General features: G+C 42.3%; 1 protein-coding gene and 4 long non-coding RNA genes across 10 annotated transcripts; 2 read left to right on the top strand and 3 right to left on the bottom strand.

Moving 5' to 3' along the window:
* Positions 1 to 87,990: 87,990 nt before the first annotated feature.
* On the bottom strand, positions 87,991 to 109,216 carry LOC128328013 (uncharacterized). 2 transcript variants are annotated; one of them, XR_008308947.1, is made up of 3 exons: positions 109,179 to 109,216; positions 99,182 to 99,323; positions 87,991 to 89,642 (listed from the first exon to the last, which is right to left on the bottom strand). It is a non-coding gene; the product is annotated as an uncharacterized LOC128328013 (long non-coding RNA). The 2 variants fall into 2 exon arrangements; XR_008308946.1 differs by lacking the exon at positions 109,179 to 109,216 and adding an exon at positions 108,220 to 108,327.
* Positions 109,217 to 335,494: 226,278 nt separating this feature from the next.
* Positions 335,495 to 899,026, bottom strand: FSTL5 (follistatin like 5). 5 transcript variants are annotated; one of them, XM_053256997.1, is made up of 17 exons: positions 898,452 to 899,022; positions 896,529 to 896,596; positions 852,138 to 852,278; positions 797,499 to 797,529; positions 697,933 to 698,181; positions 577,065 to 577,261; positions 565,278 to 565,398; positions 497,776 to 497,942; positions 448,513 to 448,633; positions 434,904 to 435,065; positions 431,201 to 431,335; positions 411,811 to 411,837; positions 406,642 to 406,760; positions 389,337 to 389,486; positions 377,755 to 377,862; positions 375,371 to 375,495; positions 335,495 to 338,014 (listed from the first exon to the last, which is right to left on the bottom strand). In XM_053256997.1, the coding sequence occupies exons 2-17, from the start codon at positions 896,559 to 896,561 to the stop codon at positions 337,312 to 337,314; spliced, it is 2,589 nt and encodes an 862-aa protein (XP_053112972.1). In that variant the 5' UTR covers positions 896,562 to 896,596; positions 898,452 to 899,022; the 3' UTR covers positions 335,495 to 337,311. The 5 variants fall into 5 exon arrangements, with proteins under 5 accessions (XP_053112972.1, XP_053112971.1, XP_053112974.1 ...); XM_053256996.1 differs by having other exon boundaries at positions 797,499 to 797,532; positions 898,452 to 898,998; XM_053256999.1 differs by lacking the exon at positions 411,811 to 411,837 and having other exon boundaries at positions 898,452 to 899,026.
* LOC128327771 (uncharacterized) lies at positions 462,002 to 495,906 on the top strand. Its single transcript, XR_008308778.1, has 3 exons — positions 462,002 to 463,279; positions 484,489 to 484,660; positions 491,730 to 495,906. It is a non-coding gene; the product is annotated as an uncharacterized LOC128327771 (long non-coding RNA).
* A 13,436-nt stretch (positions 899,027 to 912,462) lies between the features above and the next one.
* LOC128327764 (uncharacterized) lies at positions 912,463 to 921,174 on the bottom strand. Its single transcript, XR_008308775.1, has 4 exons — positions 921,012 to 921,174; positions 913,886 to 913,973; positions 913,139 to 913,547; positions 912,463 to 912,770 (listed from the first exon to the last, which is right to left on the bottom strand). It is a non-coding gene; the product is annotated as an uncharacterized LOC128327764 (long non-coding RNA).
* A 132,664-nt stretch (positions 921,175 to 1,053,838) lies between these two features.
* LOC128325923 (uncharacterized) lies at positions 1,053,839 to 1,056,572 on the top strand. The gene is made up of 2 exons (XR_008307741.1): positions 1,053,839 to 1,053,996; positions 1,056,425 to 1,056,572. It is a non-coding gene; the product is annotated as an uncharacterized LOC128325923 (long non-coding RNA).
* The last annotated feature ends 60,439 nt before the right edge of the window (positions 1,056,573 to 1,117,011 follow it).

Raw genomic sequence — 1,117,011 nt, forward strand, 5'->3', positions numbered from 1 at the left:
TTTTTAAATTTTATTTTAAAATTTATTTTTAAAATAAATAGAATTTGTAATCTCTGTGTGTACATACACTTCTGGCTGTCATTTAACTGCTCCCTTTCCCAGTCCATGTGTGTGAAGAGAAAACACCTACATCATTCAGTCACCTGAAGCTTGTTTAAAGAAAATACATACCTGCCTACCCCCTTTCTCAGTCCAAGATTAGTACAATTACATGGGTGGGAAATCCCACATCATACCTGAATTTGCTTCTGAGTGTGGCTTTGGTTTGCTTTGTGCTAGAGTGTTCACAACTAAGGACAGCTTTAGAGCTATTCGGACATTATGCTGTATGTGCACAGAGGTGTCTGTACATGTTCTGGGGTGATCACACATTTATTCATTCCAAAACCTAAGAAGAGGCCCTCTCAAATGCAGACTACAGATAGGAAGTGTATGATTATACATGCACAGATCATTTGTGAATAACTGTGCATAAATACAAACCTGTACATGCGTGCACTGTACATAGGCTTTATGTGCATTGAACACAACATGTGAGTAGGGTTACTTTGTCATGTGTTTTGATAGTTGGATATTAAGACTATTTTCAGTCTTTTCTAGTGATGAATATCTTGGAGTATATATGTACCAGTGTTTAGCACTCTTACACAATTACCCAAAGGGTTTTGATAGAGGCCAACATGGCACACAGTCTTCCATCAGCATTACTGATACTCTGGGGTCCGTGCACTTATAAAAGGGAGCACTGGTGGTCTTGTGCAACAGCACTCTTGTGCAATTCCTTTAAATTAGTGCTGCTGCAGTTGTGCAGTGCAACTTCAATTGTTCGGGATGGAACTTGCACTGTGCAACTGCAGCAGCACAAATTTTAAGAAGCTGCACAAGAGCGCGGTTATGCAAGACCTCCAGGCTGCCTTTTACAAGCACAGCAGCCCTGGAGTTTCAATAATGCTGACAGAAGACTGCGAGTCATGTCAGCCACTGCAATTAGCAAATACAGTGCAATACATATTTATTACATTTATATACAACCTGATATATACATCTCTAGGTGCTGTACACATTTCAAGTTACAATATAAAAACAAAAAACACAACAATTAAACAATTAAAACACTTTCACAGAATAAAACAATTAAACTCTTTAAAATTAGCCTATTTAAAATTATTTTTTAAATAAAAAAACAGGAGACACCTAAGGGTCTTTTAAAAAGCAATCAGAGACAGGGAAGCTCTTATTTTGACAAGGAATCAATTCCAAAGCCCTGGGGCAGTCACAGAGAAGGCCTGGTCCCGAGTCACCACCAGATGGCAACCACAACTGGACCTCTCCAGGTGATCTTAGTAGGTGGCAGGGATCATGACAAAGAAGATAGTCTCCCAAGTACCCTGGACATAAGCCATTCAGGGCTTTATAGGTAATGAGCAGAAACATATCGGCAGTCAGTGCAGTTCTTTCAGAATCTGTGTTATATGTTCCCTTCGGATTGTCAAAGAAACCAACCTGGCTACTGCATTCTGTACCAGTTGTAGTTTCCAGACTGCATACCAAGGCAGCTGCACTTAAGAGTGCATTATAGGAGGTTACCAGCATATGTACTACTGTTTTAAGGTCATTTATCTCCAGAAATCGTCACACAGAAACATATATACTGATATTTGCCATTACTCTGTTTGGTAACCCCATTGTAACTATTCATTTGCTGCTTCAAGGACCCACACAATTAGGCATTATACATCCTGCAATTCACAAACCATCTTAAACAAAGAACAATTGCCTACTTTCCCATGGAATGGGGATGCTGGGGAAGAGAGCTGGTCTTGTTGAAGCGAGCATGAATTGTCCTCTTTGCTAAGTAGGGTCTGCCCTGGTTTACATTGGGATGGGTGACCACTTGAGAGCACTGTCTGCTAGATGGATCGGGCTGTAGCTAAGTGGTAGAGCATCTGCTTGCATGCAGAAGGTCCCAGGTTCACTCACTGGCATTTCTAGTTAGAGCTAGGAGAGACTAAATATCTGAAACCTTGCAGAGCTGCTGCCAGTCAGTGTAGCCAGAACTCAGCTCAATCGACTAATGATCTGACTTGGTACAAGGCCAATTCCTATGTTGCTAATATACCCAAACACCCATATTGGCCCTCTTCACCCCCAGCACAGCATCCCTCCAGTGACTGTTGCTGGTGTCTATGTTAGGTTTATTTTAGATTGTGAGCCCTTTGGGGACAGGGATCCACCTTATTTATTTATTTCTCTGTGTAAACTGTACTGAGCCATTTTTGGAAGGGCAGTATAGAAATCAAATCAAATAAATAAATAAATAAATAAATAAATAAATAAATAAATAAATAACTATTATACTTTTTAGAGTGACCTGCTTCCCTTAATTTTCTGACTTTTGCTTAATTTATTTTTATAGGACACATGATTTGGCCAGAAATGCTAATACAATTACATTGACAAAAAGAAAGAAAGACATATTAGTCTTCAATGGTCATTCATGCAACTCAATATATCCAGATATGGCTGTTTTATTGAGGAAAACATTTGTATACAACATCAACTTGCAAAGTTCCTCCTGGTGTTTTTCTTTTTAGTTTCAGTTTGTGACTGCAAATTGTATAATGACTAAGAAATGGAAAGGGCAACTATGCTGGGAATTATGATTGCAAATATTACATGAGTTGCTAATTAGTCAACAATGTTTGTCCAGGTCAGAATTATGAATATTAAATATTCAACTCAACAACTAATTGTTTTCAAGTGTTGGAGAAATGTAGAACTGATTGATGCTCCATGGCACAATTACTATGAGAGTACACAACTCCAGGAGTTTAAATGAGAGCTAGGTATATAGGGCAAAAGAAAATTGGGCAAAAGATGCAATTTAATTAAATTAAAAATAGTACTTGGGAGAAGCCATTTTACCTGCTGCTATGAATTCTTTTAGCTCATTAGCACAGCAGTTTAGTGGTTTGAAGCTTTGCATGCCTTCCATCCCTGTTATCCAAGGAAAGGAAATGCACCAGTCTCATGAAGATCACATGAGCAAAAGACATCCTCTGCAGGCACAAACTCATTAATGTTTTATAAAGTCACTTTAGATAATTTGGCAAATTGTATCCTTCTTTAGGTACAACTGGCATGAGTCACAGCCATCACAGTGTGGGTAGCCCAACTCCAGGTGGTCTTGATGAACACTATCTAACATATTTCAGTCTGTTTTCTAGGGTTTGGGGACTCAGAGTGCCTTGGTCACCTGGCTAACAATGTATGTTGGGACCTATAAAAGTGTATCCCTGTTGGTTCTCATAGACCTCTCAGTAGCTTTCAATATAGACCTCTCAGTAGCTTTCAGTACCATCAGTTATCAGAATTATCATATCCTTCTAGACCTCCTTACCAGATTGGCGTTGTTTGGTATTCTTTTGTACTGGTTCCAATCCTGTCTAGAGGGCTGACTTCAGAAGCTGGTGCTGGTGACTCTTTGTTCCTTAGCCTTTGGCCTATAGAGTTGCACAGAGTTTCTATCTTTCCCCCCACAATGTTTCACATATGCGTGCAACTTCTGGGAATTATTCTCAGAGGATTTAGATGCCTTCAATATGAGAGTGGCATCCAACTCTTTCTCTCTTTGTCATAAGATCCAAGGAATCTGGAAAAAAGAAAAGACCCATTAAATATTAAGGTCATAGTCGTGATCAGAACATGGGCAGGGAGGGTGGTGGGGGAGGCAGGGATGGACCTACCTACTGCACAGATAATCCTTGCTGTTCCCTTTGGTGTGCCACCACGCTGCCACATGATCTGTGCTGCATGAAGCAGCATAGATCTCGGGAGGCAGGGTCTCATTTTCCCAGCCTCCAGGAATCCCACAATGCACCATGCAACAAGAATGGTGCATTGGGGGATTCTCCTGGGTGTTGGGTGCTCTAGGTGCCCAACTCTGTGTCTGCTTGGGCTGGGTGCAGGCCGAGCATACACATGACCCTGTACCTGGGGTAAAGGGCACCCAGGTAAAGACCTGGGTAAAAAACACAGGTTTGCAGGTGAGGGTTTGCAGGATCCCAGCACTGCACATAAGCAGCTCTACTCGAATAGGGCTTCCCTAACCTGGGTAGGGCTGCTCGTGTGTGTAGTCTTAGTGACTGGAATCTGTAATGGGCTGGATATGGACTAACACACTGAAATGTAACCAGAAGACAGAAGTGCTTTTGGTCAGTAGAAAAGCTGAACTGGGAATGGATAAAACTCCTTGTAAAGAGTTAGTTGGGGGTGTAGCTATAATTGAGCCCATGGGTTCAGAGAACCCGGGGCCTGAGTTCCTGTGTGGCTCCCCAGCTCCATTTTCTTCATCATCCAAGAGGCCACCAGGGAGAGGGGCAAACACGGGCCTCCTCTCCCCTAGCTACGCCCCTGGAGTTAGTGTGTAGTTTGAGAGTTCTTCTGGGCCCGTTTTGATTCCTCAGTGAGCAGGTGGCAGTTGTGACCAGGAGCACCTTTGAACAGCTTCAGCTGCAATTCTTCCTTGAGAAAGCACATTTGGCCACTATCACACAAATTTTGGTCTGTTGTTGTTGTTGTTGTTGTTGTTATTCTTTCGATTTCTATACCGCCCTTCCAAAAATAGCTCAGGGCGGTTTACAAAGAGAAACAATAAATAAATAAGATGGCTCCCTGTCCCCAAAGGGCTCACATTCTAAAACGAAACATAAGATAGACACCAGCAACAGGCACTGGAAGTACTGTGCTGGGGATGGATAGGGCCAGTTACTCTCCCCCTGCTAAATAAAGAGAATCACCACGGTAAAAGGTGCCTCTTTGCCCAGTTAGCAGGGGTTTGAAATGTAGTCTGTTGAAATGTAGTCTACACCGATTTGCTTTTACAAAGTGTTCAGAATGTTGCCACCCACCTGAGCCTACCCTGGGCGCAGCAGACTTCTCCCACCCATCCTTAATTGAAGTGTTTGCCTCCCCAGACCCTCCCTCAGCTTCCAAGCAGCACCCTTCATTCCCAGCTTCCAAGCAGCATCATTCATTCCCAAGTTCAGTGTGGGCTTATGCTGGTTGTCCTTTTGGGGTCTGAGTAGGATGTTTTTGGCCCTCCATGGAATTAGGTTTTGGGAGATCCTTTTCCCTACCTCACACAGTTTTCTGTGTGAACACCCTAAGTTACATTTTTGGCATGGAAGAGTTCTAGTTATTGCCTAGAGGTTCCAGAGAGTCGTGGCTGGGGTTTATCTACTTGGTATGTGTGGGGTGTGGGTTACCAGTGTAATGTTTCATGTCTTCATTGGTGTGTTGGCAAACTGCATTTGGTGCAGAATGATGAAGCCCGTTTTGGAGGATGCTTAGGAGGGGAATATTACTTCAACTTTGTCCAATCTGCATTGACTCCTCATTTGATACTGAGACCAATTCAAAGTGCAGGTTATCACCCTTAATACTGAAATACTTTGAGGCCAGGTAAGCTCAAAGGTATTTGCCTATATGAACCTGCCAGTAGGGGTGTACAGAACGGGTTCAACCAGTTCAAGCTTGAACTGTACTGACCACCCAAAGGAGGAGGCTGGTTCAAGTTTGAATTGAACTGGGCCAAGTTTGATTAAACCGGTTTGGCCTGGTTCAGCCAAGTTTATTGCCTTGCCTGTAAAGGGGAATCCAGCAAGGATTCTATTTTATTAATGTTGTGTGAGCTGAGGAGTAATGTTCTGGGGGTGGGGCAGAAAGATCTTACATATTTAGATAAAATAAGCAAAAGGAGTGTCTGTTCACATATAATTCTGTCCACCTACCAGGACATTTTGGGGAGGCTCTTCTCTGTATCCCAATGACATTCGAGGTTCTATAGGGGGATATACATGACTGGATCATATGAACATAAGAACAGCCCTGCTGGATCAGGCCCAAGGCCAATCTAGTCCAGCATCCTGTTTCACACAGTGGCCCACCAGATGCCTCTGGAAGCCTACAGGCAGGAGCTGAGGGCATGCCCTCGCTCCTGCTCTTACTCCCCTGCAATTGGTACTCAGAGGCATCCTGCCGTTGAGGCTGGAGGTGGCCCATAGCCCTCTGACTAGTAGCCGATGATAGACCTCTCCTTCATGAAGTTATCCAAACCCCTCTTAAGTCATCCAGGTTGCTGGCTGTCACCACATCTCCTGGCAGATAATTCCACAAGTTGATTATGCGTTGTGTGAAAAAGTACTTCCGTTCTTTGGTCCTAGATTTCCTGGCAATCAATTTCATGGGATGACTGCTGATTCTAGTATTATGTGAGAGGGAGAAGAATTTCTCTCTATCTACTTTGTCCACACCATGAATGATTTTATAGACCTCTATCATATCTCCTCACAGTCATCTTTTTTTCTAAAATAAATAGCCCCAGGCATTGTAGCCAAGCCTCATAAGAAAGGTTTTCTAGGCCCCTGATCATCTTGGTTGCCCTCTTCTGGCCCTTTTCCAGTTCTACAATGTCCTTTTTTAGATGTGGCAATGAGAGTTGTAAGCATTACTCCAGGTGTGGCTGCAGCATAGTTTTGTATAAGGGCATTATAATATCAGCCATTTTATTTTCATTCCCCTTCCTAATGATCCCTACCATGGAATTGGCCTTTTTCACAGCTGCCACACAGCTGGGTCCTCTTTGCTGTGGCCCAAATGGCCTTGCCCCTGTAGTTGGTCCAAGTGGGTTGAGACTACTTGAGTCTATTAAGAATATCTGCTTGGAGTACATTTGATTGCTGCAGAGAAAGCAGGGAAAGAGCATTCTCACAAGGGAACACTTAATTTGTCCTGCTGGCACTCTTTCCCCTCCTTTGTAGCATTATTTAAAAACATTGTTTTTTAATTAAAAATAAATGTTTTCAAATAATTATCATTTAAAAACCAGCACAGCATTTTTTAAATAATAATAATAATAATAATACTTTAAAAACATTGAGGACTCCTGATGTTGATTGACACCAAGTCTGCTTGCACATCATGAAGGCTGCACTTTGGCTAAATAACCTAACAATGTCTTGATCATCTCAACTGTAGAACCAAATGAGGCTAGCTAAGAAGGAGAGTGTGACAGGGAGAAGGCAGGGAGTATAGCTTTATTGCAAAGAGGACAGAAATACTTCCTCTTGGGTCAGGAAGTCCAGATCCTTCAGGAGATGAGGACTACAGGCATCTGTTGAGCCTGTAGGCAGCTGTTTATAAGTCATCCAAGCACCTTCCAGGGAGGATCAGCCCCATAATATCCAACCTGAACACAGAGTCTGATCTTGAGGACAGTAGAGCAGTTGAGGAAAAAGCATGGGTCCCAGTCCCAAGCTCTGAAAGCAGGCTAGAAGCTGAGCCTGACACCTGGGAAACCCTGGAACCAGAAACCCTGGAACTGACACTTAATGAGTTTGAGCCCTCCCGCTGCCATGAATTTGTCCCTTCCATGCCAATTATCTTGTGCCTCCCCCAAACTCTGGCAATAAGCCAGGAGAAACCTGGTGGAATGGGGGAGTGCTCCTGGGGGAGTCCTCCTGGCCATGGGGGAGTCCTCCTGGCCAGAGGACTGACCCTTTAAATATGTCAGTGACCCTTTAAATATGTCAACTTTCCAGGCAGGCCAGAGATGCCTGGGAGGGTTAGTCTGAGTCTGGAGATGTTTGACCCTATTGCAGCTCTGGCCTTTGTCAGAGCAAGCTGCTTGCTATGAGCTATTCAGGGTCCTCAAATGCACTGCATCCTGACTAAGACTGGAATTGGAAGTGGGCCCCATGAAAACTCAGGATAACTACTTCCCCTCCATCATACTTCTCAACATATGACATCCTACTCTGTGATATGGACCTGATTATTGACAAGACATAGATAACATATCTGGATGAAGAGAAGCGTTATGTATTTTGCCTATTTACATAGCTCATTCACAACCACTGCCAGGTAAGCTTTGGAACCAAGTGGCAAATTCATTCTCATTGAAGAATAGCAACACCCAATGTTGAATCTAGGAAACAGTTACTGTATATGCGGGGAGATGCAGTGGCAAGGCACTCAGAGTGACAGATGTGCATAGTCATGCTGCAGGTGTAGTATATATCTCAGCAAATACTGACAACAGGCCAAAGTAATAGTATTCTTAATTACAAGGATTATCTTGGAGGGAAATAGATGACTGCCTAAATTATTTTATCATAATTGCTTGGAAAATGCCAGATTATTAAACTGTAATTTCAGTGCAGATGTAGTTTATTCAGGAGATGATTTCTTTACACTTTTATCTTTCATCATGTATGAGAAAGTATAAATACTCTTCTCTTTCCAAGTCTGAATAAGTGAGCCACACTGTGAAGATACTGTGATTTAATCTCTGTTTCTTTGGAAAGGACCATATCTTTTAAATGCAATGTATTTAACTTCTGACACAGACATGATTCTAAACTGATATGGATGAGAGAACGCATCCAAAAATGAAGGAAATACAGCTAGCAAGTACACTTTCTCACCACAGGTAAAACTCTTGATTGTTTTTAAATTATTATCCGCTGTTATTCCAATTCTGGAATTATGAGAATTGGAATTGCTTTAGAAATTATGGGAATAAGTTATATAACCACCCTTGTCTTTGGAAATATTGGTATTTTGACACCTGCTTTAGGAAATGAAATATCTTTTAACTCCAACGTGGATTTAATGTTACTGTAATGGTATTGTGTGTTGGCAGGGCTCACTGTTATGTTCAAGGATTCACAATAGGAGATAGTTCATTATCTATTATGATAAAATAAAGCAAATGTCCCATCTTTCAAAAACTGTACAATAACACTGCTTCCAAGAGCTGAAACGAAGAATAACTGTTCAAACAATTGCCATTAAAAGATATTATTATATATATATATAAAAAAGTAATCTAGCATTTCTTGTAACTGATCATAATTATTTAATTATACATAGTGGATTCAATAAAGTAATTCTTGACCTATTGTAGATACATCCTCCTACACATTACTTATGAGAAATGATTTGTTTTCCAATTGCATTGTAAGTTGTTCATTTTAAAATAACACACACTTGTGTAGAATGCCCCTTCAAAGCCAATACCATGATTCTCACTGACTTCAAGTCAAATTGCTTACATAAATAGATTACATCAACATTTTTATTTATATATTTATAAATATATCCATTGAGTCCTTCATGGATAGACATTCAACTAGAATCGAGCTGTTCTTCTCACAACCAGAGATTCCTGGGTAGAAGAGGATTAACCCAGGAATGTCTGGTCATCTGCAGCTGTGGGAGCTCTTCTGATCCAGCAACTCTCCTGGGTAGCCCAGAATCACTATCCAAGCTAAAAGTGAGGTAGAACATTAAAAGAGTCCTTCCTACCTTTTATTTTGCTCGTCTGCAGCACCAGCACAATTTAAGGTGCTCCCAGGTTGCAAGCAGCCATCTTTATCATAGGTGGAAAGAGGGGCCAGGCAGAGCGGAGCTGCTTTAAGACTGAGGGCTGCCTCTCTGTTGCTTCTGCTTTGCATTGTAGTATAGCTGGAGGACCCAGCTCCCAATTTCAGTACTGGAGATCTTCTCCAGTCATGTGGGAGTGAGAACACCAAAGCCCAGAGCAAGCTGTGATCATCTGGGAGAAGGTAGGTAGGATCCTGCCTTCCCTCCAGCTACCCCACCCCAGGTTTAGTCATAAGAAAAACTTCAATGTCTGCCTATTCAGAAATTTTCTGGAAGAACTGTAGTGTTAAATGAGATCAGCTTATACACTTCATTACAATAGGTTTTTCACCCATTCGTTTTTACGTACTATATTTTCCAAAATGAAAACGTAGGACTGTTTTATGACTAAAGGTAAAGTGTGCCATCGAGTAAATGTCGACTCCTGGCGCCCACAGAGCCATGTGGCTTTCTTTGGTAGAAACCAAGAGGAGTTTTCCGTTGCCATCTCCCACGCAATATGAGATGATGCCTTTCAGCATCTTCCTATATCGCTGCTGCCCGACAGAGGTGTTTCCCATAGTCTGGGAAACATACCAGCAGGGATTCAAACCAGCAACCTTCTCCTTGTTCGTCAAGCATTTCCCCACTGCGCCACTTAAGGTGACTGTCTTATGACTAGTGCTCCTGACTCCATTGTTAGTTGTTGTGATGTTATTTCAGTGCTCCTGAAATAACATCACAAGAACTAAAAATGGAGTCAGAATAACTTTCATCAACATGCTATTGCTATTACCAGTACATGCATCTCAATTATATATTCCCTATGCACAGTACATGTGGAGTAGCTCACATCCATATCTATTATGATGTATATACATGCAGTGGCAAACCTTTGCTTTCCAAAAGCAAACGTTTGGCTTTCCAATTGGCTTTCCAACAGATATACCTGTGGTAAAAGATATGTATGGTGATACTAATGCATTGTGATTTTGTTTTTCTTACCCAGAACTAATTTGACCAATATTGCAAGTGAGGTGGTTCTATGTTTCTGGCTTCAAGAGTGAAATAGTGTGTCTGAGTGAGAGTGTGTGTGAGAGAGAGCAGCAGTGCACAGGGGAAGTTTGAGAAGCAACACCTCACTTAAAATATTTAGGAAGCAGAGACGCTTTTGGAGGGAGATATGGATTATTATGTTTGGCGAGGGGAAGTCTGGTATGTTTCTAGTAAGTAAGTGCAGGTCATAGGCAAGCACAGGAGAGTTCAGTAAAATAAGGAGACAAACTCCTCCAATGCTTCGGTGGTGGGGGGAGGGGAAAATCTGCATGAGAGAGAGAGAGAGAGAGATGTTTAAATGTACTTCCAAAAAGTAAAATGCTTTCTTATTCATAATAAACACTAAACCAAGCTGCTTGGAAATACTTTCAAGAATGTTAAATAAGCCTTTTATCATGACTTAAGTTCTGCTTCATTTGCTACTCAGTTTATAATAATTGTAATGTTCTTCTGCATCATCAGCCTATGTAATGACATGTCTCAATTTACTTTAGGCTTTCTAGTATTATATATAAACCTGATATTATTCAAATGTCACCATAAACAGATGCTGGAAACACGATCAATATGCAGGCTTTAAAATGCCATGTCGTTTGCTGGAGCTTGTAGGATAATCATAATTGATCTTTTCCATAATTAATCCTTTATAATTGATTTTGAGACTTGCAACTAACTTTCTATTTTCTTTCAATTTTCAGCCTGTGAAATCCTGAAATTTTAAGACTGCTGAATATACTTTCTGTACTGAAGATTAATGTTAGTTTTGTATATGAATGCACTAGAACAGCTGAAATGCCTATCTGCTCAGCTTGCACAGATCAACAGCACCTGTCAATAAGAAAATGAAAGTTGTTTTCTCATTTCCCAAACCCTTGAACATATCAAATGTGCTGCATTTGGCACTGTATAAAGGTTAACCCCATAAATAAAACATTTTATTCTGTCAACATTGGAAAAAGCAAACTCCTTAAAATATAAAATATTTATCTGAAATAATAGGATAGATCAAGGTTACCCAGAAAACCAAGCAGAAGCCCTCCTGGGGTGCTCAGATATATCAACAACTTCCTTTAGGTGTGCCTTTACCTGTGTTGAACTAAAGGTGAAGGAAAGCATTATCGAGTATACTGGAATAAAATGTGATCAGGAAAACATTTCAAGATTCTTTATTACAAGTTTTCAAATCCTTTCTATCTTGGCCACCTTTAATGGCAAATGTTTCCTGTATTTTATTGGTTGCACCCAGACCAATGAAAACATTAGGCATAGTTGGAGAAAAGAAGCCACAAATGTACTGATTAACAGCCATTTCAGCAACAATTAAGGGACTGGCTTTCCACCCCCTACAGTGTGGAAACTATTGACCCACCATCAAGGTGTAAGTCATACCTATATAGCATCAGGTGACACACCTCCTGGCTCTGAACAGCACCATGCTCCCATGATGAAATGTTGTTACTTTGATCAAAGGTCAAGGCACCTGCAGGAGGCACCAATCCATCAAGCCTTTAATGTTGGCAATGTCTCTGCAGAATAATGAAGCTCCCAGTCAGCAATCCCTAAGCCTTCAAGCATCCAGGGACAGACCAAGAACTCCCCATCATGACAAACATATGCCTTACATTGCTCACCAAACCCTATCCTAATTTCCTATTCCATACTGTACCTTGCTGTTGTGAGCAAGGAAGGAACCTAAAAAACTATACAATATAATGTGAGGTAGGCAAAAAAGAGCCTCATCTCTGACCAATTAGAAGAATAGTCAAAACCCAATTAGACGAATAGTCAAAACAATGATCATGATATGGGCTTGGTTATGAGCAATGCCTCTTGCAGGCTAACTGCAGTGGTATGCCCCATGTCCCAGGGACCCAAACCCTGTCACAGCTCCTTCCTTGGTAGGCACTAAGGCTACCACTTACTCAGAAACATACTAGGGAAGCCCTGCTGCTTCTCCCCGTCAGCCCATTTATCACTTTCTTTCTGGTATAAACATAGAGGCTCTCCACACAAGCTGTCAGCTCACCTTGGGTGGCCAGATCGGCCACCCACACAATTAGCAGTGGGGATCAGGTCATCCTAGCCCCGGAAGTCCCAAAATGCCCCACACAAGTGATTGGGAAAGCTGCACTTTTTGAATGTGCAGCCTCACGCCTTGGCCCAATGCATCCTTCCTCAGCCCAATGCCCAGATGAAAGACCAAGGCAAAGTGTCGGTGCATGGAGCCTCCTTTCTAAAGCCAGCATCATATACCAGACTGTACAAAGTCTTGATAGCTTATATGGCACAGAAGTTAACTTTGAATTCCCATGCTTTTTAGAACAGAACTGAAAATGTAAAGCATCTTAACTCTCACCTTAAACCGAAGGATTTTTTTATTACTGATACTGCTTTAGGACAGGAAGACAGTGTTAGATGTTTTACATAAGAGGCAGCAGGAGCAGAGCATCATCAGTGGTCAGGGCAGTTTATGTAATTATTACTTTGTTCTCAAAATGGCCAAATTCAATTAAAAGCCTTAACAACACCATAGGCAGGGCAATTAAGCCTGTGGAGTTTCATTGAAGAAAAGCTGTTAATTAGTGACTTAATCATTTTACCTAGTATTAGAAGCTCAATAATGTTTAGTTTCAGGGGTCATTGCAATCCTTTGGAAGGATGTGATTTTTTTTATTTTTTTATTTTTACAAAAGCTTTGGTAGCTCTACTAGCAGCACAGGCATTTCATTAAAAAAAAATCATTTCCATACTCTTGGATGTATGCCACCTGATGATGCTTAATTTATCAGTCTTTTGCAGAAGCTCTTCCTTCTGATGTGTCAATCTTTGGCAGTGCCGCAGCTTTTTTTTTTTTTATATGAGAAATTAATGTTCAGATATCCTTTTCAGGAAGAAAGATCCTTTTCAGAAACTGAAAGATGAGCTCTCGTAATAAACTATTTTTCTTAGACATCTAACTATACCTCTGCTTAAACAAGCTGAACAGTTACTGCTGCATACTTAGCTTGAAAGTGAATTAAAAGGCTTGGGGACTCACAGAATTATTAATTGAGAACCACAGGGCTGAGATACGTATTAACCACAAGTGTGGTTGTCAAGCCTGGATGTAGGATGTTTTGAAACCCCCTGAGAAATTTTACTTCTCTTAAAGTACCTCATTTGGCTTCCCTAGAAAAGGCTCAGATGTTTCACCTTGAGAGAGCCTTGAAATTTGCTTCAAATGTCACCTTTTCCAAATGTGGATGCCAATCTCATTTGTTGGTGGGGAGCAGGCATCTCACTCCTTCTACCATAACATGAAGCAGCATATGTCAAGAATGTGCATCACACTCTCAGTTGTACCTTTTGTTCATTCATTCATTCGATTTCTATACCACCCTTCCAAAAATGGCTCAGGGCAGTTTACATTAAAAGAAAACAATAAAAATTAATTAAGTATGAGAAACAGAGACTATAAAACATCATAAAACAATTAACCATTAATACAATCAAAACAGTTTAAAAACCCTGGAAAACCAGGTTACATTGTTTACAATGATATCCAAGGCAAGGGGATTATCTTGCATGGTGTTATTTGCATTTATTGTATTGTTGGATCTGTTGGGTTGGGATTTGAATACCTTTTAGTTTCACCCATAACATTCCTGAGTCGTGCCCTCTTATTTTTGGCCTGTTCTGGCCCTCCTTCCAATTTACTAGTTCTGGGTGTGTCTGTTGGCCAGGGCTTGCTGATCATCTGCGGGGCTTAGTCCGCTCTCCCCACAAACCGTTTCAAAGCAGGTCTCACTGATCATGAGACCCGCCTCTATGTCTATCAGGGTGTCTGTCCTCTCCTCCAAGAGTAATTCCTACATCGTTCACCTCCTGCTTACATAACTGGACATTGTCAGAATTCATTTTGAAACTTGTGTCCCAAATAACTTGTATTACAATTTCTGTGTGTACAGTTCATCCCTTGACAACCACAGTTTTACCAACCACGGTTTTGAGTATAGGTGAAAAGGAAATTGTGACAGGTCTTGCCAACCATGACCCAAGTATCTGCAGATGGAGAAGGTTTATAGTGATTTTTTTTGTGTGGGGGGGGTTCAGTGTTCCAATGTACTCATTCCTCTTGGTGACCCTTGCTGACCTTTGTTGACCTTGCTGTCAGAGCAAGGTCGATCTGCTCATTCTTCTTGGTGACTCTTGGCAATATTACAGTATTTTTTGGTGGGTTGTTTTTTTGTTTTGTTTTTTGCAATTTGGGGAGTATTTTTTCCTTTATTTTATTTTATTTTTGTCTTTTTTGCAGTCATGGTTCCCCTAACCCCACATAGACTTTAATGCCTCGCCAACTGTGAATTTGCCAATGGAGAGGTTTTACCAGCATTGAAACCTAGCAGTTGGTGAGGGATGACTGTACTTGGATCTCTGGCAATGGCTATAACAAGCTCATCATCCATTACAGAATAGACAAGTTTCCTGTGTTCAGGGGGCAAATGGTTCAGCGTGGTGAAGATTACAGGGGATCCAGACCACCCCGGGGGTGGGGTGTCATTTTAAATAAAAGGGACTCCCCAGCATGGTGGATGCTAAACCTTTTGTAGTCCTCTTTATGTAACAGGATGCTATGAAAAGCATTCAAAATGTCCAATATGGTTTGAAAACACTTGTTTTTAATGGCCACAATTATGACCTCATAATTAAGGGAAAGCAGAGCTAAAGGTGTGATCACTTTCCTGACATTCCTTAGGTCCACAGTCAATCTCTATTCCCCTGAGTTTTTATCCACAGGCCAGATACTAGAGTTTGTGAGGCTAACCTCAAGTATGAGAGTATACCTTGTTCTTTTAGCCTGTTAATTATTTCAGTGACCGCCTGTCTAGCTTCTCTGGAAATTTCATATTGACACTGAGGCACAGCTAGTGGTCCAGAGATTTTAGGAGCAGTATATTCCTTTACTAAGCCTGCCTCATCCTTGTGAGTTATCCAAACATACAGGAACTTCTTAACCCAATAATCTTATTTGTCTAACACAAAAGGGAATGCAGGCTTCAATCTCCACCACTGAGTTTCAGAGGGTATGACATGTGCACCCTATGGCCCATCAGGGATGTGGTATAGAGGTTTAGAAGCTAAGTTTAAAGAATTTTGGCTATTTATCTGACTGCACATTAGCCTCTGGTTTTCTGCCTGCAATTTCATTTCTGTTATTGAGGTCTGTGCTGCTTCCAACTGATCTGCCAATTTCCGTCCTTCAGAATGTAAATTATTAGGAACCATATACAGGCCTCCACATCACAGAAGCCTTAATATTTTTTTTAAGAGGGTGTTTTTTATCCTTTCTGAGTTTGTCAAATTGAGTCTGGAATTGTTCCAGGGTAGAAGGTCCCCAAAATGCCGAGGGTGTCCATGGAGAACTTCACTTATTCTTCAGGTAAGTCAATATACGGGGATCAACAGCTTCAGCTAAACGAGATTCCATTTGTGTCTTGAAATGGAAATCTAACAAGCCCTGATTAGCAAAGTTTAAGCAGGAAATAAGCACTGCCCAGCAAGTTAAACCATTAGAGTGACAAACACTCACCTAATAGTTCCTTCTCCTGACAGACACAAGTCCAAAGTCTTAGAATAAAAAGGGTTTCTTCCACCAGCCCCCCAAAACCACCCAAAACAGCAACAAGGAAAAAAAATCACCTACTGCTCCCCCACAAAAATATCTCCAGTTCCATGGGTCAAAGTTACCAAATGTACAAGAACCAAGCTATGCTAGCCAAATCTGTTAGCGATCTTTATACAGGGAAATCCCTCAGGGAATCAAAGGAATCGGGGAATCAGATTTCTTGTTCAATTGTTGCCCACTAACCCAAGGAAACCAGTCCATAACAAGTTATCAATTCAAAAGCTTTATTCTCAGCAGACATGACAGAAATAAATATCAAGACAGTCTCATGACACCCTGGTACAGCAGATAATACAGGAAGGAGTCAAGCCAACTCAAAGTCAAAGCAAAATGAGGAAGAAAAACTAGAAGCGGACTAGAATATCAGAAGAAGCTAAGCTAGAAGCCCTCTGTGGTGCTTCATTTTGTGCCCATTAGGTACAGCATTTTAGGTTACCTTTCTCCTAATTACCCACCCCCTGTTTATTTTCTAATCATTTTCTAGTTCCCCAAAGTTGCCCTTTTCAGTTGGTCAAATGCATTATCCCATAAATTGATGCAAATCGTAGTTGCCATTATGCAGATTGTGGTTTGCCTTGTATCTTGGGCTATTATTTCTCATAACTTTTTATTCATTCATTCATTCATTCAAAATATGTATGCCTCACCCTTCCAGTACACTACTGCTTGGGGCAGCTCACAACAATTAAAAAAATACAATATACAATAAAAGTAATAAAATTAACCAAGTTGATTCAACAAATTAAAAGGCAAATTTTGTTTCCCTTTTGATCTTAAAACATGGACTCTGTGGTGAGCATGTTTCCTGAGTATATGGGACACATGGAACACACCTCTCCTGTTATTTTCCTGTTATTTGACAGTCCATTGCACATACACAGAAAAGAGAATCAGATTTTTTTTCTACAGAGGCTTATCACAGGCCCCAATGCCTGAAACTTTGGTCAAGCCGAATGGCTAAGTTAATTACCAGATTTTTCCCATCCTAGGTTCCTGCAGCAGAGATGTCCTTATAAAGTGCTGCAACAGACTGGCTGCCCCACATCAGCTGGCAGTGGCAGGAGCAGCAGGAACAGGTGGCAAAGAGAGCAAGTGGCTGGGCAGGCAGGTGACAGGGATTGCCCTCACACCCTTTGAGAGGTGCCTCCCCACACAGGCAAAGGGGGCAGCTGGCCCCAAAGCCTGAGGTACCACCAATCTTTGGGCTGGCACTGCTTTAAGTCTATCAAACTGCTACCATTTTAAAACAAATGCTGACATTTTAATCAAATGAAAGAAGATATATGTGTATGGTTCCCCCCCCTTTGAAGTAGGACAACATTTGGATTCTCTGCTTCAGGTGCAAAGAACGCTTGGAGAATTCCTTGCACTTCTAGGTAATGTATCTCCCTGAGACTGGAATATGACATTTTATTTTTAAAATTTATTTATTAGTTGCATTTCCATAAAAATTGTGCTCCAGGTAGCATGCAAACCAATCAATATCTTTATTTCAGCCTTTGACCAGCATAAGGCAGAAATAACATAGAAACTATGAAATTAACAGTTATAAGAACCAAGAAATTTCTTCTATGCCAAGAAACTGTGGAAACAGTTACTATAGAGTGAGATGACATAAAAACTACAAAACTATGAAATTGTAATATTGCTGTAAGACTAAAATCTATGAAGAGCTATTTTAAAAACTGTAAAAAAAACCTATATGGAACAGTAAATGTAAATTATAATGAAAGTAATAAAAGATGATAAGAACGATACACTATGCTGTCTTAAAAAAAAAAGGATATGCTGAAAAGCTACAAAGTAAAAAGCTACAAAGTAAAAGCTACAAGGCTGAGAAACTGAGTGTAAGGCAATGTTACAGATATCAGCTCTGTCAGCCCTGATTAACTCTTGCTGGTGGTCAAATCCCAATGAATGTTGCATGCTGCCATACAGCACTTGACAACATTACGTGTTATGAAAGGGTTACAATCAGAGAGCAGTAGGGAGATGTGGAATTGGTCTGTGTGGCCTGACAAACTAGTAAGTAGAGGGAAAATAAGAGGATTGTGATGTCTCTATAAAATAAGAAATGAAAAAGGACATGCTTGGTGATTTCAATTTGCCCAGAGTTGCAGGGACAAGGACGTTCTGAGAAGGGGATCTTCCTGTATCTCCCATCTAACACAGTTGAAGAGAGGGTCCCATAGCAAGCCAAGGTGAAGGCCCTTCTGTGGTTAGGGGCTTCTAGCTGTATAAGCTATACAGCTGGTGTTGCTATGTATCTTAGATATGCAGTGATAAGGAAGTTTGGAACCCTGACTAAGACAGTTTAGCATCCACTATGTGCTGTTTAGAGAGTGTTCTGACCTGCTCATAACCCATGAAAAGTAAATGGGAAGGGGAGAGCCCGAGTGATGATGTTTGCTTCCATGTGGATTGGTAGACATCTTCCTAGGAGGACTAGGCCCTTTGGGAAGTCTGATAGTTTTAACCAGTAATTGAGTATGTCTGCCATACTCTGGCCTCCACTTTCACTAGGCTTGCCTCCAGTCATAGACCAGCATTAGAGACACAATAGGATACTTGAAATACTGCTCTTAGGAATTGGACTGGATAAGCTCCAGAGGGGCAAAATTAGAAAAGGGGCCCAGCTGAGTACCATAGAGAAACTGAGCCAGTGACTTAGCTTCAAATAGTTTTTGTTCAAAAGAATTTTAAGATGGCAGCAGCACTCCTCTGGACATTTTGGACAACATGGCTGCCGCAAACCTTCCTGCATGAAAAACCATCCCCAGGTATTGGAAGCATGAGACCTGCTTGATTGTGTTCCCATTTATGTGCCAGGAATGTGACTTTGGTCTCTTAGCAAATACCATAATTTTGGTTTTGAGATAGTTAATGTCCAGTTGATCCTCCTTACAATATAGAACAAGGGCCCTCAGAGCTCTCTTGAGACCTATGGGGGTCCTTGAGAGAATTGCCGCATCATCTGCATAAAGCAGAGTGATGTGTTTCTCTGCCAGCTTGGGAGGGTGGAAGTCTGGGTTATTTAGGTGACCCACCATGGCATTTATCTAGAAGTTAAACAGGAGCAGAACAAGTATTTAGCCTTGTTTGACACCTTACAAGTTGGAATGGGGCTTGATAAGTGATCTTGAAGGCTAGATCTAGCTGCATACAAACCAGCGCAGATTACACTTTCATTGAAATAAAAATTGTTTCAGTGGCTGACATCCCAACAAAGCATGCACATTAGTAGGGTCTGGGGGGATGCAGCGGGAATCCTTATAACTCTTGCACTCATGCTATTGCACAAGAGCACCAATACTTCTGAGCACTGCCCATGCTCCAGAAGCACTCTGTAAAAGAGGAAACACATCACTGAGGTCAACCCCTCAACCTCCAACAAGATAAAGTTATTTGTCCCTACCATCAATGGAGTACGTTAGTAGCAACATAAGTTGTATTGATTTATAGAATTTTAAACACAAGAAGCAATTTTCTCTTGATGTGGGGTGCTTAGGCTTCATTATGAAGAAACAGCTAGAAATTATGCCACATGGCGCCCATTCTCACAATTAAGTGAGAGTGCCTGAGGTTGGGTGGCAGGAAAGGCAGCAAAAACTTGCCTTCCCTGCAGACGATCCATGGAGAGTTGCTGCACGCAATTCATGTGCCAAGGTGGTCCATGGCTGCCATGGGCAGCAAGGAGATGCAGGGGTTGGGACATGTGGTACCGACCCCGCAAAATTCCACAATTCACTGTGCAAGTGCATAGTGAATTGGGGGGATTCCCTCAGAGATGGCCAGGAGCCCACTCCCGTGCCAGCACCCACTGGGAGCAACCGGCGCTCACACATGAGTAGGTAGCCTGAGTTAAGGGTGAACTCATGCCATCAACCTCAGTTAACTGACGGGCTTCTTTGGTGGGTTGCTGCTGAGGTGCCACTGGGATCTGCATGGCTGCTCATGAGAACAGACTCATGGTAACATTTTGATGCTTATAAATGTAATGAGTCAGTTTCAAGAACCTGCAAGTTTTAAGAGTAAAGAGTTCACTGATTTTGCTGCTGTAAGCACTTGTGAACCATTGCATTTCTAAATGAAAATCACTAAACTGTGCTTCCCTAATGCATATTTTTGGAAAGTTGTTTAATCTTGATTTAGAAAACTATAATTGATGTGAAGTGCACCACTGATGTGCCTTCTCACTAGGTACTTAGTTCCAATAGTTAATTATTCTCACTTTTAAAAAAATCTGAGACTTCTTTCTGATTTAGATTTGTCCAGCATTAACTTCCAGCCATTAGTTCTTATTATGCCTCTCTCTTGCTAAATTAGAGTCCTTTATTACCCCATTACTTTCCCCATGTAAAGGTGCTTATTCAGTGCAATCAAGTCACCACTTAATCTTTGTTCGATAAACTAAATGGGCCAGGCATTTGTGGAGAAACATGAGGCTGTCTGAGATATGCTCCAACTCTATGGTCTTTCCCATTGGGCTACAGACTGCTCAAGTATAGGCTGATGGATCATACATACTTGCAATTAAGCTCCAAAGAAACCTGCTGTCACAGTTAAAAATCTTGCAGTCACTCTAAGGCCACAGAACATTATTACTGGCGATAAAACTATCTACAACATGTCTGAATGGATAATATACTAGAAGGAAGAAGAGAAATTCAGACAGGAACAGGAAGTGGGCCCTCTTAAAGATACAAGCTTATCACAGATCAGTTTATAGTGCAATTGTTGGTGTTCATTTGTTGAGAAGGATCTAGATAGCTGTCCTAAAGGAAGCCCTTCCTTCTACCCACAGATATCACATTTCCCCACTTCTCAAAATATAATTAGTTGTGGGATTAAAAAATGCAATTTTCTAAATTGTTTTCAGAAACCAGATACTACTTTGGTACCTGAGAATTTGAGGTGATCATCTGACTTTATGTCATATTTTATCAACATTGATAAGCAGCTGGGAGACACTATTACCTTGTGGCTTCTTTATTAGAGGTACTTATTAGAAATAAGGAGTGCAAAGGGCACCACAAAATATTTCTCATCCTCTGATGCAGGCTATTATAATTCCTCATTGTACCCCACACCTGTCTTTCACGGACACCTTGATTTGGCCTAATTTTTGAACATGGTTCTCATTTCAATTCTCATCTAGGTTCTTGTTCTAAGGAGTCTGACATGTTGGGGAAACAACCTATTCAATTAGGCACATGCAGAGGCAAGCCTCACAATCAGTGAGACTCGCCAGAAGGGGGTTTGTGGGGAGAGCAGGCTCCTGCAGACGATCAAGCCAGCAGCCCTGGGCAGCTGGATCGGCCACCCACATGACTGCCGGATCCATCACCGAGCTGGCGGGGGCTGTGGGGATCGGGGGCCATGCGGCCCCCAGAAGGTCCAGTCTGTGGGGCATCCTGGAGAGACCCCCAGGGCCAGGAGGCTAGTTTCAGCTTCCCAGTGGGGGTCTCCTCGTGTGTTGCCACGGCAATACACAATCACAAAAACGGGGTTAGTGGAGCACTTGCTCCGCTAACCCCATTTAAGGGGAGGGCTACAAAAGCGGGTCACCCCTTTGGAGAAACCGGGCTCGCCTGTGAGCCCGGTGGTTCTCTCGCTTGGTCGAAATCGGGCTAGGCTCCCTTAGCCCAATTTTGGCTGATCATGAGAATAGCCTCACAGATTGATTTCCTCTCTCCCTGTGTGTTGCAGCATAAAGAGGTAGACATTTTTCAGCAGGAAAATCAGATAGTAACTGAACTAGAATCAAATGTTTCCTGGTGACCAAAGAATAGCTAAAGTATGTTCAACCAATACAGGTGCATTTGGCATCAGTTTTTAAAACAAACCCATCAAAAAAGAGGAAAAGAATTTTTTTAACACATAAAAAATCGACTGAGTACCATTGACATTAATTGAAAGTGAGATTGAAAGTAAGGCATGACTAACTTAAGTCCTGTTCAGTACAATGGGACTTACCCATGACTAACATAGCTTAGGGTTGCCAACTAGGGACTTATATAGAGGACATACAACTATTTTGGGGACCAAACTACTCTTTTTGCATGTGTTGTGGAATATGATGTTCTGGGGAACAGCTAGAACATTTCGTTCATTCCGAACATTTTGCTCTCATGAGCAGCTTCTCTTCCTCTGTCTCCTTCACATTCCTACAGACCACCCATCCAATGGGGAAGCCAGAGTGGATGTTCTGCTTCAGTTGTAGGTTGCATAGCAACATAATGCTGGACCACATGATTCAGGACCACCTAATGGATAGGTGGGCCCAGCAGGTGCAGCTTGCTTCCTTCATGTGGTGGAAGTGGGAAATTAGCAGTTACCTTTACTCAGCAATTAGCTAACTAACTTTATTCAGCAATTAGCTAACTACCTCTGCTAACTGAGTAAAAAGGCACCTTTTAAAGTGGTGAATCTCTTCTGTTTATCATGAGGAGAGTAACTGGCCCTATCCAACCCCAGCACAGCATTCTTTCAATTGCTAATGTTACCTTGCGTGTTGTTGGTTTTTTTTTTTTTTAATTGTGAGCCCTTTTGGGGACAGGGGAGCATCTTATTATTTATTTTCCTATGGAAAACACTGGGAAACCTTCTGTTGAAAAGCCATATATAAATCTTTGTAGTCGTTGAGAACAGCAAGCGAGTGGGAGACCATGCACGGACCACTGCACCAGCATGCAAAGAGGCTGACTCAGTAGCTAACTGGCTGCCCAGCCTTGAGCCAAGAGGTGACGTTGCTGACCTGGCTGGGGATAGCAGGCTGGGTGACTGGTTGGAGAGGATGACAGAGGACTGTGTGGATGTGGTAAACCTAACCAGGAGATGAATTTATGGTTAAGAAGCAGGGGCCTTGAGAACGCTACACCCAGACAGCAGGCTGAGCACACATACAGCTCACCTAGTCATCTGCTTCACTGTGGTGAGCTGCATTTACTCTAAAATTATCCATTTTTATCAAAATATTCATATATAATATATGCAAATTTTATGCAAAATTGAAAGGTTTGAGGGGGAGGTTGGTGAAAAGCATCCTCTATTTTTTTTTTTTTTTTTTTGGTGATGGATTACAACTTTTTTCACCCTCTGGACCTGGCATCACTACATAGCTTGGACGCTACCATGTATTCATAGTCAAATAAAACCTATGGCAAGAAAAGGAAGTTTATAACAGAAGCTGAAAATATTAATATATTGCAAGTATGTTAAGTTACTTTGTTCTCATTTAGGTAAAATGTATATTACCCAGGAAAACTTAGAAATGTACAGGACACCCAAGTGTATTTGTTAAGAGTATTAATTTTACCCATAGTAATGATACTGAGTAGTTTAAGTCTCTATGGAAAGACTGCAAGTCTAAGCTTGAAATGGTATTTTTATTCCACCAAGATTGAGTTAACTACTCCTCTGTGTGCTACTTACCCATATAATGGCACACTGGTTTAAAAGAATGGGATCCACTCCAAGTTCAAATTACAAGTTAAATTCAAATGTGGAAAGGTTGGCCATGGAGTTGGAAGCTGGAAGCATGAGGTGGTTCTTTTTAGCTCCTGGTTGAAGAATATGATTTTGTTGATGCATGAGTGAAGTATGATAAAAACTGGGGTGTAGTGAATTAAACAGCAGATCGAACAGCAGGACCTCAGTGGATTACACAAAAATGAGAACAGCTTGGTGGAATTGCTAGGGAACTGCTTCAAAAATTTAAAGCATCAAGTTCAAATAGGAGAGAGCTATGTTAGATGATAAAGAGCTTCAGGGCTTGGCCATTACGATTAGGCATGAACAAAGCACAAATGGGTTATCTGATATTCAGTTGTATTTGGCTGAGTTAAGGAAACAGAACATTTTATTCTCTGTATTCAATTCTATTGCAACACTCAGTGGACCTGTCTGATATACACAGCAGGAGGTAAGCAGCTTTAAAAAGAAAAAATCTAAAACCTGGTGAGCTGTGGAGTAATGAACAAACCAACTCTCTCACTACTTTATCTAGCTGATGCCGAAGAATGATCAACAGTTTTAATATTTATTCACTTAGAAATTTCTGCAATTGACAGTATCCACTGAGAATCATGAGCCTAAATGGGAAGACTAAATTACTCCTGTGTAGTCCTATTGAAATTAAGTAGTCCTATAGAGCAGGGATTCTCAAAGTTGGGTCTCCAGATGTTATTGGACTTCAACTCCCATAATCCCTTTCCCCAGTGGCCTTTGGTTGGGGATTATGGGAGTTGAAATCCAATAACACCTGGGGACCCAACATTGAGAACTCCTGAATGGTTCTATTGAGTAACTTAGTCTGTATGCTGCTTTATATGTTTGTTTTCCTTTTCATACCATTTTTATTGAAAGTGGCATCCACGATTAGATATTTAAATCTCGTTCTTGATTTGGCAGACAAGCATCAAACCAATAGTTATTAGGTCTTTGTGTACACCTGAAAATATTGGATTCTGACATGTCTGTACGGTATCACTGTAGAGGCAGATTGGGTCCTGTTGTGAAAGTTCAACATTCCCCCCCCGTGCTTATTTTCTTTCTCCTCGGGCCCTCCCCCAAATGTTTAGGCTGTTTTAATGAAATTATTGTTGATACCTTTTAAGCATTATCTGGTTTTCTTGGCTTGAATTTGATTGTTAGCTATCTTGGATTTTTTTGAAAGGCGGAATAGATATCTTGGAAAAATAAATGGAATTTATTTATTTTGTTGTAACTTAGCAAAACAATGCACAGCTGTAGAGGTGAGGCACCTTTTAAAGTAGAAATTCTCTTCTAGTTTGCAGGGGAAGAGCAACTGTTTATATCCAGCCCCAGCACAGCATCTCTCGAGGGTGCTTTCCAGATTACACCTACAACAGTATCACTATGTGTCTGTTAAGTGTTTCGACATCGCAGTCCCTGCACTGTCAGCAAGGTACCATGCATATTTCTGATGCCTTCTTTGGGTTTTTATCTTTGCGTTACAATGCTACAATGTTGTAAAAAAATAAATAGCTGTATTTGTAGGGTGTAAACTAGAAAAGGCTGCTCCCACTGCTGGTGGCTTTGCACAACACCCTTTATTTGCGGTTTCAAGACGATCCTGCCAAGCCAAAGTAAACTACCGCTGAACAGCGTGTAATCTGGAAAGTGCCCAGTGGTTGTTGCTGGTGTCTACCTCATGTGTTGTTTTAATTGTGAGCTGTTTGGGGACAGGGATCGCAAAGGTAATGTCTATGTAAACTGCTTTGAGGACTTTTGTTGAAAAGTGGTATATAAATATTTAAAGTAGTAGTAGACGTAGAGGTGAGCATGTTGGAGTAATTCCTGCTTTTGTATATTATGCAGGCATTCAGTATCACTATAACATTCTAACAATTTGTCCCTGAGTCTTCCGAAGATTTAATATCTAATAATACCAGTTGCAATACCATCAGTAGAGTGCCCTTTCACAATCTTATACAGATATCTTATGGCATAATATATTGAGTTAATGTCATATTTTCACTCTTGCTAACATGAAGAAAAATCCCTTTTATATGTTCAGATTTTTTCACAATAATACAGTCTGTTTCAATCATGTATAGCCCAAAATCCCTAAGCAGCAGGAAACACTGACTGTCAAGTGCATGGTTTTTTTGTATTAGATTCGATGAGTTGTGTATCACAAAATGGATGCTTAGTAGGACTCATGGGCCAAATTACACTTTTAAACATAATGGTGTAAATGACAACAGAACTTGTAAGGGCATACAAAACAGGAGAGTTTGGTCATGTGCCTTGCCCTTTCTATTCAAAGCAAGAAATTGGCAGGAGGCTCCTAGGAGAACTAGAGTAATGTGTAGATTCCTGAGAGAGATACTACAATAATGGCCTATATCCATAGCAGTTCTTTCTACAAAGCCTTTCCCTGAGCAGCTTTGATGTGGGTCTTTCTAATCATTTCCAGAATTGTGTTAGCAGGTAGTATGGGCCTGGTTTGCAGCCACAGCAGTGACATCTACATGAACCTTCCAGTAATTTCAAAGAAATGTGTGGGATAGGACAGTTTTGTAATGCAATGTCTCTGATTTTCAGCTCAGATAAAAGCAAATGAGGCCATTAGCCTTCTTAATACTGTGAACTTAACACAGTTTGGGTGTGATTTTGCATTCCATGGACTGCAGTGGAACCCACTTGCATGCCGGTAGATTATACAGTATCCTGTCCTTAGTTAATTTCAGCCTATTTATTTTGCCCAGAACTTTAATTTGTTGTTTTGAGCTTTGTAGATGTCTTGATTCTTTTCCTTAAAGAAAAAACAACAGTTTGGTGGGAGTAGGGGGAAAGCTTCAGGAAGTCACCATTTGTAACAAGCAAATGCATTTCATTCCTTGTCTCAGAACTGTGGCAGTGCCAATTATGTCTCAGAGAGGGGCGTATTATCACTCAGCAAAGTATAACAGAACTCTGCATCTAATTCATAAAAATATATGAATGGTGCAGAAAAGAATTGTGGCTGAAGATTAAACCATTTTAGTTAGCAGCATGGTGACTCACTATGAAGACTATTTCTGATGCTGTGCTTCTGGTTGCCAGTTCCTAATGCTGCCATCTGAATGAGGAAATACAATGCTGGTCACAGCATGAGCACTTTTCTAAATATTTTAGAGTCAGAAGGACATAGTTTAATACATGGCAAGGGATGGAGCTACCTTTTCTCTCTTCACGGAGAGCTACCTCAGAAGGATAAATGGTGCGGGCTATTATCAAAAGAGGAAATTGTAAGCGAGTGATAAACAGAGAGGAAAGAGCATCTGCATTCCTCCACCAGTGGATTCTTGGTTAAACTGTCATTACAGCTTCTTCTGCTGATTTGGCTTAGGACCTACTTTAGTTAACACTAGCCACCTAATGGCACAGTGGGGAAATGACTTGATTAGCAAGCCAATCTGAATCCCTGATGGTATGTTTCCCAGACTATGGGAAACACGTATATTGGGCAGCAGCAATATAGGAAGATGCTGAAAGGCATCGTCTCATACTATGATGGAGATGGCAATGGTAAACCCCTCCTGTATTCTACCAAAGACTATCACAGGGCTCTGTGGTTGCCAGGAGTTGACATCGACTCAATGACACACTTTACCTTTTACCTTTATTCTCTAGTAGTCTGTCCTCATCTTATTTACTTTACAGTAATGAAAACCAAGAGTAATTCTGTAATATTCTGTTCACAGAAGATATTGGATATGTGCCAAAAAACCTGGTCTGGTAAATGAGGAGCACGTAGATGGATTATGGGGGGAAAGCCCACAATAGCCATATTTTCAAATTAATATAATTATCTGAGGCTCACTCCTTAGCCAGTACACTAGGGTTTTCTGTCAGGGTGTGATTTTTGGTGATTCCCCCACCCCTTTGAGGGTTGCGGTGGGGGCAGGGGCTCAGGGTCATAGTTTTATGAGGTACAGGCAGCTGCAGAGGAAAGGGGGTCACTGAAAATCACACACACACTTGTGTGATGGAAAACCCTCGCATATTTGCACAGCACTAGTTTGAATCTCAGCCAATGAATAAACCAGTGAGTCAGAAAAATGCATTCCCCACTCTCCTGAATGTTCACCATCCCAAGGGATATGAGCCCCTGGTGGCGCAGTGGTAAAACTGCCGCCCTGTAACCAGAAGGTTACAAGTTCGATCCTGACCAGGGGCTCAAGGTTGACTCAGCCCTCCATCCTTCCGAGGTCGGTAAAATGAGTACCCAGAATGTTGGGGGCAATATGCTAAAATCATTGTAAACTGCTTAGAGAGCTCCGGCTACAGAGTGGTATATAAATGTAAGTGCTATTGCTAAGGGTGAAGGAGGATTACAGAGGGGGCATTGACTGCAGAATGACACTTGTTGGTGAGGTATTTGGGGCTTGGCCTGCTTCCCACTCCATTCCTAAAGTGGCCATTAAGCAGAACAAATTGCCAACTAGAGCCTGAACATCATTTGTTAACCACCTTAATGTGTAGAAATAAAGAAAAAATGAATATGGATTTAACTCATGTTATGGATTTAACAACTATAGACCTTTCTAACCTTTACTTTTTGGGCAAGGTGATAGACATCTTGGATGATGCAGATTATCTAGACCCCTTTCAATGTGGCTTCCTGGATATGGGACTGAAACTGCCTTGGTCGCTCTAGCGAATGACCTATGCTTGACAGATGGAGTGAGCTTGACAGAGGGAGTGAGTCCCTGTTGGTTCTGCTGAACCTCTCAGCAGTGTTAAATATAATCAACCATGGCATCCATCTGGAACATCTTTCGAGTATAGCTTTGGAGTGGCTTTGGTCCTTTCTTGGTTGGAGGGTCCAGAAGGTAGTGCTGGGGTACTATTGCTTGGGTCCTTAGCCATTGGCCTGTGGGGTCCCCATTGGGTCCTTAGCCATTGGCCTGTTTTTGTCTCCCATGCTGTTCAATATCTACAGGAAATTGCTGGGAGAGGGTTTCCTGTAGATGTTGAACAGCATGGAGGACAAAACTGAACCCTTTTAGTTATTTTATGCTGTATATTTATTTATGGTAACAGTCTAAAGTTTTAATTTTGCTTGGTTTACAGCTGTAAATAAAATGATTGATTGATTGAACCCTGCGGGATCCCTCAGACCAATGGCCATGGAGCTGAGCAGTAGTCCCTCAGCACCACCTTCCCCCCGAGAAAAGACTGAAGCCACTCCAATGCTATACTCAAAAGATGGTCCATAAGGATACCATGGTCAATGATATTGGACACCACTGAGAGGTTCAGCAGAACCAACAGGAATGCACTACTTTTTTCTCAAATCCAGGGATTTGGACTGAGTTGCATTCAGTCATCTGCAATATGTACAGCAATATGCAGATGACACACAGCTCTATCTCTCCTTATCTCCTTATCCTAGAGAGGCAGTAGATATCCTGAGTTGGGGGCTGGAGAAAGTGATGGGTTGGATGTGAGCTAATAAACTGAGATTGAAGCTGGGCAAGATGGAGGTGCTGTACATCAGTAGGAAAGCCAATTGGGATGAAGGAATTCAACTGGTTCTGGATGGGGTTGCACTTTCCTTGAAAGAGCAAGTATGCAGCTTGGGGGTATTGCTGGACCCAACTCTGATTTTGAAAACTCAGGTGGAGGCGGTGGCCAGGGATGCCTTTGCACAGTTTTGGCTAGTGCACCAGCTGCATCCCTTTCTTGAGAAGAAAGATCTGGCCACAGTTCATGCCTTAGTCATGTCATGGCTGGATTACTGAAACACACTCTACGTGGGGCTGCCCTTGAAGAATATTTGAAAACTGCAGCTAGTGCAAAATGCGGCAGCTAGGAATTTATCTGGAGCTGCCCACTGGGATCATACTACCGCCATTTTGAAAGAGCTGCATTGACTGCCAATTTTTTAATGGGTCCAGCTCAAGGTACTGGTTTTGACCTTTAAAGCCCTTAATTGTTTGGGCCCTGGATATCTGAGTGTCCACCTGCTCCCAAGGGCTTCTGCCCACATTACAAGATCATTGGAGGAAGTTCTGCTCTGCATGCTGATAATGAAGGATGATTGGCTGTAGTGCATGCGGGACAGGACCTTCTCAGTTATTGCCCCAGACTTTGGAATGCTCTCCCAGTGGGCAGCTGCTCCTCAGTCTCCATCATAGTTTTTAAAAAGCAAGTGAAATCTTGGCTTTTTATCCAGGCTTTTTAATGCATGTTTTTTGTTGTTGCTGCTGCTCTGTATTTTATTGCCTTGTGTATTTTTTTAAGTTTTATTTAGATTTGTATTTTTATATTCCAATTTAATATTTATATTGTGTAACTGTTTTATATTGTTTTAAATGTTAAAAGCAAATGAGAGTGGATTCATGGTGTCTCATTGAAAATCTCATTTGCTATCATAGAATCCACACTCAGAACACCTCAGAAACAACAGAACCCTGTACGCCATGGGTTAGCAACCCATGGGGGTGGTTGGCACCCTATGTGCACTACACCACCACTCTCTCTGGGCCACCCCAGCACCCCCCAAGTGCACTTATGGGGCTGCTGAAAGCTCCATTATACCTTATGAGGAAAAACCTTAAAGACGTGTAAACTTCAACAATTCACCAAATATCAGCCCTCTGCTCAAATCCTTTGAAAAAAATCAGGTAGCTTCCTTGCCCCTACCTGGCACTACCACCAACCCCACACTGCTCTAGGCCACCCCTTACCCCCTGACGTGAAGCGATACACCCTCCATTATACCTAATGGGGGGAAACCTTAAAGACACGTAAACTTCGACAATTCACCAAAAATCAGCCCTTTGCCCAATCACTCTGAAATTGGGGTGGTAGCCTCCACCCATTAGGCACTACCACCCCACCCCACTCTTTTTGCCCAGATCCCACGTTATGCCCCCAATCTGCCCCAAAGACACTTCAAAAATTCACCCAAAATCAGCTCTTTGGCCAATCCCTCTGCAATTTGGGTGGTAGCCTCCACCCATTAGGTACTACTACCCCACCCCACTCTTTTGGCCCAGGACCTGTTTTTTAATCCAAATCAATTCAGATTCGGATTAATTCAGATCCGAATTGAATCGGGGGTGATTCGGAAGGGCCAGATTCGGATACAAAACGAATTGGAGGTGTTTTGATTCGAATCCGAATCAAAATACCGAAAATCTGAATTGCACACCCCTAGTATAAAGATCTTACAATAAGTATAAACAAACAAACAAACAAACAAACAAACAAACCCACCTTATTCCTGTAATGGGAAGCAAAGGTTTGAAAAAAACATTAGGAAGGATATGCCTGGGCATGGTCCAACCATAGAAAGAATCACAATTTTTATTATTACAGCCACTGCCAATACCATTTGCCCCTCCAGAGGATATATTCTGAATATCATCCTATATAGGTAATATATGAAGTTGTTTCAGAGAGCAATGTCCATTCTGGACATATATGGTGTAACTGTGTAAATTTTAGTACTACCAAACCCCCTTGTAATCAGCTTTTACCACTTGTTCATTCCCACAAAGTATGTGGTAAAAAAGAATTACTTGTTCCTAAGAGCACTTAGAACTTGAAGTGATGATTGTAATATGTAAGACGGACTGTCAAAATGGATCTGGAGTATAATTAATCCTAAGTTTTTTAAAAATATACTAATCAACAAAGATTTGCTTAACAATCCTTCAGATTTAGACCAGACAAAGCAACATCTTGTAGTTATAATGAGCAATTGTTTGTCTATTGTGCGCTCAAGCAAAACGCTGGTTGTCTAAAGTATTAATAAGGTTTTGAATGCTCTGACTTTTTTTTTTTTTTTTTTTGCATAAAAGGTATTCCTCAGCTGTTACACACTGTATGAGCACTTTAAGGGCAAAGTTTTGGCTAATTAATGTATGAATCTCTGCTTGTCGCAAAATCAATACTAAACATATTCTCTGAATTATTTTTGCAGAAGCTAAAAAATGACTTGCCATATTATGACCTTTTTAAAGATTGACACTGAGGTTAGTTCTTAAGATGCCAAATTGTGGAAGGCCAATAAGTGAGGAGAGAGCTGTTCTGAGGCCAGGCAACAAGGGATACGATGATCATACTTTGGTTCCTACTGGTCCTAACAATCATAGGAGACTCTGCAAGGAGATGAATTGAGATCCTTTAGCACAAAAGATCTTTTACATTTTATTTCAACTCTGTACGGAAACTGTGTCTACATCACAGTTGCATCATCAGTAGGTCAACCCTAAGTTAGGGTTGGCCTACTGACCCCTAAAAACAATTTAAAATAGCCTAAAAACAATTTAAAATAGAATTTAAAATTCTTTCCAGGTTGGGTGGCATCCATCAGGCCCTACTGTTTTGGTGTCCCTAGGTGCTACCCATAAGGAAACATTAGCGGATTTAAATTCCCATTATTCCCTATGACAGAAACAGTGCCGCTGCACTGTCTGTGTTAAAACACACAGACAAACATTTTTTAAAGGGATTCTCCAAGTCCCAACACAGAACACAGCACAAAACAGTAAAAATAAATAAATAAATAAATAATTGACCCAGATTCTGCCAGCCACACAATACCAGGTGCCTTCCCTGCTGGTGCATCATTGCCACAAGTTGCACTTCAGACACAATTATGACTCCATAGCAACCATAAAACAGCACCCTTATAATATAATATAAGAACAATGATGCTGGATCAGACCTAAGGCCTATGTATTTCAGCATCCTGTTTCACACAGTGGCTCACTAGGTGCCACTGACTCTGAGTGTACATCTAGAATGCAGAATATGGACAGCACAGAATCCAAACTATGAGGACAGACACATGGAGCTCATCGCACAACCAAAAATAAAAATATTACAGACAGAGATTTCCTGGCACAACAACCATCTTGCAGACAAAATCCTAACAAGACTCAGGAAGGAAGGGCAGGCAAGGCAACCAAGTTCTTCTGCCTTTGTCCATCTGAGATCCAGCAAAATCAAGCTTATTGAACTCTGTGTGTGGAGACTGAAAAAAGAAAACCAAATACTTGATGGGAAGTTTTCTTTCTTCTCTGCATGTATGGAGTAACTTGGCCTCAGGTTGGGCTGGATCCTGGCTGACAGCCTGCAGGCTAACACATGTCAAGGAACCAGTCTTCTACACTCTTCATGGGCTCTGTGTGTGTGTCTGTGATGAAGCAAACAAAACAACCAACCAAAACAACCAACATTTCAAAACCAACTAAACTACCTATGCTTCACCACAGCCTCCAATGGGTGCTGGCCCAGAGCACCAGTCCATCGTCCCCAGCCTGTTGGTGGAATGCATTCATGGACTAACGGACAGACTGTGACACATTCAGGTTGGCCAGGGTGAGCTGGTGTTGCAGCAGGTGGGAGTTACCATCGGTCACTTACCATCCACATCCAGCTCAGGATAGCACAGAAGAGGGAAGTTGGACTTCAGAAAGACCAGCTGCTCCACCAAGAAAGCATCCGGGTGCGAGCGATGGGTGTCACTAAAGCCCTGGCCATGGAAAACATCCTCTTGCTCTGGATACTGGCTAGGGAACAGGAGAGGAGCTGTTGGGCAATGATTGCCAAGTCTGGCCAGACTTGGCAATGCATTGCCCAAAACCGGACCAGATCAGTCTCTGGGTCACCACCACTGGTTCCTGCAGGTACTGCTCAGCACCAGTGCAGGAAGCAGTCAGCACCACCTATTCCCATGTCAAGACACCAAGGCACCCCCTTGAGTGCCAAGACCAGCTTGGAAATTTGCTTCTGGTTGTGGTGGACAGGTCCCACATTTGCAAGCCACAGTTCCTCACCAGGGCATGAATGGCTGCCTCTTGCACATAAAGGTGCTGGAACACAAGAAAGGTGGCATTCCACCACATCTAAACATTGCTAGGGATGATGTGTCCAGGTAGACTGAGTTCACACTGCCTCTCCCAGAGCATCTGTCTACCCTTCTCTCTGTGGTGGAAGTAGGCTGCTATCTTGTGGCACTTCTGCACAAGAGTAGCCATGGCAGCAGCTGCCCCTGCAGGGGGGAGCCCCCTATGTTCCCACACCCTAGCCTCCTTGATGCCAAGTATATCTGTCAGAACCAGGTGCAGTGTGTGCATATGGACACAAACTGCAGCTGGCGTGCTGCCCTCAGCATGTTGGCACCATTGTCAGTGGCCATGAAGCCCTTGTGGGGGTTTGGCCTCCCAGACAGCCATTTCTCCATCTTGTGCCCATTGACCACCAAGAGCTCATCTGCCATGTGGTCTGTGTCCAGTGGCTCCACATGCAGCACAGCATGCTGTCTGGGATGTGCTGGCCATGCTAACAGCAGCAGATGTTGCTCCCTCTCTCCTGCCCCCACTAGTGTGCACGAGGGACAGGAAAGCAGCCTGCACTCTATTACAGCTGGTCCACACATGCTCCAACCCAACCTCCCTGCATGCTTGGTACAGGGATTCACCACTGTCCTACTGAAGGTGGTGTGTGAGGGGATCTGGTACTTGGGGGCAAGCAGCTGGAGCAGCTGGCAGAAGCGGGTATTTCCCACCATCTGGAATGGCTGGTCATCCAGAGCCATAATCTCTCCAATGGCCCAAATTATGAGACTTGCCTCTGGGTGACCTGACCACTTGCACTCCGACTGTGCCCACTGTCTGACAGGCAATGTGTCCTGTTTGACAGCAGAAGCAGGAACATGTCCCTTGCCACTGCTAGTTGAAGGCACAGCAGGTGGCGTAGCATTGCATGCTGGAGTGAGGACACCTGGATGACACCGTTTGATGTGCCTCCCATTGATGATATCCTCAGACGCTTGGCATCCTTTCGGCGGCTGACCTGTGCTCTGCAGTGGATGCAGCCAGAATGTGTAGGCTCACTTTGGCAGCACTCAGAGTCACCGTCCAAAGTGCTACCAGTGGACCTGGACTGCTTGGGTACTGGTGGCACTACTGGGCCTGCTGGGTGGCCACCACTAGCACCCCCACCACCCTCTGCAGCCATGGCTGCAAAGGTCCATGGTCAACAGGTATGACTTCCTCCTGCTTCTCCTCGGTTTTGGACTGGGCAGGGGTCACACTTGTTGGAAGTTAAAGGACTTTGCGCTGTCTCTTGTCTCAGACAGTGGAGGACAGACTAGTGAGTCAGAGGGCTAGAGGGTCAAGACATTGATCACCCCTTCTCCACTGCTCTGACACTATCCCTTTGGATATGTAGATTGCTAATCTCAGGGATTAACTTCCTTCCTCTCTCTCTTCCCTACCTGCCCTTCTACCTTGCAACGTGGCAAGCTCCTCTCCCTGCACCATGTGTGCAGAGAAGATGCAGAATCCATCTGCATCCAGCTAGATAGATAGATTAGAGATCCTAACTCCTCACTTTCCTATCTGAAACTATGAATTGGCTCCAAGTTACTTTACTCTCAGCATACACGCATGCCTAACTAAATTCCACTGTGTTGTGCCTCTGTGCACTCTGCTATAATGAGAAAGGGATTCTCTCACCACAGAGAATTTCCAACAACACGGAGAAAGGGCATTAGTGGGGAGATGTAGGGAGATGGCTATGCTAGCAAACACCAGCTCTTTCTTTACTCCCACCAAGGGAAGAAGATGTTCTTCCCTGACAGGGCTGCTGCCTACTACTTCCACCTCAGCTGCCTCTAGGTGGACATTGGTGACTTGGGGAATAGGCACTTTTCGCTGCTTTCACCCCAAACCAGCATCATCCCTGCCTGCAATCCTGCTCTTAGCCCTGCCTTGCACCCTCCTGAACCTAGTTCCCCCAAACTAGGCCCTTATAAAAGAAACCAACTAAATACCAAAGCACCAAAAGTACCAAAAAAAAGCCACCAATCAAGACTGAAAATAAAACTACACCAAAAGTACTACTGAACCTAAAACTAAACCTTAAAGCAGTTAAGATTTAGAAAACGGCACTTGAAAAAACAATGAATAGAACTCCAAACCTAAAAACACACAAAGACCAAAGCACAAACCCTCCCAAACTCTAAACTACAAAACCAAACTACAAAAAACTAAACAAGATTAACAACAAAAATGGGAGAGGGTTCTCATCAATCTGACACGATGCAGCAATCCACAGCAAGGAAGGAGGGTTGTTGTTTTTTTAAGGCAGGCATAGCAAGGTAATCCAATGGGTAGGGTAATCAAAAGTAGAGATGTGCCCGAATAGGCTTAGGCACCGGCGGGGGTACTACTTTAAGGGCGGGGGAGGGTGTACTCACCCCCCCCCCCGCCGTGTTTCCCCCGCCGGCGCTCTCCAAATTTCAAGCCCCTCGGGGCAGCAGCGTTCCTCCCTGCTGCCCCGTTCCCCCCGTTGGCCGGAAGTGGCTGGAAGTCGCGAGCGCGCGGGTGCCCGCCGTGCGTGTGCATGCGTGCCCGCCTGCCGTGCGCGTGCACGCACAATGGGTGCCCGCGCGCTCGCGACTTCTGGCCACTTCCGGCCAACGGGGGGAACGGGGCAGCAGGGAGGAATGCTGCTGCCCCGAGGGGCTTGAAATTTGGAGAGCGCCGGCGGGGGAAACACGGCGGGGGGGGGGGTGAGTACACCCTCCCCCGCCCTTAAAGTAGTACCCCCGCTGGTGCCGAAGCACCGAATCCTGCCCCAGCGCCGAAACATTTCAGAGGCCTTTACAATGGCCTCCAAAACGTTTCGGGCACTAGCCTAATCAAAAGAAAAAGGCACACAGCAAGGTAATCCAGAGGGGTCAGGGGTCCACAGGAGCAGCAGACCAGGGTCCAGAAAAAAGCAGGGTCTAGAGCAGCAGGTCAGGGTCCAGAAGCAGCTGCTTAGGGTCCAAAAAGCATGGGGGGGCAGGGGCTCTATAATCCTCAGAAAAAGAACAAGGCAGCAAGAGCAGCAGCAGGCCAAAGCCAGCATCAGCACAGCCAGAGCTCTTCCTCAGAAGCCAGAGGAAGAATAAAGCCAGGCAGGCACTGCCTGGCTTTAAATACATTTTGAAACTCCCTCCTTTTTGCTCCTGCTCCTCCCCTCTCCCCCGGCCAATGGGGGCAGAGGTGCCCTGAAAACACTTCAAATGGCAAGCCAACCAGGAGAAAGGAGACCCCTAGCCAATCGCAGTGGCCGAAACCCAATCAGCAGGGTAGAAAAACTGTCTACAGAGCACAGTAATGGCAGCCACCATGTTTAAACCTTCAAACTAGTTAAAACCATTTTGATTCAAACGGGGCTTGACTCAGTTCAAACCTGGGCTGGCTCCCTCTTTTCGGGGGCTCGTCTGGTCCAAACCCAAACCATTCTAACCAGGCCAGTTCAAGTTCAACCTGGCACAACCCTAGATTTCACCTTTCTGGTCCTTAATATTTGGCCTGTGTTGATTGTTCCTGGGTGGCGGTGTGGTAGATGGGACATTCATGCCAGTCTTCTCATGCAGTGACTACATCTGCCTGCTGAGTTGCATTTCCAGCTGGCCCTTAACACCATTCAGTAAATTATTTCCCATGCAAATTCTGAGCAAATATGGAAAGTGATTTCTAAGCATTTGAAATCTAAGCCATCTTGTCATTGTGTTGGCATAATTGAATTATAATTCAATTCAATTCAACTGCAGTAAGTTGTCACATGTGGATGTGTAGCCATCCATAGTACATTTGATTTTATTTTGCATGATAAAGACTTTCTGTGGACCATTAAAGCATCTATTAGGAACTAAATATGGCCCAATAAAATGTTATCTTCACATGTTCAATGGTTTTCACTGCCTAGGCAACACCCCTTTAATTGTATTATCATCACATCCTTGTTAATATTTAGAAGCATATTTCTCTCGGACAACTGACTATTAGTATTAATCCAGAATATTTTGTCATTCTTATTTCTCTTTTTTTTAAAAATCATTAATTATTATTTAAGTTTATTAAAATACTTAAGACTACTTTTAACTGCTCAAAATTTACATTAACAACAAAAGTACATTAAAAACAAATACTGTAGTAATAAGCATGACAGATCTAAACAGTCTCAAAACAAGAGTTAACCAAAACCCAGGTTTAAAAAAAAGTCTTGTAGAGCCTTCAGAAAATAATCAGGTGTCTGAACCTCTACTAGGAGTGGGTCACACTTTGGAGAGACCACTGTTAAGGTTCTACCAAAATCCTTAAGGTCGGAGGATTGTGCAAGATTTTAAAGGGATAGAACTAGTTCCTTGAATTGAGTCTGAAAGCCACACACAACTGGGGAAAAAAATGAGATAAATATTAACATTCTCCCCTCCCTTTGTAATTATCATAAGATCACAGCAAACAAACGTTTCTCCATGTCTTCCCCTTCTTCTTTGAAAAAGCAATATCCTTATGAACATAGGAATATAGGAAACTGCCATATACTGAGACAGACCATTGGTCTATCTAGCTCAGTCTTGTCATCACAGACTGGCAGCGGCTTCTCCAAGGTTGCAGGCAGCAATCTCTCTCAGTCCTATCTTGGAGAAGCCAGGGGGGGAACTTGAAACCTTCTGCTCTTCCCAGAGCAGCTTCATCCCCTGAGGGGAAGATCTTACAGTGCTCACACATCAAGTCTCCCATTCATATGCAACCAGGGCAGACCCTGCTTAGCTATGGGGACAAGTCATGCTTGCTACCACAAGACCAGCTCGAGGAGCTACCTGGGGAAAGTTGCTTTGAAATCTTCTTAATACTCTCAGTTACATGTCCTTTCTGCATAAAGCACCAGCAGTAAGGTTTTATTTTCCTGGGATATGTTTGACTTTTCCTAAATGCAGAACTTTGCATTTGTCACGGCTGAATTTAATTTTGTTCATTTCAGTCCAGTTTCCCATTCTATCAAGATCATTTTGAATTGTATTCCTGTCTTCTCAGGTGCTAGCTGTCCCTCTCAACTTTGTGTTACCTGCAAATTTAATGACAGTTCTCTCCATTTATTTATCTAAGCCACTGATTACAATGCTGAAGCCTATCAAGACCAGGACAGAGACCTGAGACTCTAGATTTTAGACAGAGCCATTTATTAGGAGCCATTGATGAGCACTCTTTGAGTACAATTTTCCAGCTAATTGTGAATTCACCTGATAACTCTAACCTGCATTTGGCCAGGTTGCTGACCAAAATATTATGGGGAACTTTGTAAAATGCTGTGCTGAAATAAAGATAAATTACATCAACAGCATACCTACAATCCACTAAGCTACATAGTAACTCAGTCAAAAAAGAAATAAAATCATCTTTGTTTATAAAACATAGGATCTGGGTAGAAAATTAATTTTATGAATTAGTCACATTATTCTTTTTATTGTCAGGTATCAGAAAAAGGAATCAGAACAAATGCTCTTGAAACATATGGCAAATTAGGAATTTATTATTGAATATATACAGAAGACGTCCATGACATTCACATTCCAAATAGCACTCCAAATCATAATGGCCACAATATCTGGGAAATAATCTAAAGTGTATTAAATGTGTGGTTCCTAGAGGGCTATTTGGAGTGTCCCTTCAAACCCACATCTATCCTGATATTTTAAACAGATTAGCACATATCAAAGACCACTTGAATAAAGATAAGTGTAACTCATTTCAAATCAAGCAGACACAAGTGTGTTGCTATTCTATTTGTATAATGCAATCATAAACAATTTTCACTAGTGGCTTCTCTTCTAAATTTTCAAGCATACATTTATGTATTTTCTAAAACAAGGCAATATGTTCAACATATCCCAAATTATCACAGCATTTACAATCAAGAATAAAATATGCAGAATGTTGAGTCAATAGGTGAGAGAACAAAGGTTGTCACAGAGATCAATACTGTGTTGTCATTAGCAGGCGCAGGAGAACATTTGTTTCAGATGGTTTAGAGTATATACCAACTGGATACTTTCACTTTGCTATGATTATGTCAAACTTTCTGCATATTTAGTATCTATTTATAGGCTTAGCTCAGCTGTCTTCTCCGTTAAAGCCCTATTTTGCTTCTTCCCCATTATCAGTTAGCACTATGCATAGCAGTTAAAAACTGAACATTTGAACTGGGTTGCTTTATATCACTTTTGTCATTAGACAAACATTTAAAAAGCTCAAATAGAAGTATAAATAAAATTACAATATATTACTCCAAAACACAATTACAAGTTCTTTTGCCAGTATTAAAATAGCTTTTTATTTGTTTTGGTAGTATGGAATTCTGCCCTCAATGGAATCCAGGGTGGATCCACGGCATTCACTGGTGGTGGGGAGCATTTCAGAAGAGGGCCCAGCACTCCAGTCCACTCTGAGAAGAAAGGGAGACCACCAATATGAGAAGGAGACATGTTTTGTCTTGTCTCTATTTTCCAGAGATTCTGGGACATGAGAGACAAATGGCATATCAAGGGTTAGCCACTGAAGAACATAATTTCTACCTTCTCCTCTCTGGATCAGAGACTTTCAGCAAGGGCAGGTGGAATCTGTACCACTCCCAACACCAGCCTCACCATTAGGGTTGCCAGGTCTAGATGGCGAAAAAAATCAATATCCATAACCAAAAAGGTGGAAATAGAGGACACGTTTCACCAAAACAAGTCTCCACATTGCCTAAATGCTAACCCCCGCTAACTTGGCAAAGAGGCACCTTTTAACGTGGTGATTCTCTTTATTTAGCAGGGGGAGAGTAACTGGCCCTATCCACCCCCAGCACAGTACCTCCAGTTGATGTATCAGGGTAACCTTGTCCCCAATAAGGAGGTTCGTTCCTGGGCAGATGGAGTCAATAATCAGCCCAGATGAGAAGACTTTAAGATCAAAGGTTTAACCTGGGACATTAACCCCTGCGCGCTTCTCCATCCCACCGGCCGGACTGCACCCAATGATCTGCTTCTCCAGACTCCTCACACTTGTAGTGGCCACTCGGGGGCTGCTCTGCCTGTGAAAAAGGACCCGGGAAACTGCCCGGTAGCCGGCATGCCTTTTCACCCAGTGAGAGCCCCGGAGGGGACGCACCGCCCAGTGGGGTCCTTAATTGCACCCCATATCCGAGCCACGGCACCACTTGATGTATCAGGGTAACCTTGTCCCCAATAAGGAGGTTCGTTCCTGGGCAGATGGAGTCAATAATCAGCCCAGATGAGAAGACTTTAAGATCAAAGGTTTATTTACTCTTAAGTAGTAAAGGTATTGTTTGGCCCATGCTCAAAACAAGACATAGGACCATTACAGAAAGCAATACATTTATACTCTCAAACAGCTGCGTAGCAAACTCGTCACCATGACTGGCTAAGATTTCAGCCGTATCTGCTTCTGCGTTATCTTTCTCCTTCAACACTCGCAGGTTGCTTTGACTCTAAGGGAAGGAAAAGTACCCCAACAGCATTCTTAACTGCTGACAGGGATTTCTTACAAAATCCTTGAGACTAGGTAAGCAGGCTGGCATTATATCAAGCCATGCACTACTGTATCTAATTTGCTATACATCACAGTGACTGTTGCTGGTGTCTGTCTTGTGTCTCTTTTTAGCCCTTCTGTGAGCCCTTTGGAGACAGAGATCCATCTTATTTGTTTATTATTTCTCTGTGTAAACCGCCCTGAGCCATTTTTGGAAGTGTGGTATAGAAATAATGAATGAATGAATAAATGAATGTGCATATGTTTATTGGTATTATGTATGCATATTTTGATTTTTAAAAATGGATAATTTGAGAATAAATGCAACTCACCATAGTGAAGCTGATGAACAGGTGAGCTATATGTCTGCTCAGCCTGCTGTCTATGTGCAGAAGGCCCCTGCTTCTTAACCATAAATTCATCTCCTGGTTAGGTTTACCTAATTGGCAAGCCTACTCACCAGGCTAATGCCCTCTGATCCAGTGAAGGAACTGAATTTGTCTTTCCCCAAATGGGATCGGAAACACCCATTCATATGGTACAGAGAGACTCCTTATCCAAACCAGTAAGCAGAAAGTAAAAACTCATCTGTTGGCACCATCAAACATCCCCTGTGATCCAGCAATGGTGCATTGTTTTTACTCACTCATATCATATACTTGTAATTGTGTTTGTTTGGAACTTATATTCCCATTTATTTATACTTCAATTCTCTCTCTCTCTCTCTCTCTCTCTCTCTCTCTCTCTCTCTCTCTCTCTCTCTCACACACACACACACACACACACACACACACACATACACACACACACACACACACATCGAGAGAGAGAGAGAAATGTGATAAGCGTATGAGCACGCAGCCCATGAGCTCACTCTTCATGGCAAGGGTGTCCACAGCTGATGCCACTCCTCATAACAGTTGCGATTGGAAGCTGGTTTGTTAAACTTGGAGTCCTCTACCTGGATTTATATTTTCAACTTCTTGCTGAAATTGATGTTCCCCCCTTCTGGCTTAGCTCCCTTAATCTTTAAGGATGAACACCCCTCTGATTGGGCCCCCCTTAATCACTGAAAAATTAAAAGTACGTGGCCTGTGAATAGAATTTCTACTCCCCTTAGGCTATAACAATGCCAGAGTGATCATTAAGCAGCATATTATTGATATGGGACACCAGACAGATTTAGGTCGGACATCAGGTTACATCAAGTTTGGAGCAATTAAACTTTGCAAAAACTAGCCAACTATCTGTATAATCTGACATATGCAACCCACAGAAGAGCCCTGAAGCTAGCCCGGATGGATGTGCTGCCCTCTGTGGTATTAGAGAGTAGATTTAGGAGGGTTCCTTTTTTGGAGAGATTGTGTCCTTGTGGGAACAGCGATGTTGATCCAGTAGGTCATGTGCTCCTGTATTGCTCATTTTATTCTGATCTGCGTCTTAGACTCATTGCCCCTCTTGTTTTTAGATATCCAAATAATTCTGATGAGTTTTATATAAACTTATTTCTTTCTGATACGTATACCAATGTCTCGCATTTGGTGGCCAAATTCTGTACAGCTGCAATTAAGACCCAAAAATGGTGTGTCAGAGAGGGTTAATACAGGCTCTTAATTCATTTTGTTTTTATTTTGTTATCTTATCCTATTTTACATATTATGTAATAGTTCTTATTGATGTTCACTTTTGGGGACTCTTGTATCTGGATTTGATCTGTGTGTTGATCTTTGATCGTAATAAACTGAATTGCATTGAATTGGCCACAGTGAACTACAGAAATAATTATGGGTTCTGTCATTCAGTCTGCTGTATGCTAGTCCATCCCAGTTCTTCCCTGAACTAACAGGACTGAGGACTCTGGAAGAAATAATAAGATTTTATTATTTTCTCTATGCATGTATGGAACCAGAAATATCAAAACTATCCAGTGACTGTTGAAAGCATCAGGCCTTTGTGCCTGTGTTATTTCCAAGAGGTCCTGTGCACAGGGACACAATGAATCCCTTGTGACAATTTAAGTTTTGCGCCTTACCAAAAGTTTGTACCTCATGCTTCAAACCACTCTCTTGTCTTCCAGGTAAACTAAATTATGTATGTATTTTCTGTTTAAAATGTACTTCATCCAGTTAGAGCCTGACATCATTTAAAAGCTTGTGTTCAAGTCTGAAGACAGTCCTCTTGCCTTCAGCTTTTTAACAATTTATTTCTTGTTTTTGCCAACAAATGTTGCCAGGACATACTTTGCCAGCATACAATTGTAGAATTTTGGTACTGTCTTCTGGTTCAACCCCCTGCTCAATGTGTGTACACATGCAAGTCCCTCTTTAGTGTAATGCTTGAATCTTTTCTGTTCTTTTCTGCCTATTGTAACTTCTGGATGTCCATTATACACTTTCAGTTACCCTTTTCCTACCACAGACTTCTTGAACAGTATCAAGAGTCTCGAAATTGTGCTCTGTCATTACAAATGCAAAAGCAGGTCTTTTATTTGCACACTAGTTTGCTTACTATATACTTTCTTCACCAAAATATCCAGACTGCCTTTTCAAGCTGACCAAAATATGCAGTGGAGGATAAAATATATCCTAACAGCAATTCACAGAGCTCCCTTTTGGCTATCATTCAGTACAAAATGCATTCACCTAGCTTACCCATTTATGCACTTACTCACTGCTCTGATGTTCTTGATTTCAGTCTATACTCTGAAGTCTAATTATGCAGAGGTCTCTAAGAGGTACATTGAGGGCACTGCATTAAACTCTGGTCTTTCAGATGTGTGACCATGCACACATGGACTCTGTGCACAAGGAGGTCCAGCAGTCACAAGGGACATCTGTTCATTTAAATGTTGCGAACAGCTCTGTGTGGATGAAATGATATGCATGAAGCAGCAAACACACAGAGGAAAACTAGATTGATGCCCTGGTGTAAATTTGATTATGGATATACAAGCTATTATATTACTCTGAATTGCACCGGTGCTTTATCTAATTACCCATTCATTTTCCCCAAAGGAAGCTTTTTAAAAATTAGTTTTAAAGAAGTCTATACTGGTTCCCTATATTTGGGTTAGTGCATTATCAGAGTCCATTATAGTTGTTTCAAAGCAACAAATAATTCAGCTATGAGTGACAGCTTTATTCTTCTGCTTGCAGCTATTCTATTGCCTTGTGAACAGCCTTTAAGAGGCATTTACAATGCTAGAAATTAACAATATAAATGCTGTAATCATTAGTGCTATTGTATTCATAGCCAGTTTTTTACTATTTAAGAGATGAAGAGCAATAGTGCCATTTCAAAAAGAAGACTGACAAGAACAATTACATTTAACAGGGGTTTACAATTCCATTAAAAGGAGTAAATACTATTGGCTCTTTCAGTGTTCTTAGACCCTCCAAAAATCCATAAACCATTAACCCTCCTTCCCTCTCCACATGTGTAATGTTTACTAATATTTGCTGTGTTCAGTGTGAAATCAGATTGCAATGAAAACTACAAGTCAAAACCATTAGATTTTGTGACATGGAAAAAGTTCAAGTTCTCATCTTATAGTTGCCAGGAGATATTATTAAGAAAAGACATCCATGCCCTGAGCCATGGCTTCTCAGATATTAGTTTTTGGACACTATGAATTACTATATCAATAAATCAATCAGAAGTTCATTTGTTTCGCTGCTATTTCAGTGTCATCTTATTCATCAACTCATTGCTAATCATTTACCTCCCTGGCTCACTGCTTCATTCTGATGATTGTCATTGATATGCTCATCTGTGGAAACAGAAATTATCATGAATCCAGCAGATTTCTAGAAGCACGAATGACTCAACAGCCATGGAAGTAAAGGCTGGAAATGGGCTTGAAAACAATTCAACTCATTCAGATGGCCTTCCTTTGATACCTCCGAACAGTCCTTTAAACCTGTACCACTGGGAGTCTACAGAAAGCATCCTTTTGACCATTCATGACATATGATGTCAAGTCAGGAAGAAAGTAGTGACATTCTATGACTCTCTAACAGCCAGACACACTAGAGCAAGCTGATATAGAGAAATGCTCAATGCTCCTTCTCACAATCAGCAAGAACAGAGTAGGAGGTGGCAAACCAAGCTTTTTCTGCTCATAAGAGCTTATGGGAAGCCCTCCAACTCAGGCCACTCAAATGTGGGTAGCCCAACTTTTTAATCTAGATTTGTACTGCGTAGGATGAAAATAGCAGCTGTCTGACCTTGAAGTTTGATTGTATGTTGTAACTGCTGTGTTAAACCTCTTCCCAGTGGCTGGCAGTCATCACTGTCCTAGAGTTCTATGGCTAGAGGGGCCAGCCAGAAGAGAGCTAAAGCTGTACTGAGGGATGCCTCTCTGACTTGAGTGCAATGCATGCTGGGATACTTGGAGGATTCAGCTCTTTTTTTTGCATGGATCACCTGGGCAGCATGGGTCATCTGGACAGTCTGTTCACAGAGCCAAAGGGAAGGTTTTCTTCCTTCCTGAAAACACCACGAGATAATTGTGTGAAAGACTTGTATATGTCACCTCACACTGCTGATTTACCCTCAGGTCCTGGTATGGTTATGCTGTTTTAAAGGTAAAGTGCGCCGCCAAGTCGATTCCAACTCCTGGCGCCCACAGAGCCCTGTGATTTTCTTTAGTAGAATACAGGAGGGGTTTTCCATTGCCTCCTCCTGCGCAGTATGAGATGATGCCTTTCAACATCTTCCTATATCACTACTGCCCAATATAGTACCAGCAGGAATTCAAACTGGAAATTCTGCTTGTTAGTCAAGCATTTCCCTGCTGCACCACTTACTAACTGCTATTTTTATCATCTCGGGCAACAGCTGGAATGACACTGTAGGAAGAGTCATGACGAATCTGTTCAAACACAGGCTCGAACCCATTTTAGGGACTACTGCATGGCAGTGAAGAAATGCTTTTTCTCCGCCTCCATTATATCTGCTCAGTGCAGACCAGCGGGGCTGTTTTGTGTAGCAAAGACATTGCTTCACACATCCCTCCAGGTAATGGGGGAAGAATAATCTACAGCCCATTGTGATCAGTTTGCAAGCCACTTTGCAGATAAAGTTGCTTGCATCCCTGCCAGTTTTGGACCCCAGGGTTATGGCAGTTCTGTCAGACGTGCCTCAGGTACCATCTGTTCCTATTGTGTTGGATTATTTTCAATTAGTACAGCCTGAAGATGTGGACAAGATCCTTGGCAGTGTGAAGACAACAAGCTCTTGACCCTTGCCATTCATGGCTAATACAAGCTGCTAGGAAGGGTACAGGCAGATGGTTGGAGGTGATTATTAATCCTTCATTAAGGGAGGGCAGGATGCCATCATGCCTCAAGGAGGCGATGGTAAAACCATTACTTTAAAAGCCCTCCCTTGATCCCCCCAACCTGGATAATTACAGTCCTGTCTCTAACATTCCCTTTTGGGGCAAGGTGATAGAGTGTATGGTCCAGAGGGTCTTGGATGATATGGATTATCTGGACCCTTCTCAATCTGGCTTCTGCCCTGGATATAGGACTGAAACTGCCTTGGTCGCTCTAGTGGAAACTAGACGGGTGTGTGTGTGTGTGTGTGTGTGTGTGTGCATCTCTGTTGGTTCTCAGCAGCATTCAATACCATCAACCATAATATCCTTCTGGACAGCCTCTCGAGTATAGGAATTGGAAGTATTGCTTTGGAGTGGCTTCAGTCCTTTCTTGAGGGAGGGTCCAGAATGTGGTGCTGGGGGACTACTGCTTGGCTCCATGACCATTGGTCTGTGGGGTCTCACAGGGTTCGGTTCTTTACCCCATGCTGTTTAACATCCACATGATCCCACTGGGAGAAGTCATCTGGGGATTTGGACTGAGTTGTCAGCAATATGCAGATGGCATTCAGCTCTATCTCTCATTGTCACCTGATCTTAAGGAGGCAGTGGATGTCCTGAGTCAGGGGTTGGAGGCCATGATGGGTTTGATGTGGGCTAATAAACTGAGATTGAATCTGGATAAGACAGAGGTAATATTGGTCAGTAGGAGAGTCAATCGAGTTGAGGAGACTCTACTGCCTCTGGATGGAGTTGCACTTTCCTTGAAAGAGCAAGTATGCAGCTTGGGGGTATTTCTGGTCCTGGCTCTGCTTTTGGAAGCTCAGGTGGAGGCGGTGGCCAGGGGTGCCTTTGCACAGCTTCGGCTAGAGTGCCAGCTGCATCCCTTTCTCGTGAAGGCAGATTGGGCCACAATTACCCAGGCCTTAGTCACGTCACAGCTGGATTACTGTAACACACTCTATGTGGGGCTGCCTTTGAATAATATTTGGAAACTACAGCTAGTGCAAAATGCAGCAGCTAGAATTTTATCTGGAGCTGTCTGCTGGGATCACATCACGTCCATTTTGAAAGAGCTGCACTGGCTGCCAATTTGTTTCTGGGTCCAATTCAAGGTGCTCGTTTTGACCTTTAAAGCCCTTAATGGTTTGGGCCCTGGATACCTGAGGGACCGCCTGCTCCCAAAAGTTGCTGCCCACTTGACGAGGTCATCTGCGGTGGGGGAATCTGCTCCATGTGCCAACAATAGGGGAGGCTCGGCTACCATGCACACGGGACAAGGCCTTCTCAGTTGTTGCCCTCAGACTCTGGAATGCTCTCCTGGTGGCCATCCACTCCTCAGTCTCCCTCACAGTTTTTAGAAAGCGTGTGGAATCTTGGCTTTTTACCAAAGCTTTTATTTGATGGTTTCTTTTGCTGTGGCTTTGTATCTTTTGTGATTATATTGTGCTTGGATTTAATCTTTTAATAAAATAATTTTAATATATGTTAGCTAATATTTTAATTGTGTAAATTTTTTAATAGTCTTGTTTTAGCTTTTGTGTGAACCACCTTGAGATTGTTTTAATGAAAGGTGGTATAGAAATTTAACAATAAATAATAATAATAATAATTAATAATAATAAAACAAATCTCCATGACTTGCTCTTTTGTGGGTCCATTTCTGTCTTAGTGAAGTCATACCCTCCTGTTCCTCCTCTTGAAGAACTCTGTGCTGAGATGAGTACGATCTGAGTAGAGTTACAGTCTTTATGTGATGGTGGCTGAACAACTCTCCCAAGACACACTTAGGGAGGATATGTTGATGGAAGGTATTGACAAAGGCCCCCTGGAACCTAGAGCCAGCCCTGCTTAGAAGTAAAAGTGAACAAAAAGCATGAACAAAAGTGCCTTGTATAATAAAGCTATGAAAAAATAAAATTTAATTCTGTGGGTGATTTTATAAATGATACATCATATCTGTAAATACATTACATGTATAAATCACTTTTTACAATATGAATTACTTTGAATTTAATAAATCTACCCTCTGTAAATGTGAGACAGTCATCTGTAGTATATTGTTATTTTCACTCTTGGAAATATGATTGAATAAAATGGAATACTACAATGCAGACTAATGAAAAACTTCATAAAACATGAATATGTATGCAAAATCATAAATAATATTGCGTGCCCAGATATGGATCCAGACTCGCTCCACTAGAGCAGCACAAGCATATAAAACAGAAGCAATAACAGGGCATTCAGTGCTACCCAGCTGCTGTCCTGTGGATATGTCTGGGAGTGGCTCTGGACACACACACACACACACACACACACACACTTGGAAAAGCAATAATACATTTAATTAACCAAGCTATGGTACAGTGGTAACCATTTTCAGGAGTTTCAAACTGAGCTACACTCAATTATATTAGAGAACAACAGATGGCTTGGGACCAAGGACAAGCAAGGAATTCACTGTGGAGATCTGAGATGTTCATAAAACTCACCAGCATTATGCTTTTGGAGCAGCAAATATTTTTAAGTGGAAGCATTGCTGTAAGCAAAGTGGATTCCTTTGTACAAAGTATGAGAGAATGTCTTAACATATGGAGCAAAGTTATCACCTGGGCCTTTCCCAGATGGCGGGCTTTACCACAGGATTAAATGGGATAAAGAAGAGCGAGTTATGAGGGCATATATTAGCTGCACATAAGTGCAGTAAAGATAATTCAGAGAAACCTGGGGGCCAGAGAAATGTTGGTGTTGTTTTAATAGGGCTCCTCTCTGTTCCTTGAGATATTTTTACCCATGCAATGTTCACCCTGCTTGCTCCCCGGTCTTTCTTAGGCTCCTTCTGGTCAATGGCTTTCTAGAGGAGGTGGGATGCCATTTCTGCATTTTCCTACCTGCACATGCATGGTGTGTGTCTCTGAAATTTTTCAATTGAACCCATGGAAATTTATTTCAATTTCTTTTTTCTTTTTTAAACATATTTGTGGAGATTTCCTTAAGACTGACAGATTGCCAGACCAACCATATTGACACCCCCACCCCAATAGTAAAAATTATGTTTATTTCCAGCAGGTGGCATTCTTCCATGGGTGGAGCTGTAATCTGGCACTTGGCAGCAGCCCCCTCCATACATCTCAGAAGAAATGTTGATATATATCAAAGTATCCCATAAAGGCACTGTAAAAAGTGGGACTTTTAAGCACAGAGATGATGTGGGCTAAGCTCCAATGCACAGGGAAAATCCAAATTGTTTATGGAAGGCACCTTGATGTGATCACAAAGTGATCCAGTTGACATAGTATACCTGGACTTCCAAAAAGCTTTAGACAAAGTTCCTCATCACAGACTCATGAGCAAACATAGCAGTCATGGGATAAGGGGACAAGTACATGTGTGGGTTGCTAACTGGTTGACAGACAGGAAACAGAGGGTAGGTATAAATGGAGAGTTTTCACAATGAAGGGAAGTAAGAAGTGGGGTCCCCCAGGGAACTGTACTGGGACCGGTGCTTCTTAATTTATTCATAAATGATCTAGAAGTAGGGGTAAGCAGCAAGGTGGCCAAATTTGCAGATGATACCAAACACTTTCGGGTAGTGAAATCCAAAACTGATTGTAGGAGTTCCAAAAGGATCTCTCCAAACTGGGTGAGTAGGCGACAAAGTGGCAAATGCGGTTCAATGTTGGCAAGTGTAAAGTGATGCACATTGGGATGAAACACCCTAACTTCAAGTATACACTGGTGGGATCTGAGCTGTCAGTGACTGACTAGGAGAGGGATCTTGGGATCGTTGTGGACAGCTCATTGAAAGTGAGCTCAATGTGTGACAGCTGTGAAAAAGGCCAATTCCATGCTAGGGGTCATTAGGAAGGGGACTGAAAATAAAATGGCTAATATTATAATGCCCTTATACAAAACTATGGTGCAAAACACTCCTGGAGTACTGTGTACAATACTGGTCACCACTTCTAAAAAAGGACATTGTAGAACTGGAAAAGGTGCAAAAGAGGGCAACCAAGATTATCAGGGGCCTAGAGCACCTTTCTTATGAGGCAAGGCTACAACACCTGGGGCTATTTAGTTTAGAAAAAAAGATGACTGCGGGGAGACATGATGCATGGTTTGGAGAAAGTGGATAAAGAGAAATTTTTCTCCCTCTCACATAACACTAGAAACAGGGGTCATCCCATGAAATTGATTGTCAGTAAATCTAGGACCAACAAACAGAAGTACTTTTTCACACACGCATAATCAACTTGTGGAATTCTCTGCCAGGAGATGTGGTGACAGCCATCAACCTGGATGGCTCTAAGAAGGGTTTGGATAACATCATGGAGGATAGGTCTATCATTGGCTACTAGTTGGAAGGTTAAAAGCCAACTTCAGCCTCAAAGACAGGATGCCTCTGAGTACCAGTTGCAGGAGAGTAACAGCAGGAGAGAGGACATGCCCTCAACTCCCGCCTGTGGCTTCCAACGGCATCTGGTGGGCCACTGTGTGAAACAGGATGCTGGAGTGTTCTTATGTTCTTATGTCTCACATGGACATGGACCTAAAGCCCCAATGTATGAATGCACACCCACCCTTCCTACGGTGAAACAAGATAAAATCACCATCTAGGAAAGGCTCTGGCAAAAAATGCAGCTTAAATGGTGTTCAACCAAAGACATCCAAAACAGCAGCTATTTTGTGAGCAGGAAAGTAGTTTCCTGCTTTTACTCTTTCTCTAATGGGTTTGTTTTTTTAGCTTTAAAAATAATTTAGCTTCCCTTTTTAGTTAAGATTCAAAACAACTGCCTTTACAGATTGTGAAAGAAGATTGTACTTAAAGAAGATTGTTCTTAAAGAAAAATATTCGGAGGAATGCATTGTTTGCTCCCCACCCTTGTTAGTCTTGTTGGAACTTATTATTTAAGAACAGCCCTGCTGGATTAGGCCCAAGACCTATCTAGTGCAGCATCCTGTTTCACACAGTGGCCCACCAGATGCCTTTGAGAAGCCTACAGGAAAGAAGTGAGGGCATGCCCTCTCTCCTACTGTTGCTCCCCTTCAACTGGTATTTAGAGGCATCTTGCCATGAGGCTGGAGATGGCAAGATTCAGAGAATCAAGCAACTTGATTGTAGGTATCCAGTCGGTGGGGCTTTTGACTTATGTCCCCCCATCAAGCATTTAACAAAGCTGTTCTCACGAGCAGTCAAGACAGGGCTAAGGCAGGCCTGTGCTTGGCTGCCTGTGAGAACTTCTGGGAGCCTCTCAGCTCCCGACAGCACGTCAGTGGCAGTCCCAGCTGTGAAACCTGGCTGCTAAACGAGGTTAAGAGAACAAGCCCTCCCTTAACCCTGTTTAACTGACCGTGTGTCAGTGCCAGCTGCTTTAAGCTGGCACTGAGCTACTGAGGGGCGCTCACCCAATCCTGGAGGGATACCCACAATGCACCACACACTCACGCAGTGCATTGTGGGATTTCCAGGGACCGGAAAGATGTGTCCCAGTCCCCGCAACTCCATGCTTTCCACACCTAGCAACTGGGTCCCAGTCATCTATGGGGGAGGTAAGCTTCTGTAGCCTTGCTCCCTGTGAGCCCCCCCACCTCACCTGGGTCCCTGATTGTGAGAAAGGGCCCACGGAGTCTCCCTTCATTTTGCTGAACCCTCTACTTAACTTAATAACCCTCTCCTCCAAAGAAATTGATTAAAAACCCTCTCCCTCAAAAAACAGTCTTTCCTCAACCCCAAAATTAAGGGAGAAATAGCTCTTCAAGCTTTTCCTCTGTCTGCACCCCTGTTTCTTACACTGCAACCCCTGAAATTGCAATTGGAATACACGACATTTTCAAAAACTTGTTGATTTTTAAAATTTGTTTATTTAAAATATGTATACTCCGCCCCTCCAGTACACTACTGCTCACAACATTAATAAAATAGATACAACTAAAGAACCAACCAGATATCAGCAGCAGACAAACATGAAGCAGGGCCTGAGATGCCAAGCAGAGGGCCCTGTTACGTTCATATGGGTGACTGTGGTCCGATAGGTACTCCAGCCCCAAGTCATGTAGGGTTTTAAAAGTCAAGACCAGCACCTTGAATCTAGCCCAGAAGCAAACCGGTAACCAATGAATCTGCTTCAGGATGGGTGTAACACTCATAAAGTGACTTGCACCCACAAGTATCCTTGAAGCAGCATTCTGGACAAGATGAAGCTTCTGAATTGCCTTCAAGGGCAGCCCCACACAGAGAGCATTGCAGTAGTCCAATCTGGATGTTACCAAAGCATGAGTGACTGAGGTCAGGTCTGACTTCTCCAAGTAGGTTCGCAGCTGGCATACCAGCCGTAGCTGGTAGAAAGCACCTCTGCAAACCGCCACCTCCTGTGCCTCCAAGGGGAGGGGAGGGTCCAGAAACATCCCCAAGCTGCAGACTTTGTCTTTCAGAGGGATTGCGACCCTGTCCAACGCCAGATTTGCTTCACAACTTGGATGGTCAGTTTTACCAACCCATAACACTTCTGTCTTATCTGGGTTAAGTTTCAGCTTGTTTGTGCCTATCCAGTACAGAACATCTTCCAAGCCCCAGTTCAGAGCATCCACTGCTTCCCTGGTGTCTGCTGACTTAAAAGATAGATGGAGCTGGGTGTTATCAGCTATAAAGATAGGTAGAGCAGGTTGTTATATATAATTTATAACCCAGTTTTCTCCTTTAAGAATAATCTAAGCAATGGGTCTTAACAGGAGGAATTTGAAATCATCTCCATTGCTGTGAAAGGCAATATTTGTAGTGGACACCAATGGTCTGTCTATCTATCTATCTATCTATCTATCTATCTATCTATCTATCTATCTATCTATCTATCTATCTATCTATCTATCTTATTTATATACTGCTCCATCACTGCCACTATCCCACAGTAATGATTTAAAACTGCTCTGGTACAAAGAAGGAAGTAGCAAAGAGAAAATAAAATTAGGAGGGTTAATTATGAACGGGTCCTGCAGTCCAACACGGGTGGTATTGATCCACCTGTGCTGCTGTGGGTTGGTGTTAGGTCTGTCCATGTGGCAGTATGCTCCTGATGATGTGCCAGTGGTGTCTGGCATCTGTGCAAGAGGGCTAACACTTCAAGTAGCCTGCCTATATTCTAGATGCATGAGATAGATCAGAAACCCAGCACTTGGTATGTTTCTGTCTAACTAGTGCTTCCGGAGCATGGGAGGGCTACTTAAAATGTGAACATGCCCTCCTGTGAAAATGGTCAGCACCACTGATGCCTCCCTGGGAACCAACAGCAGTGCAGTGGATCGCCACTTCCCACATTAAACTATGGAACAGGTAGGCCAATGTTTTATCCAAGGACATAAAATTGGTACAGAATGCACATACTAGACAAAGGCTCCAATACTGAGTGAAATTCTAGAAGCAGTAGTGTCATTTCATTTTTGGCTCAACCTAAATGGCATCAGATTTGACCTCCTACTTTTTTCACAAATAAATCCTACTAGCTTGAGTCTTCATATTACGAAACCAGCTTTCTGGCACTCATATACAATTAAATGAGTTGTTTGCTGTGGCCTTATGCTGCTGCTAAAATCCTTCAATTATAGGTAACTTAATGCATTGTTGCCAGCTCAAAAGAAAACCAATGAAGTGTAAGCTTGTAGTCATGGCTGTTAACACAGAAGTCAGAGATTTAAGGGACACATATATCATTGCAGTAATTTATTACTGTGGAAAGAGAAATTGCAGGAACTTTGCACTGATAAAATGGGTCTGCAGGGGATTTATATTTCTCAGCACAATGAAGAATTTCTAAAGGTTATACACAGTAAAACCTTCAGTATGAGAACTGGTATCTAGGAACACCAACTATCTAAACAGCACAACTGTTGAGAATTTACTCACTCTCAACTTCAATAGGGTTGATTTTGACATGCAAATATTGACATGCAAAGACACTAGAGGCATTTAGCAGTAGAGATTTTTTTATATCAGTTGTGCACATGTGGTGCAGGCAGTAGTCCCTCCCACACTGCCGTAGGCTTCTCATGAACACTAGCAGGGTTGGGTATTTACACAAAAGAACAAATACTCCAAGTCACTTAACACTGGAAACCTGTCAAGTGATATGTTTTTAATTGCTTCCAAGATGCAGGCCGGCTATTGGAGTAGCCTACCTGCATATTGCTGTTTTGTGCCAAACACCACCACTGCCTCGCCAGCAGCAGTATGAGTAAATTGCCATTGCCTTTCCATTTCAATTCTGAAATTGAAAAAAGCCTGCAAATTGAAAACTGCAAATACACAGTGGCCTGAATGTCTAGAAATAAAAAATGGAGGAATGACAGATCATTAGCTCATCACTCAGTGCAACTCTTGAAACAAGATCAGATAATTCAGAAGTTCCAAAGCTGGTAAGAAATTCAGACTGAAAGTTTTCATAATCTTCTCCACTATCATCGGTTGCAACATGCTATATATAAACATATGAAGTTGTCTTATGTTGAGTAAGACCATAGGTCCATCTATCCCAGTACTGGAGAGCTGTGGCCTAGTCACAGTTCTTCAGGAAAGACAAGTCTTTCCTAGCTCTGCCTGGATACCAGGGATTTCACCTGGGACCTTTTGTATGCCAACCTTTTTAATGTATGCTACCACTCAACTATGGTTCCTGACTTCATCCCACTGGCCTCATTCACACATAACACAAAACTGCAGTTAAATGGGGCAGAGGTTGCAACTCCATTACATCCAAATGTGTACAACCACAGTTTCATGGCAAAAGAGATGTGAGATTTGCCTCGCCAAACTCAAATATGAACCTTCAGTTTATAGTGAGTTCACCACCCCAACGTAAGGTTTTTTGGCGACAGCATTATGTCTGATCGCAGATGACATCATAACTGTGGTTTCATTCACTTTCTGGATCCATAACCTGGATCCACCAATAGAGACAGTGGTGCAGAACTGGCCAGGATTGTGCCCACTCCATGCCCGCTGTGCTTCTCACTGGCCGCCTCTCTGGACACTTGCCCTACCTGCCTCTGATCCAACAAAGCAGTTGCCCAGCAACAGGGGCACCGCCATGTCCCATCCCAAGCTTGTCAGCTTGTCAAATGGCAAACTCACACAGGGGCATGCCCTCTTCCCACTCTGTTCCTTGCTCCCTCTTCCTGGCAACCAGGAGAGAAAGGGGACAGGATGGCAAGATGGGTAGTACATGATTTGCTCCCAAAAAATGAAGTGACAAAGATGTATGTTCACAAGCACTCAAGATGGAAAAATGAGCATGATTACCCCATTAGCGTGCTGAAACAGCAACATATGGCAGGGCAGCAATACCCAGGGTTGGGTTTAAAAGGCAGCCTCAACCAGGAATTCTTGAATGGCTAAGGTCTATTTTTTGTACAATGAAGTTGGAGAAGGGGACCTTACCCTGGGGGAACATGTGCAGTCCCTAGGCTTACTCATTAGTGGTCCATAGACTTACTCATTGCAGTCCCTAGGCTTACTCAGGGCCGGGCAGCAGGACTTGCCAACACTGACTGGAGATTCCTCCTCTGTGATGACAATAGATGCAGTTCCTCAACAGACCAATCTTACACTTACATGATAGTGTAAGGCCATAGGGATACCCCTTTACAGCTTATGAGAAGAACCTTCTGTGGAGACAGGGGTATCAAGCTGAATTGCTAATAATGTGTGATGGCATCACATCATAATGGTGTGATGAAACCACAGTTATGATGACATCTGCGATCAGACATAATGCTGTTCCCAAAAACCTCAGGTTGGGGCAGCAAACTCACTATAAACTAAACGTTCAAATTTGAGTTTGGCGAAGCAAATCTCATGTCACTTTTGCCATGAAACCATGTTTACACACATTTGGATGTAATGGAGTTGCAACCTCTGCCCCATTTAACTGCAGTTTTGTGTTATGGCAGTGCCCCTGTGATCTCCAACAGATCGCTCTCTTATTAGAACGTCTGGCTGTTGTTGGTGTCTATGTTTCTTTTTAGATTGTGAGCACTTTGGGGACAGGGGACCATCTTATTTATGTATTATTTATTTTTCTATGTAAACTACTTTGAGAACTTTGGTTGAAGAGTGGTATATAAATATCTGTAGTAATGGTAGTAGTAGTAGTAGTAGTAGTAATAGTAATAGTAGTAGTAGTAAATGCTTCCTTGGAGGGGTGGGGGTTGCTGTGCAAAAGTTCTATCATTAACCAGAGAGAGCAGGGGTCCCACACATGCAGGGCGTCCTTTTTAGGGATAGATCAGTTCATGAGTGTGCAGTTTGATGGAAGACCGAATGTTTTTGGGGAGCCTAAGGTCCTCTCCTGTAGATTGGCCCTCTCATGAGACTGCTAGTCCCCTGGTGGCAAGCAGCTACTTACTTAGTCATAACAGCAGAATACTTCCAGTGAGGAAGATGGTTGGGGTCCAGAGTAGTTCTGGCAGCCAAAGATGGACTCTCCATTATCCAACATCCCTTTCAAATGAGGTGGGTAAAAGTCCTTTGTCTGTAATTAGAGAGTGATATACGGAATAGTACTGGCATGCAGAAAAGTTCAGAAATGTTTCGGGTTTTATTATAAAACATTTTGCAAGCCTGGACTGGGAAAAGATTCAAATGAGAAAGCAATGATGCTGTTTCAAATGATGGTAATTAAAATGGAATGAGTGCTAACAATATAAAAAGAGATTTCTCAATAGACTTATTGTACAATTTGATCACCAGTTAAAACAATATGCAAAACTACATATTGAAAGACCAAAATTTACTCAAATTATAGAATTGTTGGTAATAACATTTATTTCCAACTCCCATATCTTCCAACATTTGACAGTGGAAGATAGACACATTTGTTTTACATTATGTTAAAAAGGGGTTCATAATTGAATGAGGACATTATTTTCATGCGGAGTACTACAATAGATTCTCATAATATATATCCACAGCTCAGACATTTCAGATTCATTTTATGCTGGTTTTATTGATAACTAGTAGGTCACTTCCAAAATACTAGCCATTCCAATTTTTTAAAGAACACATGATGAACAAATATATACAGGAAGAGAGCTGGTCTTGTGCTAGCAAACATGACTTGTATACTTAGCTAAGCAGGGTCTGCCCTGGTTCCAGATGAAAGGGAGACTTGATGTGTGAGCACTGTAAGATATTCCCCTCAGAGGATGGAGCCACTCTGGGAAGAGCAGAAGTTCCCTCCCTGGCTTCTCCAAGATAGGGCTGAGAGAGATTCCTGCCTGCAACCTTGGAGAAGCCACTGCCAGTCTGTGTAGACAATACTGAGCAAGATGGACCTATGGTCTGACTCAGTATATGGCAGCTTCCTATGTTGCTAAATATGTGGACACAGAACTATAGCAGCCAAATAGGCATAACTAGCAAGCAAATGTCACTAGTAGGCACAAATAATTCAGTACATGACATGAACACAGATAAGTAGGGATGTGCATGGAACCGCCTGGCCTGGTTTGATTCGAGGCCGGAGCAGCCTCAAACTCAACCGGGCCAGTTCGGGCCAGCACCTCCTCGAAATCCTCCCCCCGGGATGGTTTGGTGCGGGGGCGGTGTTTCACAAGCTTATTTTTTGTTATTTAAAAAGATCTCTCTTTTACTCCCCTCGGGGGTGTTCCTGGAGGCAGTGGGGGGGGAGGTTCCTATGGAAGTTCCCCCTCCTCCCATCGGCCTTCAAAATCACCCCTCTCGGCCGGTTTGGCCACTCTTCGGCCAGTTTTCAGCCTTCACCTGGTGGCCATTATGGAGGCCATGTGCCTGCACACATGGCCTTTGTGTGACTGGGCTGGGAGTGTTTGACCCAGGGTTGGACCGAACAGGGGGTGGTTTGGTTCGACCCCAAATGGTTGAACTAAACCAGTTCGATGTCGAACACGTTCGACATTGAACCTGTTTTCACATCCCTACAGATAAGGCAGATATGGTTCATATGTCAAGGGTATAGAGATAAAAATTACAATAACTTGAGACTGTGCATATGAGCAGCCCTACCCAAGTTAGGGCAGCCCTACCTGGGTAGGGCTGCTTGTGTGCACTGCTGGGATTGGGGCCAATCCTGGCGCTGCTTCCATGGCAAGCCTGACTTTTTAACCCAGGCTTTTGCCTTAGTTAGATGGCATGAGCCTCCCTCTAACCCAACACCAGCGTCATTTGTATGCTCGGGCTGCATGCCGCCCGAGCATACATAGAATTGAGACCCTAGAGCTCCCAACTACTGGGGGAATCCTCCAAGGCACCACACTCATCATGCAATGGCTTGTGGGATTCCTGGAGGCCCAGAAAATGAATCCCATCCTCTGGCAATCTGCACTGCTCAAGAGCAGCGTGGATCTTGTGGGTGCATGCCAGCATGCAACAATCATCTGGGATAAGTCCATCCCTGCCTTCTCCCCATCCATTCTCCCTGTCCCATTTTGATCATGAGTATAGCCTTTTTATCTTGTTGTCTGAAGAAGGAATACCTATATTTGGTTGGAGAAAGGGAACATGTTGCTACTGCCCAGTCATAACTATGCTAAGATCCTGGATTTCTCCACTGTTGTCTATGGGCAGTTGCCACTTTTGCTCTGGGGAGGAAAAAACTGTCTTAAAGAGTGAGCAGTTAAGCAGTCTGTCCATCAGTTAAGTTTGTGGCTGAGAGCAATCTTGAATGTTGTTGTAATGCGAAGAAAAATGGAATGGGGGAACTGGTCTACTCAAGCACCTAACAGTTACTTTAGGTGCATCCCTAGGCACAGAACAGGCTTTACTGGTCATCGTTTGGGGGGCCGAGTAGGAATTTTGGGCCCTCAACAAATTGGACGTTCGTTTTGCCTTCTCCGTTCTGTTTTTCCTAGTTTAGTCAGCATCAGGTCACAACTGGGCAAGTACAGTTCAGGCTGGGTGGAGATGTAGAAGTGTTTGAGATCGGTGAACACCCTTGAGCAATTAAAAGGGGTGGATTGGTCAATCGGTCCTTAGAGGCTTTGTGGCTCAAGGACTTATTCGCCATGAAACCTGCTTCAGGGCTTCACGAACCATAAAGGCTGTGCAACTTGGGGTGTGGGAAGACCTAGAAGTTGCCCTGACCCCTTTGTGGTTGACAATGATGGGGGTGAAGCAGGTGTCACCCATTCAAGGCACGGGAGAGGGCATTTATGTTTAAATGCCGCCTTGGTTAGGCCCGCACTGTTGGAGGATAGAGTTTGTTCCCCACACAGTTTACTGATTATTTAATAAAGTTGTGGCTCTTTTACCCAGTTTGAATGTGTCTGTGTCTTCCTTGGGGCTGGGGAGTGGAGGCAATGCTCGGATTTGGGACAAGTTAGTGGCAGTGAGCACTATATAGCACAGAGTGTAAGGCCTTAAGGGAGTGAGAAATTAACACTGCAAATTTTTCTGCTTCCACTACGTATAATTGAAAAGTGGTGAAGATATTTGCTTACCATTGACAATGGTGGAGACTGTGTAACCCCATAGATCTTACAAAAGAATTGGTAGAGAATGTTTTGATCCCTGCTCCTATAACATATTGTTCTGACCATGCCCCTTTTCAAAACAAAAACAAAACCCCAAAAACAGTGCAGTTCCACTGAAAAGGAATCATCTTGCAAACAGTGGTAAAGATAATTAGCCTGTTGATAGTGATGTTACAAAAGAAAACAAAGTGATTATTTACCGGAACATTTGATGCTGTGTCTTTTGCTTTAATTTTTCTTTATCTGGCTTTGCTAAACATTGTTCCTAGTTGTTTGCCTGCCTGCCTACTATGCTACCTTTGCTTTGTTATCCTTTTTTGAAAGAAGAAAGCAAACCATATAAAACTAACTTATACAGGTGTCCTTGAAATTCCAAAACATACAAGTCACAAGTACAAAGTCTGTAACTTCTCTTTGATTTCTCAAAGCAATATCTCTAGTATATCCTGTGGAGGCATTCATGCAGCTACAGTCTCTTTTGATACACAATTGCCTTGATCTCTGTCCTGCACAACAAATTTAAATAAAAGAGGCGATGTCCATGGCTAGATCTTTTGCATCTCATTGAACCACTGGTCCAAGTAATGAAACAGAGGTCATTTCATAGAGGGTTAGTCCACAGATGATGGAAAATGGAAATTATCCAAGTGCAAAATAAATTCATGGGAATATGTTAGGTCTTCTAAATTAAAATTATGTTTTATACCTTCTAATAATTGATTTTCTTGGCTGGGTAGTAAACTCTGCTCCAATACTGCATAATCCAGCTACAAGGATCAGATTATCTTTAACATATGACTTTGGTAATACTCCCAAGATATCACAAGTCAACTAAAAATAGAGTTCTCCACTGGACTTTTTAGCAATCACTGCTTTTTCCTGAATTGACAGAAGCAGCTTATAATATTGGATTTTTGGATGATAAACTTTTGTCAATTGAATGTTTGTTCTAGTTCCTTGATTAGTTGTTTGGAAATAACATGAGGCAAAATTATGCATCCGCCATTCCTCTTGAAAGAAGCTTTTCTTTAGCATTGTGGAAAATACATATGGGGTTTTTCATTATTATGATTAGAGGAATATAAACAACAATTACCAGTAGCATTTCTTCACGTGAGAAATGATCAAAAACAAAACATTAAGAAGCAAAAAGAGTGGTGGCACCTGATTTGGTGTCACAATGCTACAATAAATGCACAAGACTCCTATATGCATGAGAATCCTTATTTATTTCTATGGAGGCAGTAAATCATTGAGAGCAAAGAGATGTCTGTCCATTCACATCTGTGAATGAGGAAACATGAATGAGCATCTCTATTCACTTCTATGGGAGAAGCAAATCAACGAGTTCAAAGGACTTTTGGCACAGCACTCTCATGTATATATGGCACAGGAGTTATGGATTATTGCTTTCTAGAGGAAAACCCCAAATCTATTTCAACAGATACATAGGGTCGACCAAGAAGACAGTAAGTATGTATGAATATGGATTGAGACACTGAAGGACAAAATCACGGTAGATTCTGTGAGATGCCTGGATTTCCAGATGCATATGGAGCTCATACATCTCACTGCATGAGTAAATATATTGAGTTCTTTGCTTTGCACATCACAAAGAATGCACAAAAAGAGAAGTGATTCATGCTGATTTTATCATTATTTGTTTGAATGTCTAAAGCTGCCCATAATATGAACAGAAGACAACATGAATGCAAGAATCTACATCCCGGTGGCTGGAATGTAAAACCTGAAAAAACTTAGAATACTGTAACAATCTTGAATATAAAACAGTTGCTAGGCCTCTCTCTCCCCCTCCCTCAAAGTTGGGTTGCTACTATATCTAAGCAGCTCACATACAATATCCTTCCTTCCTAGAAAACTCCAGTATTGGCAAATATTATTAATTACATTTATTAATTATATACTGCTTTTCAACAACCAATTTCAAAGTGCTTTACATCACAAGAGGTATGATAAAATAGTTCCATGTCTCCAACGGGCATACAATCTACAATGATGCATAAAGTTTCAGTTTGTGCTACCTAGGGTTGCCATATTAAAGTTTTCAAAATCTGGGTGGCCTAATTTGCATATCATGCAAATTATGTGGCAACTAATTTGAATTTATTTATTTATTTATTTATTTGGCATGTGTGTATATTTTCTCCTCCTTCTCTGCCCTCCCATGTGATCAGATCCAGAGTAAAATCCGGGCAATCCAGGCAGCACATTTGAAATCCATCTAAATCTGGGTGGAATTTTGCAGCTGGCTGGAGGAGTTAAAATATGGGGGCTACCATAAATTCCGGGGGACATGGTGACCCTAGTGCTACCAATTTGTTGCTTCACACAGCTGACACAGACCAGAATGGCACAAGCAGAACAACACAGATTGTTCAGTCCTGGTTGATCTTGCAGTGGGTAGAGAGTGTCCTGGAGGAAAAGATACTTGCTTTTAAGAACATAAGAAATGACCTTTCTTAGGATCAGAACAAGGCCCATCCAGTCTAGCATCCTGCCTCATGCAGTGGCCAACCAGGTGTATCTGGGAAGCCCACAAGCAGGGGAAAGTGCCCCTTTCCATTGGTGTTTCTTAGAGCCTGGTCTTCAGAGGCATGCCACCATTGAACCTGATGGAAGTTCAGATAATAAATAAGTATACAGCTACCAAGGCTAGTAAGTTGATATCTCTATCCTTAATTATCTCCCTTCCTTCCTTCCTTCTTTCCTTCCTTCCTTCCTTCAAAATTTTTATGTTCTGAGTTATGGAGCACAACACCAAACCAAGGTCGCATAAGCCTTGCATCTTGATGTGCCCCTATGCTAAACATGGCCTTTATAATACATTCACAGCTAACTAGCCAAGGAATCAGTATTAGCTCATTCTGTCTGCAGCTCAGTGCATGTGTTTGTCAGAAACAGTGAAACCATGGTCCTGATACCATGGGCCAATTTATACATCTTTTCTATTGTGTAGAGACCACATGAAAAAACATCTGTATGGTAACTTCTCCATGCTATCCTGGTGATTCACTGGTATTCACATGATTCTGATGCACTGTGTGGAAACTTTCAAATCCAGTGCCAGGAGCCACCAGAAATGGAAATACTTGCATGGAAACTCTCTATGCAATGCGGCAGAAACTCATAAAGTACAACTAAATTTTGTGAGAATAGTATAGAGAAAACAACACAGAAGTGCTTCTTGAGGTTGTCTCGGTGCAACTGACAAAGTTCAGGTCTTTCCATCTTTACACAAACTGAACATACAGGAAAAGGTGTAGGAAATATGTCTCCAGTTCCAGCTGCACTTTGGTGTTGCATTTTGCAGTCATAATTATCAGATATATTCAAATGAAGGAGACATATGAAACATATTCAAAACAAAAGGTCTTCCTTGCATACTTTTATACATTATACACAGGAGCAGCCCAAGGTGTTGGAGCAGGGTACAAAATGCTGCCTTGCTCCATGCTCCTGGTGGAGGCCAGGACCCTTTCAAAACCAGCCCTTGCAAGCTTTGAAAGTATACAGAGCAGGGAGGAGGGAAAGTTGCTTGTAGTCTCCTCTTCTCTCCTTGCACTTCTTGGAAGGAGAGGCAAGGGTGTGAGGAGAGGCTCTCCTTACATGGGTCAGATGTTTCCTTAAGAGCTATTACAATGGTGCCATCTTTCCATCCTGATGGAGCCCCAGTGATCTGCCACCCAAAATGACCTTCTTACTTTGCCTCATGAAAGGGCCACCCTGATTGCACATCATTACCACTGTATCAGAAAAGTCCTGTGAAAAATGATGATGTCTTTAGTATTAGTTGGGTCTAATTTTAAATAAATAAATAAATAAATAAATAAATAAATAAATAAATAAATAAATAAATAAATGTATGACTGCTTGTAAAGGAATACAATCCATGTCCCCATTGGTCCATTTAGAAAATGTGATGAGCCCTGGTGAATTTCAAATGAATTTGCTAATGTATGAACTAGAGATAAGCCTCATCCAACACTACCTACAGTATAAGGAAAACATAGTGACTGGAGACGAGAGCTGGTCTTGTGGTAGCAAGCATGACTTGTCCCCATAGCTAAGCAGGGTCTGCCCTGGTTGCATATGAATGGGAGACGATGTGTGAGCACTGCAAGATATTCCCCTCAGGGGATGGATCCGCTCTGGGAAGAGCATCTAGGTTTCAAGTTCCCTCCCTGGCTTCTCCAAGATAGGGCTGAGAGAGATTCCTGCCTGCAACCTTGGAGAAGCCACTGCCAGTCTTTGAAGACAATACTGAGCTAGATAGACCAATGGTCTGACTCAGTATATGGCAGTTTCCTATGTTGCTATGACTGTGACGATGTCAGAAAATAATTAGTCCAATCAGCTATTAATCTTGACACATTTTGGGGGTGTATGTGTGAGTTTTTTTATGTTTGTTTTCAGCCCTCACTGCTTCCGTGCTCTCTCTCTCTCTCTCCAGCACACATACAAACACTTACAAATATAACTCTTCCACCTTTTTTCCTAAATGTGTCTCCCAAATTAAAAACATCTTTAGAATAGCCTTAGGACATGAACAAATGTTTCTCTCTTCCCTCTCTTGATCATGTTTAGAATATTTGAAACTACTAGCTAGCTGAAGTAGTTAGAAATAATAACCAACCAACATGATATTCTTCTACTATCTTCATATAACAGATAAATTCCAAGATCTAGGAATGTGTGAGCTGGTTCAACCTCAAGCTGACTTGAGCTCAAACCAGCTCAATTTGAGGGCTTGGCCTAAAATTGAACTGGGCCTGGTTCAATTTGAAGTTGAACCGAACCCCCTGGGCTGGTTTGGGCCCAGTTTGGGGGGGGGGAGACATTAGAACTAGGTTTTTTTAAAAAGCTGGACTCTCTACCGCTGTGGGTTTTGACAGCCCTGGGGGATGCTGCTGTAGCCATTGGGGGGGGGTGTCCTCTGGCAATTCCTCTCCCCCCACTGGCCTCCTCCAGGCAGTCTCCTAAGGGCCATTTCGGGCCATTTCGGGACTGTTTTGGCCCTTCTTGAGTGCGCTGTGGCCATTTTTGAGGCCTCTGTGCACTCACAGAGGGCCGAAATGGCTCCGAAATGGCTTTTAAAAAACTAATTCTAAATATAATGAAATCTTATAATGGCACTTCCAAACTGGGCCTGAACCAGTTTGAATTTGGACCAAAACAGGCCCCCAATTCGGGGGTGCCAAAACTGAACATGCCCCGTCTGCTTCGAGTCCAGTGAGGACTCGAACCAAACTGGGCAAACTGGTTTTGTGCACATCCCTACACAGATTCTGAATCTACAGATGTTAGGGTTAGATAAGGAAGTTGTCAGAAATAGCTGAGCAGCCCTGACAGATCAAATTAGAGGTCCATCAAATCCAACACTTTCAGAAACAAAGTGGCCAACTAAATGTTTCTGGAAAGCCCACAAGCAGACCATGAAGGCAATAGCGTGTGCACACACACACACACACACACAGCCTCTGAACATGGAGGTTGCACATAACCATCATGGCTAATTGCAAGTGATAGATATTATTGTTGTAAACCACCCGGAGACGGTAAATAAATAAGCTTTATTTATCTGTTGAGTTTTCTTTTAAAATAATCTAAACCAGTGCCCACCACCTCATTCTGTGGTAGTAATTTCATTGTATGACTCTAAATTCCTGTATTATAAGAGAATGGGGAAACATCACTCTCCACACTTTCTCCTCATCATACATAATTTTAAAAACTTATAAACCACCAAAAGTTGCATTTCCCCCCCTCATCTAAAATAATCTGCAAATGCAGGGGAGATCCACTGTCCTTTCAGATGAACTTAACATTTTTAGGGATGAACAAAATTCTCCATTGCTCTGTGAAAAAACTAACATGCTCCTTCAACTTCAATTTTTTTTGAAGTTTTTTAAAAAATAAAAATAGGAAAGGGACCCAGGGAATGATGAAAGTGTAATCTGAAACCAATGTTTCAGTTTGCATCTGGAAGCATTGTTGTGGCTGCAGTATTCTAGGAAGCTGCAGTCTATTCAGAGGTCTGAAACAGAAGAGGTTAGATAAACAGGAGCTGTTTATAATGCAGGTTTCTTTGTTGATAAGTGTACAAGCTATCCAAATGCTGAATTCAGCTTGCATCCCATTGTTGAAGAAATGTAGTGTGTAAAGCAGAGAGATATCAGTGCAGCATTCAATTCAAAAATTGAACCTGAAGATATAAAATCAGTATCGTTCAGGAATATCGTTTGAATGCTTGTTCACATCCCTTTGGGATTAAAACCTGAACACCGTTCTGATCTATATCCATGCAACAGAAGCTTTCCCTTTGGATTCTGCAGTACAATCACTGCCATTTACAAACTCTCATTATAGACACATACAATTTTAGGTTTTTCCCAAGAATAGAAAGCTAGAAGAGAGAGACATGTAGAGAAGCACAACTTCCATTTGAAAAGCAGGAAATAAAGGAAGATTTCTTTCTATGCTTCCTCCTCCACACACTAGAAGAAACAGAATCTGGCAATTAGGTTATCACTGATGTTAGCCTATTGCAGCGACAAAGGGTTGCAGCCCTTTGAGAATTTTGTTGTTGAAAGGTGGTATATACATATTTGTAATAATGGCTGACATGATGAGTTTTATTTTACTGTAGTTGCTCCCATTACGCCTTACCCAGTGTCTTCCCCAGCTGCATCACTGTTTCTGTGTCCACAACAGCAGTGCTGCAGGCAGATGTTCCCTTCCATCCCCATTAGGACTGAGCATCATGTCAACCAATAATCCTAAGAAATTTTGACCCCCTCACTTTCCCACTGAAATTAATGGGACTTAAGTTAGTTGTGACTCTTCTTCTTGCTTTCAGGGGTGCTGAGTCACAACTAACTTTCTTACTATTATATGGCCATGTTTCATGGGTCCAAACAAATTCATTGATGCAAATGATTTACAAAAATATTCACATTAAAATAAGAAAATGGCATGCTATAAGGTTTATACACTCAAATATTCATCTTGTTGCTAGCACTGCTTTTCTGCCGGCTCCCGGAAGTCTGTCTGCCTATGTTTGAGAATGGAGGCGTAAGGGTCTCACTTTTGACATGCTCAGGAGCCTCACAGCATCGTGAGCTCTCTGTTTGTTGGCATATTGTGGAACAGTCACTCAGTAGGTAGTGGGACAGTTACCTCTAGATTTAGCAGCTGCAAAAGAGCCAAATTGAAAGGGAGCTCACCTCGAGCCTTCCCCATGCTGGGTTACTTGAGTGGACTTCCGAAGTTAACTCTCAACAGTTAATTCTCCATTCAAGGTTTCTCTGCAGGATTGATCCTCTTTTGGTTTACCTCCCCTCCATAAATGCCTCAAAGGAGCCAAAAGCCAACTATCTCGGCAGGGAGATAAGGATCCACAAATGCACATTCCCTTATCAAAAGAAGGCTGAAATGGGTGATAGGAACTCAGAGATGTACCCATTAAAATGTTCATTAGTTTACTAGGTGTTCCCAACTGTAAAGAGTTCCCGTGTTTGCATGTTCAACCACTCCATTTGCATCATCCTATTCACTCATTGTGTTGTTGTGCAGCACAGCTATAAAAACAATGGGATTTTTTGAGAATCCCCGGAACTGCCCTAGTCAAGAAAGAAGGTTGATTGGAATGTCCTCTCAAGACATGTTTTCAGCTTTATCTGCCCCTGGATTATTGAGGCAGTGTACTCCCCTTGGTCTCCAGTGCTACCCACTTGGATACCACCTTGTAGGGTCACCTGTTACTTTGACGCTGCAGGGAAGTACTGTATCACTTAGCCGTGTTTTGCTCTGTGGGCCACCTTTGCTTCCAGGTCCTAGATTGGCTCCCTTGCCAGATCTGATCTGCATTGCCCTCCTTGCTAACACCTGGAGCTGGCTTCACGAGAACATACACCCTTTGGATCCATCCCTGCTATCTAACTCTCCTAATTCTTCACTACTTGCTGCTCCTCGGTCCACCCCCTAGGAAAGAGGTCCGTTGATTGCTCCTGTGCCACGAGGGTCCATCCACTACTGAAGGAAGAAGCGAGGCTGTATGATAACTGCTGCACCCCAATCTGGGCTCCCTCTATCCCTGTCTCTTCTCTCCTAAATCCAAGAGCTCGTTTCTCTGAGCCTCCTTTCTCTGGCCAGCCTAGAAGCTACTTTATTTTGGACATTAAGTTAAATTTCTTCTTAGCGGTTCTATGGTTAATCTTGTAGTGTATTTTTAATAACGATATTGCTTTTAGTGACTCTCTTATTCCATTGTACCTCTTACCCTCAAATAAAACCTTCTCTGTTTTTGAACATCTCTCTCTCAGACATTCTTTTTCCTGTAACCAACACTTTGCATTACATTTATTCTGACATAGAACTGCTCCACTCTGAGCTAATTTTCCCCACAAAAAGCCCAAATGCAATTGTGGGGCTGTTTATCAATCACCCGGGGCAGTTCCATTAACATTGCCTTAAGGAATTTTGCATTTTTAATATATTTTCACTGGAGTTTATATTTCACTCATCTGAAAGAAAATTCATTGTAGCAGCAGCTATAATCATTTTTGTTTTTCAAGAGAACAAAAGCAGACAGTTGATTGCTTGGATTCTACATAATGCTACCTCAGGATGTGCATGGAACTGGTTTTGCCGGTTCAGAACAAATCTAGACCAGATTCCCCTTTACAAGTATACCCCGCCCCCAAGCAGGCCCATGAGCTAGAACTCGGGGTGGTCTGATTCAAACTTGGACCACTTGAACCGGTCCAGCTTGATGTCAAGCCTAGCTCAATGCGAGCTGGCTCACACATTCCTAATGCCAACTAGTCTCTAGGACTAAGGATGGCTTTCAGCTTTACACAGTATTGAAAAAGAGGTGGAATCAAGATGGTCACCAGTTAACAACTCAACTCACGAGTTCCTGCCTCAACCTGGGCTTTCCCCCACTTCCTGAGCATGCCTTCCAGGGGCTTGCCTCCCCTCAGAGAGAAGCAAGATCTCTCAAGAGCCCTGCCAGCAAGAGTCCTGCTGATGACAGTGGATGATGCATTGGAAAGAAGAAACAAATGATGATTGATGCCTTCCTCTCTCCTTCAGAGACACCAGTGGGAGAAGCAAGCACTGGGAGTGCCAAGTATCGATTTACAGCTCTGGGCACAGACTCTCCCTCCCCTTCAGCCAAGGAGGCCGTTTCATGAAAGCCGGCATCTTGGAAAGCAGCTATAAATCAAACTCCTCCAATACTGTCTCATCAGAGGGCTGAGCAGGGAAACTCCTTGAAACAGGGAGGCAGGGGTCCCATAGATCCCAGCCACACACCTCACCCCTTGATTGACCTCGTCATTCAGCAACTCAGTGATGCCTGTTTAATTTCAGCAGAATCCTTAATCATTATCCTTGGCAGGTTGAATGTCATTGCAGAAAAAAAAGACAGGTTTTTTACCAATTCATCATAAAGAACCAACAGTTGACATCACCAACTCCCGATGAGCCGCCCCCCGCATCTGACTCACTCCCCACACATAAGGCACCTTCAGAGCTTTTGGGAATCAACAGTTACCGAGATTTCCATAGAATTCTACAAACATCTCAAATTGTCCTTGAATTTTCCAAATATGATTATCACAACTGGGCTAGCCGCGAGACAATTATTAACTCATTGTCTTGGCTCTCAAACTCACAGACAGAAACTACTGGATTAGTTTCATACTACTATCTCCCCTCCAGACTGAATGTGAAAAGACTCTTTCTAAAAATGCAGCAATGGTCTCAAAACTAATGCACTTGACACATCGCCTGTAAATTTACAACATTATGACAAGGAGAGTCCTCCCCCACACCATGCCATGCCTTTAAAAAGCCTTATCTCTGACCAAGAGATTCACAGCCCATCTGTCAAAGTATTTAACCACAATCAGAATAAATTCTCCTGTCAAGACAAGCCTCAACTAACTTCCTCCACAGAGACGGCTAATTTGCAGGCTCACAATCCCATGCAAGATGAACTGCTCCAGCTAAAAAATAAACTTACTGAAGTTATGCAAAACATAAGACTGCAGCCAAGAAGAAAAGGGGTCTCGTGCTTAGCCTCAGACTCCAGAAGTAATCTGGAACAGGATATAGAAATTGAGCTATCACATGCATTCATGCTCCAGCCCCTCAACTCCCAAATCAGGTCATGCTTCAGACATGTGCAGCCAGACTAACCTGATGGAGGTAACTCCCCCCAGCGCTAGCAACACGCTGTGACATGGCACAGCTAAGAAAGAGGGAGGGAGGCTTAGGGTCGAGTGGAAGATGTTGCTGGGCAGGATACCAGCACCATGGCTCCCAGTAAACCATGGGCCTATCACTCACCCAGCTCAACTTCCAGCTCGGGGTAGCCCAGCAGAGGGAGGTTCACCTTGAGGAAAATCAACTGCTCCAACAAACTAGGGTCCAGCCAGGAATGATGGGGTGTCACCATGTCAACTGCATGTGAGAACACCTGCTCACTCTGGACACTGGTTGGTGGGCTAGAAAGGAGGCACACAACAACCACCGCCAGGTCCAGCCAGACTTGGTGGAGGGTTGCCCAGTACTGTGCATGATCCATCTCAGGGTCATCCTCCACAGGCTCCAGCAGGTCCTGGGCAATGTATTTCTCAGCACTTGTGCTGGGCCTGGTAGGCCGAGCCTCCCATGCCCTGGGCAAATTGCCAAGGCATACCCGCTTGAATCACTGGGTGAAATGAGTGGGATGAACTTCCTGCTGTGTTGGTGCCACTGCCTGGGATGCCGCACTGCTAGACTGGGAAGAGGAAGAGGTGGGAGAGGAAGGCCTGCCTGCACTGCTGCTGGGTGTGGGTTGTGCACTCTCATGGGGTGCATCATCATCATCATCATCATCATCATCATCATCATCATCATCCTCTCTAACTCTCTGGACCAGGAGTTCCCTCCACCTGGGCAAGTCGCCAGCACAAACAACATTGCCCTTGATAGTCAGGTCACAAAGACAAGCAAGGACATACTACTCTTTGCAACTCAATCTACCTACCAGCCGCTCAACAACCCCAGACCTCAGCTGGCCTGCCAGAGCACATCCCTCAGGTATGGTGAGTGAAGTCTTGAATTCACCCATGAGCTTCTTCAGGAAAAGCACAGTAGGCAGGGCCTGGCTTAGAGGAGTGGCATCAGCACACAAGCTCTTCATGGCAAACAGAAAGGGCTTGAGTGCCGACACCATCTCAGACATGAGCTTCTACTCTGTGTTAGAGAGGTCACACATACCCAAGGACTTGTTCCTCATCAGGTCATCGAGGGCCACCTCCTGCTCCAACAGGCGTTACAGGAAGAGGTAGATGGAGTTCCACCAGGTATCTACATCCATTGGAATGAGATGTTGAGGGAGCCCATGCTCATGCTGCTGCTCACAGAGCAAGTGCCTGGACCTATCACTCCAGTGAAAATGAGCTGCAATCTTGTGGGACTTCTGCACAAGAGCAACTGTGGCAGCAGCAGGACCTAGTGGTGGGTGAGCTTGTTCCCTGAACACTTTGGCCTCCTTGAGAGCAATGGCATCTGGCACAGCAAGGTGGAGTGTATGTGCCATCACCAGATGTTCATACACCCCAACACCTGCCATAACATTAGAGCCATTGTCTGTCAAAATGAACCCCCATCTGAGGTGTGGCAACCCAGCTATCCAATCCTCAGTATGGTGGTCAATGACAGCTGCCACCTCCTCCTTGGTATGATTGACATCCATGGTCTCCACGTGCAAGATGGCCCACCTGTGCTGAAATGCAATGTGGAATGCATATGATGCAGAAGCAGCACCAGAGGTCCCCCTCTCTCTGGCCCCCACCAGTGAGTAGTGAGGGTCAGAAAAGCACCATGCATTCCACTCACTGGTAAAATTATGCTGGTGCTGGGCAATGAAGCCCAACACGAGCTCCCTGAACCACGCATAGAGGGATGTAACCACTGTCCTACTAAAGGTAGTTTGTGAGGCAATTGTGTAGCTGGGTCAAGGACCTGGAGTATCTGGCGGAAGCTAGCATCCTCAATCACCTGAAATGCGGTCATCAGTGGCTATCCTCTCCCCTATGAGACGGGTGAGGAGATGTGGGTCCATCTTCCCACCCGATGCTTGTGTCAACCGCTTGACTGGAACCAAATCAGTTTGAATTTGAACCAGTTCTAAATCGAACCTCTTTGCACATCCCTACTTGTCACCTCTAGAAATCCCAAGCCACAGAAGGGCCACCCTTGCCCATTGTCATACCCTTCCCTCTGCTGTATTGGAAGGCAAAGTCAGAAGGGTCCCAATCGCAGAGAGACTTTGTCCCTGTGACACTGGGGAGGTAGAAACCACAGAACATGCACTTCTCGTTTGACCCTTTTACAGAGATATTAGGGTGAAGCCTAGATTTCCGCTACTTCACAAGTGCCCTGGCAGCCCAAACCATGGCTATACCCGGTGGCTGCTCTCTGATGAAGACCCAGCCTTCACATATAATACTGCCAAGTTCTATGTGGCAGTGTGTAGGATCTACCGGGTCATGACTGCCAGGCCATTCCCTTGCATCAGCTCTGTGTAGTTTTAAATCACTGACTATTTTATCTTTTTTAGTGCTCCTATTTAGATGCCTTATTTTATATGCCCCCATTCTAGCCACCATTTTTTGCATCTTATATATTTCATGTTTTATATGTTCATAATTTTTAATACAGCTGTTTAATAATCTCATAGCTACTTTTAAAGGATAGCAGCTTTATAGTATTATAATATAGCTTTATACTATTAGTGTAGTAACATTAAAGTAATATAGTTTTATGTTTCCATAATTTGTTTTTATTATTTTGAATCGTGCTCTACTGTTCTATCTTATGCTGGTCTTGGACCATAATAAAGATGATTGATTGATAGTATTGAAAAAAGAAGTGCTTCCTTTTTTCATGCCTCTAGTACAATATCTAACTGAGAACTCCCATTGCCTTTCCCCTACAGTGGCATACATGTGCTCCAGGTGGTGGAACAGCTGATGCATCTACCATGGGCAAAGTGCATGAGCTCTGTCTTCATATGCTGCAAGAGAAGTTCAAAAATAATACACTTGAATCTCATGCAATTCCTTTCCACTTATTTCCATGTCATGTTCAAAGCCACCTCAGTGCTGCTAACTTAAATTCCTTTGGAGAAATCTGATCTTTCTTTGCTGAACCAGAACTGCAGGACATTCTTTCTTGAATTTTTGGATGTTCATCAGAACTGGTCAGATCCTTTATTGCATATACTGCATTTCTGTATTCAATCCAAACTATTGCTTGTTATTTTACATTTAATGGAAATATTTTAGGGGAAGTCCTGGACTGGAGTCAGTGAATCTTAAGTCTAAGTTAGCATAGTTGAGAATGTTCAGTTATGATGGCAGGTGGGTGAGATGAATGTCAAGCTGTTATTTCACACTCTCTCCAGATTTATCTTTTCAAGACGTGGATCAGCTAGAATTTATAGAGTAATGGGTACAGGTTGAGCCTTCAAGGTTTCTCTTAAGGAGAGGTGCTTATGATATCACAATCCCGAGCCAAGGAACAACGTCAACTGTTGGCTTCTACCCCAAACCCATGACACTGTTTTTTCTTAAAGTCATTCCTATGTATGAACAAAACATAGTGGCTGACATTCAGAACAAGAAAGTGCTGATGCAGGAGAAGAACAGAGTAACACTTCCAGACAAACAGATTTTGTCCCTGGAGAGAAATTGCCCTTTATGTCAATGGCAGATTGACAGCATATTGCCCTTTATGTCAATCCTCCTAGAGAAAACAACAGTTGCTGAGTGGAGGAACAGAGAAGATTTGGACTAGGATCATGGTGGAGAGAAAGGGTTCACGCTTTATATGGTCTATGCTCCCAATCCATTTTTTTTAAAGACAACACTGCAATGCCACATTTAATGTAATAGGCAGTTTTACTATAAGGGGGTAGCTTAAGTCAATAATGCAGCTTAAAAATATCCCCTCATGTCATGTTGAACATCTCCACAGTTCAATGAGCCATGAGCAAAAACACTTACATGACTCTTTCAGAATTCTCCATTTATTTCACTAGTAGGAGCCACAAACACACACAGTTGGGCTCCCTTGAATTAAAATGCAGGAAACATATTTGGAAGGATTTCCCACACTTAAGTAGGTCCGTGCCTTGGATCTCCTCTTGCACCCAGAGCAATGTGGTTGATCAGGACCCAGATCCCTTCTATTATAGAACTTGTTCGGATTTCTGCTTCTTTTACACTATAGGGTTTTTAAAAAACATTTCCTTCTTTATCCTTAGATTTTGAATTATTAAGAAAAAGGATTTTTCTTCACAAAAACTTGACAAAATGCCTAGCCCACCACTTTAACTGTGCTTGTTAGTGCTGTTAAAGAAATGCAGGCACATCTTAATTTCCATGTGCTGTCTTGCCTTCCAATTGTTCAAAGCACATGGGGAAAGAAGCAAAATAAAGTAACTAGAAGAGGCACATCAGTGCAAGTTACACACAGAAGGAGGCTTCTGGCCAAAGAGAAAGCAACAACTTGTTCCATTAACATTTCCTCTATGCATTGCTTATACTTGAACAACAAATTTCTGATTAGGCATCCTGCCTGCTTAACAGATGGCCATTATGCTATTATACCGAAGAACTGAAATGTGCATTGAACATGAGCATTTGGTCACAGCACTACACATACCAAATAAAACATCCCACTAAACTTTTTTGGAACAAATGTTCTCTCAGGTGCATCAGTGAACTTGGAATAAATGAGCACAAATTTGGATGTTCTGTGACTAGGTTGACGGGAGCATGAGAATGAACTGTGGGGTGTAGAATCTTGGTATAAGATATTTTCACAAACGCAGATTCATAATTGAAAAGTCAGTGTTTCTGTTCCTAATTTGTTTTTAATGTCCTCTTGCAATACATTCTATGTGGGGCTGCCTTTGTACGTAGTCTGGAAAGTCTGCAATTGGTGAAGAATATGACAGCCAGGTTGTCATCTTGGGTCTTCTCAAAGAGACCATATTATTCTTATGTTAAAACATGTACTCTGGCTATGAATATGTTTCTGGGCAAAATACAAGGTGTTGATTATAACCTTTAAAGCCCTAAACAGTTTAGTTCCTGGGTATTTGAGAGAACGTCTTCTTCACTATGAGTCCCACTGTCTATTGAAATCATCTGGAAAGGTCCATCTGCAGTTGCCACCAATTCCTCTGGTGGCTATTCACGGCCAGGCTTTCTCCGTTGCCACCCTGAGACTCTGGAATGCACTCCATGCTGAAATAAGAGCCTCCCCATCTTTGACAGCTTTTAAAAAGTCTCTAAAGAAACATTTATTCATTCAAGCTTCTTAACTAGAATTGTGGTTTAAAATTGTTGTCATGTTTTAATTTGTTTTATGATATTGTAAACCACCCAGAGATGCAAGTCTAGGGTGGGGTGCAACTATAATAAATAAATACATACATACATTATGTTGGTGGTTTTAAAACGCACATTAACTGCTTCAGTGTTCTTCATGGAAAGGCCTGGGAGTCAGAGGTGGCTCCCGTCAATGCTAAATGCAGCTCCCTGTTTAATTGTTTATTAGGCCTATGCATAATAAAACTTCAGCCAAAGCCAAATATTCTGTACAGCTCTCATGACATTATACAGAGATGGCTGTACCCATTGCACAGTGCTGCACTTTCCCCAGCATTGGCTTCCCTCTGCTAGGGAAGCAGAGCCCTATCGAGTCCCAGCCTACCCTGATGTCACTGGCAGACATGCCAATGCAGTGTCAGCATGTCATTTACTTGCGTGAGAGGAATGTTCATCTGAATCGCCCTTCGACACATGCTCCAAAACCCTACTAGCATATTCTCCATTCTAACTAAAAAGGAACCAGGACAATTTCAGCAATCGTGAATTAGGATGAGGCTGTGATTATTATTTTTTACTTTTCTGTTTTAGAATGGTCAGTTCTGTCTTTTATAACCTTATAAGGATTCTGTCTTTTATAAACTAAGTATGAATGACTTCATGTATAGTAAAGTAGATCCTTCAGAAATAACTTCTGAGTTGTAAGTGTAAAGCATGTATACCCATGATGGGGCCTACAGCATACCACACTACATTGAGTCATTCCCCTCTTTCGCAGTATACATGGATGCAGCTGGAGTAGGGAGTGGCACTATGACAACAGGCACAGTATACATAAACTAGGACCTCCAGCAGCTAGTCTCCAGCACCAGGCCTCCTGGACCACCAATCCCTGGGTTCCCTGACATGACTGAACTATATGGGTTACAGATAGATTCGATTGCAAGGTGCAGGACCACCCTGAAAAGTCAGCCGGCTTCACTATCCATTAGGCCCTATACAAGGCCCTATACAAGACCTTGCTCCTCAGTCTGAGCACCACCCTGGTGGGTGCTCAGAGCACAGCAGATTCTCCAGCGGTGTAGCTATAATTGAGCAGATGGGTTCAAAGAACCCAGGCCCCCTAGATCCTGAGGGTCCCCCAGCTCCACCCCTCCCTATTTTCTTCATTATCTCCCTCACTCTGAGGGGCCACCATGGAGAGGGGCAAACATGGGCCCCATCTCCGCTAGCTATGCCCCTGAGGCCCTCCTTGCCTCAGCTCTACCCCATCCCACTTCTTGTTGCCTGACTGCCTCCTTGGAAATCAGTCCTCTGGTCGCATAGATCCTGATCTGCTCACTCTGACCTCCATTTTGCCCATTTGGATTTACCTTGCCTCAGCAGCCAGTAACCATGAGCAGATCCTGCAGAGACTCAACATTATCATGGAGTTTCCCTTAGGTACATGCATGACAGCTTTCATGGCAGTAAAGAACCATGCAAGTACAATTCCCATGGTTTCCATTATAACAGTATCAGAAACATGACAGAGCTCTGTGGACCAGAGCAAGGGTCCATCTAGTCTAGCATCCTGTTTCCAGTGGCAGCTTGCCAGATGCTTCCAAGGAGAAAGCAGGTCCAGAAAAAAACCCTCTCCCTTACTGTTTACCTTCTTCCCAAGAACTGATGTTTGGAGGCCTCTGAACCAGAAGGCTCCATTTAGGTATCATGACTAACACCGATCAATAGATCTGTCATAGGAACATAGGAAGTTGCTTTATACTGAGTCAGACCATTGATCCATCTAGTGCAGTACTGACGGTGACAGCAACTCTCCAGGGCTTCAGGCAGGCTTCCCTCCACCGCAGCTTTACCTGGAGATGCCAGGGATTGATCCTGAGAACTTTCACGTGCAACCACTGAGCTATGGCCCCATCCTCAAAGTCAGGGTTGCTCAACTTCAGCCCTTCTGCAAATGTTGGCCTACAGCTCCCATAACCCCTCACTATTGGCCACTGTGGATCTGGATTATGGGAGTTGTAGACCAAAAACAGCGGGAGGGGGCTAATTTGAGCAGGCATGCCCTAAGGTGAATATTTTACAGCAACCTAGGGATGTGAACAATATGAATGGATCCTATGGGGATTGGGAGGAGGTTTTAAAAAAGTTTAATATCACCCACTTGCCCTCTGCAAGGCCTGGCATGGCCCACGAACTTGCAGAGGTCATTTGCGCATGCGCGGTGCCCATTTTAGAAAAACAAAATGGCTGCCATGCATGCGCAAATGACCTCTTCAAGGCTGTGAGCCATGCCTGGCCTTGCAATTTATGCATGCATGATGGCAGCCAAAATGGCCACTGCGCACAGTTACGGAGGCCCGAACGGGCTGAAAATAGTCCATTTACCTGGCTGCAGCAGTGATTTTAGAGGCCGGTGGGGGGATTGGTAACCTTCGTGGACCCCCCACCCCCCCCGCCTCCCAAAGGGGCTACAGGTTTTTTTTTTTTAATTTTAATTTTTAAAATTAGCAGACTTGTCTGGAGGTTCGGTTCTGGACTGGACGGAACCAGGTGGGAAGGGTTCGGTTCAATCTCAAACCACTAAACCTCCGGAGTCAACCCCCGGACCGTTCAGCACATCCCTAACCCTAAGCGTATGTTGTTTTCTTTCTTTTAGAAGCTTTAGTTAGCATGTTTTGTAGAGAAACGCTGGGCTTGCCACACATTGTGCCGCAGTAAGCCTGAAAAATGTAGCCTCACAATTTGAAAGGAAACTCTCATCTGGGTTTAAAATCTCCCCCGGCTTGTAAAACGCCACCGTGGAGAATCCCCTTGCTTGCAGCTTGGTAATGAGAAGCCTCGCTCTACCTTGCATGGAAGCCAGCAAATGTGCCCTCATTTGCACCCCCATCCACTGACTGCCTCTCAAGATTTTACACCTGAGTTTGCAGCAGAAGCATGTAGGCTTCAGATCTCATGCCTTGTGTATATGGCACAAGACGTTACTTCCGTGAGATGTTATGACTCCTTATGTTACTTCCTAGCATTGCAACAGCTGCCACAGCAGCACCCTTACTTAGCAGCAAGCATAGCCATAAGCTCAGCAAGAGCAACTTCAGCCACATTTTGACTGAGCACACCTTGCAATGCAGATTGCAGAGCTGACCAGAGCAGTGAGTGATGCACAAGTTAGTCTAAAGACCAGAAATGGCGCTCAACACAGCAATCACCAAGAAATATTAGAGGGAGGGAGGGAGGGAGGGAGGGAGGGAGGGAGGGAGGGAGGGGATCAGGCACTGCCTTTGTCAATATGATCCAGCAGCAAAACCAGATACTTATAGCGGCAATAGCACAGCATATTATACTCAGTGCTGAGAAAAGAAAATCACAAAATCAAACCTTACTGCTTCCTCTCCTGATGTGTCCTATTCAAGAGAAGTAGAAGGGCTCTCTCTGGCTCCCAGTCCCTTTGAATACATTTTAAAATTGCGTCCAAAAGTGTCCCCCATCCCTCCTCCCTCCTTCCTACCCCCACCAGCCAATGAGGGCATGGTGGCCCTTGACAGCACAGTTGCCCTTGACAATTGCCCCTGACATCACTTGTTTTTAATGATACAAGTGAAGCAAGGAGATCGCAAGCCAGTCAGAAGCCAGTGCCAGAAAACCAATCAGGAAAAATAGACTTCCAAAAAAGTGCCTGAAACTTTGAAACAATTTGATTGAAAAGGAGTTTTGTTTTTGAGCTTGAAACAGGCCCTTTTAAAAAAGGAAGTTTCCTTTCAAGCCTGAAAGACTTAAAAGGGGCGTATCTAGGGTAGGGCAGGCAGGGCACGTGCCCCAGGCACCACTTGAAGGGGGCGCCATTTCTTAAAGTTAAAAAAAAATTTTAAATGGCCACCAAAAACAAAATGGCCACTGGGCACGCTCAAATGGCCTCTGTGAGGCCCTAGGCCATGCCAGGCCTCACAGAGGCCATTTGAGCAAGCATGGTGGCTATTTTGTATTCAGGGGCCATTTTAAGAAAAAAAAATATTAAAAAATGACCACCACACATGCTCAAATGGTGCCTGTGAGGCCCTAGAGGCCAGTGGGAAGAGGGGGAAACTTTGCAGACCTCCCGCAGCCTTTAGGAAGTCCCCCAAAGGGGCTACAGGTGATTTTTTTTATTTAAAAAAATCAATATACTATAAGTCACTGTACACATATTCAGATTGGCACTATGTACAGAGAATCAGGGCTTGTGAATACTGCGCTGAAGTTTATGAGCTAAGATTGTATTCATTTGCTCTTACTTTGCTTCTTGTGATAAGTGAGTTAAATGTGATGTCTTAATAATATGGCTATTAATGGCAAGTTTGTCTTTGAATCAGTGTGAAATCCTTAGTATTGAGGCCCACTGGGAGTTTCTTGCTCTTTCTCTCATTTTAATTGTCTTTCTGAAATACTAGAATATATTCCAAGCAGTGACACAGTTTACTCTGCATATCCTTTAATTATTTTTAGAGTATCTGGGAAAAGTTAAATTCTCCATTTATTTTTAAAACTTATGTAATTGTGATGCTACAATGCATAGCAGAGAATTAGATAGGAACTTCTAAATTTTCCAAGTACACCTCCGCATAATATTTGGGTATTTCACGAGCCCCAGCATACTGAAATTTGTAGTTTTCCAGCCTTTTCTTGGTCTGGCTATGTCCACTGCTAAATAGTTTTTGAACTATTAAAAGATTGAGCTTGACTTGCATTTTTCAGCTGATATTATGGTAAAGTTATCTGAAAGATGGGTGTCAGATGTTTGGACAGGGGGCGCAATTTCAGTGCTTGCCCTAGGCATTATTTTCCCTAGATACACCTCTGCAAATGGCCTATTTCTATTTAAAACAGTTCATGGTCAAAATGATTTAACACAATGAATCTCATGCTTTCTATCAATTTTGCCCAGGACAGATGCTGGGTTAAGAAGCCCATAGCTTTTCCCATTTCTAGATATTGCTGCATACTTGTGGCTGATCTCAAAAAACATGAGAACCTCATTCCTGAGTTTCCTACTGGTACTGAATATGCAACAGAGTTGCACACAGCAGGATTCTTGCAGATGAGGATCAGCAAAACGTAAAGTGAATTTAATATTTTAATGTGATTTTATGGAATTTTGTGGTATTAACATTTGTAAACTACCTTGAGATAATTTTATGAAAGGTGGTGTATAAATCTAACAATCCATCCATCCATCCATCCATCAAATATCTTCTATTTTAAAAACATAAGAGAGTCTTACCACTATATTAATAATGGGAAATCATCTTTGTTACAATTTTAATTTGTGTTTTTAATCCAATCTTGGTTAGCACCCATTTTCTCTTTGCACACTATAGTACCATCCCTCATTTCCATAGCGCACACATGCTTTTTTCCTTCACACACAGAGCTACTTTTCTGCACTCCATCTCTCAGCTGCTTTCCTTTCATTCTCTTTGCTCATTCTCATCTCTCTGCACTCCTTGTTATCCAACCCCCTTTTCCTTCTCTCTGTGTTCCTAAAGGTGTCTACATACACCACCATCTCACAGTTCACCTATTTTCTTTGTTTAGTATCTATTTTAGCTATCCCTATTTCTGTCCCTTCCTCATCTCTATTCCTCTTTACTGAGTTCAATAGCACACACAGCTTTTATTCTCCTAGCAATTCACTTTTGGGGGAAGTCTCAGACACAGAAGCCAGCTACTGTACAACTTGTAGGTCTGTACAACTAGTGAGAAAGTTGAAATGTGGTCTAAGAGGAATGAAGCCACCATTGATTTATGATGGCTATTAGGAAGGCAATAAACCTCTAGGTTTTGCTGTTTGGACTACAAAAATCATAGCTCACATACTACACAAAGTTCCGTGCACATTGTAACAGAACATGCGTGCAGTAGCACAAGAGCGCTCTTTGCACAAATGCAAAAATTACACGAATAGAGTTGTGCAATAGTGAAATTATAGCTTCACTATTGGACAACTCCATTTGTGCAGTTTTTGCATTTGTGCAAAGAGTGCTCTTGTGCTACTGTGTGCATATTCTGTTACAATGTATTTGCAGTGTGTGTGTGTGTGTGTGTAGCACAATGTAGATTACAACTTGTGCATATTCTAGATGTTTGGATTAATATTAGATAAACTTCAAGATCAGAAGAGGTCAAAGATAAACTTTTACTTCAGTATTCTAATGTAAAATTAGAAGTCAAAATTAGGAAAAATCTCTCATAATAGTCTTATTATTAATCTGCATTTTATGCTTCAACTCAGTAATAAGTAGCAAATGGCTACATGATGTTCAGTCAAAAGTGTACATCCCATACATTCACATGTAACTTTAGATATATGATGGACTTCCATTTAACACACTTCCTATATGTGACTCAAGGAATCTTACATAGACTGAATTGCTTCAGATTTACAGCATGTCATTTCTGCCTTCCATCATTATTCTTTTCATATTTCCCTCCTGGTTAAAATCTCTGAACAGGAAATTGAATTTACTGTGGTAATAGTATATTGCCTTGGGTATTATAAAGTGGAAAGGTGATTTCAATATAAATTAATAAAATAAGCAAGAACAGGAACACAATTGTTTGGTACAAAAGGTGAATTAATATGTATCCATTAAGAAAACAGGCCCTTGATCTAAATGTTTGTGCCAGCATATACTGTCTATACATCATGCTTTGTACCACAGCAATGTAACAGGCTGTGTAAGTACTTGTGTTATAGGGTTTTTGTAAGCAGTCTAAGCTTGTGCTTGATCTGTTGATACTCAACTGATGGAAACCATCTGAAAAATGATATGGAAGAATGGAAATAAAAGTGTCATGTGAATTATTTAGAATTAAGAGAGAGAGATAGCTATGGAAATAAGAACATAAGAAGAGCCCTGCTGGACCAAACCAAATGTCCATCAAGTCCATCATCCCCAATGGCTAACCAGATGCCTTTGGGAAGCCTGGAGACAATCATTTTTAGTCATTTTGTAGTTGTGCATGACTGGTAGGGGTGTGCAGAACCAGTTCTGTTCAAATGTGGTTTGAATAAAACCAGCCTGGTTTGACTGGTTCAGACTCGAACCAGACACCAAAAAAGGGGTGCCAGTCTGACTTCAAACCAAACTGGCCCCAGTTCTAACTAACTGACTTGGAACCAGTTTGGTGATTCAAGGGGATGGCTTGCAAAGGGGAATCCATTGAGGATTCCCCTTTACAAGCAAAGGAGGACTCCTGCCTATCTTAAAAAAAATAATAATCATGGGGCAGGCAAGAGGGCACCTGTAGTGTGAAGGCAACAGTGGAGGTGTGGCTCCTCCTCTCTGGACCAGGACCAGTGCTCTAGCATGGCCCAATTCCGGTCTCCACACATGCCATGCTGGAGCGCAAGGCCTGGTCCTGAGAGGAGGATCTGAGCAACCTGCACATTTGGTTAGCCACTGGGGATGGTGGACTTGATGGACGTTTGGTCTGGTCCAGCAGGGCTCTTCTTATGTGCTGGAGTGCTAGGCCTGGTCTGGAGAGGAGGACCTGCACCATCAGACGACAGGTGCCCTCTCATCCACCCCATTAGGATGTTTTTTAAAGGTAGGCAGGATTCCCCCCTTGCTTATAAAGGGGAATCCTCACTGGATTCCCCCTTAGAAGCATGCCTCCTTGAACTGTAAACTAGTTCTGAACTGGTTTGGTCCAGTTTGACACTTGGACCAAACGGGGGGCCAGTTTGACTCAAACTGGCTTGTGGGTTGGTGGGCAGGTTTAAGTTTGGCTTGAACTCGAACCATAATACGGGAATTGCACACCCCTAATGACTGGCAGGGACATCTCCACAGCATATAGTGGTGGCATATCTTGGCAGAGGAAACTCCACATCGTATGAGATGAAAGTGGCTATCTTCACCTCTCAGAAAGTATGTGGAAAGAGCACTTTTGGCCTATCCGGTCTTTTAAAACCTCCTCCTATGGGTGGGGTTTGCCTTTCTCATCATAGCAAGTCAGCAAGATGTGCCTGCCAGCAGTGGGCCAGTCCTAGAGCCCCTTGGATTAATCCTGCCTTCCCTTCAGTCTCTCTGGCTGGCCTTGCTTCCAGAGTTCTGACTCTGGACTTTAGGCTGACAGGAACAAATAACCCCATGGACTTAGAACTGACTTGGCTTGGATCGGCATCAGCAGAGACAATTGCCTGGATTTGTACAGTGAGCTATTATTTATAATAAACATAAATTGCTTCTCAAGCTAAAAGAAATGTACTGTAGAGAGTAACTAATCCTCTGACAAGCAGCCAATGTGGCCCATTCTCTGAAGCACTTACCCAATGGTACACCAAGCATTATGAGCGGATTTTGCAAAAAGGTTTATTTTGAAATGTAGTAGTATTGCAAAGTGGCAGGAGGATGTGAAATTGGATATATTAGTGCATTTTGGATGCCTTAGCTCTCAATCTGCCAAGAAATACACCATGTAGAGCCAACAAGAGGTGCTCCACAAACAGAGTATAATCAATACTTCAGGAAGGCTAATACTTTCAGCCTTTCAGATTAGCCCTTCCAGAACAGAATGGGGATTGGTCAAACAGCCCAACCAGCTTGCCAAATAATGTATTTTCTAAACCATCATAATGTGCACAATATATGAACAGCAGGGAGAGTGTTACGCTAGAGATAGATGCAGAGAGAGAACATGTTCAATCATGTTTGTTTGTGAGCAGGTGTTGAGGGTGAGAGAGGATGCATCATGGAAATTAAAGACATCAAGCACTGCTGAAGATTTCAACTGTTCTATTATAGCAACATCCATCAGTACAAGGGTAGTTAAGACTTTGTCAGCATTTCCATTTTAATCCCCATTTTGAAGAATTTATTACTTAGCTTGTATTAATCCATATTAAGTAGAAATCTAGTGAATACAGTGTGCCAGAATCTCCACGATGGCACCAATGATTGAGAGCTCTTTGCAGATTTATGCCAGCTATTGATTAGTTCCTTCTTCGCCAGCTTTGATGAGCACTGATTTCGCATTGGTAGTTGCTATATAGCTGAGTTATGTGCAATAGGAAATAATATTTTTATTACTCTCTAATTTCAGAAATCAATTTGAATGAATATATTATTAGCAATGGTGCTTTAAAACCTAGAGCACAGGAAAAAGACTGCACATTTTTACTAATGGAAAGGCTAAACAATAAAATGATGCAATTGTTTTTACACCTGTAACTGCATAATTGATGACTGAGATGTCTTTCTGAAAGTATCTGAAACACCTGTGCTAGTGTATTCAGTACCACAATACTGTATGTAGTGAGAGGGGTGGTTTTAATGAGAGTTGGGCAAATTTACAGATGATAGGTGAGATCTGGACAGATACTGTTGTTAGCAAGGATAGGGCAAATCTTCCCCTGATTAGAGTCAATGGCCTCCTCTGGACATGGCATGGAACAGTGGATACAATGGACCAGCATTCCACTCCCCACTACTCTCCCATCCAAATTCAGATGTTCAGGAGAGCTCCCTCTCCACAGTCTCATTGACTGCAGAGACAAGGGGGAACTATTACTGAAGGACAGCCCCGGCATCTAATAGCAGCCAGAGCAAGGGAGAAGCTTCCTCCCTCAACACTGGTTGCAAAGCAACAAGACTGCAATGCCAGCATTTGGATGTTATGCTTGCACTGTGGAACTGGAGGTCCCCACAGCGGACCTCACTACAGACTGAAGGTACACATATCTGTTAGGGAGGGAAACTACGGGTCCATTTTATGGCAAAACTGCCATTTCCTGAATTCAGATGAACAGTTTATTTAAAACCAGAGGTCCCTTCACTGCTGGTTTCATGTTATGTGTGGATGCGAACACTGGCTGTGATCCTGATTAATGAAGCATTGAAGCAAAAGGAAGCACTGGTATGACACTAATGCTTCTGAAAAGTTCCAGACTAACACTACACTACTAGTGTGTGTAGGAAGGAGAGACAATTTCAATGCCTTCTGCTTCCCACGGAAGCTCTCTGTGTCACTCAAAGACATGTCCCTGAGGGATATACAACCCTCAAAGGCATATTTTCTGGTGGCGCAGAGTGTTTCCTTAGAAAAGGGAGTTCATTGAAATTTGCCCACATCACTGAGCCAGCAATGGAGTTGAGTTTGTTGAACTTTTGAGAACTTTTCTCCCTTTGCACTGGTGCTTTATTAGTCAGGATGTCAGTCACTATGCCTTTGATTGCTAGAGGTCATGGCTATTATACCATGCCCTTCCTGTGAGCTTCCCACCTATCTGCTTGGCCATTGTTAGAAACAACGGCTGACATCCTGACTAAATTAACCCAAGGGAATCTCATTGAAATTAGAAGGTCCACAGAGGCCCAGTGCGCAGGCATAGTGGCCTCCAAAATGGCCACCACACCTGGGGGAAAGGCCTGAATGGGGTGAAGAATGAAGGGAGGCCAGAGGGGGAAGGGGAACTTCCACAGGATACCCCACATCACTGCCTCGGAGAACACCCCTAGAGGGAATAAGTTTTTTTAAAACCAGTTCGACACTGAACCTGGTTACACATCCCTAATGTGTTGCTCTTCACATTTTAAACATCTTTAAAATGCCTCAAGAGCTCCTCTGTATGAATAAGACTTATCCTCATTTATTTAAATAGCAAAGGACAACTGAAGTAAAATTATCTAGGCCCCATTGACTTCAAAAGAACAAAATTGCTTAGGTCTTCCAAGAGAAAATATTATTATTATTATTATCTTGTTTACACAGTCAGACAGGTGTTATTGACTGGTTTGTTTTATCCAGACATCGAGTCCTTCCCAAGGACCTGGGATGGCTAAATTTTATTATCAATGTTGTTGCAGTTATTATAGATATCGTCGCAGAATATAGGCTGTTCCCAGTAAAGCTGCTTTTTGTAATCGGCTGATGGTGATTTCTGTGGCCCCTATGGTGTTGAGGTGCTCTTCAAGGTCCTTTGGAACTGCACCCAGGGCGCCAATTACCACTGGGATTATTTTGGTCTTTTTCTGCCACAGACTTTCAATTTCAATTTGTAGATCTTTGTATTTGGTGATTTTTTTCTATTTCTTTTTCTTCTATTCTGCTATCCCCTGGTATTGCTATGTCGATTATTTTGACTTGTTTTTCTTTCTTCTCGACTACAGTTCTATCTGGTGTATTGTGTGGCAGATGCTTGTCTGTTTGTAGTTGGAAGTCCCATAATATTTTTGCATCTTCATTTTCTACCACTTTTCCAATTTTATGGTTCCACCAATTTTTGGCTACAGGTAGCTTGTATTTTTTGCAGGTGTCCCAGTGTATCATCCCTGCTACCTTGTCATGCCTTTGTTTGTAGTCAGTCTATGGGTTTCTAGCCCATGGGGTTCAGGGTTCTGTTGTTTCTGAGGTGGTCTGAGTGTAGATTCTATGGTAGCAAATGAGAGTGGATTCATGGTTTGTATTGAAAATCTCATTTGCTACCAGAGAATCTACACTCAGTACACCTCAGAAACAACAGAACCCTGAACCCCATGGGCTAGAAACCCATGGGGGTGGCTGGCACCCTCTGTTCACTATACCACCACTCACTCTGGGCCACCGCAGCACCCCCCGAGTGCAGTTATGGGGCTGATGAAACCTACATGATTTCCTATGGAAAAAATCAACAATTCACCAAAAACCAGCCCTTTGCCCAGTCCCTCTGCAATTTGGGTGGTAGCCTCTACCCATTAGGCACTTAACTTAAACTGAGTAGTACCTCACTGCCTTGCGGGTGGGAGTGGGGTGTAGTTGGCACATGGCAGTTGACAATTGGCACTGTCTAAAAGACAGTCAAAATGAATAGAAGAAATGAAGGTGTGTAATGAATCCTCATAGGCATTCACTGAGGGAAAGTTATTATACACCAAAGAATCCAAACACTTGAAAAATAGTGACCACACATTTTGCTCCATAACTCCACTCCTAGAAGGGCTAGAGCTTAGCTTTTTTTTAAATGAAAGCTGAGAATCAGGGGAAATTAATAGGACAGATCCGAAACCTGAATCAATTCGAATCGAATCAGCTGCGATTCGATTTGTACCCGAATCTAGCCAATGGACCACAGAGGTAATTCGTTTTGTCTCCGAATCACCCAAATCAGCTAGATTCGGGAACAAATCGATTTGTATCTGAATCGATTCGCACATCCCTAGTTTACACTAAAAATAATCTGATTTTCAGCTTTAAATTTGTAAAGTGAAATTGTAAATCAGCTTGCTCCCATTTTAAACTGCTTGATGATATCAGAGACAAATCAGCACTTTTCGGAACCTAAGAGCTCCTTTCAGAGTACTTCGGCTGAATTTAGTGCTGGCATACAAGGCTATATTTAACTTCCTTGCACTGCACCTCCATATTCCTACACACCTTAACCCAGTAGATAATATATCGCTTTGTGTTTACTTTTAGTAATATGCTGGTTGTGCCATGATGAACAGATGAGCAACCCAGACTGGGTTAGACTGGGACTAACAAATGCATTTCAGCAGAGACAAATACAAGGTTCTACATTTGGCGGGGGGATTAAATTCATGGGTATAGGATGATGAATACATGGCTTAGCAATATCACATGTGATGGATCTTGGGGTCTGCAGTCAATCAAAAGTTGAGCATAAGCTAGCAGTGTGATATAGCTGGGGATTGGGGGCAAAAGGATAATGCTATTTTAGGTCCTATACCATGGGTTTCCATAAGAAATAATATTTTCACTTTATTGCACACTAGTGTGGAACAGATTTTTAACACTCAGTAATCACATCAATAATTCAAAAATGACATCATGCTCAAGAAGCACGAGATCTTTCTCAGATTCGAAATAATGTACTGTTTCAAGTTTACTATATATGATAATTAGTCAATAAAATGAATAAGGTTTGAGATTGAAATCCTACAAATTTAAAACAGTTCTTTCACTTCCCCTTTGCAGACACATTAACAAAAAAAATTCTATGACAAATATTTCATTTCTTAAACTCTCCTATAAGTGTAATCTACACAAAATGACTTTGCCCAGTCAACGACAGAACACACCTCCTAGTCCCCTTTTCATTGTGCAGTACCTGAATACCAATCTGCAGTACCTGAACCAGCCCTTGAGCCATTTCTTCTCCCCTCAGAAACAACAATTATCCAATCATATTGGGAAGACATAAACATCCCTTTTTGGTTTACAAACAAAAAGTTTCTGGAACCAGCCATCTTTTGTCATCATGGCCCTGATCTTTTATCAGTTAATTCATGCCATTCTATTATATCATATTCACCCTTGACAGTACCTCATTATTTCTGGTAATTAGTTGCAACACCTGCCAAAAACGGTCACATCTTTGAGAGAAAATGTTTTTTCTTTCATGAAATGATTCTTCATAGAGATGGCTGAAACTTAGTTTAGGATTTTCTGACAAGCAGGTAGATGATGGGTAACCAAAATCTGTTAACTATGAAGGTAGATTAACTTCATGATATGGAAAAGAATGAGCTAGCTTCAAAGTTTTTTTTTAAGGTTCTGGATCTTTGTTCACTAAAACAACCATAGAACATCCTTATCCAAAAGGTAGAATTATTTGTATAAATACATCTTACTAAACTGTGAATCTCAGGGGTATACAATTTCCATAGATCCTTAATCTCCTGAAACATGCATAGCAGCCATCTTTCTGAAGCAAAGAACAGTTGCAAAATAGACTTTAGGTCCAAGTTCTAACATACCTTGAAATTGATCATTCAGTGCTATCCGTTTAAGATAACTTGATTTCTATGTCATGGATCTCATCACCATCATTTAGTATGGTAATAACTTGATCTGGTAGCTGCATATGAAAGCCTCAAAACCAGCGGTGACAGGTATAAGAAAATGGGGGCAATATTTCAGGCAGGAATAGCACAAAACCTGTATTCAAATCAGATCAGATATATTTTCCTCACCCAAACATTACAGTTCAGTTCACCTTAATGGAGTCATCTCAGTATACGGGCTCCAGTATAAGCGCACATGTGATTCTATACAAGTAGAGGTTGACTCATTCTTTTCAATGTTGAGGAATGGTTCACATAGACAAATACAATCTCTTGGTAAATACAGAACTTGGAAATGCTTCTAATGACTTTCCCCAGCTATGCACTTGACATATAACTTATACAGGGAAAGGGGAAATAGAATTAACTCTGCTATCTATGAAACAGAAGTTAAAATGATTGTATATAGAGATGTAATAATACTGTGCTGAACAATACATTTTCCCTTAAATTTTGGGAAGGAAAAACAAATATGAAGTCCTTTGTTGAGGAAGTGGCTGCTGCCAGGAACTGCAGGATAAATGTCAAGAACACTTGTTGGTGATTGCAGGAGCAAGACTGAAGAAAATTAATAGAGAAATGTAGCCATATCACCTGCAGTTAGAGACAATAAACAAACAAGGTATGGAAACAGTGAGAGAGAAACACAATAGAAGTTGTTCAGAGACAAGTTGTGACTTGAAGCAAGATGAGATGTGACAGTTCAATGTAAAGTAAATAAAAGAAACTGAAAGAAGACAGTATGGTCTCGAGAAATATGATTTGTAAATGGGATCAAAACTTTAGCTCAGTCCCTGCATGCCTTCTGGTAGAGACACAAAGAGAGAGAAAGGGTAGAGAGACTTGTCACCTTTTTCGCTCAGAGTGCCAATACAACTGGCAACAGTGGTGCAACCATTTCCCTATTAACATAAGAGCAATATATATAGTGAGATGATATCTCAGGGGATAAGAGCTGGTCTTGTGGTAGCAAGCATGAGCTGTTCCCTTTACTAAGTAGGGTCTGCCTTGGTTGCATTTGGATGGGAGACTGCATGTGATTACTGTGAGATATACCCCTTAGGGAATGGGGCTGCTCTGGGAAGAACACCTGCATGCCTGCATGCATGCAGAAGGTTCCAAGTTCCCTCCCTGGCATCTCCTGACAGGGTTGGGAGAGATTCCTGCCTGTAACCTTGGAGAAGCCACGGCTAGTCTGTGTAGACAATACTGAGCTAAATGGAAAAGGAGTCTGACTTGGTATAAAGCAGCTTCCTATATTCCTATACTGAGTGAGTCATATTACATAGGAATTTTTTAAATGGCTGTTGCTTTTTGGTGGTTTTATAGTTTTTATCGTTGTAACTGATATTAATACTTAGTGTGATTTTCATGGTGTTTTATTATATTTTAATTTTTGTACGCTGCCTTGGGATGAGTTTTTTTAAAGCCAGTATAGAAATTGAATGATGTATAGATAGATAGATAGATAGATAGATAGATAGATAGATAGATAGATAAGAAGCAACCTTATACTGAATCAGCTCAGTATCATTTACACTGACTGGCAGCAGCTCTCTAAGATTTCTGACAGGAGTCACTCCCAGCCCTACCTGAAGATGGCAGGGAGTGCACTTTGGACCTTTGCCTGCAAACAGATGCTCTACCCCAGAGTGATTGCCCCATCCCCAGAGTGGAAAATCTTGCAGCAGACAGTGCTCACATGTAGTCACCCATCCAAATATAACCAGGACAGACCCTGCTTAGCAAAAGGGACAATTCATGTTCACTACCACAAGACCAGCTCATTCCACTTGTTATAAAGATGCACAGAACCACTTGGTTGAACTTTGAAACGTTTTGGTGATAAAATTCTAGAACATTAGCACCAAACTGAGGAAATGGTGCATAACGAGAACTCCAGTATGGTAAAGTATGGAGATTTCAAACTCTTTACTATTTGGTTTGAAAGACAGCCCCATTATCATGTTACCTTAAGCATTACAATATATTGATTATTGAGAGAACACCCTCACAGATAGGCCCAGTGTATGCAGGAGCAAATCCCCAGTGAATGCATTTACTTCGTGAACTGTAACCTGTAAGGAGCAAAGAAAAATCCATATTTGGAAGCTTGCTAATGATGGAAAGAATCAGCAAATCCTTCCATTTGCAGCACTGCCCATAGTCCTTTCTACACCTTATTTGCTGATGGCAGTACTTATTTCTGGTGCATATATTGGCTTGGCACTCTTTTTTTAGAATGATGGATTTATTCCCACTCCTACTCCCCCACCTGATTACCAAAAGGCACTTCATTCAAAATGCTGGACTGAGCTGTTTGCATGTGGCTGAAAGATAAACACAGTTTAAACCGCATATGAGTAGAAGTCACTTGAAGCTGAAATGTTGAATCCGATTATACTATTACACTGCTGGAAGATAAACATACTTTGAACTCTGCCTGAATTAAAAAAAAAATAAAAATACTGTAGCAAATAGAAGCACCTCACTGATCAGAGAGTAGCATATGATTTCTCTGGAATATCTAATATGGATCATCTGTCCATATTATTGAAGTGAAAGGGAATAAGCAATGAGGATGCTTAGCAAGGCATTCCCATTGCTGAGCTCAAATGTTTCAGCAACAGGGATGCTTTGTTTTTAGGGAAGTGCAGAATGTTCCGAGCTTGGAACATTCCAACTGGAAATGGGCTGTTTTGAGTGTTCCAAGCTTGGAACAGAATACCCTTCAAATGAAAGGCCTTTTCTGAACTCAGAATAGAATAACCGCATTCCGAGTTGAAATATTTTGAGTGTTCCGTGGACTCCAAAATGGCATTCTTCTGGCCTCTGTGAACACATGGAAGCCATTTCTGTGGTCAGCACCACCATGTAAATGGTTGATGCGCATGTGCTGAGGCCAGAAGTGTGCCATTTTGGAGTACAAAATGGAGTCCATTTTTAAATGTTCTCCCCTTTCCCTATTCCTGTATCTAGCTAGCCATGAGACAGGATAGGCTTTAACTGATCACTGATGAATTTCCTAAATAAACTACTTTATTCTGAACTTTAACTCCATGTCTGGGGGAAAAAAAGAACATTAGTTAGCAGTGCTCCCTTACCTGTGCACTTCTGCTGTAGCTGGGACAAATGAAGAAATGTCTCCCCCTGAGCTCTCCAACAGGGCCATGAGCCCAGTGAACTCAGACAACCCAGATAAAGCAGGCCCCGCCCACCCCCAAAAGGTACAGTAAGTAAGTAGAAAGCCTGCTTGATTGGAAAGGAGTTCCAGAGAAATGTCAGGGAATTTTTTTTGCCATGGAGACTGCAGCACCGGGAGAGGTAGCAATCCAACTACTGGATGGATTTAATTTCAAAACGTAGTCATTCAGGATGTAGTCCTTGAGTCATGACCTTTCTTGAATCCAGTCCTTTTTCATGACTCTTTGAAGTCCCTGCAAGATATCAAGGTACACTCCATACATGATTTTGGTTTTTCCATGCACATTGGAATTTAGTCCAAATTAGGCCTGTGCTAAAAAGTTCCACTTTTTACACAGCTTTTGGGATACTTTGAAGTACCCTAAGATTTCTTCTGAGATGTATGGAGAGACCATAATGATAGAACGACTGTTCCTAATGCCCTGAAGGTTTCTTTGGTGGTTTTTTCTTCTTTGCATTTTAAAATAATTTTGCTGGGTGACCTTGTGGAACACCCAGGAAGGCCACTGACTCTACTAATGTTAATACTGGATTTGATTTGATTTTTAAGAAAAAGAAATTAAAAAAAGGATTCACCTGCACACCTCCCTGCTTCTCCACCCACCTGGCTGGCTTGGCTTGCTCTCCCTGCATCCTCTGCAGCTGCAGATGGCCAGGAGTACAGACAGGAAGGGAAGGGATAGAGAGAGGCTGCCCTCCTTGGTCAGGGCCTGGACCAATTCCAGCCTTCCTCTGGGTCTGCCCTCTTTGCAGCAGGCACCAGCTAGGCCATGGAGGTGGAGCCCTCCCTCTGAGTCAGGCCTCTACGAGTGCCTGGGCCCCAGTGGAGAAGCAGTGAGGTGTTGGCCAAGCAAGCACCACAAAGCACGTGGCTTGGGTCCCTCCTGAGAGATGGGTGATCTTGCAGAACACCTAGCCTTGTGGAAGTAAAAACAATTATTTTTTAAAAGTGAAATAAAAAATGACCCAGTAACACCAATGCCAAGTCATAAGACGTAGGATAAGAGTGCCATTTGTAGCACAGGCTTTATGGAGGGGTGAGTGAGTTACTATGTTGGTGTTGCAAGTTGGCAGTAGCATTGGAAGTTGGTGGTCTTGTGGAAGAGGCCCTTAAAACAAGTTTTTTGAAAAATAAATAAATAAATTTTATAATCATTAAAATGAAAGTTTTTAGAAGTGCAAATGTACACCACACATGTGTGTGTTAGGGGAGGAAAGGAGGTGCAGCAGCCTGCCTGCTCTAGAAAGCCATTGGCCAGAGGGGACATGAGAAAGACCTGGGAGGAAGTGGTATGAACCACTGGAAAAATGGGGGGTGGTCCAAAAGGAACAGAGGGACAGTTCATCAAAGCAGGCCTGTATGAATGCCCCCCCATTGTTATTATTTTGGTTTCAGGCTGCAGCTTCTATGTGACTAATGATGATTAAGCCTGCTTTTGGGAAAGACCTAGTGGAGTCTCTGACCAAAAGAGTCAGATTTAGGGATGTGCAAACTGGCTCGAGATTAAGCTGGTTCACCATTGAACTGGGCTGGCTGAAGGTTGAACTCAACCTCAAGCAGAACACCCACCCCTGGGCCAGCTCAGAGCCAGTACAGAGTTCAAACAGTTTAAATATAGCCAGCTCAGAGTGAGTACAGGGTTCAAACAGTATATATAGAGAGGTGAGTGTGTGTGTGTGTGTGTGTGTGTGTGTGTGTGTGTACACACACACCTCTCCAGGGGGTGCTGCCGCAACTATGGGAGAGGATGTGCCTCTGAAGCTTCCCCTTCCCCTTGGCTACCCCCAGTTCAGCCCATTTTCAGGCCTTTCCAGCCCCCTTCCTGGCTGCCATTTTGAAGGCTGCTGTGCATGGGCTATTTGTGTGCCCCCTGGGGGGGCAAGCTGGCAAGCTGGTTTTGTGCACACCCATAGTCAGGTTACAGCATTTCAAACCAAACTAAAGGGCAAGGTATGTTGTCTGTGTAAGAAGCCAAACCATTTGCAATTAATTGTTCTCAGAATGAAGGCCCTGAGCAAAGTAGCCCTATGAAAGAAATTCCAAGGGGGATGACTCATCACCCAGAATCCCTACAAACCAGAAAAACAGGGCTAACAGAGATCCCAACGAAACAGTAGAAAAAGGGCTTTGAGCAATTTTTGAAACTTTTGAATCTGATGGAAGGAGATGTTGAAAGTAATTGCAAAAATGACTGTGCAAATTTAATTGTTGATAGTGGCATAACTACAAATCTGATTAAAGACAAGGAACTGTTTAATGAACTGGACTTGAATTATAAATCCTCAATAAGCCTGGTAGATGGCAGTGGCAGAGGGCAAAGCAAAATCAGATGCAAAATCAGATGCAAGCTGCCAAGGGGAAGGAGCATAACCTTAAGAATTGAGGGAGCTCTTTATGTCCCCACACTTGAAAGCAGTGTAATTTCAATCAGATATGCTACATGGAGAAGCTGAGTAGAGTTCAAAGGAGATTACTGTTACATCAGAGAAAAACAGGAGTAATTAATGAGAGGAACTTTAAAGGAAAGTGGCTTGTATGAGGTTGATTGCATTAATGAGAAAGCCAATGTTGCCAAGGGATGTTTGCATAAACAAAGTGAAAAACTGTATCACAGAAGACCTGGACATGGCAAACTTAAAGTAATTTCTCAATTTAAGAAGGGGAATTTGGTAAGAGGCTTGAAAATTCAGCCCTGCAAAGACAATGACTAGCCATTTGTCTGTTTGAAAAACGAGGGAACTAAATGCTTTCACCAGAAAACAGAGAGTCACATTGCTCCCTAGAGTTGATTCATAGTGATGTCCGTGGACCAATGCAAGATGAATGATCAGAAGGAAATAGATATTCCTTGACTTTCATTAATGACTACTCCAAATAAACTTTTACTTATACACTAAAAGAGAAAAGTCACATTCTGGAGAAATTTAAGGAGTTTGTTGCAATAGTGAGCAACAAGTTTGGCAGGAAACCACAGAGATTAAGAAGTGATAATGGGGGTGAATTTAAATCAAAGGAAATAGCCAATTACCCCTAAGGAACAAGGCATTGAACACACAGTGTCTTACACACCACAACAGAATGGTGTAGCAGAAAGAAAGAATTTTTCCCCAATAACAAGGTGCATGTTGTGGGATGCAGGATTGGCAAGCAAATTTTGGGGAGAAGCAGTCGTGACTGTTATTTACTACAGAACAGATTCCAAAACAAAGCAACAGATGCCACACCTTTTGAATTATGGCATGGGAACATACCCAGCTTAGGACATATCAGATTGTTTGGATCAAAAGCGTATACATATGTTCCCATGCCATAAGAAATAAACTGAACTGCAGATATGAAGAAGGGATACTCTCTGGATATACTAGGATCAAAAGGATACAGAACCCTTGATATGGCTAATGGAACAGTGAGAATACACAATGCAGTATACTTTGATGAAAGACAAAGGCCAATCCCAAGTGAAGTACCAGGAACTGGACCAGAGATCCATATGGAAAAGGAACCAAATGTAGAAGAAATTCCCATAAGCTTAGGGTTAACCAGTGAACCAGAACCAGAATGAAAAACAGAAGTTGATCCAGAAGTGAGATGTTCACAAAGATCCAACAAAGTGGTTCCACCCAGGAGACTCTCCTACATGACCAGAAAGGAAGAGACCCAGAACCCTGCACATGGGAAGACTATGATGAGACATTTGCACCTGTCATGAAGCATACTTCAGTAAGAACACTTCTTAGCATGGCAGCAGCAAGATGGGAACATTGCTTTTCTGCATGGAGAAATAGAGCATATATCTACATGGAGCAGCTGCCAGGATTTCAAGAACATGGAAAAGAGAGGCTTGTATGCAAACTCCAGAAAAGCAGCTATGGCTTGAAGCAAGCTGCTAAAGCATGGAGTGAAAGCTGCAAAAGCTGAACCAGATGTTACTCAAGGAAGGTTTTAAGCAAGGAAAAGCTGACCCCCGCCTATACTCAAATTCAAGAATGACAGATGGACTTACATTTGGACTTATGTTGATGACTTGATTCAGGAGCATAGGGAAGCTGTCGCTGGCCCCAGTTCAGCTTGCTGCTGGAGGCCCCCCATTTACACCCACTGCATCTGACATCAGATGCAGGGGATGTGGTGCGCTTGCAAATGGAGCTGCGCCCCCCATTTACCAGCATATTCCATCGAGCACCACGTTTGCAGCAAGTCCACGAGCAGCTCTCCCTGCTTTAAAAGGCAGGGAGCTGCATTCCCTGCCAGGCTGGGTTCCTTGAACCTATTTACATAATGGTGGCTCCGTCCCTGACTTGATTATTTGCTATGAGAGGAAACAAGGCAACCACAAGATTGTGGAGCACCTGAACAAAGAAGTGGAAATGAAAGTACCAGGAAGCATTTCCTATTATTTTGGCTTTTGGAAGTTATCTTCTCAACCAGAAACAGAAGATAAAAAGTCTCCTAGAATGCCTGAAACTGACAGAAGCCAATGAGGTCAGTATATGAAGAGACCATTCCAGGTCCGTTGAGTCATAGGTCAGTGCACAAGATGCACAAAATCATGCATGGGGTGGAGAAAGTGGAGAGAGAGAAATTCTTTTCCCTCTCACACAACACTAGAACTAGGGGTCATTCCATGAAATTGATTGCCTGGAGGTCTAGGACCAACAAACGGAAGTACTTTTTCACAATGCGTGATCCACTTGTGGAACTCTCTGCCACAGGATGTGGTGACAGCCAACAACCTGGAAGGCTTTAAGAGGGGTTTGGATGACTTCATGGAGGAGAGGTCTATCAATGGCTACCAGTCGGAGGGCTGTGAGCCACCTCCAGCCTCAAAGGCAGGTTGCCTCTGAGTACCAGTTGCAGGGGAGTAATGGCAGGAGAGAGGGCACACCCTCAACTCCTGTCTGTGGCTTCCAGCGGCATCTGGTGGGCCACTGTGTGAAACAGGATGCTGGACTAGATGGGCCTTGGGCCTGATCCAGCAAGACTGTTCTTATGTTCCTATGATGAGAAGGGGTGTTGGAGATGCAGCTCCTGATGGCATTGACTCTTAGTACCAGCAACCCTATTGGCCGCTAGGAGCATTAGGGGTAGAGTCAGACAGTAAGGGCATTCCCTCTCTGACCATGCTTTCTCTACTCTACTTCCCCTTTGTTGGACTGATAGTGTCAGGTTTCATTCTCTCACATGAGAGACAGACGTCTTTCTTCTCCTCTTTCCCTCTTACTGTATGTTGCTAGCCATGAGGCATGATAGGTCTTAGTCTATCTCTGATGGATTTCCTAAATAAACTACTTTATTTGGAACTCCATGTTTCCAGACAACATTAATTAGCAATGCTCCCTTACCTGTGCAGTTCTGCTATAGCTGGGACAGATAGAGAAATCTCCCCCACTGAGCTCTCTAACACTTCCATCCAAATTGCAGCCCAGACTATGGAAGCCCTTTGAATTCTTAAGCAGTATGTCATGGCTGGATATCTTAGATTCTCAGATCTCAGCTCGAAAAATACTCCAGTAATAGTTCACATTGATTCTGCTCAGTGCTAGTTTATTCAGTTTACTTTTTGTTGATCTAGGCTATTTTAATATTTAAGGGTGAAATTCTCTTTCTCTCCCTCTTGAAGAATCTCAAAAATTCCCATTGCTGCACCATTTCCATCTCTTAAATAATCTGCTAAAATATTTGCCATCACAAGCTGTGTTTAGTCACTTAATCTGTTTTATTTATTCAAGGCTGGTGGCTTTTTATCCCTTATTTGTTAAACTTCTTTATTGTCTATCTATTGTGCAAGGATGCCTCAAGCCCCTTTGGTAATCAAAGCAGCTTAAATCCCAACAGCTTAATCAGACAAGTTTTATAACAATGATAATAATACCTTGTATGTCCACTGACTGTGTGATCTCTGGATCTTTTAGCTTTTACAACATAAGGCTCAGTGAGTGAGATGCTCATTTTATAGATGAAAAAGGAGAGAGAGCACCAGAGATGTTAGGTCTCTTGCTGAATGTGTCAGATGATATCTATAGGCCTGCTTAGCAATATAGCCCAGATCTCCTGACCCTGGGTCCTGTCTGTTTTTCAGACATAGATTATTAAATACACAGATCATGAGGATATGCTTTTTTCACAGTAAAACTTGAGCTTCTGGAAAACTATCTCTTAGCCAAAAGAGCTCTGTCTTAGCCAAGGTCAACATACAAAGAAGCACCAGCACTCCCAATGTAGCACTAGTACAATGTGGACAACCACTTTAAGTGGCGCAGCAGGGAAATGCTTGACTAACAAGCAGAAGGTTGACGGTTCAAATCCCTGCTAGTATGTTTTCTATACCTATAGGAAACCTATACCTATACCGAGCTCTCTCTCTCTCTCTCCTTTTCCCTATACCTATAGGAAACACCTATATCAGGCAGCAGTGATATAGGGAGATGCTGAAAGGCATCATCTCATACTGTGTGGGAGGAGGCAATAGTAAACCCCTCCTGTATTCTACCAAAGACAACTACAGGGCTCTGTGGGCACCAGAAGCCAAAATCAACTCGACAGCACACTTTACTATGCAGGAAAGGCGCTGTTGTTGCATTACATATTAACACAGCATGCATGCCATTGGAGTGGGCATTTGTTGCTAATCTCCCTGCCCTTAGAAGCACTCTCTGCAACTCAGAATTAGGTTCCTGGGGGTCATATAGCTCTCAGAGACCTACTTCCAGGTTGTAGGAAGTGCTTCCGGGGTCAACAGAGATCAGCAAAATTCCTCCCTGCAGAGCTGCAATTTTCTGCAATGTAGCAGTGCCAGCACTTCATGAGAAGCACTGGCTCTTCCTTAGTCCACACATCAGCCAATGTCATTTCTGTTTAATGTCCAGTAATTCTTCTCTTTCTTTTAGTTCCTGTGAGCTGTTGGACATTTATGTCTGTGGAACATTACCTTGACCATTGAACCCTCATTTGCCTGCATCCATCAGCCTGTTTATTCTGGAGCTACCTCTCTGGTTCTAGGATTGCATCCATTCCCTGCAGGGTTGCCTGCACAGTGGACTGCTCTCTTCATTTCAAATGAGGGGACAAATCTGCACAAACAGAAGGAGTTAGTGATGGAATTAGGATTCCCTTTCTCTGTTAAAATGAATGGGAAAATTCAGTTCACACACTGAAGCTCTTATATCCAGAATACTCATCTTGAAGTGAATACGGATGCTCTGGCTTCCTTTTCTTTTCTCTCTCCTCCGCCCCCCCCCATTCTGACAGTGCTGTATTATTCCTATTGTCTGCCAACTACTAAGTACTTGACAATTAAGATTCAACTTCAGAGCAATCACCAATTATTGTGATCTTCCCTCTTCAGCTGTAGGTGTTCATGTCATTTTTGTAAAAAACCAAAGCTAAATGAAGCTGTCTTATTTTACAGGGCCCTTCCCAGATGGTGAATTTACTTCACTTCACCACAGGGAGGATAGGTGTGCAATCATACATCGGGGAGGAGGGATTTATGTCTAAGTCCATGTGAGACATCAAAGTGCCCTCATACATGATTTGGATTTCCCCCTGCTCATTGGAATTTAGCCCACATTATTTCCATGCTAAAAAGTTTCAATTTTTATGGAGCCTTTTTGGAATATTTCAATATATCCTGATATTTCTTCTAAGATGTATGGACGGGTCATACTGATAGAGCGCCTTTTCTTAAAGCCTCACTTTTTCTTTTAATTTTTTAAATGGATTTACTTGGTCAGCTTGTGAAAGATTGACTGCCTGAAGGAAGAGCAATTAAGGAGAAGCCTGAAGGAGCCACCCACCCACCAGTGGGGACCACTGGTGGGGTCCATCATGGTGAGCACATTGGCCCCAACAGCAGCTATGCATGGGTTCTTGGAACCCAATGTGTGCAAATACAGCTCTTGGCTGAAGACAAGCTAAAAGAGCAGTGTGATAGTGGCATAGTGAAGGAATAGGCAGCCCATGTTCAGGCCACCCAACACCCAACCCAGGGGTGGCACCCTGTGGCACCTTTTCTTTTTCAGTTGCATGGATAGGGAGCCCCTTTTCTTTCCACCGTGCAGCATCCCTGAGGGAGCAGCCCAGGGTAGTCTGCCTTGTCCCTGACACTCAGGAATGCTGCTCCTGCTGCTGTTGTCAACCCCACCACGGCAGGGAGAAAAGGGTGCTGGGGGTTGCGGCCAAGTGCCCAATTACACCTTTGCCAGCAGGTGGCACTCTTCCAGGGGCAATAGACAGATTTTTTTACTTCGGGCTTCACAGCAAGGAAAAAAAATGTGTCAGTGTGATTGGTCTGGCAAGTTATCGGTGATGCGGAAGTCTCCCCTGCAAAGGAAATTGAAATAAATTTTCATGAGCCCAATTGAAAACTTTCAAAGACACACACCACACATACACAGATGGGAAAGGGGAAGATCAGCGCCCCGCCTCCTCTAGAAAGCCATTGACCTGAAGGGGCCAGAGAAAGACTAGGGAGCATGCAGTATGAATGATGCATGGAAAAATTCACAAGGTCATGACCCGGCCATACAGAGGTTCATTGGGCATGTGTGGCAGACTCCAAAATAGACACCACAATGGAGGGCAGGCCCGGAACAGGCCAAAGACCACCTGAACCAGGCGATTTAGACATTAACAGAGGCTGAAGTGTGGAGGGGGAACCTCCGGAGAACTCCTCGCGGCCTCAGAGAAGCCCCCCAGAATGGCAGTGGTGAGTTATATTTCTAAAACAAAACAACAACATCATTTTAATTAGAACCTCCCAAACAGGCCAGGGGTGGGTGGGTTGGTTTGATATAAAACCTAATCAGTGTGCGGGGTTCAATCTGATATTGAGCCACCTAATGTAACCGAACCAGTTTGATGTCAAACAGGTTTGGAATTGAACCTGTTCACACATCCCTACAGACAGTCTCTAAAACTGTCTCTAGACAGTCTCTAAACAGCAGGGAGGGGGAATAACTACAGAAGATACCAATTTCTGGGAATGCATTGTTAGCCAGCTTGTTCTTATCCCCTCTGTGCCTGTACCCAGGCACATCTCTGAAGGGTGAAATACTGAGGGAGCAAGACATACTTCCCTGGACAGGATATTACATAGTCTGGGCACTACTGCTGAGAAGAACTTGTCCTTTGTCCCCACTAGCCTAACTTAAGCCATCGATGAAACACTCACAAGAGTGTTTGCAGCAGATGGTAGAGGATGGGCAGCACTATAAAGCTGGAGATGTTCCCTTCCTGTCGATATCCTGCTCCCAAACTGTAGAGGAATATTAGGTGCCCCCTACAGCATCTTAAACGGCATCAAGAAATGAACCAGAAGCCAGTTAAGTTGTTGTACCAATGGAGTCACAGGTTCCAAAACCTTGATGGGCTGATAGTTGTTCAACACCTCTGTTGTGTCTGGATAAAGCCTTGGCTTGTTAAGACAAATCAGTCATAATTTTTCTCTTAATTCACTGTTGGTACTTGCAACAGTGTAAATAGCATCTCACAGTCTCTTGTGGATTCATTACCAAGGAGGGATAACTTCATAGAGTGTGGACTCATAGTTTAATGCTGTGGGGTAAACCACTTCTTGAAATCAGAACATAGGCAGTGGTAAGGGGTTCAGGGTGCAAACTTCCCCACAGACCTCTGGGTATCTATTACTGATTCCTTAGTCAAAGAACAGTTCTCAAATTATTGGAGCCACAGGAGGATACTTACCTTTTTTTTCATACTCCCATAGCTACTATTCTTACAGACAACATGAATTCATCAAACCTGGTGGGGGGGGGACCTCAAGGTGGGGTTTGTGGATTTCAGCACCCACTTCACCTCCCCATAATTCAAACACTGACCATGATGGCTTAGTCTAAATCCAGGTTGCACAATTTCAGCCCTCCAGTTGCTGTTGGACCACAACTATTGGCCCCTGTGGCTGGGGATGATGGAAGCTGGAGGGCTGAAGTTTTCCAATCTTGTCCTAAGTAATATGGTTCAACATTTCAATTTGTTGTAACATACAGATTCTTATATAGGTATATGATTAACATGTGTCTTATGAAGCATTTGGGTCCAAGTACACTTCTATAAAGCCACGTAATGGTACAGCAGAAAATTACTTGACTAGCAAGCCAGAGGTTGCCAGTTCAAATCCCTGCTTGTATGTTTTCCAGACGATGGGAAACACCTATATTGGGCAGCAGCAATATAGGAAGATGCTGAGAGGCATCATCTCATACTGCGCAGGTGCATGGGAGAGGGCAATGGTAAACTCCTCCTGAATCTTACCAAAAGACAACCACAGGAGGGCTCTGTGGTCACCAGCAGTTGACACCAACTCGACAGCACACTACCTTTACACTTCAATAATCCCAGAAATACCTTTATGAGTCACAAATACATGGTTGACCTTTGCCATTTAGATAGAAACATGCCCTAATACATTTGGGAGGGTATATCTCCAAATAAGTCAGCCTCAAAATCTCTCTCCCTGCTATGTCATTAGATGCTGAATACACATACACACACACAGCAGGCATATCATCATGAACAAATGTATTTAAGGCAGCTTTGGATATTTGCTTAACATATCCATCCATACAACTATATGTCTGAGAGATGGTGTTTCCTGACTTCCAGTCGGGGAAAACTCCAGTTGGAAGAATTTGGCGGGGAAACACTCATGTGAACTTGACCTTGAATGGAGAGTCCACTACTAGGTGCAGGTTTTAGACTGTTGCTCAACATATTAATAACATAATAATGTTAACGATAATGGTGATGATCAGTGGTAATAATGATGATGATAATAATAATAATGATCAACTATATTTTATATAAACATAGACATTTCTGTATTTAAAGGGACATTAAACTGCACTATAGGTTCCTGAAAGTGCTGTTTCCATATTTGAGACAGATCACTTAGATGTGTGATAATCAGCTCTTTAAGGGAGTTACTGTTAATGCTACTTTAGTTACGAATGGCACTAAGGTTATCAGAAGATCTGTCTACATCATGCAAAAGAATGCAATATATCTGCCAAAGTAAAACTGCTATGACAATAAAAGCAGCAAAACTTGTATTTAATTAACTGGTCTGTCAGTGCTTCTAAGCATTGAGGACAGAATGGCTGCAATCCTATACCCAATTACTTGAGGATAAGCTTATTTGATTTCAAAGAAAGCCAGTGTTATCCACTCAGACATATATGCAGTCATCTATTCTGAAGTTCTGCATGCACAGTTCCATTAGGCAGCTTTCCTTATTTAGTTTTGCCATATATGGTATTACTTCTCCAAGCCCCAAACTAGCTTTGAAATTTGCTTGGGGAAACTCCTGTACATGCAGTATTAGCTTGCACATGGCATCATCTCACTGTGTGGCAACCTAATCATACAAGTGTCAGACTCCCAGGGGACAAGGTGAGCACCTAGCCCTTCTTGAACCCTAGAATGACTGGGTAAGCACCAAAAAAACAAACAACCACAACAACAGTCAGCCTTAGGAACAGCCAGGGGAGGAGGTTAGTTTGTCACATGAGTTCTCCTCCTGACTTGCTGCATTCAGCCAGTTCCCTCTCCTGGAGAACTCCTGACTCCCATACTCAGAAGCAGCCCTTCATCATCAGCTGCCTTGTCTTTAAATACCCCAGTGTAGAATTGATAGGGCTTAAAGCCTATTTCCAGCCCCACCCCTTTCCTAACCTTGCTTCCTGTTTCCTGCCACACCCAACCTAGCTGTCCCCCTGGAGCTGTTTCCTGCAGCTCTCCATGTCTTGTCTTCTCGGCCCCACTGGGATCCGACCAGCCTGGACCCTTCTCACCCCTACTGCCCCCTGAAGGGAACGAAAGCCCCACAGGAGGGATGCCACACCCTTCTCCAGACTCCACAGGGCCACCCAAGCAACCGGGTAACATGGCATCTTGACAAAGAGGAAGCAGAAAAGGCAAAACTGGCCCCCATATATTAATGCTACAACACAACCTCTCAGCTAACACCAGCAGGGAAGAGTCCGTCAGCATTCCTCCCCATCGTCTTAACAAATATTTCTGTCAGGTAGAGCCCTCTCACCAATTTTCCTATGTGTGCTGACAAGATGTCACAGTAAGACGATGCTGAGGATTTCTAGCCAGTTCTGCTCCTCTTGTTGCAATGTCTATTTGCTGAAGTGGTAGTGAAGTAGTGCAATTAACTGCTTATGCTTTTGCATATCAAGCTGGTGTATGTGATACTTGTTTTAAAATTCTTTTTTAAAAGCTATAAAAAGTAACCAATTTCTCCAAAGTATTTTGTCCTGTTTGAGGCTATTTCATCTGAATGCCACCATCAACCTGAAGCACAATGGATTTGCCCCAACCAGCCTCACGAAGCATGAGGCAGGGTGAGGTCCATGTATGTGAGCCTGGGAGAGATCAGAGTTTGTGCCCAACCAGGATACAACAACAACAACAAATACTTATATAATGCTTTAAATAAAGGTTTCCAAAGCAGTTTGCATAGAGATATAATAAGATACTCATTCAGCTCCTGAGCGGCAGCAATCCCTCCCACCCTGGAAAGCAATATGGGTTGCCAGAGGCGTAACTAGGGAAAACGGCACCCGGGGCAAACACTAAAATTGCGCCCCCCCCCGCCGCCACCCCAACATACTGTGCGTACATAACACATGTTTGCCCACCATAAGCAGATTCCTACATCAGATGCCAACATGCAGTATATACTTCTATGTTGTGGAGGAGGAGAGCTGGTCTTGTGGTAGCAAGCATGACTGGTCCCCTTAGCCAAGCAGGGTCCACCCTGGTTTGCATTTGAATGGGAGACTAGAAGTGTGAGCACTGGAAGATATTCCCCTCAGGAGATGGAGCCACTCGGGGAAGAGCATCTATGTCCCAAGTTCCCTCCATGGCAGCATCTCCAAGATAGGGCTGCAAGAGACTCCTGCCTGCAACCTTGGAGAAGCCGCTGCCAGACTGGGTAGACAATACTGAGCTAGATAGACCAATGGTCTGACTCAGTATATGGCAGCTTCCTATGTTCCTAAATACTACTGCAGCACACACACAAGACACCTGTCCCATCCTGACATTCAGCCAACTTCCATAAACAAGATCCTACACACACACACACACACACACACACACACACACACACACACACCACAACTGCCTACTCCTAGATTTACAAGGAATACAAGCCACACCTAATGGCACAGCAGGGAAGTAACTTGCCTAGGGAGCAAAAGGTTGCAGGTTCGAATGGAAACACCTATATCGGGCAGCAGTGATATAGGAAGATGCTGAAAGGCAACGTTTCATACTACGTAGAAGGAGGCAAGAGGCATAACTAGGGAAGACGGCACCTAGGGCAAGCACTCAAATTGCACCCCCCCTCCAACATCTTACACACATCTTTCAGAAAACTTGTATTTTACCATAATATTACCTCAAAAATACAAAATTTGCTTTATTCTCTCCCGTATTTTTATTTTATTAAACCCTTAGGGAGGAAAATGATATTTTGTTGCATAATTTCAACATGTTGGAAATGAGAGATTAAAAGTATTCAGGAAATAATGATAGGGTAAGGTAAAGTGTGCCATCGAGTCAATTCCGACTCCTGGCGCCCACAGAGTCCTGTGGTTGTCTTTGGTAGAATACAGAAGGGGTTTATACATTGCTGCCTCCTGTGCACTATGAGATGATGCCTTATAGCATCTTCCTATATCGCTGCTGCCCGATATAGTACCAGCAGGGATTCGAACTGGCAACCTTCTGCTTGTTAGTCAAGCATTTCCCTGCTGCGCCACTTAAGGTAGCCTATAAAACTTTACTTGTGAATGTAATGTTTATTTTTCCTCTGGTCGCGATTCTTTCTCCATTTATTTATTTCTTCAGTTCTTGCTGAATCAAGAAGAACTGAAGAAAGAAGTAAATGAAGAAAGAATCGTGTGACCAGGCTGAAGTAAAACCATGTCCTTTGCACCATACAATCTAATTAGTCACTAGTCAGTTTTTCAAAGAGTGTTATGACAAATCTTCCTCAGGTGGAAGGCAAAATGTTTGAAAACATCATTTTGCATTTCTACTTGGCGTGCATGTATGATTGTTTAATGTGTAGTGCTTACATTTAACATCACTTTGAGCCACTTCCCTTTCCTGTGATTAGCAAAAAAATGCAATAGAAGGAGAGAGTATTTGCTCAGGATTTTGCAGTGCTTTCAAAATCCCCAGAATGATTGCAATAATAGTTCCTTTTCCACAGTAAAGTTTCAAACATTGGAGCAAGATTCCTCCCCCTGTCATTCTTGTTAATATGCCCTCCTTGTTAATATGCCCTCACCTCACCTTCTGTGTGCTACCATACTTAATCCTTATTACCACTCATTTTAAAGTAAAAAGGAGGAAATGGGATTCACCCACAGAATATTGTGATTTAGGATTCAATGAAAGGCGTGCCTCCTTATCGTTTTAAAAACAAGTTTCTCTGCTTGCATGGTTTTGTTTCTTGGGCAACCAGAAGCCAGTAACCCAGGGGGATAGGGCAAGCTACATACATGCACAATAAAATCCACCGATAAAGGCAAGGAGCAGGACAGGATCTTACCCTTCCCTTTTCCTTTACTGATGTGCACAGTTTCTATGGCGACCGCCAGTCCTCCACCCGCTCCATGCGGGGAAAGAGCCCATCCCAGCGTTTTAAAAAAGCCCGGCTAAGGCTGCGGTCTGGTTGGGGTTTGGGGACGTGCGGGACCGCTGAGGGCAGACAAGGCGGCAGGGCAGGCTGGCAGCCACATCCACTTCTGATTGGCTCGTGTAGTTTGCAGCAACTTCTTGGTCTTGGAATCTTATGTCACTTAGCAGGAATCCTTAAAGCTGCAGTGTGCTTTGAAGGGGAACACGGGGCGGGAATGTGGGGCCTCTGGCAGGGGGAACGCTGCCCCCTGGAGCGTGCTCCCCCCTCCATGCAAAATATTCAGAGTCTTGCAAAAACCCATACAAAATATCCCTTGTGTTGCAAAAAAAGAAAATTGCATTTATTATGTTGATGCGATGATGCATTGATGTCTGGGGTGGCTTGTAGGTTGCGGGGGAAATGTCATCCTTCCTCCCTGGGGAGGTGATTCTTTTAAGAAGCCCCCCCTCCTCCTCCCCTGTTGAAAATGCCAACTCACAGTGCGCTGGGCATGAGGGCACGGGGCGGCCAACACTATATTTCCCAGCAGTCCCCCACGCGTGGAGGGGCATCGCCCGTCGAGGCGGCTGCCTTCTCCCGGGCTCAGCGCCTCCTGCCCCAACCTGATAAGCAGGGGAGATAGCAGGGATCTCCACCCTGTTTTCTACGCCTGCTGAGCTGCTCTGAAGCGGGATGGTGTTCAACTTCAGAGGATTCTTCTGTGGGCTGCAGCCAGAAATGGCTTGCAGAAACAATACCCCCGGGGCTGGAACGTGCTCGCAGCCGCCTTGCGCTCTCTTCTGGGGGACAGCGCCTGCCCTGCACATTCTCTCTGGAGGCGGCGCCCTCCTCCGAGCCGCAGCAGCTGCAGTTTAGAAAGGAACCTGGTGAACGGGAGAAGCAAGCCTTTGCTGGGCAGCCCTGCTCCTCCTCCGCCCACTGGGCCGGCTACTCCTGCCGCCGCTGCTCCTCGCAGCGGGGGCCAGCAGCCTCCGCGGTCTCGGACACTGCAGCTGCATGCCATTTTAGTAGCCCGGCCCCAGGAGCAGCGGGGCGTCGAAGTGCTGCAAGCGCCGCTGAGCCTGCTTGGCACCAGCCGTGGAGCAATCTCCCTCCCTCCCTCCTCTTTTCCTCCTCCTGCTGCTTTTAGTACTACTCATCCCCCGTCTCTCTGTAGGCTCAGCGCCCCTTCCTCGTCCAAGTGTCCTGCACCTTTAACTGAAATTGGGCCGCGGCAGCGCAGCCGGCTTGTCTCAGCCCCCTCCTCCACAAGGAGCACACAGTAAAATATCATCACACACACACACCTCCTTGGCTTGTCCACCACTACGCTTGCTTTGCGTTGCTGATGAATCCTTCGTCGAATCCTTCCTCCGCTTATGTGCTGCTGCACAAAACGCTCTGGTCTGACTCCCACACCCTGCCTCGTGGTTGCCGCGTGCAAAGAGAAGTCCACGTGCAGGCGGCAGACACGCATGCGCAGCGTGTCCTCCTCGCCAGGGGCGGGGAGTGAGTGTCAGCGGAGTGATATTATATGATGAATGGTCCGTTGACGAGCCGATTCACCCAAGCAGCAAGAGGGAGGCAGACACTGCAAATTTAGGTGCCCGCGCCGCGCCGTGGTGGCGCCCAGGCCAGGAGCAATGGGGGGGGGGGGGTTGCCGGGACCCGGGGAGGGAGGGAGGGGGACTGCTTAATGCATCCCACACTGCCTGCTGCACACACACACACAAATTTCGAACAAAAAAATTTTTTTCCCCGTAAAGGCAGGGGCTTGGCGGGGGCACTTTTTGGCGCCCCCCCACGTGGTACAACAAAGTGGCGCCCAGGGCACGTGCCCCCCCTGCCCCCCCTATCGTTACGCCCCTGTGGGTTGCAATATAGGTCATCTTTTAGAAACTGGGTAGGAGTTGTTTGGCCATTCTTCAAACTGGCTTGTGTTGAAGGGACTCCCCCCCCCTTCTCATTCTCATACTCGTATCTGTATTTTGGTAGGCTTTCCTGGTCAAAACTGGCAGTTGTGGGCTTGAGTAAGCCTAGGACATAGTACCCTAAGTTCTGATTGCAAGGGACATATTTTTGGGAGAGGAGAGACCATGAGCCCATTCTCACAACACAAGCTACCTGGGTAGAGAGAGTGAACTCAGATAACTCGTGTTATCTGGGGCACTGGGAGACCTCCCAACCTAGCTGCTCCAGAACTGGGCAGCTCACATTGGCAAACCAGGTAAAATGTGAAGTAGGAGGAAAACAGAGCCAATCCTACCTCTCTTTGTGGTTGCCTGGATCGCTGTGGTAGTTAAAATGGCTGCTGCAAATGGCAGCCATAGAGTGCCAGGGAAAGCAAGGCCAGGGAGAGGAGTGCTGCTACAACGCACTTGCATGGTGCATTATGGGAAATGGGAGGACTTCCTTCTCCTGATCCCACTTTGGAGTCTGCTGCCATGTCTGTCATGTGAGCGCGCAAGCAGTAGAGTCCAGAGGAGGCTCTGATAACCTGCAGGAAGGTCTTGTGGTAGCAAGCCTGACTTGTCCCCTTTGCTTAGCAGGGTCCACCCTGGTTGAATATGAAAGGTAGACTAGAAGAGTGAGCAATGTAAGATATTCCCCTCAAGGGATAGAGCCACTCTGGGAAGAGCATCTAAGTTCCTGGCTTCTATAAGATAGGACAAGATTTTTAAAAAAAAAAAATAGGACAAGATAGGGCTGAGAGAGATTCCTGCCTGCAACTTTGGAGAAGCCGCTGCCAATCTGTGAAGACAATACTGAACTAGATAGACTAATGGTCTGACTCAGTATATGGCAGCTTCCTATGTTCCTTTCCCCTAGCCCACACCTCTTTGGTTGTGTGAACACCCACCTCTTTTCCTAAGTTGAATCCTTAGTCTGAAATGCAAAACTGCTGCACCAGTGTTTCATTAGTCAGGATGTTAGTCAATGCCTTTATTGATTACATGACACAGTAATTATGGTGGGAACCTTAACTTACAATTTCATACTTTTTAGTGCATTAGTTAATTTGGAAACGTCTTCACTCTCCTTTTAAACTATAATTATTTTGGTCCGAGATTTGTTTTGTTTTGCTTCCCTTTAATGTTGTGCAAAGGAGCTTAATTCCTTCATTTCCTTCAAGAAAGTGCCTACACAGAGTCTCTGGCTTTTTGGCAACCTTAACATTTTCTGCAAATGCACATTCAAAGCCATTTCCCTGCATTTCAGCAACATTTGTTAGCAACTCCAGTCACCATGACGAAGTCATAAATGTCAATTGAGAATTCCACAACAGCTTGTTGCTATGGGTAACTTCAACAAGAATGTCATGCCAAATGACAAGACATAAAATAAATCTGAATGTGACATTTCTGCCTTTAAGAGCCTGGCTTCGGTGTATGCTGCAGAAACTTTGATCTTCACAGCCTCACCTGTTTTGAACAGAGCACCATAAAAACTCCAAGGCTGCAGTGTAGTACATGCCACACTATTTCTTCCTGGCATTAATAAAGTACACCTTAAAGTGGCTGAATTGTCATGTTTGCCCACTTTATTGGATTTTCTGATAGAAGAGGGAGACAGGGGAAAAATGCTGCCAATCACTGACAATAAAGCATACTATGAGGTTAACAAATATGAGATGTCATTTTCTCTCTAAACATATGGTGGCTTACAAAATGCACAGCATGGTGCTGATGGTGGGAAATCCCTGCCCTCCCTACTGCACAGCTTTAAAACACACACCTCTGCTGCTTGCCAAGGTGCAATGTTCTGCTTCAGAGTATTGTGAGATCACATGGTGAGCCTCTTCTTCCATTGGGAATAATAAAGGAATTTGGGATGAGAGTTAGTCTTGCAGTGGTGAGAATTGTCCCCGTTGCTAAGCTGGGTTCACCCTGGTTTGCATTTGGGTGGGTGACTATATGTGAGCACTGTCTGCTATATGATATTCCTTTTAGAAAATAAAGCATCACCGTGCATGTGGAATGTAAATAATGTAAAAATAATAATGTAAAAATAATGAAAGAAAGAAAGAAAGAAAGAAAGAAAGAAAGAAAGAAAGAAAGAAAGAAAGTGGAATGTAAATGTGGAAGGTCAGGCCGGCTTAAGGAGCACAAAATTGATGCATTTGCATGGAGACTGCATTTGCATGGAGTGCTTTGAAGTCTGGATAAAGTCTGGTGTTTATATTGTGATGTGAAAAAACAAACCACACAAGAAAGCCCACAAAGAAGCCCATTGTGCCTGCCAGTTAACAAAGACAGTCTGAGCCAATTTACACCCTAGGTGCTGCTAATTGTTTACTTGTCAAATGTAAACAGAAAAACAAAAGATCCTTGATTCTTCTGAATACCTGGCTGGTTCACAGCAAGAATACCTGTGGATGGGATCAGTTACTAAGTTTCATGTAAGAAGTCCTTTCCCCCATAACTTTCTCTTGCCAATGCCATATCAGTTTTAAGAGCATTCAACATATTATTCTTCGACAGATAAAATATGACCCCAGAAGAAAACTATCAGAGAAACCATATATTTATATTCAGTTCATCAGATGGCATATTTGCTGCTGCACATCCATTTGCATGCACCAAGGGACCCAAAAGTGTGTGTGTTTACAAGCTACTTAGCCTCTGTCCCAGGAGTGTGTGTGTGTGGGGGGGGGGGGTGCAGCTTGGCTTGGAGTCAACAACAGCTTAGACCCACCCCAGCAGCTCCCAGTCTGGCAAAGGAACAACTCACAGCTGGTATGGAGGGAGAAGGAAACCCAGAATGAAGCCCCAAACAGCATATCCTGAGTGAGGAGGTTAATTTATTTATTCATTCTCTTTATTTCCTCAATTTTTCCCCACATGAGGTTAAAGCAGAGGTTTAAAGTAGAGGTTAAAGCACAGCTGCACAACTCTGGCCCTCCGGTTGTTTTTGGACTACAACTTCCATCATCCACAGCCTCAATAAGGGCTGTATGGGAGTTGTAGTAAGGGATGATGGGAGTTGTAGCTCTCCTGCAGATGCTGGATTGCAAGTTGTAGTCTGACATCTGCAGGACAGCTGAAGCGGTGCAGTGCAGCCCTGGGTTAACGTGTTAAACTAGGACTGGGCAGACCAGAGTTCAAATCCCTATTCAGCCAAAAAATTCACTGGGAGCATTTCCAGATGGGGCTTTAAGCTCAGAATGGAAGGTGTGTGTTCACACATCGGCCGGATTTGCACCAAAGTCTGTGCAAGATATTAGAGAGCACGTCACACATGATTTGGGTTTTTCACTGCGCATTAGAGAGTCTAGCCCAATATATGTCCATGGTAAAAAAAAAAAAATCTACTCTTTGCAGTGGTTTTTTTGGACACATTTGAACTCGCAGTAAAGCCTCGCAGTAAACCCATGGTAAAGCCTGCTGTCTGGGAAAGCTCTGGGTGACTGTACCAGTCACTTCTCTCTCTGGCTGACTAAAAGACAGCCTAACAGGGTTGTTGCGAGAATAAGCATAACCATGTATACCACTCTGGGCTTCTTGAAGGAAGAGCGTCCCTCCAGTAACTATTGTCTGAGCCTTAAGGTTTTTGCTTCAATTCACCTGTGTCTCTTATTTTTCTAAGGCAGCATTGTCCAATGTCCAATCATGAATGTTTTGCCTTTTTTGGTATAATTTTGAGATCTAATACCAATTGATAGGCTGAGTTCTGATCAGTGTACTTTGAGATACATGATAAGAGATAATTTCTATAAGATTTCCAGTTGTTGCAAGTTGTTGGAGTCCTTTATGATGTGTGTGCAAGGTACTTTTATTTCTTAATTTAACAATGATGTGTGTTGACAAGAATTTGGCACTTCTGTTGATTCAGGTTAACAGAATCTCAGGGGGCAAGGGTGGCAAAAGGGTCTGGACCTTGGATCTGAAGGATAGAGCTTCATATTCTGCTTATGGTCTTCCAAGAGGTACAGTGTTTGAGAGAGAGAGTGAGTGGCCCAGGCCTCACAAAGGCCCATTGGGCATGTGTGGTGGCCTCCAAAATGGCCACCACCACAGAGGTGAGGCCCAGAACAGGCCAAAAGCTGCCTGAACTGGGCTATTTGCTACTAAATGGAGGCCGGGGGGGTACCTCTTGAGACACACAACCCATGGCTGTGGAGAAGCCCCCAGAATGGGAGACGGTGAGCTTTATTACTTTTTAAAAAGTTTTAAAATATATATATGAACCCCCGAACCTGAACCGAACCAGTGTGTGTTCGGGATGCACAAAACATGCTCAGTCCAGTTTGAGTCCAGTCGAACTGAACCAGGCAACCCAGATTTGTGCACACCCCTATTATCTTTTTCATTTCTATATATATTCTTTATTTCTTAATTTTTTAAATTAATTGTTACATTTATATACTGTCTTTCATTAAAAACAATCCCACGGTGGTTAACAACAGTTAAAAAACATACAATAAAAATAACAATTAAAAGTATTAAGCTAAAATTATGAAACAAATCTGATTTAAAATACAAAGAGAAAAACTATGCACTGGTAAAACACACAGAAGCAGCAATAGAAACAATCATGTAAAGGCCTGGATAAAAAGCCAAGATTTAACAAGCTTTCAAAAAACTGTGATGGAGTTTAAGGAACAAATGACCACTGGGAGAGCATTCCAAAGTCTGGGGGCAGCAACAGAGAAGGTCCTGTCCTGTGTGCTCAACAACCGAGCCTCCCTCATTGTTGGTACCCAGAGCAGAGCCCCCTCAGATGATCTCATAAAGCAGGCAGCAACCCTTAGGAGCAGGTGGTCCCTCAAGTATCCCGGGCCCAAACCATTAAGGGCTTTCAAGGTCAAAACCAGCACCTTGAATTGGACCCAGAAACACACTGGTAAACAGTGCAGCTGTTTCAAAATAGGTGTAATATGATCACACCGGGCAGCTCCAGATAAAACCCTAGCTGCCGTATTTTGCACTAGCTGTACTTTCTGGATATTCTTCAAGGGCAGCCCCACATAGAGCCTGTTACAGTAATCCAGCCATGAGGTGACTAAGACATGTGTAACTGTGGCCAGATCTGCCTTCTTGAAAAAGGGACGCAGCTGGCGCACTAGCCAAAGCCATGCAAAGGCACCCCTGGCCACTGCCTCCACCTGAGCTTCCAAAAGCAGAGCTGGGTCCAGTAATACTCCCAAACTGCATACTTGCTCCTTCTAGGGGAGTGCAACCCCATCTAGAACAGGTAGAATTACCTCATCCCGATTGGCTCTCCTACTGACCAGCATTACCTCCATCTTGTTCAGATTCAATCTCTGATTATTAGCCCACATCCAACCCGGCCTCCAGTCCCTGATTCAGGATATCCACTGCCTCCCTAGGATCAGGTGACAAGGAGAGATAGAGCTGAGTGTTATCTGCATATTGCTGACAACTCAGTCCAAGTCTCCGGATGACCTCTCCCAGCAATTTCATGTAGATGCTAAACAGCATGGTGGACAATGTATATATACATTGTTGCTGTTTCAGCTTATTACAGCAAAGTGGTTTTATGTTTTACTTATTTAAACTTAGGGAGACTTTCCATGTATTGATTTCAAAAGTCTTCTAAGGTTATGACCAAGTCAGAAACTGTGGTTGATCAATATTTTTACTTAGGTTTGCAGACTGGTTTGAATAGTACATTAAAATTTTCTACTCTAGTTCACAGTGGAAATTCACTGAGGGATAGAAATAAACTAGCTATTGTCTTAGGACTTTTTATCTAGTTCAGTTAACTAAATACAATGAGATGGGTCAAGGTGGGCTAACATGGATTTACAACAATAAGAATGGAAATACTGTGGCTGACATCGGGACTAACAAAGTGTGAGGGCTCTGTGGAATGTGCTGGTATTGCTGCTGAGTTCTGAACTAAGCCAGCATTGGTGCTCATGCATAGAGTGGGGGTGCAAATTCTGATGACATTCCCTTCCCCCAGAAGCCTCTGTGCCACCTGAAAATATGTCCCCAAGGGGTATACAACACTCAGGGACATATTTTTGGTTGGCACAGAGTGCTTCTAGGGGAAAGCGGGCTTGTTGAAATTTTCTCTTCTCCCCTGCAAATGGCAGTGCTATACAGGTCTTTTTCACCAGCAGCATCAGCACTTCTCATGTGGCATTCATACTTTGCTATTCGGAATGCTAGCCACTGTGAATGAATGATCCTGGTTCCACTCCAAACATTCTGATGATTTAGATCAGGGCTGCATAACTTTGGCCCTCCTGCAGATGTTGGACTACAAATATAATAGTCCCTGACTATTGGCCACTGTATCTGGGGATGATGGGAGTTGTAGTCTAAAAATGGTGGGACAGTTGATGCTGTGCATTCCTGATCTAGAAGCAGACCAATTTAACTTCCAGATTCAATTTGGATTGGGAACTGCACTTGTCTGCTTGATGGATGCCAGGGAGTGTGATTTTGATAATTTCCATGGACATTTAAATTTTGATTTGCTTCTGGGCTATCTATAAAGTATTGAAATTAGGGGCATCATGCTCTAGTAAGATTGGTCAACATCTTCACTAACCATGTAGGGTTAGTGAAAGAAGGGAAAGAAGGGAGAGGAGAATTGGTCTTGTGGAAGCAAGCATGACTTGTCCCCTTAGCTAAGCAGGGTCTGCCCTGGTTGCATATGAATGGGAGACTACAAGTGTGAGCACTGTAAGATATTCCCCTTTGGGGATGGAGCTGCTCTGGGAAGAGCAGAAGGTTCCAAGTTCCCTCCCTGGCAACTCCAAGATAGGGCTGAGAGAGATTCCAGCCTACAATGTTGGAGAAGCCACTGCCAGTCTGTGTAGACTTTACTGAGTCTCACTGAGTCTTAAAGGTCCTGCATGCCAGGCAATACACCCAGGTATGTTTTGCATGTTGCTAAAGTAATCTACGCAAATGGACAAAGGCAGACACCAGATTTGTCGGGATATGTGTTGTCTCTTTCTTTATATAACTGAACAACAGGAATGTTTCCATGGCTGAGGTTTCTGTGGGTTTATGCATGGGGTCAGCACATTGGTATTTCTGCCAAGCAATGTGGTATCACTCCCCTGGCATGTGTGCCCTTTGCTGGGAAACAAAAGAATTGCATGGTTTCTAGTATCACCAGGGCCGCATGTCTTTGTGCACATATGTCTGCAGTCCTGAATTTCTGCAGACCTCTCTTACTGTGCCTGTCTTGTCATCCCATCCTTTTTGTGTGAATTGTCAAGGGGGGACCATAAGATGCAGTGGAAAGTAGCCTCTCTCTTATGTGGTTCTTTCCCTTCAAATGCACTGCAGCCAGGGATGCAGAGTCCCTGTTGCCAGGCAATGGCAGGAGGAGTGCAGAGATGGTGGAGAGTGGGGCATCAGCTCCAAGAGGCAGCCAGGGAGAACCATGGCCATCCTAGAACTGATACATTTCTGGGCTGCTCTGAGCCAGCTTCTCAATGGTAGTGGAACTTGTGCAAAAAACCCAAGTCCCAGTGGCAGCAGAATTCAGATGACATGATGCCACCTTCAACCTAGGGTTTCAGCAGGAAAACGTAATACAAACTGAAGGTTTGAATTCAGGTTTGGAGTAGAAAGTCAACCTGCCGTTGTTGGGTGATGAAGCCACAGTTTCACGCATTTGGATGACCACAAACTCAAACCTCTGTCACGTTTGCCTCTAGTTTGGCATTATGTTGAAGGCTAACTCAGTTAAAATAAAATGTGGTTTTGCGTGCTGTCTGAACCCATCCTATTTTTCTTTGCTGATTTAGATAAGGCAGAAGTAGTTCTGAGTGGATGCATAATATTAGAGAGGAAGTGGAAGTGGGTGAAAAAATGAAGCTCATCCAAATAAAACAGGAGATGGTATTCATTCATTCATTCATTCGATTTCTATACCGCCCTTCCAAAAATGGCTCAGGGTGGTTTACACAGAGAAATAAATAAATAAGATGGAACCCTGTCCTCGAAGGGCTCACAATCTAAAAAGAAACATAAGTAGACACCAGCAACAATCACTGGAGGTACTGTGCTGGGGGTGGACAGGGCCAGTTACTCTCCCCCTGCTAAATAAAGAGAATCACCACGTTAAAAGGTGCCTCTTTGCCAAGTTAGCAGGGTATCCCCCCTTTACAAGTTTAAGAAGCCACTATTCACAGCCTGGGGATACCATTAGTTGGTAACATCTAGATTAGACTATCTTGCTAGTAATTATTTTTTCTGCTGTAGGGTTTTCTTATTTTTACCTTTTTTGCCATCTTCTGCTGTTTATTATTATTGTTTTATTGTCTTGTATTTTATGATATCTATTATCTGGAAGTTGCCTATAATTTCCATTAAATTCAAAGGTGGGATAAAAATATGATAAGAGTGTGTGTGTATACACACATGCCTGTCCAGTGATGCCTATCCAGTGAGTGATGCATGCTTTGGCTTACCTCAAAAGATAGGCAGAAAAACAAATAGGTAAAATAGTCTATAGTAAAACAGTTTGCCCCAATTTATATGTAATTCAGAATTCATGGTAAGCAATCTGAAGTTATTTGTCAAGTTTTGCTTAACTTGAATTTGCCCCTCAGCCTGAAAAGCAAGGCACAGATAAGAAAAGTAAAAGTCACTGTGAACAGGTAGCTTCCTGCGGCACAAACAAAACTCTAGACCTTTCTGGTGTTTTCTTGCTTCTTTTCTGCATTTGGTTATATAGCAGTTTTCTTTCTTTCTTTTTTAACTTGGCTTACTGAGCACTACAGGAGGGGGATAAATAGAGAAAGACAGAGAAGCTTTTCAATAAAATATATCTTCGCAGGATGGAGTGTGTTTGCAGCTGGATAAAAATTCACTGCTTGAAGCATACAAAAATAAATAAATAAAACAAAACCAATATTAGAGCAGACTCTTGTTTGACTTGTCTTCTGTTTACTTTAATCTTTGGGATTCACATCTATCTTCTTAGCCCAGATATTTCTCCTGCATTTGTAAAAAGTGGAAGAAGGTCTTAGGTTTGCAAACTTCTAAAAAAGGAATAAAAAAGGTGAGCCATGTTTCATTGCCATATAGCTTATGAGAGGTCTGGCCTTCATACACAGAAGAATGAGGTGGTAAGACTCCTAAGGTAGTAGAATGGACTAGAGATGTGCACAGAATGCATCTTGCATTCTGTTCCGAGCCTGGAACAGAATGGAAAGCGCCGGAACATTCCATTGGCCTAACCGGCTGAAAACGGTTGTTCTAATGGAACTACCTCATTCTGACCTGGATTGTTCCACTGTTCCAAGCAACTGGTGGGGGTCCTGAGGGCAGTGCAGGTGTGCGGGTGTGCGCGCGCAATAGGCACCTTTAAAAGTTTTTATTAGCAACGACAGTCCAAGAAGTGGTGAGGAGTGGTACTGTGGTGCCTATGGTATGCAAATGACCACTGCACATGCCTAGTGGCCTTTTATATGACCAGCATAGTGTTGCTGGCCATACAAATGGGCACCACACATGCACAGCAGTCATTTGTGTACTGTAGTTGGGGCCTCTGCTGTGTGAGATGCCAGTGCGGTGCTGCTCCTCACCACTTATTGGACAACTTTTAAAGGTATCTATGCCCGCCCCGCACTGGTCACCTGGAATAGTGGAATATTCTGGGTCAGATGGGGTTGTTCCATTCTGAGTCTGGAACAGGCCCTTTCATTAAAGGCGTTCTCTTCTGGGATCAGCACACTAGAAATGGCCTATTCCGAGTCGGACATTCTGCCCTCGGAACATTCAGCACATTTCTAGAATGGACTCAATTTCAGCCTACAAACAGAGGCACAGTTTTGAATGCTTCCTTACAACAAATGCATTCCCTGCAAGTAAAGATCTTAAACATCCAGGAGATAAGTTCAAGCATAGGCCCTCTAGTTCTATTTTTCTGTTTGAATACTATTCCCACCCACCCACAGGAAGCATTATTTGAACTGGTACAGATCATTCTACCACCTGGGTACTCTATCACTGACAACTCCTTCATACATCATGTTGAACTCACATACAACATACAACTCACATACAAGTTTCTATCTCTACCTGCATTTGAGGGACCTGTACCCAGATTCAATTTAAAAATGAACACATGTACAGTCATTCTATTTTTTTAAAAGTATGTGTGTAGAGACACCTGTGCCCATTTATTTGTATATTATTTATTTGATTTATATACCGCCCTTCCAAAATGGCTCAGGGCGGTTTACAATTTTACCCAGGCTTTTACACAATCGTTTTTACTGCTGCTTCTGTGTGTTTTTATCTGTTGTATTGTGATTATCCCTGTGTTATATGTTTTTATTGCTCGATGTTTTTATTGCTTGATGTTTTTATTGCGTTTTATTGTATGTTTTAATTTTTTTAAACCGCCTTGGGGTTTTCTTTTAACGAAACAAGGCGGTATAGAAATGTAAAAATAAATAAATAAATAAATAAATTTACAATGTAGGCAGTTTACACATGCCTACATTCTGAATATATAGCATAATGCCTGAAAAGAGCAGATCTTAATTGGATCATAAAGGGCGGATCTGTTCTCTTACACAAGCTGAGTACTACTTATACCTTTTGAACCTTGGAATAATGGAGAGACACATCTGTTTTATTATTTCAGGCTGTTTCATTTGTGTGTGTGTGTGTCCATGCGCACATGTGTGTGTTTCTACACACACACACACACACCCCTTCAGGTGCATAGCAAGGTTGGAGTGGGCCCAGAGACAAGATTTTAAAATGCCCCCCCCCCTTACTGAAGCTCAGCTCATGAAGTGAAGAAATCTTAAATGAGGCTAAATAGTGGTAACAAAAAAATAGTAATATCTATCTATCTATCTATCTATTTATCTATCTATCTATCTGTCTGTCTGTCTGTCTGTCTAGCTAGCTACCTGTCTATCTGTCTATCTGTATTACTATGTGCCACAATAGAACATCATCCTAAATTATTTTTTAAAAGGTTTTGTAAATTGTGGATGATGCAAGTCATTTAATGGTACTAGAGAGAGACATGCTGTTCTGGTAGCTCCAGCTCTTAACACTCACATCAATTTCGGAGAATGAATACAATTGAAGGAAGACTGGGCAGGTGCGCGGCTGGGAGAGTCAGTCATGTGACTTGCCTCTGCCCCCACCCCAGGCAGTGGGCCCCCAGACAGCTGTCTCCCCTTGCCCTATTATAGTTATGCCCCTGTACACCATTCACATACAGAAATCACACTGGGTGACATCCTGACTAACAAAGCAGGGGGACATAGGAACTCAGGCAGCAGCCTAGTTTCATCTAGCTCAGCACTGTCTATACTCACTGGCAGCATCTCTCCAAGGTTTCATACAAGAGTCTTTCCCAGACCTACCTGGGGCTTTTTGCCAGCAAAGCAAATACTCTATCACTGAGCTACAGCCACATCCCAGCTATGAAGATGGAGCAGGACCATCCGCTCTGCTCCATCTGCCTCTGTTGCATGCAAGTCGTTCCACAACAGACTGAGCAGGTACCTTCTTCTGGAGCACGCTTCTGTGTTCCCAAAGCCTCGTGTCACAGCAGAAACATGTCCCTGAGGAACAACACGCAGGTTTCAGAGGCAGATGAACAGGGGGTAAGCCTGTAGCTGCTTTCTATGTGTTTGCTTTGTTAGTCAGGATGTCAGCCAGTTTTTACTATTATTGTTCTGCAAACAGAGAAAATTGTTCTGCAAAACAAGTAAATGCAACAACAGCCCTGTACACTGTCTGTGTTCATCTAATCATTTTTGCTTGTTGATGTTTTCATCTTTAAACTGAAGAAACTGGACAGTGCAGTCTGGAGACTATTAAATAGCTTGATACACAGACAGAAAATTAAAGAAACCCTCTGTCATGTGAATACAATATTACACTTTCTAATGGTGCCATTCATTAAGTTGTTTTAATGAGTGAAGCTATTGTCTTCCATAAAACATTAATAGCCATGAACATTAATAGCCAAGAGAGTAAACTACCAAACATTGGTGGTCTGCAGATCTAGAAATAAATTAAAAATGTGCAGGAGCAGTGCTAGGTGGATTGTGCCCAATATTTTAAGGAAATGTTGTTTTCATTTAAAAATAAAACTCTGAAACAGCTACTGTATTCCCACAGCAAAGGGGAGGAAAAGAAGAATTGACTTGAAATTCTCTATCCATTTTCGCTGATCAATTTCCTAGTTATTGTTAAAAAGATACTGGGACAGATCGATTGTTGCTTTGGGCTAATTTATTTCTATTTCTTTAGTGTGAGGTCCAGCCTTTTTTTGTTCTTTAAGAAGTTTCCATCAATATAGAGACCAATTGCACAGAGTCTGTAGGAAGCAAACAACATGACGGATAATATTTTGAAGCCCTTTATATGATTTTATTTCCTGTTGATACCCAAACTAATTATGTTCTTAACATGATATGTCTCTCATTCTTCAAAGGATGTGTGTGTGTGTGTGTGTGTGTGTGTGTGTGTGTGTGTGTGTGTGTGTGTGTGTGTGTATACTGAGTACAGTAATGATGTTTTGGAAATATATACAGATTTTAAATACTGGACAAATACAAAGTATTTTTATACTTGATATTTTTGGCAGTAGCAAAATGAGAATCAGCGGGAAGAATCGCATGAGGGGAATGGCTGAAATCTCTGCAAAATAAAACTATCTCCTAGGACATATGCACTTTTTTCCTTAATGCATTGGTCACTTTTATACAAAAGAATATTGCTTTAGCCCTCTTGGAAACTGTCTTTCCTTGACAGCTTCTAGCTAGCTTTGGGAGAAAATGTGCTGCATCATTATATTTTCCTGTTATACAACCACTATATCAGTTTCTGTGGTTTGAATCAGCCCAATATTCTGTAGTTGTCAAAGCAGTTTGAGTAGAAGCAGATAAGAAAAAGCAAATACAGTCTCATTTCTTTATCTGGGGAAATATACATAGACAAGTTTGTAATGGAATCTGCACCTGTCAAATGGGAGCCAATTAAAAAAAAGTACCCCCCATTTTTTTACACTAGTGAACATGATAGAGGATCTACAGTTAATAGCATAGTTTCATTTTTGCCCATCAACCAGAATGAAAGACACACTTGTTAAGTGACTTATATATGCATTGAGAAACAATTACCTAGCAATGACATGTTCTAAAATGGCATATTTCAGAACTGTCTCATATTACCAGGGAAAGAGATTGGTATAACATAAAGTTGCTCACTGGTCTCATGTTCCAGGAGTATAATCATTAGCATCACCCATCACAATCTTGTTCACTAAGCTTCTGATACTCACTAGGTTGTCAAAATGATGTGTTCATAAAAGTTGACACTGACAGACCATTTCCTGAAACATCCATTTTCTTCCTGAAATTAAACATTCAGTTTTTTATTAGACTTTTCCTCCCCGTTGCCCCAAAATATGAACATTGTGCAGAGGAAATCTTACAGTTGAACTAGATGTCTGGCTAATTGATCAATAACAGGTGTGCTTAAAACCAGAAGTACCTCTTAACAGACTAAAAGCAATGTATGGGGGTCCAATTCCAACTGGGACAGCAAGGCAAAGGGAGGGGAAATTTAGGCCTTTCCTCTCAGAGAATTTCTGGAGGGAAACAGTATGATGACTCCATGGCTGTTTTAATTGAGTTCTGTTTTATTATTTATGTATTTATTTATTTACACAGGGGTTATTGACTGGTTTGTTTTATCCAGACATCGGGTCCTTCCCAAGGACCTGGGATGCCAGAATTTTATTGTCAATGTTGTTGCTGTTGTTATAGACATCGTCGCAGAATATAGGCTGTTCCAGTAAAGTTGCTTTTTGTAATTGGCTGATGGTGATTTCTGTGGTCCCTGTGGTGTTGAGGTGCTCTTCGAGGTCTTTTGGAACTGCACCCAGGGCGCCAATTACCACTGGGATTATTTGGGTCTTTTTCTGCCACAGCCTTTCCATTTCAATTTGTAGATCTTTGTATTTGGTGATTTTTTTCTATTTCTTTTTCTTCTATTCTGCTATTCCCTGGTATTGCTATGTCGATTATTTTGACTTGTTTTTCTTTCTTCTCGACTACAGTTATATCTGGTGTATTGTGTGGCAGATGTTTGTCTGTTTGTAGTCAGAAGTCCCATAATATTTTTACATCTTCATTTTCTACCACTTTTCCAATTTTATGGTCCCACCAATTTTTGGCTACAGGTAGCTTGTATTTTTTGCAGATGTTCCAGTGTATCATCCCCTCTACCTTGTCATGCCTTTGTTTGTAGTCATTTTGTGAGATCTTTTTACAACAGCTGATTAGGTGGTCCACGGTTTCATCTGCTTATTTACAAAGGCGGCACTTGCTGTTTGTGGTGGATTTTTCGACTTTTGCTCTTATTGCATTTGTTCTTAGTGCCTGTTCTTGTGCAGCCAGTATTAAACCCTCTGTTTCTTTCTTCAAGTTGCCATTCTTAAGCCATTGCCAGGTCTTGGTGATGTCTGATTTTCCACTTATATTGTGCAAATATTGACCATGCAGGGGCTTATTTCTCCATTTTTCTGCTCGGTTCTTGACTTGTTCTTTCTTGTAGGCCTGCTTTCTTTCATTGGTGTTGAATAGTTTCTCATTCTTGACCATTTTAAGTGCATCTTCTTCACTGTCCTTGATATATTCTTCAAGGCCTCTTTTCTCCTCCTCTACTGTTTGATGGACTTGCAGCATTCCTCTTCCACCTGAGCTGTGAGGGAGGTAGAGCCTATCTGCATCACTGCGGGGGTGCAGAGCATGATTGATGGTCATGATTTTACTGGTTTTACGATCTAGCGTCTCTAGCTCTGCCTGGGTCCAGTCTATTATTCCTGCAGTGTATCTGATAACAGGTATAGCCCAGGTGTTTATGGCTTGTATGGTGTTCCCGCCATTGAGTTTGGACTTGAGGATTTTTCTAACTCTCCTGATGTATTCTCTTCCAATTTTTCTTTTAACTTCAGTGTGTGCGATGTTATCAGCCTGGAGAATGCCCAAGTATTTGTAAGGTTCTTTCTCTTCCAGGTTCTTGATCTTGCTTCCATTGGGCAGTTCTATTCCTTCTGTTTTTCTTATTTTCCCTCTCTTCATTATTAATGCAGCACACTTGTCTAGTCCAAACTCCATTGCTATATCGCTACTGAATATACGGACAGTGCTTAGAAGTGATTCGATTTGTGACTGGGACTTTCCAACAACTTCAGATCGTCCATGTACAGCAGATGGTTGATTTTACTTGATGTTTTAGAAGTTTGGTATCCGAGGCCTGTTTTGTTTAGTATTTGTGAAAGTGGGGTCATGGCGATTACAAACAATAGAGGGGATAGTGAGTCCCCTTGGAAAATGCCTCTTCTAATGCTAACCTGTCCAAGTGCCTCGCCATTGATTGTTAACTGTGTACTCCACATGCTCATTGCTTTTTTAATAAATATCTGAATGTTTTTGCTGACACCAGTGGTTTCTAAACATTTTAGTATCCATGTGTGAGGCAATGAATCGAAGGCTTTCTTGTAGTCAATCCATGCAACACTTAGATTTGTTTTTCTTCTCTTGCAGTTTTCTAAAATCATTTTGTCAATCAGCAGCTGGTCTTTTGTGCCTCTGGTGTTCGGGCAGTTTCCTTTCTGTTCAACTGGAAGCTGTTTGTTAGTGTTGCATCACTTCATCTGCTATTATTCCAGTTAATAATTTGAACATGGTTGGCAGGCAGATTATCGGTCTATAATTACTTGGAACTGCACCTTTTGCTGGGTCTTTCATGATGAGATGAGTTTTCCCAGTTGTTAGCCATTGTTCAATATCACCGCCTTTCATAAAGTGATTGAACTGTTTTGATAGTTGTTTATGAAGGCTTGTTAGGTGTTTAAGCCAAAAGCCATGCAGTTCATCGTCGCCTGGCACAGTCCAATTTTTAATTTTCTTTGCTCTTTCACTTTTTAATTCTGGTGTTATTATTAGATCTTGCATTTGTTGGTGACATTTTTTGACCTCTTTCATCCAGCCTGCTTTTTTATTATAATCTATTGGATTGTCCCATAATTCCCACCAGAATTGCACTGTTTCTTCTTTATTTGGTGTTTCTAGGTTTCTTGCAGTTTCTCCTTCTATGCTTTGGTAGAAACGTCTCTGATTCGCCTGGAATTGGAGATTCTGCCTGTGTTGTGTAATTCTGGCTTCATATCTGCTAATCTTCTTTGACACTGCTCTTATTTGCTGCTTTATTATTTCCAGGACTTCTCTAATTTTCCTTGAATCTAGGTGGTATTTTTGGATCAGATACTGTTTGGTGTTTTCATTCTTCAGCTTCTTGTCTTTCATATCTTTTAATTTACTAGCATCTGATCTAAGCCTGGAGATTTTATTTTCTAATCTAATGTTCCATTTAGGTGATGTACTGCTTTCTTTTTTGACAGGTCCACTGATCTTATATCCGAGCTCTTGTGTTGTTATTGTTGCTGCACTGTACATTAGTTGGTTTGTTTCTTGCAAATTATTGGTTGTTATTTCTGCAAGTGCAGCATTGACATCTTTTAATGCCTGAGCAAGTTGTTTTTGGCAACTGTTTTTAGAGCTCCAAGTCGAACCCTGGTGGTTGTTTGGTTCATGTGCTCAGTTATTTTTTGCTTTAGTTCTTGTTGCTTTTCTGTTAAATGGCATTTGTGTTTTTGAGGTGAAGGCAAAGGGGAGGTTGCCTGGTTTTGATTTTGAAACAGTTCAGCAACAGTGGCATCCTCGATTTCCAACACCTCCTCCACCTGCGCCTGAGCAACTTCTTCAATTGGTGATAATTCTTCAACCATATCTTGAGCCTGTGTTGCTCTTTGCAGTTCTTGCAGCTCAACTCCTGTGAATACTTTATTTCTTATTTTGAATCTTCTCTGGTCTGCTAGCCTTTGTTCTGTTATTTCTGTATCTGGATGCTTCTCTTTCCAAATTTGGTACATTCTTTTAAAATAACCTCTTCTAGTTGGACTAGACTTGTAATAGCAGATCATTATTTCCTTGTTGGCATTTTTCGGATATATTTTTCGGTTAAGCGATGTTTTTTCCAGTAACTTTGCTGTCTCCAGCCCTGGTTGCTCAACTGAAGATCCTGAGTCCTGTTGCCCACTTGCCACCAGATGTCCAGGGACTATAGCATCTGGAGCGGTCCTTGTTGACCCGGGCGATGACCGATCCGGTATAGATTTATTAAAGTTACATCTCACCATATTGTTGATGGGAGAGGCACTCTTTGTCTGGCTGCTCTGGTGAGACCTGTCCAGTATGGTTGTTGTTGTTGTTGTTGTTGTTGTTGTTGTTATTATTATTATTATTTCAGCTAGGATGAAAAAGTATTATAAAACATACAGGAAGGCAAAGAAACCATTAATGATAAAATTATTTCATCTCTCAGCATAATAAAACAATCCCCACCACTTTCCTATCTTCGTCTTTAAATACTGCACATAATCCTGATGAATACTGCACCTGTGCAGCAAAAGAAGCAAAAGTGCAGCTGTTCTGTTTCCAGTAGCCCCAGTGCTTGCATGGGGTGGAGGGGTAATTTTTGCTGATCTGCCCTTCCATGGGAAGCCCTCTACGCTTCTATCAAATATGTCCTGAGGTCAGGCAGCCCCCAGGAAATACTTGCAGTGGCACAGTGCATTTCTGGGAGAATGGCCGATCATTGGAAATGATCTCCTCACCCACGTGAGCACTTTCGTTAGCAACATACAAGGTTGTTTGTTCTGAGCTCAAAACAGGCCTATTATTTAAAGGGTGTTTTGTTTCAAGCTCAAAACACTTGAAATGGCAGATTTTGAGTCAAAATGTTTTGATGTCAAAACGTGAATTATTTTAATTCCTCTGGTAAATATTGGAAGGTGGACCGAGAAGTGCAACTCTGTCTATCTTTTTACACAATTTTTTATTTTTATATTGTAAATATAGGGATTTTATAATGTAGACATTCTGTTATATATTTAATGTTATTTTTTGTTGCCATAAAGCCATGCTGTGGATACTAATTTAAATATTGTAACTGAATGACACATCTGTGAGAAGGCATAAGAAACTCTCTCTTCCCATAAGCAATAGTTATATAGTAAAAGCCCAGTTGTTTCATACACCTCTATACTCTTCTAGCTTAAAAATCATTATCCTACATCCAAACTAGTGCTAGCATAATAGAGTTGTGCAAGTGCAAGGATGTAGTGCAGTGACATTGTGCAAAGGATGGGCATCTTTTTCATTCTTGCTCTAGTCGAGCGGTTCTCAAACATGGGTCCCCAGATGTTGTGGCGATGGTACGAATTGTAATCCAGCAAGAGCTGGATTACAGAGATCCCTCTTATTTATTTATTATTTCTCTATGTGAACCACCTTGAGCCATTTTTGGAAGGGCAGTATAGAAATCGAATAAATAAAATAAATGAGTGGACCCCCTGCTGACTAAGCAAAGAGACAACTTCTTAAAGTGGCAATTCTCTTTATTTAGCAGGGGGAGAGCAAGGTCCTATCCAACCCCAGCACAGCATCCATCCAGTAGCTGTTGCTGGTGTCTACCTTATGTTTCTTTTTAGACTGTGAGCCCCTTGGGGACAGGGGACCATCATATTTATGTATTATTTATTTTTCTATGTAAAACACTTTGGTTGGTACATAAATATTCACAGTAGAAGCAGTAATAGTGGAAGGTGACATGTTGCACAATGTGTTGTAAAGTGTTACACAATCTAGTGTACAATGCATTGCACAACCTAGTATGTGTGCCACAGTTGCAACTTTGCTGAGCACCACAATTTTATATAGTTCTGTTGACTTCTCAAGGGCATACAATTTCTTATGTTGCACTTCCTGAGTGAATGTCAGCCTACAGAAGTTATCTACAGAAGTTTACTCAAGAGATATACCGTGTTTTGGTATGTGCATTTCAGTGAGGCAATCTAACTGAGAGACAATTTTGGTTACCGTCTTCATCAAAAGAGAATACAGCTAACATTTGGGGGCAACTGACATGAAAGTCGAAAGTAAAGAAACTGGCAATTGTGAATAAATCTCATTGGCTACATATCATGACAGTTCTATAAAACTGCAGATTTGCTACTGAATCTACTTCTCTTGATTTCATTTGAAATTTTTTGATTATTTCAGTAGATTGTTTTATTTCTCCCAGGGTTTTTTGTTTTTGTTTTTGTTTTTGTTTTGGCAGGGCGGGCATTGTCAAAAACAGTCAGGGCATGAAATAATTGCTCTTTAAAACTAAGTTGAATCTGAAAGGTAGTATTCCCGAATGGGCTTGAAAACCTGTCTCGTGTTAAATCCCTATACAGTTACCTGACTTATGTCATTTCTGGTTCAGATGTTTCTAATTACAGACTAGTTCAGTGGAAAAAATAATTCAGTGGAAGGAAACCAGGCTGCCTGAGGAATGTCTTTGCTTTGTAACATGAAGGTCAAGGAAAATTAAACAAGAGGGCTTAAAAAGAGAAAGAGAGAGCGCTTTGTACTGGGAACCAACTAACCTTCCATCTTTCCACATCCCTTCTAATTTAAGCATGTTTCCTTTGTTACTTATATGAACATGTCAGCCAATCAACACATAATTCTGGCTGCAACACATGAACAAGACAGGGTTGTGTCAAGAGACCATCTGCCCTGACATCACAGGAGAATGTCCTGACATACTCTCAGGATGTCCCTTAATTACATTATATTCATAAACACGGTTGTTTGAACAGGATTTTGGAGCATGTGCAGTGGGAAAATTCAGATGAACACTCCCTTCATATAATTAAGGGATGCCCCGAGCGTGTGTTTTGTGATCTCAGGGTGGGCATACTCTTGGTGCATTCCTGACTGTAGCATGTGTGCTGGCTGATACTGGCCAAATCAGCCCCATCTCATTCTGAGTAATTATACCGTAAGAGCCAGGCACACACTTATTTAGGCTTAGCTCACTAGCCACCCATTATTTGTGGCCATCACCCAACCTCCTCTCTTCCCTCAGGTCCTTTTCTGGCACACAGGCAGAAGAATTATGAGAGAAGTGGATCTTATGTCACTGACATTGAAATATGGAGATGGGAAGAAGAGTGAGAGCCCTCTCCTACTGCTCAAAAAGGATTCCTGCTGTTTATTTCCTTTTCGAAAATGGCAGAAGAAATGACCTCTGATGAGGAGATCCGTGATGTCCTGCTCACCAGAGCAGGACATCACTCACCACTGGCGAGCTGGCCTGGAAGTGGATTTGTGGATGCCTGATTAAATCCTTATTCAAATGTGGATATAAGTGTCTGTACAAATTACGTGGTTTTGTGTGAATGTTTGTCCATGTGTGCATTCATCTGAAAAGTGAATTTAAATGTAGGCGCCCACAAGTGCTGGGTCGAGATTGGAAGTGTATTACTGTACATATGATGAACATAACACATGGATGACTGTGCATTCACACAGAGCTATATGTGTGTACACTGTACATGAAGTGAATGTGTATGGAACACACAAATGCTGTTTTTATGACCAAATTAGACTGGGCTGAAGAGAAGGCAGGTCCCTACCTTCCTGCTCCCAGACAACCAGAACCTACCTTCCTGCTCCCAGACAACTAGCTTGTGTGTCCATACAAATGCTGCAGCAGTTCGCCATAGCTGGAATTGAGAGCTTGGGCCTCCAGCTATCCCACAAGGCATTGCATGAGCAACAGAGAGACAACCCTCAGTACTGAAGCAACGCCCTACTGCCTGGCCCCACTGTCCTCAGAACTCTGGCTCCTAGGAGCTCAAAAACCCAATGCAATCACCCAGACAACTGAATGCTGCGGTAGGAGAGCAGGTACTTCTGTCCTACCTCAGTTTAGACCTGGGTTAAAAAGTTGGGCAACCCACTTAGGCAGGAGCTGGGCAGGAGGGATTCCCATGACTCCAGACAAGCTTCTGTACTCTGGTTTACCCTATCCTAACCAGAAATGGCTGGTTGTGAGAACAAGCTCACTATGTGAATAGAGCTTTGGACCTTGCCACATTTCAGTGATATTAATTTTTCTCAGAAGTGGTGACATTTTGGGGGGAAGGTAAAGTTATTTTATCTGAACATACAGCATAACTCAGGGTGTGTAGTCTTTCACAGTGACATAATTAGCCTTTCTCTAGGATTGTACAGGGCATCATCATGCTGCAAATTAGCAACAACCATTTTAGGTAATTTGCAGCAATGAGTGTAGCACAAATTTCTTTCCCTTCTCATGCTCTGCATAGTGCTACAGATTGCCTGCCTCAAAGTGGTGCAATTTTTTTCTCACAAAAGCACTGAGTGCTAATGGACTTCAAGACATGGCTGGATACAAATGATCTGCAGATTAATAACAGTCCTTTCAGGTTATAAGCTTTAAAAAAAAGAAGTTATAAGCTTTCCCTTTGCATTAGGTAGTTATGAAATGAAAGGCCTCCTTTCCAGGACAATGAATTAGTCATCCATATCAATTCTATTTAATTGTCCATATATCCCTGTGTAATACTGTAAGCAGGTATATGAGACAGCCTTCTCTTGTACTGCAACAGAAATGTCACAGCATAAATTATTTTTCACATATGTGAAGAACAATTCAATAATTTATAAAGGGCAGCACCAGAAGCAAAATTTAGAAGGTTTTCCCAAATATCATGACTTAAGCATATTAAATGCACCACTTTTATTCAGAATGCTCTGTGTACAGTAACTGTTAAACCAGGACAGGGAGTAGGGACAGGGAGAAGTAGCCACTCCGCCTGGCCCCCAAGGAAGGAAGCAAGCAAGCAAGCAAGGGTCTCAGGATATTCAAAAGCAATTTGCAAGAGCCAAGGAAAACCAGCCTGAAGGGCATTCATGATTAACATCAAGGAAGCGCCAAAGATCAAAAGCCAGGGGGGTTTAATCCACACCATGTGTAAGGCAGAAGCTACCACAGAGGCAACACCAACTGCATCACTTAGGGATGTGCGAGCCAGCTGTCAATCCAGTTCAGTTAAAATCTGGCCCAGATTCAGACCAACCCGGCCCAGTCCAGGCTTGGGCTTGGCCAAACCAGGCCCAGTCTGGTCCAGCCATTGAACCAGGCTGAACCAGTTCATGGAATGGCTCGAGAGGTATACTTCTAAAGGGGAATCCAGTGAAGATTCCCCTTTACAAGTAAAGGGAATTCCCTAGTAATGAGGGGTGTGTGTGTGTGGTGGGGGGGATAAAGACAACATTTTAACTTTAATTTTCAATCACCAGGGTGGCAGGGATGGTGGAGGCAGCCGTGGCAGCAACATTGGCAGTGGAGGCTCCTCCACACACACCCCAACCGGCAGACAGAGAGGGCTGACTGAGGCCCAATTCAGGCCTCTTCACATGCAAAGAGGCCATTTGCATCCGCACACGATTTGCTTGGTGATGCACATGGCCTCTGCACATGCATGGAGGTCACTCTAATGGCCTCTGTGCATGCACAGAGGCCTGAACTATGGTGCAGCTGGCCTGGGCTGTCATTTGCGAGGCCGGCAGAGGACTTGGAGGACCACCCACCACTGCCACCTGTGCAGCTGCCTCTGTAATCCCTGCCAATCAGGCAACTGGAAATTAAAGGTAAAATGTTGCCTTTCTGTCTCCCAACTCCCCAACCCACTTTACTAGGGAATTCCTTTTATTTGTATACCTGAGCTGGTATATGAGCCGGTTCTTAGAACCAGGGGTCAGTTGGGTTTGAACAGAGTCCGCCCAAACCAGGCCAGCTCAAAGTTGAGCCCAGCTCAAAACAAGCTGGATCACACATGCCTAATCACTTTTAGCTAAGGATGTTAATCAATAGCCTTTACAGATTTAATTTCTAACAAGAGGTTTTAGTAAGACCTGATTGGCTTACTTTCCTTTCACTACAAACTTAACTGATAATTTATAGTCCTATTTATTTATTTATTGTCCAATTTCTATACCACCTTTCATAAGGCATCCCAAGGTGGTTTACTAAAGTTAAAATACAATCAAATTTCATAAAAATCACATTTAAAACCATAAAATGCCTTCCCAAAATCTAATAACCATAAAATAGATAAACCGAAGCAGAAAGGTTGAGAAACCTGGCAGCCTCTAAGGGGTAAAAGCCTGAACAAATAAAAAGGTCTTTAGGTGTTTGTTGCTTTTGAAAGCAACCATAGATGTCAAAGAGCAGACATTCACTGGGAGAGCATTCCAGAGCCTGGGGGCAACAACAAAGAAGGCCCTGTCCCACATGCATGATGATTAAGCCTCTTCTCAACATTGGCATATGGAGCAAAGGCCCCAATGATGAACCTTTGTGCAGGCAGTAACCATTGGGAGCAAGCGTTCCTTCAGGTATCCAGGGCCCCAACCATTAAGGGCTTTAAAAGTAATAACCTGCAACTTGAATTGGATCTGGAAACAAATCTGCAGCCAGTGCAGCTATTTCAAAATAGGTGTAAGATGTTCCAAACAAGCAGTTACAGAGAGAACTCTGGCGGCAGCATTCTGTACCAACTGTACCAACTGGCGGCAGCATTCTGTACCAACAGAAATTTCTGAATATTCTTCAAAGGCAGCCCCACATAAAGCACATTGAAGGAATCCAACTATGACATGACTAAGACATGGCTAACTGTGGCCATATCTGCCTTCTTGGAAAGGGCTGGCACATTAGATGAAGCTGTGCAAAGGCACCCCTGGCCACTGTCTCCACCTGAGCATCCAAAAGCATAGTCAAGTCCAGAAACACCCACAAAGCTGCACACTTGCTTTTTCAAGGGAAGTGCCACCTAATGGGAAAGGGGAAATGGCTTGACTACCAAGCCAGAGGTTGCTGGTTCAAATCCCTAGGGATGTGCATGGAACCACCTGGCCCAGTTCGATTTGAGTCCAGACTGGACCAGTACCCCGTTGAACCCCTCCCCCAGGTTTGGTTCAGTCCAGGGGGGTGTTTTGCGAGATGTTTTTTAAAAAAAATTAAAGTGACTTACCCCCTTCGGGGGAGTTCCTTAAGATGGTGATGGGGGTCCATGGAGGTCCCCCCTGACCCGCAAGCCTCTCTTATCACCACCTCCAGCCTGTTAGGCCAGTTTTTCAGCCCATTCGGGCCTTCACACCTCAGCGCAACCAGCATTTTTGATGACGCTGCTCCTGCGCAATTGGCCTTTGAGAGTTTGAAGGCCCGAATGGGCTGAAAAACTGGCCAAACAGGCCAGAGGCAGTGGTAATGGAGGCCGGCAGGGGGAGGGGGAACCTCCGTGGACCCCGCCCCCTGCCGCCTCAAGGAACTCCCCTGAAGGGGGTAAATAACTTAAATGCTTAAAAAAACAAGAACTCACAAACCCCTGAACAGTCGGGGGGTGTTCAGTCTGGGGTCGGGCTGAACAGGGGGTGGTTCGGTTTGACTCAGGACCATTGAACTGAACTTCGAACCTCTTGAATGTTTAGCCAGTTTGCTCACCCCTACAAATCTCCACTGGTATGTTTCCCAGACTATGGGAAACACCTATATCGGGTAGCAGCAATATAGGAAAATGCTGAAAGGCATTATCTCATACTGCACAGGATGAGGCAATGGTAAAGCCCTCCTGTATTCTACCAAAGACAACCACAGGGCTCTGTGGTTGCCAGGAGTTGACACCGACTCGATGGCACACTTTACCTTTACAACCCCATCTAGAGCCAGTTGATTCACCCTATCTCAATTGGCTTTTCTACTGACCAACAGCTCCTTCATCTTTTCCTAATTTAACCTTAGTTTGCCTGCCCACATCCAGCCCCTCACAGCCTCGAGCCCTCATTTCAGTACATCCACTGCTTCCCTAGCATCTGATGTCAGGGAAAGGTAGAGCTAAGTGTCATCTGCATATGACACTTCAGACCAAACCTCCTGGTGACTCTCCCAGAAGTTTCTGCATATTAGATGACACTTCAGACCAAACCTCCTGGTGACTCTCCCAGAAGTTTCATGTAGATGTTAAACAGCATGGAAGACAATACTGAGCCTTTCAGGACCCTATAGGCCAAAAGACAAGGAGTTGAGCAGAAGTCCCTCATCACCACCTTCTGGAACCTCCCCCCAAGAAAGGACCAGAACAATTCCAGTGCACCAATCCCAATCCCTATATCTGAGAGGCGGTCCAGAAGGATACCATGGTTGATGGTATCAAATGCCACTGAGAGGTCCAGAAGAACCAACAGGTATGCACTCCCCCCTCTAATTCCCAGTGTAGGTCACCCACCACGGTGACCAAGGCAGTTGTAGATAATTACCATCTTCACAAATTAGCCCTCTTCCAGCTCAAATGGTCATGCATTTGCCATCTTGAACTAGGGTGGATGACATCACAAACTATGCCATTGTTTCCCTATGTGTCAGGACAATTGTATTAATTTTGGTCCAAGTTTGTTCCCACTTCCACCTCAAATGTCCACATATCCAAAATCCTGAATTGGGGTGGATGACATCAGCACAAACTATGCCATTGTGATGTCCCTATGTGTCACAACAACTGTACCAAATTTGGTCCAAATCGGTCCAGGCATTGTGAAGTTGATAGGTGGAGACAGAGAGAGAGAGCGCGCATGCGCAAGAGAGAGCGCAAGTGTGTGTGTGTGTGTGTGTGTGTGTGTGTGTGTGTGTGTGTGTGTGTGTGTGAGAGAGAGAGAGAGAGAGAGAGAGAGAGAGCGAGAGAGAGAGAGAGAGAGCGCTCTGGGTGATCTCATAAGCTTACTTTCCTTAAGGAAAGTAGGCTAAACATATGTAATCTTATTTTTACATACAAACCTTGAATACAAAGGAACTGGTATAGTCCATGTCAACACATTATGGTTCTAATAAAGACAACAGGTGTGTAAGTCTTTTTTTCCTGAAAGCTCCTTGAATGTCTATAGGAGGAATGGCCAAAGTTATTGCAGTGCCTGAGGTGAGGCATTACATGGCTGACTGGTGCCAGCTCCCTTTCAAAACTGATCTTTGCCAACTCTGAGAGTGGCACAGGAGGTGGGAAGGTTGCCAGCAGGCTCATTGTGCATCTTGCATGCTGTGCAAGGAATATGAGAAGAGGTATTCCTTGCAAAGCCTGCAAGCACCAGTTTGGTCGAACAGAGCTGCTTTGAGTGCAGCAGTGGGGAACATCTCACTGTAATGAGGAATCTGCTGTTTGAGACAGTTGACTCATCTTACCTCAAAGAGATTCATCTTGTCCCTGTCTATAGCAGCTTGTAGTTTCCATGTACTCCATAGTGCTTGATTCATCACAAGCCTTGAATCTTCAAATTAGGTTGAATTTTTATCTTGTTCCTGGCAAAGAGGACTCGAGCATCATCCAGTTGTTGCCTGGATAAAGTATTGCCTTTATTTGTACTCCCTTTACACTTCATTCTTCATCTGAGGTCTTAATCTCAGAGTGTTACTCTTGGAAGAGCATTGCCTTTTTGGTCATGGTCCCAATATTTTGCAACTCCATTCTGCTGGAGACTTGTTTGGCTCCTGCCCTACCTACCTACCTTCAGAAACCAAGTCAACACCTACCTATTTCACAAAACATTTGGGATCAAGTACTTTATGTTCTGCTCTGGCTCTCATGATGGATAATTCAATAATTAAACTTTAATAGTTAAAATGATAATAGAAAATATTTTATTATTAAAATATTTAATATTTATATTTAATATTTATATTAAATATAAACCAATTCATAATTATACAACAATTATAACTGCTTTTCTGTTATTTGAATTGCTGCTTGTTTACTGCTAAGATGTGGTTGCCTGTTTTTAATTGTTATTTATTGTATTCTATTGTTGGAGTCTTTTTATTGTTGTGTGTTGTCATATGGCAAGAAAAGCAGGATGAAAAAGTTAATAATACATAATTCTTTGTTCACAACTGTTTCTTACAGTTTCTTCCCTCTATCAGGGCCAAGGCCGGTCATAGCATAAATAGTGCCCTGGGCCCAGATTAATTTATAGTAATGTTGCCAAGTTGCATTGCTTGTGTAAAACCTGGAAGTGTAACAGCCTCTACTATTCCTATGCTTTTACAGCACTACCCATGGAAACCACAGCTGCTCTCAGTAATTTTCTGCCCATAACTCCCTGCTCCAGTTCTGGTATCACACTGGAGTCTCACAGGACTTCTGCAGCTGCTTGTTCCCTCTTTGCCTCTAGCTCACTGAAGACGGTGCACTCAGCAAACAGCAAGAAGTCACCACACACAGCTCAGTGTCCCTTTCAGGCAGGTGCCCTGAGCAACCACCCAGCTAGCCTCCCTACAGTGCCCTGATCAGGGTTGGTTAAGGGTGGGCTAAGCGTAGAAACTTCTAAAATATGAATTCCATTATAGGGACAAAACTCTGGGTATTAGAATAAAGAGAAGTCAGTGTACGGGAGTCTAGTTGGCATTGTGCATCTGGTATTACTGTGACTCTAGGACCTAGAACTTGATCTAAGGGCACAAAATACAGCCACCTTATTGAAGCTAAGCGGGTCTTGGTGTGGTCAGTGTCTGGATGGGAGATCCAGGTATGCCTCCTTTGGGGATGGAGTCATAGCTCAGTGGTAGAGCATTTGCTAAGGTCTCGGGTTCAATCCCTGGCATCTCCAGGTAGGGCAGGGAAAGACTCCTGCTTGAAACCTTACAGAAGCCACAACCAGTCAATATGGACAGCACTGAGTAGATGTACTAGCATCTAGCACCAGGCAGTGCCAGCTTCCTATGATCCAATGAGAATGCTTCCACAGTTCTGGAAATAGTTCCTGGCCACCACAAAATGTAGATACCTAAAGCTTAGGTTTTACTGTTACTTCTCCACACTGTTCTGTATACTGTTGCCAAGTAGCAGTATTTGGGGGGCACACAAAAAGGCACCCCTCTCTGTGATCCACCCCTCTCTCTGGAAAAAGCCCGCACTGCACATGATACAGTAATTCATCACGAGTGCTATGAGAAAATACCAGTTTTAAAGAATCTGTTGGGAAACCAGCACCTATACCCCAGTTTGTCCCCTAAATTAGCCCCCCCCCAGCAAGCTCCCTCATGTAGTGGGATCACATCTGTGCAGTTGCAGCTGCACCCCAGAACCTGAGTCCCGCTAGGATCAAGGGAAGGAGCCTGGAAAGGAGCCTGCTCCTGAGCACGCTGTATTGCCCCTTTGCATGATGACCTACAGTGCCATGGATGAGCTGGCTGTCACGAGAGGAAATCACTCATTCACAGCCCCCCTCGTGCCATTGGTCCACACCCAGACTGAAGTAAGAACTGGAAGAAGAGCCTCCTCCATTCAAGATACATCCACTATCTGGCCCTAGACTCCCACTGAATTCATGGCTTTCATGAACTCCATGGATCCCCTTAACCAGGGCACAGCCATAGCATGGATGGCAGATTCATCACTAAGCACCCCAAAGCTGGAGGTGCGGATATTGACCAAGTTGGCAGACTAGCACCTAGCCCCACAGATGTGTTTTCTTTGAGTGTGGGTATAGATGCCAGTGCCAAAATAGCTAATGACTCTAGCATATGGATGTTACAAGCTTTAAAACTCGGATGCCCAGGAGAATCTGTCCTTGAGATGTCTGTCTCAAAAAAGCAAGATCCCAGAGAAATTCCTGACTTGTACATAGCCTGGAAACACACAAACCTAAAAGTATAGCCAAAGCATCTAGCCAGGGTGTCTGTGCAGTTCTGGTAATAATAAAGGAAAAATGATATGGAGAAAATAAGTGATCCACTCATATGAACTGGCCCAGAATGACTAAATTTCATTCCTGGACATGCCTCATTTTAACATATCTATATCTATATCTATATCTATATCTATATCTATATCTATCTATCTCCAAAAAATGATAGAAAGTATACCATCACTCAAACCTTTCATATATCATATGGAAAGACTTGAATCAGATTTAAGCATAAACAGAAATCTATCTACATAGCCTTACTTACTTTCTCTGTGTATATGAATTCTGCAAGCTCCATCTATTACCACTGGCCATTAGCACTATATTAGTAATATAAATTTGACCCTTGTTACCTGTGGTTTCAACAACTGCGGTTTCATTTATCTTCAGACAACATTTAGAGACTCGGTTTCTTTATATGTGGTATAAAATAGGCTAAAATCCACCTATTCACAGTTTTGAGTGGCCAGAAATGACCTGGAAATCACCTCTGAAGCTATTTCCGGACACCACTTTACAGTGCAGAGCCATTTTGTGGCTCTTTTAACAAAAAATTCCCACAATTCTTCACAAAAAGAGGACTTTTTGTGGGGAGGACATTGCTGAAAAGCTGGACACCTGGAGAGCAAGGTACAGTACTTTATTTCTCTTGTTTCTGCCTCTTCCCAGCCTTTTTAGCCCTTTGTGTCTGTGTAGGAACTTGGGACTTGCATGAAACAGATTTTGTGTTTTGTTTCAAGCTCGAAACAAAATGCACAATGGCTGGAATGTTTTGTCAAAACAGCGGTCAAACTGGCTGTTTCAATTAAACCACTTGAAACATTTCAAGAGTTCAGTTTCAGCCATAGGAACAATGGGGGGGACACACAAAACCTCATTGTTCCTTATGGCTAGGGACATCAAGGGGGGTTGGGTGTTAGGGAATAATAGGTGCTACCTACCACCCAACCCACAAAGGAATTGGGCAAGCAGGCGGTTTTAAACAAATTTTTAACCTTTCCCCCAAACACCCATAGGATCCTATCTCTAAAAGGGAACCACACAAATTTGTGTGGATATGTAAATGGCCTCTTTTTATGTATGGATGCTGGAAACAGACCACATGCTGGCCTGTGGTGTGGAGGGGGAGCTCCATTGGGACCAGAGGGGTTGCCACAGAGCTGCCACTTCTGTGGAGCTATCACTTCTGTTGCTGCGGAGCACCTTCCACTGCTGGAGAGCAGCCATCACCACCAGTAAGATGCACTCTCACCCACACCCACACCCTTCAAACCCCTTTTTAGGTGGAGAATCTCATTTGCTTGTTTTTAAAAAGGGCCAAACTAGTTCAATTTGAACCAGGCCCAGTTCAGTTTGAACTCGGACTGGCGCCCTTTTTTGGTGGTGGTGGTGGGGCAGTCCAATTCAAGCTCACACCAGTTGAACCAGGCTGGTTTGAATTGAACTGGGTTCAGTTTGAACTGGTTATGCATACCCCTATCACAGAGTGCACACAAGTCTTGCATTGGAATTTGCAATGCATTTTGCAACCCAGCCTTGATAATCACTGTAGAAGCATATAGTAAAAGGGAATCTGTCCCTCCCAACACAGAACAGACTTTTCAAACACAGTCCAAATGGCCAAAAAAGAATCACTGATCCAGAATCCACTGCTAGCCACAGTGCCTGTGCTGCAGTAACTTCATTGGCACAAGTTACTCTCTCAGACACCTTAACAGCACGCATAACCATAAGCTCAGCTAGAGCAACTTCAGGCACATTTTGACTGAGTACATCTTACAATAGCCACCTAATGGCACAGCAGGGAAATCACTTGATTAGCAAGCCAGAGGTTGTCGGTTTGAGTATCCGCAGGTATGTTTCCCAGATTATGGGAAACACCTATATCAAGCAGCAGCAATATAGGAAGATGCTGAAAGGCATCCTCTCATACTGCGTAGGAGATGGCAATGGTAAACACCTCCTGTATTCTACCAAAGACAACCACAGGGCTTTGTGGTCGCCAGGAGTCGACACCAACTCGATGACAAACTTTACCTTTTTACACCCTGCAATGCAGATTCAAGAGCAGATTAGAGTAGTGAGTGAAGCATAAGTTAGTCTCAAGCAATCACCAAGAAATAGTACAGAGTGAGCAAGCTGTCACTGTCCACTTCTTGCCTCACTACTATCTTACAAACAAAACAAACCACAACTCAAGGAAGGAAGGCACTCAAGTTCTGCCTTTGTCAATCTGAGATCCAGCACAACCAGATAGTTATAGCCGCAATAGCACAGCATTTTATACACAGTGCTGAGAAAAGAAAACCACAAAATCCTCCTCTCCTGATGTATCCTCTTCAAGAGAGGCATAAGGGCTCTCTGGCTCCCAGTCCCTTTAAATATATTTTGAAATTCCCTCCAATAGTTTCCTCCCTCCCTTCTACCTTGCAAATAGGGGTACAGTTTGTTGGGAATTCTCTCTGGTAGGATAAACCCTTTTTCATTATAGCAGAGTGCACAAAGGCACAACACAGCAGAATTTAGTTTGGCATGCGTGTATGCTGACAATAAAATAACTTGGAGCCAGTTCATAGTTTCAGATCAATATATATGGCATTTATTAGAGAACTCCATTCTGGATAGGAAAGTGAGGAGTTAGGATCTCTAATCTATCTATCTAGCTGGATGCAGATGGATTCTGCATCTCTGCACACATGGTGCAGGGAGAGAGGAGCATGCATGTTGCAAGGGAGAAGAAATAGGAAGAGAAGGTAAGAGGAAGTGCAAAGGCAAGAAGGAAGTGTCCCTGCGAGTAGCAATCTACATTCCAAAGGGATAGTGTCAGAGCAGTAGAGAAGGGATGACCAATGTCTTGACCCTCTAGCCCTCTGACTCACTAGTCTGTCCTCCACTGTCTTTGAGACAAGAGACAGCACAAAGTCCTTCACTTCCAACACAGTTATCCATGAAAACACTTGATTTATAGGATAGCAAGCCAACCAAGAAGCAAAGAGATTGCAAGCCAATTGGAAGCCAGTGCCAGGAAACCAATTGGGAAGGGAAAAACAGGCCTCCAAAATGGTGCTCGAAACATCAAAACATTTCAATCAAAATTAAGTTGTTTTGTTTCAAGCTCAAAACAGGCATTTTATTTGAAGGGTGTTTAGTTTTGTGCTCAAAACACTCAAAAAGGCCTGGTTCAAGTCGAAATGTTTCAATATTGAAATGTTTTGTGCATTAGGCATGTGCATGGAGCTGATTCCAGCAGTTCAGTTCATATTAGAGCTGAATTAGAACTGGACCACCAGACCATGAGCTGGTTTGAGTTGAACCAGCCTCCGGTTCGGTCCGAGGGTCGAACCAGGCCAAACTTGTATGGAATTGGTTGGAGTGAGCTTGTGAGGCATGCTTGTAAATATTCATCATATATAAATATCCATCCATCCACTTTATTACGGCCAACGGCCAAATAAAATAAAACAACTACAGAATAATAGGATCAGGTTACAGAGTAAAAGCAGATAATAATACAATAAAACAAAAAGAAAGCAAATACTAATACAGTAAACCTTCACCAAATTCACCAAATTTCTGCTACTCAAACCCTGCATCACTCCTTTCGACCCTCCTCTGCCGTAGTTTGCCTGCTATAAAGCAGAACTTTGCAACTCTCAAGGAAATAGAATCGTTCAAATCTGCCAATAAAAAATCTACTTTCACTTGCTCTGCAGCTGACCCAAACTGACAATACAGGGGTAATTAACTCTTCTCTGAGATCCCTATATATAAATATTCATCTTTGTTATTATTGTTGTAAAGGGGAGGCTGAATGCACAGAGGCTGGAACCAGGCTGTGCTGTAGCTGTAGCACCAGACCGGGTCCAGGGTTTGGAAGAGCCACCCCACTGCTGCTGTCTCTGACAATGAGATGCTCTCTTGTCAACACCCTCTAGGGTTTTTTTTAAGGTGAGCAGAGTCCCCCCTTTGTTTGTAAACAAATCCTCATTGGATTCACAATCCTCATTGGATTCTCCTTTACAAGCATGCCCCTCGAACCACCGAAGTGGTTCTGAAACCAACTCATAAGAACTGGGGCCAGTTTGGCTTGAACGAAGAATAGCATCCCTTTTGGGAGGTCCGGTCTGGTTCAAGTCCAAACCAGTCAAACGTTGCTGGTTCTTTTCAAATAGAACCAATTCCACAAACCCATATTGCATATCCCAGTAGGAACCTAATTCCTGGATTCCCATAGTGGTAAGGTTTCATTATTCACAGTTTCCATATGCATGCCTATATTCATTCATTCATTCATTCATTTGATTTCTATACCGCCCTTCCAAAAATGGCTCAGGGTGGTTTACACAGAGAAACAATAAATAAATAAGATGGATCCCCATCCCCAAAGGGCTCACAATCTAAAAAGAAACAAAAGACAGACACCAGCAACAGTCACTGGAGGTACTGTGCTGGGGGTGGATAGGGCCAGTTACTCTCACCCTGCTAAATAAAGAGAATCACCACATTAAAAGGTGCCTATCTGCCAAGTTAGCAGGGGTTGTCCAGTTAGCAGGGGTATAGGCGAGAGCGGAGCCCCCACCAATAACTAGGATCACCTGGAATTTCCTCCTGTATTACCAAATATGCCCCCTTTTCAGTTGTCAGTTCTTTGAATTCAAATGAGATTCATAGCACACACTTAACATATTTTAATGAGCACAAATAAGATTTTTATCCCCAGATAATCTGGACTTAATCTTTATTATTTAATGTTTTCTGATTTATATTCAGTCTTTGCATATGTTATCTCTCAATTTAATTCTTCTGTTTCACAATTCTCATCACAGATCAGTACACAATTCAAAGGAAGAAACTTGCCAACAGAATTCAACCTGCCAATGTAATTCAACTGCATAAACTCCATTGGTTCAGCAAGCCTAGTACAAGTTAGGAAGCAAGAAGACTATTTTCTATAATAAAAACCTGCCAGGAAAATAATACTGTTTGAAAAACAGATTGTCTTGGTCTCTGTAATTTGAGTTTGGGATATGTGAGCAATACCTGACATTACTATTGTAAAGTGTAGCATAGTCTTTTGAGAGTGAAAGAAACATCACTTCCCCCTTTCACATTTTAATCATATCATTAGTCTGAGGAAATGAAACTACAGAGTGGCAGAATGATATAGTCTAATGCAGCATGTCAGGACAAAATGATGTAGCATTAAGTGACTGTAATCAGTAAAGTGTTAGCACACAAACACATAAAATCAAGGTATGGGATTGGAACAAAATCCCATCAAAAGGTAAGGAAATGTTATTCAATATGCCTGGAGTATGGAATATTTCTGAAATAAATGCTTCACTTTGTCACCAGACAGAACAGATGTCACTTCTGAGCATTTATTAAACCATTTTTTAAAGGATGTGGCGTGTGATTGCCACTACCCAAGGAAACTAGAGCCCGATTCAGACATTATACTGTATGAGCTTACAGATATTTGTGCACTCAGACAAATGTTTGTGTGAATGATTGGTACCTGTGTTCATGTTAAATGTGAACCTGGGTACAGGCTCCTCAAATGCATGGTACGTATAGGAAGTGTAGTGCTGTACCTGTGTTCAACATAACATGTGAATGACTGCACCATGTACAGATCTGTACCTGTGTACATTATACACTCATATGAGTGCTGCATATAATGTGTGAATGGGGCTTAGGTTAAATGTGTACTTAGAGCACATGCAGAGCTGCTATTTGGATTAAAAGACACAGTGGGAGGGCATAGGATATTGCAATTTTGCAAAAGTTGTTGTGATGCGAGTACACTCAGTATCTCCATTTTAATTGTGTAGGGTAGGTAGGCATCACACAGACCTGTCCACTTGGAGTATAAAATGCATTTTCATATTAAGTCATTAGTGAATTTATGCTTCCCCACTCCCACCCCACCCCCTATTTCCTTTGCCCACTCTGAGGATCAAGGGGTGAGTTTCTGCTGTAACAGTGCACTTCCGGATTGTGGGGATTCCTCCAAAAGTATTTGTGCTCTTGCACAGGAACGGGGACTAGCATGGGGGTTAGCGTGGCATGTATACTGATGTTAGAGGCATGCACACAGCATTAGCCAGGATGTCAGCCACTGATTGCTGATGGATCAGTAAGTATGTGTATGCTTCCATCCAACTTCCCAAAGAGGAAATAGTGGCTGCAGCCACCCATTCACCCATCCTTCTTGCTACAACTGACTGGTGTGGGGCTCGCTATTTCCTCCTTTGCAGTGGTGGTGATGGTTGTGAGTTCCAAACCAGCCTAACTCTGTAGTAAGTAGAATGAGAAGTCATGGTTGCGGTGGGAGTGGGCAGGTAGACACAGGATGTACAATTTGCCTTATACTGTAAATGACCATCTTTTGCCTTATAAATTACATGACCATTGTGTACACTGCCTTGAGATTTAGGTGTTAGGCAATTTATAAATGTAGTCTCTCTCTCTCTCTCTCTCTCTCTCTCTCTCTCTCTCCCCCCCTCCCTCCCTCCCTACCTATGTATCACTCTATCTATCTCTCTACCTATCTGTCTGTCTATCTGTCAGTCTGTTATCCTAAGCTGCCACCAGCCACATGCAAAACAAGAAAAAGTAACAGCCAATCCTGATTAAAGCCCAAGAAATACTGAAAACAGTATTAAATACTGTTAAATACTGAAAACAGTTGATTGTTGTTACTAATATTACGTTACAATATATGGATCAGATCCAGCCCACACAGATGTCTTTGCTGGCCTCTTGGTAGGAATCTCCTGTAGCAAGAACCATGAAGAATTCTTGGCCTTTCCCCCTGATGAGCAGCAGCCACAACAGCAGCTCAATGCTGTTGGCTGCTTGAGACCAGATGTCCCCTGCCCCTGGACCGGAGACTACTGACACTCTCCCTCTTCCCTCTTGCCTTTCCCCTCTCCGATTCCAACCCTCTGCCTCTCACTTTTATTGCTATGTTAATTAATTAACTTTAATGCAATAATGTGTTGAAAATTGACCTTAGCCCCATGCAGCAAGTCATGTTTGGTTCCAGCCTACCGGGGTATTTGAGTTGTGCATCCCTGCTTTACAACATGCCTTGTAAATAAATTTGAGGGATTCTGCATCCAAATAAACATCTGCTAATCAACTGGATCGGGGGGCATTCTTATTATCAAGGCTGCCCAGAGGGAAAACATTTAGAAGCAATTATGAATATTTTAATTGGCTTCATACATAAAGGACTGAGTTTTTATTTGTATATAAAGCTCTGCTAAGAGGATTATCACTTCTTAAATGCCATGTGTTTTTAGTGCTATCAGGGTCATGGGTTTGAATCATACTGTCATCCAATGGATCAAACAAATACTAGTAAGTTGAACCAATTGATAATTATTGTACTATCATGCTTTAGTGTCACTAAAAGGACTACCCATTTCCTGTTCAACGCGGTTTTATTTGATTTATTATTTTTAACGGATATACTTAGTATTTATCTTTATGCCAGTGGTTTTAAATTAGATGATCCATTGGATGCTGACTCAGTGATGTTATACAGTTGCAGTAAATGTCATATTTATGAGCCTGTTAAATAAAGCTGTGCCATTAATCACATGGTGGTTAAAATGCATAAATAAGTTAAAAGTTATCATTGGCCTTCACCAAAATAATGTGGGAAAGTACAGCAAACAATACAGGAAACCATAAAAACTGAGAGCAAAATAAAGGAGAATGTATAGAATTTATGATAGGCAGATTTCAAGTCATATGGACAAACTAAGCCCAACATCATGGGTTATGTCAAAAGGATTTGTTAAATGTTCATCCAGCAAGATTGTTCAGAAAACAAAATTGTTCAGAAAACAAAACAAACAAACAAACTTTTTTAGTTTAGAAAGCCACATCTCTGAGATATTTTATTTGTATGTATTGATAATAAAATTGCAGAATGCATTTATACCATATTAATTTTTATTTAAATTGAGCACCAGCATGGTGTAATGGTTAGAGTGTTGGGTTAGGATTGGGGAGACCTGAGTTCAAATTCCCATTCAGCCATGAAACTCACTAGGTGCCTGAGCCACTTATCTCTTCATCTAACCTACCCCACAGGATTGTTGCAGGGATAAATATACTTGTACTGTATATTGCTCTGGTCTCCTTGAAGAAGGAGGAGAGCTGGTCTTGTGATACCAGTCATGATTTGACCCCTTCGCTAAGCAGGGTCCACCTGGTTGCACTTGAATGGGAGAGACTACATGTGTGAGCACTGTAAGATATTCTCCTTAGGGCAAGGAGCTGCTCTGGGAAGAGCACTTGCATTCTTGCATGCAGAAGGTTCCAAGTTCCCTCCCTGGCATCTTCAAGACAGAGCGGAGAGATATCCCTGCCTGCAACCTTGGAGGACAAGCTGCTTTCAGTCTGTGTAGACAATACTGAGTTACATGGACCAATGGTCTGACTCAGTATATGGCAACTTCATATGTTCCTATAAGATGTTAAAAAGAAATCAAATGAACTAAGGTTCTGCTAAAAAATCTTCTCATTTCAACGGCTGACATCCTGACTCACAAAAAGTGTGTGCTTCAAAGGACTGAGGAGGCACAAGAATAGCCCTCAGGCAACTCCGCCCGTCCCCTGGTGCACATGCTGTTGTGCATGGGCCATTAGAGTCCCTACCCTCCAAAAGGGCTCTGCAAGATTGGAAACATGTTGCCAACCCTCCGTGATGTGTTCTGATTTTGCGGAGTCCTTCCAGAATGAAAGGAGTGCTTGGAATCCTAATGGTTCTTGTGCAAGAGCACACATGTAGGGGAACTGGGGAAGTTATGCAAGAACTCCTTCATTAGTCAGGATGTCAACCACTATCTTAGTTCACATTCCGTCTAGCAAACACAGTGAAAAAATATTCATTTTGACACACATCACATTGTTTCTGTGATGTTTGGCACTGTGTTCCTTTGTCAGCTGCCACTTCTCAGTATAGAATTCTCCCCTTTTTATTTGGATGATTCTAAGCCCCATTTGCCCAAATAGTCACTAAGAATCCTATTGGCTGTGCCAACTTATGTAAATTATTAGCATCTATGATGTCATCATTTCTGGTGTAGTTTCATGATGTCATTGGAAAAAATGAGATATGTTGTCACAGCCAATAGGATTAAATGGGGAGGAGAGATGGTCCTGCGGTAGTGAGCATGAATTGTCCCCATTTGCTAAGCAGGGCCGGCCTTGGTTTTTATTTACATGAGTGACACGTAACTACTGTAAATGTTATTCTTAGGAATGGGGCCACCACTCAGTGGAAGAGAATCTGCATGCCTGCATGCAGAAGGTCCCAGGTTCACTCCCTGGCATCTCCAGGTAGGGCTGGGAAAGACTCCTGCCTGCAACTTGGGTGCGCTGTTGCCCGTCACTGTAGACAGTACTGAGCTAGATGGACTGACTTGATATAAGGCAGCTTCCTATAGTCAAATAAGGTGAAGGCTGTGACAGCAAAGCAGAAGAATGAAAGTGGCACCAAGGGCAGTATCAGGGCAATGCATTCACAAGTGTCATAAACTGCTGAAAGCAGAAGGCCTTTTCCAAAACGCGCAGACATGAATGCAAAATGAAGCCAGCGGTTTCAGTTCTCTCTCTGAACACAGGGCATAAGTCTTTGTATTTTTAGCACCTTGCTTTTCATTGAGAAAAAATTGCCAAGGTATAATTTGTTCTGCTTTCCAGTCCTGTATGGCTGAATTCACTTCATTAGTAACTTATTAAGTTGATAATTTCCATCCTAAAGGTCTGCCGTACAATCATGCTTTACACAGTACAGTAGTTCCTTGAATTGTGGAATGATCATTCCATATGTTCTGATGAGGAGTAAGACTTTTGTGCAGGCAGATTACAGCTGCACTTGGGTTTGGGAACAAATCCTTCTTAGCAATCATGGCGGTGCCTACTTACTCAAGTACACTCCAAGATCCTCAGAACTATAAACCAGTTATATACCAATACATCTATTCATATTCATGTATCACAATGCAGTGGCAGCTGGTGACTCTTGGGACTGGGTGAGCACCAGGCAGGGCAGGTGGAAGGTGGAGCCAAAGTGGGCAGCACCAACATTGGTGGGTGGAGCTGCAAGTGGGGCATTGTTAAAACCCTTCCTCTCTAAAAAAGAAAAGCACACACTGCCTTGATAATGCTGCCCAGAACAGAACTCATTCTGCACAGAGATTTTTAAAAACAGAGGGATCATAAGAACAGCCCTGTTGAATCAGGCCCAAGTACTCTCTAGTCCAGCATTCTGTTCCACACAGTGGCCCACCAGATGCCTCTGAGAAGCCCACAGGCAAGAGGTGAGAGCATGCCCTCTCTCCTGCTGTGCTCCCCTGCAACTAGGATTCAGAGACATCTAGTGAGGTGTTTCACAGTGAAAAGCACCTTACTAGGCTCTGTGGGGAGAGTGGGCTTAGCCCGCTCTCCCTGCAGATGATCAAGCCTGCAGCCCTGGGCAGCTGGATCAGCTGCCCACATGACTAACAGCTCCATCACGGAGCCGGTGGGAGCTGTGGGGATTCGGGGCTGCCTGGCCTCCAGAAGTCCCAGGATGCCCCACACAAGTGTCTGGGGCATTCTGGAGAGATCCCCGAGGCCAGGAGGCTGGCTGCAGCCTCCCAGTTGGGGGTCTACTCGTGTGTCGTCACACACCATGGTGGCACAAGAGCAAAAAACCAAGGCTAATGGAGCGCTCACTCCGTTAACCTCATTTAAGGGGAGGGGGGATTTAGGCGGGCTAGCCACCTTGGAACCACCGGGCTCACCTGTGAGTCTGGTGTTTCCCATGATTAGCCCGCTTTCTAGTGATCGTGGGAATAGCTTCAGTGTGTGTTATGTAAAAAATGGGTTTTTAAAAGAATCAGCAAGTCTACATATAAGTAAAAGAGCCCAATACATGGGACTACACATTAATCTAATGCTTACAATTATTTTTGTCCCTGTCCCATGTTTCAGTTTTACAGCGTACAAGAGACAGGCATTATTTGCATCTGAAATAGCAGAAACTGATGTGTGTTGGATATCTCACAGAATGGAACACCATATTTTCGGCTGGCCATGAAAGGCAGGCACTTAGTTGTAATTTGGGCATGTTTCTCAATAATTTGGCTGGTGCAATCAATTCTAAGAGCTGAGCTAATTTTAAATAGAGCTTGAATTATTAATGGAAATAATCTGGAACAGAGAGCAGCTCAGTAGAGTTTTCTGTCTCTTGACCATTTTGTGCCTTCTAGATTTTTCTTCACAGCTCATTTCTGAAACACATAATGGGTTCCAGACTTAAATATCAAATAAAACTGCTAGAATTGATTTTCTGTGCATTCAAACTTTTTTTAATGCCCCAGGTTTACTCATTGGCAGCATATCCAGGTGAGGCTCGCAGAACCCCTGCCTGAAATGCTCTCTCCGTACTCTAATAAGAAAAAAATAGCTGGGATACAGTGCAGAATGTCAGCAACTTCATGGCTTTTGCGGGAGCTCACAGGGCTGCAGCAAGCAGCAGGGTCAGGGAAAATAACTTGCCCTAATGCAGTCTGAAAGAGCAATTGTGGATGCTAAATCCCATAGTGAATAGGCATAAATCTTCTGTCTCTTGGGCTCAGTAATGTAAATCTAGCACACCAGGATATTCACTTGCCTCAACTGTTCCAGTACAGACAACAAAATATCCATGCTTACCCTTTGAATCACAATTTGAATCACATTCTCCTATAATTGTGTTCAAGTATTGAATCCAAGATTCAAGGCTAAATGGCCATTTTTGGCTAGGGATGATAAGAGTTGTAGTCCAACAGCTTCTGGGGATTCAAGATTGGGAACCTCTGCACTAAGGTTTTTAACCTGGAAATCCTTTTCATCATGGACTAAATTTTTTTATTTTATTTTACATTTTATATCCCGCTTTTCGTCCAAGGAGCCCAGAGCCTAAGTACTACATACTTAGGTTTCTCTTCACAACAACCCTGTGAAGTAGATTAGGCTGAGAGAGAGTGACTGGCCCAGAGTCACCCAGGTAGTTTCATGTTTCACAGCTGAATGGGGATTTGAACTTGGGTCTCCCTGGTCCTAGTCCAGCACTCTAGCCACTACACCATGCTGGCTAAATGACCCACAGCCATATAAGAGCACTATAGAAATGCAAAGACTAACAATAGCTTCTCATGAGATTTTTGTTTGTATTTAAGTATAAATATTCTAGAGCAAAATGTCTTCATTGTGCCCAGACCCCGAGCCCCAAAAAGGCACAGACACATAATTATTTGGGTAAAGGGCCACGACTTTATTCAATTAATATAAAGTAAAAGAAAGTGAACTGGCAAACCAAAGGTGATCCATCACCCCACATTAACAGTGCGGGTCTGCTAAGGTTGGGTTAGGATTACCGCATCCTTTACCCAAACCTGCATGGGCGACACACCTTGGCTCAGGCAAAAGGTAGGTATAACCTACCTTCTGCCTTCAAGGCCAACCCCCTCACCTGAGGGGGCCTGAATACTTCTAGGTCTTCGCCAGTCCCGGACCACGCAGCCCAAGGGCCGGTGAATTCCTGAAGCTGGTGTCATGGTGAATCAATCTCCCTGGGCCGCACAAACCACAAGGGAGCGATTGACCAATCGACCTGATAATTATTCAAAGGTGCTCACCAAAACTCATTCCTGAAACTACCCCCAACCCGCACTGTTCCTGCCACACAGGGAGGTTAGCCTAGCTTGACCTCCCTTCCCCACACCCTTCCAAAATGCCAGTTCGCTTACCAAATTGCCCTCTCCCAAATGGACAAGGAGAACATCCGGCCGGAATGTCCGGCCTGAGTATCCTACCTATGTAATCCCACATCATACCCCGCACACCTTTCAAAACAATGCCCGGTTTGCGAGACCCAAATGGGTGCCCTAATAGGAGGAGCTGGCCCTCGCAAACACCCAAGACCAACGAATGGCCACAAAGGGATATACGCAAAGGAGCTGCTGCTCCGCCAGCACCTGCCAGAAAAACCACAGCTAAGCAATTAGTGCTGTGGCGTGCGACTAGCGCACTTAGCGCCGCATCGCCAAGGACTGCCAACGCCCAATTCACATTGTAGTCTCCTCCTGAAGCTCCAGCCGACTGGCGATAGTTGCAGCCCCTATCCGAAAGGAATGGAGCGTGAATCCAGATACAGATAACCCAGCAGAAACGAGGGTCTGCGCAGGGTGGCTAGAAAATGAAACTGGGTGAGTGGGTCCCCTGCCTGGCAAACAAACAAACACTCCATGAGAGACAGATCCAAAAAACTGCAGGCAGCCATCACGAGGAGAGCATGTGTTCTAATACATCACGCTTGATTGGGCTGGGCCCCTTCACCCGAAGTGGGAGGGGGAGGCCCTCCCTTTTTGCCACCCTCGGGTCCAGACTTAAATCCCGACCCCATGGAGCGGGCCCTGGTGCAAGTGGAGCTGGGGTGCTTGGCCCCACAGAGGCCACAAGCGTGCTTAAAGCGACAGGGCATTCGCGCGCACCTCCCCCCATTATTATACTCCCAACAAACCATGTGGGGTTGAACCCCCTGCTGGCCCGAGCCCTGAGCTAGAGGCCCACTCTGTGGCATGGAGAGCAAATGGCCGCTGTCTGACCGATCTCCTTCAATCGGCCGTGAAGGGGACATAACTAACAGCCAGAGCTCTTGTAAAGGGGCATCCCAAGGTAGGGAAGGATCTAAAGCCGCTCTCATCCTGAAACTCTCATTGTACTGAAGCCAAGCTGTGCCGGCAAAATCAGACATTGCCCTATGTATATTGTCCATGTACTTGAGGAGGGCTGGGCCCCTGGCCGGCTGAGACTGAACGACAACCCCCATATAGATAGTAAAACCTGAAAGCCATGTGTTCCAGGTTTTTTCCACGGGCTTCCTCTTTGTAGCTTCATGGTCCCTGCACGACTCGCCCTCTTTGTGTTTTACTTCTGGTTCACGAAACAGAAGACTAAATATGTCTACATACTCCCCTTTCAAGATCTTTTCCCTTGTAGCGGGGAGTAGGTGATCACCCAAGGGGAGCCCAACGGCACCATACGGAGCGTGTTGTGCGGTGGGCAAAACCCGCATGGGGTAAAAGCCCGCCCTACTCGCTTGGGCTGGCGAAGAAGCAGCCGCCCCAGTGGGGCCCGTAGACGGCAACGTCAAGGCAGGCTGTTGACCTAACCACACCTGTTCGGCCGCCCCCTGAGACCCTGCCACAGTGCCTGGAAAACCCTGTGCGTACCCCCAGGCGGGAACAGAACCCATGCCCCAGTGTTGAGTGTAAGGTGGCCACCATGAGTTTCCCCATCCGCCTGCAGCAGGTATCGGCCAGGGCACACCTGTCCACTGGCCGGTACCTCCTGGTGGTGTAAATGGAACAGACTCACCCAGAACCACTGGGAGTGATGGATCCTCTGGGCAAGGCCCAGATGGTAATACAGGCGCAGCATCGACGGGAGGTGCCGGATCAGGTGCTCCTGGAACGGGCGCAGGAACATACGGGTCTGGAGCCCCAGGCGGTGGGGCAGGAACCACAGGCGCCGTGGGAGCCATTGGACCGCAAGGCGTGACACCTTGTTCCAGAGCACTCAACTTGTCAGAGATAGACTTTAGTAACTGTGTCCGAGCTGCCACCCTCGTGCGCTTGGGCACCGGTCTAGGGACACCTGAGGGCCCCACTTCCTTATCAGGAGGAGGGACAGCCCGGGCCTTCTCAAGGGCCTCCATTCTCTGCACTAGGCCCCTAATAAGCACCATCTCCCGATCCTCCTCCTCATCAGATGAAGGAGGGGGAGCAGGCCTCCTGGGCGGCTTCACGGGCCTACCACCTCTTTTGCCCCTGGTAGTACTTGGTAATAAATAAAATCTGGTGGGAAATGGGATGCTGGACCCGCTGGACCCCGGGCCTGATACAGCAGGGGTGTCCTTACACCAGCAACCTTCTGTTTATTTGTCAAGCATTTCCCCCTATGCCACTAAGGTGACTGAGAAAAACCCAGCCTATGGAGCAACCCCACCAAAGGGGCCCTTGTAAAGGAAGCCCCAAGGGCAAATGGAGAAAGAGCGAGAAGGGAAGGAGGGAAGGGGGGGTACCACCAGCCGGTGTGTATAAAAGAGGGGGGGCAACTAGGAGTCTCCTCCAGTGCTTGCACTTCTAACCTCCCCTTCGAATGCAACCAGGGTGGATCCCTCTTAGCTAACTAGCAGGTAACAACAGGCCCACCCAAGCACCTAACAGCCCCCGGCACGGCCCTTAAGCAAGCCAATCACCACCCAGCTGTGCCACCACCCCTCCCCTGCAAACCGGAGCGGCCAGCCAGCCGATACGCTGAAGCGCCGCCTTCACGCGGCCAAATAGGGTCCATAAAAAGTGGCCGCCACCACCACCGATCACTCCGCCGCCGTTGGAGCTCGCCGCCCTCCAAGCCCCGGCCCCAAGGCCGGATCCCCGATCACCATCCAAGTGCGGCGAAAATCCACAAAGCCTCACTGAGGCTACGTAGCTGCCGCCCAAAAGGACCCCCAATCGGCTTAAAAGCCGAAGAACACGGCCAAATGCCACCAAAACGCTGAAGAAGAGGAGCTTTGAGAGGGAGCTCCTCTTCCAAGGAAAGTCACGCCGCAACTGAGTAGTTTGGGGCGGGCACCGCTGGACCGAGGCGGAAGCCCCGCCCCCTTCCCTTGATTGAACCAATCGGGCTGCTTTTTTGGCCTCGTGCAGGGGTGGCTGGCACAAATCGCCCTCCCCTCTGCACTGGGCCAAGGGGAGGGGCTTAACATGACAATGGTATACCAATTGTTGCATACCATAACAATTATTAATATACATGGGAGTGGCATGAATTTCCCCATTCCATGTATTTTTAAAGGATACTTTTGTCTTGGGCTCAGGAATCCATAACTGAATACAAAATATCTCAGAAAACTAGTGGACCTCAGTGGAATGCTGTGGTAGACCAGATATGGTCTGTCGGCTCTACACAATTTACCCTTATTGTATATAGTGGCAGACATACCACACAATCCACTGTCCATGCAAGCAAGATGCCTGACGCTGCTGCATTCACCTCAAAACCACTCCCCACTTCCTGCAAGCATGCAGCGCCTCCATGGTACATAAGGATAGTGTCATCACTCCAGCAATAAAGTTCCCATGATTCCCAATGGGAGCTGTATCACTGGAGTGATGACACTGTCCTTAGGTGTCAGAAAGGCTCTGTATGCTTGAATGGAATGCAGCAGCGTACGGGCATCTTGCTCGGATGGACAGTGGACTGAGTGGTATGTCAGACAATTCTTTTAGAATGCTTTTGCATATAAAGTAGTAACATCCCTCACACATATGATTTTCACACTTACACTAACTTGCAAAGCCAGATATATAATAGGGAGAGGCAATAATTCATCTGGAACTTACTTGCCTTCTTCCTAGCGGGAAAATGCACGAATTCCCCCTTTGTACATTACTCCAGGAAAAAAGCAAACCACTTCAGCATCCACATCTCAGCACCCCCATCTCGCTATGTTCTGTAGTGTGAAAAACACTGTTTAAATGGCATCAATACATTTCCCATGCAAAATAAATGTTAATTCCCTGAACAGATAATGATTTGGTCTCGCAGTCTGTGGAAGGGAACTACCTGTAAACAACAGCGACCCCCACAAAGAATTCAAGCCATCCATCAATGTGTCAGGAAAGGGGGAAATATTTCTCCTGAGCTGAGGGGTATTTGATCAGTATGCACATACTGGGTTTCATTTTGCAAAGTCAATTAAAGGGCACTGTAACCTCAGCTGACCTAACACTAGTTTTAATTGGAATGCAGCTTTAGCAGCACAAAAAGAATCCTGGTAATAGAATTAGCAGAAATGTTCAGCATTTTGATTTTGACAATGAGCTAAGCTCTGCATATGCGAGCAAGGGACTGTGGAACATGTGTATTAATTATAATGCAGAAAAAAAGAGCTAGAGCAGTAACAGCTGAACCTCAGGTTCATACTTTTAGTTTCTGGTCTTTCTGTATATCAGACAATCCAACTTTCTGTATGCTCCTACTGTATGTCATATGCTATCCTTCTATACCCAATCTCACAACTGTGCCTATTGTTGACAATTTTGATATTCCTTAAGATGTCTGGATAACAGACACTAACATTAATAATACAAAAAGTTGCCTTGTTAGGAATAATCCAAAGAATCATAACAAGGAGACCTGGTAAAGTGTGCTGGAAAATTAAGATGCAGAAGCAATGTTCACATTCTTCTCTCCCTCTGCAAATACTCAAGGGTATAAGCAAATTTTGAATAGATGCTGGATTTCTCCACATTAGAATTTTATCTTGGTTAAAAGGCACTGAGAGTTGCCACCAACATTTCACCTAAACTTTCATCTCAATTGGGACCCCCAAGCTTACATTTTAAGTCTGGGGGTTCCACTTCAGATGAAAGACCAGATGAATTTTGATGAATGCTAAAGGTGTTTTGAGAAGAAGACTAGTAAACTCTGTGGCGCACTTTTGCAGTTTGCACATCTTTCAAAGACACCCTAATCCTGAAAGTCAGTACATACAATTTCCTATACCAGAATTTTAAAAGAAATGCTGAGGGAAGAGGATAGGGATATACATTCTTTTAATGGCACAGAACACCTGGCCATAACTTTATTGAACCTTAACAGCAATAACAATATTAACTGGTTTTGTCCATCTAGCTGTATGACATGAATGCTCTCTTGAATCCCAAGCCACCGTAACTGGGGGATGGGTGGGAAGCCTCCTGCTGATGTGTTCCCCACACCCTGAATAGATCTAGGCCAAAGGACCCCAGTCTGAGAAGTCCTTCAAAGAGCAACATAGAGCAACCCAACCAAGACAAACCCAGCTGCCTATTTACAGTTTTCCCTGGTCTGTTCACCAGATAGGTGCCCTGCTTGAGGTTGCCCAAACCTCAGTTCAGCACCACCCACTAATGGAACTTCCTTATGAAGTTCACAAGACCCACCACACAGCTTACTAGCCTTGCTTGATGTCATCCAGCTACCCTGCCAAGCTAATTATAAAGCAAAACCTCTTTACTCTTAAGGACAAAAATTCCCCTCACAAAGCCCATTCAGATTAGGAGGTCAAAAATTCCTCATGGCAACCAGCAAAGCACAATGGGGAGGGGTATGGAAATAAGAGTGGGTGGGTGCATTTGAAACCCCACCCTAACTACTACTGGAGCTACAGAAACACACACACACACACACACCTCTAGTTCCTGCTTCTCACAAACTCTCTCAAGACTAGGTAGACCCATAATCTCTCTCTCAACTAGACAGAACATACTAGGGATCTGCACGGAACCTTCTCAGGGGTTTCGTTCAAATTCGAACCGAATTTGAACTGAACCTCTCCCAGAAACTACTGAGGAGAAGGCCCCATTCTAATGATGGCATTAAGGTCAGCTCAGAGCCTGCTTCTACTCTCCCATCTGCATTTATTAATTATCGCCCATGATACTGAACTTAAAAAGGGCCAGCAAATGTCATGTATAAAGGCATCTGACTGGAGCAATAATAGGACTTTCAACAAATTATGTTGAATTCATATTATTTATATACAAAAACCATTAGATTTTCACAGGAGTTTTTTCCTCCCTATTTGCTATTGTTAGTTATGCTCATATTTTCACACTTTAGTTTCCATACATATAGCTAGTAATATGGAAGTGCACCATCTGTGTAATTATTCCAGCAGTAATTGAACAGAATTAGCATCAATGTTAAGCCCTAAACCTGAACAAACTTGTATACATGTTGTACATAATGAGCAAGGGCATTCACTTTACTGGGGCTACTGTCAATGTGTAGAGTCTACACATAAATTTTGCAAGTTGGAGCAATTTAGTTGTGTTCATTTATCAGTTAATTAAATAACAACAATTTGAAACAGCATGCAGCAATTGTGTGCAGAGAAATTAAGGGCACTGTTAAATATCCGACTCAACTTCGTGTGCATGCCATTTGACTAAAATCAGCATTCTGGATCAGTAGGTATTAGTCACCTGCTGTGAAGTAAGGGAGATAATTCTAAGCCTCTACTTGAAATGCTTGGCATCAGATCCACATGTCAAGGTTTAATTTTATGTCAAGGGCATGAAATTCAGAGTCACTGTTAAGCAAAGACATTTAAAACAGATTACACTCTAAATAAATAGGATGGGAATCAGGATGTGTGCAGAGTAACAAATATCCCCAAATGAGATATCTTTTACAAAAATAGTTAATTTTTAAAAGCACAGAACTGCCATTTTCTAAACAACCATTACCCAAAATTCTTGTTAACAGGATTCACTCCACAGCCCAAATGAAGATTTGTGATCAGGGCTGGACCTAGGAGAAATAGCACCTTGGGTGAGGAGTGCTTTCAGTGTTCCCCACATAATTAGTTTATCAGTATTGCCAAATTGTGCGACTTGTGTAGGTTTGTAAAACCTAGTCGTGGCCGTATTTGCATGTAATGTGGTTCCACCCGCTCTCCAGTCCACATTTGGACAAAATGGAGAGCAGTCTCTCTGCATGAAGGACAGCCGGCACAGCCAATCATAACCGGAGAGAGGGACGAGCTTCCTTCCTCAATTCCAGTTACAGCAAATACAGCCTCCAGTTACAAACATAGGAAGCTACCATATAATGAGTCAGACCATTGGTCTATCTAGCTCAGTATTGTCTTCTAGTGATGTGCGGTTTGGTTCGGATCCGAACCGGTTCGTTCCGAACTGGTTCGGATCTGGCGGCTCGATCCCGGACCGAACCGAATCTGGGCCGGTTCGGATGTCGCAGAGGCTTCTATTGACTGTCTTCAGTGTCTCTTGTAAGTTAGAAGTGTGTCCTCCATTTTGTGACTCCTTCCCGAAACTTTTGCTCCTGGCATCCATTTTGTGAGGCTATTTTCAGGCATTGCATTGGCTGCGCTATTGATCCTTTGATTGGCCAGAATGAGTCCTTTGGTCTGGTAGGCTGCTTGGCTTTTGTACTGTTGAGAGCTGGCACCCTGTTGGCCGTGGGGGGAGTGCAAAGGTGGGGGCTTCCAAAGGAGGGAATTTCAAAACCTATATAAACCCAAGCCTTTTGTCTGGAAACTTCTCTTGGCTGCAGTTGTGGGATCATCTCTGAGACCTGCTACTTGCCCTTTGCTGGCTGCTGGTGTCTCTATGAGTCCTGTCCCTGACTGTGTCCTGTGTCTCTCTGTGTGCTCTAATCCTTTGTCCACCTGCCCCTTGTGACTCTCTGTGTGTCTCTGTCTGTCTCTTGTCTGTACTGTTACTTTACTTTACTTTCTTCTTAATTTTCCCCAAATTTCCCTGTTTCTTTGTCTGTCTGCTTTTCTCCCCCCCTCCCCCCCTTTCCCTTCTCATTCCTCCCTTGGGCCTACCCTCCCCACTCCCACCCACTGCATTCTCATTGCTTTAAAAGTTCTTCTATTTATTATTGCTCTTTGTGTCCTGCCTTGTTTTTGTTCAACTTTTTGATTTTCACATTCCATTGGTTTATCATTTATATATTGCTTGCTGGTTTTGCTTAAATTGTGTAGTAGCATTTTGTTTGTTTCTGCTGCTGCCCTGCGAGTTGGTTCCCTTCCCCCCACCCCAGAGGATTCTGTTGCTGTTTTTTGTTGTCCCATATATTCAATTTTGGTTCTCTTGTTGGTTGTGTGCTCCTCCATTGCCTTGATTTGATAATATTGGTTCTGTGTGTTCAGCTTTTTAAGTTGCTCCTTGTTCTGTGTGGTGGCCCCCCCGCTCCTAACTTGCCCCTCCAAGTCCAAACCAAACACACCCCACCCCAACCCCACCCCATCCAGCCTTCTCCCAATCGCTGCTGCCAAACAAAGTCCAGGTTTTTTTGCTTGTACCACTTATTTATTTGCTATTATTTGCAGCAATTGTGGTTTCATTGTTGTCTCTGTTTAATTAGTGCCCCCCTGAGTCAGTGTTTGTTTCCCCTCCCCCTCCCCACACCCCCACCCACGAGTTTCTTTCTGCAGTGGTTTTGGTTTAAAGAGTCAGTCTTTCTTATTGTGTTTTTTAAAACTTGCTTGTGTTCTTGATAATATATTGCTTTATATATTTTGCTCCCCTCCTCCTCCTCCTCCCCCCTGCCTGCCCCCCCACTCTCCCTCCTCCAATACCCTAGCCCAGCTCCTCCCCCCACCCCATCCAGCCTAATCGCTGCTGCTACCTGCCCGAGTTGTTCTAGTTTCTCCTTTGCTGTTTGTTGCCCCCTCCCCTTCCCCCCAACACCCCCCTGCCACACACTAGCCCCCCAACCCACACACCCTCCACTCCCCCCACCTCTCCTTCTTCTTGCCCCTGACTCCCTCTACTTACCCCAGGCCCCCTGCCACACACTAGCCCCCCAACCCACACACCCTCCACTCCCCCCACCTCTCCTTCTTCTTGCCCCTGACTCCCTCTACTTACCCCAGGCCCCCTGCCACACACTAGCCCCCCAACCCACACACCCTCCGCTCCCCCCACGTCTCCTTCTTCTTGCCCCTGACTCCCTCTACTTACCCCAGGCCCCCTGCCACACACTAGCCCCCCAACCCACACACCCTCTGCTCCCCCCACCTCTTGGGACCGCTGCTACTGCTGTCCTCCCCCACACCTGAATCCCCCCTCTCTGCTGCGCTGCACTCCTCCTCTCTCCTCTCTCTCTCTCTCTCTCTCCTCTCTTTCTCTTTGTCCCTGCCCCCCTCTTTTTTCTCTCTCTCTTCTCTCTTTCTCTCTCTCTCTTTTCTCTCTTTCTCTTTGTCCCTGCCGCCCCCTCTCTCTTTTCTCTCTCTCTTTGACTTTTCTCTCTCTGCTCCCCTTCACTTTCCACCTCCTCCCACAGCTGCAGCCGCACACAGTAGCCTACCCACCTGGCGGCTGCCATCTTTTTTTTCCCTTTTGAAAGTTTTTGGTTGATTTGTCTCTGCTTGTGGGTGAGTTGAGCGACACAAATAGTGTTGTCTCCTCACTTCTGCCCCCCTCCATCGTTGACCTACCCCGGTTGCCTGTGCCTCGTGCGGCTGCCCTGCCTGTGTCCCAGCCCAGGGTGGATGGCTGGTGGTGGCGCATCCGTGACCAGCAGTGAGCGGCAGGAGAAGGACCAGAAGAAGAGGGGTTAGTGCGTGTGCAATTGTGCACCTTTTGTTGCCCCCTTTTCCTCCCTAGTTGGCGGTTTTAAATAGGGACACCCCTATTTTGAAATGCATTTGGGTGTGGGGAGGAGGGAGGGACCCTTGGAGAGGAGATGTACTGTTGTAACTTGTGTCTTCTTGCTTAATGAAGAAATTGCTGCTGTGTGTGCTGTGTTGCATTGCATGCGTCTTGCAGTTGGTTTTTGAACAGGTGCCTTCCAGAGTGTTTCCTGGCCTCTGGGTGGGGCAGAGTGGGGTCATGGGTTCTGATCTGATGCTTGCTGCTACTACATGCTGTGCCAATGCCATGCCAGAGAGTTTCCTGGCCTCTGGGTGGTGCAGAGTGGGGTCATAGGTTCTGATCTGATGCTTGCTGCTACTACATGCTGTGCCAATGCCATGCCAGAGAGTTTCCTGGCCTCTGGGTGGGGCAGAGTGGGGTCATGGGTTCTGATCTGATGCTTGCTGCTACTACATGCTGTGCCAATACACGTATATGATGATGATGTTCCATCCATGCTGCCATCAAGTGTTTGCTGCTGCTTGCTTGCCATGGCATTGGGCAGAGTCACAGTGTGGGTGGGTTCAACTTCTGTGCAGGTGCGACTGGGTTCTGGTTTTGGTTGTGTGCAATTTAAAGTCACTAAATAGGCTGCATTGAGGTTGATGCTCCCCCCACAGGAGCATTACTTGAAAACCACCCCCCAGAACCATACCACACTGTGTGTTTCAGTTCATTAAATAATGGTTTCCTCCTTTGATCTGCATGTGCCCAAGCTTTGACTGCGTCCCTCCCCCCCGGTAGGTGCTGTGCCCTCCCCCCATCCACTCTCCCCAAAAATTAAAAAAAAACAACTTGCCACCCACACCACAACTACTCCACCCTTTAATCCCCATTTTTTAAAAAAACCTCCAAGACCCATCTCCCCAATTGGCTTGACTCCCAAATTTTAAAAGGTCACCCTCTCCCCCTCAATTCAATTGGCTTCCCCCCTCCATCAAAAAGTCTTCCATCCCCCCCAATTGGTTTACTTTTTCAAAACAGCCCCCCCCGCCGCCAGCTCGAAATCAATTGTGGTTTTTTTTGCCCCTTTCAACCCCCTCCAAATTATTTCTTTGCCCCTTCTTGGCCTTACTCTTAAAGTCTCCCTCCCTCCTCCTAGATAAGAATGTCTGAGTGCCGTGTGGCGGGCAGGGCTCGCTCTAGGTTGCCAGGCAGAGGACGTGGGAGAGGCCAGGAGCAGGGTGCGCCTGTGGAAACTCAGAAACGGAGAGGACGCGGGGAGCCTGAGGACACCCCGGTCGTCCCCATTGGAGAATTCTTTGCCACGGCTCCCAGTTTGGTGCGCAGGATTCGTTTTCCCCCACCTGCTGCTGGCAATCGCGGCACGGGCATGGCCACTCGGACTAGGGCTGTGGCGGGTCCCTCCACGGCAGCACCAAGTGCTGCTGAGGTACCGCCAGTCATTGTGGTGGAGGAGACTGTGGAGGTGGAAGAGCAGGTAGAGGGCGGTGAGGATGTAGCCAGGTTCTCCCTCCCTCTGGGGCCCCTTCCCCCTATCCTTTCGCCGCTCAGTGGGGCCCCCCCTCGTGAAGCCCAACACTCTGGTGGGGAGCGGTCTGGTGAGCTGGTGGAGGAGAGGCCTGCCTCTCCGATGCCAGTGGAGCTGGGCCCTTCCTCTGGTGTGGAGGGTGGAAGGGGTGGGTTGGGTGGCAGCAGTGGGCAGGCAGAGGCAGCCGCTCCCCCCTAGGACTGCAGCCACCCATGGAAAAACGGCCTAGGACAGCGCCCAGGGCGCAGGAGGCCAAGGGCAGTTGTGTGTGGGCACATTTTGAAGTCCCTCAAGATGCCCCATTCCACACCCGCTGTGTCCACTGCAGGATGCAGGTCAGCCGTGGCAGGGACCCTGCGCACCTGGGTACGACGCCTATGTGGAGACACATAGAGCGTCACCACCCAGGTCTCAGGGGACAGGCTGGCAGCGCTAGCGTGCCTTGTGCATCTGCCACTAGGGCAGGCAGCAGCAGTGTGCCAGCCAGCAGGCAGGCTACACTGCCAGTCCAGCGGTGGACGCAGTCGTCGGGCAGCCAGTGTACTGTTCGCGTGGACCATCTTCACCTCACCCGCCTCATAGGGGAGATCATCTCCACCGATGACCAGCCGTTTCAGGTGGTCGAGAACTCCGGCTTCCGCCGGTTACTCCAGTACCTGGTGCCCGAATATGTCATCCCCTCAAGGACCACGTTCAGCCAGAACGTGGTCCCCTCCCTGTACCACCAGTGCAGGGAGCTCGTGTCGGCTGGGCTGCGTGCAGCTCCGCCGGGCACCAGCATGCATTTCACGACTGACCTCTGGACCAGTGTCAGTGGGATGCATGCTGCTTTCTTGGCCCTCACTGCCCACTGGTGGGGACCGGAGAGTGAGGGGAACTTCTCGGGTGATGCTTCCGGGTCCTGCGCGGCTCCCGCTGCACTACGGCGCAGGTGGGCCGTCCTGCACATGGAGACGATGGACACGAGGCACACCGGGGAGGAGGTGGCAGCCGTACTCGACCGCCAGATAGAGGAGTGGATTGGCGGGTGTCCACACCTCTCCCGCAGCTTCATTGTCACCGACAATGGAGCCAATGTTACCGCTGCTGTCGAGACAGTCGTGGACTGTGTGAACATACGGTGTATGGCACACACGCTCCATCTGACCGTCAGGGACGCCCTTGGCCTTAAGGAGCTGAAGGTGTCCCAGGAGAGGGGGGGCCACTCCATCCCAGTTGCTGTTGCTGCCACGGCCACGCTTGTGGATAAGTCTCACAAGCTGGCCGCCCACTTCCACCGCAGCGAGAAGTCCAGGAGACTGCTTCGCCACAAGCAGGATGACCTTGTGCTTCCTCGCCATCTCATCCCTTCGGATGTTGAGACGCGGTGGAACTCCACCTTCCTCCTGTTCCAGCGCCTGTTGAAGCAGGAAAGAGCCCTTGTCGCCCTGGCAAGGGACGAGTCCTTGGATGTCTGCGACCTCTCGCACGCAGAGTGGAAGCAGATGTCCAAGGCGGTGTCGGCACTCCAGCCCTTCCAATTTGCCACGAAGGGCTTGTGTGCCAACACCACTCCCTTGAGCCAGGCACTGCCCACAGCTATGGGTCTCAAGAAGCTGATGGGTGAACTCCAGATTTCTCTGACCACGCCAGAGGGTCGTGCTCTGGCTGGGAGGCTGAAGTCTGGGGTTGACAGGCGGCTCATTGGGGTGCTGGGAGAGAGGGAGGAGTATGTCCTCGCTTGTCTCTGTCACCCAGCCCTCAAGGGCAATGCCGTGAGTGCCGACGAATTGCCCAGGTGGAGGGGCATCCTGGTAGAGAAGGTTAGGGAGGAGGAGGCCGCTAGGGCCCACAGAGACCAGGATGTGGGTAGTGGTGCGGGGGCAGCCCCCGCCACCCAACCCGCACCCAGCAGCAGCATGGGCGGCCAGCCAGCATCAGCTTTCCCTTCCCCTTCCTCTTCCCAGTCCAGCAGCGCGGCATCCCAGGCGGCACCATCGCAGCAGCCAGTTGCTACCGACTCGAGATCTGCCCGTTGGTTTCAACAGTTCTGCTATGGCGCCATGCCTGGTATGCGGGAGGCTTGACCTGCCAGGCCCCCCTCCAGTGCTGAGCAATGCGTTGCGCAGTACTTGGAGGAGCCTGTGGAGGGAGACGGCATGGACTGCGCACAGTTCTGGGCGAGCCGCCGCCAAGTCTGGCCGGACCTGGCGGTGGTGGCTGTGCACCTCCTCTCCTGTCCCCCAACCAGTGTCCAGAGCAAGCGGGTGTTTGCATGTGCCGGGGATGTGGTGACACCCTCTCGCTCCTGCTTGGACCCTGGTCTGGTGGAGCAGCTGGTCTTCCTTAAGGTGAACCTCCCCCTGTTGGGCTACCCCAAGCTGGAGTTTGAGCCGGGTGAGTGATTACCGTGGGTTGCCCTATGGTTGGTCACCTGCCTGGCTCGACCTCTGTGCTTATCCCTACCCTTCCCCCATCCACCTCTAGCTGAGCTGACGTGCCAGATGCTGAGCCGTGCCAGCCAGTCGCAGCGTGTAGTGTGCCCACACAGAGATGCATTGGTAGTAGTAGTTGTAGTGCTGTGACTGGCCAGACGTTTACAATGCCCACGCCCACCTAAAAAGAAACCCAATGCTGACCAGCAGCAGCACAGGCCCTTATCTCTCCACCTGTCAGCATTTGGGGACCTGGCGTGGGCACAGCACACACCCCAAAAGTAGCACAGCCCAAATAGTACTAGACTCAGCAGCAGCGGCGGGTATACGTTCTAACGGAGTGTAAATATTGTAAATACTTGTATGTAAATAAACATGTAAATAATTTTTTCTTTAAAACCCCATGTTAAAATCAACCCTCAAAATAGTCCAAAAGGGGGGAAAAAGGTAACAAAGGGAGAACAAAATGATGAATGCCAAATGAATTGATTTTATTGAAAATGTTACCAGAAATCATGTGTGGGGGGCTTGGTTTACATGGAGAAAATGATTGGATGATTTTTTTTCTAATGAAACGAATGAATTATTATCATCTTATGTTCATCTTGATTGTGGTCACTGTTGATGTTGGCTGATGGCAAAAAACCAAAAACCATCAGAATAGCAATGAACTGGCTGCCAACACAACATATTGATTGATAACTATGCAGGGGGGGAATTGGGTCTCTCTGTGTGTGTGTGGTGCAGGCTCAGTCTGTCTCTCTTCCTGTTGTGTGTCTGTCTGTCTGTGTGAATGGATGCCTAGCACTGTCTGTGTGTGTGGATGCTTTCTGTAGTGTGCTGTCTGTCTGTCTGTGCTGTGTGTCTACATGTTTTTTTTCCTTCCCCCCTCCAAGACTCCCTCCATCCCTCCCTCCCCCCATCCTCCCTCCTCCCTCTTCATCACCCTCCTCCCTTCCACGCCCACCTCACCTGCCCCCAAACCCCGGTCTGGCAAGATGATGAGAATCTGGTCTCTCCCACCGAAGCACACACGTGACCATGTGTGTGCATAATATGTGGCTGACCAACTCTGAGCCGGACCCTCCTCCCCCTTCAATCCCCTCTGCTACATCCCTCTCCCCCTCCAACTCCCCCTCCCCTCCCTCCCCCCTCCTAGCTAGCAGCACACACACACACACACACGCATCTGGTGGCAAACACCAGCACGCATGCACTCACACTGGTGCCACTACCACCTGCCTTGGTCCTCTCTGTGTCCTTGAGCAAATATGTGGTGGACCAGAGAACCATTTCTTTTCAAGTAAGGCAAAAGGCATGCACTCACTGCGCGCACACGAAGAAGAGGTGAAGACAAGAGACACCTACTAGAACCAGCAGCAGCAGGTGAGTGTTGTCGTGTTGTGTTGCTTGCCAAATGCCATTGCCCATGCTCAATGCTCTCAGTCTGCTGAAACTAACTAACTAGTATCATCATCCTTCCTCACACTCAGTCAGCTGCACTCAATGCACTCACCACACTACACTACAGCTGGTGGTAGAAGATGTACTGGATTTCAACTTCAAAATCTGTGCTAGGATTGCCACGCCTCCTCCTGCCTGTAATTGTGCCCTGCCCTCTCCCCTTGCAGTTGCGCGTCGTGACGGGTTGGTGTGCGTGCGCCGTCTACTCAGCTCTCCTCTTGTTGGCTTGGCTTGCTAGGCACTGGCTGGCAGCAGCTGTTGGCTGTGTGCCATGCTCAGGCTGTGGTGCGTGTGACAGGCAATGTTGGCGTAGTGTAGCAACACTGGTTGTGGGGGTAGTAGTAATAGTAGTAGTAGTAGTAGTTGTTGTTGTTGTTGTTGCTGGCCGGCCTCTGGCCAGGCCAGTTGTGTGTGGGGTGTGCATCATCCATGGGGGGGAGGAGCAGCAGAGCAGAGCAGGTTGGCTGGCTTGGCTTCTGTCTGTCAGGCCTCAGTGGCAGGCACTGAGTGAGGTGGTGGCTTCTTTGGGCATCATCACATCACCCATCATGCAGAGCAGCAGACCTGCTTCTTCTCTGTGTGTGTGCTTAGTGTGCTGCTCCACTGCTGGCAGGCAGCAGCAGCAGCAGTGGCCTTTTTGTTAGATCAGAGAATGGTGTTGTCTCTCTGAGTGTCATCTTAGTTGCTTGGGTAGGTGGTAGGTAGGTATTAAGGTGGACTGACTGGGTGTTACGTGTAGGGTGCCCAGAGAGAGAGGGGCAAAGAAGCTGGGGTGGCAATTGATGGGTGCCCCTAGCATTGTTGGTGGGTTTCTTGAAGAGAGAGAAAAAATCCCATTGGCTAGAATGGGGATTTGGGGCAGCCCCGTGTACCCGCCTCTGTGGGGTGGCAGCACCCGCAAAGTGGGTCCGGGGCCAGGGCAAAAATGGCCTCAGTCCCTCCCGGCAATCCTCGGAGAGATAGGAGTGATGGTTTTTTAATTAGGATTTCCTAAGGCATTAAATAACTGTCTCTCTATGTGGCTTTTACCTTTCACCCAGTGACACACATTCTATTCTTTCCAATTAGATATTATTTAATGCCTTAGAAAATCTTAATAAAAAAACCCATCACTCCGATCTCTCCGGAGATTGCTGGGAGGGACTGAAGCCATTTTTGCCATGGCCCCGGACCCACTTTGGGGGTGCTGCCGCCCCACAGAGGTGGGTCTGGGGCAGCCCAAAACCCCCATTCCAGCCAATGGGAAATATTTTTTTTTCAAAAATTCACCAATAATACTGGGAGCAACCAATTGCCTTGGGATTGTTGGGGTGGAGGACACCCATGGGTGGCTACCACCCACCCCAGCTTTTTGCCCCTAATTGTTCCACATAGGGAGTTATGGGCAAAAATTGAAAATTAAAAAAAATTGTAAAAAAAAATCAGAGGAAGGTCCAATTGACTTGAAATTTGGGTGGCAGGTAGAACACAAGGTCCCCTTTCAAACCAGCTATATTTTGATATCTGAACCGGTTCGGTTCGGATCCAAACCGGGGGGTGGTTCGGCAAAACCAAAACCGAACCACCCCGGTCCGGTTCAGATCTGGTTCAGATCCGAACCGAACCGGGATAACCGGTTTTATGCACATCCCTATTGTCTTCACAGACTTCACAGCAGCAGTTTATCCAAGGTTGCCGGCAGGAGTCTCTCTCAGCTATATCTTGGAGAAGCCAGGGAGGGAACTTGAAACCTTCTGCTCTTCCCAGAGCGGCTCCGTCCCCTGAGGGGAATATCTTACAGTGCTCACACTTCTAGTCTCCCATTCATATGCAACCAGGGCATACCCTGCTTAGCTAAGGGGTCAAGTCATGCTTGCTACTACAAGACCAGCTGTCCTCTCACAGACCAGCAATCCTCTCATTATTCATAATTCAGTTCTGAATAGGGATGTGCACGGAATTGCGGAGCTGCAATCCGGCACTGGGGTGGGGGTTTCCTTTAAGGGCAGGGGGAGGGTGTACTTATCCCTCCTGCCATGTTCCCCCTGCCGGCATGCCTTTTTTGTTAGCATTTGTGGCGGCAGAATACCTCCCTGCCACCCCTTCCCCCTCTCGGCTGCAAAAGGCTTCAGAAAACGTGACGTGAGCGCGCATGACGCAGAGACTTGGTGCACGTGTGTGTACTTTGCAGAGATGTGACATACACACGTGACATGCGCATGCACAAAAGGCTTCCTGAAGCCTTTTGCAGCCGAGAGGGGGAAGGGAGGAATCCTGCCACCCCAAATGCTAATAAAAAAGGCACGCCGGCATGGGAAAAGTGGCGGGAGGGGTAAGTACACCCTCCCCCTGCCCTTACCCTCTGCGCTGTTCGAAACATGAACTGCCCCATGCTCAGACCGGTCCAGAGGCCTGTAGAATGGTCTCTGGACCAGTCCATGCACATCAGTAGTTCTGAATTTGCTTGTAACGTAGAGAAACTCAAACCTTGGGTATGAGCAATGAAACTCTTTACAAGCCAAGGGATGAGACTGGAGTTTGCCAAGCACAACCTCAGGTTGATTTCTAAATGGGACCAGAGTTGCATGCATTTGGCAACCTCCGCCCACTTTAACTCCAGTTTCCCATTACATGAAAATGCAGTCAGAGGAACAGGCCCTACTGTTCCCAAGCTTTTCCAGCAATGTCCATGAAAAGAGCCCAGAGCTACATCTCATTCATTTGCTGCTTTGCTCCCAGTGCTCCCCTCTTCCAGTTCTGGAATCCCACTGTAGATTTGCAGGCCTTCTGCAGTCTCCTACCCTCTTTCTCCCTAGCTCACTGCAGACAGTATGCTCAACAAACTGTGAGCCACCAAGTTCAGCTCTGCACCACTTCAGCCCAACTTGCCCACCCTAAGGGTAGCCCACAGTGCCATTTCTGTTCAGGCCACCTCCCTACCACTGACATATTTTGGATTTCTCCCCAGTTCAGAGACACTTTGAGGTGATTCACATAATTAGTGTGAAGCACCAGGAGGGTTCATGCAGGGAGCTCTCCCTACACATGAGCAGTTGCCAGATCGGCCACCCAGACAAGCAGCTGCTCCGGTTGGGTGCTCCAGTCCCAGCTGCAGCTCCGTCGAGAACTCTGGAGATTGAGGGAAGGGGAACACCACCATTTGGCACCCCAGCCCCCCGAACCCCAGGAAGGCACCGTGCGAGTACCTAGGGTCCCCTCTTCCCCCCCCTGAGTGTTCCAGCCGTGGCTAAAAGTTTGTTCCATCAACCTCATTTAAGAGGGGTTGTCAGGCAGGCTAGCTGCCATGGAAGCAACGGGTCCCCCAGCCCAGTTTTCAGTGATCGTCAGAATAGCTTCTTTATATTGTTAAAATGAAAAGTCTAAAGGCAATACAAGGTTGTTGGGGAAAGTACTTTTTACTATTAGTGATTAGCAAGCAGCCCTTCCAACCAAAATTCCTTGGAGGCTATCTGATTTCTTCCCTACAGAAGAGGGCAAAATTGGTGAATTTTCTGATCAAATCTGAGGCTTAGAAAATGACCCTGCCTCCCCATAGAAAATGCTCTCTGCCAAGTTCCTGGGTACCACTGAAGCAGGAGTTCCCAACCTTAAGTGCCTTGGGGATTCCCAACCTTAAGTGCCCAGATGATATTCAACGACAACTCCTGTCACCACCAGACACAATGTCAAATGCCATTGCATGTGGAGATGATGGAATCTGTAGTCCAACAACATTTAGGCATTTAAGCTTGGGAATTCTGCCTTAAACAATTCTTTGCTCCTCTACCTTTTACTGACCATCCCCAGGTCAAACAGGAATATTGCAGTAGTCTTTGGGAAAGACTACATTCCATCATCCACCGCTCCTGCCTCTTAGTGCAACTTCTTCCTGGGAGCAAAGTTTGGGGTGGGGATACCAACTCCTGCTGTGTCTTTTTACTCTTTAGGGACTGCAAATAGATACAGATGCTTCTTCTGCTTGCTCTTAAGGAGATTAAGTAAAGGGGAGGGTGTACCACAAGGCTTTGTCCAGGGTCCATGCATGATTTGGGGCTACAGGAGATCCTTATCAGATTATCAGAAGGAATGAAGATAAGGAGGAAAGTGAATACTAGCTGCATTTGCATGTAATGCAGAACCTCAGTTGAAGGGGTCAGAGGTTCCACAAGCGTTAAGTGCAAATACAAGCAATTGGAGTTTGGCATGGCCACAAACTTAAGGTTTCAGATTTGGAAGTCCAGTCTGAAACCTTGGGTTGTAGTGAGTTTTGTCATTGAAACCCAAGGTTGGACACAGACTGCAGTACATCCAAATGTGGAGCTGCAGGCTACATACCCTTCATCCGGAGTTGAGGGAGGAAGCTCCTCCTTCAACTCTGGCCATGATTGGCTGTGCGGGCTGTCCTTCAGTCAAGAAGGAACCCTGCTCAGAGAGTGTCCCCTTCTCTCTCCAGTCTCTAGTCACTTTCCATTATGCCCAAATTTGGACAGGAGAGTGGAGAAGCGGTTCCATCAGACGTGTGGTTGCATGTTACATGCATATGTGGCAACTGCAGAATACAGAATCAAGATTCAAGCCATCAGCTTGAGCATTCAACCACAAGCAACAAGATCTGAAGTTCAACACAGATAAATATAAAGTCATGCATATAAGGGGGGAAATCAAGTGCACACATACAAAATGGGTGTTCACATATTGGCTTGGCAGTAGTATGTGTGAAAATGATTTAGGTGTCTTAGTGGACCACAAGTTGACCATGAGCCAGCAGTGTGATGCAGCTGTTTTAAAAGCTAATGCAATTTTAGGGCTGCTTTCACAATCAATTTAATGTCTGTTTCGTAGGAATCTAGAAGTTTCCATAGAACATGTACTCCCATTTAGCTATTGTGAAAATCCAGAAAATCTTGGGCATCTCAACTTGGCAACATACCAAGTCAACCGGAAACCAAGATCATTAAGCCAAAGAGCGAGTGTAATATAGTGGTTAGAATGTTGGATTAGATCAGGGAGAGCTGAATTCAAATCCCCATTCAGCCATAAAACTCACTGGGTGACACTGGGCCAGTCATTTAACTTTCAGCCTAACCTACCTCACAAGGTTGTTGTGAGGTTAAACATGACCATGTACCATGTACCTCTGGGCGCCTTGAAGAAAGAGTGGGATATAAATCAATCAATCAATCATCATCATCATCATCATCATCATCATCATCATCATCATCTAAGATTTCTAATTTTAGCTTCATGTTGGCTTGGCACATTGCCAAGTGGAGATCACCAAGATTTTCTGTGTTCTCATGACTGCTAAATGAGAATGTGTGCACTAGACTAATCCCAAGATTCCAGCAAAATGAATCTTGCATTGACCATGAAAACCAGTTCTTAGGCTAAATTAACAGAGGTAGAGTGTCCAGATCACATGAAGTAATTGTTCCTCTCTGTTCACTGAGGGCCAGACATCATTTGGATTATTGGTCCACTTCTAGGCACTGCATTTTAAGAATGACATTGATGAACTAGAAAGGGTCCAAAGAAGGGCAACAAAGATGGTGAAGGGTTTGGAAACCAAGTCCTACAAGGAGTGGGTGAAGGAGCTGGATAGGTTTACTCTGCAGAAGAAAGGCCTAAGCTTTATATACAGCTGTCTTCAAATATCTGAAAGACCGTCACGCTGAAGATGGAGTGAACATGTTCTTTGTTTCTTCTGAGGGCAGAACTAGAAACAATGGGTTGAAATTACAAGTAAGCAAATTAGCCTAAACATTAAGAGGAATTTCCTGGAACACTCTGCCTCATGCAGCGGGGGCTGTTTTTCTTCTGAGGTCTTCAAAATAGAGGCTGGATAACCCTCTGTCAGGGATGCTGCAGCTGTTTTCTGCAATGAGCTGAGCAGGGGCTGGAATTTGTCTAAGGATCCTTCCAACTCTAACTTTCCATGATTCTGTGCCTCTGTGGTTAAGGGTAGGGGGCTGGCACAGAGAGAGGGTGATAATGGTTAACTTCTCAGAATGAAAAAGCATTTGGGGATGAGGAGGGAGTAATGTCTCCTTTGAGGAGAGCCTTTCTGACACCCAACTTGGATCATTTTGCTAGCATCACTACTATTTGTATGGTCATGAGACTGATGAGTCATAACAAGTTTTCCTTCTTGTCAATACATACATGAAACGGTTGCAATGTGAGTGTAATACTGATTATCACAGTGTGAAAAATGCAGTAAAATAAGCATGTGCATGATCTATGGTAGCAATGCTCTTATGATTACCATGAGTTATACAAGTGTGCAGGTAGCACTTGCAAGAGTGACCTTGTGGTAACTCTTCTACCTAAAAAGTGATGTGAATCTCTCCAAAGTCTTCAAACACCCAATTCATACAACCATATTTATTATGTGAGCACTGCAAACAGAATGTAGGTTTGATTACATGAAAGAGATACAACAGAACACCTACAAGTGAGTTTTCTTATCAGATAGGTATTTGGGGAATATTTTAACAAGTACTTTTCATGGGCACATTTTTGCAGTTTTTGCTATCAGAGAGAGATCAGCAACCAGCAACAGACTCACTGACTTACCACTGCATGAAAATTTTCTACAAGTGTATTATACTATTTAAATCTATCCTATCTTGAGCGATTCTTCCTCCTCTTCTGCTGCCTCGATGCCAGTATACAAAGCTACATTTATTTGAGAGGATTCTAATATATTATATATGCTTATATAAGAATTCAAACAAAATAGTCAAAGATAAACAAGATTTGACTTTGAAATAACTTTTATCCATGGCAAACAGATCAGAATCCCAGACATGAATTATTAATTCACTACTTCACTTTTATTATCATACTAATATTGAAGGGAGAATGACTGAAAATAATTTGCTGTGGACTGTGTGCCTTTCAGTATCAAAGTGCATTTACATGTCTTTGGAGATAAGATAATCTGACATTTCAAAGAAGTTCTGACAACCTGAAGTCAAGGAGTGAGGTTCATTTACAAATGTTAACCCTAGAGAACAGCAAAAGTACTTTAAAAAAAACACCCCACAAAGATTCCCATCAAAATGTATACATAGTCTCTGAACAGAAACCTCAATGTGCTTATTAAAATGATATCCATGCCATAATGTGTTAGAAGGCTAAAACATTAAGTGAGTCTATAAAACTAGCATCCAAGGTTTCCCAGAAAAAGATACAACATTGAACAGCAAATGAGAGTGGATTCATGGTTTGTATTGAAAATCTCATTTGCTACCAGAGAATCTACACTCAGAACACCTCAGAAACAACAGAACCCTGTACCCCATGGGTCAGAAACCCATGGGGGTGGCTGGAACCCTCTGTTTACTACACCACCACTCACTCTGGGCCACCCCAGCACCCCCCAAGTGCAGTTATGGGGCTGCTGAAACCTGCATGATACCCAATGGAGAAAAACTTTAAAGATGTGTAAAATTCAACAAATCACCAAAAATCAGCCCTCTGTCCAAATCCTTTGAAAAAATTCTGGTAGCTTCCTTGCCCTGCTTTGGCAATACCACCAACTCCACACCACTCTAGGCCACCTCTTTCCCCCCAACGTGAAGCGATACATGTCCATTATACCTTATGGGGGAAAACCTTAAAGATGTGTAAACTTCAACAATTCCCCAAAAATCAGCCCTTTGCCCAATCCCTTTGCAATTTGGGAGGTAGACTCTACCCATTAGGCACTACCACCTCATCCCACTCTTTCACCCCAGTTCTTGCTTTATGCCCCAAATCAGGCCCAAAGACACTAAACCTTCAACAATTCACCAAAAATCAGCCCTTTGCCCAATCCCTTTGCAATTTGGGAGGTAGACTCTACCCATTAGGCACTACCACCTCATCCCACTCTTTCACCCCAGTTCTTGCTTTATGCCCCAAATCAGGCCCAAAGACACTAAACCTTCAACAATTCACCCAAAATCAGCCCTTTGCCCAATTCCTCTGCAATTTGGGTGGTAGCCTCTATCCATTTAGGCAGGCACTTAAATTAAATTGAGTAGTACCCCACTGCCTTGCGGGTGGGAGTGGGGTGTAGTTGGCACATGGCAGTTGACAGTTGGCGCTGTCGAAAAGACAGTCAAAATGAATAGAAGAAATGAAGGTGTGTAATGAATCCTCATAAGGATTCATTGAGTGAAAGTTATTATACACCAAAGAATCCGAACACTTGAAAAATAGTGACCACACATTTTGCTCCATAACTCCACTTCTATAAGAGCTAGAGCTTAGCTTTTTTTTTTTCTTTTCTAAATGAAAGCTGGGGATCTGGGGAAATTAATAGGACAGATCCAAAACCTGAATCGATTTGAATTGAATCGGCCACAATTTGATTTGTACCCGAATCTAGCCAATGCACCACAGGGGTGATTTGTTTTTTCTCTGAATCACCTGAATCAGCTAGATTCGGGTACAAATCGATTTGTACCCAAATCAATTTGCACATCCCTACTTCATACCCTGATGCAGAGCAAAGGATCAGAGCAGTGGATCATGCACAGATCCCTGCTGCTTTTTGCCCCCTCCCCCAGGGGATCAGGGCCATTTCAGAGGCTCACCCCCGCCACACACACAAGACATTCAGTGTTTGAGGTTGGTAGAATCCCTGAAGTAGGCATAAGTTCCAATCATACTCCAAAGCTGCAAAGCCTTGAAGGGTGATTGAGCACTCCCCTGCCTTTCTAAAACTTGTCCAAGGTCTTATCAATCAATCTGTCCTCCTATTCTCTGGCCACACCGAATCTGCGTGCGTGACCTAAATACCTATGAAATTGGAGGTAAAAGACTGAAGTCGGTGGAAATAGTTCCAAACCCAGCCAATCTGTTGGGAAGCAAAAATATTCCTGTTGAGCCTCCAAAATGAAGAGGAGCAAAATCTCTTCTGTAATAAGGATGGAGGGAAGGTAGCTGCTAGGCTGAAGAGTGAGACACCAGAAGAAAGGAATACCCCTGAAAGGACTGCTAAATTCTGCCCCCTCCATATATCCCAGCCAATCAGATTAACCTGATGCCTTCCCTAATGTCTGCTGAGGCAAAGCTACCACCATAGCATGAGGCTGGAATTTTTCAATATACGCAATAATATACTCACAATAACGCAAGAGTAGGGATGTGCAAACTCGTTCGGATCTGAACCGGTGTGGTTCGTTTCGGACCGGTTCGGGTCACACAAACCCCAAAGCAATCGGACACTCGTACGATTTTTTATGAATTTTTGAAAATTATTTTTATTTTTTCCTCATAGGATATAATGGGACTCGAACCAGGACATTATTCCTTATTGTGGAGCACCCATGGGTGCCAACAACCATGCAAAGCCTGAAGCAATCAGACACCCCTATGATTTTTTATGAATATTTGAAATATTTTTAATTATTTTTCTCATTGAGTATAATGGGACCCGAACCAGTCCATATCCCCTATTGTGGAGCACCTAGGGGCACAAAAGTGGGGTGGGTGGTAGACAGACAGGGGTGCCTACCACCCCAAACACCCCAAGGCAATTGGACATTCCTCTGATTATTGGTGAATAAAGTATTTTTGAATTCTTCATAGAGAATAATTAGGATTGCAGCAAATGTATGGCTTCACGTTGGAGGGAAAGGGGTGTTGTAGAGTTGAGTGTGGTGGGTGGTAGTTCCTAGGGTGGGCAAGGAAGCTACCTGGATTTTTTCAAAGGAATTGGGCAAAGGGGTGATTTTTAAGTGATTTTTGAAGTTTACGCCTCTTTAAGGTTTTTCTCCATAAAGAAGCATGGAGGTGTCAGCAAATGTATAGCTTCACATCGGGGGCAAAGGGGTGTCGTAGAGTGTAGTGTAGTGGGTGGTAGTTCCTAGGGTGGGCAAGGAAGCTACCTGAATTTTTTCAAAGGATTTGGGCAGAGAGCTGATTTTTGGTTAATTGTTGAAGTTTACGCGTCTTTAAGGTTTTTCCTCATAAGTTATAATGGAGCTTTTAGCAGCCCCATAAGTGCACTTGGGGGGTGCTGGGGTGGCCCAGAGCAAGTGGTGGTGTAGTGCATATAGTGCATGTAGTGCATATGCGCCAACCACCCCCATGGGTTTCTAACCCATGGGGTACAGGGTTCTCTTTTTTCTGAGGTATTGAGTGTGGATTCTATGATAGCAAATGAGATTTTCAATGAGACACCATGAATCCACTCTAATATGCTCCACACTCCACTCTACGACACCCCTTTTCCCCCGACGTGAAGCTATACATTTGCGGACACCTCCATTCTTCTTTATGGAGAAAAACCTTAAAGACGCGTACAATTCAAAAATCACTTAAAAATCACCCCTTTGCCCAATTCCTTTCAAATAATTCTGATAGCTTCCTTGCCCACCCTAGGAACTACCACCCACCACAATCAACTCTACAACACCCCTTTCCCCCCGACATGAAGCTATACATTTGCTGCAATCCTAATTATTCTCTATGAGGAATTCAAAAATACTTTATTCACCAATAATCAGAGGAATGTCCAATTGCCTTGGGATTTTTTGGGTGGTTGGCTCCCCTTTCTGTCTACCACTCACCCCACTTTTGTGCCCCTAGGTGCTCCACAATAGGGGATATGGACTGGTTTGTGTCCCATTATACTCAATGAGAAAAATAATTAAAAATATTTCAAATATTCATAAAAAATCATAGGGGTGTCTGATTGCTTCAGGCTTTGCATGGTTGTTGGCACCCATGGGTGCTCCACAATAAGGAATAATGTCCTGGTTCGAGTCCCATTATATCCTATGAGAAAAAAAATATTTTTCAAAAATTTATAAAATATCGTACGAGTGTCCGATTGCTTTGGGGTTTGGGTGGCAGGTACCCCTGGGTGCCAGCTACCATCCTACCTATTTTCAGGTGTCCAAACCAGTCCAAACCGGACCAGGGGGTGGTTCGGACAAAACCAAAACCAAACCACCCCCTCCTGGTTCGGACCCGGTTCGGATCCGAACGAAACTGGGCGAACCGGTTTTGTGCACATCCCTACTCAAGAGCCATGGTAAGCTTCATTTTGCTGAAATGAGAGTCAAAAGGAAAGTGTACTACAAAGTCAGGACAGATTTAAAGGAGCAGGACATCCCAAATGCGCACTAAATTTAGTGGGCCAGAGTCTCAAGGCAATATGTATAGGATTGCTGCCTTTGTATGGAGCATTCTCAAACCTGCCACTTCAATGAGACGACCAGTTTTGAACAAAAACAAAAGCAGCAGCACTGCTGATGAATACGATCAAGAGCTAATCACACCACAGCCATCTTATTTACCTAATAGTGGCAATTGGGAAGGATGAAACAGAAAACATTGTAGGGCATTATTGCCCATAATGAGAAAACTAGCACAGCTGACTGTGTGGAATACTGCCAGAAAGTAATGAAATCATATCCCAATATTTCCTTAAATCTTAAAGCGGCTATTTTGTTAAAACCGAGCATGGAAAGAGGTAGGCTGCTCTGAGGTTTTTGAAGCCAGAGTGGGATGTAATGAGGAAAATAAATAATAAAAAGCCCAATCCAGCAAGAGCAAGAGAATTTTTCCCCAAAAAAGTGAACAAGGTATATCAGCAAGAAAAGATGATCAAACAGGAATACTGTGAGGCAAGGAGTGGGGTTGTAACTCATAAAAAGCACATGCTTTGCATACAGCTATTTTTACCAACTGAAATGAGATATCATTGCCCAAATGACGAACGTTTCTCTTTAATGGGTTGCTTGGCCAAAACAAATGTCTTGCCTCATTTAAATCTATTAAGTGTGTACTGTAATCTACTACAATTTAAAGGAAGAAATAGCCTAATCTACACACTGTATTCAGGTCCCCACCCCCACCCCCCATAATAATATAGAATGGGACTGTTCTCATGTGCAGCCTAACCCTGGCTGGGCTTCTCTAACCTGGGTTGGGCTGTGCATGAGAACCACCGGGATAGGGCCCAATCCTGGCAGGGCAGCACTACCTAGCCCAGCTTTTTAGCTCGGGTTAAGAGCATGAGCGCTCCCTTACCCAGGCTCCGCAGTCATAGAGACGGGTGCCTAGAGCACCCATCTCGTAGGGGTATCCCCCAATGCACCACACTCAGCATGCAGTGCATTGTGAGATACCTGGAGACTGGGGCGTATTGTCTTGGCCTCCAGAGCTCCACACTGCTGGCACAGCAGCAGATTGTCTGGGAGCTCAGTCTGTCTCCCCGCAATGTTTACTGGATTGTCGGGTGGCAAGGGGGGTAAAGTTTTACAGCCTTCCCACTGCTTACCCTCCTGAATGCTCATGTGAATACCCTTGAACAGTCCATTAATGATGTTGTAATGTGATTTACCCCTTTAATTTAATGGTCAGAAAAGACCAACAGTCTGGGACATTTTATTAATCTTCTGTAATTTGCTTATTTTAATATTGTAAACTGCTTTGGGTGCCTTTGTCAAAGCAGAAAAGCAGTATTAAAATGTAGTAAATAAAAAATAAATAAACAAGTAAATAAATAAATAAATAAATAAATAAATAAATGCCATATAATGAGGAATAATAAAAAGGCCAGTATAATCTGCTTTGAGGTTTTATATAGGAATGGCTAACCTATTTCAGGGAAATCATAAAAATGTCAAGCTTTTAATGAGCCTTCTGAAAATGTACCATAATTTGTTTTCTGGGTTATTTCTTATTTGATTAGGAAATATTAAAATTACATAAGAGGAAGTGGGAAGGATAGCCACTGCTAATAATTCTCTTTGATGAGTTAATGACCTGAGTGGGCAACTAGTATTCTCTGGGATGAACTAATGAGGCTAGCCAAATAAATATAAGAATCTATCATCACTTGGAGCAGGACAGTCAAAAGGCCAAGATATTTCAAAACATTTGTTGTTTCAAAAAAGAATAAATGTCCAAAAAAAATGACCAAAGCTCCAGTATACTCAACAGGCTCCAGTATTCCCAACAGGAACTTGCAGTGATCAACTGACCCATTCACACACTGATTATTTGTTATGCTTGGAGCAGACCTTCATCCACACTGTAGTGAGGGCCAGCCTTATGAGTGGGTGAGTTGGATGATCACCCAAGGCATCTACCTGCAGGGCGTACTGAGCTGAGCTTGGTGACTCACTGTTTGTTGAGTGTATATTATCTGCAGTAAACTAGGGAGAAAAAAATGCAGAGCAAGGAAAGAGTTTTCTCTAATTTCATTCTTATGCTATCAGAGTGCTTAGGCTAGAAAAAGGATGGAGGGAAAGACTTAGAGAGAGGGAAGAAGACTGAAGAAGAAGCTGCAGAAGGCTTTTGAGACTTCAGTGGGATCTTCAAACTGGAGCAGGAGAGCACTGGCAGCAAAGCAAAACATTACTGCACACTTTTCATGGGGATTTCTGGGATAGCCTGGAAATGGTAGGGCCTGTTACACTATGAAGTTTTGCAGGCCTGTATAAGCCATACAACTTGGGAGCATGGATAAAGTTCCATAGATAAACTTCCATCAAGGCCACTACTTATCCTAGAGCCAGCTCTGAGTGTAGTAAATGAAATAACGTTTTCAAGAGGTCCGTTTTGTGTGTTAATTGACCCTTCATTACTGCAACAAAACACTGGATCAGGGTGAATGTCTGTGGTACAGAGCCTGTGGTACACAAATGATTTCCATTGCTAAGGAATGCATACAGATGGATGTCGTTATCCGTGGGGGTTCTGTTCCCACCTATTTCCGCTGGTAATGAAATTGCAGATAATGAGTCATGGTGTGAATAGGAATGGGGGGGGCGTATCCCTGCAGGGCAAAAATGGTCAGAAAAATGGCAAAAACCCAAGGAAATTGTTGAAATAAAGTTTCATACTGTGCTATGCAGGTCTCCTACTTTCCAGCAAAGCCCCACAAAACCTCCATTCTGGACAATTTTCCATGGAAAATTGTGCCAAAATTTTTTTTTTCAACAGAAGAGCAACAAAATGGCTCCTTTAAACAAAATGGTGGATGGAAATGAACTTGGAGGTAGTTTCCAGCCATGCAGGAACCGTGACTATATGGGTTTTAACCCTTTTGTTACCTCAGATATTGCGGTCGGGTGCCTATTATCCAACTTCAGATACCAAGAACCACAAATAATGGTACCGCAATTAACGAGGTTCACTTGTACATGTCTACTTCTTTTATTGCTGGCAATAGAAACCCTCAGTGAGGCACAAAGGCTTAGATGGTCACCACTCTGGGAAGAGCACCTGCATGCTTGCATACAGAAGCTTCCAAGTTCCCTCCCTGGCATCTCCAAGATAGGGCTGAGAGAGACTCCTGCCTGCAACTTTGGAGAAACTGCTGCCAGTCTGGGTAGCCAATAATGAGCTAGATGGACCAATGGTCTGAATCAGTATAAGGCAGCTTCGTATGTTCCTATCAGCTATAACATTATTTTCTCCTTTAAATCAAGCATTCTTCTCAAAAACAAGTCTTTAAAACAAACATTTTTGGCATATATTTCTAGACTTGATGAATTGAGTTTCATGGGAGAAAATGCCTTACTGTCTTCATTGTCATTATTTGTAAGCCCATCATTAAGAAAGCTTTGTTTTTGCTGATTAAATATGGTCAGAAGCTTTCAGCTTAGTGAAAATGGCAATTGAATATACAGGTGAAACTCGGAAAATTAGAATATCATGCAAAAGTCCATTAATTTCAGTAATGCAAATTAAAAGGTGAAACTGATATATGAGACAGATGTATTACATGCAAAGCGAGATAAGTCAAGCCTTAATTTGTTATAATTGTGATGATCATGGCGTACAGCTCATGAAAACCCCAAATCCACAATCTCAGAAAATTAGAATATTACATGGAACCAAGAAGACAAGGATTGAAGAATAGAACAATATCGGACCTCTGAAAAGTATAAGCATGCATATGTATTCAGTACTTGGTTTGGGCCCCTTTTGCAGCAATTACTGCCTCAATGCGGCGTGGCATGGATGCTATCAGCCTGTGGCACTGATGAGGTATTATGGAAGACCAGGATGCTTCATTAGCGGCCTTCAGCAATTCTGCATTGTTTGGTCTCATGTCTCTCATCCTTCTCTTGGCAATGCCTCATAGATTCTCTATGGGGTCAGGTCAGGCGAGTTTGCTGGCCAATCAAGCACAGTACACTGTATACTTTTCAGAGGTCCGATATTGTTCTATTCTTCAATCCTTGTCTTCTTGGTTCCATGTAATATTCTAATTTTCTGAGATTGTGGATTTGGGGTTTTCATGAGCTGTACGCCATGATCACCACAATTATAACAAATTAAGGCTTGACTTATCTTGCTTTGCATGTAATGCGTCTGTCTCATATATCAGTTTCACCTTTTAATTTGAATTACTGAAATTAATGGACTTTTGCACGATATTCTAATTTTCCGAGTTTCACCTGTGCTTTGTTCTCTTTTTATGATCTGAAATTTCAGATATGTTTATATAAAAAAGTAAAAGTAGAGTTAGTTACTTAGGTGTAATGGAATCCCATTGTCCTTAAGCAAGGACACTACCAACACCATCACCTGCTCCAAACACAGCCTTACCAGTCAGTTTGACAAATTATGGCAATGAGAATGCTTTATAGTGCATCCTGATGGTGGTTACTTAGAAACAGAGGAAACAGCACTCTATAGATCCTGTTAGATCTTATGCAATATTTGATCATATTGATCATGACAGTTATAATGACAGAACTGTGGAAATTAGGGGCATTTATAGAATGCCTGCCAAGAAAAGCTCATAGGGTGGTAAGCACTGGGAAGTTTTGCCAGATTTCCAGAATGTTTGGTGAATTGCTGAAAACAATCAGGGTGTTCTCATGCACAGCCAACTAATGTACAGTGCAGCAACAATACAACACAAGAGCGCAGATATAAGATCAGTGGACCTGTCAAAAAAGAAAGCAGTACATCACCTAAATGGAACATTAGATTAGAAAATAAAATCTCCAGGCTTAGATCAGATGCTAGTAAATTGAAAGATATGAAAGACAAGAAGCTGAAGAATGAAAACACCAAACAGTATCTGATCCAAAAATACCACCTAGATGCAAGGAAAATTAGAGTAGTCCTGTAAATAATAAAGCAGCAAATAAGAGCAGTGTCAAAGAAGATTAGCAGGTATGAAGCCAGAATTACACAACACAGGCAGAATCTCCAATTCCAGTTGAATCAGAGACGTTTCTACCAAAGCATAGAAGGAGAAACTGCAAGAAACCTAGAAACACCAAATAAAGAAGAAACAGTGCAATTCTGGGGAAAATTATGGGACAATCCAATAGATTATAATAAAAAAGCAGGCTGGATGAAAGAGGTCAAAAAATGTAACCAACAAATGCAAGATCTAATAATAACACCAGAATTAATAAGTGAAAGAGCAAAGAAAATTAAAAATTGGACTGCTCCAGGCGACGATGAACTGCATGGCTTTTGGTTTAAACACCTAACAAGCCTTCATAAACAACTATCAAAACAGTTCAATAACATTTTGTAAGGAGGTGATATTGAACAATGGCTAACAACTGGGAAAAATCTCATCATGAAAGACCCAGCAAAAGGTGCAGTTCCAAGTAATTATAGACCGATAACCTGCCTGCCAACCATGTTCAAATTATTAACTGGAATAATAGCAGATGAAGTGATGCAACACTTATTAACTAACAAACAGCTTCCAGTTGAACAGAAAGGAAATTGCCCGAACACCAGAGGCACAAAAGACCAGTTGCTGATTGACAAAATGATTTTAGAAAATGGCAAGAGAAGAAAAACAAATCTAAGTGTTGCATGGATTGACTACAAGAAAGCCTTCGATTCATTGCCTAACAGATGGATACTAAAATGTTTAGAAACAACTGGTGTCAGCAAAAACATTCAGATATTTATATAAAAAAGCAATGAGCATGTGGAGTACACAGTTAACAATCAGTGGCGAGACACTTGGACAGGTTAGCATTAGAAGAGGCATTTTCCAAGGGGACTCACTATCCCCTCTGTTGTTTGTAATCGCCATGACCCCACTTTCAAAAATACTAAACAAAACAGGCCTCAGATACCAAACATCTAAAACATCCAGTAAAATCAACCATCTGCTGTACATGGACGATCTGAAGTTGTATGGAAAGTTCCAGTCAGAAATCGAATCACTGCTAAGCACTGTCCGTATATTCAGTAGCGATATAGCAATGGAGTTTGGACTAGACAAGTGTGCTGCATTAATAATGAACAGAGGGAAAATAAGAAAAACAGAAGGAATAGAACTGCCCAATGGAAGCAAGATCAAGAACCTGGAAGAGAAAGAACCTTACAAATACTTGGGCATTCTCCAGGCTGATAACATCGCACACACTGAAGTTAAAAGAATAATTGGAAGTGAATACATCAGGAGAGTTAGAAAAATCCTCAAGTCCAAACTTAATGGCGGGAACACCATACAAGCCATAAACACCTGGGCTATACCTATTATCAGATACACTGCAGGAATAATAGACTGGACCCAGGCAGAGCAAGAGACGCTGGATCGTAAGACCAGGAAAATCATGACCATCAATCATGCTCTGCACCCCCGCAGTGATGTCGATAGGTTATACCTCCCTCGCAGCTCAGGTGGAAGAGGAATGCTGCAAGTCCATCAAACAGTAGAGGAGGAGAAAAGAGGCCTTGAAGAATATATCAAGGACAGTGAAGAAGATGCACTTCAAATGGTCAATAACACGAAACTATTCAATACCAATGAAACAAAGCAGGCCTACAAGAAAGAACAAGTCAAGAACCGAGCAGGAAAATGGAAAAATAAGCCTCTGCATGGTCGATATTTGCACAATATAAATGGAAAATCAGACATCACCAAGACCTGGCAATGGATTAAGAATGGCAACTTGAAGAAAGAAACAGAGGGTTTAATACTGGCTCCGCAAGAACAGGCACTAAGAACAAATGCAATAAGAGCAAAAGTAGAAAAGTCAACAACAAACAGCAAGTGCCGCCTTTGTAAAGAAGCAGATGGAACAGTGGACCACCTAATCAGCTGTTGTAAAAAGATCGCACAGACTGACTACAAACAAAGGCATGACAAGGTAGCAGGGATGATACACTGGAACATCTGCAAAAAATACAAGCTACCTGTAGCCAAGAATTGGTGGGACCATAAAATTAAAAAAGTGGTAGAAAATGAAGATGTAAAAATATTATGGGACTTCCGACTACAAACAGACAAACATCTGCCACACAATGCACCAGATATAACTGTAGTCGAGAAGAAAGAAAAACAAGTCAAAATAATCGACATAGCAATACCAGGGGATAGCAGACTAGAAGAAAAAGAAATAGAAAAAAATCACCAAATACAAAGATCTACAAATTGAAATTGAAAGGCTGTGGCAGAAAAAGACCAAAATAATCCCAGTGGTCATTGGCACCCTGGGTGCAGTTCCAAAATACCTTGAAGAGCACCTCAACACCATAGGGGCCACAGAAATCACCATCAGCCAATTACAATAAAGCAGCTTTACTGGGAACAGCCTATATTCTGCGACGATATCTATAACAACTGACAATAAAATTCAGCCATCCCAGGTCCTTGGGAAGGACTCGATGTCTGGATAAAACAAACCAGTCAAGAACACCTGTCTGACTGTGTAAACAAGAAATAATAATAATAGCAATACCAGGGGATAGCAGAATAGAAGAAAAAGAAATAGAAAAAAATCACCAAATACAAAGATCTATAAATTGAAAATGAAAGGCTGTGGCAGAAAAAGACCAAAATAATCCCTGTTGTAATTGGTGCCCTGGGTGCAGTTCCAAAAGACCTTGAAGAGCACCTCAACACTATAGGGGCCACAGAAATCACCATCAGCCAATTACAAAAAGCAGCTTTACTGGGAACAGGCTATATTCTGCGATGATATCTATAACAACAGCAACAACATTGACAATAAAATTCTGGCATCCCAGGTCCTTGGGAAGGACTTGATGTCTGGATAAAACAAACCAGTCAATAACACCTGTCTGACTGTGTAATATAATAATAATAAAAAATAATGTGTAACCTGTCTGACTGTGTAAAATAATAATAAATTGTGTATCAATATAACTGTAGGTCAAGTTTCTTTGAAGTGGTGCTCTCAGTTACTAATTAACACACTGAAGGCACAGAAATGTAAAAATGAATGAGAAGATAACTTTATTCCAAAATTATCTTTATATTGATAAGTTAACCACCAGAAAGTAAAATTGGAGTTCAGCATAAATTGGGGAAGCCCACATAATTCAATAACATTAGCAACTGATCCAGTGGTTCTGTAAAAGTTAGTGGCCTGGAGGACCTCCAATTCATCAGACTAATTTTGTTAGTGGAACCTCAAATAGAGAGCCAGGGGGTATCAGGATGGCCATGAAATAGCCTTCCACCAGTACAATAATTCCTTTCTAGGTCACTGCTGCAGCCAAGGCATAATATGAGTCAATACATTTTGTGGGGAAACTCAAACAGCACTCTCTTCCATAGATCTCATTATCATCATCAGTCTTTGGGGAAATTATCTAGTAAATAGTTGAGGGGAAAATGTGTATTTGCAGACCATAAAAATCTAAACTAGCCATTAGAGTCTATTATGTTTAAATTAAAAACTCTGCCTAAAAATGGCCTAATTTCTTTTCACATTGTATGAAAACTGCTAATACGCATGAGTGAGTGAGTGAGTGAGTGAATGATGTGCTGGTTTAATGAAAAAGCATACCATCATGGGAGCTAATATAAGAAACGATTATACCCCCCAACTTATGCTAGAATAAGGTTTAAGTCTTGGGAGTATGCTTAATGTTAGGATTTCTGATCATGTGTACTGGACTGAAGATTCAGCACAGCAAAACACAGGCTCTTAATATAGGACTTCTGATTTATTTATTTTTTTATATCTGGAGGAACAGTTACCATATGAGGCCTCCTTTAAGATTTCCCAGTGACACTTCACTCTGGAACCATATTTAGTGTGGGTTCAAGATTGGCCTCCATTAGCATGGCCTTCTCAATAATTGCCCCAGTATTTCCCCAGAAGGTAGGCTCAGCTTGTTTTCCTCCTATAGCAAAACATGCTTTTGTCCCACAAGACCTTCCTGAAACCTGAAAGCACAACTTGGCTTTGAATGTTTATTTTTATTTATCTTATATTTTAATTGATTGTATTTTTATATGCTATAAACTGCTCTTAGAACTAATTATGGAAAGAGCACATACAAATAAACTTATTTAAAATTCAACAGCCACAGATAGCAAAAATGCTTCCACTAGAATTCATGTTGTCAAAGTTCTTAAAATATTTGAATCCACGGCTAACTATCATCTATGACTATGTGTTTGAGTCATAAAACTGAAATCTAAACAGTTCCGTTTCTAGAGACAGATGAATGAAAAACTTTTTCTGCCAAAGAGACCCCTCAGAAACCTCATTATCTACATGAGCAGAGTTCAAATGGTAGATCACACTCTATATATTTATTGTGCAATTTTATTTTCCTCTTGTTGGATTCTGTCATGTTTTCATGTTGTCTGTTCAAATCTAAAAGCAATTTTTATTTTTTAAGGGAACCAATGACCATTTTTATGATAACTTCCTCCTGAAATCTTGTTCTTATTGTGAAACAACAGTATTCATGTGAGTGTTGATCTTTTTTCATATCCCTATTACATATCAATAAAGGGGCCATTAAAATAAAATCAGCAATTTTTGAGAAGTCATCTAGGAGTGAGCACTGCTGTTATGTGATTAGAAGTAGTGAAAAAATATGCATGAATGCTTTAGCCAGTGCAACAGTGTGCTGATTTTCAAAACCTATCTCAGAATAATGGAAGTATGTAGGGGGAAATGAACCATTTATTTTTAAAAGAAATGGAGTAGAGTGTTAGCTAGAGCAACCACCTGCTGTTGTGAAGACCCATTTAAAGGGAATAAAAAGGAGAGTAATTACACTCTCTGTGGGGAAACTCTTGTATTTATCAGATTTTACACTCTAAAACGTTTACTTTTCTCTTGTTCCAGTTTAGATGAATCATGAATGTAGGAGGGTTCCTTTTTTAACATTTGGTGGCAAAAGATGACAGCTTGTCATTAAATTCTTTCATTCCAGGAGGTAGCAATGAGTGATACATGTCTTTCATTCTGACCTTCTGTATACCATCAGGGTGTTAATGATCTTGTAAAAAGAAGTGGAAGAAAGTGACGGACAAGATTCATTCATAGGTGACATTATCACCTGGCATGTCTGTGATGGATTCAATGCCAAACAAATTATTGCAGAAATGTACAGTACATGTGATACAAAATATAGTTTGCCCCTGGCACATAATATATGGATGAGTAAGATCTTGTCAGTCACTGCCAACCTAAAGTCATATTTACCACTGCCATTAAATGGTAAAATTTCACATGAACACTCATACCAGTGGAGTGCTAACCATTTATACCAATAGAAGAGAGTTTCTTCTGATATTGTAATGGAGAGTTACCCTGCGTAGACAAGTCATCTCGCTTCACAGTATGAATAGTCTACATTAGAAACAAATGAAATTGCTGTATCCTGAAACAAGCCATTGGTGGAAACTTCTGCTTCTACCCTACTACTACTACTACTATTATTATTATTATTATTATTATTATTATTACATTTATATCCCGCTCTTCCTCCAAGGACCCCAGAGCGGTGTACTACATACTTGAATTTCTCTTTCACAACAACCCTGTGAAGTAGGTTAGGCTGAGAGAGAAGTGACTGGCCCAGAGTCACCCAGCTAGTTTCATGGCTGAATGGGGATTTGAACTCGGGTCTCCTAGTCTAGCACTCTAACCACTACACCATGCTGGCATACACTATGTTTGGGCAGTGTGAGGAATTTGTTCTGATCTGTCAAAATCAAAATTCCAGAGTGGATCAGGGAACCTGGAAATGGGTTCTGTAACATACTTTACAAACAGCACCACCACCTGCCTATATTAGGTGTGGGAGGTGATCTAAGTGAAATAGACGAAAACCTTCAAAAACTACTGTCAAATCTCACAAAATGTTGCTAGGTGCTGCACCTATACAAGACAAACTAAATAGTTTGTTGTCATCTGCAAATTTGGCCAGCTCGCTGCTTACCCAATTTCTAGATCATTTATGAATAAATTAAAAGTCCCTGGGAACCCCATTTGTCACTTAAATGGATCAAAGCAGCACTTTGAACTGGGCCTGGAAATGAACTGACAGCAGATACAGATGCTTCAAAATAGATGATATCTTAAGAGGCTGCCCTTAGCATTCCCTCTTTAAGGAACAGGAGATCTTATCTATCTTAAGATCTAGTCTACTTGATTTTAGAAATGAAATTAGTCATTTATAATTAAGAAAAAATATAGTGATTCAAAACTGCTGACTCAGGGCTTGCCATAACTTTCTTTAATGGCAAGTCAAATCTACTGACCTGCCTGCATCAGATTTTGACTTTGAAATGGAAGGGGCGCGTAGCACAGCCAGGATTCTGTGGTCATTTTGTAGTAGAAATAGGGAGACAATTTTCTCTCTCTCTCCTTTCTCTCTGCTGCTGTTCTCTCTCTCCTCTCTCTTTGCTTATGGGGTTGTTTTTCAATGTTTGGGAAATCTGCACCTAAAAGTTGAGAACTTTCCCAAAGTGGGAGAACCAAAAAGAAAGTGGGGGGGGGGAGAAAAGAAAAGATTTTGCAGAATGACATTGTGGGTGGGGGGGGCAGGAACCTACATTATGCACAAACCTTTGGATAGCAGTTTGCTTTCAAGCATTCTCCATAAATGAAAAAGAGTAGAACACTTAACTCAGGAACAATATTTAGGTTAAAAGTTATTCCATGTGCAGATTCCAAATTATATTGAACTTATCAGAGTGCTCAAATGCTTTGTCTTTGGTTGTGAACAGCTGAAGCACAAACCTTTCTAGATATGAGTAAGAAATTTATTACCCTGCTGAGCAATTTTCCTTTCAAGTGCACTGTCTCTCATATATTGAGAAGAAAGTTTAGAGACAGTGAATGAGTAAGCATTGGGAATTGTATGTTTTGAAGATTGATGCAGCCAGTCCTTCTGCAGTGCTCTGCTAGATACATGGAAGGGATGTGGGAGCTGCCTGACTCAGTACACTATTACTGATTTATAAAGCTGCAAGGAGCTCTCCATCATAAGATCAGGGAAAGCTTTTGTATCGGCAGAGATGAAATTCTGATTCTCTACAAACAGAAAACGGTTGAGGTGTTGAAAGTACCCTACTAGTTCTATTTATCCGAAGATGAGCTCTTCCAATTGAGCTGGTGAAGAGCACATTTCTTAGCCAGTGATGGATTTACAGCACTTGCATTCAGCTTCCCAACAAAAAGTTGCTCTCTTTTAAAAGAAAGGATGACTGGCCTTAACATTTAAGGGTGTAACTCCACATCAGGTTTGAAATCAGGAATAACCCTTGGCTAAGTTATTGCAAACACTGGTTTATGGCCAGAAAAGTGGGGGGGGGACCCCATAAACATTGACTTAGATGTTAAGGTGAAAAGTACCCTTCAGATTGATAATGGAGGTTAGCTATTAGCAACTATTGGGTCAAGATTAAAGAGTCAAGCCCCAACTGAGCCAGACTACACTGTACAGGGAACCTTTATAGCTATTCCTGGTGGTGAGAGCTAAAGGCCAGCTTGAGTCATGATACCCTGAAAACCTGCATATCTACAATCCTTTTGAACTTTTAGGAGGTTGTATTTCTGTTGGTTCAGCACAAGGGGCAACAGTGCACAGAGCTAGAGGTTCCTGTTTCTAGCTACAGCAGTATATAATGGGAGCCAGGATTCATACTGGAGAGGGAAATGCTCAGTGGATGGTGAAAGATTCAGTACAAATATTTCATTTAACCAGAGATTTAGCTTGGGAAGCAGTGGTATACCTCACATACCCTATCCACTGAAAACTGCAAAAATATACTTGAAATCTTCAGTTTAGCTTCCAAACTAGACTCATTGGACAGGTTTTACTCCTGAGATATCCTGCAAGTGAGCATCATGCTCTAAGTGCTGGGAGTGGAGGAAATCAAAATTCAGGTCTACTTTCCCTGCTGTGCCAACCCCTGCTTGCCATGCAAAAACAACAGGCCAGAGGAAGACCTGTAGTGGACCTATCTGGAAACAGAATCAGTGCTTGCTATGGTCACATTAGAGATGCACAGGAGGAGTATTGAATAACATTTGAAAGGGCTTTAATGTGTCCTTAGAGGCTATTTGATCTTGACGCAAGTCTGCCCAGTTGTGTGATTGTGCATTGAAAGAAAGTATAAATCACCTCCAGGAATTTTGTACAAACTGGGTATTCAAACGTTTCTGCATTAGAAGGCAGCAAAAACAAAAACAAAAACAAAAAAAACCAAAGAAGAGTCTTATGGTACTTTAAAAGACTAAAACATTTATGGTGCAATATGCTTCTGGGGACCAGAGCACATTTTGCCAGATAGCTTCTAGTCCAGGAAAGCTTATGCCACAAATTATTTGTTAATCTATAAGGTGCCAGGACACTGGCTGACATCCTGACTAATGCAGTGCTCATGCAGCAAAGAGAGTGCACATGCAGTAACTGCATTCCAGAGTACAGCAGCACGGCCACTCAAAAGAGGTGGGGATTTTCGTCAATCTCCCTTTCCCTCTGAAGCAAGTGGCCATGCTGATTTGCTCTGGGATGCAGCAGCAGCAGCACACATTTGGGAGTGTTTTGTTGTTGGGTTTTTTGACAATGCTGATCATCTAATTGACAAGCCGGTATGGGCAAGATGGATTCATTTCCTATGATAACAACAGCAGCAGACAAAAGTGCCCTCTGTGCTAACAAGGCAAAGTGTTTTAGCACTACCTTAGGGCACTGACATCGTGTGTTAGCACAATCGAAAATTAGACTTGACATAAAGAGAGCTTTTTATCATAAAGCAGAAAAGTCTTATGTTAACAAAAACAAAAGCCAGGTGTGCTTTGCACAAACTAAAAAAAGCGGGGCTTCTGGTATGAAATAGCACTGAGTCAAATGGGGTGTAAGCATGTGCGTTTCATGTGCATTATAACTCCTTCCCATGAAATTCCTAAATTTTTAGGTTTTAATTTCTGGTTTATTTTTAAATTGTTAAATTGTTTTTAGTTTTTGTATATGCTTTTAACTTGTTTTATGCTATTGTTAACTGCCCAGAGATGAAGGCTTGAGGCGGTGTACAAATTTGATAAATAAATGAATTCCTTTTGGCAATTTCAATACCTCTTTGCACACCTCTTTGCAAAATGGTGCAAAACTCCTTGCAAGAGAACAAGTATTAAAAAACTGGGGAAAGGAGGAATTGCTTCCCTATTGATGAAGTGATAATATTGATGTCTCCTTGCCCTGATTCACTAATGAGCTGTTTTGACTAGGTTTTTTTAGAATGTATAGGGATGAGCATTCAAGTAATATGACTTTTAAAGAAACAGTAGTGTGGATGGAATAATACCCCAATCCACATTCAGGTTCTGAACCACTTAGTCATGTGATCAATCAATCAGTTACTCATGAGTAATTACTCATGAAGTTGGGTCAAGACAAAACCTTGCCATTTAGTCAGCGAAACAGCTACAGGAAGTACAATAGTACAGGAAGCTTTATCTAGCTATTTGGATAATGGGGATGTATTATCTTTCCCTACAATTCAGAGTGTGGTTAATGAGAGAGCTGCATGTGTCCTTACTAGGGTTGTGTGAGCCGACCATTCAACTGACTTGGTTTGAATCTGGACCAGATTCAAACCAACCTGGACAAGTCCAGGATTGGGCTTGGCTGACCCACTCTGGTTTGGTTCAGCCATCAAGCTGGCTCATGGGCCGGCTTGGGGGATATACTTGTAAAGGAAATCTGGCTAAGATTCCCTTTACAAGTAAAGGGGGATTCCCTAGACCAAGAAGGGTCGGCACTGAAAGGGGAATATTTAACTTTAGTTTCACCAGTGGGGATGGCAGAGACGGCCGCTGCATTGGAACCCCCCCCCCGCCTCCAATGTTGCTGCCAGGGCTGCCACCATCCACACTGGCAAGAAACTAAAAGGTAAATATTCCCCTTTCACCCCCCCCACTTGTCTAGAGAATCCCCCTCCTAGATGGATTCCTCTTTACAAGTATACCCTCTGAGACAGCCCGCAGGCTGGTTCTTTGAACCAGAGGGTGGTGTAGTTTGAACCTGGACTGCCCAAACCATGCCAGTTTGATGTCAAGCCCAGCTTGATATGAGCCGGTTCACACATCCCTAGTCCTTAATGACATCTTTGCTTTGCTGGATTTCATTGGTTATTTGGTACTGTGGCCCACCCCTCCATTCAGGGCCAATCTTAGGGTTCTTGGTGCCAAAGGCAAAGTTTGACTTCGGTGCACTGCCGCCCCCCCCCCCAGCAAAGAAGTGTGTCACCCTCATGTAAGCTTGTGCCTCACAGGCTGCTTGTTCACTCGGTCAAATGACCAGGCTACATGGAGGACCAGCAGATGACTAGTCTGCACTGGTTCAGGGATAAAGTGGAAGAGGGGAAAGGGTTAGGGAGCTTGGAACCCACCCAGTGCCTGCCCTTCCTCCAATGCTGCCACTTCCCTCCCCTCAGCAGTGCAGTAGGGATATGCACGTGCCAGTTTGGCAGCTCCACTGGTCAGCACCGAATAGGCTTGGGCACTGGCGTTTGAGGCGGTTTGGTGGGGTGGAGAGTGGTTCCCTTTAAAAGCAAGTAAGGAGCTCCTTACTTGCTTGTCCACCCCCCCCCCACTGCTTTTCTGGCAGCAGCGGCAGTGCCTGCTCTCCAAAGGGCTGCGTGCAGCTGCAGCACTGTTTCCTGCAGCCTCCGCACTGCGCCAGGATGCAGGGAACAGCACTGCAGCTGTGTGTGGCCTTTTGGAGGGCAGGCACTGCTGCGGGAAAAGTGGCAGGGTGGCAGATGAGCAGGTAAGGAGCCCCTCACCTGCCTTTTAAGGGAACCGCTCCCTGTCCTGCCATCAGCTGTCCAAGCCGCCCATGCACATCCCTACAAAAGATCAGGTCCATAGACTGGGAGTGCCCCTGGATCCCAAACTTTCCCTCATTTCTCAGGCTGAGGCAGGGGCCAGGAGTGCTTTTTATCAGGTTTGGCTGATACGCCAGATAAGTCTATCTTTGGAGAAAAATGACCTTAAAACAGTGGTACATATCCTGGTGACCTCTAGCCTTGACTACTGTGATGCACTCTACATGGGGCTACCTTTGTACATAGTCCGGAAACTTCAACTGGTACAGAATGTGACAGCCAGACTGATCTCTGGGTTTACCCAAAGGGACCATATAATACCGATTTTGAAACTGGACTGCACTGGCTGCTGCTATGTTTCTGCAAGAAATACAAAGTGCTAGTTATTACCTATAAAGCCCTCAGTGGCTTGTATCCAGAGTACTTCAGAGAGCACCTTCTCTGCCATGCACCCAGTCACCTATTAAGATCATCTAGAGAGGTCCAGTTACAGTTGCCACCAACTTGTTTAGTGGCAGCTCGGGACTGGGCCTTCTCTGTGGCTGCCCCGGGTCTTTGGAATGTGATCCCTGCGGAAATAAGAGCATCTTCTTCTCTGTTTGTTTTTAGGAGGACCCTGCAGACGTACTTGTTTTCCCAGGCTTTCAACTAAAATTGAAATTTTAATGTGTTTTATTTAATGAGGTTTTTATCTGTTTTATGAATTTTAACTGTTATATATTGTTTTTATATTTTAATTTTTACACCGCCTGGAGATTTCTATATCAGGCGGTATAGAAATTTAATAAACATACATACATACATACAATTGCAGTACAGGCCCTGCAATCCTCAGGGCCAACCAAGTTCTGTGTTTCTTTGAGAGGCAGCTTTTAAGGGCATTGTGAAGACCTTCCTTCCACAATCGACCAGGCCCACTGCAGCCAAGCCAAACATTGCTTGCACCATTTACTTTCTGTTTGGGGTATGGGCTCTTGAGAAACCAGGATGGGGGCTCCCATCTGAGCAGGTTGTATCAGTAACAGAGTAGAAGGATGGGGATGGGTGGGGGCAGAGAGCACTGCAGGGAGAGAAGGAGGGAAGGAAGCAAAAGACCAGCTAGGTGACAGGCCCTGCTCACTTGACTTCTGCCCAGGGACCTGCAGTGATCCCCAAGAACTGGTGTCCTAGGTGATCACCTCGGTCTGCCTAGTGGATGGGCTGGACTTGCCTCCAAGTGGTTAGTACGGGCTGCTACTGCAGGGTAAACATCTTAAAGTTTGTATGAGCTACATACACACACATATCCACCTTAACTTCCTATCTCTGTGACGTGCACAAACAACTTGTAAAACATCAAAATAAATGTGGATGACTTGTCCCCTTAGCTAAGCAGGGTCTGCCCTGGTTGCATATGAAAGGGAGACTAGAGCACTGCAAGATATTCCCCTTAGGGGATAGAGCTGTTCTGGGAAGAGCAGAAAGTTCCAAGTTCTCTCCCTAGCTTCTCCAAGATAGGACTGAGAGCGATTCCTGCCTGCAACCTTGGAGAAGCCACTGCCAGTCTGTGAAGACAATACTGAGCTAGATAGGTCTGACTCAGTATATGGCTGCTTCCTATGTTCCTAACCTCTTTCCTGCCCAACAGTGGGTTTTCAAGAACTAAGGGTCTCGAAACTACTGAGTTTATTCTGGTTGTTTTTAATTGCACATGATATGGAAATGCATGCCACATGGAATATCTTGTAAAAGCTGAGGCTTACATTATTTATAGGCTTTCACTCAAACAGTCCTTCCACTGGGATGGACAAGTCGCTAGAAACCTTGAACATGCAAGCAGAGGCTATTTGTGATCCTGCCTCAAGGTACTTGAAAAAACTCTGTAGTCATTATATAAGTAAAGCTATGAACAGTTCCCCTTAGACTCAAAAATGGAAATCTGCTCTAAAGAGTAGAAAAAGTATATTCCTTGACTCCAATGACAGAACGATACAAAATATTCAATTATTCCCTCTGCACTGAAAAAAATAAAAAGTGCAGCCTTGGGTTGCATGACTGCAATGCAATTTTTCCAGTGTCAAGAGCTGGTTGAACTAGGCCTTGAGTTGAAAGGAAAAGTCAACAGGCTAGTTGTTGCTTAAAAAAAGAAGAGAGATAATTCTGGAGCTTAGTTGTGTGGATTGCAAAAGATAGTCTCAACAATTTCCCGAAAGCCTCGGTGTTGTATATTTTAAGTGCCTGTTTTAATGTACAAGAAAATGCCATACAGCTTCCTTTTGTGAAACAGGGATTTCTAGAGCTGGAAAGGAAACTCTAAATTGAAATGCCGACTCTATTGATCTTTTGACATGAGCTCTTAAAGCACAATTCTCCCTTTCCACTCTTTAGCCAAACAAAATTGAACAAATACTGCAAAACTTGAATTGCATTCCCATCACATCACCTGTGAATTTGTGGCTACACGGGAATTTGTGGCTACACAAATGAATACCTTTTGTTCAGTTGTTGTTGTTGTTGTTGTTGTTGTTATTTGGAGTGGTGATATCCAAATAAAATTCACCTGGGGAAGAAATAGTTTCAGTATTCATTCTGTGGCAAAAGCTTTGGCCATAGCCCTCACCTGACTTAACTGCACATAAAAGAATCCATGTACAAGAGAAGTTGGATCATTGACTGTAAAAATAGATTCAACTCATCTTCATATATTGAGAAAACCCACAGAGCACCAAAAACCAATTTGAGGAGCTGTTGAACTCAATATACTATGTAAATACAACAACTGCGGATGAAGTTTCAGTCAATATGCACATCTTATTAGACACCAGTAAATCTACACTGGAGGAAAACACCTTACACATGCTCAGTGCATGAGAAAGGCTTCAGACTGTATAGCCCACAAGAAAATTGATGCAGGAAAGAAGTAATCCAATGTTCAGAAAAGCATTGCTCAGGTATTATCGGGCCAATTTTCATTTGCCAGATAATAAGGAAATCATGCCAGTATGTGGACTTCAGAAAAGAGTTTGGTTATCTCATCGCATATTGCTCATATGACTCAGAGGCCTTACGGGAGCATGAACTATAGGGAAGTCGGATCGCTTTCCTAAAATCAGCCACATGCAACCAGATGGTAGTATTTCTGGTAACAGACCCCAATCTGCTAAATTACCAAATGAACTGAATGGGGTGGAACTGATCAATGTGTTGCATCTTAGAACAAATTTCAATGTGATGCAACACATTGATCAGTTTAGATGATGAGTGCAAATTCCTTTTAGCTCTTTGGTAATATTCTGAAAACAATTTCCTGCCAGTTGGAAAGAGCAAAAAATCTTGTCAGGTGAATCCATAATGAAGATGCAAGACATCTTTCACCCCCAGTTGCTAAAGGTTTTAAGACAGACATTAACTAAGAAACCAACAACTTTGAAAATAAAGCACAACATCTATCATGAACATGATGGAGCAGAATCCAGAGAGTAACACCAAAGGCACACATCATATGAAATGGCTACCACATGGAGGATGCCTCCTCCTGTAGAAGGTATTTCCTCTTATCTATAAACACACCTTTCTTGTGAAATCTCTCACTTGGGAATTCACAGACACACATTTTTTTACTTCCATCCACTCACAGGTAATGACCCCTTTTTTGTTGCAAGTGCCATGCTTCTCCTTTCTGCCGTGTTCCTTATTTCCTCCTCCCCTCATGGTCTCAGGGAATGCTATAAGGAGAACAGAAAGGACCTTTCACTTTTATGACTGTCACTCCCAAAGACCTCAGCCTTGGAAGTACTGGAGATAATCAGAGGGATACCACTTCTTGGAAACACCTATATTGGGCAGCAGCGAAATAGGAAGATGCTGAAAGGCATCCTCTCATACTGCGCGGGAGATGGCTATGGTAAATCCCTCCTGCATTCTACCAAAGACAACCACGGGGCTCTGTGGTTGCCAGGAGTCGACACCGACTTGACGGCACACTTTACCTTTACCACTTCTCCAGTATGTCATCCAGTCTCTTAACTCCCCAATCCCCCTCTCATCATTAGCTTCTGGCTTTTTAAAGAGCACCTCATAGCTGCTACAGATTTTCCAGAAGGAAGAACATGCTCCCTTGATACTTCTGGGAATTCTCAGCAGGTGGTCCTGCTGCCTTGGTGACAATGTCAGCAGCTTCCTTTGCCTGTATCTTCCTGACTAGAGTCCAATCACATCCCGCCTCTAAATGCAGGCCACCCCACTTTCAGGCATGGACCATCAGATCCTTGACAGCATGGTTTCTTGGTGCTGGTTAATATTAATTTTTATTGCTAGATTTATTGGCTTGTTCCTAATGTCTAGACTTTTGAAGCCATAATCCTAAATCCAGTTACTAAAAAGTCAAAGTCTTGCTTTTGAATAAACAGGCTACTCAGTAGGGATGTGCGTTTCATTTTGGATACAAAACATTTTGTGCACAAAACAGGCCATTTCGGCTGTTTTGTAGCCAAAACAAAACACCCAATGCTCAAAACAGAAAATTTTGTAGCCAAAACAAAACGTCCCTGTTTCGGATACAAAACGTTTTGTTGTTTCAGCTGTTTTGGAACTCCATTTTGCAATCGCGAAAAGTCTTTCTTCTTCAGTCTCCATTTTGAGTTTTGACATCTGTTTGAATTTCCAGCCCTTCCAGCCCGCAGATTGGCCAGAGAAAGCATGGGCTGATCTGCTGGCAATTGCCTCCTTATTCCTTTTAAGCAAATTTAAGGGTAAATTTTACCCTCATTGTCTAGTGGGGCAGTGTGCATTTACCCTCATTGGCCAGTGGGGCAGTGTGCATTTCATTGTTGTTGTTTCACACTGTTGTGTGTAGATCAATTGCATTTTGGGCAGGGGGGATGTGGATGTGCATGACCTTTGGAAATCTGCCTGGTTTTTTCCAAAGCTCTGCTGTTGTTGATGTGTGATGTTGATGTTATCTGGGGTGGATTTGGGGCAGAAAGAGGGCTTTGGGGGCAGAAGAGTGGTTCAGGTAGTAGTGCCCCAATGGGTGCCTGCTGCCACCCAGATTCCAAAGGAATTGGGAGAAGGGCTGATTTTTAAAGAATTTCTGAAATTGACATGTCTTTGGGGCAGATTTGGGGCAGAAGGGGGGCCTGAGGGGCAAAACAGTGGGTTGGGTGGCAGTGCCCCAAGGGGTGCATGCCACAACCCAGATTCCAAAGGAATAGGGCAAAGGGCTGATTTCTTAGGAATTGTTGAAGTTTATGCTTCTTTAAGGTTTCCCCCCGCCTAGGGAATAGTGGAGGTTTCAGAAGACCCATAACTCCACCTGGGGGGCACTGGGGTGGCCAGAGTGAGTGGTGGTGTAGTGCACACAGGGTGCCAACCACCCCCATGGGTTGCTAACCCATGGGGTGCTGGGTTCTGTTGTTTCTGAGGTGTTCTGAGTGTAGATTCTCTGGTAGCATATGAGATTTTCAACGACAAACCATGAATCCACTCTCATATGCTACCCAAGAATCTGAATCTACACTCAAACATTTCAGAAACAACAGAACCCAGTACCCCATGGGTTAGCAACCCATGGGGGTGGCTGGCACCCTATGTGCTCTACACCACCACTCGCTCAGGGCCACCCTGGTGCTTCCTAAGTGCAGTTATGGGGCAGGAATTATGGAGGTCCATCATTCCCTATGGGGAAGAACTTTACAGACACACAAACTCCATTATATCTTTAAAAATCAGCCCTCTGCCCAATTCCTTTGAAATAATTCTGGCAGCTTCCTTGCCCCCACTGGGCACTACCACCCACCCTACTCTGCTCTGGGCCACCCCTTTCCACCCAACATGAAGCTATACTTTTGCTGAAACCTCCATTCTTCCCTATGGGAAAAATCCTATACTTCAAAAATTCACCAAAAATCAGCCCTTTGCCCAATTCCTCTGAAATTTGGGTGGTAGTTTCCACCCATTGGGAACTACCACCCCCACACACTAGTTTTTCCCTGTGGCCATTTTTTAAAATCCAAAACGTTTCAGATTCGGATCTTGCAATTTCGAACAAAGAACAAAACTGGGGTGTTTTGAATTGGCTGATTTCGAACAAAGAACAAAATGGGGGTATTTCAGATTCGGGCCAAAAACAAAACAGAAAACAAAACAAAACGCACAACCCTACTACTTAGTCAACAGGATAATGCATGAATAATGCTTAAGATTGTGCTGAAATTATTTTTAACTAGCCAACCCCTCACAGAGCATCTGTGCACTCTTTGGTGCTGGCTGTTCCCCCCCACCCTCCCTCCTGCCCCAGTCTCTCTTGCCCTCCCCTGCTTCCATTCCTCTCCTCCCTCCCCACCACCACCTGCACAGAGCATCTCTGTGCAGGTGGCCAAAAAGGGCCCTGCCGCTGCTGTTCCTCCTCCCGGGCGGTGAACAGGGAAGGCCTGCCACCCATTTCCCTTCCACCCCAGCCTCCAACAGGCATCGCACATTCAGCCCCACTCACTTTCCCCCAAGCCCTCCCCCACAGCTTCTGCCCCACTCTCCAGTCCCAATGCCTGCCTGCCTGCTTCTCCCCGCCATGCCCCCAGGCCGCCTCCCCCCCACTCCCCCCCCACGCCGCCATCTCCTGACGCCCGTCTCCTCACTGCGGCTGCCAGCCACTGCCTCGCCTGGGCCCACTGCCGCCTCCGCCTCCTCTGTGCTACCTCCTCACAGCAGCCATTGCCAGCCTCTGCCATCGCCTCCCTGCTGCAGCTGAGACTGCTGCCTCCACCTCCCCACTGCAGCCGGGCCTGCCACCTCTGCCTCCACCTCCCCAACACATCTGGGCCCGCCGCCTCTGCCTCCCCTACGCAGCCAGGCCCGCCGTCGCCGCCTCCCCAACATGGCTGGGGCCACTGCCACCTGACTCTCCTCGCTGCCATTAGTTTTCAGTCCGATGAACATCAGCCAACTGGCAGGCTGCCAATCAGGTGCCTCTCTCGCCGGCATGCATAGCCTTGCCACATCCCCACGCATGGCTGGCGGCTGGCTAAGAGAATTAAGTATAATGATGTTCTATTTTGTTTTTCTAATTGTATTAGAATGTGAGTACCTCCTGATCCCTGCAAAAGCATTGATGTCAAAACCTCTCTCACTGATCTGTGCAACTAGTACACCTGCTTCGACAGGCTACATAGGCTGCCATTGTCATGCTTCCACTTTGCTTTTGCCATATCCTGCCCTATGGTACACAGATCTGAAACCTAGATGGTGTATACACATTGCCTAAGAACTCTTCCATACAATCAGCTTTCATAGCACCAAGCATTGCTTGTGGAGCAGGCTGTGCCCCACAAATAGCATTTTTATCTCTATAGATTATCAGCATTGTCAAAACTGATCATACACATGGTCATGGATAGCAACAAATATGGAATCCATAGTTGCACATATGGATCTGTATTATATCTTCACCTGGAAGATGGTGGGTTTATTTTTCAAAAAAAACCCTAAAGATTTCACAATTTAAAGTCAATAGAAAAACGGTGCAATTAACACATTTCAGAGTTCATGAGCTATTACTCTACAAATGTTAATTAAAATTAGTCCACTTATGTATTGGAGTTTATTTTCTGTGGCAGTCCATTATAAAATAAACACACACATATGAACACACACCCCCCCCCCTAAAATTCATCATACTGGCTACATTTTCCATTGGCTACATTTTCTATTATATTTTCCACATTACAAAAGGTGTAAAATTCCATTTGTTTGTTTGTTTGTTTGTTTGTTCAATTTTTATATTGCCTTTGAAGAGGCACCCCAAGGTAGTTTGCAAAAGTTTAAAAAAAACACAACTCCATAAAATTCACATTTTAAACCTTGAAATCAGTTAAACAATAAAAAAAATAGCACTCCAAAAAAAACACCAACCACAAAAAAGACATGCAGAAACAGGAGAGCTGAGCGAGTTGGCAGTCCCTAAGGGGCAAAAGCCTGAACAAATAAAAAGGCCTGAAGTTTAAAAAAAAAACATCCAAAGAGTGCACATTCACTGGGAAAGCATTCCAGAGCCAGGCTCGGACTGGCCCACAGGGCACAGGGCATATTCCCGGTGCACCCTACCCACGTGGCGCCCCTGTGCCCCAACTCCCACCATTAATTACCTATTCTGCTCAAAACTCGGCACTCTCCATATACATTCCACCGTCCTCTCAGTGCCCGCAGTCCGGCCATGTCCAGAGTCTGGAGGCAACAACAGAGACGGCCTTGTCCTGCATGAACGACAATTTAGCCTCTCTCAACATCGGCACATGGAGCAAAGACCGCTTTGACAACCTTGTTGGGTGGGCAGAAACCCCTGGGAGCACGCGGTCCCTCAGGTATCCAGGATCCAAACATCCAGGATCCAGGATCCACCTTGAATTGGATTTAGAAACAAATTGGCAGCCAGTGCAACTCTTTCAAAATAGGTGGAATATGTTCCAAGTGAGCAGTTTCAATGAGAACCCAGGCAGCCGTATTTGGCATCAAATGAAGTTTCCAAATATTCTTCAAGGGCAGCCCCACATACATACATACATACATACATACATACATACATAAATAGCATTGCAGTAATCCAGCCATGACATGACTAGGGCATGGGTAACTGATCTAAATCTAGATCTAAATGTAAATCAGCATCTTCACCATGAAACACAAAGCATACATGGATTAAATTCCTCAGATCAGGATAATCAGTTTTAGTGCTGCTTGTTAAACAAATGGTCATCCACTATACTGAGGCTTGAATTATCATTTCCCAGTGTAGTCTCAAAAATTGCTCAGAGGACCTCCCCTCTCCTGAAACATTCCCCCCTTCTCTTTCACATCAAACAAATCTGATTAAAATGTCTATTTTCAAATGTGTGACTGTATTTGGGTATACTTGGGTTTTTTTAAATAACAAATTCCAAGTTCAGTTTTTGGTAATAAAATTTTCCATGTAGACTTACAGTAGATTAACAAAAAACTACCAAGCAATAAGGCTTACATTTCAACAATTTCTAAGGAAATTGCAAAAATTGTGTGGCGAACACATCACACACAACTTAATATTTTAAGTAGTAGTAAAAAGGAACCCAAAGTACTTTAGTTTCTTTTGCAAAACAACAAATACAACCACTTGATATCTCCACAAATATGTCTTCTGTATATTCAACTTTATCTTTGAATATAAATTTTCTGTCAACTGACTGTCCATGCTGAGGATACTGGACATTCATTAGGTACTGCCATGCATATAAGTGGGTTTGGAAATAAATCTAAAGGAAGAGAAATATTCAGAGACTGTAACGAATATAAATGATGTAGTAGTGAGGAATGATTGTCATAAAATAATAAAAATTCAAACAATAGAATAGTAAAGGAGAGGTTGAATTGGAAACCCGCAATCATCATGAGGAGCTCTGCTTGTTAGTGGGTTTCTGCTATTCTGGTTACATTTCCCAGAGCAAGCATGGCATTTTCCAATGGAGTTTGGAGATATAAGAATGCCTACTCAGTTTGCATTAAAGGTAAAGTGTGCCGTCAAGTCCATTTTGACTCCTGGAGCCCACAGAGCCCTGTGGTTTTCTTTGGTAGAGTACAGGAGGGGTTTACCATTGCCTCCTCCCACACAGTATGAGATGATGCCTTTCAGCATCTTCCTGTCACTGCTGCCCGAATCAGTACCAGTGAGGATTCGAACTGGCAACCTTCTGCTTGTTAGTCAAGCATTTTCCCTCTGGCTGGTGGCCACTGCTATATAAGCTTTTTCAGTAGTCACCCATAATATTTGGAACCAGTTCCCCATTGCAGTGAACCAGATTCAGGAGCTTAACCCCTTTTGAACATACTGGTTAGAAAAGCTTTATTTGAGCAAGCTTCTTGCAGAGGACATCTTGCATAATCATAACAGCCAGCATCCAGAGCAACAAAATGCATGCAGAAGGGTGTTAAGCTAGTGCAGAGTTGTTGCACAAGCTCACTGCAGTAAGTCTGGAGCCTGTGTCCCAGACTAATGTTGAGCAACTGCAATGGAAGTGCAACAGGGGCACTCCTGCAGCACATTTCTTTGTTTCAATGGCAAGACCACTGTAGTGCTAGAGCACAATTCTACAAGTCCTCATTTAGCTCATCTAAGCATCCTCAATCTCTTGCAGTGCACTCTGCTCATTCCGCATGTGGTTCATTGCTCTGGACGTCAGCCAGATCTTATATTATTGGCTGACATACCATGCAGAAAAATGCAAGTAGTTGGAGCACCGTCCATGTTGCTGCACATATGTAACCCCCACTGAGGGTGTTCCAGGACAGAGCCATTCTGCTCCAACTTAAAACTGTACAAGCGCAGCAGATGTGCAATGTGATATCTGTTATTTTCAATGGGTGTCACATTGTTCAGCCATGTTTGTGCAGTTTTAAGTCAGAGCAGAACTGCTCTTTCCACAACACCATGGTGGTGGTGATTTCATCCACACAACAGCACAGGCGGTGCACCAGCAACCTTCATCTTGCTGCATGGTATGTCAGCCATCAGCCTCAAAAGGCATTTTGAAAATATACTATATAAAAGAAGACATTTTTAAAAAGAGATTATGTACAAACATAAAATTAGCAGAGATAAGACCCCTCCCACAAGCTTATAATCTACCATCATGAGTTACATAATGGACAGACAATCCTTGGATAATATGTTTAAATATTTTGAAAGTGGACTGAATGTATCAATTCAGTCTAGAACTGGAATTTAATCTGAGTTTTTGTCAGGGAACAATTGATTAGTTTCTCTCATTCACTGCAGTTGCTTAATGAGGTGAAAGAAATAATAAAGGGGACAATGCTTTATTTAATCACCAATGTGTTATTCGAACTGCATTATGTGACATATGCCTATAAAATAAAAACCATTCTGGAGTATAGTGTATTTGAGACAACTCTACTTTATCCAAGTATATATCACATGCATAAATTAGCAGGGAAACACCAATGACTTCATAATGTCAGCTTATAAATATTCATAATTCATTTGTAGATAACATATGGATCCACTTCCCATCATTTTGCTTCCAAGTGCTACCTCTTTGTATTCATCTTCGCCTAGAGAGTGCAACGGAAGGACAGGTTTGGCATTCAAACACAGGGCTGATTATTAGGAGATCTGAGTGCTGTTGCCATAACTCAACTGCAAATCATCCACTGAATCTTCCTGTGATCCTAGTCCTATAATCCTTTCTGACTAAAGTAGTAACAGCAGGAGAATGAAGGGAAATGAGGCAGGGGGACAGGAATTGCAATAATGAAATAGCAGACACTACAATACAATATGCTCATGAATGTGTTCATTCTCCCGTGCTTCCGATGACAGACGATCTTCTCAGCTGAGCTCTGCACCTTTCCACATCTAGAACATTGCTTGACATGCTGCACAGCCCACACAGATGCATTCCTGGAAACAAACAGGGCTTTTGTGGAAATGGGAGAGAAGCAAAAATCGCTTCCCCCTTCCCTTCCACCTGCTAAGTGCTGCAAAGGAAGCTTTGTGTACTCTTGGGTTAGTTACTCCTTGTAAAGAAGGAGCTCTTGCTCCATCTTTATAAGGCAGTGCAGCATGTCAGGTAATGTCCATAATCATTTCATGAGCCTCCTGAGGCTCACTGCATTGTACTTTCATCTCTTGTTTCTTTTTCTCTTCTTGCCACAGACAGGAATGGCTCAAGGTACTGCAGTGCCTGAGGCAAGGCACCAAAGGCTGCCTTACTCTATGGCCCTTGTAGAGGTCAGCCACCTTTCCAAACCAACCCTTGCACGCTTTGAAAGAGGAGTAGGGAGGAGAAAAAGTTTTCAGCAGCCTCTTTTCCTCTCCTTATGCTTCTTGCAAAGAGTGTGAAGCATGGTGCTCCTTGGAAATCTTGAAAGGGTCAGATCCAGTGTTCCCTCTAAGAGGGATTTCCAGGTGTTGTTGACTACAACTCCCAGAATCCCCAGCTGCAATGGCTTTTGCTTGGGGATTTTTAGGTCCCCAACAACATCTGGGAATTAGTGGTGTGCACGGAACCACGGAGGCACAGTCCGGCACTGGGGGGGGGGAGGTCTAGCTTTAAGGGCGTGGGTAGTACTTACCCCTCCCACTGCTCTTCTCCCTCTGGCGCTGCAGTTAAAAGTGAAGTTTTGGGGGCGGCAGCATTCCTCCCTGCTGCCCCTGCCCCCGTCATTGCCTAGAAGTAGCATAAAGTACCAGTATGCATGTGCGCACACGCGCCGCACATGTCACATGCAGCGTGTGGTGTGCACACGCCCATTGCTGCTGTGCGCGCGTGCCGCACACGTCACATGCACGCTGTGTGTGACGTGTGCGGTGCACATGCGCACGGCAGCAACGGGCACGCATGTGCCATGACAAATGCATGCATGCTGGTACTTTACTCTATTTCCAGGCAATGACGGGGGCAGGGGCGGCAGGGAGGAACGCTGCCGCCCCCCAAACTTCACTTTTAACTGCAGCGCCGGTGGGGGAAGAGCGGCGGGAGGGGTAAATACTACCCCCCCACCCTTAAAGCTAGACCCCCCCCAGTGCCGGACCACCGGACCGGCCAGGTTCCGAACCGGTTCGGAGGCCTCTAACATGGCCTCCGGACCGGTTCGTGCACACCACTACTGGGAATCCCTGTTAGAGGGGAAAGTGTTCAGATCAATCCTGAAGAGCTTCTCTGTTGGAAGCAGTGAGAGGTGGCATCTTGCCACCCTGCTGGTGCTCCAATAATCTGCCATCTGAGACAACTGCTTCACATCACCACATTAAAGGACCACCTATCCTAGGCTAGCCCCAGACTTCTGAATTTGCAACTCCATGCTCCCAAACTTTTCAGCCCAATTACCTATTTGTTCTGTATCTCAGGGACTCATACCCACAACACAAGTTCTGCCATTGCTCACACCATAACTCAAGGCATGTCCAAACAGGAGTTTCCTAGTTTCAGTTTAGCACTTGTTTCTGGCAAAAGCAGCCATATTTTTCACTGGAGCTCTTGCCTCCCTAGCAATCTCCAACGTAGTATCTGGGAACTAGGTCCTCTGATGATCAAAAGAACTATCCCAGATTGCATTCCACTGACTGAAGATTGGAGATTCCCACTACAGCATCAGCCATCCTCTGATTGGCTATGAAGGGGCCAGAAGTGGACATAGCCCTATTGAAGCCATTGCTAGGAAAGAACCATAGAGTATGCTTTGCAGTGGCACATTCACAGAGAGCAGCCCTTCTAGCCACAGCACTCTCTTACAAGCATGGCATCTGGCTGTTGTGAACTGCTGACACATCAAACTCTGAGGTAGGACAGCTCTTCTTTTTGTCCTACTTTGGTAAAGAACAAGGTACAAAAGTCTGGCTACCCACATTTGAGTGAGCTTGGTTGGCGGGATTCTTATGGGTTCTCACGAGCAGTAATAGCTGTGTTTATTGCCTTCTGACTTTTATTGATGGTGGTGTGAATGGGGCTAAAGAAAACAAATTAAAAAAGATTATTCCATGTGAAAAGCTTTTGCCTGAAAGTATGATCATGAACCAAAACATAAACATTGCAAAATAAAGGGGCATACTTTGTCAGTACTAATTCTCTGCATATTGAGAATTCCGATTATGCATTTACAGTGCAATTCTTTGCATGTCTTTACTTTGTAAAAGTAAGTGCCACTGTTCAATAGGGCTTACTCCCTGGTAATGCACATAGGATTTGTTGTGCATAGGATTGTAACTTTAGATGTTTTGTTACCAAGTAATGTTTCATATTCCAAAGTAGGTTCTTAAATGTTCTCAGTATGTTGTAAGCCGCCTCTAGCAGCAGTGTATTGGAGGAGCAGGGTATAAATATTTTAAATAAATAAATGGCATTAATACATTTCCCCCCAAAATCCACAACAGGATAAGAATAATTTAATGTCTTCTTGATACAGATAGCTGAAAGGCAAAGACTAGCCTTAGGAAGTGTGTGGGTAATGCAATGGTCCCATCAGACTTCATTAAAACTCCTGGAGAGATATTTAATTTTGCTCATATCCAGCATAGCAGTCAGAAGGAACCAATAAAATATATCCACTAACTTGTCACAAGAAATATGCCATAAATTGCACTGAAGTTAAGCTCCAAAGCTGAGCAAATACCTATAAAATGTATGCTTGCTTACCATTAACTCTCTTCATTAACTGGCTACTGGGTAACAGGATGCTTCTGTGATGTTAAATTTAATGAAAATATACCACAGTAATAAGGCATCTGAAATGTTTCCTGGGATTTCAGTTTCCTAGAATAGGGGGGAAGGTGTTAAGAAAATTACTAAACAGACCAAGAAATACTGAAGATTTGGGAAACTAGACTATAAGAAAATGAGAGTTTAATTAACATTTAGATCTCTTCTGTGATGAGAGCCATCTTACTTGTATTTGTCCAGGGATATTTCAAGAAAAGAAAGAGGGAAAGAAGTAATTTCCAAAGCATCTAATTCTGAATTCACCAACCAAAAGTGGACAATGTTTGATTCACGTACTAACATTGTGTGTTTGTAAGAATGATGCATGAGGAACAATTCCTACCAATCTCCTTCAATGCCCCTCGAAAACATGTCCCTCCCAATACTTCCTGAAAATATGCCCCAGAAAGTCCCACAAACTTTAGGAAGTTTCTGGGCATACTTTCAGGAAGTATTGGGAGAGGCAGCAGAGGGAAGGGGAGATCAGTGAAAACTGCCCCACCCCCTGGCTCGTGCAAAATATTATTAACACATGCACATGATATTAGTATGTGAGACTGTATCTCTAAATATATAGCACCCCTTTACTGGCAAGTGTTGATATTAGAAATGACAGGGGGTGGGGTGGGGGGAATGACCGCTCTTTCACTGATGTGAAAATGATGTGTCCTGCATTGTCTATGGCAGCCATCATACTGAGAATAACCAGTGGTGGCTGGTGAGGGCAGTGTGAGGTACCTTTAGAAGTCCTTACTGGCAATACCACCAGCACCTGCAAGCTGTGGAGAACAGCAGCATGCTGCCCGGCATTCCACATGGTGACTGCCCCAACTCTTGCATTCACCTGGCCTCTGCACATGCATGGTGGTCATTTGTGTGGTCAGCATGGTGTTGCTGACCATACAAATGGCTGGTTGGTGTGCTGCTGCTCGCTGCGGCTTGCAGGTTCCAGCAGTATTCCCATTAAGGATTTTGAAAGGTACCTCTCACCACTGCCCCCATACTGCCTGGGTATTACTTACTTACTTACTTACTTACTTACTTATTCGATTTCTATACCACCCTTCCAAAAATGGCTCAGAGTGGTTTACACCGAGAAATAATAAATAATATGGCACCCTGTCCCCAAAGAGTTCACAATCTAAAATAAACATAAGATAGACACCAGCAACAATCACTGGAGGTACTGTGCTGGGGGTGGATAGGGCCAGTTACTCTCCCCCCTGCTAAATAAAGAGAATTACCATGTTAAAAGGTGCCTCTTTGCCAAGTTAGCAGGGGTTCCCAAACATATCCCAAACATAAAGTAACATATTGCTGTGTTATTATGTTATGGATTTTCAGCATTATCAGTTAAATTCTGCCCTCCCTGTAGATTGGCTATCTTGGTTAGCAGCAATCTTGGGTGCCACAGTGGCAGTAAAGCAGGGAGCGACATAGGAAGTTGCCTTATACTGAGTCAGACTACATGGAGATGCCAGGAAGTGAACCTGCAGCCTTCTGCAGGCAAAGCAGATGCTCTACCCCAGGATATGGTCCCACTGGTCCAAGATTTTTTCATGATGCAAAGGACAATATGACTCCTCCCTCACACACACCCCAGTAGGTGAGTGCTCAGAATTTTCAGGCTTGAGGACTCTAAGACTATGCTACCAAGCTGGGCAATGGCATGGCAGCAGAGAGATTCCTAGCTCATATTAGAGGGGGAAGAGGAGAAAGAAGTGGTGTACCTCAGCAGGGTGAGGAGGGGAAAATGAACAGCATATCCCAGTGGGGTGAGGAAAGGAGGTGGCAGCAGTGGCAGGGAGGTCCATGAGGTAGTTCCTGTGGTGGCGGTGAGCTTGTATACCCCTGCTGCCTCGTATACCCCTGCTCCCTATACCTGAGGCAGCCATCTTACTCTGCCTCATGGAAGGGCTGCCCCTGCAGTGAAGGTTTGTAGCACTTCTGAACAGAAGGGGGCCTATGTTCAGCTGTAACACAGTTAGTGCGGAATGCCTGCCTATTTCTCTGGTACTGCTGCTTTTCAGTGTTCCCTGTGACAAGGATTCCCAAATATTGTTGACTCCCAGCATTTCCAGCTACAATGGCATTTGGCTGGGGATTGTGGGAGTTACAGTCAAAGACATCTGGGAATCCCTGTTACAGGGAGCACTGCTGCTTGCCCTGGCATAGAGGCAAAACCATTCCAAGGCACAGGGCCCTAAATATGTGTCCTGTATACCAGACTGGCACCGTCAAATGCTGTATGAAAGCAGGTATTGATGTTGGGGAATATTCAGGCATACAGCGAGGATGCTCATGCATAGCATTCCCAACTTCAAAGCCCCTACTAACTCAGCTAAGAGGCACCTTTTAAAATTGGTGATTTTCTTTATTTAGCAGGAGGAGAGCAACTGGCCCTATCCATCCCCAGCACATCTTCCTTCCAGTAGCTGTTGTCTATCTTATGTTTCTTTTTAGGTTTGAGCCATTTGGGAACAGGGATCCATCTTATTTCTTTCTTTATGTAAACCGCTTTCAGAACTTTTGTCAACAAACTATATAATTATTTGTTGTAGTAGTAAGAGTACTGCAGAGCTCTGTCTGTACATCAGTACCACTCAGAACTTTGTACTGCAGTGAAAATTGCTCATGTCACCACCACAACAATATTGTGTGAAATAGATGCACTTTCAGTGAACACTGCTGACCATTTTAAATAGCTTGCTTTTTCTCTTTGCCGTCTGGAGCCCTTCATTTTGTTACTGCACAGATGGTGCATAAAAGGAATATAATGACACCTTGGTTATTTGTTAAAAAGTGAGGTTAAAGTGTATTTCCTACTCTATTCAATCACATATGTAACTGTGATCTTAGGACAAAGATAGAAGACAGAGCTTTTTGGATCCCCAATGGGTATTAATAGATATTCTAAATGCAGAGCTTTCATTTCACTAACTACGGCCTAAGGCAGTAATAAATCATTTTCAAACAGTGCACTGAATAAAAGATAAGTACAAATATCACTAGGATCAATAGCCTGGGGTTTTATCATTGTACTATAATTACCAACATAATTTAGCTCTAATGCTATCTAAAATTGAGTTTAATTACCTAAAGGGAACTGAACAATGGGATAGAGAACATAAGCTAAAAGTTATTTTTGACAAAGTAGACCCACAGCTGGAAATATTTTCTCACGAGTTTAGGCATTTCAACAGCCACTTGAATTCACACTGCCATTTTCAAAGCACAGATGCAGCAAAGGGTAAAGAATTAGCTCTTTCGCTTCTAAACATTTTTGTGTGTGTGTGTGTGGTGGGGGGAGATATTTGCCATGCCTATTAATGGTTCTTTCCCTCGCAATTGTACAGTTTTAATGCCAACGATTTGGAGCCTGAAAATCCCACAATGGGTTTTTGTTAGCCAAAAGGGAAGGGGGTGAACTCTTTCATTATACCATTAGTAGATATGCCTTGTTCTGCACCATTGCACCACAATCCAGACCTGAAACAACTAACTTTTCTAGGGATAACAGAGTAATTGTCCCTGTACTCATCTAAGCAAAGATGCAGCGCAGTGCCAAACGGTTAGGAGGAGTTATTCATGCAACTATCTACGCAAAGCTCCACTGAGATCACAATGCTTATTTCCATTTTTTCCATTAGCAGATTTCTTTTAAAACAGTAGCTTCAAGATTGCTCCCTTCAGTGCTTTCCCCACTGAACACTGGAGACGTTCTTTCAATGTATATAATACAGTATACATTTTTCATAACACAAAGTTGCTTTTTGTATCACTTTAGCAATGCATTCATTACACAAAATCTATATTCCCTCTGTACAATATTCAGGAGGCATAATTTTATATTGAAAATACCATCAGCCTCAGCCTGAGGAAATTCTATCACATGATTGTGTTCTCAACTTCTGATTCATTCACAAAAAAGAAAGGCATCAGGGAACAAGTTGTTTTACATTGGGGGATTTTTTTTTTTAACTGAATCTCAGTGCAATTGTGCTTAAGAAAGAAATGCAGGCTCTCCAGGTAAACATTTGGTGATGTTTAGTGCATTTTGAGTATTCTTCCTGGGGCGACTCTAGAACAACTAGATTCTCAGGGAGCACAGTTTCTGGCCAGGAAGGAAGTGAAGTGGTTGGCTTGGCTCATGAGAAGCTGGGGCAGCCTACCTACCTTGCTGAATGGGCTTCTGCTACTTGTTCTGGGGTAGAGGAGTGAGTGAATGAGGCTTCTTTAAGCAGCAGAAGCCTTTTAAAATAAATAATTCATGCTAGAAGATGATAAAATACTGTGACTGCATTGTCTGACACTGTGCTGTAAAGTTCCAGTCTGATGGATGGGGAAGCAAAAGAGGGAATGGGAAAATTTTTGTGGGCAACACTTGCTATCACTCGTTACCCTTAGTCCTTCCTGGCTTAATTTCAGCTGTAATTTGTAGTTTTCTGTTGTGAAAGTAAAGCACTGCGCAGCTGATGGACAGAAGAAGAGTGTTCTAAATACATTACAAATAAACCCGCATAGTGTTAAAAAATTTACCTGGAGCTTTCCCAGAGAGCAGGCTTTACTGTGGTTTTTCTGTGAGGATTTATTGTGAGTTCAAAATTGCCACAAAAACTGACACAAAAAGTGGATTTTTTAAACCCCAGATATAAATTGGGTTACACTCTAATGCACCATGAAAAACTTGAATTGTGTGTGAAGTGCTCCATGATAGCTCACAGGGACTTTGGGAAATGTGACTTGGCAGATATGTGAGTTGGTGGACACCTCCATTTCAGAGGAGATGAGAACTAAAAACCAGGTCTGAAAAACCTGCAGGAGAACACTATCTCCTGGTAAAGGAGGTATTATTCTTATGGACCACAGCCATTCCACCTCCCCACACATGTCCTCTCACTTGCTCCATAACAGAATACCCGGTGGTGGGAGGGAGAATCTGGGACCAGACTGGATCACTAGCCTCCCCAACCAGGTCTCTATAATAAATGCCAGGTAAGCTCCATCATCCACAATCATGGATGATTTCTGTTTTATTTTGAACTGACCTAGCATTACAAAGAAGCAAAGTAGGTTCTGTGGGTGATTGGTATTGCTCCCCAAGTTCAAAGAGCTGGCAGGAGAGCTGGAAGGGATAACAGCTATTGTGATTCTCACGATCGCCCAAAAGCAGGCTAAAGGAGCCAAGCCCACTTTCGGGCTATCATGTGCTACAACAGGAGCTGCGCGGCTCCTGGCAGCTAGACCTCTTAGCTACCCCTCCCCTTAGCCCAGGTTAACAGAGCAAGTGCTCCGCTAACCCAGGCTTCTGGATTGTGGCATGGCAACACGTGAGTAGACTCCCGCCAGGAGATTGCAAGCAGCCTCCCTGGCTCCGCGGTCTCTCCAGGATGCCCCGTGCACTCATGCGGGGCAGCATGGGACTTCCGGGGGCTGCATGGCCCCCAATCCCCACAGCCCCGCTGGCTCCATGACAGAGACAGCAGTTGTGTGGGCAGCCAATCCGGCCACCCAGGGCTCTGCGGGCGATCGTCTGCGGGGAGAGCGGGCTAAGCCGTGATCATGAGACTCACCTCATTAAGTTTCTGGTCTTCCTTCCCCTGTAATGGCTTGCTGCCCTGACATTTCAAACTGGCTTTTGGGCAGCCAATGGGGTTGAATGGCATTGGTCAGCCTTTTGGTGGATCTCCAATTAGGAATCAACATGGGGAGTGTGACTCTGTTGATCCTTTTAGATCCCTTGGCAACTTTCAATGTCATCGACCATGGTATCTTTCTGGAGCGCCTGAACTGGTTGGGAGTGGGAGGTGCTGCTTTGCAGTGGTTCCTCTCCTACCTTTCAGGTAGGTTCCAGATGGTGTCTCTTGGATAGTTGCTCTTCAAAATGAGAGCTATTGTAAGGGGTCCTGCAGGGCTCCATTCCATCTCCAAAGCTCTTTAACAGCTACATGAAACTACTGGGAGAGGTCATCAGGGCATTTGATGGAAGTGTTATCAATATGCTGATGACACCCAAATCTATTTATCCATGTCAACTTCATCAGGAAATGGTTTAACCTTCCGAAATGCCTGCCTGGCACCAGTAATGGGCTGGATGAGGGAGAACAAACTGAAGCTGAATCCAAGCAAGGTGGAGGTACTTACTGGAGGTCAGAACATAGGAAGTGGCTTAGATCTGCCTGTTCTGGATTGGGTTTCACTCCCCCAGAAGGAACATGTATATCGTTTGGAAGTACTCCTGGACCCAAACCTCTCCTTGGTCTCTTAGGTTGAGGCAGTGGCCAGGAGGGCTTTCTATGAGTTCTGGCTGATATGCCAGCTATGACCACTTCCGGAGATAAAATGACATTCAAACAGTTGTGCATATGCTGTTAACATCCAGACTTGACTACTGCAATGCACTCTACATTGGGCTGTAGGTAGGTACAGAATTCTGGTACATTATGCAGCAGCCAATACATTTCCTGGTGAAATACAAGGTGCTGGTTATTATCTATAAAGCCCCGAATGGCTTGGGTCCAAGGTATTTAAGAGGACAATTTCTTCTTCATGAACCCTGCCCCCTATTCATAATCAAGGGAGGTCTTGTTGTGAGCCAAGTCTGATTTGCACAGTAGATATGCTCCAGAGCTAGCACTGGAAATCAGGCTTGTTTCACCAGTATAACCAAGTGACCAGTTCTTTATATGATGACCATGTGTGTTCTGGGCTAGAAGGTAGAAAGAAGACCAAACACTCTCACATAATTCAATGGGCTTTATTGAGTATAAAAGATTGTCAGAGCCATGGCATTAATCTAACTGAGCAAGTCATCGCTACTAGTAACAATCAAGCAGTGTTCCTAACTATCATGTGTGTGTGGATGCATGTAAGGTCAGAATTAAATCTAACATGAGACATGGAAACTGGGAAGGAGAAAGGGGAGGGAGCTGCTTGGAAGGGGAAATGGCAGAGCACCAGGGTTTAGTAAAGGGGAGGGAAGTTGGAGGCAAAGGCTGGTTCTTGAGAGAGGCATATTACCAGATCTTCATCATGGCCAAATGGATGTGAGCAAGGCTAGTGTCTGTTGCTGGGGAGCACTGCAGGCAAGGCTTCAGATGAAAAGCTGGTGCTGGCGTTCACAGACAGAGATAACCCCTGATTCTTTGCCCCGCGCAAGAATAACCAAGCAATATCTTGTCTGCAGGTCCCAGACCTCTGCTAGCTCTGCAGCTAGAGAAGCAGGCACTTGGGGTGCACACATGAGCAAGTCTTGCTTGTTAGGCAAAGATTCCTGAAGCTATGCCCAGAGAGCTGACTTCTTATAGTTGTTTGATCATTTGCTCTAGACAGTAGTGTTTTCTCAAGATATCAGCATCCTTCCTGAATCTCAAAGTGTTAATTGCTCATGACAACCTCTATTTGTCTGTCAGAAGCGGGCTGAGGAGATGAGGCTCCTCTTCTGGGTAGTGTGAGTCAGTGTTATCAGGAAACAGTGTATTCTTGTGTTCTCAAAACAATCTGCATTTCTGAGCTTTGCAGATGTGCATTCTCTCATCCACAGACTTCTGGTGTCTTTGCCTCAAAGAGTGTTAGAGGTGTTAGGAAGGAAGAAGTTAAGCTATATGCGTAAGACAGCAATTAAATCACTTCTTGTGTAAATCTACCTAGTGTGTAATTCTAAAAACATTCCAAAGTAACAGCAATAGGGTATATGTGTGAGACTAATAATCAGTGCATTTGATTAAGGCAAACTGTGTATCCTCCCATAGGAAATGCAGGTTTATCTTCGGCCTTCCCAAGGCAATCAGCAGAGAGCAAAGCACAAACAATTTGGCTTGTTTCTCAGGAGTTAATCATTTCACTCAGAGTTCAGGCATCAATTGATTTCGTAATAAAGTAGAATCAGACACAGGCCTTGATTTCACATAATTTTGGATTGGTAACTCTGGGTCCAATGTGGTATCCAGGGTGGCCACAACAGTCTGGTTGTGGTTGCCACTGGCTTGGTTTTCTAGTGTTGCTCCGGGAATTTGGAATGCAGTTCCTAATGAAATTAGAGCCTCCCCTTCTCTAAATGTTAAGAACATAAGAACAGCCCTGATGGATCAGGCACAAGGCCCATCTAGTCCAGCATCCTGTTTCACACAGTGGCCCACCAGATTCCTCTGGGGAGCCCACAGGCAAGAGGTATGTGCATGCCTTCTCTCCTGCTGTTGTTCCCCTGCAAGTAGTATTGAGAGGCATCATGCCTCTTAGGCTGGAGACGGCCCACAGCCACCAGACTAGTAGCTATTGATGGACCTGTCCACCATGAATCTGTCTAAGCCCCTTTTAAAGCCATCCAAGCTGCTGACCATCACCACATCCCATGGCAAAGAATTCCATAGATTAATTATATGCAGTGTGGGAAAGTATTTTCTCTTGTCAGTTCTAAGTTTCCCAACCTTCAGCTTCATGGGTGAATGTTTTTAAGAAGGACCTGAAAACATACCTGTTTAGTATGGCTTTTATAGTTTTAATATTAAATTTTATAGTTTTAATGTTTTATGTTTAGAGTTTTTATCTGTATTTTAAACTGTTTTAATTGTTGTGTTTTTAGATTGTGAAATAAATACAATAAATATTGTTAAATAAAATTAATAACAAAAATATGTGGGCCTCCTTAAGAATTACCAGATGTCAATCTGGAAATCCATCCATCCATATATCCTCAGTATGAAGCAGTCTGTGCAGAGGTCATGAAACCTGAGATTAACCACTTCCACTGTATATACCAAACTTAGTTCTTGTTGCCCCATTTGCTTATAAGGTAATCATCTCCTTGACTGAACACTAAGCTATTTCCTATGTATGTATAACAGACATTAAAAATCTGCTCAGAAAGGTAGAACAGATTTACATTTCAGAGACCAATATACTCACTCTTCTAGCTACTTCATGCTCTCCAGAACTAAGAAAAAGTCTGTTTCATGATTATTATGAAAATACACATTTTTTATTCCTACATTAATACAATTGTTGGGTTGTATAGAACCCTATGTACCCTGCTTTTGAAAGTGCTCACAGGCTGAATATACTGCCTGTCTGCTGTACAATTATATGGACTTAGGAAACCCAGACAGCTTTATGAAGGTTCTCAGGAGCAAGCCACTCTGATTTCCATAATATTTGGTCATAAAAAATGCCTTTAATACTAGTAAAGCTATATTTTTCAGAGAAACTAGATGGATCCTAGTTGAATCAGTGGGTCAGTTCTCATGTTCAGGCAATGTTGGCTGTGACACCATGCCTCACTGGACATGCAACCACAATTGGCACCATAGACTGGATGGTGGATCACTGATCAAAGTTGAACGTCAGGCAGGGTGTGGCACCCAGCTGAAACTGGTGCTGGCACATGATCACTTTACTGGCATTCACAGGAGTATGCAAACCTCTGCCTCTTGACTTTCAGAAGCATACCGAACACTGCCCAATCATGAGAACCTGCTCACTATGTCAGCAGCAGCAGGGGCGTAGCAAGGTTGTAGTGGGCCCAGAGACATGATTTTAAAATGAGCCTCCCTTCACTGAAGCTCAGCTCATGAAGTAAAGAAATCTTAAATGAGGCTGAATAGTGGTAACAAAAAGGAGAGGAGATATAGATAGATAGATAGATAGATAGATAGATAGATAGATAGATAGATAGATAGATACACACACACACACACACACACACACACACACACACACACACCGATGTGCCACAATAGAACACCATCCTAAAGTATTTTTTTAAGGTTTTGTGAATTGTGGATGATGCAAGTCATTTAATGGTTCTAGAGAAAGACATGCTGTTCTGCCAGCTCCAGGTCTTAACACTCACATCAGTTCTAGAGGATGAATACAACTGAAGGAAGCCCGAGCTGGGGGAGTCAGTCATGTGACTTGCCTCTTGGGGGCCCCCCAAGGCAGTGGGCCCCCAGACAACTGTCTCCCCTTGCCCTATTATAGTTACGCCCGTGAGCAGCAGTCAAAGAAAGGAAGCAGGCCTAGTCAACACAGACAGCAGACACTGTACATTTTATCCTGGAAAATGCCAGTTAATACCTGGACATACCTAAAATCAGACGAATCTGCTGGCTGATGCAGGGGGCACTTAGAAAACTTCCACATAGGAGAGAAGGCTTCTTTTTGACTTGTTAGTATTTTATCTAAAAGGATTTAAAATAAAAGGGATATTCTTAACCTACACCCAGGGATATTACAAACCAGAAACAGTTATACAACAATATAAAGACTAAAGCAGGGTACATATGTGCATTTAAAGTGATTTGAGCATCTCTTCTATTGAAAGCCAGAAATGCAGTTGTAAATGTTTTTATATCAGTTTTTAAAATCAAATAATGCCCACTGTGGTGACTCCCGTATGAGTCTTGCTTCATCAACTAATTCCTTTATAAAACAAGTCCCTTTTCTTTGTAATGCTGCTGCCACCAATTATTCTTAAACTGGGCGTTAACCCTCTTAAATTCCTTAATAGAATGGGATAGGCCTTAGGCATAGGAAGAGACAAGGCATATTTTAGAATAAATGGTATTAAATTTTATTATGTAAATATACCTTTTAGAATGAACTGATAACTATATTCAGAGTGAAGTAAATTTATGTCACTATTAAATATATTTAGATGCCTATTGTAAGCAAACAGTGGCTAGAACCCTAACTGAGGACACTTCCCCATTTAAACAATTGCCAGTTTCTCTAGACCGTCTTCTCCCCAGTGGGCACTCATGTACATAGGTACAGACATATAGATTCCTTGGTGGAGGATGTGTTCAGGCCAAAGAATTTAAGCATATCTTCTGGTCCCTTAGCCCAGCTGCCCAGTGAAGCCTTCTTCTCCATGGTCTACTCTGCTACAGGATATTGTTGCTGCAGATTTCTTTTTTGGTCAGATCCTTTATAGCCAGATCCTTTATAGCCTCTGGAACAGGCAATGGAAAACTGCTCTGATCGAAGCTTCTCCCATCTTTTCTTCTTCTCCCTTGCCTTGGCTTGCTTCACAGTCTGTTCTTCAAGTCTTCCTTTCAGCCTTGATCTTCCTCGACCATCTTCCTTAAGCAAGCCTCCCCAACTGAACTTTACTCTTGGGTTAGGCAGCTTTAGCTACCCTTTTCTCCCTTGAGAACCTTTATACTCCAACAGCAACATGTGTCAGCATCTTCTCATCACATCTCTAGCCTAGCAACAACATCCCTTGGTCAAGGGAATAGGAAGGGTAAGATTTGAGGCTTGGCTGCAGCCACTGCTGAATCCTTTGCAGTGACCCCCCCCCCCCCCACACACACACCCCTCTGCCTGCCACCAGTCTGCCTGTATTGGGCAATAAAGGGCTGAGTGCTATGCTAGGCCCAACTCTGCACTGGCCATGCCCCTTGTGCCGGTGTCAAAAGCACGCTGACACAGGGGCATGGCTAGCATCAGGGCACAGACACATTGCCCACGAAGGAGACAAAGGAAACTACCCAGCCAGCAAATGAAGTGCTCACTGGTTGGGAGAGGGTGATGACTAGCATGGCTGTTCCCCAATGCCAACCATGCATTGGCATGCTTCTGATGCTGACACAAGGGGCATGGCTGGCATTGAAACACAAAATGCACCATCCATTGCCCTGTCCTAGCTGGTGACTACTTTATGTGCTGGCTGGGAGCCCTGGGGAATGCAGAGTGCCTTGATAGGGGGTGAGAGCATCCCCAAGCAACCTCCAGACACCAGCAGCAAGGGGACTTTCCCCCCCAGTGGTTCAATGGTGACTATGTGCTTACTTTAGGTACTACTTAGCAGCGGAGTTTCCTCTGTCACCAAAAGAGGGCCTTAACCTCTTTGAACAGTGACTCACATACTGCATAAAGCAACATGGGCAGTTGGGACACCATGGGTAAACACCAAACGTTGTGCCCCAGGGAGAAATAATGGGTATCCTATTGCACAACTTTACCCTGGAGCAGAGCTGCCCTGGATGTTCATAATAGGTGGGAGGGTTCATGACAAAGGAGCTGCTCTCTTAAACATCCTGAACCCAAGTCGTTAAGGGCTTTATAGGTAATGGCATTTTGTATTTCATTCAGAAACCTATCAACAGACTGTGCAGTTATTTTAAGATCAGTGTTATATGGTCCCTTCAGGTTGTCCCAGTCTGGTTGCTGCATTCTGCACCAACTTTAGTTTCTGGATGATGTACAAAGGCAGCCCAATGTAGAGTGCATTACAGTAATCAAGCCTGCAGGTTACCAGCATATGGACCACTGTTGAAAGACATTTTCCTCCAGAAGTGGGTGTAGCCGACGTATCAGCCAAAGCTTATAAAACATGCCCCTGGCTGTTGCCTCAGCCTGAGAGACCAGAGAGAGTTTTGGATCCAGGAGCACCCCCAAGCTATGTACTTGTTCTTTCTGGGGGGATGTAACCCCATCCAGAACAGTCAGATTGAAACCATCTCTTGAGTTATGACCCCTCCCATTAGTACCTCCGTCTTATTTGGATTCATTTTCAGTTTGTTATCCCTCATCCAGCCCATTACCACCTCCAGGAAGACATTTAGGGAAGTTATGCCATTACCTGATGAATCTGATATGGAGAATTAGATATGGGTGTCATCAGCATATTGATTTTTTCTGACCTGGTCACTTTCATTTGAGAGCAGAGTTAGGGTTAGTAAAGGGAAATGGCAGTGGGGCAGATCCACCATTGAGTGACCATGTGCTCTGCACATGGGTTGCAAGGGGCCGCCAGGTGGGCCCCAAGGGAAGCTGCCATGCTCACCCATCTTTTGCCTCTGCCAGAGCCCCCTGCCAACCAGCTGCTGGCTTCTACAGCCCCCATTCACCACTGCTATCATGGCCAGCTTGGTTTGCTGTGCTGGCTGTGATGCAATATAATGACATCACTGCCTAGTGTCTGTTATTCCTAGGATGGGCTTATGCCAGGGCAGTGATGACATTATACCATATAACTGTTGGCATGGGGATGCAAGCTGGCCACAATGGTGGTGGTAAGAGTGGCTGTGGAGGATAATAGTGGGAAACAGTGACAGTAACAGTGGCATTCTTAAATCCAGATCCAATTAAAATGACCATTTATGCAACAGTTATGAAAAAAGGCTCCGCTGTGAGTTGTACAAACTACAAACATTCTGTTTCCTGCTGCATGTTTCATATAATTCAGATATGCTTCATTTATCACCAAAGTACTTCTGCACATTTCATCAGAACAAGGATACAATGTGCACAATCTATAATAGCTTAGATGGATAGTTCATAAACATGAGCATAAAAAGAATTCCACAGTATTGGTATATCCTTAAGGGAGCTATTGTTCTAAGCTTCTCTAAAGTTCGGGAATTTTTTACCAAGAAACAGTTTCATATGTTGAAATATGGATTTATCTATACAAACTGCTTATGAAAAATATATACTTCTTTCATTGCTCATGAGCAAAGATGATTCCTGTAGCTGAAAGCTTTATGGATAGTACTAAACAGGCACTGAAGCCTATTTAATTATCTGTATCTGAAGGGTAGAGGTTGTCAAATGTTACACTGCCATAACTATTTTCTAGTCTAAGATTACAGTAGCCTTGCTTATAGTACACAGTAACATTCAATACCATTGACCATGGTATCCTTTGGACCTCCTCTCAGGTATAGGGATCGGGGGTGGTGCATTGGAGTGGTTCTAGTCCTTTGGTTCCAGAAGGTGGGGTGGAGGACTTCTGCTCGACAACTTGCCCTTTGGGATCCCGCAAGAATCAGTATTCTCCCATGCTGTTTAACTTCTATATGAAACCGCTGGGAGAGGTCATCAGGAGGTTTGGACTGAAGTGTCAACAGTTTTCAGATGACACTCAGCTCTACCTTCCCCTGACATCAGTCCTAGGGAAGCAGTGGATGCACTGAACCGGAGGCTGGAGGCGGTGATGAGCTCTATGTGGGCAGGCAAACTGAGGTTAAATTCAGACAAGATAAAGGTGCTTCTGGTTGGATGCTCCTGCATTAACCTCATTTAGAAGCACTCGCTCAGTTTACCTCATTTAGGGCTAGGGTTTTTTAGGCGGGCTAGCCGCCAGAGAACCACCAGGCTCGCCGAGAAGCCTGGTGGTTCTCATGATTGTGCAAAACCAGGCTGAGCTCCTGTCGTCCGGTTTTGAGCAATCGTGTGAATTGCTTCATTGTCTCTCAAAGGAGAGGAGAGCTGGTCTTGTGGTAGCAAGCATGACTTGTCCCCTTAGCTAAGCAGGGTCTGCCCTGGTTGCATTTGAATGGGAGACTAGGCATGTGAGCACTGCAAGATATTCCCCTCAGGGGATGGAGCCACTCTGGGAAGAGCAGAAGGTTCCCAGTTCCCTCCCTGGCATCTCCAAGATAGGGCTGAGAGAGATTCCTGCCTGCAACCTTGGAGAAGCCGCTGCCAATCTGTGAAGACAATACTGAGCTAGATGGACCAACGGTCTGACTCAGTATATGGCAGCTTCCTATGTTCCTATGTCTTCGAAGGCATCAGCTATTCCCCCACCCAGAGTTTTGTCATCTGTAAATTTGATAAGCATAATTTCCATCATCCACATCATTCAGACAAATGTTGAACAGCACAGGGCTCCAGATAGAGCCCTGTAGCAATCTACTCAATACCCCTCTCCAGGTTGACATGGGACCATTAAGGAACACTCATTAGGTATGGTTGCTCAGCTAGCTGTGAGTTCACTAAACTGTAATATATCTAGCCTGTATTTTAACCATTTGTCAACAGGGATTTCACGGGAGATGTCAAAACCTTTGCTAAAATCAAGATACATGATGCCCATGATATTTGCATGATCTACTACACTAGTAACAATCAAAAGAGAAGGTAAGATTATTCTAGCAATACCTGTTCTTGATAAAGCTATGATGGTGCTTACTAATCAACAAATTCTTCTCTATTATTTATTTTTATATTTATATCGCAACCTTCCAAGGAACCCAGAGCAGTGTACATAGTTATGTTTATCCTTAGAATTCTGAGAGGTAGGCTAGGCTGAGAGATAAGTGACAGAGATAAGTGACAGGACCACAGTCACCCAGTGAGGTTCAGAGCTGAATTGTCAGGTCTCCCTGGTCCTAGTCCAACACTCTAACCACTACACCATGCTGGCTCTCACAAATCGACTGCTCAATAATCTGTTCTAGGATCTTGCCAGATACAGACAACATTTGCTAGTCACCAGTCTTCTGCCATCTCAGTTTTCTCCAGGAGTTCTCAGAGATTATAGACAGCAGCTTTACAGACAGCAGATTACATGTGGTGTATGTTCTATTTTATCTGTAGGCTTTCAGTTGAGTCAATGACATGATGGAAAGATCAGTGTGAGCATAGAGCACATGTATCACCATCACCTGCTGCTGTTCAACAATAAATACCTGATTAATATATATAGTTTACCTTATAAACTTGAATCACAATTTTTCTTTAATACAAACAGTACAAACATTCAGTTCTGAGTCATTGAGTGTTAATTTGTTGAGTGATGAGCATTGATATTATGTGTATGTATGAATCACCCCACATTTGCCAGCGGTACAGTTCATGGGATCAGAGTGTCAACAACAACCATATAACTCTTATATACTCATAAGGAAAAGTACAACAGACTTCCTCATGGAAGCAGCAAACCTCAAGAGAGCAATGTGCAAGCTCATAAAGCTGAAAAGAAAAATGCAATATACCCTAGGGTATAAATTGTTGGCTTTTAATGGCTATATTTCCAAAAGTCAGTAATATCAGTCTCTTTTGGTTTTTAATTACCACACTGACCTTTCAGCTCTTGACTTTTCAAAAGACTTACTGGATCAGCTTCTGGTTATTAACTTCCATCCTATAGAGAAGAACATAAAAGGATTGTTTCTGTTCATAAGTCAGGTAGCTTGCTGTCATAATATATCATGCTCATTCTGTCCTCTAACTAGATACATTCTTACCAATCATATACTCATAATATCATTGAAACAGGTGCCCATTTAGCTCTGGGTTTTTAATAACCTTTCTAAAAAACACTCCACATTTCTTACTTTAAATTCATGACTAAATCACATTGACTGACATCTTGGCTAAATAAACCATGCATCCTCTGAGGACACAGCAGGAGTCCTCATACAACTCCCCCATTCCCCTTGGGCAAGTGCCATTTCACGAGAGCAATTAGAATCCCAAGTGCTCCCCACATTACAGAAGGGCTCTGCAAGATTGGTAGTTTGTCATTGAGTGTCAGTGATGTGTTTCCAATCCTGCAGAGCCCTTCCAGAGTGTGGGGAGCAATTGGAAGGCTAAAGGTTTTTTGTGCAACAGTGTATACCCAGGAGGAATAGGAGTGTTGTGCAAGGTATCCTGCCATGCTCCTGCAGTTCCTTGAAGTTTGTGCATGCTTCACTAGGATGTCAGCCATTGACATTGATTATGACTAACTCAAATTCCATTTATCTCAATGAGACTTTGGCATGACTAATTTTCTTTGGATACACCAATGGTTTCCTCTAGGGGTGTGCACAAAACCGGCTGGCCCGGTTCGATTTGAGCCCAAACTAGACCGAACCAGACCAGGCCAATTCAGTCTGGCACCCACTTGAAAACCACCAGCGCATTTGGTTCGGTTGGGGGGGGGGTTTGTGAATATATATATATATATATATTTTTTAAATTATTCACCCCCTCTGGGGGTTGCTAGCGCAGATGCAGGGGAGCCTCCAGAAGCACCTCCTCCCCTCTGCTGGCCTCCGAACCTGCTCCCACACCCAATTCAGGCACTCTTCAGCCCATTCCAGGAGCTCTTTGGCGCATTCTGGGCCTCACCTCAATCACGGTGGCCATTTTGGAGGCCACCGCACATGCCTAATGGGCCTCTGTGTGGCCTGGCCATGACTGTAAGTGACTAAAAACATTTTTTTTTAAATTTGCAGACACCCCCGAACGGCCAGGGGTGTTTGGTCCAGCGCCGAACCAAAGAGGGAGAGGGGGTGTTCGGTTTGGTGCTGGACCATCGAACTGAAATGGCCGCCGCGATGGGTGCGAAGCCTAGAACAGGCTGAAGAATGCCGGAACAGGCCGAAGAGCACCCAAAATGGGTGAGGGGGGCAAAACTAGATGAGGGGGGCAATTTTGGAAGCCGGCAGGAGAGGAGGTGCCTCTGGAGGACCCAAATGGCATGGTGTGTGATGATGTCATCCACTCCACTTCAAGATGGCGGCTGCATGAACTTCTGAGGTGCACGTGAACTAATTTGTGAACAAATTGTGTACAGCTGCAGTGAGTGACACAAACGGACACCTCAAAGTCATGGTTTGTGATGGTATCTACACCAATTCATGATGGTGGACGCATAAACCTTTGAGGCGCAAGTGGGCTAACTTGTGAACCGCTTAACCAATTTGAGCCAAATTTGCTGCTGCAGTAGGGACACATAGGGACACTCAATGGCGTAGTTTGTGATGATGTCATTTACCCCAATCCAAGATGTTGGATGTGTGAATGTTTGAGGTGCAAGTGGGCTAACTTGGGGACTGTCTAACTGATTTGAACCAAATTAAGTAGAGTTGTAGTGAAAGACACACAGGGACACCTCAGTGGTGTAGTCTGTGATGATGTCATCCACCCTGATTCAAGATGGCGGAAGCATAAACCTTTGAGGTTCAAGTGAGCTAACCTGTGAACCATTTAACTAATTTGAACCAAGTTTGCTACAGCTGTAGGGACACGTCAATGGCAAATATTGTGATGACGTCATCCACCCCAATTCAAGATGGTGGGCATGTAAACTTTGGAGGATCAAGTGCACTAACCTGTGGACAGTCTAACCGATTTGAACCAAATTTGCTACAGCTGAATGGACACATAGTGATGCCCCAATGGTGTAGTTTGTGATGATGTCACCCACCCCAATCCAAGGTGGCAGATGCATAATCTTTTGAGGCACAAGTGTACTAACCTGAGGACTGTCTAACAGATTTGAACCAAATTTGGAATAGCTGTAGTTAGTGACACACAGGGATACCTCAATGGTGTAGTTTGTAATGACGACATCCACCTCAATTCAAGATGGCATACACATGAGCATTTGAGGCACAAGAAATCTAACTTGTGGCCCTCAATTTGCACCAAATTTAGTCCAGATGTAGAGACAGTGAAAGGAAAGTACGCTGATTAGTTCTTACTAGAACTTGTCATTTAGGGTTTCTGTTTAATTTCTTCCTCCCCTTCATTCTTTTATCATATTTATTCTTTTTCATAGCTGTTTCTTGTGTCCCTCCTGGCGCTGACTCACCCTATAAATCACCAGGAGAGACATGTTCCTCCTGGTGCATAAGGGAGTGAGTCGGCAGGGGTTTAAACTCGTTGCTTTTGGAGCCAATTTGGAGTGAGCTGTGGCACATTGGTTGAGAAATGCTGCTCCAGGCCACAGTCACCACCTGAACATCCAGGAACAAAGCCAGATCTAGAGCAGCCCTAGAATGCAACATATCTGGTCTCTTGTTTAGTGATCCAGGACACCAAAAGCAGAACAGAATGAGGAGGCTTGCACAAATGCCAATTATATGCCATAGCCAGGCCTGTAGTCTCTCCTGCTCAGGTGTGCCATTTTTCTCCTCTGCACTACTTCTCATATCACTTGTGGCATTCATGCCACAGGATGGCTACCAATGGCAAATATATCAAGCAATTCACACAGAGGGATTGGCATATCGTAGTTTTGTTGATTGTGCATGTGTATTTATATTTATTTATTTAATATATTTTATACCACCCATTACCAAAGTCTCTAGGTGGTTTACAATAACAAAGAACAAAGAATGAACACATTTGACACATATACAATTAACAGTTAAAACAATCAATAACATTCATCTAAAAACATCAATTAAAATCTTCAACTAAAAAGCTTGGCTGAAGAGATGTGTCTTCAGTTGTTTCCAAAAGGCCATCAGGGAAGGAGCCACTCTAATCTCAGCGGGAAGTGCATTCACTTCTCCAATATAATGTTCATATTTATCAACATTATACTGGAGAAGTGAAGAGTTCGTTTGTCTAGACATCAGTTTTAGCTCCAGTGTGATCACATCATGACCTAAACTGTGCTGCAAAATCTTGAACAAACAGTGTTGTTCCAGTGGAAACACCCAGTGGAACTTGAAGAGAATTTCAAGGTTCCCCTTTGTTATGGATGGTCTATAACATATCTGAACCAGAGGTACCAACTCAGAAGTATGTGAAATATAGGCCTGTGTCTGATTTCATTTTATATTAAGAAGTGAATTAACTCCTGAACTCAAGGTGAACTGGCATACTAGATCTCAAACTGCTCTGTGGAGCAGGAGACAATCTAGCATTGTATTGTAAAATAGGTGCTCAAGAAAACACAAAAGCTAGGCCTGGGCTACTCATATGCTAAAATGCAACTGACTACCAGATGTCTGTGAAAGAGGCCAGAGGCTGAGTTCCTCTCCTGTTACAAGAGATCCATGCTAAATCCTGGCCAGCGATTAACGCAATTGCTGTCTATAGAAATTCCACATAGGTAAATGCATACAAAGTAAATACCTGTAGACTTTAATTCTTACCTCACTGATGCTACAAATGTATTGAGCATCTCACACATGTATAACTTTTCATGTTAAATATTCTCTTGTTATAATTACACACTAGATAGAGGTACACAACAAATAATGGAATTGCTGTCTCACACAGATGGAACTAAAATTCCTCACTAACTCCTGACTTTTAACACCTTTTGGGGTCAGACTGGCAAGATGTAATTTGCAGCTCTGAGATGCAGATTTTGCTGTGGGCAATGTCCCCCCCCCCTTCTGAGCACACAGTTTTCAGAAGATGAGATTGAGATCTCTCTGAACTGGCCAATATCCTGACATTGTCCAGAATGTAGCCGCAAGTTGTCACCTTTTTGAGGACCCAGGAAAAGATGAGATTTGAATAGATTCTATTCAAAGATCAAAGGAGAATACACTATAAAGAGTGAGGCCACTAGACAGAGAGCGAGCAATCTTGTGCCTACAACAAGATCTGCTGACACGCTATGCCAGAGTTTGCTGCTAAGCTGTGGGGCTAAAAAGCAGGAACTCCGCCCATGGACAGGAGCTATCTGTGACTTCTACTGCGCAGTGAGAAGTCAAGACTCCCCAGCCATGGTGCTCCAGCTCTCAGCCATGATCTGAAGCAACTGCAACAACTCCTGTCTCCAGCAAAGCGCCTCACTCCTTCAGCTGACGAGATTCACCGTTCTCAAGTCTCTGGTCCTGGGTAAATATGCTGCTCCATTCCAAGCCTTGCCCCCCCCATCCTTTCCCCTCCTTCTCCTTCCCCCCACCCTTTTCCTCCACTAATCTCCCCAGACCATGTCAGCCCTCAGCCTTCCTCCCCGCCCCCCTCTTTTCTGCCTGTATCTGAATTGTATTAGGCTCTAGGAAGATTTAATTGCACACACATATGTTAGTTAGGCACACGGGTTGAATATTGGTGCTGGCTAGGAAATACTGTTGCTGATATTGATAGAGTGTTCTGCTTTCTGCTTTGCTAGATTATGTTGTTAGTCTTTTATACTCAATAAAGCCCATTGAATCTTTGAGGATTGGTTTGATCTCCTTTCTTCTATGCGCCCAGATCATATATGGTCACTAATATAAAAGAACTTGGTCACTTGGTGACACTATGAGCCAGACCTAATTTGTATGCTAGCTAATGAGCATATTTAGTATATAAATCTGACCTGGACTTGTAACACCTTGGGTTCCTCCCAAGAAGAAACTAAAATTCAAGAAGATTTCAGGGTACCTCCTTAGCAAAAACCTCAGATAATTTTCTCAGGTGGTTTTGCGACATTCTATAACTCTTTGGCTTCAATGACTTGTTTAGTTGAACTGAAAGGAGCTTTTGCCTTGGGTGATCTGCTTTAATAAATGTGTATTCTTAGACAAGTTGAACAGAAACATCTATGGAGGCCATGTTTGTGCCACAGCAAAACATACCTTCTGTTTATGAAGCTTTCACTATCAGCAACATAGCTGATTTCACAAAGGGCAACACAGCATTCATCTGCATGTATTCCTAAACCTCCAGCAGGCATTTTATATCCAGGCTTTCCAGTTTTCATGGCCAAGAGAAAAGGCAATAAAAATTGAAGAGGTAGCTTCTGTTCTCATCATGGTTTATTATCATCTGAAGGCTTAAAAAAAAACAAAAAAACCCCACAAGCATTCAAATGCTGTATGTCTTAAAGTTTAATAATACATGCAGAAAAGTGGGTACTATTCCAAATATGTTTGGTATGTTACGAGTTATAGAAATGAATGATTGGTGAATTTCTAATGTCTTGAGGATGGATTCTCACATAATTCAAACCATTTGTCAATTCTCCCCCACCAGTTTTACTTTTCTGGAAGGCTTCTGGATGGAACACTGCTTAATTCCATCTGCACTCCTGTTCTAAATGCTAATTAATCAGTTGAACTCTCAGCTGAACTCTGTTCCCGCATTCGCATGTAACACGGAACCAGAGTTGCAGGGGCAAGAGGTTGCCCTATTATCTCTGAATGCATGCAACTCCAGTCCCATCTGTAAAGTGAACCAAGGTTGTGCTTTGCAAACTCCAGTTTGAAACCTTGGCTTGCAGTGGATTTCATTGATCATAACCAGGGTTGGAGTTTTGAAGTGTGACATGAGAATGCAGCACTGGAGGCTGCATTTGCTCTAACCAGAATTGAGGGAGGAAGCTCTTCCCTCTTTCCAGCAGTGATTGGCTGTGTGAGCTGTCCAAGCAAGGAGATCTACACAGCCAGTTCCCCATCTTCAGTCTCACTGACTGCAGAGCGCCTGCTCTCAATTTCATGCAAATGTGGACAGGAGGTGGGGGGGGGAGATGGACCATGGACCCATTGGACCTGGGGTTCCACATTACATGTGAATACAGCCAGTTTAGCCCCCTGCTTGCCTAGAAAACAAACAAAGGCTCTGTGCACAAGACCATGCCCTCTAAACTAAGATATGTATGATCATGATGTGGCTGCTTATTGCAAAAGGAAACTCACTCTATGTATGCTTAAATATATTCTGCTTTACTGTTACTCTGAGCCCTGCTAATCTCCAGATCTGCATTTTATCCTCAAACAGATTTTGGTACCCTCCCCCAACACCCGTCCCCCACCTGAGGGCTGTGTAATGCTCAGAAACATATTTATACAAGTGGATAGGGCTTGGGAAGGGAGAAGAGAGGAATGGAAACTGTCCCTCCTGCTCTGTGCCCAGTCTACTGAAAAAGAAGCCTTCAGTGTAGGGATACAGTTGTTACTGGGAAAAGCCTTTCCCAGTGCTTTTCCAATAGAGCTCTTAAGAGAGGGTTGTCTCTCTCTTAAAGGGCCCTCCCTGGACTGAGAAAAGCACAGTACAGTGTGGAGGTCAGCATAGTTGGAAATGGCTCCCACACTAAAGGTTTCTTGCTTAGGTGGCCTCTGCTTGAAAAATAATTAACTAGTGCAACATGTTAGTCTGGATGTCAGCCAGAATGTTCAGCATCTTATGCTTTTTGTGAGAATAAAATAAAAAACAAGCAAGCTTACAAGGAATTGCAAATAACCATGCATATAAAGTGTTGTAGTGCCTGAACAAACATTGATAAGTTTAATTTGTCATGGTTTTAAGATCCAGCATTAAAAACCAGCTTTAAAAGCTATCCTTTTCCTCCATAAATACCTGCTTCATTATTGCTCCATTATGTACTTCATTTTCTCCCATGCTTAAATACTGTATTATTCTATACCTTGGTTTAGTCAGCAAATGGCTGTTGTCAGATAGGTAATTTGAAATGTAAACTCTCAAAGAAATAGAAAAACAATGAGCACAGGCAAAGTTAATTTGTTGATTTCCAGTCCCAAATCTTTAAGCCACATAATTACAGAGAATTTAAGAACTGCTGCATTTTGCATGTAAGTCAGGTACTGTACTTTATAGATTAGGGAATGTCACAATAATTAGTTCTGTATTGGTTCTATACAACTATTGATTCTATAGCTTTCCCAAGTCTTCTATTCTATTGTGACAATGTTCAAATGTATGACTATAGTGCATGCTCGTTACAGTACATTATGGTAATCTGGTCTTTGCACCCACACCAATGAAGACACAATTGGAGGGGGGGAAAGGGCCACAACATTATCCAATCAATAGCAAATTAAACAAAGCTACAGGCTTTTCACCCCACTACAATGTGAGTACTAAAAACTCACTGCCATGGATACAGTTCTCTAACATAAAACACATTGGGCAACCCTCAACTCTGACAGCTTTTTTAAAAAATGGAGTTGGTTTTTTTATTTTCTTTAAAGATTGTGACCCCTTTGGGGACATGATTATTTTTAAAATGCTGGAAGTCACTCTCAGCCTGTCAGAAAGAGCAGGATATAAATCTAACAAATAAACAATATCCTGACTGAGAGCACTTTTAGACCGTAAGGACACTTCTCTTAGCCAAGGTCAAGGCATATGCAGGAAGCATCACCCTCCAAGTCATGGTTGGCAATGCTCCTAGAGAAACCCCAGTCAGTACTACCTGAGCTGTAAAGCTTCTAGGGACTGACTGTGGACTTTTCCTTATGCCAAATGTGTGGCTTAACATTTATTAATACACTGTCCGAATATGGACGTAATATGAAACTGGAGGTCCGAATATGGGAAAAAGAGGTTAAAGGCAGAACGGGACCTGAATTTTCCCTCCCTGAACTCCAATGTGAACCTTCAAGTTCAGAGTGAAGTTTTCGTACCTTCAACTCTGGTTCTGTGGCACCAGCATTACAGCTGAACACTGGCATGGCAGTCTCAACCCCATGGAACCAGAGCTGAGGGAGGAAGCTCCTCGCTCACTCTGGATTGACTGGCTGTGTGGGCTGTCCTGTCAAGAAGGAAGCCCACACAGCCAGCTGCTCTTCCCTTCTCCCACAAGAGCTCTTTACCTTCCAAAAAGATGTCCCTGAGGGTCACATAGCCTTCAAGGACAATTTTTTTGGAAGGCAAAAAGCACTCAGGGGGACAGGGGAGAGTGGTGGAAATTTCTTCCTCACACTCCACTGCTCAATACCACTTTAGCTGAGTTAAGAGCACCCTCTTTGAGATAGCTGCTCAAGAGCAGAAAAAATCATTTCTCTCTCTCCCAACCCGCTCAGCAATATTCTGATACACTTGACAACAGTCTGAATGGGCTAAAAGTGGTTTCTATGTGGGGGTGCAGCTCCCTAGATGGCTGCTCTGGATGTAAGCTAGTGTATCTGTGAGATCCAGCAGAAAACATAGAATACGTGCAAGTGTTGATATTTCTAAAGTGATTTCAAGCTTCCAGAATTGTGAAGATAAACCTATAAAATTAATGCTTTTAACTTAACATTTTAAAATTCTGACTTCTTCGGAGCTGCATTCAGGTTGTAGAATGGCTTTCCTTTGTTAGTCAGCCAGGCCCCCTTCATCACTATCTTTTGGAGGCATAAAAACAGCCTTTTCTCATTGGGGTTATGACTTGATCCAGTGTCTTTTTCTTCTCTGCTTTGTATTGTATTGTTTTCTGCTGTATTCAGTGGTTGCTCAGGTACTTGTTTTTGATTTAAAACTGATTATTTTTTGCTTTGTAATTGTATATTGTTTACTTCCCTGAATACCTTTTTAGAGGCAGAAATGCAACATAAAACACTTGGATAAATATTAGAAAAATAGCATAGCAAATTAGATAACTTGTTATCTGTAAATGCAATAATGCCCCCTTTTTTCTCCAACTGTGTGTGCCTCATGTCTTCATTGTTAACAGAATATGTTTCATAGCATACCTCTAGAGACAGGGTCTCCAGTTTTACTATTTTGGATCTCCTCAAGTCAAGGAAATATCTGTCCAATTTTATTTTATTTTTTAATGTTGAGGTAGAGAGTTTTGCAGAACAGAACATTAACTTTTTCCTTGAGCAGGATTATTTCAAACAAATGCACATGATTCTCATTAAGTCATACTTCTTAAAAAGATTCAGTGCTTGTTCATTATATTGCATAAAATACTTGCCAAGCAACTAAGCTGGTGAAACTAAGCAATCCCTAGAATCACTAATTAAATCAAAATATGAAAGAGCTACGGGAATGAACAACTCAATATCTCTTGGTAAGCCTGTCAAATATAAGAACTCCATTTCTGATTGCTCAATCTCCTGCCACACACCCACCCCAAAGTGATATCTTTACAGTACCTTTGAAAGTATGGCCTAAAACTAAAATTTCTAACTTTGCTGCATATCAAACTCCATCAACTTCAAATGAATAACTGGTATTATGCCTTCCGACAATAGCCTATAACCTCCAGGGTATTGACTCTCAGTCGCCTCAGAGTTGTTCAGTCCAATCACTCAGGGCAGCAGCTTCATATGTTACTTAGAAACAAGGGTAACCCCAGAGCGAAATACAAGTCAAATACATCTTACTGCAAGGAGATAAGTGAAAGTTCCTTTTGCACATTATGCTGGAAGCATAGACACACAAGTCCCACATGCTTCTCTGTTGCCTCTTATTTGCCAGAAGTGATGCAATCCATACAGCTCATGTAACACACTGACGTGTGGTAATGCTTCTCACATTCTCATTTCCCCCCCTTGGAAATTTTGAATTATCTGCTGTTGTTTTCAAAGTACAATCAATGCATTAGGAATTCTGACTTGCTCCAGTTTTTACTTCTTAAATTTGTCTAGAACACAGCCCTTCCATTGCATATGTTGCAAACTGCAGATGCTTCAGTTCATTCTTGTCTCTTACTGATGCACTTCTGGCATTGGTATAACAGTGCCACAAGCAGAATTATGATGCAGTAAAAATTCCCAGTTGCAGCATTTCCTCACTCTTGATGTGAGCAGATATATAATTGCAGCAAGATGTTTTTGTGCAGTGTTTCACCAATGTGCAGAAGATAAAAAAAGAAAAAAGAATATATATAATATTTTAAAAAATAAGAAACAAAACACACAGTAAGATCACAAATGCTTTTTGCAGGGTTCTATCAAGGCCCTCATATACACACATCAATAACATAGGCAGCAAAAGGATGCTAGTGAACTGAAGGAACGGAAAGCTTTGGCTAGCAAAAAGTTAAGTGACATCCCTTCAACACCAATAAATCAAGCAGAAGTGTCCTGAAAAGTGAAGGCAAGAAAGGCCACGTCCACTATAGAGGAGGATATCATATCAACCCAGATTATTAATACTAAGCAAAGCAGCTCACATTCTGTGCAGTGAGCCACCTTTCTAAGCAATAGGCATGTTCACAGCACTTTAAACCATGCCAGTGTGGCTTGCGAAGCTGGGAAGGCTCCATGCTTATTAAGGAGTAAAGCCTGCTGCTGCTACCCCGTTATTCCCAATGGGAATAGCAGCAGGAGAGCAAAGACACTGTAGGCATGGAACCTCCACACCTTTGCAAGCTGCACCAGCAGGGTTTAAAGTGCCACAAAAGCAGCAAGTAGTACTCCTATCACTTAGACAGGCAGCTCATTGTATGTTACTAATACTTGTACCAGAATACTAAGCAATGCATTTCTCAGTATCTCCATGCTATCTTTGCACTGAAAGAAGTCTGTGCTTTGCTCACAACTAATCATACAGGAGTTACTGGGCCTCCTGGATGGCCCTGAATTTTGCTAAGGGTCCCTTGCAACTCAGAAATCCACTGCAAAAGGTCCTCAGAAGGATCCATTGTCTCCCAAACTATATTGATTACACACTATTGTGTATTTATAGTCATTTAAGGTTCTGGAATATCTACGACCCAATCAAGCTCAATAAAGTGTGGATGGGGCAGGAATGATACCTGCATTGCTCTTCCTCTTTGGATCCAGAGATAAATAGTTGGGTTGATTTCAGTTTTTCCAGCCTGTTGCAACCAGCCAGCACTGCTGCACAAAGATGCCTTTGTACAATTTTACCCCAGGTTGACAATTTCTTGGGGAAGAGTGCAAACCTCTCATTAAGTTCTGTGCAGCACCCTGAACCTTTGGATCGGGTGGTCTATAAAAGTGATAGATAGAACAGATATTATTATTATATTATTATTATTTTACACAGTCAGACGGGTGTTATTGACTGGTTTGTTTTATCCAGACATCGAGTCCTTCCCAAGGACCTGGGATGCCAGAATTTTATTGTCAATGTTGTTGCTGCTCTTATAGACATCGTCGCAGAATATAGGCTGTTCCCAGTAAAGCTGCTTTTTGTAATTGGCTGATGGTGATTTCTGTGGCCCCTATGGTGTTGAGGTGCTCTTCAAAGTCTTTTGGAACTGCACCCAGGGTGCCAGTTACCATTGGGATTATTTTGGTCTTTTTCTGCCACAGCCTTTCCATTTCAATTTGTAGATCTTTGTATTTGGTGATTTTTTCTATTTCTTTTTCTTCTATTCTGCTATCCCCTGGTACTGCTATGTCGATTATTTTCACTTGTTTTTCTTTCTTATCGACTACAGTGATATCTGGTGTATTGTGTGGCAGATGTTTGTCTGTTTGTAGTCAGAAGTCCCATAATATTTTTACATCTTCATTTTTTACCACTTTTTCAATTTTATGGTCCCACCAATTTGGCTATAGGTAGCTTGTATTTTTTGCAGATGTTCCAGTGTATCATCCCTGCTACTTTGTCATGCCTTTGTTTGTAGTAAGTCTGTGCGATCTTTTTACAACAGCTGATTAGGTGGTCCACGGTTTCATCTGCTTCTTTACAAAGGCGGCACTTGATGTTTGCGGTAGATTTTTCAACTTTTGCTCTTATTGCATTTGTTCTTAGTGCCTGTTCTTGTGCAGCCAGTATTAAACCCTCTGTTTCTTTCTTCAAGTTGTCATTCTTAAGCCATTGCCAGGTCTTGCTGCTGTCTGATTTTCCAGTTATATTGTGCAAGTATTGACCATGCAGTGGCTTATTTTTCCATTTTTCTGCTCGGTTCTTGACTTGTTCTTTCTTGCTTTGTTTCATTGGCCTGCTTTGTTTCATTGGTGTTGAATAGTTTCGCATTATTGACCATTTGAAGTGCATCTTCTTCACTGTCCTTTATATATTCTTCAAGGCCTCTTTTCTCCTCCTCTACTGTTTGATGGACTTGCAGCATTCCTCTTCCACCTGAGCTGTGGGGGAGGTAGAGCCTATCAATATCACTGCGGGGGTGCAGAGCATGATTGATGGTCATGATTTTCCTGGTCTTACGATCTAGCATCTCTAGCTCTGCCTGGGTCCAGTCTATTATTCCTGCAGTGTATCTGATAACAGGTATAGCCCAGGTGTTTATGGCTTGTATGGTGTTCCTACCATTGAGTTTAGACTTGAGGATTTTTCTAACTCTCCTGATGTATTCACTTCCAATTTTTCTTTAAATTTCAGTGTGTGCGATGTTATCAGCCTGGAGAATGCCCAAGTATTTGGAATGTTTTTTCTCTTCCAGGTTCTTGATCTTGCTTCCATTGGGCAGTTCTATTCCTTCTGTTTTTGTTATTTTTCCTCTGTTCATTATTAATGCAGCACACTTGTCTAGTCCAAACTCCATTACTATATCGCTACTGAATATACGGACAGTGTTTAGCAGTGATTCGATTTCTGACTGGGACTTTCCATACAACCTCAGATTGTCCATGTACAGCAGATGGTTGATTTTACTGGATGTTTTAGATGTTTGGTATCCGAGGCCTGTTTTGTTTAGTATTTGTGAAAGTGGGGTCATGGCGATTACAAACAACAGAGGGGATAGTGAGTCCCCTTGGAAAATGCCTCTTCTAATGCTAACCTGTCCAAGTGTCTCGCCATTGATTGTTAACTGTGTACTCCACATGCTCATTGCTTTTTTTTTTAAATATGTGAATGTTTTTGCTGACTCCAGTTGTTTCTAAACATTTTAGTATCCATGTGTGAGGCAAGGAATCGAAGGCTTTCTTGTAGTCAATCCATGCAACACTTAGATTGGTTTTTCTTCTCTTGCCATTTTCTAAAATCATTTTGTCAATCAGCAGCTGGTCTTTTGTGCCTATGGTGTTCGGGAAATTTCCTTTCTGTTCCACTGGAAGCTGTTCGTTTGTTAATAAGTGTTGCATCACTTCATCTGCTATTATTCCAGTTAATAATTTGAACATGGTTGCCAGGCAGATTATCGGTCTATATTTACTTGGAACTGCACCTTTTGCTGGGTCTTTCATGATGAGATGAGTTTTCCCAGTTGTTAGCCATTGTTCAATATCACCTCCTTGCAAAATGTGATTGAACTGTTTTGATAGTTGTTTATAGCAATAGCAATAGCAATAGCACTTACATTTATATACCGCTCTATCTCTAAGCGGTTTACAATGATTTAGCATATTGCCCCCAACATTCTGGGTACTCATTTTACCGACCTCGGAAGGATGGAAGGCTGAGTCAACCTTGAGCCCCTGGTCAGGATTGAACTTGCAACCTTCTGGTTACAGGGCGGCAGTTTTACCACTGCGCCACCAGGGGCTCATGAAGGCTTATGAGCCCATGAAGGCTTATGAGCCTTATGAAGGCTCATGAAGGCTTATAAAACCCCACCAGGGGTTTATGAAGGCTTGTTAGGTGTTTAAGCCAAAAGCCATGCAGTTCATCGTCGCCTGGAGCAGTCCAATTTTTAATTTTCTTTGCTCTTTCACGTATTAATTCTGGTGTTATTATTAGATCTTGCATTATTATTATTATTATTATTATTATTATTATTATTATTATTATTAAATTATTTAATTCGATTTCTATACCGCCCTTCCAAAAATGGCTCAGGGCAGTTTACACAGAGAAATAGATTAGATTAGATTAGATTAGATTAGATTAGATTAGATTAGATAGATAGATTAGATAGATAAAAGGAAAGAAAGAAAAAAAGGAAGGAAAGACAGACAGACATTCAGACAGAACGTTGCTGCTCACTTTAGTGAAGAGCAGTAGGGATGGAGTGATAGGAATGGAAAAGAAGGCTGAAGAAAGAAAGAGAAAATTAACTGAAATATGGATGGAGACACAAATCTGTAGTGGGAGGGTTGCCATGTTCAGATGGTGAAAAAAAAGTTGGTATTCATCACCAAAGTGATGGACACTTTTCAACGAAAATGTCTCCAAAGTTTTGACTTTGCATAAAATTTGCATATGTTTATTGGTATTATATATGCATATTTTGATAACATTTGAATAATCTGAGAATAAATACAGCTCACCACTGTGAAGCTGATGACCAGGTGAACTGTATGTCTGTCTGTTCGGTCTGCTGTAGAGGTGAAGAGTTCTCAAGGCCCCTGCTTCTAAACTGTAAATTCCTCACCTGGTTAGGTTTACCACATACACACAGTGCTCTGTCCCCCTCCCACCCAATTCTCCCAGCCTGCTCTCCGCAGCCAGGCCAGCAACTTCATCTCTTGGCTCAAGGCAGGGCAGCCAGTTAGCTACTGAGCCAGCCTCTTTGCATGCTAGTGCAGTGGTGCATGCATGGTCTCCCACTCACATTCTGTTCTATACAACTTTTCAGCAGATTTCATAGTGCTATTCAAAGAAAATAGCACTGCTCCCCTGTCCCCAAAAGGCTCACAATCTAAAAAGAAACACAAGCTAACAGCAGCATCAGCCATTGAAGGAATGCGGTGCCATGGTTGGATAAGACCAGTTGCTCTCCCCATGACAAACAAAAGAGATTCACCACGTTAAAAGGTGCCCTTTCACTCAATTAGCAGGGGTAACTGCTAACTGAGTAAAGTTAGTTAGTGAATTGCTAACTTCTCACTGCTGCCACCACATGAAGGAAGCAAGCTGCACCTGCTGTGCCCACCTATACATGCTCCTGTATCATGGGGCTCTGCAACCTGCCAATGAAGCAGAACCTCCACTCTGGCTTCCACACTGGATAGTCAGTTGGAAGGGGAAGGAGACAGGAAGAGAAGCTGTTCATGAGAGCAAAGTGTTCTCAGTGAAGTGAACCAAATGTTCCAGCTGCTCCCCAGAACTATGGACACCATAACACACGCAAGGACAGTTGTTTGGTCTCCAAAAGAATCTCTATTCCTTCTAATGCATAAGAAGTCATTTGGTCCCCCAAATAGTCACATGTTCTCTATAGAGGTCCCTAGTAGGTAACCCTATGTCGTGATATACAGGGAAGGCACTGCACCAGTGTTCCCTGTAACAAGGATTCCCAGACGTTGTGGACTGCAACTCCCGTCATCTCCAAGCAAAAGCCATCACAGCTGGAGATTCTGGGAGTTGTAGTCAACAACATCTGGGAACCCCTGTTAGAGGGAACACCGGACTGCACTATGGCGTAGTCATAGATAGAGGAGGATGGCAGGGGTGTACCTATAAATGAGCGGATGGGTTCAAAGAACCCAGCCCGCACCCAGCTCCTGAGAGCCTGCCAGCAACAACCCTCTCTATTTTCTTCATTATCTCCATCACTCCAAGGGGCCACCAGGGAGAGGGGTGAACACAGGCCCCCTCTTCCCTAACTATGCCCACGGAGGGTGGGGTATAGAGAAAAAAGGGGGAAATGATCAGGAAAAGAGAAGTATGTGCTCTATGGAAAGCAGTACGGGTTGTGAGCAGAAAACAGGATGTAAGCAGACAATGTTAAAAAGAATACACTAAGATAGGATGGTAACAAAATGTTTTCGCACAGTTAACATAGAAATGCAGCCTTCTTGAATTACTAAAATGTAGAAGTGTCCCTCAGAGAGCTATGCACCCCTATAGCAGTAACGCATGACAATTTGAAACGGTAATATCCCTTTAAAATTTCCATGTGACTGAGCCACAATAGTTAAATGAAAGGATGAATAGGCATCAGAGGAGTAGTGTACAAAGCATGGAGTAGGAAACAGGAAAAATTTAAAGCTTGGTAAAGCTCATAAATGAGCATACTAAAGAAAAGACGCTTTATTTTTTCCCCCCACACTTCAGTGTCTACAGTGGGTTGGGTTGTTTTTTTTTCATTTATAAGCTGTAAGTCAGAGAAATGCCATTTTTCCTCTATCTTTTCCCCCTGCAATAATTTTCTTTAAAGCTATTCATATTTATCTCCTTATTCAATTTATAACCATCAATGCAAAAGGGGAAAAATGAATAAAAAGATTAAACAAAAATATTTCCAAAAAGTAAAACCAATAGACCTAATTGACACCCTATCCAGACAATTATAGCTTTAACATAAATCAGTTTTCTGTAGCAATGCATCATAGTCTAATGTCTTAGATATTTCACTGTCTTGTCAAACATTCAGTAAGAAGTATCTCCTCTCCTCAAATTTAATACATATATTTCCTTTAATTGTGTTATCCTATATAATAAAAGGCTAAGTGAGTGGCTGTGGCTTTGGAACGTTGGGGATCTGCGTCCCTGCCTCCCTGGGCTGTTCTGGGCCTGCGCGAAGCGCAGGCCCAGAAGAGCCCAAGGGACACAGGACCTCAGACACCAGTGTCCCACAGCCACGGGCGGCCATTAGCCGGTGTGTGGCGGCGGGGGAAAGTGGCCGAGGCGGCGGCAGAGCCGCCGCCTCAGCCATGAGCTGCGGCACGGCGAGAGGAGGCCGAGGCAACCAGAAGCGGCCGCCCTGAAAAAGGCGAGGGCAATGGCGGCGGGGGAAGACCGAGACGGGGGACAGGGAAGCTGGGCGAGGTGGCGGCGAAGCCGCCAACGAGGCCCCCGCCCGCTCACAGCCGCCGCCGCCGCCTGCTCACCCGCCCTCCCAGCTGCCCAAAATCACCTTCCCCGCTCCCCCCCAAAAAAGATTAAGGGCCAAAATGGCCCATGAGAAGGTCGCCGCCCCCGCCTATCGCCCTCCCAGCTGTTGAAGACCACCTTACCCGCTCCAGCCCGAGGGAAAAGAGAGGAGCTCACGAGCAGAGCTCCTCTCTGTGCTAAGTCACTGCTCAAACTGCCGCTATGGACGCAAAGGACGCCTATTGCGTCCATTGCGACAGTATAGGCAGCAGCTTAACACAGAGAATAGCTCTGTTTCCGAGTTCCTCTGTTCTCCTTCGGGCTGGAGCGGGTAAGGTGGGCTCCGGCAGCTGGGTGCGCGGGAGGGCGATAGGCGGGGGCGGCCACCTTCTCATGGGCCATTTTGGCCGTTATTCATCCACCCCCCCACCCCCCCAAAAAAAGTAAAAGCAAAATAAGGAAGAACAAAAACAGAGACAACAACAAAACAAAAACCAAAAAGAGAGAGGGGACAAGGGGGGGAAGAGACAGAAAGAGAGAGAGAGAGACAGAAAAGACGGGATAGAAAGCTAGCGCCCGTTATCATAACGGGCTTAAAAATACTAGTTAATGTATAAATCGCTAAAAAAGAGGCCAAAACTTTTTTTAAGAAGTTGATGAATAAAAATGTTGGCTATTCAACATTTTAAAATATATATTTTGCTTACCACTAGACATAAATGTTAACCAAAATAAGAATGTCTGCAGCCCCTTGAGATGCTTATTTGAGGCTTCCATAAACCTGAAGAAACGAAATCAAACATAAACCAAATAAACATAACCCAGAGAAGAATTCTTGATCTGGCTTTGAGATGCAACAGGATATCAAGAGAAAAGAGTATCTTAAGTAAGGAACGAACAATTCATTTGGGGCTAGGATTCCCACCCACATTTCGAATTTCTGAAACTAGACGTTCCTCTCTATGAAAAGCCAATGTTCAAGTTTCATGGAATTACTGACATTTTGACAAAAATTAAATTGATTTTGATAAGATTTGCTAGAGTTCTGTCTGAATTTACAAGGTTGAATCTGTAGGCTTCACATGATTGCTGGGAAGTCTGGTTGAACTGCTGTAAGAGCTGTGTCCGGGATTTTCTCTCTCCAGTGGGTTCCACAGATACATGCACATGTTACCAAGCTTACCATCAACAAATGGTTTGCCAAAACAGAATAGCACACAACCTAGTGAAACTTTGAATGCGGAAAAGCAGTGTGAGGACTTTGAGTAAATGTACAAGGAAGAGTGCAGGGCAAAACCCCTTCCCACCCATAAACCTAACCCCTTTCAACCCATGCCTTGACCCTAATCCAATCAACCCTTTTACAAACTGCTCTACGAGGAAAGTTGCCTCTGCCATCTATTGCAGCTATTGAGATCCGTGTGTAGAGCCAAACTGGGGTCTGCAAGGAGAGCAGGTTTGATCCGCAGACAATCAGGCAGACCTCCCTGGAAGGCCGAATTGGCTGCCCAGATAATTACCAGCTCTGTCACAGAACTGGTTGAGGTGGTGGGGTTCAGGGGCCTCCCAGCCCCAGGAAGTCCCATAAGGCACTGCATGAGTGAGTGGTTCCTTTTGGAGAAGCCCAACACACACACTGGGAGACTTGTTGTAGCCATCCAGTCAAGGGGCTACTTGTGAGTCGGTGCAGCGCAGAGCCACACCACGATGACATAAACACTAACTTTTGGGCCACTCTCACACCCATAACCCAGGTTAAGCTGCCCAGGAGGGTTTGCTGCTTCCCTCCAGGAGCCCCGTGGATCCCGCTGGTTCTCACGTGCAGTGGAAACCAGGCTGGGCTCCCTTAGTCCAGTTTCCACTGCACATGGGAATAGCCTCATAGTTTGACTGTAAGACCTAGTTCCTCTTGGGTTCTAGCATAAAGGAAGCAGTTTGACTTGGCTAGACTATATAATCTAGATCTACACACACACACAAATACTGAAGTAAAGAGAGAGAGAGAGATATAGGTGTGTTGTGTTAATGGACCTGCTCCGGTGAACACCCCTAAATGAGTTTGAGCTTTGTGGGGGGAATTAGCAAGCTGGGGTGGAGCAGTCCCACGTCAGAAGAAATTTTGTGCAAAATTTAGGACCCGGGAAAATGAACTGACAGAGGGATTGATGTTCAAAATAAAGTAAGGTTTTATTTGGGGTTCAGGGGTACAGCAGAATAAGCAAGTTGGTTAGAGCAATACTACTACTAAAAATGAATTACACAGATTAACTAGATACTTGTAAAGAGGCAATTTAGCTCAGTGCCTGAATTAAAATGCCTTCCAGGTTGGCTAGAGAAAAGAAGGCTTTAGAGAAATAGGTTTTTGGATTTAAGAAAAGAGCAAGAATAGGGAAAGCCCAGAGGGGGCACACTGATTATCATACAACCTCGTCCTTCTTTTAGTGGCGATTGATCCCTTGTGGATCAAGTGCAACCGAAGGATCGCTTTCCTCAGGGATGGAACCAGGCAATGAAGAACAGAAAGCAGTTTGGGGGTTAAGCAGCAAAAGTAAATCCAAAAGGTGTCTGTTTTCATGTATCCAGCTTCTCATAGTAGCGAGACAAGCTAGATAGATTAGGCCAGCAAGGAAGACCAATCTGGATTCTGGAAGTGTGAATGGCATGATGAGCAAGACATAGCCTGGTGCAATGGCAGATGTCAATCACCTATACAATGGGTGACTCCATGGTGTACAGACCAAAAGAAGCACACTAGTTCAAGAAACTAGGGCCTGTTATAGCCCAGAATGGGCCCTGAGGCGAAATACCGTCTGCTCCTCCTTCCTGAGAAAGGAATTTCTGGTGTATCTCAAAAGGATCCATAGTCTGTTTGCTGTGCTTGAGTAAAACACAATGGCATGAATGGTTGAGAACAACCTCTATGTAGATGGGTTAAATGGGCGTGCAAGGACAAAATATGTTGGGTCAGAAGGACCCAGTAAACCAATCAGTAATTTTAATAAGTGCATTTCTGCATTCCAGTTGCCCACTTAGCTCTTTTGTGATGGGAAGGGAGTTGCTATCACAGTGCCTTATTCGACTCTCCTCTGAGGTGATTAGCATTAGCTTGTTTGAAGCAATTACAGAGGAGGGGAAGTAAAGGGTCAATCTTTGGAAAGAAAGGCCTTCAATGTGAAGCTGGCTTGAAAGTTAACTGGTCTACTTAGACATTCCCTTAATGGAGGGAAAGATGTGAGGCTAATTCCCTTTCAATTTGTTTTGGAGCTGGTTGAATCTGGGAGCGACCATCCCACTGTTTGCTAATTGACCTGTAGTCTCAGCATAAGCAGAGAGGCTTCTGGGAGCCCTCAGAATAACAGTGTTGGCAAAAGTTTAGAAGATGTGAATTAACAAGATCACATCATAAGGTCGATATAGAAAATATTATGCAAATATCCTATAAAGTATGACCTAAATACAAAGTGCACTGAACATTTTCTAAACTCTGTCTTAAGGGTAAGATATGAAGGATGTGATTCCAAGTGTTTTGGAAGCTTAGCTGTTGAATTCAGAATGAAAATTGCACCCATTGCCCCAGTGCTTTTGAAAGTATGTATCTCAGTGCGCGTGCGAAGCACCAAATCAACTTCAGATTGCATCAACAAACCAAGAAAGAACAAACCCTGGAGTGATGCAAATGAGTTGAACAGCTGGTGAGTGCTTTATTACAACAGTGCTAAAAGCCGTTGCATAGCTTGCTTTTCTCTGGGAGATTAGTATTTAAAGTACTGCAGGGAGCATCTCAGAAATGCTCTATAGAAAATATCCTTATGCTGAGACATTCGTAATAACATGCATGGGATGCTTTTGTTTGGCTGTGTCGAAGCAGAAGATGACAATATTGTCCATAACTAATTACCTATCCCAACCACTAAATACAAGGAGTACAGTTCCACAACCAAAAAAGTAACTAGAAGTAAAGACAGTAGGAATCATAGAGACCCTGTCTATGTAATTAGGAACAAAAACATGCTCATTGGAACTTCTTCATGGATGCCCAAATATCCTCCTGGCATATGCTTTCACTGTTTGAGGGGCTGTTCATCTTCTAGAGGACTTCCTGATGGGTGCACCCCCAACACGCCCCCTTCCTAATCGCATTGGCAGAAAGCACTATCATCTTAACCAACCCTAGACTGATTAAGTTGAGCCTAGGACCTCTGTCTCTTTTTGTGCCATCACAACTCCCCTTGCTTCAATTTATATTATTACATTTAACTCTCTGCATTTTTAGATGTTTACCTGCCTCCACAGGAATGTAGCTATATAGACCTCAGAATTCTCTCAGAATAGCTCAAGTGCCAGGGGAACACTCATATGCTAAATATCCTGAAGCCCTTTATGGTAAAGCATTGAGGAGAGGGTCTTCAGAAGCCAGTCTCAGGTGCCTATTCTTTGCAACACTGGAAGTCATCAGCCTTATCTTTGCTGCACTATATTGCCACTCAGATGATGGTTAGAAAAGGTACTGCAGCTCATTAGGTCATGGGATCTGGGAAACAATGAGCCCTTTCTGACGATTGTATGAGAGGGCTAGCTGGTAGGTGGCAAAGAAGGCTGTGAAGCCCGCCTTCCCTGCAGGTTATCTCCAAGGACTGTCTGGGTGCACAGAACACGATCTGTTTCCCATTGTTCCAGGCAGCGCAGAGGTATGGAGCCAGGACTTGGTTTCCTGGCTGCCGGAAATGCCACAGTGCACCGTGCAAGTGTGTGGTGCATTGTGTGGATCCCCATGGTGATGGCTGGGAGCCTGCTCCTGTGTTAATGCCAGCTGGCACTGACACATAAGCAGTTAGCCTAGTTAAGGGCATGCTTATGCCCTTAACCTTGGCTAACTGGTGGGCTCCCTAGGCGGTTTTCACAGGCAGTCAAGCCTGGTCTTGGCTGCCCTAGAAAACAGCCTCAATATATATTTGTTACCTTAGGCTATGGAATAAAGACTGAACATCTCATCATAAAATTCAGGTACACATACATTTACCCCTCCCATGCTCTCTTCTTTGGGAACCCAATTATTGACCTGACTCTGACTCAGCTATCTGCGTCTTGCCCTTTTTATCTTTATCTGCATGTTCCAGAACATGGTCTGTACCCATTGCTCATCTATGAACAGATTACAATACACCCCCTCATCAGAAGACAGAGCTGATAATTTGTTATTCATCATTTGCTCTCCACCCTATATTCTATTATCTACATAAACTCTGTTCTGCCTTACATCAGTCATGAGATGTTTTACAGAAATCCATACACAAATCCTTTTGAAGCAATGTCCTTTGTTGAAGAATGGCTCAGACCATTAACCCCAGTAGCATGTTTAGCCTCCATGGTATCTTGCAGAGAACCAAATCAACTTCAGATTGCATCAGCAAACCAAGAAGGAGCAAACCCTGGAGTGATGTATATTTTAAAATAAAACCAGCCATCTAGATCTTGATAGAATCCCTTTCTCAAGGTTACCACCTACATAATCAAAGTGTTCTATGTATTTCAGAAGCTGACATTGCACCAACAGCAATAGGCCCAATAAAATATACAGTGCCCAGTAAATCTGGTTTTTAAAAAGTGTATTGTGTACACACAGTCACACAGGTAGCATTAGCAGCAACTGCCTGTTTCAATGATTTTACCATTCAGAAGAAGTTTACCTTGCTCTGCCCTCTCTTTTTACAGTGGGAACAGTGGTGGCTGGTGGCTCCTGGGATTTGTGGGGGATGGCAGGGCAAGTGATGGATGAAGCCACAGGTTATGAGAGGTGGAGCCAATAGCAATAACTGGCAAAGTGTAGGTTTGTAGCTAAGGAATGGGATCAAATGCAAGGGGGGGGGGATTGGGAAGTGAGGAGGGAGAGAATGAACTGTACCAGAAACAAGTAAACAAGTAAAGCACAGACCAGCTACAAAAGGCTATTTCTGTGGAGAGTAAATGCATTCTGAAGTCACCAGGGCAGCTCTGTCTGCCTGATTATTTCAAAAATGAACACTACCAATAACAAACCTCAACAACAAGAATAACTCCGAGCCAGGGTAGTACAGTGGTTAGTGTGCTGGACTAGACTTGGGAAATCCAAGTTCAAATCCCCATTCAGCCATGAAACTCACTGGGTGACTCTGGGACAGTCCCTTCTCTCTCAGCATAACCCTTCATAGGGTTGTTTCGAGGATTAGCATAACCATGTGCACCACTCTGGGCTTCATGGAGGAAGCACAGGATATACATGTAAAAGTAACTAAATAAATATAAGCCACAGGTAAAGCAGATACCAGCTACAAAAGTGGAGAACAAATGCATTCTGAAATTACAAGGGCAGCTCTGCCTGCCTATTTTAAAAAGGCATACATAAATAGAAAAATCACAGGTTTTTCACTGAAGGGAACACCCTTTCCCTTCTCCATTCCTGCTGGACATCTGGGTGTCTGGGTACCACTCTCTGCCCACCACATAACTTGGGTGTCCATCCTAGCAAGCAACAATTTTATTTTAATAGAGATTACTTCCTTAATCCTCACCTAATTAATCATAACCCCCAGTTGACATATAAATTTTAAAGATACTGATCATAATAGAAATGATATATTTCTCTATTTCCAGAGAAAATCCTGTTTACCTCTCTGCATAGCAAATAGCCTTTTAAAATTATTTTCCTTCCTTTCTTCCATAAAATCCACTCCTCCTCTATACCACACCCACATGGAAAGCCACTTCTGCAATTATCTGAAAAGCAGTTTGGACTCAGAAATCCATGCATATGACCTAAAAGAACTTTCTGGCTTCTATGCCAGTTTCTAATCTTATTAGTCCAATTAGGCCAATCTTAGTTTGCTGTTCCTTCCAATGTTTTATGGCATTTCATTTTGGGAATGGGCCATAATGCTTTGCATACAGATCAGATCAGATATCAAGAGAGAGAAATCAGAGATTGCTTTCCTCCCCTGCTCTCTAACCAAAACGGTGATTTATTCTTCTGAATAGCTAAAAGAAAAAGACTTCCCCACCCACCTTTTGGGCACTCTGACTGGCTGCCTGAGGCATCAATAAGCATAGTCCCACTCTGAGTGGTTTATAGAACAGTTCTAGGACTGCCCACTTTGCAAAACCAAAGTGACCATGCTTATTTGTTCCTGCCTTATTATAATATTAATATTGTAAAAGATCGGAGGCTTTTCATTTGTTCTTTGAGAGCGGTGCTACTATCACCCATCTCACAACTCTTAATGCAGCAGCTGCAGGCAAGAGCAGCTGATAATTGATGAAAGCAGTAGGCACACAAAATGGAGGCAGACACAAGGTGGCTAACTGAAAAATTTAAGGTGAGTGCTGTTAGAGGTTGTTGATTTTTACCCACAATAGGTAAAACAGCAGAGCACTAAGGAATGAGCACACACTCCAGTTACAGAGTAGGTAGCAGAGGATGGTTTGGATATTGCAGCTGTTTAGCGAAAACACATGGAGATCCTTGTATGACTAAACACTAAATATTTATTGGTTAAATACACTTAGAAAGGAAAGACCTATCTCTAATCTAAAGGACTACATAGTGGATAGCTAATGAGAGAGAGAGATGTTTCCATCTGTTCTCTAGGAGGAAAGGAAGGATTGTGACTCAGCACAGGAAGTGCTGCAGAGTCAGTTCAGGGGTCATATAGGGTAGGGACAGATAGGGAGACCCTGACTCACTGTCTCTACTCCCAATGCCCCTAGTGGACATTAGGACAGTTGGTGCAAAAGGTCGATGCACTGGAAGCTCATCTCCAACAAGTGCCACCAACCTTGCTCGTAGATAGGTTCTGCCCTGAATAGGAGTAGTAGTAATATGAGTATTTCTTGAAACATAATGCCTGCAATTCAGTTTTATGTGGGCAGATGTGTTCCTAACACTCTTCTGTTGCTGTTGTGGTACATTCTTCATGTGTATCATTTGCTTATATTTCTTGCACCATCCTAAATTGCTATTCAGTCTAATCTAAACAGAATCCATGGGCTTAAAACATAGACATGCAATACTAAGCTTGTTGTGCTTCCCGAGTAATGAACAATACCATCTCATTCTGACTCAAAGTTAAATGTTTCTTGTTTCCCTTCACTAGCAGATGCCTGTTAGACTATCATTATTATTTGTTGTACTCCAACAGTGTATGTCTCAAGCTAAAACGGATACAGGTTTCCTTCATTCAGAAACACTACCCCCCCCAAAAAAAAATCCTTCATTTCAGAATGGTGAAAGCTATCAGGAATCACATACACAGCACAATGTTTAAAAAGCAAAACAAACTACCAAACTCTCCATTAACCTGCTAGATTTCTTGCTCTCTCTTTTTCACGTAGCTTTAGGTTTCCACTTTGTATGATTAACCTAATTTTCCTTTTCAGTATCATACCTTCTCACGATAATCATGCCCATCTGTCTCTTTAAATTTGTTATTTTTTATTGCACCCATCTGTTATAACATCTTTTCATTAAGAAGTTACTATATCTACCACCCACCAGTATATGTTTCAGAGTTGCCGTATTCTCTCTAGAAGGGCTCCTGTGTTTTCATGGCTACATAACAAGTAGAAATGCTATACCAGTGCTGAAGGTTGTCTTACTAGATTGATTCAATGAAAGCTTTATTGGTTGAATTGTCATGTAATGCAGGTATTCAAGGAAGGGGTCATGCCAAAAAGAAAGGTAAAGGCTTCCAAGACGGCACAAACAACTTAAAATTCACTGGATTTCCCAGATAGTATGTTTTATAACAAAACAACCACTGGACTCAATTACTGACCATCTTGTACTTCAGGAGTAAAAGTTTCAACCGAAACATGTATTTATTTATCCACTGGTATTATTCATATTGACTATGAAGTTATCAGATTCATAGACTTCCACTAGATCATTTTCTCCCCTTTTCTGCAGCAGTTCAGTGTACAGCTTAGAACTTATTTCTGACTTGTGAAAGACATCCTCTGACAGAAATGTATGACATATTTCTTGAAATTCAAACTCATGCTGAGTTTGCAAGCATTCTCATATTAATCATCCTTCTGTACGTGAACAACTGAATGCTGAAAAGAATACCTTCATTGGTGCTACCTACTTTGTGAATTTAGAGAACTACTTGAAAAGTCTAAAAGCTACTGATGAGACACATATTTCAAAGAAAGCAATTCCATTTTTTAAATCTAACTGGTGCTCTAGCTTCCTCTTTCCTGCACACATTAAGTTCTGCTTTTATTTCATTATATAATTGGCTATATCTTAATTCTATTGAACTGAAACATTTTGTTCTGCATTGACAGCTGGTACTGCATCGCAGTATCGTCTAGAGAGGAAGAGGAAGAAGATCTCCATTCTCTCTGATGGGTTTTTCATCCCATTCATTTGAGCTGCCAGTCTTAGCTGGATAGTAAAGGTACATAGGGAGGTAGGGTCCTGTTCCAGTTGATACCACCATATTCATGAGGGGTGCCGTGCCACCCAGGTAGTGCCAGCAGCGCACTCCAACAAACATCACTGGTGGTATCAGTCCTCTGGAATGGACATCGGGTGTTTGGAACTGGCATGGATGCTGGTTGGAGTTTTGCAGTATTTTTTAAAGACAGGAATATATACTAATTTCAGGGTCATGGTGTAGGGCATCTGTTGATGAGAAAGGATGTGCTGAACCAGAGGATAAGACAATTTAGGATTCTATCCTCATTTAGTCTGTTGCCCCACTAAGAAGATATTGACTCTAAGTCATAGCTTGTCTCTTCGTCACAATTGTTTATCATGTCATGTTGGTAAACAAAAAGGTATCTCCTTCATTATTTGATCATGGAAGAACAAGCCAGTCAATATGCATTAACAAGACCTGGCTGGATGCAGCAGGAATTGCAGAACTTGCTCAGATCTACTATTAGATGGTTGACTGGTTTGATCTTTAGTGCCACCTACACATTATTTTTAGTCCATCATTAGCATGGACAAACCTTTACTTTTACTTTTTTTTAAAGTAGCTGGATCAGGATCACCCTTGCAGATTGGACCACAGCAAGGGAGTAAGGAATTATTAACCTTATCTACCCGTGATGGTCCAAATACAGATCTGGCCCTCAGTTATTTACCTAAGAAAACCACTTTCATTAGTGCAAATGAGGAGGAACAGAATCAGGACTATAGCATTTTTTAAAATTGTCATGGTAATTTAAAAAACAAAAACAAAACTATGCCTTGACGTATGGAGGAGGACCAGGGTTTTTTGTTTGTTTGTTTGTTTAAAGCTAGGCACATCAGCATATATAGTTTGACCCTTCATGTTTGGCAGTTGTAATTATATCAATAGTTCAGTTGTGTAATAAATTAAAAATATTTTAAATGACATTTTATGGAGCATGATTTTTGTGAAGTGCTTTGAGCTTGTGGGGTGAAAACAGCAACAATATTTTAAATGAATAAATAGGTCCAAAATGGGTTTATCTCTGGAAGCATATGATGCTTCTGACTTGATTTCTGTTTCTATACACCAGGGTGTAGAAAGCACATGGCTGCAGTGCTTTCAACTCTCATTTCCACCATCCAGCTATTGCAAAAGTGTAATCTATTTGTCCTGTTAGAAATGAAAGTAGACACCTATCAAACACTCTGCAAATGGAACTTTCCCCCCAAGGCTTTCATTTCAGTTTTTCAATCTGATTTTCCAGTATCTTGTACCAGTTTTGTGCTGGTTTGATTTTTCATTGCCGTGTGCAAATAAAAAACACACTGTTTAAATGGCAAGACTCCCATACAATCATCAGCTTTAGTCACCCTGCAACTATGTTTCACCTGTGCAAACAGCCCTGTTCTGTTCCTACTTCACACAAGCAAGTGGCAAATAGAAGATGACAAATGGGGAAAAACAGAAAAATAAAGGTTTCTTTAGGCAGGGTTGGGGGCAGAAGTCTCCATCTGATTATAACACAGAGAATCAGCTCTTTCATAAAATAATATTGCAACACTCAAGCAAGAACATTATTTACCACCAAAGATAATGAAATACCTTATTTTTTAAAAAAACACAGGTTGATTGATTGATTCGAGTCCGTATTCCAGGAGAAAGAAAATATATTAAAGAAAGCAACATTATTTACCACACTATTCCCACGATCACTGGAAAGCGGGCTAAGGGAGCTTAGCCCATTTTCCAGTGACCGTGGAAACCACCAGGCTCGCAGGAGAGCCCAGTGCTCCCAAGACGGCTAGCTCGCCTAAACCACCCTCCCCTTAAATAAGGTTAACGGAGTGAGCACTCTGTTAACCTCATGTTGTTGCTTGTGTGTCACCACGGCATGTGGCGACATATGAGTAGACCCCTGGCTGGGAGGCTGCAAACAGCCTCCCAGGCTCGGGGATCTCTCCAGGATGCTCCGTGCACTTGTGCGGGGCAGCTTGGAACTTCTGGGCCGGTGTGGCCCCTGATGGCTCCCTGACGGAGCCTCAAATAAAAAGACCGTGTGAAAAGGAGAAAAATTACAGTGGAAAACTAATAAACCATATTAGAACATATTGAACTTGCTCAAAATAGATTTATAAATTCTAAGTCAGCAGAGAAAAATATATATAAAATATCAATATACACCCATAGAAATGGGAACCATAAATACAAAATAAATAACTATAAACAAAGATATATGTGAAAGTATCAACAATAATACAAAAACTATATTAAAACTATACAAATGAGTATTCCAGTATCCAGGGCATGAAAGTCCATAATATGGTGGAAAAATCCCTCTGTTGTTGGAAGAGAGTTGAAAAACAATGAAGCCCATCATGAATATGCCATGAATAGATACACTCTTGAAAAAACAGTAATGTACAAGGAGAAGCTATACTTTTTGCATGGACCCAGGGAATACATTCCTAAAACAATTCATTCAAACCAGAATAATAGTCTTGTGAACATGCTCGTGGGTCTCCCATATATAGATGAATAATAAGCTTTGCTCCTTATTCCAAGGTGTAGACAAGTCAAAACTTAGATAGGCATAGTAGGATATTCTAGGGTGTAATCAAAATAATCTGTGAAAAGCTGTCTAGATTTCAGCTATTTTTGCATGTGCTTCATCATGAAGGACTATAAAGATAAAACACATATAAATGACAACATAGTATCTATTTAACAATATACATACATTCTATGCTGAGGCTTCATGAAAATAAACCTTACCTATAGGTAAATGTAGGACTTTGTCCCCAGACCCTAGCCCAAGAAGACACAGACAACAATTTTATGGGTATGAAAAGGGGCCACAACTTTATTTTCAAATTAATTTAATTGATTTGAGCAGCAGACAATAGGAGGGAAGAAACTCCACCCCCCACAACAGCGCGGGCCTAAAAGGTGGGGTTCAGACTCCATAGTCCTAGCCCATGCCCTAAATGGGCGACACACCCTGACTCAGGAAAGAAGCAGGTGAAAACCCGCTTCTGTCCCTTCACAGTCAACCCAAAGGGCCTGGGCATTTCCATGACTTCACACCTCCCGGACCGCTGAGCCCTAGGATTTGCGGAGTCACAGATCCGGTTCCTAGGCCAGCCAGCTCCCTGGGCCACACAAACCACAAGGAAGCAACTGACCACTGAACCTGCTTAACTGCCCAAGGGTGCTACACCAATGTTAAATCCCATTATCTAATTCCAAGTCCGCACTGTCCCTGCCACCGAGGAAAGTTAGCCTAGCTTAACCTACTGGCCCCAAGACTCTCCAATACCTCCAACAGCCCCTTTTTTCAAATTGGCTAGGTACAAATCGCAACCTACAACAGATAAATGTACCCCATCAGGACGGAATAACAGGGGCTGGGAATGCACCAGGCCCGGCTGCTCAATAACCGCCCCACCAGACGCGATTACCAGCTTGCCTATGGCCGCTGAGGCTTTGTGCCGGGCCCGCTCAACCCCTCTCAAACTATGGACCCCACGCCAAACAGGGCACTGCAGACAGGCGGCCCAAATTATCTGGACACCTAGCATCCAAGTCCGTAATTTTGCAAAATCAGATGAGGCCTGCTGGATAATGGAGAGTCCGGTCCGCTGACTCAAATCATTCTTGCCCAAATGAACCACTAATACGTGGGGAGGGGGTTTACTAGCTAAATAACTCCCAACCACTGGCAACAACTGGGAGCAGATCATCCCCCGCATCCCAAGCCAGTATACCCGGGCCCGGTGACTCAAATCAAGTTGAGTCCCAAACTGGGAGGTGCTGGCCCTCTTGAAAGCCCAGAACACTAATGAGTGGCCATAGATGAGGACTCAAAGGGGAGCAGCAGCTCTGCCAGCACCTGCCAACAAAAACAAACAAGTAAGAACCAGCTGATGCTGAAGCCAAACACCATGTGCGAAGAGGCACAGCCGCCGCTGAGCACTCTGACCTTAGCGCACGTAGCGCAAGAATACCTTGGACCGCCAGCGTCTAATCTGCCTTACCTCGGCCTTAGGTAAGCCAAGCCGACTGGCTGTGGTGGCGGCCCCAATCCGGAAGGAGTGGAGACCAGTCCCCAAATGGTTCCCCCAGGGATGCAAGAACTTTCTTAAGCACAGACCACAGTTGATACTGCGTCAATGGGCCGCCTGCTGTGTGCTTAAAGAGACACCCCCTGGCACTGGGCCGCAAGGCTATATAGCGTTGAAGCTCTGCCACCAGGCAGACACTGGCATCTGCACCCATGGCTAGCTGCATGACTTGCCCCATGGATCTCTGGTCCATTTTAGAGGACCGTAACAACAAATGGGCCTCACTCCCCACAAACCGTAGATCCCCAAACTGAAGACAGCGGTCTCGGGGTGCCCTGCTGCTATGTGGTAATACTTCACTCGGCCAGAAGGCACCAAAAAATAAAACTAACACCGCGGCCTGAAACCAGACCACCTCCCACTCCAAACTGCAAAATGAAGAAAACCTTCCAACCATCACACCCACCAATTTGAACGTTAAAGGCTGCCTGTGGTCGGCTCGCTTCGAGAGTCCCCGAGCCCAACCCTCGCAGTCGCCTGAGCTGTCTGGGACCCCCATAGCCTGTGATGCAAATGATAAGGCAGATACATAACCGGCCAAGGTAGAAACAGCCTGACCCGTACTGTAAAGGTGAACCAGGAACTGCATGATGTGTTCAGGGGGTATGGGCCAATCCTCAGGGAGACCCTGCCTGTGCCTAAATACAGAAAAAGCTACTTAGAGACATGGCTTAATAATGTAAGGAAAAACACAGGGGCTTGGCCCACCACATACTCCCACAATCTGAGGAACCCCAAATCCACTTGCTCCCTGCAAGGCCTGTGAGCAGTTGGGCCAAAGCCCTGATCCCCCGGGCCAAGCCCAGAAAAAACACCCCTGCGTAGCCCCTGGGGCCCATGCCCAGTGATGCCCCCATGCCCAGGGCTGAAGCCCCAAACCAGAGACAGGCTGCGCGCAGGCCACGCCGAATGCCCCGTAAGGCTGCAGCTCCCTCCGACGCCATCCCAGCCTCCGCCCCATAGAGAGCAAGGCCGGGCGCTCCAGTGCCTGCAGAGATGGCCGAGCAACACCGATGCCACAACTACTGATGCTGCTGCTGGGCTGAAGCCACCAAACGCCCCCCAAGCCAGGCCAAAAACAAAGCCACATGAGCGAGCTCCATCCCCAGCAAACTCTCGGCTTTGAATGAAGCTTGGGAGCAGCAATTGCTGCATTGCAAACCCCACGCCTGAGGAAGGCCCCAGCCAATTAGGTGCCTTCTAGGGCCTGTGCACAGGCGGGGCTGAGACAAACTCTCCTCCTGCAGCACGAGGCCTTAGGAGGGACATTTTTCAAAGACTAGAACTTTATCTCTGTTACATCCCTACTGAATCTACTCCATATATATATCTTATACAATTACCCATAAGGCTAGATAATGCATCGTCATACTGGCTCTGATGTGTACCAGATGGAGATTTAATTATGCTTAGTCATTGTGACTCTAATGCATACCAAATGGATGCAAGTTAGGAAGTAAATTTACTCACAAGAAAGGTTACTTAACAAGGAAAAACAAGTTCATACAAGCACTAAACTGCCAAATACCGTCCTAAATTCAAATGCTGCTTCATACCAATTAGAGCTAGCTTCCAATCATTCACGTGGCCCCAATCATTACTTTGAAAGGTAAATTTACTCACAAGGAGGATTATAAATCCTTCCAGAACTGCAATTCATGTAATAAAACAAACAAGCAAAACCAGATGGTCTAAATGAAGGTTAAACTTCACATTCTTATCATCCATTCCCAGAGTAATAAGCCTATCTCTGAATACAATGTGAAGCACCTAATAATGTGGTAGAACTTTTAAAAATAGATGAGATGGTTAATACCAGGTGGTCAGTGATAGAGCTTTGAGATTTAATGGAGGAAGATCGGGGGGGGGGGCTAGCTGAGAGGTGAAGGACTCGTCTTTTTCTATCTAAAGCCAACCAGCAGATTTGCCTAGGACCTGCTTCTTCACTTTGGTTTTGACCTCAGCCTAAGGAAGTGGCCAGGAACACATTTTATCAGCTTTGGCTGATATGTCAGCTATGACCATTTCTGGAGATAAATAATCTTACTGCGGTAGTACAGTATATATACTGGTGACCTCCAGGCTTTACTACTGTAATGTACTCAATGTGGGGCTACCTTTCTGCCTAGTTTGAAAACTGGTACAGAATGCAGCAGCCAGGTTGGTCTCTGGGATGACATGAAGGGACCATATAACAGATTCTGAAAAGATTGCACTACCTGCCAATAGGGATGTGCACAAACTCTTTGTGCACTCCATTGTGGGGCAGGGAGGGGTACCTTTTAAGATGCAGGTAAGGAGCTCCTTACCTTTTTGTCCCCACACTGCTGCTTTCCCACCACCAGTGCACATTTTAGAAACAGCACTGATTCCTGAAGCCCCATGTGGCGTCGGCACGCACATGGCTGGGGCACACACGTGGTCAGCTGTCCACAAAAGTGACTGCCACATGTATGCCCCAGCCATGTGCATGGCAACTGCACAGTGATGCAGTGCTGCAGCCCCATGTGGCTGTTTCTAAAATGAACACTGGTGGGGGGGGGAGTGGCGGGGTGGGGCTGAGCAGGTAAGGCATTCCTTACCTGCATCTTAAAGGTACCCTTCCCCGCCCATTGAGCTGGCTCAAATGCCAGTGTTGGAGTCATTCCGGCACTTGAAAAAGGAACCACTAAACAGGCTCATGCTCATCCCTACCTGCTGATATATTTCTGAGCGAAATACAAAGTGCTGGTCATTACCTATAAAGCCCTGAACGGCTTAGGCCCAGGTTATTTAAGAGACTACCCTTTTTTTGTCATGTATCCTACTGCTATTTGTCATATTCATTGAGGGCTTGGGTGTGGCTGCCCCAGGGATTTGGAATGCAATCCCTGTCAAAATACGAGCGCCACTGTCTCTGCTTGCTTTTTAAAAGACCCTTAAGACACACCTGTTTTCTCAGGCTTTTAATTAAAATTATTTTTAAACTGTTTTTATCCTGTGGAAAAAAATTTAATTGTTTCACTCTGTGAATTGTTTTTATGCTGTGAAAGTGTTTTAATCATTTGCTTTATTTTTGTATTGTAATTTGGATTGTGTAACCCACCTAGAGATGTATCTATCAGTTGGTATATAAATATGATGAATTAATCAATTAATTTTCAGTCTGTTCCTGCGTAAATAGGAACACAACAATCAGTTTACTTATTTTCACTAACGTCTTTAACTATTATAAGATACTAATTGCCAATTTTACCTTATACTGAAGAAAAGTCATAATAAATACATTGCAGTTACATTTGTACAGCCTTGGCTATATTTGTTGGAATATAATAATAGTGAAGATTCCTTTAGGCTGCCTTCTTTCTCACTTAATTTTTGAGAGCAATAAGAGTAATAATAAAAATGAAATAATTGGTGTGAAGGTCATTCAGTTGGGAAAACTCATGCATGAAAAATAAAAAAAAACCTAATTAAAGCCTCATGAATGACGGCATTTGTGTTATAATGTTTTCACATTATATCTTTGCTGTGGAAAAGCAGTAGGGGACATTTCAATTACCTTCTGTGGCATTCTAAATATATATATTTATATTTTCTAACATTTAGAAGCAAACATTATTCAGTTTTTTACGTGGATCAGCAAAGTGTACTTCACATGAGAGATATCAGTCCTTCGGCCAAGTCTTTATTTCAGTCTATGACCAGCATAACAGCAAAATAAACAAGAAACAATTAGGACAATCTACTCCTACAAGTTAATAGGGGATCTCTATAAAATTACCTAAAACATAATAAAGTGAGTAGAATGAGCTAAAAATTAAGTCTATGAACAGAAACCATATAAAATTAATCAGTACTAGGGATAGAATGATACAGAGTGGCAAGATATCAAAATTATGTGCCTGATACAGGACGGTGATAAATCTCATACCATTTTGAGTTCTATACTATGTATGACAAATCATATCCAACCAGTAGATGCAACATACATACATTCAGGCATTAAAATGTTTAGTTCTTATTAAACTCTGACCGAATTGTGCTAGCTATTAGACAAAACTTGGCCACATTATAGGATCTAAAATCATTCTCATCTGTCAAAAGGAAATTAATATAAAAAGAATCAGTACAGCCTGGATATGAGCTAATATATGGGGAGATACGTGTATGCCGAATGCCATAGTAGTACTGACAATACAAAAGCACATGAGCCGTTTTTTCAATCTCACCAGAGCCACAGGGGCAGAGACACTCTCCATATGGAGAGTCCTTCAGCAATAATGATAGCATTTAAAAATATTTCTCCATAAACCTAATTTAGTAACTGAAAATGTATCTCTGTCACATTTTAAATTGTGCGTTCCCTAGAATTTCATTTTTTCAGGACTAGAACTTAATCACAACAACTTTCATCATCTGTTGTCTAACATGGGTAAGTTTTTCTTTTCTCCTTATAGATTTCTTGCTGCCATTAATTTCTCCCTATCTACATTTCCACTCATTTGGGATTTGAAATTGATCTTGATGTGGAATGTCATCAACTCATTAGCATTTTGTCATTCTTCCATATAATTCTATTCCCTCGCCCTCCAAACAGATTTTTTCCAGCAATCACAGCATGCCCAGATTGCCATACTTTTCAGAGAGAGGGCAACCTCTACATTAATTAGTCATAACTAAGCCAAAAAAACAATCATCTAAGTTAATCATGACTGCTTTGAATTTCAATACTTTCAATGGTACTTAGTCATTACTAACTTCATCTGGATGTTGCCCAGTATCTCTTCCTCCTTTCTGGTTATCAGAACAGTTGAGTACATACATGCATTGATAGTGTGATTACACCAAGACTCCTTTCCTCACCATGTTAATCTGACTGCATTTGTGCTCATCACTAATCTGTAAAAGTTAAACAAGTTGTTCTAGTAAGAACTAAGCTGCCTACCTTCCTTTCACTATCCCTACAACTGGACATGCCACTGATGCACGAGGGCAGCTGTGGAGAGTGCCACTGCAGCAGGAAGTGGTGGTGGAGCACTTCCACTTCCTTCCAGGTGCTGGAGGAGCAGGTACAGACCTGGTCTCCTTCCTTTTAGAGGTGCCTTGTCTGTGCTTCAAATCAGTGATTGGATCCAGGGCCGGATTAAGCTAGTGCAGGGCCTGTAGCATATGTTATAAAGGGGCCCTAAATTTGTTAAAAATGCACATAAATATTAAAACATAAATTATTTACTTGCATAGTAAAATGATTCATTTTTTTCATTTGCTATATTTTGGAGTATGAGAGACCAAGCCACAAACTCACACTTACAACAACAGTGAACATGTATATACAGTTTTTCAATTCAAAATTTTCAAAGTGGTTTACATAGAAAAATGAAGAGTGGATAGATGATTCTCTGTCTCCAAAGGGCTCACTCTCTAAAAATAAAAATGTGGAAGGCACCAGCAACAGCCACTGGACAAATACTGTGCTGGGCCTTCTCTTAAAAGGGACATTTAGCAGAAAAGGAATATTTTATCTAACATTGACCAAATAAAACAGGTAAAGTTTTAACTTTAATTCCCAGTTGGAAGCTGGACGTGTGGGGCCCTCAAAAACGCGGGGCCCGTAGCAAATGCTACATTTGCTACTATGTTAATCCACCTCTGATTGGATCATGATTTGTGCACATCCCTAAATTAATTCATAAATCAAATAAAACCAATAAATAAATAAAACCTGGGTGCTAGTCGCTGGCTACTACACAATTTGTTTGAAAAGTACCCTACTTCTCACAAGCATCTTTGGAACTTATCTTTTCATCATCACCCACCCTTTGGAGTCACGCCTGGTATGACCTTAGGCAACCCAATTTGAGCTGATTCTGTAAGTGAGATGTGTGGTCTTAGATGGTCACCCACTAAAGTCATTAATCAAAAACAGCCTTGCAGAATGGCCTAGAAATTGTTTACAAAATAATCTTGTAATCTTGACAGATCTGAAGCACACAGTACAGCAACAACCACTTCTGCATTCGCTGCTGCTGCTGCTGCTGCTGCTTCTTCTTTGTGCTCACTTGCTGCAGATTTGGAAAGCAGGAACTCAGGTTTAAAGAAAGATTTTAATCCTTCATATTTACATCAGTTTTATGTAGTCAGTAGCATTCTTACGCACCTTAACAGAGTGAACAAAAAACAACAACAATAGGAAGCACCCAACCAAAAAATAAAACAAGAGACGAAATCTCAAGGAGCGGTGGAGCATTTATTGGAGCCCCACACATTTCAGCCACAAGACGCCTTCTTCAGGAGCAGCAATTTATAGAATTCCAAAGATAACTCTAACAAATTGCCTTATGAGAAGGCATAGGATAACTTGCTACAGTTCACTTTGGAATACTATAAATTGCTGCTCCTGAAGAAAGCCTCTTGTTGATGAAACATGTTGGGTTCCAATAAATGCTTCACAGCACCTTGAGAAATTGTCCCTTATTTATTTACTTTATTTATTTAATAAATGTGTATACCGCCTACTACCCAAGTCTCTAGGTGGTTTACAGCATAAAGCAAACCAAGAATGTTACAGTTAAAATGTAAAATCAGATTAAAATATCAATTTAAAAACACCAACTAACTAAAAAGCTTGGCCGAAGAGATGCGTTTTCAGTTGTTTCCTAAAAGTCAACAGGGATGGAGCAGGAAATGCATTCCACAGACCTGGGGCAACCACAGAGAAGGCACAACTGAGTTGCCACCAGACAAGCTGGTGGCACCCTCAGACAAAATTCCTTGTTTTGCTCCTTAATAGAGTGACTATTAAACACTTGCTTTTCAACAGCATGCAGAAAAGATGGGAACACTGGATGGCATCCAGTTTGCCATACTCTGGAACAAGAAATCTGGAGCAAGACTTAATCTGGACTAAGACATCTTTTTTTATGTAAGAGAAGCTGCCAATGTCACTCTGTGTCTTCAGACATCTTATAACCATTTGACTCAGAAACCTAAACCAGCCAAGGCATCTTGGGTATTTATTTATTTATTTATTCTATTTTTATACCGCCCTTCCAAAATGGCTCAGGGCATTTTACAATTAAAAACAGAAACCATTAAAACCAATAACAATTAAAACAGAAATATAAATATGAACACCAATTTAAAAACATCTTAAAAAAACAATTAAACTATGGCCACAATTAAAACCCTGAATATAGATGTAGTTTAACTTGTAATGATAAATTATCATGATATATACTAGTGAAAAGGAATGCAGGATAAAAATAATGGGATATAATAGCCTTGTATATGCACAGGATACACATCAACTGCATTAAGTAAGTAAGGATATGTTTTGCTGTTTTTAAAAAATTAACCAGTAATGATCACAATCTGCTTAGCATATAGGTTTAAAACCTGGTGATAAAAGCAGGTTGTCTCTTGTCTACATTCAGGTTCCATTGGTCATTCACTAGAAAGCAGAGAGCAGTTTTACAATCAGAATGATCACTGCACAGTGTAGCTCCCCATCATTCTTTTTATCAATAGCAAATGGACCTGCAACAACAATTTATCATCAATCACAAATGTGAAACTGCATTGAAGAAGGCAACTAGAGAGATTAAAGCTGTGTGTGCTTTGGAATACTAGGACACAAATTATTCTTTTTATAGCTGCTAGGAAACATTTACTAACACTCTGCTTTGCTCACCTTTTGCTTTGTTTACCCACCATGAAAATTAGAGACTTCAAAAGAACCTGAGAAAACAAATTTGTCAGTGACTGCAGTTAAATCTTTGGAGACACAACTTTGAAAACAGAGCAGTGGCATAAAATATGTTTTTGCAATGAAGGCCAGTCATCTACACTGGGTAACAACAGCCAGACTAATTATTCATGACTAAGCACCATTGAAATCAGTGAGACAAGTTAGTCAAACTAACTTAATCCCATTAATTTCCATCCTTTTTATAGCACAAGTGAAAATGTAAAGCATCTTAACTCTCATCAAACCAAAGGCGTATGGATGATTGCATCTAGATATGTTCACTAGAGATAAAGAAATATCCCATGGTGAATTCTCCATCCCTGACTGTATTATCTGTTAGAGTTCAACACATCCACAATCCATATGAATTATGTTCATCAGTGGGACCAGGAAACATGGTGAATAATGGTCCCAGCTCACAAATGACATGCCTGGAAATGGTGGGGTAGGAAACTATCCACAGGGATGCAGCTCCCCATGGCAATCACATTTATAAATGAGTTTTCTGTTTTTCGCTTCTAAGTTCAAACATGATCTAATATCACGTTTGAAGAATTTTCAGATGACGATTGGGTTTGTGTGCACATCAGTTCATTTGTTTTGTGTATGTTCCAGTTGCTTTCATGCCCTTTGTTATCTGAGAGGCTGTGACCTGTCAATCATGGAATAAAGCATCTCAAAGTGCCTGCAATAGAGATGCAAATATATCTATGTGATTATTTGTTTCCAAATATGTTTCTGAAAACTAAAAAGCAGTGCCCATCTAACTTTCTTAACTACTGCATAGATAAGTAGCATAGGATTATTTATTGTTATTTGTTATCTAGTTCAATTTACATTACTTTTAAACGAATGATCAAAAATAAATCAGGCACAGATTAAACCAAAATTCCTTTTACTATATTCCTTAGGTTAGGTTTCAAGAGAAGAAACTGCACTATTTGTATAGCTCTGTGGACATTTTATTGACCATACCCTTTGCTCCATTACCTGGGTTAGCTTTTTGTCATCATTTGCACTAAACTCATTAGGAGATCTATCTAGAGAACACTGTAGGTCGTGCTCACCTAGGAATGGTCTGAGTTACATACAAGTCCAGAGGGTATAGAATGTGGTTGATTAGATAAATCAAGCACAACATGAACACTTTTAGACTTGTCATTCCATTCATCAGGCAGGGTGGACCAACAGTGGCAGGGTGGAAAGCGCTGCATTCTTGTGCCTCTAAATTTCCATTTTTGACTCTGTGTATAGGGTATGTATGGTGATGTGAATCTGAACACACAGTGAAGGCTTTGTTTAGTAGGAGCTATGACATAACAAAGGAGCAAGTCAAAACAGATATTTGTGAAGTGTGATTTCACTTTTAATGAGACTTGCCGTATCCTTCTCTTTTCAGATATCACATAGATAAATTTTCTCATCGCAAGGTCTATCCCACCAAACCCTAGAGATTAAGGTGGTTACGGTCTTAATTTCATGATTACAAAGAGTGCCAGGAGAAAAATAAATGTCTGTGTCTAATAGGCTTACAGTGCAAATGATTTCCCATATGAGAGAAGATACCAAGAGTTCTCAAGTTCCCTGTCAACCACAGTGACCAATATAATGTGTAGTCTTCTGCACTTGATTTTCACAATTTCAAAACCATTAGAGACAAAACACAAACATGAAAAATAAAGCTTAAAATCCTTTTCATATTTTCATTTCCCCTTATTTTGTACCATTTCCTATTTTATTGTACCATTTCCTTAAATATTGTGATTTTCCATCTTGTCTCTGCCTTCAGTGATTTCAGAATTAGTCTGCACTTCAGAATGCACTCAACTCATATTTTCCCTACTGCTTCAGATTTTATTTATTTATTTATTTATATTGTTCAATTTATCTGCTGCCTTTCATATCCCAAGGTGGTTTACAGAAGCAAAAATACAATAAAACTCCATTAAAATCACATTAAAATCAACTAAAAATAATACAAAACACCAAAAAGCAGCACCCATAACAAGATAAAGTCAGAGCAGCAGGAAAGCAAAGAAATTTCTGTGGCATGCCTCTTCCTTTTACCTCTGCCTCAGCTGCCATATTCTGTTGGGGATGCAGTTCCAGTGCATCAACCTTTTGCACCAACTATCCTAATGACCACTAGGGGCATTGGGAGTAGAGACAGTGAGTCAGGGTCTCCCTGACTGTTCTGCCAGTCTCTACTCTATGAACCCTGATCTGACTCTTCCGCACTTACTGTGCTGAGTCACAATCCTCCTCTTGGAGAGCAGATGGAAACATCTGTCTCCCTCCTTACCTATTCATTATGGAGTTCTATAGATTAGGTTTAGGCTTCCCTATCCAAGTGTACTTAACCAATAAATACTTAGTATTTGGTTCTACAAGAATCTCCATGTGTTTTCTCTAAATAGCTGCAACAACTAAACCATCCTCTGCTACCTACCCTGTAACTGGCATGTGTGCGCTCTTCCTTAGTGCTCTGCTGATTTACCTATTGGGGTTAAAAATTAACAACACCCAACATGTTCAACATCAGCTTCTACTTCCTGGAATGTTAAGTGTAATGCTATTGACCCTGGATTTTTCTCGGCTACTTTGTAGGACAAAAACAAACACAAAAGCCTAAGAGAGTCCTAAAATAACCAAAGGTGAATCACAGACTGGAACCTCAATCAAAAACACAAACACAAACACAAACACACATATAGAAAGAAGGAGATGAGGCTGTTCTCATGTGCAGCCTAATCCTGGCTAGGGAAACCCGGACTGGGTTAGGCTGCACGTGAGAACCACCCAATCAGGCCTGATCCCAGTGGGGCCACACCGCCTAGCCCCACTTTTTAGTCAGGGTTAGGGTAGTAAGCATGCCCTTAACCCAGGCTCTGGGATCATGTGTCTCTTTGGGCTGCACTCAGCCCAAGGAGACACAGAGACGGGAGCCTAGAGTGCCCATCACCTGGCAAAGCAATGCATTCAGCACCTGGTGCATTGTGGGATTCCCAGGGGCCAGGATGCATCATCCTGGCCCTATGGAGCTCGATCCTCTGGGACTACAGTTCACATTCCCAGCACACTTATACTTCTAGGGGGGAAGCTGGGTTTGTGCAGCCTTCTCTCCGCCCACCCGCCCACCCACTTGGTAGGTCATGTGACTAGCTGCAATATGTATTATAACTACAAATTCAAACAATAACCAATACATACATATAAAGCATGCATGTATGGTAAGTAATGTGTTTTCTGGATAGCAACTCATTTTGATGCTTTATCAAATATATCAAGCAAACACAGAGTTAAAAACATGTAGGGTTGCTGGGGCAAAGAGGTGATCCACATGGATCTACAATTCCAAACAAAAGGTATACAGAACAGAGCAGAACTTTATTACAGACATAGACCAATATACAAGAAATGCAAACAATGCATCGTGTAAATAAAATTTTAAAAGAAGAGAAAAATATATAAACTACTTATGAAATGGATTGCTAAAGATCAGATCGAGTTTTGAAGATTATAAAACAAAACCTGGCCACTATATTAATAATTTTTTCATCTGGGTTAAGTAATGAAAATTTCAAATAAAAATCATCAGAGTGTCTTAAAAACTTAGACAATAAGGGGGAGATTAATTTCAAGCGGGCTTCCTTAAAAAAATCACAATGTAAAGTTGAATGTGTACTGGTCTTCACTTGGCCAGAACCGCAAGGACAGAGGCGGGCAGGGAAAGGGATGCCCTTGAACCTGCCCTCTAAAATGGCAGATGGAAGATCATCCATTTGAGCTAATGTCAATGCATGTCTGAATTTGGGAATAATAACAGAATACAGATAGCCTGCTGTCTTGAGATTAAACAATTGTGCCCCGAGATAGACAGTTTTAGTGATAGAAGCAGCTTCCTCTTGCAATCCTACATCAATGATGCATTGTTTGATCTCCCCCTTAGCCCAGTCATTGCCCATCTGCAGCAGAACCTCTGGAGAAAACCCATAGTAAGTTAATTTATCACTAATCAATGAAAACCATTTAAATTTAATGCATCAGTCTTAATGAGGGAAGCCAACCCTGAGCTGGAGGACATAAATTTTAACCAGAATAGGAAAATAGTTCTCTAGACTCCGGATTCCATTCGTAGCAGGCCAACCTCTCTTCTCAGTACCACTGATGGAACACAACGAGGGACAGCTAATAAGGATCTCAGGAATTTAGCTTGCAGAACTTCTAAATTCACGAAGTTTCAAGGTGGAAATAATTGGGCACCATAAAACAACTGAGAATACACTTTGGTGGTAAATAGTTTAACCGCTGCGGGGATAAAAGAAGCACCTCTTGAATGGCCATTCAAGGACCAATTGTGGAGTCTAGGGTGCTTAGCAAAGACCATAAGCTTGGTTTTTTGATAATTTCTCATGATAGCCTCTTGAGTGCAAAAATTTGATAAGAGAATCAAAGCACGTTTCAAGCCAATTGGGGTTTGAGATAGAACTGCCATATTGTCGGTGTATAGCAAAATGGAGATATGCCTATTAGTAATTTGGGGGGGGGGGGGGCGGAGAAGCTGGAAACAAAGGACACTACAGAATTGATATAAAGATTGAATAACTTAGGAACTAATAAACAACCTTGACAGACCCCGCTACAAGAGGGTATGGCTGCTGACAAAGCCCCAGATGCAGTATAGCGGACCTTCAGCAGGGCACCATTATAAAGGGAAATTATCAGAAGTAGCAGTCTCCTGTCCATTCCTAGATCCCATAATTTCTGCCAAAGCCACTCCGATGAAATTAAATCGAAGGCAGATTTAAGGTCAATAAAGGCTGCGAAAAGCCCATCAGCAGGCTTGGTGGAATATTTCTCCGAAAGAAATTGAAGGATAAGGGCATGATCCAAGGTTGAGCGACCAGTCCGAAAATCAGCCTGCTTCTGGGCTAAAATATTGCCTTCATCAATCCAGTCCATGAGTTTAAGAAGGAGGTGTTTAGCATAAATCTTACTAATGACACTTAATAGACTGATGGGACGATAATTATTTGGATCATCCCTATTGCCTTTTTTATAAATAGGGATGATTATGGCTATACCCCAGTCATGGGGGATTTTAGCCATCTGATCTATATGTGTAAAGAGAGACGTGAGAAGGGGAAACCACCAGTCAAGATTAGCCTGGAGTGCATCGATAGTAATAAAGTCATGGCCTGCAGCCTTGCCACAAAGGAAAGAAGAGATAAGTTTATCAGTTTTGGAGAATGATACCGGGTCCCAACTAGGAAGTTCAGAACTATTTAATTCTTTTAAAACATTCAGATTCTCATTGGTGCCCGGTAGGGATGTGCACAAAACCAGTTCGCCCGGTTCAGTTTGAATTCGAACCGGGTTCAAACCAGGAGGGGGTGGTTCGGTTTTGGTTTTGTTCAAACCACCCCCTGGTTCGGTTCAAATTCGAACCAGTTTGAATTTGAACTGAACCAGTTCAAACTGGTTCGAACCATGAAAAGTAGCTAGGATGAAAGCTAACCTTGGGTGCCATCTACCACCCAAACCTCAAATCGATTGGACCTCCCTCTGATTTTTTACAAATTTTTAAAATATTTTCAAGTTTTGCCCATAACTTCCTATGTGGAGCACTTAGGGGCAAAAAGCTGGGGTGGGTGGTAGGCACCCATGGGTGTCCTCCACCCCAAAAATCCCAAGGCAATTGGTTGCTCCTAGTATTATTGGTGAATTGGGGGGGGGATTTCCCATTGGATAGAATGGGGATTTGGGGCAGCCCCAGACCCACCTCTGTGGGGTGGCAGCACCCCCAAAGTGGGTCTGGGGCCATGGCAAAAATGGCCTCAGTCCCTCCCAAGCATCCCCGGATGGATAGGAATGATGGTTTTTTTATTAAGATTTTCTAAGGCATTAAATAATATCTAATTGGAAAGAATAGAATGTGTGTCAGTGGGTGAAAGGTAAAGCCAGCAAGCTCTAAGAGAGATAGTTATTTAATGCCTTAGGAAATCCTAATAAAGAAAACCATCACTCCTATCCATCCAGGGATGCTTGGGAGGGACTGAGGCCATTTTTGACATGGCCCCAGACCCACTTTGGGGGTGCTGCCACCCCACAGAGGTGGGTCTGGGGCTGCCCCAAATCCCCATTCTATCCAATGGGATTTTTTTTCTTTTCCAAAAATTCACCAACAATATTAGGGGCACCCATCAATTGCCACCCCAGCTTTTTTGCCCTTCTCTGGGTGCCCTAACATGTAACACCCAGTCAGTCCACCTTACCTACCACCTACCCAAGCAACTAAGATGACACACAGACAGACACCAACTATTGACTCTCTGATCTAACAAAAAGGCCACTGCTGATGCTGCCTGCCAGCAGTACAGCAGCACACACAGAGAGAAGAAGCAGGAAGCAGAGCAGAGCAGCAGACCTGCTGCTCTGCATGATGGATGATGTGATGCCCAAAGAAACCAACGCCTCAGTGCCTGCCACTGAGGCCACCACAGTCAGACAGAAGCCAACCTGCTCTGCTCTGCTGCTGCTCCCCTCCATGGATGATGCACACACATCCTACATCTGAGTTCTGATCTGAGAATGAAGAGGTGAAGAAGGCGTCCAGGCAGGCCAGGGGACCGATCCAAACCAGAGACCAAGCGCAGAGTCAGCACAGGCCAGCAGCCAGCCCAGCAACAACAACAACTACTACTACTACCACTACCAGTGCTACACCAACATTGCCAGTCACATGCACCATAGCCTGAGCCTAGCACACAGCCAACAGCTGCTGCCTGCCGGCCAGTGCCTACACAAGCAAGCCAAGCCAACAAGAGGAAAGCTAAGTAGACGGCGCACGCACGCCAACCCGTGACGACGCAACTGCAAGGGGAGAGGGCACAATTACAGGCAGGAGGAGGCGAGGCAATTCTAGCACAGATTTGAAAGTTAAAATTAAGAACTACCACCAGTGTGTCTGTAGTGTCTGTCTACATAGTGCAGTGAGTGCAGCTGAGCTGAGGATGATAGTTAGTTAGAGCAGACTCAGAGCGTTGAGCATGGGCAATGGCATTGGCAAGCAACACAACAGAACACTCACCTGCTGCTGGTTCAGTACTACTAGTAGTTGTCTCTTGTCCACACTAGTGTCTTCATCTCTTCTTCGTGTGTGCAGTGATTGCATGCCTTTTGCCTTACTTGGGGAAAGAAATGGTTCTCTGGTCCACCACATATTTGCTCTAGGACACAGAGAGGCCCAAGGCAGGTGGTGGCACCAGTGTGAGTGCATGTGTGTTGATGTTTGCCAGGTGTTGTGTGTGTGTGCTGCTAGCTAGGAGGGGGGAGGGAGGGAAGGGGGGAGGAAAGGGGAGAGGGGGGAGAGGGATGTAGCAAAGGGGATTGAAGGGGGAGGAGCGTCTGGCTCAGAGTTGGTCAGCCACATATATGTACACACGTGATGTGTGTGCTTCGTGGGAGAGACCAGATTCTCATCAGCTTGTCAGCCCAGGGGCAGGTGATGTGGGTGTGGAAGGGAGGACGGAGGGTGATGAAGAGGAAGGAGGGAGGATGAGGGGAGGGATGGAGGGAGGGATGGGGGGGAGGGTTGGCGGGGGAAACATGTAGACACACAGCACAGACAGAAGACATCACACTACAGCAAGCATCCACACACAGAGACAGTGCTAGGCATCCATTCACACAGAAAGAAAGAAAGAAAGAAAGAAAGAAAGAAAGAAAGAAAGAAAGAAAGAAAGAAAGAAAGAAAGAAAGAAAGAAAGAAAGAAAGAAACAGCCTGCACCACAGTCCACACACACACACAAACAGACACACAGACACCTTTATTTACAGACAAGACAAGCAGCACACAGCACAAGCGCACAGACACACACAGACCCAATTCCCTCCCCTCCCCCCAAATAACCCAGACAGACAATCAAAGCAATAAATAATCATCTATCGATATGTTGTGTTGACAGCCAGTTCATTGCTATTATGATGGTTTGTGGTTTTTTGCCATCAGAGTCAACACCAACAGTGACCATAATCAAGAACATAAGATGAGAATTCATTCGAGAAGCAAGGAAGTGGGGGAGCATTAAAAAGACATTAAACTCATTGCATGTAAACCAACCCCCCACACATGATTTCTTTGGTAACATTTTTCAGAAAATCAATTCATTCAGCAGTCATATATTATTCCTTTGTTACCAGTATGATGGCACAGGCAGCCGGGGTGGGTCAACGATGGAGGGGCAGAAATGAGGAGACAACACTATTTGTGTTGCTCAACTCACCCCCAAGCAGAGACAAATAAAATGAAATACTTTAAGAAAAAAACAAAAACCGATGGCAGGGACCAGGTGAGGTCGGTGGTGGTACTGTGTGGCTGCAGCTGTGGGAAGAAGGGGATGGGTGAAAGAAGGAGAGAGACTAGAGAGAGAAGCAGAGAGAGAGAGAGAGAGGGAAAGAGAGAAAGAGCAGCATGGAGGGGGGGGTGGAGGTGTGATGTAGCAGGGAGGGGGGATTCAGGGGGGACATGACATCTGGCCACCTGGGATAATAATCCACCGTCACTATAACAAATCTTTGTTTTGAGGGTTGGATATCAAAAGGCCCCATTAGATCCAGAGCAGGTTTTTCCCAGGGACCATTAGGATATTCTACTGGAGTCAAGGGGGTGGTAAAATTCTTCTGCAATTTGACACATACAGCACAAACCATATAGTGCTTGATTATATCTTCAATGTGTTTTCCCATACCTGGCCACCAGAAACTTTCTCTGATTTGCCTTTTAGTTAGGCTCATGCCCCAGGTGGGCAATTGTGATCACTTTTGCTAGTAAGGAGGTTGGCACCACCAAATGATCAGTCCTCAGCATCAATTCATTGAGAAGGGACAGCTAACTTGCTATGTGCATGTATGGTTGAAAATGTTCAGGTACCTTGTTTTTGCATGCCAGTGCATTAGTTATCGAAGGCTTAAGTTCAGTAAGCACTGGAACCAGCACTCAGGGCTGCTTTCCATTAACTCTGAGTAGATGAAGCTATTTGCACAATTACTACTCCATCCTTAGCCCTTCTATATGTATCATATTTGCAATCACCTTTATTCTCCCATACTTTCAAAAGACAAATTTTTAACTTGAATAGTTTTATGCTGGTCTCTGACCGTAATAAAGGTTGATTGATTGATTGATGACTCCATCCTCATATTCTGGGATCTTCTCTTGGCCTTGAAATAGAAGTCAAGATAAACAATCTACAGTTGTATTCTGAATGTCTGGCAGATATTTCACCTGGAAATCATAAGTCTGGTGATCCAAAGTCTTGGGGTTGCTCGACTATATCCCTGAGTAGTAAATAAAGCAGATAGGAGTTTATGGTCTGACTGTAAAGTGAATTTTCTACCCCCACAAGTATATTCTGAAGTTCATCACTGTCCAGAAACATGCTACAGCTTCTTCTCCAATGACAGAATACATCTTCTCTAGTGCAGTAAGCACTCTGGGGGCAAATGCAACTCTCACTTCCCTGTCCCCTTTTTGCTGGGTAAAGACAGCACCCAACCATATTCAGAAGCATCAGTGGTTGCAATAATATGCTATTGGTGTCAAAAGAAGTGATAGCAGGGCTTTTAGCAATGGCAGTCTTAAAATTAGCCTTGCAGGAGCCATCCCAATTAAATACTACATTCTTTTTTAAAAGAAGATGCAATGGAGCAACATTTGAGGCAAATTGCCTAACAGATTTAGAGTAATACTCAGAGAGCCCTAAAATGGATCGAAGTGCATCCTTGTCGTGTGTGTCTGATGCTTCTCAAATAGTTTACAAACCAAGTCCAGTTTGTGTAAGGAATGGGTGACTGTGGGGGGGGGGATGGCAAGGGAGGTAGTAAGATCTTGATCCAGCCTGCATGACTGCTGGTGCTACTGTTGGCTGCCATTCACCCTTGGCGCGGCCCCAAGCACGTGCTCTGCATTCTTTAGGAATCCACCCAGGCAGTGGTGGAGTGGTTGTAGTGTCTGCACATGCATGGATGAAAAATGTGTGTTATCCACACATGCGCAGAAGCTATGCAAATGGCCTCCATGCATCCACAGAGGCCAGAACTGCTCTGCCGTTGCACTGGTGGTTTGCTAAAGGCAAAGTGAGCACTTGGGGCTGTACCAAGGAGGGCAAGTGGCAGCACCAGCAGCCACATCATATTACTTGCCCCCGCCCATCCACCCCTTACCATTGCCAGGGTCCCCCACTCCTCTACTTGTAAAGGGGAACCCTCACCAGATTCCCCTTTACAAATATATTAGCCACCTGACAGTTTTGTTTAAATGAATCAGACCAGCCAGTTGGTTCAACCAAACTGTCAGGTCGGATTGAATTTGATTCAGATTCAAGTCAAACCATGATTTTTGTTTTATGCACACCTCTAGGGCAGAGTGTCCCTCTTGGGAGCTCTTCCTTTCCTGTTCTCTCACTTTCTGGGGCTGTGCCATATGAGAAGATTGGGATTGGAAGGAGAAAAAAGAACCAAAGTGACAATTTTTAGCACTTTTAAACTTACTATAGCTGTAGGAATTTCTATCAGAGCTCCTTGAAATTTGGCACAGTTTGTAGACCTCATTAGGTAGATCAGACCTCAGTTTCAAGTTATGAGCTCAGTGGTTGTCATGTTTATCAGCAATGGAATTTTGAGGCTTATAATGGTGCTAATTGCCTTAACTAAAGGTAAAGTGGGCCAACTTGGTGTCGACTCCTGGCAACCACAGAGCCCTGTGGTTGTCTTTGGTAGAATACAGGAGGAGTTAACCACTGCCATCTCCCATGATGGCATGAGATGAAGCCTTTCAGCATCTTCCTATATCACTGCTGCCTGATATAGGGGTTTCCCATAGTGTGGAACACATACCAGTGTGGAAAGGCCCTTCTAATTTTATGAAATGGAGACTGGTTCGGTTTCTGACAAAAGTCACAGCACTTCACAATGTATATTACATCTGCTTGTGCAGTTTCAAGATGTAAGAGACAGAGGAATCCTCTGAGAAAGGTTGGTTTCTAGCCTAGCAATGGATGATCTTTGGCTCTACCACGACTTCATGTTGCCACAGGAGCAGTGGCGGATTAACCTTTTTGCTGCCTATAGGCAAAAAAGTCTTTTGCCACCCTTAAATAAAAGAGCAGCCGCTGTGCGGTGGCAGCAGTACTGTGGGGGGGGGGAAGAGGAAAGCCCCCCCTTTACTTCATTTTTTTAAAAAGCCATGGCAGTGACGGCAGTGTTTGCTGGGGTGGGAGTGAACAAGTGAGGGGAAAGTTCCCCCTTTTGCCCCCAAAGAGAAGAGCAGAAGAACCAGGTGCATGTTACTTTGAGTTCTCCTTCAGTGTGTTGGTGTGTTCTTGCCCTGCCCCTCTTTCTTTGCAATTTGCATGCTGGGTTGGTTTCACTGCCGTGCACCATCTAGTTAGATCTTGTTGGTTTGTGGCTGTTGTTGTGTAGTCTGTGCTGTTGTTTGGTTTGGTCCACTTGGCTTTGCAGTTGTGCGGGCACAGCAGCAGGTCTGTTTCTGTGGTAGTTTTTTGGTTTCCAGTTGGTTGTCTTCTTAGTTGTGTTAATATGTGTTGCCATGGTGGCCTGCTAGGGGCACAAAACTGGGGTGGGTGGTGGGCACTGAACCCCAAAGCAATCGGACACTTCTGTGATTATTGATGAATGTCTAAATATTTTTCCAATTTTTGCATTCCTCCCATAGGGAATAATGGGGATTTGAAGCAGCCCAGCTGGCCCATTCTCCCCTTTGGGTGGTGCCAGGGCATCCCAAAGTGAGTCTGGGGGCACGGCAGTTCTATACTCAAAGCCCTCCAAGCAGCCCCAAGTTTGTAGGATTTTTGTTTTAAAAAAAAAATTAAAAGCATTTTTCCTTTCATTGCAATGCATAGGAGTCTTTGCAGGAGTCTATGAGTTCACAGCAATTAAGGTCACACAGAGTTCTACTTATGAATGGGGAGATACTCCTCCTATGCATTGCAATGAAAGGAAAACATTCTTTTTGAGAAATATTAAAAAAAAAAATTCTATAAACCTGGGACTGCCTGGGGAGGAGTTGAGGCCAGACCATGCCCCCAGACCCCCTTTGGGGTGCCATGGAACCCCCAAAGAGGGAATAGGGCTGCCTCAAATCCCAATTATTCCCTATGGGAGGAATGGAAAAATCTTCATAAATTCATCAATGAAGTGTCTGATTGCGTTGGGATTCGGTGGGTAGTTGGTACTCCTGGGTGCCTACCACCCACCCCGGGTTTGTGCCCCTTGGTGCTCTACATAGGATGAAATGGGCTGGTTCGAGTCCCCATTATACCCTATGTAGAACCTTTTACAACCGGTTCGAATTGGGTTCGAATTTGAACCAAACCAAGGCGAGGGGGTGAGCAAAACCAAAACCAAACCTACCCACCCAGGTTCAAAGCTGGCTCAAATTCAAACCAAACAGGCCAAGCCAATTTTGTGCACATCCCTAGCAAACACTGTAACCTTGATACAGATGCCCCAGCCTCCCTATCAATGGAAACGCCTGCCGTTATGGTTATGACATTCACTGCTTCAGATGAACACTGCTATAACTGTGAGCAGCATGGTGACACTCCAGGATGAGACTTCCAGACCTGCTGTTGGCACTGCACACAATTACAGAAGCATATTCAATAATGTCTGAAGAGGGCTTGTATCTGTGTATCTGTGAACTGAAAAGCAACATCCAATACTTTAGAACTGGCAGGTTGAATGGAGTCCACACATTGCCTGGCTGTTAGCAAAAGAAAGGAAAATCTGCGGAACTCTACAATAACAGGCTTCCTTAACATTTTGTGACAAATCATACCAAAACTTCTTGGCTGTAACGGTTGCTCCATTCTTGTGTTGGATTTTTCCCCTCCTTGCAGTGTGTTTCTGCACAGTGAGACATTTGCAAACATGCTTTGGTCAGCCATAATTTATACTTCTCTGTGTTCAGAAAGTCCCAGAGCTTATAATACTTTAGAGTCTCAAGTGAACAACATCCTTGTATACAGTTGCTGCCTTTAAATGCGATTTATTTTCTATCAGTCAGCTATTATTAAACAGTAACTTCTCCTTTTTTAGGAAAAATGCATTATATCATAAATCACATTATAGATGGCATGTTTTCTCAGCAACAGGCAACACATTTTACTTGCCACCTTTTGCAGTGAAGAAGAAAGGAATGGGCGTATGAAAATTGTACACAGGTAGCAAGTGTGGTCTAATGCAAGGCTTGGCATTAGGTAGCTCGGGAGTTATTAGTAGCCTTTGGGCCTCTCTAAAGTAGCTTACAGGCATTTGAATTTGCCTCTTACTCCCTTGTCAATAATGCAAATCTGATTAATTGTTCAAAATGTGGTAGTTGCTACCATCCAGGTACATGGCCATAAGGTCGCTGCTCCACTGAAGAACAATGTTACACAGAATTCTTATAGTCAATAACAGGGTTTGGCGCCCGTGTACCACCTTCTTCTTCTTCTTCTTCTTCTTCTTCTTCTTCTTCTTCTTCTTCTTCTTCTTCTTCTTCTTCTTCTTCTTCTTCTTCTTCTTCTTTGCTTTAAATTTTTATTGATTTTAACAATATCTTGAAAATCTCATTCCATCCAATTAAACAAAAATTGACTTCCAGCTCACCAATCAGCGCGAACCACTAACTATACAATTAACCCTTGCTATAATAATTCAAAACATATATCCTATATCTTACCAAACTCGATTTTAGTCTACTCAGCCTGCTAATATTACTAAATTTCAAACGCTGTTGAAAAATCAGTATTAGGAAAATAGTTCTTTAGGTACAGTAAGAATGATTTCCAATCTTCTTTAAAACCTTCCAAATTTTGATCTCTTATCAGTACTGTAAGTTTTGCCATCTCCGCATATTCCAAAAATTTTATCAGCCAATCTTCTTTTGAGGGCAGTTCATTGTACTTCCATTTCTGTGCATATACTATTCTGGCCGCCGTGGTTGCATACATGAAGAACGTTAAATTTCTTGTGGAAAACTCTCCTTGCATTATTCCCAGCAGGAAGGATTCTGGGCTCTTAGGAAATGTGATTTAAAAAAATTTTTTTAACTCATTATATATCATGTCCCAAAAGGCCTTTGCCTTCCTACAAGACCACCACATATGAAAAAAGTTCCTTCACAATGTCTACATTTCCAGCATTTGTTTGAAACATTTTTATACATCATCGCCCATTTTTTAGGTGTCAAATACCACCTGTACATCATCTTATAATAATTTTCTTTTAAAGTGTAACATGCAGTGAACTTTAAATCAGTTTTCCATAATTTTTCTCAAGTTGCCATATCTATATTATGACCCACATCTTGAGCCCATTTTATCGTAGTCATTTTAACCACTTCATCTCTTGTCTCTTCCAAAAGCAACAGCCTATACATCTTAGACACTAATTTTTCATCATTTTCGCATAGCTCCGTCTCAAATCTTGACATTTGATCCTCAAATCCAAGTTTGAGATCCTTCTTAAAAACTTCATTTAACTGATGGTACTGAAACCAATTACTAACCAGATTTTGTACTTCAATTAGATTTTTTAACTTACAGCCCTTTTCTTGAAAACACAACAGATCCCTATAGGTACCCCATTGCGGTTGCATATTTATCTCTTTACGTACTAAAGCTTCAATCGGGGATAACCGTAACGGAGTTTTAGGTTCCAGCCATTTTTTATATTTTACCCACACTCTCATTAGACTCCTTCTTACATAGTGATTCAGAAAATCTTTATGTATTTTACTTTTGTCATACCACAAATATGAATGCCATCCGAAACTTCTATCAAATCCTTCGAAATCAAGTATTCTAGGATTTCTTAATGTTATCCATTCTTTTAACCACGTCAGACAAACAGCATCAAAATACAACCTTAAATCTGGCAGGGTAAGACCACCTCTTTCTTTAGCATCTGTTAAATTTTTAAAGTTAATTCTTAGTTTTTTACCCTGCCAAGCAAATTTAGTTATGTCCTTTCGCCATTGCTTAAAACAAGTTAAAGTATTAATTATAGGAATAGTCTGAAAAAGAAACAGCATTTTAGGTAAAACATTCATTTTCACAACTGAAATTCTTCCCATTAAAGATAAGTTCATTCTAGACCATCTTTGCAAGTCGATTTTTACTGTATTCCATATTTTAATATAGTTATTTGAAAACAACAGAGAGTTATTATTTGTCAACCAGATTCCCAAATATTTGATTTTTTCCTCCACTTTCAGTGCACTTATTTCAAAAAATCTGTCAAGGTGCCTGTGTACCTTCAGGACCGCCTCTCCCATCCAACTTCGACCTGCCCTGTGAGTTCATCTCAGGTGGGCCTTCTCAGAGTTCCAGGCCCAAGGGAGGTACGTGGGGACAGGGCTCGTGGGAGGGCCTTCTCTGTTACAGCCCCCTCCCTATGGAACACCTTACCTCCTGAGATTTGTAATGCCACCTCCCTTCTGTCATTTAAGGAGCTTTTGAAAACTTACTTATTTTGCCAGGCTTTTAGGTGTGTGTGTGTGTGTGTGTGTGTGTGTTTCCCTCTTTTCTCTTGTTTTCATTGTTGTTTTGATTTATGTAAACCGCCTTGAGTCTATAGAAGTCAGGCAGTCAATAAATTTGCTAAATAGGTAAATAAATCAATAAATACCAGAGCTCTTATATGTAAAAGTGGAACCCAAGGCAACTGTTTTATAGTTGCTCTTTAAAAACATCCCATATGGTGGCTTTAGTATGCCCTCTGCTTCTTGAGATTTCCTAGTTTAACTATCCATAACTGTTATAATAGACAAAACTTTCTGCTGCCATACTTAAAAGCCTTGTAATGCTTCCATTTTTCTTAAATAATTTGCAATAACACACTGTTGTTCTAATAGATGCTTATATATGACTACAATTTTTAAGGCTTTATGTTTTGATTTATGGCAGCTTGCATCTTACAGGGAATCATATTTTTTACATTTAGTTTAACTGCTTGTCATAGCAAGAGTCAAATGTTTTCCATTGGGTAAAAATAGTATTTTCTGAAAGCTAAATATCATAGAATTGATCTGCAGCTCTAGCCCTGGAATTAATTTGTTTCAGGCAAGAGGGGAGGAAAACATTACCCAAAAGACTGCCTACATTTATCAAGCAGTCATAAACCTAAGAGGTTTAACAGCTTTGATTTTATTAGTGAACTCAGACTGCATAAAAAGTTCAATTTAATCATGATTTTTGAAAAATGTGTATAATATTATTAGAATGATGGTGCAAGCACATTCATCTATAATTCCTAGACATTATTCTTTAACCAGTAATTGGTTAGTCATTACAAATCATGAAATTCCCTAGTCTTGGAATAAACTGCACTTAATATACTTGAATATCCAAAAAGCTTCTCAACAAATGCTTCTGCGTAAACTTAGCAGTCGTGTTCAAAGAAGACAGATCATAATATCAACTGGAAAGTGTTTGAAGAACATTGGGCAATTTTCACAAGCAGTGGAATGTGGCTGGGAGCAATGCTAATAAATTAACTTATTCATAATTGATCTGTAGCCTGGAGCAAGTAGCCAAAAGCCAAACTAATGAATTGCCAGTGCTATGTGAGATGCACAAATGCTGCTAAGGACATGCCGATTAATGCAGAAGTCTCCTTCTGGTTCTTGTGGCCGTGTGTGTGTGTGTGTGTGTGTTTGACTATGTCCCCTTCCCCCAGTATCCCTCTGTGCCACCTAAATATGTCCCTAAGGGCTATGCAACCCTCAGGATCATATGTGGCAGAAAGCACTTCTAGGAGAAGAGTAAAGTTGTAAAGTTGTGCTGTCAAGTCAATGTTAACTCCTGGCGACCACAGAGCCATGTGGTTGTCTTTGGTAGAATACAGGAGGGGCTTACCATTACCATCTCCCATGCAGTGTGAGCTGGTACCTTTCAGCATCTTTCTATATTGCTGCTGCCTGATACAGGTGTTTCCCATCATCTGGGGGACATACCAGCGGGGATTCAAACCAGCAACCTCTTGCTCCCCAGGCAAGTTACTTCCCCGCTGAGCCATTAGGTAGCGCAGTGGTGCCCCAGAAATGGCAGATATGCATGTGTGCCATGCACATCAGCCATTTCAGGGGTGCTGCTGCCCAGAGCTGCAGGGAGGCAAGCTGTAGCTCCGCACACCCACTTTTTACGAGAGCACTGGCAAGGGGAAAGCCGCGGGGCGGGGGCTGGCAGGTAGGCAGCACCTCCCCTGCCCCTTAAAGGAACCCTCACCCTCCAAACTGGTTTGAATGGCGATCCATGGAACCAGTTCAGTGATCCCAGAATGAAACGCCAAAAGGCTCTGTGCACATCACAAGTGTAAATGGGCATCAAAATGGCAAATGAGGTTCACTTTAGCAAGTACATTTTTATAACTGCTTTGCTTGTAAACACGTAGAAATCTTATGCTGTTTTAACTAAAACATTATTCAGAAGCAACTCCATTTTTCTCCTTCTCCTTTCCCACCCTTTTGTTTCTAACTCCACCCTCTACACACGCTTTACAGAATCTCCACTGGGACAAATCTCCAAACAACAAAACACACAAAAACCCTAGAAAGAATATTTTATAACAATTAGAATTGAATTGATTTAGAATTTAGTGACAAATTCTTGAAATCTTTTAGGTGGCCTTTGTTTTACACATTTCTCCTAATTCTTGGGTTCTCTGGCACAGGAGCTGTTTGTGATCTTTCTTCCAAGGATTGTCCATCACTTTCATCAGCCTTCTCTGTGAGGTCAAAACTGAAGCAAGGTCAAATTATTCTTCTGTTCCTCTCTTGAGATCAGACTCCCTTCCCTCTCTCATGCATGCATGAAAGTCTCAAACTGTTCCATTTTTTTCCATCATCCAATATGACAGAATCTCCTTGGATTTTGATTACTTATTTTGGTCCAGAATATTGGGAACATCTCTTATTCACTTTATAAGGCAACTGTACTCAAACAAAGTCCCCCACCTGAATATTTTTGTTGCTTCTCCCTTACCTGATCACAAATCTCTGCATCCACAGGATGAGGTGGCATGGAAGGGCCTATCATTTGTTGCCAGTGAATAAGTTTGGTGGTAGCTTTGTGTCCTCTCAGCGGTTCAAATGTTGATTTTTCCTGTAGTAGAAATGAGTAGATTTATAGAGTTTCATGGATTGCCTCTTTCCAGGGTTGTTATTGCGAAGTAGCGTGTTGTAAACTTTCCTTCACTAACCAGTTTATTCTTTCCACTAAGCCATTCCCTTGAGGATGGTACAAGGAAAAAGTCTTGCATTCTATCCCATGGTTATGCAAGTACTGCTCCATTTCAAATGGGATAAGCTGTGTCCCTTTGTCAGTCACTACTTCTTTAGGAAGACCTTCTCTAGCAAAAACTGCATCTATGAACTGGATCACCTTGTTTGTAGTAATGTTGTCAACAAATGAAACTTCTGGCCACTTGAAATAGTAATCCAGCATCACTATAACAAATATTTGTGTTGTGGGTTGGTAATCAAAAGGCCCCATTATATACAGAACAGGTTTTTCCCAGGGACCATTGGACTACTCTACAGGAGTCAAGGGGGTGGTAAATGTCTTCTGCGATTTGTCACATATAGCACAAGCCATACAGTGCTTGATTACATTTTCAATGTGTTTGTCCATACGTGGCCAACAGAAACTTTCTCTGATTAGCATTTTAGTCAAGCTCATACCCAGGTAACCTTTGTGGGCAATTTTTATCACTTTTGCTTGTAAGGAGGTTGGCACCACCAAATGATCAGTCACCAGCTCATTGAGAAGGGACTCGCTACATGCATGTATGATTAAAAATGTTCAGGTACCTTGTTTTTGCATGCCAGTGCATTAGTTATGGAAGGTAAGGTTCAGTAAGTCAGCACTGAGGGCCACTTTCCAATCAGAAGACATGATCACTCCATGATTTGTGCAATTACTATTCCTTCATCCTCGTCTTTTGGGAATTCCTCTTGGCCTGGAAGTAGAAGCTGAAATAAACAATCTACAGATGTATTCCATATACCTGGAAGGTATTGCATCTGGAAATCAAAGTCACCATAAATCTGGTGATGCATTTGGCTATTCTTGGGATTTCTCAACTTGATCTCTGAATAATAAATAAAGTGGATAGGAGTTTATGGTTTGATTGTAAAGTGAATTTCATTGGATTGGGATTTTTCTGTACTAGCATTCCTATCAAGAGATTGACTGGGCATATGCATAAGTTATATTCAGACACTGAACACTGACCCCTCAAGCACAGCCCTTCCTCAAACTCCCCTGTTGTTTGGTCTAGTGGAAATCCTACTGCAGGCATGCATTAAGAACCCTGCATGGAGCATTTACTTAGCAATGCCAGTGAGAAGCCTGACTCATTAATCAAGGTTCCGCAGACAACATACATAAATGCCATTCAACAGCTGAATGGATATAGGAGCCTTCCATGCATATAGCTGCATTGGTCGAGGAAATGACCAATGCACATCTTTATCCAGTCATTATGTTGCACAAGTCTGCAGATGTCTGTACACTCCTACAGGTTTTTTTATGTAGAAGACTGTACTTACATTCATTTTAAAAGCGAATCTGGGTACAGGCCCCTCAAATGCATGGTATAGAATGGAAGCGTTCAGCATTATGTATAAATAACTGTACCTGCATTCAGATCCATAACTGTGCACATTGCACATCTGTACAAGTGTTGAACATAATTCCATTTATTTATTTATTTATGTTCACATTTATATCCCATTCTTTCAAGGAGCCTAGAGCAATATACATGGTTATGCTTACCCTCACATCAACCCTAAGATATAAGTTACTAGCCAAGAGTCACCCATTGTGTTTCATGGCTGAAAAGGGATTTGAACATGTGTCCCCTTGGTCCTAGTTGTGGTAGTAGTTGTATATACTTCCGGGCCAGTAAGTGGCATGTATGGGGAGAAGAGAAAGATTTGGAAAGATTAAATGAAAGTTAGTTTTTGTTTCAGCTCAACGTTCAGCTCAATTACTTCAGTCACTCATGCATTGGTAACATCCAGATTGATAATATCCAGATTGGACTACTGCAATGAACTCTACATGGGGCTGCCCTTGAAGACTGTTCAGAAGCTTCAGCTGGTTCAGAATGCTGCTGCACAGATGCTCATGGGTGCAAGTCGCTTCATGAGTATTATACCCATCCTGTGTCAGCTTCATTGGCTACCAGTCCACTTCTGGGCTAGATTCAAGGTGCTGGTATTGACCTTTAAAGCCCTACATGGCTTGGGTCTGGGGTACTTGTTAGACCATGTTTGCCCATATGAATCTGGCAGGGTCCTCCGCTCATCTCAGGCCCTGTTCATGACCTCGCTACTAACAGATATCCGGTTGGCAGGGACTAGAGACAGGGCCTTTTCGGTTGTGGCCCCTCAACTTTGGAACACCCTCCCTGAAGAGCTTCGCCATGCTCCCTCCCTCAGTTTTTTTAAAAAAAGTCTTAAAATGCACCCTTTAAAGGAGGCTTTTTTTTGTTATATCTGGTAGGTTCTTTAGTTTTTTATAATTTTCAGTTTTAATTTGAACCTGATGATTGTGGCTTTTAATCTGACAACTTTTCTTCTTCTTTTTTCTTGTTTAATTTAGTTAATTTTATTACTTTTATTGTATCTTGTGTCTACCTTATTGTTGTGAGCCACCCCGAGCAGTAGTTCACTGGAGGGGTGGGGTATAAATATTTTAAATAATAATGATAATAATAATAACATGGTGTCAAGGCTCTTTGCTATCTCCACAATAGTCCAACATTCTAACCACTGCACCATGCTGGCTCTCATGTGAATAGGGCCATTGAGGGCATGGCTAGTCCCATTTCCTTGTCATCCATACCTTGAACACATGGGGAGAACATGAGTCAATGGCTCTGTATTTTCTCTAAGCATTACATAACCGTAGATTATCCACATAGTTGAGGATTAGTAGAAATTTGACTAGCAGATCAAATGATATAGTTTCCAGGTAGATTTAAGTTCTTCTTTTACAAGGTATGACTGGTTGCCTGCCATATGCCATTCAGAATACAACAGAAGTATTATCCAACAAGATGAAACTGCACAGATACAGATATTAAAACAATTATAAGGTCATTCACATGACCTTATAATTCTCAGAGTCAGGGAGGGGTGGGGGGGAGGCAGGCTCCTCCCTGCCTCCCTGCACATGATCACCCATCTTCTCAAAGCTCTGCTGTTTTCTGTGACACATGAGTGATGCCGCAATAAGCAGTATAGCTGGGTGGCAGAGGAGGAAGTCCTCCGGCATCCCACAATGCACCATGCCAGGAGCATCAGGACCAATCCTGGAACTCCACATGAGCAGCCCTACCCAGGTAGGGCTGCTTGTGTGAATGAATTCACAAACTGCTATCCCAAACAGTTGTTTTTGGTTCTTCCACTAAATTATAAGACTTTTCTATGGCAGGACTTTTAACTGTGCATATCAAAGTGAACCATTTTTTAAAAAAACTTGTTGGACAAGTTATGCCAAGAGGGAGCAAAAGCAAATATGTGCTGGGGAACAGAAGTACCTGTTTGAGGAAAGTGCTTCTGGGGGAAAGGATTTTTAGTTCTAATGAATCTCTTTCTTGCATTCAGCATGTCAGGGAAAAAAGCTCTCTTGTAGGATTCTGATGTTGGTCCCTCATTCCCCAGTCAGCAGGGGTCAGGACTGACAGCTCACTTAACTTCTTATGGAGACAGAATACCTCTTGACTCATGTAACTAAAAGTAAGCCCTCTGGCTGAATACAGAAGACAAGATCCACCAGGAGACCAATCCTTTCCATTCCTTCTGGTCTCTCTGTGATGCAAAGCTTCAAAAGTAGCAAGATGAAAATAGATGAAAGAAAAAGCTCTCTGTGGAGTTCTTAATCCCAGAAGTATGGACCACAAGTTAAACTCCAGTTTTGATTCAACCACATAACCTTATGTGCCTTGTTCAATTCATTGTCATCATGTGGCATTTTAGCCTGACATACACCTAAAATTTGCATACAATCCATCTATAATTATTGGCTATGTTTGCCAAAACTATATGCAGACCTTCAGGCTGTTGCAAGAAGAAAATCAGGTCAACTGCATTTACATATAAATCACATTTTACTAATATATCCCCTGTAATAGAGAGTCTGTTCTTTCATTACTACATGTCTCTTTACATAGAGTAAGATTAGGAAGATCCCCAGTGGCAGGCAAGGAGATTTCACTGTGCACTGAGAACTCTTATTCTTTTCCTAAAGTATCAAATTTGTCATTAAAAAAATGATGAAAGGAGAATTTGCAGTTTAATCAAAACCATTAGGTAGAAATAATTGCCAGAGTCATTTGACTGGAAGATAGTATATGAATTATGTTTCAGGTTTATCCTGAAATTTTGAGACTTTCAGTTCTTCATATTTACATATTAAAGGCATTCACTTGGAAGTTGCTCACAGATTTCTTTAGAATGTTTAATGTAAGTAGTATGCAGCCTTACATGCTAGTCCTATGAGCTGCTGGGGAAATACAAACACTATAAGGCCTGGGCAAATAAAAATGTCTTCACCAGGCATCTATAGGAAATAGATAGATAATGAGATAGATAGATAATGAGCAGATTGAATAGGTCCCAGAAAATACTGGGAAGTCTTTCAGCACTGGAAAGAAGTGTTCCATATGTTCAGTTCCATTTAGTAACTTTTTTTAAAACTAATTTTTAAATTTTATTTATTATATTTATTATTTAATATATGTTTATATCACAGTTTACAACTACTACAACAAAATAACACATTTAAATCATATACTGTATATAATTAGCAGTTAAAACAATCAATTAAATTCAATTAAAACATCAAATAAAAACTTCAACTAAAAAGCTTGGCTGAATAGATGTGTCTTCAGTAGTTTCCTAAAAGCCGTCAGAAATGGAGCAGCTCCAATCTCAGCAGGAAGTGTGTTCCATGGCCCTGGGGCAGCTACAGAGAAGGCTTGCCTTTGAGTTACCACCAGATGAGCTGGTGGCACCCTCAGATGACTCTCCCCTCATGATCTTAATAGGCGGCAGGGTTCATAACGAAGAAGGTTAAATACCTTGCGCCCAAGCTGTTAAGAGCTTTATAGGTGATAACCAGCACTTTGTATTTTGCCTGGAAACCTATTGGCAGCCACAGTAGTTATTGCATAACAGGAGTGGTATATTTTCTTCAGGACAACCCGGAGATCAACCTGGCAGCAGCATTCTGCACCAATTGGAATTTCTGGACTATGTACAAAGGCAGTCCCACATAGAGCTTTGTATGTATAAATAAATAAATTTTATTTATTTATTTATTTAAAACATTTATGCCCTGCCCCTCCAGTACACTACTGCTCGGGGTGGCTCACAACAATAATAAAATAGAAACAATGTAAAATAAAAGACTAATAAAATTAAATAAGTTAAGTTAAACAAGTTAAAAGGCCAGGCTAAAATGACATTTAAAATTACATTTTTTTAAAAAAAGTTTCATATTGAAAGTTATTTAAAAAGCTAAAAACTGAGAAGTATAAAAACTAAAGAACCTACCAGTTATAAGCAGCAAATAAAACATTTCAAAGCGGCTTTTAAATGATTTGTTTTAATGGGTTTTTAAAAAAACACTGAGGAAGGGAGCATGGCGAAGCTTATCAGGGAGGGCATTCCAAAGCTGAGAGGCCAAAACCAAAAAGGCCCTTTCTCTAGTCCCCTCCAACAAGACCTATATTAGTGGCAGGGCCATCAGCAGGGTCTGTATTGATGAGTGGAGGGCCCTGGCAGTTTCAGAAGGGCAAATACAGTCTGATAGGTACTCCGGCCCCAAGCCGTGTAGAGCTTTTAAGGTCAAGACCAGCATCTTGAATCTAGCCCCTGGAAGGAAACCGGTAACCAATGAAGCTGCCACAAGATAGGTGTGATATTCATGAAGTGACTTGCATCCACGAACATCCTTGCAGCAGCATTCTGGACCAGTTGTAGCTTCTGAACCATCTTCAAGGGCAGTCCCACATAGAGTACATTGCAGTAGTCCAATCTGGAAGTTACCAAAGCATGAGTGACTTAGGTCAGGTCCAACTTCTCCAAGTAGGGTCGCAGCTGGTGTATCAGCTGCTGGTGGTAAAAGGCATCTCTGCACACCGCCTCCTCCTGTTCCTCCAAGGACAGCATTGGGCCCAGAAACACTCCCAAGCTGTGGACTTTGTCCTCATTACAGATTTACCTCATTGCTCAGCTGATCACTTTTACCAACCCAGAACACTTCCATCTTATCTGGATTAAGTTTCAGCTTGTTTGCCCTCATCCAGTCCAGAACAGCCTCCAAGCCCCAGTTCAGAGCATTCACTGCCTCTCTGGCCTGCCTAAAAGATAGGTAGATCTGGGTGTCATCAGCATATTAATAGCCCCACTACCCACACCCATGGATGACTTCTCCCAGAGGTTTCATGTCGATGTTAAACAGCATAGGGGACAAAACATATCCCTGTGGCAACCCATGGAGCCAAGAGGATGGAGCAGGCATTCCCCAGCACCACCTTCTGAATAAGACCCTCCAGGTAGGAGTGGAGCCACCGTATAACCGTATAATTCAAGTCACATCTTGGAGAGACGACACAGAAGGATACCATGGTCAATGATATCGAAAGCTTCTGAGAGGTCCAGGAGAATCAACAGTCCCACACTCCCTCTATCTATCTCCCAGCATAGGTCGACCAATGCAGTTTCTCTCCTGTATCCACGTTGGAAGCCATACTGGAAAGAATCTAAGAAATCAGATTCATCCAGGGCTGCCTGAAGCTGAGTTGCCACCTTGCTCTCCAACACCTTTGCCCAAGAATGGGAGGTTAGAAACTGGTCAAAAGTTATTTAAATCATCTGGATCCAATGAGGGGTCTAATGACTGCCTCCATCAGCTGAGGGGGCACCACCCCCTGCTTCAGAAAGGCATTCACCAACCCCACCACCCATGGACCCAGTCCCTCCCTAATAGCCTTCACCAGCCATGAAGGGCAAGGTTGAACATGCACATGATAGGCCTCAAGCTTCCAAGTAGCCTGTCCACCTCCTCAGACAACACAGTCTGAAAAGCATCCAATAAAACAAGACCAGATGGTGCATTGTCAACATCCAACTCTGGTGCTGCAAAAACCTTAGCTTCCAAGTCAGAATGGATATAAGGGATTTTATCTGCAAAATGTAATGCAAATTGGTCAGTGGGCTGCCAAGGGTTCAGTTTGATGGTCTTTGTGGCCCTCACATAGGAGGCCCCAAACCACTCACAAAAGCTCTGCTGGACGACACTGAACAGACACAATGGTGGAAGAAAAGTGGGATTTATTCACTGCCATCACTACCACAGAATAGGCCCTAATATGGGCTTGAGCCTGTGTTCGGTCACATTCATTCTAATTTTTCTGCCAATCACACTTAAAAGTAGTTTCCAAATCATCTTCAAAGGCACCTCCATGAAAAATTCATTATAATAGTTCCATTGGGATGTTCACTGGGGTGAACTGAAGTCTGACTATCTCTGTCCAGAAAAAGTCGCAGTTGGTCAAACAAATGAAGTTGTTCTGAGGCAAGGACAGCTGGCCTCACCAGACACTCGATGTTAGGAGGGATTTCCTTATTGTAAGTAGTAACTATGCCTTGGCTCTCTTTAGCTGGAGGTATCAGACAAAGGCTGGACTGCCATCTAACACAGATGCTCTAGCAGATTATTTTACTGATCAGGGTGCTGGTCTAGAAAATATTCAGGGTCCCTTTCAACTTTGCTATGATTCTTTGATTTTGACTTGGTTTTCTATGGCTTATATTGACCATTGGACTGGGACTGACAGATCCAGATTCCATCTCCATTTAGCTATGAAGGTCATTGAATGACCTTGTTAGGCCTTAGGTTCAGTCTCTGAGAGTTTACCTTAATAAGATCTCAGATTGCAAGTACTGTGAAATACCTCTTCGTGAGACCTAGGAAAGCCAATGCTACTGGACATCATGAGATGGCACAAAGGAACAATGCTCTGGCTCAGTGGCCCAACATTCAGACTAATGCCATGTTGCCATAACAGGGTTTTCCATTGTGCAGGGTGGATGATTTTCAGCAACTCTCCCTTCTCTTAACAGGCTACAGTGCTTCCTGAAAATATGTCCCTGAGTGGCCCCCACTCAGACCCTGAAAGTTGTGTCACTCTCATATCATGGGAAATTCTCATGGTATTAGTCTGGATATTAGCCAATATGGCTTTATATGTTCACTTCAGTGACAGTGCTATAGATTACTCCTCTATGCAGCTAAAGCCAATCAATAGGAACAGAGGTTTGGTACAGGTGGTTGAGAAAGAGGAGGCGGTTTTAGCCTCAGAGATAAAGGCTCCTTTCTTGTAGGGAAGGTTTGCTTGATGGCAGACTGCCTTATGCAGTTTTTAAGCCTATGTAGTATGCCCAGCAAAAAATATTTCCCTGCCTCACCAGACACAAGGTGATAGTATTTCCACCGATTGTCTAGAAGTCTCAGTTTTTTCTCAGGAGCTCTGAAACAAGCCAATCTCTCCTATCAGTCTCCTCTTTTATGCCTCTCCTCCTGACCGGGTGGACCCATCATTCCTTGACATGCTCCCCTTCCTGTTTTTAGCCTACTTTTCTTAAGGAAAGTAAGCTTATGAGATCACCCAGGGGTGTGTGTGTGTGTGTCCATGTCCCTATCAACTTTGCAATGCCTGGAAAGATTTAAACCAAATTTGGTACTGTTGTAGGGATACAAGGGACACCTCAACAGCATAGTTTGTGATGATGTCCTCCACCCCAGTTCAAGATGGCAAACACATAAATGTTTAAGGCGCAAGTGAGCTAACTTGTGGACTGCCAAATCAATTTGAACCAAATTTGGTACGTTTGCAGTGAGTGACACATAGGGACACCTCAACAGTGTAGTTTGTGATGATGTCATCCACCCCAATTCAAGATTTGAGGCACAAGTGGGCTGACTTGTGAACTGCCTAACCAATTTGAACCAACTTTGCAACAGCTGTAGGAACACAATGAGACACCTCAATGGTGTAGTTTGTGATGATGTCTGCCACCCCAGTTCAAGATGGCAGATGTGTAAATGTTTGAGGTGCAAGTGGAACTGATATGGATTCAATTTTGTACAGTTGTAAGGATACTTAGGGAAACTTTTGTGGCATAGTTTGTGATGATGTCATCTACCCCAATTCAAAATGCCAGACACATGAATGTTTGAGGTGCAAGTGGGAACTGCTTTGGACCAAATTTAGTACAGTTGTACATAGGGACACCTCAATAGTGTAGTTTGTGATGATGTCATCCACCCCAATTCAAGATGGTGGACGCATGAATGTTTGAGGTGGAAGTGGGTAATTATCAATTTAGATTATAGTGAAAAGAAAGTAGGCAGATTAGTTCTTACCAGAACTTCTTGTCTGTTCTTCTTTCCTCTTGAGACCTACAATTGCTAGCAAGATGCTGAGGTAAAGGGTTTCCCTCTCTAGGTTCTCTGAGAGTGGTAAATCCCACACAGTGGACCAGATTATATTCCTTTTAACTGGAGGAGTAGATTAAGTGTTTCATGTAGAAGAAAGGGACTGAAAGCCCAAGACTCCATTGCTGATGCAATATTATCCCATGCCAAGGAAAGGAGAGAAAAAAGCAACACACTATACTTAATCCTTTGAGGAACAGAGGGTAAAAAGGTACATAAGGAAAGAAGTTATTATTATTCTCGCTCCTGTTATCAAAACTGATGCTTTTTAAAATCACATTATGATCACCATACAGAAGGCACTTGAATTGTACTCCTTGTGATGTTGAAATTGTTCCACACAGTAGCTTTAATATAAGCATGACAGCCATAGTGCTTAGAGCAACTCACTCATCACATGGATTGCTCTCTGACATTCCAAGCCACCAGGAACATCTGGTGGTTAATGGAATTTCTCACTCAGTGGAGACAATCTGCATGGTGAGGTGGCCACATGAGGTGGCTGACAGTGACTGGGGTGGAGAGCTGGTATTGTGGTAGTGAGCTTCGATTGTCCCCTTTGCTAAGCAAGGTTTGCATTTGGATAGGTGACTTCATGTGAGTACTGTCTGCTGTAAGATATTCTGCTTTGCATGCAGGAAGTGCTAGATTTAATTCCTGGCATATACACGTAGGGCTGGGAAAGACTCCTGTCTGAAACCATGGAGAGTGTTAATTTAAATGTGTAGACTGCTCTTTCGGTGAGTACTAGCTAGCATTCCTCCTAAATATATACTTTAAACGGGGTATAATTCATGTTTCTTAGCAGTCATTCCTTTCTGAGTGCAAGTCAAAAGCTGGTGTTTCTTGACTGTACATTTTGCCTTTTGCTGTTAAAGGTGTGCCTCTAATCAGAACTTTAAAAACAGCACTGCATAGACTGGGGGAAAAATGCCACAAGAAATCTTTTGGAATTAGCATTCCATCTGGGAAATTGAAATATATTCTTTAGTTGCTGCCTTCCTTTCATGAAATGAAAAAGGGAGAGGCTATCAATATTCTGTGGAGCAGATTGAGTGAACATTTCCATCATGAAAACCTAAATAGTTTCAATAGAATATATTTCAATGCTGACTATTCAGAGTCTTTCAAGGGAAGAAGCACAATGAAAGAAACCCAGATCTCTTTCTTTTCTGATTCGTGGCTGGGGGCAAGTGATTTTAAAAGAGAATTTTTAGCATTTGAGGGAAAGAGCACTCTGCATTTTAAGGCCAGATGATCACTAGTCAGTAGCTGTGTAGCCATATCTATGACTATCAAAAAATAATGGACAAAGTATTTGTCACAGTGGGGTGTTAGAATGAGTCAACTGATCTACAATCTTACTGTAAAAAAGAAAGATTTGCTTTGAAACAAAGGAAAGAAAATAGCATTGTGGAGCGCTGTGTCAGGAATGTCCCTCAAATATGTTTTTGCTTTTAAATGTGATGCTGTTTTTGTGAAAGGCCACTTCTGTAAACTTGCTCAAATCTGAAAATCTATTTCTGGCTCAGATGTTGTTTCTGCTAAGCTCCACTGGAGAAAAAAATGAGGGGAAAAGCACCCAACTACTCAAGTCAAGCTTCACTCTTTATAGAAAGACACCTACACACACACTATTGTTTGTAAATACAGGAAAATATGACATGCTTATCTAAAGAAGATGGTGCATGGAAGGGGGAAGAATAATGCCTTTACGTCTCTTGTCCACAAGTTCCAGGTAGTGCCAGAGAATAGAGCCCTGTTGGTTATAGACATATGGGTTTCTGAAATGACCAGAAATTCCCATTAAAGAAAGATGCCTTGAAGCTGTTCACACACCTGAAAACTGGGTAGGTTTGGGAGCTGTGTGCACACACAATTTTCAGTTATGTGAGAGAAAGCAACTAGGTAGGAGGTGATTGTGTGGGAGACAGGAGCTACGTAGCATTGTCCTAACCAGCTTTCATACCCAGCATTTGACCAAGGTTGGAGGAAAAGCTGTCCTGTCCCCCACACAGTCACTTCTCCCTCATCCTACCTAGTTGTTTCCTCCCACACAACCGAAGGTTGGGAGTGCTCACAGCTTCCACACATTGGTAGGACATTTGTCCTACCCAGTTTTCGGTTCTGTGAATAGCCTCCTTGTGTAGCAGTGGTCACTACCTTTCAATCATGCCCCTTTCACCTCAGCACTCTTGGGACCAATTTAAGCACTGCTAGTCTGACATCCACCTGCAGCTACTCTAGGCATGCCAAATTCAGGCCCCGCCTCCCCAACACACTGTCAGCACAGACTTCCAGCCTATTTGACCTCTTAGAAACACTGGCTGACATCCAGCCTATTTAAGCATTAGTGCAACAAAAGCACAACATGTGCACTGTCATTTTTCTTGCTCTTTTTTCCTTCTCAAGCCCACTCTGGCTCCTGAAAATATGTCCCTGATGACTGTACAACTCTCAGGGAGGTATTTTAGGGGGGCATACTGTACTTCAGAAGGAAAAAAGATCAACCAAAATCACCCCTTACCCAGAGCAGATGCTACTGCATGAGCGTTTCATTGTGTGTTACCCCCACTGGGTAGAAGTAGTAACTGCAGACAGAGTGACAAGGAAGAGGTGGTGCTGATAGACAGGCAGGGGCTTGTATTACAGGGCAGGGGCAGCTGGAGAATGGGAGGATCAGCTCACAAGAGCTTCCTCTTGCTAGCTGGAGTTGGCAGAGATTCCATTTGAGCCTTGTCCTTTCTTTCAAGAGTAAAGCAACCTGCCAACTCTAGTTACTGATCTGCAGAGCCCAGAGTGAGGGAGCTTCAGGTCCCATTCAACTACTGCAGCCTTAAAACAGGCAGCTTTAAGTTTCTTTCTGCTCCTTTTTTTGTTGTTGCTCTCCTGCACCCATTAAAGGCAGGGACTAATGGGTACACAACAAAGACCATCACTCTGGCCAGGTAGGGCCCCACAGTGTTGGGCTATCTCTTTGGGGTCCCAGAGGTGCGGTCTCTGAGCCTGGACTTTCCCATGTCCTGGGTGCTTGGTCCTGCTACTCGTTATCTATTTTTAACATTCATATACCTGCCAACATGTCCCTATTTTCCCATTCAGGTGAATGGGCAAATAGGGACATGTTGGCAGGTATGCATTCATTATGGCATCTGGTGGGCCACTGTGTGAAACAGGATGCTGGACTAGATGGGCCTTGGGCCTGTTCCAGCAGGGCTGTTCTTATGTTCTTATGAATGGGCAGAAGAGATCAGGGTTCAGGATTGTGGTAGGCAAATGCGGTAGGAATTTTCTCTAGATATACATTGGTTTCTACTAAATTGCTGGTTGTCTGTCATCCAGCATGAAAATTGCTTTTACCTTGTGTGAGGTGTCTTTCTACTTCACAATGTCTCTGATGCCACTACTCAGATCCGTTTTGGGCAGGATATGAGAACAATGTTTACATTCCCCCCCCCCATTTATTTGTTGATAGCACAGGGTACCTCTTCTGGTGACATAGGAGAGGAATCAAAATGTTTTTGTTCCTTGATCTTACTAAAAATAAAATGGTTTTATTGTTTTAACACAGTTCTTTTTTCCTAATTAACCGTTTTATTCCCCCCTTGATGTTATAACAAAGTAATTACAACAAAAAGGTGGGGATGAATCCCCTGCTGGATTAGGCTCAAGGCCCATAGTTTAGCATCCTGTTTCACACGGTGGCCCACCAGATGCCTCTTGAAAGCTCACCGTCAAGAAGTGAAGGCATGCCCTCTTTCTGCTGTTGCTCCCCAATTGTTATTACAATTGGCATTCAGAGTCATCCTGCTTCTAAGCCTGGAGGTGGCCTATAGCCATCAAGGTAAATTGCCATTGATAGACCTGTACTCCATGAATTTGTCAAAGCACCTTGCAAAGCCATCCAAACTGATGGCCATCACCACATCCTGTGGCAGAGTTTTCCATAGATTAATTGTGCACTATGTGGAAAAAGTACTTCCTTTTGTCAGTCCTGCATTTCCTGGCAATCAGTTTCATGCGATGACCCCTGGTTCTAGTATGAGAGAGGGAGAAAAAATGATCTCTATCCACTCTCTCCAAACCATGCATAATTGTATAGACCTCTAACATGTCTCCTCTCAGTCCCCATTTTTTCTAAACTAAAAAGCTTTTAAGTCAAAATTAAATTTAGTTTTCTAAACTAAAATGACATCAAATGGTTAATGTATAGCTCTTAAAACTTGCAGCAGTCGCCTCCCTTGCCTTGGTCTTTCCTCACCTCTGCGAGTGCCCGGACATCGTCAGTTGCCCCCACTGTCTCCACTACCATCCCCGCCATGCAGTGGTGGTTGAAACAAGTTTTTAAAGATATTTAACTTGCTCCCAACCCCTCAAATTTGCCACCTGTCATCATTTGAAGCTGTAGGCAAGTGACTAGCTGGCCTATGTGTTAATCTGCCCCTGGTGCTGGGCCCATAACATTTTAGCAGGGTTGGTTCTGAAGAAACCACTTAGAAAATTATGAAAAACCTTACTTAGAAATAAAGAATGAGCTTAGCTGGGTTGCATGTCTGTTGGATGGGGAGAGAAGTCTGTGAGGCTGTTTTAACAAGCAGCCTATCCTGGGCTAGGGCAGCCATGTGGATCCTGGTGCTCCACCCAGCCTAACCCTGCTCCTAACCCTGGCTCTTAGCTGAGGTTAAAGGAACAAGCACTCCCTTAACCTGGTTGCCAGGCTTGTTTGTCTCCTCGGGTCCGTGGAGCCAAGGAGACACAGAGATGGGTGCCTAGAGTGCCCGTCTGATGGGGGAATCCCCCAAGGCACCATTTTCTTCACTCGGTGCTTTGTAGGATATGTGGAGGCCGGAAAAAGAAGTCCCAGCTTCTGTTGCTCCATGCTGCCAGGAGCAGCATGGATAGTGCTCTGTGCTGCTCCCGGCAGTGCAGGTCTTGTGGGTGCACAGCTTACGTGATGAAAGGACAAAGAGGGATAATCAGAACGAAGGTAGGTTGAACCCTGCCTTTCCCGCTGCCCGCCCAGTCATGTGAATGACCTCTGTGTCTGTGTGAGTCTTTGCTTTGTCTGTGTCTCTGTGCCAAACTAGCAGAGAATCCATTTACATGTGAAACCCCCCCTCCCCCCGCACTTCACTTAACCTCTAAAGGTGAGATTAAACCCTTTACTTTCTGGCTGGGAATACTCCTGCCACTATTGCAACTTCCAACATAAACCACCTAGAGAGTTCAGTAGTGGGCAGCATACAAATTAAATAAGTAAATAAAACAAGTAAATTTAACCACCAATTTGTTTTCTAAAAAGGAAACCATAGACCTTGAGAGGATGTTAAGCTAATATATTACTCTTCTTTCCCCAAGTGGTGGACCTGAATATTTCCTCTGAAGGATATAATCCTGCAAACACTGTCTAAGTGTTTTCATAGAAAAATAAAGAAACCTGGTTTTCTAAACTAACTGCTTGGGCTAATTCTCTAGACATATCCCTATTCAGTGGCATGAAAGGCTTCTGTGACCAGCAAGAGATTCTGTTAGAGTGACTGAGGAGCAAGGCAGTATTTCTTCTTCAGAGCCTGTTCCTTTCTGGCAGCTTCAGTGGCACCTGCTCTGTCTACACATGCAGAGGGTGAAAGCAGATGACGGGGTGGTAGAAACAAGCAGTGGCAGATCCCACACTTAACTAATGCAAAGCAAATGAGTTCAAAGCCAACTGCTTCTTTAGCTTCATAAGTACGTAAATAATTACTGATTTTAGCATATTTACTCCATGAGCTGATAGTTCATCTGGAACAATGACAGAGGAGAAAAGAAATTATCTCTCTGTCCTTAAGCTCATCATAAAAGCTTTGGATTTCATTATTCACTTTGCTACTTGTGCAGTTATGTAGAACATTGTTTCCCCATGCCAAGCTAGTCACAGCCAACTTGAAGAGCCAACTCGCATTTCAAGCATTCGTTGGGCAAGAGGTACTTTTCACTCTCTCCATAAAAATCACTGGTCGACAGCTAGTGTAACAGAAACCCAATTTGAGGCAGATGGAGAAAAATGGAAATTAGGATCAGGGAGGCCAAAAATAGAGTGCTTAGCACAGGAGACTAAAATGGTGTCTACAAGTGAGGAGGAGAGGCTGTTACAAATGTCAGTCAAAATCCACTTTTAAAATTTTGAGCTAGAAGAATAATCAGAGGGACAGATTTGCAGCTTGTCATTACCAACAGGCATCTCCAGCATGATTAATGATGTGCAAGCGTAGCATGGTGTCCAAAAGTTCTTTTACAACTCTCCCTGGCAGCTTCTGTGAAACCGATTCACTTCTTGTCAACTTCATTACATCCTCTCTCCATGCTTTCCTTCTCTCAGTGCTGCATATATCTTTTTTCTTACTTCAGAATCTACTAACTGCTGATTCTGACGACACTGGAGAAAGAAAATCCATAACAACCAATTGAAGAACATAGAATAACTTGACCTACTAGTTTATTTGTCATCTTGGAGCTTCAGAATGTCTCAAGGTGTTTGTTTGAAAGAATAACTACTCTGTCCACATTACTTATACAAGTGTTTTTAAACACAAGAGTCTGATATAGCAAACAGCTTAGCTGTCCTCTGCATGGGGCACTGTTCTAACTAGGAAGCTCAGCAAACTTCTCTGAACTTCGGCTTGAAGAAGAAGTCTTGAAGCCTGGAAAAGCCTTTCATACCCAAGGTGGGGTAGGCTCCCTGGAAGCTGTTCTTTGAGCTCAAGTTCCCCAGTTTTAAAAGGGGCTTGGACAAATTCATGGAGGATAGGTCTGTCCATGACTACTAGTTTTGATGGCTATATAGACCACCTCCAGTCTCAGAGGCAGGATGCCTCTGGATACCAGTTGCAGGAAGCACAGCAGGGCATGCCTTCACCTCTTGCCTTTGGGCTTCTCAGAGGCAGCTGGTGGGCCAATGTGGGAAACAGAATTCTGGATTAGATGGGCCTTGAGCCTGATTCAGCAAGGCTGTTCTTTTTATGTAACTACAGCCCCTACTTGCCAGCCCTCCAGCCTTGGTGGCAAGCCAGAGGATAAACAGCAGCAGTGTCAGTTGCAGGGAAGAGGGGAAACTTCCCCTACCCCCCCATGTGTCGGGGGAAGGGGAGTGGTGTCACTGTTACAGGAGACCCAGGAGACTCCCCCCCCCATCTCTGGTTGTTATCTCTTTGATAGTCTGATCTGCAGTAGCCTTGGGATTTGACACAGTGGCACTTTGGATTTGGAATCTTCCCAAGGGCTATTGCAATGCATATATTTTCATGTTTCTTGGATCATCATCCATGAATAAATGCAAGTGACACATTCTAATATTTCTTTTGAACTGCCACTTCATGTGGAGATCTATGTGTGCCTTATGGCAAATGTATCTAGAAGCCCTCTTTATTTAATGTTTATCTGGCAACTGTGTGATGGTAGGATGGTGAATGAAGGACCCATTCATCAAAAGGGGTGTTGATTCAAATCTCTGCAAAGAAGTGAAAACATGAAAATTACCTCCTGGTTGTATGAATCAGCACTTTGTGAGTTTGACAGCCAGTGTTCACTTTCTGAAAAATGAATCAGCAGTGAAAAGATCTCAATCTTCTTTTTATTTCACATGAAATGTAGGTTCCTTTGCATGATTACTGAGGTTTTACCACTAGTATTTGTATGCCATTTTCAAAGAATCTAATTTTGTAAAATAATTTCTGCCTGTGCTGCACTGGTTTCTAACAAAGGACTGAGTTCGTCGTCTAAACCAAGTTATAATTATTGTCAACAGATACAGTATTTTAAATGGAAAATGATTCTGGGCATACTTTTCATATTCCACTGTATATTAAGGTACAACACATATTGTTTTTATAACAATGACAAGTGCTGAGCAGTTGGTAATAATTCAGACACATGAATCTACAGAGACCTTCAAGTTGTTTTTTCCTTTCCCTTGAAAGACTGAAGACATATACAGATACCATTTTGTACCTGCATTCAGATTTCTGTGCACAGATTTCTGTTCATATGTTTCTGTGTAAATGATTGTACCTGTATTCATTTTAAAAGTTAACCTGGATAAAGGTCCCTTGAATGCATGCCATAGATAAGAAGTACCTGTGCTCAACATACCATATGAATAACTGTAGCTTGCTACAAATTTGTAGCTATGTACATGTGCTCACATTGTATGGGTGTTGAACATGTGAATAGTGCATGGGTTTGCACATGCAGTGGAATGAGATGGGATAGGGCACTAGAATACTGAGGCACTTGTGTGGATTGTACCGCTTCAGTCTGCAAGGGTGGAACCACATTTTTGAATGCTCTCTTATGCTAAAATAAGCCTTTATTTACACTGAAAATTAGCACAGCAAAGAAAGAGTTTGTCTAGAATATTTCTGCTTGATATATCAATTTCCTGCTTGCAGGACATTTTTATGTTGAAAAATATGCTGCAGCCAGAAGTGGTATAGTCTATTTTACAAGTTCTGCATTCTACCGCTTCTTTGAACCCACACCAATGGACATGAGGCTTAAACTGGAGGAGAGGGCCACAATCAACAGCCAAATCAAGCAACAAGAAAGGGATTGGTCTCCATCTCCCTATAGTGCAGGAACTGATGACACACTGTCTTCGTTGCAAGTCCAAAATGTACATCACATCAGGTGATCACACCCTGGCTCAGAGCAGCATCACAACCAAGGGCAGATTGCAACTGTTCTTAGCCAACCAAAGGGGTCTGGCATCTGCAGGAAGCATCACCTCCCCCACCCCCACCAGCCACACAGCCTTTCAGCTTGGTGGTGCCCTTGTAATTGTCAGCACTTAGAACTGACCAAGTAAGCATCATGCCAAATGTGCGCCTTAGGGTACTCACCAGCAGTGTTCCCTTTAACAGGGATTCCCAGAAGTTGTTTATACTACAACTCCCATAATCCCCAAACAAAAGTCATTGAAGCTGGGGCAGGGCCATCCCTAGGGGGAAAGCAGGGCTAGGAACGAATCATCATGTGTGAGGCCCCCTTAACATTTATATCTACATAAGAACAGCCCTGCTGGATCAAGCCCAAGGCCCATCTAGTCCAGCATCCTGTTTCACACAGTGGCCCACCTGATAATGTACATTATATGTAAAACACAGACATTAACATACACAGTTTAACACATCTGCATACCTTTCATTTCAAACTTGAATTCTCTTGCAGGAAAAATCTTATTTTGAAGGAAGACAATTGGATTCCTAACACGACTGTACATTTATTGCAAGGGGCAAGTCTCATTTTAACAAGGCACTCCACACTTTTGCATGGAGGCAATTAGGCAAAATTAATGCAACCCTTCCCCCCTCATTAAAGGATGCGGGTAGGGGTGCCAAGATTTCATTTCCAGAATGAGAGACACACATTTGTGGGGACTGGCAGGGCAGGGGGAGTTGTATGGTAATCAAGAGCCTGAGTATCATTGATGTATGTGTAATTGAATTGTATGCTATTGAATAAATGAGGGACAAATGCTGTCCCTATAGGGACCAATATTTCATCCCTGAAATGAAGGACATCCTGCATAATGAGGGACAGTTGGCAACCCTAGGGGGCGCAAAGTTTAAAACCATTGAAATGCCCCACTTTAGAACCCTAAAAACAATCTTCAATCAAGACAAGAGGGGAAGAAGTTTGATGAGCACAAAAAACACAAATAGCTTTTTGTGCAGACTGTGCCTTGGCTAGTTCCCTCCCTTTGCAAGTTTTTAAAAAACCCATTGTGAAGGAAGATTCTTGAGGGCACAGCAACTGAACTCACAAGAATGTAAGCATATGAAAACAAGTATATTTATACAAATATGCATTAACAGAAACATTTCAACATGAAACTTAAAATATTCCCATGCCACATCTTTCTTTCCCCGCTCCCCACTCTGTCTCTAAGGGCTCCAATATTAAAGCAACTTACTTTGCATGAATATAAAAATGGACAAGTCATACACACTAACAGAAACATTCAAACATTCAAAACTCCCAAGACCCAAAGTCCAGTCCAGCCCAGCCCATGCCACACCACAGCCATCACACACAACAGCGGGGTGGGTAGAAGGGGATGGGGATCTGCCAGGAACTCTTGAGTGATTTCTAGTAGATTTATTTGAGTTTCCAATGCAGAAGAGTTTTACAAGTACAGTAAAGCCGTATCTGCCACCATGGCCCCTCAGTGCCCTGCTGCTCCTCCGCTGCTTGCTGGCTTGCCACTCGAAGTGAAAAGCCTCCTGGGAGTCCCAGCCCTGCTGCTGCTGTCCCTGCCATGTCGTCGCTTGCTCACCACCACGCAAAGGGTGTCCTGGCCCTGCTGCTGCGGCCAACCTGATGTCCATACTCCCCTGCTGTGATCTTTCCTCGCTGCAGAGCAGGCTGGTGCTGTAACTGGCCCACACCCTTCCCTGATTGGCCGATCCTGGCTACATGCAGGGGGAAGAAATATAGACGTGCCGGCCCACTTCCTTCCCTGATTGGCCAATCTGACCACATGCAGGGGGAAGCAAAATGGCGGCGCCGCACCTGCCTTGGAGTTGGTGCCAGTGGCAGCAGGGAGATTGGGCATAAGCCGAGATGCAGGTTCACTGCTCATTTGGGGAGATCTGCCACCATGGGGCCCCTCCAGACGCGGGGCCTGAGGCGATCGCACCGGTTGCCCCACCTTAAGGATGGGCCTGAGCTGGGGATTCTGAGAGTTATAGTCAACAACATCTGGGAATCCCTGTTAGAGGTATCACTGTTTACCAGTGAAGTAAAGTGTGCCATTGAAGTGGGCATTGACTCCTGGCAACCACAGAGCCCTGTGGTTGTCTTTGGTAGAATATAGGAGGGGTTTACCACTGCCATCTCCCATGCAGTATGAGATGATGCCTTTCAGCATCTTTCTATATCACTGCTGACCAATATAGGTGTTTCCCATAGTCTAGGAAACATACCAGTGGGGATTCAAACCGGCAACCACCAGTACACTATCTTAAATTCCCAAATCCGGCACTATACCAGGAATTTAGCACTGATTGAGAACTTGAGCAAGTGAAAGCTGAAATGACTCTAAAACTCTGCCCACCTGAGCTCCCAGACAATTAGTGTGTCTCAAATGACTTGTGCTTAATTAAGAAGCTGGGATGGGACTAAGAAGCCACACCCAGGACATTCCTGGGAGATCAGCTGCATTCTGCCAAATATGTAGATATGTAGATCAGGCCTCTAACTTACCTGGTGTAGAGAATTTTTTAAAAAAGAAAAACATTGAACTCAATCTGGAAACCATAAAATGGTGATTTAAAAAGATGATTCCCCTCCAAAATGATTTAAAAAGATGATTCCCCTCCAGAAGCTTCTCTCTGCATAGGAGCTCCTTTATTGTGAATTAAATAGGCTAAGAACATAACAATAGGCTAACAAGGCTAAGAACATAAAAACAGCCCTACTGTATTAGGCCTAAGGCCTACCTAGTCCAGCATCCTGACACATTGCCTCACCAGATGCCTCTGTGACGCCCACAGGCAAGAGCTGCTGAGGGCATGTCCTCTCTCCTGCTGTTGCTCTCCTGCAACTAGTATTTAGAAGCATTTTGCCTCTTAGGCTGGAGGTGGCCTATAGCCCTCAGACTAATAATAATAATAATAATTCCAACTGCTTTGCTTTTTTAAGTTTTGAAACTTTTAGCCATCAGTTCAATTTTTAAACTCCAGCATTTAATACACAGATTGAATACCCATCCTTAATTTATAGTTGGCAAACTTACGACAACTTCACAGCTTCGGCTTGAAATCTGTCCAATCTTTACAGCAAAAGCAGGTAGAATTCCAGCAATTTATCACTAATCATGCTGAGAGGTGAGCTTCTTGAACTTTAACCATTAATTATAATCCAAACCGAAAGAAATTGGAGGCCAGACCGGCTTCTGTCCATTGGATTTCCGATGAAGGAGTGTAGCTTGATGAATCCCAGCCTCCACTGCTCGACTTAAATCAAAGGTGTACTTTCCAGAGCAGCCTTGAGATAAGGAGCAGGCTCCAGGGGATGCAGTGGTCAATCTTGATCCAAACCCTTTAATCCAGGGTGGTGAGGGGGGGTTATGAAGGCTCAACCCCCCCCCAAATAACTCCTCCTCGGTCTCCCCTATCGGGAAGCATTCAGCCTCATTGGCAGTCCAACCGGATGTGGCTTATCCACAGTTTCAGGACCACTTATATGACTTCTGGAGTCACCGCTGGTGTCATTTCTGATCTGGAGTCAGCACAGAGTCATTTTGTGGCTCTTTAAAAAAACATGCAATTTTTCATGAAAAATCAGAGGAATTGGGGGTTGGGGGGGCATTGCTGGAGAGCAAGGTACAATACTTTATGCCTCTTATTGATCTCCCCTACCCCACTATTTTAGACTTTTTTTGTGTGTAGGACTGCAACCCTTGGATTCCCATAGGGATTCCCATTTCATGATGAAGAACTTGCAGATCTAATTTTTTGGGGACATACACAAATTTGGAAAATGCATAATATTATGAAGATCAAGAATCTGATATCTAATGATCAAACACTTTCATATCAAGAAGTGATAATGATGAAAAATTTCCCTTCTACTAATATTTTCAAAGCTATATGGCTATTAATCTTGAAATATGGTCACGTGGAGAAAATATCTGAAATTCTTAGAAAATATCATAAGAAAAAACTGTTAAGGTGTTGTACAAGGAAATAATGGAGCAAAAATTCTTGGCAACCCATTCATCTCAGGCTAAATGGGAGAGATATCTCAACTTTGCTATTGCACAAGATGTGAAGAAATTGTCTTGGTACAATATTGATAATTGATATGCATTTCCTAAAGTGGAAAAAAAATTAAAAACCTGTTTCAGTGGCACCTGACTCCTTAAAATTTACCACCACCACCACCCCACTATAACGCAGAAATGCAAAGTACTGGAGGTGTTAAAAAAAAAAGAAGCCAGGAGATTTTTGCATATAGGTGGAATTGAAAAAATATTCACATGTATTTGGAAAAACCTATTGAATTAATCACGGAACTATTGCAACATAATTTGCCAGCAGACCCAGTGACCTTTAGAATTATCTGAACAGTAGAAATGAAATGTGAATTCTAACCTATGCATTGCAAGAAAGTGTTTTACTAAAAAGACTTCTCTTGCAGTTAAAAACTGACTTATAACAGAAATCCTAATTGTCAACTAATTTTGTTAGAATAAAAATGGACAGAGTAATGTTATTCAATACTTGACTAACAAACACAATGAGTAATTCAGTTTCCCCTCTTTTAGCCTACTTTCTTCATGGAAAGTAGCCTTATGAGAGCACTTTGCCGTCTATCCATCTGTGTGTGTCCCTAAAAACTTTGCAATGCCTGGACTGATTTGGACCAGATTTGGTACAATTGTAGTGCCACATAGGGATACCCTGATAGCATATTTTGTGATGGCATAATCCACCCAAATCAAGATGGCAGACATGTGAACATTTGGAAGTCGGCTAATTTGTGAACCACCTAACCAGTTTGCACCAAACATGTGTTAAGATTATAGAGAACATTAAACCTTGCTATTCCAATGATTATCTCAGTGTAGTCATTGAGACAATACTCACTCACCCACTGTAGGTTGTAACTCTGTCTGTTCCGCTCCATCTGCCCAGACTAATATCCTGGAAGGAAAGTGAGTCATGAGTTTAGGTCAGCAAGGGTAATAGGAAGAGTGGAGTGTCATTATGATCAGTATATAGTGAATGGACAGTAATAAGGCAGAGTACCTGTAAGTGTTACCCACCTACCACTTATTTCTTGTTGTTCTCTCTGGTTGTCAGAAGTGTGTTGCCTGTGCAGAGTATTCAGAGATGGGTAGGATCTAAAATATAAGTATTTAAAAATATGTATTTTCAATAATTTTGTATTTTGTGTCCAAAATACTTTTTATAAAAGTGTTTTCTATCTAAAATACATTTGCTCAGGTATTTTGTATTTTCAAAATACATGTCAGCCAATCATTGCTTTGCTTTCTTGCTTCAGGGGCTGCCTTTTTATTGTAAGCCCGCAGCCCATTGGCTTCTAAGCATCCTCATGTGTGTGCTCTGTTCCTCCCTCTCTACCCACGGAAGCTTGAATAATTTTACTCTGCTGCAGACTGGTCAGCCAGCCAAGTTTGAAAAACAAAGGGGGGCGGAGCAAGACTGTCCCTGCAAGTAAAATGGGAAATGAGAGGTGAGAGTAGCATGGGAGTCTATGGGTGGGGGGAGAAGAGGGAGAGATCCCCTGCCCCCCTGGATTTTGGATGCAAAAGAACTCCCTACCTCACAGCTCGCTTGCTTTAAAGTTTCTCTGTTCCTCTAGATGCAACGCTGCAACTGGAAACCTGGCCTGACCTGAAGAGGCTGATGTTCCTCTGGTCTGGGTTCTATGTACATTTGCAACTTGCCTACAGCTCAGGCAGGTTGTTTTGCAGAGTAGTTTACCGATATCTCCCTGGCTGTGTCCCCTATTGTTTACTGTGGCTGCCTAATGGTAACAAATGTCAATTCCATTCCTCTCTGTGAAAGAAAGCATCACAGAGGGCCTTCTCTGTAGTCGCTCCTAGGCTGTGGAATGCTCTCCCTCGAGACATTTGTGGTTTAACATCTTTACCAGCCTTCAAAAGAACCCTTAAGGCACATCTTTTTAGCCAGGCTTTTAATAATCTCTGAATGTTTTAATTGCTGTTTAAATTGTTTAATTGCTGTAATTTCTGAATGTTTTTAAAAAATTAATTCCTCTTTTAATATTTCGTTTTGTTAGTCTTAGTTTCTGTGAACCTCCTGGAACCTTTGGATTTGGGCAGTATATATATTAAATATATAATGATAATTAGCATACTCTTTGTCTGCCTAACCCAGGCTGGGCTGCCCTGCTTGCTTAGACTGGATTACAAGCTTCTACAGTTTTAAAAGCCATCTTTTCCCTAACAACAGCCTATAAAGATGGTCAGAGAGGGAGGAAGAGAGACTGCCTCACAGGAGCAGATGACTCCATGTACCATATCCCAAGTCTCTCCCCCCCCCTCCATTTTATCCTCATAATAGTCCTTTTAGGTAGGCTAGGCTGAGAAATAGTGGGGCTATTCTCACGTTCCACAAAAATCAGGCTAGGAGAGCCTAGCCCGATTTACGTTGATCGTGTAAACCACCGGGCTCGCAGGCGAGCCCGGTGGTTTACGAGCAGGTAACCCGCTCAAGTAGCCCTCCCTAAAACCCGGGTTTGTGGAGTGAGCGCTCCGCAAACCTGGGCTTTCTGATCGTGAGTAGCCATGGCAGCTCCATGCCATGGCTACTCATGAGGAGACCTCCAGAGGGGAGGCAAAAAGCCGCCTCCCGGCTGCGGGGTCTCGCCAGCCTGCCCTGCGCACTCACACAGGGCATGCTAGAGCTTGCGGGGGCCAATCGGCCCCCACTCCCCCCAGCTCCCTCCAGCTCCATCACGGAGCCCGCAATTGTGTGGGTGGCCGATACAGCTGCCCAGGGCTCCTGCAGCGATCATCTGCAGGGAGAACAGGCTTAGCCCACTCTCCCTGCAGTATCGGCAAAAGCGGGTCTCACTGATGATGAGACCCGTCTCAGTGAGTGGCCAAGATCACCCAGTGATCTGACTGAGAGACCGTTTCATGACTAAGTGACTGTTTCAACCTGGGCCTCCCAGGCCACATTCAACAACATAATCACTACACCACATTGGCCTATGAGGGAATTAGAATCTTCTTTATTTTCTGCTTTATTTGTACAAATAAATCCTTTTGATTTGTATATAAACTAGAAGCTTTCTTTAGCTTTCTTACTGAGAAACAGCTTGGGTTTAGGAGAATCCTTCTGAGTCACTCTTGTAAACCCCCCCCCCCCCATTGCTCTAAGTGCATCAAGAATAGCATAGAGAAGAAAGGGGAGAGTGGATTAACTGGGGTAAAAGCAATTGTTTTCCCCATATGATTTGGCCATATGATTGCTTCACTATAAAAGCTGGATTAACATTGGATACATCTTGTGTTTTGATTTCTATTGGCACATTTTGTGTCTACCCCACCCCCCCACCCCAAAAAAAGAAGCCTGCAGACACCCATGGAGGGTGGTGGGAATGGAGAAACATAGCAAAAAGAAACAGGGTGTTATGTTGTTTTGGAATTATTGATCTGATTGAATGTTTGAAAAGCTAAAAATATTCCAGTTTTTGCAGGACAAATCCAAGAACATTAGTATGTTGGGTGGGTATGTCCGATGGCTATTTTAAAAGATAAAATACAAGTCTAACATCAAGTGGTCCCATAGACCACTTATTTTCCTTTGCTGGGATGATTCATAGCCCCAGAAGGCACAGTTTGAGTGATTTAATTTTTGAAAAACTTGTATTGCTTAAAGGAAATGGAAACAAGTTCAGACAAGTAGCAAACAACTCAAACGTGTTTCTTTTTTCCATGTATCGTATTTTGTATTTTAAGGTGTATGTTAAAATGCTATTTTGTATTTTTATTGGTTGTTAACTAAATCTAAAATACATTTGCACAGGTATGTTGTATCTAAAATACTTTTTAGAAGTATTTTGCCCATCTCTGAGAGTGCTCCCTTTGTGTAAGTGCCCAATCACCAAAGCTACCAGGGTGTATGTTTTTAGCTCTCTAGGGAAGAGAGCTAGTCTTGTGGTAGCAACCATGACTTGTCCCCTTAAGCTAAGCAGGATCCACCCTGGTTGCATACAGAAGGGAGACTAGAAGTGTGAGTACTGTAAGATATTCCCCTTGGGGGATGGAGCTGCTCTGGGAAGAGCATCTAGGCTCCAAGTTCCTTCCCTGGCATCTCCAAGATAGGGCTGAGAGAGATTCCTGCCTGCAAGGAGAGGAGAGCTGGTCTTGTGGTAGCAAGCATGACTTGTCCCCATAGCTAAGCAGGGTCTGCCCTGGTTGCGTGTGAATGGGAGACTTGATGTGTGAGCACTGCAAGATATCCGCTCTGGGAAGAGCAGAAGGTTTCAAGTTCCCTCCCTGGCTTCTCCAAGATAGGGCTGAGAGAGATTCTTGCCTGCAACCTTGGAGAAGCCGCTGCCAGTCTGTGAAGACAATACTGAGCTAGATAGACCAATGGTCTGACTCAGTATATGGCAGTTTCCTATGTCCTATGTTCTAACCTTGGAGAAGCCGCTGCCAGTCTGTGTAGACAATACTGAGCGAGATGGACCTATGGTCTGACTCAGTATATGGCAGCTTCCTATGTTCCTATGTTCCTATGATATGGAGGTACACAGTCTCTTTGGCTCTCTGTTTATTTCACTGGGAGTATTTTAACTTATGCCAATTCTTCTGCAAGCATATCATCATAATGGGCCTATTCTTGGGCGGGAATCAAGTCCTACTAAAGTTCCAATTCCCACCTGCTTTGCCCACAACCCCTCAACCGCCCCTCACCCTTGATCTAGTGGTATTCTGCCAGTGTAGGAGTTCCATAGGAGATGCAGCTACTGTCAGCACAACTATGGTGCTATAGCAATATAGATATCCTACCATGGTCTCTGCTGGTACATTGGAGTGATCCTATCCCTGCCTATTGGGATGGATAATACATTGGGTACCGTATCAGATTAAGATGCTTCCTCTGTTGAGTGAGATCATTTCTTTGCTTCTGATATATATGGGGCACATTTTTATACTGCCCTGTATGCAAATCTCTGGGCAGTTTACAATCTTTCTGCTAAATAAAATATAAAATCTATCAGTAGATAGAACAGAGCCTCAAGTTCTCTAAACTCAGAATCTGAGAGCAGCTTGGCATGTCTGATGCCTCCATTCCCTGTAGAAATGCAAGTGTGAGTATATATATATATATAAACTCCTCTCTACCTTATAATTTCAGTCAAGGGAGTAACTTGCCAGCCTAGCTCGCTTCTGTTACTGACCATTTTAACATGGAAAGGAGTCTTTGGAGAGCCTCACACTGAGGTGGATGAATTCAGAATAGCTACTTTCTGTAATGTAAGAAGCCTCACAAGACCACACGCATCATTTACTCAGAGGATATAACCTTGGAAATTTGTGGACCAGTAGAAGTAGTGATTTATTTGTAAAGCCCTGTTAGGTATAGAATATATATTGTTGAATGTTTATAACAGAGTCTAAATAAAACATTTAGAAAAGCCTAACATCTAAAATATGGAATTCAAAGAATTTAAAGTACCAATGTAAAAGCATAGATATCCAACTACTAGAATAATATCCGAAGATTAATACTATTCTAAGAGTGGGTGGAAGTCCAGGAATGGAACTCTTCTACTGTTTTCCTTTTCCCTTTCTACATGCAAAACCTTAACCTGAATTTTACCCCATCACTCCTAATATACTAGAATGCAAATAAAGCAGTGTTTTATCCCATCAAGCTGTGAGAGCCAATGTGGTATAATAGGCAGGCGTTGGAGTAGAAATATAGAGGCGCCAGTTCAGATCCATACGCACTGGGTGACCATAAGGCTAATCTAATCTGCAAAGTCAATGTTATAAAGATAAAGGCTGGGGGAAGGGGTTACCTGTAATTCACCCTGATATTGTAGGAGGAGGGGCAGATAGAAAGATAACTCATAATAATGATACTGGAACATAGAAAGCTGCCATTTACTGAGTCAGACCATTGTTCTATATAGCTCAGTATTGTCTTCACAGACTGGCAGCAGCTTCTCCAAGGTTGCAGGCAGGAATCTCTCTCAGACCTATCTTGGAGAAGCCAGGGAGGGAACTTGGAACCTTCTCTTCTTCCCAGAACAGCTCCATCCCCTGAGGGGAATATCTTACAGTTCTCACATGTGGTCTTGCATTCCAATGCAACCAGGGCAGACCCTGCTTAGCTAAGAGGACAAGTCATGCTTGCAACTGCAAGACCAGCCATTTCAGAGGGGCAAGACAAGATTCTCAGATGAGTGTTTAAAAAAAAAAAGTGTTGGTTTTTGGTTTTGTTTTTGTTTTTAAAAAAAACACCTTTATTTTATTTATTCATTTATTTTTGCTTTATAATGACCATTGGGATGCCATGTTACCTGGTCGCCTGTGTGGCCCTGCGGAACCTGGAGAAGGGCATGACATCCCTCCTGTGGGGCTTCCATTCCCTTCTGGGGCAGCAGGAATGAAAAGGGTCCAGGGTGGTCAGGTCCCAAGGAGTTGGAGAGGACAAGGCAGTAGGGGTATGAACAAAACCAGGATGCCCGGACTGGGCATGTTCGGTTTTGCCACACACACCCCAAACCTCCTCCTGGGTTCAGTTTGATCCAGGGGGGTAGTAATTTTTTTAAAAAATACTCACCCCCTCTGGGGGACTTCTCTGGGGCTGGAGGCGGGCATCTGTGGAGGTTCATGACGTAGGCCACACAGGTTTTGACCCAGGCCATGCAGAGTCCGGGCAATTTCTAATGGAAGGAAGGCCAGCAAGGGGGAAGGGAAACCTCTGCAGACCCCCCGTCACCTTGGAGAGGCCCCCCAGAGGGGGTAAGTTAAAAAAAATGATATATTTTTTAATTGAACCGAACCAGGGTGGGCGTTTGAAGGGGGCCAAAACCAAACTGGGCCAGTGTAGTTTGAATTCAGTTTGAACTCAAACCAAACCAAGTCAGGTGGTTTTGTGCACATCCCTACTCCATATACATATGACCAATTAATTACCTGAAACAACAGTCACTCAGTATGTAGAACCAGTGAGTTAGCCTCAGAAATCTTGATGCTCCTGAGGAATAATTGCATGTGGTCTGAAATACATGAAGGGCAGTGTTCCCCTCACCTTTCCTAAATGTCATCCCTGAGTATGAGCTGCATATGGGGAAATGTAGATCATCCAACTTGCAGAGATATGTGCTCTCTGAGAAAAATCATTGGCATCTTGTAGATGGATAATCATTGAACTTGGTCGATTAATATTAGAAAAGATAATGGAGTAAACACCTTCTTGGAAATCTGTCAGATTTGACAAGACAGAATATCCCTAGAGCTCATTTCTGTAGCTCACAATGAATTGGCATTTCAGTGGTAACTGTGGAGCATGAATACAGCAACAAGCTTATTTTCCTGCCTTGGGGGATTTATTAGTTTTTGTTGTGTTTTTTATCTTCACAAAGATGAGAATCAAAAAGTAGCAGTTACCACATAACTTGACAAGCAGTTCTCAGCAGTACACTATAACAATGTCTGATTGAATTGCCTAATAATTTATAGGAAGAAAGAAAACATGCAGTTTCTGTTGCTTTGGACAGGAGAGGTATCTCAGGCATGTAACATTTCTCCTTTCTCACATATTTGAATATTGAATATTGAAAATGGAAACAGAAGTGAAATGGTTTGTTGACACCTTTACAGGGGGATTATTTCCCCAACATCATCCGTATTCAGTTGATCGGAATTATATGTCCCTTTTAAGTTTTAAATGGTGACCGATCAACTCCTGCCAATTTTGGAAGATACTAATTATCTAGATCCATTTCAAACTGGCTTTAGAGCAGGCTATGGGGTGGACACAGCCTTAGTTGGCCTGGTGGATTATCTCTACCAGGGAATGGACAGTGTGACTCTGTTGGTTCTTTTGGACCTCTCTGTGGCTTTCGATACTATTGACCATGGTATCCTTCTGGGTCATCTGGGGGATTTGGGAATAGGTGGCACAGCTTTGCAGTTTTTCAGTTCCTATTTCTCTGGTAGATTCCAGATGATATTGCTTGGAGATGGTTGTTCCCTGAAACAAGAGCTACTCTATGTTATCCCTCTGGACTCCATCCTATCTTCGATGCTTTTAAACATCTACATGAAACCGCTGATTTAGATCATCAGGAGATTGGGAGCAGGATGTTATCAATATGCCAATGACACCCAAATCTGTCTATCTGTCTATCTGTCAAATTTGTACACCGCCCCATCTTTGGGCAGTTAACAATAGCATAAAACAAGTTTAAAACATTTACAAAAACTTAAAACAATTTAACAACTTAAAAATAAGCAAGAGATTTAAAAACCCCAAAATTTAGGAAGCTGAGAAAGCTTGGGTGAAAAGATGGGTTTTCAGGTGTTTTTTAAAAAATTGCCAGAGATGGGAAGGATCGTATCTCAGCAGGGAGCGCATTCCACAATCTTGGGGCAGCGACCGAGGAGGCCCGTCTCTGTGTAGACACCAAACGAGTTGGCGGTAACTGGAGATGAACCTCCTCAGATGACCTCAATGGGCAGTGGGGCTCGTAGTTAAGAAGACGCTCTCTTAAATACCCAGGGCCTCCATGACATCATCATCAGGAAATGTCATAACCCCCCTAAATGCCTACCTACAGGCAGTAATGGACTGGATAAATTGAAGCTGGTACTCATGGTAAGGGGTCATATTTCAAAGGACGTGATAAGTCTTCCTGTTCTGGGAGGGTTGCACTCCCGCTAAAGGAACAGGTATGTAGCTTGGGAGTGCTTCTGGACCCAGGCCTCACTCTGGTTTCTCAGGCTGAGGCTATGGCCAGGAATGCTTTCTGTCAACTTCGGTTGATATGGCAGCTTCATCCATTTCTTGAAAATAGTGATAACCTTGGTGCAACCTCTAAGCTTGACTACTGCAATGTGCTCTATGTGGGGCTGCCTTTGTAGGTAGTTCAGAATCTTCAGTTGGTTCAAAATGTAGCAGCTCGATTGGTCTCTGGGGTGTCTCAGAGATACAATGTTATGTCTGTTTTAAAGCAATTTGCTTAGGTCTGGGTTACCTGGAGAGTGCCACTGGCTCGTCTGGCGGTGACTCAGGAGTGCGCCTTCTCTTTATTTATTTAGTTTATTTATTTTATTGTTGAATTTATATACCGCCTTTCATTAAAAACAATCTCAAGGCAGTTTAGTCATTCCTAGCCTGTGGAATGCACTCCCTATAGATATTTGTGGTGTAACATGTTTGCCAGCCTTCAAAAGAGCCCTTAAGAAACATTTTTTCAACCAGGCCTTTAGTAGTCTCTCTAAATGTTTTAAATTTTTAAATTGCTGTTTTTAACAGTTTGTTTTATTTTGTTGTTCTTGTGTTTATTTTTGTGAACTGCCTAGAGCCTTTGGAGTCAGGCAGTATATTAAATAAACAACTAAATAAATAAATAAATAAATAAATAAAATATTTCTACATGAAGAGATCTAACAGCAGCTATCACAAAAGTCTCTCATACTGCACTTTCTTTGCTTCAATTAATTGCACTGACATTCCCTTGAATTTCCATTTTAGTTATAACCTTGAGACTTAAGGCTTGAGAATTTCCTGTGCAAGCATTTACTCACATGATTAATGCAACATCAAAGCCACAAATGCACAAAGATTGTCAAAGTATGGTTACATTTTTTTTACCTTCTCTTTTACAAATGAAAGTTATATGTTGTGATTTTATTCTCAAAGGAAAACAGCATCCCATGGGAGCTGACCACTCCAACATTATACTGCTCACATTTGTAGACCCCTTGCCTGAGCAAGGTTGGATTTCACCCCGCTGCACCCACCCCCCACCTGAGAAAAGTATCATAAGTATCAGCTCTGAGTAAGAAGTCCTTTCAAATATTTTACTGAAGTTTAGATCACAATATCACTGCCAGCAACAGAGCCCTTTCTAAATAAGTGCATGGTATGATGCACATCCACAAAATAGTTTAATGAGTTCTTATAAGCCTAGAATGTTCACTTTCCCATCAAGACTTCAGTCTAGACAGTTAAGCTTTCAACCCTCATTGAATAAGCAGAATTGTTAGGCAATCAGTCTCAAAATAATGACTGCAGAAAATAAACCAGATCTAATTCTGTATCTTTAATAGGGTTGCCAACTAGGTTCTTTTATTGACGACATTCAACAATTTTGGGGACCAAAATGCTTCTCCCCCCCCCCTTTCTTTCTCTTTTTGAATTAGGAGGATCAGAGACTCTTTTGAAGATGTAACAACTTTTTTTGCATGTGTTCAAAACAATATTAATTAAAAGCCTGGGTGAACACATGGGTCTTTAAAGACTTTTTAAAAGCTGTCTGAGCTGTGGAGGCTCTTCTTTCACTAGGGAGCACATTCCAAAGCCTCAGGGCAGCAGCGGAGAAGGCCCGTCCCTGAGTGGTCACCGGAGGAGCCAGTGGTAAATGCAGACAGACCTCTCCAGAGGATCTCAGTGGGTGGTGGGGTTCATGACGAAGAAGATGTTATCTTAAATACCCAGGGCCCAAGCTCTTTAGAGCTTTATAGGTTATAACCAACACCTTGTATTTTGCCCGGAAACATATCGGCAGCCAGTGTAGCTCCTTCAGTACAGGAGTTATATGGTCTCTCCGAGATGTCTGCATTCTGGACCAACTGTCGTTTCCAGAATACATACAAGGGCAGCCCCACATAGAGTGCATTGCAGTAATCCAGTCTAGAGGTTACCAGCAGATGGACCACGGTGTTGAGGTCATTCATCTCAAGAAACGGACGCAGCTGGCGTATCAGCTGAAGTTGATAGAAGGCACTTCTGGCCACCGCCTCAACCTGGGAGACCAGGTTGGATCCAGAAGCACCCCTGGACTGCGTACCTGTTCCTTCTGGGGAAGTGTGACCCCATCTAGAACAGGCAGATCAAAATAATCTTTCGAGTTCTGACCCCACACAATGAGTACCTCCGTCTTATCTGGATTCAGTCTCAGTTTGTTATCCCTCATCCAGCCCATCACTGACTCAAGGCAAGCATTTAGGGAGGATATACCCTCTCCTAATGATGCTGATATGGAGTAATAGATTTGGGTATCATCAGCATACTGATAGCACCCTGCACCAAATCTCCTGATGATCTCCCAGCGGTTTCAGGTAGATGTTAAACAATATCGGAGACAATATGGAGCCCTGAGGGACACCATACAAGAGTTTAGATTTTGAAGAACAGTAATGTCCAAGGGACACCATCTGGAACATGCCTGAGAGGTAGGAGAGGAACCACTGCAGAACAGTGCCTCCAACACCCAACACCCTCAGACGCTCCAGAAGGATACCATGCTTGATAGTATCAAAAGCTGCTGAGAGGTCCAAAAGGACCAACAGAGACACACTTCCGCTGTCCATTCCCAATTGGAGATCATCCATCAGGCCAACCAAGGCAGTCTCTACCCCATAGCCAGCCCGAAATCCAGTTTGAAATGGGTCAAGATAATTAGTTTCCTCCAAGACTGTCCGGAGCTGGGAGGCCATCACCCTCTCAGTTACCTTGCCCAACCACGGAAGGTTGGAGACAGGCCTGTAGTTGCTCTGAGAGATCCATGGTAGGCTCCTTCAGAAGTGGTCTAATAATTGCCTCTTTGAGACAAGGAGGCGCCCTACCTTCCCTCAGAGATGCATCTATAATCTCTACCAGGCCTTCTACAACAACCCCCCTGCCAGATAACATAAGCCATGTCAGGCAAGGGTCAAGAGAACATGTGGTAGCCTGCACCATTCCAGTCAGCTTGTCCACATCCTCAAGAGTCACAAACTGGAACTGATTCAACTTAATCACACAAGAGGAGTCGCTGGACACCTCCACATCAGACACTGAGGTAATTGTGGAGAAGGAGTCTAAGTCGGCCTGAATACGAGAGATTTCCCCCACAAAAAAATCATTAAACACATCACAGTGGGTACTCAATGGTTCCAGATTCTGATTCAAGGGAAGAGGGGCACATACTAGCCCTCTCACGACCCTGAACAACTCCGCCAGACGTAAACTTGTGGATGCAATATGGGCAGAAAAGAATTGCTTCTTTGCCACATGTATCCCCTGAGCATAGGTCTTCAAGTAAGTTTTATTTTGCAATCTGTTGGATTCAAGCTGAGTCTTTCTCCACTTGCGCTTCAGACATCTACCTCGCCACTTCAGCCCCTGTAGTTCTTCCGTATACTATGGGCCCAGTTTTGAAGCAGGTCAGAGAGGACGCTTAGGAGCAATCATGTCTACTGCCCCAGTAAGTCTGCTGTTCCAATTCTCCACCAGGGAATCAACAGGATCACCAGCAGAGCCAACACTAAATCCCTCCAAGGCTTCTTGAAATCCTATTGGATCCAATAACCTTCTTGGGCAGACCATCCTAATAGGTCCCTCACCCCTGCAGAGGTTGGAAGTGATTGTGAGTCCAACCTTAACCAGTTGGTGGTCCGTCCATGACAATGGGGAAATCACAGGATTCCCCACCCACGGAACACCACCCTGATCAGAGTGAAAGAACAAATCAATTGTTTGACCAGCAATGTATGTCGGCCCCGAGACCACTTGAGATAGGCCCATAGTTGTCATGGAGCTGCTCCAGACAAATTGGTCCCAAAGTAAACAATGAAGTCCCCCAGCACCACAAGCCTGGGGGACTCCAACACCAAGTCCGAGAGCAAGTCAGTCAGCTCAGCTAGGGACTCTGTTGAGCAGTGAGGCGATCAGTACACCAACAGAAGTCCCAGTCTATCCCTGGTCCCCAGACTTAAGTACACACATTCGATATGGTCCGACACTCAAACAGGGATACTGGCAAGGAAAAGGTTATTCTTATAGACCACAACCACTCCAACTCCCCGCCCATGGTCCCTCACCCGCTCCTCAACAGAGTACCCTGGAGGAAGAAGCTGGGACCACACTGGGCCCCCAGCTTCCCCAGTCAGGTCTCCGTAATACATACCAGGTTGGCACCTTCATCCAGAATCAAATCATGGATGGTTTCTGATTTGTTCTGGACTGACCTGGCATTACAGAGGAGCAAGGTGAGGTTCCAAGGGTGGTCGGCACTGCTCCCCAAGGTCAAAGAGCTGGCAGGGCAGCCAGAACGGGAAGCAGCTATTAGATTTCCAAGTCCCCTTCCCCTGTAACAGCCCACTGACCTGCCAATGTTACTTCTTCTGTTCCCCACCACCACCGGAATGGCCGCCCCACAGTCAGTGGACATGCCCCCTGTCTCCCCATCTCCAGGTAAGCCCAGACACATTCTAAAACTATCTTACCCAGGACTAATTAAAACAGAAGCCCTACTATTAAATCCCCCCCCCATACAAATACCTGGGCCACATACAAATACCTGGGCCCTTGGGGGCAGATAACAAACAGGGGGGCAGCAGGAGAAGTAAATAGGCAGGCATGCAGTCTCTTACCCTGGGTTCTCCCTGGGGGCAGATGGTGGTGTCTCTCCTCTTCTCTCTCCTGCAAGCTTCTGGGGATCTGGAGCCACTGGCAGTACCCTATATAGCCCTGAGCAGGCAGCTCTAGGCAGATGGAATCCAGGAAACTACCAAGTCACCCTCCTCCCCAGGCCCCAATCCCGTAAGGCTGAGGCCTCAGCACAGCAGCTCAGAATTGTCAGTTCCTGACTCAGGCTACCTAAGATATATCCTTACAGGTCAAGTATTTTTCCAGACATATTTGGTTAAAATTAGCACCTCATCTTCACTGTGCTCAGGGTTATGTGTATTAATCTGAGGGAAGTCTGTCATGTGGGCTGCCTTGGAGTTAACTGTCCTGCCTTTTCTTTGCTTGGGAGCTCCTTGGATTTGTCTCAGTTGAGAGAAGTTCTTTTTGATATTCACATGAAGAGGAGCCTCTTGCCTTTTTTCCTTTGCACAACCCAGCCCCATGTCATAACACAGTGAGCAAGATGAAAGTAGAGCTCAGCCAGTTTGAGAGTAGCAGGAAGTCTCCGACTGGTCAGTAAGATAATGTTTTAAATTCCCAGCAGTCAAGGTGCAAGTAAAATAAAGCATCAAAGGAAATAATATCTCTCCCCTGCCTCATGTTTCTACTGTTGTAGATTGTGTTGTTGAGAGCATTAGGACCTTCGCAAAATAGAAACACAATATGACACTTTGCTGTCTGGCAATACTAAAAGAGAGAAGGGGAAAGGGGGTGGGAACCGACAATTTATTTATTTGTTATCCTCCAGTAGCTATTATATCTGAAATCTAACTAAGGGAGTTAAATTTCCCTTATAGCTTTAGCCAACCCTACTTATTTCCTGAATTATTTCAAAGTGTGTGTGAGTGTGTGTGTATCCTGTCTGCTGAGACAGGTGTTAACATGGTAAACAGATAATTGATCTCTCTATATAATCTATAATTATGTATTTCTACATTTGCTTTAATCGCTGCACTAAAGATGTTAACATCCATATGGAAAATCCATATGGCTATTTTATAACTTTTGTAGATTTCTTTTCAACAGTAATTTGTCTTGCTAGTTCTGAGTTTCTGTTTTGATTAATGTAACTTATGCTTGGATTTAAAAGAGCCCAATCCAGAAAGTCCTTGTAGATATGAGATCTCTAACATATTCCTGCAGAAAGCTTCCATACAGGCATGGGCTTCTACATTCACACAGTGGGGTGCACCCTCTCCCAAAGTGACTGGGTAGTAGGTTTCATGGCTGATCTGATGCACAGTGGTACAGAGCCACCACATGTCGTGTTGGAGCTGCTGCTGCAGACTCTTAAGGTAGCCATGATGCGGTAGATATTGGGCAGTTCCACAATTAGCACTACCATTTGTTACAAATGGGAGAAATTTGTAGTGCTGCAGCAGCACTGTTTGTGCAAGCACTCATTCTCAACAGCTTTGGGGCTGCCTTCCGAGCCTGCACCAGCACCAGGGGGTTGGGTACAACAAGTCAAAGTGAACTTTGGAATTCAGTCTGTCTGAGCGCTCATGAATTCTGCATTGCAGCAAAGCATTGCCCATTTTTAACATGATGACTAAAATCCAGAAGTCCATGTTTGTTATGGTAAATCTTCACATACATGGAGCTGTTTCCTCTTCCAAAAGCCAGCTGTGTAGGAAACCAATGCCTTCCCCCGCTAACGCAGTGTGTATACAGTACATAGCTATACAAAGTCAATAAATAACCTCAGACTATTTTAGCCTAAGGTGATCTACACATTGAGAAAAAAGAATGCATGTAGTACATCCTCCTGGGAGTCTACAACTTCCAAATGCATGTGGAGGATCAAGCGTTTGAATGCTCCTCTGTGCGTAACAGAACAAAACCAAACCTGTAAATCTAGTAAAGCATGACAGGGAGAAGTCTAGACTAGAATCATTTTAGTCTAGTTGAACATTACATTAGTAGCTTTCACTAGACAGAACACTTTTTATTTAGTTGTTTGATATTTTTCCCTTCTGCATTTGTGGTACATCCCCAAAAGGACTGTTAACACATCCTGATCAAATATATTCACATTCTCTCTCCGGGCTGCCTTTACATACAGTGAGAGGTCATACAAACCAAAGCAGAAGATTGTTACCACCTGCTGGGATAAGAGTCCTGTTTTTCCCGACTCTTCAGACTTTTCCAGAAAGCTGGTCTACTGATTGGAGTCAGCAAGTAGACCAGCCCTCTGCTCCAGACTTTGCACGTTGGCCAACCTTGGAGGACTGGTCTGCTCACCAACCCCAATTGGTAGAGCAGCTCTCCCTGGAAAAATGGGCCTCAAAATGGCACTTGTAGCACTCAAGTCAATTCACTTGAAATGGGGTAGATTTGTTTTGAGCTTGAAAAGGTAAAGGTAAAGTTGTGCCATCGAGTCAGTGTTTACTCCTGGTGACCACAGAACTGTGTGGTTTTCTTTGGTAGAATACAGGAGGGGTTTACCATTGCCTCCTCCTGCGCAATATGAGAGGATGCCTTTCAGCACCTTCCTATATTGCTGCTACCCAATATAGGTGTTACCATAGTCTGGGAAATATACTGTACCAGTGGGGATTCAAACTATCACCCTCTTGCTCCCTGGGCAAGTTGCATCCCTGCTGTGTCATTAGGTGGCTTTAATTCTAAGGGCAATTTGTTTCGAGCTTGAAACACTCAAAACAGCCGATTTGAGCTCGGATCAATTTGAGCTCAAATTGATTTGCACACTATGAAGCTATTCACACAATTGAAAAAAATCAGGCTAGCCTCCGCTAGCCTGATTTTCTTCAATCGTGAGAACCACCGGGCTCAGCTGCGAGCTCAGTGGTTCTTGAGCGGCTAACCCACTCAAGTAGCTTGCCTCTTAGCCCGGGTTTGCGGAGCAAGCACTCCACAAACCCGGGCTATCAGATCGTGAGTAGCCACGGCGTGGCTCCGTGCCACGGCTACTCACGAGGAGACCCCCGGAGGGGAGGTGAAAAGCCACCTCCTCGTTCTGAGGGTCTCGCCAGCTTGCCCTGCGCACTCGCGCAGGGCATGCTGGAGCCTGTGGGGGCTGATCGGCCCCTGCTTCCCCCAGCCCCCGCCAGCTCCATCATGGAGCTGGCAATCGTGTGGGCGGCCGATCTGGCCGCCCAGGGCTCCCTCCCCGCTCACTGCCCCAAACCAGATCTCACGGATCGTGAGACCCGGCCCTATGTGTTTAGAAAGCTGTAAAACAGAATCACTGGGAAAGTTCAAAATATGACTGAAATTATGCAATTTGAAATTATTTTTACTATTATTAAAATAATCAGCAATTAAAAACTCACATCCATCATCTTAATTATGTTTTACATAAAAATGGTGGGGATAGAATATATAAATATATGTTGAAACAATCTTATGCAAATAAATTTGTACTCCAAGAGTCATTCAGAACCCATGAAAAAGGATTGATGGGAGATTGAACATGGCATAGAACTGTGTGGAAAGCAGATAAATGATCACTAGTGAACTGGAAGTAGAAAAGAACAGATTGAAGGTAATCCTTGTAAAACAAACCATTATTTCCATCTGTTCATGAAAACCAATAATCATGAAATGAAGCTCTGACCAAAACCTGTTTGTTAGGTCTCTAGCTCAAAGGAGCTGCTTAATTGAAAAGAGGCTAATTTAGAAAACTCTTATTTGGAGATTAGAAAACTTGAGTTTTTAGGCTATTAAAATAATCCTTGGAAAGTGTTCCTATTTATTGAAATGAAGGCTTAAAGTACTGCACATATTTCTATGGATAGAAAGCTCGGAAAACATTCCAGAATAGCATGCTTTAAGGAAGAATTATGCAATCCATATTAATATTCATAATGTATACATCACTTAATAGTGCTGCGTCTTGTTAATTTTCTGATTGTTCCTGTTTGACAGGTGAAAGTTGCAAATATTATGCATATGTAGAAAAGAAGAACCAGGGCTGGTGATGTTTTCTAAACTATGCAGTGGGTCTTTTATTAGTAAAATAAGTGTTAAATCCAGATCTTCCATCTCAGTGCTTTGTGGTCTAGTCAATAGATTTCTGTACCTGTATATGTACTTTAGAAAATCATTGACCACCCGTTATAGATATAGAATAAGGGCCAATTCATGTGATCACTAAAATAATAGTAGCTGGGTTTTTTAAAAAGGTTTTCCTTTAACCTCTAGGTCATGTGTAGAAATGAGAAGGTGTTACTAGATCTGTTCAGATGCATGCTTGTTGCCCTGCTTCGTGACTATGCTTTTGGCTTATGTGAGGGAATTAGTTTGAATGGGGTTCGAATGTGTGTACAGCAATGGTGTTTAGCTATGATAGCTAGCAAGCTGTCCACAGGTAAAGGCGAAGTCAGAGTCAGAGCACCCCGAACAAGAGGAACAGACTCAAGACAGGTTTCTTTGAAAACAAGAAGTTAAGTTTATTAAGGAACAAGTATATACCTAACAAGCAGTTATGTTTATATAAGGAACAGGAAGGCATTGGGTAGTTAATGACTTCTTGGAGAGCAGCAAAACTTAAAGGATGCTGAACCTTAAGTAGAGTACTGAACTCCAGTGGAAATAAACTTGAGATCCTAGCACAGAAGAACGGGGGAGAGAGATGACGGGGGTGATAGACAAAGAGACAGAGTCACACTCAGCCTATCTTGAATTGTCTGCATTTCTTGTATGTGATGATTGAAAGGTTACTGTCATCCTTCTCTGGGAGTACAGAGGTAGATATTCTTTTCCTTTGGTTTATAAAGAAGACCGATTGGTCTGAACAGTCCAGACACCTAAGTACAAATCTCACACTGATCCTCAAGAACCTCAGCAATGGAAATTACAGGGAAGGGACTGTGTCAGCAAGGCTTAAGGCAACTTGGACTTAGGCTACCAGTCTCCCAACATTAAGTCAGAGTCTGCAAAGACTCAGGTTGCACAGAAGAGCCCAGGGGGCTCAGAAACACACACACACACACACACACACACACACACACGTTGATGCACACACAAATGGATGGGATTTAAGCACACCTTGGGCTGCAGAGGAGATCATTCTTATAGAAGTTAGGTCTGGATCCATGCTGAAAATGACTGTTAATGGCTCAGGCACAAAGGCTTGATGGGTTTGGTGCTCCTGAGGCTCCTTCTTTCTATTCAGGTGCTCCAAAGGACAAAAGGCAGTCAAATAGTGTTGCCTGAAAGCCTGGTTTGGGGGGAGGGGGCACAGAGCATGTGCACACGCGCGCGCGCGCACACACACACACGGAACTGTGGGTTCGCAGTCTCCATTTTGGATCCTTCAGCTTATGGAACCATTAATTTTTCACTTGCCCATATTTGACAAATACTCACAGCTGGTCACTTGACATGAGCGAAGCACAGGATAATGCACCCCAAGGTCATAATAGGTAAGACTGCAAGGGGGCATCCCCAAATCTCTCTCTTTATCTCAAGAGAAGGCAATCAGCCAACAAATAGACCTAATTCAAAGGGCATACCTCAAGGGAAGAAAATACTCCCATTTCACAAGAGAGATAGCCTTGCAAGCACTCTCTGCTGCAACTCAGATAAGAGGAAAGATTTCCCAACCCACCATTAATAACACACTTAGTTGGCAATGACCAGAGCAGAGGTAGCCCATCAAAATAGCAAATCATATATCTTTGTGCCGGGAGTATCATCTCCTTCTCAAGATAAGCTTTAAGCTTAGCTTTTCAGATCTACATGCACACTTCCACAAGCCACTCTTGCCTTTTGTTTGGCAAGTCACACCGAAGACTGACACGTTCATGCAACTATGAACTTCATTGTTCCACTTGAGTTTCTGCCCCTCCAGGGAGTGAGCATAACTTATGAATTTCCTCTGGCCTGTTAAGTGTAAGTATTCTTGGCCAAGCCACATGACCTTGGAATCTGTAAGGACCTTTACCCTGCTGGTTCTCAATCCATGGAGAGTGGTAACCTTTTGCCCTCACCCTTTCTTCTTCCTGCCTTCCTGCCTTTTGCAATGAGGAGACCTGCCAATGCACCAAATGCACCACTGGACTAAGGTTAGGTAAAGCTAACCTTCTGCCTCTTTAACCCCCTTTCTCTTTTCTCTCTTCCTGCATCCAAGCACTTCCTACAGCAAGCCTTAATTTGGACCCTAAGCAAAATCATCTTCAGTAAGATTCCTGTTAAGGCTATCAGTTAAGTTAAGTTTTATTGCCTTGCATAGCTAACATTTGCTTTCCTGTACCCCCATTTATCCCTAAATAAATACATTGTATTGCATTTCTGCTTCATCTTTTCCAATCACCAAATTTGCCCAAATTGATGCTGTAACAGAACAGCTCCCTCAAGCCAAGCTAATTCCTCCACCTTAGACAAAAGCATAGTTGGAACGTTGAGCCAGCATTCCGGGGCAGTTCCGGTAACAATAGTTCCCCTCTTCAAGGGTTATTTTGTTACTGCAGGACAGTGCTGCTCACACATTGCTCAGAGGGTGTTATTTTGAGTTTTTGTGAAAGGAAAGGAAGGAAATCATGTCGGCCACTCCCAACAACTCTGATCATGCCAGTACACTGGAACAATCCTGGGCCAGGAAGCTAAGTCTGAACTGATATGCTTATCCATTCATATAGGCTTTTAGTCTCATTATGCAGCTGGCCAGTCCTCGAGGTTGATTCTTCCTAATACATTCCAATTCTTTTGATTTCTAGGGTGCCAGGAATTTCTCAAATTAACAACACTGATAGCATTCCCACGTCTGAAAGCTAGATCCTGAACAGACTGGAGATGTCATGCAAGGGACAAATACAGGGTTACAGGCATGCATGCCAACAAATGCCTTTCTTTCTTTCTTTCTTTCTTTCTTTCTTTCTTTCTTTCTTTCTTTCTTTCTTTCTTTCTTTAACTTATATACCACCCAAACCTTCATCTCTGGGTGGTTAACAATGACATAAAAACAATTAAAACAAATATAAAAGGTTAAAACAGTTTAACAATTTAAAAGCAGCATAAAATTAAAACCTACAAATTTTAAAAGCTGAAAAAGCTTGGTTGAAGAGTTGGGTCTTCAGACGTTTTTTAAAAATAGTCAGAGATGGGGAGGATTGTATCTCAGCAGGGAGCGCATCCACAATCTTGGGGCAGCAATCAAGAAGGCCCGTCTCCCTGTGGCCACCAGATGAGCTGGCAGTAACTGGAGACGGACCTCCTCAAGTGACCTCAATGGGCGGTGGGGCACATAACGAAGAAGACGTTCTCTTAAATACCCAGGGCCTAAGCCATTTAGGGCTTTATAAGTTATAACTAGCACTTTGTATTCTGCCCGGAAACCTATTGGCAGCCAGTATAGCTCAATCAACAAGGGAGTAATGTGGTCTCTCCGAGATGACCTGGCGACCAACCTGGCTGCCACATTCTGAACCAACTGGAGTTTCCAGACTATGTACAAAGGCAGCCCCATGTAGAGCGCATTACAGGAGTCCAGTCTGGAGATTACCAACAAATGTACCACTGTTTTGATGTCATTGAACTCGAGAAACGGATGCAGCTGATTTTGATTTTGATGATGTTTTTATTTGATGTTGACCTGATGGATTTAGTACCAGTTTGGGTCACCAGATGACCCTCTAGGTTACTTTAGGCATAAAGGAATCACCTCATCCTTGGCAATGCTGTATTCCCTCTACCTTGACTTGGCTATCCTGCTGCCTTTCATGATCGTTGGTTCCCTTTTACTGGGATGTCCAAGAAAAAGATGAACCTTCTGCAAATCTGACTCAGCTCTTTGGTGAATGAGGATGGCACAGCCAGGTCCAGCTTTGAATCTCCAGGCATTGACTCAATCCCTTCTTTCTCCTCCTATGACTGGGGAGATCTGTGTCTACCACCTTCAGCCTTTGCCAGCTGGAGTTTCTCCACCTCTCACTTCCTCTTGCTCTCACTGACCCAAATGTTGCACAGCAAATGTGGGTGATGCCAATCCACTTGCATGGCTGTGGGCTGATAGTGAAGTGCAGACAGTGGTGAGATTTGTTGAATATGGATGCTCATCCTACCACCTTCAACCACTTGCCAAATGGCTTCTTTTTTTCTGACACATCACTGTCCATGTACCCCAAATTTGAAAGCTCACTTTGGCAATTCCATGGACTAGAACCTTTCCCCCTCCTTCCACTGGTTTAGCTTCAGTGTCCTCCTCAGATTGCAACATTTGGTGTCATGTTTCAGGTTATATGCTTATCCTCAATGTGTGGACTCTACAAAAGCCTTTCATTCTACAACGATTGAGTGAAATATTAATGAGCGCCACTTAAGAACATGCTGATGAACTGCTGATGCATTTTCGACTAACCTTCATGAAACAGGAGATGAATATTCATTAAATTTCATGAAGTCATAAATTAGACACACCTGACTTGTGAGTAAGCTTGCTGGTATATTGCCATTTGCAGCTCTGAAGGTTTTCAGTGCTTCCCACAGCCAGCTCTACATACACTTATAAACTTGTTGCATTGGATGATCTCTGCCTTTGGACAGCAAACTTAGATTTTTAAGTGGCATGATTTTTACCAGACTTCCTCTGGAGTTGCTATCAGTGCTGACTTGCCTTTGTCCCTAGACATGACTATTTTTCACTTGACTGCGCTGCTGTTTATTGTTCTCGAGTCATTGCATTTATTGCTCAAGATTACAGTTAATTTTCTTTTGGTGCAGCAATTGGATTTTCATTTTGTGTGTGTGTGTGTGTGTGTTTTTAAAAAAACACCTCTCTCAAGAATCTTCATTGGAGAAATACATTGCTTTCCATTACACATTCAGTGGGTATTTAATTAAAAGGCAGAAAAATTACCTTGGATTTAATTATGAAGGAAGAATTCAGAAGGAAGTCGAGCCAACAATGAGAGATCTCTGGCCTACTTTGACAGACCAAGATAGAAGCCAGATATGCCCATCAAGAAGATTAAAAAATAAGAACATTAACAACCTAATAGCTAAAGGTTTTTTTCCTGCCTCATCTAGAAGATTAAAATAAGAATAATTTTAATATTTATGAGGAAGACACAATTTTTCACTTGCTAGTTCTAAATATACAAAGACAATTTCAGCTCACTTCAGACTTCTGTTAAGAACCAAATTTGTCAGCGCTGTAAAGTGTAGCTCAGTTGGAGGTGTTCATGTGGGAATTTTTAAAAGCACTGATGCTTTTAACTAGGATGCAATTTAACTAGGAAAATAGGTACCTTAAATATGATAGATAGATGATATATGAAATGACATGTTAAGGTACTGGTGCTTGTGCATTTTATAGCAATTATGTATTCAGTGTGACTAAAGAAGGCTCTTTCATTCTTCAGTCCTGCTTTTCTCACAGTCACTGGCAAAAAGCAATAGATCCATGCATATTTCTTCAAAATAGAGCTTATTGTAGAATATGGAATAATTGTTGGCCAGAAGGAAGAGAAGAGAAGAGAACTTGCCAACAGTCTACTTTGAAAGATGGAGAAGTCCTTGCTCCCTGCATCACCCTTTCCCCTCAAAATGGTTCTGCCATTAAACTAGTTGCTGAACAAAGAGAGCATGCCCTCCGTTGCTTCTCATTCTTTCCACTTGTATTAACATTTACATTTTAAATACATGTATCCCACACTTGCTTTAGAAATGTTAGACTTCCTTTCATGGGGCTGCCACTGGTCCATTCAGGTAACTAACTGGGTCCACACTAGACATGTAAAATAGTATTCTCCGATACATTTGATACAATGGGGAGAATAATTCTCCAGAATATTCTCTCCTATGCTAAATAATTCAGGTGAATATTCTTTTACAAGTCTAGTCCACACTCACTCATCTTCAACAATGATGCAGCACTGGGTGTTTTCACACTCTTTGAGGCTATTCTTACGATGGGGAAAAACCGGGCTAAAGAAGCCCAGCCTGGTTTTTTCCCCATCGTAAGAACCAGCGGGTTTGCGGGCAAGCCCAGTAGTTCTCTGGCAGCTAGCCAGCCAAAGTAGCCCTCCCATTAGCCCAGGTTAGTGGAGCGAGCACTCCTCTAACCTGGGTTTTCTGATCGTGTGCAGCCATGCAAGGAGCCCAGGCTCAGGGGTCTCTCCAGGATGCTCCGCGCACTCGCTTTATTGTATGTCTGGCCTGAAACCTACACCACATTTACTCTTGAGTTCTTTTTCAGCAGAGTTGTGGTGCTACAGTAAATGAGAGCTTAGCTGGAAGCTGACTGGCTGGTGATGGAAATCCTAAGGATTACCCGCTCCCTTCTTAGGAAAGTGGATCCGGTAGATGTTCAATCTGGCCGCTGTGATCAATTTGCTTGATTCTTTGCTGATAAAGTCACCTGCCTTTGGCTAGAGTTGGACTCTACTTCTATAGGATCAGATCAGATAGAGGAGATTCCACCCTGTGACATTACATGGGACACCTTTGAGTTGGTGGAGGACATGGACACAATTCTTTCGGGTATGGGTGCGGCAACATGTTGGTTGGATCCTTGCCCCTCCTGGCTGGTTAGAACAGCCAGTGGTAATGTTAATTCTTGGCTACGGGAGTTGGTTAACTCCTCATTACGTGAGGGTTTCATGCCAGCAGCCCTTATAGAGGCGATAGTTTGCCCTCACTTGAAGAAACCCTCCCTGGACCCTGAGGTCCTTGACATCTATAGGCTGATCTCCAACCTCCCTTTTTTAGCAAAGGTGTTAGAGAGGGTTGTAAGTGCCGAACTCAAAAGGGTCTTAGAAGAAACTAGTTATCTTAATTCTTATCAGTCGGGCTTCAGGCCTCGGCATAGCACACAGACAGCACTGGTCACTCTGGCAGATGACCTTCTTCAGGACTTTGACAATGGTAGTGTCCCTCTCTTGGTCCTTTTAGATCTCTCAGTGGCTTTTGACACTATCAATCATGCTATCCTTCTCGACCACCTGCGTGGGTTGGGTATTGCTGTCTTACAGTGGTTCCATTCTTACCTTAGTGGGCATGTCCAGTTGGTATGCATTGAGGACAGGTGCTCTGACCCATGGCCACTCCTTTATGGAGTTCCCCAGGGTTCAGTTCTTGCCCCTGTCCTTTTTCACATCTATATGAAGCCGCTGGGTCAGGTCATTTCCCAGTTTGGGGTGAGATTTCATCAATATGCGGATGATACTCAGCTATATATTGCCATCCCAGACCATTTTGGGGATGCTGTTTCTGTGCTTACTCGATGCCTGGAAGCTATTAAGGTCTGGATGAATCAAAGCAAGCTCAGACTGAATCCCACTAAGACTGAATTACTTTTATTCAGCCCTTGTAATGGCCAACAGCTGGATGTGAACCTTGTTTTAGATGGGGTGGCGCTGCCCTCAAAAGAGCTTGTTCATGATTTGGGGGTCCTTTTGGACTTGCATCTCCTGCTTGAGCAGCAGGTGGAAGCTGCAGCCAGAAGTGCTTTTGCCCAGCTTCATCTGATTCGCCAATTAGGCCCTTACCTTGATCGGCAGGCATTAATGACAGTGACCATGCCCTTGTTATCTCCCACTGAGATTACTGTAATGCTCTCTATCTAGGGTTACCTTTGAGGACGATCGGGAAGCTGCAGCAGGTCCAGAAGGCAGCAGCTTGTCTAATCATGGGTGCCAGAAAATATGACAGGGTAACACCTCTCCTACAGTCATTGCACTGGTTGCCTACTCACTTCTGAGCTCAATTTAAGGTCCTGGTTTTGACTTTCAAAGCCTTGCAGGGCCTGGCGCCTGTCTACCTACAGACCTGCCTCTCCCATCCAGTTACATCCCATCCAGTTAGATCATCTCAGATGGCCCATCTGTCGGTCCCTGATTTCCAACATGTTTGGGGCTCTAGGACCTAGGAAAAGGCCTTTTTGATTGCTGCCCTATTCCTTTGGATCTCTCTCCCTCTACAGATCCGGCTAGTAGGGATGTGCACAAAACTGGTTCGCCCAGTTCGGGTCAGATCCGAACCGGGTCCGAACCAGGACGGGGTGGTTCAGTTTTGGTTTTGTCCGAACCACCCCCTGGTTCGGTTCGGATCCGAACCGGTTCGGATCTGAACCGAACTGGTTAGGATCTCAAAAAGTAGCTAGGATGGTAGCTGGCACCCAGGGGTACCTGTCACCCAAACCCCAAAGCAATCGGACACTCATACGATTTTTTAATGAATTTTTGAAAAATATTTTTATTTTTTTCTTATAGGATATAATGGGACTCAAACCAGGCCATTATTACTTATTTTGTAGCACCCATGGGTGCCAACAAACATTCAAACCCTGAAGCAATAAGACACCCCTATGATTTTTTATGAATATTTGAAATATTTTTAATTATTTTTCTCATAGAGTATAATGGGACACGAACCAGTCCATATCCCCTATTGTGGAGCACCTAGGGGCACAAAAGCAGGGTGAGTGGTAGACAGACAGGGGTGCCTACCACCCAAAAAATCCCAAGGCAATTGGACACCCCTCTGATTATTGGTGAATTGTTAAAGTATTTTTGAATTCCTCATAGAAAATAATGAGGATTGCAGCAAATGTATAGCTTCACGCCGGGGGGAAAGGGGTGTCGTAGAGTGCAGTGTGGGGGCTGGTAGTTCCTAGAGTGGGCAAGGAAGCTACCTGGATTATTTGAAAGGAATTGGGCAAAGGGGTGATTTTTAAGTGATTTTTGAAGTTTACGCGTCTTTAAGGTTTTTCTCCATAAAGAAGCATGGAGGTGTCAGCAAATGTATAGCTTCATGTCGGGGGGAAAGGCGTGTCGTAGAGTGGATTGTGGTGGGTGGTAGTTCCTAGGGTGGGCAAGGAAGCTACCTGAATTATTTGAAAGCAATTGGGCAAAGGGGTGATTTTGGGTTAATTGTTGAAGTTTACGTGTCTTTAAGGTTTCCCCCCATTAGATATAATGAAAGGTGTATCGCTTCACGTCGAGGGGGAAAGGGGTGGCCTAGAGCGGTGTGGGGTTGGTGGTAGTGCCGGTTAGGGGCAGGGAAGCTACCTGCATTTTTTCAAAGGATTTGGGCAGAGGGCTGATTTTTGGTTAATTGTTGAAGTTTACGCGTCTTTAAGGTTTTTCCTCATAATAAGTTATAATGGAGCTTTCAGCAGCCCCATAAGTGCACTTGGGGGGTGCTGCGGTGGCCCAGAGCGAGTGGTGGTGTAGTGCACATAGGGTGCCAACCACCCCCATGGGTTTCTAACCCATGGGGTACAGGGTTCTCTTGTTTCTGAGGTATTGAGTGTGGATTCTATGATAGCATATTAGAGTGGATTCATGGTGTCTCATTGAAAATCTCATTTGCTATCATAGAATCCACACTGCACTCTACGACACCCCTTTCCCCCCGACGTGAAGCTATACATTTGCTGCAATCCTCATTATTCTCTATGAGGAATTCAAAAATATTTTAACAATTCACCAATAATCAGAGGAGTGTCCAATTGCCTTGGGATTTTTTGGGTGGTAGGCACCCCTGTCTGTCTACCACTCACCCTGCTTTTGTGCCCCTAGGTGCTCCACAATAGGGGATATGGACTGGTTCGTGTCCCATTATACTCTATGAGAAAAATAATTAAAAATATTTCAAATATTCATAAAAAATCATAGGGGTGTCTTATTGCTTCAGGGTTTGAATGTTTGTTGGCACCCATGGGTGCTACAAAATAAGTAATAATGGCCTGGTTTGAGTCCCATTATATCCTATAAGAAAAAAATAAAAATATTTTTCAAAAATTCATTAAAAAATCGTATGAGTGTCCGATTGCTTTGGGGTTTGGGTGACAGGTACCCCTGGGTGCCAGCTACCATCCTACCAATTTTCAGGGGTCTGAACTGGTCCAAACCAGTCCAAACTGGTTCAAAATGAACCACCCCCAGTTTGGTTCGAATCCGAACCAAACCGGGGGTGGTTCGGTTCGGATCCGAACCGCCAAACCGGAACCGGTTTGGATCTGAACCAGTTTGGATCTGAACCGTTTCGCACATCCCTACCGGCTAGCCCCTTCCTTACCAATCTTCAAATCGCTATTGAAGACTTTTCTTTTTCGCCAGGCTTCTGCCCTGTAGTTTATTTTTCTGTTCTTTGGTAGTTACTTTAGTTTTTAATTTAGAATGTAATTTTTAATGTTGTCTGTTTGCTTCTTATTGTGTACCACCCAGCGTCTTCGGAGTGGGTGGTATATTAAATGTCTCAAATCAAATCAATCAATCAATCAATCACGTTCTAGAGCTATATGCAGACATTGAGGTCATTCATAGGGCCATAAAGGCGTGGGCTGGGGAAAGGCAGGAGCCTACCTGCTTTTCCCCCAGATGACCAGTTGCTCATCAAGGCTTCACCACCCACATGAGCGGTGGCAAGCCCAGCAGTGATCAGAAGGGGAGGAAGCAAGGCACCAGGCATTACGCAATGCACTGTGTTTGCAGCAGGGTGCATTGGGGAAGCTCAATGCTGCCTGGTTGCTCCATGCCCCTCGCTCTATCCTAAAGATGGCTGCTGGCAGCCCAGGAGCAGCTGCTGGTCATGCTACAACCCAGACAACCAGAGAATGAGGTAGGAGGCACATATCTGTGCTCCTACCTTACTTAAAACATGGTTAGTTGATCAGGGCTACTTAGGGAAGGAGCAGTGGGATCAGGAGGGATCCTGGAGCCCCAGAAAACCAGCTCTACCTCAACTAGCCCTGTCCTACCCAGGTAGGGCTGGTTGTAAAAATTGGCTCATTAGGTTGTACATGAGTTCAGGTGCCTGTACATATCCCCCCTTTTTATAGAATGACTGAACATGTGTTCATCCTAAACATGGACTTAGGCAGAGGCCACTTGAAATGCAGAATATAAATTGGATGTGTACTGCTGTATGTGCATTCAACATAAAATGTGAAGAACTGTACATGCATACACATCTGAATGTAAGTTGGCTGTACACAGATTGGAGGAGCATTGAACATAATGTGTGAACAGGGCTTAGATACAGATTTACATAGAGTGACCCACAATTTGGGAATGTGTGAAATAGTCCTGGTAGAGGTGTCCCGTCTCTCCCTCTTGAAAGCCACATGTTCTTTCTTCTCACTGTTCCTTTGAATCTCCTAAGCTCCTTTGTATTTACAGATTAGCCTTACGGAATCCAATAATGATATCTCTTTGCCTGGATATTTATTACTAATCACCAGACAGAAATAAGTGAAGCAGTACTTGCTGCCAACCTGCTTAAAATGAAAATCAATAAGCAGAATGAAAAGAGAAAGAGAGGATCAATGCTGCCTGAAGATTTCTCCTGGAAACGAAGGCTGTTTTCTTCATGTGAGAAGAGTTGTCTATGAAGACAATCATACAGTATACTTCACTGAATTTTTTAATGTCCTACCAACTTACAAATAACCTAAAAATATAGGGAGTTGCCTTATACTGGTCAGCTTAGTTCAATATTGTCTACACCAATTGGTAGAAATTCTCCAAGGTTTCAGAGGATTTTCTCATCCTTAGCTGGGCACAAAAGGGTTTGAACCTTGGACCTTGTGTACACAAAGCAGGCAAAGGTTCTGCAACTGAGCTATGGCCCCTCCTCTCTTTTTTTTTTTAGCATTTATTATTTGTTCCAACATTTTTTGCCTGCCTTTAAAAAAACTTTCTTTAAAAAAGCAACTCAAGGAACACAAATTCTTAATAACAAAAATCCATTGATTGCATCACACATGATAAAAAATCAAGGAACATTTTCTTGAAAAGTAAAGTTTTGTTCTGCCTTCTTAGGCACAAGGAATAGAAGAATAGGGACCAGGGGAGGGGTCCTTCAGCATGGAATTCCATTATACAGAGACCACCACCACTGCTAGTCCTTACAGAACAACCACATGGTACGTTCTCAAAGTTTTCTGAGTGGACAGACTCATATAGGCAGAAATGGACTTCAAGATATTCACTTTCTCACTTATTTGCCATAAGGAATATAGCATAATTTAGTTAAAATCTTAGATCAGTATATGTCATAGTACTCTCTTGGGAACATAATCTGTGCACTGTTAAGCACTATGAGTGTAGAAAGGCACAGCATGTAGCCATAATGGAGATGAATCAGTGTGGTATGACTTACCAGTACCCCATATGATAATGGCCAGTAAATTAGATGATTTTTAAAAAGACACAGATGGAACGGAAAGCTGAGGAGGATAGACCTGATCCAGCAAGGATCTTCTTGCTTCATTTCACAAAATAGTGGCTAACATCCTAAATGTGTGTGCGCATTGAAGAGCACTTCACTCAGTTGCATAGCACTGGGAGCACGGGGGAAAGGAATTTCATATCCCTGAGGATCATGCAGCCTTCTGGTGCAAAAATTGGTGCAAAATGTGGCAGCCAGGTAAGCCTCCGCGTTATCCCCAAGAGACCACATTACGCCTGCCTTGTCATAAAAGAACTGCATTGGCAATATGTTTCTGGGCAAAATACAAAGTGCTGGTTATCCTATCTAATAAAAGGCTTGGTGTCCGTCCGTGGACGGACACCAAGCGTGTGTCCGTGCCTCCCTGGCCTCTTCTGGGCATGCGCGAAGCGCATGGCCAGAAGGAGCCAGGGAGGCAGGACCGCCAGCACCCGGTGGCCATCTTGGCAGGACCGCCAGCACCCGGCGGCCAGAGGAGGCGGCGCGGCCAAGGAGGCAGCAGAGCCATGGCCGAGGCCTGGCCATGCCGCCGCTTACCCGGCTTCTTCGGGGCGGCCGCTTCTGGCCGCCCAGGATGGCCGCCGGACGAGGCGGCCGACAAAACAATGCGGCGGTGGGCCCGGGCAGCGGTGGGCCAGGCCGGAGCCGCGGTGGGTGGCGGGCCCGGCCGGAGCCGCGGGTGGCGGTGAGTGGCGGGCCCGGCCGGAGCCCCGGGCGCCGGGGGGTGGCGGGAGAGGGAATGGCGGCGAACGTCTGGAGCGCAGAGCTCCACTAGCGCCCGTTAACCAACGGGCTACAAAACCACTAGTAACCTATAAATCCCTAAACAACTTAGATCCCATGTATTTAAGAAAACACATTATATTTTATGTGCCCTGCTGCTTATTGAGATCATCTGGGGAGGTCCATCTGCACTTGCCATCTCATCTGGTGGCTACTGAGTAGGGATGTGCACAAAACATGATTTGGAAACTGAATTGCGGCATATCCCTTTTAAACAGGAATTACACATCTGTGTGTAATCCAGAGGGAGTCATCTTTCCCAATTCATCTGCATTGGCCTATTTCCTGCTTCTGCTTAGAGGTGTGTCTAACTGTAGCACTATTACTAGGCCCAGAATGACAGGGGCAGTAAAGTTCTTTGCACCAATGTGATCTTTTGAGTGGACAGTGTAGGCACACAAAGCTCCAGATGAGCAGAGACTACCCCTTTCGCAGTGTTGCAGAATGGTCTGAGTATAAGGAGTGCTTGCAGGGAACTGCCCAACATAAGGAAAATAGCTAAACCATATTTGCATGAAGGACCATGTTTGGTTGTGAGTCCAACAGATCTTAACCTAACCTCCCTGACAACATTGTCTCCTTGATTAAGGGATTTAGGAATTTGCAAAGCATACATATTTTCTTCCACACAACATTCATTTATTTTCTCCTACACAAATGTTTTCTTCCACACAACATTTAAGTTTTCTTACTGTACAATCATGTTTACTGTGCTGTTACTGTTATTAGATTCACTCACATGTTTCTGTAGTTATAAACTAAATGTAAAGTGTGCCGTTGAGTTGGTTTCAACTCTTGGCGACCACAGAGCCCTGTGGTTGTCTTTGGTAGAATACAGGAGGGGTTTGCCATTGCCTCCTCCCATGCAGTATGAGATTATGCCTTTCAGCATCTTGCCATATTGCTGCTGCATGATAGAGGTGTTTCCCATAACTTGGGAAACATACCAGCGGGGATTCAAACGGGCAACCTCTGCCTTGATAATCATTAATGGATTATCAGTTATTAATGGATTATTATTAGCATCCATTAAATAAACAGAAAACAGATAAAATGTGGTTTTATAAGATTTCTTCAATCTTCTCAATTGCATTTTTTAAAAATATAATAGGACACATGCTGTAGCAGGCAGAGGTATGGGATAGGAGAAAATGTAATAAAAAGTTGATTTTAAGGGATGTGCTGCACTTTCTGTTGGGTCATAGTGCTAGCCTCTAGGACACAGGTGGGCCCTGTACTAGCCTAATTTTCTGAAGATCTGAAACAGTGTTGTCAGGTATACTGTAACTAGAATGTGTTTTGGACTGCCACTCATTTGGGAGACAAATAATGATTATCTTTACACTGCAGTGAGATGGTTCACAGTTGGACATAATACTTTTGAACCTAAAAATTGGTGCTGACGAAGAGGAGACAATTTAAAGACAATTGAATTTGCAAGTATTTTTCTCAAATCATCCTCACCCCACTGCCCACAAACATTCTCAATTACAAATGGGATTGTTTCAGAAACAAGAAGATGACAACATAATGTTGGAAAGCTGCTATGTAGCAATGACAGGATTAAGAGGCCAGAACAACTTGTACCAGGAGCCTGTTTTACCATATTAATCAGCGGTGCTCATGCCACATGGCAAAAATGCTTTTAAAATAGAGTGGACTTTCCAAAAAGGAGTTTGTGACATGACACAGGCTATTATTTAGAGGAGGGGTGGGGAAGCAGAAATCCTACTGGACATGCTTAAAACATAGCCCATGCCTGAAGTAACAACCAATACTGTCTTAGAAATTATCATCCAGGTGTATGATCTGCAGCATAGTCCTACTTATCATTAGGATTTACTCCTAGATAAGTGTGGATAGAATTAGTGCTAGGGATATGCTGCCTTGAGCTGGTCTGGGCCCGGCTCAGCTCAACCTTGAGCCAAACTGCCTGCGCCAGCTCGGAGCCAGTCCAGGGTTTGAAATGGAAAAAAGAAAAAAGAAAGGAATTTAAACTCACCACTGGGCCCAGGGACATCCAGGGGGATGGGGCGTGGTTGCTGCCATGGCCAGAGGTGGGGGGAGTCCTTTGAAGCTTCCTCCTGGGCAAGCAAATAGCTCATGTGAATGTGTGGTGGCTTTCAAAATGGCCACCGTGATCCAGGAGAGGGTCAGAAAGCCCCCCCAAATGGGCCAAAACCAGCCCTGAAAAGACTGCGGGGAGGCTGGTGGAGGAAAGGGGAAAGCTTCAGAGGCCCTGCCACAGCAACACCCCCTGGAGGTGGCAGAATTACTCAGGGCTTGGCAGTGAGTTTTATATATATATATATATATATATTACATTTTGAACCCCAGACCAGCTTGAATTAGAGCCAAACGGGGGGTGGAGGGTGGGGTCAAGGGTACACAAAACTGAACATACCCAGTGGAGTCTGGTCCGAACTCAAACCAAACTGAGCAAGACAGTTTTGTGCATGCTCCTAATTAGTGCCTTCTTTAGTTTTGCTTTTTAGTCCCTCTTTATTTTTTCCATTATTTAGACTGTGCCAAGACAATTGCATTATAATTTTATTTCTGCTCTCAGGCAGATGGAGGAGAGAAGATAGAACAGCGGTGCCTTCTCCCTATTTCTGGCCTTATTGTCCAGCGAAGTTGGCTGGCTGGTATTCCCCCATGTGTAGGATGGTTTATCAGCAGAGCAAGGAAGCAAGATGTTGGCGCTTTTGAATTGTGCTTAAATGTAAAAAGTGCTCTCTCTCTCTCACACACACACACACACACACATTCCCATTTATACCAAGAACAGGCATCCTTGAGACAGATCCAATGTTCATCTGCCACTGTAGAACAAAGTGTAGTGCCTCTCAGTGAAAATAAATTTGAAGTAAAGCAACCCCAAATCTTTCTATCAGCATTTGTAAATGTTCCAGATTGTCTAATACATTGTTTCAGGAGATAGGATGTTATTCATGATACAGGGAGAAAAACAATGCACGATGGGGAGAAAAATGAACATTTTTTTCTCACAGGGGAAACGATATTTCTGGATCCAATTCAAGGTGCTGGTTTTAACCTTTAAAGGCCTAAATGGCTTGGGACCGGGTTACCTGAGAGAGCACCCTACCCCATATGTCCCAGACCTTAAGACCTTTGGAGGCCCTCCTCCAAGTGCCCCTGCCAAATGAGGTGAGGTTGGTGGCTCATAGGGAGAGGGCCTTTTCGGTGGTTGCACCCCATTTATGGAATAGCCTCCCCAGTGAGGTTTGCCTGGCTTGCTTTGTATTGCATTTTGTATTTTCTTTTCTCCTTTTTTGTCTTTTATGATTTAATGTGTTATGTGTTTTTATTGTATGTTGTAATGCTGTGTTGTTAGCTGCCCACAGAACAATTTGTTATGGAGTGGCTAACAAATAAAGTTGGTGGTTGTTGTATTTGTTATATGTTACGGTAAATAATATTTTGTGAGCGTGCTTTTTAAAAAGTTTAAAAAACAGTTGCATGGCAAATCAGACTCATGACATGGCTTAACCCTTTTTTGTTCCACTATGGTCCTGACAAAACCCATACGCCTGAAGCTCTGTTAGCCCCAAAAGGGAGGCTTCATTTCCAAGAACAGCAGATACGATTTTTGGGGGACAACAGCATAGCAGTAAAATGTTATATAGTCTTTCATGATATTTAACATGCTATTTAATAGGGATGTGTACGAATCAATGTTTGAGATTTGATTCAGCCTGCTTCGATTCCAGCTTGAATCTGTGGCCCTCAAATCTGGGTTGATATAATTTTAATTTGATTCAATTCAAATTTGAATTGATTTGGACAAATTTTTAAGGACTAGGGGGCACCAAACCATGTTGGGTGGCAGGACCCCATGTGTGCCAACTTCCACCCAACCCTCAAAGGAATTGAGCAAAGAGGTGAATGTTTAGGAATTTTAATGTTTTGTGGATTCTCAGTTGTGAAATGACTTCTTCACAGGGAATCCCTATGAAGTCATTTCACAAGTGAGAATCGACACATAAAAATTCACCCCGAAGTGATGGCAGAAGCTCGGAGGGGACAAAACAGAGACCACTGGGGACAAAATGAAGGTTCAAATCGCCAAATCAGTTTGAGCTCAAAATCAAGGGTGATTTGATTCGAGGTCAAATCACTCAAATTGCCCAGATTTGAGTTGAATCGATTCGGCCAAGAATTGATTCACACATCTTTACTATTTAACTTCTATGCTTTATAGCATTCTGTTTAATGTAACATACAGTTTGGCCCACATACTTTCTTTAAGTACTCTTTGGTTATTGCAAGATAAAAATGCATCTGCATTGTCATATCAATGGAAGGCAAGAGCATTTAAAATGTAAGGGGTTTATTCTCCTTTTATCAAGCATTTTCTACATACAGAACATCGACATGGTGTAAGATAGAGAAGAAAATGTATAGGAGATGGACTACTGTAAATTATTGAATAACAGACAGTTTACATGGTTCTTTGTTCACAATGGGAAAAATTATTAAAAGGATTCAGTAGCTAAAAACGTAAGTTGATTCTTTTGTTTAATTAAATCTATCTGCTGGTTTCCTTAAGCTAAAGAGAATTCTACTGTATCACAGCGCAGAATGCTAATTACACACAAGAAAATACAATGCTAGAAAATTTCAAATTTCTATGCAACTTTACACATGGGAGAAAAACTAGAGTAAAATTTCTGATTGCCTTGGATAAACAGAGGTCAATTAAAAATCCTATGTTTTAGTTAAAGAAACATAAATTTTAAAAAACAAACAAACCAAAACCACATATTTTATTACCGGAAATCTGAAGAAAGGTTTTACTGCTAACTTCATTGAGTGCAGATATATATTTTTTCATTTAATTGGCTACAATGATTCTAAATTTTAGAACCTTTGTCATTCCTATATAGATGCATAAGCAAGGTTCAAAACTAGGGAAATAATTCATGAAACAAAAACAAACAATATAGAATAATACCTTGCAGTAGTAATCTAATGGCAGGAGTGGGATAGAAAAAATTACTGACTTTTATCAAAAGTATTGAGGAAAAGTGAGTGACAGACAATGTACACATGAAGGTCCTAGTGTCTAGCAACCTAATCTATTTGCTTAGAGGTTAGTCCCATTGATTTCAATAGAACTTACTTCTATTAAGGGACTTAGGAACATGACCTAAATCCCCGTCTTTTTTTTTAGTTCAATTGTTATACAGATTCTTTAAAAATGCACATCTAGTAAGAAATTGATTTTCTGTTTTGTAAAAATAACAGTTTGCTTGCCAGCGTAAGTGAAGCTTCTTGGTACTGGTTGGACAAAACATGTTTTCTCCTAAGCAGATACATATGATGTTTCCCTTCAGTAGAACTGAAGCTTCCTGTTGATGCAATTCTGCTATACATGGGGGAGTAAACAATCACCTAACTGCTACAAAAGGGGGTCAACGTTTGATGTGCAGTTAACAGAATTTCAACTAAAACCTGCAATAAAAATTATATCCTCACAGTTATAATAAAAAAATGAGAACACAAAATGTTGCAAATATATCTTTCCTTTTGTCTTAAAAAACATGCTTTACAACCTGATGGAGATGAAAAACTCGAGATATCAAAAGCTTCTTTTCAGGGAAAAAGAAAGCCTCTATCCACAACGGGAATAAAATTACATATTTCCTAGGCTTCTCTTTCCTTGTGAGACATTTCCCTTCAAGGCACAAAAAGATTAAATAGTGGATGGGGCAGTGCTGGATGTTTCAGTTTAAGAAATCTAAAGTTATACATAGTGCATAACTGAAAAGTTCAATAGATCTGATTAAGTCAATATGATGTTTTTCTCTCTAAGAGAAAAAATAATTTCTCTCCATTTTAAAATGTGGTTTCAATTCATAATGTCATTTTTCATATACTGAGGGGTCTTATGATAAATTTAATATTTTCACCAGTAGGCCAATCTGTCCTCAGGAGGTCATCAATATTACACAGAATGTTACTCACTAATTCAGTATCTTTTATTTCACCAAAATTGCATCTCAGTCAACCACACAACATGTACAGAAGGGTCTAACAATTAAAAAAAAAACCTGTGAAAATTTGTGAGGGTGGAGATAAGTGCAATGTACTGTAAAACTATTCACTCGACTGTTATCTCATACAGTTCCTATGGTTCTCCAACCCAAATTACTGTGTTTCCTCTCTCAACTTCAGTGATTTCGCAATTCAGCTTGTTCAGTCGTCCATCTAGAATAAACAGGGATTCCTTGGAAGGTGTCATCAGGTATTGGCCAAAGAGACCACTGCCCTCAATTAACCGGTTCTTATTGTTCCAAGGCCATTCTTCTGGCTTAAGAGGCTCCTTAAGACTCTTCACCATCTTCACCTTGCCAGAGGACAATTCCACAAAGAGCACATCAGTTTGTGTACTAGAGCTACCAAAGACATTATATTGATGGGCTTCAGTAAATGATGATTGAAAAGCCACATCAGATATGTGCAAGTTGGTGTGAATGTCAAAGGCATCCTGTATTTCTCCTCTAACTGAAATGGTCTGGACCCTCATGAGACCTTTAACATCATCAATGCTGACTAGATAGTGACCATCTGGAGAGATATACGGAGTTCCTGTTACATCACCATTATATCCAATAACTGAGTCGGTAACACCATCCACTATTAGCTGTGGCGGAACAGCCCCAGTAGTATCAGGCTTACAGCTGATAAAGTAGTATCCACCAAGGTGTGTGTAAGCCAGAGACCGTGGAACACAACTGTAATCCTTCAGACTAATTGACTTGATGTATGACATAGTTTCAAGATCAATTTTCTGGAGCACAGGCTCATCTTTATGAAGAATAAATCCAAACCTAAAAGAAACAAAGGGCAAGAAGAAAGTAAGTTAAAACACCCAAACATAGCATCGCCATTAAAATGCAGCAATTGTTTACCGGTAGCATGGAATTATCTGTGAGTAACTCCATGCAACTTATAAGTAGTTACAGCCTACTTTTCCACATCATGTGTTCAAAGCCGCTTACAACTTAAAAGGAAATAAATACAACAAATTAGTATTGTCTTTATTTGCTTTTTAATTGTAAGCTGCTTTATAAATAATATTAAAATACAAAACTACAAAGTTTAGAACACTATAGCAGCAGACAAATGTCCCATTAAGGTCATAAAAATCCTAGTAGCAAATTTATCACAGGCCAATTGCCTGCTGAAACAAATCCATTTTCCCAGAGCGAAATAAGATATGAGACCATATGAATCCCTGGGTCTATGTAGGTATATTGTTTGCCTATACCAGATTCCTGTATGCTTGATGACTGTCAGATGAATGTGTGAATTGATTTGGTTGAGCGTCAGTATGTTTGATGTGATGAAAGGAAAAATGAAAGCTCCGACGATGCCCATTTGCACATGCAAGTAAGCAGCTTACCATCACTCATAATGTAGCCAAATCTTGTGTGTCAGCTTGCAGACTACACCACCAGATTATGGTGGGTCCTTCTAGTGGTGGAAAGACTAAAGGTATAAACAGCTTTTAATATGGTGGCTCATTGTTATATATATATATAACTCACACAAGTACTCTTTTAATGCTATTTCCTCTATTTGAAGCAGCTCATAGTTACGTAGTTTGTACTGCTGCTTGTCTTTGACTATACAGGCAGTCCTCATTATTCATGGGGGTTCTGTTCTGGCCTACAACCATGGATAATGAAACCACAAATAATGAAACCTTAACCAATGGGAATGGGGGGGCTAGATTCTGGAGCCCAGGAAAATGACCGAAAAGACAGGGTAAAAGCAGAAGGATGCTGCACAGCGCTGTACTTTGGCCATCTCAGGTCTTCTGCTCTCCCACTCTTTAGCTCTTCCAGTAATGCGTAATCATGAAGTTTCCTCTCCCACAGCTGAAGTCCAGCACTTAGCAGCACTATCCCCTAACTGGTATGGTTGGTAGGTTGGCCAAAGAGGCAGCACAAAATGAAATCAGTTTCAAGTAAATACAGAGGAGTGTGTGAAAATCAAGGAGTGAGAGGAAAAACCATTTTCAATGGATAATTAAAATCAATTTTTAATTTTTAATTTAAATTGAATTTTAATTGCAATTTAAATTAAATTAAATAATACAGTACCGTAATTATCAAAATTAAAATTAATTTTTAATTTGAATTTTTAAATTAAAAATGAAATTTCATCAACACTAGAATTAAATTATAAAAGTGATAATGAACATCTTACAAGGGCAGCACAATGCTGTAGAGGCTCCTGAAAATGGCTCCAAAAAGCTTGAAAGGAATGGCTCAAAAAGGCTCCCCAAGGCAGCCAAATGCTACCCTAAATGGCTTTTAGAAGCACACACAAAGCATTAAACATGAAGACCAAAGCACTCCACCATCCTCTTCCAAACTCCTCTCACAACCCATGAGCACATGCAGCAACAGCATCATGTAAGGGCAGAACCGCACTGCTGAAAACCGCGGATACGTGAAACCGCATACCACAGATAACGAGGTCAGGTATATATTGCCCAACCACCGATACACAAAAACACAAGTGCCAGAACTGTGGATAATGAGTCCCACTTGTAATAAAGTTAGCATTCATTCATTCACTCACATGCAAGACAAGAGAGAAGTCCTGTTCAGATATTCAGTCAAACTTATACAGCTGGCAAACAGGAGTGCACACCTTTTGTACTTATTCACCCGCTAGCCATGTCCCCCAGTGTCTGTGTGTTGAACCCTAGTCTGTAATGGCAAGCACTCAATGTGCAATGGTTTGCTCTACATAATTTAGAATCTAACACAGAGGAAACCTTTTTGTGTTCAGCACTTGCCTTGCAGACAACCACTGAAGACATGGATGCCCAAGGATGTATCTAGCTGATGCATCAAGAGAAGCACAGCAGCTAATGCACTTTTGCGCCCCCCCCGTTATTCACTGGATGTTGGTGGTGGTGGGGGGACTTGGGTGTTGCAATAATCAAGTGATTTAAGTGTGTTCACAAGCTCCAAGTCACAATTCTTCCTGCTTGCTGCTGATAGAATGCATGGCTTCTTTGCAATTATAATTCAGTTGAGGTAAAACAAAATATTCCAAAGCAACAAATCAAGCTTAATAGGAACATATTTTGCCATGTAAATAGGAAAGAATGGTTCAGTGTTCTGGCTGTATTTAATTCCAGAGAGATTTTGTTAAGGCAGTTGCAAAATCAAATAACTTGCTAAAGCCAGAAGGGATAAGGAACTTCAATGGATAAAGTCTATCTCACATATTTTAGTTCACTTCATTTCATTCTTGCATTTCTCCAAGAGCATCAAATTAATCCAATGTTCATTGCTATTTAGATAATTATTCCAATCCTCATCATTTTAATTCAGATGAAATGAATATCAGAAGGATTTAGGATTATGTCTTCCAACTGTTATGGCCTCATTTGTTACATTTTCAAAATACTTTATGCATAACAATCAAGCAATTGCTCTTGGAAATTAACTGTATGGAGGCACTCAGAAAACACAGGGCATGGTTCATGTGTGGATGCAGAGCCACTGTATGGCACTGGAGGAGGCTCACATGGACCTCCCATTCCTGATAATATCTGGGCACATTGTATGATTTCTCTCATGACCCTTACCCTGGTCAGTTACTCTGGGTCTGACCCCTGAGGAAGCAGGACTAGCACTGGACCCAGATGGGGACCCTGAGCCTCCCAAACTAGCACCCGTAGAACCTGAGCCTCCTGAAGGGGGGCCAGAGAGACCACTCCCCCAAATGAGCCCCATTGAATTCAGTGGGCCCCATTGAATTCAGTGAGGCTTATTCCCAAGTATGTGAGTATAGGATTGTAGCCTTTGCCGCCACCCCCCCAGAAAAAGTACTATGGATGCCCATGAGTAGCAACCTCAGAACCTAAATTTCCTGAGGAGCTGGTCACATGCCACACCATCACATGCTTTTATCTCAGCATATCAGCAGCAGTAACAAGGCAGGCTCACCTACCCATGCTAATTGAGCAAAGAGGCACCGATTAAGGTGATTCTCTTAGATTTAGCAGGGGGAGAGCAACTGGCCCTATCCAACCCCAGCACAGCATCCCACCCGTGGCTGTTGCTGGTGTTAACCTTACGTTTCTTTTTTTATTGTGAGCCCTTTGGGGACAGGGATCCATCTTATTTATGTACTTATTTTTCTGTGTAAATCGCTTCGACAATTTTGTTGAATAGTGGTATATAAATGTCAGTAGTAGCAGCAGTAGTAGTAGTAGTAGGATGAAGCAGAGATGAAGTGGTGTGCCAGACTCCAAGCCAGCAAGCTTCTTCTCTAAGGCTACCTTCCAGGTAGGGAGGCAAAGCCCAGGAGGGACAGTCTTCTCTCAGAGCTATTTGTGAGCCCAGTCTATCTTTCACTGATGTCAGACCAAATTGTCGCACAGAATTATCTATCTGTGGTGCTGCTGCCTTGCATCACCTCCTTCCAGGATAAGACAGATACTCAGTACTATGAGTGTCCAACTGCAGGACTCTTAAAGATCTCCACGAGTCCTTAGGGATCCACTCCCACATGCAGCTGAGAGATTTTCACTGATAAACAACTGAACACAACTGTTCACTAATTTTAACTTTGACAATCTTCCAGAAAGCAATAACGTAGCAATTTAAAATTATCTTCTCAGGCATATGATACATATAATATCTTCCACAGCGACATAAAAATAATATTATTCTAGTCTGCCAAGAAATCTGAAATTCACAGCCTTTTCCTTAACTGTACACTTTCATACATGAATAAACGTATCAGTTTTTGTCCCTTGACCTTCTGATTCTAAGAGTCTAGTGTCTCCCGCATCCCCTTGCTACTCTTTGCTAATATATCTGGAAAGCCTGACAAATAGGGCCAGTAATTTAATAAAATTAACAACAACTAAGGCTGGAAGTGAGGGTGGAAGAGGTCATTGGAAGAGACTGGCTGAGTGAATTAGGTACATCCTGAGCTTCAAATGTTGAATCTCTTTTAGCAGAAACTGGTGGACACACAGAGCAAGGAAGCACCACTGCAGCAAGAGAAGCAGGCTAGCTACACTGGTGCATAGGGAAGAGGCTTTCTTTGATGACCTCCCCTTCCCCAGGAAGCCCTTGGTCCCTTCAAAAACTATGTTTCCAGGGACTGCACAGCCCTCAGGGACATGTTTTCAGGTAGCCCTTGGTTCCTTCAAAAACTGTGTTTCCAGAGATTTCACAGCTGTCAGGGACATGTTTTCAGGTAGCACAGAGGACTTCTTCTGGAGAAGGAGAGATAGTTGAAAATCGCCCTTTCCCTGATACATGATGTAGTAGATGGGAAGTGTGGTTAGCCTGCTTCTCCTACTGCACTGGTGCTTCTCTGTTACAGAGTTTTAAAACACTAGCCTGAATCCAACAAAGAGCAGGTAGAGAAGAGATCTTTTATCATTTATAATTTTACATGATATTTTTTCAAGCAGAACAAAAAGTGCTGAATGGCCATTGTTGTGCAGGTAAATGACATAAAGTATCTCCTTTAATGTAAGGCAATCTCTTCTTAGAGTATTTCTTTCTTGAAAGCTTTTAGCGGATTTATTTTTATAATGGTTTGTTTTGAAATCTAGGGAATTTTCATATAAATTGGAAATTGATTACAGGTATCAATAAATAAAATGTCAACCAAAAGCTCTACTGCCCTCAGGCTCAAATTCCAACTTGACAACGAAATAAAGAAACTCCTGTGCTATGTTGATGGATCGGAAACTAGCAATACATTCTGGAAGTTTCCCCAGAAAGTGACCTTTAGCATTTGAGTTAGGTTGTTAGTGAGCAAACATTCTTGCCACTGGTTGGCATTCCAGCACCCTATAAAAAATGTATTGATTGTTACTCCTTCAGAGAAAGATATCCACTGCACAAAGTGAATCTAAATTGTACCCTTCACAGACAATTTTAAACAGTATAGTCAGTGACTGAACCGGTCAACGCAACACTGTCCTTCACTGTTAGCAGAGGGCTTTTGCGGTCAAAGCAGCAAGTTATGCTTGCACAGTGCTTTGGAAAAGTCTTTCTGAGGATGTCTGTGCTTCTGGCTGTGGTTTGAATAGAAGGCTTTAAATTTCTAGAGTCGTTAATCTGGCACCTTTCAAAACCATTTAATTTTTTTAAGTTGGCGGGGGGGGAACGGGACCTGCAGTCATTCATAATTGTGCCATAAAATTATGCCTGTGGCTTATGTACGATAAGCCTGTTTTATGAGTAGACCTCTAGTAGAACAACAAGTGATACATCAGAGTGCCTTTAGTTTTCCCCAGTGATTTATATGTAAAAAATGCCATGTTTAATGCAAGCTTCCTTTTCATGCAGATTGATATGCAGAGGCCTCCCACTGTTCATTAATCCCTGATTAATATTTATGAGACTCCTAACCCTCATGCCTCCCCTGTGTAATAATATCATGCACAGTGGCTGGCTTGGAATCACCAATATGGTTTTTGTCAGAGTGGATGTGGCTGCTCCAGCCATCCAGCACAGTGAGACATGGGAATTTAGAACTTTTTAAAAATGATGTTTTAAACTAAAGCGGGTGAAAAGTTATAGCATATGGGCATATATAAATACCTTGAACTCTACATGTCAAAATTGAGGGAAATGGTGGTTCATAATCTCATTTCCCATTAAGTCTTTTAAACATCTAACAAAAATAGCTATCAAAATGCTAATCTAAATAGCATCCAGAGCTGGCTTGCCTAGAGGACTATCAAATGTTGCACTTGCATTGAACAACAGACTGCATGGCTTGCCCAAAAGTCAACTGCTGAAAGCCCATCTTTGAGCATTGCACCCCATCCTTGGACACTGCTGGATCTTGGACCTAACCTCACTTTGAGATTTATGAATAGTGGATGGAGGATTCAGTGGCAGCAGTTAGAAGGCAAGTTTAGGTCCAATCCTGAAAAGTGTAGTAGGACCAAACCAGATGAGACTGGGAAACAGGCGATCAGCATCCCAAATACTCTTTAAAATGTATTTTACTAAAATGCAGTTGCAAGAGGGAGAGGTGCTTAACCTTTTCCCCTTGGCCCCCTGCAGCTTCTCCATGTGCAGAGGGGAAGATGCCAGCATGACTGGAAAAGCAGCGGAAAGGCAATTTGACCAGAAAAAACAGCCTGAGGGGAAATGTTAGGTATCCCGTTCCCTGGCTATTGCTGGTCCAAACAGATTTGCAACCTCCAACTGCATTTGTGGGCTGCAGGTTGCAATTTGTTGCTGTTTTTGCAGGTTGCAATTTGTTGCTGTTTTTGCAGGCCTGCACAACTTAGTCCCCCCTGCTGTTTTTGGACTACAACTCCCATGGCCCCCGGCCACAGTGGCTAGGCAGGGATTATGGGAGTGGTAGGCTAACATCTGAAGGAAGGCCTAAATTGAGCAGCCCAGTTTTAAAGTCTGATCATGCATCTTCTAGTGTTGCCATCTTTCACTAGGTAAGATTCAAACAAGTACTAACACATTTATCATGATTTTTCAGTTCTAAAATGCCAGATATCTCGGTGCTAAAAGAACTCTCCATTAAGAGTTCTGTCTTGGATTTGGAACCATTGGCTAAAGATGTGTCTAATGTTATGGGTTCTCTCTCTCATCATATATTTTTCAGTGTCTTATTTTGGAAAATTATCCAGCCAGTTTATAAATCCAGTTTAAAATCCAGCCACCTTAAAAATTATCCAGCCATCTTAAAAATCCCTAGGCAGCTATTGCAAAAAATCTTACTTTTAGAACTTCTTTGGTTAATCTTTGGAATATAATTTTGAAGAGCTGGAATCTCCCAAAGACAGTTGCATCAAAATAGTAGTCTGTAATCGTTACAGTTCCCTGCCCCCCACAACAGTCTGTTGATGAGACTGACAATGGGGATTACTAAAGGTATTGATATTTTGGATATGATGTTTCCATAATCCTAATTTCATGCACAATGTACTATATGAACTGCTAACTTCAAGTAAATACAGTACACAACACCATACACACGTTAGCATAGGGCCCATGTTTTCACACATGACATTCCTGAAACTATTCTTAGAGCTTTAGACATACTGAGGTCATTCACACAATCAAAAATTGTGTTCTATCCGGGTTTGAGAGCCGTGTGTGCTCCCAATATTTGTTTGTGTGGAAGCAAGGTAGGAAGAAAACCTGGGTAGAAGTGATTGTGTGGAAGCAACGTAGGAGGAAGAGATACCTGGGTTTTCCTCCTACCTTGCTTCCACACAACCAAAAATTGGGAGCACACACATCTCCAAAACTTGGGTAAAGGAAAAGTTGTGCTGTCAAGTTGGTGATAACTCCTGGCAACCAGAGAGCCCTGTGGTTGTCTTTGGTAGAATAGAGGAGGGGCTTACCATTGCCATCTCCCTCAGATGATGCCTTTCAGCATCTAATAATAATAATATTAATATTATTAATAATATTATTAATATTATTAATAATATTATTATTGAAGATGCACTTCAAATGGTCAATAACGCGAAACTATTCAACACCAATGAAACAAAGCAGGCCTACAAGAAAGAACAAGTCAAGAACTGAGCAGGAAAATGGAAAAATAAGCCCCTGCATGGTCAATATTTGAACAATATAACTGGAAAATCAGACATCACCAAGACCTGGCAATGGCTTAAGAATGGTTACTTGAAGAAAGAAACAGAGGGTTTAATACTGGCTGCTCAAGAACAGGCACTAAGAACAAATGCAATAAGAGCAAAAGTCGAAAAATCAACCACAAACAGCAAGTGCCGCCTTTGTAAAGAAGCAGATGGAACAGTGGACCACCTAATCAGCTGTTGTAAAAAGACTGCACAGACTGACTACAAACAAAGGCATGACAAGGTAGCAGGGATGATACACTGGAACATCTGCAAAAAATACAAGCTACCTGTAGCCAAAAATTGGTGGGACCATAGAATTGAGAAAGTTGAAGAAAATGAAGATGTAAAAATATTATGGGACTTCCGACTACAAACAGACAAACATCTGCCACACAATACACCAGATATAACTGTAGTCGAGAAGAAAGAAAAACAAGTCAAAATAATCGACATAGTAATACCAGGGGATAGTAGAATAGAAGAAAAAGAAATAGAAAAAATCACCAAATACAAAGATCTACAAACTGAAATTGAAAGGCTGTGGCAGAAAAAGACCAAAATAATCCCAGTGGTAATTGGCACCCTGGGTGCAGTTCCAAAAGACCTTGAAGAGCACCTCAACACCATTGGGTCACAGAAATCACCATGTAACATGTACATCACCCCATTGTTCACCAAATTCTAAAACCCTGGATATTTAATTGTAGCATAAACATCAAAAAGATGGAATACCACCATTACTTTTCCAGCTTGCCAATAAACACCCTTCCCCAGGAATACACAAGTTGTGGCATTATACTGGTTCTGGAAGCAACATGTGCTGTTAAGATACAGAGCAATATAGCAGTCAAACATTATTCTATACTTTAGAGTATAGAGTCAAACATTACTCTAATAGCTCTGTAGGTTCTTATTGCTTTTTGTTAATAAAAAGCCTTTTATATTTGTTAGGCAGCATATCCATCCCTCAAAAGAAAGCAAACCTGGTATAATTGTGTCCTGTCCACCCATCTGACATAATCTCTCTGTTTCTTCCACCCAGCTCTCTGTTCCTTACTACTTACCAGTACTTCTATTATTGATGGTTGCCTCCTATAAAGGATAGATTGAGTGATGTTTCCACATAAAGTGCTAAAGAAATAGCTTTTGAGTTGCATGCCATATGGAAGTAGAAGTGAAATACATCAGTGTTTAAACAGTAGCCAAAGTTAGTAGAAAAATGAACAGAGAAGCTCAAAGGAGCACATTTGCTCTAAAAGGAACTGGGGAGATCTGGAGCTCATGAAGCGATGGGACTTTCCTGAAAAATTGAATCGTGTTGGATAATAAATGCTATGGACTTACATCATTACTGTTACTAGTAAAATGAGACATTAAGAACTCCTAGGAAATGATATAATGTGCTTGAGGTTAGAAAGGAAGACTTTGGGCTGTAAACTAAGCTGAGCGGGACCTGGGAAACTTACAACCCTTCATGCAAAACAAAGCTGAAAAATTATTTTACTGAAGAGAGCCAATAAAAAGCAAGATAAGAGTTTTCTTTCAGTGGCTGTTGAAGAAAAAAATTAAAGAGAGAGACTATTCATATGTATCATCTCAGGGTGAGTCCAACAAGATGCTTTGCTCAAAGCTCAAGATCTGAAAAAATTCTCATCACTCCTGATTTTAAAAAATGTGTGAGAAAAGGCTTCATATCTAACTGGATAAGCAACAGCTGGTCAACATAACCCTAACTGCTGCTTCATTTGTGGATGCTTGTGCTGCTGAAGCTAAGGTAGCACTGTCTGCAAGGCAACTGAGAAAGAATATGTATAAGTGGAGATTTTTGCCTTTTCAAGTCCTCCTTTGCAAAAGCATTCTCAAAAAGCCACATTGATTGCCAGTGGTGCATCTTGCCAACTTCAAGTAAACTGATAAAACCTTTTAACAGCAGTAACTATAGGTCTTGAGAAAGGCAAACAGCAAGCTGTGCTTTAACTACCTTTGCTTTTCTTTTATCCCACCAAATGCAGGCTGTCTTCAGCTGGTCTTGACTTTGCAGAGTTACCATTATCTCTGCAGTAGCTCCTGGTTTGATACACTTATCTTTTATCTCCCAGGAAGCTACTTCCTGTTCATCTGGGTCAATTCTTTTACCATTCCTGCCGACTCCCTTATTATAACTTTCTTCCAGTAACTCTCAAAAATTACCTATAGGTGATTAAAGTTGGATCCCGGCATCCCCCTTCCTGTCTACCCTACATGGACAATCTACATGACTGAATGACATCAGTGGTGTTTGCATGTAAAATCAACACTGACAGTACAGTAGTTATTATAACAGAAGCATCGGTGATAATGGCTACACTAAAGTCTTCTAAGATTTCTGTACTGGTGCATTTAAGGCTAGTACAAATAATTCTACTTTGGTCACAGACATACAGACAACTATATGGGAAGATTCTGTAGCAGGCACAGGATTGAACACAATGCCAATGCCACTTTTGCCAAACAAACAAAAAAACAGCAGTAGGCAACCAAGGCTTTTCACAGACTATAAAGGTCTGTCTTGAGCAGCACTGACAGGACACCATCAATAACCTGTGGTTTTAGCAAAAATCAATTTTCAAAGCCTGCTACGGGGATTATATTGACATTTTAAAGACATGTTCAAGACTGTGTGTTTATGGCTAGACATTCACTTTATAAATAAATGAAACTTCTATTTCTTGCTCACATTTCTAGTGCTCTGTAATAAAAAGAGGCCCATGGCTATAGCACCAAAGACCAATTCTGCCAGCATCTTTTTCTTCCCTAGTGAGGTAGTGATTCTCATATCATTTCACACTTGCACCTCAGAACTCAATGCAGTGATGAGGGCATCAGACACAATTGAAGGGGACTGCTAACATTAACTCTTCATTCAACAGGTAGTCTGTGTTGATATATCTTTTTTTAAGCTCAGGTTTTAATATATCTTAATGGCATTAACATACAGCTCTTTTCAGGGACCCTGAAAAGGCCAAGGTCCTTGATTGTGCATACATCATTTATGAACAAGTTAAAGAGCACTGGTCCCAGTACAGAGATCCCACTACAGAGATCCCAGTACAGAGATCCCACTTCTTACTTCCCTCCATTGTGAAAACTGTCCATTTATTTATACCCTATGTTTCCTGTCTTTTAACCAGTTACTGATCCACAACTGAACCTGTGCCCTTTCCCCATTTTTACTCAAGAGCCTTTGGTGAGAAACGTTGTCAAAAGCTTTTTGGAAGTCCAAGAATACTATGCCAACCAGATCACCTTTATCCACATGCCTGTTGACACTCTCAAAGAACTCCAAAAGATTTGTGAGGCAAGACTTGTCCTTGCAGAAGCCATGCTGGTTCTCCTTCAGCAAGGCCTGTTCTGTATGTTTAGCAATTCTGCCATTATGCTTTCCATCCATGCTTTCCATTATGCTTTCCAGGCACAGAAGTTAAGCTAACTGGCCTGTAGTTTCCCAGATCCCCCTGGATCCCCTTTTGAAAATGAGAGTTACATTAGCACTTTCCAGTCCTCTGGTACAGAGCCTAATTGTAGGCACAAGTTACATATTTTTGCGAGGAGATCAGCAATTTCACATTTGGGTTCCTTCAGAATGCTTGGGTGGATGCCATCTAGCCCTGGTGATTTGTTAATTTTAAGTTTTTCAAGTTAATTTAGAGCATCCTTTCTCATCACCTCAAATTCACCCATTCTTCAGCCTTCAAGCTTGAGAAGTTCAGTATCTTCCACTGTGAAGACATATGCAAAGAACTCATTCAGGTTCTCTGCAATTTCATCCTCAATAATCCCTTTCACACCCTCATCATCTAACAGTCCTACTGCCTCCCTGGCAGGTTTTCTGCTTCTGATATACTTAAAGAATTTTTTGTTATTCCCCTTGACATGTTTAGCTATGTGCTCCTCAAACTCTCTTTTTGCATCCCTTGTTGTTGTCTCCTTATATTTCATCTGAGCTTCTATTACTGTGGCTTTGAATAAGTTCCATGCTTTCTGGAGTGATCTGACCTTCCTGACTGTTCCTTTCAGCTTCCTTTTAACCAGTCCCCTCATTTTTTAGAGGTTTATTTTTCTGAAGTCCAATGCATCTGTGTTGAACTTCCTTGGCAATGCTCTACTTGCATATAAGCTGAATTGGATGACACTATGGTCACTGTTCCCCAATGGTTCTACAACTCTGACATCTCACACTAGGTCTTGGGTACCACTCAGGATTAAGTCCAAGGTTGCCTTCTCTCTGTTTGGTTCCATGACCAACTATTTGAAGGCATAGTCATTTGGCATGTCTAGAAATCTGGCCTCTCTGTCAATACCTGCACGTGAATTTGCCCAGTCTATGTGAGGGTAAATGAAGACACCCATTAGTAAAGCTCTGTCTTGCTTTGACACCTCTCTGATTTGCTTCTCCAACTCCAGGTCACTCTCTGCATTTTGATCTGGAGGGCAGTAACTGTTGCTTTTTATGTCAAACTATTACTAAATTTATGTTAAAGCAACTAAATGTTGCTTTTTACTTCAAACTATTTCATCCTTTAGACACATACGCTGACATTCTAATGAAGTGTGCACATAAACAGCAGCTCCACCCATGCAGCTCTGTGTATTCCCTTTTGTGCAAATTTTTGTGAAATGGAATATGTGGGCACTTCTCCAAGAGCCCTCCCAGAGGAACATGTGCCCCTGTGCTCACAACAGGAATGTGTCGCTGGGGACAGCTATGTGTTTCTGCTGTGATAGAGGGCTTTTCAAGCACAAGAGAGTGCTCCAGATTATTTACACACCTGTTCCACTGCACAAAAACGTGTGTGTAAAGGAATACAGGAAGCTGTAGGGGCGGTCCCGTTGCGTGTGTAAAGCTGTTTTTGTGCATGCCTCATTAGGATGTTCTAAACTCAGGTAAACTGGGGCAACTTGATATAAGAGGGTAAACTTTTAAAAAATCAAAGTTTTTATATAACTTTATAGAAGAGGGTAAACTTTTAAAAAATCAAAGTTTATATATTTAATCTAGAAGGCAAGAATTAAATATAAATAAACCAATTTCTCCCTACACTGTGTGTGTATTTGCACAGAAGAGACCTCATTAAGATCTGGACACATTGTGAAATAAAACTTTCCTGCAATATCAGGGTGCCTGAAATCAAAGGGAATGGAAAATAGTAACATATTGTGCAGTAGTGTACAACATGCCCAGAAACAGAAACAGCTTCAAATAAAGAACCAAGCTTCTGTGTGTGTCCGTGTGTTTTGGGGGAGAGGGGAAACAAATTGACCTCACTTTAACTCCTGCAATGAAAAAATAGTTGTTTAATGTTGCAAAGAGGCTAAGTGGATTTTGCCCTGTGGCTATCAATCATCAGAATAAACGGGGGGCTTATTCTATTGGGGGCTATTATAGACTCTAACTTCAAACATTAGTGTTTTTAATTTCTCTCCCTTTTGGTCTATATAACATTATAGAATGATAAATGGTTTCTGTAAGGCTTTTATTAGTATTCTGTCTCTGATTCTTGAGTAGGGGGAATTCGTTCTCTCTCTTTCTTCTAGAAAATCTGTGTAGTAACAAGAACATGAGCTGATAACTTGGGATTCCTCTTTGGGGATCATCCTCAAGCCCTGCATTTTACAGGTTGTAAGATTATAAAAATTATAAGATAATTCATATGTCACTGGAAAGTTTCATGATAATAGCTTGCCAGACCAAAGCAGGGGTGGGAAAACCTAGCCTTCCAGCTTTTGTTGCACTTCAACTCCCAGCTTCCCCACCTACAATAAATTGTAGCTGGGGAAGCTGGGAGTTTTAGTTCAACAACAGCTGGAGGGCCATGTTTGTCCACCACGGTGCCAAAGCATATACATTACAGTGTGGGCAGGATTACCTCAATGTAGTTCTATTCTCTCTCAAGAATAGAGGTAGTGGTACAGCGATCTAGATGTAGTGGTAGAGATGTACCACTCTGTTGGACGGTGGTAGCCTGCTCATACCCCTAAAATCTTTTGTACTTACTCGGTGGAAACAACTAATAAACTATGAAACTGAGAGAGACTATCACAAACTTCTTTTCTGCATACACACATTGACTATCCAGAGCCATTTGATGTTATTTCATAGCAATAAGAGCATTCTACACTATCTACCACATTATTTGATGTGGCTTCAGTGTACATCTACATGAGCCTTATGCATGTAAGGAATTATTATTTCAGATATTTATATACCACTTAGGGGTGCTCTTACCCCTGGACTTTGGGGAAGAAGTCCAGGTCCTCCACACACCCTGGGCCCCTGCAAATCCTCTTTAGTCTGTCCTGGGTGGTGGTGTTTGTGCCCTCAAGAACCTACATGTTTTGAAATGATGTTTAACTTGCAGCGGAGGCCTTTAGGTCCAGGCTCCAAAATTATCTAGTGGCACCTCTGATACCACTCTTCAACAAAACAAAATTTTCAAAGTGATTTGAAATAATAAAGATGGTTCCCTGTCTCCAAAGGACAGAGTTATGCTTAGAGTGTGTTAGAAAATCTGTACCCTAATAAGAGTCATGGAATGGATTTGCATTAGGCATCAAAAAAGAGAAGTATGAGTTTTGCAAAAATCCAGATGCCACATCAACTGTTTGTTCAAGCATGACACAGTTCAACTTCAGCATCATAATAGCCTGTTTACACTTGCCATTGATCAACAGTGTGCATGTCAAAACGCATGACATAATAAGAGAAATAGCAGTTTACTGGTAGAAGGCAGAATGGCACAGATCTGCACCTCAAAGAAGCAAGGGAAAACTTCTTCTGGAAAGATACATGTCTTAAGAGACTCCTGAGATGGCAGGCAGCCAAAGACTGACCTTGTGGGACCAATCTGACCCAGATTAAATCTTGGGGACTTTCCAGCATGCTGAGTTAGTGGGTCTTTTTGCCCCAACCTCCAAAAGTGGTCTGATCAGAAGCAGGTTATGCCAGGAAGATACCTCCTTTGAAATTTGACTAAAGGAAACCCTTTGGAAGAACTATAGTGGAAAAGCCTCCATCTGGAACCAGGATGTGCATGCACCACATTTCTTTGTCCTGACTCAGCCCAAGTACCACCTAATTCTTGGCCAATTCCAAAGTTAGTTAGAGTAAGTATGAATGTGTGAGTGAATGAGGTACATCATTATGTCTTGCTTTTGAAATGTGATTTTCATCTTTGTTACTGCTCCTATGATTTTTGCCATCATTATTATTTGTCATTGCTGCCAATGTTGAATATATTTACCTTTGTGTAACCCCTGCCTTAATAAAAGTTTTATACATTAATGTCAAAATTATATCAGGCCTCCAATGTCTTCCTCCAATGCTCTGGTAGCAGCGAACACACCCCAACCCCGGATAACAGAAGAAAAAGAAACATGAGGTAGACACCAGCAACCACATCAGGTACCCAGATATAGCACATTGTATCACGACAGGACATGTGTCCAAGGTATTTAACTTCAGCTCGTCTTGCTATAATTTTCACATGGCCAATGGGGTGTGTGTGTGTGTGTGTGTGTGTGTGCTGACTAGGCCTACTACTACGTTAATCACATGAATGTCTTAGAAAATACATCAGGCTTCTGGCTATGAACTACAGATTCCAAATGGGAATTTTGTAATCCACCTTAAAATGTCCTGTTTCTTTTCTATTGAGTTTTAATTCAAGGGATAGACACAGTCTATAATAAAATTAGATGTACACAGATTTCTCTGAGATAAATGAAACTTAAGCCTACTTACTATATCAGGTAAACAATAATCCAGGAAGAGCTACAGGAAATTCTGAAATTAGTATTTAAAATCCTATAACAAAGATTATATTTATTTATTTATTTATTTATTTATCATAGTTATACACCTAAATACTATACTATACTATACTATACTATATATTTATTTATCATATATATACAGAGAGAGAGAGAGAGAGAGAAAGAGAGAGAGAGAGAGAGGAGGAGGAGTATATGTATACTACTCTATGTGTGCTACTCTAGGTAGTAGACATAATCCAAGTTACAATATAAAAATAAAACAAGCAGAACACTTTCACAGAATAAAACAATTAAACAGTTTTAAATGAGTTATAAGTAAAAGCCTGAGGAAACAGATGTGTCATCAGGGTCTTTTAAAAATCAATCAGAGATGGGCAAACACTTAATGAGGCGGGTCTCACGATCAGTGAGACCCGCTTTTGCCAGTTTTGCGGGGAGAGTGGGCTAAGCCCGCTCGCACCGCAGACGAGAAGGGCGGGAGCCCTGGGCGGCCAGATCGGCTGCCCACATGACTGCCGGTTCTGTGATGCAGCCGATGGGGAATGGGGAGTTCAGGGGCCGTGCGGCCCCCAGAAGCTCCAGTATGCCCTGCATGAGTGTGGAGGGCATACTGGGGAGACCCCTGAGCGGGGGGGGCAGCTTTTCAGCCTCCCGCCGGGGGTCTACTCATGAGTAGCTGCACCACAACTACTCATGATCCAAAAAAAACGGGTTCGCGGAGCACTAGCTCCACAAACCCGGGCTAAGGGGAGGGCTACTTGAGCGGGTTACCTGCTCAAGAACCACCAGGCTCGCAGCCGAGCCCAGTGGTTCACATGATTGTAGGAAATCGGGCTAGCAAAGGCTAGCCCAATTTGCTACAATCATGTGAATAGCCTCATTTTCTCCATCCAAAGTCCTGAGCCGTCCACAGAGAAGACCTGGCCCCAAGTCGCCGGCAGCACCCATAACCAGCCGGCAGCACCCATAACCAGATCTCCCCAGATTATCTTAATAGGGGGCAGGGTTCATGACACAGAAGGTGGTTTTTTAAATACCCTGGACCTAAGACATTCAGGGTTTTATACGTAATGACCAGAACATCGTATTTCACTCAGAAACGTATCAGCAGCCAGTGCAATTCCTTCAGAATCAGTGTTATATGATCCCTTCAGGTTGTCCCAGAGACCAATCTGGCTGCCACATTCTGTGCCAATTGTAGTTTCTGCACTACGTACAAAGGCAACCCCTCGTAGAGTGCATTACAGTAGTCAATCCTGGAGGTTACTGATATCTGTTAGTAACCTCCATGTTACCAATTACTGTTTTAATATCATTTTCCTCCAGAAATGGACATTGCTGATGTATCAGCTGAAGCTGATAAATAGTGCTCCTGATCATTGCCTCAACCTAAGGAACCAGAGAGAGTTTGGGATCCAGGAGTTACATACTCGATCTTTCAGGGGAAGTTTAACCCCATCAAGAACAGGCAGATCTAAACCGTTTTTCAGGTCCTGACCCACCCCCACAAATCAGTACCTCCATCTTATTTGGATTCAACTTCAGTTTGTTATCCCTCAGAACACTCATTACTGCCTCCAGGCAGGCATATAGGGACGTTATGCCATTTCCTTAAAAAGTTGTTAGGGAGAAATAGAGTTCTCTATCAGCATATTGATAACAACCTGCACCAAATCTCCTGATTATCTCTCCCAGTGGTTTCATGTAGATTTTAAAGAGCATTGGAGACAGTATGGAGCCTTGTGGAGCTCCATACAGTAACTCTCACTTTGCAGAGCAACAGTCTCCAAGTGACACCATCTGGAATCTACCTGAGAGGTAGGAACAGAACCACTGTAGGACAGTGCCACCTAATCCCACCTCCCTCAGGCAACCCAGAAGGATGCTGAAGTTGATGGTATCGAAAGCCACCAAGAGATCCAAAAGGATCAGCATAGTCACACTCCCTCTGTTGATAGCCATCAGGTCGACGAAGGCAGTCTCCACCACATAGCCCACTCAAAAGCCAGTTTGAAATGGGTCTAGATAATCTCTTTCCTCCAGGACTGTCTGGAGCTGAGAGGCCATCAGCTTCTCAATCACTTTGCCCAACCATGGGAGATTAGAGATGGGCCTATAAGTTGCCTAACTCTGAGGGGTCCAATGTAGGTTTTTCCCCAAGTATGGTCTAATGTTAGCCTCCGTAAGACAATAGCAATAGCAATAGCAATAGCACTTACATTTATATACCGCTCTATAGCTGGAGCTCTCTAAGCGGTTTACAATGATTTAGCATATTGCCCCCAACATTCTGGGTACTCATTTTACCGACCTCGGAAGGATGGAAGGCTGAGTCAACCTTGAGCCCCTGGTCAGGATCGAACTTGTAACCTTCTGGTTACAGGGCAGCAGTTTTACCACTGCGCCACCAGGGGCTCCTACCCTTCCTCAGAGAAACATTTATGATGTTTACCAGACCCTCTGATAATCTGACTGTTGGGTCAAATAAGCCAAATTGTGCAAGGGTCAAGAGAGCAGGTGGTAGGATGTGCAGTCTGAAACAGCTTGTCCATATCCTCAGGAGTCACAAACTGAAAGTGATCCAGTCTGCCCACATAAGAGGAGTTGCTGGATACCTCCACAAAAGACTTTGCCCTAATTGTAGAATACAATTCAGCCAGGATACAAGAGATTTTGTCTGTGAAAAAATAATTAATAGCATCACACTGGGTAACTGATGGTCCCAAATTTGGATTTAAGGGGGAGAGGCTTGTAGTAACCCACTCACAACCCTAGACAACTCTCCTGAACATGAATGTGCAGATGCAATGCAGGTAGAAAAGAATTGCTTCTTTGTCACATGTATTGCCAGAGCATAGATCTTCAGATCTACTCTAAAGTATAACCTGTCAGATTTGAATCGAGTCTTTCTCCATTTGCACTCTAGTTGTCTACTGCACAGCTTCAGCGTCTGTAATTCTTCCTAATATAATGGGGCTAATTAGATATATTAATAATATTTCATATTTCCTCCATTAGAACCCAAAATAGTTGTTTGATTCTTTTCCACCACTTAACTTTTTAGACATCAACTAGTGATACCGGAACTCAGTTTAACAGTGAAACTATGATAGCTCAGTGACTCTGAAACTTGTCTTTTCCAGCCGTTACAGGTTCAACCACTGAACAGGTAGGGTATCTCCAAATATGTCACCCCTGTCAGTGGTTCTGATGATTATAGACTCTTTATGCTCCATTTACTTGCATGGGGGAAAGGTGTAGAGTATGTAATCTGAGACAGCTGTGAGCACATGTGCTCACACCGGGACAAATTTTGCTAGTCCGTCCTGCCCCCTGAAGTGTTCCTGAAACCTGCAAATGGATCTCTGAAGATTATAGAGCCCTCAAAGACCCAATTCTGGGTCACAGGGAGTGCTTCTGGGAGTGGGGGAAATCAGCAAAAATCATCTGCCACACATCCAATGGAGTTCTGGCAGTCTGCAGCCCAGAAATACCTATGTTCCTCACAGTGTGCCGGTGCTTCATTAGTCAGGATGTCAACCAGTAATTGTGCCAATAAGTCAGGCGCATCTTCTCCACATAAACTTTGTTAGCCCCTTATATCAGCTGGTGGGTCTTTGCTGCAGTTGTGAGATAATGTTCACAGCCTTTAACAGTCAGGTTATCAGCATGACCCGTGGACAGCTAACCACGTGCTAACAGACAGAGGCCAGCTAACCTATGTCAAAGTGGATTTAGTAAAGCAATTTTAACTTTAAAATAGTTTTAAAATTAAGAAGATTAAAATTCCATTTTGGTCAGATGCAATATTTTGTCCTCTGTTTGATAAAGATTAAGAGCAGCTTTGGGTCTGATTATGCTCCAACTAATGTATATGCAAATAAGGGCCAATTTCATCAGCAAAACTAGGAAAAGTACGGAGCATTCAGGTCCGCATGTAGAAATTGCCATTGGATTTGCTTAGACAGTAAAAAATTGTCTAAATAATATCCGATTTAAAGAAAAAAGTTACCACAGTTTCCTTTTTTAGGACTTATAGTATTATAAGTCCTAAAATATACAATAAATCTTTTTTTCAAAGTCCATGTTATCCACAATAATTGTTTGAACTTTGAAACATGTACCCTGACAATATGAGCATTATTCACAAATCCCTGCTAAGTGAACAAAGAAGCACCTTTTAAAGTGGTGATTGTCTTATATTTAGCAAGGGAAGAGTAACTCCTTATTCACCTTTCAGTAGTTGTTGCTGGTGTCTCTACCTTATCTTTATTTTTAGATTGTGAATGCTTTTGGGATGGGGAACCATCTATTTATTTATCTATGTAAATCACTTTGAGAATTGCTGTTGAAAAGTGATGTACAAGTATTTGTAGTCGTAGTCATAGTCATAGCTGTATGTAGACATTATGTTATATGTGCTGTTGGGAGTAACTCTCTTTCCAGCCCAAACAAATTGCTTGTGGGTCTCCCAGGCAGTAGCAGGACCTTTTCAAATCCAAATTGGCATTACCAAAGACCAAACAGAAAAAAACATTTGGCAATGGAAGGTGAGATAAAGTCTGGCAACCATCTTTCTCTCCCATACTGAATCTCAGTAACAAAAGGGCTGAACAAGTCTCTGAGTAACCCTGATTACTTGGGAAGACCATAATGAAAAGCAAGTTGAGGCCATGGATGTGGACAGGGTTCTCTCTGGTATGGGTGCTGCGACCTGTAGCCTGGAACCTTGCCCCTCCTCGCTTATTAGAGTAGTTGGTGGGAATGTAAGATCCTGGCTTTTGAAGATAGTGTTTTCTTCTCTTTGTGAGGGGTCTGTGCCAGCAGCCTTAAAAGAGGCTGTGGTGCACCCTCTTTTGAAGGACATCTCTCAGTCCTGAGGTTCTTGGTAACTACAGACCAATCTCCAATCTCCTTTTTCTTGCGAAGGTTTTGGAGAAGCCTGTATGTGCCCAGCTTGAGAGAGTTCTGGATGAAGCTGATTTTCGAGTAGATCCTTGTCAGTCAGGTTTCAGGCCACGGCAGAGCACAGAAATGGCATTGGTCGCTCTGGTTGTTGACTTGTATTGTGACTTGATGAGGGTAGTGCCCCCTCTTGGGCCTTTTAGATCTCTCAGAGGCTTTCGATACCATTGACCATGCTATCCTTCTGGAGCCCCCGTGCAGGTTGAGTATTGGGGGCACTGTTTTGCACTGGTTCTGATCCTTCCTTATTGGGCACTTTCAGTCAGTGTGTAATGGTGGCAAGTGCTCTGCCCTGTGGCCACTCCTTTGTGGGGTGCCTCAGGGCTCAGTTCTCACACCCATTCTTTTTAACATGTTCATGAAACTGCTGGGGCAGGCCATCTGTCGGTTTGGGGTGAGGTTTCATCAATATGCTGATGATACTCAGCTGTATATTGCCACCCCAGGCCACTCCGGAGATGCTGTTTCTGTGCTTGCCCAGTGTCTGGAGGCTGCCAGGGTCTGGATGGGCCAAAACAAGCTCAGACTTAATCCATCCAAGACTGAGTTGCTTTTATTTACTCCTCATTCTGGCCAATTGCCGAGTCCGAGCCTCTCCCTGGACGGGGTTGCGCTGCCGCTGAAGGAGGTGGTCTGTGACTTGGGGGTCCTCTTGGAATCGCGGTTCCTGCTTGAACAGCAGGTGGAGGCTGTGGCCAGAGGTGCCTTTGCCCAGCTTCAGCTGGTCCGCCAGTTGCGGCCCTAACTCGACCGGCAGGCCCTGGCAATGGTAACTCATGCCTTCATCTCTCATTTGGATTACTGTAATGTGTTCTACCTGGGGTTGCCTTTTAAGATGACCCAGAAGCTTCAGTTGGTCCAGAATATGATGGCCTGCCCACTTATGGGAGCTTGGAGATATGATAGTGACACCACTCTTGCGGTTGCTGCACTGGTTACCTATTTGCTGGTTACCTATTTGCTTCTGGGTCCAATTCAAAGTGCTTACCTTTAAAACACTTCAGGGCTTAGTGCCTGCTTACCTTCAGGACTGCCTCTCCCAGCCAGTCCTGTCCTGTCTTGTGAGATGTCTGTCCAGCCAGTCCTGTCCTGTCTTCTCAAGTTGCCCTTATTTCGGTCCCTGGTCTCAGAGAGGTCCATAGTACTAGGACCCATGAAAGGGCTTTCTCTGTTGCCACCCCTTCACTTTGGAATTCTACTACTCCCCAACCCCGCCCCCCCCCCACACACACATATTCAGTCTCCTCCATTTCAGGCTTTAAAACCATTTTTCCAGGCATTTGCCCTTTAAATCTTTTTTAAAAATTCTCAGATGCTGTTCTTGTTTTGTACACCACCCTGAGTCGGCTGATTGGGCGGTATATTAAATCTTTCAATAAATAAATCTTATGAAGTCTTCCTCAAGAAATTAAAAGTAATCATTAATAAAGAAATTCCTCAACAGAACAATATCCTCATCCAAGTGTAAAACCTACTTCTCTCAAAACAAGTTTTAATCTTTTCCCCCAAGCCCTCATAGGATCCTATGGGGGGTTTGGGGAAAGGTTAAAAAAATTGTGAAGAATCACCCATTTCTTTTGTGGGTTGGGTGCTAGGTAGCACCCATCATGCCCTACCACATAACCCGCTTTGGTGTCCCTAGGAGCTACCCATGGGTTACAATGGGGTGTTGAGAGTATCCCCATTGTTCCCTATGACTGAAACGTTTTAAGTTTTCTTCCATTGGGACAACCGGTTTGCAGCTGTTTTGACAAAATGTTCTGGTCATCTGCATTTTATTTCAAGTTCAAAAGAGAATACAAAATCAGTTTCATGCACATCCCTACCACAGCGTACACGTCTTGCCATATGTAATAGTGCACAAAGACTGTATATGCATTGCAACATAACATGTGGATATGTCTATGATATTTTATTATATCAGATTTTAGTCTCACTACTGGAGTTACTTTTGTGGTGTATATGACATATCTATGATTAATTAGGAGAGTATTAAATGCAAGATGCCTGCTGATTTCTAAATAGCATGGGCAATGTGCTGCCTGGTGGGTGTTCTATACCATAGCTGAATGCATTTTGAAACTTGTCATACTGTATGATTATCTTGACTCATAGTTGTATGCTGCTTTCTCAGAAATAGAGAACTGAGGAAAGTGATGCATTTATTGATTTGGAATAATCAAATATACTTAAGTGATGGTGCATAAAAATCCTCATTATACTATAAATCACACCACTGAGATATTTTCAAGCACAATAGCATGGCAGAATTTTTACTAATGACCTCCAGCTGAGTCCCAGTTCAATAACTCAGTCTGTTCTTGAACTGTATTGGAGGAAATGGCCCTTTCACTTTTGCTGGATCCAAGGATGCTCAACAACTCACTAACTGCACCAGTAACAATGATGAACAATTAGAAAATCCATGTCACAGGCATGGCCTAATTCCCAAAGCCTCAGCTCATAAGTAAAGATTATCACTGGAACTTCAAATGACAGAACTAAGATTTTTAAAGCTTGTGATCCTCACCAATTGAGGAGCAAGCCATTCTAGCTCATGCTGATGTCATGCTTGCCTTGGCAGCATCTCTTAGTGTGGGGCTTTTCTGGAGAAGTCCAGAGAAAAAGTGCTTTGAGCTCCCTCAGGGTGGGACTACAGTAAAAACCCCTTCAGTTTCCAAAAAATATGCAAGATACTTGAAATAAAATATTAAAGGGTTGTTGTCAGTTTTTCAAAGGCTGGAATGAGGACTGTAGAACTGAAGGAATTTATCTTCCTTGGATTAAGCAAAAAGTTCAATACAAGTGCCATGGGACTTAATCAGATTGTGTAATACTTGCAGATGTATTCACTGGACACCAGCTTATACAAATGCAATTATTTACAAACCTGAGAACAAAAAGTGGATCGAAAACAAATGAGCCAGCTTGTCTAGTATTCTGTTTCCAGCATGAGCCAGCAGATCCCTTTGTCAGGGTATGGACATCCGCTGTAGTCTTTCCCTAGCATCTAAACCTTTAAAATAAGTGGAATGTGTAGTTTTCCTTATGTTAGCAACTTTTAGAAGGTACAGCTGTACAGCACTGCAAAATGTGATTCACTGTTTTCCAGTAAGCAAAGATTTAGGATATGTGGACAAATATGTGGACAAATAGGTTTTAACAAAGTGACCATGGAGAATATTGAAATCTGGAAGTGATAGGTGAGCAGTACAAAGAACCATACAACAGGCAGCATGTTCTAGTTCTTTCTCTAAGGAGCAAAGGTAGAAGCACCATATATATTACCAGCTTCCTCACACGTCTACACTGCACATGTGTGCCTATACCTTTGGACCAGTTTGGGGAAACTTGCTCGTAAACTGAATCTGGAAGCATGAATAACAAGCGAACTACACTCTGGCAAGAAAGAGGCAAGACAACATTAGGGTACCCTAGAGGAGCAACAGATTATGAGGTGAGGCTTTGAAAATTAAGAGATGAAGGTTATTTGTAAAATGCAGAGGTACAATATAAACTATGGCAGTTGATCACCTTAGTAAAATTGTGGTTTTGCAAAAAGAAAATTGCAGGGAGGCAATTCCCAGAGAAAGAAGGAGAGGGAATGAGCAAGGGAGTGATGGTTGGTGGACACTGAAATATTGGTAGAAAGTGGAGCAGGGAGAGATGGGGAAGAAAGATATAAAGAGAGGATCAAGAGCAGTTTGATGCCAAAAGGGGTGACTTCCATTGGGAAAAAATTAGGGATCTTGCCCACAAAGGTGCTTCAAAAGTGGCAGGCAAGAAGCAGCAGCAGAGTGCTCTGCATGACTACAGAGCACCGGTTTCCCAGACAATTAATTTTATTTATTTATTTGTTGTTAAATGTATATACCACCTTTCATTAAAACAATCCCAAGACGGTTTACAGCAAAAATTTTTAAAAAATTGTAAAAAAGACACAATTAAAATATTAAGCTAAAAATATAAAACAAATCTGATTAAAAATTTAAAAAGCATAAAAGCAATACAGAGTACAACGAGCAGCAGTCAAATAAAAGCCTGGATAAAAAGCCACAATTTAACATGCTTTCTAAAAGCTGTGATGGAGACTGAGGAGTGAATAGCCAGCAGGAGAGCATTCCAGAGTCTGGGGCCAGCAACAATTGGCCAGAGGTTAGCCCACGATAAGCCAAGATAGGGGTTAGCCCATGACAAGCCCACATAGGGTATAGTCCAGCCTCAGTGGCTCAAGAATTTTGCCCCAAAGTCAAAGGGACTCTCAGGCAGGCAAACTCAGAGATTAGTCTGTGGCAGGCCCACACACATATGAACCCAAGGATTCTTAGTTCCAAGAGTATCCAGGACAGTTCTGTGCAGGTCTCCCCACAATAGGTCTATGCAAGAAATGCTCAAAAAAATGCATTTCTCAGGCTGCAGTTCTCAAAGCCCAGCTCAGCAGTTCTGGACCACATTTTCCAGTGTTTCAGCTTAGGAACTCAGCAGTCCAGTGATTCAGTAAAAGGGTAAAGGATTTGGGCACAAAGGCAGTAAAAGGCATTTTGTGCCACCAAGCTCTCACAATAAAGACATCAGAAACTGAGGTTCAGGCGCAGGGGCTTTTTATAGTGTTGCACTTTGCAAAGTTCCAAGCACAGAGAAACTCAGAAATACAAAGGGAAAATAAGAAGCCCTGGTTACATATGAAAAGAAGTGTGAGCACTGTAAGATATTCCCCTTAGGGGATGGAGGTGCTCTGTGAAGAGCATCTAGGTTCCAAGTTCCCTCCCTGGCTTCTCCAAGATAGGGCTGAGATTCCTGCCTGCATCCTTGGAGAAGCCGCTGCCAGTCTGTGAAGACAATACTGAGCTAGGTGGACCAATGGTCTGAACTCAGTATATGGCAGCTTCCTGTTAAGAAGATACAGTATTTTCCCACCAACAAATATGAATTTCTGTATCAAAGCTGTCAAGTCATTGGCCTTTGTGCTTTAAGCAATCACATTTTTTGACACAGTGAATATATTCCTAGAAATAATTGGGAAGATTTTATTCATTCTTCCTACAATATCGTTTCCAAAAATCTCCAATCTTCTCTTTGAAAAATCTCAGTACTCTCATGAGGAATATTCTATTTGTGCTTTTGAGGCACTGCCTAAATCTTTTCTATTTTATTCATGCAACCCATAATATTATTCTTACACTTAACTATGAATTGAACAAGGTTAAGTACATTATAAAGACTTTTTCTTCAGAAACAATCAGCCAAATCCACATTGTGTAAGTTATACTGAATCATTTTGGATTTTAATTTTTAAATCTAGAGCATAGATCACCTTTTATTATAAACGTCAGGAGACACATCATAATGTTTTGGTTTAAAACCTATTACTCTTCTGTAGAATGTTTCATTTCCTACAGCTCTAGAGAGTCACAGACTGGGATGAAGCCAGAAACCTTGGATCAGAATTTTGGAGGGCATTTTTCCTGTGAACAATCAACCCACAGGAAGATAGCCTAGGATTTAAACAGAATTAAATATTCATTCACTTCCCCCCTCTAGTTCTAATAGTAATAGTAGGTTCTAACAGTAATAGTACAGCAAAGTTATCCGAACACTTATATATCACATTTAAACAAAGCCTTAAATTTGAGAATGCTTGATTGAATTAAAATCAGAATAGTTTCTGACAATATTTTTCCTTTGACTATTAGAACTTCAGAGAAAGGGAATATTTAATTCTGTTTAAATTCTAGGTGATCACACCAGTAGGTTGATTCTTCTTTCTTGCTCATGTGAAGGCAGGTGCTTTATGATGTTCATAACACCTGCTAGAAAGATTAAAGCAGCTAAAGATCTGGAATGAATATTTTACAATTACTTAATTTAACACTATTTTGAAACGTTGTATAATATTATAATTAGACCCTTTAATTTATTCCAATTATCATACTTTACTGAAATTTATGAACTGTGGAACTGAAATGATCAGCTCTTCTACTTTTAGACTTCTAAAATATACTTATTTGGCTATTCTTTGTTCTGTCATCCCACGTACAAATCAAATGTACATCCAGCATAAGATATAGACACCTCTAGTGACAGTTAAGTATCCTATTATTGCTTGCATTTATACAATTCACCAAGTTAAATGAATTATTGCCACTAATTTAAAATGCAGGTTGATGTTAGAGATGTTTTTATTTGAGAAACTTCAAACAACTCTATTTCAATTTATCATTTTATTCAGTCCCTTTAAGCTTATCCACAGTACACACTTCTTAGTTTTGTATTTTAATGTAATAAGTTCTTCAAGCTGTCATGCTAATTTTGCTCCAGACATTACTCCATAGATAGATTTTCTAAAACTCCATAGACCAATCTCCTAACTGCCAGTCCCATGAAAACATTGGCTTCAAAGACTAATCATGTGCACTTGGCCCTAGTCCTGTGCAGAAGCATCCATTCACACCACTTACCTCCACAAAGAGTGGCCCTGTGCAAAGCACGGCAAACAGCTCTTAAAGGGAAGTGGAGTCATGGAAAGCCCTAGTGGCTTCTTAGGCGGCCAACACCATGTGGGGCCTGGGACAATGTACAGATGATTTGGCCTATTAATTACATCACAGTCTGATCTCCTGTGAGTTGATTCTAGCACTGTGGTATTAAAGGAAAGGAAAACTGTGTAACCTATCCATCACATAGTAAATAAAATACCAGTTGCCTACCAAGTTAGAGAGATAAATAGCTGATTAAAGCCTGAGACCTGTTAGCTCTGGAAACTGACCATCCTCATCACATCAGAACCCCAAAAGACACCTCTTGAGATACCACCATATTTATCAGCTTGCCTTACACATCTCTCGAGCTACATTCAGTAGGATTAATGAAGGGATTCTCAACATGTGGGTCCCCAGATGTAATTGGATTTCAACTCCCATAATTCCCAACCAAAGGCTACTGGGGCTGGGGATTATGGGAGCTGAAGTCCAATTACATCTGGGGACCCACATGTTGAGAAACCCTAGATTAATGAATATGTCTCAATAGGGTTACTATGAGCATAATCTTGAATAGAAGTAGGTCTTTAGTAAAATAAAATGCTAGCCTGAAAGGTGATAGTTGACACCTTTAACTTATCTTAAACTTTTTACTTTGAAAGCAAATATAAATACTTATGAAGTTGTAATTTAGTGACCACACTGATAAGTGAAAAACATTTATCTTTCTACGTCAAATAATTTAAATAAGATAAGATGTGTTTGTAATTTAGGGGTATTTTCATTATGATGTGAAACAGAGCTAAATTCTAATGAAAAGATGCTCTTGAACCACAACAACTCAGCCAATGGGTTTATCTTCTGCTCCAGATACTGCTCTATCCTCACCACCTTACCCATTTAAAATAATTCAAGTTACCTATTTAGATGTATTCTAGAAAAAACAAGACATAGCAACCTTACCCAGCTTATTCCATTGTTTAGGAAATATCTGCAAACAGAAGCTATGATTCAGGATCTTATACAATGTCATTAACAATGCTGAAGTAACTTGCATTCTGTCACATGTAATCTGAAGTTGGGCCCCAGCCAGGGGTGTAGCGTCCATTGTATGAACAGGTTCAAAGAACCCAAGCCGCCATGCCCCAGGGGCCATGTCTGGCACTCCAGCCACACCCCTGCGTCTGATGTCAGACGTAGAGTGAGTGGCACCGATAGCAAACAGGGCCCCATGCCCCATTTTGAAGTAAAATTCACTGAGCACTGGGCTCCCAGCATGGCTGATATGGCTTCTCTCTGCTTGAAAAGGCAGGGAGAAGCACTCCTGGCCAGGCTGGGAACTCAGCACTGGCTGAAACCTTTCAAAAACTGAGCTGAGCAGCCCATTTCAAATGCAGGGGGCGTGGCTAGGGTGGAGGGGGATGCTGCTGGCAGCCTGGACAAGAGCCGCCAACATCCTTGCTACGCCACTGGCCCTAGCAGTCTCAGTAACACTGCAAGGGACCTAATGGCCTGTTTCTTTGACTATGAATAACAGCAATTTGGGATTGGGGTCAAAATATTTTTGAAGAAATGTTCTTAATTAGTTTTTAAAAGTAAAAAATAAGTAATTTGGAATTTTATGCTTGTGTCCTAATGTTCCTTGCATGCTGCCACTGCTATTGAATATTTTCACCAATGACGGATGACGGCTTAGGTTTAATAGACAGTTCCTCCACACGACTCCTAATTTGATGGATTTCTCAGCAGCAGTTGATTTAAAGCCTTTCCTGACAGACTATTTAGATAGTTCATTTTTATTTAAACCTGCTTTCAAAGTTCATAAAAACAAGGTACATGTTGTGAAAAGAGAATTCTTTAAGTAGTTATCAAATTTAAATATATAGCTCTAGTAGAGGAAACACAGGTCAATATTGCACACAGGCGTAATTAAATAATTTATAATTTATATTCATAATTTAATTCTTGGTTTAATTTATTGTACTTCTTGGTTTAATTTATTGTACAAAGGGCAGTAATTCTTTTTTAAAAATCTAAAAACAAATTTCTGAATAATGTTCAAATAAATTCCATAGAATTTGAACGTGTGTAAAGATGAGGCTATGATCAGACAGAAATAAGAACCGAGTTCATGCATTTGTACTAGAAGTACAATAAAATAGAAGTAAATAAAAATAACTTTCATGAAAAAAGGGGGGAAAGTAATGATATTTCAACCACTTAATAAAATGAGATGTATGGATTTCTCCAGTTAGGCAAATTTGTGGCCACTCCAGTTTTCTTTCAGTTGTTTTACAGTCTCTGAGGACCAAACCAGACACTACTAGATAAAGCAGTCACACAAATACTTCTGGGTGTTCAACAGCAAGACAATGTGGCATCCATTTATCAGCTGCATTATTTGCCAGCTCATTTCCCAGGCCCAATTTTAAGTGCTGGTATTTTAAAAGCTCTATACGGTCTCTGGCAGGTTGAGGACCAGCTTTCCGCAAAAGAACCTCTTTGGACTTTACAATCAAGTCTTGCCATCTGTAATAAAAGGGTTCTAACTGGGCCAACAGTGTCTTGAAGAGCTGTCAATCAACATAATTGACTCCTACAAACAGAACCCTGAGGTGTGCGGGAGGGGAAAGACTGATTTTGGCAGTTAGTCTTCTGAGGGAATTTCCCTAGTTACCTCTGAGGAGAGAAAGACTTCAGAGAGATACCAATCACATCTGAGAAGAGCCCTTGAGTGGGGCGGGCTCTGTTACCATATGCTTAGTTCTTGGATGCAATCCCTGTGGAGAGCCAGGGAAGAAGAGATACGTTGGCTTACATGATGAAGAGAACTACCCAAAGTAGTTCCATTGAAATTAAAAGGACATTAGGCAATGCCTAACTCGTGCTTTTAATTTCAATGGAACTACACTAAGTAACTTCCCTATGTCAGCAAGTATAACCAGTGCTATGAATAAAACATAATGCTATTATTTGGGGTTTAGTTTGCTTTGTACATGACTATATATTTTTTCTTTTAGCTTTTCTGTAACTCTTTTATAACTGAATAAAACCCAGTTCTTGTGTTTTTGGAAATACTGCCTTGTTAGTATTTTGGGGATTCCTGCCAAAGTATTGTCCCTATGATGCCTTCCACTCAATTACATCTAGTATCACTGACAGCTGCTTAAATGTGTGCTCCTTACCAGACCCAGATCCCTGGGTGAATTATTTATTTATTTAACATATTTGTGTACTGTCAAAAACGCAAGTTTCTGGGCAGTTTACAACATACAATACAACAAATAAAAAGGTTAAAACATTACAATAATGTAAGATTTAAAACGACGTTAAAACCATTAACAATCATCGAACTATTAAAACAGTATCTAATTAAAAACCTGGGTGAACAAATGTGTCTTGACTGCCTTTTTAAAAGTTGTCAGATGGGGAGGCTCTTATTTCAGCAGGGAGTACATTCCAAAGCCTCGGGACAGAAACAGAGAAGGTCTGTCCCCAGTAGCCACCAGACAAGCAGGTGGCAACTGCAGATTAACCTCTCCTAATGATCTCAATGGGTGGTGGGCCTCATAGCAAAGAAGACGTTCTCTTAAATACCCAGGGCCTAAGCTGTTTAGGTCTTTATAGGTTATAACCAAGACTTTGTATTTTGCCTGTAAACCATAGCACAGGTTTACTCTTATTGCTCTTAAATATACCATCAAGAACCTTTTATTTTGCAAGGCTTTTAACTCAATTTGTTTTAGCTCTAATTTTATCTGGTTGCCATTTTCATTTATTGACCATGTGCTGTATAGCAGTAGGTGAGTGGAAGAAGGACTGTACATTTGCAGGAAACGTTCAGCATCCCTGTGACAAAGGCTTTCTTGTGGCTGAGTGGCTACAGAGGGAGCAAATTTCACTTTTCTCCTTTCACTGCAAAAGATGTTTCCTCTTGCAGGAATATGCTTTTGTGTGGGGCACAACCATCAGGAACAATTTTGTGCAAGTTGAAAGGTCTTTTGCAGTAAGGGGAGAAACTACAAAAGTACCTTCCCCCTTCACACCTGCTCAGTTGTGCAAAAAACCCTCACCGCAAAGACACTGAAGGCTCCCTCTGAACAAGCAGTACTTCTTCCACCAAGCATACTGCTGCATAGTATGTGGACCACTATAATATAATATAATATAATATAATATAATATAATATAATATAATATAATATAATAGCCATTGTTACCCCTGCTAACTTGGCAAAGAGGCACCTTTTAACATGGTAATTCTCTTTATTTAGCAGGGGGAGAGTAACTGGCCCTATCCACCCCCAGCACAGTACCTCCAGTGACTGTTGCTGGTGTCTATCTTGTGTTTCTTTTTAGACTGTGAACCTTTTGGGGACAGGGATCCATCTTATTTATTTATTCTTCTTATTATTTAACTCTATAAAAGGCCCGGAGCCATTTTTGGAAGGGGAGAATAGAAACGGAATAAATAAATAAATGGTTTGGTTTTAATTATTGTTGTTAGCCACCTTGTGATGGTGCTGTTCTGAAAGACCAGCCCTGAAAGAGTACAAATCTTTTAAATAAATGCATTTGATTTGATTTGATTATTTATTTATGTGACACATTTTTATACCACCAAAACCTACTACACTACACTTGATCTTAGCCAAAAGGTACCTGTAGTGGGCTACAGGTCTGGAATGTGATTCCTTTGTTAAATTAATTGTCTGTAGTAACATGTTTAGCCTACTTTCCAGTAGGCTTATGAGATCACCTGGCATTGTGTGTGTGTGTGTGTGTGTGTGTGTGTGTGTGTGTCCCCCTCATCAACTTCACAACACCTGGACCAGTATGAACCAAATAGGGTACAGTTGTAGGACACATAGGAACACCTTAATGGCATAGTTTGTGATGAAGTCATCCATCCCAATTCAAGATGGTAGATGTGTAAACATTTGAGGCACAAGTGGGCTAACTCTCCTTCTTAATGGGAGTTATTTATTTTATATATTTACATTTATTTATTTACATAGACGAGTTCTGCAAGTCAGAGATCCCATACATATATATGTTATAACATGACATAGCCACATTTGCCTATTCAGCAATTACCTATGTAACAATGATGAACAAACAATCTCCAGCTAGAATATGTTTTAGGCAGCTTCCTAGAAATCTTTTGAGCATCAAAGCCTCCAAGCATCACTGGGCTTATTCATTGGTCCCTGGAACCAATTAGTTCCCTTTTGGAAACTTTTTTTTAGCTTAGTGTGAGCACAGATACTACCCAGGACTTGGACAAAAAATAATTTGAAGTTAAAAATTATTCTTTGCACATGTGCAGAAACTAATTTTGCATTTGCAACTGGAAAATAACTATTGGGTGTTGGATGGTTGCCTCATTATTTAGAACAAGATTCATATTCCTGAGCCAGGACACTCTAATGGCAATGTCACAAATCTTCCTGAATCAGAATTGTACTTCTTTATTGGCTAATACCTTTGTTCCCTTTCACAGCAAACTAAGAATCACTGAAAGGGGAGGCATTTTTCACCACTGTGAGAAGTATCCACACTGTAGGTCAACGTACTTTTAGGAGGACAACACCAAGGAAATGGAATGACCAGGGCTTTCTAAAACTATCATTAGATCTAGGCACTGATGAAGCCATGCCAAGGTATAGCATGGCCCGTGCAAACTCTGATAGCGGTAAGCCTTCATACATTGGACTGAATTTTACAAATTCGACTCCAAATTAAATTCTACTCCAAACTCCACTCTACTAACTGGGCAAAGAGGCACCTTTTAAAGTATAAAAGTGGCTCTTTTATATTTTGCAAGGAAAGAGCAACTATCCCTATTTTCAGACCAGCATAGTATATTTTCCAGTGGCTGATTGCTGTTATTTCCTGTTGTGTCTCCTTTTCTTTTTATGAGCTTCTTTGGGACAAGGATTTATTTTCTCATTCTTTTTCTCATTTTTTCATTTCTTCTGCTATAGTTCACCTTGTTAGCTTTTTCTTGAAACATAGTATATAAATATTCTTATTCATTATTCATTCATTCACCCTCAGATTATTATTCAACCCAGTTTCCAATTTATCTAATGACAGCTCAATGTAACAATGCTTGCACACAAGAATTTTCTTATTCACTTCTCTATGGGGCAGCATAAAAAACACAAATTGCCTCCATCTGTGTGCACAGAGAACTGTACAGTGGGGTACTGGTGTATAGAATTATAATTTAATTTTCCATTTCTAAACCATTTATTTATTTTTTGTGCCATATGGAACAAAGTCACTGAAGTCAATACATGTTCCATTCAGTCCTTTGTCCTCTCACCTTCATATCTCCACATATTTTTTTTCTCTTACATAAAAATCTGTGCACCTAATTGTGAAACATAAAGTCTGGTCTTTCATAATAGCAAAATATTCCAGAGGGGAGGAAATCAGCATGTGTAAGACATTGTTAATCATGGATCCCAACAGCATTGCTTGTGAGTATTTAACTAAATAGCATGGATTTGTAAAATTTCTACTAATGTCGCTCATTAACAGGATGGTGCAACAAAGACATATCTGGATAATGTTATAACACCACATGCCTTTTTATTGTAAGTCATATTGACTGTCATCAAGCTTCCCCCCACATGCTGTGTTTTTCTATGGTTGTTAGGCTGAGTATTTTTAGCTGTGCCAAACGTATCCATCAAGCTGCACAACAACAACACACAGAGTGAAACTATTGCTTTGGAAGGCAGTCCTAGCATGGAACACAGCCTAGTCTTATGTCCACACTGCTATGTGTTTTTGTACCAGGGTCAACCCTATCAGGAAGCAGAGTGAAATGGACCAATTTGGGCAGCCAATTACAGACCAGTTCTCAGGGGAGGAATGGTGGCTCATACAACACTCTCTAGGCCAGGGATTCTCAATGTTGGGTTCGCAGATGTTATTGGACTTCAACTCCCATAATCTCCAACCAAAGGCCACTGGGGCTAGGGATATGGGAGTTGAAGTCCAATAACATCTGGGGACCCAACGTTGAGAATCTCTGCTCTAGGCCATGAGTGGCATGCAGAGGAAGGAAGGGAAAGACCTTTAAAAGAAAGAATCAAAGTGGATTTAGGGGAAAAAAGAGAAAGGGGAGAAAAAGGAGGGGCCAGTGCTCTACTTCAGGAAGCAAAATATCATGGACTGGCATTGCCTTGGTCAGCTGTCTAGTAGGGGTGTGCACGGAACCTGCTGGCCCGGTTCAGTCAGTGTGGACTGCACTCAAACCTGACTGGACCAGTTCGGTCCAACTCCCCCTTCAAACACCCCCCCAGTCCTGTCTGGTGGGGGGGGGCGCTAGATAGATAGATAGATAGATAGATAGATATTTTAAAAATTTAAAATTACCTCTAGCCCGTTCGCGGGGCTTCCTAAAGGCCGGGGGGGGGAGTCCGTGAAGGTTCCCCCCCACTGGCCTTGGTAATCACTGCTGCAGCCCAGTCTACTGTAGTTTTTGGCCAGTTCCGGCCTCTGTAAGTAGGTGTGGCAGCCATTTTGCCTGCTGCCGTGAATGTGCAAATGGCCTCTACGAGGTCTGGCATGGCCCAGGGCCTCACAGAGGCCATTTGTGCATGTGCGGTGGCCATTTTTTAAAAATTAAAAATGGCCCCTGTGCATGCGCAAATAGCCTCTGTGCTTTGCAGACCCCCCCGCCTTCAGGAAGCCCCCCAAAGGGGCTAGAGGTAAATAAAACATTGGTTTTTTAAAAAAAAAATCCACGAACTGTTGTGTGTGTGGGGGGTGAGGGGTTCAGTTCCAGTCCAGATAGAACTGGGGGGGGGGGTTGGTTCAACCCCAAACCATTGAACCCCTGAACTGAACCTCCAAACCAGTTTGCACATCTCTACTGTCTAGGTAAAAAGAAGCTAGAGCCAATTCTATGCCTAAACATTCAAGAGGCTGTAAATATTTTAATGATTACAATAAAACTGAATGTATACATGGGGAAATCTGCTTAAAATCACACATTCCTCCCCTCCCCCTCCTCATTATTTGATTCAGCTAGGTCTAGAAATGATCTACCTGTAACCTTTTTACCTAAAACCTCTTCATCTGGAACAGCATGTTTGTGTTTCAAGATATTTGCAGATTTTGTAAAATTAATCCTTTCCACCTGTTTGCTTTTACTTCTCAATCATAAGGATTAAGGAAGGAAGTCTGAACTCTGAACCTAAATGAAACAGGTTATTTAAGAAGTTACTCTACATGTGAGTTAGAGTAACAATAAATCAAAGAAGAAGCAAACAAATTTGTATGTGCTACTAGTTTCCCATTAAGACAATATTGGAATGCTGACATGTTTCTCAAAGTTATGGTTTTGAATTGTCATGGGGGGAAATAGGATAAAAAAGGGGAGATCCAAATCCTGATTGCCTCCTGGCTTCCTCAGGGACACTTTTCTTATTTTGTCATTTGTCAGTACAGTCTCCTTGAACCAATGTTCCCTGAAACTACGTTTTATGAAATGTCCTGTGCAATCAATGCTACGATGATGTCTTAAACTTTGTCTGTGTTAAGGCCTATATATGATGTACTTGAAATCATATAAGTAAACTACCATTTTTATATTTATTTGTTGTGTTCTTATATTCTAGGTTGTCATGACAATAACCTTGTGACAAACATGTTCTCACAATGTGGTCTAATTTCTGGACTGGAGCCTTGCATACAATAGTTTCCTGATATAACTTACAGCTAATCTAAATAGTGGGTGAAAAGGGTCATCTACCAGAAGCAATCCTTGACAGAGCAGGATTTCCAAATTAGCTTTGGCCTTCTTAGGCAGTTACTATAACTCATATTTACATGTTATAAAACTGATTTCCTTTTTAAAGCCCTGCAGTAAAAGATCTACCAAGTCCAGCCATATGGCCCTCTGCATGGACACACACACACACACACACACACACACACACACACACACACCTTCAGGACCTTTCCCAGATAGTAGGCTTTACCTGGGCTTTCTGCAAGGCTTTACTGTGAGTTCCAAGTTGCCCCCCAAAAAGACACAAAAAGTGGATTTTTTACCCCAGATATAAATCAGCTACACTCTAAAGCACGATGAAAAACCCAAATTGTGTGTGAAGTGCTTCCTGATAGCTTGCAGGGACTTTGGAGTAAATTTGGCGATATGTGAATGCACACCTCCATTCCGAAGGAGATGCAAACTAAAAGCCAGGTGTGAAAATGTTTGGAGAATGGAGCTTCATGGTGGCCCATGGATATGAACAACACTCATTCATGAATGTTCATTTTGCAAGTTCTGTGGGTCTTGTCACAAGTGATGCTGGGACAAAGGGTCTCTCGAACATTCCCTCCTTCTCTCCTACAAACACCTTGCATAAGTTCACCCTTGTAGGGGGAGCAATAATGTATCTAATATGGGCTAGTCGGCAAAAGAAAGGAGCTTTTCAGCTCCACTTTTATTAGTAGGTTACAAGCGACAATGGAGAAAAAGATCATGTTAGCGAATGGATTTCAGGACAACCTATAATGTCCAGCTTTGTTGCTATGACAAGGGACTGCTGCTGAATTTCAGCACTGGCAGGAAGGACAGCTACAGGAGGGCAGACAAGGTTTATAGTGGGCTTGACAGATGCAGGGCTGGATCATGTGGCGATGGACTGAAAATGGAGGTGAGTTTAAAATGGGTTCTTGGTAAGTGGTCTTTGCTAAAAGCCTCGGAATTTAAACAGAAAGGTCAGTCAGCAGCTCTATTTCTAGGCAGAAAATGAAGAGATGACCTAAGCAGTTAGTGGGCAGACTAGGTTTCAAGCTGGCACCAGTGAGAGATGTTCGCATCCTAGAATGGCTATGTTTTGCAGCTGCCGCAGGCTAGAATCTCTGTGAGTGGAGTCAAAGAAACAAATTATGATGTGTACAGATGTAACATGGACATACCATATGCTAAACCTAAGTAAATAAGCCAACTTCAAAGCTAGGGTTCAGATCCTGGTTAAGTGGTCCAGGTAATACATGGCATGGGTTCAAACAATAAAAGCAAACTAGGTCACATGAAACAAATTGAGGTTTATCACAATTTATCACAATTTCAAATTACATTTGAATCAATGCTTAGACTAACTCTGATTTCCCCACACACAATTTTTATGCTTATAAAATGAGATAATCATATGTATGTCACTGCAAGCTGTTTGTGAGAAGGAGAGGATACAAATATAATAAGTAATTACATTTGAATTATCTATTTATACCTTTGACTACAGGTTTCTTCTATACCATAGGCTGTATGTCACTTACCTTATGTGAGTAATGAGAAGAGTTGTGGATGGAATGAAAAAATCATCCACTCTGTCAAACTGCTTCCCAACAGGCTGAGTATGAATTGTATGGTGAGAAACACTCCCACTGGCCTGGGTTATCACCTAGAGAGCACATTGTGTAATTACTCATCTTGTGTTAGACTAATTATTCATCTGAATCAATTACATTTGATTAAATTATGTTATGATAAGGAAAAAGCCATGACCACCTTCTCTAGATTGTGTGTCCCAAACTGAAACTACTGTAGAATTGGCCCTGCTACAGTACCTAGTCAATTGCATTCCAATTACAACTGCTTATTGTGCAGATGGGATATAGTATATAACTTGTACCAAAGCAGCTGATTGTGTTTTGATGCAGAGACGTTTAAGACATAAAAAGCAAGTTACCTGCACTCCCATCCCAGAATGGCTCTTTTCCACCCAGTGCCACTAGCAACTTTAATACCTCATTCAGAGATGGTGGTTGAAGTTGCGGTCACAAAATTCCAAAGTATTTCCAAAATTAATTTCTGTATTTCAGAATTGATTCTGACTTTAGTGATCCATTATTTTTTTTAAAAAATTGGATTCGGATTTTACTGATTTGAGGCAATGTCGGATAAAATCCAAATTTTTTATTTACACAGGCCTAATAGTTATCTCTTTCAAAACATGAACTGTAGAAAAACCAGCTTCAGCAAAAACAGTCACAAACCATATGAATTGTTTCCAAGCTATAATAAAGATAGGATGCAATGCGTTGCACAGCTCTGTTCAGGGAACTACACATTTGGCAACAGTGTTACAAAGTTAATGATTCCTAGAGATAGAAAATGGCTTCATACAATCAAGAATAATTTTGTTTCTGTGGATTACAAAAATGCCACTAAGTGTTCAATATAATAGACTTTAATGTATGTAACTATTACTGCTTATAGTAAGTAACATGTACATCCTCTGGTAACAGAGCAAAGACGCACCTTTAAAAAGTGGTGATTCTCTTTATTTAGCAGAGGAAGAACAACTGGCCCTATCTAACCCCAGCACAGCATTCCTCTAGTGGCTGTTGCTGGTGTCTTCCTTATGTTTCTTTTTAGATTGTGAGCCCTTTGGGGACAGAGAGCCATTTAATTAATTTTTTACTTAATTTCTGTATGTAAACTGCTTTGGGAACTTTGGTTAATAAATTCTGAAATCTGGGAAATTATGTAAGGCATTCTTCAGTATTGCAGCAGCAGCATAATGCTGCTTTCTGTGGATTCATTCCACAGCTCTGGTGTAATGTTTAAAGGCCTGCCACTATGTGGTTAGAGCCAGCCTCTTATGTTCCTTTTATCAGATCATCACTCTTGATATTGACTAGACAATGATGATGCAGCAAAGACCTTTGCAGTTGATCCTGTGTATATGATGGCAAGCCTTTAAATGTCATAGCACCTCCATGGAGTGAACCCAAAGACAAGTAGTAGAATTGCTGCCGTAACATCTAAATGGCACCTTATTCTTGTGATCCATCTTTAGTTTAAAGCTATTTTAATGTGCTAATGAGTATATATGTGTGGAATGGTAACATCACCAAAAGCCAGTATGGGTGGTAACAGCCATAAAAAAGCCATAAAAGATACAGCCCAAGCTACAGCCACTTAAGCAACAGTTTTTAGCAACATTTATTTAGAATTAATCCAAAAGTGTTGCTATGGTCCATCCATGGAACCCTGCCAAGTGAGAATGAATATGGGGTGCTGCTTGTTTAAAAGTGACTACCACGTAGAACATTTCCTTCATTTTAGAGTCTCACACGTGAAGACGACTTCTAATTGAACCTTCTCACAAACAAGAGAGCTTTTCCATGTGCATGGAGCATCTACTCTCAAATCAATATTCTCTGTAAAGGTGGCTCTCAATATCCACAGGAGTTCTGTTCTTGCCTACAACCATGGAAACCATGGATAACAAGACCTTGAGGCAATGGGAATTGGGGGGTTAAGTTCCTGGAGGTGAAAAGGCTAAAAAAAGAAAGAGGCAGAAATAAGATAAATAAAGTGCTGCACCATGCTCTCCAGCTGTTCAGCAATGCCCCCCAACCCACAATTTTGCCAATTTTCCATGAATTGTTTTTTAAAGAAAGAGCCACAAAATGGTTCTGTTCAGCAAAATAGTGGCCGAAAATGACCTTGGAGGTCATTGCCGGCCACCCAGGAACCATGGATAGGCAAATCCTTACTATTTTTCAAACTGTGTATAACATGCTCAGGTCTACATTGCATAGTTGGATAAGCAAAACCGCAGGTGCCAGGACCATGGATAATGAGGTCCACTTGTATGCACAGTGGAACTGTATAAGGAGCCTGGCTTCATCTAAGAAATAAGAATACTGACCTGTAATGTAGGAGAGTTCTTATCAAAGTTCCCCCAGCTTAGCACCCATACTTGATCATGTGATTTGTCATAATGAAGTTTCACTGGAACTGGGTCTGTACTTACTGCCTGTAATATATAAAGAAGAAGAAAATACATTTTGATTTTGTAACAACATATGAAGTACACAAGACTGGGGTAGAAATTATGCTCAAACGAAATTGCTTCTTGCTTTCAAATTAGACTGTCAATTGCTGAAGTCATCCTCTGATTAATTTGAAGCTAGAGTATTTCTGCTTAAACAGTGATCTATGCTCATTATTTGAACAACGTGACATGGATATATGTTCACTTGCAAGCTAATTAAGTTGCATGCCATTGTAGAGCTCTTGAAACACTCAAGACAAAGGTGGAAAGCCAGTCAACTGTTTGTTTACCCTTTTTACCACACGTGTTGTGTCTTGACTAACCTGAGAACCTGTTTTGTTTAAAATGGACATAGATGAGGAAAATACAAATACAAACTGAGCATGAATTCGTCTGAGAGAGATGCATTGCTTTTTAACAACAAATGTGTAAAAACCTCTCACCAGCAATTATATGAGTTAATGCAATAAGAATTCACTATGAACATTGAAGGAAACTTATGGAATATTATTCAAACAGTGGTATTTTCTTATACTTTTACTTCACTAATCTAGAAGAAAATACCATGTAACTCATTTTATCAAACATTCCCTGATCAGTATGCGCTTCTTTAGTCCTACACATGCATTCATGAATTTCATCTAATAGTGTCTAATGATGCATTAGAATTTCATATAATACATGCACACATGCATTCATGGATTTCATCTAATGGTGCCAGGGCAGGCAAGAAAATTCTTGACACTCTGAGTGGCAATGATAAGTTGCTCAGTCCGTAGAGAAGGGCAGAGTAGGGAGACATAAATTGAGTCACATTGAAGTAGGAGATTGATTCAGAATTTAATGTCTATTATCAGGTCTTCTTTGAGCTGACATACATTACAGTAGTCCAAAGCAATTCTTGGTTTTGGTTGTTGCATTAGTGCTCCACTGTAGTTCTTCCGTCACTGTCAGCTTACTCACTTGTAACAACTATCAGGATTTTTTTCTTTTCTTTTCCTTTCCTTTTTAAATAGAAGCCCCTCTATTTTTTGGTCTCACTATTACAGTACTGTGAAGCACAGCTTGTTTATCAGTTTGACAAGAAGAGAACCAGCTGGCTAATTAAGTGAATCTAATTTAAAGTAATGATGCAGATCCTCAAGATAATGTGTTAATGGCTGGCTGAAACCACTGGCAATGCTTAACTATACTCCTGAGGTGTTCCAAAAAGCTTCTGCTTCCTCTAAAGCAAAAGCTGTTTTTCTTCTTGAACAGACAAATGTAGGCCAGTTGTTTACTACTGGCTTCTTCTTTTCCCATCTTAGACAACGCCTGCAATAGTCTTTCATACATGAATCAACTGATTTTCAACTGCAAATCATGCAAAATTTGAAGCAATAGTCGTGGCTCCACTTTATTCACATGGTAATGTAGCCCTTATAGAATCAACCTAAGTCATTAGGTCAGACTCACTGAAATCTAGAAATGCAGATCTAAATACTTACAATCAAAGTACAACTCTTCTAGCAAAAAAACAACCCAAAACTGGAAATGGAAAAGATTTTGAAGTTGATTGAACACATAAGGCTAAGAAATGGAGAACAACAGTAGAACACTACATGAGAAACTGGTCTACATTTTATGAAGACTTTTACTTTATCTTGACATGAATGCATATTGACAATTCTCATTTCTATGAGGCTATTGTACATGTATGTTATTATTGAGCTGTGATTATATGATATTTGTCATTTTTTTCTTTTTTCTTTTGTGAATCTGTAGTTATTTTACTACTTTTTCTTTTCTAGACCCAGTGTTTCTCTATGTTTATAATAATAATAATAATTTTAAATACAGTTTTTATATTAATGTGGGATGGAGGACTGATTATCACATTACATTATTGGTGCAGTTGCTGCAGCGATGCCAAAATACCTAAGTCTTAATTGTGTGGGGTTTCATGTATTAAAAAAAAAAGGTTCTGTGTGGGTCAGAAAAATCATATTTGGCATGAATGCACTGACATATTTAAAAACTGGTGCACACCATGTATAAGAAGTTTCACACAGCTCTTACCGTGCAAAAGTAAGGTGGGAATTAGGCCATAATAAATTTCTTAAGTGGTGATTTACGTGTGTCATTTTCATATAGCACAAGTGAAAGGAGCAGAACAAGTTAACTTCTACTTCTAGACTACTCCAAATAAAGCCAAGTTGGAAGCATTCTAATAGTCCAGATATATCTGTATCTGCAAACATGCCAGCATGGTGTAGTGGTTAGAGTGCTGGACTAGGACCGGGGAGACCCGAGTTCAAATCCCCATTCAGCCATGAAACTAGCTGGGTGATTCTGTGCCAGTCACTTCTCTCTCAGCCTAACCTACTTCACAGGGTTGTTGTGAAAGAGAAACGCAAGTATGTAGTACACCGCTCTGGGCTCCTTGGAGGAAGAGCGGGATATAAATGTAATAATAATAATACTCGATGTCTGGATAAAACAAACCAGTCAATAACACCCGTCTGACTTGTAAATAAATAAATAAATAATGATGATGATGATGATGTTTGCTTAGGGGCCCAGTTGGGGAGGAAGCTGCAACCGGTTATCTCCAAATATAGAAGCTGTGCATTGGTTTGGAGAGTCCTGATTATTGGCCATGTACATTTCAAGATATAGGGAATTCTTTGATAAGTGAAGGCACTAGGTGTTTATTTAAACTTATAGCACAATGGTTGATTTATTCCAATAAATTATTCAGAAGAAAATGATATGGCTGAATGTTTGCCCAAGTTAAAACAAGTGATGCCTTTTAAAAGACAATGAAACTGCTTAAAATGTGGCATTAAACCCATATTTTCCATGCATGCAATTATAGCATGACAAGTTCACTTCCTATGACACTGTCTAGAGTTGTTTACTACGGCAGGTATGCAATTTTTGTTTTTGAGAAAGCAAAGAGCAAAAAATATCCATCTTCTGAATAATGTACATATTTGACTTCTTGTACCTTCCTACGCTAAGACATCTTTGATGCGGAATGCAAAAAATAAATTGTTTCCTCCAATTGGACTGGCAGAGAATCTAAATGCTTCATATACAGGGAATACATATTTAAAGATTTATATCAAAATGCAAGAAAAACTCCTGCAGCTTGCAAAAAGAATACAGTAGCATATTATTACATGATCAGCAGAGTCGAATTGCTTCTATGATATTACAAGTAATGCAGAACCAACTTTCATTCAGATTGCCAAAGTACTTCATATTAGCTCTGCTTTGATGCTGAAATCTCCTCTGTAAAATGCCAGAGACAGATAGTTCTTCCATTGCTGGCAACTTACTGTAGACATTTCTGCCTAAAAATTGTACAAGTCTTTGCAGATTTTTTTTTTAAAAATCATTTCAGTTAGGATGACAAAATGCATACGACTTGATTTTTCAGTCTATTAAGGTTTTCCCTCATTTTGAGAGTACTGTGAAAATTGTGATCATAAATGGTGGTGATGGGGCTCCTCAAACAGGACTGAACTTTGGTGTACCATTGGTAGCATAGCTATCATCCAACATAGTCATGCCTATGGGAAAGGATCCTATGAGGAAGGCAAGAATAATGTATTCAGTGCCCAGACTTCAGGTTCAACTTATATATTCAAAGACCTTTCAATCCAGTGTTTATTTTTTAATATACTATGAGATAAAAACTGACATTTAGGAAAGTGCTCCTTCATTTGGGTAGGGCTGTGCGTACTGCCAGTGTGAACTGCTAATGGACTCATCTATATTAGCTCCTTGCAGGAATGCTCTTACTGAGCTATGATTTAACATTATTCCCTCTGCTTTTATAGAGGGGATCCTTTGAGGACCATCCAGTTGAGCAGCACTGTTGCACTTTTTGCAAAACCATGGTTGGAGATATTGTTCATTAGTTCATTCAGTGTCTTCTATAAAAGTACCTACAGCATTAGAGAAAGCCTTGCTACATCAAGTGAGTCAGTATGTTTTCTGTTATCTGATGTAGAAGATTATGTAACTTTGCTTGTCTCCTTATTTGCTTTAGCAAACAGGACATAAACTCTAAATTTATTATCCAACTGTGAAACTTTTGCTTCTGTTTTTATTAGTATTTCCTGGCAATTCTTGGTATTCTCTGGCAAAATGTATGGCATTTTGCTAAACAATATCACTTATGATGACAAACTTCTAATTAAAAAAAGTCCAGACAAGGACCTGGAAAGGCTGTGCAGGATTTCCATTACCTGCTAACAGAAGCAGAAGAGTTCAATGAACTTTAGACTAATTAGACTGATACTATGTCATAAAAGCCACACTCACAATTATCAGAATCCTTCATCCTTCAATATGCACTGTCATTTGCCTCTGTTTTTTTAAAATTATTTTATTTTCGATAAATACAGCACATGTGTAAAAACTGTGCAGCAATGGAAAAGAACAAACAATAAAAACACAAATATAAGCCAGAAATTAAGAGCCATTTTATGTTATACGCAAATCCAGTGTTAAGAAGAGATTGTTGGTTGCTGAGCATGCAGGCACAACTTGATAGGAGACAACTGAAAACAAAAGTCAAGAAAGAACAGCATTCCAAAATTTGATTTGAGTAGATGGAGGGTTACAAACAGACCATCCCTTATTGACATATTCAATAAATGGAAACTATATTTCCAAAAACTTGTCTTGTTTTGTTACTCCTCTAGCTAACCTGTTTTGAAGGGTTAGCTTTTTGGATAATGTGATCTTCCAAACCCTATTAAACTGACATTTGCCTTTTTAATCACTTTCCAGTTATCTTGAGTGTGCCTATGAGAGGATAGTTAAAAGGTTTTGGAAGACTGATAAACCTAAGTGAGCATTGTAATGTTGATCACTCACTCTCCTCTTGGTGCAAGGCTTCAAAACAACATCTCCCAATGTTGACCCACATAGCACAGAAGCCCCATTGTGCCAATTATATTATAAATGTGATTCTCATAAATAATCATCTCCAGTGTTATAATCATCTCCAGTGTTGCTCCTCTTCTAGTGAGGGGGAGTAGAGTGCTGGATCTGAGCAGGAAAAAAGTGGATTCAACTCAGCCATGAAACTCACATGGAGCCCATTCTCACAACTGGAGAAATGGGCTCAGATGGGGCAAGGGGAAGAAGCTGCAAAAAGCTTACTTCCTGCGCAGACGATCCCATCCATGTTGCTGGGTGGCCCAGACAGTTGCCAGCTCCTGCCAGGAGCAGAGAGGGAGCAGGGAGGTTTGGGGGCTGGGAGGTCCCTGGAGCTTCCATAATGCATTGCACAAGTGCAAGGTGCATTATGCAGAGCCTCCCGATGCTGGTTGGGAGGCTACTAAATGTTTCGGTGTTGTGCAAAGCCGCACGGCAATCCCGGGATAACAGTGGGCACCCTAAGCTGGCTTGCCACTGCTAGGAGCTGCACAGCTCCTGACAGCACAGAGAGAGAGAGAAAGTGAGAGAAAGAAAACTGGGCTGGGCTTCTTTAGCTTACTTTTTGGTGTGCTGTTTTTGGAAGGGCGGTCTATAAATCAAATACATACATACATACATACATACATACATACATACATGCGAATAGCTTCAGGGTGTCCTTGTGCAATCCATTGCCAGCTTCACACATAAGAGTGGGCAGCTCAGCTGGACCACTGATCCCTGGAGCACACACCCAACCTCTGGAGCCAGGAAGGGCATGCTGTCATTGGGTGTAAACCTGCCAATGTCGGCATATCCTATTCTACCTGTGGTTACAAACTCAAGATCTGTAAAGTAGATTTGCACAACTCGCCCAATGTCGGCATGAATATAGATTTGCAGAACACGCCCATTGTCTGCATGTCTTTCTCAACACTGGAAGTCAGGCTCGTATGCATGCTCTAGGAACCAGCACTTTGGTCAAGCTGCCACTTCAATGTATTGTGTGAAGCTGCCCATTATCTTTTAACTTAACATACTACTTAATCTTTTCTAAAGATTTACATATCACTTTTCAACAAAAGTTCTCAAAGTGGTTCAAATAAGGCTTAACTGAACTAAGTGGGTTTGTATAAGGATAAAGCGAGAAAGCATACAAATGTGACAAATAAAAGAATAACTGTTATTAATTATTATGTTACCTTTGATAAATTCAGACTCCTTCAACTCTTTCCGAATCTACAATTTTAAAATTCAAGATATACAGAATCTTTTGCTTGTATTGCATTGAATGCTATTGCAGGAAGGGTCTAGGATTACTTTATAATAAATTAAACTTATTGCTTTTTTAAATCTGTCACATTAAGAGTTATTTAAAGTCCAATGTATATTGGCACATAAGCATTTGTTATATGCTAGCATCTGTGATGTTATAAAGAATTTTTATAGCACGGAAAATATTGGTGATGTTTAAATTTTTAATAGTAGCAGTGCCTGACATTTTCTATCAGTTTTAAATTTGGTTTCTTTTTATGAAGGTGACAGCAGAATTTTTAGAAACTGTATAATGCCTATTCATGAACTGGAAGCACAGCTGCTTGAAGAAAAGTTACATTTATATTTTAGAGAGTTCTTGTTCCAAAATGAATTCTAAGTTAGCTCTTTGTGTTTTGAAACACAGGGCTGACATGCTTTTGATCTTCAGAGAATGTGACAATCTTTGTCTGAGTGTGATTGGTTGACCTTTTTCACAATCAAATCTAAAACCTAGACTAGTTTTCATAGTCCATTAGTTTGAAAGACTGGAACTGTTTGCTGTGGATACACAATAGAAATCTGGAATTAAATAAATGATTTGTCCTTTAGAAATAATTATTTATTTTAAAAGTAAATGAATTAGTTGTAATATAGGTTGTAAAGATACATCTCTTTACTCTGGCCTTTGTCTCAAAGTAGGGATGTTTTCTTGTGCTATGTTATTTTAATAGTATGGTTGGTTTTTGTAGATTAATGTTTTAGAATTTTTAAATGTTAATGTGTTTTAATTGTTATAAACCACTCTGAGACCATGGGTTATATGGCAGGATATAAATGCAAATAAATAAATGTTTGCATATGCCTGTATGTGTATGTATGTATATGCAAACTACAGAAATTTACATACTTATCCGTAGTGAAACTAGATGACTAGTTTCTTGTGTTAACTTGTTTCTTGTTTCACAAGATGACTGGTTTCTTGAGTTCTTTGAGAATTGCATCAGGCAATAGCTGACAACTTCAGCTAAGCCCTAACTTTCAAACAAACTCCACACACTCTAAATAGCCAACAAAACTAGTCATGAAGGCAGAAAGCCAGAAAAGCAGGGGACACTTCCCAATACATTTGCATAGAGTGCTGCATCTATTACTATCTGCTTGATGGGCAGAAGTCGTGGGTATGTGCTTGGTGCAAGAAGCTCCTGGGAAGAAATTTGCTCCCTCGAAGCCAAGGTAGCTGATCTGGAGAAGCTCAGAGAGTCAGAGAGGTATATGGATAAGACGTTCAGGGATGTGATAGAGGCATCTCACTCCCAAGACCTCTATTCTCCATGACAGTAGACAAGCCATCAGCCTGGGAGTGGAGAATAGAGGTCTTGGGGAAGGGGGACATCATTCCAAGGAAGAAGAAAATGCTCCCTTAGAAGGGACCTCTTACTTGGATGATGAGCCCATATCCTCTTCCACAGGATATACATGGGTGTGTGTGTGCTCCTAGCAGTAGGTGATTTGATCATTGGGGGTAGAGAGATTGGTCTGTGACCTGCATGCAGACTGCTCGGTAACTTGTCTGCCTGCTGTGAAGGTTGCGGATATCACCTGGTGTGAAAATAGGCTGTTAGGCAGTGCTGAGGAGGAGTCAGCTGTCGTGGTGCACAACGGCACCAACAATGTTGGGAAATGTAGTTGGGAGGTCCCAGAAACAAATTTTAGGCTGCTAGGTAGCATGTTGAAGTCCAGGACCCCCAAGGTAATATTCTCAGAAATGCTACATGTTCCACATGCAGGAGCAGCAAAAAAGCAGAGCTGAGAGGTCTCATTGCATGGTAGAGACAGTGGTGGCACATTACAGTTCCATGTTAGCAAGTGTAAAGTTATGTATATTGGGGCAAAAAACTCCACCCAAATTCACATATACGCTAATGGGGTCTGATCTGTAAGTGAATGACCAGGAGAGAGCTTTTGGGAGAATTTTTTCTCCCTCTCTAGAACCAGGGGTCATCTCATGAAACTTATTGCCAAGAAATTTAGGGCCGAAAAAAGTACTTTTTTTATACAACACATAATTAACCTATGAAACTCTGCTAGAAGATGTGGTTACAGCCACCAGCCTGGATGGCTTTAAAATGGGCTTAGCCAAATTAATGGAGGATATGTCTATCAATGGCTACTAGTCTGAGCTATAGGCCACCTCCAGACTAAGAGGCAAGATGACTCTAAATACCAGTTGCAGGGGAGTAACAGCAGGAGAGAAGGCATGCCCTCACCTCTTAACCCTGGCCTTCTTCACCATCTGGTGGGGCCATTGTGTGACACAGGATGCTGGACTGGATGGGCCTTGGGCCTGATCCAGCAGGGCTGTTATTATACCATTATTTTGCTGTGTCATTTTCTGTATCTTTAAAAATATTTATATTACTGTACTTTGTATTTGTTTTAAGCATATTTTACTGCAATGTTCAAATGAGCTTTGCACAATCTTTCTCTTTACCATATGCATTCATATATCCAAGTGCCATATATTTCTATATTCTTGCTCCCGAAGGCAGAGATTAACTGCCACTTGGAGTTTCCAGGAAGCTGGGATAAATATCTTTAAAATGAAATATATAAGCATATGTAGGTCTTGACTCAGTGGTTCCACTTGGACTCATAAATCTCATAAATCTGTGACAAGGATCCTCTTTTATATTAGGAAAGTGGCATGAAATACTGGAAGATGTGCATAGTGGTTTACAGGTACTACCTGTGATCCAGTTAATCTAGGCTCAGCCCCCCCCCCCCCAATATCTAGCACTCCCCCCCACCCACCCAAAGGGCAATAACACTTCTATGACTGCTGCATGGCTGCCTGCATTGATGGGTTATGGAGATGTATGTTTTCCCAGTACATACAGTGTGTATGGGCCTGGGACCTAAATGAAACGGAAAGAAAAACACCCATGGAAACCATATTCTTATTTTTCTCTGTAAACCGCTTTGAGAACATTGGTATTGAAAAGTGGTATATAAGTAGTAGCAGTAGTGGTGGTATAGCAGTAGTAGTAGTAATGTTAGTAATAGAAGCAGCTGTGGCTGCTGCTGCAGCACATATATATCAGTTGTCATGTGAAAAATATCTAGTATTAATATAGTACAGGTTGAGTATCCCTTATTCAGACTGCTTGGGACCAGAAGTGTTCCGGATTTCAGATTTTTCCGGATTTTGGAATATTTGCATGATGAGTTATCTTGGGCATGGGATCTAGAGTGCCAAAACAGACGCCAACAGAGCAGCCGCCAAACTGAGCAGGAAGTGGAGGAGGGGGGCTTTCCTTTTTCCCTCTAGTGCCAAAGTGAGAGCATCAAAAATATTTAAAAGCTTCACAATAAAAACAGAGCCACAACTAGAATTACAGACAAAACCCCATCGCTAACAACCTTGTGAAATAAGTAAGTTTTGACTGAATGTTTAAAAGCAGCAAAATTGGGAATCTGCGAGCGAGTGAGCAGAGGCATTTGTTTTTGTTACGGTGGGGTGTCTGGATTTTGGAGCATTCCGGATTTCGGATGTCTGGATAAGGGATACTCAACCTGTATTCCATCATGAAATTGTGTTTATTCATGCTGGTTTACATGACAAATCAAAAAACAATGTAGACCCTGCCTTCTGCATCCTAATATTTAATAGCAAGTGCTTTAGAAGGAAATTAAAAGTCAGAGGGGGTGTATGGACTGAATTATTTTGCTTTTAGTGAATGGACATTTAAGAGCATTCTAAACAGAGATGGCTTCCAATGTAAAAGATTACATAAAATGTTACAAATAATTTAGTTTTGGGACCAAAGAAATTGTCTCTTATCTTTCATTGCCCTATGTGCATGTACAAAAGGTGGGTGAACATTTGAGGGTTGGGGGGACTTCAGAATAAAGGTACAAACTTACCCTCAGCAGTGCTATGGAGGCTGTTGGATGCTATTCCCCACCCCCAATAAAAACTCCTTTTGAGTGATACTACAACATTATATAGCATGCTGTAATTACAAGGACCTTTCTGAGAAACAAATGGTGGCCCTAGCTGGTGGTTGCCACCATGAATGATGGGCAGCAGTGAAAAAAAGTTTCCCCCCCTTCAAAAAATGGTTTCACCACTCAAGCTCCTCCACATAAACATGACAGTGAAAACCTCTAGAGGATCACATAACTGTTCCACAGTGCTCTAGAGAGTCACAGAATAGGCCAACTTTCCCAATATTCAGCTGCTCAGTATCAGTTTATACTACTATGGATATTTATATACCACTCTTCAACCAAAGTTCTCCATGTAGTTTACATAGAAAAACAAACACACATATAAGATGGCTCACAATCAAAAAAGAAACATAAGGTAAACACCAGCAACAGCCACTAGAGGGATGTTGTACTGAGGGTGGATAGGGCCAGTTGCTCTCCCCATCCTAAATATAAGAGAATCACCACTTTAACAGGTGTCTCTTTGCTCAGTTAGCAGAGTTATAGCTTCTGGCTATCTTTGTTAATCACTACTGAAGGACTTGGCTCTCTTTAATTTTTCCTTTTAAAATCCCAGATATACCATGAAGCTCTTCCCACAATGAGGTGGGAAGGGCCACCCTCTTTTGCAGGGAGGAAGCCTGAAAGTGCTTACCTTTCCGGAGATGATCATGGACAGGGCTCCGGGCAGGCAGATCAGCGGCACAGATGAGTGGCGGCTTCTCTCCGGCTCTCCAGATGCTTGCTTGGCCACTCCCAAGTTTGGGCAAAAGGGAGTGCCACCGCAGGGTGCCCCACCCCCTGGAGCTGCAGTAATACACAGCGCGAGTGCACAGTGCATTTCTAGGATCCCCCCCCACAAGTTGTCCACTGAGGCTGCAAGCAGCCGTGGCAGATACATGATCCTGTAACGCATTTTGGGGCGAGCTCACACCCATACTCAGGTTAAGCAGAGGACTACCTAAGAGGGCTAGCTGCTGCGATGCCACCGGGAGCCTCACGGCTCTTGCCAGTTCACACACGCAGCAGAAACCCGGCTGGGCTCCCTTAGCCCAGTTTTTGCTGTGTGTGTGAATAGCTTCTATGGTTGGTACAATATACCAGGGAAATTATTTAGACACATTTTGCACTCAACTACTTTTTACTTTGTGTGCAGACATACTCCTTAAATCATGGCTTGTTGTCATATTAGGAAACAGATTGTTTTCTAGTCATCATTGTCACCACATTGTACCTTATTTAGATAATAAAAGGAGGAAAAGGGAGTGCCACACCTGGAAAGAAAAATTTACCTGCACAACTTTTTGGGACTGTATATCAACAATCAGCACTCTATCCAAGGTGGGTTGAGTTACATAGATGAACTTGTCTTTTACGTTAGCAGCATATGCCCAGACACACCGCTGGACTTCATCCCCCTCAGCTTTAGGACAAACTTCATCCTAGAATTCAGATGGGGGGGGGGGGGAAAGGGAAAAGAATGTAAATTACTTTAGAAAACAATCATTCTAAAGAATGTTTCTAATAACTGTGCCATGTTTCTGCATGACTAGGATGCCCAAGAAAATGAACACACTTTCATTTTCATCAGGAAAATGACATCCAGGGGGGAAAGCCACTTTTCAGCTGTGTTAAGAAGTAACCATGCCAAATAGCTAGTCCAACTTCATCCAAGACCATTCTATGATTTCCAGATCTACAGAACACCTTCTCCCTGGAAGTTATTCTTCAAGTTATTATTTGGTATAATATATGTGATCAGCTATGAGAGATCCCCATCTCTAAGGGGGCTAGACAGGGTTGTATTTTAGCACCATCACTTTTCAATCTCTATATTAATTTATTAGTCTGTCGGTTGAATAATCAATCTTTTTTCCCACCCAAATGGTCAAATAGGCATATTTCAATTCTTTTATATGTGAATGATGTTGTTACTGTCTTTGACCCCTGTAGGCCTGAGGTGGTTGCTTCATGCTTTAGCGGTGTATTGCAAGGAGGAGGCATTGGTAATTAATTATGAGAAGATAGAAATACTTGCTTTTATGAAATGCCTGAAAGTATATACATGGAAGATAGATCAGCAATTGATAGAACAAGTCAGGGTATTCAAATACTTGGGTGTAATTTTTCAGTCCTCGGAGAAGCGGAAAGCCCATTATAATTACATCTGCCAATCCACTTCTAAGTCAGCTTCGGCTGCCCAAGTGTTTTATAGCTCCAGAGGGACCCACTATATTCCTGTCACGCTAAAACTGTTACAGGCTAAAGTTAGGTCACAACTAATGACTAAGTCATTTAATGGTACTAGAGAAAGACATACTGTTCTGGTAGCTCCAGGTCTTAAGACCCACATCAATTTCGGAGGATGAATACAACTGAAGGAAGCCCGGGCGGGTGCATGGCTGGGGGAGTCAGTCATGTGACATGCCTCTGGGGGGCCCCCAAGGCAGTGGACCCCCAGACTCTCAACTATTCATGTACAGGCTATAAAGTCTTTTCATAGTTAATGGCCACAACAATGGCCAGACAATTGACCTGCTAGTATGCATGAACGAATGGCATACCGTATGCTGTTTATCAGTTAATACAAATTAAATTTACTAGCACTACTAAACCAATATTATGCCAAACACAGTAACACCTCAAAGCAGCTTGAAGAGTCTTTAAGCTCTAATTTTGAAACTCTGGTTTGGCTCAGAAGTGTGTCACATATGCCAAGTTTTCTCTTTATCTTATTACTAGGGACAGCTCATCAAAACAAGATTTTATAATATGTCTGATGCTTTTTCCTGACCTAATATCTTCTGTTTGACACATCATAGCAGGCTGCTGTAGCAATGCTTATGGAGTGTCAGAGGATGATGACTTCAAGTGAGGAATACGCAGCAGGCACTGATGAGCTTTTAAGCAAAATACCTTGTTTCCCTTCATTGAGGCTTCTTTGATATGAAGACAGTGGGGTGGGAGTATCTGTGCCATGCAGAGGGAATGCATGGCACAGATAAACAGCATATTCTTAAGAGACACAAGATACACTTTATTCCAGCATTTTGTGGTGCCAGTGTTTGATGGTTTTGCTTCGGTACACATTGTAGGCACAGTCTGAATCCTCACATGTCAAAGTCAAACAGAAATCAATTTCTAAGGCTTGGTTAGAATATGTTTGCTCTTAAAGAAGATTAGCAATCAAATCATTACTTGCTGCTCTCAAAGGAAGATAAGACTTTCAATCAACACTATACTATTGTGGAATATAAGAAAAAGGTTCCCTCTAGGTTGACAAACATTAGCAAAAACAACAACAACAACAACAACAACAAGGCTGTCATCATGCATAATTGTGCACACATGCATCTATATTTATGCAAATGTGCATTAGTAGAAACATTTCAACACGCAACTTATCATATACCTATCCCACATATTTCTTTCCCCATTCCCCCCGTTGTCTCCTAAAGCAGAAGTCATTCTTGGTGGCCTGGCACAGGTTACAGTCTCACTCGTCCACTCAGCGCTCTGTGGGATAGTGATGTGGTGTGGCTGGGACAGACTAAAGCGGATTTGGAATTTCTGTCAGCACTTGCTGCTTGACAACAACTATTTCCCTTTCTCTCCCTCGCTGGAAGGAGAGAAAGGGAAATAAAGGCTGTCAGGCAGCAAATGCTGCCAGAAAAGGGCAGGGGAGAGCTCAGTCGGGGCTCTCTGGAGCCCCAGTGTAGGTGGGGGAGTTCGCTCAGGGCTCTTCCAGAGCCTTGTGGGCTTTGGCAGCCCTTTCCATTGATGGCCCGGGTTCCTTGAACCCATTTGAACAATGGTGGCTTCGCCTGTGAATCGGGCTACATTCTAACATGTAGTGAAAAACCCCCTACTTGTATGAAGTGCTCCAAGATAGCTTGCAGGGACTTCGGGGTATATCTGGCCAAAATGTGACCATACCCACTCCATTCTGAAGGAGATGCGAGCTAAAAGTCAAGTGTGGAAAAGTTCCTGAAGAATTGTATTTGCATTGAATTCAAAATTGTAATTTTTATAACTTCTTGTTCATTTCTAACAACAACTAAAGAAGAGATGTAGCAAAGTTGAAGTGGACTTTGGGACGAGAAGTGAAAATGGACTCCTTGGACCCTCTGCCTTCTTTTTCTTCCTCCTCCCCCTGTGTCTTTGCTGCAGAAGGAACTATATGGGCATGGTAAAAAAAACCTAAACATGCTTGGCATGTCCTTTCTCTTGCTCTTCTGCAAATAACATCACACACTTCCCACACTCTGATCAAGAGCCAGCAGCTTTCCACTGAGTAAGGGAGGCAGGGAGGAAGAGCAAAGAGTGGGCTGTTTCCCAGCCTGTAGAGGTGAGGCTGTCCTTTCTCATGGGCTGAAGGTCATTTGTCTTCCCCACCCCTGTTTGGTTATAGTTACACCATTGCACTAAAGCAGGTCAGCTCCAGTAACCTGAAAATTACTGAGGCCAAATGATGGGACACGTATTCAGTTTGGCAGGTGAAGGAAACCACAAGTGCCATGATCCCCAGTAATCTTAAAAACCTTCATTTCCTATTCAGAATGAGCCTGCAATCAGAATGTTCTGGTCTCTCCCTACCACATGTTGTTATCTCCTCCTGTTTCTGAAGCATCCGGTTTTTGCTTTGGGGTGCAAGAGCAGAAGGGCAGCATTTCTTACACGCAGTTCATTTTTGTTCCCTAAGCTTTCTGACTAACAAAACCTCAGAAATAGCCAAGGGATTTTAATTTTAGCATTATTTGGAAAAACGTTAATATAAATTAATGAATCAATCAATAAAAATGAGGGGGGTGCCCATGACTGCACTCAGCCATTAAACAGTCCTTGAAGATATTCAGGTCATTGTTGCTTCAAGCTGGGCCAAATATTAAAAGACAGCATTGCAGGCATAGGATCCTGCATTTCCATTTCTTGCATATCTCTGCATATTCTGCTAAGCCCACATAGTTTTCTGTTCACATATACATGTTATACACACCAGATTTTTAACTGTAGCACATCCCCTACTAATTTAAGCTTAGCCATATTATACTTCTGCTCCCAGCAAGATTTTCCTCCTCACTTTTTTTCCACTTACCAAACTCCATTAATCTGCCGGTAGCTTGTGACAAAAATAGTTTAATAGATGGCAATGGAATGTAGAATGAAGTCTTTTCTGTTCAAAAAAGGGTTTATTTTAAAATCTGATAAGATTGAGCTTTACAGCTTATTCTTTACCGTGGTCTTCAATGCAAGGGTCCATTAAAATTTCCCTAGTGGTCAGATAATGGGATAAATGGTTTTCTCTTAAAAATAGGAACTATTTCTCTTTTTTTAATTAAAAGGTGATTGATACACCTTCTTTCAATTTACTTTCTTTATAAGATGAACATCTGATAATATCCAATAAAAATGTTAATTTATTAAATTGCTTTTTAACACTTTCTTAAACAGAGAGAGATTCATCTAATTCAAACCAGAATATGGAACAAAGCAAAATATTTAGTTCATTTAGACAATTGCTTCAGAGATTGAACAAGATCTACAGAAAATTAATTTGCCAAATTCAGCTACAGTAGATGGCATGCCTTTGGCTTTATCCAAACACTAAAACTGATATTAAAATGGTATTTTTACTTCATAAGACAATTTTTATTTTATGAATTAACTTGTTCATGTCCATATGATTAGACTACTTGCATGAGCAGTATAATATTGGAAAAGTATTCTCACAAAAGATTCAGCAGCTTTTCAGAGCAGGAGTGGTTGTACTAATACATCCCACTCATGAGATATGCTGCTGCAGCTACTGAGACTAGGTAGTTAATCTCAAAAGAGCAGTAGGTAGTTTAGGATGGGAGAACTGGAAACTCTACACAGTAAGCTTCAGAGCTGAGTAAGGACTGAAACTAAATTTTCCCATGTGCAAATCCAGCAGTTTGTTCACTGCAAATGCCAAATGCCTGTTCACCCAGGCTTTGAATTAGATTTCCAGTTTTTAATAGTTTAACATTATAATGTTTCAACATGTTAATTTTTATTTGTATTTGTATGGTTTTGTAAACTGCCCAGTGACACAGGTTTTGGGTGGTATAAAAGAGTATTAAATAAATAAATAAATAAATAAATAAATAAAATAAATAAATAAATAAATAAATAAATAAAAACGAATCCTTCTGTTTCAGTTCAGCAAAAGTTCTGCACAGGTGGAAATGAATGTAAAGTCAACATTCCATTAGGGGATAGGCTGTTGACTTTTTTTTTTTTTTTTTGGAAAGGACATGAAAAGTTGGTCTGTTCTGCTACTTCCTCCCCCCGCCCACCCCCCATGATTTAAGCAGCTACCATAACTAGTTTTGGTTAGCAAAGTTCTCCAAAGTTGGGCTTGAAGATGAAGAGCACCATTACATGAGCAAAGAGGGACTCTGATGCCTTGCCTTCACCACATGGTCAAGGTTCACTCAGACACCAAGGAGTCAAATTCAGAGGAAGAGGGATAGTCTTAAGAAGTGATGTATAAAATTTTAAAATTAATAATAAGGAAATAATAAGTAATATTAAATGTGGTTAAACCCAAACTCATCCAAAAGTACTTAGCACTATTTCCAATGCTCAAACTGAGAATTTGATTAGCACTAGAAAATACCCAATTTGGCCACAGCTCCCCTCTCAATGCTCCCATTTTCCCTTTGGCAAAAAACCCAACAGCCTTATATTGGGGAAGGGGACTGAAGAGATGGCAGCAGGTGCCGTCCTTGATCATGTACCTTTTTGCCTCTGGGGAAAAGCCTTTTGCAAATTTTTGCTACTGGAAAAAAGGCTTACTTTTAGTATTTTATTTATTTGTTGGATTTTTATACCACCTCACGCAGATGGATCTAGGTTGTTCACAAATATAAATATATAAAACAAAATAAATAATTCATTAAAAACAAATAAAATTTAAACTAGTTTAAAATCATTTCTCACTAAAAACCAGGCTAAAAAGATATGTTTTTAGTGCTCTTTTAAAGGCTGCTAAAGCTCTTAAGCCTCTAATATCCATAGAGAGCTCGTTCCAGAGCCCAGGAGCAGCTACAGAGAAGGCTTGTTCCCAAGTTGCTGCCAGGCAAGCTGGCAGCAGCTGGAGACGGACATATCCTGGGGACCTTAATGTGTAGTAGGGGGCATATCTAGGGTAGGGCAGGCAGGGCACTTGAAAGGGGCACCATTTTCTAAAATTAAAAAAAAAATTAAATGGCCACTGAAAACAAACTGGCCACCGCACATACTCAGATGGTCCCTGTGAGGCCTGAGGCCTTGCCAGGCCTCACAGAGGCCATTTGAGCATGCGTGGCAGCCTCCAAAATGGCCACCACGCCGATCTTTGCAGGCCCAAACAGATCTGAAAATCAGCCCGGGACATGCTGCAGCAGTGAATTAAGAGGCTGGTGAGGGGAGGGGGAACCTTTGCAGACCCCCCAACCTTTAGGAAGCCCCCCGAAGGGCCTACAGGTAAACAAAAATTAATTTAATATAAGTCACTGTACACATATTCAGTTTGACACTATGTACAGAGAATCAGGGCTTGTGAATAGCTGAAGCTTATGAACTAGGATTGTATTCATTTGCTCTTACTTTGCTTCTTGTGACAAGTTAGTTAAATGTGATGTCTTAATAATATGGCTCTTAATGGTGAGTTTGTCTTTGAATCAGTGTGAAATCCTTAGTTTTAAGGCCCACTGGGAGTTTCTTGCTCTCTTTCTCTCATTTAACTGTCTTTCTGAAATACTAGAATATATTCCAAGCTGTGACACAGTTTACTCTGCATATTCTTTAATTATTTTCAGAGTATCTGGGAAAAGCCAAATTCTCCATTTATGTTTAAAACTTATGTAATCGTGATGCTACAATGCATAATAGAGAATTAGACAGGCACTTCTGTTTAGTTTTCCAAGTACACCTCCACATAGTATTTGGGTATTTCATGAGCCCCAGCATACTGAAATATGTAGTTTCCCAGCATTTTTTGTCTTGCTACGCCCACTGCTAAATAGTTTTTGAAATATTAAAAGATTAATGAGCTTGACTTGTATTTTTGAGCTGATATTATAGTAAAGTTATCTGAAAGATGAGTGTCAGATGTTTGGACAGGGGGAACAATTTCATTGCTTGCCCTAGGTGCTATTTTCCCTAGATACGCCTCTGAGTAGGGATCATATTGAGGAATACACTCTCCCAGGTACATCAGTCCTAAGCCATTTGGGGAAGAGGACGGCAGAGTATGGGAGGTGGTGACAGATGCTCCCACAGATGCAGTCGATAGGGACACATTTTTGGGAGTCACAGGGGACTTCAGAAAGAAGGGAAATACACCAAAATCATCCCTCCCCCATAGTGTGTTGTGTATTTACTGCATATAGATGCTTCCTTAGTCTGGATATTGGCCAGTGTTTGCTTCTTAAATCAGAGTCAATGACTTGGATCCAAAGTTGCACTTTTGCATCCTGAAGGCATCTTCAGACATGGAATGACTATTTTTATACCTCATGCTAGTGAATTCCATATATCGTCATCATAGAATCTTGTGAACTCTTGTTCAAGTGTTTGCAGAGCTGTTCTAGGAGTTATTTTCTCTTTGTTCATGGTTCCTTGATTTAACCCAATGTTCTTAATAGCTGAGTTAAATAACTTGAGAGCAAGAGATGCTATAAACATCTGGATAAACTAAAGTTGAAAGAATGCAGGGCTCTATACAGCATGGGGCAGTGAAAGCGTGGAAGCCTCTTTGTACTTGTATCTGAGGAGACCAACATTTTCCACTTCAAAACACCAAGTACTGTGTAGTAGTTGATACCTAACTCAGAAACAGTTTGAAATTTCTGCTCAAGAGTCAGTCTAATGCATCAGAAATACATGTATTACACTAATGTATAATTCAAGGAGCCAGGAAAATACTTTCCTCCTCCTATTGAGAAGGGGTTGTTTTTAAGCAACACGACATAGTTGCCTGAAGGTGTGTAATATTCAAAGCAGTGGGTAGAAAAATATGTTTCCCTTGCCGTGGGCTTGAAGTACTAGAGTCACAGCTAGTACAGCTGCATGAGAGAAGAATTAAAAGTGGGGAAATGAGGAGTTAATTCTAAAAATGCAGGACAACTCGGGGAAGTGCATCTCATGGTTAAGTGTCTGCCTTACCAATTCTTATGGCTGAGTTCATTGTGAAGCTAACTGCATGATAACATTGCTACCCTTATAGTTACAGAGTTGCAGGCTTCAGTTCATTCAGATACACAGGTTTCAAGTCAGTCTCAGTCATGAAGTGACAAAATGGTCATGCAAATTAGCCCTGAAGTTGCCCCATATGAAAACCCTTGTCAGTAATTGCAAGCAGAGCCCTGATGCAAGAAAATTACATTTTTACAGTACAGTTTTATTGCTTTAGCCATTGGTCATAATGTAAAGATTAACACAACATGTTGGCTACATCATTTGCAGCATTTAAGTCTGCATTTGGTATTTTTAGTAAGAGATTTGGTGTGGAATAAATGAAGTAACACTAATATGGATTGGGAGATGCGGTTTTAAGTTTCAGGCTATTTTTTACCAAGACCAGCTGGAAAGTAAGATTATTTACCTTGGTTGTTGTTAAACCATCCTATATAATAAAACCCTAAGGTACCTGCGTCCATGTCTCTTGCAGGTGTTCTGTGCATGTGTGGCGCACGCGGACGCAGCAACGGAAACTACGCACACAACTGCGAGCGCGCGTAGTTTCCGTCTCTGCGTCATAGGTCCGCGTAGCAACCCATTACACCTGAGGCAAACCTGCGTCTGTGTCTCTTGCAGGTGTTCTGCGCATGCGTGGCACGCGCGGACTCACCAATGGAAACTAGGCACACAACTGCGTGCGCGTGTAGTTACCATCTCTGCGTCGTAGGTCCGCGTAGCAACCCATTAAACCTGAGTCAACAAGCACAAGGAGGTCCATGTCCCTTGCCCTTGAAGAAAGACTGTTCTCTACACAACTCTTCTAGCGCCCGTTAATGTGACGGGCTTAATGTCTAGTAAGAACATAAGAGTAGCCCTGCTAGATCAGGCCCATGGCCCATCTAGTCTAACATCAAGTGGTCCTGAACAACGGTTGTTTTCCTTTGCTGGGCTGATTCACAGTCCCAGGAGGCACAACCTGAGTTATTTAATTTTTGAAAAACTTGTATTGCTTAAAGGAAATTGAGACAGTAGGGCTTTATTTAAGGCAGGGGCAGCCAAAGATGAGACGATCAGCAGGGGTGGGTTTGTTGGTCTAGTGAACTCCTGGAGAGGAGCATGGACCTTTGCTCCTGCTGATAGGCGAAGGAGTGGAGTGAATATACTTCCCTCCTCCCCAACTCTGAGGCAATGCCTGTGCCTGTAATTTAGTGTGAGAGGGTGGGAAGTTTAATTAGAAATTACCTCCTCCCTAAACAAGGACAGAAACAAGTTTGGATAACTAACAATCATCTCAAAATTGTTTCTTTTTTTCAGGCATTGTATGATGTATTTTAAAATACTATTTTGTATTTTTATTGGTATACAAAATACCAAGTATTTTGTGTGTAAAATATGTTTTCTCAGGCATTTGGTATCTAAAATAACTTTTCTGAGTATTTTGCCCATCTCTGTTGGCAGGGAGTGTATTCCAAAGCCCTGGGGAAGCCACAGAAAAGGTCCAGTCCCAAGTTGCCATCAGATGAGTCGGTGACAACCATAACAGGAATTTCCCAGATGATCTTAATAGGTGGCAGGTTTCATGACAAAGGAGGTGCTCTCTTAAGTACTGTGCATCCCAACCATTAAGTAGGGGTGTGCAATTCGGGATTTCGGGTGATTCGGCTCGGACCCGAACCGAATCACCCCTGTTCTGTTTTGTGCCCGAATCTGGGTCACCCGAATCACCCTTGATTCGGTTCGGATTCAGATTTAATCCGAATCCGAATCCGAATTGATTCGGGGGGGTAAAAAGGGGCCAAGGGGCAAGATTTTGGGGTGGGGTGGTAGTGCCCAATGGGTAGAGTCTACCACCCCAATTTCAGGGGGATTGGGCAAAATCCTGATTTTTGGTGAATTTTTAAAGTTTTAGTGACTTTGGGGCAGTTTGGGGGCATAGCATGGGATCTGGGCAAAAGTAGTGGGGTGGGGTGGTAGTGCCTAATGGGTGCAGACTACCACCCCAATTTCAGGGGGATTGGGCAAAGGGCTGATTTTTGGTAAATTTCTGAAAATTTCATGTCTTTGGGGCAGATTGGGGCAGATTGGGGCAGAAAGTGGGGGCTGGGGCAGAATAGTGGGGTGGGGTGGTAGTGCCTAATGGGTGGAGGCTACCACCCCAATTTCAGGGGTTTGGACAAAGGGCTGATTTTTTGAGAATTTTTGAAGTTTTAGTGACTTTGGGGCAGTTTGGGGGCAGAAAGTGGATCTGCCCCAAAAGAGTGGGGTGGGGTGGTAGTGCCTAATGGGTGGAGGCTACCTCCCCAATTTCAGGGGGATTGGGCAGAGGGCTAATTTTTTGAGAATTTTTGAAGTTTGGGTGTCTTTGGGGCAGATTGGGGGCAGAAAGTGGATCTGCCCCAAAGGAGTGGGGTGGGCTGGTAGATAGTGCCTAATGGCTGGAGGCTACCACCCATCCCCAATTTAAGAGTGATTGGGCAGAGGGGTGAATTATGGTGAATTTATTTGTATGAGGTTTGTCTTCATAAGGTGAAGTGTGCTAAATTGATTACTTCCTCATATTATTCATAGTAAAGGAAAGTGTGAAAAAGTGAAAGTGGGGTCATGAGAGTTGTTTAATTGAAAAATAGCTCATTTGCTATGATAGAATGAGAATTCGCACCTCAGAAAAAAACTTCTGAGTTGTGAATTCTCATTCTATCATAGCAAATGAGCTATTTTTCAATTAAACAACTCTCATGACCCCACTTTCACTTTTTCACACTTTCCTTTACTATGAATAATATGAGGAAGTAATCAATTTAGCACACTTCACCTTATGAAGACAAACCTCATACAAATAAATTCACCATAATTCACCCCTCTGCCCAATCACTCTTAAATTGGGGATGGGTGGTAGCTTCCAGCCATTAGGCACTATCTACCAGCCCACCCCACTCCTTTGGGGCAGATCCACTTTCTGCCCCCAATCTGCCCCAAAGACACCCAAACTTCAAAAATTCTCAATAAATCAGCCCTCTGCCCAATCCCCCTGAAATTGGGGTGGTAGCCTCCACCCATTAGGCACTACCACCCCACCCCACTCTTTTGGGGCAGATCCACTTTCTGCCCCCAAACTGCCCCAAAGTCACTAAAACTTCAAAAATTCTCAAAAAATCAGCCCTTTGTCCAAACCCCCTGAAATTGGGGTGGTAGCCTCCACCCATTAGGCACTACCACCCCACCCCACTATTCTGCCCCAATCTGCCCCAATCTGCCCCAAAGACATGAAATTTTCAGAAATTTACCAAAAATCAGCCCTTTGCCCAATCCCCCTGAAATTGGGGTGGTAGTCTGCACCCATTAGGCACTACCACCCCACCCCACTACTTTTGCCCAGATCCCATGCTATGCCCCCAAACTGCCCCAAAGTCACTAAAACTTTAAAAATTCACCAAAAATCAACCGTGAACCGAATCACCCGAATTTTTTGTGCCCGAAATTCGGGTGATTCGGCTCATGCCCGAAAAATATCGGGGGACATCGGGGGTGATTCGGTTCGGCCCCGAATCACCCGAAATTGTTCGTTTCGGGCACAGATCGTTCTGTGTCCGAAATTTTTTGCACATCCCTACCATTAAGGGCTTTATAGGTCATAACAATCACTTTGTTTTTCACTTGGAAACATATCAGCAGCCTGTGTAGTTCTTTTAAAATTGGTATGTTGTAGTCTGTTGGTATTTTGCCATGAACATTGTCTCAGTTCTTTGTGTGGGGCATGCTTGTATACACTTGAACGTGTCTGTGTACTGGGTTGGATGTGGAGTCACTGTGTTTGTTTGTCTGCCTGTCTGCCTTTCTGCTCCTTACTTGCTGTCCTAAACTGAAACAGAGAGATTATCCCTCTCTCTGCATAAGAGACTGCTGGTCTGTTTGTTGTTTTCTTAGCCTATGTTTAATTAGTAATAAATATCAAACACTTGTTTCTCAGTTAAAGTAAGCTTCCTGTGTAATCATTTATACAAGTTAAGTAATTTCCCTGCAATATGGTCTCTTCAGGTTGTCCCAGAGACCATTATGGCGGCCACATTATGCACCAGTTGTAGTTTCCAGACTACATACAAATTCAGCCCCACATAGAATGCATTACAGTAGTCTCGCCTGGAGGTAAACAGCATATGTACGACTTCTTTAAGGTCATTCACCCCCAGAAATGGGTGTAGCTGATGTATCAACCAAAGCTGATAGAAAGCACCCTTGGCCATTGCATCAACCTAAGAAACCAGAGAGTTATGAATCTTGCCCAAACATTCTGTGACTACTCCCAATCTGCCAGTAAAACTTCTTAAGACTCACTCTTCTGTGAACAGGAGTGATATATTAGTACTGTATTTACTCTAAAGAACGATGACTCTGAATTTAAGGCAACTCCCTGTATTTACCCAAAAGGAAGAGGGTCCTGAATTCAAGACAGCTCCACACTAGCTTTAGGGACAGTGCCAGACTTTGTGGCCGGCAGACTCTGATTGCATGCAGCCTGGCACTGCTTTTGTTCTTCCTCAATGAGCTGGCCTAGGCTTTCTGGATGTTGCTTTCACTGCTCGATTTTGCAAAACAGTGGTGGACATTGCAGTAGCAAGGCCAGAGTTTGCTTGCATCCAACAGTAGTGGTGTTGGCATCTGTGATGCCCCAAGAGGTGCTGTCCTTCAGTCCCATAAAGACATCCCCATGAGAACACCCACTGATGACAACATAGGCACAGCATATGCCAGCACTTCTCTTCCCCCACATGGTGCTGCCCTTTCTGGACACCACCACCACTGCTGCTTGATTTTTCAGAATGGTGGTGGAATGGTAAGTTCCACTAGTGAGGATGGAACTTACTTACAATGGTGTTAACATCTTGAGGTTAAAATCTGGTGTTAACATCCCCCCCATTCTCTCAGCTTTCTGGACACCACATTAAAATAACAAAAATGTTTGTGTAAACTTGTACATGAATTTAAAGTGAATTCTGATTTTCAAGTTAAACTACTTGGGGGAAACCCCTTCTCTTTCTTACAGGTAAATACAGCATATTCTCACTGGTTGGCATTCTGACTGAATTACTTGATAGAATCCCACTGAAGTTAATAGGACAAGTTAGTCACAACCAAATTGTCTTATTAATTTCAATGTGAATTCTGTCATTTAGTTAGGATTTTATACTGCTTCCAACTTGGTGCTAACCCATTTTCATTCTCATAAATGAAAGCCACATGTGTGAGGATGACAGTTTATATTTTAAAAAGCACAAAATAATATGATCATCAATGAAACACAGATGCATCAAGATACACAGAACCTTTCACAGACATTGGCTGGAATTTAAGTAGGTAGAGGATTTTCCACAGGCCAAAACAAAGTAGCAGAAACAACCTTCTCTGCGAGACTTTAGCAAACACCATTATGGTGATTTGTTTCACGAATGGAGTCTTTCTCTCCCATATTTGCTATCAGAGAGCGTCTCCCCCCGCCCTGCAAAAAAAAAATCTGGGACATAAAAGAAACAAAATACACTTTACATTGAATGTATGTGTCTTACCTATTCATCATTTAACTCATCATTAATTCTTAAAAGCTACATATGTTCATTTTAAATTTTGAGCTGTTCTCATTTTCACTTTCAGCCTGTAAAACTTTCAGATACTTGGTAAATAATCAGGTTTTAAATTAGTCACCCATAAGAAAAAAAGGTCTTTAACTTATTTTTAGCTGTACTGAACTAATTTTAGGTAAGTAGCACAAATCAAAGCTTGATTAGCTACAGAGAGCATAATTATGCACAGTAAAAATTTATCTTGCTGCTGAGTACTCTCTCTCTCTCTCTCTCTCTCTCTCTCTCTCTCTCTGTATACACACACACACACACACATACATACACATGTCTTCTTTTAACAATTATCTATACAAAAGCAAATCCAGCTGCATAGCTTTATTTTGATCTGAATGGTATAGTGGTAAAGTGTGTGTGTGTGTGTGTGCTTGTAAATTGATTAATTATGTAAGGGTGACAGATTAACTCCAAGGTAAGAATATAGGTAACAAAGAAGTCTTCTTGTCTGAATGCTATACTATAGGCAATGTCGAGTAAATTATAGAGGGGTAGCTGAATTCGTCTGTTGCAGATCAAGAGTCCAGCAGACTCCTAAAGATGAACAAAGCTATTGGCCAACATTTTCAGTAACTATATGGCTGCACGCTGGGAAGAAGTTTCCCTGAAGCAGACCACTTCCTTATCTTTGGAGACCTAATTGTGCAGGGGAGTGGGGGTGGGGTTCATTGATCTCTCCTTGCCCCAGAAGTGCCCTGCACCACCCAAACTTATGTCCCTGGGGGCTTGTTGCGCACTTACAGGAAAAGAAGAGATCGATGGAAATGGTCCCCTCCCCCACAATCAGCTCTGTGGAACGAAGGAAGTGGTCTGCTGCAGGAGTGCTTGTTTCTAGTGCATGGCTGCACAGTTAGTGGGGACGTTGGCCACTGTGTATCAGGTTTCATGGACTAGGGTTGCTTCATCAGCTTCATGAAATTGGCACATGTACTCAGGTAAGTATCTATGTACACACAGAGAGATCAGTTCAGTGGGGCTACAAGAGAAGGTAACACAGTAGCAGTAGGTCTGTCATATAATTGGAGTCCAACTGTATACAAAGTCAGAGCAGAGTGTCCATCCACAACAGAGGCCCTTGTTGAGTCAATACATATCGTATCATCATAGAATTTTAGTGTTGGAATGGACTTTTGAAGGCTCCTAATTCAAACCCCTGCTTAGGGTAGAAAACATGTGTTATCCTCAGAGGAAGGCAGATTGTTCTACTATCAAACAGTTCTTATCACTAGGAAATATTTAGCCTACATCTCTTTCCTTGTAATTTCAACCCACTGGTTCTGGTCCTGTACTCAGGAGCAAGAAATGACATGTTTCTTCTCCTCTCTTCTATGATCTTTCATCATAGGACTTGGTTTCCAAATCCTTTAACATCTTTGCTGTCCTCATCTGAACCTCTTCCATTTCATCAATATACTTCTTAGGATGTCTAGAGCGAGGCGCAGTATCACACGTCAGTTCTGACCAATGCAACAGAGTGGTACTATTGATTCTCGTGATCTGGACATTACACCTATGTCAACGCCGTCCAAAACTGCATTAGCTTTTTTATATGACAGTTTGTGAAAAGCAGCAATATTTCCTGGTCTAGTACAGATCCAGTGAAATTACAGATTTCAGTAGGGCTACTAGAAATACTGGATCTGGATTTAACTTTTTGTGATGTTTAAACCCCTAGATATGGTCTTCCTCATAGAACTGAGATCCACTGACAGGGAAACAAACAAACAAAATATATTTGTCATTTTAGACTGTGAGCCCTTTGGGGGACAGGGAGCAATTTTATTTTATTTATTTATATCTATGTAAACCACTTTGTTAACTTGGGTTGAAACGCAGTATATAAATGGTTTCTCTAAGGGAGGCCAGGATGTCTCCTTGTCTTAAGGAGGCAATCATTAGATCGCTTCTAGAGAAGCCTGTCTTTGATAAGCAACTACAGGCCTGTCTCCAACTTTCCATGGCTGGGCAAGCTGGGCAAGCTGATTGAGAGGGTGGTGGCCTCCCAGCTCCAGGTGGTCATGGAGGAAACTGATTACCTAGACCCATTTTAAACTGGCTTTCGGGTGGGCTATGAGGTGGAGACTGCCTTGGTTGGCCTAATGGATGATCTCCAATTGGGAATTGACACAGGGAGTGTGACTGTGTTGGTCCTTTTGGATCTCTTGGCGGCCTTCTACTATTGACCATAATATCCTTCTGGAACATCTGAGGGTGGGAGGCATTGCTTTGCAGTGCTACTGCTCCTACCTCATGGGGAGATTCCAAATGGTGTCTCTTGGAGACTGTTGTTCTTCAAAATCGTAACTTTCATATGGTGACCTTCAGGGCTCCATATTGTCTCCGATGTTGTGTAACATCTACATGAAACCGCTGGCAGAGATCATCAGGAGATTTGGTGCATGGTGTTATCAATATGCTGATGACAACCAAATCTATTTCTCCATGTCAACATCATCGGGAAAAGGCATTATTATTATTTTTTGTCAGACAGGTGTTATTGACTGGTTTGTTTTATCCAGACATCGAGTCCTTCCCAAGGACCTGGGATGGCTGAATTTTATTATCAATGTTGTTGCTGCTATTATTATTATTATTATTATTATTATTATTATTATTATTATTTTACATTTATATCCCACTTTTCCTCCGAAGAGCCCAGAGCAGTGTATTACATACTTAGGTTCCTCCTCACAACAACCTTGTGAGGTAGGTTGGGCTGAGAGAGAAGTAACTGGCCCAGAATCACCCAGCAAGTATCATGGCTGAATGGGGATTTGAACTAGGGTCTCCCTGGTCCTAGTCCAGCACTCTAACCACTACACCATGCTGGCTCTCCCTAAATGCCTGCCTAACCTCCCTAAATGCCTGCGTGGAGGTGATAATGGGCTGGATGAGGATAACAAACTGAGGCTGAATCCAGGTAAGATGGAGGCAACTATATTGTGGGGTTGGAACTCGGGAGACAATTTTGATCTGTCGGTTCTGGATGGGGTCACACTTCTCCGGGAGGAATGGGTATGAAGTCTGAGAGTCCTTCTGGATCCGAACCTCTCCCTGGTGTCCCAGGTTGAGGCGGTGGCCATAAGTGCTTTATAACAACTTTGGCTGATACACCAGCTGTGTCCATTTCTTGAGATGAACAACCTCAGAATGGTGGTACATATGCTGGTAACCTCCAGGTTGGACTACTGCAATGTGCTCTATGTGGGGCTGCCTTTGTCCCTAGTCCAGAAACTGCAGTTAGTTCAGAATGCGGCAGCCAGGTTGGTCTCTGGGTCATCTAGGAGAGACCAAATTACTCCTGTGTTGAAAGAGCTACACTGGCTGCCAATAAGTTTCCAGGCAAAATACAAGGTGCTTGTTATAACCTATAAAACCCTAAACAGCTTAGGCCCTGAGTATTTGAGATAACGTCTTCTTCACCATGAGCCCCACTGCCCATTAAGATAGTCTGGAGAGGATCGTCTGTGGTTGCCACCAGCACTGAAGACATATTTATTCACCCAGGCTTTTAATTAGATTTATAGTTTAAATACTTTTAATGTTGGGTTTTAAATGGTTTTAATGTTAATTATTTTAATGCTTAAATGGTTTTAATTGTAAACTGCCCAGAGATGCAAGTTTTGGGCAGGATAGAAATATGTTAAATAAATAAATAAATAAATAATCGAACTGCTTCCTCAAGATGTAACAAATATGATTTTCAAAGAGAATTTTCAGCCTTTAGCAGAGTCAAGCACTGCAGAAGAACTGTAACTAAATGAATAAGAATACTTGCCTGAAATCCAAGGAGCTTTTCACTAGGCTTAATATGTCTCTGGAATTCACACTCTACTGGTTGTATCACTTTGATTCCATCTTCATAAAACACATAGAACATATTACCAATTCCCAGACCTTAGGAACAAAAACATATTTAAAAAGACAAAATTAAGCCATCAGGAAAAAAGGTTCTGGAACAAAACCCTTGATTATTTTTGGCCAGAGGCCAATTTGTTAAGCTGTATGAGATTAATAGAATGAATCCTATGGATTTTTTTTTTAAATTAAAGACTTAAAATGAAACTGCAATGTGATTTAGTATTCATATTATAGTCCCCATGAGAAACTCAGTGGCTTCGGGAATACTAATCTAGAAACACATGCTATAATTTGAAGGCACCTGTAACCAAAAAGAAAGGAAGACAGAATCCCCACTACGTAACCCTGCATTGGGATCAATGGAAATAAATTCCTTAAAATTTCTCGCTGTATAAATAATGAGGGCTGGAACTGATGAAAACAAGTTTCATGACAACACAGAAATCCTAGGAGGTTTAGTAGCTGTGTTTCATTGTTAGGCTGTTCTTGGCTGCGTGTGTGAATCCATGGGACCTAAACAGCTACTGGCAGTGCTGTGGTTGCAAGCCCACCAGCATCTTAAATGGGATTAAGGTAGCCCTGTCCCTTATCCCTGTTTTTTAAAAAAAATTATGTTCAATGCTTTTAGCAGGCACTGTAGCAGTGATGGGCACCCACCCATCACTCCTGGGATCCCCACACACTTGCACATGAGATTTCTGGATATGGGGGGAGCGCGCCCAGCAATGGAGTGGTCATCTGCGGGGAAGGTAAGTATAAGCAGCCTTCTCTGCCACCGGTTCTCAAGCCCTTCTCTCTGATCGTGAGAAAGGGCTCAATGTCTTATTATATCTGACATTTTCTTCAACCGTGCAGAAAACCTACTGACTGACATCCTGAGCAATGAACAGCTTGTGGAAGGATTTGGACGAGCATAAGACTGTTGTGTAGCTAGTAGCACCAAATCTGGACCTTGCATTCCAGACTAGTGTTGTGCTACTGCAATCATGCAGTTGTGCAACTGTGGCTCTCCTTATTTATTTCAATGAGAATTTTTGTGAACGAGTACTATACCACAATAGCACTCTTGGGCAATCCTCATTTTTAGCACAAACTAAAACTAAGCTAGCACAGTGGTGCTCATTCCATATGACGTTCCTTATTCTGGAGGTTGGCCATTAGGTTTTCCATTTTACAGCAAATTAGGCAGCCAATATTAACATTAATAATCAAAAATCTTCATGAAATTCTACACATCATCTGCCATTGTACTACAGAGCAAAAGGGACTCCATTGTTCGCTACAGAACTGGTATGCATTCCATTCTGAAATGGTACTCCTTTGTTTCAAGCTTTCATTTTTACCCTAGTGTTTCAATTTCCCCTTTTTCTTACACATGATTGTATATGAAATAATCTTTCTCACTTTTTGTTGGTGTCATAACTGAGAATTAATGCTTCCAAGTACAATTGTTTTTATTTTACTAAGAGTCTTGTGACTCCTTAAAGTTCAACACATGTATTCCAGACTGGTAGTCATTTAGTCTCTTCCACCAAAACTAAAGAAAACAACAAAACAAAAATGAACAAAAACCAAAAAGTTTGTGTTCAGGAATTCTAACTGAACTTGAATCCAAGAACTGGTTCAGGGAGTTTATATTTTTTCCTGTTAAGTGAAATTGAATCCGAATCCTAAATCTCTTGGCTTCCTTGAACATGAACTAAACTCCCAAACATAAAAAGTGGTAATTAGTTCAAATTAAATGGTCCTGTAAATGAGCACTGATGAAGCTCAGATCTGGATGAAGCACTGCCACTTGCTAATGTCTGCAGATCAAGTTGCTAAGACATAGGAGGCACAGCCAATAAAGAAACTGGCAAACCTATGTATCACAGGAACTGTTCTGTTTTTATTTAACAATCCAATCCCTGTTGTGTTTTGATTTAATCCTGCAGTCCTATTTGTCACCATTCCAGTGGCGCACTTCGGTTCAAGGTCCGGTTCAAAGTCCGGCCCTTGTGGAGGGGGCCCCCTCTAAATGTCCCCTGGAGGCCTCCAAATGCCCCACACTGCACCGCTGCAACCAGCCATCCCATGTGTGTGGCGGGGCCACTGCCAGCATGGGAGGGATGTGCGTAGCAAGACAAGTGGGACTTCCACCAACTACCCTGCCACCTCGATCTCTCTTTGTGAGGGGGCACCATCTGTGTGCCAAGACCGGCGGGGCCTCCACCAGCCACCCTGCTGCCCCAATCTCTCATGCATGGGGAGGGGGCCTGCAAAGCAGCTTCTGGTGTGCTATGCTGTCACGGCACCGCCAGCCGGCTCCATACCCATGGCAGCCTCACCCAGATCCAGCAACGCCAGCTAGAGTGGCTCCCCAGCCCCTATGCCATCCTGCCACCACACCGTACAGAAGGATGTCCCGCTGCTCCCATGCAAATGTGTATAGGATTTTCAGCTTAAGTGCAGATAGAAAAGTGCCTCTCCTAAGGCAAGCCATTGACTCACAAGAAGCACCACAGAATACAGCAAGGCGCTTTAAAATGAACTGTAGGTTTTGTTACCTTCTTTTTTATTATAATTCTCAGCTTTTGTTTGTACATTGTGTGTTTGGGTGAGGGGGGTGGAGAAGTAAAAGTTGATGCTGCTTTTGACTTGGGCTGGACTTTGACTTGGGCTTTTGAAGCTTTGGGCAAACCCACCAAAGCTTTCACCAACTCACTAAGTTTTCAGGAGGATTATAGCTGTGTGGCTGAGTGAGAGATTTCCTCCCCCACTGCTGCTGCCATGCTCGAGCTGCTCTGTACTTGTGTTTCTCTGGGATATATATATATTTTTTCTTCCCCCCTTCCTGCCTTTGGAAGCTACTCTGGGGGTGAGGGTTGGCTTAGTGTTAAAACGCTTTCCCCCCTGCTGCTACTGCTGCTTTCTTTCTTATTCTGAATTGCCTTGTTATGACTGATTGTGGGTGTGAGTGCTAGATGGATTGTTGGCTTTAATCTGGTCTGTGATTATATATATATATATACACACACACTGCATTTCAACAACAAAAAGTTGTGTTGAAATGTTTCTGCTAATGCATATATGCATAAAGAGTCTTGTTCATCTTTACATTCTTGCAAATGCAGTTGCTTAAATATTGGATCCTTTAGAGACAGAGCGGGGAGTGGGGAAAGAAATATGTGGGATGGGAATATATTAAGTTGCATGTTGAAATGTTTCTGCTAATGCATATTTGCATAAATTATACTTGGTTTTTTTGTAACTACATTCTTGTGGTTTCAGTTGCTGTTTGTGCCCTCAAGACCATATGCTAAAAATACTGGGTGTGTGGGCGGGGGGGGGATGATGTTTAATTTGCAGTCACGGGGAGGGGGGCTTAGGTGTACCACTGCTGCTGGTAAACCCCTTCCCAATACATGCAATTGCAGATAGAGCTAGTGGTGAGGCTATGACAGGGCTTTAACCAATAATATGGGCTAGAGTGAGAGCTTGCAGAGAGTATATAAAGGGGACTTTAATTCATTTGGGTTGGGAAAGTTCCTGGAGATGAAGGATTACACAACTTCCTTGATATCAAGCCTTGGATGTCTGAGCAGAATGAACTGGTCTTGTGGTAGCAAGCATGACTTGTCCCCTTAGCTAAGCAGGGTCTGTCCTGTTTGCATATGAATGGGAGACTAGAATTGAGAGCACTGTAATATAGTTTCCTCAGGAGATGGAGCCGCTCTGGGAAGAGCAAAAGGTTTCAAATTCCCTCCCTGGCTTCTCCAAGATAAGGCTGAGAGAGATTCTTGCCTGCAACCTTGGAGAAGCTGCGGCCAGTCTGTGAGTGTGAAGACAATACTGAACTAATATTCTGACTCAGTATATGGCAGCTTCCTATGTCCCTATGTCTCATAGCTGCACAGTTCCCTGGGACATTCACAGTCATTTTATGGGAAATTCAGTCACTTTATGGGAATTTTTGCACATCTCACTGTATTTTGAGCTGTGGTTAATGTCCAGCACTTGAATGAACATTTTTGAGGGAAAGTTAAAAATTCAGTGGAAATATTTTTGACAGCAGTAGCAGCTGTAGCAAAATGAAAAAGACTGTGCCACCATTATGAGCCAGGAGAGAATTGCTGGGAGAAAAACAATTTTTTGCTTTAAACTTAAAGCTCTCTTCCCACTTTGTATGGATTTGGCAGTGATCTAATTCTGATGTAAAGGTGTGCTGCTATTGTATCTAACATGGTCCTTTAAGGATGCTTCATTTTTTCATGGAAGTTAAAATTTGGCTACATTGGCCCCACTATATTGAGCTCCATCCCTGTTAAACAATTACATTTCAGAAGGTATATTGTGGGAAATAGCAGTTATATGTTCATTTTAAACACCTAACTATGCACTTATATGCTCAGCTTTATATCACTAGAAGTATGTGTTGGTAACAGCTAGTGAGTTTTCCACCCTCCTTTCTCTCACATATAACCTTTCCCATTTTTAATGCTCTGCAGCACATAAACTGGTGTTTTCTCATCAAGTAATCAAACAACAACAATTTTGTGTTAGTCTGGGATTAACACAATATAACAGTCTTGGCAAAATAAGAATGATTCACATCTTGGGTCATCAGTCTGACTGGAGATACTCTGATTGGCTGAATGATTTATGACAAAACATCAGGACAAGTTAAGGGCAAAGTCTCCATTGGGAGTTTTGTTGTAACTCGGATATACGAACAGGACAAATATTTATATACCGCTTTTCAACAAATGCAATTGTAGGATATTGCAGTTCCCTATGCAATATCCCAAAAGTGTTATAGAAACTTAGATTTTTTTTGTTATTAAATACAAACAATAGGCAAGGAAAATAGCAAGCTTTTAGATACTGCAACCAAGGGTTTTCTTCCTTCACAAAAATAATTAGTTGGTTTTTTTTTTCATTATTGACAATGACATGCTATATAATAGAGTTAAAAGTAAAGGCAATTATTAAGAATTAGAAGGAAAAAATAATTATAATTGCTAAAGCTATTGTCTGCTAACAAGAAATTTAATAAGTACACAAGACAAGTATATTATTACAGTATGGGGGAAAATTATATTAGTACCTTCCTCTCTCCACAGTATGTTTGCAACTGCAGCATGTAAGAGGGAAATAAAAGAAGACAAAAATGAGAAGGAAATCCACATGCAATGGCACATCAATTTCTGAAATAATGAACACTAGTTGGGCTGGTTTTCTTTGCCCGCCTGCCCGCCTGCGGTTTCTGGCGGGTGGGAGGGCTGGAAAGAAAGCTGGCCAGCTCCCACCTCCCTCTTTCCCGCCCACGTGCCCGGCCCGCTGCTGCCTGCTCCCAGCGGCTGGCACGCCAGCGGCCACATCCCTATTTTCTCCCCTGTCCTGTTGCTAATCAGCAGCTGCTCGCAAACTCTCACGAGAGCTGCCACTCATGGAATTAGCGATGGGTACACCTAGGAGAAATGAATATATAGATGATACAATTTGGTTTATAAAATAAATCCCAAACACACCATTGCTGTTTGCTACAGCATTAGATTCCAGTCATATACAATCTTGACATTTACTATTGGAATTTATTATATTTTGGCATCTTTCAATGAAGTGGGTGCTATCTAACGTTAGCCACAATGCTTTTATTTAGGTTTTTAGCTCAAATATAGATCATAGGGAAATTTTAGCCATTCTTTGTATTGTGCTGTCCTCAGAGTGAACAATGGATTTGAGAAAGGAACATTTCATTGCAGCTATAATAAGTAAAACACTCAAAAAATATCTATGAGTGATGCATTTAAATAATACTTCTTTTTCAGAAATGTTTTATAAGATCATGATTCTTTTGAAGCTTCTGGAATTTTCTTGGTAGTGACTTCAAAAGGCAATGTTGAGAGAAATAAGCTGCTGAGGCAAAATAATTGCTTTCTAGTATATTTACATGACATTAAAACTGATATTTGAACTCTATTTCACAGAGGTAGAGTTTAGACATTTACAATAAAATAGAATTCTCCCAGTTACAGAACCTATGTCACTTTTTCCATACTGAAAGCATAGCTAAGCAGATTCAGACATGATAATAAAATAAACTGGCCAGAACAGATAAAATTCAAAGCACAGTATCTTCTGTAAGATAAAGGTTCTCAAGGCACATCAGAAACAGAGAAATTCGATAACATGGAAAAGACAGTGGAAGAATTTGGTTCAGAAAGTAACTCTTACATTCCAATATATTTGAATTCAATCATCCAAAAACCTTCCGTTTAAGAAGATAGTTAAGATGGCTTTACATTTTACATGGACATTCCAAGTTAAAGTGCCTGCCCTTCTTAACTTCCATGTCATTTAAGCTGTAAAGCTTTTGTACAGTCTCCTATATTACGCTGGCTTTACTCCTAGAATAGATGTTTCTGGCCTAAAATAGATGTTTTGGGGGAAGAAGTGTAATAAAATGTTCTAAGGCACCCAGGCAGTGCTCTCCACCTTCTTGTTCTTAATGACATGCAGTTAAACACAATGCACAAAGTCAGGAAGTGTTGCAACCTAGCAATAATTCCTCCCTCCTCCATTCAGATTGAGAATCAAGAGAAAAAAGAGCAGACTCCTGCTACCATTTGGCACCCCAGAAAGCTCCAATTTCTCCTGAAGGAAGTTGGAAAAGTTTAAACTGAAATGGGCTTCCCAAATTCAAATTGGAAATTTCTCTGACCTCCTCCAAAATGGCCCTTTCCAACATTCCCAACCCTTCATTGCACAGCCCTCGTAATTTTCACTCAGAAAACATCTTTTTTTCCTCCCAAGCTGCTAATTTGTTATTTTCAGTCACACATCAACCTGCATTATGTGATAGATATACACCATCTTAAAAGGCCCTGATGGCTTCCTCCTTTCAGGGTATTTCAGGGCCATTAACACCATATTTAGAAACATCTTCTAGCCTCCTAAACCTTCAGATCTGCCTAAGAAAAGATTTGGGCAGCTAGTTGGCATCATAAACCCAAATTCATTGCAGTATTTTGCTACATGACCCAAAGACTCATAAACTAAGTTAGTTGATAATCTGCCTTGTGGCCTTTGGATTTTTGTATTAATTCTATTCTCTAAGTACAACCAACATATCAATATATGTGTTCAATATGTGTGTCTATCAAAAATAAAACAAATGGGACAGAAACTGGAGTCAGACCGACAAAAAAAACCTATGACATTCAGAGTGAATATTACTCCGAAGTAACTTTTATTCTGCTTAATGGAGCTTAGCTTACTCCTCAGTAAGTGTGCACAGTGAGTCTTTACAATTGCATGCATTGAACCAGAGAATGGGATTTGCTACATATTTAGGAATAAGACTCATATGTCTCTAATACCTGACTACACTATTATCTCTCTTTATATTTTCTTTTTAAGGAGCAAATCTTCACATAATTTGCCCATCAGCCTTTCATGATGGGGCAATTTGAGCCAAATTGAAGAACACAAGCCTATAAATGAGCCAGTGTGGTGTACCACACTGGCTCATTTATGGGCTTGTGTTCTTCAATTTGTGCTGGACTAGGACTGGGGAGACCCGAGTTCAAATCCCCATTCAGCCATGATACTAGCTGGGTGACTCTGGGCCAGACACCTCTCTCTCAGCCTAGCCTACTTCACAGGGTTGTTGTGAAGAGAAACGTAAGCATGTAGTACACCGCTCTGGGCTCCTTAGAGGAAGAGTGGGATATAAATGCTAATAATGATGATGATGATGATGACGACGATGTGAAATAAATCATTTTAGGATTATTATGAATGTCTATTAGCAGTAGCAGACCTACACACAATATGTCTTTTTATTCATCTTTTAATCACTACTGTGGTAATGAGAAAATTGTATTCTGGTCAATGCCCGGATGACAGCAGTTTCTGTAGAAACTGTTCTTTAGTTTTCTTTTCATTCAGTTAGACAGCAGTGAAGTTAGAGACAGAGGAAGTCTGCATTTCTTGTCTTTTTCTTTTTAAAGAAAATTGCTTTTTAATTGTAGCTCATATTCATTTGATGGACAATCCCCAGAAGAGCTAGACCCAAAATGTTTTGTCTCACATTAGCAATTTTCAGTCTTTCAAAACAAGCATCTGTTCTTTTCAGTTCTGCTAAAAAGCCTATTTTTTTGTTTGCCCCCACACCCCACAAAAGACATTAGACACAAGTATATGGTGTGAAGGGCCACAATTTTATTAATGAATACAAAAGCAGGTGCTGGATGGGATTGGTGCTCCAACCCCACAGTGCAGTAACTAAAGGCTGGCACCTTCAGGGCATGCCTTGCCTGTTGAGCACTGACGATGCACCTTGACTCCAGACAGCTCCCATTGCCCTCTAAAGCAGGGGCTGTCCTTCTTAGCCAACCTAAGGCCAGGTCTCTGCCTTTAGGGCACCCCTCAGAAGCCACCAAGCTTTCCACAGGGTGTCACCTGACAGAGTAGAGCATGCAAGATCAAATTCCCCGAGCTGTCAAGTCTCTAGAGAATAGACGTGCCCGTCCAACAGCCAATCACTTACCTGAAGGTGCTCACCGAATTCCGCTGTACCTGCCCACCTTACTGTACCTGCAAACAATTGTGACCAAGGAACTTCAACTAACTAAAAGGTACACTCAGGAGCAGGCGAAGAAGGACATGCACCATAAGCCAATCAGGTAAAAGCCAAAAAATTCCTGCCCGGCCCCGAGTGGCGACCAGCAAGCCCAGACTGTACCTAGAGATGGAGGGAGGGTGCCTGTTCCAGATGGACTGAGGGAGAAGGATACAGAGACCCTCAGCCTTGTGCCTTTTTGAAGGGGGTGGGATGGGGCAAACAGGCCACACCACTCATTATGAGCAGCAAACAGCCTGATTTCTCTCTCTCAAAAAATGTAACAGCTGTTATTACATTGTTCAGATATGAACAGTGGCTAACATGATGTGCAGTGTTACAGTGATTGCTGCATTCTTAGGCTACCGCAGGTTTCTAAGGCAGCCTAGACACAGCAGTTGGGAAAACCTGCAGAAATGCTACTTCCACAACCACTTTTTCTGAACACGGTTCAGACTGCCTTAGAAGTCTACAGTAGCCCTGAGGCACAGTGTTATAGAGTCATAATGCTGCATCATGTTAGCCAGTGAAGGCAAGACAAGCCTGAAAAACTTGGTTCCCTTAAGCTAGACTCTATTTATGTATACACTTATATTCTGCAATTTTGCCAGGGAGCCAAAATAGTGTACATGGTTATTTTTATTTTCACAACAAGCCTGTGTGATAGGTTTGGCTGAGAGATATCTGACTGGCTCTCCCAGAGAGTTTCATGGATGACAAGGATTTGAACATGGGTCCCCTTGGTCCGAGTCCACTGTTACTAATATGACTGACTACTATTACTATAAGCAGTACTTATATCTGGATTTTCAAAACATGAGTTCCAAAGGGGTATACATAGAAAAATAAATATACATGATCTGCCAGTCAGGTATTGTAGCCTGCCAAATGCATGTTAATCCCCCATAGTCTTAATTCTAGACAGGATGCACAAACAGGAAGTAGCTAGCAGAGCTTTGGTGCAGCAGATAGTAAAAAAAAATCTGCTGGTTTAAGACCAGAGTGAAGACCATCTCATTTTGGCTCATGTGCCACAAAGCCAGGGAACTGGAACCTATGGGTGATGCCTTAACAGACATGCCACGTCATGGTGACCCACACTGTGCTGTCTGTGTTAGAGCTAGGACCGTGGCAGCATCAGCTCTCCGCTGAATTGCAGAATGGCAGTTCAGTCCCCAAATAGCAGAGCAAAACCAGTTTGGCGAGAAAGCAGCAAAGTAAGAGGTCTTGAGACAGTTCTTTAATATTGAAGAATTATAAGGATTTATTTAGAAGTCACAAAAGGATAGGAAAGCTAAGCTTAAGGTTGAAAGGGGAGAGAGACCAAAAACAACACAGCCATCTCTGGAGAGAAAAAAATGGAGACTAACACTGGAAGAACAAAGAGGGAAAGAGTCCAGCACTTTTATCCATGACCCTACCTCCACAAGTGGTCACTATGAGGCATTGTAGCAGAGAGTTGATGTTGCCAGGGTCCTAGCTCCAACAGAGACAGCACTATGTGGGTAACTATGCCAGTGCTCATATTGGTCCCACACCATGCTGCTCTCGGTCCAAGAACAACATGAATGACTTCCTCCTGCGCCTCCTCAGTCCCAGATTGGGGTGGGGAAGAGTGCATTGCCAATGGGAATTGGGGAGGATGGAGAGTGCGATCTGTCTGGGCTAGCAGCTGACATCGACACCGCCTCCTCCACTGCCACAGAAAGAAGAGCTTCTTCCTGACATGAGAAGACCTCTCCCCTACTTCCGCCTCTGCCCTCTCAGGCAGCTGCACTGCAGGGCCAGACTCCTCCAGATAGAAGAGCCTGCATGTAATCACATCAGTGGGGCAAATGACTTGGGAAGTAGGACCCTCTCACTGACACCCACCACAGCCAGAAGCATCACCTCTCCTTCTGTCTGCCACTCTGCTCCTGGCTCTACTTCACACCTTCACGCACATCTTTTTGGTATTTTAAAATTTTTAAGGCCTATCCCTGATTTTTTTTTGGGGGGGGGGAGAAGCACCTTTAAGAGGGTGTGGGATTGGGGAGGTCTATTTATGCTCTGTGTGCCACACACATAGCTATCTACCACACTGTGGTGCATCCAAAAGGCCTCTCTCTAACTCACTCCTCCTGTCCTACAGTCCTGCCACCTAATACCTCCCTTTTGCAAACAACCTGACCAAGGTGTGTGTGTGTGTCTCTCACCTATTGGCTGGGGCTTCCAGCGGCATCTTTGGCTGGAGTTTGCCAAGTTTAGGAGGCACTTTTGGGCCAAGTGGACACCAGGATTCAATAGCTGGGGGGGGGGCACAGGTGGGTACCAGTCAGGTACCATCCAAACAACCAAAACAAAATTTAAAAAAAAACCACCAAAAAAGGTGAGGAGAGGGAGCCTGGAAAGCTCGGCACCACTCAACAGCCTACAAAAACCAAAGATTAATCCACCAGGCAGAGGCAGGCCTGGCAGCACAAAGACAGCAGCAGCAAAGGTGGCAGCGTGGTTGCAGAATAAAATTGAGAAACCACAGCACACCCCAGTTATTGAGAATCAACAAACAAAGCCTGGGTGCTGCTGGCACAATTTAAATAAAATTTGGGGAGGGGGATCACAGTACCCCCAGTTATTAAAGGGGGCTGGCTACAAACAAAGCAATGAGAGAGAAAAGAAACCATACGAGGAAATAAAATTCAAATAGCACCCAGTTAAGCCAGTAGGCTGCTGTTACTATTTTAAAATTATTGGTATGGGGCGGGGGGGATGCAGTGCACATGCACACTAGGGTTGTGTGTTTTGTTTTGTTTTTTGTTTTGTTTTTGGCCCAAATCCGAAAAACCCCCATTTTGTTCTTTGTTCGAAATCAGCCAATTCGAAACACCCCAGTTTTGTTCTTTGTTCGAAATTGCAAAATCCAAATCCGAAACATTTTGGATTTTAAAAAATGGCCCCAGGGAAAAACTAGTGGGTGGGGGTGGTAGTGCCCAATGGGTGGAAACTACCACCCAAATTTCAGAGGAATTGGGCAAAGGGCTGATTTTTGGTGAATTTTTGAAGTATAGGATTTTTCCCATAGGGAAGAATGGAGGTTTCAGCAAAAGTATAGCTTCATGTTGGGGGGAAAGGGGTGGCCCAGAGCAGAGTAGGGTGGGTGGTAGTGCCCAGTGGGGGCAAGGAAGCTGCCAGAATTATTTCAAAGGAATTGGGCAGAGGGCTGATTTTTAAAGATGTAATGGCGTTTGCACATCTGTAAAGTTCTTCCCCATAGGGAATGATGGACCTCCATAATTCCTGCCCCATAACTGCACTTAGGAGGCACCAGGGTGGCCCCGAGCAATGTTTGAGTGTAGATTCAGATTCTTTGGTAGCATATGAGAGTGGATTCATGGTTTGTCGTTGAAAATCTCATATGCTACCAGAGAATCTACACTCAGAACACCTCAGAAACAACAGAACCCAGCACCCCATGGGTTGGCAACCTGTGTGCACTACACCACCACTTGCTCCTGGCCACCCCAGTGCCCCCAAGGTGGAGTTATGGGTCTTCTTAAACCTCCATTATTCCCTGGGGGGGGGGGACCTTAAAGAAGCATAAACTTCAACAATTCCTAAGAAATCAGCCCTTTGCCCTATTCCTTTGGAATCTGGGTTGTGGCAGGCACCCCTTGGGGCACTGCCACCCAACCCACTGTTTTGCCCCTCAGGCCCCCTTTCTGCCCCAAATCTGCCCCAAAGACATGTCAATTTCAGAAATTCTTTAAAAATCAGCCCTTTCCCCAATTCCTTTGGAATCTGGGTGGCAGCAGGCACCCATTGGGGCACTACTACCTGAACCACTCTTCTGTCCCCAAAGCCCTCTTTCTGCCCCAAATCCACCCCAGATAACATCAACATCACACATCAACAACAGCAGAGCTTTGGAAAAAATCAGGCAGATTTCCAAAGGTCATGCACATCCACATCCCCCCTGCCCAAAATGCAATTGATCTACACACAACAGTGTGAAACAACAACAATGAAATGCACACTGCCCCACTGGCCAATGAGGGTAAAATTTACCCTTAAATTTGCTTAAAAGGAATAAGGAGGCAATTGCCAGCAGATCAGCCCATGCTTTCTCTGGCCAATCTGCAGGCTGGAAGGGCTGGAAATTCAAACAGATGTCAAAACTCAAAATGGAGACTGAAGAAGAAAGACTTTTCGCGATTGCAAAATGGAGTTCCAAAACAGCCGAAACAACAAAATGTTTTGTATCGGAAACAGGGACGTTTTGTTTTGGCTACAAAATTTTCTGTTTTGAGCATTGGGTGTTTTGTTTTGGCTACAAAACAGCCGAAATGGTCTGTTCTGTGCACAAAACGTTTTGTATCCGAAACGAAACACACATCCCTAATGCACACACAGTACCCCAGTTATTAAAGTCAATACTATTAAAGTATTAAATTGTTGCTGAACAATAAAATAAAATTCCAAGCAGCATCCAGTTAAAGGGACAGGTGCTGCTGGTACAAATAAAAAAACAAAACCATTTGGGGGGGAAACCAGGCAGTTGGCAGGCACTGCAAAATAAAAGGATTTTTAAAAATAGAGATATTCAGATAATCCCCTCCCTCCCTCCCTCTCCACTTAAGTGTGAGAGCCAGGCAGGCAGGCAGGCAGGCCCAGACTAGACTACCACCATCACCACTCTGGTCTCAGTGCTGCTGCAGTCTCTCTCTCTGATTATTCTCTCCTGAGGCACAAAAAGCAATGGATCTCTCTGCCTCTACGCAGCCCCTGATATATATTTTGAAACTCCTTCCTTTGGCCTCCCCCATCCCTGCTCTTTCCCTACAGTCAATGGTGGCACAGTTGCTCATGCCAACACTTGATTTGAAAGACAAGCCTACCAAGAAGCAAGAAGCAAGGAGATCTCAAGCGAATTGGAAACCAGTGCCAGGAGAACAATCAGTGATTGAAAAACACAAAGACAAAATGGTGTCTGTTAAGCAAAATGTGCAGATCGATTCTCTAAAAATCACTGGCAATTTGATTTGCGATTGAATCAGCCTCTTTATTTATGTGACAATTTGATTTGCAAACAAATCAGTGAATCGCCTCAATTCCTGGTGATCTGCTAGCGAATCAAACTGCACACCTTTAAAACTGACAGTGGATCAATTGCATTTACCAATTGCATCTTTTGCTTCCCCTAGATCAGATATGTGATGTACCAGCAGTATCTCCCTTTGACCCTCTCTTATGGTGGTTCAGAAAGGATGGAAGCAGTGCCTGTTTCCCAGCAACCAGGGTTTGAGATCCATGTGTCTGACACTCTCTTCATTGCCAGAAAGAGCATATTAATGCTTTATTTATAGAGCAACATACTTTCACTGAGCTTGTGAATAGATTTATCTAACAATCCCAATGTAACAAATCTAAGAACTGCTTAAACTTGTTATAGACAAACATCTTGGATAACTTGCACATAGGTTATGAGAACTGGAACCATTAGAAAAATAAAGTAGAATTCAGACCCAAATGTTGAACATTGCTATTTGAGATGGAGTCTCTGGCTGTGACATTTTAAAAATGTATAATCTAGTTTACCTCAGCATACCTGGCCATAACATAAAATGCCATCCCAAATTATTCCTAAAGAAATGAGGCAAACAGGTATTGTTGCATATGCGATGCAACAGAGAGTTTTCATTATAGGTACAAAACAGCCTGCGAAAGAAATTTGGACAATAAATCAGAGCTGAAAAAGCTTTTATCCTTGTACTGTGCTATAGGCAACAGAGATACCTAGGTGCATAGGATGGCCATAAACCTAGACAGGCAATAGTATTCAGGTCACATAACCCCTTCCTCAGTGATAAGACTTTGACATGCAAAAAAGGCCCTGGTGTTAGAAACTGATCTATGTAATGGTAGGGAAAAGGCATATTATTTTTTAAACATAGCCTCAAGACACAAAATGCAGGAAGCAGATAATTTTCAGCTTGCTGTGGGTGAACAGATGAAAGGATTTATAGAAGTTGCTTCATACAATGTGACAGAGTCACAGCTGCTGAACTGGGTAACATGGGAACCTGTAATTGATGTTAAAAAATAAAATATTAATTGGCTATCAAATATTCAACTCATCTGTAAATTACTGCAAAATCCTTGGGTGACAAACTTCCTTCTCACTAGATTAACAGGTAAATAACATTGATTGTTTCACTACAGTCAATGTTCTCGTAAAGTATTCCAATGGAGAGTCTCATCTGAGCTGTTTGATAAATCTGATATTTTTAAATCAAACATTTTGGAAATTATTTCATAATTAAAATATACATAGATTTCTTTGAAAAATATAAATTGTGTTAATTTGCAAAATAGTCATTTGCAGTCCATCTGAAAGGATATAATACATCTGGGACCTCTGGGACAGTACAATGATAAAAATAATGTTTAATATATATTGAAGCCCATTCCCACAGTTCTGTTAGAAGCTAATGTAATAGCAAGGTGTGGATAGCCACATGATAGTTTTCCAGTTTCAAAATAGAATGATTGTACTTTGAAATGTTATTATGGAACTTTTAAAGAACAGGGAATTAAATCTATTACTGCTGCTGCTACTATGAATATTTACATACATCTTTTCAACAAAAGGGCTCAAAGTGCTTTTGTTACCAAGATAGCCTGTTTGGGGATAGCCAAATACTCCCTTCCATGTTAGCACATCGGATTAGCTTTCGTGCTTATTGCCTTCTCAGGAAGGAATAAGATAAAAGGTAAAAGGCTCATCTCTCTAATAAGAAGCATTAATGGTCGGCTAGAGACTTGAGAGGCATATTTGTTAACACATTCCAGCACCTATCATTCCCGGTCTGCTCCGGTCCGGGGTTTTTTGCGAATTTTAAAATTTTAAAATTACCTTTAAAATGATCGTCAAGGAGGTGGGGGGGTGCGCATAGGTCCCCCCCCCCGCCGACCTTCAAAATGCACCCCTCAGGCCTTTTAGGCCAATTTTTTTGCCCATTCAGGCCTTGCTAAAAATGGCACGGTGGCCAAAATGGCGGCTGCCACGCATGCACAAAAAACCTCTGCAAGGCCTGGCATGACCCACAGCCTTGCAGAGGCAATTTGCACATGCACGGTGGCCATTTTTGTTTTGGTGGCCATTTTGTGAGAGGAGGTGAACCATAACTCACCACTTCTCAGCAAAATGCTGAGATCCTGGATCATCCTCTGAAAGGTGGTTGCTGTACCATAAGTATCTCCCTAAAAGTCACAGGAGGGGTTCAACCCCCTGAGGCAACTTGTAGTGCCTAAGTAGTATCACATGCACATCTTAAAGTTGGACAAAATAAAGAGTAAGGCAAAACTTTTACTGGACTGGATTTGGCCAGGATGTGACAGTTTGGCAAACTGTCCTGTGACGTTTGCCAGAGAGTGGGGAATAGCCAGGACAAGGGGAATGGGCACCTTTACAACAGTTGTAAGGCATAGGCACTGCGTTCTAGAGAGTGGCAACAGACATCCTGGGGCCTATCCAACCCAAGACCTCCCGGGGAAAACAGTATCTACTAACTCTGGTGGACTATGCCACTAGGTGGCTGGAAGCAATGGGCCTGAGTAAGATAGGTGCAAAGACTGTAGGTCAGGCTCTAATGGACATTTTTGCCAGGATCGGTTGGCCACAGGAAGTCCTGACTGATGCAGGTGCCAATTTCATATCCGGGGTGATGGAGAAGCACTGGAACACCCACGCTGTGAAGCATCTCACCCCTGTGTCTGACCATCACCTGACAAATGGCTTAGTGGGAGGAGCCCAAGGGATGTTTAGATTCAGACGTTTATCAAGGAACCTTCCAAGGGCTGGGACTTGGGGCTGCCACAGCAGTTGACTGCCTACAGAGCTGTGCCTCACCCAAGCGTAGGATATTCTCCCTCTTAGTCTATGGGAGAGATGTCAGAGGGCCTTTGCAACTGGTTTGACATCAGTGGGGGGGAGGAGAGGCTTCCCAGGGAGAAAATATATTGGACTTTGGGGACAAGCTCCAAGACACACTGAAAGGGACCCAATCCCTTGTGCAACACAATCTGTGGGAGGCCCAAACAGAGCCACAGGCCTGGCATGACCCACATGCCAGGGAGCATGTCTTTGATCCTGGAGAACAGCTGCCAGTCCTCAGACCAGTCTGGACCAACAAACTCAATGTGGAGATGTGGTGGAGGAGGAGAGAGTGTCAAACTGCTTTTGAGGAGTTAAAGAAGAAGTTTGTTTGTTGGAGTCTTGCCTTCCAGGAGGATGAGTCCAACGTGGAGCATATCCAGGGGAAAAGCAACATCGTGGCAGGAGTCTTGTCATAGGGACTCTTTGAAGACCCCACTGGAACTTAAAGAACTATTGGGGGGTGGGGTGGAGGCAACAGAGGACAAGAGGTTCTAAGTGCTATTTGAAATATGATTGTTTCATTGATTGATTGATTGATTAAGTGTCATCAAATTGGTGTCAACTCTTAGCGACCACATAGATAGATTCTCTCCAGGATGATCTGTCTTCAACTTGGCCTTTAAGGTCTCTCAGTGGTGCATTCATTGCTGTCGTAATTAAGTCCATCCACTTTGCTGCTCGTCATCCTCTTCTTCTCTTTCCTTCCACTTTCCCCAGCATTTTGGATTTGTCAAGGGAGCTGGATCTTTGCATAATGTGTCTGAAGTATGATAGTTTGAGCCTGGTCATTTGTGCCTCAAGTGAAAATTCTGGATTGATTTGTTCTGTGATCCATTTGTTTGTTTTCCTGGCTGTCCATGGTATCCTTAGAAGTCTTCTCCAGCACCAAAGTTCAAAAGCATCAATGCTTTCTCTATCTTGCTTCTTCAAAGTCCAGTTTTCGCATCCATAGAGTGTCATGGGGAAAACCATTGTCTGAACTATTCTAATCTTTGTAGGTGTAGACATGTCTTGGCATCTGATACTGATATGTATTAATATTGATATGTATTTAGATAGTTAAGATAGGAACTTAAGGTTTTTGTTCCCATTCCTTTGGGACAGGAGGTGTTTCCACCTCCTAGTCTCATTTTAAGGATCAAGGTGTAGTGATCAGCCTCCCAGCTCTAATTGGTTAACAGGAAGTGAACCACTGTCTTTAACTGACAGGCTGGTGACCCTATGTCTTGACCAATCAATCCACCAGGTGTGTGAGGCATGAGGGCTGCTGGGGGAAATGCTGGGAAGGAGAAAGAGGAAGAGAGTGCAGCAACTGGCATGGATGTTGCTCCTGTATGGTGAATGCTGCAGAATGCTGCCCTCAGGGTGAGATATTTGCAGGGACTTAATCTTGTCAGAATGAAGCCAAGGTTTTTGAGGCTTCAGAAAACTAGTGTAAGGCTTCAGAAAACTTGGTGGCAGCAATTCAACTAGTGTAAGGAAAAGTATGTTTATTCAGACTTTGTGTTAGGAATTAGTTTGCTTTCTGTGTGTGGTTTGCAATTGCTAAATATCTGTTCTTTGTAACTGAGTAACTAAGATGTCAATGTGTACCACCTTAAAAAGATCTGGGGGTTCTGAAACATTCTTGTAACCCAATGTGAAGTGTTTTGAGTGTATCTAAAAAGCCAAAACTTCAGAGGAAGCAGTCTGTAACAATTGAATAAAATATTTCTCTCTGTTCTTTTATTTTTACAAGCCTCCCAGAGTTGGTTATTAATTCAGGAGATGGAGGGCGGGGTGGAAGGAGGGAATTCCTTTTTTGCAGATGTGTTGTCAATAGAGCTTAGCCAGCTATCATTAGCTCCACATGCAGGCAAACACCCAGGGGAGCAGTGGGTTTTTATATACTTGCTTGTTAGGAAAGGGAAGCAAAGTGAAGTGGGGCTTTTCAGTCACTCAAGCCCCATTAGGAAAAACCTTTTAATGTGACTTGGTGGCAGTAATTCAATTCTCAGTCAGCTTCAAAGCTCAGAGGAAGGGGTGACTTAGGAAAACAAAAAACACCTCCCGTGTGAGTCAGCTGGCTAGGACCAGTCCCTTATAGGGACTACTGAAAAGGCACAGAGCCCATGTTGTGAAGGATACTGGACCACCACAAATATATGACAGCTATATCCAGGTTACAAATATATTAGGTTGTTTCAGCACTAACACAAATGCTGTGTCATGACGGTAAATCAGATTACCATCTTTTGTTAAAATCTTACTAAACTGCCAAAGAAGCTGAAGTCATTGCTTAATGGATAACATAAATGTTAACAACTGCATGACTAAGTTCTTTCACAGTTTCATTTACTTTAATCTTGAATTTCCATTTTGATGATTAATCATTATCATCTAGGAGTATTGGCTTATCTCAGAAACAGGAATGTGTCAAGAGTATGCTATCTGAACTAAACTTTAAAATAAATTATATCCTCCATCTTCTACCATAGCCATAGCTCAGACTATTCATTTCCTTTCATACTTGCCCACAGCATCATCTAGTCTACCAAAAGTCTTATCCATCACTCTGTTTTTCTGCTTGCTATGAAACATGGTGTATTGTTCTCCAACAAGGCAACTTTGTAGGTTACTAAATCATAGAAATCTAATCTCACATTTAAAGAGTATCTATAACACAAATGCTTTGAGAAGATTTGTTTCATGTTAATAGATTCATGCCCATAAATTTTAGTTTCTGATCGTTATTGAGGAAATTTTTTCCAGGAAATATAAATGGAAGCTACAGATCTTCAACACAGCTGAGCAAGATAGAAGACCTTTTATCATGCTCAACAAAAACTAGCCCATTGAATACCTTTTTTTAGAGTCAAGTAAATGATGCTTGAGCTACAAGTGGGTTTCTCCAGACCTGTGCTGAGAAGGTATGACAAGCCTGTAGTTTATATTGTGACAGAAATGTGTATTACACATTTCTGAAGCGGAAGAAAGATTCTAGGTTGAGCGCCAATCTATTTGGTCACAAGTTGTAAGACTATACTATACAAACAGGATCAATAAAGGCAAATCTACAATCCACCCACCATTAGCATAGAACCTTGAGAACCTTGAAATCTGAGAGCCAGGTCTCACGATCAGTGAGACCCGGTTTAGAACCATGAACAGGGAGAGTGGGCTATGCCGGCTCTCCCCACACACGAGCGGGGAGGGAGCCCTGGGCGGCTGGATCGGCTGCACACATGACTGCTGGCTCCGTGACACAATTGCTCTCCTAGCGGTGCAGAGCCGTGCCGTGGCTACTCACGATTTTTTTAAAGCACTTGCTCCGCAAACCCGATTTAAGGGTGAGCCCGGTGGTTCACACAATTGTAGGAAATCAGGCTAGTGGAGGCTAGCCTGATTTTCTACAATCGTGTGAATAGCCTCGCTATTTAAAGAGTTAACCAGGATAGCTAAGCCCTGCAGAGCCGATTGTGGAAACTCAGAATTTCCAGGCAATCCTTGTCAAACTGCTGTGGTTAGCCTGCATTTAACCCTCCTGGTAATCTATCCTGGATAAATTTTGGTTAGCCATAGCTGTTTGATCAGGATACTAGGTTTTCACAAATAGCTCTGCAGGGCTCAACTATCCTTGTTAACTCTTTAAGCAGAATTGCAGTGAGTGTATGCAGGCAGCTACAGTGAGCTACATGACTGAGCAGGGATTTGAACTCAGTACTCTTTCATCCTAGTCCGTTATGCTGACACTATACCACACTGGAATTCTACAGGAGCCATATTTAAGTACATATGTGTACTTAAATATACATCAAATATACATAACCAAACACAAGGAACACATTCACATATAGAAAATGTACATGTGTGAGTCCCCTATACAAAAAAGGGAGAAGCAACACCAAAACAAGTAGAAAAAATAGAGGCCAAGCCTCAACAAGTGCTTAGAACAAAACTTATTTACTGAATGGGACATATATGCCCAACACATTTTGGCCTCATCCTACCTCAGGGGCACTGGAAAAAAACACACCCTATAAATATAAACTAGCTTAGTCCATGCAGAGCATCTGCACTCTAGTACTTAATTGCTTCTCATACCCCCTACCACAGCCCACCTCACCTCAGAGAGATCTCCACTTTCACCTGAGTCCACTCCTGCTCCTGCTCCTCTATCCAGTTGCTTCCATTCTCCTCACCCCTCTTGGTCACTCCTCCATCACTTTACTCCATCCCCCTCATCCCTCTTGGTAACAGCTGCAGCATTACTGGTGCCTGTTGACCAAGCTGCAGCCCCCTATCCCCAGAGACCTCCCCACCATTTCCCCACTCCTGCTCCTCCCCACAGAAGCAGCAGAAGCAGTTGACCAGGCCTTTTCTTGCTGCCACTGCCACCGCCACCATGGCCACGTGTTCCCCTCAGGCCTCTGACAGGCCCGGGTCCATCCCTTGCCTGTGAGCCTCCCTCCTCCAATGGCCTCGGTGGCCCCAAACAGCAGCAGTGGTTGACTGGGCCCTTCGTTGCTGCCAACAGACACCACCATGGCCGCTAGTTACCTTCAGGCCCCTGACAGGCTCAGGCTCATCCCTTCCCCTTCCATCTTTCTATCTTCCCCTCCTTTCTTTGTCTCTCTCTCTCTCTCCTCTACTCGATTTTCCCCTCTGTCTTTCTTCCCCTCCTTTCTTATTTTCCTTCTTTCTCTCTTTTTCCCTCTCTGAGTTAACAGATCTTGTTCATCTTGTTTCCTCATCTAATTCACACAACAGTAGGCTCCTTCTCCTGAAGGGGCTCTTTCCTCCCTCATGACCCCTCTCTTTGAAGAACCCGGCCCATTATCCAGATAGATAGATAGATAGATTCCTCTCCTCTAGAATCAAGGACATCTTCCAACCAGTAACAGTTGCATTCCAACTGTCCTTAACCATCACAGATTCCTCCCCTACATCTGCATATGGTGTCCCCACTGCCCAATCACCACAGTGCCACAGGATCCTCCTCCCTATCTCCATATAGAATCTCCACTGCCCAATCACCATGGTGCTTCTGCTTGCCAACTCTCACAGGAGCTGCCATGCACGGGATTAGCCATGGGTACACCTAAGAGGATTATATCTATATAGATGCTAACTAATCAGGTGGCATTAAAAATGACTCCCTGAAGAAATATAAATAAGTACTGAACCAAAACCTATTATATATGAGAAGGTCAAGCACAAATCATATTGAAAAAGTATAAAAACTCAAACATTGCCTTAAAACTGATAATTGGAGCAAACAATAAAGAAAAGCCAATCAACTGTATAATAATCAATGTCTGCTCATAATAAAAATAAATAAAATGGCATATTCATATTAAAATAATTCCAATTACCTGTACATACAATGAAAAAAATATACACTAACAACCTTTAAAAAATCTTCATAAAAGATTAATTGGTTCAACAGTTCCAAAAATAATTATATGAAAGATGAATAAAATGAACTAAACATGCATTCAAAAAGCTTGATGCTTACAAAGGACTCCACTAATGTGGAATCTCAAGAAGGCACATACTTCTGACATGACTGGAAAATGCCAACTTCTTCATATGCTCTCTTCAATTTTTAATAAATTTTAAAATAATCATTTCAACTCTGTTTTATATTTGAAAAATATGGAGTCAACTCTCTATAGCAGGAACACAAACCTTTATGACAAAAATCCAAATTTTAGGAAGGAATTGATATGCAAGAATTCTGTGAAGGATCTGAATGGGTGGAGGTGGGTTATTTCATCAAAAGAAGAAATTAAAAATAATGGAGCCGGTGAAATGTGTTAGTGGACAATGGAACAGGTATAGCATGTCAGGAGCTACAGGTTAACCTTGATATTCACAACTCTGTTGTCACAGCAGGTAAGTTGTAAAGCATGCAGAGGGTGACAATAGGCAAAGTCTACTGAGCCTCACTTTTCATCTTGAACCAGCACCTTATGGACTAATATTTTCGTCCCTTTCCTATTCTTTTTTTTCTTTTTCCAACTGCATCTTGAAACATGAGTAATCAATTTGATATACTCACTGTACGTATCACCTGAAAATCTGCTGATAACTTCTTTGGACCAGTCCATTCAAGTATTCAAATACTGGCACTAAGGGAAAACCCGGACATGAGGGCTTCATTATGAAAATGGTTAGATGGGACAGATAGAATGAAAATATTTTTTTTCTTGAAAAAAAGTTTACATTATTGCTCAAAATGAGGAAAATACTATTTTAAAGGCTCATCATGTGCAATAGGGAGTTAATTAAGCACATGCTGAATTTCCCCCATGTATATCTATGGGAGTAAATTCAGTAAATTCATTGCTTAACGGGATTGCGTCCCATATTTACAATAAAATGCCTGCCATTTGGTTCAGCAAACACATTAAATAAGCAGCCATGAAGCTTGGCAGAATTAATGGGCATGCTCTAGTAAATTACAGTGGAAGCCAATATGACTTTTCAGATTCACGAAACATGTTTTAATCTTTTTGCCTTGACAGTCACTTCAGTTCTGATTTCTGCCAGGAAAACCCCTTCACAACAAATATTGGTTCAATTCTATTGAAAAATAAAGAACAGCGACAATGAAAATGCTAGAATTATCAGGACTGAGCATTATATTAAAAGAGACCCACCGTAGGGAGGTCCTTGCAGGTGATTTATGTTTTCATGTGTTTGCTGGTGATGTACCAAATTAGCTTGATCGATGGGAAGGAAGGGACTGAGAGACTAAAGTAATTTTTTTTTCCTCCTGGTGTTTTGTGCTATGTTTGCTAGGCTTGAGTAAAAACATTTCACCTTTCTCACTGTTTATGGCTTGTACTTGTTGAATGCCTTTTACATTAATATCTAATATTTATTGTATAATTAAAAAAGAACTTCATCATCTCCCAATATATCCGATTATTAATTTCCGCTGGTCAGATTCATGGGATTAATTTATGAAAGAATAATTTCCTCTCTATGTTTTATACAACGTCCATTATTTACATAATATTTGTAAGCACCAAAAGGTGCTTTACCATTTTTACTTCATTCAGTCAAAACAACCATGTGAGGTAGGTCAGGACAGAATTATTCAAATTTCCCAGATGACAATGAGTTAATTCTATTAAGGATGGGCAAGCTCTCCCCCACTTGTCTTGAAATGGATTGAAAAGTATGCCATGGGAAGACTACATGCTCACAGAGCCACTGTGCCTCTTACTGCTGATGTACTGGGAAACAAAGGGGAGGGAATAAAGTTTAAAAAAAAAAAAAACTACTCCTCATGCACTGCAACACTGTCTTTCTCATGGTACAGTGCACTGCAGTAACCAGGACAATGGGGAGGAGAAAGCAGAAGCCTTTCCTCCTCACTCACTGCTGCTGTTCCCACTCACGCCCACTGGGACTGGTAAATAAAAGGAAGAGGTAGAGTATTTTGAAGGAGGATTTGAGGATAACCAAATGGAGTGAGACCTGGCAAACCTATTTGAGCAGAGAAATTTTCTCCTTTGGGCTTTTTTGAATCCCCACATTCTTCTCCAAGCCTGAACATGGACATATAGAGATGTCAACAAATATCTGCAAGTTCAGGCTTGGAGAAGAATATGGGGATTCAAAAAAGCCCACCTCAAAGGAGAAAATTTCTCTGCTCAGACAGGTTAGCCAGGTCTCACTCCATTTGTTCATCCTCTAAGACCTGCCCATTTATACAAACTCAAATGGTTTGTACAAGGCTACCCAGTGATTTAAGTGAGATTTGACTAAAGTTCACACATCTACTATTCATTGCACTATATTGCTGGATCACATGGAAAGAGTGCCCTGACCACTGATAAGGATTCAAGAAAAATACAATGATTTCCCCAAGTATACTATAAGGTGATAAAACCTTTACATGTATATACATACACTACAATTTACCAACATTTTATAGCAATTCTTATAAGAAATGTGACATACGGGTCTTTCGAGCAGAATCCTCCACAAAAAGGGAAGAGATGTCTTCATCCACTCCTGCTTGATTCTTTGCAATACAGGTATATGCACCTGTATCTTCATAACGTACATTGCTAATATGAACTTCACTGCCATTTGCTGTGCACAGAAAAAAGAAAGCAGTAAGTAAACTTCAAATTTAGTTTTGATAGATTGTGCTTACAAGATCACACATGGAGGCATTTGATTTAGCCCAATACATTTAAAGAATTTGCTCTTTTTGACAATGTGAACTATTTGATTGGTTAGTGACACATGATAAGAGTTGCTTGCAGAGTAGAAAGTTAATGGGGCTATTCTCACGATCAGCAAAAATCGGGCTAGGAGAGCCTAGCCCGATTTTTGCTGATCGTATAAACCACCGGGCTCGCAGGTGAGCCCGGTGGCTTACAAGTGGCTAGCCCGCTTTTTTAGCCCTCCCCAAAGCCCGGGTTTGAGGAGTGAGTGCTCCGCAAACTCGGGCTTTCCGATCATGAGTAACCATGGCACAGCTCCGTGCTGTGGCTACTCATGAGGAGACCCCCCGGAGGGGAGGTGAAAAGCTGACTCCTGGCTCCGGGGTTCTCCCCAGTATGCCCAGCGCGCTTGCGCAGGGCATACTGGAGCTTCTGGGGTCCGCATGGAGCAGGCAAAGTCATGGAGCCGGCAATCATGTGGGCAGCCAATCTGGCCATGCAGGGCTCCCGCTGCGATCGTCTGCGGGGAGAGTGGGCTTAGCCCGCTCTCCCTGCAATAGTGGCAAAAGCGGGTCTCACTGATTGTGAGACCCGCCTCAATGTGTCATTCAAAGATGAGGATGATGCTATTCAGGGGTGCAGACATAATGAAAGCCTGAGCAGCAACTACTTAAAGGATAAAGAAATGACTACTTAAAGGATAAAGAAATGAGGGAAGATATGGATTATTAGGTTTGGCAAAGGAAATTCAGTAAAAGCAGGGGGACTCCTTAAATGTTTTTTGGGGGGATCTGTACCCTGATAGTATCTGCAACTTGTGTTTGTGACATGGTTTTCTGGATGATCACAAAAGAAATCAATGATTGCAATACAAATCCATCAACTCCTCCTACTTCTCTTCACTGGTATCCTACTGAGAAGAAATGTATAATGTCAACTAATTTCTGTCAACTAATTTCTATGTCACAATTCCATGTAGGACATCAGTTGCTTCTTCTTTTACATTTTTGTTGCAGGCATGTATAAGATAGTGAAGTCAGTCATATATCATATGATACCTCTTAGGGATGTTCATACTTGCTGTTGGGCACCATGCAAGTAGAAATTGTGCTGAGATTCATTATTTCATGGCTTTGATATATGAACCTTAGGGGTTTGTAAAGCTAGCCTCAAATATAAAGCAAGCAGTATAATCCCACAATTCTTCTCTGGCTCAGTTTTTCTTCTGAACTAGAGAAGCATTTAACACATTCTTTTATCCCATTCACGAAGCTCCATTGGAAGGAAACTCTCTGGCATGATCTTCCAAGTCCCCTTCCCTTCTATTCCAGTTATCTGGCTCCTGCTGCTTCTATTCTATTTATCTGGTTCCTGCTGCTTCTCTAGTAGCAGCGAGCAGGTGGGATAGGAACGCAGAAAGGGAGATACTTCCACTCCTCCACTGCCTGGTGTGCTGCTGCATAAGGTACAAGTACATCCAACATCTATAGAAGCCTTTTAGAAAACTACTTTTTCAAGCTTTCACAGTACACTTGCAGCTGGGGTGTAAGCAATACACTGGGGTGTGAGTAAGAGATCTCTTACCACAGCCAGAAAAGAAAAAGTGGGAGAAGATTTTGGTAGGCAGGAAGTGGTTTGGAGGGAGATAGTGTGGGGGAATGAGGTTTGAAGATGGGCAGGATGGGAATGGGATAGGAATTATGCTATCACCAGTGCTGGCTCCTTGCCATTCACAGCTTGAGGTGAATGGAAATGTATCACCTGTCCCTCTCATTGGCCCTGTCCCCTGGGCTGGAGCTAACACTGACACCACTCTGGAGAGGAGAGCTGGTCTTGTGGTAGCAAGCATGACTTGTCCTCTTAGATAAGCAGGGTCTGCCCTGGTTGCATATGAATGGGAGACTAGAAATGTGAGCACTATAAGATATTCCTCTCCAGGGATGTAGCCACTTTGGGAAGAGCAGAAGGTTTCAAGTTCCCTCCCTGGTTTCTCCAAGTAGGGGTTAAAAGAGATTCCTGCCTGCAAATTTGGAAAAGCCACTGCCAGTCTGTGAAGGCAATACTGAGGTAGAAAGACCAATGGTCTGACTCAGTATATGACAGCTTCCTATGTTCCACTCTACCTCCTTGCTGGCCCATCCCTCACTTAACTGATCCTGACAACATCCCTTTTCTCTCTCCTGGTCTCAATTTTCCAATGCACCACTTCTTCATATTGTGGCCTGGTTTTAATCTCTGGTTATTTTTAAATTGTTAATGTGTTTTTTAGTTTTTTAATATGTTTTTAACTGGTTTTATGTTATTGTAAACCACCCAGAGATGAAAGTTTGGGGCGGTATACAAATTTGATAAATAAATAACCTGCCACTCATTCCCACACCAAAAACCAGGTACCAAAGGCCCGGCCTTTAGCAGCTGGATGCAGGCATTCCGCCAGCTATGCCTCCAGTGTGCCTTCTTCCTTTTATGCTCTCCAAAGCTCCAGAAAATCTCCCTCTCACAAGAGCTTTCTGGTCCCAAGGGACAGGTGGAAGTAGGTCAAGCAATCAGGTAGAAGGCACAGTTAGAACAAGGCCTGCTAGCATCAAGCAAAAACAAGCTGCAAGAAAACTGCTTCTCAGAAGGTCTGGGGCTGAAGAAAATCTCCTTCGCCTGAGACAGGAATGTGCAGGTAGAGCTAGTATTCATCAGGAGAGGTCAGGGAAACCAGCAGAGTCCACCCTACTCTCCTCATCTCATCCCCCTCTGTCCTCTCATAAGCTTATTATGGATTCATCCATTTTTAATAAACTACAAAACATAAGAGTCTGACACTCTTTGAGCCCTGCATGTGAAAATATGCATGGAATTTCATCTTATGCAAGGTAAAGAATGTATCAAGTCTTGTCATTTTTAAATGATAAATTGATATAAAGCATTTAAAGGAGATACAGCATACTGCGTCTTCAAGTACATCACCATTTATTTAGAGGTGAATAGGTGAGTTATACTTCATGTGTTGAAAGAATAAAATGTAAAATAGTCCCTATTGAGACCTAGCAGTTATAGCAGTCACCCTCAAGATGATACTGTAGCAATCCCACTGGAAACAATAGTTGAAAGTGTCTCCACTTGGGAAAATGAAGTTCACTAACGTGCTCACTTTAGGAGCATCCAGTTGTTACTATTTCAAATGTCACTATGGTAGCAATGCCTAAAAAGTCATCCATGCACAGAGTATGACAAGAGCAACTGGATAGAGCTATATATAGAAAAGGGGGAGAGATTCTATAATGAATTACTTGTAGACCCCCAAACTGCCAGTTTTACTTCTGAGGTGGTGTTGTTAACACATCACACTTGTTGCTCAAGTTGCCTGAAGGCATAATGAATAAATTATACCAGTTTAAAAGTTCACATTGTTGTCTGAAGTCTTTGTAGAGAATAAAAAAAGAGGCATTCCATTGCCTATGCCTTTAGAACATTATTAATATATATATATGTTTTCTTACCTTGAAGAGTTAACTGTTTGGACAACTTTGGGGTTATGTCAATTCCATTCTTTAGCCAGCCAAGCAGTGGATTGGGAATACCTTCAGCATGGCATCGGAGACTCGCTGTAACCCCTGGTTCCCTGGCTTGACTTTCTGGAAAAACTCTTATGACTGGTGGAACTAAGTAGATAAAAGCACAAGAAATCAAATGGAATGGAAATCATTAAAAATATTGATAAATTTCTTCCTACAGTGTCTGTTGTGTATGCTCCCTAAACCTGTAATCTGGTATAATTGCACTAGCACAAGAGGGCAGAGTTGCGTTAAGAATGGGAATTTTCGGAATTGCACTATTCCACAAAAGTTCCCTTTAAAACAGAGGAGGTGTTCCGCAGTTGCGCAACTGTTGCACAAGTATGCTTGCCTAATACTAGTCCAGAATGCGATCCCCAGACTTAGTGCAAGTAACTAGTGGAGCAGATTGATGTGAGTGCAACAGCCTTCATTAATCGCCTTGGTGCTAGTGCAACAACCTGCATGCACTTCATTAGTGAAGAATGTCAGCTGTCTTCTTTTGGCCTACATACAATAGAACAGTATCTTCTTTTGACCTAAATGCTATCAAAACAACCAGTGTCAGTACAATCATTCCACATGCAAGCACAGCATCCACATATGAGGGATCCCTGTAATACTTAACAGAGAATGCACCAAGATGATCAGGGCCTGGATGGTTCTGCATGTATTTCATACCCCCATCCAACCTTCTCCCTCTGATTGGACAAGTAATTCAAACTCTGGGGGATCCATATGAAGTAGATTGTGCTCAATAAAAATAAGCCAAATATGCATTTTCACTTTTTGCCTTCTGAAGTTTTAGAAGGGAATGTTGTATGCTATTTTATACTACTTGGGACCAAGACCCACTGAATACAAGACATATATTTCTGATTGTATAGGACTGGGCTATATATTAAAATCTAAACATAAAAAATTAAAATCAACACTTAATTAGTGCAGAAGAGCATTTCATTAGTGAGTGGCAACCAGAGGGTTATATTTACCCTTTAATGATTACATCATCTGGGATTTCTACTGTAAGATGAAGCTATTGCATGATGTAATTGTAAAATATGAATTACATATGCAATCATATCATATACAGTGTACGTCTGCATTAATAATAGTAAAGTCTTCTAATTAAAACTGATTGCGTACTCCCATCTCTTCAGGTTATTTACTTCCACAGTGGTTGCAATAGATCTCTATTAATTAAATTTTAATTCTTGGTTCATCTGATGCTGTGCTAACAATTGGATCATCTGAAGCTCTGCTAGCAGTTTTCAGGCAGAAAAAAATGACAAAAGGAAAGTGGAAACTGATATTCCAGAGTGTAAGTTACCTGTTTCGCAAAACAACTTCAGCTGCTTTCAGACATTAAAAGAAGTTATGTTGCAGATGATGACAGCATCCAAAGTGCATCCAGAAGTCCTGCCCTTCCCTGCTCACGTTTATAGCATTCATTTGAAGTGGGGAACACCACAAGTGAGAGCAATGCAGTGGGGTGAAAAGAGTGTTGTACTAGGGGTGGGACTTGCAGACCCCCTTTGGATGTTGTAGTCATGTACAGTGCAATATATTAAAAATGTCTGAAGAGGGCTTCTGGGTATTACAATTAACAATCTATAGGGATGACCCAAATCATCTCCTTTCACAATCATGTGTATACACAGCTTTGTGCACAAGGATAATGCTGGATGGGCCTGGCACATTGGAGGGGGGGATTGGGAGGAAGGAACCCATTGGTACAGCAGCACACAGATGAGAGAAAGATGTGGAGAGGAATTTCTTTGACTGTCACATTTATATACCACCCTGTATAAAATCTCAGGGCGATCTACAATAAAACAAACAGCAAACAGCAACTAAAACCTAAGAATCATATAAAAGTTTCTTAAAATCTTTTTAAGAAAAATCTTCAAGCCAAAATCTCCCCATCCCTAATTGTTTTGAAACTTCTTTTGAAAACACACCTGTTTTATAAGGCTTTTAGTTTATGAGGTTTTAAGTTTTATTTATGGTAGAGTCCAGGGTATTGAAGAGAGTCATTTGGGAGTATGTTCCAGAGCCCCAGGCCTGGCCTTGGGTTGCCACCAAATGCAGCACTGAGGGAGGGTAGGGTGCCCCCCTGCCTGAAAGAGGCAATGGTTAGACCACTCTTAAAGAAGCCTTCCCTGGACCCCTTAGTGATGGACAGCTACAGGCCAATCTCCAATCTCCCTTGGTTGGGCAAGGTGATTGAGAGGTTGGTGGCCGACCAGCTCCAGGCAGTCTTGGAGGAAACTGATTATTTAGACCCATTTCAAACTGGCTTTAGAGATGGCTATGGGGTTGAGACAGCCTTGGTCGGCCACCACCCTCTCAATCATCTTGCCCAACCAAGGGAGATTGGAGATTGGCCTGTAGCTGTCCATCGCTAAGGGGTCCAGGGAAGGCTTCTTTAAGACCTTTACCGGGGAATCAACAGAGGGAGTGTGACTCTGCAGGTTCTTCTGGATCTCTTGGCGGCATTTGATACTATCGACCATGGTATTCTTCTGGATTGCCTGGGGGAGTTGGGGATAGGGGGCACTGCTTTGCAGTGGTTTAGTTCCTATCTCTCAGGTAGATTCCAGATAGTGGAACTTGGTGACAGTTGCTCCTCAAAACAGGAGCTGTTATATGGAGTCCCTCAGGGCTCCATTCTGTCACCAATGTTTTTTAACATCTACATGAAACCGCTGGGTGAGGTCATCAGGAGGTTTGGTGCTGGGTGTTATCAGTATGCTGATGACACCCAAATCTACTTCTCCTTTTCATCTTCAGGAAATGGCACTCATTCTCTAAATGCCTGCCTACAGGCAGTAATGGGCTGGATGAAGGAGAACAAATTGAAGCTGAATCCAAGCAAAATGGAGGTGCTTATTGTGGGGGCTCAGAATCTAAGGAGTGAGTTAGATCTGTGCTGGATTGGGTAACACTCCCCCAGAAGGAGCAGGTGCGCAGCTTGGGAGTACTCCTGGACCCAGGCCTCACCCTGGTATCTCAGGTGGAGGCCATGGCCAGGAGTGCTTTCTATCAGCTTCGGCTGATTCAACAGCTGCGCCCATTCCTTGAAGAGGATGACCTCAAAAGAGTGGTGCATCAGCTGGTAACCTCCTGGCTTGACTATTGCAATGCTCTCTACGTGGGGCTGCCTTTGTATGTAGTTCAGAAACTTCAGTTAGTTCAGAATGCGGCAGCCAGATTGGTCTCTGGGGCAACCTGGAGAGACCATATGATGCCTGTTTTGAAACAGTTACACTGGCTGCCGATATGTTTCCGGGCAAAATACAAAGTGCTGGTTATTACCTTTAAAGCCCTGAATGGCTTGGGTCTGAGATATCTTAGAGAGTGCCTTCTTTTACATGATCCCCACCACACGTTAGGGTCATCTGGTGAGGTCCGTCTCCAGTTACCACCGGTACGTTTGGTGGTGACTCAGAGGTGGGCCTTCTCTGTAGGTGCTCCTGGGCTGTGGAATGCACTTCCAGCAGAAATTCGTAATCTTAATTCTTTACTGACCTTCAAGAGAGGCCTTAAATCCCATCTGTTTGGCCTGGCCTTTCAGGGTTTTTAATTAGTTTTAATTGTTTTAATGTTAACCTGGTTTTCAGGGTTTTAATTGTTTTGATAGTTTAATTTTTTTAAGATGTTTTAAAATTGGTGTTTATATTTGTATTTCTGTTTTAATTGTTTTTAATGATTTCTGTTTTTTAATTGTAAACTGCCCTGAGCCAGTTTGGAAGGGTGGTATAAAAAAATTGAATAAATAAATAAATAAGCTGGTGGCAACTAAAACTGGATCTTCCCCAATAATCTTAATAGGTGGAGGGGTTCATGAATAAGAAAACACTCTCTTAAATACCCTGAACGCAAAGGTATTTATTCAGGACTTTATAGGTAATAACCAGCACTTGATATTTTGCCTAGAAATGTATTGGCAGCCAGTGTAGTTCTTTTAAAATAGAAGTAATATTGTCTCTACAGCTGGGTCTGGAGACGAATCTGGCTGCTGCATTCTGTACCAGTTGCAGTTTCCGTACAAAGGCAGCCCAATGTAGAGTGCATTGAGGTAGTCAAGCCTGAATGTTACCAGCATAAACACCCCTGTTTTAAGGATGTTTTTCTCAAGAAATTGACAAAACGGCGTATTAGCTGAAACTTATAAAAAGCGCTCCTGGCCACTGCCTCAACCTGAGATATTAGGAAGATGCATGGGTCCAGAAGTACTCCCAAGCTATGTACCTGATATTTCAGGGGAAGTGTAACCCCAGCTAGAATAGGCAGATATAAACAAATTCCTAAGTTCCAGCTTGTCACAACAAGTACCTCCATCTTGTTTGGATTCAACTTCATTTTGTTCTCCCTCATCCAGCCCATTATCACTTCCAAACAAGCTTTTAGAGAGATTAAGTCATCTCCTGAAGAAGTTGATGTGGAGAAATAGATTTGGGTGTCATCAGCATATTGATAGCACCCTGCTCCAAATCTCCAATGATCTCTCCCAGCGGTTTCATGTAGATGTTAAAAATAATTGGAGATAGAATGGAGCCTTGTGGGACTCTATCAATACCTCTCACTTTGAAGAGCAACCATGTCCAAGTGACAATATCTAGAATCTACCTGAGAGGTAGGAGAGGCATCACTGCAAAGCAGTGCCTCCCACCCCCAACCCTCTCAGGTCGTCCAGAAGCATACCATGGTCAATTTTATCAGAAGTCGCTGAGAGAACCAAAAGACCAACAGGGTCTGTCAATTCCTAATCAGGGATCATTCATCAGACCAATCAAGCAGTCTCTACCCCATAATCCACCCAAAATCCAGTTTGAAATGGGTTCAGGTAATCCTCTTCCTCGAAGACTGATTGGAATTGAGAAGCCACCACCCTCTCAATCACCTTGCCCAACTGTAAATGCCAAGCTTTGAGGGATCCAGTGCAGGTTTCTTCAAATGTGGTCAAACAATGGCCTCCTTGAGACAAGGAAGCATCCTGCCCCCCCCACACGGAGGCAGTGATGATACTAACAGGACCCTATCCAATAATTTCCCTGCTAGATTGTACAAGCCATGCAGGGCAAGGGTCAAGAGATAAGTGACAAACTTCTTAAAGCAGCTTTTCCATGTCCTTGGGAGTCAAAAACTGAAACTGACCCAACATAATCATTCAAGAGGAGTTGCTGGACACCTCCACAATACACTCTGCAATAACCGTGGAATCCAGTTTGGCTTTAGTCCGAGATATTTTAGCCACAAAAAACCCCAATAAAGGTGTCAGAGAGAGTCAATAGTGGCTCTAAATTCTGAATCAAGGGTGGAGGGAAATGTACAAGTCCCCTCACAACCCTAGACAATTCTTCTGGATGTGATCTTGTGGATGCAATACATGCAGAAAAGAACTGCTTCCTTGCTGCATGCATTGCCTGAGCATCAATCTTCATATGTGCTCTGTGCTGTAATTTGTTGGATTCGAGTCGAGTCTTTTTCCACCTGCGCTCTAACCACCTGCATTGCTGCTTTAGCCCCCCTAGTTCTTCTGTATACCAAGGGCTAATTTAGAAGCAGGTCGGTAGGGACACTTAGGGGCAATCCTGTCCACCTCCCTAGTTAGCTCATTATTCCAAGTCTGAACCAGGGCATTGACAGGATCCCTGGTGGAACCAACCATAAATCTATCTTTATGTATATTTGACAAAATATTTCACAATAATTAATTCTAGTCATCTCCAAGTAGTTTTACTGGAAGATTACTCCCAAGGCATAATCATCTATTTTAACTGATTTTCTTTTAAGTAATAGAGTGCAAAACATGCAAATCTGTTGTGCTGTACCGCCAATAGAAAATGCAAATCAACATCCCATTTTCAAGACTTGCAAATAGGTTCTACAGCACATATATCAATTAAAATAATCTGCTATCTAATGTGTCACTATGAAGAGGCATGTGATATTTTTAAAAATTGATTAACTTTTTTAAAAAAAGTTAATGATTAAGCAAGACTTCCCCAAGTACTTATTAGATGTTTTGGCCAAATAATCAGCTAACTTATTGTTACTTCTATATGGGGAGAAATGACAATGAAAAACAAGATACTAGAGTGAATGCACTTCCGAATCCCTTGACATTTCTTTTGCATTAAAAAAACGCTACTGTTCTACTGCTATCTTGAAACACAGTTGCTGATGTGAAAATGTAAATTATAAAAGATAAATAATTAAATTTGAGTATTGTGAAATGGGATTATGTATTTTCAAATGTTACCCAACTGTTATAGAAAGTGGCTCAGCATGCTCCTCCTATATAATTTTGTTGGTAACAAAGGAATGACTTGATGTATTATTCGTCTCAATTATAATCATGGGCCAAATAAGAAGTGCTGAATGCTTCCAAAAGAGCAAATTAGATATAGCAAACTTTTATCTAGATTTTATCTTGATTGTGATGCCAAGTTTTTTCCTGGCCTTCAAATTTGTACACTGTAATCCTATGAAAGTTCATGTAGAAGGAAGTCCTACTATGTGAGGCTTACTCTCTCAGTGTGCAAAGAATTTGAGCTTTATCTTCCATCCCTTCTCTTCTTTTAGCTTGTTCTTCCTTACTAAAATGACAAGCCACTTACCTCTTCTACTTCATTCTAGATTAGAGAGATCCTAAACTCCCATTTTCTTGGATTCTTCTGCATTAGCACCTCTGGAAATTTGCTACAGTACTCTCTTTTAGAGCCACCTAATGGGGGAAATGACTTGCTTAGCAAGCATGAGGTTGCTGGTTTGAATCCCCGCTGGTATGTTTCCCAGATCGGGCAGCAGCGATATAAGAAGCTGCTGAAAGGCATCATTTCATACTGCGAGGGAGATGGCAAAGATAAACCCTTCCTGTATTCTACCAAGGAAAAACCACAGGGCTCTGTGGTCGCCAGGAGTTGACACCGACTCAATGGCACACTTTACCTTTACTCCCTTCTATGCAGCCACGGAGCGAGGCTGGCAGAGACCTGTGTTCAGCCGCCGTGTCCACTGGCCCCACCCCCGCATCTGATGTCAGACATGGGGGCCTGGCTAGCCATGCCCCCACGTTTGATGTCAGATGTGGGGGTGTGGTCTCTCTACCAAACGGGGCCATGCAGCCCTGTTTGGAAGGCAGATCAGCCCATGCTGCATTGAGCAGTGTGGGCCAGAATGACTCTCCCTGCCTTTAAAGGCAGGGAGAGAGTGGGCCGATCTCCCTCCCAAACGGGGCCACACGGCTCTGTTTCAGGAGATAAGCCCCGCTGCACTGACCGAGAGGCCAGGAGCAGCTCTCCCTGCCCTTAAAGGCAGAGACAGTCGCTCCAGCCCATGCTGGCAGTGCAGCGCAGGCCAATTTCATTCCCAAACGGGGACGTGCTGCCCCATTTGGGAGTGAAATAATGCCCCACCCATGTCTGACATCAGATGTGGGGTGTGTGTCTCGGGGCCACGAGGTGCAGCCCCTGACTGGCAGTGGCCCGGGTTCTTTGAATGTTCGTCCAGTGGTGGCTCCGCCTCTGCTTCTATGGTTAGGTGGGACCACCGCTCAATTCTGCATTAAAAGCCTTCTTTACTGTCAACCTCCATTGCTACTATTTGATACATACCCCCTAGTTACTTTGGCAAGTGAGATGTGGCATAGGTTTAACACCCAGATAACTGCCATGAACATGCACAGCAGCTTCCAAGTGGCAGCAGGAACCATGGGAAATGTTGTTTCCAGTGCTTGCTTCTTGGTGTTAATGGATGCTGCAATGGCAAGCTCATAGAAAAGTGCAAGATTTCATCCAGCAGTTGGTGTTGCTGAGAGCCATCACCTATTGGACAAAATGCATTTTGGGAAATGAGGGTATCAGAACAAATAACTGGTAGTGTGGGTTCGTGGCAGGGAGGTATCAAAGCTGTGTTCAGATTGATCTAGTTGAATGAATTAATGGAGGGGTTACATTGTGTTTGTGTCAGTTATTTTCTGAATGAGGTGAGGGCAGTTCACCCATCACTACCTTTCACCATTTCCAGAGAGAGAACTCTTACATTGTGGACTGATTGTTGAAATAACTGTGAATCCATTTAACATCAAATAAAAACTTATGGACATTAGCCAATGGTTAGATCTTATTCAGTTTGCCTTTTTTGTTTTTTTGCTCCTGATTTTTATCTCTATTCAGTTCAGGCAGCTACTGTTGAACAAATGGATCAAGAAAGCCTACGGCAAAATAACACCACCATGTCTCTAAACATGAAAAGTTGCCATTGAATTTATGTTGTTTTATTTGCACCTTGCGCTTCTGCAACAATAAAACAAAATTTAAAGGAAAAATTATAGAGTGCATTCTATAAATTATGTATAAGCCAATAAAATAACCAATACCTCTTTGTCTATGGTATTATTAAAAACATCAATTGCCCTGTCACTGGCCTACCTCAGATGTTCTGTTTCCCCATTTGTTTCAGTTCAACTCAAAATTTAACACATACTAACAGAATATGTTGGAAACAGAAAAAAAAAATCTGGATCAAAATAGGGGTATTTGCAATCTAATCCATAATCTATTTCTATTCAAATGCAGACATCTGATTAAGTATATATGCTTAAGAACATAAGAACAGACTTGTTGGAATCTGGATCAGGCAGAAGGCCTATAAAGTCCAGCATTCTGTTTGACCTACCAGATGCCTCTGAGAAGCCCACAGACGAGAGGTGAGTGCATGCCCATTCTCCAGCTGTTGCTCCCCCCTGCTAGGGGTGTGAACAGAACTGGGAAGCCCAGTCCAGTTTGAATCAAACCAGACTATAACCCAACCGGGCCTGGTTTGGTTCGGTGCATCTCGAGCTGGGCCCTGGTTCGGCCTCGGGACCGGCTTGGGGTGGGGTGTTCCCTAATTTAAAAACAAAACCAAAAAACCTATGGCTGGGTCCGGCGGCTTCTAGGGGTGCTGCCACAACCGTGGGAGGTCTCTGAAACTCTCCCCTCCCCCACCGCCCCCCCTCCGGTCTTCTTCGGGCCAGTTAGGTCTGTTTTAGGGCCTTTTTTGCCTTCTCCCAGCTCATGGAGGCCATTTTGAAGGCCGGGTCATGACCCGGCACACAAATAGCCACTGTGCATGTGTGGCAGCCTTCAAAATGTCCACTGTGAGCTGGGAGAGGGCTAAAAAGGCCCGGTTCAATGGCGTACCAGTTTAACCTGGAGCCGGTTCACACATCCCCACCCCCTGTAACGGGAATTTAAAGGCATCTTGCCCTTGAGGCTGGATGTGGCCTATAGCCATCAGACTAGAAAATAGTGTGACTGCTTATAAGTCACATTGATTGGATAGGAGCTTACTTCCAAAAGAATTTAGTTAAGATTGCAGACTTACACTTTGATCCTAATCACATTGAGTTACAGGAAATCATGAAGGAAGAAACCAAAACAAGACCAGTAGGTGTACTTCACACAATAACTTCTTAATGAGGAGTACATATAATGAAGACATGTAATGAGGTCAGTAATCAAGAGTACTGACCTCCAATTAAAGCAGCCAGTTGGTGCCCATTCTGGAGTGCCCCCTTCTTGTCCCACTGTACCCAACAACACCTTCTCTTTACAGCACATTTAGAGCAGCACTATCTTTTCATTAGCAAGTATGAAGCGATTGTTGCACTACAGGTTTTCCTTTGTGTCTGGTAGCAGATGCTCTTGCTGGTATTTGTGAGGACCATCAGGGCTATTCACAAGCTATGTTCAATGCTCATACAGTCAGTGTACAGTGTATGTATGTATATATTTGTTTATTTTGGCCCAAGGCCAGCATAAATACAAGAAAAGAAAGAAAAGAAGAAGAAGAAGAAGAAGAAGAAGAAGAAGAAGAAGAAGAAGAAGAAGAAGAAGAAGAAGAAAATAGATAAAATACATAAAACATTAATACTTTCAAATACCGTATGCATAGTTATTTTCATTCAAATAAAAACGGTTAATCTGAAGTTCATAACCCGGCATCTCGTGCCTCAATCACTCTAAACTCAATCTTGCTTGCTATGAATTTTTTTTTTTTTTTGCTACCCTCCTGTAAATGTACTCTGACAGCAGTAAGCAGAAAAAGGACCTTATCCCCATCAGGAGGGCAATTAGAGTTACAATGAATTAGTAGTAGGGAAAGAAGCTTTCCCCTTAGTTCAGTATATAAACTGCACTTCAACATCAGATGTTCCGTGGTCTCCATTTCACCGTTCTGGCAGGGGCATAATCTTTTATCATAGGGCACCTTCCCAAAGTGTCCTTCCAGTACCGCCGAGTCAGTGTACAGTGTGTACATGCACAGTTATTTACACATTGTGGATGCAAAGGAGTACATTTTCTACCTGTACCTTGTATTTGAAGAGGCCTGTACCCACCTTCACTTTTAAATGAACATTAGCACAGTTACACAAAAACACGTGCACATGTACAGACACTTATACAACTATACACCATAATGTCTGAATAGGCCTACATAGTAAGGTACATGAGACCAGGGAAGGTTCCTCACTAAGGACAAGTGGGCTGTTGCCCATCCACCTGCTATCCAAGAATCCACAACCCTCTCTCCCACCCCCGACCCTTGCTTTGTTGAAGTAGTGGCCACTTGCAATGCTTTCCATCTGTCAGGCTACAGGACTTACTTCCAAGTAAACATGCATGGGCTTATGATATAACAGTGACAGAGGGGAGCTTTTGTTCATTTCTAAATTCTCAGCCATGGATTGTTGTTACACTGGGCTCCACCAACCTGTGGCTCCATATACCATTAGCTGCCTTGCCCTCTGCCCCATCCCCAAAAAGCACCAGCCAGCACTGCATAGGATTGGGGCTTGAAGCTCAGTTGGTTTAATATTCTGAAACTATAGAACTCCTCTTCATTGGAGAGGACACTGGCTGATGGCCACTTGGCTAAAGAGCTCACTTTTATAGTCTAGTGGTGTCTGAGGTAAGGCAGGAAGATGGAACAGTGTGCTTTCGGGAGCACGGGAAGGTGAGCCAGAGCTGTCAGGCAGGGAGTATGGTATCCTGTGTGCCACTATCCATTCACTCCTCTCTGGGGCAATAAAAATAGAGGTGGAACATTATCATGCATTTTGTGGACCACAAGTTGATTAATGTGCTATGTATTGCTTAAGGAAGACCATTAATGGGCAGAGCAATTGGCAGACGTGTTTAAAAAACCCCCCCAAAACAAGCATCTGGGAGCCACCTCTCATCTCCGCCTGCTCTTTTCCTCTGGCCAGCTCCTGCTGCTGGCTGTTCACTCGCAACTCACCACTGCCTACCACACTGCCATGCCACCAGAGGCGTAACTAGGGAAAACGGCGCCCGGGGCAAGCACTGAAATGGCGCCCCCCCGCCCCCCCCCCACATACTACATTAAACTTAGGTTTTTCCTCACAAGCGCCCGCCGCCAATTCTCGGGCGGCACGGAAGGGACCTCTCGTGGGGGAGGGGGCGCCGACGCACTCCCTTGACTGCTGCAGCGCTGCTGCACTGAGCAGGAAACATTTGTATTAACAAAGAAATTTTTAAAAAAAATTTTAAAAAAAATTTCGTCATGGCGGCGCCCCCCACGTGACCAGAAAAGATGGTGCCTGGGGCACGTGCCCCCCCTGCCCCCCCTATAGTTATGCCTCTGCATGCCACAAGCAGCTTCCCTGGGTGGCGGGTAAGCAAGAAGGAAGGAGCTTCCTCCTTCCACCTGGCCTGGAACTGGTTGCAAATGAAGGATGCGCAGGATGCTGGGGAGGTGGCTGAAGTACTGGCGGCAGGGTAATGGGGTATGTGCACCACTGCAAACGGGGCTGGGGAATTCCAAGGAGTGAGGCAAACACATTATTCGCTCCATTTTAGTTTCTGGATTGTGTGGTTGGAGAGAAATAATGGCTAAATACTAATTTCTCCCCTTCCCTCCATTACCAGTACCATGTCAATGGTATTAAGCTATGAGCAAAGGGCTGTAGTGAGGAGAACCCAATGAGAAATGCCTCTCACACATTACATCAATATGCTAATTTGCTCCCAGGATGAGGCAGGATAGAAATCTGTCCACATTGGCAAAAAAGAGAGAAAATGACGTGGAAAAACAAAGCAAAGGAAAAACAAAGACACCTATGTACTGATAAAAATGTTAAAAGGTTTGAAAAAAACTATTGATAAAAACCGCTGCTGATTCATATGAATGAAAATACACACATATTGTAAAAGTACTTAAAAACTAATTAAGGCATTTTCAAAGTACTCTCACATTAGATCTTAAAAATCAACTAAGCCTCATTATCTCATTAACCTTATTTTGACTCTTCTGTTATACAAGTGCCATTACATTAATTAATCATTTTTTTTCTGGACTACAAGTATGGACTTCCTTGCCTATCTTCAAGAATATAGATCTACAAACATAATCTAGTAAATTGCAGTTTTATATGACCAATGTATTAAGCTTCCTATGATTTAATTTTTCTCCAGTGTACAAATTTGAATCAGTTCGTGCAGTCTGATTTGAGATGAGAGCAGACACAAAAATAGTACTTCAAAATACTGCAAAGTTATCTTTACCATTTGGTTACACTGACAACCGTGATTTTACAGTACTTCTTCTCCCTTTGTGCACCTACATGACACATTACAGTCTTTCAAGAATCTATATTGTGTTGCAAGCCCCTCTATTCCTTCAACAATTCCTCCCTTTTCTGGGGTGATAAGACAAATGGGCTATCACCCCAAATAGCCCATTTTTATTCTGAGGAGAGCTACTGCAGTCCTGACTTGCAGAAGTAAGGAACAGCCTGGAGGTTTGGCCAGAACCCCATTGATTCCTTCATGCCTTTCCATGAAGCAACTGTGATTGGTTGGTAAACGCCAATAAATATTCAGAAAGACTTGTGATTATTTTATTTCAGGAACCCAAATGCAGCTTAGGTCACCTTTAGTTCTTGTAAAGAATTTTGAAAATGCTGTTCAAAGGCCAACCTTTAAAGCTGCAAAGCAGGGACAATGGTATTCATTGTGGTTGAGTTCCAGTAGCTCCATGACAGTTTATTGGAAGCATTTGATTGCTTGGCATTTTAAGTCCTATTTTTCTTAAATATCAGGACAGTTTTGCATTTGGAAAGCAAGCAGAGTTATTTGAATTCCAACAGAGCTACAAATGGATTGTTGCATGGTCTGTGCAATAACATGATTAAGCTGTTATTCAAGGCCACCGTTCCCATAAATGCTTATTATTCAACAGAGAGAATACTAAGAGTGCACATTGTTTAACAGTATTAAAAGCTCAAAGTACAGATTAAATAAGCTGTGAGGTCTTTCCTATTCTTTTCAATAAGAATTAATTATTTAGGACTGCTACATGCTATGATTAAATCTTATTTTGCTGCAAGTTTGTTTATAGAAGAGACAATATTAATGAAAAATTATTATCCATGTATCTTTGGCTGTTTGGTTTTCATATAACAATTAAGAAATCAAAACAATCTACTGAATTAATACCAGAGACCAGCTCATAATTTTGTAATTAGAACATCTTTCCTTACCGTTCACTTGAAGAATATGAGTCTGATAAATTTTATCGTAGCCATCAGCATAGCAGCTATAATTTCCCATGTGAGTTGTAGTAATCTTAGTAATGTACAGGGACCCATCATCACCAAAATCCTTAAGGGAAAGAACAACAAGGTTATCACAAATACTTGGACAATACTATAACAGCTGCAAAATTCACCTTAGTAGGAAAGCTATGAAAAAGGTACCCAGTATTTTAGAGCTCAATCAAATGAATGGCAAAATACCACAGGGCCAACCATTTATTCAGTAGCAAAGCCACACTAGAGATGTATCAAGACTGGGGGGATAGCGGCTAATTTGAAAGCCAATTTGCATGTGATTAGAATAAAGTTCAGCTACACGGTGGATGTTGGTATAAATTCTACCTCAGCAAATAAGTATCAGCAGAAATGGTCAACAGTCTGTTCAAAATCTTATAATTATGAAATGGCCTTAAATCTCACCTGGACATCTTACGACCCACCAAACCAAACACAACCAATTATTTGTCTATTGTGGTCTGCCCAATGATGCCCTCCCCATCCCAGTCAGAAAACAAATCCAGGAAATGTATTGAGTTCTTTGAGGGAGGTAAGTCCTGTTACTAAATGACTGCTGGGTTGCATTCAGTTGAATGGGCCACAAACTGTGAAGACCTGCCTTAAACTGATTGTTTGTATCTTTGTTTATTGTTTTTTCCTATACTGCCTGATACAGAAATCTCCAGGGAGTGTAAGTGTACAGTTCAAACATAATACAAAACACTTACAATTAATAAAACAGATTAAAATCTCAATGAGTAAAAACATTAAAATTTCAATTTCAATTAAAAGCCTGGGAAAATAGTGACGTGATTAATCTCCTGCCCAATTATTATTATTACATTTATATCCCGCTCTTCCTCCAAGGAGCCCAGAGCAGTGTACTACATACTTGAGTTTCTCCTCACAACAACCCTGTGAAGTAGGTTAGGCTGAGAGAAAATTGACTGGCCCAGAGTCACCCAGCTAGTATCATGGCTGAATGGGGATTTGAACTCGGGTCTCCCCGGTCCTAGTCCAGCACTCTAACCACTACATCGCGCTGGATCTCTTTGCTTTTTGGTCTTTGGCTCTCAATACTTTTTCTACTCCAGCAAGGAACAAATAAAATGACAGAAAAAACAGAAATATATATTAAGCAGAATAAACAGAGAAAAGGTATATCCCCTGCTAACTGGGCAAAGAGGCACCTTTTACCGTGGTGATTCTCTTTATTTAGCAGGGGGAGAGTAACTGGCCCTATCGACCCCCAGCACAGTACCTCCAGTGATTGTTGCTGGTGTCTATCTTGGTTTTTTTGTTTAGAATGTGAGCCCTTTGGGGACAGAGAGCCATCTTATTTATTTATTATTTCTCTGTGTAAACCGCCTTGAGCCATTTTTGGAAGTGTGGTATAGAAATCGAATTAATAAATAATAATAATAATAATATATCACAGGATATGAGAATATCCAGTACTTTTGTATAAGAGACTTACTAATATAGTTTCTCTTTTATATTGTTCATTCCTTGCAATTGGAATGAAGATTCTTTAAGAACCTTCTTTCAGACATTAAGTTACCAGACAGGACTGAAAGGAGGAACTGGACAGCACATTTTCTTTTCAGCAGAAGAAAGATGCTAAGCAGAATGTACAGATGTCTTATGTGACCATAGCTCTCTTCTCACAAATGTTCCATGAGTGGAGGAAGCATGGGATCAGGTCGGCTAAACACCACCCACAGCCTTCATGCACTGAAATAAAGATAATTGGATTTCTCCATGCATACATGCTGTATTCTAATATGAAACTGGGAACCCTGCTGGAATAGGGTCCTTGAGCACATGGAGGAGGCTGTATGCATATAGAAACCCGATTTTCACCTTTCCTTCAGCACACAAAGGGCCAGCTAGCATAATGCTTAATGTTTCTGTTGTATTTGGATCCCAGCTATTCTGTTTACATCCAGTCAGTCTGGGATAGTTCTGTATGATTATCCACAATGATTTAATCTGGTCATAAAATATGCGATCGCTGTTACTTTTAAATTCTTATTGTTGCTTTTATGTTACAACACTGTTAATGTTATTATGCACCAAGTGGGTGTTTCTTTTATGTAGATGTGTGATGTATTTTCACAAAACTGCAGTAAATTAATTGGAACAACCTGCTAGCTAGTAGCATAAAGAATCCCACTGAAAGTATATTACGATGCAAAATAACTTCTGTGGTACAACATTTAATGCAGCCCTAAAAATACAGCACATAATAGAACACTAAAAGATCCAGGAACATGGCAAATTACATTTTTCTATTTGTCCTTAATAGTCAATGAGAAGAGATAAAACTGAGAAGGTAAAGAAAAGATAACATTATTCTTATAGAGGTGAAATATTTGCCTTGTTCAGACAAAATTCAGTGGAATGGGATTGCTGCAGGACACCAAGCACCTTTCTCTTGCCAGATGGTCATGAATTCATTAACAACTGAATAGTGTTTATTGAAACTTGACCACTGAATTCAGACACCACACAGGAGTTGGTAACATAATTATTTTAATTTAAATGGTTATATGTGCAGCTACCCCGCAGGCAGCTGCGCTGTTCTTTAGAGGTCAGTACCACAGTAATCTGCTGTGCTGGAATACAGCACACAGTGCATGTAGAGCTCTAGTAAAGAAAGTCAAGGAGCACAGTGAAAAAATAGGACTATGACTAATGGCAAGAAGACTAAACTAATGACAACGGGTACAGCAACCAGCCTCAGAATTGACAATGAAGACCATAGGCGGAACGGGGGGGCAGGCAGGGCACGTGCCCTAGGCGCCACTGAGGTGGGGGCACCATGCCAGTTCCTGACACCCCCACCCCATTGCCCACCTGCCCAGCCCCAGGGCCCCTCAGACACTTGCCTCCGGCTCCGGCCTAGGATCAGCAACGAGGCCTAGGATAGGTGCAGCCTGCAAACAGCAGAGCAGCTCTTCTCTCCCCACCTCTCAGCTGATCGGTGGGTGGGCGGGGCTTCCAGAGAGGCCTCTGAGCAGGCCTCCCTGAAGCCTGAACTTGGCAGGCCCCATCAAGCCAGGAAGGAGGCTGGCAGAGCTCCCTGCAGTAGGGGTGTGCACGGTCCGGAGTCCCCCCCGGTCCGGCATGGGGGGGAATGTTACTTTAAGCGGGGGGGTAGTACTTACCCACCCCCGCCACTCTTCCCCCTCTGGCGCTGGTCCTTTAAAAAATCTTGTTGGGGCGGCAGAGTTCCTCCCTGCCACCCCCGTCATTGTTCCTTAAGGCTAAAAGAGACTAGAGCTAGCGGCGCGCATGCGACCTCCGCGGTGTGTGCGCTTGTCTCTGACACTGCTGCGCATGCTGCATACGTCTGTGATGTAGCAGGGTGCATGCGCGCCGCTAGCTCTAGTCTCTTTTAGCCTTAAGGAACAACGACGGGGGCAGGGGCGGCAGGAGGGAACTCTGCCGCCCCAAGAAGATTTTTAAAAGGACCAGCGCTGGAGGGGGAAGAGCGGCGGCGGGGGGTAAGTACTACCACCCCCCCCGCTTAAAGTAACAGTCCCCCGCCCATCCGAACCTCTGGACTGCCGGACTTCCGAACCGGTCCGGAGGGCTTTAACAGTGTGCCCAAACCGAACCATGCACACTACTACCCTACAGCAGACCCTCCCTGCAGCAGACCAGACCATCCAGCACAGCTTTTGCAAGGTAGGCTGTGAATTCCTTTTTGTGGTTACCCCCGTATATAGGGATCTGCTTGCCATAGGGCTTTGATATGGGTGGTGGGCCGAGACTGAGAAGTCTTTGAATATTTAATTTAAAACAGACTAGAAAATGTGCTGGCTTTAAAAACAAAAACTATCTTAAAAGGCCTATAAGTGGCTTGTTTCATGTCAAAAAATTACAAACACTTCTGGAACAAATATTTATTTACTTATTCATTCATTCATTTATAAATGCACTTATGTTCAAGTTGTTTTGCAACCAAGAAGGTCTGAGTGAGAGCTGTGAAACATGTGTGTGCTTTTGTTTCATTTTATTTTATTTTTATTTTGTGTGAAATGCTCCCCAATAACTTGCAGGGACTTCAGGGTAAATCTGGCCAACATGTAAATGCAGCACCTCCATTCCAGAGGAGATGTGTGTTAAAGGGCTGTAAAAGCCTCGTGTGAAAAACCTCCTGGAATCAAACTTTACTGAATTTGTTCAGAATTATGAGAAAACAAACATGGTTTTGTTTGTTTTCTCATAATTGTTTTCCCTGCATGGTTGAAAGTCTCCTTTGCTAATCTGCAGTGAGGGGGCCATTTTAATAATTAGTGTTGCTAGTGTGTTCTAGGCATTAAAAGTAGCACAAATATATAGTACTCAATGTATATCACTATATACTGTGAAGTGTGCATGTGTGTATTCAGTGAAATGCATTTCCAGGCAGCATACTTATTTTGAAATATCAGACTTAAATCCTTGGGGGCCTGGGGTGTGCAGAGGCCCTGGACTTTGAGGGGCTGGGGGCCCATTTTAAAATCTCATCTTGGCCCATTCCAACCTTGCTATGTTCCTGGCGGTCACTACACATGGGTTTTTGCACAACACCTGCACAGAAGAAAATTCCATGTAGAAAATGTGTCTCTTATAAATTGACCCTGAATTTTCTATCCTTGACTGGGATATTTGAGAGTTAGAGTCAATAATAAAAGAACAGCACACTGCTTGTGACAGGAAGGGGCAAATTACAATGATTTCTTAGTCTGGCAGGGGCTGGTTTTGGCCCTGGCAGAACTTGGCTATCTGCTCCTGTTGCAAATGCCTCTGTCTAGTGTGGCAAACTAATGTATCCTCCTCCCTCCTGGTGTCAAAGTAAGCACTGGTGTGTTGAATGCACATATACCGCATCATGAGCCAACAGTAATCATAAGACAAAGGCTGGCAGGAATCATTCACTGGTTTAGACACCCCACCACCACCACCTTCTTCTTCCCCTATTTTGCTAGTGGCTATTTGGGCAGGTGATCCTCTAGGACAAAGTCATGTTTTTTTAAAAAAAGAATGAGATGAGACAGAGAAAATGACAGTTGGAATCCTCGCATAACTCCTGACTGTTGTTCTAAGTCTTTTACAGAGATGGCTCATGTTTTCAGATTTTGATCAACAACCATGTCTAGATGGTACAGTGTTCCTTTTAACAAGGATTACCAGATATTGTTGACTACAAGTCCCATCATTCCTGTTTGGACAGGGGCGCAATTTCAGTGCTTGCCCTAGGCGCTATTTTCCCTAGTTATGCCTCTGATGAAGACACTGAAGTAGTAGATAGCTTCTGTCTTTTAGGATAGACCATCAACAGTAAAGAACCCAGCAATCAAGAAACATGCAGCAGACTAGCACTTGGTAGGGTTGCAATGAAGGCCTTGGAAAGGCTATTTAGATGCTATAACGTGTCTACACCTACAAAGATTAGAATTGCTCGGCAAATGGTTTTCCTCATGACACTCTATGGATGCGAGAGCTGGAAGAAGCAAGACAGAAAAAGCATTGACGCATTTGAACTTTGGTGCTGGAGAAGACTTTTGAGGATACCATGGACAGCCAGGAAAACAAACAAATGGATCATACAACAAATCAATCCTGAATTTTCACTTGAGGCACAAATGACTAGGTTCAAACTATCATACTTCAGACACATTACACAAAGACCCAGCTCCCTTGAGAAGTCTATAATGGTGGGGAGAGTTGAAGGAAAGAGAAGAGGACGACCAGCAGCAAGGTGGATGGACTCAATTATGACAGTAATGAATGTACCACTGAGAGACCTTAAAGGCCAAGTTGAAGACAGATCATCCTGGAGAGAATCTATCTATGTGGTTGCTAAGAGTCAGCACCGACTTGATAACATTTAATCAATCAATCAATCAATCAATCAATCAATCATTCATATACTACCTCATACCAAAAAGTCCCTGTGTGGTTCACAATGGTCACAGTTGGAGATCCAGGGCATCTAGTGGGCTGATCAACAGAGAGGTTCAGTGGACAGAATACCAACATGGAAGGGAGAATTCCGGAAGATCTGTGCATTTCTAAAGCATTGATTGCAGATATCAATGTTCTAGACTTCATGGAATTACTATAGCTTCCTTTTTTAAACAGGAGCCATTTTGAAAACACTAGGTAAATACAACTGACGAATTGGTAGCTTGCCACAGATGTGTCACTAGTTGTCTGTAACATCCAGCCAAGCAGAAAATAAAATTTTATGACTCTTCCCACTGCCCAGATTTCTAACCAAAGATGAATGTGAGGCAAAATCCTTCCCCTCACTTGGAAGGATATTAGAGAACATGAGCTTGCCAAGTGATTACAAGCATGTCAGAAATTCCTCACTTGCTTAATGGTGTCTTTGCAGTCATGCAGTAAAGAGTAGGGTTGGGGAAAGGCAGAGAGAGAGAGTGTCAGGATCTAGCAGAGTCTGATGTAAACTGTATGGTCAAAGCAGGACTGTGATCACAGACAGATGGTATTCCAAAGGGGCAGAGGACAATAACATGGTTAAAGGTAGACACTTCATCAGGCTCCAGTAAGGGCAAACAGAAATTCAGGGAAAAGGCAAGCTAAAAGATCAAAGACAGGAATATGTGTATTTTACACACACACACACACACACACACACACACACACACACACACACACACACCCCTCTCTAATTAGATTACAATTCTGTTGTAGCTACGCCTGATCTTCTACAGTCTTCTAGTTTTACTTTGGATCAGGTTTATTCCCTGTTTGTTAAGGTATTGACTTCATGCTGCTCCCCCCACTCAAACTTCTTTCAATACTAGTTAGTAATGACAATGTTAGTAATAACAAAACAATTCCAAACTGTGAAATAACAATTGTCTCTCTGCTTTCAGGTGGTACATGCAAGAAGATATCACTTGTCTTTGATTAGTTGTCCTGGGACTTGCTTTTGTTCAGTCATTCCCTTTTGATTTCTCCTTGGGTCTGTATACAATTTCCTTAGCAGGAGTAATGTAAAAGCAGGGGATAGAAGCAATTTTAACAGGATTGGGCTATTTTATTTATAGAAATTGGAGTTGCATAATTCTCCTGTAAATGCTATATGGAAAAAGTCACTAAGGAATAGGGATGTGCTAATTGATTTGGGTACAAATCGATTTGTACCCGAATCTCACTAATTTGGGTGATTTGCAGACAAAACAAATCACCCCTGTGGTCCATTGGTGAGATTCGGATCCAAATCAAATCACGCCTGATTCGATTCAAATCGATTCAAGATTTGGATCCCTCCTATTAATTTCCCCAGATTTCCAGCTTTCATTAAAAAAAAAAAGTTACGCTCTAGCCCTTGTAGAAGTGGAGTTATGGAGCAGTATATGTGGTCACTATTTTTCAAGTGTTTTGATTTTTTGGTGTATAATAACTTTCCCTCAATGAATGCCTATGAGGATTTATTGCACTATTTCTTCAATTAATCTTGACTGTCTTTTGGACAGTGGGACATAGGAAGCTGCCATATACTGAGACAGACCATTGGTCTATCTAGCTCAGTATTGTCTTCAGAGACTGGCAGCGCCTCTCCAAGGTTGCAAGCAGGAATCTCTCTCAGCCTTATCTTGGAGATGCCAAGGAGGGAACTTGGAACCTTCTGCTCTTCCCAAAGCGGCTCCCATCCCCTGAGGGGAATATGAGAGCCAGTGTGGTGTAGTGGTTAGAGTGCTGGACTAGGACCGGGGAGACCCGAGTTCAAATCTCCATTCAGCCATAATACTAGCTGGGTGACTCTGGGCCAGTCACTTCTCTCTCAGCCTAGCCTACTTCACAGGGTGGTTGTGAAAGAGAAACTTAAGTATGTAGTACACTGCTCTGGGCTCCTTGGAGGAAGAGCGGGATATAAATGTAATAATAATAATAATGATGATGATGATGATGATGATGATGATGATGCTCTGATGAAGGTGAGAGCTATGCCAGAGGTCCAACCATACTGGACAGGTCTCACCAGAGGAGCCAGACAAAGAGTGCCTCTCCCATCAACAATATGGTGAGACGTAACTTTAATAAATCTATACCGGATCACTCGTCGCCCAGGTCAACAAGGACCGCGCCAGGTGCTATAGTCCCTGGACATCTGGTGGCAAGTGGGCTACAGGACTCAGGATCTTCAGTTGAGCAACCAGGGCTGGAGACAGCAAAGCTACTGGAAGAAACGTCACTTAACCGAAAAAAATATACAAAAAATGCCGACAAGGAAATAATGATCTGCTATTACAAGTCTAGTCCAACTAGAAGAGGTTATTTAAAAAGAATGTACCAAATTTGGAAAGAGAAGCATCCAGATACAGAAATAACAGAACAAAGGCTAGCAGACCAGAGAAGATTCATAATAAGAAATAAAGTATTCACAAGAGTTGAGCTGGAAGAACTGCAAAGAGCAACACAGGCTCAAGATATGGAAGAAGAATTACCACCAACTGAAGAAGTTGCTCAGGCGCAGATGGAGGAGGTGTTGGAAATAGAGGATACCACCATTGCTGAACTGCTTCAAAATCAAAACCAGGCAACCTCCCCTTTGCCTTCACCTCAAAAACCCAAATGCCGTTTAACAGAAAAGCAACAAGAACTAAAGCAAAAAATAACTGAGCACATGAACCAAACAACCACCAGGGTTCGACTTCCAGCTCTAAAAACAGTTGCCAAAAAACAACTTGCTCAGGTATTAAAAGATGTCAATGCTTCACTTGCAGAAATAACAACCAATAATTTGCAAGAAACAAACCAACTAATGTACAGTGCAGCAACAATAACAACACAAGAGCTCGGATATAAGATCGGTGGACCTGTAAAAAAAGAAAGCAGTACATCACCTAAATGGAAGATTAGATTAGAAAATAAAATCTCCAGGCTTAGATCAGATGCTAGTAAATTGAAAGATATGAAAGACAAGAAGCTGAAGAATGAAAACACCAAACAGTATCTGATCCAAAAATACCACCTAGATTCAAGGAAAATTAGAGAAGTCCTGGAAATAATAAAGCAGCAAATAAGAGCAGTGTCAAAGAAGATTAGCAGATATGAAGCCAGAATTACACAACACAGGCAGAATCTCCAATTCCAGTCGAATCAGAGACGTTTCTACCAAAGCATGGAAGGAGAAACTGCAAGAAACCTAGAAACACCAAATAAAGAAGAAACAGTTCAATTCTGGGGGAAATTATGGGACAATCCAATAGATTATAATAAAAAAGCAGGCTGGATGAAGGAGGTCAAAAAATGTAACCAACAAATGCAAGATCTAATAATAACACCAGAATTAATAAGTGAAAGAGCAAAGAAAATTAAAAATTGGACTGCGCCAGGCGATGATGAACTGCATGGCTTCTGGCTTAAACACCTAACAAACCTTCATAAACAACTATCAAAACAGTTCAATCACTTTATGAAAGGCGGTGATATTGAACAATGGCTAACAACTGGGAAAACTCATCTCATCATGAAAGACCCAGCAAAAGGTGCAGTTCCAAGTAATTATAGACCGATAACCTGCCTGCAAACCATGTTCAAATTATTAACTGGAATAATAGCAGATGAAGTCATGCAACACTTATTAACTAACAAACAGCTTCCAGTTGAACAGAAAGGAAATGGCCCGAACACCAGAGGCACAAAAGACCAGCTGCTGATTGACAAAATGATTTTAGAAAACTGCAAGAGAAGAAAAACCAATCTAAGTGTTGCATGGATTGACTATAAGAAAGCCTTCGATTCATTGCCTCACACATGGATACTAAAATGTTTAGAAACAACTGGTGTCAGCAAAAACATTCAGATATTTATTAAAAAAGCAATGAGCATGTGGAGTACACAGTTAACAATCAATGGCGATGCACTTGGACAGGTTAGCATTAGAAGAGGCATTTTCCAAGGGGACTCACTATCCCCTCTATTGTTTGTAATCGCCATGACCCCACTTTCACAAATACTAAACAAAACAAGCCTCGGATACCAAACATCTAAAACATCAAGTAAAATCAACCATCTGCTGTACATGGACGATCTGAAGTTGTATGGAAAGTCCCAGTCAGAAATCGAATCACTGCTAAGCACTGTCCGTATATTCAGTAGCGATATAGCAATGGAGTTTGGTCTAGACAAGTGTGCTGCATTAATAATGAACAGAGGGAAAATAACAAAAACAGAAGGAATAGAACTGCCCAATGGAAGCAAGATCAAGAACCTGGAAGAGAAAGAACGTTACAAATACTTGGGCATTCTCCATGCTGATAACATCGCACACACTGAAGTGAAAAGAAAAATAGGAAGTGAATACATCAGGAGAGTTAGAAAAATCCTCAAGTCCAAACTCAATGGTGGGAACATCATACAAGCCATAAACACCTGGGCTATACCTGTTATTAGATACACTGCAGGAATAATAGACTGGACCCAGGCAGAGCTAGAGACGCTAGATCGTAAGACCAGGAAAATCATGACCATCAATCATGCTCTGCACCCCCGCAGTGATGTAGATAGGCTCTACCTCCCTCACAGCTAAGGTGGAAGAGGAATGCTGCAAGTCCATCAAACAGTAGAGGAGGAGAAAAGAGGCCTTGAAGAATAGATCAAGGACAGTGAAGAAGATGCACTTCAAATGGTCAATAATGCGAAACTATTCAACACCAATGAAACAAAGCAGGCCTACAAGAAATAACAAGTCAAGAACCAAGCAGAAAAATGGAAAAATAAGCCCCTGCATGGTCAATATTTACACAATATAAGTGGAAAATCAGACATCACCAAGACCTGGCAATGCTTAAGAATGGCAACTTGAAGAAAGAAACAGAGGGTTTAATACTGGCTGCACAAGAACAGGCACTAAGAACAAATGCAATAAGAGCAAAAGTAGAAAAATCAACCACAAACAGCAAGTGCCGCCTTTGTAAAGAAGCAGATGAAACAGTGGACCACCTGATCAGTTGTTGTAAGAAGATCGCACAGACTGACTACAAACAAAGGCATGACAAGGTAGCAGGGATGATACACTGGAACATCTGCAAAAAATACAAGCTACTTGTAGCCAAGAATTGGTGGGACCATAAAATTGAAAAAGTTGAAGAAAATGAAGATGTAAAAATATTATGGGACTTCCGACTACAAACAGACAAACATCTGCCACACAATACACCAGATATAACTGTAGTCGAGAAGAAAGAAAAACAAGTCAAAATAATCGACATAGCAATACCAGGGGATAGCAGAATAGAAGAAAAAGAAATAGAAAAAATCACCAAATACAAAGATCTACAAATTGAAATTGAAAGGCTGTGGCAGAAGAAGACCAAAATAATCCCAGTGGTAATTGGCGCCCTGGGTACAGTTCCAAAAGACCTTGAAGAGCACCTCAACACCATAGGGGCCACAGAAATCACCATCAGCCAATTACAAAAAGCAGCTTTACTGGGAACAGCCTATATTCTGTGACGATATCTATAACCATTGACAATAAAATTCTGGCATCCCAGGTCCTTGGGAAGGACTCGATGTCTGGATAAAACAATCCAGTCAATAACACCTGTCTGACTGTGTAAACAAGAAATAATAATAAATAATAATATCTTACAGTGCTCATACTTCTAGTCTCCCATTCATCTGTAACCAGAGCAGACCCTGCTTAGCTAAGGAGACAAGTCATGTTTGCTACCACAAGACCAGCTCTCCTCCCATGACAGTGCCAACTGTCAACTGCCATGTGCCAACTACACCCCACTCCCACCCGCAAGTTCTAGGATTATTATTTTTTCAATTGTTTAGGCTCTTTGGTGTCTAATAACCTTTCCTCATAATGCATCCCTATGAGGATTTATTACACACCAAAGAGTCTAAGCACCTCAAAAATTCCTAAAATATATACTGAGAACCCAGTGGCTTTTGGGTTGTGGGGTAGTTGGAACATGGGATGCCACTAATTCCCCACCCCCACCTGCAAAGCAGTGGGGTCAAAATGAACAGAAGAAATGAAGACGTGTAATGAAGACAAAAAAGAATCGAAACACTTCAAAAATACCTTAAAAAATTGAGTACCCCAGTGTGTGTGTGTGTGTGTGTGTGTGTGTGTGTGTGTGTGTGTGTGTAGGGGGGCGTAGTTGAGACATGGCAGTTGACAGTTGGCACTTGAACAGAAGAAATGAAGGTGTGCAATGAATCCTCATAGGGATTCATTATGTGGAAAAGTTATTATACACCAAAGAATCTGAACACTTGAAAAATAATGACCATACATTTTGCGCCATTACTCCACTTCTACAAGAGCTAGAGCTTTACCTTTTTTTAAAAAAAAATGAAAGCTGGAGATCCATGTTAGGGTTAGGATATGGCAATGTTGAATCCGCATTATTTCCTATGTTGGAAATATTCAAAATCAGTAAAAACTAAAATAATTCATTAAACATCAACCAACACAGCCTTGAAATTTAGGTAGTAGATGGCACCCATGGTGACCTACCTACCTCACATATTTGGTGCCCCTAGGACCTTGTCAAGTGGTCTGGATTGGTCTGAATCAAAATCAAATCAAATACAAATTGGTGATTGGGGGGTGTAGATTTGGACACCAAACAAATCAGGGGTGATTTGTTTTGGGCACAAATTGAATTAAAAAAATCAATTTGGTCACATCCCTAGGAAAACCATCAGTTGAAATGCATCTGACTTGACCAGGAATCAAATAATTAAGGACATAGTCAAGACATATTTGAGGACCTTTTTTTACAGAGGAAAGTCATGAGAGTAATTGTTGTCTACTAGCCAGTGGAAGCTTTTACACCTTCAAGAATTTCAGGATATTTTTTTATGTATTAACAAGCTTTTATGAAAACCTTTATGTATTAAAAAGCTTTTATTGGTAATTTTCAAGTATTTATGTGGATTAAGTATTATAAATTCTTATCAGAATTCTAATATGCATATATTAGAGTTCTCTCTCTCTCTCATACACACACACACACACACACACATTACTAACTAAGAATCAGATTGTAGCTACTCCTGATCTTCTACAGTCTTCGGGAAGCATCAAGAAGCCCATGGCATCCGAGGGATGCTGGGTTTGTTCTGTACTCCTTGATGAACTCAGCGTGCATAACCAGGATGTCCACAGGGCATTCAGAGGTATGTGCCTCTATGATCATTGCCATTATGTGAGGAGGAAGTAGAGGTGGGCCAACAAGTCTGCCCCCCCCTTGCTCACAATGCATTGACAGAGAGGGAGGTGTCAACTTCTACGTTCTCTCCTCACAACCATCCATTCATGTCATTGTTGCAATGTGAACAAGGTGTAGGGCCAGTCTGATGAATAAGGCCTGCTGCTAGTTCCTTGCTCACATCATGGTAGCCCAGATGAGGGGTGGAGGGTAGCTAACAAGAACCCATGGCCTGGTTCTCAACAAAGTTGCAAAACTATGTTTGATATGTAACAGTTCCAAACGGAGGTGAGACTTCACATAACTGAATGATCCTTCATACAATCAAATGAACAAACAAATAAATCCAGACTCATAGAAAAGTAGATGTCAAAGGAAAGTGTAGGCGAAAACCTTTTATTTTTCTGTGTGCAGGAGTTGTTTTTTAATGGAGGAACATTCAATCATGTGAGCCCACCTGCAAGTCTGAACTTGTACAACACAAAGCTTTACTAGCTTGTCATTTTAAAAGGTGTTTATCCACACGCTGGACACTCACATTTACTTCCAGGATTCTCTGAAAACATATAATGGAGAACCCAGGAACTTCCATACTATATTCTGACGGGATGCAAGAAAGGCAAAGAAAAGAAAAAGATAAGTAAATTGTGCAAATTACCCATTTTCAGGAGCCATAGGACTGCAATTAGAAGTGGCATTCAGATTGCACAGCGTGGGCATTTAGCAAGAACTTGGAGTTTTGAGCTAAAGCAGGCTGGATGTCAATTTGTGATTGCAGCTAAACCTGATCATTCCACACAGAGAGACACATGCCATCTATATAAAGCTCTTTTCTGTATTTGGTGTATTCATGCTTATATATTTCATTCTAGCAGCTAGACTTTTAAAATGACTTTTTCAGGTAGCTGCACTCATACTCTGCAGTTGGTACATAATTGCCAGGAGGATCTGGAGGAAGGAAAATACTGCTGAGTTATGCAAGTGCACACCTATGACTGTGTTTTAAGAGACAATGTATGACTTGCTTGTTCTGAGTTTTCCTGGATTTTTAAGTGCCCGACAGAATGATGTTCTGTGATGTTTGTTTATATCCATTACCATACTGCTGAAAGCTGATTTTGTGCAGCTTTTAGAGCTGTTTTGTGCTTTGCTTTTATTTAACACTTTGAGAATTATTGCACTAAGGGGCATAAGAGTCTAGACAGATGGAGATGGTTGTATTTTGTTGCGGGAATATGACACACAGTTCCCATTGCTCTATGGTCCACATTACTCCCTTCCTGGAAGTACCAAAAGAGGTACTTTTGAATTGTGCTTGCTCTCTCCTGTTAAAAAGAATACCACTACCAACAACTATTCTATTCTTTTCTTCAGAAGCCCCTACAGTGATGAACCCCAGGACCTCTGGGAGGAAGTCCATTCAAAGATAGGAAGGACAGGAGAAGGTGCTACCACTGAGAGACCTCTCAAATACTTGGAAAATCTCTCCAAATTGTCTCCTGACCTGACCAGTGGTAAGTGTCCTATGAAGCTTTGAGGCTGAGCCTACCCTCCAAAATAGTCCAATAAGTCAACAACCAATCTGTTCATTGTATTTCCCTATCTAACACTGCTGTGTTCTTGCTCATGAGAGGCTGATGAAATCCAGCCTCTAGATTCCATACAGCGTCAGCATGGCTCACAGGGGGGAAAGGTGGGGGAGGGCTGAAGAGCCTAACTTTAGCCTAACGTAATCTGAGGCTACCCTCTGTAGGCCCAAAAAACCCAGATAGTGTGAAGAGTTCTTATCACCGTTTCCGCTCATGATTGCTTTCCTGCTTGTCAAATGATGCGAGCAGGCTTAACATATCAGATTAGAGCTCTGGGGGCATGAATAGCTGGGGAGGGTCAGGGAAGCCTCACAGCCCAAGGCATTGCCTTGGTAGTCAGTGGCTGGCTGGTCATTGGACTGGGCTACCTCAGATGTACCACATATTGTTGTGCAAGTAAATCAGGAATTGTGTGTGTATGGATTTAAAACATTGAATGTACTGTGGCCTTGCAGTACTGCCTAAATACCATCAGATATAGATCTAGGGTCATATCACCTCCAGCTCTGAAAAAATATCAATTTTCATTATTTTACACTGTTTGCTTATAAATGCTAGCTATGAGCTACATCAAGAGATGTACAAATGATGATAGTTAAGGTCTCAGAAGAATAAGATAGAAAATATATAAACTGCTTGTACCAGACAAATTCAAAACAAGGCGCATGCAAGGTCATGATATAGTATGGAATTGTATAATGTCATTTAAATTACATAAACATGTCCTATCAGTTAAGAGTGCTCTAGGCATACAACTGTATTATAGATGACAGTATGTTCAGTGGGTCTAACACCCAGATGAGCATGCGAAGGATTGTACTGCTATAAGACTTATTTCACAAAACAGGTGAAATGACCATTTCTAAAAAACAAACTGGGTTGTAGCTGTTAGTTGATTTATTACTACTACTACTACTACTACTATTATTATTATTATTATTATTATTAATTCGATTTCTATACCGCCCTTCCAAAAATGGCTCAGGGTGGTTTATTTAATGAGTTAAATAAACTTTAAATCTTGATTTCTTTCTTTAAAATGTGTTTGATTAATCAAGAAATAGTTTTTTTAAAAGAAATAATATTGTTGATGGAATTAGTTAGTGCTAGAGGCACTTTTTCTAAATGATTGGAAACACATTAGTAGATATCACCAAAAAACAATGAAATAATTCATTGTTACCCTACCCCACCCCAAGACCTATTGTTTGTTTCATAAGCAAATGCATACAGGTGTAATTAATTCATTGACTAAAATTTTCTTTTATTATGTGACAGTCACCCTACTTTGTGTTTCTTTTATATTGTGAGTCCTTTGGGAATAGGGGACCAGATTATTTATGATTTATTATAAACATGTCCTAGCAGCTTACTAGAGTTGAGTGCTCCAGGCATACAAATGTATTATATACAACAGGAAAGACAAATACAGAAACAGAAACACACACACATGCACACTAAAGAAATAAAAATAAATAACTCTAAGAAATGTAAGGAACTTACATACAGGGACGTACAGAAATGCAAGGACACAATCATCATCCTATTCTCACAACAAAGCCTTTCAGGAGGGCCAGGGCCCTGTGCTGTAAGTCTGTACTGGGATCAGAAAAATGATGCTTGTTCTCAGGGGCAGAGCCACCACTCGCTGTGGATATACCCCATCTGCCTCCTGCATCTGACATAGGGGGTGTGGCCATATGTGGAACCGGGGCCATACGGCCCCATTCACAAGGTGCTTCAGCCAGCGGCCCCATTCCACATGACCCAATTTGTGATAACACATTTCTCTGCCTTTCAAGGCAGGGAAAGGTGCTCCCTAGGCGGGAAACCCAGTGCTGGCTGACCCGCCTTGAGAATGTGGTCAGGTGGCCCTGCTTCAGCATTTGGCCACACTCCTGCAACAGATGTCAGATGCAGGGGACGTGGCTAGGGTGCCTAGGGGCCAGTAGCAGCTTCTGTTGCCAGAACTGCTATTCTGAAGGCTCCCAGAACCCTCCCTGCTTGCTTATTTTATCTATCTATCTATCTATCATTTAACATATTCATTATTTAACATGGGGGCAGAGGCGTAACTAGGGAAAACGGCGCCCGGGGCAAGCACTGAAATGGCGCCCCCCCACTGCGCCCCCCCGCCCCCCCAACATACTACATTATACTTAGGTTTTTCCTCACAAGTGCCCGCCGCCGCCGCCAAGCCAGGCCACTGACTGGCCGCCAGGCACCTGACTGGCCGCCAGGCACCAGCAAAGCAATGGGGGGGGCGCAGGCGGTGCGGAAGGGACCGCTCGTGGGGAAGGGGGCACCGACCCGCTCCGTTGACTGCTGCAGCGCTGCTGCACTGAGCAGGAAACATTTGTATTAACAAAAAATTAATTTTTTTAAAAAAAAGAATTTGGCCATGGCGGCACCCCCCATGTGACCAGAAAAGATGGCGCCCGGGGCACGTGCCCCCCCTGCCCCCCCTATAGTTACGCCTCTGCATGGGGGTCCAATCACCACTAAAGGAAGGATGAGGTTGTACTGTAATCACTGCGCCCCTCTGCGCTCTCCCTATCCCTGCTCTTTCTTCAGTCCAAAATCCTGTTTCTCTACAGCCTTCTTTTCTCTAGTCAGCCTGGAAGTCATTTAATTTGGCCATCAAGCTAAATTGCCTCTTTGCAAGTATCTGGTTAATCTGTGTAACGTATTTTTAGTAGTAATGTTGCTTTAATCAACTCTCTTATTTCAGTGTACCCCTAAATCCTCAAGTAAAAACTTACTTTATTTTGAACTTAAACCTTTCTGTCAGTTCATTTCCCCAGGACCAGAACTTTGCACAAACATTATTCTGACATGGGACTGCTCCACCCCAGCTAGGGATGTGCACAGAACCAGCCAGTTCAGTCTTGCACCTCCCTCTAACCCCCGTGGTTTGGTTCAGTCTGGGGGGTTTGCGAGCTTAAATTTATAATAAATAGCTAGACAGACAGACAGACAGACAGATAGATAGATAGATAGATAGATAGATATTACCATGCTCCCCTTAGGGGAGTTCCTGGAGGTGGGGGTGGGGGTCTGTGTAGGTTCCCTCTCCCCCCACTGGCCTTCCCCATGGCCCCACTCACCCGTTCAGGTGCTCTCTGGCCAGTTTTCAGCCTTCACGCGGTAGCCATTATGGAGGCTGTGCACCTGTACACATGGCCTCTGCGTGGCCTGGGCACGGCCTTCGGCTATAAAGTGGTATATAAATGTAAGTGCTATTGCTATTGCTATTGCTACCACCCCACCCCACTATTCTGCCCCAGGCCCCACTTTCTGCCCCAATCTGCCCCAAAGACATGAAAACTTCAGAAATTTCCCAAAAATCAGCCCTTTGCCCAATCCCCCTAAAATTGGGGTGGTAGCCTGCACCCATTGGGCACTACCACCCCACCCCACTCATTTTGCCCAGATCCCATGCTATGCCCCCGAACTGCCCCAAAGTCACTAAAGCTTCAAAAATTCACCAAAAATCAGCCCTTTGCCCAATTCCCCTGAAATTGGGGTGGTTGACTCCACCCATTGGGCACTACCACCCCACCCAAAAATTTTGCCCCTGGGCCCCTTCCCCCCCAATCGATTCAGATTTGGATTCAGATTAAATCTGAATCCGAACCGAATCAAGGGTGATTCGGGTGGCCCATTTTCAGGCACAAAACAGAACAGGGGTGATTCAGTTTGGGTCCCGAACCAAATCACCGAATACCCGAATTGCACACCCCTAATTTCAACTGTACAGTGCTGGTACATCCCCCCACCGCCATTCTTTGTGTTTATGCTTAGCCTTGCATTGTTTTGATATTCTGCTGTAATAACTCTCCAGTCTTCATAGAGATTAGAGCTTGGAATATAAAGACATATTTAGTATGAGTTCTGGAAATCATACCCATTGGGGGAAAAGGTGTAAAGTATTTCCATCTAGCTTGTTATGAGAATACCACTTGTTAATAGTATTTCAGGGTTATTTATTTGTTTGTTTATTTATTTAGTGTAGTTTTATACTGAACATAAGAATAGCCCTGCTGTATCAGGCCCAAGACCCATCGAATCCAGCATCCTGTTTCACACATTGGCCTACCAGATGCCCCTGGGAGCCTACAGGCAGGAGTTGCGGGCATGCCCTCTCTCCTGTTGTTGCTTCCCTGCAAATGGTATTCAGAGGCATCCTGCCCAATATATAAACCTCTGTGTGGTTTGCACACTAAAACCAATTTTAAACAACCAACAATAATCAACATTAAAATGATTAAATCAATTTAAAATCTCAACAGAAGTTTACAAAACACCATAGATGCAGAGTTTCTGGTTTTATTTGGGAGCACATTTCAGAGTCTTGGGGCAGCCCAAGAGAAGGCCTGATTCTGAGTCACCACCAAACATGCTGGTGACCACCAACTTGACCTCCACTGATGATCTTAATAGGTTGTGGGGTTCATAAAGAAGGTGGCGCTATCTCAAATACTCTGGACCCAAGCCATTCATTTGGATATACACCCCTTTCTTTCAGGAAACTATTCAAATTCACTTAGATTATATATATTTCCTCATTTCTATTGATCCATATTGTAAAGGTAAAGGGTGCCATCAAGTCGGTGTCAACTCCTGGCGACCACAGAGCCCCGTGGTTGTCTTTGGTAGTAAGTCTACTTACATATGCATATCATTAGAATCAATGGACATATTTTGATTAGCATCTGAAGGGATATATGTTAATATGAAGATTTTTATTCTGAAGATTTTAAACTTAATCATCTAGCAACTAAAAAAAATTAGGGAAACTCCTATTAAGATCCCATTCAGGATACACAGAGATAAGAAACCTGGATGGCCCTGAACCGACTAAGTCTTTATCTTTAAAGCTATTGCATAGGCTCCAGCTGTCCCTACTTATTATAACTGGATTTATTATGTCCCTGTTTTCTGGAATCTGTCCCTGGTCAATCCGGTTTGTTTGCTTTATGGAGATGCCTTATCCCCCCCCTTAAAAAAAATTGGAGTTCCTACAATTGTTATTGTTCAGGATTCAGCTCTTTGTTGCTAATGCGACAAGGAGGCAATACATAGGATTCTCAGTGGGCAATACTGGCAACATCGGCAATGCTGCCAGCACCCGGAAGACGTGGGGAGCAGTGATGCCCAGCCCGGCACCCTGTGCAATGGAGGCCCCATCCACAGCACTCACCTGGCCTCTGTGCATGTGCAATGGTCATTTGCATGGCCAGCAGTCTTCCAGGTCCCAGCAGAATTACCACTAATGTCTTTTAAAGGTGGCGCTGTCCCTGCACCACCCTCACCAGCTGCCACTGTCCATAACTGTGAAAAAGCATGTTGTCATTCCTGAATCTACTGCTTCTCAGTTTGGGTGACCTTTGAGTTCTAGTATTATATGAGTAAGACATATTTCTCTTTATCCACTTTCTCTACACTATGCATAATTTAGCTTTAAAAGGGAAAGTCTAAATGTTGGGTGTATTGGACTGCTGCAATGTCAGGACACTGTGATATCTGAAATGCATTTCCTAAATTATATATTTCTAGCATCCATAGTTTCTTTTCCTCCATCGCTGAATTGTATGCTGTGCCTTTTAATTTTCATGGCCCGTTTTCCAGGGCTCTGTCAATAAGTTTTGAAAAATCTATACAGAATAGTTAAAATAGGCCTTAAAACATTCCCCAACAATTGCAATATAAAACAAAAAACAAAACACACATCTCTATAAGCTTTATATAAGCAGCAAAACTCTAAATTAAACCTGCTTTTTATTACTAGGCTCAACATTGTCCTCTATAGGGATGATTTAAAAAATCCTCAAAGCCATGAACTAACGACATCTTGTAATATACAAAATACATCAATATGTCATTGTCAAAGTAATTTTCTTAACAAAATGTGTCTAGACCATTTTGGTTCTCCCCCCAATACATTCTTAAACAAAGTTACAGGTTACCCCAACAGCAAATGTTTGGTGATGAATCTGTAAATCAGAAATGGGATCTAAGCAACAATACTGACACATAGTTGGCAAATATCAAAGAACAATGAGAGAGGCTACTCTGCAGCATTTTCCCAAGTACACATTAGCAACAGGTCAGAACACCACTAGGACAACATTGCTAACATGGACATGGAAGTCTGCCTTAATAGCTGATTGTTATTTACTGCTTCATGAAGCATCCCATGATACTTTATTGTGCTTCATCTGAAGGGCATAAAAGGCATCCTTGCACTATATCCTAAACATATATTTGTAACACTTTCCCTAGGGAATGAAATAGATTAGAAGGAACTGGGCTTTTTCTGCTAGTCCTTTTGGAAAACTGATTCGAATTCCAAACTAGTCTGGTCCAAACTACACATGATGTTTAAAGCATTATCAGCTGTGATGGGTTTGTTTTTCTTTAATAAAGACAAGTTGATTGTTAATGAATTTTGTCAATATCTATCTATCTATCTATCTATCTATCTATCTATCTATCTATCTATCTGTCTATCTATGAATCATAATTCTATGATATGTGCATCTCTAGGTGCTGTACAAAATTTCAAACAATATTTAAAAATCAGCTCAGAATAAAATACAAGGTAATTAAAACAGTAGCATAAAAACAGAAATAAAATAGTATGATAAAAAGTTATTAATAGAAAATATTAAAATTAATTCTAATTAAAAACCTGTGAGAACAGGTGAGTCTTGACAGTATTCCTGAAAACAAAGAAGAGGATGCTCTTATTTCAGCAGGGATCACATTCCAAAGCTTTGGGGCTGCCACAGAGAAAGCCCGGTCCTGTGTTGCCACCAAACGAGCCGGTGGCAACTGTAACCAGACCTCTCCAGCAGACTGAAACAGTCGGCAGGTTTCATGACAAACGAGACACTCTCTTAAATACCCTGGACCCAAGCCATTAAGGGCTTTATAGGTAATAACCAGCACTTTGTATTTCACCCAGAAACATATCGGCAACCAGTGCAGTTCCCTTAAAACTGGTGTTTGTTATGTGGTCCCTTTGAATTGGCTCAGAGATCAATCCAGCTGCCACATTCTGTACCAACGGTAGTTTCCGGACAATGTACAAAGGCAGTCCCATGTAGAGCACATTACAATAGTCAAGCTTGGAGGTTACCAACATAAGTACCATTGTTTTAAGGTCATTTACCTCCAGAAATGGACGTAGCTGTCGTATCAGCTAAAGCTGATAAAAAGCACTCCTGGCCAGTGCCTCAACCTGATAAATCAGGGAGAACTTGGGGTCCAGGAGTGCTCCCAAGCTACATACCTGATCTTTCAGGGGGAGTGTAGCCCCGTGTACAACAGGCAGATCTAAACAATTTCTTGTGTCCCCAACCCCCACAGTCAGCACCTTGTCTTATTTTGATTCAACCTCAGTTTATTATTCCTCATCCCGCCCATTACTACCTCCAAGCAGGCATTTAGAGAGGATATGCCATTTCCTAATGAGGCTGGCATGGAAAAATAGATCTGGGTGTCATCAGCATATTGATAACACCCAGCACCAAACCTCCTGATAATCTCTCCTAGCGATTTAATGTAGATGTTTAAAAGCATTGGAGACAATATGAAGCTTTGTGGAACTCCACACTTTAATTTTCACTTTGCAGAACAACAATCTCCATGCAATGCCACCTGGAATCTACCAGAGAGGTAGGAATGGACACTCTATATGACTGTGCCACCCAATCCCAACTCCCTCAGGTTGTCCAGAAGGATACCTTGGTCAATGGTATCGAAAGCCACAGAGAGATCCAAAAGGATCAGCAGAGTCACACTCCCTCTGTTGACAGCCAGTTGGAGATCATCCATTAGGCCGACCATGGCAGTCTCAACCCCATAGCCCACACAGAAGCCAGTTTGAAATGGGTCTAGATAATCTGCACCATCCAAAACTGCCTGGAGCTGAGAGGCCACCACCTTCTCAATCACCTTGCCCAACCATGGAAGACTGGAAATAGGTCTTTAATTAGGTAATTCTCAGGGATTCAATGCAGGTTTCTTCAAAAGTGGACTAATAGCCTCCTTAAGACAAGAAGGCATCCTGTTCTCCCTCAGAGAAGCATTTATAATATTTACCAGACCCTCTCTGATCATATAATTATTAGATGAGATAAGCCAAGTTGGTCAAGGGTCAAGAGAACAGGTTGTAGGATGCACAGTCCAAAGCAGTTTTTCCATTTCCTCAGGAGTCACAAACTGAAAATGATCCTATCTAATCCCATAAGAGGAGTTGCTGGACATCTCCACAGTAGACTTTGCAGTAACTGTGGAATCCAGCTCGGCCTGAATCTGAGAGATCTTATCCGCAAAATAATAATAATAATAAAAAAACATCATTAAAAACATCACAGTGAGTGACCGATGGCTTCAAATTTAAATTCAAGGGGGAGGTGATACATACTAGCCCCCTCACAACCCTAGACAGCTCAGCTGCATGTGAATTTGCAGAAGCAATGCAGGCTGAAAATAACTGCTTCTTTTCTACCCACACTGCCAGAACATAGATCTTCAAATGTGCTCTGTCTTGTGTCTGATCAGTCATGCTCCAAGTCTTCCCCCACTTGTATTCTAGTTGTCTTCCTCACTGCTTTAGTTCCTGTAGTTCTTCCGAATACCATGGGGCTGTCTTTAAAGCAGGTTGGAGAGGATGCTTAGGAGCTATTGCATCTAACGTTCTAGTGAGTTCATTATGCCATGTTGAATAATGAACGCATGTGAGTTCATTATCTCATTCAATAGCAGCCAGATTGGGACTGTGGCAAAAAAAAATAGCGGCTTTAGTTCCACGGTGATCCTAATCTGTGTGGGGAGTTCTTTTTTCCCCTTTTCATTTTATATCCCGCTCTTCCTCCAAGGAGGCCAGAGCGGTGAACTACATACTTAGGTTTCTCCTCACAACAACCCTGTGAAGTAGGTTAGGCTGAGAGAGAAGTGACTGGCCCAGAGTCACCCAGCTAGTATCATGGCTGAATGGGGATTTGAACTTGGGTCTCCCCGGTCCTAGTCTAGCACTCTAGCCACTATACCACGCTGGCTCCCTTCCTTCTTATGGCTGTTTTCCACCCTCCCCTGAAGTAAAGAATAGTCTGATTGGGAGCTCCCACAGATCAGCATGTTGGCAGGGTTATAGTTAAATTCCCCTGCTCTGGTCCCCAATCTGGAGGTCCTCCAATCTGTCTAGTGACTAAAAAAGTGCATATGCTCATCATCAGGGATCACTTGAAATGTCACATGTAGTTTAGGACATTTGTTTGAGATTATTTTCTTAACATTTTCTTTGTGATGAAAGAAGATATTCTTGATTTTTCAAGATCAGGGGGCTTGGGAAGCAATGTAGAAAGCTGCTGAACTGAGGTCACTGAGAGCCACAAATCTGAAGCAGTCTTCACTAAAGCTCTATTTAGTGGTTTGGGTTCTTCAAAGTCCGGCTATTTCATGTGAAAACTGTGTCAGCTTAATCCTTTACCTGGCAGACCAGGAATATATCTAAATCACAAACCTGAATGGTTTAACAGACATCTTCTCGGGGACTTTCTTCATCCTTTCTTCTTCCTACCGACAACAGTAGTTGTGTGAAGGAAGCTAAGGATCTCTTACAGAATGTTTAGGATTATCACACCTGAAACTAAAATTCCCAGATTTTCTGGATAAAGCCATGACATATAAACTACTTTGTAGTGTTTAGAACATGCTGTGAGATGTTATAAATGGAGATTATGACAGATTCTTTAGGTGCTGGGAAGAGAGATTTTAAAAAAAGATTCACCCATTATCAGAATTCAACTTAAATTATTAAGGAGAAATCACATATAATCCCTGAACCTTGGAACAGTTCATGCATGGACAGTGTCACTCATTTACATTAAGAACATATTGCCATTTTGTGATAGCTTCATTAAGATTTGTTTTTTAAAAAAATGAAATAGGCACAATATACATAGAAATATTGTAGGAAAAGTTCCTTTGAACAACATTCTATTACATCTTGGTAATATTAATCATGCATTTACTTAAAAGATAAACATTGTTTTCTACCACCATTCCTAACTTCTTGTTTATGAGGAAAGAGAAACTTGTTAAAAATGGCATAGTTGCCGTAACTACTTCATTGAAGCCAAAGCTTATCTAAACCTGGCATTCATTATATATTGCTTCTTAGCTGGCCTAAACAGCTTGAATAGCTTAATGCTATTCAATGTGAATTAAGTATTTGACATCAGCAGTAAGAACAGCCTAGTAGTAATATAAATGCAAAATGCAAATAAAATTATAAATTGTACCAATTAAAATGTAAGGGTGCTAAATATTAATGTTTAACATCAATCTTAGATTAAGACTACAAGATGTTGTCATGAATTTGCTGGCACAATAGACTATCAAACCAACGAACTGTACAGTTTAATAGGTTATAGTGCCTGTTTTCTCACTGTGTGTACCAACTGGTGCTATGCATAATTTTACACATTAGGACTGTGAATGTGATCTAATGTTGTAACTGTGCCCACTGCATGCATGTAGAGGGAGAAGTGGGATTGTGTCCAGTGGCCCATCTCATGACAATTCAGCATAATTGTCACTTCTGGTGACCCCCTCAATGTCTGGTTGTAAGGGCATCAGAACAGGGCCTCAGGCAGCATAATACATGGACAGGTTTCTATTGGATCTAGAAAACACCTTTGCCCTGGGCAGTTTAAGTTAAACTGAGAAGTTTGAATGTGTCTGACAACAAATTGGAAAATGGCAGCCAACATTCTGATTAATGTGATGAGGATGCAATGAGAGCTGCATCATCACAGCAGGAGGATATTCTTAACACAGATAGAGGTTTTCCTACTGTCACTACACCTGTGCACTGGAGGGCAGGAAAGAGATATTTGGTAATCATCTCTGCCTTGGGAAATGTCACTAAAGGCTGTGCAACCCATAGAGATTTTTTTTTTTTTGAAAGCACAGGTAATTCCAGAGGCACAGAATATTATCAACCACACACCCCCTCATGCATACAGATGCAGTGGGGAAGCTCTCCCCGGTGCAGACACATCTTCTGGGTGCACCCATGCTGCCTTAGTCAGGGTGTCAGCCACTGACATCAGCAACATCAACATGGTGGTATTCTACGTATTATTCTACATAATAGTGACATATTAACTTGGTGGGTCCTACTTAATAACTTGGCAAATGTGTATTGAACAAATGGGAATTTCTTCTCAGAGCCATCTCCATGCATTATATATTGCAGTTATTTCACTTGGACATTACAAAGACATGGATAACTGTGGTGAGATTCTTTTTGTTCCCCAGGACAGGCCACAGTTGCTAGCATAGAATCCAAAGCTTTTTAAAGACATATTATTACAACAACGACAAATATTTATAAACTGCTTTTCAACAAGAGTTTCCAAAGCTGTTTACATAGATATGAATAAATAAATAATAAGTAAATAAATAAAATGGCTCCCTTTCCCCAAAGGCCTCACAATCTAAAAAAGAAACATAAGCAACATCAGCAACAGGGCTGTTGTGCTGGGGATGGAAAGGGCCAGTTGCTCTCCCCTTGCTAATAAAAGAGAAATCACCACTTTTAAAAAGGTGCCTCTTTGCTCAGTAAGCAGGGGAACATATGTATCTCTAGGCAAAGCTTGATCTTTGAACAATTGTATGAACAATTTCCAATGTTTACACCTCATCTCTAAAGTTAAATGTATCCAGAACAGCCAAATATAATCTGTATGGCCAAGTGCATCACCCAGGAAAAGCAACTCAACTTGTTTGAGTTGAGCTTCAGTTTATTATTACAGTAGTGGTGGTGGTGGTGATTAAAAATACCACTGATTTTGAATGAATATTTTAATAATCATTAAGAATACCCTACTAGTATAGGACTAAAAAACCCCACACGTTTGTCCTTATTTAGGCTACTAATGACTTTAAACACCTTTTATGGGTAGCTAGCACCACACCTGGATTAGATTAGAAGTAGAAATGGAGCTTCATCATCAGCATGATTACTGACGTTAGTTTAGTTTATTACTATCTGGTCAAAGATCAGAAAAGTTTACTGATGTAGACACATCACTTCAAATGCTTGAAGTTCAGCCAGAGGTTTAATGTTAAAAAAGGATGAGGGGCAGGATTACACCATACAGCACTCCACAGCAAAAAGACTAAAAGGATGAGTAGAAGACTTTCAACACAACCTTCTTTAATCAATTTGCCAGGGAGAAGTTGAACCTGTCAGGTAGGTGCAGAAGTGTGAAACAAGAAAGAAGTCAAATACTATAAAGGGCTCCTTTCCCACATTTCTGTACTGCTTACTGAGACCATCACATTAATGTATGCAGAGCTTCAATGCTCCAAATATTTTTACTGATTTCAAAGAATAAAATGAAAAAAAGAACAAAAAATGTGAATACTGTATGAAAAGGTGTTGCAAAAAAAAAAAAAGCTCCTCACTAAAGCTTTATGACTATATAGCTTCAACTCTTTTATGTTTCTTAGCTGTTTCTCTGACTTCCATAGAGCACAGAGCCAATATTTACTGCACAATACAGATAGTTAACATAATATGTTACTAAAACATGGCAAAGCAAACTTTCTGACATAAGTTTAGCCCAATCCTCCTTCATAAAATAATATGCAGACATTTCATTTCTATTCCAGATGCCACTTACTAACCTCTCGTATCAATTACATCTAACTGTAATTATACTCCTATCATCAACACTTTCTGACAGGTCATACAACTCATTATAGCAACAAGACCTTTGGTAAAGTGAAATCTTATAGTAGGGAAATTGGTTTCAAGAGCCTACATTTTAATGCAACAAATCTTAAAACATAGATGCCTGAAGCCAACAGCATTGGCTTTCTGCCCCAAAAGACCAGTGAAGATATAGACATTCTCATGCATATATAAATCACCATAAGACAAGAGTCTTAAGGTGATTCAGTTACGTGAAAATTACAATCTTGAAAAAGGCTGGTGAGGAAATGGGGGCCAAGAGATAGGGTGGGGTGGGGTTAATAGAGAATACGGAGTTTGTGAGAAAGATGATGGGTTGGGGATTAAGAAGGAAAATGGGCAGTGGGGAAGCAAGTCTGAAATGGTGCATATAGTCAGGTCTAAACATATTCTGAAACAGGACATTCAATGTTGTTAACAATAGGCTATTGTCAATATCCATGATTTGTTAATAACAATGGTGCATATAGTCAGGTAGAAACATATTTTGAAACTGGACAGTCAATGTTGTTAACAATAGGCTATTGTTGATATCCATGATTTGTTAATATCAATGGTGCATATAGTCAGGTCGAAACATATTTTGAAACTGGACAGTCAATGTTGTTTACAATAAAGAGTAAAGGTAAAGTGGAATGCAAGGCAGAGCGTTCAGCATTCTTGACTACAGAAATAAGGGAACTGAGCCTCTGAATAAACATTATTTGGGATTCTGGGATTTTCTGCAAGTATGCTTTAGGGGCAGACATGGAAGAAACTGATGCTAGAATAAGCACAAGTTGCAATAAGATGTCTTAAATTTTCTGGGCACAGAAAAGTATTTTCAAGCAACCTCATTACAGACACATATTTAGAGATAAGATGGAGCATGCAACATTAAAGAACATGCATTATTAACAAGGTACCACAGTCATAAGAATAAATAAGCAGCAGGGTAACGTTGCCCATGGGTACACCAAAAGCAAGAGAATGAGGATGAGAAACAGCACTAGAAACCCTAGCCTGCTCTTCCAAATCACTCAAGAGATGAGACTAAAAATGATAGAAAACAGGCATTTTTAAGATTAATCTTATGCATATGGAATTATTTATTTATTTACACAGTCAGACAGGTGTTATTGACTGGTTTGTTTTATCCAGACATCGAGTCCTTCCCAAGGACCTAGGATGGCTGAATTTTATTGTCAATGTTGTTGCTGTTGTTATAGATATTGTTGCAGAATATAGGCTGTTCCCAGTAAAGCTGCTTTTTGTAATTGGCTGATGGTGATTTCTGTGGCCCCTATGGTGTTGAGGTGCTCTTCAAGGTCTTTTGGGACTGCACCCAGGGCGCCAATTACCACTGGGATTATTTTGGTCTTTTTCTGCCACAGCCTTTCCATTTCAATTTGTAGATCTTTCTATTTGGTGATTTTTTCCTATTTATTTTTCTTCTATTCTGCTATCCCCTGGTATTGCTATGTCGATTATTTTGACTTGTTTTTCTTTCTTCTTGACTACAGTTATATCTGGTGTATTGTGCAGCAGATGTTTGTCTGTTTGTGGTTGGAAGTTCCATAATATTTTTACATCTTCATTTTCTTCAACTTTTTCAATTTTATGGTCCCACCAATTCTTGGCTACAGGTAGCTTGTATTTTTTGCAGATGTTCCAGTGTATCATCCCTGCTACCTTGTCATGCCTTTGTTTGTAGTCAGTCTGTGTGATCTTCTTACAACAGCTGATCAGGTGGTCCACTGTTTCATCTGCTTCTTTACAAAGGCGGCACTTGCTGTTTGTTGTGGATTTTTCTACTTTTGCTCTTATTGCATTTGTTGTTGTTGTTGTTGTTGTTGTTGTTACTACTACTACTACTATTACTATTATTATTATTATTATTATTATTAAAATGATATCCTGCTCTTCCTCCAAGGAGCCCAGAGCGGTGAATACAAGCTTAAGCTCTAGAATGGAAGGAAAGCAGATATATTGTTCTTTGAGATTTGATTTTGTCACATAACATAGCCAGGAAATGAAAAGACCTTTTAAATTTTTTTTTAAAAAATAAGGTCCCTTAAAGGGGCACTTTCGCTCTAAAATAACATTGGTGCCCCCAAAACTGAAAAGCTTCACTACATTTCTTCCGGAATCCGGATGACTATGCAAACATGGAAGTTGAGTTCAAAACCTAAAATACACCTGTATTTACTATAGTAATTTAACTTAACTTGTTTAACTTTATTAGTCTTATTTTACATTGTATCCAGTGGTGGATTAATGGAGAGGCAGAATAGGCATTTGCCTATGGCAGCAAAATTTGAGGAACAGCAAATTTTGCCCCTCCTCAAATTTTGCTGCCCCTCTTTGTGGGCAGCGGTTGGCTGTAGTTAGGGTGGAGTGGGTGAGAAGAAAGTCCCCTCCCCCTTTTACCTTATTTTTAAAAAGGCAAACCCTTCTTGTTTAAGGTAAAAGGGCAGCAAAAAGTTTAATCCATCCGATTGTATCAGTTTTATTAATGTTGTGAGCTGCCCCGAGCAGCAGTGTACTGGAGGGGCAGGATATAAATATTTTTAATAAATAAATAATACTCAATTAAAATCAGTGAGGGTACCCACTCCCCACTGTAGGCAAGGTCAAAGGAACCATTGTTGTTGGGCCACATCCATTTGTCTTTTACGGGATACAAATCATCCAAACAAATAATTAAAGATGATGCAGCCACCTTAGTGAGTTCTAAGCAGATCTAGGCTGGGGAACCCCACATACGCTGCCTTGTATTCCATCAAGAAAGAAAGATGGTACATGAAAGCAATCAAGAAATATATCTTCCCCATCCTCTTCCACATGTGCTACCATATACAGCAGATCCCTGAACAGTAATTATCCACACCAGCAGCTGCATGGGAAGGCATAGATGTGGGAAAGGTACATACAGGGCACTAATGGGTTCATTCCCCAAGGTTGTAAATGTCCTTGTGCTTATTAATGCTATTACGTTCAATTCTCTACTAGAACAAAAAAAAGTCAAATTTGTATTGATTTGTAAATATAAATGGCAAAAATTTCTCTGTGCAATTGTATGTGGCTAAAATTAAAATTAAAGAAATGAATGGCATTTAAGAGATTCTCTGGCCATACTTTCAATACTGAAAACAACTAAGGATGCTTATCTTAATAAAATTAGAGGATTCTTGAGTTTGCAACAGTGTTTAGCTATCTGGTCCAACAGAATGAAAACTGTGACATAAGAATCTACCTTTTATTCTCAAAAATACATATTACAGCATAGTTCAGAATTAAGAACAGTTAAGGGAAACCTATTTTTGTGTCGGAAGTAGTATACCACATGTTAACCTAGCACTGGGTATTTTAAGCCATTATTTAATAATTTGGTGTTAAAGAACAAAGTTTAAGACCTGCCTTTCTATAACTGAAGATTTGGCAATTGGTTTTCAAGCAAGACTACCTGAGTTATATTTCTCTGCAAGCACTGTTCAAACAAACAAACAAAAAATTAGTGATTCTCTTCAGGAACTGGAAAATGTGAAAGAAAACCTGAAGCTACATTTAGCCACACTGTGTTGTGACCAAACATTTACTGCCAAATTATAGAGAAAAGATGGTGACAATCTAGCCTATGCTGGCTGTATCATTAGACACACAACAGCAGTAACTTTGCTGGAAGTGAGGATCCAATGAGGAAGGAAGCTGACATATGGCCAACTCAGATGTGAGCACAGCCATGTGAAGGAAATAATGTATGAGCTGACATGACCATGTTGACAGGTACTACTTCATGGCAACAATTTGTGTAAGTGCAGTGGCACATTTTTCAGCCTCCCCCTGGGAAGTGGAACTGTCAATGTGGTCACGCTGGCCTCACATAACTGTTTTTGGGGTAGAAGAGTCTCCTTTAGTTGATTTTCCTCCTCATTTTTCTTGTTATATTATAAAGTGGTCTTGTAAAAGCATGCTGATACTACAAAACTGTGATTTATGGTGTCATAATGTCACTAGAAAACAGATGATGATGTTCAGAATATGAGGGGATTGCAATTCAGATATGTTCCGTTATACAAGACAGCTGCTAACACTATTAATGAAAGGGTAACTTAATGCTAATGTTCCCACAGGCCCATTAGAAAAGTCTACAAACTGTGGTAGCAGCTAAATCACTCTCTAGATCATGGATTGCAAATGAGCAGTGCATGAGCTAGTTATGGACCTCAAGACCCTATTAAATTTTAGCTGGTCTTCAGAGGTCCTATCAAATTGTAATCAAGTTAGGGTAAAAGGTTTGCCCAGGTTTCTACTTGTAAGGAAGAGGAATAAAAAACATGTTTATGTAGAAACAAATTCTACATTACAGTATTATCTGAGCAAAAATGCACTTTTTAAAAGTGGGGATTCTCATTATTTAGCATGGGTAGAGCAACTGGCCCTATCCATCCCTAGCACATCATCCTTCCAGTGGCTGTTGCTGGTGTCTATCTTATGTTTCTTTTTTAGACTGTGAGTGAGCACTTTGGAGACAGGGAGCCATTTGATTTATATCTATGTAAACGGCTTTGGGAGCTTTTGTTGAAAAGCGGTATATAAATATTCTTTGTCGTCATCATCTCTCTTTGGAGATAGCACTGTTGATTTCCATTAACACTGGGATTTGCTGTGCAATATGTAGGTAATATTGTGCCTATTGAACACATTTGTTTTCATAAGTATAAATTTTTCAGTGCTAGATGACACCACACATACTATGGATCCTGATCACCCATGAAAGCATTGCATTCTACAGCAAGCATACTTCCAGTCCCTGGGTTAGTGTCTAAAGAGTATCAAATAATACAGAAGTTGGACATTTTAGCTCCAGCTAAAAGTAGTAATTTATACTAATCTTTATTACTGGTTTTTTGGTTTTTTTTGTATAATAGGACCTAACAATATGATATGTGAAAATTTATAATATTGTCATGACTTTCACAAGTCAATGTGGAATCTGAAGAGGGATGCAGTGTCATAGTGATTTTGACTGAATCAGCACTAACACGCCAGTGCTAATTATATTCATCAAAATCCAGACAGAATAGGAGGAATATCACTAAAAGGTTTTGCAGCATTCCTTTAAGTTCTGTACATGGCACTGAACATTTTCCTCCAGTCTTGAAGGCACTGCATTGGCTGTCAGTCTGTTTCCTGGTGGAATTTAAGGCATTGGTTATTTAGGCCTTTAAATGTTTTTAAACCTTTAGATTGTGAGCCCTTTGGGGACAGGTTTCCATCTTATTTGTTTGTTATTTCTCTGTTTAAACTGCCCTGAGCCATTTTTGGAAGAGAGTATAGAAATCGGATAAATGATGATGATAATGATGATGATGCCCTAAATGGCTTGGACCCCGGGTATCTTAGGGACTGCCTGTTTCCAGCGGAATCTACCCACCTGACTAGATAGGCTGGGAGAGCTCTGCTCCACATTCCAACACCTGCTGAGGTCCATTTGTTGAGTACATGCGGCAGGACCTTCTCAGTTGTTGCCCCCAGGCTGTGGAACTCACATGCAGATGAGACCCACATGGCTCCCTCTCTCCCACCCTTCAGGAGGGAAATGAAGACTGTCCTTTTTATTCAGGCCTTTGATCCATGAGCTATCCTTGCTCTTTTTAAATGTTCTGTTTTTATTTTTTCCCCTTGAGTTTTACTGTTTTATCTTGTTATTGTTTTATCCTGGGGTCTTAGGACAAAAGGTGATATAAATATAAATACATAAATAAATAGGAGTGAACCAGAACTATGCATGCAAATTTCAACACACTGCAGATAGCATTTGGGGGAAAGGGAAGAGTCCTGGCCCCTCTCCCAGATTAATACTGTCAAAATGTATGGATTTGGCAATATGTTTGCTATACGTTACCAATATTGCCCACATACTCAGGCCATTGCATACAGTAGCATGTGAATATACGTCACTATGCCTTTGTCTTTATGAGTTGGGACCATTACAGGCTTACTCCCATGTAAAATACTAGGATGTGTGTGTAAATGAGTCTCACAGATTATGTAAACAAAATTGTATAGCAACTATATAAAATGTCATGCAGAGAAACCAGAATATCAAAATCGTACAATAAAAAACTGAGATCCTTTTCCCCTTATGGAGTACTATATATTAAAGCATGACAATATGAAGTTGGTGGAAGGGAGCTATTTGAATGTATATGGGAATGATATGCCTCTGAAATCAAATTCTGCTTATGAATGGAAACCATTCGAAATACAAAGTTGAGAAATGAGTGCTACGCTATTCAGATGGATTTTAACTCAGCATAAAAATGACAACTAAGAAAGAATGCACAGGAAGCTGATACAATTTACATATGCTGCAGAACTCAGAATGGAGGAAGAAAAATCAGCTGGGCTAAAGAAGATCATCAATAAAGTTTAGGGTAACTGGGATATATGGTATTAGAAGCATAGCTAGACAGATCAGTGAGCAATTTAATTTAGAGGAATGTTAAGTGCCAGTTCCCGAAAAGTGTGGCAGACATACCATCTTGAGTTGTAATCCTGTCAGAGCTCACAAATTAAGCAGGGGTAGATCTAGATAAGTAATTTGTCGCATGTCAGTCCTGCAAGGACTAGCGCTAGTGATTTTATGTGTAGCAATATTCTTTCTTATTCGGCACTGAATTAATGTCTTGCAGGTATGACGAAACATTTGAGATTGACCTCTAGTAACAGCTAAATACTGCATGGTGGTTTAAAACCATGTTTCTGGTTTGGGCCAAGTTCCAAGATTGAATGCGCTTGAAATTCCATAAAAACTATAGTTGCACATCATGTTCTAAGTTGTTGGTGTGTGGGTGTTGTCTATTTGTATTTCTGTTCTCTAAATTAGAATTTATACAGCATGCATTTTCTTCACTTTTTGACTTCTTCCTTCTTTGCATATATTTTGTGTAACTCCTTTCTTAAAGTTTGTTTGTTTGTTTGTTTGTTTGTTTGTTTAATGACTGCATACACATGACAACCAGAGATCCCGTTTCAGGTTTCAGTAGGAATTGGTCAAGATTCAGAGTAATATTCAAAAACTAATTGTTGGGGAAATTAAATAGCTAAGCGGTGTATTTTAAATAATGTTGTTGTAACTAACTGGTGTAGAGTACAAATTTGCATGAATTCAAAATTATAATGCTCAGATAGAATATGAATTGAACACTGTTTCTCTCAAAAATATCTTCCACAGTTTGGAATCCTAAGTGAAGTTCTCCACACATACAAAATATGCTTTTAAAATCTATTGTTAGTCCAAGTCTTGAAAACTAAATGAAGCTCAAGCAGTTACAAGCAAATACCAATCTAATATGGTGCAGCCAACATTATCCAGAAAAAAAATGATTCAGCACTGGTGACCCATTTCTAAATTAAACTGAGGGAATGGGGTTAATCCATCCATAATTTTAAGAGCATTTCTTATAACTCTTAACAACCAACTATATAAATTGTCTTAGGCTGAAAAGTGCCTGGCAGCCCTGGACAGAACTTTAGTGATGGATCAATTTCACCATGTGGCCATGCAAGAAGAGAATATTAAGCCATTCCCCGCCCCCCTGAATTGTATGGGATAAATGCAGAGACAGTGGATGAAATTAAAAAATGTACTAATGTTATGTTGCATTAAACAGAGTGCTTTAAGTGCAATCAGTTAAGATGTTCAACTGTTAAGTAGAATCAAATAATAAAAAACCAAATGATGGGCATGTGTAGTCTGAACCTTGTGCTGTACAGGAATTATGTTATAAAGTTCTTAGCCACTAGACAAGAGGACAGAAGTTTACAGAAGAAAAAGGACATGTGGGAGTACCATTTTTAATGGGAATGGGGTGCTTTTAAAAAGCTGTACATTTTGTTGAACTAAAGCTTTGTATAAGAATTATGGTCATGTACCCAGAGCAAGCTGGCCAGCACAAATGAAAGAGGTGTTGTTGAATCTCTGGGGAAAGATACAAAACGAGCTACTGTGGTAATAGAAATAAATAATGAACAGTTTTTCCAAAGAATAATTTGGGAAAGTGCAGCCCTGGGAATTCAAACTGTCTTCTAAAAGGAAGAAACAACCCTTGATGGGGTCCCTAGCTTCCTTTTTCTTGAAATGCCATACATTTTTACAGAAGCAAGTACAGTCAATTGCTACTGACTTTACACAACTGAAAAACAGAACAAAGGGATAAGGCATCAAAGTAAGGCCTAATTGTGTAGAAGACTATCATCAACAAGCATGCAGAATTGGGAGGCAGCTTTTTCTTTGTTTAAGAAAAGGACAAAATTAGCTTTATAATTGCCTACAGTGTCAGAACCTATTTCTAAGTGTGTGTTTTTTTAAAAGGGAGAATCAACACAGGAAACTAAAATGAAAGCTGGGCATCTTAAAGAACAAACTGCATGCTCAGAAAAGCATTCAGAACCCTTGAAGGGAATGTTTTGTTAATCAAGGAGATCAATGTTGGCATGGGATACATGGCCATTGCTTATCTTCAGGACCTTCCTTCTTGTTTCAGGTAAATAACTTTAGTCTGATTAAGAGTTCAGAAAAGGATAGATAAGTTGAGGCATTATGGTAATTATGGAAGGAACCTGAAGTTGGCACTTTAGACAATCACAAATCTCTGTTTGTTCAAAGTAGCTAAGCTGAGCCAGAGATATGGCCCCTGCTCGGGACTCCAACAAGGCCTAGCCAGCCTTGAGCTGCCAGTCAACTGGTAAGCCTTCTCTAAATCATCAACCTCTCAGCCATTGGTCCCAAATGCAAAGGGGGTGGGCTTTCCTAGCATATTCATGAAGAGCATGGGTTCAGACATAGAGTTCACCTCAGTGGGAGCAGCACTTCGTTTAGCAAACCAATTTCAAATCTTGGTTACACTTTGATGACCTAAGTGGACCTCAGGTTAGACCTAATATTACCGTTAGTAGCACCCATTTTGTTCTACGAGATATTGTAAAGACACCACAGTAAATAAGACAGGTGTTGGAGGTGTTGAAGTAACTTGTCTATGGAGCAAGAGGTTGCTGGTTCGAATCCCCGCTGGTATGTTTGGGAAATATGGGAAACACCTATATTGGGCAGCAGTGATATAGGAAGGTGCTGAAAGGCATAATCTCATAATGCACAGGAGGAGGCAATGGTAAACCTCTCCTGTACTCTGCCAAAGACAACCACAGGGCTCTGTGGTCACCAGGAGTCAACACTGACTTAATGGCAAAATCTATGGAGGGACAAAATTTGCTACCCCCAATAAAATAAAGGCATCAGAGCATTGGGCAAGTTTAGTTCCCACCCCAATTATGGTCCTGTATGCACACTTACTTACGCTCATTATTAATAATATAATAATATAATATAGTGAATAATATTCACTATATAATATTATTATATAACAGTGGGGGAAAGAAAAGCATCGCATCTAGAGATCTGATTGTTGTGGGACCAAAAACTCCCCGATTCCACTGCCCCCAAGCCCAGTTGGTCCACTTGAAAGGCATCCTTGACATGACATGATCATGACATAATAATGCCTCTGTGTTTGTATGGTCCCCATACATACTCCCAAAACAAAAGAACCAGCCAATTAAAGGGTAAGCAAAGTTAGCAAAAGGGTTTGAGGGACAGGGCAAAGCTAGTTCCTTCTAGCTAGTTACTTCTACAGGTAGAATGTTGCCAGGGGAGGCTCTGCCATGAAATGGAATGAAGAGACAATCACCTCAGGAAGCACCCTGCTTTTCAGGGTGGCAGAATGAGCCCCTGCCTCTCCCCCACCCCCACCACCCATCTGATGCCTGCTTTGGGGAATGGCAGCTGCCCAATCAAGCATCAAGAAATCAAGCATCAAGTAAAAAATGACAAGTTTGGGGCTGGAGTGAAGGAGAGGCAGCAGGGCAAGAGGGCAGTGAGAAAGAGATTCGGAGAAAGAGAGCTGCTGCAGTAGCAATGGACAGGACACCACATATAAACAACCAGCAGCAACAACAGCATGCCCCAGCTACTAAGGCTGGTGACAAGGAGAACAAGCATCTGGGCATGTGAGGCAGAGTGGGGCTCATTCTGGGGAGGAAGACCAAGGTAGGACAGCTTGTTGTGCAAGGTTGGAGTGAGCCTAGAGATGAGATTTTAAAATGCCCTCCCTCACTGCTTTCCTCTCCTTGTAGTCCAAGGCCTCCACACACCCCAGGTCTCCAAAGATTTAAGACTGATATTTCAAAATAAGTATGCTGCCTGGAAATACATTTTCACTGAATACACACATGCACACTTCAAAATATCCATTGCTCAGCTTTGTATGATAGTTAAGTCAACCTTAAACTGTAAGAAGCACCTAAGAGAAAGGGGCACTATTTTTTAGTGAAGTGCTTAAGAAATCACAAAACCACACTAACAAAAGCTGGTAATATATACACACTGCACTTTTTTTTTAAGAGTCTACAAACAGCAGAGGGCATGAAGCACCAGCAGAGAATTGCCCTTATTAAATATGAAGCTGTAAAAAATGGAATTGAAGTTTTATCAGGTTTTTCCATCTCTTGGGGTCAACCAGTCAGCATGGTGTAGTGGCTAGAGTGCTGGACTAGGACCAGGGAGAACCAAGTTCATATCCCCATTCAGCCATCAAACTCACTGGGTGGCTCTTGGCCCCCGCTTCCCTTCATACAATAACTCCAGCACAAGTCTCAGACAGCTCTAAGTTGAAGTCTTGAAGCTGAAGTCTTTAAGCTGAAGCTTTAAGTTGAAGTCTGTCTCTGGCCTAGACAACGTTTCGTTGAGAATATGGCTACAGGGGACAAGATATCATTGAGAAGCCAAGCTGATGGAATACAACTAACAAATATCCCAGAGGGTCCCTCAGCTCTCACAGACATATTTTTGGCAGGCACAGAAAGCTGCAGAGGAAAGGAGAGAATTGGTAAAAATCACCTTGCCGCCTCCATGCACAAGCAGAAGCATCCCATTTTGATAAATCTTTGTTTGGATGCTGCCCATTGTTTGCAGCTAGTTACAGTCATTTAATATTACCAAGCCTCTCTGTATGAATACTAAGCGGCCAACATTTTAGTTGATCTGACAATCTAGGACCTCACAGATGCAAGCTGGGGTGTGGGGAGAGGAAACAATCCGAGCAAGCGGACAGCAGAAAGGGGTGGCTTTGAAAGCAAAAGCAGGGGGGGCACATCCATCAAGAGAAAACGCCCCATCCCATCCCACCCCACCGACAGGACTCAGAGAAAGGACACCTACCTCTCCTACTTGGAGGCAGTAGTGAAGCACGGCACGGCAAGGCACAGCACGGCACGGCACAACAAGGCAGCAGGGAGTCCTCCACCCCGGCAGTGGCAATCTCACCTGGCAGCAGCAGCAGCATTGTGATCTTTCTCCCAGAGCAGAGCCCGCCCTGCCGTTCGTGCCAGCCGTGTCTCTTCCCAACTGCGAGGCACACACCTGCGCAGTGGAAAGATTGTTGCTGCAACAATTAGTCATCACAGCGACGCTCTTTCCACTGCGCAGGCGTGCACCTCACAGTTGGGAAGAGACGTGGCCAGAGCTGAATGGCAGGGCAGGCAGGCCCTGCTCTGGGAGTGAGATTGCCACTGCTGGGGGCTGTTGGGGAGAAGGGATTTTTTTAAAAAAATGGACTGGGTGGGCGGGCAAGGGAGTCATGTGACATGTCTCTGGGAGGCCCCTTGAGGCAGTGGGTCCCAAGACAACAGGGCCCCTTGTCCAATGATAGTTATGCCCCTGCTGTCAGTATAATATATGAAAAATACTTGCAACAGAACCAGAGCAAAATTTTTAGAAGGCCACTGAGTGCTCAAGTAGACTTAAGTCCCAATGTATAACCAAAACCCACAGTAGCTTCCAGGAGCTAACTATAACAGACATGCAAATATAGCTATGTCAAAGTCAATTTAGCTATGTGAACACTTGAGGATGGAATCCATGCTCAAAAAATGCCAATTTGAGCAGCACAGGCTCGGATGGAAACCACTTCTGCTGATGTACTTTCAGATAACTCTGCTGGAGCTTTCCCACTTTGAATTACACTTGAGGCATGAGGGAAGCAGCCCCTCCCCTCTGATCTTGAGTTTTCTTTTTGTGCAGGTTGACATTGCATGCCTCTGTGTTTTCCTTCTAGCCAGTTGGGTTTGGGGTGGGGGGAGAGAGAGAGAGAGAAAGTGCACCTTAGGTGGGAACACAATGTTGCCTTAAAACCTCGTGTCCTAGACCAGGGATTCTCAACGTGTGGGTCCCCAGATGTAATTGGACTTCAACTCCCATAATTCCCAACCGAAGGCTACTGTAGTTGGGGATTATGGGAGTTGAAGTCCAATAATATCTGGGGACACACACGTTGAGAAACCCTGTCCTAGACTGCATTTGTTTACACCAACAGATTTCTTCCCTTTTCCCCAACACATGTGTGGTGTTTTAACCAGTGAAAACCTTAAAGCAAGCAGACTAATATTGTTCAAAAAAGTGAACTTGATCAAACACAGAGGATTTGCTTTTGTAACTAGAACTTAAAAAGTTTGCTTCCTGAAAACTGGTATTTCCACTCTTCACAGCTAGGCAAGCCAGCTCGATTTGCATTTCTGAAGAGCTATATCTGCATTCCTAAAGAGTGTTTCCCTCTTATGTTAGTGATTCTATGTCAGTGCCTTTCCCTATTTTCTCCGGCATTTTCAGAAAAACACACTTAAAACCAGCATTTAAAAAACCCAGAAATACATTGGGACAACTTAGAAATCGGCAGAGAAAGCCTGATTTGGTGCTTCCAAAGATCTCGTATGATCTTCGGGGCAAGTCTGTCCAGTGTGTGAATGCACACACTCTCTCCCAGAGGAGATTTGGGGTAACAGCCCTGTCGGTAAAAGCTCCTTTCACTGTAACACCAGTACAACTGTGCAGCTATGCTAGAAGAATGCTATACCAGTGTAGCAGTAATGTCAATGTAACTGTTCTGTAGGCTTGTTCTCCTACTTAGCTAACTGGAATTAAAGTAATTTGGAGTGAAAGACAGGACAGGACAGCATAATGTTGCTTGTATTACTTGCTCATTAAGTGGCACTCTGTAATTTAAAGATGGCTACAAGAATCTGAGAAAAAATCAAAGTGTTGGTCCATTAAAAGAAAATACAAAGTAGGATAATCTCTTTGCTAAGTTTGTTAAGACAAACTAAAATACTCTAAATTAGTTAGCAAGCTTCATGGCTCCTAATGAGCACATAGGTCCCTTGCACGGCAGATACCAGAATTAAAGAGATATGTGGTAGTCCTTAATGTTGAATTCCATGTTCTTCACTCACTAGTAATGCTAAACAATTTAGCTTATACTGATTTTTTAAGAACATAGTCCAATAAACTGTTTCCTTCAGTAGTCAACTAGAGACCTCTGGGGGACACACAAAAATGAATAGTTTTCTCCTGCTATTACTCCCCAGCAACTGGTATTATTCAAAAGCATATTGCCTCAGAACCTGGAGGCAGCATAGAGCCATCATGACTGGTAGTCACTGACTTGGACTTATTTTCCATGATTTTGTCTAATCCCCTTTTAAAACCATTTAAACTAATGGCCATCACCACATCTTATGACAGCCAATTGACTTCCTTTTGTCTTTCGTGAAACTCCTGCCATTCTGTTTCTAGAGTTTGATTCATAACTCTAGAATCTGTCTGATTCTAGAGTTATGAATCCACCAAAACAATTGCTCTCTATTTATTTACTCCATACCATGCATAATTTTGAAAACATCTATCATGTCTCTTTTATTGGTCTTTATATAATAAAAAGAGGCCCCAAATGCTGTAACCTTTCTTCATAGGGAAGGTGCTACAGCTCCCTTTTGATTATGATTGCCCTTTCTACATGATTGCCCTTTTCCAGCATTCTTCACTGGTCCAGTTCTTTGTTACTTTTTTGTGTCATCCCTTGGACAAGTGATAAGGATGCACACTCAATGGGCAAGCATGTCCTTCAACTCTCTGACATGCTGGGGCACCATTCCTTAATCATGTGATGATGGGGAAGTCCAAACTGCTCCTCTACTACAGGTGCTATGTCCCAGAGGGTTAGGGGAAGGATGTACACACTGATGGTGCGAACACAGTATTACAGTGTGTGCAACGGCCAGTGGGCAATGTGTTATCCAATCTGACCCTATCTTTTCTGAGCTAGGTTAACCAGAAATGTATACTGATTTGAATTGTGGCTGCACCATAGAGTTATGCAAGGGCAATATAATATTTTCAGTCTTATTTTTAATCCTTTTCCTAAGATTCTTAGCATGACATTCCATTTCCCCTTCTCAACTGCCACACACTATGGTGACATTTTCATTGAGCTATTGACAAGAACTCCAAGAACTCTTTCATTGTAATCATCATCAGATCAGATATTATCAGTATTTGGGTAGGAAGTTTCCCCTCAGTGAACATCACTTTATACTAGGGCTTAGCCAAAATCCCTTTTTCATTTTTTCACCAAATTCTCAGGAGGAGCAAATTGAGAGAGGGCAATTTATGTAATTTTCCAGCACTCTGGCAACTACCTATTTCCCCCAGAAAAATAGGGTCCCTTGGAATAACATTATGCACTAGTTCAGATGAACAGTCTGAGCAGTGGCTCATTGTGTCTGGAAAAGTGAGTTTGCCACTTTGGCCCTGCCATCAGAGTTTAATCCGAGGCACAATTATTGCTAAATGAAAACTTTCCCCAACATGCCATACTCAGCCTATATAATCATGTGGGACCAGAACAGCCAAATCAGCCCCTAATTGTGTGATTTAAACCATGATTGAATAATCTGAACCAGGCATCTGCAGGAGAAGTTGGCATTTTCAGAGAGAGGTCATGCAACAGTCTTAAAGTTTTGTTCGAGTAGCTTATTGCTCATTAGTTGTGGCAGGAAATGTTATTTTTTCCTTAAAAAAACACATTGCATCCATGTGTCTTTGCAGATGGTAGCATAAGCAGTGCTGAAAGTCTTTAGACTCAGTCAATTCTATCTTGTGTCATTCCCCTCCCACAAGTAACTTCATGTTGGCTTTTTGGGCCCATGCCATGTTATATCAGGAAGTATCATTCCAGGGGCACTGGATGCTAGGAAGAGGTTTAGCACTTCTAGTGTGGCTTCTGTTCTGTACACTGTGATTTAAAGACAGCTTGGAACTTTTAATGCATAGCTGAAGTGTGTTAAAAAGTCTAACTAATCTGTAATAAGTGAAGTTGATAATGTACCTTTATACTGGGCATAGGGCAGAGCCAGGGGTGTAACTATAATAGGGCAAGGGGAGACAGTTGTCTGGAGGCCCACTGCCTTTGCCCCCCCTCCAAGGCAAGTCACAATACTGACTCCCCCAGCCACGCACCCGCCCGGGATTCCTTCAGTTGTATTCATCCTCCAAAATTGATGTGAGTGTTAAGACCTGGAGCTACCAGAACAGCATGTTTTCTCTAGTACCATTAAATGACTTGCATCATCCACAATTTACAAAACCTTTAAAAAAATAATTTATGATGATGTTCTATTGTGGCACATAGGTGTTATATATATATATAAATTTTTGCCATGGCTCAGACTTAGGAATCAGAAGACTCAGAGCAGGAAGACTCGCCTGCTAGTGAGCCACAGCAGCAAGATTCGGCAGAGAAACCAGACTCGGAACCTGAGGATTCTCAACAGCTGCCAGACTTGAATTCTGATGTGGAAGAGCCTGGGATTCCACCTATAGTGAGACGAAGTATCAAGAGGCAGGCTCAGAGGGACTCACGCAGGTGCAGGAGATAACAGGGAAGAAAGCCTTTTGACTCAGGGAAGGCTGATTGGTTCCTGGTTCTGTTGAGTCATATATATTCAACAGTCTCTCATGGCTGAGTTGCTGTTTGCAACTTCGCTGGCAGCAGATACTGTGCTCTTGGAATTATATCTTTTCTGTGATCCAGTTTGTCTTGTCTGTACTTCCCTGTATTGTTCCCTTAATTCCTTGTTCTGTGTCCTTCACTTATTTCATTCCTTGTTTTGTCTTTTCTTCCACTTATTACTCAGTTATTGTTAGAGCGGGGTACCTAGTTTCAGTTCAGGGGACTTTATTCATTTAATGTTTTCTTTGCGAGCCTTTTATTTTCCTTCATCCATTTTCGTTACTGCTTTCTGTTTACTCTCTCACTGGGGGTTGTAAATCCTGTAGAGATAGCCGGGCTAGCAGTTCATGCTTTCATGACAATTTTACTGTGCTTTTTGTTAACACTATTCAGCCTCATTTAAGATTTCTTTACTTCTTGAGCTGAGCTTCAGTGAGGGGGGGCCATTTTAAAATCTTGTCTCTGGGCCCACTCCAACCTTGCTATGCCACTGGGCAAAGCTGGTGGATGATTAGGGCACCAAAGCTTGGGGGGCCTGGATGTGGAATGCAGATGACTTCCAGTGTTGCCTTTTCAAGAACATCTGGTATTGCCCTTTTAAGAACTTCTCTTAGGTCAGGAGACTTTTTATGTCTTTCAACATTCTCTTCTCCAATATGTTTCTCCCCACTCTCCATGGCTTACTGATTCTTCGGGTGGCTGCTCTCTTCCCTCACCCCTATCCAATTCAGGGATGGGGATGCTCCCCTCAGTCCTCTCCCCCGGTTCTGACCCTGCCGTTTCCTGCAATGAAGCAATGGTCCTGAAAAAGCAGGGCAGTTCAGGGTTGAGAAGGAAAACTGAGAAAGAAACTGTTCAGAGTTGAGAAGGAAAGTTTGGCATTCTGTGCCTGGGATGGGGACAGGGGATCAGAGGGGCCCCTTGGGAGGTAGGCATGCATGCAGGAAGGAAAGGAGGTGAGTGCTTATTGGCTTGGGGTTGGGATGACAGGGGTAACAGAAGAAGGTAGGGAAGAGAGGAAGAATAAAAGGGAGAAGAATATTTCCATCAGCCATCTAAAATGGGAAACTTTCAAAGTGGAAAGATTTGGGAGGTGGGAGCCTAGAGACTTTGATTGAGGAGGGAGATGTCTCCTTCCCCTGAAAATGGATGCCCAGAAGCATCCATGTAAATCACACTCATGCCATCTTCTGATCCACAGCCCTAATTACTTGAAATGCTTAGTTTTAATCTGATGCAGTCTCATTCACTTTATTTATTTGGGACTTATTATGGGCACTGTTATGCACATTTAGGCTTAGAACCCTGTAGACCAATCCCATGCATGTTTACTTGAAAAGCCATCCCACTGAGTTCAATAAGACTTACTCCCAAGTACAGGTATTATTTCTCTTTGTAAGCCACTCTGAGCCATTTTTGGAAGGGCAGTATAGAAATTGAATAAATAAATAGCTAGCCACACTGGCTCAGGGCTTGAGGGCTGGGGAGGAGGATGTTACTGGACTTGCACAAGTTTTCCACCTCTATTATAGTGGGCAACAGCCAGTATGCAGCAATCCTAACTAAATTTTATATATTGTCTAGTAACAAGGAGGAGCTTGCCCCCATGTGTGCATGCACTGCTTCTGGCTGTGGGGAATACTCTGTGCTTCTCAGTTGGGTGTGTGTAAATGCCAAAGTCATACTTTACCTAAGGTGCCAAAAACTCTAAGGCTGGCCCTTGTAATGGGTATGATCCAGATCTATTACAATAAATGCAAGTTTTGTAATTCGAGTGTGAGCGGGAAATAATAGCCTTTATGGTCACCACCAGCTGTAAGGTAGTCCCACTGAACATTACAAAAAGGTCTCACTCGCCCCTGAAATTTCTCCTGTTTTGTTCAGTTTGAAGAGTGAGTGCGCAAATACACCATGCAAGCCTTCCCTGGGCATACTGATAAGTTGCAGTTCTATAATGATGTATTATATTTACAAAAAAAAAGCAGGTCTTGTCAGTAGATTACGTACAGTGCACTGGGCCCCGAAAATCCTTATGGCAACCTAGCTAGCCTCAAGATGAAGAACAAGCCAAGGCAAAGGTACAATCCAAGGCAAGGGTACTGTTCTAACTGGTGACATGGATGGTTAACATTAGCAGATTCTCTTCTGTGACTTTTAAGATCATGACAGGACATAGAAGATGAAGCAACCTTAGAAATGTAGAGCCCAAACTTATAGAAAGCTTTTGACAAGTGAATGTGGCAAGTTGCTAACATTCTTCTTTTACTAGACTTTGGATATGGAAATCCAGAAAAATCCCATTTTAAATGGACCACAATTGCTTATTAGTGCTATTGATGTTTCTGAAAATGTGTACACTCTTGAGCTGATGCAGAGTCACTTGCATAATATTCCCTTTGTGTTCAGTAGAAGGCCTCATTCAGCTGCCCTGCCTGGTCATTTGTCACAGTATTATTACTACAAGTATTACACCTGTGACATTCTGTACTGGAAAATACAGTTGAATACGTTTGAGTTTTGTTCTGTATACTGTGATTTAAAGTCAGCTCTCACTGCTAAACAAATACACCATAACTCATAATGTAGTCGAAGGTGAGAACAAAGAACACCACCTCTGGAGACAGAAAAAAAAAAGTACCTCTGCTAAGGCTTTTTGAATGCTGAAATTGCCTCAATAAGTACAACAAATGAATTGGTATATAAAGTGCTGCATAAACCACAGCACACCACATTCTCTCTGAATGTGTTTATTTGAAGTTCCGTATCTTTAAGTGCTACATTCATTTTCCACAGTGCAATTTAGAAGCACAATTCTCCTCAGTAGACCTATCCAATTACTCTACTTCTCTCTCGGGTCTTAATTTCTATTTAGGCAAGAAATAAAGTAATGACTTCATTGCAACTATATGTGCAAGTGTGTGAGACTAGAAGTTTTAATAGGTGCAAAAAATTAGCAGACTATTTAATTTACTGTAAAACAGCAGCAAAGGCTACAACCACATGCAAAAGAGACACCTCAGCTGCATACGTTGGAGAATCACAAATAAAGTACAGGTGGCCCTTGTTATCCACGGTTTCAAAAACTGCAATTTTGCATATCTGCGGGTAGGTCTTAGAGACCCAGTTTCATTATCTACTGTATTAAAAATAGGCAATTTTTACCTATCCGCAGTACCTGGGCCACCAGAAATGACTTACAGTATCATTTCTGGTGGCATTTCCTGTCCGGAGGTAGCGCAGAGCCATTTTGTGGCTCGTGTTCCCCTGCCCCACAAAACCCCATGAAAATCAGCAAGAAATCAGCTGATGTGGAAGGGGGGGGCATTACTAGAGAGCTGGAACTATATGTTCTGTACAACTTTTATTTCTGCTTCACTCTCGCATTTATTTGTGATTCTGGGCAATTTTATTTGTGTGCAGGAACCCAACTCCCATATTCCCAGAGTTCAGGTTTCATTATTTGCGGTTTCCATATTCATGAATGTAGGCAAGAATGGAACCCCTGCTAATAATGAGAGCCTCCTACATATTCAGAAGATAATTCTGGTTGAATTAATCTTGGTCAACTACCACTCCTTTGTTCTGTGCTCCCAAACATTAAAGCAGATTAGAAGTACTCCTTAGATAAGAATGTGCTGAAAGAATAAATCCGTCTGTATATTCTGCAATCATTCTGCTTGTAAATATGAATGGGTAACTGAAAATGTTTGAAAAGTCTAACTATGTTAAGTGAACTTGACAATCTCGATACTGAAAATTCAACCAAAAAATAGTGGGTGCAGTCCAAATCTGTTCAAATCAGTTGAACTTTTTGGTGCTTATTTTATTAGGCAGAAGATGGTATTTTCAGGCACAGCTGCTCTGGTATTTAATAAATTGTTCCGTCTGCTTTTGAGAAATTAAGAATTTGCCTGTTTGATGTTATGGGAGGGAGAAAGTATACACACACACACACACACACACACACACACACACACACACACACTCATTCATTCATTTACATATTTATATACCACCCCAAACCAAGGACTCAGGGCGGTTCAAAGCAAGCAATAAACAAAACATTAAAATCAATTAAAATTCTAAAAACAATTTGAAACAAATCAATAAACAATCTAAAATTTAAGAAGTTTAAAAGCCTGGGTAAAAATGAGTCTTCAAACACTTTTTAAAAGCTGCTAGAGACGGGGAGACTCTTATTCCCATGGGAAGCGCACTCCAAAGTCTCGGGGCAACAACAGAGAAGGCTCATCCCTGGGTGGCCACCAGGTGACATGAAAGTAGCGACAGACAAGCCTCCCCTGATGTACACAGTCGATGATGGGGATAATGCAGAAGAAGATGCACTCTTAAGTACTGTGGGCCTAAGCTGTTTAGGGCTTTATAGGTTATAACCAGAATATGTATTTTGCCCGGAAATTTATTGGCAGCCAGTGCAACGCCTGTAATACAGGAGTAATATGGTCTCTTCGAGATGACCCGGAGACCAACCTGGCTGCCGCATTTTGTACTAATGGTAGTTTCCAGACTATGTACACAGGCAGCTCCACATAGAGTGCATTGCAGTAATCATGTCTGGAAGTTACCAGCAAGTGTACTACTGTTCTGAGATCACAAAACTCAAGAAACGGACGCAGCTGGCGTATCAACTGAAGCTGATAGAAAGTGCTTCTGGCCACTGCCTCAACCTGGGGAACCAGGGGAAGGTGTGGATCCAGAAGCACTCCCAGACTGCCTACCTGTTCCTTCTGAGGAAGCATGACCCCATCTAGAACAGGTAGATCAACATCGCTTCCTGATGACCGCACACAATAAGTACTTCCGTCTTGTCTGGATTCAGTCTGTTTGTTATCCCTCATCCAGCCCATTACTGCTTCCAAGCAGGCATTCAGGGAGACTCCAGGCTCAAAGACACTTGGGACAAGATGTCCAATTGGTACAATAGGGGCAGAAGAGACATAAATCTTGCTATAGTGATCAAAGATTGATAAGAGGTAGATGTGTGATGGTGCCAAGAGAGATCCTAAACCAACAAAGGCTGGATGAACTGTTGTGAAGCTGGATAGTCTTTTTGTGAAGTGATGATGGACATCAGCAAGCTAGTGATAAAGATCCAGGAAAGATCAGCATAAGATGAGAAGGAGGATCTTTCCCCCAACCCAGCTAAGGTAAAGTAATGGAATCCCAATCTGGGAAATGGAGTATTTTTATTAAGTTGTCAAGTCCTATGATTTATTTGACCAGCTCACCATTATATCTGAGTGTGCATGAAACCAAGACTCCTGACTGTCCAGGTGAAATTGATGTAGCATTTTTTTTCATTGGATGTCCCCCATCCCCATAAAATAGAAGTCCATACAAGGCAGACAGTAAGAGTAATATGGAACATGCAGATACAATAGTGCTGGACCAGTTCTCAAATTACTGTTACTTGCTGCTGTTAAATAAAGCCACTCATTTCTTTACCCTTGATCCTTCACCACCCCCACTTCCATTCGATTACAGCTTACATTCTACATGCCCATTGCCAATGGTGTGGAATGTATATTTTGCATGTTTATGCACAAGATGCACATGGAAATTTAGTTCAAGAGGCATTTCAAGCATGACCTATTGACCCGAACAAGAAGCTCACTCCTGCCTTGGAAGAGGAAAAACAGTGAGGAATACTTGTCAGTTTGACAAATGCTACTGCTCTAGTTTGTATGGCAAAGGTTTTATAATGACTCTATTAAATAGCTAGAGAGTCCTTTATCACTCACATTGATGTCTTCCAAATCTAAGTTGTTCAGAATGACATTGTTCCGCTTCCAGATGATGGGAGGTCTCAAGGTCCCCTGAATGGCACAACTTAGAACTGCACTTTGTCCTACTGTTGATGCAGTGATACTTATTTTCTGATCTTCTGGCAGATTCAGCTGAATTACTTCTGTAAAAGATACATTGCATTTAATGTTAATTAATAAGCAGAGTTTCTAAACCCTGATAGCTTTAAGATTCTAATGTGAAAACAGGCAAAATAATTTTCAAATGAAGGCAGGAAATATAACTGTTTCAAATAAAAGGTCAGCATGACATTTCAATTAGACTGAATGACAAGTACTGCCTAATAAGAAGAGAGCCTGTTAACATGGAAGAATTTCAAAAGAAAAGGACATCACATCTTGGCTTCAAAAGTACATTTAAGGTACTGTCAGACATTTAATTTCATAACAATATTATTGTAATATTTTTCTGAATCAACATACTGAATTAGCATTTGGGCAAATGTGGATTTTACATATCCACAGGGCCAAATGAGATGTGATGATGGAAACCATGTTTACTTGTTTGTTCAGTGTCATATGTCATTCATACATAAAGCAGAGTAGCAGTCAAATTTTAACATTAAAATCAATAGAACACTGTAGATGATGGATCTTCCGCTGCAGTCACCCCAGACACTTTTCTTACAGGTTGGCTTAATTGTTTTTCCATCTGCTTAGCTTTGATATTAGAAATCTGAACTACAAGCAAGCAACGTGTGTGTGTGTGTGTGTGTGTGTGTGTGTGTGTGTGTGTGTAGGAAATATTCTCCTCCCCCTAACACTTTATTTCATGTGAGCAATAGACTCCCTATCTCATTCCCTGCTTCTGAATGGGTCAGAATTGTGTCCAACAAACATGGGTGCAATCATTAGACAGAGAAGCTCTTCACGACTGTGCAAAAGCAGGCTGGGCTGCATTAGCTTGCTTTCACATGGTCATGAGAACCACCGGGCTCGTGGGTGAGCCTGGTGGTTCTGTGGCGGCTAGCCCGCCTAGAAACCCCTACCCCTAAATGAGATTAACAGAGTGAGCACTTCTGATTGTGTGTCAACCATGGCCACCTGCAGCCACGGCTGACACACTCGGATGAAGGGGAGAGGGGAAGGGGGACCCCAGGAAGGGATCGCACACTTTCATGGTGCCTTTCTGGGGGCCAGGGCACCATGCGGTGGCACTTCCCTTCCCCTGACCCCTGGATACCCCCGATGGAGCCACAGCCGGGTGCAGGAGTGCCCAACCGGAACAGTCGCTTTTCTGGGCAGCCATTCCAGCTGCCCAGCAATGAGCAACTGCTCATGTGTGGGGAGAGCGGGCTAAGCTCACCCTACCCACCAAAACCTGTCTGGTGCTTCACACAGGTCATGTGAAGCACCTCTTAGTTTGGTACCTTGACAACAAAACCAACAAATATTTATATACCGCTTCACAAAAGTTTCCAAAGAGGTTTACACAGAGAAATAATAAAGAAGGGATCCCTGTCCCAAAGGGCTCACAATCTAAAAAGAAACATAAGATGGACAACAGCAACAACCACTGGACGTACTGTGCAGGGGGTGGATAGGGCCAGTTACTCTACCCTTGCTAAATAAAGAGAATCACCATGTTAAAAAGGTGCCTCTCTGCCCTGTTAGAAAATATCATTAGGAGGTACTCTGAAAACTCTCCACTATCTGTTGCATCTGTCTCCATCAGGGGCGTAACTATAGTAGGGCAAGGGGAGACAGTTGTCTGGGGGCCCAATGCCTTGGCGGGGCCCCCTAGAGGCATATCTAGGGAAAATAGCGCCTAGGGCAAGCACTGAAATTGCGCCCCCTGGCCAAACATCTGACACCCATCTTTCAGATAACTTTACCATAATATCAGCTCAAAAATACAAATCAAGCTTGTTAATCTTTTAATATTTCAAAAACTATTTAGCAGTGGACATAGTCAGACCAAAAAATGCTGGAAAACTACCAATTTCAGTATGCTGGGGCTCATGAAATACACAAATACTATGTGGAGGTGTACTTGGAAAACTAAACAGAAGTGCCTGTCTAATTCTCTACTATGCATTGTAGCATCACTATTATGTAAGTTTTAAAAATAAATGGAGAATTTGCCTTTCCAAGATACTATGAAAATAATTAAAGGATATGCAGAGTAAACTGTGTCACTGCTCGAAATATATTCTAGTATTTCGGAAAGACAGTTAAAATGAGAGAAAGAGAGCAAGAAACTCCCAGTGGGCCTTAATACTAAGGATTTCACACTGATTCAAAGACAAACTCACCATTAATAGCCATATTATTAAGACATCACATTTAACTCACTTATCACAAGAAGCAAAGTAAGAGCAAATGAATACAATCCTAGCTCATGAGTTTCAGCTCAGTATTCACAAGCCCTCTGTACATAGTGCCAAACTGAATATGTGTACAGTGATATATTAAATTAAAAAAAATTACCTGTAGCCCCTTTTGGGGGCTTCCTATAGGGCATGGTGGGGGGCTGCAAAGGACCCCCATCCCCCCGCCAACCTCTTAATTCACTGCTGCAGCCTGACCCGGGCTGATTTTGGGGCCTGTTTGGGACTACTAAGATCGGCATGGTGGCCATTTTAGAGGCCGCCATGCATGGTCAAATGGCCTCTGCAAAGCCTAGCAAGGCCTAGGGCCTCACAGGGACCCTTGGAGCATGTTCGGTGGCCATCTTTAAAAATAATGTGGGTTTAAAAAAAAATGGCCACCAAAAATAAAATGGCCACCGCACATGTTCAAATGGCCTCTGTGAGGCCTGGCATGGCCCATGGCCTCACAGAGGCCATTTGAGCATGCGCAGTGGCCATTTTGTTTTTGGCAGCCATTTTTTTTAAAAAAATGTTCATTTTAAAATATTGCGCCCCCCTTCAAGTGGCTCCCGGGGCACGTGCCCTGCCTGCCCCACCCTAGATACGCCCCTGGGGCCCCCAAGAGGCAAGTCACATGACTGACTCCCCCAGCCGTGCACCCGCCTGGGCTTCCTTCAGTTGTATTCATCCTCCGAAATTGATGTGTTAAGACCTGGAGCTACCAGAACAGCATGTCTTTCTCTAGTACCATTAAATGATTTGCATCGCCCACAATTTACAAAATTAATTTCAGATGATGTTCTATTGTGGCACATAGAGGGGTGTGTGTGCGGGTGTGTGTATGTATGTATATATATGTGTGTATATATATATATATGTGTGTGTGTGTGTGTGTGTGTGTGTGTATGTTTTTTGTTACCATGATTCAGCTTCATTTAAGATTTCTTTACTTCATGAGCTGAGCTTCAGTGAGGGGGGCATTTTAAAATCTTGTCTCTGGGCCCACTAAAGCCTTGCTACTACGCCCCTGGTCTCCATCATTTACTATTTGTTATTTTGTAAATTTGGTGAAAAATATACTGCTTGATCTAAAACCCTGTTCAGGTATTCACAGCTAGCCTGTAGAACATGCTTACACTGGGGCAAGTGGGTCAGAAATCCCAGCCTCAGCCCATCACTGAACTGCTTGACCCCACTTTTATTTATTTATTATCAATTGTGATACTTATTGAAGCATTCATCTGAAGAGACAAACACTGTAAGTGTAATTGCACCAATATCTGTGACTGAATACATATATATTTATATATCGCTTTTCAACAAAGGTTCCCAAGACGAACTGATCAGGAGGCTGGATTGTCACAGCCTGTCAATCACAGAAATGGGCATAATCATGATAACAGTGTTCATCTCCTTTCTCAAAAGGTTTAACTCTGCAATATCTTGTCATTATGCTTCTAGTCTTCGAACTAAAATCTGATTCCAGTTTTCAGCAGGGCATGTTGTACAAGCCTCTTCTGGGACTGTCCTATCTCAAATGTACCCCCATACCAGAACTTCCCTGTGCATGAAAAGTTTATCATGGAGAAAGCTAAGCAAGAGATCTTCCCCTTGATGTCTGAGCCAATTGTGCTGGTACAATTTTGTAGCCAGCCTTACAGAATGTCCTTCTGAAGATTTAAACTAGCTCACACTTTGGTTATCATGGGTAGACTGATTTCTTCCCAGAAGCATCTGGTAGGCTACTGTGTGAAACATGAAGATGGACTAGATAGGCCTGATCCAGCAGGGCTTTTCTTATGTTCTTATGTTCCAAATGAGTGTGCTGGTTGGTACCCATAATGTTTGGCTATGAAAACCAAAAGGGCTGAATCTTATCACACTTCTTCATTATCTGGTCCTTATGAATGGACAGGAACAATAGTGATTTTGCTTCTGGATGTCCGTTTGGCGATATAACATCCAATAATGACCAAGGCATATCGGTCATCTATATAACCCATAAAACCAAGGCATATAGACTGTTTTTCTGAAGTTGATTTCCTGGATAAAATCAACTAACTGACCAGGCAAGTCTGGGCCTACACATGTAGGGTTATATTAAAACCTTACAACACTGAAAATGTTCCAAGTGAGTGGGGTCTCTTCTAGGTGCTCTTTACATTTACATGCCAGATTGGAGAGAGGTTTCTGGGCTTGCCACATATCACTATAATTCAGAGACTGGTAAATGTAATCTATTGAACAAATAGGCTACATTTGTGAAATAAAAAATCATATTTGAAATGGTGGAAGTCCAGAAAAACTTCCTTCCCCACTGAAAATGTTAAAATTTGGTAGATCATGCATGTCATGTTTAAGGTTGGTTTGTAAATGACAAAGACAGTGATCCACACGAAGGCTGGTTTAGGGTGGTGGCCAAAATGGCACCAACCAAGGGGGCAGAGGTTTAGGGGTGCTGAAGTGTTCCCTCTAAGGTGTGCGGCCTCTAGCTGCTAAATGGTTTTCAAAGGGGAGTGGAGTCAAAAGTTTCCCCAACAGACTGCCACCCCTGCCCAGGACCAGAAAGGTCAGTAGAGAGGCAGCTGGTCTGCTTGGCATGTCTCTCTCTCTTGCCTTGCTTCCAGACAGAGACAGGGTCTATTTCCAGCCATGGATCAATCTCCAAGGAGGAGTCAGGACTGGTGGGTGGGCAGGAAGGATGGGACAGTGGGCATTTGGCTGGGGAATGCCTAACTTGGCCATCCAGTCCTGGACAGGGGAGCAGGCAGTGCCTGCATCTAATCCACACTGGGAAAAGGGTGATATTTTAATGCTGGACACCCCAAGGCCAGACTGCAGGTACACTGCCCAGCCTGCTCAGGCTGACAGAGGAAGAGAGTTTGAAAATGGTCATCAGTTTATTTGGATTGGGACCTCCTGACATCTCCCCAACTTCCCTTTGTGCGGGTGGAGGAATCAACCTCTCCTGAAGTGGGGGGGAGGGGGAGTGACACCCCCAGTCTGGCTACTCCATTGTTCTTCACAGTTTCTCACCACCTTCCCAATAATTTTATGGGCTAACCCCACCCAGTATATTGCCTCAGCCCCCCACCATCCATCCCAGTCTGGGACAGCCGAGCCTGGCTACACACACCCTTTCTTTCCCAGATTCCCAGATGTTGAGCACCCCCCCCAGCCCCCAGGAGCCAAAATTCTCCTCCCTAAATATGTTTTTTAACTAAAAAGAAAAACTATATTAAAATTGGATGGGGGCGGCAGAGCAAAATTGGCCAAGGGCACTGATCTACACTAAAGTAATCCTATTATACTTTAGTGATATGTTCTGCTGTAAATGTTTTGTGATGAGTGACCTAAAAGAACTACAAAGAGCCTTTAGTTACTTTATTACTGCTCATGTAACAAATTAGTATAAAGTAAGGCAGACATTAATCTTTCAATTAAGGCAGAACATCTATCTATGAACATACAGAGATCCTTAACTGGCTCTTTTTAGCCAAATTAAGAGAGCACTTTGTAATTAGTACAATTAAAGAGAGAGTACATTTGTCTGATGTGTTTCCAGAAAAAAGCATCAAACAAACACTAGGAAGAAAAGCTTTGTTGTCTCAGTAAAAGCTAAAAGATTACATTTTTCCTATGGGGGGAGAGGCTTTGACAAGAAATGACAGCCATTTCAGCTTTTGTATAAGCCTGAAACTCATGTGTGTTTATTATAACTTTGTAGAGTGCATAAAGTTTAATTATCGCATGCACATATCCCCATGTGTCGGAAAGGACATGTACTGTATCCCAGAATGGCAAGTAACTCCATTGCCAAAAGTAGAAAATAACAATTGTCCATGACAAACCTGAATAGGTTGTGGGACTATATAAGACTGCAAATCAGACTTCTCTTTGAAAGCGCATTGAGCCAAAACAGAGTTCATATGAGCCCAAGATTGTATTGCTACAAGTAAATAATCTGCTTTGCATTCTTTGCTACCAACTCTGGGTTGTAGGGATGTGCGGAAACTTCATGAGACATTTCTCTTGCCTTACAGAAACTTATGTGGCTTTCTTTGAATATTTTTAGAATATTTTTAAAATATTGAATAATATTTTAGAGTGCCTTGCAGAGGTGCTCTTACCCCCAGACCTCGGGTCTCCGGTTTGTGGCCTCCAAGGTCCGGGGGGGTGGGCTCCAAATGGCCAGGGAGCTCCTTTAGCCACCCAGCACCCACCACACTGCTGCCCCACCACACCTCCATGGTTCCCCACCCATAATTTAAGCTGCCATGTGCGTGGCTGAAGGGTGTCATCACAGGCTTGTGACAATCTATTTCAATTGTGCAGGTGTGCTGGAGCGCCTCACAGTTATCAAGAGCCGCTGGGCCAAATGGACATGTCCAATGGTCACTTCATCTGCTGCCATTGCAGGTGGGGCAGAGGCAAGGCCTGCTTGGCTCAACCCCCAGCCACCACCCCTCAGCCGCCATCCCTCGGCTGTGCACATGGCAGCTTAAATTATGAAGGGAAAACATGGCGGTATGGTGCGGTGGGGTGGGTGCGGGGTGGCTACAGGAGGCCCCCCCAAAGCAGGTTTTTGGGGACCTCATGATAGGGGCAGTCTGGGCACCCCAATTACCTAGGTGCACCCTGGTTCCTTGGAAGGAACCCTAACATTTACCTTGAATTTAACTTTGAGTTGGTTCACACAATCACTGGACAGCACATGTGTTGAGGAGGGAAAGTGATGAGAATGTGGAAGAACAAGATGCACATTTTTTCGGCATGTTCCTGGTGTGTTCTTGCATATGAACAAAGGACAGCCCAACAGCAGGTCAGGACATCCTTTAGTGATGTCAAGATGGGCATGTTCTTGATGTGTTCCTGCCCTTAACGCATGAGCTGGCCAGTATTTGCATGAATAGGCCCAATGTTTGAAATGTCAGTGTCAAACATATGGATGTGCAGAATCACTCTGATTGATTTCATTATTGTTGCAGAAACTCATTTGACTTCCTTTGAAAATCCTCATATGTTTTCTTTTCCTAGGGAGGAAACCCAAAATGTATTTCAAATTTCACTGTTTTGAATTTTCAATGCCAACAGTAGTTTATGCAAAGGCTGATGGCACAATCCAGCAGATTGTTAAGGATACTGCAGTTTCAACAAGACATAGATTTGAGGGATGGGGCTGTAGCTCTGTAGTAGAACATCTACATTGCATACAGAAGGTCCCGGATTCAATACCTGAAATCTCAAGCTGGGCTGAGAAAAACATCTGTCTGAAAGTTTGGAGAGTCAATGACTTGGTATAAGGCAGCTTCTTATGTTCGTATGTGTCCCACTGGGACGCTACAAAAACATCTTCTGTCCAGGTAAGTGCTATCATGGCTGCATTACTTACTTTATCATGGTCCCTATCTGGTGGATCAGAGGACCTCAACCATTGCACTGAAACAAATGCTATATTCACATGTAATGCCAAATTATGGTTCAGAAATGTGGACGCAAATCCCAATGAGCTGCCTTCTCCCATTCCCTCCTCAAGATCCAGGACTTGTTCACAAGAAAAGGTGTACAAGATTGACTGTTCAGACTTTGAGCCAAACCATAGTTTGCTGCTAAACCAGTAATGGAAATCCTGTAAACGCAGCATGCAAATGGAATAGGAATATGGAAAGTGGCATATTGCTCAGTCCTCCATGGTTTTTATTCCCATAAGTGTCAAATCATATTTTGGAGAAGGCATTTAAACAGTGGGAGGAAGGTTCCCTGGCTCAGACAATCAAATTACATCCTAAAATATTTTCACCAACTCCATGTTTGCTCACCAAATAGGGTCAAATAAAAGGTCATTTGCCAAATTAATGAAGACCTGTAATCTGAATATGCATCAAATTATTCTGAAGATCACTATATGGAGTGTGGGGAAAAGCAACTGGCTGACCAGTACTTCCTAGATTCTGAATTGTACTAAACTGACAAGAAGAGAGAAAATCTCAGGAGAGAGAGAGAGAGATGACAAGGAGAGAGGAAAACATACCAGCCGGTATGTCTGGTGGCGACTCACAGAGGCGCTCTTACCCCTGGACTTTGGGGCTGAAGTCCAGGGCCTCCACAGCCACTGGGGGACCCCAAATCCTTTTTAGTCTGGCCTGGGTGGTGTGGTCGCCTGGCGGAGCATGATAATGCTCGGTTTGTGGTGGGGGGGGGCGCGCCTCCAAAGGCCTTTAGGTCCAGGCTCCAAAATTACCTAGGTGCACCTCTGGCAACTCGGAACCGGGCCTTTTCTGTAGCTGCTCCTGGCCTATGGAATGCACTCCTTCTTCGAGTTAGGAGCATGGTTTAAAGCTTTGAACTGGTTCACGAGACTGTATTGAATAATTAGTGAAGAGCTTCATCTGTCCATGAGAACTTTTTCCCTTATCTTGAAGCAGAACATCGGGTTCTAGTCTGTTTTCGTAAAGGACTTGAGAAAGCTGAAAACCTCCCAAGGCAGCATATTCTAATTTGCCAGAGGACAGTGGAGGTTATTTTAACTGTTTCCTCTCTCCCTGGGGAAAATAGTTCATGTTATTTTAATTCTCAGATAATAACGGACATGCCTTAATCTGGACTTTATTGCCTGATATTAGATGAAGAACTATACGGTTAGGTAAATTCCTGTATTAACTCTTGCATTCCCTGTAAATATTACTTGGTAACTCATTATTCAGGAATTCTAAAGAAAGTATAGTCAAGCTCAAGTATCCCCTTGTTTATTTTGCTTGGTATTACTGTTAAGAGGGAATTCGGTTTGGGCCTACTTTTGACTTGAAGGAAACTCCTTTGTGAAGTTGCTTTTTTGAAGACCATACATGTACTGAACATTATTATTCCCTGTGAAACTGCTTGGTGGTTAACAAAGTAGGGAATTTAGCAACTTTTCCCTGCAGAGAGTTATTCCAGTAAGCTTGGTTTAAAAATAATAATAATAATAATAATAATAATAATAATAATAATAATAATAATAATAGGGATTAACATGTCTGTTAAAATGATGTCTTATAACCATTTTTTTCTTTCAGTTATGGGAGAGCTTAATATGATCGCCTCACAAATAGACAGTATGACTGCAAAGTTATCTTTTCAACAGGAGGGGTTTCAGAACAATTCAGAGGCTAGATCTCAGATTTCTATTAAGACAATGCAATCTGAACAACATAAGGCTTTATTGCAGGATATTTGAACTTATAAATGTCTGGAGATCTGCGTGTTACTCTATCAGATCTTGGAAATGACTATATGATGGGATTTAGGGGAAATATTACATATTCAATCTTTGATACAGTTAAATGTTTCACAAACTCAATCAAGTACAGATGGGCTTTACTTGCCTGTTATTATCCTTTCTCTGAAGTTAAAAAGATTTGGATACATATGTTTTTAGATTCAAAATAAGTCTTAACTGCATTATCTTCTCTCTTTTTAGTTCTCACTGGATTACTAATTGGACTGGTTTATTGACAAAATCTTTGATAACTTTATGTTATGGCTTTTTCCTGCCCCTGCATCTTATTATTTTTATTTTAGTTTAATAGCATTACCAATTGGCCTGGATCATTGATGATAAAAGGCCCTTTCCCCCGCCCATTCCATTATAGATTATTACAATGTTTTAGTGTACTAGTTTTCCTTTGTCTAGTAAGAAATAAGTCTCTTATACTTACTAATTTGAACATCTTTGTTACGTTTCCGCTTTTGTTTTTTCTATTTCCAATTAATCCGACAGGCTTCTAAACAAAGTTTTTGTCATATTTTTGGGAGTACTTTAATTTCTTTTATTTTATTTTTAAAATCAAATTGTTTAGAGAACAACTGTTTTTAATTACAGATTACTTCACTCCGCCGCTTTCTTTTATTACTACTACTACTACTATTCTTTTTCTTCTTTCTCTTCTCAGTTTGCCTCGATGCAATCATTCAATACTTTTTTTGGTAGATAATATGCTAGATACCTGAATGATATAAAAACCAATGAGATTAAGGTTTAATTTGAAGCTCATAACTGATAGAATTGCCACTTTTTCGTTATCATACCTTTTCCCTTGGATTTTGCTTAAAAAGGTTGGATTAGACAACTCTGATGATAAGATTGTACTTTATTTGTGGATAATAAGTTTGCTAAACAAGTATGCAAAACTGTTTTTATTCATGGATATTGTAAGTTTGGAGAAGCATCCTATTCTTTTGATCCTATATTATTTTCATTTCTCTCTCTCACCTTTGTATCTTTGTATCTTTAAAACCAATAAAATTTATTTTTTATTTTTTAAAAAGGAATGCACTCCTGGCAGATATCTGCAGCTTAGGCTCGCTGTCAGCCAATAAGAGAGTCCTAAAAACTTACTTGTTTGGCCTGGCCTTCTAAGGTTTGTAAATTGTTTTTTTTAAGTGTTTTAATAAGTTTTAAATGGTTTTTAATGGTTTTTAATTGTTTTTATATTGTTTTTAGTACTGTTTTTTAAATGGTGTATGTTTTTATGTCTTCTTAAATTTGTTGTACACCACTCAGAGCCTTTGGATGGGGCAGTTTATAAATAAATAAATAAATAAATAAATAAATAAATAAATAAATAAAAAATAATAAAATACAAAGATCTACAAATTGAAATTGAAAGGCTGTGGCAGAAAAAGACCAAAATAATCCCAGTGGTCATTGGTGCCCTGGGTGCAGTCCCAAAAGACCTTGAAGAGCACCTCAACACCATAGGGGCCACAGAAATCACCATCAGCCATTTACAAAAAGCAGCTTTACTGGGAACAGCCTATATTTTGCGACGATATCTATAATAACCAACAGTATTGATGATAAAATTCAGCCATCCCAGGTCCTTGGGAAGGACTTGATGTCTGGATAAAACAAACCAGTCAATAACACCTGTCTGACTGTGTAAACAAGAAATAATAATAATAATAATAATAATAATAATAATAATAGTAAAAAATAATAGAATGAGTTGTTCCTCAAGACTTTACCACTTACTCAACAAGTACTTAAAGGAAAAGCTGAAATAAGAACAAACATCTGGCAAAAACAAGAAAAAGAAAAAGCAAATGCTTGAAAAATGGCATATATAACATTTAAATTGATAAAATATTAAAATGGGAACATGTTCCATAGAATATATAATGGCTAATATACTTTTCAGTTAACAACTGTACATTTTGAATTCTCTCATTTACTTACATAAGTTTTATTTATTAATTAACTGAAACCACAAAACACTCCTCTGAGTATGAACTAACAAACATTATCCAGACTGGAGCTTGCTAGATGGAATTAAGACCACATTAAGCCTGTATTCATTTTGTTTGCCTATTTAGTGTGTAATTTAAAAGCAATCACCTTCTCAAATGACACAGAACAGTCATTTGTATATAATCTACAGTGAGTTTCAAGTTCTTAGTGGGAAGTCCATAAAACTCTGAAATAAAAACACAGTGCTGTGATGGGATAATTTTTACCTCTTGCTTCTATATGGCTTAAGTGTCATTTTATATATTTGTGATAAAGGTACAGTATTATTGCATATTATTTTCATTTCATTTTATTGCTCCTTCAGTAGGTATAATAATGTCAGATTCACTTTCAGCTCCCATTTTGTTCAGTTGCAGTTAAGGCAAAACTTTAAGCTCGTGTAAAAGAGAATGGATGAAACTTAATTTTCAGCCATCAGTTTAACCAGAATATAAATTAAAAAATTAGGGAATGAATCTCTAGCAAACCTGTTTAAAAATGCATTTAAAAAAAAGAATGCAACATATTAAATGATAAAATTAATTCCTGTCATAATATGCCTAAGGAACAGCTTAAGGAACAGGAACAATCTGGAAACTTATTATATTTGACTGCATGGTATCTTTTACCTAATTGAATTTGGAGACAACACTCACATAGCTTTGCAGAGAAGCAAAACTTGATTTATATCTCTATGTAGACAGCATCCACACTAGTTAGTCATTACTAGGCACCATTGGAATCAATCAGATAAATTAATTATAACTAACTTCAGTCACATTAATTTGAATGAAATTTTAGCCATGACCAATTTAGTCTGGATGCTGCCCACCACTTTGTTTAACTCAAGAAACTCAGCTGTGAAATTATGCACAATATGTATCCGCACTGGTACAAGGCAATGTTTTTCCACTCTCAACAAGAAATTATTTTGTTTGAAAATATTTCATGCTGTGATTTTAAAGGAGGATTTGAACTTCTTCATAAAATATTATGAATACTATTTGAAATATTTTCTCTTTCAGCTGCTCCCTTTTATGAAACTGAAACCCACTGGAGAGAAAGAAAAAGGAAGAAAGTTTGTGTTGTTGAATATTTACATTTGTACTTATGTGCCTCTTCGAAAAAAGTAGATGTGAGCTAAGGTGCACGAGTTGTATCAGTTATTTGCATCAAGTGGTCTGTGTATGCATAACTGCAATTTCTCATTTTCAGTGCTCAAGGAAGAAACTTGAGCTAAAAGCCATCAGAGTCGATCACTTGTGCTGATGGGGGGAAAAAAAGCTTATATTTTGCCTTATCTTTTTAGAGCCTTTCATCATTGTAGAGTCAACACTTTATGGATATTTGTTATTCTGGGTGGGGGAGTATTTAATCACTACAATAACTTTATGTAAGGAAACATTGTACCCCTCATATACTACCATCTTTCTGCATGCTATTTTCCCCCTCTAGATTGACAAAGATGATCTATTGGGGACAGGGAACTCATAACTGCCACCAAAGGACCTCTTTCTTCCTTAGAAAACAACAAGCTACAGCTGAAAAAGATTCTAATTCTTCTTTATCTGGGTACATTTAGTTTATAGGTTTGTAGCCCCAGAAGCTCCTCTGAATGGAAAAAAAGTGAGGAACTTGCTTATATGGGATTGAGCAGAATACCAACCACTTCTCACTTTAGATCCTATACTCTCATTTTTATTATTATTGTTATTTATTATTATTATTATTATTATTTTTAGATTTATATCCTGCTCTTCCTCCAAGGAGCCCAGAGCGGTGTACTACATACTTGAGTTTCTCTTTCACAACAACCCTGTGAAGTAGGTTAGGCTGAGAGAGAAGTGACTGGCCCAGAGTCACCCAGCTAGTTTTATGGCTGAATGGGGATTTGAACTCGGGCCTCCGGTCCTAGTCCAGCACTCTAACCACTACACCACGCTGACGGACTTTTTTCCAGTAATGAATAATCCTTCACTGAACTTTCCATTGTTATCACATTTTTGCTCATAAATTTCATTTATTGTCCTCTGTTCACACATTTCCTCTTCTCCAGTGGTTTACACTTCAAACGCTACACTCCCTACCTCTTTCTGCAGTTTAATTTTTCCATTCGCTACCCTTTTAAAGTGTGTGCTAGTAAGGAAACCTTTCACTCTTGCTGCCATCCCTGGAAGACTGCTAGTGTTCTTTCACAAGTTGGATACTTAAAATAATACTGCAATGTATACTAGCTATGCTTCACTTCAATAAATTATCTTCACTAACATAGAAAATGGTGTGGTCTTGATTCAGATGGTCCTGTAGATGTTTCACAAGGAAAAGGAGACATCCAATTTCTTTATACTTTGATCTATTTATTTTCACCTTCTATTTATTTATTTGATTTGATTTCACTATTAACTTCTAAAAGTTGATGAAATAATGGAATTGTTCATAATATTAAGACTGTAATCCTATGCAAACTTATAGACCACTATAGACAGAGAAAAAATTGTCTCCCTCTTCCACAACACTCAAACCAGGGGTCATCTCATGAAACTGATGGCCAGGAAATTTAGGACCAACAAAAGGAAGTACTTTTTCACACAGCACATAATTAATCTATGGAATTCTCTGCCACAGGATGTCGTGGTGACCACTAGTTTGGATGGCCTTAAAAGGGGCTTAGACAAATTCATGTAGGTCAGCTCTATCAGTGACTACTAGTCTGATGACTACAGGCCACCTCCAGCCTTTAGAGGCAAGATTCCTCTAAATACCAATTGCAAGGAAGAAAAAGCAGGAGAAAGGGCATGCCCTCCTTTCTTGCCTGTGAGCTTCTCAGAGACATCTGTGGTCACTGTGAGAATGAAGATGCTGGAATAGATAGTATGCCTGTTCAAAGTCAGATTGGAAATACTGGAAGTCATCAAAAACTTGCAAAATTGGTTAAACACCCCCCCCCGACAATTCTGATCCAACACAGACTTTCCAAGATCGGATCGGAAATATCCAATATGATTTTGGAAATACGGAAGTCATGTCAAGAGTCATGTCGGGAGGTTGGAGATACAAAATGGCAGAAGCCACCGTTTCAAAACCTTTAAAAATATTGGACCCCCCCCCCCGAGAGGTGAATGGGAAAGTTGGGGGGGGAATCACCTGTTAGTCCTAAAGCCTGAAACTTGACACACATGTAGGGAAGGAAGTGCAGAAGTATACTGTCAGTAAAAGTGAAAGTACTTTGGAAGTTTCTGTTTTTGTGGTTAGAAAGAATTTCTCACATTTCCTTCTAGCCATTAAGGGATTAAAAGGTGTGAAGTCATTTTAATCCCTTTTAAAAGGTCTACCTGTTCCTGCAATGGGCAAGGAAAAACAATAATATAAAATCAAAGGAACTAGGGTGCAGATCATCTGTGCCTCCGCTGGCCCGCTTCCTCCCATCCATGCCCGCTTCTCCCCCCGCCAGCTCCCCCCCCGCCCACCTGCAGTTTCTGGCTGGCAGGCCAGCCGGAAAGCCGGCTCGCCACTTACTCCCACCCACCAGCCAATTCCTGGTGGCTGGGCCAGCTGCTGGCAGGAGCAGCCTGCTTCTTCTCCCTCCCTCCCCCCGTGCTTTCTGGCTGGTGGGGTGGCCGGAGAGCTGTCCCGCCACCTCCTCCAGCCTGCCTCCCAATTCCCAGCGGCCGGGCCAGCCTTCCACCACTTCCTGATTCTGGTGGCCGCCCTGCATGCTTGCTGCTCCCAGAAGCTGGGCCGGCCCACCGCCACCTGCTACTGGCGGCCTGCATCTCTATTTTCTCCCCATCCCGTCACTAATTGGCAGCAGCTCGTAAACTCTCACAAGAGATGCGATGCTTGAGATTAGCGACAGGTACGCCTAAATATACAGATGTCCCTTACCCTCCAGTTGAGGTTGGAATGGTGTTCCTAGGGAGGGTTTCAGATCCAGAACCTTTTGTAAACTTCTAACTTGAAACAAGCTAGATTCCACCATTTAGCCATTTTTATTCCCCCCCTAAAATTCACCAAACGTCAGATGAGTGACCCATAGCTTTGAAGAAAGCAACACAGAGTCCTACCAATGTGGACTTCAAGTGTGCCAGATTTCATAACTGTATGCCCATCCATAACTGTATGCCCATCCATTCAGGAGATATGATTTCATAACTGTATGCCCATCCATTCAGGAGATATGTGGGGGAGGGGCATGCTGTTACCCCTTTTCATGAAGGCAAAGGGCAGATTCTTCAACATGATGGTGAAATGATGGTCCAGGAAGGGCCTTCAGTTTCAGAGATTTTTGTGAAATTCTGACTTGAAACAAGCCAGATTTCACCATTTTTAGCCATGTTTTACAAAAATTTCACTAATTTTTTTTTTATAAAAAAAGACCAATTCCCTTCAACTTCACTACAGGGTGCCCTGATCTCCTTCCCCACATGTGTGGTGTAGCCAGTTGTAAGGCTCTAGGGCCAATCAATGATTTTAAGTTATTTTTAAAATTTCCCTATTCACCTCAGGGGTGAATACTGAAAACCAACATGGCCATGGGCAAAGAATCTGATTCAGAAATTTTCATAATTGGATCAGTTGGGTTCGAATTGTATCCAACTTTTTCAATTGTGCACAGGCCTGCTAGATAGGCCTTGGGCCTTTTCCAGAAGGGCTTTTCTTATTTCCTTATAAGCAAGTTACATCGATCTCAACAGATCTATGCTCAGGTTTACTCAAAGATTTACTGAGTTGGATTTACTCACTTCGGAATAGACATGCATAGGTATACATTTTTCATTATATTTCTCATTTTAAACACAGAAGGATAACTATCTAAATGTGAACAAAAGGAACAACTTCCAAATATATTAAGAACACATATTGGACAGCATTTACAGTAGAATGAGATATGCAAGGGAGGGAAGGGTGATTTTTACTGATTCACTGCCCTCTGCATCAGCTGAGCCCCCTAAAAATTTGGTCCTGACAGTTGGGGAACCCTCAGGGACAGGTTTTCAGGTGGTGCTCAGGGGACTGTGCAGGGACAAGGGGAGATTAGCAAAACCCTCCTCCCTTGAGTGAGCAGAATGTCTTCAGTTTGCAAAAGTATTAATTTAGAGGCTGTTCTTTAATTATATTTTGTTGTTTCAGAAATAACCACCTTAATATTTACTAAAAGGCAGCCAGGTATTTGCACTAGCAATATACTACTCACTGGCTAACATCTGGATATTCCATTCAAAACTTTGTTTTATAGTGGTAGAACCATGTTACCTTTAATTTACTTACTGCTGAACATAGCACTATTTAAACATCCAAGGAAAATCAGCACTAAAAAGCGGCCAACAATTCTGAGATTCTGAATATCTACTTCTACCTTCTTAAACAGAAATTAGTTTGGAAATTATAACAGCAGTAAGTATAGAATGAGGAAAAGTTAGCCTGAAACCACACTAAAAAAGAAATATAGTACATAAAAATGTACACAAAGAAAAGGTTATGTACACATCACCTTTCCCCTACAATGATACAGGGTCAAATATGTGGCCACAGATGGCAGGGTTTCATTTGCAAGGTATGCACTTTGTGAATATGAACATAGCTGCAATGTTATCAATAACACAAAACTGTACAGACATTTTTGATGTTTGCATACATGAATTGCTCTTGCTCAAGAGCAGCATGAGAGTATGAGAGATGGGATTGCTGCCATTGAGAGTGGTTGTTCTTTTCAAAGCATTGGGCCAAGGGAGCTACTGTTTTTGAAAGTCAAACTCTGTTCTCACTGGAAAAGTAGACACCTCTGGACCAGCTCCCTGGCAAAAGGAAGCAACAACACTGATTGTTGATAGAAACTGTAAGTCCTCATTCCAGCACAAGTAATAAGAATTGGGCGAATACTGAAGCTGCTAAGAGATAACGTAATGCAACACTTCCAGATTCAACCTACCGTGAAGTTTTTTGCACAAATCTCATGGGAAGGAGATAGGCATTTTTATCAGTGTTATTTAGCAGACTAGACATAAGCAATCTACCCACAGTTACATAGCCTCTCAATGCAATACTAGTCAAAAGTTGGGAAATCCTGCTTGGAATACAAAGAAATTGAGCTTCAGAAGGGCGCTTCATCGATTCTATCTTTTTGACATTAAAGTAGGTCCGCCTATACATCCTTGTTGGTGCTTGACCAGCTTCTTCCTGAAAACCCTCATTACGTTGTTCATTTTCTCAGACCAGTCACAGCCTCACACACAGCAACTGCAGCAACCTCAGAAAAGACTGCAATTCCTAGGAGCATTTGCGCCATTCTCAGGACACTAGGGGAAGTAAAGCGGGGGGCAGAGGGGAGGCATTGTAAAATTCAAGCTGCAGAAGATGCTTCCTGCTCCCTCAGCCCCAGAAACACAGAGTGTCAACTGCCCGCTGTCTAGTCCTGTAAGCACTTTTGGAGGTGGAACTGGAAAGAACCACAAAGCAAATTGTTTGGTCCAGTTTGCTTTGCTTTTGCCCCTTTGGCCCCAGCCCAGTGGTTAACAAAGCTTCATACAGCCTTAATATGTGTACCCAAGGAAACACAGATTGAAGGATAGATCAGGATATTAGTTTCTGGATACCAGAAAACCCAGTGCTTGTATATTACAACTTATTTCTATTCACAGTAAAGGGGTAGTGCAAATTACTGGCCTTCACATGGCCCACAATATCAAATTCTGACCCAAACCAACAGTGAGATTGTCTGAAAGGACCATCTTAGCTCCTTTAAACTGTTGTGTTTGTGTGTGTTGTTTATTCAGTGGTGTTGTTTATTCAATATTGCCTGATGTGTTTTGAGCATGAGATCTTCTTCAGAAGTATCTTGATTAACATCAATCAAATTATCTTCTGATTAGTAGTCCATTTTCGTATATTTCTGGGGATATACGAATCAAATAAATAAATAAATAATACCCCAGACATAGATATTCCTACTGGTGTGGATCTTAATGTTAATGCTTGAAATACATCAGCAATATCAAATAAACTATTTATTAAATATCTATCAGCACCTTTTGGAAATTTCCCCCTTTTTTGGCTCTGACTTGTTGGTGCTGCATTACTTTTCTCCCCACTTCTCTCACTTTTTTTTTGTACAGTTGGAGACCCAACATGTCTGTTGGAACACCAACACCTTCACTGGCTCTTCTTCCCTCACTTTACTGGGAACAGGTGGGGGCAGAAGACAGGCTGTGATTTAAATCCTGTTCAAAATATGTGTATAAAACAGTAACAAAATATGGCTCAGGGAACACCAGAAAGGTGTCCAATAATTAGATGGAGAGGGGAATAGGACAGACCATATAGCTTGAAGGTCTGAGCAACAAAACTCTTTAACAACAAGCCCCAGAGACCCACTCGTATTCACTTCCCCAATGCACATTCCATCTAATTATGACAACTGGGCTCAATGGAACATGGAGTCATTTCAGAGGTTTCTGTCTAATCTTATTGTTTGGATTTTATTTTTTTAACATTTATATTCCGCTCTTCCTCCAAGAAGCCCAGAGCAGTGTACTACATACTTACGTTTCTCTTCACAACAACCCTGTGAAGTAGGTTAGGCTGAGAAAGACGTGACTGGCCCAGAGTCACCCAGCAAGTATCATGGCTGAATGGGGATTTGAACTCGGGACTTCCCAGTCCTAGTCCAGCACTCTAACCACTATACCACGCTGACTCTTCCACGTCTAATCCAAGTCTATATTTGTATTATTAAATGTACATGAAATGCATGTTATGAGGAATGAGCTAAATAATGGGATCCAGTCAACACTCTTTCCAGAGTAAAGAAATACAATGCATATTTGATTCATTGTAAGTGATTTTGCTTGGAAAGAATATTCCAATTGCAGAGACAGGAATGGCAGTATTTATACCAATACAGTCAAAGTTTCTTCCTTCTAACCTGTGTAGCATTAAAAGGGACAAGTCACAGAAGTAAGTTTCATGGAAATGCATCCTCCGCCCTCTCAGCAGTATAATCTTACGACAAAAGGATCAAAAAGTAATGCTACTTTTAATCTGTTTCTTTTCTAGAGCATGAGGTATGCTAAATCCCAATATACAATGATAGCTTTGTATCTAATGAACAATGGCTGGCTAAATACTCTGCAATATTAACAGGATTTCTAGTTAAGCTTTGTATTTGAATTAAATCAAGACTGATACTGAAATAGTAAGGCCTAGGTTATCCAGTGTTCTTTAATAAACAGCATAAGCTCAGTTTAGTGCTGCTCTATGGCTTGTGCTTCTTGGTGTGTCAAAAGATCGGAACATCTGCAGAGGCAGTACATCTCAGCGGCTGATGGGACATGAACAGCTACTTTCCATCAATCAATAGTGAACTCCTGACTTATTACAGAACTACAAAGATGGGCTTTTCAGAGAGACTTGTCTGAACAGCAGTCTCCGACAAAAGGTTGATGGTTAAAGCAGCCGTTCTTTCAGCAAGATGTCAATAGGGAGAAGATAGAAGTCTCAGGGTCTGTCAGGGATGCAGGGAATCTGGCCAGAGAGAAATAGACATGCATGGTATGTACATAATCTCTCATTTACCAAAAGCTTATGTAGCTTGTTGGTCTCAGAGCTTATTAAAACAAGGTGCTTCCTTCCTCTGATCTTACCACTGTAAATTTGAACCAATATGAGGCTCAGATTAAAATAGGTTTATGAATTGTTATATTATGGAACATTTGGCAAATTGCAAGGGACAAGCTAAAATCCATTCAGGACTGTCCAAAGGGACTGATAATTGTGGCCTAGATATCATGTCAGATGGCATGAGGGAATCATGTGGACCGTTTACTTTTAACATCCAACCACCTTTGACTTTCCCATTACAAAAGAATTGGGACATACATGATTTACCTGCAAACAAGACCAGGTTTTTTCCATGTTTTTTGATATTAGAAATCAGGAGATATCTTCAGAGTCCTGTTCCTTTCAAATAAACGCAGGTATAACCTGTATTTAACTTCTACTTTTAGAGAGATTGTCTTAAATTCAGAGTCACCGGTTATACTAGTGTTATACTAATGGTACCGTAAATACTGTAAATCAGGTAACTATGGTACATTATACGAATGGTAGAGTTTGCTGGCCCTGCCTACCATTAGACTTCATTATTAAAAATGAAGGTACATATATCCCCACTCTTTCCACTACTCCACATATTCATGGGAAGTGAATATCTGAACTAGACCTAATCACACACTTTAAATACTGCTTGGATATTCTTCTCTCCTCAGATGAGTATGAAAAATCGCACATTTGATGAGGTGGGCTTGGGCCATGTATAACCTCATTTTTAATTGTGTGGTCGGTGAGACCAATGGATAGTCCCATCTGAACCAGCCCATTTACAGTGGCAGTAGATACAGTTCAGGGTAACAGACACAGTTACCTGCAGTTATTAAAGTTATTCAATAAAATTATAAATTTATTATAACTTTTGATATTATTATATGGGGGAAAATATTATTATATGTGGGATATTATTATATGTGGGGGGAAACAGACTTCATACAATCTATTACGAAGCACCCTGTCCCACCACACAGGTGGTTTGAAAGAGAAGAAAAAGAGAGATAAGAAGATACACAGAGACAGCAAGGAAGAGAGCTAGTCTTGTGGTAGGAAGCATGAATTGTCCCCTTTGCTAAGCATTTGCTTAGCAAATGCAAATTCCCAAGCTTTGCTAAGGAGACTACATGTGAGCACTGTAAGATATTCCCTTCAGGGGACGGGGCCGCATTGGGAATAGCACCTGCATGCAGAAGGTTCCAAGTTCCCTCCCTGGCATCTCCAAGATATGGCTGAGAGAGACTCCTGCCTGCAACCTTGGAGAAGCCGCTGCCAGTCTGTGTAGACAATACTGAGCTAGATGGACCAATGGTCTGACTCAGTATATGGCAACTTCCTATGTTCCTATCTGGCTTAGAAGACATATCCAGGAGTGGCAATAACCACCTCAGTTAGTGCATGTGTGTACATGAAGAGCATGGACATTAAGAGAATGTTCCAAACCTTAAAAGTTGTAATGTTCCAACCCCCTCAGCTGTCTGAGGCAGCTTTTGGAGATGCATAGAACAGAAACTATCTTAGAGAGCTCAGAAGCTACCTGGCACTATGTTTGCCAGGAAGCTTTTGGAAGACTTTCCTCAAAAGATATGAGAAGTTCCTGTACAGGCTAACAAGGAACACTGCACCCTGAAGTCAGAGGTGCCACCACCTTTCACAATTGTCCCTAAATACTTTTTATGATTGTTCTGGTTTCTAGTTGTCAGAAATAATCATGATCAATGCAAGATTAACAGTAATCCATAAGTAATTTCCATATATTTCACTCTGGAATGAAATGATAGGAATTGGCTGAATAAAATTTCTCTGAGAAGTAACACTAGAAAGAATAATAACCACCCATACATGTAAAGATGAAATAAAAGGGGAGGGCAGAGGGAGAAACTCTTTCAAGTGAATGTATTAAAGCTTAGGAATTATTGTAATAGACTGACTATAGAGAATTCAAATTACCACCATTGCTAGAGGCCAATGCAATTATCTGAAGCACAAACAGCCAGCAAATAATTACTTCAAATATGGAAAGTTGGTAACTTATTATTGTCTTATATGGGATTCAGAATTCAAGTGCAAATCCATTGATGTATTGTTTCTTTTTCAAAACAGAACAAAAAAAAAAATCAACCACACAAAACCAATCAAAACTTGGAGCATTTTGGATGTATTCCAGGAAATATCAACATTCGCATTATTCTAAGCTTGGAAATTTTTTAAAAAGCATATTCTCTTTTGTTTTTATATTCTTTTCCTCTGAATTATCCAAGAAGTTAGAATTATAGATCCCCTCACCCTTTCACCAATTCACACTTATCTGGAATAGACACAATGGTCACACCTCTCTCTCTCTCTCTCTCTCTCTCTCTCTCTCTCTCTCTCTCTCGTGTGTGTGCAGGAAACCAGTATCGGATTACCTTTGCAATAGAAGTAATGACATTATTTGTCTTTATATAATATATGCTGTTAGTTAAAGGTGAAGTCCTTGGAAAATCCACCTACTTGCAAAATTATATATTCCTGATATTGTTTATCTCATGGTGATGCCAAGAACTATAATTGCTGATCACATAATCATGATTTCTCACTAAGCTAAGAAATCTATATAGCTTCTTCTGTATAGCTTCTTCTGTTAAATAAAAATGCTGACTCTACAAAAACCCTGCACATCTTTGCCCACATGTTCTGCAGTGTAACATCGGTGGTTCAAGCCATCTGCACTGCTGCAGGGCTACTACATAACCATTGGAGGTCTTGTGCTTTTTTATATTAATGCAAGTGGCACAGTGGGAATATGCTTGAATAACATGCAGAAAGTTGCCGGTTCGAATCCCCGCTGGTACTATATCAGGAAGCAGCAATATAGGAAGATGCTGAAAGGCACCAGCTCATACTGCACAGGAGGAGGCAATGGTAAACCCCTCCTGTATTCTACCAAAGAAAACCACAGGGCTCTGTGGGTGCCAGGAGTTGAAATCGACTTGACGGCACACTTCACCTTTAAATACTCAAAGTATTGTGCCCATACTGCAGCAGAGTGCTACTTGGTATCTGGGTTCTTACAAAAAAGTATAAGACTACAATGCACAGCAGTGTGGATGGCTTGAACTCGGCCTGTGTTATGCTGCATAACATGAGGGGCACTGATTTTTCTTCTAACCTTTCCTCTGAAAATTAGACACCACATGCAAAATTAAGTTTTACTATTCGCTAGTTCTCTCTGCTTCCCCCAGGCAATATTTCTGCAGTAGAAATTGGTGGTAGAAGTGCATTGCTTTATACTGGGGTTCATCCCTTGTGCCTCAGCTTTAAAATGGGACCAATGTATGCTCAATGATAAATGAAATGTAGCACATATAAATGTCTTATATTATTTAATCTGCTGTGTAATCTTGTTGGGAGTCATTTGCTTGCATGCACTTTTGATTCTGGATTCTGATGATCCTATCATTGTGCTGCATATTTTCATTCCAGGGCTAGGTTTGTGATAAGCTTCTGTTTCTCTGCATACCTCCTCTGCACTTGTATTCTCTTTCACATTATACATACATAGCCACCACAGCTGTGGGGGGGAGGGGAGTGGTAAGAGCTGGGATGAAATTATCACTGAATTTCTCTGGCTGCCTTTGCAGTCACTGTCTTTCAGTCTAGCCAACCTAACACAATTATTGACACAACAGGGAGGAGGTTGAGTATCTTGTATGCTGCTATGAGCTCTTTGGAGGAAGGACAAATAATGATAAAATGAAAGTCCCCTTCTAGATTCTAGCAAATCTCTGTGCTAGAAAATGTGCAGATTTCTTCAACATATAATACTGTTGCCTTCAAAAGAACACAACTTCCTTTTCATAATTCAAAAGAGAATACTTACTCTGCAAAATTTCACAGATGAAAATAGGGACAATGGTATATTTGTAATGCCAGTTATTTTCATACCAAGAGTACTGCACAAAAGCCACACACATCAATGAAGGATCCTTCCCCCATCTGCTGTGCACTCTACACTGGCTATTATAATTTACTAAAACTATTTTCTGTTTATTTATATACTGCTCTTCAACCAGAGTTGTCAAAGCAGTTTATATAGAAAAATAAATAATACATAAATAAGATGGCCCCCTGTCCCCAAAGGCCTCACAATCTAAAAAGAAACATAAGGCAGATACCAGCAACAGCCACCGGAGAGATGTTGTGCTGGGAATGGATAGGGACAGTTGCTCTCCCCCTGCTAAATATAAGAGAATCACCATTTTGAAAGATGTCTATTTACTCAGTTGGCAGAGGTATTAATGTGACTATAAAGTAAAGGCAAAGTGCCGTCAAGATGGTGTCGACTCCTGGTGACTACAGAGCCATGTGGTTTCCTTTGTAAAATACAAGCGGGGTTTACCATTGCTATCTCAGTGTGAGATGATGCCTTTTAGCATCTGCCCAATATAGGTGTTTCCCATATTCTGGGAAACATATTCTGGGAAACAGAACAGTGGAGATTCAAACCAGCAACTTCTTACTCACTAGGCAAGTTATTTCCCCACTCCGTCATTAGGTGGCTGCAATGTGACTGGTATAGTGGTTAGAGTGCTGGACTAGGACTGGGGAGACCCGAGTTCAAATCCCCATTCAACAATGCTATTTGCTGGGTGACTCTGGGCCAGTCACTTCTCTCTCAGCCTACTTCACAGGGTTGTTGTGAAAAGAAACTTAAGTATGTAGTACACCACTCTGGGCTCCTTGAAGGAAGAGTGGGATACAAAATGTTAATAATAATAATAATAATAATAATAAATAATCATGCTCTGTACTCCCACAGTGATGTAGATAGGCTATACCTCCCTCGCAGCTCAGGTGGAAGAGGAATGCTGCAAGTCCATCAAACAATAGAGGAGGAGAAAAGAGGCCTTGAAGAATAGATCAAGGACAGTGAAGAAGATGCACTTAAAATGGTCAAGAATGAGAAACTATTCAACACCAATGAAACAAAGCAGGCCTACAAGAAAGAACAAGTCAAGAACCAAGCAGAAAAATGGAAAAATAAGCCCCTGCATGGTCAATATCTGCACAATATAAGTGGGAAATCAGACATCACCAAGAACTGGCAATAGCTTAAGAATGGTTACTTGAAGAAAGAAACTGAGGGTTTAATACTGGCTGCACAAGAACAGGCACTAAGAACAAATGCAATAAGAGCAAAAGTCAAAAAATCCACAACAAACAGCAAGTGCCGCCTTTGTAAAGAAGCAGATGAAACAGTGGACCACCTAATCAGCTGTTGTAAAAAGATCGCACAGACTGACTACCAACAAAGGCATGACAAAGTAGCAGGGATGATACACTGGAACAACTGCAAAAAATACAAGCTACCTGTAGCCAAAAATTGGTGGGACCATAAAATTGAAAAAGTTTAAGAAAATGAAGATGTAAAAATATTATGGGACTTCCGACTACAAACAGACAAACATCTGCCACACAATACAGCAGATATAACTGTAGTCGAGAAGAAAGAAAAACAAGTCAAAATAATCGACATAGCAATACCAGAGCATAGCAGAATAGAAGAAAAATAAATAGAAAAAAATCACAAAATACAAAGATCTACAAATAGAAATTGAAATGCTGTGGCAGAAAAAGACCAAACTAATCCTAGTGGTGGTAACTGGCACCCTGGGTGCAATTCCAAAACAACTTGAAGAGCACCTCAACACCATAGGGGCCACAGAAATCACCATCAGCCAGTTACAAAAAGCAACTTTCCTGGGAACAGCCTATATTCTGAGATGATATCTATAATAATAGCAACAACATTGACAATAAAATTCTGGCATCCCAGGTCCTTGGGAAGGACTCGATGTCTGGATAAAACAAACCAGTCAATAACACCTGTCTGACTGTGTAAACAATTATAATAATAAATATGCCCATCTATATATTTGTTTCTCTAAGACATACCCGTGGCTTATCCCATGCGTGGCAGCTCCTGTGAGAGTTCATGAGCAGCTGCCAGATAGCCACAGGGACAGGGAGAGAAAGTGGTGGCTGCTGGTGGGCTGGCTAGCAAGGGAAAGTGCCTGCCGACTGGCCAGCCAGCAGGGAATGAGAGTGCCTGCCGCCAGGCTGGCCCATGGGAAAGAACAGGGAGAACTAGGGGTGTAGATGCTCTGTGCCAGGTCCGCTAGTACACATTAATATGCCCATGCACTAGAAAAGGTGTCCCTTAATATGGACCTGGAAAGAGATCTAAAACCTATATAACTCCTTGTACGTGTGTGTGCATACTAAGAAATTTTTACAAAGGCATCTCACAAAAGACATTCCTATTTTATCAATCAATCTTTATTTAAGTCCTTAACCAGCAAAGATTAACAGAATGAGAAAATACAATTTTACCATTCCTATTTAAAACAAAGACAAAATATAGACAGCTATCCCAAAACAGGAGAGTTGGGGCATGCATCAATCTGTAGCCACAATCATGCATTTTTGTCACTTCTGAGTAATCACTGGGTACATGTTAAAATATAGCAGAAATGCTCAGAAAAAGCCTCATTTTAGTAACAGCCACATTTAGACTTGAAACAAGTTTAACATTCCAACTGGCAACATGTAAAATGGTTTTTTCTTACAGCAAGAGTAAAATGTTCTAATTCCAATCCGTTTGCCACAGGAGGCGAACACAAACTTCTCCAGGAGGAGAACATAAACTTTCACATGTCAGTATGGGGGAAACTACCCATAAAGTTGGCATAGCTAACATCAGTCCCTTAAACCAAGTTGACATGATGAGTGTGAGAGCATTTGACATTTTTGTGCTCAGTTCTTTATTGCCTGAATGAGAGAACAAAGTAAAGATAATCCTTCTAGGCCCCTTTCACTTTGTAATTCAAAATACAGGAAACAGGCACTCTAAACTTCTGAAGCTTTCTTTACCAAATGACAGGCCATTCAATTCCTCCACTATTTACCTTTTGCAAAGTACTGTATTATTTATCATCATCATCATCATCATCATCATCATCAATCATCATCAACTCAAGGCAGTTACCTTAAAAGAAGTCCATGCTTTCCAGTGGAATGACTTGGCTTTATGGAATGGCCTTTAAAGGGCATAATTCATTTATAAATGTATTTACCATTTCCCCTAAAAAATCGCAAAGTAGTTTACAAAGTATTAAACACACACACACACACGGAAATAAAACGAGGACTGCAACCACTGAATCCTAGATTCATGTGAATGAATTTATCTCTAAAGGAAAGGTGTAGTTTACCAGTCCCCATCTAACATTTCCATACATAGGCACTTCAATGAGCCCAGCTGATACCATACAATTTCAACCTAGAAATAGTTTAGCCAAAAGGTTTAGTTTAGAGCAGTGCCATATAACTTAAGGCCTCAAGCTGTTGTTGGACCATAACTCTCATCACCCCCAACCACAGTGGCAGTAGTCGGGAATGATGGAAGAGATAGACCAACAACAGCTGGAGGACTGAAGTTGTACAGCCCTGGTTTAGAAGGTCAGCTTCAGTAGTCACATGACCAGTCACAATAAATCCTTGAATTAGAGATGTGCACGAAATACTTCACACACATCCCAGGGGGCGGGAGGGGTTCCCTTAAGAGGAGGCAGGCAGGTCTCCTGACGTTTGCATGCCAATGCTGCATGAGGAATGCTGGGAGCAGCATCCCATTGCCATGGCGGGCGCCTAAAAGGAGACAGCAGCACAGGCTGCTGCTTTCACGGTGGACCTTTATGGAGTACAGTGCCACAATGGGGTGGCAGAAGCTCACAGGAGGGACAGATAGGACCTGCCTGCCTCCACTTAAGTGAACCCCTTCCCCCTCGCTCTCGAAAATAGTTTCGGCTGCTTCAAAGAGGAGCCAAAATGATTCCAGCACATCCCTACCCTGTATCTTATGACTTCACAGCTCACTTTCCCTTTCTTGGTCTTTGAGACTAGTTCTACACATGCAACAGAATGAGATGGTAGAATGGACTGCACCACTTCCAATATGAAAGTGCATCTTTGAATATTCCTCCATACAAAACCTACTATATTCCTAATGAACCATGAAGAAAGGCTCTAGCCTTGCTCCGGCCCTATGTTGCTCTCTCTCTCCAATGAGAAGCATTAAGAAGTGATCGCCCCATTTGCACATAACGTGAAACTGGAGTTTTAAAACTCCAGTTTGAAGCCTCAGAGTGTAGTGAGTTTCACTGCTCCAACCTGAGGTTTGCCACAGCCTGTTCCCAATATGTGGGAATGTGGAACAGCAGGCTCAGCTGTCTGGAACCAGAGTTGAGGGAGGAAGTTCCTCCCTCTCTCTGCTGTGATTGGCTGTGTGGATTGTCCTTCATGAAAGATGGAAGCCTGCACAGCCTGTTGCCCCTCCTCTCTGCAGTCTCCCTGACTGCAGAGAGCCTGCTCTCCACATTTGGACAGGAGATCAGGAGTGGGGGTGGGGGTGGGGAGCAGAACTGCAGATCCATTGGTCTTGCAGTTCTGCATTTTGAGAGAATGTGGCCATGTTTTCCAGCTGTTGTCATACTATAATTTTACCAGCAGATTCCCACTTCATTGTGTTGCATGTACAGATCAGACCAGTAAAAAGAGTGAGGACTGAATGTAGCATTCAGATTATAATTACAAAAATCTTGCAGATAATGTGATCTATGAAGCTACATTAAGGTGCATCATCCAACAGTGATGTGATATTAATGGAAATATTAAAAACCTGTAGCAAAAAATTGTGCACTGACTTTAAACTTAATCCAATTTATCTGAAACAAAGTGATGCCAAAGGGAAGGGTGAGTACAAAGAACTAGCGTTAGTCAAATTAGCGCAAGTGACTGAAGACCTTAAGACATAATTAGGTTGGCACATTTCTGTGACATTTAGAATTTTAATAGATAACATTCTTGTATTATTTTAGTATGACAAATAAAAAGAGGATTCTGGGGAGAAACAGTTGCACGATAGTAATATCTGTCACTGTTAATTAAACAAAACAAACCCAATCTTAAATGGTTTGTGACTAACAACTGAAAGGCCGTCTCTTGATAATATATCTGTGACGGTGTTAACTGCAAGTTAAATTAATGCTTCATAGCACTTGAATTTGCAAGAGGAGTTGTAATCATGTGATGACTCTGGTCAAATTATAAACACAATTGCTCTAATAACACTAGGAAATAGAGAAGTTAGTAATAAAACTCAAAAAGACTTAAAGTATGAGTTCTAACCTAAAAGGAGGATAAATACTGCATGTAGAAAAAGTTTTATCTCATATATTGGTACTATATCCGATCACACCTCTGTGACTGAAAATATTGCAAGTTGGACAATAGAAAGTGGTTCTCAAGGGCAATTTAAGTGTGATACCAAAGAGACAGAGACAGTCTGGCTACAATTAGGTTAAGGTGTACCTCCTGTAGTAGAAACTAACAGGTGCTTCAGCCACAAGCAATACCTTTTGAATGGTCCATCAAAGCAGTGATTTGCCAGGAGGAAAAATAAGCTCTTGAAAAAGGCCAGAAGCATTCATTCCTGGGAAATGTTTTGAAAATACTCATAATTTGATGCAATCTTTTGCACTCAAAAAGCAAAAGGATTTCTCTTCAGAAGTTTCTACAAAGGATGCCCCTCTTCAAAAAAACATTCATGGCAATGAAATCCATCTGGGAAATATAAAATTCCTTACAACTATCATACAAGTTCCATGCAAGTCAAAGTAATGTGGCTCAGTTTATGAACACAGATTTTACCTGGCTAAGGCCTCATTTGGGTGGCTATGGTTTAGAGAAGCCATGGTGAACTTTGACTGGACATTTCTTCTCCATGTGCAAATGGAGAAATTGAAAACTTTGATCTCATGTTAAAAACAATTTGCCATTGCCCATTATGTATGAACTTTGAAAACTGCAGTTTGTCATTGTTAATTAACTAAAGTTAGAAAAAACTACAACTCCAGAATATCAAATCATGGTTTGAGCCTGATTTTATGCTCTTGTTTAAGAAACAGTAATTTCCCAAGTTCATATGGAACTGCAGTTTTTCCTCCTCTCATGCTCCATACCTGCCAACATTTCAGAATGAGAAACAGGGACATAGAACACATACACACACAAGTTACTTCCTGCCACACTCCCACTGATAGGCATTAATGTGCCACGCAAAACATTTTTACATCCACCCCCGCCCCACTGTGCAGGAATTTGGGCATAGCTAGTAGATGGCAACACGCCAAAGCAACTGTCTCATTTCAGAAGCTAAAGAGGGTTAGATCTGATTATTACTTGGATGGGAGACTGTGATGATTGGCTAGTAAACACTGTCAATCAAGAGGAATTTAAAATTAGAACCTCCTCTGGAGAGAATTCCTAAGGGAGGGGCTTTGGAATGAAAACAGCTTAATGTGTTACAGAAGCACTAAAACATGGTTCCATGAGTGTCTTGAGCATTTTTTTTCTTTGTAGTTAATTGGGTAATATGCAAAGGTGAAGGTTGTATATCTCTTCCTTTGTAGTTAACTTAGGAGGTGGAAAAACAACAACAACCAGATGTGCTAGTCATTAATGTATCCACTTCTCCACTCTTTCTACAATGTGTGCATCCATCCTAAGAGAAGACAGAAAGCCTGGTTTTTCTTATGAAACACAGCATCTGGTTTTCTCTCAGCTTGTTTTCTGTCAAGTCTTTGACATCAGTGTAAACCAGTTGTAAAAGTACTGTCACCCTGATGGAGGATTACACTGCTCTTTTGTAATCTTGTAAATACCTTCTTGGATTCAAGGATTTGTTGCATTCTTATTCTGATCTGAGTTTTTAATTCAATGAATAAATTAGTAAGTGGATATGGGAGAAGAATGAATAACCTTCTATGCAAAACGTTAGGGGTCAAGAAATGTCCTCAAGCATACAGTACAGAAACAACAGACTTGAAACAACTGCCATCTAAATTACTATTGAAATTCTAGCCTCAACAGAGCCACATATATCTCTCCCAAAGGCACAGGCTTAAGTAAAACAATACAGTCCAGATTTACTTAAATGAAAATGCTGGAGGAATCTGAGACAGTGTGGTTAAAAATATTATTTAAGTAGAGAAGAGCCATCATAACTAGACTTTCTGGAAAGCTAATTTGAATTTCTGAATCTTCACTAATAATTTAAAAAGCTGGCAAGTACAGAGAAGTGAGAAAAGGGATTTTGTTTTTAACAATTTGGACTTGCAGATCATCACAACAGTGCTGAGCTAGCGGGTAGAACAGTTCTTGTAAGAACAATGTGTAAACTGTTTTAATTATCTCTTGCACTGAAAATGTTACCATGTAAAATACTTAAGGTATTTCTGCATATGATGCACTAGATTCTTAAAGTAAAAGAAAAAAAGAACAAGGATGGGGGAGGATTGACTGATCTATCTATCTATCTATCTATCTATCTATCTATCTATCTATCTATCTATCTATCTATCTATCTCTCTCTTACATTTGTATACTGCCCCATACAAAAAAGACCCAGGGCAGTATACATGAGGGGGGAAACAATCTTCAAATTCAGGGACTGGCTCAAGGGAAAAAAATAGATATGGATCACCGCTTAGGCTGAAAGAAGTATGACCACATGTATTTGTTTTTTTCAGATCAGCTCATTTATCAGCATCAGGACCAGTTCCAAGCTCAGGGAGCCTTTGGCAAACTGGCTCCATGAGCTCCAACTTGGACCTCCTTAAGATTACCTTGACAAATGCAAGAGCTCTCTCTTGCCTCTAAGAATCATTCCACTACCAGCACATAGAAAAACTATGGGTTCAGAGATGGCCGTGAGCCCTGAGACCTTGGCAGTTGTCCAGCCATTCTGACTTCCTGATGTCGGCCCTGATCACCATTGCCAAGCACAGCACATGGTTCTTGCAGATGCCCATGGATGCTTCAGTTAATCAACCCCCTTCCAAAACTGCAGTCCTTCTGTCCTTAGAGAGCCCTACTGCTGTTTATAGCCCTTCCTCTCAAAGTAAATTTGTCCTGTTCTTAGAGAGCTCTTCTCCCCTTCTCAAAGGTAATTTGTTGTTGTTACTGGAAAGGGGATAGGAGTATACAAAGAGGAGAAGACACACTTCATCAATTGGGGTGTGTGTTATTTTTAGCTTTCCTCAAAAGTACTTGAAAATACCAAGAGTGTTTTCAGGTAACCTTAAGAAAAATGCAAACCACAAATATTGATTTTATAGATGTGATTAGTTCAACCATTATAGATCAGGTTAGTTCTAAATAGAACTAAATAGGTTCTTGTAAACTATTCATCGGTCTAATTATCTAAATGAGGGAATGCTTCTGTTCTACCAGAGACAACCTATCCTACTAAGTTACTGTAATATCATGATGCTAGTGTGTGCAATGCAACAGGTGTAACATTTGTATGTCAGTTTAGTTGGAAAGCACAATGCAGTTGTACTTGCTGTTAAACCTAATTTGTTCAGGAATTGGCATCAAATTCCAGGTGACTATTGAAAGCAATCTGGACATTTTCATGAATAAGAGCCAGAGTCTGTGATGATGGTCTGGGTCCCTGCCTCCTGAGACAACCCCCTGGAACTACCAGAACCAGAGTAGCCAGAGTCACTCATGCCCTCAGAAGAGTCACCTGGTATCTCCTCATGCGATTCCGGTCCCTGTCCTAGATCCACCTCCATAGTCTCCGGGACCCCAGAGCAGAGGCAATGCCTGGTCAGAGCTGAGCTCCAGCTCTGAAGGCAGAACACATGCACGGCTGCTTTGAGTTCGTTCCTGCTGGATCTCCTTGGGAGAAGGGGGAAATTTGTTTGGGTGCCTCCTTAGGAGGAAGGCTTCCCTAGGAATGTAGGAAGAGGTGGAGTCCCTGTAAGCTTTAAAGACCCTCGGTTGTCTCCAGCTCTTCACTGGTTCAACAGCTGCCTTTTAGAGATCATGGCTCCAGCCTTGGTCATGCCTTGCATGATGTGGGTTTGGACACTATGGCTCCCGTACTCTTTCAAGCTTGCATTCTTTGACCAACAGATGCTGGAGATATAGAGGCATGCATAGGAACAGAACCCCATTAATGGTAAAGAATTGATGTGGAGCCTGCTCTGTTATAGTTTGGTAAACTGGATAATGCTATCATTGTATTTAACAACAGCAGCATCAAAATATCTAAGGGTTATTTCACACATTATGCAAAGGAAACTCAAGTCTGCTATTGAATCCAACAATCCTGGCTTCCTACCCTGTGTGCTTTTATGATATTCATGTTTTTAAAAGTGTTTTTGCATTTGCATTTTTACATGTTTAGCTATACACTTAAAATATCATAGTAGCTAAAGACATAACATGCAAGGAGGTCCTAAGTTACTGGACCAGTTTAGGATATTAATAGGGAGCAAATACAAATTTGGAAGAACAGAATGATTTAAGTTCCTGCTTATTTTCTGTTAATTGATGGTAACAAGAACATGTCCCTGAGTCTATACCATATTTAAATGCCAGTTCACATAATAAACAGCAATAATTGGTTTTAAAGGCTAACCATTTCCAGCCAAACATACTGAATATTCTTCATGCATTTATCCAAGTGGAAAACAGAATTTATGTAAAAATCAATTTCAGTATATATCTGCTGGATTTGCACAAGGCTAGTTCAAGCAAAATCATTTCACTTAAATGTCAGTTTACCATAGCCACCTTTCTCAGCTCTTTTATGGCTCTATAGGTCCCAAGTTAATGCTTATGTTTACAAAGAATATCAAAACCAAACATCAATATTGCATACTTGCACTTACCTCACATGAAACATTTAAGAGGCAAGAAGTACAGCATATGAAGTGTTTCTAGAACCAATCAATAATGAAATGGGAATTTTAAGAGATCAGTTGACACTTCTAATAACTCATGCTTTATACAGGGATGTTTAATTATACTTTTTTTGGCCAAATATATTTATGGTTTAGCTATCTCTTGTCTTTGACCAGCAAAGCTTCATAACTATTTATTATTTCAGTATTCATCATCAACACTCCTGAAAAGGGCTGGCTCAGTATGAAGTCACCTCCTTCAGGACACTTTTGACTGGAGACATTATATTCTTATATGAAGTCTACCATAGCCTAGCTATAGAAAGTCTTCCCGGAACTGTCCAGAATGGCAGCTTTTTTCAGGTACACTGTCTCTCTGCTCTCTCCCCTTCCGAAAAAGACTCTTGCAGTTCTAAAGGGCTTGGGAGTTCTGTGGGAAATTTTGACACAGATCAGGAACATGGAAAATTCTCTCACAGCAGGGGCACAGTCAAGACTTCCACACAGCTGCCCAACTGGGTAAGAGTGACTGCACAGTTCCTAGAGACTTATTTCTGAAAGTCAAAGAGCACTTTTAAGGAAGGGGAGAGTGGTGAAAATCACTCCCAGTTCCCCTTGCATGAGTGTTGAGCTTCTCAACAACCACTTCATCAGAACTTGGAGAAGGCCTTGCTGCAAGGGCACAGTTCTTGCTAACACTGCCCTGGAAGTCAGCCACTGCAGTTATGAGCGGAGTGAATAGGAGAGTACAAGCTAGACACATTCCCCAGCACGAATGTATTCCTTGGCCACTTTTCTTGTTGTCCAACTGGGTTAAGCAGTTGTTTGCAGAGGCAATGGCTGGACCTGGTAAACCTTCCCCTCCACAATTTGGAATTCTGGCCCAGAGAACAGTGAGGGAGTGTGGCTAGCCGATGTGTGGCTAGCTGATCCCCTTCAGATTGGGTGCAGTGTACTGGAGTACTATGATCCACAAAATGGACTTCTCTGAGTAGCAGTGAAGAATGCACACCATTAAGTTAATATCCACAAATGCCAATGTATCACATGAATAGCACCACACATTATCTGCTGTTACACTGTGTATTCAACAGTTCTCAGATCGAATACTGAATTTTCCATTATTCTTAAATTGCAGATTACAGGGCTTAAGCACTTTTTCTTTCAGATCTTGTCTAACTCTAGACAAAGGTACTAAGCTACTCTAAGTAGAGAATGAAGTACTCTAAGCCACTGGGTTTCATTTAGATTATACACCTACAGGAGGTTTCTTTAGGTTCACACCTTATACCATAGCTGATAAGCCCATCTGGTTCTCAGAAAGAACTCTCTCTCCCTTGTGTGGATATTTTCCACTTGCATGTGGTAAGGGATTTGAATCTTACCCTCAAAGTTTATAGCAGTATTAATCTAAAAAAAGTAACTCATCAAAGGAACAAATTACGTAAGGAAGCTTTGGAGCTTCTTTTAACTGTCTTTTTTCAAATGAAATTCTGATTAGGCACATGCCAAGGACAATGGGGATAAAAATACATTAGTAAATGTATTTTACTTTTACTAACTATGACTATGCTGATAATATGATTCAGTTTCCAACTTTACAGCTACTATTCAAAGAAGCTATGTGTAGAAGATGTGTAGACACAGGCACAAGTGGGCTTTGGGAAACTAGGGTGCTTCTGCAGCTCCCACACCTGATGAAACAGGCCATAGTTTTTTTGGTTGAAGCAAAGCTTGCTTTGTTAGCTGTGAGATCTGAAGAAACCAGAAAAGAGAGTTTTGTCAGTACATGTGGCTATCCCACAAAAGGAACTGTAAGATTCTGTGGGTACAATTCAGTTCATTGTGGGTACAACTAGGGATGTGTAAAACAGGTTCATACACTGCCAGGAGGCAGGAGGGGTTACCTTTAAGGAGCAGGGAGGGTGCCCATTATTCCCCCACTCCCCCCCCACACCGGCGCTGTCTCAAAAAATGTTGGCACAGGGCTGCTGTGTACCTCCTTTCAGTCCCGGTTAGCGTTGTGCCGGAAGTGGCTGGTATACAAGTGCACGTCGCGCATGCGCACCAGTCACTTCCAGTACAACACTGACTGGGGCTGCAAGGAGGTACACAGTAGCCCCGTGCCAGCATTTCTGGAGACAGCTTTGGTGGGGGGGGGGAGCCCACTCGCCTCCAGACCGGTCTGAATGCCAGACCTCTGAACCAGTTCAGCGGTCTGTAAAAGGACCCCCAAACTAGTTCATGCACATCCCTAGCTATAGCAACTATGTCAGATGGATCACCATCCAAAAAAGAGAGGTCTGCTCATCACCCCTTTCCCCCGCAGCACATGAAATTATACACTGGCTCTTGTGGGAATGGGATACCTATGTGTGCCCACATATTTAAGACAACATCTTCTTCACTAGGAGACCCAAGACCAATTGAGATAATCTGGAGGATTCTGTCTGCAGTTGCCACTAGTTCTTCTGGTGGCTGCTCAGGGATGGGCCTTTTCTGTTGTTGCCCTGAGACTCTGGGATGTGCTTCCTGCTGAAAGAAGAAGCTCCTCATCTTTGACAGCTTTTAAAAAGTCTCTAAGATGCATTTATTCACTCAAGCTTTTAAAACTAGAATCATGGCTTATGTTGTAAACTGCCCAGAAGCCTGAGTTTGGGGCAGTGTCAATCAACCAACCAACCAATCAACCAATCAATATCATCAATAAATATCAGTGTCAATATAATCAATAAATAACTATCATCGACCAGCCCTCTATATCCGTTATATCAAAAAACATAGGCTCAGGCAGGGCTGCTCAACTTCAGCCCTCCTGCAGATGTCAGCCTACAACTCCCATAATCTCTGACTACCAGCCACTGTGGTTGGGGATGCTGGGAGTTGTAGGCCAAAAATAGCTGGAGGGCCAACGTTGAGTAGTCCTGGGCTGCTCAGGGCTCATGTTCTTCACCCAAGAGGAGGATATCAGAAATGGGCACAGGCCTCCCATGCCCGGTAAAGGTCTAATATGCTGCCTGCATATGTCATGAGGGATGCTGTGAGAGGCATGGTGGTAAACTCCAAGCACATGGACTCTGCCTGCAGTGAACCAGATCAGATATATATTGCAGACTTTGAGATGTAAAATCCCAGTTTCATATTAAGGGATGACAAATTATTCACTTTAAGACCAGACAAACAAAAACAGGTATGAGAATTTGTATTCATGGCTGAGAAGCTACTAACAGTGGGGGGAAATTGTGCAAGAAAACTAGCCTGATCATCATATTGTTGAATTTATAGCCCCTATGAAAGGTAATCAGCATGGAAAGATTGTATGGCATAAAAGTATTAGTAGAGAGAATATTAGTCTGTGCTGAGTATTGTCCTATTTCAGTTTTTGGGTTGAAATGAGACCTTTAAAGAGGCAGAAATATTTTCTGAAAAAGAACCACCACCACCACCTTACACTGAACAAATGTTCACATTTCAGTCACCACTGGTTCTGCTATCTGCTATGTCAATGCCATTGTTTCCCTGATTACTGGGTCATCTTTCTATAACAATCAGATCTTATCATTTTGACTCATCATAACTATGAGAAGATCCCCAGTAATAAATATGAAAATTAGATAACATTGCACAATGTGACACAACAATCAGATATGGCTCTGAGACTATGGAGAGCAAATGCACCCAAACCAGGCTCAGAATAAGGACAATGTGGAAAAGGGGGAGTATTTTACAACACTACAACAAACATTCTGAATAATTGTGACAACATTCAGCTTATCCCGTTTGTGTGTGTGCATGTGTGTGTTGTGTGTGTGTGTGTGTGTGTGTGTTACGGGTGTGCATGAAACACATTTTGCTTTCTGTTCCAAGCTCAGAACGGAACACAAAATGTGCAGAACATTACATCAAAACAACTGGTCAAGCCAGTTGTTCTGACAGAACGATCCCCATTCAGACGAAACGATCCCTTTTCAGATAGAACATTCCGACCCATTCCAAGCGCCATTTTGGATTCCAAAATGGAATCCAAATGGAATATAACATCCATCATTAGATGTTACAGAAAAGAACGTAAATTTTTTTGACATTACTAACATTACAAAAGATGTAATATAAGCAGGCTTTCATTGAAACAGTAGAGTCTTTCACAAGTATTTAACTGGAATACTAAGAGAAGGGGAGAGCAGGAAAACAGTGTACCTCATAACCTTTGCTAACTGGTCTTTTCTTCCAATCATAGCCTGTTGTATCCTGAAGGTTTTGGCCTAGTAAAATTATCTAAAATTAATGGGTGGGTGTACTCTGGCTGCTTGTTGAATGAATGTGTGGCACGGCCCATTTGCCCCAGCACTTTGGCAAGAAACACAAGGCTTGGAGGAAGCTCATTGGCTCCTGGGCCCACATGGAGGTGCGGGGCCTCAGCCACAATGCTGGCATTGGCATCCTTCCTCCTCAGTCCATTCTTAGAAGGCAGCAGGAAAGGACATGGGAAGTCAGAGTTCTGCTCAGCGCAGCAACAGCAGCAAAGTCGGGCAGTTTCAGCTTCTTGCCCAGGCGCAGTGGTGATTGCGGAAGGCATTTTCGCCCTCTGTGTGAGGTGGGGGTGCCAGCCAGCGATGGCCCTTTCCTGGGAGCATTGACATTAGGGGGCAGTCATAACTGCTCCCTATAGTTTGGTGAGCAGGAGCAGTTTTCTTTCTGGGCTACCGCCCCTTTCTTTTGGGGCAGTAGCCCGGGCCCATGGGAGGGAGGAGAAGGCCCGACCAGCCTTGAGGAATTCACCACTGGGGGTTTTGTGGCTGCTTTGGGACTGTGAACTGTGAGGAGGGGGCATCCATCACTGATTGTGCACTCTTGGTGGGGCACGGGGACCAGCTTTGTGCATTTGCTGGGTGTTGTAAGAGTGTTATGAGGCCTAAGAATGCTAAAGGAAATACAGGGGGAAAGCCAGTTAGGCCTCCTAGGTGACCTGTTCCTCCATCAGATTTTTCCTTGGATGGGGAGAGTGATGCGAGCTCTATTATGGCCCTCATTGCTCATTTGGAAGCCCTCAAAAAGGAGAGGAATGCTCCCTCAGAGGAGAAAGATAAGGGTGGGCCTCCTGGGATCCCCACTGGGCCTAAGAAGCTCATGAGGGGTGTGAAGAAAGCTAAGCTTATGCAAGGTTTATCTGACAGACTGGCTGCGTTAGAAACAGAGAAGCCTGAGCCCAGACCAGCACCTGTGGACTTGAAGGGGAACAAGAACGGAGTCACGCCTACACCTTACACGCCTAGAGGAAAGGCTGACAATGCTGCACCATGTGAGCCTCTGCAAGTTTTTTAGCCTAGGGGCATGCCTGCTTATGGTGTCCTGGTCACCCCCTATGGGTGGTATCCAGACCTTTATGCCCCATAGGGTGGACCCTATGGGGCATGCAATCAAGTGTGGCAGGGAATGAGGACTGCCTGGGGTGCATCTACCTACGATTGCAACTTCTATAGGGTCGGTGCATCCCAGGAGCCTTGCCCACCAAGAAGAACATCCTTCCCTTTAGGGGACCATCTATTGCCTTCGGTAAATGAGAGCATTTGGAGGAGTGAATTTGTGGACATCTTTCAGCTGCTCTTTAGAGAGCTGGGGCCAGTAATTAAAGAAGGGGAAGAAAAAAAGAGACCAGGAAAAATCCAAGCACAAGCCTACTGAACACAATTGGTCAAATTGGCTGTCTGCCTTCACCATTTTTAAGGGGGTGGTCTTGCAGGTCCAGCCTGCTAAGGGCCCAGCCCTTGGGCTGCTCGTGAGGTGCTCTATTCCTAGAACGCTGACCAGGTTTGGAATCCCCACATTTGAACTGGTTCAAACACAGGGGCTACTTTAAGGTGTGGGGAAGGTGCTCTTACTTCCCCTGCTGTGCTTCCCCCTCTGGCACTGCTCTAAAAACTGCTGGCACATGGCAGCTGTATTTCCTCTTGCTGCCCCAGTTGGCATAATACTGGAAGAGGCAGGCATGCATGTGCGTGTCACACACGCCCCCAGTGCGCCCGCCACTTCCAGTGTTATGCTGTCCGGAGTGGCGAGAGGTTTTTACAACAGTGCCAGAAGGGAAAGCGCAGCAGAGGAGGTAGGAGTACCCTCTCCATGCATTAGAACTGGTGCGCGGAGCTGGTTCCATGCACACCCCTACCCAGCCCTGGTGAAGAACTTGGACATTATCCACAGGGACTACATGGATTGCATAGGCAATGCCTGGGAGTAGTACGATCACTATTTTTGTTTAAGAGCAGTGCTAGATCCCTCAATTCTGTGGGACAAGCAGCACCAGGAACTGTGGCTGCTGATCATGACCCCTTCTAGGCCCATGCAGGGGGAGCGCTCAGATAGTGGACATATCTATATATTTATTTCTCCTAGGCATACCCGTTGCTAATCCCATGTGTGGCAGCTCTCGCGAGAGCAGCTACCTGGGGGATAGCCAGCCAGAAAGCACTGGGCGGGGGGGAGAGAAGCAGGCTGGGCGGGAAGGAGGGAGAAGCAGGCGTGGGGCTAGAAGCAGGCCAGCGGAGGTGCAGATGCTATGCACCCTACCCAGCTAGTAATATCTAAAGCACTGGCAGCACCTGTCACTACACAGGTGGCTGCATAGGGTGTTCAAAGCCCCCCACTATGCTGGGAATTTAATAGCAGTGTAAAGTGTTCATGCTTGCCCTGTTTAGTATTTAATTTAGTATTTAGTATTTAGTATTAGTCAGTTTAGGTATGACTGTGGGTTTTGTGGCAGAAAGCATTCAAGTACCTTTTGCCAGCGGGCCAAATGGCTTGGGGTGGTAACGAGGACCAGTCAGCAGGAAGGGTGGAGGTTCACAGCAGAATGGCAGTGCTGGAAAAGGGCCCCAGCCCAATTAAAATCCCTGTGCTTGCCCGCTTCTTGGATAGCTACCCCTTTCGGTAGTGAGTGTTTTATTTGTTAGAACGATTTAGTTTTTGATTCAGAATCCCTTGCATTCTTCCAAGGGTGCATTGCTCAGCTCCAAATTTGAAGTCAGCCCACAGAATGGAAGATGTAGTCTTGTGGAAGATTCAGGAGAATCTTGGGAAGGTCCATGGCCCATTTGATTCACTGACCCTGCCCACCCTGCATAGGGTTGGTGCCTAAAAAGGCCTTGGAGGAATACAGTTTAATACATCACGTGTCATTTTCCTGCAGGACTTCAGTGAACGATGGGATCCCGGCAGAGCTTTGGGATCCTGGCAAACGTATACGTCATTTGATGAAGCTGTGTGCATAGTCCTTCCATGTGGTCAAGGGGCTTTGCTGGCCAAGTGTGATATCGAATCTCCTTTTTGCTTGATCCCAGGGCACCCGGGTGATTTTGACCTCCTTGGCTTTGCCTTTCAAGGCCAATATTATATTGATCGTGCATTGCCCATTGGCTAATTGGTGTCTGGTGTTGCTTTCGAGGCATTCAGCTCCATGCTGGAATGGGCGGTTCAACACAGGGTTGGGCTCCAAACGACAGCTCACTTTTTTGATGACTTCATTTTTGCAGGGATTGGTGGGACTGGCCAATGCACACATATTTTGGAATTGTTTGTTGCATTATTTTCAGAATTGGGGGTCCTCTTAGGCCAGGGTAAGACCAAGGGCCCTGTCTCCATACTGAAATTCTTGGGCACTGAACTTGACACACAAGTAGGGTGCTCATGTCTTCCCTCGGAGAAGTTAGCAGTACAGAAAGAAATGCTTTACCAGCTCCGGAAACTCATAGGTCATCTTACTTTTGTGTGAAGGGTAGTCATCCCTGCCGAGGCCTTTCTGTGGCATCATTGTGATGTCATGACAGGTGTGAGGGAGCCTCATCATCACATCTGGGTCACTGTTGAGGGCTGACATGGAACTCTGGGCCTCCTTCATGGAGTTTTACAATTGGGTGTCCTTTAGGTGGAGCGTGCAGTTGGTAGAAGCCGAGCTTCAAGTCCAATCTGACACTGCCAGGGGCTTGAGTTTGGGGGTCTACTTTAGGTGTCGATGGTGTGCTGAATGATGGCCAGATGACTGGGTAGACTCAGACGTCACCAGGGACTTTTCTTTCCTTGAGTTTTTTCCCATCGTGATGGCTGTCCACATTCAGGCGAACCTGTTCAGGGACTCTACAATTAGGTTTTGGTGTGATAACCAAGCCACTATGCACGTCATTAACTGCCAGACGTCGAAGTCCCCTAGAGTCATGGGGTTAGTGCAGGCATTTGTAATGGCCTGTTTCAGGAATAAAATCCTGCTTCTAGTGTGTCATGTTCCTGGAGTGCAGAACGGCTTGGCAGATGCCCTGTCTCATTTTCAGGTGCACCATTTTTGTCAGGTGAAAGCAGAGGCATTGCCACAACCCAACCCGATGCCCAACAGGCTGTGGCGTCCCCGCAGTTGTCTTTTTTCTAAACTAAAAAGCCCCAGTTGTTGTAGCCTTACCTCATAAGAAAGGTGCTCTAGGCCCCTGATCATCTTGGTTGCCCTCTTCTACACCTTTTCCAGTTCTACAATGTCCTTTTTGAGATGTGGTGACCAGAATTGTACACAGTACTCCAGGTGTGGCTGCACCATTGTTTTGTATAAGGGCATTATAATATTAGCCATTTTATTTTCAATCCCCTTCTTAATGATCCCTAGCATGGAATTGGCCTTGTTCACAGCTGCCACACATTGAGTCGACACTTTCAACAAGCTGTCCACCATGACCCCAAGATCCCTCTCCTGGTCAGTCACTGACAGCTCAGATCCCATCAGCATATATTTGAAGTTGGAGTTTTTTGTCGCAATGTGCATCACTTTACACTTGCCAACATCGAACCGCATTTGCCACTTTGTCGCCCACTCACCCAGTTTGGAGAGATCCTTTTGGAGCTGCTCACAATCCATTCTGGATTTCACTACCCGAAAGTATCATCTGCAAATTTGGCCACCTCGCTGCTTACCCCTACTTCTAGATCATTTATGAATAAATTAAAAAGCATCAGTCCCAGTACAGATCCCTGAGGGACCTCACTTCTTACTTACTTCCATTGTGAAAACTCTCCATTTATCCCTAACCTCTGTTTCCTGTCTTTCAACCAGTTAGCAATCCACATATGTACTTGTCCCCTTATCCCATGACTGCTAAGTTTTCTCAGGAGTCTTTGATGAGGAACTTTGTCAAAAGCTTTTTGGAAGTCCAGGTATACTATGTCAACTGGATCACCTTTATCTACACACATGCTGACACTCTCAAAGAACTCCAAAAGGTTGGTGAAGCATGATTTACCTTTGCGGAACCCATGCTGGTTCTCTCTCAGCAGGGTCTGTTCTATGTGTTTTACAATTTTATCCTTGAGGATGCTTTCCATCAATTTGCCTGGAACAGACATTAAGCTAACCAGCCTTTAATTTCCTGGATCACCCATGGATCCCTTTTTGAAAACCGGTGTTACATTGGCTACTTTCCAGTCCTCCGGTACAGAGCCTGATTTCAGGGATAAGTTATATATTTTAGCAAGGAGGTCGGCAATTTCACATTTGAGTTCTTTAAGGACTCTAGGATGGATGCCTTCTGGCCCTGGTGATTTGCTAGTTTTCAGTTTTTCCAGAGAGCTTAGAACATCATCTCTTGTCACTTCTATCTGACTCAGTTCTTTAGCCTCCATCCCTAAAAAGCCTGTTTCAGGAACCATAAAGACAGACGCAAAGAACTCATGTAGCTTCTCTGCAACCTCCATATCCTCCTTAATAATCCCTTTCACTCCCTCATTGTCCAAGCGCCTCCCTGGAGGTTTTCCTGCATTTGATACATTTAAAGAAGTTTTTGTTATTCCCCTTGATGCTTTTATCTAACTGTTCCTCAAACTCTCTTTTTGCCTCCCTTATTGTCACCTTGTATTTCTTTTGACAGAGTTTGTGTTCCTTTCTGTTTTCTTCATTTGGAAAGGCCTTCTAATTTTGGAAGGAAGTTTTCTTCTCTTTTATGGCTTCCTTGAAGTTACCCATTAGCCATGCTGGCATCCTCCTGGACTTAGTGGTACCTTTCCTCCTTTTGTGTATACAATCGAACTGGGCTTCTAGTATTGTGGTTTTGAGTAAACTCCAGGCATTCTGGAGCGAAGTGTCTCTCCTGATTTTCCCTTGCAGCTTTCTTTTCACCATACTCCTCATTTTGGAGAAGTTTTCTCTTCTGAAATTCCAAATGTCTGTGTTAGACTTCTTTAGTGATTCTCTCCCCACATGTATGCTGAATTTGATCACACTATGGTCACAGTTCCCTAAGGGTCGATGACACTGACATCGTACATCAGCTCCTGGGTGCCACTCAGGATTAAGTCCAAGGTTGCCTTCTCTCTGGTTGGATCCAAGACCAGCTATTCTAGTCATTCAGCGTATCTAGAAAAATGACCACTTTGTCATTACCTGACTGTGAATTTACCCAGTCTATGTGTGGGTAATTGAAGTCACCCATTATTACTGCCCTGCCTCTCCTTGAAGCCTCCCTGATTTCCTCCTGCAACTCCCAGTTACTGTCAGCATTTTGATCTGGAGGGCGATAGCACATACCCAGTAGCAGATTTCCTTTCAGGCCTTGTATTGTCACCCACAGGGTTTCTGTGGAGGACTCCGGTCCACCTAGGTTGTCTACCTTGTTAGATTCTATCCCTTCTTTAACATACAGTGCTACTTCACCTACAAGGCGCCCCTCCCTGTCCTTTCTATGGAGTTTATATCCAGGGAGAACAGTGTCCCACTGGTTCTCACTGTTCCACCATGTTTCTGTTGTTCCCACTATACAGTGGTCCCTCGACTTACGAACTACTCGACATCCGAATTTTTCGACTTACGAAAGGAAAAAGTGGCCGCACGCTTACGAATTTTTCGACATCCGAACGGAAAACCGCCTCTTTGCGCCTCTACCCCTCCCACCTCTTTGCCCCCGCCAGAAGCCGTATTTTACAGAATAACGGGGTGCTGGAAACCAGCCGCCCCCCCGCCGCGAGCAGATTAAGCCCAAAACTACTGCTACCACTGCCGCCGCCATCGCCCGCCAGCCCTCCCTCCCTCCCTCCCAGCCGCCCTCCCGCCCGAGTCCATGCGCGCGCCGCAAAGGACGCCGATTGCCGGAGGCCCGGTCTACCCGCCAGGAAAAGGTCTCTTTTCCCGGTGGGTAGACCGGGCCTCTGGCGATCGGTGTCCTTTGTGGTGCGTGCATGCGCGCGCGCAAAGCTTCAGTAGCCGGCAGGACTTCATAGAGAGAGGAGCTCTGTTCGGTAGCTCCTCTCTTTGTTTTCAACGGCATCATCGGGTGAGGACTCGGGCGTGCGGGCGGCTGGGAGGGAGGGAGGGCTGACGGGCGACGGCAGCAGCAGTGGTAGCAGTAGTTTTGGGCTTAATCTGCTTGCGGGGGGGGGCGGCTGGTTTCCAGCGCCCCGTTATTCTGTAAAATACGGCCTCTGGCTGGGGCAAAGAGGCGGGAGGGGTAAGCAAGCCCTCCCCGCCCTAAAAGGAAGGCCCCCCTTCGGTGCCGGTCCGGACTGCTCCGGACCGTGCACATCCCTAGCATTTTGCATGCCTTTAAAGTGCAATTGATAAAGAGTTTTGCACATAAAACTGGGTGTCTGGGTCTTTTTCCTAGGCTCCGGAACGAATTAATCCATTTCCAATGCATTCCTATGGGAAACCGCTTTTCGACTTACGAACTTTTCGACCTACGAATGTGCATTCGGAACGGATTAACTTCGTAAGTGGAGGGACTATTGTATCTATTTCTGTGTTAGCAACCAAGCACTCCTACTCACCCATCTTGACTCAGAGGCTTCTGGCACTGGCATATAAGCACCTATATGCTGAATCTCTCCCCTGGTGTATGCTATCTTTCTTTTGACCAGCTGGCACAGCCTTCTGTCTGCTCTTTATGTGGTTCTGCTCTGTCCCCTTCTGTTTCATCTGAATTCTTTAGACCGTCACACTTTAAAGGGTGGCATTTGCCGAACCGGATACTGTCCAGCTCCTGTCAGCTATCCCCCAGGTGCCATTTTAAAAGCTGTTCTGCAATCTTTTTGATTTTAAGTGCCAGCAATCTGGTTCCATCTTGCTTCAAGTGCAGCATGTCCCTTTTGTACAGGCCTCGCTTGCCCAAAAATGTATCCCAGTGCCTAACAAATCTAAACCCCTCCTCCCGGCACCAACGTCTCATCTATGCATTGAAACCCCTTAGCTCTGCCTGTCTCACTGTACCTGCATGTGGAACAGGTAGCATTTCTGAGAATGCTACCTTGGGGGTCCTGGACTTCAATAAACTACCTATCAGCCTAAATTTGGCCTTCAGGACCTCCCGACTACATTTCCCCACATCATTGGTGCCAATGTGCACCACGACAGCTGCCTCCTCCCCTGCACTGCCTAACAGCCTATCTAGATGCTATGTGATGTCTGCAACCTTCACACCAGGCAAGCAAGTCACTGTGCGGTCAACACGCAGGTCACAAACCTATCTCTCTATACCACTAATAATCGAATTGCCCACTACAAGTAGGCCTCCACCCCCTGAGGAGTATTCCCTGTGCAAGAATACATGGGCTCATCATCCATGGAAGGGGTCCCTTCTAAAGGAGCATCTCCCTCTTCCTCAGACTGATATCCTCCTTGCCCGAGGCCTTCATTCTCCCTGAGAGCAGTGGAGCTATCAGCCCTGGAATGGGATGCCTCTACCACATCCCTGAAGGTCTTTTCCGTATGCCTCTCTGACTCTCTGAGCTTCTCCAGATCTGCCACCTTGGTCTTGAGGGAACGAAATTGTTCTCTGAGAGCCAGGAGCTCCTTGCACTGAGCACACACCCATGACTTCTGCCCATGCAGCAAAAAGAGTCATACATGTGACACTCTGTGCTATACACAGGGAAGTGTCCCCTCTTCTGCTGGCTTTCTAGCTACATACTGGTTTTGTTGGCTATTTACAGTATTTAAAGAGATTTTATTAGAAGGATAGGTCTTAACTGTCCATACAGCCTTCCTCAAGAATATGAGGGAGGGATTTGTACTTACATTATCTTCTCCACCAGGCTCCTTGTGATCACAGGGGCTTGTTTCAGGCTACACTGCACACTTCCCACTAAACTCCTGCAAAACTCCAACGTCCTGTTTGCTATCCCTGTTGGCTATGTTCTGTTGGCTATGCTCTCGGGCCATCACCTCTTATGTAGAAAGTAGACTTCAGACTAAGTTACAGGATGTGTCTCAAAGGAATGTGGGGATTCCCTCAGCCCTAGCTGACTCCACCTTCTCCAGGCAGGGACCAACTAAAACACAGGAGTTTGCTACCCCTGGCAAATGCTAGCCCTGGTAAACAACACACACTTCACATAATCATCTCTAATTATGAATCAAAAACTCCTCTTAAAAATCTCTCTCACACACCTCTTCTACAGTTCTCATCTCTCAGAACATTAAGTTAAAATGTCCAACTGATGACCACCAAACTATGCTTGCATTTGTTCTTTGAAATCAATGGTACTGTGTTTACCTGAATCCAAGACTATGTTTCCACCAAGTCCCCTTATGTTACAAATCCTTCAATTCAGAGTCCTCTTCCTTTTGGGTACTGTATTTAACCTCTGTTTTTAAAGGGCCTTAAAGTCAGCTTATATTCATGTTAATACGGTTGCTTCTCTAGTGGGGCAAATAACAGCTTTGGGAGATTATCCAGATCAGAACCATGGTAGGGTTAAGGCCACTCTCCATCACACATAAAAAAACAGACAAGTAAATAGAGCCCTTAACCCAAGGTTCTCTCTTTATAAACTGCCTTGGAATCTAATAATTGGTGGTACATAAATGTAGTAAATATGTAAGTAAGTAAATAAATAAGAGCAATCACCTAGCATGCTTTTAAAAATAATAGACTATACTAACGTGTAGATATGGTTAGCAAAAGATTGATACTGTTTAAAAATAACTCATATTGTGAGTATTTCAATGGTAACATATACTGAAATAATCTCATTTCTAGGTGATTCAGGAGACTTATTTGGAAGTCCTAATAATAGCTCTCAAGGTACAGCCAATAAAGATACATTCTACTTTCATAACATGCAGGATTGCAGAAAATGGTGTTTCGTTTTTAGTGTGTACTTTCCAGACCCTATCAATGATTCAAAAATAATCAGCTTTCACAATGGGAGCTTTTTAGTTAAGCATCTTGTATGTATCACTGAAGTGATGGACCCACTCAAATATAGCTGTTGGCAACTATCATGGCTATGCATTGCTTTACTGAGCTTCCTCGATAAGAGAGAGAATACACTCCTTAACTAAGGGTTTCCAGCTAATCTTTGTTTCAATATGTGTGTTTTTTAAAGCTAACTAATAGGCTGTAGAACAGAAAGTGCCAATGCAACAAAAGTGGCAGAGCTAAGCCTCAAACCAGGGCTGAGACTCAGATATCGGTCTACAATGCACTGAGGACAGCAGAGAGGTCTAATACCAGCCTCCTTGATACAATATGAGAAGCTTCACCCTGGATACAATATGAGAAGCTTCACCAATATACCTGAGGAATAATTTGTGTCATTAATATAGAACAATTCAAGTGTTCATATTACACCATGTACAATATCTTGCATAACCCTGCCCAGTATTATTTTCACCAGTTTGTTGTAAACCACCCAGAGATGGAAGTTTGGGGCGGTCTACAAATTTGAAAAATAAATAAATAAATATATTGCAAATAAGATCTGAAGCAGTAAGATAACAAGTGAATTCATGGCTGAGATAATATTTTAACCAAGAACTTACTGAGGCTCTCCATACAAGTAGTAGCGGGGAGAGTGGGCTAAGCCTGCTCTCCCCGCAGATGAGCAGGGGAGGTTTCTGGGAGGCTGGATTGGCCTCCGACATGACTACCGGCTCCATCACGGAGCCAGTAGGGGCTGCAGGGCTCGGGGGCCGCTCAGCCCCCAGAAGTCCCAGGATGCCGCACATGAGTGCACAGGGCATGCTGGGGAGACCTCTGTGACCGAGAGGCTTGTTTTAGCTTCCTGGTGGGGGTCTCATCGTGAGCTGGTGCGGCACCACACTGTGGCGACTCATGATTGAGAAGGCAGGGTTAGTGGAGCACTCGCTTCACTTAAGTCTCTACCATGGTTTTGGTGAGTTCAGGAAAGAATCCAGGGCTTGGCTTCGGAGAAGGGTTTAGCCAGGGAACTGTATGTTAGGTAGATGGCGTCAGATTTCTTTATTTTAGTGCTTTGCAATTCCTTACAATTGGTCTATTGTGTTTTATTTTGTAACATAACCTTCTCAGAAACCCTAGCCTGAGCTCTTTTATCCACCCAGGGCTCTGTAGAAGTCTCTATGCCCTATAAAGGTGCTTTTAAAGGTTCCTGGCAACTGGGGATGCTTTTTGAACTATCTTTGCAACTGGGTAACCAAGATTTTAAAGTGTACCACTCCAACTATCAACTGGAGTGCTCTTTTTGGAAGTAATCTTGTAAAGTACTTAGTGTTTGCTATTACCTGTAACTGAAGCTGAGAGAGCGAGCCTCAGAGTGAAGCAGTCTGCAGTATTTTGAATAAAGGTTATTTTTCTTTTTGGTCCTTTACAATTTTAACCAGCCTCTTTGAGTGGATTTTCAACTCAGGAAAGAGGGGGCTGGAAAGGAGACTTACTCTGGTGTAAACATGCCTCAAGTTTGATTGCTCAGCAGCACATTACCAAGTTTTTCTTTTCATGCATAGGCTACACATGGGAGGTTTTTGTATCTTTCCATTTGGTAAAAGAAAGAGAGTTTTCCTGGAATTTCAGCCACACCAGGGAGGGAATAAACTCTGTTAAAAATGGGCATGGTGGCAGTGATTGAACAGTCTCTGTTGGGCAAACATGGAGGGAATGAAGCAGCATTTTTCTTTTCCCCATGTGGGCTTGCTTTGAGACAAAGGCTGGGCTTAAATTCACCATTCTCCAGTCACTATTTGCTAGGGTAAGAAAAACACCCAGCCTGGGTAGTAGAGCTGTGCACACTCCTGATAGATAGTCATGCAAACTCTGAGTGTTAAGGTAGGAGGTGGGGAGTATGATCATGGGTGAAGGAGCCGATGGGTAGGACAGCTCTTCCTCATATCTTGGTAAAGTGATGGGGATGGAATCAGGATAAGGTCCACAATCCTATACTTTAGTGAATATTAGGAGTAGGGCAAATATTCAAAGCAGGGGTGCTCAAGTAAGCAAATATCTCTGCTCCAATGTTGGTAAACAACATTTCCCTCCCTGGATTCTGCTTATAACCCTGCTCTAAATTTTCATTCACTCTTCTGCAAGGAAAAAAAAAACTTTGGCGAGCAGGAGATAGCAGACAACAGCAGCACTGGTGTTGGGGGTTGTTTTAGATGTGTGGAGCACCTTTTTCTTACTAGAGATCCTGGAACATAACCGTAAGAACTGATGCTCTTTAGACCAGACTTCTGGGTGAGAGTTTCATCCCCCACACCCCTTGGGGCATCCTCATGTCCCCTGGGCCTTCCAAATTGTCATTTTCCTGTTGTTCTGCTGCCCACCTGCCTGCAGCCTGATCTCCTGCTGGCAGGCCCAATCTCCTGAGGCTGCAGTCCGATCTCCACTGAATATTTAATTACCAATGGATTGGTCAATCAGTTGGTTGTTAATCATTTCCCCCACTACTACAGTAAAGCTGGCAGAAAGAGTTATCTCTATCCACAGCAGAAAAGTGAAGCTAACTGTTAATATCCAAATAAACAATATATATTTTTAATAAATGCCCTATGCTCAAGTTGATTTGCAGTTGATTTGCAGTAGGTGGGACAAGTGAGAACAGTGAAGCAGGGGTGTGTGTGTGTTGTGGTTTTAACTGTTTTCCTTACAAATGCACTATACGTCTAAGATGACTTGTGATCCAGGTGTGTGTTTGAACTGTGGAGCAAGGGACACGTGTTGTATCCCAATTGGTTTGTGAATGGTCAAGAATCCATTGGAGATTGCATAGTCTTTTTTTACAAATGAACTCTGGCCCACACCTGTGGGTTTGTGATGAATGAGTAAGAAGGTTTGTAATCGGCCAGGATTTAAGTGCCAGGACTTTCATTTCAAAATATAGTGTGTCTTTGCAGGTCAGTAGGAAGTTTCTTTTTAATAATTTGTTAAAAAGAACAAAGTTCCCAGCTTTTCCTGAGCATGTTCTGGTGAAGGAAGATAGTGCATTAAGCTAACTGAAGTGCCAGGAATCTCAATGCAAAATATGGTATGTGCAGGTCACTGGGAAGTAAAGTCTTCAGACTTTTTTCTTTAAAAACAAACAAACAAAAAGTTTCCAGTTTTCCCTGAGCATGTTCTGGTGTAAAAAATAGTGCATTCATCATTATTCCCAAATCTCATATTATGTATACCTTTATGAAATTGCTGCATTTTGCTTTCCATCAGGACAACCAGCTGCTTTGTCTGTCAGTTTTCATATAGTTCAGGATAATTCTTTGGGCAACCTGCCCTCTTCCAATTGTTTACATTTAAAACAATATATTATGAATTCACAATTCAAAGAGCATGAATCCTAAATCTACAATTAAATACACTGTTGTTCTTGGAGATCCTCATACATGGAAAATTAGTCATTTGTTTGGGGGAAGCTCAAGATGTATCCTCTGAGACCATACTTGTGCTCCATAAATAATAGGGAAGTGCATGAAAGGGTTTTTGTTGTTGTTGTTATATTTTAAGCTCGAAATGCAAACATCCAAAATGTTTCATGGGAAACAACAGTTGAGCTGGCTTACAAGCAAAAGATATTCCTACCTCTAAAGGGGTTCGAAGGTCAGGCGTGGGCAGGTGTGAGGGCACCTTACCTTGAGTGGCCCAGTGGCATGGTGGCGTCACTGGTCCAGGCCTCACTGGTTATCTCTCCAGCAGCATGGGCCAGAACCCAGTTCTGGCCTATGTGCATGTGTGGAGGCCAAAACTGGCCCACCATTGGCCCGCGTTGCTGGGGTTAAGTGCCAGTGGGACCTAGGGGGCCACCACCAGTGGTGGTAAGGTGTCCTCTTGCCTGCTAACGAACTGGTCTGCAGACTGGTGGCTCCATTCTAATTCAGTTCAAATTTGAACCAAACTGCCAAGAACTAGAGTGCGTGCCCCTAGTAGCTGGGACATACAGTAGGTGGGACAAGCCAATACAATATCACTGCCCCACAAAAGCTTTGTGTACATAGAGCCTCATGCAGCAAGACCTGAAATACTGATATAAACTTTGTGTTTACCAGTGAGTGAGAGACAGAGAATAATCCAGAAAACAGAATAAAACACTCAAGTATGTGTTCATTGAATATTCAAAAGTCTGAAAGATAAATTTTTCCCTCAAAATGCCCCAAACATCATGTAGAAGGATACCAACAAGAACATGGATGGTGCCACTAAGACATTTAATGTTGTCAAGGTTGTTATTTTATTTTCATATTTAATTACTTTGCTGTATATTAACAAACATTTTAAAAATTTATTTTAATTCAAAGATTGCCTATCCACTTCAAAGATGAAAAATGTCAATTAGTCCAGGATCACAACACTCAAATTAGATGACCCTCAATCTGCTGCTTATCACTTCAAATATGCTTCTCAAGCTGTTCATAAGGAATAGGATGGCTGCCTAAGAAACTGCACTCTTTTCCTTCCTGTTTTCAATATATAATTTTATGAAGATATGCACTAGCACTGGCTCAGTATTTATCTATTTCATAAAGTAATTATAAGGTACAGGTGAGACCCACAATTCAAGTTTGCATTTAGCTCTTGGAAATCTCAAATAATTTAGGGCCACTTTACAGAGTCTAATTTCAGTAGGTACATGTCATATACCTGCTGTCGTTTTGGATTATGTCAAACTCCCTCCAATCTGACAATTCCTTCTAACACTCACTAATTAATCCCCAACTGTGAGGAGAAAGAACCCTGTAGATCCCACTGCATAGCTTGGCCAGATGATTTGATATTGTTGAAAGATGATGTTCCATGTAAGCATATCAGCTGTATACATGGAAACACCTCTTCCACACTTATGGTATTTAGACAGATAGGTACCCGAATCCATACACTGAATATAGGACTATCGGAGTGGGGGGAAAGACACATAATGCTAAATTATATAATAAGAATAAGAATATTCAGTAACTTGAATTATTTTTAACAACCAGATACTATTTGTAGTATCCGTTGGGTAATATTGAACAAGAAATTCTATCAGGACGGAATAGTGCATATCAACTTTGGATAACACAGATTTTTAAAAGTATTAATGGCATGAAAAGAGGATTCTGCATTCATAATCTGGTATTTTGTTGGTTTTACTATGGTCCTGTAGTCCCAGAGCATGATCTGAAGGCAGATAATACGGTAACATCGCTGAAGCTAAGAAGGTTATAGTCTGGTAAGAGCCTGGACAGGAGATGACCTGGAAACCATAGCTGCTGCCTTCACCCTCTGAAAACATTTAGGGCTTCCATGAAGTTTTTGTTGGGTTAAAGGGCCTTCTAGAAGCATAGCTGGGAACTCTCCTCACATGTTATCTTCACAAAGATTGGAGATACACACATGGCCCTTTCTCACAATCATGGACCCAAATGGGAGGGCGTATGAAGGGGGAGGTTGCAGAAGCTTACCTTCCCCTGCAGACGTCTGGGTCCCAGTTCCTGGGTGTGTGGATCACATGCCCAGACAATCCACTGCTGCCCCAGGCAGCGCAGAGTTGTGGGGGCTGGGACGCATTGTCCTGGAACTGTGTGAGTGGTGTACGTAGTGCATTGTGGGTATTCCCCCAGTGAAAGGCTGGCCACCCCTCAATGTGTCATATGGTTAGACACATGGTTAAACAGGGGTTAAGGTTAACGTCGTTTAAGAGCCGGGCTTGATAGACTGGTCTGCACAGGAGCCACATGCTTCCTGGAAGTTCTCATGGGCATCTAAGCCTGAGCTTGTATGCTTTGGCCCTGTCTTGGCTGCTCATGAGAACAGGTTCCCTGTGCAATGAAACATTTTCAACCAAACTATTTTCTTGAAGATCTTTCTAAATCTCTACACTACATTTTTATTTCACTTGGTCAGAATAATATCTTTTGAGGTCTTTGAAGTAGATGGAAAATGAACAAGAAAAATGACACACAATAGCAAATACATTAGAGGAGCTCAAAATGAAAGACAGAATAAAGAGATGGGTCAAGAGTTACAGAAGAATACAGCAGTAATACTTAAATGTGTTTATTACTTTTGAGAATGAACTTTATAGTGGAACCATCTGAAATTTCTACGTTTTTTTCCTTGGAATAATATTCACAGTTGAACTAGAATGAAAGCAATTGGAATTACTCCAAGCAATGTGCTTTCTGAAGGAAGGCGTGCATGTACAGTATTCAGAGCACAGTATGAATTTGCATTATATCAATATGAGGGATATTCAGGTTAATTTGCTGGCTGACATCCAGACTAATGCTGTGCTGGCCTAACTGAGCCTCCTGAAAATCTGTCCCTGAGGACTGTACATCCCTCAAGGACACATTTTTTTGGGAGGCATGGTGAGATTGGCCAAAGTTGCACCTTCCAAATAGCACACTGTTCATCTGGATGCCAGCCACTACTTGCAAGCCTGAAAATAACAGTGAATAGGAGCTCTTTAACTGATTTGCTGACAGTTAAGGAACATCTTTCCAATATAAGTCTCACTTCTGTAATGCAAGTGCACTACTTTAAATATTTACACTCTTGCGCAAAAACATAAGATTGTCAGCTGGCTAGGAGCCTGCAGGAGTGCAGGCAGATCAGCACTGTCCACATGTTTCAGTGTCTGTTGTAGTCTTCATTTGCTCCCAGCTGCTAAGTGTTTGTCTGTTTCCTATGCCTGCTCGATCTATACGTTTGTAAATAAATATTTCAGTACACTCACCACAAATCATCATAAGGAAGCTGACAATTTAAAGCTGATCTGAGACTTCCTGTCATTCAGGGGAAAGGATAACATAAAGCACCTCTCTCCTTTTGTTTTGTCTTTTTAAAAAAGCTCAGAAGCTATAGACTGGCTAATGTAAATAGCACCAAAAAGTGAAATGCGTTATTGTAGGATGAAAAAGTCTATAATTCCTGGACAAATACCCACTAACTGTGTTAGTGCTCACCTGTTCCCCACCCGTTCACCAAATGCCCACCTGTTCCCCATTGCACCGCAGTGCATGCCCAAATCGGATCTTGGCTGTCTCACTATTTCCAAGAATGAGGAAGGCTCTGCCTGAGTGCATTCCGCTCAGTCAAGGAAATGGGTTGCTCTGGCCAGGCTTTTCTTAAGTGCTATTGTCATTAATGTAATTATAGGGAACTAGGAAATGCCACTCTGATAGCTACCTCCCCCTTGAGCATGCACAGAAGGTGCCAGAATAGACCAAAGCACCAACATTGGAATGCAGTTTCTCTCTCTCAATAAGCGAACAGCCAGATAAGCCAAGGAACAGAGGACAGATTCCCTTCCACAGATAAGACTCTTAGATTCAGTCAAGTGAATCATGCTGAAAATCAGCACCCACTCACCCCTACAATTGCCTCCCTTGGGAGAGCACTTTTTCATCTTTTAAGAGGAATGTCTAACACAGCACACAGCCCAGGCTTCCTCAACAACTTTTGTTTAAGTATCTCCCTGTGCACAGAACAATGGACACACCCAGTATCATGCCCTCAACCATGGTATCCTTCTGGGTCTCCTGAGGGAGGTGGGATTATGTGGCACTGTTCTACAGTGGTTCTGTTCCTAAATCTTGGGTATATTCCAGATGGTGCCACTTGGAGACTTGCTTTGCAAAGTGATAATTACTATATGGAGTTCCACAAAGCTGCATACTGTCTCCAATGCTCTTTAACATCCACATGAAAATGCTGGGAGCAATCATCAGGATATTTTTTGCAGGGTATTCTCAGCATGCTGATAACACCCAAATCTATTTCTCCCTATCAGCATCATCAAGAAATGGCATAACTTCTCTAAATGCTTGTCTAGAGGCAGTAATGTGCTGGATGTAGGATAACAAACTGAAACTGAATCCAAATAAAATGGAGGTACTGATGCGGGGAACCCAAGAGATGGTTTATATCTGCCTTTTGTCCATGAGGTTACACTCCTCCTGAAAGATCAGGTACATAGCTTGGTAGTGCTCCTGGATCCCAAACTCTCTCTGGTTTCTCAGATTGAGGCAGTGGTCAGGAACGCTTTTTATCTGCTTCAGCTGATACTTCAGCTATGCCCATTTCTGGAGGGAAATTACCTTAAAACAGACGCTGGTGATCTCTAAGCTTGACTACTGTAATGCACTGCACATAGAGCTGCCTTTGTAAATAGTTTGGAAACTACAACTGGTATAGAATGTGACAGCAAGTTTTTCTCTGAGAAAACCTGAAGGGATAATATAAAACTGATTCTGAAATGATCACATTTACTGCAAATATATTTCCAAGCAAAATATTGTCATTTCCTATAAAGCTTGTCATTACCTATAAAGCCCTGAACAACTTAGGACCAGGGTACTTATGGAACTGCTTTCTTTGTCAATAACCCTGTCACCTATGAAGATCATCTTGGGAGGTCCAGTTACAGTTGCCACTGGCTTGTCTGGAAGCGACTCAGGGCTGGTCCTCTGTGGCTGCCCCAGGGCTTTGGAATGAATTCCCTGTCAAAATAAGAGCTTCTCCATCTCTGATTGCTTTTAAAAAGACTGTTAAGACACAACTAAATTCTCAGGCTTTTAACTAAAATTATTTTTAAACTGTTTAACGGTTTTAATCTTGTGAAAGTATTATAATTGTTTCACTTTGTGAATTGTTTTTAATTGTTTTTATTCTATGGAAATGTTATTTTTTTGTTTTTGTTTTGTAATTTGGATTGTGTACACTGCCTTGAGATGTATATATCAGGTAGCATATAAATATGATAATAAATAAATAAATATCTTAAATAGCTGGCCCCTCATTCACTCCCACAAATGCATCTGAACCAGAAAATAGTTGGTTAACTAGCCGGTAGCTAGCTCAGCTGGTGAATGAAGTAAAATGCATGGAAAATCCTGCCTTAGACTGGACATTAAATCAGAATATTTATTTATTTATTTTTATTAACATATTTTTATACTGCCCCAAACTTGCATCTCTGGGCAGTTTATTTCTGCCAGCCTTAACATTAAAAAGGATGCACCATTATGTGTGCACATGCAACCACACACACAGAGCTCCTCCTTGAATATTCTATGAACCAAGTAACTACTGGCTATTTGTTACAATAATAATTATACTTTAGTTCACATAAAGGAAAGGAAATGTTGTGCCGTCGAGTTGGTGTTGACTCCTGGCAACCACAGAGCCATGTGGTTTTCTTGGTAGAATATTGGAGTGGTTTACCATTGCCTTCTCCCGTGCTGTATCAGATGATGCCTTTTCAGCACCTTCCTATATCGCTGCTGCCCGATATAGGAATTTCCCACCTATATTCTGGGAAACACAACAACAGGGATTCGAACCAACAGCCTCCTGCTCTCTAGGCAGATTGCTTCCCCGCTGCGCCATTAGGTGGCACATAGTGCCTCAGAAATACTTCTGTCTGATTTCTGAAAGATGGCTCACAGTTCAAGCCTCACTAATGATTTTCTTCCACTCTGCTTGGGATATATGTGGAACGCTACTTAACTTACATCATTTATGATAAAACCATATTATATATTTGCATTCACTGTATTGTCTGTTCCTATTGACTTTCTGTTCCCTACCGCTACCATAAAAGGAAGGGACTACACATGTATTTCCATTGGTTTAAATAATCAAAAGAATAAGTTATTGCTACTTACTTTTTACTGCAAGCATGGGAATTTTGTATACTATTGTGCTGGTTACCTGAAGAAGCTGCCTTGATAGTCATTTCAAAAAGATATGTTACTAGGGAGCTGAAATAATATTTTTTATTTCAACTTTAAAAACAACACCAACATCCCACAATGACTGTTTGCAGTAAACACAGATTTACTATTGCTATGGGAATCACCCAAAGTCAGAACATCTTTGAAAAGTGGACAGCACGAATACAACAGATATTTATATATACACCACATACATGAGGGTGGGAAGGAGAAACTTACGTAATACATATAGTGTCATGGGCACTCCAATTCTCTTACAGAACTTGTCTGTAACCACTGCACTGCACTCCCTCCATTTGCTCTGAATGGATCCTGTCCTATTGGGCTCAATTGCCATGACCCACTAAACAGAGCCTGTCATGGATGTTATGGATTGACCTAAGCTATGAAATCCATTAAGCCTTAATGACATTTGCAAACATTATAGAAGCTAGATTAGTTGAACCCCCAAACCCCTGCTAGCCAAATCTATGTTTTTATTTATTTATTTATTCATTTAGTGCACCGCCCTAACCCAAGGTCTCATACACAGATACAATAAAGGTATTAGGACCATAGCTGGAGAATAGAAATTAGAACAGTGGTATATTCTATAAATTATGCATTATATTCAACATGGGTGCCTGGCTTTTGCTGTACTGGAAAATAACCTACCATAACCTCACTCCTCATTTCTTCCTTCCTTTGGAATTCCAATTGGGGTCATAAAACCAGGAAGGAAGCAACACACACACCCTTATTACTCAAGGCCAAATCAGGGAGCAGAGGCATGGACAAGTTGAACAAGAAACCTTGCTTTCTAAACCTTGGCTGCAGAAGACAAGATGCCCCATCTGTGGAGCCAGGGTAAAAGGGTCAAGAATGGGAAAACACTTTCTACTTCTGAGACGGATCCCAGAGATCAGTATTCCCTCTGTGGTGTGTGCGCCCGTGTGCCTGCACACGCATTTTTAAATCTCTGCTCAGTTAATTTTAGATCCCACTCAGATTGAATCAGGAAGGCCCCACTCTGAATGTACTTGCACACATACTGCCTTGATACTGCTGCCCAAGCCAAAACTCATTCCGCACACAAATGAAAAAGGTTAGAGGGAACACTGCCAGAGATGACATCAAAGATCTTCAAGGACTGAGAAGGGCATAAGAACTTGAAGTCTGATCCAGAAGAGGCAGAAGGCTGATACAAAAGACATCTTTCCTTCTCCACCTGTTGTGCAACCACCTCTCCGCACCCCAACTCTTCGCACTCCAGCCACTCATCAGGAAAAGCAGTGGGGCTGGCCACCTGCTTACTTTCCCGCTCCTTGGTAAACTATAACATTTTACCTTCAAAAACATGCCACTGTGCGGTGGGATGGGGGTAGCGGCCGCAACGGCTGCGGGATGGGGGCAGCGAGGACAACTAAAGCTCCTTCCAGCTCCCTGCCTGCCTCCCAAATGACAGCATGGGCTGGTCTGCAGCCCATTTGAGGCCTCTCTATGGGATGCAGACAGGGCCGGGAGGCAGGCGGGGAGCTGAAAGGAGCCTTCGCTGCTGCCTCCATCATCCCAGGGACAGCAGATGTGGAAGCGAAAGCTCCTTCCAGCTCCCTGCCTGTCCCCTAAATGACAGTGCAGGCCAGTCTGCTCAGCCTGTTTGGGGCCGTTCTGCACGCTCTTGCATGTACAAAGAGGCCCCAAACAGTTTGCAGACTGGCCCGTGCTATCATTTGGGAGGCAGATGAGGAGCTGGAAGGAGTTTTCACTGCCATTGCCACCCCCATCCCGCAGCTGCATGTTTTTGAAGGTAAAAGGGAGGACTTTCCCCTCCCCACTCACAGGCCTTTACCTGTAAAGGGGAATCCTTGCTGGATTGCCCTTCACAAGTATGGCCCTTGAGTAAGCTTGCGAATAGGGAGCTTGGCTCAGCTCACCATTGGACCGAGCTTCACCCACACCGGTTCAGCTCAAGGGCGAGTCTTTGAGCCCAGCTGGCTCGAGGGCGAGCCTGTTTGCACATCCCTGGTCAGATGGCTTCATCTCCTTTTCCCCCCAGTGGGTGGACAAGTACCTTGGGGTGGATTGTTTTGAGCAGATGATTTGGGTGGCACGGGAAGGATTATGCAGCTCTCCCCTGGTCCTCTTCTCAAAACCCCAGCTTCTGTCAATGCTTTTCCTTTTCCTACCCCTGCTAACTGGGCAAGGAGGCAGCTTTTAACGTGGTGATTCTCTTTATTTAGCAGGGGGAGAGTAACTGGCCCTGTCCACCCTGCAGCATAGTACCTCCAGTGACTGTTGCTGGTGTGTGTCTTATGTTTCTTTTTAGAATGTGAGCCCTTTGGGGACAGGGAGCCATCTTGTTTGTTATTTCTCTTTGTAAACTGCCCTGAGCCATTTTTGGAAGGGCGGTATAGAAATAGAATTATTATTATTATTATTATTATTGTTGTTGTTGTTGTTGTTGTTGTTGTTATTGTTATTGTTATTGTTATTGTTGTTATTATTATTATTATTAAAACAAACACCCAAACACTTTTGAATAGCCATCACATAATGACAAATAATGTGTAATTTGCCCCAGGGTCACATATCTAATTGCATGACACAAACTACTGTACACATTTTAACCCATTACTACAGTGTGCCACTTACAATAAAGTGAACCATATCCATATTAGAGATGCTACTGAATTTTCCCCATTTTAAGCCTGACAATGAACTCACCTGCTTATAGATTCATAAAGGCTACTTGCACTGTTGAACACTCTTGCTCGATTTCTGAGAATAGAAGTGGGCAGCACAGCCCACATCAAGCAGAAAGCCCAGAGCCCAGGTCAAGTAAACTTCTCACACCAACGATCAACAAACACCCCACACACACTCCCAGTATCTTCTTTAACTGCTGCAAAGGCAGAGATTGGACTTCAGTGCTACTCATCCAGTCCTAAGAAAAGTGCATCAGGAAATACAGCATGCTGCTAGTGTGTTCCTACCCAGAATGCCCATTCTCTCCTAGAGTGCCCTAGTTAATGCTCACCAGGCAACTGGAGACTGTCCCCATCTTCCTCAAAAGGAAAGAATTCAACAGTCACAGAAACCACCTCAGCAGCTTAGGGACCAGGATGGGGGTGGGGGGAGAGGTAAGTGGGCTCCTTCTGTGTGTGCTTCTGAAACTTGGAATTCCCCCTTAAGGGGTCTGTGAGCACCCAGCAAGTACACTTGCTTAGTTAGGGACTGTTTGGATGTCTTTCCCATGTGATTAAGCAGCAGCAAAACAGTGCATGACTGGTCATGCTCAAACCTCTAATCATGTGATTTTGCAGAGCTGTAAAGTTGGTATCCTCTGAATCAGCCCTCAAGCCAAGTTACATGGGTGGGGGATAAGTGGGGAAGAAGCATCTTGGGTTGCTTTCAAGCCAATCCGACATAATTGGAAGGAAGATTATCCATCTATATCATCTTGACTAACTACCATCATACTGTTTATGATGCATTTCTAAGAAACCCAAATTAGCAGTTTGCATGGTTCCTTTTAAGTAACTGGTCACATGATTAAAAATAATAATTGGTCAACCTGCCCTTTAGCAACTTATGAGACGAATGGTAGATTCCTCTAGTCATAATGGACATTAAGTAGATAAACTGCTGCCCTTACCTTATTGCATCACAGGACAGAAAAACAAGCTATGCTTTAGCCTTCTCAATGGCTAGTTCTGACTCAGAAGGCAAATAGTCTGGATTTACTATCTGAGCAAGCATGTTATGTACTTTTTTTTTGCCAAAGCATGAGACACACATCAAGTCACAGAGGAATAATCATGTACCAGTGCATAATGAGTGGCTCTTTTTATAACAGAAAATCATGCCAAAATACAAAATATATTTTTCCTCTCATAAGTATAAACAGCGTCCTCGAAAACATGTTTATTAATCCTGTCTTAATTGTTCCACTTGTGTCCTGTGCTGTTATAAAAACATCTTACACGGTTTACACTTCATAGTGACAAAAGAAAAAAAGAAAGTGATCACTTTCTGTTGTCCAGGAATCAGGACTGACCAATGTTGCAGTTCATAAATAGGATTATACATTTTATACAAGCATATGTACACAAAAGTATTTAATTTCTATCTGACAAACTAACCATTATAAGCTATATGCCTTGTTTGTATCAAAGCTAGCTTATTATTGAGATAATAGAGCTCTTCTCACGATCTGTGAGCAGATCTCATGGGCAGTCTGCAGGTAAGGAGGGTTCAGCTTACCTTCCCCACAGACAATTGATGCTTAGTCCCTGAGTGGGCAGATCGCCCACCCAGACGAGCAGTGGCTCCCGCTGCAGCTCCTAGGGTAGGGGGTTTCCGGACACTCTGGCAAGCGTTGCCCCACCCCCTGGAGGCCAAATAATGCACCATGTGAGTGTGTGGTGCATTATTGGGATCCCCCCCCCCCCCCGCCAGCAGCCGCAGCTGACACATGATTAGAAAAATGAAGTTAAGGGAGCGCTCGCTCCCTTATCTCATTTGGTAGGAAGGTTTGCCACCATGTAGCCACTGAGATCAGGTGTGGTCCTGGTGGTTCACATGAACATGCAAAACCAGGCTGGGCTCCCTTAATCTGGTTTTGCATGCTTGTGTGAATAGCCCCAATGTGTCCTCCCAATACATATGTAAGAAAACCCCAAATTTGTAAAATCTAACATTGATAGGTAGTGCACAGTGCCTAAAGAGAGGGGCTATTCTCACGATCAGCCAAAATCGGACTAGGAGAGCCTAGCCCTATTTTGGCTGATTGTGTAAACCACCGGGCTCACAGGTGAGCCCGGTGGCTTACAAGTGGCTAGCCCACTTTTTTAGCCCTCTCCAAAGCCAGGGTTTGCGGAGCAAGCACTCCACAAACCTGGGCTTTCCGATTGTGAGTAGCCATGGTGTGGTGCCGCAACTACTCACGAGGAGACCCCCGGAGGGGAGGTGAAAAGCTGCCTTCCAGCTCTGAGGGTCTCCCCAGTATGCCCTGCGCACTCATGAAGGGCATCCTTGAGCTTCCGGGGGCTGATGGCCCCCGAGCTCCCCAGCCCCTGCTGGCTCTGTCACTGAGCCGGCAATCATGTGGGCGGCCGATCCGGTCGCCCAGGGCTCCCTCCCTGCTCATGTGCGGGGAGAACGGGCTTAACCTACTCTCCCCGCTCACCCCACCAAACCGGGTCTCACTGATCTTGAGACCCGGCACAGAAACTATTAAACACACTTTTCCAAAATAGTTTTTCAACAGAACCTCCAAGTAGGGAAATACAGAGAAGTAAAGGGGATTATGTGACAGACAATTCACAATACAAATAACAGTGATGAATTTCTGATAGTCCTCATGGAGGATTTTGTGTGCATTTTTCTTCTATTTATGGTGGCCTTATCCATCCACAGCACAGTGTCCCTCCAGTTGTAGGCTAACATCTGCAGGAGGGCTGAAATTGTGCAGCCCTTAACTGTATGATCAATTTCTTTTGAACCTTTTCATCTGTATCTCACTAGTAGAAAGAATAATCTTTTAATTACTGCTGTTATGGTTTGGCAACCCTATCTTCCTATAAGATGCTTCATTTAAGGCATAGTCATGGTCCAGATAGGCAAGGTCCAAGCAGAAGTTCATAGTCCAATGGGCTAGAGGCAAAGATATAGTCAGGGCTGAGCTGAGGGAACATTCCAGAGAACAGTCAGACAAAGAAAGGGGAGCTCATGTGTGGCAAATCAAGATTCCAATAGCCCTTGCTGCTTAGACAAATGGGACAGTTCAGAAGCCAAGGCTTTACAGACCTAGGTGAGTCAGGATTGATCTGTTAGGTCAGCTAACAATCACTGAAGCCTAGGTGATGCCCCTGCACTACAACAAGCCACAAATAAAGATAACAAATAAAGTTTGGTATTTATTATCATTATATCATCATCATCATCATCATCATCATCATCATCATCATCATCAGGAAAACAGAGCATTGGCGGTGCAGGAGATAAGATGCCAGGCTCTCTCTGTTGAGTATTCCAGTTTGAGACTTTCCTGGCACTTACATACAAATTCAGTCTGCAATATTGGCATTCTGGTGGTAGTATTTGCTGTTGCAATTCAGAGGGGCGATTTACAGTAGCCCTAGTCCACTGTAAGCCCAACTGTCTGCTGCTTTAGCACCATTTTTTGTTTGGAAGGCAACCCTGCTTCCTAATGACCGTGATGTCAATTTGCAGCTAACCAGTTGGCTACATGAGGGTGTACTGAGGTCAAACAAAGTAAAGAGGGGGCAATCTTTTTAATAGCCCTTGCTCTGAACTAGCTTAGTTCTAGTGTGTGTGTGTGTGTGGGGGGGGATTTTTCAAACAACAAAAAACCATGCCAAAGCCGTCACTGATTGGGACTGTGCACAGCACTGAAGCAGTGCAAAACTGGGAAGTCTCTAAGACTCCAAACCTTGTTTCCCCTCACTGAAAATGTTTACTGGAGAACATTCAGATTAGCCCAGTATGAAATTCTCTTTAAAAGAAAATTGATTTTTCAACCACTGAATCAAAATCCCTTCTGGCTTAAAGATGCCAAATCATAAAGCTCACAAAGTAATTTTCAGTCATGTTTGATTCTGAACTTACCGTCTTTAGATGACAGTCAAGGCTCTAATTAACTACATTGCAGGAAAAAAAAATCTCCTACTAGGAAATGCTAATGAAACAATAGTGATAATTAATCATGCCACTATCACATTCCTGTCCTGTATGCATATTTAAACAGAATTTAATTGCTTAAGACTTAAGAAAAGAAATTTAGAGGGAATCTGACCTCCTAAAAAGTCTGAATCCCAAAGAAGTGTTGAAATATTTTTTTATATTATCTTCAGTGAGTAGACATCTCATTCATCTCACAGATCACTGAATACACATATTTTCCCAATGATTTATTATCTTATGGTAGAAGTTCTCAAACTCCATGCTAGTAAGCCTCCCGGAGGAAAGGAAGAACCAAAACTAAACCAAGCCTTGACAAAATATAGTTAATTGTACACAGATTATTTACCCTGGCTGTACACTTAACCATAGTGATGGAAGGGTGGTTCCCCCCACCCCCATTTTTTCCTTAGATACCTATACTAGTATTGATGGCTGTAGGCAACCTCTCGGTTCAGAGGCAGGATGTCTCTGAATACCAGCTTGTTTGTTTATTTATGTTATTATTTAACACATTTGTATACCGCCCAAAACGCAAGTCTCTGGGTGGTTTATAACAAAACAATAAAAATCACAGATAAAAAGATTTAAAAATTACAATTAAAATTTAAAACGTTAAAACTATTAAAAACACAATTAAAACAATATCTAGTTAAAAGCCTAGGTGAAAAAATGCATCTTGACTGCCTTTTTAAAAGTTGCAAGAGATGGGGAGGCTCTTTTTCAGCAGGGAGTGTGTTCCAAAGCCTCGGGGCGGCAATGGAGATGGCTCATCCCTATGTAGCCACCACATGAGCCTATGGCAACTGCAGACGAACCTCCCCAGATGATCTCAATGGGAGGTGTGGTTCATGGCAAAGAAGACGTTCTCTTAAATACCCAAGGCCCAAGCTGTTTAGGGCTTTATAGGTTATAACCAAAACCTTGTATTTGCCCAGAAACTTATTGGCAACCAGCGTAAATCTTTTAAGATAGGAATAATATGGTCTCTCCAAGATGACCCAAAGACCAACCTGGCTGCCACATTCTGGACCAACTGCAGTTCCGGACTACTTGCAAAGGCAGCCCCACATAGAGCGCATTACAGTAGTCAAGTCCGGAGGTGACCAGAAGATGTACTACTGTTCTGAGGTCATTTATCTCAAGAAATGGATGCAGCTGGTGTATCAGCTGAAGCTGATAAAGGGCACTTCTGGCCACTGCCTCAACCTGCAACACCAGGGGGATGTTTGTGTCCAGAAGCACCCCCAGACTGCGTACCTGTTCCTTCTGGGGAAGTGTGACCCCATCCAGAACTGGCAGATCCAAATCATCTCCCGATTTCCAACCCTGCACAATAATCACCTCTGTCTTATCTGGATTCAGCCTCAGCTTGTTACCTCTCATTCAGCCCATCACTGCCTCCAGGCAGACATTTAGGGAGATTAGGCCTTCTCCTGATGATGTTGACATAGAAAAAAATATTGGGTGTCATCAGCATACTGATAGCACCCTGCACCAAATCTCCAGTTGCAGGGGAGCCATGGCAGGAAAGGGGGCCTGCCTTCATCTCGTGCTTATGGACTTCCTAGATGCATCTGTGAGAAACAAGTTGTTGTATGATAGGCTTTGTCAAGGCTCATCCAGCAAGGCTCATATGGAGGACTTTATTTATCTAGTGCATTCATAGTCTGCCTTTTGACTGAATGGTGCTCATGGCAGCTTTCAATGAATTGGATTAATGACATTTTTTTTAAAAAAGGAAACAAAAATCCCACACACAGCTTAGCAGCCTCTAGATGTTGGTGCTTCCTTTTGCTTCTGGCATTCAGATCAGAGAGTTATTTTCTGATAGAGTTGGCAAGGCTCCCTACAACTTCGCCTTTCCTTGCTGATGGATGGTCCAGGCTGGTTATCCTCTAGCCATTATATTCTTATTAGGAGGCAAGGGATGCAACCTCCCAGTAGCCCTCAGCCTCCTTACTAATGGGAGAGACCAGAGAATGCTTCTTTTTATCATCCTCAAGCAATTGGCGGGGGTCTAATTCTGTGGAACTGACTGCTTATATTGTAAAAAAGTAAAAATCAGAAATAGGTCACACAAGATCTTCAGAAAGATAGGCAAGGGAGAAAAACAGGAAAATCTATATCAGATTATTTTACATGTTATCCAAGGTTAGGGGGAAAATCAGGGAATTTGAAAATAACCCCACAATAAAGATACAACTGTGAGTATCTAATACATATTACCAACCCAATAGATAGTAGCTGGCATCCAGACTAAAGCTGCATTGGAGCTAGAGGGGAGAGGCAATCTTCTTTCTCATTTTCCCTACAAAGCCCACTGGGTCTTCTGATAAAATGACCCTGAGGGTTGTACAACCCTCAGGGACATATTTTTGGGAAGCACAGTGATCTTCAAAGGGAAGTGGAGATCAGCTGAGATCACCTTTCTCCCAATGCAGCATTAGTTTGGCTGTCAGCCAGTGTCCTTAATGTGGAAAATCCTCTGCTTCAATCTCACATGCACTGTTCTAGTGCCAGTGGTGCACTAACTTAGGCCAGTGGTGCAACTGACTTACTTCCATATGCATGCTATTTCCTTTTCATTTAAAGCCATCATTTGGGCAAAATGATATTCTAAACATGCCCTATTATCCTAATCAAGATCTAAATAAAACATCCTCTCTGCAGTTTAACTCTCAAGGATTCATATTGCAAAGGCTCAACCATAGAATGCAACTACATGCTTATCTTAAAATATTACACCAGCATTTCTTTAAAATGGTGCCAGAAAATTTATAGAGCATTTATATTGTGCTGGCGGGGTGGGGGTCATAAGGAAATTCTGGCAGAATGCAAATAGGAAGAGTACTCACGGAATGCTCTATAGAATTCTTCCAGGCCTAGGTGCTTGTCACTGTTATAATCATCATATTTCAACAGATCGAAAAGAGAGCAGTCAGACAGATCCTTGCCAAGCTCATCCTGTTTTATTACCTGACAAGAAAATTATAACCATGAAATTACATTGGAGCACTATGAGTTGAATGGTATAATTAAGTATTTCTAATATCATTTAATAGATCATTTTAAGGATGCTGCAGGGCAATGAACTAGAACTGTATAAAGTCAGAGATTTCAAGTTGGTTTGTAATTATATACAGTCATTCATTAAAAAAGGTTAATACATTTCCATTGACGGTGGAATTCTGTGGCTGTACAATAGGATCTGACACAATGAAACACAAAATATGCATTCAGGATGGTTGAGACATTAAAACGGAGCCCTGCCCCCACCTTTTCTGCAGGGACAAACACTGTATCCAGTGGCATAGAGAGGAAATAGGAAGCCCATGTTCTCACGGGCAGCCCATGTTCTCACCTTTACCACACACCCCACACAACCCGCTGCAGCAGAAACACACTCCATACCCTGGCAGTGGTGCACTCCCACCCCCCAGTGGTGGTGCTGGTGGTAATGGTGTTAGCCTCCTCGCAGCAACGACATGCTCCTACCAGCCATGTGGCATGTCACTGGTGATGGGCAAGAAGCGGCACTGGGGACTGGCAGGAAGTAACAATGGGTTGCAAGTGTGCACCACTGGGGATGGGCAGTGTGGCTCATGGTACCGTGGGGAGAAGGAGAACGGTGTCAGCAACATGGCGGTAGGCAGCAAGAGTGCAATAGCTCCAGGGGAGGCTGGCCAGTGCAGGGGAGGAGGCAAGTGAGGCAGCACCAGAGACGAGTGAGGCAGCCTCGGAGGCAGGGCAGGTTCTTGGGATCCATGCACCCTATTATAGCTCCACCCCGACTTTATAGTTGGAGGCCTTGCTGGTGTCTTGTGGGTACTATACCTGGGTACAGTGTCTACAGTTTAAACAACAATTCTTTTCACTATAGTCAGACTCATCTTTATTAACTGATATCTGCTCTAGAAAACTGAGAAACAGGGAGAAGGGGAAGTCCATCACATCCTCTTCATGCACGCAACAAAATAGCAAGTTCTTACATTCCCCACCCCCCACCCCCATCATTCCAACACAAAAGGCAATGCTTGAGAATCGGTCATTGTGATAATGATGATAATAAAGGTAACAATGTTAACTGTGTAAAGAAGTCTTTTGTGAAAATCACAGTATTTAACCTGAAAAGAACTGCCACAGCATCAACTGAGATATTACACCAACATTCATTATATCAACTTCAATTTTTTCTAAAAAAAAATCTATTCCAATAGCTGGGTTGCTTCATGCATTCAGGAAATTTCTGAATGCTTTTTAAGGAGAGTCCCATGACAAGCATGTTACAATAATCCAATCAATCTGGCAAGGGCATGGATCACTGGCTACAGTAGGCTTCTCATGGAAAGGCCACAACAGGCAAACAATTCAAACCTGATAAAAAGTGCTTCTCATCATTGCTGAAAACGGGACATCAATAAGGAGCCTCAGAACACAGAGCACATGATCTTTAAGGGAGAGTAAGGCTCCATCCAGAACAGGTTGAACACCTACTCCCTGATCACCCAAACAACAGCACCTTTGTAAGTTTCAGATCTCCGCCACCCTCCAGTCTTGTCACATCCCACACAGCTTCAGGACTAGGGATGTGCAAACCGGTTCAAATTCAAACCGGTTCAAATTCAAACCAAGGTGGTTTGATGGTTTGAATTCGAACCAAACCAGCCATCAGGTTCAAGCTGCAGGTTTGAATTTGACCCAAACTGGGGGTAGTTCAATTCAAACTGGTTTGAACTGGTTCAAACCTCCAAACATGGGTGGGGTGGTAGCTGCCACCCATGGGTACCTACCACCCAAATCCCAAAGCAATCGGACACTCGTACGATATTTTATGAATTTTTGAAATTTATTTTTATTTTCCTCATAGGATATAATGGGACTCGAACCAGCCCATTATTCCATTATTTGGGTGGTTTTTGGCACCCGTGGGTGCTCCACAATAGGGAATAATGGGTTCATTCGAGTCCCATTATACCCTATGAGAAACAAAATAAAAATAAATTTCAAAAATTCATAAAAATCGTACGAGTGTCCGATTGCTTTGGGGTTTGGGTGGCAGGTACCCATGGGTGCCAGCTACCACCCTACCCACTTTTGGAGGTTTAAACCAGTTTGAATTCAAACTGAACCGGGGGGCTTTAAGCGAAACCAAAACCGAACCACCCCCTCCTGGTTCGGACCCGGTTCAAATTCAAACCGAACTGGGCAAACCGGTTTTGTGCACATCCCTATTCAGGACTTCCACTTCTTCTGTAGGATCCAATGAGAATTAGAGATAGAACTTGGTGTCACAGCATACTGATGATTCTTCAGCAGAAATCTGCATACGCAGTGGTGGCTACCTCATGAGGCAAACTGAGGCAATCACCTCAGACACCACCATTGGGAGCCTTTTGTGAGGTGGCAGAATGTGTCCTGCTGCTCCCCAAAAGGCCACAAGCCTTTTGCTTGTGCCTCTGGCACCCTTGCCATGACCTCCAAGACATCACTTTCTTCTTGCCACCAGCTTCAGTGGCTGAGGTGCACCCCAAGGGAGACAGTGTTGAGCAGTGGGGAGCAGATGGGGAGAACACATGCTGGTCCTGGATTCTCCCCTTAATGCAGCTGCAGAGAGGAGAGAACAAGATGAGCTTGCTTGCATGTGCATGCACTTTCTCTCTCTTGGTTCCCTTCTCTCCGACATCATACTGCAGGAAAGGGGAGATTAAAAGACCCAGTGATGGCACCAGGGGAAAAAACTGCACAAAAGTGGATTTATGGGTGGCTGAGCTGTGTCTCGCATATTAGATTTCTGAAACAGAAATGGGGGCAGTGGAGGGCAAGCCACTTTTCTGGGGGATGTTTGTCATCCCTGGCCCCACCATCTAGAGCTGCCCTTGAACAGAACAAGTGCTGGTCCTGGCTTTTCTTTTCTTCACAGCTGTGTTGTAAGGTTAGTGAGAGGGAGAGGAGCCAAGACCAGTGTGTACTCTCTTTTCCTCTTCCCTGTGTTGGAGAGAAGGGAAGAGACCACATGCGCTGGTCCCAGTTTCTCTCCTTTTCACCAAATCTACTAATCAGCTGTGAAAATGAAAACCTGGAACCAGTGTCTCGAGAAAAGCTGGGACCAGTGTGAGCTCTCTTTCTCTCCTGTTTCCTGCAATACAGTGTTTGAGAGAAGCAGGAGGAAAAGAGAGAGAGAGCGCGCACTGGGAGCTGGATGGAAGGAGGAGGAGATGGAAAATATGGAGGATCCACCATCTGCTTTCTATACCATGCAAAAAGCAGCCTTACCATCCCCAGGAGAGATAGGGCAGTCATCCGGAAGATAAGGGAGAAGATGAGCTCAGAAGCGAGGCCAGCGATGGTATGGCTCGGACTGAGGGGGCAGGTGGCAAACTGCTCCTTGCCTCACACCGGGGCTTGACTTGAGTTGCCCTTGTCCATACGACATCATCCAGAAGTTCAATATTCACATATGAAATGCTACTCTCATATGTTGAAGAGCAGAGATGTTCATGAAACAGATTTTGTGTTCTGTTTCAAGCTCGGGGCGGGGGGATGCAAAATGGCCAAAATGTTCCAATGAAACAGAGGTAGAACCAGCTGTTTGAATGGAACAAACTTGAAACGTTTCAAGCATTTCAGCCATAGGGAACAATGGGGAACTTGAAACACCCCATTCCCCCCCATGGGTAGCTCCTAGGGACACCAAAGTGGGTTGTGTGGTAGAACATAATGGGTGCAACCTACCACCCAACCTCCAAAAGAAATGGACAAGCAGGTCCAAGCAGAAATGGACAAGCAGGATCCTATGGGGTTTGGGAGAAAGGTTAAAAATCACCTTTTCTTCTCTCCTTGCTCTTAAAGGTGCCCCCACTGACCCTTTGAAAGGTGTACAAATCTTGATTTGTGCACATCTCTAGTAGCATTCATTATGCTCTACCACACAACCCATTTAAGTGTCCTTAGGAGCCACCCATGGGGCAATGCAGTGAGCAATGGGCAATGCAGTTTGCAACCCTGCCTTTCAAAACACCACAGAAGCACACATTAAAAGGAAATCTGTCCCACCCAACTCAGAATGCACATTTCAAACACATTCCAAAAAATGGCCAAAAAAGAATCACTGACCCAGAATCCACTGCTAGCCACAGTGCCTGCACTGCAGTAACTTCACTGGCACAAGTTGCTCTCTCTCACACAATTATGACTCCTTACATTACTTCCTAGCATTGCAACAGCTGCCACAGCAGAACCCTTACTTAGCAGCAAGCACAGCCATAAGTTCAGCAAGAGCAACTTCAGCCACATTTTGACTGAGTACACTTTGCAATGCAGATTGCATTGCTGACAACAGCAGTGAGGGAAGCACAAGTTGGTCCCAAGGCCAGACATGGAGCTCACCACAGCAATCACCAAGAAATATAACATACACACAGAGAGATCTGCCACTGTCAATGATTCATCATAACACTATTTCACAAACAAAACAAACCACAATTCATAGAAGGCAGGCACCCAAGTTCTGCCTATGTCAATCCGAAATCCAGAAAAACCAGATAGTTACCACACTATTAGTACAGCTTACTCAGTGCTGAGAAAAACCACAAAAGTAAACCTTCCTTCCTCCTCTTCTGGTGTATCCTCTTCTTCAAGAGAGGCACACTATAAGGATTCTCTCCACCTCCCAGTCCTTCTGCATTTCATTTTTAAATTCCCTTCTTTTGTGTTCTCCCTTCCTGTCCTTCCCGCAGCCAATGGGGGCACAGTTGCTCCTGACAACACTTGATTTGAGCCAGCATGGTGTAGTGGTTAGAGTGCTGGACTAGGACCGGAGAGACCCGAGTTCAAATCCCCATTCAGCCATGATACTAGCTGGGTGACTCTGGGCCAGTCACTTCTCTCTCAGCCTAACCTACTTCACAGGGTTGTTGTGAGGAGAAACTTAAGCATGTAGTACATCGCTCTGGACTCCTTGGAGGAAAAGCGGGATAGAAATGAAATGAAATGAAATGAAATAAATAAATATCACAAGCTAACCAAGAAGGAAGGAAATCACAAGCCAATTGGAAGCCATTGCCAGAAAAGCAGTCAGTCAGCAAGGGAAAAGCAGTCTTCCAAAATGGTGCTTGAAATGTCAAAACTCAATTGATACAGGGTTGTTCTGCTTGGAACACACCCTTTATTTAAAAGTCTGAGTTCAAAACACTCGAAACAACCCATTTCAAGTCGAAACGTTTAGCCATCGAAACGTTCTGCACATCCCTACTAAAAGACCATAGAAGACAAAACTGAATCCTGCCGAACCCTTCAAGTAAAAGGTCAGGAGGCATAGAAGAAGACCTTCAACACCATCTTCTAGGAATGAATGGAAGCACTTGTATCCAGTGTCAACCACACCAAACAGTCAGTTGGTGAAGGACCTGCTGAGAGGTCTAGAAAAATCAACATGCCACTTTCCCACAGTTAATCTCCCACCACAAGAAATCCACCAGAGCAACTGAGATAGTTTCTGTCCCCAGCTCAGACTTTTGATGTTGGTATGAAGTTGTATTCTGCTATAAATTGCTTTGAGCAGCTAGAGTTGGAAAATTGGTATATAAATGTAAACTAAAACAGCGGGGAATGCTTGACTAACAAGCAAAAGGTTGCCGGTTCGAACCTCCGCTGGTACTATATCCGGCAGCAGCAATATAGGAAGATGCTGAAAGGCATCATTTCATACTGCACAGGAGATGGCAATGGTAAACCCCTCCTGTATTTTACCAAAGAAAACCACAGGGCTCTGTGGGAGCCAGGAGCCGAAATCGACTTGACAGCACACTTTTCTTTAACACAAAAGAAAGCCCAGGTTTTAACTGGGAACTTTTTTTAAAAGCCACATGCTGTTAAACAGTATGCTGCAATCACTTTTCTAATATTTTAGGATTTAAGGAATTCTGTTGAACACTAGGAAGAACTTAAGAAAATTATTCAAGATATTTCCATTGAAATTAACATTTCTTAACTTGTTCTTTTAATTTTAATTTTAATGACTTCTCTCAGTAATTCTCCTAAGTATGTCAGTCAATATGTTAAAGCAGAAAAGCGTATGTTTAGCAAAAAAACTCATGTTCAGCAGCAAAGCTTATGGCCAGCAAAATTCAACAAAGATTAAAATGTGAACAATTTGCAAGTTCTTTCAAAAAGATGGAGTACTTTTTAATATATAAATCAGCAGTTATAGGATAATAAGCAGAAGCTGACAAGATTTAATTTTTACACATTGTTAAATATAATGTGCTATGCACAGCTAGACAACAGATATCATGCTGCTTGTTTATTTGCTAGATGTTAACAATAGTCTAGACTTGCTGAGTGTGAAAAACATGACCATCAAAACAAATGAATCACATTGCAAGTGAGGCAGGAAATCTGTGATTATGTCAGAATCTCCATTCCACAAGTGCAGCTCTATTTAAATGAGTCACCAGCATACATACCAACAAAACACACATATTCCAGATTGTAGTCCAGAGAGATGAGGGAACTGCCAGCAGTAGTTGCATTCCTTTGTTTAAAACAAAACGCAGGGTTGTAGTGATACCCCACTACCAGCTCTTCCCAGCCACCTCTTGCAACTTTTCTTTGTATGACATCTCCTCTGTCAGCTGGCAGCAGGAACTGCTTGAGTTCTGTCAAAGAAGTTCAGCCAGCTCCACCCCAGTGAAACCCCTCCCCTCTCACTGTTGTAGCTGCGCTAGGTTCCTTTTGGCAGCGCCGTCTCTTCTGGGGTGCGGGGCTTGAGGCCCACCCCCTGCATCTGACATCAGCAGCATCTGACACCAGATGCAGCAGGGGGCGTGGCTTTGCTCCGAAACGGGGCAACACACCCTATTTCAGATCAAATGCTGGCCTGCGCTGCATTTTGGTGTGGGGCCCACTTGGCGCTAGGGCCCTATTGAGCTTGTTTTGTGGGCCCCATGGCCAGGGTGTCTCAGTCCAAGGTGGTACAAAATTCATCTTGATATCCTGACTCACCTATGAGGGTGGGAGAGCCAGTTTCTTTGGGAAAATAGTAAAGGGATGGGCTAACTTCCCCCCTTTTCAGTTTTCAACATCCAAATTGGCCCTCTGGTGGCCTAAACTTGTTTGCCCCACAGAAGGAAAGATACAAATATCTCACATTCTGCTAGAGGCTCCTTTGTGACTCTATCTGTAATTCAAGTCAGTGACAATTCTGATGCACTTCTCCCTTCATTGTGCCTTTAAAAAAATAAAAAAAAGCAGTGATGTTAACACATAGCAAAATTTGATTTTTTTAAAATCACTGAAAGATAATTCAAAATGATAGGGACCATAGAAATGGTCCCTATATAGGCACTGCTGTCAGTGACATTACCACATAGCCCAAACATGATGCCTTTGCTGTTACTAGGGGAAAGGGCAGTTTTTTTTGTTTTTTTTTTAATGGCACTGAAACAGCAGCTGAACAAGTATGTGGACAACAGCAAATGGGTGAAAAAAATATGAGATTTTCGGAAATCTTTAGGAACCTCCCTCCCAGTCTCCTTTTTTCTGTGCCAAAAATGTTAACTGAAGAACATTTAGATCAGCTCTACACATTAGCATATTTCAAACAGAGGAAGGTGTTTATTAGTACAGAAAGCAATTATAATATTTACACAATTTCTGTTTATCAAAAAGAAATGTCTGTCAGTCAAAATAATGCAATAAAGGATGCCAACACCTTTTTTATTTTCGTTTACTAAGCATACTTCCATAAAAGCATTTCAGGTTTTTCCATTTACCTCTATAAAACGACCCTATCAAGAGACAGATTGTGTTTGTTTAATGATTTCAACATGATATGAGAAAACAGATTTGTTCCAGGCATCATTTGCCATAATTTATACTTTGTACAGATATTAAAATAGAGTTGGTCTTATCAAAGTAAAACAAACAAACAAAAACATCCCTATTCTCAAACTCACTCTTACATCACAGTCGTACATACGTGATACTTCTGGAAAAGTGTCCATGTGTTACTGGCAATAAAGTTTGCAAACTGCTGTTCATGTGGATCAACCTGATTATAAGGAACATATCACACCATGCCTTTAGTCACCAGCAATTTGCACTACTGACGTGAAGATTCCCTATCTCCCCATCCATGTGCAACCAGCTTGCAGAAAGTAGAGGGAAACAATTTAAGATGATGCACATAAGGATTTCCTCAATTACTCCTGTGGACACATCCATGGACAAATGCGTGCTATGAAAGTGTGTGTGTGTGTGTGTGTGTGTGTGTGTGTGTGTGTGTGTGTGTGTGTGTTTGTAGACAGAGAAGGGGCTGGGATTTAGAGGGGCCTATGAATGTGTGCAACACACTTCTGCATATACAGTACATGTGATGTGGCTACATTTTCTTTTCACCCACATCTCATGGGAATCTGTTCCAGATGGTAAGTACTTTCTATGAGGTGTGAGGCAAATGCCACCAGAAGAGCAGCTCTCAAAAGCCCACATGCTTTGCATTTTGAATCCAAACAAAAGCAAACTCTAACCTTCTTTTGGAATTTCCCAACATGGGAATGGGGGGTTGTCTGAGATGCGACCCCCATTTTATAATTTTAACCGCAAACTGCAGTTCTAAGCCAGTTCCTGCTATGTCTGAATGTGGCCTCTGTCTCTCTCTCTCACACACACACCCCATGTCCCCCTCTCACCCCAAGTCTCCCTCTCACCAAACCTCTATCTCTCCTCCCTCTCCACCACCCCCTTTCTTCCAGTTCTTACTGGCTGGAACAGTCAGCTCATCAAGCTGCTCCAGCCAATCTGATTGCTAGAGAGAGCTGGCCTGGTCCCGCCCCACAAAAGGCATTAAAACCAATGAAAAAATATATAGTTCCTTTTGACTTCAGATTCTGTATTTTCAACCCGATTTTTATTTCCTTCAGTGGGTAATGACAGGAGCCGCCCACTGAGGATTAGAAACTTGATTAGCAGCTGTTCACACCAGGAAATTATAGGCACAGGGAGGAGGGACTGGAAAAAGCTCCTTGCTCAGAAAAATTCTCTGGCTGCTTGTAAGTCCCACATTCTGCTGGATCCTGTATTTGCTTTTGTTTGGAGGAGGGGCACTATGCCACCTGCCCTTATTTGCCAGCCACCCTTGTCCAGTATAGAAAAAAAGTGTCATATTTGTTCCTGCAGTAGAATTATGTGTCACTATTCAAACACAATGATCTTAAAACAGACTACACATGCAACATACTGTGTGTCTATGTGTGCACACGCATGTGTGCATATGTTTCAATAAGCTTTATTTATCTTCAAAGTGTATTGCCTATATAAGAAAACAATTGCATTTATCACTTAGTAAAGCACATTTAACTCCTGTTTCCCCCCATAAAACCACTGGGGAGTCTAAACATTCACCTTTCTGCATTAAGCAGTCACTTTGACATCTGCAATAACTGGAACTGAATTGACAACTATGCAAGAAATTTACAACTATGTAAGAAATTGTAATTGCTTTCATGGCATAGATAACATGCAAGTCAATTTGCCTCACTACAGATTCACAGCTTTCAGTGGGGGAGACTTGCAACATTATTCAGGTACAAAACATTTTGTACCTGAATATGACAATTTCAAAGGTTTTGTAATCAAAACAAAATCAAGAATGAAAAAATGGAGATTTTTATTTCCAAATTGAAGTGACCCTGTTTCAGAACCAAATGTTTTGTTCTTCAGAAAAATATAGGACCTCCGTTTTACCATTGCATGGAATTGTCCTTTTGCAACCAGCCTACGTGAGGCACTGAGTAGTGTCAAAAGGATTAGCAGAAGATAAGATATGCAAAAAGCAGGCACAGCTTCCCTGAGGCCAGACATTTCCTTGGGCATGAGTGATTTAGTTAAGAATGTGTTGTATTGTAATGCAATTGTGTACTAAGAAATTCTTATCAACATGAAGAGAAGACAATACCCTGAGCTTCCACTCTGGGCTGCTTGCTTTGAGAAGGTAGAAGAAAAGGCAACGGGGGGGGGGGAGTTCAAGGAGGGGGTTTGGTTCAATTCATTTAACAAGTTAGTTACTCAGTTGCCATTCTGCCTTTCTGCCTCATTCAAGTGAAAGAGAAAGAACTAGTTTGCATTGCATGTCTCCACTCTAGTTTCCATGATGCCATCCTTGTCTTGTTGCCAGGCTGCCAGCCTAAGCCCAGCCTGCTATGGCTGGCTATGCCAGCCTGAGAATGGATTTATCTGCTGCATTGCTTTTTTTGGGCCTGAGAATTTTTTTTTTCACCCTGTTGAGAGAATCAATTCCTTTGAAATAATTCCTTTCCCCCAATTTCTTTGAAATAATTCTGGCAGCTTCCTTGCCCCCACTGGGCACTACCACCCACCAAAGTCCTCTCTGGGCCACCCCTTTCCCCCCAACATGAAGCTATTACTTTTGTTGAAACCTCCATGATTCCCTATGGGGGAAAACATTAAAGATGTGCAAACTTCAAAAATTCACCAAAAATCAGCCCTTTGCCTAATTCCTCTGAAACTTGGGCTCTCCTTTCCTTTCCCAGTGCCATTTTTGTGTTGTTTAAAAATACATTCACTTTCACCACTTATCATGAACCACATTACAAGCACCTTTTGTAAATGTGGCATGGCTAAAAATTGGGCTCAACGTGGGCTAGCTTCTGATATGGCATGGGGTGTGTGTGTATATATGTGCGCTCACGCATGCATCCATTCTCTGAATTGCCTATTAGCTCCACTCCTGTGTTCTGAAGATATAGATTTGTTGCTTCCATAATTAGTTAAAATTAATAGTTCTAGAAACTTAAGCCTGCACCAAATTGCACTGCATAAGTGCAATCGATATTGGCAAAGATTAACAACTCATAGGACATTAAACAATGCTTCCTTGATTTGGAGGCTTGGGCACCTGTGATCACAGATACAGAGTGACAAACCCTCTGCATAACAAGATTTGCAATAGCACAAAAGTTAGCTTAGTAGCACTAAAAATTGGGATTGTGCAAAAAGCGCTATTGTGCTAGAGTGTTCTTATGCAAAAGTTCCCACTGAAAGAAATAAGGTATGCTGCTGTTGCACAACTGCTGTGCAACCACCAATATGCTTAAGGTAGCTCCAGACTTAGTGCTACTAGCTAGTGTAAGTTTTGAACTAGTGTACAGTCCTTCCACAAATGGTACATTACTCTGGGTGCCAGCTCTTAACTTTGAAATGAAAAGAGTGCATTCTGTTTAGGATAAATTCACAGAGGCAGTATTCTCATAAAGTAGAATGACTGGGGCTGGGATTAACAGTTCTGGTGTTAAATGTGCAGCATTCCTGATTCTTTCTGCTTCTCTTCCCAAACTCCTATCAAGTTCTACCCTGAACGGGGCTGCACAAGAACTGCTACCCAGAACAGGGCTGCAGCTTGCTTAGGACTACAACTGCCATCATTCTCAGTCACAATGGTCAATAGTTGGGTATGATGGGAGTTATCCAACATCTGCAGGAGTGCCAAAGTTGTACAACCCTGTTCCAGAACAAAGGGGCCTGGAAAGAGCCCTTACTGTTCGGTGTACAGAGTTTATATCAACTAAATCAAATACAAATTGTCAAGCATGTGCAGTAATGACAAAAAAAATCAAAGCATTTACCTGTGTTAGTTCATTGCTGTCCACAAGGCCATTGTTATCTGAATCATAATATTTAAACATCTGATCCACCAGTAATTTCTTCAAAGCCATTTTATCTTCGACAATTCTTTCTCTTGCTTGTAGAATGTATTTTCTGTTTTGTAGATCCAGAAGAAAATTTTTCATCTTGTTGTAGTCAATGGACTTGCAGTTGTCCCCTGTCAAGTTAATGCCATGTTTATTATAACTAGCATTAACACAATAGTTTTCTAAGGAGAACATATTGAAAGTTTCTGTTAGCACAAATGTCATAGTTCAGTTCTTATTACCCATTCCCAAATATGGCCCCAAATCCAATCAAGTGCAGAAGACAAAATAGTTGCTAGGGAATTTCACTGAAAGTTTAACTGTGCCCAGTAGAAGCGCCCAGATTTGGGATGTGCCCAAATCAGAGATAAAACTTCTACAGATGCCCAGAGAGGCCAGTATTTCCCCCCTAGAACAGCTTTGAAACTGGTCCATAACATAAATATGATAGGAGACAGAGCAATACAACCTGAAGCTATACTTCTCCAAAGAGACACCTTTTAAAATAATGGTTCTCTTATAATTTAGCAGGGGGAGAACAACTATCCCTATTCATCCCAGCGTAGTGTGGAGGAACGAGGCCTAGACCTCTTGGGTTTCTGTAAATAATCCTCAGTATTGCTATTAATATTCCCAAATCTCTTCTTGTAAATAAATGCTGATAAATGATTTGTATTATATTCCTAAAACCTCTGCATTATGGTAAATAGGGTTTCTGTGCTTGCAAATCCCTATAGAGAAGGTGCAGGATCAAAAGTTCACACTTCTAATACTGAAGACTAACAGTTGATTTTTGGATGGATTTTTTTTTTTTAATGGAGGAAATTTTGTTTGTTCTGATTGGCTGAACTGAGATACTGTTGGGGCAAAAATGTACATAGAGAGAGAGAGAGAATTTGAGATTTTGAGAGATTAGAGTCAGTCTGCTGGAGAGAGTAAGAGCTGGAGGTTGCAGAAGAAAGTCAAAGTGAGTCAAAGAGAGCAGAGAGTGAGTCCAGAGGAGTCCAAGAGAGCAGTCCAGAGAAGTCAAGAGTGAGAAGTCAGAAAGAAGAAGAATCTGTCTGAAGTGGGGTGGGTCCATCTTCAGAAGAGAAGTTATGAAAGACGTCTAGCTGAAATCACTGGAAGAAAAGAAAGAAGCTGTAACCAGGACAAGAGACTGCCCAGCAAGCCAGAAGCTGAGAAGAAAGTACAGAGGACTCTGAGTAGGGACCAGTATAGAGCCAGGTGCTGATTGCATTTTTGCCATTTTATTTTTATTTTCCATGACCTGCTCTGTAAGTAACTGATTTGAGTCTATATTTTTTGATGTAAAAGAAATGTTTTAATTTATAAATCCCCACTCCTAAGCAAACCTCCTAGTCATTTAAAAATTAGAGGCTTGTCGATTTGTCCCCACCCCATGCCTATAAAGCTTTTCCACACTACTAGAGTTTTAGGTTTTGGTAATTTTTGAAGGACTTTTGCAGTGGACTCAGCCATACAAAAAAGGTCTACTTGGTGGCAGCAAAAAAGGTTAGCTGTTCCTCCACATGTGGTGGCAGTGGTGGGATAGAAAGCTGTTCTACAACAGTAGTGTTCCCTCCCATTAGATATGACTTGCTGGCATCTCTCCTGTTCTTTTTAGATTCTGAGCACCTTTGAGTGAGGGAATCATCTTCTAAATCATTTTGCTATGTGAACTGCTTTGTGAACCCTTTTTTGAAAAGCAATATATAAATATTCTAAATAAATAAATGACTGTACCAATGCCTAAAGTGTTAAACAGGTTAAACTCAATTGAATCATCTACATTACCTTAACTTCAGATTAATCACCATGCATGTAAGCTTTACTCACAGAACAATCACTTCCCAATGATGACACTTTTCATATATCCCTGACATAATTTCAGTTCTAAAGTATGAAGAATGAGTCAATTACTTGAGCTAATAAGGCTCACTAAACATAAACAGCAGACACATTCAGAAAACTCTCACTAGCTATATGTCAAGTTATTTTCACATAAATTATGTTATGTGGAAGAACAAAAATCATAATTAAAAGTCATCAGTTACATCCATTATTTATTTAAAAATGGCAATTAAGCAAGTTCATCTTCAGAAATGCTTGTCAAATCAATTCTGGTATCTAGACAGCAGTATTCTTTCAATTAAATGAATCATGATGATTAGTGAATTAAGGGAAGGGATTTTTTAAAAAAATTATATTGATAAAGAAGCTGCCAGGCCAAACCCGCTTTCTGTAAACAGAAGTGAAATTATTTGTTGGACCAGACTCACAATGCAAGTCCATGCTCAGTTCCACTCAAGGAATGATTAGTAGCCAAACATCCTGGATCAATTCCAGGCAGAGGCTCCAAAAGAGGAGACACAGGGGCACAGTGTGAACCTGCCTACCAGCTACTGAGAAATGGCAAAGTGCCAAGAGTGTGCATCAATACAAGGAGACAGCCACGAGAAATCCTGCTGTGCCATATACTCTTCTATCACGCCAACATTTAGTGTAGCTGGTCTAGTGTTATTTGCCTTAAGATGTCACAGGATGCTTTACCTCCAGTTATAGGAGAAAAGTATTTTGTACATTTTTGTATCACCAACATACAAATATCTAGGCAGTTCGTATAAAATAAAGCAGCACAAACTCTAAGACACCCAACAGTTAAAATATCCAAACAATTTAAAATAGTTTAAAGTTTAACTAAAACCCTGGTTAAACAGGTATGTCCTGAATGAGAGTTATTTAAAAGCTACCAGAGATGAAAGAACTCTTATTGTGATAGGAATGCTATCAAAAAGTCCTGCCCCTGAGGCTATTCCCACGATCCACTGAAAGTGGGCTAAGGGAGCTTAGCCCGCTTTCCGTGGATCGTGGGAACCATTCAGCTCACAGGCAAGGCTGGTGCTCCCAAGGCGGCTAGCCTGCTTAAAACATCCTCCCCTTATATGAGGTTAACGGAGCAAGTGCTCCGTTAACCTCATTTCATTGCTCATGTGTCACCGCGGCACATGGCGACACATGAGTAGGCCCCCAACCTGGAGGATGCAATCAGCCTCCCGGGCTTGGGGGTCAATCCAGGATGCCCCATGCACTTGTGTGGGACACCCTGGGACTTCTGGGGGCCATGGGGCACCCTGGGAGTTCTGGGGGCCACGGGGCACCCTGGGAGTTCTGGGGGCCACGGGGCACCCTGGGACTTCTGGGAGCCGCAGGGCGCCCACTCCCCGCAGCACCTGCTGGCTCCGTGACGGAGCCGGCAGCTGTGTGGGTGGAGCCTGCTCTCCCCACAGAACCCCATTGGGCACTTCACACTTGTCATGTGAAGCGCCTCCCTGAATAACCACCAGATTAGCCAGGGACTACTATAAACAGATCTCCCCAAATGATCTTAATAGGCAGCAGGGATCATGAAAATATGGTGTCCCAACCCCCCTTACACTGCAACCCCCATTCTCTTTCATACCCTTCCCCTTGCTCTTTTATTAAAGAGAGTAAGACCATATCCTTTAGAATATTCTCCCCCCAAGGTAAACTGTCTGAATGGTTTTCTAGCAGGATTTCCTGTTCCTGACCGCAAATTACAGAATCCTCTTTGTGTGAGGGCAAGGGCCATGATAATTCACATACCTGATATCAGAACTCAAATAAAGAAGGTTGTGTTAGAAAATGGCAGTGCTGTGAAATAATCATGTCCCCAAAGGAGAACAACATAAGAAAGGCAATGATACTATCCCCCACCCCTGCAAGACTTATAAATACTTAACGGCAAGCAGAAATCCAACAGATGGAGATTCAGTGCTGTAAGAGACACTCTGCCTGCTGAATGACACCTATGCTTGTAAGGCACAGATGCATATTTCAGGCTCTCTTTTGTTGTAGTACTTTGAAAATATCATGTCTTCTAGCCTCATTAAAAACTAGGGGGGGAAACTTGGTAGGGTTAACATATTTGAAATGGAGGCATATTTTAAGGGTTGTAGCAGACAGAAATTCAGTGGGTAAACCCATTATACTACACTGCAGTGATATTGTGCAAACCTTCATTCATTCCTTATATGAAGCTAGTAATCGGCTGGACATAAACCAAATGGCACCCCAAGTAAGAAGCATCTTCAGCTCCCTGTTCCGTGGTTCCAGTTTTTTAGTACCATTTTTAATTTTATTTGAAACCTCTTTCATATTTGGATGCGCCTTCTGCATGAATGATTAATCCCTGTCACATAACTGATAAATGTGGACGCTCGAATATGTAAATCCATATTTACTCATGCCATGTTGTAAGCAAATAAAAACATATTTTGTTTCCTCACATTTTATTTAAGCTTTAAAAAAAAATAGCAGTAACTGAACGTCTGGTGTCCCCTAAGCCAGTACCAATAACACGAACTTGCTAAAATACACATGTCTGCATGTACATACACATGTGCACGTACACACACACACACACACACACACACACACACACACACCCCAAATAACCAATAAGAGGAAAACAGTCATCACTTTTTCTTTATATATAGATATACAGTAGATTTAGATATGTAATTTCTCAATGGTTCTGTTATATATGACAGCTCCTAAAAACACAGTCTGATTCCACGGTCTTATTGGACCCTGTTGGCATGAAAACATGCTCATGTTTTGATACAGTTAGGTGGACTTTTCGGTCACTCTATTATACAGTGAAGGAAAAGCTATTTTAAATTCAATACCTCATGGAATATGAAATGTTAATCAAATTGGTTGCTTCTCTAATCCCAGTGACATGTAAGGTAAACAACAAATGATATCATTCTAGAGTCCATATATTAAGAAATACATCAGACAAGATAGCAGCATTTAAGCATATTCTTTTGATAGAGTTGTTTGGCATGTTAATAGCAGCAATTTCCTTCAGTGCGTAACTGTTCATTCTACACATCACTGTGCTTTGGAATTACAATTCTGGTCACATTAGCAAAGAGGCTGGCCAACATGTTTTTTCATCTAAGTCAGTAACCTATACAGATCCTGTCAATATTTGAACAACTTGCCTGGAAGTCTGTCATTACGGCCATAATTTACAATGGTAACGGTAATTGTTTCGTATAAGAAAAACAATCAGGCAAGATCCTTTGCCATTCTGACATAGACAATTTCATATTCCATTTTTAAAAACTGGATAGAAATCCTAATTAAGATAATTTCATTTGTGTCTATTTCTCACAGAGATGCATAGTACCTTGACCCATGTTATGTCGTATTCTTTTCTTTCTGCATCCCACTTGTTCCCTTATTTCCAGATTAACAAACAGCAACAATATCCAGAGAAGCAGAAGACATTTAAAACCACATCAAATGTTTGCTTCTCTTTTGAAGATGAGATACCTGTAACCAGCATGTTGTTAAACAACACCTCTGTCACATTCCAAGTTCTATGTTTACAGGAGTCAGGAAAAGCTTAGCAAAAGGAAGGAATGATGAGGAAGTTCGATCAGCTGGAAGTGTATGATGACATACTGTGATGTTTTTTGTTTTTTGTTTAAAAGAAGTCTCAGGTTAACATCCGGTTATGGGATCTGCCTCCCCAGCACCCTGCTCCTGGTATTCCCAGTCCTTGCTCCTGGAATTACATTCTCAGGTATCGCTGCCCACAACCCAGCCATCCTGACACCCATATTGTTTAACATCTTCATGAAACTGCTGGGAAAGATCACACAGAGATTTGGGCTATGGTGTTGGCAATATGTAGATGACACCCATCTCTATCACATTATGTTGTCTGAGCCCAGGGAGATGGAGGAGCTTCTCAGCCATGGTTTGGAAGCCGTGATGGGCTGGGTGGGGGCTAACAAGCTGAAGCTTAATCCTGACAAGAAGGTTAGTAGAAAGTCCGATCAGGGTATGGGTTTCAGCCTGTTATAGATGGGGTTGCACTCCCTTTGAGGGGAACCTGAATCCAGCACTGATCCTAAAAAATCAAGTGGAGGTGGTCAGAAATGCTTTTGCTCACTTGAGTTTGAGATCCACGCGGCTTCCTCTCTCCCAGCCTTTCAGAAGAAATTAAAGACTGCCCCCTTTTTACCCAGGTCTTTAGCCACTGAGGGGCCCCATCTATCCTTTTAGGATATACTGTGTTTTATATTCTGGTTCTCTTTATTGTAATTTTATTATTGTTTTTATCTTGTTAACCACCTTGGGGTCTTAGGATGAAGAGTGGTATAAAAATATAAGTGATACATAAATAAAACAAATCCCTCTTTCTGTGAATGTTCATGACAAGAATTGTGAAGAGGTGGGGGTAGTGGATGGGGAAGAGGGAGGTGCAGACAACCAGCTGACAATGGTAAACCTACTGGGTGTTTTCCAGATTACATGATGCAACAGTTCTGCAACATGTACGCTAAGTGCCCCTCCGTATTGCCCATGTGTTGACATCGCGGTTGCTGCGCTGTCAGCAGGGTGCCATTCATATTTCCAATGTTTCATATTTTATTTATGCATTGTAGCCCTATAAAGTTGTATATGCATTGCAGGAAAGTAGCTGTACTTTTCCATTGTAGGAGGTTTGCCCCATCATTTATATGTTGCAGTGTGGTGTGGTGTGGACAGTTCAAATCACGGTGCAACGATTTGTTGATTTGTACAGCCCCTTTCTGTCCAGTTCATGAAATAATGTTTCTGTCCCATTCATGAAAGGAATAAAAAAAAATATTCTACTCGGATTCATGTGCAAAGGTGCATCCCAATTCTCATCTGCTTTTGGCTTTTGATTTCGATTGCATTTGCTTCTGTTTTTCATCATTATTTTTTGGACATGTTAATGTTTCCTCCTTTTTTGTGCACTGTGGGTTGGCTGGCTCTTTTGGCAAACTCCTGTAGCCTGGGGTTTGCTGGTTTGTTTGTTTTACTGGATCACTTGTGCAAGTGTGCAACACTGCAACTAAATTCTCATTTTGGAGCAGTGGTTTTCCCGTCATTGTTTTTTGTTTTTCATCAGACTTATTTTTTGGACTTGCTAATGTTTCCTCAGGAAAACATGTTTTCTCCAACAGGAATTGGCCTTATACAGAGTCTGACCATTGGTCCATCTGTCATCATGCCCACGTGTTCCCAATGCTCTTGCTAGTGCAAAGCAGAGCAGATGGAGCTGCACCTCTGCTGGTGGTTTGGCACAAAGGCACTGAGATATATTTTTTTAAAAAAATAGTTTTGTCACTTCAGTGGTTCCCCACTTCCTCTGCAATCCTATTGGCCTGAAATGGAGAAGAAGGGGGGCAGTGAATGTGATTCAGGTGGAATTTGGACACTCCTTGCCTGGAACAACTGCTGCAGTGGTGGATAATATGAATGGCCAAAACCCTGTCATGAGCCAATGAAAAAAGGATCAAGAAATGTTGTACTTGCCGTTTCAAGCTGCTACTTCATACCATCACACTTTGCAACACTTTAACCGGTGCAAATCTCATAGTCCAAAAAACACCCTACAGATGGAAAATAGTACACATGAGTGCAAGATGAAAGCTATGAGAACTACTACATCCGAAAGCTGCATTTCTATATGGTGTTCAATTCAGAAAACCATGGAAGGAAGCAGAAAAAGTCCTCTGTAGGAAAGCACTCAATGACTGCAATCTACAAACTGCAAGGTAGGCATAATATTTAGCATTTGTGCAGGGCTTCCAAGTGTTCAGTGTACTTCATATGTATCAGCTGGCATTCCTTATAATAACCCTGCAAAGAAAGGTTGTCCCTGTATTGCAGATGAAGGGACTGAGGAGGAATGGCTTCCCTGAGCCCACCTAAAGATTTCCCAGACAGCAGGGTTTCATGCGGGATTTCGAAGAGGCTTTACTGCAAGTTCAACGTTACCACCCCAACCCCCCCCCCAAAAAAACCCTGGAATTTTACCCTATATATAAATGAGGCAAATGCATGACAAAAAAACCTGAATGTTGTGTGACGTGCTCCCTGATAGCTTGCGTGAACTTTGGGGTAAATTTGGTCAATATGTGAATGTACACCCTCCATTCTGGAGGAGATCTGAACTAAAAGCCTGGTGTGAAAAGCCTCTGCCACCTCATGACAGAGGCGAGAGCTACACTTCCCTGTTTCACTTGCTTAAATCTTCTCATTGGGGGGAAATGAGATTGAAGTGCACCACAAATCTCATTGTGAATATGCACTCTTAACTTTATGTGGGTTGCATTTGGAATGTTCAAGACTTTTACTAATCCTATAAAATGCACTATGACCTGCTTGTTTGTTTGTTTTAATGTGCAGGAGAGTGCTCTATATGGCAGAATGTCCCTGCCATTTGTTGTAAGTAGAAGTGGACTATGGGGCGGCTAACAAATAAAGTTTATTATTATTTGTAATTATTAAGTAACTATCGATTGATTGATTAAGTGCTGTCAAGTCAGTGTCGACTCTTAGCAACCACATAGATAGATTCTCTCCAGGATTATCTGTCTTCAAGTCAACCTTCAAGGTTTCTCAGTGATGCATTCATTGTTGTAATCGAGTCCATCCACCTTGCTGCTGGTCATCCTCTTCTTCTCTTTCCTTCAACTTTCCCCAGCATTATGAACATCTCAAGTTGCTGGGTTTTCACATGAAGGACCAGGTCTCACGATCAGTGAGACCCAGTTCCTTCCAGGCTAAGCCCGCTCTCCCCGCACATGAACGGGGAGGGAGCCTTGGGCGGCCAGATTGGCTGCCCACACAATTGCCAAAAGAAAAATGAGGAGGACACACGGATGATAAAGAAGGATTACAAACTACCCGAAAACCTTCCAGAATAATATCCCCCATTGTCCAGGTCTCCTGTAAGAGGAGGATGTCCAAACTGGAGATGAATTGGACCACAGCGCTGTCATCTGACTTAGAAAGCCAGCCAGCCACTTTCCACGTGCATCAAAGTAGTTCTCGAAAATCCTGTTGCTGTCAATGGCTGAAGGCAGGTACATCCTCTGCACAAGAAACCAGCCTTGAATCGTTGTTAACAAGGAGACTGGCTGCTGAGGTAAAGTGGGGGTCTGTCAACACCCCCCCCCCCCCGGAGATTGTTAGATTGGATTTGGTTATTCTCCATAAGCACCAGACTGGTAAGAGCAACTATATTCTGCTCAACAACCAAGGCCCCTCCGTTCAGCCGGTTAATAGAGGGGGGTTGCTTACCCACACCTGACCTAGGGTTCGGGGGGGTATCGCTTTGACTGAGACCGAAGACAGTGTGCACTAGTAGGGAGGTCTTCCACTACTCCTGGTTTAATCACCTTTGTTGATGACACCCCGTCATACACCTACTCCCTGTCACCTCCATACACAATCCCGATGAAGCAGCAACCTGACCTCTAGCACAAGAGATTCCCGGGAAGCAAGAAGAGGCAGGAGACCAAGTGTGCATCCCAGCATCATCCGAGACCACTGAACACACGTAGGCACACTCAACGTTGGATTGTGTGATCCACAGGGGGTCCTCTGCCATCACAAGAGACTGCCCTGAGTCCCCAGGGGGTTGGCAGACCGCAGCCCCTCCTCCGCACAACAAGCTGGAATCTAAGCTAAATCGAGAAGAATTTTCTCCATGGTCAGGTACGTCCTTCCGCCCTGTAGAAGAGAGCATCACACTCGCCTGCAAACACTCAGCCAGCGACCGAGTGACCCAGGAAGAATCAGTCCAGGGTATCTGGTGCTGCACGAAACTTCCCACCTCCTCACCAAGAGACCCATCTTTGATGGAAGAATAAGGGCAATGGCCACCGCATGGGGGAGATTTCATAGACTTAGCCCTCCAGAGACTCATGCCCCTCTTAATCCATCGCAGATATCTATCCGCCGGAGATTCAGCCGAGTAACTAGAGAAGACCCTCTTAGGATAAATACTCCACCTGCTCAAAAGGCACCTCATTCTGACCAGTCAAGCAGGGACTAGTTTATGTTCAAAAACTAACAGCAGTCTCAGAACATATGGGTCTCCTGAGGACCGCTTCTTAAAAGCCTTTAGATCCACTGTTTCCTCCTCAAAAGCCAATAGCTGAGCTAGAGACTTTTTAATAGCAGAGATAATGCCCCAGTGATGCTGATTATACTGCTTAAGCGGGATGGTGAGCTCGCATTGACAAGGGAATAATTGAAGTCCCCCCTCTTGATCTAAGCTTAAAACAAAGTCATTTGAAGAAGGGTTGGAGGGGTTAAGATCCGCCAAGTCCATCTGCATGGTTTGAGTGCTGGCTTCCCGAATACCGGGGGGGGGGGGCAGTTATTACAAAAGCTGTTCTGCAGAATGGTAACCCGTTCAAGTATATCCTCTAATTCCGTCAAACTAGTAGAGGACTTCTGAAGTAGATGGATTAAAGTTTCCGATAATAAAGCCAAAGTTTTCACATTCAAGTTTGGCTCTGTTGCCACATCTTTTGAAAAAGAGGTCCTGGAATGTAGGCCAGCATTAGAACATGTATCAATATACACTGAGGAGGCCACTTCTGAATGAGGAGAGTTATACACTGCTTTGCCTGGGAGATGGAGAGGAGTGGATGCCAAGTGTATAAGAATCTAAAAAACTCTCTATAGCATGGTCTATGGAGCAACCTTGGTCGATTGAACAAACTTTGGCTTTTTCTATGGTAGAAACATTAGGCTCAGGATCTTCAAAACACCCCTTGAACTCATTTCTAAAAACAACATTTAAAACAATCAAAACAATATCAATAACAATGGACATCCTGGATGATGGGTCCCTTATTGGAGTACAGGAAAGATCAGTTGATTGAAGTAATTCCATTATGGTGAGTCATGTGGAAACAGTCCATATCTATTACATATCAACTATCACGAGAGACCATTAATATCTGAATAGTAGTACTGGATGCTCAGAAACCTGCTTATGAGTCCACGAGACACTTGAATTTTGTTATGGACCTGAAAAACATGTAACCTACTCTTTGATACTAATCATCATCCTTTAGTCAGAGGCCACTGAACTCTTTGGCATTACAGTTCTCCACTGTATGCCTATATGTGCTTAAATATACTACAGGAAAACCTCAGCATTTGCAGATCTGGCATCTGCAGTTTTGTGTATCCACAGTCAGGTACCCGACATTGGTATTTGCAACCAAAAACCAGCAGGCAAAGGGTTAAGACTCATGCATCCAAGTCTTGTCACTTTGTGGCTCATTTTGTTAAAAAAAAGGGGGTGTGTGATTTTTTTTGCGCGCGCGCGCACACACACACCCCCCCACACACCCATATTTTAGCATTTGGGTGGGGGCATTGCTGGAGTGCTGGAGGCCCATGGAGCACATTAGGGCACTTTACCTCTTGCCCCCCGATTTGGTCTGTTTTCACCCATTTTCACTGTGGTTTCCAAGCCTCCAGGATCCAAACCCCCACGATTGCATAGACTAAATAACTTGCTATTCACTCTTTCCTTATCCACGGTAATTGCAAGGAACAAAACCCCAGCAAATACTGAGGTCCTCCTGTACTACTCCAAGTCAGAGTTCAGGAAACACAGAAGCTGTATGTATCTTAACATACTAGTTTATTTCACAGAGCATAACATGCAGTAAATATTAGCATTTAATTAATTCAAGAGGAAGCATGCATTTCCTGTGAAGACAGGAAATATTATTCCATTTCAAAGAAAACAAACAAAAACATAGGATTACTGAAAAAGTGAAAAGAAAAGTGCTTATCAGAAAGCTTTCTTTTGAGTCATCCTGGAAGAAAGCCAGCTTCCTGTAAAGTTTAGGCATTTGCAGTTTGTAATGTTCCTTAACAATGAACTAGCGGCCATTTTGAATCCAACACCCTGCCCATTGAGAATGTTCTATGTATGGCAATTGCTTGTTGAAACGTAGTGATCTTAAAGTCAGAGAGAGCATATTCAGGGAGACTGAAATGTTTCATAACTGACAGGGATGTGCAAATCAATTTGGGTACAAATAAATTTGTACACAAATCTAGCTCCAAATCGGGTGATTTAGAGACAGAAAAAAATCACCCCTGTGGTCCATTAGCTAGATTCGAGTCCAAATCAAATTGTGCCATATTTGATTAGAATCAATTCAAGATTCAGATTCCTCCTATTAATTTCTCTGGATTCTCAGGTTTAATTTAAAAACAAAAGCTAAGCACTGGCCCTTGTAGAAGTAGAATTATGGAGCAAAATGTGTGGTCATTATTTTTCAAGTGTTTGGATTCTTTGGTGCATAATAACTTTTCCACAATGAATCCCTATGAGGGATTCAAGGCAGTGCGGTACTACTCAGTTTATGTTCTAAGAATTTTTTCAAATGTTTAGACAAGTAGGTGTCTAATAACCTTTCTTCATAATGGATCCCTATGAGGATTCACTACACAACAAAGAGTCTAAACACCTCACCAATTCCTAAAATATACACTGAGTACCCAGTGGCTTGCGGGCTGGGGCAGGGGAAGCTGGCACATGGGATGCCACTAATTTCCCACCCCCACCTGCAAAGCAGTAGGGTTGAAATGAACAAAAGAAATTAAGGTGTGTAAAGAAGGCACCAAAGAATCTAAACACTTGAATATCCCTAAAAAATGAACTGAGTACCCCATTGCCTTGCAGGTGTGTGTGTGTGTGTATGTGTGTGTGTGTGGGGGGGGTTGTAGTTGTCCCATGGCAGTTGACAGTTGGCACTGTCCAATGACAGCCAAAATGCACAGAAGAAATGAAAGTGTATAATGAATCCTCATAGGGACTCATGCTGAGGAAAAGTTATTAGACACCAAAGAATCCAAACACTTGAAAAATCATGACCGCACATTTTGCTTCATAGCCCTTCAGCACTTCTACAAGGGCTAGAGCTTAGAAATTTCTATACAAAAAATTAAAGCTGGGGATCCACGTTATTGTTAGGATAGGGCGACTTCAAATTCCCATTATTTCCTATGGCAGAAATATACAAAATCTGTAAAAACAAAAAAAGCCCATTAGAAATAAGCCAAGTGCCCGCCCCAGTGCCTTGAAATTTGGGTGGTAGGTGACACCCAAGGGTACCTACCCAGCACCCAAATTTGGTGCCCCTAGGACCTTTATAAGTGGTCCAAATCAATCCAAATCAAATTGAATCAAATCTAAATCAAACCGGGGGTGATGGGGGGGGCAGATTTGGACACAAAACAAATCAGGAGTTATTTGATTCAGTCACAAATTGAATCAATAATTCGATTTGCACACATCCCTAATAAGTGATTTATGCATGTTTCCATTTTGTAATTGTCTTTTGTTGTTGTTGTTTTGGTCCATTTGGTGCTTCACACAGAGGCTATACTCTTTGACCTACATGACTAAGAAATGAGAACTATTGACTGGTGATAAGATACACTACATTGGAAGATGTGCAGGTGCAAGGAAGCTCGAGATAGACTAAGATAAGTAAACTTTTCTTAGCTCTTTTTGAAAAATATGAATGTCATTGTTTGAACACCATATTACATTGCTGAAAATAAGCACCAGCTTGTAAAAATTGTTTCTGTGGGAGCTCTACTGAAACTAGAACTATACTGAATAAAAGACTAAATTACTGTGTGGTTGAATGAAACTCCTAATGGAAGATAATACTGCTAACCTTTCAATTGTGTGTTATTTTTGTATAATTTTCATAGGTTTTTGGAATGATTCATGAGTTCAAGCAATATGTGTTTTATTTTTTCCATCTCTGCCATCATTTGTTTTTCAATACTTGTGATTTATGCCATGCTTTTTATGGGCTTAAGATAAGGGTTGGTGATAATAAATAAAACCACCTTCCCCCCTCTTTTTTGTGCAGAAACAAAGTTATGACACTGAACCAACAAGAGTGTCATTTTACCTAATTCTGTAGTGGAAGCAATTATTCAAAGCCAGAGCCCTTTATCATAACAGGAACATTGTGAAATTACAGAAGTACAACATCTTTTGCTCCCTTACATTTCACAATATTCTTATGCACTTGTGATAATTGCTTTCGAAATAGCTATATGGTAAAGGTTGCCAAATGCCATTATTTTCATAAGCAGACAGAATGTTACTATTAAGTAAATACTGAACAATATGTTCTGTGCTTAATCTGCAAGACACTGAGCAGCCAGACTAACTCTGACCTCAAGTTTGAATGTTTTGAGCTGTAAAGATTCCCATGATCCCCATTAAAAAAAAATGTGGGGAATATATGGAAAGCTTTAATCAAGGGAGAGACTGCTATTCCTAAAACAGTATGACAACCCAGCATCTAAGGCGGCCATGTACTTGCCTTACAGTACAGAAGGCTGCCCATTCAAAACCATTAATGTTTTCACTGTGGCATGTTTTCATCTGAGGCATTGAATTTCATGAAATCCTGGTGTTCCAGATGTGGATAAAGAGGCAAAACAAGTTTGAGAGATTCCTTGCTATCGTGAATTACACTTCATTCTGAATAGCTGACAGTACATGCACACAGAAGGCATGATCAGATGTTGTGCAGAACCTCGGTTGCAGCTGCGCTCCCCATTACCTCCCTCAGTCCTGGAAGCGTGCTTACCCCTCCCTTCGCCATGCAAGTGGCTACTTTCTTTCTAGGTTAGGATATACTAGGATTGCTCATTATGTCCAAATCCACAAGTCTTGGCTTATCCTAACGTACTTGCTTCAGAGCACCCAAAGATTTAACTGAGTTATAACTTTAAAAGGATGGCGGCAGGCGCTTGGCAGGCCTGGATTAACCAGAGCAGTAGGCAGAAACAGAGATGCACCTAGGGAATTTTGGAGACTGGACCTAAAGGCCTTTGGAGCTCCTCCCTCTGAAAATTAAGTATCACCATGCTCAGCTGGGTGACCACACCTCCCAGGACAGACTAAAGAGGATTTGGCGTGGCCCAGGGGCTGTGGAGGCACTGGACTTCAGCCCTGAAGTGCAGGGGTAAGAACGCCTCTGGGCGGAAAATAAGCTTTGAGGCCTGTTCCTGATTATTACATCAAGATGAATGAGCAGTTTTCCAAGAGTAGAAAGATCAACAAAAATTACAAACCTTTGCTATGATCCAAATTATCTGATATACCATTTTTAGCCTAATTTCCAGTAGGCTTTTGAGATCACCTGACATTCTGTGTGTGTCTGTCTGTGTACCCGCACGCCACAATCAACTTCCCAACACCTGAACCAATATGAACCAAATCGGGTACAGTTGTAGGGACACAAAGGGACACCTCTATGGCATAGTTTGTGATAATATCACAAACCAATCCAAAATGGTGGATTAATTGAGGCGCAAGTGGGCTAACTTGTGATCCACCTAACCGATTTGAACAAAATTTGCTACAGCTGTAGGGACACATAGGGATGCCCAAATGGCATGGGGTGTGATGATGTCATCCATTCCAATTCAAGTTGGTGGCCACGTGAACATCTGAGGTGCAAGTGGGCTAATTTGTGGACTGTGACCAATGTAAACCAAATTATGTACAGTTGCAGTGAGTGACACACAGGGAAACCTCAGTGGTGTAGTTTGTGATGATGTCATCCATCCTGATTCAAGATGGCACAACCAAAAACCTTTGAGGAGCAAGTGAGCTGATTTGTGAACCTCTTAACTGATTTGAACCAAATTTGCTACAGCTGAAAGGACACATAGGGATGCCCCAATGGTGTAGTTTGTGATGATGTCACCACCCTGATCCAGATGGTGGATGCATAAACCTTTTACGCACAAGTGCACTAACTTGAGGACTGCCTAACCAATTTGAACCAAATTTGGAACAGCTGTAGTGAGTGACACACAGGGACACCTCAATGGTGCAGTTTGTAATGATGACATCCACCCTAATCCAAGATGGTGGACACATGAAGATTTGAGGAACAAGAGGTCTAACTTGTGGACCTAGATTTGCAACAAATTTGGTCCAGATGTAGAGACAGTGAAAGGAAAGTAGGTTGATTAGTTCTTACTAGAACAACTTGTTAAAAATTAAACAGTCTCTTCTGAAATCCCTCTATTACATACATTAAACAATTATATATGATCAGTCACAGTGAACAATCATCACAAATCAATTCCAATATCAGCAGTACATCAATAATATGAATTAATGATTACAACAAAATCTAAAGTGTAGAACAACAATCAACTACACTATGTACTCTTGCAATTATTTAAATTGAAATGCTTTTGCCAAATCACTCACTCAGAGGGCAACAGCAGCATTAAGAATTGTTTTGTTTTGAAAATCCAGACAAAATAAAATGCTGGTTTCAAGCACCTATGTAGAAGAATGCCAGTAGTAATATAAGCATTGTGGAGCATTGTTATAGTCCAATACGTTTAATGTTCATGGTACTAAACTATTATTTATGGCTCATATATCCAAGAACTTATATCCTAATGACGGATGTTTGCTTCAAAGGGCTGTGGGGCATGACAGGAGCCCTTATGCAACTTCGGCACTCCTCCTGCATGTGTGCTGCTGTGCAAGAACAATAAGAGTTCCAAACACTCCATGTGCTCCCAAAGGACTCTGCAAGATTTGAAACATGTTGCGGAACACAATGAGTGCTTGGTAATCTGCATAGTGCCAAGTACAGGTGAAACTCGGAAAATTAGAATATTGTGCAAAAGTCCATTAATTTCAGTAATGCAAATTAAAAGGTGAAACTGATATATGAGACAGACGCATTACATGCAAAGCGATATAAGTCAAGCCTTAATTTGTTATAATTGTGATGATCATGGCGTACAGCTCATGAAAACCCCAAATCCGAGTTTCACCTGTACTCATAGTGCCTGGTGCCCTTTGCTCTAATCTGACTTCATGCAGACCATTATTTTATTCTTTCTCACATGGTAATAACAGATAGATTTCAGTCATGCCTTATACCATGTCAACTGTCTTGATTCTGCCTTATGTCATGTCTGGAATGTTGCCAGATTTGGCTTATTTTAAGCCAAATTCTGGGTTACGGTCCATTTGACCCACGAGTATACCCCTTAGGTTCTGCCAACACAAAACTTTAAAAGAGACCATCTAGCTCTGGACTGGCAGAGGCTTCTCCAAGGTTTCAGGAGGAGTTTCTCCCAGTCCTAACTGGAAATGCCAGAGATTGAACCAGGGATGTGCAGCTAACTTGGCAAAGAGGCACCTTTTAATGTGATGATTCTCTTTTATTTAGCAGGGAGAGAGTAACTGGCCCTATACACCCCCAGCACAGTACCTCCAGTGACTCTTGTTGGTGTCTATCTTATGTTTCTTTTTAGATTGTGAACCATTTGGGGACAGGGGTCTATCTTATGTGTTTGTTATTTCTCTGTGTAAACCGCCCTGAGCCATTTTTGGAAGAGTGGTATAGAAATCAAATAAATAAATAAATAAATAAATAAATAAATAAATAAATGAACAAACTGGTTCAGTGCCTAACCAGTTTGGATGAGGTTGGAACTGATTCAGCACCGCAGGAAGGGGAGCATCAAGAGCTTTTGTTTTGTTTTTTTAAGGAGAGCAGGACTTAACCTGCTCACCGCTGCTGCATGCAGCTTCCTGCTGTGGTGGCACTCATCCCAAGAACCCAAACGCATGCATTTACACCATCTGCATGCTGGCACCATGCGTGGTTTCTTGGGACAAGTGCCGCTGCAGCAGGAAACTGCATCTAACAGTGGAGAGGAGGTAAGGACTGGCATTCCTCTTTTTAAAAAGATCCCGCTTGCTGCTCCCCTCCCTGCAGCGCCGAACCAGTTTGGACCTCATACGAACCAGTCTGGCACCAAATCAGTGCACGAACCTCAGTTCGTGCACATTATTATTTCTTGTTACCCAGTCAGACAGGTGTTATTGACTGGTTTTATCCAGACATCGAGTCCTTCCCAAGGACCTGGGATGCCATAATTTTATTGTCAATGTTGTTGCTGTTGTTATAGATATCGTTGCAGAATATAGGCTGTTCCCAGTAAAGCTGCTTTTTGTAATTGGCTGATGGTGATTTCTGTGGCCCCTATGGTGTTGAGGTGCTCTTCAAGGTCTTTTGGAACTGCACCCAGGGCGCCAATTAACACTGGGATTATTTTGGTCTTTTTCTGCCACAGCCTTTCAATTTCAATTTGTAGATCTTTGTATTTGGTGATTTTTTCTATTTCTTTTTCTTCTATTCTGCTATCCCCTGGTATTGCTATGTCAATTATTTTGACTTGTTTTTCTTTCTTCTCGACTACAGTTATAACTGGTGTATTGTGTGGCAGATGTTTGTCTGTTTGTAGTCGGAAGTCCCATAATATTTTTACATCTTCGTTTTCTACAACTATTTCAATTTTATGGTCCCACCAATGTTTGGCTACAGGTAGCTTGTATTTTTTGCAGATGTTCCAGTGTATCATCCCTGCTACCTTGTCATGCCTTTGTTTGTAGTCAGTCTGTGCGATCTTTTTACAACAGCTGATTAGGTGGTCCACGGTTTCATCTGCTTCTTTACAAAGGCGGCACTTGCTGTTTGTTGTTGACTTTTCGACTTTTGCTCTTATTGCATTTGTTCTTAGTGCCTGTTCTTGTGCAGCCAGTATTAAACCCTCTGTTTCTTTCTTCAAGTTGCCATTCTTAAGCCATTGCCAGGTCTTGGTGATGTCTGATTTTCCACTTATATTGTGCAAATATTGACCATGCAGGGGCTTATTTCTCCATTGTTCTGCTCAGTTCTTGACTTGTTCTTTCTTGTAGGTCTGCTTTCTTTCATTGGTGTTGAATAGTTTCACGTTATTGAACATTTGAAGTGCATCTTCTTCACTGTCTTTTATTATCATCATCATCATTATTATTTCGATTTCTATACCGCCCTTCCAAAAATAGCTCAGGGAGGTTTACACAGAGAAATAATAAATAAATAAGATGGCTCCCTGTCCCCAAAGGGCTCACATTCTAAAATGAAACATAAAATAGACACCAGCAACAGTCACTAGAAGTACTGTGCTGGGGGTGGATGGGATCTAATTGATCCTGGGAAACTCTGCTTGCACTCAGCTATTGTCCCATCCCTCTAAGGGGTTTTACAGCAGACATTGCTCACACGTAGTGACCTATCCAAATGAAAAACAAGTTGAACCCTGCTTAGCAAAGGGGACAATTCATGCTCACTTCTGCAAGACCAGCTCTACCACTCAATTGCTGCTGCTGCTACCAAGATTTATATACTACTTTTATATTTATTTCAATTTTTCAAAGCAGTTACACATATACATACATAGGTTCCCTGTCTCCAAAGGGCTCAGAGTCTAAATAATTGTCACAATTTTAATGGTTTGAAATATCTGCTGCTGAGAGGGAAGAGATATCTAAAAAGTAGACCAGTGTTAGAATAGCAACAATGGGAATGGGAATTTAGAAGACAGTAAACCTGTGGGAAGAGTTTATTCATAATAACTCTGCAATACCTAATGCTTGAGTCATTTTATAAATCATGCATATTATTACTTCTTTGGGCATTGTAAAATCTTCCTTTTTAAAGTATTCATAATGTAAAAGGGAATCTAAGATTGTCACATTACCTTTGATACTTTGTTAGCTAAGAGAGATTCAATTTTAATAGACAAATCACCAAGGGTGCAATAGAGATAGTCTGTTAAGATCAATATAGCTTACGTACTTCTGTGTACTAAAGACCCACTGATTTCAATAATTGTATTTTATCTGAAAAAAATCCTCTACTTTCCTAAGAATAACTTCTTTCCCAGAAAAGACACAAGTGAAAAACAATGGAAAAGCAGCACACAGAACATGATGGAAGAAGGTATAGAAAGCAAGAAGAAATAAGCACTTCTGTGTTGCTCAAGTTTGTAATTATGTATTTTGCAATATTAATTTGTCCAGTTCCTAAAGTTCAGATTTATTCTGAATACAGAACTGTTTCCCAGAGAAGTTCTCAGTTCCTCCATCTCAAAAGCAATATCAGATTCTGAGCATGTGCAATCAGTGCATGGCATTGCACTGCTATGCACTCTATGTGGGGCTGCCTTTGAATGTGGTCTGGAAACTGCAATTGGTGCCGAATGCTGCTGCCAAATTGATCTCCAGGATGTCCCATATTGCTCCAGTTATAAAAGAATTACGCTAACAATAGGTTTCTGGGCAAAGAGCTACCAATAGGTTTCTGGGTAAAATACAAATTGTTGGTGATTACCTATAAAGCAATTAATGGCTTGGCCATTGGTATGGGGTGGTGGTATATAAATGAACTAAATAAATAAACACATTGAATGAATGAATGAATGAAAATGGCAGACCAGGCAACCAAAGCCAGAAATCTTATAGCCACATACACACAAGGTCTGTGATGCTAAACCCTTCACTCTCATTGTCTGCTGTGAACTGTGACCAGTCATTTGACTAAGCAGTCTTTTTGGGGCAGGGCAGGGGAGTATATTTCATCTATAATCCAATCTGGATGAGAAGCAAACAGGGAGGCACCCAGTCCTCACCCTGGGGTCTGCCCAGGAGCAGATGTTGTCCCTCATCTTCTCTCTCCTGCAGGCAATGCTGCTTTCTTTAAGTATTGATCAATATGACACACATTGCTATCCCTTGTACTGTCTGCTTATATGAAATCTTCAGTGCTTTAAAAACCCAAATAAAGTATTTATTCGCTTATGATCTTCAAAGATAATATGCCAATGAAGGCAAGCTCTGTTGAGATTGAATAGCATTAAAAGCTTGACAATAGAATTTCAAAGCAGCTCATTTATATTCCTATCAAGAGTAGCTACTATTTCACGCCATTTTAAACAATACAATCCATAGAAGTTGTCATATTGTCAAAGAATACACAAAGTGAATAGGAAGGGTGTTTTTAGAAATGAATAGCTACAAGATGATACTTCCTTTTGTAAGTATAACAATCACAGTATGACAGAAAACTCTAGAGATTAAACACAAGTTGTGGAAATTTGTTGCTTGTATGTTACTTCTACAAGCACCCAGATTTTTGCCACTTATATCAGTTAGGATTTGGTAAATGCGTCAGCTAGAAAAGTATTGGAATACAGCACATATTGTAAAACCTTTTTAAAGGAAACAATATTCACGTACTATATTGAAATGCAGATTGTATCAATATATACCGCATGTTAGACACCACAGATTACACTACCAGATTTGGATCTTTAACACCGGGCATGGTTCAGAAAAATATATGTACTTTGACATATACCTTTAATAGAAATCAGTGTTATACTGGTGTATCTTGAAACAGACTTGTGAAGTATGAATGGCAGAGAGTTATCCCTGAACATGCAGAGAAAATACAATAGGAAAAATCAGGGCTCCGCAATGCACATTTCTCCTTGATGATGGATCTATGGCTGCTGATCATATTTTATTTGTATATTGTGGGAAATGGGTAATACCAGTATAGCCAGGCAACTGCCACATGAAGTGGAATGTGGATTTCAGTGCATCTGATTCTCATTTCAATAACAGACATGTCTTGTTTTCTCAGAGGTGGAAGCATTATTGCAGGGCCAAAAGCTTGTTGCTCTATTTTCTGAATCCCCAAGGCAACAGCTTTCCCTACTTATGTACAAGTCTCTCCCTGTCTCTGCTTGCTTAGGATCAGGCATTTACAAATTCAATTGCCAGCTCGCCAGTACTGAGTGTCCCCAGCACTGCAGAGATTTCTTCCTCAGAGGACTCATTTCCACTGCCATTTTTGAGGCTCAGCAGGAAAATGCTTGACTAACAAGCAGAAGGTTCCCGGTTTGACTCCCCACCGGTACTATAGCGGGCAGCAGCAATATAGGAAGATGCTGAAAGGCATCATCTCACACTACACGGGAGGAGGCAATGGTAAATCCCTCCTGTATTCTACCGAAAGAAAACTACAGGGCTCTGTGGGTGCCAGGAGTTGAAATCGACTTGACGGCACACTTTACTTTACCTAAGAAACAGCAGGAATCCTTTCTGAAAAGTAGGAGAGGGCTACAACTGCTTCTTGACACCTCTATATCCCAGCGCAAATGACAGAAGACCCATTTCTCTCCTCAGATCTCTGCCAGTGTGAAATAAAAAGATCTGAGGGAAAATGGGGATTCGTGGTGACCACAAATAATAGTTAGCTGGTTAGCCTCGTCTAAATTTGTAGATCCCTGCTTGGGAGGAACACTCATACTTATCTGGCAATAGGTTAAAATATATATATTTTTATTTACCAAGGCTTTTTAACACCGTATTTTAAGGTATTTTACTGCTTTATTTTATCCCCAGATTTTGGGGACTCCCCCCCCCAGTCCACCCACCGCAATGTTTGAGTCTTAAATGTTCTATATATTTTTGTGTGAAGAAGTGGGGTATAAATGTATTAAATGTTAAATAACTCAGGATGGTGATTAACTACAGTACTGAAGTAGATGGACCAATGGTTGGTATAAGACAGCTTCCTATGTAACTGCAACACAGGCAACCTTTACACTGGTAATTTTCATTCAAACAAAAAGTGGGGGGGGGGGGGAGAGAGAAAAGAAAACATGCTTGATTGCTGGGTTGAGTGGGAGGAAGAAGGCCCTAAATTTCAGACCCACATTGAAGGGTTCCATTAATGCTTAATAAGCAAAGTGGGCAAGTACTCAACACACCTTAAAAGAAATGTTAAAAGTTCCAGAATTGCCCAAGATATGGGTATGTATATATCCACAACCCAGAGATTCAATGGGAACCATCAAATAGGAGGGTATGGAACGGCACACACTTGGACAGCAGTAGTTCTGGGAACACCAAATCTGAATTTAGCCAACAACCATGGTTTGCAACCTGAGTGCCAGTAATACCATTTTTTTAGCAACAGAAATCTGTCTATTCTCAGTTACTGTAACACTTATGCTGCTGCCTTGATATGATAAACAACCAAACAAAAATCTTTGCATGGTCCTGCAGATCTCATCTTTATGCTCATATAAGTGACCCAAATGAAAGTGAAAACACGTCATTTTCACTTTGAAAGCATTTCAAACAATAAAATCCTTTCAAATTCAAACACAGAAACTGCCTCCTAGAACTGTAATTACACAAATACATTGCAGATGGCGAGTGAGCCACATATGACAATGACTTCAAGAGGTTTTCTAATGTAAGGATTATTAAAAACCATGTAAGACAGCAAAGCCTATCATGTATTATTACACTTAGACCTCTATTACATGACACATACGCACCAAAGCAACCAATCCTATTGGCCTGATGAAAATTAAATTAACTCTATTAATTCCTAATGAGTTCCATTAATCACTAATGAGGCTGCATTCACTTTGTTTTCCATATTTTACAACTTCAAACAAGTTTAAATGGGATAACTTAACCCGACATTCTCCATTCCTTCCACTCAAGAAGTTTATTAAGATGGGATGAAATGAGAAACATAAAAGGCAGCCCATCCCCAAGGACAACATTGCTGAAAGTGAAGGTCAAGACAAGAGTTCAGATTGGTTCTAAATTTTCCTCCACAGTGAACTCAGCACAGCCATTGCTGTCAGGCTTCTCCCACAAGATGCAGACTTTTTTTTTTTTAACCTGTCACTATTTATTCAGACAAACACTATTAAGGAGATGGGGGTGGAAAAGCTGAGGCTATATGGTGCAAGATACTGAATCTAGCATATATATTTTGAAGAATTTGGTTGGTTGGTTGGTTGGGTTGTGCAAATAATGTCATACTTTCTGATGACAAATTTTGCATGAGCTATCCTGCCACTTAAATAATCCTGCCACTTTTTACATTGGAATATGCTCTGGGAAAGTTTTTTGGTGTTTTTTGTTTTTTTTAAAAGAAGAATTTCCAAACATAATCATATTTTAATTAATTGCTCTCAACATATTTTTCAGCCCTCAATAATCAGATAAATAATTCCAAAATGGCATAATACCCAAGAGAAGCAGAAAACCTATCTCAGATTCATATTTACTATGATTCAAATTCATTGGTTTTAAGGTTTTTCTATAAGATGACTTGGGCACTTACTGAAATGGAAAGATGGAGTATAATATTTTAAATGCTCACAAGCTATTATTTCATATAGCCTTCCAGCACAAAGTATTTAATGAAAAGTCATGCAGCAGCCTGAAATATTATGATTAGCCTCTTCAAAACTTAATCACAAGTATTATAAACCAGATAGTTTTAATTGTACGCCTTTCGGCAACACACTGGAATGTTTAGGATAGGCTTGTCACAAAAGGATCCAGATCATGATTTCCTTAAACAAAAGATAAAGATTTCCCAATATAGTTGTTTAGCCATTTTATTTGACTTTTGCTAGTAAGGAATTCATCTTCAGCCAAAAAGCTATCTGTAAAATCTGAAAAGGAGCCTCCTGACCTAGTAACTAAAGCTGGAATTCTACAGGCTGCCTCTTCACCCTCCCATCTATTCTTGATGCAGAAGTATCTGATTAAAAAGTCTTTCAAGCTATACCTAGTCTCATGATCAAGAAAAGAAAGGCAAGCACAAGGAACTGTTTTGCTTTCTGGGGTTTCTTTCTTTTCAAAAGGTTATTCCTCCTCATTTTTGTCCTCTTGTACTTTGAACAACTCTAATGGCTTTCAGATGAATGTGAATCATACTATTCTATCCTAGATACCTGTCTTTTGAAAAGTGCTTTGTACATTGCTTTGTTTCTACTCCATTTCAAATAACCCTTACTGCATGTTACAAAGTCCACATTTGCATGACTCTTCTCCAAAGCAGCTCTTGGGGTCATTCACACGACCAGGTAGGCAGGGGGGTGGGATGCTGGTCCAACTCAGACAATTGCTGCAATGTTGCTAGGAGCGTGGACCGCACTCCCAGGCAATCCATGCTGCATGGCACAGTGTGGAGCTCCAGAGGCCGGGATGATACGTCTCTTCTTTCAGATATCCCACAATACACTGTGCAGCATGTGCAGTGCATTGGAGGATTCCCCAGAAGACAGGCACTCTAGGCACTCGTTTCTGTGTCCACTGGGGCTAAACGCAGCTCCAGCGAACACACAATCCTAAAGTTAGGATCCAAAAAGCCTAGCGAGTTAGGATCCAAAAAACACAATCCAAGAGCCCGGGTTATGGGCTCGCTCAAGCCTTCATCCACAAAAATCCAGGTTAGATATCTGGGCTAGGTGGAACTGCCCTGCCATGACTGAGCCGGATCTCAGTGGACGGTCATGGCAGGCTAAATTTTACTCAAGAGCCTTTGGTTGGGAACTTTGTCAAAAGCTTTTTGGAAGTCCAATCAATTCCTAGATTACTGGCCTCAGCTTCAAATTTCCACATGTGAAGTTCACACACATACACACACACCCCTACTTCCTCATGCATATGCAGTGTAGAAAGCCTCCCAATAATTTTTACACACACACACACACACACACACACACACACACACACACTCACAGTGATTTCCTACTCTACCACCTCTGTACAATGAAAAAAAAGTCAAAATAGATTTGAAATGATCCTGGACACGCTGCAGCAACTAGCAGCTTCTTCCACCAGAGTCCACCAAGCAAACAGTTACAGCAGTATGAGTCTACACAAAGCTCTGATGCACGGCACACCCAACTCTCTGAGCAGTGTGTGTCTGTTAAAACATGCACCGAGTGGGGGTTTGAGGAGGGAGTCAGTCCCCTGCCGAGAATGAGAAACCCAGCAGACTCCTAAGAAAGAGCAGGGGAGCACTGGGATAGAAGTCTGCTCTTGTGGCATGTGTCAGGCGAGGATTGAGGGAAGAGGAAACCCCTTTAGTTGCTTCCCTTCTCCACAACTATGGCAGGAGGTGAGAATTTCAAGTGCATGCTTTTGAGACAAGAGAGGTGGCTGCTCTTCTCAGGCAGGTCGGGCAGTGACTGTGCGGTTCAGGGGGACCACTCCCGCTCCGTCTCAGTACCTGCCTCACCCCCCACTGGTGACCTCTCTCTCTCTCTCTCTGGTCCCCAACCCCCAAGTCTGCAGCCTTTCCCCGTGCTGCTGTGTTGACAGACTCTGGCTGCAATGAAGCCCTGCCGAGGCAATGCCTTCTCACTCTCAGCTCACACTGCCTCAAGTTTCTTTCCTGGCTCCTCCCTGCTGCTTCTGCATTAGCTCTTGCACCAGCCAGAGCAAGAAAACCATCTCTCCCGCTTTGACTGCAGCAAGAGCCTATTGGGAATGGTGATGGGTGTGCATGTCCCCTGATGCAATTATCAAGGCACATGCGCGCCTGTCACCATGTTCAGGAGGGCTCTTGCCATGGCAGTGGCACGTCAAAGGCAGCAATAGGGCAAAGAGGCACAGCACAATGGAGCAGCAGCCATTGCAGTGCAGCCCAGGGCAGGCTGCTAAAAGCAGCTGTGCGGTCTGGGGGACAACACGAGGGCACCTCTAAGCTTCGGCACCCATGGCCAGTGCCATTTTGGCCACTGACCTAAGCCAGCCCTGCCAATAAACTGCCAGAAACATGATTACAGTTTCCCATCAATATTGTTCCAACCCACATTTGACATTGGGGCTATTCACATGCATAGGAAAAACCGGGTTAAGGAAGCCCAGTTCGGTTTTATGGTCCATATGAACCACCGCGAGCCACATGACTCCCACCGGTGGCAAACCCACTTAGGGAGCCTGCCACTTAGCCCAGGTTTTGGGCATGAGGGCCTAGTGCTCATGTGTCATGGCCTGTAACTCCATACAGCACTTACATGCAAGTAACCTTCCAGCCAGTGCTGGGAGGATCCAGGGGCAGAGCCACCATTGAGTGGACAGGTTTAAATAACCTGGGCTGCTGCCCCTCGGGGCCATGCCTGATTCCATGCCATGCCCCCCATGTCTGACATCAGATGTGGGGGTGTGATTTAGCTCCCAAATGGGGCCGTGCAACCCCATTTGAGTTAAATTGGACAGCATTGTGTTCGCAAAATGACTGGAGCAACTGTAAAGGCAGGGAGAGCCACTCTGGACACACTGCAAATGCAGTGCTGGCTGATCTAAATCCCAAACGGGGCCACACGGACATGTTTGGGCGTTAGATCAGCTAGCACTGCATTCGCAGTGTGGCCAGAGCAGCTCTCCCTGTCTTTAAAAGGGAGCTAAAAATTGTAAGGCTTCCTCCTCTGCAGATCGGAGCCCTTTCTCACTGATCATGAGAAAGGGCCCATTGTTTGTTACAAAGGATTGTCTTGTTTTCCTGTTATTGAGCCTGGTAAAATTCATAATAAAAATATTATTGAGGCATTGTTTGTATGTAGTCTGCCAAGTAGCTTCCTGTCTCAATCATTAAAGACACCTGTAAATATATATCTTCACACATAATTAAAATTGTTCAGCATCATCTGATCACATCCTGAAGCTCTCTCCAAAGACATGATGCTTCTGTCAAGCAGATGGGTGGATTACTTCAATCTTTCAAATAAGAATTAATGGAAATATAAAATAGGATTTACTGAGTGATGGCAGATGGCTGGAGGATTTTGTAGAGGTGTGACTTGTCTAATTTACAGCAAGAGTGAGCTCAACCTCTTGCTGTGGACAAAAGGTTAGTTCTGCATTACATTAGGAACATTCTGCTTGATTAAATGTCAGGACAGAAAATACAATTTTATCTTACCTTCTCAGTATCAACATACCAGATGTGGTTGATGCCTTGATAATAATATATGGACAGTTCAGAAGTGTACCACAATTTTTCTTAATTAAAAAAGTGCCAACATAACATAGCCAGGATAAGCTGTTTCATGTATTCCACATGTCTGCCACCTATGCATCACAGGGAGGCATAGTCAGACTTACTTCATTACCTTCCTAATCATATTTTTGATTTAGTCCTTTCATCCTCCAAGGATACATTCGTGATACTGTCCTGTTCTGGCAAAGCTATGAGCCCACAAAGTGCTGAAAGCAAATCCAATAGAGGTAGGAACACCAGAGTTATAGGTAGGTAATACCCAAGTCACAACCAGGGACAGCTCCCAGTACATACTCACAAGAGCACCTGAACTCACAAGAGTACCCCAATGAACCTGGAGAGGTTCGTCACCAGTTGCTGCCCACTCATTTGGCGGCTACTCAGGAACGGGCCTCCTCCATTGCTGTTCCTGGACTTTGGAATGTGCTTTCTGCTGAAATAAGAACCGTCCTATCTGGCAACTTTTAAAAAGGGACTGAAGACACATTTATTCACCCAGGCTTTTAATAAGATTTAAAGTTTTAATATTTTTAATACTGGTTTTTAAATGTTTTTTAATTTTTAAATGATTTTAATTGTTAATTGATTTAATGTTTTACATGATTTTAATTGTAAGCCGCCCAGAGATGAAAGTTTTGGGCAGTATAGAAATATTTTAAATGGAATTAAAAATAAATAAAATATATAAACTTTCTTCAACACGTCTAAACACAATGAACTAAATAGTGAATGGCCGTTATTTTGACACACACACACACACACCCCGCTATTTCTCCACTAAATTCTCAGCCAGTGAAACAGAGGAACTGTTTTCAAGGATGTCCTGAGAAATTCTAAGAAATTTCTCAGTCCATTGGCTATGAGAATGTTCACCAGAGTTCCTTTGAAATGACAGTAAATTGTGTCTACTGCTCATTTGAACAGGCCCCAAGCCACTTCCCTCCATATCTGAGGCCACAACTATTCTTCTGGGTTCCCTCGGGGCTGCTGGGGGCTCTCAGTGCCCCCACTCCAGCAGGGATTGTCACAGTAAAGCCCACACATAAGGCAACAAAATGACCAGTGGAGCACTGTTTACACCACAGCTGATCCAAAAGCCCCCTCCCACTTTCTATACCAACTAGCAAATGGGCCATTTTATTTGGAGCAGGGAGTGAGGGCTGAGAAATCCTGAATAACTTTTCCAGCCTATTTTTTCCGGTAGCCCCACTGGAATGATAGTATGGTCTGGTTCAGGTTCAGACAAACTATCTTAGTGGTCACCCATCACAAGTGAAGAAACAAAAATGTGCCGCTCTGGGGCAACCTCCTGGAATGATGATCACGGAAGTGCCCACCATCACGTTTACAGCACTCACCTCTTCAGATTAACTTTTTAACTGTAAGAAGCATGGGGAGGGAAATGAGTGAGTGACACACTGGGGACAGGACTCCTCGTACACTTTGGGAGACTTTTGTGTACAGCCTCTTGATGGAATAACATCTGTATAGGTTTCCCTCTTTATTTTGTAACCTTGCAGGTGCCAGCAAAAGCAGCACTGGAAGCTCTAGACCCCTTCCTATTTGACTTTCTTCCATCCCCTTCTACCTCATGATGTAGCACTATTCCAGGGGCATTCTGGGAGCAGCAGCCGCCAGGTGGAGCTAACATGCTTGTCACATCCGTAAGCCAGCTTCCTTAAAATGTTAGGGGGGAAATCTCAAATTTCTCTTCTGTGAAAGTCACTAAATAAGACTTGCCATAGTCGTAAATTAAGACCAGATGTGAACAGGCTGAAATCAACTTCGAGCTGCACCCTTCCAGCAATAGCCTCTCTTCTATATTGGGAATTTACTTAAGAGTTAAGGATCCTGGTTTCTCATTTCAAGAATCCTAGGCAGTCTCAGAGAAAGCATTGGAGTTGCTGATGCTCTTCATTGGACCTCAGGCTGTTCTGAGACTGATGCCTATGACCCAAGTGGAAATGATCCCAAGAAAAGCTGGAGAATGAGGATGGTTTAGAAAGTGAGAGTGATGATGGTTTAGAAATTTGAGGCTACATGCCAGAAGCCATTCTATGGCTAACTGGTTCAAATTTATGAAAGATCTACTCTTCCTAGCATCTTCCGAAAAATCCCCAAACTCTTTGCGAGATCACCGGGATATATTCTAAAGTACTAACATGTGATAAATAAACCCCACTTGGATGTTTCAGTGTGAATAAGTGTGAAGGAGGAGTGGGGTTTCAGTGGGGGGGGTCTATTAAAATGAATACATGTACATCAGAGGCAAGACTGTCATATATTATATTAAGACTTTTTGGAATTCAAAACACAAAACTTCATTTTACATCTGAAAGGGGCTCAAAAAGGAAATATTTTGCCATTCATACAAACAATTTTAAAAGCAAATAAGGTGCCCATGTAACCACCAGAGTGTTTGCTTTGAAGACATCATTAACCATAAAATACTGTGAAATTCCAGTGCCAGCTTCTCCTAAAATCATTTATGCAGGTAGTAAATTAAGACCAATCCACAATCTATCCCTTTTTTAAAGTCCATCTCACTGAACTTTTATATTATATTATATCAGCATGTGTGATAAGCCCAGGAAAATCATTTTACACAATCTAGACTCTCAACAGACCAGACAAGATAAAAATGTTCTCATCCCAAAGAATAACACACACGCACACACACAATTTTAAAATATCTCTAGTTCTTGCAACTCCGCAGCAATCACAGAATCACAGTCCTCATGACATTTATTTCAATACCATATGTCAAGTTTTGCTAATAGCAAAGTCGCATGTGGCATTTCTTCAACTCAAACTAAACACCAGGGTGTTCTCCATAGGTACAACATATGCTTTGCAATTGACAATTGTGTTGTCATACAAGATGCAAGGCAAATATTCCCAAAATACTGGAAAATGTCAAAACCAGAAACATAGGTGATTATTTACTTCTGCATAAAAATAGACTAAAAAAAGCTGAGTTGCATGGCCATTGTGATTCCTCTGTGGGATAATGTTAAGATGGGATATTTAAAAATAAGGGATACATATTCTATTCTCTGTGATTCCACTCAAAGAAAAGGTACAACATTCCTCACCTAACAGTCCAAAGTCTTCTAATCCTATAAATTTTAGGATTGAACCAAAGGACCTCTTATTTGTCATTGTCTAAGAGACTGGAAACCAAGGACAGGAATAAACAGTTTCCAGAACTGAAGAATCACAAAACAAAATGAGATTGCCTCTCAAATGCTGATGCAAGCTACAAGTTTGTGCAAGACACATATCTTATGCTTCTGTTGTCAAAGTGCAGAGAGGGAGATTTTTAATACAATGTTCCTTTGATGAGTCATTAGCGCTCGAAACAATAGTCTTAAATAGGAACATAAGAACATAGGAAGCTGCCGTATACTGAGTCAGACCCTTGGTCTATCTTGCTCAGTGTTGTCGACACAGACTGGCAGCAGCTTCTCCTAGGTTCTCATGAAGAAAGACTATTTTGTACAACCATTCAAAGTATTTTTCTTCTTTCCTTTGTTGCAACTGAAAGAAGTAAATGATATTGGAGTTGTATTAAAAGCATATATATAACTTACTCGTGTTATATGACTTTGTAAATAACCTAGTGTTGGGGTGAATAGTGAGGAATACAAGATTGCAGAACCAACTTGTTCATGATGGTGAAATTTTGCAGACTGTGAGGAATTCCAAAAAAGATATATTAAACAGATAAGGAGAATCAAACAATCCCCCCAACGTGTTCACATGTTCCTTGAATTGACTGAAACAACCAGGAACGTTCATGAGGCACTTCACAAAGCTTACTGAACTTATTATGGGAGACAAACATACTTGAGCCATTCAAACTGTGTCCACCATAGGTGGGTGTGGTATAACACCCCATCCCTGACTTCTACAGTAGTGTGTCTGACATGGTGTTTGTTGTGTTCCACAACAGTGTGTGTGACACCCCATCCCTGATTTCCACAACAGAATGACTTCCATTTAACAGTGTGTGTGAACAAGAGTCTATGGACATACAATTAGCAATAGCAATAGCACTTACATTTATATACCGCTCTATAGCCGAAGCTCTCTAAGCGGTTTACAATGATTTAGCATATTGCCCCCAACATTCTGGGTACTCATTTTACCAACCTCGGAAGGATGGAAGGCTGAGTCAACCTTGAGCCCCTGGTCAGGATCGAACTTGCAACCTTCTGGTTACAGGGCGGCAGTTTTACCACTATATAATTGCATGTATATAGGCTTTTCTGTGTGATCATGAACCCTGCAGAGTTCTTATTACAGAGCCTCTACAAATAGCTGAACAAAGAGAAATCTCCATTTGCACTCAACATCAACTGAACACATGTTGTGGAGGTGGGGCCAGCATGTGCAATCCCTTTTCATGGATTTAATGAATTTGAATGAATTTAATGAGTATGGAAGTGGGAATAGGGCTAAGCTTTTAAGCTTCCAGAGACATAGCTGTCTAGGGCTGTGCACAAAACCGTCTGGCCCTGTTCAGTTCAGGTCTGAACGGGACCGGGCCAGTTTGGTTCTGCACCCGCTTGAACCACCCCACCACCACCAGTTGGGTTCAGGGGGTTCACCATCTTTTAATAATGTATGTTATTTTTTTTAACTCAACCCCTCCGATGGGGGGCAGTTCTCCAAGGCTGGGAGGGGGGTTCCTCTGGATTTCTTTCTTCCCCTTGCTGCCCTCCTCTGACACAATCATGCAGGGGCCCATTGGGAATGTGTGGTAGCATCCAAAATGGCCACCACCACACGGGGCAGTCCTGGAAAAGGCTGAAGACCTCCTGGACTGGGTGATTTTTACCATAATGGAGGCTGGAAGGGGGAAGGGGGAACTCTCAAGCCCCCCCCCCAGCCTCAGAGAAGCCTCCCGGAGGTGAGTAAAAAAAGAGATTTTTTCAAAATTAAAAGATAGTGAACCCCCCCAATGGCCGTGGGGGCGGGGTGGTCAGGCACCGAACCGAACCAGGGGGTGTTTGGTTTGATAATGGACCGCCAAACTGAACAGGTTTGATGTTGAACCTATTCGACATCGAAACTGTTTGCACATCCTTATAGCTTTCCAGTATTGGCAAGAGAGGGACACATTAGATAGAGCATTGTTCTGGTACAGCAGTACAGCCCCCATTATAATCCCCTGTTGAGGAAACTGAGGTCATAATCCATGGAATGCAACTGTCACTAGGAATGTGCATGAATGTGCAAGGCAGCCGACAGCTGGGCGTGGAGCGGTTCCCTTAGAAAACAGATAAGGAGCTCCTTACCTGCTTGTCCCCACCTTAGTGGCGCCCACTCTCCAAAACACTGTGTGCAGCTGCACCAACACCATTCCCTGCAGCCTCCATGAGGCACTGGCACACAAATGGCAGGAGTACATGCTCCTTACCTGCTCATCCCCACTTTGCCATTGTTCCTTCAGCAGCGCCCGCTCTCCAAAATGTCGCATACGGCTGCGGCACTGCTCCCTGCAGCCTCCCATCTCTCAGCTTTTGACCCCCCACAATCAGTACTTCCATAGTATTTGGATTCAACTTCAGTTTGTTTTCCCTTATCCAGCCCATTGTTGCCTCCAGGCATTTAGGGAAGTTATGCCATTTCCTGCTCAGGTCGATATGGAGAAATAGATTTGGGTGTCATCAGCATATTGATAATACCCTGCCACTAAATCTCCTGATGATCTTTCCCAGTGGTTTCCTGTAGATGTCTTTTATGATAACAGATGAATGTGAATAGTTAGCAATATGCTTCTGTCACTAAAGCAGCCATGTTCCTGTAGTGTGGTTTTATTCGGCAATGTCCAGTAATATGAATATCATGGTTCTTTCCCATGACAGCACGGCCTTTTCTGGGAACCACATCAGTCACCTCTCCCACATGGTTCCTTTCTAGCCTTCTACCACTGGAACACCAGGACAAAGTGGCTCCCTAACCTTTGGGGTAAAATATTAATTAAGGCTGAGCTGGCCAGTTTTCTGCAAGGTACTGGACACAAATCATGTTGGCACCAAGATGTCAAAAACATTAAATCTGAAGTAAATGTCAGAGTTCCTTCCAAGGAGACATCCTAGAGGAGCCAAATGAGATCCCATAAGTGAAATTTCTCAGAAGGTTTCTGCATCTTCTTCTTTTAGAATCATCTTTCAATATAGCAATGCTAGTTTAAGATTATTTCCCTCAATAGTTTTACAAAATCAATATAGCCAATTTTATTCCAAATGAACAAGCTGTACCTAAATCAAATAATTACTTTCCCATGCTTTTTGCATAAGTATGTGTTTTGAGGTAAAGAAAGAATCATTAGGATGTTAACTAGCAAAGCTAATATCAAATGGGCAACTGGAAATTAAAACAAATCTTTGCATTCAATTAATTAATTTTTTTTATTTAGAATATCTGTATGCTCCCTTTCCCCACTAAAAGGTGTTTAAGGCAGTTAACAATAACGTATTAAATCACACACAAAAACCAGAAGCAAGCAGCAGAAAAGCCATCAACGTGTTTGTAGATAACAAACAGAATACAATACAGACTAGAAAAGAAGCCATCAGCAGATGAAAAATAATTCAACCAATTGTAGCACTATAAGAAAGCAGAGCATCAGACACATACACACAGAGACATATACAAATCTATCTATCTAGTAGCTAGTAAAATTGAATTCACAATTAAATGGAAAGTAATGTTTACCACACAAACATCAGTTCAGAAGATGCACATCAAGATGAACATGTAGTTACATATCTAACATTTTAAAAGTACAGGACACAATTCATATCTGAAGAATACAGATCCATTTCCTCTCCCTCCATCATAGTTGTAATTGTTTCTTTAAGAACCATACTGAGCAAACTGAAATGAAGCCTAGTTAATTCACTATAAAATCCTGTGGATGAAAAATGGCATTACCTTCAAATTAGAGGACCATAATATGATGAAGATATTCACATGCCCGTGCAAAACCAAGCTAAGGGAGCCCAGCATAGTTTTGCACGCACATGTGAACCACCGATTGGGCCTGATCCCAGTGGCTACATGGAAAGAAACCATATACATAAGAATAAGAACATGTATATAAACCGTGTATATAATCTATGGAAAAGTTACACACCATAAAACAATATCATTTTGCCAGAAAACCATAGTATCCCAAAAAATGCCATACAAACAAAATTTCTTACACATCTGTGATAATTTTCACAATGGATAATTGTATGGACATATTAACAGTGAAAAAGCACACAGTGGCAAAGAGAGAGTCCCAAGGGTGTGGCTGAAGGGTCAGAAGGTGATCAAAAGTTCCATTCAGATGTATAATGAATCAAAAGCTTCCTGTAGTATGTCAAAGGATCAGTTCTTATATTTACTCAATCTTGCTACTGCTCCAAAAGATCCATTCTTGCTGTTATTCACTGTAAATTCTCAACAGGTATCCTATGCAAGCAGGTATCTAGGTAGTTTGGAGCCTGTTTCCTCCTGCTCTAAGCAGGGCTTCATCAGGAGAAGTTTTTAGCAATTTACCTTAGTGGCTCATTCTACAAAAAATTTAAAAACCACAATAACACAGTGATCCCGTCACTATTAAAATACTATCAACAAAATTGTTATATAAACTCAAAAAGAGGAAAGGTTTACTTACGTTGTTGTACCTTACTTTAGATAATTTTATTTATTAACTCTTTTTCAGTAGTTTTGCATTGAAACTCTACTGATACAAGGTCATTCAAAAAGGCAAGCTCCTGCAATGCTGCTTAATATACCCTTCAAGCTCCCTCAGCATCATACATTCCCATTAATTAACAACTAAGTATTCATTATCCAATCAGTTATATAAATACCTCAGATTGCAGGTACTAACACACATGTGCAGAGAACACCAACATCAAAGCATCACAAGAAAAAAGACATTAGACCTTTCCTATTAAAGATAAAGGTTCAGAAGTCTACAAGAATCTGCAGAATGTGTAAATGTTCCGTTATTTACAAACTTTAATAACACCAAACACATCTATATTTATTTCCACTTGTTGTTCATCTTATAAGTAACTGGCCAGGTCATTGACCTGATTTAAACCCAATGGTTCTAAAGTTTGAAGTTGGTATATGAAAAAAGCTTCCTTTTGCAAGAGAACAGTTTTAATATCCAGGTAGGAGAATTCTTTAGATTTGTATTTGTAAATGATAAAAAAATTCAAAGTCACTGGGGGAATGTCCAGCCTGTATAAAATGGCTAACCATAGGGCATTCCAAATTTCGATTCTTTATATGGGTGTGATGTTCCAAGACGCGAGCCACTAAGGTAAATTGCTAAAAACTTCTCCTGATGAAGCCCTGCTTAGAGCAGGAGGAAACAGGCTCCAAACTACCTAGATACCTGCTTGCCTAGGATACCTGTTGAGAGTTCACAACAAATAACAGCAAGAATGGATCTTTTGGAGCAGTAGCAAGATTGAGCAAATATAAGAACTGATCCTTTGACATACTACAGGAAGCTTTTGATTCATTATACATCTGAATGGAACTTTTGATCACCTTCTGATCCTTCAGCCACACCCTTGGGACTCTCTCTTTGCCATTGTGTGCTTTTTCACTGTTAATATGTCCATACAATTATCCATTGTGAAAATTATCACAGATGTGTACTTAGACCACTATTCCTTCTACTAGAGTGGTGTCATTTACTTGTTTTTGTATGGTGCCTTGCACACTACTGGAAAGCCAAGAGCAGAAATTTTAACTACTAATAACCTAAAATGACATACCTTTGTAATCAGAAGATAAATTTAATGACTCAAGCCAAAATGTGATGACTAGAACCATAAGTTATAGTTAAAATGAATGGTATTCTGCCATTATAAGCCCTGAAAACTCTCTTAATCATACAATCAAAGACATTTGTCAAACATGCCTGACCATTTGTGGACATCAACAAGAGACATAACCCTTCCAAATCTGGGCCAGAGCTGATATAAGATGGCTGAGATGCAACAGTTTAAAAATATACCCTTCAACTGTAGAAAACAACTGTTTCCTATGTTTGCCATCAGATAACCTTTCTTATAACTTGCTAATGCTTGATTCTGTTTGACCCTTTAAATGTTTTTTTTTTAAATTCAGCTATATGCTAAAGCATAATCCAGTGGTATGTTGTTGTTGTTTTTTGTGGGGGGAGGGTTAGGTGGGGATTGATCCAATACTTCCTGAGTTACTAGCTTCTGAAGTCCCCAAAAGAACAAGGTAAAATCAGCTAAGGGCACTTTTCATCCATTTATCCACTGAGCATTTGGAAGCCAGAGTTGGGAGGAGCAAGTTCTAGCAAGTTCTGGAAAGTGTCTTCCTGGGTTCTGAATGTAGCTGAATGAGCCTCTATGAGCATTCTGGCACTTTTATACTTAAATAAATGTTCCTTCCTCCCTGCTTTTCCTTGATGGGTGTTTTCCTCCTCCCTCCATAGAGGCAGAGAAGAGGTGGCAAGAATCCTTGAGATGGCATGAAAAGTGAAGTAAGGTGGTAGGTGGACTTAGGAAGGAAAACAAGGTGTAACACAAGGTTTATTGTTAAATTTATTTATTGTTAAATTTATATACCACCTTTCATTAAAACAATCACAAGGTGGAGGCAAGGTCATAGGCGTAACTATAGGGGGGCAGGGGGGGCACGTGCCCCGGGCGCCACTTGGCAGGGGGCGCCAAAAAGTGCCCCCGCCGATTTGCCGGAAAAAAAATTTTCTTGATTTTTTTTTCCAGAGCAGTCCCCCTCCCCCGGTCCCAGCGCTTCCCCCACATTGGCATTGCTCATCCAGCACTGGGTGCCGCGGCGTCTTCGTAGTCCAAGTCTCTGACTCTCACTCCCTGGCACGCCCTGCCGCCCTGCCACCAGTCGCGCATGCGTCGAGAGGAGGACACACACCAGAGCAAACTTCCTGAACAACTCCCTCTTCTGAACAACTTCCTGAACGCCCGAACCAGTTCCCCTTTTCGCTCATTCAAGTCCTTCCTCCTCTATAATCTAACCACGTTTTAACTGAAAAGGTTCAGGGAGGGGGAGATGGGGGGATGTGGAACCTTGGGTTCCACATCCCCCCATCTCTCCCTTCCTGGACTTTTTCACTATGTAATGCAAGCTAATTTAATTATATGTCATCATCAAAATGGATTAGCTGTTTCAGCCCTTCAGGAAAGTCTAAACCTCCACCGATTTAATTAACCAGACTGAAAATCAGATGAACAGAGAATGTTTTAATGAAAGGTGTTATATAAATTTAACAATAAGTAAAACTATCATTAGGAGCAATTAGCGATTACTTAAACATTGGTGCTGCCAAGCAATTTGTAAATAAAACTTGAAGCCCTTTGAAAATAAGCTGGAATTAATTGTAGGTTGGGCAGGGGGTGAAAGTATATACTTCTAAACATTTATTGTTAAATTTATATACCACCTTTCATTAAAAACAACCCCAAAGTGGTTTGGTTTTAGTCATGGATTTTAATTTTAATTGCTCTTTTTGTCAATGTGATGAAGATTAGTTAAATCTGAGTGGTCTTAGGCAACCAATGTTGCATCTGAAATGCCATTTCATTTTTTATTGTCATAAATACTCTCCAACCAATTTAAATAGCAAAGGTGTATATTATCGCTTTATTCAATTGCAGGGAATCTCAAAAAAGCAGGATTTGCAACTAAGGCAGTGCATATCTTCTCTAAAATGGCCCTTTTATAGTTTTTCTAACTTTGAAATCATAACATAAAACAAAGCATAAATGCATAAATGCTTCCCCCTCCATTTGAAACCTTTTCTGGTGTAAATAGCGCACGGTTTTGGAAAAGGGGAGTCTTTCTTTAACAGCGGGAGAATAAGGAGTCTTTAGCATTATCACCCTAGTCCCTCGAATTACTTTGGAGTCCTTGGTTTTCGTTTTGTTAAAATACAGTCACTCACAAGGGAAAGTCAGGAACAGAACCAGGGTGTGAGGGAGGGGCATCATAATCATAATAATCATCATTGCATCATAATTCTGATGTTTGAGATACAAGCCAACTTCACAGGGTTGTTGTGAGGAAAAACCTAAGTATAATGTAGTATGTATCATCATTGCATCATAATTCTGATGTTTGAGATACAAACCAACTTCACAGGGTTGTTGTGAGGAAAAACCTAAGTATGTAGTGCATTTTGAAATTTTTGGTAATTTTGGTAATTTTTAAAATAAAAGTTTTCTGAAACATGTGTGTCAGTCAGATGTATGTTGGGGGGGGTGGCGGGGGGACACGGCGGGGGGGTGCAATTACAGTGCTTGCCCTGGGCGCCGTTTTCCCTAGTTACGCCTCTGGGCAAGGTGGCAGGGGGCCTTGCTCACAAGGCAGTGGAGACTCCCTTTCAACATGACTTTCTGCTTCAGAGACATACTGCCTATGAATATGGAGTCTTTACTCAGTCAGCATGGGTAAGAGTCACTGTTAAACCTGCCTTTCCTACTGTGTTCAATCAGACTTTTCTTTTCAAAAGGTCTGCAAATTCAGTCACAGAGCAGTGGTGGCTGGTGGTTCCTTGGACTGGGGCCGGGGGGGGGGGTGACGCGAGGCAGGACAGGTGATGGGTGGAGCCACAAGTAGTGAGGGGTGGAGCCAATTGTGGCCAGCTGAGATGGAGCCCGGAATAGAAGGGCGCCTCAGCAATCTGGCAAAGAGCAGATTGGTAGCTAACAAGTGGATCAAAATACACACACAAGCACAGAAATCTCAACTGTTAATCAGCAGAGATACAGAGAAATATGGAAAACATCAGCTGAACAGGTGCTGAAACAAAGTGCTGAAGAGGACTACAGTACTGTACAAGCCACAAGTAAAGCACAGACCAGCTACAAAAGGCTGCTTCTATGGAAAGTAAATGCATTCTGAAGTCACCAGGGCAGCTCTGCCTGCCTGATTATTTCAAAAATGAATACTATTAACAAATAACAACAACAAAGAACTCTGAGCCAGACTGGTGCAGTGGTTAGTGTGCTAGACTAGGCAGGAGGAATCTGGGACAATCACTTATCTCTCAGCATAACCTTCCTCATAGGGCTGTTGGGAGGATACATGTATCCATGTGCACCACTCTGGGCTTCTTGGAGGAAGCACAGGCTATACATGTAAAAGTAACTAAATATATATAAGCTACAGGCAAAGCAGAGACCAGCTACAAAAGTAGAGAACAAATGCATTCTGAAGCTATAAGGGAAGCTCTGCTTGCCTATTTCAAAAATTCACACATAAATAATAGAAAAACCATGGATTTTTCAATGATGCTTGCTGTAGCTATGAACCATCTCCTGTAATAGAGGACACCATGGGAAGCAAAGATGCATGGGACACCCTCTCCCTACTCCATGGCTGCTGAACAGATGAGTGCACTCTCTGCCCACCTTCGGTGCCCATGACATTGCATCTTTTAATGTGGTGATTCTCTTTATTTAGCAGGGGAGAGTAACTTAGGTACAATCATTTGAAATCAGTCAGAAAAAATAAGTACGAGTTCCAAATTACAGTAATTGAAAAACTGTACTCATCAGTATCATCGCTCACCATCATTCAGAAGGAAGTGTGGACTGTTTCAGCTTTTCCCAGTGTGTGTCAAGACATATCTGGAAGGAGATTGTTGCAGCCTATCAGGATTCCCCCAGGGCAAGATTCAGCAACCTTCAGCTCTGTGCAGGTGAGTTTCAGCTCTTTGTTTCAAGTTTACGCAAACTAATTAATTCATTGTCCTTCCTGAGCTTTATTCCATGGATGCATCTACATGTTTACAATGCTTCAAACAGAAGCCAATCAAACTCAATTTACAGAACTATAATGACTTCCTTTTGAACATCTATTAGTAAATATGCATAGATAATTGATCATGTGCTGCTAGTAATCTAATTTCTGCTTTTGAATCTCAAATAAAAGACATTTCATGTTCTGTGCTTTCCTCCCCAACATAAATATATAAGCTACCATACTGAAAAGCAATTTGTTGAATGTGTTTATAGAAACTGTAGCTGGAGAATATTTAATTGTGATTCCCTTCCAACATGATGGAAGACTGTTATTTCCCAAGTCAAACACTGGAAATTAAATAAATGAACTTCTCTGTTTTGTAACACATGGTTAAATAAGTGGCTCTGTTAAACAGTTCTAGATGGTATTTCCACAATTCATTTCCTGCTCAAATTAATTTTCGTTGTTTTGGGGCTATTAATAACTACACTCTCAAATGATTCACTCAGGGGGGAAGAGTAAAATGTTTATCAAACTTTTAATGAACATCAAGATGTCTTGTGAACTTCTAAAAAACATAAATGAGAATTCTGGCATGCTCCCTTAAGGTCTGTTCAAACTGCGTATAGTGTTTATGTGTGTCCAGTTATTCACACTATGTTCATCACACAGTAATGCTGTTCAGACATTATGTTGAATGAGTGTACATGCCTGTACACTCATACATGTGTTTGTGTGAATGACAGTACCTGGCTCCTTTTAAAAGTGAACATGAGTACAGGCTCCTCAAATGCATGGCACAGATAAGTGTTCTGCTGTACCTCTGTTCAGCATAAAGTATGAATAACTGTAATGTGTACAAATATGTACATGTGTACACTGTACACTTCTATGAGTGTTGGACATGAGTGAATAGAGCTATACAGTAGCAGACTTCTTATATATACCCTGAATTTGAGAGATCCTCTACCTCTTCATTTTATAAATGAACATATGTACAGTAAAAAATGTACATATGTACAGATAGATACCTATACACACACAAAACATAATGCCTGATTAGGGCTCCAGTCAGAATTAATTGTGCACTTAGATAGATTTGCAACTGAAGCTGTGGGGTGTGTGTGTGTGTGTACCTAAATGCAAACTGCATAAATCTCTAGCCCCAGGAGAAGGAGGCAGAGCACATTAACATTAAAAAGCCTCTTTTAAAAGATGTGTTTTTAGTTGTTTTTAAAAACACTAAAGGGGGGAGCATGGCAAAGCTCTACAGAGAGAGTACTCCAGAGCTGAGGGGCCACAAATGAAAAGGCCCTGTCTCTAGTTCCCACCAACTGGATCTCTGTAAGTGGCGGGGCCATGAGCAGGGCCTGAGATGATGAGTGGAGGGCCCTGCCAGGTTCATATGGGGGAATGCGGTCCTACAGATACCCTGGCTCAAAGCCGTGTAGAGCTTTAAAGGTCAAGACCTTGAATCTAGCCCAAGAGTGGGCTGTAACCAATGAAGCTGCTGCAGGATGGGTGTGATACTCGTGAAGTGACTTGAACCCACGAGCATCCTTGTGGCAGCATCCTGCACCAGCTGAAGCTTCTGAACCATCTTAAAGAGCAGCCCCATGTAGAGCGCAATGCAGTAGTCCAAACTGGATGTTACCAAAGCATGAGTGACTGAGGTCAGGTCCAACCTCTCCAAGTAGGGTTGCAGCCAGCATATCAGCCGTAGCTGGTAAAAGGCACTTCTGCACACCACCGCCACCTGAGCTTTCAAGGACAGCATTGGGTCCAGAAATACCCCCAAGCTGCAGACTTTGTCTTTCAGGGGGAGTGTGACCCCATCCAAGACCAGATTTATCACACTGCTCAGATGATCAATTTTGCTAACCATCTTATCTGGATTTAGGTTTCATCTTGTTTGTCCCCATGCAGTCCAGAACAGCCTTCAAGCCATGGTTCAGAGTATCCCCTGCGTCCCTGGTGTGTGCTGACTTAAAAGATATTGATGGCACCACAGACCACACCTAGATTTTATCTCTCCCAGAGGTTTCAAGTAGATTGTAAACAACATAGGGGACAGAATAGATCACTGTGGCACCCCATGGGCCAAAGGCCTCCCAGCACCACCTTCTGAGTAAGACCCTTAAGATAGGAGCAGAACCACTACTTTGGAAGGATGAGATTCACTTGTCTCCCAGGGATTGTTGATTAGGAACATAGGAACATAGGACACTGCCATATACTGAGTAAGACCATTGGTCTATCTAGTTCAGTATTGTCTTCACAGACTAGCAGTGGCTTCTCCAAGGTTGCAGGCAGGAATCTCTCTCAGCCCTATCTTGGAGAAGCCAGGGAGGGAACTTGAAACCTTCTGCTCTTCCCAGATCAGCTCCATCCCCTGAGGGGAATATCTTACAGTGCTCACACTTCTAGTCTCCCATCCATATGCAACCAGGGCAGACCCTGCTTAGCTAAGGGGACAAGTCATGCTTGCTACCACAAGACCAGCTCTCCTCTCATAGATAACTTGAGAACATAGATAACTTGAGAACTGGACTTGTGAGAGTTGTGAGGCAGCAGCATCATGAGAGATGGGAACATCATTTTAAGATGGTCTTTCTGCCTTGGCAGGGTAGTAGAATGACATGTCTAGGTTTGGGCTAGAAGGCTGGGAATGTGGATTGTTGGAGAGAACAACAGCTTAGTGGATGGTGGCTTGTTTGGGGAGGCCTCAAGAAAGTCACTTATCCGGTGAGGGGATTTAAACAATGGCAATTTATTTATGTATTTATTTGTGTAATTTATATTTATATATTGCTTTTAGTCCAAGGACCCGAGCGCAGTATACATGGTTATGTTTATCTTCACAACAACCCTGTGAGGTATGATAGGCTGGGTTTGCCTGGATTCCCATCACTGAGCTGTTCCATGAAGAAGTTCTTGGGCTGGGAGCCTAGACCTAGCAAGAAAATAGGAAACTATTGCAGCAGGAGGCTTTCAACCAGTTTCCTATAGGATTTAGAGCTAATGCACATCATTCTGCTCCCTATTCAAAACCATTGTATGTTACTTTCCATAGTTAATCTTAAAAGTGTGGCCATGCATATTTCACATTTTCCATAAGTAGTTGTGTATGTCTCTTTACTGATTCTCATCACAGTGACATCAGGATGTAAGATGGTTTGTATAGATAACAGTTTGTTATATTTCATATAAAATAAAAGGGAAGTCCTACTGTTCTGCCCTTACTGCTTAAAGTTTGGTGGGTCAACCAAACTAAAGAATTAGAGCAAACAGATGATCTGAGACAGATTAGAGTTATGAGCTGATTACTGGTTTATGAAATTCAATGAGCACAGTGTACAATAATGAGGTTAGGGACTGAAAATAGTTATACAAAAATAGCTTACAAAATATAGATAATATCTTATAAAAATAGTGGATTAAGAGACTAAGAAGTGAGGGTTTTTAATATTCTGCTATTGCAGCGATTTGTTTTACAGGAAGTCATGAAATTTAGCACAAGGTTTCAAAAGAATGAAATGTTATATAAAAGGTCTGCCCTATACACATAGAGAGAAGTGTTTGTTAGAGGTCTTCAAAGGAAGCACTTAAGTGATTGGACTCCTTATTGATTCTGACCAACTACAGCCTGAAGATGATGGATTTCTGACTGAATCAGTTTCCAGGCAGAGAATGAAAAGAAATTTGATCCCAAGAATTATGAGGCTGGTTGAAACTAGTAACAACTACATTTGATATTGATGGTAACAAAATATGAAGGCAGGCTGGAGTCAAACTGGACATCTGGATGTTAAAGTTGTTTTACTGTGTACTCTAGTCTAGCGATATCATCACAAACTAGTGATGTGCAAACAGGTGTGACGTCAAACATGTTCAATGTCGAATTGGTTTGGTGCGACAGTTCAGGGTCAAACCCAACCACCCCATTTGGTCCAACCCGGAACGAACTCCCCCCCACCCCCCACCCCTGTGGCTGTTCAGAGGGGCTGTGCTTAATTTTTTTTTAACTTACCCTCTCTGGGGGAGTTGCTCAAAGCGGCAGGGGGTGATCTGCCGGACCCCCCGCCCCCACCAGCCTCCCTTGCTGCCCAAACCAGCTGGTTCAGCCAGCTCTTTGGCCCCTTTGGGCCTTCCCCCTCCAGTGCAGCAGCCATTTTAGTGCAGCAGTGCAGCACTTCCCCCTCCAGTGCAGCAGCCTGCACAATGGGCCTCTGTGTGGCCCTGGGAATGACCCAGCTGGTTCTGTGCACACCCTTATCACCAACAATTATGCCAGCACTACAGAAAACCAAGCTCTTGGTGACAACCTTCTTCACTTCAAGCACGTGTTTCAGTGTATACATGCTGACCAAAGTGACTTGTTTTTGACAACAACACTTTTTTCTTCCTTGTTAAATAATTTAGTAGTCAAAAGGACACTTACGAAGTTTCAAGGTAACCTTAACTATTGCTCTCCAAAATTGCTAGAAACTTGATTTCTGGTATTTCCAACCTTTTTGAAATGAGCCCTGTTTTTAACAGCTTTTTAGAATTAATCCACTGATTCTTCTATTCGCTTTTTGCTTCATCAAGACTTATTATACATATAGAGTATGCATTATTTGCATTTTAATGTAGACAGATTTATATTTTTTTGCAAAGTTAGCAGAATCAGAAAGACTTTAATTTTCTCTCAAAGCATTTAAACTGACTGTTCGACTTGTTAAGTAGGAATGATGCTGTGCAAGCAGCTGATGTGATACTATAAATTCAGAGCTGATTTTATTCTACTTTGATCAGCCTTTACCAAAACCTAGCAATCACATTATCCTTGGAAAATGAAGGATAAAAGTTATGTTTCAGAAAATTGCTGTAGCTGTTTATCATGGCTATGCACCTAAAAATGATTTTAGCCCATTGCACTCTTCAGAGCTTCTGTTTCTACAGGAAGGTAGAAAAACACAGTTTTCTGTGATCAATATGCTTTCATTACCCACATATTAAGGGATTTGGCATGTCTGAAAACATCATACAGGAAAGTCTAATGCACATTACCAGGACATGCTGACATTCCAGGGCAATTCACAGAATCCTGTGGAACCAGAACTCAATTTACCAGTTATTTCTTCTTAAGAAAATAAGAATGCAAGAACATAAGAACAGCCCTGTTTTATCAGGCACAAGGCCTATCTAGTCCAGCATCCTGTTTCACACAGTGGCCCACCAGATGCCTCTGGGGAGCCCACAGGCAAGACGTAGTGCATTCCCTCTCTCCTGCTGTTGCTCCCCTGCAACTGGTATTGAGAGGCATCATGCCTCTGAGACTGGAGATGGCCCATGGCCACCAGACTAGTAGCCATTGATAGGCCTGTCCATCATGAATTTATCTAAGCATCTTTTAAAGCCATCCAAACTGGTGGCCATCAACACATCCCATGACAAAAAATTCCATAGATTAATTATGTGCTGTGTGAAAAAGTGCTTCCTCTTGTTGGTTCTAAATTTCCCAGTCTTCAGTTTCATGGGGTGACCCCCTGTTCACTCTGGAACTGTACAAAATACAAAGCAGCAACAGTGGAGACAAACATATAAAAGCCTGGGTAAAAAGCCAAAATTTAGCATGCTTTCTAAAAACTGTCATGGAGACCGAGGAACAAAGGAACAAAGAGCCACCCGGAGAGCATTCCAGAGTCTGGGGGCAGCAACAGAGAAGGCCGTGTCTCGCTTGCACGACAACCGAGCCTCCCTCAGCACCCAGAGTAGAGTCCCCTCAGATGACCTCATCAAGTGGGCAGCAACACTTGGGAGCAGGCAGTCCCTCAGGTATCCCAGGCCCAAATCATTAAGGGCTTTAAAGGTCAAAAACAGCACCTTGAATTGGACCCAGAAACAAACTAACAAACACTGCTAGCCAGTGCAGCTTTCAAAACGGGTGTGATGTTATCCCAGTGGGCAGTTCCAGATAAAATCCTATCTGCCGCATTTTGCACTAGCTGCAGTTTCCAGATATTTTTCAAGGCCAGACCCTTGTAGAGCATGTTACAGTAATCCAGCTGTGACATGACTAAGGTGTGGGTAACTGTGGCCAGATCTGCCTTCTCGAGAAAGGGACACAGCTGGCGCACTAGCCAAAGCCATGCAAAGGCACCCCTGGCCACCACATCCACCTGAGCTTTGAAAAGCAGAGCCAGGTCCAGTAATACCCCCAACTTTCAATGAGCTGTTCACCACGACCCAAAAAATCTCTCTCCTGGTCATTCACTGACAGCTCAGACCCCATCAGCGTATATGTGAAGTTGGGATTTTTTGCCCTAATGTGCATTTACACTTTACACTTGCTTACATTGAACCACATTTGCCATTTTGTAGCCCACTCCCCTAGTTTGGAGAGATCTTTTTGGGGCTCCTCACAATCCATTGTGGATTTCACTACCCTAAATAGTTTAGTGTCATCTGCAAATTTGGCCACTTCACTGGTCACCCCAACTTCTAGATCATTTATGAACAAGTTAAAGAACATTGGTCCCAGTACTGATCCCCTGGGGGACCCCACTTCCTACCCTCTCCATTTTGAAAACTGTCAATTTATTCCTACTCTCTGTTTCCTGTCCTTCAACCGGTTACTGATCCACATATGGACCTGACCCTTATTCCATGGCTGCTAAGTTTACCCAAGAGCCTTTGGTGGAGAACTTTATCAAAAGCTTTTTGGAAGTCCAGGTAGACTATGTCAACTGGATCACCTTTATCCACATGCCTGAGTAAAGGCACTTGGACATGCTTAAACAACTCTGGTTATTTAAGGCAAGTGAGGTTAGTGAGGCAAGACTTGCCCTTGCAGAAGCCACGCTGGATTTCCTTCAGCAAGGCCTTTTCTTCTATATGCTTAACTATTTTGTCCTTAAGTATGCTTTTCATCAATTTACCAGCACCAAATATAAACTGTAATTTCCCCAGATCCCCCCTTGATCCCTTTTTGAAAATCGGAGTCACGTTGGCTACTTTCCAGTCCTCTGGTACAGAGCCCGATTGCAGGGACAAGTTACATATTTTTGCTAGGAGATCGGCAATTCCACATTTGAGTAACTTCAGAAATCTTGGGTGGATGCCATCTGGCCCCGTCGATTTGTTATTTTTTAGTTTTTCAAGACAGTTTAGAACATCTTCCTTTGTCACCTCAAATTGGCCCAGTTCTTCAGCTGCTAAACCTGATAAGCTCAATTCTGGAGACGGTATATGGTCAGTATCCTCCACCGTGCAGACAGATGCAAATAACTCATTCAGCTTCTCTGCAATCTCATTATGCTCTTTAATAATCCCTTTCACACCATCATCATCTAATGGTCCAACCGCCTCCCTGGCAGGTTTTCTACTTCTGATATATTTAAAGACGTTTTTGTTATTTCCCTTGACACTTCTAGCTATATGCTCCTCAAACTCTCTCTTTGCATCCCTTATTTTCTCCTAGCATTTCTTTTGCTAGAGTTTATATTCCTTCCTATTCTCTTCTTTTGGGCAAGACTTCCATTTTCTGAAGGAGGTCTTCTTCCCATTTTCAGCTTCTCACATTCTGTTAAGCTTATAGCTATAAAGATGTGCAACCACACTGGCCCATCTGTTTATGCCCTTAATGATAGTATCCTTTTCTCTTTAGATCTGCTAGGGAGATCTACTCATTCAGATGTACCAGTTAACTGGAGTTAAGCATGGCTGAAGTTTCAATTTGTAACTCCAAATCACACCAAAGACGTTCACCAAACTGTGGCCTACAAAACTCCAGTTCCAGGATGTCTCAACAAGCTCCATGGCCCGGCTGTGGGCAAAGCATCACCACATCAGCAAAGATGCTGATGTGGTGATGCTTTGCCCACAGCCGGGCCATGGAGCTTGTTGAGACATCCTGGAACTGGAGTTTTGTAGGCCACAGATTGGTGAACGTCTTTGGTGAACGGCCATGATTTCAAAGGGTGTGTGTCCTTCGCACTCTGCTAGCTTCCTCAGGCAGATGACAGCTTAACACTTTCCTCACTCTGCTCCTAGCTATGTTATCCTAATCAATTTTCTGCAAAGCAGCAGTGATTCGCAGGACTAATACTTGGCAGCAGAGGGGCACATCCTCCAGCAGGGCCATCCCTAGGGTAGTGTGCGGCTTGGGGCAAATCTCACAAGTTCAGGGTTCCTGCTTTGCTGCCTCTGCAAAGTGCAGAGAAGAGGAGAAGGAAGGAGCTGGTGATGAACATAACATACAGGGTCCCTCCTGATTCTCTCCAAACAGCAGTGCAGCAGAGCACACACTGACAGAGTCATTCAATGCAGTCCTTTCCCACACCCCCTTTGTGTTCTCCCCTTTGTTTACTGCAGAGCAGTAAACTTTTTTTTTGCTCCTCTTTTCTTCATTTTTTTCTTACTTCTTTTCTCATCCATGCATGCTCACTCAGCCATTCCCTCAGAACTCAGTCTGGGCAAGGTGACAGCCCCAACACTGCATGAAGTGCAGGAAGCACATATGTGCTTCCTCTCATCCTCCAAGTGGTGGTGGTAGCAGCAGCAGGAGCAACGAGAGAGCAAGCAAGCAATGGAGCAGGCCAGGGCAGGGAGAGAGAGTCTGGGTGATCGCACTACTCCCCACTCCCGCCTCCCTCCCTGACACTGCTGAAGTGAGAGGGGGGGAACTCTGCGCTTCTAATTGAAAGAAACACAAGGGATATAGAAATAATGATTTTACTCTACTGGGGAATAAAATGCTTTACAGCACCTTGCAGCAGGAATTGGTAGGAAGTTTATGTCTTTAAATTTCAGGGCACACATCGCTGTTTCGAGGGAGAACAGGGAAGAAAGGGAAGGAAGTGGGGGGCAAGGCTGAATCTCTCAGAGGCGGCCAGTTAATGCCACAGCACTGCTGCCTCTATAACTGCTGTTTGGAATAGGCACAAAACCACAGTTATGGCAAGTCAGCAATCGGGCGTAACGCTTCGGCGGCAAATCAGATGTCGGCCCCAAACCTTAGGTGTAATTGAAGGTTACAAATTAAGTTTGGCAAGGCAAACCAGGGGTAGTTTTTTATGCTTAACTGCAGGTTCATGTGTTCATACATAATGGAGTTCCAACATCTGCCTCAATTAACTGCAGTTATCCTGTACATCTGAATGGGCTCTTACAGGAAATGAAAGTATTTCTCTTTCTGCTAAGTTGGTAAAAAATGTTTGTCTTCAATGCACTCTGTGTTAAATACTATAAATGTCTGGATGAAAAATGCCAAACACTGAACAGGAACATCTACTATTTGCAATTTTTTTTAAGACGATGAGGTAAATATCTGTTGTGTGTATTCTAGGTCAAGCATATCGAATTTCTTCATTGCCTTGCAAGATGTTGTTGTACTTCTGTGTGCATGCTTGTAAAGCTTTGGGGACACATGCATTTATTCATGATTATTTATCCTCCTCCCCACTGAAAGTACAGCCATTTATGCTGGCAAACATGAACACATTTTCCCTTTCTAGCCATATGTTAGCCCCAGCCATTCATGCAGGCCAAGACAGGTGCTGCTTAGCATAAGTACAGTGAAATTAAATCTTAACAGGAAAAAATTGGTGGAAACTACGCAGAACCTGTCATTCACATTTCTCCAGTATGGATCTGTATTTTTTAAAGAATGGAAAAATACAATCATGAAGTTCTCTTCTGCATTGTGAAATTAGGAACATGCTGCAGATCTCAGAGAAGAACATCATATTTGGCTAAGACAGTAGGTCTTAAAAAGAAAGCTATTGGAATATGGACAAACTTGTTGCCATATACTTAGCATCTGTGCTTTCCATTATGGCAAAGCAAACGAACATAATGGTTATTGCCCTGGACTGAGATTTTGCCACCTGCTTTTCTATAATCTAATGATAAAGCCAAATAGACACACATTTCCAGTCTTTCAGCTTCTCTTGATCATCTATATCCAATGCATGTAAACAGCATCAAGATCATTTTGGGGGTGGGGATCTGTACCACCAACCCAGTATGACAGATTGCATTAAAACAAGGCCAAGAATAAGTGCATACTGCTTGTCCAAGCAGGCTGGATTGGCTAGAACAATTCAAATTTATTTGCCAATTTGATTTTGCATCTCTAGAGTTTGTCATTCTATTCACAAAGCTCTCAAACACCGTAGTATTTTCTCTTAAAGCAATGTGTGTATGTGGAGCTTGAAACCATTACAGAAGATACAACACCAAGAATAAGATTCCCACTGAGCCACTACTGCCAAGAATATTCATGGTGATCTTCAGTTATAATAACCTCAGCTAGGTTATGACTGACGATCATAATCAATATGAACTTTAGTCATAATAACCTATTCCGCCATAATCCCCCAGCTGATGTTTACATATATCAACTAGCAAATGCATAGAGCAATAACATCACTTTTTAGCAGACAGGTTGTGTTCTTGCTTTAAAGCTTTAGCAAGAAAGAATTTGCAGCATAAGTTATGGAGTCAGATGCATTAGCAATGTCTGGCTCAGATACATTTCTGCAGATATGAGAAGTACACATATGAGGATTGAGAATTGGACAGTAATAAATTTGTCATGAAAAAAATTCAGAACAGACCTATGTGTAACAAATCCATTTCCAGAAGATGACATTCACATAAAATCCCATTACTTTATTTTATTCTCCATTGTGATCTGCTTCCACTTACCTAGACTGCCAGCTGAACAGGAAAGAGTTGAAATAAACAGAGGGCAGGTAATGGAGCAACAGAGATGCCACCTCAAATCTGCCATGTTGCTTGGTATTTCTACCCTAGTGACAATAGAAGGTTGGCATAGCATCAAAATTCAGAACAATGGTGGGCAGAAGAAACCCTCAGGGGCCTCAGGGTGAAAGAGGAGACAACCAACAACTAATGAAAATGCAAGGTGTAGTTCAATATGCAAACTAACTATTTGGGTGTTTTTAATATATGTATATAAACATCGTTCTTGATTTTTTATTCACCTTTAAAAAATCCTAAGTGAATTCTCTGGATACTTGGTTTGGCCCACTTCTACCTCAGTTTAGAAGTCAGAGCATTGACTGTATGTAGGGATGTGATGGAACGGGATTTGCATTCTGTTCCGAGCTCAAAACAGAACACAAATCCCCAGAATGTTCCATTGGAACAACTGGTTGAGCCTGGGTTTTGAGAGTTCCAAACAGGGTGGGCCGAGAGTACATTTAACAATAATTACCTGGTTATTGCTCACACCTGCAAACCCACACAATCAGCGGCACCCCACCCAGCATCACGCTGAGGCTGCCCTCTAACCTTAACTCTGTACGGTGCTCTTCTGGCCTCTGCACATGTACAAGTCATTTGCATGCACACAGAGGCCAGAAGAACACCATAGACGGGGCAGCCTAGGTGCAAAATGTAGGACAGGGCACCACTGCTCGCGGGGGCTGGCATGTGCAAGAAGTAACCATGTAATTACTTTTAAAGGTACCTCCCACCACCCCTCACCACCGACCTTGGTGCAGCTCAAAACATTCCAACTCAGAATGGGGTCATTCTGTTCCAAGCTCAAAACAAGCTCTTCATTGGAAGGACGTTCTGTTTTGAGCTCGGAACATTCAAAATGGCCCATTTCAAGTCAGAACATTCCGAGTGCAGAATGTTCTGCACATTGCTAACTGTATGTCATTTATGTCTGGAGGTTTGGACAAATCTCTGGAGAAAATGGCTATTTTCTTTGAGTGAATTCTACACGCAAAATATTTAAGCAGAAAAAGAAAAACTGTGAACTGAATTTAAGAGTACGGACATTTATTTGACCTTACATAAATTATATTGTGATGGATTGTGTTATTTTTCATGAATACTATTTGCAGTCTTGTAAAAGTATTTGAGGGTTAATGAGTGAAATCTACGTAAATCATGCAACAAGCCTTGGAGAATAAGTTATATTCTCCTTAATGCTCTGTAATGAACCACAATCCCCACATTTCACAGAACACCAAGAAAGGATAAATACCAAGAAAGGACAAAAATTCTATCCACCCCCAGCACAGTACCTTCAGTGGCTGTTGCTGGTCTCTATCTTATGTTTATTTTTAGATTGTGAACCCTTTGGGGACAGGGAACCATCTTATTTATTTATTATTAATCTGTGTAAACCGCTCTGAGCCTTTTTCCCCCCTTCCATAGAGTACAACAAATTAGACAGGCAGAGTGAACAAAATGACCTGGTATATATTTGTCAAGTAATTAATAAACATCAAGCTCAAAAAAGAAAGAAAGAGTGATCTCTTACTGGTTCAGTTATATTCAGTATTTTCATAGCTTAGTTCACTAAAAACTGGACATAGTTTAAATGATTTTAAACCCTAGTTTTGAACATTTCTCAGTATAACAAATCTTAGCTTTATGAATGTGAGTCTACATGTGCTCTTACAACTACTATGATAAAGCTGTTCTCCCCTCCCTTTCCCCCCTTGTTATTCACTGTTCTATGTAAATTACATCTTCATCATACAAATTATACAAAGGTTACCATTCTTTTATTCTTATCCATGCAGAAGCTGCTTTTATAATTTGCTTCATATTCAAGACATGTCCATATGGCACTCCAGTCATGTGCAGTAGCTTGCCATGAGGACTGGGTGGTATTTCTCCAAGCCACCTGTCAGCAGGAGTCTGCATCATGAGGAGGAGGGAAGCGGAATAAAACAATCATGCTTACTGTTAATCCCCAAAAGTTCAACAGAAGTTATCCCAGGTAGGTTTGGAGCCTTTCTTCCGTGCACACGACTGCCAGCACTGGGGCTGGGGAGGGTTGGTGGGGGAGTCAGGAACCTACCTACCTTGTCTCACATGACCCCTCCTGTTCCTGAATTCCACTGTGCCACACACTCACATGATCAGCAGGACGGCACGTGGTGCAGCAATCCAGGCATGGGGAAGGACGCCTAGCCTCTAGGAATCCCACAAGCATTGCAGTGCATTGGGGGACTTCCTGCTGCTGGGCTGCTCCTTAGGAAACATAGCAGACTGCCATATACTGAGTCAGACCATTGGTCTATCTAGCTCAGTATTGTCTTCACAGACTGGCAGCGGCTTCAACAAGGTTACAGGCAGGAATCTCTCTCAGCCCTATCTTGGAGAAGCCAGGGAGGCAACTTGAAACCTTCTGCTCTTCCCAGAGCGGCTTCATCCCCTGAGGGGAATATCTTGTAGTGCTCACACATCAAGTCTCCCATTCATATGCAACCAGGGCAGGCCCTGCTTAGCCATGGGGACAAGACATGCTTGCTACCACAAGACCAGCTCTCCTTCCCCATCTCTATGGTCTCTATGGCTGCCAAAACCTTGAGCTGCGAGCAGATCAAGCACCCAAATGACCTAGGCATCAGGTAGAAGGCACATGAGTATCCTCCTACCTCACTTTTAGCCTAAGTACAGAAGCAGGGCTACTCAACAGTGAACCACTGGAATTGGGAGTAACCCCAGTGTTGCACATGACCAGCCCTACCTGGAGTAGCCCTGTTATCCCCCTGTAAGGTTGGTCATGTGAAAAACCTTTGTTATAGTCTCTCACCCTTTAGTTAGTCTAGCCATACCCATTTTATCACTAGCTTTTCCAGTGCTTTAAGTTTGACTAGCAGAACATAAAATAAGTTTTGAAATAGGAACATTAATGTTTACCTTTGAGTACCAGTTGCAGGGGAGTAACAGCAGGAGAGAGGGCATGCCCTCAATTCCTGCCTGTAGGCTTCCATTGGCATCTGGTAGGACACTGAGTGAAACAGGATGCTGGACTAGATGGGCCTTGGGCCTGACCCAGCAGGGCTGTTCTTATGTTCCCATGTTGATAGAAGACACTTTTTAATTAAAGTATTCTCCCCAGCCAAGACATTGAGGCTCTCCACACGGGCACTGTAGAGAGCCTTACCAGGCTCTCCCCGCAGACAAGCAGGTAGCCATGCCTGGGCGGTCGGATTGGCTGCCCACACAACTACTGGCTCCATCAAGGAGCCAGTAGGGGCAGCAGGTATCTGAGACTGCCTGGCCTCCAGAAGTCCCAGAATGCCCTGCATGAGGGCGTGGGGCATTCTGGGGAGACCTCAAAGCCAGGAGGCTGCTTGAAGCCTCCCAGTGGGGTGGTCTACTCATGTGTCGTACACGGTCCGTAAAATGGGATTAGCAGAGCTCTCACTCTGCTAAGGGGGGAACTTAAGTGAGCTAACCGCCAGCGGTTTCCACAACTGCAGGAATCAGGCTGGGATCCCTTAGCATGCTTTCCTGAAATTTTGAGAATTGCCTCATCTTGTCCTAGGTAAATATTAAGAACAAATTCTTGAGTTCCTCTTCCAAAGACTCACAATTAACTGCAAAAACTTCTTCAGGTTCAAAGGTTAACTTTATTCCTACATATCTAACAGGAACATGCTTGAAACTGGAGCCAATTCAATTTCTTATTGTATCTCTGCCTACATATTTATTCCATGGTCTAGAGCTGGGTCAAAAAGGAAAACTCAGCTGTACTGGAGATAGAATGTTTACCTGTAAAGTGGAGGACAAAACTTGGATGGAGTGAAACTTACTACTTTGTGAGCGGGGGCATAACTATAATAGGGCAAGGGGAGACAATTGTCTGGGGGCCGACTGCCTTGCTCCCCCTCCCCGAGGCAAGTCACATGACAGACTCCCCCAACCGCACACCCGCCCGGGCTTCCTTCAGTTGTATTCATTCTCCAAAATTGATGTGAATGTTAAAACCTGGAGCTACCAGGACAGCATGTCTTTCTCTAGTACCATTAAATGATTTGCATAATCCACAATTTACAAAACCTTTAAAAAAATAATTTAGGATGATGTTCTAGTGTGGCACATAGGTTTGTGTGTGTGTGTGTGTGTGTATAATTTCACTATGCTTTTTGTTACCACTATTCAGCCTCATTTAAGATTTCTTTACTTCATGAGCTGAGCATCAGTGAGGGGGGTGCATTTTAAAATCTTGTCTCTGGGCCCATTCCAACCTTGCTATGCCCCTGTTTGTGAGAGATCCTCCTGGCAGTTACCATTAATCCCCAAGCCCCCTTGAATATGAGTATGATGGATATTTATATACCACTTTTCAACAAAGGTTCCTAAGCAGTCTACATAGATATAAATAAAATGGCACTGTGTGATGGCATAATATTGATGTAACAAGGTCTTCTAGGTAAAAATAATAGCAGTTGTCAATTCCTGGGTGGAGCTTAATGCTGGAGTTGTATGTTTGATTCTCATTCCATTCCAAATTTTATCCTAACCCCTAAAAATCCTTGAAATGCTCTTCACTTTTGTAGTCTTCAATAGGGACCGTGAAATTGAAGGTGGCAGTTGTAATACGTCCAAAAATCCAGCTTCATCAGATTAACCTGATATCCTAAAACATCCTTTCTGATAACCTAGCACCAACAATTATAGCAATTCTAATGAAGTTAACACAAAACCTGCTTGTAATAGGAATGTTCACTCCTTTTAATACTTATTTGTATTACAAGCAGGCATCCTTACACTGAAATTCTTACTCGGTTTGTAATCAATAATGTGCAAGCAGATGTGATTTTACCTAACAAGATGTGATTTCAAGCTGTTTTGTGCCAATGGAATCAGCACTCAGTAGTCTCACTTGGGAGGTAGATAGGTGCTGTTGGCACATTTTGATTATTGTACCTCCTTCCTCAGTCTCAGTAAGGAACTCTCCTTTCTTCCTGAGAGCTGCATTAGTCAGTCTTAGTACTTCTGTGGCTAGGGGTGAGATTGTTAATCCACAGTGTTTTCCTCCATGATTCCTGAACCTGTCACTTACTGCCATCAGGTTCTACTTCCACGTGGTCAGGAGAGTTGGAGGCTAGGCACCTGCTTGAGAGCAGTGTTGTTCTGTGGGCAAGAATGCTGCCATCAGTGCTGATGCACTCTTGTTCTATTTGTTTCAGCAGACAGTCAGGGGCTAGAGCATTGGGATTCATGATACATGACAAACTGGAGCATTATGCCATTGCTTAAACAATGCATTGCTGCCTGTCCCCACACTACACTTCCCAAGCAGTAGACTGGGAGAGTGCATAAACCAAAATGTGGCAAACCAAGTTAGGATTCTCATAAAAGCCATAAAGAGAATTGCGTTTTATTATCCAGCTACAGGCATCTTCTTTCCTTTTAGACAATCCTTTTCCATTTCAGCAGGGACATTCTGGAGTGACAGAAATTCAGTGCAAGCCTCATTTCACATTCTAATATAAATACTGAGGCACACGTGATTTTGCTGAAGCAGTCATAGGTTGAGAAATTTCACATTACACTTTGTAAATATGAAGGATGACTGTAGCAGGACTGCTGTGGACATGAGAGTTAAGATGGTCCCAAAATTAAACATGACTCAATAAAAGAGTCCCAGGCAGTGTTCCCTCTAACAGGGATTCTCAGATTTTGTTGACTACAATTCCCATAATCTCCAAGCAAAAGTCACTGCAATTGGGGATTCTGGGAGTTGTAGTCAACAACATCTGGGAATCCCTGTTAGAAGGAACACTGGACCAGAGTGTGGTTTGAAAGCATAGGAAGCAAGCAGTCTTGCTAAATCTAAGCAAGTCTTTGTCTGGCCATTGTTTAGATGGGAGGCCACCTGGAAACCCATATGTATGCCACCATGAATTTGAGCATGGAAGAACATAGGGACGTCGGAAGCTGCCATATACTGAGTCAGACCATTGGTCCATCTAGCTCAGCATTGTCTACACAGACTGGCAGTGGCTTCTCCAAGGTTGCAGGCAAGAATCCCTCTCAGCCCTATCTTGGAGAAGCCAGGGAGAGAACTTGAAACCTTCTGCTCTTCCCAAAGTGGCTCCATCCCCTGAGGGGAATATCTTACAGTGCTCACACTTCTAGTCTCCCTTTCATATGAAACCAGGGCAGACCTGCTTAGCTAAGGGGACAAGTCACATTTGCTACCAAAAGACCAGCTATCATCATAGGATCATAGGAAGCTGCCATATACTGAGTCAGACCATTGGTCTATCTAGCTAGGTATTGTCTTCACAGACTGGCAGTGGCTTCTCCAAGGTTGCAGGCAGGAACCTCTCTCAGCCCTATCTTGGAAAAGCCAGGGAGAGAACTTGAAACCTTCTGCTCTTCCCAAAGTGGCTCCATCCCCTGAGGGGAATATCTTACAGTGCTCACACTTCTAGTCTCCTATTCATATGCAACCAGGGTAGACCCTGCTTAGCTAAGGGGACAAGTCATGCTTGTCCCCTTAGCAGGATATAAACATAAAGCACGATATAAAAATATATATCGGATATAACATAAAGCACGATATAAAAATAACATAAATATGCTTCTTTCTGAAAAACAAAACAAATCAGATAGTAATAACTATTTTATCTCTATTATTAACATACAAGCTCCACATGATTCAAGAAACAATATTAACTTTCCTACTTAGTATCAATTATATGACAGAATTGCATCTAGCTTCATGGAAAGCACAGATATACACAAAGGAATCAAAACAGAACCCAAACAGATTGGCATATCAATAATTTGATACAATAATAAGACATAATAACTGGAAAGACCAAGGCTAGGTAAGATTTTTCAATTTTGTTGGAGACTTCTGCAAGTAGAATTACAGCAAATTGTCCTTGGTGAGTGCTGATAGAGAGATATTATATAATGTGATTCAGACAGAAAGAAAAATGTAATATGCAGAAGGATTTTCTGTATATAATATTGAGGCAATGAAAATATGGAGTACCTTCTATCAGGCATTTAAAAAAATGGATTGAGCAAGAATCTGCCATGCATATTTAGATATGATCAATCCTGCTTAAAGGCAGGGCAATGAGCTAGATAATCTTGCAAGCTTCCTTTGTATTATAAAAATATAATATGATTAAATAATCAGTGGCAGTTTAGCCCCATAGTCATTCATCAATAAAACTGACACAGTCAATAGTGAAAAGCATGTTCTTATAATAAGAGCCTGATTTAAAAAACATTTAAGGAGTATTTCCATGTTGATTTATATTGAAGGCCTATACATTTTTCCTTTATCTTTGACAACAGACTACTTGCTTTTCTTGGTACAATTCACTGGACCTCTGATAGGCGGACTCATTTGCCCAGCACAGGGAAGTGGGGGGAATAGAAGCATTTGGCGAATAGGCAGCACAGCCAATTGCAGTACAACTGTTGGTTAACTGATTGTCTGTTTCATTCATTGGACAATAACAAAAGCTTAAGATATATATGAATGAAAGCTTAATAAGTAAAAAAACATGGGGAGTGCACACAAAGATTTATCTACTCAATATCCAGATAAAACATATTTCTTTCCAAAAAATATAAACAAAAAGATCCGCAGCTCATTTCTCATTTTATTCCAAATTGCAATAGCCCTTACATTCATGAAAAAGATGTATACCACAAACACTTTTGAAATGAAGGATTAACTTGTCGATTTCCATGCAAAGTCTGAACACTCAGACTTAGTCTGAACACTCAGGTAGTTTCAAATGCCATATCCCTTATGTGGGTAGAGGAAACTAAGAAGCCAGTGAATTCAAGCCCTATGTGCATAATATGGGGTGTGTGTATAGGGAGTGAAACTCAAACTCATCTTAGGAAAAATTGTTCAGAGAGCAACCCCAAAGCAATTTATACATCACATATTGCTATCAAATTACCACCATCTTTTTATTCAGTATGATTATCTTATACACTGCAAAGACAGGGAAGGATTCATGCATGCTGGAAATCATGGGCATTTATAGACTTCAGCTTTATTGAGATGGGAATCCACTACAGGTCCCAATACTTTATGAGGGTACCATGCCCATTCTGGGGACTGGAATGAGCAACAGGAGGCCCAGCCATGTGAGCTGTAGAAGGACCTCATCCTTGTTCCTGAAAGCCATGCAGAGTTAAAGGACAAGATATCACAGCCCTTATCTGATTATGATTAACATACGGATGCAACCTGCTAAATGAGGCCCTTTTTAGGGCTGTAGTCTCCAATACTGTCTACTGTCTTGCCCACTGAAGGCATTTGAAAAAGTAGGCAGACATTTTCTACAAAGCTTTCGTATACAAGTAAAGTCAAGGAAGCTATAAAGGGGAAGAAGAATTCCTCCAGAAACTGGAAGGCCTGCCCAAATGAAGAGAACAGAAGGGATCACAAACTTCTTTAAATACATCAGGAGCAGGAAACTTGCCAGGGAGGTATTGTAAGATGATGTGGGAGCGAAATCCACATGCCTGTTGACACTCTCAAATAACTCCAAAAGATTAGTGAGGCACGACTTGCCCTTGTGGAAGCCATGCTGGTTCTCCTTCAACAAGGCCAGTTCTTCTATATGTTTTTGTCAAGTATGCTTTCCATCACTTTACCCAGCCCAGAAGCTAAGCTAACTGGCCTGTAGTTTCATAGATCCTCCCTGGATTCCTTTATGAAAATCGGAGTTACATTAGCTACTTTCCAGTCCTCTGGTACAGAGTCTGATTGTACGGTTACATATTTTTGCTAGGAGATCAGCCATTTTATATTACACTTCCTTCAGAATACCTGGATGGATGCCATCTGGCCCTGGTGATTGATTCCCGCTCCCCCAAGACAGTTTAGAAAATTCTTTCTTGTCACCTCAAATTCACCCAGTTCTTCAGGCCTGAGAAACTCAGTTCTGGAGCAGGTATATGGTCAGTATCCTCCACTGTGAGGACAGATACAAAGAACTCATTCAGCTTCTCTGCAATATCCTATCCTCCTTAATAATCCCTTTCATGCCCTCATCATCTGAGGGGCCAACCATCTCCATGGCAAGTTTTCTGCTCCTGATATATTTAAAGAAGTTTTTGTTCTCCTTGAAACTTCTAGCTATATGCTTATCAAGCTCTCTTTTTGAATCTCTTATTGTCTCCTTGCATTTATTTTGCCAGAGTTTATGTTCCTTGCTTTTATCTTCATTTGGGAAGGACTTCCATTTTCTGAAGGAAGTCTTCTTCCCTTTTATAGGCTCCCTGACTCTACATGCTAGCCATGCGGGTGTCCTCCTGAACCTGGTGGTTCCTCTTTCTTGGTATACATACCAACTAAGCTTCTATTATTGTGGTTCTGATGTTCCATGTTTTCTCGAGTTATTGGACCCTTCTGACAATATATGTCAATATTAATTATATATTAATTAAGTCTCTTGCCAGAGGATTTCTAATTGTTGTTTTACCCTAAGAGCAGAATCAAAGCTAGCTCTGATCAGCAGAGAGGAAAGCAGGTTAGAAGAAGCCCATCATTAGTGATAGCTACCAACAGTCAAAGATTAACCTTACTAGCTCTTCAATGGGAATTTTTTAGTGAATGAAAAGAAAGCTTCCCATGATGTTCTCCCTGTTAGTTCTTTAGACAGCTAAATAGCTTATATGACAATGGAAAAATAAAGAGGATGAAGTTAAATTCACTGTGAGATCGAACTGCCCTTCTGAAAGGGAATGCAAATTAACATTAGCCTTGCACAGGCTTTCTATCTCTTTAGTACAGCCTAGTTCTATTCAAGGTTAAAGAGAAGTAGTGGCAGGAGCCTGCTGTATTGTAAAAGCTTCCCACCATACTAACATCTTTCTCATTTGACCCTTTCTTCTTTGTATTACTAACCCATACAAAAACATTAGTCAGTCCTCTCAACTCCCACTCCAGGGGAGCGGAAATTCTCTAATTCACTCTATTAGCTGAATAGTCCAATGAAGGAATCTTGCTTTGCTCTTGAGCAAAATGTACATAATTGTCTAGTATCACAGGCGGAGCAATATTCCATTAGACAAGTTATAATTTTTGTACACTATACTTATTCTAGAAATATAAAGAACTACTTGAAAGCTAGGCATTACCATTATGCCACTTCAAAGAGATGACTGATCTTAAAATACTAACACTGGACAATTATAGCCTCTGAAGGACTTCTGCGGATTATAATTAAGGTTCAGATGGTAGTAGTGTGTACTTCAGGTCGGCAAATGTTCACCATTTTGTTTCCAAGTCCATTTGCCTCACAAGCATTACCAAATATCAGCTACTTGCCTAAAGGTTGGAGTTCAAAATAAACTGACATTCAAACATTTGAATTCATCAAATTTTTAATTGGGAGCACTTCGACTCTTTTAAAGTAAGGATTCAGAATGATGGGAGAAAGTAGAGCACCTATAGATATTTAACCGTGATTAGACTACAGATTAATTTCCATATACAAGGCGTGTTCACATGACCATTTTGGGGTGAATTGGAGGGTTAGAAAGCTCCTATCCCACTGGCAACACACAAGGGATAGGAAGCTCCTATCAAACACAAAAGGAGAACTCCCATTTGGATCAACAAACTAAGGAAACACATGATTAAGCCACATCCAGAATCCATTGCTGAAATCAGAAGTTGATAGTCCTCCATGGCCTCCCTTTGTCTGGTCAACGACCGAAATAAGGATTCCATTCCATTTCATGGCCTCCCAGTATGCTTTGCGCTGCTAGTAGGCTGGAAAGCCTCATTATATCAGCAGCTACCCTCTGAATTGCCACAGAGTTCTCCACTTCAGCTACAAGTTCATAGCATTTGCTCTGCGGAATGGCACTTCCATGGACAGCAGCCCTCATAACCACAGCTCTCTATTGTTTCTAGGTCTGCAGGGTCTAAATGGATCCACAGAACCAGAAAAGCAAGCTCTTATCTCCTCCTACCTTGGTTAAGAGAAGGGTACAAAAGCTGGGCTACCCTGCTTTCAGCAACCTGCTTTAAGCTTTTGGGTCAGAGGGATTTTTCTGAGTTCCCAGAATCATGGAAACGAAGAATGCCTACTCCCCTACTCCTGCATACTACGCTAGAATGCCTACTACCCTGATTTTGATGATTGTGTGAACAGGCCTACAGTGTCATACAAATACGCCATGCTGACATGAATGATCAGAACATAAGACAAAAAAGGGAAAGCAATTTTTAGAGTAAAAAGTATTTTAACAAAGCCATAGTGTTGGCTCATACCGCTTAATTCCTCAATATGATTGCAACTGCAGATAAGCAACAATGTTGATAGTGGGAAATATTAAGTGTGTTGTCCATAGAGCTACCAGTTTTCCCCTTAATTCTGGTGAACTTTTCAAAGCAGCATGAGCACAATAATAGCTGCCTGATCACTGTGTAAAACTACTTAAACCTTGAAAAGATTGCGAAACTAGATATTATTTGACGTGCCAGAGGTGGTTGTTGTTTTTTGCCAAAACATACAATTACTCTTTAAGAAGATGCCTTTATGTTGATGAATAGTTTCTATAAAAGAGAACAGAGTATTCAAAGCATGCAAGAAAATGAGGATAAAAAATGTTAAATGCAGATACCTTTTGGAAAATACAGCTGATCACAGAACACTCAAGTAATATTTGATATGTGCCAAGGAAGTGTATGTCCAATTTTAATTATGCTCCATTAACAAGGAAAACTGTGATTTGTTTTATTTCTTTTCACTATATAAAAGAACACACAAGTTCTTCAAACATACACCAATAAACTTTTTGTTAATATTTAATTGCAACGGGATCTGGAAAATGTATGGGCCATTTAATGTCTGCTGGGTGTTATAAATCCTATTTAACGAAAGAGCAAAACAAATACCTTTCCAAGCCACTATATCAGCTACCCCAGTATGCAGGAAACTCCCAAGGTTATTAATATTAAAGAATTAGCATATATCTTATTTTGGATGATGCAGCCCAACAGCAAGTATATTCATTTTCTACTCTTTTGCCAGAAGAGGGGGTGAGTTTAGACGGTTACAGATAAAGAGTTCTAGCTGCAGCATGTAGCTTTTACATTTTACAGTAGGAAGAGTCAGAGACAGTGCTACAAATAACATGAAAAATTGAACACCTAAGACCAGGAGTTCCCAACCTTGGCTATCTAGCTGTGTTGGCTACAACTACCCTAAATGGCCTTTTGCCATCATGATGAGGGATAATTGGAGCTGTAGTCCAGCAACAACTAAGTGCCCAAAATTTCGGTACCAAATATACCTAAAAAGCTGTCTCCATTGTATATGGGGGATTGACAAGAATTCTTAACAAAACCATCCATGCACCCTGATGAGACCATATCATATTTATATACCACCTGATAAGTGCATCTCTAGGCAGTGTACACAATTTAACACACAACAAATATAAAACAAAGTAAAAACTGTTAAAACAACTTCATAGAATAAAAAGATAAAGCAATCTCATAAGATAAAAACAAATTAAGCAGTTGAAAATTAATTTCAGTTAAAAGCCTGAGAAAACAGGTGTATCTTGAGGGTCTTCCTAAATGTAAACAGAGAAGGAGATGCTCTTATTTTAACATGCAGCTTCAGAGATGGCCCAGTCCCACCACCAAATGACCCTGCAGCAACCATAACCATACCTCCATAACCAGATCTCTCCAGATGACCATAAAAGGTGGCAGGGCTTATTTATTATTTATTTAAAATATTTATACCCCGCCCCTCCAGTATACTACTGCTTGGGGTGACTCACAACAATAAAATAGATACAATATATAATAAAAGTAATAAAATTAAACATATTGTGTAAAGAAGTTAAAAGTCAGTTTAAAAAACACAAACCATATCAAGTTCAAATTAAAAGTTATTTTAAAAGCTAAAAACTGTTTTTAAAAAAACAAACAAAAAACCTACCAGATATATACAAAGCATTAAAAAGCCTCCTTTAAAAGGTGTGTATTTAGTAGTTGTTTTTTTTAAAAAAAAAAACACTGAGGGAGGGAGCATGGCAGAGCCCTTCAGGGAGGGTGTTCCAAAGCCAAGGGGCCAAAACCAAAAAGGCCCTGTCTCTAGTCCTCTGTCTAAGGCCCTGTCTAGTCCCAAAAAATGCCATTTCTCTAGACAGGGTTCATGACAGAGAAGGCACTTTCTTAAGCACCCTGCACCTAACCCATTGTGGGCTTTATTGGTAATATTTATGATTATTTTATTATTTATTTCACTTTTCTTTATACTGCCCAAAATTTATGTCTCTGGGTGGTTTACAATAAAACAAAATAAATGACAACAGAAAAGGTCAAAACATTACAACAATTTAATTTTTTTTAACAATGTTAAAACTATTAAGAATAGTATTTAATTAAAAGCCTGGGTGAACAGATGCATCTTTAAAGATGCATCTTTAAAAGGTTGTCAGAGATAGGGAGGCTCTTATTTCAGCAGGAAGCACATTTCAAAGCTTCGGGACAGCAGCAGAGAAGGCCTGTCCCCAAGTAGCCAACAGATGAGCCAGTGGCAACTGTAGACGGACCTCTGTAGATGATCTCAATGGGTGGTGGGGTTCATAATGAAGATGATGTTCTCTTAAATACCCAGGGCCCAAGCTGTTTAGGGCTTTACAGGTTATAACTAGCACCTTGTATTTTGCCCAGAAACTTATCAGCAGCCAGTGCATTTCTTTCAATAAGGGAGTAATATGGTCTCTCCGAGATGACCCAGAGACCAACCTGGTTGTGGCATTATGGATCAACTGTAGATTCCAGAATACATACCAAGGCAGCCCCACATAGAGCGCATTGCAGTAATCCAATCTGGAGGTTACAAGCATTTGTACCACTGTTCTGAGGTCGTTTATCTCAGGAAATGGACGCAGCTAGCGTATTAGCCGAAGCTGATAGAAAGCACGTCTGGGCACCCCCTTAACCTCGGACACCAAGGAGAGGCTTGGATCCAGAGGCACCCCCAGACTGTGTACGTGTCCCTTCTGGGGAAAAGTGACCCCATCCAGAACAGGCAGATCAAACACAACTCCCATGTTTTGACCCTGCACAATGAGTAACTCCGTCTTATCTGGATTCAGTCTCAGTTTGTTATCCCTCATCCAGCCCATCAACACCTCCAGGCAGACATTTAGGGAGGTTACGCCTTCTCCTGTTGATGCTGACATGGAGAACTAGGTTTGGGTGTTATCAGCATACTGATAGCACCCTGCACCAAATGCCCTGATAATCTCTCCAAGCGGTTTCATGTAGATGTTAAACAACTTTGGAGACAATACAGAGCCCTGAGGGACACCATACAAAAGTTCAGATTTTGAACAGCAGTCTCCAAGGGACACCATCTGGAACCTACCTGAGAGATAGGAGTGGAACCACTGCAAAGAAGTCCATCCCACTCCCAACCCCCTCAGACACTCCAGAAGGATACTATGGTTGATAGTATCAAAAGCTGCCCAGAGGTCCAAAAGGACCAACAGAGTCACACTTTCTCTGATCTCCATCCAATTGGAGATTATCCATCAGGCCAACCAAGGCAGTCTTCACCTCATAATCCACCCAAAAGCCAGTTTGAAATTGGTCTAAATAATCAGTTTCCTCCAAGATTGTCTAGAGCTGGGAGGCCACCACCCTCCCAGTTGCCCAGCCATGGAAGTTTGGAGACAGGCCTGTAGTTGCTCAACTCTGAGCGATCCAACGCAGGCTTCTTCAGAAGTGGTCTAATAATTTCATCCTTGAGGCATCCTGCCCTCCCTCAGAGAAGCATTTATTATTTCTACCAGCCTTCTACAACAGCCCCACTGCCAGACAGCATAAGCCATTTTGGGCAAGGGTCAAGAGAACAGGTGGTAGGCCATACCGCTCCAAGCAGCTCATCCACATCCTCAGGAGTCACAAACTGGTATTGATGCTAACCACTCAAGAGGAGTCGCTGGACACCTCCACATCAGACACTGCAGTAATTGTGGAAACTGAGTCTAAGTCAGCCTGAAGACAAGAAATTTCCCCCACAAAGAATTCATTAAACACACCACAGTGGGTGATCAATGGTTCCAGATTCTTATTCAAGGGAGGAGGGGCACATACTAGCCCACTCACAACCTTGAACAACTCAACCAGATGTCTATTTGTGGATGCATAATGGGTAGAAAAGAATTGGTTTTTTGCCGCACATATTGCTGGGGCACAGATCTTCAAATGTGCTCCATGTTGCAATCTGTCAGATTTGAGTCGAGTCTTTTTCCACTTGAGCTTCAGTTATCTATCTGTCCGCTTCAGTCCCCATAGTTCTTCTGTATATCAAGGGGTCAGTTTTGAAGCAGGTCAGAGAGGACACTTAGGAGCCATCATGTCTACTGCCTCGGTGAGTTTGCTGTGCAGTTCTCCATCAGGGCATCAACAGGATCACCAGCAGAGCCAACACTAAATCCCTCAAACGCTTCTTGGAATCCTATTGAATCCAAAAACCTTCTTGGGCAGACCATCCTAATAGGCCCCTCACTCCTGTGACAGTGGGAAGTGATTGTGAGTCCAACCTTAACCAGATGGTTGTCCGTCCATGACAATGGAGAAATCACAGGAGTCCCCACCCACCGGAACACCAGCTTGAACCAGTACTTTGTATTTTGCTCGGAAACATAGCAGCAGCCAGTGCAGTTCTTTTAAAATCAGTGTTATGTGGTTGTCCCAGAGACCAGTCTGGCTGCCACATTCTTTGCCAGTTGTACTTAACAGACTATGCACAATGGCAGCCCCACCTAGAGTGCATTACATTAGTCAAGCCTGGAAGTTACTAGCATATGCACAACTGTTTGAAGGTCTTTACCTCCAGAAATGGGCGTAGCTGACATCAGCCGAATCTGATAAAAAGAGCTCCTGGCTACTACCTCAACCTAAAAAAACAGAGAGTTTTGGATACAGGAACACCCCTAAGCTTGATCTTTCAGGGGGCATATAACCCCATCTAGAAAAGATATATCTAAACCATCTTTGAGATTGATTTGTTGAGGCACCTGGCCAAGCCGGCTGGTTACAACAAACCAATTCAAATTTTTGTGATTTGTGCACAGCCCTACTTAGTGCTGGATCTAGGAGCACTCCCATCCTTGGTCTCTCAGGTTGAGGCAACAGCCGGGGTGCTTTTTATCAACTTTGGCTAATACGTCAGCTACACAATTTCTGGTGGAAAAGGACCTTAAAATAGTGGTACATCTGATGGTAACCTCCAGGTTTGACTACTGTAATGCACTCCACATAGGGCTGCCTTTGTATGTAGTCTGGAAACTACAGTTGGTGCAGAATACTGCGGTCAGATTGGTCTCCAGGATAATCCATAGACCATATAACACCAGTCTTAAAAAAACTGCAGTAGATGCCGATATGTTTCTGAGCAAAATAGAAAGTGCTGGTTATTTCATATAAAGCCCTTAATGGCTTGGGTCCAGGATATTTAAGAGAGCATCCCCTTTATCATAAATCCTCCTGCCTATTAAGATGATTCAGGTAAACCCAATTATGACAACCACCGGCTTGTTTGGTGACTACTCGGGACCATGCCTTCTCAGTGGCTGCCCCAGGGCTCTGGAATGTACTCACTGTTAAAACCAGTTTCTCCATCTCTAGCTGTTTTTAAAAAGACCCTTAAGATGCACCTGTTCTCCCAAGCTTTTAATTAATTTTAATTGATTTTATAGCATTAAAGTGTTTTAATAATTTTATCCTGTTTTTATATTTGAATTGATGTGTTTTAACCGCCTAGGGATGCACATATTGGGCAGTACAGAAATATGATAAATAAATATAAATATAACCATCTGATGGTTGGCTTCCATGTATTTTCCAAAAATATATTCTGCATGGCAGTTTCTAGTGCATCTGTATGTTGGCTAGCTCACATGTGGTGTAACTTGTATGTCTGCACTGAGATTCTGTGTATGGGGTTACATTAGGGCAGGCCTGCTCAACTTAGGCCCCCCAGCTGTTTTTTAACTACAACTCCCATACTCCCCAGCCACAGTGGCCAATAGCCAGGGATTATGGGAGTTGTAGGCTAACATCTTCAGGAGGGCCAGAGTTGAGCAGCCCTGCACTAGGGCCTTGGTACATGGAACTAGTGCTCAAGAATGTTGGTCCTAATGTAGCACTGGTGGACTGCTGACAAATTACAGCGTGTCCTTCCTTACAAATTGATCTGCTTGTTTTGAAACCATACACAGTGTGTATGTGCGTTTGTGGGGGGTGGTAGTATTGGTGGGTGTGAGACTTATGGGCGAGCTGCCAACAGTCTAATTTCAAACCACATCAGACACATTCTGGGCCTCACATTCCAAGCCTCAATCATGTAATTGAAATCATGATGGAACCAAATCTAATCTTTATACCCAGCTACCTGCCCATGGACTGGACTTCTGGGTGGAGGTCAAGTCTCCTGTAGACTTAGGGGTGGAGCTTCAAATGCTGGCCTGGGGGTGTGGGCTCCAAATGCTAAGCATTCAAAATGTGATATCTCTCTGCAAGTCAGTGGGAAGCATCTTTTCCAGAATCCCTTCTAAAAATAAAAATAAAAAGTGTTTCTAGCTTTCCCTGAGCATGTTCTGCTGTAAAAAATAAAATAAAATAGTGCATTGCAGCTTATCTAGTGGTGGCAGTAGCAGTGGTGGTGCTACCGCCCACACAAAAAAGGCCTTTAGGGCCAGGCTCCAAAATTACCTAAGTGCACCTCTGCCCCTCTTGCTTCCCATCCACACATCTACCTGGTGCCTGTTGCAGCAAAGGCAGAGGGAAGTAGCTCTCTCCTCTCACTTACAGTATCTAACTCACTGCTGTATCAGCATAGCATAGACCAGAGAGGGGAGAAAAGCAAGTGTTGTCCCTTCCTCCATCAAAAAGAATCAGGAACAGTAAGACGAGTGGTATGAAGAGGGAACCTGGTGGTGGGTGGAAGGGAAGCATTAATGGGATGTGTAGAAGGGACTGTACAATAACCTTTAGGTAAAGATGAAGTCTGCCGTCAAATTGGTTTTGACTCCTGGCAACCAAATAGCCCTGTGGTTGTCTTTGGTAGAATACAGGAGGGGTTTACCATTGCTTCCTCCCATGCAGTGTGAGATGATGCCTTTCAGCATCTTCCTATATCACTGCTGCCTGATATAGGTGTTTCCAATAGTCTGGGAAACATACTAAGTATGTGCACAAATCAATTTTTTTTATTTGTTTTGTGCACAAATCGAATCACCAAACTTGTTTTGTTCAAATCTGTCTCCCTGAATCACCCCAGATTCAATTCGGATCGATTCAGATTTGGGTCGATTGGGACCACTTAACAAGGTCCTAGGGGCACAAAATTTGGGTGGTGGGTAGGTCACAATGGCTGCCACCTACCACCCAAATTTCAAGGCACTGGGGCACTTGGTTGATTTTTAATGGGCTTTTAAATTTTTTTTTACTGATTTTGTATATTTCTACCATAGGAAATAATGGGGATTCAAAGTTGCCCTATCCTAACCCTAACATCGATCCCCAGCTTTCATTAAAAAAAAAAAAAGCTAAGCTCTAGTCCGTGTAGTAGTGGCGTTATGGAGCAAAATGTGCAGTCACTATTTTTCATGTGTTTGGATTTTTTGGTGTATAACATTTCCTCATAATGAATCCCTATGAGGATTCACTACACACCTTCATTTATTCTGTTCATTTTGACTGTCATTGGACAGTGCCAACTGTCAACTGCCATGTGCCAACTACACCCCCTCCACACACCCCTGCGAGGCAGTGGGGTACTCATTTATTTTTTAGGAATATTGAAGTGTTTAGATTCTTTGGTGTCTAGCAAAGAACCCTATATCAGCAACCCTATATCAAATCTTAGATTTGTGTACAAATCAATTTGTACCCGAATCAATTCACACATCCCTAAAACATACCAATGGGGATTCGAACTGGCAGCCTCTGGCTTGATAATAAAGTCATTTCCTCGCTGCACTTTAGGCTTATAATATTTGAGGCAAGCTGTATAAGCTGCTGAGGCAAGAAATATTATATTTGGTGATATGTCCTTGCATGTCTGCATGCTATGTGTGTGTGTGTGGGGTGTGTGTTTGTGTAGAGTTGCACAAAAGATTGCAGAGGACAAGCAAGACAACATTTGAAAGTAAATGTTAAGTCAGATGTTGATTCTGCAGTTAATTTTGATTACAATGTCTTAAAACCTAAGACAGATAAAAACAGTTGACTATAATAAATTCTGGGCTGATGAGATAACTAATGTTGACTGACATCTTGAAAATAACTTCTGTGCTATTCTCCACTTCTTAAGAGAGAGAAATTTTGACCTCAACTTAGTGTATTACATGTTCCTTCTGTGTCCAATTCACAATACTGGAGCCTGTGGCAGGTCCCAACTCTGGGAATTAAGTAATTTAGTTGCAACCGGAAAATCTAATATTCTCACCCTAAAGGTTTCCAGATCAATCTTAGTCACAAACAAGACAGCATTTGACAGGAAAAAAAAAAATCTCTCACTAGATTCCCAGTGTACTTTTGTTCTGAGAATCCCAGAGTTTCCTCTATATTGAGTTACCTCAAGATGCACAAAGGATAAAAATACTTTTGTGGGTAACACAACAACATGGTGCCAAAAATAATTGAATTTCAATTGTGGAAAAGTTGCCAAGTGCCTGTGAAACATCAAACTAAGTTTTGCAAGGCTTCTGTGCTCCCAATTTCTGGTTATAAGAACCTAGAAATGTTGAAATCAGTTTGGCACCATGCCAATCCAACATTTAATGAAGATCAGCAACCCTATTTCAAATCTTAGATTACTAATTTCCCTGGAATTTTTCAGGAATGTTGAGTTTGCCAACCCAATATTGCCAACAGATTCTGGGTTCTTACAGCAAGAAATTGGGAGCATTCATGCCTCACAAATCTCCCCTTTCCTGTTCCTCCAGCATCACACGGGTCATGAGAACCCATCATTGGGGGCGGGGGGGAAATCATAAATGGAAGTTGTCCATAATACAAAGGTGGAAGAAAGTCAGCCTTGTAAGGTACCATTACTAAAAGAAATATCAAAGGACAAAATTTTGATCCATGAAATGGAAAAGTAATCAGAAAAAACCCTGTAGCTAACAAGTACTTTGACATTCATGTGCATACAATGCCTGTACACAGAATTATATTCTGATTAAATACTACTAAGTCTCCCACAAGGCAGGATTAATGCTATAGCATGCTCTAACACATTTCTGCAGTTCATCTTCTGAACTTCTCTCCTTGCATTTATTAGTAATCAGAATGAGCATTTATTGTGGAGTATTCAGAGAATTTCACATACATTACAGTATCTCAGTAATCCTTACAACAATGTTGGGAAGTAGTCAGTATTACTACAGATAAAACAAAGAGTTCATGGCATCTCAATGACCAAATTAATGGCGGTTTAAGCTTTTGTGGGATCATCACATGCTCCAAATGCATGGCAGAAAGCTTTTGTCACAATTAGCTAGTCTTTAAGGTGATCCAAGGTAAAACTGTGTTGGTTTTGTCCCAACATACAAAGTTCTTGTCCATGAATCAGTAGCTTTAGAAAAGGGCAATTTAAACAGGAGAAATCAGTGAGGAAGCAAAAGGTTGAAACCTCACCACCACCAATCATAGCCGTGGTTCAAAATACACCCACCCCTGATTGGTTTTAGAAAAAGAAAAAAAGATATCCAGAGTTCCATTTAAGAAGCATCACGTTACACTGGCTGACCAGGCCACCTAGCCCTGATGTATAAATTGTAGCTGCTATCCTAACACTAGTTCTTTTGCTAGATCAGAAAGGGGCACCTCTATACAAAGCAGCTTCATAGGTTGCCAGGTGAGGCATGAGCTTGAGATCCCACACCCATCAGAAGGTCAACCCACTGGCTCCTGAACTCACATTCCTATTGCCACCACTTTCCTTATTCTGCTCCTAGCTATGTGCAATGGAGCAGTCCAGGGCAGTGAGAGAGAGAGAGATGTTGTTCTTACTTAAGAGGAAGCCCAGTGAACTAGATCATTTACTTCTGAGTAATCCCAGCAAGCCTGAAAACTGTTCTTAAAACTCAGAAAAACATCTTTTTAATGACACACAGAAATGTGTTGAGACCAAAGCGCCAAGACAAGATCAGAAACAGGCTGTGACAGTGTGAAAAGAGGAGGGGTGGGGAGTGTGACCACCCAGGCCATGAGCTGTTTTTCTGAGTTTTGAGAACAGTTTTCAGGCTTGCTGGAATTACTCAGAAGTAAATGAATTAGTTCAGTGGGCTTCCTCTTAAGTAAGAGTGCATAGGACTGCAGCTGTAGAAGTGTGGCTTGCTTTTAGAGGTGTGTGTATACACACAACAGATACAGAAAGAATGGTTTTACTTTACTGGGAAACAAAAGATTTTACAGCACTTTGCAGCAGGAATTAGTAGGAGATTTGTGTCTCTTTAAATTTCACGGCACATGTCACTGCTGCCAGACAGAACAGGGAAGAGAGTGGGGGGGGGGGGGGGCTGAATCTCCGAGAGGTGATTGCTGTCAGACAGAGGTGCTTAACTCCAGTTAGGGGTGAGTCTGCCTTCGGGCATAACACTTTGGTGGCAAAACCACAGTTATCGGCAGCAAGCCATTGTGCAAACCTCTGGTCCCAATTGGAGTTTGTCGGGGCAAACTGTCATTAACTTTTGAGGCTTAACAGGGGTTTTGTGCATTCAGTCATACTTCAGTTAAAAGCTCTGGCAGCTTTAACTGCACTTAAAGTGTACTTGTGAACCAGTTCAGTATCTTCAGAAAACAATAAAGCACAATTCTGTCTACCCTTTTCTTGTGTAATAAAGGCAAGGGGCACCTCAAAAGACTCAAAAGGTTATCTGCTGTTTTTGGATTTTGTCATTGGCTTCTTGTTCTCACTCTCTTCTGCCAACTAGTGTGATACCTAAATTTTAATTAGAGGCAGCTCTGGTACCCAGTTATGGGAGCCCTAGACCTTGCACTGGGTTTCTCCATGGTGTGTTGGATTCCCCAAGGGCTCACCTCCCCCCCACCGCAAGATTATGTGTGAATGTGGCACATAATTGACAGCAGCAATTGCTTTGCTGATGTGGTGACACTTTGTCCACAGCCAAGCTGTGGAGCTTGCCAGGACGTCCTGAAACTGGAGCTTTTCTGACCAGAAGGGAACATTCCCTTCTTCCTCAGACTTATGTCCTCCTTCCCCGAGACCTTCATCCTCCATGACAGAAGAGGAGCTGTCAGCCTGGGAATGGCATGCCACATCCCTGAGGAATGGGATGCCACATACCTCTCTGCATCCCTGAGCTTTTCCAGGTCAGCCACCTTGGCTTTGAGGGAACAAATGTGTTCCATGAGAGCTAGGAGCTTATTGCACCAAGCACACACCCACGACTCATGCAACACTCCGAATAATACACCGGAAAGCACCCCCTCCCATGCTGGCCTTCTACCTTCATAACTGGTTTTATTGGCTATTTATAATATATAGAACTTGTTTACTTGGTTGTAAAACATGTTTTTACAGTTAGTTGTACGTCTGTGGCGCAAATTCGAGTTTGGAATTTTAACTCCAGTTAGTGTTAACTGCAGTAAAAGTGTGAGCTGGCCCAGTGTTCCCTCTAAGGCACGCACATGTGCATGCTCACACAAGCTTTTTGATGTCTGCTCAGTTAATTTTAGATCCTACTCAGTTGGAATCAGGAAGGTCCCATTCTGAATGCAAATGTGCACACAGTGCCTTGATATTGCCATCCAGAACAAAACTCATTCTGCACGCATGAAAGAAATTAGAGGGAACACTGAACTGGCCCACTGTTTTGTCATGTTAAAAATAAGCTAAGAAATGGGATCCGTCAGTGACAAATAGAACTGGAATCCTAGCAAGCCAAATGTGTGGATGTAAACGATTTGGAGCAGCTGTAGGTCTATTACCCAGCTGAGCAAGAACGTTAGCTCCACATTAAAAAAAAATACTCTTCTCTCCCACCCACACATAAGGCTGCCTGGGGTTGCCATTTAGAACATCATATATTTAATATGACAGACCAAAATTTTTGCTTTCTTTGTAACCCAGCTAACATAACTCACTGGCTTAACTTCACCACTCAAGTTCGCCTAATCATATGTCCAGCAGATGGTGTTATAAACATACATTCATCTAGACAGAAACAACAACTCATAGAGAAGTCTGCAGTTCCCAAGATTATCCCGCCCCCCACCCCCAGCAAAGCAATCCTCCATTCCACTAATATGCAACACATTTTTGCAACCCCCTTTTTATGTTTAGCAGCAGCTGTTAGCAATCCTAACAGTTATGGTTTCTTTTGTGGGAGGTCTGAGGCAGTAGCATGGTGCAGTCCAATGCAATCTTTAGCATATCTGCATAACTGTGGCAATCTGTTCTCCAACACCAATTGTGCAGTGTTACAGAAGCGAATTTGCATTTTAAGATTTGTGTTTATAATTTTTTTTTATAAGTTAATGAACTAGCACAAGAATATTCCCCTTTGAAGACTGCAATCCTATATTTACTTCCTTAGAAGCAAGCACCATCTCATTCTGTGGGACTTCCTCAAAAACAAATATGCACTAGATCAGACAGATCATGAAAATACCTTTGCTTTCAGTTATAGCAGGGGTTCTGAAACTCGGGTCCCCAGATGTTGGACTACAACTCCTATCATCCCCAACCACAAAGGCTATTGTGGCCAGGAATGATGGGTTTTGAATATTCTGAACAACATCGACATTGGGTTTTCTGTAGTCCAACATTTGGAGACCAGAGTTTGAGAACTACTGACTTGCAGTAATGAACATCATTGGGGCGGAAAATAAAGTTTAAATACAGATCTGATTGTTCGTGCAAATATTATAGTCTAAGAAAGTTTAATAACCACTGAATTCTTCACTATGCTCACCCTGATTTTTCTTCCCAATTATTTGCTTCAGGACAAGAGTACTTTTTTTGTTTATGTTGGATTATGGGGAATCATATATTGATTACTCAAGACAAATTTTACCTTAGTTTAAAAACATTTTCCTATCTTTTTTCTCAATATGTCACTTGATGAAGCATTCTGGAAAATCCAAAAGCTTCCTTATGATTTTGCAATATTCTACTACTCCTTAACATCATGACTTTTGTGGATCAACACAACTATGTATATTTTTTAATGTACAAGACAAGACTCAGTTACTATTCTAATATTTAAATACCACTTCAGCCAAAAAAAAAAAAAAAAAGTTCTGATAGCAGTTTACATAGCACATGGAATGAGAAGATGATCCCCTGTCCTAAAGGGATTCACCATCTAAAAAGTGATATAAGAGAGACACCAGCAACAGCCACTTGAAGGGATGCTATGCTGGATTGAATAGGGGTGGTTGCTCTTGCTATAAGTATAAGAGAGTCACTTTAAAAGATGTCTCTTGCCTGGTTAAAAGTTCATAATTTTGTACAACCATATCTCTGAAATGGCACTGGGTTTTGTGCATTTGTTTGTTATTTCTCTGTGTAAACCGCCCTGAGCCATTTTTGGAAGGGCGGTATAGAAATCAAATTATATTATTATTATTATTATTATTATTATTATATACATATGCTTTTGCAGCAGTGCAAAAGAGGCAAAAATCACCATTACTCCAGTAATCTATATCTAAGGAGATAAAGAAATGTGCATAGAGTTATAAACAGAATTAATCAATAGATTTATTTTAAGGGTATACTTAATACATTGCAGAAGCTAAAAAAGAGAATGCTCATGTCAAGAATAGAAATATATATAAATACCCCCCCCCCCACCTTCACACCTCCTGCAGATCAACACTAAATCAAGACCCCTGCAAAAATGTGATTTAAGTAGATCAAGATAAAATTCTGCTTTGGAAATTAGATTGATTACAATAAAATTCTAGCTTGGAGTCCTTGTGCAGCTGATGAAAATGAGTTACAGAACATCAATGAATAATTTGGTATTTATTATTGCCTGTAACAGTATGTACTGCACCAAGTGAATCCAGTGCTATAAAAAACTACCAATACTGAGAACATTTAATGAGGGGCTCTAAAACCAAATTTGAAGTGGTTCATAGCATTATTTCAACTTTCCCCCTTTTATTTTTCTTCCTACGCTCAGGACTTAAAAAGGCTTCTCAAATTAGACCTTTGTTATCCACAGCCATGCAGACCAAGCACCAGGGAGTCAAACTGAACTTAAAACTGGTTCATGAAGGTTTTTATTTTTCCCCTTCAGCAAACTGAACTGAACCCAAACTAAAATCTCTTTGTTGCCTTGAAACCGAAATGAACCACTGAACACAAAAAAATGGATCAGATTAAGTGGTTCAACAATCAGGCACTCAGCTTTGGATTGTATGTAGAATATTATTCATTCTGCAATAAAGACGTGTTACATTCTTGTTCTTCACTCCTGATACCATGTAATATTCTGGATCCCACTCAAGGACAGGAACATGTAACAGAAAAGAGCATTATTGCAGAATGAATACAGTTGTCCCTCGCCAACCACGAGGGTTCTGTTCCTGGAAACACTCACGGCTGGCGAATTCACGGTTGGAAAGCATTGAAAACAGGGGGTCACAAACAGACCAGAAAAACAGGAAAAAATAGGGGGGAAACCCCGACTCCCAAAAATCACCTCCTGACCCCTGGAAATGACTCTCTGACCTGCGGAAATGACCCCATGAAATATGTCCCGAACCCCCCAAAATCACCACCTGACCCCTGGAAATGATCCTCTGTCCTCCAGAAATGACCTCATGACCCCCCCAAATTTCTTCAACTCGCCCCCCCCCATTTCCAAAAAACCTTGCCAAATACTCAGGTTGAGGGTGGCAAGACCTGCAACAATTCCCAATAGCAGACACTCAAATCTGTGACTGGGAAACCCGCAGTTGGTGAGGAACGACTGTAACACTAAAATGAACTGAGTGAAACTTGCACAGAGAGGGTCTAACTGGAATAGGCTCCACTTTCCTTGCTGTTCTGTGCCAGGGACTATCTCAAAATTACACCACTCACAACAGTATGATTAATATTTTGGTTTCTATTCTGTTATATTTTGTTTGTAAATCCTGTTTTTAAATTTAAAAATGAACTTGTTTTTGCTCATATTAAATAGTCATATTTATTTTATACAGTGATATAGCAAGGATTTGGTGTTATGCTGCATAACATATATAAAATATACCAAATCTAATTCAGTGTTTGTACTGATTACCAAACCACTCTTTACCTTAGTATCTGAACCAAAATTGAACTAGAAAGTTAAAAAAAATACAGATTAACCTGAATTGAACCCAAACATTTAATGGTTTGATTTCCAAAAGGCAAAACCAGCCATTCACCAGCTCTCAACCGATCAATCTATGCAATTCAGGATTCCGAGCAGAAAATGCAAGCCATGGAGTGCAGGTGGGGCCTTTTCTACTCAAATCATGATTATCTAAGAGAACATCACATGCATGTGAGTCATATTTGCACATGTTGAATGTGTTCTCAGTCATACCCCCCTCTCCATAACCAGGGAGGATACACTATATTTTATGCCTGAAAAATACCATTCCAACCTGAACAAGGTACTCTGACATCACTCTGCTGCATTACTATGAACTCACATTCTGATTTCATTTCAAGGCAAAACTACACATCTTCCAAATATCACTAAATATTTTTAGTGATATAAAAATATCCTGCGACTGTGCCACTTCAGAATACAAGTGGGAACCACATATCTAAACATTACCTCATTTTAAACACAAAAATATTACCCTTTCCCTGACTTAATAGCTTTCTGTGAGCTGGGAATTCTTGACAAGAAAAACGTTCAAACATGTGATTCTCCACCTGCATCCTGGAGTGATAAACACCCTGGAAGCCTATTACATGTGATACGTTTCATACAACCATGTAATTCAGCTCTTGAGTTCCTTTTGATGACTAATAGCACCATAATCTGAACTTCATTTTGTAAAATTCTGAAATGATTGGCTGTCTTACCACAAGCTGTCCTTGTTAAATTTAGACTTTTCCTCTGTAAAACAAACAAACAAAAACTGACCTACTATGATGAAAAACACAAATCCTCAACTAATTCCATATATAGCAGATTAGACATAGACGTCATCTGTTCATAGTCCAGCAAAAGTTCAAGTTGAAAACTGAACTTAATCCAATAGCTTCTATTTTTGCATGCCTATAGTAAACCATGCTCTGGAAAGATATATTTGCACAACATCACACCCACAAATGCTGGTTTGGTATCTGGAATCAGAAATCCATTGTGCCTTGGTACAGCAATGCCACAAATCTCTAGGAATTTATTTTATTTATTTGTACATTTATCTTTTGCTCTTCCTCCAAGGAGCCCAGAGCAGTGTACATAGCTATGTTTATCCTCACAACAATCCAGTGAGGTAGGCTTGACTGGCTGAGAGACAAGTGACTGGCCCAGAGTTACCAGTGAGTTTCATGGCTGAACCCCTGTTCTCCCTGGACCTAGTCCAACCACTACACCTTCTTAAAATTGTTTTCTATACCCAACATCCAAAATACATTCTCTGGGGGGTTGCATGCGTGCACACACACACACGCAACCAACCATGGGAAATGACTTCAGAGCAGTCATATCAGAGCAGTCATGAACCCATATCAAGAATGTAAGATGAGAGAGGAGCAGCAGAGATGGTGAGGTGCAGCAACACATCACTGCACTTGTTTGGGATCTCAGTTATCACTCTTGTGGTTGTTGCAATCTGGAGAGTAGGGCGGCTGGGGACAGCCTGTGTGTGGCTGCTACCGCTGCCCCCTGGCCCTGCCCCTGCATCTGATGTCAGATGCAGGGGGCCGGCTATTTGACATCAGACACGGGGGGTATGGTCTTCCTCTCAAATGGAGCCACATGGCCCCATTTGGAAGGGAGATCGGCCCACGCTGCATTGGGCAGTGTGGGCTGGAGCGACTCTCCCTGCCTTTAAGGCAGGGAGAGCCATTTCGGCCATGCTACCAATGCAGCATGGGCCAATGTCCTTCCTAAATGGGGCTACACAGCCCCGTTTGAGAGGAGAATCGATCAGCCCCGCTGCATTGGCAGTGAGACCAGGAGTGGCTCTCCCTGCCTTTATGGCAGGGAAATTCACTCTGGCCACATTGCCAATGCAGCGTGGGCCAATTTCAGTTCCAAACGGGGCCGTGTGGCCCCGTTTGGCACTGAAATAACACCTCCGCGCATCTGATGTCAGACGCTGGGGACGTGTCTAGTAGGCTTGTGCATTTTAATTTGGGTACAAAACGTTTTGTGCCCAAAAATTGCAATTTCAGAGGTTTTTTAACCAAAACAAAATAAAGAATTAAAAAACAGAGATTTTTGTTTCCAAATCAAAATGACTGTATTTTGGACAGAATGCTTTGTTCTTCAGAAAAGCATTGCAATTGAAATTACTTCTCTGACTCTCTCCACTCCAGCTGAGGCACTGAGTGATTAGCAGAAGATAAGATATGCAAAAAGCTCATGAATGGTTTAGTTAAGTATGTGTTATATTCAGTTTGATTGAAATGCAAACTGACTTTGCAAAGGGATTTGGAAGACAGCATTTTGAGACAGAAATACCCAAATATCTTTGGGAGCTCAATGCAATTCCAAAGCTCTTGCTAAAAGCCATGGTATAAATTGTGGGGAGAAGCTTTCTGAGAAGCTGGTTAGGAAAGTTCTGAAATTACACAGGTTTTTCTTTCCAAAGGTTTAGAAAGAATCTCTTGACTTGTTCAAGAGCTACTTTGTTTTTCTTCTGTTTTTTATGAGTTATAGTGGTGTCTAAGTTTTGTTGCCCAAGTTGAGCAGTCTAATGTAATTTAGGCCACAATGTAATTTGGTGGGACATGATGTCTAAGCCAGTGGTTCACAACTTTTGCCATTGCAGGGACAGGCCATCCACATGGGACTACAGGAGACAAAAGGAGGGGGGTGGGGAATACTTCTGTCAATCTATTGACAGCCCCAGGAATCTTAGTTGCTTCTCTCTTTCTTGTAACCATGACCCATGGTTTTTGACTTTCTTAAATGCAGATAAATCTCAACAATTCTGAACAGAAGGCTGATTTGTTTGGGCTACTGCTCACTCCACTTCAGTTAAATGAATATTTGAAGCTGTTCCATAGTACCAAGGCAGTTTTATTTTATTTTTATTTATTTATTTACATTTTATATCCCGCTCTTCCTCCAACGAGCCCAGAGTGGTGTACTACATACTTAGGTTTCTCCTCACAACAACCCTGTGAAGTAGGTTAGGCTGAGAGAAGTGACTGGCCCAGAGTCACCCAGCTAGTATCATGGCTGAATGGGGATTTGAACTCGGGTCTCCTTGGTCCTAGTCCACCACTCTAACCACTACACCACGCTGGCTCATTGGTCTATCTTGCTATCTCAAATGACCTGTGGTCACTGTTCCATGGGGAGGGAGTGTTTTTATTGAAAGATTGCTTGAATCCGCAAATGAGTTGTGCTGCTATGCTAGTGCCACAGGGACAGGCTCCTGCCCACTACAAAATTCTCAAATAACTGTGCCAAAAAATTAAGTGTCGCTGTTGTTCATCATTCTCTTCACTCTTTCAGCTTGTTTATGTGGGGCTTCCAGGGGAAAACAGTGGGTTGGGTGGCAGTGCCCCAAGGGTGGTGCACCCAGATTACAAATAGGGCAAAGGGCTGATTTCTTAGGAATTTTTGAGGTTTACACATCTTTAAGATTTTTCCCCATAGGGAATAATGGAGGTTTCAGCAGCCCCAGAACTCCACCTGGGGGGCACTGGGATGGCCTGAATCGAGTGGTGGTGTAGTGCACAGAGGGTGCCAACCACTCCCCTGGATTGCTAACCCATTGGGGTACTGGGCTTTGTTGTTTCTGAGGTGTTGAGTTTAGATTCTCTGGTAGCCAATGAGATTTTTAATGAAAAACCATGAATCCAGTCTCATATGCTACTAGAGAATCTACTCTCATAACACCTCTAGAAAAACAAAACCCTGTACTTCATGGGTTGGCAACCCATGTGGCTGGTTGGCACCCTATGTGCATTATACCACCACTTGCTCTGGGCCACCCCAGAGCCTCTCAAGTGGAGTTATGGGACTGCAGAAACCTCCATTATACCCTACGAGGAAAATCTGAAAGACGCGTACCTTCATTAATTCTTTAAAAATCAGCCCTTTGCCAAATTCCTCTGAAAAAATTGTGGTAGCTTCCTTGTACCAACTGGGCACTACCACCAACCCCACTCCATTCTGGGCAACCCCTCCCCCCTCCACGTGAAGCTTAACTTTTCCTGAAACCTCCATCATACCCTATGGGGAAAATCTGAAAGTGCAAACTTCAAAAATACACCAAAAATCAGCAGTTTGCCCAATTCCTTTGAAATTTTTGTGGTAGCTTCCACTCATTGGGAACTATAACCCCCACCCACTCTTTTGACCATGTGACCAATTTTTAAATCTGAATTAATTCAGATTCAGATTAATTCGGATACAAAACAAAACTGGGGTGATTCGGAAGGCTTAATTTCAGACAAAATACAAAATGGGGTTGATTCGGATTTGGTACAAACCGAAACAGAAAAAATACAAAAAGCGCAACCCTAGTGTCTAGGGTCACGCTCGTGGCCCGATTGGTGGCGGCCCGTGTTCTTTGAACCCGTTGCCCAGTGGTGTCTTCGCCCCTGGTTGCAATGATATTGTTAACTAGGAACAGCAACCAAATGTAGTGATAAAAGGAGACAAATAAAGTAACTTAAATAGCTGTGAAATGTGTTATATAGGACTTATTACCTGTGTTCTTTATGGCTCCAGTCTCCGGTAATTAATCTGCTTATAGCAACAAATGCTACAGTAACCATGAGAAATGTGGTCTGCTTTTATGTGAAGGATCAAGGTATGAAAAAAGGAGAGGGATGGGGAGGACCTGCCTATCTTGATTTGAGGCTGGGACTTTCCAAGCCTTTTGTAGAACTTTGGGGGGAAATTCAGGCTTTTCCATAGAATCCTTCATATAGCTCAGATCTTAGTCTAGGTCAGCTTGTCAACCATTACCAGCTCTCTCATCTGCCAGTTTCCCTTCTACTCCTTTACTTTTCCAAACTTCAAAGTTGCAGGGGAATGGAAATAGCAGCCAAGAGGGCTTTCAAAAGCCAAGAACTCTCCCTATGTTTCTGCTCTGTATTATGAAGGCTTCTGAGGATGCTCAAACCTTCCATTGTCAAACATTACAAGCTGAGGATAAATTCAGAGCAAGGTTTAGCTCTGCTCAAAATCACTAGGAGATTTCTGAACTGGTAGAGTTGTTTTGACTCCCCATTTCCAAAATATGTCCTTGTCCCCAGACAGAATGACTAGGAGGTTATTCACACAATCAAAAACTGTCTACACTCCCAATTTTTGGTAGTGAGGAAGCAAGATAAGAGGGAAATTTGGGTAGAATGGATTGTGTGGAAGCAAGCTTTCACACAATGGAATACGGGGAGCACACACAGCTCCCAACCCGGGGTAGAACACAGTTTTTGATTGTGTGAATGACCTCTATGCGTTCTTAAAACCCTTTTTTTAACCCCAGGATATCTTAATCCCCTCAGTCTGCAATAGTAGTTTCGTGCTATGCTATTTGTGAGTAATCAGATCACTCTAAATACCCTTCTATATTGGTATTTATGTGTATGTTGATTTATTTTATGCCAGTTATTCCATTATGTAATCTCAAAGTTTGGTTTCCTTCAGAATATCATGGAATTAACCACAGATTCCTTAAATATTTTTCTTAGAATGAACGCAACTTAAGCTGATAAACACCCTAAAAGGATAGTTCAGTCAAAATTTTAATGTACGGAGAAAAGATATGAGTGCTTGCAAAACTCTTTAAATTCATTGTTTGCAAACTATGCATTTTGTTCGCTGACTCAGTGGCTGTGACATGACGTTACTGTTATAACAGCAAATGATATATCTGAGAAATGATGCCACATGTCAGCCCAGGAAATTGAAAATAGTACAGTTGATGGGTGCCTCCCTTGAAGAGGTTTGTACTTATTTTTTTTAAAAATAGACAGCAGTGCTATTATCTGAAAATGGAGTTTTAAAATACTATTAAGTGCATGTAGTTTGAGAAAATAAAGACAAGCTACATCTTATTAATGTAACAAAACAGTATCCCAAACACATAGAAGGCTTTTCTTCTCTTTTGTGTGCAGATTTCCCCATGGTTTTCTTCCCTAGGATGACATTACATTTTCCAACATGATCTGGCTCCCTTACTCAATCATGATCTGGGTCACCTTTTTCAGAGAATATCTCTATTTCTTTTTTAGTTATATTACCATCCACATAAGAAAGGCTTGGAAAGGTAATGCATACATTACATTAAAACAGCAACCATATAAAAACAAACACTACATTAAAACAGCAACCATATAAAAACAAGATAACAGGGCGATCCTCATGATTGCCAAGAGTGGTTGGGGGGATGCCCCCAAAAGCTTACCTTTCTCAGCAGATCATGGAGGGATTGGTGGTGGGAGTGAACTCTGTGCTCCCACAAGAGTAGCCCTGCTCTGTAAGGGATGCAGGGCAGAGAGATTCCAGGATGGAACTTCTTGTTCCAGCCCCCAAGAATCCCACAGTACAACGCATAACACATGTGTTGCATTGGGGGATTTATCCAAGAGATGGGTGCTCTAAGCATCCATCTCTGTGTGCAGCCGGGCTGGAAGCAGCCCATGCTCACACATGAGCAAGCAGCTGGGGGAAAGGGACTGTGGGGCTAGGTGGTGCTGCCCCACCAGGATTGGGCCCAATCCTGGCAGTCTCACCTGCAGCCTAACCCGGTCTGGGCATCCCTAGCCTAGGTTAGGCTGCAGGTGAGAACAGCCTGAACATATTCATTCAAATGCAAAACACTGGACACTAAAATAACCCCCCCCCCCCCAATATTTTCTTAATTACAGCTAAAAGGCAAGTTCACCCAAGGTGGTCTTATAACAATCCAACCAAATACTCAGACTCGGGTTAGCTGGTTTCCAATGAAGGGAGTCAGAATCTGAATAAAACACAGACTCCTAATTTCTCCCCTGAGGCAACCACTTAGACTTTTAGTTACAGCTATTCCTCACTGTTCACATCCCATATACAGGAGAACCCCATTATCCATTGACCCGATATCCATGGTTTTGCGTATCCGCAGCTGGGTAACTGGCACTCAACCTCGGGATATGCGGGGGGAAATGGCTTAAAAGGGTTGAGGCTCTTTACTGTCCATTATTTTGAGGTCATTTCTGTCCACCATTTTGAGTAAAGGAGCCATTTTTTGGCTTGTTTTTTGTAAAAAGAAAAGAAAAGAAACCAACACAATTTTTCATTGTGGGGGAATGAAAAATGTAGATTTGGGGGGACATTGTTGGACAGCTGGGGACAGACAGAGCACAGTAGGGCACCCCCTTTCCCCCCACTTCCTGCCCTTTTGGGCACATTTTTGCTGGCTAGGGAGCCTAATCCCCTTTATTCCCATTGCCCGAATGCCCCTTGATCCACAGCTTCTCTACCTGCTGCTCTTCCCATGGAATGGAACCCCCACGAACAACAGGGTTCTCCTGTATAATGTTCACCCATGCCTCATGTCCTAGGTATAAACTTAGTATTTCATCCAACGTTTATAAGCTTTGCAAAATAAAGTTGGAGCCACAGGTGCTCTTTCACTCCACAAAGGCATCTGGTATGTACTCACAGAAGGAATGTTTGATACCTCACACTAGAATATTGTGCAAGAACTATATCCAGATAAGTTCTTCTACTTATGCAAGAGCTGCCACCACCTGTTGAATAAGCATGAGAACTGCAATAGAACCAACTATACCACCAGTGGACAAACTCCTGTACAAGCTGTTCTGCAATTATTTGCAGTACTGCACCAGTGACTATTTTCCTTTCTCCTCTTTGACTCCAACCCATTATTTCAATACTAGTAATGCCCTTGCTAATTCAGTATATTGGTCTAGATGAGGAAAATTACTGAAAGTCGTCCCACTGAAATTAAAAGGTTGAGTTGGGCACTGTCCTTTTAATTTGGGATTAATGCAGGGCATTGACAGATTTTCTTACGATCTAGGAGTCAGACCAACAATTTAGGAGCACTGAATTGACACTTGAGAAAAATTACCAGATCACATTGTGGAAGAGGAGGGTAAACCCCTGCTAACTGAGCAAAGAGTTACCTTTTAAAAGTGGCGATGCTCTTTATTGAGCAGAGGGAGAGCAACTCGCCCTATCCAGCCCCAGCACAGCATCCCTCCAGTGGCTATTGCTGGTGCCTGTCTTCTGCTTATTTTTTAGATTGTGAGCCCTTTGGGGACAGGGAGGGAGCCATTTAATTTTATTTATTTATATCTATCTATGTAAACTGCTTTCAGAACCTTTGTTGAAAAGCAGCATATAAATATATGTCATCGTTTAAAAATGGTCTTTTCTTTATCCCCTTAACATGTACCATATTTAGAAAAGAATCAAGACAGCCTAGGACAAATAAATATTTCATTTAATAACTCTGTCTAGTCTAGACACTGGGCTAAATTTCTAGGCCCCATGATTCCATGGTGCCTGGGATTTGTCAAATTCTGGTTTAATGGGACTACTCTGAGTAATTTTCCTCAGGATATCAGCCATTGAATACAATCTCATCCACATTTTTCTGCCATATGTGTTTTCTCGAACATGTTAAGCCATTTATTTTCATGTGGAGGACATTGGCTCTAGGTTTGTAAGTCAAACTGTCCCGTTTCTATGATATCCAGTACTACTAAGAGTTACCCAGAATAAGAGCAAGTAAAACCTTCAAAAGGTTCTCAATGAACAGCAGAAGTGTTCACAGGGCCAGCAATATCTGAACTGAATCAATTGAACCCCAATTCTAGTCCTCAAAAAGCAGTAGGGGGAAGTTAGATATGAAGTGGAGAAATCCTTTGCACTTACGAAGCTGAGCTGAATGAAGATAAAGCTTGTGTGGGAGCATAAGGGCCATGATATTTAAGATCAAAGCCTCTTTAAAAGAATTCAATAGCTGCCAAAATTCCTGCTCTAAGCTACGTGTTTTCATATCATAGGGAAAAATGGTTTGCTACACAAGAAGATTCTGCCATAAAATTACTGTTTTAGAGGCATCTTTATGCAGCTGATCTTAACTTCCCTAACCAGTGCAAAACTGTAAGATAATCTGGCAGCTTTAAGGGAAATAGGATAATCAGTTTGATTCACCATCTGAGCTTTTATAAGAAAGAAACAAATGCCCTCTTCCTCAAAAGAGCATGCATAACTCCCCCAAACCCCAAGCATATTACATTTCAATAAAGATATAACACACATAACAAACAATTGCAAATTACTTGTGTCACTTAGTTCTCAAGTTACAAATAATGCTGCTATTTAAAGAAAAACTAACCAAACATAAAGAATAGATCAGGGTTTCTTAACCTTGAGCCACCAGATGTTATTGGACTACAACTCCCATCATCCCCAGATATGGACTTTGTGGCTGAGGATGATGGGAGTTGTAGTCCAACAACATCTGGGGGGCCAAGGTTAAGAAACCCTGGAATAGAGTGTTTTTGGAATTTACTAAACCAAGTGACCAAGCAACCTACAGTAATTTGATTTTTAAAAGTGCTTGCTAAATCATATGTCTTGTGTTGTGGTATAAAATGAACCAAAAATAGAACACACCACAATATAGTGGCCTAAAAGATTATGATTTAAAAGTATGCATGGATCTTCCAAAAAACCCTATAAAGCCTGTAAGTAATAGGAGTATAGAATACCTCTAAGCAACAGTAGAAAATCCATGTAATGAAAACATTTAATAAAGAATCTCAGTTAAAATATCAGTATAAACAATGTAGGTATAAGAGACTGTGAGGCTATTTCCACAACGACAAGAAAGCAGGCTAAGGGAGCCCAGCCCTCTTTCCTGTGGTCATGGGAACTGCCAGGAGGTGCACAGCTTCCAGTGGTTAGGCCACTTAAGGCCCTCCCTTAAACAAGATTAGTGGAGTGAGGGCTCTGCTAACCCCATTTTGGTGATCATGAGTCACCACAGTGTGGCTCTCTGCTGTGGCAACTGATGAGGAGACTCCTAACCAACAAGTCTCCCGGCCTCAGGGGTCTCCCAGAATGCCCCCCACACTCACGCAGGGTGTTCTGGGACTGCCCCTGATCCCCACTGCCCTTACTGGCTCCATGATGGAACCAGTAGTCGTGTGGGTGGCTGATTCGGCTGCCCAGGGCAAGCTCCCTGCTCATCTGCGGGGAGAGAAGGGCTAAGGGCGCTCTCCCCGCAGAGCCCGGTTAGGCTCTCCACACTGCTCGTGTGGAGAGCCTCAATAATTATCCATAACAAGCTTATGAATTCAGAACAAATATTCATCAAATTAATGCATACCTTTAAATCATAATCTTTCCAGCCATTGTATTGTGGTGGGTTCTTTTTTGGTTCATTTGTACACTTGGTTGAAGTTTTTCAACCAAGTTTTGAAAAGGACCATTTTAGGTCCTGTTTAGATCTTCATTGTGTTGTGGGATCAACAGGAACAATCTAAAACACTCTAATGTTTAAATAGCACTCATTTGCTCCCTAAAAAGACTCAGAAGTAGGAGTCTGTGATCAGGTCACTGAGTAGCACCTGACATCCAATGGGTACAGAGAAGCTTCTGAAGTATTGGAGAGCCAAACATCCTCCTGCCCCATCTACACGGCAAGGATTGACAGTTTACTAGGGAGATTGCCTGCCTGTAAAGGAGATGCACCTGGGGTTAGACCTTAGAGAAGACTGGAGGCTGGGCTGCCACCATTGTCTTCTCCTTCTCCTCCTGTAACAAACAGGGGAAAGGGGAGGAAGGAGGAGGAACAGTTCTTTGCCATACAGGCAAAGGTAGAGAAAAGGCTGAGGGCCTGCCTCCTGGTCAGCAGCTTGCAGTGTTCTCTGCCATCATTCTTTGTGCAGTGAGTACAGATTGCTGGAGAGAAAGGACCTGATGGTGTGAGGAAATACCCTGAGGGATAAGCTGACAGAGGGAAAGAAGAGTGGGACAGTGAAGCAACCTGATTCTGAAGTTGTATATTATAATACATGTTAATGAGTATCTGCACTCATCTGGTGCTCACTTCTTTGTGGCCTTGTACTCCCAGTCATACCCCAAGCCCTTTTTAACATGGAGTTGTCCCACTGGGAGAGACTTGGACATCACAGAGTCAAACTAACAAATATGCTTTTAAGAAATGTTTCCAGACCTCAGTTGTGAGTAGCACTGCAGCATACAGAGAGGAGAAGCTCAATGCTTTCTGCACATGCCATTTTGCCATTGAAAATTGTTCCCCACCCTCAGCAAAGCTGCCCTTTTTATCACGAGGGTGGCTAAATTTCAGCAAACATTCAATGGTTCCCATTGCTCAGTGGGATCTACTCTCTAATAAGCTCATTTAAGATTTCGGTCTTGACAGAGGGCAAAACTTAAGACACCTGGAAGTTCATTTATCTTTGTGTCTGAGCTTGAAAGACTTGATGACTGCTTTTTAAGTAAACAAGGAAGTGTGTAGAATTCAAATATATAATTCTTATATAGAAAGCTATACAGTTGGGTAGAAAATGCACTTTTACAGTCCATGTAAAAAATATCAATATAGATTAGGGAGGCCTGAACTCGGGATGGGGAATTATTCTTGGGGCTCAGGAAAAACAATTCCAAAGGATAGGCAGAAATAAGTCCAGGGATCTCAGCCAGTTCTCCATTTCTTGCCAGCCTCTTTATATACACCCTCCTTCCTTACTCATTTTGCTGAAGGCAGGGCAGTGAGAGAAGATATAGCAGGGGTATCATGCTGTGGAGGGAGACTCGCCCCCCCCCTTCCTTTGCAGCACACCAAGGAAAAGGTGGAAGCAGTGCTTTCATGGGATAACTGGGAGGTTTTCTCCAGTGTTGCTCTGACACATGATTCTGCAGCACACTAGAGCAAATGCATGGCGATCCTATGAAATTTGGAGTATTCCCACTACTATGTATTTGCATTGGTCCAAATCTCAAGGGATACCATGGAACAATTTCTGACATCCAGGGCAACAGAATGAGGATGCAATTTAGTACATCCGCTCAACTGGAGGCTTTCCCACTGCAACTGTGGCCATGTACGAGGGAGTGGGGGATTTGGAGAGACATTCCTTGGAACATAGGAAGCTGCCATATACTGAGTCAGACCATTGGTCCATCTTGCTCAGTATTGTCTACACAGACTGGCAGTGGCTTCTCCAAGGTTGCAGGCAGGAATCTCTCTCAGCCCTATCTTGGAGATGCCAGGGAAGGAACTTTGAGCCTAGATGCTCTTCCCAGAGCGGCTCCATCACCTGAGGGGAATATCTTACAGTGCTCACACTTCTAGTCTCCCTTCCATATGCAACCATGGTGGACCCTGCTTAGCTTAAGGAGACAAGTCATGCTTGCTAGCACAAGACCAGCTCTCTTCCCTTAACTGCCCTAAGCCATTTCCACAAAACCTGCCTTCAAAAGTGCCATGTTTCTTCTGGAATGATGTCCCTGAGCTACACAACACACAGGAACATGTTTGTGGGTTGCAGAAAACACTTTTGTGGAGAGGGGAGATTGACAAAAATCACACACCCCTGTGCACAAGCACTCACAGTGCTTAAACAATAACACAACCACTGTATCCTCTGGCAGCCTATGCACAGAGTTAGTAAAAACTGGTTCTGAATATCTGAGCCAGAAATAGCTTCCTTATTCACATGAGGAATAAACAGGTCTATATGTATATTTCTTTTCACACGCAGATATCCTTTCACTTTAAAACAGAGCTCTAAATACAAGCTAGGCTTTGTGGGGGCATCAGGGTGAGCAAAATTGAAATTGCAGTATGCATGACACTCTACAAAGCTAAAAACAAATAAAAAAATCCAACAAACACTGCAAGTATTAACTGCCCTAAGCCATTTCCAGAAAACCTAATTACTAGCTTTGCTTTATTAAAAGGTTTCTATATGTGTTATTAGCACAGGCTTATTTGTTCAAAATAGAACAAAAACTATTAAGGAAAATAACATTAGATTAAGTATCCATAGACTAAATGTATGAAGGTTTATGCCACAAATCCTGGAAAAGTATATTTATCTCATAAGATATTAGTGATGTTAGATTTAATACCAGTTCTTTCATATAAAAACTGATTATACAAATCTGTGTTTGCGTTCCATCACCATGAAAACTTCTGCTTTAAAACTTCATCATATAGTAAAGGAGATGGATGGAGTCGTTCACCATCTGTTTAAGCAAATACACTTAAAGATGCTTCCACAAGTGTGATTAAGTGACAGCAGATCTAGTAGCAAAGAGTACTCAGATTTCAATGATGATTGTACATCTGTAGCCTGCATCATTAGGGAGCCATAAAATTTTATGTTCCATTTGGATGGCAAGGACCTTTGTTGAAGATTTGCTGGAATAGCAAATAAAGGAATGATCCGTTTAGCAGTTGTTGTAAATTTAGAAAGGCTAATGTAACAAACAACTTAAGCTATATTTGCCATTAAACAACACAAAAGGTATTACCTTGATTTTTTTCAATATTATGCTAAATTTTACTGATGCCATGCTTTTTCAATACATACCTTGCATTGGCAAGAATATTACAAAAACTAGATTCATAGCCTATTAACATTCTGAGTCACTACAGCTTGGTATGATATGAAAGTCAACTAAGGAAGACACAGGGGTGATTCTCACATTCGCCAGGGTGCATGTGTGGGTGGCGGCAAGGAAGGCAGGTTACACATTACCTTCCCCATAGACAAGCAAGGTGGAGGTGGTGGGGGCATGCTCTGCACTCCAACACAGGCAGCCCTGTGTGGTGTAGTGGTTAGAGTGCTGGACTAGGACTGGGGAGACCCGAGTTCAAATCCACATTCAGCCATGAGACTTGCTGGGTGACTCTGGGCCAGTCACTTCTCTCTCTGCCTAACTTACTTCACAGGGTTGTTGTGAGGAGAAACTCAGGTATGTAGTACACCGCTCTGGGCTCCTTAGAGGAAGAGCGGAATATAAATGTAATAAAAGAAAAAATAAATAAATGAAGCACAGAGCAGGGCAAAGGGATCTGGGGCTGGAACTTGTTGTTCTGTCCTCCGGGCATCCCACAATGCATGCACAGCACACGTGTTGGATTAGGAGATTCTGAACTCAGACTCAGGAGACACACAATACCCGGCATCCAGGTTATTTAGGAAGGTTAAATGGGTGGGAAGTGGAGGGATCAGCAAGGATCCTGCCACTTCTCATGACCAGCCTAACCTAGGCTGGGCTGCCCCAGGCTGAGTTAGCTTGGTCATGAGAACAGCCTCAGAGTCTGGCTGAAGGCTTACAATCTATGGTACACACAACATACAAGGAATGTAAGGGAGAAAATTAAAAGACCATGAAAATATTATTATTATTACATTTATATCCCGCTCTTCCTCCAAGAAGCCCAGAGCAGTGTACTACATACTTGAGTTTCTCTTTCACAACAACCCTGTGAAGTAGGTTAGGCTGAGAGAGAAGTGACTGGCTCAGAGTCACACAGCTAGTTTCATGGCTGAATGGGAATTTGAACTCAGGTCTCCCCGGTCCTAGTCCAGCACTCTAACCACTACACCACACTGGCTCTGGATAGGAAGTATGGCATCAAATCAAAAGAAAGAAAAGACAAGTATAGCAGAAAATGAAGTTCCAAGGATTGCTTTTACTGATTTGAAGTTCCACAGAAGCCTTGGTGGGTTGATTATCACAACAGAGGGCTGCACGGAATGTGGAAACTTGAACATCAGTGTTCCTGATCATGTGGAGAGAGCCTTTCGTATGTCAATCAGGGTTAGCATTTCTTCAAAGTGAAATTTGAAAGAGAATTTCAGGGTTCCCCCCACAAATAAATATCAGAGAATTTTCTCATATTGGTTTCTTCCCATCCCTATGTGAGGGGCTGTTCTATGCACATTCTGATGAACAAACATAGATCACAATGTGCATAGAGGTCTGTTCTTATATCCACCCTACACACAGTGTTACCAGAGTGCCAAATATGACCCTATTCCTCCCACTTTTAAACAAGATTAGAAAGCAATAACAACAGAACAGGAGATAATGTATAGAATCAGAGGAAGAAAGGAAAAGATAAACAAGAAATTTAAAGGTAAGAATAAGAGTAACACAGTGAATACTAGGGATGCTGTTTAACTCTTGAATAGTTGCAGAAACTATCAGTTTCCTATCATTGTGAAAGCATTTGTTATTGTTAAAAATCACAAAACTGTTCCATTTTTCTGTGCATCACGCAAACTGCTACTAAACACTACAATTTTCACAATTTCCAGACTCTGCCCTAATATCCACCCATCCAGCTAGTATTCTGCCTGCTTAATAAGTGACTAATTATGCTTGGATGGTATATATCTCTATCAGGTATAATTTAGATTCACACCAGCAACAAGTGAACAGTGAAGAAAGGGAAAACTCCTATTCAACCTATTGTGTGAATAGAATAGAGATATATGAATTATGTGCTTCATCACTTAGTCTTTTTGCTTTTCCACTAGCTAAGCATTTTCAAAAACAAACGTTTACTAATGAAACAAATACTACCGAAACAAAAAAGAATACACCATATACCCTTAACAGCGCGGAAACAAATACCTTGCTGCTTTAGGCTAACATCAGAAGTTTTTCACACACTACATATGTGTTTGTCTTTCCCCCCTCTAGACAGTCAGAAATTCTGATCTCTAAATATTTCATCCACCTGCTCCAGCCTTCAGGGAAACAATATTTTTTGCACATGTACCATTCCAAATTTAATTGCAAACAAGTTAATAAAGATGAATACAAAAATATTTCCAATCCCACACCACTGTGAATAAAGGTTGTGCAAGGCCATGCCAGCATTGGTGTTATGCCCTGGGGTACCCTTTCTTAACCTGGTTTTAGTGCAATATTTTTTCATCTGTTTCTCTTATGTGCTTTCAACAGCTTAAATTAAATCAATGTTATCATTATAGAAGAACAGAAAGCATGTGGATCTAATTAGTTCTCCTTATTGGCCCAATTTGTTATCAGTTTCATTTACTACAGACTTCAAAAGTAAAGGCTGAGTCATTTGCAAGGAACATTATCTTGAGAAATGTCTTCCTAGACTTGAACAGCTGAACTTGAACTGACGATTAATAAAAAGAGAAGCATGCCTGGTTTTCAGTCAAATGGCAGCGTTTGCTTGTTTTTGTTTCTCAAAAAGAAAAAGGACCATAAACCCAAAGAGAGCTAAGTTTCTTGACCTTTATTTCTGACAGCTTCAATAGAATTAAGAGGTAGCAGTGCTTCCTGTATTTTCAAATATATGGTGAGCAATAATACACCCAAAGGTCCATGTCAAGCACTTATAGAACCATGGAATGGTCCTGCAGTATGGTACAATGTGCAAGTGATTCCAAGCATTTTTTGAAAACCCAGTACTGTTGGGTGGTAGCATAGCTCTGCAGGAGAAGGCAGAAACATACTAAGGACACTAGCCAGCTTCAAAAAACTGTAACATTCCACTTCATTCTACATATGACAATCAGATCCAAACGATGAGAAAACTCAGACTGTTGTCATTCAGTGAAGAAGAAGAAGAAGAAGAAGAAGAAGAATTGTAGTCTCTTTATTCATCAAGCTCTGAGTGTTGTTTCCCTTATTTCCCCCCCACTTGGTAGAAATAAGGGCCACTCCTACACTAAGATTGGAATTAGTTTGTGTTCCGTGATAGGAGGAGAACTGGGAGCACAGTCCATGGTATTCCTGACCTTGATAAGGACCCTGGACTAGTTTGGGGGTAGTTACTGTGTCCCTGTAGATTTGTTCCATCCCTGTACCAGTATCCCACAGTTGCACTGACAGAGGACCAAGATTTCCCAGGGTGGAAAAGTAAGTGCAAAAGCCTGTGTTTGATTTAGTTGTTAGCAAGTCTTCCTGCCCTCTTGTTCCAGTGTTTTGCTATACTGCCTAAACTTGCAGCAGAGTTAAACTTTTCGCTGCTTTCAGGGCCAAGAAGATTTTGTTACTGTTTTTAAACCAGAGCACTCGGTTGGCACCAGGTGGCCTGGTTGTCCTGCCTTTCTCAGTTTCCATTTGTTTCCCTGGAACATTGCTCTGTGTTACTGTGTTTTCAGAACTGCTGCTTTGGGCAAATATTTGGCTTTTGGATAAATAGGCCTGGGTATTCCGCAAGAGGACAAAGGTTCTCAAGCTTGGGTCCCCAGATATTGTTGGACCACAACTCCCATCACTCCCAGAGGACACTGCAGTGGTGCATGATGGGAGTTGTAGTCCAGCAACACCTGGGGACCCAGTGTTTGAGAGGCCCTCCCTTAAGAGGTTCTGGAGGCTTGGAAATGCTAAACTAGTGCTACAACTAAAGGGATTATAATTTATGTCTATTCCCAGAAGGACAGCTAAGGCTATGGAAACCCAACAGCATTGGGCCTCCCCCCCGACAGCTTTATCCAACAGCTGGGAACAACCTACACCCCAAGAGCTGAGCTTAGCAGGTAAAGGCCTACCTCCCTGACCTTGTCATGTGCCAACCCAGTGCGAACTATGCTTATTAAAGCTGTTTTGTTTACCTAGCTCAGTGTGTCTGCTACCCTACTGCTTAACTCTCATCACAGGCAGTGTAAATGATAACATGTAACAGAGACCAGCGTTAGGAAACATCTGTCTGGAATTCCCCTTTCCACTGTCCCTATACTATCATTACTCTGGTAATCAACAGTTTTTTCCTTTGCACATTATGCTGTTGCCAGACCACTGCCTGTTAGGAGTATTTTCTTCTTCAAAGGTTTCTGTGAAATATGACTAAAGTTTTCCTAAGGAGTTCAAATAAAATTGGGTTAAAATTATGAATTTAGCCAATATTTCTCCACTGGAGCCCAAACAGAATTTGACTGTACAAAGACATTTACTTCCATTCTGTTAAATCCCTTCTGCCGGATGTCAAAGTTCAGCTACCAACAACTGAAAATCATGAGCTTTTTTTTAAAAAAAAGTACATATGCTCAACAATGAAAAATACTAAAATATCAATATAATGTAGATATATTTATTTAGCCTTCAGTTAGGCTCATGCTTATTAATATTCCATTAGGTTCATGTGTGCTGATAGCTGCTGCTACTAAGCTGCAGCTATTAAGTAGGAACAATGTGAATACCAAATTTCAAATCAAGTGAAAGATTAAAGAATGATTAGCAAATGAAAATATAAGTGATTAAATGGAGTAATAAAGTAGAGCACTTGACATATATATGTGGGCAACCTAGCATTTTCTCAAGGTTTTCATACAGATACAATATTTCCATTTGCACTTACCATTATTGCTCATGAATTCTACTAAATCACAGTCCTTATGGACTTCTTTTCTAGGGGGGAAATTGTTTAAGAAAAAAATGGAGCACAGAACAATATGGGATGGGGACATTGTTTTGTGGTAGAATACAAAGCCTTGATTTTAGAAGGTGCCAGTTTTAATCCTTGGCATCTCAAGTTAAACAAGTAATTCTGGTTAGAACTAATCTCCCTACTTTCCTTTCACTATCCCTACAACTGGATTAAATTTGTTCCAAATTGGTTAGGCGATTTACAAATTAGCCCACTTGTGCCTCAAATATTCCCGCATCCACCATCTTGAATTGGGGTGGATTACATCATCACAAACAATGCCATTGAGGTGTCCCTATGTGTCACTCACTATTAATGTACCAAATTTGGCTCAAATAGGTTAGGCAGTTCAGAAGTTAGCACACTTGCACCTCAAACTGTTTATGCATATGCCATCTTGAATCGGAGTGGATGACATCACAAACTATGCCATTGAGTTGTCCCTATGTGTTCCTACAAATGTACCCAATGTGGTTCATATTGGTCCAGGCATGGTGAACTTACATATTATATTATATTATATTATATTATATTATATTATATTATATTATATTATATTATATTAATTTATTTAACTTGATTGGGGTGGACACACACACACACACACACACACACACGAGAACACACACACATAATGCCAGGTGAGCTCATAAGCTTACTTTCTTTAAGGAAAGTAGGTTACAAAAAATCTAAGGAAACATGAAGGGGAAAGAGTTCTATTGAAACTTTGTCCAACTGCTACCATGCATTATGTTCCAAACAAACCAAGTACAATGGCTTCTGCAGTTTACAGGAGAAGTTCAACTTTATCGCACCTGAACTATGGGCATTCTTCATGGCTCGTACATATATGGACTCTTTTTCACTTTACCCAAAACTGTTATCATTGTCCAGCTACTTGAAGCAGCATCAGTTATTTTTTGAGCTTGTATACTTGCTGCCACTACCATGCCACTGACTGGCAGTCTCCTGCTGAAGGGTGTAGTCCAGGTATTCTTCCAACCCTGCCTTTGGTTAAGTTACCAGCCTTAAGACATGGAAAGAGAGGAGCTTGAACTGGACAGCATCTAGCATCCCCAGGTGCTGACATCTGAAGTTCTATGCCCCGATAGGATTTGTCATCCTCCCGGGCTTCCCACTTGTTGGATGCTAAGCTGGAGATTCTCAGCAGGATTCACTTAAAGGTTCTCAGCAGCGGACTCAGCAGGATTCACTTCAGCTACTCCTCCCTGCCAGTGGGTTTTTCCAGTCCCTGCTAGGAGCAGCACATTCCAAACATGCACACCCTCTGTCTGTTTCTCCCTCACCTACTGTCCTGAACTTGGCAAGTTTGCTGGATTGTATAAGATTTCTATCACCTGCCAGCCCTGGAATCCATGGCCCATAAAGATATCCTGCTGGAATCATTTAATATTCAAGGCAATTAAATGAAGTGAAAAAATGCTTCCATTGCATTGAAAGAATTTATTTACCATGTTAGAAAGAATAGCAGAAGAATACTACAGCAATAGATTTCTTCCCAGAAGACACATCAGTCAAAAAGCAATCAATCCTACCTTTCTCTTTAGTTTTCCCTTCTGTTGGGATAAGGAAGAGGATGAGAAGTGGGAATAATGTACAAGCAGCAGGATGGTGGTCAGTCAGTGCATAGGCTGAAGGCATGAAGTATGTTGGAAGTTCATATGCAGCAGCAGCCAAAATATGGATGAAGAGGAGAACAGCCCTATTCCAACATGAAACTAAAAGATGGGGGTACATGCATATAGCATCTAAGAAGGGCCGGAAGTCCTGCTCTGGCCCTGAAACTCACTCTTACAGTCCACCACTCATGATTACAGTGGTGTTCATCATGAGGCAAAAGCTATTCCATGATGGCGGGTACTTCCATGGTCAGGAGGCTGGGGATCCTCAGCCTCCTGATCACAGATTCGCCCACCATCATGGAAGCGGCATTTGTTTCTTCAGATGAATGCCACTCTAATGGTGAGCAAAGGGCTGTGGGTATGTGTGACGGGGCCAAGTGATGGTGCCCAGTTGAAGTTTTTTTCTTTCTGAGCCATAAGGAGGCTGGGGTGGGACTGGACATCACTTCTGACCCTGTTTTAGATGCTGTACATGAGTTCAGCATCTAATTTTCACGTGTGACTAGGCCTACTGACTTTCATGCAGTTGAAGTGTTAACATGGGTGGCTCAGAACCGCCTATGCTGCTGCGGATGCCTAAAATGCCTGCAGTGCTACACAACAGAGCATTTCTGCTATTTACACTTGTGGCATATGGTGATTCAACTTCCATTTTTCCATTGCTTGCTTTGGAACACTGCTTCCAAAGCAAGCAATGTTCTGACATGTTATTGCATAAGGGTAGCAGTAGCAGATGAGCCCTACTGCTCAGTACCGCGGGTATGTTTGTTAGATGCCCACATTCCTATACTGCAGCATGTACGCCAATACAACTAAGGCTACTAAATCCAGAATCTTGGCACAGGCCTTACTAGTCTGTAGCTATTTTTGACTTACATTTGCATATTCTCAAAGCAGTTTCAGTAACTGACTAGGCAAAATTGAATTAATAATAATAATAATAATAATAATAATGGCTAACGCCCAGTGAGGCACTACCTTGGCGTGGTGGTGGGGCTTGCGTGCTCTGAGGAAGGTGAGAGCTATGCCAGAGGTCCAACCATACTGAACAGGTCTCACCAGAGAAGCCAGACAAAGAGTGCCTCTCCCATCAACAATATGGTGAGACGTAACTTTAATAAATCTATACCGGATCGGTCGTCACCCAAGTCAACAAGGACCGCGCCAGGTGCTGGAGTCCCTGGACATCTGGTGGCAAATGGGCAACAGGACTCAGGATCTTCAGTTGAGCAACCAGGGCTGAAGACAGCAAAGTTACTGGAAGAAACGTCGCTTAACCGAAAAAAATATATGAAAAATGCCAACAAGGAAATAATGATCTGCTATTACAAGTCTAATCCAACTAGAAGAGTTTATTTAAAAAGAATGTACCAAATTTGGAAAGAGAAGAATCCAGATACAGAAATAACAGAACAAAGGCTAGCAGACCAGAGAAGATTCATAATAAGAAATAAAGTATCCACAGGAGTTGAGCTGGAAGAACTGCAAAGAGCAACACAGGCTCAAGACATGGAAGAAGAATTACCACCAACTGAAGCAGTTGCTCAGGCACAGGTGGAGGAGGTGTTGGAAATAGAGGATGCCACTGTTGCTGAACTGTTTCAAAATCAAAACCAGGCAACCTCTCCTTTGCCTTCACCTCAAAAACCCAAATGCCGTTTAACAGAAAAGCAACAAGAACTAAAGCAAAAAATAACTGAGCACATGAACCAAACAACCACCAGGGTTCGACTTCCAGCTCTAAAAACAGTTGCCAAAAAAACAACTTGCTCAGGTATTAAAAGATGTCAATGCTGCACTTGCAGAAATAACAACCAATAATTTGCAAGAAACAAACCAACTAATGTACAGTGCAGCAACATTAACAACACAAGGGCTCGGATATAAGATCAATGGACCTGTAAAAAAAGAAAGTAGTACATCACCTAAATGGAAGATTAGATTAGAAAATAAAATCTCCAGGCTTAGATCAGATGCTAGTAAATTGAAAGATATGAAAGACAAGAAGCTGAAGAATGAAAACACAAAACAGTATCTGATCCAAAAATACCACCTAGATTCAAGGAAAATTAGAGAAGTCCTGGAAATAATAAAGCAGCAAATAACAGCAGTGTCAAAGAAGATTAGCAGATATGAAGCCAGAACTACACAACACAGGCAGAATCTCCAGTTCCAGTTCAATCAGAGACATTTCTACCAAAGCATAGAAGGAGAAACTGCAAGAAACATAGAAACACCAAATAAAGAAGAAACAGTGCAATTCTGGGGGAAATTATGGGACGATCCAATAGATTATAATAAAAAAGCAGGCTGGGTGAAAGAGGTCAAAAAATGTAACCAACAAATGCAAGATCTAATAATAACACCAGAATTAATAAGTGAAAGAGCAAAGAAAATTAAAAATTGGACTGCTCCAGGTGACGATGAACTGCATGGCTTTTGGCTTAAACACCTAACAGGCCTTCATAAACAACTATCAAAACAGTTCAATCACATTTTGCAAGGAGGTGATATTGAACAATGGCTAACAACTGGGAAAACTCATCTTATCATGAAAGACCCAGCAAAAGGTATAGTTCCAAGTAATTATAGACCGATAACCTGCCTGCCAACCATGTTCAAATTATTAACTGGAATAATAGCAGATGAAGTGATGCAACACTTATTAACTAACAAACAGCTTCCAGTTGAACAGAAAGGAAATTGCCCGAACACCGGAGGCACAAAAGACCAGCTGCTGATTGACAAAATGATTTTAGAAAATTGCAAGAGAAGAAAAACAAATCTGAGTGTTGCATGGATTGACTACAAGAAAGCCTTTGATTCATTGCCTCACACATGGATACTAAAATGTTTAGAAACAACTGGTGTCAGCAAAAACATTCAGATATTTATAAAAAACGCAATGAGCATGTGGAGTACACAGTTAACAATCAATGGCGAGACACTTGGACAGGTTAGCATTAGAAGAGGCATTTTCCAAGGGGACTCACTATCCCCTCTGTTGTTTGTAATTGCCATGACCCCACTTTCACAAATACTAAACAAAACAGGCCTCGGATACCAAACTTCTAAAACATCATGTAAAATCAACCATCTGCTGTACATGGGCGATCTGAAGTTGTATGGAAAGTCCCAGTCAGAAATCGAATCACTGCTAAACACTGTCCGTATATTCAGTAGCGATATAGCAATGGAGTTTGGACTAGACAAGTGTGCTGCATTAATAATGAACAGAGGGAAAATAACAAAAACAGAAGGAATAGAACTGCCCAATGGAAACAAGATCAAGCACCTGGAAGAGAAAGAACCTTACAAATACTTGGGCATTCTCCAGGCTGATAACATCGCACACACTGAAGTTAAAAGAAAAATTGGAAGTGAATATATCAGGAGAGTTAGAAAAATCCTCAAGTCCAAACTCAATGGCGAGAACACCATACAAGCCATAAACACCTGGGCTATACCTGTTATCAGATACACTGCAGGAATAATAGACTGGACCCAGGCAGAGCTAGGGACGCTAGATTGTAAGACCAGGAAAATCATGACCATCAATCATGCTCTGCACCCCTGCAGTGATGTCGATAGGCTATACCTCCCTCGCAGCTCAGGTGGAAGAGGAATGCTGCAAGTCCAGAAAACAGTAGAGGAGGAGAAAAGAGGCCTTGAAGAATATATCAAGGACAGTGAAGAAGATGCACTTCAAATGGTCCATAATGCGAAACTATTCAACACCAATGAAACAAAGCAGGCCTACAAGAAAGAACAAGTCAAGAACCGAGCAGAGAAATGTAAAAATAAGCCACTGCATGGTCAATATGTGCACAATATAAGTGGAAAATCAGACATCACCAAGACCTGGCAATGGCTTAAGAATGGCAACTTGAAGAAAGAAACAGAGGGTTTAATACTGGCTGCACAAGAACAGGCACTAAGAACAAATGCAATAAGAGCAAAAGTCGAAAAATCCACCACAAACAGCAAGTGCCGCCTTTGTAAAGAAGCAGATGAAACCGTGGACCACCTAATCAGCTGTTGTAAAAAGATCACACAGACTGATTACAAGATGTAAAAATATTATTGGACTTCCGACTACAAACAGAGAAACATCTGCCACACAATACACCAGATATAACTGTAGTCGAGAAGAAAGAAAAACAAGTCAAAATAATTGACATAGCAATACCAGGGGATAGCAGAATAGAAGAAAAAGAAATAGAAAAAAATCACCAAATACAAAGATCTACAAATTGAAATGGAAAGGCTGTGGCAGAAAAAGACCAAAATAATCCCAGTGGTAATTGGCGCCCTGGGTGCAATTCCAAAAGACCTTGAAGAGCTCCTCAGCACCATAGGGGCCACAGAAATCACCATCAGCCAATTACAAAAAGCAAATTTACTGGGAACAGCCTATATTCTGCGATGATATCTATAACAATTGACAATAAAATTCTGGCATCACAGGTCCTTGGGAAGGACGTGATGTCTGGATAAAACAAACCAGTCAATAACACCTGTCTGACTGTGTAAACAAGAAATAATAATAATATTTATTTATTTATTCGATTTCTATACCACCCTTCCAAAGTTCTGGAAGGACGGTATAATAATGAATGCAATTTAATTTTTAATGTATAGTTGCTATTATTGCAGATCGCTTAAAAAATAATTAAGACCAGCAAGACCATCTTTCCTGTTTCCTGTAAAGTAAGAGAAATACATGGTGAAGCCAAGAATCTATTTCTCTCTCTATTTCAGAATCATTTCTGTGTTATTTAAAAATTAGAATACAAGTTCAGCAGAAATTGGTTGTTTTAGAGGATCTGAAATGTTCTAAAGACAGAAACACAATATCCAGATGTTGTAAAGTCTTCCTTCCTTCCCTCATAAAGTCTTCCTGCCATCAGAAAAGATAGCAGAAATGAATTGTCAATGGAGGTTGAAAACCTGGCAGATCCAAATAAGTGTTGCCATACAGAGCTTTGTGTGTTTTGTGTGTGTGTGTGTGTGTGTGTGTGTGTGTGTGTACGTACACACACACACACACACACACACATTTCATTTCTAATACAATTTATTATATAGGTATGACCTTTAATTTGTCTTACCCAGAACTTTCTTTGTCAATCAGATTAAAAGCAGAGTATATTGAAAGAAACAGATGGCAGCTGATATAGTCTCTTTAAATCAATGTCTCTACAACCAACTTTTGGGAGGGCTGGGGGGAGGATTACATTTCTGATTGACACTATGTTGGAGGAGATATAAAACTATAAATAAATGACCTGGACTTCATCTCTCTAGCACATCTATTCATCTCTTTTTCAATTTGATGTCCTATAGTTCACCTCTTCCTACATAATTTCATATGTCAAATTGGTAAGGAAAGTATATTAGGTAAGACTTTTTATTACAAAACCTTTCTCGCAGAGACTGGTGAGTCCTTCGAAGGGAACTGAAATCTGAACACAACGCCCTTCTATTACTTTTGTCTCTGACACTGTTTTAGAAGTTGAGACAAATGGAGAAAGTTGAGAACATTTCCACTGTCAGTGAGACTGCAAGTTATGCAACAGGAGGTACTGTACACCTTTAGTGACAATACACTGAAGCCTCTTTAAATGCTGAATTTCCTTCTAGTTTCTGCCTAATGTGTGTGGACTGCAGTGCTTGATGACATCACTACCCACTTTCACGGTTTATTGTCACACAAAAAAGAGGCCCAGTTTCCAAGATAAAGGACAATCCCCAACTTCTGAATGTGGAAGCCAGCCATCAGCTCATACTGACAGAACATACAGTTAAGGACATTGCATGAATCAGAGTGGAACGTTTTCTAAATCATTTGCAATTGCCACACACAGCGGAATTGTTAACGGTACATTGGCACCAATCACCAGCGTGTTGTTTATTACTGTCATCAAACACTTCTCTGTTCTCTCACTTGACCAGTTAGCAACTGCACTGGGCACAAGTACATGGCTAGAAGCCAGCTGAGGTAACGTCCAGTGTGGTCTCTGAATACACAGATCTATCAACTAGGTTAACAGAAAGTGTTGGATATAAAGGATTGCAATCACATTAATCTACATTTCAGACACTACTGCTAAATTTTAGGACCAGCCACATATTTCCCAGCAGCTCAATAAGAACAGCCTTCCATCTTGGAAGAAGGCAGTGGATACCATATTTACTCAAATAGAAGATGATTCTAATTTTTTTTTTTAAATACATGCTAAATAAAGGTTATCCCTGTATTCATCTGAGAACAAGAGGACTCTGAATTTAAGACAACTCCCTAAATAAAAAAACTTGGGAACTGGTCTTGAATTTAGGTAAATATGGTAAGTTTTCAGTCAGGTTTTGCCAGTCCCTCTACAACTAGCCTTCCATACTGAAGTAGGAAAATAAATGTCAAGGGCAGTCAAAGACATGCCGTGATAGTTTGCCCCAAACTGCTGTATAACTGCTTATTAGAGTGAGCAACGCTGAGAGGCATCCCAGAAGGTGACTGAAATCATACTGTGGGTTAAGGAGTTTGCTTTCATCTGGTCTCCTCTCCCATCCCCCCCCCCACCTCCAATGATGGGCAAGAGGGATTTTGGCAACAGCTTCTGTGAACTTCTCCCTTTTGCAGGCTGCTCTCTGTTATCTGGTGTGTTAGCTCACTTGAATTGTGCTGAAATATCTTGGACCTGGGTGGGCTGGCCTGATTGGTGGTAGGTGAGAGCCACACTGGTGGGGCTTCTGGACTCATGGCCCTTATTAGGGCAGGCAACACTGAAAGGCGCAGCTGCTCACATGTGCTGCCTGCAGATGGTGACCCAAAAGGGCTAGTCTTTGGGGGTGGCCTTTGGGGACAAGACTGAGGGCTGGGGCCAACATTGTTTTGGACTGCTGGAAGGAAGATTCCTGCTCACCACACTGTTGCCTAGTAATTAGTTAGACCTGGTACAGGTATGTGTCTTGGGTTGAACAGAGATGGGGAACATAGATGGGGCCCTGGGGAAAGACTCTGGGGCAGCTATACCAATGGTGGTGGGGAATAGATGAAGATATGGCATTGGTAGGCCAGCGGGCAGTTACAGGGGAAGGGAAATCAAAAATTTAATTGCTGTTTTCCCTTCCAGCAGACCTACTACCTCTCTGACCTTGGGGAGCAGTGCCACCCACCCACAGAACCTCACCTTATTACTCTGTAATGCCAAGTCAGTTCAAAATAAATCTGAGGTTGTTCATGACTTGATCATGGATGAAGGAGCTGGCCTGATATGCATCATGGAGACCTGGTTGGGAGAGGCTAGTGGTCTGGTTTGGTCCCAACTTCTCCCAGAGGGTTACTCCATGGTGGAGCAGGTGAGAGGATGTGGGCGGGGAGGTGGGGTGTCTGTGGTCTATAAAAATACCATCTCCCTTACCAGGATCTCTGCCAGGGATTTGGCTTATAGTGAATGTGTGTATCTAAGTCTAAGGACCAAGTATAGGCTTTAACTTCTGCTAGTGTACCGATCACCCTACTGCCCAGCGAAGTCCCTAACTGAGCCGGTGGACCTGGTTGCTGAGTTGGCATTGGAGTGGCCCAGGCTGTTGGTGGGTGGGGGACTTCAATGTTCATTTCAGGACCAGGATGTCAGGAGTGGCTCAAGAAATCATAGCAGCCGTAATTATTATGGGCCTATCCCAAGTGGTCTCTGGAACCACACATGATGCTGGTCACACACTCAATTTGGTTTTTTACTCTGATATGGGTGGTGCTCCATGGGTGGGGATTCCTGTCATCTCTCCATTGTCATAAAAGGATCACCATCTGGTTAAGGTAGAACTTACAGTCACAACCCACCTCTGCAGGGGAGAAGGAACTGTTAGATTGGTCTGCCTAAAGAGGTTTTTGGATCCAATGGGATTCAAAGAAGCCTTGGAAGAGTTTAAGGTTGGCTCTGCTAGTGATTCTGTAGATCAGGTGTGGGGAACCTTGGCCCTCCAGCTTTTTTTGAACTACAACTCCCACCATCCCCAGCCACAATAAGGGATGGTGGGAGTTGTAGTTCAAAACCAGCTGGAGAGCCAAGGTCCCCTACCCCTGCTGTAGATGCTCTGGTTCAAACATGAAATAATGAACTCACTAGAGCAGTAGAAACAATTGTTCCTAAGCATCCTCTCTGACCTGCTTTAAAGACAGCCCCGTCATATTCAGATGAACTACAACAACTGAAGAGGCAATGTTCCCAACTAGAGTGCAAGTGAAGGAAGATGTGGTGCAAATTTGATCGGGCACAACACAGCACATTTGAAGATTTATGCTTTGGCAGTGCAGGTGGCAAAGAAGCAGTTCTTTTCTATCCACATTGCTTCCACAAACTCACATCCAGCTGAGTAGTCTAGAGTTCTGAGGGGGGTAGTATGTGCCCCTCCCCCTTGAATTTAAACTTGGAACCATCAATTACCCACTGTGGGATTTTAACGATGTTTTTGTGGATAAATTTTCTCACATTTGGGCCAAGCTGGATTCCACAGTTGCTGCAGAGTCTGCTGAGGAAGTGTCCAGCAACTCCTCTTAATGGATTAGGTTGGATCATTTTCAGTTTGTGACTCCTGAGGAAATGGACAAACTGCTTCGAACTGTGCATCCTACAACCTGTTCTCTTGACCCCTGTCCAACTTGGCTTATCTCATCTGGTAATCATATTGTCAGAGAGGGTCTGGTAAAAATATTATAAATGCTTCTCTGAGGGAGGGCAGGATGCCTCCTTGTCTTAAGGAGACTATTATTAGTTCACTTTTGAAGAACCTGCATTGGATCCCTCAGAGCTAGCTAATTACAGACCAAGGTACTGAATGTTTGGGGTCGGGACCCAAGAGATGGTTTAGATCTGCCTGTTCTGGATGGGGTTACACTCTCCCTGAAAGGTCAGGTACATAGTACTCCCAGGTTATGTACCTTATCTTTCAGGGAGAGTGTAACCCCATCCAGAACAGGCAGATGGGAGTGCTCCTGGACCCAAAGCTCTCCCTAGTTTCTCAGGTTGAGGCAGTGATCAGGAGTGCCTTTTATCAGCTTCGGCTGATATGTCAGCTATGGCCATTTCTGGAGGTAAATGACCTTAAAGCAGTGGTACATATGCTGGTAACCTCCAAGTTTGACTACTGTAATGTACTCTACATGGGGCTGCCTTTGTACCTAGTCTGGAAACTACCATTGGTACAGAATACATCAGCCAGATTGGTTTCCAGGATAACACAAAGGGACCACATAACACCGATTTTAGAAAGAACTGCACGGGCTGCCGATATGTTTCCGGGTGAAATACAAAGTGGTTATTACCTATAAGGCCCTTAAGAGTTTGGACCCAGGGTTTCTAAGAGAGCACCTTCTTTTTCATGAAACTGCCACCTGTTACGATCTTCTGGAGAGTTCCAGTTATGTTTGCCACCAGCTCGTCTGGTGGTGAACTGAGACCAGGCTTTCTCTGTGGCTGCCCTGGGGCTTTGGAATATGCTCCCCACTGAAATAAGAGCATCTCCTTCTCTGTTTTCAAGAAGACCCTCAATAATAGAAGCCCAGTTAGAATGTATACCAAAAAGGAGGAAAGGTAACACCAAGTCCAGGTGGATGCCTGCATGGCTAACAAAGTCAAGGAAGCTATTAAGGGGAAGAAGAATTCCTTCTGAAATTGGAAGGCCTGCCCAAATGAAGAGAACAGAAAGGAAAACAAACTCTGGCAAAAGAAATGCAAGTAGACAGTAAGGGAGGCAAAAAGGGAGTTTGAGGGACATTTAGCTAAAAGAAACAAGAGAATAACAAAAACTTCTTTAAATGCATCAAAAGCAGGAAACCTGCCAGGAAGGCAGTTGGTCCATTAGAGGATGAGGGAGTGAAAGGGATTATTATGGAGGATGTGGAGATTGTAGAAAAGCTAAATGAGTTATTTGCATCTTTCTTCACGGCAGAGGATACTGAGCATACACCTGTGCCTGACCCAAGCTTCTCAGGGACAGAGGCTAAAGAATTGAGTCAGATAGTATGACAAGAGATGATGTTCTAAACTGTCTGGAAAAATTAAAAATTAATGAATTGCCAGGGACAGATGACATCCACCGATGGGTTCTTCATTAACTCAAATGTGAGAATGGTTGACCTCCTTACAAAAATATAACACTCATCCCTACAAGCAGGCTCTGTACCAGAGGACTGGAAAGAGACCAATGTAACACCAATTATCAAAAAGGGATACAGCGGAGGGATCTGGCAAGTTACAGGCCAGTTAGCGTTATGTCTGTTCCAGGCAAATTGATGGAAAGCATTCTCAAAGATAACATTTTAAAGCATATCTGAGAACACACCCTGCTGAAGGAAAACCAGCAGGGCTTCTGCAAAGGTAAATCTTGCCTCACCAACCTTTTAGAGTTCTTTGAGAGTATCAACAGGTGTGTGCAGAAAGGTGATCCAGCTGACATAGTATACCTGGAATTTTAAAAAGCGTATGGCAAAGTTGCTTATCAAAGACTTGAGAAAACTTAGCAGTCATGGCATAAGAGGATGGGTTCATGTGTGGATTGCTAACTGATTGAAGGTCAGGAAACAGGATAGGTATAAATGGACAATTATCTAAATGGAGGGAAGTAACAAGTGGTGTCCCCCAGGGATCTGTATTGGGGCCAGTGGTCTTTACCTTATTCACAAATGATCTAAAAATTGGGGCAAGCAGGGAGGTGGCCAAAGTTGCAGATGACACCAAACTATTGAGGTAGTGAAATCCAAAAGAGATTTCAAGGAGCTCCAAAATGGTTTCCCCAAACTGGGGATGTGGGCTATAAAATGGCAAATAGTTCAATGATAGCCAATATAAAATGATGCATACTGAGGCAAAAAACAAACAAACCGCAATTTCACATAATGGGGTCTGAGCTGTTGGTGACTGAGCAGGAGAGAGATCTTGGGGTCGTGGTGGACAGCTCATTGAAAGTGCCGACACAATGCATGGCAACTGTGAAAAAGGCCAATTCCATGCTTGGAATCCTGAGGGAGGAGACTGATAATAAAACTTCTAAAATCACAAGGCCCTTATACAAAAATATGGTGCAGCCACATTTGGAGTACGATGTAAAGTTCTGGTCACCATACCTCAAAAAGGACATTATAGAACTGGAGACGGTGCAGAAAAGAGCAACCTCGATGATCAGGGACCTAGAGCACTTTCCTTACAAGGTAGAACGGCAACAGCAGGAGCTTTTTAGTTTAGAAGAAAAGACTGAGGAGCGACATGATAGAGGTCTATAAAATTATGCAAGGTGTGGAGAGAGCGAGAGATTTTCCCCCCTCTTGCATAACACTAGAACCATGAAACTTATTGCCAAGAAATTTAGGACCGACAAAAAGAAGTACCTTTTCACACGATGCATAATCAACGTGTGTAATTCTCTGCCACAAGATGTGGTGACAGCCCCCAGCCTGGATGGCTTTAAGAAGTGCTTAGATAAATTCATAGAGGACAGGTCTATCAGTGGTTACTAGTCTGAGGGCTATAGGCCACCTCCAGCTTAAGAGGCAAGATCCCTCTAACTACCAGTTTGCAGGGGAGCAACAGAAGGAGAGTGGGCATGCCCTCAGCTCTTGCCTGTAGGCTTCCCAGAGACATCTGATGAGCCACTGTCTGGAACAGGATGCTAGATTAATTAGGCCTTGGGCCTGATCCAGCAGGGCTGATCTTATGGTGTGGGTGCTTCATCAGCCTGCATGGACTTATCCCCTCATGGAACATCAGGGCACCTTTACTTATCACATGAAGTGGAGATCCATCTAAACCACTTCTCTACAAATACTATAAATACTATATTTCTAGTGTTTGTAGAGGTGTGATTCAGATGAACCCCCACCCCCACACACATAATTATGGACAGGCAATGTGGTATGCAGGGGGAGAAGAATGACATGTGTGATGGGAGCTGGCAAATGAAATATTATCTGAACAAGTCCAGAAAGTAATAAAATTGTGAATTAACTTATATAGATTTCCTGTCCCTAGAGTCACACAGATATATTCTCACTGCTCCCCCTCTCATCTTCTACCACTGTTTTGCTACAACTAAGATTGCCAGATTCTCACTTAGGAATGAGAGGCATATAATGCCCTGTGTATTTAGATGTTTGTATTTAAATATATCTGGGATATAGTAAATAACTGATCAACAAGGCACCAATACAACGCAGTACGTTCATACAAGACCTACTAGCTATTTTTCACACATAATTACCTTCTAAAGCAAATAGCTACCATTTCTGATGCACGTAAGAATGAACTGTGATCTGAAATGCCAACACTTTAAGTATAATTGTAATTTGTTTTGACAACAAACTGAGATTTTAGCTCAAGAGTCAAAGACAATATTGTAATGAGTTGTGTAACTTGGTTTTTCAAGAACACATTTCAGTCTTCCACCTTCGAATCAGAACACTAAATTCAAGTATACACACTTGGCTGGGAATGACATCCAGAAAAATCCTTACTATATTGGTTCATGGTTCAGTGATTGATGCATACCCAATTGTTGTATAAACCAGCAAAGGATACAAAAAACTTCAGTATGAAAAGGAAGAACAATCAGACCTAGTTGGTCTAGAAACTACCTTATCTTGCTGCATTCAATCTGTGACTGTATCCCTCGGTAAGCTGAGTCCGCACAAGAAGAATTCAGGTTATTCACCAGGGCAAGACAAGGAAGCAATTTGTCCCTTTCTCTTGCCTGTCAGACATTCAATTCATGTGCTTTGCAAGTAAGTTCAAAAGTAACAAGATTCCTTTATTTCTGAATTGCAATGAGAAACTGATAACAGATTATGAAGGGAGCATAATTCCAGAGGAATTTTCTTATGACCACATCAGTACACTATTTATCAATATATAAGAAACAGCAGCCAGAAATATTTGTTGCTGCTGCTTCTTATTTGTTTTTCTTTTAGTTAAGCCTGACTGACATCCTGTTTTGAAACCAAGGCAAAAACATGTGCCCATCAAATAGAATGTTCCCAGGGAGAAATGCCTGGCAAATTACCTACTAAAACTAACCATATGCAAACCTCTGAAAATTGGTACTTCTATATTTTAGAAGACATGGTGTGGATTATCCTTTTATGGCTGAAGCTCTGTAAATTCCTTCTTGTCTTTTAATTAACTGCTTCTTTCCTTTCCCAGTCTGACTCAGTAGTTGCTTAAGGACTTATACTTGAAGGCAAACCAAATCAGGAGATCAGGAGAAAAATGAGAGATATACATGTTTAGTTTAAAAAACAACACCAAACACTTCCTGTAGATCCAAACAATGTTAAACTGCTTACAAGTTTTAATTAGATGACTTATTGTTATTCTCTTTTTAATTACTTAGCAGGCTATGACTTGGGGCTCCTTTATTCAACTTGCCTAGACTTTTTCCTTCTGGAGTGCCTGTAGGCTTATCTGCTAAGCAGGCTCCTTATGAACTAGTTACTTCCATACAGTTATTGTGCAACCTTCAAACTGGCTCATACCCTCTGAGATGACTAAGCAGAGGAGGAAGTAACCGTCACCCACTAGAAATTGCTTAGAAGTATTTAAAAGACTTCCTCACTTTTCTTCCTCCTCCTTGCTTCCACTTGATGTCTCTTCCTTTTGATTTGCCTAGCCCCTTGGCTTCTTCTCTTTTTTCTTTCTGCAGATTTGCCTAGCCCTTTCTCCTGCCCAACCACAGCTCAGCCATCTCCAATTGCCTCAACTGTCATTCCTAACTGCTGAAATAATCTCATAGTCTCTTATCCAATATGTAAGTGAACCTGGGAAGAGCTGGGGATGCCTCTAGTAGAGTGGCTACAGGTAGGGGAAGGTATGGCATGAGGCCTTGTGTATACCAGGAGAGTGGTTCAAAAGCTTATTCCCATCCCTTCTTCTGGCTGTTCCCGTAATAGGAGGATGCTTGGCGGCTTTACCAGCTTGTCCTTTGGTCTGCTGGTGCTTTTGCTTAATGCCAGGTTGGTCCAGAATAAAATCTCTATCATCCACAATTTAATTGTGGAAGAAGGGGCCAACCTAGTTTGCATTACAGAGACCTGGATGGGGGATTTAGGAGAGATTAGTCTTAGTCTTTCCCAGCTGTGTCCACCTGGGTGTTTAGTGCATCAGCATAGGCTAGAGGGTTGGAGTGGGGGGGTGTCACTGTAATTTAATAAAAGCTCTATTTTTCTCTCTAAGCCCCCTGTCCAAGTGGGTGCCAGTTCAGGGTATTTGTACCAAGAGTTAGGCTCTCAGGGTAGAGTGGGGATTTTGTTGGTGTACCACCCACCCCATTGCCCAGATATATCCTGCCTGAACTCACAGAGATGGTCTTGGATTTTGTGTTGAGGGCTCCCAAAATGATTGTTCTGGGTGACTAACATCCATGCTGAGACTGCCTTGTTTAGGGTGGTTTTTGACAACCATGGGGCTGTCCCAACATGTTGTTGGTGCAATGCATGAATTGGAGCACACTCTGGATCTGTTTCCCCCCCTCCCAACTGGGCAGGAGAATGGTGATTTGAAAAGGGGGGGGAGTCATCTGTGCCTTTGTCATGGGCAGATCACTTTCTTGGGGGGTTTAGATATTCAGCGGCTACACCGCTCTGCAAGAATGGAAGACCTATTAAAATGGTCTGCCCCTGGAGACTGATTGACTCCAATGAATTCCTGAGGGCTCTGGGGGATTTTCCAGCTGGTATTGTAGGAGCTCATGTCAAAGCTCTAATTGCTCTCTGGAATGGAGAGAAAGCTTGGGCGGCTGATATGATCGCTCCCAGGTGCCCTTTCCCACAAAGCAGAACCCATGCAGCGCCTTGGTATACACCTGAGCTGAGGGAGATGAAGCAAGCTGGGAGACGGCTGAAGCAAAAGTGAAGAAAAACTCAGGGTGAGTCTGAGTGAACACAGGTTAGAGCTCATTATCAAGCCTATTCTATGGCAGTTTTGGAACAGAAGAAATTTTTTTTCCCCGTCCACCACTGCATCCTCTCAATATCATCCAGCGGGGCTTTTCCAGTTGGTTCGTGGCTCTTGAAATCTGTCCCCCATGATGTGCTAGAATCCCTGGTAGCATGCTGTGGTGCATTTACACTGCACTTTGAAGATAATGTTACCAAGATAGCTTGTTTGGGGGCTCCCAGGAGCACCCCTATACCTGTTGTGGAGTTACAGTCTTGTAGCATCTACTTTTGCTTCTTCAGAACTCACGAAATCATGGGGTCTCCATTTGATTCACATGAGTTAACTCATGGGGTATGTCACCGGGCACATAGCTTGGGAAAAGGTGGCTCTAGGTTCAACTTAACCCAAGACTGCAGGAGAACTATCCCTGTGCTCGCCTCCCTGATTGCCTTTGAGGTGGGGAAGCTGGAGTAAACACAAGTTAATTAAGCACTATTCTTCTCAAGAGCTAGTCAAATGGTCTCCCCCATGTTGGCCCATTGGATCAGTTCAATCCTATCACCTTCATGGGAAGGAATAGAAGACGTAACAAGCTCATCTGCTTCTCTAACAAAGTGCTAATGGTCACGGGAAGCAAGCTTGTTAAAACATCCTCCTAGGCATTTCCAAGGTCTCCTGAAAACATGAGATAAGCTCTGATGTGCCCATTTCATTCTGCCCCACACAGGGTTCTCAAACCTATCCACCTATTGTGCTGAAAGAGCACGCCCCAAAATTGCATAGGACAAGGATGAACTCCTTTGCCTATTCCTATTGTGACCTTTTTCAACAAAAAGGTGTGGTCAGCATGCTGCCTCAGGGCAAGATGATGTTGATTTCTAGTCAAGACACAATCAGTGTGTATCTTCCTCGGATTCACCAGTTGCATTTTCATATATTTGGGCATTGGCCACTCCATTTTGCCTTGCCTGGACTCTTGCTCCCAAGCCTCCAGATGGGCCCTTTTCAAACCCAGTCTGCACAGCACGCTTGGCCATGAGATACTGGTCTCCTGAGATCAGATCCCCTATAGATTTTGCCAGGCTCCTGGTTCTTCTTTTGGTGCTTAGGTCTCCACTCTTGTCTTTTGCCTTCCTGCCTGCCCCAGAGGAGAGAGGTTCCTCAACACTGGTCAAGCTACAAAGGTCCACATGCCCCACTGTACGAACTTAGGTATCACTAATCTCTGCTCCAATACCTCTTGCTCCCCTCCTTTCTCTCTCCCTCTAAGATCCAGTTTTGCTGAAAGAGTTTCAATTATTGGTGCCCGAGTATGTGGACAAAGTATTCAGTCAAGTTTGGCCAACCATGTGAATGCTTGACCCTTGCCCTTTGGTGGCTTATTAGGGAGGGAATTCTAAATACCTCACTGAGGGAGGGAGTTGTCCATTGAAAGAAGGTATTATTCTGCCACTCCTAAAGAAACCTAGACTAGACCCAGAAGATCTAAACAACTATAGGCCTGTGGCCAATATTACCTTCCTGGGCAAGGAGCTTGAGAGTGTAGTGGCTGACCAGCTCCAGACACTCTTGGAAGAAGTGGATTATCTAGATTTATTTCAGTCAGGCTTCAGGTCTGGCTTTGGAACAGAAAGTGCTTTGGTTGCCTTCTGGGATTGCCTGTGTAGAGGTGTGGGGGAGTGCAACCCTGTTAATTATCTTGGACATCTCTGTGGCTTTTGATACCATTGACCATGGTATCCTTTTGGATAGGCTGGCCAAGTTGGGTGTGAGAATGAAGCACTGTTTGGCGGTGGTTCCGCTCCTACCTGGAGATGCATTTCCGTAAGATGATGCTGGAGGATTACTGCTCAACCCACTGGAAGTTGTGCTCTGGGGTCCTGCAGGGTTCCATTCTTTCCCCTATGCTGCTTAACATCTTCATGGAACTGGTGGCAGCGTTCACCCAGAGATTTGGCCTGAGGTGCCATCAATATGCAGATGACACTCCGTTGTATCTCTCTTTTTCATAAGACAAAGGTGAGGTGGCGACTGTTCTGAATCAGTGCTTGGATGTGTAATGGACTGGATGAGGGTGAACAAGTTGAGACTCAGTACAGACAAGTCAGAAGTACTGTTGGTCAGGGTTCCTCTGCCTGGGTGAATGATGTACAGCCTCTTCTAGATGAGGCTGCACTCCCCTTGAAGGACCAAGTTCACAGTGCTCATCAATCCAGCAATGTCGCTAGGGGCTCAAGCAGCCTCTGTGGCTCAGAGCACCTTTTATCAGCTTATTTATTTATTTACTACATTTTATACCGCCTTTCTGCCTTGACAAAGGCACCCATTGCAGTTTACAATATTAAAAGAAGCAAATAACAGATTAATGAAACGTTGTCTCAGGCTGTAGGTCTCTTCAGGAGCTGAGGACAAGAGCTCCCTGACTTGGGTGCCTCCTTTCTTGCCTTCCTCTCAGGGCACGCTGGTCTTTCTGTACTCCTGAGAATGGGGGGGAGGGGCTGCCCCAACAGTCCTCACAGGCTGGAGATGGTCTCTATTGGGGCTGATGTTATGCTCTCCCCTGGCCTGGACACCTCCTTTCTTGCCTTCCTCTCAGGGCACACTCAGCTGATATGCTAATTGTAACTTTATCTGGATGGAGATGCTTGGCCAGAGTTATCCATGCTCTGGTAATCTCCCACTTAGATTACTGCAATGCCCTCTCCTCCCACCGCAGCCCTTTATTTGTAAAGGGGATTCCCTTTACAAGTATGGCAGTATGGATTCCCCTTTACAAGTATGGCAGCTGAGCCATTGAGCAGGTTCGATGGCCAGACAGGGCTGGGGCTTGTTCAAGCCCGAACCAAGCCACCTGGGGGGAGTTTGAATATGAACCAAACAGGGCCAGTTCAGTGTACATCCCTATAATGTGGTTTAGTTCAAAGCTTTCTACTCCTCCTCTCATATTTGAAAGGAAGCTTGTGCAAGCCCTCAACTCTCATACATTTTACAGGAAATGGTGGCTACCATTACATCTGAACCTGGCCAACCTGGGTTTTCTTAAGATGCTACTTGAAATTACAGATTATATGGCTGGGTGTCATTTATAGTTACTAATTAACAGAAAATGAAATAATGTTCACTCAGATAAGACAATATACTGGCAATTAAATCTGCATTGCACTGTTCCAAAAACAAAGTTCAAATGATATAATAATGCGTTATATTAAAATAACTTACAAATTTTGTACAAAACATGTCACCTAAAACAAAACCAAGCCAAAATTTCAGTGGACTACACCATCCTCAGTGCTCCATTTAGCATGTAAACTGAAGGCACTTAAATACAATAGTTGAGAACTGAAAGCAGACAACTTCCTTTCAAAAGTCAAAATTATCTGGTTTGTTTTATCCAGGATATCAGTGACTAGCAAATATCAAACATGCAAAATTCCATTGACATAACTAAGTTTTCAATATAGGTAAAAAAGTGTGTATCAGCAGTTTTTCAGTTCAAGACAAATAAACCAAGCCCATGCCTAGAATGGGCTACATGAATCACCCTTTGGTTACAGCATGTGCACAAGGCCTGTTCTCCGATTCTGCCATAAATAAATAAATGACGTACACCCTACCAGCATACATCTCATTTCTTATGTTAGATGACCTCCACAAATGTCAAAAATCAAGTAATACTTTGATTAGACTCTTAAACTGAGTTACAACAGAAAGCTTCTAATTCTGTGGACTCAATGAATATGAAAGTTATTAGCAGAACAGCAGCTCTAAAATTATATATAATACGATATGCAGAAAATCCAGTGCTGTGGTCACTATATTTCTCTTATACTGCAGAGATGAGCTAAAAAGCAAATGAGGGGGTAGGGTGGGGGGGAAGCTAGTTCGTATTTGTCTTATACACACATTAAAAATGTAGTCTGTGTTTTATTTCCATACAAAAAAGGCTATTTTATGCTATTTATAAAACATTTTGTAGTCCTCGAATTTAAAAGGCTCTATGATGTACTAAGGAAACTGAAATTGTACCCATAACTCTTAGCTTCTTTCTTCATAATAACCTTGTTAGAAATAAAATAGATATAGACCAATGCTGCAAGTAAAGTATAAAATGCTCCTGTACATCAAATCTTTGCTGGGGTGGGGGGAGTGTTTCTTTTCCCAAAAGAGAATGGCTGAATCAGGCCATCCAGCTCCACATCCTGCATTTAATGATTTCTGAGCTCAGCATGGGAGGATCTTGAAGAATCCCTTAGAAATGCTAGATCCCACCCCCCCACACACACACCACACACCTCCATCAATAACCACTCTAATCTGCACTGGCATAAAATGCCATTTTAGTGGAGGATCTTGCCTACAAAGTTGTTACACTATACTTCCTGGAACATAGTTCTTAACAGATCCCTTGAAATGGATATATACCACATATTATGAAGGCGGAAGAAACAATTAAGTGGTTAGAAGACAGACACACTATACAAAAGGCAAGCGTTTTGTGACATATAGCAAACCTAATCAGTAAATCTATATCAACCTTATCATCTATATCAACCTAAATCAATATAAACCTATTTCTTATTGTTGAGGATATTTTAATGAGCAAACTTTTCTTTTAGGTAAATGTAATCTAAGTTTTAAATATAAATATTTATGTTTATGATTTTTCTAAATTAATAATCTCCTAACACTGGGGGTCCTTCATCTCAGATAATCATGGTACTCTCCCAGGACTTAAAGTTGGGTTAAAAAAAACCTGAGATTGAACCCTAGTCCATGCCATTTTTTAAAAATGCAGTTTGCTTTCTTTCTTTCTTTCTTTCTCTTTCTTTCTTTCTTTCTTTCCGACTTATGCTTAGCAGAGAACATGGGTGCAAACTTCAACAGCTAGTAGTTTGCATAAAATAACATTATTATAGAATCAATCCCAAGGGCGAAAATCACAGACACATGCAGTTATCTGCTCTTTACACTAGCGTTTATTGTATGTGATGATGTGCTTTACTTTCTGGAATGTGTCAAGGATAAAGGAAGATCCAGATCAAATTATTCCAAAGAATTCAAGGTTTTAGATTATAAATAGCACTGCTTTAGCTGAATGAAACATTTTACAGACAAAACCAGCAAGTCTGCTGTAGCTGCTGCGATACAAGTGGCATGTCTCCCAAACCCCAATTCTACTTGGAGACGGATGCAGTCATACACCTCAACACTTACACAAAATCCTGACCTACTTACTATAGGTGCAGGATTATACTGAACTTTTCATCTCCATCAAATAAAACTTAAAATGCTGTGTAAAGGGGTATTACAAGCTTGCCATTAACAGAGTCTAGACACTACTGGCAACTAGAAATACCTCCTATAAATGCCCTGCAAGCAATGGGGTGACTCACTGCCCCTGATGTGCAGTTTATTTGCTCTTTAAAATATTAAGCCCTTTAAAAATGGGAACATGGCAACTTCAGCACTGATTGAATTCTCAAGAGAGCCAGTGTGGTGTAGTGGTTAGAGTGCTGGACTAGGACCAGGGAGACCTGAGTTCAAATCCCCATTCAGCCATGAGACTTACTGGATGACTCTGGGCCAGTCACTTCTCTCTCAGGCTAACCTACTTCACAGGATTGTTGTGAGGAGAAACTTAAGTATCTAGTAAACTGCTCTGGGCTCCTTGGAGAAAGAGTGGAATATTTTTTTAAAAAAGTAAATGCAAACTACTGAGCCATCTTTTTTTTTCTTTTCTGACACCAGAAGCCTCCCACAAAGCTTTTTGCCAGACCTCTACAGTGTATGTGCCCAATCAAGACACAGTAAATTAAAACTGGAATTCAGTCAGCAGGTTATCTTTGCTTTGCACATAAGTGCACAATTTACAACCTTTTTATTTTATTTTATTTATTTATTTATAAACTGCCTGACTTGAAAGGCTCTAGCCAGTTCACAAAAATGTTTCCCTTTCCCTTGTCCTAAGTCAAAGTTCTAGAAAAAAGCATGCGGTGAACTCAAATTAGGTGCTTCTGGGCAGCTGTTTCAGAAGAAATTGCTTTGGTATGGAGCTTGAGGGATATCCAAGACTACTTGCAGTTACTTTTGGGGTTAAATAAAAAAGGCATTTGGCTAATGCTTCAAGACCTCTATCACGTTGTATGTTCTTCAGCTGAATGGTAAAAACAAGCTTAGTTCTAGAAAACATTGGCTCAGACTAAATGAACGAAAAGGAGATATGGAAATTCACCTCCAAAGCTCTACATTGTTGTGCAGTAAATAGGTACCAGCTTGCACAAAAAGAGAGTGTGTTTCTGTCTGGTCAGTAGACAGGGATCTGAATAGGAACAAGCAGTGAAAAGCCCTGTAAGCAACTGTGGTCATGCTTTTTCTACGCCATCCTTTCTGTTCCTTTGAAGTTGCATTGAGAAAATTTTAACACAAAAATATTTTCCCCTTTCTAAAACATTTCAGAATTCCCGAACAGCTAGACTTTAACCTGTTTTCTAAGATCCAAGGGTTTTTAAAAAAAACACTCACACACACAAACACAAAAACACACACTTCTTTGTAAAAAGCCAGTGAAATGTGTTAGCTAGTAATTTGCATTGTTTAGTTTTGCAGATTATCTATTATTTGCGAAACTGACCTAAGATCATCATGCCATAGGTGGTCTTATTGCAATTTATGGAAGGCTCCTAACATTCTGGCCTTATTTCTGAGGCTGCAGTACCACAAATTCAGCCCTTCCCTTCCTTACTCTGTTCTTGCCAAAGTTCAGTGTGTGGCCTTACACATCATGACTGTACCATATACAGTGCAATAGTCCTATTGACTGCTGATGTTAGCCAGCCATGATCTGCATCAGAATCTGTCATTCCAGGCCTATAAACCACTGCCCTCACAGCATGACCAATTACATTATTTGTGTAGTTACTGAAGTCGCTTCCATCCTGCCTTTTGGCTTAGAAATGCCCACAATGCAGATCACAAAAGAGCACATAAAACATGCTGAAAGCAATTATCTAAATAAATATAAATAAGATAACCAACAGATAACACCACAGAATATAGCAAAATGAAAACAAGAGACTACAAATAAAGCAACTGCTTAAAAATCAGATAAAGATCTTTTAAAACATTTAAACACTTCAAGAGGACAGAACAGATGAAGGCCATTATTTATTTTCACCCTAACAGGCTGCAACAGAGCATAAGGCAAATCAGCAAAGCCAGAGGAGGACCAACTGCCATCTGGCCCCTTGAGCAACTGCCTCCCCTTGAGAAAAACCCAGGCCTCCACAGCCATGGTGAAATGCACAAGCCCATGCCCTAGACCACACCACTGGACTGATAGTTGAGAAAGCCCTGGAACCCCCTGGGGAAGCTCCCTTCCCTGAATCCACCACAAAGCTGGCCTCTCCACCATCACCAGGTCCCACAGTTTGAGCACGCCAGCAAGCATGAGAAGAGCAGTTAGAAGGAGCACCAGACTCTGGACAGCAGCCCCAGTAAAGATCATAGGTAAGGAGATGGAGCCCAGGAGGAGAAGTCTAGGCTCCAGAGTAGTTAAGGACTCAGTCTGCCTTCAAACACTGGTGACCTCTCCAGGGTCCTGGAGCCTTGCTTTGGCCTCAGCCTTGATTTTGTCTTAGCTTCATGGGCAGCTATGACATACATGTGCCCTCAGAACATGTAATAGGACTCACAGTTTTGTTTACTGTGGTCTCCAATTCACATCAAGGTCATAGGACTTTTGCTTGTACTGGTCCCTGATGAAGGAAAATTCCACTATCCCTGTTCACTAGTTGTTTTTCCTATATAGGTCCTAAAGGTTCCAAGTTTTGGTACCCTGCTGTTACAGGCCCCCTTTTCTGGAAACAATACTCTGCCCCGCCTGGCTAGATATAAGCACCTGTTGACTACCCCTTACCCTCCCTGATTAGGGAGCTAAAGCTTATTGGTTCATTATTGCTGGTTTCTGCCTTGTAATTGGTTCTTCTTGTCTACCAATGGCTGAGCTTTATTCTGCTTCTACTAGTATGATTGGTGTATACCATAAAACTTGGCCTCTAATAGGCTCTGTATGCATTCCTATAGCCTGTAAATAGTATAAAAAGACTCTTGCCAAAAAGCCTGAGTGTGTGCTCTTGGAAGAGAGACACACGACATGTTGTGATCAATAAATGCTTGGACCTGATGGACGACTTGGTCTCTGCTCATTAAACAAACCCAGAATTCCCAGAATTTCTCCATCATCCTACAGGCACATTTTATGCCAGGATTTTCAGGAAAGTCATTGGACAAAAATGAATATAGCCAAGAAACATCACTAGGGAGACCGCTTTGTCATTAGGTTTCCCCATCATTTCTTCACAGAATACCATACATATTTCTCTAGCACTTTAATCAAACTAACTTCAAAATATGTTGCTGACTCGAACATTCAAGGTATTGTCCAACCACACTTACCTTTGAAAAAGCAGTCTTCATTGTGAACAATTGTAATCTTTTGCTTTTTCAGACAGGCAGCTCTGTGTACTTCACAGTGGTTTTCATAGAATTCACCATCTGAACCACACACAGGTTTGTAGTGAGGCTTGCAGTGTTCCATGCAGACACATTCTGCTTGTCCTGTTCCTCTGTTAATAACGCAGTGCCTACCCAAACCACAGTACTTATTTTCACAGGATGCCAGAGGACCATCATGACCCACATACCCTAGGGGAAGGGAAAAAAGAAGGAAAGGCTGTCAAGTTGAATAATCACCAGATGATACCGTCATACAAAGTGTCTCTGCAAAAGAAAGGATCAAAAGCTAATTCTCCACTGTAAACTGGAATATTCCATTGTGTGAAGAATCACCTTGTGAGTGTCATGCTGTGCTAGACAGACATCACACAATTAGAATAGAATAGAACAGTATAGACCTGGACGCTGGGCAAGAAATTGTGTCAGAAAGTAGCTTACTCAACACATATGATACGTTTAGCAAATTCTTTGCCTATGGATATGACACACTCTTGAGAACTCTAATACAAGGTTTGAGTCCTCATGGAACCAGGAGAAAATGTGAAAATATGACACAGTTACGCAATTAAAATGAACACAATTAAAAATACTTTTCACCAGAAATTTGTAAGATTCATTTTTTGTAGATTCGTTTCAAGATTCAAGTTTCTTTGTAGATTCATTTCAAGATTTAACTTTCAGTTCACAATTTGATAGTGCTATTAATCCCACATGAACTTTCAGGTACTTATTAAGTTTCTCCACAATCCATACTCATTCATGTTCTCCCTTCGGTGCCAGGAAGTGTTATTTGTGGACAAAGTCACCCAGAAAGTCATTTTCTAGTCCCGCAGACAGGTCTGGTTTAAACATAATACCAAGCTATGATTTGACACTATGTGAATGCTATGTGATCATGCATATATCATAAATACCTAATATAGTCAGAACACACCAAGATTACAAACCACAGTTGCCAAGCCCATGGATTTTGACTCCCTCAGTTGGCTTGGGGGCATTTGTGCTGACTTCAACATGAGGGCTGGCTCTCAGTATGAGAAAGCAACCCGCCCGCCCCCCCCCAACACTCACCCAACATTGAATGCATGCTTAGTTGACCAAAATTAATGTTTAATTTAAAAAACACACACCTGAATTTGCACATGAAATTGTTTTACATGCATGTGTACAGGGCATTGGAGATGGGTCTGGAGATGACTGCATGTGGCAGCTTCCTATTTTTTTTAAAATGGTTTCTCTTTATGCAGAGCTTGTTCTTAGTTTCTTTCCTTGGCTGGGCAACTTCACTCACTTGCTCTCAATGGCCACAGCATGGATCCAGAGGTGCACATGGGTAATACTGGAGCCTGGACCTAAAGGCCTTTGGAGGCCCCTCCTCCCCTGCAAATTAAGCATCATTCTTAAGCACCACACCACCTCATTAAGCACCACACCACCTGGGACAGACTAAAGGAGATTTGGGGGACCCCAGGGACTGTGGAGGCCCTGGACTTCGGGCTCAAAGTCCAGGGGTAAGAGCACCTCTGCATGGATCAGCAGAGATAAGGTGGAGCAGAGGGAGAGCATAAGGTGGAGCATACACCCTGGACTGGTTTAGCAAGCTAGTGGGGGGCTTGCAGCTAGCACAACTAAGCAGCTGCTCCTGATTTGCATGCCACAAAGGGGTAAACAGTCACAGAAGTAGCAGAAGTGGTAATACACGGCTGGCACCAGCCCGCCTATTGTTGTGAACAGTCATAACTTATCAGAACCAGAGATACCAACTCAGAAGTATGGTGAAATATAGGCCTGTGTCTGATTTCAGTTTATTAAGAAATGATACCTGAACTCGAAGTGAACTGGCACCCAGGTCAAACTGGTCTCTGGAGCAGGAGGAATCCAGCATTGTGTTGTTAAAATGGATATGCAAGGAAACACAATGAAGCCAGGTCTGAATGCTGAATGCTGTAATCCATATGCTAATACCACTGGCTACCAAGTGTCTGTGGAAGGAGCCAGGGGGCTGATTCCCCCCCTTCCTATTAGTGTTAAATCTTTGTCAGTGATTAACTGTATTGTTCTCCATGGAAGTTCAACATAGCCAAATGCATACAGAGATCCATCTGTAGATTTTAATCTCACCTCACTGAGGCTACCAATGTATTGAATGACTCACGCACATATATGTTACTTTAAATATAATTACACACTAGATAAGAGGTACACAAGAAGTAAGAATGACTGTCTCACACAGAATATCCTGAATCCCCTTTACTAACTCTGAATTTTAACACCTTTTGGGGAGATGCCATTGTGGCTCTCAAGTGCAGATTTGCCTTGGGCAATGCTCCCCACCCCACCCTTCCTGAGGGCACAGAGTTTACAGAAGATGAGATTCAGAGATCTCTCTGGACTAGCCGATATCCTGAATAACTAAGATTTTGTTCAGAAGGCAGCAGTGAATTATCACCTTTTGGACACATAGGAAAAGAGGAGGTCTTTGAATAGATTCTATTCAAGGATCAAAGAGAAAATCACTATAAGAATGAGGCTTTTGAGACAGAGAGTTCAGCAATTTTTTGCTACAGCAAAAGCTGCTCACGAGAATCCCAGGATTTTGCTGCTAAGCCGCGGGGCAAAGCAGGAACACTGCCATGGTCAGAGGCTGTCTGTGACTTCTACTGCGCAGTGAGAAAGTCAAGACTCCCCAAGCCATGAGGCTCCGGCTATCAGCCATGATCTGGGCACTGCAACAACTCCTGTCTCCGCCAAGCGCCTCACCCCTTCAGCTGAAGTGATTCTTCTCTCTCAAGCCTCCGTTCCTGGTAAATATGCTGCTCCTACAAGCTTGGAATCTTCTCCATCCTGTCCCTGCTCCCTTCTCCTTCCCCCCTTCTTCCCTTCTACTAATCTCCCCAAAACCATGCCAACCCGCAGCCTTCATTCCCCCCCCTCCTTTCTGCCTGTATCTGAAATGTATTAGAATTTAGGAAGATTTAATTACACACACATACGTAGCTAGGCACACGGGTGAATATTGGTACTGTCTAGGAAGTTCGGTTTAAATAGTGTGCTGATATTAATAGAGTGTTCTGCTTTCTGCTTTGCTAGATTAGTCTTTTATACTCAATAAAGCCCATTGAATCTTTGAGTGGTTTGACCTCCTTTCTTCCTTGCATTCAGATCAAACGTGGTCACTAATATAAAAGAACTTGGTCCAGACCTATTTTGTATACTAGCTAATGAGCATATTTAGTGTATAAATCAGGCCTGGACTGTAACACTACCCTGCTGCTTGACTCTGCCTGTCTGCTTCCTGCAATCAAGAAGATCAGGTGGCAGCTGGCACTGGCAAAGGAAGGATAAAGAGACACAATCAGCAATCCAGAGCAGTACCCAAAGAATGAATACTTTTGAATACTTCTCTCTGATCTATGCCTATGCCCCAAGTGTGTGCGGGGGTGGGGGCTGGGAGGGAGAGAGAGAGAGGAGATGGAAAATATATGTATGTTCATATATACAAGCACGTGAACACGAGAAAGAGCAGGAATCTGCAAAAAGTTCCATGCTTCTCAAAATATTTAATTCCTTGGCCCCAGAAATCATGTGCATGGACCTCTTTCTTGAATAATTTGCCTGTTTTGTTTTCTGTTTTGGATTCAGTGATCCTTGGGAGATTTTCAGCTTCATTTTACCTCATAAAATGAACAAATATTTTCCAGAATTTATTCTAAGTTGTTCATACAGTTGTAGCTTGGATTGTATGGTGGCCATATTATGATGTGTGAAAGTTATTGCTTGGAGTGAAATAATTTCACAGCATGAATTTCACAGGGAGCATGTAAAGCGTATACTATAGCTATTCAGTCATCCATGAACCTTCAGTTTAAGATGAGAGTTAAGATGCTTTACATTTTCACTCATGCTCTAAAAAGCATGGGAATTCCAAGTTGAGATGCCCATCTCAACTTCTGCTCCATATAAGCTGTAAAGACTTTGTACAGTCTGGTATATTATACTGGCTTTAGAAATGAGGCTCCATGCACCCACACTTTGCCTTGGTCTTTCAATTGGGCATTGGGCTAGGGAGGGATGCATCCAGGCAGACTATGCTAGAGATATCCCTGAGGAATTCTGCCTGATGCTTCTCTACAAGGTATTGCCACCAAATGATATGTACTATAGTAAATGTCCTGACAGAAAATCAGCTTTGGCTTCAGAATTCTCAGTGGGTAGAATCAGTTATGCTCTTAGCTAACTTTCCCTTTGTTATTCCCCCTGTTATCATGGGGATTTCAAACAATAATTATTTTAAAACTACTCGATGGATGTTTTTCAAACCAGCAAAAGGCACCAATCCAGCATGGAGCTGAATTTCTGAGAAACAGTAAAGAAACAACAAACATTTAAAAATATACATTGAAGCTATTCACACATTTGTACAAAACCGGGCTAAGGAAGCCCAGCCTGGTTTTGCCTGCACGTGTGTACCTCCAGGATAGGGCATGATCCCAGCAGCACCATAGCAGTAAACCAGCCTATGGAGCCTCCCTCTAAAACAAGAGGGGGAGAGCGAGCACTCCCCTAACCCCCTTTTAAAATTTATTTTATTTATTTATTTATATCCTGCTCTTCCTCCAAGAAGCCCAGAGAAGTGTACTGCATACTTAAGTTTCTCCTCACAACAATCCTGTGAAGTAGGTTAGGCTGAGAGAGAAGTGACCAGCCCAGAGTCACCCAGCAAGTATCATGGCTGAATGGGGATTTGAACTTGGGTCTCCCTGGTCCTAATCCAGCACTCTAACCACTACACCACGCTGGCTCCCCCACTATACCACGCTGGCTGCTTGCAGTCACAGCTGGCCAACTGCAGGGCTCCTGGTCAGCTCTGGGGAGGGGGGACCCCCAAAATGCACCACACACTCTCACGATGCACTATGGGAGCTCCAGGGAGGGGGAGGGTGAAGTGTCCGGCACCCTGACTCTCAGAGCAACCAACAACAGCTGGTAATCATCTGGGCAGGTGATCCGCCCGCCCAGAGGGAAGGACCTGCTCATCTGCACAGAGGTAAGCTTTTTGAAGCTTCCTACCTGCTGACCCTCTTGCCCTTTCTCACTGGTTGTGAGAAAGGTCTCATCTGTGCCAACACTTGGACACTCTTTTTAGGAGTTAAAAGTTTAAAATGCTGAACAGCAGCCACTTGGCAAAAATAAAATAAAATGAGTGCCAGATTTGGAGGAGTGGTGCTTCTATCCCCTAATTGATGTATGCAACATATCATGGTGATTGGATGAGTACATTTGACTTTACAGGCAATAGAATGTTCAGGGCTAATAATGGAGGGATATTGAAAACACTGCTCATCTTAACTATGCTGGAACAACTGTGCCAGTATAATGCCCCTTACAGGAACAGAGCATCTTCTATGCGCTCTGCCCCAAAGTTCAACCCTTGACTGTTCCAGATTCCTAAACCAGGCCAGCCCAGTTATGATCGTTTAATTTCAAAGCTGGCAACCCTACAAGCTGCAAAGGTTTGTGCACCCTCTTCAGTGAAAAGCACTTTAATTCATCCTGATAAGGAAAGGAGTAACAAATCCATGTCCTGCAACCAATTACAATTGTTGAAACTTCTGAGCATTAGCCTACATGGTGTTTTATTCAAGGTTAATTAGCGCAGATTAGTTAGGGCAAAGTAGTCAGCCCCTATTAACTCTCATGTAAGTATGCTTCCTGTGGATTCTTAAAGTTTTCTGTGGAGCTCTGCTTAGCCCTCTTTCCCAGAAAGAGACACTTAGTTGGGAAAGAGACTGAACTGTACAAACACTGACTTGATCCAGAGAGTCTGGATCTGCATGCCCAGCACATCCAGATACAAAGCAAAGCTCCATTATACTTCCTTGCAGTAGCTCTCTGTGTGGCTCATTTGTGCAAGCTGATAAATATACTAAATCTATAGAAAACCCCGCAGGAGTAGAGTGTTTTGTTTGCCAGCTACTTTTTTGCAGGTTGGTGGGGCAAGGAAGACATTACAGGAAGCGAATGTGTGCATACCACTATCTACGCTGGAGATAAGAATGGATTAATGGACCCCAAAAGTAACACCATCTAGCAGAGTGCTAAGAGTGGCTTACTGGAATAGATAATGATACACTGTAGATTGCATAGTGTGGCATAAATGATATACTGCAGATGTAGTTATTCTATTAGGTGCACTATGACTATAAATTCTATTTACAGTCATTTTAAAGAATTGTACAGCACTACCAATTATTTCAAGAACTATAAGCATCTGTCCAAATCTCCAGCAATAATTTGTGGCATGCCTGTATTTGTATTAAGATTAGTGAATGACTGAACTCTTTAGGATGGTTCACAAATTCAATGCTGGAAAGAGTGTTCATATTTATGACACAACAGGTAATGAGATGGTTATGGTGTACATGCTGTATTTGTATTATCCTTTCCCTACAAATTTATTATTTATTTATTTATTAGATTTATATACCGCCCTTCCAATACGGCTCAGGGTGGTTCACAACACGATAAAAACAATTAAAAACAAATTAACAATTAAAATCAAACTATTAAAACACAATAAAACAGCTAAAAGCCCTGAAAATCAGGGCAACAATTTAAAACAGTTTAAAACAATTAATCATTTAAAACTCTGGAAGGCCAGGCCAAATAAGTACATTTTAAGGGCTCTCTTGAAGGACAGCAATGATCTCAGATTACGAATTTCTGCTGGGAGTGCATTCCATAGCCCAGGAGCAGCTACAGAGAAGGCCCGCCTCTGCATCGCCACCAGACGAACTGGTGGCAACTGGAGACGGACCTCCTCATATGACCTTAACGTGCGGTGGGGATCATGTAAAAGAAGGCACTCTCTAAGATATCTCAGACCTAAGCCGTTGAGGTAATAACCAGCAATTTGTATTTTGCCCAGAAACATATTGGCAGCCAGTGTAGCTGTTTCAAAACAGGCATAATATGGTCTCTCCAGGTTACCCCAGAGACCAGTCTGGCTGCCGCATTCTGAACTAACTGAAGTTTCCGGACTGCGTACAAAGGCAGCCCCACATAGAGCGCATTGTAGTAGTCAAGCCGGGAGGTTACCAGCTGATGCACCACTGTTTTGAGGTCATCCTCGCTGAGGAATGGACGCAGCTGTCGAATCAGCCGAAGCTGATAGAAAGCACTCCTGGCCATGGCTTCCACCTGAGATACCAGGGTGAGGCCTGTGTCCAGGAGGACTCCCAAGCTGCACACCTGCTCCTTCTGGGGGAGTGTAACCCCATCCAGCACAGGGAAATCTAACTCATCCCTCAGATTCTGAGCCCCCACAATGAGCACCTCCGTCTTGCTTGGATTCAGCTTCAATTTGTTCTCCCTCTTCCAGCCCATTACTGCCTGTAGGCAGGCATTTAGAGAATGAGTGCCATTTCCTGAAGATGAAAAGGAGAAGTAGATTTGGGTGTCATCAGCATACTGATAGCACCCAGCACCAAATCTCCTGATGACCTTACCCAGCAGTTTCATGTAGATATTAAAAAGCATTGGTGGCAGAATGGAGCCCTGGGGGACTCCATATAACAGCTCCCGGTTTGAGGAGCAACTGTCACCAATCTCCACTATCTGGAATCTACCCGAGAGATAGGAGCGGAACCACTACAAAGCAGTGCCTCCTATCCCCAACTCCCTCAGGCAGTCCAGAAGGATACCATGGTTGATGGTATCGAACGCCGCCGAGAGATCCAGAAGAACCAGCAGAGTCACACTCCCTCTGTTGATTCCCCAGTAAAGGTCATCCATCAGGCCGACCAAGGCTGTCTCAACCCCACAGCCAGCCCTAAAGCCAGTTTGAAATGGATCTAGATAATCAGTTTCCTCCAAGACTGCCTGGAGCTGGTCAGCCACCACCCTCTCAATCACCTTGCCCAACCAAGGGAGATTGGAGATTGGCCTGTAACTGTCCATCACTAAGGGATCCAAAGAAGGCTTCTTTAGGAGTGGTCTAATCAATCCCTCCTTCAAACAAGGGGGCACCCTACCCTCCCTTAGTGATGCATTTATGATATTAACTAGGCCATCTCCAACAATCTCCCTGCTAGATAGAAGCAGCCAAGTCGGGCAAGGATCTAGAGAACAGGTGGTAGGCCTCACAGTGCCAAGCAGCTTGTTCACATCTTCAGGAGTCACAGATTGAAACTGATCCAAACTAATACTGCAAGAGAGATTGCTGGACACCTCCTCCATAGACCCTGCAAAAACAGTGAAGTCCAAGTCGGCCCGAATACAGGAGATCTTGTTTGCAAAAAAACCCATTAAAGGCATCACAGCAGAACGACCCCAGGAACTGATTTGTAGTAGAAGGAGCAGAAATCAAACTCCTCACAACCCGGGATAGCTCTGCTGAGCGTGAACCTGCAGCTGCAATGCGCGTAGACCCAAAGCTCTTTTTTGCTGCACGCACCGCAACTGCATAATTCTTCAAATGGGTGACATGCTGTATCCTATCAGAATTGAACCAAGTTCTCCTCACTTGCGCTCTAGTCGCCTACCCAACCGCTTCAGCCCCTGCAACTCCTCAGTATACCAAGGGGCCATTTTTGAAGCAGGTCAGAAGGGATGCTTAGGAGCAATCATGTCTACTGCCCTGATGAGTTCCCTGTTCCAGGTTCCCACCAGGGCATTGGCAGAATCACCAGCCGCACCAACGTCAAAATCCTCCAAGGCCTTTTGAAATCCCACTGGGTCCAGCAGCCTTTTCGGACAGACCATCCTAATATAGGAAGAGGAACACAAAAATTAGGATTAGGGAATTACATTGAACTAGCTGGGCTGAGCACAGAGCATCTGTGCCTCTAGTTTGCCACAGTCCATTTTCTCTCTCTTCCCGCCCCCACCCACCCACTTGGCACCCCCCACCCCACACACCGGTGCTTATTCTCCCCACCAGCCAGCCAGCCAGTGACCTGGCTGGCCAGCTGCCCTCCCAACAGCTGCCTCAGCCCACCAGCCAGCCACCTCCTTCCACCGATCGGCCAGCTGGCCAGCCTGGCACCTCCCACCACAGACTGCCTCTTCTCATCTGCCGGGCAGCCTGCCACTTCCTCCTGGCAGCCAGCTAGCTGGCCCGCTGCTTCCTCCCGCTGGCTGCTGCACTTCCTTTTGGCGGCAGGCCAGTCTGCCACCAGCCACCATCACTGTTTTCTTCCCCATCGTTACCCAGGCAGCTGCTCGCAAACTCTTGCAAGAGCTGCCACGCATGAGATTCATGATGGGTATACCTTAGAGACATATATATATATATATATAATGAAGACATGCAGTGCAAGCAAGCACACTCACATCTCTCGTGTAAAGTATCTTTAGAATTATCAAATCACTATTATAAAAAATGGAAGCAGAATACATTATTTTAAACTGACAAAGAACAGGATATCAACAGATGTTCCAATAAGCACTGAAAGAATCAAGAATCAGAAACATTGATATATAGGTATGTGTTTTTTTTTAAACTGCTAACTTTATTATATTTGAGCTAAATGGCTTTCAACATCAGTCTTTCATCCCTATCCAGTTTTGTGGTAGCAAGCATAAATTGTCCCCTTTGTGATGCAGGGTCTACCCTGGTTTCATTTGAATGGGAGACTACATGTGTGAGCACTATAAGATATTCCCCGTAGGGGATGGGGCCCTTCTGGGAAGAGTAGAAGGTTCCAGGTTCCCTCCCTGGCATCTCCAAGTTAGGGCTGAAAAAGATTCTAGCCTGCTACCTTGGAGAAGCTGCTGCCAGTCAGTGTAGAGCCAATACTGAGCTATACCGTGTGAAAGGTTCCTGCATGAGACATTCTCCTTTATGGGTTTGCATGTGACACTCTCCCTTGTGCAGCTGTGTGTTGCATGTTGATTTTATGGTACTGCAATCAAATTTTACATTATTATTTACAAGTTGTTTTACTGAGTTTATGGTACTGCAATTAAATGTTATATATTAAATTTTACATTATTTTAAATTTATATTTTACAGATGTTCTGATGCTGCTATTAAATTTCTGTTTCTTTGCCTTTCTTAAATTATATATGTTTAATATATAATTTATGGCTGATGACACCCAAATCTATTTCTCCATGTCAGCGTCATCAGGAGAAGGCATAACCTCCCTAAATGCCTGTCTGGAGTCAGTAATGGGCTGGATGAAAGATAGTAAACTGAGACTGAATCCAGAGAAGACGGAGGTACTCATTGTGCGGTGTCAAAACTGAGGAGACTATTTTGATCTGCCTGTTCTGGATGGCGTCACACTTCCCCAGAAGGAACAGGTACTCAGTCTGGGGGTGCTTCTGGATCCCAGTCTCTCCCTGGTGTCCCAGGTTGAGGCAGTGGCCAGAGGTGCCTTCTATCAGCTTTGGCTGATACAACAGTTGCGTCCGTTTCTTGAGATAGATGACCTCAAAACAGTGGTATATCTGCTGGTAACTTCCAGACTGGATTACTGTAGTGCACTCTATGTGGGGCTGCCCTTGTACGTAGTCCAGAAACTACAGTTGGTTCAGAATGAGGCAGCCAGGCTGGTCTCTGGGTCATCTAGGAGAGACCATATTACTCCTGTATTGAAGGAGTTACACTGGCTGCCGATATGTTTCCGGGCTAAATACAAGGTGTTCATTATCCTCTCTAATAAAACGCTTGGTGTCCGTCCGTGGACGGACACCAAGCGTGCGTTCGTGCCTGGCCTGTTCTGGGCATGCCCAGAACAGGGCAAGGGAGGCATGAACGGCAGGACCCGGCGGCCATGTTGGGGCCGGGAGAAGGAGAAGTGGCCGCCGCCTACGCCAGGAGGAGAGTGCAGGAGAGGCGGCGGCGCAGCCGTGGCCACGGCCAGAGGTGGCGGTGGCTGCGACGGGGCAACTGGCGGCGGGAGTGCGGGTGAGGCGGCGGCGGGGCCAGAAGCGGCCGCCGCAAATAAAGGAGAGAGGCGCCGGGGGAAGAGGCGGCGGGGAAGCTGGCCGAGGTGGTGGCGGAGCCGCCGCCGAGGCCTGGCGCCACCAGTAAAGCCGGGCGGGGGGGGAAACCTTGGGGCCCGATCCCACCATTCCCGTCCCCCCGCCAAATTACTAAGGGCCAAATTGGCCCTGAAAAATGCCGCCGCCGAACCGCCCTCCCAGCTGCCCGATCCCACCATTTGTACAGGAAAGAGGAGCTCGCTAGCAGAGCTCCTCTTTCTGCAAAGGCTCTTCTCAAACTGGCGCTTTGAGCGGAAAGGACACCCTTTCCGCTCAAAGCGCCAGTTTGAGAAGAGCCTTTGCAGAAAGAGGAGCTCTGCTAGCGAGCTCCTCTTTCCTGTACAAATGGTGGGATCGGGCAGCTGGGAGGGCGGTTCGGCGGCGGGGGCCGAAAGCATTACTAGCGCCCGTTTTTCAACGGGCTAAAATTCACTTGTAACCTATAAAGCCCTAAACAGCTTGGGCCTTGGGTATTTAAGAGAACATCTTCTTCATTATGAACCCTATCACCCATTGAGATCATCAGGAGAGGTCCGTCTGCATTTGCCACCAGCTTGTCTGGTGGCTACTCTGGGATGGGCCTTCTCCGTTGCTGCCCCAAGGCATTGGAATGCGCTACCTAGTGAAATAAGAGCCTCCCCATCTCTGACAATTTTTAAAAAGTCTTTAAAGACACATCTGTTTACCCAGGCTTTTAACCGATACTATTTTGATTGTTTTTAATGTTGTTTTAGAATATTGTTTTAAAAAAATATAAATTGTTGTGTTTTAAATTTCTTGTTTTTGTTTTTAACTAATGTTTTAATGTTGTTTTTATCTTGTTGTAAACCGCCCAGAGACATAAGATTTGGGTGGTATAAAAATATGGAAAAATAAATAATAATTGCAAAAAATACGACGTTTGCAAAAAATACAACAATTTGGCCAATTGGCCAGGTTTTATATAAATAAGACTAAAACCAAGGTGTTGACAAAAAATATGGACCAGAAATCTAAGGATAGATTTTTTGAAATAAGTGAACTGAAAGTGGAGAAGAAAATTAAATATTTGGGCGTCTGGTTGACAAACAAAAACTCTTTGTTGTTTTCAAATAATTATATCAAAATATGTAATACAGTAAAAACTGACTTGCAAAGATGGACTAGAATGGATTTATCTTTAATGGGAAGAATTTCAGTTGTGAAGATGAATGTTTTACCTAAAATGCTGTTTCTTTTTCAGACTGTTCCTATAATTAACACCTTAACTTGTTTCAAGCAATGGCAAAAGGACATAACCAAATTTGTTTGGCAAGGGAAAAGACCAAGAATTAAATTTAAAAATTTAACAGATGCTAAAGAAAGAGGTGGTCTTACCCTGCCAGATTTAAGGTTGTATTTTGATGCTGTTTGTTTGACGTGGTTAAAAGAATTGATAACATTAAGAAATCCCAGAATACTTGATCTGGAAGGATTCGATAGAAGGTTTGGATGGCATTCATATCTGTGGTATGATAAAAGTAAAGTGCATAAAGATTTTCTTAATCATTATGTAAGAAGCAGTCTAATGAGAGTGTGGGTAAAATATAAAAAATGGTTGGAATCTAAAACTCTATTATGGCTGTCCCCAATTGAAGCTTTAGCATGTAAAGAGGTAAATATGCAACCTGAATGGGGTACCTACAGGGATTTGTTATGTTTCCAAGAACAGGGCTGTAAATTAAAAAATCTAATTGAAGTACAAAATTTGGTTAGTAACTGGTTTCAGTACCATCAGTTAAATGAAATCTATAAGAAGGATCTTAAAGTTGGATTTGAGGATCAAATGTTGAGATTTGAGAAGGAGCTGTGTGAAAATGACGAAAAATTAGTTTCTAAGATGTATAAGCTGTTGCTTTTGGAGGAGACAAGAGATGAAGTGGTTAAAATGACTATGATAAAATGGGCTCAAGATGTGGGTCATAATATAGATATGACAGCTTGGGGAAAATTAAGGAAAATGGATTTAAAGTTCACTGCATGTTATACTTTAAAAGAAAATTATTACAAGATGATGTACAGGTGGTATTTGACACCCCAAAAAATAGCATTAATGTATAAAAACATTCCAAACAAATGTTGGAAATGTGGACATTGTGAAGGAACTTTTTTTCATATGTGGTGGTCTTGCGGGAAGGCAAAGGCCTTTTGGGATATGATATATAATGAGTTGAAGAAAAAATTTTAAATGACATTTCCTAAGAGGCCAGAATCCTTCCTGCTGGGAATAACGCAAGGAGAGTTTTCCAGAAGAAACTTAACATTTTTATGTATGCAACCACAGCGACCAGAATAGTATATGCGCAGAAATGGAAGGACAATGAAATGCCCTCAAAAGAAGATTTGTTGATAAAAATTTTGGGATATGATGAGATGGCAAAACCTACAGTATTGATAAGGGATGAAAACTTGGAATGTTTTAAAGAAGATTGGAAACCATTCTTACTATACTTAAAGAACTATTTTTCTAATATCGACTTTTCAGCAGGGTTTGAAATTTAGTAATAACAGCAGGTTGGGTAGAGTAACATCGAGTTTGCAATGTGTAGAATATATGTTTTGAATTACTATAGCAATGGTTGACTTGTATAGTTAATGAATCGTGCTGATTGGTGAGCGGGAAGTCAATATTTACTTAATTAGATGTAATGGGATTGTTAAGATATTGTAAAAACCAATAAATTTTTTTTTTACATTGCATTAATTATCTTACAGAAGTGACCCCGCTAACATGGCAAAGAGGGACCTTTTAAACATGGTGATTCTCTTTATTTAGTAGTGGGAGAGTAACTTGCCCTATCCACCCCCAGCACAGTACCTCCATTGACTGTTGCTGGTGTCTATCTGATGTTTCTTTTTAGATTGTGAGCCCTTAGAGGACAGGGATCCATCTTATTTATTTATTATTTTTCTGTGTAAACTGCCCTGAGCCATTTTTGGAAGGGTGGTATAGAATAACAACAACAACAACAACAACAACAACAACAACAACACCATACAAGCCATAAACACCTGGGCTATAACTGTTATCAGATACACTGCAGGAATAACAGACTGGATCCAGGCAGAGCTAGAGACGCTAGATCGTAAGACCAGGAAAATCATGACCATCAATCATGCTCTGCACCCCCGCAGTGATGTCGATAGGCTATACCTCCCTCACAGCCCAGGTGGAAGGGGAATGCTGCAAGTCCATCAAACAGTAGAGGAGGAGAAAAGAGGCCTTGAAGAGGACTGCCCTTCTTCACTGTCAAGGACAGTGAAGAAGATGCACTTCAAATGGTCAATAATGCGAAACTATTCAACACCAATGAAACAAAGCAGGCCTACAAGAAAGAACAAGTCAAGAACCGAGCAGAAAAATGGAAAAATAAGCCCCTGCATGGTCAATATTTACACAATATAAGTGGAAAATCAGACATCAACAAGACCTGGCAATGGCTTAACAATGGCAACTTGAAGAAAGAAACAGAGGGTTTAATACTGGCTGCACAAGAGCAGGCACTAAGAACAAATGCAATAAGAGCCAAAGTCAAAAAATCCACAACAAACAGCAAGTGCTGCCTTTGTAAAGAAGCAGATGAAACAGTGGACCACCTCATCAGCTGTTGTAAAAAGATCGCACAGACTGACTACAAGATGTAAAAATATTATGGGACTTCCGACTACAAACAGACAAACATCTGCCACACAATACACCAGATACAACTGTAGTCGAGAAGAAAGAAAAACAAGTTAAAATCATCGACATAGCAATACCAGGGGATAGCAGAATAGAAGAAGAAGAAGAAACAGAAAAAACAACAAAATACAAAGATCTACAAATTGAAATTGAAAGGCTGTGGCAGAAGAAGACCAATATAATCCCAGTAGTAATTGGCACCCTAGGTGCAATTCCAAAACAACCTGAAGAGCACCTCAACACCATAGGGGCCACAGAAATCACCATCAGCCAATTACAAAAAGCAACTTTACTGGGAACAGCCTATATTTTGCGACGATATCTATAATAACCAACAGTATTGGTGATAAAATTCAGCCATCCCAGGTCCTTGGGAAGGACTCGATGTCTGGATAAAACAAACCAGTCAACAACACCTGTCTGACTGTGTAAACAAGAAATAATAATAATAAAATCTCCAATTCCAGTCGAATCAGAGACGTTTCTACCAAAGCATAGAAGGAGAAACTGCAAGAAACATAGAAACACCAAATAAAGAAGAAACAGTGCAATTCTGTAAAAATGTAAAAATATTATGGGACTTCCGACTACAAACAGACAAACATCTGCCACACAATACACCAGATACAACTGTAGTCGAGAAGAAAGAAAAACAAGTCAAAATAATCGACATAGCAATACCAGGGGATAGCAGAATAGAAGAAAAAGTAATAGAAAAAATCACCAAATACAAAGATCTACAAATTGAAATAGAAAGGCTGTGGCAGAAAAAGACCAAAATCATCCCAGTGGTAATTGGCGCCCTGGGTGCAGTTCCAAAGACCTTGAAGAGCACCTCAACACCATAGGGGTCTCACAGAAATCACCATCAGCCAATTACAAAAAGCAGCTTTACTGGGAACAGCCTATATTCTGCAATGATATCTATAATAATAACAGTAACAATATTGATGATAAAATTCAGCCATCCCAGGTCCTCGATGTCTGGATAAAACAAACCAGTCAATAACACCTGACTGACTGTGTAAATAAATATAATAATAATAATGTTATAAGTCATGAAAATAGACCTTGCCCCCTCCCCCATGAAGTCATGGTTGGTTCTGGCCTACTGAGGCACTTGAGTTGTGCAAGCCTGCCTTAGGGGATGGGGCTGCTCTGGGAAGTTCATCTACATGTTTGCATGCAGAAGGTTCCAAGTTCCCTCCCTGACATCTCCAGATAGGACTGAGAGAGACTCCTGCCTGTAACCTTGAAGAAGCTGCTGGCAGTCTGTGTAGAAAATACTACGCTAGATGGACCAACGGTCTGACTCAGTATATGGCAGCTTTCTATGTTCTCATCTTATTTATACAATCTATAGTGTCATATACAGTAAGGTGATTAGAGTTAATGAATTTTCATACCCAGGTAAGTGAGAAGTAGAGGTCGCAAGGAGACATGAAAAAATAAAATAGTGTTACCAGAACTCTTTTCCTCCCCTATCCCCTATAAGTCTGTCTAGCAAATCCGTACAATGAAATTGCACACGCTACAAGAGAGAAAGACAAAAGACATCGTTCTCCTTCATGCCTACTAAAGAGAAAGTATATCAGCTCTGTGCCATTCAAGACTGAGATGAAACATGCCAACAAATGCCAGGAACCATGAAAAACACTGACACTCTCAGGTAAACAACATTAGAGAGTCGGGCAGTTACATGGCAAGTGTTATATGCATCAAGCACTTACAATTTCCAATAAAGACAGCAGGCAATTAAAATTGGAGCCAATCATTTGTCAGTAGTTAATGGTGTCGTTTACATGCCACATAACAGTACACCTTCTAAGTACCTTCAGTGCAATTAGACAAAGTGTAATTCATTTTGTACAAGGTCCAAAAAGGTTATTTTATTGTGTAAACAAACAATACAGATATATCCATTCTGATACTAATTTTCAATGACTAATGCTGAACAGTGCTTCGGCAGATTATATCAATTGTATCTATGCATTCTTTTCTAGTATACACTAGATGATTTGCAGTGAGCAGTTTACAACTGGACATAATGCAATCCTGCAAGTATGTATTTTTACTTTAAACAGTCTAACTGAACAGTATGCAGGGCATACATTATTCAAATACTTGTACTAATGCACAATGTCAAAAATACCCATAGGCATCTTCAAGGTAAGCCAGTCTGCAAAGTTGGTTCCCACATGTAAATAATCACTGCTACATTTCTAGGTAATTCTGTTCATTTACATTTAGTCAGAGATTCTGCAGCATGCCATGTGGCAGAAGCCAGATTAATCACTTTTTTAGTTTATCGATATATAACATAAACACTTTAACTAGTAGGTTGTAAAGTATAATGTGAATGTTTCTAATGCCCAGTCTAAAGAAGGCACTGAACTTCTTTGAAAGAGAAGGCAAATGACACATAAGGATGGCACATTAACAAGTGAAAAAGAACAGAGTACAATTCCCAATGAGCTCATTCTTGCTCAAAACCCATCAGTATTTCTACAGTGTCCCCATTCTAACATGTCTCAGTTTGGGATGTAACATTACACTGACTTCAATGTTTTTCTAAGCTGAGTTCTTTGCAGGCTTAAATTCACAATGCTGGAGGTGATGACTGAGGAAACATATGGGGGGGGGACAGTTATGGATATGATACAAAAGTTCTCTTTCTCCAACACAAGGAATCTTCCTCTGATCTGATGGAAGGAGTTTTTCCGTTGGACAAAGACTCCACCTGTTGGATGAAGACTCCTTTCATCAGAGGAAGGGAATCTTTGCATCCAATTCACTGAGATTAGCTTTACTTATATTATTATTATTATTAATTTGATTTGTAAACCGCCCTTCCAAAAATGGCTCAGGGCGTTTACAAAGAGAAATAACAAATAAGATGGCTCCCTGTCCCCAAAGGGCTCACATTCTAAAAAGTAACATAAGACACACACCAGCAACAGTCACTGGAAGTACTGTGCTGGGGGTGGATAGGGCCAGTTACTCTCCCCCTGCTAAATAAAGAGAATCACCACGGTAAAAGGTGCCTCTTTGCCCATTTAGTATTATATGATAAGTATTTTGACCATACCTCTTCCAGCTTGTCTTCTTTCTGTTCTTAAATATGAATCCCAAATTGCTTTTCTTGTATTAAGACAAAGTAATCAAGCAGGTAGAACACTCAAGAATATAAGTTCGCATTACTCCCTTGATCTAAATAATATGGCTCATATGGCTGTTAACATTCTGTAATTAAAACGGCAATCACCAGTTTAGTTCTATATTTTTCCCAATCACTGTTTTCTCTCCACTAGACCATTAATACACACAGCTTCAGAACCATCATTTTGGCCAGGCACAGAAGGAGGCCAGCAACTGTCCGGGTTCTGCTTCCACCGCAGCCCCCTAGCCCCTCCCCATGTCTGACCCCCCACCTCAGCATTTAGACAACCCCCCCGCATCTGATGTCAGATGCGAGGGTGTCTGGACGTGATGCGCGGCCCCTGAGGGCAGAAGCCCGAGTTCTTTGAACCTGTTCGCTCAATGGTGGCTCCACCCCTGATCCTGGCTGTGTCATATGGACAGTGGTTTCTATAGGGACAGAAGTTAGAGGCAGACTTTGCTGAATGTAAATCAAAATAAATCTAATTGACAGTTACATTCAAGAACTTATTCCTCCATTTCACAGGATTCTACTGAGTTAGTTGGTTTTATTAATATTATTATCTTCTTTATTATTATTTCTCTGTGGCTAATCCCATGTGTGCCTGTGGCTAATCCCATGTGTGGTAGCTCTCATGAGAGTTTGGAGAGCCACTAGATAGCCACAGGACGGGCTAGAGAGAAAAATATGGTGGCAGTGGTGGCAGCCGGCCAAAGAAGATGGCAGCAGGTGGCCACCTAGCTGTGACTAGTGGACAGGCAAGTGGCCATGGCTGGCAGGCGAGCAGCCAGAGCAGCTGTGACTGGCAAACAGATGGCCAGAGAGGCCACAAATGGCAGGAGGGCAACCGGAGCAGCCACAAACAGCAGGCAGGTGGCCAGGGTGGCCACGACCGGCAGTTGGCTAGCCAGCCAGCCGGTAGCCAGGAAATAGTGGTGGCGTGCGGGTGGCACAAAATAAGAAGATGGGGGCAGGTGGGAAAGAAGAAGAAGGCAGCTGCGAGTGGGGGGAGAAGAAGACAGGTGGTGGGGAAGAATGAAACAGGGCGGGCAAGCAAAAAAGCGGCAGTGGGGGTAGGGGGAGAAAGCGGTGGCAGTGAACTAGGGGTACAGATGCTCTGCACTGGATAAGCTAGTTGTTGTTGTTGTTGTTGTTATTATTATTATTATTTCTACCCCACTTTTTCTCCAAGGACCCCAGAGCGGTGACATGGTCATGTTTATCCTCACAACAACCCTGTTAGGTAGGTTAGGCTGAGAGAGAAGTGACTGGCCCAGAGTCACCCAGTGAGTTTCATGGCTGAATGGGGATTTGAACTCAGGTCTCACTGGTCCTAGTCCAACACTCTAACCACTACACCACACTGGCTCATTATATTATATATGATGATGATGATAAAGGTATATAATACAATTATATTATAAATTGCTTTATTTCAGTAGAATCTGTACGGCACTGCAAAACATTTTCATTTAGTGCCACCATCTGTGCCCTAGAGAGTTGTTTACCAGATGTATCCTATATGTTGGGTAGCTGAAAGAAATGGTGCTAAAGTTCAAAGCAAGTGCTAAATTAAGTAATATGTTGCAACATGCTCAACATCTGAATTGACAGGACAGAAGTCAATCAAGGATACTGTATTTCTTGTTCAGACTTCTATGATCTATAGTGATAAAAGCTTCAGTCTGAAATTGTGGAAAATATTGCAGCTGACATCTGCAAGCTACCATCTGATGAGTTACATTCAGACACAAACCATGTGTGCAAGAACAATTTAAATAAAAAATCCAGCGATAATCCAGTGAATTGAGAAATGACCCCCATTGGTCTATTATACAAATTGCTCCCCTGATGTGCTCAGTAGCTTTCGGACTTTATTTCTATGACTGAGAGCATAGTGTAGTGGTTAAGAGCATTGGACTAGGACCGGGAAGACCTGAGTCTGAATCTCCATTCAGCCATGAAACTGACTGGGTTAGTCATGTATCTCTTAGTAGGGATGGGTCCGGACCGGTCCGGAGACCATTCTAAAGGCCTCCAGACTGTCCGGACCGGTCCAGACCTGGCCGGTTCGGTTCGGATGGGGGGGTTTCCTTTAAGGGTGGGGGAGGGTTTACTTACCCCTCCCGCCGCTTTACCCCCTCCAGCATGCGTATTGTATGTAGTAATTGGGACGGCAGGATACCTCCCTGCCGCCCCTTCTCCCTCTTCAGTGCAAAAGGCTTCACAGAGCCTTTTGCACATGCGCACGTCACGCGCGAGCTTCACGTCTCCCCGACGTGCGTGCGTGAGGTCACGCGCACGCACATGTCGGGGAGATGTGAAACTCGCGCGCGACGTGTGCATGCACAAAAGGCTCCGTGAAGCCTTTTGCACTGAAGAGGGAGCAGGGGCAGCAGGGAGGTATCCTGCCGCCCCAATTACTACATACAATACACGTGCTGGAGGGGGGAAAGCGGCAGGAGGGGTAAGTAAACCTTTCCCCACCCTTAAAGGAACCCCCAACAAAGTGATGGACTGCAGCACTGCGGTTCCGTGCACACCCCTATCTCTTAGCTGAACCTACCTCACAGGTTTGTTGTGAGGATAAAAATAAGCATGTACACCACTCTGAATTCCTTGGAGGAAGAGCGGGATATAAATGTGTGTGTGTGTGTATACACACATACACACATATATACACACTGTATATATACATATATACACACATACATACACATACACACACGCGCGCGCCTTTTATAGTAACTCATGTTTGAAGATGTACACTGAGTGCATAAGTCTGTCAGAAAATTGTGTTCTCTGTACTTTTTTCCTTCCCCAGTTCCAGTAGCAGCTTGGCAAATGAGGAGTTGTGACCCAGTTATCAAATACAATATTTTTCTGCTTTGTATTTTCCTAATTGCTTGACCAGATGCTCCCATACCCAAGAAGGCAAGACAGGACCAAAGCAGGAACATCACATCAATTTTAAGCAGATTTCCAAAGGGATAAATACAATTAGGGGGGATTCCAGCGGGTGGGATGCTACAAAATACAATGAAATAGGTCAAAAAAAGGCAGCTGGCAACAAATAACCATAATCAATTATTTTTTCTGCAGGGTTGTTTGTCTGGTTTTTTTTGTTGCTTCTGTTCTTTTTAAAGAGGAAAGTTAGTAATAAAAAGTTTTGTAGCTATTTTTGTTCAAAGTGCCATGATATATTGGCATTTGTGTACATAGCAGAAATGTTTTAGCTGAAATAGAAGCAGCATACTTACAAGGAATAATTTATTCCTATGCATGTTAGACATCAGCACTTGACTTACAAATGTAAATCTATGGTCTTTTATACAATAAAATTTGAGTGCTATGTGGAGATAACATATAATATCAACAAGAATTAGGAATAGTGATGCATTGTAAGGGCAGTCTATTTCAATGGAGAGTTACTTTCATTTGCACATGATGAAATTCTCTCTGTTTGGTGGAATAGTTAAAGTTTGAAGTCAAAGTCTACAAATAATTTGTCTCTGGTTTCTGAATTGGAAGGTAGAGATAATAGGTTGGCAGCTGTTCAGAACTGCTGCATAACAGAGACATAACAATATAGTGGACTTTACAAAGCATTTCTGGGTTTTTCTTTGTCTTCTTTTTATGATTGTACTGTCATTGGCTTTAGTATATCTGAAGGGAAATGAAACCATTAGAATGCCGAATATATGATATAAGCTATAACCAATATAATAACATTATACTCTTGAAGTATATATCCACAATAATTTTCTCCTAGCTTGCTTTGTGACATACATCCCCACAAGATGATGTTTTATAGAACTTTTGAAGACCTTGCACCAATCTTCTCTCTACATATGTGTTCCCATCCCTGCTTCCCAGACTAACAAATGCCCACGAATAGCTGCATATGCCCTATTTGGATTTACTCCCACATATAAGCCTCCAGCAGTTTCTGCTGTGGAGCATGTTCATCTGGTGGGTGGAGTGGAAATGTGTAATCTCACTGCACATAGGCAGAAAATAATCTGGTCCAGGAGTTAAGCTCCAAGGTCATTTCCCACACTAGTTAATCCCTATTTAGAGCCTTTTCATTTCACACTGTCCCATACTATGAATCACATAAAGAAAGAAAGGGTTCTCTGTGCTGCCATCTAGAATCAGGGAAGACGGAATATATTCAATAATAGCAATAGCACAAAAATTCATTTTCTAAAAGCGAGACCCATTGTCCCCACCTTTCTCATGGCACATGTTTAAGGGACATACACATTGCAAACAACAAGGCCAGCAGCGGGATCATTCCTGTCTTGCAAATCCATAATGATCCTTGTGAAGAGGCCAATCCAAGAGGCCCATAGGTAATGTTTTGAAGCAGTTGTGGAGTATGGATTAAGTTAAAGCTCTATGAGAGAAACCAGCACTCTCAATCTTGTCATATTTATATGCAATAAAAGCCCTTAAGAAAAGAGACAAAACATTTATTTTACACACTGTATTTTGAATGTTTTAAATGTGACAAATTGACAATATGAACAGAACGTTTAGTGCCATTAATGCTGTTTTGCACAACATTAAATTTTGAAAGTAACAACTATGCACACGAAAGCTCTTCAACAAGTGAGAAATGGAGCTTTACTTCACAGGAACCCAGGAAGCTGCCATATACTGAGTCAGACCATTGGTCTATCTAGCTCAGTATTGTCTTCACAGACTGGCAGTGGCTTCTCCAAGGCTGCAGGCAGGAATCTCTCTCTCAGCCCTATCTTGGAGAAGCCAGGGAGGGAACTTGGAACCTTCTGCTCTTCCCAGAGCGGCTCCATCCCCTGAGGGGAATATCTTACGGAGCTCACACTTCTAGTCTCCCTTTCATATGCAACCAGGGCTGACCCTGCTTAGCTAAGGGGACAAGTCATGCTTGCTACCACAAGACCAGCTCTCCTTCACAGGTCACTTGTCCCACAAAAGTACTCAACATTTTGCTTGAGCCTAATTAACTGCATTCCTTAAAAGTTTATATAAGCTCACACATGAATCACAAAGTTTAATTTCATTTTTGGGGAAAGCAGTGTACTAATAAGTTATGGGGCTGGGATCTACTGAAAATGTGAGCAAGAAAAATAGTGCTGTAGAGCACATGATCTCCCACTAACCAAGATGAGGAACTGGAGAAATGTAGTTACTGGGCCAGGCCAGATGACACTCCAAACCATCACCATAAACCCTGGGAAAGGAGCATTGGCATGCACATCTTGTTTCCACCCAGCGCACTAGCTTGCTGTTACCTAACTGTGAAGGAGTCAGTTCATCCAAACCAAACTTTAATGCATGATTTTAATACAAGTAGCATGCACATCTTAAATGTGCATGCTACTTAAATCCCATATCTTAAAAGGGGCTCTTTGGAAGAACTACACCCCTGCGCAATTAGCCACCATCACACAAGGTGCGCCCATGCATCTCCCAATACATGTTTAAGGGCCTGATTTGGAATGTTATCTGAACTAGCCCATTGCTCAATTATCATAAATGCTCCCTTACTATATTCAGGTCACACACATACAACCCTCTGACAGAAAGAGCCTCTGAGCCAGCTGGCAGTCTGGAGGTGATCAGGCCAGTTGGTTAGCAGGTATGGAACCTAAAACCTATGTTTCACTTTCTTGACATGACAGGAGCTAGAGCATTGTCGAAGTTGTTAAGGACGAATATGAAAAGCGACTGCCAAAGACCAAGAAACAGAAGAAAGCAAAATGGATGTCAGAACAGATGGTGGAAATTGCCAAAAAGAGGAGAGAAGACAAAGTCAAGAAATATAAAGACCTCAGGAAGGAACTTAATAGGGAATTTCAGAAAGCTGTTGGAAGAGACAAGGAGCAGTACTACAATGACATCTGTAAAGACCTTGAGGATGGAAATAGACACAGAAAGATAAGGAAAGTTTCCCAAAAGATCTCTGAACTCAGAAGGAGGTCCCAACCTCGAATTGGTATGTTAAGGGATGCCAAAGGACAGATAGTAACTGATTCAGAGAAAATCAACAGAGATGGAAGGAGTACTCTGAAAATCTATACAGCAGGGATGTCAACATCCAAGATACTCTAGAAGATTTTCTCTACTTGTAAGAACCTCTAGTACGGGAAGATGAAGTTAGATCAGAACTCCAGTCATTACCAAGTCGGGGAAGCCTACAGGAATTGATGGAATAGCTACAGAAATATGGCAGGCAACAGAAGAAGAATCAGTCAAAGCTCTAACCAAACTATGCCAGCAAATTTGGAGAACACCACAGTGGCCAACAGATTGGAAGAGGTCAGTCTACATAACCATACCAAAGAAAGGAGACTTAACAGATTGTGCAGACCATTGCACAATATCCTTAATTTCACATGCTAGCAAAATAATGCTCAGGATCATCCAACATAGATTAGAGGCCTATGTGGAAAGGGAAATGCAGGATGTTCAAGCTGGTTTTGTAACAGGCCGAGGAACAAGAAACATCATTGCTGATGCACACTGGATAATTGAGAAAGCAAAAGAATACCAGAAAGAAGTTGATATGTACTTTATTGACTACAGAAAAGCCTTTGATTGCATCAACCATGTCAAGTTGTGTCAAGTTGTGGAATATCCTTCTGAAAATGGGCATCCCAGAACACCTCATTGTTCTCATGAGAAACCTATACACAGAACAGGAAGCCACAGTCCAGACAGAACATGGTGAAATAGACTAGTAAGTTGAATAAAGAAGGAGAAAGTATACAGTCCAGACGGAACATGGTGAAACACTAGTAAGTTGAATAAAGAAGGAGAAAGTATACAGCCTTGTCTTACTCCTTTGATGATCATCAAAGGAGTAAGACAAGGCTGTATACTTTCTCCTTCTTTATTCAACTTACTAGTGTTTTCAGGCCCATTAAATAACGGGCGCTAGTAAGTGATCCGGGCCCACCCCCACTCCCTCTTGCCCTCCCCCCTCCCCAGAAGTCTTACGCTCCACCCACCACTCACCCGGCAACTTTAGTCAGTTGGGGCCCAGTCTTCCCCTTGCCACCGCCTCCATGGCCACGCTGCCGGTCCGATCTGGGCCGCCCCCGCCCCCGCCTAACATTCCTGGCCGGTCTCCCCGGCCGGGCAAGGGCCCCAAAGTGTCTCCGCCACCGGGCGTTGCCGGCGCCACCAGGCCTCGGCGGCGGCTTTCCTCGCCACCTCTTGCCCCCGCCCGGCTTCCTCTTGCCCCCACCCAGCTTCCTCTGGCCCCCCGCCCGGCTTCCTCTGGCCGAGACGGCGGCAGAGCCGCCGTCTCGGCCAGCTTACCCCGCCGCCTCTCTCCTTGCTTCCCAGCTTCTTCGGGCGGCCGCTTCTGGCCGCCCAACATGGCCACCGGGTGCTGGCGGTCGTGTCTCTCTTGGACTGTTCTGAGCATGCGCTCCGCGCATGCTCAGAACAGTCGAGGCACGGACGGACACCAAGCGTTTTATTAGAGAGGATATGCTGAACATATACTGAGAGAAACTGGACTGGAAGAAGATGAGCATGGTTTTAAAGTTGGAGGAAGAAACATCAATAACCTGTGCTATGCTGATGACACCACTCTGAAAGCTGAGAGTGCAGATGATCTGCAAGCTCCAGTAATGAAAGTTAAGGAGCACAGTGAAAAAATAGGACTACGACTAAATGTAAAGAAGACTAAACTAATGACAATGGGTACAGCAACCAGCCTCACAATTGACAACGAAGACATTGAAGTGGTGGATAGCTTCTGCCCTTTAGGGATCAACTGCCAACAGTAACAGATCCAGCAGTCAAGAAACATGCCACAGACTAGCACTTGGTAGGGTAGCAATGAGGGCCTTGGAAAGGATATTTAGATGCTGTGACATGTCTATACCTACAAATATTAGAATTGTCCGGACAATGGGTTTTCCCATGACACTCTATGGATGCGAAAGCCGGACTCTGAAGAAGCAAGATAGAAAAAGCATTGACACTTTTGAACTTTGGTGCTGGAGAAGAGTTTTGAGGATACCATGGACAGCCAGGAAAATAAACAAATGGATCATAAAACAAATAAATCCAGAATTTTCACTCGAGACACAAATGACCAGGCTCAAGCTATCATACGGACACATTATGCGAAGATCCAGCTCCCTTGACAAGTCCATAATGATGGGAAAGGTGGAAGGAAAGAGAAGAAGAGGATGACTAGCAGCAAGGTGAATGGACTAAATTACAACAGCAATGAATGCACCACTGAGAGACCTTAAAGGCCAAGTTGAAGACAGATCATCCTGGAAAGAACATATCTATGTGGTCGACACCAACTTGATGGCACTTAATCAATCAATCAATCATTGTCAGAAGCTCGATAGACCTAGATTATCCTTATTGATCCTCATGCCATCTCATCCCAAGCAGGTAAGGCAAGCTATACCTCTGCTCTCTCTCCAGCTTCAGCTACAGTACCAGTCCACGAGGTGGCAGCTGAGGTACTACTTGCTGTCCATATGCAGGGACAGTGTTACAGCAAAGGTCAGAGCAGTCTACTAGTACCTTACTCTGTGAAACTGTCATGGTGGCACAGAAATTCTGGGTCCCACTGCCAGAATTCCTCATTCAAGACTCCAAGACACTTTACATTAATCTTCAGTGGTAAGAACAAAAAAGTGAGGGCAAAGTGACTGGTAGAATAAAGCTTTAATTGATTAATAATAATAATTAAAAGCAATTATATGAATGCATTTAAAGCTTGCCGCCTAAACATGTTTAACAAGTTTTTAAAATGGCAACTCTCACGCTAAATAACCATTAAGTCAAAATAAAAGTACAGGTAGGAGTATTTGAAGATTCTTTAAAGCAAATACATATGATAATGTTTTTATTCATAAGGAGCTCTGCACCCAGTCTATGTGAAAATGTAACAGCCACCCTGACAAAGCTCTGAAGCATTTGTCTGAGGGCACTTTTGTTGTTTTTAAGAGTTGCCCCCTAAATCTTTGGTATCCTTACTGCTGTTTGGATTATCTCAATAGCCAAATACGTAAACATTTGGGGATTACTGACAAGAAAAGCTCCTTACAACGGTGCAATTTTGCAGGGTGAACAAAAGATAGGCCTATAAATACAAGTATCATGCTGCTTTCCATATGTCTGAAAACTATTAAGTAGTTGAGCTGTCCAGGAAGGGTTTGATATAAAAAAGGCATAAAAACCAGTCATGTAGTTGACATTTTTGTTAGTACTGAAAATTAAAAGGGCACAATCATATAAATGTCTTATACTGGGAAAGATATGTTTCATAAATATTTCAGATTATTAAATGTGTAGTGGCTCTCCAAATGTATTTTGCAGCTATCTTGTCTACCAATTAGTTTCAATTCTATAGCAGGTAAGGTACAGCAATATTTTTTAACCTTTGAATTTATTTGAGAATTGATAATTAAAATTAAACTAACTTAATTTTATATCAAAAATACCACGTTTCTTCTTCAGCCAAGGGTTTTGGCTATGCTACACACTCAAATTCTATGATGCCTCTTGGTAACTGGGCAAAGAATTGTAGCTTTTGGAATCATTTAGCCAATACTAGATGGAATAAATAACTTCTGTCTACCACCAGGGTTAACTCCTGTAAGGAATATAAATGCACAATGGCAGTTTCTTATCTGTAGTGAAATGATCTTGAGCATTTTTCACATCTGAAGTGAAAAGTCTAGCCCCACCTTGACAAGAGCCCATTTTAATCAGAGAGTTGAATATTGAAGGCTGACTGAAATGACTGCTCATAATGGGATTAGACCTGCTGGATACAACAAAGAACTATAGCAAATATAACAGCCGTGATGCATGGCAGAACATTATATAGCTCGTAGGGGGAAAATTGAATTGCATTAGCTTTATGCCAGCATCCACACCTAGGTATGAATTCACATCTACAAGGCTAACCTGACCATTAAATAGGATAAAGTAGGCCACTTCAGGTGTCAGATTAAGGGCCAGTTCTCAGGGGTAACTCAGAAACCCACCCAGCACATCCTCCATGGACAGCCTGTAGAAAAGCCTTGCTTTTCCTCTGCTTTACCAAAGTGAAAAAAAGAGACAGAATTGGGGATGTGAATTCAACAGAAACAAATATAAAGCTGTCCAAAGAGAGGGGGCACCATTTGATGCTCTGCTTCAGGCAAAAAAGAAAAAGAAAAAAGTCATAGGCCAGCACTGCAAACATGGACTCTCAAACAACAGTAGCTTACTCCAGAAGTAATTTCAAAAAAGTATTTATACTTCAGTCTAATACATGAATATAGTGTCCCCACTTTACATAACACATGAATAGGGCAATGGCAATTTAGCTTATACTTTATGTTCAATCTTAAATTTCCTAATCTCTCTTCAAGACTAGTGAAGGAAATCACTAGTTTTCCTCCTTTACTCTAGTCGTATTTGGTCATGCACATTAATGGGCACAATCCTGCACACAGTTAACACACTTTAAAGAATCCCATTGATTTTAATTTTTGTCCCTTGATCTTCAACTGTATCTTTTACTTTTACTATACATTTCTGAGCTTCGATTCTGTCAATTTGCTGCAAAGGATCAATTTACTGCTGTTTTAAAATGGATGGGCCAGACAGAGAAACCAAATGACAGATTTTTTAAAAGAGTAATTCTATGCTAAGGCCATTTATTTTAAAAATGGTTCTGCTGATATATTGTTTTTATAATTCAACTGTATCATGGTATTTAGCAACTTAAGAACAATTTGGAAAAAGGAAGCCAAGCTCCAGTTCCTTGCCAATAGTTGTTTATCATTTCCGAAAGCTGTCACTATTTGTTCCATTCCCTCATCTTTCTGCTGTTTCAACTTTCATACAGTTCCTAAATAAACTGCTTGCCTCCTATCCCTTGGATTTTCTCAGACTTTGTACAATCACGATATAATGAGGTCAAACACTATAACTAAAGCTCTACTAGTGAACTAGTAGAGCTTTATAACTAAAGCTCTACTAGCCTCAACAGTCCCTGTATGCAGTTTCCTTCTTGATTTGAATAAAGAGCAGCAGTTCTATCAATTACATGGGAAATGTTTCCTCCTAATTGTCGTACTTCCCTAACATGAAACATCCTGAACATTTTTAATAGGGAATCCATACTCTAGGCTCCTCTTTCAAGATGACAAGCAGAAGCCTAGATCCTGTAGGGGCACTAAAACATGCCATTCTCATTATGCTGAAGAGCTATGAATTGTTTTTATTTATTTCAGACAAAATGCATTTCCTGCATAACACTGAGGTAAAATGCAGCAGCTGTCTTCAGAGAGATATGAGAGGCATGATAGACCAGCTAAGGAAGTCAAGGGCCAGATAAATGCAATCCCAAAGAATAAACTAACAGAAGTTAGTAGCCCACAAACATATTCGATAACTTACCTAACCATAATACATTTCAGATATTTGTGCCAGACATTTGTGTAATACTGTCAGCCTGGAAGAAAAAGAGAGAGAAGAAACCACCTTCCTTTCATTGACAAAAGCTTCCCTGACTGGTCTTCTGGGGTTGATTCTTTCTCATCAGTGGAAACCCACATAAATGAAGCATCTATTTTCAATTATAGATTAAAGAGAAGTGATTTGGTTCCTAGCCCTACGTGCTTTGGTCCACCCTATGCAGTGGCGTATCTAGGGAAAATAGCGCCTAGGACAAGCACTGAAAATTGCTCCCCTGTCCAAACATCTGACACCCATCTTTCAGATAACTTTACCATAATATCAGCTCAAAAATACAAGTCAAGCTCATTAATCTTTTAATTAACAAATTATCACCTTAAGTTCAGAGTCATCTTTGATTTGGGTAAATACGGTAATTATAATTAAGCAAGTAACCTGTACTAGCCTGGAGATAGCTAAAGATTCTCAAGACTGTTAATGCAGAAATAGAAACAGGAAATGTTTGGGAAACCACTAATTAAAATAATATAAAACCCTCAGACATAAAGGAGAAGTATAATTGAAAGGAAATGATTCTTTCACCATTTTTCAGTTATTAAAGAATACTGCATGTAATTTACATATAGTTACTTCCAATTTTCTTTAAAAGAAGATAGCAGCTGACATCCTAAGTTTACTAGAAGTCCTATTGAAATGTAGTAGTTCTTTTGAATTCCTGGGTAGTCATATTAAGAAATTTATTCAGAATGGCAGCCTGTGGAGGCACCCTAGTGGCTGGGCAGGTCCTGGGGGAGACAGAAGGCCTGGCTGCACCAGGCATGATAGAGCGCTTCAGGGTGGTGGGCTTTCTCTATGTCACTGAGGCCGGGGATGAGGAGGCAGTGGCCAAGGCCCAGCAGCAGGCACACCACTACCAGCTCCTCTCCAAGCTCCAGACCCTCATCAAGGACCTGCCTGTTGCTCCCAACAGAAGTTGTCCTACACCAACAGACCAGCACTGAATTCTCAAACAGGACCTGATCCATAAACACAAAGAAGCCCAACAAAGCTCCAAGCCTCACAACCTGCCCCTCCTCAAAGCAGCCCAGCAAAGGGAGGTGGCGTCCATGGAGCACTGAATTAAAGAGGAACAGCAGATGATGGATGAAAAGATAGTCTTGGAACTGGACCAGAAAGTGGTTGACCAGCAGAGTACATTGGAGAAATCTGGCTTCTTGGGGTTTTACATTATGACAAACCCACAGGAACTGACTCTCCAGATGAGCTTGCTGGAACTAACTATAAGACTGCAGCAAAAAGAATCACAGCAAATGAAGCCCCCCTCTTAAGGGATGTAGGGCACAATCACTGCTCTCTGCCTCTGGGTGTCATGTTAAGGTGTCATGTTAAGGGAGGTTAATCGTGTTGTGCTTCTAAGAAGATTGGTGCACCTCAAATTCCTTTCCAGAGTGCAGAAGGAAAAGGGAGTCAAGGATAGGAATTGCCTCAAAGGGGCCAAGAAGGGTGACAAGGTGCCATCTCACCCACTACCATGGCCAGATGTTTGTATTTATTTGTGTTTGATACTTTATTTTAGTGACATCTTGGGTGTTTGTTTTAAATTATAAGTGTTGGGGAGTTTCCCACTTATCCCAGGCTCAGTGTTTTGAAAACGTGGCATATGAAAGGTGAGCTCTGAATGAGACAATGATTGTTACTTGCCACCCTTTTTTTAAAAGGATGGCAACCAGTGAATTTTCATGACAAATCTAAATATACTTTTAATTTTCCATTTCTATCCTATTTTAAAACTCATTAGAAACCTCCAAGGGAGCGTTTGTGCTTACTGAGAATTTAAAAAATCAATCAAGACTTGCTGAAGAATTCCACTGGCCTCAGTTCATGAAGTGGAACAAAATATCTGCAAATATTATGAGTGCAACATTTTTTTTTTCATAGTACAATTATTAATGACAGTGCCTACACTCAGCAATGGCACTCATCATAGTGAACACTGATCTATAAAACTAACCCCCCAAATCACAAACACCTTCTTTGAAGGCATTTGTTTGAAAGACTGTAATGGACTAACTTAACTGAGTAAGCACATTTTCTTTCCCCATATTTGTTTTTAGATAAAGTATTCATAAAGTATGTACAGAAAATACAGAGTCTGAGCAGAGTTTTAAATTTTGCTCTATATTGGTAATACTCTTATATATATTATTTATTTAATTAATGTATTTAGTAGGGATGTGCAAAAAATTTCGGGCACAGAACGATCTGTGCCCGAAACGAACAATTTCGGGTGATTCGGGGCCGAACCGAATCACCCCCGATGCCCCCTGAATTTTTTCGGGCACGAGCCGAATCACCCGAATTTCGGGCATGAAAAATTCGGGTGATTCGGTTCATGGTTGATTTTTGGCGATTTTTTAAAGTTTTAGTGACTTTGGGGCAGTTCGGGGGCATAGCATGGGATTTGGGCAAAAGGAGTGGGGTGGGGTTGTAGTGCCTAATGGGTGCAGGCTACCACCCCAATTTCAGGGGGATTGGGCAAAGGGCTGATTTTTGGTAAATTTCTGAAAATTTCATGTCTTTGGGGCAGATTGGGGCATATTGGGGCAGAAAGTGGGGGCTGGGGCAGAATAGTGGGGTGGGGTGGTAGTGCCTCATGGGTGGAGGCTACCACCCCAATTTCAGGGGGTTTGGACAAAGGGGTGATTTTTTGAGAATTTTTGAAGTTTTGGTGACTTTGGGGCAGTTTGGGGGCAGAAAGTGGATCTGCCCCAAAATAGTGGGGTGGGGTGGTAGTGCCTCATGGGTGGAGGCTACCACACCAATTTCAGGGGGATTGGGCAGAGGGCTGATTTTTTGAGAATTTTTGAAGTTTGGGTGTCTTTGGGGCAGATTGGGGGCAGAACGTGGATCTGCCCCAAAGGAGTGGGGTGGGCTGGTAGATAGTGCCACCCATCCCCAATTTAAGAGTGATTGGGCAGAGGGGTGAATTATGGTGAATTTATTTGTATGAGGTTTGTCTTCATAAGGTGAAGTGTGCTAAATAGATTCCTCATATTATTCATAGTAAAGGAAAGTGTGAAAAAGTGAAAGTGGGGTCATGAGAGTTGTTTAATTGAAAAAAATCTCATTTGCTATGATAGAATGAGAATTCACACCTCAGAAGTTTTTTGAAATTGGGGTGGTAGCCTGCACCCATGAGGCACTACCACCCCACCCCACTATTCTGCCCCAGCCCCCACTTTCTGCCCCAATATGCCCCAATCTGCCCCAAAGACATGAAATTTTCAGAAATTTACCAAAAATCATCCCTTTGCCCAATCCCCCTGAAATTGGGGTGGTAGCCTGCACCCATTAGGCACTACCACCCCACCCCACTCCTTTTGCCCAAATCCCATGCTATGCCCCCGAACTGCCCCAAAGTCACTAAAACTTTAAAAATTCACAAAAAATCAGGACTTTGCCCAATCCCCCTGAAATTGGGGTGGTAGACTCTACCCATTGGGCACTACCACCCCACCCCAAAATTTTGCCCCTGGGCCCCTTTTTACCCCCCCGAATCGATTCGGATTCGGATTCGGATTAAATCCAAATCCGAACCGAATCAAGGGTGATTCGGATGACCCAGATTCGGGCACAAAACAGAACGGGGGTGATTCGGCTCGGGTCCGAGCCGAATCACCCAAAAATCCGAATTGCACACCCCTAGTATTTAGATGGGTGTTTTCTAAAAGCTGCAAACAGAACTCCATACTAGTATTTTCTGTATCCCAGAATAATGCTGTTAATCTTGGTTAACAAACAAATATAGTCTTCAAGGTGTTTCAATTCTGCCTTCTACAATTGCTCTGATTTATATGAAGTATACAGTAAGTGGAGTAACAGTTTAGAGTGCCTGTTTGAGTATTCAGCACCAGGATTGGCTGCTGTGGATATGTCATGTGCAAGCTTCAGGGTCCAAGCTTCCTGAGGCTAATGTCCCAAATGCATGGATCCAAAAGTTTTCTCTTGCTTCCTATTTCACTGCATCCAATGGCATAACTATTGCAATGATTGGGAAGTCAGAAAGTGTGTTTTTGCATCCTTTTTTGGTTATAATTGCAGACTTGTGATTACAGAAGTGTGTACGTAGCTCATTTGCTGTCTTATACATGTACTGAATATTGCATCCTGATTGTTTGCACTCAATCAGGAAGTTCACATTACAGGATCTGCAGTTGATGTTCTGTTTGATTTCATACTTTCTAGTCCTAGTACTCTTGGAATTAGTCCTAGTACTCTAGTACTCCTAGTAGAGTAGTAGTAGTCCTAGTACTCTTGAAAGTAGATGTGTCACAGAGATAGATACAGGTGACACATTAGCCCTCTACAGATGTTATGAGCACTCCAGGCATTCAAAGTTACAGCAGGTAAAACCAGGGAGGAGGTCCTACTGCCTCAACCCCTCTCATCAACATCGTGGTAATCCCAGATCCAATCAGGATCCACATTCTCTACCACAATCCTGGGAGTGGGGCAGGGGTGGAGTGAGCTGAATGTAGGGAACAGCATCAAAAGCAGTATCAAACAGCAGCAGAAAGCAGGAAACGGACTCAGGAAACACAGGTTCCATGTGCTTTCAATCTGACCTAGTAATCACGCCTTTGCACAGATCCTGATCCCTGCCTTCTACTCCCCCCTGCCCCAATATCCCATGCAAATCAGAGCTCCAATCCACTCAAACACCAAGGCAAGATCTTAGCAGCCTGCAAAAAAAGACCTGCAGATTGATCACTAAAAAGCAGCAGAAGGAAGCAGCCCCCACCTTTATTACCCCCCTCTAAAAGGCAGCAATTTGTTCATTTTAACAGACTGATCAGATTTGGGGCCCTGTTTGTTGGCAGCAACATTAGAAGAAGGCAGAATAAACCCAGCTACAATAAGTTTGCGTCCAAAATAAGCTGAGTTGTGATGTCATAATCACATCAACCAATCAGAGTGTTTTCAGTCTTCCCTGTTGCTAGGCTACTTTTAAAGTTTATTTTCTTGAAAACAGTAAACATTGCAGAAATAGAGGAGAACTGGTCTTGTGGTGGCAAGCATGACTTGTCCCCTTATCTAAGCAGGGATGTATTTGAACGGGAGACCACTTGGGAGCACTGTAAGTTATTCCCCTCAGGGGATGGAGCCACTCTGGGAAGAGCAGGTTTCAAATTCCCCCCTTGGCTTCTCCAATATAGGGCTGAAAGAGTCTCCTGCCTGCAACCTTGGAGAAGCCACTGCCAGTCCATGTAGACAATACTGAGCTAGACAGACCAAGGGTCTGACTCAGTATATGGCAGCTTCCTATGTTCCTATGATTCTTGTTTCTTTATCAACTGAGTATGTGATTGAATGCAGTTATGGGACTGAATGGAATCTGAGATTTGGAGAAAATACCCTTTTGGAAGGGAACCTAAATGTATCTACATATCATGACTCAGATTACAATCTCTAGGTTCATGCTGTTGGATGCACTTTTCATGCAATAGACATCAGGCACTGGACTGCAATCCATAGCGCTCCATTAAGTTTTGCATTACAGAGAACAATAACCTGTTGGAAAAGTACTGCTTTGCTGTTGAAAACATAGTCATACAGATCAGATTTCCTTTAAACCTACCACTATTACAAACAGCACCACATATGCATTACAAAGCCTTTCCCAATTATTATAGTCCACCACAGTAAGGAAAATCAAAGATGGTGCTATGCTAATCTAGCCATGATTCTTTCTTTTTTTAAAGTTTTCCCAATATTTTTTGTTGCATTAAATCACATTTGCATTAGGAGGTTTACTTATGCCATGCTGTTCCTGCAATTATATTAGCATGAAGATATGCACAAATATTCTCTTGCTGACAGCTGGCACTTATGCTAATAATGCAGCTTCAGTGCCCAGATGCAAGGAAGATCTGCCTAGTAAATATGGACCAAAAGTCATATGCTGGGTCAAATATATTCATTATAACCCATGGAATTAGCCAGTCAAGATGAACTGTGACAGCACTTTACTGTGAAATTATATTGATCTCTTCCAAGTCTCAGGTGGGAAAAGGCATTTGGCTAGAAGAGAGACAAACTCAATTCTGATTCCAAAAAGCTCAATTTTTGTGTGGTTTAGTGGGTCTAAGAGGTGGCTTATTTACCCATTAATCTACTACCTGTTCTGTTTCTTCAAAAAGAATAGTTTGCTGTACTGCCTTGTATTGCTCCTTTGGTAGTGCAGTAATTATAATAATTGGGAATAATAACTGAGAAACCCCGTGATTGGGAAACCCCATAATAATTGGGAAACCCCATTTTGGCTGCCTTGTGTTTCTTTCTGGCCTTCCTCTGGGTCCCCAAAAGCACATTTGAGACCACATGGACCTATTTAGGAACCTAATCCTCAATCCAATTCCACACAGATTTGTTTTACTTTGATTGCACATTGCAGATTTCTTCCTGTCTTAAAAGGACGCTCATTCTGAGACTTCTGTACTCCACCATGTTCTGTATGCAAAATTTCTAATGAGCTACACAAACTGTCAGAAAACTTCCTGCGTCTTTCCCCAACATTCTGACCTACCACTTCCTGTCCTGCTGGCACCTCAGAACTGAGTTATCTGTGCACTGTCCAGTTTGGCTCTGGGATAGTTGGAGAACAGCTGGTATGAGACTCCCACTATCCAGATAATGGAATTATGGGGATGGTTGGCAGTGAGATTCTTATCTAGCTGAGCAAACAGACTGAAATACAATTGATTTACTTTGTTAAGTAGTATTGAACAGAAGTTCAATTTTAAAAAATCTTTTAAAAATGCATGGAAAGATATTCTGGAACTTTTAGGAAAGCAATGTATGGTGTTGGGTTGGAAGTGGGAAACAGATTTAAATATCTGCTTACCACTAATTTACAGGATAGCTGTGGACAAGTTATTTGGTCTTAGCCCAACATAGCATCCTTGTGATTACTGGGGCTAAGGTTGTACAAGCCGGCTTGAAGTCAAGCTTGCTCACAATCTAACTGGCCCAGTTTGGCTCAAAGTTGAGCCGAACCTGCTGGTCTGGTCCAGGGCCAGTCCAGTCACACACACACACCCAAATGGTAGACTGGCTACCATTTCTGGGCTTCCAGGGGTGCTGCCATGACCACATGGGAGCGGGGTCTCCTGAGGTCCCCCTCCCCCTGCTGGCCTTGCAAATGACCAGTGCACGTGCATGGTGGCCTCCAAAATGGCCACCAGCAGCGCACAGAGGCCTGGAATGGGCTGAAAATGGCCTGAAATGGGCCATTAGAGACTGGGAGGGAGGCCTGCAGTGGGACCTCAGGTGATACTCCCCGTAGCCCCGGCAACACCCCCGAAGCCCTGCAATGGCGGCAAGTCTGCCTCTTTTTTTCCCATTAAAAAGGTTTTTCCCTCATTACCTCTCCCCCCAAAGTCGGGCCTGAACCGGTTCGGACTTGAGCTGGAATGGTCCTGGCTCTAGTGTGCACAAAAATGGACCAGACCCAGTTTGAGTCCAGTTCTACTTGAACCGAACCAGGTTTTCCGGGTTTTTGCACACCTCTAACTGGGGCAAAATAATGTACTTTGGGAAGGGATTGTAGCTGAAGTCAGAGAGCACATACTTTAGAAGCAGAAGGTTTCAGGTTCGGTGTCTGGCATCTCCTGGTGTGACAAGAAAAGTCCTTGTTTCTGAAACTCTGGAGAATGTCTGATCAGTTTAGATAATACTGACTTAGATGGCCCAGTCATCTGTTTCAGCATACGGTAGCTTCCTGTGTATTGATGATATGGAAATGTACTATAGGATTTCTTTGTTTAATGATAACATTTGCTACCATCATTATTTAATCCAGGGTATTCTCAGAGCAGTTTACAATAAAATTAAAATCCATTAATGTGTGTATTTGTGTGAACCCAATAAATGTGAATTAAATAGCATAGCGACAGCATAACTAGCAAATAACAAAGTTAAAAATCAAGCAGGTCTAAAAGGTTTGAAAAAATGAAAGGGTTTAACCCGGCCAAAAAGATGTCAGACTCAACATGAGGCAAGCCTCCCTGGGGATAGAATTCTACTTCATTTTTTATTATGTTTAGCTTTCCCCCTGTCAATCAACCCATTCTTCTTTATTGAAAATGCACTTAAACAGCAACAAGGAAGTTATTCTACTAAGAATTTGCATATTCTTTTGAACATAAGCACTCTCAGGGATCTAGGACTTTGAAAAAATAATATTCAATTAACAATTAAAGTCAACAGAGGTGTTTTAAATCTACATAAAGGGCACTGATAACAAAAAGTCCAAACATTTTAATCTTTGGTACTATGCTCTCCTTTGATAAAAACCTTTTTTTTAAATAAAGAAGAAGAAGAAGCCCCTTGACTGTCTTCCAGATAATATCAAATGGCCTTTTGAGCAGATGATTCCGTTTGAGGAAGCAGCTAAGCTCTGCATTTTTGAGCATTTTTAAAAATGCTCAATACGAGATAAATACAGGATACAAGATAAAGAAACAATGCATATGGACTAGGTATGTGTGAGCTGGCTTGCTTCATGCTGGGCTTGACATCAAGCCAGCATGGTTCAGACCGGCCGGGTTCGAACTGGACCAGCCCCCCAAAGTGGGGTGTCCATCTGAGTTCAAAATGGATCGAACGCCAGTTCAAAGAACTGGCCCATGGGCCAGCTTGGAGGAGGGTGAGAATTCCCTTTTACAATTAAAGGGCATTCCCTTTCTCTAAAGTAAATGGGGAGGGGGAAGAAAAGGTAGTTTTAACCAGGGATGTGCACTGAATTGCTTTGGTGCACATCCAAGGGCAGTGAAGGGTTAAGGGGAGAAGAACAGGTCCTACCTGCCCATCTTCCAAGCCCCCACCAGCCCACCACAGTGCTGTTAAAGCAGAAATACTTCCATGCAAGTGGCAGCTTTTGCCACTTGCCCCTTTAAAACAGACCTGAACTAGGCCACAGCTGGCCTGAGCTGTCATTTGGGAGGCCAGTAAGAATGCCCTTCACTTGTAAAGGGGAACCCTCACCGGATTCCCCTTTACAAGTATACTCTCCAAGCCGTCCCATGAGTCAGTTCAGCCCAGTTCGATGGACAGACTGGACAAGCTTTGACCAAGCCGAAGTCTGGACTGGGCTGGTTCAAACCTAGTTCAGATTCAAACTGAACTGGTCTCATGGCCAGCTCGTACATCCCTAATATGAACTGTAGTTATTAGAATTACAGAAGAACCTCAGTATTTGCAGTTCTCTGCAATTACAGCGGATATAGAAACCATGAACACTGAATCATTGGGGCAATGGGATCATGTTCCTGGAGGCCCAAAAATTACACCCAAAATGGGGGGAAAGGGTGAAAATGGCAAAATAAAGTGCCCTACCACTCTGTGGGCCTTCAGAGATCCAGCAATGCCTCCCAGAAGTAGAAAATCCATTTTGTATTTTCCCATGATTTTTCACAGGGTTTTTTAAAGTAAAGGAGCCACAAAATGGCTCCATTTCCCACAATGGAGGCTGAAAATAATCTCCGTGCATATTTTCGGCTGCCTCCGACCTGCGGATACGTGGAATTAATCCCTCATGGGCTGTGTTTTATTTTCACATATGCCGAGGAGACCGGGTGTTAGTCCTCTGACCGTGGATACATGGAATCGCATATGGTGGATCTATGTATAGTGAGGTCTACCTGTATACACATGGCACAGGTCAGAAAAATTCAAATTATGGCTGCATTTTAAGCACACTCTTAGAGACTAAGAGCTGAACTATTGGTAGAATATCTGTGATCATGTTTGTTGTGGTTGTTTCTAAGTAAAAGCAGTTGTGAGTGGGCAATCAAATGAGGACCATGGCACTGGAAGAGGAACATTCACCCTTTCCCCCTATACTATTTTGGGGCAGAGCTACAAGCACTGGCCACTGTACCACCAGGAACTATCTGCTGCTGTCCGCTTGGCCTCCTCAGGCCCTCTTTGCTGCCACCTCCTTTCTCTTGCCACTGTCACCATTACCCAATGCCAGCTGTTGCAGGGAGTGGGAGATGTCATGTTACCTCTCTCTCTAGGGCAAGAGAGGAAACATTGTATCCCCTCACTTGCTGCTCTGTGAGCCTGCTGAGAAATGTGAGCCTGAGAAATGAGGAATCTGCAAGTGGTGGAACTGGATGTTTCCTCTCAGCACACTAGAGGAAACATCACATCCCCACGCTTGTGGTCGCAGCAGCCAGTATTGGATAATAGTGGCAGTGGGGCCAGGGAGAGGAGGAAGAGGGAGGTGGAGACAGGAGGAACAAGCCAAGGCAGGGGCAGTGTGGAGGGGCTAGCGCTGGCCCCACATACAAATTGGAAGAGCAGCAATGTGGGGTGCAACACAGGCCTCCACAGGGCTTCCTATGCCCCTGACTCCAGGTACTGCAGCACCTGAGGTGAGGTCCAAAATGTTGCCTGTCCAATGGGCCTGGTGGGAGTCAGCCACCTTGCAAATCACACCCTTGTAAGATTTTAAAGTGCATTAGAAGCAGGCATGAGGGAAGGTTGCCTGCTGTTTCCTCTTCTCTCCTCTTTATTGTTGCAGACTTTGTAAGCAGTATGAGAAGAGGCACTCCTTGCCAAACTGGCAAGGGTCAGATTGACCCCAAAGAGATGCTCTGATGGAGATGGTGGAGGGCATCTTGCCACCCTGCGGGTTCCTCAATAATCTGCTCACCTCATGAAAAGGCTGTTCCTTTCTTTCCCCATTGTAAATTACCCACACACATTGGGGTTTGTGATGATTTAGTGCCAAGCAGTGTTCTCTCTTATTTTTTTCAGCCGTGTGCAGAATGAATTTTGTTCTGGGCAGTGTCAAGGTAGTGTGTGCACACGTGCGTTCAGAGAGGGGCCTTCCTGATTCAACCTGAGTGGGATCTAAAATTAACTGAGTGGACATCAAAAAACATTGAGCACGTGCACACACGCATGCCTTAGAGGGAACACTGGTGCCAAGCTACCACTCCAGTTACCGAGTGTGGGATTTAGTTGTTGCTAGGGATGTGCAGAACTAGTTCAGGGGTTCATGCTTTTGGTTTGGGGGGTTCGATGGTTCAGTGTCAAACTGAACCCCCCCGGTCCATCCGGACCAGAACTGAAGCCCCTGCCGTGTTCGCGGACGTTAAAGAAATTAATTACCTTTTAGCCCCTTTGGGGGGTTTGATCTAGGCTGCAGTGGGATCCATGAAGGTTTCCCTTCCCCCGCCAGCCTCCCTCATCACCACTGCAGCCCGTTTAGTCGCTTTACCTCTGTAGATTCACATGGAGGCCATTTTTGATGCTACCGCGCATGTGCAAATAGCCTCTGTGAGGCCTGGCATGGCCTAGGACCTCACAGAGGCCATTTGTGCTTGTGCAGCAGCCATTTTTATTTTGGTGGCCATTTTTTATTTTTATTTTTTTAAAAAAAAAAATGGCCACCGCGCATGCGCAAATGGCCTCTGTGAAGCCCTAGGCCATGCCAGGCTTCACAGAAGCCATTTGTGCATGCGCAGCAATGTCAAAAATGAATGGGGCCGTGGCGGTGATGAGGAAGGCCGGGAGGGAGGGGGAACCTTCGCGGACACACACACCTTCCGCGGCTTAGATGAAGCCCCCCTAAGGGGCTTAAAGGGTTAAAAAAAATCCAAAAAAAGAGAGTTTGTGAACCTCCCTCAGACCGGGGGGTTTCGAGGGGGTGCGGAACCGAACTGGGCCGGTCAGGTTCAAGTCCAGTTCGGACTCGAAACGAACCAGGCCAGCTGGTTCCATGCACACCCTAGTTGTTGCAGCTATTTAAGGAACACACATGGAGATCACTGTAGAGTCTAAAACTAAATTGATTTATTGGTGAAGTACATTGATACAAGAAAGACTTAATCCTATCTAAAGGCTACTTAATGAAGAGATGTTTCCATCTTCTCTCTAGGATTAAAGGAAGAGTGTTCCTTGGAACGCTCTGCAGTGTGACAGGAAACCAGCCATTAGCAGCCAGAGATGGGAGAAAGCTGCCCAGTCCAACCAGAATTAACACCTGAGAAAGGTGTGGCCCCTTAAGTTGCAAGAGTTTTCCTCCAAACTATAGGAAACAACTGTCCTTGGTGTAAGACAACTTCCTGACTGCATGTCATGTTTTGCCTGATCCGAGGCTCTGCGTGTTGCTTCCCCTTGTACCACTGCAGCAGGATCTTAAGCCTTTACACTCTGGACAATCCTCACTTGGGGGGTGGGGATCACCCACTGGCTTCCCCTGTAGTAGGAAGTACAGAGGCAGCTCTCTGTCAGTTTCACCTCTGATTCCTGACTATCCACTCTGCTTTACTTTCATTTGGTCCCTGAGTCCTGACTGGTTGCCTGGTACCCCTGGTCCAAGCTTCTAGTTTTGAACCACCTATCAGGCGCTGTTCACTGCTGCTAAAGCTCAGAACTGATTCCAAACCATCACTGGAGCAACAGATTTAGTTGAAGCTAAGTTCTCAATGTCCCAGAGAAGTAGTATATCAAACCCCAACATATTGAAACAGTAGCAACTCTTAGTAGTGGTGGAACACCATGAAGAAACAGATCCAATAAGTACCTATTTGACATAAAACAAAACAATATTTTGAAGCCGCTTAGACTATTGATTCTATTTTCATCCATATATTTAACCTTCTTCATCTAAAACAGTAAAACTGAGATCCAGCTAAAGTTTTTGAAAGTGGGAAGTAGAGCTAAAGCCAAGGGAACACAAGGAAGAAAGGGTGAAAGAGTACACTGAAACCTGCCTCCTTCAGGAAACTCTCTTCTTGAATGGCAAATCTCTGCCAAATATCACACAGCCTCAGACAGACCCTATAATTTAGAGAATGTAATTGAAAGTATCGTGACAATACAGCTGCAATAGCATCTGGACTCCAGCAGTGCCTTGGAAAAAATCCAGACTGTCTTCCAACCTTTCTGTGTCTTAGACACTACACCTGTCAGGATGATGAATTAGCTGCTAGTTGATTTAAAATCAAGGACAACTATCCATTCTGGTCATGCTGGACTCCACAGCAACATTCCACTCAAATGACCATGTGCTGCAGCTTCATCAACTAAGGACGATATTGCCAAATGTGCCTGGAACTGGCAGTCACTGGAGGATAAAATTATTAATCATCACTATCAAGAAGGTTTCTAATACCTAGACTGTTCCTCCACTTATTCACATTCCTAGAAGTTGATATTTACCTTGCATTGCTGACCCTAAATATTTCTCAAAACTAAAGTTAGTTAAAAGCAATTGAAAGAGAGAGTCAACAGAGTCAAATCTCTTCAGGCTGTGTAGAGGTGTTTTGTTTTTAAAAACAGTCATAATAATTGAAGCTCAACTAGTTTAGGCATCACAGATGAGGAAAGGTAAAAACAAGTTCCAGAGGATGCCAACAAGGCAACAAGTTCCAGAGGTTGGTGAGCAGAATTAAGTATGGCTTCCTCAGAATGCAAGAAGGCTTCCTTTAGAAAGTTCAAGTCTTGCCTATGTGAAAACAACAAAAACTGTGTTTTCCTAATAGGCCTAAAGCTTTTATTATCATATGTACACTATGGTAGGGAAGACGTTATTTGAATGGATGTCAGAAGATCGTTGACAGTACAAGCATTTTTGTACTATTTATTTATTTATTTATTTATTTATTTATTTAACACATTTCTATACCGCCCTAACCCAAGGTCTCAGGGTGGTTCACAACAACAAATACTAAAAACAATTTAAAACAAATAATAAACAATCAAAAGTTTTAAAAATTTTAAAGTTAAAAAGCTAAAAAGTTAAAAAGCTTGGGTAAAAAGATGAGTCTTTAAATCCCTTTTAAAAGCCACTAGAGATGGGGAGACTCTTATTCTCACGGGAAGTGCGTTCCAAAGTCTCGGGGCAACAACAGAGAAGGCCCATCCCTGGGTGGCCACCAAACGACATGAAGGTAGCCACAGACGAGCCTCCCTTGATGAACGTAGTGGATGATGGGGATCATGAAGAAGAAGACGCTCTCTTAAATACCGTGGGCCTAAGCTGTTTAGGGCTTTATAGGTTATAACCAGCACTTTGTATTTTGCCCGGAAACCTATTGGCAGCCAGTGCAACTCCTGTAATATAGGAGTAATATGGTCTCTTCGAGATGACCCGGAGACCAACCTGGCTGCCGCATTTTGTACTAATTGTAGTTCCCGGACTATGTACAAAGGCAGCCCCACATAGAGTGCATTGCAGTAATCAAGTCTGGAGGTTACCAGCAAGTGTACTACTGTTTTGAGATCATGAACTTCAAGAAACGGACGCAGCTGGCGTATCAACCGAAGCTGATAGAAAGCGCTTCTGGCCACTGCCTCAACTTGGGAAACCAGGGAGAGGTGTGGATCCAGAAGCACTCCCAGACTGCATACCTGTTCCTTCTGAGGAAGTGTGACCCCATCTAGAAAAGGTAGATCAATATCGCTTCCCGAGTGACGACCGCGCACAATAAGTACCTCCGTCTTGTCTGGATTCAGTCTCAGTTTGTTATCCCTCATCCATCCCATTACTGCTTCCAAGCAGGCATTCAGGGAAGATATGCCTTCTCCTGATGATGTTGACATGGAGAAATAGATTTGGGTGTCATCAGCATACTGATAACACCCAGCACCAAATCTCCGGATGATCTCTCCCAACGGTTTCATGTAGATATTAAAGAGCATTGGAGACAATATGGAGCCCTGAGGGACTCCATATAAAAGCTCAGATTTTGAAGAGCAACAGTCTCCAAGCGACAACATCTGGAATCTGCCAGAAAGGTAGGAGCGGAACCACTGCAAAGCAGTGCCTCCCACCCCCAAAACTCTCAGACCTTCCAGAAGGATACTATGGTCGATAGTATCGAAAGCCGCCGAGAGATCCAAAAGGACCAACAGAGTCACACTTCCTCTGTCCATTCCCAATTGGAGATCATCCATCAGGCCAACCAAGGCAGTCTCCACCCCATAGCCCGCCCGAAAACCAGTTTGAAATGGGTCTAGATAATCAGTTTCCTCCAAGACCGCCTGGAGCTGGGAGGCCACCACCCTCTCAATCACCTTGCCCAACCATGGGAGGTTGGAGATAGGCCTGTAGCTATTAAACTCTGAGGGGTCCAAGGCAGGCTTCTTAAGAATAGGTCTAATAATTGCCTCCTTTAAACAAGGAGGCATCCTGCCCTCCCTCAGAGAGGCATTTATAATTGCCACCAGGCTCTCCACAACAACCCCCTTGCCAGATAGTATAAGCCACGTCGGGCAAGGATCAAGCAGACAGGTGGTAGAACGTACTGTTCCGAGCAGCTTGTCCACATCCTCAGGAGTCACAAACTGAAATTGATCCAGTCTAACCACACAAGAGGAGTTGCTGGATACCTCTGCATCTGACACTGAGATAACTGTGGAGTCTAAATCGACCCGAATACGAGAGACTGTCCACAAAAAACTCATTAAAAGCATCACAGCGGGCAACTGATGGTTCCAAATATGGATTCAGGGGAGTAGGGGGCCCTACTAGACCCCTCACAACCCTGAATAGCTCCGCCGGACAAGAGCCTGAGGAAGCAATACGGGCAGAAAAGAAACACTTCTTTGCTGAACGTATAGCCAGAGCATAGATCTTTAAATGTGCTCTATGTCGTAATCTGTCGGATTCGAGTCGAGTCTTCCTCCACTTGCGCTCTAGTCGCCTATCTTGCCGCTTCAGCTCCCATAGATCTTCCGTATACCAAGGAGCCATTTTTTAAGCGGGTCGGAGAGGACGCTTAGGAGCGATCATGTCTACTGCCCTGGTGAGCTGATTATTCCAATTCTCCACCAGGGCATCAACCGGATTGCTGGCAGGGCCAACATTAAATCCTTCCAAGGCTTCTTGGAATCCTATTGGATCCAATAACCTTTTTGGACGGACCATTCTAATAGGTCCCTCACCCCTGCAGAGGTGGGACGCAACTGTGAGTCCGACCTTAACCAGATGGTGGTCCGTCCATGACAATGGGGAGATCACAGGAGTCCCCACCCACGGAACACCACCCTGATCAGAATGAAAGATCAAATCAAGAGTATGACCAGCAACATGTGTCAGTCTAGAGACCACCCATACTATCAACTCTCATACTGCAAAATGAGAAGCAATTGTACACAGAAGGATATGTGGTGATAATTACATAATGTATACAATAATATGAAACAAATATTCCACCATTTTTTTAAAAACCCACACAGAACAGGTGATTCAACATTTCACCTGGTAGCCAAAAATACTTTCTTGCAATAGACTTAGCACTGAAATATTTACAGTAAATAAGGGTTGTTTTCATTTTATTTCAATAAAAGATAAATACATGCATTAATTTCTGTTTCATTTAACATATTATGTATTTTAGACCTAGTGCACCTACCCCCTATAGTATTTTATATCACTAGTTCTGGCCGGAGGAAGAAGTAGGTGAATGAAGAAGAAGGGGCGGGGGACAGAAAGAAAAAAGAAAAAGACAAGCATACGATGACTGATAAATAACAAACCCATTATAAATCAATTTTCCCTTCCCATACTTCTGTTTTGAACACAGAGAAACATAATAGATATCTTCATCGACAAATGTTAGTAGTTGAATGATTATTGCAAAGTTTTACATTAATGTGAAACTATATAGTATAATTTAATTTAAGGAACAGTTTAACGGTTAATATACTATAACATATATTCATTTTCCTCAGTTACCTATAGATTCTTGAAACAAATATCCTGTCCTATTGTATTGCATATTTAATTGTGATTTTAAAGGTTTATAGAGAATTATACCTGTAAAAAATTACCTGACACAAACTCCAGTGGAGCATTCAGTCAGCAGATGTTTAGGTTCCACACAAGGCAAGCCAGACTTAATTGTCTATGCACTCACAACATTCAGGCAGTCTGCCCTCCCCCATATATATTTTTTCTATTAAGAAAACAATGACAGTGATTTTACAACCTCTAGATTGCCCCAGTCCTGTTCTAACTGCATGCAAAAATGGTATTAAACATGTGACTAATTCCACCAAAACAACAATTATGTCTATTTGAAAGCACCCTATATACTTCCTAATGACAGCAATCAGTGTGGATAGACAACTCAGTTGCACATTCTGACTTCCATCTGATGTATGCAGGTGTTTCCTGACAGAGCGAGTAATGTGTATGGCCCTCTTATTACTAAGATCATGCAAAACCAGCAAGCTGAAATCCAGTGGAGAGCGCATGATTTATGTACAGGCTGAAACATGTCACTGGACAAATGAGTGCAGACTCATTTCCTGCTGGAGAACTCTGGCTTTAGATTCTTTGCTTAGATTGCATGATTGCTGGCCTGAAACAAAATCCTAGAGACCCTTGTCAGAAAACAGTAAAAGGCCACTCTATTTCAGATGTTTTATATATTATTCAACAATTTTCAGGGTCACTAAAGTTGTTAGAAAGCACACTAAATGCATGTTGATGCTAAGAAATGTAAGCTAATGGCCAGAAGTTAGCATAAAGCTGACAGGGAAATAATGTTCTTGCCACATCATTACACCACTAGGCAACTACTACTTTGAAAAGCAACCTACTCAAAAACAAAGCGAGATATTTATTCTATTCATCCAGAAAAGGACTACACAGATTTATATAAGAGATTTGGACTATGTGGTGCAAAGAACCAATATATATTAGAGTGTATACAATACAGCTTGTCTCAGCCGTCACACTTCAAATTCTTTTCACAGTATGAGAAGGTGGTAAGTCTGTATGTGAGCACAGAGAGTGCTTAGGCGACATATATATCCTATCACACTTTAGTTTGGTTTTGCCTCAAACAGCTTCAGCAAACCTTCAAGAAGCGTTTTCCACACAGGGATTTTAGCTTGTATCTCCTCCAGAATGGAGGGTGTGTGTTCACACAGCCAGATTTATTCCAATGTCCCTGTGAACTATCAGGGAGCACTTCACACCCAATTTGGGTTGTTCATTGTGCGTTAGAGTGTAGCCCAATTTACATCCAGGGTAAGAAAATCCACTTTTTGCTTCAGTTTTTGGGGACATCTTTGAACTCACAGTAAAGCCTCACAGTATACCCACGGTATAGCCTGCTGTGTGAAAAACACCAAGAAAGCCACTATCCATGCAGTGTTTTGTATATACATCTCAATGGAACTAAAACTAAGCACCTATCTGCACTGAATAGTGGTCTTAAAGTCATCTCCATCTTATTCCTAAGCACAACAAACATTTGAAATCCAACAAGAATATCTCAAATTGGCTGATAGGCAGAACAATTTCTGCACCCAAAGACTTGAGGTTTACAGGCACCCTGCCCCAAAGACTTGAGGTTTACACCCTGCCCCAAAGACTTGAGGTTTACACCCTGCCCCAAAGACTTGAGGTTTACAGGCATTCTTAAAAACAGAAGTGTATACTTAGAAGAGATGTGAACAATGTAGCTTTAAAAGCGGGGCTGATTTGAACTTCCTGTTCGCCATGCAACATCTGAAGCAGTGCTCATACAACTCTTTAACGTGATAAAGATAAATCTTGAGATAAATGCTCTCAGAACAGTATTACATCTTTTGGTCACCTCCAGATTAGACTATTGCAATGTGCTCTATGTGGAGCTGCCTTTGTATGTAGTCTAGAAACTGCAGTTGGTCCAGAATGCGGCAGCCAGGTTGGTCTCTGTGTCATCTCGAAGAAACCATTTCATATTTATCTTAAAAGATCGACACTGGCTGCCAATAAATTTCCAGGCAAAATGCAAGGTCTTGGTTATAACCTATAAAGCCCTAAACAGTTTAGACCCTGGGTATTTCAGAGAAAGTCTTCTTTGCTATGAGCCACACCATCCATTGAGATCATCAGGAGAGGTTTGTCTGCAGTTGCCACCAGCTCATCTGGTGGCTACTCAGGGACGGGCCTTCTCAGTTGCTGCCCCGAGGCTTTGGAACGTGCTCCCTGCTGAAATAAGAACCTCCCCATCTCTGACAACTTTTAAAAAGGCAGTCAAGACACATTTGTTCACCCAGGCATTTAATTAGATACTGTTTTAATAGTTTGATGGTTCTTAATAGTTTTAACATTGTTTTAAATTTTAAATTGTTGTAATGTTTTAACCTTTTTATGTGTTGTTTTTATTGTTTTGTTGTAAACTGCCCAGTCTTGTGTTTTGGGTGATATACAAATATGTTAGTTAGTTAGTTAGATAGATAGATAGATAGATAGATAGATAGATAGATAGATAGATAGATATTTTGCCCAGCAACTAAGACAACCAAGCAACCTGTCTATACTTTGTAAATCCATATTCCATATTTAAGGATGTAGGCTTCAAATACATTATCAGAAAGAAACTGAGTGTGTGTAATACAGTATGCGTTAAGATACATAGTTGTTGGTCTTCTGGATACTGAGGCAGCAACACTGCCTCCTTTTTATTATCAAATGACTAAAGCTGTGTTCACGACACACATACGATCTGTGGATAGTGTATGTGTGGACAGATCTGTATGCATATAGTTATTCACACATTATATTCATGTACAGTCCTACCGGTACCCAGCATTTGAAAAGATCTGTATCCAGGTTCATTTCTGAAGAGAATGCATGTACATGTGTACAACATAATGTCTGAATAGGTCTTATTAAACCTAGTAATAACAGGTTTGACTTATTAAAGCCAACATATTAAAAATTTGAAAGCTGGAGAAAAATGTTATCACCACACATAACAGTTTTGAATTTCAAGAATTAATACTGAGCAATGGTAAATGAAAACTAAGCATCAGGGTCCTAAGGTAAACATGCCCTCTCAACCTCTTCCTTCATTTTGTATCAGTTCACATCTTGTAGCTCTTTTCCTCCTAGAAGACCAAAAATTTGCGACATTTTCTACAGCAAAACTTTATCTTTTCATAAAATGATCTGATAGCCATAATGAGAATATTTTAGATCCCCTTCAGCATGGAAAACCAAATCTGGTACATCAGACAGGCTTGCTAGTTGTGCTGTGAGCCACATTTATATGGTATTCAGTAATCAAAAAACCTTCAGTTTATTATGAGAGTTAAGATGCTTTACATTTTCACTCATGCTCTAAAAAGAAGGGAAATTGCAAGTTAAGGTACCCATCTTAACTTCCGCACCATATAAGCTGTAAAGATTTTGTACAGTCTGGTATATGATGATGGCTTTAGAAATGAGGATCCATGCACCCAAACTTTGCTTTGATCACAGAGATGCATCAGGCAGAAATTAATCAGGGGCATCTCTAGGAAGCAATTAGGGAAACTGCACCTGATAGAAGTCTGTGTGGATGCATCCATCCCCAGCCCAATGTCCAACTGAAAGACCAAGACAAAGTGTAGGTGCCAGAAGCCTCATTTCTAAAGCCATCATCATATACCAGACCGTACAAAGTCTTTACAGCTTTTATGGCTTGGAAGTTAAGATGGTACTTTAATTGGCAATTTCCATTATTTTTAGAGCATGAGTAGAAATGCAAAGCATCTCAACTCTCATCTTAAAATGAAGGTTTTTGGATTACTGAATTTCCAGGCTTTCAAAAAAGGAAGATCTGATTAAACACCATGGGGAAGAGCTTACCCATGCTTTTGTAAGTGGAGTCTTCCCATTCTTTGTATATCTCTGATGTAAACGCTCTGTGTTCAAAGACATTCTGCCACCACCTTATATACCACTGCAAGATCCCAGTCATCTCACATCCGCCTTGAATACCCTACTAAGTAATAATTGCCCCCTCACTGCTGCAATACGTCCCTTCACAAGGCCATTCATCACCCTGCTGGACCTGCCTCATATAGCTTGTAAGGAACCCTGGTACCTTGCCACCAGCTTGTACTTCCTCATAAGCATTCACCTTAGCTTGAGTTCTCTTCCATAACCCATTACCATCTCCTTGCATTCCCTCACAAGTTCATACACCACTCCACCGCAGCCATGGAAATAGCACTGGAAGGAACTACATTTCCCAGATGTCCCCATGTGAATCCTCACCCCCATGGGCTCTGCTTCCTGCAGAAGAAGCCCTCCCAGCACTGGGAATGTAATGAACTGCACTAGAGATGATCACGGTGGAAGCATCACCAAGAGGATGCTACAGATTCATTGTGATCTACATTCGAATGATGTTTTCTTGGTGCTGGGTGAGAATAGTTTTTAGGATTTCCTGGAGAGGTTCCTTCTTTGGAACTTCCTAGCATGGAGTCCTTGGTCCCATATATTTTTACTCAGAAGTAAGCTCCAGGAAAATATTGTCCCCCGCTTCAGCCACCGAGCCAGTCAAACAGCGGCCTGGATCTAGCCCCACTCGGTGCCCCCCTCCAGTTATGACGTGTGTGTGTGTGTGTGTGTGTGTGATGTCACGTGCATGGGGGCATGGCTTGGGCTCCAGAGGAGCCCAGAGCAAACTCTCCCCTCCCACGCCTGGGCTGCTGAGAGCCCGAGCTATCTCTCAGCTTGTTATTTCAGGCAGCGCTGGCTGCCTGATAGGACATTTTCCGCTCTCTCTCCTTCCAGAGAAGGACGTGACATCATGCACAAAGGGGGTGTGGCCTGGGCTGCCAAGAGCCTGAGCATGCCTGAAATAACAAGCTGAGAGTTCGCTCAGGGCTCTTGTGAGCCCGGGCGTGGGAGGGGGGAGTTCACTCTGGGCTCCTTCAGAGCCCAAGCCACACACCCCTGCGGGCTTCAGTGGCCCTTTTCATTGGCGGCCCAGGTTCTTTGAACCCATTCGCACAATGGTGGCTCTGCTCATGCCCCCCCCCTCAATGCTTTGCTGAGGGGCTGGAAGGGGAAAAATATAATCCATATTCTTGCCTAGGATCTTTCTGGTCCCGATTCCTATGTGCATTTACTCAGAACTGTCAGTGGACTTAATGGACATACTTTCTATTAATCTATTCCAAGCTTTGCTGAGGTGGGGGTGAGAGAAAGAGGCTAAAGGGAGAAAACAAATACCCATGAAAGGGAGAGGGGGGAGAATGGTGGTTGAACTATACAAGTGTCAGAGTGATCACAAACTGTCCTTATCAGGCATTCAGGAAGCCACTCACTGGAGATTGCCAGGACTTGTCCCTCTCAACTTTGGCTTCAGAATTCTCAGTGGGCATACTCAGTTATCAGTTATGCTCTTAGCTAACTTTCCCTTTGTTATTTTCTCTGTAATGGGGATTTCAAACAACAATTACTCAAAAATCACTAGACTTTTCAAACCAGCAAAAGGTACCACTCCTGTATGGACACGAATTGTTGGGGAATGCTTAAAAAATCAAATCTTTAAAAATATATATTATCTGTGGTGAAAAAACAAGGCCAACACTTTGAAACCTCTTTTAGAAGTTAAAAACTTAAACTGCTGTATCTCAGCCACCCCCTCTTCATGTGTGCACAATTTTGACTTTATAAACAATATAATGTTCAAGACTTATAATGTCGGAATGTTGAAAACAATTCTCATTTTAATTAACACGAATGTGCCTTTTAAAATGTGGGATAAATAGCATAAGAGTTTCTATAATGCGTCTTCAGAATTTCTCAACACACAGATCTCAACACACATTTCACTACCTACCCCACTAACATCAAGAAAAGACAATAGGTTAAACAGAAAGATGACCTCATAGATAAAAGACTAACTTAAACCTAATAGCTGACATGCAGACTAAGTCAAGGAGTTCTATTTAATTTCAATAGGATTTCTGTCTAGCAATTTCCTCAAGATGTCAGCCATTAACTGAATGTTAAATTCCAAAACTTTTAAAATCAGATTTTCAAGAGGTATGTGACCAATGTCTACAGAGGGCATTCAGGAGAACCAATATCAATTTTTCATACTTTCTGTTATATTTAGAGATGTGGTACAAACATCACTAGCTGAATGCCCTTCATATGGTATGGTATGGTATGTTACCAATAACATGGTATGATATGGTATGTTACCAGTCCTCTGGAAGATACATATCTGCATAAAATCCAGCTGGCTGAGTTAAAATATTTTTAAATTCCAATCTTGTCTGTCACTGTCTTTTCAATGCCAGGCACAATTTTTCCCAAGTATTCTCCTTGAGAGCAAATTAACCCATAAAAAGAGATGGAATGAAAATTTCCAAACAGTCTTTAAAACATCCAGCTGGCACTATATTGTGGACAGTTTATTTAAGGCCAAACCAGCAATCAAGACAGCTGATTAAGATTATTGCAGATTTGTTCTTGTTAAGAACACCTTCTTAGAGGTTTGCATGAAACTTTTTTATAGTCTTCTGGACAAAACAATGTTTTTTTCTTAAAATATAGGTGATTATTGCAGAAACAAAAATATCAAACAAGGTTCATTTAATGTTAAACATTTCATTCTTAAATAAGCGTGCATGAAAATTTAGTCTATGGGCATACAGCTGCACCGCTCACACAGTTCTGTCTGTCCTGCTTTCACACTGTTGTGCAAGTCAGCTATGAATCCAAACAGCCCTCCATGCTCCAGAAGGGCTTAGTAAGATCAAAAACACATTGTGCTGCACAATTTTTATACATGCGCATCAGCGCTCTTGTACAACTGCGAAACTGCGTACACGTTACCTTCCACAGCATGCGTAACACTGCACAGTACGTCAGCCCTATTTCTTTTTAAAAAATCTACCCTTAAATCTTCCTTCAATATATCTTCTCCCCCACTGCCACTTCTATCTTCTCCCATCCCACTGCTTTTCATACATTTGTCACTTTCCCTGATCCCTCATCATCTGAATCCATAACTCTAGAGATGTTTCTCTTGGGTTTCTCTTAGTGAGCGGGCCTATGTAACACCAAGAAAGCTCCAATCAAAGAAGGATCCAAAAGCCCCAAGACATTTAGATAAAGGGGGGTTATATAAATGCAGTTTTATAATGGATACAGGGTTTCTCTCTGTACCATTGTAATGGAAAAAAGGCTGCAGACATCTGTTAACAATACAAAATGCAGACAAGCTTGTCAGCTTCCTTCCAGAAATGATGTATAATTATATCTTTCAGAATCTCTTCCTCCCTTGCTTTGAAAATTGTCCTACAGTCAGGCTGCTGATATTATGGAAGTCTAGGCTAACCACAAAAACAGCATTAAATGTTATCTTAAGAAACTTGGTTTCCAGTTCTTTTTCTTTCACTTTTTATACATCAGGAGTTTACATTACAGTAACAGCTACATTATTCCAAACTTTAGTTAACAATGCCAATTTGTTATTTGGGATTGTTAACAATCCCCATATTTAATGAAGGACAGCACTCGTAAAAGCCAGTATGTGGACGGTGACACTAGAGTTAAGAGTATGTGAAGATGAACTGGGAGAGGTAGGATGGAAATCGCATTTTGAAGAATGTATGCCTGGCCACTAAGGCACTCAGAGCTGAAACCAACTGGAGAGTGTTGTGGGAGGGAGAAATAATCCAACATGTACTTCTTAGACGTCTACAAGTCATTGCAATCTCTATTGTGCATTAGGTAGGCAGGCTGATGTTTAAGACACAGTGGCCCAAAATGTAATCTCCAAACTTCAATAGATTTAACATGGTTTAACACATATAGAAAAGAGCTAACTTTAAGTTATTGAGAGGTTGCACCACAAGGTGGAAAGTCAGAAACCGGGAGGCAGATCTTGTCGTAGGCAAAGTGCAGGAGGCACAGCCTAAATGGCAGGGGCTGTCTGCTAATGAAGCAAAGGTAAGATGGTTACCTCAGGCAGTGGATTGGGACCGCTGCCAACCCTGGCTGTCTCACCTCTCCACCACATCATCTGCATCTTCGTTATTCTCTCCTCCATGCCACCTCCCACTCTCTGGCAGTTCAAGAGGCAGAAGGCAATGACATTAGCATCAGGAAGTAATGGAAAGCATTTCTTCCTACTTCAACACCCCATCCTCTACCAGGACATGCCAAAAAGGAGGGGAGTGTTGGAGTTTTTGATTAGTTTTCAAAGCACCAACAAAGGAAGATACCCACTCCAGTTACAGAGTAGAGTGCTGAGTTTTGTTGCTGTAGTTTATCAAAAGAACATGCATGGAGATTGTTGAACAATCTAAACTAAATAGGCTTATTGGTGGAATACATTTTGGATAGGAAAAACCTAGACCTGCATAAAGGCTACATAATCGATAGGTGGAGAGAGAGATCTGTTTCTATCTACTCTCTAAGAGGAAAGGAAAGAGGACTGACTCAGCACAGGATGTACCTGAGGCATCACAGCAGCAGTCATAGGGTAGAAGCAAGCAGGGACAGGTAAGGAGACCCTCACTGACTACCTCTACTCTCAATGCCCCTAGGCATTGGTCATTAGGATAGTCGGTGCAAAAGCTCAATGCACTGGAACTCCATCTCCAACAGGGAGCACCTACAACTCCAACTGCCATCAGGTAAGGAACTGGTGGAGAGGGGAGATTTGGGATCTAAAGGCTTTCAGGAGTCAGATTGGAGTTCCCATTTCAAACTTTATAAGCCTTTGAAACAAGGGAAGGGATTAGGGGCTGCAGGCAGCAACCTTCCTCCTCTTTCCGTGCTTTCATAAAGTTGCAAGGGTCAATCCAGGCTTTGCAAAGACCCAGGAAGAGAAGGAAGGTTACCAGCAGCCTTTCCTCCTTTCCCCACACTCCTGCAAAGAGTCAGATCTGACCTCTACAAGTCTCTGGAAGGAGAGCAGGGAGGTTGTCAGCAGTCCATTCTCTACTGTGCTCTTGCAAAGGCTTGCAAGGCTCCGATTTGATCCTTGCAAGCCTTTGCAATGAGCATGTGGAAAGGAAGCAGCAGCCTCCCATCCTGGCCCTCTTTCCTGGTAAATTGTCAGGAAAGGGGGTGAGGGTTTAGGAGAGAGGTAAGGTGACTTTCCTTCTTCTCCCAAAGGCTTGCAAAGTGGTGCTAGGACAGGTGGCTGCCAGACAGCTTACCATCCTGGCTCCCTCCCCCCAACCCTTTACAAAAGCCCTTTGAAAGGGTGCTGAAGGTGAAGAGAATAGTCTGCTGGCAAGCAGTCTCTGATTGGGAGAACAGGGTAGGGGTGAGATGGCATTTGGTGCCTTTCCTCAGGAGTTCCCAGTAACTGCTGAGTGGTACTTCCAGGAGCCAATGGACTGCTATAGACATCTCATACTCCCAGTGAACAGCCACACAACTGAGATTCCAGGTTTTAGACTAGGCACATCTCTGGTACTTACTTATTTGAATATCCAAATGTTTGTGATGGAAAATTGGGCAGTTTGACAGATAAAACTGCTTTATAATATGTGAATACAGTCAACCAAATTGAATAAAATTGAATAAATAAACCATGAACTAAATGGTAACTTACCTTGTTGGGAACCCAGCCACATAGTAGCCAGTAATCCATAGCATCTGCTCAATTGTGGAATAATATTACCGCTCTATGTTCAGTCAGAAATCAAAGGAAAAGTCCATCAATATTTTCTTTACTCAAGATGGCAGATGTTAGTGACATACATACTGCTACCCTGTGGTTGTATGCCCACCATAGTAATAATCATTTATTACTTGGTAAATAATCATTTGTTTTCATACAATGTGACTATATGATTGTGTGTGAGAGAGAGTATGCATGTGTGTGAGAGAGAGCATGTTGTTACATGATCCAGACAGGGCTTTGTTGTTTTTTTAAATGTTTACTGATATGCAATTTTTATGGTTCTGCCCTTACTACTATTTGTCTTTATTTTATTGTTGAAATTATTTTAATCATTTTCTTGTCTATAAGTCATCTGCAAGTTACCTTGGAATTATTTTTCATAGGAAGGCATGTATACATCTTTAAAATATATATTCATTTATTAGGCTAACTGTGCTCTGATAGGAGTAGACAGATACTGTACACATTGTTAAGATACACAGATCTCTGCTTCAGACAGAACTCTACAGCTCCAAAGCTTGTTACTCTACTTTACCAGTATCCATAGAAGCTGTGTGTGTGTGTGTGTGTGTGTGTGTGTGTGTGTGTGTATGTGTGTGTGTGTAAATATTGCAGACATTAAGCCAGAGTTAATTGGTATAGTAATATCTTGCAACAGTTTACTTGAAGTTTGTATAATTATTTAAACTAACACTTAAAATGCAAAATGTGAACAAAGTTACCTAACACATATTTACTGGGGGGAAAAAGAATCTAGCATTCACTGTTCTCTTAACACATCACAGCTCCCAACACCATGGAGGAAAAGTTGAAAAACAATCTGTCTTCAATAAAAGTTCAAAGTAAAGGGCAATGAAAGAGAAGTCAAAGAAACAAGAACTCACAGCATCTGTCATCATTACTGTAAGGTGGATTTAAGTTTTATGTGTACAGGTGTACCTCATTATCCTCAGGGTTCCATTCTTGGCTGAAGCCATGGATAGCAAAATTGCTGACAACAAGGCATTGAGGCAATGGGAATCAAGAGGCTTAAAAAAAGAAAGGCGAAACATGGCTAAAAACTGAAGAAATAATTGAAAGTGCCATAAAATTGTGCCATGTTTTCAGTGAAAAATCATGGAAATCCGCCCCCCAGAGCCACATAATGGCTCTGTGCCGCAAAATGGTGGCCGGAAATTATCTCTGAGGAAATAGCACGCACATCAGCCATTTCCAGAACGACATTCACCAGGTCTGCAAGCAGGTACACTGCAGCGCCGCATCAACACTTTTGGGGAGAGTGCAGATGAAGGGAAAGTTGCGGGGCAGGTAATGACACCCTCCCTGCCCCTTAAAGGACAGCCCCCCACCTCCTGGGAGTGTACAAACCAGTTCATGAACATCCCTACAAGAGAGAATGGAGCATTATTATGACTAGTCCTGGTTAATCAGTCCTGGATTCTGAAAACTTCTCGTTTTAATCTTATCACACCTTCAGACAGAGCCTTTGACTTTACTTAATGTCCTTAAGAGAAAGCAGCAAAAATCCATTAATTTCACAACTAACCCCATTATATCTAAGCAGATAAAATTTTGTGCTGCAAGAGGCATGTGTTCCTAGATAAAATAAAGGCTCTATTTAGTACATGATAACTAATCATTTATAATAAAGGCTCTATTTAGTTGCAAACCAATGGGTTTTAAGTATTTCAGCAGCCAACCGCTATGTATTCTTGTTCAGCAAATGCATTAATTATAAAATGGGAACATTGATTTAAATCAGTCATTTAGTTGGGTCTTTTCTTGGTGATTCAAATCAATTCACTGTGGGAAGAATACTGAACAGAAAAGTGGTATGCCTATCTTTGATGCATACCTAGATGAGGTGGAGAAAGTTAGTTGCCAGTTTGCATTGTTCAAACACACAAAGGTTGGAAGGGATCATAGAGTTTGTTTTTTTATTAATCAGGCATAGCTTCCCACAAAAGTACTGACAGATATTAACAGAAGACACATTAATGTTATGTAATTTAATACAAACATATTACTATGCTTCTGTTATAAAGCCACACATCAGTCTACTTCCATGCAAAAGTGAGTCAATTAAAGATTGATGCACAATGACCAGGCTTGTGTACCATGCCAAATTCCCTAAATACCTTAAAGGTGAATGCAACTCATCCTGATTACAAAATTGCCACAGGCAGAAGGGAATGATCCAGGAGTTACCTGTAGACACGGAATAATTTAGTAGTGGAGGAAATCCAATGGATGAAGAACAAATGTGGAAAGACACCATCCCGTTGACATAATAGTGTTTCCTTAGCCCTAATCATAGTTATGTTCAAAATACAAACAAACTAGGGGTGTGCAAAAGGTTCGATTCGGCACACTCCTAATCTGTTTGTACACTGAACAGGACTATGAACTGACTGGTTTGAATGTTTTGAACTTGAACTGAATGGTCCTCAAATAAAGGCAGCTGGTCCGAGTTATAACTGAACAAGGCCCAGTCTGATATGGACCAGTTCAAGGGGCTGATATGGACTGCTTCATATCCAGTGAAGTTTCCCCTTTACAAGCAAAGTGGAATGATGCCTTTAGAGGGGTTCTAAGGGTGGCTGGGCAGGGGGTAGCAATAGGGCAGCATATTGGCACCAGTGGCATGGTGCCAGCGGCTCCTCTATACCCTGCGTTTCTGCACTGTGGCCCAGTTTCGGACTCCATGCATGCACGGAGGTCACTGGGCCACCATCAGCCCACTGAGCAGGCTATGCTGCTGGGGGGAGGAGCACTGGCAGGGTTTAGAGGAGCAGCTGCCATGCCACTGGTGGTAAGGTGCCCTCTCACCGCCCCCTGCAGGAGTGTATCTAGGGTGGGGCAGGCAGGGCACGTGCCCCGGGTCCCACTTGAAGGGGGCGCCATTTTAAAAAATTAAAAAACTTTTTTAAATGGCCACTGAAAACAAAATGGCTACCACACATGCTGAAATGGCCTCTGTGAGGCCCTAGGCCATGCCAGGCCTCACAGAGGCCATTTGAGCACACGCGGTGGCCATTTTGTTTTCAGCAGCCATTTTTAAAAAAAAAGTTATTTTAAAAAATGGCCACCATGCATGCTGAAATGGTCCCTGTGAGGCCCTAGAGGCCAGCACAGGGAGGGGGAACCTTTGCAGACCCCCCATGGCCTTTTGGAAAAAATTATATTTAATATAATATAAGTCACTGTACACATATTCAGTTTGGCACTATGTACAGAGAATCAGGGTCTGTGAAATATTAAAAGATTAACGAGCTTGACTTGTATTTTTCAGCTGATATTATGGTAAAGTTATCTGAAAGATGGGTGTCAGATATTTGGACAGGGGGTGCAATTTCAGTGCTTGCCCTAGGCCCTATTTCCCCTAGATACGCCTCTGCCCCCCTGGCCACCCTTAGAACCCTTTTAAAGACAGGATTCCCCTTTGATTGTAATCCTCAGCATAGTCCCTCAAACTGAGTTGAATCAGTTCAACTGAACTAACCAGACTGCTGGTCATTTCGACCAAACTAGTTTGCAGAGCAGTGGTTCAGTTCAATTTCAAACTGAACTGCCCCAAACCAGTTCCGTGCACATCCCTAATACAGACTGCGTACAGTGTACATGTGTACGGATCTAAATGCACATACATATAAGCATGTTATGTTCAATGCATGAACTGTAGTACACTTCCTATCTGCACCATGCATTTGAGGGACCTGTACATAGGTTCACTTTTAAAGTATACACAGTCATTCACACAAAAACATGTAAATTTGTACAAACATCAGTGTGCACATACAGCATAATCTTTCAAAAGGGCTCAGGTAATACTATAATCTGGATATTTTTCTTCTTTGTTGAAGAAAAATGTAAATGGCATTCCCAATCACACTATCAGGTTCCCAAATTAGGTTTGTGTTTAGGTAGATACAAGAATAATCATCCAAAACTTTAGTTTCTGTTTAAAACCAGTATTCAAACCATGAACTGGACACAAAATGAACTCTAAATCTCAGTTTTCTAGAATTAGTTTTCATTATTCTCTATGGACACAGAGGTTTCATTCCTTAGAGATCATTGTAAATAAATAAATGAATGAATTACAAAAATGATAATTAATGCAATTTCTTCTAGTTTCTGTTATTGTAATGGATGTTCAATTTATGTCAAGATTAAATTACATGAGAAAAGGTCTCAAAAGGCTCAGATTCCTTAGACATATGTGCAGTCCCTCAATTCCAATACACATGTTATGCAGATATGTGAAGCTAATTGCTATTTATCATTTTAAATACCTCTTACAATGATGCCACTAATACTGGATTTGATCCATCTTCTCCTCTTCAAATGCTTTCCAGAGCTGAACTACTAAATAAAGTTATTGCCAGGATGCAAACGCTGGACTTTGAAGAAGCAAGATAGAAAAGGTATTGATGCTTTTGAACCTTGGTGCTGGAGAAGACTTTTGAGGATACCATGGACAGCCAGGAAAACAAACAAATGGATCATAGAACAAAACAATCCTGAATTTTCACTTGAAGCACAAATGACCAGGCTCAAACTATCATGCTTCTGACACATTATGCAAAAACCCAGCTTCCTTGAGAAGTCCCTAATGCTGGGAAAAGTTGAAGGAAAGAGAAGAAGAGGAAAACAAGCAGCAAGGTGGATAGACTCGATTATGACAGCAATGAATGCACCACTGAGAGACCTTAAAGGCTGAGTTGAAGACAGATAATCCTGGAGAAAATCTATCTATGTGGTCGCTAAGGGTCGACACTGACTTGATGGCAATCAATCAATCAATCAATCAATCAAGTCAGATCTTAGTAGTAACTTTGTTCCTTCCTTCCAGGAGTCTGGGAGAAGTACAGTTTGCACAAGACAAAATTAAAACAAGCTAAGATACAGTACTGCAAGCTGCTCAGTGTAGAAATACAAATACAAAGAACAGACACTATCTTCCTCTGATCATCAATTCACATCAGTGTTGCAAAGTCATATTTGCATTAAGAATGGTAGTTTATATACCCCCCCCTTAGATTTTGAAATCATTAGACACCTACTATCTATTTCACAATGTCATGCTACATCATGTTATTTGGAAAACAAGGCTAGGTTTGTGAAGTGAAAACAAAGCTGTAGATTTTTAAGTGAATGAGTCTCATATACAAGTGCCCAAATTGTACTTTAACTGCCTAACAAATGCAGTTTAAAATGGTCTTTAACCAAAGCCTAACAAATGGTCTTATTCCTGGTGAATGTTCATGCTTTGTATTTGGAAGCATGAACTGATATTTTTAATTTTTAATTTTAATTTTTAAAAAGTGAGTTTTGTTGAAAGCTAGAATAATGAGGGCTGTTTACCATGAGAAGCCTGACTTGGCTTGTCAACAGACGTGCTAAAAGAGGTGAAGTGCTTAGTGTGACCTAAATTGAACATCTCTAGGCAAGCAGAATGCTTCATTCAAAGTGCTTTGGTGTGGGCAGAGTGGTTCACCCAAATGAATGATTTCATTATTCTCAAATTATTGAGACTGTATAATAAAAATTCCCATCTACGTTTGTTTATGGTTTGTTGCTTTCTAACCCAAATTAGCAAATATTGGCAAATAACCACATTGAGGAAAACACTACTGCATTTTCTTGAATCAGACAACCAAAAGAGTTGAAAGGGACCTTTTGGTCTTCTCCTTCAATTCCCCCTTCCCTGTTCAATGCTGAAAATTCAGGGCTAGAGCATCCCCAACAAATGGCTGTGCAGCCTCTCCTTGATCTTCAAAGAGCGAGAAAAAGAGCCCATCTAGGCAATTGTGCCACACCAAAATCAGAACCCTGCAGTACCCTACTCAAAACCTTCCTTAAGTATGATGAGGAGCCATTGATTAACACTGTTTGAATATGGTTTTCTAACCAGCTAACTCTGGGCTTTAGCTTTCCTGACACTGTACCCACAGGTCTAGGCTATTCATCTGAATTCTTTCTTGGTTACCTGTCTAGGACTGCTCCTATTACCACTGCACGGCTTAGCGACATTGTCCAAGATTGCTTGCCTGCTACTGTTGCTGCCTTGATAGCATGGTCTGAGAATGCTGAGCATCCACCTGCTGATTGGAGGAGATGCCATGGGCCTGTTTGACTAAGACAGCCAAAAGTCTTTGACCTCCCCTACATTAGTTTCTACCAGTACAGCCTCTTTAATCAACTCTTTTGTTTTGATTAGGATAAAGTCAGTCCCCTTGTTCCTTTCTTTATCTTCTGAAACAGGAAGTTGTCAGCAAAGCATATCAGAAATTAAGTGCATAGTAGAGAATAAGGCTCTCCGTATGAGCAGTGTGGAGAGCCGTAAGGGGTTTGGTGGGGAGAATGTGCTTGACCCACTCTCCCCGTACACGAGCACTCAGCTCGCCCTGTTGGTCATCACCACACAATTACCGGCTCCATCTATAGGGGCGGTGGGGATCGGGGCCGCCTGGCTCCCGGAAGTCCCAGCATTCTGGGGAGCCCCCTAATGCCGGAAGACTTGTTGGAGCCTCCAGGTTGGGGGGTCTCCTCATGAGTCATCACAGTGTGGAGCCAAGCCATAGTGGAACACGATCCAGTAAATGGGTTTAGTGGAGCACTTGCTCCGCTAACCTCATTTAAGGGGAGGGGCATTTTTGGAGGTTTGCTGCCGAGAGCTGCGCGGCTCGCTTTGCAGCACACAACCAGGCGAAACCAGGCTAGTCTCCCTTAGCCCGGTTTCTCCTGGTTGTGAGAACAACCTCTTTGTCTCCCAACAGATATCAGAGTAATTCAACTCTCTCATTAGTATTAACCTTTGCTTCCTTTAAACAACTGTAATTTGTGTCCAGAAAGCACCAGCCACATCCTCTCCTTGGTATCATGCTCTATAATAGACTTCAGTTGCAATGTTTGTTTGTTTTTTAAAAATCTTTTTCCATTTAGCTTTACCCAGATGTTTTCCAGAAGGCTACCACATTCACTTGTTTTGGTTTCTGTGCAGGTGTAAATATTTTTGAAATATAATGTTTCCTTCCTTCCCTTTGTTCTACCTAACAGTTATATTCTTCCATGGTTATATTCCAATCCTGAGAGTCATCCCAACAAATCTCAGTTATACTAAAGGTTCACCTCTATGAGCCAATTCATGTGTTAATTTTTTTCACTCTCTTCACTATCACAAGGTAGATCTGCTCTGAGCATTGTGATGAATGAAACCCATGGGCCTCGTTCACAGTAATTTCTATAATTTCCATTGCAGCAAAGTGTATTTTCCAGATTATGAGAGATGTCATGGATAAGATCAATGAGCTCTTAAATATTATACTATCCACATGAATAGACAATTCTTGTTAATAAAGAAAAGGGCCAAAATGAATCCGAGAACCTTTACCATGTATGGTTTGACTAGTGTAAATGCCAGCTTGCCTGGGTCAAGCAATATCACTTCTCAGTGATACTAGACCGTTAAGCTTTTAGAAATTGAAAGGGCTGGCTCCTGTTCTAGAGCAGGCCTGCATAACTTTGGTCCTTCAGCTGTTGGACAACAACATCCATCTTACCTGACTGTTGGCTACTGTGGCTGATGGGAGATGTAGTCCAACAGCTGGAGAAGCAAAGTTGTTCAGCTCTGTTCTAGAGTCTATACCACTGACATGCCACTGTCAGAACTGAGCCACAGCAAGTCATTGAGCAGTGACCAGGACATCAAGTCAAATACCAGATCCAAAGCACACAGCAAGAAGCAGTAAATGTTGTAATTGCCTAGGCAAGCCCCAGCCTGAAAGGGAAGTCTTCCTGCTGAGGAAGAATCAGTGGCCGAACTGTCTGGTAGAATTGAGTACTTTTTTAAAAAAGATATTAGCCACAGAGGTAGGATCAATCGATGGAACTTAAACAGAAACCCAAATCTGTGCGAAATCAAGCACAGCTGTGGCTTATCTGAGTTAAACTAGATTTTTGTGGCACAAACATTTGCAGGCAACAACCTATTTCATTAGATTCGGTGCTTTTCTTTTGCTGCTGCTGCTGCTGCTGCTATATAACAACCATTATTTTACAAATTCAGTGAATACATACCCTTTGGAGGAAAAAAGGTACTCTACATAGTACCTTACTCTTTGAGCAAACATTTTCCCCTTGCATATTTCTTCACATTGCCCTACCATTCTCATAGCAAACATACAGGAACAGAACCATCTGAGCCTCTTTAATTCAGTTAATTCTAATAATGAAATAACCTCATACACTGTTATCTTTAGATCATTAGGGGATTTGCAGACAGTATCTCATGAATGCAAACAAGATAATTATACAAGTGCAGCTATCAAGTAGCCCATTTCCCCCCAAATAATACTGATGGGCACATGCATATTCAACAGAATGCAAATATTGACTTTTCTAGTAGGAACCCGATCAGATTGCTAAAGTATCTGATGGGAGAATGTGATCCCCTTATGGGGGAAAAGTACTGACCTTCATGCCCTGTGTGGCTAGCATGTAGTCAGCTTGCATTTAAGATTCTCCTAACCTTTAAACAGTTGCCACAATTGGAAGAATGAAGTAGGCATCTGGAAAAGGGCAGTCTCTGTCAGTACAAGAAAGGGCTCGAAAGAAAATAAACAGACTTCATGTCTCATAATGTCTCTCCAGAGATGCAAAGATAGGATAACGGCAGGTTGCAATTGACTGCTCCAAGCCACAAGCCAACACACAAGAACTTTCTCCTTTCAGAATAAGTAAAGATTATGATTAAAAGGTCACTAAAGCGTACACTCTCTGATCAATACAGACAGCAACTCTACTGGTTCATTCAAATGCATGCAAACATTTAACATTTCAAACAGGCACTCGCCAGGCACGCATGCCATCAGTTACATTTCTTCCATTACAGCATGTTTCACACAGGTCGTACTATGGTAGAGTAGCTACTATGATGGTAAATATTTCAAAGCTGTCAACAGTAAATCTAGAGGAATACAATTCTCCTCAGAAGTGCATTTTCTGTACATCTCCGAAGCTCTCCTCTCCAATATTCACAAGCAAAGTAACAGTCAAGGATGAAGGCACAGTAGATTTTCCATTATTTATTACCTTCAGAAGGCATCTGAAAGTATGTTTCCTATGAAGACATAGAGAAAACCTTCAATGTTTAAAAAACATTATATTACACTGAAATATAGATTGCAATACTTACTCCTCTGCCAGGACCAACCTAAGGAGACCCTTTTGGAGGAGAGAGGAGGAAGAAGCAGCTCCAGCCAGGACCACAGTCTCAATGAGAGCCCTCAAAGCCCCTGAACAGCCAGAGGTCACCTCTCCTACAATCTCCAAAGGAACAACCTAGGAATTTGGAGGATTCAATGCACCCCGCAATTGGTCTCCTGTCCCATTCCTGGGACTCCCCCCCCCAATCTTTCCCAGGACCAGAGCTAACAATCAGAACTGAACTCCAGCACTGGAGATGTAGAACATGCCTGGTTGTGCAAGTCCTTCCTTGCAATGCAATTACTTGCAGCACAGGCACCTGGCTCTCATATAATTCTTCCATTAATTCCCTGACCTTCACTGGTGCAGAAAGAAAGCTTAGGGTCTCGCCATAGAGCTCATCCTTCTTAGGGTCTGCTCCAACTCCAGTCATTGGCTTAGTTTTCACTCCTCCATGTTCCTGACTTCATTTACTTCTCAGTCTTGGGTAGCACCCTTGGGTGCTAATCTGGCTTTAATGCCTACTACAGTCCCTTCCTCACCCTGCCAGCCTCCTCATGGACATCCTTGAATTTCTCGTACTTTCCTGACTAATGCAGAAATACCAGACCAGACAAAGCCCCCGTGTATGTCCACTGTATGCACAATGAGCTCTTGTGCATATGCATGTTCCCATTCCATTCAATCGAAACAACTACATCTGTTATTTCTGTCTGTGCCTGTAGAGCAGTGAATGAAGTGAATGTGGGGGAAAATCTATACAGAATTCCATGTATTTATGAGGGTATTTGTGTTCAAAAGTTATTGTTAGATCAGGGTTTGGAATTTCCCACAATATTTCCAATATATATTCTTACAAAACCAGAATATATTTATTAAATTAGGATTATGTACTTATAAAGTTTGAGTTTGTACTGTATTTGGAGGAAAGACTAAGGGAAAGCTGTTCTGTTGCTCCTATTTCTCAAATGCAATCAAAATTAAATTCATCCTCCATTCGCATTTTATACCTGCGATTTAAGAGAAACAGTACTATTTTATGGGCAGCAGAGGTGAGGCTGCTGTCCAATGAGAATAAAAAGTCCCAAATCTTAAAGTGTACATATCTTTGCCCCTATTTGACAGATCTGTATTGTGCCTCAAGTTCTTTCTTTCCCTATCTCATAGAATAATCCAGTGACAGATTTCACACTTTTCTCTCTAGGGTTTCTTCCTGATAGGACCTTCTCAGAGTTAATAGGCCCACAGCCAAAGTGTATTATTTATTTATTTATTTATGTGATTTTTATACCTCCCTTCCAAAATGTTTCAGGGCGGTTTACAATTAAACAACAAAACCATAAAATCAGTTAACAATTAAAACAACAATTATAAAACAGATTAAAACAACAATTAACAATTAAAACATCATAAAACAGCAATTAAACAATCACAACAATTAAAAAACCCTGAAAACCAGTTTACAACATTAAAATCAATACAATTATTTTAAAACCCTGGAAGGAGAGGCCAAAGAGATGGATTTTAAGGGCTCTCCTGAAGGCCAGTAAAGAATTCATATTGCGGACTTCTTCCAGGAGTGCATTCCACAGCCCAGGAGCAGCTACAGAGAAGGCCCACCTCTGAGTCATCACCAGACGAACCGGTGGTAACTGGAGGTGGACCTCCTCAGATGACTTTAATGTGCGGTGGGGATCATGCAGAAGAAGGCGCTCTGTAAGATAACTCAGACCTACTGTAAGCCATTCAGGGCTTTAAAGGTAATGACCAGCACTTTGTATTTTGCCTGGGAACATATCGGCAGCCAGTAAAATTGTTTCAAAACAGGCATAATATGGTATCTCCAGGTTACCCCAGAGACCAGCCTGGCTGCCACATACTAACTAAAGTTTCTGAACTATATTCAAAGGCAGCCCCTCATAGAGGAACTTTCCCTAATGTACTTCCAGAGGAAGCTGGAATCCATTTTTAGCCTACTTACCTTAAGGAAAGTATGATTATGAGATCACCCAGCTTTCTGTGTGTGTCTCCATATGTATGTGTTTCCCTATCAACTTCGCAATGCCTGGACCAATTTGAACCAAACTTTGTATAGTTGTAGGAATACATAGGGACACCTCAACAGCAGTTTTTGATTATGTCATACACCCCAGTTCAAGATAGTGGATGCATGAATGTTTGAGGTGCAAGTTGAGGACTAACTTGTGAACCACCTCACCAGTTTGAACCAAATTTGGTACAGTTGTAATGACACATAGGGACACCTCAACAGCATACTCTGTGATGATGTCATTAACCCCAATTCAAGAAGGCGGACATCTAAATGTTTGAGACACAAGTGGGATACATTTTTACCAGAATTACTACAGTTGTAGGGTCACCTCAGTGGCATAGTCTGTGAAACCATCCACCCCAATTCAAGATGGTGGATGCGTGAATGTTTGAGGCACAAGTGGTCAATCTTGGGAACCACCTCATCGAATTGAATGGAGTTTCTTCTAGATTCTAAAAGCCAACCAAATGCATTTTGACCCACAATGGCATTCCTCAGTTGATATTATTATAGAACAAAGGTCTCTTTGTAATAATTTCTTTATGACCCAATTTAGAAGAAATTTCTTTCAGAAAGTTATTTCAGACACTCATGAGATGCTGTGTGGCTGTTCTGGAACTGATGGATGTATCTCTGGAGTATCACTAGTATGTGGACATTTCTGGATATTACACACTAGCATTTATATGACAGGAACTTTTGGGGATTTTATTAATTTCATTTTCATCAGGTTTTTAATGAGTAATGGTGTACAGTTCATGATTTCAAATAGTGTTTACATGATCTATATTAAATGTGACACTGTATTTTTTTTGAAAGTTTGATGGATTTTTAAAATAATATTTATAACATGTTTTATACTAATGTCATTATCTCAGTGCTATCTTCCAGCTATGCGTTTGCATACTGTTTTTACAGATGAGGCTCTGGTGACTACTGTTTTACTGTACCATGCTTATTGCATTTGGTATTTAAAAACAAAAAGTGCACGAATTTGAAGATGGTAATTATCAATTAAAATTATAATGAAAGGAAAGTAGGTGGATTAGTTATTATCAGAACATCTTGTTTCTATTTTGATTTTACTGTGTATTTAATTGTTGCTGTTGTAAGCTGCCTTGAGTACTTCTGAACATGGCAGAAAGACAAGGCATAAATTGTTTTAATAATAATAAATCTTAATAATAGGAGCAATTAATGTAAAGACACTCAAGACTTCCAGCATCCACAACACCAGATTCAACTTGATGCTTAAACAAGAACAACAACAAAAACAACCTCTATCCCTTTCTGGCAGCATACATTTAGTTGGTTAAGGACTGGTTGGTTGGTTGATTGGTTGGCTGGCTGGCTGAGGGATCAATGGGCTTCAAAATTGGCTGTGATCTTGCCAAGTCACTTTAGGCACAATTCCCTACCTTGTGAGGGAAACTGCCCAGTGTGCTTAGGGAGAGGATAGGTGAGTAATAGTCGTTAGTGCAGCCTGTGTAGCTCAACTGAAGGCCTTTTGTTGACTCATCAACTACTAAGGATATCCCACCCCTTGGAACAGTGATGGTTGGCCAAGAGCCAACACTATCAGAGCAGAACTGAGTGAAGATTGCTCTCCTGCAGTCCACATTTGTCATTTAAAAGGAGGCCCAGTTCAGAAGAAAGTCATTGCAAATTTTGTTTTCCTTAACCTACCTGCTAATTTCTTCTAGCTCACTATTCCCCCCCCCCCTCTGATGGTTGAAAATACTGAAAATGAATTTTTACCAGGTGGGGCCAGGGCTTTCAACTTCCTCATAGCAAAGTGTTCTATGCATCAATTGATTGGTTCAAGAATTAATGTTGCTTTGCATTCATATTGCCACAACTGGTGCTTGGGCACAGGTTAGTGACCACAGTGTGGTGAGCAGGTAAACAAAGGGTGGGTTCCTCTTGTGCCCCCATGGAAGCTTTAAGAGGTCCTGAGGGTTTGGGCACACAGATCTCCTCACTATGGAAACTGACTGCAAGTCTCATCTCCAGTTTAGGAATTATGGGCATGAGGTTTAATAGGCCACTTTTCCTTCCTGGCTAACAACCAGAAGGCAGGCTGAATCAGTTTCACTTGTTGGCTGCTAGCAACATCTCAGCATCCTTGCCTACTTTATACCAAATTCTTGGACAATTTAAGTCATCCAGTTATGCCCTATTTTCAGCTCAGCCCAGTATGTGGTTCATGTCTTCTCTTTCTCCTCTGCTCCCCAATTCAGACATAATTTAAGTTTTTCGGCAAAACACATTTTAACACTGTTTCAAGACATTGTTATAATTTCTCCTTCATATTCATTCTAAATTCGCAAGCCACAAGCATTATGTAAGCAATCTCCTTAGCTATTAGACACATTTCTGAGATTTGAACTATAAATTCTGAGGCATCTTCCTAAGAAACCACACCACAATAAACTGTTTGCAGGGAAATTTATGGGATGCTTCCTGATGCTTATGATCACTGAACACTGAAACATTCTGGCAGTAGGAGAGGTGGAATATTTTCTATGGCTAGTTGACAAAGCGCAAGATTTATAACTCTGTTTTGTTCAAAAGAAGCACTGAAAAGCTCTCATCATCTTTTGCAGGGGATTAGGAAAAATATGATACCCTAGTACTTCCTGTGACAGGGCCAGATCAGCTCTGAGATCAGCTTGATTTGCAAGGAAAGAATGCAATAGCAGTGCTTCTGCTTGAAAGAGTTGTATACACCTGCATCAACATAAAGGTCTGTGTTATTTCAGTTGGGGCAAGCCACCCTTGTAGCTGTGCCATAGGGTACTAGAGAAGCAGCCTTGTGTAACAAATAGCAGCTTGAATACCACAACTGGCTAAGAAGCTGTGATAAGCTATAATGATGCTTAGACAATGTGCAAAGTTATCAACAATGACCCAGTTAACAACGTGACTGTGAGCAGACAATCTATAAGTACTGTATATATATTTATCTAAAGTAAAGTGTGCCTTTGAGCAGAGCCCTGTGGTTGTCTTTTATAGAATACAGGTGGGGTTTACCCAGGGGCACTCTTACCCCTGGACTGCGGGGCTGAAGTCCAGGGCCTCCACAGCCCCTGGGACCCCCCAAATCCTCTTTAGTCTGTCCCGAGTGGAGTGGTCACCCAGCGGAGCATGATGATGCTTAATTTGCAGGGTAGGGAGGCCTCCAAAGGCCTCTAGGTCCAGGCTCCAAAATTACCTAGGTGCACCTCTGGGTTTACCATTGCCATCTCCCGTGCAGTATGAGATGATGCCTCTCAGCATCTTCCTATATCGCTGCCACCTGATATGTTTCCCATAGTCTGGGAAACATACCAGCGGAGATTAGGACCAGCAACCTCTGGCTTGCAAGTCAAGTCATTTTCCCGCTGTGCCATTAGGTGGCTACAAGTATATAAATAGAACTTTCTTTCAAATCCAGGGTTTTCTTAGGGTCACTGTGCAGTAGTCCCAAATACATCTGTAGTGATGGTAGGGCTTCAGGCGAGGGCTAGGCCTCACTCAGAGCAACTGCTGGCAGGCTAGGCCTTTCCTAACAAGGGGGAAAGCACGGGAAATGCAAAGCATAATGACCAATCCAAAGGACTGGATGGGAACTACACACTCAATCATCGACTGGAAAAGATGAAAGGCTTTGCTCTGCTAGTTAGTCTGTCCCCTGAGGAAGTGGTGGGCTGAGAGCTGCTGGGCAAACGGGAAGGCCATAGGCAGTGTGTAACAAGTTAGGAGCAGTTCAGGTATATGCGTGAGGGAACGTATATTTTATTCTTTCCTGTATTGCTTGGGATCCAAGTTGGCAATTTAATGAAAACTCTCTCTAACAATCTGTTTTATGAAAAGACAGTTGTTCTTACTGCATACCTTTTTCATTTAACCTAATAATAAATCCTTGTTGCTGAAGTGTGCTGCTCTTCATTTTGGGTCTGCTGTAGTCACGCCTTTGGAGGCCTAGGACTACTCAACCTTTTGCGGGGAGGGTTTTGCCACTTTAAACTACCCCAGTAATCTTATGTGGAAAGAGTGCTTTGTCCCACATTAAAATAAAGTGGATGGTGGCGTGGCAGCCTACTGTGAAGCCCTTACAGACAAGGTTTCAACCCCAGTGAACTCCCCCCCCCACCTTTCCAGCTCTGGTAGGAGTCATGACAACATCCCCATTCATTTTAATGGAGGACTCAGATGTGCATTTGCATTCATTTGTGCTGAGGGAGGTGACTTCAACACTGAGTGAGACCCAGATCAGAAAGTCTCACCCCATTACCATCTCAATTACCTTTAAATTTGGGTAAAGTTTTAAGTGAGGTTGGGAGGCAGAGGGAGCTATAATGCTGCATTCCATGAAAATAAATTGTGTTTGGAGAGCTTGGGAGTTATGGCTTTCTCTGCTTTCTAGTTAGATTCAGGAGGCAGAGGAAATGAACGTCCCACGCTCCCTGGCAGGAAGTGACATTCAGGGCCTTTATTTCCAGTTGAGAATGAGTCCTCATGTCTCTAAGTGAGTCTTCTCAACCATCAGAACCATCCGAAATGCCATTCTCCTTTTCAAGGGGATTTTTTGTTTCTTAACTTGGGAAGTGAGGAAGAGACTGGAAAGAAAGAGACTTTCCCATTTGAACTGGAAGGAAATGGCAGATTTCCCATTTCCCTCTCTGCCTTTAAAGCATTCACCTGAAAAGCTTTGGGAAAACTTGAACAGATGACTAATCTTGCAAAGAGGAGTTCTCCCATCAGTAATTCGTGCAAATGGATCTTTGATTTCTCTGAATTGAGCTGGAAGAGCCTATGCATCAGGCATACACATCATGGCTCTGAAGCAGAAAAACCATGTTTGGGATCAATGTGCCAGACTGCAGCAAACCATCATAATTATAAAGGCTCTGAGTCTGACATAGCATGTTCTGTATTTCAAAGTCTATATGACAATAGCTTTAAATTCAATTATTTAAGCAGCTTGTCCATGAAATATTGCTGGAGTTTCCACTGTAAAAGTAAACTATCCTTCCTTATATATTTCCATATGGTTCACTATCTATACAAATTATGAGCCATATTAGCATGCTGCTCAAATAATTTAAGTTTGCAGGGGAGATGCAACAAAATAAATACTCTAAAATACTGGATAATTTCAGTAAGGTTTATTAACATTTCCCCAGTTAAAGCAATGAACTTCATTTGTCCTGGAAAACTATAAAGCAAACGAAATATATCACTGCTTATCATTAATAAAGACAGCCTAAGTTAATACCGCATTCAATTTACTATCCTTTCCATCTAAAGAAATTATTAGAAGTCTTATTTCTGCAGTGGTATTAAAGTGTGCTGAAAAAGAAAACCACTAGAGAATATGTTTAAGGACGGTTTGTTTAGAAACACTTAAACATATTCCCTTCAAGTTTTATGGTTCCAAACTAGTTCTGTCAATTTTATTTACCTTCTTACAATTTTAGCTATGGGTACCTCTTTTATTTTTAGGTGTTTGATGACTTAATTATAAGTAATAGGAGGGATTTTTCATTGTTTGTGAGGGGAGAAGGTCAACAAATTGCTAATTAGATCATATTGCAAGCTACATAAACGAACCTCTAGGGATCAAAATTATGATAGCAGAATATTATTTTTATAGGTTTCCCCCATTTGTGGTGCATTTTAGTGGGCAATTATCCTTAAAGCGATGAAACCACAGCATCTCATTTAATTGGATGGAATCAATGTGTATACTAATTAGATCCTCCTTAACATATGTCATATGAAATGATTTTTCTGCCATTTGAATCTTAAAAGATGTTAGACTTTACCCTATATTGTATGGAAATTTCTTTTCAGCTCTACAAATGCCACATATGGGAGCTGAAGAAATATGCCTACTGTTGATAGTATATATAATAATATTAATGCAATTAAAAATATCTTCTTTACACAGACTTTTAAAAATACTTATTCTTTATTATGGAAGCACTTATGTCAGGGGGCAGGAGTTTTTAATCATGGTGCATGTAATGTTTAGTATAGGGAGTGTTAACTTCAAATGGAACTGATTTGTTTAAAAGTATAACAGCAACTAAGGCTTAGGCCTCTAACCTGGAGAGTTCACCTCTCTCTTGGGAATTCTCTTCCAAGGAACCTTGTGAGAGCAGCTCCATTCTTACCTGCCTGGAGTTAGTCAAAACATTTCTATTTCATTAGGTGTCCAAGGGCTAAGGCAGACTGATTTTTTTAAAGTATATTATTTTATTATATTATATATCCTGCTTCTCCTCCAAGGAGCCCAGAGTGGAGTACATGGTTATGTTTATCCTCACAACAATCCTGTGAGGTAGGTTAGGCTAAGAGATACATGACTGGCCCAGAGTCACCCAGCAAGCTTCATGGCTGAACTGGGGATCTGAACTTGGGTCTTCCCGGTCCTAATCCAACCACTACGCCATTCTGGCTTAGTAAGATTTTCTTGACAGTAGTGGATTGGCCCATTAGGCACTCAGGCAATCTGATGGGCTAATGGGGACAGGGCTGCACTTCTGAAGAAATATAAGGAATGGGGCCATTCAAGAGTGTTCTATGAGGCGTTCAAATTTTTTAAATAAGGAAGAGTAAGAAGAATTGTACCTAACAAGGACCAAAAAGAATTTGTAGCCAGAGACAGCAAGGATTGACTGGTGAGCTCTCCTGGAACTTTGCCAGATGGTGATTTTACTTTGGAAGGGCAGGTGTGCATCACATATTGTCCAGATTTATGTTGAAGTCCCTCCAAGCTATCGGGGATCACTCCATACATGATTCGGGTTTTTCATTGGGCATTGGAGATAAGCGGAATTTATGTTCGGGGTAAAAAATTCTACTTTTTGCATCAAGTTTTTGGCAAATTTAAAATATCCAATATGCCCCATAACTCGCAGTATTTCACTCTGCATGGGAGATGGCAATAGTAAACCCCTCCTGTATTCTACCAAAGACAACCACAGGGCTCTGTGGTCACCAGGAGTCGACACCAACTTGATGGCACACTTTACTTTTACTTTAATCCCTCAGTAAAGCCTGCTGTCTGGGAAAGGCCCTGAAGACCATGATGCAGGCCAAGTAGTTGGACTAGTCCTTCCCTGACCCAGTATGTGAAACTGGGGGACAGCACAAGCAAGAAAGTAAAGGTTTCTTCCCAGCAGCTAAAGCTTTTCAGTTCCTTCTGTACCAACTGGTTGGTGGTTGAATGCGAGCTGAACTAAATACTAAATAGCTATACCTCTCCTCTCACCCTCATGCAACACATATCTGTTGTGCATCTCTGCCTCTCTCATCCTGAACACACATCAAAGGCCCATCCCTCATCCTGAACATACACCAAAGGTCCATTCACTTATGTGAAACACTTGTTCAAGCGTATAGTGTATACAGGTACAGATCTGTACACAGGTACAGAAATTCACATGTTATTTTGAACACAGGTACAGAAGTACACTTAATTTCTGTACCCTGCATTTGAAGGGCTTGTATCCAGGTTCACTTTTTAAATGTACAGTCATTCACAGAGACACATGTACGAGCATACAGACATCTGAATTAGGCTCAAGTCGGCAATCCAATGAACACTTATCAATCAATCAATCTTTATTATGGTCATAGACCAGCATAGATAAACACTTATATAAAAGCAAGCTCCACTGAATGCAGTTATTTCTGAGTGAACATGCCCTAGGATTGCACCATTAATTTAGCAACATTTAAAAAAGAAATTTTATGTGAGTTTCCAAAACCGCTGTGTGTGAAGGTGTTTCAATATTAGATGCAATCCTAGTTTAACGTAAATGGTTTTTTCTACAAAATCACTACTACACAGAATTATGGCTTATTTTCTTTCATAAGAGATTAGAAATGGTCTTCCTATATATTGAAAAGTGAAAAATATGACTGACAGCAGCAATCTGATTAGTGTCCATTCTAAAAAAGTGATCTAAATAATTACTCACCTTTTAAAACTCCTAGGCAAGAAAGGTTGCATTCAATCCTTGCAAAGCCTCCTTAGAAGCACTAGGCTTTAAGCATAATAAAAACAGACAGCTGGGTCCACCCTTTATGCTAATGTGCCACAAAACTTTATTAATCTGACCTTTGGAAAGAAATGAGAAATATAGTGGTGCCCCGTCATAATTGTTAGTGGCAGACATTTTAGCAGTATTTAATTTGCACTTCACTTTAATATCTGCTCCCAGCTATGGTGTAAGAATTAATAGGACCTGGCACTCCCTGTAGCATTCCAATGCAGCACTGACAAACTGGTAGTTTTGAAGCAAACAGTAACATGGCCTGAGTGGCTAATAAAATGCATCACCTAACCCTATGCAAAGCCTAAAAGCACACAATGAATACAGTGATTGTATTCATCTGCATCTGTATAATGTATGCAGGGCAGAAAAGAACAGAAAGGAACAAAAGGAAAAAGAACACTCATTGGACTCACATTTAAAAGTAACCCAAGTTTCAATTGTTGTGGTTTTTTAATTCATTCAATTTCTATACCGGCCTTCCAAAAATGGCTCAGGGTGGTTTACACAGAGAAATAAATAAATAAGATGGATCCCTGTCCCCAAAGGGCTCACAATCTAAAAAGAAACATAAGGTAGACACTAGCAACAGTCACTGGAAGTACTGTGCTGGGGGTGGACAGGGCCAGTTACTCTCCCTCTGCTAAATAAAAGAGAATCACCATGTTAAAAGGTGCCTGTTTGCCAAGTTAGCAGGGGAGCAACCTTCTAGCATAAATATAATTGTGCATAAATATATCCTGTGAAGGCAATGCAAGAAGTACCACTCCAAGGAATGGAACTCCAAAACATTGTCTCTGAATTATGCCAATAAGAAAAAGGACAACAGAAGCGGTATAGAAGTGTGTTAAATAAATAAAATAAATAAATAAGCACCATCCACCACAATCCCATTAAGGCTTTCCTCTACATACAAAAATGTTTATAAGGAAAAGTGTAAGAATGTGTTGCTTTTGTAAACCATTTGCTATTTTTATACACCAACCATTATACTACATCCCATCCAGTGTTCCCTCTAAGGCGTGCGCATGTGCATGCACTCACAAGTTTTTTATTGTCCACTCGAGATGGTATAAGGGCGATAAAATACGCATTTCCACACTTCAAAGCTTTTTTCACCTTCTTTAATGTGCAATTGAACTTTTAAAATTTTAACTTCCAATTGTGCATTAAAGAAGGTCATTGAAAAAAGCTTTGAAATGTCCACTCAGTTAATTTTATATCCCGCTCAGGTTTAATCAGGTAGGTCCCACTCTGAATGCACGTGTGCACACACTGCCTTGTCTGCTCACAGATGAAAAAAATGAGAGAGAACACTGATTCCATCACATGCCTTAAAATACTGGGCAAGTCTCACAACACAGCTATACTTTAATTCTGCTGAGAGACTAGTATTGAAAAGCTGCTCCAAGCAGTAGTGTAGTAGTGTACTGGAGAGGCGGGGGTATAAATATTTTAAATAAATAAATAGAGACTGAAGAAGCAGCAGGGAGGAAAGAGTGCTTAATTCTTTCACCCTCCCAAACCTAAGGATGCAAAATCACCGTTTTCAATCCTGTGGAATGAAATGTTGCTGGAAGTGCAGTCTGAAGCAAAGAAATAATGAGCAGGAACACATTAACTGCTTTTCCTCTCCTCTGCCTCACAACTTCTCTTCAAATTCCCACCTCTACATTGCTTTTCTTCATTTTTAAAGGGTTTGCAACCATAACTTGTAATTGGTGCCATACTTCTAAAAGGGTAGTCATTGTTGATATCAAAGGAACTTCCTTATATATATTTTTTGAAACCAGAACAGGTAAATCAAAGAATCTAAAGATGGAAAGGAAAAGACCTACCATATTTATCCAAAAGTGAGAGACAATGAAAGGCAGAAACACAAAAGATAAGAATTCTATGAAAATACTGGATGTATCACATGCTTTTTGCTACCTCTTCACCCAAGTTTTTCATTTCTTAAAAATTTTAAGGTTTTTAGGTGATTTTTAAATTAAATTGTTTTAAGTTTTTGTATATATTTTAACTTGTTCTATTCTTTTGTTAACCGCCCAGAGACAAAAGTTTGGGGCGGTGTACAAATTTGAATGAATGAATGAATAAATAAATAAATAAATAATCCTTGGTGTATAATTACTCATAGTAAAGGGGAAATATACATCCACAGGTCAAAGTGACTATGATTTGGGGGATTTTTGTTTTCCCGTTTATGAAATGACTTAATCCGAGTCATCTGAAACTTTACTCCGCTGGCACAACACTCTGTATTGCTTGTAAACTCCTTTTTTCCCTGCTCCCAAATTGGAGCAGATAAATTTTGCTATTTTTAGTCACCTAATGGCACAGCGGGGAAATGCTTGACTAACAAGCAGAAGGTTGCCAGTTCGAATCCCCGCTGGTACTATATTGGGCAGCAGCGATATAGGAAGATGCTGAAAGGCATCATCTTATACTTTGTGGGAGGAGGCAATGGTAAACCCCTCCTGTATTCTACCAAAGAAAACCACAGGGCTCTGTGGGCACCAGGAGTCGAAATCGACTTGACGGCACACTTCACCTTTAGTCACAATGCAACCTTCTACTATGAAACACAATGTAAAATAAAAATGTCAATATTTGACTTGAATTACACAATAAAATTCTGAATCATGAACTGCAACTATAACCAACTTATCTATCAAACCTTTGTGTTCATAAATCATGTTTGGAAATTTGTTCTTCCCTAACTTTATCTTATGGGACTTTGTCTCTGAGGAGTGATATTTTGTGACACACTCTATTTTGCCTATGCGGTTTTGGTTATGTGCTAATCATTCACTGAGGGCATTGCTCAGCCCATCCTAAAGCTTCTTTGATTCCAAGGCTGTGGACCTGTAAAAGAAATGTTTCTTCAAAAAGTTCGTTATTCTACAGCAGAAGAGATTCTGTTTTGCATCTTGTGTGTCCTCTGGAGACCTCTTAATACTCTTGAGGCCAATCAAGTATGCTTGTTTTTAAAGGTGGCATCAATACCCTACCTATTTGGCTTATTAAAGCACTTCAAAAAAACTTTTAAGAATCATAAAGACAAGTTTCTTTTGAGCACTGTATGTGTGCACAAACACAGTGTCTGTTCCACTTGTTTATAGAACAAGTCCCTTGACTCTGATGCCTAACTAATCTGCTTTCCCTGAGAGAAATCTCCAGGGAGTGATTTAAGGAAACTCAGGTGCCATCCTTGTGTTGATCAGATGGTGTACCTAGCTGTCTGCACAGTGTAAGCTGACACTTCAAAACTCCACAGTACTGTCAGCAATTCTCTCTCCAATTAGTATCTCAGATTATGCAGTATTGTTGTCCGGCTTCTGTATACGAGCACTGAAAGGTTGTTGGAAATCTCAACATGTTAGGACTAGCTCTTTTATATTAAAAGTCACACACCTTTTTGTAAAAATAATAATCTGAAATTAAGTAGGAACTTGCAGTGATGTAATGGACAGCCTAATGTATGTTGTCTACTGCCATCTGCTGAGGACAATAACAGCAATTCAGCTGTTATACAAAGTGGGAACCAATGACTCTACTAACAATTTCAAATAAAAAAGCATTTATTTAGCTCATTGGTGCAGGCCTATTTTAGGTGATTCTAAAACAGCAAGGTCTCAGGAACTTTTGTCATCAAACGCTGAAAGGAACATTTTCACACAATAGTGAAAATAGCCTTTGAACAGCTGAAGTGTATGATGTTCTAAATAAGGGTAAACATAAGACTACCGACTGATGCAAAATTACATACAGAGAAGTCAGCAAAGTTTTCCCAGATCAGGTCTGGATATGAATTTTGGGGACTTGGAAAAAGTGCCCTTCAAAAGGAGAGTTGAACTACCATAGCTCTCAAGGCTCCTTGATTGATTGACTGACTGATTGATTGATTGATTAAGTGCAGTCAAGTGGGTGTTGACTCTTAGCGACCACATAGATAGATTCTCTCCAGGATTGTCTGTCTTCAACTTGGCCTTTAAGGTCTCTCAGTGGTGCATTGATTGCTGTCGTAATCAAGTTCATCCACCTTGCCGCTGGTCATCCTCTTCTTCTCTTTCCTTCAACGGTTCCGAGCATTGTGGACTTCTCAAGGGAGCTGGATCTTCGTGGAGATCCAGCTCAAGGCTCCTACCACAGCTCAAAAAAGTCTGCCTTCCCATCAGCAATACAAGCCCTCTAGCAATGGCAGCAGAGATGGCAGACAAGAAGCACTGAGTGGTGAGGATACTTCATCCGCTCCCCACCCCCCACCATTCCCTGTTACATGGAAGGTTTTTCTCCCCACTCCTTCCTGGTGCATGGAAGCTTTCTCCCTGCTCCTTCCTCTCTCTGCTCACTGTATTAACTTCACAGGTGAAGAAGAGTAGCAGGAAGAGTAGCACAACATGTAGTACAAAGGCTGCTGGAACATGTAGTCTTTGCAAGAGCTACTGAAAAGATTATAACTCTAGCCCTGCAAAGATTATAACTTCTAGCAATCTTCTTCATGTGCTGAGGACCTAGCACATAACGTAACTCAAAATGGAGGAGAGGGAGTGAGGAAGGGGAAGGTCTTCTCACACAATATGCCAGAGCAACAGAGATGAAGGAGAGAGACCCTCTCCACTCACTGCTTGCCACCCACCACTGTTGCTTTGAGAGGTGTGGAGGGCTGGAGGAAAGGGGCAGATTTTTCCAAGTCCCATATTGGCCAAGAGCTGGTCTTCTGGTATCAAGCATGACTTGTCCCCTTAGCTAAGCAGAGTCTGCCCTGGTTGTATATGAATGGGGAGCACTAGATGTGTGAGCACTGTAAGATATTCTTGTCAGGATGGAGCCGCTCTGGGAAGAGCAGGAGATTTCAAGTTCCCTCCTTGGATTCTCCAAGATAGGGCTGAGAGAGATTCCTGCCTGAAACCTTGAGAAACTGCTGCCATTCTGTGAAGACAATACCAAGCTTGATAGACCAGTGGTCGGACTCAGTATATTGCAGCTTCCTATGTTCCAGACAATGGAAGCTATTGACCATTTTCTCAGGGAAAACAGAAGTTGCCAAGTTAATATGAAATAAACCAAGGAGAAGACATTTTCTGTCTGTAGGTTGCAACCAACATATGTACATTGAGGCATAACCTCTTGAGCATAGATACAGTGTCTTGTTAAAGTTCCATGAGTTTGTGAGAATTACAGTCTTATAAGTTTACTCAGAAGTCCTACTAAGTCAATTAGACTTAGATAAGTGTGCATAGATTTGCAGCTTTATCAAGTACATAGTTGGGAAGTATTACTGTAAGTAAAACATCTCTCACAGGACAACATCTCTAACCCTATGTCCACTCTGAAGCCCTGGCAACATATGGGCACACTCTACTCTTTATTTTCCAATAGCCACAAAATGTTATCTGTCAGTATTTTCAAAGTTTCATCTTTGGTGTTCTCTTCCTTGTAGTCAAATACGTCAATGCTAAATAGGAAATTATAGGATATTGTTGATATATAAGGCCAAGTTATCAGTTACGTAGTCTACACTTATGGTGAAATGACCATAGTTAACTGAACACGGTCAAACTATAAAATTTCACAGTTTACCTGGGGCTTTTATGCACAGCAGGTTTTACTGCAAGTTTACAGGGAGGCTTTACTGAAAACCCGAAGTTGTCCCAAAAAACCAACACAAATGGTGGATTTGTTTTACCCCGGATATAAATTGGATTGCACTCTAATGCACAGTGAAAAAAACAAATTGTGTGTGAACTGCTCCCTGATAACTTGCAGGGACTTCGGGGTAAACCTAGCTGATATGTGAACATACCCCCTCCATTTCAGAGGAGATGCAAGTTAAAGGGCTTCAAAAGTACTGTGTGAAAAGCTTCCTCTTAGTTCTTCCCCACAAGAAAGAAGTATACAAGTGCAAATCCTGATCCCAAGCTTCTACTGGGAAGAGCAGCACAGAAAGAGAATCCAAAAAGTTCTATGGTTGGTCCTCAGAATGCCATGCAATGAATTTAATTGCTGAAATAAGGAAGGTAGATTTCTGTCCTTATAGACAAAATGGGCACACTTGGCTTGTCTGATGTAACTTCAGTTTGTCCCTATCTACAAGAATCATTGTCTAAGATACGTTTTGCGTTGTCCCATGCTTTTCTAGCTGACCTAAATTGGAATGCATCACTAAAGAGCATCCTCTTCTCAAATAAATGGTTGTGGTATATATTCTGTTAATCAGATCATTACTGTAGTTGAAATTTTTACAGTAATTTAAGAAGTCACCAACATTAAAACCTAACATTTTAACAATTCAAAGGCAGATCACTTTGGCCAGTTTTTATGTGATGCCAACCAACAGAAAATGATCAATTTATACCATGTCAAACAATAAATAAATTATCCTATGTGATAATTCAAACTATGTATTACTGTCCTTCTGCGATTCAATATACACTGATAAAACATATTACATTACAAAGCAGACACTGTTGTTCAATATAAAAAGAAATAAAGAAGGCATACTGTTTATAATATTCTTACAATTACAATTAATTCTTCTGCATTTGAAATTATCTGAAGAAAGACATTGCCAGACTAACAAAGAATCAGATTAAGGTATGTTTTAGATCCCTACTTTAGTTTATTTAAAGGAAGAATTGTTTTGCAGGTTCCTACTCTTACTAGCGGATGGACGGATGGAGAAAGATCAAGCATTGACAATCTTATGAACCAAACTACAGATCAATCTCACATTCCAAGTAGAGTTGGCTTTAGAGCTTCTAGCATTGTACAGGTGCATGATATTGTTTTCCAGGAAATAAATGAATGACAGACATGAAGCAAGTTATTCCCATATGGTGTCCTCCTTACTCCTGGTAGATAAAGATCATGAAAGGAACAGATGTTTGTTAATGAAATCAGAAAAGGCAAGCAATATGTTCATAATAATAGAAAATTACATTTGTGAAATGGATCTGCAAGCCAACAGTCACTTTATATTCTGATTGTTAAGATAAGCGTAAAATGAAAGAGATCGAACATTCGAGAAACTCATCGTGTAATTAAAGATCTGCCTATCAGTATTCTACTACGCTATCTAGTTTTCCTTGTGGATGGCAGAGGACTGCCGAGAGAGCAACTGCAGTTCATAAAAATCGTATACTTCTAGGGGTATAATTTAAAAGAAGTACAGGTAAAAGGAGGAGTAGATTAGATTACTAAAACTGAAAATTCAAAATATACACATTAGTGTTGGCAAAGACAGCTACAGAATGTGGATACAGTGGTTTCTGAGATTCCTTTTTACCTCATTATACTTCAGTATATAAAAAGAACTAGGACTAAAGTAGTTCATTGATTGATGATTCATCTGTCGTCATAGGGTGCAACTGGACCACATGGTGGGAGGTCTGCAATTTGATCTCCTGAACATATTAAAAAAACTGGAATAGCAGCTGTACATGGAGTGGGCGTAGAATCCAGACTGTATGTAACCTGTATGTTTTCCCCCATGGGACAAATAACTTCAGGGGTATAATTTTCACCAGAAAATCAGCACATGGGGAAATGGTTAAAACTTTCCTTCACCATGGTCCTGATCAGAATCAGGCCCTCCCTTTCAGCTACTGTTCATTTAAAAAAAATCATTTATTTTTCAAATGCAATTATACAGTTATGGATAAAAAGGTAATATTTTAAAGATCACTAATGAAAACATTGACACATTAACAAATTAACACATTTACAGATAACAGCCGTCATCCTAAAAAAGGTCCAGTGGTCCAGAGAAGCACTGGCACTTCTGTGCAGCAGACTAGTTGCACTCGACTGGATATGTTGGGAAGTCGATATTTTTCCAGTCTCCCCTGCCCCCAGAAGTGCTCCCTGCAACCTGGAAGTGGATCCCTTTGGGCTGCATAACCCTCCAATACCCAATTCCATGTTGCAGGGAGTGCTTTAAGGATGTGAGAGAACAGCTAATATCTTGCCCCTCCACACAAACACACATCCTGCCTTAATCTACAAGGCAGCAGAAGCAATGTAAAGCACCAGCACTTCATTAGAAGTGCTGGTGCTTTGTCAGTCAGGATACTGACAATTTTACTTTAGCTTAAAAATGCATTCATTTCAAAAATAAAACAGAAAATTAAACAGTCTTGCAAAATATAAATAATTTTTTGGTCTATTACAGTTTATCCTCCTGTCAATAAAATTAAAAATGGTGGTGTCATTACTGGAAAAGTATCAATATGAACAGGATTCAAAGTTACTTTGATACATTCTGATAATTTATTGTGATCTACAAGATCCAAAAGCTTGTGGAACCAACATCTCATTGAAAGAGGCTTTTTGCTCCTCCAGTTCCTTGCAAATATAAAATGTTTGATGTCTACATCAGCCAAGTTTAAGATAATCTAAATAATTTAACAAAATCCTCTGAAAATCTAATTACTAATGAATATTGGTCATGAATTTTATGTACTATAGACTTCTATACCAGAAAATTTTGATCACGGGCATAGCAAAGTTGGAGTGGGCCCAGAGACAAGATTTTAAAATGCCCCCCCTAACTTCAGCTCATGATGTAAAGAAATCTTAAATGAGGCTGAATGGTGGTAACAAAAAGCATAGTAATATAAAACCTATGTGCCACAATAGAACACCATCCTAAATTATTTTTAAAAGTTTTTGTAAATTGTGGATGATGCAAGTCATTTAATGGTACTAGAGAAAGACATGCTGTTCTGGTAGCTCCAGGTCTTAATACTCACATCAGTTTCAGAGGATGAATACAACTGAAGGAAGTCCAGGCGGGTGCACGGCTGGGGGAATCAGTCATGTGATTTGCCTCGGGGGGGAGCCTCAAGGCAGTGGGCCCCCAGACAACTGTCTCCCCTTGCTCGATTATAGTTACGCCCCTGATTTTGATCTTTCGACAACTATCACAAGGTTTTCAACCATACAGTATTCTGCAATCGGAAACAGTGGGCAGCATTCAGAGCAGCACTAGTGCAAGTCATTTCCTCCTTCCCCTCCTCCTGACTGCCCACTCTGAAGATACATTAGTGAGGCTTATGGGTCCTCAGCAATAGTATGAGATATGTGGGATGTAGTGGCACAGCTGGGAAATGCTTGACTAACAAGCAGAAGTTTGTCAGTTTGAATCCCCGCTGGTACTATATCAGCCAGCAGCGATATAGGAAAATGCTGAAAGGCATCACCTCACACTGCACGGGAAGAGGCAATGGTAAGCCCCTCCTGTATTCTACCTAAGAAAACCACAGGACTCTATAGGCACCAGGAGTCAAAATCAATTTGATGGCACACTTTACCATTAGGAAGCCCCAGGAACTGGGCAGGCACACCTCCCAGGAACTCCCCCTACCCCTGTAGCCACCCATCATTGCCAAGCCTCCACTAACCCTCAGGAATGCTGGGGGGGAGGGCAGTTTCCAGGGGCTGCAGCAGGAAGAGAGGGACAGAGAAAATGGCTTGTGCTGAGTTCCCTGTGCTTGTGATGCTCCGGATGACACCCATTGGTTTTGATAGCTTTCTGCAGAAAAGTTGTAGCAAAGATGGTAGGCACAAAGCTGAACTTTTACCCATTGCCTCAACCACATCATATCTGTCAGCGCTTTAGACCCAGGTTACCACCTAAGAAAGTAGAATTGCCTCCTCAAAGATGAAAGAATTCCCTCAAGCTCTCTAATAACTTCCTTCCTACAAACTCATAACACAGCGCCTGAACTACAACTCTAATTTGAAATAAAAGATTTGTCCTACATCTTGTTAAAGTGTAAAGAACAAAATGTCAAAATGTGAATGTTTGTCTGAGAAAACCTTGGTAGCAAAAGGAGGGCTTCCCGAATCCCCTTGTAATTTTTGTGTGTGGTGTGGTTTTCCTCGGATGCTGCTGCTTCAGTTTAATTTTTCCCCTCTAGCTACCCTCTTTTCTTATACCAGTCAGTCAGGGATCATGTAATAAATTCATTGAAAACAATACATAGCTGATCATATTTAGCTACATTATGTCATACCCCAACAAGACTACATTATTTATTTATTTATTTGTTTGTTCGATTTTTAGACCGCGCTTACAAAATAGCTCAGGGCGGTTCACAAACATCAAAGACCCTTTAAAACAATTTAAGAGCACTGGAAGGCCAAGCCGAACAGGATGTCTAAAACCTTTCTAAAAATAATCATCTTTGCAATCCTTCTAAAGGCTTAGTGAGAGGGGACTAGATATGGGAAGGGCATTTCAGATTCTAGCTTCACCTCCAATGTGGCCTTGTTCCCGTTGAAAAGCATATAACCTCAAAAGGAGGTGACACAGCTTCTAAGTAACATACATCATTTCAGCAATGTAAATCCTAATGATCAAACAAATAATAAAATGAGAAATATCTATAGATCTTTAAAGAAAACATCATACTTAGATGTTAGAGATGCAGCCATAAACATTTCCATCTTCCATAGGTTCCACTACATTGTTTCTGAATAGTCACAATTTTGGCAGCTGACAATTTGCACTATAGAATTCCTGAGTACAACGGCAGAATTCATATAAACGGGACAGCTGCTACAGATACCTGTAGCAGACACCTGGGACAATGGACAGGGGCAGGAGAGGCTATAGTGGCCCATTTTGTTATATTTTATGCTGTATTTATAATATTTTTGTTTCTATTCTAGACTTTTTTATTGCTGCACACAACTTTAAGTGGTATATGCATAGTAGTAGTAGTAAAAACAACAACAGAGACATGTTGCAGATCCTATAGTTTGCATTTGGTTTGGATATCCAAACACACACATTTTACAACAAATACAAATAATAGAAACCTGAAAAAAATAAAGTACAAAGAATAGAGTTGTTCAAAAACTCAGTTTAAAAAATTACAGCATATAAATGAATAAAGGTTGGTTTTGAACACAGCCTGTCACACAGACTTAACACTCCAGACCATTAAAACCGAAAGAACATCAAACCCTTTGATAAAGGATTGTTTAATCCAGGCCTACAAACAAGTATACAAAAGTGTGTCTCAAAGTATGATTCAGAATGGTTTGGTTCAGATCCCTAATAGAATATTAAGCCAGCAGGACTGAACAGAATTGGGGGGCTCATGAGAGGTAATGGTACCAGCACCTGTCAAGTACAGACCATTAGCCAAATTCCTCAGTCAACAGAAAAGAGGATTTTCCTGGTACCAGGAGATTCAATAGGATTAAAGTTGTCAGAAAGGCCAGGTAGTAACTCATCTCCCCATGCTCTAGGTGGCACCTCTGGAATATGTATGTTTAATTACCAATGACATGTATTAATTGCTTTACTGATATACCTGTATGCTTGAAATCTATATAAATTTATCATATGCACAGTTTCGGGGCACAATACCAGCCAGATATTCTCTGACTGTACTCGTGCCTTTCATGACATGAAATAAAAGCTTATTTTGTGCACACACCCTTGCTGCATTTGACTTCATTCAGTCAGGCAACAAGCAAAATTGCGGGAATTCTGTCTAATCCTCTTTGGTTCTGGCAAGATGCCCCATTCTCTATCCATGTGATAGAAGGATGAAAGCAAGGGGCTGAATCAAACAGGAAGGCAGAGTTCCAGAGGAGTTTTCTCCTGCAACACCTTGAAGTAAATGGAAGACACATACTGAAGGCAGTCTTATAACGGACACATCAGATACATCTATATGTTTGGGATTTCTTTAAACTCTACTCATCTCTCTATCCTACTTCCAGGAAAACCAGCAGTAAATCCACAGTAGTATTCTTTGCAATTATAACCTTAAAGAAATCATTATTAATAGCACTGGGACTTTTTAAAGGCTCATTAGGGTAGTATTATCTCAGAATAACTATACAGAGCATACACAGGCTGGATCAGATTTCCTTTTTAAAGCAAGCAAGCCAACCAACCAAATTGGTTTGCGCCTAGACGAGTCTTGCACTAACAGAAATGCTGTAGTGCTAGCATCAGTGGAGTGCACTGCCATTGTGAAAGAAATCACTTCTCCTCCAGACTAGTTGTGTTAGCACAATCCATTTTGAACATCTTAGATGGTTCAAAAGGGTGTCCATTGGGACTGATGGGACAGAGGGCAAGACACCTAAGGGTAGGCAGAGACAGGGGTAACAATGGGGGATCCATGACTAACGTTCTGAAAATTAAACAACAAGCTCCCCTTTATCACTATTACAGCACAAGCCTATGCGTGTTTATTGTGATGCCTCTGAATAGCAGCTGCAGGGGAGTAACAGCAGAAGGGAGGGCTCAGCTCCTGCCTGTAGGCTTCCCAGCAGCATCTGGTGGGCCACTGTGTGAAACAGCATGCTGGACTAGATAGGCCTTGGGCCTGATCCAGCAGGGCTGTTCTTATGTTCTAAGTAATTTCAGTTGAGTTCAATGAGTCTTACTCTCAAGCAAGCATGCAGAGAATTGCAGCCTTAGTTCTCTTTTACAGAAAAAACATATGGACACAGAAAACATATAAACACACAGAAAGCCTTCCTATTCACACTGTGGGGCTATGCACACAACTGGGCAGGAGGGTGGTGGTGGGGAAGAGAGGGTTCAACCTGCCTTCCCCCAGATGACGTTCACAGCCCAGGTGGTGTGCCAACCACACGGCCAGTGCTGCTGGGAGGAACGTGGATGGATCTCCACTCTACCCCTGGCAGCGTGGGTAAACAGAGTCCCAGCCTCTGGGAATCCCACAAGGCACTGCATGACACTTGGGGAATTACCTCAAGGGACGGGCTATCTAGGCACCCATCTCTGTGTGCGGCCGGGCTGGAAGTAACCAACTTGCACACAAGCAAGTAGTCCAGCTTAAGGGAATGCTCACTTCATTAACCTCGGCTAGCAGACGGGCCTTGCTGTTTAATCTTTATATTAATTATTTGATCGATCATTTGAATCAACTGCATCATCACCCTCCTAAGTTAGGGTCAAGACATTTATCTGTTTTGCTTTATGCTGATGATGCGGTCATTCTATCTAGAACTCAAGTGAGCTATGCATGCCCTTGATTATTATTGTAAGATGAATTTGTTGGAAGTTAACTTTTCCAAAACCAAAATTGTGAGATTTGCAAGGCACCCTAGTTTACATCACTGGTTCCTTAATGGAGTCCAAATTGAACAAGTGAAACAATTCAAATATCTCAGGATTGTTTTTTCTGCTACTGGATCACGACTATTACACAGAGCGGAAGAAGTGCAAATTTGATCCGCTCCTTCTTCCACTCTAGAGGTACTCAGTATGTTCCAGCAGCTATCAAATTATTTAATGCAAAGGTAAGGGCTCAGCTTTTGTATGATGTTCAGTTGGGGCTGGACTCCAATTTTGAGAACGTTGAGACAATACAATTGACCTTTCTGAAAAACATCTTCCAAGTACCTGGTTGTGTGCCCAGAGTAGTGCTGTGCCTTGAAGCAGGATTGATTAAGGTTGAAGCTTGGGCATGGTTTTTCATTTTGAGTTACTGACTCAAATTGATATTTAGGCCTATTGGTATTGTCTCATTGATTTTTCAAGATACTTATCGTTCAGCTTGGTTGGAAGCTATTGAAGGAAGATTACAGTATTATGGATTTTCGCCTGCAGCCATTCTTAGTTTGCCTTATGAGGTGGCTAGGGGCAGACTTAAGGGAAGAATTCTGGATGTGGAATCTCAGATTAACAGGAGTCTAATTCCTAAGGGCATTTTCCTGAATGTTAAAACTGTAAGCTGTTCTCCAGCTAGATATTTAGCTCTTCTTACTGTACCTAAATTTTGTAGGGCTTTAACTTTGGCCCGTTGTAACGCCATGAATACAGCTGTGCTGCAGGGGAGATTCCAAAATATTCCTTATCATTGTCATGTTTGTCCAAGTGGATCTTGAGAAATTGAGACGACGGCTCATGTCCTTTTGTATTGCCAATTTTATAGTGGCAATAGGAAGAAATATATCTCTCCTCAACTCATCCTGTTTCCAGGATTAACTGAAATGGACTATTTAAATTAAATTGTTAGAAAGGGTGTTGGACAGATAAATAGCTGACCATTACAGCTGGGACCTATCCTTCTAATAAACTATCTCTAAATACTGTAAACAGCCAACAAAAACAGTTTGAAGATAGAAAGTCAGCAAGGGAAGATGCACTTCCCAGTGTATTGCACAGAGTGCCACATGTATTATTATTATTTCTTGTTTACACAGTCAGACAGGTGTTATTGACTGGTTTGTTTTATCCAGACATCGAGTCCTTCCCAAAGACCTGGGATGCCAGAATTTTATTGTTATAGATATCATCGCAGAATATAGGCTGTTCCCAGTAAAGCTGCTTTTTGTAATTGGCTGATGGTGATTTCTGTGGCCCCTATGGTGTTGAGGTGCTCTTCAGGGTGTTTTGGAATTGCACCTAGGGCGCCAATTACCACTGGGATTATTTTGGTCTTTTTCTGCCACAGCCTTTCCATTTCAATTTGTAGATCTTTGTATTTGGTGATTTTTTCTATTTCTTTTTCTTCTCTTCTGCTATCCCCTGGTATTGCTATGTCGATTATTTTGACTTGTTTTTCTTTCTTCTTGACTACAGTTGTATCTGGTGTATTGTGTGGCAGATGTTTGTCTGTTTGTAGTCGGAAGTCCCATAATATTTTTACATCTTCATTTTCTTAAACTTTTTCAATTTTATGGTCCCACCAATTTTTGGCTACAGGTAGCTTGTATTTTTTGCAGATGTTCCAGTGTATCATCCCTGCTACCTTGTCATGCCTTTGTTTGTAGTCAGTCTGTGCGATCTTTTTACAACAGCTGATTAGGTGGTCCACTGTTTCATCTGCTTCTTTACAAAGGCGGCACTTGCTGTTTGTGGTGGATTTTTTGACTTTGGCTCTTATTGCATTTGTTCTTAGTGCCTGTTCTTGCGCAGCCAGTATTAATCCCTCTGTTTCTTTCTTCAAGTTGCCATTCTTAAGCCATTGCCAGGTCTTGGTGATGTCTGATTTTCCACTTATATTGTGTAAATATTGACCATGCAGGGGCTTATTTTTCCATTTTTCTGCTCGGTTCTTGACTTGTTCTTTCTTGTAGGCCTACTTTCTTTCATTGGTGTTGAATAGTTTCACATTATTGACCATTTGAAGTGCATCTTCTTCACTGTCTTTGATATATTCTTCAAGGCCTATTATTATTATTATTATTATTACTACTACTACATTTATATCCCGCTCTTCCTCCAAGGAGCCCAGAGCGGTGTACTACATATTTGAGCTTCTCCTCACAACAACCCTGTGAAGTAGGTTAGGCTGAGAGAGAAGTGACTGGCCCAGAGTTACCCAGCTAGTATCATGGCTGAATGGGGATTTGAACTCGGGTCTCCACAGTCCTAGTCCAGTACTCTAACAACTACAGCACACTGGCTCTGTATGACTATTTGCCCCATGGGCAGAAGTCATAGGTGTGTGCTCGGTGCAAGGAGCTTCTGGCCCTCGGGGAACAAATTCATTCCCTTGAGATCAAGGTGGTGGATCTGGAGAAGCTCAGAGAGACAGAGAGGAATGTGGACGAGACCTTCAGGGATGTGACAGAGGCATCCCACTCCAGGGCTCCTCTGGTAGCTCCTCTGCTGTCATGGAGAATGAAGGTCTTGGGCAAGGAGGACATCAGTCTGAGGAAGAGGGAAATGCTCCTTTAGAAGGGACTCCTTCCATGGATGATGGGCCCATATCCTCTCACACAGGGGATATTCCTCTGGGGGGTGGGGGGTGGGGGCCTCCTTGTAGTGGGTGATTTGATCATTAGAGGTATATAGATGGGTATGTGACCCGTGTGTTGACCGCACGGTGACATGAGCTGGTGCGAAGGTTGTGGACATCACGCAGTGTCTAGACAGGCTCTTGGGCAGTGCTGGGGAGGAGACAGCTGTCGTGGTGCACGTCGGCACCAACGATGTGGGGAAATGTAGTCGGGAAGTCCAGGAAGCCAAATTTAGGCTCATAGGTAGTGTATTGAAGGACAGGACCCCCAAGGTAGCATTCTCAGAAATGCTACCTGTTCCACGCGCAAGTACAGTGAGACAGGCAGAGCTGAGGGGTTTCAATGCGTGGATGAGATGTTGGTGCCGGGAGGAGGGGTTTAGATTTGTTAGGCACCGGGACACATTTTGGGGCAAGCAAGGCCTGTACAAAAGGGATGGGCTGCACTTGAACCAAGATGGAACCAGACTGCTGGCGCTTAAAATCAAAAAGGTTGCAAAGCAGCTTTTAAAATGACACCTGGGGAACAGCCGATGGGAGCTGGGCAGTATCCCATGTGGCAAAAGCCATCCTTTAAAGTGTGAGGGTTCAAAGAATTCAGATAAAACAGAAGTGGACAGAGCAGAGCCGCATAAAGAGCAGACAGGAGCCGGCGCCAGCAGGTCAAAGAGTCAAAACAATAGCATGCATCAGATGAGAGACTCAGCATATAGGTGCTTATATGCCAATGCCAGAAGCCTCCGAGTCAAGATGGGTGAGCTGGAGTGCTTGGTTGCTAAGGCAGAAATAGATATAGTGGGCATAACAGAAACACCCTGGGTATAAACTCTTTAGAGGGAGGGGCGCCTTGGAGGAGGGGTAGCAATGTATGTTAAAGACAGGATAGAATCTAACAAGCTACAAAACCTAGGTGGACTGGAGTCCTCCACAGAAACCCTGTGGGTGACAATACAAGGCCTGAAAGGGAACGTGCTACTGGGGACATGCTATCGCCCTCTGGATCAAAACGCCGACAGTGACTGGGAGTTGCAGGAGGAAATCAGGGAGGCGTCAAGGAAAGGCAGGGCTGTAATTATGGGTGACTTCAATTACCCACACATAGACTGAGTAAATTCACAGTCAGGTCATGACAAAGAGGTCAAATTTCTAGATACGCTACATGACTGCACCCTAGAGCAGTTGGTCTTGGAACCAACCAGAGAGAAGGTGACCTTGGACCTAATTCTGAGTGGCACCCAGGACCCGGTGCGTGATGTCAGTGTCATCGACCCTCTAGGGAACAGTGACCATAGTGCCATCAAATTCAGCATACATGCGGGGAGGGAATTGCCAAGGACGTCTAACATGGACATTTTGAATTTCAGAAAAGGAAACTTCTCCAAAATGAGGAGTGTGATGAAAAGAAAGCTGAAAGGGAAAATCAGGAGAGTCACTTCGCTCCAGAGTGCATGGAGTTTACTCAAAACCACAATACTAGAAGCCCAGTTAGATTCTATACCCAAAAGGAGGAAAGGTACCACTAAGTCCAGGAGGATGGCTAACGGGTACCATCAAGGAAGCCATAAAAGGGAAGAAGACTTCCTTTGAAAACTAGAAGGTCTTTCCAAACGAAGAGAACAGAAAGGAACACAAACTCTGGCAAAAGAAATGCAAGGTGACAATAAGGGAGGCAAAAAGAGAGTTTGAGGAACATTTAGCCAAAAGTATCAAAAGGAATAACAAAAACTTCTTTAAATAAATCAGAAGTAGGAAACCTGCCAGGGAGGCGGTTGGACCATTAGGCAATGAGGGAGTGAAAGGGGATATGGAGGTTGCAGAGAAGCTGAATGAGTTCTTTGCATCTGTCTTCACGGCAGAGGATACTGAGTATATACCTGTTCCTGAACCAGGCTTTTTAGGGATGGAGGCTAAAGAACTGAGTCAGATAGAAGTGACAAGAGATGATGTTCTAAACTGTCTGGAAAAACTGAAAACTAACAAATCACCAGGGCTAGATGGCATCCATCCAAGAGTCCTCAAAGAACTCAAATGTGAAATTGCTGGCCTCCTTGCTAAAATATATAACTTATCCATGAAATCGGGCTCTGTGCCAGAGGACTGGAGAGAAGCAAATGTAACACCAATTTTCAAAAAGGGATCCAGGGGAGATCTGGGAAATTACAGGCCGGTTAGCCTAACGTCCGTTCCAGGCAAATTGATGGAAAGCATCCTCAAGGATAAAATTGTAAAGCACCTAGAAGAACAGGCCCTGCTGGGAGTGAGCTAGCATGCCTTCCGCAAAGGTAAATCTTGCCTCACCAACCTTTTGGACTTCTTTGAGAGTGTCAACAAGTGTGTGGATCAATGTGATCCAGCTGACATAGTATACCTGGACTTCCAAAAAGCTTTTGACAAAGTTCCTCATCAACGACTCCTGAGGAAACTTAGCAGTCATGGGATAAGGGGACAAGTACATGTGTCAATTGCTAACTGGATGAAAGACAGGAAACAGAGGGTAGGTATAAATGGAGAGTTTTCACAATGGAGGGAAGTAAGAAGTGGGGTCCCCCAGGGATCTGTACTGGGACCGTTGCTTTTTAATTTATTCATAAATGATCTAGAAGCAGGGGTAAGCAGCGAGGTGGCCAAATTTGCAGATAATACCAAACTCTTCCGGTTAGTGAAATCCAAAACTAATTGTGAGGAGCTCCAAAAGGATCTCTCCACTCTGGTGGTGGGCGACAAAGTTGCAAATACGGTTCAATGTTGGCAAGTGTAAGGTGATGCACATTGGGACGAAAAACCCCAACTTCCAGGATATGCTGATGGGATCTGAGCTATCAGTGACTGACCAGGAGAGGGATCTTGGGGTTGTTGTGGACAGCTCATTGAAAGTGTCGACTCAATGTGTGGCAGCTGTGAACAAGGCCAATTCCGTGCTAGGGATCATTAGGAAGGGGATTGAAAATAAAATGGCTAATATTATAATGCCCTTATACAAAACAATGGTGCAGCCACACCTGGAGTACTGTGTACAATTCTGGTCACCACATTTCAAAAAGGACGTTGTAGAACTGGAAAAGGTGCAGAAGAGGGCAACCAAGATGATCAGGGGCATAGAGCACCTTTCTTATGAGGCAAGACTACAACACCTGGGGCTATTTAGTTTAGAAAAAAGACGACTGCGGGGAGACATGATAGAGGTCTATAGAATCATGCATGGTGTGGAGAAAGTGGAGAGAGAGAAATTATTTTCCCTCTCACACAACACTAGAACTAGGGGTCACTCCATGAAATTGATTGCCAGGAGGTCTAGGACCAACAAACGGAAGTACTGTTTCAAACAATGCATGATCCATTTGTGGAACTCTCTGCCTCAGGATGTGGTGACAGCCAACAGCCTGGATGGCTTTAAAAGGGGGTTGGATGACTTCATGGAGAAGAGGTCTATCAATGGCTACCAGTCGGAGGGCTGTGGGCCACCTCCAGCCTCAAAGGCAGGATGCCTCTGAGTACCAGTTGCAGGGGAGTAGTGGCAGGAGAAAGGGCATGCCCTCAACTCCTGCCTGTGGCTTCCAGCGGCATCTGGTGGGCTACTGTGCGAAACAGGATGCTGGACTAGATGGGCCTTGGGCCTGATCCAGTAGGGCTGTTCTTAGGTTAAATTTAATTTTTAAAAGGTTGTAAAGAGGAGAATTTATTCAATGTTGCTGAATTTTGTTATATTTGTGGTGTTATTCGGAATGAAGTAGTTAATTCTAAATGATTTTATTCTTGTAATTCTGACCTTTGGCTGTACTAATAAAGACTGAGACTGAGGAGAACTGGCTAGTTCAACTGCTCATTTAAAACACGACTACCATACCTGGATGGGGCATATGTGGTGAGAAGAAGCACACCATGGGAGCAGGTCAGGCCAGAGTCACTGTAGCCAAGCATCAGGAGCCAGTCCATCAGGAGCAAGCAAAATCAACGTCACACAAGCAGGAGGTTAGAAGCCAGAAAGCTTCAGGAATGGAGAAATCCATGTCAAAACAAGCAAGGGGTCAGAGGATGTGGAATCCAAGAGTAGGGAACAGGATTAGGTATAAGATAGCACACATCCACAATGAAAATACTTCAGCAAGAAGCAAAGACACACTGAGGTCTTAAGCAGCAGAGACAGCAATGCAGCCCTGCCCATGCCTGGAATGCCTGTGTTCTTATAGAGGCTGCACCATTTCTCAAGCACCGGCTACAGCAAAGCTGGATGGTTGCTTGTGGTGCCTTGGGGAAGAAGAGTAAGGGAGTGTTTAGGGGGTCAGCTGCTGCAGGCATTTCCGATGGTAGAAACAGAGACCCCTCAAACCCTGCCTTACCCTGAGAATCCTTTGTGTCAGAGTCAGCAGTCAAGACCATTTCACCCCGAGACTCCTGAGTTTCAAATTTAGGGGTTCATGGCAACAACTAGCTAGGGGCACTGTGAAAGATTCCCTACTATAAAACAAAAACTACATGCCGTAACATACTTTTAGGCACATAGTTAGCCAATGAGGCTGCGTGACTGTGCAGAACATTGGAGAAGGTCGTCCTGCTTAGGCACCTTTACATTGTGGGGGAAAGCAAAGTTACAGGGGTGGTTACTGGAGTGCTAATGGATATTTATTTATTTATTTGAGCTACAGACCACCCATCCAAAAATGACTCAGGGAGGTTTACAACCAATCTTCTGTAGTCTGACAGAAAGCACTGCAAGTGTCTTAACACTTCAGCAAAGCGAGGGTAGGGGATAGGAAAGAGAGTAAGGGATAGAGGAGACAGTTGGATGGTGGGACCCCTGCTAACTGAGCACAGAGACACCTTTTAATGTCGTGATTCTCTTATATTTATCAGGGGGAGAGCAACTGGCCCTATGCAACCCCAGCACAGCATCCCTCCAGTGGTTGTTGCTGGTACCTGCCTTATATTTCTTTTAGATTACATAGGAACATAAGAAGCTGCCATATACTGAGTCAGACCAGTGGTCTATTAAGCTCAGTATTGTCTTCACAGACTGGCAGCGGCTTCTCCAAGGTTGCAGGCAGGAATCTCTCAGCCCTATCTTGGAGATGCTGCCAGGGAGGGAACTTGGAACCTTCTGCTCTTCCCAAAGCGGCTCCATCCCCTGAGAGGAATATCTTACATTGCTCACACTTCCAGTCTCCCATTCATATGCAACCAGTGCAGACCCTGCTTAGCTAAGGGGAAAAGTCATGCTTGATACCACACGACCAGCTCTCCTCTCTTTTGGGACAGGGGAACCATCTTATTTATATATATATTTTTCTATGTAAACTGCTTTGAGAACTTTGGTTGTAGAGCGGTATAAAAATTGTTGTTGTTGTAGTAACAGCAATGCCCCACCTGCTATTAGTGAGGAGCTTCCCTCAATGAACCTGTATATGTGCAAAATGGAGAAATTATTTCCGGTAGCCCCTTTTCTGCTAGTGGTAGCACAACTGGAGGAAGTCCCTCTGCTAGCAACACTGTTGATTCCACCCTGTGTTTCTTATATGTGGTATAACCAGATGCATTCGCTAATTAAATGGAATTATCAACTACTGCATGACTTAAGTAGCTTCATTCAAAATAATTTTATCTAACTGATAGACTGAGTTTACGTAGGGGAAAAATAGAGTATTTTGGGACAGTTTGGTTTATACTTTCAAACTAGTTCCACTCCTACATGACATGAATATGCCATGGGCACACAAGACTCTCTCTCTCTCCCCACAGCAAACTATTACTTAATCACAAGGACAGGGTCATCCAAACAACCCTCCTATAAGCTTTCAAAATACTACTTTAAAGTATTAGTTTAAGGTAGTATTTGGAGTGCATATAGAGAAGCAATGTGGATGAACTGCATCTCCATATGATTAAGGGACAGCATGCTGTGTGGGGCATTGTGCTGTCTTAATCATGTGAAAGTGGGGCTGGTCCGAAAGAATAGTCGGGCCCAAACCGATGCAAAGTTTGATGATTAATATGCCTTTCTGCCAATGCCTTAAAGAGGACAGACATATGCTAAGCAGCACATTGTGGGATATAGAAAACTACTCAGTGATGCTCAGTACTGCTAAGCAACATATTAATGGATTTAGAAGACATACAAAATAGCCATTTGCAGATCACAAAAGCAGGAATGCAACTTTACACAACTACAAAACTTAGTTCACAAAAGGTCCAAACCTGACTGCTGTTTCTACCTGCCATTCATGGCAGGTGTGAAGTATTTTAAGCATTCAAAATCTGTGTGCCACTGTAGAAAGAATTCTCCCAATTCTTTCACTGTTGTTAAGGAATAAAGTGCCTTAAGGAACCAATGGATCATGAACTACTTCCCCATCTGTTCCCTTCTAATGCACATATGCTTGTGCTCTCATGGTTAAGGGTTATGTCAGCACCAATATTAACCAGGGTTAATAATAATGACAAGGGATCAGGAGCATTATGTCTATGCCAGTCATCTATAATCTCCCACAAAGAAACAGTGAGATCAGCACATTTTTAAAATGCCCATAAGCTCAAACAGTGTGCAGAACAGTGGTATAATATTTTGAAAGAATGGTTGCAGCAAAGAAATCCAAGGCACTCAAGCTGATCTTCAACTTTCTGCTTAAGTGACAACATGTGGAGAGTATGTAGGGAAAAATCAAGAGAAAAACAATCTGATGCAATAACGGGTACAAAAGAATGAAAACTCGGTTGCAGCACAATAGAGTTTCACATAGCTGCTCGGAGAGAATGGATTCTTCCACTAAACTAGTGTTGGCAGACTTTAATAGATAGAGTCGTTGGGAATATTTTACAAGCCTTCGACAACTGTATACTTGGTTAGTCTGTTAAAGTGAAGACCTAATGAACCTCTGAACATGCTGGGTCTTGCCAACTTGCAGAGTGTTGGTGACCTCCCTTAACATATTTCACACTGCATGGAAGCAGCATGCTCAGAAATCATTCTTAAGAGTCCGTTTAGCAGCAGCTGCTGTGAAGAAAAATACCTTCTAGAAAACTTGAAGCTATAAAAGAGGAGGACAACAAGTATGCGGTGTCTCTCACAGACACATACAATAGATTTTAAGCATCTTTTACCACTATTTCTAAAACCTACACAGCCAATGAAAAAGCACCTTTTACCACTACTTCTAAAAGCTACCCAGCTTCATCGTCAGTGCTGAAGGCAATATTTGATTGTGGAAGGGAAGGAAAAGAAAGCTTATGCAGACAAATAGCGATATCTGTTTTTAACCCTAATGCTGGTAGGTTTGGAAGCTCTGATGTGCTGCACATGTGACAGTAATAGGTTTCCTATTAATCTCAGTGAACAACCACAAATTTCTATATACTGCTTTACAACAAAAGTTTCCAAAGCGGTTTACATAGAGAAATAATAAATAAATAAATAAAATGGATCCCTGTCCCCAAAGGGCTCTCTGTCTAAAAAGAAACATAAGATAGATACCAGCAACAGTCACTGGAGGTGCTGTGCTGGGGGTGGGTAGGGCCAGTTACTCTCCCTCTGCTAAATAAAGAAAATCATCACATTAAAAAGGTGCCTCTTTGCCCTGTTAGCAGGGGTAGGCAATAATTTTGAGCATGCAAAGAGATGCACAAACTGAACTGAAAGTTTTTCATTCTTTGCACTGAATCCACTGAAGTTCTTCATTCTTTGCCTTCATATGTACACACTAGAGTTCCCACAGTTGTGATCAAAACACTGGTCAGGAGCCTAGTGTCTGGGGAGGTAAATGTGCTTGTATAATTTGTTTTAGAATAGACAGGCAGCCACACATAAACTCAACTTTTTAAAGATACTTGTTCTGTACTAGGAGTGATATGACATATCCTGATTCATATACAGAAAAGTAGGGTTTGCTCCAAAATCCTAAACATAAAATGAAAATCCACCTGAAATTCAGAGCTGCTTCTAGATACAAACAACGAGCCTGTTTCTTTAGTGTTTCCTGTCTTTAAAAACAACACACACACACACACACACACACACACACAAATACAATGCACAACTTCTGCTCAGGAAACACAACTTTGTAACAAATGCCTCTAATGTAGCAAATTTTACAACGTTTGGGACCAATTCGAATCAGAAGAAAATGTGTGATGTAAAAACTTTCTATCAAGAAAAGCAGGTTAAAAGAGTCATTTCACATTACTTATTATGTACCATAGATTTTTCTGTTCAAAATTCCTTATCCTTTCATTTCTGCAGATTTCATTCCATAAAGCATATTTATTTAGTGGAAATATGGGGAATAGCATTAGAACCTCCTTTTACATATTATTTCACAATGCTCACTAGTGTTTTGCCTTCCACTCTCAATGAGGCAGATAGATTTCCATAAAACAAGCTGCTGTGAAGTTTCACAGTATTCCTTCACAGCATAAACCAATACACGCTAAAGGAACAAAATGAACAGAAATTTCTGTAATTGAAAAGTTCAATGTATTTTAATTAAGGAAAATTCTAATAAGCTCTTCATACAAGTGTAAATAAAACTGGGATTGAAGAAACTTAATACTAGCTTACATTTGACAGATGTTATTCCATATTTTGTCATTCATACAATATTAAATTGAACAACAGACAAAACATGAGATCATCATATTAGCAGCCATAAGGACTGGCTTCCAATAAATTACAAAACAAGCTTGGATTTTAAAACAAAATAACTGCTGTCATTACATACCTTTATTTCTTGAACTCTCTGGGCTCTTTTCCTGCTGTAATTTAAAACAAAGAAAACAATAATTAAGTCATTGATATTGTATGTATGAAAAAGTATAAGAAAATGCTTATTACACTAGAGAAATATCAACTAATCTTTTTGTATACCATTGATACATAAATGTGAGGCTAATGATTGTTCATTTATAATAGGGAAGTTCCACTAAATTTGATAGGATTAAACCAGCAACTCAATATCAGATACAAATCAAAAAAATTTTTCAAAGTAATAAAAGGATTTGAAGCTCCAAATGCCAACTTGGCATAAAACCTATGTAATGAATTGATGTTAAATCTGCCAGTAGGGCACTGTGGTGACAGTTCCTGGTTTTTTGGACTGACTGAGTTCCTGTTTACTTCAGTGGCTGGTAGATGGAATTTTCTTCCAGACATGTTATTTAGCAATAAAATATTTGAGAGGGATGCTTGATCACTGAATCTCCTGATATTCAGAGGTATAGTGCCTCTGAACATGGAAGTTCCACATAGTTATCATGACTAACAGCCAATGATATACCTATCTTATCCAGAATTTTACTAAACCTCTTTTAAAGCCATCGAACAACATTAACGAACAACATTAAACATGACACTGACATGCTGGCTTTGGGCATGTGATTACTTGATTTTATTGATGCCATAAGGCCGGTATAGACAATATGCTGCTGGCACACAGGGTAAGAAGAAAGGGTCATGATAAGAAGTGTTCCAACTGTGATGCTAGTGGAGGGCATCCTGACATTCTCTTGGAATATCCCTTCAAAGGTATTTTGAGTGCATTTAGAGGGGCAATTCCAATGAACAGCCCACACATACTGTACAATAAAGGGAGATACAATAAAAAGAAATTGCATTCGGTGCAATTTCTATGCCATCCTATGCAATTTCTGTGCCATCCTACTTTTCACATCTGCCAGGAATATATTGTCCATACCAGTCCATGTTATTTTTACATTGTGATAACCCAACTGAAAGCAGGATAAATACACAAATGAATAAACAAACCACCCTGAGCCTTAAAGATAGAGGGGCTATAATTTAAAAACAAAAGCCCTAAATGTATCAGGTTGAAAAGCTGATCAACTGCCCAAAAGACAAACAAAGTCACTGATGAATCCTGCAAGTCATTCATCTAACAAGCAGGCCCCCTTGTCCTTATCACAGTCTAAAGTTAAAGTTGACAACTCATTTGTTCATTCATTTACATTTGCCTTCCTCTATGACACATATCTTATTTGTATCCAGGCAACCATGAGAATATTATTTCTCATTCAACCATTAACTGACATCATATTGCATTTTCCATTTTAATTTCTAAGCATATTTCACTTTGATTGACAAGTCAATTCTATAAAAATATTGGTGTTGTTATAAGAGTTTGGAAGTACATATACAACTTGTGCAAAGTTCCTAACAAAGGTGCTCCACAATTTAAATGCAGTCTTCCACTAAAGAAAAAACAAATAGTAACTGCATATAGTTGCACTCAAGCATCCTTCGGAAGCAAGAAAACTCACAACACACAATTTGGTAGTACATGATTGCAGCTCTGCTTTTTGATAACCAGGTAACTGTGGTTCTAGGGGAGCATCTTACTAGAGGAGCGCATGATTTGTTTTTTGTAACTAATCACAAATCCAATCTCAAAAAAAAAAAAGAAAGAAAGAAAGAATGGACTTGTCAAATCAGAAATGTGTGGGAAAATTCACAGCTCGCTTGTAGGGAACAATGGGGAACTTGAATCACCCCATTGTTCCCTGTGGGTAGGCCCTAGAGACATTAAAGTGGGTTGGGTCATAGAGCATGATGGGTGCTACCTTCCACCCAACCCATTTTAAAAAAACTGTTAAGCGCATTATTTTAAATTTTTAAAAAACTTTCCCCAAAAACCCCATATGATCCTAAAGGGTAGGGGCAGGGGGTAGGTTTTAAAAAATCACCTACTTGCCCATTTTGTTTATGGGTTGATGTTAGATAGCATCCATCATGCCATACCACCCAACCTACATTGATGTCCCTAGGACTAACCCATGGGGAACAATGGGGCAATTCAAGTTCCCCATTGTTCTCTATGGGTGAAACAAGCAGAGTGTGCTGTACACATTTTTGCAACCCAGCCTTGAAAAACAACACTGCAGAACAAAAGCACACACAGTCCCTCCCAACACAGAACACACATCTTGCCACACATACAGTCCAAAGAAGGCCAAAAATGAATCACTGATCCACTACTTCAGCATTGCAACAGCTGCCACAGCAGCACCCTTAGCAGCCAGCAAGTATAGCCATAAGCTCAACTAGAACAATGTCTTCAACCACATTTTGAATGAGTACACCTTGCAATGCAGATTGCAGACCAGACAAGAGCAGTGAGTGAAGCACACATGAATCTCAAGGCCAGACATGAAATATTAAACAGAGAGCTGCCACTGTCCATTTCTCACCACAATACCATCTCACAAACAGACCAAACCACAACTCAAGTAAGGCAAGCGAACACACAGGTTTTGTCTTTGTCAAAGTTCCAGAAAAACCAGAGAGTTAACAGCAAGCAAAAGCACAGTAAGCATATTATACTTAGTTACTCAGTGCTGAGAAAACCATAAAATCAAACCTTCCTTCCTTCCATCCATCCTGCCTGCCACAGAGATAGGAGAACAGAGCAGTCATGGCCTTATGGACCAATGGTCTGACAAGAAAGTAACAAGGCTTCTTCTAGATCAGGGCTGCTCAGCTTCGGCCCTCCTGAAGATGTTGGCTTACAATTCCCATAATCCATGACTAACGGCCCAATGGCAGGGGTTTATGGGAGTTGTAGATGAAAAACAGTGGAGGGGCAGCTAGATTGAGCAGGCCTGTTCTAGACTTACCATGAAAAGTCTTATTTTTTCTTTTCTTTTCCAGCATAAGCATACATCCCTGCCTGCCTATGGATAACACCACGGCCTCAAATTAGTGCTGTGCCCCAACTGACAGCCTGACACATGGGTCAGGGCACCAGTCCATATACCACCAGCAAACATGGCAGTGGCATACGGGTGTGTCTGCATGTGTCAGCAGCGCTAATGGGAAAATTGTGTCACAACTGGATTTGGGTTTAAGTGGCACAGCAGGGAAATGCTTGATTAACAAGGAGGAGGTTACTGGTTCAAATCCCTGCTGGTACTATATTGGGCAGCAGCGATACAGGGAGATGCTGAAAGGCAGCATCTCATACTGCACAGGAGGAGACAATGGTAAACCCCTCCTGTATTAGACCAAAGAAAACCACAGTGCTCTGTGGGAACCAGGAGTCAAAATCGACTTGATGACACACTTTACTTACTAGGGTGGGATGAGCTGCCAGTGATGTTGTAGTGGGTAGGGGTGACCATGAGTCACTTACCCTCCATGGTCTGCTTGGGTTAACCCAGCAGGGAGAGGTTGGCCTTCAGGAATACCAGCCACTCTACCATTTCAGCATCCAAGCATGAGCCAATAGATGTCATCATGCCCCCCAGGCATGAAGAACACCCTCTCACTCTGTACGGATGTGCATGAAACTTGTATGCCCAGTTCAAGCCCAAACCAGACTTGAATGGAACCGAACATGTTCAGTTTCCCAGCCCCCCTTGAGGTGGCAAAAGTTAAAAACACTCACCACCTCCTGGGGGCACTCCATCGATTTCTCCTCCCCCCGCCGGCCTGCCCCTAGTCTCCAATTGGCCTGGTTCAGGTGGTTTTCCAGCCATTTCTGGCCCATTCTGGGCATCTTCGCATGGGCAGAAACCATTTTAGAGGACACCGTGAATGTGCACTAGCCATCTGTGTGGTTACACAGATGGCCAATGCACAAATGCGGCAGCTTAAAAAATGGCCACCACCCACACAAAGAGGCCCAGAACAGGCCGGAAACAGTCAGAAAACTGGGCTGATTAGCGGCTGGGGGGAGGCCAGCAGGGGTAGGGGGAGAGGGAGAGAGGGAGAGGGGAGAGAGAGAGAGAGAAAGAGAGAGAGAGAGAGAGAGAGAGAGAGAGAGAGAGAGAGAGAGAGAGAGCGCCTCTGTGGCAGAATCCCCTGGGGGCAGTGAGTTTTTTTTTTTTAAAAAATCATTAGAACACCTAGACTAGCCGGGGGGTGGGATTCGGCTTGAGTTCAACCTCAACCTGATCCGGTTCAGCCCAGGGGTAAGTCCTCAAGCCAGCCAAGTTCGATGCTGAGCCAGTCACACATCCCTATCACTCTGGACTCTGGTTGGTGGGCATGAGAGAAACTATCTGTCAAGCATCGCCAAGTCTGGCCAGACTTGGTGGCACGTTGCCCAAAACTGGATTGGCTCTACCTCCCGCTCTGCCACCAGCTCCTGAAGGTACTGCAGCACACACTGCTCAGGAGAGGAGAGCTGGTCTTGTGGTAGCAAGCATGACTTGTCCCCTTAGCTAAGCAGGGTCTGCCCTGGTTGCATTGGGAGACTAGAAGTGTGAGCACTGTAGGATATTCCCCTCAGGGGATGGAGCCGCTCTGGGAAGAGCAGAAGGTTCCAAGTTCCCTCCCTGATATATTCAAGATAGGGCTGAGAGAGATTCCTGCCTGCAACCTTGGAGGAGCCGCTACCAGTCTGTGAAGCCAATACTGAGCTAGATAGACCAATGGACTGACTCAGTATATGGCAGCTTCCTATGTTCCTATGACTACTGCAGGGCTCAGTGGGTTCTTTCTACCCCCTGGCAAGGCACCAAGGAACCCCTTCATGAATCACTGGATGGAGCATGGTGGAGGAACTGCCAGCTCACTTGGGCCTGTCAGGAACACCATGTTACTGGACCAGGAGTGGCAGTGATAGTACTGCTGCTAGGGATGGACTGCACACTAGCAGCAAGTGCTCCAGCACCTGGTTGTGCCTCAGCCGCTGAAACCAGGAGGTCCCTCCACTTGGGGTGAATGCTTTGCCCTTCATCCTTGGGTCACATAGGCAGGACAAAACATGCTCTGCCAATTTACCCAGGGGGGTCCTGAGCCACTCTACCACTTCAGTCCTCAGCCAGTCTGCCAAGGCAATTTCTTCCTCGGGGATCTGTGTGGTCTGGAGCTCACCCATTGTCTTCTCGAGAAGAGCGGCAGGCAAAGCCTGGCTCAGTGCTGCTGCTTTGGCACACAAGCTGTTTATTGCAACAAAGAATAGCTCGGGTGCCAAGACTACCTCAGATAGTAGTGCCCATTTCTGGTTGAATAGGTCTCACACTTCCAAGCCACGTCTCCTTGCCAAGCTGTGGCCAGCTCTTGCTCCTGTAGGCACCAGAGCGAAAGAAAGGTGGAGTTACACTGTATCAGAACACCCTGAGGGACCAGGTGTTCAGGTAGGTCCAGCTCAAGATCCCACTATGAGCAGGTCCAGCTCAAGATCCCACCCAGGCAGCCATTCCCCTACCTAGTGATTCATGGCTGCCAACAGCTCACCTGAGGTGTGGTCAATGTCCAGCACCTCCACATGCAGCACAGCCCATCTGGGCTTGGCTGCATGCTAGCTGCTGGCCACACCACCACCAACAGATGTCCCCTCACTCTCCTTCCCCCCACAAGTGTGCCATGAGAGACAGGAAGGCAATGTGCCTCCCACTCTGACTGCTGCACAGATCCACAGTGAATTATGTGCTGGTGTCAGGTGTTGCTGACAGCTCAGCAGCCCCGACATGGCCTCCCTGCATGTCCAGTACAGAGAAGGCACCACCCGCCTATTACAGGTGGTTCGGTAGTTGGGGGACAAGCAGTCAGAGCAGCAGGCAGAAGCTGGCATTCTCTACCACCTGAAATGGCTGGTTATCCAAATCTATCATCTCCCCAAGGGCCCTGGTAATGAGATGAGGCTCTGGCCGACCAGACTCCTTGCCCACCAACTGGTTCCACCGCACAGGCAACTTCCCTTGCTTGGGAGCAAGAGAAGGTGCCTTGCCCTCATGCAATCCAGAAGGATACCATGATTGATTGTATCAACAGCCACTGAGAGATCCAGAAGATCCAACCATGTTACAGATGTTTCTGACCTCACAAGTATTGGAACAGGCAATGTATTGCCTGCACATAGGCAATGGGATGTCACTATGCCACCAGCAAAGGTGGGCCCAGTATCAGGGAAGAGCCAAACAGAGGGCTTTGCTGAGCAACCGATCAAGACCCAGGGAAAGCCCTGCCTGTACATCTTGTAAACCACTAAGCCAAATGCAACCCAGCAACCATGAAATGTGACTTGCCATATCTGTCCTGCTTGGAGATTTATCAAGCTGCTGCTACAGGGATGCTCTAAGAGGAAAAGGATAATATGACACCTCCTCCCCACTGCAGGCAAGTGCTCAGCATCCACAGGCCAGGCTACCAAGGCAGGAACCTTGGCACCCAAGCAATCTAAGACTTGCCACCAAGCCATGCACTTGCAGCAGGGGTGTTCCTAACTAAAAACGAGGAAAGAAGAGGCAAGCCTCAGTGGGTGAGGAGGCCAATATGAACAGCATGCCCAGTGGAGTGAGGAGGAGCGTTGGAAGTGAGGCGTACAGGATGGCACATGTTGTGGGTGGGGAACAGGCACTTGCTGCCCTTCTTGTGCCTACACTTGAGACAACCGCATCACCCTGTCTCATAGCAGCGTTGCCCCTGTGCTGCTGGGCTGTTTTTATTTATTTAATATATTTAGATTTCTGACTTTTAGAATAAAGTCATCACAGGGCAGCTAACAATGTTTACAAAGTGTAAGAGTCACAAAGTGTGCAAGATTACACTCTCCAAGTAATACTCTTTGCAAGAGTGGGAAAACATCCACCTTTTTATTGTTATAACCTTGTTTAAACAAATAAATGATTGTGGAACAGGGCTGGCGCAAACATCCACACTGCCTGAGGGAAGCACCTGGGCATCCTGTCCCCTCACCATCTGGGTTTGGCACTGCTCCTTGCTTCAATGGTCCTTTCTGCCACCTACTTCCTGTCACCATTTCCAGCCAGGTAGCTGGGAAAACCAGTTTGGCTTCACAACCAAGAATCCACACTGTGTGGATTCCACACTGTGTATGGATTCTCACAACCAAGAATCCACAACACACAAAAATTCCTAAAATTTCACCCCTTTGCTTCCTTGGGGGGTTGGGTGGCAGTTGACACCCATGGGTGCCACCTAGCCCTTAAAAATCAATTGAACTGATTTGTATTTGAACCAAATCAAATTTGACTCAAATCAGATTTGAGGACAGCAGATCCGAGCTCGAATTGAGTCAGGCTGAGTTGATTCAAACTCAAACTGAATAGCAAAAATCAGTTCGTACACATCCCTACTAGACTAGATGGGAAGTGGTAACTGGTGACAACCGCCGATAGTGGAGGGCGGGGCAGGATGCCTGCTACTCACCACCCCATGCACAGGTGCTGCCTGAGGCCATCACCTCACCTCATCTCACTGGAGACCCACCCTGGTTAAGGTATGCTCAGCACAGGGCCACCATTTCTTTTTCTGGAAGACTCCTGTGCCCTTATCAGCTGCCTGACAGGCAGAACCACTAGCCTGTTAAAGGCAGCTGTTAAAGGCAGCGAGACATGCCCTTCCCCCAAATAAGCAATCCTAGTTCTGGTGTAACTAATCTGTGAAGAGAGTTCTTGAAAAGAAAAAGAATATATATATATTTGGGGAATGGTAATCATATCAAACAAATTTAGCCATTTGTAGTTGTGTTGAATATTATAGAAACTGCAGTTTCAACAGCAGGGAAGAGGCCAAAATAAATTAGAAGCAGATTATCCTGCTGGCATCTACCTGAATTTCAGCTCCAAGCTAGCCTCCCTCCCCCACATAAAAGCTAACAATAATACAATTTTATTGTGGCACTAGCTAACCAGCTTATTTGAGGGGACTATTACAACACTACTAAAGGCTATTTCAGTGCTTTTACATACTATTAGGAGTATATCAAAACAGTTGGGGACAACAATATTATAACAAAAGTATGTCAGCAGCCAAACTGGTTCATTAATTCTGTGTGGATCTCTCTAATTATATGAGTATCATCAGCACCACACTTTTAACAGCAGGATTTTTCCACCTCCTAATAGCAGTATTGGAGTTAGCCCTGCTTACTAAGCAGAGTAGCACCTTTTAAAGCCGTGCCTCTCATATTTTGCAGGGGGAGAGTAACCAAACCTGTCTAACCCCAGCTCAGCATTTTGTCAGTGGTTGTTGCTGGTGTCTAGCTTGTGATTCTTTTTTAGATTGTGGGCCCTTTTTGGACAGGGAATCATCTTATTTCTTTTTCTATATAAACTACTCTGTGTTGGTTTTTTGTTGAAAAGTACCATATAAATATAAAAGCAGCAGCCCACATTCTCTGCAGATGTACAGGGGTGAACAAAGAGCTCCACCTTCACAGGGAGCTTTGATACTAGCTGCATTGCAGACTTGCCCAACAGAGCAGGAACCATTTTTTCCTTCTCTCTTCTCTCCACAGAAGCCTTGTTTGCTGCCTGGAACATACCCCTGAGGGCTGAAAGCCGACAGTGCAGCTGGTGCACAAGCTCCCTGTGAGGTCCTGCTCTTCCTTCATAAGCAGTGGAGGAGCCACCATTGGGCAACAGGGTTCAAAGAGCCCAGGCCGCTGCCCCTCAGGGGCCACGCCTAGCAGTCCCAACACACACACCCCACATATAATTTCAGCTGCGGGGTGTGTGGTTTAGCTCCCATACGGGGCCACACAGCACCGTTCGTGAGCTAAATCGGGGCCAGTGCTACATTCACAGCATGGCAAGAGAGACTCTCCCTGCCTTAAAGGCAGGGAGAGTCATTCCTGGCCATGCTGCACATGCAAAACTGGCCCTAAATTAGCTCCCAAACGTGGCCATGCAGCACCGTTCGGGAGTTAGATGGCCAGTGCTGTGTTCACAGTGCAGCCAGGATCGGCTCTCCCTGTCTATAGAACAGGGAGAGTCTCTCCAGCTGTGCTGCAAATGCAGAGCTGACCAACTTAAATCCTGAACAAGGCTGTGCAGCCCCGTTCGGGAGCTAAACCACACCAGACGTCAGATGTGGGGGGCACAGCTAAATGCTGATGTCAGATGCAGGGGGCGGGGCGAGGGGGCCACAGTGGTGGCCGAACATGGGCTGCTGCTGGCCTCCCTCTGCCACTGCTCATAAGTCTGTGCAGAATGTAGGACAACAACAACAAGGGATACGTCACAATTTTCATTGTGCAATATGCCCGATGACCAGGTTCTGTTTAGAACTCTACCACTATCTATCTATATATTTATCTAAGGTGTGCCCGTTGTTAATCCCATGTGTGGCAGCTCTCGCGAGAGTTCACAAGCGAGCTGCCGGCAGGGGGAAAGGAAAGCAGCGGAGCCAGAGGACAGGCAGGAGAACAAGAAACAAAATGGCAGTGGGGACGGGAAGAAAACGGTAGCAGTGGAAGGCGGGTGGGGAAAACTAAAGGTGCAGATGCTCTGCACCCAGCCAAGCTAGTAATATTTAAGGCATTTACAGCCTCTAGGCTACTATCATTGCATATTGTATCATTACATATCAATCACATTCAACAAAGATCCTTAGAATATATCTTGGTATATATGACAACTTTCAGTCATCTTGTTATTACCAATCATTTTATTATATAGAGCTTACTCTTAGGTATTTCTGTCAATGAGAATCAGATTTCACAAGAAATGGGAGAGGATGAAGGATCTGTAACAGGAGTTTGGGTTGTCATCTTTCTCCTCAAAGGCTCAGTGCTTTTAACAGCTGCACGGAAGGGAGAAATTATCCCTGTTGTGCAGTTATTAGACACAGAGTCTCTGTCAGGGAAAAGATGCAGGTCGTCTTGCATCATCAGAGTTAATTGAAGGTTCAGCCCAGTGTTAATGAAATCAGAAATGGACCATCAAAGCCTAAGATTAATTTAACGCTGCAGCTTTCTACAAACCTACCTAGTCCTTGAGAAAACATGTTGCTACATTTTGCTAGCATACATTAGAATCAGAGTTACTTAAGTTCTGCTCAGGATTTAAAGTGCTGGAAATATGAGAACAGATTATGGTCAATTGCCAATCAAGCTCTGCTTAATGAAAATAAATTCCTGAATTTAACAGAATCAGACTCTGTGATAACATGGGGCATTGATCAGACTTATATTTCTCTAGCAAAATTCACTAAGAACTTACTGTTTAATATCAACTAATATTAGGGGGGTGGGGGGAGTAAGCTCTGTCTTCTGCTTATCATCACATTGCATGGACTAGTAGCAAACATGAAGTGAATCCAGACCCAAGATAATGATGATTAAAGTATCCTACCAATTTCTCCTTCTAAATAGACACAAAAACTCTGAACAGAACAAACGGTCTTGCGGTGGCAGAACAAACAGACTGAACAGTCTCAACCTCAGACTGCAGGTGAGGAAATCACTTTTTTGAATACACTCCTACATTTAAAAATAATACCACAAGTAGAAAACTAATATAACAGGATGGAGGTCAAGTTAAATTCTTTACTACTCTTACTACTACTACTACTACACATATACTAGAGGGGGCACACACCTCTACAGGTATATAAATATTCATAGTAGTAGCAGTAGCAGATGATGATGATCCTTTAGCTTTGGGGTGCTCATTTTCTATTTTCAGACATTTCCCCTATATCATGGGAAAGCATTTTTTAAAATGGCATCCCTTACCTATCATACAGTAGATTCTATGATCTCAGCTTCCAGGGGGTACTCTTGGATCCAGACCTCACCTCACCCTGGTATCTCAGGTGGAGGCCGTGTCCAGGAGTGCTTTTTATCAGCTCAGGGTGATTCGACAGCTGCGTCCATTCCTTGAGGAGGATGACCTCAGAACAGTGGTGCACCAGTTGGTAACCTCCAGGCTTGACTACTGTAATGCACTCTACGTGGGGCTGCTTTTGTACATAGTTCAGAAACTTCAGTTAGTTCAAAATGCGGCAGCCAGGCTGGTCTCCGGGGCAACTCGGAGAGACCATATGATGCCTGTTTTGAAACAGCTGCACTGGCTGTCAATACATTTCTGTGCAAAATACAAAGTGTTAGTTATTACCTTTAAAGCCCTGAACGCCTTAGGTCCAGGTTACCTTAGAGAGCACCTTCTTCAGTCTGATCCCTACCGCACGCTAAGATCATCTGAGGAGGTCACCGCCCATCTGGTGGTGACTCAGAGGCGGGCCTTCTCTGCAGCTGCTCCTAGATTGTGGAATGCGCTCCCTGCAGAAATCTGTAATTTGATTTCTTTATTGGCATTTAGGAGAACCCTAAAGACCTACCTGTCCGGCCTGGCCTTCCAGGGTTTTTAAATTGTTTTAAAGGGTTCTTAACGTATCAGGTTTTTACAAGGTTTTGAATTGTTTTGGGGTTTTTTTAGCTGCTTTATTGTATTTTAAAATCTTTGGTTTTGATCATTGATTGATTTTAACTGTTTTGTGGTATTTGTGAACTTCCCAGAGCTATTCTGTAAGGGCGGTCTAGAAAGTGAACAAATAAATAATAATAAATAAATAAATATACCAGCTCAGACCAAGACAGGTATATAAGGCAGGACTTCTATATTTTAAATGCACGCTTCAGTTAATAAAAGATGTGAATCAAACTGATTTGAGATATTCTTCCAGCACAGGAACAATGTTCTTCAATCGGTTAAGTTATTCTTTCCATATTCATTGAATACATGGAAGGGCGGGGGGAGATGGCCTTCCCAACACCATTGTGCCTGCTGGCCACAGCCCCAGCAGATCTATACATTCAACGTTTGCCTGCATAGGACATTGCTGAATGCACAATGGTTTACCCATGTGTTCAGTTCTTCCCTGTACAGACGAGTGCTAATCAGTGTGGTGTAGTGATTAGAGTGCTAGACTAGGACCGGGAAGACCCGAGTTCAAATCCCCATTCAGCCAGGATACTAGCTGGGTGACTCTGGGCCAGTCACTTCTCTCTCAGCCTAACCTACTTCACAGGGTTGTTGTGAGGAGAAACGTAAGCATGTAGTACACCGCTCTGGGTTCCTTGGAGGAAGAGTGGGATATAAATGCAAATCATCATCATCATCATCATCACTCAGATGCCTTGGGGCATGACCAATGGGCACATCAGCATGGGGAATGTGGCACTCCCACTGCCCCTTTTACAAGTTGAATGAACACTGGGAGGGAAACTTCTGATGTAAAAGGCCTTTTACACCAGTGACTGCTATTGTTATTAAATGGATCATGATAAGCTTTCATAGCATTGCACAGAAATGCTTATTCTGGAGAAGGGCAAGGCCAGGAGGATGAACTGAGAAATAGTAGCTTAAGAGAGGTCTGTAAGGGGTTGCAGACTATATTGTGGAATGGGGAAGCCCTGCAGAGCTGCAAGTGTGACTGGAAGTTTGCTGACTCCAGACCAGAACCATCTGGGTAATCTAGGAAGCATACACACAGCGCACACCAGACCTTGGCCACAAGCATTTGTGTGTTGTAGCAGTTAATGCGTTGGACTAGGAGTGGAGATATCTGGGTTCAAAATCCTCATCCAGCCATGAAGCTCCTTGGGTGACCATAGTCTAGTCACTGTGGCAGTTCTTACAATCAGCCTAAACTGGGCCAGAAAAGCCAAGTCCTGTCTTTGCTGATTGTAAGAACCGGGACCCAAGCAGATCCCAGTGGCAGCACAGCAGCAAACCCCACAATGAGGCCACCCCCTTAAATGGGATTAAGAGAGCTAGTGCTGCTCCCAGCCAACATCAGATCCCCGTAATGTACACCGCCTAGAGATTTCTATATTAGGCAGTATAGAAATTCAATCAATCAATCATGCACTGCACACTTATGGTATCCTTCCCAGCCACTGAATCTCTGCTCTGTTGGATGCCACTGGCAATTGTTTGGGTGGGCGATCCACCCACCTAGCAGATAGAGGGATCATCTCTGGGGAGGTAACTACTAGCAGCCTTCCTCACTGCTTTCACTCGAGCCCTTTCTTATTGATCATGAGAAAGGGCTCACTACCTCTCAACCTAAAATACCTCACAGTTTTGCTGTAACAATAAACAGTAGTGCCCCACGACACTGAAGCAACCCACCCAAAGCCATTCCTCATCCCCCCACCACCACACACACAGGGCTATCCCCAGACAAGGCAGCAGGGGGCCCAATAGCAAGGTGCTACCCCACATCCGTGCCCACCACTGCAGCAAGCACACCCTCAGAACATCTCTGCTGCTTTGCCTCTTCTCCATTCCTCTCCCAAGAGAGGCCCCTCCCATCCTTACAGACCCGAGAGCCAGTCCGCACTAGTGTGGCTGTTCTGCTCATTTCTACCCTTCAGCTGCACATCTGCCCTCCTCCTGGATGTGAATAACAGAACCACCAGCAGCTGCTTCCAACAGCACTGCTGAAGGCTTCTTCTCTGCTTGACATCGCACCCTCAGCCCCAGTGCTGCCCACTTGCCTCAGCATCCATTCGCAATGGTGCAGGTGGCTGTAATAGCAGTGGTACCAGAGAGAGGGGAAAACGACTAATAAGGATACACCGTCCTAAGCCACTGTTTGAGAGTAACAGAGGAGTGGCAAAGAACACTGCAAACCAGGCACTTGGGTGGTAGCAGGTACAGATAGAAAGAATCTCTCCATGAGATACAGCTATATCTAGCAGCTGCGCTTCTAACTAGTAATTGCTCAGTGGCAGAGCTTATGCTTTACATCTCCGTTTCAATGCCTGGCATTTCCAGGTAGGGCTGAGAAAGATCTCCGGTTGAAACCTTGGAAAGCTGACACCAGTGTAGATAATACTGATCTAAGTGGATCAATGTTCTGATTCAGTACAAGGCAGCTTCATATATATGTTCATCCTAAAAGAGCCATCTATCTCTGAGCAAGCCGACATGTTGCATGTACTACAACTGTACAAATGGATGTTTTTCTATATTTTTTAAAAAAAAAACTTGAAAAAATGAAACTACAGGTGGCCCTGGTTATCCACAGGGGTTCTGCTCTTGGCTGTAACTGTGGATAAAGGAACCACGGATAACAAGACCTTGAGACAATGGGAATGGGGGCGGCGGGTAGGTTACTGGAGAGCAAAAACTGGCTAAAAATTGAGGAAATAAGATAGAGTGCCATACCATGCGCTGCAGGTTTCCAGCTGTCCAGCAATGTCGCTCCAAACCCCCAATTTCAGCAATTTCCCACAAAAAAACCACCGGAATTTTTTTATTTTACAATAGAGCTACAAAATGGCTCCTTTCAGCAAAATGGTGGCTGGAAATGACCTCGTCACCTTGGAATTGTGGATATGCTAATTTTAACCTTTAAAAAGAAACAAACCACATATAGCGAGGTCAGGTGCATATAACGAGTCCAAGTCTCTATTGCCCGACCACAGATATGTCACACCGCGATTGTCGGAACCGCAGGTAACAAGTGCCACCTGTTTTTGAAAAGATACATAAGACTCAACAAGTGATACTCATAGTCAGATTTGCCAGAAGCATGGCAGATTTAGGAATTGCTATAAGAATAATCAGATCAGGATTCAGAAGTGCCAGAACTGCCATGTTCAGCTCATTTTATAGTATGGTGCGGGCCTACCATGCTGTCAACACTGATGTTTAGTTAAATAGGAGTACTGCTACAAATAGTTATATACCAGTCTTTACATAGAAAAAATAATATATAAATAAGATGGTTCCTCTGCCCCCAAAAGGTCTCACAGTCTAACAGTGGGTCTCACAGTCTAACAGGCCCTGTATCTAGCAGGGACTAGAGATAGGGCCTTTTCGGTTGTGGCCCCTCGGCTTTGGAACACCGTCCCTGAAGAACTTTGCCAGGCTCCCTCCCTCAGTGTTTTTAAAAAAACAAAACTAAAAACATACCTTTTAAAGGAGGCTTTTTAATGCTCCATTTTTGTTATATCTGGTAGGTTCTTTCATTTTTAGTTTTTATAACTCTCAGTTTTTCGCTTTTAAACAATTTTTTAAATTTGAACTTTATACTAATTATGCTTTTTAACCTGACTTTTAACTTGTTTACTCAATGTGGTTAATTTTATTACTTTTATTGCATATTGTATATTGTATCTATTTTATTGTTGTGAGCTTCCCCGAGCAGTAGTGTACTGGATGGGCAGGTATAAATATTTTAAATAATTAAATGAATAAATAATAAGAAACATAAGGCAGATACCAACAACAGCCACTGGAGGGACACTGTGCTGGGGTTGGATAGGGCCAATTGCTCTTTCCCTGCTACATATAAGAGAAACCACTTCCAAAGGAGTCTCTTTGCTCAGTTAGTAGGGATAAGAGGGGAGTAACATTCCTAACACTATTTATGAAGCTTAATGGCCATTTAACATAAATGTCATATATGTATAACCCCTGTTAACTCTGCAAAGAGGCCCCCTTTTAAACATGGTGATTCTCTTTATTTAGCAGGGGGAGAGTAACTCAGCACAGCACCTCCAGTGACTGTTGCTGGTGTGTATCTCACATTTCTTTTTAGATTGTGAGCTCTTTGGGGACAGGGATCCATCTTATTTATTTATTATTACTCTATGTAAACTGCTTTAGAAACTTTAGTTGAAAAGTGGTATATAAATATTTATTGTTATTGTTGTTATAATAAAGGCCGTGTTGACACAATCATAAGGATCCCAGTTAAAAAATCAATCAGCATTAGTGAGTCCTGTGCATCTGATTGTGAGAACCCAGAATTTCAGGGCAATGTTGGTCAAACTGCTCCAGTAAACCAGCATTTAACCAGGATAGGTTAAATCAATGCTGGTTAAATGCTGGTTTACCAGAGCAGTTTGCACAGGATTGCCCTGAAATTCTGGGTTCTCACAATCAGATGCACAGGACTCACTAATGCTGATTGATTTTTTAACTGGGATCCTTATGACTGTGTGAACTCATCCAAGAGAAGAATAATGTTTTTCCATGCTATAAACTGCTGTTAATTTCTGCAGCTCCTTTATAACCAATACGCATTATTCTGCTACCCAGAATTCCTAATTACTTAAATGTACCTAACAGGTTAATTCAGTGTGCACTAGCCAAACTGATATGAGAGGAGTTGCACTGTGTTGCATCATGTTATGTTTCATCATCTTATGTCAGCCAAGCCAGTGAGGTGTAACAATGCACAGCACACCAGAACTGAAAAGAAGCCTCTCTTTTGTGCCAGGCCGGCTGTATTCAGTCCAGACTTTTCAATACGCAGCAGATGAAAAGGAGAAAATTTTCCACTGGGTTTGTGACAAGAAGCGATTCTGGATGGCTGACCACACAAATTGCTATTCTGCCATATTGCAAGCTCTGAGTTACTGGCAATATATCTACCCTGGCATGGTTTTTTATTTTTTTTATTTATTTTTTAATGGATTTAAGTGCATTGAAATGCTTTAACAGGAATAAAAATATAATATTTCCTTATTCTAGCTGTTATACATTGCAATTCAGGACACAGTTACTTGGAAATATTGTATATTACATTAAAATCAAGGAGACTCACTTCCAAGGCTATGAATTGAAGGTCAGAGTGACAGTCTCCATATCAAGATATCCTTTTCAGGATGTGTTAGATATACTGACATTATTATCATGCAGCAATGATGAGTGAAGACCATACACATGGCTTGAAATTGCTATTTTGGTAAGGAAGATCTGCCTTTTATAACCTCTCAGCATTGCAAAGAAAACCACACACATCACAAAGAAAATCACAAGGAAGGAGAATGACAAATGTGAGCTAAAATAGTGCCATATTGAATCCAGAAAGAAAGCTTGGCTTAAAGTGAAACTCTGACTCCACTGTAGCCCATTAAAGCTTTTGAATAATGAAACTTACATTTCAAAAAATCGACAGGAACGTCTACACTTTCTAGCAGGGCATGTTTAACAGCAGGGAAAAAATACAGGTGAAGCTGCAATCCCAGAGATTAAGTGCCAAATTCACATGCTCAGTTTGTGTTAAATGATGAGGGCATATTTAAATACTTAGATTGCATCAGCCATGCAGGTGATGCAACCATGTAGTTGACACATACATGCAGGAGCAGTTAAATAGCTACCGAGAGGGTTTCCTGGCACCAACAGCCAGAATTCAGATCTTCAGAGGCAAGAGTCAGGCAAACCCCACAACCAGCACAAGCTGCCAAAATGCATCACCCAGGCCTCAGTGGTGAGAATGAACTTGGCAATGAGGAGTCCCAGGAACCCCAACATGAATGGTACCACTTGAGCTAGATTCACCTAAGAGGGCATTCACCCAGATGTACCATCTCTTTCTTTAGAGCCCACTCACCTACACAGGGAATACATCAGGAAAGAGGTGGCTGCAAAACAGGAGTGCTTAATTCCATGCCCAAATACTGTCCCTTTAAGGGTCAACACTCTGGCCAAATTCAGACATAACACAGAACTCACCACCACCACCGAGCTTCCCTGTCTGAATTCAGAGATCTAGTGCTCGCTTCCTCTCTGAAGAGGAGCGGGATCTGGCCTGCCTCGGTCTATATCCTTTTAGTTAGTCAGTCATCATTCATTTATGGTCACAATTTTGGCAGGCACAGTGCGGTGGGGAGCAACAGCTAAGCCTTGGTGAGCACCTTAGGTAAGCATTTGGCATCATGAAGGGCTGTCAGATCCCACGATGCTTGGCAGATCAGGGATGCTGGCTTACCCCTTCTACTCTGTGAACTACACCCTTCCAAAAGGCTAGGTGGCTTGGGGGGGGGGGGCGGGAGGTGCGCCAACAGAGACCCGACCTTAGGACGGCTAAGATGGGCAGCCTCCACTTTAGGGCTATGGGGCTGCTTGGAGCCAAGGTGTTATCGCCCGTGTCAACTAGGCCAAGGCGATAGTGATGTGCATGAACCAGTTTGCAGGCCATGTTACAGGCCTGCGAACTGGTTCGCAAGTGGCCCGGTACGGCGGTCCAATGCCAGGGGGGTCACTTTAAGAGCGGGGGAGTAGTACTTACCCCTTCCGCCACTTTCCCCCCTCCGGCGCTCCAGTTTTGAGTAAAAATTTCAGGGCGGCAGCAGTCCTCCCTGCTGCCCCTGCCCTCTTATTGTCTGCCCAAACCAGAAGTAACTGCCGCGCATGCGCGTGCCCCGCACACATCACAGTGATGTGCGCAGAGCGCACGAGCACGTCAGCGACGCGCGCCCGCATGTTGGCGGCACGCGCATGCGTGGCAGTTACTTCTGGTTTGGGCAGACAACAAGGGGGCAGGGGTGGCAGGGAGGACCACTGCTGCCCCACAATTTTTACTCAAAACTGGAGCGCCGGAGGAGGGAAAGCGGCGGGAGGGGTAAGTATAACACACATTTAGATTCCTGATATCTTTCTCAGACCCTTTTGGTGATATGCTTTAAGGGCAGGAAGCCCTTAAAGCAACCCTCCCCGGTGTCGGACCATGCCTCCGTGGTCCGTGCACATCACTACAAGGCAGCCACGTGCGTGGCCGGCCTTGTAGGAACCGCACTGTTGGGGGTGGAGTGCCAATCCCAGCCTATGTCCTCTTGCAGTTAAAATTTCAATCAATTGTGGCCCTTATTTCTCCAATTAACTTGTGCTCGTGTCTCCTTGGGGTGTGGGTGCAATGGAGGCAGCCACAAACCGAAGCCCAAGCAGCAAACCTCACTTCACACCGAAGGTTCAAATTGGAGCTTGGTGACTGAATCCTCAGTGTGAGTTAGGTTCCAAACTGCAGTTTCATGGATTCAGACAAACAGTTACACAGACCCCAGCCACATGTAATTCCAGTTTCATGCGATGTCTGAATGCAGTCTCTGTAACAGACTCTGCTTCCAGCATGGCTTACATGTAAGATAAAACTATCAGCAGAGACTGTTCAGTAAATCTGGGGGTGAGGAAGTGATGTTCACACAAGAGGAGACATTTCCTCAAAAAAGCAGGACCCAGTCCATTACTGGCAGGGGAGGGAACAACTGTGAAGGATCAACAACCAGGCTAGTAGCAGAATGTCTCAAGGGAATCTCAGTGTGGGTACAGAACACACAATGCATAGCGTCTCACCAAAAGGATCTGAGAAAGATATCAGGAATCTAAATGTGTGTTGTGATAATAAAGGAAGGTGCTGATGAATATGCCAGACAATCCTACTTTGTATCCCAGTTCCAAACACGATTCAATTCTGATGCTTCCACACATGTATCATTTTATGGAAAGCTTTCTGATTTGCAATCTGTGTTTTACACTCCAGCAATTCTGACTTTGTCAGAGTACCTTCTATGTTGATTTCTTAGTCTGAAACATACTTCTCTCTATATGCCCCTATGGCTTTCTCCATTAAAAGTGCATGAATTTGCTTCCCCTTTTGCTCACCCTGAAACTGAAAAAAGAGAAAAAGATCTATGACACAGTGACTGAGACACCTATTGAAATAGCAAGAATCCCTTATTTCATTAACATTAACAAAGAGACGGATCTTTGATCTATTGAAGTTAATGGACAATTTGAGTTGGAATAATGATTGCAACTTGATTGTATTCTTGTAACAAGGGTCTTGAAAACATAATACCAAAAGTTTTAGAAACCAAAATAACAACACTAAGCTTACACATACACACTTTGAACGGTTTCATTGTTTTTGTATATTGGTACTTGGCAATACCATAACATACTTCGTTTAAATTAAAAGGGGGAAACTGTGTTTGCATATCCTCCCACAAAATCTAACCTTTGAAATAGCTTCTAGTAAAATAGAACAGTATGATCTACTCAGCTTACAACAGTCACATTATTAATTAGTCTAGCACTCACTTAGGTCTGGTTTTGACACAGAGATGAATTATTAGAACATAAATCACTAATTAAAGGAAGGTTGGGTAGAAGAGTGTGTACAAACCTATTTGCTTGATTAACATACTTTTGATCATGAAAGCCAGTCATTGGTCATATTGTATAAAGTAGTTATGATCCCCCCCAAAAATAATTGTCCATGCTCATTATATTTTATACTTGCCCTGTGGTAGAACTGACATTACTGTTCACCTTTTGTAATGACCCAGAAGAAAGAAATGTTATAAACTTTCATCCTAGTTCAGCAAGAGCATGCAAGAGCATGAATTTATTAATTGTCATGATTTGTACCCCATCTTTCCTACTTAAAAATAGGCACAACACAAGACAGTTCAACAATACAAGAAAAAAACACAGTGGTATAATAAAATAAATACTAAAAAGAGCAGTGAAAAGAACTATTCTACATCTGTATTACAAAAAGTACAACAGACTGGACACAGTCTGTGCATGGTCTGTGCACCATCTGCATAGTACTCCACTTCCAATACTAGGTGCTGCCTCTGTTCAGGCAAGTCGCATTGAAAACTTAAACAGCAGGGGAAGCAGTCTCACGGAAACTCACAACGCCCCCCCCCCCGCCAAACAGCAACTTTTTTACACTGGATATACAACTTCCTAGATCTATATTGCAGCGATTAAATTCGAGACAAGACATTGGCAATGTGAACAGCACCCAGCTGTCCGGGTAGGGACTGTGCTGTCATAATGCAGGAAGTGTGAAAGCACACTTCTGAGATCCGAGGAGACCCCTTTGCAGGGTCTAATCTGGAAAGCGCCCTAGAGATGAAGAAAGAAATAATGAGTTATTTGGCATTTGCATTATCCTATGGCCAAACAAAACATGAAGTTAAATATGTTACTTAGCTTGGGCTTCCTTTAAAGTTTTAAACAACAGCTGTGCAAGATGTGTTTAACCTTTTAATTCTGCACAATGGTAGGCAACCTTCACTGGTGCAAGGCCCTGATCTGTATCAGGATGCAGAAGTAGGAAGTGCTTAACCCTTTATCTCCATGCCATTTTCCTACTGAAAATCCCCCTGAAGCGGCTATAGGCCCCAAACTTAAGGTTTCACTGTAGTAATTCTCAGGTGGAGGGGAGGGGGCATTCCACAGCCGCTTTAGTAGTGGATTAAGGTTGCTAGGGAAATGGTGCAGAGTTAAAAGTTAAAAACATCCTACCTCCACACCAAGGTACTGATTCAGAAGGCTGCAATTTTAAACTAAAAATAAACTCCATACTAGACAAAGATGAATTTAACAGCGGATCCTGAGATTGCCAGATAATGCATCTGATGAAGTGGGATCTGGCCTATGAAAGGGGGATGTTATTTACAAAATGAGTCCAGAAGGCCCAGTCATAGGAAAGATATATATGTCCCCACTGTGGAGAATGGAAATGCAAATGAGTTACAGTGAAAAGAGTACAAGATTCAATCAGAGTGGGCGAGACCCATTTCCAACTGGTAATGAATTGGCAAAGCAAGATGAATAATGCACATAAACACCTAAAGAGGTACAATTACTTTCTGCAGTGAGCTAGCCACTCCTGCTCTGATAAATGTCAAATTTGCATATGAATTCCAACTCAGCAGCTTCACACTGAAGTCTCCCTTTCAAACGTTTTTTTGCTCAAGTCAATGGACTTGATGGCACACTTTACCTTTATAGCAGCTTTTACTGTTACTGAGCATGTAAGCAGATTCACCCACTGCAAGCCCTTGTCCATCAATACCACTGGATGTCACTGTATATCCCCATCCCTCTTGTGCTGCAGATGAGAATGTGCATTCCAAATTGCTGTTCTTCCTCTTAGAGCATGTTCACAAGTGAAGCTAAAAATAATTTGTTAACCTTCTGCAGGATCCAGAGAACACACATAGTAGATCAAGTACTGGAATACAATTAAAATTACAAATTTTAAATGAAGAAGAAAGTAACATTCTTCACAGTACCACAAGGCAATACAGACTGCTTTCCTGTTCCCATGCAATATCTGCCCTGCCCCCAGTCTAGGACTGGAGAACTAACTAATCTAACATATTGTTCACGATTTGGTCTGGATCAAGGAATGGATTCATCAGAAACGCCACACCTTCTTCCCACTAGTTCTTCTATGTTTCAAGTTGTATTTATATATGCCAGAATGCAGATGAAAAACCTAATGTGCATGGAGCCAAAGCAGGTTTTTTTAAGACCAATGTAACTAAATGCTAATTTAAATCTCACCGGTGAAAAATGATTGTAAACCTTCATATCTGAAAAAAGTGACAACATAAGGGGGAAAGGAACATCCTATGACACCAAATAAAACATAATTGTTAGCTCTTCCGACAACTGAAGCCGAGCATATCTACCATACACAACAAAAGCCAGAAATACTGTCGCAGAAGAGAAGTAGAGATATCCATCTAAAATTAAATTGGGACTTCAGTGGTACTACAATAGAATAACCTGGCTAGAGGAGAGGGTGGCTGATGAGAAATGGTGCATTCCCTGTTTCCCACAGATAAGCAGGACTACAATTTAGTCACTTGGTGGTGGTTTGGAGCCAGACACAACATTCTATACTCCATTAGAGAGACTCTCATATGCTTTTAATTGATATGGACACACACACGTTTTCATTATAGCCAAAAGTTCTGACGACAGGTAAAAGGAACAAAATAAAAGCAGTCTTGTTTTTCCCCCTCTCAGAATTCAAACTTCACTGATAGAAACACACAATATCAACTATTCAAGTGAAAGTAATAAGATAAATGTGCTTTAAAAGCAAATGCTTTACTGCCACTAAGCTTACACATGCAAAAAAAAAGGGGGGGGAAGCTGATGTTACCTAGAAAAAGCATTTCCTTTGGAATCGCTGCCTAAGGTGAAGAGACCTAATGAGCAGCAGGTTGCAAGCAGCTCCTGAAGGAATTGCATATTCCAGCTGCAGTTAGACTCATTTGCTCTGATTAGCACCATGGTTAGAAGCAGCTGACAAGCACCTTCTATTTTTATCCTGTATTTAAATGCTAAGAAATGATTTCACTGGATCACAAGTGTTTTATTTTGAGCGTACTCTTCTGTATGGCATTCCTCTGAAGAATGGACATCATGATCACCTTTGTTATCGCAATATTCCTATTGGTCTGAAGAAAGGCACATAAGTTTGTCACTCTGTGCTAGTATTCCTCATTGGAAGGCCCAGAAGCCAGTAGCAGCTCCCATCAACCCGGAGCGTGGCTCTCTAATTGTTTACTGTTTACTGTGCACAGGTTCCAGAGAAGCAGAGTACTATACAAATCCCCGCGGGCACTGTGTGGAGGTGACTGTTTCCACCAGTGACCATTCCCACCAGTGCTGGTGGGGCTCCTTTAGGAGGAACTGAGCCATCTTGAGCCCCTGCAGTATCTTGGAAGCTGTGCATGGAGCACTGGGAAGTGTAGCCCATGTTGGAAGTGAAGGACTTTGCGCTGTCTCTTGTCTCAATGACAGTGGAGGACAGACTAGTGAGTCAGAGGGCTAGAGGCTAGAGGGTCATCCCTTCTCTACTGCTCTGACACTATCTCTTTGGAATGTAGATTGCTACTCTCAGGGACACTTCCTTCCTTCCTGCCTTGTCACTTCATCTCTCTCTTCTCTTCCTTCTTTCTACCTATGCAAGCTCCTCTCCCCTGCACCATGTGTGCAGAGATGCAGAATCCATCTGCATCCAGCTAGATAGATAGATTAGAGATCCTAACTCCTCACTTTCCTATCTAGAATGGAGTTCTCTAATAAATACCATTTATATTAATTTGAAACTATGAAATGACTCCAAGTTACTTTACTCTCAGCATACATGCATGCCTAACTAAATTCCACTGTCTTGTGCCTCTGTGCACTGAATGCACAGAGGCACAAGACAGCAGAATTTAGTGCACTGCACTCTGCTGTAATGAAAAAGGGTTTCTCTTACCAGAGAGAATTCCCAACAGGTTATGTGCCCAGTATTTTACGCCACCCAGAGAAATAAGTTTGGGTGGAAATTATCTTTCTACTATATGTGATCTTGAGACCTCAAAAGAAATGCTAAGCAAGCTAGATTCCTTGCATATGAAAAAGAGGTGGGCATACACCTTTAACTTGAGAAAGAAAATGCAGAATCTCCAGTATAAAGATGGAGGCTGTTTTGCCACGCATGTGGGACTGCTTTGGGACATTTTCTTTGAATATAAAGCTGCAAGAGAGGAATTTACAGAGAATCAGAAGCTGGAAGCTCTGTTCTTAAGCATGCTCCCCAGCTATAGAAATATAATCGGCCAATCGGAAGTCCACAACGCTCTAACCTCTGAGAGAGCTGTGGAAACTATCTCTGCTGAAGCAAGCAGAAGAAAAATTTTGAATTCTCAATATGAAGGTGAATTGGCAAATAACTTTGCTCTTGAGGCAACAATTGGCCATTCCAGAGGAAACCCAAGGTGGGGAGGGGATGCTGCAAGAGGAAACCGCATGGGCCCCCCACATTTGCATATAAAGAGGTCTGGCTCCATTGCCAAAGGAACTCAGTCCAGAGAGAGAGGTCACATGACCGCCGGCAGGGAGACTGCTCCTGGAATGAGGCCAACTGGGACTAATGCCTTCAGATGTTTTCTGTGCAACCAATTTGGCCACAAGGTGGCGAACTGTCCCAAGAATCAGACAAAAAAAGCTGACTTTACAGAAAGAGATTCAAATAAGAATTTCAGTGTTTCCCTGATGCAAGGCGATGAAAAATTTATTCTGGACACAGGTTCGATGGTCCACATTTCAAATCATTTAAATTTCTATACTGAACTGTTTGATATTCCTGAAGAGATTGTTCATTTGGGCAATAATACTACAATTAAAGCAAAGAAGAAAGGTGAAGGAATTTTGTATTGCAAGATATTAGATGGATCAATTAATGGATTTTTTGTGAAGGATGCTTTGTATATCCCTGACTCCTCAAGCTCCTTGCTTTCAATATCCAAGCTAGAGAAACAAGGCTGTGAACTGTATATTAGAAATGGACAATGTATTGTTACCCAGAATGGAGAGGTTTGCCTTATAGGCTCTGAATGCAAAGACCTGTACAACGTGCAGGAGCAACCTGTGTCAAAGACAGACAGAGAAAGAACAGCCTGGTCCAAACCTGAAGCATACCAGCCCAATGAAGTGAACCTTGCTCAGTCATGTTCGCATGAAAACTGCTTGCAACTGTGGCATAGACGTCTAGGACACAGGAGCTATGAGTCAATCCAGAACATGAAGGAAAGGGGATTAGCTGATGGCATTGATTTTGTACCATGGGACATTGTGACTAACTGTGTTTGTTGTCTTGAGTCCAAAGAAGTTAACCAGCCATTTCCTAAGCAGTGTGAAAAGAAGACCAGAAGACTCCTGGAGCTGATCCACAGCGATATATCTGGACCACTACCAGCAACCATAGGTAGTTTCAAATATTTTCTCACATTTATTGATGATTTTACACGATACATGGTTGTCTTTCTACTAAAGGAGAAATCACAGATGCTCAAGAAACTCCAGGACTACGTGGCCATGGCAAGCAACAAATTTGGGTGGAAGCCAAAGATCCTGCACACACACAATGGAGGAGAGTAAATGTCCAGTGCCACACAGCAGTTCCTGAGAGAACATGGAATCATGCATCAAACCATGGTAGCTTACAATCCATCACAAAATGGAGTCTCAGAAAGGAAAAATAGAAGCCTCCTGGATATGATAAGATGCATGCTTGCTGGCGCACACCTCCCACAGAAACTCTGGGGAGAAGGCATCATGAGTGCTACATACATACAAAACAGAATGCACACAAAGCATGTAGGAACAACACCATATGAACTTTGGCATCATCATAAGCCATCCATGATGCATTTGCGTGTCTTTGGAAGCACGGCTTACTCATACATCCCAAAGGAAAAAAGGACTAAGTTAGGGGCTAGGGACACAAAAGGGATTTTTGTAGGCTACTCAGCGCAATCCAAAGGCTACAGAATTCCAGATCCTGACACCAACAAGATAACCATAAGCAGATTGGTATATTTTGATGAGAATGAAGGAGCTACGTCTTCAGAGGGGGCCTACACTGAAGCAAGCAACCAGACCAGACACCCTGACGATTGGATTATGTTTCCTGATCTCAGCGGAATTGAGGAGGAGGAGACAGCAGATCCAGATCCAGATCCAATCACGCTCGACACAGAGACCCCCCAGTGATCAACCAGACGCACCTGAGATAATGGAAGGGACCACAGAGCGAAAGGATATTCACAAAAATATGGAGAAGATTATGATGAAATATTTGCACCAGTGGTCAAACACACCACAGTAAGGACTCTGTTAAGTATTGCTGCTAGCAAAGGAATGCATGTTGAACACCTAGACATGAAAACTGCATTCTTGCATGGCAAACTAGAAGAGTACATTTACATGCAACAACCACCAGGTTTCTTAGAGAAAGGCAAAGAGGACCTTGTATGCAAACTGCAAAAGAGTATTTATGGTTTAAAACAGGCTGCCTGAGCATGGAACACAAAACTGAATGATATGCTGCTTCAAGCAAACTTCAAAAGAAGTGAAGCTGATCCCTGCCTGTACATGAAATTCAGAGATGGCAAATGGACTTACATTTTGGCGCATGTTGATGATTTGATTCTTTCCTATGAGAATCCAGATGACAGCAAGGAAATAATGCATCATCTGAACAGAGATGTGGAAGTCAAGCAACTTGGTAACATTGCACACTACTTGGGCATTCAAGTACAAAGACAGAAGGATGGAAGTGCTCTCCTCAACCAAAAACAGAAAATTAAAGACTTGATAAACCTGCTCAGACTGGAAGATGCAAATCCTACAGCAACTCCAATAGAAGTGAACTACATAAAACAAGAAGATCAAACTGAGCCACTATCTGACAACCACAGATATCGTGAAGCATTGGGTAAGCTTCTATACATTAGTACACTCACTAGGCCAGATATTAGCACAGCAGTTGGCTTACTCTGCAGAAAGACTGCATCACCAGTAGTCAAGGACTGGAATGCAATTAAGAGACTTATTAAGTACCTAAAGGGTACTGCACACTTTAAGCTCAAGCTACCAGCTAACAGTGAACCAAAACTAAAAGCATACGTAGATGCAGACTGGGTTGGAGACCTAACAGAAAGGAAATCCACCAGCGGTCACATAAATTTCTATGGAGATGGAGCCATAAGCTGGTCAAGCACCAAGCAAGACATAACAGCATCATCAACCACTGAAGCAGAATATGTATCAGCTGCACAGGGCTGTCACGAGATACAATGGCTGTGTCAACTATTGAAAGAGCTAGGTATAGATGTACCACAGCCCATACCAGTGTATGAAAACAACCAAAGCTGCATTCAACTCTCCAAACAGGAAGATGTAAAGAGGCGTACCAAGCATATTGATGTGAAGTACCATGTAGTGAGAAATCTGCAAAAGGATGGACTAATCAAGCTGATCTACTGCCCAACAAATGAAATGCTTGCAGATCTACTCACAAAGCCACTACCAAGACCCTGCTTTGAAAAGCTGAGAGAGAAAATGAATCTTGTGAACTGAGTCACGAGACATCGAGAGGGGGTGCTGGAAGTGAAGGACTTTGCACTGTCTCTTGTCTCAGTGACAGTGGAGGACAGACTAATGAGTCAGAGGGCTAGAGGGTCAAGACACTGGTCATCCCTTCTCTACTGCTCTGACACTATTCCTTCGGAATGTAGATTGCTACTCTCAGGGACACTTCCTGCCTGCCTGCCTTGACACTTCCTCTCTCCCTTCTCTTCCTTCTTTCTACATTGCAACATGCAACCTCTTCTCCATGCACCATGTGTGCAGAGATGCAGAATCCATCTGCATCCAGCTAGATAGATTAGAGATCCTAACTCCTCACTCTCCTATCTAGAATGGAGTTCTCTAATAAATACCATTTATATTGATTAGAAACTATGAACTGACGCCAAGTTACTTTACTCTCAGTAAAATAACTCCAAGTTACTTTACTCTCAGCATACACGCATACCTAACAAAATTCCGCTGTATTGTTGTTATTTCTTGTTTACACAGTCAGACAGGTGCCATCGATTGGTTTGTTTCATCCAGACACAGTGGCTAAGTTTTGTTATATTTTATGCAAATTATGTTCTATTGTGTGTGATAATGTTTCTGGTCAATGACTGAAATAAAGTATGTACTGTTCTGTTCTGTTCTGAGTCCTTCTCAAGGACCTGTGATGGCTGAATTTTATCACAAATACTGTTGGTTATTATAGATATCGTCGCAAAATATAGGCTGTTCCCAATAAAGTTGTTTTTTGTAATTGGCTGATGGTGATTTCTGTGGCCCCTATGGTGTTGAGGTGCTCTTCAAGTTGTATTGGAATTGCACCTAGGGTGCCAATTACCACTGGGATTATTTTGGTCTTTTTCTGCCACAGCCTTTCAATTTCAATTTGTAGATCTTTGTATTTGGTGATTTTTTCTATTTCTTTTTCTTCCAGTCTGCTATCCCCTGGTATTGCTATGTCGATTATTTTCACTTGTTTTTTCCCCTCTTGGCTACAGTTATATCTGGTGTATTGTGTGGCAGATGTTTGTCTGTTTCTAGTCAGAAGTCCCATAATATTTTTGCATCTTCATTTTCCACCACTTTTTCAATTTTATGCCTGCTTTGTTTCATTGGTGTTTAATAGTTTTTCATTACTGACCATTTTAAGTGCATCTTCTTTACTATCCTTTATATATTCTGTAAGGCCTCTTTTCTCCTCCTCTACTGTTTGATGGACTTGCAGCATTCCTCTTCCACCTGAGCTGTAAGGGAGATATAGCCAATCTACATCACTGCGGGGGTGCAGAGCATGACTGATGGTCATGATTTTCCTGGTCTTACTATCCAGCGTCTCTAGCTCTGCCTGAGTCCAGTCTATTATTCCTGCAGTGTATCTGATAACAGGTACAGCCCAGGTGTTTATGGCTTGTATGGTGTTCCCACCATTGAGTTTGGACTTGAGGATTTTTCTAACTCTCCTGATGTATTCACTTCCTATTTTTCTTTTAACTTCAGCGTGTGCAATATTATTAGCCTGGAGAATGCCCAAGTATTTGTAATGTTCTTTCTCTTCCAGGTTCTTGATCTTGCTTCCATTGGGCAGTTCTATTCCTTCTGTTTTTCTTATTTTCCCTCTGTTCATTATTAATGCAGCACACTTGTCTAGTCCAAACTCCATTGTTATATCGCGACTGAATATACGGACAGTGTTTAGCAGTGATTCGATTTCTGACTGAGACTTTCCATACAACTTCAGATAGTCCATGTACAGCAGATGGTTGATTTTACTTGATGTTTTAGATGTTTGGTATCCGAGGCCTGTTTTGTTTAGTATTTGTGAAAGTGGAGTCATGGCGATTACAAACAACAGAGGGGATAGTGAGTCCCCTTGGAAAATACCTCTTCTAATGCTAACCTGTCCAAGTGTCTCGCCATTGATTGTTAACTGTGTACTCCACATGCTCATTGCTTTTTTAATAAATATCTGAATGTTTTTGCTGACACCAGTTGTTTCTAAACATTTTAGCATCCATGTGTGAGGCAATGAATCGAAGGCTTTCTTGTAGTCAATCTATGCAACACTTAGACTGGTTTTTCTTCTCTTGCAATTTTCTAAAATCATTTTGTCAATCAGCAGCTGGTCTTTTGTGCCTCTGGTGTTTGGACAATTTCCTTTCTGTTCAACTGGAAGCTGTTTGTTAGTTAATAAGTGTTGCATTACTTCATCTGCTGTTATTCCAGTTAATAATTTGAACATGGTTGGCAGGCAGGTTATCGGTCTATAATTACTCGGAACTACACCTTTTGCTGGGTCTTTCATGATGAGATGAGTTTTCCCAGTTGTTAGCCATTGTTCAATATCACCTCCTTGAAAAATGTGATTGAACTGTTTTGATAGTTGTTTATGAAGGCTTGTTAGGTGTTTAAGCCAAAAGCCATGCAGTTCATCGTCGCCTGGAGCAGTCCAATTTTTAATTTTCTTTGCTCTTTCACTTATTAATTCTGGTGTTATTATTAGACCTTGCATTTGTTGGTTACATTTTTTGGCCTCTTTCACCCAGCCTGCTTTTTTATTATAATCTATTGGATTGTCCCATAATTTCCCCCAGAATTGCACTGTTTCTTCTTTATTTGGTGTTTCTAGGTTTCTTGCAGTTTCTCCTTCTATGCTTTGGTAGAAACGTCTCTGATTTGACTGGAATTGGAGATTCTGCCTGTGTTGTGTAATTCTGGCTTCGTATCTGCTAATCTTCTTTGACACTGCTGTTATTTGCTGCTTTATTATTTCCAGGACTTCTCTAATTTTCCTTGAATCTAGGTGGTATTTTTGGATCAGATGCTGTTTGTTGTTCTCATTCTTCAGCTTCTTGTCTTTCATATCTTTCAATTTACTAGCATCTGATCTAAGCCTGGAGATTTTATTTTCTAATCTTCCATTTAGGTGATGTACTACTTTCTTTTTTGACAGGTCCACTGATCTTATATCCGAGCTCTTGTGTTGTTATTGTTGCTGCACTGTACATTAGTTGGTTTGTTTCTTGCAAATTATTGGTTGTTATCTCTGCAAGTGCAGCATTGACATCTTTTAATTCCTGAGCGAGTTGTTTTTTGGCAACTGTTTTTAGAGCTGGAAGTCGAACCCTGGTGGTTGTTTGGTTCATGTGCTCAGTTATTTTTTGCTTTAGTTCTTGTTCCTTTTCTGTTAAATGCCATTTGTGTTTTTGAGGTGAAGGCAAAGGGGAGGTTGACTCCCCTTTATTATTATATATAATATATTATAATTTATTATTTGTTGTTTTTGTTGTTGTTGTTGTTACATTTATATCCCACTCTTCCTCCAAGGAGCCCAGAGCAGTGTACTGCATACTTGAGTTTCTCTTTCACAACAACCCGGTGAAGTAGGTTAGGCTGAGAGAGAAGTGACTGGCATCACCCAGCTAGTTTCATGGCTGAATGGGAATTTGAACTCAGGTCTCCCCGGTCCTAGTCCAGCACTCTAACCACTACACCACGCTGTGCACTCTGCTGTAATGAAAAGGGTTTCTCTTACCAGAGAAAATTCACAACAGCCCCTCCCAGCACTTTCCCCATAGAATTCTTAAGGAAGGGCTCTGTGTCTCTTATAGGATTCTCTCCGTATTATGAAAGGTGCAGCTTGAAAAATAGTGAAGCTCAGTGCCCTATTTATGGGCTAAGTATCCCAATGTTGGTCTCCTTAAGGATCTTAAAACCCAAGGAAATAATTAGAAGGAATATTTGGGACATAGCAACTCAAGAAGACAAGGCCCAAGTCAGACATTTACCTTTCTTTGGTAATGCTACTCACCTTCATAGACCAGCTAAATATTTACATAAGCTTGCGAAACTGAGAGGGGCATTTGCCTTGGCTTGAATATGCTACCCTCAGATCTCTTAGAGGGTCGTTATCTTGGTATTCCTTTCTCTCAGCAGTTATGCCCATGTCAGTCAGGAGCAGCTGAGATGATTGATCATATGTTGCTTCCCTGTTTATTGTTTTATAGAGATATTTGGCTAGCACTTTTGTCACCTATTTTGTCTAGATTCCAAGGTAGGCCATCAGTATTTTATCTGTGTCTCCTTTTGTCCAACAGTGATATTATCCGCCAAGGTGGCAAAATTTTGCTACATTGCAAGCTGTGTAAGGAAGCAATTGGTAAAGTCATGATTGTCAATTGTACTATATATTGTTATATTGTAAACAGTGTTTTGTAAGAAAGTACTGGCAGAATCATGAGTACTGGAGGTTACTACTTATTTATTGTGTTTATTTTTGTCGGGTCAATGACTGAAATAAAGATGCCTCTCCAATCCATTGCCCTATGCAAACATGATATGCTTATGTGCTATAGAAAATAAGGGTGTTTTTTAATTGTTTAATATAGATATACAAATTCTAGATAATGAAAAAATCATTTTTTTAAATAGTATCAGTGAATATTTTTTTGGAATTTTTATTTTTATTTTACAGGAATCAAGAAGATGATGCTACACAGACCATTTTTAAAAAAATGTTTCAAAAAGCAAAAACTATTTTGACATAGTTTTTAGCATGGAATATTCTCACCAAAACAGAAAATTTCATGTGGAATGATTGTCATAAGTTGATATAATATCATAAGATGGCATGTTCATTGTCATAAGATTTCTTCTAATTTAGAACAGAACTAAAGGGAACGATGTGCTTAACAGTCTGACCTCAGCAAGCCCTTTATCTAGAGCAGTTTCATAAGCGACTTTGTTACACACATAACTAGCTCACTGTTTTGAATGGCTTAGCTAAATAGAGCAAGGAGTCACTGACCTTGCAATGAATCATAAGTTCTTGTTTTTCATACAAATTGTGGAAAGGTATTCACTATGACTAACCTTTAAACTTTCAACCTGTTGAGATGGTACAGAGGATACTATAGGGAACTGTGTTTTGGGACATTGCATTTTGCTTCTTATGCATAACTCCTACAATTAAATAAGGATTTCCTGCTTTATTCTATGAAATATAGAGGAAGTGGAATGAAGGCTGCGCATACATTATTTTTTTTTTAATTACAGAAGGTTCCTAGAAATAAAACACACAAAATGCCTTACTCTTGCTCAGGGGCATAACTACGGGAGAGGGCCCCATGTTTACCCCTCTCCCCAGTGGCACCTCGGAGTGATAATAAAGATAATGAAGAAAATAGGGAGGGGTGGACCTAAGGGGCTCTCAAGAGCTGGGGGGGGGATGGATTCTTTGAACCCATCCCCAAAATTATAGCTACACCCCTGCTCTTGCTACCATATAATGCAGCATCACTCTCTGTGATCATTTCATGTGCAGCTCAATCTTCAGGCTTCTTCAACTCAGTAAAATTTATTTCTGAGTAAACATACAGAAGACTGAGCTACAGTTTCCAATCGTTTATCTTTCAAATGTTTCCAGTTGCTAGATGCCTTGCACACACACACACACACACACACACACACACCCCTTTACTTTAGTTGAGATGCTTGTGCAGTCAGGAGTAGCTTCTACCATCCAGTTTCATGGCATCCTCTTGAATCCTCACAAATAAACAGCTTCAGCTGGGCAGCTGCCTAGGCTAAAAAGACGGTGCTTGGGAATTAATTATAATTTATTTATTTATTTTATTATTAGATTTTTACACCGCCTCACCCAGATTGCTCTAGGCGCTTCACATATATAAAAACAAATAACATTAAAACAAAATTAATGAAGCAGAGTGGGAACTTTCTCTCTGGGCTGCTCCTGGGTCATATATTTGGGGCCTGGACAGCCAGGGTTTTATTTCTTGCCCCTCTCCATCCAAAATCATTCTGCTTTCTGTCGTTCTATTTTCTTTGGATACCAGCCACTGGATGACAGGGCTGGAAAGGAATTGTTTCCTGATTAGCCTTTGGTTCCAGATTATTGTGTTCCTCATAGAAATAGTTAATGGTTTCTTCTTTGCTTTTGCTTAAGTTACGCTTTGCTTAACTTACTCATAACAACTAGCTCTGTTCGTAGCTGTGCCATCCATGCCTTGGTCCTTCACCAAGTCTGATGGATTAGATTCCTTGCAATAAGGCTGCAATGATGAGCTGAAAACTGTCAAGTGACCCCCCACCACCCAATGAGAATATGAGTTCCTATAAAATTCCTGCCTCCAAGCATTGCATCAGTTATTCACATTGCCTTGCCTTTCTCCCTCAGTATCCAACTGCCAAACCTGCTCAGACCATGTATTCTGATTCTGGTGCTCTGCTTTTTTCTGCCTGGCCTGCCAATTAACCCTAACCCATCCTCAACCACGCCTCCTGCCTCTCCTTCTTGTTGACTTGATCCAATACCTGATTTTGGCCTATCTCACTATGGCTCCTGCTTCTCCCAACCTCAGCTGCATCCCTGTCTGAGAGCTTGGACAAAGCTGATGAACACTAACAGAACACTGGCCACTAGACATGGCCAATGGATTGGGAAGGAATGAGTTCCCTCATGCCCCCACAGGATGATGATGACGACGATGAGCATTTACATACTACTTTTCAACCAAAAAAAGTTCTCAAAACAGTTTACACAGCAAAAGAAATAAGAATATGAAAGTAATTCCACATTTCAGAGGTTCACAGTTTAAAAAGAAACACAAGGGAGACAAACACCACCGGCAGCCACTAGAGCGATGCTGTGTTGGAATGTATAGAGGCAGTAGATGGTAACTTCAAGACAGATCCCACTTTAAAAGGTCACCCTGACTGGTAAACAGGAGTTAATGATTAAGAGGTCTTGGGTGGAAGAGCTCAGTGGCCAGCTCATTTTCAGGGGCTGCTCAGGAGAGTAGTAGTGGGAAGTTCAAAGGGCCTATGACATTGGCTATACTATGCTGTCTTCTAGCCTGGTCACATCTTCAGCAGATAGGCTGGGGATACCACTGTCAGCAGCTGTGCTATTAGAGATAATTGGGTTCCCTGCCCTTATTTATGCAAACATACTTCTGGAAGCTATAATTCATCAAGTTGTGGCCTGTTATAACCCAGTATGTTCTCTTCTTCCTCCTGCCTGCCTCTGCCATGGTTCCTCCTGTGGGCACAATATTATTACTGCTTCCTGAAGCACATACTGTTTTTCCCTTCCTCCTCCTACTCATACAGGTAAAACTCAGCAGCTACACAATTCCCACTGCATAGCTGCTGAGTTATTAATGGGAAATATTTGCCTAAAACCCCACTCTGAGAGACAGTACTTTAAGTCTAATTTTCTTTTATTTTAAATTGCATCATTTGTGCTGCTTTTCTTTTTGCCACTTCTAAGAAGAACTGCCAGATCTTATCAAGACAAACTCAGCAAAATGTTCCTAGCTCTCTGCAAAAGAAATTGCTAGACATAATAAATCTCAGGAAAGGAGAACAATTAGAAAAATAAAATCCAGCTATATTGGAACTTCGTTAGCAATTATGGTCTCAGTAACTAGGCATGTAAGTGCTATTTGGGCTGCCTTCTGCAATAATAGAATAAAATAATCACACATCTACCTACATTGATTAAAAAGAAATATCTTGAAAATCTTCTGGAGTAAAATTTTGTTTACACTGTTCATCTTAAAAGGGCTGATAAGGCAGTGTTGTAGTGATGGCTGTGGAGGGGAAAACAGCACAATGGCATAAATATTAATCATATGTGTCTGCCCTTTGATGAAGTACTGAATAACATCTTAACAGGAAACAGGCACATTCAAATACGGGTTTTGATGAGAGATTATATTACAGTATTATACTGCCCACTGTGTGACATTTCAGAAAGCAGAATACAAAATTAAGATGGTATCTTTTTATTAAGTCTGAGCCTTTGAGATTTATTTCATGTGTGAAGGTTGCATACTAACTACAATGGGTGTGCATGAAAATGGTATACCCAGTTTGGTTCAAGTCCAAATCAGACTCAAATGGAACCAGCATGTCCGGTTTTGATCCCCCCCCCAAACAGATCCCCCACCCAGGTTCAGCTTGAATTCAAGCAGCTGTGGGTGAGGGTCTCTGGCATTTCTTGCTCCCCCCACCAGCCTCCACCTGGTCTCAAATCAACCCAGTTTGGGTGGTTTCCCAGCCGTTTTTGGCCTGTTCTGGGCCTTTTCATGCTGGTAGCAGTTATTTTGGACTAGGGTCATGCAGATGGCCAGTGTGCATGTGTGGCAGCCTCCAAAATGGCCACCACCAGTGCAGAGAGGCCCTGAACAGACCAAAACCTGCCAGAAAACGGCCTGAACTGGGCTGATTTGGGACTAGGGGCAGGCTAGCAATGGGAGGGGGAACCACTGGAGACCCACCCACAGCAATACCCCCGAAGATGGTGAGTTCTTAAAAAAAACTGTTGTAGTTAGAAACCCCTGGACTGGCCAGTCGGGGGTTAGCTTGAGTTTGAGCTGAACCAGGTCTGTTTCGACTCAACAGCAAACCAGGGGCAAGCCCTTGCGCTGGCCAAGTTCAAAGCTGAACCAGATTGAAGTCAAGCCAGTTCGCACATCCCTACTAACTGGTCAAAATGAACCTTTGTACCTACTTAGCCAGGATGGTGTAATCTAGCATAGGATAGCTTTTCAGAATCCTGAATATCTCAGGTTTACTTTTAATGGGAAAAGATGCTAAAGATGAACATAACTTCCGGTACACAGAAAATAAATTCAGAACACTGCACCTTCTCCTGTCCCTCACCTCCCAGCCAAAGTTGGAAATTTTAGATTCACTGAAATATTGAATTAAAACTCATCTGATATTTACTTCATTCTAATGGTGTGATCCTATGCTTAACTCTGTAACCTTTAACTCTTCCCACCCTACCCTCCCACATCTGTAACTTGCTAGCAAAGTCTTCTGTCTGCACCAGAGAAACAATGTTCCCAGTGCAAGCATAAATGGATGCTTTGCTGCTGTTACTGAGCTCCATCCTCTGTACTAGTGCAAGAACAGGCCTCTATTTTCTTGTGCCAGCAATCTGGGGATGCCCCTGTTAGGGGTGTGCACGGAACCGCCAACTGCCGTCTGGCACTGGGGTGGGGGGTACCTTTAAGAGCGGTGGGAGGGTTTACTTACCCCTCCCGCCGCTTTCCTGCTCTGGCGCCCGTAATTCTAAGAGTAATTAGGGCAGCAGGACACCTCCCTGCCGCCCCTTCCCCGATGTTGCTCTTCAAAACTCCCAGGCATCCTTTGCGCGCGCACATGACACAGAGATGAGCGCGCGCGCACAGGACGCCTGGGAGTTTTGAAGAGCAACGTCGGGAAAGGGGCGGCAGGGAGGTGTCCTGCCACCCCAATTACTCTTAGAATTATGGCGCGAGAGCGGGAAAGCGGCGGGAGGGGTAAGTAAACCCTCCCACCGCTCTTAAAGGTACCCCCCCACCCGAACCAGACCGCCCAGGTCCGGACCGGTCCGGAGGCTTTTTAAATGGCCTCCGGACCAGTCCGGGCCCATCCCTAGCCCCTGTGCAGGGGGCTTGCCACATAGCAAGCCAGAAGTGGGTCCTGGAACAAGAAGTGAAGATGGCCCCTGGTTCCCCTGTCTTCTCCTCCTCTCCCCACCTCATGTATCTTTGCTGCAGAAGAACTATATGGACATGGTGAAAATTCTCAGCATGCCCCTTCCCTCACTCCTATGCAAATAATATTACATACTCCCCACACTCTGATCAGAAGCCAGCAGCTTGCAAATTAGTCAGGGAGGGGAAAGGAGAAAACAAAGAGCAGGCTGAATCCCAGCCATGACAACCCCCCCACCACACACACACACTCTCCATGAGTTCATGGACAATTTCCCCCCCACCCACTCTGTTTATTTACAGCTATCCCTCTGCAACACATCTAAAGGGCTGCTGAAAAGCCCTGCTTCTCTAATGCTCTTGCAGAGTGCAAGGAAATTGCATCAGCCATGACAGTTTGCTCTTTATGTAGATAAATGCAACAGAGCCAGACAATTGTACCCTACTTGCCTTGGACAAGGAAGCATTACAGGTGCTGTGGTGCAACTGCGGGGGTACCATCTGACTGGTGCTAACAGGAAAATATCTATACTAGCATTCTATAGTGGCTAGAGTCACAGCAAATTCCCTCTCCGGTATAAAAATCGTCATCTTAGGTAAGGCATTCTCTCTCAGCCTAACCTAACAGGGATACAGTGGACAAAATAAAACAAACTTGTGTACACTTCCTTGAGCTCCTTGGGAGATATGTATGTGAGATGTAATCTATACCAGGGGTTCTCAACCAGTGGTACTCCAGATGTTGCTGAACTACAACTCCCACCATCCCCAACCTCAAGAAATTGTAGCTGGGGATGATGGGAGTTGTAGTTCACACATGAAAACAGACACATGCTTCTAACACTCCTATTCTTATGCCAAGGTTCACTTTGAGAGCGACACCCCCTACACATTGTTGAAGAGCCTATTCCATTTGCTGTATTCATTTAGCCTGAAATAGCCCCACATCTGACTGAAAAGCCAAAACTATGGTTTGGTAAAACTATACTAGATAACCTAGCTGGTGCCTACAATACTATAGTATCATTAGCAATTCAAAGTATGCAGCAGCAGCAGTGTAGTGCCTTAGTATTTTAGCACCCATACAGATATGAGTCCGAGATATTTAGCACACACATACTGTAGATGACAAGGAGGCAGACACACACACATGCACACCACTCTGGGATTTAACATACAGAAACCCTGGGGAGAGAGCTGAACCCTGAAGAATGACAAGGCTAACAACTCACCCTAACAAAATGTTTTGTTTAGACATTCCCTAGAGGCAAAAACAGACAGAATAGGGACAATGACTTTCCAGAGACAAGTACCAGAAAGCAGCACCATTCATGGTAAATAGGGACAACTGGAGTGCATGATACTCTGTATCCACTTAATGTATTCTTTATCTGTTTTATCAGCATTTTTATCTCTTTAAAAATAATCCCAGACTTCAGCAAAAACTTCTGCAATAGATTCAGGGCTGACACACCTGCTGCATATCCTGCTGTGATTACTACTGTATTGATTTTGGATTCCTGACACTCCTGCATTATTTCTGTGATGATGTCTTTGTTTTGTTGAGTCTCTGTTGTTTCTTTTCCATTCGTTTTTTAATTTGTGCTTTGGGAATTTTTGTATGCCTTGGAAACTTGTCCTGTAGTTTCTAACCCCTCCAAATTGAGCCCGGGAGTATAATTTGCTGTATACTGTATTTTCACTTCTGTTTGAACAGTTCCCGCAACATTCTCAGCACAGGGATCCAACACAAAATATCCTTCTTTGTAGGTTTCTTTCAGTCCCCCAAACAGATATTTTAGTGGGCACAATTTGGCCTTGTGCAAAGAGAATGAAACCCTGGTCATTGCATGTGAAGATGAAGCATGAAGGCCAAATGATGCCCACTAAAATATCTACTTTGGAGATTGAAAGGAACCTTAAAAGGAGGAAAATCAAGGAAGCATTATCTATAGAAAATTTGAGACCTGATATTAATACTTGGGAGGTGCTGGCTGATGCCATGAAGTTTATTACCTTCTGAGAAGAATTAGGTGTTCCCCCTTCTCTCTCCCCGCCCTCATTCATTACCTCTCTGCCATTCAGGGAACTGTTTGTTATCATGTCTAAGATTTAACAGCTGTGGAACCGAGGTTTTCATCTGTATTCTGTACTCATTTGTTTTTACTTAACTGAGGATGGTGTGTCACACTGAAACATCTTATGGTTTTATGTTTACCAACTATTAGGTTCTTTGCCCAATAAAAGGTATTTTTTGTTGAGAGTTTGATAATACATGTTTTATACAGTAGCAATAATATAGCATTGTGACAGAAAGATTTATTACAACATGTAAAGCACAGATAAAATGACAAGATTTATTTATAAAAATTACCAGCTTCATTAGGGAACATTTCCCCACAGTATATTCACTGCTATGACATTCATGTTTTTGTTTGCATTGTGTGGGCACCTACATATTTTATTTGCATACTGTTCATTAGTATTTTGTTTTCTGATCAGGGAGCATGTATTCAGGTACAAGAACTGTAATTATTTAGGGATGTTCACGAAATGGATTTTGTGTTCTGTTTCAATCTTGAATTGAAACACAAAATGAAAGAAACATTCCATCAAAACAGCAGTCGAGCCAGCTGTTTCAATGGAACTAGAAACATTTTGAGTGTTTCGGCTATAGGGAACAATGAAGAACTCCAAACACCCCATTGTTCCCCATGGGTAGCTCCTGGGGACACAAAAGTGGGTTGCTTGGTAGGGCATGATGGGTGCTGCCTACCACTCAACCCACAAAAGAAATGGGCAAGCAGGTGATTTTTAACAATTTTTTAACCTTCCCCCCCAAAAAACCCCCATATTCTATCCAGTATCTTTTATGTTTTGTTGTTTAGAAATTTGACCCAGTGGGGATCCAGTAGAGAGTGTGTGGGATAATGTCAGAAAGGAAAGGGGAGGAAGAAGAGAAGTATAAATGGAGTTGTTTATGAATAAAAACTTAGTTAAATCTATATAAGATTACTTTGTGTTTGTGAGGAAAGCAGCTATAAAACACAGAGCAGATGTACAGGTTAGTCTCAAGGCCAGACATGGAGCTCTTCACAATAATCACCAAGAAATATGAAACACAGAGAGCTGCTATTGTCCATTTCTCACCACAACACTATCTCAAAAACAAAACAAACCACAACTCAAGGAAGGTTCAAGGCAGGCACCAAAGTTCTGCCTTTGTCAATCTGAGATCCAGCAAAACCAGATAGTTACAGCAGCAATAGTACAGCATATTATATTCAGTGGCAAGAAAAAACCACACAAAATCAGACCTTACTTTCTCCTATCCTGATATATCCTCTACTTCAAGAAAGGCACAGTATAAGGGCTCTCGCTCTCTCTCTCTCTCTCCCCCTCCCTCCCAGTCCCTTTGAATACATTTTGGATTTTAAATCCTCTCCTTCTGTATAGGATTGTACATATTGGAAGTGAAGGACTTTGCGCTGTCTCATGTCGCAATGACAGAGGGGGACATATTAGTGAGTCAGAGGGCTAGAGGGGTCAAGACATTGGTCATCCCTTCTCTACTGCTCTGACACTATCCCTTTGATTGTAGATTGCTACCCTCAGGGACTTCCTTCCTTCCTGCCAATTCCTCTTCTGTCTTCTCCACTGTAACATACACGCTTGCCTCTCTCACTGCACCATGTGTGCAGAAATGCAGAAACCATCCCTCTGCATCCAGCTAGCTAGCTAGATTAGAGATCCTATCTCTCCACTTTACTATCTAGAATGGAGTTCACCACCAAAGACTCCTTATATTGGTTTGAAACTATGAACTGGCTCCAGTTTTCTTTTACTCTCAGCATACACGCATGCCTAGGCAGACTCCGCTGTGTTGTGCCTCTGTGCACAATGCTGTAATAGAAGGGTATCTCTTACCAGAGAGAATTCCCAACTGTACATGAATCAAGATTGGTGCACGATTTGAAGAGGTAGTCTGGGTGCCTTTAAGAGAAAGGATAGCAGTTACTCTGCCACTTGCTGCAGCTTCCTACTGTGGTGTCACACACTCCAGCACCCTTTACACGACGACATATGCTGAGGCCATGCGTGTGCTGCTGCTACACTGCCACTGCACCACCACCATCAACACACGAGGGGTTCTGGGGGGTGCAACACTGCAGCAGGGATCTGTAGAGAGCAGAGGAGCAGCAGATACAGAACTGCTCTCCTTGCTCTTAACAATGCCCAGACTGCCCCTTTGAATCATGCACGAATCTCAATTTGTGCACAATCCTACTTTTGTGTTTCCCCTCCCTCCTCCCTCCCTTCCTCCAGCCAATGGGGGTTATAGTTGCACATGACAAACCTGGATTTGTATGATAACAAGCCAACCAAGATGCAAGGAGATTAGCATGGGAAAAACAGACAAACAAAATGGTGCTCAGAATATCGAAACGTTTTGATCGAAATGGGGGTTGTTCCACTCTGAGCTCAAACCAGGCCCTTTATTTAAAGGGTGTTCTGTTTTGAACTCAAAACACTCCAAATAGAAACATTTTGCACATCTCTAGTAATCAACAGCTCAAATTAGCAGCTAACACATCATTATGCAACCTTGTTTTGATATCAAAAATTATATCAAAAATTTGGTCAACAAAGTCTACAAAATCTGTAGTTCTGGAGACTGAGACAACAGCAGGAAGAATAGACATGGTTCCTCGTGATTTCTAAAGCCATTTTGGCAGCTGCACTTAAAGTGAACTACTTAGGACCCTTTTATAACATCAAGTTTCAATGGCTGATATCTGAGGGTTGTTAACCTGAGACCTATCAAGTACAAGAATCCATTTGAATAAGGGTTTTTAATCCAATCCTAAATCTATACAGTCAACCCATTACAAAAGTGGCTGCCTGCCTCTAGCTCATGTTATCAGCTGTGGATTCAACAAATGTCTTTGCCTTGCTAACCTGCTTTGTATTATTGCACAATTTGTATTATAATTTTTAAGCTTTTCTTCTAACTTTTGAAATTTGTAAATTTTAAATGTGGTTTGATTGATTGATTGATTGATTGTATTTTTATACTGCCTGATGCATACATACAAAATCTAAAACAATATTTAAAAATCAATACAGATTACAATACACAAAACAATAAAAACAGTAGTATAAAACAGAAAAATAATAACAGTAGTATGAAACAATTATTTAAAAAAATATATTAAAATCAATTCTAATTAAAAGCCTGCAAGAACAGGGGAGTCTTGAGAACCTTCCTGAAAACAAACAGAGAAGAAGATGCTCTTATTTCAGCAGGGAGCATATTCCAAAGCCTTGGGGCAACCACAGAGAAAGCTCAGTCCTGGGTTGCCACTAAATGAGCCGGTCGCAACCGTAACCAGACCTCTCCAGAATATCGTAACAGGCGCCAAGGTTCATGACGAAGGAGGCACTCTCTTAAATATCATGGACCCCAGCCATTGAGGGCTTTATAGGTAATAACCAGCACTTTGTATTTCATCTGAAAACATATCGGCAGTCAGTGCAGTTACCTTAACACCAGTGTTATATGGTCCCTTCGTGTTATCCCAGAGACCAATCTGGCTGTCACATTCTGTACTAATTGTAGTTTCCAAATTACATGCAAAGGTAGCCCCACATAGAGTGCATTACAGTAGTCAGGCCTGGAAGTTACCAGCATATGCACCACTGTTTTAAGGTCATTTTACCTCCGGAAATGGACATAGCTGACATATCAACCAAAGCTGATAAAAAGCACTCCTGTCCATTGCCTCAACCAGAGAAACCAAGGAGAGCTTTGGGTCCAGGAGTATTCCCAAGCTATGTACCTGATTTTTTAAGGGGAGTGTAACCCTGTCCAGAACAGGCAGAGCAGTTTTAAGGTTTTCAGCTTCATTAATTTTATTAATTGTTTTATAGTGTACATATTATTAATTTTGTGAGCTAGGGGTGTGCATGAACCTGAAACCACTGTTCAGTTCAGTTTGAATTTGAACCGAATTGGATGCTGCCAGACCACTTTGATTGAACCAACTGGCTGGTCCATCTGCCAGTTCAGCAGTTCGGCAACTAATACTTGAAAAGAGGAATCAGTCGAGGATCCACCTTAACAAGAAGAGGGGTGGAGGTGGGGGCCCTGGCTCCATCAAAGGGGCAGAGGGGGGCTGTGGTAAAGGAGGTAGTAAAATGGTCTGCTTACTGGCCAAGCACACTGCCCAAACCGCCGATAACCCCTGGTGCAGCCCATAGCTAAGCCATTTGTGCTCTTCCCTCCTTTACCAGGATACCCATTCCATGGTGGCTCAGTTCTGGTCTCTGCACATGCTCAGATGCTATTTGCATGGCCACACAAATTACATGGTTCATGCATGTGCGCATGCCACACAAATGGTGTGGTTGGTGCATGTGCAGAGGCCAGAACTAAGCCTCCGCCATGGCCATACAGAAATAAATGGCATAGTCCAAGCATGCACAGAGGCCAGAACTGAGCCGCTGTTGTGTGCGCAGTTTGGTAAAGGAGGGAGAAGCGTGCACAGTTTAGCTATGGGCTGCAGCAGGGGGGCGAGCGGCAGTGCGAGCAGCACACTTGGCCAGTAGGCAGACCATTTTACTACCTCTCTCTCCCCCACACAGAGCACCTGTTCACCGTTAAACTGGTTCGCCTGAACCAGGTTTTGTTCAGTTTGTTCGCAGACTGAACCACCCCGATTCAGTCAGCAATTGAACCTCGGAACAGGCCCAGTTCTAGGCGGACCAGTTCTGTGCCAAACCATTTGTGCACACTCCTATTGTAAGCTGTTTCGAACAGTAGTGCATTGGAGGCACAGGATATAAATATTTTAAATAATTTTTAAAAAAACAACTCCTCCTTGGAACAAGGGAAGCTGCCATATACTGAGTAAGACCATAGGTCCATCTAGCTCAATACTGTCTACACAGACTGGAAGGGCTTCTCCAAGGTTGCAGGCAGGAATCTCTCTTAGCCCTATCTTGGATATGCCAGGGAGGGAACGTGGAACTTTTTGCGTGCAGGAGCTCTTCCCAGAGTGGCCACATCTCCTAAGGTGAATATTTTACACTGCTCAAACATTTAGTCTCCCATTCTGGTTGTTTTTAAATGACTTTTGAAAACTCACCCATTTCATCAGACTTTTAGTTTATGATGTTTTAAAGTTTTGTTTATGGTGATTTTTAAAAAATGATTTTAAAATTGTAGTTGCTGTTCGTTGAAATTGTAAACAACCCTGAGATTTTATATAAGACACTATAAATGTGTCAAAGAAATTAAATAAGTAAGTAAGTAAGTAAATACATGAATGAGAGGTAGACCCTGCTTAGCAAAGGGAACAATTCGTGCTTGCTACTACAAGACCAGGCAGTATGGCACAGCAGGAAAATGGCTTGACTAGCAAGCCAGAGGTTTCTGGTTCAAATCCCCGCTGGTATGTTTCCCAGATGATGGGAAATACCTATATCAGGCAGCAGCAATATAGGAAGATGCTGAAAGGCATCATCTCATACTGCGTGGGAGGAGGCAATGGTAAACTCCTCCTATATTCTACCAAAGACAACCACAGGACTCTGTGGTCACCAAGAGTTGACATCGACTCAACGACACACTTTAGCACAAGACCAGTTCTCCTCCCTTAGTTGAAGGTCTGCTCTTATCCTGCTCTATTGTATGATTATATCAATACACATGTTTGGATAGGAGTGAACGCTGCTACAGTATGACCAGATCACCAGCCACTGATTATAGAATTGCCTGCCTCTGTAGACAGCTGTGAGTTACCAGCTTTTACCAGCTTTTCACAAACAACAAGTTGTTCTAGTAAGAACTAATCGGCCTACTTTCCTTTCACTATCCCTACTACTGGAACTAATTTGATTCAAATCTGGTTTAATTGTAAACCGCCCAGACTTGCAAGTTTGCGGCGGTATAGAAATATGTCAAATAATAAATAGATAGATAGAAAGATAGATAAGACAGTCTACCAGTTAGCCCACTTGAACTTCAAAGATTCACATTTCTGCCATCTTGGATCAAGTGGATGAAATCTAAACAAACTACATCAGAGGGGATGCCTTGTTTGTCTCTACAACTGTAGCAAATTTGGTTCAAATTGTTTAGACCGTTCACAAGTTTGCCCACTTGTGCCTCAAATATTTAAGCATCCACCATCATGAATCAGGGTTGGTCATCACAAACTACACCACTGAGGTGTCCTTGTGTGTAACTCACTACAATTGTACCTAATTTAATTCAAATCAGTTATACAGTCCACAAGTTAGCCTACTTGAGCCTCCAACATTCACACGTCTGCTATCTTGGATTGGGGTGGATGACATCATCAGAAGCTACACCATTGAGGCATCCCTATGTGTTCCTACAGATTTAGCAAATTTGGTTCAAATCAGTTAGGCAGTTCACAAGTTAGCCCACTTGCACCTCAAAAGTTTACACATCCACCATTTCAAATTGGGGTGGATGGGTATCATCAAAACATATGCCATTGAGGTATCCCTATGTGTCCCTAAAACTACCTGATTTGATTCATACTGGTCCAAGTGTTGAGAAGTTGATGAGGGGAGGGGGGACACACACACACGGGATGCTGGGTGATCTCATAAGCCTACTGGAAATAGGCTAAAAATGAAATTGGGGTTGGTGGGTGGGTTGTAGCTCAATAGTAGAAATCTGCTTTACATTAATAAGACTCCAGGTTCAATCTCGGGCATTCCAGGTAGGGCTGGGAAAGACTCCTGCCTGAAACCTTGGAAAGCCACTGCAAGCAAGTATAGACAGTGAGGAGAGCCCAGCCTGGGTATAGCTGCCCATGTGCACCATCGGGATTGATCCCAATCCTGGTGCTGCCCTCTCACATAGCCCAACTTTTATCCTCAACGTTTAAGTGTGCAGAGCCAGGTACCTAGAGTGCCCAATTCCTGGAGGAATCCCCCAATGAACTGAGCTTGTTGTATGGTGCCTTGTGGAATTCCTGGAGGCGAGGAAAACAAGTCCTGGCCTCCAGAGATCCATGCTGCATGGAGCAGTGCAGATCATGTTGCTGCGTGGCAGCATGTCCAAGAGGAAATCGTTGCTAGTCTTGGGGGAAGATAGGTCCATCCCTGCCTTCCTCCACCCACCCTCCCTGCTGCTCTTTTGGTCATGGGCAAAATGTCATGGACCAATAGTCGGACTCAGTATAAGGCAGATCCTTGTGTTCCTAAATTATGGACAAGCTAGCCCTTCCCTGTGCCTGTGAACCAAAACAATGAATGGTCAAATATCAATAACAAAGGGCTTATTATTGGGACCAAAGTGGCCAACATCCATACTAACATTCCATCAGTGGAAACTTGCTTCTGTTAAAGAAGAATTGTGCTAGTATGACTCCCCTTCTGCTAGCACCATGTCTTTTATGTTAACAGTGCCATTCCACTAACAGAATGGTTAGTCTGGATGTTGGCCAGTATAATCCTGGGTATCTATTCACTACTTTTAATAGCAAAATATAGAGAAGAAAATAAACTACTGATCATAATAATCCCTCATTATTCTGCACTGCAATTTCATTTTTCAGATGAGAATGACAAAATGATACCACTAGGCATTATATTTCAACAGAACATCATACACATATTCATTCTTTTCATTTCTTTTCTTGAAAGCATCATACTCTTTGATGCTTCCAGAAATGATTTTTCCCCATCAAACAATTTTTGAAACTGAAGGCAAAAGTGATTGAAGTTTGTTTGGCTGCACAATTTGAACTGCACACAAAAAAGCAGACAAACTCCGTTTGCAATACATTTTTTACTTGTTATGGACAGAAGTCCAGTAATCCATAAACATTCTGAGTGGGTGGTCCACACCCACTAACCAGTCCACACATACTAGCCAGAGGTTTATCTATCCAAGTTCTCTATGACAACACATGACAAACAGCAATAATTCAATGAGGAATATGTGAAGAGAGAATTATCTATAGGAGCTACTTCCCAGTATGAAGTGCTTTTCTTCATTCAGTTCAAGCTTGTAGGAAAGGACCAAGAAAAAAGACTTAAGACAAGAAACTAATACCTGGATTGCTTTCTGAATACTTGAAAGCTACCATATTGTAGCACCTACAATATTGTTTAAGTGGGCAAGACATAGTAAATTGAATAGTTTGTTCAGTCAAGGCACAGAGTTCTTTTTAAAGCATTATTTTTACTAGCTCCAACAAAAACAATATTCATTTCCTATTGGACTCAATGTCAAATTGGACCAGGTGTCACCTATTGTACTAGGTGTCAAATTTGATTGCCTAGCAAGAAGTCAGGGATACTATTCTAAACAAGCTAGTCAGCAGGATTTACTTTTCATACTAAAATCCCACATGAATAGAACAGGCCAGCTGCTAGTTCTGGCTGGTAGGGAGTTTATGGAGCAGAAAATAAAAATAGCTAAACTTACAACAGAGTGTTAACCTAAGGAAAGCAAATAATTCACCTCCAAGACTGAATGTTTGGGAAACCAGTCACGCAGTGAAAATGTACATTTGCTGGGCATCCCAGATGGCACAGATATAGAGGGCTTAATTGCATTTATACATCAATTAATACCCGAGGCTTCTTAGATAAATACAGCCATGGATCCAATATATATCGAGAGATGCTACACATTCCCAAAGAAGTCTCAAATTGACAGTAGGAGATAAAAGAAGTTATCAAAGTCATTGGCTTCTGTGAGAAACTAAAGACACTTATGGTAGCCGCTCCCATCACAAAAGGCAATCAATGAAGCACAATATAAAATGGTATCTTTGCCACTGAACTTCAAAACAACATCTGAAGGGAAGAAAAGGGGCTGGGGGACACTATTGTCTGGAGGTAAACTTTGAAATTTATTTACATTGCACTGGAATACAAACACAAAATATATTTAAGGGTTTAGAAAAGAAAGGTCAATGGCCTGATCCCAAACTTACTGCTTAAAATTAGATATACCAACTATTAACTGCCCAATTTATAGAGTTACCTTGAAGTACAGAAAAAGATAAACCTACTTAAAATTTAGAAATAGGACCACAGTAAAGAAAGGAACAGAGCAGCCTCATGAGCCTTTTAAAGCATGATGCAGGAGTTTGAAGGACAGGTTTAGGCAAGTTTTCCTTAAATACAACAAGGCCAAAATCTTGGAAGGAGCTCTGTTTCTTTCCAAGTACTGCAAAATATGCAGCATTTTCTTCTGTGTATTTGTTCAGAAGTAGTCCCAAATGGTGCACAGGATTACAGTTTCATTTTAATTAGTATTGTATGGAGTCTGTTTGAATGCATTTCCCCACCACCACTGCACTCTCATAGGGGAATCCAAGACATCTAGAGTGGCCAGGCACACATTGTCAAAAAAAAAAACCACCAGGACACACATAGCCAAAAAAATTAGGACACAGATTTGCATGAAAATTTCCACAAACTTTTATATTAATAAGATGCAATTGTAGTCATCACCTCACCACTGCCTTTTTATGAAGAAAAGTTGGCTCGCTGCTTTTTTGCTTGAAAAACAAGTGCATAACTAGCAACAGCCACTAAAGAGATGCTACACTGGGCAGCATAGGGCGGTTGCTTCCCCTGATCAATATATGAGAGCCAACACTTTAAAAGGTGTCTCCTTGCCCAGTCAGCAGGAGTAAAAATGGTTAGCAGCTGCTGTGGTCTTCTTGGCAAATAAAAGCTAAATCTGCTGTATTTCTTTCACTAGTGCAGTTGTTAAAATAGGCTATCTATCTCCACAGAAATGCATTGATGGAGAAAGCCAAACCTACTGAATTTCTACCTGTTGTGCACAGGACAGGAGCTTTGCCAGGAGAAGGAAACATTCTGCAGCCTTCGTTTTCAGTCACTTCTAAGGGCTTTCGCTCTTCAGTGTCACACTCTCCTGCCTGTTTAGCCCACACCTGATGGAGATGGCGGAGAGGGAATTTCTACACACTCACCAAGTCACCACAAATTCTTCATCAATAAACCATCCTCCACCATATCGCTCCTGTTTACCCAATGAAACTCTGTTCATGGGTGCAACCAGATCTGAAGATTTGCAACAGGGAGCAGAGCTGGGGCCACAGAAATTGATCAGCAGCAGTTTCCATTCAGAAAACAGCCCAATAGCCAGTTGAGGGAAGGACTGGAGAGACGTAGGACTAAAGCTATTTATTTGCCAAAGGGAAAGGGTAGATTTGCGCTTCCAACTCTCTTTTGGCTTCACAACGAGATGAGAAATTTGCCACCAACATCTTATGCTACCCTGGAGATTTAGCTGCACCCAGTCACTATTCTATTGGCCTTTACACATATCTCTTCTTCCCCCTGCCACTTCCACCCACTTTACAATACTTGCAGGTGCACTTTTGGATCAGATGTGAATGGTTGCAGGACTTCCTGGAACTGTTGAGAGAAAGCCGCTGACTCCATTCTGACAGCTTTCTGAGGAACAAGGCTTTTCTGAGGAACCTTTCCTCACTCACTGAGCATGCCCCACTATAACACTATAGCGCAGAGGATATTGCATTCAGGCAAACATCACTGGCTGAATCCATATAGTTACTACTTCAAGTCACCATCAGTCACACAGACACAAGCGGGAGTGGCAGGCAGGAAGGACTTCAGGTAACACTGCAGAATATTCTCTCTCCACCACCAAAACTGCAGCTAGTCACCATCCTGTTTGTGAACCATAATGGCAGTGAAATACCAAACCAAGCCAATCCCAGACTGAACCTGGATAGCCCACTGAAACAGAGTGTTATTTCAAAGAAAAAAAGGGGTACACATTGCACCCTAAGTACAGCTGTTTAAAGTGGTTAATGAACTGCTACAATCTCAGGCCTATTTAATCTAGAGTGAGCACTACAGTCATTACTGTGATGTATTGAAATGCATTTTTCAGATAAATTAGACTGCATCTGAATAATATTAAGATTACATTTTTGGACAGAGTCTAAATCAAAGGTATCATTACCTGCCTTTTGTTCACTTGTCTGGACCAGTTTCAGTCAGTCACATATTTTAAGTGCAGATACGTACATGTTATATCCTTATCCCTCCTAATTTATCAAGACAAGCAGGAGAGATGGATCTGATTTTGTTCTCTGCTTCATTACTTTTCTGAGGAATGAGTCAATGCATTTCTCCTTTAAAACTCATGAAGCAGTGTGTTACACATACAAATTTTTCCATATATACATATGATACTCTGGGAACTTCATAATGCTAAATGCTTTGATCATGGTACACTGATGTGACCATCCAGAATCTTATAGGCCAATCAGATCTTTTGCAGAAATCCATGGACTATCACCAAGGTGAGAAAAATCTTGGCAAAATTCTCTCTTTGGGGATTTCTCACCTCTCCCATCTTGAATGAAGCATTGGGGCAAAAAAGAAAAAAGTGAGGGAAAGGACAGAGGGTATTGAAAGCAAGGTTATCCGAAAGTTCGCTTTCTGTGACATACTATTTTGCATTCAAACAAAATGAACCATTAGTCAATAAAGTTTAATATTGCTGCAGGGCACAAGGGGATGAAGCTTTCTATGTTCTGAAGAAATCATTTTAACTGCTATGCCATCATGTTTTATAACATTACCTAAGTTAAAATTAAATAGATTTTTAGCAGCAATAACATTGACTGATTAGGAGAACAATGATGAAAAAATGCTATTCAGACAATTAAATAACTTATACAAGCTTTTTCAGAAGTTCATTACTTTTGCATTTTTTAATTGGGGTGCCTAAAATGTTAATAAATCACCTTCAAGAATTTCTCTGGATTAATGTTTGATGCTGAAAAGAGAAGACTGGGGAAGATACCATGGGAGACAGGAGAAGGAAGTGGAGGAAGCCTAGGGTCACTCCACATATTAATTTGTTAAATAATCAGGAAGTGTTACTCCTCACTGAGCCTCAGTGTTAATGTAAATCTACATTCTTCTGAATAAGATGAAAACAGGGCATGGAGCTAAATATGAAATAATTCATTCCCTTTAAGAGTTATCTGAAGTTATCATTGCCTAATTTTCCTATGATAGTTGAGTTTATGCAGCTATTAAACCAGTGGCACAAACAATCCTCATGTTTCTTTTTTTCTTTTCTTTTTTGTTTCTCTTTGAAACGTTTATCTGCAAATGAAAATAAACTAGCTTCTCCCTCTTGGGGGGACAGAAACAAAATCACTGAGTTTGAAAATGGGAATTGTATCTCCTGGGATTTTTATTCTGATGTTAAAAGGGAAGCAAACTTTCTGTAAAATGTTGCTTATTTCTCTAGCATGGGGGGTGGGGGGGAAGAACTGCATTCAGTTTTTCAAAAGGTAATTAAATGAAATGCACATTTTCAAGGTTGAGTCAAATCTAAACTACCATACAAAGCTTAGTTCTCTTCCATCACAAAGTGAGCAACATCATTCACACATCCTAATAAATATGGTTCCATACTGGCATTTTGTCCCCTACAGGACAACTCCATAGAATATAGTGCTGTATCAGAACCCAGTACTTCCTCACTTACAATATTGCACTTTGATATTTGTAATAAAATACAAGTTTCAATCATTTATTTATTAAACGTATATACCGACTAACCAAAAATCTCTAGGTCATTTACAAAATACAAGAGGAAGTCAATAAATAAGGTGAATTTGAGAATAGTATCAAAACTGTTTGTTCCAGAAACATCAAACATACTATTTTACAATATAACTCCAAATTGGAGTTATACCTATTTTCCAATGCCTCCTATCTCAATACTTTTATTTGAGCAACTGACACACTTTTTGATTCCATTAGAGAAAAATGGAAGTTTCTGTCTGGTGGAAAGAAAAACCCTCTCTAACAAAAAGTTGGTAAAGCCAACTATGCCAATTATGCACCACATTTTTATCATCCCTGAACTGCTTGCTGTTTCAGCTGGTCTACCTGGTCAATGATGATCCACTACATTTGTGCAACTGTTTCAGAGCAATTCATGTCACTTGTACACATTGTCCTGATGGTAAACACCTGTTCCCATATTCTGCACACATTCTACATTAAACCTAACTCTAACTCCTTCTGACAGTAAAAATGGAATGACACTTCACTGTTCAACTGTGGTGCAATCTGACAAAGAGGCCACCATTTTGAAAGCTCTCTGTCAGTGACAATATTGCCAGCTTTACATGTAAACTCTGAGAACTACTTGTTTAGATATACAGTAATAAGTACATGAGTAATGGGTATGTAAATTGGTATGTTAAAAGTACATAATGAAAAAAAGGTAAATTCACCTTAGTTATTGACTCAAACTTATTATACAGCTTAGAAAGTGCCTTCTTTTGTACGATCCCCACCGCACGTTAAGGTCATCTGAGGAGGTCCGTCTCCAGTTACCACCGGCACGTCTGGTGGTGACTCAGAGGCAGGCCTTCTCTGTAGCCCTTAAGACCTATCTGTTTGCCCTGGCCTTCCAGGGTTTTTAAAGTGTTGTAAAAGATTTTAATGTACGTGGTTTTTCAGGGTTTTTAAAATTGTTTTTATTGTTTAATTGTTGTTTTATGGTATTTTAAAATCTTTGTTTTAATTGTTGATTGTTTTTAACTGTTTTGTTTTATCTGTAAACCACCCTGAGCTAATTTTGGAAGGGCGGTATAGAAATTGAATGAATGAATAAATAAATAAATGCCACTGCATGAAGTCACTATCCCTATTTGTTGGCTTGTAGCAAGAAGAAACAACAGTGGCTTCTCAGTATTCTGTGCAGATGCAGTTTTGACCTCATTCTTTTAAATCTGAAAATCTCACAGCATATGCCTGGTTCATTGAAGTAACGCTTACGAACTGCACACAAGCCATAAGTGGCATCAACAGAATATTCAAGAGGATGCCAGAAGTGAAGTGCTTTCTACCTATTTCAGGTGGGAGAAGTAGTATTAATAAATGATCTACAAGTCATCAGCAATTCAAAATATCTCCCAAATGGAAATGCTCTTACAAACTATTCCAGTGTTTCAGCTTCTGGAGAATCAAGAGAAACTTGCAAAATCTAACTGCATTTGATCATAGCTTCATATCCTCCTTTGTATTCATATATTTCTTTAGTTGTGTTTGAAATGAAACAACTCCAAAAGCATTCCCAAATTCTGGGGCCAATGGTATTTTTTCTGGTGCTATTTCAGATTATCCTAGATAGTATAGATTCTAAGCCTGTGCAGTCAGATACACCTGATAATAATATTGGGTCTGATATCAGCAATATTGTACATATCAGCAATAATTCCAGTCTGATATAGGGAAAGCTATATTGGAGCAAAATTATCAGAATGGCTCTCAGAATATTGGTTAAAAAACTGATAACTTTTTTAAAAATATTGGAATAGAAAATGGTTGTGAAAATACAGAATGGCATCCACAGCTGCTTTCCACAGTTCTAGCAATTCCCCCCTCCCACACTGATCACAACCAAGATAACTGTTCCCCTCCTTTTGTGGGGGGGAGTTGGTCTTGTACACTCTGCCATTGCAAAAAGAAGAAAACATGCCAAAACTCCTTTTTAAGTAGCACAGTTGCACAGGAGCACCTTCTCAAATAAAAAAAACAAAGCTGTCTATGGGAAAATGCAAAAAGAAAAAGAAAAAGAAAAAGAAAAAAAACAGTGTGCAATAATGTCTGCGCAGAGAGCTCTGAAAATTGGCACATGGGTAGTAGAGGATGACAGGACGGTGTATTTAATTTCAAGTAAATTAGTAAATCATTGATCTTTAATGATTTTAAAAATAAATAAATAAAATCGCACTTACAGAGAATCATGGCAAAAATTAATTTCGCATCCAAGAATCGCTGAATTTTTTTAAAAAAACCATTAAATATCAACAGATGAACCAATACAATACAATACAATGAATATTTATATACCGCTTTTCAACCAAAGTTCCCACATACAGAAATAAATTAATAAATAAATTAAATGGCTTACTTGAATAAATTTAATGGCTTACGAAATTACTTGAAATTAAATACAAAGAGACTTGTGTGCCAAATTTCAGAGCCCTCTACTCAGCAATTAACATGCTCTGAATTTTTTTAATCTTTTCCCCATGGATGGACCTTTTTTTTAAAAAAGGTGTCCTTGCATACTCTTGCTATTGCAAAAGGAAGAAAACAATACAGAAATCCTTTTGAAGTAGCACAGTTGTGCAATGTCAGAAAGGTGGGATATACATATTTATAATAAATAAATAGTAAAATAAATAGTTCACAAAAGCCTACACCACAATATATAGACTCTTTATTGTTATTTCTAAAGTTTCAGTTTTTCAGGAAACATCACCAACTGATCAGGCCAATGTTTTAAAAACACCTATTTTTACATACTGCTTTTATTTTTGCAGAAATTACAAGAATTACAAGTTACAAAAAATGAGAGATAAAACTCAGTCCAGGAACAAATAAATGTAACACTTCAGGAACATTACTTCACTTAATTCATTTAGAATATTTGTAAATAAAATTATAAAATAAATATCATTTTCAATATCAACAACAAAAATTGTGGTTTCAAATAGTACTTTGATGAAAGTAATCTTTACTATTTCAGGGAGTAAATGTTATAACAAAAAGCAAACAGTGCTGGGAAATCAACAGTACCTTGTGGCGTAATCGTACTAGAGGCTGGTAGGGTTTGAAATCATATTCTTCCTTCGCTGGCCATCCTTCCGTACCCAGTAAAATGAATCCAAAGAAAGAAACAATTGTCCACCACAGAAACATCTTTTCAAGATCTGCTGCCTAAACAGAAAAAGAAAGGGAGAAATACATTTCTTCCAGGTGCAAATATCTTACTGATTTCTAAAAGTCCCATAAGTAATAAAAAAAATCCTTTAATTTGAGTTGTAGCAGTAGAGCAGTAACACAGTCTAGTACAGCCACTAATAAAGCATATTATGATGAATTCGGATCTGGGCTGTATCAAGTACTTTCTAATCAGCATTCAAAATCCATACCCAGCATGACTAGAGAAAAACAAACCAATAAAATCAGGAAAAGTAAGAAACACAAGAAGAATGCACTGCACAGGAGAATATTATTTTTAAAATACCTTAGGGAAAGAGAAAGTAGATAGGAAAATCTCACCATTGTTGTTGCTTATAACAGCATTCCTGTTTGATAGTCTATTTCCATTATTAACAAATGGAGCCAATCAGGAAAGTGGTATTTAGTGTATGTTCAATGAAAAATGGGAAATAGTATACCCACCAAGAAGGTGATGGGGCTGTAGATCCCATCCATATTCTGCATAACTATATGTAACTAGAGACAGACTGGGGTGGAACTCTTGTTGCACAGTGCGAGCAGCCAATGAAAGTGCTACATAGAGCACAGTGCAAGAGAAGATCAGATGAAAGTTTATTTCGGTCACAGACCAGCATGTAGTCAACAATTTTAATTAATGTTGTTTTAATGGTTTTAATGCTGTTTTAAAATATTATTTTAAATTTTTTAAATTGTTGTAATCTGTGTGTGTCGTTCCCCCCCCCCCATTTTTGTCTTAACAAATGTTTTACTTTGTTTTTATTCTGTTGTAAACCACCCAGAGACGCAAGATTTGGGCGGTATAAAAATGTTTTAATAAATAAATTAATTTGCAGTAGCATTTGATTGAGTAATAAAAACTTTACAAAACGTAAACAGAACTTGGCCACATTTACTGAAAACTAGTCTTTAAAATTAGACAGCAAAAACTCTAAATAAAATTGATCAGTGTGGCCAGGACAATTTATTAGCAAGGGGGAAATAAACTTAGAGTGACTATCCCTATAAAAAGCACAATAAAGGATTAGATGAGTAGTAGTCTCAATATTGCCCGAACCACAAGGACAGAGGCGAGCTGTGTTAGGTAGCATCTTATACTTTCCCTCTATGACTGTGGTAGGGAGTACATTGAGCCGGGCGAGAGTCAATGCTCTCCTAAATTTGGGTATAAGTATGTGATATAGGTAATCAGCAGGTCTAATTTTTAAAAGCTGGGTACCCAAAAATAACCCTCTTGGGAGGTTTGCAGATTCTTCCTGTAGCTCTATATCTATGGCTTGTTGTAACTGAATGGCTTGGTCAAACCCCAGCCTGATAAGTTCTTCTTGTGATGTGTCAAGTTGTTGCAACTTAGATTTTAAAGCCATTTTCCATTTTGATATAAAGTTATCCACTAATATTAAAGGAGCTAAAACAATGGGGGAAAAGACCAGCTTCAGCCAGAACTTAATTAAACTCAGCCAGTATCTCAGCTTTAGCATAGTGACCCCAGCCTCTCTTCTGATAACAGCACTAGGGACACAACACGGGACTTGAAAAATAGCTCTTAAAAACTTTGTCTGAACCACTTCAAGTGGATTAAAGTTATTGTAAGGGCCATGCTGAGCACCATACAAAAGCTGGTGATATACCTTTGCTCTAAAAAGTTTAATGACTGCCAGAATGGAAGAGGCGCCCCTATAGAAGTGGAAGGACTTAATGGTGTTTGCCGATTGCTGCACGTTTTGCAATACAAAATTAAGGTGGTCTTTACATCCTCCGTTGGAATGGAAGACAATGCCAAGATATTTAAAGACCTTCACTTGGTCAATTTTTTTGTCCGTTCAGATGCCATACAAAAGTCTTTGGACGGATCGCAAACACCATCACCTTTGTTTTTGTATAGTTAACCTCTAAAGCCACTAAGGCACGCCTTAGCCCTACTGGGGTCTGTGAAAGTAGGACTATGTCATCGGCATAAAGTAATATTGGAATATGCCTATTCGCCAATTTAAGGAGGTGTAAGGCCAGATGATTCAAATGGGGGACAAGGGAACTGATATAAAAGTTAAACAAGAATGGGGCTAAAATACACCCTTGTCTAATGCCTCTTTGTGCAAGTATTTCCACTGAGAGATTAAGGCCTTAAGAGATTAAGGCCAATGCTGGCCTTTAGCCCTGCATTGGACTCTAAGTCGGGTATTAGCGTGGTGAGTGCAAAACAAGAAGTTTCCTCTGGTTAAGTGGGCAAAGGGGACATGTTTGATTTCCCCACCATAAAGAGTGAAGAAAATGGGAAACCTTATATGCTTTCAATGACATAATCACATAGCCAAATATGATTTCCTTTGTTGCACAGTGTTGTCATCATGATGTGGTCACAGCACACTGAGTGATCATAGCCATTCCCAATTTGCTAGGATCATTCAGTAAAAAGAAAAAGGCCCATGGCTTCCCTTGATCAGAGATGCATTGGGCAGAAATTCATCAGAGGCAACTCTAGGAAGTGATTAGGGAAGCTGTACATATTAAATGTCTCCCGGGATGCATCACTCTCCCGTCCAATGTTCAACTGAAAGAGTAAGGCAAACTGTGGATGCATGGAGCCTGATTTCTAAAGCCATCATTATATACCAAACTGTACAAAGTCTTTACAGCTTATATGGTGCAGAAATTAAGATGGGCACCTTAACTTGCAATTTCCATTATTTTTAAGGCACAAGTGAAAATGTAAAGGATCTTAACTCTCATTTTAAACCAAAGGTTTTGGATTACTTAATCTTCATTAAATTTGGCAAGATGATAGCACTTGTCATGATATTCCCCTTAGGGGATGGAGACCTAGATGATGATGGCAAGATGATAGCACTCACCCAGAAGGAGCAGGTGCACAGCTTGGGAGTATTCCTGGACCCAGGCCTCACCCTGGTATCTCAGATGGAGGCCAGGGCCAGGAGTTCTTTCTATCAGCTTCTGCTGATTCGACAGCTGCTCCCATTCCTTGAAGAGGATGACCTCAAAACAGTGGTGCATCAGCTGGTAACCTCCCGGCTTGACTATTGCAATGCGCTCTACGTGGGGCTGCCTTTGTACATAGTCTGGAAACTTCAGTTAGTTCAGAATGTGGCAGCCAGATTGGTCTCTGGGGCAACCCAGAGAGACCATATTATGCCTGTCTTGAAACAATTACACTGGCTGCCCATATGTTTCCGGGCAAAATACAAAGTGCTGGTTATTACCTTTAAAGCCCTGAACGGCTTGGGTCCGAGATATCTTAGAGAGCGCCTTCTTTTACATGATCCCCAACGCATATTAAGGTCATCCGAGGAGGTCCTTCTCCAGTTACCACCGGTTGTTTGGTGGTGACTCAGAGGCGGACCTCCTCTGTGGCTGCTCCTGGGCTGTGGAATGCACTCCCAGCAGAAATTCGTAATCTTAATTCCTTACTGACCTTCAAGAGAGCCCTTAAAAACCATCTGTTTGACCTGGGCTTTCAAAGTTTTTAATTAGTTTTAATTCTTTTAATGCTAACCTGGTTTTCAGGGTTTTAATTGTTATGATAGTTTAATTGTTTTTTAAGATGTTTTTTAATTGGTGTTAATATTTATATCTCTGTTTTAATTGTTATTGGTTTTAATGGTTTCTGTTTTTAATTGTAAACCGCCCTGAGCCATTTCAGAAGGGCGGTATAAAAATTGAATAAATAAATAAATAATAAATAATAAATCTAGCCTTTCCAAGCCAAATTTCAGAAAAAGTTTTACAGATGGTTTGGATTTCATGATCGACAGAATTTTCACTTATAATGGGGGAATGTAGTTATTAGTTGCACTTCATCTTAATTATACAGGCTAACACGCATATTAGACAGATAGATTTGGTTCGATGTATCTGTATGCTACCCTTTCATATATGTGCCCATGTGAATGAGACACTGAACAAAAAACAAACCAGAGATCTTCAATCAATCAATCATTCAATCAATCAATCTCTATTGATATGGTCACAGACCAGCAAATACTCAATACAAGTCAGAAAAAATAAAGGTATTAAGCATAATACAGTAGCACAATTAATACTGTATCTGCCGCATAATTTCAAGTCACTTTTATTGTGTGGAGGCTAATGCTAGGGGTGTGCATAAAACTGGCTGGCCCAGTCTGGTTTTATTCTGAACCAAACCCGAACCAGATGGGCCAGTCTGGTTTTGCCCCCATTGAACCCCCCAATTCAGTTCATTTTGCGGGGTGGGTGGGTTTGCAAATATTTCTTTTTTAAAAAAAAAAATATTTATTTATTTATACTTAACCCCTCTGTGGGGCTTCTCCGAGGCCCCGGGGAGTCCTTAGAGGTCCTCCTTCCCCCTGCTGGCCTCTGTTGTATGTTAAATTGCCCTGTTCAGGTGGTCTTTGGCCCTCTCTGGGCCTCACCCCATTGAGGTGGCCATTTTGGAGGCAGTCATGCATACACAATGGGCCTTTGTGTGTCCGAGTCCAGGCCACACAAAGGCCCATTGCACAAGCATAGCGGCCTCCAAAATGGCCACTGTGATGGGGTGAAACCTGGAAAGGGCTAAAGACCACGCAAACCGGGTGATTTAACACATAACAAAGGTTGGCAGGGGGAAGGAGACCTCCAGGGACACTCTGCGCAGCTTTGGAGAAGTCCCCCCGGAGGGGATAAGTTAAAAAAAGGTTTTTGCACCAAACACCCAAACAAGTCAGGGGGTTCAGCTCAACATCGAACTGAACTAGAGGGGTGTCGACATCGAGCCTTCAAACCAAACCAATTCAATATCAAACCTGTTCAATATCAAACCAATTTGCACATCCCTAGCTAATGTTTTTTGCTGTATAACCAGGGATATTTTCATGGTACGTCATCTTAAGTGGCGTAGCGGTGAAATGCTTGACTAACAAGCAGAAGGTTGCCAGTTCGAAACCCTTCTGGTATGTTTCCCAGACTACGGGAAACACCTATATCGGGCAGCAGTGATATAGGAAGATGCTGAAAGGCATCATCTCATACTGCGTGGGAGGAGGCAATGGTAAACTCCTCCTGTATTCTACCAAAGAATACCACAGAGCTCTGTGGGTGCCAGGAGTTGAAATCAACTCGATGGCACACTTTACTTTACTGTCAAATGCATCTCTACTCTCATATACAGCAATCTAGAAGATGCAGTGCAATAACATGGGGTAAGTGTTGAACTTAAAGTTAGGGAACTATGGGTTCAAATTCCTTTTCAGCCATAAACTTTGTGGGTTGCCTTAGGCAAGTCACCCTTTCTCAGGCCCAGTTCCCCATCTGTAAAATGGGAATATTAATGACTTGCCTTCTAGGTTGTTCTGAAGACAGATGATATCATTACTGTGTGACAGCTTTGCATACAACGAAATTCAATAGAAATGAACAGGAAAGCATAGCAGAACAGATTTGCCTAGCAGAAGATGCTAATGTAGCTTGCACCAGCTACTCTATGCATAACTTTAGGATCAAGGTGTAAAATGGATTTTACAGGCCACTAGATAGCTTGTTTTCTTGAATGTCAAAAATAAAATTTCATTTCAGCTAATGATATTTAGCTAGGCTGCTTCATCTCAAGAAATAATTGAAAAAGCAAAGCAGGGAATATATTTTTGAACTTAAAAATTCACCTACAGCTATTTCTTTATAGACTGTTTTTAAAACTCCAACCAGCAGGCTGTTATGACCTTAGAATAATTTCTCTGGCAAAAGTTTTGTAGTGGCTTCTTTTAATTAAAAGGTGCCTTAATGAGCTTTTACTATTCTGCATATAGACAACTGTTTGCATAAATAATTGGCAGCTTGTTGAATAGCACAACACTGGCAAGAACGCTCGTCAAACAAAACCCATCTATCTGAGACGGTTCCCAGTATACTGAAATGTCACTGATACAGTTTAGATGATAACATTCCCCCATTCTTTCTCTGTCTGGAAGTAAACAGAAATTAGGCATTGCTTTTGGCTTATATAGTGATCAGAGAAACACTGTATTCCTCTCTCTTCTGATCCCCAGCAGTGCTTGCTTCATTTTTCACGTTTGGTTGAACTAGCTGAAATACTGTGTACCCTAAGTATATATTTTTCAGGTTACTTTTACCCTTGCAGCAGTAGTTTGTTTTTTAAAGTTGTTGTTGACGTGATGATTTTTTAATGGTCCAGATGTACTGTTGGGGTCATCATGGACTCAATAATAAAAAAGCCCTACTCATGAGGGTTGAGATGGAGGAACCAAGAAGGCAATGGTTTCACCAGCTATATAAAGCAACAAATACTTTGGTCTGCACTGCTGATGGGACCCACATGGCTGGACACATAAGAAATCACGTGCCACTTCAAAATTAGTCTGTTTTCCTGTATTTTAAAATGTTAAAATCTGGGAAGAAACTGATTATTTTTCACTTCTGGAGCTTGTGCTCTGCAGTAATCCAGGTGCCTCACTGCTTAAGCTTTATATGGCCTGGGAGAAAGTGGCAGGCTACCAGACTACTGCTGTATTAAGTAAAGCCTGACTGAATCAGAATAAAGATCCATCTAGTCTAATACCCGCTACGAACAATGGTGAACCTGAGAAGCCCAGAAGCATATGAAACTGATATTGAGTCAGAACTTTCTTTGCCATGTCTTCAGCAGACTGGGAACGTCTTTTCCCCTTGCCCCTACTTTCTCTCTTTAATCTTCCCTCAAGCTGCTTGGCTACAGCAGGCCCTGCATCCTTTCTCCCTTTCTTGGAACAGCTGTCCATCTTGCTGCTGCAATGAATACTCAATTACCATGTATGTATTTTGCCCATGATGAAACTTATTTATTCCTAAAACATATTTAGTTTTGCCTCTGACTCTCTTTGCCCCTCTGGGGTACCTTAGAGTGACACTTCACTATCCAAAACTGATTTGCACGTCCTGGTTTGCCACTTGTTAATCTAGGCTCATTCAGTCAGTTGGATAGCATCCTTCTTCTTTATCCGGTAGAGCTGATAGTGGAAGAGAAAGGAATCCCCATAAGTGTAAGGGATACAAGTCTGCACTAGCATGATAATGCTCTTAAATCTTACAGGGCAATCCTAAATACACTTCCTAGCAGTGGAAGCTGGTGGACAGTGGGGCGGGAAAGGCAAGTGGAAAGCAGAATGTACCTTCATGGAGCTTTTTCACACAGGGCTTTTAGTTCGTATCTCCTGTGGAATAGAGGGTGTGCATTTACATATCGGCGAGATTTACCCCGAAGTCCCTGCAAATATCGGGGAGCACTTCACACACAATTTACGTTTTTCATTGTGCTTTAGAATTTATATCCTGGGTTAAAAAGTCCACTTTTTGCATTGGTTTTTTGAGGCAACTTCGCACTTGCAGTAAATTTGCAGTCAAGCCTGCTGTCTGAAAATGCTTCTGCTATGGGCTGGTTTCTGCTGTGCTGACCACTCATATGACCACCAAGCATGCACATTGGCCAACTGAGCAGAAGCAGCAAGTCATGAGGCAGGATGCTAGGTGGCAGTGACAGGAGCTTTTACTGTTGAAGGGATACTCCGGCTTCTGCTCCACCCTTCCTGTCCCAGCTTCAACCAGTCACCCCTATCTCCAAGAGACTGAGCTATATTGAACTCAAGGGGTCTTGCTTTGAGTAAACATGCTTAGGCTTTCAGCCTTAAAGGTCTAAATTTGGAAGCTTCCTAGTAGCAAGAAAAAGCAGAATTCCAAGCCTTGTACTTCCAAGCCAATCCTGATATAGTCAGGATTTTTCTCCTGACGTGTACATTTTCTGAGATGTGAAATACTGACATTTAAAAACAAAACCAAAGCAAGAGATTGTCCAGAGTTCCCAGAAAAGGAGACCTTGTGACATAGTGATGTCTCAGGACAGCTGGAATCTTCTGTTCACGTAAATTTTTCATAGCGCCTTGTAGTTTTGATTTACTGATAGTTGTGCCATGAATATCCCCTTGTTTGGCAGAATGCCACCTTTTGTGAATTTGGCCTGTTTCTAAATCATATTTGACATATTGCACAATTAAGGCAGATGCCGTGAAATGTGGATTCAGACAGTCTGAGCTACAATAATCAATAACTGCCTTGTTTCTTGCTACTTAAGGATGACATAGAAATAGATATATAGCCAAGAAAACAATATGCATAAGATTTCTAGAAAATTCTATTTAGGTTCAACTCATTCTCCTATCTGTTCATTTCAGATAATTTATCTTTGCCACACTCCGACAAGAAAGGAAAGTATTATCAAATGCATTCAACAGGAAAAGGTAGAAAAGAATAGCATGTTTCAGTAATACTCAAAAGAGATCTATGACAGTTTAGCACTGGAAATGGATGAAAATCTCCTGCAAGCCATACAGAGGATACAAACAGGGTTGGGGGTTTTTTTTAGAATAATTGCTTAGCTACAAATTCTTTTGTATTTCAAAATATGTTTTCATATATATACATTATATAGAAAAAACAAGTGTTAGAGAAAAGATGTGTTATTCAGAACATACTATATAAGAGATATATTGATGATGTTCTGATTATTACAGAGACTACAAACCATATGGATCATGTGTATAGGGAGCTGAATAGATTGAGGAGTGTAAAAGTGACCAGAGAACAACCAAACAATCAAGAATGATTACTGTTCTTGGATACAGAAATATGACTTAAGAGGGGGTGGTACTGAGACTAGATGGTACAGGAAACCAGCCAAGAAAAGGTTAATAATGACCCACATTAGCACACCCACAGGTGATAAAAGAGCAGTTAGTGATGCATTTTATGCAGAGAGCTGTGGGAGTTTCATCTAATGACCAGGTGGGGTTTTCCAGGATGAAAGCTGAAGAATTAGTTAGAAGGAATGGTTACAAACTCTCAAATGGACTGATCTAAGATAACATTTGAAAAGGGTTACCTATACTTAAAGTTGCTTATGTGATTGACAGATTTACTGGGCAAACACAAAAGATTTTGAGAAAACATGACCTCAAAGCTAATGTAATGTGTAAAGCACTCATGAACCTGAAACAGCATTATTGTGAACCAAGCCTTATTCTCACTCTGTATATGCTCTGGAGCTAGCAATAAGAATGAGGCTTGTTTACTCTAGCCAAACATTGAGACAATTCTCACGACAGCCCAAAAGTGGGCTAAGGGAGCCTAGCCCACTTTGGGGCAGTCATGTGCTGCAACGGGAGCTGCACAGCTCCCGGCAGCTAGCCCTCAAAAATACCCCTCCCCTATGATGAGGTTAACAGAATGAGCGCTCCGTTAACCATGTCTTTTTGCTCATGTGTTGCCACAGTGTGCGACGACACATGGGTAGACCCCCGAATGGGAAGCTGCAAGCAGCCTCCCGGGCTTGGGAGTCTCTCTAGGATGTCCCACGCACTCGCACGGGGCATCCTGGAACTTCTGGCAACCACACGGCCCCTGATTCCTGCAACCCCCGCTGTCTCCGTGACGGAGCCGGCAGTTGTGTGGGTGGCCGATCCGGCTGCCCAGGGCTGGCTTCCGATCATCTGTGGGGAGAGCCGGCTAAGCCTGCTCTCCCCGCAAACACCCTTCTGGCGAGTCTCACTGATCGTGAGACTCGCCTCATTGGCTCAGTTCTTTGTTAAGGCAGCCATGTATGATCTGAAGACACCATACTCTCGAAAAAAGACACCATACTCTCAGAACGTTCAATGGGCTTTATTCCGGCAAATTGGTCACAAAGGCATGAATGCTAGTCAAATAAATCAAACAATTCAATAACATTTCCATTCATAGAGTAGTGTACAAAATCCTATCACTATCACATGCATTGTCAGTATGTGTTCTTAGTCATTAATCTAACTAGCATGAGATAGAAAACCTGGAAAGAAGAAAGGGGAGGGAGTTGCTTGGGGGGGGGATGGCACAGCGACAGGTTTAAGTAAAGGGGAGGGCAGTTGGAGGCAAAGGCTGGTTCTTGAAAAGAGCCATATGACCAGATCTCATCATGGCTAAACGGGTGTGAGTGAGGCAGGCAAAGCTTCAAATGAAAAGCTGGTGTAGGAGTTCACAGACAGAAATAGCCACTGATTCCTCGCTCCGTGGCCAGAATCACCAAGCAGTCCCTTGTCTGCAAGTCTCAGCGAGACAGCAGGAGCTTGGGATACACACATGAACAAGTTTTGCTTGTTAGGCAAAGCTTGCTGAAGCTATGCCCAGAGAGCTGGGTTCTTATAGTTGTTCATCCTTTGACCTAAACGTACTGTTTTCTAACGATATCAGCATCCTTCCTGAAAGTGTTAATTGCTCATGACAATGTCTATTTGTATGTCAGAGAAAGGCTGAGGAGATGAGGCCCTTCTTCTGCGTAGTGCCAGTCCGTGTCATCAGGAAACAGTGTATTATTGTGTTCTTAAAGCAACCTGCATTTCTGAGCTTTGCAGATGGGCATTCTCTCTAGTCCACAGACTTCTGGCGTCTTCACCTCAAAGGATTTTAGAGGTGTTAAGGGGGAAGAAGTTAAGCTATATGTGTGAGACAGCAATTAAATCACTTCTTACGTAAATCTACCTAGTGTGTAATTCTAGTGTGTAATTCATTCCAAAGTAACAAGTGGATATTTGAGCCCCTGGTGGCACAGTGGTAAAACTGCTGCCCTGTAACCAGAAGGTTACAAGTTCGATCCTGACCAGGGGCTCAAGGTTGACTCAGCCTTCCATCCTTCCGAGGTTGGTAAAATGAGTACCCAGAATGTTGGGGACAATATGCTAAAATCATTGTAAACTGCTTAGAGAGCTCCGGCTATAAAGCGGTATATAAATGTAAGTGCTATTGCTATTGCTATATTTATGTGAGACCAGTAATCAATGTATCTGAATAAGGCAAAACATTGTAAACATTCTGCCAGAGGAAATGCAGAGTTAGCTTCCAGCTTTCCCAAAGCCATTACCTGAGAGCAAAGTGTGGACGATTTGGCTTCTTTCTTAGGAGTTAATCATTTCACTCAGAGTTCAGTGATTCTTTGCAATGGGGAATCTCTCAATGGAGTTTCTGGCAGAGACACAGGTCTTAGCCTGGCCCACTGGGCTATGAGTTCTGGTCCAATATGAGTGACCTGGGCCACAACAGCAGCTGGTTAAGTCAAGGCTTTATTACAGTAAATGTGAGGGTAGTGGAATTGTTTGATTTGTGAGTAAGAAGAAGGTTGTTGCCAAATTAAAGGAACAATGTATAAGATTGTATGTCTGGAATGTGAAGAATTTTACATTGGGGAGACAGGGAGACCCCCGTTAAAGAGATATAAAGAACATTTGGCAGACAGGCAGCATAATAAAAACCAACTGAAACCCTGGTCAAAGCATATGAAAGAGAAGCATCAAGGAAGAGTTATGCAAACAAATGTTTATTTTGGCTATTAAAAGTAATACTGTAAAGCATAAGACAAAAAAGGCCATGTATAATGAACAGCTGCAACCAAATATTGATGTTAGGGAAGAAATGAAAGAGGCAGTGCAATTTATTGGTCTATAAAAACATTAAAATTTGTTCTGTAGAGTCATCTCCTCCTCTCTCCTGTTTTTGGATTGGTTATTTAGCCAATCTGGTTGGCATATAAAAAGCACCAATGCTTTTAAACATGTTCATAAAATCAGTTGCTGTATTTAATCTTAAGAGTATCCAGCTGTTTGAGACAGAGCTTTGACAATGATGTTTTAACACTGAAACATGTTTGCTCGAGTTGGTAAGATCTTTGTTTTTACTTGTTTTATCTAGGCATTAAAAGATGTCTTAAATCTTGTCTGTAGTAGGGAAGTATGCATATATCATCACCACTATAAAATCTCATATATGTTATAACTAATGTTATGTTGCTTTTCCAAATATAAATATATCCTGTAATAAACTATAAGAGATATCAAATATCTATCATAAGGCAGCTTTCTCCAAGCTGGTCTCTGGGATATCCCGGAGAGACCACATTATGCCTGTCCTTAAACAGTTGCAATGGCTGCTAATATGTTTCCGGACAAGGTACAAAGTGCTGGTTATTACCTTTAAAGTCCTGGATAGCTTAGGTCCGGGTTACCTGAGAGAGCAAGTTTCTCTACAAGATCCCCATCACTTATTAAGATCATCAGGAGTGGTCTATCTACAGGTACCACCAGTTCATCTGGTGGTGACCTGGGATCGGGCATTGTCAGTTGCTGCCACTGAGTTGTGGAAAGCGCTTCCTATGGGTATAAGAGGAGGACTACCTCTTCCTTGGAGGCCTTCAGGAGAGCCTTAAACACCATCTTCTTAGCTTGGCTTTTAATATATGCTATTAATTTTGATTTTAATCTAGTTTAAATGTTTTTTAAAGTTTTTAATTGTTTTATTATGTGTTTTTTATTTTAATGTAAACTGCCCTGAACCACTTTAGGTTCATGAATGAATGAATAATGAAACAATCCTGTTTTATCCTCACCAGCTGTGATACAAATTGAGTTCTGCTAGTGATTTGCTTATAACCATACAGAGATGGCCATAGTAGGTCCTGCTATTCAACATTTAACACTCTACCCATTATATTACACCGATTATAAAAGATATGGGTCCCAAATTTCCCCTGCTAAACTGAGGAATGTTCAGTAAACAGAATGGCAGATTTAAATGCACAACCCCATGCATGCATGCACTGCTAGTGAAACACTATGATGAATATATGATGAATATTTATATAGCGCTTTTCAACAAAAGTTCCAAAATCATTTTAGATAGATCGATAGATCCCAGTCCCCAAAGGGCTCACAAAAAGAAACATGATAGACACCAGCAACAGCCACTGGAGGGATGCTGTGCTGTGGATGGATAGGGCCAGTTGCTGTCCCCCTGCTAGATAAAGATAAACACCACTTTAAAAGGTGCCTCTTTGCTCAGTCAGCATTGCAGTGCTCCTGGACTTTTCAATCAAGCATATTATTCTTCCCAAATATCCATTCTTGTTTCCTGTAGGATATACTTCAGCTCCACTTTTGAAAAACTTCTCAAACTATAAACTGGAACACATTTGTTACTGTATATTGGTCTCTTAATACTTTCACCCTGGTAAGGTTTCTGCTCCATCAGTCTTTACTATAGAAAATTCACATTGTATGTGAAAGCAATGATAGCAGGAATCAATCACAAAGAAAACCCAGCAGAGGTACCATTGTGAAAGTAGGAGACACCCACCTCCCCCTGTTTCCATGTGTTCCAACGGTATATATCGACAAGGCCTCATTTGCTGATCCATACCTGGTAAATCACTGCCTATATTTTTGCCTTTTGCCATTGCCTTCTACAAAAATTGTTAGTATGAGGTGCTAGGCTTGTCATTCTTCAGGGTTTAGCCCCATGCCCCAGTCTTCAGCATTTAAATCTCTGAAAGGAAGGCTGCATCTTCTCTGTAGCGCACATGCACACTAACTCACCATACAGTTCCCAGTCTGGCAGTTCACATATTGTGATTGCCAAGGAATATTTTGAATTGTTGATATCCTTTTATAGGACTGCTATTTAAAAAAATTATATTTAGCCCAAAGAACACCTTTTTCTTTAAACCAGTGGGGGATCAACCATTGCAGGATAAAGGGACAGAGCATGGATGAAGCCTCCATAAATGAGTCAAAGCAGTAGTAGGGAGGCAATGAGGAATTATTCATAACATGACAGCAGGTAAGTGACAAGTGTGCCCTTATTTTTACATTTTGGAGGGTATCTCTGTTTCTTATCTGCGTATTAGGGATAGACAGATATTTCTGTTTTTATACCGTTTGAACTTCACAGGCTTTACTTTGATTTACATTCTACTCTCTTCCAATAAAAACCACTTTCCCCCTTCACCAAAAAATACACATAGTAAATACTTAAATAAATATTTAAATACATGAGATGAGTTCTCACGACCTATGTGATGCCAGGAAATCAGGAAAGGGGAGATTTGTGAGCAGTGCACACTCCCAATTTCTAATCATAAGAACTTGGAAATGTTCAGGAATGTTGGGTTGGCTCAGCACTAGTGATGTGCATGGACCATGGAGGCACGGTCCGATGCTGGGGTGGGTGGGTGTTGCTTTAAGGGTGGGGGGGTTGTACTTAACCTCTCCCGGCCCTTTTTCCCCTCCGGCGCTCCAGTTTTCAGCAAAATCTTCAGGGCGGCAGTGGTCCTCCCTGCTGCCCTTGCCCCCTTGTTGTTGCAAAATGCAGAAGTAACATGCACGCATGCGTCCACCACCACACACGTCACAGTGACATGCGTGATGCACATGCAGTGGCGGGCGCATGAGCACGTGTTCTGCATTTTGCCAACAACAAGTGGGCAAGGGCGGCAGGGAGGACCGCTGCAGCCCCAAAGATTTTGCTGAAAACTGGAGCACCAAAGGGGGGGAAAGTGGCGGGAGGGGTAAGTACAACCCCCCTGCCCTTAAAGCAACACCCCGCCCCCAGCGAACCAGTTTGCAGGCCTCCAACATGGCCTGCGAACCGGTTCGTGCACATCCCTACTCAGCACCAAGCTGACATTTAACAAAGACTGGTAATCTAGGATTTGATCTAGGATTCTGATTTCCATTACAGGTTGGGTTGATGCAGTGCCAGTTCTATTTGCTGAAAATGTTGGGTGACTCATGATCCAAAATTGGGAGTATGCACAGCTCACGAATCTCCCATTTCCTGATTCCTCAGCAGTATCACACAGATCATGTGAACATGACCACACTTCACAAGTATGTGGTAGAAAATAACATATGCATTTAAAGCTATGTTTTTACACAAACATGTGCATGCACAGAATCAAGATAGCTCTTTATCTTCCTTCTTTCCTTTCTTTCTTTATCATATTTGTAGACCTCCTGATATGTGTATCCCTAGGCAGTGTGCATGGTTTAAAAGTACAAGCATAAAAACAGAATAAAAGCAATTAAAACAGTTCAGAAACATTGGTGATTTTTGAAGTCTTACTCTCCCACCCTGACTGGCCCCTGCCCCAGCGAACTCCAGCCACACCTGGCAGAGCTAAAGGGGACTTTAAATACTGAGCTTCAAGGTATGCTAAACAGCCACCCACTAAGCAAAATAATGCCTTTATATATGTTGGAGGAATGTCCTATGTATTGTTGTGAATAGGCCTAGATTTGGGGCCTAGTAATGAACTCTGCTTGTATCATGGTCTTTAAATAGTGCCTTTATTATTGTGGAGCTCTCTCAGCTCCAGACAGAAACGTCCCATGTATACAGAAAACAGAAGTTGGAAAATAGCAACTTTATATAATAAAGCCAGGCCAGTCACTGTCTCCCTATTTTCTAAATTGCATATATTTTAGTCTCAAGTGAAAGTATAAAGTCATTAGAATTTTTTTAATTATCTGACCTTGAAAGGTTTTTCCCTCTATACTGGTCCGAGAGAAAAGAAAATTATTGCATATTCACTGTTTTGACTTCATTGCCTGTTACCTTGATGAACACTTAAAATGCAAATTATAGAACATTCCTATTAGTACCAAGTCCACCTAAAATCCCAGAGGTATGGTTTCTACTGTTCCTATTTGTTGCTCTAGGAAAAATCATTTCATATTGTGTCAAAGTCATACAACACGTTTCTTAAATGCCTTGTGCAATTTCTTTGCCAGAATGATTATTTCTGCTTAAAAAGGCATTGGAAGGAATTTTAGTTTCCAAAAACAATATCTGACTTTTATTACAGCTTTATTGTATATAACATGGTTGGCATATTAAGCAACCTCTCCTTAAGGACCATGTTTCTAAATAAGAGAGTCAAACTGATTAGATTAGTTACAGTGAGACGTTAAAATAACTTCATCCAAAATTCAATTTGTGTTATTTCCATTGTGTCCTTGAAGGTACTGCAAAAGAAGATAACAGTTTGGAACTATATGCTGTAACAGTACTTTCTCTGACCCCTGAAGGGATAGCGCACAGTACCAGGATAAGAAAAAATGCATCCTGGGATATGTTGTCAGCATGGGAAATAGGGTTAAGGAAAGTGATACACTACATCAAATACCTGGCAAGATGCCTTTAATGGTGATCATTTTCAGAGGTGACTACTAGATTGATATGACCGACAGACTTACTAATATTTCAGGTATGGTGAGTATGTGTGTTACAGCTGCTTATGGCCAAACTCTAGCAGAGGTCTGCTCCACAATCCAATCCTGTGTCAAACATGGGTGAAATGGTGGTGAGGTGACAAGAGTACCACTTTGTACACTGGTTGACATCCAGCGCAGCATAATGCAAGTGGTGCCAATCAAGTGCCGGCAGTCTTGCTCTTTTGCACAGGAGTGCAAATACTTTCAATTAGTGTGCCCACATTTCAAAAGTGCGAATTAGAATAGAAATGTCACTGGCAGTCAAGCAACATGTTTCTGATCTAGCATTTTCGGAATGCATGTGTGCTACTCATACTTCACTGTGAACCTGTAGTAGGTGGATAGGCATCACATGTGCCATGTTATGCTGTGTTAGATGTCAGCCACTGTGTTTATTTATGTATTACATTTGAATTACACTTAAAACATAATGAGGCTGTTCTTACAATCAGCCAAAACCGGGCTAAGGAAGCCCAGTCTTGGCTGATCGTAGGAACTGGCGGGACTGCAAACTCGCCAAAGAGGACAGCCTCTTAAATGGGGTTAAGGGAGCAAATGCTCCTTTAGCCCCATTTTTTTCAATCATCTACCAGTAATGGCTGCTTGCAGTTGGGGCTGGGAGATTGCGAGGCTCCTGCCTGTCATCAGGGCAGAATGCTCTATGCACTCATGAGGTACATAATGGGATTTCCGGGGGCCAGGAGGAAGCGTCCTGGCCACCCAACCCTCCATGCTGCCTGGGGCAGTGGAGGATTATCTGGCACCCAGCTCCTTCAGCGGATCGTCTGTGGGGAAGGGAAGGCTAGTGAACCATCCTCCCAGCCCTCCCGCCTGCCATGCCCTTCTCACAGATTGTGAGAAAGGGCTCAATCTGTGCAAAAGCCCTAATAAGTTAGGAAATAAGACTTATTTTCCCCCTTATATTTCTTTATAGGAAATAAGAGAAATTCTGTCTTAAATGATACAACAACTGATACACCATTTCATTTAATCAATGGCAAGCAAGAGCTAGTATTACAGCCAGCCAATCTTGACTAAATGAACTAAATGGATCAGAGTCATATACAGTCATATGGACTGGAGGCAGTGAGCTCATTCCACTTGAACCCCAAATGGGCCTCCGAGGACACCATATTCTTTTGTCCAATGCCAATCTTGGTAACATGATTTACTAAAAACTAAATATTCAGATTTAATATAGGTCCAATAAAGCTGTGTGTCTATTCCCATGCAATAAAATTAAAACAAAATAGTGAATGATGCCACAGCTAACACCCTTGTGTATTGATCTCTATCTCAAAATACCGATTCATTTAAATGGGGCAATGATTTCACCCCAGATTCTTTAGTTTCTAAGACGCAGATTTAAATGGAGTGTAATGAAATGGGAAACACTACACACTTAACCCCTTCTCATTACATTGTTGAGATGGTAATCTCACAGTCATTTTTGCAATGCTGTAGGGAAAGAAACACGATAAAGGTATTATCCTTCAGAGGCCTCAGAGGAGTCTTTTTAATAGAATTGACTTGTGCCTGTTGATCTCATTTTCCCATAAAGCTCCACAGCTCAATCTCATGAAACTGCTGTATTTACCAGCATTGATATTTGTTATCAGGTCTTGTGGATAGAACCTATATAGTCAGAGCCCAAGAGGCTCCTTTTGCCTCTTCTGCACTCAGTCTCTTATTGCTACTTTTTAAATATCCTGTGGGATTTATGTATATGATGTTGGCTCACAGGCAAGGGGAATTAGTTACTGCTGTACATTATGAAAAGAGCACTTAAGATATGATGAGAAGTCAATATTTCATAAATACTTCCCAAATACTTCTTTTAAAAAATTGATTGGGTTCTAGTAGGATAGTATTTTCACATTTGTTTTGCTTTATATTTGCTTTTAATATATTATATATTTGTCTGTATTCATGTATTTGTCTGAAATTAGTGCTACCTGTCCTTAGCTTTCAGATCTCTCCCTAAATACCACACGCTGGAGACAAAAACAGAGAAAGGCTACCCCTTCCATGCCCTGTTTTTTAGTTTCCAGAGGCATCCAGCTAGTTACCACTGGAAACAGAATGCTAACTGCATTGACCTTGGTCAGAATCAGCAAAATGACTTGCGCACTTATTTGGGTAGGCTACAGAAATGAATGGAAATAAATAAATAAATATATATATATATATATATATATATATATATATATATATATATACACACACTACCATCATGAATTTTAGTTATTTTAGAATGTAAAATGTAATTTCACATCATGCCCTGAGTGCTTTGTTTGGATTGAAGGTGTTGCTAATACCACAATTAAATACCACAGTTAAATATCCACATAAGGATAGCAACGTTCAGAAACAGGCTGGATCAGGAACCATCCCCTGCTAATGGGGCAAAGTGGCACCTTTTATCGTGGTGATTCTCTTTATTTAGCAGGGGTTAGGGTTAGCAGGGGGAGAGTAACTGGCCCTATTCACCCCCAGCACAGTACTTCCAGTGACTGTTGCTGGTGTGTGTCTTATGTTTCTTTTTAGAATGTGAGCCCTTTGGGGACAGGGAGCCATCTTATTTGTTTGTTATTTCTCTTTGTAAACCACCCTGAGCCATTTTTGGAAGGGCGGTATAGAAATTGAATTTTTTATTATTATTATTATTATTATTATTATTATTATTATTATTATTATTAGCACGATGTGCATCAAAATATGGATGCCAGTCATGTGTACATTTTCAGTGGGATTAGTGTTCCCTCTAAGGCATGCACAGATGTGCACGCTCACAAGTTTTTAAATGTCCTGTCAGTTAATTTTATATCCCGCTCAGGTTGAATCAGAAAGTCCTCATTCCGAATACATGTGTGCACACACTGCCTTGATATTGCCACCCACAACAAAACTCATTCCGCACACAGGTGAAAAAAATTAGAGAGAACACACTGCGTGGAATGTGCAACTAGTTACATATAACTGTATACAGGTAAAGCTGTATTGTAGTGAAACTGATAAGAGATTGCATATAATTCACAAAATGGCTGCTACAAGGGGACAGAGGCAAGGAGACAAAGAATAATTCTTTGTACACCAGCATTGGCATTCATTATCTGCTACAGCCTTTATTCCTAAATATACTGTCATTTCATTAGAAGACCACCATTATATCCCTTTCTACTCAGGCACCTAAATGAAACCAGAAAAATGAACAACCACATACAATATATACAAACAAGTAACCACAGATGCAAAATTGAACTGTTTTTTACCTACAAAACTGTAATATCTTTCATAAGAATTAAGGACAGAGCTTTACAAAGGCTATTCCTTACGAAGTATAGGATACGAAGTATAGGATAAATATTGATGCTTGGACAATTTTTGTCTTTCTAATTGCTTGGACTGGGGAAAAAATACACCACCTTTGAAGAAAAGATTTTACTTTGAAGCTACAAAGGTCAAGTTTTGATAAGCCTGAATGCAGGATAGTAAGAAATAACTGCAGGAAATTTCACTTGTTCTGTCAGGTCTTGAAAGAAGCTTGAGTTACTAGGGTAATGTAATATATTCAGTAGGTCTCTCAGATCTGTCAGTTGAAGAAGAACCCAGTACACTAACAGCATTTTACATTTTGGCAAAAGCATGGGAAAGAAGTTGGGAGGCAACAGCCAAGTACAGCAGAATCTTTGTTCTTATTCTGGCTTCTTCACCAAATTTCACAAAGATAATATAAAAATAACCACATGGGGTATTTGCACTGGTTAGATAAAGATGACAATTAAAACCAAATGTTCTTTAAAAAGACCAATTTCAAATGCTGAAGAAGTTCAGCATGCAGTTGAATCTCATGTAAGGTCAACTGAAAAAACCAATTGTTTCCATTACACGCAAAATGGTTCTGATACCCAACTTACTCCTGTCCTGGCCCTTTCCCTGCCATGTCCCATTGTTGGCTCTTTCTGTGATTCTGAACAGTTTTGAAAAAGAGAATAACAATGTGCTGCGTCTGATGGTGACCACTCATTGCTGGTGTTTCTGTATCCTGATTGGCTTAGGAAATGAGGGTAGTCTCATAAAATGAGATATGGAGCCCTTTCTCATGAGCAGTGAAAAAGGACAAGAGGGCTAGCAGGGAGGAAGCCTTAAAAAGCTTACTTCCCTGCAGGCGACCGAGAGTTCCCTCTTTGGTGAGTGGATCACCTGCTCAGACGACTACTGGCTGCTACCAGTAGCTCAAAGGGCTGGGGTTTCAGGACATGTTGCCCCACATTGCCATGCCCCCAGAGCTCTCATAATGCACTGCACAATGCATGGTGCATTATGAGGATCCCCCCACCCCTCCCCGAAGTTGCCCAGGATCCCCGCAATCTGCCAGCCATGGTTAGGAGAGCACTCATTCTCGCTCTCCTAATCCCATTTTACAGTGTGGCTGTGGAGGTGGGTTTGCTGCCAAGGTGCCACTGGGATTGGGCCCTATCAGGCAAAACCGGGCTGGGCTTCCTTATACCAGTTTTGCCTGCGTGTGTGAATAGCTTCACTGAATTGTTAGTTTTCATTTTACCCAATGTTGCATTAATCCATAGGATTAAGCCCGAAGGTTGCAAATCCTACACTAACTTCCAGAATGGTATAAACTATCAATAATTTATTTTATTTATTAGATTAGATTTAATCTAATCTAATCTAATCGATCAATCAATCAATCAATCAATAATTTGACTGGCTTACAGTAAACATTTTAAAATCAGAGTAGAAAAGGTTGGACTGGCAACAAAATATTTATTTATTTATTTATTTATTTATTTATCTATCTATCTATCAATCAATCATATTTCTATACCACCTGATACGTACATCTCTAGGAAATATCTCATTTCCTCAACTGTAATGCCGAGCTCCAGGATATTATACGCTATTAAATGCTCAAGCAGGCAAATTCCCTTGCCCACAATTTGTATTCTGCTGTTTTATTTACCTTTCTAAACTGACACCTGCAGCATTCTATGGCTTTTGGGGACCACTGAACTTGCTCAATCCTTGTGTATCCAGGGAATCTCCCATTTTGTTTCCATTCAGATAGGCACTCAACCACCTGAGTTCATTATTGGTATATGTCAATGGCAGAAGAACTTCCTTTAACATTTATTCTAGCCTACTGTTATAAATCTAGAACATCAAGGGCTTGCCTGCATTTTATTGTGCTACTGTAATTTCATTTTTATTTTGCAAGGACATGGTTGATACCATGGAAGGTTTTCCCCCCGCCCTGCTCTTTCTTTTATCTGCTCTCAGTCACTGGAATCACAGGCAACTAATGGATTCCCAGCCATTTTTAAAGGTTGTGTATCAAAGGCAGGTAGTAAAACAACAAACAAGGTCATTTACACAATCAAAAACTGTGTTCTACCCAGGTTTGGGAGCTGGCCGTGCTCCCAGTTTCCACACAATCACTTCTAACCAGGTTTTCCTCCTACCTTGCTTCCACACAACTGAAAATTGGGCACACACACACAGCTCCCAAACCCGAGTAGAATATAGTTCATGATTGTGTGAATGATGTCAATATGTCATTAGGCTTCTTACATATGATAAATTGTCAATGCGTTTTTGCTACAGATAGAGCAAACTATTTCAGGACCAAGAACAACAATGTGAACACTTCATGAGCTGGACAACCAAAGCAAATGGATTTATTGTAATGACATGTGATGTAAACTGTTCTTATTTGCATACAAACAATCATAGTTGACAAACAGGTAACTGGAAGAATAAAAGGAGCTCATTTTGCCCCACTTTGTTCCCCTCTCTAGCTATTTTCCTATTTTAATAGATAGGGATATAGAAGGAAGCTGAAGCTGCCTTGATCCATATAGCTCAGTATTGTCTACACTGGCTGACAGTGGCTCTCCAAAGTGTCAGGCAGGAATCTTTTCCAGTCCTATCTGGAGATGCCAGAGATTGAACCTGGGATTTGCATGCAGAGCATGTGATCTACCACTGAGTTACAGTCCCATCTCCAAATCTCTAGATAACCTATCCTACTAAATCCTCCCCCTTGTGAGCAAAGGGCCAACCAGCCTTAAGGGTCTTTTTTGTGCCCTATAATATTGAGAAGCATCCCTCAGTTCGGTTCTGGCATTCAAGAGCATCTCCACACCCGGCTTGACAAGCCTTTATGTGGCTCCTATGCACACAGAGATAACACCAAAACTCTCAAGGAAGCCTGCTCACAATATGCACACCCGGTGCCAACTTGTAGGAAGCCTGTTCACAAGGCATGTGCCTGGCATATCCTGGAGGTACTCCCATCTCCTGCGAAACCTATTGAGGACATTCACAAAAGCAAAAACAGTGTTCTAGCCAGGTTTAGGAGATGTCTGTGCTTCCAATTTTCGGTTGTGTGGAAGCCAGGTAGGAGGAATACCTAGATAGAAGTGACTGTATGGAAGCAAGGTAGGAGGAAAACCTGGGTAACTTCCTCCTACCTTGCTTCCACACAATCATTTCTACCCAGGTTTTCCTCCTACCTGGCTTCCACACAACAGAAAATTTGGAACACACACAGCTCCTGGGTAGAATACAATGAGGCTGTTCTAATGAGCAGACTAGCCCAGGCTAGGCTGCTTGTGTGGAGCACCAGGATCCACGTGGATCCTTGCGCTCCTACCCAGCCTAATCCTGCTCCTAAGCCTGGCTCTTAGCCAAGGTTAAGGGCGTTAAGTGCTCCCTTAACCTGGCTGCCAGGCTCATGTGTCTCTTCAGCTCTACTGAGCCAAGGAGAGACAGAGACGGGCACCTAGAGCACCTGCCTGATGGGGAAATCCTCCAAGGCACCGCATTCATTGAACAGTGCCTTGTGGGATATGTGGAGGCTGGGAAAACGAGTCCTGTCCGCCCCAAGCTGGGATGTATGGGTCAATCGCGAACTGCTTTGAACTAGTTTGAGCTGGTTCATTGAATTGAGCGGACCAGCTGATTAGTTCAACTGAACAATTGTTGGACAGCAAGTCCGGTACTTTTATTCATCCCAACTGCCATCACCCACTGGCTGTGGGCTTTGCTTGCACACTGTTTCTGCTGCCCAAATTCATTGGCAGTATGAGGGCAGTGCTGATGCACACTATTCAGTGTGTGTTTGTGTGGGTGGGTGGGTGAGTGGGTGTGAGTGTGTGTTTCTTAAAGACAGAAATACATTTTCCCTTTTTCCTGCCCAGCAATCTGCAAACAAGGCCGATTAATTGAAAACACTTGGGAAAATGGCAAATTTTGGCAAAGCAACACATCTGTTAAACAAAAGTTCAGACTACAATGTTAACCATTAAGAGCAATGACCAAAAAAAGAAAGAAAACTCTTTCAAGCCTCTAGATCTAGAAGCAACATCTTAAAATACAGTACAGCATCGCTTCTGATTTTGCAAACAGAGCTTTCACTTTATCCCTGTAAGTTTTTTTATAACTGAAAAGAATGGAAGGCCTGCATTTCTTTAGGTACTTCATATACCACATGTTCTCACTGGCAACTAAAGACGACAGACTGAGTGGTATAACTTACTGCTCTCATATGTGTACATCCTTACCTTTCTAAAAAGAATGTTTAAATACTGTTGCAGAGTGGAGAGAGAAGATTGTGTGCTGCTCCCCATTTAAAACTCTGACTAGCTTGCTGATGATGAAAACATATGAAGAGTTCTTAAGCCAGAACTAGATAGGCAGTAGCAAGTGTAGTAAGCGTGCTTCAAATGTGGAACTAGCTGATTACTAGCAATATAGAGAACTTGTCAAGGGTGGCTCCAGAAGGTGGCAAGTGCCCACTTGGAAAAATAGTAGCTCCCCACCTGCCCCCCATTTATCTTTCAGAATCTTTTATGTGGGACACAGCTTATCGACCCAGAAATGCACTTTGCCCCTTCTGTGCCTCCCCCCCCCCATTTTTTCCTTTGCCATCATTGGCTTAGGGGAAATAGATGAGCACCAGCAAGCTGTTAAACTGAAACATCTGATAAATAGAAACTTCCAAGGAGTGTTGAAGATACATGCAACTGCATGCTCAAGAAGCACTGTGCAATTCATATAGCTTCGCTGAAGGGGGAGGGGACATGACAAATAGAAGAAATGGAAATAGGTGGTCAGTACAAACAGTGCTTTAGGAGGAACCTGATGTGCTTGTGTTTCAGGAGGTGCAGTAAAGCTCTAGCAGTATTGAGCATTTGCACGAGTGCAGGTCTTCAAATAGCCTGCCACCATTCTGTAAGGGCTAGTTAGATTAGAAACACATCACTTATTCATCAGTGTGTTTCCAACCTAACTAGCACTTCCAGGTGGGCTATTCAAACTCCAAACCGCTGGGGCTTTACTGCAAGCCTGCAGTGGTGTTTGCGTATTTTAAACCACTATACAGTAATTTAATTTCATGCTTCATTCCACAAATAAAACCTCTCTCTAAACTTAAACAAAAGAATGGATAACTTATTGACTAAATTTACTAGAGGGAGTTTGATTAAAATATAGAAGTACTTTAGAATAACGCCTGAGTAACTTAGTCTGGAGTTACTTTAGACACCCATACTATCAATAGAAATAAATTTTCTACTACAGGTGAGGGACTGCACATTTGAATGTTAACTTAATTTATCTTAATTTTGGTGCTCTTTACATATGTATTGGAGGCATAACTTTAGCCAAATATAAAGTATTTCTCCCAAATATAAGGGCCATTTTTCAAATAATGGAGCTAGTCTAAATTTTGATCTTTTGAGAAGATCAAAATATATGACTTTCAATCTCATTGATGACAGGGCTTCTTTTTATTAATCTTTTCTTAGCTGCCAAGATCACACTTGTATGATACTATAAAACATATGCAATCCCAATTGCATATGCAATCTCAATGGCTAATCAACATCCTGGAAATATCAACATGGACAAATTAACAGATAAAATACACAGACAGTTTTGGGTTGATTTTCCCCTGAAGGGAAAATTGTCTTAATCTACTGCAGGGTTCCCCAACTTGTGGTATTCCAGATGATGCTGAACTACAACTCCCATTATCCCCAGCGACAATAAATTGTAGCTGGGATGATAGGGGTTGTGGTTTATGAACATCTGGAGTACCACGGGTAGGAAAACCTGATCTACGGTATACTGGAATGTGAATTCTAATTATACTGATGTTGAAAGATTTGGGGGAACATTTATCTTTTTTATTTTTTAAAAATTGTGCTTTATACTACCTTAGAAAAAAGGAATGTATTTGTGAAACATTCAGTTCCTAAGATTGCACTTCTTAATGGGATGTAATTGCACAAAACACAGCAGAAGTTAATAGAACTTAATTACACGAAAGAGTGGACAGCAGTGCACCTTAAGTGCTTACATCTCAATGCCAATTTTGATATTACTATTTCTTTGCCTTCTATTTTTGGCTAATTTCAAGCTAAGCATTTTCATCTTAGTCATGTATCATAACATCTTATTGATGGTTAGCATATTGTAATGGACCTGATAGATAGCACTAACCTTTTAATGCTTTCAGCCAGTTATGGTAGCTATTCTTAATATAAACTGAGAAGCAATTTATATTCTTCCCAATTATGTTTGTCATCTACTTCAAAATGATGGATTGCGGTAGATTGAAACATTTTCCTTGCATTTGCAGATAAATTGCTTAGCACAATAAATTCAGACTTGAACAAGCAATGCCACTGTTTGTTCTGAAGTTTATTATTCATTTGGCTTATTGTCTAAAAATGAGTATAATAAGCAGTCTAATGTGTACTGTTTCAAAGCTGACTCGTTTCTGCATTTATTAAATGGGCTGAACACATATCCTTGGATTTCAAAACAGAGTCTTGGTCTCTTTGATTAAACCACCATATAAAAAACATTGTCATGTGGATTCACCCTGGCCTGAATGTGAACAAATAGATTGAAAAACAAGCAATCATTGGGGGGTTTTCTTAATGGATTAATCCAACACTTATCTTAATACTTTTAAATAATCAGACATCTACTGAGAAGTATACTGTCCATAATTTGCAGCACCTCAGTTGATCCTCAGTTTCTCACATTCATTCCTGTTTCTCAACTCAAGATATTATGGAAATCCATTTTTCTTTTCCCCACCCTACTCCAGGACTCTCCACAACTTAACACTTTTGTAATTTTGGGTTTATTTTTTTAAGCTTTGGAACATGTTTTCACGCAGTACGTGCTATTTAAGACCACATTCTAGTGAAATAAGGGTTTGGATTGTCCAAACAATGGAAAGTGTCTGCCTCTAGTAGGACTCCTTCTTCCAGAGGAAAGCTCCTTCTGCTGGAGGAAAGGAATGCTAGGATCCAACCTATGGTTTCCTGACAGCACCACTTGGGATAAGCCATGAAAAACTGCTACAAGTTCAACTTTGGTCAGTTGAAGTTATTGGCAGAGGCCTTGCTCTATGTCCTGCCACTGTCAGAAGTGTGGTTGGTTGGGACATGGGAGAGGGCCTTCTTGGTAAGCAGTGCCTCAGGGTTTGGACTCCTTTTTACTTGGTCCTCACACTACAGGTGCTCCAACATTTAATGATTCCCTAGAATGCTCACTTGGTCCTCACTCTACAGGTACTCTACCTAGCCATTGGGCCAGTTCAGACTTCATAGAGAACCATGGTTAAAGTCTGCTCCCACACAATATCCTTTGCCCTTGCTGGCACATCAACTTTTGATTGTAAGTTAAACTAAGCCAAGATCAGTCATGACATCATAATCAACTTACTGGAAATAAACTGTGGTCTATAACTCCTTGGTTACAAGTCATGATTTATTTCAATTCGGTCAGAATAAACCAAAATCAGTCCATTGAAAATCAGAAGTAGATGCTTGTGTGAGTAGAGGAGAAGGAAGTGCATGCTCCCAAGGCTTGAGGGAATCATGCAAGACCAGGTTTCAACTGTGGTTCTCCATGATGTCTGAACCAGACTTATTTTCTTTATCCATAGGCCTTTGGGTCAGAGAAGCTTTTTACCCTTGGTTGCTGTTCTGATAGTATGTTGCTGAATGGAGTTGTTGTTGATCACTTTTGATCACTTTTGTTGATCACTTTTGGTTCTTTGTTTAATTTGCATAACTACTATTTTATTTTATTTTTTGCATAACTGACCCAAGTTCCAATCCCTATTCAACCATGAAACTCACTGGGTGACTCTGGGCCAATCATATATATCTCAGCCTAACCCACCTCACAGGGATGTTGTGAGGATAAAAATAACCATGTACACCGCTCTGAGCTCCTTGGAGGAAGAGTAGGGTATAAATGTAAAAAATAAACAAATTTTGCATAACTATTACTGGTTATTTTATTACTGTATAAAATATGGCTTATTTTATACTGTATAAAATACAGTATAAAAGCCTGAGGGCCTTTGGCTGAAAAAGCAACACATAAATCTAGTGTTTGTGGAGTCTGTTGTATGAGCAGTGTGAATGGCAATGAGTATCACAGGTGCACTAGGAACTATACACTCATTAAAAGAGGTTTTCAGGAACCTTCCAACAGGATGGGAACTTGTGTGTATAATAGGGTGCTATGTGCATAATATATTTTCCTTGCCAACAGCTGGGGCTTGAAATCCCACAAGTCAATTGTTTGAGAAGGGGAATAGGAGGTTGAGTTCAGTCTCCCCACACACACCAATTGGCTGAGTTTTAAGTCTTTTTAAAAGGTAAGTATGCACAGTCCCTGCATGCACTTTGCAAACTGGAGTCAAGATGCACAAAAATCTTACACAGATGACTGTGTTTTATTTTAAGGGGTAGTGTAGATTTCTGTACCTGTTGCAGAGGAAAGTGGAAACTATTATAATGACAATATCCTTTAGCGATACAACTTACACAAACCAAAATGGAGTTTTGCTGCTCGGATGCAACATTTGCCATTTTCAGTTTTAAAAAGCGAAAAAAATTGAAGGCATGTCACCATGATTTGATAATAAACAATTTCATTAAAGTTCACAGAATACTGCTGGGCCTCCATCATGCTTCATATGAGTTAATTTGTATTTAAATTAAGTCTTGTCCTCTATCGTGATGAGCAAATTTCCTTGGTTTCAATTCAGAATAGCATTTGGCCAATTGAGCCATTTTTCTTTGTAAAGACAGAATAAAAGCTCATTTACTCCAAGCCCAATTCAAAATTCAAAAACTCTGTGGTGCTCCTAATGAAGTCACTGGAAGCATGAGAGGCTTCTGATCATGATCCCTCTACCCTCACATACTCAACAAAGCTGTTCTCAGAAGCAGCCTAACCCAGGTTAGGGGAAAGCCCAGTCTGGTTTAGACTGCTCGTGTGGAGCACTGGGATTGCTCCCAATACTGGCACTCTTGCCCAGCCTAACCCTGCTTTTTGCCCTAGCTCTTAGCCAAGGTTAAGGGCATGAGTACACCCTTAACCCCAGTGCCAGGATCGTGTGTTTGCTCAGGCTGCTTACAGCCTCAGCAGACACAGAAATGGGTGCCTAGAGTGCCCACCTGATGGAGGAATCCCACAATGCACCACGCTCGGTGCATTGTGGGATTCCCAGAAGCTGGAATGCATTGCCCTGGCCTCTGGCAAGCCAAGCATCTCCCAGGAGCACTACTCATGTGCACAGCTCAAACGCACAACTAGGCAGGCAAGGTCATTGGGGCAAGGTAAGTACAGCACAGGTTTCCCACCCCCCCCACTTGCCCTCCCCATCTCCTGGTCATGTGAATAGCTGTAAGGTTTCTCCTTTCCTCCAGGCACCTAGAAGGCTGCAAGAGCAGTTCCAGAAGCAAGGAGCCCTGCAAAATGTAATTCTGCAGGCATCCAAGGGCAGAGTGGTAGATTCCTGTACCTCCCACTCAGAGTGAGTCTATATTACTGTACTCATAACTATGGTTTTTATATGTTGTTGTAAGCTGCTTTGGAAATTGAAGGTTGAAAATAGCTATTTTTTTGTATTTGGGATAAAAGCAGTTTAAATAAATAAATGCTCTCCATTGATTGGGTATTAAGAAGAAATGTCTTAATAACCAGTCAACTGGGTATTATTTCCACCACTTCTGTCCACCTTGACATAGCAGCCACATAATAAACACAATGTAAATTATTATTAAGGCTCCAATTTAACCCAGTTGTTTGAGTGATATATATCAGTTTACACCAGTTAGGAAACTATTAGCAAACATAAGTTTTTGTTGATTACTTGATTGACAAGATATACCAGGAGAGAAGAAAACAGAGCCCAAGGCTGATATCAAGAGGTCTGAGGTACAGTAAAGCTACCAATCTCATACACAATCGATCCCTTAGAAGCCTGTCAAAAGCAATGAAAAATTCATGAAGACTGTTAACAAAAAGGTTTAGTATTCAAGGCAGATAAACATTCTGAAGACTTAATTGTGCCTAAATACACACACAGGCCTAATAAACAGCAATTTGCTTCCTGCTCCCACAAAGATGATAGGCTTCATGAATGTAGTGAACATCATGCTGCAGTCTCAGAATTAGTTTTGATAGCAATGGCTATCTGACGTTGCCCTACATCCTGTTCAGCAAGCAAGTGGAAGTCACTTGTGTGCAATCTCCATTGATCCACAAGAGTGTTTGGTAGATCAAGAACAGAATCCTCAAAGAGTATGAAAATTTGCTTATTTTCATCCTTTCATACCCCAAAAACAGCATTAACAGGACAACCTATGTGTGGACCTATTAAAATGAGTCATTGCCATCATTAAAATTGACCTAAGGCAGTACATAAGGTCAAGCGACATGTGATGTTTAAAGCATCATTAGCCCACATGAGCTTACTTTTTAAAAAGATAATCGCAGCTATATTATCCACCACTCCCCCCAATAGACTGGACCTGAGCCAGGCAGCTGCTATTAAGTGCTATTTAGCTAAAGAAAAATTAAGCCCCTCAGGTCTAAAAATGCTTTAAACATTGGTGTATATGCAGAAAAAATACACTGTGGATCAGAGTTAATGTGAAGCCATACTAAAAATAAAATATTGGCTGACATCCTGACTAATGCTGTGTGTGTGCTTCTAACAATAGCGCTGCAAAGCACCCCTCTATTCGATGTCTCAGCAGCACTGGGTGATGGGATCGTGATCCTCACGAACTTCTCATTTTGTTGCCTAGTCGAAAAGACTTGGCTCAGAGCAGATCGATAGTGCAGGCTCTGCTGGTAGCTTGCCTCCACAACAAGCTACCAAACAGACCAAAATAGGATGTGCCCACCTCGCTTGAGGTATGGTCAGAGCTATATAGACCCACTGAAGGTAACTCAATAAGGGGAGGAATTCTCCTACCTAAGAGATAACATAAAAGGCTCTCAAGAAGGAGCATAGATAAATGGCACATTTTCCCAACATTAATGAATTGGCTGGTGAAGAACAGGAAAGATAGCTCCTTAGCAAACTTAGCAAACTATAAACCTGGGAGGCACCAGAAGATCAAGATAAGTAAACAAACATAGCCCATGTTCATATTTGCATAGCTGCTCCTGCCTTTGTTTGACACCAATAGTGGGTGTGCCTTGTCAGAGGCACACCCAATACAGACATTTTTGTCTTGCATGGATTCATCCAGTCTTCAGGGAGGGAGAATTGATGCTAAATAACAATCTTAGCCTCAGAGCACGTTTTTGGATGCAAATACCCCAGACCAGCCACAATGGCTTCAGATTCTGGATTCTGGAGGACTCGGCTCAGGTTGCACTTGAACTCTACAGATTCCTGCAAGCAAGCTGTGGTTGCTACTGCCCCTCTCGCTCTTTCTCCCATTTTTTACCCCATGCGTTGCTCCAGAGAGAGAGGCCTGAGTGCCCGACCCTCGTGCACCAAACACACTCAACAAATACTGGCAACACTACCTTCCCACCTCCCTCTCAGCTCTCCCTTCACTTCACTTCTCTTTCTGCTTCTCTCCGCTCCCTCTTCAGGCACTTTGCATTGCAAGCCTCTAAGAAGGCTCTGAATTGGAATTCGAGCCAAATTACTACAAGCTTTTATCAATACTTTCATTTAGAACTGTAGCAAGTTATTGAATTGCTTTGCCTAACTAAACTTCCTTTTTGCCTGATAATTCCTGTTTTCACCTTTAATAAAACTTTTAAACTGCATCTACGACTCTTCATCCTCTCCAAAAATATTAAACTTGCTTAAATTGATACTGAAGCTGAACTGCTTCCCAAGACAAGCTAATTTTCCCACTTTAAGCCAAAAGCATTTTTGAGGTGTCTAGCGGGCAGTTCTGGTAAGAGTGCTTCCAAAGTTCAGGGAGGGCACTGAAAACAGTTACACTCCTGTGCAAGAGCTTCAGAACTATAGATTAGTAAGGAAGCTAGTGCCACATGTTCTTGTTAGAAGCATGCACACAGCGGTAGGATGTCAGCCTCTAGTATTTGTTTTTGAAGTCTTCATAACAGACAGAAAAACATTTAAACCAACTTAACTCAATTATGATGGGAAATGTGTCATCGCCTAATTTTTTTACAGAAACAAACCTTTAAAAATAGCTGCCACATATGCTCCTAATCTGGATCGGGACCATTGTGTGGAGCAACAGAGTGTTTAACCCTGTTCTATTATGCCATTTTCCTGTCAAAGCCCCTGAACTTGCCATTTGCTGCAATGCAACGGTATCCACAGCAGCTTGTGTTGGCGACGGGGACATTTTTCTTGGAATAGCAGCACAGAGCAAATGGGTTAAGTACCTCCAGGCTCCATGCAAGGGTTCTAATCTGGATCATGTGCAGTTAGTATTTTAATTTTATAAAAACTAGACAACGATGTGTCCAATGTCATGTCTAGTACTGGTTCTTTCGTAGCAAGCATGCATTATCCCCTATGCTAAGCAGGGTCCATCCTGGTTTGCATTTGAATGAGAGACTACATGTGTGAGCACTGTAAGATATTCCCCTTAAAGGATGGGGTCACTCTGGGAATTTAACCTGAATGCTTGCATGCAGAAGATTCCTATTCCCTTCCCTGGCATCTCCAAGATAGGGCCGAGAGACAAGCCCGCAACCTTGGAGAAGTTGCTGCCAAAGGTCTGACCCAGTATTAGGCAGTTTCCTATGTTCCTACCCATGAGTCAAAATTACAAACCAGGATCCAAAACAAAAGTGTCGCTAGTTTTGCACACCAAAGGGGGCCCTGGGTTTGCACTTCTTGAAAAGCAGCCCTCCCCCCTGGCAATTGACGTTTGAAATAGAAAAATTTCAAAAGCAGTCTATGATAGGACATCAGGCCCTGCTGTTAAAAGAAAAAATAGAGTCAAAAATCTCAAGGCATTCCTAAAATAGCTCTTTGGATTCTCGACTTCTGTAAGTTCATGCAATAAGCCTAGGGTTTCAGTGCTTAAAGTTTTGTCTCAGTGTTAACCCCACCTTTTAATCACACAAATATTACACTTTGGTAACTGGAATATGGCTTTGAGGAACTTTGAACATTTCTTGGGATCAACACATATAGAAGATTTTGTACATGACACATTGGGTGGCTTGTCATGATCAACGTAAGTAGGTAGAAAAAAGTATAAGGAAACCGGAGGTTCCCACAGCACAATCACAGTTTTTGATTTTTTTTAAGTGTCACATGCATCAAGCAGATGCACATATAGCATTCTTTTAAAAGTCTTAATGCAAAAGGAAATGTATTAACTGAGATTTCAGAGTAGGCGGTAATACTAAAGCAAAAAATAGAAATATGTAAAGGGCACAAAACATGTTAATGTTAGAAATTCTTGGCCTATGGGGGTGCCAGTTTGTAACTTTCAGGTGTATAAAAACTCAACTAAAGTTTTGAATGAAAGCTGTAAGGGGCCTATAACATTATCACTCTTTCCAGCTGAAGGCAACAGGATCAGAAAATACAAACTGCTCAATTATTTATCTCTAGTAATATTTCTCCAAAAAGCATTCTGGTGTGTAGCTAGGAAACATTTCAGATAGAAAACAACAAGGTCCAGGCATCACAGAACATAAAACAAGAATAAAAGCTCATGAATTCAGGTCCTAGTATCCCAAGTAAATAAATAAATAAATCTGCCAAAACATTATTGTTAGATATTTGAGATCATTCACACAATCAAAAATTAAGGTTAAACTATGTTAGGTTGTGCATGTGAAGTGCCGGGAGTGAGGTCATTGCCAGCGCTGCACCCATGCCAAGCCATGCCATGGGGGTGGTTAGCACCCGTGCTCTGGACTACCCCAGCACCCCCCAAGTTCAATTATGGGGCTGCTGAAACCTCCATTCTACCCTATGAAGAAAAACCTTAAAGCCACTTGTGGGGTGCTGGGATGGCCCAGAGTGAGTGGTGGTCTAGTGCACAGAGGGTGCCAACCACCCCCATGGGTTGCTAACCCATAGGGTACTGGGTTTTGTTGTTTCTGAAGTGTTCTGAGTGTAGATTCTTTGGTAGCATATAAGATTTTCAATGACAAACCATGAATCCACTCTCATCTGCTAACCTTAAAGACACATAAACTTCAAAAATCACTTAAAAATCAGCCCTTTGCCCAATTTCTTTCAAATAATTCTGATAGCTTCCTTGCCCCCCTTGGGCACTACCACCCACCACACTCTGCTCTAGGCCACCCATTTGCCCCCGATGTGAAGTTAGACATTTGCTGACACCTACATGCTTCTTTATGGAGAAAAACCTTAAAGACGCATAAACTTCAAAAATCACTTAAAAATCAGCCTTTTGCCCAATTCCTTTCAAATAATTCTGATAGCTTCCTTGCCCACCTTGGGAACTACCACCCACCACACTCTGATTTAGGACAACTCTTCTCCCCCCCACCCACCCAGAAGCTAAACATTTGCTGCAATCCTCATTATTCGCTATGAGGAATTCACAAATATTTTAAATATTCACCAATAATCGGAGGAGTGTCCAATTGCCTTGGTGTTTTTTGGGTGGTAAGCACCCCTGAGTGCCTACCACCTAACCCACTTTTGTGCCCCTAGGTGCTCCACAATATGGGATATGGGCTGGTTCGTGTCCCATTATACCCTATAAGAAAATAATTAAAAATATTTCAAATATTCATAAAAAATCGTAGGAGTGTCCAATTGCTTTGAGTTTGGGTGGTTATTGACACCCATGGGTGTTCCACAATAGGGAATAATGGGCTGGTTCGAGTCCCATTATAACCTATGAGAAAAAATAAAAATAAATTTCAAAAATTCATTAAAAACCGTACAAATGTCCGATTGCATTGGGGCTTGGGTGGTAGGTACCCATGGGTGCCTGATACCACCCCACCCACTTTTGGAGGTTCAAACCAGTTCAAACCAGTTCTAACTGGTTTGAATCGAACCACCCCCTATTTGGTTCGAATTCGAACTTGCAGCTCAAACCTGATGGCTGGTCTGGTTCGAATTCAAACCTTTGAATCACCCTGGTTCAAATTCAAACCAGTTTGAATTTGGATCGGTTCGCACATCCCTAATAAAAGACTAAGGAAACAGCAAGCCACAGCACAGTCTGCAGCAAAAGTGGAGGATACAGTGGGATGAGTAAAGTAAATTGTTAGAATAGGGTAGCCCACCCACCCGTATGGATACTGTGGACTTCAAAGATGAAATGTCTTTGGAAGGACATGAAGCTGCAATTGCCTGCACTGGTATATTTTGTAGAATTAGAGGAAATATGCAGGCCTACGTCTTCAAGTCTAAGAGTAACATGTTGGGCACCCAGAGGCCAGCCAGGTGAGAAATGCCAAAACTAGAAGGCCAGTTGAGGCCTTGATTTCACCAACATTTTCACTTAATGCTGCCTCCTGAGAAACAATAAAAGGTACAAATGAAGAAAACTCAGCAGACACAGAAGGACAGGCCTATAGCCAGCTGGTGGAATGGTGTGTACGTGCCACACCAAAAGATAATCTTTCCTACCCAGCCTCACTGACTGTTTTCACGGAAAATTTTATAACCTGCCTCACCTTCTTGACTTCTGCAATTCCTCCCCCTGCCCACCTAAAAAATGTTGAGGCTGGATACATGCCTGCAGAAAGGGAATAGTGGATTTGCATCTCTTCTTTGAGCACACCCTGCCCTCTCATCATTGTCTGGTTAAGGGATGACTGATGAATCTCTCCTGGCCCAGAAATCGATGATGAGGTCCCAGAAAATCCATTTTGTGCAATGAAGACCTAAGACGGGTAGAAAGACTACTCATTTCTGAAGTCTTTGGGGGCACATTCTGATCCCACTTTCTAGACATCCTGGAAAGATCAGGACACCAATGAAAAAAGCACATCGGCTAGGATGAGCAGGAATCTTCAAAACCTGAAAATGGTAATATTTTCTTACCCTCCCACAAGGAAAGACAAAGCCTTTCCCTCCCAATTTATTTTTGTTTTGTCTGACTTCAGTCTCTGGGGCTAGTGTTGCATCATCTTCCATGAAAACAAAACTGTCACCTAGGACCTGTTCCATGGGGATCTTTGTAAGTCTATCCTCTTGTTTAAGTTAGAGCCGTTCAAGAATTAAAAAATAAATAAAAGACAGTCTCTACTAAGAAATGAAAACAAATGGTAAATGGAATACCCAAAGAGAAAAGACAGCATTTGTTTTTAAAACTATTCTCTTTATAGAGAGTAAGCACATAATTCTTCAACTCTCAAGTACCTAGCGGTGCTTCTATGCACAGAAGAAACAACAAAGAGTCCTGTGGAAGAAAATATTTTGTGGACTAGAGTGCACTTCATCAGATGCCTCAGTGGGCAGATAAATATGTACATGGCTACAAACCTTTCATTTTAAAAAATGTAAATGAGCTAAATGGCCATGAAATGCTAGAAGTATAATCTGTGACAATTTTATGTAAAGCTTAAATATATGTAAGATACGCACAGTAACAATTCACAACATGACTAATGGGTGATAAACACAATCTTCCTAGCTAGGAAGATTGTGTTATCACTACTATTGCAAATTGTCACTGTGCAATCTTATTTACATTTAAGCTTTACACAAAATTGTTACAGATTTGCATTTCATAGCCTTTTGACTCTAGTCCACAACAGCTCATGCTACAATAAATATGTTAGTCTTTAAGATGCCATAAGACTCTTTGTTGTTTTTGCTGTAGCAGACTTTGCTTTCCTTCTGGATGTTAAATGGCTAGAAGCACACTGCTGAGAAGGTGCAGCAGTATCTCCTTTCACAGACAGATTCTGTCTCCCACGTAAATGGTAGCAGGCATTCAGTACCTACTTGCCACATCCACCTCTATCTGTATATTGTTTGTTTAAAGGAACCCCAATTGCACACAGTTTTCAAGGATCATGTTCTTAAAGACCCCACAGACCCCTCATTTGCATTCTGCAGACTTTGTAAACAAGATTTAATTAGTGAGCTCACTGTCTTGGAGAACTATTTTTAAAACAGTTGATCACATCTATCAGCACAAAATATGCACATGTACGATTATGTGATGAACTAAGCAGTGGGGGGTAGGGCTGTGTGAGCCAACTCCAATTGAGCCAGGATCGAGTTCGAGCTGGCTCAGCTCAAAGGCTTGCCCTTGAGCTGGACTGGCTCCATAAAAAGTTAAGTCGGTCCCATCTCAAGTCGAGATGGACCCGGTTCGAAGAGAAGGCCAGTGAGCCGGCTCGAGGGTTATACTTGTAAAGGGGAATCCAGGAAGGATTCCTCTTTACAAGTAAAGGGCTTTCCCTAAAGTAAATGTGGGGGAGGAAGAGAGAAAAGGTAATATTTACCTTTAAAAACAAGAGGCCAGCAGGGATGGCAGAGGTGGCCACAGGGACTCCTCAAATCCCCCCTCCGGCCTCCCAAATGACAGGCTGGGCAGACTGTGGCCTAGTTTGGGCCTCTGCACATGCATGGAGGCTATCAGAGCGACTTCCATACATGCACAGATGCAATTGTGTGGTGATGCAAATGGCATCTACGCACATGCAGAAGTCACTCTAATGGCCTCCGTGAACCAATATGTCTTTCTTCTCCTCTTCTGGGTACACTGCACATTAGATTGGCTGGCTAGATAGGGGACATGGCTCTGTCATTCTCAATTGCTTCCTGTTGGCATGCTCAGGATTGTTCCTTTCTCTTTCTCTTTCTCCAGTTTTCTGCCTCACAATCTCTTTTGCTCACCTTTCCCTGAAGTGAGAAGTAGAAGAACTGTGTGCTTTTAGTTCTGCTATGAAAACAAATCCTTGAGTTGCTCATTTGGTCCCAGACACACCATATCTTGATTCTAAGCATGTGCCTTGCCTGTGATCAAAAATGGGGGGGGAGGGGGAGAGAATTGTGCAAGAAAAAGATGTTCTTTTAAGATCTCAACAAGAAGCAGGTTTTTGTATGAAGAAGAACAGAACATGTAATCTGGTACCATTTATTAAGAAGGGTGGGGAGGCAGTGGGAAAGAGACAGATGGCAGTTATTCAAGTAATTGATGAGGAACAGAATACTCCAATTACAGAAGGACAGAACACTCCAAAATGCATAAGTTTAGGCTCCTTTTGTTGCTGGAGTGGCAGGCGAGTATGCAATCCTAGGCCTGGACAAGTTATAGATATCCGTGCTTTGGATTTTACTGTTTCTAAAATGGAACCAGGGGTGTAGCTATAATTGAGTGAGTGGGTTTAAAGAACCTGAGCCCCCTAGCTCCTAAGGCCCCCCTCCAGTTCCACACCTCCCTATTTTCTTATTATCTCCCTCACTCCGACGGGCTGCTAGAGAAAGGGGCAAACATAGGCCTCCTTTCCCCTAGCTATGCCCCTGAATGGGACAATGAAGAACAAACACAGCAATTTTAAAGAAAATGTCAATTCAGCTTTCAGTTTATGTTTCAGCCAAAATGTTCCATTCCTTATATGTACAGAGAAAAAATAATTGGTTGCCTTTGATCAGGTCTGTCTAGCTCTGCTGGCAATTTGAGGCATTTTTATGTTAAAATCCATTATTCTGTAGATGCCCATGTTTCTTGTGACTGGCTCCACCACCCCAAGTTGCCATTTTACAACTGTCCACCAATCCAGATCACCATTTTGTGATGCTAGCTCCCAAGGCTTTGATCAAAAGAGAAAAAAATAGCTCACAGAAGCCTGAAGTCTGCTCACCTGGTATAAGATTTTGCTTTGTGTCATAGAAACATCACAGAGGAGACATATGAAACCCTGAAGGCTGAAAAATGAGTCTGGCTCCTAAATTTTCAACTGACTTCTAGGGCCAAATAAAATGTGTCAAAGCCTGTTCTAATTCATAAGAATTGCCCTCCTGTCAAGTCCAATATTCAATGCATTGCAAATCCATAGAGAATCATTTAGAAAAATATGTATTGTGCAAGAATCCTCCTCCTGTGGTGAAGGACTCTTCTGGAATCTATATTAGATTCAGATGACCACATGTTCTCCCAAACTGTGTGCAGATATTTGGAGGCCCCCTGGAAGTGGATGGAACAATGCATGATAGACTCATTTTCTGGAACCTAGCTTTCCCCCCTCTTTGTAGAAAGTTGTCCCTTGGAGTTCCTCAGTTCTACTGGAGTCCCTCTAACCCAAAATTATTATTCCATAGTGAATAAACAGATGCCCACACACACCATCAGTAATGAATGATTATTCATTCTCTACCCAGGAATTTTTCTATTTTTGCAGAATGTGCTTAAATTTTTAAAACTGCATCTTTGATTACTTTGTTCCTGATTCAGTCTTGCTAAGTAATTATTTTCAATGAAATCAAGTAGCAGAGAAGGCTCACAGTTAATTATAGGTTGCATAAAAATACATTCTTGGTTTTAAATGTATTTCTTTTCAACTGAGCTGAATGTCTTTTGTAATGTGAGAAGGGCAAATTGAAAGAAATGAATGGCACATTTTATGACACTCATCCTTTTGGCAATATCTACTTTATATCCTTATTTATCCCTTGCTTAGAATGGGAAGGGCAGTTTTGTACCAAGTCAAACCAATGGACCATCTTGGTTATGATCAGTATTGCTACCAGAAGTAGAAAAAAGGAATTTAACCCATTTTTCCAAGTATGCAGACAAAGGCATTTCTCTGCCCTTCACTGGAGATGCTAGGGGTTGGATTCAATTCATAGCACCATCAATTATCAGTGACTGTTGGAAATCTGCATGTAAATGCTACACTCAGGGGTGGATTAAGCCTTTTGCCACCCATAGGTGGCCAAGGATTTTCCACCCCCACCACAGTGGCGAGGATGAAGCCCCTCCTTTTTACTTCTAAACACTGCTGCAGTGGTGGAATAGGGGCAACCAGTGAAGGCCGCACAGCGGCAGGTGCAGGGAGCAGGGAACGGGAAGCAAGTTCCCCCTTTTACATTAAAATGCTGCTGCTGCCTGTGCTGCTTCCCGTACTGCTTCGGGGTGTGCACTCATTTGAGAGGGAGGAGGGGGGCTGGAAGGAGCTCTCCCTCACTCCAGTTCATCCACGCAGTGCTTTAAGATAAAATGGGGAAATTCCTCCCCCACCACAACCCTCCAAGTCCCTATCCCATTGTGCAGGCAGCAGAGGCATTTTAATGTAAAATGGGGAACTGGCATCTCATCCCCCACTCCCCACAGCTACCGCTGTTTGGCCTTCACTGGCTGCCCCCCATCCCACCACTGTGATGTCATTTAGAAGTAAAAAAAGGGGGACTTCATCCTTGCCACCCCTACCCTCCTCAATGCAGCAGTGGGGCAAAAAAACTTCTCTCCCATCCCAAGATCTGCCACTTCTCCAGGATTCGCTGCTATAGTCAATTGTCTCCATTGCCTCTGCAGTAATCCGCCTATGGCTACATGCCTTGCAGAAATGTTCTACCATGTGCAGAATTTGTGATTTGCATATTACCTGAATGTTTCCTGAATGTTGCCAATTAATAGTAGGGTGTTATGGGTGCAGTTCTCGGCAGGGGAATACAACAACAACAGCAAATATTTATATACAGCTTTTCAACAAAAGTTTCCAAAGAAGTTTACATAGGGAAATAATAAGTAAATTAATAAATTAAATAAGAAAGATGGATCCCTGACCCCAAAGGGCTCACAATATAAAAGGAAATATAATATATATGCATCTTATAAGCATCCAACTGACCTACTCCAAACAAGGAAAATTATTTGCTCCACATGCCACAAAAGGTCATGCAAGTCAGTTTGAATGTGGGACTTTATATATATATTTTCATCCTGAACCAGAATTCCTTCCTGCAAACGATAGCCTTAATTATCCCACTCTACTAAGTATCTATATGCTTTCTACTGTTCAAAATTTGATTGACAGCAAGGCCTTGGCAAGAAATGCTAACAAGACAAAGCTTTCTCAGAATGAATCTAGATGAAGTTCAACTGAACCCGGTGAACTTTGAGTGGTCCATTTATGAGTTCATCAAAATTCAGATAAGGATTAACATCAACTTAGGGCTGCTTCAAACAAAACTCTTTCTTTGTATGGATATAACTTATGTTATGATGCTGAAAAATTGTGTTGGTAAACATGTTTTGTACTCAGGATTGGGAAGATATATTTCTGAAATTGCTGTGATGGCCCACTGTCCTAAGCTTTCCATCTTCACCCTCACTCATTCATTCATACCACATTCTCTGCAATTCAGAGATAACCATTGGTAGCCTGGTAAAGAGACTTGCATACTCATAACAATTGTGCTTGCTACATAAACAAAAAAGCCGCTCCCAAAGTATAAACAAAAAATACTAATTTAGCATAATGAAACCTTTAAAATTAGCCTTGAAAATAAAAATATTTAACAGTTAGGAAAAAAAGACACCTGTGACTTTGTGGGCACCACTGGAACAGGAGTCATGATGATGATTATTCATCATCAAAATAATATTCTAACAAGCACTTTTCATTTCTAGTGCATCTTCCTAGAAGTCAATTTTAAATGCTTACATTGTTTATTCTCAACAGACATTTCAAGAGTTCAGCAACAGTAAAAACAAATCTGTGATGATAAAGAGATCTGAAGAATTGTTTACACACATGTACACACACAACCATATATCTGAAAATTCTATAAACCTTTCCTAAAGAAAGCACATTGAATTATAAAACTAATGTCCGATATCCTGACTAATGACACATTGGCACTGTAGATGAATTCACAACTAATAAAGCACTAGAGCACACATGGAGTGTAGCAGGTCTCAACAACTTCTCCCCGTAAGCCCTCTGTGTCACCTGAAAATATGTACCTGAGGGCTGCACAAACCTCAGGACCATATTTTTGGGTGATAAAGAGGGCTTCTCGGAGAAGGAGAGATTGTCAAAATTCACTCTCTCCCCCACCCCTGCACAAGTGCCGGTGCTCCATTAAAACATTTGCCTCTGCACACAGGCACATCTCATGAAGCACTGGTGCTTCGTTAGTCAGGATGTTGGCCTTCAAAAATGTGTTTGTAGTGCCAGGAAAGAATCTTGAATTTAACATTTAACATCTTTGAGGACTTCTCAAGTACTTTACTATATGCCAAACATTTGTGAAGCTCCTTCTGTGAAACCCTGCTGGACACCAGACTCTATTAATTCAAATGCAAATAAACTGAACTTTAACTCACTTTAGCAATCAATGACAAGTTTTGCCAGCTGTGCTTCACACTTAACTCTTTAAACATAGCACTTCCAACAATTAAGAAGAACAAGGCACAGTGCTTCTAATTTGATGTGATTAAGCACGGTCAAGACAAAAACAACAACCCTGAAATAGGCTTATCAGTTAACTTTCTGTAACCCTGATATTATAGGAACATAGGAAGCTGCCATATACTGAGTCAGACCATTGGTCCATCTAGCTCAGTATTGTCTACACAGACTGGCAGTGGCTTCTCCAAGGTCTCAGGCAGGTGTTTCTCTCAGCCCTCTTGGAGATGCCAGGGAAACACTAGGAGTGGAGAACAACTCTGAATTTCTCTTGTAGGCTGACAGGTCATTTACAACACTGGGTGGGTGGGTGGGTGGGTGGGCAGGCCGAGGAGAAGGCTTTGCTTCACTCACCTTCCCCCAGACATTCAGCAAAATGTTTCTGGGAGTGCTGTCCGCACACCCTCACAATCCATTCTCGGAGAGCTGGGACAACACATCCTGGCCTCCGGGTATCCCACAATGCACCGCATGCCCAGCACAGTGCATTGGCGGATTCCCTCAGGAGACAGGTGCTCTAGACACTTGGATTTGTGTCTCCTCAAACTTAATGCAGCTCAAGGAGACACACAATGCAGGAAGCCTCAGTTAAGATTTAAATGCTCACTCCCTTAACACAGACTAGGAGCCAGGATAAAAAGTTGGAGTAAATGGTGCTGTCCTGCTAGGATTGAGCGTAATCCCGGCAGTTCTCATGTGCAGTCTAACCCAGGCTGGGCTTCCCTAGCCTGGCTTAGGCTGTGTATGAGAATAGCTTCAGTGAATCATTTACTTTGCCGGCTTTTGTATATCCCTATTATCTAGTGTTCCAAGAAAGGCAGACCAGATTTAAAGACACTCTACTCCATCCTGGCATCATTGCTGAATGTCTGGTGGATGCATATAATTGCTCACATTGAGCATAGTTTGGGCCAAACAATGTATTCATTCATAATTTGGAATTACACAAGAACAATAAGTTTGTTGTGACTTCTTAACAAGGGCAGCCATATTATGTATGCCTCTGCATGAATTTGACATTGAATTTATTGACACTTGACTGAGTAAACATAATTTTCAATAGATAATAGATGACTAAGTGCTTTAGAGTTCTGAAAAAATGTTGTTAGTCCATTTAGTCGTACTGAATGTACAATCATTAAGTTGTGCTGGATGTAAACGTTCCTAATCTTACCAGGAAACTTTTAATTCCATAGAATGGGCATGCAGACAGGAATGGAACTGTAAAATAAAGTCTCTGAACTAAGAATTAGCTTGGATATGGTGTAGCACTAGCATTTTTGTCTTCATGAACATCTTTCTTGCTTGTTGGTGCCCCAATCCATCTGGCACAGTCCTGTATGAGCCTACATATGTACAAGCCTACACAGGATTTCAAAAATTCCCACAATCTCAGTAGCTAGAAAACATACTGGCAGCGCAGCATAGTGCAGCAATAGCGACAGCTCCATGTAGGTTTCACTGCTAGTTCACACAGCTCTAACTCAAAATGGTTGAGGGCAGGCACAAGGCAGGTCCGAAGCAACTTTGTGCAAGGAAATCTGTTGTGAACTGGCCTAAGTGTTGGTTTCTTACATAGCTCTCAGTACTTGTTCTAAAACAGCAGCATTATTTCAAATACAAGTAAAGATGAAGTTACCAAAGCCATTTTACATGAGGTAATATATTATTCTAATTGGTTGCATATGTATCTTTGAAATAAAAGTCACAGCTCAGCAGGGTCAGTTCTAAGATTAGGAAGGGTAAGGCAGCAGCTCTAAAGGGCAGAAATAGTTAATTATTTAACATATTTTAATATGTGTATCACCAGGCAGGAAAGAAACCCTTTCAATGTGTTGTCTCAGTACCAAATGTCTTTGGAGATCTTTGCAGGGGCAAATGAAATGGTAGACTGGATATGTTCACAGGTCTTTTTGGAACTGAACTCAACAGTACTGTTAAATCTAGACCAATTCAATATTGTTATTTTCTGTTTTGAAAAAAAACTCTCCATTGATTAGTTCACTGTGTTCTGTTCATATCTGTGCAAGTTGCTTTCAAAAATAGTCCTGGAACTTTCCCTTCTTACTTTTTCAGCCCTGCTAAATGTTAGAAAACTACCCAGCAAGCCCTTAAGAAGGAAGAACAAAGCCAAGGAAAGTGAGACCAAAAAAACCCAAAAACCAATCTAGCTGAGCATTTCTGTCCCAGCTCCCTGAATTAATTAGCCTCTGGTTTTGAACCATTTGCACTGATGTTCTTATATAAAGTTAGATGAGGAGCAGGAGAGCTAACTTTTGCTGTATCTTCCAGGACTCATTAGAGTAGTTTCGGCTGCAGGGGGCTATATGGGACATAACGAGCTTTCCAGAACACAGAGCATTTTCTGGGCTACAAAGCAGAATAAGACACAGGGGCCTTACATCTGCAAAACACTGAGCTACAGTTAACAAGGATATCTGCACAAGTACAATAATTTAAAAAATATATTTACAAGTTCAGGCCCTCTGCATGTCTGTATTGGCATTGCAAGATAACTGGTTCATACATGTCTCTTCATTTCTGTAGTAACAAAAGATAGTTTTATTTAGATATTTAAAAACAAACATCCTGATATCTTAAATCTCTCCTTTATACTCAAACTGAGGAGTGGGATGTTTCAAGAATGCTACTTTAATCTTTAAATGAATGGAACATGAATGAATCCAGAAAAGATCTGTTTCCAAAAGTTAGCAGATATTAATAATCAATTTTAACACTGTATGTTTATGTTTATCCCTAAAGTAAGTAGGGTAAGAATTGTTGTGATGAAGCGCTATATTCATTATTATTCAAGATGAGATTTCAATGCCAATTAAATTTAACCCAAAAGCATAGTAGTCAAAACTTTTTTCCCACTGAGTTAACCAGCCAGAAGTAATTGCCGGTTACTTCCTACTGTTTCTGAATCTCTGATAAATTTGGTGTATTATTATTATAGCTGATGCTTCCTAAAAACCATTCTTGAACTTTAAATTAAGTGACAACAAAAAGTTGTCCTGGTATGGAATACACTGATCTGGTATGGATATCACTGATCTGTCCCATTATTTGTAGCCCAGACATTAAGCTTTTTGAGATTAATATTTTTGAAAGAAAATATTTTTGAAAGAAAATGGAAGATGGAAATTATACAAATGGCCTTGATATCAATAGCTTAGTGGTCTAGATTTTTTTTAAAAATCCCGGATAGATTGTGATCTGCAACATGATACAACAATGGTTCAGAACCTCGTTCACTTTCCTGCTCAGTTCAGTCATCTCCTGCCCAACTGGCTATAAAATCTATACTGTGAAAGCAGTGTTCATTCCTACAGAAAATATCTCAGTTTCTCATTTACATATAGAAAGAGGTCTGGCCACCAGCAGAAGCTATCTTTCTTCAGCAGCAAACCCTTGAATGGAGAAGAGCATTCTGCAAGGCTTACAAAAGGCTAAATGCTGATGGAAAAGTGATATATTTCATCAGCACACATATTTCCTGGTTCTCTACAGTTCCCACAAACAGTGATATAATAATACAACATGACTCTGTATTACTACATTGGAGCAGCACATTTACATCCTAGCCTGGAGGAAGGCCTGACATTGACCAATCAATATTGTGGAACAAACAACTCTCAACTTCCAATCTTTGGGGCTGACCTTGGGAAAGGATGGGGTCATCCTTATTAAAACTGAGTTTCCTAAGTTTTGTATCAGAAGGGCCTTTGCTATTGTTACCATCTCCGCTATCATCCACAGTCTCTAAGTATCACTCATGTGCTTGATCTCTCTCCCTCTCTCCCCCACCCATCATACACACACACACCACACAGAGCAGGGCTCATCAGGCATGTCTTTCACAAATCCTCTCTAATTCCTGCTTTGCTCACTGCTTCGCAGACTGACCTTACGTACTCCCTCCTCCTCTGTCCCCCAAAACGATTAAATTAGAGATTTACTCGCCCCAAATGCTGCCTTTTATTTGGAGTAGTTTCTTTAATGCATTTTAATTAAAGCCATAACAAAAATCAATCCTCTTCTGTACACCTCTCAACCTTTTATTACACCATGAAAAAACATTTTTCTTTTAAAATACAGAGAGCACGGCTAGAAAGGGGGGCGGGAGAGGAAACTTTGCTACAAACCGCCCCCTCCCTCACCCAACTCTCTGCCAGACGCACTTCATTTTGCATTCATCTCTTGTTTGCAAAGCCCATTATGATCCTGAGAGCTGCTGAAATCTTTCCCAAGTGTTTCCTTTGCATTCATCCGCGAGCTAACAAGCTCTCAACTTTTCAGTCTCCTTTGTATCACCCCCAAATTCTTCCCATTTCCCTAAAAATAAAGAGAGATGTTATATACCCATCCAAGCCCAGTATTCCTTCTTTCTTACCTGATCCAACAGTCACCAACTTCCCCGGGGAGAAAACGTCCTAGCCTCCCCCTTTTTTTGTTTGATTTTATTTTCGTGAGCCTTTTTGTGCAAGAATCCTGCTTATTAAATATATATATATATATATAACCTTCCACTTCTTGTTAATGTTCTGCTTCAGGAACAATCGAAGACCCAAATGGAACGCTCCAAAGGAAGGGCCAAAAAAAAAAAAAAAAAGGAACCCAAGAGTCCAGTAAAACTCCGAAGAAATTCCCGCGTTTAGGAGGGCATCGAGAAGCAGGACAGAGCGATTTGGTTCGCGTCCGATAAGCTCCTTTGCCAAGTTGATTCTGGGTGGGCGGCGGAGTGGAGCGCGGAGGGGCGGGGAAGCCTTCCTGCCAGGGGGGCGAGACCGAGAGGGCTGGGCGTAGTTCCCAGGTTCAGCACCAGCGGCTCCGTGGACAGCACCAGCTGCTCTCCCTTCCCGTTCGCCTCAGCACTGAAGCCGGCTGCTCCTCCCGCTCTCCCTCCTCCCTCCCCAGCGCCGCCACTTAGCCCCAGCGTGTCCCGCCTCTCTTCGCCAGCCGCGTCCCCCGCGCGCCCGCCCAAGCCTCACGTCAGCTTCCAATGCACAGAAGCCGAGCAAGGGGGCAGCTGCAGACGGCCCTGTGGCCAGCCGGCGGTGTAGTGACAGGAAGTGCTGCCGTCAGGTTTTGCAACTGGTAGCAGCAGGCACTGAGGACAGCCAAGCGTGTGACAAAAAAAGCGCGCCTTGCCAAGAAGGGAGGCTCGCTCCCCGGCCTCCTGCCCAGCCTAGCGGAGGACGAGAGCGAACTCAGGGAAGGCAGCCCCTGCCAAACGAAGGCTGCCTGCTCCCTCTTGCCGAAGTGGAGGCGCCTTTCTTCCCCTGCTGCAACAAACAGCCACGCACAGCCTTCGCTTCGGACTTCCGACAGGCAACGACGAGCAGAGGAAGGGACGCAGACTAGGAGTGCTTGAGGAGCAGCAACCCCTCCCTCAAATTGGTTTGAGGGGCAAGAAAGACTCTCCCTCCCTTGTTTGGGGGGCAGCTGTGGAGGGGGATTATATGGGTGCGGGGGCACCTCAGAAAGGCATTTAGGTGCCTGCAGACGTTTATGCTGCGAATTAGGCTGGGTGAGGTGGCCAACTCAAGCAGCAGATTGCCCACTGCCCCACCCCCGCTGCTTTTGCCAGTCCAGCACCCCCCACCACACCTTACACCCGCTGCTGGCTTCCTTCTCCACTCCCAACTCGGGCATTTTCAAGAGTTCAAGGGCAGGGAGTGGAAGGATGAAGTGTAGAGAAGAGTCAAGTTGCTAGAGTGAGTGGGTGCCACCCTCCTCTTGCTATCTATCCTAGCTATCACCTTCCCCTGGACCATAGTAGAACATGCTGCTCTTACTCCTACCTTCTCCACTCCCACCTTGGGCATGTTCAAGAGTTCAAGTGGAGGGCGTGGAAGGAAGTGTGGAGAAGAGTAGTAGATTCCTGGCTAGAGTGAGTGAGTGTCACACTCCTCTTCCACTCTGTCATAGTTATATATTTATTTGACAGATTTGTACACTGCAAAAACCCTGCATTTTGTACAAACAAAAATGTAAAAAGCTGGAAAAGCTTGGCTGAAGAGGTGGGTTTTCTAGTGCTTTTTAAAAATTGTCAGAGATGGGGAGGGTCATATTTCAGTTGGGAGCACATTCTACCATCTCAGGGCAGCAACCGAGAAGGCCCATCTACGTGTGGCCACCAGCTGAGCTGGCAGCAACTGGAGACGGTGGAATGCGCTCCCTACTGAAATGGCAATTTTCTTCATGGCAATTTCCTTCATGGCAAATGGCAGTTTCCTTCATGGGGATATGCTAGTACTTTACACGCACATCAAGGTGGAATGTTTAACATAACCTTGCTGAAGCATTCATTATTTACGTGTATGGAGCTGTCAAGAATCACTCCAAATATGACTCCACATACACTTGTTATTGGCAGTGCTACAATCCAGAATCCTACCATGATGCCTCATTCTAGGAAATGTGTAGGGCATGATGCAACGCACCACATGAATCATTGCAAAATGAGCAATTTTCAATACATCAGAACTGCCCTTGCTTTTAAAATGCCTACAGTGATATGGAGCAAATGTCCAGGCCTCATGGCAAGACACTGCACAGAGACAACTTCAGATCTAACACACTTTGATGTGGCCAGTGTGTGTGTGTGTGTATATATAAATTATTTGCTTTCTATTCAATGAACATGAAGTTGAAAGTTCTTAAAAGCACCCAGATTGTCGTTATTCACCTTTTCACTTTTCCTCTGCTCTGGGGGAAAGCAATAAAACCATATATTGCATATACTCCAATCAAAATCTTCTTTCCACTAGGGTCAGCATAAAACAAATTCCATTGCTTGATTCACTTGAAATCCTATTTTCTTTGAAATATACCACAACATGGGTTTTATGTTTTTGGACTACAACTCCCATTGGAGTTGTAAGATGGGACCTGACTAAAACTATCTTCAGAGTACAACTCCTTTCTGCCATTGTTAGGATCCCCTGTACTACACCATTAAGGCTCTAGAACTGAAACAAGTCAAAAGACTCCAGTCCACTGCAAATCCACAAATGTCCAGCTTTTTATATTTTGATTCTGCTAATACTCAGTTTGTTACTAATAACACAGAGAACAAACACAGAACCCTTAAACAAAACACAAAGAACACTTACAAAATATTTAAGAACCAAATTAGCTCACCCCGCATAGAGCATCTGTGCAGTAGTGCACTGAGCCTGTGGCATCCCCACTCCTCTTCCCATAACTAACTCTCTCTCTCTCTCTCTCTCTCTCTCTCCCCCCCGCATACAACTCTCTCTCTCTCTCCCTCCCACAACTCTCTCTCTCCGCCCACAACTCTTTCTATCCCCCTGAAACTTTCTCTTCCCCCACAACTCTCTCTCCCTTCCCACACAACTTTCTTTCCCCACACCACTTTCTCTCCATCCCACAACTCTCTTGCTCGCTCTCTCCTCCTACAACCCTCTTGCTCGCTTTCTCCCGCCCACAACTCGCTCACTCACTCTCTCCCCTCACAACGCTCTCACTTGCTCTCTTCCCCCACAACTCTCTTGCTCACTCTCTCACCCCACAACTCTCTCACTCACTCTCTCACCCCACAACTCTCTCGCTCGCTCTCTCCCCCCACAACTCTTTTGTTCACACTCTCCTCCCACAACTCTCTCGCTCGCTCTCTCACCCCAAAACTCTCTTGCTTGCTCTCTCCCACAAAACTCTTGCTCGCTTTCTTCCCCCACAACTCTCTGTCACTCACTCTCTTCCCCCCACAACTCTCTTACTAGCTCTCTCCCCATAACTCTCTGTCACTCACTCCCCCCCCAACTCTCTCTCTCTCTCTCTCTGAGCATCTGCGGCTCTGGCCGGGTGGGCAAGTGTCTCCTCCCCTCTCTCCCGGCCAGCCGTCTTCTGTTGCGCAGCCGCACCCAAACTCCTTTCTGCCCTCTGCCATCAACAGCAGCACCCTCCTCAGTCCCTGTCTTGGCAGGTGCTCTCTCTCTCCAAGTCTCTCCCTATCTCTCCTCCGGATTGGCCGGGAGGCCAAGCGTCTCCCTCAGGCTCCCTCCCTCTGTGGCCAGCTAACCGCCAACTGGCACAGGCTTCTCCCCCTGCCACTCTGCGGCCGGACAACCGCCTTCTGTCACACATGTGCTTGTGAGAGTTTGGTGGCTCTCGCAAGATTTCCACACTGCATCCCCATTCATCCATGCATGACCCACCTTAGAGAAATATGTATATAGATAGAAGAAGATTCTAAGCTTAGATGGTGGCATGCACAAAGGCATCTCACCACTAGTTCATCAATTATTATGTAGCATACATGATGATTTACATGTGTGCATCAGCAATTCCAGGGTGGCTTCACACATAATGCAGCACCTAAGATTACTGAGAGCCACTAGAGCCGTGGGAGCACATAGGAACCCTATTTCTGGTCTCAGCAAGAATATAAAACCCACCAAACTACTTCAAATCTAGGTTACAGATGTCTGAATCTGTACAAAACGTAGGGCAGGATATGCTGCAATCGGAGAGTTCATACAATACACCCAATCTCAGTGTAGCATTGCCATGGAAGTGGTGCTCACATGTACTTCTGGTGCTGCAGTGTCTCATAGGCAGCTGTAAGTACCATGATACATGTGAAGCCGTCCCCATATTAATGACTACATGGACAGCTTTCATAAAGTTTCAACTCAAACACCACACTTTTCCAAGGAGATTATTCAGACATCTAGGTGAGGACCATCAAGTGATATGTCATTAAAGGATGAACTTGCATGTGAAAAATAGCCCTGGATTATAGGCTAAATGAGTGGCAAATTTATCTTTGAAAAATGCTATTTTTTTTTCTAATGGATCAACAGAATGCTAATGGACAAAGAAAATAGATGTTTGTAGACTTGAAGGTCTTATAGAACAACAGAATAAGTGTATTAAATGTCAGTATATAAATAATCAGTACAGCAACAAAAGCATAAATCCAAACCAGCAGATCTCTCAGAAAATGATCAATGAGCAACACCACAAAAAGACATGTTCAAATAGCATCATTTTAACTCTCCATCTAAATGTGATCAAAGAAGTGGCCGGACAGGTCTCACTGAGCAATGAATTCCAGATTCTCTGCTACTTACTATTACTATCAATAACAGGTCACAAACTGTTATCTCAGATGATGTCAAAAATGTCATCAGGTACCCATAAGCTTTCCAAGTCCAAAAGAGCACAAACATGCTTAGCAAATAGCAAAATGATGTTTTGTGATGACCCGTATAGCAAAGATTTTGATACAGAAGCTATTACTGTAAAATAAGCTTTCCTTTATCCATCATCATTGGATGGCTACCTTGTCACCAGAAATCATTTGTGATGTAGAGAGCTGATCTGCTAAGCACAAATGGTTTTGTATGTGTATGTACTCAAAGCTTTTTAAAAAAGGAAATACGCATACCAGCCTCAGTGATTTGAGTCATTGACTTCATTTCCCTGATATATTGGAAGTTCTCAAATATACAGCAGGTCGGTCCACCATTGGTTTTTCAGTCACTTCAGCATTTGGACAGATATCCTCTCTTTTTAAAAGTGTAGCACAAAGTAGCAAATAATAATCGCTCCCAACTTGAATTCAGATTATATACCGCTCTATTCTCAGAGTGGAATGGTAGTTATGAAATATTAATTGGCTCTAAAACATCAGCTGGCAGAATGACTGATCAAGCACACTGGAAAGCATTTTTAACATCTGTAGCACTAATGCTTAGTATCTCTACTGGGTATCTAGTTCAGCACCAGCCTACAAAATCAAACTAATATGCACTTAACTTCAAATGTTTGAGAAATCCCTTTGACTTCCCTGGAAATTCTCACAGGAATAATATTAAACACCACCATGAATCTTTAAGGGCCCAAGCTCAGAGTAGCATGGCAAAGCCATCAACAGCATGTAGTGAATGCATGTACAGGTGACTGTTGATGCATGTGCAAGTACAGTTATTTTTCCTTGCAGTTACATTGGCAAGACCCACCATGACTTGATGTGTTAGCTCTTTCTCACAGTTATGTATAAGAATTTTCTCACCAAACCTATCTATTTGAGAACTTTTGTTGAAATGTGATATATAAATGGTGGTGGTGGTAGTAGTAGTAGTTATACCTGGACTTGTATCATTTCTGTATCAGAAGCTGATTTAGGATGTTGCCAAAGTATTACTTCTCTTGTTTACTGGCAGCATTTATTAGTCTAGGATTTTATGTTCACTTATAAATGTCCTGCCTCACAACCAATAGTTAGTGACAGTATGTTTGTGTCAATAGTACATTGGCTCTGAAGCCAGCAATGGAACATATCTAAACTAATCTAATTCTTCAGTTCCACATCCTCTGCTGTTTTATCATTTAGACACTAAATATATACACAAGAGAATGCAATAAGCATGAATTAGAAAAACTCATTCTCCATTTCCCCTGTATGTATAATGAATTATATCTATCTACTAATCACATTCCTGTTGTTTCTTTTCTATTTTTGGACTCCTACTGTGACATCTAATTTTACAAGCTCTCGCTTAATTATGATCATTTCTGTGCATTTGTTGTACACAAACTTTGTTAATTTTTCCCCTTTATGCAGTGGTTATTATAACAACATTTACTGCTGATGAGGGGGGAAAAACACCATGCTTATTTGGGAAAAAATGGCACTGAAGTCTGCATCTGGGCAGCCAATATGTATCATTTTTCATGTGGCACATTCCAGAAAAGTGAGAGCTGGGATAAAATCTTTATGCAAATGAATTACTTGGAACTTTGGTGAATTTTTAAAGCAAGGGCTACATTGCACCATTACTACCTACGGCTTAGAATGGAAAGCTTTAGGTCCACCAGGCCCCAGCTGTGCTACAACATTAACTTGCTCTTGATTATGTATTTGTACCTTGTTATAATACAGGCATGTCTACATTATGGTGAACATACTCAGTATTTCATAATTAGCCGCTAGGCAGAAGGAATTCCTAGTGCTTCATTTCATGTTTTTGCGTTCCAGAGCTCTTTAATTTGGATAGTATTTGACAGTATCTTGCCAGATGCAGTGTAATATGCTACACTTTGCAATATTCTTTACAATTTGTTTTATTTAACAGCCCCCAGTGCATGCTGCCTGGCGGTTCATGTTTGTTTTGCTTTCATTCTGCAGTCTTAATAGTTATATTCAAAGTGCTTACCAATGCTGTGTTGGATGCTTGATGCATCCTGCCTTTTTCTTGGAAGGATTTGGCGATATATTGTAATAGATTTCAGAGTTGTTCTCCTGCTCTGGCATGGCTACTCAGGCAAAAGGTGTAATACCCTTATTTATCATTTTATTTTGCCAATCTGCATCTTTCAAAGGGTTTAGGAAGCAGAATTCAGTATTATAGGCAGCATACTAAAGATTTAGTTTGTTTGAAGGCAGGAACATCAAAATCAAAATAGTCATATTACTTCCCTAATTTGTCTCATATCTGCTTTTTAAAAAGCAAATATTTATATTTCCCTTTGAGAGGCTTGAAGCAATTTCTGCCATAGGAGTGGTTTGTATTCTTCAAAACTACAAAATAAACAAATGCCCCACACAAGAAGTCTGTGCTAGGTGTGGGTGCTTTATATTAGTGTTTTCACACATCATGCTTTTCCCATGTATTTCAGCAGAAAAAGGAAGTTTGCATATGCATTTTGTTGCACACAGATATGTTTCCCTTCACTGGAATAAACTAAGAAGCTGGTGTGTGCAAGGGGCCTACCATCACATCTCAATACCCACAGAAGTCTGGATCAGAGTCTCTTGTTCTTTTTCTCTGCATTTATGTACAACCTAACATCTTGAGTTCTTTCATTTCTTGCCTCTGTGGTACTGTGATCAATCAGCATGAAGAAAGAAAATTAGGAAACATTGATTGCCTGATCCTCCCACTCTTGTTCATGATGAGTATAAATGGCTGAGTTAGAGTGACAGCCTTCATACCTAATCCTGTTCCCTAATCGCCATCATTTATAATAAAAGTATTCCACACTGATCTACCATTCAGAGCACTCTGCCATTCTGACTCAAAGCACCAATATTCCTTGCTCCATTGCATTTTCTGTGCCTTACTCAAAATTGCACAAAATAGACAGAAAGCAGAGAGTGGCCAGCAGATACTTTCTACTGCTCAAGGGAGATCTTTGCTCTAGGCAAGCTGGCAAAAGGAATTGTAGCTATCCCATCTACCATCTGCCCCCATTTTTTCATCAGGAACATATAGAAAGCTGGAAGATAGCAGGGTACTCTGCGTTGCTTGATAGTTCACCAAATATCAGCTGAACATCAGGGATGCAGCTCTAACAGCAATACTTCCAAGAGCTCTAACAATGTCCATATACTATTTCAGCTTGAAGTCAGGAGAAGCTCAGCCATGTGCTTCTGAAGAAGGATGGTTTATACAATCAGGTCTTTGGGCTATAAGTGAGAAATACGCCTTCACAAAATAAACCTGCCAGCATGCAGAAAACTAGTGTTTCAGGGTTCAGTTCAGCCTCATCTACTTCCTGACATGCTTTACTACTTGATTTTACAGACTGTAAAAGCTGGCCTTCAGTCACTGCTTCTAAATATGTTTGAGACATGGATCAATATTCCATGAATGTTATTCACTTAAGGCCAGGAGCTTTCCCAGACAGCAGGGTTTACCGCGGGTTTACTGTGAGGCTTTTATGTGAGTTCAAATGTGCCCAAATTACGGACGCATAAAGAAGATTTTTTTAACCCCGGATATAAATCGGGCTACATTCTAAAGCACAGTGAAAAACTCAAATTGTGTGTGAAGTGTTCCCCGAAAGCTCACAGGGACTTGGGGGTAAATCTGGCCAAAATGTGGATGCGCCCTCTCCATTCTGGAGGAGATGCAGGCTAAAAGCCAGGTGTGGAAAACTTTCTGCAGACCTACTTGTAAACAACACAAATGGGAATGATAGAAAAGTGAACCCAACTCCTTTCCAGGTATACATCATTTTCCATTTCAGAAAATAGACTAAACTGGGTTTGCTAAACAGCTAATCGCGCCTAATGTTACATTTTATATGAACACATTACATTCTTCATATCTGGCGAGATGGAAGATTGATGTTGCCTATTTGATATTTCAATTAGTTTTCTCTTTTAGCAAGGAAGGCCATATTCTGCACACCTATACACTGGTACACTAAGGCCAAGGAAAATGGTTTGGAAGCAGGACAATCTGTTCAGCCATGGGCTGATCTTTATGTTCAGCAAGATGATGAGATAAGCATCCTCCCTGGACTGTATGCCTTTAAAATGCATAATGGACAAATCACATTTTTGAGTTCTATATGCAAAGACTCCTGAGTTCTATATGCAAAGCATCATCAGGGCTCATCTAAAACATGTAGCTGTGATGTGTTAGTTTAGGAAGTGACTTATATGAGAAAGTATTCAAAACTTCAATATCTGCCATGGTATTTCCAGGAAATATTCTATCATATGATTTTGCAGAATGCGTAGCTTAGCTCTGAGCTATCAGCTAGTACACCCTGGCGCAAAGAAAGAAAGATGACTGTAAGATAAATACACTTATATTACAGGAAATGATGATGATGATATGAAATGTATATAGCATGTACATTAAAAACAAAATATCTAGGTAAGTAGTATTTAGTAAGGAGAAATTGAAATATCTTTATATGGACAACATCCTTTCCCCCCAGTTAAAATTGTATGACTTTATTGGAGCTTGAAGTAAACTTAGAAGTGATAATGATACATGAATGAATAAAATTGCCTTTTATTCAGTATTTGAACAAGTAAAGCTAAAACTGATTAAACAGTAATGAGATCATATGCTTAAAATCCATATCATATTTAAAACTATTATGGAAAATGAGTCTTGGAAAAAAAGTCTTGCTAAATATTTAAATTTGTAACATAGATCTGACTTGAGTCTAATAGTATAATTAGTCAGTATAGCTTTGAAACTTGAGGACATAATGGCTCTAAGTATATAGAGAGGTATACTTTATAGGTATATAAACAGAAAGCTGAGGTTACTCAATTTCAAAACCACCTAGTTTGATTTAAGAGAGATCTCTTAGGGCATCTATTGGCAAACCTTAGTATTGCATGAAAAAGAAAAAGGGTTGTAGATTGAATCAGATCACTAATTTTAGCTTGTATATTTTTACCAGCTCATAATATGTCCTAACCTTGTATTAATGTTCTTATGTAAAAGCACCAATGTGGTATTTAACTTTAAATCTTCATGTTTTCCTAACTAAATACTTTTTAAATAATACAACAGCTTATTCAGTATTGCTGCTGCTTAACCACAATTCGGTAAAACTACTCCATCAGCAAACTTTCAACTTGCTCACAAATATCCTACAAAACTAAGGGTTAAACTAGATGTTACTTTAAGCATGTGATTGGTGCTTGTGTGCTTAGGCATTTGTTTTGTTTCCCCCCAATCAGCAATAAGGGTGTGCACAAACCCAAAATTGCAGTTTGGTTTGAATTTGGATTGAATTCAAACCAAGATGTGTGCCACCGAACTGGTTCGGTCAAACTGACCAGCTGGTCTGGTCCATTTGGCCAAACCGATTCTGCAGTTTGAGCAGCAATACTTGTAATGGGGAATCCACTGAAGGATGGTGGGAGGTGGCAAGAAAAGTAATTTAAAGTGTTTACCGGCCCAGCCTGGATGCCAATGCCAACGCTGCCACCACCCTCCCCCCACCCATGCAGCCCAAGCACTGATGGTCCCGCTTTAAGCAGGATGCCCGCGTGGTGGTGCAGTTCCAGCCTTGATCCATCCATGGAGGCCGGAACCACACTGCTGCCGCTCAGGTGGCCTGCTTAAAGAGGGATCGCCAGTACTTGGGCTGCACCTGGGGTGACGAATGGAGCCACCTCAGCCGGACTGGGCCAGTAAGCACTTTCTAAACTACCTTTCTCACCATCACCCCGCCACCCTTTAATGTCAAACCAGTCCACTCAAACTGGGCTTGGTTTGGTTTGATCGTGGACTGAACTGGTCCCAGTTCAGTTTGCAATCAAGCTGCCAAACCAGCCCAGTTCAATGGTTTCACATTGAACTGGTTTGAACTGGTTTGACATTGAATGGTTCATGCACACCCCTAAACAGCAACTACAAGGGCCTTGATCAGGGCCATGGCATGGTGGAAGGGGATCGTGGCATGGCGATTTTAACACTGTGCCCCAACATGGTCCTGATCCAGATTGGTCACCTAAAGTTGCTATTTACCGCAGATGGAAAGCTCCCACTTATACAAGGGGCCAAATTCAGATCTAGAACATGGTGGGGGGAAAAGGGGTTCAAAGCAGATCTCCCCCTAAACTATAGTCCTGATTCAGACTAGGGCCCTTCAAGATGCTGATCAGCCAAAACAGTATACAAGAACCAGTCGTGAGTTATAACACTGTAGTCTATGCTTCATAAAGGATTACTCCTTTTAGTTTTATATTCACTCAAAATTAAATTTGGTGAGATAATTGACTAAGAAATTGCTTTCATGCCTTGAAATGAAACGTGCCCAGAGCAATTACCCATGAATGCTAACAAGACACCTGAATTACCTTCAGAGATATTTCTACCCATCTGAACCACTTCTATAACTTTTTCTATTGTGTCTCAGTCTCATTCCTTTTCTCTTCTTTGTTATCTCTCGTTTTTTTCTTAGTTATGCTGCAGAGCTTTCTCCATCTTTGTTTTCTGCCATAACTTTAATATTTTCCTGTTCCACAGAACATGCTTCTTTTTCTTTTTTCTTAAGTCATTTAGGATGATTCACAGCATGGCAACTGCAACAGCATTGGCTGCCAGTAGCTGCTCAGGGAACCTTGGTTGTAAAGCAGGTATAAATGCCTAAAATAAACAAATATAACTTCCAGCCATATGGTAAGAGGAAGGTTGCTATGCATCAGGAGTGGCACACAGTTTTCATCAATTGCAGAGACTTTGTGAAATCCACCTCACCACGCTACACAACAGGCTGTTTGTATGGTTGCAGTTCCCATGAAGTAAATTTGATGTTAACATAAGAACAGCCCTGCTGGATCAGGCACAAGGCCCATCTAGTCCAGCATCCTGTTTCACACAGTGGCCCACCAGATGCCTCTGCGAAGCCCACAGGCAAGAGGTATGTGCATGCCCTCCCTCCTGCTGTTACTCCCCTGCAACTGGTATTGAGAGGCATCGTTCCTCTGAGGTTGGAGATGGCCCACAGCCATCAGACTAGTAACCATTGATAAATCTGTCCTCCATGAATCTGTCTAAGCCCCTTTTAAAGCCATCTAAGCTGGTAGCCATCACCATATCCCATGGCAAGGAATTCCATTGATTAATGTTCATCATGATGTAACTAACAAACAAACCACTAACTTTGAAACAAGTTGTATGTAGTAGTGCAAATTACAAGCTAATTTTGGTAATTTCCCATGGTTTCCCATCCTAATTTTTGGTAATTTCCCATCCTAATTTTTGGTAATTTCCCTCTTTCTCACATAATCATTCCAGATTTCCATTACCGCATCCATATCATCATTTAGGCAGGCATTTAGCCTTAAACCAGATAACTGTGCACTCACTGACGTATTTTGTGTGAACCTTTCTTTCCTTTTTAGGCAAAGTCTGCTCAGCATGAAAACCTCTTTCAAAACTCAAGGGCATTTCAAAACCAGTTTGATCAATGCAGCATGAGAGGCCGCTAGTTGAAGAAGAAAGTTCACTGGATACATTTAGGTGCTCCTGAAGGAATTATCTGCATGGTGTCCTTAGATCTCACACCAATTACATTTCTAAATTTCAGGTCACCATACCTCATTAATTAAAACCCAGTTTGAGTCTGGCTGGTTGACTACAGCAATGGCTCTGTACTGTGCTGAGCCAATGAATACTGGTGTGTGCACACACACTTGCATGAAAAAGACAGAATGAGGGAAGCAGGGAACTTGCATGCGTATGGGTAAGAGCTTGCATGCATTGGCTCAGCACATTGCTGACTTGGGATGTTTTGAATGGCAAAGGAGCTGCAGCAGGGAATATAAGACTGGTAGCAAATCAGTCTGCTGTGAAGGGGCCTATTGCAGTTGTATCAGAGCGTTTGCATGTGTGTATGCAAGAAATATGGGGGTGGGGAAAGAAAGAGAGAGAGAACAGACACAGATGTTTAGACCTGACTGACAGAGTATATCAAACTAGAGCAAGAGTTCCAGATGTTGCTGAACTATAATTTCTATCATCTCCAGCTACAATAAATTGTAGCTGGGGGTGATGGGAGTTGTAGTTCAACAACAACATCTGGAGTACCACAGGTTGGGAACCCCTGAACTAGAGAATGTACTTCCAAAACAAACAGAAAGTTGAAGTTTGAACATACATAGACCAAGTTACCTTTACTAACAGAAAAGTCTAACAGGAGATTGTTAAATATTTATCATGAAAAAGCCACATCATGAAGTCTACCTTAGTGCTGAATACATGGAGAGGAGGGAAGTAATGTGTGTGCTCCACCATGCATATAGCCTCCACCATGCATATAGTTTGAATGGGTTCCTATACATGAGCCCTCAGTTGTGGGGAGATACACATTATTCCTTCCAAATGGCAGGGGCAGATATTAGGGCATCCAGTTACCTAACTGCTCATGTAAGGGACCTGCTCTATTCACATCAGCACTGTAATGTTTGAAGTTGACACCCATAGAATATGACAAAATTACTAATCACAGAAGTAGAACTGGTTTTATGTTGTAGTAAGCAGCCCAGAGATGAAAGTTTGGGCTGGTATACAAATTTGATAGATAGATAGATAGATAATTGCTGTGATATTCTGTGATGTGATCATCCTTGCTTCACATAACTAACTGACACGTGGGAATGAAACTCCAAGGAAAATAATTTGCAAAGCATCTTCACTAGTTCCTTGCTGAGGAGAAATTATGGGAACTGGGCCTCTGTGATTGGGTGTTCATGTAGAGGGTTCAGTTAACATTGGGTATTAGGGAGTATAGGGGGTATGGTATAGGGAGAAGAAGAGCCTGTAGTGCTTCTTCATCACTTTGTTATAATGATGCCCTCAGGTGAGTAAATGAATCATAGTGATGCAGATAAACCATCTGAGAAACTTCTCCAGAATTTCTTCTTGAGAAGAACCTTGAAATTCAGAGGGAACTGCTTTGCTCCTGTACTGTTCTGAAGACCTTCTTTTCATAGGAATTGGAAAATCTAAGTACAGTGGTCCCTCGACTTACGAACTTAATCCGTTCCGAATGCACATTCGTAGGTCGAAAAGTTTGTAAGTCGAAAAGCAGTTTCCCATAGGAATGCATTGGAAATGGATTAATTCGTTCCGGAGCCTAGGAAAAAGACCCAGACACCCAGTTTTTTGTGCAAAACTCTTTATCAAGTGCACTTTAAAGGCATGCAAACTGCACAGCAACATTACTTTTCAACAATAAACATTTACAACAGCACTTTATCATTTTTTTGGGACCTGATGCAGGTCACTTCAGGGCACTTTAAAGGCAGGCATGGTCGCAATGGTCGAAGCTCCTGCCGTACTCTCTTGCAAGGTCCACCACTCGCATGCCTTGCTCATGCTTGCGGATGATGTCCTGCTTGACCTCCAAGAGAATCAGCTCCCTCTTGCGCTTCCCGGACTCTGCTGGCTTCTTTGGTGCCATGACGCCACAAACACTAGGAAGAAAAAAAAACATCATTAGGATCCTGAAGACAAAAGAACAGAAAGTGCACTTTAACATGGCATGGAAAAAAGTTCAGTTTAACCAGACATGCAATTTAGCATCAAGTTGCAAAGAGCAGAAACCAAAAAGAACTCTTAAAACAGCAGAAAGGCCAGAAAGCAAAAAGGAGCCTTAAACCTGCTCAGAAAACCTAAACACAACCTCATGGCCAGCCTGAAAAATTTAGCATCAAGGTGCAAGGACCACAGGCAAAGAAAATTTTTTTACACATGGCATGGAAAGAAACCCCCCCACACACACAAGACCACCCCCCCCCCCGCAACCCCCACAGTAAAGAGAAGGAAAATCAACCTACAGTACCTTTCCAGCAGTAGAGAATTGCAGGAAAAAGAAACTCCAACACTCTCCAAGCAACTCCAACTGGCTCCAAATCTCTCTCTCTCTCTCTCCAACGCCGCTCCACACCTCCTCACTCCATGCCTCGTACAACCCACAGAGGTCTGGAAGCATGGCACAGGGGTTTTAAAGCCTCCCATACGCAAAGCGCCATGGGAGAAGCAGTTTTCGGGAAAAAATATTCGGAAAAATTCGTAAGTCAAGGAAACCGCATCTAAAACCGCCAACGGTTTTCTGTTCTGTTCGAAAAATTTGTAAGCGTGCAGCCACTTTTTTCGTTCGTAAGTCAAAAAATTCGGATGTCGAGTAGTTCGTAAGTCGAGGGACCACTGTAATAATTACTTCTGCTGTGTCATCAGTAGATCTATCAGATCTATTAAAAGATTTGGAGTAAAATGTCAATTAGAAAAACAATAATCCTATAAAGTCTATAGATGTTTGTCCTTGGCTATAGTTCAATTCTAGAGCTTGGCCAGGATGATAAACAAGGGATTCATCAGGCCAAACAGGTTACTCCCATAGAAACTGCTCTTCTGCTCTATCCTATATGCAGATAATTGCTTTGGGCCACAAGTTTGTTTGCCAGATGTCCTTTACCTTTCCCATGGGAGTATACAGAGGAGATGGAGTGTTGGTGCAGAATGAAATATTAGTCTCACCTCTATGTTCATCATTCTCCACCCCATCACTCATGTCGGATGAATAACTTACCACAGGAAGGTAAGAGGAACCAGAATTCCAAACTCCATTATTTTGTTGCTTGTTCTTCTCTTTCAACTTTAATAGGGTAGATATTATTCTGCATAAATAAAATCAACATTAAAAGATATAACTTAATTTCTACATAATGAAATGAATTCTGAACCAAATATCAAAACTCTGTGGTGAAAACATTCAATCCTGCAACAAATAGTATGACAACAAAATGATGCAGCTTCCTATGGAATTATGGGGGTCTTATGCAAGGATGTAGAATGCTTCACTCTTTCAACGCAGCTCAGTTCCTTGAAAGCTGTCAGTGTTCTGAGGATGCATGCCACAGTGGTCCATGAGGTTTTATTTAGGAATGTGCATGGAGCCAGTTCTGTACACTCCCAGAAAGGCGGGGGGTAACTTTAAAGGGCAGAAAAGGTGCTGCCTACCTGCTAACTCCTGCCCCGCCACTCCCCCCCCCACTGGTGCTCTTCCAAAAAGTGGGTGCATGGGGCTATAGTGTGCCTGCTTGCAGCTGGGATCAGTGTCACCATGCAAATGGCAATATGTGTGCGCATACGTGCCGTGCTCACATGCATCGGCCATTTGTGTGGCGACACTGATCCTGGCTGCAAGCAGGCATGCTGCAGCCCCACACACCCACATTGGGGAGGGGGAGCTGGGTGGGGTCTGGCAGGTAGGCAGTGCCTTCCTTGCCCCTTAAAGCAGACCCCCACCCCTCCAAACCAGATCAAACTCCAGATGCTGGAACTGGTTAGGTGCTCCTAGAATGGAGCGCTGAACGGTTCTGTGCACATCTCTAGTGTTATTTCCATTATGGATATGGTTGTTCTGCTAATAACCTGAAATATCCTTATATCACATTCTCTCAAATTAACTTTCCAGTGGGGAAGAAAATTGGCAGCTGGAGCCATAAACTTTTGAGCAAGCTAGGTGGGGTTGCGGGGGGAGAAATATAGGTTGAATATGTATTAGGCTCCAAGAGAGCTCTTGGGGTCATGGTGGACAGCTCATTTAAAGTGTCAACTCAGTATAGGAAAGGCAGTATAGAAAGTGAATAAAATAATAATAATAATAATAATAATTAATCATCATCATCATCACACATGGATATTAAAATGTTTAGAAACAACCGGTGTCAGCAAAAACATTAAGATATTTATATTTAAAAAAGGAATGAGCATGTGGAATACACAGTTAACAATCAACGGCGAGACAATTGGACAGGTTAGCATTAGAAGAGGCATTTTCCAAGGGGACTCACTATCCCCTCTGTTGTTTGTAATCCTCATGACTCCACTTTCACAAATACTAAACAAAACAGGCCTCGGATACCAAACATCTAAAACATCCAGTAAAATAAACCATCTGCTGTACATGGACGATCTGAATTTGTGTGGAAAGTCCCAGTCACAAAACAAATTACTGCTAAACACTGTCCGTAGCGATATAGCAATGGAGTTTGGACTAGACAAGTGTGCTGTATTAATAATGAACAGAGGGAAAATGAGAAAAACAGAAGGAATAGAACTGCCCAATGGAAGCAAGATCAAGAACCTGGAAGAGAAAGAACATTACAAGTACTTGGGCATTCTCCAAGCTGATAACATCGCACACACTGAAGTTAAAAGAAAAATTTGAAGTGAATACATCAGGAGAGTTAGAAAAATCCTCAAGTCCAAACTCAATGGCAGGAACACCATACAAGCCATAAACACCTGGGCGATACCTGTTATCAGATACACTGCAGGAATAATAGACTGGACCCAGGCAGAGCTAGAAACGCTAGATCGTAAGACCAGGAAAATCATGACCATCAATCATGCCCTGCACCCCCACAGTGCTGTCGATAGACCATACCTCCCTCGCAGCTCAGGTGGAAAAGGAATGCTGCAAGTCCATCAAACAGTAGAGGAGGAGAAAAGAGGCCTTGAAGAATAGATCAAGGACAGTGAAGAAGATGCACTTAAAATGGTCAAGAATGAGAAACTATTCAACATCAATGAAACAAAGCAGGCCTACAAGAAAGAACAAGTCAAGAACCGAGCAGAACAATGGAAAAATAAGCCACTGCATGGTCAATATTTGCACAATATAAGTGGAAAATCAGACATCACCAAGACCTGGCAATGGCTTAAGAATGGCAACTTCAAGAAAGAAACAGGGTTTAATACTGACTGCACAAGAACAGGCACTAAGAACAAACGCAATAAGAGCAAAAGTAGAAAAATCAACAACAAACAGCAAGTGCCGCCTTTGTAAAGAAGCAGATGAAACAGTGGACCACCTAATCAGCTGTTGTAAAAAGATCACACAGACTGAGTACAAAACAAAGGCATGACAAGGTAGCAGGAACATCTGCAAAAAATACAAGCTACCTGTAGCCAAAAATTGGTGGGACCATAAAATTGAAAAAGTGGTCGAAAATGAAGATGCAAAAATATTATGGGACTTCCAACTACAAACAGACAAACTTCTGCCACACAATACACCAGATATCACTGTAGTTGAGAAGAAAGAAAAACAAGTCAAAATAATCAACATAGCAATACCAGGGGATAGCAGAATAGAAGAAAAAGAAATAGGGGGAAAAAATCACAAAATACAAAGATCTACAAATTGAAATTGAAAGGCTGTGGCAGAAGAAGACCAAAATAATCCCAGTGGTAATTGGCGCCCTAGGTGCAATTCCAAAACACCTTGAAGAGCACCTCAACACCATAGGGGCCACAGAAATCACCACCAGCCAATTACAAAAAGCAACATTACTGGGAACAGCCTATATTCTGTGATGATATCTATAATAATAACAACAACAACATTGATAATAAAATTCAGCCATCCCAGGTCCTTGAGAAAGACTTGATGTCTGGATAAAACAAACCAGTCAATAATACCTGCCTGACTGTGTAAACAAAATAACAACAACAATAATAATAAAAGACTGATTGGGTGCTCATGCTGATTTAGAAACCTGTTTAACTTTTAAAAGATACAAGCAAAAATGAAGGATTCCATTGCCACTAGTTCTGCAGTAGCACCTACATTATTCCAGGAATAACCTTTGTCTATATGGTTTAGTTTTCTTCATAGAATGCAAGTGATGGACCCCACAAGGGGCCTGAGGCCCGCAAGAGCCTAAACCAGGCTTCCCCAAACTGCGGCCCTCCAGATGTTGCTGAACTACAACTCCCAGCATTCCTAGACACAATTTTAATGTGGCTGGGTATGCTGGAAGTTGTAGTTCAGCAACATCTGGAGGGCCACTGTTCGGGGATGCCTGGCCTAAACACACCAGGAAAGCCAGCTGCACAGGCAGATGTTTTTATGCATTCCCTAAAGTGGTATGAGAGCAATGACACTGGCCCAGATCAGTGTGTAGGAGGCTTTAGGTGGTTGAAGAAATAGTTGAGGAACTGTTGTTTGTGGATGATTGGCCCTAGTAAGCAATTCTCAAGAGCTGTACAAGGAATGATTGATCATTTTTCAGCAGCATGTACACATTTCTTTTGAGCTAATCATTAGCCTGAAAAGAGAGATTTTATATCAAACAACTCAGGTTAAGATTTATGTTCCACCAGAAATTACTGTCGGAGACCAGCTGGGGGATATATTCACATACTTGGAAAGTACCTTGTGTCATGAATCAAATATTGATGATGAAATTGCAAATCAAGTGGCCGAAAGGTAGTATACCTTTGGACAGATTTCATGAGTGCTTTTGGGAGAAGAGACATGTAAGCTATGCTATTGACTTCCCTCCTTTATGCTTGTAAAAGCTGAACAACATATATCCAACATATTAAGGAACTTAAACATTTTCTTCTAGGCTGCATGAGAAAATTAATGAGCATGACATGGGAGCACAAAATTCCCAATCCTGACAAACTTAGTTGTGATAGCCAGACCATCTCATTTAAATTTGTAATACTAGTCTCTCCCAAAATATTTTTTACGGAGAATGTATATTCAATTAAAAGGAAAGAAAAACACCTTTGGTTTTCAGGGATATTTATGGGTGTGGCAGCTCCAACAACTCGAAAAAGTGAGTAGATTCAATGGCCCCTGATGTTCACACCATGAGAACTGATGACCAGTCTGAGGTGTTGTGCTGGCCAACAAATCATAACCATAGAAATACAATCTGACTAACAACTTACTTTCATGATTTTATCATTTGATATTACCACAGATACTTTTCATGAATCTTCACAAGAATTCAGGTTGGAGACCAGATCGGGAAGTTTTTGCCACTATACTGAATCTCTTTCACATCACTCACATTCCACAGTGACATGGGTGCAACTTCACATGGTGCAATCTCACATAGCTGTGGTGAAATCTGGAACTACTTGGTTGGGACCAACCATGGGCGTCTCTCCCAGCTGATCATTTTCTGGTCAGCAGTTTGATAATCAAGTGTGAAAGCTCCTGGGATTGGCTCCAACCATGTGCTCTGTTGCTGATACTTGTGCTACAGCCATATGGCATTATACCATGGGGAAGTGATGTCTCAGCACCACTCCAGGACCATGTTCAAAGGGCCTTCACAACCAGACATTCTAGAGCCTTGGAGTTCACATGGGACCAGTTTCTATAATACATTCAAGCTGGCCCCACCCACACGATATTAAGGATGAGAACAAGCCTCCTGCTCTCTCTCCTGTTGTGCCATTCTTCTCCTCTTAATGGCATGAGGTTGTTTGTCCAAACCATTCCTTCATGCACAAATAGATTTAAATTTGGAATGCATGTGAAAGGGCTGTTCAGACCAAGAAGTAACAAAGAGTACGCATGCTGGAGAGGAAGCAGGACAGACTTGTTCATAGTCCCAATAATGTGTAGGTGGGGCAGCTTGGACATATCATTCAAATCAACCCCTAGTGATGTCCCACTTTCTTATAGGCCTGTTTATTTATGGACTTCCTTTTTAATCATCTGCCTAGTTTTCATTCACACACACACACACACACACACACCTTAGCGGAGTGGCAGGGCTATCTAACCTACTATCTTACACTTCAGGTCTAGTGAATCTTAGTCCTAGAGATCCAGTTTCACCAGTTAAGATCCTTAAAAAGGAACACACACACACAAAATCAAATTATACAAGAAAGAGAAATTAATAATATTGGTCAATACAAAATAGATGGACCACTCTAAGACCCAAATATTCTACATGGACTGATTTGAATTCATAATGTTCCCCTGCCTGTATTTCAATACTTCCTTTCAGTTGAGCTCCTGTAACAAATTTCTCCTGCAAGTATTGTCAACCAATGTGTGGTTCCATCACTCCTCAGAAATGAATGAGTTTACCACCACCAGTCCATGGCCCATCTCCAATAGTAAAGTGGATTTGAAATTTCAAGTGAATATTGTTTTTCTGTCTTTTCTCCTTGAAGATAAAGATCTCAGCTTTCCCTTAGTTAGCATTAAGATAAAATAGCCATTTCCCCAAAAGTTGGGCAAAACAGCTATCAAAAGAGTCGAAAAGCATGCCATAATAAGGGGCAATTAGAACACTGGAGTAAATCTCAGGCCCATTATGAAAATATGCTACTGCAATATTGACAAGACGTTTTGACATAGGCAATGCTTCCAATTTCATGTTTGCTATGTAAAACCAAATTTGCACAGAAAGGTGATCACAATTAAGGCCAAACCATTTAACCTTCTTTATTTTAGAATCTTCTCACTAAATCTTTAGTTACATTGTGGAAGCAGGGCCTGCCCCATTCTACATGCTCAATATCTATTTCTTGATTGAAGCATGTACATGGCAGCATATACGTATCCCATAGAAATTGGCTGTACAAATACACCAGTGGAACCTACACACTGAGAACACTCTAGGCACATTCCAGCCAACATGAGAACAGTAGGCACATAGAGGCCACACGATTCCTCATATCAGTACACAATAAGCATCTTCACTAGGATTTTGTATAGCCTCCAATTACACAAAGGTCTGTACCAAGCAAAACAGGAACTCACGAAAACAAATCACATAGATTTTGAAGTGGCTTAAGAGAGTTAGATCAGCTTTGAATATCACCTGAAGCATTGCCAGTGAGATTTGTAAGTGACTTATACATTTGGCAGGAGGCAATAACTTGCCAAGGGAGACCTTAAGCAAAGAAAAATGTGCTGATGAGGCAGATACAAACTCCCCTTCAGACAGCAGTCAGAAGTCGCTGTTCAATTCCTATTATTTTAATTTGATTTCTTATAGTAATTGTATAGGTTTGTGAGACACTCAAAAGTGGAAAAGCAGCAGATGTTCATAGAAATAAGGAAAGAAATAATAAATACCACCAGATGCAAAGGTCACTGTCAGTGTTTCAGGTCACATCAAAAAGCTACCCTCAGTGTATTTCCTTTCCGCTATTCAATACATTTTACAATACATATGCATGTGAATCAGACTGTCAATGGCAACATGTAGGCCCTGATAAAAGTAGAAGTATAGAAACATATCTGTAGAAAATACTGAAAAGGGGAAGAGTTTACTGTATCTAATCAGTACTTTAAGATACACAGAATGGGATCCTGTATAAAAATATGAAATAGAAAGGGGGGTGGGGGTGGAAGTGAATTATATTCAATCAGGCTGTTCACATGAGCAGTCCTACTAGGGTAGAGTTGCTCATGTGAAGCAGAGGGATCGTGGCTGATCCCGGTGCTGCTCCACTGGGTAGCACAGGGTTTTTATCTGAGCTTTTAGTTGGGTAGAAGGACACAAGTGTGCCCTTTCCCACTGGGTCCCCAGCCCGAGCAAACACAGAGCTGGGTGCCTAGAGCACCTGATTGAGGGGAAATCCCTCAATGCACCAAGCTCCTTGCATGGTGCATTTGTTTGTTTATTTATTTAAACATATTTGTATATTGCCCAAAATAGTATCACAATTATAAACTGTATCTGGGCAGTTTACAATAAAAGAAATACAAATTGCAACAATTTAAAAATTTATTAAAACAATGTTAAAATATATTAAAGCAGTGTTTAATTAAGCAGACATGTCTTTATGGACTTTTAAAAAGTTGTCAGAGATAGGGAAGCTATTACTTAATCAGGGAGTGCATTCCAAAGCCTCGGGGCAGCAATGGAGAAGGCTCATACCTAAATAGCCACAAGATGAGCTGGTTGCCACTGCAGATGAACCTCTCCTGATGATCTCAGTGGATGGTGGGGTTCATGGTGAAGAAGATGTTCTCTTAAATACCCAGAGCCAAAGCTGTTTAGGGATTTATAGGTTACTAGCCAACCTGCACAGAGCATCTGTGCGCTCTTTGGGGGCCTGTTCCCCCCCTCCAGCCTCACTCTCTTTTGCCCCCTTCCCCCACCCTCCTGTCCCATTCTCTCTTGCTCTCTCCCTTCTGCCCCACTATTTTCTGGCCTCTCCCCCTCCCTCCTGCCCCACTCTCTTGCCCCTCCCCCTCCCCCTGCCCCTCTCTTTTGCCCCCTCTCCCTCCCTCCTCTTGCCCCCTCCCCTCCCTCCTGCCCCACTCTCTCTTTCCCCCTCCCCCTCCCCCTCCCTCCTACCCCACTCCCTCTTGCCCACCTCCCCCTCCCTCTGGCCCCAATCTTTCTTGCCCACCTCCCCCTCCCTCCGGCCCCAATCTCTCTTGCCCACCTCCCCCTCCCTCCGGCCCCACTCTCCTTGCCCCCTCCCCTCCCTCTGGCCCCCTCCCCCACGCTCTCTTGTCCCTTCCCCTTCCCGCCACAGTCAGGTCCTTCTTACCGGGGTGGCCGCGGTGGGCTGAAAAATTTCCCTTCCATCCCGGCCTCCGGTGCCTCTGGTGGCCCGGCCCGGCTGGGCCACCTCCTCTTCCATATCTGGGATGGCCAGACCAGGCCATCCCACTGCCTCCGCCTCCCGCTTGGTCAGGCCTCCACCGCCGCCACCACCTCTGATACCTGGGATGGCCTGGCCAGGCCAGGCTGCCCCACCACCTCCCGCCAGGCCAGGCCACCACCTCCTCTTCCATACCTGGGACGGCCTGGCCTGGACAGGACAGGCCATCCCGCTACCTCTGCCTCCGAGCAACCAGCCGAGGCCACCTCCTCTGGCCATTTTGTGGCCTCCCCCCCCACCATTTTTTCTTTCCCCTCAACTCTCGCTGGCCCCAGGAACTCTCGCAATGTGTCACAAGAGTTCTGCCGCCAAATCCAGGAGGACACGCACCGGCTAAGAGAATTAAATATATAGATAATCAGCATGTATTTTGCCTGGAAACTTATTGGCAGCCAGTGTAGCTCTTTCAGAACTGGAGTAATGTGGTCTCTCCAAGTTGACCCAAAGACCAACCTAGCCGCCACATTCTCAACCAACTGCAGCTTCTGAACTACAAACAAAGGCAGACCCACATGGGTGGAACTACCATTAGGCAAAGGGAGACAGTTGTCTGGGGGCCCCACTGCCTTGGCCCCCCCCAGAGACACCTCACATGACTCCCCATTGCCCCCTGCCCAGCCCCAAGGCCCCTCAGCCACTTGCCCTGTTCGCCCTCTCTCCTGCTTGTCCTCCTGGCTGGCAATCTAAGCAGCAGGTAAGCTGCCTGCAAAGAGCTCCTTTTCTCCCTGCCAATCAGCTGATCGGCGGGTGGGCGAGGCTTCCAGGGAGGCCTTGGTGTAGGCCTCAGTGAAGCCTGAACTGGAGTAGGCTTGCAGGGAGGCTCCAATCAAGCAAGCAAGGAAGGAGGCAGGCAGGCAGGCAACGTGGCCCCCACAGCTCTCTGCAGCAGACCCTCTGCCCAGCCCAGCATTTGCCAGGTAGAATGTGAACTCCTTTTTGTGGTCAAACCCCCGCCCCCCAGATATATAGGGATCTGCTTGCTATAGGGCTTTGATATGGAGCGGGGAGAGACTGAGAAGTCTCTGAATATTTAATTTAAAACAGCTTGGAAAATTTGCTGGCTTTAAAAAAAACTATCTAAAAAGTCCTATCAGTGGCTTGTTTCACGGCAGAAAATTATAAAAACTTCTGGAACAAACAATATTATAGTCATTCATTTATTCATTCATTCATTTATAAATGCACTTATGCTCAAGTTGTTTTGCAACCCAGAAGGTCTGAGTGAGAACTGTGAAGCATGTGTGGTGCTTTTATTTTATTTTATTTTTCTTGTGTGTGAACTGCTCCCCAATAACTTGCAGGGACTTCAGGGTCATTCTGGCCAACATGTGAATGCAGCACCTCCATTCCAGAGGAGATGTGTCTTAAAGGGCTTTAAAAGCCTCCTGTGAAAAACCTCCTGCAATCAAACTTTACTGAATTTGTTCAGAATTCTGAGAAAACATACACAGGCTCACACTACATGGTTGGAAGTCTCCTTTCCTAATCTGCAGCGAGGGGCCCATTTTAATAATTAGTGTTTCTAGTGTGTTCTAGGCATTAAAAGTAGCACAAATATATAGTACTCGATGTATATCACTATATATTGTGAAGTGTGCATGTGTGTATTCATTGAAATGTATTTCTAGGCAGCATACTTATTTTGAAATATCTGACTTAAATCCTTGGGGGCCTGGGGTGTGCGGAGGCCCTGGACTTGGGGGGGGGGGGGGCATTTTAAAATCTTGTCTCTGGGCCCACTCCAACCTTGCTACGCCACTGCAGACCCACATAGAGTGTATTGCAGCAGTCAAGCCTGGATGTTACCAACATATGTACCACCATTCTGAGGTTGTTTATCTCAAGAAACAGACGCAGCTGGCATTTGAAACTAAACTGATAGAAGGCACTTCTGGCCACCATCTCAACCTGGAATACCAGGAAGAGACTTTGATCCAGAAGCATCCCCAGACTGCATACCTGTTTCTTCTGGGGAAGTGTGACCCCATCCAGAACAGGCAGAACAGGTATTTAGGGATATCTGGAGGCTGGGCTGCATTTTCCCCGTCTCCAGGATGCCCATGCTGCCAGGAGCAGCGCAAATCAGTGGGTCTGTGAGCTGTGCAGCCCATGAAAAGAAAATCATGTGGTGGGGACTTAGGGGTGCTCCTGCCTCCCCCCCACCAGTTCTCCCTGTCTGACTAAAAAGGCTGTGTGAATGGCCTTACTAAATTGTACCTGCATTCAGATTTCTATACACATAAACATGTTTTTAAGTGAACAGCTGACTGTACCTGTGTTCATTTTAAAAGTGAACCTGGTGAACCTGAAATGCAGGATACAGATAGAAAGTGTACTGCTATATCTCTGTTCATCATCTCAATAACTGTATTTCTGCACAGATCTGTACCTGTGGACACTGTACATCAACTGTATTAGCATTGAACATAATGTGGCTATTGTTTATCAGTTATCAACATTTAATCCCCTTAAAGTCTACAACTGATCTACCAGTTTCTGATCTCTTGATTCATACCATTTTGTGCAGTAGTTCATCCAATCTGTTTATTTAATACAGAGTTAAGCTCGCTTTTACTGATCGAAGTAAAGTTTGGCTTGGGGAGTTCAAACTCCCCCAGTTTACACATGAAGCTGCCTCATAGTGAGTGAGATCACTGGTCCAACTACGTATGTCTGTATTTTCTACACTGCCTGAGAGCTTTAGACAGGGGTTTCAGAAGGAGTGTTTCTTAGCCCCAACCATAGCATATAAGCATATGCTGTACAACTGAGCTACTGTACGACTCCTCCCCATAAAGAACATTTTGAAAATTTTCTCCCCAATTCAAAGTAAGCACATACCCACCAAGATTTGGCCCTGGGCTCAATTCACCTCAATCTCCTTTGCTGTCCTCTCTTTCTCCCACCACTCCACCACTGCTGTCCTCTCTTTCTGCCGCTCTTATCACCCCCTTCCTTTCATCCAAAGTTCTCCCTCCCTTCTGTCTCTCTTTCTCCTGTACTGGGACACCATTACACTCAGGAGCCCAGGACACCCTGGGAAATATAGCTCTCCAGGACTCTTTATTCTGCACATGAGCTCAAGAGGTCTAGATTCTCTTAGGCTCTTTGTGCCTGGGATGCTACCATTTCTGCTGCAGCTTTCTTCTAAGCCAGTGATCTTCATTATTTTTCAAGCGGGAGCCACTTTGGGGGAAAACCTTTACTGTGAGAGCCATTTCCCACTGTGCAGAACTCCACACAACACTGCACTTTTTTCAGTGCTGGGAGGGCCCTTTAAGAGAGAGACAGAGCCTTCTCTTAAGAGTTCTGGGGAAAGCACTAAAAAGGTTATACTCCCAAGCATGACTTCCAGTATTGTACAGAGAATCAAAAGGCCTTCATTTCCCTTAAAGGAGCCTCCCCTCACCTAGTGCTGGGCAAAGCACAATACCGCAGGGCAAGAATGGTTGTCTCCCCATGGTGCCAGGGGGACTGTGCAGAGTATTCAGCTTTGGCCAAAGCTACACATGGCCCAATAAACAATTAGTCCAGGGGCCACACTTAGGGTTGATGGGGGCTGCTAGTGGCCCCCAGGGGCCTTACAATGAAGAGCACTGTTCTAGGCATCACAGGAGTGGGAGTAATAGAGGAAGGGTTAAAGAGAGAGAGTTGAATTCTTTTGTATGGATGGATTTCTTTGAACTGCAAAAATACTGCTTCTTCCTTCTACCAGGTTTGACTAGTTGCAATGTTCCTTGATGGCAGTAAAAAACAACACATTCACAGTAGCACAGGAAACACTGGCATGCCAGAACTAGATTTCAGGCGAGTGAAATGACACCAGTTCATGTGAGTGTAGTGTCTAATTCACCCTGCAGTGAATAAATTGAAGCACTCACTCAGAAAACTAGTAAGAGCAGGAATTAAAAGGTACTGACAACATGGAAGATTAGCCTAGAAATAAGATTTGAAATGATGTTAATACAGCTCACTTATTATGTTTACTGCCAAAACATTAAACTGATATTAAACCAGTAAATAGAACTGAATCAGAAGCCAAGGCAATGATCTGACTGAGCTAGAGAATTACAAGGTGATTTCAGGGTGAGGGTAGGGTAGTAAGACACTCTGTGTATCAGTGGGGTGGGGGAAATCAAAGCAGAGGAAATAGTTTGTCATATGCATGGGCCTCATTTAATGAGCACAGCAATTTTCATATTGTGTTCCAAATAATAAAGACTGCCAGGGGTTCTTCAATGAAGGGATCACAACTGGTGGAGAGGCTTGCCTAAAAATACCACTTGCTCACTATTACAAAAATCTTCCCGTCCAATGTGTAGCCACAGGAGGTTTTTGAGTACACTATTCTTCTGGCCCAGTGTCTATGCCTGCTATGCAGAAATTAAGAAGCATTTCTCATTACTTCATCTCCATGCTAGAAAAAACATCAGTAGGTTCGATTTCTACATGTTGGGCTGCCTGCCATTAAAGTCAGAGGAACAGGTTCTGTTAAAGAGAGACAATACTTTTTCGTGGTGATGTAGGTATACTCTTTGAACCAAGCTAGGCAAGACATTGGAGAGGAGAGCTGGTCTTGTGGTAGCAAGCATGACTTGTCCCCATAGCTAAGCAGGGTCTGCCCTGGTTGCATATGAATGGGAGAATTGATGTGTGAGTACTGCAAGATATTCCCCTCAGGGGATGAAGCCGTTCTGGGAAGAGCAGAAGGTTTCAAGTTCCCTCTCTGGGTTCTCTAAGAGAGGACAAGATTTTTTTTTTTTTAAATAGGACAAGATTTTTTTATTGAACCAACAAACTACCAAAGCATACAGTACGTTGCCAAAGCACAATTATATACAAAGTGGTTGTTTGTACATGATATATCTACAAAGATTTACACACAAGGATTTGGAAACCCACAGGGTTATAAAGTATATGCAGGCAGTACTGTAACTCAGGGATGGGGGATTACAAGGCACATCAGGTAATCTGAGGGGTTCCGTCCAACATCCATTTCCATAATTTAATTCCAAAATAGGGCTGAGAGAGATTCCTGCCTGCAACCTTGGAGAAGTTGCTGCCAGTCTGTCAAGACAATACTGAGCTAGATAGACCAATGGTCTGACTCAGTATATAGCAGTTTCCTATGTTCCTATGTTCCTGTTTACACACATCATCTCCCAATTGAGTGCTTTTTCTTTTTTTAAAAATAGTAGTTAAAGGTGATCTACATTTGAACACAATGCAGTGGACAGGCATTATAACCCCCCGCCACCCACCCACCCCCGCCACACAAAGTAGACCTGCCATGTCAAATTTCCTATGCATTGGGCAAATTGTCTTGATCTTATGATGAACAGAATGTTCAGGCTAAAAATGCTTTTTTAAAAAGACATAAAAGCTAAAACAACCTTTTTAGACAGTATGCTGGGGGGGGGGGAGCACAAAAAAAACCTCCTGTGCCTGCATAATACTTAATGATGAAGTATGTTCCCCCTTCCAAGAAAAACAAAACCCCTTGAAAAGGTTATTAGAGACAGGGAGGCCTTACTGCTTGTCCTTTATTGATAATTATGCTCCTGAACATGCCAGAGGGATTATTTCCTATTAGGGGAATGGGGTTTAGAGATCCTTCTGCCTCCTGAATTGCAGCAGAAAATGATGGCCGAGGAGCATGGGAGTTATAGCTTTCTCTTCTTCCAAATACAATTAGTGAGGCAGAGGATACTACAAATCCCCAGCAAAGAACAAATTATGTTCCTGAGAAAGTTCAGGAATATCATTTCCACTTAAGGGAAATCAGACAAGGCCATTCTTGTTTCTACTAGACATGCCATCCACAGGATTTCTCCTCTCTTGTCCCCCCGGTAAGGATTATTTTGTTCAAAATTGTATATGGTAGAAGTGTTATAAAAGGGTAGCTAGTAACAGGGAGGCAGGGTTACCCCATTTCCCATAGACTCAAATTTCAGGAGGTCCAGATACAGCTTAAAATTTACTGTGGTTTTTCAGACTGTGAGAGTTTGTAGTTCTTTGAACTTGCCAAATTCTGAATTAGCACTTATCAGTAATTGCAATACACACCAATATTATTATCCATTCTGGGCTGATTTTGAGCACATGAATGGATCGAGAGATTGTCTGCTGGATGGACAAATCAATTGTTTAGTAGTCATCCATCTTACTACACTAAGAAAAATACCTTCCACAATCCAAGGCACCCAAAAATAATTTCAGCAAGATAAGGAGGATTTGAGGTCAAGTGTGTACAACTTTCAATTATCTGTGACTGAAATATATATTTTTATAATTAACTTACTGTAGCATCATTATTCGAATTTGATTTTCTGCCAGTGTCTATGGTTTAATGAAATCCAGTGTATAAACTAACATAGAAATCAAATTTCATTCTTGCAGCTTTATATATGCAAAAGATAACTTCCAGTTCTCCACAATGCAAAATAATAGATTTCAAGACCGTGATGTAGATACTGCTTAATCTCTATTCTGGCAGTGTGCAATACCATTCACAATTTTTAATGAATACTTTCAAGGGGCCTGTTTTTAATTTTCTCTGACCGGGGATGGGGCCATCTTCCTAATGCATAGTATCATCGGAACAAGAAATCAGGCAGTTCTGTCATCTCATCTCCTGAGTTAGCAAAAACTTTACTCAATATACACCCCTCCAACTGAATAAAATTTATTTTTTAATCCTCCATAGCAGCAGTGGGACAAACATTAACACACATACCCCAAACATTTCATGCAGTAGCTCAAAGATTTTTAATTCAGTAATGTCCTTTTATACAGTCTTGGGTAACTTGTTTTAGGCCACAACTCCCATCATAACTGTGACTGGGGATTATAGGAGTTGTAGTCCAAAGGCAAGTTACCCATTTTTATGACATTATCATAGGCACAATGGCCCCAAATATGAACTGCCTAGAGACTTTGGAATCAGGCAGTATATTAAACAAACAAAAAAATATCATGTACTATAAATGGTTTGCTTTCTGTGAATTAAAAAGTGCTAGGAGTAACATTGTATCCAAGGCATGAATAGGTTTCTTCTATTTGGATGAAAGGATATTCCTGCCCCATTGCCATAAATGGATTAATGCCTACTTAAAAGACTATCCCCTCCAAGTCCTGCTATGCTGTCTCATCATGGTGGTGGGGAAGTTCCTGGGAGGGATGAGCAAATCACGCTCGGAGATATACTCCCAGTAGGGTCACCCAAGGTGTGAAGGTCATCACAGCTGCCCAGCTAAAGCAAGTAGGCACCTATATTGGGCAGCAGGAATATAGGAACGACAGTCACTAGGAAGTGACAAAGGCATCATTTCATACTGCACGGGAGAACGCAATGGTAAACCACTCCTGTATTTTACCAAGAAAACTACATGGATAGACAAGATAGAATGATTGTCAGTGTAGTGCTGGATGATGGGCCCATCACGACTTTTGGACGTCTAGCAGCTGATGTTGCCATGAAGGAAAAGAAAATCTGAAGCTGGAACGTGGAACATAAGAAGCATGAATATGGGTAGCTCGACACAGTGAAAGATGAAATGAATCGACTACAAATATAGGGGAGAGCAACTGGCCCTATCCAACCCCAGCATAGCACCCTTCCAGTGACTGTTGCTGGAATCTGCCTTATATGTATTTTTTAGACTGTAAGCCTTTTGGGGACAGGGGACCATCTTATTCATGTATTGTTTATTTTTCTATGTAAACCGCTTTGAGAACTTTGGTAGAAGAGCAGAATATAAATATTTGTTGTTGTTGTAGTACAGATTGTCATCTTGGGCATCAGTGAATTAAAATGAACTGGAATTGGACACTTTCAGTCAGAAAATCATAGCGTTTACTACTTTGGACACAAAAAACAAAGAAGGAACAGTGTTGCTTTCATATTCAGGAAGGATATACTTGGGTACAATGCAGTCAGTGACCGACTAATATCAATTAGATTTTGTGGACAACTCTTTAATATAACCATTTTCCAAGTCTATGCCCCAATGACTGATGCAGAAGAGGAAGTTGATGAGTTTTATGCTCAGTCTGAAATTGACAGAACGTGCAAGCCAGATGTGTTGGTGGTGGTTGGAGATTGGAATGCCAAAGGTGGAAACAGTAAGGAGAAAAACACCAAATATGGAAATTTGTTAAAGTGGAACATGAAGCTACAGAGGTTAAGTAGAAGTGCACAAGATAATCTTTCAACAGTTTATGCCAACTTGTCGGGTCATATGTCAGGTCATAGGATCTAGTTTTCATGCTATTGATTGCTGCTTGTATTTAAGTTTGTTCAACTGAAAATGCAGAGGTGATATCAAGTCAACATTGACTGGTGATCTCAAGGCAACATTTCTGTTTGTGAGGACTTTTATTATGCTATTCCAAGATATTCTGCATGTAGTAGTTCCTAGTAAGATACCAATATTAATTCCCATGTCCTCTGGAAAGTAGGTGTAAACTTTGCTGATCATGGTCCTAAATCATTCCTCCATATGACCTCAATTATACTGACTGTCAGAGCTAGGAAGTGCCAGTGCAGCAAAGGAGCAGCCTAACAAGGGCTATGCCATTTTCAGGGACATGTTTTCAGGTGGCAAGAGGGCTTTCTGGGGAAGAGGAGGGCATCAAAATTTGCCGCTTTCCCACTGTGTCAGTGCAGTTAGTTGGACAATTCTATTCAGCTCCTCTGTTACTGCACTGATGCTTCCTTGCTCTGAATGTCAAAGGAAAATAACCATTGTTTTTATTTGGCTGCATGAAATGAAGATTTCATAACAATTGTGTATCTGTAGGAATTAATATTGACCCAGCAACACTTGCATCTCATTAAACACCATAAGAATAGGTGCATTTTTACAACCAGTATTGAACTGAATCAGAGTAATCAATGTTGTCATGAAATAATACAGGGCATTGGTTACCAGTTGTTACTACAAACCATATTCCACATTAAAATATATCTCCCCAGTTCTCTTAATATTTCATTATGAGAACTTGGAACTACAATTTGCTTCTCCACTCATCACAAAACTACAATTTTCAGAAGAGTCAGGCGACCTGGGAAACTAGATTTTTCAGGGTCCCTGGTGCACAACATGCATTCCAGAAAGTATCAAGGAAAGATAGAGGCCTCCAGAGAAATCTCTGATTTCTGCTAGCTAAATGGAAAAAAGGCAGATAGGGAACAGAAGAAGTCTTCTATGGCTCAGATTGAAATCTTAGCTGGAGAAGAATGTATGGAGACCTCATTATTATCCTGAATCAAAAACAAGCATTATAAGTATCTGAGGTTTGTATTCCAAACTAGGAAATTCCAGACTTCAGCAAGGTCACTAGAAGAATTCAGCTAAAGCTTATAATCATTAGAGGGCCAGTTTAAGCCTACTTCAGGTACTGCAATTGTGGCGGCCCATCTTAGGGCTGGATTAAGGGCACTGTGAGAACCACACTTTCAGTGAGCCCTTTGAAGTATATTGCTTATATTACAATGCCCGGTGTTAAGCTGATTGCCTCCTGCAGAGTCTGTTTACATCTTAGGTGCTCTTCAGAGTCTTCCCCAGCTGCTGCTGCCTTGGCTCTTTCCCTACCAGTATCCCCTTCCTGAGAAAGCCCCGAGAAAGAAGGTGGGCTGGCTACTTGAATGAAAGTAACCTCAACAAATAAAATAAATGGAATGTGGAGGAGGTTCTTGATTGTGCTACCGCCCACCTCAGTGCCAGGCAACTTTTAAAATCAGTTTTTCTTGGCTGTTTGTTGCTTTGAAGTGATCTGAGAGCAACATTTAGTAAGTAGGTGGGAAAGGGGGGAAACAATTTCAGTAAATAAAGGGAATGATAGGAGGAGAATGAGATCTGTAATGTGTTCGGGTAAGTGACCTGAATTCAGGAAAAAGAATGGGCTGGAGAAGAAAGAGACCTGTATTGCCTTTACAGGAGTGAGCTGTGAGTAAGTGTGTGTGAGAAACAGACAAAAAGAAAGATTAATCTTCTCACTGGGTTGGAATGTTCTGAGAATTGAAGACCTGTGATGTGTTAATGTGAGGAAGAAAGACAATAAGTCAACAACAGCAACCGAGAGGAGGGTGGGTGGGGAAAGGAGCAGCCAATTTTTAATCTTTTCATCTAACAATCTTCCAGAGGAAATGAGAGTTCTGATTTCTGTCCCCCCCACCCGCCCCCGTGCCTTCTCAGCTTATGTTTGGTAGAATGTGATTTCTTACAGTGATGAAGGATGGCTGCATTCGGACATACCGAGGCTATTTTAACGATCGGCCCAAATCGGTCTAAGGGAGCCTAGCCAGATTTTGGCTGATTGTGTGCTGCAACGGGAGCCGCGCAGCTCCCGACAGCAAACCTCCCAAAGTACCCTTCCTCTTAGCCAAGGTTAATGGAGTGAGCGCTCTGTTAACCTCATCTTTTTGATTGTGTACTGCGGGGCATCCTGGAACTTCCAGGGGCTGCGGGGCCCCCGATCCCTGCAGCCCCCACCAGCTCCGTTATGGAGTTGGCAGTTGTGTGGGTGGCCAATCCGGCAACCCAGGGCTGTCTGAGGATCGTCTGTGGGCAAACGGCCTTAAGGCAGGTGTCACTGATCATGAGACTCGCCTCACCAAATCAGAGGCAAACATGCCAGAGGTTTGAGTTTGTGGTTGTCCAAATGCGCGAGACCACAGTTTTGTCACCCAACCATGGCCCAGTTTTGGACCTCAAACCTGAATTTAAACATTCAGTTTGTAGTGAGTTTCACTTCTGAAATCTCAGGTTCCAAATGGAAGTTGTTTCATCTGAATTCTGCTACCACCAGTAGCGTATCTAGGAAAAATAGTGCCTAGGGCAAGCACTGAAATTGCGCCCCCTGTCCAAACATCTGACACCCATCTTTCAGATAACTTTATCATAATATCAGCTGAAAAATACAAGTCAAGCTCATTAATCTTTTAATATTTCAAAAATTATTTAGCAGTGGACGTAGCCAGATCAAAAAATGCTGGAAAACTACAAATTTCAGTATGCTGGGGCTCATGAAATACCCAAATACTATGTGGAGGTGTACTTGGAAAACTAAACAGAAGTGCCTGTCTAATTCTCTACTATGCATTGTAGCATCACTATTACATAAGTTTTAAAAATAAATGGAGAATTTGACTTTTCCCAGATACTCTGAAAATAATTAAAGGATATGCAGAGTAAACTGTGTCACTGCTTGGAATATATTCTAGTATTTCAGAAAGACAGTTAAAATGAGAGAAAGAGAGCAAGAAACTCCCTGTGGGCCTTAATACTAAGGATTTCACACTGATTCAAAGACAAACTCACCATTAGTAGCCATATTATTAAGATATCACATTTAACTCACTCATCACAAGAAACAAAGTAAGAGCAAATGAATATAATCCTAGCTCATAAGCTTCAGCTCATTATTCACAAGCCCTGATTCTCTGTACATAGTGCCAAGCTGAATATGTGTACAGTGATTTATATTATATTGAATTAAAAATAATACCTGTAGTCCCTTCGGGGGGCTTCCTAAAGGCTGTGGGGGGGTCCTGCAAAGGTTCCCCCTCCCCCTGCTGGCTTCTAGGGCCAGGGACCATTTTAGCATGTGTCGTGGCCATTTTTACTTTTTTTTAATGGCCACTGAAAACAAAATGGCCACCATGCATGCTCAAATGGCCTCTGCAAGGCCTGGCCTGGCCTAGGGCCTCACAGAGGCTATTTGAGCATGTGCAGTGGCCATTGTGTTTTCAGCAGCCATTTTTAATTTTTTTTTAATTTTATGAAATGGCGCCCCCCTTCCACCATTTTATGTAATGGTGCCCTGCCTGCCCCACCCTAGATATGCCCCTGGCTACCACCTTAACCTGAGTTTTGTGTTCTGGCTCCTCTCAACACCATAGAGAGGGCAGCTCAGAGCAGTCCAGAAATGGGTCAGCTCTAAGCTGGCCACACTTCTCCCTGGCCACTTCTTGGAGCTGATGCCCTACCTCCACCACCTCTGCACTCCTCCTGCTGTTGCTTGGAAACAGGGACACCACATCCCTAGCATTCATCCGTTTAAAGGGAAAGAATCACACTACAGAAAGCCCGCATTCCCCTGTGTCTTATGGGCCTTCCTTGTCCATCCACACAAAAAAGGATGGGATGACATGATGAGGACAGCATCGTGCCTGTGGTGCTCCCCACCAAAAGAGGAGGCCCCACAAACCTCATTTTTCAGTAGGCCCCAAATCCCTTCAACCAGGCCTAAATCATTAGATTTACAGATAGTTATGGGTTTGGCAGTTCCAACTGCTACCATAGAAATGGTAAGGAATGTTCACCATAGGGATGGAAGTTTGCACATTTCTATTACTGATTAATAAGTATTATTATTATTTCTTGTTTACACAGTCAGACAGGTGTTATTGACTGGTTTGTTTTATCCAGACATCGAGTCCTTCCCAAGGACCTGGGACGGCTGAATTTTATCATCAATACTGTTGGTTATTATAGATATCGTCGCAAAATATAGGCTGTTCCCAGTAAAGCTGCTTTTTGTAATTGGCTGATGGTAATTTCTGTGGCCTCTATGGTGTTGAGGTGCTCTTCAAGGTCCTTTGGAACTGCACCCAGGGCGCCAATTACCACTGGGATTATTTTGGTCTTTTTCTGCCACAGCCTTTCAATTTCAATTTGTAGATCTTTGTATTTGGTGATTTTTTCTATTTCTTTTTCTTCTATTCTGCTATCCCCTGGTATTGCTATGTCGATTATTTTGACTTGTTTTTCTTTCTTCTCAACTACAGTTATATCTGGTGTATTGTGTGGCAGATGTTTGTCTGTTTGTAGCCGGAAGTCCCATAATATTTTTACATCTTCATTTTCTTCAACTTTTTCAATTTTATGGTCCCACCAATGTTTGGCTACAGGTAGCTTGTATTTTTGCAGATGTTCCAGTGTATCATCCTTGCTACTTTGTCATGCCTGTGTTTGTAGTCAGTCTGTGCGATCTTTTTACAACAGCTGATTAGGTGGTCCACAGTTTCATCTACAAAGGCGGCACTTGCTGTTTGTTGTGGATTTTTTGACTTTTGCTCTTATTGCATTTGTTCTTAGTGCCTGTTCTTGTGCAGCCAGTATTAAACCCTCTGTTTCTTTCTTGAAGTTGCCATTCTTAAGCCATTGCCAGGTCTTGGTGATGTCTGATTTTCCACTTATATTGTGCAAATATTGACCATGCAGGGGCTTATTTTTCCATTTTTCTGCTCGGTTCTTGACCTGTTCTATCTTGTAGGCCTGCTTTGTTTCATTGGTGTTGAATAGCTTCGCATTATTGACCATTTGAAGTGCATCTTCTTCACTGTACTTGATATATTCTTCAAGGCCTCTTTTCTCCTCCTCTACTGTTTGATGGACTTGCAGCATTCCTCTTCCACCTGAGCTGTGAGGGAGGTATAGCCTATCGAGATCACTGCGGAGGTGCTGAGCATGACTGATTGTCATGATTTTCCTGGTCTTACGATCCAGCGTCTCTAGCTCTGCCTGGGTCCAGTCTGTTATTCCGGCAGTGTATCTGATAACAGGTATCGCCCAGGTGTTGATGGCTTGTATGGTGTTCCCGCCATTGAGTTTGGACTTGAGGATTTTTCTAACTCTCCTGATGTATTCACTTCCATTTTTTCTTTTAACTTCAGTGTGTGCGATGTTATCAGCCTGGAGAATGCCCAAGTATTTGTAAGGTTCTTTCTCTTCCAGGTTCTTGATCTTGCTTCCATTGGGCAGTTCTATTCCTTCTGTTTTTGTTATTTTTCCTCTGTTCATTATTAATGCAGCACACTTGTCTAGTCCAAACTCCATTGCTATATCGCTACTGAATATACGGACAGTGTTTAGCAATGATTCAATTTCTGACTGGGACTTTCCATACAACTTCAGATCGTACATGTACAGCAGATGGTTGATTTTACTTGATGTTTTAGATGTTTGGTATCCGAGGCCTGTTTTGTTTAGTATTTGTGAAAGTGAAGTCATGGCGATTACAAACAACAGAGGGGATAGTGAGTCCCCTTGGAAAATACCTCTTCTAATGCTAACCTGTCCAAGTGTCTCGCCATTGATTGTTAACGGTGTACTCCACATGCTCATTGCTTTTTTAATAAATATCTGAATGTTTTTGCTGACACCAGTTGTTTCTAAACATTTTAGTATCCATGTGTGAGGCAATGAATCGAAGGCTTTCTTGTAGTCAATCCATGCAACACTTAGATTGGTTTTTCTTCTTTTGCAGTTTTCTAAAATCATTTTGTCAATCAGCAGCTGGTCTTTTGTGCCTCTGGTGTTCGGGCAATTTCCTTTCTGTTCAACTGGAAGCTGTTTGTTAGTTAATAAGTGTTGCATCACTTCATCTGCTATTATTCCAGTTAATAATTTGAACATGGTTGGCAGGCAGGTTATCGGTCTATAATTACTTGGAACTGTACCTTTTGCTGTGTCTTTCATGATGAGATGAGTTTTCCCAGTTGTTAGCCATTGTTCAATATCACCGCCTTTCATAATGTGATTGAACTGTTTTGATAGTTGTTTATGAAGGCTTGTTAGGTGTTTAAGCCAAAAGCCATGCAGTTCATCATCGCCTGGCGCAGTCCAATTCTTAATTTTCTTTGCTCTTTCACTTATTAATTCTGGTGTTATTATTAGATCTTGAATTTGTTGGTTACATTTTTGACCTCTTTCATCCAGCCTGCTTTTTTATTATCATCTATTGGATTGTCCCATAATTTCCCCCAGAATTGCACTGTTTCTTCTTTATTTGGTGTTTCTAGGTTTCTTGCAGTTTCTCCTTCTATGCTTTGGTAGAAACATCTCTGATTCCACTGGAATTGGAGATTCTGCCTGTGTTGTGTAATTCTGGCTTCATACCTGCTAATCTTCTTTGACACTGCTGTTATTTGCTGCTTTATTATTTCCAGGACTTCTTTAATTTTCCTTGAATCTAGGTGGTATTTTTGGATCAGATACTGTTTGGTGTTTTCATTCTTCAGCTTCTTGTCTTTCATATCTTTCAATTTACTAGCATCTGATCTAAGCCTGGAGATTTTATTTTCTAATCTAATCTTCCATTTAGGTGATGTACTGCTTTTTTTTTTTTTTACAGGTCCACTGATCTTATATCCGAGCTCTTGTGTTGTGATTGTTGCTGCACTGTACATTAGTTGGTTTGTTTCTTGCAAATTATTGGTTGTTATTTCTGCAAGTGCAGCATTGACATCTTTTAATGCCTGAGCAAGTTGTTTTTTGGCAACTGTTTTTAGAGCTGTAAGTCGAACCCTGGTGGTTGTTTGGTTCATGTGCTCAGTTATTTTTTGCTTTAGTTCTTGTTGCTTTTCTGTTAAACGGCATTTGGGTTTTTGAGGTGAAGGCAAAGGGGCGGTTGCCTGGTTTTGATTTTGAAACAGTTCAGTAACAGTGGCATCCTCGATTTTCAACAGCTTCTCCACCTGTGCCTGAGCAACTTCTTCAATTGGTGGTAATTCTTCTTCCATATCTTGAGCCTGTGTTGCTCTTTGCAGTTCTTCCAGCTCAACTCCTGTGAATACTTTATTTCTTATTATGTATCTTCTCTGGTCTGCTAGCCTTTGTTCTGTTATTTCTGTATCTGGATGCTTCTCTTTCCAAATTTGGTACATTCTTTTTAAATAACCTTTTCTAGTTGGACTAGACTTGTAATAGCAGATCATTATTTCCTTGTTGGCATTTTTCGTATATTTTTTTCGGTTAAGCGACGTTTCTTCCAGTAACCTTGCAGTCTCCAGCCCTGGTTGCTCAACTGAAGATCCTGAGTCCTGTTGCCCACTTGCCACCAGATGTGCAGGGACTATAGCGCCTGGCGCGGTCCTTGTTGACCCGGGCGACGACCGATCTGGTATAGATTTATTAAAGTTACGTCTCACCATATTGTTGATAGGAGAGGCACTCTTTGTCTGGCTCCTCTGGTGAGACCTGTCCAATATGGTTGGATCTCTGGCATAGCTCTCACCTTCCTCAGAGCACACAAGCCCCACAACCACTCCAAGGTAGTGCCTCACTGGGGGATGATGATGATGATGATTTACATTTATAAACTGCCCCATCCAGAGGCTCTGGGCGGTGTATTCACAAAAGTAACTTCATTTCAGAGCAAAACAGAGGTCTGCAACTCTGCTTCTGAAGATTTACAACACAGAACAAAATACAGTTTACCGAGCATACGTCCCATTAAATCCTATTGGACTTGTGTGTCACTTCAAATGTAGAGCACCAGTGAATACTTGCAAGCTGAAACCTGAGATGAAGAGTGGCTTACTTATAATGACCCAGGTGGTTTTGAAAGAGGGATTTGCTCACTCAAACTCTCAGGCTATTATCCATGTGTATTTATAATCCAATTAGAAACAGTATGGATGCACCAAAGTCCATTGATTTTAATCAGCAGACTGTTTAATTCAAAGGGACTTATTTCTGTATAAACATGCATAGTACTGGGCTACTGGCCACTCCAGCAGCCCTTTCTGATCTTGCCAGGCTGTGCAGCTAAGGAAAGAAAGAGCTACAATATCCCCAATACTCTCTGTCATGAAGCTGGAACAAAAATCGGAAAACTGTACCATGATCTTACAAGTCACACAAGTGAGGGAAGGCTAGCATAGTGTCCTTTAAGCACAAAAATATATAATAAAAACTGTTCCCAGATGATTCTGAAGCTAGACAGAAAGAGGACCAGAGCAAGGAAGACTGAATAAGCCCTACTAACAAGGGAAACAAGATCACAAGTTATTTTAAAGCACACAGAGTGAAAATGAAATCTGCTCCATACCTGTACTCATTTTAAAGCGAGTTACCAAAGGCTATGGAGTCAGGGGCAAAAATAATGGTGAAATCTCCTCGTTGAGAACAGATGAGCTAAAATATCTCTCATTCTGCAACCAGCTTTAATCAATTAGAGCTGCAATCGTGTTTGGAGAAAGGTCCCATTGAACACAGTGGGGCTTTTCCAATTATGCATAGCTGCTTTTGAGAAAAGAAAGTGCATCCTGTAATCACATGTACCAACTCCACACACATAACAAAGCCAAAACAGAGGAGACATGAATGGACAAGGCTCTTTTAAAAATTAAATACAGTCTCAGGAGGTGAATACAAACAGACAATTTCCGCTAAAATGGCTTACTGTGCATGTTTAGAATCAGTGAAGTTATCTTGTTGAGTAATTTCTTTTAATTTGCTTCTGTCACCCTGGAGTTATTACAAATGATGTACCAACATCAATATTATTGATAATTGTTTATTAAATGTTATAATTCAGTTTTGTGCATATGCTGAATAATGAAATGTTTGTAGTTGTATTACGGGTTGTGCTTTCTGATTTTGACTAATGAAGTGGGGAAGGGCATATGCAAGTGGCATTTTCTGGAAGAAAAGGCCAAGTCAAGAAGGTCAGATGGGGCCGCAATCAGTTTCATCTCCACACTACCATCACTGGGCTGTAGAGTAAATACAGCCAGAAGGAAGCAAGTACTGCTGTTTATCAGTAAACAAATACATTGTTTTATTGCTGGCCTGGCTGAGTGAAGTAGTACCTTGGGGGAAAGAAATGGGCATCTGGCCAATGAAACCTTCGATCTTTTCCATTAAGATAAGCTGATCCTTTAAGACTAGATCCGCATTTTTGCTCTCTCCCTTTTGTGGCCTCAGAGAGCATTCCAACAATCCCACTGGAAGCTTGGGGATGGTGAGGTAAATCAAACAAATGGTGCTGGGAGTGGGAAGAGCTCCATAGCCCAGTCCCATGGACCCAATATTCCCATTCTGTGGTAGCCGATTCCTGGCTTTCTTCCTAAGCACTACCAATTGCCTCCTGATCTCCATTCCTTTACCCAAATACCACCCTGCCTAATTGCCCTTTTTTCATTTCCCCTTAAACCTGATTCAGACATTGTGCTGCACGGATGTACAGATGTCTGTACACTCATACATGTGTTTGTGTGAATGACTGTACCTGTGTTCATTTTAAAAGTGAACCTGGATACAAGCCCTTCAAATGCATGGCACAGATAGGAAGTGTACTTCTGTACCAACGTTCAACGTAACGTATGACTGACTCTTCTGTGTACAGATCTGCACTTGTGTACACTGTATATTCATTGCATGAGTGTTGAACATTGTACATATGTGAATGGGCCTTTACTTGCTCTTCTTCCTTCCTTCTGTGTTTGGCAATTATCACTAGTCAGAGGGATAAGGAATAGGAAAAGATTAAAATACCTCCTGCTGTTGCACACTGCACTCTGCATTTGAAAGAAATAGAGAGCAGAGACAGTGAGGCAGGTCCGGTGAGACAGACAGAGGTGGCAGGTTGGCAGATGTGATCCATTCACACAGTCTATGCCAATTAAATCTGCTGCTGAGGTGATCACCTCACCAGGCCTTATTAGCAGGCCAGCCTTAACTTTAGGGAGCACATTCTTACATTCAGTGTAAAAAACAACAACCCAGGTATGGGGTTCAAAATGACTTCCAGTTTTCCTCTTCAAATCAAGAAATTTTAGAAACAGAGAACACAGTCCCAGTACCAAAGTTTAATAACAATTTTATAACACGTAGATTTAACTGGATCTCCCTCCGCCCCGACTGTGCTTCTCTTGTAAGAATAACAGTTGTCCACTTTCTCTTATAAATAATATCTACCCATTAATAATAAAATAATATTGGCTAATTAAATTACTCAAATCACTTGAAGTCAACAGTGTGAGCCTGTGACATATACTCAGAAGTAAATCCTATTGATTTTAATGGTGCTTACCTCCAAGTACATGGATATAGGCTTGCAGCCTTGATCTAAGCATTTTATCAGTCAAACCACTAATATAGGTTTCAAATTGACATGCTCCCTGAACCTTACTGTACCCAAGTCTTTATGCGCTTCTGTCTGGAATAGTCTCTCAGTTCTCAAGGCAATGACAATCTATGAGTGAGCCTTTTTAACACAACACTGTTGCTTTAATCTGGCACTACCTTTCACATCTTTCAAATAAGGAACCCCTATAAGTGATTTTAAGAGTAAGGGCAAAGGTTTCTATTTCAATTTAGCTTATAGCTGAGCAATATTGATTTTCCTTTTGATCGTATTGTAAGGCACCTTGAGATTCCCTTATGATATGTCACTGTAAAAGAGTTTTGTATGATGTTTAGAGATTTTTAACACATTCCAAGTATTAGATTTAAGCTTTAATAGCAACAACAGCATTTCTATAGTAAATCCGGATTTTTTTGTTGTAGCAACCTATATTTCATACTACTGGAATTACATATACTGTACAACCCAGAAAGAATATTAAATGGACAACTTATATTGCTGTTTCTTAAGGCAAATAGAGCTCCTCCACTCACAAGGAGGAACTAACTGAGCAAAGATACACCTTTTAAAGTGGTGATTCTCTTATATTATTTATTTATTTATTTTATTTTATTTTATTTTATTTATTTATTTGATTTATATACCACCCTTCCAAAATGGCTCAGGGTGGTTTACAATTAAAACAAGCTACTAAAACAATAAAAAGCTAAAACAAATTAAAACAATATAGCAATTAACAACTTAAAAACATTTTAAAACAGCAATTAAACAGTTTATGGTAATTAAAAGCCCTAAAATCGGGTTAAAATTTAAAAACCCTGGAAAGCCAGGCCAAACAAATACGTTTTAAGGGCTCTCCTGAAGGCTAATAGAGAATACAAATTACGGATTTCTGCAGGTAGCGCATTCCACAGCCCCGGAGCAGCCATAGAGAAGGCCCGCCTCCAAGTCGCCACCAGATGAGCTGGTGGTAACTGGAGACGGACCTCCTCAGATGACCTTAATGTGCGGTGGGGATCACGCAGAAGAAGGTGCTCTCTAAGGTAACTTGGGCCTAAGCCGTTCAGGGCTTTAAAGGTAATAACCAGCACTTTGTATTTTGCCCGGAAACATATTGGCAGCCAGTGCAATTGTTTCAAAATAGGTGTAATATGGTCTCTCCGGGTTACCCCAGAGACCAATCTGGCTGCCACATTCTGAACTAATTGAAGTTTCCGAACTACGTACAAAGGCAGCCCCACGTAGAGCGCATTGCAATAGTCAAGCCGGGAGGTTACCAGCTGGTGCACCACTGTTTTGAGGTCATCCTGCTCAAGGAATGGACGCAACTGTCGAATCAGCCGAAGCTGATAGAAAGCACTCCTGGCCATGGCCTCCACCTGAGAAACCAGGGTGAGGCCTGGGTCCAGGAGTACTCCCAAGCTGCACACCTGCTCTTTCTGGGGGAGTGTGACCCCATCCAGCACAGGGAGATCTAACTCACTCCTCAGATTCTGAGCCCCCACAATGAGCACCTCCATCTTGTTTGGATTCTGCTTCAATTTGTTCTCCCTCATCCAGCCCATTACTGCCTGTAGGCAGGCATTTAAAGAGTGAGTGCCATTTCCTGAAGATGAAAAGGAGAAATAGATTTGGGTGTCATCAGCATACTGATAACACACAGCACCAAATCTCCTGATGACCTCACCCAGCGGTTTCATGTAGATGTTAAAAAGCATTGGTGACAGAATGGAGCCCTGAGGGACTCCATATAATAGCTCCTGCTTTGAGGAGCGACTGTCACCAAGCTCCACCATCTGGGATCTACCCGAGAGATAGGAACGGAACCACTGCAAAGCAGTGCCCCCTATTCCCAGCTCCTCCAGGCGACCCAGAAGGATACCATGGTCGATGGTATCGAACGCCGCCGAGAGATCCAAGAGGACCAACAGAGTCACACTCCCTCTGTCGATTCCCCGGTAAAGGTCATCCATCAGGCCGACCAAGGCTGTCTCAATCCCATAGCCCGTTCTAAAGCCAGTTTGAAATGGGTCTAGATAACCAGTTTCCTCCAAAACCGCCTGGAGCTGGTTAGCTACCACCCTCTCGATTACCTTGCCCAGCCAGGGGAGATTGGAGATTGGCCTATAACTATCCATTGCTGAGGGATCCAGGGTAGGCTTCTTAAGAAGAGGTCTAACTATTGCCTCCTTCAAACAAGGAGGCACCCTACCCTCCCCCAGCGATGCATTTATGATATTAACTAGGCCATCTCCAACAATCTCTCCGCTAGATTGAAGCAGCCAGGTTGGGCAAGGATTTAACAGGGGACTGACCCTATCCCTCCAATGGCTATGGCTGGTATCTGCCTTATGTGTCTTTTTAGATTGTGAGCCCTTTGGGGACAGGAGATCATCTTATTTAGGTGTTATTTATTTTTCTATGTAAACCACTTTGAAAACTTTCTTTGAAGAGTGGTATATAAATATTCATAGTAGTAGTAGCAGCAGCAGCTCTATTTGAAATGTCCCAATAAGGCTCAAATTAACTACACTTACGGGGGGGGGCCCTTTGGGTCTGTTGCCATGTGGTCTAAAAACCTGTTCCAGGCCATATCATAGAATGTTAGAGTTGGAAGGGTCCTTGAAGCTCTTCTAGTCCCACCCCCTGGACAGATCGGGGTGCTTAACAGGAAGCTAACCTGAGCATCTTTATAGCATCGGAGATCTGGGAGTATCAAGGTTAGTCAGTAAATACCTCTGATGAACATGTACAGGTATACCCTGAACTAGTGATTCTTTGCAGATATGGGAGTTTTCACATGCGCAGAGATATGGTTCATTGAATGCACGTGTAACCCCCACCATTATTACCAATTTTATTATTAGCTTATGGTGTGGATTAACAAAAGAGGCTCCCTGAATTTGGCAACTAAACGGTGTTGTGCTCTCCCCTCCCCTTTCTTAATTGGTAGTGGAGCATGCTCATAGGTTCCAGCCCCAGCAAGAAGTTAAACGGAGAGGGAGAAAAGGAGATTTTGAAACCATTTGTGTCTTATGAACTTGGTTACTTATTGTAGGTAAAGGGGAGAGGATCTTTCTTTCCGGGAGGTGGAGTGGTTTTATGTAGTATAGTATTAGACTCTGAGCAGGATTGATTGGAAAGTTGATATTGCTATAGCACAATATTGCTTTAAAAAAATTAATAAATGTATATTGTAATTGTTATGCATTTGTGTAGCAATGTAAAAGTTGAATAAGAGGGTCCTTAGAATCTTCTGGAGGTTCCAGCCCCAGCAAGAACTGAAAGGGAGAACAGGAGATTTTGGAAATCCTTTGTGTCTTATGAACGTGCTTCCTTATTGCAGTTCTCCTTCAAGTTGTGCACCAGTTTGAGACTCTAGACCAGGGATTCTCAACGTTGAGTCCCTAGATTTTATTGGACTTCAGCTCCCATAATCCCCAGCCCCAGTGGCCTTAGGTTAGGGATTGTGGGAGTTGAAGTCCAATAACATCTGGGAACCCAATGCTGAGAATCCCTGCTCTAGACAGGCCACATCAGCTTGTCATATGTTTGTTTTTTTGTTTCATCTGCACACCCACTGGACCTCTTGTAGGAGTGGTATGAATTGTGCAAAAGTGCTATTGGGACAATTTTGTTAAAAGAAAAAGGCTGGGAGTTTGTGTTTGGTTTTATTTATCAAGCCACATGCTACTTTGTGGAAGAGAAGCTATCATAGAATAGCCTTATGATAACATTGTATGTATGTTTTTATTATTTGTGCCATTTTGTAAATAGGTATTTTAAGTTTTATCTTTGTGTGTGCTTAACAAATTCATCTGTTCAAATAAACTTCAAATGCTTTTGAATCCTTGAGTTTGGTATTAGAATTATTTTCTTTCTTGCAATCACTGGTAGAAATACACTGTCTCAGAAAATATAGAGACCCCTCAAACCCCAATTTTTTGAGTATGAAGAGGGCTTTACACACATAGCACTTTCCTTCTCATTCAGGCTTTCTCAATCATTCAGAGGTAAAGGTAAATTGTGCTGTTAAGTCGTTGTTGACTCCTGGTGACCACAGAGCTCTGTGATTTTTCTTTGGTAGAATACAGGAGGGGTCTACCATTGCCATCTCCCACGCAGTATGAGATGATGCCTTTCAGCATCTTCCTATATTGCTGCTGCCCAATACAGTGGACCCTCGACTTACGAACTACTCGACATCCAATGTTTTCGACTTACGAATGACAAAAATGGCCGCACGCTTACGAATTTTTCGAGCTACGAATGGAAACCATTGGCGGTTTAGATGCGGTTTCCTCGACTTACAAATTTTTAGGTGTGGCTTACTCGACTTACGAATTTTTTTAAACCTCCGTGGGTGCGCTTTTCGACTTACGAAATTTTCGACCTCCGAACGTGCATTCGGAACGGATTAACTTCGTAAGTTGAGGGACCACTGTATAGGTGTTTCCCATAGTCTGGGAAACATACCAGCAGGGATTCAAAGCGGCAACCTCATGCTTGCTAGTCAAGTCATTTCCCTGCTGCACCATTAGGTGGCATTCATTCAGAGAGGCAACTGCATATTAGGATAAATGTGTGATTTGGCCCTGCATATTTGTGGGTTTTTTAAAAAAATGCTAACTAGCAGCCATGGGATTGGGGCCATGTTGCATGGGCAGGAGGCATTCACTTTCCCCACTGTGCTACAGTGTTGATCCTCTCAGAACTGCTATTAGTCTCCAGAGGAAAGCATCATTAGTGTCAATGGAAGCATTCCTTTTGGAATGAAGAGCTGGTTTGCAATGCAGGCATAATTTTTGTCAGGACTGTGCTACAGCTGGAAAGAGTTAAATCCACCCCTCTCCACACACCATGGTTTAAATCCTGATTCATTTACCTGCCCCCACCCCCTCAACCTGCTATTCAGCTTTGTTGAAAACAAACATACTGTGCTAAACTATAGATTTAATATAAATTGTAGCTTTGTCGTGTCAAATAGGCACCCTGCATGCCACATACAATGCCTCTTCCACTGAACACAAGACCTCTGCACATGTATCAGAACTCTGGCTTTAGCTGTAGAATTGTCCATAGTTAAAACTGCCTGAAGCCAATGGAACATTATTACGCACAAAACTGATGCAGAATCAAACTATTAAAGAACTGACCAAAAGGCACTACACACTGTAATAGATGCCTGGATATATGCACACCTGCATATAAAGAATTAACAATGTGGTAATCAGTGACATATTTTATTGCCCCACATAAGAAAAAGTAGGCATATACTGCAAATTATTATACAGAATCTAATCAGGCAGTCTGCAAAATATTCATTATAGTGAAGTGTGGTACTTTTCTCAAGTTAACATAACTAAAAATGTGAGAAGAATGCAAAGAGCATCCTTCTTGGGATTTTAGCAAATCACTGTGCAATTAAAATCTGGATTGCTAAGCAGCCAAATATTCTCTAGAGAAGTGTGGACATTTTAAATGTAATCATTTATCACAAGTATCCTGCAAGGCCACAGTTGTTTTCTTTTTATAAGTCTGGGTTGAATTGTACTTGTAACCAGCTATAACTACCACAAATGTGTGTTTTTTCCAGAGCATTTTTTTTCAGAAGCCTTTGTTTGGTGGCCACAGTACAAATTGAGTCATGTTTTATTCAGTTTCTCTGGCTGAGTGTTGCAACAAGCAATGCTGTAAAAACACTATTAACTTTGATGGTCTCTTGGCAATTGTCATTAAATAATTAAAGTTTTAATGAACTCACTAAAATTCAAAGCCATATATTTTTAAGTTATTGAGCAATTGATTGTTTATAAATCATTGTCCTAGTTCATTAGTCTTCTCTTTAAAAACAATTAAAAGTTTTCTCTCTCACAAATTATAACCCATGAACATTGGCTTCTCCAGAAGGACGTCCTTCCCTTATGTTGCCAGACCTTCCCTCTGGAACATAAACAGTCAAAACTTCAATTAATTGTTAAAAATAGTTGCTATTTTATTTGCTGCACTTCAAAAGCTTGATATTTTAAATCCATTTGTGGAATTGCAGAGGCCATCTGTCAGGACCGGCATTAGGAGTCAGCATTTTGGGGTAACTGCTGAGGGCAAGGGGACTTCAGAAGAGCCCATTGTCAGTTCCCGAGGCCACATGTGAACATAAGAACAGCCCTGCTGAATCAGGTCCAAGGACTATCTATTCAAGCATCCCGTTTCCCAGTGTGGCCCTCTAGATGTCTCTGGGAAGCCCATAGGCAGGAGCTGAGGGCATGACCCCTCTCCTGCTGTTGTTCCTCTGCTACTGGTATTTTAAGGCCTCTTCAAAGGCTACTGGTATTTTAAGGCACCTCTCCTTAGGCTGGAGGTGGCCTTTAGCTCTCAGACTAGTAGCCATTGACAGATTTGTCCTCCATGAATTTATCTAAGCCCTTCTTAAAGCCATCCAGGCTGGTGGCTGTCACCACATCTTGTGGCAGAGAATTCCATAGGTTAATTATGCATTGTGTGAAAATGTACTTCCTTTTGTTGGTCCTAAATTTCTTGGCTATCAGTTTCATGGGATAATCCTGGTTCTAGTGTTATGAGAGAAGGTGAAAGATTTCTCTCTACCCACTCTCTCAACACCATGCATAATTTTACAATCTCTATGATATCTTCTCCTCACTTGTCTTTTTTTCTAAACTAAAAAACCCCAGGTGTTGTGGCCTTGCCTCAGGCTCTTGATCATTTTTGCTTGCCCTCTTCTGTACTTTCCCCAGTTCTACAATGTTCTCCTTAAGATACAGTGACCAGAACTGTAGGCAGTACTCCAAATGTGTCGTCACCATAGATGTGTATAAGGACATTATGATATTAGCATGTCATGTCGTGGTGCTGGAGAGACTCTAAGAGAGTCCAAGAGAGTACTGTGTACAATTCTGGTCACCACTGTTGGAAGATAAAGGACTTTGCGCTGTCTCTTGCCTCAGACAGTGGAGGACAGACTAGTAAGTCAGAGGGCTAGAGGGTCAAGATATTTGTCATCCCTTCTCCACTGCTCTGATGCTATCCCTTTGATGTGTAGATTGCTAATCTCAGGGGATTCAACTTCCTTCCTCCTTCTCTCTCTTTCTTGCTACCTGGCTGCCTACCTTGCAACATGGCAAGTCTCTTGCCCTGCACCATATGTGCAGAGAAGATGGAGAATCCATCTGCATCCACTTAGATAGATAGATTAGAGATCCTAAATCCTCACTTTCCTATCTAGAATGGAGTTCCTTAATAAATGCCTTTTATATTGATTTGAAACTAGCAATTGGCTCCAAGTTACTTTACTCTCAGCACACACGCATGCCTAACTAAATCCGCTGTGTCGTGCCTCTGTGCACTCTGCTATATTGAGAAAGGGATTCTCTCACCACAGAGAATTTCCAACAACCACATCTAAAAAAAGGACATTGTTGAACTGGAGAAAGTGCAGAAGAGGGCAACCAAGATGATCAGGGGCCTAGAGCACCTTTCTTAAGAGGCAAGACTACAACACCTGGGGCTTTTTAGTTTAGAAAAAAGATGACTGTGGGGAGACATGATAGAGGTCTATAAAATCATGTATGGTGTGGAGAAAGGGGATAGAGAGGGATAGAGAGGAATTTTTCTCCCTCTCACATAACACTAGAACCAGGGCTCATCCCAGGAAATTGATTGCCGGGAAAGCAGCTGTATTTATCGACTGAAGTTTCTGAAGCCTTCAACTGCATTCCCAGCTCCTCTGGTGGCTACTCAGAGACAGGCCTTCTCCATTGCTGCCTCAAGGCTCTGGAATGCGTGCGCCCTGCCAAAGTAAGAGCCTCCCAGACAACCTTAAGAAGTATGTCAAGACACATTTGTTCACCTGGGCTTTTAACGAGATACTGTTTTGATTGTTTTTAATATTGTTTAAATTTTAAATTGCGATTTTAGCCTTTTTATTGTAATTTGTATTTTATTGTGAGCTGCACAGAGACATACGTTTTGGGTGGGATATAACTATGTCAAATAAGTGTGGATTTTATCAGGGCAAAGACATGGACATCTCTGATGACACTATCTCTGTCCAAAAGGGATAGCAGTTGCTGGAAGGTGCTACATGCTATGAATCTCGAGTGACAACATTGGCTCAATTACACACCCAATTGGCAGGCCTGATCCTTTAGGTGAGTGCAAGCCCACCCCGTACCAGCAGCTCCACCTTGTTTGGATTTAGCATCATTTTTCACGCCATCACTTTCACAGCTTCACCTGAGTCAAAGGAGAAACAGAGATTGTCCTTCGCATACAGTTTGCACCTTGCTCCAGATCTCAGCCGAGAATGCTCTAGATCCCAAATGTACCTCACTAGATTTCAATCATCATTACCCCTTCTCTACAACTCCATGTATGCTTTGATCACTTTCACAGTACTGCATATGCACCTGTCTTTCCACACATGGAACGGATCCCTTTACAGAAGCAAATGAGGAAACGCGAGTTTGAGCTCCAGATATGCACTGGAGTCCCTGAGTCTACAAGGAATCACCATTTTGAAGGTTCTGTTAAAATAAACAAAGCCCAGTACATTCAGCTCTTGGTTCTAGTAGAATCTGCAAGAAAATAGGAGACAGCAGCAAGGAAAAGTGTGATACTTTAATATTCATATATCCACACCTGTATATATCCTGGGAATAGACAAATTCACCCAGCTAGCACTGAATATTGTAACAGATACAATATCAGGCATCCCGAGAATATCAGCTTTTATTTTACAGGCATAAAAAAATGTAGATTTCAAAGCTGTGGAGCACAGCTCAGAAATGTGTGAGCAATGTCTGGTGAAAATTCAGAAAGAAGGAAGGGTTAGTTCTCTACTGCTTTAATGTTCTCTACCAACCACTGTAATTCCAGCTCACTTGTAGCTAGCTTTCTCCATTCTTCTGTTCATCAATAATTATCTTCCATGGCCTAGCACTTCTCCTTTATTATGACACATTTTTTTACATGCAGCCTACACAAGTCAAAGATCTTTTAGATGGTGGCAAATACGGGGCTACCTCAGTAAACCCACCAGACTTAGGAATTCAAACATGTTTAAATTCTAATCAATCAGATTTATTAATGAATTTTAAGAAATTAGCAAACATCAATTAAAGCAATTGAATCATGAAGAGAATTAGCAAACACACTATATCAAGTCAATCATGAAAGAAATTAACAAGCATAAAACAAATAATCCCCAGTAATAAGACAATAATTATAGCAACGGTTAAAATCATAAAGTAAAGATCCTCTATAAGAGCATGATTAAAAGTAAAGGTAAAGTGTGCCGTCAAATCGATTTCAACTCCTGGTGCCCACAGAACCCTGTGGTTTTCTTTGGTAGAATACAGAAGGGGTTTACCATTGCCTCCTCCCATGCAGTGTGGGATGATGCCTTTCAGCATCTTCCTATATCGCTACTTCCCAATATAGTACCAGCAGGGATTAAGGGCATGATTACCAAACAGTAAAGGTAAAGGTAAAGTGTGCTATCGAGTCATTATCGACTCTAGGGCAATTAATAATGAATCACCCATGTATAGAAATTTAAAATAGTGAAGCAAGATTTAATTCCATCATCAGTCACTCATTGTGATGTCTTCAACGACTTCTTTGAAGATAAAATCTCTCATATTTTGGCCGAACTGGATTCCACAATTACTGACGAGTCTACTGTGGGAGTATCCAGCTACTCCTCTTATAGGATTAGATTGGTTTACTTTCATAAGCTATTTCCACGATCACTGGAATGCAGGCTAAGGGAGCTTAGCCCGATTTCCAGTGGTTGTGGGAACCACCGGGCTCACAGGCAAGCCCGGTGCTCCCAAGGTGGCTAGCCCATCTAAACCAACCTCCCCTCAAATGAAGTTAACGGGCGATACACAAGCAGCCTCCTGGGCTCAGGGTTCTCCAGGATGCCATGCGCACTCGCACAAGGCATCTTGCAACTTCCAGGGGCTGCGTGGCCCCCGTTCCCCGCAGTCCCTGTGATAGAGCCGGCAGTCGTGTGGGCGACCAATCTGGCCGCCCAGCTACGAGTGGCTGCTCATCTGCGGGGAAAGTGTGCTAAGCCCACTCTCCCTGTAGAACCCCCTGAGGCACTTCACACGTGTTGTGTGAAGTGCCTCTCAGTTTGTGACTCCCAAAGTTATGGAAAAACTGCTTCAGACTGTACTTCCTACAACCTGTTCTCTTGACCCTTGCCCAACTCGGCATATTTCATCTGGTAATTGTATTATCAGAGAAGGTCTGGTAGATATTATAAATGGTTCTTGGGGGGATATTATAAATGCTTCTCGGGGGGGGGGGAGATGCCAACTTGTCTTCAGGTGGCTATTATTAGACCTTATTTGAAGAAAATCTGCAATGCATTGGATCCCTCAGAGTTAGCTAATCACAGACCTGTTTCTTTCATGGTTAGGCAAGGTGATTGTGTGGGTGGTGGCCTCTCAGCTTCAGACTTTGGGACTCTCAGCTTTGGGATGATGCAGAATACCTAGACCCTTTTCAAGTGGCTAAGGGGTTGAGACTGCCTTGGTCGGCCTGATGGATGATCTCCAATTGGCTACTGACAGTGAGAGTGTGATTCTGCTGATAGGAACATAGAACACAGTAAGGAGATCCACAAGGCTCCATACTGTCTCAAATACTCTTTAACATCTACATGAAACTGCTGGGAGAGGTCACCAGGAGGTTTGGTGCAGGGTGTTATCAATATGCTGATGACAACCAAATTTATTTCCCCACATCAATCTCATCAGGTAATGGCATAACTTCCATAAATCCCTGCCCAGTGGCAGTAATGGGCTAGATGAGGGATAACAAACTGAAGTTGAATCCAAATAAGATGGAGGTACTGTCTGTGGGGGGTCAGGACCTGAGAGATGGTTTACATCTGCCTCTTCTGGATGGGGTTACATTCCCCCTGAAAGATAGGTACAGAAGCTGGGAGTGCTCCTGGATCCTAAATTCTCCCTGGTTTTTCAGGTTAAGGCAGTGGCCAGAAGCACTTTTTATCAGCTTCAGCTGTTATGTCCCAGCAATGCCTCTTTCTGGAGGTAATTGACCTTAAAGCAGTGGTACATATCCTGGTAACCTCCAGGCTTGACTATTGTAATGTACTCTACCTGAGTTTGCCTTTGTACATAGTCTGGAGACTCACAACAGAGGATTAAAACATACAGTAAAAACACAAAACACGCACAAAACACACTAAATCATAACAGACAAAACAAGTGAAAAGAATATACAAAATACAATACAAAGCAGCTTAAAAACCCATTTTAAAATTAATTATAAGATCAGATCAAATCTGAAAAACAGAATTTAAAAGGTCTGGGTGAACAAAAAGGTCTACCTGGCATCTAAAAGAACAAAGTGATGAAGCCAGGCACCCCTCACTTGGGAGGCTATTCCATAAACGGGGTGCAACCACTGAAAAGGCCCTCTCCCTGGTAGCCACCCACCTCACCTCCTTTGGCAGGGGCACCCGGAGGAGGGCCTCTGAAGATGGTTCAGATCTTAAGGTTTGGATTGGGACATATGGGGCAAGGTGCTCTCTCAGGTAACTTGGTATCAAGCAATTTAGGGCTTTAGAGGTTAAAACCAGCACTTTGAATTGGGCCCAGAAATGGACTGGGAGCCAGTGCAGCTGATGAAACACTGGTGTAATATGATCAAAATTTCCAGTCCCAGTTAATAATCTTGCAGCTCTATTTTTTACCAGCTGCAGTTTCTGGACCGTTTTCAAAGACAGCTCCACATTCAACACATTGTAGTAATCTAAGCAAGAGGTTACCAGAGCATGAGTAACTGTGGCCAAGCTATCTCTGTCAAGGTAAAGTCGCAGTTGGCATGTCAGCTGAAGCTGCTAAAAGGTGCTCTGAGCCACAGAGGCCACTTGAGCCTCTAGTGACAGTGCTGGATTGATGAGCACCCCCAGACTGCGAACCTCGTCCTTCAGGGGGAGAGCAACCCCATCTAGAACAGGCTGAAAATCATTTACCTGGGCAGAGGAACTACAAACAAACAACAAATATTTATATACTGGGTTTCAAGAAAAGTTTCCAAAGCGATTTAAATAGAGAATGAATGAATGAATGAATAAGATGGATCCCTGTTCCTAAAGGGCTCACAATCTAAAAACAAACATAAGATAGACACCAGCAACAGTCAGTGGAGGTACTGTGCTGGGGGTGGATAGGGCCAGTTACTCTCCCCCGCTAAATAAATAGATCAACATTGAGATCAGAATTCTAACAGGTGGAAATCACTCAGCCCAGCCACCCAAAACAGTGGCGGATATTCGGAGAGGCAGGGTAGCATTTGCCTACAGCAGCAAAAACTTGACAGTGGCAATGTTAAAAAAGGTAAAAGGGGGAACTCTCCACTCCTTGTCCCCCCACCATGCTCCCTGTAGCCACCGCCATGCCCCATCCCATTTTTAGAGGGCAAAAGGGGGAACTTCCCCTTCGCCCCCCTCCATGCAGCCACTGTGACCGCCGCCACACCCCATCCAGCTATGCAGTGGTGGTTTTTTTAGAAGGTGAAAGGGCGGCAAAAGCCTTTTTGTCTATGGGTGGTAGAAAGCTTAATCCGCCCCGACCCAAAAGATATAAAAGCCCTTCTTGGGTTTAGCAGTTTGTTCAGTGTTAGTGGTAGACTCCAGCTGAATGTTCGTTCAGCCTTCAGTGGACTGTTAGCCTTTCCCACTAACTCCCATTCAGATATGTCTCACTATTCCCAAGTATTGAGATTACCCACCTCTCACTAACCCAACCATTCATCCCACTGAAAACATAGGGAGAGAGTGCATTTTGTGGACAAGTCCAATTCTCAAGCCAAGAGGCTCTGAGTTGAAAATCACTATTTTAAATCACTATTTTTGGGCCCCTCGATTCCTTACAAGTCAAGAATTTAGCTGCCTGGAGATTTCAGCAGGCGATTCTCCGATCTCATCATTCCAGCCCAAGGCAAAGCAGCTAGGCAGGTAGCTCTAAACCTCTCTCTCTGTCTCTTGCTCCCATTCCTAGTGTCCGCAACAGTATCCCTTGTCCCTCAGCGCTAACCTGTAAAGTGGGCATTGGAGACTATTCAGTGCCATTCTTAGAGCATTAACCCCTTATTAACTGATTAACTTTTATAGTCATAATGAAATTGCAAAATATGCTGATACAAAATGCACTAGGCAGATTGACTAGTAGTTTAAATGCTACATTAATATTTTAGACTAGCTATACTTGATCACTAGCTATATATCTGATCTAGGACTCATAGACAAGTCGGTCCCAAGATCATGGGCCTTAAATACATTAGATTTGAACTACAAGTTGCTTTTCTTCTTTCTTTTTATTATTAATCAATCAATTGATTTATTTCCTATTACATTTGTACCCTGCCCTTCCTTCAGGGTTACATATGTTGGGCTAGACCATATTTAAGTCAGAAGAACCTTAACTTATATTCACACATTACATGTAATGTATGCACAATCTGTGAACAGTATGTACAGATCTGAACATAGGTTCAGTTATTCAGACATTATGGCCAATGCATGTACAGCAGCTCATTTTCTATCTGTATTTGAGGGGGCCTGTAACCAGGTTCACTTTTAAATGGATGTACCTAGGTCATTCACATAAACACATATGTATAGATCACCTGTATTGTATGTATGTATGTATGTATGTATGTATGTATGTATGTATTTATTTACTCATTTGATTTCTATACCGCCCTTCCAAAAATGGCTCAGGGCAGTTTACACAGAGAAATAACAAATAAATAAGATGGATCCCTGTCCCCAAATAGACACCAGCAACAGTCACTGGAGGTACTGTGTAGGGGGTGGATAGGGCCAGTTACTCTCCCTCTGCTAAATAAAGAGAATCACCACCTTAAAAGGTGCTTCTTTGCTAAGTTAGCAGGGGATGTATGTACATACAACATTCTGTCTGAACAGAGTGCCTGTGAAATGCTTATGATCAACTGATGATTCAAATCCAGCACTCCAAGCGCAACATTTTACCACACTTCTACAAATTACAGGGCTGAGCCTGGACATTGAAATAAAAATCTAAGGTCAAGTCTTGGCCCAAATGAAATTATCATTTACCATTCCTTCTTTGTATATTTCTATAATATTGATATATATATACACACACACACACACACACACACACACCACCAGCAAATCACCAGAGGCAGACTTTGCCAGCAAAAGGCCTGTGGACATGAACAAAGCTTTCACCAGCTATTGTTCAAGGAAAAGAAGTCATGCTAAGTTTCTCTTTGACTCACTAAATTACAGAACAACGTCCCCTTCTTTAGGTATCTCATCAGTATGATTAACGCACCATTAACTGTATAAATAAAACATTTCTTTTCTGCAGACAAAGTCATTCTATTTGCTAGAATAAAACACCTTCCATTCATGTTTTTGGTATGTTTTTGTCATGAATCCATTGCAGAAAAGTATAAAAACATAATGCTTCATTTTGTTTTGTCTAGTATTTTCTATTGAGGAGTTTTCAAGAAAGCCATGGGAATACTTTACGTATAAAGATGTGTTTGACAAATTCCTCTCTGACCTTGCTGTATACCTCTGACACATAATTACAGCTGGAATGACCTGCATGCGGAAGCCATGCTGAGCAGGGTATTTTGTGCCCTCACATTGTTTCCTTTCACTATTTTTGAATAGTGTTTGACACTTTTGACCACAATAGCTGTCACTGGTGTTAATGAATGTTCATATAGGCCTTCTCCAGCCCTTTCTTTGTGGGATGTGGTTTACTCAGCAGATTAAGAGGCATTGTTTGGAGACTTTGTGTTTTCTTGTGCAATAATAGTTTCTCAGGCTCCCTAAGGGTTTTTAAAAAATCTATTTTTGTTTCCTTTTTATTTGTCTCCTTGGGTATTATTTATGCTTATAAAAGGTTTCAACTTGTGGAATAATCAACTTGTGGAATTTTCTGTTATAGGATGTGATGACAGCCAACAACCTGGAGGGGTTTGGATAACTTCATGGAGGAGAGGTCTATCAACGGCTACTAGTCGGAGGGCTATAGGCCACCTCCAGCCTCAAAAGCAGGATGCTTCTGAGTACCAGTTGCAGGGGAGTAACAGCAGGAGAAAGGGCATGCCCTCAACTCCTGTCAGTAGGCTTCCAGTGGCATCTGGTGGGCCACTGTGTGAAACAGGATGCTGGACAAGATTGGCCTTGGGCCTCATCCAGCAGGGCTGTTCTTATGTTCTTAAGGTTTCCACTGTGATAGGTACTCTGATTGTGTTAGCTTTTTCTAGCCTTCAGGCAGTGTTGAATAAATATGAAAATGGTGCTCATTGGATACCTGAAAATAACTGTTGCTGCTTTTCATTTGGGCTTAGACAGGAATCTATGAAAACACATCTCTGAATTAACTAGATAGTTTTACACCAAGACAGAAAATAAAATAAAATAAAATAAAATAAATTGTGTGTGTGTGTGTGTGTGTGTGTGTGTGTAAGAGATTGCCCACTTTCTTTGTCCAGCCTATCAATAGTGGAGGCACCAGAACAAACTCAAGTCCTCAGTATTTGTTGGATGCACCTTTCTCCCTTCCAGAAGTCTGTATGGATTTTTAATTAGTTGTTTTAACCATGCAAAGCATGTGTGTATGTATGTGTGTATGAGAGAGACGGGGGGCAAGGCCATTATGGTGTAGCGCAGAGGCTGTTAGACTTGGAACTTATTCCCAGAATCACTAGAAAGCGGGCTAAGGGAGCCTAGCCCACTTACTAGTGATCGTCAGAACTACCGGGCTCACGGGCAAGCCCAGTAGTTCCAAGGCGGCTAGCCCGCCTAATTCCCCCTCCCTTTAAACGAGGTTAATGGAGTGAGCACTCCATTAACCTTGGATTTTTAATTGTGTGAGGTCGCGGCTCACGGAGACACACAAGTAGACCCCTGACCTGGGGGCTACAAGCAGCCTCCTGGTGTCAGGGGTCTGCCAAGAATGCCCCGCACACTTGTTTAGGGCATCCTTGGACTTCCAGGGGCCAGGCAGCCCCTAACCCCCACAGCCCCTACCAGCTCCATGACGTAGCCACTAGTCGTGTGGGTGGCTGATCCGGCCATCCAGGGCTGCAGGACTCATCATCTATTAAATGTAATATTTGTTGTGCCCTGGGTTTTCTCACAATGGCTCAGAGTGATTCCAGTCTTAAAACCCATTACCCCAGGTGTTCTGAAATAAAGTGACCAGACAAATGTATCACAATGTTTTTTTTAAAGTATCTAGGTTACAATAGTCCTAACTATTTAATGTGGGCTTGTTGTTGTTTTGCAGTATGATGTGGGTCCAATGTAGAAACATTCTTCCCTATCATTGTATCATCTTGGCATCAGCTTTCTTTCCTTAATGTAATTGTGACAAATGTGACAAAAACAGCCGAATGATCCCAAGAGACCTGTTTCTTGCTGGATCCAAGTGTGCTGCACAGATCAGGCCTGGAAGCAGGACTGATCTGGAAGTGAAAAGCAGGACGGGTGGGAGCCAAGGCACAGCAAGATGGTATAGCCAATGCCCAGATGCACGCACATGGAGCAGGTGAATCCAGAGAAGAGACACGCTGTTTGGTGGTCTAGATGGTAGAAATAGGCAACATCATGCCCTAGGATCAAATGTTGAACACACCTTTCTGCTAAAAAGGATGACATCCATGGTGGACAAAAGAATACATTTTGTTATGTTCAGTCTTCGGTGGGTGTGCTCTAAAAACACAATGAAGTTAGTGGGTTTGAGAAACCTGAATGGGACGGAGTGAATGGGCATATTAAAGCTTATTTTCAAGGGTCAGGAAGACCAGGGTGTGATTGGAATGTTTTAATGATCCCAAACCTCAAGCCAGCCATTAACACTTCTGTTAGAGAGATGAACCTATTACACCTTATTCTCTCCTTTGAAGGTGATAAGCTCAAAGGCTAATCCATGGTGCCAACATAGAGGAGGGTTCTTTGGCCATTTCTGTTTGAAGAATAGCTCTTAATTAACATATCTACTTCAGCTTCCTTCCTGTTCTGGAATCAGAGAGAAAAGCATGAGGAATAATCCTTTTTCAGTTGCAGGTTAGGCTTGACCTGGAGTTACCTTCTGCCTGCTGCCTGCTAAGTGACATACTCTCGTGAGTTAGCTCATGTAAGCAAATTGTGAGCCCACAATCCCGTGAGTTCTGAGAGACCAAAATGGAAACTACAGGCCTGTAGTCCCAAATCATGTACAGGGGTTCTACTGGGAGCTCCCAAACAAGCCTCACATCACATTGATTATCTAAGTCATTTTTGGAAGGGTGGTATAGAAATCAAATAAAGAAAGAAAGAAAATCTTACCAACCTTGCAACAAATGACAAGTAAGCATTATGTTCATATTGCCTGGATCGCCTGGAGGAGTTGGGGATAGGGGGCACTGCTTTGAAGTGGTTCCGCTCCAATCTCTAGGGTAGATTCCAGATGGTGGAGCTTGGTGACAGTTGCTCCTCAAAACAGGAGCTGTTGTATGGAGTCCCTCAGAGCTCCATTCTATCACCAATGCTTTTTAATATCTACATGAAACCGCTGGGTGAGGTCATCGAGAGGTTTGGTGCTGGGTGTTATCAGTATGCTGATGACACCCAAATCTACTTCTCCTTTTCATCTGCATCATCAGGAAATGGTGTACATTCCCTAATTGCCTGCCTACAGACAGTAATGGGCTAGATAAGGCATGACAAATTGAGTCTGAATCCAAACAAGATGGAGGTGCTCATTATAGGGGCTCAGAATCTGAGGGGTGAATCCCCTAGAAGGTGCACAGCTTGGGAGTACTCCTGAACCCAGGCCTCACCCTGGTATCTCAGGTGGAGACTATGGTCAGGAGTGATTTCTATCAGCTTCTGCTGATTCAACAGCTGTGTCCATTCCTTGAGGAGGACAACCTCAAAACAGCAGTGTACAGCTGGTAACCTCCAGGGTTGACTACTGCAATGTGCTCTGTGTGGGGCTGCCTTTGTATGTAGTACAGAAACTCCAGTTAGTTCAAAATGTGGCAGCCAGATTGGTCTTTGGGGCAACCAGGAAAGACCATATTATACCTGTTTTGAAACAGTTGCACTGGCTGCCGATATGTTTCCAGGGTAAATACAAATTGTTGGTTATTACCCTTAAAGCCCTGAATGGCTTGGTTCCAGGTTACCTCAAAGAGCACCTTCTTCTACATGATCCCCACCGCACGTTAAAGTCATCCTTTAAGTAGTAGGTCCATCTCCAGTTATCACCTGTGCGACTGGTGGCAACTCGGAGGCGGGCCTTCTCTGTAGCCACTCTTGGACTGTGGAAAGCACTCCCTGCATAAATCTGCAATTTGAATTCTTTATTGGCCTTCAGGAGAGCCCTTAAAACCTATCTGTTTGGCCTGGCCTTCCAGGGTTTTAAAATAGTTTTAAATGGTTTTGATATTGTAACCTGATTTTTCTGATGTTCTGATTGTTTAATGTTATTTAATGATATTTTATAATTTCTTTTTTATTAGCTTATTTTAATGGTTTTGTTTTAATTGTAAACCACCCTGAGCCTTTGCGGAAGGCAGTATAAAAATTGAATGAATGAATGAATGAATGAATATTGCAGCCGAGGCTGACAGGGAGTGGCTTGTCTAAGGCCACCTAGGGAGCTAATGGCAGAGGTGATATATGAATAGGTACGTCCTGATCCATAGCTCAGTCTCATATGCTGCACCAGCTCACAATTGAGTTAGGAACAATACTTTCACTGAATAACTATTGTAAGCTGGGCCTAGTTTGTGGCACAACCTCCCACTAGGAACAGTACTTTAATAATGAATAACTCTGCCTCCAACAACCTACAGCAGTGGTCTTCATTTATTACTTGGTACGGGCCACCAGTGCATGTGCCTCCCCACCCCTGGAGCCACCCGTGCCTTCTGCTGTGGGCCTGTGCTTGGCCCAGCAGTCTCTCCAGTGGTGCGTACCCCAGTGGCAAGGGGGAGGGCATGCACTGAGGGCATGCACCAGGCACCTTCTGGTCTCCCCTCTCCCACTGCTCCTGTGGGCTGCTGCCATTCAAAAGATGTGGTAGCAGCCAGCGGAAGGGTGGACGCCCAATCATTGGGGTGGGGGGAGAGAGACTTCAAGGGCCATCTGCACAGGCTACCCAATGAAGAACACTAGCCTACAGCATCAGGATATTAATCTTTAGGCTATTACACTAACCTATGAAAAAAATTGCAGTTCCTTGTTTCTGAGAACAGGAGGGGATGAAAATGCACCACAGTTAGAGGGGCCCTGGCTGCCATATCTTACTGTATTTGCTTAAATCCAACACTAGGTTCTTTCCAAGTTCTTTGATGTTAGAAATCAGGGGGTCATCTTAAATCCCAGGCCCTCTTCCTTTTGGGTTAACAAGGGTTGAACTTGTTTTTAATCTTGGTTTTTTAAGGGGCTCGTCTTAAATTCAGAGTTGTCTTGTATTGAGGTAAATACAGGATTTTACTTTATATTCAATCAATCAATCAATCAATTTCTATACTGCCCTTCCAAAAATGGCTCAGGGCGGTTTACACAGAGAAATAACAAATAAATAAGATGGATCCCTGTGCCCAAAGGGCTCACAATCGAAAAAGAAACAAGATAGACACCAGCAACAATCCCTGGAAGTACTGTGCTGGGAGTATATCACTTTAACCATGACTTTCCTCCAAGGATCATGGGAATTGTATGGTAAGGTGCTGAGAAGTCTGTATCAGGGATCCCTCACATTCACCCCCACCAAGAAAAACCCAGCAGTTCCCAAGGTTATCTTGGGAAAATTAAAGCTTATTTAATTCTATAGAATGGCTATGAAATGAGAGATTTGGAACTTTGAGTCAGGTATGGTTCACTGAAGTAAAAATTAAAAGTAAATAGGCAGTATAAAAAGATGATAGGATAGATAGATAGAAAGAATAACAGCATAGCTTCTGGTCTTGACTGAGTGGCTGGAAAATGCTCTATTATTTATATTCTGTAGCTGAGCCAGAGTTTCAACATCTTGAAATAAATAACAAATAACTAAAATAACAGAAGGCTGTTGAAAACATGGAGCAACCTGGACAGAGCCTGGGATGGAACCCTCTGGCAGAATGTAGCTGAGCATGGAACTAGGAAATCAGCTAGCAACTTTTTCTATTGGGGAAGCAGGGAGGAGTCCAGTAGTTTTGATAGGATCAAAGGCAACATTCAGTAGTATGGTATTTAGGCAGTCCAGTGGCCCAAGGGTAGAGTTGACTGGTTTTTGGTAAGTTTGGATGTGAAACCAAGTTCAAAAGCTATTTCCCTAAACATAAGGTAAGTAAATAAGTGTATTGTTGTAACTGCAGGGCATAACACCTAAACTTAAGTTAGGTACCAGCAACAGCCCCTGGAGGGATACTGAGCTGAGAGCCAGTTGGTCTTCCATTAGACCACCCATTAGACTCATGCAGGCTTAATTTCAACAGAGTGCAGTATCCTACCATATTTACCCAAATCAAAGATGACTTCTTTAAAAAGCAGAGGTTGAATACAGGTTACACTTGCATTTATTTGAAAGGAAAAAGACTTTGAATTTTGGATGACTTCGTGATTTCTAATATCAAAGACCTTGGAAAAAACCTACTCTTATTCTGCATTTCAGGTAAATACAGTATGTCTTCAGACTGTAACAGTGTAACAATAGCGGGCATTCAACTTTCTGCTACACTTCTTATGATATCATGTTTGAATTCACACTTCAAACATGATAGCAATAATGGTAGCAAGTCTACCATTATCAACCCAGGTTAGTAAATTTGCACAGATGTATTGCACTATCTCTGTGCCAGCGTTAATGATGTGAAAAAGGCTTTTTTAAAAAACAGAGGAACAGTTTAGGGGAAAGGAAGCATTTTGCACACAGCATGCATGAGATAAGGTAAGGAGAAAATTGTGGCTACACAGCTAAAAAAAAGCCGTTTGTAAAAAAAAAATATCTAAAAGATATTATTTCTTAGATAAGACCTTATAGGGCAATTTAAGAAACTGGTTATCTTATCTCTGCTGATACAAAAAAGGAAGTCTTACCCCTTTTAGGATTTTGAAAACTTGAGAAAAGAGAGTGGATGTACTACAGAGGGTCAGCAACTCTCACAAGAGGATACTGAGGAGTGTATAACTAGCAATTGCTCACAGGAGACCAGTTACTGAGGAAGAACTGCCCAGTAGTCTTAAGAAACCTGAAATGAAACAACGTGCAATAGGCAATATGCCTATAGTAGAGAGATCTGCCTTAGAGGCTACACCTGCGGCCCCCAATTGTAAAGAATTACATTACAATTGACACAAGTGATCCAACTACCATTGACACAAACTCAAATGAAGATAGAATGAAAATGTGCACACAAATATGAAAACTTGCATGGTTGGCATATATTTTGAATTTCTGTCTCTGTTGTGCTTAAATTTAGAGGATAAAAGTCATAAACACATCTTCAAGCCAGATGGTACTATAATATTTTCTTTGTGCTTAGTTCATATTCTGCCTGACGTGTGCAGCCATAGCTCGTAGGGATGTGTGAGCCGGCTCAATTCAAACCGTGATTTGGCCAGTCCATGCTTTGGCCAGTCTAAACTGGACTGACCCCATAAAGTGGGGTGCTGGTCCTAGTTTGAACCAGACCGGCCCTGGATCTAAGAACCTGTTTGTAGGCTGGTTTGGGGATACTTGTAAAGTGGAATTCTTGAGGATTTCTCTTTAAAGTTAAGGGGGCAACCCTAATCCCTACCCTAAAGGTGCCAGAGTGGTGATGAGAGAAAGAGGCCTCTAAAACTTTATTGGAGATGGTGAGGCAATGGCAGGGACATTGGAGGCAGCAGGGGTAGAGGCAGGGGTTCCTCCAAGCCCACCACTGGCCTCCTGAACGACAATCCGGGCTGTCTGTGGCCCAGTTTGGGCCTCTGTGCATGTGCAGGGGTCACTGAAATGGCTTCTGCATGTGTGTGGAGGCCCAAACTTGACAGCAGCTGGCCCAGGCTTTCATTCAGGAGAAAGGGCTTGGAGAAGCCGCTTCCACCCCCACCAACTACAGTGTCTCCACCACCGCCTCCGCTAAAGGTATGGAGGCTCCTTTCTCTCGCTGCCACCCTCCCCCTCCCAGCACCTTTAGGATAGGGATTAGGGATTCCCCCTTTACCTGAAAAGGGCAATCCTCAGGGATTCCCCTTTACAAATGGCCAGCTCGCACATCCCTATTACGTGATGCAGAAATTTAAAATACAAGTATAAAACCAGATAAAATGATTAAAGCAATTTAATGATATAAGCAAACCATTTAAAATTAATTTAATTTAAAAGTAATTAATTAAAAGCCTGGGGAAACAGGAGTGTCTTAAGGGTCTTTTTAAAAATAGCCAGAGATGGAGAAGCTCTTATTTTTACGGGGAGTTAGGGATACTTATATCCCAAAGCGTGCCTTGAGGACACATTTCTTTTGTCCTGCTCTGCTGAATAGGGGAACCCAGACAACCTTTTTTTTTTTTTTTGGAATGCATTGTGTCTTAGTCTTTCCTAGGTAGGAATGTGTGTGAATCACCTATGGCATTCAAGGCTGATTGTGAGGATAAGTGGAGTGTGCAGGTGCATCCAGAGCATCCTGTGCTGGGAAGGGCTTCCCAGTAATTCTATCAAGAGTTTTGATAGAAACTCTTGAAAAGCACCTCTTCAAAGTTACATCACTGACTCATCCCTATTGTAATGGAGTCTGCTGTCTTATCTGCCTTCGCTTCCTGGCCTGAGGGCTTCATTAACAACAGGTGTTATCTCTCTTGGGAGTGGAAGAGGGGAGTTTAGATTTCACTCCAAGTCTGAAATGATCTTGAATGCCAGAAAGTAGCTAGTTCTGCAGACTGCTTAACCAAGGCCACCTCACAGAATGAGGGAGAGTTGATCTAACCCCCTTTCCCTTTGTGGGGCTTGCAGCCAAATCTAGGGACAACCATTCCACTGCCAACTAAGCAACTTGTCCCCATGTATAACATAGACTGGGAGTTCACACTGCAGTGCGGCTCCTGAGCATAGTAAAAGTGCAATCTCCAAGACTGGAGTGGCAGTTGCAACCAGGGAGGCTTCTGGGAGTGAGCAGAATAGGCTCCGCTGGTAACAACACACACACTCACATACTACACCATGCAGGCACACACACACACTTTTTAATTGTTGTTATGTTTCAGGTTTAGGTTTTTTTTCCAGGTTTCAGGTCTTGTTTGGTGCATTTTTAAGGTTTAATCCTTAAAAAATAATTTTCATTTAGGTTTTAATTTAGTGGTTCTGCTGCGGAAGGGATCCCCATTAGGTAGGTGTCAATAAAGGAAAAGGTTAGCATTATTTTTCCCCTCACGACCCTTTGCTTGTTTTGTTTTTTTAATTTTTTTCGAAAACTCCTGCAGATGTTGTGTGCCCACTTCTCACTGGTAGGGGCATAGATTTCTCAGCTTCCCAGTGGAGGGCACGGGGCACATGGGAGGAGAGGTCTTGTGGTAGTGAGCATGGATTTCCCCCTTTGCTAAGCAGGGCCCATCCTGGTTTGCATTTGAATGGGAGACTGCATGTGAGCACTGTAAGATATTCCCTAGGGAATGGGGTTGCTCTGAGGAGAGCACCTGCATGCATAGAGAACCATCAGCTTTTCTCCTTGTTATAGTACTTCTAATCAGAGAGTGAAAGAGCCCAGAGAGGCAGCCGTGCCTCCTGAGAACTTGCTGAGTTGCTACAAAGACAACACAGGACTGACTGGGTTGTTCAACCTACTGATGAACCTGAGCATAATAGCTTGCTGATGCTACCTGGTAGCTGGGGGTGGGGATTGCCTCCCACAGGAAATCTGGAGGGGGGCTTGAGCCCCACCACCCCCACCTGGCAGCCCGGTGGGGGCACTGCTCCCTCTGGGAAATCCCAGAAGGGGCTTGAGCCTCACTGACCCCACCTGACAGCCTGGCTGGGGGCATTGCCCCCTCTGGGAAATCCCAGAGGGGGCTTGAGACTGGCTGCCTCCACCAAGTTTACACCCCCGCTCACTGGCAATGCATGGTGCACACTGCTGAAGTCAGCCTCTTGGCCCTACCTCTTTTTGGACCTCACCCCCACCAGCCACCTCTACCTATTTGCTTGTTGTTGGTTTTTGGTTTTTTAAAAAATACTGCTTAAAAAGGCTTAAAAACCTTAAAAGGCTTTATTTTTTTTAAAAAAAAACCCACCCACCCACTAAAGAGATGTCTGAAAGGGTAGGCAGTATGGGTAGAGCGCCAGGTAGAGGGAGGGGTGAAACTGGTTGTGGTGGGTTGTGGTGTCAGGGGCCTACTCCCTTAGTCATCCCCGCCCCTGCTTTTGTGTGCAGGCTATACTTTTTGTGTCTGCCTGGCCCTGCACCACGGCTTGTGGCTGGGCAGGGCCAGGCATGGAGGAAGTACAGGCGGAGCTGGCTTCCAGTCCAGCCAGATCCATCTCACCATCCTCCCCAGTTCTCCCGGGAGTTTGAGTCCCCAGTCTTTGTATGAGGAGGACCAGCAGGAAGTAATCATGCTTCCTGCCACTGGAACTTCCCAGGCCAGCTCTGAGGGCAGTGGTGGAAGTGTGCGCAAGAAGGAAACAGCAGATCTGCCACTAAGTTGCCACGTGCTGCAGAGTCCAGTGGCAGCATGGTGTGGGATCACTTTGAGTTTTGCCTTGGTGATCTTTCCCATGCCACCTAGACCCACTGAAAGGCACAGGTGAACAAGGGCAAGGACCCTAAGCATTCCACAATGTTGGGTATGCTGTAGCACATGTGGTGGCATCACCTGGGGGTCCTTGCCCCTGCTGGTGGCATTAGGCCAAGTGTGCCCTGGAGTAGAAGCAGTATGTCCATGGCTCCAGCTCCTAGGTGGGGAAAGCTGACTGTGTGATGGGTGCAGCCTCTGGAGGAAGTGGTCTGATCACCCAAAGGCACATATCATTACCTGGACCATTGGGAGATGATGGTTTTGGATGGTCAGCCCTTTCAGATGGTAAAGAATGCTGGCTTCCACCGGCTACTCCAGCTGCTCATCCCAGAGTACAAGATTCTCTCATGCACCACCTTCAATAGGAGGATGGTGCTCTATCTGAACTGTGCATCCAGGGAGGCTGTGTTGGCTCAGCTGCATGCAGCAGGGCCCAACACCAATGTGCAACTCACTGAAGATCTTTGGACAAGCCACAGTGGGCTGCACGCTGCCTTCATGTCCCTCACAGCCCACTGGTGGGGGCATGAGGGTGAGGGGACATCTGCCATGGCTGGCACTGTATCTACCTCTTAGATACCTCCTAGATCTGCTACTGCTGGCACTGTATCTACCTCTTCAATTAGAAGTTGAAGCCCAAGTGTGACAAAGAGTCCACCACACAGGTCCTGCTACTTCCGGGCCACTCTGGTGAACCAGTGCTGCAAGAGCACAGTCCATTTGCACCATAATGAAATGGCAAGGTGCATGTTCAAGGTAAGGCAGCTTAAGCTTGGCCTGCCTTAACATGACAGGATGTTCCCTCAGGATGTTCCTACCTGGTGAAACTCCACCTTTCTCTTGCTCTAGCACCTGCAGGAGAAAGAAGGAGCCATCCACAACCTGGCAAGGCTTGGATGTGTGTGACCTGTCCAACATGGACTGGAAGCTCTTGTCTGAGCTTTTCTTGGACAAGCTTTGTTGTTATGAACAGCTTGTGTACTGAGACAGGTATGCTGAGCCAGGCTTTGCCCACGGCTCTTCTCAAGAAGATGATAGGTGAGCTTCAGACCACTGGGGACACATTGCCCTGGCAAGTTGTCTGAGGAATGGGATAGTGCAATGGCTCAGCAAGCCCTTGGATGCATCTGCATGGCATGTCCTGTCATGTATCGGTGACCCAAGGACGAAGGGCAGAGCTGTCACTCCTGCCCAGCCGCCCAGATGGAGGGACCTCGTGGTTGAACACATTAGGCATTACAGGAAGGAGGAGTGGGATGGTGTGCCTACCAGTGTGCAGTCCATCCCCAGCAGTAGTGTCACCGCCGTTTCTCAGTCCAGCAGCATGGTCTCTCTGGCAGCAGCACCAACGGAGCGGCCAGTGCCACCTCCACATTCCACCATCTGATGGTTCACAGATGGCTTCCTTGGTGCCTTGCCAGGGAGATGGTAGGAGCTGACCCAGCCCTGCAGCCATGCTGAGCAGTCTGTTCTGCAGTACCTGTAGGAGTCAGTGGAAGGCCGGGAGATGTAGCTGTTTTTTGGGCAATGTGTTGCAATGTCTGACACATTGCCTAACTTGGCAAAGAGGCACCTTTTAACATGGTGATTCTCTTTATTTAGCAGGGGTAGAGCAACTGGCCCTATCCACCCATAGCACAGTACCTCCAGGGACTGTTGCTGGTGTCTATCTTATGTTTCTTTTAGATTGTGAGCCCTTTGGGGACTAGGATCCACCTTATTTATTTATTATTTCTCTGTGAACCAGGTATACCACCCTGAGCCATTTTTGGAAGTGCGGAAAATTGAATAAATAATAATAGTCTGGACATCCGCCCCCTGCCCACCCACCAGTATTCTCAGCAAGAGTTTGTTCTCCATGGCTGGGGATGTGGTAACACCTCAGTGCTCACGCCTGGACTCTGCATTGGTTGAGCAGCTGTTAACAACCAACTGAAGGCCAGCCTCCCGCTGCTGGGCTAACCTGAGCTAGCTGTGGAGAATGAGTGTATCATGGTTACCCCCCTATGCACCGGCTCCCCCACCACTGCAGCCCACCCTGGCCATGATGTGTCACAGCCTGCGGTTTGTGCTGCTAACTCACAAAAGGATGCATGCATGCATCTCACTGCGAGGCCAATGACAATGGTAGATAGACTGGCACCTGAGGCCCAGCAGCACCCAGGCTGGTAAGACAGCACTGGATGGGGTGTGCATGCATCGGTGGCAGTTTCTCCAATCTATCTCTTGCCATTGCTGTTGCTGTGCCAGCACCAGCTTGCTTTTTCTCTGTGCCCTCTAACAAGCTTGTACATTTGGTAACCTCCGTTTTGAGAGCAGACATGTTTACTGCTGATTGGGGGTGGTGGTGCTGGAACAGCAGCAGAGATGAGGGGAGGCTGGTGGACAAAATTGCTGCCACTAGGTGCACACACCATCCATATAGCTTTGCCAGTATACCACGCCAGTAGCAGTGCAACCTGGGATATGAGGCCAATGAAGTGGGAATGAGGCCAGGGTCAGCATGGGGGCAAGGCCTATAAGGGGTTGGGGAGTCAGTGGAGGTGAGGCAGGAGTGGGGCAGCAGGCAAGTAGGGTGAGATCCTCAGTTGAGTGAGGTGCCCACACTCTTTCTCTCACACATACATGGGGTGCCATGGCGCACTCACTACCTGAGTCTATCAACTTATGTATCTTTATGAGAGAGCTGCTTGTGACTGAATTTAATAGGATCTATCCTAAGTAAATGTGTGTAGGATCCGGTTGTAAAAATAATAAACTAGCGGATGTAATTAATGCTGTATAAACACAAAAATGATAAGTGAGAAATAAAGGAGATAAAAGGTTAAGGTTTTGCTAAAAAATGAGGGTTGTATAAGAATTCCTGTTGAATGTGCAAATGAGTGATGCATAAACTGGAAGAGAATCCATTATAAGCACTGCCAGAAAAGAAAAACAGAAAGTTAACACTATAAAATAAGCTTGTCAAAGATGATCTTAGGTAACAAAAATAATAACAGCCTTAAAATGTAACGTCTCTTTTTGTCCAATTAAAAGTGCAAAAATTGCAACCCAGTTTCACAACAAAAATCATTATTATCAGACTTTAAAATGCCTCTTGCAGCAGCAATTAAGTTTGTAAGAAATGAGCTCTTTACAAAAGCTCAGTGTAATAAATAAACCCGTTGTGATTAGACTTTGGGGAAAACATTTTAAAGGGAATTGTTTGTTTTTTAGAATATACAAAGTGTGTGTGTGTGTGCGTGAGAGAGAGAGAGAGAGAGAGAGAGAGAGAGAGAGAGAGAGAGAGACTCTCTGACACTCTCCTGACACACACACAGAAATACCATAGGAAGAAATTAACATAATTTTAATTAAATTGTGTTAAAAGGAATAATTAACTAATGTATCATAAAAGGAAACAAAAATCCACCATCTCTAGATCTTCTGTGTTGATCAATGTGGTGGAACCATTCTTTGTCTCTATAGAACAGGCAGAAATGTATGTGTGTCAGGAGGGGGCACCTTAGTTGCACCGAGTTTCCCTTATTCAACAGGGAAAATGGGTGGAACTTCAAGAGGACCAATGTTTAGCCCTCCAGGATTGGCCTGCAGCCTCCAGTCATCATTCTCTAGGTGATTATTAAAAGCAATCCTGCAGATGTTAATGACTTGATTTTGTAAAAATTATTGGGGAGGATAGAGATGTTTGAACTAGTTGTTAGTTGTTTAACTTCAAAAGGAACTTCTGATCATAAGGCAAGTGTGCAAGAATTATGCTGTCTTTTATTTAATTCTGTTTTTTTACCCACACAGAAAGATTTTTAGCTGGATTTTTAGCAATCCAGCTAAAGTTAAGTAATTTTTAGATGAAATCACACATGACACTCAACACATGTATAGATCTGTACATATGTATAGTTAATCACACATTCTTCTCAGTGCACATATGGTAGTATACTTCCTATCTGTACCCTGCATTTGAAGAGGTCGGGACTGAGGTTCACTTCAAATACAATGTATGTCCAGTTGTTCATACGAACACATATATGTGTAGAGACATCTGAATGCACATACAACATAATGGGCACCTTTGGACATAATGTTTAACTGGTGGTTCAACGGACCACAGTTTGCCTCTAGTCCCTGATGTGCTCCCTGACGATTGTGATCTGCAGTCTGGGAGACAGCAAAGGGAATGGAACTGGCTGTGTGGGCTTCTTCTGACCCTGGAAGGAAAGCCACGCCAGCCAATGGAATTTAAGGGGCAGGAGGAACTTCCTCCCTTAACACTGGCTTGGCAATCTGGACAACATATTGTAGCCTCAGGTTTGTAAGTGTGCCTTACTTACAACCGAGTGTTCAATCGGAGATTTGGAGGAGGAATCAAAACTGCAGTTGGGTCTGGGAACTGTGGTTCTGATAATTCAAACATCCTGAAGGGCCAACCCAACCTGAGGGCCAATCATGGAGGGCCAGCCTCAGGCCCTTTGTCTCAGGTTTCTCGTGACGTCCACAGGTGGCCACTGAGCCGAGTCTCATGATCCATGAGACCTGGTTTCTTCGGGAGAGCGGGGAGGGAGCCCTGGGCGGCCGGATCGGCCGCCCACACAATTACGGCTCCAAGACGAAGCCGGCGGTGGCTGGGGAGCTCGGGGGGACGCGTGGCCCCTGCAAGCCCCAGTATGCCCTGGGCGAGTGCGCAGGGCATACTGGGGAGACCCCTGAGCCGGGAGGTGGCTTTTCGCCTCCCGGCTGGGGGTCTACTCGTGAGTAGGTGCAGCGCGAAGGCATGCTGCAGCTACTCACGATTGTAAAAAGCAGGTTTGCCGAGTGCTCGCTCCACAAACCTGCTTTTTACCAGGGGTTCCAGAACGGATTAGCCGCTCCAGAACCACCGGGCTCGGCTGCAAGCCCGGTGGTTCTGACGATCAGCAAAAATTGGGCTAGCGGAGGCTAGCCTAATTTTTGCTGATTGTCAGAATAGCCCCACTGTCTGATTAGCGCTTTTGTCTCACTTTTTTCTGTATGAGAGATAAACACAGCATATCAGATATATTCAGGCCTCATTCTCTGGTCAGAGTGTCACCAAATAAGAAAAGCTTTTAGGTCTTTCAGTACAGCAGCTGCCTGCTTTGGCTGTATATACCAAGCACAGATACACGTCTGAGTTACTCTAGTCTGTAGGCCTAACTTGATGTCCTGGGGAAGTCATGTTGCCTCCACGCATCTAGCAATCTCTAGACAAATGTAGATGTCTAAACACTAGCCTTATTCAGACATTATACTGTACTTGCCTTCAGATGTCTGTACATATGTGCGTGTTTTGGTGTGGATTGATATACCTCTATTCATTAAAAAGTGAACCTGGGTACAAATCCTTTCAAATTGCATGGTATAGATAGCAAATAGTTGTGCATATCTTGAACATAATGTGTAAATGAATGTTTGTGTGTGTACAGATCTGTTTGTAAGTACACTGTACACGGATTATGTGCATTGAACATAATGCATAAATAGGGCTCCTGTAATCACATCCAATATTTCCACATCCCTGTTTCATCTGATTGGATGCTGCTGAGTAAAATACTGAAACAACATGCTAACTTACTTGCTGTTACCAGGGAAACTTATAGGGGAGATACTGGTCAGGTGCAGCCATGTATATCCTTTGTATGGATTTTGTGACATGGGGTTCTTCAAAGCATGTTTCTTTATTCCCCAGGTTGGGAACAGGAACTCAGATTTGCCAGCTGTTTCCCAAATAATATAAAACAAATAATATAAAACCAAATAATATAAAACAAACAGATCCCTAATATGCACACTTACCACATTTAATGTACCACTATATTAGGCACAACTGAGCTTGCACAATTGTTATAACTCCTATTAATAGCTGGTAACGGTAGATTCACATGTGTACAAAGTCCATACAGATACTATAAAATCCAAAAGAAGTTCATGACAGTGACCGGGTGACCTCCATTTCAAATATATTTTTTACCAAGTTCAAGATGTGTTGAATAAAGGTTAATCTTTTGTATCAACTCCTTACTATAGCATTTCAAACTAGAGTTGCTCTTTTTAAACTGATCAGATTAACTGAATTAATTAATTTAAAGATCACTTTACAGGGAGTTGCCATGGGCAGCCCTGTTGCTCCTAGCATGCCAATCTGTTTATGGCTCAATTAGAAACCAAACTATTTTTAAATGATGGAAACAATCCTTTTATAAAGTTCTTTTTATACTGTGGCAGATATATCAATGATATCTTTTCTCATTGTTCAAGCTGGCTGTCCGGTTCTTCAGTTTCTTAATTGGATAAATTTGATAGATTCACATATTGAATTTATTGGACACATGCATGAACCATCCATTGCATTAGGGTTGTGCACAAAGCACTTCATGCACATTCAGCGTGGCGGTGAGCAGGCACTTTAAATGGAGGGAGGCAGTTCTTACCTGCCCCTCTGTCCTGTCTCCACCGCCAATCACTGCCCCAGCATGGGGCTGTCCATAAGAAACAGCCCCTCTGTCCATTCTTACAAGCTATACCATGCAGGGGCTTCCTGTTTGAGAACAGGAAGTTCCCTATTCCCAGCATCCTGTGGGCATCATTGCCATGTAAATGACATTTGTGCATGTGCAGATGCCATCTTGAGTGCTCAGCAACACTGAGTAGCTTTTGGCTGAGCACAATACATAGTTATGTTTTCATGGCGTAGCTTGTAAAAATGGACAGAGAGCCTGTTTGTTATGGACAGTGCCGTGTTGGAAGGAGGTGGTGAGGTAGGGAGAGATGGAGAAGAAGGTAAGACTTGCCTCCCTCCATTTAAAGCTCTAGCAAATAGCCGATTTAAGCCCAGCCTTTGTCTCATAGCAAGCCCATGTGGGATAAAGAAAAATGCTGTATCATTCCCTCCATGTTTGCTCAGCAAAGGCTGTTCCTTTAAAACTTAAATTGCTCCTTTGGTAGTCCAATCCCTGCCACCATGTCCACTTTTTAACAGTTTATTCCCCCCGCCCCCACTTGATGTGGGTAAAATTCCAGCGAAATTCTCCTTTACCAATGGAAAAATACAGATAACCTTCCATGTGCAGCCTACATGTGAAGAGAAAATTTGATAGAGTGAGTTGCTCAGCAATCAGCATTGAGGGATGTCTGCATTGAAGTAAAACCCTTTTTTCCTGAGTTAAAAATCCACTCAGAGGCAGGTAAAAATACAGAGAATGAAAAGAGAAAAACTTTATTCAAAATACAACAGACTGCTTCAGTCTGATGCACTCTCAGCTTTAAGTTACAGGTAAAACAAAATACTCAGTACTTTACAAGATTACTTCCAAAGATCACTCCAGCTGGTGTTTGGAGTGGTACACTTTAAAATCGTAGTTACCCAGTTGCAAGGATAATTCAACATGCATCCCCAGGTGCAAGAAACCTTTAAAAGCACCTTTACAGGGTACATAGACCTACAAAGCCCTGGTTGGATAAAAGGGCTCAGGTTCAGTTCCTCTTTGTTGGTTTGTTTGCTTGAAATATTTCTACACTGCCCAAAACTGGCATCTCTGGGCAGTGTACAATGAAAACTTTGTTACATTACAGATGAAAACATAATAAACCAATTGTAAGGATTTTTAAAAGCACAAAATCAAAAGAAACACAGACTACCTAACACACAGTTCATGACTAAACCTTTCCCCAAAGCCAAAGCCCTGGCTTCCCCCTAAACTCACCAAATCCATGGTAGAGACTTCAGGCCCCTGTAGAGTTCCTGGTTGCTGCCATTGCCAGACCAGACAACCTGTTGTTCGCCCTGCCTGGCTCCAACTGAGAACAAAAACCACTTCCACTGCCTGCCGCCAGGCCCTCTAGGTCCTGGCCACCGTGTGCTGAGTGGCTTATCCCCAGAGGTCACTGCCTGTCAGTCAGGACATAGTTCACTTCCAGTTCACTATTTAGTGTAATTGAGGGCCAGTTGCTACAAAAGCAAATCATTTCAGAGCTTCGAATTAGAGATGCCAAAATGATTTGTGCACATTCCTACATTGCATTTTTGGATGTCATGGTGTATAAAGAGGTAAATAAGATATTTGTCAAAGGCTACCACAAACCCACAGATAGCTATAACCCCAAACATGTGAAGGACAATATTCCATATGGATAATTTCTAAGATTAAAAATAAATTGCACTAGTTCTGAGTTCTTCCACCAACAAAGGGAGACATACGTTTTGTCCTTAAGGTACAGAGGCTTTCCTTCACAGGTGACAGAATGTACAGTAGAATGCACTGAAGCAATTCCCAGATATGCCTTATTTGTTAAGAAACCTTATGAGTCTAGATTGAAATTGTTTTGGTCTATGGAATTTAGCCTTAACAGGCTCCATCAAAAATATCATTTAAAAGATTGGCATATCGTGCACGATTTCCCAGAGTGTGATAGTCTGCCAGGCATGGGCTATTGAAAGACAGTGAATTTAAAAGACCAGTTAGTAAACTCTGTTACCAAAACTGCATGGAAGCACTGGCTAGATGTCTCTGCTATGCTTTTGCTTACATGGGGGAAATTAACACAAATCAGGGTGCATTTCTGACACAGCATTCATTTAAGCAGGTCTGGTGTCCTGGAAATTAGGGGAGAGGCATGATTCTGTTTTCAAAGATTTATTAAACTAAAATTGAGGAGTTACAGAAAGAAAGGGAAGGTTGGTTAGGAGTTTCAATAAATGGTGTAATGCTGCATAGAAAATAATGGAGGGCTTACTTGGAGATCTTTAATAAAAGTGACTGAAAAGCAGGAGGGAGACAGAGAGGCGAGGGAGTCCATTGCATTGCTGGAGTGGACTTAATCAGGGCAGATGTGTCCTCTAGCAAAGGCAAGTTCAAGCTATGCAAGCATTTATGCATGTGAGGAAATGTTTCTATGTTTGCCCACTCCCTTGAAACTCAGGCATCCCAGATGCAAAAATGCATATCTGTTGTTTACTGATGAGCGTACCTCCTTTATCTTTACCAGTCACTTGATCAGGCTAATGTGGGGGAAATGGCCATGTTTGCTCACCTTCTCTGAGCACTCAAGGCATTAAATATTATCTACAGCATCCCTACCCCAGGTCTATTAGCTTTATTCTGTTGAACAAGGCTATTGGAGCTAAGGATCTGTATGTCACGCCCTTATGCAGCACTTCAAAACTTGGACCAAAAGGCGCATTGCCAAACTCGGCAGTTTGGTATGAGCAGTTTCTTGTTTATAAGTATTTGTTATATAAAAACTGTATTTTTATGATTTATGTATGTAGCAGTGTGTACATTATAAAGGTGTTTTACACTGAAGTATTTGCATAAAATGTCATGTGAAAGAACTACTTAGTAAATATGTTCAGGTTTTACATATATCTTTTAGGATATTTCATTTTCCACATCTTGTTTGGGAGCTTCTACATTCAGAAGGATTTTTCAGCACATCTTCTATGTTTTCACTTGATAAAGAATAATATTCAGAATGGTGGTCCCCAGATGACTGTCATGAATGTCTTGTGGATTTTATAATATTTGTATGCACTTGGTACACATGTGACTCTACTGTTACTAACTATTGATAAGAATAACAATTGTACACATTCAGTTGTGCATTAAATGTGGTATGTGCGCATTGTTGAGGTCGCTTTGTTTTGTATTCACTTTGATTAGAGATCTTGGTACACATTGTGCTATTCTGGTTCCTACCAGATAAAGCATCAAGTGAAGTTCAGGAAAGGACAAACAGTCTAGTTCCAGCAATATTGTAGGGAGGGCATGGGTGGCCTGTGTTCTCATGGGCAGTCCTCCTGTGGTGTTGGTTGGCTGTCTACCCTGGTGGAGATGATGGTGGGGGTGGCCTCCCACTCACAGCGATGGCAGAGGCTTGCCTGTACTCCAGCTGGCTCCAGCCCCTGTGCTCCAATTGGGTCAGTGGCTGGGAAGCAGCAGGAGTGCCATTCACTACACTGTTGGTGGTCAGTGCTGTTTGGCCAGCAGAGGAGGGGAGGCAGGGAGAGATGAGCGAGGCAACTCCTGGCAGGGTGAGGTGGCTTCTGGAGGCAGGGTTGTGTGGGTTCTTTGGACCCATCAGCCTTATTGTTACTCCACCCTTGAGTTCCAGGACAGAGAAAAGAGTAGAAGGAGGGTGTCTTCCTCCTGTCCTGTGTCTTTGCATAGTCACTTCCTAACTGTGGCAGTTCTGTTCCTTCTTCCCAGCTCATACTGTGAGACAGAATTTCTAAATTTGTGTTATAGTGAGTTTCCCCAAGTCAAGATTAACACGGTTCACGTTTGTGAAAAAATAATGAAGACAAGATGAAGGGAGACACTTTGCCTGGAATTGTTTACTTTTGTCTAGGGCATGCGAGAAAACACATCAATGAAAAGGCAAAGGGCTGCACATGCTCACAAAATGCTTCATAGTTGTATGAAAGTTGTGAAAGGAATAATCTGGAAGCTAAAAAAAATATGCAGAGAATGTGTAGTAATTTCATCTATGCCAACACACTGACACGCAACATAGGATGTACCACACAATGTATTATTTTATCCTTCCAGAGTCATCTGGGCATTCTCAGTATTTTGACTCACTCAAAACATGCAATGGGAAAGGCTGAGGAACTACTTGGACCTTAGGAACATAGGAAACTGCCATATACTGAGTCAGACCATTGGTCTATCTAGCACAGTATTGTCTTCACAGACTGGCAACGGCTTCTCCAAGGTTGCAGGCAGGAATCTCTCTCAGCCCTATCTTGGAGAAGCCAGGGAGGGAACTTCTGTAGTAATTGTCTTTAGAACAATGTGTCTTTACATTAAATATTAATGTAAAAGTTTCTTTAGAACAGTCTGATGGTATTCACATGATTGCTCATAACCAGGCTACGGGAGCCTAGCCCGGTTTTGAGCAATTATGAGAACCACTGGGCTCGTGGGCTTGCCCAGTGGTTCTCTGGCGGCTAACCCACTTACAAAACCCTACCGCTAAACAAGGTTAACGGAGTGAGCACTCCATTAACCTTGTTCTTTTGATCATGTGTCAGCCGTGGCTGCCTGCAGTCACAGCTGATGCATGGGACGGGGGAGAGGGGACCCCATGTGGTGCATTCCTGGGTTTTGGGGGGCACACCTTTAATTGAGGCCTTTGGTGGTGGGACTCCTGATAGTGGTGGGATAGTGGTGGGACTTTGGTGGTGGGACTCCTGATAGTGGTGCATTTTTGCCTTATTATTTGCCTTATTATTGGTGGTACAGGTATGTTTCTTGGGTTTTCCAGAGATGAGGGGATGGCCATTCCAGTGGTGTTGGGGAACTGATAAAGGCATGGCATTAGTAGGTCAGCAGGCCATTACAGGCAAAGGGAAAGTAGAAACTTAATAGCTGTTTCTCCTTCCAGCTGCCCATTCAGCTCTTTGACCTTGGGGAGTAGTGCCAATCTCCCACAGACCCTCACTTTGCTACTTTTGTAATGCCAGGTCAGTCCAAAACAAACCATAGATCATCCCTGATTTGACTGTGGATCTGGTCTGCTATGCATGGAGAGCTGGTCAGGGAAGGCTAGTCTGGTCCAGTCTGGTCCCAGCTTCTCCCGGAAGGAGACTCTGTGGTAGAGCTAATGAGAGGAGGTTGGTGACGTGGTGCTGTGGCTGTGGTCTACAAGAACACAATCTCCCTTACCAGAATCACTCTCAGGGAATTGGCCCATACTGAGGGTCTGTTCCTAAGCCTAGGGACCAAGGATAGATTGGGACTAAAGCTGGTGTACGGATCACCATGTTGCTCAAAGGAGTCCCTAACTGAGCTGATGGACCTAGTTGCAGGGTTGGCATTGGAGTCACCCAGACGATTGGCGGTGGTGGACTTCAATATTCACTATGGGACCGGGTAGTCTGAAGTGGCTCTGGAGTTTATAGTGGCCATGACAACTATGGGCCTATCCCAAGTCGTCTCTGGACCAACACATGTTCTTGGTCACACACTAAATTTGGTCTTTTACTCTGATTGGGGTTGTGTTCCGTGGGCGGGGACATGTTGTTTCCCCATTGACATGGGCAGACAACCATCTGGTTAAAGTAGGACTTACAACCACAACCTGCTTTTGTGGGGATGAAGGACCCATTAGGTTGTTCTGCCCAAGAATATTATTGGATCCAGTAGGATTACAAGAAGCCTTGGAAGGATTTTGAGTTGGCTCTGTTGATGCTCTGGTGCAAATATGGAATAATGAATTCACTAGAAGAGTAGACCCAGTCGTTTCTAAGCATCTTCTCTAACCTGCTTTAAAATTAGGCCCATGCGGTCCGGAAGAACGACGGAAGCAGAAGCAGTGAGATGACTCAAGTGCAGGTGGATAAAGATGCAACTCAAATCCAACAGGTTACAACATAGAGCATATTTGAAGAACTATGCTCTGGCAATACACATGGCAAAGAAGCAGTTCTTTTCTGCCTGCATTGCACCTGGAAGTTCACATCTAGCAGTTTTTTAGGATTATGAGAGGGCTAGATTGAGTCCCCTCTCCTAAGAATCAAATTTTTGAACCATCAGTTTCCTGCGGTAACATATTTAATTGTTTTTGTGTGTGGACAAAATCTTTCATATTCAGGCCGAACTGGATCTTTCAATTAGGGCAGAGCCTTATGGAGGTATTCAGCAACTCCTCTTATGTTATCAGACTGGATTTGTTTTGGACTATGCATCCTACCAGCTGCTCTCTTAATCCTTGCCCAACTCTGATCTAACAATCAGATTGTCAGAGAGGGTCTGATAATCATCACAAATGCTTCACTGAGAGAGGGTAGGATGCCTCCTTGTCTTAAGAAGGCTATTATTAGACCATACTCTTAAAAAAAAATTACATTGGACCCCTCAGAGTTAGGTAACTATAGACGAGTCTCTAATCTCCCATGGTTGGGCAAGGTGATTGAGAGCTTCTCATTTCCAGACAGTCCTGAAGGAAAATTATTATCTAGACCCATTTCAAATTGGCTTTTGAGCAGGCTATGGGGTTGATACTGCCTTGGACAGCCTGATGGATGATCTCCAGTTAAGAACTGACAGAGAGAATGTGACTATTTTGATCCTTTTGGATCTCTTCTGGTTGAAGTTTTCTGGTTGAAGCTTTTTTGGGTCTCTTTTGGTTGAAGCTTGGTATACCTTCAACCATAGTATCATTCTGGGTCACCTGAGGGAGGTGGGATTACATAGCACTATTTTATGGTGGTTCCATCCAGATTTTACTACTATAATGCACTCTACATGGGGATGCCTTTATACATAGTCCAGAAACTACAATTGGTACATAATATAGCACCAGGTTGGTCTTGGGACAACCCAAAGGGTCCTACATCACTAGCTTCTACAGAATTTCACTGGCTGCTGATATATTTCTGAGTGAAATACAGAGTGCTGGTCATTACCCATAAAGCTCTGAATTGTTTAGTTCCAGGGTACTCAAAAGATTGCCACCTTTGTCATGAACCCTGCTGCCTATTAAGATCATCTGGAGAGGTCCAGTTTTGGTTACCACTGGCTCATCTGGTGGTGACTTGGTACTGGGCCTTCTCTGTGGCTGCCCCAGGAGTTTTGAATGAACTCCCTATCAACATAAGAGCTTCTCCATCTCTGGCTTTTTTTTAAAAAGACCCTTAAGCCTCACCTGTTTTCTCAGGCTTTTAATTAAAACTATTTTTCAACTGTTTACTTTTTTTTTTTACTCTATGAAATTGTTATAATTGTTTTTATTCTGTGAAAGTGTGTTAATTGTTTTTGGGTTTTTTATATTGCAACTTGGATTATGTACACTGCCTAGAGAGAGCAATATATCAGACAGTATATAAATATGGTAAATAAATTAAATATATGCCAGAGCAGCCTAAGCATTACTGTAGTTTCTGCCATTATAGGTGATCCAAAACATCCAAAGGCAGGCAGTATGGGTAGAATGGGAGGTAGGTTAGGGAACCATCATAGGCCATAGAGTACCAAGCACAAGATCGCAAATGAGGATCTACTGATCTACTGTTTCTTGTTTCCTTGCCTCATACATGCTGTTGATGTGGGCAACTGACCCCTTTGTACTTCTGGAAGTATTGTTGTGTTGTGAACTGTTACCCCAGCTCTAGGATCCTGGTACCTAGCACAATACTGGCACAAAATAAATGTGTAGTGGTGATGGTGGTACTAGTAGGAGCAAAAGCAAAAAGGATGAACACCTCCTTGTATCCAGGATACAGGCTTCCAGTTCTCATCAGTGATGTGCCTTAAAAATCGTTAGAAACATTTCATTGTTCTCCACTTGTCTTGCTCTCATTTCTTTTGCTTCACACAAAACTAATAAACACTGGCGGCAGTGACTGGTAATGGGAGACTGTGTGTGACTGTAATTATGCATATTACCCTGGAAAACAGACTATGATTTTTCTTTTGCCTGTAATGACACCAATTTAGTTTGGAGCCATTTCCATTATCCTATCTTGTTATAACAGGATGGATTTCACTCTAGACTGTTCTCATTACAAATTTTGTCACAAAAATGATTCATATGAATAAGTAATGCCCAGAAGCATAAGGCCTGGTCCTGTTAAAAATAAGTGAGAGTTTTTTGTGAATCCTAGAGATTTTTGTGAAACCCAGAGTGGCTTAATGAACTGAGTAAATGATGACTGAGAAACTCTTTGCAGGAGTGTTTTATTGTGTGTTAGAGCACTGTATATGGGATCAACATTGTTGACATCTTCATTTCACGTGCCTGAATTACAAATGAGGTTTTTGGGGGTGGGGGCATAGGTGAGAATGATTGTGATCTGCATTCAAGATAGCAAGGGCATATTAACTTTTACGGTGGTGTCTGAGCCCCTCCCACTCCTGTATTCAGACCACTTTTGATTATGCCAAAGCTAGGAACACTTATAAACCACCTAATGGCTCAGCAGGGAAGTAACTTGCCTAGGGAGCAAGAGGTTACTGGTTCAAATCCCCACTGGTATGTTTCCCAGACTATGGGAAACACCTATATCGGGCAACAGCGATATAGGAAGATGCTGAAAGGAGAAGAGAGCTGGTCTTGTGGTAGAAAGCATGACTTGTCCCCTTAGCTAAGCAGGGTCTGCCCTGGTTGCATATGAATGGGAGACTAGAAGTGTGAGCACTGTACGATATTCCCCCCAGGGGATGGAACCGCTCTGGAAAGAGCAGAAGGTTTCATGTTCCCTCCCTGGCTTCTCCAAGATAGGGCTGAGAGAGATTCCTGCCTGCAACCTTGGAGAAGCTGCTGCCAGTCTGTGAAGCCAATACTGAGCTAGATAGACCAATGGTCTGACTCAGTATATGGCAGCTTCCTATGTTCCTGTCATCTCATACTGCGTGGGCGATGGCAATGGCAAACCCCTCCTTTATTCTACCAAAGAAAACCACATGGCTCTGTGGTCGCAGTGGCTGTTATTCTAAACTAGCACAATTCCATGATGAGCAGTGTATGCATTCTGTCTCTAGGAGAGTGACTAAGAATGCATACATTACTAAGAATACGTCATACGTCAATAATGAGGCACATACGTGACTAAGAATGCATCCTGACTAAGAATGCATACATGTAAGAAAGCCCTCTCAGGATGTTCTGGGAATCCTCATGCATCTCCGCCAGTCCTCCTGCGCCCTCTTGCACCGCAGGCAGTAGCAGCACATCCTAACAAGCCGGGGTGTGTGCCAAATGAAGCACAGCTGGCTCTGGTTTCCAGGTGCTCCAGTTGTGCCTCTCTCTCTCCCATCCTGCCCCACCCTGATGTTAATAAGAGCCATGCTGCCTGCAGGCTGGCCATTTGTCAGGTAGAGCTATGTGGGCTAGTAAATAATTAACACCCGGGTAGGGCAGGATGGAAGAGAAAGGTGCCACTGGAGTTGCCGGGAAGCAGAAGCAGCTGTGCCTCATTTGATGCCCCCCTGGCTTGTTAGGATGAGCTGCTGCTGACCCCAGAGCTAACACTTCCAAGCACTGCTTGCACTTGGGAGGCATAAGACCCTCAGCATTGTGTTTCCGCTCTTGTAGGGTGCTTCCGGAGTGTGAGCACTGAGCAGCACTTGCAAGTGTTAGCCCTGTGATGCAACAGTGCATGCACAGGAGGACTGGGGGAATAGCATGAAGGCTCCCAGCATGTCCCCACAGGGCCTCCTTAGATGTGCGCTTTGTTAGGATGTCAATCAATGTCCTTGATTGATCCCTGAATTATAATGAGGCACAGGAAAGGATGGTCTGTAAGGTATCTTGGGCCTAAGGACTTCAGGGCTTATAGGTCAATACCAGCAGGTTACATTTGTGCCCAGAAGACAACAGGGGATAGATCAGATGTTAGAGGACTGGTGTAATCTACTCTTTCTCGGTATTGAGCATTATGAGTTGGGCTTTGGTGTTCTGCACCAGTCCAATTAAGTTTCCTAATAGAAGCTTGGATCCAAAATGGCTTGTGCATAAGAAGAAGGCACTTCTCTCACACAGCAATATTCTATTTCCACTAATTTTCCTCCCTCACATTCTGTTCTTTCAGGGGATCAAGGGGATGTAAGGCTTTCAGGGGGTCAAGGAGGAAAATGAAAGTGTACAATGATCTTGGGATCCAAGCCAGTATTCAAGGGTAGTAGAATACATTATATTAGGCAATGGAGGCATGATTAAATGGGCTCCTCTCCTAGGAGCACTCAGCAGAGATCTTTCCGTGCTGGTTAGATGAGGACTCAGCATATATAAGTAACATCCAGAATATCCAGTGAAATGAGTAAAAACTACAGATGCTACAGCCAAGCTTATTATGGAATGTCATTAATAAATTAATGAAAAGGGAAAGCTACATTTGTCACAATAATTGAACAAAACATTTAGCAATACATTATGCATGATGGTTTACTGCGTTGGCCATTTAGGGCTTTTGCCTCCTTCAATGCTGACCTCAATTAGAGCAAGATCAAGTAATTTCTTAGGACCTGATCTAACACCTAATGAAGTTAATAGGCACATTCTTATTGAACAACTAATTCAATAAGTAACAAAATGCGCAAAGCATATAGTAAGAGGGAAATGTAAGTGAGTCTGCAGCCATTTAAACAATGGAATGAAATTCACCACTGAAATCTAAATGACTCTGATTATTTGTTAAATATTCATTCTATTGCTTGCAATGGTATATGTAGATAAAGCTATACATAAACTAGTGCATGTAGAGCACACATTAGTCTAGAAGTATTTTTCTTCACCTTCTTATATGCGTTAAATGATGCCTGAAAATGACTATTTTAATTATTTCAATATTTCTTTATTAACTTATCGACCCACAAGGAAGAGTACCTAATTGCAAACTTTGCTGTTGGTTTTTGAGTCTTGAGTCTTGGGTTTTTCATATTACAGTAAGCAGCGGCATTTTCCTTTCCATTATCAAAATAATAAACGATAATATTTCTCTAAGCCAAGTTGAAGGTGCACACCCTGGGGAAAGGAAAAGAAAAACCATAGACAAGGCCACAATACTTTTTCAGTATATGCCTTCTAGTCAGTAACAGATGCCTGGCCTTTTTCATTCTCACATCAGTATAAAACTCTTGGGTTCCCCCCCCTCCCTTTTCGTACTTTTCTAATTTTCAGGTTCTCAGACAAGTTCAAGTTCTACACACAACTACTATCCCTGCTGCAAGAGCAATAACCAAGGCGTTCACAGCTTTCTTGCAAGCAGCTCCAGTCCAGGCGATTCCATCGGTGTTTTAAACACATACTGTCATAGTACAAAACCAGAAATGTTTCAGAGATTGGGGCGGGGCGGGGGGGTGTGCTATGTCGTGTAGATTCTGTGCAGCTGAAACCATATGTCATAAGACAGACTTACAGACCCTGGGCTGATTCTTTCAAGCACAAATAAGGAAATGGTTTTAGCTGGATCAGTCCAAGGGGCACAATTCATCTGGAGTACTGTGCAACTTCTTCTGCGCGCACACACACACACTTCTGGCTTGGGAGAGGGACTTGGACTGAGTTTGTGATTTTATCAATCCTTCCTTCTGACTGCTACCTGTTGCTTGCTTGCCTTAATTGCTAAAACACTCTGCAGCTGGGTCAAGTTGGTGAGTGAGAGGCACACCTATTATACCCTCTAAATTTCTGACCTTTTATAAAGGTGGGCAGTGCCAAGGGTGCAACCTCTGGTGAGACCCACTGGTAGGTAGGCCATCTGCAGGTGGCTGTTGAAGCTGGCCACCAAAGGGGGCCAACCTTTGGTGATGACTTTCAGGGATGGGACTGAGGGCTGGGGCAGACTTCATTGTGTCTGTTTCCTAAAGGAAAAACTCCTGCTGACCACAGTAGGGATATGCAAAGAGGTTTGACATCGTTTGACATTGAACCGGTTTGGTTTAACAGTTTGAGGTTGAACTGAACCACCCCCTGTTTGGTCTGACTCCGGACTGAACCCCCCTCCAACCCATTCGGGGGTTCATGAGGTGTTTTTGTTTTTTAATTTTATTTTTTTTAAATCAAGCTTACCCCCTAGGCCCACTGTGCAGGTTAAGTGGCCTCCAAAATGGTCACCATGCCGGGGGGAAGGCCCAAACGGACTGAAGAATGACCGAACGGGCCAGTTTTGGAAGCAAGGGATGCCGGCAGGGGGAGGGAGAACCTCTGCAGACACACATACCCCACACCCCCGCTACCACCTCGGAGAACCCCTCGGAGGGAATATGTTTAAAAAACATTTAAAAAAAAATTAAGCTTGCCTGGGGAAAATGGACCAAATCAAACTTGGGGGTGGGGTTGAGTGGGTGCTGGACTGAACTGTGACCTGAACTTAGATTGTGAGCCCTTTGGGGACAGAGTTCCATCTTGTTTGTTTTATTTGTTTGTTATTTCTCTGTGTAAACTACCCTGAGCCATTTTTGGAAGGGCGGTATAGAAACTGAATGAATGAATGAATGAATGAATGAATGAATGAATGAATGAATGAACTGGCCTGGTCCAGTTTGGATCCAGTTCCAACTCAAACTGAATCAGAGCAGCTGGTTCCATGCACACCCCTAGACCACAGTGCAACTGCTCTGTTGGCAGGGGCATAGGTAGGGGCAAGGGGGCCTGTGTTCACCCCTCTCTCTGGCGGCCCCTTGGCCCTCAGGAGCCCGGGTTCTTCAAACCCATCCACTCAATTATAGCTACACCCCTGGTTGTTGGGCCTGTGGTAGGTATGTGTCTTAAGTTGTCCAGAGATGGGGAGACAGGGGATGCTTCAGGGGCAGATATTCTAGTGGTGGTGGGGAAGTAACAAAGATATGGTGTTGGTAGGTCAGCAGGCCATCACAGGGAAAGAGAAACCAGGAACTTAGCTGTTTCTCCTTCCAGCTGGCCTGACAGCTCTTTGACCATGGGGAGCCGTGCCAATCACTCATAGTACTTCACCTTGCTACTTTGTAATGTCAGGTCAGTCCAAAATAAATCTGAGATCATTCATGACTTGATGGTAGATGAAGGAACTGACCTGGTATGCATTACGGAGACCTGGTTGAGAGAGGCCAGTGGTCTGGTCTGGTACCAGCTTCTCTTGGGAGAAGGTGAGAGGATGTGGGCAAGGAAGTGGTGTGGCTGTGTTCTACAAGAATACCAGTTCACTTACCAGGATCTCTGTCAGGCAATTGGCCTGTTTTGAAGTATGTACCTAAGCCTACGGACCAAGGATAGACTGGGACTGCTGTTGGTGTACCAATCATCCTTCTGCCTAACAGAGTCCCTAAGTGAACTGACGGACCTGGTTGTGGAGTTTATGCTGGAGTACCCAGACTGTTGGTGGTGCAGAACTTCAATGTTCATGATGGGACTGGGTTGTCTGGAGCGTATCAGTTAATAATGGCCATGACAACTGTGGGCCTATCCCAAGTGGTCTCAGGACTGATGCATAATACTGGTCACATGCTTGATTTGGTCTTTTGCTCTGATCAGGGTGGTGTTCTCATGTCATCTCCCCATTGGCATGGATGAACCAACATCTGGTTACAACCACAACCCATCTCTGCAGGAATGAAGGAAGCATTAGGTTTTTCCACCCAAGAAAGTTATTGGATCCACTAGGATTCCAAGAAGCCTTGGAAGGGTTTAGAGTTGGCTCTGCCGATGATTCTGTTGACTCTCTGGTGCAAATATGGAACAACAAATTCACTAGAGCAGTTGACAGAATTGCTTCTAAGTGTCTTCTCTGACCTGCTTCAAAATTAGCACCGTAGTTTTAGAAAGAATTACAGGAGCTGAAGCAGCAAGGTAGATGACTAGAGCACAAGTGGAGAGACTCTATGCAAATCCAATAGATTACAACACAGAGCACACTTGAAGATCTATGTGCTCTACCAATATGGGTGGCAAAGAAGCAATTCTTTTCTGCCTCCATTGCTTCCACAAGTTCACATCCAGCAGAGTTGTCTAGGGTTGTGAGAGGGCTAGTATGTGCCTCTCCCCTTGAACTTGAATTTGGAACCTTTGACCACCTGCTGTGACATTAATGACTTTTTTGCAGATAAAATCTTTCATGTTCAGGCTGAACTGGATTCCACACCTATTGCAGAGTCTACTAGGGAGGTGTCCAGCAACTCCTCTTATGTGGTCAAGCTGGTTCACTTTCAGTTTGTGACTCTTGTGGATGTGAACAAGCTGTGTGAGACTCTTGACCCTTGCCCAACTTGGGGGATTTCATCTACCAGTAGTTGTATCAGAAAAGGTCTGGTACATATAATAAATGCTTCTCTGATGAAGGGCACAATGCTTACTTAGGGACGATGAAGGAGGCTATTAGACCTTACTTGAAGAAACCTGCACTGGATCCTTCAGAGTTAGTCAATTGTAGACCTGCCTCTAATCTCCCATGGTTGGTCAAGGTGACTGAGAAGGTGGTGGCCTCTCAGCTCCAAGCAGTCTTGGAGGAAACAGATTAAAGCCATATTCACAACCACTGCAGCCTGGCAGTAAGGGTGTGGAGGGAATGCAAGGCTGAACGCCACCCCCATCCCAGATGATCCTCTGTGCTGTGGGTGGTGTGCTCCTTGCATGCTCAGATGATTTGTGCTGCTCCTAGCAGTGTTGATCTCTGGAGGGCAGGAAAACAAATCCCAACCTCCAGGAATTCCTAAATGCACCATGTGAGAAGTGTGGTGCATTTAGGGATTCTCACATGAGCCAGGCACTGCAGGGCTGCATGCATTTATGCTTGGGCACATGCATATATGACCCCAATACTGAGGTTAAGGGTACGCTTGCACCCTTAACACTGGCTAAAGGCTGGGGTTAAAAGCAGAGGCGTATCTAGAGAAAATAGCGCCCAGGGCAAGCACTGAAATTGCGCCCCCTGTCCAAACATCTGACACCCATCTTTCAGATCACTTTACCATATTATCAGCTCAAAAATACAAGTCAAGCTAGTTAATATTTTAATATTTCAAAAACTATTTAGCAGTGGACGTAGCCAGACCAAAAAAAATGCTGGAAAACTACAAATTTCAGTATGCTGGGGCTAATGAAATACACAAATACTATGTGGAGGTCTACTTGGAAAACTAAACAGAAGCACCTGCCTAATTGTCTACTGTGCATTGTAGCATCACTATTACACAAGTTTTAAAAATAAATGGATAATTTGACTTTTCTCAGATACTCTGAAAATGCAGAGTAAATTGTGTCACTGCTTGGAATATATTCGACTATTTCAGAAAGATAGTTAAAATGAGAGAAAGAGAACAAGAAACTCCCAGTGGGCCTTAATACTAAGGATTTCACACTGATTTAAAGACAAACTCACCATTAATAGCCATCACATTTAACTCACTTATCACAAGAAGCAAAGTAAGAGCAAATGAATACAATCCCAACTCATAAGCTTCAGCTCAGTATTCACAAGCCCTGATTCTCTGTACATAGTGCCAAACTGAATATGTGTACAGTGACTTATATTATATTAAATTATTATTTTTTACCTGTAGCCCCTTCAGGGGGCTTCCTAAAGGCCATGGCGGGAGTCTGCAAAGGTTCCCTCTCCCCCTGCTGGCCTCTAGGGCCTTTCAGGGACCATTTGAGCATGTGCAGTGGCCATTTTGTTTTCAGTGGCCATTTTTTTTAAAAAAGTTAATTTTTAAAAAATGGTGTGCCCCCTTCAGGTGGCGCCCGGGGCACGTGCCCTGCCTGCCCCACCCTAGATATGCCCCTGGTTAAAAGTTGGGTTAGGTGGGGCAGAAGAGCTGGGATCAGGACTGATCCCAGCACTCCACATGAACAGCCTAACCCTGGCTGGGCAGCTCAAGCCTGGGTTAGGCTGCTCATGAGAATAGCCATGATATATAGGTCCATTTCAAACTGGCTTTTGGGTGGGCTATGGAGTTGAGACTGCCTTGATCCACATGATGGATGATCTCCAAGTGGATATTGACAGAGTGAGTGGGGTATTTTAATACTGTTTACCATGGTATCCTTCTGGGTCGTCTGAAGGACTTGAGTTTAGGTGGCACTGTTTTACAATGGTTTGGTTCCTACCTCTCTGGCAGATTCCTGATGGCAGTGGCAGCTGGTGACTCCTGGGACTGGGTGGGTGCCAGGCAGGGCAGGTGGTGGGCAGAGCCAAAGTAGGCGGTGCAGAGGTGGAGCAAAAACAAAAACATCTAACTTCCATTTGCATATAGAAAGTAAAGGTAAAGTTGTGCTGTCGAGTCAGTGTCGACTCCTGGAAACCACAGAGCCATGTGGTTTTCTTTGATAGAATACTGGAGGGAATTACCATTGCCTCCTCCCACACTGTATGAGATGATGCCTTTTAACATCTTCCTATATTGCTGCTGCCCAATATAGGAGTTTCCCATAGTCTGGGAAACATACCAGCGGGGATTTGAACCAGCAACCTCTTGCCTCCTAGGCAAATTACTTCCCTGCTGTGCCATTAGGTGGCTTGGGCATATAGAATTGGATGCCAAAAAAACTCCCCCACCGCTCTTCCCAGCAGCTCCCCTGAAAGGTTGCTTTTTGGGGGTGGTTGGAACCTTGGGAACAAGTTGGGATGGGATCCCTGCAACCAATGCAGGGATATTTTACAAGTTAACTTATTAGGTATGCTTATTTCCAACATACTGTATATTAGCAACATGCCCCTCACAATAACAACCATCTCCTGCAATAAAATAAAAGATAAAATACACAAATACATTATTTGGACAAATTGGAGGAGGAGCGCTATTCCAAAAAGAAAAGGAATGTCAGTTCCTTTAAGGTCTTTGATAAAAAAACCAGTGTTCCACAGGTGCAGTTTCCCTTTGGTTTTCAAATTTGGTTTTCCTTCTAGTTTTTTGACTTGGGTTATCTTATTTATAAGGCTTGTTATTCACATTAATGGTATATTGTCTCCTTTGATTAAATTGAAGCAGGGGACATGGCAAATTTGTCCCCTTTCCCCTCTCTTCTTTAATATAGTATTAGAATCTATGGATTGTGCAATTAGGGAATTAGATGAGATAAGGGGCATTAAACTGGCTGGAACTGAACATAAATTGATTGTATATATGGATGATATTTTATGTTTTGTGGATATACCAACGGATTCAGTACCTGCTTTGGTGTCAATGGTACGTAAATTTGGCAAGTTGTCTGGTTATTCTATAAATTGGGAAAAATCAGAACTGATGCCATGAGGTTCTGCAAGCCTCCCTTCTCATTGTAGATCATGGGGTTTTAGGTGGTGCCCGGATTCTCTTGAGTATTTATGGTAATTCCAAATGTTCTTTCTTATTTGGTAAATTTAAATTTCTCTAAATTTTTGAGTCAGATGAAAAATGATTTAGATTGATGGTCTGTGATACCCTTGAGTATTTGGGGAAAGATAAAGGCACTTAAGATGAATATAACACCAAAACTCTTGTATATCTTCAGAGGCCTCCCAGTTTTTATACCTTTATCTTATTTTAAACAAGTTTTCAAGATAATTAACAGGCTTATATGGGAAGGTCGTCCATTGTGATTTTACTTGGCAAGCTCCAATTGCCGGTGGAAAAGGGTGGTTTTAATTTTACCCACTTCCAAGCTTATCAGTGGGCTTTTATTCTATCTTCAACATTGAGATGGAAAGCTGAGCCCCAAATTTTAGATACCCCATGGGCACGACTGGAGAGTTACTATTTAGCTCCACTATCTGCTTATCAGGTATTGGGTTCATTATTTATTTGCTCTTCTGGTAAACTACCAGCAGTTCAGCCAGCTAGACGTATATGGAGGAGTTTAAGCCTTAAGTATGGTTTTGATCCTTTTGAGCACACAAAGCTTACACTATGGATGAACCCAGATTTTAAGATTGGGCAGAAACCTTTCTATTGGGCCAGTTGGGCAACTTCTAATATTATTACTTTAGATCACTTAATTACCTCAGAAGAAGTTTTTAAATCTTTTGATCCTTTGAGAAATGAATTTAATATCCCTTCGAATGCCAGTTGGCAATATATACAATTAAGGCACCCTTTAACACAGTTATTTGGACATGATACACTTACTGCTTCAGAAATTCCATCATTAATACTGGATTTGGAATATTTACCAGAACAAGCTAAACCTACAGTTTCATTTTATTTAAAACATAAAGAGAAAGAGAAAGTTGATATTGATTACGCTTGTGTATTATGGAATCAGGATCTTGAATATACCATTACGGTAGACCAATGGTTAATAGCATTAAGGATAATGAAATGAGCATATATAGATCTTAAATTGAGACTTGTTCAGCAAAAACTTTTTTTTCGCTCTTACTGGACTCCCCAGAGGATGTTCAGAAAGGGCTGTGTTCAGAACATGAACACTGGAGATGTAATATTTGCTGGAGATGTAATATTTATGAGGGGACATTGTCACATATGGTTTGGTCATGCCCAATTATAGCATCTTTTTGGGATGAAGTCCATAAAATTGTAAATAAGACACTGCAATTATAATTGTCTTTTAAAGATAGCTATGTTCTCTTGGGATATGTTCCCAGGATATCAACAACTATGGATTCTTCGTGCTTGGGGAGTGGCCAAAAAGATTATAATTCAACATTGGAAAAGCATATTTACTCCAGAACTTCAGCTTTGGACTACTGAAATGTGTTCATTATCCACATTTGAATTGGGTTTTTTTCTGCCGTTTAGGCAAAGAAGAAGAGTTTCAAGCTATATGGTCAAAATTTAATGAATTGTATGTGCTTTAGAAGGTGATCACACACACACACATCACACACACACATGCATTGTTTGTTGAGGGGTTTTTTCTTTTCCTTTCTTTTCTCTCTTTTTCCCTTTCTTCTTCTCTCTTTTTATTTTAAAATTTTATATGAAAGTGTTTCATTCTTGGGAGTATCCTGAACTGTAATGTTTATTCTTTAAAATTAAAGGTTTAAAAAAAAACCTCAAAGGGGGAAAATATTCTTCTAATCTTCAGAAGGGAACTATCAAATTGGGGCTAACAGGTTGAAAGGTTTACTATAAATTAATTAGGAAAAGTAGGAATCCTCAAGACCAACAGTTGCTAAATGTTAAATACTGTATTTGCAGTTATAAAAACTACAAAGCAAAGCTAGCCATCCACCATTTTAAGTAGATGGAAATGATTCATTTTGAGTGCGGGCGGGGAAGCAAAGCTGGCATATTTATTCATAGGGATAGAAGGAGCTTTTGAAAAGGGTTCATGCAATTGATATTTACTTTAGGAACATATTGCAAACACAGCAACTGCCTTGAGGGGTAGCTTGGTTTTGGAACATAAGAAAAACTCTCAAATACAAACAAGTTGAAGCACATTCATTCAGGACAGACGGAGACAAATTTCAAGGGTACAAGAAATACAGTATACTCACCACACCTCCACCACTCTAATGTTGTCCAGTCCTATTGTTTCAATTTTGGCCCACTTTATGAAAATAAAGGCAGGCCTTTTCATTGGCTGCTGCCTCATTAATATTTAAATAAAGCGGGAGAAACTGTTAAGTCTTTTCAATAGGAGCCTGCTACTGGTGCCCACTCTATATAAACATTGCTAGGCAGGGAAGTGTAGAGGGTAGCCACACACAGGGAAGCTGTGAATTCTCAAAAATGAAGATGGCATTGAAATTTTTGGAGGGCGCCACCCAATTTGCCCTAAGTGAAGAGCCTCCCCTGCCTGATGGTGTCACTTGGAGATGGTTGCTCTATAAAGTGGGAGTTAATTATGGAGTTCCACAAGGTTCCTTACTGTATCCAATGCTTTTTAACATCTGCATGAAACTGCTGGGACAGATCATCAGATGATTTGGTGCAGAGTGTTAATCAATATGCTGATGACACCAAAACCTATTTCTCCCTATCAACTTCATCAGATAATGGCATAACTTCCCTAAATGCCTGCCTGGAGGCAGTAATGGGCTGAATGAAAAATAACAAACAAATTGAATTCAAATAAGATGGAGGTACAAAACATGGCTCTGTGGTCATCAGGAGTCGACACCGACTCGACAGCACAACTTCACTTTACTGACTGTATGGGGTCAGAACTCGAGAGATGGTTTAGATCTCCCATTTCTGGATGTAGTTACTCTTCGCCAGAAAGAACAACTACATAGCTTGAGAGTGCTCCTGGATCCAAATTTCTCTCAGGTTGAGGCAACAGCCAGGGGCACTTTTTATACTGTAGTTATAACAATAATAATTAATACAAATATTTATGTACTGCTCTTCAACCAAATTTCTCAAAGCGGTTTACATAGAAAGATAAATAAATAAATAAATAAATAAATAAAAATTCATCGGCTTTGGCTGATACGTCAGGTACGCCCACTTTTGGAGGAAAAAGACCTATGCTGATAACCTTCATGCTTGACTACTGTAACACACTCTATGTGGGGCTGCCTTTGTACATTGTCAGGAAACTACAGTTGGTGCAGACTGCAGCAACTAGACTGGTCTCCGGGATAACCTGAAGAAACCATATAACACAGATTTTAAAAGAACTGCACTGGATGCAGCTATGTTTCTGAGCGAAATGCGAAGTTCTAGTTATTATCTATAAAGTCCTTAATGGCATTTCCTATTAAAATCATAGTTTCTTCATCTCTGATTGTTTTTTAAAAGACCCTTGACACACCTGTTTTCTAAGGCTTTTAATTAACTTTAATTGGTTTTATATCATAATTGTGTTAATCAGTTTATCTTGTTTTTATATTTGTTGTATTTTAACTTATGAACACTGCCTAGGGATGCTCGTTTCAGGCAGGTATAGAAATATGATAAACTCCTGCCTCCATTCAACATGATGTCTTCTTTGTTTTTGTGGGTTTTTGTTTTGTTTTGCTGTTTGATGTGAGAACTATTCTCTATACTTATGGTTCAGTGATAAAGCACTAGACAGGATAATACACATTGTCCCACCATGTAGTTGAACTAAACTTTAACCCAATTTAGCATTTAAAGAGGTTTGTTTTCTGTCAATCAGAACCGAACCTGAATCTAAAATCTCTTGGTTGTCTTCAGTCTGAACTGGAAATAAATTCTACACACACAAGCGTTAAGTGGTTCAAAATAAGTAGTTCATTAATCAAGTTACTCCCCAATCAATTGTATGAAGATTTATTTTATGTGGAGTTCTAGTTTTATCATGTACCCATATTTTCTTTGTAAAATCCTTTAAAAATGCAAATGCATAATTTGCAAATAATGGCTGACATCTGGTCTAAAGCAGCACTATGTGGAAAGCACAGTTTTCACTGCTCTCTCCTTCCCTCTGAAGGCCATTGTGTCTCATAGGAACATAGGAAGCTGCCATATACTGAGTCAGACCATTGGTCTATCTAGCTCAGTATTGTCTACACCAGGGATTCTCAACATTGGGTCCCTAGATGTTATTGGACTTAAACTCCCATAATCCCCAACCAAAGACCACTGGGGCTGGGGATTATGGGAGTTGAAGTCCAAAAACATCTGGGGACCCAATGTTGAGAATCCCTGGTCTACACAGTCTGGCAGCAGCTTCTCCAAGGTTGCAGGCAGGAATCTCTCTCAGTCCTAACTTGGAGATGCCAGGGAAGGAACTTGGAGCCTAGATGCTCTTCCCAGAGTGGTTCAATCCCCTGAGGGGAATATCTTATAGTGCTCACACTTCGTCTCCCATTCAAATGTAACCAGGGTGAACCCTGCTTAGCTAAGGGGACAAGTCATGCTTGTGACCACAAGACAGCTCTCCTCTCTTAGACCTGCTCTCCTCTCTCACAACAATATGCCCTGATCCTCAGGGAATTATTTTCAGGAGGCACAGTGGCCTTCAGAAGGAAGGGGAGAATAGTGAACATGTTCCGTTCTCCTTAGCACCAGTACTGCATTAATGTGGTTGTCAGCCAGTTTTTTTGGAGAGAGGTTAAAGAGTTTGTGATAGAGTTACACTTGCAAAATCATTTGGTATTATTCTGCAGGATATGTATCTAATCTGCTTCAGTGGATCAGTCCTCAAGCCCAAAACCCAGGCTAAGTGGCAGGCTCCCTAAGCAGGCTTTCTGCTGCTGCGCCACTGGGAGCCACACGGTACACATGCACACTGAAAACTCTCTCTCATCCAAACCCACCTTGCAGGATTGTTGTAAGAAAAAAAAGTAGGGGGGAAAAAATCATACAAACACTACCCTGATCTACTTAAAGGAATGACAGGATATAAACAAAACCCACATATTTTGTTATCACACATATCCCATGTCGCAACATATGCGTACTTATGTTGACTTTTAGCCACATGACTCCAATAAAGTCATCCCATTCAATTCCATTTTTGCCAGAGAAGTCACCCACCAGCAATCAGTATGTGTGTGTGTATATACACACATATGTTCTCCACTAATTTGATTTCAAACCAGACAACAGAATAGAATACATGGATGGAGTCATCCCAGTTTCTTAGGATTTTAGAAGCAAGCATTTCAGTGGCAGGACAGAAAGGCAGCTGTATTTAAAAAAAAATCCCCATCAAATGATTTGCTAAGTTCAAGACCTTAAAAAAAAATAAAAATCATTTATTCAGCAGCTTTAGCCCCTTATCAAACGGATAACTCAGCCTGCAAGATCCCAATGCTGAACACCCCCAACTGTTCTCTCTACCTCCATCATGCATACTTTTAAAAATGCAAGTATCTTTTACATTCTGTTCCTCCCCTTTTTGCGAGTCAGCAGTACCAAGGCAGCCCGTGTACCCCTTTCTTGTCATCAACCCTTCCCCCCACTTCATTTTATTCACATTCCACTTGTTCTTTTGACCCCCGGGTTACTTTTTAAAATCCAAGTTTCATTTACTTTACCTTCTTCCCACTGCCTTATTGTGAGTCAGTTCACAAATGCAATGTGATTATGCAGCCCCCTGGCAGCCTCCAACCCGCAGCTCAACTTCAAACCTCCAGCACTTCCTCTCGCCGCTGCTGCCTGCCTCGTGTGTGTCTGTGAAATCCTGCTGCGTGAAACCAGGCAATTCAAGTGCTCCCAATCTATGAGAGTGAGTGTGTCTGCTGACAGCACGGTCGGGAGCAGCCGTGCTGGGAGGCAGGCAGGCAGCTGCCGGCAGCTGCAGCATGGCCACCCCCGCATGGAACAGAGATTGGGGCCTGGCGCCTGGTGGCAGCGGGACGTTTGGAGGCTGGGAGCCCCGCCCCCATGGCAGATGTTGCCTTGCTGAGGGTGAGTACATGGCTGCCCGCATTGCCAAACACATGGCTGCTTGCCGATTGTGGCAGCACAGCACAGACACACTGGAATATGCATCTCCAGGCAGTGTACAAAATTTAAAATAATATATTTAAAATCAGCACCGATTAAAATACATGAAACAATTAAAACAGTAGCATCAAACAATTATTAAAACAAATTATTAAAACTGATTCTAATTAAAAGCCTGTGAGAACAGGGGAGTCTTGAGGTTCTTCCTGAAAACAAACAGAGAAGGAGATGCTCTTATTTCAGCAGGAAGCATATTCCAAAGCCTCGGGGTAGCCACAGAGAAAGCTCGGTCTTGGGTTGCCACCAAGTGAGCCGGTGGCAACCTCTCGCCGCTGCTCTCCAGAAGATCATAACAGGTGGAAGGGTTCATGACAAAGGAGGTGCTCTCTGAAATACCCTGGACCCAAGCCATTAAGGGCTTTATAGGTAATAACCTGCACTTTGTATTTCACCCAGAAACATATCAACAGCCAGTGCAGTTCCCTTAAAACTGGTGTTATGTGGTCCCTTCGTGTTGTGCTAGAGACCAATCTGGCTGCCGCATTCTGTACCAATTGTAATTTCCAGACTACATACAAAGGCAGCCGCACATAGAGTACATTACTCTGCAAAATGCACTCTACAAATCAAGCCTGGAGGTTACCAGCATACCAGCATATGTACCACTGTTTTAAGGTCATATGCTATGTATGATGTGCTATGTATGCATACATACAATATATAGCTGTATAGCCCAGGTTATTCAGGGCTGCTCAACTTCGGCCCACCTGAATATGTTGGCCTACAATTCCCATAATCCCTGGCTATTGGCCACTGTGGCTGGGGATTATGGTAGTTGTGGTTCAAAAACAGCTGGAGGGGGCCTACATTGAGCAGGCCTGGATTAGATTAAGAGCAGGAAATGTAACCATAGTGTCCCAAAAACACTGGCCGACATCCAGAGCAACCAACTATTTGCAGAAGAACGTTGCACTAGAACAATACTGTTTCACTAGCTAGTTGCACTAGGTTTGCACTACTGCAAACAAGCTTGCACTTGTGAAACAGTTGTGCAGCTGTGGTATGCCTCATATGTTTTAATAGGGACATTTGTGCAGGAGTACTCCAGCACAATTGGACGATTCTACAAATCTTTTTTAGTGCAACTAATCTAACTCTTGTGCTATCGCAAATTTGCTCGGTCCACAAGCAGTTCATTGCTATGGGTGTCAGCCAGTGTGGCAGGCTCATGGGGATGGGGAGAGACAGTGAGATCACAATCATGTTCAGGTGTGTGACCCAATTGTGTCCATAGTGCAAAATTGAATGATGATGGCTCCTTGGTACCTTCTCCCTGCTCTCCTTATATTTTTATTTCTCTGCAGCACTGCATCTCATTCACACTGTTCTATTATTGCTACTTCACTGAAAACTGTGCAGTCTATTTAGTAAGCCTTTTGTCGCACTCTCTCCTCTTTGTCCTCTCCCCCCCCCTTCTCATTTGTTTAGAAAACATGCTGCTGTCAACTGCGCTGTGAGAGAAGGTTATCTCATTGCTTGGCAGTGCCATTTTGTACTCTTCCAATAAAATCCTGTACTGAGTGTCACTCAGAAATATTATCAGCAGAATCCTTTTTTTCAAATGAATAGACTACTTGGCAGTCAAAAGTGTTGATACAAGAAATGGGAGGTCGTCCTCAAGGCTGTGTGTGACACCGCAAGACTGATGGAGGAAGGCCTCAGTACAGTAGTCTTGTTTTGAATGTTAACATTGTAACATGCAGTTGAAATGGAGCACAGAATACTCAAAACATTGCTTGTGAACATAAGCCTTGTCTTGGGTTTGAGTGAAAGGGCACATCTTGATGCAATCTTAACAATAATCTTCCTTTGCTAATTGAAGAAAAATACATATAAGAGCTAATCATAGTCATAGAAGATATTCACACGATTGTAGAAAATTGGGCTAGCCTCCGCTAGCCTGATTTTCTACAACCATGTGAACCACCGGGCTCGCCGGCGAGCCTGGTTGTTCCTGAGCGGGTAACCCACTCAAGTAACCCTCCCCTTAAACTGGGGGAGTAGTAACCCTCCCCTTAAAGTAACCCTCCCCTTAAACTGGGTTTGCAGAGCGAGCACTCCGCAAACCTGGGGTTTTTGCTTGTGAGTTGCCGCAGCACAGCTCTGTGCGACGGCTACTCATGAGTAGACCCCCCACCCTGGAGGCTTAAAAGCAGACTCCTGGTTCAGTGGTGTCTCCAGTATGCCCTGTGTGCCCGCGCAGGGCATACTGGAGCTTCAGGGGGCCACGCGGCCCTCAAACTCCCCAGCTCTGGCCAGCTCCATGACGGAGCTGGCAGTTGTGTGGGCGGCCACTGTGGCCGCTGAGAGCAGTCTGGCTGGTCGTCTGCAGGGAGAGTGGACTAAGCCCATTCTCCCCGCTCACCCTCCCCCAGCGGGTCTCTTTGATCGTGAGACCCGCCTCACAGTGTGTTTATTTGGTCCACAGACTTTCCCACAACCAGAATACTTGTATAGGTTATAACCTATAAAGCCCTAAACAGCTGAGGTTCTTGGTATTTAAGAGAATGTTTTCTTCACCATGAGCAGCACAGCCCATTGAGATCATCTGGAGAGATTTGTCTGTGATTGCCAGCAGCTCCTGTAGTGACTACGCAGGGATAGGCCTACTCTGTTGCTGCCCCGAGACCAGAGGTGTATCTAGGGAAAATAACGCCTAGGGCAAGCATTGAAATTGCGCCCCCTGTCCAAACATCTGACACCCATCTTTCAGATAACTTTACCATAATATCAGCTCAAAAATGCAAGTCGAGCTTGTTAATCTTTTAATATTTCAATAACTATTTCCAGACCAAAAAATGCTGGAAAACTACAAATTTCAGTATGCTGGGGCTCATGAAATACCCAAATACTATGTGGAGGTGTACTTGGAAAACTAAACAGAAGTGCCTGTCTAATTCTCTACTATGCATTGTAGCATCACTATTACATAAGTTTTAAAAATCAATGGAGAATTTGACTTTTCCCAGATACTCCGAAAATAATCAAAGGATATGCAGAGTAAACTGTGTTACTGAGCATGTGCGGTGGGCATTTTTAAAAATAATGTTTGTGTTGTTTTTTTAAAAAATGGCTGCTGAAAACAAAATGGCCACCATGCATGCTCAAATGGCCTCTGTGAGGCCTGGCATGGCCTAGGGCCTCACAGAGGCCATTTGAGCATGCACAGTGGCCATTTTGTTTTTGGCAGCAATTTTATCAAAATATTTAATTTTAAAAAATGGTGCCCCCCTTCAAGTGGTGCCCGGGGCATGTACCCTGCCTGCCCCACCCTAGATACGCCCCTGCCTGAGACTCTGGAATGTGTTCCCTGTGATGATAAGAGCCTCCCCATCACTGACAACTTTGTACAAGTCTCAAAAGACATATTTTTACCCAACCTTTTAAATGGACTGATTTTAACTTGTTTTAGGGTTTTTATTTTTAATCTCTTTTTATGTTGTTATAAATTGCCCAGAGAGAGAAGTTTGGGGTGGTATACAAATTAAAAATAAATAAAAAAATAACTAAATAAATACAGGGGGGGAAATTTCTCAGACTTTTGATAGAATTATAGAGTATACAATACCTTTGGATGACAACTCTCTCATTCTAAACATAGGAAAAGAGAAAGTCTCCAGTATTTCATAAAACAATAAAACTCCAAAATAAAATTTGGCATCCAAAGATAAATTCCTTAAAACATTAAGGTACTACTCATTATTAATGACTAGGGATCTTATTTTAATAGCAGCAAGATATTTAGCTGTATTTTCCATTACTGTTCTGTCTAAACCTATAAGGGCTAACGCTTAAGAGCTTTGAATCGGGGGACTATTCCATCTAAATATAAATGCTTTCAAATTCTGGGGAATATTTTCAAATTCTGGGGGAATCGTATTATGGGGAATCACAGGTTTCCTCAGAAGCTTCTCCAGTAAGAAGATCAACAATGCTGTACAAGTTTCCTGAAATCCATCCAATATAATGAAGGGGGTTGCTGCTGGATAATCTGGCCTCTGGAGGCATTTTCCAGTGCCGTAGCACAGCTCTCATATGACAAGTGCAGGAGTTATACTGAAGGCTGTTTTCTTTTTGATTGGGCCAGGATGGAAGAATCCCAGTAGTCTTCAAGACAACTGGTTATATTCTTGAGCTGGTGTCTGGAACTGCCTAGCCTAAGAACTCAGAGGATCAGAAGAACCGTTGCTTGGAATGTTGCTTGTAATTTTTGTGAATTTACAAAACAGCCTGTTTGCTGGTTATCTACTTGTTAAAACTGGTAATATCTAGGGCAAAAAAGGGTTGATGTACTGGAAACACTGCTAGCTGAGACACTTTTTAAACTTTCTGTGAATTCAGTTTGGTTCATTATGGATTCTGTTTCCTTTTTATGGCTATGATAATGATATTCATTGGAAAGTGCCTGGTTGTGGCAGGAGTCTTTGCGATGCAGAAAATCTGCATCCAACATAACACACTGTTCTTGTCTATGTATAATGCAGAAGCAGAGGGAGAAAAGGCATTTTCGAGTGACCTTACTAAAATGTTGAGAATGTCGATTTTAAAAAAAAAAATCTATTTAGTCTTTAGAACACTTTTAAAGCACGATAATCATCACACTCAACATACACTCTCTCTCTCTCTCTCTCTCTCTCTCTCTCTATATATATATATATCTTCTCCCTTAGGATGGAAGAAACAGAGTAGAGAATCTATACAAGAACAACATTTGTAGCGTGTGTGTGTGTGTGTGTTTGTGTGTATACACACACACACAGAGTACAAATGTTGCTCTTGTATAAATTCTCTACCCTATTTCTCCCATCCTAAGGCCCTGAGCTTATGGTTTCTACACCTTACTAAGTCATTTATATCTGATTACAAGAGAGATTATAGACAGAAAAGCATATTACTTTTTAGAACAAGGGAGATATCCCATAAGCAAAAGTTGTGTTCTCAAATGCTATGGGACAGATTGTATTCTTGTTCCTACATTATTTTTTTGTATATTAGGAGTAAATTGTGTCATCGTTCAAGTAAATAAAACTGATTTTCCATGGCAAACCTAATCTACATTCCTCTGTGAAAGGATGGTTCTTTGCTTTTAACTTTCCAGTAAATTGCTGTTGAAATTGCAATCTCCGGTGTATCATTCAGCTGGCTTATCTCTCCTACACATCCCAAGGCTCTGAAATAAGGTCTGTATTTGTGGTGACTATGCCCGATGTCTCATTTCTTTGATAGTCTGATTATACTGTCTGGATGAATAAATCTTTCTCAAATATTTTAAACATCAAGGCCAGTCCCATGTTTTAGGAAGTGTGCATTAATAATAACGGGTGGTGGGGTGGTGGGGGGAGTTTATTCTGCTCCCTTTTTATATAGGGTTCCAGCAGTTCCTGAATCACCGGGAGCTTTCCTAGACAGCAGGCTTTACCTCGGGTTTACTGTGAGGCTTTACTGCAAGTTCCGATTTGCAAAAATAAAAAATGATTCAAAAAGTGGATTTTTAAACTCTGGACATAAACCAGGCTTGGCTCTAACACGCAATGAAAAACTAGAATCATGTGTGAAGTGCTCCCCAATATCTCTCATGGACTTTGGCATGAAGCCGGCCGATGTGGGAATGTATACCCAATCCTAAAGATGCTTTCTAAGTTGGTGTTGATCCTTAGCGACCACATAGAGAGACTCTCTCCGCGATGCTCTGTCTTCAACTTTGCCTTTAAGGTCTCTCATTGTTGAGAGACAACAATTCACTGTTGTCATAATCAAGTCCATCCACCTTGCTGCTGGTCGTCCTCTTCTTCTCTTTCCTTCAACTTTTCCCAGCATTATGGAGTTCTCAAGGGAGCTGGGTCTTCGCATAATGTGTCCCAAGTATGATAGTTTGAGCCTGGTCATTTGTGCTTCAAGTGAAAATTCTGGATTGATTTGTTCTATGATCCATTTGTTTGTTTTCCTGGCTATCCATGGTATCTTCAAAAGTCTTCTCCAGCACCAAAGTTCAAAAGTATCAATACTTTTTCTGTCTTGCTTCTTCAAAGTCCAGCTTTTGTATCTATAGAGTGTCACGGAAAACCCATTGTCCAAATGATTCTAATCTTTGTAGGTGTAGACACATCACGGCATCTAAATATCCTTTCCAAGGCCTTCATTGCAACCCTACCAAGTGCTAGTCTGCAGCATCTTTCTTGACTGCTGGATCCTTTATTGTTGATGACCAATCCTAAAAAGCAGAAGCTATCCACCACTTCAATGTCTTCATTATCAATTTTGTGGCTGGTTGCCACAGTTTGTCATTAGCTTAGTCTTCTTTACAGTTAGTTGTAGTCCAATTTTTTCACTGGGCTTCTTGACTTTCATTACTAGAGCTTGCAGATCATCCAGATTCTCAGCTATCAGTGTAGTGTCATCAGCGTAGCGCAGGTTATACCTGTATGTTTCTTCCTCCAGTTTTAAAACCGTGCTCATCTTCTTCCAATCCAGCTTCTCTCAGTATAAGTTCAACATATAAATTGAATAAATAAGAAGAGAGTATACAGCCTTGTCTTATTCCTTTGCTCATCTGGAACCACTCTGTTTCACCATGTCTGGACTGTGGCTTTCTGTCCTGAGTATAGGTTTCTCATGAGAACAATGAGATGTTCTGGGATATTGATTTTCCTAAGGATATTCCACAACTTGACATGGTTGACACAATCAAAAGCTTTTCTGTAGTAAATAAAGCACACATTGACTTGTTTTTGGTATTCTCTGGCTTTCGCAGTTATCCAGCATGCATGAGCAATAATGTATGTTGTACCTTTAGTACAAGAGACTTTTAGAGAGCTGAAATGCCTTCACTACATTTCTGAAGACATGGATTTCTATTTGCTTTAAGGTTTCTAAGAATCACTATAGGTCACTCTTTTTATATTAGATGAATCAGTATTGAGCCATTTTCTCACTCGAAGATAAATTAGACCTTTCAGCCTAGTCTGCATGGTGCCGATGTGAATCATCTCCATAGCATGCAGGGGCATCGAATGGTGACCAGCACTACACACTGTAGAGTAGTGATGGAGAGGACCATCATTATGTTCAGATCATATTAATCAGTGTCTGCAAGATAATCACAACATGTAGGTTTGGCCTTGGACATAATCATTTATTGGACAGAATCAGATATGACTTGTAGTGAAACAGCAGCAGCTGTTAGTGATAAATATGTATGCTATAATTCTGGACTGCATTGGTGAGGGAAAGAAGAATCAAAGAGCAAATTCAGCCAGCCCTTTGGAGTATGTCACCTGTAGCTCATTTGAGGAATGATGAGTTCTGACATGAATATGGCTGATAACTGCACCATAAACAACAGCAAATATGCCAATGTATATACTCTTTAACACTCATATCCAAAATTACTTGCAGAAAAGTATCTAATCAAAGCCATGTTTCTATTTGTCATGTTTTATTATTTTTTATTTATTCACTAGTTAAATAGGTTTGACTCACAGCAGACTCTGATCAGAGCTCCAGCTTAGCGAATAGAATGACAGCATGTGATGAGGGTGTAGCTATAATTAAACAAGGTGGAGACAAATGTCCCTAGGCTACTGAGAGGAAGCTTGACAGCTGAGTGACAGCTTCCTCTACACTTCTTCCCTCCTGCCTCTCCAAAGAAGAAGGTGAGGAGTAGGGGAGCAGGGGCACATCTTCACATTTTGTCCCAGGTCCCACTCCAACCCATCCACTGCATCTGATTATGTAGCATGGTTGGAAGTAAGGAAGTGTGGAGCCAGTGGAAGTAGCATTGTGCCAGTGCCTCCAGGCTGTTTTAAATAGTTGCAATCTTGGGCAACACTGTTGGGGCTGGCTTTCATGTGCACAGCAACCATGGTATGTCAAACACCAGTGTTTCCTTGTGCAACATGTTGGCCAGTGTTTGGATGGGAGACCACCGTGAAGCCTATATAAGTTCAGTGGAACAATGAGAGAGTATATAAATAAATATATAAATCTTATAGCAATAGCACTTACATTTATATACCGCTCTATAGCCGGAGCTCTCTAAGCGGTTTACAATGATTTAGCATATTGCCCCCAACATTCTGGGTACTCATTTTACCGACCTCGGAAGGATGGAAGGCTGAGTCAACCTTGAGCCCCTGGTCAGGATTGAACTTGTAACCTTCTGGTTACAGGGCGGCAGTTTTACCACTGCGCCACCAGGGCGTGGCCTCATCTTGGCTGCTGCTTCCTTTCCCCATTTTTCAAGGAAGGTCTCCAAATGTGTTGTAGTTAGTATCACAGAGTATGAGCAAAATGCCATCTCCTATAAACGCCTATTTGGCATTCCTTAAATGTCAAATTGAATTAAACTTGTGTAAAATTCAAAACAGCAAAGTTATGAACATAATATTGCCCAAAGAAATAAATGGAGCCAGCGGGGGCTGCGGGGATCGGGGGCTGCGCGGCCCTTGGAAGTTCCAGTGAGACCGGGTTCGGCTGCGAGCCCGGTGATTCTCACGTGCAAGCGAAATCGGGCTAGGCTCCCTTAGTGCGATTTCGCCAGATAGTGAGAATCGCCTCATAGTATTTCCAATCAGCTATTATGGTTAATCTATATTTCTAATCAGTTATTATAGTTAATCATTTTTTCATAACCTGTCTTAAGTTATGTGTTTCTTCTAGAAGCCTAAAGTGACTACACATTATTCCAATACCATTAAGTTTGGATTGGTCTTCCTAAAGTGCTTGCACATGAATGAACTTGATGCTTTAAAGTTACTCACTCCCCTTCTGGTCTTGGAGTTACATGGGCTGGTGGACTCCTTAAACTAGTCTACCTCTTCCTAGGGAACTATTACTAACAGAGCTATTAGAAACTGTGGGACTCTGTCTTGGAAGCAATAGTGAGATAGCGGAAGTTAAGAAGCAAAAGTTCTCTCCCTGCAGTTCAGCCTGCTTACTGCCCCATTGCTCTGATCTGGTCTCCAAGATAGCTTCATGCTCTCTTTCCCGGTCTGCCTGCCTTTCTATTTTATTTGGACCACTTCCTTCATTTGCCTGCCATCATATCACTCCTTGCTCACTTGACTTAGGCAGTCTCAGTTTGCAACCCAAGGCTGTCTTGTGTAACATCATTCTTGAGTGGTCCTACATACAAACAAGGTTTCTCTCCGCTGATAGTCCCAGTGTGAATTCTGATGTGTAGAAGTAGAGTGAGTGGGTGATATCTCCACAGAACAAGCAATATGGGCTGATTCAAGTTAACAGTGGCTGCTACTTATGATAATGTCAGGGCCATGGCAAGAATGTGCCTACCTTGATGTCACTAAAGGATGTGCCAAAGCAATCTTAGCATGTCCTTTAATCACATGTGAGGCGTGTTCATCAGAATTTCTCCTCTACATGTGCTGCAAAACCCACAGTAGTGTGTGTAGAGGAGCAATTTATTTATTTATGTATTTAACATATTTTTATACTGCCTAAAACTTACATCTCAGAGTGGTTTACAAAAAAACAAAATAAATGACAACAGAAAAAATTAAACTTTAGTTAAAATAAATGACAGCAGAAAAAGTTAAAATATTACAACCATTTAAAATTTTAAAACAATGTTTTAAAACAAAGTAGAAACTATTAAAATAGGATTTAATTAAAAGCGTGGGTGAACAGATGCGTCTTTAAACTTTTTAAAAAATTTGTCAGAGATAGCGAGGCTCTTATTTCGGCAGGGATTGCCTTCCAAAACTTAGGGGCAGCAGTGTAGAAGGCCCATCTCCGAGTAGCCACTAGACGAGCCGGTGACAACTGCAGATGTACCACTCCTGATTATTTCAATGGGTGGTGGGGTTCATGACGAAGAAGATGTTCTCTTAAATACCCAGGGCCCAAGCTATTTAGGGCTTTATAGGTTATAACCAACACCTGGTATTTTGTCTGGAAACTTATTGGCAGCCAATGTAGCTCTTTCGGTAGGCGAGTAATATGGTCTCTCCGAGATGACCATGAAACCAATCTGGCTGCTGCATTCTGGACCAGCTATAGTTTCCAGACTACATACAGTTGTGAGAAGCCTTGCAGGGAGGAGGAGGCTTTAACATCTGTGTCCTAGAGACAGCTGCTGCCCAGTGGTGAGAGCCTGTGTGGTTTCTGTCTGCTGTTGTCAGCTTGCCAGCCTGTGTGCCCCTTAATGGGCTGTGGCTGCTGCCCTGTGGATGAGTCTGGGCAGGATCAGGGCTAGAGGGTGTGAGTCAGCAGTTCTTGAAGATCAGCTGCCTAGATTAGCCATCCTGGCCTTATAAAAGGGCTGCTGTCCTGTGGCAGTGGGCTTGCCACTGGCGGGGTTGCCACCGAAGAGGTAACACCAAAGGGGTAACACTGAAGGGGGTTACCCCCTTGGGGGGCAACAAGAGCAAGGGCCAGGTGGTATTTTTGGCTTCTGTGGTATTGGGGTCCTAGGTTTTTCAGATGTGTCTTGGTTTGTCTGGGGATGGGGAGACAGTGGGTGTGTCCACTGACTGTGGGGTGGCTATTCCGGTGGTGGTGGTGGTGGTGAATAAAAGAAGTAAAGTTGGCAGGTCAGTGGGTTGTTACAAGGAAAGGGAAGTCAGAAATCTATTAGCTGTTTCCCCTTCCGGCTGTGCCAACCGCCCACAGACCCTCACTTTGCTCCTCTGTAATGCCAGGTCTGTCCAGAATAAGTCGGAAACCATCCATGATTTGATTCTGGATGAAGGGGCAGACCTGGTATGTATTACAGAGACTTGGTTGGGGGAGGCTGGTGGTCAAGTCTGGTCCCAGCTTCTCCCTCCAGGGTACACTGTTGAGGAGCAGGTGCGGGGACATGGGTGGGGAGGTGGAGTGTCTGTGGTCTATAAAAATAACCTTTCCCTGACCAGGATCCCTATGGAAGTGTCTGTTCATATTGGATGTGTGTGTTTTAAGTTTAGGGACCAGGAATAGACTGGGAATTCTGTTGGTGTACCAATTGCCCCGCTGCCTGATGGAGTCCCTTACTGAGCTGACGGAGTTGGTCTTGGGATTGGCATCAGAGTCTCCTAGGCTGGTGGTGCTGAGGGACTTCAATGCCCACATCGGGACCCATTTGTCTGGGGCAGCTCAGGAGTTCATAGTGGCCATGACAACTATGGGCCTATCCCAAAGGGTCTTGGGACTGGTACAGATTGCAAGTCACATGCTTGGTCTGGTCTTTCACTCTGGTCAGGTTGGTGTTCCATGGGTGGGGACTCCTGGGATTTCCCCATTGTCATGGACAGACCACCATCTGGTTATGGTTGAACTCACAATAACACTCTACCTTTGCAGGGGCAAAGGGCCCATTGGTCTGCCCGAGAAGGTTATTGGATTCAATAGGGTTCCAGGAAGCCTTGGAGGCATTTAGTGTTGGCTCTGCTGGTGATCCTGTTGATGCCCTGGTGGGGAACTGGAACTGCAAGCTCACCGGGGAATAGATGGTCGCACCTCAGCGTCCTCTGAAGATCTATGCTCTAGCAATACGGGCTGCAAAGAAGTGATTCTTTTCAGCCCATATAGCATCCACAGGTTCACGTCTAGTGGAGATGTTCAGGGTTGTGAGAGAGCTAGTGAGTGCCCCTCCTCCCTCAAATCAGAATGTGCCCCAGTGAGTGCCCCTCCTCCCTCGAATCAGAATTTGGAACCCTCTGTGACATGTTTAATGATTTTTGTGTTGATAAAATCTCTCGTATTTGGACCGACTTGGATTTAGACCCCACAATTACTACAGTGTTTGAATCGGAGGTGTCCAGCAACTCCTCTTATGTGGTTAGGCTGGATCACTTTCAGTTTGTGAGTCATGAGGATGTGGACAAGCTGCTTGGAGCTATGTGGCCTACCATCTGTTCTCTTGACCCTTGCCTGACATAGCTAATACTATCTGGCAGTATACTCTCGATACTTTCGATCATAGTATCCTTCTGGAACATCTGAGGGAGTTGGGGTTGAGAGGCACTGCTTTGCAGTGCTTCCACTCTGACCTCTCAGGCAGATTCCAGATGGTGTCTGTTGAGGACTGTTCTTCGAAAACTGAACTTTGGTATGGTGTCCGTCAGGGCTCCATATTGTCTCCAATGTTGTTTAACATCTACATGAAATCGCTGGGAGAGATCATTAGGAGATTTGGTGCAGGGTGTTATCAATATGCTGATGACACCCAAATCTATTTCTCCATGTCAGCGTCAGCAGGAGAAGGCATAACTTCCCTAAATGCCTGCCTGGAGGCAGTGATGTGCTGGATGAGAGGTAACAAGTTGAGACTGAATCCAGATAATCCAGGTGCTTATTGTGCAGGGTCGGAACTCAGGAGATGATTCTGATCTGCTAGTTCTGGATGGGGTCACACTTCCCCAGAAGAAACAGTTATGCAGTCTCGGGGTGCTTCGAGACACAAAACTCCCTGGTGTCCCAGGTTGAGGCAGTGGCCAGAGGTGCCTTTTATCAGATTCTGATAAATCAGATTCTGATTCTGCGCCTGGTGGCGCAGTGGTAAAACTGCCGCCCTGTAACCAGAAGGTTGCAAGTTCGATCCTGACCAGGGGCTCAAGGTTGACTCAGCCTTCCATCCTTCCGAGGTCGGTAAAATGAGTACCCAGAATGTTGGGGGCAATATGCTAAAATCATTGTAAACCGCTTAGAGAGCTCCGGCTATAGAGCGGTATATAAATGTAAGTGCTATTGCTAAGTGCTATATGTTAGCTGTGTCCGTTTATTGAGATAAACAGCAGTACATCTGCTGGTCACCTCCAGACTTGACTACTGCAATGCGCTCTATGTGGGGCTGCCTTTGTACATAGTCCGGAAACTGCAGTTAGTCCAGAATGCGGCAGCCAGGTTGGTCTCTGGGTCACCTCAGAGAGACCATATCACTACTATCTTGAAAGATAGGCTGCTGATAAGTTTCCAGGCAAAGTACAAGGTTTTAGTTATAACCTTTAAAGCCCTAAACAGCTTGGGCCCTGGTATTTAAGAGACCGACTTCTTTGCTATAAACCACACCGCCCTTTGAGAGCATCTGGAGAGGTTTATCTGCAGTTGCCACCAGGTAACATTGCTGCCCCAAGGCTCTGGAACACACTTCCTGCTGAAATAAGTGCCTCCCCATCCCTTACAATTTTTTAAAAGGCAGTCAAGACGCATTTGTTCACCCAGGCTTTTAATCAGATATTGTTTTAATTGTGTTTTAATAGTTTTAAAATTTTAAATTTTAATCGTTGAAATGTTTTAATCATTTTATTGATTGTTTTTATTGTTTTGTTGTAAACCGCCCAGAGAACTTGTGTTTGGGGTGGTATAAAAATGTGTTAAATAAATAAATTTATTTTACACAAAGAGGCACCTTTTACCATGGTGATTCTCTTTATTTAGCAGGAGGAGAGTAACTGGCCCTATCCACCCCCAGCACAGTACCTCCAGTGACTGTTGCTGGTGCCTATCTTATGTTTCTTTTTAGAATGTGAGCCCTTTGGGGACAGGGTTCCATATTATTTGTTTGTTATTTCTCTGTGTAAACCGCCCTGAGCAATTTTTGGAAGGGTGGTATAGAAACCGAATTAATAATAATAATAATAACAACAACAACAGCAACAACAACAACAACACATGGATAGTAAAATGTTTAGAAACAACTGGTGTCAGCAAAAACATTCAGATATTTATTTTAAAAAAGCAATGAGCATATGAAGTACACAGTTAACAATCAATGGCAAGACACTTGGACAGGTTAGCATTAGAAGAGGCATTTTCCAAGGAGACTCACTATCCCCTCTGTTGTTTGTAATCGCCATGACTCCACTTTCACAAATACTAAACAAAACAGGCCTCAGATACCGAACATCTAAAACATCAAGTCAAATAAACCATCTGCTGTACATGGACTATCTGAAGTTGTATGGAAAGTCCCAGTCAGAAATCGAATCACTGCTAAACACTGTCCGTATATTCAGTAGCGATATAGCAATGGAGTTTGGACTAGACAAGTGTGCTGCATTAATAATGAACAGAGGGAAAATAACAAAAACAGAAGGAATAGAACTGCCCAATGGAAGCAACATCAAGAACCTGGAAGAGATAGAACATTACAAATACTTAGGCCTTCTCCAGGCTGATAACATTGCACACGCTGAAGTTAAAAGAAAAATTGGAAGTGAATACATCAGGAGATTTAGAAAAATCCTCAAGTCCAAACTCAATGGCAGGAACACCATACAAGCCATAAATACCTGGGCTATACCTGTTATCAGATACACAGCAGGAATAATAGACTGGACCCAGGCAGAGCTAGAGATGGTAGATTGTAAGACCAGGAAAATCATGACCATCAATCATGCTCTAAACCCCCGCAGTGATGTAGAAAGGCTATACCTCCCTTGCAGCTCAGGTGGAAGAGGAATGCTACAAGTCCATCAAACAGTAGAGGAGGAGAAAAGAGTCCTTGAAGAATATATCAAGGACAGTGAAGAAGATGCACTTCAAATGGTCAATAATGAGAAACTATTCAACACCAATGAAACAAAGCAGGCCTACAAGAAAGAACAAGTCAAGAACCGAGCAGAAAAATGGAAAAATAAGCCACTGCATGGTCAATATGTGCACAAATATAAGTGGAAAATCAGACATCACCAAGAACTGGCAATGGCTTAAGAATGGCAACTTGAAGAAAGAAACTGAGGGTTTAATACAGGCTGGGCAAGAACAGGCACTAAGAACAAAAGTAGAAAAATTAACAACAAACAGCAAGTGCCGCCTTTGTAAAGAAGCAGATGAAACAGTGGACCACCTCATCAGCTGTTGTAAAAAGATCGCACAGACTGACTACAAACAAAGGCATGACAAGGTAGCAGGGATGATACACTGGAACATCTGCAAAAAATACAAGCTGTCTGTAGCCAAACATTGGTGGGACCACAAAATTGAAAAAGTTGTCGAAAATGAAGATGCAAAAATATGATGGGACTTCCAACTACAAACAGACAAACATCTGCCACACAATACACCAGATATAACTGTAGTCAAGAAGAAAGAAAAACAAGTTAAAATAATCGACATAGCAATACCAGCGGATAGCAGAATAGAAGAAAAAGAAATAGAAAAAATCACCAAATACAAAGATCTACAAATTGAAATTGAAAGGCTGTGGCAGAAAAAGACCCAAATAATCCCAGTGGTAATTGGTGCCCTGGGTGCAGTTCCAAAAGACGTTGAAGAGCACCTCAACACCATAGGGGCCACAGAAATCACCATCAGCCAATTACAAAAAGCAGCTTTACTGGGAACAGCCTATATTCTGCGACGATATCTATAACAACTGACAATAAAATTCAGCCATCCCAGGACCTTGGGAAGGACTCGATGTCTGGATAAAACAAACCAGTCAATAACACCTGTCTGATTGTGTTAAATAAATAAATAAATAAATAAAATACAAAGGAAGCCCCACATAGAACACATCGCAGTAATCCTGTCTGGAGGTTACCAGTATATGTACCACTGATCTGAGGTTGTATGTCTCACGAAACGGACGCAGCTGGCATATCAGCTGAACCTGATAGAAGGTACCTCTGGCCACTGCCTCGACCTGTGACATCATCTTATCTGGATCCAGTCTCAGTTTGTTATCCCTCATCCATCCCATCACTGACTCCAGGTAGGCAATTAGGGAGGTTATGCCATCTCCCGATGATGTTGACATGGAGAAATAGATTCGGGTGTCATCAGCATATTGATAACACCCTGCACCAAATCTCCTGATGATCTCTCCCAGAGGTTTCATGTAGATGTTAAACCACATCAGAGACAATACGGAGCTCTGAGGGACAACATACAAAAGTTCAGATTTTGAGGAACAACAATCTCCAAAGGACACCATCTGGAACCTGCCCAAAAGGTACTTTTACCACTGCAAAGCAGTGCTTTCCACTCCAAACCCCCTCAGATGCTCCAGAAGGATACTATGGTTGATAGTATCGAAAGCTGCTGAAAGATCCAACAGAATCACACTTCCTCTATCACATCCCAATTGGAGGTCATCCATCAGGCTGACCAAGGCAGTCTCCACCGCATAGCCCACCTGGAAGCCAGTCTGAAATGAATACCTCTCAAGGTGCTATTAAATGATGCACCAAGATCTTTTGAACCAACCCTGTAATTTGTATATTACTTTTCAAATAGCAAAATGATCCCATGTTTTCATTTATCAGATTTGTTGTCAGACAACAGGGGCACAGGTAAAGTTCTAGTACAGTGTGTTTTTAAGGTAAAGCTGCAGATCTAGGCACACTTGCCTGGGACTTGCCTCTCCCTGCCAGTTGGCCACTTTTGCCTGCCCACTGCCACCATCGAACCCACCCACTCACCCACCTCATCTTCCATCACCATCTGCCTGCCGCTGCCTCTCTCTGCTGCCCCTGCCATTTGCCAGTCTTTCCTACTTCTGGCTCCTGGCGGCAGCTGCAGACATCTGCAGCTCCTGTAAGGTGGACATCAGGAGTGAAAGTGGTGGTAAGTAGTCAAAGTGAGGGTTGTGTGCATCACTGCAGGTGAGTGATGGGCCTGTGTACCCTGCCAGGGTGGCCAATATAGACCCCCCTCTCCCCTAGCTACTCTACTGACCACTACAATAATTTGGTAGTTCTGTCTAGCGCCAAATAGTTCTCCTTCCTTTTTGCATTCTGCTTCTTGTGTTTTTAGACTATGATTCCCAGCAAGCAGTGCTCTCAGCTTTTTTGATAAAAGGACAAAACTGTTTCTTAGAATGCCACAAGTCTACAGCCATATTGAACTAATACACTTACATGCTTCAGTCCAGATGTACACATCTACTTTAAAATATTTTTATTGCCATTTCAGATGCATGCCACAATATTATGAACATTTTAAAAATCAGTATTATCTTATAGGTTTTAAAGATCACACACAAAATTAAAAGAAAGCAGCAAGCTATGTACAATTATGATAGTACTTCTTATTTTTCTAAATAGAGATTCAAAGCAATCTGAAGTTCTAAGGCAAAGATTATTTCCTTGGCAGGTAATCAGTTCTTTAATTCTTGGAATAGTTAACTTTTTAGTTTTATTTTTGTTTTTGCTTTCAAGTATATAGACACAGAAGTAATTGTTTGATAAAGAGAAGGAAATATTTTTAATGTCTATTTAGGGGACAAGTAAAATTTTATATTTCCTTTATAAGATTAAAATATTGTGTTTCCAGCATGCAACACAGCCAGTGTGGCATAGTAGTTAGAGTGTTGGACCAGGACTGGGGAGACCTGAGTTCAAATGCCCATTCAGCCATGAAACTCACTGGGTGTCTCTGGGCCAGTCACATATCTCTTAGCCTAACCTACCTCACTGGGTTGTTGTGAGGATAAACAACTATGTACACTGCTCTGGGCTCCTTGGAGGAAGAGTGGGATATAAATATAAAAATAATAAAATAAAATAAAATAAATAATAGATGCAGAAGAGGTATCTATCTATGTGATTTTAGCCCTGTTCGGGCATTTATGTAGGTGGGAATGAGCATGTGCAGCGAGGATTTTGAGGCCTGTTACCTCAAAGATCCTATTTACACAGACAAGAGCATAGCAAAGTTGGAGGCAGCCCTGGGCCCTCCAGCCTTGAAAATCCTCCTGCTGGCTATGCCCCCTGATTCCAGCCACACCCCTAATATTGACATCTAGGTTTCAGGGAGATGGCCAGCATCGGGGCATGGATGAGCCACCCATAGCCCTTTCCCAGTCAGTAAATGCAGTGCTTGCTGGATGATAGGGGCCAATGAGTGGAGCATCTATTGCCAGTGCTGGCCACGCCCCTTGCACTGGTGTCAGAAGCATGCATATGCACTGGTGCCAGGGGGCATGGCTAGCATCATTTGGCCTCTCCCAGCTGACAAGCACTTTATTCACCAGCTAGGTGCTCTGGGGGGTGGGGGGGGGAGAAATTCCCCAGAAACTGGCATCTGGGAAACATTTATCCACCCCATCAATGGTGGCTACAGCCCTGTGGACAGTCTGCATACCTGAGCATAGTAGGCTTCTGTTCTATCTGTATGTATGTTCCATACACTCACATTTCCAAGATTTGGATAGCAAGTATGAAAGACTGGAATACATGGAAGTTGGGGGCAGTTGGGGGCCAATACCACTTCATAAACATTTCTACCTGTCCTGAACATATGCCTCAACTAATATTATTTTTCACTAATCCTGTTATGTTTCTATGTGTACAATAGATGCATGGAGAGGAGAGAGAGAATAGTTGTCCCAACTCCAAATGCCAGTTACCCCACTTATATCCACATGTTCAGTGAGAGATCTAAGGAGAACATATGTATGTACAGCAGTATGTGTAGAACATCTTCACCTGTTTAGAAACCACACCCAACTAAGCCTCCTGATGCAGCAGAGAGCCTGCACACATGTAGTTATAGGCAAATCAACTCCCCCTTCAGACATCCTGTGGAATGTGAGGATCTTTGGGTGGGACCAGAGGGCATGTGGACATTGGGGGGAAAGGGTCAGTGGAAGCAGTCCCATTCCTTTCTTCAAATTTATGGTTACACATGGAGCCTAAATAGCAAACAAGGCTATCTAGAAATCCCAATCTAATCAGAAGATATGCTATGCACTTTGATATGACACTTTGGATCCACAGTTGTGACATGAACGTGTTGGTGCTTTCTTTTGTTCCACTGAACAAGGCATACACTTTAATAAATTTTGAAAATTTTGTGCTGAACCTCTGTACAAGATTAACTTTTTTTTAAAAAAAGCAAAAGTAGCCCATGTATTTGGTCTCAGCAGGAGAGAGAGCATCTTGGAAGACCGAGTGGGCCACACAAGCAGTACAGCTGTCAAGCAGTGTCTGAAACATCATTTCTTCCTCTTTCCTTCATTGGGGACACAAACCCTAGGTAGCACTGATTCTCTAATGCAGTGTGATCACACTGTCTCTTTACCACCATTTCCCACAGGATACTTGACATGAATGCTGGCTCTTCTAGCTGTAATTTAAAATGAACTTATTCATTTTAAATTTTGCATTTTGCACTTCTATTCAAGTGAAAATCCTGCATCCATGAATCCCTGACCAGTGGTATTTCCAGCAGAAACCAATATTGACCAACTGCCTCTGTAGTGTTGCCAGTTGTGCTGTTAGGAGGACCCATATGTCGTCAACCTAATAAGACTTCCAGCTACCCAAAATGCATTATTTATTAAGTAGCAATTATCCTGAAGTAATTGCTGAGAGAAAACAAATTTTAAATCAGCTACTGCACTGCATGATACAATGAAATATTCATTGATCTGAACTGTAAATAATTTTTGTAGGAGTGATAATGATTTTAAAAAGGAAAGTTTCAGGCAAATCATTTGGGAAGCAGGAGGGAAGGAAAAGATGACAAAGGAAAATTGTTGTAGAAAGAACCACAACTGTGATTTGGATATGAACAAAGTGTGTGAGATTATTACATTGTAACTTATGAAAAGCTACTGTCATTGGTAGAAGAAAAGATTTTCTTTAACATTTACTTTTTCATTCTCTATTACAGTAATATGCCAGAAAAAAAGAAGCTTCTGCACTTATACTAACAGTCCTTTAACTCATAAACCAATATAGGGTAATATTAATACGATGGATATTTATATACCGCTTTTCAACAAAAATTTCCAAAGTGGTTTACGCAGATATAAACAAACAAAATGACTTCCTGTCCGCAAAGGGCTCACAATCTAAAAAAGAAACATAAGATAGACACCAGCAACAGCCACTGGAGGGATGCTGTGCTGGGGATGGATAGGGCTAGTTGCTTTCCCCCTGCTCAGGAAAGAGAATCACCACTTTAAAAAGGTATCTCTTTGCTCAGTCAGCAGGGAAGTAATTGATACCTTTATTTAGTAATGCCTTTATTAGGCTTGACTAAAATGTGAGAAAGTACTCCAAAGAGAACTTTCATATTCTCCAAAGCAAAGAGTTCAGGATCACTCAGAAGCTTGCTCATGTCAGTGATCATTTAGTAAATCCTAATAAGCATACAGGTATTAGTCACCTTAAGTGGTGTAGTGGGGAAATGCTTGACTAACAAGCAGAAGGTTGCCAGTTCGAATTCCTGCTGGTACTATATTGGGCACCAACAATATAGGAAGATGCTGAGAGGCAGCAGCTCATACTGTGCAGGAGGAGGCAATGGTAAACCCCTCCTGTATTCGACCAAAGAAAACCACAGGACTCTGTGGGCACCAGGAGTCGAAATCGACTTGACGGCATACTTTACCTTTGATAAGCATATTATCCTACTATGACTTTTGAACTTTTTCCTTATGGACCAAAATGGCTATATATTATCTGTACCTTTAATTCATAAATTCAATGGCTGACATCCAGAACAGAGAACCGCATGTTCCCTTTCCAGGAGGGAACTCTACATCAAAGGGCCTGGGGTGGGAGCTGTGATCTATGCATGATGGTAAGTATAATGTTTCTATGCTGAAACAAGATTTATTTAAAGGCAACAACTGGAGAGGTCCAAGTGGTTCCTTTGCTCGAAAAATAAATAAATACCCAAAGTCCAGGGAGGCGCATTCCATCGCGGCCTGTCTTCCCTCCAACCTCTGTCTCAGATGGACTGTCTACTGACCCTCAGGGCAGGAATGGAGCTTAGGCCATCCCGGTGAAACTGTTGGGCTGCTACTGATGAAGTACGAGTAGCCTCCTCTACCTTCAGGACCATCCCTTGTCACAAGAGGGCAGATAAGGATTCAGCAGCCAGTAGGGTCTTTCCAGTAGCCACCTTCCCTGTGGTCTCTCGAGCAACCCTCTTCCACATCCCCAGGGGATCTCAATAATGTGCCTTGTTGGACTGTCAAAGTCTTTGCGATAGAAAAAGATAGAAAAAGAGTCAGTCTTTTGACTCATCTTGAGCAGCCTTTGCATTGCACTGAAACAATTCAGCTTCATATCTTCAACACCTGGAAATTTGATTAAGCAACAGATCTAAACTAAAGCTCAAGTTTTATTTGCAGAAAACAGAGAAAAACAAACATGGTTATAAGCAATGTTATAAATCCAGACATTTATTTCACCGTCCCGTTATGGTTTTTGCAGACACACAACACAGGGAAAGTCCTGCTGAAATTTTTTTATCTCTGAAGGTATCCTGATGTGTGGTGTTCCAGTGCTGTCATGTCCTCACAGCAAGCAAGAAGCTTGAAGATGATAACCTGAATACACACCTCATTTGACATTACTCCATCTCAGGATGCAAATTAAAGCTTTGTGGTTTTGAAGAGTTTTGACATAATGTTTTAAAAAAAATATTCTCCAAGCTGACCTTCATGTCACTGTATTGGAGGCTCACCTTTCCCAGCCAAACTATCGCTGGCTGGGTTCCACATCACTTGCAAGTGAAGACAGTATTGCCAAAGGATGATACAGAAGGACATTATCCCTTTGAGGATAAAAACCTTTGTAAAAGCTACTAGGTTAATTTGCTTAATTAACCCACTGGCTACTACACTAGCATTAAGTATGTTTGCATGACCTGCAGGAATTACATGGAAGGAGTACTAATCAGAGCAGCTAGTCAGTGCAGAAACACAAAATACAAGTTATATGGTCACTTAGTTATTTTCCATGATTAATAGTAATGTGGTTTTATTTAAATTCAAACTAAAGTTTAAATTCAAACGATTACTCCTAGCTATTAAATTAAATCAACTAATATTGGAAAAACTCTTGACGAGTGATATAGAATATAGGACAGCTATATTTTAGCAACATGATTGATTGATGATTAAGTGCCGTCAAGTTGGTGTCGACCTAGCAACCACATAGATAGATTCTCTCCAGGATTATCTGTCTTCAATTTGTCCTTTAAGGTCTCTCAGTGGTGCAGTCATTGCTGTCATAGTCGAGTCCATCCACCTTGCTGCTGGTCATCCTCTTCTTCTCTTTCCTTCAACTTTCCACAGCATTGTAGACTTCTCTAGGGAGCTGGGTCTTTACATAATGTGTCCGAAATATGATAGTTTGAGCCTGGTCATTTGTGCCTCAAGTGAACATTCTTTATTGATTTCTTCTGCCATCCATTTTTTTGTTTTCCTGGTGTCCATGGTATTCTCAAAAGTCTTCTCCAGTACCAAAGTTCAAAAGCATCAATGCATTTTCTATCTTGCTTCTTCAAAGTCCAGCTTTCGCATCCATAGAGTGGATGCAAAAGTATCCATACAATATCCTGTCCATAGAGTGGATACGATAGAGTGCCCTATGTTAGGAACATAGGGCACAATTAAAAATAACCAACAATGTAGATCAGCTTGAAAGTTATTTTTAAAATTATTAAAATTCTTCTCATTATTAGACATTCTTTAGATAACTAAGAGGTTTTTAAAATTATTGGTATAATAAGAATGTTACCAGGCCTCTACATATTTTTCTATTTGAGAAATATATGATAAAAGTATGTAGGTCAAGAATGTAGCTCTTTCAGCAAGAAGATTTCTGTTCCCTTTTTTTAAATGTCCAGTTTTAGACCTTAAGTTCACAAGGACAATGTGACTAGAGGCTTGGCCTTAAATCTGAAAAGTGCAAATATCTGACTTACAATTGCACATTTGGTACTGGCAGTACTGAGTGTAGTTTTATTAGACTCTTTTACTCTGACACTGCTGTATTTAAATGGCTGTTTCAAAAGCCAAGGATCAGTAAAGCCAGTCTCTCTTCTCTTACTGTGTGCCTATCCCCCTTCTCTGTGCACTGAAATCCTTTAAAGTTTCTTATATCTTGGGGAAGTTCCAGCAGCGCACACACACACACACACACACAGGAGAGCAATAGCTTTGTTCACAGCTGTAATGGAAAAGAGTATAGCTGGCCCAAATGGAGCACAGAGTAATTTTCAGGAGTGTTGGTCAAGCGTGGTCTTTTCATGAGATCATCAGGCTGAATCTTGGGATGCCAGAGGACAATTTATCAGGAAAAGTTCAGGCAGACCTGGATAGGAGTTGTAACATTGTTCAAAAATTAGCTGGTGCTAGTTGTATCATATCACCAGCATTTCACAAATGAAAACAGAAATCCTCTTGTGTACTATTAACACTCCTTATACCAAGTAAACCTACCTGAGTTCCTACCACACCAGGGCACTTTCCAGACTAGCTGCTCAACAGCAGCAAAATGCCTCCATTCAGGCAAGTCACATTGAAAACATAAAGAGCAGGGGGAGCAGTCTTTCAGCAACTAACAACCTGGAAAAATAGCAACTTCCTTACACCAAATATACAACGTTCTAACTCTATATCACAGCAATTAAATTAGAGACAAAGCATTGGCAATGTGAATGGCACCCTGCTATCTACTTAGGGACTGTGTTGTCACAATGCAGGAAGCGTGGAAGCACACTTCTGACCCCATTGTAGGGTCTAGTCTGGAAAGTGCCCAAAAGGATTTTCTCTGTCTGATGGATGTTGTAGTTATTTATTCTGCAATGCCTTGTCCTCTGCTTCCTTCTGAAACAGGGGATATTAGTAAACTGACCATAACGAGTTTACTTTAAAAAAATAATTTAGAATTTTAATCTTGCAATGGATCTAGTTGCACTTATAATACAAAAGTTGGAACTGAAACACAACCACATTTAGTATCTGATTAGGCAGATGTGGAAGATTGGAAGGGAAGCAGTGCACTAGCATTTTGTTTCCATGGTTGTCTAGTTGCGTGCAAGGGTCAAAATTCAAGATGCCTCTGCTCCTGAACTTAGATATTTTGTTTCCAAAGGAAAGGGCTGAACCTTGAAGTACCTTCTCCCTGACATAGGTAAAATAGTAATTATTTTGTAAAGCACCCATACTGTTTTAGTCTGCAACAGAGCATTTTGTTTGGAACAAAATTGTTTGCTACAGAATAAAGGATTCTGCTCCAGAGGAGTATTCCTGTTCCAAAGGAAAATGGTGGATGCTACTATCTATTGGTAAACATAATCTTAGTACAATACGATGGAAAACAGACAGACTAAGTTAGTCATGATGAAGTCCCATTGACTGAATAGGAGTTAGGAACATAGGAAGCTGCCATATACTGAGTCAGACCATAGGTCCATCTCTCTCAGTATTGTCTACAAAGACTTGCAGTGGCTTCTCCAAGGCTGCAGGCAGGAATCTCTCTCAGCCCTATCTTGGAGATGCTGCCAGGGAGGGAACTTGGAACCTAGATGCTCCTAAGGGGAATATCTTACAGTGCTCACATTTCTAGTCTCCCTTTCATATGCAACCAGGGCAGACCCTGCTTAGCTTAAGGGGACAAGTCATGCTTGCTACCCTAGTTGAGTTAGTCAAGACTAACTTGTCTCATTGAATTCAATTTTTTTTATTTATTTAACAATTTTCTATATCACCCCAAACTCACATCTCTGGGCGGTTTACAATAAAAATACAATTAAATCTTTAAAACAATTTACAATTTAAGATATTAAAAGTGTTAAAAGCTATTAAAACAGTAAATATTAACTAATCTGGATGTTTATGTTTCTCTTAATGTAGAAAATAGGGAGGGGTTGAGCTGGGGGGCATTCAGGAGCTGGGGGCCCAGGTTCTTTGAACCCACCCGCTCAATTATAGCTACACCCCTGAGTGAACTAGTACCAGATATATGTAATTGAATCTGGATGGTTCTTGAAAAATTGGGACCACTGAAGTGCATGCAGTTTATTGTAAACTGGTCGTTTACAAGTCAGCTGACAGAACTTTCAGATGGACAGCCTGACCTCCAGAGGCTCTAGTAAGTTGCTTGTAGTATCCTGCTTGGTCTCATGGTGTGATAAGTGAGACTTCTGGGATTGGTTTTAGGACTAAAGATATAAGACCAGTGAAATGATTCTGTATGCTATGTCAGAGGTTCAAGAAGTCTATGATTCTTAATGGATGGTATTACAATCCATATGGTCATGAAAACAGTGTTTTTTTCCCATTTATTTGACATGTGGCATGACACTTTTTGATACTGGGAGAAAAACAGATTTGCATATACCAAACAGACCATGAAAAGGGAACTCTGGGAACATGTACACAGCTTCATGCAAACCCAGAAATGCCTCATATAAATATAAGAAAATGTGCAGAGAGCCAAACAAAAACTGAAACCAAATCATGAATTCCTATAAAAGGTGGAAGAATGCTTTAGGCAAGATTCATGAAAACTCAGGATGTTTAATTATTGCCCCACCACTCCAAATTCCCACTTTTCCAGGATAGGCCCTGTCTATAACCCTATCCCTGGAGTATAGAAAGGGCCTATCCAAGCCCTGTGGCTTTTCCATGAGTCTTTTCTTGATAATAAACATCACCATCCTCAACAAATTGTATAACAACTTATCTGCATTTACCTGGATTTAAAAAAAATAATGAAATACTACCAAAATGGTTACTGAGGCAATGCTGAAATATCCTAAATCCCAGTGTTGCAAGAGAAGGCTATTACTGCTTAGTTTCAAATTCTATGAAACATCTAATTTGGGGTGTGTGTGGGGGGGTGATGCCTGGGATTTAAGTATTTCTTTGGTGATTATTAGGTCTACTGAAAATGAATATATAAACAGCATTTTACATATCAGCAGGGAATGGCTTGCCATATAATTGGTTGCTGAAATACTTCTAGATCTTTTACTTTAAGTTCACTAACAAATATTGTCATGATTTATTCAAACTGCTTAGTTGCAGGTTCATCAGCAGCCCCAATTATTTTCTAAATCTCACAAAGAAAGTAGCTGTTAGTTTTGTTTCACCACTTAAATGTAAGTTTACCACTAGAAAGGAAAAGTGGACAACCAGCTCTAAAAATGCATAATGATGACTGATGACCAAATAAAATATTCATGAAGGCCAATATGTGTACAATCTGGAACGACACTCTGAAAATATCTGGCCGTCTGCAACTCTCATGTAATATCTGGAGCTCTGCAGCTAGTGTCAGGGCAACTCATGGTTAATCAAGAATCAGGACTAATGAGCAATAAAATGAGCTTGACTCTCTACAGTGCTCTTCTTGTACTGAAGCTACATGCAAGATCTGGCATGAAAAAAGGATAAGGCATTTGGAAGCTTCTCCTTTAGCCAGATCAGTGACATTTTCCTACCAGTGTGGATCACATTCCAGTTGATCTGAGCATCTAGATCAGGGCTGCACAACTTCAGACCCACCAGCTGTTGTGGGACTACAATTCCCATAATTCCCAGTCAAAGTGGCCAAAAGAGATGAAAGAAGCTGTAGTCTGACAACAGCTGGAGGGCTGAAGCTGTGCGCCCTGGTTTAGAATGTCACCTGCTTCTTAAGTGGCATTTTCTTATTTTAATGGGTTTGGGTAATCTTTTGTTTCAGAGATTTAGCTCTTGCCATGGCTGCCCTTGTTATGAAGTGACACATAGTGTGATTTGGGAAATAGATCCAAAGAGGATCCAAAGAGATGCTATTTATTCTCACCCAAGTGTCTTCTTTATTGCCAAACAAAATTGATTAGCCTCTGCAAAACATGTTGGATATGGCGCCAGTGTGGTGTAGTGGTTAGAGTGCTGGACTAGGACCGGGGAGACCTGAGTTCAAATCCCCATTCAGCCATGAAACTAGCTGGGTTACTCTGGGCCAGTCACGCATCTCTCAGCCTAACCTACTTCACAGGGTTGTTGTGAAAGAGAAACTCAAGGATGTAGTACACCGCTCTGGGCTCCTTGGAGGAAGAGCAGGATATAAATGTAAAAATAAATAAATAAATAAATAAATTACTGAAAATGAGACATGTGGTTCAATAACAGCAAGTAGCAATAGCCTTGAGGAAGGACTAGGCCTCAATTAGAATAACTGTTTGGAGGGTGGGTTTCTCCAAATAAGGAAGAAAGCCCAGAAGAATCAAATCCCTGTGGCCTAATTCAGAGTGTGTTAGGGCAGGGTGTGTTAAGTTCTTCCCTGAAGATCTCTGAGTGAGGTCTGATCAGCAGTTATTGTAGGGAAAGTGGAGACTAACAGACCTGGGCTGCAAATCAGCTGGAAGCTCCCCGTGGATATAAGAGGATGATCTTCCTTGGAGGCCTTCAGGAGAGCCTTAAAGACCCCTATTTTTAGTTTGGCAGTTAGTATCTAGTTTTAATTTTAATTTTAATCTGGTTTAATTTTTTAATGATTTTTATTGTTTTATTATGTGTGTTTTATTTTAATATACACTGCCCTGAGCAGTTTAGGAAGGGCGGTATATAAATGGAATGAATGAATGAATGAATGAATTCCTTACCTGGAAATAAGTAGGAAGTATAGGGACCAGTTTAGCTACATACATCAGGGAATTTATCTTTGTTTAAGTGCTTGGATCTGACTGCATGGTTCTTGTAGTTCCTGGGGAAGGGTTTTACTAGAATGGAAGCAGCAATTGTTGATGCCTCTATAGTTTTCCTTATCACCCAATTATTAATAAATCCTTGTTGTTAAAGGGTGTCACTCCTTAGTGGGTCCTGCCCTAGTCACACACTCTTGAAAGCCTAAGACTGCTCAAGCCTTTCTTGTAGGGAGGGGTTTTTCACTTACTCTCCCAGAATGTTCCCTTGGAAGAGTGAATCTGCTCATATAAAAAGTGGATGGTGGAAGGGATGTGAGAAATGCATATGGCCACTGCATATTAAGGAGCCCCTGGTGGCGCAGTGGTAAAAACTGCCGCCCTGTAACCAGAAGGTTACAAGTTTGATCCTGACCAGGGGCTCAAGGTTGATTCAGCCTTCCATCCTTCCGAGGTCGGTAAAATGAGTACCCAGAATGTTGGGGGCAATATGCTAAATCATTGTAAACCGCTTAGAGAGCTCTGGCTATAGAGCGGTATATAAATGTAAGTGCTATTGCTATTGCTATATGCATGGCAGCATCCAAAATGGCTACCCCCAGTACACAGAAGCCAAGGTGTATCTAGGGAAAATAGCGCCTACGGCAAACACTGAAATTGCGCCCCCTGTCCAAACATCTGACACCTATCTTTCAGATAACTTTACCATAATATCAGCTCAAAAATACAAGTCAAGCTCGTTAACCTTTTAATATTTCAAAAACTAGTATTTAGCAGTGGACGTAGCCAGACCAAAAAATGCTGGAAAACTACAAATTTCAGTATGCTGGGGCTCATGAAATACCCAAATACTATGTGGAGGTGTACTTGGAAAACTAAACAGAAGTGCCTGTCTAATTCTCTACTATGCATTGTAGCATCTTTATTATGTAAGTTTTAAAAATCAATGGAGAATTTGACTTTTCCCAGATACTCTGAAAATAATTAAAGGATATGCAGAGTAAACTGTGTCACTGCTTGGAATATATTCTAGTATTTGAGAAAGACAGTTAAAATGAGAGAAAGAGAGCAAGAAACTCCCAGTGGGCCTTAATACTAAGGATTTCACACTGATTCAAAGACAAACTCACCATTAATAGCCATATTATTAATTAATTTATTAAATAAATAAATAATAAATAAATATAATAAATATAGAAATTGAATAAATAAATAATATTATTAAGACATCACATTTAACTCACTTATCACAAGAAACAAAGTAAGAGCAAATGAATACAATCCTAGCTCATAAGCTTCAGTTCATTATTCACAAGCCCTAATTCTCTGTACATAGTGCCAATCTAAATATGTGTTCAGTAACATATATATATATATATATATATATATATATATATATATATATATATATAAAATAAGTCACTGTACACATATTTAGATTGGCACTATGTACAGAGAATTATGTACAGAGAATTATGTACAGAGAATATATATATATATATATATATATATATATATATATATATATATATAAAACCTTTTAAAAATTATTTTTACCATTTTTTACTTGGGGGGCTTCCTAAAGGCCCTGGGGGGTCTGCAAAGGTTCCCCCTCCCCCACTGGCCTCTAAGGCCTCACAGGGACCATTTGAGCATGCGCAGTGGCCATTTTGTTTTGGGCAGCCATTTAAAAAAATTAATTTTTAAAAATGGCGCCCCCCTTCAATTGGTGCCCAGAGCATATGCCCTGCCTGCCCTATCCTAGATATGCCCCTTCACAGAAGTCCAGAAAAGACAAAACTGCTTGAACCAGGCCATTTTTAAACTGGGGAGCCTAGTGCAGGGGAGGGGGAACCCCTGGCGACCCCTCTCCTGTCGGCATGGCAGCACTCCCTGGAGGTGGTGAGTCCTTTAAAAAAAAATCCCCCAGGGTTGCACAAAACTGAACATGCCTGGTTTTGTTCAACTCCTGTTCAGACTTGAACCGAACTGGGCCAACCAGTTTTGTGGACACCCCTAGATGGTGGCAGCCTACCCAGGACTCATCACAGCTAGAAGAGGGATTTTGAACCCCCTTTTGATCATTACAGTCATATTTTAACATTTTAATTGATTTCAGATGTCATAAACTAGAAGGAAATGACTGAAGCACAAGGCGTGCAAAAGTACTTATTGCGTTTATTAACTATTGTAGAAGAACAATCCCTATGTGCTTCAAGGAATAACCTCTTCTTCAGGGGATGTTCCTTTTCCTGCAAAGTGCAAAAGCTTATCTTTTCCCAATGACTCTGCAGAAAAAAGAATATCTCCCGAAGAAGTGGTTATGCCTAGTGACTTGTTCTTCTACAATAAATAGTTTTAAACCACGTATTCTTTGGTTCATTTTCTGTGCTGGTGGATTGTCTTCCTTTCTTGTGTGTTTGAAGCAAAAGGAATAACACATATACTCGATGCAGATGGAGGGAGAGCTGATCTCCACAAGTGGATAATTTAAATTTTTTTAAAAAATGTTTGGTTTAGGATAAGAACCTAGACATTTAGGATAGCAGGCTGCATCTTGGCCACCTTGTCCTTTCTTATAATACTTCAGCAGCAATATTCAGTGCATCTTTTGCTATTGCTTATAGCCCAACCCTGAACCACAAAATGATGTTTAGAACCTTTACACTTTTATAGATAGCTATTTTTTGGCCCTTAATTTTCTTGACAAAAGTGCCTCTTCCATGAAGCTGCTATTTGCCTCGAAAGGGGGACATTTATTTATTTTGTATTTTATGTAAAATTAAAAGTATATTTCCCCTTTTCAACAAACAATTGTCTAAAAAGTCATTTAAAAGCAATGCAATACAATCACTAAAAAGATACAACCATACAAGGATTTTAAGAGGAGCACATAGAGTATGTGGAAAGGGGATTAAAGGATATTAGAAGCAGCAGCTTTAAACAGATATGTCTTTAGATGATGACACACTGTGATGGGACATGGACATAGGAGCTGGTGAGTGTGTGTGTGTGTGGGCTACTCTTGTAACCAGGTACGAAAGGTTCAGAGGTGGAGGGGTTTAAAATAAAGGGAGCTGAGACAGAGAGAGAAGGGGGAGAGTTGGAGTTAGTTGCATGGGAGTAGGAGGTGTTTGGGGCTGAGGGTTGAGAGATTGGTTGGTGTGTTCTGAACAGGAGAGCTTGTTCATGGGGTTGTGTGGAACTTGGAGGGTCAATGTGTGGAGATACGAAGGTCTGCAATAATTTACTAAGTTTAGAAACCCAGTTTTAATTCCCTCTTTCTCAGTTATCTCACCTCCCTATATGTTACATTTTATCCAGATGAAAAGATGTACAGCGGATGTACCTAGTAAATTGGTAGAGAAGTTTGTGTGCCCTGCTTTGCCGTAAATAATAAACATATTCTTGTTTTCATTTTCTACCTCAAGTTTTGTTTCATTTATATCCTGAACATACACCTATCCTGCACTTGTGAGGCCATGTGGCCAAAGATGTAACAAAAATTTATATGATGGCAGTGAGGAAAGTAAAAACTGAATAAATTACCAGAAGATTAAATTGTAATAAAACAACATTAAAAAAAATCACTTCCCTGGAATTGAGAGGGGCATCAGAGAGGGAGCCACACACACACACACACACACACACACACACACACACACACACCATGTAGTTTGGCCCCAAGCTGGCAATCCTCTGCTCCTGTTTGACCACATTCTTTTCCACCTTAGTATGGCCCTCTAGGGATGTGCACGAACCAGTTTGGTGCTCCTTTTACAAAGCGCCAAACCAGTTTGGAAGTCTGATGTTCCAGCCCGTTTGGAGGCAGGGGGCCTTTAAGAGGCAAGGAGGGTGCTCTTACCTGCACCACCGCTTTCCCTCCACTGGCACTCTCCACAAATCTGCTATCTCAGGGCTGCAGCATACCTCCTTGTAGTCCCAGTCATTGTTGTACCAGAAGTGGCTGACGCACATGCACACAGCACGCAGGCACATGTGCATAGGCCAGTTCCAGTACAATACTGACAGGGGCTGCAAGGAGGTATGCTGCAGCCTTGCACCAAACCAGTTCGTGCACATCCCTATAGCCTTGTACCAGTATACTATAGCTGTGATGCAACAGCCTAATGTATAGCAGGAGTTTCCAACCATGGATTCCCAGACGTTGTTGAGAAGTCCAACTCCCAATTTTTATTTATTTATTGTTAAATATATACCCCGCCTTTCATTAAGAAAATCCCAAGGTGGCCTATGGCCAAAGACCATTGTGGCTGTGAATGCTTTAAATTGATCAGTCACTTTTGATTGGCTGAACTATCTAATGCATTGTTACATAGACAGAAGAGGACATATAGGTCATCCTGCCACACTCTCACAAAGAAAATAAGCTCATGTTATAAATGTGCTTAGGAAAGCTACTTTGAAGTCAGATTAATAAAATGTTCATCTATGTTTTGCAGCTACCTATGTTTTGGACTTCATATTGATTTTCCCTGCACATTCACACCAATTGTTAAGGAGCAACTCTGAATGAATTATTTTGAAAGGTTGTCTGCTCTGCCCTTGTTATTTAGCGTCTAAAAAGAGGGGGGAAATGGTCTCATCTGCATTTGTTTACTGATCAGAGTATAGAACAGTGGCCAATGTGCCCTCTGAAGACATATTTTTATCTTTAGAAAAACAGTATTGAAGCAACAAACAAATATAGAAACACATACCTTCACTTGCCTTAGACAGGAACAATGCAATTTAACTTCTCACTTAGAAATAATAGGCTGTAAGAATACTTCAAGAAGACTAAAAAAATATCATGGCAGTTTGAGTTGTTTCTTTAAGCAGAAGCTGAGGGGAAATTTCCAAATATAGCCTTCTGGGATATTAATTCTGGGTAAGGGAATAGCTTTCTGAATTTTGCCAAAGGGCTTAAGAGAAAAACATTACAATGCCTGTGACTTAAAGATTAAATTAGATTAATAGCACTTGCTTTTTCATGCACCACAGCTGCATGTTTAATTATATTTCATTGTAGTTACAGTCCATATCCTATGCATGGCTGTTCTACCACTGAATTCAATTCAACTTATTCCCAAGTAAGCATGCATATGAATTCAGCCTCTTTTATAGAGGGCTGCACTCGGAAGCTTCATTATCTCTTCTAAGGCATAAATTGCTCTTCATGGGTTGCATTTGGATACAGATACACATGACTTTTATCATATCTAAAGTACATCATGCTTAAAATTCAGTATGTAGTCCTCTAAAATATTGGCAATATAGATAGACTTGGAGACCCACTGGAATTTAGGCAGTTACACTCTTTCAGCCCTGCTCCTGTACGTCTGGTAGTCACTGCCACCACTCTCTACTCCCAGAGGGAACTCAAGTCTGGGCTGAATCAACCTTTGGTGGGTCCCCTCTGTCCTTGCAGAGCAGGAGCTGGGCTTGATTCCCCCTTTAAGGAAAGTTTTTCCTTTTTAAATAGCTCAACCAAGTGGTCAGCTCATGGGGAGCGGCAACTCCAGAGTCTTGGAACACATACACACAGAGGTGAGATTGTTCTCTCTAAAGATTGATTAATTGATTAAGTGCTGTCAAGTTGGTGTCGACTTTTAGCGACCACATAGATAGATTCTCTCCAGGATGATCTGTCTTCAACTTGGCCTTTAAGGTCTCCCAGTGGTGCATTCATTGCTGTTGTAACCAAGTCCATCCACCTTTCTGCTGGTTGTCCTCTTCTTCTCTTTCCTTCAACTTTTCCCAGCATTATGGACTTCTCAAGGGAGATGGGTTTTCAAAAAATGTGTCCGAAGTATGATAGTTTCAGCCTGGTCATTTGTGTCTCAAGTGAAAATTCTGGATTCATTTCTTCTATGATTCATTTTTTTGTTTTTCCTGGCAGTCTTCAAAAGTCTTCTCCAGCACCAAAGTTCAAAAGTGTCAATACTTTTTCTGTCTTGCTTCTTCAAAGTCCAGCTCTCACATCCATAGAATGTTATAGGAAAAACCATTGTCCAAACGATTCTAATCTTTTTAAGTTTAGACATGTCACGGCATCTAAATATCCTTTCCAAGGCCTTCATTGCAACCCTACCAAAAGCTAGTCTGCGGCGTAGTTCTTGACTGCTGGATCCTTACTGTTGATAGTCGATCCTATAAGGCAGAAGCTATCCACCACTTCAGTGTCTTCAGTGTCAATTCTGAGGCTGGTTGCTGTCATTAGTTTAGTCTTCTTTACATTTAGTTGTACTATTTTTTCACTGTGCTCCTTGACTTTCATTGCTAGAGCTTGCAGATCATCCACATTATCAGGTTTCAGAGTGGTGTCATCAGCATTGCACAGGCTATAGATGTTTCTTCCTCAATTTTTAAAACCATGCTCATCTTCTGCCAACCCAGCTTCTCTCAGTATATGTTCAGTATATAAATTGAACAGATAAGGAGAAAGTATACAGCCTTGTCTTACTTCTTTGCCAATCTGGAACCAGTCTGTTTCATCATGTTCCATCTGGACTGTGGCTTCGCTTCCTGTCCTGTCCTCTAAAAGATCACATTATTAAAATACAGGAACCAAGGTAGATAAGGGAGAAGGTAGCAAGTAGTAAAATAAAACAAAAGTCATTTCTAGCTCCTAACACATTTTACAGTCTAAGCAAAGCACTTACATATTTTGGTGATGGGTGGTTCAGCAAATAGATGGAAAGTAGCGGACAACTCTACACAAACAACACACAACTTTTAAAGATTTTCTTCAGTAAACACCTGGAGGGGTGCTGCACACCTTCCACCAATCAGAGGTAGGCCACAAAGGCTCAGGTTGGCAGCTCCTCAGCCAATGAGAGGATGAGATGCTCCGGTGGGCAGAGGTGACTTTGAGGCTTCCACCTGTCCATAGTTCAAAGAGTTTTCCAGTTACCATCCCCACAGGAATGGAAAGTGTTCATTTATCCTGAGCTAGTTAGGATTAGGGTGTTGGTTAAGGGTGGGTCTGGTGGATGCTGTAAACACGTTACTCCTGCTTTTTGGATAATGGAGGCTAACACCCATAATGCAAAGATTTAAAGGGACACATCTGTATTTTATATACAAATGAGGTGCATACAGTATATGTCATATTTAGTAATATACTCAAGTAGAGCTTGTACAGTAAGAATTTGCTCTAAAACATTTCAGGAAGCCACAATAATGGGCTTAAATGGGCCATGTGATATGAACCCATTGTTGGTGATGCAGCTTCTGATGGCATTGACTCTTAGCACTAGCAATTCTATTGACCACTAGGGGCATTAGGGGTACAGATAGCCTGTAAGGGCAATCCCTCTCTGACCATGCTTTCTCTACTCTGATTCCCCTTTGTTAGATTGATAGTCTCAGGTTTCATTCATTCACCTGAGACCTCCTTTTTCTCCCTTCCCCTCTTATTAGCTATTAAGGAGGCATGATAGGACTTATCTATCTCCCTGATGGATTTCCTAAATAAACTACTTTATTTGGAACTTGAACTCCATGTCTCCAAACAATATTAATTAGCAGTGCTCTCCTTACCTGTGCACTTCTGCTGTAGTGGAGACAGATAACGAAATCTCCCCTCCTGTGCTCTCTAAGACCCATTGCAGTGTGTGGGCAACCACAGGTTAATGCAGGCTTCTGCTTCTGATAACAGCTTATAGCCTGGCTTGGACAGCTACTAGTAGTGACAAGTTATAGAGGTCAAATAAAAAGCAGCCGTAAAGTCAAAGTCTATTATACATTTGAAAATGAGTGAGTAATACCACAATATCATGCACTCATCCATAGATATGAAGAAGAAGAAGAAGAAGAAGAGGAGGAGGAGGAGGAGGAGGAGGAGGAGGAGGAGGAGGAGGAGGAGTCAGAAGAAGCTATCAGAAAATATATCAGAAAAGGTAATATCAGAAAAAGTAAGGATGAAAATCCTCTACATATCTTACCTAGTGTGTGTATAGTCTTTAGTCATGATGTCAGCCAAAACATCCAAAGAAAACTGTTCTGACAAGACATTCCGAATCCTATATTTCATCTTCACTCTGTCCATCAATGCACTATTTTATCTCTTCCTCACTACGGTCACAGTTTTTTCATCATGACACATGAGATTTCAGATCCCATGTGTAAGAAATTATTATTAACCTGGGACACTAAAGTTCCTCTACTGGGACATGGCCAATCTCCTCAGCAGCAGATCAGTGAAATTATAACTAGGCTCTCCAGACAAATTGTCTTATTGCCCCTCAGAAAAATGTCCAGATGCAATTATTCTATTATTATTATTATTAATAATAATAATAATAATAATAATAATAATAATAAATTAAAGATTATTAAAATTAAAGATATTAAAGTATTTTATTGTGCTTTTTATCTTTCAAGATGAATATAATCATTTTCAGTTAGCTGAGGTGACCAGTCCTTAGAGAATTAGCATGGAGCTGTCTCTGCAGAAATGGGAATCCCTCCCAATCTTGCTTGCCTATTATTGTACTAGGGATATGTACAGAACAGGATTTGCATTCTGTTCCAAGCTCTGAATGGAACACAAATGCCCCAGAACATTCCATCGGAACAACCAGTTGAGCTGATTTTTCTCATGGAATAAGCTTGGAACACTCAGAACATTTTGAGTGTCCTGAGAGCCATGAGAGCAGTGACAGGGTAAACAGCATGTGGTGGTAGGAGGTACATTTAAAAATAATTACCTGGTTACTGCTCACACTTCTGAACTTCCATGGTTAGCAGCAGCCCGCCCGGCATTTCATGCCGAGGCTGCCCCACCTACTGGAGGTCCTTCTGAGGCTGTCTTCTGACCTCTGTAAATGTGGTAATGATTTTTATAGGTACTTCCCACCACCCCTCGCCACCAACCCTGCTGCTGCCCTCTCAGCTCTCGGAACACTCAAAATATTTTGACTTGGAAAGTGCTTGTTTCATTCTATTCATTTGAAGGGCATTCTGTTTCGAGCTTGAAACACTCAAAATGGCCCATTTTGAGAGAAAGGGAGCTCAAAACATTCTTCATATCCTTATCTTATACCCATTTCTCTACAACAAAACCTTAGAACATGTTACCCTTGACCTTTACTTGTTTGTTGGAACATTGATTCTTTATTCCTCACCCTGTCGCATCACTTGGCATGGAATACCAGCTAAGGACCAAGGTATGCCAGTGTGGTTTTTCATTTTCTAAAAAAGGTAGGGAGAGGATGAGCAGAAAAAATCTTTTGATATAGCTTTTGTGGTGGGCAACATGCTTTATGAACACACCTAACTTGTTTTTGTTGATGTGACAAGTGTGAGATGAAAGTTGTGAACTTAGGCCTTTTGCTAAAAGCAGAACTCATGAACCTTGACATTATATGGAAAATAGGACTATCTCACTGTTTTGCATACAGTTGAGCAGTTATAGTTCAGAGGTCATATTGTTTTAAGCCATGTTCAAGTCAAGCTAACACCATACCTCTGTTCGATCATTACTTATCTATTAATATTAATACTCTGTTACTAAATTACTGCTACTACAAATAATAATAAAAACCTCATTTGCTGTTCTACAGTTGCAATATATTTGTTGTGGGTTCCATTGTCATCAAATAGTGTTTTCCCATTTTGCTGCTGTCCAGTAGAAGGCATTGGAAGAAACCGAGATTCGTTTTGAGATTTATTAGGGGACAGGAAACTGGAGACAAAAGTTACCAGACTGGCATATATGTTTTTGCCTTTAAAGAACAGACTATGAAAGCAATTTTATATTGTGTTATTAAAATAGTGCTTTCAAGAGCCTAGAAAGTAAAATTTGATATTTTTAAAAAGTCATTGCTACAATGCGTTTTGTGATTCTCATAAATGGCTAATTTTACATTAACTGAAATATTCAGCTGCAGTTATGCTGGGAGCCTCATGAAAAGAACTAATTAGGTTGGAGTCTTAACACACAGAGACAGGGCTTAATTCCTGGTGAGAACAGGCATCGCTAATGAGAAGACAAGATAGATAGCTTCTATTGTTATATTCTGCAATAGTCAACAGAAATCTAACAAAATATTTATAAGCTGTATATAAAGAAAGAGCATGTAGCTGGAGCTTCTCCTGATTTATGTGCCATGGTAGGAAAAGGGTGAGTCTGCCTTATGTTTATTTAGTATCTGCCTTATGTTTATTTTTAGATTGTGTGCCCTTTGGGGACAGGGTATCATCTAATTTCTGTATTATTTATTTTTCTATGTAAACTGCTTTGGAAGCTTTTGTTGAAAAGTGGTATATAACTATTCATCATCGGATCTTGACCTTTGTAAGGGTGCCTATTCAGGGCAACTGACATGCAGATATGAACATGAATGGGATCCCTACAGGCCTTGATAACTGTGTACACCACATTTTGAAGCTTTCAGAATGGCTGAGAAGGTAATCAGTAGCAAAAGAAGCTATTTAACTACATCATGTTGTGGTTTGTCCTGACCCAAATTTACATTTCCAGCAGTCAATGGGGTGATTGTGGAATGAATACTTAGCATGAGTGGGGCAATTCAGGTGGTGAGGACTTGTAACATTTATTTACAGATATCGTTCAACAGAGGAAAGCATTCTACTTTTGCCTTTAGGTAAGGCCATATGTTAATAGGACATAAACACACTGGAGAGCCAGTTTTTTAAAATAACATTGTGCCCATCATAATCAATGCCAGTTATGTCTTCCTTCTTAACCTTCACCAGATCTCATGGAAATGAAAACATAACCATGGGGTAACTTTGTTCCCCATAAAATGATACTGCAATCATTGGGTAATTAGGTACCCCACCTACATGCCCCCCAAAAACCCAGCAACAGTATTAAAATAACTCAGAAAAGGTACCATTTATTTATTTATTAGCATTAATTAAACTAGGAAGAACACATTAACATTTTTATTTAACTAAAAAAAAGTCAGTAAACAGACATCAACACTTTTTTATTTTACACAGTCAGTATATAGCATTGCACAAGGTGCATTGCACAAGCAAATCTATGGCAATCTTACTTTCTGCGAGATTTGTGATCTAATATTCTAGGGCAAAAACTACATCCCCCACCGCCCCACCCCACTAGTTTGCAGGTTGTTGAGTTGAGAATTTGTAGTCGAGGCCATGACAACTATGGGTCTATCTCAAGTGGTCTCAGGGCCAACACACATTGTGGGTCACACACTTGATTTGGTCTTTCACTCTGATTAGGGTGGTGTTCCATGGGTGTGACTTCTGTGATTTCCCCGTCGTCATAGATGGACCACCATCTGGCTAAAGTTGGACTCACAATCACTTCCCACATTTGCAGGGGCAAGGGACCTCTTAGGATGGTCCACCCGAGAAGGTTATTGGATCCAAAAGGATTTCAAGAAGCTTTGGAGGGATTTAGTGTTGACTCTGCCAGTGATCCTGTTGATTCCCTGGTGGATAATTGGAACAGCAAACTCACCGGGGCAGTAGACATGATTGCTCCTAAGTGTCCTCTCCAACCCACTTCAAAATTGGCCCCTTGGTATACAGAAGAACTATGAGGGCTGATGTGGTGAGGTAGACAACTAGAGCGCAAGTGGAGAAAGACTCAGCTTGAATCTGACAGATTGCAACATAGAGCTCAGGTGATACATGAAGCAAGGAAACAATTCTTTTCTGCCCGTATTACATCCACAAGTTCACATCCAGCTGAGTTGTTCAGGGTTGTGAGAGGGCTAGTATGTGCCCCTCTTCCCTTGAATCAGAATCTGAACCATTGATTACCCACTGTGATGTGTTTAACAAATTCTTGGTGGGCAAAATCTCTTGTATTTGAGCTGACTTAGACTCCATCTCCACAATTACTTCAGTATCTGATGTGGAGCTGTCCACTAACTCCTCTTGTGTGCTTAGGTTGGATCAGTTCCAGTTTGTGACTCCTGAGGATGTGGACAAGATGATTGGAATGGTGCGGCCTACCACATGTTCTCTTGACCCTTGCCTGACATGCCTTATATTATCTGGCAGGGGGTTGTTGCAGAAGGCCTGATAGAGAATATAAATGCATCTCTGAAGGAAGGTAGAATGCCTCCTTGTCTTAAGGAGGCAATTATTAGACTGCTTCTGAAGAAGCCTACCTTGGATCCCTCAGAGCAACTACAGGCCTGTCTCCAACCTTCCGTGGTTGGGCAAGGTAACTGAGAGGGTGATGGCCTCCAAGCTCCAGAAAGTCTTAGAGGAAACTGATTATCTTGACCCATTTCAAACTGGCTTTTGGGCTGGCTATGGGGTGGAGACTGCCTTGGTCGGTCTGATGGATGATCTCCAATTGGAAATGGACAGAGGAAGTGTGTCTCTGTTGGTCCATTTGGACCTCTTGGAGGCTTTCAATACTATCAACAATAGTATCCTTCTGGAGTGTATGAGGGGGTGCATATGAGGGGGTTGGGAGCTGGAGGCACTGCTTTGCAGTGGACCACTCCTACCTCTCGGGCTGGTTCCCGATGGTGTCCCTTGGAGACTGCTGTTCTTCAAAATCTGAACTTTTGGATGGTGTGCCTCAGGGCTCTGTATTGTCTCCCATGTTGTCTCCAATGTTGTTTAACATCTACCTGAAACTGCTGGGAGAGATCATCAGGAGATTTGGTGCAGGGTGCTATCAGTATGCTGATGTACTTAAATCTATTTCTCCATGTCAGTATCATTAGGTGAGGGTATAACCTCCCTAAATGCCTACCTGGAGTCGGTGATGGGCTGGATGAGGAATAACAAACTGAGACTGAATCCAGATAAGATGGAGGAACTCATTGTGCAGGGTCAGATCTCGAAAGACTATTTTGATCTGCCTGTTCTGGATGGGGTCACTCTTCCCCAGAAGGAACAGGTATGTAGTCTAGGTGTGCTTCTGGATCCAAGCCTCTCCCTGGTCTCCCAGGTTGAGGTGATGGCCAGAAGTGCCTTCTATCAGCTTCAGCCGATATGTCAGCTGCGTCCATTTCTTGAGATGAACAACCTCAAAACAGTGGTGCATCTGCTGGTAACCTCCAGACTGGATTACTGCAATGCACTCTATGTGGGGCTGCCCTTTTATGTAGTCTGGAAACTACAGTTGGTCCAGAATGTGGCAGCCAGGTTGGTCTCTGAGTCATCTCAGAGAGACCATATAACTCCTGTATTGAAGGAGCTACACTGGTTGCCGATATGTTTCTGGCCAAAATACAAGGTGTTGGTTATAACCTATAAAGCCCTAAACAGCTTGGGCCCTTGGTATTTAAGAGAATGTCATCTTTGTCATGAACCCCACTGACCACTGAGATCATCTGGAGAGGTCTGTCTGCATTTGCCACCAGCTCATCTAGCCTTCTCCGCTGCTGCCGTGAGGTTTTGGAATGTGTTCCCTAGTGAATTAAGAGCCTCCCCATCTCTGACAGCTTTTAAAATGTCTTTAAAGATGCATCTGTTCACCCACGCTTTTAATTAATATTGTTTTAATGGTTTTAATTCTGTTTTAAAATATTCTTTTAAAATGTTTAAATTATTGTAATGTTCTAAACTTTTTGTTTTTGTTTTAACTAATGTTTTACTTTCTGTTTTTATTTTGTTGCAAACTGCCCAGAGACATAAGTTTTGGGTGGTATAAAAATTCTGTTAAATAAATAAATAAATAAATAATAACAGATGCCAGCCTCCTTTAGTTGATTTCTTATTCCAATTGGAAAGTTGCCTGTCCTAACTATGAAGCTACCAATTACACCAATATCTGTTTATGTGCCTCTCTGAAGTGCAGGCAAAACAGAGAGAAAGAGAGAGAGATCTTAGTGCACTGGCACAATAAAACATAAGAAATAGCACTGCCTCCCCCCCGCCCCAGAAAAAAAACCCAGAGTGGCACATTGGTCAGCCATGGCAACCATCCAGTCTTTTATCTACTCAATGTGTCTGTAAGCTCACCAACATGAAAGGACAGAAATCACATCAAAATATATTATAACCAACTCTATCATTAACATTTATTAAGAATAATTACATTCCATTTTTATGCCATTAATATATAACACAAGACAAGTTTTGCAAAGTATGTTTATGCATGTACTCATTTATATTTGTATGTTGCTTTTCTGCCTAAAGGCCTCCAAAATAAAGTACGCCAAACACACGAGCACAACAAAACAAAAGCCATAAGTTCAAACACTATAAAAACAGATGCAGTGCCACACAGTACTCACATCAGTGGCACAGGGAGGACAGCGGAGGCCTGTATTCTCAACGCCACCCCCCGCCCCGGCAACACACTGGTGGTGCACTCCCTGCTTCTATCGCTTTTGAACCTACCTCACTCTCCTCTTCTTCTCCCATGGGTCGACGGCTGCTGCTCACATGGTCTCTGCGGGCACCTGGGAGATCCTCTGCAGCCACAGGCTTCACTCTCACTGTGCATGCACAGTGGCCAACTGACTGCTAGGCACATCACTTGGCTGCTGTGCCAACTACTCAAATGGCTGTTGCGCATGTGTTGAAAGCCAGCTGAGTATTGGGGCCGGGCAGCCTTCCTGTGGGATGCTGGGGCAGGAAGCCCACTGCATTTGCCCCTACAGGCTGTCTGTGCCTGTGGTGCCTGCAGTGATGAGGTGAGCAGTGGGGAGGAGAAGGGGCAACCTCAAAAGTGTCCAAGGCTGTCCTGGAAGCAGCTCAGCACAGATTCTTGGAACCCTTGCACACTATTACAGTTCAGCTCCTGACTCACATACAGCATCCCTGAGAGCGTGATCTGAAGCCCTGCTCTGATGCAGATGTGCTCAGAAGCCTTGCCTCCATGTGCATATCATGGAGTTTGTCTGCAGAGATAAATACAGTGACTGTGGACAGCAGGGAAGCAGAATTTGGGGCAGGGGGTGGGACTTCAGAGCACACTATCAGGGATGTTGTCCATGAGTACAGGATCTCCACTTTTTATAACACTTGACTAGAACTAGGATTTTTATCCATCAACAAAATAAAGTGGGGACCAACAAAGTCTCTTGGGGGAGCCCAATAGCTCCAAACTTGAGTATCACAAGGGTCTAATGTCACCTTCCTCTTAGCTTGCTTCTTATTGTTACTTTTAACGTAACTTACTTTACTTCAGGATTCCTTTTGACATTTCTCAGTGGTTGCTTTCCATGTCAGGACCCACTTAATTGCCTGTCTTACCACTGGAAATTTCATTTGGAAGGAAGTTGCTTTCAGTAGCAAAATTGTTTTAGATGCAGTTCTCTGATGGCTCATCTCAGCAGCAAATGTTGAGCAGCTGGAAACTACCTAATTAGAATAGTCAGGAAAAGGACTGTTTGAGATGAATAATAATCACATCCATCACAATCGTAATTTTAGTTGTTTATGTGGTGTACACCTGCGCCTTGTTGGCAATCTATTTGATTGCAGTAGAAGAGATTCAGAGCTGGCCATGTATCTTTCTTCCCACCTTCTGTGAACCTTAAATAGCATTTGTATCTTCATTTAATTATATAGACAGCGTTATGTATCCTGCTGCAGCAAACTCTTGTGATGCAAAGTAGTAAGATTCATTTTATAGTGAACTTTTGTTCACTATAAATTCTAACAGCAGGGCCCAGGATCCTTGGACCTGAACCACCATGTAACCTTGCAAGCTGGAGGTTCAACGACCTGATCTTAGCTGCACTACAGCAGCACCACTGCTAGTGGTCAGAGCATAATACTACAGCATCCAGCTCAGAAGGGATCAAGCAACACAAAGAACCAACAGGGACCAATCGAGCTCTATAAAGCAACTGGTTCTGGCGTGGCTTCTCATCAACTCATTAATTAGGAACAGATTGACCTGCTTCTTTTGTTGCCTGGCTTCATGTTTTTCTACCTTCTTTTCCTGATAGGTCACCTATGGAGTCATCTGCTGGCTCTCAGTTTTGAAAAGCATTTTAAATATGAACTCCCACAGAAGGAATGCTGTAATCCTAAACAAAAATAGGCCAAGTTCAGAGAATATTTCAATATTACATCAACATAATACTGAAATCCTTTGGATAATTTGGATTATGTGGATGCAAATTGGTGTACTGGGAGAAGTGGGATGTGCACATTTAGGCCCTCATTATGCAGTAGGAGGATGAGGGTCTTTGGGGAGCAGGAGGAGCAATTGCTCGAGACTCCCTACACATGGAGCGCCGCATCCAAAGTATGGCCCAATATTTTCTATAATCATATTGATCCTTTTCATTCAGTTAATCAAAATATAACACCAGGATCAAAAATTATTTAAGTATTTTGGGTTATTATATAGCCACAGGATGCAATGGCTGACATAATGTGAAATGTTATGCATGTGATGGAACATAATGTTTGCACAGTTGCACAAGAGCACTGTTGTGCAAGTACAAAAAGAACACAAATGGAATTGGGCGACAGTACAGCCATTTTATACAATAACTGTACTTTCCATTTGTGTAATTTTTGCACTTGCACCTGCACAAACATTCTGTTCCATTTACTGGATAACATTGCACAGTATGTCAGCCAGGATACTCTAGTATGAGCAGGATCTGGATGCCATATTTTTTGCCAACCATTCTGTCAGTTTGGAATGAGAAGTTTTTCGCATGGGGAAAAAAGTCAAGTTTCAAAGAACTAATTAGGATAGGATTAAGTTTCCATTTTTGACAACTAATTATGCTAATAAGTCTCATATTGACTTGCCTGTTAATTAAAATTATTTTTATAGATCAGATTATAGAGATTCTTCTCATTTTTCCTGTTGAAGCCATGATAGGCATCCAGTGGTACTCAGACTACCCAGTGTGTGGGAGTTGCAACGAAGGTATGGTTGGACTGACAGGAGCTTTCACAACTGTTGATGATGTAGTTCTCTCATCAGCCCTAATAATTTCGGAGTGCAATTATTTTACCATCTGTCTTTGTGTTTATTTGTGTCCTTCATGAAGGTATAACGAGCAAATTATGCACCACTTTCCTCACATATAATAGTTAATTAATTTACTGTAATAAGTTTATAGTTACAATAAGGTAAATAAGGGAGCTGTTGGCATAATTGTTTTTATTGCACGATGCAGCCTTGCCAAGGAAATGTGTTTGCAGATACATTTATTCCCAAATGTTACTGAAAGCTTGGAAATTGCAATCATTTATTTGCTAACAGCATAGACTAAGAATCAGTATGCAAAAGTTAACTTTTGCTTTTGGGGAGAAAATATATGAAAATTTACTTGTTCAGGAAAGAGTGAATACTTCAGAGTACACAGAAGATAAAGTCATTGGCGCAACATGAGTTTCCTGACTCTTCCTAAAGTACAGCCAGTCTGGCTTAAAAAAAAACACACACACCAAAAAAAAACAAACCCAAAATGTATCCAACTGTGTCTCATTGTGACACAGTAGCCAAATCCACAAGTAACAGGCTTGACAGAAAGACAGCCTGCACAGCCAGTTGGGCCAGACTGAGGGAGGAGCTTGCTCTCTCAACTTCAGCTCCCTCAACTTCATGGGGCCGAAACTGCAGTGCCAGTGTTCAGATGTAAAGCGGGCACCGCAAAACCAGAGTTAAAGGCGGTTCAGAGTTGAACCAAAGGTTCAGAGTGGAGTTTGAGGAGGGAAACTGTAGGTCCCTTTTCACCTTAACTCTGGTTTCCAGCATTCGAACATGCAGCTACAGAAACCAGAGTTGAAGGGCAGCTTGATTGTCTGTTCACTGCCCCATGCCAGCACAGCTACCCATGATCAAATGCTTGGTGCTCTCAACTCTGACAGCACTGATCATCTGTATGGGGTTGGGGAGGGATACCATGGCAGAGCCATACACCAATTACTCACATAATCATTTGTGTATTGCTTGTTTATCTTGATAATGCAATATGAACTACTGCTCTTATTGTTTTGTAATAGTCTATGGTAGCCCCTGGTGGCGCAGTGGTAAAACTGCCGCCCTGTAACCAGAAGGTTACAAGTTTGATCCTGACCAGGGGCTCAAGGTTGACTCAGCCTTCCATCCTTCCGAGGTCGGTAAAATGAGTACCCAGAATGTTGGGGGCAATACGCTAAAATCATTGTAAACTGCTTAGAGAGCTCCGGCTATAGAGCGGTATATAAATGTAAGTGCTATTGCTATTGCTATTGCTATTGCTATGGTAAGGAACATTTTAGTTTCCTTCCCTTCTGAGCCCTCAATGCATCTAGAAAAGCAGAGATGATTTTTCTTACTCTGTTCTCTATGGTCTCTCTTTCAGTCTGCATATCACCTCCAGTTTTAAAAGTGGATCCATAGTAGGTAGTAGCTTGAGCCATCAGATCAAAAGTCTCACTGCAGCAGTTACTTGTTGAAGTTTTTCATATTATATGCCAACTATTGTAAATTTACAAGTTCTGCCATGTTTCTTAGACATCTGGAGTTTGCAAAATCTTGAAGATCTCTTTTTATATCATTTTGTTGAAGATTCTTGTTCAGTAAGCCTACTGGGCCAGGCCTGATTCAGATGATGCTTTGTCCATCAGTCCCATAACATGTGAAGTATTTACATGTGCCATGAACATGCATGACTTTGCAGCCCCTTGATGCACTTGAACACCTTTCCATAACTGCATAAGAGAGGGCAGTGGTTCATTCAAACCACTCCTCTACACATCTTACAAATACTAATTGAAACTAGTATTAAAGAATGTGATTAGGGTGGGGAAAGGGCATGTGTACTCACTGCATGTGCATGTCCATATTGTGTGTGGTGGGGCTGGTGAATAGAATCTGAAGCAACCCATTAAGGCTATGCTCACGATTTTGTGGCAAGGATGAAGGCTGTGTAGACCTTACTTTTCTCCAGATGATCCAAATGAATGTCTATGCTTGGGAAACGTGTAGCTATAAAAGCATTCCTAATGGTGGAACGTCACTTTATAAAACACTCCCTTTCTTCTAAGGATGTGCAAACAGTTTCGACGTGGAATGTGTTCGACATTGAAACTGTTCATTTAAACGGTTCAGGGTTGAACCAAACTATCCCTTGTTCAGTCTAACCCCAGACCGAACACCCCCTGACTGTTCAGGAGTTCACAGACCTTTTAATTTTTTTAAAAAAACCACATTTTTTTCATACCCCCTTCGAGGCAGTTGTTGAAGGCAATGGGGGGGGGGTTCGTGGAGGTTCCCCCTCCCTTCCAGGCTGCCTTACAGCCCAAACTGGCCTGTTCGGCCAGCTCTTCAGCCCGTTCGGGCCTTCCTCCTCTGGTGCGACGGCCAGATGGAGGCTGCTGCACCTGCGCAATTAGCCTCTGTGTGGCCTGGGTCACGCAGGGGCCAATTGCAGGAACGGTGGCCTCCAAAATGGCCACTGTGCCAGAGGGGGAAGGCCCGAATGGGCTGACGAGCCGGTCAAATGGGCCAGTTTGGGCTGTAAGGGAGGCCTGGCGGGGGGGAAGGGAACCTCCGTGGACACACACACACCTGCTGCCTCCAACAACTCCCCCAAATGGCATAAGGTAAAAAAAATTTCTTTTAAATTCTTTTTTTTTAAAGGTCTGTGAATCCCCCTGGACCAAAACGAACCGGGGTGGGTGGGTTGAGAGGGTGCCAGACCAAACTGGCCCAGTCTGGTTCGAGTCCAGTTTGGATTCGAACCAAACCGGGCCAGCCAGTTCCATGCACACCCCTACTTTCTTCTGCTATGATTTTAAAAAAATTGTATCCAACAAGATTATTTCCGTAATAGGCATGTTGAACAAATGAAAACTACTGTAGTAATAAAACAATTGGTTATTGAACAGCAGGACTGACTGGGTTGTTCCTTTAAAGAAAAGAGAAAATCATGATCAATACCCAGCCATCTGGTAGCTTAACTGTTGCATCTATAAACGTTTTTAAAAAGAAATAAAATAAAGTTGCCCTCAAGCCAGGGTTGAGCTGAAACACCTCCGTGAATACTGTCTTCCCCGGAGACCTCATTATTACTTTGCACTGCTATCAGCGATTTATCCTCTAAAGCCAAGAAGAGACATTATTTTAATGCTGTCCAGAGGGGTAGGAAGATGGTAGAACTGTCAGTAATGCTCACTCCTGCATAAATTGAATTGCAAAGGTATGACCATTGACTTTTTATGAATATGACCATCTGTTTTTTTTACACAGATAGTCTATGCTGTCTTCAGCTTGTGGAAACAAAAAGACTGAACACTTCCTTAAATTGGCACCAAAGCTTTCTCACATTTCCCTGCTCTCTTTCAGGGAAGAATGGTATTGATGGAAGGCTAGTACAATTGTTATTATGTTATCTCAAGGGGGAAAGAAGTGTGTCTCCAAGCAATCTTCTTCATTTCCCCCTCTTACATGTCTCATCAAAGGAGGTTTCTTACAACACCCCCCAAAGTGTATTCTACCTGCACAATAAGCAAGCTGAAGAAAGTCTGCATTATTAACTCAATTTTTTTTTAGGGCTAATAAAATCTAGTACAGTAAGTGGATTTGATATTTCGTTCATGTTATCCTGGTAACTTTTTGGAGACTTGTCAAATCTCTTATCTTCTATATTACTGTAAATAAGATGACATCTGCTAATGAACAGTAAGCCCACAAAGTGGACACTGTAGACCTGGAAAAGGTGCAGAAGAGGGCAACCAAGATGATCAGGGGTCTAGAGCATCTTTCTTATGAGGCAAGGCTACAACACCTGGGGCTATTTAGTTTAGAAAAAAGACGACTGCGGAGAGACATGATAGAGGTTATAAGATCATGCATGGTGTGGAGAAAGTGAATAGAGATAAATTCTTCTCCCTCTCACATAACACTAGAACCAGGGGTCATCCCATGAAATTGGTTGCTAGGAAATTTAGGACCAACAAACAGAAGTACTTTTTCACACAATGCAAATCAACTTGTGGAATTCTCTGCCACAAGATGTGGTGACAGCCAACAACCTAGATGACTTTAAGAGAGGTTTGGATAACTTCATGGAGGAGAGGTCTATCAATGGCTACTAGTCGGAGAGCTATAGGCCACCTCCAGCCTCAAAGGCAGGATGCCTCTGAGTACCAGTTGCAGGGGAGTAACGGTAGGAGAGAGGGCATGCCCTTCAACAACTGCCTGTAGGCTTCTAGTGGCATCTGGTGGGCCACTGTGTGAAACAGGATGCTGGACTAGATGGGCCTTGGGCCTGGATCTTATGTAAAGTGGTCACTATTCCAAACAGCAGACAGTGGAGTTTGCAAATCCACTGTCCTTTGCCAAAACACTGCAGGAACAGTTATATGAGGAGGAAATACATCCAGCTGTTTCACATCTTCCATCAATATGTATACTGTGCATGCACGGTTAGAGAAGTGGGATTGTGGCCACTGGCCTAACCTCTGACCCTTTGCTCTGCTCATGTCCAGTAAAGCAGTTTTAACATTGTGTTAAATTCTAAATTGTTTTGATGTTTTAATTCTGTGTTAATTTGTATCTTTTTTTTATTGTAAACCACCCAGAGACATAGATTTTGGGTATAAAAATTTGTTAAATAAATAAATAAATAAATTCAGCAAAAGGTGTGAAGGGGGTTCTGTGCTCACAGTCTTCTGTGTGGTCTGTCCCTCTGGTTGCCAGGAAGACCATGTGTGAATATAGAGTTAGGCCCGAGCCCCGGTGGTAGGGCTTAATAGCCCTCCGCCGCCGCCGCTATGGGGCAGCTGCGCACCAGCGGGCCGCTTGGAATCCTGGCGGTGGGCTGAAGAGCCCTCGGCCTCTGCTAATGGGCCGCCCAGTACCTAAGGCGGCGGGGCTTAAGAGCCCTCAGCCGCCGCCACAACCCCTGGTGAGCCGCCCGGTGCCTAAGGTAGTGGGGCTTAAGAGCCCACAGCTGCCACTAATGGGCTGCTCGGCACGCCAGAACAGCGGGGCTTAAGAGCCCTCAGCCACCGCCACAGCCCCCGGCGAGCCACCCGGTACCGAAGGCGGCGGGGCTTAAGGGCCCTCAGCCACCGCCCCGGGCCGCTTCTGCGGCGCCACGAGAGCCCCCGGCGAGCCACCCGGTGCCTAAGGCAGCGGGGCCTAAGCGCCCTCCGCCATGGGCTTAAGAGCCCACAGCCACCCCTAATGGGCTGCTCGGCATGCTAGAATGGTGGGGCTTAAAAGCCCTCAGCCACCGCCACAGTCCCCGGCGAGCCGCCCGGTACCGAAGGCGGCGGGGCTTAAAAGCCCTCAGCTGCCGCCCCAGGCCGCTTCTGCAGTGCCAAGAGAGGCTCCCGTGCCCGTGGCACCGGAGGAAGCAGGCCACCCGGAGAGCCCTGTACCGCCGCTACAGCCCCTGGCGCAGCCGCCCCGATTAGGCCCAGCCACGTGGAGTGCCGGCCTTGGAGCTCGCTCTCGGGCGTCCTCCCCCTCAGATCAGGAGAAGGACTGAGCCGGCGCATGCGTGCTGCCGGCTCGCTGCTGCAGGCCCCGCCCCAGAAACACGTCGGGGCCAATGGGAGCTGGCTCCCGGTGCCACGTGCTCCTTCGAGGTGGAGGCTGGGGGCAAACGAGCCGCGCCGCCTAGAAGGGCGGCGATCGGCTGGCTTCACAACTACAATGGAATATGCAGAAGTCACGATCACATGGGTGTGAAAGGGTAAGGTTATGCAGGTAAGAAGGCATAACCTGACATTCTCTGATACCATTCAAGAGTTAAATATCTTAAATTAAGAAGTACCAGTCTAGCAATTTATTTCAGGCAGCATTACAGAATGCCTGACCTAGCAGGATTACAGAATGCCTGGTGGTAAATGAACATGGTATCATCATGTCCCATTTTGGCATCAAAAGTATGAAAAAACCCCAAGTTAGTTGCCAGATCTCACTTCTATTTTACAGAAAGAGTACTTGTTAAAATAGCCCAGATCAATTCTTCCATATAATGTGGATAGCTCTGGTGGGGAGATTAAGAATATTCTTTATGCTTTCTGGTAGCTGTATATTTTTATTAATAGTATTTGGCCAGTTACTCTTCCTTCCAAAATTTAGTTCTCTCTAAAGTTTAATAATTAGACACACCTACTACACATGGAAATAGCTTCCTTCACGTTTACAGCCTCTTCTGTATAGCTAATATAATTTGGAATTTGATTTAGCTAACATATTTGAGGTTATGTGGCAACACCATTTTACTTTAAACGAGAGCTCTCTAGATTTATCCTTGAGATAAACCGCATGGATTTGCTCAAATTGTTGCCCATACTTCATCTCTAATAATATTGAGCTATCTTCTAGTTGATCACCATATATTTCTAGTATAGTCATTTCTGCCATTTCATACTGGCATATTGTATTATTATATTTTGCTAGCTGCCTCTAAGAAGTGATATAGAAATATTTTTAGTACATACACTAACTACTGTTCTGTTAATGCCCATTGAACAACATTCTAAAGAGAGAAAGCCACAATTTAATAACTTCTTCAAACATTCACACAGTCGTCATATTAAAAACAACACTACGTTGTGGTTACACAACTGACTACGAAGCTGGTGTCAGCTGAGTAAGCTCATGGATGTCCTAGTAAGTGTTTGTGTCCCTCTAGGACATATGTAGATATTGGTTTGAATCCAACGGTTGCCTTCCTTTGATAGAAGCAGTCAGTCTCTGCTGCTGCTGCTGCTGCAGCTGCTGCTGCTGCTACTACTACTACAACACACACACACACACACACACACCACTCTTCAAACAAAGTTCTCTAAACAGTTTATATAGAGAAAATGAATAATACATAAATAAGTTGGCTTTCTGTCCCCAAAGGGCTCACAATCTAAAAGGAAACACAAGGTTGACCACAGCAAAAGCCAGTGAAGGGGTGATGGTGGGGTTGGATTGGGCCAGTTGCTCTCCCCCTGCTAAATAAAGAAAATAAAGCAGGAGTTATTCTCTGACAGAATAAGTAATTGGTGGAAGGGTCCTCCTATGAAGAAGGAAGTATTTGGTTGCAAACAATAATTATATTGGCAAAGGTGAACTCACTGCAACTGCCTGCATAATGGAAATGAAAGGGCAGGGCATACCTGCAGGGGTGAATTAGTGCATGGTGGAGTGGGGTGTATTAACCCTCCCTGTGCCCTGAAATTCCACCTCACAAATGATCTATGAGGATGTTTTTTGCTCCAGCTAGAATTAGTTACCGTTCTGGTGTCCACCTAGGGAAGAAGTCTTCAACCAGAGGGGCGATTTTTCAGTGGAGAAAGGCAGGAAGAAAGGGTTAAACACCCACCTTTCACCCACCAATTCTTTTCCGCATCTACCCCCACATTAATATTGGAAGGAAAACATGGGAATGGGAAGGTCATGTTTCCCCTTATAAATTCTAGATCCACAGAGTTAAATGATAACTTCAGCTACAGAATGCTGACTTTCCTTTTCTTACATTTTTAGATTATGCTGTATCTTCCTTATACTGTCTCAAAAATTATGATCTCATTATATTCAGCACATTTCACTTCATACATTGTAAGGGTTCATTCGGAATACAGAATTGAAAAATCTAGTTCACATTCCATAACGACATGCTAATTTTTGTTAATTGCTGTGACAAAAGACTTGCATTTGAATCTTACAGCGTTAATTAAATTGGCAGGACATTTATGCATGATTTACACACAGCTTGATTTTTTTTATTCCTTTAAGGAGTACACACAAATTTGTATTAATCTGATTTGTAGATAGTCTGAAAATTAAAAATCTGTGATCAAAGATGGCAATGCTGAAGCTGTATAAAATGTTCACAGGTATTATTTAACCTCTCCAAATTTAAATAAATAAGCAAGATTACCTTGTGTTACTGTTCTGAAACTTTCCTTTATAATGGACAATTTAACACAACAGTTCTTTTGGCACTGAAGTAAGCAAAAATGAAATTTAGCTTCCGATATGGCACTGGAAAGAAAACATTGTAATTGTTATAGTGGTATATACTTCCTGAGTGGTATCTAATTAGTTCATAAGCAACACTACCATTAACTGCTGTTGGAATGGAGATGGATCTTATCATCTTACATCGTTAGGATAATGTTGCTGTTTTCAGTATGTAATATCTGTAGTTCTAGTGCTGAATTAACACCTTGTTAACGAGTTAGGAAATAAGGTTGCCTATGTATCCTGAAATAAAATCTAAATACACAACCTCACTTTCAAGCTGATTTAATGTTCGTTGACTTCATGCTTCATCGCCACAGTTTCTGTGAGAATACTCATGCTATGTCCACAAGTGAGAAGCTGCTCAAAACTCATGGCAGTAGATGCATGCTGACGGCATAATATTTGCAAACCTCTTCTGGGCTGGTCCAGTCTTTTGAAGAATCAGCACTGTATATTCATGGTGACAGCTGTTGAAGGTATGGAGATTCTTCAAACTGTCAGATCAAGCCAGGTAGGAAGTGGCTAGCAAACATTATCTTCTTCGGCATGGAGTAGGGATGTGCATGAACTGAGGGGTGTGCGCAAACAAACATTCATGCATAGGTTTGGCACCAAACCAGTTAGGACGAGGTACGTATCAGTTCGATGCCTCAGGGAGAGGAGTAACAAGCAGGATCTTTTTTTTAAAAAACGGAGAGCAGGTACTTACCTGCTCTCCAGCACCACATGCAGCTTCCTGCTGTGGTGGCACTTGTCCCAACTACCTGTGTGTGGTGCCAGCATGCACATGGTATCCGTGCATGTGGAGGCACCATGTGCATGCTGGTGGTGCCATGTGTGGGTACTTGATTCAAGCACTGCCATAGCAGGATGCTACACGTGACAACGGAGGGCAGAGGCCTGCTCTCCTTTTAAAACAAGATCCTGCTCCCCACGCTCTTCCCCATGGCGCTGAACCAATTTGGACCTCATCCAAACCAGTTTGGTGCCAAACCTGTGCGTGAACCTCAGTTGTTGAACATCCCTAGCATGGTGCTCCTTCTGCAGGGAAGCATTTCCAGTAAGGTAACTAGAAAATGCAAGTGTTTTCTGATGCACTTGCAGATCCTGGCTGAACAAGAGCTTCCTTCATTGTTCCAGTGGGCGAAATGTGTGGCCAGGAAAACACACAGACTCAGAGTTCATTGACAATGGTACACGTGAAATAGCAATGGTACACGAGAAATAGCACTGGATTATTGAAGTGCTAGACCCAACACACAGGTGATGGAATATAAAATAATAGCCACATAATCAAGACATAGTGTGTAAAAAAACACACCTTAATAAATGACTTTTTTTGTTTTAAGTTGAGTCAATAGAATGACAGGTAAAATATATAAGGCATACAGTAGTGGAGATATGAAGCCACAATGCATTTGAATACATAACAATACAAGACAAATCTTAGAAGCAAATAATTCTTAACAGCAAATCATTAAATATTCCTACAAGCTGTACCCTGTTGCTAAGATTTCAGTCTACCTCCCTACATTCCCCCCAATTTGTCTACTTAAAATGCTCTAAAGTTTCAAGCAAAGTGATGGCTAGCTGGTTAAAATTATCCACAAATCCAGCAATGTAGTCAAGTGATATCTTGGGCCAACCATGGCTACAGCCCTGCATCTACTGTAGAGAGGCGCTCTCAGACTGAGAAAGGGGAGAAGCATGCTACTGGTTGGGAAAGAACTAGCAAGGAAATCCGAAAGATAACTATAAAGATGTAGACCTAAAGAAGAAGGAAGTAATTAATAAAAGAAAATAACTGAGATGAGGAAGAAGGGGTGAGGAATTGAAAGATGAGATGCTGAAGGAGAGAGAAAAGAAATCTTTGCAAGGAACTGATTGGGTGGCTTTTCTCTTGGCCTTTTATATACATTTTTCCTGTTTGGAAACATTACCACTCTTTTGAAGGTAGAAAATAGAGAAGACTCAAAAGTGTTCATATCTTGTTTGCCAACACTGGTTATTTGGTTATGTGCCTGTCATGGGTTACATGACCATGGAGATCCTAGAAATCCCTTTTGAAGTCCTCTCATCACCTTTGCAGAAAATGAGCCCATTTTCATGATAAAAAAATCAGAAGGTGGGAAGCAGTAAAAGCAGCTACTGCTGATCATGAGAACCCATGGGAAGCCTGCCTACCCATCCTATTCAAACCCACGAAGTCTGACTTCCGTACCCTGATCTTAACCAAGGTTGGAGGGGAAAAGAAGTCCTTGTACTTCAGAGTTTAGTCGTGTGGGTGAGTTCTTCATTTTAAATACCTTGCTGCTGCCAGCAACCATCTTTATCATAGAGTCTCAGGGCTGGAGGCAGAGGACTCTTACCCCTGGACTTCCAGGCTAAGGTACAGGGCCTCCACAGCCCCTGCAGTCCCCCAAATCCTCTTTAGTCTCCTGGGTGGTGTGGTTACCCGGCTGAGCATGATGATGCTTAATTTGCAGGGGAGGGGTGGCTCCAAAGGTCTTTAGGTCAGGCTCCAAAATTACCTAGGTACCTCTGACTAGAGCAGCTAGGCAGAGGAGAGATACAACAGAGGTACAGCAGCAGATCTCCTCTGCCTGGCCCCTTTAGCCTTGGAACTCTATGATAAATATGTCAACCAGTGAACCCAACTTTGTTTTTCCTTCTCAGAGTGCTGGGATGTTGAAACAGCATCCTATTCTCCTGAGTGGATGCTTGGCTCAGCCTGAAAGTTCTCCCAACTCAGCAAGACCAACTTCAATCCTTGATCCTGACTTGACCTCACCTGAACTGATTAGACCAAGAGAACTAGATAAGACCAGATCCACCTTGCTATATATCATTGCTTTGGACTCCTTGATTGGTTTGCACCCAAAGCAAGACATGCACCTCTTTTGCAGGGATAACAGAAGTTCAACAGGGGTTAAATAGGAGTTTCCAGAAGCAGATTATTACTGGCTTTCATGACACTCATCATTGGAATCATCTGAAAGCCATTCCTACAATCTGTCATTGGAAGTAGCTAGCTTGGCTTCTCCTCCCCCCCCCTCCCCAGCAAAACTAGATATTGATGAATCAGAAATTCCACCCTTGGTCTGTGTCTAATCAGTATACAAGGGGCAAGATAACAGTCAAGTATTTATTACCTCTGTAATAATATGTAAATATTAACATTTAAAGAGAAATAGAGATGGCATAAGTTAACTTAAATGCACAAGGGATCCCCATAGGACACTTCCTCCCATAGTTATTTTTGGCCTATAAACTATGAGTCATACAGCTTGTTATGACTATTGCTACAAGCAATTTACTCGGGATATATTGCTCTAAGATGGAGCAACATTACCAAACTCTCCTCTGAATGAAGACTAGTACTCATTTCCTATTGTGCTCAATTCACTGAAGATTTCTGCTAATACCACTCTCATGTTGCTTTTTTCCTATGAGGGACAAAGCACGAGTGAAACTGAAAAATAATTTACAGGGCAGGATTCCAGCTCCTTTAATAGTTGTTGTCATTCTATTTCCTCATTAATATTCATTGATTCCCCAGAATCATTGTGCCACTCTTATTTGGAAGAATATACTTTTTCTTTTAGTAGTCCATATGTAAGGTTCCTAAAACGAAAGCTGGAAACCTATGTAAATAACCACTTAAAAATAAACAGATAATAAAATATTAAATACATATTCCAAATCCTTCCATCAAATTACCCCATACTACCCTGTTGCTTGCATGATGAAACTATTCACATTTGCGTTGGATCCAGTTTGGTGGCTGCCCTTAAGTGTGGATTTCCATTGGGAACTTAAGTAGAAGTTTAATTGCATCTTTTCTTGTTTATACCACAGAAGCTACACACAGCTTGGCTGATAGCTTCCCAAGGTAGTTAAAGGTAGGGCAGTCTCAGTCAGTGGCTGGGTTTTGGAAAACTCATTTTATAAACAATGGCAGAGTGGAGAGGCTGATGGGAGAGTGTTCAGACAGCTTGGAATGGTATGGCAGGAACACAGCAGCCTGGATGCAAAGGTCAATATCTAAGCAGAAGGGCAAAACAACAGGCAGAACTTCAGTCAATCCTCTTCCTTCAGATCTTGTCAAAATCTTTGTTTCGTCCCCTGGACAAGATCTGCCATACAAGGGTTTAACACTGCTAGTGCAGTTAAGAAACAGTTAAGGCTAGAAATAGGGCCTCCCTTGATTTTTCTCTCTCACCTCTCCCCAGCACAGGGAGTACATGCCATGACTACATTCCCCCAGTAGTACTCTTTTTCTGTTCAGAGGGTTCCTAGCTGCCTAATGCCTGATTACTTCTTTTCTTTCATTCATTCTTTCTGTTCTATTCCCCTTCTCTCTAAAGAGTATGCAAAATACTCTGAGGGAGGGCAGGATGCCTCCTTGTCTTAAGGAGGCAATTATTAGATCTCTTCTGAAGAAGCCTGCCTTGGATCCCTCAAGTTAAGCAACTATAGGCCTGTCTCCAACCTTCCATGGCTGGGCAAGGTGATTGAGAAGGTGATGGCCTCCTAGCTGTCTTGGAGGAAACTGATTATCTAGACCCATTTCAAACTGGACTTCGGGCAGGCTATGGGGTGGAGACCACGTTGGTCGGCCTAATGGATCATCTGCAATTGGGAACTGACAGAGGGAGTGTGACTCTGTTGGTCCTTTTGGACCTCTCTCAGCGGCTTTCGATACTATTGATCATAGTATCCTTCTGGAGAGTCTGAGGGGGTTGGGGGTGGGAGGCACTGCTTTGCAGTGGTTCCTTCTTACCTCTCGGGCAGATTCCAGATGGTGTCCCTCAGGGACTGTTCTCCAAAAACTGAACTTTGGTATGGTGTCCCCCAGGGCTCCATATTATCTCCGCTGTTGTTTAATATCTACATGAAACCGCTGGGTGAGATCATCAGCAGATCTGGTGCAGGGTGTTATCAATATGCTGATGACACTCAAATCTATTCCTCCATGTCAACATCATCGGGAGAAAGCATAACCTCCCTAAATGCCTGCCTGGAGGCAGTAATGGGCTGGATGATGGATAACAAACTGAGACTGAATCCATATAAGATGAAGGTATTCATTGTGCAGGGTCAGAACTCGGGAGATGATTTTGATCTGCCAGTTCTGTATGGGGTCACATTCCCCCAGAAGTAACAGGTATGCAATCTAGGGATGCTTCTGGATTCGAACCTCTTCCTGGTGTCCAGGAGGTGCTTTTTATCAGCTTCAGCTGATAAGCTAGCTGCGTCAGTTTCTTGAGATGAACGATTACTGCAATGCGCTCTATATGGGGCTTCCTTTGTATGTAGTCCAGAAACTACAGTTGGTCCAGAATGTGGCAGTCAGGTTGGTCTCTGGGTCATCTAATGTAAAATGTGCCATCAAGTCGATTTCGACTTCTGGTGCCCACAGAGTCCTGTGGTTTTCTTTGGTAGAATACAGAAGGGGTTAACCATTGCCTCCTCCCATGCAGTATGAGTTGATGCCTTTCAGCATTTTCCTATATCGCTGCTGCCTGATATAGTACCAGCGGGGATTCGAAACGGCAACCTTCTGCTTGTTAGTCAAGCATTTTCCCACTGTGCCACTTACGGTGGTTCTGAGTCATTTAGGAGAGACCATATTACTCCTGTGTTGAGAGAACTACACTGGTTGCCAATAAGTTTCCGGGCAAAATGCAAGGTGCTTTTTATAACCTATAAAGCCCTAAACAGCTTAGGCTCTGGGTATTTAAGAAAACATCTTTTTCACCATGAACTCCACTGCCAGTTAAGATCATCTGGAGAGGTTCAGTTGTGGTTGCTGCCATCTCATTTGGTGGATACTCAGGAATGGGCCTTCTCCGTTGCTGCCCCTGGACTTTGGAATGCACTCCCTTTTGAAATAAGAGCCTCCCCATCTCTGGCAACCTTTTAGAGAGCACTGAAGACACATTTGTTCACCCAGGCTTTTAATTAGATTCATGGTTTAAAATTTTCAATATTAGTTTTAAATGATTTTAATGTTAATGATTTTAATGTTTAAATGATTTTCTTTAATTGATTTAACGTTTTAAATGATTTTAATTGTATACCGCCCAGAGATGCAAGTTTTGGGTGGTATTAAAATATATAAAATAAAATAAAATAAAATAAAATAAAATGGGTCACAGTAAACACCAATAAAACAATCATAATTCATAAACCATTCAATACAGTTTACAAAACCAGTGGTACAGCAAAAATAAAAGGACAGCACCCCAACTTCATGAGGTAACAAAAGCTTTACTAAAAGGTCATGCCCATGCTTGCCATCTAGAGCATGTCGTGTGGGAGTGTGTTTGGTTGCCATGGGGACACAGTTCTGGAGAAATGGCACCACCACTGAGAGGGTTCTGCTGCTTCTGATGGCTGTTCCGCAAACATCAGATGGACTGGGCACCTAAAGCAGGACCTTGGAGGATAGCCATAGCACACATGGAGCAGAAATCCTTTCGTTCTAAGCTGTTTAAGGGCTTAAAGAACCAGCTCCTTGAATTGGGCCTGGAAACAAACAGGCAGCCAGTGCAAACGGGAATAATAGGTTCTCAAACAACAAGGTAGCTGCATGTTACACTAGCTGTTGTAATCATTACTGTATTTACAGTAGAAGGATGTAACCAGAACACTGAGATGTATGCAGAATTTAAAGAACCTAAATCCAGTGACTGGGAATACCAAATGCTGAAGCTGAATAAATCAAGGGCCACTGCACAATAAAATTCTGCATTTTATTATGGTTGCAAATTTGGGAGTAGGGTTGGAAGAACTTGGATTTATTTTTTACAAGGACTCAGCTGGTAGAGTGTCAGGATGCACATTGTAGGTACTTTAAGGAGGTGGGTAAGGAGACCACAAAACTGGGGATGGTGTTTACTAGGAGAGCTAGAGAACAAAGAAATTGTGCCATACTCATTAATATGTACCATTAAACAACCTGAATATGCCAATAAAAATAAAGTGTGATTCCCAACACTAACATCTGAAAGGCAGAAGCCCCTTAAAATAAATATAATGGAGGAAAATAGCGTTCCAGTATCTTTCATTTCTAAACAATTATTGTCTTCTAACTTGGAACAAGATTTAGAAGAGATCACCATTTGCCCAAACCTGATCTTTGCAAGCACATTTTCTGCATCTGTATCCTCCCTGAATTTTCCTACTAGAAACCTGAAGGGGCTGATGGCTAGCAGAAGCAGGAGCCCCTGGTGGCGCAGTGGTAAAACTGCCACCCTGTAACCAGAAGGTTACAAGTTTGATCCTGACCAGGGGCTCAAGGTTGACTCAGCCTTCCATCCTTCCCAGGTTGGTAAAATGAGTACCCAGAATGTTGGGGGCAATATGCTAAATCATTGTAAACTGCTTAGAGAGCTCCGGCTATAAAGCGGTATATAAATGTAAGTGCTATTGCTATTATACCCTAGACCTTTGTCAGATCATTACAAAGGTAGAGAGAGAAGTTGCAAAGACTCTATTCTATCCCTAGCTCTATCTAATAGGGAAAGGGCAAGTTTTTGGTACAGATGGAAGTGCCTAATATATTAAGTCTATGCAATGTTTGTAGACTTGGTTACTTAGTAAATATGCACCATATGTACTTTTGTGTCTTTGTCAACTGCTTTATTTGATAATACTGAAACAGCACCATGAAAACAAAGATGAGTATTTTTTTTAATTGGGGGATTTGTTTAGTTGTGAACATGGTTTAGATGCTGAATATTCAGCAAAGCCTTAGTATACCCCTCCAAATGAGACAGCTATTGTCCTGTTGAAAAGTATGTTGTCTGGCACTTATAATCTTGTGGATTTTAAGAAGAAGGCAGGGAGAGTTTTTTAAAACAATGTACTAACAAGAAGGAAAAGATGATAAGTTTTAAACAATAATCATTGGCTACCCCTCCCCTTTCTTGAAACATCGTGAAGACTAGTACTATTTATATGAACTCCCATTCCAACTGAAACAAAAGAATATCAGAATATGCTCTAGTAATTAGATGAATTTATAAACAGTGCAGAAATATAACTGATTAAGAAAACCCATCCCTTATTTCTGGATGGGCAAGCTGGATTCAACATAATGTCCAGTTATAGCATGCACAATGTGGCCATCTTGTGTGCAGAGGCACACAGTGATTTCTCCTGACACCCAAGATCAGGAAAGCATCATTAAGTTAAACCCATCCCAACCAAAATGCTCATTTAAATCAGCTCACCAGAAAATAAGGAGCAAAATGCATTAAAATGACACATAAAACATTAGAAACAAGCTTGAATATGGAGAAAATAAAAATTGAACTTCTCTAGCCTCTCCTATAACCCTTGGGTTCAATATTACTTATATTTCATGTTCCTCTGAGTTTGTAGATTGGCATACCAAAATCTCAATTTAATTTATATTTTAATGTAACAACAACAACAACAACAACAACCCTGGGTGCAGTTCCAAAAGACCTTGAAGAGCACCTCAACACCATAGGGGCCATAGAAATCTCCATCAGCCAATTACAAAAATCAGCTTTACTGGGAACAGCCTATATTCTGCGACGATATCTATAACAACAGCAACAACATTGACCATAAAATTCAGCCATCCCAGGTCCTTGGGAAGGACTCGATGTCTGGATAAAACAAGCCAGTCAATAACACCTGTCTGACTGTGTAAACTAATAATAATATTTATACCCCAGCCTACCAGCAGGCTACTGCTTGGGGTGGCTCACAACTTCAACAAAACACATACAATATAAAATAGAAAATTAATAAAGTTAAGCAAGTTAAAAGACCAGACTAAAACCACATTTAAAATTATAAATTTTAAAAGTTTCAAATTAAAAGTTACATAGAAGTTATTTAAATAGCACTTTTAATTAGCAAAGTTTTATAAGATCTAGATTTGTGTTCTAGGTTTTATACAACTTTGCTAATTAAAAGTGTTAATTTAAATTAACTAACAGTAGTATTCTAATCAAGAATTACTCTGTTTTACAGATGGAGAATTGAGGTCAAAGGATAACAGCTTGCCCAAAGTGGCTGAAGAGCAATAAGATGAGACTTTAATTCTGAACTTCATATTTGAATTTTGAAACTCAAGATTTGGTTTTGAAGTTTAATATTTTAATTTAGTCTTTGGAGTGAATTTTCAGTCTGAGAATAGCTTTAAATTTTGAGTGGGTGAGTGAGTAAATACTGTGTGAAGACATAGAGATGTATGTTTTTGTATTATATTGTGAAGTTACTGCAGTAAGGATAGGTAGATCTTATGATCCAAGCACGGGGGGGAAGTCCATCCTCTCTCATTCACAATATGCACAGTTCCTGAGCATTGTGCAAGGTCCTGCAGTGCTGGAAGCATACACTCCCCCTTCCATCCCCGTGTGCATGCCTGCTGCATGTCCCCTACTAATTGAGCAAAGAGGCACCTTTTAAAAGTGGCAGTTCTCTTTATTTGGGGGGGGGGGAGCAACTGGTCCTATCCAACCCAAGATTGGTTGTGCCTTATGAACCCTGAAGACATATTTATTTATATGTTTTTCATTAAATTGTCATTAAATTCATCTCAATTCATCTGCTTTTCATTAAATTCATCTCAAAGCAGTTTACAATATAGTTAAAACAATACACAGTTAAAATACAGAAAGTACAGCTATTAATATAAATATCAAAATAATCTATTTAAATTTAAAAAAACACCCAATAATACACAAAACACTGAGCAGCAGAAGTAAAAAACTAATCTCATTTAAAAGCCTGGGTGGAGCCACGTCTTTACTTGTTTTCTAAAGACTGTCATGGAAGCTGAGGAGCGGATGCCAGCTGGGAGGGCATTCCAAAGCCTAGGGGCAATTACTGAGAAGGCCCTGTCCCACTTGCTCAGCAACCGTCGAGCAAGCAGAGCAGAGCCCACTTTCACCATCGGCACACGGAGCAGAGCCCCCTCCAATTATATTGTCAAACGGGCAGAAACCCTTGGGAGTTTCCAGCTTTTTGCTTGACAGAATCCAAGATCTGTCACTCACTGAAAATCTTAGTTGCAGACCTCTAGTTCTCTGAAGCAAGTTGATTGGGATGTGCCAAGATTGGTTATGACATACAAACCCACCAATCTTGTCACATATCATAGCCTTCAAAAGCAGTAGGCATGCATGTGGGGATGAAAGGGAAGCATGAGCTTCTGGTGCTGTGGGAGCTCACATAAACCTCAGGAGCTGCATTATATGTGAATCCACCCTATGTCTAGGATGTCTTTGAGATTTATTAGCAAACAAAAATCATATACAGAATTGATTAATCTGTCCACACAAGAAAACAGTGGCTGACATCGAAACTAACATGGTGCCAGTGCAGCTAATGTTGCACGTGCCCTAGGAAAAAGATGCAATTTTTGTTGATCTTCTCTTCCCTCTGGAGCCAACTCTAATTCTCGAAAATATATTCCTGAGGACTGTGCAACCCTCAAGGACAAATTTCCAGGAGTAATGGTCAATTTCAGAGGGAAGGGGAGATTGATGAAATGACCTCTCCCCTGAAGCATGTGCATACTCTTACTGGATCAATGTGGAAAACTAGAATTGGTCTAGATACCTTAAATATATGATACTACAGCCTGCAGGTCCTTGGATCCCAGCACTGTAGAACTAATAGCATTTATATTTCTTGATTTGGAAGATCTATTTTTTTCTGCACAGTTACATGGGTTTAATAAATCTGGAAATACATGATTGATGCAATAGAGTTACTCTAGATTTCAATCAGTATAGCACAGAGACAAAAATTGACCTAAAATTGTTATTGAATTTCCTGTACATAAATCTTCCCTGTAGTGATCCAGTTAGTGGACCATTAATATAAATATCATTTGTAATCGAATATATATTCTCTCACCCTTAGAGAATATTTCTATTTAACTGAGTCGGACATTATAGCAAAACACAAGTGAATGCAACTATTGCAGCAGATTAACCAGCAGATATACAGCTGTAGTAGCTAACTAGCATAGATAACAATCATGGTCTTGAAACTCGACCATGAATATGAACAATGGTAACAATAATAGTTTCTCTTAATCAGAAATAACAGGAGAAATACTGTTGAGCTGAAGATCAGATCAAGTTTTGCCATTAACTTAATGGAAAATTTATAGTACTCAACGGCCACAAGCTGTACTTAATGAAAACCACAGAATTTAACCATGGCTAATTCTGTGTTCAGTTGTGGTCCAGATTTTGTATCAGTTGTTATAGCTGTGCTATTAATACAAATTGTAATGTATAAAGTAAATTATAGCTACCAGACAAAAATATTCATCTGGCAGCTACACAGGGATGGGCCTTCTCTGTTTCTGCCCCGAGACTCTGGAATACACTCCCTGCTGAAATAAGAGCCTCCGAATCTCTGACAACTTTTTAAAAGTCTCTATATTTATTCACCCAAGCTTTTTAACAAGACTTGTAATTTTAAACTGTTTTAAGGATTTAATTACTTTTCTCTTGCTGTAAACCACCCTAAGACAGATGTTGGGGTGGTATACAAGCAAGCAAGCAAGCAGAATGAATGAATGAATGAATATTGAGCCTTGCTTCCTACCAACAACAATAACTAATCTGCAGATTTTCTCACAATCACAGTAGCCCTTTTCACGCATTCAGTGAATATGTGGATGAGGTGGGAAATGAGGATTGCATCTGCTTTCCTTACTCCTGACTGCCTTGCCTTCATCTGAAGGTCTGACTAGAGACTATGAACTTACAAGGTGTATCTGCTTAGGCTTCCTTAGCATGATTGCGAACCTGACATGAGGCAGAGTCCCTGAGCACAGATATAGAGCACATGTGCATATGTACAAGCAGAGGTTCTATTCTGGTGATGGCTAGATAGCAGTCAGAAAAGAGGAAAGTGGATACAATTCTGATTCCTCCATCCACATCTATTTACTAAACATTTAGTAGGCAGGAGAGCTAAACATTAAACAGGGAGGAGAACTGGTCTTGTGGTAGCAAGCATGAATTGTCCCCTTTACTAAGCACGGTCCATGCTGGTTTACCTATGAATGGGAGACTTCACATGAGCACTGTAAGACATTCCTCTTAGGGGATGGAGCCACTTTGGGAAGAGCATCAGCATTCTTGCATGCAGAAGGTCCCAAGTTCCCTCTCTGGCATCCCCAAGATAGGGATGAGAGAGACTTCTGCCTGCAACCTTGGAAATGCTGCTGCCAGTCTGTGTAGACAATACTGAGATAGATGTACAAATGATCTGAAGACTTCTCTGAAGGACTTGTGGTTGGTCTTGGGACTGCCTCTTTGTTAGTCTGGCTGAGAAATGTGTCTTCACTTATTCGGGGATGGAGAGGTGGGGGATGTGGTTCTTCAGCAAGGGGCAGCTATTTCAGTGGTGGTGGGAAACAGAAGAAGAAAGAGCATTGGCAGATCAGCAGACCCTTACAGGGAAAGGAAAACAGAAACGTAATAGCTGTCTCCCTTTCTAGCTGCCCTGTCAGCTCTTTGTCTCTGGAGAACAGTGCTAACTACCCTCAAAGGAGCCTCATCCTTGATGAGGAAAAGGAGCCTCATCATCCTAAAGGAGCCTTATCTTGCTCCTTTGCAATGCCAAGTCAGTCCAAAATAAATGAAACATGATCCATGATTTGATCGTGGATGAGGGAGCTGATCTGGCATGCATTACAGAGACCTGGTTGGAAGAAGCTAGTGGCCAAGTTTGGTCCCAGCATCTCTCTACATGTTACTCTGTTGTGGAGCAGGTGAGAGGATGTGGGTGGGGCGGTGGAGTGGCTGTGGTTTATAAGATACTATATGCCTTACCCTGTCAGAGCACCTGCCTATATTGAATGCATGTACTTGAGTCTTGGGACCAGGGATAGATTGGGACTTCTGTTGGTGTAGCAATCACTTCACTGTACAACAGAATCCCTAACCAAGCTGTCAAATTTGGTTGGCAGGAAAGCCAGATAAGGCATTGCAAACACAACTCTCTTCCTCTTCATAAAAGAGCTAAGTGGGCAATAGGAGCTCAGAAGTGCTCTCATTAAAATTACTGATTGTTGTACTGGGTCCTTCGAACCTAAGAGGTATCATCCTTGCACATCCATTTACATACAGGTTGTTCTTGACCATTCATGCCATGGTGTTTTACTCACAGCAAACAAAGACAATTGATCCTTTTGAGAGCCACCAGAATGTTGAGGGTGGTGAGGGAACTTATACAGACCCCTTCCACTCCAGCTTTGGAGCCATCAGTTAGCCACTGTGAAGCATTCAATTAGTTTTTTTTATGTACAAAATCTCTCATATTTGAGCCATCCTGGATTCCACAACTGGTGCTGAGTCTTTAAAGGGGGTATCTATTAATGCCTCTTTTGTGGTGAAATTGGATCAGTTTCAGTCTGTGACTCCTGAGGATGCAGGGGAGGCTCTTCACTTAGGGCAAAGTGGGTGGCACCCTCCCAAAATTTCAATGCCACTATCATTTTTGATAACTCACTGCCTTCCTGTGTGTGGCTGCCCTCTACACTTCCCTGCCTGCAGCTTGCCTGCCCAGCAATGTTTACATAGAGTTGACACCAGTAGCCGGCTCCTATTGAAAAGCCTGAACAGTGTCTTCATTTAAATATGAATGAGGCAGCAGCCACTAAAAAGGCCTGCCTTTGTTTTCATAAAATGGGCAGAAATCAAAATGACCTTGAAACGACCTGATAGGAGGCATCATGTGGATTGACTACCCTATCAGCCAATCAGAGTGGCGGGCCAGCTATTTTGAGAGAGGAAAGACAAAAAGAGCAGGAATTGCCATTTTCTTTAGCACTGCAGGTCTTGTAGGAACAGTTCCTCCTGCATTGTGTGAAGAATGGACTTGAAAATAAGATGTTCAGTTCAGCAAAGAAACAAACTCCATTGTTAATATAGGACTGGACAACATTTGAGTGGTGGTGATGAGTTTATTTCTTGTACCCTTGAAATTTGTTTTCCAGTCTGCCCTGAGTGAATGTGCTTGTTTGTGTTTGTGTCAAATACTTGTTTGTATTTGAGAGTTTTTCTTGTGTTCCAAAACCAAGCTACCCCTCAAGGCAATTGCTGTGTTTGCAATATGTTCCTAAAGTAAATATCAATTGCATGAACCCTTTTCAAAAGCTCCTTCTATCCCTATGAATAAATATGCCAGCTTTGCTTCCCTGCCTGCACTCAAAATGAATCATTTCCATCTACTTAAAATGGTGGATGGCTAGCTTTGCTTTGTAGATTTTATAACTGCAAATACAGTATTTAACATTTAGCAACTGTTGGTCTTGAGGATTCCTACTTTTCCTAATTATTTGTAGTAAATCTTTCAACCTGTTAACCCAAACTTGATAGTTCCCTTCTGAAGACTAGAGGAATGTTTCCCCCCTTTGAGTTGCATATTGTTCTCTCCTGCCTCCTTAACAGTTCTGTTCTGTTTATTCAGACATCATTAAGGTCTTCTGCATTTGCATTAAAAATGGGATCACTCACCTATTTTGTCTACCTTCCACAGTAGATCCTGGATTGATGGAGGCTTGTTAAAGAGAGATGGAGAGTAATTTGGCTAGTGAATGAGAAGAGTTATGTGGTGGGTTGTGCTATAACGATCATATTCCAAAAGCGAGTGGACCACACATTTAAACTAGTTTGAATCAGCTTTCATTATTTTGGGCCTCCCGACCCTCCAAAAAAACAACGGGAACTGCATTTTTATGCAAATGCTGAGAAGCCTTTATTAGAACCCTTTCATCAAAGAACCGCAGCTCCCAGTGCATGGTTGGTGAGGGACCATGATGATTAAGCAGGTTTGAATCTGGCTTAAAATGTGTAGTGTAGATATGCCCTTAAAAGTTAGGGAAACTGCACCTGTGGACCATTGGTTTGTTCGTTTGTTGGCTTGTTGATTGATTGATTGATTGATGGATGGATGGATGGATTTTTATACCACCCTTCTGAGCTGGCTCAGGGTGGTTTACAATTAAAAACAGAAATCATTAAAAACAATTAGAAATACAAATATAAACACCAATTTAAAAACATCTTAAAAAACAATTAAACCATCAAGACAATTCAAATCCTGAAAACCAGGTTAACATTAAAACAATTAAAACTAATTAAAAACCCTGAAAGGCCAGGCCAAACAGATGGGTTTTAAGGGCTCTCTTGAAGGTCAGTAAAGAATTAAGATTATGAATTTCTGCAGGGAGTGCATTCCACAGTCCAGGAGCAGCTACAGAGAAAGTCTACCTCTGAGTTGCCACCAGACGTACCGGTGGTAACTGGAGATGGACCTCTTCAGATGACATTAGCGTGCGGTGGGGAACATACAGAAGAAGGCACTCTCTAAGATAACCTTGGCCTAAGCCATTCAGGGCTCTAAAGGTAATAACGAGCACTTTGTATTTTGCCCGGAAACACATTGGCAGCCAGTGCAACTGTTTCAAAACAGGCATAATATAGTCTCTACGAGTTGCCCCGGAAACCAGTCTGGCTACTGCAGACTGTTTGGAAACTAACTGAACTTTCCAAACTACATACAAAGGCAGCCCCACGTAGAGTACATTACAGTAGTCAAGCTGGGAGGTTACCAGCTGATGCACCACTGTTTTGAGGTCATCCTCTTCGAGGAATAGGCGCAGCTGTCGAATCAGCCGAAGATGATAGAAAGCACTCCTGGCCATGGCCTCCACTTGAGATACCAGGGTGAGGCCTGAGTCCAGGAGTACTCCCAAGCTGCGCACCTGCTCCTTTTGGGGGAGTGTGTCCCCATCCAGCACAGGAAGATCTAACTCACTCCTCAGATTCTGAGCCCCCACAATGAGCACTTCCATCTTGCTTGGATTCAGCTTCAAATTGTTATCTCTCATCCAGCCCATTACTGCCTGTAGGCAGGCATTTAGAGAATGAGTGCCATTTCCTGAAGATGAAAAGGAGAAGTAGATTTGGGTGTCATCAGCATACTGATAACACCCAGCACTAAACCTCCTGACGACCTCACCCAGCGGTTTCATGTAGATGTTAAAAAGCATTGGTGACAGAATGGAGCCCTGAGGGACTCCATATAACAGCTCCCATTTTGAGGAGCATCTGCCTTCAAGCTCCACCATCTGGAATCTACTTGAGAGATAGGAACGGAACTACTGCAAAGTAGTGCCCCCTATCGCCAACTCCCCCAGGCGATCCAGAAGGATACCATGGTTGATGGTATTGAATGCCGCCAAGAGATCCAGAAGAACCAGCAGAGTCACACTTCCTCTCTTGATTCCCCAATAAAGGTCATCCATCAGGCCAACCAAGGCTGTCTCAACCCCATAGCCAGCTCTGAAGCCAGTTTGAAATGGGTCTAGATAATCAGTTTCCTCCAAGACTGCCTGGAGCTTGTCGGCCACCACCCTCTCAATCGCCTTGCCCAACCAAGGGAGATTGGAGATTGGCCTGTAGCTGTCCATCGCTAAGGGGTTTATATCAAAGAGCTTAAAGGAACTGGCATTCCTCTTCTTCTTGGAACAGTGCTCCTCCTCCAATTTGTGCAAATAATGTATTTGTGTGTTTTGTCCTTAGACTTTTATTTTATTGCAGGATCTGGTTGTTATTGTGAAGGGCATGTTGCTAATACAGTATACAGTATGTTGGAAATAAACATACCTAATAAGGTCATTTGTGAAATATTCATGCATTCGTTTTGAGGAATGTCCCCTTCATCTTCCTGTGTCCCATCCCAACTTGTTCCCAAGGTTCCTACAATCCCCAAAAGCAACCTTTAAGGAAGCTGCTGGGAAGAGCAGTGGGGGAGTTTTTTGGCATCCACTTCTATATGTCCAAGCCACCTAATGGCACAGCAGGGAAGTAACTTGCCTAGGAGGCGAGAGGTTGTTGGTTCGAATCCCTGCTGGTATGTTTCCCAGACTATGGGAAACTCCTATATCGGGCAGCAGCAATATAGGAAGTTGCTGAAAGGCATCATCTCACACAGTGCGGGAGGAGGCAAAGGTAATCCCTTCCTGTATTCTAGCAAAGAAAACCAGATGGCTCTCTGGTTGCCAGGAGTAGATACTGACTCGACAGCACAACTTTACCTTTATTTTCTAGATGCAAATGGGAGTTAGTTGGTTTGGTTTTTTTGCTCCATCTTTGCGCTGCCCACTTTGGCTCTGCCCACCTCCTGCCCTGCCTGGTGCCCATCCAGTCCCAGGAGTCACCAGCCGCCACTGTGAGGATGTGAACAAGCTGCTTGGAACTGCGTGTCCTGCCACGTGCTCTGTTGTCCCGTGTCCAACATAGCTTATCTTATCGAGCAGGGCAATTGTTGGAGAGGGCCTGGTTGAGATCATAAATACTTCTCTAGTTTTCTCTAGTTAACTAGGGATTTTTTAAATAGAAATATTTATTTTTCATAATTAAATATTAAAGAAATTAAATATTTTTTAAATCTGTACTTATGAAATGTAAGGTTGCTTCTTTATTCAGTTAACAAGTTATGTGTGGTGATAAGTGAGGGAAGAGGTTGCTGCTCTTCTCCTTTTCCCAATGTTGATAACAATTTGTAATGTTCAATATTTCTTGTATTTTGAACATTTTTGAGGTAACTTTCCTTTATCCACTCCTTCATTTTAAATTTTTTTTTTTTAAAAAAAGAGAGATCATAAATGCTTCTTTGAGGGAAGGTAGGATGCCTCCTTGTTTAAAGGAGGCAATTATTAGACCTCTCTTGAAGAAGCCTACACTTGATCCCTCAGAGTTGAGCAATTATAGGCCCATCTCTAATCTCCCATGGTTGGCCAAGGTGATTGAGAAGGTGGTGGCTTCTCAACTTCAGGCAGTCTTGGATGAAACAGGTAATCTAGACCCATTTCAAACTGGCTTTTGGGTAGGCTTTGGAGTGGAGACTACCTTGGTCAGCCTGATGGATGATCTCCAAAAGGGAATTGATAGAGGGAGCGTGACTTTATTGGTCCTTTTGTGTCTCTTGGCAGCTTTTGATACCATGGTATCCTTCTGAATCACTTGGAAGGACTGGGTGTAGGGGGCACTGCTTTGCAGTGGTTCTGCTCATACCTCTCAGCCAGATTTCAGAAGGTGTTACTTGGAGACTGTTGCTCTACGAAGAGAGAGCTTTTTTATGGTGTGCCTCAAGGCTCCATTCTGTCAGCAATGCTTTTTAACATCTACATGAAATCACTGGGTGAGGTCATCAGGTGGTTTAGTGCTGGGTGTTATCAGTATGCTGATGACACCCAAATCTACTTCTCCTTTTCATCTTCATGAAATGGCACTCATTCTCTCAATGCCTGCCTACAGGCAGTAATGGGCTGGATGAGAGATAACAAATTGAAGCTGAATCCAAGCAAGACGGAGGTGCTCATTGTGGGGGCTCAGAATTAATCAGGGGATTTGGTGCAGGACATTATCAGGACGCTGATGACACCCAAATCTATTTCTCCATGTCAGCTTCATCATAATTTCCCTAAATAACAACAATGGGCTCAAGCAGTAGTGGGCTGGAAGAGGAATAACAAACTGAGACTGAATCCAAATAAGATGGAGGTGCTCATTGTAGGAAGCCTCAGTTTGGGAAATGGGATAGATCTGTCAGTTCTGAATGGGGTTACACTCCCCCAGAAGGAACAGGTTCACAGTTTGGGAGTACTTCTGGACCCAACCCTCTCTGATACCTCAGGTGGAGGCAGTGGCCAGGAGTGCTTTCTATCAGCTGGTTTGCCAGCTTGGCTGATTTGCCAACTGTGCCCTTTCCTGGAAGTGAGTGACCTTAAGACAGTGGTGCACATGCTAGTAATCTCCAGGCTTGACTTCTGCAATGCACTCTGCGTGGGACTGCCTTTGTATGTAGTCTGGAAACTGTAATTAGTGCAGAATGCTGCTGCCAGCTTGGTCTCCAGATCGTTCCGAAGAGACCCAGAGGCGTAATGATAGGGGGGGCAGGGGGGGCACGTGCCCCGGGCGCCACCCTGGTTGGCCACGTGGGGGGCGCCAAAAGTGCCCCCGCCGATCCCCTGGCTTGCCTTTTTTTTTTAGCAGCAGTCCGACCACTCCGGTCTGTGGCCCCCCTTCCCCCGGTCCCAGCGCCCCCGCCCCCCCCATTGCTCGGCTCTGGCGCGCCGCGCGGGCGCCTAAAGTTTGTTTGTCGTGCGGCAAATCAAATCTTCGTCACAAGCAGGCAGCATAACAGCAAGTACTCCGTCCGTCCGCACTCCTCCCAGTCCCCGCCCCACCACCAGTTGTGTGCATGTGTGGTGCTGCTGGTGTCTGACTCCTCCTCCCAGCTCGCTGCAGCACGTGCGTCGGCGACGAGGCAGGGAGTCAGACTCGGAGGGAGCGTTCTGCTGCTGTGCTGCCTGAGGCCGCTGAGCACACAACAAGCACACACACAGTTAACGGCCCGGCCGGCCGCATATAAGATATAGCACAAAAAGCAAGCAACCTAAAGCACCAGGACTGGACGAGGTGTGTGTTTTGATATTTGTGAACTTGGTCGGGCGGGGCAGGCTTGGCAAATTTGCACCTGGCTGGGCTGTTAAGTTGCGTCACCCATAGTTCTGTCCCACTCCCAGCGTGACCTGTTGAAGAGACGGGAGATGGTTTGTCCTCCTCTATCTTTGTTCTGGCGGAAACAAGGTGGCTAGAGGGCGGGGGCGGATACACGTTAAGAGCAAGGTGACCCAGTGGCCTCAGCAGCTCGCTCCTCGGAGTTCAGCCCCCAGAGGGGCAGCCTTATAGGGGTACACGAGCCCCCTGAGCACCATCAAGCTAGGGCCCCTCAGCCTCGAGCGGCTCAAACTTCTTGAGCCGCCCAGAGAACAATTGCAATGGTGTGCGTGTTGGGAGCTAGTCTAGTGTGTGACTATGTAGGGGGCAGACAGACATGCAATTTGAGAGAGAGACTGGGCTGTGTGAGCGCGCACAGACACGAGAGGAGCTGCGGGCTCCACCACGCGCTGCACAAAACTTTGAGCCAGGCTGAGCGGAGAGGAGCTGCTGCGGTGCCTCGCAGGGAGGCGCCACCTGCAAGTGCAGCAGCGGCAGCGGCGGAGGGTGGGGGCGGCCGGGCACGTATCCTCCTCGCTCGTGGGCAGCAGCCGCAGCCAACTCCTGAGGGCAGCGGGCGCGAGATAGGAGCGGTGCGCCGCGCCCCCACCGCCCAGGCCAGTGCAGTGACACCTCGCCTGCTGCTGGGGCCTCGCCTCGTTTCCGTGGCGGGCTCCGCGGGGGAAGCTGCCTGGCGCGGCCCATGAGTTCCCTGCGTGCGAGCGAATTGTGCTGCGCTGCTCGCGCTCACTCCCTCGATTCTGAATCCCCCCCTCGCCTGCGCCCCATGGTGCGTGCGTGCACCCCAGCCTGGCACTCCTCAACCAGAAATGCCTCTTTTAAAGGTTGGTTGTTTTTTTTAAGAGTCATGGGTGTATCAATGTATGTGTAATTAAGTAGGAGAGGTGGAGCAGCAGTCAAGAGCAATAACGCAGGGAAGGTACAGATAGAGGGAACTGATACCAGGAAGTGCTTGTTATTACAGCATGGAATAGGAGCAGGAGGGACTTGAGGCTGACTCCTCTAATAAAGGACTTTTGTGATATACTCCTGCTTGAGCCCGGAATGAGTGGAAACCCCATTTGAAATAATGGCAGGGGGAAGACCCAGTTGCACTGCAGCATGCTGAGAGCTTAACTCTTTCTCATCTCTCAGCTTTCCCACTGAAAATCCCTCCCTCCATTACCTCTTGAAGCAACTATTCCTTCAGGGGCAAATACTTCTGGGACAGTCAGATGTATGTCATGTGTGTCAGTCAGATGTATGCTGGGGGGTGGCGGGGGGGCACAGCGGGGGGGGGCAGTTTCAGTGCTTGCCCCGGGCGCCGTTTTCCCTAGTTACGCCTCTGACCATATTACTTCCATTTTAAAAGAACTATACTGGCTACCAACAGGTTTCTGGGCAAAATACAAAGTGCTGGTTATTACCTATAAAGCCCTTAATGGCTTGGGCCCAGGGTATTTAAGAGAAAGCCTTCTTCATTATGAACCCTGCCACTTATTAAGATCTTCAGGGGAGGTTCGTCTTAGGGTGACGCTGACTCCTCCGGTGACAACTCAGAGGTGAGCCTTCTCTGTAGTTACCTCAGAGCTGTGGAATGCTCTTCTTGCTGAGCTTAGAGATGCTCCGTTCCTGTTGACCTTTAGGAAACAATTGAAGACACTTCTCTTCAGCCAAGCCTTTTAGCTATTTCGTGGTTTTAGCTATTTTAATTTGATATTTTATATGTTTTAAATTGTTTTAAAAATTATTGGTTTGTTTTAATGTTGTAAACTGCCTAGAGACTTTGGTAGTGGGTGGTATACAAATATACTAAGTAAATAAATATGACCTGGACAATGTCCCTATCTCTCAAGTACTATCTTAGAGAGGTTGATTCAGAAGTAAATCCCACTATGTCTGATGAGATTTTCTTCCTAGTTAAGTGTGTTTATAATTCTCTAATAAGTAAGTGAGAGTCCCTGTGGTTTTTCCCTCACATGGTATGTGTTGTACTTTCATCAAACACCTGGAAAGGGACACCACTCACTTTTCATTCTCTCCTCAAAACAGGCCAACATGCTGCATATCCCAGGGCTGGTGTTTCTGACCCACTGGAGCTCTGCATATATGAAAGAAAGCCCCAGGGGTGTTACAGAGCTAGGCAGCTGTGCAACATCCCAAACCAGTGCTGTGCTACTTCAACTGAAAACCCCTTTGGCACATGCAATAGAAGCGCAATGAAGGATGACACACGCTGTAGGAGCATTTATTGTCTTACTACTACTTACTATTGTCTTAGAGTTAGACAGAGTAGTGAGACCACAATGACTACTGTTATCATTACAGGGGCAGAGCCACCATTGGGCCAACGGGTTCAAAGAACCAGGGCCGCTGACCAATCAGGGGCTGTGAGAGCGGCCCCGACACGCCCCCCGCATCTGATGTCAGACACGGGAAGGCTAGTTTAGCTGTGCGGCCACTTCGGGAGCTAAACAAAGGGTGGCGCTGCTTTAGCAGCACGCAATACGGAGCGGCACTTCCCTGCACGGAAGAGGCACTCCTGGGCTGTGCTGCGAAAGCAGCGCCAGCCTTCGTTCAACTGCCGAAGGGGCCGCACAGCCCCTTCGGCAGTTAAAGGGCAATTGATTGAGTCTGGGGCCGAACGGAGCTTCAAGGCTCCATTCTGACAGACCACGACCCCGCGTCTGATGTCAGACGTGGGGGCGTGGCTAGCCCCAGTGTCTGACATCAGACGAGGGGGCGGGGTCAGTGAGACGGCCACGACGGCTGCACACAGGCTGCCGGCGGACCCGCTCCACCAGTGTATCATTCTTGATAACTTCAGAGGGTTGTAATGGATACTTGTATGTTAATGAGTCTTACCTATAAGCACACCACTTCTGGCAGCCTGTGGATTTCTCCCCAAGTTTTGTTTTATCTTTAGAGATTGCCCATAAGACCAGCTGTTTACAAAAGCAGTGTTGCACTTTATTCTTGGTCCTCTTTTTATTTAGAGCAGAAAATGAATGAATGAATGAATGAATGAAATATGTGTAACATATGCATTACTGCAAGATATTTATTTATTTATTAAATTTATACCCCACCCAAACTTTCATCTCTCGGTGGCTAACAACAATTAAAACACATATAAAAGTTAAAACAGTTCAACATATAATACCACATATAAAAGTTAAAACAATGCACTCATTTAAAAACCATAAAATTAAGCAAAAAGTATTTTTTAATTAAAAACCTGAGAAAGCTTGGGTAAAAAGTGGGGGTTTCAAATGTTTTTTTTAAAAATAGCCAGAGATGGGGAGGATCGTAACTCAGCAGGGAGCGCATTCCCCCATCTTGGGGCAGCAGCCGAAAAGGCCCATCTCTGTGTGACCACCAAATGAGTTGGTGGTAACTGGAGACGGACCTCCTCAGATGACTTCAGTGGGCGGTGGGGTTTGTAGCAAAGAAGACGCTTTCTTAAAAACCCAGGACCTAAGCCATTTAGGGCTTTAAACTAGCACTTTGTATTTTGCCCAGGAACCTATCAGCAGCCAATGTAACTCCATCAGCAAAGGAGTAATGTGGTATCTCCGAGATGACCCAGAGACCAACCTGGCTGCCGCATTCTGAACCAACTGAAGTTTCCAGACTATGTACAAAGGCAGCCCCACGTAGAGTGCATTACAGAAGTCAAGTCTGGAGGCTACCAACAAATGTACCACTGTTTTAAGGTCATTGATCTCGAGAAACTGACGCACCTGGCATATCAGACAAAGCTGATAGAAAGCACCCCTGGCCACCGCCTCAACCTGAGAAACCAAGGAGAGGTGTGGATCCAGGTGTACTCCAAGACTGTGGACCTGTTCCTTTTGGGGAAGTGTGACCCCATCCAGAATAGGTAGATCAAAATCGTCTCTGGAGTTCTGACCCTGCACAATGAGTACCTCTGTGTTATCTGGATTCAGCTTTAGTTTATTCTCCCTCATCCAGCCCATTACTGCTTCCAGGCAGGCATTTAGGGAGGATATGCCAGCTCCTGAAGAAGTTGTCACGGAGAAGTAGATCTGGGTGTCATCAGCATAAGCTCAGATTTTGAAAAGCAACAATCTCCAATCGACAATCTGGAACCTGTCCGAGAGGTAGGAGCGGAACCACTGTAAAACAGTGCCTCCCACCCCCAACCCCCTCAGACATTCCAGAAGAATACTATGGTCAATAGTATCAAAAGTATAGTATTGAAAGCCACCAAGAGGTCCAAAAGGACCAACAGAGTCACACTTCCTCTGTTCATTCCTTCTATCCAGGTTTTCCTCTTACCTTGTTTCCACACAACTAAAAACTTGGAGCACACACAGGTCCCAAACCTGGAGAGAACACAGTTTTTGTTTGTGTGAAAGACCTTGATATGAACCTTGCAGGATTCATATAGGATATGAATCCATGCAAGATTGAATTGATCTTGTCTAAAAAGGATTATGAACAAACATTTAAGAACTTACTGAGAGTCAGCTGAAACAATTAGGCTATTCTCACACGTGGTGGAAACTGGCCTAAGGAACCTAGCCCGGTTTCCACGGTGTGTGTGAACCATCAGAATTTCTGCAGCTCCTGGTTGCAAGCCCACTTAATTGCACCCCCATGAGGTTAGTGGAGTGCATGCTCCGCTAACCCCATTTGTTTGATCATGTGTTGCTGCAGCGCGGCTCCACATTATGGTGAGTCACGAGTAGTCCCCTAACCAGGAGGCTACAACAAGCCTCCCAGCGTCAGGGGGCTCCCTAGAATGCCCCATGCACTCGCGCAGGTTATGCTGGGACTTCTGGGGGCTTTACAGAATGAGACTTTAAAATACTTTTCTCTTACAAGTTCAGGGAATTAATGTTGTAGCAAAGTTTGCTATGAAGGAACATTTTTTTCATAATCAAAACCTGAAAATGAAGCAAAGGATTATTTGGGGGTGCGTTTAAAACATGCATTAATCTTTTTTAAAGAATCAGCAGAGCTAAAAAGAAATATAAAGTTGAGAGATGAGGAAACCATTATGAGACAGATGAAGCAGTTAGGAAGAGCATAAAAGTCACAGCATTGATTACTAATCACAAAAATGTCCATGTTAAGGCAATAATTTGAAATAGCATGTGCTAAGGATGAAAAAAATCATATATTTTTGCTAGACAACTTTTTTTTTGCACAAGGTAATAATAAGCCAGGAACAGTACTTACAAAATTAATAGCCTTTGATAATAAACAGATATTTATTCCAACAATAAAATATTATAAAATAGCAGTAATGACTAAATAAATTCTTAAACAATTTAATTCATATTATCAAAAGTTATATAGTACAGAAGAACCCACAATAGATTCCATTATGCCTTTTCCCCATGCAATTAAAACTACCCAGATTCTCTCAGGAGGATATGAATAATTTAGAAGCACCAGTTTCATTAGAAGAACTTAGACAATGATTTCTACATTAAGGAGTAGTGTTACGTATTCCCATTTCGTCTTGTTCAGCTTGCTACACCTCATCCTATTTTAGATAGTCTCTCAAAACTGGAGCTAGTATTAATAGATCCATGTGTAATCTGATCAATCAATGGATGTATCAAACAACATGCCTAATTCACTGAAGGTATCTGAAGTGCATTTGATACTTAAACCTGATAAAAATACAGCAACACCAAAGGTGTAGATCAATAGCACTTTTAGATCAGAGCTATAAGTTCTGGATGACATTTCTGGTAGTTAGGCTTGATAAGACTATCATGATCATCATGGCTAGTTTATATTAATCAAGATCAGATTGGTTTTATCCCAGTACACCCAGCGTGTGCACATTAATTGCATGGTGAATATAATAAATAAGAAAGCTGTTCTCATTAGTAGCTTAACCCAGGCTACGGCAGCCCAAACTGGGCTAGGCTGCTCATCTGCAGCGCCAGGATCAACATGGAGCCTGGTGCTGCCCACATGACTAGCCCCATTTTTAAGCCTGGCCTTTAGCTTAGATAAGGGTGCAAGCACACTCTGAAACCCGACGCTGGGTTTGTGTGTGCGCTCAGGCTGCTTGCAACCCAAGCACACTCAGAGAGAGGCACCTAGAGCACCTGTCTTATGAGGGTATCCCCCAGTGCATCGCATGATGTGGGATAAATGGAGGCCGGGATGCATTGTCCCAGCATCCAGAGATCTGCACTGAATGCAGCAGTGCAGACTGTGTGTGAGTGCAGCCTGCGCTTCCCATTAAATTTTATTATTGATATGACAAAATACAGAGTACTGTTCTGATGGCAAAACTAATTCAGTAGATGATGTTATGTTTATCCTGATTATATAGGAGAACCTCAATATGTGTGTGGGTTTCATTCTGGGCTGCAGCCACTGATATGGAAGCCGTGAATATCAAGTCATTGGGGCTATGGGATTGTGGGGGTTAGGTTCCTGGTCAGCTGAATATGGCCAAAAGATTGGCCAAATTTATTGGGTGGGAGCTTCTTACCATGCTCTGCTGCGCCCCCTAAGTCTTGCTGTGCCCCCAAATTGGCCAAAAACAGCCAAAAAAATTCCTCCTATTTTTTTACATGAATGGGGCCCATTTTGTGGCTCTGTCAAAGAAAATGGCAGCTGCAAATGACCTCTGCAGTCATTTCTGGACACTTTCAACCTGCAGACACAAAAGGTCAACATGCCCCTCCCCCCACGGCATATGCCAAGGTCTGGTGTCTTTTTCTCGACCACGAATATGCAGATCCACGGGTATGGAATCAGTGGATAATGAGGCTCACCTGCAGTCTGTTTATCCTTTTTTGGAATTACAATCTATAAAAATAAAAAAAAGATTATAGACTTCAAGATTATTTATAGCTCTATATCCTTTTACATTATTCTTTGCCTTATGAATAGTTATGAAATAAACCAATGTGGTGTTTAATCATATTATTTTAATTGTGGATATGAAGTAAAGGCAGTTTAGTGTATGTAAAGGTAAAGTGTGTTGTTAAGTTGGTGTCGGCTCCTGGCCACCACAGAGCCCTGTGGTTGTCCAGTATTTGGTTTATTTTTATCTTATGTTTATCTTATCATTGCTAAGAATAAGAATATATGCAGAAAAAGTTGCAATGTGGAATGTTTAGAACAAGCTTCATGTGTATTCCAGGTACACACAACCAACATTATACACAGCTGGTTGCATAATCACATTCTCCTGGTTTAAATTTTAAAAAAATCAAATCTGTCTTTTTAAGGAGGCATGTAATTTAGAGGTCTTGTGAGTTATGTATAACCTGGTGACATGCCTTCAGCATTAACTGTTCAGATGTCTTTGACCATTGACATACTTCCTGACACAGTTCTGCAGCAATAATGATAAAAAAAAAACACTGTTGCCCTTGGCTGACCTGGTAACCACCAGATGTCAGCCAGAGACAATTATGATCTACACAGTGTTACCTTGAGCTGACCCTGTACACAATGCAGGTCAGACATGGTCCTTTAAAAGCAATTACCTTACCAACTGGGAAAACATGGTTGTTTTCCTCTCTCCTGTAGGGTTGACTAGAATAGTACAGTATACTGTGTTTTTCCTGTGGAAGGATTCTCTCACGGTTAGAAGTGAGAAAAAGCCTAGTGCATGTTGTTGTTGGTTGTTATTTATTTATTCATTTGCTCTTTTATTAGCACATAAATCCAGGTGCTTAGTACCCACAGGTACACAAAAATTTGGGTGAAATGCACCCAATATTATTATTGTCCTTTCACTGGCAAGGTAGTACCTACTGTATGCAGTTGAGGTGAAGCATAAATACTGCATCTCACCGCAATAGGCGTATAATAATATATTGTCAAATCAGACATTTTCACTGTTTAAAATCTGACAGAAAATTATTGGGTGAAAAATGCCACCATCTCTCCAAGTGCCATACAGATCTGCTGAAAAATGTCCAAGATACAGCTGTTTGACATTTGACACTGATTTTCAAATGCAAGTAACCTAATTTCAAGCCACATACCTTCCCCACCCCATGCCTTCAAATATGTTGTGTAAAAATGGGTCAATAGGTACAAAATGGGTACATAATTCTTTATTCAAAAAAGCTTAAAGGTATTTCTTATTAGCAATAGCACTTACATTTATATACCGCTCTATAGCTGAAGCTCTCTAAGCGGTTTACAATGATTTAGCATATTGCCCCCCAACATTCTGGGTACTCATTCTGGGTACTAGCCTTTGAAATTAACATTATGATATGCTAATCAGATCTGAACACGGAATAAAGCACATGACAGAAGGAGACTTGATCATTCTATTGGTGGTATCTCACAATCAACCTTTATTAGGTACAAAGCAAGTAAGAGCAGGGGCCCACCTAGGTAATTTTGGAGCCCGGACCGCCCCCGGCGTGAGGGCCCCCCTCACACCAGGTTGGTGCGAGGCCTTCGAGGTCTCATGGGGAGGTGTGAGGCTCCACAAAACATACTTTTGCAGGCCTGTGATGTCTCTGAACCTCCATGTTTTGATTTTAAATTACAGCCGCCAAATGGCCGGGGGGGGGGGCTCCGACTGCCACCTCATGCCTGCCCCACTGGACCTCTTTTACCACTGTAATTACAGCCACCATAAGCCTGAGGGATGGCTGCTAGGTGCTAAGCTGAGCAGTCCTTCTCCCTCCCCCCCCCACCGGTGGTAGGTATGTGCATGGAACCATGGAGCTCCAGTCCACCACCAGTGGGAGTGGCTCTTTAAGGGCAGGGGAGGGTGCACTTACCCCTCCTGCCACTTTCCCCCCACTGGCGCTCTGTTAAGTTTCCCAAATCCATGGGCCGCTACCTCCCTGCTGCCCCTTCCCCCATTGTTGGCCGGAAATAAGCAAGTAACGTGTGTGCATATGCCCGCTGCACACGTCGTACATCATGCACGCACATTGAATGTGTGACATGCATGTGTGATGTGCGATGCACGGAGTGGGTGCGTGTGTGGCAGCAGGCACACATGCACACTTTACTTGCTTCTTTCCGGCTAACAACAGGGAAATGGGGCGGCAAGGAGGTGCGCTGCCACTCCATGGAATTGGGGAACTTAATGGAGCACTGCCGGGGGGAAAGCAGCGGGAGGGGTAAGTGCACCCTCCCCCACCCTTAAAGAGCCACCCCCACTGGTGTCGGACCGGCGCAACCACCGGTTCTTTGAACCAGTTCGGAGGCCCATAAAGGTTCCGTTCACATCCCTACCTGGTGGCGGTAGCCACAGCGACGCTGTGCCTGTCCATTCAGCCCAACATCTCTTGCTAACTGTGAGGCACACCTGCACAGTTCAGAGAGATCGTAGCAAGCCTGTGACATCACAGGCGTGTGGTGATCTCTTTCAACTGAACAGGCACGTCTCACAGTTAGCAAGAGACACTGGGCCAAACGGACAGGCCCAGCATCAGTCCAGCTGCTGCTGCCAGGGGGAAAGAAAGACTGCTCCACTCACCCCCCTGCAGCCCCTCCTTGGCCATGCAGTGGCTGTAATTTTAACAAACACAGAGGTTTGGTGTGGCATGCCAGGTATGGGGTGGCTGCTGGAGGCCCCCCAGTCATTTGGAGCCCCCCCGCCAGACCTTGGAGGCCACAGACTGGGTCCCCAAGGTCTGGGGTTAGAGCACCTCTGAGTAGGAGGGAAGTAGAGTTTCCCAGCGAGTGCAATCTCTCATTGGCATGACTCCCAAACCTGCCCAAATGCCCAATTACCAAATTCCATCTGAGATTCTACAAGAATCTCTGAGCAACTTAAAATTTAGGTGTCAAGCTGGGTGGAGATTCTCAGTAGAATCTTGGCAAGAAGTCAGAAACTGGCCATGTCAGCATGTTCAGATGAAATGTCCACTCCCTAGGCATCTCCAGTTTCCTCCTACCTGCTTTGTATCTCCTTTTAAGTGATAATAGGAAACTGCCCTACAATAGACTGTTTACTCACAAAAATAATGGCAGCTGCTTGCCCAGCAGAATACAGAGGAGGCAGCTTGAGCTTAATATCCTTTTGATCATAAACATTTGATCTTACCTGGTCAAACGGTTATTGAAACATTGAAACCAATTGTCTAATCTGACTGAAATTTGACAGGGAATAACTAGATGCTAAGTGCTATGTCTTTCCCAGATTTGGTGCAAAGCTATTGAGAAATCCCCAGGATATTGCATTTTTAATACTGTACATTAAGAAGCTGAAAAATGGTGTGGCAATCAGTGCAGAATGCTGCTTTCATATTGGTCTCTGGGATGTCCCATAGAGACTATATTACGCCGGCTCTAAAAGATCTACACTGGCTACCAATGGGTTTACAGGAAAAATGCAGTGTGCTGGTTATTACCTTTAAAGCCCTTAACAACTTGGGCCCATGGTATTTAAGAGAACGCCTTCTTCGTTATGAAGCCCACTGCCTATTAAGATCTTCGCAAGAGGTTCATCTGAGGGTGCTGCGACTTGTCTGGTGGCGATTCAAAGGTAAGCCTTCTCTGTAGTTGTCCCAGGGCTGTTGAATGCACTTCCTGCTGAGATTAGAGCTGCTCCATCCCTATAGGCTTTTAGGAAACAACACATCTTTGCAAACCCAGGCCCAAATAATGACAGGACACATGTAGTTGGGAAAAAACCTAGGGCCACTTTATTGAATATTTACAAAACTTGCAACGAGGAATCATAAGTAAAGTGTGGGTATCCCTATGTGGGACAATCTCATAGGAGGTATGCCCACAGGAGGGCGAAGGACTGGGCTTTGATTTGACTCCGTACCCAGTCTGAACCTCTTCTCAACCACTGACGCTGAGAGCTAAGCAATTATCTCAAGACGAGTGATGGTAGGGTATGTGTAAGAACTTGGTACTTTAAGGCAACAGCAAATAACACCAAAGCATACACAGCTGTGGAACTCTAAGGCTTAGAGTTCTACAACTTGCCCAATTTTGAAGCAAAAGCCATGTAAAGCCCCAGAATGCTGGGGAAGGTGCTGCTGAGCAGGGAAAAGAAATATAAAGAAAGCCAAGTAGCTTGAGGTTTGGGAAAAGATACTGAGATTTTTCCACCATCTCTGGGTGCAAAATGAGGTGAAGCCAGCAGAAAGAGACACTGAAGAAAGATGTGTTTGTTGAATGGCTGCCCCTCATGCCGCTGTTAAATGTACACATGATGGAAGAACAAATGGGCAGCCACTACAACCTAAAAGTAGGGCTGCCATTGACAAAACAGTACTGCTCAAAGCAGGATGATGAGTCCTTACTACCCCCAAAATGTTAGAGGTTGTTGATTTTTACTCACAATAGGTAAAACAGCAGAGCACTAAGGAATGAGCACACACTCCAGTTACAGAGTAGGTAGCAGAGGATGGTTGGGATATTGCAGATTTAGAGAAAAGACATGGAGATCCTTGTATGACTAAACACTAAATATTTATTGGTCAAATACACTTAGATAGGAAAGACCTATCTCTAATCTAAAAGACTACATAGTGGATAGGTAAGGGGAGAGAGAGAGAGAGATGTTTCCATCTGCTCCCTAGGAGGAAAGGAAGGATTGTGACTCAGCACTGCAGAAGTGCTGCAGAGTCAGTTCAGGGGTCATAGAGTAGGGACAGATAGAGAGACCCTTACTCACTGTCTCTACTCCCAATGCACCTAGTTGTCATTAGGACAGTTGGTGCAAAAGGTTGATGCACTAGAAGTTCATCTCCAACACAAAATTGCTCCCAAAGTACCATAAAACCTTTCCTTAGAAGAAAGAAAAAATCCTTTTAAAAAATTACTCTATATAGATGGGAAAGTATTCTGTACTACGCAGATATTCTGTAAGAGTAGAGGGTGGAGAAAAGGGGGGTGGGGTTAACCCAGCAATATACTTAAACTGCAACAACCATCTCCTTAGGTGTAGCCAGTTCAAGTGCAGTGATCATCCTGCTGCCTTTGCCCCAGTGACTGACCAAGACGCAAGAGCTGGCCACTTATGCAGCCACTCAAAGTGGAAAACAACTAAAATCAATTACTCATCACATTTTAAGGGGAAAGGGAATCAATTGCAAGGAGCACAAAAATGCTCAACTATTTGTAACTCATTTAACTGCAAAAGCAAGGAATGAACCAGATAAAAGTAGAAAGCAACAGTACAAAAGTTAATTATATAATTCTTAAAGGGACAAGAGAATACAGATCAAAGTATAAGAAAAAGAGTATAGGGATAATTAAAGAATAGTAACAGTACTATTATAATTATAATTGATCCTTCTAAAGGACTAGGCAAACTAATTTATTTGTGAAGAAAGAGCAGAGCAGTGACCAAATTAAGGCGCAGTGAATCAATGAAGGAAGGAAACAGTAGAACTGAAATAAATCATATTTACCAAATTTAGTGGGGGGGGGGCAAGGGAACCTTTTGAAGTGTAAGAAAAACAGTACAAAAGTGACTTAATTAAACAATAATGAACCACCAAACCATATGGGCAATAGCCCAGAACTAAAGTGGCAGCCTCCTTGGAGCCAGGAGAAGTGAAATCACCACAGCAGTCAAAAAGGAAGAGCCTTCACTGCTGAATTACCACAGCAGCCCAGTCCCTTCACAGCTGAAGATAGTTGCTACTCTCACCACTCCAGTGGCTGCTTCAGAACTGAGAAGCAGTGAACCTCCTTACTGACTACCCATAGAGCAACTGAAAGACAGAGCAAAGGAGCCAACTACTTATTCAGTCGCTCCTTGCATGTGATTGGTCTACCGGGGTCATGTGGACTACAATGGCAGCCCACATGCCCATCTCTCAGGCTGGGCCTGCAATGCTGCCCCTGCTTATCCCATGTCTCTGCTAATGCAGCAAAAGGGGTAGGGAGCAGCTTTTCAGCCAAGGTTTTTAGTTTGTTTGTTTTTATGGGTATTTTAATTTGCTTTTTTATATGTCTTAACTGTTAAATTCTGGGTTTGTTTTATGCTGTAAACTGCCTAGAGAGTTTGGTAGTGGGCAGTATACAAATTTGATTAAAAAGAAATATATTACTTCAAAGTAGGGATGTGCAAATCAATTCAAGTCAAATTGATTCAAGCTTGAATCGGACCAATTCAAGTGATTAGAACTCTAATTCAAATCTCCCTTAAAATAAAGGGCCTGATTTGAGTTTGAATCAAATTGAACCTGATTTGAGCATGAATCATTTCAAGTGTCATTCTCGTGGGTTTCCCCCACTTGCTGATTGGTTTTCTGGTACTGGCTTCTGATTGGCTTGAGATTTCCTTGCTTCTTGGTTGGCTTCTTTTCATAAAAATCAAGTATGGGCAACTATCCCCTCTTTGGCTGGGAAGAGAGAGGAGGAACAAAAGGAAGGAAGGAATTTTAAAATGTATTCAAGGGCCTAGAGCGGAGACAGAAGGAGCCCTTGGTGTGCTTTTGAATTTTGAAATGCCTGCCTGTCTGCCATCCTTGAGTTGTGGTTTGGTCTGTTTATGAGATGGTGTTGTGGTAAGAAATGGACAGTGGCAGCTCAGCACTCTCCCTGCCCCACCCCACCCCCCCGTAATATTTCTTGATGATTGCTGTGATAAGTTCCATGTCTGGCCTTGAGACTAACTTGTGCTTCACTCACTGTTCTGATCTGCTCTGCAATCAGCATTACTAGGTGTACTCAGTCAAAATGTTGCTGAAGACATTCTAGTTGAGCTTATGCCTATGCTTGCTGGCTGCTAAGAGTGCTGTTGTGGCAGCTGTTGTAATGCTGGAGTCATAATTGTGACATAATATTTTAGATTGTGAGCCCTTTGGGGACAGGGATCCATCTTCTTCGTTATTTCTCTGTGTAAACTGCCTTGAGACATTTTTGGTAGGCCGGTATAGAAATCGAATAAATAACAACAACAACAATAATAATTGTGTGTGAGAAAGCAACTTGTGCCAATAATGTTACTACAGCACAGGCACTGTGGCTTCCAGTGGATTCTGGGTCGGTGATTCTTTTTTGGATGTTTTTGGACCCTATGTTTGGCAAAATGTGGTGTCCTGTGTTGGTGTCCTGCGCAGCACATGGGGCATCCTGGAGAGACCCCCAAGCTGGGGGTCTACTCATGTGGCACCGCATGCCATGGCGACACACAAGCAAAAAAATGAGGTTAACAGAGTGCTCACTCCATTAACCTCATTTAAGGGAAGGTTGGTTTAGGCGGGCTAGCTGCCTTAACTGGTGGGAGCACCACCTGCGAGCCTGGTGGTTCCCATGACCACTGGAAAGCAGGCTAAGCTCCCCTTGTCCGCTTTCCAGTGATAGTGGGAATAGCTTCAGTAACTAGGTGACATGTGCCATCAGATGTCCAAAGTAATATGGATTTGTTGAGAAATGACTAACATACCACAGTTTGAAAACTTACCATGAAAAATCTGAAAGATAATACAGTTCAATCGAAGCACAATTCTACGAAAAAAGCCAATTGCATTTCTTTTCACATCTTAATTTGTCTTGGCTCTTATTTGCAAAAGATGAAAAGGGTGAACTGCATTGTAGACCTATTGTAATACTGACACTGATGTAGGTGTCTTGCTCCCACTCATCAATGACCCTGTGTAATTTTTTCCTGTTTTCCTAAGGAAAGAAGGCTTATTAGATTATCATGTCCATGTGCATGTCCATGTGTGTCCCTAATAACTTTTGTGTTTACAGTACAATACAAATCAAATTTACATCATATTGGAAGGGGCCCTAGACAACCCTGATGAGGATTTTTTTAAAATTTGGATCAACCACCTTGTTTTAAGATGGCAGTCACTCAGAGTATAAGCACCACCCATTTGGAACTCATGTGTGAACACTGTGATACATACCAAATTCCCAACATACGGGAATAGGGCCTAGGGTATCCCGATGGGTGCGTTTTTCCTCATTTGCCTCTCAGTTTAAAAGCACTACCCTTTAAAATTCTATTTAAAAAAAACAACACCAGTGGACAAACAAGTCCAATTTCCAAGATAGTTTTCCTCCTATCTTGTTTCCACAGAATAACTTCTACCCAGGTTTTCCTCCTATCTTGCTTCCACATAACCAAAAATTGAGAGCACACACAGCTCCCATACCTGGGTGGAACACAGTAGTTGATTGTGTGAATGACCTCAATATAAAACAGATTAAAGACCAAATGATTTCACAGATTAAAAACATTTCATAAAATAAAAGCAGTTAAACAGTTTAAACTTAATTTTAATTAAAAGCCTGGGGGGGGGGAGGAGTGGACAAACAAGTCCAATGTCCAGGAACACTACTACTATTGAATGAATTTCTTTCTAAACTGTTTCTGTGCCATGGATGTTGAAAGAAGCAGAAGGTAGGCTCCATTAGTTCTACTCAGAACCATTTGTTTACTTTGAAGTTACTCAGGCCCTAGTTGCCAGTTGTGGTAATAGAGCAGTTTAGATTGCAAAATTATTGTCACTTTTTCTAGAAGGTTTGTTCTCAGAATATGGCATTAAGATTACATTAAAAATCAACATTGCTGATTGTTGATCAGCTAAAATAAAATTGGTATGCATCAGGAATCTGGATTTCCCAGCATGTGTCCTTAACAGACTCCTGACTCAAACTGTGAATTTCTCATTATGTCTTGTGTGTATTATTTCCCTAATATCTAGTACTGAGTGAGTAGCATGCTGCCCACTCAGTTGCTGCAACCCTTTGTAAGTTCTACCCTAACTCTTTTAATCACTATGCTACATTCCCTAAGAATAATCTCATCAACATTTTAAATATAGTACATTAAAACTAATAAACATTTATATATGTGAACTCATAAAGCTGCCTCACACTGAGTCTAACCATTGGTCTATCAATTGTCGTCTTCTTTGGCAATTCTCAGAGGTTTCAGGCAAATAGCTTTCTCAGTTCTGCTAACTGGAAATCCTTTTAGCTAGAAATGCTGGGCAGTGAATGTGGGGCCTTCTGCCTGCAAGCTATATGCCTGCCTGTCTGTCATATTTATTTACTGCCTGATATGTGTATCTCTAGGAAATGTATACAGTTTAAAACACAATGAGGTCATTCACACAATCAAAAACTGTGTTCTACCCAGATTAGGGAGCTGTGTGTACTCCCCATTTTTGATTGTGTGGAAGCAAGGTGAAAGGAAATTAAGAAGAGATTGTGTAGAAGCAAGGTAGGAGGAAAAAAATCTATCCAGGTTTCCCTCCTATATTGCTTCCACACAATCACTTCTGCCTAGGTTTTCCTCCTACCTTGCTTCCGCATAATCGAAAATTGGGAGCACACACAGCTCCCATACCTGGGTGGAACACAGTTGTTGACTGTATGAATGACCTCAATATAAAACAGATAAAAGACAAAATGATTTCACAGAATAACAAGTTGTTCTAGTAAGAACTAATCAGCCAACTTTCCTTTCACTGTCTTTACATCTGGACTAAATTTGGTGCAAATCGAGGTCCACAAGTTAGATCTCTTGTGCCTCAAATGTTCATGTATCCACCATCTTGGATCAGGGTGGATGTAATCGTTACAAACTGCCCCATTGAGGTATCCCTGTGTGTCATTCACTACAGCTGTTCCAAATTTAATTCAAATCAGTTAGACATCCCTCAAGTTAGTGCACTTGTGCCTCCAAAGTTTACGTGTCCACCATCTTGAATTGAGGTATATGACATCATCACAATATTTGCCATTGAGGGGTCCCTATGTGTCCCTAGAGCTGCAGCCAATTTGGTTCAAATTGGTTAAGTGGTTCACAAGTTAGCCCACTTGTGCCTCAAAAGTGTATGTGTCCACCATTTTGAATTGGTGTGGATGGCATCATCACAAGCTATGCCATTGAGGTGTCTGTGAGTGTCACTCACTGAAACAGTACCCAATCTAGTTCCAATAGGTTAGGCAGTCCACAATTTAGCCCACTTGCACCTCAGATGTGAATGTGGCCACCATATTGAATTCGAGTAAATGACATCATCACACACCATGCCATTTGGGCATCCCTATGTGTACCTACAGCTGTAGCAACTTTGATTCAAATTGGTTAGGTAGTTCACAAGTTAGCCCACTTGAGCCTCAAAGGTTTACGCATCTGCCATCTTGGATTGGGGTGGATGACATCATCATAAACTATGCTGTTGAGGTGTCCCTATGTGTCACTCACTGCAACTGTACCTAATATGCTTTAAATTGGTTAGACAGTCCACAAATTAGCTTGCTTGTGCCTCAGATGTTAACGCAGCCGCCCATCTTGATTTGGAGTGGATGACATCTTCACACACCACACCCTTTGGGCATCCCTATGTGTCTCTACATCTGTAGCAAATTTGGTTCATATAGGTTAGGTGGTTCACAAGTGTCCACTTGCGCCTCAAAAGTGTATGCATCTGCCATCTTGGTAGAGGGTGGATGACATCATCACAAACTACACCGTTGAGGTGTCCTTATGCATCCCTGCAACTGTATCCACTTTTGTTCATATTGGTCCAGGCATTGCAAAGTTGATGGCGGGGGGGAGACACAGGGACACACATAGAGAATGCCGGGTGATCTCATAAGTCAGCTGGAAAGTAGGCTAAAAACAGTTTCACAAAATAAAAAAAGTTACTTTCCCTTCCCCATGCATAGCTAGTTTTCTATGTGCATAGAGGTTGTTTTTTTAAAAAAAATTAAGAAAAAATTGGGCTGATTCAAACTTGCAATTTCCCATATGAATTCTGAAGTCTTTCAGGAGTGCCATACTATATCATTCTGCAGATTGGGGAGCTCAGCTCTAGATTAAAATAGTTTTAGCAGTTCTTTTGTTGTAAATAAAAAATTAGAAGCAGTTTGTTTAAATTCAACATTACTGGTCGCACCAGATGGAGCAAAAAACCCCACATCTGGCTAGTGCTTATGATATGACACTGCTCTTCAATGTTTCCTTTTTGTTATTGCTTGGGGAATATGACAGGGAGTTAGCAACAATATCTGTCTTCTGAAATAAGTACCTGCATACATTACAGATGTTGAATTTTCTTTGAGATGCATTTTTATGTCCATGCCTAGGGACCAACAGAGCTCAGTGTTCTCTTAGTCTGTTCTGCTTAGTCTTACCGTATCATTCATTCCTCTTTCTCTTTTCCCTGTACTCATTCCAGGGCAGCTGTATTTACATACATGTCACTTCTTCAATACATGACTACTAAATAAACATACAGTATTTAAGATAACTACAGATACTACAGATACTGCAGATAACTACAGATACTGCAGTTATTAGTTATAATTAAATAATTATAAATTTATTTGATAATTATCATTGTGGGCATTCATAATGGCATTATTTATATATTTACATAAGAACAGCCCTGCTGGATCAGGCCCAAGGCCCATCTAGTCCAGCATCCTGTTTCGCACAGTGGCCCACCAGATGCCGCTGGAAGCCACAGGCAGGAGTTGAGGGCATGCCCTCTCTCCTGCCATTACTCCCCTGCAACTGGTACTCAGAGGCATCCTGCCTTTGAAGCTGGAGGTGGCCCACAGCCCTCCGACTAGTAGCCATTGATAGACCTCTCCTCCATGAAGTCATCCTAACCCCTCTTAAAGCCATCCACGTTGTTGGCTGTCACCACATCCTGTGGCAGAGAGTTCCACAAGTGGATCACGCATTGTGTGAAAAAGTACTTCAGTTTGTTGGTCCTAGACCTCCTGGCAATCAATTTCATGGAGTGACCCCTGGTTCTAGTGTTGTGTGAGAGGGAAAAGAATTTCTCTCTATCCACTCTCTCCACACCATGCATGATTTTATAGACCTCTATCATGTCTCCCCAGTCATCTTTTTTCTAAACTAAAGAGCCCCAGGTGTTGTAGTCTTGCCTCATAAGAAAGGTGCTCTAGGCCCCTGATCATCTTGGTTGCCCTCTTCTGTACCTTCTCCAGTTCAACAATGTCCTTTTTAAGATGTGGTGACCAGAATTGTACGCAGTACTCCAAGTGTGGTCGCACCATAGTTTTGTATAAGGGCATTATAATGTTAGACGTTTTATTTTCAACCCCTTTCCTAATGATCCCTAGCATGGAATTGGCCTTTTTCACAGCTGCCGCACATTGAGTCGACACTTTCAATGAGCTGTCCACCACGACCCCAAGATCCCTCTCCTTGTCAGTCACCAACAGCTCGGATCCCATCAGCATATACTTGAAGTTGGGGTTTTTCATCCCAATGTGCATCACTTTACACTTGCTAACATTGAACCGCATTTGCCATTTTGTTGCCCACTCCCTCAGTTTGGAGAGATCCTTTTGGAGCTCCTCACAATCCGTTTTGGATTTCACTACCTGGAAGAGTTTGGTATCTGCAAATTTGGCCACATCACTGCTTACCCCTGCTTCTAGATCATTTATGAATAAATTAAAAAGCACCGGACCCAGTACAGATCCCTGGGGGACCCCAGTTCTAACTTCCCTCCATTGTGAAAACTCTCCATTTATACCTACCCTCTGTTTCCTGTCTTTCAACCAGTTAGAAATCCACACATGTACTTGTCCCCTTATCCCATGACCACTAAGTTTCCTCAGGAGTCTTTGATGAGGAACTTTGTCAAAAGCTTTTTGGAAGTCCAGGTAGACTATGTCAACTGGATCACCTTGATCCACATACTCGTTGACACTCTCAAAGAAGTCCAAAAGGTTGGTGAGGCAAGATTTACCTTTGCGGAAGCCATGCTGGCTCACTCCCAGCAGGGCCTGTTCTTCTACGTGCTTTACAATTTTATCCTTGAGGATGCTTTCCATCAATTTGCCTGGAACGGACGTTAGGCTAACCGGCCTGTAATTTCCCAGATCTCCCCTGGATCCCTTTTTGAAAATCGGTGTTACATTTGCTACTCTCCAGTCCTCTGGTACAGAGCCTGATTTCAGGGATAAGTTAAATATTTTAGCAAGGAGGTCGGCAATTTCACATTTGAGTTCTTTGAGGACTCTTGGATGGATGCCATCCGGCCCTGGTGATTTGTTAGTTTTCAGTTTTTCCAGACAGTTTAGAACATCATCTCTCGTCACTTCTATCCAACTCAGCTCTCTAGCCTCCATCCCTAAAAAGCCTGGTTCAGGAACAGGTATATGCTCAATATCCTCTGCCGTGAAGACAGATGCAAAGAACTCATTCAGCTTCTCTGCAAACTCCATATCCTCCTTAATAATCCCTTTCACTCCCTCATTGTCTAATGGTCCAACTGCCTCCCTGGCAGGTTTCCTGCTTCTGATGTACTTAAAGAAGTTTTTGTTATTCCCCTTGATACTTTTGGCTAAATGTTCCTCAAACTCACTTTTTGCCTCTCTTATTGTCACCTTGCATTTCTTTTGCCAGAGTTTGTGTTCCTTTCTGTTCTCTTCATTTGGACAGGCCTTCCAATTTCGGAACGAAGTCTTCTTCCCTTTTATGGCTTCCTTGACGGTACCCGTTAGCCATGGCGGCATCCTCCTGGACTTATTGGTACCTTTCCTCCTTTGGGGTATACAATCTAACTGGGCTTCTAGTATTGTGGTTTTGAGTAAACTCCATGCACTCTGGAGTGAAGTGACTCTCCTGATTTTCCCCCTCAGCTTTCTTTTCACCATACTCCTCATTTTGGAGAAGTTTCCTCTTCTGAAATTCAAAATGTCTGTGTTAGACCTCCTTGGTGATTCTCTCCCCGCATGTATGCTGAATTTGATGGCACTGTGGTCACTGTACCCTAAAGGGTCGATGACACTGACATCATGCACCAGGTCCTGGGTGTCACTCAGAATTAGATCCAAGGTCGCCTTCTCTCTGGTTGGTTCCATGACCAACTGTTCTAGGGCACAGTCATTTAGTGTATCTAGAAATTTGACCTCTTTGTCCTGACTTGAATGTGAATTTACCCAGTCTATGTGTGGGTAATTAAAATAACCCATAATTACAGACCTGCCTCTCCTTGACGCCTCCCTGATTTCCTCCTGCAACTCCCAGTCACTGTCAACATTATGATCCGGAGGGCGATAGCACGTCCCCAGTAGCACGTTCCCTTTCCGGCCTTGTATAGTCACCCACAGTGTTTCTGTGGAGGACTACAGTCCACCTAGGTTTTCTAGCTTGTTAGATTCTATGGCTTCTTTAACATACAGTGCTACCCCTCCTCCAAGGCGCCCCTCCCTGTCCTTTCTATAGAGTTTATACCCAGGGATAACAGTGTCCCACTGGTTCTCACTGTTCTACCATGTTTCTGTTATGCCCACTATATCTATTTCTGCCTTAGCAACCAAGCACTCCAGCTCCCACTTCTTGGCTTGGAGGCTTCTGGCATTGGCATATAAGCACCTATATAGTGGTCCCTCGACTTACGAAGTACTCGACATCCGAAGATTTCGACATACGAACGACAAAAAATACCGGAAGTCGTTGCCGGTTTAGATGCGGCTTCCTCGACCTACGAATTTTTAGATGTGGTTTTCTCGACCTACGAATGTTTCCGGACCTCCGTGGATGCGCTTTTCGACTTACGAAAATTCCGACCTACAAACGTCTGTTCAGAACGGATTATCTTCGTAAGTCGAGGGACCACTGTACACTGAATCTCTCCCCTGATGTATGCTATTCTTTTGACTCTTTGACCTGCTGGCACAGGCTCCCATCTGCTCTTTATGAGGTTCTGCTCTGTCCCCTTCAGTTTTATCTGAATTCTTTGCAGCCTCACACTTTAAAGGATGGCTTTTGCCAAATGGGATACTGCGCAGCTCCCATTGGCTGTTCCCCAGGTGTCATTTTAAAAGCTGCTTTGCAACCTTTTTGATTTTAAGCGCCAGCAGTCTGGTTCCATCTTGGTTCAAGTGCAGCCCGTCCCTTTTGAACAGGCCTTGCTTGCCCCCAAATGTGTCCCAGTGCCTAACAAATCTAAACCCCTCCTCCTGGCACCAACGTCTCATCAACGCATTGAAACCCCTCAGCTCTGCCTGTTTGATGTGGGCATGAACTGGCTGTATGTTTGATGTGGGCATGAACTGGCTGTATGATTTGAGTAAATAGCTGTAATAAGTTGGGAGGGGGAGGTTAACGCAATGTATTATTATTACAGGGAAACCTTGTTATCTGCGGATTCATTATCCGTGGATTCATGTATCTGTAGTCAGGGAAAAGACACCCAACTTTGGCATACACAGAGTGGGGGACATGTTGACCTCGCCTATCCACAACATTTTGTTTCTTGGAGCCTCAAAATGGCTCCATTTAATAGAGAAAGAGAAAGAAAGAAACTGTGATTTTTGGCTGATTTGTGGGCATTCTGGGGCACAGTGCAACTTGGGGGAGCAGCAAAGCCTGGTAAGGAGCAACCCCTGTGTTTCCTCCTGTAATTTGGCTGATTTGGGGCATTGTTTAGCCATTTTCCAGGCAACCGGGCACCTAACCTCTGCAATCCCATAGCCCCTAATGCCTCAATATTTGCTGTTGTGGCATCCACGGCTGCAGCCGGGAATGGAACCCCGCAAATATCCTACCTGTATTGCTGTTTTCTTGTGCATTGCCTTAATATGATAGCTAAATTATGGACAGGTTTGTTTAATACATTGTTAGTAACAAATGACATTGTAGCTATATGATACATGTTGTCTGATGTATACAACTCCTTTGGTCAACAGCCAATATCCCATGCAGCATTGCAGACATTATGCTGTACTTTGGGACTTCTGCAGGGGCAGTTATGCAACCAGCACCTCTACAACTTCCTTCATTCAGAAAAATGGGGGAACTTGTGGAAATGCTGGTTGTGCAACCATCATAAGAACAACCCTGCTGGATCGGGTCCGAGGCCTATCTAGTCCAGCATCCTGTATCACCCAGTGTCCCACCAGATGCCTCTGAGAAGCCTACAGGAAAGGGGTAAGGACATGCCCTCTCTCCTGCAGTTGTTCCCTTGAAGCTGGTATTCAGAGGCATCCTTCTTCTGAGCCTGAAGACAGCCTATAGCCATCAAGAGTAGTAGCCATTGATAGTCATATCCTTCATAAATTAGTCTAAGCTCATTTTAAAGCTATCCAAACTGTGTCCATCTCCACATCCTATAGCAGAAAATTCCATAAATTAATTCTGCACTGTGTGAAAAAGTATTTTTTTTTTTGGCCCTAAATTTCCTGGTAATCAGTTTCATGGGATGACCCCTGGTTCTAGTGTTGTGAGAGAACACAACAATAGACTGACCCTTTTGTGCAGCCCCAACACGGCCGTTGAAGGGTGCAGCCACCCTGCAGTGCAGTGTTATGTGTCTGTGTGGGATGTAAGCCAATGTAATTTAGCCAATGGGCCGATGAGACTGAACAGCCCTTATTCAACAAAGAAGCAGCCTAGAGCTTTTAGTGCCATAAGAATTATGGTACTAGAAAAACATCTCTTTAAGTCTAACCTGGAAAGTGAACCCTAGCCTAGGGTTTTTGTTCAGATCAATGAAATAAGAATGAACTGCTTTGTGCACTGAACAGTGCTATAGAACTGATCACAAAAAAAGGTTCTCTCATCTGTATTAGCTCTCTGAACATACCTGAATCAATTAGATGTAAAAGATCTGTGCCCCTGTGCCACCTCCCTGTAGGGATGTGCAAATTGATTCAGGTACAAATCGATTTGTACCCAAATCTAGCTGATTCGGGTGATTTGGAGACAAAACAAATCACCTCTGTGGTCCATTGGCTAGATTCAGATACAAATCAAATAACGCCTGATTTGCTTCAAATCAATTCGAGATTTGGATCCCTCCTATTAATTTCCCCAGATTCCCAGCTTTCATTTAAAAAAAAAAGCAAAAAAAAAAAAAAAAAAAAAAAAGCTAAGCTCTAGCCCTTGTAGAAGTGGAGTTATGGAGCAAAATGTGTGGTCACTATTTTTCAAGTGTTTGGATTCTTTGGTGTATAATAACTTTCCCTCAATAAATCCCTACAAGGATTCATTATACATCTTCATTTCTTCTGTTCATTTTGATTGTCTTTTTGACAGTGCCAACTGTCAACTGCCATGTGCCAAGTACACCCCGCTCCCATCCTCAATGCACTGGGGTACTACTCAGTTTATGTTCTAGGATTTTTTTTCAAGTGTTTAGACTCTTTGGTGTCTAATAACCTTTCCTCATAGTGCATCCCTATGAGGATTCATTACACACCAAAGAGTCTAAAAAACCTCAACAATTCCTAAAATATACACTGAGTACCCAGCGACTTATGGGTTGTGGGGTAGTTGGAACATGGGATGCCACTAATTCCCCACCCCCACCTGCAAAGCAGTGGGGTCAAAATCAACAAAAGAAATGAAGGTGTGTAATTAAGACACCAAAGAATCTAAACACTTCAAAAATACCTAAAAAATAAACTGAGTACCCCAGTGTGTGTGTGTGTGTGTGTGTGTAGTTGACACATAGCAGTTGACAGTTGGCACTGTCCAATGATAGTCAAAATGAACAGAAAAAACGAAGGTGTATAATGACCCCTCATAGGGATTCATTATGAGGAAAAGTTATTAGATACCAAATAATCTAAATATTTCAATATTCCTAAAAATTAAAATAAGTACCCCACTGCCTTGCAGGTGGGGGTAGAGGTGTAGTTGGCACATGGCCGTTGACAGTTGGCACTGTCCAGTGACAGTCAAAATGAGCAAACGAAATGAAGGTGTGCAATGTATCCTCACAGAGATTCATTATGAGGAAAAGTTACTGTACAGCAAAGAATCCAAACACTTGAATAATAATGACTTCACATTCTGCTGCATTACTCCACTTCTACAAGGGCTAGAGCTTAGCTTTTTTTTTTTTTTTAATGAAAGCTGGGGATTCTTTTTAGGGTTAGGATATGGCAAGTTCGAATCCCCATTGTTTCCTATGGCAGAAATGCTCAAAATCAGTTTTTAGTAAAAACTAAACTTACTAAATCAATTTTAGTAAAAACTTTAAAAAATCCATTAAATATCAACCAAATGTCCCACTGCCTTGAAATTTGGGTGGTAGGTGGCACCAAGGGGGACCTACCCACTACCCAAATATAGTGCCCCTAGGACCTTGTTAATTGGTCCTCATCAGTTAGAATCCAAATCAAATCAAAGCAAATACAAATCAAAAGTGGTGTGATTTGGAGGGGGTAGATTTAGATACAAAACAAATCAGGGGTGATTTGTTTGGGGCACAAATGAATAAAAAAAATCGATTTGTGCACATCTCTATCTCCCTGTTTTGCTTCCCGCACCCCACTTTGCTTTTTTTTTTTTTTTTTGAGAGAGAGAGAGAGAGAGGTGGGAGAGGGAGACAGAAGAGCAAACTGTCATTCATTCAGCAGGCCCCTTCTCCCTTAGGGGCTCAGGGATATCCATCTTCTTGCATTCAATGGTAGTTATGCCCTTGTGAGGCCACTTCTGCATAGTTCCAAAGAGGTGGAACACCTTTTTCAGACATGCTGAAGGACAGGCCTACTGGTCACCCTATTGCTCCAGTCTGCAGTTGTGAATACGATGGCAATGCTTATTTAGTTTCTTTTTGCTTTGGACAATGGCTTAACAAGTTATCAGTTAATATGGGAGGGGTGACTGAGCTGCAAATTAATGTTGTCTGTTTTTTCAGCTAGGAGGTATTCTCTTATGTTGACCTGTTCCTAAAGGAAATAAGTAATCTGCGGGGCAATAGAAATATTCCTATAAGGAAAATATTCTAGTGGGAATTGCATTAATTTGAGCATGCTGTATCAGTGTAGCCCTTTTGAAAGACTCAAGCTATTATATTAGGGAATTATTTGAACGTTTTCTACAAATGTTAACTTAAAAATTTCAATGTACTTTAAGAATATAGTATACATTATTGAGGTCTATAAGCTTCTTGTGGCACTAAAATTATTCTTATGCTTAGCTTAGAAGGAATCTATTAAAATATGGTATGGAATGCTGAGTTTATTGCATTTCTGTTCAAATTGTAAGAAGTGCTTCCCTCCCTCCCTCCAGGGAGGAAATAAGCAGGAAGTGGGCAGAAAAAATGATTGCATGACAAAATATGATTGGAATATATGACATTTACAGAGCGAAAAATAAATACTGAAAGACTGTGAACAAGAAGCAGAAAGGGCAGGAGAATTGCATAAGGGGGAAAAGTACATAAAACATTTTATTAAACAAAAGAGCTTGATTATTTAGCTGATTTGCAATGCACATTATCCTTATGTTTAAATACTTAGAGCTTCAGCAAGTGTTATTTTTTAGTCAAGGGTCTGAAGCTGACCTGGTACTCCCTTCAAAGAAACCTAGCATGTAGCTTGCTTCTACAGACATATATCAGGGCTGTACAGCTTGTGTGCTCTAACCAAGCCAAAAGCTGTCCATTGTGAGGTCAGCCTTTTATTTTTGCTGTCTACCAGTGTGCGAGGAAGGTATTTGTCAAGCACATGGCACATATTAACAATAAATGTCTACCGGATTATGTTCAGATTGGCAAGTCACAATTTGTGTAGACCTGACACACTCTTTCAACCCTCTGAAGTCAATGCAGGAAGTAGCTATGCGAGGACTTCAGCCAACAAATGACATAAGGCCCATTGTCATAACATGATTCCAAGAAGGCAGCAATCACAGGCTTAGTTGGGCCAGATGGCAGTCAGTTGGTCCAAAACAGGGCCTCAAGATTATTAACTCGGTCTGGACATTTCAGTCATATCACACTAGTGCTTTGTTAGCTTCGCTGGCTCCCAGTTCATTTCCAGGCCCAATTAAAGTACTGCTTTTAACTTTTAAAGCCCTAAATGGCTTGGGACCAGGTACCTGAGAGAGTGCCTTGCTCCATATGTCTCAACCCACACCCTGAAATCTTTGCAGAGGCCCCCGCCAAATGAAGCAAAGTGTGTGGTTACTAGGGAGAGGGCCTTTTCAGTGGTGGCATGTGTTTTTAGAATAGGTTCCCCAGTGAGGCTCACCTGGCATCACTTCATTCTTTTAAATACAAGGTGACAACCTTTCTGGTCACTCAGGCCTTTTAAAACAGTTTTTAAAAAAAGTTTTAAAAGTTTTTTTTATTGTATCTATTATCTGATTGTCATTTTTTGTTTTGTTTTATGTGTTTTAATGGTCTATTTTATTCTTTTGTTCTGTTGTGAGTAACCCAGAAAACATTTTTTGGGGGCAGAAAACAAATAAAATAATAATAATAAGTATTAGTATTTTATTATTAGTGTGAATTCCTCCTGGAAATGGGAAACCCTCCTGAGTTCTCCTTGTTTTAAATTGGCATTGATCTGAGTTCTGAAAAAAATCAGAATCCAAAAGAATTCAATCTGGCCAAGGAAAAATGGGATGGCGCCCCACCCCCCACAAATCTCCATCCTGCCAGTCCTTGCGTCCTACACTAGCCTATTGAAACCAGAAGAACATCAAAATCATCACAGGATGTTTGAATTAGAGGACTATATATACAACTATATTTACCCAAGATTCTCTGCAAAAACAAACAAACCCCCAAACCACCCTGAATTTGACTCAGATTTGTGGGCAAATATTCCAAGAGTCACTTGGGTGATGAAAATGTTACTGTGCATTCAACCTGTACAATTATTAGTCAGCTGACTTTCACTTGGTTTTTGAACAGTTCCCTATTTAGCTTCTACAGCTGCCTGTGCCTGACAGCCCTAAAATAACTAAATAAAATGACTTATGCTACATTTGTACTCAATGGTGTGTAAATGGTGTTTAAATGAGACATACAATTTTTACATTGTCATACAATTAATGATACAGTAAAAGATACAGAACATCCTACAGAGTTTATATTTCTCCTTGTTCGAGGCTTTTAGTCAGTGCTATATAATTCAGCAATCCAAAAACCTTCAGTTTAAAATAAGAGTTGAGCTGCTTTACATTTTCACCCGTGCCCTAAAAAGAATGGAAATTGCAAGTTAAGGTGCCCATCTTAACTTGCGTGCCATATAAACTCTAAAGACTTTCTACAAACTTTGTATAGTGGGTGAATGGAGCCTTTGTACAGTCTTGTATATGATGATGGCTTTAGAAATGAAGCTCCATGAGGCTCAGAAATGATATGTCTTCTTCTCACTTCCCGCCCCCCAGCTACCCCTAGTACCCTTTTAAAGGTAGGATTCATCTTTGATTTTCCCAGCATACCCCCATTTTTAACACCATAACCCATGCACCTACAGGGAACACTGACCATGAAAAACCTTCAAAATATGGGCTGCATGACAGTGTGCAAAACATTTGCAGGAATCTGACAAAAGTGGGCATGGAGGAAGAGGATACCAGAATCAGGAAAAACTATCTCCAGCTCTGGCAACATAATTATTTGTAAAAATCATTAACTGGGGGCCTTATGGATTTTAAGTGATTCCCTAAAACAAATCTCCCTATTGTTAATATAGATTATGCCATGGTTCTTTACCCCAAATGCCATCTACCAGCAGTTCTTTCATCTGGTAATCTGGGGGGCAATAACTGGACTTTCCCAGGAGTCGGTGTAGTAGCAAGTTTGAGGTTACAGTGCCTACAGTGCTGTCCACAAAAAACATGGTGGCTGACTCACCACTCTGCCCCTCCAGTCCCCTGTCCATGCTGCCCACTGCCCCAACCCTGCTACCCATTGCTGCTGCTCCTGCCCACCACTCTGTTAGAGTGCACCCCACATTCATTTGGGCATGCGCCTCACCCCAGCCCCTGGTTGCAGAAAGTTGGTATTTCCTGCCAGCTGCCTGGACCTCCGCTTCCAGGGCTCAGGTGGCCTCCGCATATGTACAGACTCCGAGGGTATGTACACATGTACTGCACACATGTACAGGCACCGAGGGCACATGAGCCCTAGAGAGGAGGCATCCAGCAGGGAATGCTCCTGCCCACCACTCCATTCTGGTGCATGCCCCTCACCTGCTCAGGCACACGCCTCACCCTGGCTCCCAGCCCCAGCCCCAGCAAGTGGTCATTCTCTGTTGAATGCCCTGGCCTCTGCCCCCAAGGCTCAGATGGCTTCCACACATGTGCAGACCACATGCGTGGAGGCCATGTGAGCCCTAGGGATGGGGCAGCCAGCTGGGAACACTGGGATGAGAAGTGTGCCGGCATGGCTGAGGGGTGTGCATGTACGTGTATATGTCTGTGCCTGCACCTGCATGTGTATGTCTGTCTGTACCTGTCTTTGTGTTTGTTTCTGTGCCTGCGTGTATGTGTGCGCGCGCCTGCGAGTGTGTGTCTGTGCCTACATTTGCGTGCCTGCCTATTCCTGCATGTCTGTGTCTGCACCTGTGTGTATGTCTGTGAGCATGTCTGCATGTGTGTGCCTGTATGCATGCACATGTGCCTGTGTGTGTGAATGGCTACATCACTTGTGTACAACTTTTACACTATTTTGCTGATAACACTATCCTGAAGGAAATTAAATCAAGCAGGAGAACCGTGAGGTTTATGGGGAATTTCTGGGAAGATAATCTGTCGTTTTGGACACAGTTGTTAAAGCATTTGTTATTCTTAATTATCACTGTTGTATGTGTGTGGTTTTTTTAAAAAAGGAAAAGGATAAAATGAAGTACAGATTTAAAGTGAACACAAATTACCTTATTCTTTTGTCATTATTCACTGCGGAATAATCATGAGCTGATGCATCCACACTTTGCCTTGATCAGAGATGCATCAGGCAGAAATGCATCAGGGGAATATCTAAGAAGTGATTAGGAAAACTGTACCTGTTAAATGTCTGCCTGGATGCATCTCTCCTCAGCCCAATGTCCAACAGAAAAAAACCAATGAAAAGTGCAGGTGCATGGAGCCTTTACAAGCATAGCCCCTTGAACTGGTTCGACCCAGTTCAACCATATGGACTGAACTGCCAGCTGGTCCAAACAAACCAGTTTGTGGACCAGCAATTTGGTTCAAATTCAAATCAAAACCAAAACAAACCAAGCCACCAAAAATTGTTCCGTGCACACAACTAGTGCAAAAATTGTAGATTATGCATGTGATAAATATGCATAACCTGCAATTTTATACAGGAATATGAATAACCCTGTGTTCAAACTGGTTGGACCCAGTTTGACCACATGGACCAAACACCCAGCCAGTTCATACAAACCAGATCGCGGACTGGTGGTTCAGTTTGAATTTGATTTGAATTTGAACCAAACTGCCAAAAATGATACCGTGCACACCCCAGTGCAAAAATTGCAGGTTATGTATGTGATGAATTAATTTAAAAAAAAATCTGAATATCATGAACATGGGAGAAAAGGCACAGCTACAAACTACTTTAGTCCTCAATCCATTTTTTCATTATGTGAAGAAATTGTACTATTATTGCTGCATTACCCCTCTGATTAGATTTGCTTTATGAGCTAATTTTTCAGTACTTGCACAGGCTAAAAATACAATAATGACTTGATGCTACCTCACACTCTGTCCCCGAAGGTGGTTTTCCGAATCCTATTCTATGCTTTTTGTATCATGAGCATTTCTACAGCATGATTTAGCCATAAACCCTGTTTGTACGCACAAAGTATTAATTACTATTTAGATTTAGTCTTCTAACCATGTGCAGAGTAGAAACTGAGGTGCTCTATTCTATGTCATTACAACCATAAGACTAGGAAGTAAATCTTAGCTCATCATTTGAAACTAAGCCTTCATACCTGACAGTTCTGCATATGAGTCTGTTGTTTTGAAGATATCCTTACAGAGGCCTGTATGTGTTCATTTCAAGGTTAGACTAGGAGAGCTTCATGTTGCACATTTCTAATTTCTCTTGAGCAAAACTGCAAGCAGTGTACTATGTCTGGAGATATTAATCAGTGTTGTTTTAAAAAAACACTCTGTTTTGTATACATAATTTACATTGCATATCTGGACTGCGCCAGATGTTCACAAGTGAATGTTTTCAGCCCAAAAGGAGAGATTTCTGGGGACTTAAAAGTTCTACTAATATCCCTTGCATACAATATTTATTCCTCTTCACAGCCCCAGTCGGTTGCTGCTTCAGAATATCCTTTGTCTTTTTCAAATTGGTTTCCTTCTCTTTGCATACCCTTTCTCTGAATTAGCTTCATTGCAATACAACCGGCTCTTAATGTGTTGAAGAAGACCAGTTTAAAAAAAGAAGTGATGCTAAAGTAGCAGCTGAAAGAGCCTGTGAGCTTACACTGGAGCACCATTGGCAGACTGCCAGGTGTGTGTGTGAGAGAGAGAGGGAATTATCATTTAACCTGTAAATTAGGTTAAAAACTGCTTGAAATCCTTGAGGCTTTTCTTACAGTCGGTGAGAAGATCCTCTAGGGGGTTTGCGGGGAGAGCGGGCTTAGCCTGCTCTCCCCGCAGACAAGCAGACAGTCTGCTCTGGGTGGCCACAGTGGCCGCCCACACGACTGCTGGCTCCGTCATGGAGCGGGCCAGGGCTGAGGATGCGCGAGTGTGCAGGGCATGCTGGAGAGACCCCCTAGCCGGGAAGCTGCTTTTCAGCCTCCTAGTTGGGGGTCTCCTTGTGAGTAGCCTTGGTGGGGAGCCGTGGCGTGGCAATTCACAAGCAGAAAAACTGGGTTTGCGGAGCGCTCGCTCAGCAAACCTGGTTTAAGGGGAGAGGGGGTTTGGTGGGTTAACCGCCTGGAGGCCACCGGGCCTGCGAGCCTGGTGGTTCCCACGATCAGGCGAAATCGGGCTATGCTCCCCTAACCCAATTTTGCCTGATCGTGGGAACAGCCTTCCTGTCTCCTACCATTGGCCAAGCTGCTGTTATATCATGGAATATTCATAAATGTTTTAACAATTCCGGAGAACACTATCCAAAACAGAATGTTCACAAACACTGCAGCTCAGTTTGTGCAAAAACACCCACATAGGAACCTACTTAGGGCCTAGGACCAGGAGAATTTGTGGGTGCAGGACAGGTGGTGGAGCTGGGGGCTGGGATGTTGCACTGAAAGAGGAATGAGAAAGTAGCAGAGACAGAGTAGCAGAAGGAAGTTGGGTAGGGTAGCATCTTAAGAAGCAACAAGCTGAGGAAACAATCAGTGAACTTCGATCAGTAAATCAGTACATTCTATCAAGTGATAACTTACCACAGTGCTCATATAGCTGCTTTATAAGCTGATCCGCTTTATAGTAATGGTGAAAGTAATCTTACCACACTTCTGCACCTGATTCAAAATCCCAGGGAAGCAGGGAAGATTCTCCTTGCTACCTAGCAGAGCAAAACAGCTGACCAGCTTACCAAGTGATTACATGTACACTGTGGTAAGGAGACCTGATAAATGCTCATCTGTGTTCACCCTGTAAGTGGAGGATTCATGGCTTGAAAATACAAGGGCCAAGAGTAAAGGGTAAGTAAAGGCCCATTCACAAGTTATGTTCAACACTCATACAATGAGGGTACAATGTACTTAGCTACAGATCTGTACACAGGTCCAGTTATTTACATGATACGTTGAACAAGGATAATGCAGTACAATTCCTATTTGTACCATGCATTTGAAGGGCCTGTACCCAGTTTCATTTTTAACATGAACACAGGTACAGTCATTCACAGAGATGTATGAGTGTACTGACATCTATACACTGTACAACATAATTTCTGAATCAGGCTTAAGTAAAGGCTTCATATAGGAACTAGAACATAACGAAGGGACTGTGTGCTTATTAATGGAAAGAGATAGTGGCTGGCTAGCCATATGAGTTTGGGAAACTAGAAGAAAGTGGGTGGGTGGATGATAGACTTGAACCAAGCAAAAACATATTTGGCTGAAGATACATATTGACATTTGGGGGAGGTATCCTGGACTGCACATGTAACTGAAAATAGATTATGCTAGCCACTTGCACTAGAATCCTTTAAATCAGTGCTATTTCTTGTTACAGTAGGAGAAAGAGCTATAGACTTTGCTGATAAAGAGATCACAAAAGTAAGTAATAGGCAATGACAGGCTTCCCACATTCCTCTTTTAAAGTATTTTCCTTCTCAACTTTAACTAGTCTGTTTTTCAGGGTTTATTTCTATCCATTCTTTTATTTATTATTTAAAGGACATGAGCAACAGAGGAAAAAGAGACTTTTTCAAATGACATTAAAAGGTGGAGATAGAAAGCTGATGCATGAAAGAGGAATAGCAAAAGGAACCCATTCCAGATGGCTGAAGAAGCAGAGGAGAATCATTCAGAATGCTGCTTTAAATGTGAAAATTCTGGGCAATTATATTTCTATATGTTTCATGGGCCTTTTATAGAAGCAGCTGAAGTTGAAGGCAACATTTACAGGATACGTTTCTGTTAGGAAGAGAGCACTGAGGATGTAATAGTCTGCAGATGCTGCTCATCATTCAGTATGCATCCTGTATTGAACTGTCATCTTAGGGGCAAAAATATTGCATACATTATAAAAAGAAATGTGAATTGATTGTGTTTCCCCCGCTTAAGACAGTAGCCAGTAGCCTCTGATGTGCCAGCATGGAAAATTGATACTAGTGTTTATTCCCCCTCTGCTCCTATAGATCAGTGTTTCCAAACATTTTGCATCCTGAAGGAAACTTAAATAATTTTAAAATGGGGCACGTTGCCCCCTCCGAAAAACTCACAATGTTTTGTGTGTGGTGGCAAAACCACCAGGCGATGTTTTTGTTTAGAGTGAGCATAAAAGTTGGGGTATTCAAGCTCCCTCCCTAATGCATCAGGAAGAACACATCCTTCCCAGTGAATTATGGAGCAAATTGGATCAACACATGGGCAGTTTCCAGATTAGGTGCACAACAGCGGCAAAATGCTTCTGTTCAGGCAAATTGCTTTCAAAACATAAATATCAGGGGAGCAGTCTCGCAAAAACTAACAACCCAAATAACCAGCAACTTTTTTATGCCAGATATACAACATCATAGCACTATATAGCATAGTATATAGTGAGATATAGATATAGATATAGATATAGATATAGATATAGATATAGATATAGATATAGATATAGATATATAGTGTGTGTGTGTGTGTGTGTGTGTATATATATATATATAGAGAGAGAGAGAGAGAGAGCAAGCATACTATATAGCTACCTGGGCAAAGAGGCACCTTTTACCGTGGTGATTCTCTTTATTTAGCAGGGGGAGAGTAACTGGCCCTATCCACCCCCAGCGCAGTACTGTACCTCCAGTGACTGTTGCTGGTGTGTATCTTGTGTTTTTTAGAATGTGAGCCCTTTGGGGACAGGGAGCCATCTTATTTATTAATTATTTCTCTGTGTAAACTGCCCTGAACCATTTTTGGAAGAGCGGTATAGAAATCAAATTAATAATAATAATAATAATAATAATATATCGCAGTGATTAAATTCGAAACAAGGCATTGGAAATATGAATGGCACCCTGCTATCAGCATAGGGACTGCAGTGTCACAACACAGGAAGTGTGGGAGCACACTTCAGAGATTCATCGTGACCCCATTGCAGGGTGTAATCTTGAAAGTGCAATAGAGACTTTAAATGTTCCACTTCTGGAGCTGACTCAGAGCAAGGAGAGCTGAAAACTGGCCCGTGTCCTGTGACACCCTGGTGTGTTGCATTACCTTGGCTGGGAAATGCTGCTGTAGAAGAATGTTGAGCTCTGCGCAGGGCCAGTCTCTATAGGCATGCATCATGGAGGCAGGTGGAGACAAGTAGGCTGTTGCTCCTAGTGGCATTTATGCTCTCTGGTTACTAATTGGCCCACTTCCCATTTTGCAAAAAATTCAGCAGCTTTGTTCTGCTGCTTTTTTAAGCCAGCTATGGGGAGCTAGGAGAACAGATGTAGCATGAATGCATAGGTCTGTGAACCTGAAGAGGAGGCAGAGCTGATATGGATTGTCCCATTTTAATCAGGACTGAGAACTATTGAGGTTTGTTTTCCTTTGAGGGTCAGAGGGGAAATTGGGAACAAGTATATCTGGGCCAAGCAGAGATTTATTTATCTCTCTATCTCTCTGTCTCTCTATCTATCAAATTTATATACTGCTCAAACATTCATCTCTGGGCAGTTAACGATTCACCAATTTAAAATCAACCACAAAATTAAAACCTACAAATTTTAAAAAGCTGAAGAAGCTTGGTTGAAAAGATGGGTTTTTCATATGTTTCTTAAAAATAGCCAGAGATTGGGAGGATCATATCTTAATAGGGAGCGCATTCGACAATCTCGGGGCAGCAACCGAGAAGTGGAAAACAAGAATTTGGAGTAAATTGATCAAAAGGGAATTGATTAATTTGGAGGCAAATTAATTGAAGGAAAATGATTTGTTGGAGTTTGAACTTTGGGGTTCATATTCCATCATGAACTCAGTTTGTGGTCTCTCATTTTCTACAAAACAGGTGCTAATTTGCAGCCAAAGTTGTTGGGTCAAAGGTATGGTTTGCTGCTTAGGATTCAGACTCCATATCTGCCTTTTGCCCAATGTGTGATCTTGGGTGTGGCCCTCCCAAAGGACATTTTGGCTGCATGACCCTCAAGGACTTATTTGTGAAGCCAAAATGTTCTTTTGGAGGGAGAAGCGAACAGGAAAGATCACTCTCCTCTCTCCCTCTGTTCTCATTTGCCCCACTGTACTAAGCCACTCCCATGACATCTTCCCTTAGGTCCACTTACATTCAACCAAAGTACCTCTTACTAAGAGGCCTGGGGTGGGGTGGGGGAAATGGGGGCAGCCAGTTTCCCCCCCTGGCTTTCACATCTCTTCTCCTACCCACTCTACCTATAGAAACCCCTCCTACTTATTCCATCCCAGCTCTGCTGTCTTCTCAGCTATTACAGCAATATAAATGTCCATATTCAGAAGCAGTGTATCTGTGAATGCCAGATGCAGAGGACAAATATTAGAGGAGGACTTTTGCCCTTATGCTCTGTTTGTAAACTTCCAAGAGGCATTTGGCTGGCCAGTGGCCAGTGCTGGAGAAAGAAGGCTGGGCAAGATGGAGAAAAGAGGGAATGATCAGCCTATAGCACAGATTCTGCCTTGTGAAACAGAACAGTCTTGCACCAGTGTTGACACTGATGATCATCTATCATAATACCCAGGAATGCTTGCTGCTTCATCTAGGAGACAATATCTATCTTTACTTTTAGTAACACTGGGTTATCATAGCAATTTGTCTCTTTCCAGACTTCAGCTATAAAATCTAATCATGTTTGTATTTCATTCATTCATTGTCTTTATGTCAGTCTCCAACCAGCTTCACACCCTTACACATGTTCTTATTTGGAAGTCTAGATTCTGTGAGCAGCGTTGTCAGGTGACCCCACCCTGGCTCCTCCTAGCAGCCTGGCTGCAATCGGAACCCTGCTCTTCATAGCCAGCTCCCTTTCAGGGAATTAAGGAGGTTTGTGGCAGCAACATCTCCCGGAAGCCACCACACGTGAGGCTAGGGACATTGCCTGCACCCAAGGAAGGTTCCATCCCAGCTTTCGTCATACTGTCAGCCTCAAGGGATTTATCTGGATAATCCTCCCTTCACCACTACATGGTCATATAGTGGTCTCTAGTGTTCTGCTACCTTCCTGCTCGTGTGGGGTTTCATATTGTGTAGGGAAGGAGAGCTCGTCTTGTGGTAGCAAGGATGACTTGTCCCTTTAGCTAAGCAGGGTCACCCCTGGTTGCATATGAATGGGACTTGATGTGTGAGTACTGTAAGATATTCCCCTTAGGAGATGGAGGTGCTCTGGGAAGAGCAGAAGGTTCCATGTTCCCTCCCTGGCATCTCCAAGATAGGGCTGAGAAAGATTCCTGCCTGCAACCTTGGAGAAGCCACTGCCAGTCAGTGAAGGCAATATTGAGCTAGATAGACCAATGGTCTGACTCAGTATATGGCAGCTTCCTATGTTCCTCGAATGCCTATAGAGCTGTACATGCCCCTTTGCAAATTCCCCACTAAGCACAGAGATGTCAAGGGCAGGGCCACAGGAGTGGATGGATGTTGGGGACATGACTCTGGGCATGGACCCTACTCCACATGTTTAGAAAATAATGCCTGAATAGGGATAGGATTTCAGAAGCATCCCTATTCACCCCATTTCTGCTAACTGGCAGTTTGATTATCCATATATGCATAGCAAGCAAGTTAGTGGGTAAATGGCAGGCAGCTGGTGGTTATTCACAATAGTAGCAACTGTTGATTTATTCATGGGTTTTCTATTCCACCCAGTCTTTGTTACCCCACTTTGTAGAGCTCCTCATCCAGCTTCCCAGCATACAGAACGAAGCGTGATGAGAAGGCAATCTCTTTATTGTTCATTTCTTGCCTCAAGATGCTGGTTGCAGCATTTTTGATATGCCAGGAAGAATTGTGTGTGGGGATGCATTTGAAGAGGATTGTTTCATAAAAATGTCACTCACCTGCTGCTAAAATATTTGGCAGAAGGTGAGGACCCACCTTTGTTACAGGGAACCATAAATGAGAGTGATGTGCTGTTTCCCTCTTCTCTAATGCACATTGCAGCCAGAAGGCATTTGAAAAAGACATGCCTGCTTGACGTACGGATGGGGAAGGAAATGCATTCTTAATGATGTTTACTCAGAAATGTCTGCAAAATGTGACTTTAATTTGATTTTTAATATTAGAAACGGTTAACATTTTTTCCACTTGATACTTTACGTGGCACTGGGGTGGATATTATTGATTCCAAATTAAATACACCAAGCTGATATGTAGCTTTCTGCATTGCTCTACTATAATAAGAAAATGGCCAGAGGAGTTGTTAAATTAAATTTTATCGGCTCAGTTTCAAAGGTGGTACTGCCATCTAATGGAGCTTCGGAAGAATGACAGCAGGAGCTGTGATAGGATTTAAAAGTTTTCACTTCTAGTTAATGTTAGGTTTTAGATGTGGATACTTTCCAGACAAGCTTTTTTATTGCAAAAGAAATGAACAGCATCTATCCATTACTGGTATAAAGGTGTTTTCCTCCCAAAATACTGTTTTGATTGTAGAGAAATCATCCTCCAGTGGCTGTTGCTGGTGTCTGCCTTATGTTCCTTTTTAGATTGTGCTCCTGTCGGGGACAGGGGGCCATCTTATTTATGAATTGTTTGTTTTCCTTTGTAAACCCCTTTGAGAACTTGGTAGAAGAGCACGGTATAAATATTCATCGTAGTAGGCAGACATTTAAAAGCTGTAACTGCAAACGGTATATATTAAGGAAGATCAAGAGTACAATCTGCAAACATGTAATATATTTATTCAATGACATTAATGATATTATAATCTCTAAATCTTAATCAGCAAAAAATATTAATTGTCCAAAATACAAAATGCTATAGTAGAATTCACAATATGTAAAAGCTGGCTTGGGTAAAGGCCCTTCATAAATTCAACAAATAGCGACATTCTCTAGTTATCTAGTTCATTATTCTCGATCCTTTGCTTTAAAAGGCTTCTAAGGTATGACGACAGAATGTTGCTGTTTTTTAAGATGAGTTTTGACTCAAAAGTCTTTGTCAATAGATTGATTTAACTGGCTTGTAGTTAACACAAAGGATTATTAAAAATCAATTTCCCCTTCCTGTTAACCAGTAGAAATCATTCCATTATCTGGAAACTTGGAGCTGTCACTCCTCAGTGGGAGCTACATCTGTTGCGAGGTAAATGGCCTGACAGTCTGTTTGTGATGCCTGAAGCACCCACCATCATGGATACAGTACTTCCCTGTTCAGAAAAATACCACTCTTCAGAGTAAGTGGCACAGGTCAGGTTGGGACCTCTGACTCATTTGCATTGTGTGCACAGTTAGTAGTGCTTTAAAACACCTGAAGAGGGCTACTGGAAGAACACCATATTCCCCAACAAGCATATATGATCAAGAGTGTTGTTTTAATAGTGGTATAGTGTTCATGTCACAGGCAGCTCCTTGACAATGTCATGAACAGCACTTGATTGGGTTTCTGATTTTAAATTGGCAAAAGGGCCATAGAAGAGCCATTTTGCCCCCAAGAGAAGCCATTTTGCACTGTTTATTCCCAGTCTTGTTTTTACTGAGAACAGCAGGAACAGCAGAAATGTTTGCTGTCGCTCGCTCTGTGCGTAGCCTTCGCTCCCAGTCAAAACAAAAGTAAAATTGTGCCGTCAAGTTGGTGTTGACTCCTGGCAACCACAGAGCCCTGTGGTTGACTTTTGTAGAATACAGGATGGGTTTGCCATTGCCATCTCCCGTGTAGTATGAGATGATGCCTTTTAGCATCTTCCTATATTGCTGCTGTCCAATATAGGTGTTTCACATAGTCTGGGAAACATACCAGTCAAAATAAAAACTAGGCAAAACAAAATCGGGTGTGTGTTGCAATAAGCTCATGTACCTCTGATTTGTTTGGAGTTGGGAAGGGGAGAAAGGAGCAAAATCATTTATCTGGGGCCTGAAACAGTGTTTTCAAGGCAGAAGGATAGCATCTTGAATGGATACCAATGTGGTTTGGAAATGTCTAGGATGGAAGAAGTCAAACTGGAAAGCTTTTTAGCAAGCCTTGGTGTGTGGTGGGCGGCGGGGGAGCAGTTTATTCTGAGTTTTTGCCTTTTGCCTTTAGTGTTTGGGTTTTTGTTCTATTTGCTTACTTGCTACTGCCTCTGTATTCTACCAAAGACAACCACAGGGCTCTGTAGTTGCTAGGAGTCGACACCGACTCGATGGCACACTTTACCTTTACTGTCATCTGAAACTGAAACCTGTTCAAGTGTGTGCCTTGACTGTCTGTCAGTGATTGCATTCTGCTTTTGTTATTCTTTTTTGTTAGCAACAAAAGAGATATTAGGGGAGAAAAGTATCTTTCATCTCATTTTTTCCCTGTTTGAACAATCCTTGGCATAGGATTCCCTTGGGTGGGTGAAAGGCCCAGCAGGGATAAGGTACATGTTCTCGGCTGCTCTCCTCCCTTCAGCAATGGGAGACCAATCTCTTCCCTGTAATTTTTTTTTAAAATTCTTTTAGAAAAAGTTCTTTTTCACTTGCTGTCACAAGATGTGGGGATTACCACTAGCCAGGGCTGGTTCAAGGGTTGGGTGAGCCAGGCAGTTGACCAGGGCACCTCTTTGTTGAGAAGTGCTGAGATGAGCTTGGTAGCTCACTGTTTGTTGAGTATACTGCCTTAAGTGAGCTAGAGAGACCGAGAGAACGTATTAACACTGATCAACTCACTCGGCAGGGGTGCTCCTGGACCAGGATGCTATTTTTCCTACCACCAGTCCTTCCACTAGATTAAAGGACTTTAAAAGGAGACTGGACACATTCATGGAGTAGCAGTATATCAATGGCTGCTAGTCATGTATATCAATGGCTGGCTGCTAGTCATGCAGGCATAAAAAACACACAAACAGAGTTGTATGGCAGTACAGCCATTATATACAATGGCTGCACTGTTGTGCCGCTCTGTGCAAGTTTTGCACTTGTGAAACAGCACCCTTGTGCAACTGTACAAACATTCTATTCCATTGCATACACAACATCGTGAAGTATGGCCACTGCTAGCTGTAGTTTTCTCCTTTTGCTGATCTGGGATATTTTGATCTGCAAGCAGCCCCAAATGTGCTAGTAAAGCTGTCCGGGGTTAAGAAATAGTATTGCCACATTTCAAAACATCTAGAAACAACAAACTTTACACTAGCACGCTTTGACATTCTAACTTCTGCTGTGTTTGAGGGTAGGATTAAAGAAATCCCTTATGCAGAGTGGTTTTGTCCTTGCAAGGCAGGAGCTATTGAGGCACTGTCCCATGTGCTACACTGTCGGGACACTCACTAGGAATTCATTGTGTCCCTTCTAGCAAATTACCCTGGCCACCTGGATGAATTCTATTATCTGACAGTGATGACAAAATCACTTAGGCAGTTGCTAAATTTTGCCTTGTTGCCACTGGAATTTGTAGTAAGAGAGTACCTGTATAGTTAGATTTCATGAGGTTTATGAATACCTGGATTAGTTTATTGTTACTATTTGGACTGTATGTACATATTTTTATGGTCAGTGACTGCAAACAAACTAACCTGAACTGAAAACAACAAATGTCAAGAGGAAACCCCAACAATACAAATCTTGAGCCACTTTCGGTGTCTCAGTTGTACAGTATAGTTCTCAGTTCTTGCACAGTATTTCTGCTCACTTGGTAGACTGGTCTGTGAAAAATCTGAGCTTTTTGTGCTTTGTCTTTTATAAGTTGCTGCATATATTTTATTTCTAATGCTGGCAAGACAAAATTGAGTAGTCTTGTTTCTAGCTCTTTCAAGTCAGGAGAAGAAGTTCCCTTTGGGTTATTTCAATAATCATGCCCAAGTTGAGAACTTTAGTAAAGATGCTGACAGATCATCCAGTTCTGCAAACATTTCAATCATACCTTCAGTTTTTTCCCCCTCCAAATCCATGAATATGCAGGTTACTTTGCCTATGGTCATCTATATATTCCCAGAGGTATGCCTTCATTTTTCTCCCCAGCTTCTGCACTTTAATGTCTATGCTTCTTTTCATCCCTGTTTTTGCTTTGCCATCTCAACTTGATAATTCACCTTTCCACCTCTTGCCACTCTTACGTAATAGCTGCCACAAGCCATTGAGGAATTCATATTTTGTTCTGGTGTTAAAAGATTGAATTTGAGATAAAACCTCCTCTGTGTCAGTTTGGAATTTCTGCAGGCCTCATGATGTTTTCCACGCCAATTTAAGCTGTGAAGGGCTCCAGAGGGCTTCTGCTGCTAACAGGATTATCTTGGGCTCAAATTAAGCATTCAAATTACAGCTGGAAAGGGAGATTCCTTTATTGCTTGTGATAATCTTGTGCTGTGCAGGGGGGAGAGACTGTCTCCCTGTGCCAGTAAGTACATGTGATTTTGTCTAGGTGGAAGCAGAAGCAAACAGATTAAGCATTCAAGATGATGCCATCACTTCCTCCAAGGGCTACTGCTCCAGAAAAATTGGCCTTGTATTGTCCCCATGAACTGCAAGTTCCACTTCAACCAAGAGAGAAAGTGGGTGCTTCACGTTTTCATAGGTTATCTATTTCAATATGAAGCATACGTTAATATTATTTACATTATTTATCAATGGCGCAGCTCACAAAGACAATAAAATTGATAAAACATTACATTAGTGGAGTAGGCAAAGAATAAAAACTAAAAAGCCTTCCAAAAAAGAAAAAAATTCAGCTGTTCCTTAAAAACCCGAGGGAGCATGGCAAAGCTCTTTTGGGAGGACATTCCGGGATTATGGAGCCACAGCTGAAAAGGTCGTGTCTCCAGTTCCTGCCAACCAGATTTTAATCAGTGGTGGGGCTGCAAGGAGAGCCTGAGATGTAGAATGGAGGGCCCTGGCAGATTCATATGGGCACATGCAGTCTGACAGATACTCCTTTAAAGCTTAAAGGCAGCACATTGGATCTGGCTTGGAAGCGAATTGGTAGACAATGAAGCTGCCACCGGATGGGTGTAATACTTGTGAAATATTATATGGGTCATGGGAAGAGAGCTGGTCTTGTGGTAGCAAGCATGACTTGTCCCATTTGCTAAGCAGGGTCCACCCTGGTTTGCATATGAAAGGGAGACTACATGTGTGAGCACTGTAAGATATCCCCCTCAGGGGATGGGGCCACTCTGAGAATAGCATCTGCATGCCTGCTTGCAGAACGTTCCAAGTTCCTTCCCTGGCATCTCCAGATAAGGCTGAGAAAGACTCCAGTCTACAACCTTGGAAAAGGCTCTGCCAGTCTGTGTGGACAATACTGAACTAGATGGACCAAGGGTCTGGCTCAATATAAGGCAGCTTCCTATGTTCCTATGAAGTGACTAGTGCCCATAAACGTCCTTAGGACAGCATTCTGGAACCATTCCTGAAATGTCTTTAAGGGCAGCTTCACACAGAGTGATTGCAGTAATCGAATCTGGAAGTCGCCAATGCATGAGTGACTGATCAGATTTCTCCAAGCAGAGTTGCTGCTGACATACCAGCCATAGCTGGTAGAAGGCAGTCCTGCACAGGTGATTTCCTTACCCAGGCTGTGCATTGCAGGTTGTATCAAGCTACCATGAGCTGAGGTGAGGTGGCCACCTAGAGTGGCAGACTTTGGGGGCATCAGTGGGGTGGCAAAATGCTCCCACCCACTCACCATCACATCTGACTCCTGCTGCCACCCACTGCCATGGGAAAAGCTGTTAGCCAAACAGTGCCACACTGCTTGACAAAGAGCTGTTCCAAGACAGCTCTCTTACTCCTCCTGCTCTGCAAAAAACCTCACCCTGGCAAAGGAGCCAAAGGATATTTATTGAGCCAGTAAAGTGCTGACCTCAAACACCTCTTTGGAGCACTGTAAACATTGCCTTCTCTTTTCAAAATACATGGCAGGAGTGGAATAGGGTGTCATAGGAGAGTGAGAGTAGATCTTGTTGGGAATTCCCTCTGGTACGAGAAACCCTTTTTCATTATAGCAGAGTGCACAGAAGCACAACACAGCGGAATTTGGTTAGGTGTGCATGTATGCTGAGAGTAAAGTAACTTGGAGCCAGTTCATAGTTTCAAATCAATATAAGGAGTATTTATTACAGAACTCCATTCTAGATAGGAAAGTGAAGAGATAGGATCTCTAATCTATCTATCTAGCTGGATGCAGAAGGATTCTGCATCTCTGCACACATGGTGCAGGGAGAGTGGAGCTTGCATGTTGCAAGGGAGAAGGAAAGGAAGAGAAGGGAAGAGGAAGTGGAAGTGGAAGGAAGGAAGGAAGGAAGTCCCTGAGATTAGCAATCTACACATCAAAGGGATAGTGTCAGAGTAGCAGAGAAGGGATGACCAATGTCTTGACCCTCTAGCCCTCTGACTCACTAGTCTGTCCTCCTATGAGAACGTATAGTCTTTCGCTTCCAACAGATCTCACTCTAGCTAACTGAGTGAGGAAAGAGGAGATGGGGGGTGCAACAGGCTAGGCTGTGTGTGTAACTAAGTATGATGAGCTGGGCAGGGAGTGTGGAAAGAGGGAGTGGAGAGGTTGGTGGAGGTGGGGAAAACACTGACTTTGCTTTGTGCACCATGAAAAGAGGTGGCAACTGCTTTCCCACCCACCCCAGTTGCCACAGGGGCTGGTGCCACTACTGGGCTGTATTTGCATTCGTGGAATCTCTGGAAGCATATAGTGTTTGATACTGTAAGGATGCTTCGCAATACACCCAAGACAGTGGCCAACCTCCAGACTAATGAAACTCCCATACTGTTCACTGCATTAGCACCCCATTTGTCTGGATGTTGACCAGTGATTACAACAACATATTCAAGCTGTTTGAAGGAGTGGGAATGGCATGGGGCGGGTGGTTGTGAGAAGATGTAGGGTGCAGAGCTCCTGGCGACCACAGAGCCATGTGGTTGTTGCCAGGAGTTGACACTGACTTGATGGCACAACATGAAGAAGAATGCAAAAGAGAAAGTTAGTGAAACATATTTAGCCATGCTCTGAACCATGGATAAAACCACTGTAACAGTAACAGATAATTCTGTCCTTCAGGCAACAATTGTACATGTCAGCTTGACATTTCGTCAAACGAGCAAGAGTGTTAGCTTTGTAGACTGTTTTGTTGAACTTGCCTCCCTTTATCAGTGGTTCAGTTAGGTGTGTTAAGCTATCTACCATCCATCCTCCTAGGGTTTTAAAGATGCCTGTTTTCAGTAGGAGACATTTATTTATCATCATAAGTGATAAATAGAAGAATGGATTTACTATAACCCAACAGTGAAATAGATCAGATTATACTCACTCCAGCACATTCAAAAAGCATCTTAATTTCTCACTGTACATTTTCTTTGAAGTGGTCTGAAGAATGACTCATGACTCCGCACCCTCCATCCAACTTAATAAAGAAGGCCTGAGTCCCAAAAGCACATGGTCTGGATTAGGGTCTAGAGCCCCCGGTGGCGCAGTGGTAAAAACTGCCACCCTGTAACCAGAAGGTTACAAGTTCGATCCTGACCAAGGGCTCAAGGTTGACTCAGCCTTCCATCCTTCCGAGGTCGGTAAAATGAGTACCCAGAATGTTGGGGGGCAATATGCTAAATCATTGTAAACCGCTTAAAGAGCTTCCAGCTATAGAGCGGTATATAAATGTAAGTGCTATTGCTATTGCTATTATCTTACAGCATTATCCTAAACTGATTTACTCAGTAGTCAGATCTCCTCCCTGGTAAGTGGGCTTTGAATTGCAGACTTAGTCCTGCACATGTGATTTACTTGCATATATTTGCTGATAAATTTTGCAGACAGTCAAGGATTGAAGAGGGATCTGTGTCCGCTGATGATTCTGAGACACTCAGCAGTCTGTTGGTGCTGCTGGCAATGACGGGGGTTCCTTTGTGCCACTGACCCATTGGGTGTCATTCATTGGGTGCCACTGATCCATTGGGTACCATGCAATGCTTCACCATCGACTGCAATCAAATAAGCCAAAGTAAGATCTTCAGGCCTGATGTCCTAAAACATAGTGCTTAGAACGCTGTGCAGGGCTGACTTTGCCATGATGAAACATCAAGCAACTGCTTCAAGCAGCAGATTTCAAATGTACTATTTACCAATTTCTGGCTGCCCCCATGTGCAAAAATGCTAAGGACAGCTTCATGGGCAGTGTCAACAAGCTATCACCAGCTCTTTCACCAACCCTTCTTCCCCAAAGGACAGACTTACTGACAGGGAAATAGATTTGCATGCTTATCTCTTACAGAAGTTATTAATAGGAACCAAAATAATGCAGAGTGTTAAAATTCAAATGAAATCCCAAGCCACCTAGGAACAAAAGGCTATTTTCTTTCTGTTCAGCACTCATAGTAGAGTGATGTGCATGTTTGACATATTGCATATATTAACCTTTTTTACTGAAAAGACTGTATCAGTTCTACACAAGAATAACCTTAGTACAATAACTGTTTGACTAGATTTAACATCTGGATCACAGCTATGTAGGATTAAGGACCAAAAGCCCCCTTGCATCATGATTAACATTTCTCCTCAGCTGGTGCATAAAAATACCATATTTTAGCTGCTGCTTTATAAGCAGCTTACTGGTCTCCAATGGGTACCCCCCCTGCAAAAAATAGTAGTGCTCCCCCTTAGAGTAATGCACTCCATGGGGTGGAGTTTTCATTGGAGTGGGGGGTGTAGCTATAATTGAGCAGATGGGTTCAAAGTGTTGGAAGTAAAGGACTTTGCGCTGTCTCTTTGCCTCAGACAGTGGAGGACAGACTAGTAAGTCAGAGGGCTAGAAGGTCAAAGACATTTGGTCATCACTTCCCGCTGCTCTGATGCTATCCCTTTGAAATGTAGATTGCTAATCTTAGGGGATTCAACTTCCTTCCTCCCTCTCTCTCTTGCTACCTGGCTGTTGACCTTGCAACATGGCAAGTCTCTTGCCCTGCACCATATGTGCAGAGAAGATGGTGAATCCATCTGCATCCATTTAGATAGATAGATTAGAGATCCTAAATCCTCACTTTCCTATCTAGAATGGAATTCCTTAATAAATACCTTTTATATTGATTTGAAACTAGCAATTGGCTCCAAGTTACTTTACTCTTAGCACACATGCATGCATAACTAAATCCACTGTGTTTGTGCCTCTGTGCACTCTGCTATATTGAAAAAGGGATTCTCTCACCACAGAGAATTTCCAACACAAAGAACCCAGGCCCCCCAGCTCCTGAGGGCCTCCCAGGTCCACTCCCCCTATTTTCTTCATTATCTCCCTTACTCCAAGGGGCCATCGAGGGGGGTGAACATGGGCCCCCTCTCCCCTAGCTACACCCCTGGCACGCCCTTAATAGTATGGTATTCCAGTAATGCTCTCCCTTTGCTTAGAGGACTGTGCAGCCATATTGGTTTGTTCTTTACTTCATGGCCGGTGCTATTCTACAGTTTAAAGTGTTCTATTTGTCATGTTATGGGACACGCCCAGTTTTGAGATATATTTGGTGGCTGGCCACCGAAGCAGGTTTGAAGACGTCTGTGATGGAGAAGTCAGCTTTGTTCTTCGCCCCTCTGAGAGAGAGAGAGGAACAACTTCGTAATTTTTAATTTGCTTTTCTTGCATCCTGAACATCTCTTGATTTTTGTCTCCCCCCCCCCTTGTTATTACTACTATTGTGAAACTGAAAACCTCTAATGAAGTTATGTGCCTTGTTATTTTAGATAGATAGATAGATAGAAGTATAGATAGTTGTTTATACTCTGATAGCTGTATATGCGAGCCCTTAATTTTTTTTAAAAAAAAATTTATTCCTCTAAGTAAATCACTTTGGGAACTTTTGTTGAAAAGCAATATATAAATATTCATCATCATCATCATCATCATCATCATCATCATCATCGTAGTTGTATATATGCAATTGCTTTTTTGTTGTTTGTATGGAGACTTGGACATTATTGCTTTGAGTTGTTATAATTTCCAGCAAAGCTCACCATTCCTGGAGTAACTCTGTACTAGCTTTTTCTTCTTCTGAGAATATTCTGGCACAACAGTTGAACCTCATTACTTCACCCAGGGACAAGGAAAGAAGTCAGTCACATTTCTATATCAAAGATACACAGACTCAGATACAAATCTTCTGTGCTCTGATGAGTTCCTGGGAAATCGGGTTAGCCTTAGAATTCAGTCACAGCAAGCTCCACATCCACAGTGGAAACCACCACTCACTGTGTGTAATAACAAAGGAGCCTTAATTTAAAACAACACAACAGTGATCCTGGAGAAACAGTTGGTGGAAGAAGTGAGATTCAACCTGAAACTGTTCAGCAGACCAGCAGCTTTGGGGGGGATATATAAAGGTGTTCACTCATAGCTTTGGTTTAGACTTACAAATGTATTAATGCAGAATCCAAACATGCCAATGTGACAAATATTTATTCCAGTGTGTATTTTTCTTTATCCTAATAGCTCAAGGCAGGGAACTATATTATGAACAAAATGGGGAAAAATAAATCAGTATCTGTTCTGGGCAATCTAAAGGGCAAGAGGTATCAAGTATGTGGGGCGGGGGCAGAGGGAATAGACAAACTTGAAACAGAAGCTTCTGTCTCTAACACCGCTGCTTGCAGCCTACCTGCTATCCAAGCTACCATCTGGTGAAAGCTCTCCTTGCCTGCAAGCTAAACTATTAATTGCTATCATCTGATGAGGTTAATGACCTGGATGATGGGCTATAAGATAAGAAATGAGGGAAGCATGGCTGTATAACCACATTGGCTGCAACAACTAGGCTGTACAGATTCTCTGCAGCTTGGGAATACAGAAAAGGAGGTAAGCAACTTCTCCAGCTACCATGCTACTTCTAGAAGAAGATAAAATCCTTTGGTGGCCCCAGTGATTACCAGATTTGGACATTTCTGAATGATCAGACTGACTAAATCTGCCCCCTAAAAAACCCTACTGTGGGTCCTTGGCTCTCTAGATATCAGATAGGAAGTAGCACATGTTATTTCTGGCTAGGCCTTATGACAGCATGACCCAAAGTTCCTTATAAAGTTGCACAGGATTCTGGGTAATCAAGTTCAATTGCCCATCCCCCTTTGGACCATGCATCCACTTCAAGACTTGGGGCCTTATATAGGGAACCCACCTGGTCTCTCATTTTAAAAAATGATCTTTTTTAAAAAATGTCTTGTTCCTGCTGTGAAAGCAATTTGGTACAGCTGCATGCAACTGTAGTCCTGTATCTAGAAGAGCTCTGTCATCAGCATAATCTGTGTTTCCCTTTCTGATGGGCAACTGCCTAGTATGAGCTCAGTTAGCATCATAGCACCTTTAAAAAAAACCCTATTTTCTTTCCAGTCCCATTTTCATTTAGAAACATTGATTTAGAGGGTTTTTGTAAGCCATCTAGATTAAATCCCCACTCAATGAAGGAAATACAGAGCTGGAACATCCTTAACAGATCTATGCTAAAGACCTCCAGCAAGAGAGCACCATCCTAGATCATTGGTTCCATTGTCAGACTGCTCTTACTGTTAAGAAATTTTTTCAAATGTTCAGCCTAAATCTATTCGACTGTCACTTAAGGCTATTAGATCTAGTCTTGCCCTTTGGTCCAGCAGAGAACAAGCCTCTGCCCTCTTTTTTTGTGGCAGACCTTTGGGCATTTGAAGATTGCTACCAAGTCCCCTCTCAGTCTTCTCTTTTCTAGATAAATACACCCAGCTCCTTCACCATTTCCTCAAAAACTTTGTTGTCCAGACACCTGACCATCTTCACTGCTCTTCTTTGAACCTGTTCCAGTCCATCTCCATCCTAAGTGTAGTAGCTAGAACAGGACACAGTACTCCAGATGAAGTCTGACTAGTACAGAATAAAACAGAGTGATTATTTCTTGGGAACTATTCTATCTACGTTTAATGAAGCCTGAATTGAACTCATTTAAGGTACATGAGTGTTTCCTGAGCAGCTCCTCCTCAATCTTGAATTGCTATCATATCCCTTGCCATTCATGCTGCTTTTGAGAATCTGCACACAGTTCCCTTTTTGGAAGAGGATCAGGGCAACATCAGAGTTGAGCAGTTCCACCTTTTTCTTGCCATACATTGGCATTTTTTTTAAAAAAAATATTATTATTATTTCTTGTTTATACAGTCAGACAGGTGTTATTGACTGGTTTGTTTTATCCAAACATTGAGTCCTTCCCAAGGACCTGGGATTCCAGAATTTTATTATCAATGTTGTTGCTGTTATTATAGATATCGTCGCAGAATATAGGCTGTTCCCAGTAAAGTTGCTTTTTGTAATTGGCTGATGGTGATTTCTGTGCCCCCTATGGTGTTGAGGTGCTCTTCAAGTTGTTTTGGAATTGCACCTAGGGCGCCAATTACCACTGGGATTATTTTGGTCTTCTTCTACCACAGCCTTTCAATTTCAATTTGTAGATCTTTGTATTTTGTGATTTTTTTCTATTTCTTTTTCTTCTATTCTGCTATCCCCTGGTATTGCTATGTTGATTATTTTCACTTGTTTTTCTTTCTTCTCGACTACAGTTATATCTGGTGTATTGTGTGGCAGGTGTTTGTCTGTTTGTAGTCAGAATTACTATTATTATTATTATTATTATTATTAATAAATAAATAATTTTATT

This window comes from Hemicordylus capensis, chromosome 5, assembly GCF_027244095.1.
Source record: "Hemicordylus capensis ecotype Gifberg chromosome 5, rHemCap1.1.pri, whole genome shotgun sequence".
Classification (NCBI taxonomy): domain Eukaryota; kingdom Metazoa; phylum Chordata; class Lepidosauria; order Squamata; family Cordylidae; genus Hemicordylus; species Hemicordylus capensis.

Bases quoted from the DNA above. Each gene is read 5' to 3' on its own strand.
- FSTL5 (XM_053256996.1), bottom strand. From the start codon at position 896,561: ATGCCAATACAGACATGCAGAGGGCCTGAACTT. The intron at 435,066-448,512 runs GTAAGGAAAGAT...TTATCTACTTAG, and splicing joins TCATATTCTTCAAGTGAACG to TTCCACCAGTCATAAGAGTT. The intron at 431,336-434,903 runs GTAAGAAAACAT...TTCTGTGCACAG, and splicing joins CAAACAGTTAACTCTTCAAG to CAAATGGCAGTGAAGTTCAT.